General features: G+C 43.3%; 2 protein-coding genes, 1 long non-coding RNA gene and 2 pseudogenes across 21 annotated transcripts; 3 read left to right on the forward strand and 2 right to left on the reverse strand.

Annotated features, from left to right (window-relative positions):
* Positions 1 to 18,504: 18,504 nt before the first annotated feature.
* Positions 18,505 to 904,465, forward strand: Erc2 (ELKS/RAB6-interacting/CAST family member 2). Of its 19 annotated transcripts, none has more exons than XR_012912096.1 (21): positions 18,505 to 18,763; positions 56,519 to 57,310; positions 165,335 to 165,358; positions 165,988 to 166,404; positions 284,248 to 284,322; positions 316,012 to 316,167; positions 330,328 to 330,495; positions 379,602 to 379,769; positions 427,105 to 427,242; positions 438,850 to 438,990; positions 442,154 to 442,294; positions 446,392 to 446,427; positions 465,258 to 465,451; positions 502,896 to 503,031; positions 560,046 to 560,206; positions 698,606 to 698,753; positions 700,233 to 700,361; positions 728,792 to 728,920; positions 743,044 to 743,109; positions 809,811 to 810,030; positions 901,550 to 904,465. XR_012912096.1 is itself a non-coding variant. In XM_075988882.1 (20 exons), exons 2-19 carry the CDS (start codon positions 56,654 to 56,656, stop codon positions 743,068 to 743,070), a joined length of 3,045 nt encoding a protein of 1,014 aa, XP_075844997.1. In that variant the 5' UTR covers positions 18,505 to 18,763; positions 56,519 to 56,653; the 3' UTR covers positions 743,071 to 743,109; positions 901,550 to 904,465. The 19 variants fall into 19 exon arrangements, 13 of the variants coding, with proteins under 13 accessions (XP_075844997.1, XP_075844999.1, XP_075845000.1 ...); XR_012912097.1 differs by having other exon boundaries at positions 809,811 to 810,001; positions 901,550 to 901,669; XR_012912100.1 differs by lacking the exon at positions 700,233 to 700,361.
* On the reverse strand, positions 107,629 to 111,942 carry LOC142859191 (large ribosomal subunit protein eL8 pseudogene; annotated as a pseudogene).
* Positions 112,961 to 115,223, forward strand: LOC142859192 (aconitate hydratase, mitochondrial pseudogene; annotated as a pseudogene).
* Positions 904,466 to 926,003: 21,538 nt separating the features above from the next.
* On the reverse strand, positions 926,004 to 926,561 carry LOC142858909 (uncharacterized). Its single transcript, XR_012912102.1, has 2 exons — positions 926,471 to 926,561; positions 926,004 to 926,395 (listed from the first exon to the last, which is right to left on the reverse strand). It is a non-coding gene; the product is annotated as an uncharacterized LOC142858909 (long non-coding RNA).
* Positions 926,562 to 926,851: 290 nt separating this feature from the next.
* Wnt5a (Wnt family member 5A) lies at positions 926,852 to 947,700 on the forward strand. The gene is made up of 5 exons (XM_075988896.1): positions 926,852 to 927,463; positions 933,168 to 933,301; positions 934,443 to 934,693; positions 939,278 to 939,570; positions 942,908 to 947,700. Exons 1-5 carry the CDS (start codon positions 927,458 to 927,460, stop codon positions 943,364 to 943,366), a joined length of 1,143 nt encoding a protein of 380 aa, XP_075845011.1. The 5' UTR covers positions 926,852 to 927,457; the 3' UTR covers positions 943,367 to 947,700.
* The last annotated feature ends 205,733 nt before the right edge of the window (positions 947,701 to 1,153,433 follow it).

Genomic DNA, 1,153,433 nt, shown 5'->3' on the forward strand with positions numbered 1-1,153,433 from the left:
TCAGTATTAGTTACAATTGTAAGGTCAATGGCTTAGGTCTCTCACTGGCTAACATTAACTATGAATTAACCCATTTCTAATAGTTTATATTTTACCCTGAGGCTCATGACTTGCTGGTAACATTCAGATCTCTTTCTCCTTTGGCAGCTACATGGCATCTGCTCAACTCCACCTACTCTCTCTCTATCTCTGTTTGGATTTCCCACCTAGCTTTACTCTGCTAGACCATTGGCTGAAACAGTTTTATTCATCAACCAATAAAAGCAATGCATGTTCGCAGAGTACAGAAGACCACCCCTTATCATATCATTTTGAGGCTCCCGTAGAATCTTCTGAAGAAATATCTTATACTGAAATCATTGTTGACAGCCTGGAAAATGGGGAATACCGTGTTCTACCACCCAGAATCAGGGTGACCGTGAATGCAGAACTGTACATACATAAACTTTATAGTCTCGTGTCTGGTGCCAGTAAGTGTTCAGTTAGTGACAGTTGGCTTTATCATTAGGACGGGAGGCCTTGAAAGCCCGCCTGTCTGCTTTCACATACACTTTCAATTAGTTAGGCTCTGAGAAGAGTTCGCAGCGGGAGCCTTACACCATTCTATGTATACGTACAGTCAGTTATGAATTTGTTGGAAGCGCAGAGATTCCCAGTTCTAGTCCCAGCCATATAAACCAGGCAAACTCTATGCCTTGGTTTCCTTATGTGTCAAGTGGGAATAATATCAGCACTCACTTCTTCAAAGCATTGTTAGGAGGATGAAATAGTAAAAAAATACGGAAAGCTAAGATGTGTACTCAGCTGCCTTTAGCGCCAATTTTCTGGGATCTTGTAAATGCGCAAAAGGGTGCACTCCCCAGGAGTGACAGCCTTAGACCATAAAGAAGCCTGGAGGCAGAATAAAGTCCTCCTGTTAACCTTTGGTGCTTCACTTGGGGAGGGCCAGACATCCTGTTTCTACTTCCTTTAATGAATTCCCGGGGGGTACAATTCCTTAAGTCCTAAAGACAGAAGCCAACCAGAAATCTTGTTGTTCGTCTGGCTTGCTTATGTCCCAAAAGCCCTTCAGCTCCATGGAATGAAGATGCTAGAAGAAGGGCTAACTTCCTCAGATTAAAGGATCCAGGAGAGGGAGATGCTGGGAGGCACTCAAAACACAGTAATATTTTGTGATTGTTGTTGATAACTGGAAAAGTTTCCGCTATGGAGAAGCCGAGGTCATGCCATGGTTTAGAAATAGGTCTCATGGCAGAGGTGCAACCAACAGGGACCACACCTGCTCCCCACCCCTCCCTTTATGGGTTTGCAGAGTTTGCTTCATCAGATTGTGGCTGCTTTTTCTCTGGCAAAGAGGATTGAATGGCCAGAACTCCGCTGCTGTCGACGATTAAAATTGGAACAGCCAACCACAGCCCACTCTGAGGAGGCTGGTACAAATTTATATCCTGGACTGTGTGGGCAGCACATTCTGAAGAGCCAGCTGCTGGTTTGAAGGCCAGGGTGGGCACTGAAGCGTCATCAGGAACATGGCAGATAGTCTGAGGCTCAGATGTCTAGCGGGTGAGTTAAGATTTGGGATTTGGGAGACAGGATAACTCTGTGAGGCTTTTTCTCTTCCATCTTTACGTGAGTTCTGGGGATTGTATCCAAGGAGCCTGAACTTACTAGCTGTTTATGCTTGGGCAAGTCATCTCATCCGAGCATACTTACAGATGAGATCTCAGATGAGAGCTTTTTCAGAGGGCGGTGATGAAGGTTAAATGAGATTAAGCCTATAAATGACTTGTGTTAGTATTTACTGGTGTAAGCAGTAAGTAGCATTAATTGCTGGTATTATCTGGACCTTGAATCGGCTCTGTCTTTACCCCCTGATCCCACAAGTTCTCGCCCAATAAAGCTGGCTCCTTCTCCATTTCAGAGGTTTCCTCTTTGTGAGACGCAGATTCAGCTTCCAGGGTGAGGGACCTTCACTAGTGCCTGAAACAGTCTTAGCCTGAGACTTGTCTTCTTCTTAACCTCCATTCCCCAACATCAGCTGCGGCTCTCAAGTTCCTTGGGTAACACTTGTCTTCTCCTCCTGAGATGTCATTCGCTTACCACTGCTGCTCAGTCACAGGCAGCAGGTGGCCCTTTTCCAGTCCGGTTGGTTCAAAAGTGAACTAGGTTTGCTCAGTTCTGACGCCACCCATTAGGTTTGTCTGGTGGGCCTTCTAGAATATAGAGGCTGTGGAGTGGGATATCTGTTGCAAACACTTTGGATTATTTACGTGTTCAGAGCCTATGTTTGGGGCTTTCTATTAGCTCATGGAGCTCTCCTGAGGACCATATGAGTTACTCTGGCCCCCATTCTCCCTGGCAGCTGAGGATGCCACCCAGGATTCCCTGGTTCTGCTAGCAGACTCACCTCTGTGGAACGCAGAGGTCTCCCGATCTCCTGTCTCTAAGCTATTTCCTTGCCAATCTGTTTTTGGAATGACTCAATAGCTGAGTGTCCCTGACATTCTCACACATCTGGGAAGAGCCTCGGGGGCCCCTGATCCGGTGTGTGTGTGTGTGGGGGGGGATCTGATTTCAGCTGCATGGTGAGAGGGGGGAGTGTGGAGGTGCCACCCTCCTCTTCACACCCTCACCCACGCTGCGTCTGCAGTCACTGTGAGGTGAGGCAAGTGTTAGTCATGCACCCAGACACCTAGGATGGCTTGGGCATTGAATCTAATTAGAAACAATTACAGATTAGTCCTCACGGTGCAAGTGTTTCCTTACCCGGAGAAGAACGACTTTGGGTTTTGGAAAAATAAGCAAAATTAGATTGTTTTCTACTTTTATTCTACTTTTAAAGCGGTTTATTACTTTAGTCTATAATTAAACTACACTTTATTTTAAAATTTAAAATTTCTTTTAAAGGTTTATTTTATTGCCTACATATAAGCATGATGTGTGTGTGTGTGTGTGCGTGCGCGCGTGCATGCATGTGCACGGACACACACACTGAGTAAATTGTGGAGGTCAGAGGACAGTTCTGTGAGGATAGTTTCCCTTCTACCTTTGTGTCATCTCTGGCAGTTGTATGCAGGCTGTGAGGCTTGCACCAAGGGCCTTCACCTGCTGAGCCATTTTCAAGATTTGAGCATTGGCACACAAGGTGAACGAGGGAGGGCATAGTCAACCCTTTAGAATCTTATACACTGCATCACTCAGATTTTCTTGTTGTTGCTGTGGCAAATGCCTCACACAACCAAGTTAAAGGAGAAAAATGTGTTTTGGATTGTGACTTCAGATCATTCTTGGCAGGGAAGGCATGGTAGAGCAGCCCATATAATGGTGATCAGGAAGGAGGGAGAGACAGACAGAGATAGAGAGAGATACACGGAAAGAGATGCACAGAAAGAGACAGACAGAGATAAACACACATAACGAGAAATACACAATGGAAATACAGAGAGAGCAGGGAGTGGAGAAGAGAGACAGAGAGGGACACCCACACATACACATACAAATAAAGAATGAAGCAGAGAGAGAGCAAGGGAGGGAGGAAGGGAGAGAGAGAATATAGCGTTGGTGTTCTAGTTTTTCCTTTGCAGTCCTATTTTCTAAAGTTCTAGAAGCTGATCCAGCTGGGTGGGGAGCAAGCACTGGGAACAAGCCAAGGTCTGGTAAGTGGGTGCAGCAGACAGTTCCCATTGCCTACTCAATGTTCATCGTCCTATATTCCTTTTTGTGATGGTCTAAGTAAAATGCCGCAGTGAGCTGCGGGTCCCAAGACCATGGCGGGCCATGAAGGCAGCAGGGTCCCAGGCAGGGAGCTGCATGGTAGGTGAGAGACCATGACGTCTAGGTACGCCAAGCAGAGAAAGTGGGTATTTATTTAGTGGGTTATGGAAGGGAAGGGGAAAAAGGGAGAAGGGGAGAAGGAAGAAGAGTGGAGAGAGGCAGGGGGGAGGGAAGAAGTTGGGAGAAGGAAGCAAGACAGAAGCTGCCTCTTTGGGAGAAAGATGGGAAAGAAAGGACTTGGGCTGGAAGCTGAAGATCAGCTTGTCTCAGTGGATAGGGCAGGGGAGGGAGTGGGCATGGCTTGTCTCTTAAAGGGACAGGACAGACCATTACACTTATTAATACAACCCAAGTTTTATTCAAAGAAACAAAGAATGCAGATAAGTAAAACAGTATTTCCAAGTTTTCCTTGTGGCTAGACTAACTAGAACACAGGAAGAATGAACCTTCAGAAGTGTTCCAATTGAGCCCAAACCACCAGCATGATGGGACTGCTGCTGAGTGCAGACATGGCCACCGCATACCCCTTGTGCCCCTGAGGAGAGAGAGGCTTTTCTTCCTGGGTTACCGTGTTCTACCACTGCAGGAGCTCTGCTATTTACAGCTATCTCCTGCAGAACGTGGTTCAGTTCTGGGTGTTGATTGGGACACTAACCCCCTGTGTGACATAGGAATATCACATCTTCCTCACAGAAGAAATAACTGAAGAGCCTGAAGAATGGTCTAGAAGAATTAGATGTGATTATTTATTGTCTTTTAGATGCTTGCAATTTGGAAGGAGGAATAAAAGAAGGCTACTACCACCTCTTTTTATAGATGGCACGCTGAGCTAAATGCTCGGTATGTGCGTATTGTCAGGGACTAGCTTTGACAAGGAAACCACTTACCAGGGTAGGGGCACGGATATTAGAAAAATAAGTAAAGAGGACAAAGATGCTAGTAAAAATAATAAAACAAAAATCAGGATAGTACTTGGAGGGAATGCCAGTGAATCCTGAAATCACCTGTGTTTAATTTTCCATACACTTTTATACCCCAGTACAATAGGAGGAAGAAGACAAAAGACTGTTTTATCAGCATACAAAGGACAGCTTGAACAGTTATTTACTTCAATACTTTGAGATATCAAGTCATTAGTATTCTGTTATTTAGGCGATGAACCCCTTCTAGACCATCCTGAAGGCAGTCACTGCCAAGATCAATCCTCCTATTTCAAAAGAAGGAGAAGTAAGCTTGAATTTCCTAACATTTGATCAGGGAGGAATGGATCTACTTATACCGTCCACCGTAATGTCAAAAAGACCAAGTAACAACACCCTAAGTCACGACTTTGAGCAAACTCAAACTCTCTGACCTTCAGACAAGGTGGAAATAAGCTCACATATTTGGGCCTCCACAGTGTATCTTTTGATTTTTTTTCTCATACTTTAGGCCAATGTAGCCTGTAAATCACTATGCAGCCCAACCCAGCTTTGACTTGTGGCAACCCATCTACCTCAGACTAAGCCACCACGCCCAGCCAAATGTCTTTTAGTCTTGACAACATATTAAGGTCAAGTGTCTAGGGTCTGGAGAGATGGCTCTGAGGGTAAGAGCACTGGCTGCTCTTCCAGGGGCCCCAGGTATGTTTTATAGCACACATATGGAGGTTCACAACTGTCTGTAATTTCAGATCCAGGAAATCTAGTAATGGTACAAAATAGCTGCACAGACATACATGTAGGCAAAATTCCATACACATGAAAAAATTAAAAAGAAAATTAAGTGTCTAGTTTTGGAAACTGGCTAGAAAAAAGAAGCAATTTGCCTGTGATTATCCCAGGTAATAAACTCAACTATGAAAATGTCTTACTCCCAAATTGCAACTGCTAGCCTTGGGGCATCTATCAGAGAGCAGAATGCTTTTTGCAGGTGGAGTTAGAATCATATATGTTAGGGCTTAATAGCGGATAAACACACATTTATCTGAACTACTCGAGAATGAAACGCACTGTTTTCTGTTGAAAGTGAGCCCCGTGACACAGGATACCCCACTGAAGGTAACTGGCTCAGGAAATAGAGGCTGCCACAGAAGGTTATCTTTCTCTGCCTCCTACTTTTGGGTGAGAATGTCCAATCTCAGCTATTGCTCCAGGGCCATGCTGGTCTGCTTGTTGCCATGATAGTCACAGACTCTGCTAACCCTCTGCAACTGGGAGCCCAGTAACTCTTTCTTCTGTAAGGTGCCTTGATCATGGCGTCTCTTCACAGCAATAGAAAGGAAACCAAAACAAATTGGCTGGAGATGGTGAACGGCGCCATCAGTATCCCTTGGACACGTTCCGTTTTTTGGGTGTGACTACTCAGGTGGGAAGATTTCCCTTCCGTTCTTTGTCTCTTTCAACTCCTGTTTAGATCTAACTGATTATATAGCCCATTAGTGCCAACTGTTACAATTATCATCTTCTTTCCTGAAACAGATAACCAACTCATTCTCTAGAATGTAGATGAGGTGACATCAATATACTTTTTGGTTACATGGAAATACAGATGTCTTTGACCTTCTCCAGGAGAGTTTCTTAGCAAAGCCTGTTTGCCGAGTTTCCAAAGGCTATTGTGAAAAATTATTGAATAAGTAAGATTGTCCTCAAGGTTTCCAGATATTTGTCATATCACTACAATGGACTTGTCGTTGGGGTTGACATAATGGAAGTGGACTTATTCCTGGTAAAAGGGGAGCAGATAGGCGTGTGTGGAGAGGTAGCTATGAGTCGCTATTTCAGTCTAGCCAGTCTCTCTCTCTCTCTGAAAACTTACTTATTTTTATATGTGTTTTGTCTGCATGTATGTATGTGTACTGTGTGTGTGCCTGGTGCCCAATGAGGTCAGAAGAGAGCATCTGATCCCCTGGTGCTGGGGTTACAGATGGTTTTGAGCCACCATGTAGGTGCTGAGAATTGAACTTGGGTCCTCTTAAGCAGTGCTCTCTTAAGTGAGGAACTGTTGCTCCAGCCTCTAGTCCTTTTTTTAGGCGGGGTCCCTCTGTATAGTTCCAGATTGGACCTTGAACTTGAAATCCTCCTTCTGGGTGTTGAATTACAGGTGTATGCCCCCATGCCTGACTTCCATTGCTATCTTGCTAAGACTTACTGTACTTTAATTGTGTGTGTGTGTGTGTGTGTCTGTGCATGTGAGTGCAGAGCTGGTGGGGGCTAGAACAGGGTGTTGGCTCTCCAGGACCTGAAGTTACAAGTGGTTGGGAGCCACCAGATATGGGTGCTGGGAAACAAACTTAGGTCCTCTCCAAGAGCAGCAAGTGCCCTTTCCTACTTGCCGAGTTGTCTTTCTGGCTCCTCCTGACTGGGGTTATGCAGGAGAAGCACAGTGGGCAAGGAAGTTATCAGCAAGGGAGTCCATAACAATAACTTTCGGGGGCATGCGCCATTGATTTGAGGTAGCACAGATGCTCCTCAGGTAGGGTGGTGGCGGGCACAGAGGTAGCCATGGAAATGGTAAGAAGGAACTGGTTCTTGGAAGTTATTAAATTGCAGTTCTCCCCAAGCTGCAAGATTTCTTGTGTAGGGTTTCTATGAATAATTAGTCTGAATTTCCAAGGACTCAAAACCAGACAAGGACAGGCTGCTGAACTCTGTTTCACAGAGCGTTTGCCTGAAGGGTTTCGGAGATCACTCTTTCTGTCCCTGTTTGCACTCTGCAGTAGGACGCCCTCTCTGCGTTAGCTCTGAAACACCTGCTAGAACCCACCCACCTGCCTCACCCCCAGACATGCAGTGCCTGTTCAACAGGCCCGGGAAGGGCATATGCCACTCTGAACAGCATCTGACACGCATCATGCTCCAAGACACTTCGATTCGGAACAAGGTCACAGAAAGAATGCATTCTGATCTTTACTCACAGTCTAATTTTGCTCTTAAAGAGAAACGCAGCTTTTAAAAAGGCATGTCTCCTTTCCTTATTTTTAGGACTGTTTTGCTTCCAAATGTTTCCTGGCCAGCACCCAGTTTTTTATGTGTGTTCCTGAAACTTTAGAAAGAACAGTTTCTGAAAGTCACATTGGCAGTTGAGGAAATTGCAAAGCAGAAACAGAATATAGCCCTGACAGCTGAATTTACTTACTGCACATCAAGATGATGCTAATCTTCATGTTTTGAGCATTTACTAGAGGTCTGCCACAGCCAAAGGAACTTTCCGACCAATTCCTTATCTAGTAGTTTCAAGTTATGTATGAAGCAAGTACTATTAATTATTCCTCTGTGCTTTTTGAGATACTATCATGCTCTGTAGTGCAAGCTGTCCTCAGATTTGTCATCCTCTTGTCTCAGTCTCGTGGGTGCTGTGATCACAGACAGACGTGGGCCATCACACCCTACTATTACTAGGAGCTAACTAAATTACCCAAGATAATATCACTTGTAAGTGGATGACCTGAGACTTGATGACAATCTCCAATCTGACCTATTACACTTTGCTTCTTGTTTTAGAAATTGCACGGTGGGAATTTTGAGTATCAACTCTTTGGACTCATTTAAGCTCACTACTAATTCACACTTATGGTTCCAGGCCTCAACGTCTAGCACAAATATAATCTCTACTCAATTACACCCAAAATGTTCCATTAGCGAACTGGTTTAAAGACCCTTTGAATGAGTAGATGAGTTCAAGGTCACTATGCTGGTCAAACTGGAGTGTGTAAGGCACAGTATTCGGTCTTCTGTGTAGGTGGCACAGATAATAAATGCTGTAAGATAGGTCTAATGAGTATTGTCTGAGTGGCCAAGGAATTGGCACTTGAACTTCATCAATGCCAACCTCTCATTTACATATCAACCATCACCCCGATGCGGCCATAGCACTTCTTGATGAGGTCATAAACATTCATACAGACCCCGGTCTGGTAGCCATTGAAAAGGAAGTGGGAGATGTATCGTGACGTGGGCAATGCCTACAATGTATACAGTTTTAAATGAGGGCAATTAAATCACAGACAAGCGTGTAGATTGGGGCTCCCCAGTTGTCAAGTGGCAGACAACAATGAAGAATAGCCTCAGTGAGAAATAGAATTTGCTGCCTGGCTGACCCAGTTACAGGAGGGATGCTGGTATGACTCATGGACAGGAAGAACAAGTTACACGGAGGAGCTCTTAGAATGACTGGGATTTCAGGGTTCTCAGCAGCATAAAGTGCAATGTCTGCCTCTTGTCTATACTTGTCACCAGTTCCAGCTTTTCCACAAGAGTGGACCACAGATGCCACCAGCATTGTTAATACATTCTGCAGGCTCTTTACTGGAGAAGTGTGGAGGTCCAGTAGCTCTCTCTCTCTCTCTCTCTCTCTCTCTCTCTCTCTCTCTCTCTCTCTCTCTCTCTCTCTCTCTCTCTCTCTGAGTTGTTTAAGCTAAGGTCAACCTTGAGTGTCATGCCTCCAGAACTTGCCACTTAGTTTTTTGGCATGGGGGTCTCTGAGTAGCCTGAAACTCAATGATCAGGCTAAGCTGACTGACCAATGAAGCCCAGAAACCCTCCCTTCCCCTACTTCTCCAGCCCTTGGTACAAGACCTCACCATGCATGACTTTGTTGTTTTTTGTTTAGTTTTTGAGACAGTCTCACTATGTAGCCTTGGCAGGCCTGGAACTTGCTGTGTAGCTCAAGCTGGCCCTTTAACTTGCAGAGATCCCTCCACCTTTGTTATTAAACATACATGACACCGTGCCTGGCTCGAGCATAACCTTTAAAATATGGGTTCTGGAGATTGAACTCAGGTCTTCATTCTAGTGCGGCAAGAACTCTACCAACTGAGCTATCAACTCAGCCCCCAAGAATGGATTCTGATGGTATGGTCATGGTCATGTATCTAGCTCTTGGAGCAATCACTTTTGCCAAAGAGAAAAGGCAGTGTGAGAACTCCTGAAGCCAGGAAATTAGAGGTAAATCCAGAGCCAGGGCATAAAGGGACCCTTACACACAAAAAGACAAGACAAGACCCATTGAAACACAGACATTTGTTCCGAAGTCCAAGCAGGTTGGGGATGAAATTCAGTGCTTGTCAACCATGAGCAAAGCTCTGAATTTGATTCCCAGAACCAGAGGTAGGGGACCCAAGGGAACTTACACCAGGCTGCTAAAAGTGGCCAGAGATCAGAGGTCAGAGGGTAGTCTCTGAGGATCAGAGTGTTCTCAGAAGGCAGATTTTCACCGTTTATGGAAAGTTTGCTTAAAACTTTTTTTGTTAGAAGATTTATTGATTGTTTTGCCTGCATGAATGTCTGTGCTCCATGTGCATGTGCATGTGGTACCCTTGGAGGTCAGGAGAGGCAACCAGAGCCCCTGGATCTGGAGATCCAGGTGCGTGTAAACTTCCTGTGAGTTCTCTGTAAGTTCTTAACTGCTGATGCATATCTCCGGTCCCTTTGGTTTTATTTGAAAACCATTCTTCAAAAAAAAAAAAAAAACCAAAAAACCTTTCATTGAAAGGTTGGGTAAATGATGTCCTAAACTAACTGCTCTTTGTTTGTTCAGCTGACCATGCATCTCATTAATCAAACCCGGGAGCAATCATTCTAAAGTTATTGCCAATTTGTACACATTTTTCCATTTTAAATACCCCCCCCCCCCATTTTTCTCCTCCAAGCAAATGAGTTCGCTTTCATTTAATCGTGCAGTTAAGGCTTTTGTTTGGAAAAGAACAGTTTCTCAAAGCTGATCCAAAACCTGTTTCAAGAAATGGATGAGTTTTTGGCAACGTAAGTTTTGTTCTGTCTAAAACAGTGTGCTAGAACATTTAGTGTCTTGTAGGTGGTAGGATAGATACCCACTTGGACAGAAAAGCACTGCTCAGTCCCATTTGCTGGTCCATGCCCCATTATGCCTTTATCTTGCACTGGCCCCTGTCCTGAGGCAGGTTGATTAATGAGCCCATCACTTGTATCTTTGCAGTACAACTGCAGATTCCACTCTTCAAATTACATTTATGATTCTCCTATTACTGAAAAATGGCTCATATTTATATGGTCCTTGGATATTTTAGTCATTTATCTCATTGACTTTTCAAGTATGTAGCCTAAAAGAGGTGTTTTGTAGCCCTTGGGTCCTTGTTTAAAAGAGGGTGGCAAGCTCATCTTGCTTCCAAGAGCCTTTTTGTTCCGAGGAAGGGTTTCCTGTATCCCAGGCTGACCCTGCTCTTGCTGTGTAGCCAGAGGTGACTTTCTGCCCGCACAGAAAACAGATGTGGGCTGGTTGGATTCATGCAGTGTTGGGACTAGAGCCCAGTTTTTTTTTTCACATGCTAGCTCGTCTACCAATTGAATGATAACCTTATCCATCTCTCAGAGTCGTTTCTACGCGCTTCTGTTTCTCTCACAAGAAGACCCCATTCTTTTGGTAGGTGTTTTTCTTTACCTAGAAAGTCTCTAGGCTGCATAGATGAATGCTGGCCTTCTGGGTGGTACAGAAAACTTGTACTAGGAAGTTAGCCGTTAGCCAATAACCCTAGCATATGAACCCAGTGAGGAAAACTTGATACTGGCAGCTCCTGTTCTTTTTTTTCTCATTTACTTTTGCAGCAGTTCCCATTAAACTTTATTTACAACACACACACACAACACTAAAATGTTAAATAACAATGATAGTTTTTAAAAAAAATATTTATTTATTATGTATACAATATTCTGTCTGTGTATACGCCTGAAGGCCAGAAGAGGGCACCAGACATCATTACAGATGGTTGTGAGCCACCATGTGGTTGCTGGGAATTGAACTCAGGATCTTTGGAAGAGCAGGCAATGCTCTTAACCTCTGAGCCATCTCTCTAGCCCCAATACCAATGATACTTATTATTATTAACATTATATAAAACCAAACAGCCAAGCATAGGCTGTAGTTTGTTGGTTAAAATAACCAAAACCAAAACACTAAGAGCCAGGGAGATGACTCAGTGAATAAAAGACACTTGTTGTCAAACCCGAGGATCCGAGTTTGATCTTGGTGTCCACATGGAGGAAGGAGAGAACTTACTCCCATAAGCTGACCTCTGGTCTCTACTTATATATCATGACACGTGTTCAGTTTATTTATGCAAACAAACAAATAAATGTAACAAACATCTTTGGGGGGTTCAAGACAGGGTCTCATTATGTAGTCCTGGCTGTCCTGGAACTCACTCTGTAGACCAGGCTGGCCTCACACTCACAGACTTTTGCCTGCCTCTGCCTCCTAAGTGCTTGGATTAAAGGTGTGCACTGCTGTGCCCAGCTATTATAATAAACAATTAAAAAACAATGTATTTATTTACTGGGATAATTTTACTCTCTGTAACCAAATACACTACCCTAGTTTTGTACCCAGGACAGGAGTTTTTCTTGTCTCAACATAGTCCAGGGCATTTGGCATAGGCTTTCACAGATTAGTTACAAACCCTTGAGACTGTTTTGTGCAAATATTACTCTTTTACTTAACATGACCAGCATACAGATCCAGAGCCAATGCTTAAGGGATTAAAGGAATTTTCCTGAGTGCTTTTGTTTCGTCCACATCACAGGCATATTAAAAAGGAATGGTGAACTATTATTTTATAAATAAGGAATCTCAACATAGGCAGTTTATCTGAATACATATAATTATTTTTATGTTTTTATTAGCATATGTTAAGTATACAAAAGGGGCTTTATTATGACATTTTCATTTCTGCACATAATATAATCAACCACATTTACCCCTGCCATCTTCTCTTGGCCCCTTCCACTCATGCTGATCCCCTCCCAATTATTCCCCCTAGTTCCCTTTCTACTTTCATGAATGACACATAATTAAATATTAATTTAGTTTCCCTTTTACTTTTAAGCTTGACACCTAATTCTGTATTAAGTGCAGAAGTTTTGTCACTGTGGAGATGAACAGAGGAAAAGTTTAACTTTGTGTGTAACTAACATTTCAAGCATCTATTCTGTTCTGACACATTACCCTTGATTCCCCCCCCCACCTTAAAATGAAATAAATTTTCACTATCAAATTGACTGGATTTAGGAGACTGAGTCATCACTTCTTTGGGTATGTAGGGATGGTATTTAGAGTATTACCTGACTGGGGGAGGGGCAGTGAATGTGGATGAAGAGTTATCCTATAGGCTGGGGGCTCTGAGAAAATTCAAGGAAGTTAGGTGGTGGGGTAGCCCCCTTTTCTGCTTACTGGCATGCATGATGTGAACTAGGCTACCCCCATGCCTTCCCTACCATGAGGAGCTGAATCCTCTGAAACTGAGTTAGAACAAGTGCTTCCTCCAGTAGGTTGCTCTGCATGGTCTTTGATCACAGCAGCACAGGGAGAAATTAATACACAAATCCTATTAGTAACTTGTTTCAAAGTTCTGTCAGGTCATCTCAACATTTACCCGGATGTAAACCCAGATAGGACTCTGATTAAGAACCCTCCATGGGTTTCTGGAATAGCTTTTGCTCTTTGTGATGTCTTCAGCTTTTGCAGGAAAGCAAGTATAGCATTTAAGTGTAACTGCTTTAGGAGCAGAGAGGTCAAGATTAAAAACTACTTAGAGAGAGGCTTAACACATAGCAAGAGCCATCCAGATGTGTGTAATTGTTTTTCTATTGTTGAAGTCAAAATGAAAGTGGAGAATCCTTAATGGATGTAAGACTAAATGGAGGAGAGAAGAGGAGGGAGAAAGAAGAGAGAGAAATTGTCATTTTATGACACTACCTCATTGTGTAACCAGGACAGTTTCTTCCATCCAACCCTCAATCCTGGATCATCATATCTACACTGGCAGGTTTATGAGGGTTGATGACAACAAGACAGCTGTTTGGGCAACAAGGTATTTTATATGTGATTTTTTTTGAGACAGCTCAGGCTGGCCTCAAATTCACTATGTGGCCAAGGATGACCATAAACTCCAGGTGTCCTTGATGTAGGAAGTATTTCTGTATATGTGTTGCTTTTATTGGTTAATGAATAAAGAAGCTGCTTGGGCCTATGACAGGGCAGAATAGAGCTAGATGGGGGGGGGAACTAAACTGAATGCTGGGAGAAAAGAGGTGGAGTCAGAGAGAAGCCATGTAGCTGCTGCAGGAGACAGACACCTCTGCCAGAGCATGCTGAAACTTTGCCAATAGGCATGACCTCATGGTGATGCACAGATTAATAGAGATGGGTTGGTTTAGGATATTAGAGCTAGCTAGAAATACACTCAAGCTATTGGCTAAACACTATTACAAATGCTATAGTTTCTCTGTGATTATTTTGGGTCTGAGCAGCTGGAAACGAATGAACAGCCTCCACCAACATCTCCCTGTGTCTTTCTCCCAAGCATTAGGATTACAGGCATGCACTATTACAACTGGTAGTTATATTTGAAAACTTTAGAATTTTGAATCTTTTCTCCTTTGTTTCAGAAACTGGGGTGGCTTGGCTCTGGCCAAGGCCCAGCTGACAGAATTGACTGATGATTTGGATGTGTGGGAGAAGCAAGAAGAGGCACAATGGCATTCTTAGGTTAGCCTTAGAGAATGGGACAAGTGATGATGTCAATAATTTGATGGGCAACCTCATGATAAAAGAGGCTTGGTACACAAACATCTTGAACTATGTTTAAGGGACCTTAAGTTGGAGACCCTGATGAGTTACACTGATTGGGAATGTACAATAAACTGTTACATAATATCATGAATATTTCATGAATCCACAAATGTGGATGTACGGGCTCATGTGGGTTCACGTGGGCCAGAGAAATGAAGACTCAGGGACACATTGAGAATGGACGTACTCTCTGCAGTGCAGGGGGCTCTGTCTCTGTGAACTGCAACACTTTCCCTTTGCCTCCCAGCATCTTTATTTTTCCTGTGCTTACACTTTAGCTAGAAGATTTCCATATCTCAAAACAAACTGATAAGAGCTTCTGACATTACCAGGTGCCTGATTCATGAGGCACCACAGTTTTCTGGGCTTCCTCTGAACCAAGTTTTGCATAGACTTTGGATTTATCAGAAACTCATAAATAAAATAAAAAAGTCAAGATTCATGTAGGGCAACCAAAGGTATCTGTAACACAAAGGATGGCCTCGGGGCCATGTGAAAGCTCCACAGTCAGGCCAGGTATAGCCCAGTGGGTTTCATGGCTAGGGGAGGTTGCTCGCTCCAGGTCAGCGGGACATCATACCACTAACTAAGTTGTTTGTCTTAAGAAATCTTGTTTCTGCATATGTAGTTATCTGTTTCCTTTGTGCCAGCTTCCCAGGACAAACATTTTAGATTTTGCTTCTGGGTGACTTTGCTATCGTGATGGGGGCCTTGTTGTTGTCTCTTTGGAATCAGTGTCTCACGTATCCCAGACTGGACTCGAACTCCTGATCCTCCTGCTTCTGTCTCCCAAGTGCTGGGATCACAGGCACGCATAAGACCTCTGGATACCATAGTCCAGAGCTTACCCTTCAGTGCTGGCTAATGGACTCATGGTTCAGTTTCAGATACCGAGGAGAGTCCACTATAGTCCCCTCAGGGACAGGCATTCATCACAAACCCCATCATGGTTGAGTTTACAATATATGTGTAGCATTACTTCAGACCTCACACAGGGTAGGACAGTTTGATGGGTATGGCGGTGTGGTGGGGCAGGGCGGTGTGATGGGGTGTGGCAGCGTGGTGGGGTATGGCAAGCATTGTCTTGGGGTCCTTTCTTTGATCCTTTTTTCTGAATGCCCCTATTGTTCCCAGTACTTTGTCCCCTCTTAAGCAGTTGGAGTTGTGTGGTTTTTTTTAATCATATTTGTTAAATAAATGAATAAATTCACAATAAAAAATCTGCTACAAGTGGTGCTGACTTGCTAGAGGAGTGTTTACATGAAGATGTGAGAAGCCGAGAAAAGAGAATGAGTCAAAACAAACAAAAGTCGGTGGGGCAAGAGGCCAAAGTCAGACACCGATGCTTCTACCAAAATCTGCCCTGTGTTAGACACACTACAGGTCTGATTGGCTGATTGTGGCTTCAGTGGCTGTGCAGAGTGGAAATGTTGTAGATACAGAACCAAATTATCTTGGGTTTTCTCAGCATCCCAAATAGCCACCTACTGCTCCCTCTGTGTGTTGCCCTGACAGACTGTGACTATTCGGGTAAACCCTTTTGGAATGTACTGATGCCCAGCTTTCACAAACCCAAAAGCTAAGCAAGCCATCAAATGACATTGAGACCCACAACAGAGATTCTCCTGTTTGGCTGTGACCTGCCTACCTGAGATTTCCCCTGGTGCTTTAAAAAAGTGTCTTGACTTATAACTGTTTCGTTCTGCAACCACAAAAACTTCATTAGTTTTACCGCATTGGAACATGGCGTTTGGGATAACCTAAATTTGTGTTTCTGGGCCATGGCCACTCACATTTGGCTTCTGAATAAAGTTACTTATTCTATTTGAGGTGAATGCTGTGTCTTTTGTACCAACAAGATTGTACTGTAATTTTCCATCCAGTTGGGTGAAAACCGCGGAATGGCTACTTGTTAGCACTTGGCGTGTGGGGTGGTGTATCTGTGCACAGATGTACACACGTATATATCTATTGTTAAGCTAGAGAATCTTAGCTGGATGAGATCTTGAGTTCCTTTAATTTAGCTTTTAAAATCTTCGGGTGGGAAACTAAGTCCCAGAGAAGATGAAGACGACATGCCTAAGAACTCTCCAGTCTCCAGTCCTTTGTTTCCTATGAAAACGACTATTCTTTTTCTTTCTTTTTTTTTCTGAGTTAAGGACCTACTTTGAAAGAAATCTGTTGAAAACCGTGAGTCTTTTGTGTGTGTGTGTGTGAAAACTATTCTTGGCCCTACATACAGATAATACATTATCTTTGGAACATCTAAGGATTCCCTTTTAGAACCCACAGGTCAAAGGAAAAGAGAATGAATGCAATCAATAGTGGACGTTGAACGGTGCATTTAAAAAGAAATCCATAGAAGTGCCACCTTGGATGTATCCTTTGGTGTTTCTGGAAGATAATTAACATCCCACAGTTTCTGTGAGAAAGTGTGAGGGCTGGCGCACACACACATATATGTATATATGTGTGCATAAATGTATGTGTATACATTGATGTATACACACATACATTTAAAGCACATTGTCACGGTGTTGGCTAGTGTTGTCAACTTGACATGCACCAGAGTCACCCAAGAAGAGGGAGCTGAGGCAACACACATATATGTATATACATGTATATATATGTATGTATATACATTGATGTATACACACATACATCTAAAGCACATTGTCACTGTGCTGGCTAGTGTTGTCAACATGACATGCATTAGAGTCACCCAAGAAGAAGGAGCCTCCGCTGAGAAACCGCTTCCATTAGACTGGCCCGTGGGCATCGAGGACTGATGTAGGCGGGCCAAATCCACTGTGGGCGGTGCTTCTCCGAATCATGGTCCAGGCTGGGCTGAATTCAAAACACAGCGAACTGAGTGAGCCATAGAAAGCAAGGCAGTAAGCAGTGACCCGCCATTGCCTCTGCTACATTTCCTGCCTTGCGCCCCTGTTTCAGCTTTGCTTGATGATGAACTGTGCCGTGGAAGTGTAAGCTAAATAAACCCTTTGGTCTTCAAGTCGGTTTTGGTCATTGATTTCCCACAGCAGCAGAGAGGCAAGTGCGGACAGTCACACTTCAGAAAACACCCGATACAACGTATCGCAAGAATCTCAAATAGTTCTCATATGTAATATGCCAGGCTGCCAAGGGCTTGTGTGGAAACAGAACCCAATATGTAGTTTGGTGTTGTCCCTTAGGTATCAGGGTTAGGAGAATGAGCGCTATTTGTGGGGAATGGCCCGAAGAGTAAGAGGCTCAGAGGCTGTGGCTATAAAGGGTAGAAGCATTTAGGCTGCTATAGGAAGCTCCCCCCCTCCCCCCAGTCCTCTGAGCAGTTAACATTAGTGTCTCCTTTCCAGGGTGGGAGGAAGGGTTGTGTCCAGTCACTGGGCTGAACAACACAGCAAACTGAATTTAATACTCCACTCCTCCACTCACCCCACCGCTGGAGCTGCGTTATTTGCGTGAGCTTCCCAGCAGGAGACATTTGTATCTGGCCACTGAAGTTGCTGGAAGCAGAATAAAGGAAATCACTGCTGTTCTGGAACTGACTACTGACTAAAAGGGCCCAAACTGGGAAAATGCCTCTGACGTTTCCCTCCCTAATGCGAAGTGACAGCAGCAGGGGTTCAAGAATTCTTGTTGAGTAGAAGCTCTTGCCGATGAAAACCTTGTCCACCTCATGAACAGTGTGGGCTTGCGTGAACTCAGGGCCCATCTTTAAATGGTGGTCAGAGGAGACACCCAACGCATATGATGACCAGGACTCTTAATTGTTCTCCGGTTCACCTTTCTGTCTGGCCTTTCCTTGGGGGACGAGGAAGTAACACTAAAGTAGTTGTTTTGTGGAATCCATCCTTCTAAGAAAGCCAAAGCTTTGGGATGGATGGTGCCAGGGGGTAGGAACCCCCAACCCAGTTCTGCAGGTTAAGTTGAAAGGCAAGTGCTGTCCTTGTTCCCCAGGAGTGTCTGGCAGCTTTTAGAGGGGCTTCTGGGGTAGGATTGGGGGGGGGGGGGTCCGGTGCTTTGGGCCCGAGGCTGCCAGGAGGCGCTGCGGAGTGGAGCGGGCACGCACCCGACTCTCTGCTGCCCCCCGCGGAGGTGCCCAGGTCCCAGCCGCGGCCCCTCTAGACTCCTCGGGAATGCTGGGAATGTGAGTCAGGGCCTGGGCGAGCGGCCGCGAGCGCGCGTGTCGGGACTGCGGCGGGCGCCGCCCCCTCGGCCCCGCCCGGCCCGGCCCCGGCGCTCGGCGCTGGCCGCGCTCCCCGCCGCCTCCCCGTGCTGCCCGCGCTACCCGCGCTCCGCCGTCTCGCGCTCCTGGTCGCTCCGGCTCCTCCCGGCAGCCCGGAGCCGCGGCCACGCGAGGTTGTAAAAATCCATGTGGGACCGCGCCAGGGCGAGCATCGCTAAGGTGAGACGCCGACGCCGGGGCCCGGCTCCCTCGTGCGGGTCCCCGCCGCTCGTGGGCAGCTGCAATGCGTTTTCGGGGGAGCCGAGGGGGAAACGCAGCCGCCTCCTAGGGTTTCTCTCGGGCGGGGGAAGGGATGGGGCGGCCTAAGGGCGGATTTGCCTCGGTGTCTAAACCCCCGGATTGGAACAAGTGCACAGTTGCTCTGGCGCTCACCCGGGCGGTCCGGGCCACCTCCTGCAGTCTCTCTCTTTCGTAGCCACCCTCACTGTCCTCGCCTTTTTCCCCCTGCAGACCCCCCTCCCCCGTGCCTGGCTGCCGTCTTTGCCTGGAGGGGTGGGGTGCTCGCAAGGGCGGGGGTCTCGTGGAACCTCAGGCGGAATAAAGTGGAGAACAGAGAAACCCCAGCCTCGGGGGTTGTGAGCCAGGCTGTCTGGGTGGGCTCCGGGAGAATTGTGGGGATGCAGGTTAAAAATGAAAAACCCATGCCTGGGAAAATGAAGATGATTTACTGGGGAGGGGTAGGAGGTGGTCAATGAGAAAGAATAAAATGTGAAATTAAACAACATTACTACTCTCTCGTTCCCCATCTCCTAATTTTACAAGGGGTACTTACAAGGGTACCTTTAAAAATTATTTTTATTACTGTCCGAACCTTTGAAAGATCATTTTTAGGACAGTGAGGAATAAGGACTCCTTTGCTGTGTGATAATAAAATAGTAACCGTAGAGTCTCCTCTCTTCGGCCCTCCATAATTTATTTTGTAGTTAGGGGTCTTTTTCCTCGACGCCAGAGGGAGGGTCCGCTCTGTTAGGAGAAGATCGATTTTAGGCGGCTACCTGCCTTTGCTGGATGAAAGACAATTTACTCCCAGAGCGGTGACTTGTCAGCTCTCTCCGTGACTGACAGCCACACATGCCTCTTATGTGTGTAGAATGGGACCGGTGGAACCCCAAGAACCAATCAATGCTCGGGAGAGGAGGGCTGCTCCCCCTTGTCATGGTTAGTTTCCTGGTTGGCTCTTTAAATCAGTGGTTTTACTTAACCATTGGTTTTCACCAGGTAGGAGCTCCAGCTGCTGGAAGCAGAGCCGCAGGAAGCAAACTCCTCGAAAATGGGCTTAGAAGCAAGTATGTTCGACCTGTGGTCTCCTGACTTCCCTGTCTGCCGCTAGTTGTAGTACCTGGGGTGCTGAGGCTTAAACATGAAGTGAGTCTGTGTAAAGAACGAAGCGGACATGGAATGCTGGACTGGCTGGAATGGTTGGAAGGGTCTGTCTTTCCCCCAGAATTCCGGTCTTCTTTATAAGAGGTGGATTTACTGTTGAGCTCTCTGAGAGAAGGGTGTGGTGCTCTGTTTTCTATGGTCACTCCACCCTTGTCCTTTTGAACCCACACCGTTTCTGGGTATGTAATTTGCTCCTTAGATCAGATTTGCTAGGTTCATAAATAAAAAGGATTTTTTTTTTAAAAAAAGATTTGATGGTCTAACTCAACCCATGTTAAGTTAGTGTTAGCGGTGAGGGCTGCCTGGTTCTCCTTGGTGGAGTGTCAGTCAGGATAAAGGTGGCAGTGAGGTAAGGGACTTTACCTTGTCATGCGAGGTATCTTGTTGGTTTGCTTCTGAATTCTAATAAAAGCCTTTGACATTCCTGGGGGAAGGAGGTTTGGCTTGTGAGACTCAGATAGATAAATCAACGATGAAGGACCAGGTCTTCTTAACTTCATACTGGTCAAAGGCTGATCCATCACCTCACTCCCCAAATCCATTGGAAAATCGGGGGTTACACCCAGAGAGACATCACCTTATGGGAACAGGACCTGGATGTTAGCATTGAGCAAGCTGTGCACTGGAACATACTGGTTAGGACCACAGAGGCCAGGCATGTCGGGAGGTCCTGTTGCCATTGCTGCTGTGCTGTTGTCTGTGCACACACTCTATCTTGTTCTAAACATAGCAGAGCCCATATGAGGTGGGTGTTGCTGTTTCCCTTAAAGCATCGTGGCAGAGACTAAAAGGAAGTAGGTATATTGCCTCTCACAGAGCCTGCGTGACCTTGCGATGGCCTTGAATTCAGATTTTGACTGTGTGGCATCCACAAGTCCAGTGTGAAGCCGAGACCCCAGTATACAGAGTCCACCCTGTGAAGAGCCCACTGTGATGTTAATGGTCCTTAGGCCTGCCTGCTTGTCTGTTCATCTAAAGGTTCTTGGTTTTGCCGGTAGGCAAATTTAACAACTTTGGTGTATTGTGTATTTCTAATAGAGCATTTTTGGCCAGTTAGTTCTAAACTTGATGACGAGTTAAAAACCAATGAAACAATTCATGCTCTTCTTGATCCCTTGGATTTCCAATTTAAGTGCACCTTGGCTGAGTAAATGCTTTTGCCAGCAGTCATTCGGTGTCCTGCAACCTAAGGCATCAGAGTTTCATCTTTCACTCGCAAGAAAATATCTGTTCATTGGTGACTATATAAGCTTACACTTGAAATTAGTCTTCTAAAATAGTCTCTCTCTCTCTCTCTCTCTCTCTCTCTCTCTCTCTCTCTCTCTCTCTCTCTCTCGTTGTAAAAAGCCACAGGCTTAAGTCCATGTGTGTCACTGCCTGTGAAGCTCAGTGGTGGGGTTTATCAGACAGTCGTGAACGATGACAAGGTAGTAGTGCTGCCCTCAGAGCCTCCTTGGCGGATGGGCTGTGGCTCTGGTTAGGCTGATTTGTGCGGTCTTTGTTTCAGCTCTTGTCCTAGAATATCCGCTGGTGTTTTCAAAGCAGACTACCTGTTACCATTGCCCATCCCATGGGGACCTCGAGCCAGCTACTAGTTCAGTTTTAGTGATATTTGGACACCTTCTTGATGGTTTATTTCAAGTTTCCTTATTTTATAAGACAGTGGAACAAACAGAAAGCAGAAAAGCACCGATGCTCAGAATATGGGTCTTGCAGGTTTATAGCAGTTGGTGCCAAGGTAGAAATCACTGGCTGCAGCCAGAGCGTCTTCCGTCTGTTCTCTTCTAGGTGAAGGAAAGGGATAGAAGTAAATGACACACACCAAAGGGTAATGTTGTATCGCACACCTCTGGCAGCCTAACAGAACTTCCTGCTCTATAGCAACAGGTCCTTGATTTTCATGCTCCTGAGCCCAGGCTAATGCAGGCCCAGCTTCTGGGAGCATCTTGACTATATGCTGTAGTTGAGTTCTAGTGTGTCCCATGTGTTCCGGGGCCCAGGTCGAAGGGGTAGCAGCTACCTGTGGTTTGCTCTTGTTATGGCAGATGCAGCCCAGCATCTCGGCAAACCACTTAAGCAAATGTCACTTTCAGTGACACCCTTTCTTGGACAAAGGAAGTCGCTGGGGAAGTCCAACCTCAGTGGTAGACTGCCTGAAGTAGGGGGGAAAGGATCATAAACTACAGTCGGTACTTCCACGTGGGGCAGAGTTCCTTCCTTCCTTCCTTCCTTCCTTCCTTCCTTCCTTCCTTCCTTCCTTCCTTCCTTCCTCCCTGCCATTTTCCTTCTTCCCTCCCTCCCTCCCTCCCTCCCTCCCTCCCTCCCTCCCTCCCTTCCTCCCTTCTTCCCTTGCTCTCTCCCTTTCCTTCTTTGATTTTGAGACAGGGTCTCACTGTGTAGTTATGGCTGTCCTGGAACTCACTTTGTACACTGGTCTGAACTCGAACACACAGAGCTCTGCCTTGTTCTGCCTCCTGAATGCTGGGATTAAAGGCGTGTGCCACCACACCTGGCAACAATTATTACTTATTTGTATATATATTTTTCTTTTTATTCTTTATCTTTTGGTGTGTGTGTGGTATTTGAATGTGTGCCCATGTGTGCATGTGTAGAGGCCAAAGGGCAATGTTGGGTGTCCTCCACTATTATTTCCTTGAGAGACCTCTCCCCATTCCTCTCCATAGTGTGTGCTGAGGTTAAAGGGCCATTCCCAGCCTTTACATGGGTGCTGGGGATCTGAAATTCGGTCCCCATTCTTGTGTGCGCTCACCCTCTGATCTGTCGCCCCAGCCCTTCTCTTCATGCTTGGAGAACACAGTCTTAATCTGCTTATCCTCATCTCTGGGCTTTTTCTCTCTCTCAGACACACGTATACACACACACACTACACACACTATATACATACACTATGCACACCACACACACATGCATGCCACACACACATGCGCACCGCATACATCTGCATACCACATACACACAATACACACACATACACCCACACCACACACACACTATGCACATACACCATGCATATCATACATGCATGTGCACACACACATATAATGTTTTAGGAGTATGGGCCTGCTTTTTGTCCTGGCTGCCCGGCTAGCTTAACCCCAAAATAATCACACAGAAATTGTATTAATTAAATTACTGCCTGGCCCATTATCTCTAGCCTATTATTGGCTCACTCTCACATCTTGATTCAACCTATTTCTAATAATCTGTATAACTCCACAAGGTCGTGGCTTACCAGGAAAGATTCTAACCAGTGTCCGTCTCAGGCAGGAGCTTCATGGCGTTTGCCACTCTGCCCTTCCTCCCAGCATTCAGTTCTGTCCTCCCCGCCTACCTAAGTTCCTGCCCTATCAAAAGGCCAAGGTAGTTTCTTTATTCAACCAATGAAAGCAACACATAGACAGGACCTCCTACACCAATATAACACACACTATACACACAATGCATACCACACACAGATGCCATACACCACCACACACACCACATCCCCCCCACACTACACACATACCACAATGCACCACATATACAGAATACACATACCCCTACACATAATACACACACATGCATGCCATATACACACACCACACACACCACATGCATGCATACCACAGATATACCATGCACACATACCACATGCATGCACACCACCCATGCATATATACACACACCATACACACAGAATACATACACCACACACAACACACACACATGCACACCATATACACACACCATAACATACCACACACACGCATACCACACACAGACCACATACACACACACACCACACATACCATACATACACATACCACACACAAACACACACACGCTCACACACACCACACACGTGCGTGCACACACCCACACTATTTAACTTTCATTTTGGATAGACTGTGTTTGACTCTGGAAGTCTGATGGTCACAGCAGGTGTGTGTAAACTTGTGTAACTTTAAGTTTTAGGGCACTATTTTTATTTTAGTATTCTGTGACAACATCGTTAATGCAGTGGTGTGGGTCAGGGTTGGGGACCTGGCATTTTGGGACTTATTTTAGGAGCAGGGAGTGGGGAAAGAATTCTTGGATGAAATGCCAAGGAGGGAGTTGGAGCTACAACTAGAGCAGTAGATACTGAGGGTGGTTTGCATGAGGATGCCCCGCCCCACCAATGGGCTGGTCTGTCTGAATGCTTGGTCCACAGTGGGCGGATTAGGAGGTGTGGCCTTCTTGGAGGAGGTGTGTTTCTGAGGTGGGCATGCTGAGGTTTCAGAAGCCCACACCTTTCCCATTAGCTCTCACTGCGCCTACAACCTGTGGATCAAGATGCAACCTTTCAGTTACCCCTCTGGGACCATGTCTTCCTGCCTGCTGCTTTGCTGCCCACCGTGATAGTCACGGACCATGAACCCCCAAATGCAATGCTTTCTTCTCTAAGTTGCCCCATTCTCCATGCTTTGTCACAGTGAGAGAAATGTGGTCGAGACAGTTTTGTCAGAATGCGAGGGGCACTTGTAGCTATAATCAAGTTATTCCACTTAGCCAGAAGACAAGTAAGATGAACAGCAGCAATAACTGAAGTAACAGTAATTTTTATAGCCTAACCTTTGCTTTTTCATCATACAGCCTTACTGTTTAGCTCAGGCTAGGCTGGAACTTGGCAGTTCTGCTGCTTGAGCTTCCTAAGTGCTGGGATTATAGCTGCATGTCGTCAGGACATCTGGCTGTAGTGTGGCTTTTATCAAGTGTCTGTGTGCTAGGCACTGTATATAACACTTAAAACATCTACTTTAATAGTAGAGTAGACCTGGTTGGTTGCCTGTCCAGTCTTCATCCCACCCCTGCTTTTTTAACTGAAGTAACCCAATTTTGACATAAGAATATATATATATATATATATATATATATATATATATATATATATATATGCCTATTTTAACCTCCCAGACTGTTGCATCATAGGGAAGACCTGAGATGGAGCTCTGATCATGATAGAAGTAGAAATTATTGGGTGGGGGTTTCCCGGAAAGCTTAAAGAAGTGGGTGCACTTGGCTGGTCCACTCCAATGACTTTTGACACTTTGTCCTGCTGCTGGGAACATAAGCATAATACCTGGAGAGGCAGTGCCAACTATAACAATGAAGCTAGACCTTGTCTTTAACATAGCAGAGTTGCGGGATGTTAGTTCTCTGTGTAAGCTCTAGCTGAGCAGAACAGAACAAAAGGAAATCTAACTAATAGCAGAGCTGGAACCTGCTGTGATGGCCCCTTTCCTGCAGCACTGGCCCACCCTGGCTTTCACTACTATGCTTTGTTTTTGAAAGGCTGGCCTTGAATTCTTATTTTTTTTTGAGCTGTTTTTTTCTTTTATTTTTTTAAAAATACCAATCCAAATTCCCACTCCCTCCCCTTCTCTCTTTGCCCTGTGGAAGGTCCAAGGCCCTCCCTACTACATCTAGGCTGAACAAGATATCCAAAGAGGATAGAATCCCAAAAAGCCAGAACCTGCAGTAGAGATAAATCCCAGTGCCACTGCCAGTGGCCCCTCAGTCTGTCCCAGCCATACAACTGTCAACCACATTCAGAGGGACTAGTTTGGTCCTATGCTTGTTCCATCCCTGTCCAGCTGGAGTTGGTGAGCTCCCATTAGCTCAGGTAAACTGTTTCAGTGGATGAACCCTTCATGGTCTTGACCTCTTTGCTCATATTCTCATTTCTTCCACTCTTCAACTGGACCTTGGGAACTCAGTCCAGTGCTCCAATGTGGGTCTCTGCCTCTGTTTCCATCTGTTGTTGGGTGAAGGTTCTATGGTGATATCTAAGATAATCATCAGTCTGACTTCAGGGCAGTGGCCTTGAATTCTTGATATGCTTTCTTTGTCTCCCAAGTGCTGAGTGCCACCATACCTGCCTCCTAGACTTCTTAGTGAATGAAGCAAAAGAACTGCTTTATCTGCACGGCGTTATTGTTGTGGAATGTTACTTTCAGCTATGTAAAGGTGTGTTGCATTGGTTTAACTATGTAAAGACGTGTTGCTGTGTCCAGACATCTGATTAGTCTAATAAGAAGCTGAACAGCCAGTAGTTAGGCAGTAGAGGGATAGGTGGGGCTGGTGGGACAGAGAGAAGAGAGAACGAGAGGGAGAAGAGAATGAGAGAGAAAAAGAGGAAGACGCCCAAGGGAGAAAAAGAAAAAGATATTTGGGGCCAGCCGGTCAGGCAGCCGCCAACCAGCCTGTTACACATTATAGCACCCTCTTCGATGCATGTTTTCTTTGAGATCCTCAAAGCAGACACTATCAAACTTATTTTGCAGGTGGCAGCATTAGAGCTCTGAGACATTAAGGAACTTACCCAAGATCACAGAACAAATAAGTAGAGGGACTGGAGATCCAAACAGTGTCACTCTGATTTTTAGGTTTATTCTGTCTTCAGCTGGCCAGTATAAAGAACCATAGAAATAACATCGGAAAAGGCCGTTCAACTCAGATTGAGTAGGCATCTTAGCTGGGAGTCAAGGATTGGGTATGTGACAGTCAGTGTGACTGAAGGCAGTGGGGACGCTGGGCACAGAGCGGACCTCAGGAATGTGGATAAAAATGTGATTGGGAGACTGTAAGTCATGGTTTTCTGTCAACCTGCAGTCTTCTGAGCACAAAGCACAAGCTCCCCGAAGGTTAGCATTAGCTGCTATTGATGGCCTCGCATCAGGCAGGAAGCAAGGATGAGTAATGTAAGAATTACTAACGGGACGTGAATCATTATTCAGCGGGAGGGTGGAGGTTTCTGCTCCGTGTCGGAACCCTTTATGGAGCCCTCGCTGACCTTGTCTGATGGGATTTTGTCTTGCCCTGGCTTCACTGTGTTAGGGAACAGAGTTGGAGGTGCCGCAACAGTGCTCCAGAACCTGCCGATGGCCTTTTTTCTTGCAGTCACCTGTTAGACATTCTAGAGCTTTCACCGGAGGGGCTACTTTGACTTTCCAGGTCTTAACCTCTGTCTCTTCCCTCCTTGTTAGGTCCGTACAAGAATTCTCTTTATGCTAGAGGTCCCAGTGTTTTCCAGTTGCATAATCTTTTTCCCTCTTAAGAAAAACTTAGCTGAACCCCACTAAGGAATTTGCAGAAAAAAGAAGACTTTCTCTAAAGGCTCAAGAGTTCAGGTTTATGTTGCTCGAGGTGTCTTTGAGGTCACTGCTGCAAAATGACAGCTGCATACTGTCCTGGGGTCAAGGTTGTGTGAGTCTGAGAGCCGTCCAGTTGTCTCATCTGTGTACCCTGTGATAAACACATGTGTATAAGAAAACTTGTGCCTTCATCTGTCCCCATAGCCACCTGGTCTCTCTTTTTAGGCATGCATTAGAAGGGACTTGGATCACTTTTGTGGGAGAACATTACATGTACAATGTAAGTCCATCCAGAGCTACCTTCCATGGTGTGGCGATCACAGAAGCATGGGGCCCCCTTGGGCCTCTGGCCCTGACTCAGCTGTGATGAATGTGTACTCTACTGGAGACACAAACCTTCACGGTTTGAGCTGTAAGGATTTTATGAGTGTGTTTTTCTGCAGCATGTCTTAGTGCATCCCTACTATTTATTAACTTTTGGCTCTGCTGCTGGACGTTACCTTTGGTTGTCTTCTGGATTAACCTGATGTCTGGCCAGCGTGTCCTCGCTTTGTACTTGGGAAAGTAATAGGCAGGCGTTCACATTAGCTGCCCATGTATATCTCTGTACAAGCAGATCGTTAAATCGGAAGGCTCATACTTAGGACATGTTTTCATGTTTACAGAAAGGCTGGAGTTGATTGCGTGTGGCTTTTGTCTTGTCTGTAGGACAAAGCTGCGTGTGCCCTATCACTTGTCCAATCTCTGTGGCCTGGAGAAAACTCATGATCCTCAGTCGCCATACATGACTGCTGTTAACTAAGCAGGTATTCATTCACTCGTGAATTAACTGCCGGACATCTTCCTTGTGACCGGCGCTGGGGCTCAGAGGTGAGCTACAGGCAGTTTCTCTCAATGTGCGGCATGGCTCACTTGCCTCTGTTCAGTGAAAAACACCGGCTTTTTCAGCATTTACTCTGCTAAGGGCTTTCTATTACTCATTTTATATTGCCATAAAGTTAGGTACATCACTCCCATTTTATAGATAAGGCAACTGAGATTCAAAGAATTTGTTCAACTCCAAAGGAAGAGATGTTTGCCTTTTGGCTGTGTTCTAGGACCTAGGGGAAGGTTTCTTCATTAACTATTTAGTGGACAAACTGAAGGAGCAGTAGAGCTCAAACACCAGGCTCAGACCCACATCCTTCTGACCCTCAAGGCTGCTTCATTATTATTGGACACAGTAGGAGCAGTGACCATCCCTATACCTACAAAAGAAGCAATTACTACAACATGGGGGCTGGGATGTCACAGGGCTGAGGCCTCTGTGTGGGTTCTACTTACTCTGCCCCCGCTGGGGAAGCCCAGCACCGCTCCCTCACTGGCTCAACTGAGATACAATCAGTACCCTTCTCCTGGGATGGTGCAGCGCTTTCTCCCATTGAACTCCCTCAACACTTCGCTGCTTGATTCCCAGGACTGTGACCTCAGGATCTTGAGCATCCCTTCCCCTCTTGCATCTCTGAAATCTGTTGCTTCCAAGTTTGATTCCTCTGCTCTTGAACTTGCATTACCTTTGCCAGGGAGAGTTCATCTTGGTTAGAGCCCAGGAGATCTCTGCTTGCTGGCACCTCATGGGCACTCAACAAAATTAAAAAGGAGAGAGAGGGGAGGATGAGAGAGAGGAAGGCAGCCAGCCCTTTCAGGAAAGGAGCAGACCATTCATTTCCTGGAAGTCAGTGATGAGATTACAGCCCCGCTGTGTGAGGGTAGGTTAAAAAGCCGTCTCTGGGATATGCTTGGGGATGAACAAATGTGCCCGTGCACACACATGTTCTTGCATGTATGTAGGCACACATTTGTGTGGGTGCACATGTGTGCGTATGTTGCATACGGAAGCCAGAGGCTGATGTTGGGATCATCCTCCATTGCTCTTCCGCTTTATTAATTGAAGCAGGGTTTTTTAATTAAACAAAGCTCGTTGAAATGGCTAGTCTTGCATGCCACCTTGCTGGGGGATCCCCTTTTCTGATTTCTGAGCCAGAATTACTGGTAGGCAGCTATGTCTGCTTGGCATTTATGTGGGTTTCTGGGGATACAAACGTTTGACTCTTATGTGGCAAGCACTTTAACTGGTGAGCCACTTCTGACCTCACTGAACTTTTGTGCATGGTTGTGTGTCGCTAACATCGCCTCTCTCTTGCCTGCCTGCTTTCCAACCCTGCACAGTTTTGAGTATGAATGAACTGCAGGCAGCAAAGTGCATTCCCTCAAATGCTTGAGGAGCAAACTGTTAATTCAAGGTAACTTCTTAGTGGGTCAGAAGAGAAGAGCTTGAATGGGAATTGAGCAGTTTGACTGTTCTGTAAGAATACGCTCAAATCCTTATGCTAATTATGAGAGACATTTCTGCTAAAATGGCATGACTAATTATAGCAAGAAAGAGCAGAGTTTCCTGAGAAACTAAACCTTGCTGTACTCTGCAGCTGTTAGTTCTTATGCAGTGAATTCACTGTGACGCTGTGGGTGGTCGGGGTGAGAGGTCATCCTCTGTGCAGCTGCAGTGAAGTCACTGTGACGCTGTGTACCGTCAGGGTGAGAGGTCATCCTCTGTGCAGCTGCAGTGAAGTCACTGTGACACTGGATGGTCAGGGTGAGAGGTCATCCTCTGTGCAGCTGCAGTGAAGTCACTGTGACTCTGTGCACCGTCAGGGTGAGAGGTCATCCTCTGTGCAGCTGCAGTGAAGTCACTGTGACTCTGTACCGTCAGGGTGAGAGTTCGTCTTCTGTGCAGCTGCAGTGAAGTCACTGTGACTCTGTACCGTCAGGGTGAGAGTTCGTCTTCTGTGCAGCTGCAGTGAAGTCACTGTGACTCTGTACCGTCAGGGTGAGAGTTCGTCTTCTGTGCAGCTGCAGTGAAGTCACTGTGACTCTGTACCGTCAGGGTGAGAGGTCATCCTCTGTGCAGCTGCAGTGAAGTCACTGTGACGCTGTGTACCGTCAGGGTGAGAGTTCATCCTCTGTGCAGCTGCAGTGAATTCACTGTGACGCTGTGGGTGGTCAGGGTGAGAGGTCATCCTCTGTGCAGCTGCAGTGAATTCACTGTGACGCTGTGTACCGTCAGGGTGAGAGGTCATCCTCTGTGCAGCTGCAGTGAAGTCACTGTGACGCTGTGGGTGGTCAGGGTGAGAGGTCATCCTCTGTGCAGCTGCAGTGAAGTCACTGTGACGCTGTGGGTGGTCAGGGTGAGAGGTCATCCTCTGTGCAGCTGCAGTGAAGTCACTGTGACTCTGTACCGTCAGGGTGAGAGTTCATCCTCTGTGCAGCTGCAGTGAAGTCACTGTGACTCTGTACCATCAGGGTGAGAGGTCATCCTCTGTGCAGCTGCAGTGAAGTCACTGTGACGCTGTGGGTGGTCGGGGTGAGAGGTCATCCTCTGTGCAGCTGCAGTGAAGTCACTGTGACGCTGTGTACCGTCAGGGTGAGAGGTCATCCTCTGTGCAGCTGCAGTGAAGTCACTGTGACTCTGTACCATCAGGGTGAGAGGTCATCCTCTGTGCAGCTGCAGTGAAGTCACTGTGACTCTGTACCATCAGGGTGAGAGGTCATCCTCTGTGCAGCTGCAGTGAAGTCACTGTGACTCTGTACCATCAGGGTGAGAGGTCATCCTCTGTGCAGCTGCAGTGAAGTCACTGTGACGCTGTGTACCGTCAGGGTGAGAGGTCATCCTCTGTGCAGCTGCAGTGAAGTCACTGTGACACTGGATGGTCAGGGTGAGAGGTCATCCTCTGTGCAGCTGCAGTGAAGTCACTGTGACTCTGTGTACCGTCAGGGTGAGAGGTCATCCTCTGTGCAGCTGCAGTGAAGTCACTGTGACTCTGTACCGTCAGGGTGAGAGGTCATCCTCTGTGCAGCTGCAGTGAAGTCACTGTGACTCTGTACCGTCAGGGTGAGAGGTCATCCTCTGTGCAGCTGCAGTGAAGTCACTGTGACTCTGTACCGTCAGGGTGAGAGTTCATCCTCTGTGCAGCTGCAGTGAAGTCACTGTGACTCTGTACCGTCAGGGTGAGAGGTCATCATCTGTGCACCTGCAGGGATTGACGGTTCTCTGGAGTCCCGGAACTGCTCTGAGGCTGGAAACCTGTTCTCTGGAGGTGCCGAGATGGTCAACCCTGTAAGATGTGAACTTGGGCTGGCTAGACCTGTGAGCCCTTGTTATTTTCTCAGTGGAACCGCAGACACCACACCCTTGTCACGATGGTGTTCTTTGCCTGGGTGAAAGCAGGCTTGCCATGTTACCTTCCAGGTAGCCAGTTCCAGCTAACTGTCGTGACTTTGAAGAGCAAGGGGGCATCATTATCCACTTGGAGCAGGGCTGTTGACTCTTTCGCGTTGCTCTTAGGAGATGGTTTCTGATCTTTTCTGACGATGAATGCCTTTGTCCCCTGTATACTGTGAAGTTCCCTTCTACTCCTTCTTACCCTGGCACCTCCTCCTGCTTGTTCTGAAGCCTCCCCCTAGGGGAGCAGGAGGTTGGGTGGGGAATGGGATGTTGGCTTCGCATTCCTGTGGGCTCTGTGAGGACAAGTCCTGTTTAATGCTGGGTGGACATGAAGGCAAAGGCAACAGGGTTTCGGTGGCTGCTGTGCATGCTTGGGGCCTTGGAGCAGTTAGCAGGGGCTGACACACAAGGGGAATTCTTTGTCATTTTTTTAGGGTGAATAAGAATTGTTATTTTTATATACAGGCTTCAAATACACTGATGACCCACCTTGAATTCACAGCATGAATAGTTGCTTAGAATAACTTTAGAGCGGATGCTTTTAGCTACAGAAATGTTACACTGGCCTGGGGTTCGGAGACCTGGGTCCCCTTTGTGTGTTTGCTATTAATCTCCTTATTTGGGACCTCTGTCTCTCATCACTTAGGCCAGCTCTTTTCAAAGTTACCGTGTAAGATAAACACACACTAATAAGTACACATGTGTTCATGTGTGCAGACTTTTAACTCAATAACTCTCATTTGGTTACAATATGAACCTCGGGAGTAAAAATAGCATATGTGCTTTTACGATAGAGTTTATTACCAAGGAACCAAGCCGTATAGTATATAGTCACTGTGTGTCTATGGCTTGCCTGACAGGTCTCCTCTGGGCACAAGGAGGACTGTGACGAGAGCAGGTGTGGAGAGTGTGGCGTGGGAAGTGGGCATCGGCAGCAGGTGCTCTCCTGGGAAGCAGCTAGCCTGCCACAGAGGACCTCAGAGGTTCTTAGAGAAGGATGAAGGAAGGGCTCCTGAAGATGGTGACACTCAAGGTGTCGTGGATAGCACATGGGACGGCTGCAGTAGAGAGAGCGTGGATTTTGGTGGTACAGACAGCGGTAAGCAGTATGGGTGTAGGTCCAGAGATAAGAAGATGGAAGATTTGCGGCTTGTGAGGTGGACGTAGGTGTTTTCGGATGCGTGTGTGGTCTGGTGAGGGATGTTTGAGAGGTTGATCGGGTGAAAGGACGCCATGAGCCCTATAGAAACGAGAACTGGAGCATCACTCTCAAGGATCTCAGGTCAAGGGATGGACGTGGATTTGCTGAATGTTTGTTCCTGTACTAGGGATGGAACCCCGGATCTTGAATTTGTGGGATGATTTGGGGCTTGGCTTGGGTCAAGGAGCCAGAAATTGGGAGAGAAGATCAAGGAGCCGGAAACAGGGAGAGAAGATCGCAGGATGGCCCGGAGAACTATGGGAGTGTTGGATATGACCTTAATGCCTCCTTGGATTTCATTTACTAAACAGACTTTATATAGCCTTGCTAATGTTCAAAGACCAGTTTTTCAGGTGTGGGTGCTCCTGACCAGAGACCTGCAGTGGAACCCCACACCACTTGGAGATTTTGAGAACCTCTCCAAATGCCATCAAGGACCAAAATCTTTTCAGTGAGATTTAAGTAAAGAATGGAACGTGGATCTTACTTTAAAAACACAAAGGTCAGTGTTGACAGTAAGTGGTCAGAATCAAATTGACCACTAAATAATAAATAATAAGTCAGGCGGTGGTGGCACAGGACTTTAATCCCAACACTCGGGAGGCAGAGGCAGGCAGATCTCTGTGAGTTTGAGGTCAGCCTGGTCTACAAGAGCTAGTTCCAGGGCAGGCAAGAAAGTGACATAGAGAAACCCCATCTCAAAAAACCAATAATAATAATAATAATAATAATAATAATAATAATAATAATAATAATAATAACGATAGGGAAGTCTTGGAGTAACTTATAGCGTATAGCCTTGGAGAGTGGTGTGACAGAGTTCGTGAGTGGAAATGGCTCAGTTATCCTTTGAAATGCTTCCCCTTGACGCTAGAGAGCGTGGCTGTAATGTACCATGTATCCTGGCTGCCTGTGACTTGAAATTTTGGGAAGGCAGCACCGATATCACACCTTTTACATGTTGTCCTGGATTCTGAGCCTCCTTTTAGGAGCTGATGTTTCGAACTCTTGTGTCACGTCTTTGTATCCTGAAAACGCTTGTGTTTCAGGAGAGTCCCCGCAGTCTTTGTACAATCACTAGACTATTTCATGAATGCTGTCACTATCTTATAGGAGTAAATAGAAAAATATAGGCAGCAAAGCGAACTTCATAATGTAACTGAGCAAAGACGGAAGCCATTAGATAAGCCTGGTATGAAGGTGGTTAGTCAAATGCTTCAGCTTGACTTGGTCAACTATACCTGGTTGTATGGGATAAGAAAAGCTTAAAAGTCTTACTGTGTATGAAATGGCAGGAAAAAAAGTGTTGAGAGTTATGTTAAAGAGCAAAATATAAATAGTCTCCTTTCTTTTAAACATGTAAGTTTAGTCAGCATTTGTTTGAGTTTTCCAAGAAAAATACGTATTCAGAAATGGATGTTCTATGAGACGGGGCTGTAGTTCAGTGCTTGTTAGCATGTGTAAGGACGTGCATTTGATCGTGAGCATAACCCAGGTATGGTCGTGAATGCCTGTTATCCTAGTATTCAGGAGAGAATGCAGGAGGATTAAAAGTTCAAGGTTATCCTCAGTTATACATCGAGTTTGAGACCATCCTGAGACAGATGAAACTGTCTCTAGACATTGGACTCTTCATTACTTGGTTTGCTTGTCTTTGTATTTATTTATTTATGGTAGGGATCGAACCCCAAACCTTGCATATACTAATCCTAACCTCTACCACTAAAATGTTTATCCAATCCTTGTCAGTCTTATTAACAGAGTAGGCCTGAGTGTTACTCTTTTGTTTAGGCTTGCCAATTGGTATAAGTGAATGTTCAGGTAACATCATTCTCCATGTTTTCTGGCAAACAGGTGGTACTTGGCAAAGGCTATACCTGGATGGAATGTCATGGTTCTAGGAGCTAGAAAAAGACAAAATATATCTTTATTGTTGCTGAGATGGCAAGTCAGAGCAGAGAGAGAAGGGCACAGTCAACCTGCAGCCTCCTAATTCCCCAAATCAGAAGGTGTGTTGGTGATCTGTTTGTCCTGGACATTTTGTTTGCTATCTGGGGAGTTTCTCTAACTTTTGTGGAACTGATTCCCGTTAGGCAAAGGATTGAGTTGTGTGTGAAATTCCAGTGTGTTCTAGTGCTTCTTGCATCTGCCTTGTGGTGCCTGTCAGAGGTCATTCCCTTTGAAGGCAGATTAACATTCCATTGTGTGCATATGCCACATTGATTTACCTGTTTGAGACTTTCGGGCGCTGGCGTTGTTTCCACCTCTTGGCTAATATAAATAATTCTGCTCTAAGCTTTGGTGTTGGATGTTTTTGAGGATATTTAATTTCCTGGCGCTTTGACTCTGTCTCCTGCAGGGGAAGATTGCTTCCCAAGGTTCAAAAAAAGCCCTCAGGCAGGGATGCTGCTGGTGGCAGTGGGGAATCTCTTGGGGCCACTAAAACGTTCATTGCAGAGAAGAGATTGTAGCCTCTGCTCACAAGCTCCTGACCCAGTAAATGGAGGAGCTGGGATTTGGATCTTGTACTTTTGGCCTCAAAGATCATGCTTCAACTATTCTACACTGAGGTAGTTTTAATTACAACACTACAGGGGTTAGGGAGATGAAAGAGACAAGGTCCCTGCCTTCCACGAGTTGTGTGTTCTGAATTATCTATCCTGTGAAAGGCTCAAGTGCAATTGGTGGCTTAGTACAATTGGAAATTGTTGTAAGATGGGTCACAGCACATGCCTGGAGCCACTTTCTCTTGCCTTTCGATGGTGACAGCATTGTCTGGGACAGGCACAACTGGCTGCAGTATGGATCTGGGCTTTAGACCTGTATTCGCACATGAACCGATCATCCTGAGTTCTGTTTTTCTAGCTGACATTCACCTTCGCGCTGTTTGTATTGCTCTATCATAGCATACTGAGATGTACCCATCCCCGTGAACATTTTAAGCAGCTGCCTTTACTTTATGTCAAAGCATCAGGAATATGTCTTTTTTTGGGATACACTAATAAAGAAAACACATACGGAGACAGCTAAAATGGCTGAGTATATTCATTGGTGTCTGAAAAGGTAATTTACAGACAATTTGTATCTGTCTAGAGACATACAGTGAAGTATTCTGTTCCCAAGGATGACGTTCCCATGCTTGGTGATATGATGAAGATGAGGGAACGCGAGAGAATGCTGCCCCACATCTTAACCCAAATGTTACCTAACTGGTGTGTGTTCTCTTTCCGCACTGTTCTTTGCTCTGCTGGCTGGGCTGTGGTTCTGTTTCTGGTTGTCTTCTCTCTAGGACTTGCCTGGAGGCCTATTCTTAGATAGTTAGCCTCACAGCAAGTAGAAAACACAGAGATTTACCTGCAGTGGCATAGCTCCTAAGAGTGTTTAGATATAGTGTGTGTCTCACCTACTCACTTGCCATTGGCTAAAATGAGTCACATGGCCAAGTCACATGGCCAAGCCAGGCGCCAATGGAGGAGGAAAGGCTCTCTTCCTGTCAGGGGGACACCATTGGAATGGTGAATATTCTGGACAAATGCTGCAGCTGCTGAAATTTAACTTTCACATATACACTTTTGAAAACTTTTTTGAAGGTTTGAAGGGTCTTTGAAGACCCTTTCTTGCAAGGATTTTACTATTTTTAATTCTACTTTACTCACAAGGAAGAAATATTATGCTAAAAGGTTGAAGATAACATCCCAATATGTCTGTTGGTCAAGATCGATGATCATGATCATACTCTGTGAGCCTTGGATGGCGTTCATTAAGTACTATGTTCTTAGATCTAATCGTTACTTAACTTTGTAAAGTCATCTTCATTGCAGCTGAGACCAATCTACCATGTGAAACTTGGGGAAGCTCCTTAGCTTGCTCAAAGTTAAACAGATAATAAGTATGAGGTCATGGATTCACCTCTAATGTATGCCAAATCTCTTAACCAAGATTCCTCAAATTCGGGTGGGCACTCTTTGAAATAAAATTTCTCATAGAACCCTAGGATTGACTGAAATTATTATTATTATAATAATACTTTAATTATATAAATGTAAGGTTGGTGAGGTCATTTTTAAAAGTCTTATACTTTCATAAAATCCAAATCATTTAGAGATTGAGCACTCTTCATATTAATAATTCAAATTAGCATGATTAACTTAACTGCATTAACTAAATTGCTGCTTGTAACTGGAATATGATGCTAATTATTGTAGGCGGGTTCTTTGGCAGTCAGCTGGTCTACCCCGCTGTGCACTGGGTGATGACTCAATTCTCTCACAAATCGAACTTCTGTGTCACTTTGACTCAGGCTGAGGAGCATCCTTTACCCTTTACCTAGTGGGAACACATTCTTTAGATTCCCAAGTTCGTCTTCTTTCCTTTCTCCTTGACTTTGGCTACAGGGAGATCCTCGAACTCAGTGGGTGTGTCTGTGGTGGTGATCAAGGCCATTCTCACATTGTTTGTGTTCAGACTGCTGAAATAAAGACAACCCTTGAAGTTGCACGAACTTTGCAAATTCCTTAACACATATGATTATGGATCTGTCCCCTATACCTGACTCTGCCTAGTTGAAAACCTTATTTTTTCTCCATCTGTTACAGCACTTTCTTTCATTGAGTGCCCTTTGAGTACAACTCTATCACTCTCAAGAGCCCTTCCTCTGGTTCTAGGGTTTAACTATCTGACCACCTTGTATAAGAGTTGTTAATGTCAATCCAGATAAAGGGAATGTGGCCTTGTTTCTCATGGAGGGACTCTGGCATGTTAGAAGCTACATTCCAGATCTTTGTTCTTTAAAATATTCAGGCGGGGCAGTAATGGCATGCACCTTTAGTCCCAGCACTCAGGGAGGCAGAGACAGGTGGATCTCTGTGAGTTCGAGGCAGCCCTAGTCTACAGAGTGAGTTCCACGACAGCCAGAGATACACAAGAGAAACCCTGTCTCAAAAAACAAAACCAAAAACAAACAAACAAAAAAAAGGAAAAAAGAAGGAAATATTCAGTGAGTAGATCCCACACATGTCTCTTAGTGTTCAGGCACAATTCCTTCATAAACTTTAGCCATGTCACTGAGAGACTGTTCTCCCTGTAGATAGACTAGGTAGATTTGTGCACAGAGAACACAGATGAATGCTGTGCTCTCTGTAGATGGACTAGGTAGATGTGTGCACACTAAGAACACAGATGAAGGCTCTTCTCTGAATTTGCACATTTACAGTCTTCTCCATCTCCATTGTTGGCCGAGTTCTTGCTGCTAACATTTTTCTTGTGTATGGGATCATGTATATATTCTCTTCTAGAAAGAAGCTATTTAAATAATGTGTTTTTTGTTATGCTTTTAACTTGTAGATCTAGCTAAATACTTTAAGAACATATTTCTTTAAAAAGTTATTAGATATTTTACATTTTAAATTTATATCATTTGGAATCACTTGGTAGAGTTTGGATTTAAACCCTGGAAATGGCTGACAGGAAGATGGTGGAACTAGAACTTGGGTGTATGGGATTTTTGTGCTATGGAATGTAGTCAAGCTTATCGCTCAAGTGCTTGGCTCTAAAATATGATCCAAGGCAGCTGAACATGTAATCATGCTAAATCTGCACATGGAAAACAGTAACTATGAAATGGGTATGAGAAGGCTGAAGGGGAGTAGTGACGTGTGCACAGGCATGGTTCAGTTTCCTAGAGAGTTTGGAAAATGACTGGGAAGCATTTTTTTTTTTGGCAATTTCAGCTATACCAAGTTGGATTTTTTTTACCCCTAATTCATAATTTTTGGTGGCATTTAAAGATTAAATAGTTTATTATTGAGATTTCTTAATATCTAGAGACATATAATATTGTACCTTCAGACTTTTCTTGTTTTTTAAAAACAATGGACCACTAACCAAGAAACTGTTTGCAACTAATGCACACTGGCCCCAGGAGAATCGGTTTCCCCAGTGGAGTCTCACTGAGTGTAGCACACACACCCAGCACAGGCCAACACAAAATGAACACCACGTTTTCTGTGTGCTTGTTGATTTTGTTTTGCATTTATTTTTTGTCTTATTGGTCTTTTGCTTATTTGTTTTGATTTTTTTTGTGTGTGTGTGTTCTTAGAGGCAGGAGAAGAAGAGAGAAAGTGTGATAGGTGGCTAGATTCTAGGGGGAGGGTTGGGGAAGGGAGAAATAAGATCAAAATACAATGTATAAAAACTTTTAAATAAAACTTTTAAATTAAGGTATTGCTTCTTCTATGTATAGGAGAAAGAAAAGAGAACCCATCACTTGAGAACAAAAAATGAAGCAGTATTTGAAGCATTTTTAAACAGCAAGCTGAGTTTGACCCAAGCTAGTCAGACAGGGTTAACCTTAATGAGTTGAGAGAATTCCGAGATATTTGGGGCTTTTAGTGGCCTTAGGCTTATTAATGTCATCCAGGTTAGCTTTTTATTGGATGCTATCTCTGTGTTGGGCATTTTGCTGAATATATTTCTTATGTCATTTCATTGTGTCATTAATGCCCCCACCAAATTCCTCTGAGAAGTACTGCGGTCACCCCCAGCTTTGAGGTTGAAGAAAATGAAGGCCAGGGGAGAACCTGCTTGAGGGCATGTCAGGAAGTGAGATGGGTATGTGTGTGGATCCAGTCAGACCTGGTTCTGAGGTCTGATTTGAGACCTCTCTTTTGAAAACACTGCATCTTTCCCCTGCTGGCTAGCATCTTGGAATTGTCACCTAATGTCCCCCAAAGTGATTTCAGTGTTACCAGGAAGGTGATGATACTGAAGTACCAGTTTTATTCTTTCAGATATTCAAAGAATGTTTGCATGGCTCCTGTGTCCTTAGACACATGTAGGAAGAGCCACTGGGACCACTCTGGACTTTCTGTGACTGTGTCTTCCCCATGGGGGAGGACTTCATGTGGGCGAGTGCAGGTGTCTGCAGAGCCTGGCATTCCAGAGTCCGTTCTTGTACCTACAGACATCCCTGATTTGCCTCCAAATCCTGCTACCATTATGACCATCCCTGCACCTAGGGTTGCCAAGGGACACATATTTACAAGGTAATAGACAAGATGTCAGCAGGCTACGGCCCCTGGGTCAAATCCAACTACTGTCATTTTTTTTTTTAAAAAATCAGGTTTTATTGGAATGCAGCCTTGCCCATTGGTTATGAGTCATCTGCTGTTGCTTTTGTGCTGAAAGGCAGCAGGCACTTGTGACAGAGACCGAAAGGCCCACAAGACCTGAACTCCAGCATAATTTGGTCTTTTATAGAACAAGCCTCTCTACCTTGGATATAGCTAGAAATAGCCTAGTGTGCTAGTTAGCAGAATTCATATATGTGAGGCTCCTGGAGTATATTTGAGCTACCAGTGAGGGCAGAGGGTTTTAGGGGTGGGTAGGACCTCCTTTTGCCACTGGATTTTATTTAGAACTTGGAGGAGTAAGCATTCTAATTCAGAATTAAAGCACTGTCTTTCTGACCTTTACATTTGTCGAGGTAGGCAGGCAGGGTGATTTATTTGCCAGTTTGCCGGCTCAGTGTATACATTTGGAATGCAGAGATGTGGTCCTCAGGCCTGAATTCCCCTCTGGAGTCTTCTGATGTTAGATCAAATGTTAAAACCTGGGATACACAATGAGGGTTTAGAACAGAAGAGAGACCCCAAGAGATGAGAATATAGTATGAGATTTCAAGGACTGCAAGTGATTTGCAGATATGTGTGGGCTATTGGATGTGCCTGACCATGTTCTAAGGAAGGCCTGATAGTGGCAGAGGTGACAGGTGTGAGAACGAAATCAGACTGTGCAATTAATATTTACCTTTATAGAAGCCTGCAGTAGCGCATACCAGTAATCCCCACACTTGGGAATTTGGTGCCCGCCTGAGCAAATTCCAGGTCATTCTTGGCTACGTAGTGAGATGTCCCCAAAAGAAGAAAGATTTCCCTTTAGCGTATGTGTTGTCCTTTAGGTCTATAAAAACAAATAAGACCAACTAACTATATTAAAAGAGACTAAACTCCCACCCAAATTCTCATCCCCTATGTCACGTGTCCAAATTAAGTTTTCAGTGCTGGACCCTGTCTGCTACCTTAGCTAGACATTCCAGGCCTATTCACTAGGGTACCCCTCTACCCATGTCCGTCTATTTCTTTACCTCCCCTCATGGACTTATATTGCAAAGTGAAGGGGGCATGACCACACATCTCACATTCCTAGGGTCTGGGGATGTGATTCAAAGGGATTGACTTTGATGAAGGTAAAGCTATCAGGTGATAGGATCTAAATGAAGGGAACAGTATGTTTGTTGCAGAGGGACAGGAAGGGACTTGATGGGTTTGAGCAACAGGAAGCAGACCTGTTCAGAGATGGTGAAGGAGCGAGTCACCTACAGGATTTTTGTTTTTATCTATGCAGCACTGGGAAGCTTGGAAATGTTCTAAGTGGGTGGTAGAGATATTTTTGTGATTATAATTGTAACTTAACACAGTTTGGCTGATGTTTTGGAAATAGAGCAGAGGGTGTCAGAATGGGAGGTGGTTCAGAAGGGTATGGGCTAGCTTAAACAAGAGGCCTGCCGAGGGTGGTGGCAGGATGTGTGAACCGGGAGATGGATTCGAGGGAGATTTTTAGAAAGCAGGTAGAATGGACTTGAAGCAGGCGATGAAGGAGAAAGGATTCTTTTTTAAGCCCTTTTATGTGGTAGTGATACAGCATCTTACTGCCTATAGGCCAAGCATGGAAAGAGGAAGTCGGGCAGACTATAAGGCCATAGGGAGTGGAGGGATAGGGAAAGCAGAGGTGCGTGCCCTCTCCTGAGGGTGCTGGTTGGCTCTAGTCTGGCATCGTCTTGGAGGAAAGAGAGCATCACAGTGTCAGACTTTCAGATTTTTCCTCCTTCCTTCCTTTCTTCTTCTGATTTTAAAGTTAATTATATATATCTTTCTGTGTTGGCAACTAGAAACAAATTCTAAACATCCCTGTATTAGCCGTGTCCCACACATCTGCAGACCCCTGTATTAGCCATGTCCCACACATCTGCAGATCCCCTGTATTAGCCATGTCCCACACATCTGCAGACCCCTGTATTAGCCATGTCCCACACATCTGCAGATCCCCTGTATTAGCCATGTCCCACACATCTGCAGACCCCTGTATTAGCCATGTCATATACATGTGCAGACCCCTGTATTAGCCATGTCCCACACATCTGCAGACCCCTGTATTAGCCATGTCCCACACATCTGCAGACCCTGTATTAGCCGTGTCCCACACATCTGCAGACCCTGTATTAGCCATGTCCCACACATCTGCAGCAGCCCTGTATTAGTCGTGTCCCACACATCTGCAGACCCCTGTATTAGCCATGCCTACAACATCTGCAGACCCTGTATTAGCCGTGTCCCACACATCTGCAGACCCTGTATTAGCCGTGTCCCACACATCTGCAGACCCCTGTATTAGCCATGTCCCACACATCTGCAGACCCCTGTATTAGCCGTGTCCCACACATCTGCAGACCCCTGTATTAGCCGTGTCCCACACATCTGCAGACCCCTGTATTAGCCGTGTCCCACACATCTGCAGACCCCTGTATTAGCCATGTCCCGCACATCTGCAGACCCCTGTATTAGCCGTGTCTCACACATCTGCAGACCCTGTATTAGCCGTGTCCCACACATCTGCAGACCCTGTATTAGCCATGCCTCACAACATCTGCAGCAGCCCTGTATTAGCCATGCCTCACAACATCTGCAGCAGCCTCATCCTGATGGTCAATCCTTCTTGCTTGAGACTGTTCGATACCATGTCCCCCTGTACAACGATTTTATTTTGGAATTAAATGTCATCTGTGACCCAGAGATTTAAAAAGTTGGAGAGGCTGGTCAGAAAAAAAGGACAGATATTTTCAGTTGTTTAAGTCTTAGGAGATACTGATGATCTCAGCTCACATGGTCTGTCAGCAGGGTTCAGGTGATGGACTGAAGCTGAAATCTGTGGAAATAAACTTAACCTAATTTAGAACAGATAGCAGGAAGTGCTTTTGTCTTAAAATAGAGCATTCCAGACTGTGATAGTGGGAGACACTTGAGGGAGACAAGACTTAAGGCTCTTCCAACCATGCTCCCCCGAGCCTCTAGTTGGAGAGTCCTTAAACTTTTTCTAAGAGGGCAAGTGGAGGAGGGCATATTTTATTTATGAATCCATATGCAATTAGAGACAACATCCTCATAGATTCATAAAGCCATCTGTTATTTCGCTTGACTTCTATGAAGAACTTACCCTGGACTTGAGATTTATTCATGAGGAGTTTGTAAAGTGGAGGGCGTTGTGCAGCTGAGCCCTGTGGTGTCACAGTTTCTCTTATGTCAGCAACGTTGGTTTCTCTGCAGTTTGAGGTTATGAATAATTTATCCTTCTTAGTGTTGTATATTACGAATATACATAAGCAGGTTTTCTAAAGAGAAATCTCAAGAAGAAACTCCACTGACGGACTCCTATTTCGGCTCTGTAAAAGTGTTTAAAATAATAAGATCTTACTTTCTAATGGCACATTTACAGGTGGGTAGGAAAGCTTAGAGGGGTCTTCTTGAAGTTGGTAACAGGAAGGAGACATTATTGCCTTATTGATTGCTGACTAAAATTTATCTTTTTAATTGTTCTCAAAAATTCATTTTAGAGAATTAAAAAAGAAAAGAAAAGAAAAAAAGAAAAAAAACCCACCAGGGTAAATGAGAAGCGAGGAGACAACAACTCAAAAAAGCCTAAGTGTCAGAGCAAGTATCTTAAAATACACCGGGGAGCTTACACACAGCTGGGCGAGGGCGGAGGGTGTGAGTGACTCGGGATAACAGGTAGGAATCACGAGGTGGTGCAGGGGATGTGGCAGCTGGGGAACCTGCCTCTAGCTTGGTTCATTATCTCAACCTGCACCTCTTGAACAAGCTTGACCTAATTCTGTGTGTAGTAGCCTGAGGGGTGGTCTGGTCCCAGGAAACTGTGCCTGATCTATAAATCTGGCAGAAGAAGTTTATTTCTAGATAATGTGTTTGGCTTAGGTTGCTAATTAAAATTAATTTTAAGAAGTAGAAGTGTGGGCTGTGATGATAGCCATGCTGTAAGCGTGATGGTCTGAATTTTTTTTTAAAGTGTCCTTTTTTTTTTTTTAAAAAAATTCTTCTCTCATATATTACATCCCAACTGTAGTTTCCCCTCCCCTCGGTCTTTCCGCTCCCCACCTCTCTTCTCCCCCAGATTCCCCTCCATCTCCCCTCAGAAAAGAGCAGGGACATCAACCAAACATGGAACAACAAGTTACAATAAGACCGGGTACATATCATCACAGCCCAATAGGAAGAAAAGGTTCCCACAAGCAGGCAAAAGAGTCAGAGATGAGGAAGAGGAAGAGGGAGGAGGCAGGAGGGGATGTGATACACAATTAAAGGAAGGTTTTGCTCATGACACCCGAGTTTGTCCCCTGATCTCCCCATGAGCACTGCATACACATAAACATGCACACACGCGCACACACAAATATTCATATCCCTCAGTTTTGAGGGATAAGAGATAGTTGATTACAGACTCAAGTGTCATTGACCATGGCCTAGGAACACAGATTTAGATTGCACAGATTCCATATCCCCAAAATGATAAGAGCTCTATAAAGTTTTTCGAGTAACAGAACAAAGGAAACCGCACTTTGAAAGCACATTGCTAGGGACATGATGTAGGCGTGTTACAGCAGCAAAGTGGAGAAACACATGCGTGTAATGACATCGGTGGAGGCTAGGACATCCCAAGAAGTTTTACCTGATCGGCACAAGGATGTTAGGTCAGACAAAGAGGTGGACAAGAAATGGCTATTAAGGGTACTGGAGATCGCCCAAGATATATCATAGTTAGACCGTGGTCCTGCAGCACCCCAACCTCTCCTACAGGCATTGAATTTCTAATCAGATAATCATTTTTGTAGAAAGTTCAAAGTAAGGTGCCGTTTCCTCCCAGGAATGACTTGGTGGAGTTCAGTTCCTTAAATATCTGGAAACTGTGTGAACACAGCAGGTAAGGGGTACCAAGAGCTCACACGGGAACTTCACGTTAGATGTGTTCACAGTCTTTATCCAGAGTCAGTAGTTCAGCTATATCCAGCTGGAAGTCTTCAAAAGTTGGAGCTATCCTTGCGAATGTGTGAAAAGAAAGAACAATTGCTATGTGTATCGTCATTTATTTCATAGAAACATTTTAAGACGGAGAAGCAGATCTGCAGTGATGAAGAAATTGTTACTGTTTTGATGGCCTCTGCATCGCCTGGGACTTGGTAGTTTCTGTGGAATCACTTGGACCAGGCTTCTCTTGTCTAGTGTGATCTTGGTGGTGCAAATATCAGTGTTTTTCTCAGCTGCTTGGCATGGACTGCTGATGGATGACGTGTTCTTTCTGACACTTCAGCTTCACTATTGAGGCTTGAAAATAAATAGAGAATTATACTTTTTCTTGGAGTTTTTTTGAGGTCAAAACTCCAGTCAGTTTTCAAATTTATTTATTTTGATTATGTTAACTTTTATTTACTCTACAAAATAATGGGTTTCATTATGAAATATTCATACTTTGACCATATCTAGTAGTGCTTCTATTTTTGTTTTAGAGAGTATCGTATGTATCCCAGACTGGTCCCCAACCTTCTACATAGCTGAGGCTGGGCCTCAGATGGCTGACACTTCTGTTTTGTGCTGTGATTACAGGTGTGGCCAACTGCATGGTTCTAGACAATTCTTTTATCATTTACCTTTCCTTGTTAGAGATCAACTTTGTAGTACCTAGTTCTTGTAACCACCATTCCTTCAAACATGTTGGATCTGAGCTCAAGAGAACTGCTTAAGAAAGTCCATTCTAGGAGCAGGTTTCCTGAAGACAGAAGCTCTGTCATATCTCAGCCCCTTTCACCCCGGCATTCAACATCAAGAACGAATCTGTTGCCTAAAAGCATTTCTTGTATGAGGAAATTAGAATGTTTCAGGGGAAAATTTCAAGTATATTAAAAGGAAAAGGGTTCGCTTGCCAAATCATCTTGGGAAAATTATATCATGCATTCACGTTTGGGTTCATCCCCTTGTATTTCCAACATCGCTGAGACTTCTTGGTATAAAACCAAATTCCCATCAGCTACATTAATCCAGACATTTACTAAACTGCTCATGAAGTCCTGGATGAAAACCACTGGAGAGGGGCACTATTCTTCTGAAAGTGTATTTACTGGGTATACAGTGTTGAAGTCATCTTTGAATCGGGGATTTTTGGTAGCCTCAGGAGAGATGGCAGCTTCAAGGAACGCTGAGAGTAAAGAGCAAAGGCTGTGAAGGGAACTAGCCAAGGAAAAGATGGGAGTATAAAATGTTCCATTTTTATCTTGTATTTCTTCTCGAATGTGATCCTCGGGTAGTAACCAGTGCTTCATCAATCAAAATATTAGTCAGCTAGGACTTTTTCAATCAAAATATTGTGAAATGTTTTCCATCACAACATTATTACATTTTCATTCAACAAATAACCCGTGTCATATGATTAGTTAAACAAATGATTCAATAATCATTCAATAAAGCTTTAAGTGACTGGTTCCAAAGTTCGGAGGCTTTGAACAGTAGCTTGTTATTTTCCACAGCCCTGCAGCTTGACTGATGGTCCTGCTCCTGCTTCTAGTGTTAGAGTGTCACTCATGCCCGTGATCCTGGATGGCAGTTCAAGGTGGCTCATCTCGCTGGCCTGTCTGAGTGCTGGCTGCTGGCTGGGATGTTTGCATCTTCATATCAACTGTGTTTCTGTGTAGAGTCTCATCTCCGAAGATTTTCTGTGACATTCTGTTTCCAATAGTACAGCTTGGATGTCTGCGCTAGTTATGACCTAAATATCTGACCAAACTATTTGAGAAAACACCTTTAGGGGAGGAATTCTTTATTTGGCTCATGATTTTGGAGAGGGCAAGATGATAAGCTTATGTCTTGGTGCCAGGAGACAGAAGATAGGGGTAGGGTGAGACATAGCCCTTGAAGGACATACCCTTACAACTGGCTTCCTCCATCAAGTCTCTGCCTTTCACGGTTCATCACCTCCGAAGACTTCATTTGAGTTTATTTATTTATTTTTGATTTTCGAGGCAGGGTTTCTCCGTAGCTTTTGGTTCCTGTCCTGGAACTAGCTCTTCTAGACCAGGCTGGCCTCGAACTCACAGAGATCCGCCTGTCTCTGCCTCCCTAGTGAGTTTAAACTCATCAGTGGGTAAAGCATTCAGTAGGTCAGAGGTGCTTCTCTCTGGAAATGACACCCAGAGGCGTATGCCACTAATCTAAGCCTTTAGACAGTCAGATTGATGCTCAGGATTAGCAAATACAACTCCTTTATGTCACATCAGATGAATTTTAAGAGACAAAGAGAAACTTTTAGGCTTTCTCAGGGTAAAGTTCAGTGTGAGAACAATGTCACATCTTTTGCATTTGTTAGTTTAAGCCAGTCGTGAGTCCACTCCACATTCAAGAAAGAAGGAAATAGAATTTTCCTTGGTAGGAAAGAGAAATGTTTACCTACAGAAAGGGAAGGGATTTTTGGTGGCCATCTTTTGGATTTTTATAAAATAGCCATTAATAATCATGTCTAAAAAGGAGACGGTGTTCGGAATGAACTATTGAGGAAAAGGAGAGTGTGGTATGGGACTTTATGTAGAATTTAATCCTGATTCATCCAAACTTACATCCAGACACACATGCATACACTCAAGAAGAAAGCATCATTTTGTGAAAAGACATTGTTGGTAAGACTGAGTGCTTTGGTTTAATTCCTTAACACATGTATTCTCTATAATAACCTATTAGTTATTTTAACAAGTAAGCATTTAGGTTCATGACACATCTTAAAATTAGAAAAAAGATGAGTGTAGTGGCACACACCTTTAATTCCTGTGCTCAGGAGCCAGAGGCAGGTGCATCTCTGTGAGTTTACAGCCAGTCCAGCCTGAATAGCTCTCGGCCAGCCAGGGTTACATAGTGAACCCTATCTAAAAGACAGTTTAGAAGAAACATATGTTATAGCCTCAGGTTCTGATTCTTTAAGAACTGAGCTCTAAAGATTTTTGTCTATCCTGGATCATCACTGGGACATCAATTTATAAAGAAAGTATTTAATATTTTAATTGTGTTTTTATATGTGTGTGCCACAGCACACTGTGCAAGTTCGAGATGACTTTGAAGAGACATTTTTCTCTGTCAGCCTTTATGTGGGCTTCAGGTACTGGACTCAGGCTTTCCAGCATGCATGTTGGCCAGAAAACATGCAGGTTTCCAGCGAGCATCTTTACCTGAGCTGGCTTGCTGGCCCCAGCTGAACAATTCTTACTGTTCACAATTGGCAATAAGAGATGTCTATAGTACAGCCCTGGAATATGCAGCCATGGGTGTACTTATTTGAAAATATGATTGAAGACAAATGAGCATTTAGAGTAAAAAGGCAAAAGTAAACTGAATGGCAGTAGAAGTTATTATTAAGAATAGAGAGATACAGGTCAAAGCAATAACATATAACGCATCAGCCAAATAAAAAGCTATACACCTTTGAAATACTAAGAGACAAAAATTCATCATATTGTTGACTAGAGAAACAGAAAAATACAAACATTAAGAATAAGATAGGGATATAATGTAATGGTTTTATTTATTTATTTTTTTAGTTAAGGGGATGATATACATGCCTATATGGATTAGACTGCGTTTGAAGAAAAAAACAACAGTGAGTGGCACAGAATGGATTACAGATGAAAATACCGTGGTAAACTTGGTAAACAGTGAGATGCAATCAACATCCCAGTCTGTCCAGCTTCATGCGATTTTTTTAGCCAACACTTCATGATAGAAATGACTTTGTCTGTTGTTTACCGGTTGAGAGCACAGGAAAAAGGAAGGCTTCTGTTGTGATACTAGCATTAAATCTGGTACTAACCCTGGATCAAGAGAGCCCAGAGAAACCGGGAGCCAATGTCAGAATGTTTTTGTCATTATTACTGTGTGTGACCATGGCGTGTGTGGTGTAAGATGTGCATGTGTGTGGGTCCGTGTACCAGTACGTGCGTGGAGGAGCATGCCAGGTGTCCTGCTGTCTCACTCTCCACCTTATTTCCTCGAGACTGAGTCTCCTGCTGAACCTGCAGCGGGGTTTGTGGCCAGCTGGCCGCAGTGGTCCTCGTGTTCCTGTTCACCGCAGTGCTGGGATTACAGACCCTTGCAGCAGGCCTGGGCTCTTTTGTGGGTGCTTGGGATCTGAACTCAGGGCTTTCTGGAGTCTTGTGTGGGTGCTTGGGATTTGAATTCAGGTCTTCCTGGAGTCTTGTGTGGGTGCTTGGGATTTGAATTCAGGTCTTCCTGGAGTCTTGTGTGGGTGCTTGGGATTTGAATTCAGGTCTTCCTGGAGTCTTGTGTGGGTGCTTGGGATTTGAATTCAGGTCTTCCTGGAGTCTTGTGTGGGTGCTTGGGATTTGAATTCAGGTCTTCCTGGAGTCTTGTGTGGGTGCTTGGGATTTGAATTCAGGTCTTCCTGGAGTCTTGTGTGGATGCTTGAGATTTGAATTCAGGTCTTCCTGGAGTCTTGTGTGGGTGCTTGGGATTTGAATTCAGGTCTTCCTGGAGTCTTGTGTGGCTGCTTGGGATTTGAATTCAGGTCTTCCTGGAGTCTTGTGTGGGTGCTTGGGATTTGAGCTCTGGTGTCAGTCTGTGTGTGTCACTGTAGTCTCCCTGCTAGTATGTGCACATATCTGTGCTTTCCACAAGTGTGAGGAACATGTGCACGTGTGCGCACACGCACGCAAACACACACACGCACACACACACACACACACACACACACGCACGCAAACACACACGCGCACACACACACGCACGCAAACACACACACGCACACACACACACGCACGCACACACACACACGCACGCAAACACACACACGCACGCAAACACACACACACACACACACACACACACACACACACACACACACACACTCACGTTTGTACTCTGCTCTTACCCACTACCAGTATGTCGGGAACATCTTTCTGTCTCATTTGATGTTCACGCTGTCATGCTGGTCCCTTGTCTGTGTTATTTTGTTATTTATCATTTATATAACTGAATTCTTATCATTGGTGTATTGGTACTCCTTTTACTGAAGAGATTGATTGCTCATACCAAAACCTTTAGCTATAGCATGCTTTTTGTGTATTTCCAAGGAAAATGAAACAGCGTTTAGAGCAATGTAAATATTTCAAAGTGCCTAAGCTACAAACCGTTAGAGAATCCTTTTAAAGACTGTCTTTTTAGGGAACGGGAAACATTTACAGAAAATGTTTCTTCCCATATATCTGAAGGCTCCTTAGGGTGTAAATGTTAGGAAAACAAAGTAAGATAGAATTTACAAAAAGAAATTCATGGGGCTGGAGAGATGGCTCAGTGGTTAAGAGCGCTGTCTGCTCTTCCAGAGGTCCTGAGTTCAATTCCCAGCAACCACATGGTGGTTCACAACCATCTGTAGTGAGATCTGGCGCCCTCCTCTGGTGTGTGGGCATACATGGAGGCAGAATGTTGTATACATAATAAATAAATTAAAAAAAAAACTTATAAAACAGAAACAGATACACAGACTGATTTCTCTGTTAAAAAAAAAAAAAAAAAGAAATTCATGGGCAAAGGCATCGGTCACGCATTGCTCCCACAATACTGCCAAACAATCGATCACAAAAGTTCTGTGAGAGTTTAAGAAGTACTGGTGGGGTCTGTGTGCTGCTCAGCCCGTCTTAGCTGGGCTGCTCATGCATCTGTGGGCAGCCGCTGAGGAGGCAACTTCACTCAACTGGATGGCGCTTGCTTTCATGTCTTGGGGTTGGTGGACTGCTGGCAGGGCCAACTTGGCTATGTTTTGTGCTTCTCATGTCGGTAAAGTGTGTTCTTCCTGGTGTGGTAAAGGACAATGAACAATGAATAAACACACAGGTGCTATCCTCAAGGCTTCTGCTTCATTCACATTGATTTTCACTTAGCCAAAGTCATAGGACTGAACCTAGAGTCAGATTAGGAGGGCATTATGAGGAACTCAAAAGGTGCAACAAGTCTTTCTCTGTCCTGCCAGCCAGCTCCCAAATAACGACACAGAAACTTATTAATTATGAAAACTTGGCTTTTAGCTTAGACTTGTTTTTAACTAGCTCTTATAACTTAAATGAACACATATTTTTTTATTAATCTATGTTCTGCCATGTGGCTTTTACCTCTCTCCCATTCTGTGTGTTTGACTCATTCCATGTCTCTCTTGCATTTTGACTATCTCCTCCTACTCCTTCTCTCTGCCTGGAAGTCCTACCTATACCTTCTGCCTAGCTATTGGCCGTTCTGCTCTTTATTAAGCCAATCACAGTAATATATGTTCACAGTATACAAATATCCCACAACGAGGAGAGGCTGTGCTGGTGAGAGGGCTCAGTGGATATTTGCTACTCTTCTGAGTTCTGTCACGGGGCACTGACATGGTGGAAGGAGAGAACCGACTCCCAGAAGCTAGCCTCTGACCTGCACACACATACAACACATAAGTAAAGAAATACCTGAAAACAGGAGGGAAGAAGGAAGGAAGACGAGGCTAAGGCTTGGGGCTGCCAGTGCTGTCTGTCTGACACATGTAGTTGAAATGGCCCTAGAGAGACGGAGCTTCAGTGGTGAATATCACATGTCATCTCCTTGTCTGGCTTTACATACTCCCAAGTGCAGCTCTGTTTCCCTTGGCTTTAGCTTCCCTCCCACAGAGGCCCCTTGCAATTGGTAGTTCTCAGAGACCTGGCTTTTTAAAAATTTTTCCTCCTTTTAAATTAGCATTTATGTATTATAGACTATTGTGGGATGTTTTACTCTTTTGACTTTTTGGGGTGCCTGTTACTCAGCTCCCAAATAAATCACATACAGAGGATTATTTATAGTTATGAATACCCAGTCTTAGCTTGGCTTGTTTCTTGCCAGCTTTTCTTAACTTAAGTTATCCCGACTTTATCTTTCTCTATGTCTATATACTGTTCTTTCCTTCTTACTCTGTGATTGGCTAGATGGCTGGATGTTTGGCCCCTAACGTCTTCCTCTCCCTGTTCTCTTGCTGCTCCTCATTCTTTCCCAGAGTTGTCCTTCTGTTTATATTCTCTGCCTGAAAATATGTCCCCAACAATATACAGTGGGTTTTATTTTGACATTTTCATATGTATTTGATGTATCTTGATTGCGTTCACCCCTTGTTACCCTTTCTTGTCCATCTTCTTCTTCTGGTGACCTCCCTCTTTGCCCAGTGAGCCCCCCTTCTGCTATCATGTGCCCTCAAATTACTGTTTATTATTTTGTGTCAGTGTAGGTGAGTGTGTATGTGAGTTTATATGTGTGAGTGTATATGTGTGTAGGAGAGTGTGTATGTGTGTCAGTAAGTGGATATGTGTGTATGTGAATGTGTACAAAGGTGAGTGAGTATGTGTGTAGGTGAGTGTGTGTGTATGTGAGTGTATGTGTGTAGATGAGTGTATATGTGTGTAGGTGAGTGTGTATGTGTGTATGTGAGTTTATACGTGTGTAGGTGAGTGTGTATGTGTGTAGATGAGTGTATATGTGTGTAGGTGAGTGTGTATGTGTGTATGTGAGTTTATACGTGTGTAGGTGAGTGTGTATGTGTGTATGTGAGTTTATATGTGTGTAGGTGAGTGTGTATGTGTGTATGTGAGTTTATACGTGTGTAGGTGAGTGTGTATGTGTGTATGTGAGTTTATACGTGTGTAGGTGAGTGTGTATGTGTGTAGGTGAGTGTGTATGTGTGTATGTGAGTTTATACGTGTGTAGGTGAGTGTGTATGTGTGTAGGTGAGTGTGTATGTGTGTATGTGAGTTTATACGTGTGTAGGTGAGTGTGTATGTGTGTATGTGAGTTTATATGTGTGTAGGTGAGTGTGTATGTGTGTAGGTGAGTGTGTATGTGTGTATGTGAGTTTATACGTGTGTAGGTGAGTGTGTATGTGTGTAGGTGAGTTTATACATGTGTATGTGAGTTTATATGTGTGTATTGTGTAGGTGAGTGTGTATGTGTGTATGTGAGTTTATACGTGTGTAGGTGTGTATGTGTGTATGTGAGTTTATACGTGTGTAGGTGAGTGTGTATGTGTGTAGGTGAGTGTGTATGTGTGTAGGTGAGTGTGTATGTGTGTATGTGAGTTTATATGTGTGTATTGTGTAGGTGAGTGTGTATGTGTGTATGTGAGTTTATACGTGTGTAGGTGAGTGTGTATGTGTGTATGTGAGTTTATACATGTGTATGTGAGTTTATATGTGTGTATTGTGTAGGTGAGTGTGTATGTGTGTATGTGAGTTTATACGTGTGTAGGTGAGTGTGTATGTGTGTATGTGAGTTTATATGTGTGTAGGTGAGTGTGTATGTGTGTAGGTGAGTGTGTATGTGTGTATGTGAGTTTATACATGTGTATGTGAGTTTATATGTGTGTATTGTGTAGGTGAGTGTGTATGTGTGTATGTGAGTTTATACGTGTGTAGGTGAGTGTGTATGTGTGTATGTGAGTTTATACGTGTGTAGGTGAGTGTGTATGTGTGCAGGAGAGTGTGTATATGTGTATGTGAGTGTGGCACACCTGTAGAGCTCAGAGGACAACTCTCTTGAGAGTTGGTTCTCTCCCTCTACTATGGACCCTGGAGATAAAATTCAGGTCATCAAGTTTGCAAGGCAAACACTTTTACCCACTTAGCCACTCAGTGATCTTGCCATCCCTGTGTCTTCTTTGCTAATGAGCCATTGAGTTTACTACGGGTTACTTAAGGCTACATCACTGAGAAAAATCTTTTCCTCATTAACTGTAAACTGCCTATAGACCTTCAGCGAGGGATGGGACCACAAGGGTCTCTGGCCCAGTCTTGTGCTGATCTTGGCAGGTGATCTCAGTCACAGGAGTACCTGGGAGTCAATGTTCTGTGCCTCCTCTGTTGTCCTCTGATCAGTCCATTCTTTCTGCCTCTTCTGTAATCTTTCCAGAGTCTTAAGGACATATGTAGATTCCCAATTTGGGGCTGAGCATTCAGCCATCACTTCCAGAGTTCCATCTTGTAAACAACTAGTTCTAAAGGAAGGTGACTTCCTCTTTACTATCTGTTCTGCCTAGTCATGATATGGGGTCTTTTGGGACCAGTGAGAGTCATGCAACATTCTTTGAACTACTTACCATGTTTCGAATGGAATATAACGATTAGACAGGCTTGGATTATATTTTCACCTCTGATGCCTTCCAGGATGGAGTCGTGGGAGGCAGCCTTGAGTCCTTATGAACTGGAAGTATGGGTTTAGAAAGTGCTCCTTTAGGGAAAATAGAGATTGCATTACTAGAAAGGGTGTCTAGATGTGAGAGGAGAGATAAATGATAGGTAGATGAAAATAAACATTGCCTTGATGTGTTGTTTTTAATGTTTTAATCTCATTGAGACACTAAATAGAAACTATTTATTTCTTTATTTTTATAAAAGCTGTTTATCGACTTTTATGTTAGGTAGCAACTAGGTATTTTATAGATAGCATCTGGTCTATGAAGTAATGAGTTAGATGGTATATATCTGCATTTTAGCTACTGAAGAGTAAAAATGGTGAAAGTTTTTAAAATTTGCCTAAGATCCTCCTGAATATTAACCTTCAGCAAGCGATGAAAGGAGACAGAGACAGAGACCCAAATTGGAGCACAGGACTGAAATATCAAGGTCCAAATCAGGAGCAGAAAGAGAGAGAGCACGAGCATGGAACTCAGGACCGCGAGGGGCGCACCCACACATTGAGACAATGGGGATGTTCTATTGGGAACTCACCAAGGCCAGCTGGCCTGGGTCTGGAAAAGCCTGGGATAAAACCGGACTCTCTGAACATAGCGGACAATGAGGACTACTGAGAACTCAAGAACAATGGCAATGGGTTTCTGATCCTACTGCACGCACTGGCTTTGTGGGAGCCTAGGCAGTTTGGATGCTCAACTTACTAGACCTGGATGGAGGTGGGGGTTCCTTGGACTTCCCACAGGACAGGGAACCCTGATTGCTTTTCGGGCTGGGGGGGAGACTTAATTGGGGGAGGGGGAGGGAAATGGGAGGCGGTGGCGGGGAAGAGACAGAAATCTTTAATAAATAAATAAATTTAAAAAAAAAAAATTTGCCTAAGGTCTTGTCTGTATTAGGTGGAGTTTGCCCCTCTTTAGACTCTGTCCTCCTATTGCCAAATGAAGGAAAGCAAAACACACTGAATATTTCCTGAAAGCAGGAGGCCGTGAGGCCCCCATTAAGGCCTTTTGAGGCCCAGCATTGAAGTGATAATTGCAACCCTGTGGCCCCAGCTACATGAAAATTGTCCTGATATACTTGGCTCACCTCCTTAGGGAGCCTCTCTTCCTGTTTTTTAGGAGTTAGGGGACCAGGAACTTCAGCTTTAATCCCCTGGCATTGTTCTCCTGTGCCATTTTTATTTGTGTGCGAGGAGGTTCATATGAAGACTAAGGTCAGCTAATGTGGAAAAGAACTCTCAGATGGCCAGCCTAGAAGATGTATGACGGGAAGAGTCAGGAAGGACGGCTGTTTCCCTGGTAACAGCTCTGAGACTCTGACCACATGTGCAGGTGTTCTGCTGGTTGAAATACCTCTTAATTCTAGCTCTGAGACGGAGTGAGCTCCAAATCCCGTGTCAGCGGCAGGTGCATGGTAGGACGGCTTCGAGACGGTTGTGCAGGGTGCAGTACAAGGGAGCTCTTGTGATCTCTGAACGGAGGAGGAAGAGAAAGGACAGTGCATAGGTCAGATATTAGACACCCAAGGGAGCAACACGTCCTCACCATCATTATTTTAAGCTATGTGTATTTGAGGGCCTTGCCCCAAAGCTGGGTTATTTTACTGCTAAAGTCTAAATGGTGAACTTTTTGGATTTTCAAACCATACTTAGCATAAATCAAGACGGATAACTTCATTTTCCTATGGAAAAAAGAATTTCCTTTCTGTTTGGATCACTTTTGACTTTGGAGTCAGGGTGGGAAAATTTGTTTTAAAAGTTTACATGTAGTATGAAGTGTTTTGGGATTATTTTTCTTTATAAAGTAGATATATGGGGAGCACTTTACTCTTTCTATCATCTATCATCCGTCAATCATTTTTGCCACTCACTTATCATTATCATCTATCTATCTATCTATCTATCTATCTATCTATCTATCTGTCTATCTGTCTATCTGTCTATCTGTCTATCTGTCTATCTGTCTATCTGTCTATCTGTCTATCTGTCTATCTGTCTATCTGTCTATCTGTCTATCTGTCTATCTGTCTATCTGTCTATCTGTCTATCTGTCTATCTGTCTATCTGTCTATCTGTCTATCTGTCTATCTGTCTATCGTCTATCTATCTATCTATCTATCTATCTATCTATCTATCTATCTATCGTCTGTCTATCTATCGTCTATCTATCTATCTATCTATCTATCTACCTACCTATCTATCGTCTGTCTATCTATCGTCTGTCTATCTATCTATCTATCTATCTATCTATCTATCTATCTATCGTCTGTCTATCTATCGTCTATCTATCTATCTATCTATCTATCTATCTATCTACCTATCTATCTATCGTCTGTCTATCTATCGTCTGTCTACCTATCTATCTATCTATCTATCTATCTATCTATCATCTATCTTCTATCATTCTGCCTGTCTATCTATATAGATTTTATTTTCAATGCTGAGACTTGAACCCAGGACCCTGTGATTTCTAGCAGAGTATTCTACTACTATCAATATATTTTAAGACATGATGCAGCTGTAGTTAGAGTTCTGAAGAAGTTTGTTTTTAATTATCCTTTCTCTGTTTTGCAGATCTCTGAGTGGAGCCATTTCCCGGCACAGGCTATACAGAATGTGGTGAGAATTCTGGCCCGTGGAGGAATTGGTTTAAACTCTAAGGTTGCCTAGCATCTCTTCTCTTGAGTAGCACCACATCACAGAAGAAAAATGTATGGAAGTGCAAGAACCATCACTAATCTGGAAGGTAGCCCTTCCAGATCACCTCGTTTGCCAAGGTCTCCTCGGTTGGGCCACCGAAGAACAAGCAGCGGGGGAGGCGGAGGGACAGGCAAGACTCTGTCTATGGAGAATATCCAGTCCCTTAATGCAGCCTATGCCACATCTGGACCCATGTACTTGAGTGACCATGAAGGGGTGGCGTCCACAACTTACCCAAAGGGTACGATGACTCTGGGCAGGGCCACGAATCGAGCTGTGTACGGAGGCCGGGTCACAGCCATGGGGAGTAGTCCCAATATTGCGTCCGCTGGACTTTCCCATACGGACGTTCTTTCCTATACGGATCAACACGGGGGGCTGAGCGGCTCATCCCATCACCACCACCACCAGGTGCCCTCCATGTTGAGGCAGGTAAGAGACAGCACCATGTTGGATCTTCAAGCCCAGCTCAAAGAGCTGCAGAGAGAGAATGACCTCCTCCGGAAGGAGCTTGACATTAAGGACAGCAAACTGGGATCGTCCATGAACAGCATCAAGACTTTCTGGAGTCCCGAGCTCAAGAAGGAGAGAGTGCTGAGAAAAGAGGAGGCAGCTCGAATGTCTGTCCTCAAGGAGCAGATGAGGGTTTCTCACGAAGAAAACCAGGTAGGTTCTGACTGTCAGTGTTCCCAGGCTTTGCAGATGGCTCCAGGCTTACTGTATGTATCAAGGAAGTTGGGCACCACCAAGAAGGTTACAGCTTAAAATGTTTCATTTGGATGCCACAGCAGAACCCCGGAAGTACTATAGTGTATTGATTGATTTCCTTACTCCAGTAACCCTTCCACATAGTTGCAGAATGGGGGAGGATTGATCCTCATTGCCAACTTGTACGTGGTTAATTTTGTTCTCTTTTTCAGCAGTTGGAACAGCAGTTCAGATGTCCCCCTCAGCATAGAAGAGGAAAATGATAGCCTCTGCATGAGTAAACATTTTACATTAAAAGGAGGTCACACTTGATTGGTGATGGTTTATTGTTTGTTATCTTTTTGCTGTTGAACCAGCATGGTTTCTTAGAAGGAGCAGCATTCTCTAAGTAGCCGACAACATGAAACAGAATTGGGAAAAATGGGTTTCCCTTACCATGTAAGGGAAACTTTCCTTAGCTTGCTCTTCAGCCTTTATCCATTCAGTATTTATCGACTATGCTCAAGGTGCCTTCTTAGTCTTTGATCCATCTTCTATCTTATAGTTTAATTAGTGAAATTAGTTTCCCAGATTCTTCAAGAATTTTGTCACTCCCCACCCCCTTTTTTATTTGTTTTTTTTTTTTTTTGAGACTGGGTTTCTCTGTAGCTTTGGAGTCTGTCCTGGAACTTGCTTTGTAGACCAGGCTGGCCTCAAACACACGGAGTCCTGGGATTAAAGGCGCCGCCACCACCCAGTGGCCATTCCCCTGCTTACAGCCCCTGCTCCCTTCTCAAAGCTCATCATCTCCAGAAGGCATTGTGCCTCCTTGACTGAGCCCATGGCACCTTCTGGAAGACCTGGGCCAGTCTCATCTTGTACCACTTCCTTCCACATCCGAGCTATGTGCTCCATCCGTGGTCGCCCTGCACAGAGCTGAGGTTTCCCTTGCCGCGTTCTTCCTCTTCCTTCCCACGGTTAGCTTCCCCGACGTCATTTCCCTTTCAGCCCGGTCAGCGTCCGTTTCTGTATCAAATGAGGCCTGTTTACATAGCATTGTTTTCACAAGTGCGTTGGAATCAGATGCACCTATGCCTACATCTCAGTTTCTTACTGTAGAGAGAGCGCTAAGGGGGAGAAAGGGTGTTGTGCCCTTGTGCCCATGAACTCCCTGGTGGCATTTTACTCTGTTACAAGTCTGGGATAATCCCACCCGGCCGAACTAATGGCTGACAGCTGGTCTTGCCTTCGGCCTAGTATTGCTTTCTGCCTTTTGGTGGGTCTCATCTGCTGAGCCTCCCCCGATCCTCTGATGCTAGCACTTTAGAGCTAAGCAGCTGTGGATGCGTTTCTGACTTGTGCAAGGATCTGATCCTTGTGGCTTTCTGTGTGCTATGAGGAGTCACTTGATCTCGTTATCTGGCAGAGCTGGCGCTGCTCTTCAGATACTGGAGAATGTGATCGTTTCCCCTGGGACAGAAGCTCCCTTCTTTTCCCCACCACTGTCTCTGCTGTGTTCTGATTTGCTGGCTCCTGATCGCTATGTGAACATGTTACTGTAAAGTGCATTTCCCCTCTGTTCCACATTGCTTTTCTCCCCTCTGGAGCTTTTTCATTTTTAAGTAGTTAAAGCAGTTCAGCAATGATGAAATCAGTGGCAGAAAGCTTGAAGGGTCTCTGGTCTGTCAGCTCTAAAATGACTTTTAGCCTCTGCTTCTGTCATTGAGTTTATGGCTGAGCACCAATCCATATTTATATATGTGTGCTTATTTGTAAATTACATTATGCTACGGTGTCAGCATGTCTTCTTTGATATTTACAAAATATGTGGATGAGACAAAGTAAAATGAATATAATGAAGTAAATTTATTTTTATTTTTTAATAGAGGCTCCTTTTATTCCCTTTTAGAAGTATATCAGGGTCCTTTTTAGAGGTATATGCATCCCTCTTGCTCAGGATAGGATATGTTCTTCTGGGGTGACAATAGACCTCAAATCTCAGTGACTTAACACAAAATATTCTCCCTCCTTTCCTCCCTCCCTCCCTCCCTCCCTCCCTCCCTCCCTCCCTCCCTCCCTCCCTCCCTCCCTCCCTTCCTTTCCAGCATCTTGCTATGTATCCTTGGCTGGCCTAGAACTCACTCTGTAGACCAGACTGGCTTTGAACTCAGACATCCACCTGCTTCTGCCTCTTGCGTTCTGGAATTCAAGGTGTACACCACCATACCTGGCCTCCGACATTTATTTCTTATTCCCTAAGGTATGAAGCAAGTCAAGTGACTCTCCATGTCAGATCTTTTCTATGTAGTGACACGAGGATCCAGGTCTTCTACATCTGGAAGCTTGGCTTTGAGAATTGCTATCCCAGGGCAAGAGATTCTTGAAGATGTCACACTGACGTCTTAATTCTCTTGGCTGGCATTGACACAGCCGGAGGAAGTGGGGAGTGGAGTCTTCTCCTCTAAGACAGAGATGATAGACAGAGTGTTAGTAACCGAATCTGTAGACTTTTTTAGGTTTGTCCTAAAAGTGCTCGTCGGGCGTGGTGGAAAATGCTGATAGTGCCAGCACTTGGGAGGTGGAGGAAGGAAGATCAAGGGTTAAATTTGTCCTTGGTTAGGTAGTAAGTTCAAGGTCAGCCTTGGTTACGTACGTGTCCAAGGAGCCAAAATGGGCAAACAAACAAATCATTGAAAAATAGTGAACCTAGAGGAAATAAAGTTTGGGAAGCAGCCTGGGCTCCTGTCGCTGCTCACATTTTAGCGCTGCCGTCACCAGTGACCGTCTGTTGCGGTTATAGTGACCCACGTGTCACCAGCGGAACGCTATGAATGCCATCAACCAGTCATCTGAGGCCAGCACTAGAGGTGTCCTTATCTTAAAGAGAAACGCTGATGGAGAGACTGCAGGGCTTGCCCAGATTTTTTGCCCGGTTGGGAAGTGGCAGAGCCTTTGAGGTTTGAGGAGGCTCTTGACTTTCTGGTCGCTACCTGCGCAGGGGGCCCTGAGCAGAGGGAGTGCTAGTAGAACGGGAGGTCATGGTGGAGGAAAAGAATAATAAGCCCTAATGGAATGATTAGGAATTCGGTTTATTTAGGATTTTTATTCTTAACCAGGAGCTTATTTTTCCTAGAAATGGGTTTGATGCTGTTTCTAATTTCTACCTGTGTTATTATCTGACACAGGTAATTACAGAGAGCAAAGGTTTGTTTCAAGTCATGGTTTGAGAGGTTTCAGTCCAAGATTGGGTGGAGCTGTTGTTCTGAGCCTCTGATGGGCACAGTGGGTGGCAGTGGTGGAGAGTCTGTGGAGGAGCATACTGTTCAGCCAGGGCTTCATGATCCCCTTCAAGGGAATGCCTTCAGTGACACAAGGACCTCTCCTAAGGACCCCACCATCTTCCAAGTGCATCGCCTTTAACAAAGCCTTTGACATTTTGGGGGAACACTTTTAAACATTATCAGCACCGTTGACTACAACTTAACTGCACTCTCCTTTTAAAGGTAAGGGAAAAGCATAGCAGCTGTTTCTGTATGCAAGAAAGGGACATGAAAGTCTTAAGAGACACTTGACTGTGGTTCACAACAGCCAGAGGCCGCAGCTGCAAATGTCTCTTGTCCATGGACGTTAGACGTTAGAATTGAAAACATCCGAACTGTGCCACATGAAGTGGGAGGCAGAGCCATTATAGGAGGGAGCGGAGGAACTTGTGTGCTCTTGCCGATGACATTCATATTTTTATAGAGTTGTCCCCAGCCAGCACAGACATGTTCCCTCAGGTGCAGTTTATAGAGGGCATGGCTTTGATGTCCTCTTGGTTCTATCCATGGTAGCTGAGACCATCTCCAATTTGAAGGGAGGCTGTCGAACTCTTTCCCAGTGTTAGTGAAAGTTCTGGAACTACAGGGCCAATGGGTAGGTAGCCCCAGATTTCTTACGAGCAAAGTGTTGATGATCATCAGGTTCCTGGATGGATATTCCATCCCTTCTTTACTTCCCATCCCTTCTTTTCAGCGACACAGGAATATGCATGTGGATATAAATACATGGGTATAAATACATCTGCTGGAGTTGCAATCCTGGAGTCATGGGCCATGTGTATAATTCAGAGTGCATCTGTGTGGGGCTAGCTGAATGTGAGCAGTCCAGAGCACATGGGTGGAGGCTACCTTAACGTGTGGAATTCCATACACATGTGTATAGGGCTAGATTAATGTGTATAAGCCAAAATCCAGAATGCATGGCTACGGGGCTCGCTTTATGTATGTAAGCCAGAGTGCCTAGATGCAAGGCTAGCTTCATGTGTGTAAGGCCGAGTTCAGAGTGCATGGCTACACAGTTCTTTGTTGTCATCCATGCCTCCGTTGTGTGATGTGCTTTTGTAAACTGCAAGAGAGCAGAGCACAGTATTCTGGGAAATTTATTCTCTGGGGTGGCTGAACCCATGGCGCATATTCTCAACATCATAGCAATAGATTGATTTGGAGTTTACAATACGATCATGAGGAACTGGAGAGGCACTCAGTGGTTAAGAACACTGACAGCTCTTGTAGAGGACCTGGGTGTGGTTTCCAGCAACCATATGGTTGTAAATGCTTTATCGGCGGTTCCAGGGCATCTGACACCCTCTTTTGGCCTTCAAGGGCACCAGATATCCATATGATGCAATACATACACGTAGGCAAAACACTTATATACATACAAATGAAAATACAATTTTAAATAATATTAACCTTGTTAATGAATGTTTTGATGTTACTTGATGGCCTGTAGGGTTGTGCTGGATGTTGGGGGATAATATTATTATATATTATTATTATTATACTATTATAAAGAAGTCAAGTTACTCAATTTATCAAGAAATAATTGATTATTCTTTTCCTTTGTCTTCCTCTCTCTCTCTCTCTCTCTGAGACAGAGTCTTAACAATGTAGTCTTGACTGTCCTGAAACTAGGCATATAGACCAGATTGTCTTAAACTTGTAGCAATTCTCCTGTCTCTGTCTCCTGAGTGCTTGAATTACAGGTGTACACTCCAATACCTTTCTGGTGTTTCTAGTCTTTGGATCTCTACTATCTACCAGGATAGTAGCGATCAGAGGGAGAACATATGGTAGAGAGTAAATGTCCAGAAATGCCCTAAATTTGATTCGAGTACTATACACTTCTAGTCCCAGCTACTTGGGAGACTCAGGTGGGAGGATAGCTTCAGTCTGAGTTCAAGACCAGCTTGGGCAATAGAGAAAGACCTTGTCTTGAAACACTCAGAAATGGAAATTTTGTAAGGATTTGATCTTGCAGATGTTACTGGCTTTTCATATGCCTGAATATTTTTTTTGTACCACTATTACCTTTGTAGTTCTAATGACCTCTTTTCCAAATTAGATATAAGGGAAGTAATTTTTAGACATTTCCTAGGTTGTGTGTAGCCAGCCAAGGCTCTGCAGGAATATAAATAGCATCACACACTAGGAGACTGTACTAGATCTAATATTTACTCATCTTGTGAAGAACTGGGACAAGGTCATTGGGAGCTGTAACCCAAGAAGTGTAAGTAAACCTGTCTGGGGAATGGTACAGCTTTTAAGCAATGGTTATGCGATCATTTCTATTTCTGACTTAGCCCCACAGAAGAGAGTAGACTTTAAATCAATATTAATAAGAACTTTTGATCCACGTTCAGCATATCGCTTATTAGTTCTTATTTGGAGCCTGAAACTGGAAAAGCCGAGAGAAAGTAACATTTCTGTTAGCGCTCTTCTACTCTCTCCTTCTCTCCCCTCCTCTCCCCTCTCTTCCGCTCCCCTCCTTGCCTCTCTTCTCTCCCCTCCTCTCTCCTCTCCTCCGCTCCCCTCCTTGCCTCTCTTCTCTCCCTCCTCTCCCCTCTCCTCCACTCCCCTCCTTGCCTCTCTTCTCTCCCCTCCTCTCCCCTCTCCTCCGCTCCCCTCCTTGCCTCTCTTCTCTCCCCTCCTCTCCCCTCTCCTCCGCTCCCCTCCTTGCCTCTCTTCTCTCTCTTCTTCTTTAGAGATGGGCTTTCATGTATCCCAGGCTAACCCAGCAATCACTAAGTAGGTAAGGATGCTCATGAACTTGCCGTCTTTCTGCTTTACTTCCTGACTGCTTGGGTTACAAGAGTGCACCACCACACCCAGTTTTTATGGGGTGTGGGAATTGAACTCACATCTTTGTGTATGCTAAGCCAACATTCTACAAGTTACATTCTCTAGCCCCATCATTATTTTTATTTTTATTATGTATCTTAAAATATTTTTATTATGCATAACTGCAGGCCTTTCAATAGGAGTCTTTGACCCTGTTCTGAAGTTCTCGTTTGATCGTGAGTCCCTGCTCGGATGAGCTGTACCAGCTGGGGGCTGACAGAGGCACAGTTCATCCTGACAAGAAGGGTGTGAGGCAGCTGCAGCAGGGCAGTCCAACAGCAGCGAAACTCAACTGTCATTGCTTTGTGTGGTGAAGGCTCATCCAGAATTGCTGGGTCTCCTCAGGGTTAAGGGGCTGGAGGTTCGATGCTGCTGTGGGTTGGACATGGTTTATCTCCTAAATGCTAATGGCCTGGAAGCTTTTCTCTTAGTGTAACTGTGTTGGAAGGTGGTGAGATCTTTAAGAGGTAAGTGGGTCCTGGGGCGATTTCACCCTCACAAGTGGAGGAATGTCTTTCTCAAGGACTGGTTAAGTCTCTGGAGACTGGCTTAGGCTCATAGGGATGATTGGCTCCTAGGGACTGTGGTAGTTCCTGTGTGAGCAGGCTGTTTAAAACAGGACCACCCCAATCTTTTGGTATTTTCTGCATGTGTTTCCTCATCACCCTTGCACATGGCTCTTGCCATGTCGTGCCAACGCACTGGAACATTCGCTAGGAGCCAAGGAGTTGCTATCACCACATAACTTTTTGATGAGAACCATGAGCTAAATAAACCTAGTTTTCTTTGTATGTCACCAAGTCTCTGGTATTTTGCGATAGCAACAGAAAACGGGCTAAATCAGATACGTTACTACAGTAGATTGTCTTCCCACTGTCCTCTCTTTCTATTGGTAGAAGTCCCTGAAGAAAGGATGTCCAAAATGTGGCCAGGGAAATGATGTTTTCCAAAGAGTATTTTCTGGTCAAAGAAACTTTAGACACATATACTAGAAACATTTGCCACCGAAACTCTATCTATCAATTTCTCAATCTTCCTTGACCATGAAACTTTATCTTAAACTAAATATGCCTTAAGATGCTGTTGCTGCACTATCCCCCATCCACTCCCTTTATGTAGCTGTTCTTCTCTTCTCTCTTCTACGCTCCTCTCTGCTTGTCCTCTGCATTGATGCGATGGCTTGGGTCTGTGTGTGCCACGGTCTAGTCACAGATTAAAGACCAAAAGAAGTGCTGAGAAATAGGCCCGCTCTGTGGCCTGCCTCTGATTTCTACTCATGCGAGGAAGTAAAGCTCTGACCATGTAAATCGTTGTTGACTGGGCATTCTCTTCAACAACACACTGCCTCTGCGTGAGGCTCTTCACTTTATTTCCATTTGAGGCATTCATGTTTGTGCGCGTATTTCCCCAAAGTTACACCAGCACATGGGGTTAGCACTGGATAATCTAACTCAGCACCATCACAGCACAGAATGCCAGAACTTACAAAGACGAAGAAAAAAAGTTCCTTCTCATCCTGAGACACCTTGAAGCTACTCAGATGTTGTGCCCCTCCATCCCCACCCTGGTTTTCTGGAAAGCTGGAAGATCTTTTATCCAATCTTAGGTGATGACCTGCTTAGGCAGAAGTGCAATTTTAAATGTCTTCTGTAGATAGGGTAGAATGAATTTCCTTGGCTCACAAGATGGATGAGATGGCGCCGTGCCACAGTGGGTTTCTTTGTTTGCTAGGGTGTAAGAATGATTTGAAGTGAGCTCTACATCTTGGTCACAGATGTCAGCGGTTTTCTGCCTCAGTGATCTCCTGCAGTCAGCCCTAGAGGCAGGCATGCGTACCACATGGGTAGCCTTACATTTTATTCTCAGGTTTTCTTTGGAAAGATTTGGTCCGTACGAGGGAGGGTATGCTGGACCTTGGCAGAGCCGAATGATTCTGCTTCTCCTTTTCTTTCTGGACCGTGTTAGTTGGGCGACGGAATTCCGGTAGTGCAGATGCAACCGAAGAAAACATTTTGGACTGCTTCAGTGAACAGATTCCTTTACTCCCACTGTGCCAAAGGTACCATTGAAACCAAGCATAGGGAGGGGAAGGTAGGATAAAGGGTTAGGAATACTGATCGTCCCCAGAACATTCATTGCTTAAACAATGTTCCCTATGGACAACCTTCTCAGAGGTTTTTAAGAACCAAGTTTGTGTTGATAAGAAGGAAAGGACAGGGTGATTTTATTGTCCAACGCAGATGGGGTGAGTTCTCTTCTGGCCAGAGCGCAATTGCAATTTCTATAATTAGTTGCAGGTGGCGCTCATGTGGTGGTGTTTTGGGTCCATTGACATCTGTGAGCAAATTCCCACCACCACCACCAGGTGAACTCAATAAATAGCTTGGCTTTGCAGGGATATAGAGAATTATAAATCCTTCTCACACACATACAACCCCCAGATAAAGCTGCTTTAAAGGTCAGGCTTTGAAAGCTGTAAAAAGCATTTTCAAAAGTTTGGGATCTCAGAATTTTGGCAGAGTGTAGGCACGCAGCCAAGAGCTGAGGCAGCCTGACAAACAGAAGTCTGGCATGTGCAATTTCTTCTCTCTTGTCTTTGGGAAGCCAGCGTTTGACTGCGTTTTAGAAGCTACCTGCGGCCATTTTGTCTTCTAGCCGGAAAGAAAGAAGCAAAGACCAAAGCAGCAGCTTCTCATCTTGTCTTCTTGGCTGTCCGCGGACCATCCGGTTGTCCAGAGTGGCAACTTCTCATCTTGTCTCCTTCGCTGGTGGGGGATCAACTGTTTGGCAATATGTATTGATCAAGTTAACTTGTCAACCAGGGACTACCCATTTGGCCATATATATTGATCAAGTTAACTTAGTGGTTCTTAACTGGGGGTAAATTTTGTCCCCCAGAAGACATTTGGAAATATTTGAAGACATTTGTGGCTGTTACACATTGGAGGAGGGTGATACTATCAAAGGGGAAAGAAGGAAAGATGAAGAGGAATGATGAGGAAGGGAGCTCGTGGCAGGGAGTGGCAGAGGAGGCGGGGCAAGCAAGACACATCAAACGCATTCTTGTCAAGTAGAAGGTCAAAGGAGAATAGCTGAAGGGCATAGCTGCTGGAGAATCTTACCACAAAGGTTGGGAAGAAGCAACTCCAGGACAATTAGCCTATAGGTAGCAGACAAATGAGAGGTCATCACTCAGGACCTAGGAGAGCCTTTCCTCTGAATCAACACGAGTGGCCCGTGAGGGGCAGGCAGGTTTTATTTTGTGCAGCTGGGTTCTAAGGAGAATAGCCTCATTCATTCAGCTAGACTTCTTGAGCTCGTGTTCATTCTTAGGAACTTGAAGCAGCTTGCAAGCCCCTTGGCCCAGAAGTTCCTCTACTGGCATCTCTCAGCTTTCTCTTGAATTGATTTCTGCCCTCATTCAGGCTTGGTCTTTGGGAAGGTTCACATCCTGTCTGTCAGATCTTCCTCTTGGGTCTCAGTCTTCCTGATTTCTGCTTCTGTTTATTCCCTCTGAAAATTCAGACCATTTACTTACTCACTCCATTTCCTCGCCTGTTTAGGGAAGAATGTGACCGAAAGTAGCAGAGGCCCATCCAAATTGAAGGGTGATGGTGGAAGCGGGGTACTTACTGAGAAGAAAGGATAGACAAGACAGCCGCATGCCCTGAGGGGCTGGGTCAGGATTATTCGGAAGATGACCACTAATGCAAGGTCTTCCTTTCCCTCTCTCCTTTCTTGAAAAACTGATTTCCCTTGCCCTTGTGAGAAAGTGTCAACTTTACAGTGTCTGTACAGGTGCTCAACAGGGACTACTCTGTTGCGACTTCCAGCTCAGAGCTTGGGTCTGAAGCCTTAGTCTGTATCTGCTTTTAGAGCCACACAGCCCAATAAGCCTGTGCAAACATCTCTGAGGAATAGACAGCATGGATAGATTTTCCAAGAGATCATGTATGTGCAAGGCGTTGGGGTCGTGATGTCCATTGCTGGGAAAACAATGGTATCACATAGTTGGGAGCTTGTCTGTTTCAGTTATTAGAAAGACCCAGATCAAGTTAGACTTTGATGGTTTGTAAATTTAATAACTATTGCCTCTGTCTTGGGCTGCCATTTCAACAGCTTTCTGGCCTCTAGACCTCCACACCCAGTTTGTTAATTTTTCTCTCTATGCCCATTGGGGAAATCGCAGAAGTTTGTATCAGATGATACTAGGATGAATTGCTGAAATCATATTTTAGCAAAAATGGTTCTTTATTATCAGATTGCATCTTTGTGGGAAATTCAGAACCATTACCCACCTTCTGTACGCTTCCTTAGTTTCAGTGGGAATTGTATCTTACATTAGTAGGTGGGACTTGGTGCTCGATAGGATCTAGAGTCTTAGAACTAGGTATGTTAAAATTTGCTGTTTTCTATTTTAAGAGTGTACAGCTTGAGTTCTAAAAAAAAACATCTCAAGATAATGTTCCTGAGTGCATATTATCTAAATATTATCTAAATAAGAATGTGTTTCTTGGAAGAACTTTTAGAAAGAGCCATGTATGGTTAGTACTTCTTCAAAGAGCCCTGACACCAGTTGCAGTAAGAATGTATATGAGATTGAAAAGCTAGATAATACATACACGTAGACCAGATTTAGAGACTGCCCCCTTTAGAAAAACAGAAAATATTTAAAAAATGCCTTTAAAAAATTTAAAATTATGTACTTTTGGACACTGGACTTAAAAACCATGTACTTTTTTTTTTGGTTTTTCGAGATGGCTTTGGAGCCTGTCCTGGAACTAGCTCTGTAGACCAGGCTGGTCTTGAACTCACAGAGATCCGCCTGCCTCTGCCTTCCGAGTGCTGGGATTAAAGGCGTGCGCCACCATCACCTGGCAAAAACCATGTACTTTTTGAGGTGCCAATGGAAACGTCATAATTTCACAGGGGAAAATGTGTGTAACCTGAACTCTGTATATTTCACCTCCTCATCTCTAAACTTCCAGAGCATCTAACAGTGTCTACATGAAGAACCTATGTATAGATCTGACTGTTTGATATCAAGCATTATTGTGTATCAGAAACAAGTTCCTAGTAGTTAATGGGGTGAATGAAATTTAGGGAAGGTGAGATGTGTTTTCAGCCGTTCAGTTTCTGCTGGGGAGTCAGGTGAGAGTATATATGTTGCCGAGGCAGAACCGTGTTGATGGATTAAACACGTTCCCTACATGCACTGAGACACAGTGGACTGAGGTGGAGAGCTTCCTTGCACCTTCAAGACTAGGTTACTTGAAAGGAGTTGAATAATATTAAGTGTCGTAGTGAAATATGTATTAAACATTCTTACTAAGGACTTTTATCTCATTATGTTTATGTTTTGGGCTCAAAAATTTCCACTTCACTTCAGACAGTTGTTTCATTTTATTTTTTTGTAATTGCAGGTAAAATCTAGTGCTAAAATTCAGTCATTTGCGAAAGGGCAACCAAAGATCTTGGTGGAGTATCACGTAAGAGTTACTTGGGTACCTACTGTTTCTAGTTACATCTGAGGATAAGAGGGTTCTGTGGAAGTAGAAGTCCTTTCTACCCCTCTACCATTTCTCAAGCTGTAGTAGAACACACTCTTTCTTCTGTGTAGACAGGCAGTAAAGAACACAGTGAGAGCACACGTGTTTGAGATAGACGATGACTACCTCAGTCTTTACCAGGGAACCAGTCTAGGGAAGAAAATCTCTTGCTCAGGTTATTTAGTAGAATAAATATTGACTATTGGTATGATTTTTCTCCCCCTTCTGCAGAAGCCTAGCCAGAGTCCAGGGGAACAGTCACAGAACGCACCCAGTTCAGCTCCCGTGGAGCTTCTAGAAGGAGGTGGCATGAAGTTGGGGTAGGGAAAGGTCTAGGCTCTTGTCTTTTTCAGGCAAATATCTGCAGTGTTAGGATCACTTTCCCTTCTAACGTGCCTCTCTGCCTATCACATGCTTGTTTGGTAAATAAGAAATCAAAAGGTTACTTCAGCTTGCCAAGCATTGCCCGCGTGCGCCTGAAATAAATGATGGCACTGGTGCAGATCAGGTGCGAAACACTGGGTTAAGCTTTCATGTATGGCATCTCCTTTAACATGCATGATGATCTCATGGGGGAGGTGCTGTTAGTTATCAGCACCGGCTTTTAATGCAGCTGAGGCCAAAGCTAAGAGGGGAAGACTTCGCGCCCAGAGTCACAAATAACAAATGGCAGGGTTGGGGCTGAACCCAGGCAGACTAACGATAAGAAGAATGCCCAAAGCAATAGCTGGCTTTACTACAGAGTGGCTAGAGCTTCTGTCCATGGGGGCTCTTAGGACAGCTGTGAAGTGACTTTACATGAACCCTGGACATGTCTCATTCAGAACCTCTGATGACCTGTAGTGAAAGTCGGAACTTGGTGCCATTCCTGAACAGGTCACTAACACTTGTTTGCTACGTGTTTCCTACCCTCCCTGGAGACTTTAGAATGACGCCCCTCTATAGTGTGTGTATAGCAATCCTGCCAATCCCAGTTTTTCCTTTTACCTTTGCTACACTCAATGTTCAAGGACTCTGTGAGCAGAACCGGCAGTGTGGTGTCAGCAGGGCCCGCTTCCACCATTTCTGCTTGTCCTTGGTGGCGATTGAAAGTAACATCTTTAGAGATAGATTGCCCGGGTTCCATTCCCAGCTGCGGAACTTGGCTCAGCTTAGTCTTTGAGGTTGTTTCCTCACTTGTAAAGAAGGCGTGTATAAATTTAATAGGATTTCAGTTTAATTGGATAGAGGTAGGAAGTTCGTGCAAAAATATTTAGCGTCATGCTAATAGTGTAAACAAACATCTAAGTTGCCGATGCCGATGACAGTGAAGGGGGTCAGACTGAGCACAAAACCAAGATGTGGAGGGGCTGAGTGGAAGAGCACAGCTGAGACATGGAGCTGGAGTCTTGACTGCATTGTGTTTGAAGCCTGTGCCTTACATACCCCTGGATTTCCTGGAATTTGTAGGAACCAATGCAAACACGCACTTTGTTACTAACAGATAATGTGTCTGGATGCTACAGCCTTGACTGTTCAGAGCTCACCCGTTAGAAGCTTTGTGGTTATGAAAGGGATGTACTAACCCTGCTCTTGCCTTGAGAATCTGGAGGGGAAGTGTTCTGCACCAAGACCCATTAAAGGGAGGGGGAGAGTTGCATCTCCCATTAAAAGATACAGTGAAAATGATTCAGAAGCCCAGAGAAGGAAGCAATGATGAAAGCACTCATACAGAGAGCAGGGCGCTGGAGACAGTGGTCACAAGGGCAGAAGGGGGGCCCAGAGATGAGATCGAGGGAGTCCCAGCTCCAGTGGGAGGAGCAGCTGCTAGAAAATGCCTGCCTGGAGACCGACTTCATAAAGCCCAGGGAGGAATTCAGGGCAGAGTTTGTGCTCCAGATATTGCACTTATGTTGGAAGAGGAGGAAGACAAATCGGCTCATAAAGGTTATGTTTTCTTAGGGGATTTTCCTCCTCTGCATCGTGAGATGCTAATGCTGTGCTTAATATAGCATGGATAACGCGTAGAAAGATGAGCTGGGTTCTGCTTCTAAGAGTTTTCCTGTGTGTTCTGGCTCTGTGAACTCCAGTGAGGCCACAGAAGGACGACAATGAGCCAGGAAATGGAGGGTGATATTGCTGAGGCAAAGTTTGGAAGAAAAGAATAAAAGTCCAGCCTTTGGCAAAAGGCAGGGCATCTCTTCCTCAGACTCAGGAAATATTCAGAAAATATCCAGATAATGAGACATCCCTGGTTGTGAAGCAGAAATAATTTTAACCCAAGGAGACTAATTGGTTTCACAAACAAACCAACCAACCAACCGACCAACTAACCAAACAAACAGATAAACAAAAAAACCCAGAAAGCCTCAGACTAAGAATGAATCTAAACTTGGATTTGATACTAACCACAGTACACTAACATAATTTCAAATGCTTCCTCTTCCCTGGGCCTCTTTACTACTCAAAATTTGTCAAGAAGATTGGAGAGATAACTCGAGTAGGTAAAGTGATTGCCTTGCGAGCATAAAATCCTGCGTTTGACCCCTGTCATACACATAAAAGTGCTGGGTGTGGTGGTGGAACCCCAACACTGGGGAAGCAAATGCATCTTTGGGGCTCCTTGATCAGCCTTTTGGACAGTGGGAGAACTTGTCTCCAAAAAGGCAAACCGTTGCTGCTGAATGACACATGTGGTTGTCCTCTTGGCTTCCACTTGCACGCACACACACACACACACACACACACGCACGCACACACGCACGCACACACACAAACATGCACGCACGTGCACATACACATGCACACACGCACGCACAGAACACAACACACACATGCACGCACACACAATGCAGCACACACACATGCATGCACACATGCACGCACACATGCACACACACATGCACACACGCACGCACACACACTATGTGCGTTTTGATGGGCACAGGGCTTAGGTGTGACAAGTGAAGGCAGAGGAGCTGGAGCGGAGAAGCAGGTGAGCTGGGGAGGGAGGTGAGGCAGGGATCCTGGCACTCCTACCCTGTGCTGATGAGGCAATCTGTTTGTCATGCCATGACACAGCACTCCCATTCCCGTGCTTGCTGGAGACAGGAGCCACCAGCATTTCCCCCAGGAGAAGTTTTACAAGTAAAGGCTAATTTTACTTTGGCCGTTGATGGCATTTCTCAGCTATACTAATTAGCCTCCTAATAGAAATGCTACAGAAATATATTCCATGCTCCCAAGAGTGCAGAGGGGGAAAGGTTGTTCTTAAATAACCTGGAATAGGCTTTACCTGTGGATTTCAGACCTGCCCTGCTCCCTTTCTGACTTTCTAAAAGGGCGGATACCCTTGGCTTAGACATAATGTCCATCTCTACCTCCTTGTCCACTTCTAGACCCTGTGGTGTGCTTCCTGGTCAGCATCGACTGCAAGTAAATGGTTCCAGCAAGGTGAATGACAGTTGTATCGATGGGTTAAAGGTTGTCTCTCAGGTTTTTCTAAAGAGTAGTTTAATTTATGGATTATATTTTGCTTTCTCCCTCATTATTTTATTATGTTTCTGACTATCTCTCTTTCCTGCTGCCCATCCCTCCATCTCTAGCTCTCTCCCTTCCTTCTTTCTTCCATCCGTCCATCCATCCATCCTCTATTCATCCTCTTATTAAAATGAGAACTCTGAATATAGCATTTCCTTATTAAATAGCCATTTAATGAAATGCATAAGAATGTATAGTGTTAATGCCTTTTTAATTTCACTAGACTAGGAGGTCTAGAACTAATTCTGGCTTTGCTACCAGTTGGCTGGGAGTTAGTGCCCAAGATCAAAAGGTCATATGAAAAATCAAGGGTTTGGATTTTTCTTTCTTTCTTTTTAAAAGAATATTTATATATTTTTAATTTGCAAGCATGAATCTTTTGCCTGAATATATGTATATGTGTTCCTGGTGTTCACAGAGGCCGGAAATCAGCCAGTGCTCTTAACTACTAAGTCATCTCTCCACTTCCCAGGATTTTCTTGAATATGGACAAGATCCTGTAACTTTGAATCCATTATGCTGAAGTGAAGCAGCTACTACTTCCCATGGGTAGGACATAACCCCCCTGAGTTCCTGTGGTCCATCCCTTGGTTCATATACATACTCGCTCAGAGTTAAGGTGAAATCAGGACATTTCTGAATCAGAGTGTTGGTAAAACATAGACAATGGTGCTTTCACAGAGTTCTGCGTGGGAAGCCCTCCTCCTCCTGAATCTGAGTGGAAGGGCAGCTTTATAACCTGTTTGGTCTCAAGGAGTTAGGAGCCACTCACGAGGTCTGAAGCGTGGGAGGGGCAATGTGTAAGGCATAGCAGGCATTGGTTAATTCTCAGGGGCCAGAGACACGATCATGACTGGTCATGGCTGGCTGGTGCCTGTCTGGTAATGAAGAGGATTAAGTTCCCTAGGAGAACGGCACAAAAACAAGGAAAGAGCTTTTATTAAAAGTCCAGAGTAGACAAAGGTGCCACGCCCTATGCTAAGAAGGCAGATGCGGAATCCCGTGTACAGAGCTCTTTGTGCAGGAGGGAACTAACTGCCTTTGTTTTACTGGTGACTGGAAGTTCTACGGCTGTTCATGTTCTTGAACTTCCGGGGAAAGCACAGGCAGATACAGCTGTGATGAAATCAGCTTCCCTGGCCTGGTTTTTCCAAGGACATTGCTCATTTCCATAGTATTTTAACTTCATTCCAGCAGCTGCTTCCAATTTCAAATTGGGTACACATGACTAGGTGATTTTTACACGTGTACATGCACGTGTGTGTGTGTGTGTGTGTATGTGTGTGTGTGTGTATGTGTGTGTGTGTGCGCGCGTTTTTAAGCTCAGTGCTAGGATTTGGGCAGGATAACCACTGTAAGTGATGGTTATTTAACTTGGGAGTGCATAGCCTAAGAAAGTTCCTTGTCATGTCTGAATGCCATGCAGAAGAAGTCTGCTAGGAAAATCTCTTCTTCATTAGGATGGGCATTATTGTCTGACTGCAATGCAGTTTATTGCACACATTGCCATCAGAAAGTCATCTGAGTTTGTTAGGGATTTACATAGGTTGTTGGTGACTGAATTCCATTGCTCCTCTTTCCTCTCCTCAGCACCTGTCCAGGAGAATATATACTTAAAGAGATCAGGAGGGAGGCAGGATAGGCTGTGTGAATCAATGTGGAGCAGCCCGTGCTCGTGCCTAGACACAAGATTCTCTGGTTCTGTGTAACCTGCTATTGTATCCTGCCAGATCCCAGGCTGCCCAGACCCACTACATTGGAAACCATGTATGTAGTCTCCACACTCAGGGAGAAAGTGGGGCTAGAGAGGGAAGGTGGCTCTGATGTCTTACTGTACAGATCCCGGAAATGCACAGGCAGAGGGGGATCAGTAGGGTGCTGTCTTCTGAGGCTGGAAAACAGGTGGGCTTCCTGGGGAAGCACTGTTGCCACGGAGGTGGAGGAAGATGATGACTTGGGGCTGTCCTGTCCTGTTGGGGTTCCACACCCAAGGAAGACGATGTAAAGAGAAGCTGGGATCCTTCTGCCCACAGTGACCTTGTCCTTAAGACAATGTATCTCAGTAAATGTTCCTATATTTGGAAAGTGATACCAGACACTCCTTTTGGGGCAGAAACAAGGTCTGGTTAAAGGGGACAAGGGTTTGAATTGTGCCTCACAAGAAATAGGGCTTGTCCCTCATTCCACAGATAAGCCCTATCCATGCATCTACCACTTTCCCCTAAGCATGGCCAGGGTCTTCTTTTAATGACTTCATTTCTTCATAGCTAAATAGATACTTGAAGAGAGTGTCAATAAGACCTAACATTTATCGATCATTTACTGCATGTCAGCTACACATGTCACTCATAATGACATCATGAGATGTGGTTTCTGTTCCCCTTTTATGGATAAAAAAATGAAGGTGCAGTGTACATTGCTAGGAAATGGTGGGCTGTTGAGGAAAGACGGGGAGTTGTGGCCTTGTCAGAGGAGGTGTGTCACTGGCATAGCCTGGACATCAAAAGCACCTCACATTCCCAGTGAGGCCTCTTTCTGCCTCATGGCTGTTGGCTCTGAATGTAGCTGTCAGCTACTACTCCAGCACCGTGTCTGCCTGCCTCCTACCATGCTCCCTGCCATGGTGGTCATGGACTCTAACCTTCTGGTTAGAATCATAAGCCCCCATTAAATGCTTTCCGTTCTAGGTTGCCTTGGTCATGGTCTTTTGTCGTAGTGATAGAAAAGCATCCAAGACAACATGAAAGGGGCAGTAGAGTGGTACCCAAGGCATGTTCTCCAGGCCCTTTATAAACCAGAGTTGCTCTTTCAGCCACACACATACAAATCTACAATAAGGGCAATACTGTATGTAGACATCAAAGGAAGGGTACTATTTCAAAAGGAATGCCCATAGATGTTACCATGGTAAAACTGGAAGACCATTACCTGGCATGCTGTTTCTATTTTTATAAACAAGCAAGTTAAGGGTGAGATTCTTGCCAAGAGAACTCATGTGCATGTTGAGCGTAGTAAGTACTCAGAGAGCAGAGCTAGCTTCCTGAAATGCCTGAAGGAAGAGGATCTGGAAAAGGAGAAGGCCAAGAGAAAGACTCTAGGGTTCACCTACAGTGCCAGCGTTCTGTGCTGTCCTTTAGGAAGTCATGACGTCAGAGATGTAAAGTACCCAACAATGGGCAACAATGACTCTACCCCCAAAGGACCTATCCCCACTGTAGAAGAGACTGTTGTGAGCCCTGGTAGTAAGCCCTGGGTCTGTAAAGTTGATGAACGTGACTGAGTCTCAGTTTCCTACTCTGTAAAGTGGACTGAAAGTGACATCGTAGGGTGACTAGGGGAATTGCTGCATGTTAGTGCTCAGAACAATGCTGTGTGTTGGCTGTGATTGCTGGGGCTTCCACTTAGAGCCCATGTTCATGCCTGTGATTTTAGTAGAGAAGGGGGTTTTGTAAGAGATGTGTTTGAAATATGGCAAGAAGCAGCCCACAAGTAGACTATTTTTTCTATCCACTTTTAAATTAGGATGTCCAAATGTGTCTGAGATGTGAGGACCATACCTTCCGGCATGCTGAAACAATTTTGGCCGTATCTTTTTAGACACGACGATGAGCCTTGAGCGGAGTGGGGCTGTGCTCATGGGGGAGGAGGCAGACAGATGGAAGGTGGCGGAGGGAGCATCCCAATTTGCTCGTGGAGGAGGCGTTAATATCGCAACATCTTTCTCATTATTTGCAGATAATTTTTATGAGATTTTCCAGGATGCTCAGTTTTTTTTTCCTTCTCTGAGTGACACAAACTGTCACAGATCAGTCTATTAAGCTCAAGGACTTAGTCTTTTGTTTGGGAATTGACTGAGTTCCAGTTTTGTAACAAAAATGTGTCTTAGCTTTCTAAATTCTGACTTTTCTTTCCTGAGGTAATTTATCATTTTGCAAAATTCACTCAAGAGCCTGGACTCAGCAGGGGCAAAGTTTGGGTTTGGTCTTGTGTGAGAAACAGATCAGCTAATGGTTTGGTACTGTTTTCCTAGTCTGTCTTGGGGAATGAGGAGACAGAGGGAAACAGGAATGCATTGATTCTTTTTTTTAAAATTTTTTTTGTCTTTCATTTTATGCCTCCTGATCCCACCCATCTTCCTCTGCCCCATAAAATAAAATAAAATTTAAGAGAGAAAAATAGTCATTACTGTAGGAATAGACTGTCGTGGGTGAGTTCTCTATAGCGTGACCTTTCTAAGTTATTCATATAGCGTAATGCTTGTGTACCGTGTTGCATGGTTTGTTTAATGAGTATATACTTTTACTCCTTGTCTCTAAATCCTTCATCAAAGTTCATTTACTAAATTTAAATTCTGTATCTTATCATAGGGATATAAATTAAGATTACTTTGCTCTATATATTCAGAAATTTGACATTTTGGATACAGTTTTGCATATAATCTTATTTTTTTTTATAAAACAATTTCTGCAGTTTCAGGTGCTAACAGCTGCTGAAACCATGTTTTGGGCTTTAAGGAAAAAGTGTAAGCTAACTCTGGTAATTTAGAGACTCTGTTTTAAGAAAATAAGAAGCACTGGGCCTGCAATTCCCCCAGGAGGTTGAAATATCAAGAATGACAGGCAGTGAAACATCCCCTCCCTAGCAAAACTGAAATTAACAAAAATAAGTAAGTAAAAAGAAACAGCTAAGAAATAAGTAAAAAGAAGCAGCCAGTGTAACGGCTGACAGCACAGACGAGGGTCTGCTCCTTGCGTCTCTATGACGATACGTAAGGATACGAAAGTCAGCTTCTTGGTGATGCTCTCTGGAGTGTGGAAAAGGGAGAGCGATTCCTGCCGAAGACTTAAGTAGCACGGAAATGGCTTACTCAGCACTTAGTAGATGCCTTTATTACTCAAATGGTATTAAAAGTGACAGAATCTTCCAGAAAATTGGAAACAGACTCGGAGGTATATCCGGGTTCAGGAATTGAGGATTACTTGGTGGCACAGGGTGTGAAGGCAGAAGGAATTTTACTTTTTTATTCTGATTCTACTGTGACTAGCCAAGTCATTTCTCTGCCCCCACCCCCCATTTCCAACTAGCTTATTCTTTCTATATTCCAGGTTAAAATCCTACAAAAAGCTAAATATCAGCAGTCTTTTAAATATTACCAGAACTCTTTTCCCTCCAGGTGTAACAAAAATATGAACAGGAGGTACAGTTTGACGAATTTAGACGTAAGCAAAACCACCAGGTACAGCCCGAGGCAAGAAGCTGACAAGAAGCGACCAAGGTCACAGGCCTGGCACAATGAGAGAAAGGGGCGGGGCCTCTGCTCCTAGGGCTTAGAGGCTGGGACTCTAGGAGAGTTTGTGGTAGTTAGTTTGGAAACGTATTTAGTAGTACCGTGGAAAGGAATGTTCTGGACATTGAGGTATGACTTAGTTCACGCCTGCTGCCCTTGCTTGTTTCAGATCCAGATCATAGCTCTGGCTTCAGGCCTTGGGTGAGCTACAGGAAGCAAGAGGACCTTGGCACAGGTACCTTGACCTTCATTGACTGGCATCCACAGCCATCTTTAGTCTTCCCTTTGACCTATGTGCCCTGGAAAAGAGGGCTCCTAGATTCTAGTCCTGCTTCTCCACAGGAGTTCTCAGCTGTGCATCCTTGAGCAAGTGACTTTGGCACCTGAACTTCCTCCATTTCGTAGCACGGGAATGAGGATAATTCTCATGCCTACCTCATGGAATTGTATGAGGACTGAATTAGTCAAAACATGTAAAAGCTGCAAGCCGAGACAAACACAGAAGAGGGAAATCAAACACATGCAAACATTTTTAGTTTTGCTTTTTAATAAGGCAGTTTGAAAATTGAAACTGATGGTTGGCTGAGACTCTCAGGATGAAGGAAACGTTCGATTACACACAGAAACGGACATCTCTTCTCCGTGATGACCCTGTTCTGAGCACTATAGACAGGACAAGGACTTTTGTGGATTTTCTGTGGAGAACATTGGTTAGCGGGGTTTTCCTGAAGAAGTGGGGTTGAGCTACAGTGCCATGGCAAAGAGAAGGTCTGAAGTAGGCTGAGTGGGTAGCCAGTAGTGGAGGGGGCGCATGTGGGGGGAGTAAGGGCGTTAAGGTGGGACCACAGATCAACGGGAACTTAGGATTTGTGTGCCCAAAGTCACATTCCAGGGTGATGCCTGGTCTCCAGTAATAGGGATTCTGATGCAGTTGTCGAGCTTTGGCCTGGGAATATGGCTTTTTTAAAGGCTTTCCAAACGACACTAATGTATAGCTAGTGTAGTCACTGACGCTCTTGGATATGCTCATATCCCAGGACCCGCACTCAGTGTATTGGAATGTGTATTTTGGCAGATCCATAGATTATCTGTACACAGATGTGAGAAGTATAGCACGAATAATAAAACCCAGAGACAGAAATTGGGGTTCAACCCGAAAACCAGAAGAGCAAAGCAGCCAAGCTACTAGAGCAGTCTTACCTCTACCAAGACTGGGCAACTGCACACCAAACAGGCTAAGCCTCTCTCTCCTCCCATTTTATATTCCCTCTAGTGCTGGGATTAAAGGCGTGTGACTTCCTAGACCTGGGATTAAAGGTGTGAGCTGCCAATACCTGAATTTCTTTCTGGCTGATCTTACGTAGCCCAGGGTGGCCTTGAACTCACAGAGATTCACCTGACTCTGTCTCCCAAATTCTGGGATTAAAGGTGTGTGTCACCATTACTTGACTGCTCATGGCTTTAGCTTTGCCTCTGGTCTTCAGGCAAGGTTTATTTAGCAAAACACAAATAATATAATACTTCAGAGAAGCTTTGGTTTGTGCATACGTTCACCTAAAGTGGATTCAAGAATCTGAGTTCTAACCCCAGAAATACCAGTTTGGAAGGTCCAGCCCAGCACCGTCATTCTTGAGAACACCTGTCTGGTTCTGGTGAAGTTGGCTTGAGACAGGATGTAAGAGGATGCTTGTGAGAATGCTGAGATGGGAATTAGGATGAAAGGAAAACATGAACCTAGACTTTTTAGCCTGATGTGTCCTGGGTCTGCCCTTTTATGAATTCGTCTGTGGAATGCTTACACGTTTTGATTTTTTAAGCTTTAGATAAAACCTGGAGAAAAGACAGCATTCACATTAGGAATACTAGTAGACTATTACATTTTGAGTTGGGTAAAAGTCATTTGGAATAGGAAGATTCCCAGCGTGGGTTCCTCTGGACTTGTCTTTATTGACCCCTGAGACCAATTGTCTTCTGTGGCTCAGGATAATAAAAAGATACTTATCCTGTCAGTTGTAATCTTCCAGATGGCTTCCAGGAAAATTTCCAAGTAGAATTAAATTTATTCAGTTCAAGAACCCACTGGGAAGATGATATTGTTAGAGAAAAAGCCAACTTCTCATTGACTTTGAATTCAGTGTCTTTATGAATTATTGTCTCTAGGTATTGAAAAATTTGTTTACTGGTTTCTTTGGACTCTTCTATATCTTTCTGATTTCCATTTGATCTATTTGTCCTCTTGATTTGAATACCGAAGTTAACCATTTGATTTAATTGTCCTTTGCATTTGAATACCGAAGTTAGGAGGTAATTTGATGATGACTTGAAAAAAATGCATAATTTTAAAGCAAACATTGATCACTGAGTTTGATTATTCTTCCCTATTATAAACACAATAATACAGTCAGTGGAGGTTTTGACAGTGTCTAGTATGTATATCCTTAGACACTTTGTGGTGTGAACAGGATTGGCTTATATAAAACTTATTATGAACTTTAAGATGATCCAGCAGAGAATTAAATCAAGCACAAGGTTCTTGCAGGCCCCACCTTGGGGCTCCATAGGTCCTACTTACGAAATCAGTTTGTGTCTAAAGTCTTCTGGTGCCCTTGAGGAATCACAGGTAAAACAAGAGGACAGAATTTACTGTACTTTTTTTGTGTGTTCTTGGGGCAGTAACTCCTCTCATTTTTTAATCTGGCTTCTCACCCATTGTAGTAGAGGTAAGAGTGCCTAGAAGTTCATGTTCTTTTGATCTAGAAGGAAATAGCCAAACAGGTGAACATACAATTTTTGGAAGCATAAGGAGGTACCTTATTCTTGGAATGAAATTGGCAAATTGCTATCAACAGTTTAAAAATATTCATGACCCGATGATTATTCTTTTAGGAATTGTATACACACAAAGTAAAATGATGTTCATCAAATTTTTTTTATTCAAAATAGACAAAATCTAAGCCTGTTAGCGTATGCCTTTAATCCTAGCACTTGGGAGGCAGAGGCAGATGGAACTCTGTGAGTTTAAGACTAACCTGGTCTACATAGCAAGTTTCAGGCCAGTCAGTTACATAGTGAGACCCTGTCTTAAACAAACAAACAAACAACAAATAATTACCTACAAAACAAGTTGACAAAACAGAAACTAGCATAAATATCTAGATATTTATTCTGATATGGTGAAATGCCACCCAGACATTTAGATTTGAAGAGAAAATGATGATATGGGGATTATCTATCTATTTGTCTATCTATCTATCTATCTATCTATCTATCTATCTATCTATCTATCTATCTATCTATCCATCATCTACCTGTCTCCCTATCTCTATGTGTTATTGATTATCTTTGATCCCTTCCACAAAGTCAATGCAGTAGTCAGCCTTGGGTGTGTGGATACTGACACTGCTCAGGGTCAATGGCCATCCTGCCCCTCCCTTACTCATTTTCGTCATATGTGCCCACCTCTCATTTTCTTGGCCTTACTGCACAATTTCCTATGCTTCCATTTTTATATAGTCTATTGGTGTAGTGGTATTTATTTATTTGGGTGTTTTGCCTACATGTATGTTTGTGTACCGTGTGCATGCCCTGTGCCTTCACAGGCCAGAAGAGGGTATCAGGTTCCCTGGAACTGGAGGAAAGGATGGCTGTGAGTAGCTCAGGCTTCTTATTAACTAACTCTTGCATCTTAAATTAATCCATTTCTATCAATCTGTGTATCGTCACAAGGCTGTGGCTTAATGGTAAAGGTTCTGGGCATCTTTTTCCTTTGGCAACTACATGGCATCTCCCTGACTCTGCCTTCTCTCTCTCTCTCTCTCTCTCTCTCTCTCTCTCTATATATATATATATATATATATATATATATATATATATATATATATATATATATATATATCTTCCAGCCTGGCTATATTCTGCCCTGCCATAGGCCAAAGCAGCTTCTTTGTTAACCAATGGTAATAAAACATTCATAGCATACAGAAGGGAATCACACATCATCATAGCAGGGGTAGGGATGTTCATTTAAAACTAAATTCCATAATATACTAGTTGAGCACCCCTAAATTTTCAAATCTAAAACTTCTAAAGTGCTTTGGAGACACTTAAAAGTTTCAAATTTTGGAGGCTTTTCGATTCAAATTTTCAGACTAGAGATGTTCTGGATGAGGTCTATGTAACCTCTATCTATGTTAAGCTTCATTTCAATGGCCTTTGTCTTCAGGTTTCATCTAGTTCTCGATGTATCCTAATTCTTTCATCCAACTTTGACAGCTTCATTAATGTGCTCCTCTGCCCCGGACAACCGACAACATTAAACACAAGGACAGAGACTTAGAGACCCACGGTATCTCCTTCCTCCCGTCTGACATGAACCAACGAGTGTTCATAGGTATTGTTCTAGCGTGGCTATTAACCCACCTAGTGGCCATAACAATGCCAGTAACTACTCACCTGCTGATGGGATTTCATGTCCACCCTACCCCCTTTATGCTTGTGGTCTTGCCACAATCACTGCGAGTTTGCATATTTATCTACTCTGTGCCTGGAATACTATTTTCCTTGATGTCATGGACCACCTATGGATGTTACAGTCTTTCTGCATTCTCTTCCACAAACCTTGCAAGTTAATATGCATGTCCCATATAGGGCTGACCATGCCATGGTCCTTTATTCTCTGCACACTGAAAAATGGGAGTGTGTCTCTGTGTTAACTGCCATCAATGGCAAGGAAAGACTTCTTTGATGAAGGTTGAGAGATGCTCTGATCTAAGGGTATAGTAATAATTGATCAGGAGCGATTTAACTTTAAATCTTCAGATGCTGATTTTCCATCTGGAATACTCTTTTTTCTTCTGTATATACATGATATGAAGATATGATTAGATCATTGGAGATTGTGGAAGTTGAGTATGCAGTCTGTAGAAGTATGGACTTATGGAATGCCTAACCTCAGCGCTGGGTCTTTCAGACCAGTCCTCCACAAACTTTAGGGTGCATGATTAATTTGGGGTTTTCTTAAAATGAAGAATATGGTTTAGTTGGGTTGGGATGGGCCCATGATTCTGTATGTCTAACAAGCTTTTGGTTGGGACTGATGTTGCTTGTCTTTGGACAGCACTTGGATGACAAGGTGCCAAGACAGCTTTGCTGATTGGAACTCTGTAATGATGGGATAATCTACACAGAAGGATGTTAGATAGAGTTAAGTATTGATAAGGCTACGGAATAGTAATTTATCTTGAAAATGGTTTGTACATCGCCACGTGTTTATGTTGGGGGAAGGCAAATATTTGGATGAGTTGACAGGAGATTTGAATACATCACCTGCATTTTACTCATTCCCACAGTTTGCTGTTGGTTTAGTCTCAGATTCTTCATTTCTGAAGTGAGGGTGACTTCTGCCCAGTCACTCACTTCACAACTGCCTGGACCAATAGTGTAATTTAATGTTAGTTGGGCTGTTGGGATGTGTAGATTTAAGCAGAAAGGAGAAGTTCTGCTTCCAGGGCACTGCTTTACCTCTTCAGTCTTGGAGCTTGTTTGCTTTTCCGTGTTTATGTGATTGCCAGAGGGAGAAAACCCAAAAGATGTAAGAAAGGAAGTGGTGTGTGTGTGTGTGTGTGTGTGTGTGCACATGCGCGTGCACGGAGATAGCTAATAGGGTTAATAAAAATGTTTTTAAATGGCTGTTGAAGTTTCTCCTTAGTAGCCATTAAAAAGGGGATGGTACTTTAGAGCATAGGATTTTTTTAAAGCTTCAATTAAGACTAAATCATTTTTTTCTTTGATAGCTATTGAGCTTCCAGTTGTATAGCAGACTAAAAACTGGGCCACAGAATAATAAACATTGTAAAACAGGTATTAGTGGAGTTGATCATTAGAGTTTTGTTTACAGTTTGTTGGCCGAATATAATATTTATTTTTTAGAAGTGAAGTCTTGATATTGCTGGTTTGTAGAAAAATTAAATGTGTTTGAAATCATATACCATTTCTCTGCATTTCACTTTATGGCAGCAAGTCAGACCCTTTCTTTAAAAAACTATTCCAAAGAAAAAGGTTTTGGATGGATTAGTGTATTGTTCACAGTGAAGTTTGAAATACAGAAATTGTTTAAGGTTTTTTATGGAATATTACTGTATTTCAAGTATAACGCTGTTACTCATATTTTAGTAAAATGTTTTGTTATATGCTACTAATTTTTATGGATGACTCTGAACATGCATAAGAATATGAGGGTCTCCCACTCCTGTGTGCTCAGCATCTTCTTCTACTCAAGTCCCCTCTACCTCCCCTGCCTTTCCCACTCTCTCCTCTATGACTTTGAGCAAATCTCAGGTCTCATACTAACCAGTTTCCCACAAATACAGTCATAGCCTTAGTGTCTGACAGGTAAGAATCTTTAAGAAAGTTCTAAGTATAATGCTGTTAGCACATAAATGAAAAATTAATGACAGTTTAAAAAAATTAATTCTGTATAATGCTTGACCATGACCTTCTGGCTTTCATTGTCTCCATTGAGAAGTTAGGTGTAATTCTGATAGGTCTGCCTTTATATGTTACTTGGCCCTTTTCCTTTACAGCTCTTAATAGTCTTTCCTTACTCTGTATGTTTAGTGTTTTGATTATTATGTGGTGAGAGGACTTTTTTTTGATCCAGTCTCTTTGGTGTTCTATAAGCTTCTTGTATCTTCATAGGCATATCTTTCTTTAGGTTGGGAAAGTTTTCTTCTATGCTTTTGTTAAATATATTTTCTGTGCTTTTGAGTTGAACCTCTCTTTCTTCTATAACTATTATTCTTAGGTTTGGTCTTTTCATGGTGTCTCATATTTCGTCAGAGAAATGCAAATCAAACCAACTCTGAGATTCCTTCTTAACACCTGTAAGAATGGCCAAGATCAAACACACTGATGACAACTTATGCTGGAGAGGTTGTGGAGTAAAGGGAACACTCCTGCATTGCTGGTGGGAGTGCAAACTGATACAGCCCCTTTGGATATCAGTGTGGCGATTTCTCAGAAAATTAGGAAACAACCTTCCTCAAGACCCAGCAATACCACTTTGGGGTATATATCAAAAGGATGCTCAATCATGCCACAAGGACATGTGCTCAACTATGTTCATAGCAGTATTGTTTGTCATAACCAGAACCTGGAAACAACCTAAATACCCCTTGACTAAAGTGGATAAGGAAAATGTGGTACATTTACACAACAGAGTACTACACAGCAGAAAAAAAAATGACATCTTGAAATTTGCAGGCAAATGGATGGAGCTAGAAAACATCATGTTGAGTGAGGTAACCTAGACCTTGAAAGACAATTATTATATGTACTCACTCATAAGTGGTTTTTAGACATAAAGCAAAGAAAACCAACCTACAAATCACAATCCCAGAGAACCTAGACAACAATGAGGACCCTAAGAGAGACATACATAGATCTAATCTACATGGGTGGTAGAAAAAGACAAGATCTCCTGAGTAAATGGGGAGCATGAAGACCATGGGAGACGGTTGAATGGGAGGGGAGCAAAGAAAAATGTAGAGCTCAATAAAATAAAACCCCCCAAATAATGATTCCATAAGATGCCCCTTTAAACTGAACACTTAGAAGGACAGTGTCTCATTTTCTTCGTGTTGGAGCCATTGTTAAGTTGCCTTTGTTCCAGGAAATAACCTCTGACCTGTGTTTGAGCAAGAAATTCTAATTAAACTCAGCGTATTATACACATAAAGAAGGCATACATACATGGGAGCAGCGGGAACCCATGTTGGGAAGAGGAATCTCATTGGAGAAGAGGGGCCTAGGGGACACGGGGTGAAGATGACTAAAATTCAATACATAAATGTATGAAACCGAAACAAGTAAAATCAAAGAGGAAAAAAAATTAATTCAAGCAGCACTCAAATTTCTCATTGTCTCCTAAGTCTTAGAGTTTATTTATTTATTTATTTTTAACAATTAGTGTAATTCAGGATTCTAATAAGGACCACATGTAGAGAGATTGGTTGGTGTTTTACATTTTATCCCCTATCCTCATTTGTTATTTAGTTACTGAAGAGCTGGGTTGTTTGTCCTCTGGCATTTCCAGCAGCCGGGATTTTGTTGATTGCAACCCTGCAGAGAGTTGGAAATTTTCCCCCATTCTTTGTGATTCTGGAAATTGGTAGCCAAAATTAGAAGCTAGATAAGATTCCTTTGAGGTGGGGTGGGGGATGTGGCTAGTGGTTTAATCCGTGGTGGTTCTCTTTCGGGTGAACAATATGCATCCCTTGAAGGAAGGAACGTGTGTGGAGCCAAGGCTCTTGGTTTCCTTGTTGTAAAATGTGCATGGAGCCATAAAATTGTTTTATTTGAAAAATTCTGCAGGATTTCCATAGCATATGGGAGAAACAGATTATCCATAATCAGAAAAATATATTTATAGTCAGGAAGAGAGTTTATGAGGATGTTCTAATTTGTTAGTTAAATTTTAGCTTTTTGAAGCCATAGGTAGAGGATATGTTGAAATAATTTGCTGGTGTAATTAGACTTTCAGTGTGGTTCTCCACCCAGCCACCGTCATTCTCTGTAGTGTCTCTGAGCGTCATCGGTGTTCTCAGGACTTCAACTCGTCACTTACATTCCATGCTTGTGTTCTTCTGTCTATCCGCAGCAAGGCAGACCTTCTACAGGATGTGTATATTTTCAGCTTGTGTGAATCAAAATTGATTTATAGGTCACATTAGTTTAGATGTGCATATATAGGCTCTCCAGGGTTTCAAGCTGAAGCATTTACTGTAACTTTTGTGGAAAGGTTGGCCTGACACATATATTTACGACACTGGAAAGTTCGATTAATTTAAACATAAATAAATTGTTAAGCACAAATAGTGTGTTGTTTAACACTTATAAAATTGTTGGGAAGGCATTTTGTTTGTCTGTGGACTATAGGTAAGTATCATTGCTGCACCTTGTTCTTGACATGAAAAATTAGATTGAAAATTAGGAGATTTAAATTCTAAATCTGCTGTAGAAATGGTAGACTTTTTTTTTTTTTTAGCAAATATAAATACAAGATGTCCAGTTTAACTTGAATTTTCTTCCCAAGAATTATTACCTTCAGTCAATCATGGGCAAACAATATTAGATAGGAATTGTTCTAGGTAAACAGTATACAAGTTCTCAATTGCATACTATTCTGAGAGATGTGATGGAATCGATCGTTGACCTAGATGGAATTTTAATCCCCACCTGTTTGTTCAGAGTATCCATGCTGTATATACCACCTGCCTGTCAGTCACTTAGCAGGGCCAGTCACTTGGTATTTGGTATAACATACAAGATTCAGTACCATCTCCAGTTTCAGCCATCTACTGGGGGTCAACATAAGACTGACAGTATGTCTCCAATATTACACGCGACACAGAATAAAATTTGCTTTTGTAATTCTGAAATTCCAAATTTGTTGTGTTTTTCTTTATTTTGTTTTACAGTTCACCTCTGTTGGAAGGTATTTTGTGACTTTAGGCAAGACATTTTACTTTCCTATGGCCTTACTCCCCACCCAGAAAGGGTGAGACTGCGATAGGATTTGCCGCTTCTTCTGTTCCTCTATAGTAACTCCACGAGGGTTTCCCCAGACGAGGATAGAGCATGCTCCTTTCTGCTTTGCCTTATAGAAGGTTGGAGGCAGAGGCTGGATCCTTTCCAGCTGTTCCCCCCTGTGCTATAGTAGCACAAACATGCTCCTGATTTATGCTGGCACATAGCTGCACAGAATCAACATTAAAATTCCCAGTCTTTGTGTGAAAGGATGACCATGTTACCAGGATGTAACTAATGGGATCGGTGCAGATCATAAATCCAACTCTGGGAAGCGCATGGGGAAAGGGCATGTCTTTCTTCTTTGTCTTTTCCCTTCTTGCTGGAATGTGAACACTGTGGCTTGAGTTGGAGCAGCTGTGCTTTCACCATGGGGTCAGCTGGGGACCGGGACAATGTGTGGTGGTGGAGAAGACACAGGCATCTGATGTCAAAGCAGCTCTGTATTATGTTCTGTGTGTGTGTGTGATAGATTAAGACAATTTTATCTTTATTGTCTTTTATCTGAAGCACATCTGGATTTTATCCTAAATAATATAAAAATTATTAGTATCTCTGTGTGGGCTACTGGCAAAAAAATAAGTAATGGTACAACCAACTATGAAATGCAACAATGATAAGATATTGTTAATGCTGTCTGAACATTAACAATAAGCAACTGAGCTGGGTAGTGGTGGTGCACGCTTTTGTTCTCAGCACTAGAGAGGCAGAGGCAGGTGGATCTCTGAGTTAGAGGCCAGCCTGGTTGTTAGAGGGAGTTCGATGACAGCCAGATCTCATAGGAAAACCCTGTCTCATAAGACAAAAAAATCCATCCATCCAACCAACCGAATAAACAAAAAACCAGTAAGCAACTGGATGGGTTATGTGGACATGACAAAGCTGTAGAACAGAGTGTCAGCTATCACTTGCGTGACCCAAGAGTGCTGTAGGAATTTCTGTGTTCTAAGTGGACTTGCCTTTGAAAGACAAGTCCAAGACAATAGAAAGTTATTGCTGGTTGCTAGGGACTGAGAATTCCATTTAAAACTTTATTGTGTATGTCTCTGTGTGGTGGAGATGAGCTTTGCATGATGTTGCCTAGGCTGACTTTGAACTCTCAGCTTAAACGGTCTTCCTTCTACAGTTTCATGAGTTGCTGGGTCTATAGGTGCACACCATTAGGCCCTAAACGCATTAAACCATTTTTATATGTATTATATGTATGTTTGTATTCATGTGTGTGTATATTGTTATATAGGGGGAGGGTGTGCCATGGCTCATCTATGGAGGTCAGAAAATAGCCAGGGGAATTGATTGTCTCTTCTTCTACCATGGGATGCTCAGGATCAAACTCAGGTGGTCAGGCTCGGCAGCAACACATTTTCCACCAAACCATCTCATTGGCCCTGGTGCACATTTTAAAATTGTGTGTGTGTGTGTGTGTGTGTGTGTGTGTGTGTGTGATATGCATGTGTGTGCCCAAGTGTATGTAGGTGCTCCCACCTGTACATGTATGGAAGGCAGAGGTCAATTATTGATGTTGGGTGTCTTTCTCTATTGCTCCCTCCGCTTTTTTTTTTTTTTTTTAAGACAAGGCAGGGTCTGTCACTGAAACTGGAGATCACTGCTTCAGCTAGACTGGCTGGCTATCAAGACCCCTGCTTCCCACACTAGAACTGGGATTACAGGTTTACGCTGCCACGCCTACTTAATACCTGGGTGCTAGGACTCAGCTACGCACACTCTCACAGCCTCTTCCCCAGCCCTCAGCTGTGCTTTTCCTGTGGTCAAGACTTTAAACCAACCTATTTTTGCCATTAAAAAGTAAAAATTAATTTTTGAAACTACGTGTGTATTGCTGAAGCCATGTAGAACATGGCTTTTCCAACCGGTCTCAACCTCCTGTGGGCCGTGGGTAGCTGGATGTGGAGTTGTGCAGGCAGCAAAGCTGAGTTCAGAGTCCAGCACAGCAGATGCTTTCATAGCCACGGGCCAGAAAGCACTGCAGAGGAAAGCAATCATTCTGACATCTAACATTCCAAGGTGGCCGTGTGCGCTGGGTCGAAACTGCCTGTCAAAACTGACTTCCACCTTGATGAACTTGATATTTAAAATATTTCATTATAATTAGTCCTCTAGTGACCAAGGAGAGAGCTCATTGAGTATGAGTGTTTGCTCTGAAAGCTTGAGGTCCTGGTGTAAAAAGGCAGCGTGGCTCTGCGCGTGTCAGAGCTGAGGAATGGAGACGGCTGAACACTGAGCGCTCACTGGCCGCCGGCAGTGAGAGACTCTGCCTTGAGGCAGTGAGGCCGAGAGCCTCAGAGGAAGAGGCCTGCTTTCCTCTGACCTTCACATGTACACGTTCAGCCCACCTCTTTGAAGTGCCTCTTTAGCAGAGCACAGCATCTTTGCTGTTCCTGGGCTACTGAAGGCTGATATGTTTACGCGAATTCACATTCCTACTGTATCTGCCTCTTCAGTGTCCACACCTGATGCGAACCAGTACCACTGGCTGTCTGTTAACTTAATACACAGCGTGTTTTCAGCTACATCATGCTTTGTACCCAATAGGTGAAACGTCTTTGATTTGAATTGAAATTGAATAACATCCATAAACGGGAAAATTAATCTCTTACCAGATATGACTTGGGACGTTATGATGCCCAGGAGACACAGAAGATTGTTTTCAATACTTTTCACGAAACCTACTATATTTAATTATGAATTAATTTGACATATAAAAATTATATAGTTTAGGTCCATAGTTTCTTCCTGGAGAGATGTTGTCCACAATCTTTTGGCTGTTCATGGTTGCCTTACCAGCACATTCTCCTTCCTGAGAAGCCCCAGATGAAAAGACTCATGTTTTGAGTCCCTTCCCAGGTGATGGCAGAGATCACCAGGTCATCATTAGTTTTCTCAGTTCATCTGCTTGGTTGAGTTGGTAATGCGGTCGTGTTTGTGCAGCACACATGGACTTAGGGTGGAGCTGAGCTTTCATTGCTCGCTAGTTCCTGCTCCCCTCTCTGTTTTCTTCTCACGTTCCTTGTTCCCAACTGGAAATAGAGGCAATACCTCAGAGTCGATGTGAGAGTATTTCCTAAGTGAATAAATTGATAAAGCATACAATTCTAGATAGTCAATCTCTAACCTTATTTTAAGTTGATGACCCTTGTATTAGGAAAGAATGAAAGATTTGCATTCCAACTTGCAGTGGACATAGATTACACATTCTTGATCAGCAGTATTGATGGTTATTCTAAAGTCCACAGATTCAGCCCAATTTGTTGGCTCCACGCCTTGGTTCAGAAGGTTTAAAAGTCAGAGTGCAAAGAGGCCCCCTTGGTAAACATTTCTCGTTAAGCATGGTCAGCCAGTGACAGCCTGTTGTCATCTCAGTCCTAAGCCCACATGCTCGGGCGTGTCACCAGTCTGTCCGTGTCACCGTAGGCTGGCACATGTGAGAGAACAAAAGGACTACCCTAATACTGAGGCTGTGTCCCTTTTCTGCACATCATCCAGAGGTTAGTGTGTTTGTCTTCATCAAACCAGCTATGGCACTTTATACTAGCAGATTGAATGAGAACCCATTTGGTCAGGTTTAAATTTTTTTTTTTTAGTTTTAATACAAATATCTGACCTTGTTTGATTATCAAGTTGCATGAATAAAAAAATGCCAGTACCAACCACTGCAACCAGAATTTTAGAGAGTCCACTATGTGGCTTTTTTTTTTTAATCATTAAGGTAGTACAAGTGTTTATGTTGTAAACTGACATGTAGCTTCATCTATAGGAGACAGGACCATTAACTAATATATTTAAAATTTTTATGTGGGGATGGAAGGTTCTTTTGGCATTCACATTCTCTAAAGAAACAGAATGAATTAATAAACCTATTTCTTTAATTTTTATTTTTTTGTGTATGTGTGCAAGAGATTTGAATAATAAATTCATTTTGACTTGATGTAGGAGAAAGTAGTTTAATATAGAGGTCTCAGTTACTGTTCTGTAGATGTGAAGATACGCCATGACCAAGGGAACTCTCGTAAAAGAAAACATTTAACTGGGGACTTGCCTACAGTTTCAGAAAGTTAGTCCATGTTCACTGTGGCAGGAAGTAGTAATTCCTAGTTCACAGGTAGCAGGGAGAGAGAGAGAGAGAGAGAGAGAGAGAGAGAGAGAGAGAGAGAGAGAGAGGGAGGGAGGGAGGGAGGGAGGGAGGGAGGGAGGAAGGGAGAGAGGGAGGGAGGGAGGGAAGGAGAGAGAACACTAATAGATGGGGTCTGGCTTGGGCCATTGAAACCCCTCAAAGCTCCCTACCAGCCATGCATCTCCTCCAACACGACCTCACCTCCTAATCATTCACTAATGATTCCATTAACTGGGGACCAAGCATCCAAACAAGGATCCCGTGAGGACCACTCTCATCCAAACCACCACAATAGGTCTTCATTTTGTAGTCATTATAAGCACCAATCTTTCATAATTTCGGTGTCCGTTTTTATCACTGTCTGCTTCTCTCATCATTAGACCTACATCTCCATCTGCTAATTTTTCTTCTCAGTCCTGATGAGATGCAGTTCTGCTGTACCGGATGACCATATCTCTCCTTGTCAAAGGCTAAGGATATCTCAGGAATTCCTCTTTGCCATCTGCATCTTTAATTTTTTCCCCCTAGTCATCATACTAAAAAATTCCGAGACATCAATGATGCCATTCCCATCAGCCTCCATTTTGTTGATAACATCCTACAATTCAATGACCATTGGGCTTTAATCCACTGACTTCCTGACAGTTCCAAGTTATTTAGGTGTGATGGTGCCATCGCCGTCTTTATCAAACAGGAGGAAGCTTCCATGATTTCAGCAGTGCGTTCTTTAGTCAGCTGCTGGCCATGGTGTGAGCAAGGCTGAGGAAAACAGACAGGGGAGGGGGCTGCCCCAGCGCAGGAACTCTGACCTCCTGGTCTTCTCTGCAATGCCTTCAGTGTGCTGGGTGTGCTGTGTGTCAGTCACCACCAGTGCCACCTCCTTACCGCATTACTTTTGCTTGTGCTTTGTCACCGAGGAGTGACCAGGCTTCTTAGATGGAGCGACACTGGCCTTCATCCAGGGCACAACAGAAAACCCTGACCCCTGATCCTTCGGTGGAGAATAATTTGCAATATTGGCAAGAGTGAACGTCTTATGGGTTTAGTTTTGGAATAGCTCCCATGTGTGAGACTGAACTTGTCCAAGCTATGTTGTACTCTGCTTCACCCGTGTTCTCATTTTAATGCTCCAGACCTTCTTTGAGATAAGTGCAGGAGCCATTATCCTCATCTACCTGATGAAGGGATGAAAAAAGCTCAGGGTCATTGTCAGTCTGAGTCACTCGTGGAAACAGAAGCAGGTGCTCTGTGTGCAGTGTCTTCCCCCACAGCACCTTGCCAACATCTCTACTGAGCTGTGGAAATACAGCCTTAAAGATGTGCGTGTCCTATACCTTGAGTGGGGTTATTATTGTCGCTTCCCGTTGATTTTGACCATATCTCTGTCCCATATAATCAGATAATCCAAGTTCTTCATCAGGCCAGTCAGTAAACTCTTGGTTATGTGATTATGAGCTAGCTTATTGTCTTAAATATATTTAATTTTTAATTGTGTGGTGTGTGTATGACTGCGTGTGGATATGTACATGTATATGCAGGTGCCCGTGACAGTCAGAGGTGCCCAATCCCCTGGAGGTGCAGTTACACCCCTTGTGGGTGCTGGAGCGCTCTCTCCAGTCCCACGAACTAACTTACTCTTGGTAAAACCCAATGAACTTACAAACCATCATGTTGGTAAATGCGCGGCTCAGTTCGTTCCTCCTACTTCCAGTTGGTTTGTTGACGGATTGCTTCCAAGAAAATAAGCACACTGTCACTTCCTTTTGGGTTCTGATGTCAGGCGTCACTAGGAAGTCATGTAACTTTCCTAGGAAACCCAGTTCTGTCTGTAGAATCCGTGTCAACTCCAAGTACCCGGCAGCTGGTGTTTGCCATCCTTTGTTGCTTTGTGCTCCTTGAAAGCCTTGCGACATTCTTCTCATTCAGTCATTTAGGTGGGTGGTAGAGAAATGACCCAGCCAGTTTAGTTTTCACAGCAAGCTGTGGAAAGAAAGTCACGGAATTCTATTTTGGCATAGAAATAAGAACATTACTAGACACCTGGTATTGAGTTGATTGTAGTTTTTACCCACAAAATTCAGTGGGAGAATTTCCAGGAAATTGAATGGTAGGCCTTTTATGCAGGGTAAAATAGACTTGATAGAAAAGCTGAAGAGAAAGCTAAATAAACGTGCTTATTCATCAGGGTGTCTTGTCCTCCAGAGAGAAGTTGTGCAGAGAGCATTATTGCATTTTCTTTGTGAGAAGACAGCGCACCAGATTTGCATTTAATGTGCTCATGCTTTTCTTGGCTGTCACTGGGTTACAATAGAAAAAGAACCTTACTTGAGATCATTTTTATTATTAACTGAGAAAATTTTTTACGATTGAAATTTAAAACCTTATTTTTGACTCTTTTTCAGCCAGCTGTTTATTTAACCAAAATTAAGCAACTTTTGTGAAATTGAGTCTATACAGTTGTTGCTACTTGCTGTTGTTGACTTCTTGTTCTTGTTCTCCAAGTGGGTGGAGCTTGTCTTTCTAGTGCAATAACAGGTTTCTGCTTGTTTCTTAAAGGAAACTGAAGGTTTTGGAATAATAACTTCTATTGTGGGAATTTTGATCCCATAAGCCAAAGATATTGGGGTGGTTTAGCCAATAGGTTTTTAGCCATTTTTCACGAGTTTGGGCATTTCCTTCAACTTTTAGAAGAATTATATATTACCTATTCACTTGTGTGTGAGGGTGTGTGTGTGTGTGTGTGTGTGTGTGTGTGTGTGTGTATGCCATGTACGTCCTATGGTTGTTGGGAACTGAAAACCAGCAAATGCTCTTTCTCTCCAGCTTAGGGGATTTGTTTTTTATAAAATAATTTTTTTTTATTGAATCTTTGGGTATTCCACATCTGGTTCTCCAATCCTACTCATTTCCTAGTCCTTCCATATCTGCCCTTCGTTTTTGTAGTCTTCCCCTCAAAAGTTAATTAAAAAATCAAAATTAAAAAATTAAAAATCAGAAAAGAAAAGGAAGAGGAAAAACAAACCGAACAAACAAAAAACCCATCTCATTGACTCCCCCTCCCCCGCCCTGCAGTGACCTGCTCCTGTCTCAGCCGCAGCATTCTGTGACCGTACCATTCCACTCCTCATCTCTCCTGCATCTCCATCACATACTCTTCCATTGTAGTGGCATTGGGAGCTTTGGTGTGTCCTAACAGCTTTACTTGTTGGTTGCAATGAGTCATTAGGCTAGTTGAAAGCCTCTGGCTTCTGAAGCTGCAATACCAATATTGCACCCTCATAGAGACTTTCAGATCGCTTGCTGTAGCCCCGAGTCACAGGGATCCTGCAGCTATGGCTCCACAGGGCCGGCCCCTTCACACATTCCAGCAGCTCCTAGATGGGAAGATGTTGGCCAACTCAAAGCCCTGGATCTGCTGCCCCTGAGTGGTGGTTGAGTCCACACCACCAGAGCTGGCTATCCTGGGGGATATTTTTTAAAGCTGCAGAACCAAAGGATAGATCAGGAGAAACGGTAGGGTTGGACAAGAACACCACGTCCATCAGTCCCAGCTGAAGTTAGCTGGAGAAGCAGTAGTCACGCTCCCCAAGAACTAAGTGTGACTCGAATCTAGTGTCTGCAGGCTGCTGTTGTTCATTGTGTGACATGACCACCAACATGGGACTCGTGGGGCCACACGTGGGCCTCGCCTGCTGCTGCATGTAGCATGGTTCCAGGTAAGTTTTAGGGGACTTTTCTCATTCTCTTGCTGTGGTCATGGACACAGTGGTGTTCTTGTAGCTCTGGAGATGTGGGCACTGTTCAGCTACATTCCTTCTATGCCCCTGACACCTAATATTTAAAAGTCTGAAGGTCATTCCATAGTAAAACCTAGCTTTTGTCTGCATTTTCTCTTTCATTGTAAAGTCTGTCTCTTGTTACTGGTTGGAGAGACCAGTTTCTCCTGTATTTCTTAGCTGAAATCGAAGTTTCCTTCCACAAACAGGTTCTCCTGTGATCAATAACTTCCACCTAGTTGCTGATCAATTGGCTTATCTTTTTCTGCGTCCCTTCATCTTAGTATGATGTGGTCAGAAGACAGAAATTTTTATTTATTTATTTTTTTTAATTTTTTTAAAATTTATTTATTTATTAAAGATTTCTGCCTCCTCTCCGCCACCACCTCCCATTTCCCTCCCCCGATCAAGTCCCCCTCCCTCATCAGCCCGAAGAACAGTCAGGGTTCCCTGACCTGTGGGAAGTCCAAGGACCACCCACCTCCATCCAGGTCTAGTAAGGTGAGCATTCAAACTGCCTAGCCAGTACGTGCAGTAGGATCAAAAACCCATTGCCATTGTTCTTGAGTTCTCAGTAGTCCTCATTGTCCGCTATGTTCAGCAAGTCCGGTTTTATCCCACGCTTTTTCAGACCCAGGCCAGCTGGCCTTGGTGAGTTCTAGATAGAACATCCCCATTGTCTCAGTGTGTGGGTGCACCCCTTGCGGTCCTGAGCTCCTTGCTTGTGCTCTCTCTCCTTCTGCTCCTGATTTGGACCTTGAGATTTCAGTCCGGTGCTCCAATGTGGGTCTCTGTCTCTGTCTCCTTTCATCGCCTGATGAAGGTTAATATTCATGAGGATGCCTATATGTTTGTCTTTGGATTCACCTTCTTATTTAGCTTCTCTAGGATGGTGAATTATAGGCTCAATGTCCTTTATTTATGGCTAGAAACCAAATATGAGTGAGTACATCCCATGTTCCTCTTTTTGGGTCTGGCTTACCTCACTCAGGATAGTGTTTTCTATTTCCTTCCATTTGTATGCAAAATTCAAGAAGTCATTGTTTTTTACTGCTGAGTAGTACTCTAATATGTATCTATTCCATACTTTCTTCATCCATTCTTCCATTGAAGCGCATCTAGGTTGTTTCCAGGTTCTGGCTATTACAAACAATGCTGCTATGAACATAGTTGAACATATACTTTTGTTGTATGATAGGGCCTCTCTTGGGTATATTCCCAAGAGTTGTATTGCTGGGTCCAGGGGTAGGCTGATCCCGAATTTCCTGAGAAACCGCCACACTGCTTTCCAGAGTGGTTGCACAAGTTTGCATTCCCACCAGCCTTTATTCCCATAAGTAAAAAAAAGGAAGGAGGGGTTTGGTTATAGTGGTGTCGTTGGGTGGATCTGCAGTTTGATTGAAAGGCTTACGTTATGTCAGCCTTTCTCACTATATCTGCCCCTTCCCTTGATGCATTTGGTTTTAATCATTTATATGCCCAATTATAAATAGGTGTAAGATAGGAGATAAGGGACTCTCTTTAAGGTTCACTTAGAGGACACAATTTGCCTTAGTGTGCATGCATCTAAAACTAGTTCAGTCTGGATTGACCCTTTCTGTCTCAAACCCAAACATAACTAGACTATGACTGAATAGAATCTATTTAGCTTGGTGATCACTAAAGGGAAAATAAACTGGTTCATTGTTCAGAGAGGGTGTGCATACAGTCTGGTATAGGTGAGGGTCCCGTTTGCTGGTAGGTTCCTAGGTACTTTGTTGGAGAGTGGTGTGGGCATAGCCCCAAAACAAGTGGAGTTCCAAGTCTCTGTTTGCCTGCCTTAGGATCCCTCAAGAATGAACGAGGGATCCATCTTTTCAAGGAGAGACAGGGGAGATTAGATATGCTTGGGACTGACATGGACAGACACTGATGTAGGTCAAAGCATATTGGGGGGTAGAATACTAGAAGCATGTGGAGCAAGGAAAGGAAGTTCTCTTGGAAATGATGGCATTTGCATATGCTTTAGGAAGTCTGTACTTTAAGCTTTAAGAAGTCAGGGTCTGTGGATTCCCTTGGGTACCCATCTCAGTATTAAGTGTTGTCCTCGGTCCACATTGTGCTTCATAGCTATTCAGTATGAAAATGATTTGTATTTGTAAAACCCATCTTAGAAAGATCTCTGTAAGCTATGCTTCTGTTGCTGTGGTAAACCAAACCAAGGCAACTTTAGGACAGAGGAGGTTTTTTTGCTCATGGCTGGAGAGTGATGAATCTGCCATGGATGGGAGGGGCAAGAAAGGGGCAGGCATGGTGGCGTCAGCAGAACGCCGAGAGCTCACAACCTTAACCTCAAGCCCAAGGCAGAGAAAGCAAACTGGAAGCAAGTGAGGCCTTTGACTTTCACATCTCGTCCTCCGGAAAAGCTGAACTGCCTAAACCTCCCCAAAGAGCACTACCACTGGGGATTAATGTTCAAATATCCAAGAATATGGAAGGGCGTTCCTCATTCAGACCACTGCAGAGGGGACAGAAGGGGGGTATAATAAGAATGGCCTGTGATAACTGTGACTCCACAGTAGAGTAAGACCACACCTATGAATTCTAGCTCTCTCCACGTACCAGATTGGTTTAGTCGTAGGAATGGAGTCATTGTTAAAATATGAGGTAGAGATAGTAAAGTGTGGCTTGCTTTGGCCTCCTGTGCAGTCAGATCTCTAGCACTGGCGACTGGTTCATACTCTTCTTGCAAGGATTCTCTTGGGAAAGAAAGTGGTGACATAGGACGTCTATATTCTTCATTGAAATGGACTTTGATTACCTTTAGTTCTGTTTAGGTGGTGAGAAAAGCTCAACTAGAGAGGTTATAAAAGCTCCTCATCTTTTTTTTAAGACACTGAGGGCTTGGATGCATTAGCAAAGGTGACAGTGTTGTCATGGTAAAGAAATATTCTCAACACATGCTTGACCTGATCCAGGTTTCCAGAGCTCCCATGTGATGAGCGTTTTTAAGGATCGCGTCATTTTAGACTGGGATCAAATGACTATGAGTTGGTGGTGGAGTTGGTGTGTGTGTGTGTGTGTGTGTGTGTGTGTGTGTATTAGGCTTTGTAAAAAAGCAAAAATGGTTAGAGCTCTCATAGTAATTAGAAACAATTTCAGTTCACAGCAGTTTTGCATAGTCAATGTTAACCAAATATTTCAAATATGTTTACTTCATTCATCCATTAGCTAAAATTAGAATGGAAAGGAGACTGCTTTTTTGTTTCCCGGCTACCCAGACCTGAATAATCACACAGAAACTTTCTTTCTTTTTTCTTTTGGATTTTCGAGACAGGGTTTCTCTGTGGCTTTGGAGCCTGTTAATTTCTTAATTACAACACTGTTTCACCAATAGCTTACGTGTATTCCTATCTAGCTCTTACATCTTAAATTAACCCATTTCTAGTAATCTGCTTATCACCACAAGGCTGTACCCTCCGGTAAGATTCTGGCATCTTTCTCCTTCAGCAGTTACATGGACGTCTCCCTGACTCCACCTTCTTTCTTCCTGCATTCAGTTGAGTTCTCTTGCCTAGCTCCATTCTGCCCTGTCAGAGGTCTAAGTAGCTTATTTATTAACCAATGGTAATAAAACATATTCATAGCATACAGAGGGGAATCCCACATTATTTGAATATAACTTTAAGATATATATAAAACCCTTATACATTTAGTGACTCTTATATGGTTGCTATTTTACTATAGCACATTTTTGATAACGTTTAAATGGCATTTTCATATATCCTAATATGCCTCGATTGTCATTGTTGGTGATTAGGCCATATCTCATTGTCACTCTTCATTGTTAGAGACCACCACTAATGCTGCTGCCTTCTAGCACAGACAATCAATTAAAGTGTGAGGTCTGGGCCATGAGGTTCCAAGCCCAGTTTCATAGCAGAAATCCTAGTGGAAACTCAAGAAAGAAAATATAAATCAGAAACAACGGAACCCAAGCTAGAGATACTAGTTTGCTATTGTTAGGATGAAGCCCAAGGTTTCAGATTTTCTCTTGAGGGTTTGGAGGGTCATCAGGGTTACAGAGCTCGGGATAATCCCACGATCCCACTCTTTGTGTCTTGGTGACAGAAAAGAATAATCAGAGTTGCTCCTTATTGCCAACACATTGAGAATCAGAGCAAAGAAATTTCAGATTTGGGTATTTCACTTGACTTAATTGTTACTGTAATTTAATTTCATATAGGTTATCCTGAATTAAACAATCTGATTTATTGCTGTTGTCAAACATTTAGTCTTTTTGACTTTCTTCTACCCAGTGATTTGGGGCTTCACAGTATAGAAAACCCAGATAAATGTAACAAATATAACTAAAGAAAGTAAACCTTTTAAGAAGTATATATTTATGGACCATTCTTAACAATTAAAGCTTTTTTATTTTTTAAGAAAAAGATATATATATATATATTATAATATTTAATATATCATATATATATATATATTTTTTTTTTCTGGGAAGTTCTGGGAAGTGAACCTGGGTCCTCAGGTCCTCTGCAAGAACAGCAAGTGCACTTATCTCTGCTGCCTCTTGCTCCTGGCCCCACAGACAAAGCCGCTTTCTCTTTTAATTTTTTACTTATTCTTTTCTCATTCAATGCATCCCTACTGCAATTTTCCCTCTCTGCACTCCTCCCACCCCATGGAACAGACCTCATAGGGATATCAACTCAGCATGCATAACAATTAAATAAGACTAGGCACAAACCCTCTATCGAGGCTGTGTGAGGCAACCCAGTAGGAGGGAGAGGGTCCCAAGAGCAGGCAAAAGAGTCAGTGACTCCCCTACTCCCACCGTTAGGGGTCCCACAGAAACACCAAGCTACACAACCATAACATATCTGCAGAGGACCTAGCACAGACCCATGCAGGCTCCATGATTGCTGCTGCAGTCTCCGTAAGCCCCTGTGAGCCCTGCTTAGTTGGTTCTATGAGCTGTTCTCCTGGTGTCCTTGACCCCTCTGTAGAGCTGCTGTTTCAATCATGTTTTCTCCACCATTGTGGACTGTATCCTCAAATGGATCCATAGTAAGCCTTTCTTCTTTAAGTTGCTTTTGGCAGGTGTTTTGACATAGCAATAACAACAGTAACTGACAGACGTTCTCTCTTCTTTCTCCCTCCCTCCCTCCCTCCCTCCCTCCCTCCCTCCCTCCCTCCCTCCCTCCCTCCCTCCTTCCCTCCCTCCCTCCTTCCCTCCCTCCCTCTTTGAGACAGTGAAATACTAAGGAGGATGTGCTTCTGAGTCTATTCGCCTCAATCGTCCAATTCATTTTTTAAAAAGTTAAATTGAGCACCAGCGTGTCTTCCCTCATTGGACGGAACAGGGACGTTAAACAAATGATAAAATACTTTAAATAATATTGACAAGGAGTAGCTAGAAGACAGCCCTCATTTTTATGTAATAATGTTTAGCACGTATTTATTATAATAATGGCTGCTTTAAGTGTGAGTGTCCTAGTATTTCTGTTTCATAGTCAAACTGAAAGGTTCTTTCATACGCGTCAGTAGTGTTTAGTTAAATGCACCTCCCCTGGTTTCGACCTTGGGAGCTGATGGCTCAAACAAAGAAACTGATACTCGTAGAAGTGTTTTTCTTTTATGGCTATTCCAATTTTGGGTGGTTTCAGAGGGATTGTAGGTGTAAATTGGCCTAGTTTCACAGTCAATTATCACTCAAGATAATTTTGAATTGTTTAACAGACAGATCATAAGTAATTTTCACATACAAAAATAGGACTTAATAATTAGCTTCTGTTTCCCGTGTGTGTAATATTTCAAGATCAAATCTATAACTTGAAGCAGGTGGACATTTTACTGTATCTGAGGTTTCGCTTGTAGTTATTCCCACTTTATCGAAAAGGTGTTGTATCGATAGCTTCATTCCTTATGAAACATATGTGTTGCTTTTAATTACACAGGTGGCTGTTTGTATTAAGAGCACAAGGTCTTGTTCTCGACAAGCGCATTCTCAGACTGTAAGCGTTACGTCCTAAAAGACAATTAGCCACGGAAACGTGGCTTTGAGCTAAAAACACGTGAGCAGAAAGGGGAAGTAAATCATGGCTGTGGCAGGAGGTGAACTTAGCTAGGGGCGTCCGGCTGGAGCAGGAAAGCACACAGATCTCTGGGCTTGGTGCTGCCCAACCAGACTTTCAGTTTTCTTAACTCCACATGGCAACTGTAAAGACAATTTTAATGCTGCTCATTGAGACTGTTACAAAAATTGTGAAATATTCATATATGAGTTTTCAGCTAGAGGTGATTTTGCCGTCTGGGAAGACATTCATTGTTCTCTCTTTTTCCCCCTTCAATGTTAGGGGTTCTTCCCAGGGCCTCATGCACCGTAGCAAAGTATCATTGAGCCACAGTCATGGGCGTATGGAGACGGTGTTTATTGCTGTGCTTTCTGTGAATGAAGAGCTGCTAGCGGCTTTGTGCACAGGTGCTAGCTAGCCGCCAAGCATCCTGCGGTGCGCAGGACAGCTTCCACAAACATTACTTTGACACAGATGTCAATTGTGTTGGATTTGAGGGATCAATTAGCACATTAGATGGGCCAAATTGAAGATTCAAAAATATTAGTTTTTTTATCATCATCATCTTCATCACCAACTGCTGATAGGAATCTGTTGTTCACTGAAGTTTTGGATTTCCCTTTGTTCCCCCTCCCCTTCTCTTTTTTAACTTGTAGGCGAATTTATCTCTGTACCTCAAAATTAGACTTTGAGCCTTTCAACTGTTTTCTGTCTTTTCTCATGTATACTCATATCTGAGCAAGATTCCTTGACTTTGACTTTTTTTTCTGTTCTTAAATCAATGTACACACTCTAGAGTCAGAGTGCTGGGCTTGAAACCCATGCAACACTGCCTTCTTGAAGTGTGACCTTAAGCAAGTTAATTGATTATCTAAGCTTTTTTTTTTTTTTGGCATGACATGGAGATTACTAATACAATTTCTCATAGACTTACAGTGAGCGTAAAAGAAATGAGCTACATGAAACCCTTGGCTTAGTGTTGACACTGAAATGTATGTGTATGTTGGCCTGTGCATCCCAATAATAAATACTGAGAAGTACATATTATTTTATAAGTAAGTAGAAGTTGCTGTGGGCTGTTTTCCTTTTTAAACATTGTTATGTAGTTGGCTTTGGCTTAAATCCATGAGAGATAAGCTGTTTTGGTTAGTAATCAAGAACACAGAAGCTCTTTCCTGCACTAACCCCGCTCTGCCCAGTTCTGTAGCCACAGCCACGTGAAGCTCTTCAGCTTTGGAAATGTGGGCTCTCCGAATTGAAATGTGGTTAAATAGGACATCCACATTTAACAGATTTGTTACAACAAAAATAATAAAATGTCTCAGAAATTTTTATATTGCTCTTGTCTTGACATGAATTATTTTTGATGGAGTGGGTTAACTAAAACATATTATTGGAACTAATTTGAACACATACTGTTTTTCTGCTTTTTTAAATGTGACTGGTAGGATATGTAGTTTCCTGTTTGGCATGCATTCGATCTCTGTTGTACTGCTCAAGGATAACCTAACCTAAGAAGCAAGGCTCTGCAAATGGTGGTACATATCTCCTAATCACTGTCCCTGATCGGTTTCTGGCTCACTCTCAACAAGGCAGGAGTGGGAGTCTGTCCCTCGAGCCCGATTTGTTGGGCTTGCTTGCTGACTCTGTTAGTTACTTTAGCCCATTGCTGGGACAAAATTCCCTACAATGCAATTTGAAGAAGGGTTTCTTTTGGTTCGCTTGTGGGAGTGTATTGATCATGGTGGAGAAGGCAGGAGCCAAGAGTATGAAGAAGCAGAGGGAGATGAATTCCCATTCTCTTCTTTCTGTAGCCTGAGGCTCAAAGTCCATGAAATGATGCTCATCACCTTCGGAGGGGGCTTCCCTCCCCCACTTAAACAGTAATGCTTTTCTAGTTGTGCTCAGGAGTGTCTTGTGCGACCCCGCATCACACCATGTTGACAGTCAGGAGTAACTATTACAGAGACATTCTAAGTTGGTAAAAACAATAGTAAAAATGGCATGCCCATGACTTTGTACTCTCTTTGGAACTTGGACTTGTAAGGAGGAAATGTGGTTTCTCTGTAAAACTGCAGTTATCCTTGGAGACCTTCAATCAGGTAGCTGCTGCTGTCCCTACAATGGAAGTATTGAGCTTTGTGGTGTGGTTACTCTTTGCCGCTGTTGTGATCTAGCCCAATAGATTTGTGGAGTTCTCACAACCTTGCAAAATCTCCTTCCATTTGATTGACTGCCTTGGGTGCAGGATTGTTTTGTTGTTTGGATGCTCCAGTGCTTTCTAACGTCTGCTTAGAGCTAATGTTACCGCACAAGTTAAAGAACCCATGCGATGCTTTTTAATACAATATTTTCTTCCATTTTTTTTTGAGCTCTCATGTGTGAAGTGATTAATTCTATTTAAAGAGAAAAGTCGATTGAGACTTTGCATACTGTTGCTCTGCAGGTGTTGGTCTCTTTATTTGTACTTCAAAGTTTCCACAAGGCACTTCAGAATTCATTTCTCAAGTTTACAGATTGTAAATCAGACTAAGCTTGGGAGCCTGTGACTGGCTTCTCAGGATTCTATAATTATAAAGTAAATGGCTTATCTTCTACACGATCTGTCTTGGAGTGGATGGTGTCTGGTAGTTCTTGCTTTACATTGTAGACATTGTGCAGACATGCCTAAGTGTTAGCAAATGCGCCAAAGAATCCTAAAGCTTTAGAATACTCCCCCTGATGATTTTCATTGACCCTGTTTGTAGGCTTTCTTTTCTCTTTCATTTTTTGGTGCATATTCTGTCACAAAAGCTGAGATATATTAATGACTTGTCATATATATTGAGTTCATACTGTGCAAAGCCATTATACTAGTTAGTAATGATCCAGTAAGTATGTCAGTTACTGGATTGACATTGCCAGACAACATTGACCCAGGACTCTTATGGGAGAGATTTACAGTGAAAAGTTCACTTAGAGTCCAAGATGTTAAGACATTTGATGTGAGAGTATGAAGAGCCACTGTAGCCACTGATGCATTTGTCCTTGGGAAAGTAAGTCCAGCTGATCCTCCTGAGCTGAATTATAGAAACAGCTTCTTGTTCATTTTGACTTTGGTGTTCACTGTATCTGTTTGCCATCCAGTCTCTATTAGATCTACTCTGTCCCACATCCTTTCTTTCTTTAAAAAAAAGTGTGTGTGTGTGTGTGTGTGTGTGTGTGTGTGTGTGTGTGCGCGCGGTGTGTGTGGTGTGTGTAGGAGGTCAGGGGTATCAGATCACCTGGAGCTGGAGTTGGAGGTAGTTGTGAGCTGCCATGTGGGCACCGAGAATCAAACTTGGGTCCTCTGGAAGAACAGTATGTGCTCTTAACCAATGAGCCAGCTCTCCAGTCCTATTTTGAACGCATTGCCAAGAGATGGACTTTTTCTTTCATCCCATTGATGTGTGTTCTGTTGCAAAATTAGGACCAGTTCAGCTTTGCCTGTTAGGAGGAGTTATTACCATGCCTCACATTGGTGTTGCTGTTATCAGAGCATCTAGGTCTATTAGTCAATGCTCTACAAACTGTTTCCCTTGTGAGAAGCCAGAGAAGCTTGTGAGCATTAAGTGGGCATTTTCTGAGCAACTCCTTTTATCTGTAATGTTGTAGAAGAATGTTCTCCTGAACTTAGGTGCTTTAAAAATGATACTTACTGTCTCATGTTTTGTGGGTCCTGTAGCTCAGTGTCTCTAACATATTGTTATGCCACCCAAAGCTCTAGTGTCTTCTGAAGACTTGAATGGGGACATCTTCCAACCTTGTCCTGAGGTTATTCAGTTCCTTGAGGGCTTTTGGACCTAGAACTTCAGTTACTCCTAGACTGTCAACTAGAGACTTCTTTTAGTCCTTGTATTTAGGCCTCTTTAGGTCAGTTTTCAGCATGGTGGCTAGCTTCCTTTAGAGCAAGTGAGAAAGAGGGAGTATAAGCAATATAGAAGCCAGAGTTTTTAATAATGCACTAACAGTTGCTCAACAGAAGCAAGTCACTAGATTTAGCCCATGCTGAAGGGGAGAGGGTTCCATACGGTGTGCATAACATGGGGTAGAGGCCTTTTCAAACCTGTTCTAAAAGCTGCCTTAGGTAGCACCTGCAGTGGATGTCTCCCTCCTGAGACTCCTGTAAGACTAGCATTTCTTCGTTGTGTTTCTTCCACTGGCCAACCTGTAAGCCTGTCCACAGCCAGAGCCATGTCTGTTTTCCTCACTGCTATGTCTGCAAGGCCTATATCGTGGTCCAAAAGTGATATTCAAGACAGTTTTTTGAAGGAGTGTGTAAAGCCATAGACTGAATAAAAATTTCCCCTTCTCCTCTAACTGCTGCCAACCTTTTCCTCCTGCTGGATCTCTTAAACTTGCTCCAGTGCCCAACCCCTGCTTAGGTCCTTTGATATAAGAACCTATACTCAAATTTAAGAAATTATGCATCCCAACCCTGAGGGAACTAAATAAGCTTATGGTCATTTGGATTTCATGGGATTTCCATGTGCTATTTAAATTTTTTTATCTGTTAGTTGATAGAAGTTGACTATATATTCAAACTGCAAGTTACTCAACCTAGTTCTTAAAAGACCTTCAAACGTTAGTTTGATGTCTAGATATTTCCACTAATTTTAGCCTGACTTTTGTGTAATTTTATGGGATCATTGACTAAAATGTAATAACCATTAGGCTGTAAAATGCTGTTGAAATGCCGGCTTGATATGAAAATAGACTATTATATGAAATTACTGATTATTTTGAATAATTTGGGAGACAACTGCTCATGCCAGGTTAATGTAAAAACTACAATTAATTGAGACATGAAGAAGAATTTATGTCCTGTATTTATCAAAGCACAATACATGACTCTAACTGGAACTGACATTATTGATAATGGACTGAGCAGATATTAAGATTTAATTTTCGGTTCCTAAATAATGATGAGTAATTGCTATTCTTCATCGCAGGCTGTCATGCTTGAGCTGTTAACATGTGTGGTTAGTCAAGTAAGGATGTATGTAGAATGTGGATGTAGTAATAGCACAGTTACAAAGTCTGACCGATAATGTTGGTCTCTAGGCACCCTTCCCCAGATCTTTTAGCTTTAGTTTTCTGGTCTGTTGTGAATACTTCATGAGAAAAGATGTGGCAAACTTGGTAGTTGTGTCTGGAGTTAGTGTGAGGTTGTTAGTGTTCAATGATGCATTGTTACGATGCTATTAGTTAGGGTTTGCAATCTTTTTTTTTTTATTGAAAAATAATTTCTGTCTCCTCCCAGCCTCCCATTTCCCTCCCCCTCCTCCCGCCCCTCTCCCCCTCCCCACACTCCTCTCCCCCTCTCTCTCCAGTCCGAAGAGCAGTCAGGGTTCCCTGCCCTGTGGAAAGTCCAAGGTCCTCCCCGCTCCATCCAGGTCTAGGAAGGTGAACATCCAAACTGGCTAGGCTCCCACAAAGCCAGAACATGAAGTAGGAACAAAACCCTATGCCATTGTCCTTGGCTTCTCATCAGCCCTCTTTGTCCGCCATGTTCAGAGAGTCCGGTTTTATCCCATGCTTTTTCAGTCACAGTCCAGCTGTCCTTGGTGAGCTCCCAATAGATCAGCCCCACTGTCTCAGTAGCAATCTTATTTCATGTCACTAATGTTAATTAACTTAATTTAGACATACTGCTCCTAGTGGGAGGTGTGAGCATATTATGGCCTTCACCCATAATTTTGGAGCCATGGTGTACCCCGTAAGTTACACAGTTCTTAGAACTTGACAGCATGGAACATCTTACCACAGAACTCTTCAGCTCATTTCCCGGGCCGGCCACTCCTTTCCCCACTCAAAGGATTTTGTTTATCTGCCTCTCATTTGGAGCATCTTGTTGAAGCCCTTTGAATATACAGATTCCCATGGCAGAGGCTCATGTCTTGTGTAAGAAACCCAAGAACTTGAATTCTCTTAGTTCTGGCTTCCTCATCCACACCATGGGTTCGTTAGTAGTACTTGCATCTTCAGGCTGCTATGAGAATTAATTGGAAAATCCATGGGAAGGACCTGACAGCTGTGTCGGGAATTGGCGTGAACTCATTCCTGGGGCCCAAAGAGAGCTTCTTCCTACCTCGACTTTCTCTAGGTGTGGCATACATCGCAAAGTGTACTTTTGTATGTCAGGTTGGGGTGACATTTCCTTTGGCTGGACACGCCTGGCTGGTCGGTGGTTCTGGGATTAATGACTTCTTTGTACACCGGTGACCCGTTGGTCGTTCCACCGTGGCCGATCAGGTGGGTCAGCTCCTGGTTTGAGCAGAGCTGTGGTGCGGCAGTGGAATGACAAGCGTTCTAAGAACAGCAGATCTGCCTCTGTGGGAAGAGGGTTAGTGTAAGCAGCTGAACCTGAGCCTTTGGGAGGTAGGTGAGGCTGTGCTGTCTTACCGAGAGTGGGCCTTTTCATTTGGCTGTTGGAACTTTTAGACTTTTGAATATGACCCTACTGTTTTTACATTTGTGTTTATTTATGTGTACATATGAGTGTGATCACTGAATTGTGTTTGACAGAGATTCCCAGGGTTTGTTGTGGAGTGAGAAAGCCTCTTGGTGACAAAGGGGGGCTTGTACCTTGACTCCATGGAGGAAGCCTGCAGAGCTAACTGAAAATGAAACTTATCTTGTAATTAGTTTGGGATGAATATTTGGCTTTCTTTGGTTGGTCCTGATTGGAAGTTGGAAGTACAGACAGAAAAAAATAGGGAAAAATTTGGCCAGTTACTAACCAAATCCTGACTTTCATAGCTGGTTGCACAGGGGTCTTAGGCCAGGGTTCTGTCTGACATTGTTCCTTTTTGTCTTCATGCATGTGCTCCTCTCTTTTTATCATCCAGGAAAAACTAGATATCCCTGCTTTTACCTCTCAGACCTTATATCCATTTGTCTCCAGATTCGACTGTATTGTAAGGTCTTCTTGACCTTTTATTATTATGTCACCACGGAGTTGTTAATGGGGAGTAGCTGTGCGTAAGCACTTGAGACCCTGGGTAGAACATAATGACTGAAATCATGACCTTAGTGACTAAAATGGGAATAATTAATAGTCCTTGTAAGTAACTTCAGAGCTGGAAGCATCAATTGCTTAGCTGAGGCCGAGGGAACAAATTTCACAGGTCATGAGGATAAACTAGAAAGCCAAGAGTTTCTGTAAGACTGTGTTTATTCTTTCCTGCAGGCAGGGAACGACAGACCAGCCACTGTGGTCAGCCAAGAGGAAGCTGAAAGCAATGCATGTGTCCACGTGTGCTGAGGGCTTGAGACGGACCTGGAGCTCTTCTAGGGTGGAGGGAGTCATTAGTAACTTCTGCCAGAGTCAGCGATAGGTTTCCTAAGGACAGACCTATTTGCAGGAGTATCATCACTGGAATTGCCCTCATCATTACCCAGCTAATCAAGGATGCTCTCATTTTGGATCTCACGTTCGGCCATAGCACTTCATAGAACAAGTCTCTATGTGTCTTGGAATATCATTCCTAAATTTCATGGAATGTTAGTCTGAGGTCAACAGGATCAAGCTTCTTGGCCACAAAAGCCATGTCACCCACATTCATAAGTAGCTCCTTACTATGCTCCTATAAGTAAGCCCATTGAACTCATTATGTTACCAAGCTAGACTTGGGTGAAATCATTGCTTTGGTTTTCATAGTTCATATTGTGATGTGGGATTTCCCTCTGTGTGGTATGAATATGTTTTATTACCATTGCTTATGAAAGAAGCTGTTTCTGCCAATGATTTAGTAAAGTCTGGCAGGAAATCTGAACAGAGAAATAGAAAGTAGGCAGAGTCAAAGAGACACAATGTAGCTGCCGAAGGAGAAAGATACCCGTAGGCCACAGCCTCATGAAGATACGCAGGTTAATAGAAATGGGTTAATTTAAGATAAGAGTTATCTAGAAATGCTATTGGCCAAACAGTGTTGTAATTACTATAGTTTCTGTGTGATTATTCCTGTCCTGGTGACAGGGAAATAAATGAACAGTCTTCCCTTACAACATTGCTGCAGTTAAAGTTCATGCAGTATTCTTGCTGGCCTGATACTTGCTACATAGCCCCATTTCCTTGAACTCATAGCAGTTCTCCTCCTTCCACCTTCCAAGTGCTGGGATTGCAGGTATGTGTTGGTACACCCAGTTTAGAGGCTGTTTAAGTTATGCGATGAGAGCTGCATATGGTATCGAGTCCCTTGTAATAGTTTACTATATATGTCTGCAGCAGTAGAATATAGGGTTTGAGATGAAATCCTTGAACCTATCTCTGGGCCTTCCACATAGCTATTCTTAGGAGGATGGCTGGTATGTACCTGGGAGAACAGACTGTGTGCCTGTGAGCACTTGTGGGATGATAAGGTGAAAGGGCTCACAATTAACTTAGTATCTTTTTCTTAATGTTACAAGTTGTTTTCCATGGCTCATTGGATAAAGGTGTCTGCTGCTGAGCTAGATGACCTGTATTCAATCCTTGAACTCTACGGGGAGGGAGAAAATCCACTCTTGCATGCTGTGCACTGATCATCATCTCCTTGCCGTGCCATGTGCCTGCAGGTGCACGTGTGTGCCACACGCATGTACATGCATGCACACACAATGTAGTAACATTCTTTTAAAAAAAAGCATGAAAAGGTTGTTTTCTAGTCTATACTAGAAAGATCTTAAAGTTTTACTTTTTACCAAATATATGATTTTTATGGTCTGATCTACATTTATCAGAGATGTTTGGGTATGGATTTTAGAATGCTTTATCTTACTTTTAGGATTTTCTCTTTTTAACCCTCATTTATTATAGAAACACAGATCTTATAGATACTTTTGAGGAATAGAACTGTTGAAGATTTACATTCCATCTAACATGTGTTTAAGTTGATAAAGTCTGGTAACCCAGGTCATGTGCACTCAAAATAACTCTTAAATTCTTCTAGAAATAGAAGTCTTGTCTGGATTTAGGAAATCCTTAATTATAGCTTTGCACGCAACTAAAGTCAAAGGTTTAAATTCTATAGTTTGCTGAATATCTGGCTCATGGTTGGTGTCCGGGTTAGGTTTTTGTTTTGTTTTGTTTTTGTTTGTTTACTTGAGGGTAGCTAGGATCATTTGTACAGATCAATCAAGAAAATGCCCCCCACCCGATTGGCCTGTGGAAAAGCCTGTAGGGCATTTCCCTGATTAATAATTGATGTGGGAGGACCCAGCCCATGGCGTGTGGTGGCACCCCGTACAGGTGCACCTGGATGGTCTAGACCACAGGCCGAGCGAGCCACAGGGAACAATCTAGGAAGCAGCACCTCTGCGACCTCTGCCCCCTTTTCCACATTGCTGCCACAGTTCCCGCCCTCTCAGTGATGGACTTAATAATAGCTGTAAAGTGAAAGAGACCACTTTGCCTCCAGGTTGCTTTTGGCCATGGTGATTTGTCCCAGCGATAGAAACCCTAAGACAGAGCGGATGGATCTTTGAATAGCAGCTGGCATTTTTGAGGTGTGGAAATGTTAATGGGAAACGGAGGGAAATAGACTGTGTGCACAGGGGAGCCCAGAGGACAAGGAGGGCGGAGAGAGCAGAACACACGGAAGCAGCAGTAGGAAAAGGAAGACGAGGGTTTCCTGGAGAAATCAGCTTATGTTAAGATTCTCACATTTTTCCTTAGATTGGGCCAAATTATTTTTTTTGGAAGTTTTATAATTATAGTTATGTACAGAAAACTCAGCAGTACATTTAGTGGCGAGTTCTTTGGCCTTTGCCTTTTCCAGCTTGGCAATTCGAGCCACAGATTTAGGACCCAGGACGTTGCCTCCCCAGTGGCGGCGGATCTCATCGTATCTGTCGTTGTAATTGGTCCTAATAGCTTCCACCAGCTTGGCCAGAGACCCTTATCTTCTGAGTTAACCTGAGTGAAGGCAACAGTGGTGCACATCTTCCTATGGACTAGCCGCCCCAGCCTGGCCTTTCCCTTGATGATGCAGTAGGGGACCCCCATCTTGCGACACAGGGCAGGCAGGAAGACCACCAGCTCAATGGGGTCTACATCGTGGGCAATCACCACCAGCTGAGCCTTCTTGTTCTCTACCAAAGTGGTGACTGTATTGACGCCCGCTCAGAGGACAGGTGGTCTCTTAGTCGAGACATCCCCTTTGCCAGCAGCTTTCTTCTCAGCACGGGCCAGCAGCCTCTGCTTCTTTTCCTGCTTGGTCTCTGGCCTGTACTTGTGGGCAGGTTTAAGCAACTGGGTAGCTGTTTGCCGGTCCAGGGCCTGGGTGAACTGGTTAATGGCAGGAGGAACTTTGAGCCGCTTATAGAGGATGGCCCTCTGCCGCTGCAGCCTGATGTAGTGGGGCCATTTGACGAAGCGCGTGAGATCTCTCTTGGGCTGGATGTCCTGCCCAATGCTGAAGTTCTTAGGCCTCTTCTCAAACAAAGGATTCACCACCTTCTTCGACTCCTGCTTCTTCACGACGGCTGGGGCTGGGGCCACCTTCCCCTTGGCCTTCTTTCTGTTGGGCATCTTGCCGGGCTGGAGGAGAGAGAGCGGGCCAAATTATTTTTTAGGAAAGCAATTTTAGATCAGAATTTTGTTTGGAGGCCTCTCCATGTGAATAAGATTAGGTCTGAGAGATTGTATTCCTCCCCTCGGCCCTACCAAAGTGCAAATAAACAATTTTCTCACAACCAGGTACTTTCTAGAGTGTCTCCGGAAGATGGTTTTGGGAAACTTATGTGGGATAGGTCTGTGAAGTGGGGTTCTGATGGAAGGATGGGAAAGAAGGAGTATTTCCTTTTTTCCTTTTCTTTTAGAGGAAGAGAAGGGTCAGACTTAAGTAACCCATGCATGTCTGATGGCCGTGTCTGGCGAAAGTGATGTCTGTGCATTCTGTGTCCTGTGTCTCACACCTCCAAACCTCTGCCTGGTCTCTGCAAAGGGCAGTCCGACAGGCTCTGGCCCTCCTACAGGAAACCAGAAGCCTTGCCCTCTCTGGTCTAGAGCCAGTTCTCAGGGTAAATGTAGAAGAGGGAAGGAAGAGAACATTCTTTTTTCTTTTTTTTATGACCCACATAAAGTTTCCCCATGTGAGCACGAATTTGGTGAGAACTATAAAACTCCCAGACTGTGATTCTGGATTAAATAACACATTCAGCCAACACAGGGAATGTACCTCGTGGTTCTCTTTATGGGAAACAATACTTAGAGATAGTACAACACAGGACAAAAGCAGACAGAAGCATGGAAAGGGATTGACTAATTTCTCCAAACAAATGGGGGCCGATAACCAAGCCCAGTTCTAGGAAATAAAGAATCTACAGCCAGGAACTCAGTGTAAGAGTAGAAGTCACCCACACACTCTTTAGCATTGCACGCAGACTTAGCGCTCTGTGACAGCAAAGCACAAGGGACCTCTTTGGGTACTACATGCAGTTTCTAGCTGAGTCCATAGCAACAGACGGCGCAGACCATATCTCTAGGGACCAAGACATTTCCAGGTCAACTGAAAGGAAACAAAGACTACCCAAAGGAAAGCGAGCAGATGGTGTTTATCAAGGATGTGCTGCAGCAAGAGCTCCTACCAACATCTCCGGCGTTGGGCATAGGCTCGAGCAGGCAGAGCGGAGGGAAAAGTGCACTCATAAGAAGGTTTCAGGTTCACGCTCTGATTGGTGGTCACTGTCATGCAGAAGGAGGTGAGCTCACTAGAAGTGAGTGGTCTTACATGATTGGTCTGGGGGAGAACAAAATCTATGGAAGCAGAGGCACTAATGAGGAAGCGCTCAGTCAGTGACCCAATCCTGACTTCCCAGAACAGTGACTATAGAGGTTGTGGCCTGGCTTTCCCGGCAGGTTGCTATGGAGAGTGGGCCAGAAATGTTGGTTTTAGTCCCTCAATAAATATCAGTGAAGGCCTAATTAACTGGGGGCGTACACATACCATGGATTAACCCTAGCTAGCAAATACTGTGTTTTGATTTTATCCCCTAGCAGAGGATCAGCAATGATTCTTTTTTTTGGTAAGTGACTACATAAAAATAGACATAGGTACATGTGAGTGAATAGGCGTGCCTGTGTTCCAATAAAACTTTATTATTAACCTTGGAATTTGAGTTAAATAATTTCCGTGTCATGAAATATTCTTTTTTTAACCATTAAAAATATTAAAAGTGATGTAACTTCATCTTTGTCAGTGCACATAACAGCACCTTACAGTCTAATGGGGATCTGGCTACAGAAGGCCCTGGGCGTTTGGCAGTACTGTGGCCTCTGTCCATTGCCAGCGGGCCAAGGTGCCTGTGAGCCACTTTGAGCCCAGTGAGTACATCCATTGTTATCTGATAGAGAAGAACATTAACATTGTCTACAAAGGGCTGAGCCAACCTCCGATTCTCAGAGAAGATCGCGTATAGATGCCTGGATGACCCAGCCGACCAGGAGATTGAGCAAGGAAAGATGTACTGTATCTATGGCCCGAGCAGGTGGTCACTGAGGATCAAACAGCCCAGACGGCTATGCTACAATTCATTAGCAATGGACTTTCCAAGGTGGCCGTGCCATCAAGCATCCACTGTGATTATCCGATTGCGGCCCAGCTTGTCAGTGAGAAAGACCTGCATCAGGCCAAGGACAGAAATCAAGAAGTGTATCGTTTCCTGACAATTGCAGGTGCCAAGTATGGCATGGGCTTCTGGAGGCCTGGATCTAGAATAATTCACCAGATCACCCTGGAGTTCTTCTGATTGGCACTGACTTCCACACCCCTAATGGTGGTGGCCTGGGGAGGGGGTGCATTGGAGGAGGGGTGCTGATGCCGTGAATGTCATGGCTGGGATCCCCTGGGCACTGAAGTGTCCAGGGTGATTGGTGTGGAGCTGATGGGCTCCTTCTCTGGTTGGACTTTACCCAAGGATGTGATCCTGAAAGTGGCAGATATCTCATAATGAAAGGTGGCCCAGGTGCTGTTGTAGACGACCATGGCCTGGTGTTGGCTTCACCTCCTGTACTGGCATAGCAACAATCTACAGTAAGGGTGCAGAAATTGGGGCTACATCAGTGTTTCCATCCGACCACAGGACGTAGAAGTACTGAGCAAGACTGTCTGAACAAACAGACAATGCCAATCTAGCTGAACAATTTGAAGATCACTTAGTGTCAGACCCTGACTGCCAGTATGACCAAGTGATTGAAATGAACCTCAACGAGCTAAAGCCGCATATTGATGGGCCCTTACCCCTGACTTGGCTTACCCAGTGGTAGAAGTGGGCATTGTGGCAGAGAAGGAAGCTGGCGTCTGTGACATCAGAGTGGGTTTGATTGGCAGTTGTGCCAATTTAAGCTCTGGGAACTTGGGATGGTCAGCAGCTGTGGCCAGCAAGCACTGGCCCATGGACATAAGTACAAATCCCAGTTCACCATCACACCAGGCTCTGAACAGATCCACACCACCATTGAGCAGGATGGCTGTTCACAGATTCTGAGGGATGTGGGTGGTATCGTCTTGACCAATGCCTGTGGCTCTTTTATCAGCCGGTGGTACAGACAAGACATTAATAAGGGGGGAGAGAATACAATCGTTACCTCCTACAATAGGAACTTTACAGGCTGCAGTGATGTGAATTCTGAGACCCATGCCATTGTCACATCCGCAGAGATTGTCACAGCCCTGGCCATTGTGGAAACTCTTACGTTCAACCCAGAAACTGACTTCTTGATGGACAAGGCTGGCAAGAAGTCAAAGCTGGAGGCTCCAGATGCAGATGAGCTTCCAAGACCAGACTGACCCGGGGCAGCACATCTACTAGCAGTGGCAGCGGGTGGACATAAGGATGAGTAATTTGGTCCTGAGAGGCACGCTGAGTGCAGGAATCCCAGCAGTCTTCCTCCAGAAGACTTCATCATTAGTCTCATTTGGGTCCTTAAACCTCAGCCACATAGGGACTCAGACTGCAGCAGCTGAGGATCACCCAGGTACAGCCAGTGCCCACCTCCCTGTACCGATTATGTCTACCAAGACAGTATTATAAAGTTCAGTAGAAGAATTTGGGGAAGACTGGAAAAGCTTACCAAGGAGAATGGATGCATGCCTTGCCCCCACGGTTCATCTGCTTGGTGGTTGGGTGCCTGCATTCCCTGTCTTTCTCTCGCCAATATTTTATGTACGTGTTGCCCATATTTTTTTTAACACTTTTGCTGAGTTATAATTTACATGTAATACAACTCAGCTGTTCAAATTGTACGTCTTAATGGGTTTTGGTGTACACTATGCATTTTTACAAATGTGTTATTTAAAAATGTTAACTGTGCTATTTAATAGTGTTATTCATATAATTATAATGATATAATTGTACAAAATTTGCCACCAGTTTTCTAGTTTTAATCACTCCATGGAAAATTTATAGCCTTTTAGTAATAACTCTAACTCCCTATTCTTTTCTTCCTTTTCAGCCCCTGGTAACTGCAAATCTTTGTGTGTGTGTGTGTGTGTGTGTGTGTGTGTGTGTGCATATATATATATATGTATGTATATATATATGCACACACACTATGGATTTGAACATTCCAGGTACTTCATATGAGTAGAATTGTATGATACTTGTTCTGCTTTCTCCAGTCCATTTGCTTAGTCTAAGATGTACATTCTGCTTTCTGGCCTATGTCTTCCTTTAATAGCGTCTTCTGAGACTGTTTCTGGGTAGGCAGAGGCTAGGAAGTAGAGGCGGAACAACTCTTATCAAAATCTAAACTCTTATTTAGATTTTGTTGTGTAGGCAGCAAAAGTAGTAAACTTTCTCCTCCCTCCCTCCCTCCCTCCCTCCCTCCCTCCCTCCCTCCCTCCCTCCTTTCTCTTCCCCCCTCTCTCCCTTCCTCTACCTCTCTTTCTTCCTTCTTCCTTCCCTCCCTCTGGCTTCCCCCCTCTCTCCCTCCCTTCCCCTTCTCTTCCCCTCTCTCTATCATCCCCGTCTCCTCCCTCCTTCTCTCCTCCCCTCCTTCTCTCCTCCCTTCCTCTCTCTGTTCTTCCCCTTCACTCCCTCCCTCCTTTTCTTCTTTACCTCCTCCCTCTTTTCCATTTCTCTCACCCATGCTCCTTTTTCTTTATTCCCTTCTTATAACTTTCTCTTTTCTTTTTCCTGTTTCCTTCTCTCCCCTTTCCTCTCCAGGAGGAGGTGTAGTGTTTAATGTGGACCTTGACTTATGGGGAACTTGCTCGAGTCCTTCGGATAGAAGCTCTTCTTGTGCTAGTGAGACGACATTTTCTTCTCTTCCGTACCTGTAGCATGTGTGATCTCCATGGAGTCTTGGGGAGAACCTCTGATTGCTGAGCCATGACTTGTAGCTCATCATGGGAGTAATTCTTAGGATAACAAGAGTGCTCTTCTTGCAGGCCCAATTGTTCCCTGGGTTGTACTTTGGCTTCCATGACCCTCATATGTTATTTGTGATTCATCGATGTAATACATCATATGAAGTAATTCATCATACAAGCATGACCTCCATTTTTATAGATATCCATTTATATAAATATAGCACACCATCTGCTGTATAGCCCGGCTTAGCTGCCACTGTCTACTATCAGTGATGGCTCTCTTTTCGTTCTAAGTGTAAAAAATTCAAAGGTACAATTAATGTGTGTGTGTGTGTGAGAGAGAGAGAGAGAGAGAGAGAGAGAGAGAGAGAGAGAGAGAGGAGGGAGGGAGGGGGAAGGAGGGAGGGAAGGAAAGAGAGAGAGAGAGGAGGGAGGGAGGGGGGAAGGAGGGAGAGAAGGAAAGAGAGAGAGAGAGAGAGAGAGAGAGAGAGAGAGAGAGAGAGAGAGAGAATATATGTTGGGAGATATTGGGAGTTGGTTATCTATTTCTACCATGGGAGTCCCAGAATTAAACTCAGGTCATCAGCGTTGATGGCAAATGCCTTTGCCTAATCAACCATTTTGCAAGTTTTATTTTTTAAAATCTTTTTTTATTTGCATTTATTATAGCACAGATTCTAATTGGTCTTTATAAATAAAACCCGGAGTCAGGTATTAGGGGGTAAAAGGTTCAGAGAGACAGTAGAGCCTCTAGAGTATTCTTACTTCTATTTACCTCTACTCAGACCAAAGGGGCGATCCTGTCCTCAGACTGTCTCCTCAGACTTTGCCCTCTGACTGCAGGGGCGATCCTCAGACTGCAACTGTCTCCTCCAAACCTCAGGCTGCATGATCTCCTGTCTCCTCCCGCCTTATATTATTCTCTCTGCCCAGCCATATCACTCCTGTCTCCTCCTCGCTAGTGCTGGGATTAAAGGCTTGTGATCCCAAGTGCTGGGATCACCACTGTGTGAGCTGTTTCTCTTTTAGACAGATTGAATCTTGTGTAGCCCAGGATGGCCTTGAACTCACAAAGATTTCTCTGTCTCTGTCTCCAGCGTCCTGGGATTAGAGGTGTGTGCCACCACTCCCTGACCTCTAGTGGCTTAGCTTTACACTCTGATCTTCAGGCAAGCTTTATTGGTTAAAACATTAACAAGCTATCACTTCAATTTACATTTGGTTTATATTACATGTTGTGTGTATGTCCTACCGTGCACACGTGTAGATCAGAGAACAGCTGTGGGAGTGGACTATCTTCTTCCACCCGGCTGTCATTCTTGGCAGCCTGGTGTCTGGCCAGCCCCACCTCTGAATCTTTAAGGTCCTTCTCTGGAGCCCACAGTCTGATATCCTCAGCTGCCCATCAGACTTACTGTTTTTGTTTTTAATTTTTTGGTTACTTTCCCTTTCTTATCTCTCTTAGTTGAGTTCTTGAAGCAGAATGTTGAGTCTTGACCGTCTACGTTTGGACTCAGCTGGTCTCTGTTGGTGACCTTTGCTTTTGAAGCTTCCTCTTATTTTTCTTACTGGTTCAGACAGCGCACCCGTATCCAGTGTGGTGTCCTAGATGTTGGTGACACTAAGCTGCTGTTTTGCATGTGAGTGATTTTGGTCTTGTTGGAGCCCTTTCAGGCCCCATCTTTCCTTTTGTATGCTTCAGGGCAGGGTTGGTATCCTTGTCTGCCTGGCCGTCCTCACCAACCTACAAGCTTCAGGACATTCAGTGGACCTTCCCCATTTATCTTTCTTTTCCAGTCTGTCCTGGGGCAGCAGCTGCCTCCACAAGCTCTCACAGCCCATAGTTTGCCTCCAACTTCCCCGCAGCTTCACAGCATGGTTGAAGAGACTTCCTGATCAGCTCCGTGTTCTCTCTAGTCCTACTCGACTTCTCTTGTGTCTCAGCCATGCACAGCCCTCTTCCTCCCTCAGCTCAGGAGGATCTTTCCTAGCCTCATGCTTCCATCGCCCGTTTCCCTCTTTCTTCTCCTCTGGCGCTCAGCTCTTACTTACATGGCCTCTTTAGCAACCGGCTTTCTTATTCACCTTCCTCAGTGGTACTTGGCTACCGTTTTTATTTCAGCCTTGGAGAGCAGTTTCCCACTTTGTCGTTGTGGCTCTCTCTTCTTTTCCCATTACTATGTTCTCCTTGAGAAGTCAACCAACCCTACTCTGTATTTTTAAGACCCCACATCTGTTACAGAGCTTCGAGATGGCAAGGGTTATTTAAAAAAAAACTCTTGTTACCACGTGGGTAGAGTTTAAATCCAGACTTCCTGTTAGGGTTTGAATAGGTAATTTTTTTTCTGTACATCTTGGTTCCTGATCTCTGAAGTGGAAGTAAGAATACATGACTTGCCTATTAGTTATAGATATTTAAACTGCATCGAACAGTTAATAAGAGTTTCTTATGCAGATCGGTGCTGTACAGTGCTTATGATCCGGTAGTTCTGGTATTTGATTATTTCCCCTGAAATTCTTTGCTTTTTCCCCCTGGTCTCTTTTCTAAACTGTATATTCTTGGCATGGGTAGGAAGGTTTGATGTAGGAGGGTGACAAGAAGAAAAAGGAGAAAGGAAATTGAGACATTGCCTTCATTGGGCAGCAGCATTCTAATTTTAACTCAACAGTTGTTCTGTGATAGACTTTCCAGTCTGGCTCTGTGCTCCTGCCATGGCGATGCTATGGTGGAGTTTTTAGCAAAGAAACCAGATTTTGCACATGTCACACTTTAGCAAATTCATGCACCCATGGTGAGGTAGATTTCTACCAAATAAGCTATCCACTTGTCAAAATGTCACCTTAGGCCATTCATTGTTCCTAGCCATTTTATTGCTCAACGTTACTGTTAAGCTCTCCATTCGGAACCAGATGTTCCTCAGGTCACCTTCAGGGCAACAGGTGGGCATTAACAGCAGTACTAATTACAGCTTCAGGTACTGAGTTCCTATGAGGAGTCTACAGAATATGATTTCATTTTACCTTTGTGATAAACTCAGGGAGCAAGTGCCATTCTTCTGTTTAGTCAAGGAAAGCAAGGTTGGAGATGGTAGACTTGCCCATGACCCTTTACTGAGTCAGAAAGCTGACAGGTGAAACGGAGCCTGACTTGAGGTCTCATAGTCTAGGCTGCTAGGATTCAGTGTGTATTGCACCTCTAAGGATGCAGGTGCCCTTTGAAAAGCAAGCTATACATGACCAGCTTTGTAATGTTGCAATAGCTGTAGTACGGAACTACACTGAATTTGCAAGCTAGAGTAAAGTTGCCTTGCACTGTAGCTGGTTCCAGTATGACTGTGTGGTGCCTCTCTTACCTAGTAATAAGTACGGAGAGTTTAAAGAATCATTACACAAAGTAAAACAACAGCCAAGAGCCCAGTTGTTCTATTGTGTTCAGTATTAAAATATGTCAGAGGATAGAGAAGGATGAAGGACACTATTGGGTGCATCACTTAGAAATATGATTTCCTTTTATCAAGAAACCACAGCGCCCCCTGTGCCACTGTTGGTTTTGTTCTCATATTCTAGAGAGGGACTTGAGGGGAAGTGGGGTTCAAGTTCACTCCGGCATCACTAATTGCTTGGTACCAAGGCCGTATGCACAGAGTGCCAACTCGGGGAGAACCGCACCTGTTCTGTTGTCAGGATCCACTGCCTGTTTCTTGTGTAGTCTGTGAGAAAGGTTACCTTTTATTTTAAAAGGTCAAGGCAGAAGTCCTAGAGAAGAGAAGACTTGTAAATGGTGTAGTTCTATTTGGCAGGTCGTTATCTCTAAATATAATCACGTATACATGCAAATAAATAAATGGATGGGCTTCTGGGAAGTGATTTCCTTGATGCTTGTAGTCTTTCTTTAGATTTTAAAAAATTGCCTTATGTTATGATATGGTGATCATTCATCCTACAGAATTTAAGGTCTCATCAGAGTTTAGCTCGATGAGAATGCGAATGGACTGGAATACTTTTTCTGCCTGTGCATAGCAATGGCGGACTGCTCAGTGTATATGCAGGTCTGCCCGTGAGACCTGCCTTGGCAGCCAGACGCTGCAGGGGCCTCATCAGTATCTTCTGTGGATATGTGTAACTAGCAAGGGACCCAGAACACCATTTTGGATGTTAATACCGAAGTCTGTAATAAAATTTCTGGGTGCCTCATAAGCAGAGTCTAGCTTCTAACAGATCCCCAAAAGGTTGCTGTCACTGTGGACACACATAAACTATGTGGGTGACCAGGAGAGCATTTCTAGGTCTTTAGAGCCTTCTGATTTTTATATAAAAACATGGGCGCTAACTTTTAAAATGCTGAGTTCCAGAAGGTAGAGAGGTTGCAAGCCTTACAGAGAATGTAAGGCTTGTAAAAATATATTTACTCTTCGATTGTTTATTGAAGCGTGTAGTGCACAATGTCTGCTCTACACACTATGGTATGGTCCACTCTATGGGACTGGACGCGAGCTGGGCAAGGGGCTGAAGAGTGAAACACACAAACACATCCTTGAAACAAGAATGCCAAAAATGCCCACTTTATTGTGTTCAGGGGCAGTTTATATAGTGCTCTGGCCACGCCCCAGCTCTCGGGATCTTTCAGCTGCAGCCACCAGAATCACTCCCCTGTCTCATGCTCAGAGCAGCTTCAAACACAGGAAAACAAGTTGTTTTGCTCAGAGCAGCTGCAAGCAAATTGTTTATAGGAAATTCAGGGTCTGGGGGTCCACAGTCCCCAACAGAAGTGTTTGTGATCTCTTATTTAGTGTCCAAACTCGACTTATTGGTATGGAGTTTAGCTTTACTGTTTATTTTCTGTGTTATTGAGCAAGTTATTTTTCATTTCTGAGGTTCAGCTTTCTCATTCTTAAAGTGAAGTTAATGGTATTTGCCTAGCATAGAAAAATTAAGTCAAACTAGACATGGTGGTACAGACCTATAATTCAAGTTAGTTTGCAGGCTGATGCAGGAGAACCACAAGACCCATCTTGGATGCAAAGTAGGTTTTGGATAGCCTGGTGTTGTAATATGAGCAGCGGGGCTGTGTCCTTGGCACCCAGCCGCCTGAATGGCTAACTTATGCCCCGAAATAATTACACAGAAACTGTATTTTTTTAATCACTGCTTGGCCCATTAGTTCCAGCCTCTTATTGGCTAGCTCTTACATATTGATCTAACCCATTTCTAATATTCTTTGTAGCACCACGAGCTGGCTTACCAGGAAAGATCTTAACCTGCGTCTGTCTGGAGTGGGAGAATCATGGCCACTGCCTGACTCTGCTTCTTTCTCCCAGCATTCTGTTCTGTTTACTCCGCCTACCTAATTTTCTGTCCTATTAAAGGCCAAGCAGTTTCTTTATTAATTAACCAATGAAAGCAACAGATAGACAAATGACCTTAACCAATAGACAGATGACCCTTTTCCATCAGCCTGGGAACTCAGCGAGGCCTTATCTCAAAAGTGTGAAAAGTGAGGCGAGGGCTGTGATAGAACATTTGCAATGTGTGAGCCTTACACTTAATTCCTAGCATTACAAAAGAAATCAGACAAACAAACCTAAACCAGATCACTTACATACAATGTTGAGTATCATGCTAGAAACATTGTAAGAGCTCAATGAACAGTCATCCTGGAACTCACTGTTTAGAGAATAGCTTGTCACCAAGGAAGAAGAGGAGCCTGGCTCTAACAGTAAGATACTGTGGGCTGGGCTCAGGAGTCAGGTGTGAGCCAGTGAATGAAGGATATAGGCAGATGTTAGCCTCATGCATATCAGTTCAAACTCCAAACCAAGTCTATCCAAAGAATCAGTCTACTTCCATCAGCTCACTGTGGAACCAGGCTAGTGCTCAGATGAACTTTACCGTGGGCCATTTATCATGCCCAGGTATGCACCTATATTGATCTTTCGGATGTGTTCACGTTAGCCTGGAAAACTGTATTGGAGACATTAGATCTAGTGTTTCCAAAACAATGTTCAGTGAGTTCTAAATGTGACGGACAGTGCTTTGGGGCTTCCCGACTGCTTTGATTCTCTAAAGCCCTCATTAGAAGTAATCCAGGGCAGCCATTGTATTGCACAATCAGTTCTGATTTGATGCTTTGAGGGGCACAAACCAGTGGGAGCTAATGGCCTCTGCTGGACTGTGCAGCTGTCTGGTTCACTGGGCTTCTGTGGCTAGCCTTACTAATTGGGAACAATCAAGGTGCTCCCAAGGAATTTCTGAGACCGTGTGGTCCTGTCCAGTCTGATTAATCAGCTCCCTGTGGGAAGTACAGTGCTGGAGCAGACAGAACAATTCAGTCTCCTCAGACATGTGGGTGGGGCCCGAAAGCTTTGCGTTATTTTGGGATTCAATGGATTTGTTTTTGTTTGTGCGGGGAAAGAGGAGCCAGACTGTACCCAGAGATTGGGTAGCTGAGGAGTTGAAATACACAACTTGACATTTCCTTACTTGGTACAGAATTCACTGGAGTGGTAGACCATTTGACACATCATTTAGAGGATAGATCTAAAATTTTATACATGGAAAATGCAATGATAGGTCCATTTCTTTCTGAGAATTATAAAGTGTCCTCGTCTTAATATACTTACAACTCCTACTTTTGCTAACAAATGGTCAGGGTTTATTTGCTCAGCAAATGCATCTGAGTATCTTTAGAACAGTGTTCTTTCTCCTCACAATGATGTGTGGTTTTAAAAGAATCAGTTTTGGCTGCTGTCCCTTTGCATGGCCTTGTCCTTTGTACATTTCAGGATGAACAATTAGCATAAGAAACGCCTTTCAGTCCTTGGCATTTGCTGTTGCATCTTCTCTGTTTTTAATTTGTTTCATTTTTGCTTATTGTTTCATTTACACACCTTTTCTAAACCAGAGGTCTATTTTATAGTGCAAAACTTCAAGCACCAGGAACTGCTGGAGAGGGCTATGGTAGAAGCTTTGACTTGGGAGAGAGAGTACAAAATTGTTGAACAAATAGTTCTTTCTGTTTTGGGGACGGTTGGGGTGTTCTCTGTAGCTAAGCCTGGATCTGAACTTGCAGAACTCCTGCCTCAGCCTCTCAAGTTCGGGAGTTGCATGTGTGACCTACTATGTCTGGCTTGGATAAATAGCTCCAATAGAAGGAAAACCTGCTATGTAGTTGTCATGATCTTAATACACAAAGTATCTCTCAGATGTTCTCAATGCTCGAAATTTATGTGCTTGTTGAGGAAATGACAAGAATACCGTTTGATCCCTGCTCTGGTAGCTGGTTTTGAAGGGCTAGGACAGATTCAGATGAAACAGGTAGAGAATTTGCAGGGCCTTGCAACATTGCAGCTCAACACTGTTGACACTGTGTTGGAGGGTGGATATTCTGAGTATTGAAAGAGGTATAGCCACATCCTTGGTCTCTACTCACTAAATGCTAGCTGTGTACCATCCCCAGCTGTGACAAACAGAAGTGTCTTTAGATTTTGTCAGATGAACTCGAAGTGGGCAGAACTGTCCTTGCTTGAGTACTGCTGATGCACTTGTGATCCATATCCAAAGAGAATGTGGCAGGGACTACTGGTGCCCCACAAAGGAGCCATGCCGATGAGTCAGGAGACTTTATAGATGGTTGTGGATCCTCATTGTCTGTGGGGAGAAGGTAAGTCTTCATGTGTGTGCATTACTTTATGCACACATTGGAAGACATTAGCATGTGAAAAAGCTACACATTTGCTTGAAAGTGTTCTTGAATTCAAAGTACATTTTGTGGGTTTCGCAGATAGAAGTTAAGAACCCTTACTGCGCTTATAGAGGACCAGGTTTGGTTCCCAGCACCCACATGGCAGCTTACAGTCTGTAACTTCAGGTTCAGGGGCTCTGACTCCTTTTCTGGTCTCTGCAGGCCATTGCATGATTGTGGTACCTCAAGCAAACACACACACACACACACACACACACACACACACCCCAAGTATCAAAGTAGCTTTTGGCTAGTTGGTATTCCTAACTTTGGGAACTACTTAGCTTCTTTTTGTCTTGGTTTTATCATCTTCAAAATAGAAACAAGTTTTTCATTTAGGTTAGTATCATTATAAGAATTAAATGTGAAATTGCATTACTGTTATAGTGAGTGATGTATAGTAAATATTTAATAAATGGCAGCCTTTATTATTTTGATTGGAGGTGCACTTTTTTTGTTCTTAAATTCCAGAACAATTACTTTCAATCAGTTTTAAGCGCTAGGATACTGTGTTGGAAGGAGATGGGAGAGACTCTCTGGAAGTTTAAGGAGCGAGGTGGTGTTAAGCCATAGGTAGACTGATGGGGTGGGATGCATGGATTATAGATCTGCGTTTGATTAGGCTATAGGGACACAGGCAACAAAGAAATGGGTCCAGTAGATTCTAACCCTTGGAGATTAAATGAAAATGAGAATGGTGGACCTATCTAGTCTGTGTATCTCCCCCCCATGGATCCCCATTTCCTAGATTGGTGATGTTTTTCTTTTTTGGATGAGAGCAGAATCTGTCACTTGCTTGTGACCTATAGAATACCACAGAGATGACGGTATGCACAGTGTGTTACGTGAGACTGGAGTGCCGAGTTTTCAAGGAGACTGTTTTCTTGCTTTGAAGAAGAAAGCTGCTGTGTGTTTAGATGCCCAAGGAGAAGGCTGCCTGATTAAGAAATTAAAAGCACCTCCCATCACAAGCAAGCAAGAAACTGAGGCTGTCAGTCTGGCAGCTTTCGATGAGTCAAGTGCCGTTAATGTCCATCTGAGCCAGGAAATGAAGCATCCTGCAGTCAGATGAGGCCAGCCCAGTCAACCTGAACTCTTAAGCATATAAACAATGAGACATTAAACATGTATTTAAAATATTTACATTTTATTTAAGTATTCATTTTATGTGTCCAGGTATTTTGCCTGCATGTATGTCCATATATCACATGTGTGCCCGAGGAAACTAGAAGAGGGCATTAGATCCTCCCAGAAATGGAGGTAGAGTTGGTTGTGAGCCACCATGTGGGTGCTAGGAATTGAACCTGGGCCTTTTGGAAGAATAGCTAGTGTTCTTAGCCCCTGAGACATCTCAATGTCCATACATTGTTTTAGGCTGGTAACTTTGTTGTAATACCCTCATATAGCAATGAATAATACATGGACACGGAACACAGGCATCTAGGGTCTTTCAGTAGATTCAAGTACTTATAATTCACCAGGTCGGCCTGAACTTGGCCATTTCCCCTTCATCTTGTCCTGTGTCCTTCTCTTTGGGAACATCTCTGACCTACCAACCACAACCAGCCACATCTTTGAGACTTCTTTGATTTCTTTTTACCTCTTCATAACTCTTCTTCCAGTTGTTTTCGGTGTCAACTGGTCTCTCTTGGATTGGTTTTCTTTTCTTTTCTTTTTTTTAATTCTTCCCATGCCTGCTTTAGTGTGTGCTTTAGTGTTTCTAGCCTGGACAGTTTCTGTGGTCACTCTACCTGTCCCTCTCCTGTAGCCCAAACCTCCTCTACTTTGTTATCCACACTGCACCTTATCGTCCCCTTCATCTGTTGGCAGAGGCTGCTCGTTCGTTCCCGGCTGCCCAGACTCGAAATAACCACACAGAAACTATATTAAATGCAATACTGTTTAGCAAGAGCCAGCTCTTGCTCTCGATGCTGGGTTGGGGAGTATGGCGTACTAGTCAAGGTTCCCAGGAGGCCTCGTAATTCTGCTTCTAGCCTCTGAGAAAATTCATAACATTTCTCTAATTTGCCTACTAGTGGCACGAGTGTACCCTGTGCCTTCTCTTGCAGCTTCTCATCTGCTGGATGCTGGGTTGCCTATTGTGTTTCATGGCCAGCTCCTCTGTATGACTGCAAGTCCTCCGGGAGGCCTTCTGCATCTTTTAATAGTACATTCACCTGGTTTATATATTTCCTTCTCAGACTCTGTAGGCTGGGCATTTTCAACATCAAGGACAAAGTTTGACCACTGCTCACAGGCTGTGCATGTCAAAACTTTAAGAAGACCCCCATGTTAAGATACCTTCAGCCAGTGCTGTCCTACCCACTGCAAGATCCATCAGGCCCTCCGCCGCACTCCTCTCAGCTGTCAGCTGCTCCTCGCGGTCCTAAGGGGAGCCCAGGGGCCAGGGAGGCCAGACCAAGAGCCCCTTCACACCTACCCCTCTTCAAAAAAAATGGTATTATGAAAAGCTGACAGAGTTTGTGGCAGATATGACCAAAACTTTTGGTAACCGCTGCTACTACAATCCCAGTGACTCCCCCTTTAACCACTGTGCTAAAGGCCTTGAGTCATTCTTTGTACAGAAACTAAAAGGATTCAAGACTGCCAAACCTTGCCAAGACAGGGTAAGACAGTTTTGAAAATTTTCCTGCCTCTGAAAATGGTTTTCAGTTACTCTAGGCCTTAGCCAAAGTTGGTTGCTTCAGCATTGCAAATGAGACTTTGGGTGATTGCCCAGGTATATGATTGTCTCGGTCATATACTGCACAATTTGGAAGCTGCTTGATTGCACTTCCTGCTTACTCAAGTAATATTATCTCCCTTTTCAGGCCTTCTATGGGGTTGAAGATTAGATAGTCATAGTTACCTTCCTCTTATGATATAGCCAAGTCATTTCTAATACAAGACTTAGACTTCTTAGGATAGAATGATTATTGAAACAGTTAGCATATGCTCCTTGCTTAATATTGTTTATGCTGGTTGAAATTCTAATTTTTATACTTGATCTCTCTTACTATTGTTTATAGCTTTGTATTGGGCTTGAAACTCTCTTAGTTAGACAAAAGGGAGAGGTGTTGGGGAACCTCCTTCAGCCAATGGCTGAGAGGCTGGACCAAGTTGGGATGTAGCTTTGGGTACCAAAAAGCCACTCGCCCCTCTTCTTCCTGTACCCCACACCTGGATGTCTAGATGTCGGACCCCATTTCTATTTCCTCATTGTAATTTGTGAGTTCCCTTTTAATAAAGAACAAACTTAATATACTTAAGATACCCCATTTGGAGCTAGTGTGGGATTCCTATATTTGCATCCCACTCCCCCCCATTCATCATTCTTTTTTTTTTTTTGAGACAGGGTTTCTCTGTATAGCCCTGGCTATCCTGGAACTCGCTGTGTAGACCAGGTCGGCCTTGAACTCTTAAATCTGCTTGCTTCTGCCTCCCAAGTGCAGGGATTAAGGTGTGCACCATTACCATCTGTCCAGATTTTTATTTTTTAATATGAACTGGACGTGGAGTCTCCCTCACAATAAACCTAAATGTTTTCTCTTCAGGAAAAAATAGAAAGATTTCATTCTGGCATGCCCCGCTTCTACTTTTCCCTCTACTCATCTTCCTCTTCCAGAATCATAGGCCATGTGCAGAAGCCTGTCTTAACCTCACTCGCAGCGGAGCACCTGGAGTTCCTGAGACATGTTCCATTATGAGCAGCGTTAATTGGCTTAGTGCTTATCTGTGCTTTTCTAGTGGCTTGTGATCTTCTGTAGATGGATATCATGTCAGGTTCCTCACGGTATCTCTGGCTTCTGTTGACAGCTGGAGTAGAGGTCTGGTAGACATTTGTTGCTTGCATGCATGCATGAATACATGTGTGAGTGGATGGGTACACGTGCCAGAGCTACATCCATCCAAGTGCTACTTCTCCAGGCAACCTGCTCCCTCCTCTAACGCGCCTCCCCAGAATAGTTCCCCTGCCATCCTGGGCGTGAGCTTCCTTCCTGCTCACATCTGCCACTTCAAGTGTGATTCTGTGGAATCTGGCGGAGATCACGTGTTGAGCAGCCTCGTTTTCTTGGATGGTTGGGTTTTCTCCATTTCTCTCATCTCCTTTTCCTGCTCCCATCCTCTTTTCTTCCAATGGTCCCTTCCCGAATCACTGTGCTGGGTGAACTTTTCAGGAATGTGGTCTATAAGTGTAGCAAGAGCTTTCCCTTTATCTTTAAAATAATTGTTTTAGATTGTGTTGATTTTATGTGTACTCTGTTCATGCCTGATGCCCGTGCCCCTAGAGGCCAGGCAAGGGCATTGGATCCCCTGGAAGTGTAGTTATGGGATGGTTGTGAACCACCGTGTGGCTGCTGGGAGCAGAATCTGAATCCTCTGCAAGATCAGCGAGTGCCTGTGGCTGCTGAGCCATCTCTCCAGCAAGCTCTGTGCTGACATCACTGTAAGAGTTGCTGCTGGACAGTGGCAGGAAGAGGGGCAGCGCCTACTGCCCTCATCCTCTGCAGTTCTGCTTTCTTCTCCAGTGTTCTGGAAATTGTTTTGACAAAGGCAGTTAGTTGGCCTGTCAAAATAACCCCTGATTTTATTTTCTACCAGGAAATATTTCTTTTCTTACTGTTTTAAATCAATGTTTGAAAGAACTGCTGTTTCTCTACCTGTTGTATAGGGCATGCTGGTCTGCTCATGCTACTATGATGTAGTGATTCTATATTATATAATGGACATAGTGGTTAAATAACAGACATTAGTTCATCATAGCTTTGGAGTCTGGGGAGACTGAGACCAGAGTGCTGGCAGATCCGGTGTCTCATGAGGATCTTCTATTCTCATACAAGCTAGTATCATCTGGACAGTGGGAACTTCAGGTGAAAAGTTGAATGCGTCCATGGGATTGGCCTGTAGGAGCTCACTGTGGGCGGGGCCACTCCTGAGCAGGTCAGGATGCATCAGGAGAAGAAGACCCTTTAAGATGCACTCCTCCATGCCTCTCTGACTTCTTGACTATAGGTTCCTGTCTGGAGTACCTGCTTTGGTTTCCTTGTGACAAGCTGTGATCAGGATGTGTAAGCCAAATACATCCTCCCCTCCCCAAGCTGGTTTTGGTCCGAGTGTCTGTCACAATAGGAAGTAAGTCAGGATGTCTTCCTGAGTTGCAGAGGACCGCTTTCTTCCTGTGTGCAGAGTTAAAGGGAACGGGAAAAGTAGCACACATTGGCCTTTAGTTAACATCTGGTCCTTCTCGAGCCAGTGTCTCTTCCGTCAGGACATTAATCTTGTCACGGCAGCTCACTGTTATCCATCCAGCCCTAATTGATTCCAAGGATACCACAACATATACATCACAGTGGGAGTTAGGGCTTCAGCATGTGAATGTGAGGGGATCCCAAAATTCAGTTCCTGGCCCGGGGATGGCAATGGTTATAGTAGGTGTTTATTTGAGAGACAAAGCATCCATGAAATTACACAGAGGGCCTGGACCCTGAGCTTAGATTTTTGTGCTAGTCTTTGTCTTCGCAGGGCAGTGATGGACTCGGAGAGCAGAGTGTTGGCATCCTGTGTCTTGATAAAGTATCACTCGCTTTCTCTTTTCTTTCGCTCCTTCCCAGGGCAGGCTTGGAGTGAACTCATCCTGGAATATCGCTCTGGCTGTGCCCCTTCCTTTGAGCTTGAACTCTGTAAACCTTTGTAGTCTTTCTCGGAAAACCAGTTAATGCCCATCTCACGGGACTGCTGAGAAGGTTCACAAGCCAGAGCAGGAAAACTTCAAAGCGGAGCCGCATGCCCACACCCACCATAACCACCGGTTATTCCTCTAACATCACGAGACTCGTTGCAGGTTTGCCGCCGTGGACTCTTCCCTTGGCTCTTTCTTTCAGTGTGCAGCCTGCTTCTGGTCCTCCTGTTTTACCTGATTCCTGTGTTTCTGGCTTTCCAAGAAATTAGTTCTGTAGGACATGTTGGAAAAGGAGCTCAAGCCTGATGTGTTTGTGTCTGGGGGAAAGCGGGTCTCAGTTACTGGGGCTCTTGCATATTTCCCGTGTTTGTTCTGCTGCTAATGATAACGGGTAGCTGGGAGATGCAGCCAAGCTTTAAAAAGGCCCAGTTTTTTTGTTCATATCTGGTAATTATAGGGTCAATATACATCTTGCTCTAGCAGACTGGGTAATTGCACGAGGGGGTAGGCTAGGGCAGGGCAGGTGGGTGTGTGCCCAAATGGTCTGCTCTCTCAGATGACACCTCCCCTGTGTTCGAACCCTAGGTGTTGGTGAGATGAGCAGAGGGTAATTTGCTGCCACATCAGGCCCTAATTTCACTGTCACCGTTTTGGTGTGTGTGCATCAAGCCTACTCTATTTATGTCAGTGGGAACTCCAGAACAAACTGTTCTCTTAATATTACTTTAACTAATGCAGTGCACTGCCACTTTATTCGAAAATAAACTTTAAAAGCTCTGCCTTACAGAGCTATTTTCTTCAGTTAATTTTTATTTTAAAGTTGAACCCCAGAGTTTCTGAGAGTTTAAATAAGTAATAGCTCACGTTAGTCAACTCTTCTTTCTGTTATTTGGATGGTAACTTCAAAACTGGTAGGAGCCTAGACTAAAGCCTGTCTCCAAGACACAGCCAATAAGCTAGATAAAGCTCCCTACTTACGTTGTTTGCTTGTGAATGCTTTGAGCTCTGTAGGTCGCCATCTATTAAATCTTTGCTCAAAGTGGGGGGTTCTGCCTTGAGTGCCCTGTGGGCTGTCGTAGGGCATACATATGGGGCACACTCTAGCTAAGCCTCCCGAGCCCACTCACGGTTTCTCTTTGCCTCTGCAGTGAAAATAGTTGAAGTAGTGGAACCCAAACGCTAGAGGACTGGAATCCTAGACACCATGTGCCTGACTGGGCTCTCTGTTTCCTCAACAGGAATTTATTTCCACAAGTCACTAACTCCGTCCCAAGAGAAGGTGCCGAGCTCTTCTGAGGCTCATCCCACTCCCCCCGCCCCCCGAAAGTAGCTATGTTCACCATTGCACCGTCAGCACTTGGCTCATTTTTTATGGTGGCTTCTGTGAGGAACAAACAGAATAAATGCTCCACCCCTGTGTCCAGAAGCAGCTGTGATATTGGAGAGCAGTCTGTGGGGTTTAGTCAGGTTGAGAGTTCTGTTCTCTCCGTCACCTCCGCTCTTTTTCTATAAATACCTCACTTCTGAACTTGATGCTCTTGTCCCGCTCCTGAGTCCACCAATTCTGGTTCTCCTTCACCACACTTCATATATTTTTATATTTATTAAACACTCATTCTCCTGCCTCAGTTGTTCCCAGGGACAAATAGAATGACCATAGCACCTGTGTTTGATTTCCATAGGCCCTGAAACATCTTATATAACATTTGTCAAAATGCTTGCCCTTCCAGGGCTGTCTGCATACCTATATCCAGTGTAGCGTTATTTATAGTAGTCAAGGTATAAAATCAACCTAAGTGTCTCTCATCAGAAGATTAGATAAAATAGCATATTATTTGACATTTTAAGAGAATATGCTGCTGTCTTTTGGGACATTATGAATGCATATATAGATGTTATGCTAAATAAAATAATCCAGGAATAGAAAGACAAAAAGCAGAAAGAAAAAAAATAAATTGACGTTTTAAGACTAGAATGAAGGCTAAGAAGCTGGAGGTGGAAGAAGAGGGGAAAGAGAATAAGAAATCATCTTTTAGAAGGTACAGTGTTTCGGTAAGACAGGAAGACTTTTATTTGTTTGTTTTGTGTTTTCCTTTTCTCTCTGTGTGGGTCACATGGTCATGCATATACGTATGCATGTATTGCTCAGGAGTCAACCTTGGGTGTTAAATCGTCCAGGTATCACCTGCCTTGTTTTTTTGAGAGTTGGGCATGGGGGCAGCTCTATTGGGCTGGAATGGTTGGACAGGTGGCCTCAGCTGTCTGTCTTTGTGTCATGCCTGGAGTTTTTATATTTGTTCTGGGAATCCAACGCCGGTTCTCATCCTTACATGGCAAGCCCTTTACAAACTGAGCATGTCCTCGGGGCCCCAAAGAGTACGTTTTGAGGTTTATTTCACATCAGGTAGACTGGAGTTAATAAATGCATATTGCATATTTTAAGAGTAAATTTTAATGTACTACTACAAAAAGGCAAGTAAATGAAGTGATAGATATGCTCACTGGCTTGTTTAGTCACATATGCATGTATCAAAACAGAACATTGCACTACCTAATGGTTTATAGTTATCATTGACAGTCAGAGCCAGAGGACTGGGAATTTTCCTGTGAGCTTTCATTTGCTGGAAATGTTAGGGAAGCTACGCCTGTGAAGTCTCATAAACATGGTTGCCTACGTAAGAGCTGGACCAGGATGACTCCAATAGATAGGCTTAATGAGGAGAGGAGAGGAGTGATCTATGGGGCCTCGGCCTTAGACAAAGAGCTACAGGCAAGTAAGGACTGTGGAGAGTGGGAGAAAGTCTTCCCCCAGGGACGAGCCCTGAGATGGTTGGTTCTCCCCTACCCAAGTGGTCAGCCCTGAAATCATCTAAAATCATATACATACATGTGGACTGAGCAGGCTGTATTTATAGAGTTAGAAAAAAATGAATATCTCAGCAATGAAAGTAATGGAGGCCATGAATTTGAGGGCCTGGTGGGGTGGGGTGGGGTGGGGGTGTGTGTGCATGGGAAAGGTCAAAGGGAGAAAAAGGAAGGGCTAAAATGATATAACTATATATTAATTTCAAAAAATAACACATATCTAAATCCTCACAGATATCTGTACCCCCACAGACACATATAAACGAGTTATTTGACAGAACAAATGCCCGTCTATCCAGCTATCCAGCTGGTACTTTTCTTCTTTTAGTTCTCTGTCTCCGGAGGCTGCCACCAGGGAGACAGATATCTAATAAAAGCTGTGGAAGATGATTGAATGCAGGACAGCCTGCACTCAGACATCATTGTTTTCAGAGGCTGAAAACTGTCTTTCAAGGGTGTGGTTTTAGAGAGAATGAGCATGCAAATTAGCATCTTGTACTTCTGCCTTTATCAGCACAGCCAGCAAGAACACTGGATGGATGAATACAAGATGAAGTGGAATGGGACCCAGCAGGGTGCCGGCTCCCAGGCCCTGCTGCATGCATGACCTACTCTCACAGTGGAACCCGTGGTGTCCTAGCAGTGGGAATGCCCCCATTCTAGTTTCTTATTTGCTAGGAATTCATGGTGTGGAGGTGTGGCTTGAGAGGCAAAAGACAGCTGCGGCTCAGTAGAGGGGATGAGTCCAGTCCATTCCCATAGTAACCGCATTTACAGACCCATTTATGAACATTGGTGGCAGAGCCCACCTTTTATTAAAGGACGGTGTGTCTCATTTGTCAATTGCTGAGTCGGGTGGAGAGCGTCCTCCAACTTTTCTGAGAGATGGTGCAGGTATTTGTCGGAGACACAGTTTTCAAGTACTTGGTTCCAGTAACTGTAGAGCTTCCCACTCAACAGAGCAGGTGAAGATGTGTTGATCTCAGACCCTCTGAGGGGGAAGGAGTGGGTTTGCTAGGGCAGTGGACTCCAGAGCCAGAAGGCTCAAGCTGCCAGTTTAGCCTGGTCATTAGACATTCTCAGAGTCCTTGGGCCCTTTCCACGCGTTTGTTTTCTTTGCTTTTCTTTTTTCTACTTTATCCAGGAAATGTGAGCAATGAAATCCTGTTTATTTTGCAAATGTAAAAGGATATTTTGTTTAACGTGGTATTTGAAGTATCCCTCTATATCTCTCTGTCTGTTTATTTTGATAAGTCCCAGGAACACAGACCTTGATGGGCAAGGAGCCAGAGCTCCTGCATTGTGTTCCCAGGGGACAAAGAACAGTAAATTTCAAAAGAGAGGATTATTGAAACAAGCCATCCTTTCTTGGTTGCTGTTGTTGAATCCTTTGGCCTAACATTGTATCATGGTACTGTATGCAAAGAGCAGAATTTGCAAAGCTAATGAGGATGGGAGATTTTTGTGATGGAAAGAAATTTATGATAAAATAGCTTTACAATCAGGAACAAAACTTAGGCAACTTTGTGTTGTAGCCTAAAGCGTCCTGATGAAGTGAACCCTTCTGTGTACTTGCTGGAAGCTAGACACTTTCTGTGACTTTGTGTGCCTTTTAGTGTGTGTGTCGGGGGGGGGGGGATAAAATTATCTAAAGTTAAAATACATAGTTATTATGTTTTTTAACAGAGCTTTATGTTGTAGGTATCTAAACCCCATGATTAACAGGACAAAGTCCCCTCCCTTGTCAGGTTTATATTTTAGTGGGAAATTATGCTATGGAACTTCCAACTTCCTAGTGTGTAAGAAGATTGGAAGGGAAAACACGAGAGAGGTTGAAATGGAGAGGAGAGAAGAGAGAGAGAAATTGAGAGAGACGGGGAGAGAGAACATCAGAGCAAGGGCCGGATTGTCTCTTTTTTGTGACTATAACAGACTTTCTGAGAGTAGGTAGCATATAAAATAAAGAGATGTATTTGCTTTTCTGTTCTGATGGCTAGAATGTCCAAGTGTGATGATGCTGTTGACTTGGCGAGGACTCCTCTGGCTCCGTTAGCGATATGGTAGACCGCAGCCATCATGTTAGGGTCTTATAGAGAAAGGAACAAGCAGTCACCTGATACAGACAGCCACAGAGACTTGGAGATCAGGTTGTGGAGTGTGCCACTGTGCAGCTCACCAGGGTTCCATTGAAAACAACATTTGTTCCTCTGAGAACATAGATTCCAGGGACCTAACCACTTCTCCCTGGGCCCCATAGTGGGATCCAAGCTTCTAGTACATGGTCTTCTGGTTCTGTACTCAAACTGTACCTAAATGGTAGCAAATTCTGGATGAATCTGGCAGAGAGAGAGAGAGAGAGAGAGAGAGAGAGAGAGAGAGAGAGAGAGAGAGAGAGAGAGAGAGAGAGAGAGAGAGAATATGAGAATGTTTAGCCTGAAAGCTTGCATGGTCCGGCAGGGTGTCGTATGTAATGACGTTCAAAGACAAGGGTTGTGATCTGTGATCAGTCCAGGCTTGAGTGGGAGCAGAAGGCTGACCAGGCAGGATTTGGGACTTGAACTGCTTCTGTGTAAAAGTCCCTTCCATGGAAAGCTCTTTCTCCATCAGTAAGCTAAGAAGAGAGCCTGCATGAAACATCATTTCCTCTGGTTCTTGACAACTTCCAGGCCCCTGTATTCAAGTTGATATTTCACTGTGTTGGAAGAAGAGTGAGACCTAGGACACAGGGATGAGGAATGAACAAAGCTGGGTTGTGTTGGTGGAATTCAGTCAGCCCCCTGGGGGGGGGGGCGTGAGACTGTTTCCTCTCCATATCCTGCCTGGTTCCTGATGAGTCTGGTGGTATATGTGAGCACTAAAGAAGGGACCATGCGAGGATTCACAGTGGGTCCCTGGAAGCCTGCTGTTATCGAGTAAAATTTTAAATGGAAATTTTAGTGTTCAGCACTGTAGCTGGCATATGGCAAGCACTTTATGAATGATAATTTCCTATTTTTTTTTAAACCAAGGGTGTTTGTTATGGGTTCTAACACTACCGCTCGGTCGTGCCCTTCCTTCCTCTGTTGAAATCATGTAATTCTCACACTGCTTAGAGAGTAAGTGCTTTATTGAACTCATTCTAGATTTTGTAATAGCTTTCTAGCCAGGGTACGAAAAGGACTTGAAGCTTTTCAAAAGTGGTCTGGCACATTTGAGCACCCCGGTCTCCGGATTGCTCCAGGCTTTCCCATTGCTTGGAAGAGGAGACCTTGACTTTGTGGAGCTCCCTTCATGGAGGGAGCAATAGGGTGGAAGGGTCACCCTGCACATTGTATCCAGAATGATGAATGAGCAGCTGTAAAGGCTATGCTAGTATGACCATGTGCTAGTATGACTATCTATGACCACGTACTAGTATGACTAGCTGTGCTAGTGTGAACATGTACTTGCTTTCCTTTGCCTCTTTTGGTGGGCATTGCCCAGGAAAGATCTTCAAGGCCTCCCCACATGGCTTGTGCCTGAGATCTCAGACCACCTGCATGCTTAGGACACAGGCGCAAACCAACAGAAAAGTTTGCCTGTGTCTCGAGAGTCACGAATAACTAGAAGCCAAGAGTCACAATAAAGTTCCTCGGTTGAGTAATGTTCTGGAGAACAAGCAGGTGTCTTGGGCACTGCTGACAGGTTTAGAAAGGCTTCCTGGGTCCCCTGAGACTGAGTAGCTTGGTTATCTCAGAGTGGGACTTACTCTCTTGGTTTCTTTCTTCTTACTTTCAACCCCCAGGCCTTGTGCATGCTAGGCAAGCACCCTACCCCTGAGCTACATCCCCAGCCTAGTGCTCTTTCATGTTAGCTCCTCTCCCAAAGGTTAATAAACCCACAGGCCTCTCATGGATTTCTGTGGTGACTCGTGGAAATGGGAAGAAATAAGCTTATCGTGGCAGGCGGCTTCCCTCCCCTGCCGACAGGACACGGTGACTCTTCAAACCTCCACTTTTTTTCCAGGACAGAGGCTTGGAGCACAGTGAGCTCCCGTTTTAATTGGCAGAAATCTCCTCTAACCCATGGTGATGCGTTGTGTCTGTTTCCAGATTGGCTTTCATAATGAGTTCTTAGGGCTCTAAACCAGCGTAGACCAGCTCCCGCAAGAACAGGCTTTGTAGGATGAAGACAATGAAGGGAATATAAAGGATAGTTCTCCCAAAATAGATCTTATCCATTTAAAATGACCATGACCTGCCACACTAAGAATTAATTGCAAATCTGTTTCAATTTTTAAATAACATCGAATTTTAAAGGATTTATGTTAGTTAATCTAAGCTCAATTGAATAAAATTGAAAACAAAAGGACAAAAAAAAATCTGGGTATCATTTAGAGTGCCAAATTCGTTTCAGGATTATCCCCCCTCCCCAAGAAGAGGGACATTTACTGCTACTATTGGTGGTGGGGCCAGGGAGAATGGAGCCAAAAGGAGATGGACTTGAGTCTCACACGATGATCAATTCCAGTGCACCAGACAGTTTCTGCTCTGCTAGAATCACCGAGCAAAGGGTACAGTCACAAGGACAAGCTACACGGGGTCTGTGTGCGGGGGGGAACCACGTTTTTCCATTGAGGCCAATAAACAAAGAACAATAGCCAGTTGTAATGAGAAATCTCAAGTAAACTCACTGCCGTCCGTGCCCTGGGAGGGCATGAAGACACACTCCAAGAACAATACCCTGTTTTAAAGGAAGAAACTGAGGTCACAAGACCCTTGTTTTGTTTCCTTGTAGTTTTCTGACAAGCACTCAGAATTCTCATACAGCTACATTCTTGCACCGTGTTCTGACACAGGAACATTTATTTTTCGGATTTAAATACATCCCTCGTCCTTCTACCCTCTACCTATTGAAACCTGCACAGAGGTGACACAGGTCTGCCTCGAGAAGAAGTCTGTTTACTTTTTGTTTTGTTTTCTTGAGACAGGGTTTCTCTGTAGCTTTGGCACCTGTCCTGGAACTAGCTCTTGTAGACCAGGCTGGTTTCGAACTCACAGAGATCCATCTGCCTCTGCCTCCTGAGTGCCGGTATTAAACGTGTGTGCCACCACTGCCTGGCAACTTTTGAAGTTTCTTACTGGTGGCAAAAGGTTTTAACTTCTGCGTGTGTGCGTGCGTGCGTGCGTGCGTGCGTGCGTGCGTGTGTGTGTGTGTGTGTGTGTGTAAATCTGGGTTGTTGATAATAAACTATAAAGAAGTGGTTCTCAACCTGTGGAGTGCGACTCCTTCATGGAGGTCACATATCAGATATTTACCTTATGATTCATAGCAACGAAAGCAGTGTCATGGTTGGTGCTCATCATATGAGGAGCTGTATTAAGGTGTTGCAGCATTAGGAAGGCTGAGAACCACAGCTATAACCTGTGCACGATGTTTTGTGCTTTATGGTTAAAAGCACAAAATGGAACTATCCAGCACAAGTGCCTTGATTGTCCTGTAGGTGTGAGTTTGGTGCCACCTTGTGGTCAATTGCCAGACACACTCCATTCAAGGAAACCGCGCCCCAGGGCAACTGACAATACTAAAATTATGTCCTGCGAATTAGGAAAAAGAAGACCTCAGTGACTCCCCCACTGGATACATTCAGGGGTTCAGATGCCCCTAGAGTCGCAGTGCATTCTGACATCTGTAGCAAACAAACTGTGTGTGTTTAGGTCTTTTTTGTCAGCCCATGTCTTTTACATAGTGCTCCATGAAACCAGTATTCTCTCTATTTTGAGCTAAGTAGTCTGAGTATCAATATATATCTTTTAAATAAATGTGTGGGTGTGTGTCCACATATTGCTTGGACCTGCCTTGATGTTAGTGTGGACATCAGAGCACACCTTTGTGCAGGCAGGTCTGTTCTTTGTGGTAGGGTGTGGGAATCGAACTTAGATCACCCTTGGGCTTGTGTGTCAAGCATCTTTGTCCACTGAACCATCTTACCAGACCCAAAATATAGCTTTTTTTTGTTGTTGTTTTAGAGACAGGGTTTCTCTGTGGTTTTGGAGCCTGTCCTGGAACTAGTCCTTGTAGACCAGGTTGTCCTCGAACTCACAGAGATCCGCCTGCCTCTGCCTCCCAAGTGCTGGGATTAAAGGCGTGCGCCACCACTGCCCAGCCTATCTTTTTAGTGTTAATATTTAATGCTGTCATTACGAGAATAGTAGACATAGAAAAAAGGGGGAAGCCTTGTTAAAATATCTTAAGTAAAATTTAGATATTATATCATTTTATGCCCCCCACCTTCCAACTCTACCCTGTGTTCCCTCCCACGCTTTCCCATATTAATCACCTCTTTATCTTTAACTGTTATTGCACACACATGTAGCTGTATGAGTCCACTTAGGGTTGCTCATATATGTAGGTGGAGACTGCTTTTTTGTTTCCCGACCACTCAGACCTGAATAATCATAGAAACTGTATTAATTACAACATTGTTTGGTCCATTAGCTCAGGCTTCTTATTAACTAACTCTTACATCTTAACCCATTTCTATTAATCTTTGTGTATCATCACAAAGCTGTTCTCAGTCCTTCTCCTTCAGCAGCTACATGGCATCTCTTTGACTCCACCTACTCTCTATATCTCTTTTAGCCTGGCTATATTCTGCCCTGCTGTGGGCCAAACCATCTTCTTTATTAACCAATGGAAATAAAACATATCATAGCATATAGAGGGGAATCCCACATCATTTCCTCTTTTCTGTTTAAATAAAAAGAAAGGTTTTAACTTTAACGTAGTAAAATTGCATATAACAAAACAGGTTCAAGGAAGAATTACAGTTATAATATTTAGTTTATTTGTATCTGGCAAAATTAAAGAAAATAAATTATTATCTATTTTATCTTTGTGAGTCTAAAGTTTTATATCTAATTTATCCTTTATCATAACTAAGGAAAACTTTAACTCTCTGTCTTTAACTCTTCAAAGACCACAGAAGGATATACTATTGCCTAAGTAAACAGGAAGTGCATTGTAAGCAACTTTCAAAACTTTATAATTGACAGAGATATCTTGCTGTAACTTTGGAGCATTCATCTTTAGCCTACAGGCCCATAGTATCTGACAGACTTTTCCACGAAGCAGGAAATTTGAAGATCTGTTATGCCTTGTAATTGCAAAGTTCATCAATTGCTTCTGTGTTCTGCAGAATGTCTGATAGTTTTTTTTTCCTGTGAAACAGGAACCCCGAAGGGTTGTGTCAACTTCTTTAGGCAAGTTCAGCAGTCATTTTTCTGTGAGTCCTGTGTGTCCAGTTCAAGCAGCATAACATCAAGCAGTACAGACAAGAGCAAATGGCTCTTGCCCAAATGGCTAACAAACTCTATAAGGAGCCTCTTTGATGCCCATCATCCTCTTGAAGTAGATTGGTGCCGCCAGGAGATGTCTCTCATTGTCATGAAACGTTTTAATGTTCTTAAAAATGTTCTTAAAACATTTTAAATGCCATATTCTGTTGGTCTTTGAAGATTATCTAACTAAAATAAATTTCTATATATCTAAAAAACCAACTAACATGATTACAAGTTTGACTATTGTAAATGAGTATTAATCTGTAATTTTTAATTATATATTACATTTTTAAATGAGCTGGACAAACATAATACCTTAAACAAGAGGAGAAATACATACACACAGTGTAACAAAATCAAACTTAAATTGGTATCAATAGATCAAGATCCATATGCTCTGTATATATTCCATCTTTACGTGGCTTATTTTTCTTTACTCTTTTAATCTATGACTATCTATACTCTTTTATAATACTGTTATTGTCTCCTTAAAGACTTTGTTTTGTAAACCAATTTCTTTTTATAATTGTCTATACTCTTTTTCTTCTCTATCCCAAGCCTGCATACATTTATCCAACACTGTGACCCATTCAGAGGTCTTTTTTCATCTGAATCTGTCTTTATTGCAGATCTGTAATCATTTTCTGATCAGGAGCACTTTTTTAAAAAACATGCAAAATGGGTGTGGCTAGGACTAACTCCTTAGCCCTGCCTGTTTGCTCCACCAAGTCCAACGTGGTGGAGGAATGTTCACTGCTTCTGTGAGCCATGCTCACCACCAGCTCCAGGGACACAGCGGGTCTGTGTTGCTATTAAGCAATCTGTAACATGCTGCTCACAGATCCCATTTAAGTGCAGTACCTCCCGCAAAGAGCCAGAGCGCCTTCTGCCACCATGAATCAGGAAGCTGCATCCTAAAGAAGCTGTGAAAGTTTTTTGCTGCTAACACTAAGTCAGGAAGACTTCTCTTAAAGAAGCCGGTCAGAGTCCATCTGACAAAATGTGACTCTCAAGAAGCTGTGTTTACCTTTGTTCTTTTGTGTCTAGAATTCCTTCAAAAACTCTATAGTTTTTTATGTGGATGTAGTTGCCCCATGTTGGCACGCTGTTCTATAGGTGGAGACTCTTTCGTTTCTGAACTGCTTAGACCCCAATAATTCACTTCTTGTAACAGCTTCGGAGGCATAGAGAATGGGCTTTTTACTGTTTAAATCTCTTTATTACTGTTCATGTGAGTGTGTGGGGTGGAGGTCATGTGTTCATCTAAATTCCTGTGATGTTCATGTGGAAATTCAAGACGACTTTGGGGAGTAGTGAAGCTCAAATAATAAAAACTCAGGATCAGAAACTGGGGTTCAACCTGAAGATCCGAAAAGCAAAACAGCCAGCCACTGGCTCTTCCCTTGACCTCAGTCTAAAATGGTGATCCTGCCTCCTGGAATCTCAGAAGGAGACTGAATGTGAACTGTCTTTCCTTGTCTTATATTCCCCTCTCGGGCTGGGATTAAAGGCGTGTACCACCCAGTTTTTATGGCAACTAGTGTGGCTCCTGGGATCAAAGGTGTGTTTTACCATTAGCTGGTGTGTACGGCTGACCAGTGGGACTGTTTTACTCTCAGATCTTCAGGCAGTCTTATTTATTAAAATACAGTTGAAATGACACTCTACAGAGTAGGTTCTCTCCTGCTACTTGGTTGTTCCAGGAACTGAACTCAGGGTGTCAGGTCTGTAGGACATGGGTTTTTGCCTGCTGAGCCTCTGGCTCAGACCCAAGCCTCATGGCGGCACAGAAGATTCGGAACCCATCTTTTCTAGGAGCACAAGGATGAGACATGAGCCTTGCTGGACTGAAGGGAGATTTAGAGATTTGGTGTGCTGAAAGGGTGGAGGCTGGGGAGGGTCATGGAGAGGGAAAGGGGGATTTGTCCTGTTGCCAGACAGTGCAGCAGACTAAGGGAAACCTCCTTCACTCGTTCCAAAAGGTAAATTGAACCCTGGAAAGTCCACCCCTCCCCTCCCGGCTAAACCTCTCTAAAGGTTCCTTACACACACACAGCAAAACCCAAATGTATTGAAGTGGCTTTCAGAACCTCAGGGACCTTGTCCTTCTCCTGCCAAGCACGCAGCACTCCGGCAATACCAGCTTTCTCTGGGCACAGCCTCCCAGCTCCTTAACCCTGCACTGTACTTCAAACGGTGCCTGTTGCCTTCACTGTCATTTTCCTGAGAGTCCAAAGCTTTGTGCAGGGCACAAGTTAGGAGGTCACCTCTGAAGTGCTTCTTGGTGCAGCTTTCTTGCTCTCTAGGCCCACGAGGTGTTCTGCATACAACCGTGATGCCATGTGATGATCCTTCGGTGCCTCAAGGTTTCCTTATTAAACAACAGCATCCGTGAGAGGGAGGCCTGCGTGCTGGCTACGTTTTCGTTACTAGAATTCTGTAAATGCCCTGATTCACATTATTCTATCATAGCCAAAAAGGCCTGAATTGAGGCCAAATTGCAGAAGGTGGTAAAATGGGTATCAGTGCTAGAAATGAGGACTAATGGCTCTGGATCTCCTCTCTGACTTCATTGGCGTCTGTTCTCTGGGCACAAGAGAACACTCCCCTGGTGTTCCTCCCCCAGGCTCATTTTGTCTGTGCACTCCTTCTATGTGGTCAAGCTCCCCATTCTTCCTCCAGCCTCCCAGACTGAGGCAAAAGAGGGCTCTCTCCTTTTAGTGTTTTAGGGAGGGATTTTGACTGTGTGTCTCCTGAACAGTTACTGTCCTGGCACTTGGTGCACGCTGAATGTCCTGCCCGTGTGGCATTTTTCCCTTGTCCCTCACTTCTTGTTTGTGTTTGTCACAGACTTCATTTATCTCATTTTGTCTTATCTTAAAAGTCACTTCAGACAAGACCGAGATTGACCTGGGAGACTCTCTTGAGACAGGAAAGGCTGTGAAGGTTCAGATACTCTGTCACAAAAATTGTAGATGGCAGGGCCACTTCCCTACCTGCCCTGTATCCCTTCTGTCTTCCAGGAAAGAGAGAGCCAGGCTCATACACTGTGGCCCTCTTAGCAGTCTTCTTTAAAAGGCCTGGTTTAGGTGGGACAGGCAAGAATGGCTTGGTTTTTAAGCAGATTTCTTGGTTACTATAACACAAGTACAGGGAAGAGGTGCAATGTGAACGCACAGCCTGGAGGGTCAGTATTATATACACACCACTCTCGTGTGGGGCCAGAGAAAACTAGATGGCCTGCATCCTTTTCCCCTTGAAAACCCTGCTTTTCCCACAAAATCAATTATTACCCTGACTCCAGGGTCATCTTCTTTGCTTTTATAAAAATTATTCTCTTACCATCTAAGTATATGTTCATAAATAACACAGTTAACTAGCCTGATTTTAAACTTTATTCCAATGGGATGATGTAGTCTTCCTCTTTGGAGAATGGTGTGTTTCATACAATACTGTCTGGGAAATTCATCCTTTGGTTGGGTGTGGCGATGGTTTGTGTATGTTTGGCTGGGCACACCTGGAATTCTCTCCTATAAATAGACTTGTCTCTTCGTCCACTTCCTATTATGTTGTAGGTGAACATCTGGCTTGGTTTCAGGTTTTGATTGTCTTGCACGATCTCCTTCCTAGTTTCCAGTTCTTGTGCTTTGGGACACATGGGGTGCACGTCATTTGGGCATGTTGTAACTGTATCTTCACCACTAGTCAACACGCCACAAGTGTTTGAAAACAGAAAACCATATTCACCAGCAGCGTGCCTCCTTCATATAACCCCCAGTTTTGGCATCTGTGGAAACCACAGATAACCGTATTCACCAGCAGCGTGCCTCCTTCATCTAACCCCTAGTTTTGGCATGCCGTGGAAACCACAGATAACCATAACTGTTTAATAAACACAACTGCTTTTTGTTCTGGAGCTGGAGTTATAGGCAGTCGTGAGCCACGTGACACTGGGGCTGTAGCGGGAACTCAGGCCTTCTGCTAGAGCAGCTGCTGCCCATGACTGCCGTTTAGTAAGGGCTCGTTTTTATAAGATGCTGTGATATGCGCTTTACTGATAGCATAACAGGTCATTTGCATGGCAAGCATTGCGATCAAGGTAAATTGCTCTCCCCATTTTTTTTCAGATGAAGACCCCTCTCCCCCCAAGGACTAGGAAGACTAAATACCTTACCAGTGTGGCAGTTGTGTTATCCCATCAGGAAAAGTATCATTGTGTGTGTGTGTGTGTGTGTGTGTGTGTGTGTGTGTGTAGGCTTAGCATTGGTGCCAGGTGTCTTCCTTGATTTCTTTCCACTTTTGTTTTTTGAGATAGTCTGAACTCATGGCCAACAGGCCAAAGCGCTTCAGGGACATACTTCACTCTTTATTTCCTCCCAAGAGTCGGGATACAGACATGTGCCATGTCTAGATTTTTACATGGGTTTTTGGGTTCCAAACTCAGCCATACTTTTTTTTTCTAATTTTCTTAATTGAAACAAAAATAAAACCCATAATACTGAACTATGATTTCAAAGTTATTATAATGTACTTTAACTTTCCTAAGGCCTCAGTACTATCTACAGGATTTGTTCTTCCTTTCTCAGCCACCTTTGACAGACGCTTGGTTAGTGCCCAGCTAGACTATCTCTGTTTATCGGCATCTCTCACTAGTCATGGCATCCAATGGGATTACTTGAGAAGCCCTCATTGTCTTTTTACTGAGGCTGTATGTGGCATGCACAGGTGCCTCTTCCATCCTGCTCCAACCCCAGTACTTGTTTGTATGCTGGGCTTATGTCTATACACACATTGCATAGAAATTATGATTCCTGTTTTATATAGGAAGTGAAGAGGCTTAGTTACTTGTTCATAAGTGCTCAGGCTCGAACCCATGTTCAGTGTCTCCGGTTTGCCAATCTCAGCTGTGAACTGTGCTGTGCCCTGGACCTCTCTGAGTTCCCTGACCTCTACTCTTTGCTGCGAGGATTTTACACTGTTCCTTCTGTCTGGGGTGTTCTCTCTCATGCCCTTCCCTGTCTCACTACATTAAGTGCATTGTTTCTTTATCTTTAAAATGGCACTGTGTCTTCTTCCCTGTGGTAGCCAGCTTTCTATTACCATGGCAAAATCTCCAAGACAGTTAACTTGAGAGGAAGAAAGGTTTGTTTTGGCCCAGTCTTTTAGCTGTCTTAGGCTGTCTCCCTTCATGCCTGTGGCGAGGTGGAAGATCGTAGTACAGTGTCGTGGAAGTAGCTGGTCACTTCATAGTGGATAGAAAACAAGGTGAGAAAGAGGAGCATTCCATTTATCCCTTATGAAGGGTCTCTGCCAGTGCCTAACTTCCTTTCATTGGGTATGCCCTCCTTACTGCTCCACTACCTTCCAGGGAACAAGCCTCAAGTTCCAACCTGTAGCACTTGCCTGACCCATAGATTGCTATGAAGAGAAAAAGTACATTCTAGAATATTTGGAAAACCAGAGTACTATAATTAGAATCTAATCAAACCTTGTCTAAAGTTCCTTTTTAATAGTCCTGTATTTAGGCCTCTGTCGGCCAGGCAGACTCCATCTGTGTCAATGCCCCCCTGGCCCTGGAGTTGGAGACTTCCCTTCTCCGTGAAGCAGACTCTGGTGAAGTAGTTTCCTCACCCTGAGCTCATTTTTAAATGGCCAATCTCTTTCAGTCTACTGCTGGAAAACACGAGGCTTGCTCTGGTATTCACAAGGAGAACCTGCTGGGGATCCTGGAGTTAAGATTCACAAAGTGTGGGGACTCCAATGATTGGGGCTCTCTGGATGTTTTAAAATGCTGCTTCTTTAAGAGTCGAGAAACACAACAGTAATACCTTTTCTGCTTTGTTCTTACCATCTGTAGATTGGACACAGGAAGGAGGTCAGCGATAGTTTATCCAGACTCTTTCTTCAGTGATGAATGGATAAAAAGAACATCATTTAGAGTAGTGGTGAGAGCTGGCAGCCAAGATTTAAATGTATTGTGGTAACAGCGGGGTGGGTGGTCCTGATGCGAGCCTGTAATCTGAAAGACAAAAGCAGCTCTTGAGAATTGTGCTGCTGTTGTTGGGCTGCTGTGGAGGGAACTTTAGAGCTGTGGATGCTGTATCACAAAACAGAGCCAAATCATGTGCACCTCAGAACATGGCAGAGCTTCAGAATCTTCTGGAAGGTATACAGTCATGGAGGTTATTGACGTGTGGTAATCATTTGGTAATTACTTATGTAGACTGTACCAGAAGACCCTCTAAACTATTGTGTAAAAATGAAACCCTGTGTTACATGATTGCCATTGTTAGATATTTAGTGTAGCACCATTTGTCTGATTTAAATTCCCAATGATGTTGAGTGAAAAGAATAAGGGATAGGGTTGGGATATATGTAGCTCCATGCTCAAGCACTTGCCTAGTTTATTGGGAGCCTTGTCTTCCATTCCCAGGATGGAACAAACCAAACCAAACCAATGAAATGAATGACTAGTGAACATTCTTAACGTCACCACAAACAAAATTATACTTTAAACTGTTCTTTACACAATATTTTAAACATCAGAAGTTTTTGACTCATGTTGTAATTTTTTTGTTTTTATTGAGCTATATATTTTTCTCTGCTCCCTTCCTTTCCTCCGCTGTCTTCCTCTATCCTCGTCTATGACCCCCACACTTCCAATTTACTCAGAAGACCTTGTCTTTTTCTCCTTCCTATGTAGATCCATGTATGTATGTGTACACACACACACACACACACACACACACACACACACATATCTTAGGATCCTCTTTGTTATCTAGATTCTCTGAGGTTGTGCACTGTAGGCTGGTTTTCTTTGCTTTATGTCTAAAAGCCACTTATAAGTGAGGACATATTATATTTGTCTTTCTGGGTCTAGGTTACCTCACCCAATATGGTTTATTCTAGATCCATCCATTTGCCCGAAAATTTCAAGATGTCATTATTTTTACCACTGTGAGGTACTCCGTTGTGTACATTTGTACCACATTTTCTCTATCCGTTCTTCGGTAAAGGGGCATCTAGGTTCTTTCCAGGTTCTGGCTCTTACAAATAATGCTGCTATAAACATGGTTGAGCACAGGTCATTGTGGTATGAATGAGTTTCCTTTGGGTCTATACCCAAAAGTGGTATTGATAGGTAGATTGTTTCCTAATTTTCTAAGAAATTGTACCACTGATTTCCAAAGCAGCTGTACCAGTTTGCACTGCCACCAGCAATGGAGTAGTGTTCCCTTTACTCAACATCCTCTCCAGCATAAGCTGCCATCAGTGTTTTTTATCTTGGCCATTCTTACAGGTGTAAGATGGAATCTCAGAGTTGTTTTGATTTGCATTTCTCTGATGGCTAAGGATGTTGAACATTTTCTTAAGTATCTTTCAGCCATTTCAGATACATCTGTTGAGAGCTCTCTGATTAGGCCATTTTTTAATGGATTATTTGTTCTTTTGATGTCTAGTTTCTTGAGTTCTTTGTATATTTTGGAGACCAACCCTCTGTCCAATGTGGGATTGGTAGATCTTTTCCCATTCTGTAGGCTGTCATTTTGTCTTGTTGACCATGTCCTTTGGTTTACAGAAGCTTTTCAGTTTCAGGAGGTCCCATTTATTAATTGTTTCTCTCAGTGTCTGCGCTGCTGGGGTTATATTTAGGAAGTGGTCTCCTGTGTCAGTGCATTCAAGTGCACTTTCCACTTTCTTTTCTGTGAGGTTCAGTGTGGTTGGTTTTATGTTGAGTTCTTTGATTTATTTGGACTTGAATTTTGTACGTAGTGATAGATATGAATCTATTTGTGTTCTTCTATATGTTGATATCCAATTATGCCAGCATCATTTTGTTGAATATGCTTTCTTTTTTCCATCTTATATTTTTAGCTTCTTTGTCAAAAATCAGGTGTTCTTAGGTGTGTGGATTGATATCTGGGTCTTTGATTCAATTCCATTGGTTCTTCTGTCTGTTTTTATGCCAATACCAGGCTATTTTCATTACGCTAGCTCTATAGTAGAGTTTAAAGTCAGGGATGGTGATGCCTCTAGAAATTCCTTTATTATAGAGGATTGTTTTGACTATCTTGTTTATATATATATTTACATACACATAAAGTGCTTTTGAAGTCTGTGAAGATTTTTTATGGGATTTTGATGAACATTGCATTGAATCTGTAGATTGCTTTTGGTAAGATTGCCATTTTTACTGTGTTAATATTACCTACCCAAGAGCATGGGCTATCTTTCCATTTTCTGGTGTCTTCTTCAATTTCTTTTTTCAAAGATTTAAAGTTCTTAATATGCAGGTCTTTGACTTGTTTAGTTAGAGTTATCCCAAGATACTTTATGCTATTTGTGGCTATTGTGAAGGGTGATGCTTCTCTGATTTCTTTCTAAGCCTGTTTATCATCTGTATAAAGAGGCTATTGAGTTTTTTGAGTTATTCTTGTATCCTGCTACACTACTGAAGGTGTTTATGAGTTGTAGAAGCTCCCTAGTAGAATTTTTGAGATCACTTATATATACTATCACATCATCAGCAAATAGTAAGAGTTTGATTTCTTCTTTTCTGATTTGTATCCCCTTGATCTCCTTTTGTTGTCTAAATGCTCTAGCTAAAATCTCAAGTACTAAATTGAATAGATATGGAGAGAGTGGACAATCTTGTCTTGTTTTTGATTTCAGTGGGATCGCTTTGATTTTCTCTCAATTTAGTGTGATGTTGGCCTTTGGCTCGCTGTATACTGCCTTTATTATGTGGCTCTTCTGGGAATTACCATAGATTTTTCTGCTGTGTTTTCCCTTCTTCACTACCAACTTTCTATGCTCTTTGCCCTTGCCCGTTGTGCTTCCTCAATAAGTGGGATTTTTTGAAACCTTTGCTTGCCAAGATTCCAGATCCTCTTGGACAGTTTTATGTAACTTTTTTCTCTTCCATTGACTTGGATTCTAGTTCTAACTTTCTCAGTGAAGCATGTGGTAGTCTAATGTGATGGGTGAGACTTTTCTTCCTTGATCCATGGAGTCACTGAAGTAGAGTGAAGAACAAGGCCAGTTGTCATGGAGCTTGGCTGTGGGTGGAGAGAGCTCTTAAGAAGAGCACATTAGAAGAGCCAGTCATGATAAGACACCTTTATTAATAATCCAATTCATTCATACATACACTGAAGTTATTATCTGACACAGTAGCGTTAGGACAAGAGCTTGAGTTCAAGAGTCAGGCTCAAATCTTGCTTACATTGAGCACGCCAGAACTTCCCAGGACATGCCAGGACTCCCCAGGACACACCAGGACTCCCCAGGACACTCCAGGACTCTCCAGGACACTCCAGGACTCTCCAAGACACTCCAGGACTCCCCAGGGCACGTCAGGACTCCCCTGAGGACACGCCAGGACTCCCCAGGACATGCCAGGATTCCCCAGGACACGCCAGGACTCCCCCAGGACACACCAGGACTCCCCGAGGACACGCCACGACTCCCCCGAGAACACACCAGGACTCCCCAAGGACACGCCAGGACTCCCCAGGACACGCCAGGACTCCCCGAGGACATGCCAGGACTCCCATGTGATCCCCATGCCTGCAGGGTTCCTCGCCAGCTATTTAAAGTTATCCTTTTACTTCTGACAGTTTCTGTAGTCCTAGCTTTCAGTTCTATCTATGTAAGCATACACACATCAACATTCTAAAATAGAGACAGGCTAACTTTCATTGTTCGGGGTGTGTTATGCACGATTCTCACTCATGATCTTTGATCACCATGGCAACAGTCCCCTTGGCTCCTTCAGCGCTGACTCAGTTTCTTCCCTTCAGTCCAGGTCAAACTTCGGTTTTAGTTTTTCAAAAATTCTTCTACAGTTGTTGAGTTTTAAATTTTTCCTCTTTCATTTCTTCTCTGTTTATTAGTGAGCGACTTGGATATAGCACTGGACTTGTTTGTGAGTGTACGTTTATCGCGGCAAGCGTCCCTTGTACTGCCTTGCTGAACCCCATAGACTTTCATACGCGTTTCTGTTTTTGTTTCCCTCAAGATAGCTTTTTATTTTCCTTTGGATTTCTTTCTTTCCTTAGTGATTGTTCAGAAGTACCCTGGAATTGTTTTTATTTCTCTCTGTGGGTGTTCCTAGACCTATAGGCCCTGTGAAATGAATGCCAGAGTTAGATGCAGGCAGGCCTTGGTGACTCTTTCTTCAGGGAAACTAATTTCATTTTCTTCTGCCCTGAGATAGAGTTCAGGATGTGATCGCTCCATATCCACAGCTCACTGCTGTTGTGTGGGGAAACTCAGCTGTGACTTCCTCATAGTCCTTTCCTCTTTGGCCCCCCTTCTACCACGTCCTCCTCGATCCTGCCTGGCCTCTGGACGGCAGCTCTCGGCTCCACACACTACTTTAGTTTTCCCTTGGGTTTTGCTCTCGGGAATTTCCCACTATGCCTCCCACACCACACACAGCAGTGCTTTTGCATTGGCTCTGCCTTCTGCAACTGTTTGTTGGTGGTCATCCGCTCTGCCAATGGAGTGTCAGCTGCAATCTAGGCCTCTCTTGCTGACATTTTGCCTGCATTCTCCCATCCTCTTTAGAACAGCCTCTGTGCCTGCGTTTCTTGCCCCCCACAGACCAAGCATCTGAACACGTGGTCTCAGTTGGCATTGTTTGAGAAGGTTGTGGAGTCTTGCTGGAGGAAGCATGTCACTGAACGGTTTCTGCGAATATACAGCTCTGCCCTGCCCCTCTCTCCCCCTCCCTTCCTCCTCTGTGCACTTGACATGTGACTGTTCAGCTTTATGCTCCGGCTGGCAGGCCTCCTCAGCCATTTTGGACCCCCTCTGGAACTGTAAGACACCCCCAAACTCTTTCTTCCCGAAGTGACTGTTGGTCACGGTGTTTGTCACAGTGACAGCACCATGGTTACTACAGTGCCCTTGATTTATTGTTCAAAATTGAATAGTATAGGAAGTAGTAGAATATTTCTGCAGATTTTTTAAAAATTTCAATAGTATTTAAACTAATCAAAATATCCTTTTAAGCCCTTTCTATTCTCTGTGACTAATATAGGTAAGTGGACTGTTCTCTGAAAATATCTTTCTCCTTTCAGGTCTCTGCTGAAATAAATGTCACATTACCAGAGGAAGCATGGTCGCTTGCTTACCATATTGCATAAGACATCACTTCTGCCAAGTCTGGCTGCCCACCTCTACTGTGCTCATATCTTATTTATTTATGCGTTTACCATATCTTGACATGCTGTACTATTGTTTATTGGTTGTCTTATATTCTCTCTAGATATTCAGTTCTATAAGCTTGAGAATATTGTCTTTTTTTTCTGGCTTCCATTGCTGTAGTCTCCAAGCCTAGTTTTGTACCATTGTATCTGGGACATAGTAGATAAGACAGGGTTCATTGTGTATGGCTGGCTGTCCTGGAACTTGCTGTGTAGACCAGACTGACCTCTAGCTCAAAGATGCCCTTTCTGCTTCTGTCTCCTGAGTGTTGGGATTAAAGGTGACATTACCGAGTGATTGAAGTAAAATCACCACATAATTTTGTTTTGTAGAATATCATTAAAATTAAAACAAAGATACTTTGAGTTCTGTCTGTTGGTGAAGGCCTGCAGTCCCAGCAACTCAAGAGACTGAGGCATGAGAATCAAGTTTAAAGCCAGCAAGGGGAACTTAATGAGATTCAGTCTCAAACTGAAAAGTTTAAAAAAAAGTTAAAAAAAAAGGGGGCCAGAGATATAGTTCAATTTTGAACACTTGTCTGGTCCTGACCCCCATTCCACTGAGACAGGATCTCATGTGTTCCAGGCTGGCCTGTGGAGTTAAGATTGTTTTGAACTTTTGATCTTCCTGACTCCTGGGATTACAGGTGTGCACCATCACTTCCTGTTTATAGAATGCTGAGGATGAGTCCAGGGCTAGGCCATGCACTCGATAAACTTAGCTACATCTCCAGACTTCCTAAAATGTGCCCTCCCTCATCATTTAAAAGCTTTCTTAAAGGGATAAATGCCATGTGTGCTGCAGACACTGCTCTTGCTGTGTTTATTTTCTCCTTTCTATAGCCATAAACCTGTAATTCTTCACATTCTTGTTTATTTCCCTCTAGATTTTTTAGTTGAAGAAGTAAAATGCTCAAAGATGCAGTAAAAAAACAACTTCACTCATTTCGCAGACCCGAGTCTCTAAGGTTTTGTGCAGCGAGCTGCTCTCAGTTCACAGCCGAAGACCTGAACAATGATGAGGGACAATGATCCACTTTAAATGGGGTGCAGATGTGTGGATTCAGGAGGGCCTTTGGCTTTGCTGTAACTTGGGGAGAGCTTTAGTATATTGAAATTTATGTAACCCAGGACCAATAGTTCATCTTCCTAGGAAGAATGCCCAGAAGGCCTGGAGTGAGTAAGAGCTTGCCTTGGTTCCTCTTGTCTGCAGTTCAGTGACTCTGGTTCTGGCTCCAGCCGAGCCTGCACTGTCAGATCCTTTCCACCCCTCTTGGACTTGCTAGGTCAACTCTGTTCCAGGGCTAGAGCTGAAAGCCATTCTCTCCTCTTCTTTGCTTTAAAAGTCCCAAGTGAATTGTAAAACCAAAGAAATATCCATAGATGAAAGAAGCACTTTGCAAGACCTTGTTTAAAAATACTTTTTACTGTACTTTGGAGAAAAATTCTCTTCTCCCTTACTGGTTTAAAGATTTGAAAAAGAATCTGAAAGCATATGAAATCTCTATGTGCTCATGAATGAACATACATGGTTTCTGAATCTTCACTAAGGATATCTTTTGTCGTGAACAATAGGTACACAATTATCCAGATAAAGTAAAAAAAAGACTTCAAGCTAGTTGTGCAAGATTGCTGTCAAGGATCTCGTTTCTTAGACATCTAACGTATTTATCATCGTGATTGTAAAAGGACTGTTCTCATTTCTCTGTCTCTCTGTCCCTCCTCTCCCTTCCCTCCTGGTTCCATCATTGATAACAGGGATCATCAGTTGTCAGTTTGGAGCCTTTTCCAGGTTCCAAAATGGCCCGTTAGTTCTCCACATTCATCCTACACAGTTCTCCCTCTAAGCCCACTGTAAAGTCTGTATGCTCTTAGGGCAGAAGAAGATTAAGCCTCAGAAGCTTCCTGAAAGGTGTTTTCTGAGAAATCATTTCAGAGAGAAGTTACTTCATCCTGGTTGGAATGAATCTTCTGTGCCAGGTCCCCAGACCTCAGAGCCTCCGGCTAGCAGCGTGGGGTTCAGAGTGGCTGTGGCAGCCGTACCATCAGTGGCATGCGGTCTCCACTGCTTCTGGCTGTTGCGCATGTCCTGGCGCTAATTGTGTGGTGATCAAATCCCCTCTGGCTTTCAGTACCAAACAAAACTGGGTCGAAGAAGCAGAAAAATGGGGAGGAATAGTGCCTGCAGGTTGGGTGCCGTGGCTTGCAGCTAGCGGTGCAGTCATCTTGGCAGTGACTTTGCACAAACTGTGGTTAGTTTATCCTCAGTAAGCAAGGCTGCTTTTCCTTCTGATCCCCACCCCTGGTACTGTTTAGAGGTTGGTTCTATTAATTTTTGTGTTGTCTCTTTGCAAGGAACAGTCAGGTTTACTCATTTGAGACAGAAGATTATTGTGTGGTTTGCTTCAGGTTGGCCATGAAAATGGCCAGACTTAAAAGTTTGCATGGTTGAAAGATTTTGTTTGTGTAGAACACAGACACATGTGATTCCATCTTTCTTCTACTCTAAGTCCATTCTTTTCCCATGGCATTATGGGAAGATTTCACACAAGCCTAGGTAGGTTTGCTATTTCAATGGTGGCTTTCAAAAGGATGGCTGCCACACTGTTGATCAGCGGTGGACGTCTGGCTCAAGCTGGGCCTGGTGTGCTGTCTGCCTTGTGTGTTTTCATTTTGGAAGGAGGTGCTGAGAACAAGTCACGCACTTCTCTCAGAGTCTTGCTATGTCCCGTCTCCCCCTTTCCCTGCCTGTACTTTCTCGGAGGCAGGCACACTCTGCTCTGTTTTTCTGCGTGCCCCCTTTGACTTAAGACAGGACAAAGTGATTTTCTTTTGCATTCAACCCAAAGAATCGTAACTAAAGTAACAGTTTTAAGTATGTAAGTTGTTTATGGGAAGACTATTTGACAAATACAAGCAGGAACCTGGAAGGTATCAGTGAAATGCCTGTCTCTCATCACTCAATCTTTCCTTTGTTCTTCCTTTCTCTTTCTTTCTTTTCTCCTTCTCTTCGTTTTATTACCGCTATCATCATTATTAGTTATTATTGGTGTGTGCATGAGTGTGCGTTTGTATGCACATGCATGGGCATGTCATGATGTGTGTGTAGGTCAGAGGATAACATTTGGGAGTCAGTTCTCTTCTACCTAGCGGGAGCAGAGTCTCTTGTTTCTGTAATGTGCTGTGCTCCTGTTTGGCTGACCCCCAAGCGTCCGGCCAGTTCTCGCATCCATACCTCCCATCTCGCTGTGGGCGTGTTGAGATTACCAATGTGTCCTGCTTCATCTGGCTTTTTTTCACATGGGTTCCGGGGTGGAACTTATGCTTGCTCAGGGAGCACTTTCACCTGATAAGCCATTTCACTGTTCCCCCATCACCCAACATTTTTCACAGCTTCTTTGAGATATACTTGACATACAATAAAACTCACAGCTTAAAATTCTGCAATTCAGGGAATTTTAAAATATATTCACAACATTGTAAATTAGTAATAATTATCCAAATAAAATGTAGCATTCTCTCCCTTCCTGTATCTTTAGTAGTCACTCTAGCTTCCATATACGTAGCAGTGATCACTTTGGTCTCTGTTTTGTTTTTGTCTGCTGACAATACATTTTTTAATGACATATTGACCACACTCCCTTTCACGGGACTTCTATGTTCCTTTCCTCATTGCTAAGACAAAATGCCCACATGAACAACTGAAGGAAGACAAGGTCTGTTTGCTCGCAGTGGAAGAGGGTGCTCAGCAGTCCTGTTGGGAAAGCGGGGCAGACAGATGTGAGGCTGCTGGTCACGTGACCTCTGCATTCAGGAAGCAGAAAGAGGTGAATGCTGGTGCCACCCATATGCAGAGCCGGTCTTCCTACTCAGTTAAACCTCTCTGGGGGTGCCCTGACAGATGGCAAGAGGCTTGTCTTCCTGATGATTCTAAGGACCTTCAAGCAGATACTGATCACATGGGGTGTGGTTCATTTTTTTTATCTTAAATGAATTATTTACTCATGTTCTCTTTTTCTCCACACACACACACACACACACACACACACACACACACACACACACATCTGCGTGCATATTCATTACATGTTTACACATTAAGTGTTTAGACATTTTGGGGAAACAGTGGCTAAGTATCCTATTTTCATACCAGAGAGAAGGGTCCTGGCCTTCAATTCTAATGCTTAAATAAAATGGAAGACTCTTTGAATTCCTAGGCTACTCGAGAACCAGTAGAGTCATGTTTCCCTAGTACATTAAGTCCTGATCTGAAGAAGTTTCAACCTTGACTCTATGAGGTTTTTCTCATCACTGAAAATCACACCAAGACGTCAGACAGGCACAGGCACCCAGAAATGTAGCTCAGCACCAAGATCAGACAGGCAAATGCAGCTTAGCACCGAGACATCAGACAGGCACCCAGAAGTGCGGCTCAGAGGCAGAATAGACCAAGGAAAAGAGTGAGTGTTAAGTGCAGAAAGGTGTTTCTGATGATCATTTAAAAGCTCCTCTCAGATTATCTCTTTAAATAATGATAATAATGGTATCAAATAACAGTGAAGAGTTGACATTTTATAAATTTATTATTAAATTTATTAAACATTAATAATTTAACATTTCTATATTCTCTAAAATAAATGAGTATATACAGTTACATATCTTATATAATTATAGGGTTTATAGTTATATTTGCATATACATAAGTTAAATTGATAGGATTTCTTCTCTGACAGGGAAAGGAATCTTGGCACATAGGCCTGTCAGATAGCAGACAGTTAGTAGTGGTTGTGAAGCAACAGATAACCTGCCTCGTTCTTTGTCTTGTAGTCCCTGTGTTGGGGGTACTGCTTATAGCTTACTTGAGCTTAATCAGTCACAGAAACTGGCGTTCAGGCCCTTGGGGCTGTACCTCCTTTCTGTGTGTATTGCATTTTCTGTTTGCATTTTTATTAGCAAAATAGCTTTGGTTAAAGAAATAGTAAGGTTTAAGATGTTTCTTAAACATTTTTTCATGTGTCTACAGATGCCCCAAGGATCATGCCATAACTTTAGATTCTTACCCAGCAGGTGTGTGGCTGTTCCTTCTGGCTAGAGCTGCTGGTCTAAGGACACTGTATGACCTGTGTCCTTCCTTTCCCTTCCCTGGGGTGGAATGGCCCAAGAAACAGTGAGAAAGAAGCAGGTGGTCCTAAGGAGAATCTCTTCTCACTAAAGTTTTGAATAGAAGGGTTTGAGTTCAGCTAGGGTCCCCATTTGGCTTATGTAGGTAGTATTATCATTTATCCAGGCAATTGAAATTAATTGAGATAAACCTTTTTACCTACTCTGAAATACTTAGGTGGTTGCCATTTGTTATAGGAATGGGTTGTGTGACGGCAAAGAGAAGATAACAGGAAAAAGGGACAATAAAGACTTTTAGGTGCCACCTAAAAAGGTTTGCTAAGCAATTAAATTCAAGTACTGACTGAAGTACTGTCCTGTGGCCTTGTGTGACTCAGACTGTTAATACTGTAGTTTTTTTTAAACTATCAGCACTAGATTATACATTTGAGGTTATTTCTTGAAACTCACTAAAAAAGTTTCTAACTTGCTTTTCTTTTTTTTTTTAAATAGAAAATGATTTTCCCCCATACAACATATTCTGATTATGGCTTCCCCTCCTCCTCCCAGATCTTCCCCACGTCATTACCCACTCGAATCCACACCCTTTATTTCTTTCTCTCTGTCATTAGAAAACAAATAGGCTTCTAAAAATTAACAACAAACAGGAAAAAGAGCCAAATAAAAAAGCACAAGAAACACACACACCTAGACACACACAGATATAGGCACATGCACACACATATACACATTCTCACACACAGAAATCCCACATAAATACAAGATCAGAAGCCATAATACATTGATAAAAGGCTATATGGCAAAAAAAATAGAGCTGAGACAAAGCGTTATGAGAGTTAGTTTTGTGTTGTCTTTTGCTGCTGTGCCCAGCTTCTTAGACTTCAGCTGGTTTTTAAACTTAGGTCAGGTTGGGAAGTGGTGACTGACAGTAGGGGATGCTATTGTCCTGTAGTTGCTTTTATATTATGGATAGTATGAGAAATATAGCTTAACCTTCAGAACAGGAATGGTTGGTATTCTTGAGAACCCCTTGCAGAATTACATGCCGGCCAGTTAATTGGAAATCAATTACATCCACTCTTTGAGCGGGTCTTAAAACAACTGTTTCCTGTTTTCCCTTAGTTAGGAAAATGCCAAAGTGCTTAGTGTATTCTTTCCACTGTTGCATTTGTTTGATGATTGAAGATTTATGTTCAGTAGGCCCATCTCTGTTTCTTGCTTAAATAGAGGGAGGAAAAAGAGAATTTCACATTCTGGGCCTCTAGCCATCACTATCTCAAAATAATGATACCATTCCTTACGTTCCAGACCCCGTGCTTCTTGGTTTATGGGAACCACTGTGCTTACTGAACAAGCATTTCATGTTGTCTTTGCGTGAACTCCACCAGTTAGTTAAAATCATTGCCTTTTATTTATGGACGAAGCATCAGTAGTTAGAGTGCTCTAGTGATTCGCTGAAAGCAACACAGGATGTACTGGGTAGATAGATTGGGAGTAAAAATTCTGCTCTTCTTCACTGCTCTCAGAAGGCCAGATTAAGATTAGTGATTTTTTCCCCCAGACCATATAACTAGTTGGATGCAAAGCTATAGTTGGAACACGAATTCTTGAATCTAAGCTCAATGTAATATTCCAGAAGCATGTCACCTTAGAGTATTGGTATGTAATAAAAACCAGAACTCCTTGCTTATGAAGGCAAACTTCCTTATGTATTCTGTCTTTTGTGTTATTAATCTTGGCAAAATGCCACGTATCCACCAAAGTGGGTTCTGCTGTTGTTAGTGACACCATGTCTGTGTCAGAAGCCCAGGGTCCTGCTGCCTCTCAAAGTCACCAGTCAGCAGGACTCTGACTTCGTCCAGCTCCCTTTGCTGTCCCCTACACTAAGGAAGGGCCCGGGCCCGTGTGTTTGAATATTCTTCCCTTCATACCCTTCTCAGCACACCGAGCCTTCCACCAGCTCGCGCACATGTTTCTAGCTGGTCTCTTTGTCTTTTCACATGCATGGCTTAGCCCAGGGAAGCTTTGGAGCCACGATGAGTACACACAGGATTACAGAGAAAGGGAACAGAGAACCTGCCCTAAAAATGTGATTAGAGACAATGGGAAAATGATTAATAAGAAAATAAAGTCACAAGAGGAGTGGAACAGGCTAAGTGGTCTGCAGAGAGATTCTGTTTTCTTTGAAAGAGTTATACTTAATCCTTGTCTGAGAAGAAGTATGGATTTATTTAAAAAAAGGAGAAATTTCAAGATTTCTGGGTATAAGCCAATTCATATTTTTATATAGCTTGGAGACAGTTTTGTAGCAGTGGGGCCTGAAACTGCTTCACAGTGCAAAAACTTTATCAGTTTTTGTTTTTTTCCCCACAGTGTGGAAAAGAGCTTAAGGTCACAAATTTTTAAAAAATCTGCCAGGAACTCATATTTTCCATGTTTGGGGATAAGACACAGATTCTAAACATCTGGCTAGTGCCTATTTAAATAATTGTGTGTTCCATGCACATCATACATATATAATTATATTTTCATTCTATTTACCTTTCTGTATTTTAGACATTCTGAAATCTGGATTAGATTCTGACTCCAGTAGCTATTGGAAGTTGGCCTTCTAAACATTGGCTCAGGCAAAGCGTGTGTCTCTCTTCCTCGTTTTTCCACATAAACTCGTGTATGGTTTGGTTTTTTGCATCTTCATTGTTCTTCTTTTCTCTTTATAAAAATGAGCTGAGGATGGGAACTCATGGGAGCTGTGTAAAACGAAGTTCTGTGAGAGGGTAGAGTTGGCCTCAAGTTTAGACTCTGGCTCGTATCCGCCCGTGATGTGAGTGCAGTGTGATCCTCTGAGCCACCCCGATTTATCCTCCTGTGAAGTGGACAGAGGTTTGGCAGCGTCAGAGCTGTGCGGGCAGAGGAATGTGCTGGCAGGCGTGAGGAGAGAGAGGGACAGAGTGAACTGAGGTCTAGGGCAGCACCGCTCCACTCCTCACAGAGAGGACCGGAAGCCTGGCCTCCTCCCCGCTGTGGCCTTGTGCCTACTGACTGGTGGCTCAGTCTCTTCTGACTCATCTTCCCTGTGGGATCTGAGTGTGGCTGTTACGTGCACCATGGGACAGTGCTGTCCCTTTCAGTGCAGGGATTACCAGGGTACTTGTTTTGTGTGTGAATGCTTGAGAGTTTAAAAGGAAGGGTAAGTTGTTTTACTGCTAATGTACCCATTCCTCCCACTCAGCACAGCCTCCAAGTGAACGTATGAGCAGCTCACGGGATGCCGTCCCAGGGAAGCTACATTGGGAAGCTGAGAGTATGGCCTAGTTCACACTTGCTGCAGAAGGAACATTTTATCTGAACTCAGTGATATAAGGTAGTCTTTCACCCCCCAATTTCCAGATGAGAAGTCAGACTCAGGCTAAGAAACACATTCTTTATCACACAGCTAGGATGTGATCCGGCCAGGATTGGAACATGCTCCAGAATGTAGGATGCTATATGCTACATTACCTTTCTCCTCTGTGTGAGTAGGTGCCTCTGAAGCTCAGAAGAGAGTGTCTGATTCCCTGATTCCCTGATTCCCTGATCTGGAGTTACAGACAATTGTGAGCCGCTAGATGCAGGTGCTAGGAATGGAGTTTGTGTACTCTGGGAGAGCAGTATGTCTTCTTAGCCACAGAATCCCTCCCTCCCTCCCTCCCTCCCTCCCTCCCTCCCTCCTTCCCTCCCTCCCTCCCTCCTTCCCTTTTCTGTAGGGAGAGTGGTGCAGGACTAGCATGTGTTTTTGAAACTTCAAAGTCCATCCCTGATGGCACACTTCCTCCAACAAGATCACACCTCCCAAATCCTTCTAATCCTTTTAAATAGTGCCACTCCCTGGTTACTAAGCATTCAAATATATGACCCTAGGGGGGGCATTCTTATTCAAATCACCACACTTTCCAACTTACCTCTCATCTCTCCTCCAAATTTCACACCCTCAAAAAAATAACTCACTGAGTCCAGTTTGTGTTGCTCATATATTCACAAATGTGGGACCACCTATTGGAGCATGACCAACCTACCAGGGGCCATATTCTTTCCTCAGCTGGGGTGGGGACTCAGGAGCTTCTCCTTCAGTTCTGCTGGAGCATTGACTGAGTTAATCTTATGCAGACACCCACAGCTGTCAGTCCATTAGTCTATTAGTGCAGTGGCTTCTCGTGTCCAGAAGCCATGGTTTTGTTTTGGTCCTCCTGACTGGTGGCTCTTCCGGTCTTTCTGCTCCCTCTTCCATGATGTCCTTGGGAAACAGGCATAATCCAGATGTTCCAAGTAAGGTTCAGCATTCCACAGACACTTGTTCTCTTATGAATTTTTGTCTTAACTACCATCTGCTGCACAGAGAAATTTTTCTGATGAGGACTGAGTGTAGCCTTGCCTTTGGCAGCTGGTACCCTCAAGCTTTTAATTCTTCACACAACCAAGTTCCTTCCACAGATGGTCTTAGATCAACTGTCCTTGAGGTATCCTATACTGTTTAAGCACTGGGTGGGCTCAGTACTGTGGAATAAGTTATTTAGGTTATGTCACGTCCTTCCTATAGGACACGCCATGGCAACCTAGGTTGTCACAGTCTAGAGTCATGCCCTTTCTGTCTGCTTTTCTAGTACCAACTACAGGATCCCTGAAGTAAAGATTTTGTCTTTGTTGGGGCACAGGTGTGTTCTCTTGGGCCTGTAACCTGTGTGCATCTGTTGTTCTCATTTGTAAATGAGGTTGACAACCTAATTTTTAAGTTCCTTGAAAGCCCTGGAAGATCCAATTCCAGGTAAGCAGGTGGGTTGCCCTCTTCAGAATGTGGGACTTTGTTGTGGCGGTCTCTGAAGTGACCTTAGCCCATCCTGACTGGTGGGGTGTGTGCTCTGTGCCTGGCACATTGAGCTTTGTAAGCAGTCACTCACTTAATCACCATTAAATGATTTTATTTCATTGGAGTGAATACCTTTTATCTCTACTTTATCTCTCTCACAAACATGGAACCTAAGAGGCTATTGTTGTTAGTGCAAAATTTCTTAGCAAGGGTGCTATTACATTTAAAAATTAAAATTATCATTCTTAAATATCTAACCTGAGATAAGGATATCCAGCAAATTTATGAAACTGACTGAGCTATTTTTTACTTTTATTTTTCATTACAGTGTCTGTGTACATGGTGTGTGTGGGGGCATATACACCACAGTATACCTTTGGAGGCCATAGGACATATTTCATTTTCACCTTCTACCCTTATATGAGTTTCTGGGTTCAAGCTCAAGTTTCCAGGCTTAGGAGGCAAGAGTACGACTGAACCGTTTTGCTGGCTCAAGTTGAGTTTCTTAAAGATTGAGTAATTAGAGATAAAAAGGAAGAGATAGAGTTGGGGGTAGGGGATAAAGTGATATCAAAGGAGATGTCTTCCTAGTTCCTGTGTTCAAGGATATGAACCGAAAGATGATCAAGGCTTAGCAGGTGTATACATTTTGCTAAGAAATCCTTTGTGCAGAAACCAGGTTATGAATGTTTAAGTTTGGACATATAAACATTAAAATAGAGCAAAAACTAAATGCAAACATAGATTTGAGACATTTAGGAAACGAAGTTTAGACTGAGTATCCCATTGTATTTGCCCATGTTGTGACTAACGGACTAATGGAAAAGTGTTTCTTAATAACATGTAAACTACAAGCTTCCTTTTAGCTACCTTTCTACAAAATATAGCATGGATAGGATGGCTAATTCTAAATTGTGAGAATTGCTCCAGCTGATATACATGCCCACCCGTCTGCTGTAACCACCCCGCTCCGTTCTTAGCGCGTTCTAAAAGACTTGCTCCACTTCTAAGCCCACTTGCAATTATGGTTCGGGCAGGGATGCGGAGGCCAGAGGGGCTAGATAAGTGTCTGGCTATGCCCCTTGTCAAGCTGAACGAGCTGGAACAACTTGCGTAATTTGTGTCTACATTCTCATACTGCATGTGGAGATCGTAACAGTGTGTACCCTCTCTGGGCTGTTAGGAAAGTTGGCTAGAGCTTGGAGCCATATGTGGCAGATGTAAGTCCTGTCCAGGTTTTCAGTGTGATTGTTCCTTAGTAGGTTTGCTTTCTCTTTTGCTCTGAACTTTTCCATGGGCTCTTCAGTTTGCAACTTTATGCTATGGGCAGACTCTCGTTTTTCCTTGAAGTCACCACACATTGGTGGGATCTACATAGCCCTTCCCATGGTGATAGCTTCTCTGTGTGTCTTGCTACCCAGCTATGACTTTCTGTCATGACTCTCATGACACAGTGTCTCTTCTGTGGCTTTACTTCTTAACCTGTGGACAGGAGCTATGAACATGAGCTACTTTCTCTTCCTCTTGTTTTATATTTTATGAGTCTGAGAGATAGAAGATAAATGTATACTGAATGGATAAATGGCGCTCCTCTTCTTCCCTTAAACTGTGCATCTGTTTTATTCCAGGAAGAAGATAGGCATTAGACCGAGCCCTACTGTTTAGATATGAGAACAGAGGTCCAGGGTGATAGACAACTTGTCCACTCAGGGACAGTTCTTTTCCTGTTATATTGCCAGTGTTGGCACGTGTGATCAGAGCATTGGTTCAAATTTGTTTTGGAACCTCCTTCTGACTTGTTTATGAGTCTTGTAACACACACACACACACAGAACAAACATGATTTTTGGTTGCTCTCAGGAAAGACAATTTCCATTCTCATCATCTTGATTCATCGCATTTGTCTCCAAATTAACTTGCATCAACTTGGAAACCCACACCACTGTCAAAGGACAAAGACATGCTAGGGGAAAGCACATTTAAGTAGTCAGAAGACTGTAGCTAAAGCACACCCCAAAGCAGGCCCAAAGTTGCTCCAGTGCAATGTTTGATTGGTTTAGATGTGGGGTCTTGGTGGAGAAAGATCATATGGCCCTGTGCTTTTAGTTTATACTTTCTGCGACAGCTTTATTGAGGTAAAAATGATTTATCTTACAGTTTACACCCCGTGAGTACAAATTGTCAGTTCTCATATATTCACAGAGCCGTGCAGCTAACACCACCACCTAGCCTGAGAAAGTGTTTATCACACTGGTAGAAACATCGTAGAGGTCCGTAGTTATACTGTCTTCTTTTCTGTAATCAATCTGCCATGAATTTGCTTATCTGATATTGTGTAAGTGAAATCGCACTGTTTTTGGTCTTTTGTGACTGACTTCTTTTGTGCTGACATAATATTTTTCAGGGTCATCCTTTAGTTATAGCACCCCGTTTTCTATCTAAATAATATTTAATTGACTGGATACATCACATATGTGCACTGATTAATTGTTAGACACATGGATTATTTGTACTTTTTGGCCAATGTCAACAATGCTGCTATAAATGCCTGTATATAAACAAGCCGATTAAATAGATAAATAAAATTTAGTATATCTCTATAATGGAATAAGATTCAGTTATAGGATGCAATGGGATGTTGATACTTGCTAAAACAAGTACTAAACTCTGAATGCATATGAAACCAAAGAAGCCACTTACTGCATGATTTCACTGATAAGAAATGTCTTTCATAGGCAAAGTTTTAGAGGCAGAAAGATTATTGGCTCCCAGGGCTTTGGTCTTGGGAAGGAAATGGGAAGTCGATTGCTAAAAGGTACAGCGTTCCTTTCTGTGCTGATAAACATGATAAAAACGGTGTTGATGGTTACACAGCTTTGTGAATAAAGGACCCTGAAACTTACATTTGTAAGATTGTGTTGTATCATGAAGTAATCAGTACTCTATGTCCATATGTAGCATTCAGTATCCCACACAGTTAAGAAGAACACCCCTCAAGGAACTTCTCATTCCCGAGTGTGCAGACGAAGTGTGACATTCTAGAGTGTAATCCAGCAGTGTGCAACACTGGGCTAGTTTTTGGGTGAAGCCACATTCAGAAAGATCTCAGCACCTCCGGGTATCAGCCACAGGACTTCAGACAGATTTCAAATGTTGACTGTTCCAATATTTATATAGCTCAGACGTAGTATTATCTGTGCCTTACAACACCATGAGTCCCTGTGGGCGGGAGCCCTGTCTTACGTCCAGCTTGACTCCTCTGCTTAGTGTTGCGGTCTGGTTCATAGTCCGTGAATGAATGAGTAACTGCTATTTTTGAAGCTTCCTGGTATGTCCCTGGGCAAAAACCGTCTTCAGGTTTGTGGCTGCCGCCTCTGAACAGTCTGAGGTTGGTCTGGAAAGGAAGACATGAATTCACCAGCTGACTTCATTCAAGGGTTTCTTTTTGCCAATGTTAACTATTTTCTCTGGTGCTCTCCACTGTGGTGGCAGGAAACAATGTTTTGGGTACTCTATAGATTTCCTCTCTGGTAAGATAGCCAAAAATTGTGGGTGGGTCAGAGACAGAGGGGAAACAAAAGGCTATTGAAATAAGCCTCGATTGGCTTCTCGTTCTTTCTTTCATTTTTTTTTTTTTTTTGCATTGATCCAGCTTCAATGCTCTGAATTGTGTGTAGCTTATGGGTGTTGGCGTAATGAGAATTTTTTTCCTTTTTCTTTTTGTTCTTTTGTGAAGGTAGTCTATGTTGATTAAGTTCTTTTAGTTGAATATCCTTTGCTTGCACTGGACTTTTCTTTATGTTGATTTTTTGCTTCGTTTTTTTTTCATTTCCCATGCTGTTCAGTTATTGGATGCCAGAAGAACCAAGGTTTGTCCACTCTTTGCAGCTTGTTTGTTTTGCGCTGCATAGCTTCACCTCCTCGTGTGTTTGAATGTGCTGTCTGTGTCTCCATTTAGTCCCTTTTGCTTGCAGAGGCAGTAATCCTGTTTACTAAACCTGTTCGCAGCTTTATTTGTAAAAAAATAAAGTCCTTGTTTGCGTCTACCCGTATTGGATCCTATGATTTTCATTTTTAAATGGCTATGCATTTATCATGGAAAATGATGGATTGAGAACATCTTAGGAAACAAGGAATACTGAGTCTGGAGTGTTGTGGGCCCAAGAAGATGTGTTTCATGAAAACCTCCCCCTAACTCTTGCCCTTCCTAATTTAAACCCCGTAGATGTATGATTTCCCACGTGGTCGACACTAATATACCGTTTCTGTGTGTGTGTACATTTCTCTCCTCCTAAGACATTCAGAAAGCATCACTGAATTAATTACCCTCTCCATGTGCTGTTCCATGCTTCTGAAGTCACCGTGGAGGACTTCATACCTGGCCCCTGGACCTCATGATTAACATTCCATCTTCATGGTGTGGTAGTGGCGGATAGCACAATGACCTGTGTATTGACTTTCCTCCTTTCTCCTCTCCTGCTCCATCTTTCTCCTGTAGCATCTGCAGTTGACCATCCAGGCCCTTCAGGATGAGCTGCGGACCCAGAGAGACCTCAACCACCTCCTGCAGCAAGAGAGCGGCAACCGAGGGGCGGAGCACTTCACCATCGAGCTGACGGAGGAGAACTTCCGCAGGCTCCAAGCTGAGCACGACAGACAGGCCAAGGAGCTGTTCCTTCTGCGGAAGACACTGGAGGAAATGGAATTGAGAATTGAAACACAGAAGCAGACCCTCAATGCCCGAGATGAGTCCATTAAAAAGCTGCTGGAGATGCTGCAGAGTAAAGGGTTACCATCCAAAAGCCTCGAGGATGACAGTGAGCGCACACGGCGGATGGCAGAGGCCGAGTCTCAGGTCAGCCACTTGGAGGTGATTTTAGACCAGAAGGAGAAGGAAAACATCCATCTGAGAGAGGTAAGGGCATCAGTCAGCCCCCCACCCCCCCGCCACCAGAGCCTCGTTTTCGGTGCTAAATCTGTTGTTAAGCTGTTTCATCAGTTGGAAAACGCCTGTAGTCTCAACCTCGTTCCCCTGTCATCGGCTCCTTACTCTGCTCTGCCCATGGCTGTTAAAGTAGAATTGGGTGTGCACTTCCTTCTGCACTCCTCACACGCATCTGGTTGCCAGTCAAGCTTGTGCAGCACACAGTCACTCTAAGTTGCTTTCTGGTCACTTTTCCACAGGTGGCTATGGTTTTGGGAGCTTTAGGGACAGGTCTGGTTAAGTTTGGTTGTTGGCCAAATATCTCTCTAAAGAAACAAACCAAATAGGCATTTTCATAACTGAATCGGCGACAGAGTTTATGGAAAGCGGAAGGCGTGTGTGCTTCTGAAAAGAATGGTAAAATGTACAGAGCGACTCTGACCATTTAGGTTTAAGATAATCCTCGTCTGCGTTTACATTTGTCTAGAACAGACTGTTCCAGGGTTTCTGAGTATGTGTTCCGTCCTTAGTGTATTAAATCATTTGAAGTCATCCGGAGGCAGTTTCTCTGGCTGGCCACCACCGCTGAATGTCGAGATGCTCAGATATCTGAGAATTTATGGTTAGTTAAAGCTTAGAAAAAAATGTGTGTGTCGGCCAGGGCTTGAAATGGTTAGCACAGTTTTCTTGCTACTGTGGTAGAGATGTATCTAAAAGTATCATGTAGGCAAAACTGCTAAAGGGAGACACATACCGCATAGCAAATTGCAGGCCTTAGATACGTTTTCAAAACGCATATTTGTGTTTTGATATTTGACAGTGCTAAATACTAATTCCACAGTAGCCTAGATTTCTTGGTATTGAATACCTGTTGAGGTGGGCAGCTGCCCTGAGAGTTCCTTGTTTGCTGTTAAGAAAGTGTGGCTTCCTTGCTAAGATTTGCTAAGATACCAATACTCCCATAAGGTTTCCCTCATATTGTTTGTATGTGCTTGGAATATTATTTTAGCAGACTTTGGTATTTTCAAATCTAATGTCCTTTACTCTTAATCTCACTTGTTTTATTTTCATGAGGTCTTAGCTGCATATTTTGGAAACCACATGGCTTGGTTTTATATTAAGATACTTAAAGAGGTGTTTTGTTGGCCTGCTCTATCCATCTGAATTCCAAGAGTGTGAACGTGGTGGGCAGATTTCTAAAGTGATCTCTAGTGGTCCTTACAACTTGGAATTCACGCCCTAGTGTAATTACGTTCTCTCGAGGACCGGATGTAGAGACTTGCATCTAAAAGAAATAGTACGGCAGAAGCAATGGATGTTGATGCCACGTCCAAGTGATGTTACAGGAGACTGAAGCTTCTACCTTGTTGCCTTCATAGTGTTTTGGTAAAGCAAGCTGCTGTGTAGAAAGGTTGGATGGTAAGAACAGGAGGGCAACCTTCAGCCAGCATCCAGTGAGGCGAGGAGGTTTGCGGCATGTAAGCCAGCAATGAAACCGCCGGCAGCCACAGCTGAGCATCCGATGAGGTAATGAGTGCTAGCCTATGCCAGAGCTGCAGCCTTGGGAGACATAGGGAAGCAAAGGACCCAGCTAAGCTGGGCTTGGTCCCTTGACCCATGGCGGGGGAGGTAATGAACATGTGTTTTTTTGAGCTGATTAATTTGGGGGTCATCTGTTATGCAACAGTGTGCCACTAATACACAGAGCAGCAACTCCCCCCCACCCCTGTTCCTCCTTTGTGATTCTCCAGTCTAGTCTAAAGAAGAAGAACAATAAACATCATGGCTTGCATGGAGAGCATTATATTTTGAAATGTTACTTATGTTGTCTCAGAATTATTGTAGTAGAGCATCTCTCTCTGTTGTTAGGAAAATCCACTGCTTTAGTTTGGGACCAAGAAATGGTGTTATATATGTAGCCAGAGTGGGATGCCAGAGAAACCACCAGTCTAAGTGCACACATACATACACCCCCTCTCCATGCTGGCTTCTTGTCTAAGCGCACACATATACCCCCTCTCCATGCTGGCTGGCTTCTTGTCTAAGCGCACACATACACCCCCTCTCCATGCTGGCTTCTTGTGGTCAGGGTGGAGCTGCTCCTTTTCTGCTTTAGATTTTGCTTCTAAGTAGTGCTTACTCGATGCTGTCTTGGTTCATTTGTGTGGTCATTTCCATTTAAAAGAATGGAAACACAATTCATATTTTTCTGAAATGGATTGGTTCTCACAGAGGTCTTCTGTGGGTGCAGATTATGTTAACATCACTTTGAGAGGTGTTACAGAAAGGGCGGCCTGCACTCTCAACCGGTTGTATCGATCATCAAACCAGCCAGCTGACTGTCCTAGTCTTGGCTCATCAAGAACAGACAATATCTAAAAGTATGCCTATGTTAAAAATACACATCTTAAATTTGGATTCAGTGAACATAGTTTAGAGGTTTAAAAGACCTTCTTTCCTAAGAGAAGACTGTAGTAGCTTGTGAGGTCCTTTGTTTAATTTTTAGGAATTTGGGGAGTCTGCTCTTAAGTCATTGGTGACTTGAAATTGGTCATGGTTGGGCTAGTTCCACCTCAGAAACGGACACATGCATCCTTAGTCGATCACACAGAACTGTTACTCCTGTCTTCCAAGTGGACGGATGAAGCAGGCTGTGAAGAGATCAGTGTGGGAATCAGCGGAGTGGGACCTCCAGCCAGCATGTGGTGAGGACTAGCAGGCCTCCTCCCCTTCTCAAGAGCCATTCCCGAAGCCGTTCACCAGCTGAGGAAAGAGCAGGCCATACTTACTAACCATGTCAGCAAGAAGGGCGTCTCAGAGTCGGAATGTTAAACACTGGAAGAACTCTGACTTTAACGTCATTATTGATTCATAGTTCAAATGTTTCAGCAGTATCTGCGTGGTTGGCATTTGTAGATGCTGTGTGCTGAGTCCCTGAAGTCTGGAGACTCCTCGTTCATTTGGCGGTTCGCTTATTCAGTAGTTAGGGGGAATCGTTTGTTCGTGTGTTTGGAACAGGGTCTAGTTAGTACTCCAGATTGGCTTTGAATTTGCTAGATAGCCTAGGCTGGCCTCAAGCTTGTCACCTTCCTTCCTTAGCATCTGGAGTCCTGCACTATAGGTGTGTGCCCCTCACTGCATACGTTTTTATTGAGTATCTATTGAGAGTGTGGGATGGTAACTGATAGCTCGACTTGATTTCTATTGTGAGAAGTAGGTGGGCACATAGAGGAGTGTTATGAAAAAGCGAGGGAGGCATAAAGCCCCAGGTGAGGCTAATTTCCAGCTTGGTGGCTAGGAAAAGTGCCTTGCTGAGGCCTCTCTATGATCATGATCTGAGTCCAGTGACTAAAGGAGCCGGCCAGGGAAGGACCTCAGAAGATGGTTTTCCTCACCTTCTAGGAGATAGGCGCTACTATTTGTCCTTCTTGCCTGGGGGACCTGAAGGACAAAGGGCATCAAGAAGCTTGCTACTGTTGCATAGGCAGCAAATGGTAGAGATGTTTTTTGAACCATGTTGACTTAGTCTCAGCTCTGATTTCATTATGTCCCTTTTTTAAGGAACATCTTTGCTGGAGTGCTCTGGACAGAACAGGCATTTTGTGAGAAAAGAAAAAGGTCACTTCTAGACAGAGGACTTAGGAAAGGCGGGGAATCTCAAAATATGTGACTCACTTTTACTGTACTGGCGTTCTTTGTAAGATGCTTTGGAAAAATGGTAATGCTAGAGAATTATGTTTCTGACCCATAAAACATTCAACACACAAACAGTTGTTTTCCAACCAAAAGTCTGGGTCATTTCCTTCATTAATTATCCTTTAAGGCCGATTTCATTGTAAGCTGTTTCCGTGTTCTCCACTGCGGCTTAAAATGCACTTCTGTCACAGCGTTTTCAATGGTAATAGAACAATATGTCTGACAGCTTTTGTTATTAAACTAGTAAGACTAACTCAGCATGACAATGGAAACGGCCTGACCTCTGCTAATTAAAATGAATTTAAACCAGGATTTAAAGTGTTCTTGAGGTTTTAACTTCGGTGTGTTCCTGATTTCTTTTTCATGACGTGCAGTTCAGTCCAGTCGGAGCTGTGGTACAATGCTGGCGGAGTGGGGTGGTAGCGGCTTCATGATTCATGTTCAGGCAGAGGCTGGACCTCACAGATCTCCCATCCCCAGGCCCCTTACAGCCCATTGTTTCAGGCACTCTGGAGTTGGCAGGAATTGCACATGAGGCAGAGTGGCTTACTCTAGTGTCCTCTTGTTTTCCTGTGGCCTGGAACAGGCTGAGAGTCAAACCACTCTTCGTGGAGCAGGAGACAGCAGCAACAGCAGTAACAACAACAAAATGAATGTGGTGACCTCGGCTTATGTGAAACGCTCAAATCCGTGCCAGGAGCGACGACTGACATGTGAGGGGCCGGCCGAGACTCAGTATTACTCACCACGTCATCCATGCTTTGCCACACAGGCCGATTAGATAAGACAGGGTTTGATGGCTTACCTTGTACTCTAGCCTTTTCTGAAAACGTACTGCTCTGTGTAAACGATCCAGAATACCCTCCATCTCACTGAAGAGAGAAAGTACATAATGCGCTATTCTCACATTTGTTAGATGTACACTGAAGGAGTCTTAGGGCAGAACCAGAGGTCTTCGTGGACTTGCCTTACTCTCAGGCGGTGGGTGCGAAGAGTTTATCTTGTGCTGCCATGGTTATGGATGTTTTATGCTAATTTCTTGGGGTCAGCTAGCTTTTCTTCAGTAGTAGAAGCCAAAGAACCCTCAAGCCACTGGGGCTTCTAACAGCCCAAGGTCAGCAAAATTCAGGACACAGGGTCTGAGTTCATCTTCTGTTCTGAGAGGAGGCAGTGAGAAGTAGATAATGTGAATTCCTGATCAATGTGTTTATCTATCTAGAATGTTCTGAGGCTAATGGAAGATCCACCAAGGCCAAGGTTGTCACCTTGAGCTTTATGTCTTTGCTGATGGATCAAACCTCCTTTATCAGATTTCTGTTCAGATTTCTACATGATGCTTCAGTCAGCCCCTGCCCCGTCAAAACCACGTGGCCTCATTCTCTTTAGCATGCCTGTCCTTAGTTCTGCTGACTGCACTACAATTTTGCTGATGTAGACATATCTAATTCTGACTCTACAGATTCAGTCATTCTATTTCTATTCACAAGGCTTATCACAGAAAATATTCTGAACACACAGACTTAGCATTTATATGTGCAGGGTCTTTTTATAAGATTTCTTTCCCCCATATATTATAAAAATGAACCATTATTCCCATTTTAACATAATGTCTTAAAAAAAGAACCCGATTAGTAGTCTATGAGTATTCTCATATCCCAAATATTTGCCTGTAGATGTTCAGCAAATATTTTAATTAGTGGAAATTATTTAAAACACTTAGAGAATTTTTCAGTAGTTTATTTTGGGTACATAATATATTGGTGTGCAAGATACTATGAGAGTATCTGGGGCAGGGCATAGCGCAAGCTCAAGCAAGTGCATGCAAACTCACAATGCATAAGCAAAACTGGCCAGAACAACCTGCCAGCGAACCAAAAGCACAGTAGCTAATGACACACACTCCTAGCCAATCACAACGCTCCAGCAGTGACCACCAGTTTCAAAAGGACCAACCAAAAACATTTCTGCAGCAGCTTAATATCCCTAACTCCATAAAAACCCTGGCCCTTTTACAATAAAGAGCCTTTACATTGGAATCTTTCAGAGTCATTGCCTCCGCATCTTCTCACCTCTCGCCCCCAGGAAATGGGGATTGCACAAAAGGCAGCAGCAGCAAGCCCTCAATAACTACAAGTATCCATGTCAGCTTTGTGATTAAAACATAGATCACACGTACTAATGCTTACTCTGTGCACCCTGTGCTCTGTTGCACTGTTACCATCCTTGTTATATAGAGTGAGTAGTGAGTCCCCAAATGACATGCAACTATGTCGGAGCTGGGGCAACTCAGTCTGGCTCAAACCTTGTACCACTGCTTGAGGTGTTCCCTAGGAGGACATGGAGTAACGGTTAGATGTTGTGCAGTTTAAAGGGAGTAGAGCTGGTGACTGGCTTCACACGTGGCAGGCTGATCCTCAAGAGATGGGAGTCTTACCAGAAATTTTGGGGAGTCCCACCAAAGTCACTGCACTGGGGAAACTGGGGTCTTCTCTTGGGGTCCATAGTCTCATTGATAAAATAATTTAAGAACTGATTCTCCTTGGACTTCCCACAGGTCAGGGAACCCTGATTGCTCTTCGAGCTGATGAGGGAGAGGGACTTGATCGGGGGAGGGGAAGGGAAATGGGAGGCAGTGGTGGGGAGGAGGCAGAAATCCTTAATAAATAAATAAATTTAAAAAAAAAACTGATTCTCAAGGAAGCTCAAAGACAGTTTTATTTATTTATTTATTTATCTTTTTTTTTATTGAGCTATATATTCCCCCTCCCTTCCTCTCCCCTCCCCTTCTACTCTCTCCCACAGGCCCCATGTTCCAAATTTACTCAGGAGATCTTGTCTTTTTCTGCTTCCCTTGTAGATTAGATACATGTATGTCTCTCTTAGGGTCCTCTTTGTTGTCTAGGTTCTCTGGGATTGTGATTTTTAGGCTGGTTTTTCTTTGCCTTATGTCTAAAAGCCACTTATGGGTGAGTACATATGATATTTGTCTTTCTGGGTCTGGGTTACCTCACTCAATATGATGTTTTCTAGATTCATCCATTTGCCTGCAAATTTCAAGATGTCATTAATTTTTCTGCTGTGTACTACTCCATTGTGTAAATGTACCATATTTTCCTTATCAAGGGACATTTCCTTGATCAAGGAACATTTAGGTTGTTTCCAGGTTCTGGCTATGACAAACAATGCTGCTATGAACATAGTTGAGCACATTTTCTTGTGGTGATTAAGCATCCTTTGGGTATATACGCAAAAGTGGTATTGCTGGCTCTTGAGGTAGGTGGTTTCCTAATTTTCTGAGAAATTGTCACACTGATTTCCATAGCAAGTGTACCAGTTTGCATTCCCACCAGCAATGCAGGAGTGTTCCCTTTACCCCACATCCTCTCCAGCAGAAGTTTTTTTTTTTTTTTTTTTTTTTTTTTTTTTTTTTTTTTGAGACAGGGTTTCTCTGTGGTTTTGGAGCCTGTCCTGGAACTAGCTCTTGTAGACCAGGCTGGTCTCGAACTCACAGAGATCCACCTGCCTCTGCCTCCCGAGTGCTGGGATTAAAGGCGTGCGCCACCACCGCCCGGCTCTCTCCAGCAGAAGTTGTCATCATTGTTTTTGATCTTGGCCATTCTTACAGGTGTAAGATGGAATCTCAGAGTTGTTCTGACGGCTAAGGATGTTGAGCATTTCCTTAAGTGTCTTTCAGTCATTTTAGATTCCTCTGTTGAGAATTCTCTGTTTAGTTCTGTACCCATTTTTTTAATTTATTTATTTATTAAGGATTTCTGCCTCCTCCCCGCCACCTTTTTTATTGTATTATTTGTTCTTTGATGACCAATTTCTTGAGTTCTTTGTATATTTTGGAAATCAGCCCTCTGTCTGATATGGGGTTGGTGAAGATCTTTTCCCATTCTGTAGGCTGTTGTTTGTCTTGTTGACTGTGTCCTTTGCTTTACAGAAACTTTTCAGTTTCAGGAGGTCCCATTTATTAATTGTTTCTCTCAGTGTCTGTGCTGCTGGGGTTACATTTGGGAAGTAGTCTTCTGTGCCAATGTGTTCAAATGTACTTCCCACTTTCTTGTCTATGAGGTTCACTGTGGTTGGCTTTATGTTGAGGTCTTTGATCCATTTGGACTTGAGTTTTGTGCATGGGGATCGATATGGATCTATCTTCATTCTTCTACATGTTGACATTCAGTTATGCCAGCACCATTTGTTGAATATGAGTTCTTTTTCCCATTTTATATTTTTTGCTTTTTTTTGATCAAAAATCAGGTATTTGTAGATGTGTGGATTGATATCCAGGTCTTTGATTCAGTTCCATTGGTCCTCCTGTCTTTTTTTATGCCAATACCAGGCTGTTTTCAGTACTCTAGCTCTGTAGTAGAGTTTAAAGTCATGGATTGAAACTCCAGAAGTTTCAAAGACAGTTTTATTAGAATTGAAAAGAAAACTCCAGGGCAGAGAAGTTGCAGTCTCGGGAACTCACCTGAGAAGGGGCTTGAGAAGAGAAAGAGGAAACGCCATGCCATTTCTAAGTAGCTGCATGGCAGCACCTGAAGGAGAGGAGAGCTTCGGAGAAGGAGTGAAAAAGCCCAAGTACTAGAGAAGGCTCGCTTAGGCTCTGGCCACTACCTGACGGAGAGAAGAAGCCTTATACCTTTCTGAGTCAAGACTCAGAAAAGCAGGCAGACCTAACAGAGCCCTACAGTGGCTGCATAGTGGTTGTATTGGGGTGGAAATTCTGGGAAGAAAAAGTACATTTTCTTATTAAGGGATAATTCATCCTATGTCTTTTTTAAAACTTTTATTTTTATTTATGTTTCTCTGTGCGTGCTGATATGTGGGTATGTGAGTGCCGGTGCCTGTGGAGAGCATTGGGCCCCCTGAGCTGGAGCTGCAGACATTTGTAAGTCTCCCAGAATGGGCCCTGGGAACTGAACTCGAGTCCTCAGAAGAACAGCAAATGTTCTTAACTGCGGAGCTGTTTTTCCAGCTCTTCAGCATGGCTGAAAATGTATTCCCCTTCCTGAGGGGTAGCCCCTTAGCTAGGTGACTGACCTGCTCACCTGCAATGTTGTTCTCCACTCTGGCCAGCACGGCCATTCTCCTAGTTTTCCCTTTATGCGCCTTTGCTGCTTCTGTAGCAGAAGAATCTGATGGCGAAGCAGCAAGGCTGGAGAAATGATGGTCACGTCAAGCCACGGAAATGAGAATGGTGGCCGGTTCAGGAAGCTGGGCTGGGAGTGGCGGAACAGCTGGTTTGGGTTTAGATCTTTGAGAACTCCGAGTACTAGACACCAAGGGTTGGCTTTTACTCCCCAAATGCCAGCGAGCCTTTCCAAGCGTTACCCTGGGGTGTGTGGCATACAGTATGATCAGTCGGATTTAGGAAGAGACAGAGTCAGGGAGTGAAGTTAGAAGGATATTGTGGTTGTTTTGGCAGTGAGTAGTCTAATCTGGGTAGTGGCCATGGAAGGGACTTTGCAGAGACAGTTCATCTCTACTTGTAGCTAAGGCATTGACAGCTTATTAAGGGCAGGCTAGGTCTGTGTGGGCAGGAGGTGGGACAGTGGTAGGTGGGAATAGTCAGCATGCCTGTGAAGGCTGAGGAGAAATTCTGGATGCCTTGGCTATGTTGAAATCCTGCAGCCACTGTTGTGGCTGGGGATGAGGAAACAGCGTGGAGTCCTGCCCGAGCGCTCAGAGCATTTCTCACGATGGGCCACTTGCAAGCTTTTTCATGCAAACCTGCTAATTTGTGGCCACCAGGGCTTCCAGGTACATGGTAATTCCTTGACCGCCTTTTCTCACATGCTGGAGTGTCGTGCTCCTTCTTTGCGCCTTCTGTGAATAAACATTTAATTTTGACTTCAGTACCTCTTGGGATTATGTGAGTTTTTTACAGACAAATGCCAAGGCAATAGATTCCCTCTGTCACATGTAGGTTCCATCTTCTCTAAACACTTTATGGAGAATGGATGCCAATGAAATAGTTCAGGAAAATGCTCCCTTTGTACCCAAGTTAACAACACAATACACCCACGACGATAATCTCAGAGCTTTAGCCTCCCATTTCAGATGGTGTAGGGAATATGCACCAATAATTCATCTCTTTTTGGCTGTTGTTTTTGTTTCTCTTTTGCTTTGTCTTCAGATTCTAATATATTCTTTAAAGTTGAATGCTATACACTAATTTGAAATGGGTCAGGTCTTACCCCATATTGATTTTAATGAGTATAATTGGCCGCATTTTACAGTAACAGACTGGATGAGCCCCAGGGGGCCATTAGACACAAGGCAGTTCCAGCAGCTGAGAAAGGAAGAAAGCAGCAGATTGTGTAGGAAGAAGGGGTAGGGTGTGGGAGTGTGGGGGTCTGTGGGGGAGGGCAGAGATTGTCCGAAAGTTGTGCTAGGAGAGGTGATTGCTGTCCTTATGACCCTCTGAACGGTATTCTTTTGGTAGCAGACATGATTTAATCACAATCATGATTTATTAAAACACTCATCACTAATAAAAGCTCAGTTTTAAGAAAGGACTATGAACACTTAGTGTGAATACAACCGTGTGTCTCATAAGCTATGACCCTGGGGAACTGAGGCAGACTTGGCTATGTTAAGGTCCTCTTGTCTAAAGTAGCAACACTAACTAATTCCTCACTGGTGGAGAAGGTTTAGTAATTTATGGAACATGCTCGTGTAATGATTCCCACAATCCAGGAAGTTCGGCGAGGTTAAGCTTTGCTGATGTAACACTTACTGAACACACACATTGATGATGTACCATTTACTGAACACACACTAGCATCATTGATGATGTAACACTTACTGAACACACACATTGATGATGTACCATTTACTGAACACACACTAGCATCATTGATGATGTAACGTTTACTGAACACACACATTGATGATGTACCATTTACTGAACACACACTAGCATCAGGTGGAGCTACCCACTTTCTAAGAAGTTCCATTTTATCTCCCAAATGAAGTAGATAGTGTTTTTTTTTGTTTGTTTGTCTGTTTGTTTTCCCCTCTTAGATGAGGCAGTTTCTCAGAACAAGTAGAGATAGGTTGTGGCTTCAATTCGAGGCCTGTTTATCCCAGGCATCTTATTTCCAACCACTCCTAACCACATCCAGAGACTTCAGGCTGACCAAGAGTGAAGACCACATATTAGGATCTTGTCTTCTGACTTGTTCTGAGTCCCGTGATGCTAATCTTGACACACTTGGGAAGATGGTTCCCAATTGAGGGATTTCCTCCATTATATTGGCCTGTGGGCATGTTTGGGGGCATTTTCTTGTTGCTAATGGATGCAGGAGGGCTCAGCCCACTGTGGGCACATGGTACATAGAACGAAGATGGGTATGCCAGAGATGCCGGATGTGAGTCGCCTTCTCTATGGTTCCAGAAAGCAAACCAGGGCATACAAATTCTTTGATAATGCAAAAAGCATTTCAAGGTGTCAAGAAAAGGCTCTGATCTTTTTTTTTCTTGATATATCTTTGTTTTTAACCAAAAAAAAAAAAATCAAGGCAAGGTCCCATATGGCCTAGGATAGCCTCAGAGCCATGGCAGTGTTTCTGCTTCAGACTCCTGAGTGGTTGGGTTGTAGACATGCACCGCCATGCCTGGTTCTGGTCCCATCTTGTGCAGGGCCTATTGAACGAGATAGTGCTAATCTGTGAGGTCCCTGAGCCGTGGAATAGATCGATGGTTCTCATAGAGGATGCATCATGAATAAGTCTTCCCAGAAAGGAACGGTGCCCTCCTCGCTAAAGAGAAACACATATGAGCAAATTGTAGAAAAAGGAGGAAGGCAAGTTGAAATGTCATAGTAAAAATTATATTGAGTAATATAGCTAGGAGTTAGCAAACTATATATAGCCTAAGCTCCAAATATCATGCCTGTTCCTTGAACCCTGGCCTTCTATTAACAGATAATAGTATTTCTTTCTTTATTAATTAACCAATTTGTTTATTTTAGTGTTTATTTATTTTGGCAGGTCTTACTCTGTAGCCCAGTCTAGCCTGCAACTCACTATGTAGCTGAGGCTGGCTTGCAACTCAAGGCAATCTTCCTCTCTCACTCCTGAGTTGGAATTACAGGTGGGAGCCGCTGTGCCTGGCTGAATTTTACCCCTTTAAGTGGTTAGTTACAAAATGACCATGTAACACGTTTGTGTGTGCTGCTATATTGTCTCTTTACTTATAATTCTAAAATATTTACAGCCTGACACGTAAGGAAAGCATGCTGGCTTCTGATTCAGATAAATAAATACTCTGAAAAACAAGATGTTTGGTAAAAAGCCTGTCGTCAACTAGCTACATTTTATTTTCCAGCATTTGGAATGTTTTCCTAGTTAGAAGACATGTTTTCTGCATCCCCCTTTCCTTAAAATGATTAGACTTGTAGTCCTGGAGATATTGGCCGTTAACATAAAGGGCTGCGGTTCTTTCAGGAGTGGTGAGTGTTGGGATAGAAACTTATGTGGATTCATGAGGGCCTGTGTGGGAAGAATTCCCTAATGTTATGATACACCTGACAAATCTATCATTATCCGAGCCAGTTAGGACTTCTTGGCCTAATAAACATACACATTTGGGCTGGTGAGATGGCTCAGCAAGGGCTAGCGCTTGCCATTGGGCCTGACTACCTGAGTCCAGTCCTTAGGACCCACAGTGTCCACTGTGGAAGAAGAATTGTTCTCTGACAATGCGTGTCTGCTGTGTCATGGAAATCCCCCTGTAGTGATTTGAAGAACCTCATAGGTTCAGAGGTTTGAATATTTGGTTTAGGAAATGTGGCCTCGTTGGAGGAAGTATGTCACTGGGGACAGACGCTGAAGTTTCAAAGCCATGTGCCATGCTCGATTTGCTTCTTCTGCTTCATGCTTTGGGTTTACCATTTGAGCTCTCAGCTTGCTAATCCAGTTGCCATGCCTGCTTCCTGCCACACTTCCCTGCGATGATGGTGACAGACTCTCTCTTTGGAACTATATGCCTAAATAAAATCTTCCTTCTCTAAGTTGTCTTCATCGGAGCAATAGAAAAGTAACCCATACACCTCCCTTATAAATAATTTTTTTTTTTTTGGTTTTTCGAGACAGGGTTTCTCAGTTGTTTTGGTGCCTGTCCTGGAACTAGCTGTTGTAGACCAGGCTGGTCTCGAACTCACAGAGATCCACCTGCCTCTGCCTCCCGAGTGCTGGGATTAAAGGCGTGCACCACCATCACCCGGCTAAATCAGTTTGGATGCTCACCTTAGGAGACCTGGATAGAGGTGAGCGGTCCTTGGGCTTCCCACAGGTCAGGGAACCCTGATTGCTCTTCGAGCAGATGAGGGAGGGTGACTTGATCGGGGGAGGGGGAGAGAAATGGGAGGCGGTTGCGGGGAGGAGGCAGAAATCCTTAATAAATAAATTAATTAAAAAAATTAAAAAAAAAATAAAATCATTATTATAAATGGCAAAAAAAAATAAACCACACTTTCTCCCTTTTTTTCTATTAAGATTTTGTGTATTTAGAATCAGTACCTCTGTGTTTTGACTTACCAGGCCTTTACAATGAGTGCTTTTAACACCTGCAGCTGCTTTGAAGAACTTACTTGAGAAAGAGCCTGCTCATGTGTGCTCCGGTCACCCTACAAGATGTTTCTATGTAGTTGTTACATGTCAGCTCAGTCTAGAATGCAATCAAGAGGAGATCCTCAAACTTTCCAACTGGCTGTGTCTCTGGGACACAAGGCCCCTGGGTGGGGTCCTCACATGAGCATGTTCAGTGTTAGGGGCAGCCCCTGTGTATTGCTTCCTTTATGTAGTCCAGAGTTGCTCAGCCCCATGCCAGGCAGGAAAGTTCCTCGTATAGAGGGCTGTGTTTAGCAGCACTGGGGTAGGGCTGAGTGGCACTCTGCCTACTAGATTAAGCAACACCCGCATCTCTTCTAATTATGAAGAGGACACCGTTACCAAAAGGTGACTTCAGATATGGCAAAACACTCTGGGAGATCAGAGTAGTTATAAAAGGGTATATCCTTCTGGTGGCTTGCGTGGGCCTGTGAGAAGTACATAATTTCCCAGCCTCGGTTTCTGGAAACTTCAAGGCAGGGCAAACCGCAAACACCATGTTGTAAGGGCAGGGTACTGAAGTAGGAAACAGATGTGCTGAGTGAGGGGGACTGGGGGCTCGAGCATGAAAAGCAGCAGGCATAGGGAAGGGGGAAAGGGGGCAGACTGGGAAGAGGAGGAAGAGAGAAGACATTGGCTTGAGAGACACTGCCCCTAGTAACACCCCACCTCTTTCCTTCATCCTTCCTTCCCTCTCGGAATATAGATCTGAGTCCTGGAAAAAAACATCTAAGGTGGGGGATGGAGGGGATATCTTAGAGATATCAAGGGAAAGTTTGGATTTAGTTTAAATTAAAGGCATTTAACTCTCAGGAGCATTGATGGAGGCAGTCACGGATCCAAGAAATCATATAAACCTCAATTTCTGATCACCAGACTCTCACCATTAATTGGGAGTTTTATTTTATATTAAAGGTTGTTGTCCCTGCTTTCCTCAAGTTGGCTCTGAGTCTCCCTTTCTGCTTTTTAAATAAATATTTCTCTACATGGACTGCCCCCTACCCCAGCACCACAGAGCTTCGGAATCACTTTTGAGCGCCGTGGTTTTATCACGTGGAAATTTACTACACATGTTTGGAATTGCCTTTCCTCTCTCCTCTTTAAAACGTTATGACCACACATGCTTCGCTCTAAATACTATTAAGTATTTTTTATTATTGCTATTTTAAAAAATCCTGCCTCAGGCAGAGCCCTACTCCAGCTTAAGTCAAGGTATGTATTGAAATCGCAGTAAGCATGTAACTCTGTTACAGTAATATCTCAACTCATGTATGGCTTTGAATGTGTTGGAAACATTTTTTGAGTCACTTGACTAGGTTCTCTGGTTTTAGAGAGCTCTTTTTCTTTCCCACACTCTAAACCGTAGATGGTTTTATTCGCTCTCCCCTCCTGGATAAACACACTAGTTTTCTCTAGGCTGGAGGCGTTCTCTGTTTTCTGCATGCATCTTTGAACTCAGTCAGGTAATATAATGAGTTTGGCAAGCAACCGATCTACCAGCATGAACTCATTAGTGCCTGATTTTAACAGCTACTAACGGGGCAGAGTTTTTTTTTTTTTTTTTGTAGAGAATCTCATAGATTTCTAGAATGGTTTCTATATTCAAGGGCCATACTCTAGTGGTCATTTGTCAAGGAAATGGTTCAATACTGAACATAGCTCCTATTTGCAGAGATTAGCTGCCATTAGATTTGTTATTGTCTATTACTGTTATTTTCTATTTACTTTTTAAAGATTTATTTATTTTGTTATGCGCATTGATGTTTTCCTTGCATGTATGTCTGTGTGAGGGTGACAGATCCCCTGGAACTGGAGTTACAGACAGCTGTAAACTGCCATGTGGGGGCTGGGACTTAAAACCAGGTCCTCTGGAAGAGCAGTCAGTGCTCTTAACCGTTGGGTCATCTCTCCAGCCCCTGTTGTTTTCTTTCTATATCTCTTGGGAATCCTTAGACATATTTCTTTAAAGAATTCTGTGCAAACTCTCTGCAACTCTATTTTTTTAAAAAAAAATCCAATTGTGTGTGTGTGTGTGTGTGTTTGGATGGTGCTCATGCAGTTCAGAAGAGGGTATTAGATCTACCTGGAGATGGAGTTAAAGGTTGTTCTGAGCCATACAGTGTGGGCGCTGGGAACGGGACTCTGGTCTTTTGTAGGCAGAGGCTGCTCGTTTGTTTCCTGGCCACGCAGACCTGAAATAATCACACAGAAACTATATTAAATAAAACACTATTTGGCCTGTTAGCTCAGGCTTTTTATTAACTAACTCTTACATCTTAAATTAACCCATTTTTATTATTTTATATTTTACAACGAGGCTATGGCCTACTGCTAAGCTCTGGTGTCTGTCTCCTTCGGCAGCTATGTGCCATCTCCCTAACTCCACCTACTCTCTCTCTCTATTTCCTGCCTGGCTTTACTCTGCTAAAGCCATTGGCTTAAACAGCTTTATTCATTAACCAATAAAAGCAGCACTTATACAGAAGGACATCCCACATCATCTTTCTGCAAGAGCAGTGTGCGCTCTTAACCACTAAGCCATTGTCTCTGATCCATACCCTCTGCGATTTTTTAATGGTTTGATCCTGGCATCAAGAGTTTAGAAAAACTGTGTATATTTTTAGTGTGCTGGGTATCAATCGTGATTTAGACAATGATATTTGGGACATTGTTTTTTGCATTGATATCTAAACTGGAATACATTGTAAGGTGGTTTTCTTTACAGGGAGGAAGAGGTTTTCATTCTGGCAGAGGCCACACAGAGAGTTAGAATCTAATTGTGCCATAGTAGAAATGATGCTGAATGCTGGTATTGAACCTACATTCCTAGCCATGTTCTTACAGGTGGGGTGGTCTCTCCTGAAGTTATTTCATAATGCGTGTCAAGCTTTAGGCTGTTTTAAAGGTCCAGACCTTAGCTGTTTTAAAAAGCAGAATACCACATGGTGCCTGGGTCCCAGCCAGTTGCACATTTGAAACTTGAGACACTTTTAAAACGCTGCCAGGCACAAGCCTCGGTGGGTATCATTAAGATTTCTCCTTAGCAGTGTGGAGAGGGTGGAATGATAGTAGGAGTTTGGTGGCGACTTAAAGGTGATGAATCGAGAGTGCTGACGTTTGGCATGTCACATTAGAGGGGCCAGGACCCCTTACAGAAGTCACTGATTTCTGCTTCGCTAGGCTGTGGTTGGCTTTGCATCTATACCTACTCCTCTGTTGGTTGTCCTGCGGACATTTGTGTCTTGTGTAGAAGACGTGAGGAGCGTGGTTCAAAGTGGTTTATTTTCTTGATATGCAGCCACCTGAGGCGTCTGCAGGGCACCGTATAACCTAGGTTTACTGGGCTTTGTGTGTAGTAGCTAAGGAAGGCTCACGGAGTCTCATTTTGGGTAGCCCTGTTAGGTGCTGTTAATAGCAACACGGTCATCATCACTAGCACCACTGCTGACTGGAAAGTGTTCCCGGTATAGGCAGGTAGCTAAGTGCTGTGCTCAGATCCTCTCCAGAACAACGTTATGAGGTGTAGGTGTTGGTATTTCCCTATGGTTTCGTCAGGGCAGGTAAGTAACTTCCCTAGGACCTCACAGGACATGACCCATGAGGTGAGGAACTATACCATCACCTGTTGGGTGGGAGTCCAACTGACTCCCCGCCATTTCTTCCTCCACAGCTCTTCTCTCTGCTTTGTGTTCTTTGGGCTTTATTTTTCCTAGTAGATTTCTCATCTGGTTTCTGTTATAATGCCATTGAAAACCGTACTCTTTCAGTATTCTGATTTTTTTCTCTCATTTTAACCTGACCACTTTCTTTGCCTTTGTGTTTGCTCTGTATTATTTTGGGGAGCTGTTGTCATATTCCAAGTAGCATTCAGCACTTTGATCAGCGATCTGAAATTTGTAAGACATTCCCAAGCTAGTAGAATGTGAATTAACATGCTTCTCCACTTCCTATCGAAGAGTAGAACAGGGCCTGCCTCTACAAATGGTGTTTATGTTTCCTTGAAGAAAGGAGAGAAAGGATGTCAGTTGGCCTTGTAAAGCTAGGTTGTTCTCCCTTCCCAAACCACTGCCTTTTCTCTGCAGGCTTAAGCCTTTCCTGCTGGCATTTTATAGGTCATTGTTGAGGTTCAGGTGTTTGCACTGAACTGTGAAAACACACGGGTGACCTCTTTACAGGTCGCTGTTGAGGTTCAGGTGTTTGCACTAAACTGTGAAAATACACGGGTGACCTCTCTACTATCTTGGTCTCACCTTGCATTTGCTTGTAAACATTATTATATTGTGTGAAAAGCATCTGATTTATAGGGCTTGATAAAGCGACTTGAATATGACATGTTTACCTCATGTAATGTCTGCTTTCTAGTAGGTGCTCAGCAAGTGTTGGTCTACTGTTATTTAGCACACATACACCTGGTCTTCTCAAGGCAGTTCCCTGAGAATAGGAATCATATTTTACTCATTTAAAAAATTTTAATGCCCATGGTTTTTTATAATTATTGATATGTAACTGTCTCCTAGAAACATTCTGTATAACATATGAACAGAGATATCTACATCTTATACATCTTTAATGCCAGACACTAAGGAATAGCTTATTTTAAAGAACATAGGGAAGAATGCATTCCCTGGCCTTTCTCAGCCTCCAGATGCCAGTGGTATGGCTTGGCTCATGGTCCATATTCAAGCCAACACTGAAGCATCTTCACATTTCCCTGGACCTTGTTTATTCTATGGTTTCTCCATATACTTTTCATTCCAATTTTTAATTTTTTTGAGAATTTTTTACATAAACACTGTTTTTGCATGATTTCCAATACTTCCTCTCTCCCTCTATATCCTTATGTCCCTCTCTCCACTCCCTTTAAAGTTCTGGATCTTTTCTTTAATTCTTGTTCCATATATTGCATATATACATGCACATATATGCATAAATGCACCCAACCGAGTCCATTCAGTATTGCTCATGTGTGTAAAGGATTTAGGAATGACTGCTTGAGATTGGATAACCCATTAGGCCTTACCCCTCCATGCAGAGCTATGGGCAATCGATGGGTCCCAAGAGAGGGAGAAACGTCTTCTACACTCTTGGATCTGTCTGTGAGTTTTTATCTCATTGCTCTTACCTTTGTTTGACTACGTCTTCCAGTTTGGTATAACTTGTAGTTTATTCTCACATGCTGCTAGGATCATCTGAGAGAAACATTGACCTGTTCTTGAGCAGCCTCCGTTGCCTGGAGACGGATGTACAAACGCTGAGGAAGGGACAGAGGGCCTTTCCAAGCTCCTCTGCTCCAGCTTTCTCTCTTCCTGCTTCTTTGTTGTTTCACACTCAGGCTTTCTTGAGCAGCAAACCTCTGGTCTCTGTATCTGTGCTTCCCCTGCAGTCTTGGCTCCCCTTTTCCTCAGTGTGGAGGAGAAGATTCATGGAGACTTTTCCAATCATCTATATATGTCTGATGCTATTTTAAACCACTGATATGTAGTAACTCATGGATTTAATCTTTACCACAGCCTCAGTGAAGATAAACCTATTAATATCACCTTGTTACAGGGATGCGGGCTACTCTGCCTGGACCACACAGGGAGTCACAGTCAGGGTGGTTACAAGACTGTTCCTAGCCATGGGGTTACGCTGTCTCTTGTGTGCCTGCAGGGAGTGTTAGGGTGGAGAGCAGGTATTTAGCATGATTTTCCAGATCCAGGTCCATAACCCCAATTTTTCTCCAAAGCTGGTTATCATGCCAGTCACCTCAATCCTGTGCCCATCAATTAGGAGTTGGTTTTGAAAGTCTATGGGATTTCATAAGGTCGCATTAAGGGGATGATAGTGGGAACAGACAGACAGGAATTGGAGAGGACGCTCTGAAATAGGATTCCTAGCTGTGATTGAAGAAGAAAGAGGAGAGCAGAAGTATCAGAGAGAAACTGTATTTAGGGGAAGAAAGGTACCAAAAGGGAGGAGCACAAAGATGGAAATAGAAGGAAGAGTGTGGAGAGGATGGGAAGCCAGAACGCTGAATCTGCCAGGATAAGGGAGCTCGTTGATTCGGTCTCTTGTTTATGGGCGTGTGTAGGTCTGGAGGGGACACTGCAATGGGGCTGCATTCGGATGGGGCCTTTGGCCTGCACGTCTCTGTTATTGATAAGTTTAGTAGCAGATAGCTATGAAGACAGACAACTGCATGTAGCTTGACATCAGTTCAAGTGGCATTTGTTCCTATGCTCTTCTCTTCTATGACATGGCAGGAGGTTTTAATCAGACCTTAATTTATTCAAATTATATTTAGTTTTCTTAAAGAATGTGCTCTAATCAAACGATAGAAAATGTAAAGACTTTGCATTTTAGTCCAAAATATTAAAGCTGAACTAACGTCTTGATGCTATGAACCTTAAAGATCCAGATGAATGGTTTCTGTACTGGGTTTGGGAACTGTGTGGATTGCCATATCCCAGCAAGATACTGACGCTGGGTCCTGGTAGCTAGTGCTGCATAATCAGAGATGGGTAAGGCCTGAGCGGCTCAAACAGGAAATTAAAACATTTATATCTAAAAATCTTCGCTTTTGCTTTTTCAAGTGACCTTCAGTGCCAGAAAGCGAAGACCTAGGCAGAAACGCTAGGCAGTTTCTGAAGCTCTTGTTTGTAATCAGCTGACTTGATTATCCTCATATATTGGAAGGTTATTTGAGAGGAAATTAGATTCCATGATGTTCCACCATTGGTTACATAATATCAATGCTTCTGTCAGGCTTTTGGAAGAAAGTTTGAAATATAGAGTTACCTTTGATCTCAAAACCCCAGCGGATTTGACAAAAGTTTAAATGAACTTGCCTTTATAGAACTGGCCTTGTCATCTGCAACACCTGACATTCTGGAACGGCTTCTTGGTCGTGAGTGGGTGCTACCCTGGGCCTTGTGGGATGCCCAGCAACACCCTTGACCTATGCCTAGAGATGTCACTATGGCATCAATCCTCCCCATATAACTTGTGTCAATCAATAAAGTCTCCATAGATTTCCAGAAGTTCCCTAGGGGACAAAATTCTTCAGGTTGAGAAACATTGCTCCAAAGCCTTGCTACCCAAATTCAGCATGCAGCAGAAATGTAGTCTCCTGGGAATTTGCTAGAAATGTTCTATTTAGCCCAGGCCTGTAAAGTGAGAAGCTATACTGTAGTAAGATCTGCAAGAAACCTGGGGACTCGTAGAGGGTGAGACCCCAAGGATGGAGAACTCAGCATTGGGCAGCCTGAGGGTCAGAAGGGGAGAGCTTTGGAGCCAGATTTATTGCTCCTAGGGGTATGGCCTTGAGCAAATTGGTTAACCTCTGCAAGAGTGTTTCTTCTTCTATCAGCAGGGACTAAGAAAACTGTTCCAAGAAGAAAGCCAATACAGGAATAAAGAGTGAAAAAAAGTGATGCATTGGGAGGCTTACCCTGCCCAATCAGCGCTTGCTTTGGGCTGCTTTCCTGTTGTCCCTGGCAGCAGTGCGGTCACAGACTTCCTTGATGTGATGAGATGGCAGGGAGACAGGACCCGTGTCTGTGTTTGTGCTCCAGAAGTGCAGCAGCACATAAAAAGTCTGCTTGTTTACACGTTTTTACCTTTGAATTATCTCCTTTCTTCCAGCTGTGGCTCTCCTGGTCTGGCCCTCCCATTGCTTTAGAAACTGAGCTCCTGGATCTGGGAAACTCATTATCTTGGGTTTTGGGATGCTCAATGATCTAATTTAAAAGCCAGACTCTAAGGGTAGGAAAGGTGAAGTTGATGGCAGGTAAGTATATTTAGGGAAGAAGTATCTATGTAGTGAAGTCTATTCCTATGTCACTATAACTGGATTTCAAAATGGGTAATTATTTTCACAACCGTTACTAAGATGTTTGGTTAAACAAAATTAAGATGAACATTTCTATCTGGGAAAAAAGTTGGTTGTTATAGAACTCCCGATTTCCCCCCCTTTATCTTTATTTTTCCCTGTCATTAGCTTGCCACAGATACAAAAAGTCCCTTCTTACTTTATCAAGAGAAGCACAGGTGACAATGAGGGCATGGGTGTAGGGGAGCTGGCTCTGTCCCCTCATCTGATGCAGTGGCCATAGTGGCCCAGACTGACCAGCTTGGCTACCACCCAGGCCCACAGCTGGACCTTGGCTTGGCCCACCCTAACATCTAGGACCTGCTGGAGCTCATGAAGGGATGGGTCCTATGGTACGATACGCACAGGATCTTCAAGACTCGGGGTGGCCACGAGATACCCCAGAGGACTTCCGAGAAGGATTCAGTGATGATGGAGTACCAGGAGCCAGAGGCCTTGAACCAGACCATTGCAGTGAAATGCAGATCATTGCAGTGAAAATCCTCTAGTAAAGCTGAGAGGACAAAACACAAAAGCCCCCAATGCCACCAGGACAAAATGAAGAGGTGTTGGAAAGACAGGAAAGAAGAAGCAAAGAATTTTTATTAATTTATTTTTGTTCTGTTTTGGTTTGCTTGCTTGCTTGCTTCACTTTGTTTTGTTCTCTTTTAGGGGGGTGCTGCACAGGAGAGGGGAGAATATCGGGGGGGTCCAGGCGGTGGGTGAAATTGGGGCGCATGATGTAAAACTCCCAAAGAATCAATAAAGAAGTTCAATTAAAAAGAAAAAGAGTTGCTCTGAGAGTATCATGGCACACTCTAACCTGGCACAGATAACGATCCTTTTGTTTTGTTTTTGGGGGGTGAAGTTTATTTAAAAATGTCATGCTTTGTTTTCGGGGCTATTTAGTATTGGGTAACTAACTAGGGTGTGCTCTTTCCTGAGAATACCATTCCTCCCACTCTTAGCATTCCTTAGGTGCCTGCAGTCCCCCCAACCCGCGTCGAGGCCTCCTGGGCTCAGCCCACCCCCTTCTTCCCCATCTCCGTTAGCATGTCTATTGTTGCTGTCCTTGGGTAGCTTATGCTTAGCCAGTCATGTTGGTCAGACTTTATGGGTGTAGCTTCTGACATGTCTGAGAGAAACAATTCAAAGCAAACTCCCTATTCCTCTGGCTCTTCAGTCTTTCTGTGTCCTTGTCCACAATGGTCCCTAAACTTTAGGTATAGTAACTGTTGTGTAGATGTATCAGTTGGGACTGGGCTCCTCAACTCTGCATTTTGATTGGCTGTGGTTTTCTGTAGTGGTTTCTTGTAGTGGCATTACATTTTAATAAATAGAGCTTGAGATCAGAGAGTAGAACAGCCCCACTGGTCAGCTTTACTGACCAGGCAGTGGTGACACACACCTTTAATTCCAGTAGCCACACTAGTTGCCATAGAAATCGGTTGGTGCACGCCTTTAATCCCAGTGGTGCACACCTTTAATCCCAGCCCTAGAGAGGTTTATAAAATGGGAGGAGACAGCTTTCGGACACAGTCTCATTGTGAGATTCCTGGAGGCAGGATCGCCATTTCGGACTGAGGTTGAGGTAAGAGCCAGTGGGTGGCTGTTTTGCCTTTTGGATCTTCAGTTTGAACCCCATTATCAGTCTCTGAGCTTTTATTAATCATGTTTCAGTCTCTTTCTGTGGCAAAGGGAAGTTTCCTTGATGAAGTGTGAGGACTATATTTATCTGTGGGTATTAGGACAATATAAGGACTATATTTATCTGTGGGCATTTAGGATGTAGTTAGGGATTATGCTGGTTTATTAAAGTGGTATTTGTAGGTTCTTCTCCCAAGACCCATAACTTCTTCACTAGTCCTGGGTAGTTGGCTGGGTTTCCAGTACTAGGCATGATTTTCCTCATGCTGTGTGTTTGGGGTGTCTTAGGTTCAATTACAGAGCTGTTGGTTACTATCAAGGTGTGTGCGCCACCATTTATAATAACCATTAGGGGTATCATTTGATACTACTGGTTGTTGTTGTGGTTCATAGCTGGGAAGGAATGTTGATTGCTTTCTTTCAGATACTATGAAAGCTGGTTCTTAGGGAAGGGGACTTTTAGATCGGTTCTAGCTCAGGGTCCTCTCATCTCTGAAATGCATGGTGTCTTTAGAAATAGGGTCTTACAAATAACATTATACAGATAGAACAGGTTGTATATATGTATTTGTAACTATATACACACATGTGTGTGTGTTTGTAACAATAATTAATAAAAAAGGGGCCATGAATTTGGAGGAGAGCAGGAGAGGGTATGTGGGAGGCTTGGAGGGAAGAAAGGGAAGAGAGAAATGATGTAATTATATTATAATCTCAAAAATGAAATCATGAACAAATAACGTCCAATACAGGTAACAAATACACACACATTCACAGCCAGTATTTGAATCTGACTTGTCAGAACAGACTATGCAGACCCCAAGAATAGCCATGTGCCACACATGATATTTTAAAGATTAGTGAGAGACCATACACATGACTGCAGTTGAGTAAGATTATCAGTCGGGATGCTTCCATTACTTATGATGTCACAGCTGTCAAATGTTTAGATACATAAAACTTTGCCATCCCCTTGCATTGCCTGCAATACACTGTGCAGTTTTGTAGCCTAGAGCCAATTGACTGTGTTATAGAACTGAGGTGTCTAGCGGGCTTTGCCACCTGGGTTGGTACAAGCACAGTCACTGATGTTCAAACATTGCATTTCTCAGAGCATATCCATATCACTAAGGAATGCATGCCTCTAGCTTATTTACAGTGTTGTGATGCTACCAGTGTGGAGGGGACATGATATAGAGCCATGGTGTGGAGTCGTAGATGGGCACTGCACAGCTCCAGAGGATACTGTTTATATTGTAGCAAGCATAGATTTGCATACACGTATTAGGATAGTGTGCCAGGAGGTGTCAACACATTCCTTTATTGTAACAAAAATCAGTCTATGGCAGAGATGCTCTAATGGGTAAAAAGTCAAGTGCTTGGACAAGGGGATTCCTTCTCTGATTTGTACAGAGGAAATGTAAGCTAGCAGTAGCCCTGCCAATTCAGCTTTCTTTGGGAGTTCTACTTTGCTGTGAAAAATAATATACTTCATTATCCCAGAAGAAAGAATGGGGATAAGAGCCAATTGAAAAATATAATGTATTTCATAACTCATGAATGTGGAAAAAGAATCCTTCATGAAAGGGATTCTTTCTAATATCCTTTTCATCTGGCCGCTACTGCTAATAGCTGTGTGCCGCCATCCTTCCCAGGTGGAGAAGTCACTGAGGTGGTAGAATTGGCTTGCCAACCTGGGTCCAGCCAGCAGCAATGACAATATGCAGAAGGGTCCAGCTGGCTCAAACCAGCTGGTACTGGTTTGGAGGTTGGGAGATTATGCAAGGTTATTCTTATACATGAGGCTTCACTTGCTGTGTGCCTGCTCAGGACTTGGCTTTTTGGAGGCAAGGGCTGTTCACATAGCTTAGCCTTGGCCAGGCGAGCAGCTTTGCTGGCTCGTCCTCAGGTCTTGAGTGGAGACAGATCACTCATGTTCCTGCAGTTTTCTGTTGTCACTTCCATTTTATTCTTGAGAGAGCCTGTAGCTTCACCTTAGCTGCATCTGAATAGTAACTGAATAGCGAGCGTTTCTGCTAGGTGTGGCAGCATTGGAGCTGCGGCTGCCAGAGGCTCTTCTGAATAAGCCAAGGAGAGAGAATGCAGCTACCAATGTGGGGAAGCAGGGAGGCAGAAAGTGTGCTTTTTGTTGTTCAACTGATAAACTCTTGGGTTCTTTGCATTGTATTTGCATGTGCCTATCATTTTAGTGGCTTAAAAGAAGAGGTTAGAGGTTATTGCTGTTGCTGGTATTTGTTTTGCTTTGGTTTTTTTTGGTTGGTGATGTCATTTTTATAGCTGTGATGGTAGCAGGATTTTCAATTGAATGTAAGTTGTGATTTAAAGGGGAAAATAGTGTGTTCATGAAATCTGCAAATAATATGCTAAAACTGAATTATATGATTACAGTGTCACAGTGATGATATAATAAGAATTTTTATATTTCTACTATATTATATATTATGTTTACATTATAATTTATAGTTACTATTATATAATGAATGTGTATATTATTGTGCAACATATTACATAGCAGAACACTTACTTTGGGCCCATATATAACATTTAGTTAGTACCTGTATAACTGACTAAGGAAGGCCACAGTTGTTTTTCCTTTTATCGACATGGACGGGGGGGCTGAGTGGGGTTACCTTCATGTTTCGAGGAAGCAGAAGGATGGGTCTGACTAGTTACACCCTCAAGCCCTTATGTGTAATAACTATGTTTCTGAACTTGTTCCCTGGGGGTATGTGAAAGAGCGATTGCTTTTCAGTTAGATGTCTCCATCTTGGCTTAATTTGGTAGGTTTCAGTAACTTGGGGGGGGGGGGACTTTCGTCCCTCGCGTGATCCTGAATGTGAGCTGTTTCTTCTTCTATAACAAGATGTCAGAAACTCAAGTTGAGTGTTCGCAGTTATCTACATGCTGGAACTGAAAAACTTGGTGGTAAATGTACTTAGATTAAAAAGGGCAATTTGCTGTTGGAGCGTTTCTGCTCCTTTGGGACCCCCCTTCGGGTCTGATCACCTCCTGCTGGAGCATGGACACCCCTTCGGGTCTGATCACCTCCTGCTGGAGCGTGGACCCTCCTTCAGGTCTGATCACCTCCTGCTGGAGCATGGACCCCCTTTAGGTCTGATCACTTCCTGTTGGAGCATCTGCCGAGAGGCCTGGCTATTGACAAGAGGAAGCTCATTTTGGTGAAAATCAAAGTAAACACCTTTTAAATAAAATCTCAATGTGGGTTTATTTTTATTAACATGCTTGCATTTATACACAAACTTTCAGGGGAACATATGAAAAGGTGAATGTTTTTCTTTCAACTTACTGGTACTTTTAGTGGTTTTGAGATTTTTTTGAATGCTTTTCATTTATTTATTTGTTTATTTGTTTGTTTGTTTGTCTTACATCCTGACCACAGTTTCCTCTTCCTCATTTCCTCCCAATCCCCATCCCAAATCCACTCTTCCTCTGTTTCTGTTCAGAAAGAGGCAAGCATCCCATGGGTATCAACAAGGCATGGTGTATCTAGTTGCCACAAGACTAACCACTTCCCCTTGTATTAAGGCTAGGCAAGTCAATTGAATATGAGGAAAAGGATCCCCCAAACCAGCCAGCCCAAGTATTAGGAACAGCCCCTGTTTCCACTCTTAGGAGTCCCACAAGGAGACCAAACTACGCAACTGTCACACATGTAGAAGGCCTAGGTCAGCCCCGTGCAGGCTCCCTGGCTGTGAGTTCCTATGAGCCAGGTTAGCTGTCTCTGTGGGTTTTCCTGTAAATATTTTTAAAGCTGCTTTTGTGCTCTCATTGGATACTTGGGCTTTTCTTAAAAAACAAAACAAAACAAAACAAAACAAAACAAAACAAAACAAAACAAAACAACAACAACGATCTGACTGCTTCCAAATTTGGCCACTCAGACTTTAAGTCTCTTTTGACCTTAAATATTTGGGGTCCAGGGGAGGGAGCTCCTGCCTGCTCAGGACATCTGCTGCTTGTTGTGAAATCGCTCTGGAATCCTGTCTCTGGAGTGGCCTTCAGTGTGGACGGTCATGACTGTGGCATTTGCAGCTTACAGGGTGAGAGAAGGCCCCTTCCTCATGAAACAGCCCCCCCCAAGAGTGGCCCAGCATTAGAAGGTGATGGAACACTCTGAGGGAATCCTTAAAAGTTACAACTGTTTGAATTTTCCTGCCTGCCGTTTTTCACAAGTGGCTTCAGCAGACTGGAAACTTTCCTTCTAGCTCAGAGCCAAGATGAACAGCGTCTATTTTTATCTATTAAATAGTGGGTGTCTTCAAATAGTGTCCAGTGATGGCCTTTTATTTTAAAAAGTGTGTGCATGTGGAGAGAGAGAGAGAGAGAGAGAGAGAGAGAGAGAGAGAGAGAGGGAGGGAGGGAGGGAGGGAGGGAGGGTGAGAGGGAGAGGGAGAGGGAGAGAGAGAACAAGTAGAGGATGCTGTTGGGTGTCCTCCTCAGTTATTTTTTTTTGGGGGGGGTTGATACAGGCTTTCTCTGTGTAACAGCCCTAGCTGATCCTGGCCTAAACTATTTTTTTTTCGAGACAGGGTTTCTCTGTAGCTTTGGAGCCTGTCCTGGAACTAGCTCTGTAGACCAGGCTTGTCTCAAACTCACAGAGATCCACCTGCCTCTGCCTCCTGAGTGCTGGGATTAAAAGTGTGTGCCACCACTGCCTGACTCTCTATCGTATTCTTTGTGGTATGACTTACTAAACCTAGCTCACCAATCTTGACTTTGCTTGACTGGTTGGCTGGCAAGTTCTAGGGAACCAGCAGTCTCTGCCTTCCCAGTGACACCCTGACTACTTTTTACATGGGTGCTTCGTGTGAGCCCGGGGCCTTGCACTTGTGTGACAAGCACATTACTGAGTGAGCTGCCTCTTCCTCCTAGCTGAGCATCTCTCAACCCTATTTTTCTTTTGGCTTTATTTAGTGTGTGTCCCATTGAATCTGGGGCTTGCTGTTTCAGTCAGAAGGACAGACTAGCTAGCAGACAGACTCTGGAGTCCATTGGACTCAGATCCTGCAGGTATGCCCACACACCTGGCTTTTTTTTTTTTAATGGTTTCTGAGGATCTGAACTTGGACAAATGCTTAGGCAGCAAGTACTTTACCCAGTCACCCATTCGTTCTTCTCTGTTTTTGATGTTTTACCTTTTTTTCTGTTTTACCCATGCTGCCAAAGGTCACGCCTTACAGTTGACATTATTTGTGTTTCTAGCAGTTTCCTCACATTTGGATTTTTCTTTCTTGATCTGCTATGGACTGGGCAGGGAGTCCTTTCTAAGCTGGTTAGGATGCTTATAGTAACTAGAGTCTGAACAGCGCACAGATGACGAAAGTGAGGACCGAGTCATTTAGCACAGCGCTTTGCAGGGATTTGTAGTGTCCTTTCTAAAGAGTGCCTTGTGAGTTTTGGCACTGGTGAAATAAGGATTTCAGCTAGCGTCAGTATAATTTGACTTTCTCAGGAAGCTTAGAACCCTTGATTCTTTCTGTAGATCTGTACTTCTGTCTGGATGTGAAACAGAATTTTATTCAAGGGGTTGGGGTCTTGAGTGTTTATATTTTAGTCAAAGGGCTAGCACTTTCATTTTCTCTGTTTTCTTTTTAATCATGCATCTAAAATGACTTCTTTAACCTTTAAAAATTAGTTTCTTTCTTTATTATTTCTTATATTCACATACTGTGGGATGTTTGTATGTGTGTTGTATATGAGTGAGCACACACGTGAGTGTGGAAGCCGGAGGATGGCTAGCGGAAGTCAGTTCTCTCCTTCCACCATGTGAGTCCTGGGGACCAGCTCAGGTCACAGGCCTGGCAGTAAGTACCACGTCAGTTCACTGGCTCTTCATGGTGTTACTAGAAATAGGGATAGCTTCACATAAGTTACATAAGTTAACCAAATTTGAGCAAGTCAAACAACATGTTAAATTTCATATTCGTTCATACTATTAGGAAGCCAGCTGAGGTATAGTGTAAAAAGGCATTTCTAAATATACAAACACAACCTGCTCAGTCTGTAGAATGTTAGCTTGTATGCATATGTTCTCAGCCCTTGCCGTTTGGTACCGGATAACAAATTGGTGTACTCATCTCTGGGGAAGACTGTTTCCCACTCTCAGCATCCCTTGGTTACCTGTTCTTTGTGTAGGGTTGAGACCTTGTGGGTGTCCCCTGTCCACTTGGCCTGTCTATTGTTCTTGTGTAGCTTATGCTTAGGCGGTCATGTTGGTGAACTTTCTGGGTGTAGCTTCTGACATTACCTGGAGATGCAACCTCACAGCAAACTGTTCCCCTGACTCTTACAGTCTTTCTGTGTCCTCTTCCACAATGGTCCATGAATTTTTTAGCTGTTTTGTAGATGGATCAGTTAGGACTGGGCTCCACAACTCTGCATTTTGCTTAGCTATTTTTTTTTCTTTTGTAATACTCTCTTTCTGTTGCAAAGAGAAGTTTCTTTGATGAGGTGTGAGGACTGCACTTACCTGTGGGTATAAGAACAAATATTTAGGATGTAGTTAGGGATTATGCTGGTTTATTTAAGTGATGTCTGTGGGTTCTTCTCCCAAGACCCACGACTTCTTCACTAATCCTGGGTAGTTGGCTAGGTTCCCAGGACTAGGCATGGTTTTCTTCATGCTATGTGCAGGGGGCATCTTATATCCAATTGCAGGGCTGTTGGTTACCAAGGTGGTATACCACTACTTCACTCTGAGTAGTTGTTGCTGTAGTTCATAGTTGGGTAGAATTGTTTTTTTTCCTTCTCCTTTGGAAGCTTGCATGGTACCTTCTGCTGCCATGAAAGCCAGTCCTCAGGGAGGAAGCTTTTAGGTCAGTTCCAGCTCAGGAGCTTCTGGGCCCTGTGTCTGACATGCCTGGTGTCATCAGCAACAGGGATTTACCTTCCACCCCTTGGGGGCAACCAAAGGCAATAGCAATAATGTATACTGCTTTGGGAGTCTCTTGGACAACCATGACCAACCACTTGAAAGAGGCTTCTTAAGCTTGGTGTTAGAGTTTTTATTAGATGGTCTTTGGCTATTGGAGGGATTCTTGTCAGCCAAGATGTAAAAATTTCATTTACACTATATTTGTATACTACTTATGCATATTATAGACATTTTAGGCAGATAGTTACTAGCATGGTTTTGTATGACCTTCCCAGACATTCTTGCTGTATTTTACTTCCCTACCTCCTTATTCTGTATTAATTTTCCTCTCTGTTCCCTAATTAGAACCCCCACCCCCATTTTCCCCATCAGATCATTTGCATCGTCATTATCCCTTCTATTGCTCCCCTATCCAGCTTCCTACCCAGAAATGGTCCCTCTTCACTTCTGTGGTTTCTGCAGGTACTCAGGATGTATATTCACGTCTGGACTTTTGGAGCTAGGAGCTTCCGATGAGAGAAAGCCTGTGAGGTTTATCTTTTTGGATCTGGTCACCTCACTCAATATAAGCATTTCTAATTCCATCCATTTACCCGCAAAGCTCATGATTTCATTTTTCTTCACAGCGGAATAGTGTAATATTGTGTATGTGTACCCCATTTTCATTATCCACTCATCATTAGAAGGCAGTTGAATTGTTTCCATTTCCTAGCGTTTGTAAATAGGGCAACAGTGAACATAGCCGAGCAAGTATCTGTGGGGTAGATTGCCTAGTCCTTTGGGAATATGCCAAGGAGTAGTTAGTATGACTGGGTCACATGATAGATTTATTTTTAGTTTTTGGAACTTCTCCACACTGATTTCCAGGGTGAGCAGACCAACTTGCAATCCCGCTAACAGTGAATGAAGCTTTCTTCCTCCCCACCCCCCATATTTTCTCCAGGAGTTGGTGTTGGTTGTTGTGTTATCTTTGCCATTCTGACTGGGGTGAGATGAAATCTCAAAGTTGTTTTGGTTTGCACTTGCCTGATTGCTAGGTATGATGGCCATTTTTGAGCTATTTCTCAGCCATTTCTTTATCTTCTTTGAGAACTCTCTATTCAGATTCCAGGCCCAATTTTTAAATGGACCATTTTTTTTGACTCCTGGTGTTTTGAATTTTTTATTCATTCTAGATATTAACCTACTCTCAGATGTACAACTGGCAAAGATTCTCTCCCATTCTGTGGGGTTTTGTGCACTCAATTGATTGCTTCTTTAGCTGCACAGAAACTTTTTAATTTTATGAAGTCCCGCTTATCAGTTGTTGTCCTTGATTCTTAGGCAACTGGAGTCCTATTCAGGGCGTTCTTTTCTGTAACTGTATCATGTAGGGAACTGCCTATGTTTTAGTCTGGCATTCAGTGTTTCAGGTTTCACAGTTAGGTCTTTGATTCATTTGGAGTTAGTTTTTGTGCAAGGTAATAGACACGGATCCTAATTCATTCTTCACGAGAATTTCTGGTTCTCTCAGCTCCATTTGTTGAAGATTATTTCATTTCTCCAGAACACATTTTTGGCATCTTTGACAAATATTAAATGGCTGAAGTTACATGTACTCATGTTTAGGTCTTTGATTTGTTTCTTCATTGCTCCACATGTCTGTTTTCTTTGCCAGTACTATATTGTTTTTATTACTGTGGCTCTGGAAGACATCTTCGGACTTGGAATGAGAATCCCTCCAGCATTGTTCTTTTTGCTCAGGATTGTTCTGTTTCTCTGGGGTATTTTGTGTCTCTATATGAAGTTTTGGATTTTATTTTTACCTATTCCTATGATGAATGAGATGTCGATTTGATTGGTATTGCATTGAATCTGTAAATAGCTTATGTTAAAACGGCCATTTTCACAATATTAGTACCAATCCATGAGCATGGGATGTCTCTGTTTTCTCTGTCTTTCTCTCTTTCTTTAGAGGTTTAAAGTTTTCATTATAGAAGTCCTTCACATCCTTGGTTAGGTTTAGTCTACATACTTTATTTTATTTAAGGCTATCATGAATGGGAGTGTGTTCATATTCTCTTTCTTTATACGTTTGTTGGTGGTAAATATGAAAGCTCTTGACTTGGGTAAGTTAATTCTGTATCTTACTGCATTGTTGAATTTGTTTATTGTTTCTAGGAGTTTTCTGGAAGAATCTTGGGCTTCTTTAATGTATATTATCATGGTATATCAAAATAGGGATAATTTGGCTTATTTTTCTTTTTTTTGCAGACCATTAATTTCCTTTTCTAGCTGTGATGTTCCAGCTAGTGTTCAGTCACAGTGTTGAAAAGGATTTGGCATAGTGGACATCCCTGCTTTGCTTCTCACTTCAGTGGGGTTGCTTCAAGTGTTTCTTCTTTTAGGGTGATGTTTACCCTGAGTGTCTTACATGTAGCTTTTTAATATGTTGAGTTATATTTAATATGTTGAAGTTATGTTGGACTTTGTTATAGGCCTTTTCTGCATCTGTGGAAATGATCATGTAACTTTTGTGTTTAAATCCATCTATGTAGTTATTACATTTATTATGCTGGTTGAAACATTCTACATTTCAGGGATACAACCAATTTAGTCATGATGATTGATGTTTTTCTTGTATATTTGTATTCTGTTTGCAAATATTTTATTGAGCATTTTAAAAATCCATATGAATTGAAGACCCGGATATTAATCCACACACCTTTGAACACCTTCTTTTTGACAAGGAAGCAAAAATATCAGATGGAAAAAAAAGAAAGCATATTTAACAAATGGTGCTGGCATAAGTGGATATCAACATGTAAAAGAATGAAAATAGATCCATATCTATCACCATGCACAAAACTCAAGTCCAAATGGATTAAAGACCTCAACATAAAGCCAGCCACACTGAATGTCATAGAAGAGAAAATGGGAAGTACACTTGAACACATTGTTGATTTCTTGGTTTGATTTTGGTGGTTTTGCTAAATCTAGAAATTCATCTATTTCTTTTAGGTTTTGCAGTTTAATGGAGAAGAGGTTTTAAAAAGTATTCCTTTATAATATTCCGGGTTCCTTTGTTGTCTGTTGTAATGGTTCTGATTCTGTTAACTTAGGTCATGTCTTTCTTTCTTTTAATTAGTTGGGTCAAGGGTCTGTCAATCTTGTTTTTCTTCTCAGAGAATCAGCTCTTAGATTCATTGATTCTTTGTGTCATTTTCTTTGTTTCTATCTCATTGATCTGCTCTGATTTTTATTATTTCTTGCTGCTGACTGGGTTTAGATCTGTTTTTTTCTTGTTTCTCCAGATTTTGTGTTGCATTGTTAGGTCATTTATTTGTGCTCTTTCTATTTTTTTTTAATGTAGCCTCTTAGAACTCGAAATTTCCTCATAGGACTGATTTCAATATGTCCCAGAGGTTTCGTTGTCTTGTCTTTTCACTTACATTTAGTTGCAGGATTAAAAAAAATCTTTCTTGATTGTTTCCTCCAACTATTCATCATCAACAATTAGCTGTTTATTCTCTATGAGTTTCTGCGCCTTTTAGAGACTTGTTTTCTGTTGTTTTTAAGTTTTATTGCACTGTGATCAGAGAGGACACACACAGTTATTTCAGTCTTTTTGAATTTATTAAGGTTTATTTTATGTCCTAGGATGTCCTATTTTAGAGGGACTTCTATGTGCTGCTGAGTAAAATGTGTATTCTTGGTGTTTGGGTAGAACATTCTGTAGATGTTTCAAGCTCATTTATTACATTGTGTCCGTTAATTCTCATGTTGCTCTCTCTCTCTCTCTCTCTCTCTCTCTCTCTCTCTCTCTCTCTCTATATATATATATATATATATATATATATATATATATATATATATTCCAGTTGACCCGTCTGTTGGAGAAAGTGGATTATTGAAACCGTCTACTATTTCTGGATTGATGTTAACCTGTCTTTTAATCCAGCAGTATGTTTTCTATGAAACTGAATTCACCAAAATTCGGTACATATGTGTTTAGGGTAGTAATGTCTTCTTTAGGATGGGGGTGATTCCTGGAGGGTTCCTCTCAGCCCCCTAATAGAATTGGGGTATTTGGAGTTATAGGCCTCATGAACTGATGGAGCGTGCTTATTTTCTCTCTGGGAGATTCAGCAGTAAGGATGGGAAAATGCGATGAAAACAGTCATGGGAGTGTGGTATATGTAGACATTCAAACTCTGTTCAAGAAATCCCAGTGAGAACATCCAAGATAGACTTTCCCCTGAAAAATGCAGCATGTCAAGTCCAGATGCTGGATGTTGTTGCCATGAGGATGAGCAGGGTGGGATCCCAAGGCCCATAGACCATGGGAGGCACATGCCTTGGCCCTCCTCTGAGACAGCCTTCTGTCCCTTTTCTGTAGCTCCACATACATGCTATAATCTGACAAGCCATAGATTTTGAATTTACCTTTTATGGATCCAGCTGGAACTTGTAGGGAGTTCGACTTGGGTTGATTTTATACTCATTCTGTTCAGATCTACATGACAATAATTTGGCTTCTGGATACCATAAGCCCAAAACATAGGGCCACAACTATATACTATAACTGCATAATGAGATAATAGCCTCGTAAGTGTCTAAGATCTATCAAAATTGCCATTAACCCCATTTCCTTCCATGCCCTATATTTAAGCCACTCCAGTTTGGAATTATGATTAATAGGGTGGTATTTATTTAAAGGGGAAAAAACTTACAGATCTCCGTCCCAGACAACAGCCCTCTACGCAACCAGGAAGGGAGTCTAGTCGCCAGCGGAGCAGGAAGTGAAGAGAGAGAGGAGAGGGAAGTGGCCGCTTTTTTAAAGGGAAAGAGACCACGCCCCAGTGGGCTGGTATCTCAGCGGCTGTAGGCTGGAGGAGTGGGAGGACCTCCCTCAACACGGGCCTGTAGTCTACTGTTCTGTTATATCCAGAGTATTTTGGCTGCCCTATTTACTACCAGTCTTCTGTGTGCCACTTGATAGGAAGAAATTATCGTCTTGTATAAAAATTATGTCAGATGTACTGATCTGAAAGCACAGGAGACATTTCATAGAGAGAGAAAGTTTCTCTGAATGTGTCTAGTTAACCTGCCTCATTGTAAATTGAGATTGGAACCGTAACAGGAATTCTCCAACTAAGGGAAACATAATCTTTGATAAGAATTTGGAAGTTGGAATATACTTCTGTTATGTATTGACTTAGTGGAAATTGCTCTTATGTCTCCAGCAATCTACTTCTTATTTTGTTTTTAAGTAGGCAAAGATGATAAATTTCTTGTGCTGTAAGTATTGTTAAAAAAAAAAAGAAAGAAAGAAAAGGAAAAATATGCTGGGTATAGTAATACTTACATTCAGTCCCAGGACCTGGGAGGTAGAGGCAGGCAGATCTCTGTGAGTCCAAAGCTAGCCTGATCTACAGAGTGAGACCTTATCTCAAAAAACAAAACTACAGAGCAACACTCAAGAAAATTGGCTCTACTTGATTATGCATGCTCAGAGTTGCTTACTGTTGATACAAAACAAACCAAAGACCAACCAACCAGCAAACAAACAAAAAACAAATAAAGCAAAACAAAACAACCCCCAAACCATCAAAACCCGTCAAAACTCTAAAAAACAACAAAAACACATGTCGGGGCCAGGTACTTTTTCCAGAAAGTTTGGGATTTTGTTCCTGGTTCTAGAGGCTGGCTCAGTATCTGCAGAGCATCTGGTGGGTATCTTCTTGATGCTTCATAACGTGAAGGAGCAGATCAAGGGGAGAGAGAGAGCAAGTCTGTTAGCTTGGGTCTTAATAGGAAGATTTATCAAACATACTCACGGAGTCACCAGGATACCACTTTCATAGGTGTATCTGATTTCTGCTAATATATAAATTCCGGTAACATATAGGTAGTGGAACATGGGTCTCTTATTTTCACTAACATATGAATTTGGGAATTTCAATTTGTGACCATTTGGTGTTCTCATAGCACTCAAACAATGACCCAAAGATCAGTTCTTTCTAAATCTTCTGGTTTTGGTAGACAGGGTCTTGTTGTGTAGCCCAGGCTTGTTTGGAACTCACTAGGTAGATCACATGGACCTTGGATCCCTGATTCTTTAGCCCCAACTTCTTGAGTGATTAAATGCGGGTCTGTACCACCACATTCAGCTCTTTAGTTCTAATTTTTTTTTTTAGTTCTAATTCTTGAAGCATCAACATTAATTTGGCCTGAAGCCTCATGCTATGGAAACTGACATTTTAGTTGGCTAGTTTTTTCAAATATTCCTATTTTTGTAATTTAAACAAAAAAAATAAAATGTGAGTTATGTGGGACTCAGATCGAGAGTGGAGCCTTGGGATCAGGTGCGATGAAGTTGAAGCTCTTGATGAAGTCCTTTAAGCCTCGCTGTGCCCTAGCCATGCCTGATGAAGCTTTATGCCATGGTGCATTAAGCTAAAAAGCCAAATGAATTAGAGATTTTGCCAGTGATTGTGAACAGAAACATGAGATATCCACTTGGGGATGCATTTCAGTGCTCTGTCCTCAAAAGGATGGAATTCATTGCCAGTCAGGTACCATTTATGCATGTGTGTAAGTAGAGACTGCTCGTCCCTTTTCTAGCCGCATAGACCTGGATAAATCACACAGAAACTATATTAATTATAATACTGTTTGGCCAATAGTTTAGGAATATTTCTGGCTAACTCTTATAGCTTAAATTAACTCATTTTTCTCATTTCTATCAATCTGCGTATCACCACAAGGCTTTTCCAGCTTAATGGGGATATCTGGAAGAGGGTGGCCAGGTTTGCCTCATTCTAGAAGTTTCATTTCTCTCATGTAATCCTCATGCGAGTCTTGGAAATGGATAGAATTGTTTCCATTTCACAGCCAGGAAAACTAGTTAGTTCTATACTTCTTAAGGTCACTCATACCTATGTCTTCAATCCACTGTCTACGTTGACAAAGTTTCCTTCACCTGTGGATCTTGTCAAATGCAGTTTCCAATTCCTCCGATATGGCTTAGAACTCAATACTATGTCTATTTTAATGTGCTCAAGGTGATGCCCTTGCTGCGGGTCCACAGACCAGTGTTCAGTAGCAAATGCCTGATAGCAGGAGAGGAATCCCCCACCCCAGGAAAGAAAGAGGTGGATCAAAGAAGGGATGTGGTTGGAGTCAGGGGCATGCAACTACCTGAGAGTAGATTCTCTGCACTCTTCCCTGTTTCATAGGAGGGAGGTAACAAACAGATACATCTTCTGAGATTGAGAGATGGAGAGAATATATCCCATGTGAATTCATACGTACATCTGTACACACATACATATTCTAGGGCACCTTGGGGAGACTAACTAATGCTCTTCCATAGGTTCCATTTCAGTAGGAAGGGTAGCAGTAGCTGATTGTAGGAAGTTAATGTGACGTGAGATTGCAAAGCATGCCAGGCCTCCAGCAGACAAATGCAGTGTCCCGGGCCGACGTGGGATTCCCTTCTGTATGTGGTGAATGTTTCATTACCATTGGTTAATAAAGAAGCTGTTTTGTCCTATGGCAGGGCAGAATAGAGCTAGGTGGGAAAACTAAACTGAATGCAGGGAGAAAGAAGGTGGAATCGGGCAGACGCCATGTAGCTGCTGAAGGAGAAAGATGCCAGAACTTTACTGGCAAGGCACAACCTTGTGGTGATACATAGATTAATAGAAGTAGGTTGATTTAAGATATAAGAGCTGACTAGGGTTACCTTGAGCTATTGGTCAAACAGTGTTGTCATTAATATAGTTTTTGTGTGATTATTCAGGTCTGGGTGACCAGGAAACAAAAAAGGAGTCTCCCATTTACACCAAATGGATGACTTGGGAGAACCCAGATCCTTGTTGGATCCTGTGGGAATACTAAAGACGTCAAAAGTTGATGCTAGAGGCTAGCCACCACACATATAGTGGCATTGGCTACCACAAGCATGTTCCCTGTGCTAAGAAGGTCAAGTTACATGAGAAGATGAAGGCAGGTGGGTCTTAAGAAACACTGGTTCAATAAGTGGAGTCTGAACTACTTCTGATTCCCAAGATGAAGTCAGTTGCGCCTGTCCTCTTCTAGGGGCAGGATTTACAGGCTTCACTGGAAATCAGTTCTAGAGCTAGAAAGTTGTTTTGCACATCAAATATGAAACAATATTTTGTAGTTTTCTTGTAATAGTTTCTAAAACAATTTAAAACCATAATCTGCTAAAATATATTTTAAATTGAAACTATTTAGTGTTTTGTGTGTATGTGTGTGTGTGTGTGTGTGCATGCGTACATACACGTACATGGCACAACATACATGTAGAGCTCAGAGGACACCTTGCAAGGGTTGGTTCTCTCCTTCTATCATGCGGGGCCCAGGGCTTGGATTCAGTTCCTCAGTCTTAGTGGCAGGAGCTGTTACCACTAAGCCATCTTAGTGGCCCTCAATTATTATCCTTTTTAAGTCACATTGGTGACTAACCTATCCTTTTGCAATACTGAACATGGAATGAGCACCATTCTCCGTGTTATTTAACTTAATTTAGAAGGCATTTTCGGTTATTAAATGTTGCGAGACAGGTACCATTATTACCTCACATACCTGAGAAATCTGAGACTTAGACAAATTAGCGTTTTGTCCCAGTTCATGCAACTGCTAAGCAGATGAGGCCAGAACTATCAGTCAGCATCCGTTTTGGGTTCTCAGATCCTCGCATTAGACTGGACACATAAGGAGAACACAGTCAATTTTTGAATGAATGAATGAATATGCAAATGTGCCAGGTGACCAACTGTTACATAGGAATCCAGTTCTGAGCAAGATAGGAAAGAAAAAATGAATCAGATGTGCCCTCTTCTCAGGTATTAGTTATGCTTACCATACGTGCATCCCAACTCGGAGCCGGATCTTAGGGAATAGCCGTGGGTCCTGTCAGAAAGCAAAGGGGACTCTATACTGCAGTTCTGGATATGGGGAAGAAAGGTTTGTGGTTGGGGGCGGGTTCTTCAAGGATGTTGTTTATTCTTGGGTGGGTATATAGGGTAGAGATTCAGAAGAGGGGCCGAGAAGATATTTCAGGTCAGTTCATGCCTCTCAGAGTCTCCTTACAACTTCCTGTCCTGCAGCTGTGATCCACGGGCAGGATGAAAGCAGACAGCCTTCCAGGGCAGACAGAGAAGTCACAGCTAGCTCTGAGTTGTGCCAGCTGCAGACCTGGGCACCAGCCTTCTCCCCACACGTCCAGCCTAGCTGACAAGGCTTCTGTCTGGATTCCACTTTCCATGTGGGCCCCTGTTAATCCGATTAAAGCACCAACCCCACGTGTAGGTATTAAATTTCCTGTTCGGGCTTTGAGGTTGCGTTCCTAATTAAGGCCTTTTCTTCACCTACCAGAAGGACAAGTCTTGTCGAAAACTTAAGGTTTTAGAGCTTAGGAGATCTTTAGAACTTGTGTCTCACCTACGAGTTCTTTACACTGACGTCTGAATTTGTGTGCAAACAAGCCGGTATTTCCAGAGCCTTTCAGTTGTAACATGTGTTTGATGTGGACTGAAGTGGGAGTGGTCAGGTTGCCCGCAGTTACCCCTGTAGCTTGTCACTCGTAACTGTGGACTAGGCAGTTCCAGGCTTTGTGTAAACAGGAATAACTATTTAGGGAAGTGAATATTGTCCACATAAATCTGTGGATTCTATAGTTCCCCTTATGGAATGCATTCTTTAAGTCTTAGCACAGAAAACCCTTTGTGCCTCATGGTATTGAAATGAGTCATCTCCATTAAGATTAATTTCTGTGTTTGCTTGTTTATTCTCTTTCTCTGGCACACACTGATCTGGAGCTGTGTGCCTTGAGTTCTCTGCGGTCCTGTCTCAACCTCCTTAGTGTTGGGATTATGGGTGTGAGCTGTCAGTGCCCAGATTCATTGTTTTAAATAAAAAAAAAACTGGAATAATTTTTCTTAAACAATTTGAAACACATTCTTAAACAATCTAAACTTATGTGTATATGTCTGTTGCCCTGTGTTGTGTGTTAGTTGTGTGCCCTGGTTACATGGGAGCATGTCCAGTGTCTGCAGAGGTTACAAGTGGGCTCAGAGTCTTTGGACATGCATTTACAGGTTGTTGTTGGAAGGGAGTCCTGGTAATGAACGTGGGTCCCCTGGAAGAGCAGTGAGTGCTTTTCACTGCTGAGCCATCTCAACAGTCCCTTATATAATTTTAAAGAGAGATATTTTTAATAGGAGAAATTTTAAATAGGAATCTGACAACAGTATTGCACAGCTTTAAAGATGATTAAAATCTAGGAAGGAGGGCTGTCTATAGTGCTGTGTATTTGTCATGCTAACACTGGGGAGGTGGAGGCAGAAAGATCGCTACAAGTCTAAGGCCAATGTGGGAAACACATGAAGATGCTGTCTCAAAAACATCCCCCCTTAGAATAAACTAAACCAACTGAAAAGCAAAAGAAAATGAACAAACCAATCCCCAAATCAGAAACATAACAACAACAAAAAAAAACCCCAAGGCCAAAAACTTTATTTCTTTTGTTCATTCTTAATATTTAAGTACTGTCAGATCATTTTTTTTTCAGTCTTAAAAGGAATGGACTATAGAGTATAAATCTTGAACACATAATCCCTCTGACGTCATCAGTGTGCCACATGTTGCAGTGGACTGCCCTTTTGTCTTGTTGACCGTGTCCTTTGCCTTACAGAAGCTTCTCCGTTTCAGGAGGTCCCATCTATTGATTGTTGCTCTCAGTGTCTATGCTGCTGGTGTTATATTTAGGAAGTGGTCTCCTGTGCCAATATGTTCAAGCCTACTTCCACTTTCTCTTCTATGAGGTTCAATATAACTGGCTTTATGTTGAGGTCTTTGATCTACTTGAACTTGAGTTTTGTGCATGGTGATAGATATGGATCTATTTGCATTCTTCTACATCCAGTTGTGCCAGCACCACAACTTGTTGAAGATGCTTTTTTCCCATTGTACAATTTTGGCTTCTTTGTAAAAAATCAGGTATTCATAGGTGTGTGGATTAATGTCAGGGTCTTTGATTCAATTTCATTGATCCCATGTCTGTTTTTATGCCAATACCAGGCTGGTTTTATTACTATAGCTCTGTAGTATAGCTTGAAGTCAGGGATGGTAATGACTCCGGAGGTTCTTTTATTGTACAGGATTGTTTTGACTATCCTGTTTTTTTCCCCATATGTAGTTGAATATTATTCTTTCAAGGTCTGAAAGGACAGCCTAGAGGATGGGAAATGATCTTTATCAACTCCACATCTGACACAGGGCTGATCTCCAAAGTATATAAAGAACTCAAGACACTAGACATCAAAATACCAAATGATCCAATTAAAAATGGGGTACAGACTTAAAGAGAGAATTCTCAACAGAAGAATCTCAAATGGCAAAATTGCTCAACATTTTTAGCCATCCGGGAAATGCAAATCAAAACAACTCTGAGATACCATCTTATACAGTCAGAATGGCCTAGATCAAAAGCACCGATGACAGCTTATGCTGGAGAGGTTGTAGAGTAAGAGGAAAACTTCTCCACTACTGGTCAGAGTACAAACTTGTAACTTTGTACAGTCACTTTGGAAATCAGTATGGTGGTTTCTCAGAAAACTGGGAATTAGTCTACCTCAAGACCCAGCAACACCACTCGGGCATTTACCCAAAGGATGCTCAATCATACCACAAGGACATTTGCTCAACTATGTTCATAGCAGCATTATTTGTAATAGCCAGAACCCAAGAACAACCTAGATGCCCTCAACTGAAGAATGGATAAAGAAAAGGTGATACTTTTACATAATGGAGTACTGCTCAGTGGTAAAAAATAATGACATCTTGAAATTTTCAGGCAAATGGATGGAACTAGAAAAAAAAATCATCCTGAGTGAGGTAATCCAGACCCAAAAGACAAATACAGTATGTACTCACTCATAAATGGATATTAGATGCAAAAGAAAAGGATAACCAGGCTACAATCCATAACCCCTGAGAAGCTATGTAACAAGGAGGACCCTAAAAGAGACATGCATGGATGCCCCTGGAAAGGGGAAACAGTAAGATCTGAGGAAATCGGGAGTCAGGAGGAGAACATGAGGGATGGAGGGTGGTTGAGTTGGGGGAGGGACAGAGAGGGAGAGCAAGGAAAAAATATCTTGATAGAGGGAGCCATAGGGGATTAGGAAGAAATCTGGCGCTAAGGAAAGTCCCAGGAATCCACAAGGATGACCCCAGCTAAGAAGCCTAGCAACAGTGGAGAGGGTGCCCGAGCTGGCCTTCCCCTGTATAAATTGATGACTATCTTAATTTTCACCCTAGAGCCTTCATCCAGTAACTAGGCCAAACTCCCAGAGTTCAGTAGAAGAGAGGGAGGAGGGATTATATAAGCAAAGGGGTCAAGATCATGATGGGGAAACCCACAGCGACAGCTGACCTGAGCTAGTGGGAGCTCACTGACTCTGGACTGATGGCTGGGGAACCTGCATAGGACCCAACAATCTAGGCCCTCCGAGTGTGGGTGACAGTTGTGTGGCTTGGACAGTCTGTGGGGCCACTGGCAATGGGACCAGGATTTATCCTTCGTGCATGGACTGATGGTTTGGAGTCCATATCCTATGGAGGGATACCTTGTTCAGCCCAGATACAGGGGAGAGAGGCTTAGTCCAGCCTCAGCTTGATGTGCCAGACTTTGTTGATTCCCCATGGGGGGGCCTTACCCTTTCTGAGAAGTGGATGGGGGGCTGGGCGGGGGAGAAGTGGCGGGAGAGCTAAAGGAGCGGAGGGATGGGAACTGTGGTTGGTATGTAAAATGCAAAAAAAAAAAAAAAACCCATTAAAATTTTTTTTTTAAAAAAAGACATGGCGGTGGAGATGCAGGAACAGGTGTCTGTACCAGAGAGTGGCTACCACTTATGCTGCCCTGGGAAGGTATGGCTTTGGGGGATGCTCCATCGGTTCAGCTGCAGCACCATGCCCTGATAGTTGGTGCACAGCTGATGCCTGCTAGGGTCCTCGGCCCGTGAGCCTGCGGAGTCTGTGTGTGCATCCCCGCTGCACGGATTATAAGCACATGTCCCTACATACTATTCAAAAACAATGAACAAACACAACAGCACAATTCTGTAAGTTCTGGGGACTGAACCCAGGCCCTCGTGTGTGTGTGTGTGTGTGTGTGTGTGTGTGTGTGTGTGTGTGGCAGGTATTTTACCAACTGAGCTATTGTTTCTGCCCCCTTTATAGTGCTTCCTAAATGGAAAATGAGCTTTTTCATTGTATGTGTAGCAATAATTTTGGAAGCAGCTGCCACTGAATTTCTACCACAGTCATCCAACGCTGTCCTTCCACACAGCCATCCCACGCTACTGTCCCACGCTGCCGTCCCACGCTGTCCTCCCACACAGCCGTCCCACGCTGTCCTCCCACACAGCCGTCCCACGCTGCCGTCCCACGCTGCCATCTCACGCTGCCGTCCCAGGCTACCGTCCCACGCAGGCGTCCCACACAGCCATCCCACGCTGCTGTCCCACGCTGTCGTCCCACATTGTTGTCCCACGCTACCGTCCCACGCTGCTGTCCCACGCTGCCGTCACACATTGTCGTCCCACGCTACCATCCCACGCTACCGTCCCACGCAGCCGTCCCACGCTGCCGTTCTACGCTGTCTTCTCACTTGCCCAGTTGGGAAAATAACAGTCTTGCCTCTCTTGGAGATTATTATTATTTTAGGATATTATTCTTTTAATTTGAAGTTCAAAATCATCCTAAGTATTGTTACTGTTTTTCAGGCTTGCAGTTAAATGGAATACGCATGGGAAGAATAAATATTACCTTACCCATGCTCTTAAACCGTTCATCTTCAAATATATCAATAACAATAAAATATATGCAAGTGAACTACCCCCATGTTGGCATAGAGTATTAAAGTTTATCTTTAGCCAGATTAAAATACAATAGCTACCAGAACTTGCAATGATAATATTTTAAAATCAATATTTAATCTGTCTGTAATAGGATAGATTTCTAGTTAGTTTCTCTCATACCCAAGTATTAGTGGTAGGCAACGGGAGGAAGGAAGTCCTTTAGGCCACGCCCACTTACCTGCTGAGGATTGTGACAGGCTGTGATGCTGTCCCGAGAACAAGGAAACACTACTTTTGTTGCTGGAGTCTGTGTGTAAAATGTGGAGGTAGGAACTAAATTAGATCAGCAGTTCTGCAACATTATTGTATGAAATTCCAGTGCTCTCTGAGAAGTTTTGAAGCATCTATAAGTAAAATGTTTACTTGATCAAATTCAAATGAGAAACTCCCTTTGTCCCTTCAGAGATTCCCAGTGTGCCTTGGCATAGGTAGGGTTCGTGATAGCCCAAAATAAAGCTGTGTTTTCCACAGATCTTCACCCAGCAAGTCTCAAATGCATTTGATGACAGAATCCTGTTATCAGGAATGTATTTTGGGAAACCCTGAAGTAAGTTTCTTCCAAAATTACAGGGTTTAATGCAGACCATCCAAATGCCGAGTGGCCTGGGACCTGCCTCCGTTCTCCCACTAGATGGCGCTCTTGAATGAGATATATTTTCTTCCCCGTCTCTAGAAGTTAGGGCATTTCCTGTTGGTACAGGAGACTGTGGATCAGCTGTGAAAGTGAGCACAGGGCCTCTCTGGTAGCATTTTACAAGTTATTTAAAGCCGAGAAGTGCCACTTGTCGAGGTAGCCACTAGCAAAGATCAAAATATTACCTGGATTTTTCTCATTAGTCCTATCTTTAAAAATAAATCCCAGGTACTATTTAAATAAAACCAGGATGATTTCAATCAAGTCTCAGCCAGACAGAATTTAACTGGACATTTGGGTTGTTCTGTTGATGAAATAGACACACTGGGTGGTGAGACTGGGCAAAGCTGGTGGCTGCTGGGCGTGGTCTTTAGGCTCTGGGGTGCCCAACAAGAGCCTCCAGCCACCATGAAGATTCTGGGATTTCTGTGATCACATGGATGTAGGTGGTGAAGACCTATCAGAAGGGCTGCCCAGGAAGCCCGTGCTGAGTGTCCTCCCAAAGTCACCTTCACGTTCTGTAATTTCTTTATTGACTCTTTATTAAAAATAAAGTTATTAGGCATAATGATTTTGCTGGCCTGTGGGTTAGAAAGTCTGTCTTTTCCTCCGTGCTATTATAAGCACTTGAGCGACACCCCCTGCTTGGAGTTCACGGAATTTCACACATCAGTGTAAGTGTGCCCAGGAGGTTTAGGAAACAAAGGCGACTTCACTCAGGAATCGTCTTGCTCCAAGTTTGTTCCACTGAAGGATGTTTACCCACTAGAAGTGCGCCCCCTTTTAATGATGGGAAGGGAGCTATAAAAACGTAATGAGGAGGCTTCTTAAAAAGCTCCCTGAATTACCTGGCATATTCCAGTTTTGGGGGGAAGGAATTCAAACTTTGTGACAGGAGCCTCACCCTGTTCTCTCAGGCTTACATTTGAAGGAGAATTCTTGGTAAGATATCTTAGATCTTATTATCTCTGAACACTAGACAGTTCCCCAAGGACGTGAAATCTCTCATGCCTGCTGAAGGTAAGTTCTCAATTGCTGTTTTCTTGGTGGGAATAGCACAGCTGTGTGACCTTGTGTGGTGTATTTCCTCTTGTTTATCCTCTATAAATGTGCCCTCTAGTTTTTCACCTATCTCTGAGCTTTAGATATTTCTATGGGGTGGTGCAAAACCATTTGGGCCTTGTTCTCTTCACTTGAGGAATTTAATGGAGATTTTTTTTGGGGGGGGAGAGGTGCGGTTTAAAGCAGAGATAGATGCCAGCTAAAGTAGATAATCTTAACTGATATGCATTGAACTCCTACTGTTCTGGTGTTTCAACAGCTATTTTTGATATCTTATTTCATTTAGTGCTCACAGCAACCTGTAGGAAGTAGATGCAGGTTTCCTGGCTTGCTGAGATGGGGACACTGAGGTCAGAAGCATTAAGTAACTTATGAGTGTCACTTACTTTGTAATGGGTGCCGCGGAACTGCAGATCGGATCTCTTATGCTGTCTGTTTTATCAGCATGCAAATGATCTGGTATATTTGCATATTAAAAGTTCAGGCATCATACGTGTGCATCTTTGTTAGACTGAGGCAGGCTGGACCGTATAGCCCCGAGGTAGCACGGAATCTCCTGATAATGAGAACCCCACTGCCAGTTTTGCCCTCAGCTCCTCGACATTAAGATTTCTTGGCCCGATGGCTTCATATTCAAATATGTTTGGCCATGTTTCTCCAAACACTGAGTTACTATACTTTGCATTAACAGTGCTTGGCTTTGTCTTTTATGCAGAAAGCCCCTCCAGGCCTCTGTAATGTGCTAAAAAAGATCTTGTCTAAAACTCAAGAAAATAAATAACATAAAACTGTTCTGAATAAATTTGAGTTAAGTGAACAGAAGTCTTTTCTGTGTGCGTACACTGCGCACACACACAGTTGTGTGCACCTATGAACATGTGTTCTGTTGCTGGGCCCAGGACCAGTATCCTCTGTAGTGAAGGACATCTCAGAATTTCCATTATAAATTATTTTAAAGGCATATAATGAATACTGTAAAAGCTCGGAGCTGCCTGGATCTTAACTTCATTGTATTTGTGGGAGTTGTTGCAGGACGGAAGGATATTGATATATCAAATAGATTTGAGACACCTTTGCTTCCAGAGGCGGTGTCGATGCTGGCATCTTGTTGATACAGGTGCAAGGACTGTCAGAGTCTGTCAGGGGTCTCACAGATTCAGGTGACAAAAGCAGACACAGTGGCTGGATTCAGGGTATCAACAAGGCAACTTGAGATTTGATCTCCATTATTGATTACAAATAGGAAGAATGCATAGCATATCATGGATTCCATAAGCAAATCCCATTTCATTTATTTTTAAAACATTAGTTGGTAGGGTTGCAAAATTACTAGAATAATAAACCAAAAGAGTGCATTTACTTTAAAAACCAAGACTCAAAAGTAATTTCATATGGAAAGTCTGCGGTAATTGTCAAAGTACATAGAAATCAACAACAACAACAAAATGTATTGAACAGGTAGTGTTTTCCAGGAAGACTCAAGCGCTGTGCCTTCTGAGATGCCCTTTCTAGGAGGCTTCTCTTTTGTTGCAGTCAGCTCTTCCATTTTTGCAGCTGATACCACAGATCAGTGTGAGGAAACAAACCCGAGCTTCCCAGAGCAGCTGCTGGTCGGAGAGCTGCTTCCCCCAGAGGAGAAGAACCTGCTGTTTGCACCACGCTGCACCCAGCCGGACCTTACGTCCCCATCAGCACTAACGTTCCTCTGGCGTAGCCCTTCTAAGTCCTGGGCTCATCAAAACCATCAAAGCCACTTTCTATTCCTCTCCCCACTTTATTCCAAGAAGTGTCAGTGGCTGTGAAATGGAAGCGGAAGCTTCACTCATTAATAATAAACATATTGGAGACTGGCAAGACTGGGAGAAGGTTTTAGAGGATTTACTCAGCAGACTAAAAACGATCTTACTGGAGTCTAAGAGAAGTGTTTATCCAGTTAAAGAGGTCAAATAGATTTCAAACGCAAGGGAAAGCTCCATAAATAAATGGATAGATGAAGTTCCAATCACTTGTGCCACCATTTGCTAAATGGAAGGACTGTCAATCTACAGCTTATCATTAGCTTTGTTGGTTACTTTCAAAGCTTATTTATAGAAACAAAAGGTTCTAACTTGTGACACAGCCCGCTTGGATTTTTTCCACGCTTAGTTGAAATTAGTGCTTGATGCCTACGTCCTCTTACCCGATAGTTGCTTTGTTTCACGCGTGAGGGTAGAGCAGGTTGTGCGGCAGCTTGACCCGAGCTGGAGTCATCGGGAGGAAGGAGCCCCAGTCGAGGAAATAAGATCCAGCTGTGAGGCATTTTCTTAATTAGTGATTGAAGGGGGAGAACCCAGCCCATGGTGGGTGGTGCCACCCCTGGACTGGTGGTCCTGGGTTCTGTAAGAAAGCAGGCGGAGCAAGCAGGGGAGGCCGTCCAGGAGGCAGCACCCCTCCTTGGCCTCTGCATGAGCTCCTGTCTTGACTTCCTTTGGTGATAAACTGTGATATGGAAGTGTGAACTGAGTAAACCCTTTCCTCCCCAACTTGCTTACTGGTCATGGTGTTTCGTAGCAGCAGTAGAAAGCCTGACCTGGACAATCGCTTACATTCTCAGGACCACGCCAGTTTTTGGACCTTTCCTCCCTGCAGGTGCTCCATGAAGACAGAGTGTACTTGTACACAATGGAACTTCAACTGAAGAAAATCTAGCCTGTAGGCCCAAAGTGACTGGTCATACTCATATGGGTTGTTAGTGTCTCATAGACATGGACTTCGTTTATGCCAAGCTCTGGTAATATAGTGATCGCTTCTTCTTTTTTTTTTTCTTTTTAACCTCTGGGAGGATGGGCTGGCTTAGTGGTTCAGAGTATTGCTTGTCCTTCCAAAGGTCCTAAATTCAATTCCCAGCAACCACATGGTGACTCACAACCATCTGTAATGAGATCTGGTGCCCTCTTGAGGAAGAGACCTGGTCAGTCATCCTCATCAACTTAGACCATGAAACCCAATATGGACAAGTCCAACAGAACCACCATACACAGGCTGCCCGTGCTTGCTTCAGCATTTCCAGGGCATAAATTTAAAAAAAAAATTCATGATGCTAAAGCTCATGCTCTGCCAGTGAGATAACATTGACTGTGGGCTGGTCTCCCAGGTGGGCCAGGTTGTGAACGAGGTATGGCAGATACAGGTACACTTTGTGCTATCAGTTTTGTGCATTTCCAGAAAAGCCAGATGGTTCAGTCATTATGAGCTAAGTAAGGACTGGGCCTCAAAGGACTCAGGTCATTGTACATCTCTGTAGCAGTGTGGCCTCGGACTGGGCATTTCTTCATCTTTAGAACGGAAGATTATGAGGATGGAGTTGACGTAGACACAGGCTTGGAATAGTTAGTTGATGGCCAGTCATCAACTTTAGCACATGTCTTTCTTTCCTGTTGTCACTGTGGATGAGACCGAAGGGAGCACTGCTTACCAGAAGAGCTTGTTCTGAGAGGACGTTTGCCAGCGATTGGCAAGTTCCTTAGATTGCAATATGCTTAGGCTTAGAGGAACATCTACTACTGACATCTAAGAGGTGCAGGCCAGAAATGTCACCAGGGTCTTCTGATACACAGGACCTCAACTCCATGCACCCACCCAGTGACGCGGTCTCCAAGGTGAATGTCGAAGTGGAGAGATCCATTTTTAGTTCCGAGTAGACATCTGAGTAAAATCAAATAGCCAAGAGAAGTTGACATATTAAATCACCCTGGTATGAGATGAGAAAGCAGCTCAGTGGGGAAAACGCTGCAGGAAAGAAATCTGGGGAAGCCACTGTGACCTCCAGGGAAGCAGTCTTGCTGGGAGATAGCCGGGGAATTGGCTGATAGGAAGTAGCCATGTTATCAATGAGAGTTGATGGAATAAGCTGGAAAAGCATGGGCCTGCTATGGGGATCAGGCTGCTAAAGGCTGTCGTTTCTGCCGCCTCTCCAACGGTCCCATTAAAAACAATTCAGATAGTAAAGGAGCTTTTGTTGCTTAAAAAAAAAAAGGCACCCAAAGAAGTGTTTTCACTAAAACACATGTGCCTGCGGTCAGTTGCATAGATGGTAACATTGGGATCGTTTAGAAATAATGTTTAGTTTAGCCTATAACCGGCAGCACAGCAAGGATATTGACTGCTTTGCTAGATGAATCTGGGATTCCACTTGCAGTCCTCAGAATGATGGACTTCACCCATTTCAGCGTGGGTAGCCATACACTTGGATAAAGACTTGAACATTTGGTATCCATAGTGCCCCTGGTTTTAAAGACCAGTGCTAGAGTGAACTCTAATGTCCCAGGATATGAACAGAATGTGCATTACAATGTATTAATTGGTTCAGTTTCTGACACACATATTTGGCATAGCATCTTCTAACACACAATGCACGTGGAAGGATCGTGAACTCCTTGGTTCCTAGCCCAGGCATTTTTCTGTTAGATCTCTACCTACCTATTGTGCTTTGTATTTCAGCACATAATTCACCCACACTGTACTTAACTTTCCGTGTAATGATGGCAACATGAAGTCAGCTTCAATGATAGTTTTTCAGTCCCGAAGAGAATTTACTTTGTGCTCAAGTTCCCTAAGAAAAGAACAGTCACTCAGTATGCATTTGGTGAATGCGTAACAGCTCCTTATGAAGGATTTGTGGATGCACCAGACTGCACACCCTTTTGGTCCTGTTTTGTTCCCTAACCCAATACATTTTGTCCTTGAAACTCATTTCCCTGAAAAATATTCCCCTTCCTAAAATCTTCCCTTCTTTCTTCTTTAACCCCAGTTCTGTAAGTATTATTCCGTTCCTCTTCAGTCGTCCAAAGGATGTGTCCTTCTCTTTGCTTTTTATTTGCATGTTTTAACAGAGCCCCCGGCCCTGAATTGTGTACGGCTCCAGCTATACAAGGAACATAACTGTATCCCATTTTACTGCAATAGGACCCTGAACACAGTTAGAAGCAAAATCCTACTATGTAATTTGGTGGGTCTTCCTTTTTTGGCTAATTAGAAGCTCTGCTTGTCTTTATGCTACTACTATGTGTTCCCTGAAATAGTCCAAGGAAATCAGGCTGACTCTTGAAGTGGGGATGGATGCCATGCTATTTGGTGGCTCCCTACCTAGAGCTGCACAGAGCGCATGCTCAGTAGATGTGTGGGAAATGGTGATGCTTGGAAGTTGCTGAGTTGGTTAATGGTTGAGTGTTCCATGTTGTATGTGTGTAAATACATATGCTGTTTATGTGATTTCTTCGAATCATCTGGCCGATGTAATTAATCAAGGAATTTGATGGACTTCCTCTAAGTCATGCAGCTTGTGTGTGTTTAATTTACATACTCAACTTGTCAAGAGAAGGATAAAATGGAGGCAGAGAGCTTTTGGAAACTGGAATTAGCCTGAATGAGGACAATTATGAAAATGCATGTGTACCAGAAGACCTTTCACCTTGACAAACAGGCTTGTTGCCCTGAGATAACTAAAATTGCAAATGAGTGGACGGTAATTGCTCTTGCCTTGGCGTCAGTTGACACTGGGAAGCAAGACTGTGAAACATGGCCTCTGCACTCTAGGGTCTGTGCCTTAGTATACAGCTTGGCAAACATGGCCTTAAAGGACTAGATGATCAATAAGCCTTTAAGCTCTGAGAGTCCCTTGGTCTTGGCATTGCTCCGTGCTGCTTCATAGCTGAGGTGACAGCAGTCACATACTGCGTACACACAGAAGGAATGTGGTTGTGTTCAAATAAAGATTTATTTAGAAAGCTGGATTCTGTTAGCATGCCATGATTTGTTGACTTTAGTCTTGAGGGTGGGTATGTATATGGGTATGTATGCAGGTATGCATGTGCATAGAAAGCTAGTCTTGGAGTGGGCATTTTTCTTTGCCACCACCTGTAGGAAGTCTGAGCTAGGAGAGAACATGGACCAGAGTAGTGAGGGAGAGACTTGAGGAACAGGCTGTCCACTTGTCTGTACCATTGTAGGTATAGGAAGCTGACTCATTCTATTTTCTCACTGAGACGTTACTAAGCTTTTTGTTTTTCTGTAAGTTATTTTCTTTTTTTTTAAATTGATTTTATTAAGCTCTACATTTTTCTCTGCTCCTCTCTCTGCCTATCCCCTCCCCTTCAGCCCTCTTCCAAGGTCCCCATGCTCCCAATTTACTCAGGAGATCTTGTCTTTTTCTACTTCCCATGTAGATTAGACCCATGTATGTCATCTCCCTTAGGGTCCTCATTGCTGTCTAGGTTCTCTGGGATTATGGTTTGTAGGCTGGTTTTCTTTGCTTTATGTTTAAAAACCACTTATGAGTGAGTACGTATGATATTTATCTTTCTGTGCTTCAGTTACCTCACTCAATTTGATGTTTTTAGCTCCATTCATTTGTCCACAAATTTCAAGATGTTGTTATTTTTTCTGCTGTATAGTACTCCATTGTGTAAATATACCACATTTTCCTTATCCATTCTTCAGTCGAGGGGCATTTAGGTTGTTTTCAGTTTCTTACTATGATAAACAATGCTGCTATTAACATAATTGAGCACATGTCCTTGTGGCATGATTGAGCATCCTTTGGATATATATCCAAAAGTGGTATTGCTGTGTCTTGAGGAAGGTTGTTTCCTAATTTTCTAATAAATATCCATATTCAAAGGAGCTGTACCAGCTTGCACTCACACCAGCAATTCAGGAGTTTTCCCTTTTCCCCACAACCTCTCAGTGCTTTTGATCTTGGCTACTCTTACAGGTATGAAATGGACTCTCAGAGTTGTTTTGATTTGCATCTCTGATGACTAAGGATGTTGAACATTTCCTTACATGTCTTTCAGCCATTTTAGATTCCTCTGTTGAGAGTTCTCTGTTTAGGTCTATACTTTTTTTTATTGGATATTTGTTCTTTTAATGACCAATTTCTTGAATTCTTTGTATATTTTGGAGATCAGCCCTCTGTCTGATGTGGGGTTGGTGAAGATCTTTTCCCATTCTGTGGCCTGTCATTTTGTCTTGTTGACCATGTCCTTTGCTTTACAGAAGCTTTTCAGCTTTAGGAGGTCCCATTTATTGTTTCTCTCACTGTCTGTGCTACTGGGGTTATATTTAGGAAGTGGTCTCCTTTGCCAATGCGTTCAAGTGTACTTCCCACTTTCTTTTCTATGAGGTTCAATGTGGCTGGCTTTATGTTGAGGTCTTTGATCCATTTGGACTTGAGTTTTGTGCATGGGGATAGATATGGATCTATTTTCATTCTTCTACATGTTGATATCCAGTTATGCCAGCACCATTTGTTAAATATGCTTTCTTTTTTCTATTTGATATTTTTTCGTTCTTTGTCAAAAATTAGGTGTTTGAAGGTGTGTGGATTAATATCTGGGTCTTCGATTCAGGTCCTCCTGTCTGTTCTTATGTTCTTAGGCTGTTTTCAGTACTGTAGCTCTGTAGTAGAGTTTGAAGTCAGCGATTGTGATTCCTCTAGAAGTTCTTTTATTGTACAGGACTGTTTTGGCTATCCTGGGATTTTTGATTTTCCATATGAAGTTGAGTACTGTTCTTTTGAGCTCTGTGAAGAATTTTGCTTGACATTGCACTGAATCTGCAGATTGCCATTTTTACTATGTTAATTCTGCCTACCCAAGAGCATGGGAGATTTTTCCACTTTTTGGTGTCTTCTTCAATTTCTTTCTTCAAAGATTTAAAGTGCTTGTCATACAAGTCTTCCACTTGTTTGGTTAGAGTTACTCCTAGATATTTTATGCTATTTGTGGCTATTGTGAAGGGTGATATTTCTCTGATTTCTTTTTTGGCCCATTTATCATCTGTGTACAGGAGGGCTTCTAATTTTTTTGAGTTTACCTTGTATTCTGCTACATTACTGAAAGTGTTTATGAGTTGTAGAAGTTTCTTGGTAGAATTTTTGGAGTTGCCTATGTAAACTACTATATCATCAACAAATAGTGAGAGTTTGACTTCTTCTTTTCTAATTTGTATCCCCTTGATCTTCTTTTGTTGTCTTATTGCTCTAGCTAGAACCTTAAGAACTGTATTGAACAGATAAGTCTTGTTCCTGATTTCAGTGGAATCGCTGTGAGTTTCTCTCCATTTAGTTTGATATTGGGTATTGGCTTGCTGTATATTGCCTATATTATATTTAGGTATATTCCTTGTATTTCTGCTCTCTCCAAGATCTTTTTCCTGAAGGGATGTTGTATTTTGTCAAAAGCTTTTTTGGCATATAATGAGATGATCATGTGGTTTTTATTTTTCAGTTTGTTTTCATGGTGGATTACATTGACAGATTTTCATATGTTGAACCATCCCTGCATCTCTAGATGAAGCCAACTTGATCATGGTGGATGGTGGTTCTGATGTGTTCTTGGATTCAATTTGCCAGTATTTTATTTAGTATTTTTGCATCATTGTTCATGAGTGAAATTGGGCTGTAATTGTCTTTCTTAGTAATGTCTTTCTGTGGTTTGGGTATCAGGGTAATTGTAGCCACATAAAAAGTTTGGCAATGTTCTTTCTGTTTCTATGGTGTGGAACAATTTGAGGAGTATTGGTATTAGTTCTTCTCTGAACATCTTGTAGAATTCTGAGCTGAAACCATCTGGTCCTGGACTTTTTTTTTTGTTGGGAGATTTTGATGACTATTTCTATTTCTTCAGCAGTTATAGGTCTGTTTAATTTGCTTTTCTGGTCTTGATTTAATTTTGGTAAGTGATATTTATCCAGAAAGTTGTCTGTTCCCTTTAAATTTTCCAATTTTGTGAAGTACAGGTTTTTGAAATATGACTTGATAATTCTCTGTATTTCTTCTGTGTCCGTTGTTATGTTCCCCCTTTCATTTCTGATTTTGTTATTCTCTCTTTGCCTTTTGGTTAGGTTGGATAAAGGTTTGTCTATTTTGTTGATTTTCTCGAAAGAACCAAGTCTTTGTCTCATTGATTCTTTGTATTGTTTTCTTTGTTTCTATGTTTGTTCATTTCAACTCTCAGTTTGATTATTTCCTGCCGTCTAGTTCTTTTCGGTGAGTTTGCTTCTTTTTGTTCTAAATTTTTCAAATGTTCTGTTAATTTGTTAGTGTGGGATTTTTTAAAAGCTATTTTATGTAGGCATCTAGTGCTAAGAACTTTCCTCTTGACACTGCTTTCTTTCACTGTGTCCCATAAATTTGGGTATGTTGCATGGCCATTTTCATTGAATTTTAGGAAGTCTTTAATTTTTCCCTTTATTTCTTCCTTGACCCATTAATGATTGATTCAGGTGAGCATTGTTTAATTTCCACGTGTTTGTGGGCTTTCTGAAATTAGTGTTGCTGTTCATTCTGGTTCTAAGCAATGGTAATCCAATAAGATACATGGGGTTATTCCAGTGTTTTTGTATCTTTTGAGGTTTTTTTGTTACTGAGTATGTGGTCAATTTTTGAGAAGGTTCCATGAGGTGCTGAGAAGAAGGTATATTCTTTTATGTTTGGTCGGAATATTCTGTATATGTCTGTTAGGTCATTTGAGTCATAACATCTGTTAGTTTCCTTATTTCTCTGTTAATTTTTTTGTCTGGCTGACCTGTCCAGTGGTGAGAGTAGTGTTGAAGTCTCCACTATTAGTGTGTGGGGTTTAATGTATGGTTTAAGCTTTAGAAGTGTTTCTTTTACATATGAGGGTGCCCTTGCATTTGGGGCACAGATAGTCACTATTGAGATTTTATCTTGATGGATTTTTCCTATGACTAATATGAAATGTCCTTCTTTATCTGTTTTGATTGATTTTTAGTTTAAAGTCTATTTTGTTCGATACTAGGATAGCTACACCCTCTTGTTTCTTAGATCCATTTGATTGGAAAACTTTTTTCCCAACCATTTACTCTGAGGCAATGTCTGTCTTTGAGGTTGAGGTATGTTTCTTGTAGGCAGCTGAAGGATGGATTCTCTATTCATGTCCAATCTATTAGCCTGTGTCTTTTTATAGGTGAGTCGAGTCCATTTATATTAAGGGATATTAATGACCAGTGATTGCTATCTTCTGTTAATTTAGTTTTCCTTGTTGGTGATGTCAATTTGTGTGTTTTCTCCTTCTTTGGGATTTGGTGCTGTAAGATCATCTGTTATCTGTGCTTTTGTGGGTATAGCCAATGTTCTTGGGTTGGAATTTTCCTTCTAGTTCTTCGTGTAGGGCTGGGTTGTGTGAGTTAACTTTCTAAGTGGACAAACCTTCTGTCTTTTTCATGTTTGATATTTTGTGTTGGATATGCCCATATTATAATGACTCATTTTGCACACCCACCATTTATGAAACTGGGGAGCATCTCATGACTGATGGTGCCATTACAAGACTTTCCTGCAGGTCCTGGGGTTTTAGGGGTGCTCTTGTTTTGCTAAATGGACATATTACCAGAGGATAAGTGGTTGTTACACACTCAGCCCTGCATGGGACGTCTTTACTATAGCCTCCAAGGCTCAGGGCACGTCGTACAAGGCAGAAAAGAATGGAAGAGCTGGAAGATGTGCAGGAGTACTGTGAACTGCTGTCTCCTGGATGTTGGTAAGGCTGTTGTATGCATGAGCTCACCGTCACTGTGGTCAGGACCGGTACAGGGTGGGACTTGTCATCATTTCTTTTCAAGATAGGAGAGGGGCTATGGGAAATTGATGGTTACTGGGGGAAGGATAGCCACTGTTGCAATGCCCTGCCCACATACAGCCCCAAGGCAGGCTCAGACAGGCAACTGTAATTAAACCCAGCAACTCACATAAAGACGATAGCAAAGTACCTGAGGGACTTGGATGGAGGAAAGCTCTGTGGGAGAGAGGGGCAGACAAGAGGAGGTGATGGGGTAAAATCCACCAGAACTTATTTTAGAAATATAGAACCCCCAAAATAAAGAAAACAAACTGCAGCAACAGTAAAAAACAAAGTGAAAAATAAATAAAATAAGGTGTCTCTTTCAACTACCCTTTATTTAAATGTAGAAACGTACTAGACAGTTTTGAAGTTCCTCAGGGCAGCATGTAAAATAGTTTCTAGAGCAGGACCCTTTGTTTTAGACGTTTTAGTTTTTAACCTGTACATTTACTCAGCAACTTAATTGACGCAAACACTCCAGGAATATTTAAGCGAAGGTTTACACGCTTTGTTTCTCTCTCTCAGAATCGGTGTCTTTCGTCCTGACGGTTGAGTCATCTTGTGTGTTTCAGTTAATGTTTCGTTAGCTGAACTCCCTATGCCAGGCACGACTTCTCATGCTCTCTTTGGGCAGTTTTGGCTTCTTTCACACACACTTCCTTTAGGAAGACAAAATATGAACCAACTTGTCAGCCTTCTGTGATCCAGGGAGAAGCTGGTCCGTGTGTGCACTACCTGTAACTTGGCCTCGCACAGGGTCGCAGGTGTTGGGAGACATGTGCCTCCCCTGGCTGGTCTCCTTTTTATTTCACTGCTTTCAGATTTTTCTAAAACTATGAGGTGCTTTATGTGGGTCTGGCCTAATTAGCAGAGGCCGGGAAGGTTTGTAAGAGATGTCGTGTTCCCCCTCCTTCCTGTCTCTGCAAATCAATTAAAGTGGACGATGAAGGAACTCACACTCGAGCAGTGTGTAGTTCTAGAGCTCACGACCATGCGTCCCCTTCCTGCATTCTAGGAGGAGGTTCTGCTAAGCCCTGGGTATGATTTACAGAAGCCAGAGATACATTTCAACCAGCTTTGTGATATATGGGACTGGGGCAGAATATAGAGATGTTATTTATGGCTCCGATGAGAAGGCGAAAGTTATATCTTATACTGTGCTTACAATCTAAGCAACTGCTACAAAAAGCACATCTGTCCTTGTAATTAGCACAAAATCTCACAAAATTAAAACTTACTACTATTTCACAACAGATACCTTTAAATAGTGTTATTGCTCCTAATTAATCATAAATATACCCCATGTCTGTGGTCACAGCCAGTCTTTGGGGTGCTCTCATCTCCTTGTTCCCTTTAAAGTAGTTATTTGGATACCCAGTTCAGAAACACTTTGCTTAACCTTCCCCGTTATATATTTTATAGACAGTCAAGAAGGTGGTGTAATATTAATTGCTAATTGATTATTATAGAGTCGTAAACCATGATTCGTATGCACATGGAAAATCGTGTAGTTTAGTGTTTGTGGTATTTTATGTATATGGAACCTTAAAGCAGTTGAAGTCATTTTTACTTACATTCCTTTCAGAGGGCATGAAACCTGATATGTAGGGAAGGGCAAGCCAGAAGCTATAATTCACCCCAAATTCCTTCTTGGAACAACTCTGGAGAAAGAAGTTCTTCCTTCAACATCTTGAATTGCATTTTAAAAGTCTGTAGGCTTTGTTTTAAGATTTTTTTTTATTGTGTGTGTGTGTTTGTGTAGGTTTGTGTACATGTAAGTGTAGTACCCGCAGAGGCCAGAAGAGGGCTTTAGATCTCCTAGAGCTGGAGTTAAAATTGTGAGCTAGCTGTCTGACATACCTTCCGGGAACTGAACTCTGATCTATCTGAAGACTATCAGATGCTCCTAACCGCCAAGCAATCTCTCCAGCCCCAAACTGCAGTTTTTATGCCATTTTAATCTTAAAGGCACTTAAGTGAAAATATAATAACGTTTTAGTTCAGGTCCAAATTTTAGAGCAACTTAATTGAATCCTCTTTTTTTTTTTTTAAGTTGAGGGACCAGAGGTTGTTCTACTATAGACACTAAACATCTATAGAAGATAACCTGAACTGGTTTCCCATCTGGAAACTGTACCTCTTTGTCTCTGTAGGACTAGCCATGTAGCCTGTAAAACTCCGGGGAGAATGGACCTGTTGGAGCAGGCTGAACCTGGGCCCAGGACTTTTGGGCACACCATACCCAAGATAGTAGTACTGTACTCAATCTCTCTAGCGAGGCAGGCCAAGCCAGTTCTTGATGTATGGGCCTGCTTGTCCAGCTTAGGCCTCCCAGGAGGCTTGAGGACATCTCCAGCTCCATATGCTGAACAAGGGAAAGGAAGGCAGCAGAGCTATCTGGGTGTCTCTTTTTGTCTGTGGTTCCCAAGGACAGAGACCGTTTCATTCTCTCACAGACTCGCAGCTCAGTGTGCCCCAAGCGGGGGCTCAAATTTAGCTAATGAGTTCCTTTTATTGATTTAGTTTACTCCCAGTTAAGAAAGCAAACAAAAAATATGCCTGTGTGGCAGAGGATAGGGTTGGACAAATTACCCTGGTGTGGGCATGGTGATAATTTCTTCAGTAACCACGTATGTGTTCCGTCTACATCATGACTTCCTAAGTGCATGGGTTCCGCATAGAAAGACGGAAGCCATTTTCATAGTGTGCCTTTCCCATCTCCGGCTTCCTTTTCCTCGACTGGGTAAAGACTTGCTAAAACTCACGTGTTCATCGTGATTTCCAAAGAAAGAAAATCAAAACACCCTCTTGTGTGAAATTTTCCATTTCTTGGGACCTCAAGTGTATGAATCACTTCCTTCTGTCCTGTCATAGAAAAATATAACAGCCAAATCAAACCTAAAACAACATGGCTCTCTAGTCCAGCTGTGGAGACCTAGTTGGTGTTTTCCAGGGAAGACTGCTTATCATGGGGGAAAGCTATGCTCTTAAGTGGGATTTCGGTATAGGCCTTACAAGAACAGTTTGCAGATGTGGGTAGTGTGCATACAAAAAGATTTTTACAGTGACTGACATCCCCAAGACCTTCCCAGGAAAAGGAAAACGCGTCCTTTCTCAATTTCACGTAAGCTTTTCCCTGATCAAAAGGTGGATTTATCCATGGTGGCACCTGAAAAATAAATTTTTTAACAGGCTTGCTTCACAGTGAAGATGAAAGTGCAAGCGAGTGTTAGACAGGCCAACTGGAAGGCCCGAGTGCAGACAACTTTATGTTTGTTCTTGCAGTAAACACATGTGAAGTCTGGGGAGGCTTGATGCCGTCATCTGGTGGTATGGTGGAGATCCCCACTGACGCTGGAAAAACACCAGGTCGGTGAAGTAGAAAACGCAGCTTCAGGTACTTTTGTGGGTTGGGAGAATGTGTTGATGGGAATAAAATCTTAAATCTTCTTAGTTTTAGGGGTCTGAGAGAGGAGAGCAGACAGAAGTGCTCAAGCTAAGAAGTGATGGTTTTGGTGTGTTTTGTCTCAAACATGGCTCGCGGATGTCCTGGGAGAAATCTCTAGGAGAACCAAGTGAAAGATGCCCCTGTAGGCTGTAAGTGTTGGCGGACAAGGATGTTTACCAGTGCCTCTGGTTGTTCACGCATGCTTGTTGCATATATCTTTTTGTGCGTTGGCTGCAGGGGCTGTAGTTGCTTACATTAGCCTTGCCTTACTAGTGCGCACATTTTAGGAGAATACTTAATCATCTGTTTTCCTGGTCTCCAAAGAAGTAATGAAGTTTGCGCAGTTGTTGTGAACTAGAGGCTGGTTGCATGGAAGCCGAGGAGCAGGGTGACCCTGAGTAGAAGAATCGGAGTTGAGAGGTGGCTCAGTGGTGAGGAGCACTTGGTGCTCTTCTGGAGGACCCGAGTGGAAATTCTGGCACTCGTGTCTAAGAGTTCTTAATCACATATAGCTCCAGTTTCAGGGTGTCTGATCTCCTCCCCTGGCCTTCCCCAAGTACCCACACATATGGAATATGCAATCATACAGGTGGAGACATGGATATGTAAATGAAAATTAAATCTTAGAAAAAAAGATTGGACCTGCTTTGGTATTTTACCACAGGTCCACAAATATCCCACAAACATCCACCAGGTCTTGAGAAAATCTCTAAGATGTTCAGTACACAAGACAGACTTTCATGGAAAGAACTATATATTTTCTGTCTTGCAAATAGTTGAGTTTTCATAGAGGTTTCTGAGATTCAGAACTGTGATAGTTGCTGTTCTCAGGTTGTTGTTATCAGCATTCCTATAAGGAAAGAGATCCATCCATTCAGAAGTGGTTGTAGGCCTGATAATGGCCCTCAGACATGGGAGCACCCTAATCCAAAAGCCTACGATTGTGCTGCCGTTCTTACAAGAGGACCTTTCAGATTTCATGCGATTCCTGCCCGCGAAGTGGGCAGATTATCCTAGATCATTAGTGTCCAGAATATCCTCCTTCTTGCTAGGCAAGCCAGCCATACAAGGAATGCAGCCTTGCCGCCACCTATGTATAACCACTGTGAGGCCCATTGTAAACTCATGCTTCCAGAACGAAATGGCAGAAATCTGTGTTGTTTTAAGTCAGTAAGTTTACAGTGAACTATGCCAAGAACTTTAGAAGGTTAATATACCCACAAATAAAAGAAATCTGTTTACAAATGGAGATTTATTTCTTTACCAACAATTGCAATATGTTTCCTCATTAGACAATTTGCTAACCCAGTAGTCTTGTTTGAACATTTCAATCACGGGATGTTGCTGTAGGCTCTGTGGGTTCAAAGGTGAGAGAGGTCCAGCACAGTGTGAACCCTCCAAGACTGTTCCATGCAGGCAAACACCAAATACCTAGATACACAAGCATTTGACGAAAGAGTTATAAAGAAAGAAATGCAAATGTATGTTCTGGAGGGTTGGTGAGAGAAGGATTTCTGGAGGTAGGGATTTTCCTATTGAACGCCTAGTGGGAATTGGCAGGTGAAGAGGGTGATGGGAAGAGCGGCCAGCAAATGCCAAAGGCCCAGGCAGAAGACCCCAGAGCTCCCATGGAGCTGAAGACAGACAGCACTGTGGGTGGAAGACAGACAGAGAAGGGATCTGGCAGGACAGGCGTTGCATGTCACCATGGGAAACTGTGGTCTCCTCTAACCAGGAAGAAATCAAGCTCTACAGACTAAGTGATCTTTTTAGCTGTGGTGTGGAGGAACACCGAAGAGGAGAGAGAGGGATTCTATACATCTTCTAAACTGGGACCGTTCTGAGAGGGAGAGGAGGTGCTGTTTATTTGCAGTATGGATAATTAAACTCTAGGGGATGGTTGAAGTTCAGGACCGGCTAGTACATGTGGTGGCCATGAGGATGTTTCTTACAACATTGATAGAACATGCTTTCTTCTTCCTTGGCCCTCTGCACTTACTTTGACACAAAACTAAGATTTACAGGAAAATTTAAACAAGCCCGCTCTGTCTGATTCCTTTCTCCTGCTGCCACGGCTTCTGCAGCTCTTTTCCCTGAAAAGGTACCATGCATAAGCTAGCTACCCCGGCGGCAGCAGAGGTGCATGTCCTCTAACTCAGCACCCTGGCTTGCCTGGGTTTCAGCTGGACTTCAGCCTCTGATGAAGGTTCCTGGCTATTCCCGCTGATGCTCAGCTTCCTGACTTCTGGCAGTCCTTTCCAGCAGGGGGCATTGTATCAGCGTTACCTGTAAGCAGCCCACAAGAGCCCTCCCTGGAAGTCCTCCCACTCTGACATAGTGCCTGCCTTTAGGGAAATAAGAATCTTCTCCGTCAGACATGTGATTACCATCTCTACTTTTGCTACTGTTTTTTTGGTGAACCTCAGATTTTACATTTTTAGCCTCTGGCATTATTATTATATTATACTTAAGTTCTGTGCTATATCTGAGAAATTACTTTTTGTACATGGTAAAACCTTTATGCATTTATCTTTCAATTGTTAAAATATATTTTGTTTTGTATATTTAGAGTTTATAACATGATGTTATGGGCTGTACAGAGATAGTAATATTGTAATTGTTGTGAAACAGGTTGACATACTTATCATAATGGGTAATCTTTATTGTCAAAATGACTGAAGTTTGAATTACCTAGGGGATAGGCAAGGCACACGGTGTCTGTGTTTCCAGAGAGGACCTGCTGAGGGGACGGCGTTCACCTGGAATGTGGGCAGTCCTACAGAATGGACAGAAGGAGCTGCACATCACTGCTACCTTGGTGCTTCCTGGTCTGCTGCCATGTGAGCTGCTCATGATGGACAGCTCACCCTAAACCCAGGAGACAAAATAAGTTCCTCCTGCTTCTAGTTGTTTCTGTCTGGCATTTTGGACACAGTGGTGCAAAAGTAAACTAATAAATCTGTCATCTCTCATGTAGATGTGTGTGTGTGTGTGTATGAGAGAGAGAGAGAGAGAGAGAGAGAGAGAGAGAGAGAGAGAGAGAGGGAGGGAGGGAGGGAGGGAGGGAGGGAGAGAGAGAGAGAGAGAGAGAGAGAGAGAGAGAGAGAGAGAGAGAGAGAGAGAGAGAGAATATCCCAAGTACCCTCTAATTTTACTGCTTCAGTTTTCAGGCTATGAACCTGTCCATCCCACATCTCTGTTCTGCGTCCTTTAACATACACCTCTTCTCCCCGCCTTTTTGTTCTCTGTGTATTTGAAACTTTATTTATTGGTGTCTGTTGAGTGCAATGCATAAGGCCACATTCTTAAGGGCTGTCGTGAGTCAGAGGGTGTGTCTCTTATGATCATACTTCCTCCTGCTTCACAGTCTCACACTGCACTCCATTCCCAAGGCATCATTCAGTTTTGGCACGTTCCACGGCCTTCCCTGACCATGGGATGTTAGACTCTCCGGTTTTGCTTGCACCGAGGGTACCCCTGCATTCCTCCAGCCCATCTCAGCTCTGCTCTCCAGGGCAATGGTCTGCTTTTCTTCCATTCCCCGTGCTGCTTTTCTGTTACGACACTCAGCAACTCGTACTTACAGGAGTTGTTGGCCCTGTAACTGTGCGCTTAGGGGCATCCTGAAGTGGGGAGAGAAGCAAAGGTTTATTTTATCCGAGAATGCTCAGGGTATATTATCAATCAGTGTTGAATTATGAGTGCAAGTCTTTAGTATAATGCTGATTTTTAAATTTGTGCTTCATGACAGACTGATCTTAACAGAACATTGTTGTCTTCCCATCAATCTTCAACAGGAATAGGGCTTAAAAGAAAGTATTAGGATTCATACTTTATGAAAAGGTATAAATATTTTTGTTTCAAAACCAAACCAAACCAAACCAAACCAAACCAAACTTTGCCTGGGCTGCCTTTTTCATGAGTTACTAGGGCCTTTTTGTCGTCAGTGTCTAGTATATTACACGTAGCCTCTAGGCTGCTATGAAGTAATAGTTGAATTTATCTTTGAATGCCTTTGCTTCATATCCCCTGGGAATCCTTTAAGCTTTCCTCTTCGGGGAGGCCTTCCAAAGAGTGTGGTTTGGTGTCCATGAATTCCTGGAAGTTACGGATGGTTGCAGGATGATTCACACAGGAAATATCTGGGGCTGGATTTGCAAATCATATGGTAAAATCTTGCAGGCATCATTGGCCATTAATCTTTTTCCTGCTGGAAGTAAATAAAAGAGATCCGTGTCCAGACCAATCTCCTTATCGTGGGCTTGGCATAATGGGTACTACTCATGGTCATGGTAGGCTTTGGATGGGCAGTGTCAGCATCACGTGGGAATTTGTTTTCAACCCAGCATCTCAGGGCCCACATGAGACCTGCTGAATTGGATGCTCTGGGACCTGGTCCAGCAACGTCTGCTTTAGCAAATCTGGGTGATTCTGTTACACACTGAAGTTTGATAACCCCAGTCTAGGAAGATGGGTGGTATGCGCGTGTTAGGAGCAAGGTCTGGAAAGAATGGCTTTGCTTCCTGGTCCTTCCATAAGCTTTCTCTAAGAGAGTTACCATCTTTGAACTTTTGCCCCCTCTTTTATTTTGAGTCTAAGAATTGCAAGCCTCAATCAGTATCTGGAGGAAAGATCTTAGATTCTATTAAGGAAGCAGCTGGCAGACATACAGGTATTAAAGAATTGACTATAAATGATTACTTGTGACACTAATTACTTCTCTCACAAATTGCTTGTCAAATTGGTGTGTGTGGGGGGGAGGGGAAGATGCCTCCTGAATGTGAGGAATTGAGTTCTATCCCCCAGGTCATGTAGAGAGCTGGACATGGTGTGTGCCCTTGTCACCCTTGTGCTGGGGAGGCAGAGACAGGAGCATCTTTGGTGGTTTCTGGCCAGCTGCTGAAGCCAAGCTCCAGGCCGATGAGAAACCTTGTCTCAGAAAGTGAATAGTGCCTGAAGAGTGACAAAGTTAGCCTGTGACAAACACATGCATGTGCGCGCGCGCGCACACACACACACGCAAGCTTGCACTTGCCACATGCGTAATTTATTTTCAGTTACATTGCTGGCAGACAAAAAATTTTGGTCATGGTGCCATGCATAGGGCAAATGGCCCATGAGAGGAGGAGCCTGTTCTATTGGGAAGCAAGCTGAGAGGCAGAAGGGAAAGCCACTCATTTATTTTGTTTTAATTAAATTTATGTTTTGACTCCCCCCTCTCTATATATTATATATACATTATATATATATATATAATCTGCCACTCTTCTACAGTATATAGATTATAGTTATATATATTCATATTTTCTCTTTACTCTTTTCTTATCTCTCTCTCATCCCCTCCAACTTATTTCCTATCAACAATTCCATTCCCATTTCCTGTCTTGTTTGGTTTATTTTTGTTTTCTGACCTGCTGGGCTTAGGTGCCCACAAGAGTGTAAGTGTGGAAAGCATGGACGGCTCCCCAGTGGCTCCACCATTCACCACAACGACTGCAGTGACTCTATCTCACTTCCAGAAGCCTTGAGTGGGAAATATCCCAGGGGGAGGACGAGCACCATGAGCCCTTTCTTCATCCATGCTTTTATGTTGAAAGACCCAATCTTAATGCAGACCCCGTGCAAGATGCCTCAGCTGCCGTGAGTTCATGGTTGCCGCAGCCATACCATGCTCAGAAGTTAGTATTTCAGAGCCCCCACTCAGCTGTCACATTTTATCTGCCCCGCCTTTCCCAGTCTCCTTGGCTTTGGAGGAGATGATATAGATGTCCTGTGTAGGACTGAACAACCACAGTCACCGGCTGTGATTAACTATGAGCCTGCGTTCACTGTAGGATTGAGAGCAGCACTTGGTTACAATCCGGTCTGCATGCCCAGCTGAAAGCCGCTTTTTAAAAGTTCTCTCTCATGAGGGGTCAAGTTGGGCACGCTCATGCCTGGCTCCAGAGCCTCTGTTTTTGACCACCACACTGGCATCATCCAGCAATTGTTGCTCTCTGTCAGCAGAGGAGCTGTTATCATCAGGCCCCTACCAACTTCCTTCTCTTTACCAATCTACCAATGCCCAGTCCATAGAAGCCATCGTGGGCAGGGGGAACCCTCAGATTACAATGGAGCTTGAGATTTTATGTTGGTTTATGGCTTTTATGATATTGAAATTATTAAAAATAAATCACTGTCTTTCTGTTTCTGTATCATCTCTCTGCATCTTCTATATTATCTCTCAATCTCTCAATCTCTATCTATCATCTGTCTATCTATCATCTATCTATCTATCTATCTATCTATCTATCTATCTATCTATCTATCTATCTATCTATCATCTGCGTTATCAAATCTTTGATGTTAGCGACTTTTAATTTTTTCCAACATTGTAATTGAACAAAGAAAGGGCAACTATCTTGAAATACCACATCATTTAATTTTAGACCCCCCCCCTTTTTCTCTTTTTTCAACACTCAATCCCTGGGTGAAATCATGCTGGGTATGGATCTAAATGCCATCTGCTTAACAGTGATTCTCAGATTTATGTCTTTGACCTCAGCCTAACCTCTGAATTTTGAATCATCTGTTCATTTCTCCTCAACTCTCTACCAATATGCTTTACAGGCATTACAGAAACAATGAATCTAACCTATACTTTTCATCTCCCCACCAAGTGCTTTATCTTTTTTCAGTTTCCCATGTGATACCCAAGTCAAAAGCCTGGCCGTGTCTTTTGGCTTCTATGTCATTGACCTCTAAGCCATAAATGAGTCCTGTTTGTTCTGTCACTTGGGTAGCACTTATCTGTTTCCTGCTGTCTTCATTGCTACCGTATTCCATCCTAAATGAGTTGTACCAACTCTTTCCTCCCTGACTGTGCTCCATTTCTTGCCTCCTATAGGATATTTCCCACCCTGAATCTTGAGTAATTCTTTCAAAGTAAGGCCATATTCTTCTGCTCTGAACTCTCCTATTGTTTGCGTCTTCCTCTAAAGAATTTTCTCAAAGTCCCTCATGAGCATAATCTGCCATGTTGATGTCATGGATGAGATTAATGAGACAACAAAGGCACTTTGTGTTGGAATTATTTTAAGTTCCTTAAATGCTTGGCCAAATACGAGAAAACCAAGGTGACTGTCCAAAATAGATGGTTGGTACTCTTTAAAATCATAATGCAAGACAAACAAAGGAAGGGCAGAGAAACTGGAAAATATACAAATGACTGAATGTAGTCTAATATTCTGGATGAGTGGGCCCTGGATCAGAAAAAGACATTAGTGGAAGTATTGCTAAAGTTTGAATAAAGACTACAATTCAACTAACAGTATTGAAGTGGTGTTATTTCCTTACTATAGCATTGAGTTGATATTATTTTCTTAGTTTCTGAAAATATGTCATAAAGTATATAATATTAAATATTAGACAATAAAGTGAGAGACAGACTTGCAGAACTGTCTAACTATTCCACAAACCCAAAATTTTCCTAAAATTAAAATGTATTTGAAAAAATAATAACTCTTACAATAGCTTTAAGGGTCTGTATAATCTAGGCTCAAAGGATGCTTCAGCTTGTCTTCTATAAGTGCCTTGCTCCAGTAGCGCCGACCTCTCTCTTGGGTATGTCAACTTTGGTTTTGTTTTTAGGTCTCTGTACTCCTGTGTCTTACATGTGAAGAACCTTTTTTTGGGAGGGGTGGGGTGGGGTGGGGGTGGCATGACCTAAGTCTTAACCTCTTTAATAGTTTTGATCAAATATCACCATATGTAAAGGGGTGTCCCCAACCTTCTAGTTTCCTTCCACTCCCTCTATATCACCTTTTGTTGACTAATTTTCTTAAGTTAGTGTGGGTATATTTTCTTTTTTTTTTTTCCTTTCATGAGTTCATTATGTGGCTATTTGCTTTATTTACTGGGTATCTTCAGGCAATGCCTTAGAGATAGTTAGAAGAGATGCTTGTTGAATGATTAGGCTAGATTTTTTTTTAAAAAAATGTAATGTACATCCAAGTTCAGCAGAAGCGATGGTCAATTAAAGGGAACACATTTAGCCTTATGAAAGATTCATAACATTGAAGATTTCTGTGTCTGTTCTGTTGTGGGCTGGTGAAAATTTGATAGCAGATTGGTGCTGGCCCACCAGCTTGGATTTCACAGCCTTGGGGTAGGTCTTCCTCTCTTCAAAGGGATATGGCATTTTGGTTATTCTAGACCCATGTCATCTGATATGGTAGCCATTAACCACATGTGGCCGTTGACATTTAAATTAATTAAGGCTAAATAGAATTAAAGAGCTCACCATCCATGTTTCCATGCTCCCTCGTTCCATGTGGCTAAGTGGAAAGCGTAGACACTGAACAATTGCATTGTTGCAAAATGTTCTCTTGGCAGCCGACTTATAGACAGATATACGTTTGCCTTTTTGTCTTTGGATTGCAAATAATCAAATGATCGTAGCAAGAGATCTTCCAACCTCAGATCTTTGGGAGAGATACTATTTTTTTTATTTTTTTAGATGAGCAAATCAAAGGTCAAGAAAAGTAAGTTAAGTTTTCTCAGGTTACACAGCTTTGAAGCCAGGTTTCAAATGTAAGCCTTCTGTAAATATCAGATCTGTAAGTGCAACATTTGAGAAAACAGGAGTGGCAGCCGGGAGTGAAGACCCTGCTTCAATGTGTCTTTGAATAACTATGGCTTATGTGAGCGGGGCGCCAGCATGTTTGTATTTTCCTTCCTCTCAGTGTATATATTCTATCCTTCAATGCCTTCTTACTAGGCTGATTTTGCAGCTATCTGTCTTAGATGCTTTTCAACAATGCGAAGGGTAAAGTAAATTTAAGGTCTCAGCTCCACTTGTAACGGGCAGAGAAAGACAGTAGAGCGTGTCATGACCTAGGCCGTGTTACTTTCAGTTTTTCGTTTGTGTCTCTGGATGAACACTTTATATTCTATGAGGATGTGATGGTTTGATGAGGATGGCCTCCGCAGACTCATATGTTTGGAACTATTTGGGAAGGATCAGGAAGTGTGGTCTTATTCAAAGAGATGTTTCACTGGGGGTGAGCTTTGAGTTTTCAGAAGCTCACACCAGGCCCTCGTGTTCTCTCTTTGCTGGAAACTTCTGGATCAGATGTGAATTTGAATTCTCAGCCATTGCTCCAGCATCATGCTCGCCTGCCATGATGTTCATGGGCTAACCCTCTGAAACTCTAAGTAAATTGTGAAGCAATTGCTTGCTTCTTTGAATGGCCTTGGTCATGGTATTTCATCACAGCAGTAATAACCCTAAGACAGGAGGCAATTCTAGTTCAAACCACCACACAGGGTGTTGGACCACCATGATTTAGAGAGCTTTGTGGGACACCAGGGGAAAAAACTGTGAGGTATGCAGTAAATGGAGCTTAAAGACATGAGCCCTGATGTGTCTTTTGTGTCTTGAATTCTAACTAGAATATATGATAGTCCTGCTTCTTACATGGTAGTATTTCCTGGCCAATAGGGTTATTGTAGGAGACAAGGCAGGTGCCATGGTGCTTTGCCCATAGTCAGCACCTGATGCATGCTGTTATTATTTTTTAACTTTGTAATTATCACTCGGTGAAATACATCTAGAAGCTATGTTAATAATCCATGCACATAGGTTGTGACTTTGAGATTCTGGGGGAAGCTGTGAAGACATCAGGATGCATCTGTTCTTTACTGCTCTAGTTGGCAGCAGTGTGAGCCTGGGAGAGCAGGGGGAGGGGCGTAAAGTCTCGTGCTATAGCCAACTTTATTCTGAGCATCAGACACTTTGTACTCCGAGGGCTAAGAAGAGTCGCCTGAGTAAAGTATACAATCACAAGGACAAAGCACATATAAGAAAAACATGTTTCTCCACAGAGGCATATGCGTAACAGCAGCCAAAGTAAACTCACTCCTGTTGCTACTCTCGGGATGTGCACAAAACGACTTTCCGAGAACAATTCTGTGTTGTGAAGAAACTGAGGTCACAAGACTCTTGTCTTGTTTTCTTGTGGTTTTTTTCACAAGCACTTGGAATTCTCATACAACTTCATTCATGGATTGTGTTCTAACAATTTGTATTGCTTATTATTTTTTTTTTACCTAATGTGTAGTTGTTACTTCTTCAACAAAAATCACTTCTAAGAAATTGCAATAATTAATTTCATTTAGTTGCACCAAGAAGATATTATGATACTATTTTCGGACATACTTAATTCTTATGTGTAAATTTATGAAGTTATTCCTCCCCCCCAAAAAAAATCACATTTAATTTTATAGAAGAAAGTGAATTCAAGAATCCTAATAAATTTTCTCTTGCTGTAGAGTGAGTTGGATGGTTTTTAAACTACCCTTCCCGTTAGTTTGTTGTGGAATATTATTTCAACTAGGGAAAGATGTGTTAATTTGTTTATGCTGTAGAATACTACTTTAACTATGTAAAAGTGTGCTACATTTGTTTATGCTACATTTGTTTAATGGCGTAAGGATGCGTGGTTGATTATATAAAGTTATGTTGCATCTGCTTCATCTTGCCTGTTGAAGGCACCTGATTATTCAGCTAAAAAGCTGAACACCCAATAGGTAGGCAGGAGGAAGAATAGGTGGGGTTGGCAGGGAGAGAGAGAATAAATAGGGGGAGAAATCTAGGCTCCAGAGGAACAAGAGAGGAAGAGAACAAGGAGAAAGAGGGGTATGTGCCCTGGAACAAGAAACCAGGCAGCTGTTAGCTAGACCCGAAAGCAGTGAAATTAAGATATATAGAAGGAAAGAAAGAAGGTAATAATCCCCAAGGCAAAAAGGTAGATAAACAGGTTAATTTAAGCTAAAAGAGCTAGCCAGACATGAGCGCAAGTTAGGCCAAGCATTCATATTTAATAATTTGTCTCTGTGTCATCATTTGGGAGCTGGTTGGTGACCTAAAATAAAAAGCCTGGTACATTAGTTGTGGTACGTGGATGTGCTGTTGTGGTTTTTATTGCTGTCTCTGAAATTTTCCTCATCACTCTTTAAAATGGTAGATTGGATTGGTTATTTAATAAATGTTACATTGTACTAGTGTGGTAAACAACATTTTAAAAGTGTATGATTTATTCTCATGTTCATTAGAGATATTTAGTCAGATGTCTTCTACATAGTAATCAGCAACAGATATTTGCCAGTCAAAGCAAAAAATAAAATAGTCCAACATATAATTTTAGGAAGTTAGTCTTGACATATTTCTAGTTTCACGATCACTTAAATCTGTGCTAATGTTGTGCCTCTTACCTTAGATATATCAATCAGCATTCTGTATTCTCTTATGATTTTTATTTTTTGTGTCTCAGTGTGTTCATGTTTATGTGTATGTGAGTGTCTGGGTACACTAGAACACGTATACCTGTTTGTTGGCCAGAGTTTGATGATGTGTCTTTCTCAATCACTTTTCTACCTGATGTTTTGAGACAGGGTTGCTCACTGAAGCAGGAGATTCCCAATTCAACTAGGCTGGCTGTTTGGGGAGTCCTGGGGAGCCCTGGGGAGCCTGAGGTTCCCACATGCACAGTGCTGGGGTCACAGGTGTGCACCATAACCCCAAGCTTTGTCATGTGGGTTCTGGCCACTTAAACTCAGACCTCCATGCTAAGTACTTAGGTGACTGAGCCATCTTCCCGAGCCCCTTCAGGTATCACTAAGCCTCATGATAGAACACTGCCATACCTTTGGGAGGTCTAGGTCAGTAGCACTTCCTAAGCTCCTCTCCCTCCTCTTGGCATGTGTGCTGTATTTCTTTATGCACTTTAGTTTTTAATAATCATATCTATTTCCTGTCTTCTGATGGCTACATTTCATGTATTTTTAGTTATATAGAGCTACAAATTTTAGAAACTCTTTTTGACTTATATTTTGTACTACTTGATGCCAAATGCTGGGAAGGAGAAGGTAAATAGATGGAAACTTGCAAACAAACCAAATAGCCCCAGGAAACAGGCCAGAAAATACCTTAGAGGTGGGTGATTCATATTGTTGCAGGAAATTACAAATAATTTGTCTTGATTGGGATCCTCTCCCCTTTAACCTATAGCTGTTAATGTAGCTGGCCCGTGTCAACCTTAGGGAATGATGGTGGAAGGCCCCTCAGGATATCAATCCAATGAATGGAACGATAATGGTTACTTAAGGAACTGTTCTGACTTTAGAACATGGGAGGCAACTCACGACATCTGAAGAGGGGACATTTCAGTTAGAGCCCTGGGAATTATGAGGGAGCCATTGGCCTAGTCCTTTATGGGCTGGAAGCATCATTAGGGGCATTCTATTTCTACAGAACACACAACTCTCTTCCCCTTGATGTCAGCACCAGTGCAGTCAGGGAGCCCTGCGGAATGCCTTTTGATGACTTCCTTCAATACGTGACCACTAGCAGTGAGGGAAGTGTGCGCATTGCTGCATCTGGGGATGACTCTGTAAGAATGCCCTTGATAACACCTGTTCTAAGATTTGAACTTGCTTTGGTGAATCAAGTAAGGGCCTAAGGAAGAAGGATTTTGCTTTTTGTCAGAAGTGAATGTAATTCTACAACTGGGTCAGTAGCTTATATCTATATACAGGGCAGACTAGAGCAGAGGTAAAATTCTTTCTGGTACATAAAATGCTAGTCACTTATATTTAATCACTTAAGGAGGATGTTTGGTATTTCGTCGGTGACATAGTGACCTTATCATGCTGTGCTCAGGAAAAATTATGACATGGCCTTGTCTTGTTGCACTTCGTGTAGCCTGTGTTTTGTGAGAACTTTTATGTCTGTCTAGAGATTACTATGGTCTAGTGTGAGCAGCAAGCTAGTTTTTCGATGTCAGGACATGCTCGTTTTTCTTTTTACTGCAGAATTTGCTGGCAGCTTCGGGTTCCTATAGAGTGGTTAACAAATAGGAAAAATAAAGGCATGAGCAGAAAAGTATACTAAACCTTAAGACAGAAGCTTGATTAACTAAGACCTTAGTGGTGGGGTAGAAGGTCAGAGTGAGGGCAGGGAAAATTGAGGGGAGCCTGATGCTCAAGGAAAAGGGCTTAGGGAGAGGAGGAATAAGGCTAGACCGGGACGGTGAAAGGAGAGGGAGCAGAGCTCACTCACCAGACACCAAGGGACGCAGCAGTGAAATGCCCGCTGCTGGGAACTGGAACTCTGAGGGCTCTTACCAGCTTTTGAATCCCCTAGCTGGAATCCCTAGGCATGTGCCTGGGTCATGCCAAGTAATAAAAACAGTCCCTCTTGTTTTTGATAGATGGGCCAGTCAATTTAAGTATACTCAGTTATGAAGGAGAGTGTCATTTCTACTGCCAAAGTTGGAAGAGACTTACTGTTTTCCCCTTTCTCGTCAGCCATGGCTAATGTTGGGGATTTTTTTTTCTTTCTGACCCAAAAGTAAACCTGTGATTCTTTGTGTGTGTGTGTGTGTGTGTGTGTATGTATATATATATATATATATTTGAATACATCTATGCTTTTGGTATGTCTTTATATATTATTGATTTAAGGTTCTTAAATAATATGGAATGATGTGAGTAAATTAACGTGTAGTTTTGGCAACTTTTAATTCGTGGGGATGATACTTGACACAATATTTTTAGATATGTGTGGTGGAGAGGAAAGCATGCGAGCGGTTGATTTTTACTGCAGAGAAATATTCACTTAGGAATGAAGACTTTAGAACAGATGTGCTCATTTTTTTACCACCAGGGTTGCGGCATAGGTAGCCATTGCAGAGAGATGTAAAAAGAGCTTTAAGAACTGAGATGAAGCTGTCAGGAAACAGAGAACTGAACAAAAGAGGGGCCTTACATAGGCTTAGGGCTGAAGTGTTAGCAGATGCACGTGGCTTCTCTTCCTGTCGGCTCTTACCATTGGAAGGGCTGATTTTTCTTTGATAGTCCTTGGAGTTTTGAAGTCTTTTATTCATTTGTATCTTCTGCAGTGGATGAATGTGGCTTTCAGTTCCTGGCCTTCAATTTGCATGCCATCTTGGTTTGAGGGAAAATATTTCCTCCACCTTAGAGGCATGATTCAATTGGTGTAGTGTGAAATAGGGACAGTGGTTGATTGAGGTCTTACCACAATGCCACCAAGCCTTGCCCTCCCACTGGAAGAATCCTCTCAAATGGGACCATTCATGTTGGCCCAGTCGCGTGCTCTATTTCTGGCTTTTAAATGCTCATTTTAGGCACTAAGCTTCCGTTGAAAAGTGAAGATGGAAGAGGTGACGACAGTCCGAATTCCACAGAATTCCGTTTGTCAACAGCCCTGGTTGGCTGCCTTCTATCTGGGAGGGAACTGGTTCAATTCCTCTATCCTAACTTGGACTTTGATGGCACAATATCTCTATATTCCTGGCAAGGCACGAAGCACCCTGCGTGGAAGTTAGGAGGAAGACACTGAGTGCAAACAAGTACAGTGGTTTCCATCAGAAGCTAAGTTATTCTGAGAACTGGTTATTCTCAGGATGGAGAAAAGACCTAGGCATTGCCTCAAGCTCTCACTCACGGGGGGTCCTTGTCCATATCTGTCCTTTCTCCCATTTGACATTTCATGACTAGGATCTTCTCTGTGTTAATCACAGAAATAATACAGATGTATTTTTCCTGTAGCTATAGCAGCTATATTCATCCATCCATCCATCCATCCATCCATCCATCCATCCATCCATCCATCCATCTATTCAATCTCTCTATTTATTTATTAAAGATTTCTGTCTCTTCCCCGCCACCGCCTCCCATATCCCTCCCCCTCCCCCAATCAACTCCCCCCTCTCTCATCAGCCTGAAGAGCAGACCGGGTTCCCTGCCCTGTGGGAAGTCCAAGGACCTACCACCTCCTTCCAGGTCTAGTAAGGTGAGCATCCAAACTGCCTAGGATCCCACAAAGCCAGTATATGCAGTAGGATCAAAACCCAGTGCCATTGTTCTTGACTTCTCAGCAGTCCTCATTGTCCGCTATGTTCAGCGAGTCCGGTTTTTATCCCAGGCTTTTTCAGACCCAGGCCTGGGCATTTACTGTAGTATGGTATAGAGGATTATTGCTGATAAGATAAGCATGCTTGCTTTTCTGACCTTGTGTTCCAGGGGCAAGCCCAGACTAGAGAGGCAGTTGGAATGTGGTACTGGTTCAGAATGGGGAAGGACATCACTCTGAGGACTGGTCTGCTGGCCACTGTCACGAGAAGGATGATGTCCTCCAAAGGTCCATGTATAAAGTTGAGCTGACAGGATTGGGAAGTGATTACACCCTACGAGATGAGACTAATGGGATGTTCACAGGACATTGAGGGTGGATCCTAGAGGCATATATGTTTGTCCCTTCCTTTCTTTTACCCTGAGGATCAAAATCTCTCCTTTTGCATCCTGGCTTGGGATTTGACGTAAGTCGCATGATCAGTGCTTCTGCTAAACTGTGCCGCTGTCTCTAGAGACTCAGACCTATGGATCTGCCCTTCTTGAACTTAACCAGAATAAACCTATCTTTATTTCAGAAGTAGCCAAGTAGTTGGTTGTACATGTGAAGCTCACTACCACAGGCAGCTAGGGTAGATCCCACAAGGCTTTCTTAAGTCAGCACTGAAAACTGAGGGCGGAGTAGCATTTGGCTGGTGGATAATGAGGATGAGGGGGCAATTGTGGTATACTTGCATGTACGTGTGTATTCAGGGCATTCCATGCAGGAGGCAGTTGTGTACTTGCATGTACGTATATATTCAGGGCATTCCATGCAGGATGGCATCATCTGAAAGGGTCCAGGAATGGCAGAAATTACTTGGATGGAAAACTAAGAGGAGCATAGTATGGCTAGAGATAAGGGAACTTCGGAATTAAGGTTCAGACTGTGCATTGTGGACACGTCTTCCAAACGTGAAAGCAAAGGATGTAATCCGCTCTGTTCTTCCAACCGAGGTGTCTTTTTCCTGCCCTTATCAGTGTTCAGGATTAGCACTGTGTATCGGCGTGAATAAACGGAGGCAAATATTAAAGAATATATACAAATTTAATGATTAAATAAAACTTACAGAACCGAGGTTCCCGCGTAGCACAGGAGGTAGGAAAGAAAGGGAGGAGCCGCCTCCCACGCGCACGCCCATTTATCGGCACACATTCTCTCGAGGCAAACCCGCCTCCTAAAGGGGCTGGCTTAACCCTACAGCACTGTCGATCACTTTTAACATCATGAGTTTGAGAATGGTTGTTGACATTTTTGTCTTTTTTTTTTTTTTTTTGGTTTTTCGAGACAGGGTTTCTCTGTAGCTTTGGTACCTGTCCCGGAAGTAGCTCTTGTAGACCAGGCTGGCCTCGAACTCCCCGAGATCTGCCTGCCTCTGCCTCCCGAGTGCTGGGATTTAAAGGCGTGTGCCACCACCCTTTAACACTCCGGCAACATTTTTGTCTTTGATAACTGAAAACATTTTAATATATTGTTGTCAGCAAATAACATCAAAAGAGACACCTCTCCTTCCACTGGTCACTTCTCAATGTCAACATGATCTCTAACTGTATTATTGTGCGATTTCTTCAAGAAATTTGATTAAAGATGCTTAGATTTGATGTAAAAATCACAGAGGATTTGCACAGGGGTGGATGGCGTGCTTTAAGGTTAATTGAGCATGGTTTTGTGCAAATTTAGCTCCCAGTTTTTTTTCTTCTTTTGGAAGGTGGAAACTCCGGTACAGGACTCCTTAGAGTGTCTGCTAATTCTGTTCTGTGCACGCTAGAGATAAACTTCTCAACACACAAGAATCGTAATGAACAGATCGTATTTGTACGTTCTGGAATAACACCCTCTGATTTTATTTAAAGGTTCACAACATTCAATTTTTTACATAAAACAACACTCATCATTGGGACTCATCAATTTTCTTTATTGTCTTCTGTTTCCTGTCTCAGTTATGCGTGTTTTTATTGCCTTCTTCTACTTGGAGTCTCTAGTTTCTTATAGCTAAAGCGTGCTTGATTCCTGTAACCAAGGCTGCCAGCGTAGTGTCTGAATGTGGGTGGCTTCTGTGTTCCCGAAGCTGGCGAATTCTCCCTCAGTGTCTCATTAGCCTGACACAAAGCAGAGAATCTCAGGAGCAGCTGTCAGATTTAAAATACGTTAGGATTTTAAAGTTTCTTACCTCATTGCATGTTAAAAAAATATTTGTATGTACATGTGAATTTCTGTGTGTGCACATGCATGTGTGTGTATGTGTGCATTTCTGTGTGTGTGCACATGCATGTGTGTGTATGTGTGCATTTCTGTGTGTGTGCACATGCATGTGTATGTACGCGTGCATTTCTGTGTGTGTGCACATGCATGTGTATGTACGCGTGCATTTCTATGTGTGTGCACATGCATGTGTGTGTATGTGTGCATTTCTGTGTATGTGCACATGCATGTGTGTGTATGTGTGCATTTCTGTGTTTGTGCACATGCATGTGTGTACGTGTACATTTCTATGTGTGTGCACATGCATGTGTATGTACATGTGCATTTCTGTGTGTGTGCACATGCATGTGTGTGTATGTGTGCATTTCTGTGTGTGTGCACATGCATGTGTGTGTATGTGTGCATTTCTGTGTGTGTGCACATGCATGTGTGTGTACGTGTGCATTTCTGTGTGTGTGCACATGCATGTGTGTGTACGTGTGCATTTCTGTGTGTGTGCACATGCATGTGTGTGTACATGTGAATGTCAGAGTGCATTGGGCGACTCCCTTCATGGCTCTTACTGAACAGGGAGCTCACTAATTCAGATGAGATTGGTTGGCCAGCAAGGTCCAGGGATCCTCCCATTTTTACCTTCCCAGCTTGGGATTATAGGCACACACCCCATTTTTGCTTTTCTGTGTCGTTCTAGGGTATTGAACCAGGTCTTTACAGTTTGTGTGACAGATGATTTAAGAATGAGCTGTCTCTTCCCTATGTTTTCTTTTTTGATGTGTTTATGTATATGTTCATGTGTGTGTGCATTCATATGCTAAGTATGGAGACTAGAGAGATCAACTTCTGGGGCCATTTCTTGGGAGTCATCCATCGTGTGTGTATTGTGTGTGTGTGTGGTTGTTTTTTTTTTAACAAGGTTTCTCATTGGTTTGGGGCTTGTAGATTAAGTTGGGCTGGGTGACTAGTGAGCCTTGGGGATCCTCCTGTTTCTATCTTACCACAATAGACTTAAGCTACTCATTTGACTTTTAACCTTGTGTTCAAAGAATCCAAAATCAGGTCCTTGTGCATTCAAAGCAGTCACTTTACCAACTGAGATATCTTTCTAGCCCCAGGCACTTGTTTGTGTGTGACTTCCAATAGGCTGCTTCATTTATGTCATATATTAAAATATTCCATACATCTTAGCTTAGCCAGCAGGTGCATTGGTCCTGATGTGGCAGTGGCACAGTCTGAACTGTGGTAGGCTTTAGGGCAATTAGTGGAGCTTGTGATAACGCCCAGTAATGGGTGTGCTGATGAGTTAGACAGGCCTGTTAGCTACGACAGTGCTGAGTGATGGAACAGTTCGGAAGGAGTGAGGGGGAATGCTGATCCTAGGTGCTCTATTTCAGCCTATTGGCAGCCCACCCAGAAATCCTGCGAGCTGTCCTTTGCTTTAGTACATTTCTGCCGTGGTCAGCTGATTTGGGGTTGGCCACCAAAATTCCATCACCTTACTTGCTTATTTCTCTGACAGATACTCGAGAGAAACAGTTTAAGGAAGGAGGTGTCTGTTTGGGCTCGCAGATCGAGGGTGCAGTCCGTCTTGGGAAGGAATGCAGAGCCAGGATCTGGAGGCAGCTCATCACATTGTGTCTGCAGTCAGGAAGCAGATGAGAGGAAAGCCGGGCTTCTCTTTTTTATGCAGTGTGAGACCCCAGCATGTAGATCAGTGATACCCACGTTCACGATGGGTTTCTCTCCTCAGCTAGGCCTATCTGAGTTAGGCCTCATGGTTGGACTTCTAGATGATTCTTAATTCCGTCAGCCGACAACACCATTCCATAGCATGCATTTGATATAGTAACTACATCACAGGTGCTGTTTCCAATACCGTTCATCCATGTAACTTGCTGTTTATTGAGCACTTCATGCAATTAGTTTGTCGGGATAGTATGTTGTGAAATGTGAATAGCATGATGGAACAAAACCTGGGGATTGTCCTGAATGTTATACTGTGTGGATATGACTGTGATTAGAAATTCCTGAACACTTTCCTGATCATATTTGCATGATGTGAAGTCCCATCACATAGTTTAATATCTTGTGGGCCAGCTGATCCTGGGGGAGAAGCATGGTGAGGAGAGGAAAAAGACGATGTAGAACACACACAGACAGTTATTGGTATTCTGAAAGGAGGCGACACAAGGTTTGCTCAATGCGGCCACGAAGGACGCTACTTATATTTTTTCATATCAGTCAAGTTATAATAAAAGGTAAACAGTCACTATACACATCCAGTTCTTTATGTTTCTTCCTTTCCCTGCACCAGGAGCTTTTCATGGTTTTCATTTTTACCCTCGTAGCTGCCATGTGTGTGCTGTGTTATCCTTATTTTATAGTTGTTAAACCAACTCCCTGCCAGGATGGAAAAAATCACCAATGCTTACCAGAAACCGAGCTGTGATGGACCTGAAGCTCACCAGGGGGCGTAACTCTCTTTGTTCCCCAGTTCTTAATTTATGTGGTCTCTCTGGATGGGCTCTAAGTACAAGACTCCCCCACTGCTCCGTGTTTCACTAGAACTTTCTTTACCTGTTGGAGCTCAGCCTGAGATAATTCTCTACAGAGGAAGGTCTGTCCTCTGTCATGTGCCCATGCCCTGGTCTTCAGTTAGAGTGTGGTTCAGGATATGTAGTAGAATCTTTCTCCGTATGGTCATTTGGTTTACATTCATGTCTCCTGGTCTATAAATTTGGGAACTTAAAGGTTTATGAATTTTCCTCACTATTGTATCGTGACTTTTTCATATTCCCCAAATGTCTAATTAGATAAACATCTCTATTAAGTGCTAGCAGTAAGTTCAATTTTCTCAGTCTTTTCTCCTAATCGCCCCACTAGAGAAGAACAAGCAAATTGAAATTCTCTTTAGGAAGAGACATTAGACATTAAGGGATTTGCTGTTAGGGGCTAGGGTTTACCTTTGACCATGTCAATACCTCTGCTGGTTTACCACCCTCCAGTCCCCTGAATGGTTGTCACCAGCCATGCTGAAAGTGAGCGGGTTGATGTAGCTTCTGAGCGTCAAGTGCTGGAGAGCGGTGCTGGGCACATCTAATGTGTCTAATATGTGGGGCTGCCATAGATCAGAGCAGGTAATGTTCTTATCGCATTGCAGCTGCTCAAACTTGAGAACCGAGTGCCCTCTAGTAACTGATTATCAAGCGTGACCGCGAGTCATAGTATATCATGCCACAGTTCTTAAAACACACAGATCTGAAAAATGAGATATAAACAAAACAACATCTACTGAGACAGCGCAGAGGTTTAGCCAAGATTTCTGCTTTTAATGGAGATTTGGGGCTTCGACAGTGTACTTAGTTTAATTCAATCTTGGGTCTTCACGAACTTTCCCGAGGAATGCCTGATAGTGTAACTTAAGCCCGGAGTAAAAGGTCGCACCTATAGCATCATTTAAAGCATTGCTCAGGTCAGAGCGTAAAATGTGGGGTTTAGCACAAAGCACACCTCTCTGGATTCTCTGGAGAACATACCATCAGGCAATAACCAAGTTGCATAAAAGACATCCTAGTCTTACCCCACTGCATGCATTATCTAAGTTTAGACAGATTTAAACTTCTACAGCTTAAGATGTGCCATTTCAGGAATGCTCTTTTCTCTTTGGTCAGGCTCAACAAATCGCTTTTCCTATAAATAGTAATTTATATTAAGGGAAAAACCACCAAGATCACCTTGTAATAATCATATAAAATTCCCCCTCTTCTTACAGATTTGACTGACCAGCCCCAGGTAGTCTATTCTTACGTGAAAGAGAAATATTGTCATTTGCTTTAGAGAAAGAAAAAGAAAAAATTGTACTTGCAGTTTAATTTACAATGTGATATTTTATCTGTGCCCTGCTGATGACATTGCAAAAATATCTGTAGATTGAAAAAGCGCCCTTAAGGTTTGTGCCTAAAGTGTTTATTTTTATACTATAATAGACTGTTGGGGTGAGACAAGGAGAGAAATATGTGAATATCTACTCTTCCTATAAATCTATAGAGCAACAGTCCTCTGCCTGCAGGGACTTCATGAAAATTTCGGTTGTATTTTTCGTGGACAAGTTGGTCGAGGATTCTCTAAAGCCCAGAATTGATAGTTCTGATGATTAAAAATGAGTAAGACTTGAGCCTACAGACAACACTCACCAAGGCACAAATCAACCATCAAGAGAGACCTGGATCCCCAGACACACCTTTCTTCTGCTTCCCTGCTGAGGGACTCTGTGGCCACACCCAACACTGGGTCTTCAGAGTCCCACTGGAACAAAGTGATCTGATGTTTCTGTCTGCTGAGCAATGGCTATGTACAGTGTGTACACTATGCTAGGCTCTGGAAATAGAACAGTGAACCCACATCTTCATGAAACTTAAAAGAGTCTAAATGATGAGGGGGATGCCTCAAAAGAAATGTCCAGAATATAAGCATGAACCAGGAGGCTATAATCTAGATGCAGAAGCCAAAAAAGCATGTAGATACCCATATAGGATTGGGGATTAGAAGGGTAGAGGGTAAGGGTGGGGCAAGAGATTGCTGCAGCCCCTAACGAACATAAATGACTCTCTCCAGGAGCTAAAAATCAATGAATTTGAAAGCTGGCATGAGAGAAAAGAGGGGGTGGGGAAGGAATGATGTGAAGAAAGGAGGTTGGGTATGGCATTCCTTTGTCATGACTAGATTCAATTTAATCTTTCCTGCTGAGCCTTTGAGGGATTTCAACAGAGGAGCTAGGTGGTTAGATTTGACCACTTGGCTGTACTATGGAAAGTGGGTGGAGGCCTCAACCAGAACTTACACCTACTTTGTCTGAGCCTGAGTGTCTGAAAGGATGAACAACTGAGGCTCCAGCCACCCCACCGTTCCCAAGGTTGTAGAGTCTGTGCTTACCCTCTGGCCTGAAGATATTGTCAGTTCTCACAGAGACATCTCAAGTGTGCTTCTCAACTTCCAAGCCTGCTTCAAGAGATACATAGGCCCTTGATGCGTGGCTGTGCCGTGCTTCTGCTTCTTTCTACAGGTGAGCTTAGCCTCTTCCCTTTGCCTGTTTCTAAGGAGTCAGTAAGGTGTCCGTCACCACCAAGTTCACTTCTAAAGCTGTTGTCTTCTGTATGTAGCTCAAGGATAAGAAAAGTCTGCAAGGGTGAGGACCAGCAAGACGCCCCTCCTCTCTGTCGGTCTGTAACTGCTATGGACATGTGGGGATTTATAACATCTTAGCAGTCTTTGCTGTCACACCTGCAAAACAATGAGACACAGCAAAGCAGGGCTTTCAAGCTTCAGCGTGAGACAAGTATAACTTAAACAAAGCAGGCATCCTGAATCCCCAACCTGTTGACTAAGGTGGAACCTAACTGAAAACAAAGCTAAGACAACAGAATTAAGTGTGTTTAAATTGAGGGGCAAAAGCTTTCTTTTAAAAAAAAATATTTGTCCAGAATCTTTCTATGAGATTTGGAATTGCCATCATTTTACTCAGAACCTAGTATTTCTGGCAACAATTAATGGTCCATTGTGGCAGTCCCCATGACATCTTTATGATTTGACAGGATGAGTCATGGAAATTCTACCCTTCCTTGGCTTACATCTCCAAAGAGAGTGACTGGAAAATCTGCTTGAAGACGCATCAGTTTATGCCCACATTGTCTGGATCTGATAAACTCTTCATGCGTTCGGGGATCAAATGACCACAATTGACTTTGCTGTGTTGCCAACTAGTTTGCATCTTGCAAAATGGAAGCAGTTTACACATAATAAAAATGCCATCTATGAAATAGTAAAACATAATTATGCATGTGACCCCTTTCCTTCTTGAGCTCCATTTACTCTTTGAGCAACTCTCAGTGATGGGGGAATGAAGTTTTCTAGACTCTCAAAGTATACAATTCTTTAAGTGCGGTTTAAGCATGGCCTACAAACTCTAGTGCCAACTTATCTGTTTTCTCTTTTTAAATCAATATGCATGGATAACCAAGGACTCTCCCAAGAAATGTATCACTATAAAATAATTTTATAATTTATTTTAATTTTGTTATGTGTATGTGCATGCATGTGTGTGCATCTGTGTATGTGTATGCGTGTGTTTGTGTGTGTGTGTGTGTGTGTGTATGTGTATACTTGCCATAGCAAGCATAAAAGTTAGAGGACAACTTGCTGGAGTCAGTTTGCTCCGTCTACATTGTGGGTCCTGGGAATCAAACTTGCATTATTTGGCTTGGTTTTCTTGTTGACAAAACTTATCTTCTCTTAATTTTATGTTCATGCATCTAACTGCTAAGAATATGCTTAAACTTATGCAAATGCTGTAGGACAATGGTCTTTTACTTGTACTGGTTTAATAAAATGCTGATTGGCCAGTAGCCAGGTAGGAAGTATGAGCAGAGTGACCAGAACAGGAGAAATCTGGGAAGAGGAAAGGGTCTGTCTGCTGTCATCACCCAGACACAGAGGAAGCAAGATGAGAATGCCTCACTGATAAAAGGTACCAAGCCACGTGGTAACACAGACAAGAATAATGGGTTAATGTAAGAGTTAGTTAATAAGAAAGCCTGAGCTAATAGGCCAACCAGTTTATAACTAATGTAGACCTCTGTGTGTTTCTTCGGGACCAAACAACTGCTGAACTGGGCAGGACAGAAACCTGTGTCAGCATGCAAGATGTGGTATTTTTATACCATTACATGCATTTTATTTTATTTTTATTTATTTTTATTTTTTACTTTTTTTTGGTTTTTCAAGACAGGGTTTCTCTGTGGCTTTGGAGCCTGTCCTGGAACTAGCTCTGTAGACCAGGCTGGCCTCGAACTCCCAGAGATCTGCCTGCCTCTGCCTCCCGACCATTACATGCATTTTAAAACACTCTCTGATAGGCAATGTCTCAGTATATTGAAAATGTTTCATTTTTTTCTAAATGAAAACAAAACAAAACAAAACTTTTGTATTATTTCATCCTAGTTTAGGTTATCTACAAATGCAGAAGTGCAAATCTCTTAAATAGTCAGCTAAAGTACCCCATAGATGAGAAACTGAAAGAAAATACTGCTGGCTCTATCTGTGGGTGGCAGCATTGTGATTGCTTGTTCCCAAATCATTCTGTATTTTTCCTATTTTCAAATAAACCTGATATTCCCTTATAATCTCAGGGGAAGGTGAGATATTGAACTAAAACAGATATTTACATGAAGATACACCTACCCAACATATTGTGGATCTGTAGCAGGGAGAACAGTAACCAATGGTAATTGTGTTTCTTATATTCCAGATATCTTCTTTTCTTTCCTTTTTCTTTTTTGCTCTTTGGGTACATGGTCTTGCTGTATAGTCCTGGCTGGCCTGGAACTCATTATGTAGAGTTAGTTTGGGCTTGAACTTGTAGGTGGAGATCTGCATGCCAAGTCCTCGGGTACTACCTGAAGTTTCCAGGCTTTTGTGTCCCAGAACAAAGTATTGGACTAGGAATACATGGTTAGAGATAGAAGTAGAGAGAGCTTGCTAAGAAGGGGAAAGCACTACTCCTGAGGGTAACAGTGGGTTTGTGAGGTGAGGGAAATACGTGTTCTCAAAGGTTCTGCCTGGGTCATCAGATTCATGACCCGTTATAGGTCATTCCCATAGAATCCATCTCCTGTAAATTTGTATATTATGTGCTTTTGGGTGGGGGCATGCTCTGTTTGTATATAGCCCAGGTGGGAAAGCTCTTTTGGTCCCTTTTTGCCAACTGACTTCTTTCATATGCTAATCTTAATGTAGCTTTCTCTATTTTCTACTCTCGTATACCCACAACCCCCCAGCAAACCTCCCTCTCCCTGATAGCTTTTTGGGAAGCCAAAGGGTGATGATCATTCAGTCCATCTCTACTGCCCTGCTGAAGAGATCACTTGTGCTGCCTGCTGGTTGGAGAGGAGGAGGTAGCCATATTGTTGAAGTATCATGGTCATAGCCTCCTTGTTGTTTCTAGGAGACACAATCTCACAGCGGATTTCCGTCCTCTGGCTCTTAAATTTTTCCATTTAAACTTCCATGATATCCTCTGATCCTTAGGTACAGGAGTTATGTTGTAGATGTAATCATTGGGAATCAGCACCCCATTGTTGGAGTGGGGAGGCTGCTTGTTAGTTCCCAGTCACTGGCTAGCCTAGACCCAAAATAATCACACAGAAACTGTATTAATTAAATCACTGCTTGGCCCATTAGTTCTAGCTTCTTATTGGCTAACTCTTATATTTTGATCATGTTCTTACCTCCAATTCCTTTCAAATCCTACTCACTTCTCTACCCATCCAATTACTTTCATTCTATCATCTATCTATCTATCTATCTATCTATCTATCTATCTATCATCTATCTATCTATCATCTATCTATCTATCTATCTATCTATCTATCTATCTATCTATCTATCTATCTATCTATCTATCCATATATCTCGACACCCCCTTCTCTCAGCAAACAAACCAAAACCAAAACCAAAAAACCTGGAAACAAATCACAACAAACATCCCCAAATCAAAACAGACAAAATAAAGGAGACATTAAGACAAGACCAAGCAAACAAAAATCCCATGAAGTCCATTTTGTAATGACCAACCACTCCTGTGCATAGGGCCTGCCCTGTAATTGGTTGATATACCCAGTGGCACTTCATTAAAGAAAACTGATTATTTGTCGGTAAATGCCAATTGGAGGTAGCTTCTGGGTGAAGGAGGGCTGTGTCCACTTCCCCTCTCCGTGCTAGGATGTCATCTGGTGTAGATTTGCCCAATAGGCCCTCCAAATGCTGTCACAGTCTCCGTAAGTTCCTATGTGTATCAGTCCAATTGTGTCTGTTATTTCCCTACTACAGTAGAAGCTTCCAAAAATATAGATATATGATAGCAATTTAAAAGGAGTCACTATATAATGTCTTATGCCACCATGTAAAGCTTCCAGTGACAGGAATGGGCTATACCCTCAGTAAATGTTGTTTTATATAAACAAATGACATTTTAAGGTTTTATAGACCCCAAGATACCATTTTAATGGGTTTTAAGAAGTTAGGATTACTTTGGTTCATAAGAATGTACTTATCAGGCCTTCTCCCAAACACCCATTTTCATCCATATGCACATACATATTTTAAAGGCAGTTACAGCAAGAAACAAGAAAATTAGTAATTTCAGCATGCCATCAAAAACAGAATGGTAAACATGCTAAGGGGCCTTGGGCTTTTGTTTGTTATTTCACAGGTTCCGGGGACAAATGGAGTCAGTCTTGTCCTCTCTGTCCAGGTCGGTCTCTCTGCCCTCCTGGATGCGACTGCACCCTCTGCACGGTCCCCTGTGATCTGGTGGAGTTGCCGGACATCCTCATGGGCCTTGGTGATGACAGAAGGCAACTAAGTAGATAGTTGTCTATGTACATTCTGTAGAAGGGGGCATTAGACTCTCCTCCCTGAACTCCAGCAGTTCGGGCTAGCAGGGACGTATGATTTTAAAAAAAAAAGCAAGAAAATAAGCAAACACCCAGCACTCTATGCTGTGAAGCAAAGCTAGCATATGCTGTGTCTGGAGCTGATGGTAAAGGCAGGAGCCATCTGGGGCAGCATCCTGGAGATGGAAGGGGGAACTGGCCATCTCTGGGGCAGACGAGAAGAAGGGGTGTTATAAGCAGTCACATGGAAACAGTTTGTGAGCACACGTGACACGGTTACAGATTAAGAAGGCTGCATTTGTCTTTGGAGACCACGAGGCTAAGGACCTTTCATGTTTCTGTCAGTCTGTCTCTTTGGAATCTTCAGTCCCACAGTGGTAATCTGTGTAGTTGGTCTCTTTCTTCAGGTCTTGGTTGTTCAACATTGAGAAGGCAGAGCTGAATAACTGGGTTTCCATATGAAGGGGAATTTCTGGAAAGAAGGTAATAACAGTGGTTCATATACTAACTAGAACTTCAGTGAGGTGGAGAGGTTTCAAGTCCAGAGCCAAATTATCCTGGGCATCTTTACCTTACTTCACAGTCAGTGACTGCGCTTTTCTGTAGGGACCCATGTTTTTCTGACCATAAAGTATATCTTTGGAATGTACGAACAGACTCCTCCTAGTTCCCAGCCAGCCCATGGGCCAAACATGCCGTCAGTACCTGAGGCTTGGTTACAGAGGAATGGAGACAGTTTATTAAGAAAGGGAAGGCACACCTGAGAATGGGAATGGGCCAGTGAGTGAACTGGGAGATTCGTGTGCTCGACATTGCTGTGCCCTGAGATTGATAACCTACCTTTGCCATCCACATAGTGCCCACCCCCACATTTATGTAGCATGGTCCTTAGTGTGGGAAATGCTCTGCTTGTTGCATGCAGCCCAGGTCTGGAAGGACTCCAGTCTTTTTCTGCCATTCTCGTATACGTCAACCTTGATGTGGCTTCCTCTTGAGCGCAGCTATTGTAGGCATGTGCAAAAGGCCCAGATTTTACTTTCATTCCTGACGTCCTCTTCATTTTTCTTACCGTGCTGAGCAGCCTCCCGAAATACCGTTCTGTGAGCATTCTAAGGAGGAGTGTGTCTCTCTGACAAGCTCTGCATAAGCATCCAGAAGTGTATTTTATCCTTAGAACTGAACTTGAGTTCTCTGCAAGAGCAACAGGTGTTTTTTTACTGCTGAGTCTTGTCTCCAACCCCAGTATCGCTTTTTTGATAAAACAAACAACAACAACAACAAAAACAACTCTACTGAAAATTTTAACCTTGTTCAAGATAATATTTGACAAAAAAGGAAATAAAATATAAACGGTCAAATGGACAGTTGGGCAGGGACCTCGTAAGGTATCGATGCGTTACAATCCACATGTACTAGCTATTGATTCTTTAAAACCATGGGGTTTGCTGCTCTGTGTGGTTCAATATTTCTTCTTGAATCAATCTCCTCTCTTCTTTTTGGTCTTGTTCCTGGCATCTGTTCCATCTGGCCTTGTGACCTGACAGTAGTCTTGGTGGCTTTGCCACAGCTGGCAATGCTGTTGTTACTTTAATGCCTTTAAATAGTCTGTCTGAACCACAGGCCCTGGATACAAAGAATCAACATTATAAAGGAACGGGTCCTGTGATGTGTGTTGTTAGGTGGTTAGCTGAGTTGGGGATGGTCTCATTACAGTCTGGACAGACATTAATCAGACAGTGGAGTAATTGGGATCCTGCAATGCACTTCTGTGACCCAAATTGCAAAATCTTTCCTTTCTGAGAGATTGTGCTGGACTTGAGGCCACCACACATTTGCTTAATGAGGAAAGTTTTTCATGCCATTGTAGGTATTGTCACCCACAGCTGTGGGATACAGGCTCCTGCTTACTCTGATCAGGGATTTAATAGAGTATGGCTTTAAAAGTCAAAATCTGAAGACGGGAAGAGTAGTTACTGTAATCTATTAAAGGAAATGTTTATGCTTGGTTGTAGTTAGTAAGGGTCAAGTCTTTTTGTTCAAAGGAATGAAAATTTCTCTAAGAGGCAAGCAGTTGTTTGATATGATTTTATGGGGTGTTAAAAGTTTATGTGGATTCCTGATAGAACATCCCCATTGTCTCAGTGTGTGGGTGCACCCCTTGCGGTCCTAAGTTCCTTGCTCGTGCTGTCTCTCCTTCTGCTCCTGATTTGGACCTTGAGATTTATGTCCAGTGCTCCAATGTGGGTCTCTGTCTCTGTCTCCTTTCATCGCCTGATGAAGGTTAATATTCAGGAGGATGCCTATATGTTTTTCTTTGGGTTCCCCTTCTTATTTAGCTTCTCTAGGATCACTAATTATAGGCTCAATGTCCTTTATTTATGGCTAGAAACCAAATATGAGTGAGTACATCCCATGTTCCTCTTTTTGGGTCTGGCTTACCTCACTCAGGATAGCTGGCCTGGGTCTGAAACAGCATGGGATAAAACTGGACTTGCTGAACATAGCAGACAATGAGGACTACTGAGAACTCAAGAACAATGGCAATGGGTTTTTGATCCTACTGCACGTACTGGCTTTGTGGGAGCCTAGGCAGTTTGGATGCTCACCTTACTAGACCTGGATGGAGGTGGGTGGTCCTTGGACTTCCCACAGGGCAGGGAACCCTGATTGCTCTTTGGGCTGATGAGGGAGGGGGACTTGATTGGGGGAGGGGGAGGGAAATGGGAGGTGGTGGCGGGGAAGAGACAGAAATCTTTAATAAATAAATAAAAAAAGTTTATGTGGATTAAGACTGAGCAGGAGACAATGATGCACATACCCCCGTCCCTCTGGTCTGGTCAGGCTCTATTATGGTAAGCAAATACTGGGGAATGGAGAGAGAGAGAGAGAGAGAGAGAGAGAGAGAGAGAGAGAGAGAGAGAGAGAGAGGCAGAATAGTTTGTATTCTGTGGAGAGAGGCAGATCCAAAGAGGTGAAGACAGTGAGGAGTTGAGGAGTGAGCTGAGGTGGGTGGCCTGTTTGTCACCATGGTTATGTTCAGGCCTGGGCTGCTGTCAAGGGTCATGTCTGTGCCCATGGCCCTGCTGCAACCATGGTCTCTGGCTCCTGTTACCACCTGAGGCTGAGAGGATAAGGCTGCACAGAGTTGGCCCTGCCCCTCAGTGTCTGCAGCACTGGGGAGAACTGGCCCTGCCCCTCAGGGTCTGCAGAGAACTGGGGAGAACTGGCCCTGCCCCTCAGTGTCTGCAGAGAACTGGGGAGAACTGGCCCTGCCCCTCAGGTCTGCAGAGAACTGGGGAGAACTGGCCCTGCCCCTCAGGGTCTGCAGAGAACTGGGGAGAACTGGCCCTGCCCCCGTGTCTGCAGAGAACTGGGGAGAACTGGCCCTGCCCCTCAGTGTCTGCAGAGAACTGGGGAGAACTGGCCCTGCCCCTCAGGGTCTGCAGAGAACTGGCCCTGCCCCTCAGTGTCTGCAGAGAACTGGCCCTGCCCCTCAGTGTCTGCAGAGAACTGGCCCTGCCCCTCAGGGTCTGCAGAGAACTGGCCCTGCCCCTCAGGGTCTGCAGAGAACTGGCCCTGCCCCTCAGGGTCTGCAGAGAACTGGGGAGAACTGGCCCTGCCCCTCCGTGTCTGCAGAGAACTGGCCCTGCCCCTCCGTGTCTGCAGAGAACTGGCCCTGCCCCTCAGTGTCTGCAGAGAACTGGCCCTGCCCCTCAGTGTCTGCAGAGAACTGGCCCTGCCCCTCAGTGTCTGCAGAGAACTGGCCCTGCCCCTCAGGGTCTGCAGAGAACTGGCCCTGCCCCTCCGTGTCTGCAGAGAACTGGCCCTGCCCCTCAGTGTCTGCAGAGAACTGGCCCTGCCCCTCAGGGTCTGCAGAGAACTGGCCCTGCCCCTCAGGGTCTGCAGAGAACTGGGGAGAACTGGCCCTGCCCCTCAGGGTCTGCAGAGAACTGGGGAGAACTGGCCCTGCCCCCGTGTCTGCAGAGAACTGGCCCTGCCCCTCCGTGTCTGCAGAGAACTGGCCCTGCCCCTCAGGGTCTGCAGAGAACTGGCCCTGCCCCTCAGGGTCTGCAGAGAACTGGCCCTGCCCCTCAGGGTCTGCAGAGAACTGGGGAGAACTGGCCCTGCCCCCGTGTCTGCAGAGAACTGGCCCTGCCCCTCCGTGTCTGCAGAGAACTGGCCCTGCCCCTCAGGGTCTGCAGAGAACTGGCCCTGCCCCTCAGGGTCTGCAGAGAACTGGCCCTGCCCCCGTGTCTGCAGAGAACTGGCCCTGCCCCTCAGGGTCTGCAGAGAACTGGCCCTGCCCCTCAGGGTCTGCAGAGAACTGGCCCTGCCCCTCCGTGTCTGCAGAGAACTGGCCCTGCCCCTCAGGGTCTGCAGAGAACTGGCCCTGCCCCTCAGGGTCTGCAGAGAACTGGCCCTGCCCCTCCGTGTCTGCAGAGAACTGGCCCTGCCCCTCAGGGTCTGCAGAGAACTGGCCCTGCCCCTCCGTGTCTGCAGAGAACTGGCCCTGCCCCTCAGGGTCTGCAGAGAACTGGCCCTGCCCCTCAGGGTCTGCAGAGAACTGGGGAGAACTGGCCCTGCCCCTCAGTGTCTGCAGAGAACTGGGGAGAACTGGCCCTGCCCCTCCGTGTCTGCAGAGAACTGGCCCTGCCCCTCAGTGTCTGCAGCACTCATCAGGATATATAGTAGAGCTCACACTGTTGACAAGGGTGAGCCAGCCTGACAATGGGAGATGGGAGATCTGGCTCTGCCTCTCCTCTTCCCTACTGGTGGTGTGAGTGAGGGAAAGATTCCCCACCCCAGACTACCCCTTACCACCTGTTACTGGCAGGAGAGCTGCCCCTACTTGTCACCAGCTGCAGCACTCAGGAGAGTTGGCCCTGCACCTTGCCTGGACAGCACAGCAGAGTTGCTCCCATTGACTGGTGTGGGGGAGGGGCAATGTGACTATGAGAGATCTGGCCCCACTCTTCATCTGTAATGTGATAGCTTGCAAGAGAGAGAAGTACCCACCCACACTGCCGGTGGCAGGTGGGAGAGCTGTTCCTGAGGTCACAAGAGCAAGAGAGCTGCCTTGCCTCTAGGCAGCTGCAGCCCTGGGGAGAGCGGGCCCCTGCACCTCTCCTGGGCAACACAGTAGAGTTGTCCTTGGTGTTGTAGGTAAGCTGGCCTTGAGGATGTGAGAGCTAGCTGCGATGGTCCTGGACAGCTCACCCTGGTGTGGAAGATGAGGGAGAGCTGGCTGGCTGACCAACCCAGCAACCACCCAGGCCCAGAATCAGGGTTATGAGTTGACCTACCCCAACATCCACCCCCATCTATGATCTTCTGGAGCTTGTGAAGGAACCAGTCCTGGAGAACCAAAGCTGCAGGATCTACATGACACAGGACAACAGGATATCCAAGAGGAGTTCCATTGAGGGCTCAGTATCAATAGTGTAGTAGAACTAGAGCCCTTGAACCAGACCTGTAACATGAGGGGCGTTTATGTCCTGCCTGGTTCCCACAGCCAGCAAGCCCCAAAGATATCACACAGAGAGTCTATATTAGGTTATAAACTGATTGGCCCATTAGCTCAGGCTTCTTATTAGCTCTTATTACTTATATTAACCCATTGTTCTTATCTATGTTAGCCACATGGCTCAGTATCTTTTTCAGCGGGGCAGATCACATCCTGCTTCTTCGGTGATCTGGGCAGGACTGCAGAAAGAATGGGCTTCCTCCTTCCCAGAATTCTCCTGTTCTCATTGCCCCACCTTTACTTCCTGTCTGGTTATCCCACCTATACTTCCTGCCTGGCCAATCAGCGATTATTTAAAACACGATTGACAGAATACAGACAATTCTCCCGCACCACAGACCAATGACGACTTTTTGCAATGAACACTTGCAAGTACGAGCTATAGACTAAAGGGTATATTGTGTACTCACTATGTCACACTGCAGCTCCCAAGATGAGATTTTTCTTTTCTTTTAAATTTTATTTTGTTTTGTCTTGAGGGAGGCGAGTTTGCAAGTGCAGAAGGCAGATTTGTAGGAACAGGGAGATGAATGGGATTGAGATGCATTATGTGAACTCCACAAAGAATCAATAAAAAGTTAAATTAAAAAGAGTTTTGTGAAAGTACCTTTGAAGAAGTAGATTTAGGTTTTTTTTTTAATTCTTTGAGAATTTTATACAATGTATTTTTATCATATTCATTTCCCACTCCTCCTAGTCCTTCCCAGATTTACCTTCACATCCTCCATCTTTGAAGCTTTGAGTTCAGTTTGTGCTGTCAATATACTCCTGGGTATGGGTCTACCCACTAGAGAGTTGTCAGCCTGCCAGAAACCATCTTTTGTCCATAGTTCCTCTTCGTGCAGTCCTTCCCTCTGCGTGCTGGAGTTTCGAGAGGTGTGATGTCTGTCAGGTCCTGTGAAGGTCACCACAGCTATGAGTCCACAAGTGCCGTGGTCCTCATGTCCAGAAAACTGGGACATAGAATTAAAGACCACTCCAGTCCATCTTAGTGCTGTTGTGTGGAGGAGCGGCGGGCTGCGTCCCTGGCACCCGACTGCCCACATGGCTAGCTTATGCCCCAAAATAATTACATGGAAACTGTATTCTTTTAAACACTGCCTGGCCCATTAGTTCCAGCCTCTTATTGGCTAGCTCTTACATATTGATCTAACCCATTTCTAATAATCTGTGTAACCCCACGAGATGTGGCTTATCAAAAAGGATTCTAGCCTACATCCGTCTGGGGTCGGAGAATGATGGCGACTGCCTGACTCGGCTTCTTTCTCCTAGCATTCTGTTTTGTCTACTCCGCCTACCTAATTTTCTGTCCTGTCAGGCCAAGCAGTTTTCTTTATTAGTTAACCAATGAAAGCAACAGATAAGATACAAGACCCACCTCTATCATTTCCCTTTTTTCTGTTTAAACAAAAAAGAAAGGCTTTAACTTTAACATAGTAAAATTACATATAGCAAAACAGTTATCAAGTAAGAATTACAGTTACAATATTTATATCTACTTTATCTTTTATCATAACTAAGGAAAACTATAACTAACCATTCTTCAACTCCATCAAAGACTCCAGAAGGATATAATACTACCTAAGTAAACAAGAAATAAGAAACTTCAAACTCTAGAAATGACAGAGACATCTCGCTGCCTGGACAGTCACCCAAAGTTCCTCTGTACTGTTGGGGCATCCATCTTCGGCCTACAGGCCCATAGTGTCCAGCAGACATTTCCATGAAGCAGGAAATTTCAAAGGCAGTTCAGTCACTATCTGCTGTGTCCTGCAGAATGTCTCGTAGACTCTTTCATGAATCAGGAACCCCGAAAGACCATCTCACCTTTAGGCAAGTTCAGCAGTCCTCTCTCTGTGGGTTCTTTGTGTCCAGTTTATGCAACAGTCCAGGCAAGAACAGTTTCTTGTCCAAATGGCTATCAGACTCCATAAGGAGCCTCTTCAATCCCCATCGTCCTCTTGAAGTAGATTGGTGCTGCCAGGAGCAGAAGTGTCTCATTGTCATGAAAAGCCCTAAGTTATTAAAACATTTAAAATGCCATATTCTGTAGTCTTTGAAAGATATGAAGAATGTCTATCTAACTGAAATTTATCTCTATATATCTAGAAAATCTAACTAACATGACTATAAGCTTTACTATTATCGATGATTATCCATTAGCAACCTATATTTTCTAATTGTACATTACATTTTTAAATGAACTACACAATCACAATACCTTAATCATGATTAGAAATATACATATACATATAACAAATTGACCTTAAAATCCATACCAACGCAAATTATTCATACCTATATCATTTCCCCCTTTAAATGTAAAAGAACATTTATAAACAATATTTGGGAACATGGGCGCAGTTTTTTTTTTCTCCAAACTGCTTCCTGCTGAATGGGGGCACTGTTATTCAGGTCTTTTATGGGATAACCTGTCTGCAAGGTTCATCTCAGTCGGCAGTTGAGTGAAGTAATTTTCTGAAGGTGTTCACAGCAACCTTTCAGGAGGGCGTGGTCTATCATACCATATTGGGGTAGAAGCAATCCATAGAGTCTCATCCTCTCTGAAAACAAAAGAAGTAACTCTTTTCCAAAGCATCATGTTCTTAGATTCAAATTCTGAAGTCATACCCTTATGATATCCATTCTGGTCTAGCTTGGCAGCCCATATAATGAAATATCTCTCTGTACTTAGCTCCTTCACAGTCAAAAATTTTAAAGAAAACACAGTGTACATAATCCAGACTCTGTGAATTTTTCAATTTTTACGTGGCTTATTTTTACTCTATCAGTTTACTTTATTTTGTCTCTTTAAAGACTTTACCCTTTTTTTCTATATTCTTTTTCTTCTCTCTTCCAAGCCTACGTACATTCATCCAACATTGTGACCCATAGAGGTCTTTTATGTCTGAATCTGTCGTATTGTGAATCTGTAATTTTTTTACTATCCAGGAGCATTTTTTTTTAAAATGTTAAGCACCTTTTTTTTGTTGCAATTTTCTTTTTTTCCCCTAGATTTTTATTTATTTATTTATTAAAGATTTCTGCCTCCTTCCCTCCACTGCCTCCCATTTCCCTCCCCCTCCCCCAATCAAGTCCCCCTCCCTCGTCAGCCCAAAGAGCAATCAGGGTTCCCTGCCCTGTGGGAAGTCCAAGGACTGCCCACCTCCATCCAGGTCTAGTAAGGTGAGCATCCAAACTGCCTAGGCTCCCACAAAGCCAGTATGTGCAGTAGGATCAAAAACCCATTGCCATTGTTCTTGAGTTCTCAGTAGTTGCACCATGTATGGGTAATAAGGTACTGCCTGTTTACTGCCAGTCTAAACCTTAACTGCGCTGTTGTTATGGTAATTATGATCGTTCCTTCCTGAGGTCAGCACAGTTCAGCATGGAGCAGCTGCTCCTGCCTGAGATCATTTGGTGCCCCTGAGCCACACACAGTTCCAGGCACACAGCAAGTCCACATTGCCATCGAGCAAGCCGTAGCACTGTACTCCAAATGCTCCCGCAGGAGCCAGACAGAGATCGTGATGGCGGCACAGCCCAAAAATCCAGCATTTTAAAACAGTTTTTTTTCCTGTTGCTCAGTCAGGACAATTTCTTTGCGGCATGCAACCCAGAAACAGCAAAAAGCTTGTTAAACTCTCTCTCCCTTTTTTTTAAAAGTCCTTTTAGGTTTCTAAGTGGATTTAATTGGCCACGTTGGGTGCCACTCTGGGCTGGGCTATCCCTACATAGTGCCATCATAATCAACCCCTTCCTCTCACCCTTTTCTTCCTTCTCTCCTTCCTTCCAGCTCTTTTCTTCTTTCCCCCATTCTTTTCTCTCTTTTTTCCTCTTTTCCATCCCCAAACCCTTGCTTTCCTTTCTTCCTTCCCTACTCCTCCACATCTTCTTTCTACCCCTTCCTTCTCTTTCTTACCCTCCTTCTTTTTAGCATATCTCTTTTCTCAATATAACTACTACTGTTGAAGACAACTCAGGGTTTTTTTTTAAATGGGTTTGTCAAGGCTTTTCAATGCTTTCTAAATATATATCTAATTGAATGTCTATATCACATTAAAAATTAAGAGGAGGCCAGTGCAGTGGCTCAGTGGGTAAGAAGACTCTTGCAGCTGTGACCTGAATTAGAACCCTGAGACCACATGTTTGTCCCAGATCAACACATAATTTGTCCTATGACCTCCACACATGTGCTGTGACACCCATGTACACACACACACACAATACACACAGAGAGAAAATAAACTAATAATTATTAATTTTTAAAAGTCATTAAGTTTTTAAAGGAGCTGATCACAGATATTTGCACATACTAAACAGAATGAGGTCTTTCATAGAGTTAACGGGGTACTAAAATAAAACCATGCATCTAGTACAAAAAATGTTTTTGAATGCTAACTCTGTGCCAGGCAACTTGTAGGGAGTTGAAGAGAGTCTGATGTGAGCAAAACATGCATTCTTGCCTCCCACAGAAATTTGAGCAACTGGATGGGTGGATTCATGCAAGGTTGTATTGTGGCAGTAAAAAATAATGTACATTAGGCCCTCTGCACAAGGGCGCTCTTTGAGTTAATCTATGAGAATGAGAATATTTTGAGACAGCATTCATGTAAATCTAAGTACCTTCTTTTTTCATATATATGGTCCTCTGATATGTACTGTAAATAAATATTGTGGCTCCAGTTTGTGAGGTTTTATTTTTTCCATGGTGTTTTGTTTTTAATATGCTGCTGTTTTTCTGGAGAATGATCACAAAATCCTGGAATGATTCAGGAGGTATTCAATTCCTGGTCCCTGATAAACATATTATATCTGGAATATTTCAATGGACGCTTCAATAAGCATTGAAAAACCATAATTCAGACTTTAATGAAATTGCTGCAGACATGTATAATTCGAGAGTGTTTCATCATTTATTAATTGCATTCTTCAAAATAAGTTATCTTCTGTCATAATTAGAATGAAAGGGACTGAACTATAACTTCTTTAGCCAGATGTCAAGAACAACAAATGGGAATAAAGCCTTCTCTAGCTTTCACTGATAATCCCTAACATTGTTTTAAGGTCAGATGCTTGTACTTCAAGTATTGGGGTACTTAATGGCGTAGTTTAGTCAAATTAGAACAGAGATACTGGGCAGTCTTCATGGTTTTTGATCAGCTGGTACTGGATAGGTAGAAATACTTCTCTGAGTGGTTTTGTTTTTAGCTGCACACAGGCAATTAGCTGCTGCTTTTTAGAGAACCCAAACCTAGGCACAATGCTAACTTGATTTGGCTCAAGAACTTTCTTAGTGTGAAGGCCCAAGAATCTTTCTTTGGACCTAAGGAAGATGATCTCAATGTCAGTCAATCCATCACTTTACATGTTTATCGTTTTTGTTCATATGGTGAGAACATTTAAGATCCACTCTCTAGGTAAATGTTAAGTATGAATTATACTTAACATATCACATATAAACTTTCTAGAACCTATTCGCTTTATAAGTAACACTTTATACCCATTGAGTGATGCTGCCCCATAACTACCACCATTTGCTGTTTCTATGTGATACTGTTTTTAGGTTTCGTATGTAAGTGAAGTAGTTCAGTCTTCATCATTTTGTATCTGGCTTATTTTATCTAGCATAATGTCCCCTAGGCTCACTGTCCTGTTGCAAATACTCAGACTCTCTTCCTTCATTGTCATAACCATTTCTCAATGTCTTTGTGTCAGGTCTCCCATGAGTACCTTACGTTAGTTTAATCCAAATCTGTCGGTCATAATTTTGAAATAGATGCACACATAAATAATAAAAAGCGATGAGCTATAATTTAGAGATGCTCAAAGTTTTCCCGTTTGGTTGCCAGATGTCCATTGCTCTAGATCGAAAGACATGTGCAAACGAACTTCTTGATTAGGGCATTTTTGGAGACTTTCTACAAACACAAAGTCATCAGAATGATATTTTGGAATTTTAATTTACTTTTATGGGTACTATTTATATACACACATAATATGTTTTGTATAATTAGGAGAAACTGGTTTCCAACCCTAACGCGAGTCATTATTATGTTAAAATCCTATAATTCATGTGTAAAGTTAAACTAGAGGCTTTCAGTACCCAACTGGAGTTTGGTCTGGAGGACACTGTTGGTTTTAAATGGTTAACAGGGAAATTGATTGCTGCCTTTGGGTGTTCCAGTGACTAAAACATTGTTCACCCAGCTGGCTAGTGGTATTCTGCCTAGTGTTGTATACCAAGGTTCCTCCACCCCGTGGTGAAATGGCTGCTCGGATACAGACTTGGGAGCAAACTCTGTTTTTGCATTTTGTGTCTGAGTTCAGGGTAGCATTTGCTTGTTGTATGACCAAATATGTTCAGAAAGTACTCTTTCCAGATCAGATCCAGAAAGCAACCTTTCAGAAGTAAGAATATAGTTGTCCCAGAGCACACTGATTGCTCTAGACTCTAGTCCATGTTTTATAAGTTTAAAAATTGAATATGGTGGGTATGGAAGTGTATGCCTTTGATCCTAGCAAGAGAATTCTCATATCGTTTCTGTGCCCCCTCTACTGACATTTTTTCAGGTTTGTTCATTCCTTCCTTCTTTTCTTCCATCTTTCTTTCCTTCCTTCCTTCCTCCCTCCCTCCCTCCCTCCCTCCCTCCCTCCCTCCCTTCCTTCCTTCCTTCCTTCCTTCCTTCCTTCCTTCCTTCCTTCTTTTTTTTGAGACTGCATATCTCTATCTAACCATTGTAACATAAGGTCCTGCTTGTTGGGGTTTCTGTCCTTCCTAGTTCCCATGGCCAGAAAGCCCCAAAGAAATAACACAGAGAGGTCTCTATTAGGTTGTAAATTGATTGGCCCATTATATTAACCCATTATTCTTATCTATGTTAGCCACATGGCTCCGTACCTTTTTCAGCAGGGCAGGTCACATCCTGCTTCTTCGGTGGTCTGGGTAGGACTGAGGAGGAATGGGCTTCCTTCTTCCCAGAATTCTCCTGTTCTCATCACCCCACCTCTACTTCCTGTCTGGTAGACCTGCCTAAACTTCCTGCCTGGCCAGTCAGTGTTTATTTAAAACATGATTGACAGAATACAGACAATTCTCCCACACCAAATCATAGATATCCTATTACTCATTATGTGGACCAGGCTGTTCAGGAACTCACAGAGATCCACCTGCCTCGGCTTCTTGAGTGTGGTAATCAGTTTCCTAGCTATGGATGTTTGTTAGCATTCTTGAGGACCCAGCCATGGCTTGAAGAGAAGCCATATGTCAGAAGTTAGGGAGGCAATCACGACTTCCCAGATGGAGAGGAGGTCTGAAGTAATGGGGGACTCAGGCACAGTGAGACAGAAGACTGATGGACACTGGCAATTTCACTGTCCCATTTGGGGTTGCTCAGAAGACTGAGGCATATAAAAACTTAGCATAGGGTCTAGAGCACAGTGAGTGTTTATAAGCAATAGGTGAAAAAAAAATCTACATTTGGTGGCATGCTGGTAAATGTTTAACCACTGGTTCTTGAAGGGACAAGGAGGGTTATGGCTAATTTGCAGGTCTTGAAGCCTTCAGTGGGGCAATGACTCCCATGATGGCTGATGTAGCAGTCAAGTGATGCCTTTGAATGTAGAATAGAAAAGGTTGTCTTCTGATCTGCTAAGACCCGATTTCAGAAAGTACCAAGTGTTGTGTGTGATGTCAGAGGTCCTGACAGCCCGAACATCGCACCTTGGCATAGTCACCTCAAGTCACTCTGCTCAAAGCTGCCGAGAATTAGCTTCCTAAGAGATCCGTGGTATTAATGTGAGGAGTTTTATTGGGAATGATTGTCAGGCCCTGGGACATGGGCTTTGCTCTGGAGAATTTCTAGACTTGCATCTTTAGCCAGCAGACACTCTGGATTTGAGACTGGAGAATAGGAATGCATTTTAATTCATGGCTGGGTGAGGGTGGCTTGGTGGGAGGAACTAGGGAACATGAGTAACTGTTAGAGCTGGGGAAGGATAGTCTTGTTAGTGAAAAGAAGCTAGGTAGTTTTCAGTCTTATTTTTCCCCCAGAAGGTTTGAGTAGGCAAAGTGTGTGGGAAAGAAACTGAGAATAGACCAGAATTCCATGTGAAGGGGGACAGTAAAAATGAGGACAAAGTGGCTGTTAAACCTGGCAGGGAGGTGGTTCTTGGAGGAAGAACCAATGAGGAAGGATTCCTGTGTATAGCTGCTTACCTACTGTGCTGGCCCAGCTGGTAGATTATGTAATACATTGTAGTCTTTGTCTTTTACAATGACTGAAAGATTAGCATTCATTGACTTGGTTGCTCACTTTGGAAACACAGAGATTGTTCCAGATGTTTATTGTACCCAGTACAGCTGATTATGCCTAAGACCCCATGCTTATACTCCTGTGATAGTTTTCCACTGCGGGGACAAATAGCTAGTCTCCTTCAGGAGCAGAGATTTATATTTTGATCATGATTTTGTTTAAGGGCTGTTCAGCATCATCACTGTGGGCCTCCAGGGAGGCAGAGTGCCACTGCAGTTGAGGCTGTGGTGTAGAGTTGCTCATCTCTAGTGGCCAGGAAGCCTTGGGGTCTGAGAGAAGCTCCCCAAGAAACACCAACAGCCACTTATGCAATAACAAGAGAACTTTACTAATTTCAACGTTGGGGTGGCATTTGGCAACACCCAAAGAAGGTCACAAGCTCCTTTTAATCAGAGTTAGGGGAATCCCAGAGAGGAGGATTTAATCTGGGGCTGATTGGCAGAGGAAAGATGAGTATGGGAGCTGATTGGTGGAAGGTCCTAGTGGTTAGAGACTGTCCAGCAGCAGGGTAGGGAAAGCTATCTTTAGTTATCAGGAGACTGGAGCGCACCTGCTGAGCCAGCAGAAGGCTGTGGTTTTTCTGAGGACTGTCTGTTTAGCTCTGTCCCATTTTAGTGAACCAAAAAACTAAAGCTTAAATTTCTGTCAGGCTACTAGAAGAGCCTGGTCTGCCCCATCCCAGCTCTCCCAGAAGAGTGGGCTAGGGGTTGGGTCATGCACAAAGTGTGGTCCCCAAGGACATACCACAAAAGATCCACTCTCAGGTCCCACCTCTCAGGTCTCTTCCATTTTCTAAAACGTTGTCCAATCATGAGCCTATCAATAAATTAATTTAGTGACGTGGTCAGAGGCTACATGAGCCAATCAATCACTTTCCCAAAGCACCATTTCTGGATATCATGTCATCGGAGAACAAATGTTGAACACATCAGCCTTTGGGGGACGTTTTGGCTCCAAACTATAAAAACTCCATTTCAAAGCCACCTGAGTTCCCTCTTCCTCTGCTTCTAAGCCCTGTATTGATTTCCATCATCTTACCTGCTGCCCGTGTCCTCAGTTCTTTACCCATTCTCTGCAGGGCATGGAAATAATGCCGTTGTACGTGTGACTCTTGTTTTTGGGCGGCTTTGATGGCGCTCTGTTGCCTTTAGGGTGAGAGCAGTGATCTTCTTGATGACCTGTGCTTCCTACTTTGCTGTCCCCCAGAAGCAGAAGCTTTTCACACTTCCGTTCTCTTCCCTTTGCCTTCGCTGTCTGCTTGGGTTTTGTCTCATCACCAGGTCTTTGTGTATCTGCCATCTGGTAAGAAAGCCTCTTGGACTGTGATCCTGATATAGCCTTCCTCCCTGTGCCTGTTGGTTTCCTTTGTTGAATCTCTTATTTCATTTTTAATCCTTCCCTCCCTTTCTAGCTGCCTCGCTCAGTATATCACTGAGAATGCCGTCTCTTTCTTGTTTACTGTTGTTTCTTCAGTCTTAGACAGTGTTTGTCATATAGAAGACACTTACTGAATCCACTGCTTAGATAAAGGAGTGGAGCCATGAAGTCCAAAGTCAGCTGGGCGTTATGACTTTTTTCTCTGATGTCTTATACATCTAAGCTCTCTCTCGGTCCATCTTCTGCGGCCTCTGTCCGCAGTGGGATACAGTGGGACTAGATCCAGAGTGGTGGTGGTCTTTGATATTTTTATGATTGGATCCTGTCATTCCTTTGGAGAGCTTCAGTATGACTCTCCCCAGCATTCTTTCCTTGTCTTCGGTCCACATATCAGTACTAACCAGGCATCTTTTGACTGAGTTTCAGGTGCCTTAGACATGATTGCTGCGGAAGTCAAATTCATCAGATCTACTTTTTCCACTCTTTCTCATCCAACAAACAGCACTTGCATGTACTTGTCTAATTCGGGAATCCTGTACAATCTCCATGGGGGCTTTTCTGTATCTTCAGATCAGTTGTACAAAGCTACCTGGAATTTCTGCATGTTATTTGATTTAGGACCCTCTTCTTTCATGGTCTCTGCTCAGCTCAGACCATTGTCTCATCTAGCCTGCCATTGTAGGGAGCCTTCTCACTAAGGCTTTCTGTTTAGGTTGGGTCAGCTCCATTATCCCTTGGTGTCTGTTTAAAATGCCTGTTTGTTTTGTCCCAGACTCCCCATTATTGTCATGGAAAGGTCAAATCCTTTAGTGCCCCGCTAAAGGGAAAGACGAGTGTACTAGTTTATGCAGGGCAGTGAGAGATTTCCAAGGAATGAAATCAAAGAGCAAGACCTGACGGTTCATGTAGATGGAGACTGCGCTTTCTTCCCAGATGCCCAGATCCTAACAATCCCACAAAAACATATTAATTACAACACTGTTTGCCCAGTGGCTCAGGCATATTCCTAGCTAGCTCTTACATCTTAAATTAACCCATTTCTATTAATCTGTGTATTACCACGAGGCTATGGCTTACTGGTAAGGTTCTGGCATCCTTCTCCTTTGGCAGCTACATGGTGTCTCTCTGACTCTGCCTTCTTTCCTCCTCTATTTCTGCTTTAATTTTCGGCCTTGCTATATTCTGCCCTGCCATAGGTCAAATCATCTTCTTTGTTAAGCAATAGTAATAAAACATATTCACAGCATACAGACGGGAAATCCCATATCAGGTTCACTTATTGAAAGTGCAGTACCCATGTTTACTTATTCCCGGGTTCTGTGTTGGTGTCGGATATCAGAGTGGACAAGGCTCCTTCCTGTTTGTATCTTCTCTAGAGTGTGTACATGTGTTCTTCTTAGCTCCTAAATTTGTAAGTGTAATTTTTTTCTGATTGCAAACGCAATCTAGGCAATAGGATTTAGGTAAGTTTTGCTAGGTTCATGTTGCCAATTTCTAGTATATGATGTCCTGTACTAGATACAAAAACTTTGGAAAAACTGGGAGTTTTCTAGTTTGTATTTTTACTCTCTTTACTGTCCTCACCATTGCCAACAATAGTGAGTAGACTTCCTCAGCACATGCTTAATTAAGAGCAGTAGCAGAGTGGGCAAGTCAACTATTGGCTTATGACCATTGTAGTTTAGTTAAAGCAGATTGGATGTCAGAAGAGTGGTGCGAGGCCTCAGTTTCTCATGTGGCCAGTGTAGGGATTACTTCATGCAACTGTTGAGTACAGGGGCATACATTTACATTGCTCAATGTTTTGTTTCCTCTTGTTTATGGGCATACAGCTGGACTGCATTTCCCAGATGTCCATGTATGCATAACCACATGACTACATTTAGGCCAATGACATATGAACAAAAATGAATGTGTTACTTCCAGGTCTGACTTACAGAAGCCTTGAGTTCATTTGTCCTTCAAGTTCTTTGCTATAGTAGTAGGCCTTTCAATTTCTATTCTGTTAGTTTAGAAATTTGTGGTAGGGAAGCTTAGACACATTTATATTGCCACACTGCCGCTCATGACCCTGGGAAACCCATATTGTCACCATGTCCATTTCATAGCTCCTGAAGTCCTGTGTTCACATTTATACTGCTAGAAAGGAAGCGAGCCCTGGGCTGCAGAGCTTCAGCTTCCTAGGATGAGAGCTTGTCTTATCACAGCCAGCACTACCAGCTTCGATCAATTCGAGATGACTGCAGCTCCTTTTCCAGTTGTCTTCTGTTGCCCAGTGTCTGTTTTTACAAACACAGTCTCAGCAGACTCTGAGAACACTGTTGTGAAATACGACCCTGAAAGCTTCAGTGTCCTGCTAGGGATTAGCCATGTTATCCCCAGGGGTTCTCAAGTGAGTCTTGCTGCCAAAAAAAATCTCCTGCACTGTTTTCCAAAGGACATAGAGGGTATAGTCCCACTTATAGGGGTGCGAGTAATTTCTAACATATGGCTCATGATTTACTGTCTTGAAGAAACGTTTATCTGTGGCTCAGTAGCTCGGCCTCGTCAGACTTGAGATGATGAAAGTGTTTATGAGAAACGGACTTGCCAGTTCAATTATTATTTCAAGGGCCTGGCTAAGAGGAAAATTATGCCATTGTAGCTGTTAGAAGCTAACCTCTAGTAGACAGCTTTTTAAAGTAGTTAATTTCATTTCCCCTATATCTTCCCAATAATTCATCTTAAGAAGTTTTGGTCATTTTTACCGATGTATGCATATATGGAAGGAAGTCTGTCCTGTTCCTTAGGTGTGAATTGAGAGCAATCTGCCTGGTCCTGGATGTCACCACTATCAGAACCCAGTGTGAGATGGGCTTTTCAGTGTGTTTTACCCTTCCTTGTTTGGGGGCTTTTTTCTCATGATCACAGCGAGTATTGTTTCCTGGATTTTCCCAGTGCGGGGAGAGTTGGGTGGTTTTCTTTGTTTGTGTAAGGAGAGTGTCATAAGTCCTGTACCGTGTCACCCGGCATCTCTGAGAACGCTGTCCATCTTCTGTCTCAGCGCAGGCATCACCTTGCTGGTGCAGCAGCTGTCGTGTGGGGGCAGTAGATGCAGCCGTCTCCAGTGCAGGCAGCAACAGTGTGGGTTGGAACAGTCAAAGTTGCCTGAAGCTTTGTGCACACGTGGTAGCCCAGTGCTCTTGGAGTTCTTTAAGCCAGGCCAGCGACAGAATATTTCTCCTTGCTGCATGTGCCCGATCAAACCACGCCTAATACTCCACCAGTCCCAGGCCCAACGCTGCCCCTTGGTTTATTCAACGGACAATATTGTTACAACCTGATGACGTAACATTGAGTTCTTATGGTCATCTTCACCACAGACTACAGTTTATTGTCACATTTTACTTAAAGAGAATATGGACATGTCCATACACATACCCCTGCATATACTCCTATGGTTTCAATGGAAAGAAATTCAGTTGCTTACAGCTCTAGAGACAGAAATCTGAAATAAGGATGCTGGCAGGGTCCTCTGCCTCCAGAAGTTCTAGGGGGAGAACTTATTCTTCCCTCTCCTCATTCTGATGACTGTTGGTATTCCTTGGTGTCCTTGGACGGGAACTGTGTTCCTGTTCCCTTCTGTATTTACCTCTGTCTGCACAGTCTTCTCTCTGTTTACTGACTGTGGCCCTGTTCTCACCATCATCTGGACTTCATCTCCTCCTTTGGTCCATGTGTCTTCTGCCTATTGCAGCTCTCACCTGGTCTTTATTCCTTTGAAGACCCAGGACCGCTCTGAATTTTGGCCTGCCCAGATAATCTTTTCTTATCTCATTTTGAGATTCTTAATTTAAAAATATCTACATAGGCATTTTCCAGGTGAAGTCACACTCATAGGTTCTGACCAAATATATGAGGTGGGGAGAAGGGTACTATTGAATACAGTAGATGTACCCCTACCCTGAATTGAACATTTTGTTCCTCAAAAGAACTCTCTCTGACTACTTAGGCCATGTTGGACCACAGAGACTGTTGTAGCCAAGACAGATGCTTTATTTGCCTTTAGGGACCTTATGGCTTGATAGAAAGTGTAGACACTGAAGTAAGGAAAAAATTGACAGTATCTAATGGCTACATTATTGCGCGATCTCCCTAGGCAGATTACCTCTATGCGTTTCAGTCCACTGGTATATCTAATGGAGATAAAGATAGTAGACCTGCAGCCTGGAAGGCAGTTCAGTGGGCGGTGTTGTCTGTGCAAGTATAAAGACCAGATTTCACTTCCCCAATTCCCTGTCCAAAGCCTGGTAGGGCTGAGCGCACTTGTAATCCCAGCTGCTGTGGTAGAGACAGGCAGATTCTTGGAACTAGCCAGTAGTCAGTCAGCCCAAAAGGGCAAGATTTAGGGAGAGATTGTGGGAAGCAACTGAGGAAAGCATCTCCATGTCGGCTTTTGACCTTCACATGTTCTTACTTACACACACATCCTTATACCTCACATACACGTGCTTGTGTACACACACACACACACACACACACACACACACGTACATGCACACGCGCACACACACGTGGGGGCAAACATTGGAGAATGTCAGCACATTTATTGTGGGGTTGTAGGGATCTGGATGCCGAATTTGCTTGCTCCACCTTAGGTCAGGTATGGAGCAGAGATGGGATCATGGGGAATGTGCAGCATCTTTCCAGGAGATAACTTCTGCCTTGCTGGAGGCACTGTTCCTAACTTACTCCATCACCTGTCTGTCCATCTATGCCCCATGTGGTCTCTGGGCCTTACTCCCCTCGTCTTTGTTGGTCTTTTCTTGATCCTTGAAAGTGAAGATAATCACCGGATCTCATGGAGTTGTGAGCGAGAGTGGTGTCAGGGACAGCAAGAGCAGACTGAACTGGCTTCGGCCCAGAGAACGTGATTGACAATGGGGGATAGGCGCTGTTAGTTTAGCCATGCAGCCCTGGGTGTGCTGTGCTGTGGCCAGGTTAGCAGCCCAGTCAACCTGTGCACACCTGACTGACATGACCGTAGGGCAGCTCCTCCAGGTACAGACCCTGCCTCAAACTCTCTTCCTCTTTATCCTCTACTGGAACTGCAACCCCTGAGAGCAGCATTCCCCTCTGTCAGTGCTTCCTGTGTCTGATCTTCTTCCCCTGCGCCCCATTACTGCTTGTCTACACCTGAGGCCACGAAACACAGAGAGGTCCAGTCCTCATACCTGAGGCCACGAAACACAGAGAGGTCCAGTCCTCATACCTGAGGCCACGAAACACAGAGAGGTCCAGTCCTCATACCCGAGGCCACGAAACACAGAGAGGTCCAGTCCTCACACCTGAGGCCACAAGACAGAGAGGAGGAGCACTTGCTCTGGGGTTTATAGCTGGTTTATGGCACATCCAGATGGGGATAGCAATCTCAAGGCCAGCAATTATATCTATGTGTTTTACAGAGGAAGGGCCCACTTACTGTTCCCAGAGATATGAAAAAAAATTCACAAATGCCATATTGTATTGTGTTTTGGACCCAGTCTTCAGAGCTCTCTTTCTGTGAAACTGTGGTGATGTTAATTTTTGCGCATTAGAAAAGTTTTTTTTCCCCTGACTGAAGTGTCAGGTTCATTTGAAAGAGGAGTCATTTCGAGCTGCAGAATTTGCAGGTGCTAACTTGCTCAGTCCATTGCCTGTGCTCATTCTTTATATCAATCTACTGACATTAGGTTTTCACCAGTATTGACAGAACAATAAGGAAAACACAGAAAGTACCCTAGAGTTGCACAGAACTTGCTGCAAAGACTGGACGGGAAGGCTTGGAGCAAGTTTGGAGCTGGCTTATAGACACCCCCAGCAGGCCATGTGTGCTCATGTATCCTGAAGCCCCTAGTCACGGCATGGATGATGGCTTGAAGCCGAATCTGTGGGACAGCATGAGCCAAATGTTTGGAAGTTCTATAAGGGGTGCTAAAAGTGAGCTGTGTGAAAAGCTCTGCTCTGGAGAGGCAGGTAGCACGTGCTTGTGCAGGTGAGAGTCCCTGCATGCACCGTTCCCTGCGTGCAGACGTGCCATCTCCGAAAAGGAGCATCAGCGTTAGATAGAGAGCAGCATGGGCTCTGGGAAGAACGACTGAAGAAGTACCGTTCCATAAGAAACGTCCCCAGGAGAGAGAGTGAGGTGCACTTCTGTATTAGGAGAAGCATTAGATGGTAAAAATGTATCCTCTGGAAGCTATACGGCTGGGTCTCAGTTGTGCTTTGGAAATGACAGAGGTGGATTTCAGCTCTGGTTTTCTAAGGTCTGATCTTGGTCTCTCTGAGCTCTGAAGGTCCCTGCTTCCTCTTGAAAACGAAGTCTGAGATGAGGGCTTTCCTCCTAAGTGTGGGATATGAATGACATGCAATGGTTTATGTCAAGCAGTTAGCAAATGCTTGGACATGGCAAGAGGTATTGGAGAATGCGATCAAAGGAGAATCAGAGGGAGTGGGTTTGGCTTAACACAGCCAAGGAGAGAAGTTTTCAGTTTGATGTTCTGTGGAAGTGTGAACTCTCAGCTCTGAAGTCTTTCAAACTTTAGCTCAGTGGCCCACATCGGAGATAGATGGGAGTGAGAGGCTGTGCCAGCTGGTTTCCATGGTGTCTTCTAGTTCTGTGAGCCCTTACTTCTTTACAGTGTTAGGTTTTGTTACAGATGAGTGTTTGAATGATGGTCTCTAACTAAAGAAGGACTTGGCCTTTCTGTATAAATGTCACCGTCCCTACACCATCGCGGTGTCCTTCTGTGGCCTAAAGTGTGGAGTATGTCTCTATCTAGAGAAGCTGTCTGCGTAGGAACTGCCCCATGCTCCTGTCGTGAGCTGCCATCTGGACTGTGGGGGTGTGCTGGGAACACGCTGTTGATTCATTTGCCGTCCCCTTCTGGCATCTCTAAAATGGGAGCTATGGCTCGAGCTGGCAAGCAGCCAGACTCTCTCTCTCTCTCTCTCTCTCTCTCTCTCTCTCTCTCTCTCTCTCTCTCTGTCATACCTTCTCAAGTGCTGGAGAGAGAAGAGGGCACGAGAGGAAACTGGCAAAGATGCAGGCAAGTGTCTGATGGGTTGCTTTAAGGGTGGCTGGGCAACTTTAGGTCTCTGCTTTAGAATGTGCAGTGCTAAGTGTCGCACCAAGAAAGATGTTCTCAGATGGAATCCATGGAGCCCTGGGATGCCAGTTCCCCCGTCTAACTCCTCTTTCCCTCTGCCTGGCTCTGGCTTTTTATAGCTCTTTACGTTTATCCTTCAGGTTTTTTTTTTAATGTTACTGAAAGAAAAAGTATGGGCTCAGGACCCCCTAAGACCAAGTTCTCAGCACAAAGGAGATTTATTTGCCACAGAGAGACAGAAGGCAGGACGTAAGAGACAAAGACAGGAGATAGAGGATGAGGGAGAAGAGGAAGGGAACAAAGGAAAGGGGTGGCCCCAGGACAGCTCTCAGGGCTGTGGCATCAGCTCTTGCAGGGTCCTATCTCTATCCACTCATAAAATATCTTTGCCACAGAATGTGCCACCTTTACAGAATTTAGACACAAGAGAGGGGGACCGTTGGTAGGTGGCATTGTTCTACTTATTACAATCCCCACTCTAACTCCCAGAGATTCGTTTCCCACCTAATAAAAACTAAAACTCACCTCTATCCCAAGATCACCTAAGATGATCCCATCACAGCACCCATTAGCTTAAAGTGTAATTTCATTTCATTCTTCTTAGTTTACAGCCCTATCACGTATATAGTGTGTCCACTCACTATCGCTGGTATGGACCAGTCTGGTCTGGTTGAGACTGGTCTGGTCCTGTCTGGACTGGTAGAATCCTGTCAAGAGCAGTCTGCTCCAGTCTAGACCGGTTGAGTCAGTCTTGTCTGGTCTTGTCCGGTCTGGTCTGGTCTGGTCTGGACTGGTCTGGATGAGTATATTCTTGTCTGGTCCAGTCTTGTCCGGTCTGTTCTGGTCTGGACCAGTCTGGGCACACACAGCACACATGACAAATACAGGACATACATGGTGTACACACAACACACATGACATGCCTATGACAGATGCACGACAAACACATGCCACACACGAAACACACATGACACACACTCAACCAGAACAGACTGGACAAGACTGGACCAGGCAAGAATATACTTGTCCAGACCAGACTGGACAGGACCAGTCGAGACTGGTCTGGACAAGTCTTGTCTGGTTGAAACGGGTATGCTCTGGTCAGGACCGGTCGAGACAGGTCCAGACCAGTCTTGTCGGATGGAGACTAGTCTGGTCTGGTCTGGACCAGTAGAGACCGGTCTGGACAAATCTGGTCTGGTTGAGACTGGTCCGGACAAGTGGAGACTGGTCCGGACCAGTCAAGACCGGTCTGGACCAGGCTGGTCTGGTCGAGACCGGTCTGCTCCGATCAGGACCGTTCGAGACAGGTCTGGTCCAGTGGAGATGGGTCTGAACCAGTACACTCTCAGACATTCAAATATTATACTGAATAAGTGTATGTGTCCCTTTAAATCTGTAAACTCTGACTAGAAGCTTAAGGAACTGCCACACCTGGGGAGGCCAGAGGAATCCTCAGCTCTAGAAGGATTCTATGCCACAGCCATGAGAACCATCCTGGGGCCTGTAGGACCCTGCAAAGGCTAAAGAGCTAAATGAGCTTGGAAGCCTACTGATATAAAGAAGGAACCCAGCCCTGATGATGCTTTAATTTTGTTCTGATATGCTCAAAGCCAGCTGAGCCATCCTGGAGCTGCTAAATTTATGTCTAACTGTTCAATGTGTATAAGCTGTTGTGCCAGCAACCTAAAACTAATATAGGGTGCTGAATCTTTCGCCAACGTGGGATTCCCTTGTCAGTCAATTTTTCTCCACTGAGGTGAAACACACAGCTCTGAAACTTCCATACACTGGATTCACAGACCAAAGTCTGAATGCTCATCTTTTATAGAGGATGTCACAGTAGATTTTGATGTAACCCGTACTCATTCTTCTGTATGCTTTAAGCATCTCTACATTGCCTTTAATGCATTATCAATGCCATACAAACCACTGCTACACTCTATTATTGATAGAATAATAGCAAGAAAAAGTCTCCTTGCCACGTGCAGACACTTATTTTCCTAATAGATGTTTTAAATAATGTTTTTCTTTATTCATTGAAAAGTTCATATATATATATATGAATACATACATACATATATATGAACATATGTATATATGAACACGTGTGTGTATGTGTGTGTGTGTTGATCATATGCACCCCAACCCCATTCCAAATTGCCTTTGGATTACTAATACCTTCCCCTCTCTTTTAATGACCAACTGGGTCTAAGTGCTATCCATATGCACATGGGTTTGGGACCATCCACCAAGGCATGGACAACCTACCAATGATCTGGCCACATCCCTAAAGATAACTCACTCTCCTCCAACAGCCAATAGCTCCTCAGCTAGTGGTGGGGCCTTGGTAGCCCCTTCCATGTTGGATTCCCTAAATTTTTTGTTTATAGTTGATTAAATTTAGAAGTGAATACCTCACAGGTACAGAGCATTGGTTTTACTAGAACAGAATTGTGCTTACCCCACTTCTGTGTGCCTATTCATGCTAATCTCTTAAGCTTTAATATTTAATATGAATACCAGAACTATTTATTTGTTATTGATATACATTTCTTTATGTTTTCAAGTACTGAATTAAAAATGGGAAATAGAAGGCCAAGCCAAAGTAGATACAGGGAGGTTACCACACAGAAAGAAGGCAATTGAGATGTTACTTCCAATGTCCGATCAAAGCCATATGGCAAACCATGAGTTTTGATCAGCACCCCAGGCTCTGGAGTCAGGCTGCCTGCAACAAATCCCTGCAGCTTATCACCTTTTTCTTGGGAAAATTACTAACTTCTCTGCTTCTGTTACAAGTGAAAAATGACGATAATAATAGTACCTGCCTAAGGAGGCTATTTTGAGAATTAAACACATTAATATTTATAAAGTGCTTAGAAGATTGCTTAGCATAAGTAACTCCTAGCTGTTATCCTCACAGCACCTGCTTTTGGCTGGAAGCACTGTAGAACATCCAGACTCCCAAGTGCAATGCATTTGTTCTGTTTCAGTGGCCCAACAGTGTTGAGCATCCACACTCTTGGCAGGCACATCAGTAGTTCCTGGGAATATAGCAGAAACAGAGTGTTCATGAAATTTACTGCTCGGTGTTAGACACACACATTAATCAGTTATACTTGGTTTTAGAAGTTAGTATAAAGTTGAACCTCTAGTCAGTAATATATAGAAAGTATACTTAAAAATTACCATGAGAGGGTATGTGAAGGTATGGAACCTACGGTCATCTGGAGGGCCAGCTGCCAGCCTTTCTGTGATAGCTTTGTCATCTATGGGTCCATGCCCATGGCTTAAATCACTGATCTCTATGACTTTCCTTTTGCTAAACTGAAACTCTAGATCCGCCCCCTGCCTTGCTTTTTGCAGTCTTTATTTCTCTACTTGTATTTGGCCTATTGCATTCACCATAATGCCTTCAAGGTTCAACCTATGTAATAGATATAAAAAAAAATCACCCCACTGTGTGCGTTTTTGACATTGTGTTTGTCTTTTTATCCATGAATGGACATTTGAGTTGTTTCTATATTTTGGCTATTGTGGTAACGACAGTAAGAACTGGACTGTACAGACCTAAAGTAACATTTCGGTCAGTGATGAGTTAATGATGTATTCAATAGTGCTGTGTTAGTAGTTAGTAGTTAAATGCTGAATCGTATCTGATTCTCTCTTACCATCCCTTGCCTTTGCTCAGAATTCCAGTCTAGTTTTCCTAATGGAAAATCAGGGCCTCTCCAGTGGATGGGTTGGCATTTAAAACTGTCTTGTTACTTTCTCATTCCTTCCTCCACTTGGCCTTGGCCTATAGAGTGACAGTAGTTTTTCTCTCCCTATGATGCTGGGGACTGAATCCCATGCTAGCTTCACTCACGCTAGCAAGTACCTTGCCCCTGAGCTGCAGCCCCAGCCCTAAGAGTGGCAATCATGAAACATGGCTACAGATTCTTTTGCCTTCCATACCGGATGCAATAGTCCTGTGAATGAGCATTCATGCTTCCGATTATACAGCAATGCTATAGGTTTAGACCCACAAGGACAATGCAATCGCCCGCCTATTTTCTAGAACTTTTGGGGCTTTCTATGTAAGTGTAAAACGTGATAATACCTTGAGGCTGCCGTGCTTGGAGGATGCCCAGGCCATGTACTGAGGCTCATATGTTGGTGCTCAGAGAGATGATTCTAGCCAAGATTAGTCTTCAGATTGTTTTCCAGGTACATGGAAAGATGATTAGGGAAAGACGCCTTTTTGGGGTGACTCCAATCCTTCCTGTTCCAAGCTCCAGGCATCATGCCATAGAGATACATCATCTGTGTTCCTCACTTCATACATTGCTGAACATAATAACATAGTATTTAATATCACTAAGTTGTGCTAGCTGGTTCATAACATAGACTTCCAGAACCACAGTGAGATAGAGGCAGGTAAAAATACTAATCACCTTTGGGAAGGAAGTTGAGTTTTGAATGTTTTTTGCTCACCCTTGTCTACTGAAGAAAGTATGTGATATATAGGAACACTGTTTGGCCAGGCTCATCTTGGACACTATTGTCTATCCTGGTAAAGATGCTAGACTCCAGACTCTCATTAAGTGTCAAGAGATGTCACTCTAATGAGCCACCTGAGATTTCATGCCCCTATTGTAGGATCTTGGTATATTTCTAGGTTGATCACCTGGAAAGGCTTGTAGTGGGACCTGCATTACCAGTCCCCCCACCCCTGTTCCTTTTTCTTGTTTTTAATACTGAGAATGGGTGTGACTAGAAGCAGCAGCCAGAACTGAGCATCTCACCATGTGCTGCTCTCAGGCTAGAAGGCATTGTGCTCGCATCTTCTCACATCCCAATCAAGCTGCTTTCCTTTGGTCTGGAGATGGGGAGGAGAACTGTATCCTGGCCCTCAGGCTGGGATGTGGGCTCCTGACTTGAGATGCTCAGAGGACTGCTCTTTTCCCACATGAATGATGTTTAGCCCCAAATCTGGTTGAAAGGCAAGATTCTGAGTCAGGCCACAATGAAGCCCTATGCATTGGTGTGTGTGTGTGTGTGTGTGTGTGTGTGTGTGTATGTGTGTGTGTGTCCTCTAAGAGAGAAACCACACTTTTATTTGATTCTTTTAGAGATCTCTGACTCAGAAAAGCCTTGGGTCGAAGTGCACGTAAGCTGAACTTTCGATTCCCCCACCCTCATAGCTGGCAAGAACATCAAATTCTCCCAGGGAGCGCCATTTGCTATTTCAGATGCATGGTGGGCGCATCTTGCGGATGGCTATGGGTAGTTTCGAGCATCCAGGAGGAACTCATCTACTGTCTGCTTGGAAAAACTTGGGTACAGAATCACATACGAACGTCTGCAGTGATTCACGAGCAGCAAAAAGCGCAGGACTGAAAAGGTGTTCTTTTTTCCTGCATCCATGCAAGAACTGAAGCAGAGAGCTGGGGTTCCTTTAGGTAAAGCCTGCAATCTGCAAGCTTCAAGTCTTAGTTTCACAGAGTGTGCTGTTCATCTTTACTCTCTTCGTTTATACAAATCCAGACTTCTCAAATTCCCGTGCTTCAGGGACCCAGGCTTCTTTTGAGTCTAGGCCTTGCTGTCTTCCTGGGTCTAGGAGACCTTCAGCAGATTAGCAGATAGGAAGGGATGGAGTCTTAGGAGTAGCTTAGAAGTTTCTCTGGGATGTACTGTCTTATTGCTGTCTGAGCTCTGTTGACTAGGAAACTCATTTTAGGCACAAGGCTGTTGGTGGCAGGGAGCTTCCTAATATTCCACACTGAAAGAGGAGCCCAGATGTTTAGGGGGTCACTGGTCCTCTCTGCTGAGGCGCTGTGAGCCTTGCCAGAATCTTAGAGATGAATAAAATGCTAAGGTGGCTCCTTATGACCCCCCATGCACTCTGCACACAGGTTATTATGGTCTCTTACCTGGTACTAGGAGATCAAGGCTGTCCTTACAAGCTGAAGTCATGATTGACAGAGTATTGTTAAGGTAAGAATGAACATTTCCAGCTAGGTAATGGCAGCACATGCCTTTAATCCCAGCAGTTGGGAGGCAGAGGCGGGGGCGGTGTGCACGTCTGTGAGTTCAAGGCCAGTCTAGCTTGCAGAGTGAGTTCTAGGAGAACCACACTTTCCAGGTACCAGGGAACCTTATTTTCTAAGAAGTGATGTAGTGAAGTCCAGTCTGGATATTGAGCTAGTTTTTCATCAGAGGTGGTATGAGGATTAGGAAGAGAACCATTTCTACTTTTGGGAGATTCTTGCACAAGTTCAGCATTGTTTTGCATGTCTATCCTGACGTGTTCATGCTTTGCAGAAAGAGCAGCACATACCTTTACTCTGTGGCTTTTGCGTTAATTCCAATTAGTTGTTTCTTGATTATTTTGACCTGTTTTATGTAACATGAACCTACTTCCTCAGGTTATCTCTGATTTTTATTCTAGGACAGGATTGATTACGGTATGAAATTATCATTTCTTTGCTTTCTCTCTTTTAAAAAGGTGGGTCTTGCTGCGTAGCTCAGGTTCCCTCAGCCTCCTGAGTGTTGGGGATTACAGATGTGCGCTGCACCTTGCTTGGACATTCATAAAGATTATTATTTTTAAACTTATTTTTATTTTGTGTCTGGATGTTTTGCCTACATATGCATCAGGCATGCAGTGCCAACAGAGGCCAGAAGAGGGCGTTGGATCTCCCCGGGACTGGAGTTATGGTGGGCTGTTAGCCACTCTCTGTATTCTGGGAGTCGAACCTAAGCACTGTGGAAGAGCAACCAGTGCGTCTAATCACTGGATCATCTCATCTCTTTGGCCCTTTTTAAAGATTATTTTGGCACTACCTGGTTTCAGAACTGCTGGCCTGGGATGTCCTTTTTTTTTTTTTAATAGCAGTAACTATAGACCAACGTTGAGGAGTGAGTGACTTAAGATTTTCTTGTCCGTGAGGCTGGATTGCTGCACCAGTATTGGCAGCAGTGGTAAGGGCTAAGCAATTCTCTTTAGCAGTTGATGTTTATGTGGGATTCAGCCCATGGTGTATGGAACTGGGTTGGCTGTGACCTTTGAAAGCCGAATGTTGAGACTGGATCTACGAGCTAGTGTTACAGTTAAGTATACAAACTCAGAATTAAGTAAATTGTAATAAACTGATAATTTACTCATTTCCCTTTAGATCATAATTTATATATTTTTTAGTTTCTCTGTCTTACAAAATGCGATACAGTGAGGTCCTCCTTTATACTTTCTGTGCTTTTTCTACTCTAAGGCAAAACACTTGATACCAGATACATCTTAAGACAAGTGATACATTGAACAGAGAGTTCATAGTCTATACAGCATGGTGTGGGCTCTAGGAGCCCACTGGCTGCATCGTGTCTTGAAGAATGGGCTTATGGTGAGGGTGCACATGAGAGGGTGTGGTCACGTGCAGGATGGGGTGCTTGAGGGATGGGCTTACTCTTGTAGCCGGCTCTCACGGAAAGATACCAAGGTTCCAAGAGGAGTACCTCCTCCTGCCTGAGCACAGTGTCCTTGGTCTCTGATAACTCCCTTTCAGTTGTACCACTTACGTGTTCTGCCATGCTTGGAACCAAGATTCTAGTGCAACTTTGGGGAGCCAGTGAAACAGTATCCCAGCCACCACACTTCCCAACTCCCCACTAAGTGACACCATTTAGGTGGCTTAAGTGGGCTATGGTAGATGCTGGTGCTTAAATGTTTGCCAGAAGCACCTCACGTTCACTTCCTGCGTCATCTTTCTCATTTGGTAGTGCCGAGACATTCAAGAAAGAAGCAGTACTGGGGCAGCGATGCTCGAAAGGACGGGTTTTTATAAGGTCAGTCTTTCAGAAGCCCTTGCCAGCTCCAGGGAGCTGACAGTGCCCCCGTTACTAGATCCCTACACTCACAAGCCTCTGGAAAGCCAGAGATTGGTGTCTCTTTCACATAGGAGGCCAGGAGTTCTAGACTAGACTCTGTCCCTCCCAGGGCCGTGTTACCAGAAGAAATCTGCCAGCCCAGGGGAGAGCATCTTAAATAACTAGGTAGAATTTGAGAAACAATGTTTCATAAGATTGCTGATTTCTGTTGCTTGGAGTGTTGAGGGTGGAGTGTGGTCATCGGAAGTCCAAGCTCATGTTGGTGGCCGTAAGTCCCCAGTTGGTCTTCAGCACACGCTTGGGTTCTCTTGGTTACTGGCATAAACGGTTGCCAAAGGAGTATACTGGTTACCTGCTCATCCACCTTATCCCAGTTAAGACCGCCTTTCCGTGTGGAATGTGGTTTTTTCCTAACAGTTTTTATATCAGCGTCTCCGATGTTATGGAATGGTGGTGTCGGTAGGTAGAAGGGATGAAAGTAGCTAATTCTAAATGCCCCTCTGGGAAAAGCTAGATATTAGTTACAGTGTACACTCTCAGTTTTTACGTTAATGTTTATGGTTCAGAAGCTTAGAGGTACTCCATAGTGATTCTGAATTGACTTTTCTAGAACCAGAAGCGAATCTTAATGGACTCTCCATAAATGACCTGTATCAGCAGCCTGCGTCTCCAAGTCCTGTGGGTCCCCTCCTGGCAATGACTCCCACAAACTGTTGATGCTCGTGGAGAAAAACAAAACATGACACCAACGAACTTTGTGTTTCCTCTTCTGTTGAGATGGCTTTTCAAAGTCTTGGCTAATGGTTCTTTGGAGGAAAGACATATGGCGGGGGAGCCTTCAAGCTTAAAGTTGGGATGATGCTGTTTGCTCTTTCACTGAGGGAACCTCAGCCAGCCTTCCAAGAGTTCTTGGGTATCCATCTGGCTTTGGCCAGTTTTGCCTCTCTTTTGACACAGTTCGTTTTAAATGCCAGTTTTAATTCCTTGGTATCAGGAGCTGGCAGCTTATCACCCACAAATGTGATTTTGAACAAGAACCTAAAGTGTAAACTCAGAAGTGAGAAGAGATTCTCGGGGACTCATCAGACCCCTCCAGAAAGTGTCACAGTTGTACTGAAATGGCTCAGAATCGCTCACTGCAAACCTGCCTCGGTAGGAGAGTGCCGTGCCATGCGAGCGAGCGGGCGGCAGATTCACAGTCACGTTAGTTATTTTCTTTCGTGTATCTCCTTGCTGCATTAGTGCTGGGAGCAGAGAGTAATAGAATTGAGTAAATTATGATCTGAAGGCTGGGCACCAGCCCGTGTTGAGCAGTGTTTGGACTATGATTACGTTCTGCCTTTGTCACAGTTGACATTAATTATTGATGGAAGTTTCAGAAATAGCGCATGTGCCAGGAGCGTTTCGCCGGAACGCAGGCTGCAGGCAGGCGGGATGCTGAAGAGTGTGGGGGAAGAGGCACCTGTGGCTTGTTTATGTCTGCATACAGGGGAGCTGGACCTGGTGGGCTGCGTGGTAGCCGTGTAAAGGTCATGGTATAACAGAAGGATGAACCGTCAGGCTTATTTCTACCGTGTTCCTCCCCAGGAATTGCACCGAAGGAGCCAACTTCAGCCGGAGCCAGCCAAGACCAAGGCTCTCCAGACCGTCATCGAGATGAAGGTAGGGAGCTAAGCATGTTTGGCAGAGCCGGCAGTGCCCGGGAGTCTGTTTGTTGTGACTGGATGGTGCCTCACAGACATGTGCACGCACCCAGTGTTTTCTCTCGACACCGTGGAGGGAGCGCCTCTTCGGGATCATTTTGCTTTTCTTAGTGCATCTCAGTTACTGGCCTTTTAATTAAAGGGCTTTTCCAGGCCAAAGAATAAAGGGCTCCAGTAGCCCATGTTTGACAGGAGCTGGGCTCCTTCCCAGAGTGTGACCAGTGCCTTTGAAGAGCTCATTTTTCTGAACATTATAAATGCTTGCTTCTAAACCAAGTGCCCCTCCCCCAGGAGGGAGAGGAACAGACACCTTTGAGAATCCAGGACTTGACATGGCGATGTATTGAGTAGTCAGTGAGAAAACTCTGCTGTCCCCGAAGAAGGATACTTTCTGTTAACTCCAGTGTTTTCTTCTTAGCCAGTCTGGAAGTAAGAATAGTTTATTAAATGCTTGCAAAGTATAGAAATACTATTGCGAGGCACAGAGAGAAAGTATCTTAAAGAATAAAAAAGGAAAACAAGATCCTCCCAACTGGGTTTAGGTCCTGTGAAGAGTAATCAGGTCAGTGGTGATGGACACATCTTGTTTCTGATCAGGAAACAAATGTGCTGGAAACATGTTTGGTTTGTCAGTGTCTAGACATTTGAACTCTTCTCTTTCCAGTGGTATTTGTTTGTTTGTTTTTTGCCAGAAGGAAACAAATGGCAAAATTATTTTTTTTAAAAATAAATTATTTTATTTAAAGTGTTGTGTTAAGGAGAAAATGTTTTCAGAATGACTGTGTCTGCAGACTGCACATCTGAGCTCATACTCAGAGATTCCCCAGACCCCATTGTCCTATGAGGATCCCGAAGCTTGCCTGCAGATTGCTGGCTTCCTGGCTCACAGTACGTAATTTCAGATTGTCTGTGCAAAGTTCCCGGACCCTAGAGAAAAACTTCAGTGACTGTTGAATTTTTGGTGTGTACAATTGTGGCGAGATTTTTTTTTTTTTTTTTTAGCTGTCAGTGACAGTGTTTTTACCCAAGGACTTCGTTTTCTGGCGATAGCGTAACTTTTTTGTGACTTCGCAGCTATGCTTCTCCAGGGCAGTTACGTGAACTAGGGCATTCAGAAGATATGCGAGCAGGTTGATTTGGAAAGTATCATCTGAATGAAATATGAAATAGATTGAACAGAAAGGATTAGTGCTCGCTGTGGGTTGTGGTTGTTAATTCATGTAACTTTATTCTCTACTTAGGAGACAGTGATTTATTGCTGGCATTTCAACTTCTCATTGCAACCAAAACTGAAATTAGATTGAAGGGGTAAAAAAAAAAAAAACTCAAAAAATAAAACTTAAAACATCACCCCCCCCACACACACATGAGACAGAGAGAAGAGAGAAACGAGCTGTTTTATTTTCTAAGTATGGCTCTTCCTCTCTACCACCAGCCTCTGCACCGACTGCCTCTGTGTTCACAAAAGCAATAAGAGGACGTATGCAATCGAATTCCAAATTTCCATTTTTTAAGTAAAAGGAGTGTCTGGGGATTCCCTGAGAGGCATGTTGCCTCGTATGGTAGGCGTTGCCTTGTTAAATGTCTCCCTTTAAAAGACAACTGCGTTTTTGGTGACTGTTTAAAGTAGAAATACTGTTTTATATGATATTCTAGTTTCCTATTCTAGTATAATAGAAAAAGTAAGTAAAGAGAACTCATTTAGTCTAGCTAACTGGGGAGGCATATGATGGAAGAGCAAAATTAATATAAGCATCTTCTCAGTTAAGTGAGAAGTTTCCATTTATGGATGCTGGTGATACTGAGCATAGATATAGAACCATATTTTTAGGACAAATGAAGATGAATATATTTCTCAGGAAACAGAGTCCAAATTTGGTTGTCCTTTTCGTGTTTCCTGGCTCACATGAGCTTTGTCTTATATTTTATCCATGGAGAAGTCTGGTCCCATTAGCATCTAAGACTCCACCCACCTAAACTGAGTCATGAAGAGCCTTGGTGCAGGGTCATCTCCTACGTAACCTGTGTACTTGTGACAGAGGCTCTGGCCTTATCTAATTTTGTGCCTTAGAAACTAGAGAGAAGGTTAGGAACCCAGACCATACAAGCCTTAGAGGAGAACCACTAAACAGAACCTAAAGGGCTTGGAGTTTGAGATTGTTTTTTTGTCCCTGGATTTGACTGGACATCGTCTTTGTTATCTAGTGCCTTGCCAAATCTGAAGTTAGAAAGAAATTGACTTCTTTTTTTTTTTTTAAGACAGTCTCATGTCCCATGTATCTCAAGCTGGCTTCAAATTTACTATGTAGTCAAGGGTGACCGTGAACTCCGGATCATCCTGTCTTTCCTTCTCAAATGCCAGGATCACGTATGCCACCCTGCCCTATTCAGAAATGCAGAGAAGGCTGTCTCAAAGTGTTCTCTAATTTCAGGAAGGTGGCGTGAATTAGAGCTGACAGACTGTCCCTTCCTTGTCTTTTGTTCCTTAAGAAAACTGAGGGTGAAGTTCTGAACCCCGTTTGTCTCCACAAACATTTGCATCAGCTCCACAGAGGGGCGTGGTGTGAAGGTCTGCAAAATCCTGCTTCCGAGCTGCATCCCAGCGCTCCCACATCCCTGAGCGCTCTGACCCACAGACCGACTGGTCTGTGTGAACGTCTCTGCAGGGTCAGCCCTAGAGAAGGCCATCTGCACCCCAGTGGGGTACAGTGGACAGTCCTCCATAGGCGCACCTCCCACTAGATCTCCCGCGTGAACCTGAGAGGAGGGAATAACAGTGAAGTTACTGATGGTTTATCTTCTTGCAGGAGTCTCCACGTTTTAAATTTGGCCCTGATTTGGTCTGGCAGGTACGTCTCACATTTGCACGTAGAAAAACCGTGTGCGCTTCCCTGAGAGATTTCTTTCCTGTGGCGCTCCTGAGGCCTCTTTTCTGATTCCCTACTGAGTTCCTGTCTGCTCTTTTGGCGAACTGCCTACAACAGCTCCAAGTCTGGGTCTTCATTTTTCTCTTTTTAGTGCTACTGCCATTGAAAGAACATACCCTTAACTGGTTTTTATTATAAATTTGCTGTGAGCATTCTGCCCAAAGCTTCCACTTTCTTGAGTTTACTGATAAACGGTATCCAGTTTTTAAAAGTGAAAAAGGAACGGAGTATGTGAACGGCTGCACTTGTCAGCTGTTTTGAAAACTTTTCTTATTAGAACTTGTAAGCCCGTGAGCGTCTAACTAAGACCTGTTGAAATCACAAGGAAATTTATTGGCCCAAGTAACTGAAAAACAACAAAGCAACAACAACAAAACCAAGCCAAACCGTGGTGTGATTCCAGGCACAGCTTGATCCAGGGACTCAAGAAACAGCAGCATGCATACTTTTGTCTCATTCTGTTTCTGGCTTTGTCCTTCTTCGTGAGAGCTGTTTCCAGACAACTTCTCCCTGCCTGGCTAAGGAAGATGCCTGTGACAGCCCCGATTCACAGAAGGAAGGGAAAAATGAGGGTTTTGTTTGGTTTGCTTTTAATACAGGAACGCAGCCAATGCTGGAGAAATGATGATTATAGGAACAGGGTGTAAAACTTTATGTGAAACTCAACAGCCCATATTGAAAAGAAAATGCTCCCTTACTCACAAGTAAAGCTGATGATCCACAGAGACATTTTCTGGGATGGGAAGATGTCTTGGCTAGTAGTAAGCTTGCTGTGTTCTAGATAAGTGTGAGGGCCTGAGTTCAGATTCTCAGCTCAGCACCACCACAAAAATCCAGGATGGTGATGCATGCCTAACATCCCAGCACTGGAGACCAGAGGCAGGTCTCTGGAGATGTAGAGGCCAGGACAGGGGCAGGTCTCTGGAGATGTGGAGGCCAGGGCAGGTCTCTGGAGATGTGGATGCCAGGGCAGGTCTCTGGAGATGTGGAGGCCAGGGCAGGTCTCTGGAGATGTGGAGGCCAGGGCAGGTCTCTGGAGATGTGGAGGCCAGGGCAGGGGCAGGTCTCTGGAGGTGTGGAGGCCAGGGCAGGGCAGGTCTCTGGAGATGTGGAGGCCAGGGCAGGTCTCTGGAGATGTGGAGGCCAGGGCAGGGGCAGGTCTCTGGAGGTGTGGAGGCCAGGGCAGGGGCAGGTCTCTGGAGATGTGGAGGCCAGGGCAGGTCTCTGGAGATGTGGAGGCCAGGACAGGGGCAGGTCTCTGGAGGTGTGGAGGCCAGGGCAGGTCTCTGGAGATGTGGAGGCCAGGGCAGGTCTCTGGAAATGTGGAGGCCAGGGCAGGGGCAGGTCTCTGGAGGTGTGGAGGCCAGGGCAGGTCTCTGGAGATGTGGAGGCCAGGGCAGGGGCAGGTCTCTGGAGGTGTGGAGGCCAGGGCAGGGGCAGGTCTCTGGAGATGTGGAGGCCAGGGCAGGGGCAGGTCTCTGGAGGTGTGGAGGCCAGGGCAGGGGCAGGTCTCTGGAGATGTGGAGGCCAGGGCAGGGGCAGGTCTCTGGAGATGTGGAGGCCAGGGTCCAGGTCTCTGGAGCCTGATGGTCAGCCAGCCGGGGCAATTGGCCAACTCCAGCTACAATGAGAAGCTTTTTCTCAAAACATGAAGTGGAGAGCAATTGAGAAAGACACCTGATGTGGACCTCTGGTCTCCATGTATGTATATGCTTGCATGAGGTACCCACAAACATGTTCATAACACCCCCACATATATGAAAGAAGGAGAGAAAAATCCAGTTTCTGCTAGTACAGCAGAAATTATCCGTTCTTCAGCAGAGTTTATCAAGTGAATATCCCTGAGTGATGTAAGAGCATCAGTACAAATTTCAGAAGTCATACTCCATCTGGGGAGCTTGCTAACTTTGGAAGATGAAGAAGCCAGGGGCACAATGTCAGCAAAATATGGGCTTTCTGTTGGAGCATGGGCCTTTCCCTTTTTAGCTAGGTGGCCACCCGAGGCAGGTGTTGCGGGGACCATTCCTCTTGACTATCATTTATCCCTGAAGGCTGTTTGAAATAGTTGGAACTAAGCACGAAGCAGTACCAGGATGAGCTTCAGTAAGAGGCTCAGGTGAGCAGGTAGTGGTGGCACACGCCTCTAATCCCATCACTCAGGAGGCAGATATAGTCAAGTCTCTGAGTTCAGGGCCAACCTGGTCCATAGAGAGAGTTTCAGGACAGCCAAGGCTACACAGAGAAAATCTGTCTCAAAACCAAAACAAACCAAAAACTCAAGTACTCACTTGAACTCACAAAACCATGGCTCACAGAAGGGCATGGCTGCATTCAGTTGTGATTCAGAGCAGAAGCTGGCTTTTATTATTAAAACTGAGCATTGTCTTTTGTCTTTGTGCCCAGGTAGGTGATGCTGTCCTGCAGGTGGGTTCAGATCCTCCTAATAGTAATCCTAACTTTTGATCAAATTTACTTCATTCAGGCCTACAGGGTATAAGGGACCATTTGAATCCAAAACTGGTTTGACCACAGCCAGTAACCGTCTTGAACTGATCTGAGCCCTGGGATTGAGTCCCAGGTACCCCGAGATAGCCATCTGTTGCTTTTGGGCTTCAGACTCTGTTTAGGTTTATTTTGTTCATCTTTTGGAAAGTTTGAGGTCTTAATTAAAATGATTTCTTCTCCCAGCCCTTTGCTGTCTTCATAGGAAGGTTTGTACCGTAAACAGCTTCTTCTGGTTGGGCTGTAATGAAGGCCTCTAGGCCCTGAGACTCTGACCACCATGGGTTGTGGCTCTATGGTAGAGTACTTGTTGGCATGTGTGATACTCTGCTTTGATCCCCAGTATTGTATGCAAGTAAATGAAGAGTAAACAAACGAGCATGTTCTATTCTTTCTATGGATAGTGAGCAAAAGCAATAAAATAGTGATCTCACTAAGCAAAGCGCCTCCTCTGCCAGCAGTGAACTCTGCTCCCACATATAGACGTTGGTGCTGTGAAGCAGGGCTGATTAGTTTGACACATGTGTTATCTGGCCTTCAGATGTGTCTCTTGTAACCAACATGTATCCAATTTCCCATTCTGAGTTAGGAGTCTTATCAGGAAGTCTTTTTTTTTTATAAATCTTTAAAATATTTCCTATTTTCAAATGTTCCACGATATGTTTTAATTATATCCACTCTCCACTTCTCTCCCTAATTCCTCTACACTCCCCCCTCCCTACCCCAACCAACTAAATGCCATTTTTTAAAAATTAACTTACTCGGTCCATTTTGTGTTGCTTGTATATTCCTTGATGGCTATCCACTGCTGTGTTATTGGCCTATGAGAGGCCACACCTTTAAAGAGAACTTATTCTCCCTCCCCCAGACACCATCAACTTTCTGTGGTCCCTAAGTTAGGGGTGGAGGCTTCTGAATCCTATCTCCCTCCACGCTAGGACGTGGACTGGTTTCCTCGTTTTGGCCTCTTGCACAGGCAACCAGAGCTTCTGTGAGTCCATGAGAGCAGCTGGTCCTGTTACCTGACCACCATGTTGCTTTGGTCTTCCCTGACTTCTAGCTCTTAAAACGGTCCTGCCTCTTCTTTGGAGATGGTCTCTGAGCCTTTTGTGTATGCGCATTGTATAGGTTTCTCACTGTGGATGAACTGTCGGTCAACGCTGACTCTCTTCACTTTTACCAGCTTGGAGTGTCTGTCTTAACCACCATCTACAGAGGGGAGAAACTTCTGAGAGCTGCACTAATCTCCATAGAAGGGCGCCGATGCAGTGCAGGTGGACACTGTGTCCATTTAGCAGAATAATAATTGTAGGGTCACCCTGGCACCTATGAGCTCCCAATATAGGTTCTTACTCGCCAGGTAAGTGTCTCCTCCTGTGTAGTAGGTTTTAAATCCAACCAGAGAAGCCTTTTTTTTTTTTAAAAAGAATGTGCTCCATTCATCTGCGATACTAGAATTATATCCCGTAGCTTAGTTTCCTCCCTTGGGAAATTTCTTCATATTTTCATCTTACAGCTTGAAACTGTTTCTGCCCCACTTAACTATTTTTCTTAAATAAGTGGGGAAGTGTGGGTTTTAAGTAACATCCAAAAACAGCAAAAGCAAAATGCCTCGTTAAATGTAGTGCTGAATGATATTTAATTGTTTTTAGAAGAAGTAAGATTAAAAAAATAGAGCATTTTTCCTGTCCTTCTGGAACCCTTCCCATGATATGTTTGACTTTGATTGTTTGACCGGGTTTACAGTTGATAAGTACTGCTATTAACTTTGTTAGTTGTGAAAATATCACTCCTAAATTTGAATAACACACACCAGTGTTTATTGAACAGTATTTTGTGCACAACACCATATGGTAGATCTTTAAAACAACAACAACAACAAAACACAACTGAGCTGCCAGTCATTAAAGTGCTAATAGAAGGGAGTGGATGCCCAGGTTACAGAATTTTATAAGAAAGGCAGAAATGGGGCTGGGCAGGGTTGGTGCATTCCTTTAGTTCCACCACTCAGTAGGCAGAGGCAAGAAGACCAGACCAGCCTGGTCTACGAGAGCTAGTTCCAGAACAGGCTCCAAAGCTACAGAGAAACCCTGTCTCAAAAACAAACAAACAAAAAACAAAGAAAAAAGAAAGAAAAGAAAGGCAGAATGGGCCATGGGAACCCAGAGGATATTACATGATTGAGGGAGGGCAGGAATAGCATTAGAAGAAGGCCTTGAAAAGCTGCCACAATTATAAACAATGGGTGGATGCATTGTGGGTTGTGAGCTGTGGGGGCCATCAGAGGCTGTGAAGTATAAGGATCGTGTGGGGATGAGTGAGCCATACCATTGGCTGAGAGGAAAGTTTTTAAGCCTAGAAGCAAAGGAAGAGAAAACAAGAGAAAGTAGAAGGAAAAAAGAAATAAAAGTAAAAGTCAAAATTACTGAGTTGAAAAGTTAATATTCCTAGATAGGAATACCAAAGCTAAATACCAACTCTTTGAGAGATTAACAAAAACGACAGCTCCTTAGAAGCCTCATCAACTCTGAGACAGCTCAAATAACCAAATTAGAAGTGGAATATTACTTCAAATCTTAAAGTAAACAAGACTGTATTTTTGAATGATTAATGATAACAAAATTGAAATTTTAGGTAAATAACTAAATTCTATTAAAATTAAATCCTGCCAAAAACTGCATGAGTAGAAGTAGAACATCCAAGTGTCCTAGAGACTTGATTTTCATGTGAGGTGCCCAATATGAGCAGTGATAGAAAGATGACTGACTGCTAGCAACTCTGGGGAGAGGAGGGAAACGAGTCTCCTTTCTGCTAATGGGTGCAGAGCTTTGGGGATCTAAAAATGTTCTAGAATTAGCTGTGATGATTACACAAACCACTGAAATAAACAGACAAATGTTATGTTCTATGTATTAGATCTCATATACCAGTTACTACTAACTTTAAAGAAGAATAGTAAAGGAGATGATCAGTATGATGATTGTAAATGCTTACTTTAGGTAACATAACTGTATAATGTTAGGAGTAGAGATGTATTACTACTCTTATAGAACCTATCCAAGAGTATGGGAGATCTTTCCATTTTCTGGTATCTTCTTCAGTTTCTTTCTTCAAAGAGTTAAAGTCCTTTTTGAACAGGTCTTTCACTTTTTTGGTTAGATTTACCCCAAGATTATGTTGTTTGTGGCTATTATGAAGGGTGATGATTCTCTGCTTTCTTTCTCAACCCATTTATCATCTGTATATAGGAGGACTACTGATTCTTTTGAGTTCTTCTTGTATTCTGCCACATTACTGAAGGCAATCAGCTGTAGGTGCTCCCTGGTAGAATTTTGAGGGTCACTTATGTAAACTATCATATCATCAGCAAATAGTGAGAGTTTGATTATTTTCCTGTACCCCCTTGATCTCTTTTTGTTGTCTTATTGCTCTAGTTAGAACTTCGAGTACTATATTAAATAGATATGGAGAGAGTGAGCAGCCTTGTCTTTTTCCTGATTTTAGTGGAATTGCTTTGAGTTTCTCTCCATTTAGTTTGATGTTGGCAGTTGGATTGCTGTATATTGCCCTTATTGTGTTTAGGTATGTTCCTTGTATCCCAAATCTTTCCAAGTCATTTATCATAAAGGGGTGTTGGATTTTGTCAAAGGCTTTTTCAGCATCTAATGAGATCATGTGTGTTTTTCTTTCAGTTTGTTTATATGGTAGATTACATTGATGGTTCGTATGTTGACCCTCCCAACATCTCTGGGATGACGTTACTTTATCATGGTGGATGATCTTTTTTTATGTGTTCTAGGATTTGGTTTACCAGTATTGTATTGAGAACTTTTGCATTGATGTTCATGAGGGAGATTGGTCTAATTCTCTTTCTTGGTTGCGTCTTTGTGTGGTTTGGGTAACAGGGTAACTGTCATCTCTTAAAAGAGTTTGGCAATGTCCCTTCTGTTTCTGTTGTGTGGAACAATTTGAGGAGTATAGCTGTTCTTTGACATTCTGGTAGAATTCTGCACTGAAACCATTGGGGCCTGAGTTTTTGGGGTTGGGAGACTTTTGATGACTGCTGCTATTTCCTTAGGGGTTATATGTCTATTTAAATCATTTATCTATTCTTGATTTAGTTTTGATATGTGATACTTATCCTTTAAATTTTCCAATTTTGTGGAGTATGGGTTTTTGAAGTATGACCTGATGATTCTCTGAATTTCCATAGTGTCTGTTATATCCCCCTTCTTTTTTTCCTTTGCATATTTTCTCTGACTTTTGGTTAGTTTGGATAAGGGTTTGTCTGTCTTTCTGATTTCTCAAAGAACCAACTCTAATTGGCTCATAGATTCTTTGTATCAATTTCTTTGTTTCTATTGATTTTTCAGCCCCCATTTTTATTATTTCTTTGGTGTCTGCTCCTCCTGCACAAGTTTGCTTCTCTTAGTTCTAGAGCTTTCAGGTATGCTGTTAAGTTGCTAGTGTAAGATTTCTCCAAGTTCTTCATGTATTCACTTAGTGCTGTGAACTTTCCTCTTAGCACGGCTTTCAAAGTGTCCCACAGGCTTGCGTATGTTGTACCTTCATTTTCATTAATTTCAAGGAAGTCTTTAATTTCTTTCTGTATTTCTTCCTTGATGCAGGGGCGATTCAGTTGAATTGTTCAATTTCTATAAATTTTTGGGCTTGTGGCCATTCTTGTTGTTGTTGAATTCTAACTTTAAGCCATGGTGATCCAATGAGATAAAGGTGGTTACTCTTATGTTTTTTTTCTATCTTTTGAGGTTTGCTTTGTTACCAAGTATGTGGTCAATTTTTGAGAAGGTTCCATGAGGTACTGAGAAGATGGTATATTCTTTTGTGTTGGGGTCAAATGTTCTATAGATGTTTGTTAAATTAATTTGAGTCATAACTTCTGTTAGTTTCTTTATTTCTCTGTTAAGTTTCTGTCTGGCAGACCTATCCTGTTGCGGGAGGATCTCCCACTCCTCCAACCTATCGCCGCTGAGATACCAGCCCCTTGGGGCGTGGTCTCTCTCCCTTTAAAAAAGCGGCCACTTCCCTCTCCTCTCTCTCTTCACTTCCTGCTCCGCCGGCGACTAGACTCCTGGTCGCGTAGAGGGCTGTTGCCTAGGACAGTGATCTGTAAGTTTTTCCCCTTTAAATAAATATCACCCAAATTGGTGTGGCATTGTTTGTGACTTACGCCTTCATTTGGCACCCAACGTTTGGTTTTAGAACCTCTCCCGGCTCGCAGCCGCGAGTTCGGCTTGGCGGCCGGAAGTTCGGCTTGGCGGCCGCAAGTTCGGCTTGGCGGCAGCAAGTTTGGCTTGGCGGCCGCAAGTTCGGCTTGGCGGGAGCCCTTGCTTCCTCAGCCGCTGCCAGGCACAGGCGGCGGCCTTGGCCTCCCGTGGTTTGCTCTTTTCTGAATTGTTTTTAAATCTCTCTTGCAAGCACAGCTCTTAAAGTGGCGCGAACCAGAGCACGCGGTTGCTGAAAGCTGCAACCCCTCAGGGTGACTCTGTCACGTGGAGGCATAAGCAGCTTCCAGATTGCTCTTCTCTACCCCTGGATTCTGGGTTTCTGGTTCCGTCTCTGGAATTGATTTAATTACATTTACTTTGTTGAGAAACTTGCGTTTTCCAGTTTTTAACATCTACTAAGGCACTGAAACAGGACCATGTTTTCATCGCGATTCTGCAACAGCGCCACCTGCTGGACAATAGGTAATATGGCAATTTTCGTTTCTAACGCAAATTTTACTGCTTTGTTTTCACTAATACAATGGATTAGTAATTTTATATTTACTAATACAATGAATTACATCATACAAGGTTTATATGAGTATGGGAATACCTTAATTTGCTTGTTACTAGGCTTCAGTTTTCTTTTCCATATTCTATCATTAAGGAAGAATATGGCACTCCTAAGAATGATTGAATCTTTACATACTAATAATGAACAGAAGAATATGGCACTCCTAAGAATGATAGAATCTTTACGAACTAATAATGAACAACTAATTGACAGGATTAAAATTATTGAAAATCAGAAGTTATCTGAACAAGTGGATACTATGACAGACAAAATTGATTCCATATCCAAGGGTATTAGAAAGTTACCTGAAAGGGTTCAGGCTGTTGAATTTGACCTTCAGAGTTTATCACAAAGTTTTGATAAGGTAACAGACAGAATGTACCTCCAAGATGGGAATCTACATGATATACAAGAAAAGTTTAAGGAGGACATGTTATCTTTGAAGGAAAAAATGAAAGCTTTGGAATCACAGGTGCAGAATGGGGACCAAAAAATTGATACCTCAGTGAAATCACTGGAAATATATACAGGTCAGGAGATTCAGGATTTAAGAGAGACAATGATAAAAAGGTTTGAAAAGATTGGAGAAATTATTGCAGCTGGTGAACAGAGTAAGGAGGCACAAGGACAGGATACAATGCCTCCACCAGCTATTAGAACTGGCTTACCCAGGGTTCTAGCGACATACCCTGTACTTAATTCTGACAAAGCGTCAACTTCTAAAGGCTCAAAGGGAGTCAGAGAAGCTAGATGGACACCAATAGCAATGAATGATCTGAAAGAAATTAAGCAAGCTGTTGTTAATTTTGGCTTGCACAATGCATATGTAAAGGAAATGATAAAGACTTGGGCTTCTAATGCTAGAGCTATCCCCCATGATTTCCATCAGTTAGTGTCTGCAGTTTTAGATAAGGGACCTTCCTTGATGTTTGGAATTTATTTCAGAGAAGAATCCAAACATATGGAACAGCAAGGAAGAGCAAAAGGTATTGAGGTTTCCCAAGATCAAATTCTTGGTGCAGGAGAATATGCTGATCCACAGGTCCAAGCTCTTTATGACGATGAAGTACTGTGTCTATGTCACCAAGCAGCTTTAAATGCTTTGAATAGGATACAAGATCCAGCAAAAAGGGTTGAATCATATACCAGAATTAGGCAGGGACAGAGAGAACCCTTTATTGACTTTTTGCAAAGATTGATTAAGGCTCTGGACATAGGGGTAACAGACCCAGAATCTAGACGAATACTTCTTGAATCTCTAGCTTTTGAGAATGCAAACATAGAATGCAAAAAGATAATTGGGCCTTTAAAGTCTAGATCAGCACCTATGGATGAATGGATTCAGCATACGATGAATGTTGAGACGTTTAGCTATAATGATGAATCTTGGGTAGGAGAAGTGATTTCCAAAGCAATGAGGAGACATCAAACTGCCAGGTGTTTTAATTGTGGTAAATTAGGACATTTACAAAGGGATTGCAGGCAAAGAATTTCTAGGAATAATATCTCTTCTGGGAATGACAAAAATAGGAGACCTCGGCCTTCAGGTATATGTAGGAGATGTGGTAAAGGCAGGCATTGGTCCAACGAATGTAGGTCAACAACAGATAGACGGGGCAATCCGATATCATCGGGAAACTCCATGGGGGGCCTCTCGCAGGCCCCCAAGCCAACAGTGGCCCAGTCATTCCCAGTCACAGTGGAGAACGTGCCTCACCAAGAAAATTAAAAGCTCCAATTTCTGCTGTAAAAAGTAATACTGGTCTAAATGATGAATTACGTGTGGAGGATGAGTCAAAAAACCCAGTAGGACAGAGTAAACGTATATTTTGGCAGACTTCTATTAATGATCAAAGACCAAAGCTAAGAGTCTGTATAAATGGCACTTTTATTGAAGGCTTATTAGACACAGGTGCGGATGTAAGTATCATTACCCCAGAATCTTGGCATCCGAATTGGCCTCTTCAAGAGGTAGATGTTCAGTTCCTAGGAATTGGAACCCTATCTCGTGTAAAACAAAGCACAAGATGGGTTGAATGCATAGGGCCCGAAGGGCAAATAGGAAGACTAAGGCCATATATAGCCAATATTGCCATAAATTTATGGGGCCGTGACCTGCTACAGCAATGGAATACCCAGATTAACATTCCTGTATTTCCAGGAATTCATAATTCGGGGAAGGATATGATGAGGTATTATGGAAAAAGGTCACCAGTCATTCAGGCTGTACAAGAACATACAGCAAATACCAAACCTTTAGAGGTACCAACAGCCCTACCTTTAAAATGGCTAACTGAAAAGCCAATATGGATCAAACAGTGGCCTCTAGCTGAAGATAAACTACAGGCATTGGAACAGCTGGTGCAAGAGCAACTAGATGCTCACCATATTGAAGAATCAACCAGCCCTTGGAATTCTCCTGTGTTTGTTGTAAAAAAGAAATCTGGTAAATGGAGAATGGTGACAGATCTAAGAGCTGTTAACAAAGTAATTCAACCTATGGGCCCACTACAGTCTGGAATTCCTTTGCCTTCTCTGTTACCAAAAGGATGGCCTCTTATAGTTATTGATTTGAAAGATTGTTTTTTCACTATACCGTTACAAGAAAAGGATAGAGAAAAATTTGCCTTCACAGTGCCTACTTATAATAATTCTCAGCCTAATAAGAGATATCAGTGGACTGTCCTCCCACAGGGTATGCTCAATAGTCCTACACTGTGCCAATATTTTGTAAGTAAGCCATTGGAAATAATTCGTAAACAATTCCCCAAGTCCATCATTTATCATTACATGGATGACATCTTGTTATCTGATTCAAATAAAGATACTTTAGAAAGGATGTTTGAAGAAGTAAAGAAAGTCTTGCCTAGGTGGGGATTACAAATTGCCCCTGAAAAGATTCAAAGAGGAAACTCTATTAATTACCTAGGTTACAGAATAGGGTTAGAGAAAATTAAAACGCAAAAGGCACAAATTAGGAGAGACCGCTTAAAGACTCTTAATGACTTCCAAAGATTGTTAGGAGACATTTCCAGTCTACGACCAGCTGTTGGGATAACACCTGATCTAGTAGTTCATTTAAACAAAACCTTAGATGGTGATAAAGATTTGAATAGTCCAAGAGAACTGACAGCTGAAGCAGAAAAGGAACTGACAATGATTGAGGAAAAATTACAGGAGGCACATGTGGATAGGGTGAACCCAAATCTTAGCTGCATCCTAGTCATATTGCCTTCCAGAATTTCTCCTACAGGGATTCTAATGCAGAGGGAAGATATTATTTTAGAGTGGATATTTATACCTAATAAACCAAGTAAAAAATTAAAAACTTATGTGGAAAAAGTCTCTGAATTAATTATAAAAGGTAAGCTGAGACTTCGTCAACTAGCAGGTATAGACCCAGCAGAAATTATAGTGCCTTTTACTACAGAAGAAATAAAAAAGTTATGGGAAGACAATGAACCATGGCAAAGAGCTTGTGCTAATTTTTTGGGAGAAATTAATAGCAACTATCCCAAAAGTGGTAGACTTAACCTCATAAAAAGAACTTCTTGGATTCTTCCTAGAATTGTACGTGATGCTCCAATAACTGGAGCCCGTACTTTCTATACTGATGCAAATAAATCAGGGAAAGCAGGTTACAAGTCAGATGAATTGAGTAAGGTGGAACAAAGCCCTTATAATTCTGTCCAGAAGGCAGAATTATATGCCATTCTTATGGTGCTAAGGGATTTTAAAGAACCTCTTAATATAGTTACAGATTCACAATATGCAGAAAGAGTTATCTTGCATATTGAGACAGCTGAATTTATACCAGATGACACAGAGTTGACTTCATTGTTTATCCAGGTACAAGACATAATCAGGAACAGGCTTTGTCCGATGTACATAACACACATCCGGTCCCATACAGGTCTGCCTGGTCCTCTAGCCCAAGGCAATGCTGAGATTGATCAATTATTGATTGGAAGTGTGTTGCAGGCCTCAGAATTTCATAAGAAGCATCATGTCAATAGTAAAGGCCTAAAGAAAGAATTTTCCATTACTTGGCAACAAGCTAAGGACATTATAAAGAGATGTCCTACTTGTTCTTTCTATAATCAAACACCGTTGCCTGCAGGGAGTAACCCAAAGGGTACTAAGAGAAATGAAATCTGGCAGATGGATGTGTTCCACTTTATGGAATTTGGTAAATTAAAATATGTACACCATACCATAGACACGTATTCAGGTTTTCAATGGGCTACTGCCCTGAGCTCAGAAAAGGCTGATTCAGTAATCACACATTTATTGGAAGTTATGGCCATCATGGGTATACCTGCACAAATAAAGACAGATAATGGTCCAGCATATGTATCTAAGAAAATGAAATGCTTTTTTGATTATTATAATATAAAACACATTACAGGTATACCAAATAATCCCACAGGTCAGGCAGTTATAGAAAGATCAAATCGTACTATAAAGGATATGCTGAACAAACAGAAAGGGACCGAAAATACCCCCAGAAATAGATTACATAATGCTTTATTAACCTTGAATTTTCTTAACGCTAATGAGAAAGGAACGACAGCAGCAGAGAGACATTGGATAATGGAAAAGTCTGCTGAACTAAATCAACCGATTTATTTCAAAGATGTGCTGACCTCTCAATGGAAGCCAGGAGATGTGCTACGTTGGGGAAGGGGTTTTGCTCTTGTTTCCACAGGAGAAGAAAAATTGTGGATACCATCAAAATTAATAAAGTTTCGATTTGAAGAGGAGAAACCTCTTGGAAAGGAGAAATGACAACTCATCCACAATGATGATATTCATACAGGTGGTAAGAAAAACATATAGAATGGGGGCAGGGTTCTGTTCTTATCTCCACAGGAAAACACTCATCTTTGAGAAATTCAAGGGACCCTGGATGTTTGGATACTGACAGATGGAAAAATACCTGCCCGATAGGAAATATCAAGAAAACTGAATGGGTTGTGTAAGTAATATTAAACCATATTTCTAAATTTATAAAGCTGGTTTTGAAGTTGGACTCTGGCTCAGTCCCTCTCCAATTCCAAGCCTGTTAGTAAGAGAAAAACCCAGAGTTTCTGGAGTTTCTGTCTCATGTCAAGAGCCATGATGTGGGACAGAAAGAAATATGAGTTTAGAAAACATCTTTGCTTTTCTTCATATCTATCATACTTTTCATTGAATATATCTATCATGTCTTTCATTGAATATATATATATGTCTATATGATTAATGCTTAAGTTTTTCATAATGAACAATGAGTTTTTCCTGAAGTGACATTTGAAGTTTCCAGGAAGAAGATGGGGCCCCATAACAACAACTCCACCTGGTTGATATGACGTCATGATACTGATAGCGCTACAACAAGACCTGCTTTGGGTACCAGCTGCACAAGACAGTTCCAACTTGGTTAGCTGAAATGGTGCACATCTTATACAACATTTTGGCCAGACCTGCACAAAATACTCAGAGACTATTGGCAATTTTAAAAGACATTGATCTTGAAATTTAACCATCATTTTACTTTCACAGGATCCCCCAGAAAGAACGTCGCCCCTATGACAGCTGGAAGTAATTTTAGAGGACGACGTCCCCTCTCCCAGTAAAGTTTGCCCTTGGGTTTAGGGACATCATTTAGGGGTTGATTATAATTAGTATACGATTGAGGGTTGGGGGAGGAATTTTATAAGCTCAGGGATCATTTTGAAAAAAAAAAAAAAAGAGGGATGATGGGATAATAGATTTGTAATTGTGAGTTACTGTTTTTAGACAAATATATTGGTATAGATTCTTGTATATTGATACAAAGTTAAATTATATTGACTATTGTATGCATGCATGTTTCTACCTTGTTTAAAACATTTTTATGTATTGACATATATTGTATTGTATATATTTACCATATTGCTGTGTACATTTCTACCTCTGATTAAGATACTTATATAATGTTTGTGTATTGATATATATTTACCTACTGCAATGTATATTTGTACATTGTTTATATTTGGAGGTCATTGTCCTCATTTGTTTCACAGTCGTTTATTGTCTTAGTCTTTAAGTTAGATAGATATTGAGAATTATATAGACTAATAGTCATCTAAGTTTGTCATTTATAATTAGACTAATCGGGTTCTTTAGATATATAGAGATTATACTCAGTATAGATAGATAATCTTCAACTTCTTCAAAGAGCTGTAGAAAATGGCCTTTAATCTAACTCAGAGTTTTGTGGTAGTGAGACACAATTGCTCCTGGCAACACCACTCTATTCCCGAGAGAATGTTGAGCACCAAAGACACTCCACCTGGAGCATTTCTTTTTGGCAGAACTGGCCTTGGGGCAAAGAAATGCCCATACCTCAACCACTGACAAAGATACAGAGCATGCATCAATGGATAAAACAGGGCTGTCTTATCCTGCCAAGACAGGGTAAGATAGTTTTGAAAGTTGCTTGCCTTTGAAAATGGTGTGTCAGTTATGTTAGGCCTTAGCCAAAGTTGGTTGCTTCAACGCTGCTAATGTGACTTTGGGTGATTGCCTAGGTAGCTAGTTGTCTCTGTGATTTGATGCATGTTTTGGAAGTTGTTTTACTGAACTTCCTAATTACCCAGGTAACATTATTTCCCTTCTCAGATCTTTGATGGGGTTGAAGACTATATAAATGTAGTTACTTTCTCTCATGACTTGGCCAAGTTATTTATTATACAAGACCTAAGCTAGTTAGAATAGGATATTTGTACTTATTGTATATAATTTCATAGTAGGTTTAGAACTCTCTTATTTAAACAGAAGGGGGAGGTGTTGCGGGAGGATCTCCCACTCCTCCAACCTATCGCCGCTGAGATACCAGCCCCTTGGGGCGTGGTCTCTCTCCCTTTAAAAAAGCGGCCACTTCCCTCTCCTCTCTCTCTTCACTTCCTGCTCCGCCGGCGACTAGACTCCTGGTCGCGTAGAGGGCTGTTGCCTAGGACAGTGATCTGTAAGTTTTTCCCCTTTAAATAAATATCACCCAAATTGGTGTGGCATTGTTTGTGACTTACGCCTTCACTATCCAGTGGTGAGAGTGGGCTGTTGAAGTCTCCACTATTAGTGTGTAGGATTTGATCTGTGATTTGAGCTTCTGTAGTGTTTCTTTTACAAATGTGGGTGCCCTTGTATTTTCGTGCATAGATGTTCAGAATTAAGACTTCATCTTGATGGATTTTTCCTGTGATAAATATGAAATGTCCTTCTTCATCTCTTTTGATTAATTTAGTTTGAAGTCTATTTTGTTAGATATTAGAACAGCTACACCCGCTTGCTTTTTAGGTGCATTTGATTGGAAAATCCTTTCCTAAGCCTTTACTCTGAGATAATGTCTGTCTTTGAAGTTTGCAGTAGAAGGATGAATCCTGTCTCCCTTTCCATTCTGTTACCCTGTGTCTTTTTATAGGTAAATGAGATTGTTGATATTAAGAGGAATTAATAACCAGTGATCGTTAGTTTCTATTATTTTGGTTTTGAGGTTGTTGTTGGTAGTGTTTGTGCATTTTCCTTCTTTGGATTTTGCTGTTGTGGGGTTATCTGTTGCCTATGTTTTTCTGGGTGTAGCTAGTTTCCTAGGGTTGGAGTTTTCCTTCTAGAACTTTCTATAGGGCTGAATTTGTGGATAGGTGTTGTTTAAATCTGATTTTGGGTCATAGAATATCTTGTTTTCTTCATCTGATGATCGAAAGCTTTCTGGGTATAGCAGTCTGGGCTGGCATCCATGGTCTCTTAGTGTCTGCAGAACGTCTCTCCAGGACATTCTGGCTTTCATAGTTTCCATTAAGAAGTCTGTTGTAATTCTGATAGGTCTACCTTTATATGGTACTTGGCCTTTTTCTTTGCAGCTCTTAGTATTCTTTCTTTATTCTGTATGTTTAATGTTTTGATTATTATGTGATGAGGGGTCCAGTCTATTTGGTGTTCTGTAAGCATCTTGTATCTTCATAGGCATGTCCTTCTTTAGGTTGGGAAAGTTTTCTTCTATGATTTTGATGAATACATTTTCTGTGCCTTTAGACTATTCTTCTTCTATCTCTATTATTTTTACATTCGGTCCTTTCACGATGTCCCATTTTTCCTAGATATTTTATGTTAAGAGTTTGTTAGATTTAAGCTTTTCTTTGACTAGTGAATTTATTTCCTCTGTCTTGTCTTCAACAACCGAGATTCTCTCTTCTGTCTCTTGTATTCTGTTGTTTGCTTGCATCTGTAGTTTCAGATCATTACCTAGATTTTCCATTTCCAGCATTCTGTCAGTTTGTGTTTTCTTTATTTACTCTATTTCAGTTTTCAAGTCTTGATTTCTTGAGCTGTTTGCTTCACTTGTTTGATTGGTTTTTTTCTTAGTTTTCTTTAAGAGATTTATTGATTTCTTCCATTTTTTTGTTTGTCTTTTCCTCCATTTCTTTAAGTGATTTTTTCATTTCCTCTTTAAGAGTCTCTATCATCTTCATAAAGTTATATATTTAAGGTAGTTTTCTTCTGCTTTGCCTGTGTTAGGATGTTCAGATCTTGCTGTTGTAGAACCACTAGTTTCTGGTGGTTCCATATTGTTCTTTATGTTGTTGAATGTGTTCTTGCACTACCACCTGCCCATTTCTTTCTAGAAGGTGGAGTCTGTGCTTCAAGGGCTCCCTCTATCTCTAATTGGTACAGGTGGGGCCTGTGGCTTAGGTGGTCACTCTTCCTCCAGGTGTAGGCAGCTCTGTGCCTCTGGTGGGTGCTGCTATGACTCAGAAGCTCCTCTGGGTGTAGGCAGGGCCAAGGCTCCCACGGTCGGTGGTCGCAGATGCCTTGGGTGCTGGTTGGGGTTGTGGAAAGACTTCTCCCAGGTCTCCTTGGCTTCAGTGGGTGGGGACTAGGCATGGGATGTGCCTTGGGCATCTGGTACTCACATCTTCATGTTGGGGTGGGTCCAAGGCTCTGGTAGTTACAATTGCTGTGGGGGAGGTGGTTGGGTTGTAGGGAGGTTGCTCCTAGCTCTCCTGGGCTCTAGTGGGTGGGGATCCTAAATTACGTTTTTAATACCAAAATAAATAATTTTTTATTTTGTCCATATTATTTCTTTCTGTATATTCAGGCAACACAACTATTTCTATTTTTATCTAAATGAAACACAAATGGTACAGTTATGAAAATAAAACTTTTGATGTATTTTCCAAACTGAGAACTTTAGAAATCAATGTGTATTCTTGTGTTTTTTTTTTCTCTGAAAGGGACATGCTTTTCTTAGAAATAGTTCATAATTTTTGTTTACTTCCTTGTTGGTGCTGAAGCAACATGTCTCCAAATGGCGCTACAGGGTCCGTTTCACTTTGTCTCCAGCGCATTGAAATGATTTTATCCTTAGCCAGCATCCCCTTCCTCGTTTATGTAATTTGGAAATCCAGGGAGCCCAGTGGTAGCCCAGTGTACTTGTCTAAATGATGATTTAGCTTGTTTATTCTTGACAGAGGGCCTCTCTGAGTGTCCTAGGTTGGTCGTTGAACTTGTTCTTTTTTCTGTGGTCTCTGAAAGGCTGAGATCCCAGGTGTGTGCCGTTATACCTCACTCAAGTTCTAGTTCTGTTATCACAGCTTCAATGAAACTGCCTCCATTACCACTGGTATCTTGAACTTCACTTTGATGCCCATCTTTCTCAGTTCTATTCACTATCTAATTTTCTGGGTCTTTCAATGATTTCCATTAGTTTTTATCCCCCATGTGTTTGATAATTCTGTTTTTTTCCTAGTCTGGATTTTCAGACATAGCTGAAGAATATTTCACCACCAGTTTGGTGATTCCATCATCTCCATAGTCTTCTTCTCCAGCTTCTGTTTGGACCATTAACCCCCCCCCCCCACAACATCTTCTTGTCACCTTGTCTGCCAGTTTACAGTTGATGCCTGCATACCCGGGAGCACCGTCCTGACTGAGTTCTAAGGATGGCTGTCACTCCACCTCATCCTCCTTTTTTGTTTGTTTGCTTGTTTTTTGTTTTCTTTTCAAGACAGGGTTTTTCTGTAGTTTTGAAGCCTGTCCTGGAAGTTATTCTTGTAGACCAGGCTGGCCTCGAACTCACAGAGATCCACCTACTTCTGCTTCCCAAGTGCTGGGATTAAAGGAGTGTACCACCACCACCTGGCTTTTCATCTTCCCTTTGTTTTCCTTCCCCTGTGGTGAAATGTGACACCCTTTTATTTTCCTTTTGTTTTTAGGCAGGTCTTACTGTGTTGCTATGTAGACCAGGCTGGTGCAAATGCATAGAGATCTACTTGCCTTTGCCTCTTAAGTCCTGCTGGTGGAGGCTTGTGCTACCCCAGCTGGCTTGTGGTCTGTACTTTTTTAGTTTGTTTCTTTACTCCTCTTTGCTATAATACTCCTTAATTGTTTTCTAATTATTTCAAACATATCCTGAACGTCATAGTAACTGCTTCTGAGTTTGTAACTTCTGGCTGGCAGAAATTTTATCCTTCCCAAGTTAAACTTATTCAGACCTGAAGCCCTTATTCGGTTCTTGTGCTGTGTGAAGATTTTTGGACTATGGAATGGTATCTTACTCTCCCCCCCACACACTTAAAAAAAAAAAACTTCTGTATAGCCTTAGATAATCTTACACTTAACTATACCTGGGAACACTTTTTCATGCCTACCTCTTCTACAGCAGGTGACAGAACCCATCCGTATTTATGCATTTTGGCAGTCTAGCCAGTGGATGGCTCAGATGCAGGGCTGTCTAGTTGTTCAGTTTGTGCTAAGACCTGTCATTGGCAAGTTCTTATTGACTGTTTTCAGTATCGTAACCCACATTTTCATTATTCTCAGAAAAGGAGAGAATGACTCCATCTCAACTACATTCATGTCATTTTCTTAAAGATCCTGACTGACCTTGTCAGAGTTCTAAGTTCACCCTGGGCCGGCCACTGGGTCTTGAGACACACGGTTCTTGTCTCTGGGCATGGCTAAACAGTTGAAGATCCACGTTAGCCACAGCGAGTTGAGCAAATACAGTTCCCAAAAGGGAAAGAAGTGGATCAGAAAAAATAAAGACAAAACGGAACAACAGGAGCCAGCCCCCACAACAAGACAAACAAAACCCCTGAGCAGTTGCTATACAGACAATGTTTCCACTGGGATTGCTATTCTGGAAGCTTCCCTTGTTGTCTTCCCATAGCAATGCTAGGAACATGTTCACCAGGCTTGACCAGGTGGAGTACACATAGAAGTTGCCTTCTTGACCTGTGCCCCTGGAGAATCAGCGGGGGCACTGGTGTGGAATGATGCTGGTGGTTCCTCTTTACTCCTGGTGGGGTAGTAATGCATGATAATATTTCCCAAGCATTATAAACAGTTGTAATTTTCTTAGCACATTCATAAGCATGTTCTAATTTGGGAGAGGCTGAGTATCTCAAAATGTAAAAGTCTGCATTGAGATCAGCACCTAGCTGTACAGCTTCTAAAGGCTGTTGTCACTTTCTATGTAGCCTGTCTGGGTTTTATCATTCTCTCTTCCTCTCTCCCTCTTCTTTAAAGATTTATTTCATGATCATGTGTATTTAGCCTGCATGTATGTATGGGCAAAACCATGTGCATGCTTGTGGAAATTATATATGGTCATGAGCCTTTGTGTAGGTGCTGGGAATCAAACCCAGCTCCTTTGCAAGAACAAGACATTTTTTGTTTTTTTTTTCTTTTTGTTTGTTCTTGTCTCATACAATACACGCCAGCTGCAGCCTCCCTACCTTCCACTCCTCCCAGTTCCCCCACCACCTCTTCTTTCCCGCAGATCCACTGCTTCTCTATTTCCTTTCAGAAGGGAGCCGGCCTCCTGGGCATTCTTAATAGATGAGCCCCTTCTCCACATCCCTTTAGCTTCTTTTGTTAGACTTACGTCTGTTAAGGATTACAACCAATTCATATACAGAGGCTATCTTTTCCAAAGCCATACAGTACAGTTAGTACCATAAGAGGTATGCACTTTTCTCGTGGTCTCGTATCAGTACCATGTATATCAGAGTCAGAGTGGCAGGAAGGACATGATCCAGGGCAGGGCTTCCTAGGAATGAATCAGTGTAGACACATGAGACTATGATAAGTGGCCAACTTGCCTTTAATTGGTTCTAATCTAACCTGATTCTGTGTCTGTACATTTTCCCACGAAGAAATAGATATTTTACAAACAGATAAACACACAATATGTCATCTGAAACCTGGCATGCTCTTTATTGTCTTCTAATCTAGGTTACTATCTATCCATAGTTTGATAAGGACCAACCAAGACAATGAGGTTTTGGTTTCTTGGTACGTATTTCTTTTCCTTCAAATATGTTGTGGGCCTGAGTCAAGTTTTCTCTGCAGTGCTTGGCTGGGGCTTGTGCAACCATGGTTACGGCACAGTGCTGATCCTTCCAGAGCTACAGTGTGACTCAGCTAGCTTTTGCTACACCATTGCGCTTGCATCTGCAAGTGGATGGCTTTTAAAGACTGAGCTTTCTTAAGCCTCCATGGTATCCAGTAATAAAAGTTTGGAATTCTTTTCTAAATAAAATGTAATATAATTATGTAGGCCTGTTTCCTGAGCATTGCATCATATCTTCTTTAAGCCAGTTTGGCCCCATGGTGATCGGTGCCTGCGGCCCGATATGTGGCCATGGTGAGCTGCATGCGCTCTGAAAACTGTTTATATATTCTCTCTTGTCCTGATATTAAAATGAAACCCCTAACTCCTGCCGTCTTCAGAACTAAGTACATTGTGGTGCTCAGAATTCACATAATCATTTTTTTTTGTCATGAACTGATATTTCTTTCTTTCAAATGTTCCACCCACTCGCCATTTCAGCCTTCGGTTCCTAGAGAGGAGTTGAAATCTGTTTCTTGCTGCTTAAAGGGAATGCGATGTTTGACAAACACAGAAAGAGCTACAGTAGCGTTCTGACTGGCGTAGCTGCCCCAGGCAGCTTTCTCACAGGATTTCTGGGCCCATGTGCCAAGCTGAACAGCCTTTGAAAGTAGGTTTATATTTATCTACATGTACTCATCCAGTAAGTTGTTCTGGCCTCTTTGCAAAATCTTGTTTGTTAGAGCTGATGGCCTGCAGAACGAATTCTAATTGGTTTTAATAATACAAACGCCGAGTCAGACATAGAGGTAAATGTTGAAAGATCAGAGAAGCAGAGCAGAGGGTCATTAGTTCCTCCATCCTCCTACTCCTCAGACTGAATGGGCGACCCTGTCTCTAGGAATTCTTAGACAGAATCCTCAGACTGAATGCTCCGAGCTGTCTCCTTCTGCCTTATATCCCCTCCCTGCCCAGCCACATCATTCCTGTCTCCATCTCCCTAGGGCTAGGATTAAAGGTATGTGATCCCAAGTCCTGGGATCAAAGATCTGAGTCTATTTCTCTTTTAGACTGATTGTGTCTTATATAGCCCAGGGTGGCCTTGAACTCACAGAGATCCCTCTAACTCTGCCTCTTGAGTGCTGGGTTTAAAGGTGTGTGCCACCACTGCCTGGCCTGTATGGCTAACTAGTGGCTAGCTCCACACTCTGATCTTCAGGCAAGCTTTATTCGTTACAGCACATACAAAATCTCACCACAGTGGACCCCTGAAGTCAGGCATTCAGGGCACTGGATTCTCCTTGGGACCTGGGAAGAGGCGGGGTTAGATTTCTTAGATTTTTGTGTGTCTGAAAAGACCCCAGACAACTGCCACGCTGCTGGTTGTGAATGACAAGGATCTAGATCCCTTGTCTGAGAGAGGATGCCCAAGAATCTCGTTTAGACTTACCTGGTATCTCCCATACTTAGCAAAGCGATTGGTACTAAGTAGATGTCCAGTGTAACTTTTTGGAATGAACGCATGGACGTGTGAGAGAACTCCCTGTGCCTATGTTTAATTTCAATCTGAAGCATATCTATGTTAGAAAATCCTAAATTCTTCAAAAGAAAAGAAACTTACTGAATCTCCCTGCTCAGCTTGCATCTGCATTGCTTTAGTGATACTTGGCAGCTGTTACTAGCATTGATGGCTGGGTTAAGAATTAGCATGGCAATCCTATGGGGGACATGTCTGCTAGGAGTACACTCTTGAGGCTTAATTTTCATTTGTGTATCAGATACTTATTTTGGCTCATGGATGTAAAAATGGTCTTTAGTGCAAATCGTTAAAGGGAAACTATGACCTATACTTGAAAATTTTACAAGCATTATTTTATGCACGCATGAGAAAAAATAGGTTGTAAGAGGTCAGGCTTTTCCCCTCATAGGTAGCAGAAACAAACATATTTTGGGCTTTTCCCCCTTTGCATCTTTAAATATTATTACAGTCTATAACCGCAATATAGCATTAAAACAGACAATTTTATGGATGTCATAGCTCATGGCTGTGGAGAAGCTATCAACTAAGACATGAAGGGTGCATTCAGGATGAGGAGATTCTGTGTTATTGTATTGCCCTAGTCATTGCTGGTACTAATCCCTCCCTCCCTCCCTCCCTCCCTCCCTCCCTCCCTCTCTCCCTTCCTCCCTCCCTCCTTCCCTCCCTCCCTCCTTCCCTCCCTCCCTCTCTCCCTTTACACATCCCCTTTTCCCTTCTCTCTCTCTTCTCTTTCCTTATTACCCAGTCTTGTCTCCTATATCTGTATATATAGTCTAAACCAGCCTTGAATCTGTAGTCTCCCTGCCTCAACCGCCCAAGAGCTATTTGTGGTTATAGGGAGTTATAGGTATGTGCCACCAAGCTTAGTGACCGCTTGAGTGACAGAAGCTGATATGGTAATCTGAATATTTAAGTCCTACCAGTTTTACATCTGAATCATTGAAGAATATTTTCCCTTGACAAATCCAAACCATTGGTGTGTGTTTTATGGAGTCATATAGTTGTGTGTGTATGTGGAATGCATGTGTGTTTGTGCTCCTGTGTGCACATATTGAGGTCATCTGGTGCTTTCCTTGAAAAAAAAACCTAGTTTTTGAGTCATGGTCTCTTTGTGAACCTGGAGTGTAAACAGAGGCATTTCTGTCCTGCCTGGTCCCACAGCAGTTTCTAAATAACCATCCAGAGGCTTAATATTAATTATAAATGATTAGTCAATGGCTCAAGCTTGTTACTAGCCAGCTCTTACTTTTAAATTAACTCATTTCTATTCATCTGTGTATTGCCATGTGGCCCGTGATTTACCAGTGGTGCTCTGGCATGTGGCTCCTTGGGCAGCTACTGGCATGTCTCCTAGATTCCGCCCTTCTCCTATATCTCTGCTTGGATATCCTGCTTGGCTCTGTCCTGTCTTGGCATAGGCCAAAGTAGCTTTATTTATCAACCACTAAGAACAACACATATTCTCAGTGTACAAGATCCCACAGCACTGGATCTCACCAACAAGGGTGGGCTTGCTAGCTAGGATGTTCCAAAGAGCTTCCTGTCACTGCCTCCACAGCACTGGGGTTTCAGGTGTGAGCCACTATGCCTGTCTCTTAATGCTGGTGCTAGGGACCCAAACTCAGGTCCTCATGCCTGTGTGGAATGTGTATCACCAACTGAACCATCCTCTCTAGCCCTGCTCTGTCTATAAAGAGAATTGAAGGCCAAAGGTGACAAACCTGGATGAACCCGAGCAAAATACCTTGCCTTAGGACTTCTTAGCATTGCGAACATTTGATAAACACTGACAGTCTCTAACAGGTATTTCTCAGACTCACTCGGCCTTGGCACAGAGCTTTTAGGTATTATAACTTGTTCTATACTGCATTTTATTTATCTCTGACTCAAAGGCAGTCCCTAAATTTTGTGTTTCTGGAGGATGTTTACTTGTGAAAAAAACCTACGTGTGTTTGAAAACTCTAACAGATGGTTTCAAATGTGAGTCACTGGCAAACATTACAGTGTTCAGATTTCTCGAGACTGCATGCATCCAGAACCCCGGGGCTGTTACAGCTTGCTGTCATTGAAGTTCTTTCAATCTTCATTGCAGGCTATAGCTACTGCCCATGTTTTCTAAAGAGAATGTTAGCATGCTGCTTGCAGCCACCCGGAGTCCCGTGTACTTCCACAGTCCTCTGGTGTATGCTGTCACGTGTCATAGCAGAGGCATGCAAGAGGCAAGGAACATGGCAGCACTGTCTGATCTTCAAGTTCACTTTCCTCACTCTCTCTGGCTTGATTCTGAACCTCATGTACTCAGCCAAACCCAATTCTGCATCTGTGCTTTGTAGCTGTTCTTTGCTGTAGATCGTAATGTAGTCCCCTCTTCAAGTTTGCCCTGGATTTTTCTGTGCTTCTGGGTCTTAGGAATGCAATTTGTTGCCCTCGAAGTAGATTTCTCCTATAGGAACAAGATTATAAATATGGACAGAATAAATAGATCCTTCCAGGGCACCCATTTTCGTTCTCATTCTTCTTTTCCCTTTTGCATTTTGGGATGATGGTGGCTAAAGAAAAAACAAATTTATGAAGAAAAGAGAAAAATATTGTTAATTTAAGGAAATTATTGAAGTGAAAAATATTCCCTTCCACTGTTTACTTAACTTTAAACCCAGGTGCATATAACCTTGCTTTGGGAATAAAGTTCCCGCCTGGACTCTTCTGGTTTTCTTCAGTAGAATGTAAGTCTTCAGCGTCAGGTAGAGAGGTGCCTTCTAACCTGTGCAGGTGTTCATAGCTGTACCTGTTGCTAACTGGAGCCTTAGGAGTTAACTAGGATCAACAATGAAGGCTCATTGGAGGCAGGGTCTTCTCTTTTTGCCCACACGGTTGAGACCTGAAATATTACCAGAAGGTATTAGAAAATTGTATCAAAGATATGAGAACTGCAGATTCTACGACTGTAGTATACACATGTGCTTAGTCACATAACTGTGATCATTCAGAATCAGTAGATTTTTTTTTATAGGAGGAGAAGGAAACTGAATCATCTCTTTACCTTTAACACAGCTACATTCTTATAAAGATTGAATTTCACTTGTTAAGCGTTCACTGTTTGCATTTGGACACTTGTAAATCTCAACGGTGTCATTTGTATTTCAACAGAGAGAAAGAAAAATACACACATATGCATACATACATATATGTATAATATTCATCAGTATTTTTTGTGTATATATGTGTGATACAAGGGTGTAGTTTTTTTGCTTGTTTTTGTTTTTTCTTACTCTTTACTCTTTGGGCTTTCTACTCTTTGGGGGACCTACCACCCAGCTCCCAATTAAATACACACACAGAGGCTTATTCTTTTGTATGAATGTCCGACCTTAGCTTGGCTTGTTTCTAGCCAGCTTTTCTTAAATTACCCCATCTATCTTTACCTCTGGACCTTTACCTTTCTTTATTCCTATATGCCTTTCTTTACTTCTTATTCTGGGGGTTGTTGTATCCCTGGGTGGCTGGTCCCTGATGTCCTCCTTTACTTGCTCCTCTGTCTTCCTTTCCCAGATTTTTCTTCCTATTCATTCTTTCTGCCTTCCAACCCCACCTATCCCTTTTCCAGCCTTGCTATTGGTCATTCAGCTCTTTATTAGATTAATCAGGTGATGGGGAAGCTTTGTCAACCAATTATCTTTAAGAGGTGGGACCAAGTTAGGGTGTAGCTTTCTGGGACTCAGAGAAAAATGGTGCACACTCTGTGTGGGTCCCTCGCAGCACAGCTGAGCTTGGACTTTCTTGTTCCTGTTTCATGAGTTTTCCTCTTACACTAAATAAAAATAGAATTGTTTTATCTTTTAGTTAGCCTGCTTATTTCCCAAACTGAATTAATTCAACAATTGGGTGTTTTAGACAGGCATAGAAACACATTTAAACAAATGCAACATAAAAGAATGAAAAAAATGATTCACAGCATAAAAAAATGTAACACATCTTAAAATAATATTCTACCACACAAGTGCATGTGCAGTGGGCAAACACATGTGCATGCTTGCACATAGGGATGAGAGGAGAGGCTCAGGTGTTGCTCTTTGGCTGCATTGAGCGTACATTTTGAGTCAGGATCTCTCAATGACCTGAGCTCACCACAAAGGTTAGGCTAACCAGCCAGTAAACCACAGGGATCCATTCTGCCCACCCTCATGTCCCACTCTTTTTTTTTAAATGTAGATTGTGGCAGTCACACTCAGGTCCTTATGCTTGCAAGGCAACCACTTTACTAATGAATTTTCTTCCCAGCCCATTGTGATTACTGTCTTAACCAATACCCTTCCCTATGTTTTGAGTGTAAATAGAATCTTAAGACTGTTGTTGTGACAATCAGTAACTGCATCCATCACAATCCTTTATGTAACTTCTCAAGTTTTTAATAGCCCTGAGCCTGTCTCATTTTTATAGTTAGGAAACTTGTTATTTTAATGTGACTCACTTCGAAGATTATTATGAATGTTTAGAAATTTTTATAGCCTTTTGGTTATTGCTGCTGCTGCTTTTCTTCCTCCTAATATTTTTCATAGCTCAAATCTGAAGCAAGTCAGTTAGTGAGGTTCCCAGGGTCTGCCTCCCAGAGCTTCCTTAACCAGCTGGCTTGGGAGGAGTCACCAAGAAGCCTTTGGAGGCTGGCAGGGTGAGATCAGGACACCTGCCTTGTAGACTCTGGTGAAGACCTTCTTCCTGACTTACAGATGGCCACCTTTGTTCAGTGGTTGTATATGGGAGAGAGCAAGAAAGAAATGGAAAATTCTAGTGTCTTTGCTGATGAGAATACTGCTATGATCCTAAGGGCCCTGTCATGACCTCATCTGACCTACCTCTATATCCCACATTCAAATTTTATCACTTTAGAGAGTAGGGGTTCATATAACTTCAACAAATAATGATCCTTTTACCCAAGCTAGAACTTACACCAGAAATTGAGAAATACTGACAGGATTTGTATGAAGCACAAATAGTGGTTTTCTTTGAATGGTAGGAGATTCTCTTACCATTCAAAGAAAGGAGGTTCTCTTCATTTTTAATTAATTGAAAGAATGCTGCTTTTATAATTGGAAAAATACAATAGTGTTATTTTCAAAGGAAGATGAAACTGGATCAGGATTTCATAATAGTTTTGAAATTTTCAGATTTTAATTTTATTTTGATGGGATTTTCCCGAGGATTAATGGGACTACCATTAATCCTGCTTGAAGGATTTGGTTCTGGACCCATTAGGGAATCTAGGAAGTAGTTTCTGTTGTCCTTTCTCTATTTCCGGTAGATAGCAATAAGAATTGCCATGGTACTGACATTTAAGTTATACTGGTCATGCAACAAAGAAAACGGAAATCTACAGTAGCCACAGAAAAAGGCAGGCACATTTAATTCCAATGTTTTAAAACTGAGTTAATAAACACAGGAACCATGTATTGTATTTACTATTTAATTAATCGTTTTAGGTTCGAAAATTTAAGTTATTAAAGAACTATTGGCTTATTTTCATGAATGTTTCATGACAAATTTACCACTGATTAATTGTGTCTTTGTAATGTAATGCAGGCAAATGGAGACAGCGGGAATGCTTGGGGCATCTCTAGACATCAAGTCTCTCATTCTGGAAGCTTGAGGCGATGGTTTTTGTTTTGCTTGGTGGATTGCCCTGTAAGAACCCTCTATCCTGTGCTTCCTCGAGCATCGTTTCCTATTATGCATTCTCTTGTGTAAAGAGTCTGTCAGTGGATGTTTTTTCTCAATTAATCCCACATCTGAATGTAATATTTCTAGTTTTTCGGGTCTGTAAATCAATAGATTAGAAATGGCTTGCAAGGTAGTCATGTTTTTTGTCACGTAGGGACCTGACTGCTTGCCAAATAAATCATGACGTTGTGATATATTATTTCCAGTTGTTATAAGTTTTCAATATTTATTGTATCAGTCATACAAAGTCAGGATTCAGTTATTTAATTTCACTTATGTCTGTATTTGAGATGAAAATCCCTCTCTCAATTTTGAATTTGGGTTTCCTACTCTCTTTGAGTTAAATTCCAAGCGTGTCTATACAAGCAGCCACAGAATCTACAGAGACAAACAGGAACAAACTGCTTCTGTGTTTACAGATGAACTAACACATGTTCTCTGGTTAACTATCTCCAAAATCATACATTTTTCCCACTGAAATAGGTTTTTTGGTTATTTTATACTTTAAATGATTTTTGCCTTTGTTGCTTAGTAATCTGGTTCCTGGACGGTATTGAAACAAGTCTAGCTTGCTCCTGTATCATAGATGTATGATGCTCATTGACCATTCAGGCAGTCACCTGACAAGTGACTCTCACACGTGAAAGCGCGAACTCTGGTGAACCCCAGGCTAGTTCTGCAGCATGGCTAATGCCACACTACCAGAGTTGCCTTCTTAGCTTGAAAAATTCCATTTTGGCAATGATGAAATAAAAAAAAAATAAATCAAAGCAAAACTCTCCAACTTTTTTTTCCCCCTTTTATCAACAGGACACAAAAATTGCTTCACTGGAGCGAAACATCCGGGACCTGGAGGATGAGATCCAGATGTTGAAAGCCAATGGTGTGCTTAACACGGAGGATCGTGAGGAGGAGATCAAGCAAATCGAGGTGTACAAAAGCCACTCCAAGTTTATGAAGACCAAGGTAGGTCCCAGAGTCTCAGCCCTTCATGGTCTCAATTCGAGGGGAGAGTTATGGTTTACCTGCCGCCTTCAAGACATGAAATACACGGATAGTAAGGCAGAACACGGGAAATTGAAATTCAGATTTAAAGGCTACAAAGGGAAGCCTGAGGGGCTGCCTTGTGTTTCTCTGTCCACGAACCTCACAGGTTTCAGTCTTTCCCACTTTTCCAGCTACCACTGTCTTTCTTTTGATGTACTGCTCTGCCTGGTGCTTGCCCATTACTGGACAGCAGGGTCTCAGAAGGCGCTGCTCTCGCAAGCTGTTAACATGTTTAAGTACTGTTACGATATTCTGCTTTTAGCATAAGGCAAATCATTTTAAGCGTCAGTGCTTCCATTTAGTGAAATAATGCAGCTTTTCTAAGATGGAGTTTCCTTCTTTGTGAAATAGGGATGAGAAAAGTAGTTCCATCACTGAGCTGCTCTGGTATTTCGCAGAGAGTTCGTTTAGAGCAGGTGGTCAGCCTTGCCTGGCCTCCGGAAGCGCTCAGCAAGCTCTGGGTGTGGTGCCTGTGTTTGTTTCTCACTTGGCTACTCTTCAATATTCAGGAAGCGTTATTAGAGGAAGCTGCTCCATTAGTTTATATCTCTTCTATTTGTTTGCATTTAGCTTTGGACTGTACGTGAGAGGAAGATCTGAAATGTTCAGTTTTACATATGCATAACCACGAGGCTTATGAGTAGCCACAAATAGATCTTTTGAGACTGAAGATGCTTTTTACAGTTTTTTAATTGAAAAGAGAGTCTTCTGTCATATAATGCATTCCAATTACAGTTTCCCCTCCTTCCATTCCTCCTAGCTCCCCCAACCTCACCTCTTCCCCCCATTTCCTTTGTAGAAAAGAACAAGGCCCCAAGAGATAACAACCAAACAGGGCAAAATAAGATACAATAAGACAAAGCAAAAGTCCTCATATCGAGGGCTGGTCCAAAAGAGTTCCAAGAGCAGACACAAGAGTCAGAGAGACCCCTACACCCACCCTTAGGACTCTCACACCAACACCAAGCGTTACCTATAACACATACACAGAGGGTCTAGAGAAGACACATGCAGGCCCATTAACTGCCGTTTCTGTCTCTGTGAGCCATGTAAACCTTGCTTAGTTGAATCAGTGGGCCATGTTCTCCTGGCGTCCTCCATCCCCTCTGACTCCTACTGTCTTTCCTCCCCATCTTCTGCTGGGTTTCCCTGTCTCCAAGGGGAGGAACCCAGTGGATATCTCCAATTTAGACTCTCTCTGCATAATTTTTGACTGTACTCTTCTATTGCTCTGACAAGCCATTTTTTTTCTGAAAGCAATTACTACTTGAACTGACTCAGACCCACCTCCAGCTTGTCTTTGCCAGCAGGGAGGCTGTAGAGAACTGATTATGTCACCCAGTGACATTTTCTGCCTCTATAAAGTGGGGCAGCACTGACCGCCTTAGAAATGGCTCTCATGGATTAAATGGGGGCTGAAAAAGATGATGCAATTAAGGTGCTTGGCTAAAAAAATGGTTAATAATTATAAACATTATCCTTAAAGAACTATAACCCGATTAATAATAGTGATGAAATGCTGTTATTGCTGGGCTGACTTGGAGAGTGGCTTTGTAATGAATACAAATGTGTTATACCTCATAAAAATGTTAGATTGATCAATATTAACTAAATATACTAGTAGGAGTCAAATTTTATGTTTTCTGGTTGAAAACATGTTCTTATTGGATTGGGGCATAACATTTATTGCTCATTTCTTTATTGAAGTGTCTTGATTCTTCTACACTGAGGAGTGAGCAGGATTCCTATTTAAGCTTGGGAATGCTGGTTACAGTCAGTTGGAGGGAAATACTTGAACTGTCAAGAAAGGCACGTGCCCTCAGTTTGATACTGCCCTGGAAATTGGAACTGCGGTGGGGTGGGGGAGGGACTCTGAAAATCTCTGTAATTAAAGTAAGTAGCACTGAAGACCTACATTGTTTATGTAAACATGGCACCATAGCCAAACCAGGACAGCATATTTTGGGAGAAGGTAGAAGACGAATTGTAAAAGTGTTAACTACAAATTTTAGAATTTGAACTGGCAGGAAGCCAGGGGTATTGTATATATTGGCCAGTTAGAAACCCCTGCACCTAGTCAGTCCTTTGGTATATAAATATTAGCCTCAAGAGACAAGGCCCCTCGGAAGACTTTCTGTCCTATGAAACTCTTCCTTGATGGAGACTCAAATTTCTACTCCACCTCCAAAGGCTTCGAGGATTTGGACTGTGAAACCCAAGTCTAAGAGCCCATTGAAAAATACTAGTTACTTTCAGCTACATCATTAAACTTCTGATAATGTAGTGGATCATATCAATAATTGCTTTTCCAAACAGTGATGACACCCCTTTCTGTAGAAGGTTTTATTCCTAGCTTAATACAGTTTTTATCACCTGACTTCAGTATTTCTGTGTTAGCTCTCCTCTCTTGTCTTCAGTGCTGTTATGGGTCTCCCCTTCTACTCTGAGCTTGTAACATATTTTATAAACCTCTGACAGATTACAAACCTCATAACCCACTGCATAACAATAAGCATGTCACTTTCTCAACACCAGGGGGATGTATCTGCAGTGAAACAAGAGCTATTTTCCTTGGCCAAGTGGTGTAGATGGAGACCGCTTGTTCATTTCCCAGCCACTCAGACCCGAATAATCACACAGAAACTATATTAATTACAACACTGCTTGGGAAATAGCTTAGGCTTCTTATTAACTAACTCTTACATTTTAAATCAACCCATATCTTCTCATCTGTATGTTGCCATGAGGCTGTGGCCTACCCGGTAAGGTTCTAGCATTCCAGCATTTGTCTTCTTCAGCAGCTTTATGGTATCTTGTTGACTCTGCCTACTCTCTTTCTACATCTCTGTTCAGATTTTCTGCCTGGCTTTACTCTGTTAAGCCATTGGCCAAAAGGAGCTTCTTTATTAATCAATGGCAATAAAACATAGTCACAGCATGCAGAGGGGAATCCCACATTATCTCCCCTTTCTGTCCAAATAAAAAGAAAGACTTTAACATAGTAAAATTACATATAATAAATCAGGTATCAAGCAAGAATTACAGTTATAATATTTATATCTACTTTATATTTTATCATAACTAAGGAAAACTATAGTTACAACTATCTATTCTTTAACTCCATCAAAGACCCCAGAAGGATATAGTATTACCTAAGTTAACAGGAAGTGCATTATAAGCAACTTCCAAAACTCTAGAATTGACAAGAGACATCTCACTGCCTGGATAGTCACCCAAAGTTCCTCTGCAATATTGGGGCACCCATCTTTAACCTACAGACCCATAGTATATGGCAGACTTTTCTATGAAGCAGGAATTTCAAAGACAGTTCTGCCTATATTGGCAGTTTGTCATTCACTTTCTTCTGTGTCCTACAGAATGTCTGACAGACTCCTTTGTGAAGCAGGAACCCCAAAGGACTGTTTCACCTTCTTTAGGCAGCGTCAGCAATCATTTTTCTGTGGGTCCTGCAAGTCCAGTCAAGCAGTTCACGTAAGAGCAGTTTCTTACCCAAATAGCTAACAAACGTCATGAGGAGCCTCTTTGGTGCCTATCATCCTCTTGAAGTAGATTGGTGCTGCCAGGAGCAGATGTGACTCATTGTCATGAAAAGTCTTAAGTTCTTAAAGCTTTTTAAATGCCCCATTCCTTAGATCTTTGATAGGTTTGAAGCTTATCTGTCTAACTAAAATATATTTCTATATATCTAGAAAACCTAAGTAACACGACTACAAACTTGACTATTATAGATGACTATCTATTAACCTGTATTTCTTAATTATATGTTGCATTTTTAAATGAGCTGCACAAACACAATACCTTAATCAAGAGCAGAAATATACATATAACAAAATTGACCTAAAACTAGTATCAATAAACCAAAATCCATACCAATGCAGATCTCTATAATAAGGTGGGTTTTCCAGAGCCTTGTTTGTGTCACAGTTGTAAGTGGAGGAAGAATTCCCAGGCAAGATGAAGTGTGTCTGAAGTCCACATGGGCTTCATAGGAGGCAGGTGATGTAATCCAATGTGCTTTTCTTCTGACCATCACAGAGAAGCCTTCTCTGGCTTCAATCCTTGTGTGTGTTTGATTACGTCACTTTCCATTTTTATTGAGTTTATGGCTATGAAAGAAGCAAAAGGCATATTTTTGGAAATATGTGGTTTTTTTTACCCTCCAAATGTATTCCCTGCAGAAAATCCTTTTTCAGTTATTGTCTGCATAAATGTTTATTTAAAATTTACCTCATGGCAATGATAGTCTGAAAGCTATGTGGAAGAGACTGCCTGTTGAATATTTATAGACTGAATCATCTTTATCACCACCAGCCCATTTTTGTGCAAGAAAGTAGGTATGTGTGGAGCTTGCTCCTTACTTCCTGCTCAGTCTTTTTCGTGTTTTAGGAGCTTCATTCGCATTTGCTTCTCCATATTCCAGCCCCAGAACAACTTTCTGCTTGGGTGTTTGTGGTAGTTTTCACAGATGGACGTTGGTACTATCAGCTTTGTCTTTGCTTAATGCAGACTGAGCTGACAACCTTGGGAAGTTCTAGGCAGAATGGGTTTCATATGTGCACTGGCTATATGATTAGTGGCACAGTCTGATTTGGGGTCCCAAGCCCCAGTCCTGTGGGTCACAACAGAGCTTAAAGTTTTTTTTTAAGTTATCATTTTAGGTAATCCTAATTCTGAAATAAATCTCTTTATTTACATCATATTCTTGTCAGTCCTTGGGAGAGGAAACTCTTACTTCTGTTCGATACAGAAATGAATGTAGATTCAGGACTCTAACCTCACGGGTGCTGTGCACTTGACACACCGCTCCCCCAAGCAGTGTTCATGAGTGTCACATTCCCATCAACAAGTCATGGGGAATCTCTCCTGAAGTCTTTCAGAATCCTTCTTGGGACCATTTTTTTTCCACCCTCCATCAGTCCTTTTGATTTGGTGAGCTAGGAAATGTGTTCCCTGACATCCTGAGACTTCTCGCTAGTGGTTTGCCTTCCATCTTTGGCTTTTCCATCTGTACCTACTATGGTAGTTTCTTTTCTGGATTCTGTGAGAAAAATCCTATGACAAAAACAAGTAAGTAGAGAAAGGCTTATTTGGTTGTCAATTTCAGAGTGTTCTCTGTCATTGCGAGGAGGTCAGGGCAGTTGGCATTTGAAGAGCTAGTCGCATCCTCAGTAAAGAGCAGAGGGAGAATGAATGCGTGCATGCGCTTTCCCCCGCTCTCACGCTGTTCAGAACCTCCTCAGAGGCTGCTGTGGGACAATGGTCTGTATCCTGTCAATTATATTTTAAAAAAACACTGATTGGCAAGTAACCAGGCAGGAAGTATAAACGGGACAACCAGGGAAGAAATAGAGGCAGGGCAATGAGAACAGGAGAATTCTGAGAAGAAGGAAGTTCCTTCTGCAGTACTGACCCAGACACAGAAGAAACAAGATGTGATTGCCTCACTGAATAAGGTACCGAGCCACATGGCTAACATAAGACAAGAATAATGGGTTAATATAAGTTATAAGAATTAATAAGAAGCCTGTGCTAATGGGCCAATCAGTTTATAACTAATGGAGACCACTGTGTGATTTCTTTGGGACTTAACAATTGTGGAAACTCAGAAGGACAAAAAATTCAGTCAACAAGAGGCGATGGTGCCCCCCCCCCCAGACTGGTCCTTCAACTTCAGTAAACCCAGTTAGGAAAATCCTTCACAGGCATGTCAACAAGCCAACCTCGGCTAGACAGTTCCTCACTGAGAGTCCTTTCCTAGGTGAGTGTACAATATTTCAAGCTGCCAGTCAAACCTAATTGTCACATATACTTTCCTGGTGAGTGCTATGATGTGAAGCCTTCTGAGATAGAAGTCTCACTCCTGGTGCCATGGCTACCACTCACAGCCTTACTCATAGGAACACCATGCTCATGCTCAGCTGCTGCATGAGCGACTTAGGTATTGCTTATGCCATTTTTGTTGTTGCTGAAAACAGCAAAATGCTAAGTGAAATATATGTTAATTAAAAGCATTTAAATGTATGAACTGTTAAGGAATCTCAAAGGCTGAAACAAAGCCCTAGTAGAACTTGAGCTTTAGGTGGAGAACAGGATGTTTATTCAGGTTGCCATTTATCTGATGGATAGACTTGAGTTTTGGTTTCCACAATTACAAGGACATTGGAGAAAGTCCTGGTGACTAGTTGAGCTAATTCAGATGAGGCATGTCATCAGAATGTTACTACTGGCACCACATAAACCCGGGGTCCCAGTCGTCTACACTGTTAGTGGAAGGGGAACCCAAAATAACCCTCCTACTCTGTACACCTCTACATTTTCTAAGGGACCCCAGGAAAAATGGTCTGTTTTAAAATTTGGAGCCAAAAGAAAAGTGCACAAGATTTTTTTTTCCCTCTGAGACATGGAGGGATCACGTGTGGCTACACTGTGTAAGCTGATTCAGAACTTTCAGCTAGGCAGTAAGCTTGAAGGGTCCTGGGTTGGGAGTGCCTCAGGTGCTGGCAGAAACAAATGGTCTAAATAATCACGTGACTGATGCCAGTCTCAAGTACATCTCCACAGTTTTCTTTCTTTTTTTAAAAATCATACAATCTGTAAGAAAAACAATGGAAAAGGGATACAATAGAATCAGTAATTAAAAGCTTCCTAAGTTGGAAGTTATAAGACATGGCTTATGACATTAGTGTGCTCTTCCCATTAAAGTCAACAAAGGAAATGGTCAAAATATGAAGATTGATCAATCAAGGGACTCTAAAACCTACCAAGCAGTTTTCATGATAACTAAATAAGATACTGAGGAACAACAGATTATAAGAGCAGAATTTGAAAAGCATAGTCAGTTGTTTAATCATTTAAGATCTGCCAATAGCAGAAGGAATATTTAATAAATCAGGAAACAATAGAAGAAATTAAATAAGAGAAATAGAAAGGAAAGGCTGTGTAGGACAATAGTATATAATAAGGTCCCATTCGGGCTGAATCAGAGCTCCCCTACCACTATGGGAGAGGTGTGTGTGTTTGTGTGTGTGTGTGTGTGTATCTGTGTGTGTCTGTCTGTGTGTTGGGTTAATAGTGATTATAGACTGTTGTCCTCTACTAACCCATTTCCATTAATCTGTGCATCACCATAAGGTCATGGCCTACTGGCAAATTTCCCATGGGCTCCCATGGGGGCGTCTTTCTCCTTTGGCAGCTACACGGCTTCTCACTGTCTCTGCCTTCTTTCCTTCTCTATCTGCTTGGAATTCCTGCCTTGCTCTATTCTGCTAAGCCACTGGCCAAAACAGCTTCTTTATTAACCAATGGCAATAAAGCATATTCATAGCATACAGGGGAATCCCACATAATTTGTGGGTTCCTGGAAGAATCCAGAGCTTATGTACATTGCTAGTGGTGAGGAATTGTCACAGACTATAAAGTCTCATTAGCTCAGTGCAGTGGGAGGCAGAGGCAGGAGGGTCAGGAATTCAGAGTTATTGCAACACAGTGGATCTGAGGGCAAGCAGAGCTGTGGGAGACACTACCTTAAATAGCAACCAAAAAAATGCATCCACAACTAAATTTCTTAAAATACTAAACTTTTTGTTACCTTGTGGCTTAACAGTTTCACTCTTGGGGTACATTCAATAAGTGAAGATTGTATCTACAGAACCCTGTACATAAATGTTCTTAGTGCCATTATTCAGAATATCCAGAATGCCATTTTAGTGTCTGCTGTCTAGTAAATGGATAAGTAAAATGTACACTAGCAAAACAGCAGAATGTTACTATGTGATAAAAATGAATGAAGTGCTGTCACAGTATAATTCTAGTAAACAGTGTGCGGTGTGAAAGGAGCCACTCAGTCATTGGTCACATTTTACTGCATTTACGTGAAGTGTACATGGCATAACAATACCCAGAGACAGGAAAGGAATCACTGGGTGCATAGAGCTGAGGGCAGGGGGTAGAAAACAGAATGGTTTCCTCTGGGTTATTTTTATCTCTGAGATGCAGATGTTCTGAGGTTTGAGATGATGGTTGTACAGCTGTAGTGATTGTGAGTTAGGCAAGGTGTGATTAGTAGGTAGGGAGAAGCCTTGCTGTGTGGTCAGTAAGTAGGGAGAAGCCCCTTGCCGTGAAGGCCGTGGGCATGGAGCCATAGTCTGGCTTCCCAATGAAGACGGCTGAGTGACAGGCACTATTCCCAGAGTTAAGACCTCTCTTTTTAAAAGTAAAAGTTATCCTCCCCCTCTGTGTGTGTGTGTTTCTGTGGAGGAAAAAGAACAACCTACAGGGAATGGTTCTTTCCTACCGTTACCCCGGGGTTGAACTAAAGTTGCTGTACTTGGTGACAGGTCTCTTTACCATATAATAAATGTCTTTAAACTAGAAATTATTTTAGCATTAAGTAATAATATTCAAGAGAAAGAATAAAACTGAGGGTTTTTTGTTTGTTTTCTCCTTCCTCCCTCCTTTCCTTTCTTCTACACACACACACACACACACACACACACACACACACACACACACACACACACATACACACACACAAACACACACCCCATACCACATACCACACCATGCCACACTCCCACACAAAGTTACAGTGGAAATGAAAATTGGACAAATATTAACAATAAAAGCTGCTATAGACTTTAAACAAAGAAAACATTTCTAAAGTTAAAATAATTGACAGAAGTACAAGAAGCAATTGATTGTTTTCTCATACGGTGGATAGTTTTAACATATCTTCTAAGCAATAAACAAAGGAAACAGACTTCTTAAAGTAAAACATGCTAAATATTTGAGCTTCCCAATTTCCTGAGTTATCTAATGCTGGGCATGATATTAGATAATGCATGTAACAGTGGCTGAATATATTTGACTTCTCTTTTTAGTATAATATTTTGATTGATTCTTTGGTAATTTTGACAATTATTTTTATCATATTTCTTCTACATTCCTCTCTTTATCTGCTCAGATATGCCATCCTCACAACTTCCTGGGGCTTTTTTTTGTTTGTTTTTGTTTTTTGTCTCATTGAGTTCAGTTGATTTGCCCATATACTCATGGATATGAGGTCATGCATTGGAGCATGGTCAACCAACAGAGGCCATATCCTTAAAGAAATTGATTCTTTCTCCCCCTCAAAGCCGTCAACTGTCAATAGCACCTCAATTGGAGGCAGGGATTCATGAGCCCCTCTCTGATCCATGCTGAAATGTTAATGTCACAGTCTTATACATGTCTTGGGTAGACAACCACAGCTGCTTTCAAGTCATGGGAGCAGTGGTCCTCTCATGCAGAATGCTTTGTTTCATGTTGGTCCTCCATGACCTCTGACTTTTGCAGTCTTCTCATACACCTACCTCAGATGGTTCCTGATCCTTGGGGGATGTCCCAGTTGTATCGGATTACTCCATAGTACTTTATACTTTGACCATCTGTGAGTTTCTGTGCTAACCTTCATTTACTGCATAAAGGAATCTATGGGTATAGAGATGTGGATTTAGAGTGCAGTTTGTTACCATTAACAAAATATTAACACTATATATATATATATATATATATATATATATATATATATATATATATATCACAATAGTAACACTAGTTTTATTCTTGGGGCCTTTGAGCTCTTCAACCAGAGGTTCTTGGCAATAATTATAACACCAGGCATGTGCTTTCTCCTGTGGGATGGGCCTCAAATCCAATCAGAAGATCAGTTGGTCACCCCAATAGCATTTATGCCAGTTTTTCACCCCTGGGCATATCTTGACACAATGATTATTATTATAACTTATACCTCAGCCGTATGTAAGACTGGGGATGACGTCTCCCTCTAAGCAGCCTGCACAGATCCTTCTGGACTATGAAAGCTAGCTAACAGGGAGGAAGCTTTCTGGTCAATACTATCTTGATTTCCCCATGTTCTGTGATCAAAGTGTGTGGTTTATTCAATTGTTCTACAATGATGAGCAGCAAAGGGCAGCGGCAATGGTCTACATTGTATGGTTGTCCCTAGCACACTCCTGGCCAACTGGCAGTGGATTTCCCATTTGGTAACCTATGGCTTTTAGGCTGGAACTAATGGGCCAGGCAGTGTTTAAAAGAATACAGTTTCCGTGTAATTATTTCAGGGCATAAGCCATGCGGGCGGCCGGGTGCCGGGGACGCAGCCCCGCTGCTCTCTCAACACAGGTTCAGTGAGAGTCCCATCTCAGGGAAGCAGGTGGGGAGAGATGGAGAACACATGACATCCTCCTCTGGCCTCCATGTATACTTGCACAACTGTGACATACATGTATACACACACACGTGAAGAAGGGAGGAAGAAATGAGGGGAAGTGCTGAAAATTAATGAGGTGAATTTAGGAAAAGCAAGTAGAATATTCCCAAAGAAGGCACAAGGAAAGAAAAATTTAAAAATAAGAGCAAAAATTAATGAGCAGAAACCAAAAATGAACTTGTCTGACTATCACTTTTGATACTGGATCTCTGATTTGTTCATTTAATTTGGCATACTTTTGATGACATCAAGCAAGGAAACATCAAGATGAATGTTTGAGAATGCATAATTCTAGATACCATTGGTAGAAGAGATAAGTAAGTTTTATGAAAATTTCCTTCAAATTAATATAGAAACTTAATTTCAATGTAGAATTTTTAGTAGGGAAAAATATATGTTTTTGCCCATGTTTTCTAATAAACATCAAAATAAAAAACAATCCAAATTTACAGAAAAGATCTCCAAGCACATCAAAAGATAAATGTGTAGCAAAACCTAAGTACAACAGCACAGGCAGGAATAGAACAGAGCGTTCTTACCCCAAAACATAGATGGAAAATCCTGGAAGAATATCTGCAAACAGAAGCACTGAAAAATATTATATGTTGTGACTCAGTGAAGTTTTCAAAAAACTACAAGGAACAGATAATGTTAAAAGTCCATTGATGTGACTTATTACAACATATTAAAGAAGAAATATAAGCATTCTTTAATGATTTAAAGAAATTCTTTTAATGATTATAATAAAAGAAAATTTTCTCAAACCTAAAAGTGCATCTTCAAAGATCTTATGTCCTGGGAAAACTGTGGGATAATGGCATTTTTACAAGCTGCTTGTGATCATGAAAATTAATATAACTTCTTTGGGAAACATTTTTTTTTCTTATCTGGTAAAATTGGATTAAGATGTTATGGTGGTTTGAATGAGAACGGTAACATAGGCTCACAGATCTGAATGCTTTATCATCAGCAAGTGGTTTGCCCTGAGAATGATTAGGAGGCCTTATTGGAGAAAGTGTCATTGGGGTTGGGCTTTGAGGCTTTAAAAGCTCTATCTGTGCCCAGTGTCACTCCCTTCATGCTGCCTGATGAGTTGGATGTAGAACTCTCAACTCCTTATCCAGCACCATATTTGCCTGTGTGTTGTCATGTTTCCCGCCCTGATGATATTGAACTAAACCTTTGAAACTGTAAGCAAGTCCCAATTATAAATACTTTCTTTTATAAGAGTTGCCTTGTTCATGGTGTCTTTTCATAGCAATAGAACAGTGACTAAGACAGAAGTTGGTATCAGGAGTAGGGTATTGGGATAGCCCTAACTATACTGGTTTTTAGAGCAATATGTAAGACTTTGGGACTTTGGGATAGAAAAACGATTGGGTACTTTAAGCATATAGCATGGAAGACAATGTTGACTGTGGGGGCACAACTCAAGAAGTTTTATAGGGGAAAGAGTTTTAATAAGTTGTCAAGAGACTGTTCTTATGATATTTTAGGGAAGAATGTGGCTGCTTTCTGGCCTTGTCCAAAAAATCTTCCTGAGGCTAAATTGAAGAGATTTTGACTAATGGTGTTGGAAGAGGAAGTTTCAAGATATCCTGGTATTGACTCTGTAGCATGGTTATTAGTGGCCACTCTGTATGTGGAAAGGAGCAAGCTGAGGAAGGAAAAATACAAAATGTTTAGTTTGGAAAGAAAAGGAGCACCAGGAAGTGTAATGGTGCTAAGTCCACTGCTCCAAGTAATAAGAGGTTCAAAGGAGATCCTTATGCTAAATAGAATAAAGTGAATGATTACCTCAGGACAAGACCCCGCCTAGCTAAGTTTCCACCTTGTGAAAGGGAATTAAAGAAAATCTTAAGCAGTGAAGGGAACCATCAGCAACAGAAAGTTGATGCAGATGTAATTGAATGAGGGGTCCATGTTCCAGCCCCAGCAAGCAGCAGAACCTGACACCTTTGGCCATGTGGTTCTGCCTTTAGAGTGAAGGATGTATGAAAGGGGTGTGGAATATTCCTGCTTAGTTAAGCAAAGCTGCTGAGGCCAGGCATGTGTCCATGGTGTCGCTGAATGGAGACTCAGAGAGGACATTGTGTGAAGCTGTGAAGGTAAAAACCTGGATTGTATTGAAGACTCCAAGAAGGTGGAGTTGCCAGAGTGGTAGAATACCTGCTGAGGGGAGCTGCTAACAGGGAGTGGAACCAGCCCCAGAGAAAGAAGGGTGTTGCAGTCAACAAAGCTGTAAGGAGTTGGAGATCTGAAGAGCACTTTGACATTAGACATGGAGATACAGGGTTTGGAGTTTGTCTGGCTGGTTTTTTACTTGCTTTAGTTCAGTATTTCTTTGCTATGCTCATTTTACTTCCTTTTGGAATGGTTATATACATTCTGTGCCATTATATGTTGGAAGCGTGTGATATGCTTTTTGATTTTGATTTTACCGGGGGTTACAGTTCAAGAGATTCTATGAGTCTCAGAAAGACTTGGAACTGACTTTTCAACACTGTTGAGACTGTGATTCATTATGGGGACTTTTGAAGTTGGACTTGTTGGAAGACCTGTGTCACTGGGGGTGGGCTTTGAGACTTCTAAAGCCTAAGCCAGGCCCAGTTTCTTTCTCTTCGGGCTGTCAGTACCTTCAAGTGTAGAGCTCTCAGTTCCTTATCCAGCTCTGTGTCTGCCTGGAGTTGCCATGCTCCCTGCTGTGAGGATAATGGACCTCTGAAATTGTAAGCACTTGCTTACAGAATGCTTTCTTTTTAAGAACTACTGTGATTCTCTTCACAACAGTAGAATAATGACTAAGATGGATATACATGCTACATGGTCCAGCAACTTCACACCTAGATCGAAGCTTGTAAAGATGATGCCTATATGATCAGGTTTCATATATTTTCAGAGTATCAATGTTGTAAAGATTAAAAGTCTAAAAACAAAAAGGATTAAAAATTTAGAATAAATACTACGTAAGTAAGATAAAAATAAGTTGAGGTGATCTCTTGCAGTGGAATTCTCTTTTTAAGTAAAAAGTGATTGAAATCTGTGTGCATTGGTTTGCTTGGACATATTTAATCTCTAGGACATAAATACTTAAGGCATATGCAACACAAAGTTATAAAATATGAAAAATCAAATGATATATTCTGTATGGATGTAAAAGTTAGTGATAAATTTAAAAATGATCCCAAAATTCAGTGACAGTTCTAAAGAGGGCAAGAGGAAGATAGATATGGGATGGTATTGATAAAATTAATTCTAATTATTATTATTTTTATTTTTGGTGATTTAAATGATGAGTGTTTTTTCATTGCTTTTTCTTATACCTCATATATATTTTAAGTTCCTTTGTCTTCTTTATGTTAAATAGAAATAAAATAAGAGCCTTAATGCCTTAAATTATTTTTCTTTTTAAGATGTCTTCAAATGGTACCCTTGAGCCATTGTCTCCACTGTGAACTTGTAGCTCAGTTTAAATAACTATTTTGCCTTCCCTTTCCCATGGTCTGCACGCTAACAGTAGACTTCTGGGTTTCTGAGACAAGTAGGTTTTGGCAGGATGCTTTCATGATATCACAGACCCAGGGTCTTAGTGAGGTGGAAGGCACCCACCTATTTTTTGTCTCAGTAGGGTCTCTTCCAGACCAGGGCCATCTCTATAAGCAGATTCATAGCATTTTCTGCTGGACCTATAATTGCTGCCTATTGAAAACAGTGAGAAACGGATAGTTGTCAAGTGTAAACTGTTTGAAGAGAATTTTCTCAGATTTTGCAATTGTCTTGTCTTCCAGATTGACCAGCTGAAGCAGGAACTTTCCAAGAAGGAGTCAGAACTTCTTGCCTTACAAACAAAGCTTGAAACCCTTAGCAATCAAAATTCAGATTGCAAGCAACACATCGAAGTGCTTAAAGAGTCACTTACTGCCAAAGAACAGAGGGCTGCCATCCTTCAGACAGAGGTAAGGCAATGTCTAGGCTCTGGAGAGCAGGGACACATCACCATGTACTATGTTTTTTCCAGGGAGACATTCCGTAGAGAACCCTTTCCCAAAGCTATGGGGGCCATATGTGTTTTGGGACTCACAGAATTTCACATGTTTTCAAACATGATTCCTGTTTGTGTAGCATAGCTTTGTGACATCCCCTCATCCCCTCAACTGAGGCAATCCCCCAGACCAAACATGTGACTCTTTCTGCAGGGAAAACAGTCTCACAATGAGGTGGGATAAATAAGGATGAAGACCAGATTCATTGTCTACTGTTGGTGTGTTTCATGTTATTTACCCAAGGAGTTGTTTCATATTTACAATTTTTCCATTCTATTTTTCCATTGTTTAGAGCATTTTTGGATTTGAGAATTATGGAATTGTATCTGGAATGATTAAATTTCATCAAAATCATAAAATGGTTAGACTAGCCCATGCCTTACTTGACATCATTTGTGAAGACCAGATTCATTGTCTACTGTTGGTGTGTTTCATGTTATTTGCCCGAGGAGTTGTTTCATATTTACAATTTTTCCATTCTAATTTTCCATTGTTTAGAGCATTTTTGGATTTGAGAATTATGGAATTGTGTCTGGAATGATTCAATTTCATCAAAATCATAAAATGGTTAGACTAGCCCATGCCTTACTTGACATCATTTGTAAAGATGATTTCTTATTAATTAAATGAAGAAAATGTTCTTGAAGGAAATATTGCTCTGTTATTTCTGTTTCATACATAGAGAAACAACAGAAGCGTCCCCCGCTCCCCCAAAAAGCTATGCCATGTGTTATCCTCTTTTCTTCTTCTTCAGGTTGGATTACACATTGTCTTATAAGAAATGCAACCTCTACACTAGTTGTTGTATAAATAAAACAGCTGTCAAAGTGACAGGCGATATAGCAGAGAAGTTAGTAAACAAAGCCCATTTGTGTGTTGAGGCAGTGCCTTTTGGAGTACTCTGGGAGAAGGCAATATAATTGGCATACGTGTTCTCTGGGGTGCTTTGTAACCTGTCTTTGTACATACAGACTTTAAAGTAGTTAAGGAGGAGTTACATTTGTCTTACAAGTTGGTTGGGTTGTTGTGTAGATCTCCTCAGTCAAAGTTGCATGGGCATTTTCTTTTTTAACTCATACATTAATGGTATAAATTGGAAGATGACTTCTATCTCATTTGACAGGGTATCAATATAGAGTGTCCGTCTAGAACTCTGCTATTCAGTACTGAGCCGTTAATCACACAAGGCCACTTAAATGCACTAGTTTAGTGAAATTTAAAGCATAGCTCTTTAATCACTGTAGCTACGGTTTACACATTTAGCAGTGTCATTGTGATTCATGTCTACTCATTAGACATTTCTGCCCTCTAGCAGTTGTCAATCTAGAACTGGATCACGGGATCCAAATCTGGACTTTGCTTGATTTCATAAAATATTTTTAGAACCCACCATGCCTGTTATTCTCTATGTCGGCTTTCTTGCTCTCCTGGCAGGGCTGTGCAGCTGTTACAGAGCTTGCGTGGCCCACAGAGTCGAGCGTATTTCCTGTCTCATCTCCCATGGAAAGCAACTGCCAACCCTCCCAGTGTGACCATTATGACCATCATGCGAGCAGGCACTGGGGTGTCCAGTCAAGGCTCCTTCTCGCTTCATGTTGTGCACAGGCCAGGTAGTTCACTGACTCCTGTTCAGAAGCACAGTTTTTGCTTCACAAAGACCTCTGCAGATCTGTATTTCCTCTTAAGGCTATTGTTATTGTGTTACTGTGAGTTGGGTGAGGGAAAATGTGAGGACCAAGGCAGCCTGTTTGAACAAACAGGCTCCCAGGTCCCCCAACAGTTCCTATCCAGAAGGCAAGAGTGAGAAAGAAATGCCAGTTCAGAAAGACTTCTCCTTTCGTTGCCTGATACTGATTAATCTGCCTGCCCATCTTTCTGTTTTACTTCTTTCAAATTAACACAGTTTAAATTAGACCCATATATATTTCATGAAAAAGACAGAGGTGACATTATGTGGGCAGCTTCTATCCCATGTTCAATAATTAAATGGCCCAATGGAGAGAGGGTGCTTTGAAGTAGAAATGAAGTCACTCTTCTGCAAGGACAATGAGATGGTCTTTCTACACTCCTGCTTTGATGTTGAGAGTGTCACATTAATAAGTCTATCGGCTGAAACATCCAAGGAATTTTCCTTTACCTTTTTTCTTCTATTAAGAGTGCTGTGTATGGAAACAGAGGAACAAGTTACCTAATGATGTCTGTCTCTTGAAGAAAGCAATTTTGTTGAAATTAGCTATAATTGTTGAATCATGGGGAAGGGATCGCAGCAGGGTAGAATGCATTGAAGTTCTATCTCCTCTCTTTAGCTCCACAGGGAAGCCACAGTCTCCCTACCTCATAAGTGGTTGCTTCATGGGAGAGTGGTCGTTAGGTGAGATATGTTCCATCTCATTATGTCCTATGTTGAAAGACACGAGTTAAACACAGCTGAGGGATGTGGAGCTCATCCTCAGAAGAGGTGACATGGGACAGTTGCTTGGAGCTTGATTGTTGACTCATTCCAAATTGCTTGCCAGAGTCAAAGGAAATGGAAAGACTCTTCTTGGCTTCTCTGGAGTATCTGTGCTGCCAGCTGGCTTTTTAGCCGGATATCTGCAATGTGGTATAAATGGTCACCACCACTGGGCATCCCTCTGGAGCACAATGACAGTTGAACTGGCATAATAGTTCCTGTCTGTCAGGAAGGTTCTGCAAGTAGGACCTTTGTGTTTGGGAGGTGGTGGGATGAAGGGTGGGGTGAGAGGTGGGAGGCGAGTTGTCTGGGTTTGTGGCTATGTGGCTTGGCTCTTTGGTTGGTTTGTTTTAACTTGTACAAATACCCAGGCGCTCTTTGACATGTGTGCAATAAATCAGTGGAATAATAATTATACATGTACAGAGATACACCACATGAGTCTTAACATAACATTTTACTTTTAAAAATAGCTTCAAAGGACCCCACAGCCACGTCTTAGTTTGTACTTCCCTTAGTGCTTCCTGCTCACCGACTTACCCCATCCAACAAGGCATGCTCTGCTTAGCAGTTGGGGTGCTAATAGATTGACTTGTGTTCTTCCTTGGATTTTTTTGTAATTATTAAGATATCCAGAAAGTAGGAAGGATAAGGTCCTAGGATTTATTTCGGTTGGAATTAAAGCACTTTTTAAAGTGAAGGAATATAATGTTTGGAAGTGGGAGGTACATGGATGTGCATGCATCTCCCTGTTAGCATGTGTCAGTGTGGGGAAGATCTGAATACAGGGTTCAGCAAAGAGTTTTCCTTTCTTTTAGTAAAGTGTTCAACTGCAAGTTGAGTTTCTTATATTGCTGTTATTGTTATTAGTGTTGTTGCTGTTGGTTGCTAGGATACTTGAACAAGTTAGATTCTTTCTAATCTTTTCTATTTTAGCTTTGTGAGTTTCATCTGCAACTTTAGCCTCTGTGATTATATAGGACAGACCTTCACAGTTCAGTTCAGTTACCTTTTAATGTTTCTTTTAAAATTTTATTCTTCTTGCCTATATTATATCCTGACCAGTTTCCCCTCCCTCCATTCTTACCAGTTCCTCTCCCTCCCTCCCATCTCCCCAAGATCAACACCTCGTTTGTCCCAACCCCCAGAAAAAAAGAGCAGACTTGCCATGGATATCCACTAAGCATGGCCTAATAAGATACAATGAGACTGGGTACAAACCTTCATCTCATGGTTGGGCATGGCAACCCAGTAGGAAGAGAAGGATCCCAAGTATAGGCAAAAGAGTCAGAGACACCCCCACTCCCAATATAGATCACCAGTCTATACAACTATAAGGGAAGTGTAGAGGACCTAGCTTAGACCCATGCAGGGTCTGTGTTTGTTGCTTCAGTCTCTGTGAGCCCCTAAGAGCCCTGCTTAATTGACTCTGTGGCCTGTATTCTCATGGTGTCTTTGACTGCCTCTGACTCCTACAGTTCTTCCTCCCCATCTTTTTGTGGTTCCTCTGACTCTGCCTCATCTTTGGCTGTGGGTTTCTGCATCTGCTCCCATCAGTTGCTCAATGACACCCCTCTGATGACATGTGGGCTATGCACCAATCTGTGAGTACAATCATTAAGAATCATTTCACTGACTTTTCTTTTTCTAGTCATGTTTGGTTCTGTCCTGGGTCTCTAGGGAGTTCTGCCTCTGGTTCCTGGCCATGCAGGAAGTGTCAGGCTTGGTCTCCCTCACATGGCAAAGGCCACAAGTTGGACCATTCGTGGGTTGACCACTCCCATAAGCTCTGTGTCACCATCACCCCAGCTCATCTTTCAGGCTGGACAGTTTGTAGGTTGAAGGTTCTGTGGCTGTGCTGCTGCTTCAGTCCCATTGTTGGAAGCCTTGCTGGGTTATAGAAGATGGCCAGTTCAAGCCGTGTGTCCCCAAAAGAGAAATAAAAGCAGGTACTGAGTGAGCGTTGGCTCCGTTCCCAAATTAAGACTTTTGTTTCTGCTTTCTTGTAGGGCAGCCTTTTCTCCTGCTCATCACAATTGCCAAACCTCTTGTCATGGTCAATCTTATGTGTACTTTCTAGAAGAAATGGGATAGTGCTATTCAATGTTCAAGCTTTTTTGTTCGTTTTTTACTAATTTATGTTGCAGCTAGGTCAGGGAGGTGGCCTATATGTCTAAGTCCTTGTCACTGAACAAGGAATATAGGGGTTCTGTGCTCCAACAGGCAAGGGCAACATAAGCTAGGTAGGGTGGTGAGTTCCATAGAAAAGGTCCATGGATTTTATTTTTATAATGCAATCAACACAGATGAGAATATTATACAGTCTGTAGACGCTCTCTCCAGAAAAATTCCTGTTGGCCAACATATACTTACATTCACATGCAGTAATATGTATAGGTTCACGTAGCTTATAGATTCCCCAAAGGTCTCAAGATTAGCAACTTCTTTTCTGTGGACTGCATGTACATATTTATCGGAACAGATTTTGTGCCATATATGGTATGGCCATTGTTCATGTGTCATTGTGACATGGCAATGACACTATCTTTGTTGGGAATGGACTCTCTTCAGCACACAGGTATATGATGGAGAAGTGGCTGACAATGCCATAAGCTCCTAGCAATCTCACTTCCCTGGTTACTAGTAAGCACGTAGGGACTCTGAGCTAGACTTTATCTTCTGTCTGCTGTCTAATAGCAGACAAGTGAAGGAAGAAAAGAATGGAAATAGATAAATAAATAAGTAGCTCCTTAGGAGATTAAAATTTGCAAACTATTCAGAATGTCTATTTATGTGTACTATGGATGAAGCCAGTGCTAGCGAACTTACTCTGAGAAACCTGACCTGCTTGGTTCATGCCTTTGAGTAGCGGTATCGGGCACGGGGCACGTGGAGGTGCAGACTCTCCAGGCCTCCGTACAACAGGGCTTTCCTGCACGGGCCTGGAGATGCTTTAGATGGCTCTTGTGTTCCACTCAGCCTTTCCTTCAACTTCAACTTGACATAACAGTGATGTGTGTAACCGGAAGGTTCCTTATTGAGTATCTGTGGTCTTCAAGGTGCTGGTCAGTAGGGAAGGCATCATTTTAGGAGTTTTTGGTCTTGAGCTTTTCCATCTAGTCTGATTACCAAAATGTCTGGCCAGTGTTGTGTGGCTGCCAAAGTGAGTTCTAGAAACTACAGATGAGTGTTTTCAACGTGACTTGAGTTAAACCTGGATTACCACCTGTGAAATCACCATTGAAGTTGTTCTGGTTTAAGGTCAAGTCAGAGATCCAGAGAAGATGGTGAACGACTTGACTGCGTCCTGGGCATTGACCTGTTTTCACCATGAGCAATGAGGATCCTACTGGATGGAGGTCTCACACAGAGACCTGGCAGTTTTATAATAATGCCCTAATATTTGACTTAAGTTTACTAGGTGTGACACTATCCTGGCTGAGAAGGAGGGGTATGAGTCCTCAAGGTAACATTATGGCCACAATAATAAGACTATTGTGAGATGTTAGTTAGTACTTTTTAGAAAGTTTACATTGTATAATATTTTTATTTTTTAGCGGCGAAGAGACAGAAATCTTTAATAAATAAATAAATTTATAAAAAAATGTTTACGGTGTGTGTGTGTATGTTTGTTTGTTTTGTGTACTGAAAAGTAAAAGAATACAGGAAGTTAACTACCGTGCTCTCTCTGAGAGGTAGAGAACAAGGTGTGCCTCAGGTTTTCTGTGATACACAGGTTGTATTTTTGCAATGGATTTTATTTGTAAGTGAATTTGTAGCAGAAGTGTGCCGATCAATCCAAGGGGCTTGTGGAAGGTACTGATAGAGGGAGGAGGGGTTTTCTTAGCCCATGGTAGCATCTCCCAATGTCTTAGTCACCAGTGACTCAGTGTAACAACTTGATCATGGAGCAAACTTGGGCTATAATTTCTTAAGATGACTCAGAAAACCACATTTCTAACAATGAATATGTTAACGGGTACGCGAGCACGTGTCCGTATTCCTTAGTCTGAGATAGACTCTATGCCACACTGTCTGGTGACATGAAGGTTGCTGTGACAGGGAGTCAGGAACATTGCATGGCCTATAATTCTCCACTACTGAGTCTTTAAGACCCACAAGCTTGGAACAAGAGAGTAGTTGTCTTTTTTGTTTTATATAAGTTTGTCATAATATATATTTGATTTTATGTGGGAATTTCTAGGGAGGGACTTCTGATTCCCTTTTCACTTCCTGTCCTGGTTGCTGGGAAGTGACTTTCTAACCACTTCAGACTTCAAGATGCTACTGTCTCTCTTATTTTTTTTCAGATAGACTTTTGCTAATTTCCCTGTGTAATTTTCAAATGCAGGTGCTTTTTAAACAGTTATTAGCACACACGCCAAGCCAGATTTGCAGGCTCTGGTACCCTTTGCTCTCGTGAGGACAGTGTTCCCCTTTTAAGCTTTGTAAGTAATGTCTTTAAAACTAATAAATTAAGGGACTTGTTGAAAACACACACACACGCACACACACACACACACACACACACACACACACACACACACACAGTCCTCTTGTCATTTATATTTTTCCAGCTCAGTCCCCTTATTGGCCCACATTTTTAAATGTTTTTATTTGGCGGGGAAAGGCATCGTTTGAAAGTTTTATTGATAACACTTTTAACTGCAAGAAAACGACTAAACATGCAGAGCAGTAACTATCGTGGTGGCCACAGGTGGGAGGTCTGCAGAATGCTTTATTGCCAATAGGAAAAGAAACGCTGGGAACCACAGTCATTACAGGGGTCACCACTGCTGCCTCATGCATCACATTCCCATTTTGAGAGCATGGATGATAGCAGCTCCAAACACCACACTTTCCTTCCCCTAATGTCTACAGGCTTTGGTTCTCTCTTTAGTAATGATATAGAAAGTTTGGGGTCACATAAAAATGAGTCAGGGTCAGGCTTTGGAGACCCAGAGTAGGCAAAGTGCCCTTGTAGCTAGCCAGGGAAGGAACTGGCTAACGGGGTTGTTATTTTTATAGATTTTAACTCTCCTGCTGAATTAGGCAGGCAGCCTGTTGCTCTCCTCAGGTACCCACAGGAAAGACAAAGGAACCAAGGTGAAACGCCAGGGCCTTCGTGAGCTCTAGTGAGAACTTCCGGTGACTGCTGCCTGGCACTTTCAGGATCTTCAGAAGTCGGCCTAGATAGCTGCTGCCATCACTCCCTTCCACAGGTCAGGAGTCTAGTGCAGACGTTGCTCGAGTTCTCGGAAAATGCCTTATTTAACACCTTGTTAGGATGAAATTGCTTCTGACTTTACAAACACAGGTGTCCAGTTTGGATCCTAATGAACTGTGAAATAGGTAGATGTCTAAAAGGAAATTCTATAAATTGTGAACAGGGCTCTGTCAGCACACTAAATGGATTAGGAAAATTCATTGTCCGCCCTGTAACTGAACACCAGTGTGATGCATGCCCCCGAATTAGTCCTGAAAAGCCAATAAAACAGAGGAAGAAAGTCGAGCCTCAGAGATGTTGATTGTGGGGGTTCCCCACCACAAATGAATCTGGTCCAGGAGGCCTTGGAAATCAGAATGGCTATTCAGAAAGGCCAAGAAGGAGTACATAAAAGCAGACAACACAGAATTTATGGAGCAAAACCACAAACACCTTATTTTCCATTGTACTAAAATAGTGCTATTTTACACTACTCTTTTTGTATGTAATTCTGCTTTCAATTTTATATTGTTACTGCAACTCAAATCTCATTATAAGTGTTCCAACAAAAATCCCCTTTTAATCAAAAACTTTCCAAGCCCTGGCTATTGTAGGCATTTTTTGAGCAACCTATTTTCCTACTGGAACAAAAGAATTTGGCCTCCCCTTTTGAGCCTGTGGGGATGTTATCTGACCCGGGTGGCCAAACATATAATTAAGATAACTGAATCATTTTAATTTCTGTATTAAACCCTTTCATCATCAATGGCCACTGTTTTGGGGTAGAGAGATAGTGAATCAGAGTTCTTTTATTTTCTTTGAGAGGAAATAGGTGGGTCATTGGTACTTCTGCTGGTGAGACGTCTACTTGGTAAAGTCCTTGCCTGGAACAACTTGAGAATGGTGGTGACAGCATCCAGTTCAGCAGCCATCCACGAGAGCACCCATGTCTCTGTGTTAGTACTATCTGGGGGTAGTCTGTGCTTCTGCCATGCCTGTGGGAAGCTGCCCCTTGCCATCTAAATGATGTGACAGCGTCGCGGGGGAATTCCAACAGAACTGTCAGCCTTACGTGCTTTCCTTTTTAGAAATGAATGCTACAGAAACCAGGATTTATTAAATATGTTCATTTGCCTCTCCCATCTGCGAGTCTGCCGTTGGAAAGCTGTTTAGGATATGACTCTGCTCTCTGGCATGTCCACTTCCCATGTCCCTTGAGGAAGGACCCACGTGCTTCAGTTAGATTTTTTGCTGTGTATTTTTATAGCAGCCCTAAAGGCCCAGTTAGATCACATGGCAGGGCTTCTGCAAGAAGAAGCCCCTTCTTTATAGATGTACCTTTTCTTTAAGTACATGAATTTATTTTGCACAGATATTTTCTTCTCTTAGCTTTTTTTAGGCGATATGGTCAAGGTAATAAGTTGTACAGACATGAACCGTCGGAAATTAGTTTTATTTAACAAAATATATTGAACTCTATAAAATTTTGGGCATTTAACTTAATCTTTAAATTGCATTTGTTATTATTAGTGTGTATGTGTGCCGGGGAGAGAACATGGATGCTTGAGCCATGGTGTTCTTTGTGCGGGTCAGAGGTCAACTCCCAGGAGTTCCTGTGTTCCTTCCGCTGTGAGCTCCTGCGATTTAACTCACGTCAGGCTTCCATGACCAGCTTTACCTGATGTAGATGATTTCTCAAGTCCTTCTAATCAGATAGGTTTTCTCCTCAATATTCCCCGGTAGTTGTTTATTTGAAGTCGAACAGACTGTAACTTGGAGTTGTAGCCCCTTCTGATCGTGACAGGAGAGGGTCCAACTCCTCATTTTCTGGGGGTGACTCCTTGGCTAGTAATCTTTCCATGCACCAACAGCAATGGGCGAGCACCTTTGCAGCCCTTCAGAGAGCGTCTCAAGGAAGGAAAGGTCAGGAGGGCAGGGAGAACCCAGCTGTTTCTGAGGGTATTGGTGAGGCTGAATATGCCCTTCAGCCCCAGTGTCGTCCACAGGCAGGAAGAACATTTGATATTAACTCACTATATCAGTTTCAAGCCTTTGGAAAACCTTTAGCCACATTTGTATTTCCTACTCTGTGTGTGTATATGTGTGAGTGTGTGTGAGTGTGTGTGTGTGTGCGCGCGCGCGCACATGCGCATATGTGCCTACACACATTTCTGAGAAATGTGCTTTCTAAAGCATTCTGATACAGAAATTGTCATAGAATCATTTTGGTAACCTCTCTGGATCTCTTGTGAGTGATTTCTAAGGTACCTAGTGTGTGTTAGGCATGGTGCTAGGGCAGGAAGATTATGAGAGTCAGAACACCCGGAAGTCTGCTGCGAAACAGTTTTGTTGAGAAATGCTTTTACAGACAAGACCTGAGCAATGACTATATTAACAACAACATGGAAAAGATAAAATTTTGCAGGGTTCCACACCTTGACAAAGAACTACAGGCAATGAATGACTCTGGGAGAAGAAGAATTAACCTCACCCAAGGTCGAGGCCCCTTATTGGTTGTCCAGTGCAGTGTAGAGGGTCAGTCTTGAAACCATAAGCCCACAAACAGCAAATTGGATTCATCGGGTTCCATTTTCATATATTTGTACAAATCTATGTATGAAACAATAATAATCAAATAAAAAGAGACTATGAACTTGAGAGTTGGGTGGACATGGGCCGGGTTTTAGGGAAGTTAACTAAGAAGGGTTAGAGGGAGGAAAGGGAGGGGAAAATGATGTCATTCTATTTCAATCAAAACATAAAAATACTTGAAGAGCTAATAATACACTATTATTATCTTCTATCTCAGAAGTGGCTGATCTTAGACAGTGTTTTTATGTTAGTACCGGGAGAAGATGTTAGTTAACCCCTATGGAGAACAGACAAAATATCCTTAACTATCATTCTGTTTATTATCTGTGTATCTGTCTGTTCTATGTGTTCGAGCATATGTGTGTACTTGTATGAAGAGGTGAAAAGTCAGTGGTAAGTGTCTTCCTCTTTTCTCTGCTTTTGGGACAAGGTCTCTCACAGAAACTTGAATTTGCCAATTTTCCTAGACTGACCAGGCAATCCCAGGATCCTCCTGTTGCCACCTCCCCACTTTGGGATTATAGAGTCCTAATGCTGTACCCTGATATTTTCTGTGGGTGCAGGAGATTGAAGTCCTCATAGCTGCACAGCAAACACTTATTGGGTCATCTCCTTAGCTTCCTGCAAATCATCCTTTATGAATGATGTCTAAAACTGACCCATTTTTGATAGTTCTTTTGCATATGAAAATTATTGAACATAAATATCAACTTAGAAAATTTTGTGATAGACAAAGCATTCATATTTCTAAAGAATGGAAGTTTTGAAAATACATAGCCAAAGACCCAAGAACCCTATAAAATAGGTCTGATCTGCAGTCAGCATACAGAGAAATAAATGTAAATGTACCCAGTGTTTTAAGTGTAATCTGATAAGATAAATGCATAGGAAGACTACACTGAAGAGTAATTTTTGACTTGACCGGCAAAAGTCCAAAAGTTTAAAGTGTTTTCTGTTGGTCATACCATCGGGAAAACTAACTCTCTAATAATGATGCTCTTTAAGCAGAATGGTTATTCCCTTGGGCAAGTTTGGCAACAGTTACCAAATTTTCCATCTTTGCCTTGGAATCTCAGTTCTAGAAATAGATCTCAAAGGTACACTGACAAAATATATGCAAATGCCTAACGTTCATGAATAATACCCACAAACACTAGAAATAATCAGGACATCTTCCAGGATCGGACCAATTCAATAAATTGTGGTGATCTATAGTTGGACTCCTGTAGATCTATGTAGAATACAAATGTGGTCTTGGTATACTGATAAGAGGTGGTCTGTAGACTACACTCTCAAGTGAGAGAGGAGCAGGTGATTAAGAGAGCAGGGCTCACCTATTTATGTGTGGGATGGAAGGGCTCTAACCATATCTGTTTGTTTGCAAGCAAATCTGAAAATCAGTCAATAAATACGGAGGGCTTAGAATAGAGTTTACAGGGAGAGAACCTAGGTATTTTGTTTGGTTGTTTTGTTTTGTTTTCTAAGACAGGACTTTTTGTGTAACAGCCCCAGCTATCCTGGAACTAGCTCTTGTAGACCAGGCTGGCCTCGAACTCACAAAGATCTGCCTGTCTCTGCTTCCTGAGTGCTGGGATTAAAGGCATGTGCCACCACCGCCCATCGAACCTAGATGTTTTCAATGAACGTTATGTTATAGATTTGCTTTTGAACTGTGAGAATAGTTTATATATTTTCAAAGCCAAATTATCCTGAAACATAATCCTTAAATAATTAGAAAGAAAATAAAGTTTCCTCCAGGTGAAGTTTGGACAGTGAGGATGAGCACCTAGCCAGTCCATCGCAGGTACTTTTAGAACCTGTGTGTCTATTTCTAGTGGGGGTTTCTTGAGGACAAACAGAAATATAAAAGCCCCCTAAGGATCCTTGGGCAATACACTATTCATTGTAGAGTGGATATTATTGTCTAAACTCATTATTTGAAGAACTGGATTAAGGGATTATTTCTTGTTGTATTTGATTTTCAGCATAGGATGGAGGGAGTGCACAGGTTACTCCAATCAGTACCATGGCCCATATGGAACTGAAACATATGTGTGAACTTGGGGAATGTTTCACCCTTAAAGATAAGCATATGCATGTTTCTTAAATGGCATATAGGATGGTAGATGCTAACTATAAATAGATGTATGCTAATGTATATTCTAGCCGTTCCTCTAAAAAGTCCTAGAACTCAGGACAATCCAGCAATAGTCACCATTGCTGCTGCCACATTTCACTATTTCCCTAATTAAGGCTGCTGTAGAAGTGGACAGATCCTCCTCTGGGACAGGAAACGTTGCCTGGAACAGCTTATCATACAGGGTGGGGATGGGGTTGTCAGTTCCTGACTGAACACTGGGAAAGAATGAAGACAGATAAAAAGCTGCAACTGTGGTATATGCCTGTAACCCCAGTATTCCAGAAGTGGAGGAAGGGGGACCATGCGTCTGAGGCCAGCCTGGGCTACATAATGAGGCACTGTCTTACACATATAAGCTAATGAAGCAGTCTTTCTGGAAAAATAAGTTTGAATCTTACGGTAAGTAGTAAAGCCTAGGAGGAACTTGGCAAAGAAAACATTCAGCTAGGCATAGTGAACAAGCTCCCCATGTGGAAAACTCCCGATTGTATAAATTAGATTATATATTTGCAAATAAAGAGAGGTAGGGAAGAAACCCATAGATTAAAAGCACTCAACAATATATCACACAAAATAATGTTCAGGCCTTATTATGATCCTATTAAGTAATGAAACAACAAAACTCTGTGCCAACTGAAGAAATTTAAAAGTAAAACAGTTAATATGTAAAGGAATAATTGGTAAATTTTCTTATGACATGGTAATGGCTTTATTTTTTGATAAGAAATCTTTGTCTTATAGATAGAGATTTGGAAATGTTTGTACATAAAATAAAGTAGCCTTTGCGACCTGGTTTAAAATAATTATGGAAGTTGAGAAAGAAAACGCCAGTCCAGAGGAAGTAAGCCCTGCTATGTATATTCTTTCTCTACAAGGAGAGTTTCAAAGGAATATCATGCTCCTGAAGAGGTACAGCGCAGCAAATGTCAGGGTCACAGTGTCTTAATGTGACAGCAAGTGGATAGATCATCAGGCATGGCAGAGAAGGATATTTCTTAGCGTGGATAAGATCTGAGGGAAAGCAAAAGTGATTTGGTTGTGCTTCTGTTCAGTCAAAGGGCTTGTGTTCCTGTCCAAGTGGAATCCCATTTTCCTCTTGTTTTTGGACATCCCAGCATTGTTGTTCTATGTATTTTTAGATCTGTTACTCCCAATGGGGAGTGGTCACTTCCATTGCTGTCTTTACAGCGTTCACATTGCTCTCTAACTTGATGCTTTCGTTTTTGAGGATGGAGCCATTTTTATCTTGTGTTCCTCTGTCTTCTACATCTAGCTCTGTTCATCTGGACTGTTATTAGGTATCCTTAAGTGCAGGCTCATATTAAAGACTGACAAAGTTTGGGAATTTTTTTCAGAGTCCTGGAAGGTATTACACGTTCCCAGTCCTATGACAAAATAAATGTAGGGACTGGTGAGATGGTTCAATGGGTAAAGGCTCCTGCTGCCAACTCCAGTGCCTTGAGTTCAATCCCTAGGACCGATGTGGTAGAGGAGCAAACCTCCTTCTGCAAGTTATCCTCCGACTCTCTCTGTCTGTGTCTCTCACTAAATAAAAACGTTAAAAAATAAACAAGTGTTGGTGGCAGTGTCACGACCCTGCTAGAATTCTGGTCCTCTACATTTTCACACGAAGCCTTGGTCCTGCTCACTGCGCTGATTGCGTCATCTCCAGGACGGAACTTATAATTCACGTTAGGAATATTTCTATGGTTCATAGTTTTTATTTTTCCTGGCACAGTGGTGCTTTCTACTGATGGCTAACTTGATTAAAGTGCTTGTCACTGGAAAAATCAGTAGGATGAAGTCACTAATGGAGTTAAAACAATTGAACACATTTTGTCCAGCAGGAAGTGTCATATATCATCAAGACTCAAATGATAGTATCATATCACATTTATTAAACACTTACAGGTGCCAAAGCCCATTTGTAATGTCAAATAATACGTAAATCTATCCCTAGACATTTGTAGTACTTGACACTGGTTGGTTTTCTCATTTTATATAGCTTTGTATATGCAAAGTGGCCATAGTTAGAGTGGATTTAAAAGTTATCTGAAATATATATATGTATGTATATATATATGTAGTATAATATATATATATATGTATGTATATATATATATGTAGTATAATAATGTATGTATTGATTGGGAAGGGCCAGGGTACATTATGTGAAATTCACTTGTTCCTAGTCTTTTCCCATGTGTAGTTCCAGAACCAAAGACAGCACTGTAGAATAAGTTCCATAATGTAGGCAGAGACAAGGAGGTGTAGACTCTGGGCATTAAGGTGCTATTGGGGAGTAACTCAAGAGAGGTCTGCAGAGAAGGGAACTTATTGTAGACCCTGACAAATAAAGTGTTTCTCGGGTGGGGGAGACGGAGGGGAAAAGAAAAAGTAGCAGGAGACAAAATATCACAGAGGCTAGAGCTCAGCAAGTAAAAACACTTGCTGTGCCAAGTATGAGAAATTGAGTTTGGTCTCAAGCACTCATGGACAAAGTGTGTGTCTGTAAAATGGGGTGGATAGATAAATTGCTAGGGCTTGCTGACCACCAGTTCAGTGGAAACTAGCAAACTCCAGGTTTAGGGAGAGATCCTGTCCAAAGGGCTAAGGAGGAAAGTGATAGATCAGGAAACCCCAGGCCTTCCCTGGACTGCCATATACACACACAAGACTGGTTCACAGTATAACGGAAGTCACTGGAGGGAGGAAGACAGTAGACAGATGACTGGCTTTCCCTCCTAAAAAGACTGCTCTACTGCATGAGCTGGTGACTTGGAGGCCACTGAAGACACCCTGATCTCATGGCCTAGGCCCCGTGAGAATGTGGAGGTGAGTGAGAGAAGAGGGTGGTTTGCGCTCCATTTTGGAAGGGTAGTTTCCTAGATGTTCACACAGATAACTGTAACAGAATCCCTGGGTGGCTTATTTCTTACAGTTTTAGAAGCTGAGACATCCAGAGTCAGGGTAGATCTAGTGTGTGGGGAGAGCCAATGCTACGGTCCTTAGAATTGTCATTCTCCATGTTGTTTTACATAGGGGAAGGTTCTAACCAGCTCTGTGGGTCTCTTTTCTAAAGGCTCTAATCCCACACTTGCAAGTTACCAGCTCCTGACCCTATTACCTCTCAATGACTCCCCAATATCATCACTTTGGAAAGGAGCCTGCTCTAAAGTGAATTACAGTAGAATTCATATTCAGACCATAGTAGGCCATCATCAGAATGTGTGGAAGGATTGGAGATGGGATTAAGAGGAGGATTCAAGGCTAGGTTCTCAGGTATTTGATTAGAATAACTGTGTGGACAAGTCATGTACTTCCTTAAGACCAGATAGCTTTTGCAATTTGCATGGGTGAATTGAAATGAGAAGTATTTCTGTGGTAGGTGGGTGAATCCGATAATCAGATATGCTTTGTGTTTTCTGGGGGTATCTGGACTTGAGCTATGAGGACCAAAAGCCCTTAGGTTGGTGGAGACAATGAGATGGGTCAGAGAGCCACGTAGCAGAAGCTGTACTGCAGTGGAGCATGGAGGAGGTGAATTCACAAAGGAGAACATCAGTAAGGAGCCAGAGGAGCAATGGGAAGGGATGGCATGATCTAAGTCACTCAGTGCTCCTGCAGATCAGAAAGGTTTCTGCATTGGTGAATGGCTGCCCACAGTGTTGTGGGCTTCCTTGTCCCCTTGTCCCTCTTTACTTGGTAAAACTTCAATTTCTCTCTATTCACTATGAATTGAATGAGTCCAACAAGACAACTGGACTTCATTAGAGTGTATTTACTTTAAATCATAAAATCATGAAAATATATTCTCATTTTTGGAAATAGGCTTCTAGAGACCCTGGAGTAGATTCTACTCAAGTCTTCTTTTTCCTTTCTTCTTTTTCTTTTTAGGGTTTCTTTGTGTAGCCCTGGCTGTCCTGGAATTTACTCTGTAGAGCAGGCGGGCTTCAAACTCACAGAGATCTGCCTGTCCTTGCCTCCTGAGTGCTGGGTTTCAAGGCGCGTGCCACCACATTAAACCCCTCAACTGTTTTTAAAAGGTTTAAGAAAACGTGTGTGTGTGTGTGTGTGTGTGTGTGTGTGTGTGCATGCACACATTCTTGTGTACTTGTTCAAGTCAGAGGACACCTTGAAGGAGTCAGTCCTTTCCTTACATCTTATAGATCTCAAGGACTGAACTCAGGGCCTTAGGCTCGGTGGTAAGTGCCCTTACCCACTGAGCTGCCCACCCTCGCAGTTCTTTCTAAACACACTGAAGCTGTACCCTCCCCAGGGTTTTCACTGGAAATGTCTCCTCACAATACAAACTGTGTGTTTGTGCTAAGGCTTTGGATTGGATTGTAGAGAACCTTTCAATATAATGAGAATTTACTGAATGTGAACATAACAACTTCCCTTCTTACTCGCTCTTCTAGGGATCTCTGGATACCTGGAGCTGGCACCCTGTTGCCCCTATCTGGATATTATTCTGCACACAGTGCTTTAGTGAGTCCTTCATTTGTAGATGGACACAGTTTATTTTCAGTGTTTCTCATATTAGAGATGGAAGAAGTGGGCTGTGTGAACTTTCATCCATTTCGACAAAGCCAAATAATCCGAGAGAGGTCCTTTGACTCTGTGGCTGTGCAGTTCCGTGTGTAGGCCCTGGAGTGTGGCTGGAAGGTGAGGGGTCTGTGGATCTGGTGTGGATCACAACCAGCACATGTGATGAGAATTCGTAAGCTTTATGATGCTTTATGGAGGAGTCAGAACGCCTTAGCAGAGGGCTCAAACATTCTTGTTTCCTTCAGAAAAATTTAAAATCATACCCCCTTAACAACTAGTTTTATAAAAAAAACTGCGTAGATATGCTTATTTATATATACATACATATTTGAATGTATATGCTAGCTTTTCTAAAGCAGTCTTCTAAAGATAGAAGTTTAATGAGTAATTCTGAATGAAAGAATTTAACTATAAGCACGAATCTTCAAAGTTTAGCCTTAAGATGAAATAACATGCTTACAGTTGAAACACTGGTGTCTTTGAACGTTAGAGTATTTGTATTTTTGGAAATTAATAAGAAGTTTGCATAACTTGGAGTAGAGAGATGGCTCAGTGCGTGAGAGTGCTTCCTGCCTCTGCAGGAACCTGAGTTCAGATCCGAGTCCTGATGCAGAGGCAAGTGTGGCTTCAGCAAAGGGCTCAGTGTAAAGACCTTCACTCCCAAGTAGATGACTTAAGTTCCATCTCCGGGAACCCAAGAAGTTGTCCTCTGACCTGAAAACACATATGTTAGCCTTGGCATGTGTCACACACACACACACACATTAAATAAACAAACAAACAAATATGCACTAAAAGCTGAGTGAGATCATACAGGTCTATAACCCCAGCATTGTGAAATCACCAGAAGGAAAGTTTTTGGGGCCAGGTGGCCCCCAGCCTAGCTCCAGGCTTAGTGAGACATCTGTTTTATAGGTAATGTCCTCTTCTGACGTCCACAAACAAACACTTTTGCATACCTGCACACTTCTGCGCACAAACCACACACATACATTACACATGCAGCACCGCACACATAAGTAACATAAATCATAAGAGTGGATGTATGTGTCCTATACATGACTTCAGGGATATCTCAGAAATAATGTTTCTTGGTTTTAGAGAAAAACAATATCACTGATGAAAATCAAAGAGTTTCCTAATGGTCTTTAAAATTACACTGTAACATTTAATGTATATGTGTGTGTGTGTGTGTGTGTGTGTGTGTGTGTGTGTGTGTGTGTGTGTATGTATATATATATTCAGTTCTTGCTAGAGACAAGACTTCAGCTAAGCATAGATAATCTTTCTGTGCCTAGTGTACAGACCAGGGAGAGGCAGGTGGGAACTTATTTGTTGCACAATTTACATTCTGGCCCTAGTGAAAACCATAATGTTCCTGCACAATAAATATCTCCACCCTCACTGGGGACAGAGACTTAAATGCAATTGTGTCCAATTTTTAACCCCTGACTTGCCCGGCTTGACTGCTCACTCATTGAATAATTATGGCGCTGTCTTTTGTTTGCTTGTGTCTTTGGGCTTTCCAGAACAGTCACTGCCAGGATCCTTTCTTCACAATGCACAGTGCCGGGACCTTGACCTTGCCTGAGACCTGAACTCAGTTCTCACAGGGACTGGAATGTGGTGTTCTGCCTGCTCTCGGTCACATCTTGTTGTGGGGGTGTGGTCTGAATGAAGTGGGCACATAGGGTTTGGCACAGGGGTAACTTTTCTTTGATCTTCAGTGTCTGTTGTATCCCTGATGCTAGGTCAGAGCATTCCAACAGGAATTGCCTCCATTGGCACCATGAATGTCCTAAACGCATCCTTCCTGCTCCCATTCCTTTCTGTGCTCCTAAGATGACATCTCTTAGCAGTGAGTATTACTGCTTCCTCATTATGTTTACTGTTGTCTGATTTCAATACTCCAATCACTCTTTCCTTTCCCTGTTTTTCTCTTCTTTCCTTTTGATATCATTTTCTCTTGTCATTCTCTTCTGCTTGTGGCTCTTGTTGCCTATGTTGCCTCTATTGTTTTTTTTTCTCATAACCCAACACCTCCTGTATCAACATTACAGGGTTCAGCCATGTTTCATAAACCAGGGGACTTGGCTCAGCTGGAACTCTGGGAGCTGGGGAGCAGAAGCCCCTCTGTTGATGATTCTTTCAGGAGCTAGAGGTCTAGTGTTGGTGGATCCTCTGACTTTCAGGGTGTCAGGAAGTCTAGACTTGGGGGGCTTGTTTTTACTGACTCACTTATTCATTCATCCAATCTATGATTTCTAAGAAAATACTGGCAAACAGCTAAATAATTTTATAATAGTGTTCATATCAAACAGAGCACATCTGTTAAACATTACTTGGACTCTTAGTCAAGCAACAAAAAGTTTTCCAATTTTGAAGGTAATTGTTGGGCTCAATTCTCTTTACACTTCTCTACTTTTTGATTTATCATTTCTTTGGTGTCTATTTCCCACACAAAGGTTGTCCTTAGCTTCCCGGGAGGCAATGGGGTATTCTGCTTAACAGTAAGGTTTGGATATCAATAGGCCTGAGTTGAAATGTAGGTGTCACAACAAGTTGGTTATCTTATGATGGGTTATACACTGCAAACCGCTGGTAAAATGTGCCTAGTGATTACTTGTATGAATTACTTAATAGCTGTTTTCTTACTATGTATCCAATGAGTGGTGTAGGTATTGAAGATATCATCAAGAATAACCAGGCAGGTGTTTACATGATGCATTTAACCTTCTAGAATGTCTGTTTTCTAAAGCAGAGGAGATAGGAATACTTACCTTAAGGGTCAGTGGCAGGATGCAGGTGCAGTACAAAGTCTGTCGTCTACCTACCTCTTCGTGAACCCTTCACACCAGTTGTGTTGATTAGAGTAGAGATAAAAACTGGTTCCAAAGGGAAGAAAACAACAGCAGGAAATTGGAAAGTGGCTTGAGGAATGAGGGAAGGAATAAAGAAATCACCATTCTAAATTGGGCGGCATGTGGGAACACTCAGCTGTGGAGATATACCGGAAGTGGAAGACACTGAGTGCCGATGATGGGGAAAACGGTGGGAGAAGCTGTGGCACTGCATCCGAGCAAGACATGGAGGTCAGAGTGTGGATAAGTTCAAGCATTCCTCACGGTGTGTTTGTGGCTGGAAAGGGGAGGGTGAGAGCAAGGCTGTGGAGATCTTGGTGGTATGAGTGTTGAAGAGCATACCTCTAGAGCATGTGGCTGCAAGGGTGTAGCGTTGTCCTCATGAATGTGCCTTCTGTAGGTGTCAGCCATCTTGGCCACTGAGGAGTGGTACAGAGGCTTGCTATTTGCTCTGTAGGCATTGATGTTTTAACTCTGTTATTTACAGGACAAGTTCCAAACCACAGATCCATCTGCCTTTCCAATGTGTAGTATTGTGGGAGAATATAGGTCCTTGATTATAGACATTCCTGAAGTTGGGCTTCTGGGCACTCTTGCTTAGCCTCGGGTAAAATAGTGTAAGTGTGTCTTAAGATTTCAAAATAGATTTTATTTTCATGCAGGTTTGGTCAGGCTGACAGATCTTGAGTCTCCTGCTGCTGAGATGATTCCTCAAAGGACCGTGTATCTTGCCATAAGGGCCACACAGGGAAGTACTGAGGTCAAGCAGGAGACGGAAGAAGTTAGAAGAGAGCATGGGGAGAAGGTTTGCTCTGAGTTTTCAGGGAAGGAATATTTGAGTCAGGGTAAGCAGGCTTAGGAGTGCTATAAATAGTCTTAGGGATTCCATGAGTACCTGGGGAAGGACTAGAACAGACCGTATTTGCTTGTTACCTGATCCTGGAGAAGGGAGTGGTAATTCAGAAATGGAGTACCTCATGGAGGAGGTCTCAGATTGGGCCTGGGGGAGTTGGTTTGCAAGTGTAAGGCTCACTAATGTAAGTCCTTTACCTTCTCTAGGAGTGGGATGAGAAGCTCGCTGGAGTCAGCTAGGCTCCAGATGCACAACATCAAAAATAAACTAAAAGGCACAATTAATACTCCCATGTTCTGGGTAATGCAAAGAAAGCCTGTTCTTTCTCCAGGGATTTAGAGACACTGATGCATGTTTGTGACAGTCAATCGTGCATGCCCAGTGGAACCCAGGTAACACGGTTTAAAGGTAGAACTCAGAAAGCTTGCAGGTTGGTGAACACCTTTGGGAAATGGGTGATCCCTCCCCTTCTCTTGTGCATTCTTTCATCTGTCTGTTCTAGAATCTTATCCTTTAGAACAAACTTCTAACCACATGTAAAATGTCTTCCTCAGTTCTAAGAGCGTTTCTAGCAAATCATTCAGTCAGAGGAACAAACTGGCTACCTACTAGCCAGATTGAATGGATGGCTGTGTGACTAACTCAAGACCCACATTTGGAACTGGCATCTGAACTAACCATCAGTCTGCTCAGTCTGTCTCCGTCTATCAAGACAAGTTCATTCATTCATTCATTCATTCATTCATTCATTCATTTATTTATTTTCGAGACAGGGTTTCTCCATAGCTTTTTTGGTTCCTGTCCTGGAACTAACTCTTGTAGACCAGGCTGGCCTCGAACTCACAGAGATCCGCCTGCCCCTGCCTCCCTAGTGCTGGGATTAAAGGCATGCGCCACCACCGCCTGGCTCAAGACAAGTTCTTAGCTTGTGGAGCTGTTCCGTTTCCAGCTGCATAGCATTAGCTGGAACTGAGTTCACATGTGGGCACATATTTGGTATCAACAGAAATCTGGAGGAGTGCAGAAAGTAGAAATTTGTGCGCGCGCACATACCTCCACTGTGGCTGGCTTACATATTGTAGGCATTTCTTCCATAATTGTCAGTGGCAGCCTTGAGACATCTTTGTCGTGGTCCAGGGAAATCTCTAAGATCATAGGGGACTGATGCTCTTTGTTTTTATTCTGAATTAATCCGGAAAAAAAAATCCACCGATCATGGTTTTTTTTTTTTTTTTTTAGTACTACCCACTGATTCCATAGAAGTTCTTCAGATGGAGATTTCCAGTCTTGCTCATTTGTGTATCATGGCCTTTTCCTTAATGTACTCCTCCTTACTATGTTTCAGAAGAAAGAGAACTCGTGGCCTAAGAAGGTTGTACACAGCATCTGCTATCTGCAAACTCGCATGGGCTGTGCTCCCTTAGGCTGTTTAATTTATAAAAGGACATTAACACACTTACCTGTTAGAGGCGTGGGTATCAGAGTTCTCTCTGGCTTCCCAGGATCTGTATGACAAGAGGTAGAAATGCCTCATAGGATTTCCAGATTGCCTTTTGGAGACAATTTACTTCAAAGATCAAATGATTTGGGTGTGTTCTCCCCCCAGAGTAGCTAGTACCTTTGCCAAGGCCTCTTTGCTATTGTTTCAGTCCATCAGGCCACACTCCCAAGTGTTCAAAGTGCAGCGTGGTGGCCTGCTGGTGGGAATGGGAATGTAGACTAACTATTTCATCTTCCTTCCCCACCCTTACCACGGAAAAGGACTGTTAACAGCCCTCCTGGTTTTCTAATCATGTATGAAGCATGACTCTGCTCTCTGGCTCATCCCTGAACTTACATACTTAGACAGTGATCTTAAAAATCCAGGATCATCTTAATACGGCAACTAAACTGTTTAACATGATAGCCTCCTTAGAGACTGAAAAGGAACCGATAGGCTTTCTATCACAATTTTGAACCTTTCACAAGAGTACATGTGCATGAGTGTGTAAGTATGTATATATGTGTGTGTGTTTGTATGTATGCACGTGTGTTATTGTCTCAGTGTTTGCTAGTCTCTGAGAATACACTATTGTCCGGGACTACTTAATTAAACATGACTTAAAAAGTTTCAATGCTCCTTTAAAGTAGTGACAGAAATTGCTTAACATGATTTCTTGGTTATATACTGCCTTTGGAATGGCAAGAGAGCAGACTCAAGAAAATCCAGCCACTCCGTTAAATCTTTATTTATTTTCTGAGGAGTGAGAGAGCATTTTTATCCAAGCGATGAGAACCTCCTGGAGTTGATTGACTTAAATTAGCTTGATTGCTTTTTATCAATCACAGCTGTGCTGTTTAGCATAAAAATGCAAAACATCTAAAAAGCATTTGCCTTGCAGCATACTAGAAAGATGTTTTTAGTTAGTTTTAAGATGTTTCAAATTTTTATTCTGTACAGATTCTCTAAGAATGTATCCAGAACATATCTAGTTACAGAGAATTAGTACAGATATTGTAAACTTTGAGAAAATGAATTAAAGAAAATATGCTGTTTTATGAATTACATATTTAGAATTTGGACTTTTTCGCTTTTAAATGTCTCTCATAAGTTAAACAGTTCGGCAATATTTGTTGCAGTGACCAAGCCACGCAATTGCTGCTAAACATAAGAACCAGTCCTCGGGACTTTTCACATAATAAGCCATTTGGCCTTGCCTGAGCTGTTGACACGGTTCAGGGGGAACTGGCTGTTAGGTGAAAGCTGCTTTGTCCTGCAATCCCGTTCTCTTCCCCTGACTTCGGTGGTGTGATGGTGCGCAGGGCCCATGAGCATCCTCTCGTGCTTGGCTGTGGGAGTGGTCCAAGCTGTATCATTTCCTCTCATTTGGCAGATTCTGTCCTTTGATACTTTCAGGTATGAACAAAAAAGCCAGAGAAGGTGGTCTCTCAGAGGAGAGAGAGAGAGAGAGAGAGAGAGAGAGAGAGAGAGAGAGAGAGAGAGAGAGAGAGAGAGAGAGAGAGAGAGAGAGAGAGAGAGAGAGAGAGAGAATGTTAGCTATACTGGCTGCTTATGTCTTTGTTTTTGCCCCCGTGGTTCATTTAGTTTCCTGGAGAGAATCCCTTGCTTGTCCTGGCACTCAAGTGTGGGTTTGAGTTCACAGACACACCATTTCTTCAGACTGGCCACCGGCTTACATCCTTCAAAGTAAAACTGCATGTTTTTGTTTTGGTCAGTCGCTCTATAAGCCAAGGGTGTGAGAACGGCACGTGCCGAGAACGTGAAGGACTGTGTTCCCGTGGCTGCTATGGGAACATGGGGCCACAGTGCCTCAGTTGCAGAGAGCATGCTGTAGAGGCCCCTCCTCCTGTCCAAGCATGGTTAAGGCAATGGTTAGATGAGCAATCTAAACAGGCAGGAGTCACCCAGAGGGGTAAGTGGAGACCCAAGTGAGCTTGTGCCTTAGGCTGCAGGGATGTGAGATTAACATGGTCCAAGGGCTTTCTCCACTAGGATTTTATGCAGAGAAGTCTGTGGTGAATGGTCTGCATTGCTTTTTAGAGCTGGATAATCTGATTTTCCAGTGTTTGATGTGTAACTGTATGCTGGGAAATTAAAAAATAATACCTGTTTCATTCTTGCTAGAAACCATTTTTCAAAAATAATTTATTCTACTATGAAAATGTATATTATAATTATACTATTAATGTTTAAATCGGTCATAACTTTAACATTATGAAAGAATTTAGAAAAATGTTTTCCAAAAACAAAATCTGTTCTGCTGTATATATATTCTTTTTGACATCATTATTTTAGTGATTTACCTCAAATTTAGAGGTTTTGTTTTTTAACTTAGCTTAATGTTATTAAAACTGTGTCCATATAGTTTTAGACCCCTTTACTGTAATTTAATTTAATTGATTAATTAATTTTGTATTTTAGAGACACGGTTTTGTGTAACTCAGCTGATTCCTAGCTCCCTGTGTATCTGAGGCTGACTTTGAAGCCCTGCTTTTTCTGCCTTTTCCAGTATGTGTCACCATACCCAGCTGGTTATGTTTCTCGTAGTCTCCTTGTGTGCCATGGTTTGTATTTCTAGGTTTGGTCGTTATGAAGTTGGTAGTCTTCCTCTGAGGTAGTAGAGTGTCCTCCTGAATGTCTGGACTGTTAGAACACAGAGATATCTCTAAGGTATGCTGTATACTTCTAAATTGCCATTTTAAAAGCTAATTTGATTTTGATTGGCACACTCTATACATTTATGGTATTTTATACATGTATACTTTGGAGGTAATATGTATATACTTGGTTTAAGGCCGCAGCAAAGAAATTCCATATTCTTGCTAACTCTGGGATTTTAGAGTTTATAGGGTTCAACATAAAATTATTGTTCTTTGTTATAATTGTAGGTATTATATAGGGTTCAACATAACATTATTGTGCTTTGTTATAATTGTAGTTATTATATAGGGTTGAATATATTTCTATCTTCTGTTGTGCATATTTTTGTATCTGCATAGACTGAGCAATAATTGATTAATATTTGGTGTGATTATGCATCAGGGATATTAATTATTTATCTTAGTAAAAGCGAATGTTTTATATTATTATTGACCTTTTAGTTTTGTTTTTGTGCATTTTTCTAACTTTTGGGCTGTAAGTAGCTGAATTGATCACATACTTCTCAGAGTTTCCAGGGATCAAAAATATTCTGCTCTTTGTTGTATTTATTTTCTGTCTTCATATGTTATATAGTTTAAATTTTTTTAGAACTTATTCATTCTTTCTGAGAGTGAAATACAGATTCAAGGTCAAAACAATTGTAGTTGGACATAGCCTGTGTCCATAGTTATATGACTTGATGCTCTTCGTTTAGCCCTGAGCTCAGAGTTTAAACCAACCAAGGAGATGGCTGACCTCTTGATTTCTCATATGCTATATTTCACTACAAGCATAGGCTATAATTTGTATAGTTACTTTCAGTTTATTTAGAAAAGTAAACTTGATATTTAGCATTTACAAAGCATTTATTTTATTATGGAATACAAGGCATAAATCTAAATTAATTTATATCCAATTATGAATTTATCCTAATATAATCTATTTAATCGCCTTTATTTTTTTTTTAAACTTATTATTTGTCTTTGGTAACTGCTGTCATTGGACTCTCTGCTGTTGGCCTGATCACTACTGTCATGTCTTCCAATAGGCTCCCTACTGTGTACTCTGGGTAACCAGAATACTGCTCTTTGTACAAAATTACATTTTCAGAATATTTGTTATGACTATTGATTTTTCCTCAGTTAATTCATATAATTTGTTTTTAATTTATTAAAAAGGTCACATGTGGAGTACATTGAATCTTTGCATTACTGTTGTAGGAGGCCACTTGTTCATCCTAGCTGTCCAGACTCCCAAAATAACCACACAGAAACTGTATTAATTAAATCACTGCTTGGCCCATTAGCTCTAGCTTCTTATTTTCTAACTCTTACATCTTAATTTAATCCATCTCCATTAATTTGTGCATTAACACAAGGTTGTGGCCTACCAGCAAAGTTTCAGCACATCTGTCTTGGCTCAGGTGCTTCTCCCTGACTCCACCTCCTTTCTTCGAGTATTCAGTTCAGTTTTCCCTGCCTACCTCTATTCTGCTCTGCACAGGCCCAAGACAGTTTCTTTATTAACCAATGGTATTCTGCTTAAAAAAAAAGAAGGTTTTAACTTTAACATAGTAAAATTGCATATGACAAGATAGTTATCAAGCAAGAATTATATTTACAATATTTATATCTACTTTATCTTTTATCATAACTAAGGAAAACTCTATTATTACTATATATTCTTCAACTCCATCAAAGACCCCAGAAGGGTATAATATTACCTAAGTAAGCAGGAAATAAATTGTAAGCAACTTCCAAAATTCTAGAAATGACAGAGACATCTCGCTGCCTGGACAGTCATCCAAAGTTTTTCTGTACCATTGGGGCATCCATCTTCACCCTACAGGCCTATAGTATCCTGCAGACTTTTCCATGAAGCAGGAAATTTTAAAGATAGTTCCACCTATATTGGCAGTTTGTCAGTCACTTTCTTCTGTGTCCTACAGAATGTCTGTCAGACTCTTTCATGAAGCAGGAACCATGAAGGATCGTCTCACGTTTAGGCAGGTTTAGCAGTCATTTCTCTGTGGGCCTTGCAAGCAGTCCAGGCAAGAACAATTTCTTGCCCAAATGAATAACCAACTTCATAAGGAGCATCTTTGATGCCCATTTTCCTCTTGAAGTAGATTGGTGCTTCCAGAAACAGATTTGTCTCATTGTCATGAAAAGTCTTAAGTTCTTAAACATTTTAAATGCCATATTCTGTAGTCTTTGAAAGGTTTGAAAAATAACTATCCATCTGAAGTATATCTCTATACATCTAGAAAACCTAACATGACTACAAGCTTGACTATTATATATGACTATTAATATATACTTCTTAATTATGCATTACATTTTAAAATGAGCTGCACAAATACAATAACTTAATCAAGAGCAGAAATATACATATAACAAAATTGACCATAAATTTGTATCAATAAACTAAGATCTATGCCAATGCACGTCATTATAGCATATCCCCCCTTTAAATGTAAAGAAGCATTTATAAACAATATTTGGGAATATGGGCATAGTTCTCTCCAAACTGCTTCCTGTTTATTGGGTGAAATAATTTTTTGAGGGGTATTCAAGGCAACCTTTCAAAGGATCTTGGTTCGTCAAAAATCACATTAGCCTGGAATGAATCCACATACTCTCATCTTCTGTGGAAACAAAAGAAGAACCTCTTTTCCAAAGCAATATATCTTGAGACCCAAATTCTGAAGTCAATATTCCTTTATAATATACATGTTGGTTTAACTTAGCAGCTCATATACTGAAATGTCTCTCTGTACTTAGTTCCTTCACAGTCAAAAAATTCAAGAAATATACATAATCCAGACTCTCTGTGTGTATTTCATCTTTACGTGGCTTGCTTTTACTCTATTACTTTTTAATATTTATTTTATTATCTCTACTTTTTTAGTCTATGACTGTCTGTACTCTGTTTCTTTGAAGACTTGGTTTTGTTTTTTAAAACATTTTATCCATTTACTTTCTTTTATAACTGTCTATATTTTCTTCTTTTTTCTCTCAAGCCTATGTACATTTATCCAACATTGTGACCCATTTAGAGGTCTTTTTTATCTGAATTTTTGTCCTTATTGCATATCTGTAATTCTTTTCTGACCAGAACTTCTTTTTTTTAAAAAAAAATGCTAAGCAGGGCATGGCTAGGGTCAACAGGGCCCTGCCTGTTTGCTCTGCTCAGTTTAACATGGAGGAAGCATGTTTTCACACATCATATAACCTTAGGGTGAGTTGATTAATTCAAGTTAATTCTATATTACAGGGTATTTCCTTATAATTCTTGTTTTTTTCTTAAGTGATGTTATTAAGGTTATTCCCAAGAGATATCTTTTTTAAGATATTTTGAAATGTGCATATGCTTCCAAATTCTGCATTTGCATATAAAATAGGTATTCAGAGATCTCTTCTCTTTCTATATGCACAAGAAATTATTGGTCATTTCAATTTTTTTTTTGTTGTGTGCTAAGAATTAGTGTTTATCCCTTTGTTGTTACTGTTTGTGCTTTGAGCGTCTTTGTGTGTCCGTGTCTTTATACACGTCTCCCAACTGCCAATTGACATTAAGTCTGAAATCTGTTTTTGACACATTTTTGTACAGGAAAGCCTGGAAAGTGTCTTTAGCGTACCATGGTTCATCCCTGGGAGATAACTGTGTATCCTGGCCCTTCACTCTACAGTTTTCATGCCAGCCTACCACATTCCTAACCTTCTTGTGTCCTTCCAATGTCACTTCTCAGTGTGGTCTATTCTGGTGATCCATATAAAAGGACAGTCCCTTTCCACTGTAGGAGTCTCCCTTCCCTGCCGTTGCCATTATCTAGTGTTTTATTCACTACCCTTATTTCTTTTCCTTTCCTGCTTCTTCTACTGAACTGAAAGCTATTTTAGTCACCAGTGATCCAAACATGTAGAATGCTAGCTAGGACACAGTAATTACCCTGTGGATATTTATACACATGTGAATGAAGTCCTGATGCAAAGTTAGAAGATATGACATAGTTGGCTATGTTGGCTTTGGTTCAAACTCTTAGGTGCTTCCCAAAATAAAATTCCCCAAATTTCTAATACCTCAGGTCACATTCAAAGACACACATCCCAATAACTGCAGTAACTAAAAAGTAATTCTATTTGCTGGGTTCCTAAAATATCATAAAATATCAACAGTATTGCAAATTATCCCAGTGAGGGCACTTACTACAGTGACTGAGCCTTGTTAGTTTCTTACAGGGGAAATTAAGAGTGAGTGTTTATAGTAGCTTGGGATTTGGTCTTCAGGGATTCAAAATAGGTCATGCAGGCAGATCCAGTTGATACAGAATTCCCCTCTGTATGCTATGTATATATTTTATTACCATTGGTTGTTAAAGAAGCTGTTTTGGCCAATAGCTTAGCAGAGTAAAGCCAGGCGAGAAATCTGAATACAGATATATAAAGTAGGCAGAGTCAGAGAGATACCATGTAGCTGCGGAAGCAGAAAGATGCCAGCAGCCAGCCAGAACCTTACCGGTAGGCCAGTCTCATGACAGTTCACAGATTAATAGCAACAGGTTAATTTAAGATATAAGAGCTAGCTAGAAATATGCCTAAGCTATTGGACAAACAGTGTTGTAATGAATATAGTTCTGTGTTGTTATTCAGGTCTGGGCTGCCAGAAAACTAAAAAGCAGTCTCTGCCTACTCACAGTTAAAACTAGTCAAAATCCACAACCTTCTGCTAGAAGGCACAGCAAAGTGAAGGTCCTGAAGACAAATGTGACTAACAGATTAAATATTGTCCATAATGGCATGTTTTCCTTGAGAGCAGTTACTGTTATCAGTAAACTGACTGTTGAGAATAGCCTAAAGCAAATAGTAGGCTTATTTCTTGGTTTACAACCTTGTCTTTTCTAGGTAAAGATTTGCAGAAGCAAGAAGCTGAGATGTTGATACAGCAGTTTATATTCACACTGAAGCCTGGTGCCAAAGATAGATTGAACTTGCAGTTCTTTACTTTGACTCACCTAAGGGTATCGAATCCATCGATTCTTATGTCTTTCTGTTCACCAGTCCATTGTTCTGACAAGCATTTATTGGCTCCCTAGTAAGCCAATGCCGTCCTTAAACTGTACCTTCTTCACTGTGCTTTCTTTCCTGTCAGGTTCTATGTCTAGCACTCAGCTATTTTGTATATTGTTTACTTCACCTTGATCTATAGAAATTCTTCCTTGCACTAAAATATCTAAAGTGTACTTGCAGCTTTTTGGAGTCCCATAAACTCATTTTTCTTTTAAAATATTTATATATATACACTGGCTTGGTTTTGCCAGGCTTCCTAGATTTTACCCTTCCAGTGTGTCCCATTCTGTTGCCCACTAGCCATAAAGATGGAAATCTCCCGCTTTCTGAGCCACCCAGAGAAAGGCCCATAGGGCATTGTTCTGAGTTCCCATCATTACTTTAAAGGGAAAACTTCTCTGTGTCTGGAGATCTTGACTTTTTGAAATCTAAAGATGATGTTTTTAAATTCTGTACAGTGAGAACCTATTTAGGAATCCCCAACCTTGATTTCCAGATGAAAGAGGAAGCGATGCTATACTGGATCAGTCAGTCCACTGTTGCCGTGTCCTGACATATAGCAATGGGAGGAAAGGAGGGATAATTTTCTGGCTTACGGTTCTAGGGGAAGAGGATTCTGTCCATCACACAGGGATGTCAGGTAGCAGGAACTTGAGGCAGTGGATCACATTGCATCAGGAAGCAGGAAGCAGAACTGAAGTGCCCGCTATGAGCTCATTTTCTCCTTTCTATTCAATCTGGAACCCAATCCCCATCTATGGTGATGTCTGTATTCAGGGTGAGGCCTAGAACCTCAGTTAAACTTTTCTGGAAATGCCCTAACAAAACCTCAGATGTATATCTTCCAAATTTAGTTAAGAATGAAGATTAAGTGTTCTAACATCTTTACTGTAAATCTGAAGAGGACCTGGGAGAAACTTCCACTGCCCCTCCCCCCCGTCACTGTTGCTGTTGGCGATGTTGATGGCTCTGTCATACTCTCCAGAAACATTGACTGATAGGCTCTGGTGAGATTTGATGCCATGCTTGTTGTTACCGGAACCTTCACTCCCCAGATGCATGCCAGCTTCTTGAAATATCAACTCCTGGTGATGACTGATCTGACGGCTGCCAACTAGCCTCTCAAGGAGGCTTCTCATTTTAACTTCCCTGCCATTGCCTGTGCAATATGTTCCCATTTGTAGTAGTGGGATATTCTTAGTCTGTGTGGTAACAAGGAGGCTCCCCTGGTGTTTCTGATGTGATAAAGACTGGCTCAGAAAATTCTTCACATTCATGGCATCCTCTCTTGTGGTCAATCATGAGAACGCAGGGAAGATCTCTGCTAGATATCCTAAAGAGGTTGGAAGGACCAGACAGCTACTGCTGAAGAAGACATTTTTTTTTTCAGGAGCAATCTTAGGATGAATGGGCCTCCATAGAACTTGAATTTGCTTGCACTCAATCTTAAGGTTAGAGGCTGGTCTGCAGATGGTCAGGTGCCCACTGGCCTCTAGACATTGCCAAATATACCTGGGGGCAAGATGGACCTGGGTGAGAACCTCCCATCAACTTGTCTATCACTTGAGGTTTACAGCAAGAAGGCAGAGAGCTAACTCAGAAGATGGTATTTTTTCCCTCTTATAAAGAGGAGGAAGGTTTTGCTCACATACACAATAATAATTTTGAAAACAGAACAAATTTACAAGGTGCTTTTCAAGACCAAATCTGTTCACATTGCTTCCGTCTGCTGTCAGATCAAAATCCAGGATCTTTAGTGTGGCCAGCTCATCTGTTTCACTTTAACTGTCCCCGTTGTTGTCGGGTGATGGAGTCTGCAGGCACATCAAACTGTTGGCAGATCTCACGACAGTCACGCTTTCTCCAGGATTTAGATATGAGGTCTTCTCTGTCTTTGGTCATCCTTATAGCTTACTGCGCTCTGTCTCTTGGGCCATAAGTTCCCTATTTCCTCCTACAGGCAGATGTCACTCATTCATCCGAGATGAACTTAGGTGACCCCACTCTATCCTCTGCTTCCCCTGTGGTAAAAGGCAGCCATACTTTCTTTGGCTTGCTTATTTGTCTGTCTTTCTGACTAGGTTATTAGCCCATTGATGAAGGCAGATTTGTCTCTCACAATCACTCCTTTTCTCAGAGATCACACGGATCCTGGCACTTGTTGCTGTTTGTGAAAAAGGGATAGCAAGTCTATCCAAGTAATATTAACTGAACTCTGTGAGCAATGCTGCCCACCACCTTCAATGTGGTGTTGGAAATGAAACCATAGACCCCTTGATCTACCATGGGGTACATCACTAGCCATGCTTATATTTTTTTATATATTTTATTCTTTTTTAACTTTTTTGGAAATGATTTCAATTAAAAATTTAAGACAATCACGTATCAGTATTAATGAGTTCAAGAAGCTATCTGGGCTTGTTGGATAAGACCTCTTCTTTCAAGAAGAAAAGTTCAGAATATCAAAAGGACACAAAAGGACATTTTTGTTTTATTTTCAATTCAAAGTGAAACTTTTCTTAGAAAAATGCTAATCCTGCCCCCTTTAAGTTGAATTAACTTAGTGTACTTATTATTTTTTGCATATAACTATCTTATGTTTCCCAGAAGTTTTGAGTACTGGAAAATACACTGGATGAATTCTGTCCACAGAGCTCTTTCTGAAGTCACTCAGTATTCTTTGTTTGGGACCTTAATTGTTATTTTGTTGTTGTTTTAATCAAGGAAAACATTAAAAAACAACAAAAAACATACCCAAAGATTTTCACATCAAAATGCAGGTTTCTAGTTTCTTCTGAGCAGTGTGAAGCTCTGCAAAAGCCTGGCTTCTTCTTGGCTCAGGCAGGAGCTGAGCGCCATGTGGCTGCCTCTTGGGGTAAGAGCGTGCTCTGAGGCCATTTCAGGAGGCATACGGCCCAGGTATTGCTTACCTTGATCTCCACAGCCAGGCAGCTCCAAGTGTAGAGTTTAGTCTGAGTCATGAGCTAAGGGAGGGAAAGGTTAGCCAGTGAGTGTCTGAATTAAACATGGGTGTAAGAGCATCCAGGTGACAAGGATCCTGTGACAGCCGGTCTTGAAAGTGTCCCATTTTCATGAAGCCAGAGTTTAATTCCATGAAGTGGCCAGCTAAAGTGTATGTTATGTTCCCAGCACCAGCACTGGCTGCAGAGGCTTGAGGAAGTGCTATCAGGCTTCTTGGCCAAGACAAATGCAGCCTGCTTTCGTTTGCTCTTTTGGTCTGAGCCCAGACCTTTCTACGCTCTCTTTTGTGGCTCAGAGAAACCAAATTTCCTCTTGCTGGACCATTTTCATCTCTAATGAATGACTTCCTGCCCTGTATTCTGGGGGCATGGTGCTCTAATGGCTTTCTCAGGCCCTAATGTGAGAGACGGAGAAGCTCAGGAGTGGGAGGAACTAATATTCTCCACTTCCCATCCCTAGTTCCCATGCTCTTTTGATAGGCCCTTGGGGCTTGCTTCTGACTTCTAGTGGACAGGTCTCAGGTTGAGTCTTCCACTTTCCTTCCCCAAAATTGGAAAATGATGGTGTCTGTCTCACTATTAACAATGACATTATATTCTTAAGTTATTCAATAAATGGTGGCTTTTTGTTAGGATTACACATAGTCCTTTTAAATAGAAACTGGAATGAGGCCCCTCAAATACTGTCGCAGGAATTCTAAAGCAGGCACTTGCATGTGAGACTCCTCTGAAAGAAAGCGGGCTCTTTCTCATTCATAATGTGTTGTTATTTTCCAGCTTGCAGACAGTCTTATCTTCCTCAGCGACAGAAGTAACTTCTGTGGTGCATATCTCCCTGTGGTGGAAATGGAATTTGGAGGTCACACTGAGGTCCTTATGCCCACCCCAGAGAGAGGAGAGAGAGAGAGAGAGAGAGAGAGAGAGAGAGAGAGCGAGCAGGTCTTGTCTGCCAACACTGACCTCATGGGAACATGACTGCCTATCAGTGGGAACATCATCCTATCCCATGAAATGGAACTTCATTTTCATAATCTTTGTGGAGGTTACAGAGAACAGAATTTTATCCATCTTTGCCTGGAAAACAACTCCTCATTGAGAATGTTGCCCAAAAGTCAAAAATGGGAAGGATCTTTTTTCTTTTCTCCTTAATTTGAATCACCCCAAATTTCTGTGTTAAGGACAATAGTCAAAGATACGATAATTGTGTTTTAGGTATCTTGTCATTTAATTCTGTCTCCTGAATAATTTGGATAGCATGTATAATCCTGAAGTAACCAGTAGTTGTTTTTTTTTTTTTAAGTTTTTTCTTTACCTTGATACAATTTGTTTTTGTTTTAACTTTTGTTTTTGTTTTTTTGAGACAGGGTTTCTCTGTAGCTTTGGAGCCTGTCCTGGAACTAGCTCTTATAGACCAGGCTTTGACAAAAGAACATTTGCCACTGAGTTTAAGGCCCACCTGGGTAATACAGAATGGGTTCATCTTGAGATCGTTAATTATTTCATGGAAGATTTTGTTTCTAAATAAGTTCCACTCTGGGGTTTCAGAGCACAAGGCACATCTTTTGGGGGGACTTCCATTTACTCTTCTCCACTGGCACATTTGTTTTCTATTTGGATAATGCTTAAGAGAAGTCTGCTCTATGAACGGGTAGCAGTCCGTGCTTGGAAGTGTGAAGATACCGTCTGTGTATTCAGTTTTATGGCCTGAATGGTGCTTCCAAAATGGCATCAGCTGTGCTAAGGCCAGGGGTCTTTTACACATAGCTCTCTGTCTCTCTGTCTCTCTCTCTCTGTCTCTGTCTCTCTCTCTCTCACACACACACATCACAATACATGAATAATAATTATTATTATAATGATAATAATATTTTAAATGATCAAAGAGTGTACATATCATAGCTCTACTTTGGTTACACACTATGGACATGACTGCGCTTTCCACTTGTGGGGCGTGGTGTTCTCTTTTCCCAGCTCCCTGTTGTTAATAGGAGGGGGTTTTCAAGTCCCACCAGAGGAAAAAGGCTTTGCTGTGAACAAAAGGAATTTCACAGGATTAGATAAAGCCACCTATTTGAAGGTCAGTTCTGCCGTTTCTCATGAATGTGGTGTATTTACCCAATAGAGTCTTATTTGGCCATAAAGAAAAATGAAATCATGCCATTGCAGGAAAAGAAGTAGAAGATGATAAAGTTAAATAAAACAATAAATGAAATAAGCCAGTCTCACAAAGGAAAATATCACATATTCTTTATTTTATATTGAATTTAAGGTAGGAAAAGAACATGAACTGAATAGTGGTTCTACTAAGGGTGCAGAAGGAGAAAGGGGTGGTGGGGGTCAAGGGGCAATAGAGAAGTCAATATGATAAAAGTCTACAGTGTGTGTCATAGGCTTACTATTGCTGTGATGGAAACCATGACCAAGGCAACTTGGGGAGGAAAGGGTTTATTTCACTCACTCTTTCACATCACAGTTCATCATTAAAGGGAATCAGGAGAGAAACTCAAGCAAGGTGGGGGGAATCTGGAGCCAGGAGCTGATGCGGAGGCCATCCATGGAGGAGTGCTGCGTACTGGCTTGCTCCTCCTGCCTTGCTCAGCCTGCTTTCTTATTAAGCCCAGGGAGGACACAACCTATAATGGGCTGGACATCAATTACTAATTTAGAAAATACCCTACAGGCTGCATAGAGTTGGATCTTACATCTTCTCTGATGTCTCTAACCTGTGTCAAGTTGACATAAAACCAGCCAGTCCAGTGTGCTTATGTGGAAATGTCTCAATGAAATTCCTTAATAGGTATGACTAATGTATGCTAAGAAAGCAAACAGTATATGTGGAAAATGCATTTAATTCCCTGCGCTTGCCTAATACCAAAGCATGGCAACAGTGCCCTAGAGTGGGAACTGTGACTTGCTGCCCAGGATTATGAGTTGCTTTTAGCCTGCTATCCCGAGAAAAGACTAACTTTAATGCATGAATTTTTATCAAACATGAATTTTTCTGACACCACCATAAAAGTTAAGAGACAAAGCATTGGAATATTGTAAGTGGTTGTTGACTAGAGAGCGTCATTGACGTGAAGCAGAATACATTCATTTTTGAGATAATGGTAGAAGTGATGCCACAGTATAAAAAAAAGAGTTGTTTTTAAAATCTTATAAGAATTAATGGTGGTTCCCATTTTCTGTGGTGTTTCATAGTCACAAATCTTAAGGTTTGGGACTCAAATAAGGACAGGCTCTGAATTATTATCCTTTATAAACATTTCACAGCAAGGACAGTGTCTAAATTTTTACTCACTCATAATCATAAATATACAGTAGGAGATTAATTGTCTGGGTTTATTTTTCAAAACTCTGATCTGAGGTGTCACCGAATTATTATTTAATTTCAATACTTAATAATCAGCGATTTGAATTCTTTGGGCTCCAGTCATAGTTTCAATATTTTTTCAGCGCTGAGAATTGAACCCAGGGTTTTGAGTAAACTAATAGCTTAGAATTTTTATTGAATATTTAAACAGAACCAATACTTCAAATATTTACGGTAATTTTGTGTTTAAATTGAGTGTGCTTTGAAGAGAAGTGGGTCTACAAGATGCCTACGTCTTCTTCATCTTAGTTCTTTCTCGGGATAAAAGCTTGGAAGATGGCTTTGAAACGTTAGGAGATACTGAGATTGATAGTTCTGCAAATTGGTTTTAAGTATTTGAATTTATAACTATCATCGTGTTGCGAAATAACATTGATTTTGGAAGGGCTCACTTCCTTTTGTCGTAATTCAAAACTGCGACAGCTCGGGTTTTATAGTAAGCATAAAACCCAGTGAGGTAAGTTCAATGAGGTAAGGTTAGCGTTGGAAGTTTTATTAACAGAATTTTAAGTATTAACACATGACTCACAGTTCCCATGTGTTTTCAGAAATTTTCTGGGACTGAACTGAACATTAAATTTTGAACTTTGGACTAGTCGCTTAAAACCATTTAATTTTAAGTGTAAGAAGTAGCCAAAAACCGAAGTAAGAAAACAGTCTTATGCGGAGTTGGCTGGCCTCCTAACTCACGTATGATAGGAATTCTACATTTCTGATACCAAGCACTTCTAACCCAGCATTGCCATCTTCAGTAGAGTAGGTGCCGTGAGGGACTAAGGTATCATTTTTTGGCAAGCAGGTAAAACAAATGCATCTTTATAATACGAGAGTATAACTTGTGCTCTTAATAAGTTGGTGATTGTAACTTTTATAAGCATAGCATGTAGCTATTTAATACTAAATATCCCCAAATTCTAGCTTCTTGAAAAAGCTCCACATGGGTGGGATTATATGTCCCTTTCCCTTTGTGCAGCATTGGTGCTAACTGCAGTGCCCAGGAGGAAGACACACCTCACTGATGTTACCTGGCAGGCCTGAAAGCCCTAACTGAAATGGTCCAATCTCTTATTACAAGATTGGGAGAGGCATTACAACAAAAGGCTGAAAGCCTTTTAGAAGAAAGGGGCTTCTGTTGGTTTTCCAACAGAGCATTGTCCCTTCCTTACACATTTGCTGAACTTGGTCTCAGTAGCTGCATTTAAATGGGCGAGGGTCTGAAAAAACATGCAGAGATTACCCTAATCAGTTTTCCAGAGAAGCCCTCCCATGGGTCTTAGCCTGTTCCTCCTCTGCACACAGGTTAGTCTCAGGCCAAGTTCTTCATGTCAGGGGTTGTGGGTCGCAGAGTCCTTCATCGTTTGGGTGTTTCCCAACATCATGTGTTGTAGGTGTCCAATCCTAATATCTTGATATCTTTTCCACATTTTCTCCAGACTGTTCCTGACCAAGCAGTCTCTTAAATGTCTGCTCCTTTCTTCTATCCAGTATCTAAGGAATAATCTTTAATCTCTTCCTTCCTCTCTCTGTGCATGCATAGACCTTCAGTCCTGCCTTCTGTCTCCTGAGGATGTCCCCAAATGGACTACACACAGCTACTTTCCCCTCTTCTCATGGCAGCAGTCTCCCACGTGGCCAGGAGCACTGCTTACTTGTAGCCGGACTCCATATGCTTCTGTGGTCTGTTTTCTATACAACACTCTGAGCAAATATTTTAAGAAAAAGTAACTTCAAATTGTTGCCATCTTGTCCAGTGAACAAACTCTGTTAGGCTTTCCTAACATATTGGTTTTGGTCAGAGGGGTATTCTGACATTGTCTTGAACACTTCCTGAATACAGACCTCGAGTCAAACATTTCTGCAATGACATTTTCTTTTGGTGAGAAATGCCTTTCCCAACCATCACCTGGCAGCTCTTCTTCGAGGAGCTGAAACCCATACTTGGGTTGCGTTATCTTCCATGACTTTAAATTTGCAGAGCACACACACACACACACACGCACAGTTAGTGTACCTTAATTTTTTTCTGAGCCCTCATCTTTCTCCTAAGCCTGTGCTAAGCTTGTATTAAAATATATCTTGAATGAAATTCCCAGCTGTGCGTCACTGTTTAAGAAAACATAATCTGCTGTGGGCGTTCATTGTGATTGAGAGAACCAAGTTTGGTTTTTTTTAAATGCACAAAATTACAAAAAAAAATTTCTAAAAAGAAAACATATGTTATGATTTTCTACTGATATTTACAATTTGAATACAGTGCTACAAGACTTGATTTGATTTCTTAGACTTCACATATGTATTTCTCTCCAGTTATCATGAAGTTTATTTTTTATTAAGGCTGAAGACATAACACCTAGCTGCTCTACCGTCCCCTGTATTCTCATAGCTATATAGTACGGTAAGCCATAGACCTGAGTGCCCTGTTAAAGGGGCACTTTCTAACACCTAGAATAATGGCTGACCCCAAAACATATCTTCTTGTTTGTTTACTGGGTATGAAAAGGATACCAACAGAGGAGAGATGAAGTCTGAGTCACGACTGGGCGCTCAGTAGGAGGTAGACATAGTCTCATCAGTACAGCCGGTTTCAGTAGTGTAACTGCCAAGGGAAAGTAACTTTTGATATATTTAAAGACTTGTATAAAAATTTTTAATAACAGTGCTTATTTTGAATTCTTCTCTCAACAACACTGCAATGAGATTATGCCAATAGAAGCAGTCGGTGTACTCATAGGTAGTCGCTCAGTTCTCTTCTAGAGGTCAGTAGTTTCTAATGGCTGTAGAATAAAGCCTATAGGACTGTTGTCAGGACCGCTGTTGCATCAGCCTAGTAGGTCCAGTCTGGAGCCTGTCCAAACATTCTCTGAAGTTTCTGTTCTGTCCTGGAGCTGTGTGTCAGCCTAAGACAGTATAATAGTGTTTCCACAGCAGAGTTAGAGAACTTATTTGTTGCTGGACAGAAATATGACCGGAAACATTTCAATACAAAAGAGACCAAATCCTAAACGAAGTTTTATGTTCCAAGAGCTGGAACTTGGAGCCTTACTGGAATCACAGACCTGTTCTTGCAACAGGATATCCATAGGTCACACATGACTGTTGAGTTCCTAAGGCCTGGCTCATCCTCACTGAGATGTGCAGGAAGTTTAGCGTATGTGCTAGATTTAGAAGACAATCTGAAAAGTAAAATATCTCCCGTTTTTCATTTTGATTATATGTAGAATAGTGATATTCTAGATATAATGGATTATATTACATATGTTATTAAAACAATCTTACTGTTCTGTTTAATAATGTAGCTCTTAGAACATCTAAAGTTCCAGGTGTGGCTTATATTATCATATTGACTTGGAAACAAGGGCTTGAGTTTTGTTCCTAGAAGGGTGGACATGCCTGATCTAGCCAGTCTACAACACTTATCAAGAAAAGTCATCCTCACATCAGTTATGGTAATAGATCAGTTTTCAAATGCTCATCAACTGCAGAGAAGATCAAGGTGATTTTTGTAGCTAAGTCTGTGTTGTTAGCTTTCAATAAAAGCCTATCAAACTACTTAGCTGCCCTGGAGTATTTATTCCCAGTTGGCAAACACATGTATCCACCCACCCAGACACATCCCAGCACCTACACACATATCATGCATTGTGTGCTGAAATATTTTAAAGTTGTTGTTGGATGATATACAACACTGTGGTCCATGTTAGAGCACAAAGCATTACCTGCTGGTTCTCTGCTCTTCCTGTGGACTGTTGATCATCCAGCCTTTATTGCATTCCTACAGTACATAAATCACTGGATTAGAGGGTGCAGAAAGCAAAGTAATAAAATATAATCACAATAACAAAAATTTATTGAGTGTTTCTGGGTGCCAGCACTGTGCTAAGTCCCTTACTTCTGTTATTATTTAATCCTCAGAACAACTGGATGAAGGAGGCAGTGTTACTGTCTTCATTTCATGCATCACATTTTATTCATGCATAAAGAAGGTCTGTGGGGGAGCTCACAGTCATTGCTATGAGTTGGTTGGACATGTATCTGCAATTCTGCCTGTTTGTGAAGAGCTGTTTGTCTGAATGCGTGGTTTCTATCCATTGAACTTAATGCTGTAGGTTTAAGGAGAGTCTTCCTTTCGCCCTCATTCCTCCTCTTCCCCAAGTCCATGATACCTAACTCACATGTTCATTCCCAAAGACTCTGACTCTGCTTCCTTTGAGTTTTGTCCTTCGATCTTTTTATTTTTTTCCCTTTATTTTAGCGTGAAGTGAAAAAAGAGCTAAAGTAGAATTTGAGGTCCTATGTGTAAAAGAGAACAGGGATTTTCATTTCCTCCTACATTCATGGTAATGTGTAAAACATCTAGTTTTAAGATGCATACATATTATTAAATCTGGAAGTTATCACAACCGTTTTTCAGTGGTTTAAGGCCTCATAGTCTTTATTCTACCCGTGTTGGTACTGGGGTTTGTGGAGGAGTCCTTTCCTTCAGTCCCTTGAGGAGCCAGACTTTCAGAGATTCTGGAATCTTGCAACTCTACCATCTACTAAGTGTGGCTTCCAGGATTTCCTAAGGAATGACAGAGTATTGGTACAGGGCCAACAGGGAGTACATTTGTACTGCAGCATTTGGGCTTATATCTCATGACTAAAACCCCAGGCTTCATTTTTCTGTGATAGAGCTAGAAATCCTAATCTTGTTCACTATTCAGGAGGGAAAAGAGTTGGGTGTGAATGAGATTGAGTAGTTGCCACAGCAAGTTTAGGGGTTGAGGTTATTTTGGTGTTTGTGTCTTTGGAAGCTGTGTATGTTATATATCCTTCCAATTTGGAAACTGTCTTCTTATTTGAATGATTGTGAGTTGAATCAAATTCAAATAGACCCTTAACCCAAGTCTACTATTAGGCAAAACAAACAAGCGGAAGGAGTTTGGATGTGAAATAAACCATCTTGGGAGTCTTTGTGAGTGTTCTAGGCTCATTATCTTTTAAAGTTGCTCTTTATGAAGGCATGTTTGTTTTATTCTAGAAGAAGAGTCAAGTAAATCATGAGTAGCATTTAGTCTGTGACAGTTTTCAAATGCTCCCTTTTCCATCAAGTGTTTTCCATTTGTAGTAAGGAAGGCTGCTTGTTGTCCACTTGTTCCCGGCTGCTCAGCCCCAAAATAATAACACAGAAACTATATCATTTAAATTACTTTTTGGCCCCTTAGCTCTTGCTTCTTATTGGCGAATCCTTACATCTTAATTTAACCCATTTCTATTAATCTGTGTATCACCACATGGTAGTGGCTTACCAGGTAAAGTTCCAATGTCTGTGTCCAGCTGGGCTACATGGCTTCACTTCAGCTTCACCTCCTTTCTCTCAGGATTCAGTTTAGTTCTCCCTGCCTACCTAAGTTCTGTTCTACCTTATCAGGCCAAGCCAGTTTCTTTATTGAATAATGGTAATCACAGCATACAGAGGGAAATCCCACATCACCTCCCCTTTTCTGTTTAAGTAAAAAGGAAGGTTTTAACTTTAACATAGTTAAATTGCATATAACAAAACAGGTATCAAGCAATAATTACAGTTACAATATTTATATCTACTTTATCTTTTGTCATAACTAAGGAAAACTATAACTATAAATTTTTCAACTCCATCGAAGACTCTAGAAGGATATAATATTACCTAAGTAAACAGGGAGTGCTTTGTAAGCAACTTACAAAACTCTAGAATTGACAGAGACATCTCACTGCCTAGACAGTCACCCAAAGTTTTTCTATATTGTTGGGGCATCCAATCTTCAGCCTACAGTCCCATAGTATCCAGCAGACTTTTCCATGAAGCAGAAAATTTCAAAGACAGGTCTACCAATATTGGCAGTTTGTCAGTCACTTTTTTCTGTATCCTGCAGAATGTCAGGCAGACTCTTTCATGAAGCAGGAACTTGGAAGGACCATCTCACCTTTAGACAAGTTCAGCAGTAATTTCTCTGTGGTTACTGCCTATCCAGTTAAGCAGTCCAGGCAAGAGCAGTTTCTTGCCCAAATGCTATCCAACTCCAGAAGAAGCCTCTTTGATGCCCATCATCCTCTTGAAGTAATTGGCACTGCTAGGAGCAGATATGTCTCATTGTCATGAAAAGCCCTAAGTTTTTAAAACATTTTAAATGCCATATTCTGAAGGTCTCTGAAAGATTTGAAGAGTGCCTACCCATCTGAAATACATCTCTGTACATCTAGAAAATCTAACATGACTACAAGCTTGACTATTATAGATGATTATCTATTAAGCTATATTTCTTAATTATACATTACATTTTGAAATGAACACAATATTTCAAACACAATACCTCAATCAAGAGAAGAAATACAAATATAATAAAATTGACTTCAAATTTGTATCAATAAACCAATCCTTAACAAAGCAAATCTCTATAGCATATCCCTCTTTAAATGTAAAGAAATATTTATGAACAATATTTGGGAATATGGGCATAGTTCTTCTCCAAAATGCTTCCTGATTTTTATTGGGCAAAGTAATTTTTTGAGGGGTGTTCAAGGTGACCTTTCAGATCCATCAAAGCACATTATTCTGGAATTAATCCACAGGTTCTCATCTTCTGTGGAAACGAAAGAACTTTTTTTCCAAAGCAATATATCCTTAGACCCAAATTTTGTAAATAAGAAACCTTTAAAGTATATATATGTTGGTTACTTATCTTCTTCACAGTCAAAAATTCAAAGAAAACACAATAATATAATCCAGACTCTCTGTGTATTCTACATCTTTGCATGGCTTGTTTTAAATCTATTATTTTTTTTATTATCTTTACTTTTTTAATCTATGATTGTCTATACTCTGTCTCTTTAAAGACTTTAACTTTTTTAAACTATTTACTTCCTTTCATAACTATTTTTTTCCATATCTCTCCCAATCCTACGTACGTTTATCCAACACTGTGACCCATTTAGAGGTCTTTTATGTCTGAATCTGTTCCCTTGTGTATCTGTAATTCTTTACTGTCCAGGAGCATTTCTTAAAATGCTGAGTGCTTCTTAAAAACTTAAGCTGAAGCATGACTAGGATGTATACGGCCCTGCCTGCTTGCTCTGAACAGTTCAACATGGTAGAAGTCCGTTCACTGCCCCTGCAAGCCATGCCCATTGCCCCAGTTCCAAGTATGCAGTGGCTCTGTGTTGACCCATTATGCAGTTTGTAACATACTGCATATGCAAATAATCACACAGAAATCATATTATTTAAATCACTGCTTGACCCATCAGCTCTAGCTTCTTATTGGCTAACTCTTACATCCTCTCAAGTGTTGCTGTTGTTATAAGATTGACAAAAACCACTTGATTTTAAAATTATATCTTTTACGTCAAGTGGCACTTGGTGTTTTGTCACAGTCTTGAAACTGTCTGTGAAGGCCCACATAAAATCTGTCAGAGAGGTCAGGGACTGTTTATTCAGAACCTTTAGAAGCATACCTCACTATTGTGACTGGTTAAAATTCCTGGGCGCTGACATGAAGATCAATAATGCTTAACTATGATTTTGGCAATTTTTGGCAATTTCATTGCCAAAGTGCTTTCCTTTCAAGTTATTACCTGGAACCTAAGTGATAACAAATGCTTTATTTTATACTGCAAGATAAAAAGTTACATTTTCATGTTACATGTTTTTATGGATTCACACACATGGACAGAGACACACACATACATGAATGCACAGGCACACACATCTGAATCCAAAGGAGATGAGCAATTCTCCTAAAATGGAAAGCTGTTGCTAGTTTAAACACCAGACAGCTAAGTCTCATGTGGTTAACTGATATGGGAAAAATAGGAGTTCAGCTTTATGGGTCTTTGTTCATTGATTATATCATACAATTCTCATTTCTTTCTATTTTTTTTTCTGGGAAATGATAGCACTTTTTGCTTTGCCAGGTATTATTATTGAGTCAACTGCCAAAGTTTAAGAGAGAGTGTCAAAGGCTATTAAAATTATTTGGTGTTGAGTGAAGGACAAAGAAAGGTATTCAACATTTTCAAGCAGTTCAACTTTTATCTTTCTACCTGATGTTGGCCCATGGCTTAGAAAGGCTTTCCTAACTTCTTTCTCTCTTTTTTTCTCATGATGTTTGCTGTTGGCAGCATGTGAGTAGCAGAACTTTAATCTACTCACTGATACCCACTTTAGAGTTATACACTCTAATTTTTCATAGGCTCTGCTCTTTTCTTGCCTACTCTTCACTGTCTTTAAACTTCAGCACTCTAGAAGGCCTGCATGCGTGCTTGTGGTTTTGCACCATCTGGAAGTCCAAGTTTGACTTTAGAAATGATGTCATACTTGCTTACTGCAAGCTGAGCTAATGTTGGTTGAGAATTGGATGCAGTTCAGGTCAGTTTTTTATTTTTAAAAGAGCCTCACGTTTCTTCTTTTTTTTTCCTTCTTGATTCTAGGAGACTGTACAAAGCTTTTAAGATAGACTAAAGGTGATTGAAGGCCATGATACAAATTCCTTTGAAGTGAAGTTCATGCTTTATGGCTCATGGAAAATAAACTCCCCAAAAGAAGACCTCAGCTGGCACAGGCATTTCCCTGCCATGTTGAGTTTGGGTGTTATGAGTAGTATGTTGATCACAGCCATCCTTGCTGTTTCAATCCAGGAAGAATATTCTCATAGAGGGGCTCACTTTTAATCTCTTATGAGCTCAGGCTAGTTCAGCAGGGCACTGCCAAATCCCAGGCGGTGAGGAAGTACCATAAATGCTGTTTGTACTATTCATTAGTGTGAAGCTACTTCTTCCAAATGTTTGCAACCCACTTTTGTTCTCATCCTTGCATATTGGGATTTACTTCTATCCCAATTTTGTTGGTGGACATTTCCTTCTGGTCCACACATAGAGCATCCTGCTTTGATAGCTAGGATGCAGGCCTAAGCCACCAACTGTCAAATATTTCTTCTCTGAATCTCACTGAGTGAGCTCATGTGAAAACACCTATGATTGATGAAAACTGTTTCAAATGGCAGCTATACTGTGGAACAGTACATTCTGCTGTTTATCAAGGAGCTGTTCAAATTACCTTGCTTTGAACACGAAGTGCAAATCCTATTTTGTTATTTGATAAGATAACCCAAAGAAAGTAACGGCGATGTTCTGGTTGGCAGGTGACATCAACTTTAGATATTGATGAGCCACTTCAGAACCTGAGATGCTTAGGTAGCAGCTGAGGGTTTTCATTGTGAAGGTTTGGGGATCAAGATCGCTCCTAAAACCTTTTTTGCCATCCTGTTTACCGAGGTCAATGCATTGGAAGAGGCATAGCTATCATATGTGAAGAACCTACAATTCTCAGTCTCTGATCACAGAATATCTACCCTTTCTGGTAGTGCAGTCAGAACCACTGCCTCATAGCTCCAGGCTCCTGACATCTCTCCTCCATGGCAATTCCCAGCTCCATCCTCTCTTCTGGGGCAGAAACTGTAAAAGCCTCTGACATTTTAGAATACAGTTTTGGTGCACACACCCATTTTTAGATAGGGGTAAACAAAGAAGATTCTCCAGGAACTTCCTTGTTGTGAACATTATCCTCTCCTGACGTAACATTATCCTCTTTTGGCAAATGTCTACCCCAAGGTATCCTCTCCTGAGGTAGTTTACCCAAGTAAAATACCAAAAAGTACCAGGCATCGAGAGTCTAGAAGCTGCGGCTAAAGTTGGGGAAGGGGAGAGTTCCTTGCCCTGATCTTCATAGACCTGGGCCCAATATGTGTCCTTACAATGTTCCAAGTTGCTTCTTCACTGTGTTCTCATCATGCTCACGAGTCTTTTTATTTTGCATTATTATGGTATTCTTAAAGCCTACACTTTTTAAATTTTAAGTCTACACTATGATATACAGAGGGAAAATTCTCAACACAAATTGGTAGGCACACAATAGTCTTCCACTTCTTGTTGCCAATCTTTTTTTTCTCCTCAAGGCTAACACTTCTAACCCTTTTTGCCTGGTTATTTTATCATTTTTACTTCTTGGTGGTTGATGCTGCTGCTGACTGTTAATTTTCTGTTGTGGAGATCAAGGGTCAGACATCTGTCTCTGTATCAAGGGTCACCACACTATCCCATCATCCATAAGTAACCTGTTGTCCTCCGACCCCTTTGTTCTCTCAGAAGGCTTATGTGATATTTTAGTTTCCAGACTTGGTTTTGTTGTTGTTTGTTCTCTTGGTCATGAAAGAGAAGGGTATGTTTGCTAATTCTTGGTTGAATATTTATATTTTTTCAATTTGATTGAAACTCCAAATCTAACTATTTTGACATATGAATTATAAAACTATGAGGTTTGGTGAGTTTTGATAATTCTTTCATCGTATTTCTACCCTCTTAATCAATTCGAGAACAGAATTTCCTCCCCATGGACTTACATATAGACTTTACAAACTGAAAGTGAAAACGCAATACTCCTGCGAGTCTCTGTTTCTTGATCTCTCTTGTGTTTCCTTCCAAGTAGCCATACTTATTGCCCCTTCTTAAGGAAACACGGAATGAAATGGCTATGCCCACATCAGACAATACATACTCACTCAGGGCCTCTGATCTTTACACATTCACTCAAGGCTTCCTCTGCTCTATCTTTTATTATTACCTCTTTGGAAAATTGATTAATCTAAGCATTTTGGGGTGACAGTGTGGTTGTTTGAATGACCATGATCCACATACAATCACCTATTTGAATGCTTGTCCTCCATTGATGCTCTATTAGGAAGGAATAGGCAGTGTATCCTTTTGAGGGGAGGTGTGCCTTTGTTGGAAGAGGTTTGTCACTTGGCATGGGCTTTTGAAAGCTCAAACGTTCACACAAGGCCCAGTGTCTCTCTGTTTGATGCCTGTTAAACAGGATGCAAAGCTCTCAGCTACTGCTCTAGCTCCAGGCCTGTCTGATTCCCACCGTGATGATAATGGACTAGCCCTCTGAGGCTGTAAGCAGATCCCAATGAAATAAGTGATTCCTCTTTTAAGAGTTTCCTTAGTTATAACGTCTCCTAACAGCACTGGAACAGTATCTAAGACAGACAGAACCATTCTGATGCCATCACTGATATCTGCTAAAATGGAAGTACAATAATTTTAGTAAAGATGTCTAATCTTTTTTTTTAACATCCAATTGAGAAATCAGATGCCTTGGGAGTAATGCCTTAGATATCATTGTTTATCAAAAATTTCCTTGGAAAAACTTGTAGGTAGTTATTAATAATAATTAGGAACAATAAGCATTCATATAATATGTCACAGTTGCTCTTAGAAACTGGCATGATCTATATTTGTAAACATGAGTGAGAATATGATATAAATTGATAAGGAGGATTTGAAAAGACAAAATTAATTTCAGTGGTTTTCATATTTTTGTATTGTCTTTTTTTGATACTTCAGTGATACTTTTCTTTTATAATCTGATCGGAGTAGTGTAGAAGTAAAACTTACTTTGTGTGTGTGGTATCCAGAATGTTAAATTAAACATAAGGCTTGGGGCTGGAGAGATGGCCATGTAAGTATGAGTTTGGAATCCCAGAATCCAGGGAAAAGCCAAATGTGACAACATTCATCTATAATCCCAGTTCTGGGGAGGCAGAGACAGGAGGAGCCCTGGGACTTTCTGGCCAGTTAGTATAACTGGAATAACAGTGAAACATGGGTTCAGTAAGATACCATGTCTGGAAAAATAGTAATAAGCCAGGGTGGGGTACACTTAAAGATATCACTTCTCATCACCTCATGCACTTCATGTGGTTGAACACATATGTTCACATGCATCTTCGCATACATATATTCATAATCATATGAATACATACATATGCTACATATAAAGACAAATAAAAATACATAGAGCTTATGGTTTTTTCTTTTAACTAGTAACATTGGATAAATGAGAGTTTTGATTTTCTATTATTTGATCTCAGGTAGAAATAAGAATTCTTTAGTGATCTGTTTTTGAAAAAGTGTCTGGAACGCGATCCAACTTGAGAATGACTGTTTGTTCCCATGTCTTTCCTTGCCCTGGCAGCGCAGCTTCCTTCTGGCCCATGCGTTTTTCTAGTTTAGCAGTTCCTCTGCGTGTCTGTCTTCTTTATCCAGATGTTCTCTGGTTCTCCGTGTACTTGGAAGACCCTGCAAAACATGAGCAATGTTTTCCCTGCCAGGCATCTCATGTGGAGGAATCAGTGTGCCTTGTTCACTAACCTCAGGAAACATACTGTTTCCCGTGAGTAGGGAAATAAACACAGAGACATGCTACCATTTTGTAATGCCTTATTTTCCAAAACCTATATAGACTTTTTTTTTAAGTACCACTCTTCAGCTATTAGCACATCATGGTAGATTGTATGTAGGCTGTTAAAATTCATGGCGTTGACTTAAAAAGGATTCATTTATTCTTATTTTATGCATATGGATGTTTTGCTTACATGTTTGTGTACCATGTGTATCCACAGTTGCCAGAGGAGGGTGTAGGAACCCTTGGAGTCGGTTGGATCCCTTGGAGATGGTTGTTAGGCACCATGTAGATACCAGAATTGAGCCTGGGTCATCTCAAAGAATGGGCAGCCAGTACTCTTAACCTTTGAGCGGCTTCTCTAGCCCCCACCAAGGTGTCTTTGAACAGAGACTTAATTGTGATGTACTGTAGGACTCTCCGCTGCCACCCCCACCGCAGTCACCTGCTGATTACCAACAACCTCCCTGGAAAACCAAGTCCCGCACTGGTTACTGAAAACCTCTATATAAAACTGAACCTTTCACCTTTGTCCTCATTTCAGGTAGATGCGCTGAGATTACGCCTGGAAGAGAAAGAATCTTTTCTCAATAAGAAAACGAAACAGTTGCAAGACCTCACAGAAGAGAAGGGGACCCTAGCTGGAGAGATCCGTGACATGAAAGATATGTTAGAAGTAAAGGAAAGAAAAATCAATGTTCTTCAGAAAAAAGTGAGTAGCTGATACAACTCCTCAAAGATGGGTGTTGTTATCATGCATGCTTGACGTTTCAGAGAGCTTTGGAACTGTGGGAGATAGAGTATCTTTAAAATTTAGATTAGGATATATCAGTTTTTTACTTACTGGTATTTAATTTACTAAGAGTTCTACTGTATCATTTTTAGCATGATCTGTGGATTTTCTATTCGATTGCCCAAGAAATAGAGTTGTTTTTTTTTAATTGCAATCTTAAGCAATAAGGAATTATATTCCAATTTATATACAAATCTAAAACACAAATCAGCCAGGATAAGAGCTGAGGTTGTATCTCAGTGGGAAGAACATGTGTGGGACCCTGAGTTCAGTCTCTTGTAATAGAAAGACAAATAGATGGAAAAAAATTGCGGTGTGGCTTGGGCAGTGTGTGGGGCCACTGGCAGTGGGTCCAGGATCAAACTTTAACTGACTTTGTGGAGTTTATTCTCTATGGAGAGGCACCTTGCTCAGCTTAGGCATGGGGGTTGGGGGAAAACCTTGGTCCTGCCTCAAGGATGGGATGGTACAGTCATAGTTGATTTTCCAGGCAAGGCCTTAACCTCTCTGAGGAGCAGCTGTAGTGATGTGTTAGGGGGAGTGGGAGGAGAGGAGGGAGGAGAACTAGGATTGGTATGTAAAAAATTAATTAATTAATAAATAAAAAAGAAGAAAAAATCCTAAGTGGTGATTTTAATGTTTTTCATTATGAAAGTTGACCAGTGTATTTAGGGATTGTGTCTTAAAATGAATCTTTGATGTACTTTACAGTTAGATAAACTTTGATCACATCTTGTTGTCTTTATCCATTCTTCCTGCTATAACAAACCATCTGAGACTGAGTGTTTTATAAAAAGTGGAGAGTGTACAAGGAGTTCAACCATAGTAACCTAATAAGATACTCAGCCTCATTAGGGCCCATTTTTTCTCCTTCTTTCAGTGGTCCATTTCATTCCCTATTGGGATCCTGATTTTGTGACATCACCATATTTTACTTTGGGGAATTCCCATTTTCTGTTTTATATAGTTTAATATACCATGCATCCTTGTTGTTGGTGGTGTTTTTTAAAGGTCAGCAAGAAGAAGATTCATAAACCTGCTCTCCTATGAAAATCAAAATGTCAGAAATATAAAGGACTTTATGAATCATGGGTAGCAATTATTGAAACTGTAATCAGCAGAAACTGGCTGGCTAGGAAGTGACTGTAGACAGCATGGCCCTGTGATACTGCCAATGCAGGCACACAGGAATAACTGGCCCCTCCTTTTGGTGTCATTTATCACTATCTCTTACCTGGATGTTAATGTTTACATTTGTGGTTCCTACACTCTGTTCTTAATGTAGAAACTAGAATTTTCCTTTTAGATCCCCAAAGAATTTACTTACTCTCTGATCAGAACTTTCCCATTTCAACCAGCTATATAATTTATAGGTCTCAGTCTTACTGAAAACATGGAGCTCCCAAAATTGAGACTGTTAGGAGAGTATAGTAGATCATTAAGTCAAGAATGAGGTCCAGCACAGCTGCCCAAATCACAAGTCCTTCGTACTTTCCCATCCAAGTGACTTCAACTTTCACTGATACCAATGGGTAGAAGTTCTTACAAAGGCCATAGAACCCTGCATAGTTCGGCTCCTAACTTCCTAGCCTCCTTATGCTCATGCCATATCAGTAGCTAAGGGCTGTGTATTCTTCTTCAGCCACGTACATGCTCTCTTAAAGTCCTGAAATTGTATGGGACTTCAACCTTTATAGGCACTGGTTCTAGACCCATCATGGTAGCTATTTGTTCTTAAGCTCCTCAGTTGAAATGTGTTCCAAGGGTGGTAACCATATCATAGTTTCAAGGTCTGTCGTGAAAAGTAGAATGTTGAGAGCACTCAATAAGAATTTCTATATTATTTATATGAAATGTTTTGGGTGCATCAGTGACATAGAATATATTGCTAAAATTAATTATTATTGTTTGTATCTTACTGTCTGTTGAGGCTATTAGGAAGTATAAAATTACATATGTCAATCTCATTGTCTTTGTACAAGATGGAACAGCTGTAAATATCCTTTTTGTATATAACTCATGCCTTTGCTTCTTGAGAGTATGTACTCAAAATAAAGACCTAGACCTTGCCCCCCCCCCACATAAAATAGCACGTATTATTCCAACACTCTGGTTTACCTGTACAATTTTATTTTTCTAAATAGAACTTACTGCCATCTGAAAAATGTTCTAAAGTTTTCCACTGATATTTTCTGAATGTAGATTCTAGGATGTAAGGCTTTATTATTTTCCCACTGCTATATTTTTAGCACATAGCAGGTATATTTGCTCAATGGATATTTAATGAATGAGTGAGTGAACTTAAAGTGCTGAACAAGAACATTTGGTTAGTCAAGGTTGGGATCTGCTATTATTGCCTGTGGTCAGGAAAACCTCTGCCTACCAATCTGGCTCAGGGATGAGCTACACAAAGATCACTAAGACAGTTGACACTCTCTTGTTTTTGTAGATGTGATGAGATGATCAATGAATCCCTAGGTCTGGACCCTCACCTGTCCATGCTTCTGGTGCTCTGCAAATGAAATCTCTAGTATTTCCTCTTAGAGAACAGGAAAATCTCTTCCCAATGCATCCCTGTCCTATTATGCTTGACCAGAAACCTATGTGGCACACTGGCTTTCATTTCACAAACAAACAAAGTTATATTAAATCATTAATACTTTACTAAAGACTTACACAGCTTTTGTCTAGAGCTCTCAGTATATGGTTATTTGATTGGTTGTATTATTAATTCATTTCTATTAAGATATTTATGGACAAGGGCTTGTTCAGTGGATTTCTGTTTTAAAGCACCAGGTATTAATAAAGATGATTAGAGGAGACCTGCTGAAGGTGGAAGGTGGCTGTCCAGGGTAGGTGACACCTTTTAGATCAGCAGGAATGAGAGTGTGTTCTAAGAACTCAAAAGAAGATGCTGTTAGTTTCCACTGTTGTGACAAACTAAGCAAAGAAAGATTGGCTGTGGCTCATAGTCTCACAAGATTCATTCCCTGGTTGGCTGCTTCTGCTGCTTGGGTCTTGAAGTGAAGCTGAACATCATGCTGACTGAAAAGTATGCCAGACAAAACTATCGTCTCATGATATCTTAGAAATGCATTGAGCTAGGAAGGGGCCAGAAACTAGGTTCTCAGATTCCAGTGCACACAGATATAGTACCTCAGACCACACCCCAAATGGGCTGCTATCTAAAAGGCTGATAGCTGAAGGAGTTCCCACAACACCCCCTTCTAACATTTGTCCCCAATGACCTACTTTCTCCAGCCAGGTTCCACTTCTTTAAGTTTCCACCTTTTCCCCACATGCAACCAGCTAGGGCCCAGGCCTTTATCACATGACCTCGGGGAACATTTTAGATCCAATCCATGGAAGAACAATTTCATCAATCCTCATCAGTGACAGAAAACCAAGCTGGCATCTGCTGAACGTGCGAGTACAAGGTTTTATTTTGTGTGTGTGTGTGTGTTTGAGAAAATAGAGTAAGTCGGATAATGCGAATTGAATAAATAAACATTTCTGTTTTGTCCTCAATGTGTGTGATGATGACACCATGTGTGAGGTGAGGGGTGTGTGATGATCACACCATGTGTGATGCTCAGCTCAGCATCTGCCAGGAAGTGAGACTACATGAGTGGTAAGTGGCAATAGTTGTCGGGAAGACTTTTAGGCGATACTTCTAGCATCTAGGTAACACATAACCACTTTAACTAATGAGCATATTTTGTAGAACTCTCAACTTTCCCCTAATACCCAGAAGCAAAGGTTTGAGTACAAGTTTGGAAGTTACAAAGTTGAGAACACTACAACACACAGCACAGTAGTATATATCCTTTAGGCAAAATGTTTAAATCATGAACTTACTGGATTTGGAAATTCGAAAGGGTTTATTAGCTCCACATTATTTTTTTTTCTTTTTGCCTCTTTATTTTTTGCAAATATATGTGTGTCGTATGTATGTTCATGTTCGTAGATATGTGAGGGTACAGATGCGTGTGCGCTCATGTTTGTGCACATGTGTGTGGAGGTGCAAGGATGACATCAAGCTTCTCCCTGTTAGATCTCCATCTTATGTTGAAGCCGGGCCTCTCACTGTAACTCATCATTCCCTAGTCTGGCTAGCCTGTGTGTTTTCTTCTGTGCTCTGGGACTGCAGCTGGGCTGCCACTACTTTGTGGCTGTACCTGAGTTCTCTGCCTTAGACAGATGGCTTTTGTGCGGATTCTGGGGATCCAAACACTGGTTCTCATGCTTGTGTGGCAAGTGCTTTGTCTACTAGACATACCCTAGCCCATGCTTCCCTCTTTTTAAGTGTTTGCCAATATGTTTAGAGAGGCAGTGAAAGCACTGCAGCGCAGTGAGGGGCATGACCTGTTATGACATCATAGTCATGCAGCGCAGCAAGGGGCATGACCTGTTATGACATCATAGTGATAAAGTGCAGCGAGGGGCATGATCTGTTATGACATCAAAGTGATGCAGTGCAGCGAGGGGCATGATCTGTTGTGACATCAAAGTGATGCAGTGCAGCGAGGGGCATGATCTGTTATGATGACATAGTAATGCAATGAAGTGAGGGGCATGATCTGTTATGATGACATAGTAATGCAATGAAGTGAGGGGCATGATCTGTTATGACATCATAGTGATGATGCAGTACAGCCAGGAGCATGATCTATTATGACATCCTAGTGATGCCATGCAGCGAGGGGCATGATCTGTTATGACGTCATAGTGATGCAGCACAGTGAGGGCGTGATCTGTTATGACATCATAGTGATACAGCACAGTGAGGGGCGTGGTCTGTTATGACATCATAGTGATACAGCACAGTGAGGGGCGTGGTCTGTTATGACATCATAGTGATACAGCACAGTGAGGGGCGTGGTCTGTTATGACATCATAGTGACAGAGAAGTTATCTACAAAGAAGCAATACACACAATTCCAAAAATTGTGCATAGAGGACAGAGGTACACACAAAGTTCTACCCCCAGCTATTGATATTGATAGTTCCTTGGAAATGGGGAGGGAGTGGATCATTTCCCTTAAGGGTGTGGTCCCTGGTGGGTCTACCACCCTCTGGTGGATGGTCACATCTTCAAGAGTGTATATGCAGGATTAATTGGATTTGATGGGTTTAAAAAAACTACAAAGTTGAATGGGTACGGATTGGGAGGTGGATCTGGTAGAAGTTGGGGGAGAGGGCTGAATATGATAAAAATACGATGTATCAAATTCTCCAAGAATTGATTTTAAAATGTGGAGATCATATAGAAGCCAATGACTCATTGTCTTTGCATCTGGAGACCTAGAGTTTTGTCTACATTCAACATGATGATCTATTTAGAGCAGGCCTGGATTAGAATAGCATAAGCTTTGGATTAGGGTGTGTTGGAATGAAATAATAATAAACTTGTGTCAAAGTCAAAACTGCAGTATTACCTCGTTGGTGACCTGCAGTGTGCTATGGTGTTAATAGAATGGGGTCTGCTCCTTTAACTGGAGCTGAGTAAACAGAGAAACTCGAGTGGAGGTCAGCTCTGATCCACCTTTTACAGTAAGACAGATCGCTCTGGATCGACTTTTGACCCTGAGGCCATAGTTTTGGCTCTATTTCATAGTGCCAAGGTATGGAAATTTGTAGTAAGTGACAAGATTGTGCATACATGTGAGTGTTCACCAGGCTATCCACTTGATATACTACCAAAGGCAGGGTAGCATGAGTTTTATTCTGATCCCATAGCCTTTTGTTCCCACATCCAAATACAGAGTTCAGCTGATGAAGTATAACTTGACTATTGAGTTCTTGTAGAAAATGTCCTAAAACCTTGATGACATTGTATATTTGCAATGATTTTAGAAATGGTAGCAGTGTTTAAACCAGTTTTGGACTGTCATGCAGTCCATAGATTCTTAGAGAATACATTTGCTACCTAAGAAATTGCTCTAAATACATTAAAACCGGGTAAATTTTCAGTATCCATTTTCATTCTTAGTCATATGAGCAATGTAAACGAGCAGGAGTATTTTATATGACGGGGGAGGAAAGCAGATTTGTAATTGCCTTCTGACTTGAAAAATGGAGGGGGGGAGGGCTGAGTGGAGTCAGCGCCTGTGTATGGTGTATTTGGACCTGCTAACTTCAGCACCTTCATTCCACATGGTTGGGATTATTGTGGTTGAAACTCTGACAGACAGTAGACTCAGGAGTAAGGATGCACTATTTCACTGAATGCTCCCCATGTGTCAGTAACTTCTCCAGGTTCCAAAGGTCCATAAAGTAAACGACATCCTCTGGTTCCAGAAAAAATGATATTCTGATAAGAAACTATTGTTTTCTAACAACCCTTTATGTAACCACAGGTGTCATATTGTCAAAAGCATACTGCTTGGTGGTGCATAGCGCTGAACCACTTCTGGCTCCTTTAAGGTATAGAAATATATTGAAAGACTATCCCAAATCACAATAATTGGTCTTTAGGATGAGATTATTTATAATCAAGAACCGTGTCAGTACTAGGAGGCCAAAAGGAGGCAAACAGCATCAGAAATGTGTGGTCAGGTGCCACCTCTGCTAATGGATGTGCTCTTTCCTTCTCTCTGCCCTGGCATTGCCAACTTAGTAGGGATTCAGACTTTTAGGACTGCCTCAAATTTTGTTCAAGTATGGCTCTTTGATAGGATCTATCCATAACCCTTCTTCTAGAATAGATCCAAACTTCTCACTTGAGCTTTGTGCTTATTTTTGTGTCATATCCTGTAGATTTCTTTTGCTGATATTGCATTGTGGGAGAAATTCTATGATCTTCATCTCTTTGCAAACTTCTTAACCCATGTTGACTCTCCTTCAATCAAAATGCACTCAGATCTCAGCGAATGAGAACTAGGAAGAAGAGGAATTTCTTTGAGATCTACTTCTGTCTTCAGAATATTGTCATCTATGAGAAGAGTCATTTGCCCCAATGAAATGCCAAACCCACTCACTGTTCCCAGTATGGTATGTTCCGTGTAGGCTGAAGGAGTGAACCATCCCATGAATAATGACATGCAGAGGAGATAACTATTGCTTTTCCCACACCTACTACCTCCAGCCTTGGTTCTTTTAGCTGTAGTGAGATGTGCACCCAACATATGACCTGATGTATGCAAGCAAACTTGTTCTGCATCTTCATGATGGTAGGAAACCAGCTGCAAGTCCGGGAATTGGATCTTCAACCACACTAGTGAACGTGGGTCTAGTGCAGTATATTTTCCACTCTCTTTACTACTACCTAGGCAGCGTTTTTGTTTGCCACAGCTAGGAGATTACTAGACACATCTGAAAGGTAGAGTCCAGTCATGTGATAGTAATCAGCATCCTGTTGGACAGATCATACTTGCCATGGATGCTTACACAGAGAAAGTTGTTCCATGGGAGTCCTTTCCTTTCGTATGGACTGCCTTCTTATATTGACTAGCTAGACCCCTTGACCAGAGGTAGTGTTTCTTGAAATGTATTTTACATGGTTTAGCAGAATACCTCTGTGCTCTGAGTATTACCTCAGCCAACATGTGAAGCATTTGTTCATGCATCTCCCATAGAACTTTGAGGTGGTTTACAGTTGTTGGTGTGTGTGCATAGGTGATTATGCTAGCTAATTTTTGACTGTCAACTTGACCCAACCTTGTTATAACTGAGAAAAGAGTCACAGTTGAAGAACTGCCTATATCAGATTGACCCTCAGGCATGTCAACAGGGACTTGCTTTTGTTTCTTTTTCTTTTCTTTTCTTTTCTTTTCTTTTCTTTTTTTTTAAAAGAGAAACCACTTTACAGTCTAGGTTCTTTATTTCTTTTGTACATTAATCCAGAAATTCATAGGGAATGGGCTCCAGTAGCTCAGGCTCCTTTCTGGTAGTCTTCACAAAATGGCTTTCTCTGGATGGAGCAGGTTGGGGCTTCAGCTGAGCCCAGGTGCCCTTCTCTTTGGCTTCCTTTTTCTTCGGATCATTTTACTTCACCCATTTCAAGAAGATGTCTCATTCTCAGAGTGCTTGATAAGTTCAATGCGTACATTAATTCTCTTGGCAAGGATCTTGCCCTTAATTTTATTGTATACAATGATGCACGTGGCATGCTGGCTGATGTTGTAGACTCTTCCTATTGCTATGGAATATATGCCATTTGAACAGTGCCCATTCTCTTGATGTGTACAATATCGCCCTTCTTGTAGATTCACATGTATAGGGACAAAGGAGCACCTCTATGTTTCCTAAAAGGCTTGGATAACGTATAGTGGTGCCCTTCCTCTTGTCCTTTGTGTTGGTCACTTTGGGGAGTTATTGGAAGATGACTGCCATGGATGAAAGATAGGACATTGTCTTAAATGTTGACTGGTGTGGCAGAGTCTGGTCCACCATGGGTGGCCCCATTCACTTGTACTGTATAAAAAATATGAGGGAGTATAAGTCTGCCTACCCACCCTCCATCCTCCATGCTTACTGCATCACTTCTTTGGCTGCAAATACTTGGTTGGATGTAAGCTTTGGGAAACATAGGCCTGCTTTCAAGCTCCTGTCTTGCCTTTGGCCTTTAATTCCTCCAATGGTAGATTGTAACCTGAGATTGTAAACCTTTTTTTTTCCCTAAAATCTTTTCTTTACAGCCACAGAAATGTAACTAGGACAGTGATGTTTGAACTATTACTGTTATTTTATGTTTTACAATTTATATACATTTCCCCATAAGTATAGAGAATATTATTTTCTGTTGGATTGCTACAGTTATTAGTATTAAAATTGATCAGCTCACTGTGGTCATGATATCAGTGAATCTGTACATAGGAGCGAATGAAATTAGCAAGAAGTACTTCCTGCCAATGTTGAGGACTGAATCCGGCATTGAGGGACTTAGAATTACTGTCTAATCCAGGCATCAGGAGGAGTGTTTTCAAGGCTTAGCAGGAAGAGGCAACCTAGTGTGTTTGGGGAGATCAAAGGTAACTTAATATAGCTGGACCATACTTCTTTCTCCATTTATGATACCAATTTCCCAGTTAGGGGCTTTTCTTTATGTCTTCTTGCAATCAAATATATTATGTAGTTAAAATTTGAGTGACATTTTGACTTTCATACTATAATGTTCTCCGCCAGTCCCTTATGACTTGCAAGTGGCAATAACGATTATCTGTGTTATTTCAAAATGCAGTTCCTGGCCAGATCATGCTGAGAACTGATTCTCACTCACTGAGAGAGTTGAGCCAAACCAAGAGATGCAAATTGACTAGGTTAAGGCCTTATGTTCGTCACTCAATTTCATCATGGCAGACTTTTAAAAGTATTTTCATATAATCACCTAATAACACCATTAAAATACTTAAAATTAAATTGCCCAGAGTGCCTGACTGTGACTGTCACCCTGATAGGCACAGACAACTCAACACATCTGCCGTCTCAGTTGCCAGCTGCTGCCTGCCGTTTTGTCAGAGGAATTAGAAGTGGTTGAGCCTTTACATTTTTCTGTCTGGAGATGATTCTGTTTGTCTTTCTATATATTCCCCGGGCCATTTGATTTAAATCAATCTCATTTATGTGGGAAGGAAAATTTTTTGTCTGTCTTTCTCACTTTATTTCTCCTCTATTTGGCAATTGATTCTGCTCTGCTATGAAGGGTTTATGCATATCTATATTAACATTTATCAATGTATATTGTGAGGGAAGCCCATAATTCAAAGCTTATATAATACATGTGTAAGTTTCCCCCACAAATAGATGTTAAGTAGGGGTTGTACGTTCCTGGGGCCTGTAACTCCATAGTATCTTCCTACTGTTCTGATATTATAATATTATTTCTAGTGTCTCTTTTTTTTCCTTACCAGATTATACAGTTTACACAAATCAAAAGATAGGACTACTTTAAATAAACAATTTTTATTGAAACTTAATTTTGAATCAATGGCATAGAATATACATCAGTTTGGGACCTTGTAATAATATTTCTATTACATTTCTTTTTTTAGATTGCTGCTTTTAAAAAACAATAACACAAGCATGTTACTAATAACTCATACTTGTTTAATGTAGTTATGATTCTTTATAAAGAGTTTATAATTCTAACGAAAATGTTGTGGTAGGATTCTGAGTTGTCCACTAAGGTTTTTCACCTTCCTTGTATCCCATACCTTGACTATCCACCTGGGAATGTGACTATGATAGATTTGGTATTGATTGTTAAGTTATGGTACAAAGTACAGTTGACTTTAAGAAACGGAGATGGTCTGGGTATATGTGACCTATCACTCAAGCATTTTAAGTTTGACTCCTACAGTTAAAGACAAAGAAGCCAGTCGTTGGCAAGACCAGGAAGTTCAATACGTCCTATATTCTCTTCTGTTGACTTGAGAGAGGTCATGTCACATGGAGAGGCCATGTGACAGGAGCTGCAGTCAGTCCCCGAGGTTGGCAGTGATTTCTCATGTAAACCAGCAAGGAAGTCAAATTACAGTTTTAAGACCCTACAATGACAAATTTGGCTGGCAGTGAGAAAATTCTTGGAGCCTCATCCCTGAGGATGGACTCCAGATGTATTCATCATGACCGACACCTTGGTCTCATCCCTGAGGATGGACTCCAGATGTCTAGGTAGGACTTCTGACCTCCACAACTGTGTTTGATAAGTGGGTGTTGTTTTAAGCCACTAAACTGGATATATTTTGTTACATGACTTTAGGAATTAGATTTAAGTGTGTTGGAGAAGGCCACTTGTTGGTTCCCAGCTGCTTGGCAGCTCAGACTCGAAATAATCACACAGAAACTATATTATTTAAATTACTGCTTGGCCTGTTAGCTTTAGATTCTTATTGGCTAACTCATCCATTTATATTAATCTGTGTATCACCATGAGGCTATGGCTTACCAGGAAAAGTTCTGGCATCTATCTCTAGCCAGGCTACATAGCTTCTCCCTCATTCAGCCTTCCTTTTTCCAGCATTCAGTTTAGTTTTTCCTGCCTACCTAAGTTCTACCCTATCAACAGGCCAAGCCAGTTTCTTTATTCACAAATCATATTCACAGCATACAGAAAGAAATCCCACATCACCTCCCCTTTTTTCTTTAAATGAAAAGGAAGATTTTAACATTAACACAGTAAAATTACATATAATAAAACAGGTATTAAAAAAGAATTACAATTATAATGTTTATATCTACTTTATCTTTTATCATAACTAAGGAAAACTATAACTACAGCTATAAATTCTTCAACCCCATCAAAGACTCTAGAAGGATATAATATTACCTAAGTAAACAGGAAGTGCATTATAAGCAACTTCCAAAACTCGCAGAATTGACAGAGACATCATGCTGCCTGGACAGCCACCCAAAGTTCTTTTGTACCATTGGGGCATCCATCTTCAGCCTACAGTCCCATAGTATCCAGCAGGCTTTTCCATGAAGCATGAAATTTTGAAGACAGTTCTGCCTATATTGGCAGTTTGTCAGTAACTTTTTATGTGTCCTGCAGAATGTCTGGCAGAGTCTTTCATGAAGCAAGAACCCCAAGGGACTGTCTCATCTATTTTAGGCAACTTCAGCCACCATTTGTCTGTGGGTTTTGCATGTCCAGTTCACCCAACATGCAATCAAGCAGTCCAGGCAAGAGTAGTTTCTTGCCCAATTGGCTAACAAATTTCATAAGGATTCTCTTAAATGCCCATCATCCTCTTGAGGTAATTGGGTTGCCAGGAGCAGATGTGTCTCATTGTCATGAAACATCCTAAGTTTTTTTTAAAACTTCATTTATTATTATTGAAGTTTTAAGTTTTTAAAACATTTTAAATGCCATATTCTGAAGGTCTCTGAAATATTTGAAGAATACCTATCTATATGTCTAACTAACATGACTACAAGTTTGACTATTATAGGTAATTATTCGTTAACCTATATTTCTTAATTATACATTATATTTTTAAGTGAGCTACACAAATACAATAACAAGATTGACCTTAAATTTGTATCAATAAACAAACATTTACAAACAATCATTTAGGGAGTTTGGGTGTAGTTCTCTCCAAACTACTTCCTGCTGTTTATTGGGTAAAACATTTTCTTTTGTGGGTTTCACAGAGACCTTTCAGGGGGTCTTGGTCCATCAAACAACTTTAGAAGGATTCCACAGGTTCTCATTATCTGTGGAAACAAAAGAAGAACCTCTTTTCCAAAGCAACATATCCTTAGATTCATATTTTGAAATGTCTCTCTGTACTTAGTTCCTTCACAGTCAAAAAAATTAAAGAAAACATAATAGTATATGTAATCCAGACTGTCTGTGAATTTCCCATTTTTACATGGCCTACTTATTTTACTCCTTTTATTCTATGACTGTCTGTACTCTTTCTTTTTAAAAACTTTGTGTTATTTTTTAAACCATTTACTTCTTTTTAGAACTATCTATACTGTTTTTCTTCTCTCTCCCAAGCCTATGTACATTTATCCAACACTGTGACTCATTTAGAGGTCTTTTATATCTAAATGTGTCCTATTGTGTATCTGTAATTCTTTATTGTCCAGGACCGCTTCTTAAAATGCTAAGCGCTTCTTAAAAACTTAAGCTGTGGCATTGCTAGGGTACATAGGGCCCTGCCTGCTTGCTCCGCACAGTCCAGCATGGTGGAAGTCCGTTCACCACCTCTGCAAAATGTGCACATTGCCCCAGTTCCAAGTATGTAGTGGCTCTATGTTGAGCCATTAAACGGTTGGTAACTCATTGCTCACAAACCCCATTTAAATGCTCCATAGCTGGACCTCCAGAAAGAGTCAGAGTTTGCACTTGCAGCACAGCACAGAAAGCCAACATTTCAAAGTGGTGCAGTTTTTTTTTTTTCTGCTACCACTGAATCAGGAAAACCTCTCTTAAAGGAGGCATGCCTCTGCTTGCTAGAAGCAAGAAAATGCCACTACCAAACCATGTTTAACTCTGTTCTTTTGTGTATAGGATTCCTTTTTAAGCTTTCTTAGGTTTTATGTGGATTTAGTCGATCACCTTGGCGTGCCATTTTGTTGAAAATAATTGATCAGAAGTTCAGTTGTAAGCAAACAGGACTGGTGTTCAGAGCATGCAGACAAAGAACATTATAGTCCACTAAAGCAGCACAGTCTACAGAAAAACCATTTCTACAGCCTTGACTTTTCAGGTTGTGAATCATTGGAACTTTTATGACGTTTTATAATTTTAGAGGGAATTCATTATTTTAAAATGTTCTCTAGAGAGTAAGCTGTCATTACACCACTCGTACTACGTTATATCAGATCAAGTAGCTGAGATTTTTGAGACTGTGATATTATATGTTTGTGTCCATTTTTCCTATGAAACTACTGGTCTTATTCACCCTTTTATCCTTTTAACCAGCACACTTTTTGGCATATTATAGGTGCATAATAAATAAGATAAAATAATTGAAATGGAATGGACGGAATGAACAGTCTTTCCAAAGCTATGGTGCACTCTAAGCAAGTATACAAGTAGGAGTGGCTATATTCCAATAAAGCTTTATTTCACAAACAATCTAGTTGGCCTATGGGGTGTAGTTTGCTGAGCTCTGGTGTAGACCAAAAGTTATGATAACTTATAGGGTATTCTGTCATCTAGCCACCTTCATGGCACATATGAAAGATTTTTAATGTGTTCTAAATATTTAATGGGAGCAAGCAAAGTATACTTCTTTTCTGGAACAGATTTCCTGTTTGGCTCAGGCATTTCTTCATAGTGAAATGGGAAGTCATTCCTTTCCAGAGGTGAGGTCTTCCCTACTTCCTGTTGCATTCTGTGGGTTCTTCTGAGTAATTCTGAATGAAGCCAAGCTAAGCCAACAAGATATGCAGGAATGAATAGTCCCCATTGACACTGGGTGGAGATAGTTCTTTCTGTAGTGCGAAAATATGAGGCTAAATTCTTTAGGTCACAAATGATACACTAACTTATAAACGCCTATGAAGGGTGGCATACACCACAGCTCTCTAATTCTGAGTGTTTATGAGCTTCAGAACTGCTGAAGGCATGGTCACGGGAAGTCAGGTAAGGTAGGAATGCAGGGACAAAGAACCTTTGTCACCCTTCCATGTTACCAACATACTCTTAGTATACAGGAATGGTCCATGTGACCTTGTGATGACACATATAAATATTAGATATTGGGGAAAATAAATGTGGAGTCATTTACCAGGGCTGCTTAAATCACTGGTTCTCTCTATTGGAATTCATTTTAAGGAAAAAAATTAAGATGTAAGCATTGATTTAGCCACAAGATTTAAGAATTTTTTTAATCAGTGAAAATATTCCAGAGTGATGAGTTATCCAAATATGTGATAATACAGTTATGTGTGCAAATTCATCAGTATAAATGGTATCATAAAGTAATACTTAATGGCATAGAAAAATACTCATTAATTTTATTCGTTTAAATAATGTATAATGTGTGTGACAGAACTGTATTAGAGAGGGAGTGTGTGTGTGTGTGTGTGTGTCTGCTTTATTGTCTGTGAATCCCAATGCTATTGCTTAGAGGATCTTAAAATTCCAATCATGAATATATTAGTCAACTTTCTATCATGGCTATGATGAATGCCTGAGAAAATCAACTTAAAACTTTATTATTTATTATTTTGGTTAGTGTTTTCAGAGGTTCTAGGCTGTTATCAGTGGACTCCATTGTTTTTAGGCCTGTGGTTAGGAAGAATATCACTCACGGTGATGGGAATCCTTGATGGAAGTAACTGTACCACAAGTCGGAAAGCAAGAAGCCAAGATTAAGAAAGAAGGAAGAAAGAAAGAAAGGGCTAGGAACAATTGTCTCCTTCAGTGGCATGTCCTTCAACAAGGCCCGGCCTCCTAAAGTTGCATCACTTCTCAGTAGGACTGCAAACTAATAGAAGCCCAGCCTTTGGCACATACACTTTGGTAGACATTCCAGGCTCGGACTGTAAAAGGCACGTGAATTACGTCATCTTTGGCCTGATGTCCCCATCTGTAAAATGAGAATAGGCTCATATCTCACTTTCAGTTTTAGTTGTCTAACAGAGTTGTGTTGAGCGAAATACTCATCAAGTTAAGCTGTGACAAATTACTACCTTAGAATAAAAATCAGAATTTAAACCCTAAGCCTATCAAATCTTTTAAATCTAAAGCAAAGATCTTGGGGAGCAGGTGGAACTAATTTGTAGAGACCATCTTAAATCTATCTTTAAATTTACATATCATAAAGTTTACTCTTTATGGTATGTATTTCTATGGGTTTTTAACAAAAGCTTAGGATTGTGTGATCCCTTCCATCATTGTGATACAAGACAACTTTGTTACCCCAGAAAACTCCATTGTGATGCTCTCTCCAGTCCGTCTCTATTCCCCCCTGTGGCAAGCATTCATTTATTGCCCCCTTATTGTGATTTTATGTTTTCCAAAATATCATGGAGCTGGAGCCATGCAATACCATGTGCATCTCTTGTGTCTGGCTCCTTGCACTTAGCGTGATGCATCTGAGGTTCGTCAATCTTACAGCTCCTGCCAATAGTAAATTCTAAGGCTATTGCTTTTAGAGGTAGTTATGCAGATAATCTCATTGTTTTAGCAACTTTCCGTGTCATAATCTCATAACCATACAGGTCTTTGGTCCTGAAGCTGTAGTTGTGGCACTGAAGGTGAGAGGAGATTCTAAGCTCCAGAAAGCAAATATTTTGCCTAACACTAGCTCGGCAGAACTAAGGAGAGAATTCAGAGCTTTGGATGCTAACCTGGCACAGTTATTCTGGAAGTGAGATGGTGGAAGGTTAATTTAAAAGTCTGCAAAGTAAAGGATAAGACATGCTTGTGTGCACCTGTGTGTGAATGGCGTATGCGGTGAAAGGCATGAAACAGCAGACTTGAGAACAAAAAGGAACCACTGCTTGTTTTATGTTTAAAACGAAGAGAACCTTTATCCATTGCGATTGCCATTTGTAATAGGAACGAGGGAGTGTATGGATCCCCCTCCCTTTTCTAGTTTTTATGGAAAGGGACATCTAGGAGAGAGTGTCTGGGGGCTGATGCCACTTTCTCCCTGGATCAGATGCATGGAACTGGCCTGAATTTTAAAGGTGTCAGTTCAACCTGTTGAGTATGGTGAAGTGAAGTTTTCCTTGAAACTGAACTTTTTCTGTTCTTTATTTATCTTTTATTTCTTGAGGAATAAAGTAATTTATTTTCAAACAGCTCACAGATAAGTATAGATTCAACTTCATTTTTTTTTGAGGAAAAAAATGATATAACTTTTCTCATTTAAAAATCAGATTAGGTCTTTAAAATGAAATACTATGATTTTATACAATATGTTTATTTATCTATTTATTTTATAAGGCAGTGAACAAAATACATATTTAACCTTAACAAGGAAAATTTGAGTTTATTTATAATATGAAATTTAGAAAAAAATGGAGTTAAAGATTTTTTCATTTAAGTTGGTCATAGTAATAGCTGCTAATACTCATTCATATATATCAGCTAATTTTACTCTGTATTATCTTAAACCTCCCTTTTAAAATATTTTTATAGATGTTGACTGAATGTCACAGATACAGAACTTACTGAAACACCCAGGGTAATTTATGTATTTGTCTGTTTACAGAACTTTAGCTTAATCCTTTAGTAAACATGGCCTTGTCATAAGGAAATATATGTTATTTGCTGTGTTCAAATCTAAACTCTTAGAAAGTGTTATTATTGAGGAAACATAATTGAGCTTTTGGCTTGCTATTTCATTTCCGTTCGTAATTCAAACATTTGTTGTACATTTCTCTGTGGTTTATACATTTTTTTTTTCATTTCAATGCCACAAGATCTTTATTTAGAATTTGAAGTTAAACATTTTTTCTTTGAATAGTTCATCCTTTAATCCCTCTTTTGATGCCTTTATAGTCTCTATAATCAAGGATGTGGGAACTGAACAGACTGGGCTAAATGTTATGGTAGTTGACAAACTAGTTTCTTGTTAGATAAGTCTCCTAGTTAGAATGTCAGCACGGATTAGAGCGGAGCGAGAAGAAGACAGAAGAGCGCTGTCTACAGTGCTTACAAAATCAGTAATTCGAGATAAAGCAAGCAGCAGCAAGGCACTGTCCCGGTGCTGAGCTGCAGGGACATAGTGAGCATCAACTGTGGCAGTTGAGTTTGCCTTGTAGCTCCCAGGAGGTGTTAATTTGCTCAGACATCTATTGGCAAACTCCTGTGCAGCCTCTGCTTGTTCCTGTTGTTATTTATATGAAGTAGTGCCTGCAGCTAGTGAGATATCTTTCTGGACCTGCTTCTTCCTAACTGAGAAAAAAGGCTTGAGGAATATAGGAGATGTCAGTAGCAACAAGCAACTCGAATTCCTCAAGATAAAGACCATGGCTGGGAAGAATTGAGCAGGCAAGTGAAGATTACTGACTCGGCATTAATAATAAATTTACAGGACTGCAAAACAAATCATGCCAAACAATCTTTATCGTTTCCTAGTTGGATGTGCAAGATTAAAGAAAGGAATTCAATAGCGGTAATATCTGGAATTGAGTAAATCATCTAATTCAGTGTCTCCACAAATCTTTGGGGGCAGTGGGGTGGGGGACAGGGAGAGGGAGAACCACAGTGAGAATTGGCTCTGCGCACTGTCATGTGGATTCAATTTAGCTGTTGTAATAAATTACAATGGAACAAGGTCCATTGGGATGATGTAGGGATCAATAGAAGGTCAGGCTGTAACATCTCCAGCAGTGGTCGGGAAGAATGGATAACACACTTTATTAAGCTTGGCAGACCAGGAGGTTTGGGAACTGTTGTGGTCCACTGCCAATGCCATCAGGTTTATGAAGCACCTTTTGGGTATGTGATACCATAAGGGCTACTACATAAAAGTTAGAATGTGGGCAGTGGTCTGAGTAGTTAGTCTGTTTAGTAATGATAACCACAGGTCTAACTTACAGAGTACTTACAAGTCTTGATAGCATAGCACTTACCATTTTCATGGATTCTTCTTCTTCTTCTTCTTCTTCTTCTTCTTCTTCTTCTTCTTCTTCTTCTTCTTCTTCTTCTTCTTCTTCTTCCTCCTCCTCCTCCTCCTCCTCCTCCTCCTCCTCCTCCTCCTCCTCCTCCTCCTCCTCCTTCTTTTTCTTCTTCTTCAAATCCTAATGGCAACCCTTAGAGGGGCAATGCAGCTGGTAAATAGTAGCGGTTGGCTATGATCACAGGTAGTCTGGATTTCACTCTTCAGTTTTGTGCATGGGGAAATTCATGTGCTCATGGAAAAATACTGTGTTCATTTATTTGTTTTTTTTAAATATTTATTTATTTATATTTATTTATTTATTAGGTATGCATTATTCTGTTTGCTTGTATGCCTGCAGGCCAGAAGAGGGCACCAGACCTCATTACAAATGGTTGTGAGCCACCATGTGGTTGCTGGGAATTGAACTCAGGACCTTTGGAAGAGCAGGCAATGCTCTTAACCACTGAGCCATCTCTCCAGCCCTGTTCATTTATTTGTTTATTCATTTGACAGTTATATTTAGTGTACTAAGGATGGTCCAAGTATAGTAGATTATCTGTAGCAGTTTAAAAAATGGTGAGATCCTGCTTCTGATTGACATAGTTATAAAGTAAAGACATGGTAAAGATTTTGCTTAGCTCACTAATCTGCGAGGGAACAGTGAGAAATTAAAACTGTACAAGTCTGGTAAACATTTAGAGAGTTAGGAAAACTAAACTGAATGTACGAGTGGAAATAGAGCTAGATTCCTCACAGTATAGAGGGGAAGTGAGTATCTTCTGCTGGGCAGATCAGAATCTTCACATTTCTGAATAAGAATTTATTTCATTGCTGTAAAATATTTATAATTTATCAAGTTGTATAGTTACTGACAAGACAATGGAAAGACTAGAATCAAATGGCCCAAGAAAAAGTGATCACAGCAATAGATTTATTCTGGAGTCCAACTCTAAAGAGAGAGGTATGAAGTAGCTCATTAGAGTTTGATTTGGAATAAGACCTAACTACAGAGAATATATCTATCTCTCTGCAGTAGACAGTGTGGATTGTAATTTTGAGATGATCTAGCATAAACTGGGAGACTAACTTCTAGGCATATCCATGGAAATGCCTTTGAGAAATTATTTTGGTTAGGTTAATTAGGACTACAAGACCCACCCAGAAGGAACTCGGGTCCATTCCATGGCTTTGGGTCCTGCGTTGCATAAGAAGAATGAAAAGAGTTGAACATGAGGATTTTTTGCTTTCTGTTTCATGGTTGTCAATGTCATGTGACTAGCTGCCTCAAGATCCTGCCACCTCAGTTTTCTTATTGTGGTGGACTATACTCTTGAACTGTGAGCCAAAATAAATCCTTGTGTAATTAAGTTGTTTTGCCAGGATATTATTACAGCTACAGGAAAGGTAACTAAAATTGGTACCAGAAGTGGGTTATTGTTGGGCTAAATCTGTCTGTATGGTTCTTAAACTTTGGAACTGGTTTAAGGAGAACTGTTGAAGAGATTGGAGCTTTGGAATAGAAAAGCCCTCAAATGATAAAAGCTGAACGTAAAAGCCCATTCTTATGGGAGACTGAGAGAAAAAAATGATGGAAGAAAATTAAGCAGAAGAGAAAAAAACAGATTAGGGCCATTTGTGTCATATTTTGACCAACAATCTGTCCATGTCTTGAGAAAATGATTGAAATTGCATTTGAAGAGAATAGGCTAATTTGTTTGGCAGAGGAAATTTGAAGACACAAGAGCATTCAGGCTGTTTCTTGGTTACTTTTTACTGATCTTACCCAGGACTATAGAGATAACGAGTAAAACCCTGAGCAGATGCGCACACAAACACACACACACACACACACACACACACACACACACACGCACATGCACACACACACACACCACATCAGTTTGTTGAGGAGGAAATAGATTTAGCAAATTAAACGTCTCAGCCAAAGTGCATACTGAAAAAGAATCTGTAGCTGTTAAAGAGAAACATCCTGCTCTGTGCTGGGACAATAGGACACGTGCCCTGAGAGCAAGACCTCATCAATCAAAAGGACCAACTGTGAAAATGCAAACTCGTTTGAAGAGAATGAGCCTGAACTGAAACAGATACTGCCACTGAAGAGGGGCCTGGCTCCTAAAAAGCAGCTGCCTGTGAATGTCTTTCCCCAGGGTCAGCATACATAACTGAAGCAACTGTGTTTCAAGGGAACTGGCTCCAACCCGAGATGGCAGCGGGAATTGGTAGTGTCACCCATGTGGTACTGATTTTTTAGGCATGAAAGATGGATTGTTGGTGGGGTCATGCAGTCTCCACAGTTCCAGAGAGTCACTGACACCAGGCAGTGTGTTCCAGGGTTTGAGTCCTTGGAAAGAATCCCAGAGAACCTACACGAAGCTGTGAAGGTGAAGTCTGAGTTATAATAGAGACCCCAGTATGCCAGGACCTTAGTGCACCCATAAAAGCAGATAGAGTGGAGTAGAATCTGCCTACGAGAGAGGCACTTTATCCCGCAGGTGGCAGAACTGAGGAAGTGGGATTATTCACGCCTTTTGGAACCTAGAGAATTTCATAATGAGCACAAGATGTCAGACATGGAGCTGCTAGATTTGGTGTTTTTCTGCTCATTTGTCTTCTTGCTTTGGTCTAATCTTCCTTGCTAGCCCCAATTCTTTTTTTGGAATGGAATATTTATTTATTCATTTATTTTGTAATTGAATGTTTGGAAGCATGTCATTTATTTTTTAGTTTATAGGAGATCACAATTAAGAGATTTATTTGAGTCTTAGAGGAGACACAGATTTTGAATTTTAGACAGCATTGGAACTGTTAAAGATTGTAGGGATTTTGAAATTGGGGCTGAATATGTTTTTCCAAATGAGATGGCCATAAGACTGGAGGAAAAGTGGTAGGAGGCTATGGCTTACAAGTTTGGGTGTTGAATTAGCAAAGTAATAAAGTTATGAAGGTCAGTGTTGATTATCAGCTTGCCAGCATCTGGAATCACTTAGAAGGCAAGGCTCTTGGCCCACCTGTCTAGGATTGTTTAGTTTAGAGTAGCCTCTGGCAGGTCTTTTAAGGATTATCTTGATCCAATTGTGATGGAAAGACCCATCCTAAAGGAACTTGGTTTTAGTTTGCATAGAAAGGAGAAAGCTAACTGAGCTTGGAGACTCATTGCTCTCTCCTTCCTGATGACACTCCTTGCCAGGCTCCTCCTCCCTTCACTTCTCCATCATAATTGGCTAAACCCTCAAACTGTGAGCCAATAAAACCCTTCTTTCCTTGAATGTGAGGGTGTTTTGTCAAGGCAATGGGAAAATATCTAAAGAGTTCTCTAAATTCTTCAAAGAGAACTTTTGAGCAACAATTCAAATATAAGAATGTTTTGAGTCTTAAGTCACTTTGTTTTTTATATAGAAAAACTTAAGCCCAGAGACCTGAAAACGTTTCTAAAAGTCACTTATATCCTTACCTCAAGGCCTTCCAGGATCCCCTCCCTGACCCTGGACTTTAGGAGAGCAGGGGAGTCTTAGAACAAAATGTCCATGTTGGAGAAGAGGGACCAAGTGTGCCAATAAAGTTTATCTAGAGAAACAAGCTGAGGTGTTCGTATTCACCCAGGGATTTTATTTTAACAAATTGGCTCATGATTCTGGAGACATGATGAACTCAAAATGTGATGGGGGAGGTTGTCGTATTAGAGACCTAAGGGTGAATTGTAGACATAGTCCAAGGAAGTCTGTTAGAGAACCTGGGTGAGCCGGGAGAGCTGATACTGCAGATTAAATATGAAGGCTACCTGCTGGAGAATTGCTTCTTAGCTGGGGGGAGGTGAGCCATTTATCTGTATTTAGGCCTTTGATCAAATGGGATCCACCCATACAGTAGAGATTAATCTATTTTACTTTACTTTAGGACCACTGCTTTAAATGTATTTTCTACTCCCCCCAACACCGTAATGAAACATCTTGAACAATAATTCAGCTAAACATTTGAATATTGTAATCTAGTCAGGTTGACACATACAATTAAGTATCACATCATGTCAGAAGACTAGGGAACTTTACTGACTGTAGAAGTGACTAGAGATACAATCAGATAGTGGCTGGGGTGATACTGACCTTAACCTGGGAGTGGCATGGTGAGCAGTTGGATGCCATTGGTCTTTAGGTGAAACTGCCAACCTCAGGACTTTCCCTGGGATGAGATGCAGTTGGAGTTAAATTTAAGGTTCACGACAACCAGAGACAAACTATAGCTCTAAATCTCTGTACACTGCGTGGCCATTGTATGTGTCCCCAAATGTGAAGAAGAGGCCTGAATACAGAAGGGGTTCTTGGAGCGTCATCATGTGTGAGGGTAATTTCATAATAGAGTTTATAACTGAAAGTCTTCTAATAGTCAGGCCCAGGATATCTGGGTGCGGAAATTTGTAACCTGAATTAATAATTCACTGAGGAAGTGCTTTGTTGAAAATAAAATAGATAGCATCTCTTTCAGACTCCCAGTAATTTAGAGGAGGATTTAGTGTACATGTTCATAATGCAGAGAGGTATGTATTGTTTAAAAGATTCCTTTATTTGAATGTTTTCAGTTGAACAGAGTTAGGTCATTTCTCTGATTTCAGTTTTCAATTTCTATTTCATTTATGTAGCCTGCTACTATCCCTATGATCTCACCCACAGGCTGAGCTGTGCACATTGTCACACACCTTGTTTAATCTTCCCGTTGGTAACGTGGTCCTTTCTTCACCCTAATATAGAACTAACAAGGTTTGGGGCTTTGCAGTTGCCATGAGCCTAATAGTTCTGAAAATCCCATCCTCCCAAAGTATGGCTAAGGAATGGTTGCGCGATATGATGCTGGCAGATTAAAGGAAAGGAGGAAGGGGGAGTGAAAGGTGTGATGTTGAGAGGGCTGCTCTATAGGCGCAGAGCTCTACCTGTGCAAGATGAAGATCTCCATGGCAGCAACATCCAGTGGGATGGACTTGATACCACTTCAAGTGGTTTAGATGATAAATTTGATATATCATTTATATTTGAGCACAACTGAAATTTAAATACATGAAAGTAAAAGATAAAGTGTATGAAGATTTAGTTGGCACTGTGTATGCTGTGTGGGAGGATAGGGAGAAGAAAAATTAAGGAATCTTATCAGGACAGTGGGAGGAAGGAAACAGCTAGAGTTTTTGGCTTTTTTTTTCCCTATCTGTGGCTTAACCCAGCTCCTGGTGGTCCTCTCTCCCCTCATCTCTGGGATGAACTCTATCATAGTGCTTGCCCTGTAAAGAAGCGGTGAGGAGTCATAGAGAACGAGTGAAGAAGAACTGGCTCTTATTGTATCCTTTTTTGTTTTCTTAAAGCAGAATTCCAATGGTGAAAGCATCACTTTCATACTAAACCCTTAACACATTACTTATGTCATTTTATGAAGAAATGAAAGGAAGTTTTAGAGTTCCCCTTCCCAAGGCCTGTGAGAGAGCGTGTTCTATAGCATCCATTCATCATTTACTCAGATATGGTAAGGCATGACCAGTGATTGCTAGCACTTTCCTCTCACCTCTTGAAAGGTAATAATAGCCTTTCATACTTATTCCATGTCTGGGTGGCACTTTCCTAGTGACAAAGCCTAGAGGATAAACAGATTTATTGTGGGGCAGCTCAAGCCTGTCCCTAGTCCGTGTTGCTCATTTGCCGTCTTCCTCCCCTATTGGTCATGACTAGCACTGGGTTGTGACTCATTCCTTTCACTTTGGAGCATGGCAAATTGGCCTTCTCTTGTTGGCCAAGTGTGCAGGCATCCTTTCAACGTTAAGAAAACTTTGAAGACCAAATGACATTGCCTGTTTTCCTTCTATTCTCTTACAAGGACCTCTGGAAGTATTTTTGTGGTGTTGAGCAGATTAAACCCTGAGCCCTTGTAGGGCATTTGTTGTCAACATGAATGAAAAAGGATTGTCATGTGACAAAGACTACATCCCTAGCCTAGGAAAGCAGGAGTCTGAAGGGTCTTAGGGCATTGCTCAGTAAATACCCAATATTACATATCAGAGATGAAATTTCTTAAGACGTTAATGAGGCTCAAGGCTTTGTCCTCCCTCTTCCTTACCTGACCTGGCCTCTTCCAAAGTCCTGGTTGCCTGATCTCATGCTTGTTGTAAATTTTGTCAAAGTGATGCCTTTGCCTTTCTTCAGCCCTCGCTAACTTCACCCTAACTCACAGCTCAGCCCATTAAAATCTTCTGTTTGTGCTTTTACTGGTACGGAAGTGTGGGCAGGCAGAACCATGCCCAATGCTGCCACGGTTCTCAACACTAGTGGGTGCAAGGCGAGCTGAAGAGCGGAGAGACTCGAGACTGGGTAAAGAAGCCGAAATAGGATGAGTTCACCGCAGAGTGGCGGCTTCCTGCAACTGGGCTGCTCCTGGGCAGATCGGCCTCCAGAGAGTGGCAGATTTGAAAGCCAACCTTTGTCACGTTTGCATTTTGTCTGTGTCATCCATTCCCCAGGACATCCTCGGAAAGTCTGCCTGAGCTCTTAGGGGCAGCCTTGGTGACTGCAGTCAGTTTTTCTCTGAATAATAGAAGCTGTGCTTGTATATTAGAAACAGGCATGCTTTTATTTGGCCTCAGATTTCAATAAAATTTACTGATGCTAAAGATAATCAAACCATTTCATTTTCCATGCACTTTATGGTCCCCAAACAGTGTTATTCCTTCGGAGGGACAGACTATTGCTTGTATCACATGCTCGCCTATTTAGAGAGAGAAGTCCTTGAAATTCAGGAGAGGGATGCTTGTCTCTTCTCCTCCTGCTGTCTTCTTCCTCAGAATGCCCTGCATTCCATGGAGGACACAGGAACCCAGGTTCAGAGTGAGGACGCTGCATTACTCTTGTGGCCCCTTGGCTGGCTGGTGGAAAGAGGCAGCCTGTTTATCAGTTGTTAATTGGTGAGGCTTAGTCACTGGGGCTGTTGTTTCAATTTGTTTAATGGGGCTCTGGTAGTTTCTACACACAGAGCCTGTGTCCCTCCCAAGGTAATGAAGTTGAAACCCATGCTAACCTCTGCTGTGGCACTCAAGTATGGCATATCAGATCTTAATTGCTTTGTGCTGTAAAAGTATATACATGTAACATGAGAGCCATTTTGAATATCTGAGTGAAAACGGACTGCCCTGGAACTCATTTACTTATTCCAGGCTAGCCTCTATTCATGGCCATCCACCTGCATCAGCATCCTGAGCGCTAAGCTTATAGTGCGAGCCATCACACTTGATTAAAAATTGGCGTATCCTGAAAACAAGGTTTCAGGTTGTTGCTGGAGCAGTTTTTCTTGCTTGCTTTAATATTGACATTATTTTAAATTTTAATGGCTCTTCAAGAAAGAGATAACCCCTGAGTGTTCAAAGTGCGCCTCAAGCCAGAGTCTCATTAGTTGTGTGAATTAGCTCCAGTTATTTTATTACTATTAGCCTTGGTTTCCTAACGAACAGAGTAAGAACAGAGGATATCACTTCCACAGGGTTGCTTGTGAAATAGGATAGCAGATGTTCAAAAACATCTGTCAGGAAAAGACTGCCTCCCAGAGAACATGGACCATAATAAGCACTTTATATACAGAAGCCAATCATATTGTATCTGTCATATAGACGAGAGGTGTTTATGGACTATTCACTCAGTTTTACCTGTTTATCTCTAAATAAAACTGAGTGTAGCCATTTGAAACAGAGCGACTCTAGAATTTCAGCTTTAAATCCCCAAACTCCATTTTCCCTGAGTTTAAAATGATTATTTTATGTGTGTGGGTGTTTTACCTGTATGTAGGACTGCATGTCATATGGATGCCTGGCGCCAACAGAGGCCAGAAAGCTAGAATTGGATTCCCTGGAATTCTAGTTTTAGGGAATTGTTAGCCTCTGTGTGGGTGTTGGGAATCAAACCTGGGTCCTCTAAATAGAAGCCTGTGCTCTTAACTCCGGGCACCTCTTTCTGTTTAACAACGTTTAAGTTTTCTTATTCCATCAGAGCAGATCTGTCACTCTGGGCCATGACTAGGCACAGGTCTGGGGTTGCTCTTCAAGCCCTACCCAATATCCCAACCAGCAAACCTTACACAAGCAACCTGGAATTCTGATGTTGCATACAATTTTATTGAAAGGATAAAATGTTGTTCTATTCTATTTTTCCAAAGATTATAACCTTAATTAATCCTAAAACCCACTGAATATAATGATTGCCGTATAATCAATAGCCATTGGGCCTTTAGCTTCCCAGGAACCTGAGTGGGATTTTATAGATGACTCAGATGTCTCAGCTGAACAGAGAGGAACAGTGAACTGTAGCTAGCCAGTCTGCCTCCTGACATCCTCACCCACCCCCGCCCAGCAGCTTTCCGGAGGTTGTCTTTTTATTGCCTGCAATTCTGAGGGGAGAAACATGAGCCACTTCAATATCTTTGGAGTGTTATTTGAAAGGACTAGCATGACTAATGTTTGTTAAAATGTGTATCACATGGTACCACCATGCATTGAGATATTGAGATGGGGCTTTATCCATTTCCTATTGTCCCATTTAGTCCTAGCCACATCCTGTGGCATCATCAGGATGGTGAGCACCATGCCATGTCATGGATGAGGAAATGAGGTCTAGAAACAGTCAAGAAACAAATGATTGAGAAAGCAATGAAGTAGACTCCTCTGGTCCCTATCCATGGTAACAAGAATCTCAATGGCGAGCAGTCTCTTAAGCCTAGTTCTTGTTATGTGTGACCTGGTCACACTGCACATCTTGTGTCTTCTCCCACATCCACCTCCACTACAAGCCCCTCCCACCCCCACCCCCAGCATTCTCTTCTCTCAGTCTTCTTTGCAATGTTTCAGTTGAATTTTCATCTCTTATCTACCACTGGGCTCACGTCTGTTGGCTTTCCCTAGGGTACCTGATGGTTTTGTTTCCCAACTGTAGAGCATAGTACCTTCCTTTAGAATTTCATTCTTGTACCCACACGAGGTCTGTGCAAGACAGAGCAGCAGCCCTTTCAACTTTAAGGTGGAAGGCAGGGATTATATTATGTTCAGTCCACAGTAGAACAAGTGTTAGAAAATGGACTAATGTTCTTGAGCCATACATGGTTTCCCCAAGTGGGCTGGCTGGCTTGTATGCTTGCTTGTTTGCTTCCTTCCTTTCTTTTTTGTTTTTTTTTTTCCAGACAGAGTTTCTCTGTGTAACAGCCTTGGCTGTCCTGGAACACTTTCTGTAGACCAGGAAGGTCTCAAACACAAAGAGATCCACCCATCTCTGCCTCCCAAGTGCCAGGATTAAAGACGTGCACCACCACTGCTTGGCCGCCATGTTGGGTTTCTAAAAGACATTGCCTGCTCACCTCAGCAGCTTCTTTTATCTAGGTTTCTCCCTGGCTCACCTGCCTCTCTTGGCCTAACTTTTACCCCTAAACAGAGCGCAGTAAATTGGGCTCTTCTCTTGCCTCTCTCCTATAGGCCATACATACAGCCTCTCACGTCTTCCAAGGAACAGGAGGCTGGCCATTCAGATAAGCCTAGCAAGACTAGTACTTCTCACTAAATGAAACTTTCCCAAGCCTGGCCTCTTAAAATGCCTTTTCCTCAGCTTTCTGCACATGTGCTAATGACATAGCCGTGTTCCTGTGGAACTGTTTGTCACCGTCATCCCGTTCTACAGTAGATAAACCTGAGGGTTAAAGGGATTAGCTAACCTTCCTAGGAATGCATAGAAATCTTCTCTCATCTCCACTGCACAGTGGCTATCAGATGTTTTCTTAAAGTTCAACCGTCTCTCGTACAAACACTCTGCCATTTGTAGTACCAAAACATGTATAGGTATATCCATGAGAGGGTATGGCTGAGTATCAGTAAATTTTCTTTACAGAACTAGGTGGGGAACTGGGAACTTGTCTTTGTGAATCTTGCACGCTGCCCCACAACAGCCCTTCCTTAGGTGCTGCTCTCTCTTTAACGTGAGACCTAATGTGGGTTGATGCTGGAATCCAGTCTTCCTGACCACCCCATTTCAGTTTCCTTTCTTTTCCTCTGGCTAGAAGTAGTAAAAGGACCGCACAGTGCATGCGCTGTCCACCACTTCCAGGGTCTAGTTTTCTCTGTAGGCTGGATGAGACCTAGACAGTCTAGAGTATGTGCCATTTACTATGTTGAGAACGGCAGAGGAGGTGCTGTTCCCTGCACGTTGGGACCCTAACTGTCACTAAACAAAGAGAGACACAGTTTGCAGTAAACTTAACTTTGCAGTGTGAATTTTATACATTTAAGTACCCATTTACAATGCTGTGATCACCGTGTAGTTCAGATTTATAATCTCATTATTCTATGGACTTTCTTCATGTTCCTCTGATCACCAAAGCACCCCACAACCACTGATCCATTCCTCCACTCTCACAGGTCTGCCCATTTTAGACTGCTTACACATGCACTCAGTCTTCTGGGCCCAGCTTCCTTTACATGGTGTGAGGTATCTGAGGTTCATCCATGTTACTGTAGGAAGTAGTGGTCTGATCTTTTCATTACTGACCAGAAATCCATGGCATGGATGAACTGCAGTTGTTTGTCCATTCCTATGTTAACGTCCAGCCATTGGCATGTGGTACAGCCATTAACAGCAGTCTTGTCTGTATGGCTGTGTGGTCTTCTTACAGGGTTTTGGTGCTCTTTTGTCTCTGTTATAAACTCTCTCCCAGCATCCAGCCTTACTGTTGTTAACCATGAGTGAGCCATACGCTGCAATCTCCACGTAGTTGATTTTTCTGCAGAACTCTTTCCTGACTCCACAGGAATGAAGTAATGCTTCCTTCCCAGGCATCGTGATAACTTTGTATTTATATAAAGCATCTCACTGTGTCTCAATCCATTTGCTGTTTGTAATGGTTAATCTTAGTTTTCCATTTGATATGATAATCACCTAGGTGATGAGGAATAGGCACAATGTGACCAGCTGCCCTAAGTCTCACTTCTGTGGCTTCCCTAGCAACCATGGACTGCATCCTCAAACTCCGCCCCCAAACAAACCCTTTCTGCCTTATGTTGCTTTTGCCCAGGTATTTTATCTCACCGGGAAGAGTAACTAAGACACTACCCCTGGGTAAGTCTCTTTCCACTGGGGACATGTTGCTCACTGCTATGTCACAGGTCCTAGCTGTGTCCAGTCCTCAGCTGAGATCATTAAATAAGACTGGACTGAGGGGCGACTTCTTCAGCTTCTGGTTGGCAAGTGAGGCATGGAACAGCCAGATGAGGAAGTAGCTTGATCTGCTCATGTGTCCAGAGGAGTCCTGCTCTCTCTTCGGCCAATGGATATTGTCGCACGAGATGCAACTCCAGTAACTGGAACCTCTCAATTTCTTTATCACAGAGCATCTCAAATATTCCCCTGCTTGAGAGAGAGAGAGAGAGAGAGAGAGAGAGAGAGAGAGAGAGAGAGAGAGAGAGAGAGAGAGAGAACGCTTTTCAGAAGTTCAAGTAAGCACTTGTTGCCCCATGGCTCCCAGAATCTGGTTCCGGGCTGAGAGCATTCTATGGGGCAAGTTCTGCTTGGCTCTCTGATCCAGAACATCTCTGAGTCATTTAGTTAGACATTTAAAACACGTCACACGCATTCTGGAGACACTCAACAGGGAGCTAAATGAATGAGGGAATAAAAGACAGAAGAGGCAAATGCTCCAGCGTTTGCTGAGTTCTAAATCATGGTTTTACCAAGGATCAAAAGTTTTGCCATCAGAATGTGGACAGTTTTGTGAGCTGCGCCTGTGAAGCTGCTACCTCAGAGGTTCTCAGCCTGTGGGGTACGACTCGTTTGGGGGGGTCTAACGACCTTTTCACAGGGGTCGCATATCAGATGTCTTCGTTACTGTTCATAACAGTAGCAAAATTACAACTACAGTTACGAAGTAGCAACAAAAATAATTTTATAGTTGGGGGTTACCACAACATGAGGAACTGTATTAAAGGGTTGCTGCAGCTGTTCCCCTGTGCTTTATTTATTTATTTTTGGTCTTTCTCTGTAGCTTTGGTGCCTGCCCTGGAACTAGTTCTTGTAGACCAGGCTGGCCTTGAACTAACAGAGGTCCACCTGCCTCTGCCTCCGGAGTGCTGGGATTAAAGGCTTGCACCACCAGCCACCACCTGTGCTTCTTGTCTATAGGGGTGTGGAGGGTGGGCGGTCGGTGTTGCAGTTTTCCCTGCTGATTCTTTTTTCACCTCTTTGTTCAGTTTTTACCTTCCTTGCTGAGCGCCAATTGCACACAGCTCCAGGCCCCAGCACTCTATTCCCCAGGCCTGGTTGGTTTTTCCTTAGCACTTGGTACTTTCTGGCACCAAACTGTACTGTGTTTAGTCTCCTACAGCTGTGGATTCAACTCCCACTTTTCCACCTGGCCCTAGGCAACTCTTATCTGTAAAACGGATCATGTCACCAAGTGAGAGGCTCCTCACAAGGATTCAGTCAGCAAGCACAGTACCTGAGGTTTGGGGAAACCCTTGTAGACTACATTATACACTTGTTGCTCAGGGCTTCCCTTTCTTTCCCCTGTCTTTCACATTCAGCGGAGATGGAATCAGAGTGATCATTTCAGGGGAGGAGCTTGAGGCTCAGCATTTAGACCTAGCTAAATCTGGAGAGCAGGTTTGGCCTGTTTGTCTAAACAGCCTTAAATTCATTCTCCCCACCCTTTCCCCTTCTCTTCATTTCTTCCTTCTACCCATCTCCATTTTGCTTCCTGTTCTTAATTTGTTTTCAAAGAAAATTACCATGACTGCCCGTTTATGGGATTGAACAGGGCTTTCCACCCCCAGTCAGAGTTTGGCTGTAGTTTGGCTTCCTTGGTATTCCTCTGTATATCTCAGGCCCATGGTATTGAAGCAATGTTTTTTTGGTGGGTACAGTTCTACATCTGCAACTGATTTTGCCTGCAGATGGGCTCGGACAGAAATAATTAGCCACTTGCCCCTTTTTGTGAGGGTGCAAGTGGCCCCTCTTGCCAGCAATTACTGAGCCTAGGAAAAGAAGCCTAGTGGGGGAGACTGGAAAGTTAGGTGCTAGAGCAAGGTTCTCAAGTTTTTAAAAGTTACAGCTAGCTTTTTCTTTTACCGTTGGATTTGAAAATATGCCGACAGCCTTGGAAGAGACAAGCACTCTTCTCAGAGAGCGGCACCTCAAGCACTCACTCTTCCTCCCTAGTTTATTCTGGGGCTCATTTGAACGTGCTGTGTGTTCTCAGCGCTGCCTTTGGTTGTGTAGCTCACTCGTGCTACATGTTAAGCAAATGTATACAAACGCTGAGCTGCTCTCCTCCGGCCTTTGTGCCTCGCAGCAGCAACTTCCCGTCTTCCGTGCCTTTGCAGACAGCGCTGCAGTGACTTGGCATGTGGTACCTTTGGATCCATGCGGATCTGGATCTCTTCCCTCCAGTGTGGCCTCTGATTAGGACAGCATCCAGCGGCATTAGGGGACTTGAGCAGTCTGTTAACAAATCAAGTTGTTGATTGCCATCCTCAACCATCTATCCCTGGGATTCAGAAATTTGTCTGTGGGGAGCCTGCCTCGGACAATAAAGGAACAAAACACGTTCTGGCTCTTAATGGGAAACAAAAGTGCTTAAACCAAAGCAGACTGCTTCTTTAAATATCCAATTGCGCAGCAGGGCCGCTCTCCCAGGGAAGTTTAAGGAGCCCTGTATTTAATTGGGAAAAGAAGCTGGGTTTGTGTTTTCTTCAGTGTCAGGCTAGCAGATGCGATTGGATTTTTGACACGTTGCAGAAGACAGACTCCTTTCCATTAGCCATGAATGTAGGGCCTGCATCATTATTTGACTTTGTAAATTCTGCCTGTGCTGTAATTGGACCTCTGAAACACAGATGCTGACTGCAGGAAGGAAGGAGGGACATTCAGTTTGAAAGGAAGAAAACTAAAGGCTTTCTTAACCATTTCGACTCATCTGCCCAGGTCCAGTTTAGACTCCAGGCCCTTTTATGGCGATTTAAATGCAGAGGTTGGGACATTTACACCAAAGCTCCCCGTCTAGAATCTGTTATGTCCTCAGTCTTTGCTTTTATCTTCAGTCTCCAGTGTGTTCCAAGCAAAGGCAGATTATATGTAGAATATTTATTAGTAGCTGGTGACATTGCCTTGAAGTAGCTTATGATAGAGGTTTTCAGATTGTGCACGAAATTGCTGCAAAAACTCCCAATGTCTGCATTGTTTTTAAGGAGGACGTGCAGGTAGAGAGATCTGTTTCCACCCACATGCTCAGACCTGACTTGGATTTCTGAATTTGTGGTGTGTGTATATGCCTCAACTAAATGTCGTGGGATAATGCTTTCTACCTCCTCAGACCTTTAAACCATAGCTTCAATGACTGGAGGCTAGAGAGAGCATTGTCTCTTCAGTGTTTTAACGAGGATAACAATTGAGTTATAAATAGCTCAAAACTGTTATTTCTCTTCCTCATTTGATATACAAATGTTTTGGTTTCAGTGTTTGGTGTTAGAAAAAATCTTAAGACAAGCTGCTCCGCCAACCAACACAAAAGAACTCCAATCAGACCAAATCAAACCGAGTTAAATGCCCATGTTTAATAGACGACACACTCCTGGGTGGCCAGGAGAACATGGCGAGAGGAAGACAGAGAGAGCAGAAACGCAAACCCAAAACCACGTGTTCTTCTTTCCAGTGCGAGCTTAAATACCCTGTGTGGTCAGGGCTTGGCAGGCTGGGAGTTGGAGTCCAAGTGCAAAGCGCTTGGCAGGCTTGGAGTGACACTTCCAGCTCAGTATTAGACTTGGAAAAATCGACTAGATTAAGTCACATATAGCACAAGTTCATCAGACAGATTGTGGAACCAACCATAAGTGACTCTGGTCTTGGGCTCGAAGACTCTTATAACCAGGTATCCAAATAGTTCTCATATGCCAGCAAGCTGGAATCCTTAGCATTATAGATATTTTATAGTTTAATAGTTAAATATAGATATATACAAATACATATGTGTGTGCATTTGTGTGTATATGTATATAAATTCGCTGCTGTGTTCTTCATCTCAACAAATGGGGAGACTGGAGTAGGTGACCCTGCTGGCGTCACTGACTGTTCTCAGTTATGTGTTGCCTGTGTTTGCATGTCGCCACCTCTTAGAGGCTGCTGAATTTTTGTCTGTGACCTTTCGGTCTGCTCATTCCCTTGATGCCATGAGGAATGTCACAAACTATCCGTGTTGTGAAAGGTGGTGTAGCTATTGGTAAGGTGCCTGTGTCCCTGTAAATTACCTCCTCACCGCTGATCCTGCCCAGTAACCCTAATGAGACTCATCCAGTGTCCCCTACACAAAGAACAGACACCTCAAAAACAGAACAAGAAGGCATGATGAAAGTAGAGGTGAGGCTAGTTGAGAAGAGGAACAAGAGGGGGTCCTGGGGGCAAATGTTATCAAACTACCTTATGTTCTTTTGTGAATATTTCTGAATGGAAGTCATGCTTATGCATGGTTAACATATTATTACAAATATTCTTAGACTCTTGAGAAGGGATTTAACCTTAGCCTCATGCAAAAAGATCATTTGTAGTAATTCTTTGCCATACATTTGTCACATAGTTAGGAGGAATGTTAAAGAAGACCAGAGTTACTGAGTAGCAGGTGTGGAACTCACAGAGAGCACAGGCCATTGTTTGAGTCAGAACTGCAGGTAAGGTAATACACATGGAAGAAAGAAATCCAATTTAAGTCAAGGGCTGCTGGGTGCCTGGGAAGCATCCTTCTTCAGAACTGGACTCCTTGGGGTTCAAGGCTGAGCCCAGATGTACCAAGTAGTAAAGAATCAAATGTATCGATCATAAGAAAATAATATGAAGTTGAAGTATGGGTTATGCTTAAATATCTAAGTATAGACATGTTACTGCTCATTTATGCTTTTTTCTAAGGTGAAAATAAAAAGTTGGCTTGCAAGTATTTCAGTTCTTGCATGTCAATTAAGAGCGCCTTCATGTGCAGATGGTGTGGTATGGGATGCACTTTAATCTCCTTCACAAAGATTGCAATTTAAAAACAAACTGCAGTCTAGGGCCAAGTTACTTCGCAGGTTGTGTCAGTAATGAAATTCGTGCACACCAAGTTTTAGTCACATTGTACTGTTTTTTGATTTTTTTACCCCAATCTACCACAAAATAACAAAATACCTTCTACAGCCACCAGTACTATTGCTTTGGTGGTTTCTATCTCTAGCGTCTGTTACTGTGTTTTTAAGATGGAACATTTGCTGTAGGGGACAGAACAGTTAGCATGAAGAACACTAACCAATAATAGCAAAATAAATTGTCTGCAAATAATGAAGTCGGCTCCTCAACGAATATCCCTTTTTTTCCGTCAGGTTCCTGTCCTTCCTCTGGGGAAGTACTGGATTTGTATTAGATTTGGGGAGACAGAGAGTCAGGATTTTGTTTATTTAGGAACTAGATTTAAAAATCCAAAATTTGACTTATTCGAAACCTGCCTGTCTCCAGTGAGTCTTACAACACTGGCTGGGTATGTGAGGAGGATGTTGACTTGGTTTCTCGTCCTAGGAAGGCAGTTCCTGTCAGGTGAATAGTTACCCTAGTGAGTGTTTCATAGAGTGCACAGTGTGCTTTAAGTTGATGAACAGTTTCGTAAGTGCTAGAGTGGTTATTGTCACCCGGTTTCATAAACAGTTTTAATTTCACATTAATCCCTTCCATTGTTCTTAAGCTTCAAAGAGAAACATCTTATATTTTTCTCCCTCACATGGATTTTACATGTTTGGCTCTCAAAATTATATAGTCTTTTTAAAAAGCAAAAGCCTGTAGACAGTCAAAATTCAAAACAGTAACCATGAATAAAATAATTCTCAAAGAAGACCCAAAGTCTTCAGCCCCTAAAAATAAAATCAAATTTCGAAAAGGCATGGCTTGAAGTAATTTAAATGACACAGTTTTATAGCTGTCTTAGTATGACCTTGAGAAAATATTTCCTAAAAGGAATTCTCCCTTAAATAATTCTTTCAGACAAGGTCTTAGGGAGCGAACTCTCTTAAAGGAGCTGTTTTCTTTGATGCTGCTATTTTCCTGCAAATTCCCCAGGACAGAATATTTGGTTTTAACTTAAGATAATGAAAGTAATTTTCCTTTGAGAACTAGGTTTTCTGCTGAAATGCAAAGCCTGTCTGCAGGTGAGATTTGATTTAATCCTTTGAGTACTTAAGAAGCATTCCTGAGACAGTGGCCAAAAAAGTGACAAGATTATCATGTCGTTTATTGACAGTGTGGGGACAAGAAAAGACCTTTGTATGCAGAGTTTAATGATTTTTTTGAAGTGACTTTAATGTCAATTTTTTTTAGTTACTAAAACAGTCAAAGATTAGCAGACTCAAATTGTAAAGTTTGTTGCAATTGAATTTTAGTGTAGGGATCAAGTAGTGATAAAGCAAGCATAGAAGACAGGCAGTATCTTGTCAACTAAATTTCAAATTTCAAATAGAGTTGCAGTAGACACAACTGCGCAAGGCTAAAAGGGAGCCCACATGAGAAAATCTGAAGGGAATGGACACATTTTGGGTGTCAGAGTCACCTGTGAATTGTATGCGATTTTAAAGGTTTATTTTTAAAATATTTTTCTGCGTATCCGTTATTTCCTTTTTAATTCTCCTTTTTCTCAGAGTGTTTTGCATATGCTAATAAACAGAACACTTGCTGATGTCAGATACTATTAGAATAAACAAAGAAGACTATAACAACAAAAGCTCTGCATGGTTGAAAGTTGCTCCCAAATTGTATGACACATATAAGCCACTGATTTCCAGGTCCAATTAGCATCATAAAAATGTTTGATGGTCTCCTGTATGTAAATGTACTTTTACTGCATGCAGTGATTCCCTGCATGAACTTTGCCTTTTATATGGTGGAACAAAATATGAAAGAAATAATACTTTGTACCTTAAATTTAATGAGTTATACGACTTTTATGTGGAAAACTAACAAAAGTAATTTTTTCCATCAGTCTATTCAGTAAACACGAATTTCTGTGACATTAGGTGTCTCCCTTCACCAGGCCCCTTGTGTCCTCTCTGCATTGTCGCTAGCCATGGCCAGAGCGCCCACGAGCTTGTCTGCCTTGTGAGCTTTGACTCCTTCCACCATTGAGAGTCCCTGGAGGCTGCCTTGGACTCTGCCATTTTGTCATTGGAGTTTTGAAGAATGTTCTGTTTTAAACAATTTGGGGATGTTTTAAATTTACTGCTTATTCATTTATGTCTAAAGAAAAAAATTACACAAAATTCCATACTACTTGAGAACATACTGTCTTGGTTAAGGGTTTGGGTCACATTTTAAAATTAGTTTTAAGAAAAAGGAAATCACGAATGCTCTGGAATCCAGAGAAGTGCCAAGCGTGGGAAGCAGTTGTCCCTTTTATTTTCAGGTACCTTACCATGGGGACAGGCTGCGGATGGCAGCAGCACTGGGGTCCTTTAGCTTTGGGTGATGTGCCTTGGGGCATGGCTCCCTTTGCGGTGCCTCCACATCTGCAAAGCCTCTGGCTTTGGCAGAGCTAGAATTGTGCAGTATCTCAAGTATTCCACAGGGTGTCACGATGTGGTTGTTCTCAAAAAGATTGTCTGCGAGGAAGTCATTTGAGCAAGCTTTGCCCAGTATTTAAAAGGTCATTTTTTTTTTTTTGTCTTCAGTCAAGGAAGAATTACTGTAAGCCTACTGTGTTTCCATGATTGAAAATATGCAAATATTAGTGAGATGATGCAAATCTTTATTCTGTTTGGCATCATAGCCAGCCTTGTACTTCTCATTATAGTGAGCTTCTTTGAATGGACTTTCCATGGAGTTTTCTTCCATTTGCGAGTGACTCACAGAGAGAAGGTCACTTTCTGCAAACCTGTTCTTCCATTACTTTTCCGCTAGACCCTGACTCCCTCCTTCTGCTCTCTGGTGGCAAAGTGTTGGTGCAGGAAGAGAGCTGGGAGCCTCTGTTCTGCAAGGGATCTCAACAGTTACGTCATAGCTGAAGCAGGAGTTAGACATCTCTCAGCACGAGCATGAATTTTCACTTCACCAGCTTTGTAGATTGATTTCAATGGTGAGATTTTTGAGAGTAAATGAAACAATCCATTTTAACAAAAGGCCTCTAGTGGTTTTCGGATCTGGATAAGATAGCATAAATTCACTAAGTCCACTTAACTGAACAGTAAGAGTAGTCATAAAAAACTCTGAAGGCTGGCAGGAAGGAACCCTGTGGGTGACATGCTAAGCAAATCTTGCAGAACACCTTGGGCTTTCATCCTGTCCTGGCGACTGTCTCAGGACCGTGCAACAGAAAAGGATGGAGGGAAGACAGGGAGCAATGGAGAGAAGGAGGAAGGGAAGGGAGACTCAGGATTTTTAGTAGCGATCCAATCAACCCACAAAATGTCACCAGCAAAAGGCAGCAGGCCAGCCTGTCAGTCATAGCTTGCCTGCTCTAAGTGGTGACCTCAGGATGCCTGTGACAGCTTTGTCAGAAGAGCCCTGACGGGGCACCCATCACAAGTGACTCAGGGAAGTCCAAGGGAACATGTCTGCTTTGTCAGCACCAAACAAGGGTCACAGTGCCTGAGACGATGGAAGATGGGAAGACACTATAAAAAAAAAATTAAAGCACACCAAATGTTACACTCCATGCCTAAAAATGTCCTGGATGCAGTAGGGAATCATACAGTGTCATAAGATACCATTACAGAAGAAAAAATCACAACTTAAATGAGGAGAAACAACTGATACCCAAGCATGTCAGATATGGGGATTATTGGGTGAAAAAATTAAAGCAATTTTTATTAAATTGACTGAATAGGTAATTATAGATTTCCTCAGAGAGAGAGACCCTCCCTGAAACCCTGGGAAGTAGGGTAGATGTGACAGGAGATAGCATCATTGAGCTTGGGAACTCTCAGTCATGGCTCCTTAATCTGAATGGAGGAACTGGAAGGGAAATCAGATGGGTAGAGTTCACGGACTTGTAGGTGACAATATGGTCTAATATTCATATAGAATTCAAGAGAGGAGAAAGAATATGGAGCTAAAAGTACTTGAAGAGGTAACTTGACGACTTAGTAAAAGATGAAATGCTTCCTGGCTTTGTCAAAAGACGTAAACCCACTTGATATGGGAGGTGATGTGTTGACAGAGGTGTCTGTCCAGCCTGGTCTCACAGCTGTTCATTCCAAAGAAACTCACAGAGGTCTACATTATAAACTTATAAACTGGTTGGCCTATTGGCTCAGGCTTCTTATTAACTCTTATAACTTACATTAACTCATAATTCTTGTCGTGTTACCACATGGCTTGGTACCTTTTATCAGCCAGGCATTCTCATTTTACTTCCTGTGTGTCTGGGTGATGAATGCAGTCTGAGTCTTTCCTCTTCCCAGAATTCTCCTGTTCTTGTTGCCCTGCCTCTACTTCCTGCCTGACTACTGGCTAACATGCATTTTATTAAAACAATACAAGTGACAGGGTACAAGACCATTGTCTCACAGCAGTGATGTATGTTGTGCATGTTTTATTGCCATTGGTTAATAAAGATTCTGCTTTTGGCCAGTGGCTTAACAGAGGAAAGCCAGGCTGAAAGAGTACATAGAGAAAGTAGGCGAAGTCAGGGAGAATCCATGTAGCTGCCACAGGAGACAGACACCTCTGCTGGAGCCCACTGGAAACTTGCCAGTAAGTCGCAGCCACGTAGGGATACACAAATTAATAGAAATAGGTTAATTTAAGATAGAAGAGTTAGCCAGAAATACTCTTAAAATATTGGCCAAACAGTATTGCAACTAATACAGATTTCTGTGTGATTATTTTGGGAGTTGGGGAAATGAACAAGCAGCCTCTGCCAACACCCATTGGTGCAAAGATGATCAAGCCTTACATCATCAAACTCAAGGGAATACACACCCAGGCTTTGAAAATTAAAGTGAAATCTCCAAGCAGTCACAGCCATACGCCTCTGTGTGTCAGGAGACCACCAGTGGAGTCTGAAACCTTAGGCCAGAGAAATTAGCCTTGTACTTTTTAAATGAGAATCCTAAAAATGTCAAGTACAGTTTCTCTGTCTTGTGAAATGTTCATCAAGAATGAGGGAGAAGAAAGCATTATGACATAAGGGACAATAATGAGTTACTTGTTAATAGAACTAATTAATAGTATCAAATCTTTAAGACTTGGTGAAGAAAGTTCTCCGTGGAGAAGGAAATGCTAACAGAGAAAAGATTAGAATTTCCGACAGGTAAGCTAGGAGAATATAGAATGCTTTGTTGTGATGGTTAAAGATGGATCAGCGTAGACAGAGCAAAGATGGACTTAATTTAGTAGTTGTGCATGTCAGCCTGTGATGATCAGCCACATTTCCCTGGGCTTTGGTGTACTTCCTGAGAAGCATGTGGCTGAGGAAAGCTGTCTCCCTTGTGGTAGGGACGAGAAAGAAAGGAGTACCAGGTCACATAATTCCTTTAAAGGGTGTGCTGGCTAAGTTTTTGTCAACTTGACACAGGCTAGATTTATCTGTAGGGAAGGCAGGAACCTCAATTGAGGAGATACCTCCATAAGATTTTGCTGTAAGGCATTTTTCTTAATTAGGGGTTGATGGGAGGGCCTAGACAATTGTGGGTGGTACCATGCTTGGTCTGGTGGTCCTGGGTCCTTATAAGAAAGTATGCTGAGCAAGCCAGTAAGCAGAACCCTTCCATGGCCTCTGCATCAGCTCCTGCATCCAGGTTCTGGTCCTGCTTGAGTTCCTGAGCTGACTTCCTCCACTGATGTACGATGTGGGAACCCAATAAATTGCTTCCTCCGCAACGTGCTTTTGACCATAATATTTTATCACAGCAGCATCACCACCCTATCTAGGACAAAGGACATGTTCCAGTGACTTAAAACCTCCTAAGGCTTCCCTCCTACAGTGCCACCTTCCCCCAGCCTGGCTATGCATTGAGGTACAACTTTTATTTTTGTTTTGTTTTTTCGAGACAAGATTTCTCTGTGTAGCCTTAGCTGTCCTGGAATTCACTCTGTAGACCAGTCTGGCCTTGAACTCACAGAGATCTGCCTGCTTCTGCAGTGGAGTGCTGGGATTAAAGAGGTGCATCACTACCACTTGGTGGGAAAAAAACATTGGACACACTGTCCTCTTGGGAGCCATTGAAGGTCTAAGTTAGAGCCACTGTCTACATACTGTAAACCATCAGCCTCCTAGTGAGTTTCCTAAGTCGCAGTTGGTTGTTGAGGTAAAGGCAATGACAGCCTCCCTTGTATTTCCCAGGGTGTCATCTGCAGGACAGGTCTTTGACTTGATGCACTCTCGTTTCTATTTTTACTTTTTCTTTTGGTTCTTTCGTGGTTTTGCCAGAAAATAAAAACAAATAAGCAGCAGAAATTGCCCAGATCAGTGCCCCGGGCCCTTTCCCTGCGGTCTTCCCGCAGCTTTAGCAGCAGTTTTGCATTTCAGGCCATAGCCTACCTGGAGCAAATGTTTCTGTGTGGCGTGAGGGGATGAAGTGCTCTAGAAATGAATGATGGTAGGAGAAAGGAAGGGAAGAGAGAATCAAGATCAACATCTATATTTTTGCTGGGTCTGGAACACTAAAGCCTCCCTTAGGTATTGTAGATATGGGTTGGTTGTTTGGACACCAGACTCTGGCTTTCCCACTGACTTTATGAAGGGTATCTAACTCTAGAAGGTGAGAACACAGTATCTGCATCCCTAGTCTCTTTTGCTGTTAGGACACTGGCTTATTCTTGTCTCTGCTTTTTAATTAAGCCAAATGCCCTTGCCAGAGCTGTTGAAATGCTGGGAATTTGATGACATCTCTGCACTGTGGTGACTGTAAGGTCACGTGGCCATGGCTTGGCATGGAATGGAACCCGGTAGTTTGCACTGAAGCCCAGATGTCTGCTGTCCACTGCTCAGCGCAGCATCTGTACTGGATCACTTGGGTCAGAACTTTAGGCACAGAATTCTGACCTTTACATGTAACTTTCAACTTTTCGGCATTTTTTTTAATTCCTTCATTTTTTTGCTCAAATTTGACTGGTTGTTTCTGAATAATTACTTTAACTAATACCCAAGGTATGGATAATACAAATTCCAGAAAAATTCTCAAGAAAAAGAGAGAGAGATGTTTTAGTAATTGAGTTTCAGAATCTCCTAAAGTGAACCAAAAGGCACTTTTGCATAAGACAAATGTAAACATACTATAGCATGAGCCTCTACATAGACCCTATCTGTCACTTCTGTATAGTCTCTCTAGAATCCCAGAGCCACAGGAACCCAGCCATTGCCTGCTCTGGTCTCTTCTCTTTATGTGGCATAATCTCTTTAGTAGGCTCCACCTTTTTTCTTTCCCATTTTATTCAGCAAATTAATAACCAGAGATGTTCAAGTGAGAACATTAGTCGTAACTGGCCTTACAACCAAGTGGGAAAGTTCTACCCCTCAGCTCTATCTCCAGCCCTTGAAAGGCAATTCTGATAGTGTGTACACAATCCAGAGGAGGAAACCCAGCTCCAGAGGCAGAGAAGGGTTTCTCAAGGATAAAGGGTGTGTGTCCGCATCTAAAGGTTGAGTCAGAGTTGAGCAGATTTTGAGTGGGGAAAGCTCCCAGCTACAGGAGGCAGACCAAAGGCAGGAAGATGTAGCTTCTTTCCGGGAGCTGGAAGCATATTTTGCCAGAATGGCAGCCATGTAGGCATGGTGGAAGAGCAAGTAATTCTCTTGTTTGTTTCTTCTGGCAATACTGGGCCTTGAGCTTAGGATCTCACTCCTGCTAGACAGTGCTGTGTCTCTGAGCTGCAGTCCTAGCTCTGGGTCCTCGACCATCTCTTGAAGGGCCTCATGCATCACCTTGAGTGGGACCCATCGAAGGGCCCTCAGGAGTGAAGTCATAGTCCTATAGATTTGAATCTTGAGAGTCAAGGACTCTGACAGACACTCTTGGAGTGTAGAATTTCAGAAGTTAGCTTAAATCTGTCAGGATTAGGGTTGCCCTGTGATCTCTGGGGTCTGAAAGCAGACCGCCAGTGCCTTGTTTACTCTCCAGGGATCTGCTTTGAAAGTACAGCTCTTGCTTCAGACACACAGCATGTTGCTTTGAGCAGAAGCAGCTTTCTTCAATAGCAGGTGCAGTCTTTCTCAGGCCTGGGTGCACAGACCTGTGTCTTACTCTATGAGTCACAGTGACCAGTGAGTTCTCTGCATCCCAGGGTGGGTGGTATCTTTGTAAAAATGTGAAATTACTTAAAAACTGTCCCCAAGATTCCCAGTCCTAACCCTGGATTTCAGGTTGTTCAACACCCAATCCCCACTATTTGAACTTAGTGCAGCTTCATACTTTCAAGAAAAAGGTCCCAAGTATTTTTGGAAGTGTCCTAACAGTTGGAGACCAAGAGAAAGGTGGACGATATTTGCCAGCCTCCTAAAATTTAGTTTTCAGAAAGAACTTAATTTCTTTGGAGCTAAAAGGAACATTTCCTCATATAACAAGCTCTTTTAGTGGTAAAACTTATTTGGAAGTGGGGGGAGAGGAGGGCAAAAGGGGAGTGGAGAACGGGGAGGGGAACATGATGAATTGGGAAAATCCAGTCGGGGAAGGATGGAGAGGGAAAACAAGCAGAGAGATGTCTTCGTAGAGGGAATCATTGTGGGGTTAGGGGGAAACCTGGCACCAGGATCCCACAAGGACGACCCCAGCTAAGACTCTAAGCAATAGTGGAGAGGGTGCCTGAACTGCCCTTCCCCAGTAATCAGATTGATGACTACTTTAATTGTCATCATAGAACCTTCATCCAGTAACTGATGGAAGCAAATGTAGAGATCCACAGCTAAGTTATGGGTCAAGCTCCTGGAGTCCAGTCATAAAGAGGGAAGAGCAATAATATAAGTAAAAGGGTCAAGACCATAACGGGGACACCCACAGAAACAGCTAGTGGGATCTCACTGACCCTGGATGGACAGCTGGGGAACCTGCATAGGACTGAACTAGGCCCTTTGAATGTGGGTGACAATTGTGTGGCTTGTGTAGTCTGTGGGGCCATTGGCAGTAGAACCAATATTTATCCCTAATGCATGAACTGGCTTTTTGGAGCCCATTCCCTATAGAGGGATACCTTGCTCAGCTTAGATACAGGGAGGAGTGCCTTGGTCCTGCCTCAAGTGATGTGACAGACTTTGTTGACTCCCCCTGGGAAGCCTCACCCTCCCTGAGGAATGGATGGGGAGTGGGGTAGGGGGGAAGGTAGAGAGAGCAGGAGGAGGGGAAGGAGAGGGAACTGAGATTGGTATGTAAAATAAAAAGATTGTTTTAATAATTAAAAAAGAAGTAAAACTTACTTCAAAACTCATTTTAAGACCATTTTGATGTCTTTTAGTTTATTTGAAATTATCTTTTTTTGTGTGTATTATCTTCAGGAAAAACATCTAGAAGATAGAGAAAATATGGGAGAAAATAAAACTTTAGTGTCAAATGAAATTCTTAGAGATCGATAAATACACACACACACACATATATAACTTGCAAGAACTTAATTTTTACAAAATTAATGTTGACTTATTTTATATTATACCTTTACCTTCTTTAGATTCTAATGTTTTCATTTACTTCATAACAATTCCAGTGCATATAACTTGATGTGACTTGTGTATTTTACTCTGCAAAATACCAGTGATGGCTCCTTCTGTATAATGGGGAGATACGATTCTGAGTGCTTGGCAGCCTTGCACTGACATCAGCTTCCGGTGTAGCACAGCCTGGCAGGTGGCATTCAGATGGGAGCACATGTAAATTTGTCAAGTCACATAGTGACAGCTGGCTGGCAGAGGGGACAGGCTCGCTCTCTGATAGAGAAGCACGTTTGGGAGAACTAATCAAATCCAATGAGACTAATTCCACCCATTGAAGATGGAGTTTATCCATTAAAAAAAAAATCCTTCATGACATCATCACCTTCTATTTCCTTCTGTCAAAGCATCGACCGCCTCTCAGCTTCAACACACTGAGGACCCAGCTTCCAGAAGAACCGTTTGGAAGACAGACCACACCCAAACTGTAGCATATGGATAGCTTTTTTGTTGTTGTTGTTGTTTTGCTAATCACTTGTGTATTTGTATTTGTTTATTATTTACTTGTGTATTTGATATTTAAAATTATTTTATTGTATAGATTTATTTGTGTGTTTATGATGAGTATGGACATGCCTTGCCACAGCACATGTTTAGAGGTACAGGAGTTCTTTCTCTTTTCCACCTTGTGTGTCCTGAGACTTGAACTCAGGATGTCAGATTTGATGGCATGTGCCTTTACCCATTGAGCAATCTTTACCATCTTCAATATATACACATATATACTAGAGATATATTTATATGTGTATGTGTATCACTAGGCGGGTTTTAAGGATTATTTTATCTTTATTTATGTGTATGTGTTTATGTGTCTGTCTCTGTGAGGATATGCCATATGCCATGTGTGTTCAAATGCCCACAGAGGCCGGAAGTGGGTATCTGATCCCCGGAGCTGGAATTATAGGGAGTTTTGACCTGAGTGCTCGGAACTGAACTGGGATCCTCTGCAAGAGCAGCCAGTACTCTTAACTGCTATACCATCCCTGCCAGCGCCATCTATGATCATACTTTAAAAAAAAATAAACTCTACTTGGCTTGAACTTTTAAGCAGGCAATTATTGAAACTTCCAGCAGTGAAAACTGGGAGTTCTGCTCCACCACCTGCCTCTTAGACTGCTTCCTTTCCATGATTTTTCCTTCCAGGTGCTTGTGTCTATCACTAAAGTTATGTCAGAAACTCTGTTCTTCAAACTGTTTTGTGTTTTGTACCCTCTTAACTCCTTTTTACAACAATTTTGTATGTGTGTGTTGTATCTGTATGTGTGTGTATGTTGTATCTATGTGTGTTGTATCTGTATGTGTGTATATGTTGTATCTCTGTGTGTGCAGTTGTATCTGTGTGGGTTGTATCTGCATGTGTGTGTGTTGTATCTGTATGTGTGTGTGTGCGTTGTATTTGTGTGTGTATGTGGTGTATCTGTATTTGTAAACATGCAATGCCTTCCATGTGGAGCTCAAACGGCAGCTTTAAGTATCTTTCTTTGGCCTCTGCCTTGTTTGAGAATGAGTCTGTGTTGTTGGCCACTAAGGATGCCAGGCTGTCTGCCCCACAGGTTTCTAGGAATTCTCTTGTCTCTGCTGCTGTCTTGCTGTAGGTGTATTGGGGTGACAGACGTGTGCCACCAACTCAGGCTTTCTATGTCTTCTGAGAATCTGACTGCAGATTTTCACACTTGGGCCACAAGCACTTTCAGCCACTAAACTGTCTCCCAAGTTCAAGACTCATTCTCGAGTTGTTTATACAACATTCCTTAATGTGGTATGCTCTTGGGTATAAATCCTTTCCCTATTCTAAATCCGCCAATCAATCTTGTCCAAAGTATCATTAACTTTATTAGCTCAGATGTATTGTGACATTGGAAAAGTCCCCTAGCCCAGTTCAGGTCCCCCCAACTCAGGTGTAGATGAATCATTGCCCCTCCCATTGTTTTGTAAGACAGAGCTTCTCTGTGTACCCTGGATATCCTGGAACTAGCTCTGTAGACCAGGCTGGCCTTGAACTCAGAGATGTGCCTACTTCTGTTTCCCAAGTACTGGGATTATAAGCGTAAGCCACCACCACCCAGCTTTATTATTATTAATATTAATTTTTTTTAATGTGCCTTGGTGTTTTGCCTACCTGCCTGTCTGTCTGTGTGTGAGGGGATGTCAGATCCCCTGGAACTGGAGTTACAGATAGTTGTGAGCTGCCGTGGGAGTATTGGGAGTTGAACCCAGTGCTTTTTAGAAGAGTAGCCTATGCTCTTAATTGCTGAACCATCTCTCCAGCTTCATTGCCTTTCTTTTTAGAGCTACATTTTGTTTTGTTTTGGAGCAGTGTTCGCTCTATAGCAAAGGCTGGTGTGGAACTCACTATATGCCCCAGGGTACCCTTAACTTATGATCACCTTCTGCTCCTGCCTTGTAACTCTCAGGATTATAGTGCAGGTTACCATACCTGTCTTCTTTAGAGCCGTTTGGATGATGCTGTTGTGGTCCCTCCTTTGTCCCCATCATTGTCTCCTCTCCATTTCCATGACTGCTGCCATTATTTACATGGGCATTCCAGATTCATGTGAAAAGAATCAAGCAATCTCAGAAGTTCCTTGAGTAGCACAAAGGGAAGTATGTGTTTGGAATGAGTCCCTGAGAAAGCTGGGTGCAGAATGCAAATATTTTGAATGGACTTATCTTAGAGTTGTACTGCTTTTTTTCCTTGTCATTTTAAAACCCTTAATACGAATAAATTGTTTGCATAGTGGTCTTAAAAAAAACCTTAGATAAGAAATACATGATTTGAAAGCAGAGAATAAAAACATGAATGATAATGGACGTAATGCCTAGGGAAGGCCCTTGCTGCTGCTGCCAGGCAGACCTTATAATCGGCTGTTTTCTGTGTTTATTTCGGGATGCAGATACTGGATAAAGTGGCTGGTTGGTTGCCAGCATATGACTTAGTTGCCAAGTGGAGTGTTTAGCACTTGTTGCGTAGGACTTATATCACAAGTCCTTCCCATTAACGGTCTGCTGCTGATAACCTACTTGGCTTCTCATGTGGTCACTTTGAAACAGCCACTTGACAACATTTGGTAAATCACAAAGTTTCTTGCTGAATAAAAGAGTGAGAGAATAACTGTATGGGCTCTGCCATACAATGATAGGCTTCCTAGTAAAGAATGGGCACCCACTCAGTGTCTGCTCAGTGAATGAATTAATCCCGTGGGAATGTTTCTCTGGTTCACTGTGGCAAACTGTGTGGACTTGAACCTTAAAAATATGGTTAAATGGCTAGAAAAATAGAGAAGTAATAGTATTTAAATGTTTATGGTGAACAATATTCTGCTTATAAATAGAACTTTATATTGACTTTATATAGACTTTAAATGGATTAAATCTCAAAATTTTCTTGATTCTAAGTCAAATGCAAACTCATAATATTGATGTCCATAATATTATATCTTAAAAATCAATATAAAAAAGAGATGGCTTCAAGAATGTTAGCTTTGATTACTTATAAAATGTGTACTAAATACGTTTCTCTTTATTTTTAGATTGAAAACTTGCAAGAACAACTTAGGGATAAGGACAAACAACTGACCAACCTGAAAGACAGAGTCAAGTCCTTGCAGACAGATTCCAGCAACACAGACACTGCTCTGGCCACACTGGAGGAAGCCTTGTCAGAGAAGGTGAGTTTAGCCTCCAAATCAGGCATTCAGAATTTAGAGAAACTAAATTGGGAGGAGTGATACAAGTGCATGCAAATATATGTACTTTCCCTCATCCCTACACTGCCTCTTGTCCCAGCTGATTCTTAGACTTCATGTTAGCCAGGAGACTGGGTACAATGCAGCCACAGGCATCCCTTTGAAACTCAGACACAGCATCACCCTTGGCTGTCTGAAAAAGCATTCACTAGCTTATCATTAAAATTTTGGTGATAAAACTCTTAGCCTGCCCCATAGGGTTGCCCACCTTCCTGATGGAGCCCTTTGTGGACAGGACTTCTGTCTCATGCTTGTCTCTTCCTTACTTCTCTGTGCCCTAGTTTTGTTTGTCCTCTAAGCTTCAAGTATGTCATGTTCTCTTCTGCCTCCAGCACTTTGCGTTTGCTTCTACTTGCTTAGGATGTGATTTTCTATGTGCAGATTTTCTATGTGAGTCTTCCTGGAGGTTGTTTTATTCAATATTCAAGATGTGTGAGTTCAAATCCTAGGTCCAGTACTCATTGTTTAGGTGACTTAGCCTCTGCATTCCTTGGTTTTTTTTTACCTATGGAATTGGGGCAATAAAAGTTCCCACCTCGGAGGATTATGTTATATCGAGAAGAAATGTATTTAGAGCTGTTGAGAGGGGTTATTGTTGTCAGTATTATTTAATGAATCATTTCTGTAGAGACAGCATGTTAGTGTTCTCGTTCTGCACTACAAACTCCCACAAACTATTGCTGAGATTTTAACTTTTTGTGCATCTGTTTTAATGGGATTAACTCCCTCTTAATACTGAACTCCAAAGCAAGATAACATACCCTGTGTGTTTTAGTTTGCCATCTCCAGGGCTTAGCAGGATACCTTACGGAGATGCCCAGTAGATACTGGATACTGGTTGACCGTTCCACCCTAATGTGGGTGGGTGAAAGCCCCAGCTCTTACAGAGTTTTCATTCTAGTGAGGGAGAAGGAGAAACAGAACGTGACGAATAGTGGCATATGTGGGTATTCAGAAGGTGTTATTTTCTACAGATGGAAAGAAATCAGAGAGGGGTACAAGATGCATGGGGTTTTATGGTCAAGTTAGAGATAAGAAAATGGTGTTTAAAGAAAGACTTGATGGCAGTGGAGTGAGCCATGAGTCTTTCTGCTGGACCATGGGTTCAAGGTAGAAGGGAGAGCAATTCTAAGGAGTTTGGGAAAGAAGTCAGATGTTGACATTACTCAGGGTTTTAGCAGACTGAGAATTTTTATAAGTAGGCACTGTGAAGGAAAATTTTTCTGTCTTTTCCTTGTAAAGATACAGTAAAGAAACAGTCTTTTAAATCAATAACTATAAGAGACCATCCTTAGGCAATAGGGAAGGCATAAGAATTCCAGATTGTAGAGAAGCCATTGACTAAATCACCTTTTTAACAGCTCTGTTACTATTTTCCATTTTACATATTTCTTTTTAACAGCAAAGACAGGAGAATTCTCAGGGCTGGTTGATTCTTCAATATGCTGAGCATCTAGTTGCTCCTGTATCAGCTGTTCTAAAGCCTACAGTTTCTCTTTTGTTAAAGGCATATCTTATCCTGTATAGATTTCTTAGTTAACCATTTTAAAAGTAGGGCTGTTGGTACCTCTGAGAGTTCACCAGTGGTTGTTCTGTGGTTTTGTACAGCCTGAATGGTCAGGGAGTGTATTTTATAATACCTTGTAACATCCTTTCCAGAAACATAAGTTGGTTTATAATTTGTTTCTGATATTGCAGGAATGTTAATTTGGCTATTCCATTGTTGTAACAGATTATAACCCCATAGATTCATTGCTATATTAGTCACATAAAGCCTTAGCCTTCCTCTCTGTCCTTCTGGCTGTATTAATTCTACCAAACTTTTGCTTTGTTTTTCCTAAGGTAGGGTTCCAATTCTTCGGAATTGAACATCTGCCTCCTGAAGAGGCCAATTTGGATGCCAAGATTCTGGAGTAATAATAGTTAACCTGTACCTGTGTCTAATCATCCTTAAATTATAATGCTATTTTTTGTGCTCTCAGCTTTGGTCTTTGATCATTTATAGAAGTCTATCAAAATATACATTTTCTATTTTCTGTTGGAATTTTTGATTCATCCTCCATGGTTATTAAATCACTCAGAGAAGTATAGTTTTTTATAACAGGGACTGGATTTTCTAATTTTCCTAGAGAGATAAGTCTTCCACAGTGACTGGGAATGACTGGACCACTTTTGACCTTGGGGGATTTGATAAGCCTTCCAAGGAGTTTCCCGTTGGTAATGGGGCGCCTTGTTTGTCTCTTTTTGATCTACATTCATTGGTCCAATATTGGCCTTTGCTGCATCTTCTGCATAATCCAGAAGTTTGAGGTCTTCTATATGGGTCATTCCCAGAAGAAACATTATTTCTAGAAATGCCTTGTCTACAGGCCTTTTTTTGGGTGACCTATTCTGCTGCAATTAAAACATTTTGTATTTTTATATCTCTTCATACCTTTGGAATTTGCTTCTCCTACCCAAGTCTCAGTCTTTTAGTAAAAGGAATCAACATTGGCCATGTGTAGGATGAATTTGTCCATTTGATCTGACCTTTAAGAGCCCAAGTATCTTTTTGCATCATAAATTAGCATTTTCAAAAGCCAGAGATTCAATGAGTACTCATCTAGCTTCTGAATCTGGTACCCCTATTTGTACAGCTTTAGTTAATCTTTGCAAAAAGTCACTAGATGGTTCTCTTGGGCCTTGTATAACCTTAGTATATGATTCAATTATTTTTCCTAGTCTTAAATCTTGTCTCAAACATTCAAGGCTGCTGTACAGAATAGAGACAAGATTTGTTCATTGTACATAGCTTGACTGCCTTGATCAGCATGATGGCCTTCACCAAGAATTTGGTCTTGGTCCAGCTACTGACTCTTGCCTCTACCTCAGTCTGAAATGGCGATCCTGCCTTTAGGAATCAATGTAGTGGTATTTCATTCAAATTTTAATAAATAAAGATTATCTGAAGTTCAGACAGTAAAACAGCTGCACTGATCAGCCTTACAGACCAGGCAGTGGTGACACACACATTTAATCCCAGGAGCCATGCAGTTTCCCATAGAAACCAAGCTGTAGTTGTGCACACCTTTGATCCCAGCCCAGAGATGAATATAAGATAGGAGAAAACAGCTCTCAGACACAGTCTCATTTTGAGATTCCTGGAGGAAGAATTTCCATTTCAGACTGAAGTCCAGGTAAGAGCCAGTGGCTAGCTGTTTTGCTTTTTGGATCTTCAGGTTGGACCCCGATTTCTGTGTCTGGGTTTTTATTAATCATGCTACACAGTCCTACCTCTATTCTAATAGGTAACTTTGACAAGTAATTTTTTAGGCCTTCAAATCTTCTGTTGAATGAAAGAATTAGATAAAGTAGTACATCAGTTCCCTCTCTAGTCTTAATCGTGATTTGTACTGTAGGTTCGGAATTAGAATGGCTTATCATGGAAAATCTAGTGTCTTAGAACCGCTGAAGCCATTGATGAGAAATCTTGAATAGTGTGCTTCACCCAGATCCCTTGGTCTTTGTGGCATACAATAAGTATGTAGAAGGTAAAGGAAAGGGTATAATTCTAGGTGAGTAGACTTTAAGGTCATATTAAAGAGGTGAGTTTATAAGTTTAATATTAAACTATAAGATTATAAATTTTATTTGAGAATCTATAAGAATATTTAGTACATTAGTATATTTCAGGGAAAGATATTCTTTCAACTTGGAAAAGTTATTTCTAGAGTTCTCTGTATAATTTTGTTTATAAAAATGAAATGATTCAGAGAGTATTAAAATTATATGTTCCTGTTTCATATTTGGGTATATGTTAGTACCTTCTTACTTCTTAAAATTCATAGACTTAAAGAGATCCCATATAAATTCCATGTCATGGATTTTTGACAGGATATTATCTTTTCCCCCACTGGGACTTTTTCATTTATTTGAGTTTAAAGCCAAGGAATTTCCCAATTCTAAAACATCCTTTTGTTAACTTTTTCCTTTAAGGCCTAAGGCAACATCAGAGAAAGAGAGCTGAGGTTAATGGGAGCCCTACCATTCCTCTCTCGCCTTCATTGCTTTGTGGTCACTAACTGAAGCCAGTCTTTCTGCACAGCTTCACTCAGTACTGGATCACCTCATGAACCTTTGAGTTGCCCGCCCTCTAATTTGTGGCTTTTTGGAAACACCTGGACAGGAAGTTATTTAGATTGATAGATTTCTAACTCTGGGTTCATAGCATCTGAAATCGAGAACTAGAAGAACAACTGGAGAGCTAGAAGTCAGAGAACGGGAAGAGCCAGGAGGGACACAGTGAGTCAGATGGTTTAGTAGATATAGGGAGGACTGTCAGTGATTGGAGAGAGCTGGGAACTCCATGACATGGACAAAAAATCCAAGACTGATTCTTAAAAATGAAGATGCTGAAGTCCAGTAAAATCACTGAAGGATAAGCTTTGGCTTCTGAGCTAGTTTGGTTACAAAGTCTATTTACTATTGATTTGGGGGTTTTCCACTGTGTTGACAAAAAAACCCAAAAAACAAAAACAAAAACAAAACAGAAACCAATACAGAAGGATTTATTAGGGGTGAATTTTGTGCTAGTGTTTTAGGAAAGCAGAGAAAACTCATTGAAAAGGAGCTAGTGAAGCCATCACTGGGATATTAAACTATTTCTTCCTGTAGGTTGGAAATTTTTGGCTGTATTCGAATAGTCTTGTCACCTGAGGTCTTTTCACAACACCGTTTTCTCTGTTCCTCTGTTGGGATCCACAGTGACATGTAATATTTAAGCTTACCAGAGATTCTGATACGTTGGGAAACCACTAATTTCCCTTCCAGTTCCGCTCCCTGTTGCCGTGGTGAAGTGCTTTGACAAAAACACTTAAGGGAGAAGAATTATGTTTTAGCTCACAGTTGCCAGTTCCATCCTTGATGGCAGGGCATCAAGGCGGGGGGAGCTAGAAGCAGCTGGGCACTGTTCACAGCCAGAGGAAGAGGGTCCCAAATGCATACACGCCCTTAGCTCTCTACATAATATAACCCAGGTCGTACTGCTCAGAGATCGTTCATGGCCACAAGTAAAATAGATATTTCTGTATGAATTAGTATAATCAAGATAAAAATCTCCCGAATGTATGCCCACAGGCTCATCTCTCTGGTGATCCTGTGTTATGTCAAGTTGGCAATTAGCGCTAAGTATTACAACTCCACCCTTGTCAACTTGACACCCAGATACATCGCTTGTGAGCTGTAACCTTTCTCATAAGCTTTTCTTGTCTCCGTAAGCTCATGACCATGTTATAATGTAAGAGAGTCAGTCCGACATGAAAAGTCGGCTTTCAGAGTTCAAACCCTTTCAAACTCCAACGTCTCTGAAGTGGGAGCTCCTCTACAATGAAGAACACTTGCACACTTTCAGGAATAATGGCACAGAATAACAGTGTTCCTGTTCCAAATGGAAGAAGCAGGCACAAGGAACAGTTACACTTAAAAACAAAACACAGCAACCTTGAAAAACAAATGAACAACCACCACTACCACAACAGTTAAACATCCTAAAATCTGGCAGGGAGAGCACCAAATCCTCCCACTCCACTCCTGGCATCTGTGGCACATAGTGTGATTATTTGGGTTCCAATAGGCATTGGTAACCCCACCCCTGTAGCTCTGCTGCCCTCAGCATATAATCTTGTGGGTCATTTTCTGTTCCATGCCTGCAACTCTCCTTAGAATCTGTCGGATGGTCTTGGCATCTCTAGGATCGATCCCGGAGTTTCTAGGATGTCTTAGTCTTTACTTTCAGACCTACATGCAGTGCCCCCTGAGGACCTCTTTACAGAAATTCTGGTGCTACCCCATATTGCCTGACCTCAGGTGCTCTCCATGGCCCCCTCATTCTTTCATGCCTCCAAAACAATAACACATAGGTGAATACGATTGAGTTTAGTAGGCAACCTTATACAGTGTAGACTCACCTGAAAAAGTCTCGATTAGAGATCGCCTAGATCAGGATTGCCTCCTGTGGGCGTGCCTGAGAGGAATATTCTTTTTCTAAATGGGCTTACTTGTGGTGGAAAGAGCCAGCTTGCGTGGGGGCAGCACCATTTCAAGGGCTGGACCCCTTGAGTAAGTCCAGTAGAGTAAGAAGCACGAGCTGAGCAAGTTAGCAAGGGTATCATTGCTCTCTGTGCCTGATTATGGATATGCTATAACTTGCTGTTTTTACTTCCTGAGAACAATGCTTGTGACCTGGTGCTGTAAGCTTCAGTGAAACCGGAACACCAACCATGCCAATACTTCTTCAATCTCTTGGAACAGAGTTGTATCGGTTTCTGGGACCTGACCCTGGGAAAACACATTTCAGTGAACTCTTTCAGCATTTCTGTTTCAATTTAGACCTTCCTCTTCAAACAAGCTTGTAGTTTCACAAGTCAGAGCCTTCAATGGGTCATATCTTGCCCCCGGGGCATCTTGTTCTATTGGTCTATTATAGAACAGTGTATTTTTCTTTTATAATTACCCTCTTTCAACTAACACCTTGGCTGCAAAGTTTAACTTGTTCAAACTTCTTCTCCTCTTGCACAAACTATATGGTTTTTACAACTTTCTGCCCATCTTTTCAACTTTTTTAAACTATAGCTCTGAATAAGTGAAGTGGCATGGAACCATGCTCAACCTGAATCCTGTCCTGCCTTCAAATGTCTGCTGCCAGATAGTCTAGTTCATTATCTTTAAATTCAACTTTATTCAAATTCTCCATACAGAAAGCCATATTAGTGGTCAAAATGTGTGTCCCCCTTCCCAGTTCATTATAGAGTTTCTGTTGCTTCTAAAATCAGAATATTCTCAGTCCACGTTTCTCTCTGTGTTCTTAGCCTTCTAAAATCCCACCAGAATGACCCATTAGGTTCTACTAAGGCTTTTCTATCCTACAGTTCTGAATTCTTCCATATTCTAGAAACAAAACTCCAGTTTATTCTATCCACAGACCCACCTCTGGCAGCAGCTTATCTCTTAGTTCCCTTTCCTGCCGCTGTATAAAGTACTCTTACAGAAGCTACTCAAGGAGAAAGAATTACTCGAGTCCTTCACGGCCATCAAGTCAACGTAACAGGAGCTTCAAGTATTGTGTGATGTTGTCCACAATAAAAAAAGGGAATAATACATTTGTAAAAGCTACTGCTTAGTTGGTTCTCTCCCTTCCTATGATCCAGGATTCCTTGTAAAGGAATGTTCCTCCCTACAACTTAGACAGCCCTTCCTGTTTCAGTTGATGAAATCAGGCTATTCCCCATAGGCATGCCGGCAGACCCATCTCCTGGGTGATTTTAGATTATGTCAGGTAACACTAACTATAAACTGCTCCTCTGGTTTGAAGAAAGGGTAGGGGCTCAATAAAGTAAAATAAGTTTCTTAGAAATGAGATATTTGGACTGGGTAGGCAGCATCAGTTAATGGTGAAACTTGCTAACTCTGGTCACCCAACACTCCTGGAAGTTGCTTCCATCCCGTCTGTGTTGCCCTATGGTTGAAACTTCATTGCTTCTCCTGGTTTGACTCACCCAAGGCCACTTGGCTCATAAGTGAGGGAATAGAGTTGTATTAATTATTTTTCTGTAGCTGAGACCTGATGGAGCAACTTACTCATAGATTCCTATTTATCAGTCCATCCCGGGGAGGAGGCCATGGTGGGGGAGAGCTCCTTCCATTGTGATGGCGAGGAAGCAGAGAAATGAGATACAGGAAAAATACATTCCCAAAGAGACACACCCCTCCATCCTCCAACTAGATCCTACCTCCCATTTCCCCTTTTCTTAATAATGCCATCATATTATAATTCCAGCACAGGGTTAACATAGAAATCGAGCCAGCGCCCTCGTGCTCTGACCGTCTGGAAGAGGTTTGCAGACAGAGCAGAGATGTGTGTCCTTCATCTCTGAGCTGTGGCTCAGCGCTGTCACACTGATGCTGAGATTGAACATCACAAAGAGCGAATGTTTCTGATCTTGTCCTTATAAGGACATCGTGATGTAACTTAAGTAGCTTTTCCATGACAATACCATCTTTACTCTCGCTTAATTGAACATTTCCTCTAGAGCAGTGCTTCTCAACCTTACTAATGCTACGACCCTTTAGTACAATTCCCCATAGTGAGTGACCCCCCCAACCACAAATCATTTTTCTTGGTGCTTCATAACTATAATTTTGCTGCTGTTATGAATCATAAACCATTCTAATATTTTTGGTGATACAGGTTTGCCAAAGGGGTCATGACCCACAGGTTGAGATCCATTGTTCTATAATAAGACATGGTATAAAAAAATTAGTATATTAGGAAAAATGATTAGTAAATTTGGGGGGATTATAACTATTTTTTATCGTATTGGTAACTCAGGGTCTTGCATATTCTAGGCATGTGCTGTTCTGCTGCATGATGTCCCCAGCCATTAATAATTAAGTTTGCTATCTTTGGCTGGTTGTAGACCGTGTCAAACTCTGCTTACTGTTTCTTTTTATTATGGCATTAGGGGAATGGTTCTTTCTTTTAATTTTTAGGAACTTAATTCAACTGTAGAAGGCAAACAAAATGATGCAGCTCATTGAGTCAAAATTTTATTACTTAGGCAGGGACAAAGCATCACGGTAGAGCTTTTGCTTGGTATGCATGAGGCTGCTCTGGGCTTGAGCTCCAGCACCAGTGGAAAGTGAGATTGTGCCACCCAGAAGCTCAAGAGCTCGAACCTACTGAGTTTATAAAGCTAGTCTGGTAACACCGCGTGGTAGCTACCTTTTAGATAAGCCATTGCGGAGTCTGGATAGCAGAACCCCAGGCCACTGAAATGCGGCTCCTACCCTGTGATAGAACACAATGTGAACAGCACTGTGCAGAGCCAGATGAGTATCCGAAGAGTGTGTGCCACGGCAAACCAGGCTCCAACGAGAATGTGGTGTCCGAATTTCTGCAAGTTGGTTGTTCATCAAGTAGATCCTGATAGTTTGGCCTTTTATCACATGGTTTAGACACCTGGCCCTCTGGAGCTGACAGTTTAATTACTTTGGTGATCAGTGAAGGAGTGTTTTGTTGTACTGAATCATCAATAACTTTAATGTATAATAATGCATGCTTTGCTTCTTTTTCTCTGTCTCTGCCCCGCCAACCATGCTCAGACAGTTGTGCTCAGCGCTTAAAGCAAACTTACGTACGTCACAAATGATCTGACACCTTCTAAATGTTGCCACAGTTCTTAATTTCATGACCCTTGCTTTGAAGCCAAGAGGATGCCCAATTTGAACTCTCCCTTCCACTGTCCTTTTAAAGTGCCCTGTGGTGTGGTCTGGCAGGCAGTTTGCCTGGCTCTGGGACTTAAGTGCTGCTCTTTGGAAGACTTAGCTGGCACAATGGACTTAAATCAGAACTATGTAAACTGTAAAAGTAAATAGCAATGAATGCGATGTGACCGGACTATAGGGGCTTCTGAAAGGTTTACAGTAGGGTGATATGGTCCCCTCGGAGCTTGAGGAATGTCAGGACAGCGTATGTTTGATATAGGGGTTGGGATGGGGAAGATCCAGGTGGTAGAATGGACGGTTATTGCAGGCAAAGGTCAGAAGGCCTTGCGATCTGAAGTTGTTAAAAGTTCTGAAAGGGAGGTTTACCGTGCACTGTGGCCATGTCTTCCTTTGTGAATCCCACGAGCATCTAGTTACTTATCACTTGCATTTGCAGATTAAAATAGAACAGATAGGCTTAATTAATAGACCTATTTGCTCTGGGCCACCTGCTGTTCTAATACTTTACTTAGTAGGCTTTAAAAATTGCAAGGTAACCATAGCCATTGTTCTCCTCAAATCGTTTAATATATACACCATTATCACTGACAGCACAGTTGCCTCCTTGGGGATCTTAAATCACAGGCTAATATTCAGGCACATTAAACACATTCTTTTCATTAAACACATATGAGAGCCCCTGGCATGAAGTGAGTTCTCAGTACAGGAGCTATCTGCATTTTTCTCAAAGTAAACCTGAGTTCTGGAGTACCCAGTGTTTGTCAAGAGACCACTGCGAGAAACAGAAGATGAAAACCAAACAATACCAGCAACAACCTATATCCAGACACCCTGGAAGAGTCGCATCACTGATAGGCTTGTCTTTCTCCCGCATTCTCTTCATTAGTCCAGTCTACAGCGACAATAAGCTGGGTCACCTTGGATGGGCAGATAGTGTCTCTACGCTCTAAGAGGCCTCGCTTCTGCCCTGTCAGCAGTTATGCTACTTGCACCCTTGAGGTGCTCCTGGCACAGAATACGCTCCAGTCCCAGGGATGTCTGCATTTTGCTTAAAGAAAACCTGAGTTCTAGAGTTCCCAGTGGTTGTAAATAAGCCATTGAAAGAAGCACATGGCCAGTCACACCAAACACCAAACCAAACAAAACCACAAACAAAAATAAAACCAAGCAAACAAGCAGACCCTACAATGATGCAAGGCTTCTTTCTGTCTCACATTCTCTTTGTTGTTCAGTCTCAGGCTCCTTATTGCCCGGTAGTCCTCTGCGTGGGCTGAGATGAATCTTCAGGAACTGATGCCTCATGATAAATGAAGCCAAGGAAGCAGGGTTTAGAACAAAAAGCCACTGCTCTTCCCCTCTCTGCGCAGGGAGTTTGCTGAACCTCCCTCATCTAGACGTGTTCTTGGCATTTCCCAGATACCAGGGCTGAAGATCAGCCCATAGCTTGACCATTGGCAGTCTATCCTGCTGTTATTAAAGAGGAAAACTTTGGGTGCCATAATTTCTCTCCTGACTGGTTTTACTTTTCAATCAGTTGAGATATATTTTTGTGCCACAGTCTCTTCTAGGGATAGAGATGCTTCAATCAGTAAAGTGCTTCCTACATAGCTGTGCAGACTTGACTTCAACATCTAGTGCCCCCCTAAAACAGCCGGGCATGGCACCTTGCACCTGTAATCCTAGCACTGTGGAGATGACAAGAGAATGATTGTAGCTAGCTGGTCGAACTATCTAAGTCAGCGAGTTTCAGGTTCCATGAGAGACCCTGTCTCAACAGATGAGGTAGAAAGTGACCAAAGAACATAGCAGATGTCAGAATTTCTATGCACATGTATCAGCCTATACATATGTCTATCTGTATACATTAGCATGTACGCACCACCCACACAATACAGCCATATGTATATGCACACAAACACACACATCCACAAATAAACACACACAGATACGTACACCTATACACACTCAGACACACGCACATGCGCACACATACACACATAAATACACAAAAATACATACACACACACATGCACACACAGACTCCTTTGTCACCCTGTAATGCTAAATTGCATTAACAAGTCGAAAGTGATCGCATATTGATTTTATTTTACAAATACATATACATACATATATCCAGTGCTGAAGTTTCCATGTTGATTTTATGGAGAATCGTTTAGATTAATTGTCTCATATTTTCTTTTGCAGAATGCTTAGGGATGCATGCTGGTAAGTTTTCAGCCCTGTGCTCTTTTTTCTTTTGCCTCACAGGAGAGAATAATAGAGCGTTTGAAAGAGCAAAGGGAGAGAGATGACCGGGAGAGACTAGAAGAGATAGAATCCTTTCGAAAGGAGAACAAAGACCTCAAAGAAAAGGTCAATGCTTTACAGGCTGAACTCACGGAGAAAGAGGTGAGTCTAGGGGAATGAAGGTACCACATCCACAGTTCTCCAAATGCTGTTTTTGCTGAAGTTGATTTCATTAATGGTCTCTGGGGACATATAGTGTAGTGTGAAGACTTGGGGAACGTGAGGGCCTTCCTCTCAGGAGGCTGCCTCTGTTCCAGGGAAGAGAGTCTTCCTTCATCAGAGATGTCTTTGGGCATCTTTACCACTCAGCCGGCTGGGCAGTGTGGCCTCTAGAAGCAGTGTTCTTGTGTTTTACTTTACCAATTCTTACTTGTGTGGCTTAGAGAAGCTTTTTTTTAGGTCCTTTTATCTTTTGCTTGAACATCAGTTAGTATATAACAACAATGATAATAGCAACTCCTCTTTACTTATTAAATGCTTTTGGAGTGATTTGAATTTATTTGCAGTTCTCAAATGAACCACCCAATATTGCCTGGTTAGAAAACATGACCGTGAAGACAAATTTCTCGGCTAGATATAGCTGCTCTTTTGGAACTGTTTTTTTTTATGGTACAATAAATTATTTAAAGCCATTTCACACTATAGCAAAGCTGAATACAGAATATAAATCCCACCTCTGTTTTTACAGTAGGACAATGTATTATAAAGAACTTTCCTGCTTGGAGATTCCGGTTGTTTGGGGCTGCAGTGTCCACGCTCCAGAGGATACCTGTAACATGTTCAGTATTCTTGAGGATACTTTTATGGAGATATGGATGAAGCAGTTATATAACTTATCCTCAGTTGTCCCCGCCACAGTGATTTCTGTCTGCCAGACATGCACACTCTGCAGGATGGCTCAAGCCCCTTTGTCTTACTGGGTCTTCCTAGTCCACGGCTGCGTCTCTCATATTTCCAGAGCTACTCCATCCCTTGTGTGTTGATAACTCTACATGATTTACAGTCCTCCCTAAATAAGGACTTGAGCTTTGATGCAAGAGGAGTTTTGAGGGAACCAGAACCCAGCCTCTTGTCCCTAAAATGGATGCTTCCTAGATCTTTAGAAAGGAGATTGTTTCTTTGACTCTGCATTGCACTGCCAGACCGGATGGCTCTGTCTTTGCATGTGACAGAAGAACACTAGCTTTGTCCTCATTTTTAATATTTCTCACTGTTTTGACTTGGAAGTGCCATTTGAGGGTTTGCACCTTAAAATCAATGCGTTTACTGCTAGTGGAAAAGAGACCTCGGCGAGGTGGCAAGCTTCAGGTGGAACTGGTTTTGTAAGCAGTGCTAACCATGATTGAGCATCAGTCACATGGACAGTGCTAGCCATGGTTAGCGTCAGTCACATGGGCAATGCTAGCCATGTCTGAGCATCAGTCATGTGGACAGTGCTATCCATGATTGAGCATCATTCATGTGGGCAGTGCTAGCCATGGTTAGCGTCAGTCACGTGGGCAGTGCTATCAATGATTGAGCATCAGTCACATGAACAGTGCTAGACATGACTGAGCATCAGTCACGTGAACAGTGCTAGTCATGATTGAGCATCAGTCACGTGGGCAGTGGTGGAAACCTTTCCAGATCCTGTCAAATGCACTTGGCATTGCTACTTGGCAAGAAATGTTCTGTCAAAAAAAAAAAAAAAAAACCAAGGAAACAAAAACCAAAAACCAAACCAATTCAAACAAAACAAAACAAAAAAAGAAACCAGACCCAGATTAGTAAATTTAACTAAATTAAGGGGCATGCTGAAATGGTTTCTAATCTAAGGGAGGGTGGACAAGCTCAACGCATGTCATGTGACTACCTGGAGGAGTTAGGCTGCTACTGTAACTACCTGGGACAAAGGCTGAAGGTTTGTTCCTTAAGGCCTTTTTTCAAAGGGTGGATCAAGCCCACCCAGAGGACCGAGGATAATCTTCTTAAAACCTAAACCCAGCTGATTATAGGCGTTAGTCGTGTCTGAAACTGTCTTCACAGCACCTAGATTAATAATTAGGAGCCACAGTGTAGCCAAAATAAAGTGGGCTGTCACAACTGGCAATTTACACTTTAAAAAAGAACAACATAGAATTGCAGTTCACAGGGAAGTTACTATTTACTTCGGGTGATAATATGTCTTCACTATGACAATATAACTGGATTGCAAGGGCCTCCATTTTTTGTAGAAGTGAAATCAGAGTTGTAGACCCAAGTTTGAGACTTGAATCTGCCTTTAATGGCTGAGTGATCTCGGACAAGACCAACAGCGGATGTGAGCGCCAGCTTGCTGTCTTGAAAAATGAGTGTTACCCACCTGTCCTTCCAAACGTGCGTGGGAGTTTTCTGCCGGGTAATGATGGCCTTCATCATGAAGGGCAGTCGGTGCTCAGGACACAGTCTTGTATAGTGTTAGGCAGCATCGTGTCCAGAAAGGACACTGTGTACTCCCTGTCTTCCTTGATATTGCAGTGTTGATGTAAGTACAGAAGTAGCACATTTTGGTCAATAGTGGTTGTTAGCTGTTTCATGTTTGGTAATAAACATTGCCCCTATAGGTAGCAAAAACTATGCTCAGAGATAAGCTCTGGTATTTATTTCTCTGGATTTTGGAATTCAGACTATATAGGGAAACTCTAGGATTCTGGGCATGTTGATAACTGAGCACTCTTGGCGGTCCTATATCTGCTAGGAGATTGACCATTGATTCTGGAGTCTACTTTATCCTAGAATTTCAAATACCTTTATCTTTGATTCGTTAGAAGATATTTGAGAAATTAGTCATGTGTTTCTGTTAAAGAGGAGTTTGATAAAATGTAGTAGGATGTTTTACATTTGATTTACCCTTGGGAAAGAAGCATTAAAGTCAGTGTGTTTTGTTTCGTTGTTTTTTTCATATCTCTCTCAGCATATGCACAGCTTACTCGTGTGTTTGGAGAGACGATGCTGAAAGATCACCCTAGGACCATGATCTTTAACATGTCTTTGAAATGTGAAAACTGCCCTGATTGACCACCCCATTTAGTCACATTTGAGTCTACTGCGATGAAAGTCTGTTCTGTTTTGTAAGCTGGCCAACTTTTGTTCCCTGGCAAGAGCCCACTGTTAACTACTTTAGTAAAACTTACCCGTTCTGCTGAATGCATACTTTACTGCGATGTGGAGAACCAGTGAATTTGTACTGATGCTCTTGCTCGGAGAAATCCTGATGTTTTCCTTACAAGCATTCTCCTCCTTTCAGTCCAGTTTAATCGACCTCAAAGAACATGCATCTTCATTAGCTTCTGCGGGACTGAAGAGGGACTCCAAATTAAAATCTCTAGAAATAGCTATCGAACAAAAGAAGGAGGAGTGTAGCAAATTGGAAGCACAGCTTAAAAAGGTAAGTGCAGTCTAAGCGTAGATGGGCTCATTGATGAATTCATAAATGGTTAGAGGAGAGGCCTTTTGAAAAATAAACTCTTTATCATGGGTTATCTGCTGATAAAAGAAACATTTAAGTTGATTCCTCAGAAGTCTGAATCAAATCCGTTTGTAAATATGAAAACCTATCTTAATTTTGCTGTCAAAAGAAAACTTGAAAAAGAGAAAATAGAGGAATGGAAAAGAATAAAATCTAGCCACTACTCTCTGGGGGTCTAAACCCTCTGAAAAGGTGGAGGAGGATGTTCTCAGTAAAGGGAAGAATCCAGACATCGCTTCATATTCTGATCAAACTTTAGAGTTTCAGATGCAGATCAATTTTTGTAATACAACTGGGCAAGAATGTTTCTGGCAACACCCAGCCTCTAGATGGTCATTAAAGTAGTCGACCCCCTAGTGCATCTGTAGAACGATGATTTATATTGAATTAGTAATGGTTTACTGTCTAAAGAAGCTTGCTATATCCAGAAGTCTTTGGAAAAGAAAGCAGGGTCTTTCCATTGTGGCATCCACTTGTTTGCTCCAACCTGAACACTTGTGGGGTGCATTTCCAGTCATGCATTGTTCCTCTGACTCCCTATGTTGTGTGGTTCGTCTGCACTCATTGTTCATAGAAAACTCATAATGTTATTAAGTCTTTTGTTCCCCTTGACAACTAATAAACTTAGAAGAGATAAGAATCTAAATACATAATAAAACACATAATAAGATTTGATTGTGATTCATAGCACACTAGAATAGTGATTTATTAACTATAGTTATGAAGAAAGATGGCATGGATGGCCAGAGATGTGAACAATGTTTGTATCTACACAAGAATTATTTTGAATGCTTAATATTTAAATACTGTATTTTCTACAAACTTATGCAAACTAAAACTGAAACCTGACTATTCCATACTTACCACGTAGGGACTTTAGAAAGTCACCATATGAAATTGCACACCAAGAAAGTCCCCTCACTAAGACTCAGAAGCAGCATTGAGCATGGCTGTAGAGATGGCTGGTGGGTAAAGTGATCAGCTCCTATCCCCAGTTCCTATGTAAGAAAAACAGGCATGGTGTACTCCTGTATTTCTTCTCCGGGCCAGCAGAGATGAGTAAATCTCCAGACTCTTCAGCTTCCCAGTTTACTTAATTGGTGAGCTCCAGGTTATTAAGAGATATATGTCAAGAAACAGAAGGTGGAGGAGCAGCTGAGGGAGGCACTTGATGTTTATCTCTGCTTGAGACATGTCTGCGCTGGTGCATACAGCCATGTACACATGCACACACCCCCCCCCCCCACACACACACAGAGGCACGGAAAAAGAAAGGCATTCTTAATATTTCCCTTATTTTAAGTAGTATTTACTTAAACAGAAATCTGGACTATGAAAAAGTTTAAATTGCCCATCTGAAGGTATTTAGATAGCTTTTTATACATTTGGTGTATGAACTATTTTCTAAATATTTACATTGTGCTCTATAATACACTATGCTTTTTACTTAATAAGAGAGCTCAGTGGTGATAAAACATGCTCTCCCACAACACTATAGCGAAGGGAAGTGGCTGCTGTACCATCTTACCTCAGCCATGGCGTGCTGAGCAGGAGAATCTCAGACACACCCAGAGCCTGGAAGGCAGCTGCATCAACTCTGCTGGGCTGTCACGGAGACCAAGGTTCCGCACTGGGATAGCTGTGCGTGTGTGTTTGGTGTCTGTCCTTTGTCCCGATAGCTCAGCATTGGCCTTTGAAATCCTCTAGGAACAAAGAGAAGCAGTCCACATGTTGTTGCTGGAGTTTCCACGCCCATGACTTGATTCTTGACTGAATCTGCATCTTTGCAGTTCAGCCTACTTTGCTTGGGTTCCTCTGGGGTTTGCCCAGCAGGTCACTCACTGGCAACATAGCTTTTCCCCAGACTCCCAGTCGGCACCACTTACTGACATTCACAGTCCAAGTCCTTTAACATTTTGGTGTGGCATTTGATGACATTTTAGTTTTCTACACTGTCACCAGCACTAAAGTGACCCATAGAGTTGTCTCACTGTAAGGGAATTATATAATTCACGAAAAGAGAACTTATTTCTAAGTACTTACATAACCTTTACTTGGTTTAGTGAACTTAAAAAGGTTATGATAACCTAAATATTTTATGTCTCACCTGTAGATGCCACATTGTTCATTTGGCTCTCCAGTATTGACTTAACTTTAGGGTTGAAGTGGTTTTTGCTTTTGTTTTCTTCAGTAGTCTCTAGTTTCTGCTGATGGTTTCATTAATACCTCAAGTAGCCATCACCTTAGAGAGAAAGGAGGTCTCTATGAAATACTTGAAAACACAAGCCTACACTGTATGAATGTACATATGGACACATTCTTTCCTCAAAGAGAAAAACAACTCTAAAAGCTTAAAAGAGGGCCTTCAGCACCTTTTAAATGAAAAGATTTGTGACTTGTGGATTAAATAGATTTACTAAACGAAAGCTGAAAATATAATTATTTTGTATCATAAATATACCATGGACTTTCCCCAGTAGTATTTTGCTCAAGATTTGTGATGGTCCAGGTCCTTTCTGTTCATAAAATCCATATAAGACTATACATTAGTAGTATATAGTTGAAAAGAAACTTTTTCTGTCAGCAACAATGGAATCCACTTTGGGATTTAGCTTTTTATTTTGCTAATAATGCATGACTTAAGGAAGCTATTTTTTTACATACAAATTTGTGGAGGACTTTGCATACATAGTCATTTTTAACACTTTTTCATGTAGGGTTCATGATTCCTTCAAATATTTTAGGATAAAAGTGCTTCTATACAGACAAGGGATTATGTGAATTCTATCTGAAACTCTTAGAAATGACATCAGATGCTCATGTGCGAGGAAATCCTACTGATTTTAGTGAGTTCATTGAACAATGCTAACCAGCTAAGGCATAATTACTAGTGTGCATAATAATTAAATCTATGCACCAATATTAGTTATCCACGGAGTGAGAAGAACCTAATTATTGATGTATGGATTACATCGTCTATTGAATAATGTTTATTTTTTTTTTGATGTTCAAGCTGGAGAGGGTAACTGACCTGTGTCTTTAGGAACTCCTGAGAAGACACAGACCCCCAAGTGCCATGCCTTCTACTCCAGTTTTTGCTTTAGGAGACTTTTCTTAGAAAGCATGCTAACTATCCTCAAGTTGAAGAAACAGGTGTCCTGTCTTCAAAGGAATGTCTCAGCCTAGTACGAATTAATAGTTACCCTCGTATCACCCCTCCGAGACCTCCATCTTGAGCCTCAAATTAATGTGTAGATATTTAATCAACCGAAGTCGAGAACACTACTTACAGTAATGTTTCCAACATCTAACTGTGCACAAACTTAACAGGAGCCCATATATACTCTAAAGCCCTTGGAACGTTACAGGCTATCTTTCAGAACTGAGACAGGAGAAATTGGTAATAGGCAACACTGTGTTGTTGTTCCCTTTACTTTTTTTCCAGACTTGAATTTTCCTTTGCTCCTTTAAATCAGTGTGGTGTTGCCCTGCTTTCTGATGTGTCCCTACTGTTAGCGTGCTGTTTCCTAACCTCCGTTTAATGTAGACACCAGATAGAAACTGTAGGCTTCTGGTACTACCAGAGAAGAGCTATAAATTCAATGATAAGATTTAATTAATCTTTTATTATGATCATCTTTGAAGTTCAGGTAATAAATTGTGGGCTTGGCCAGAAGCGCTCCTTCTGATTCATTGTTGGAGGCCAACACTTCATGTGTCACCAGAAGTGGACAGTTTTCTTTATTTCATGGGCATTTAACTCGAGAGAGGGAAAGGAACACAAACCTTAAATTTCTTGTTTCAGCTATTCTTTTCTAGGAGCCAAAGTCAACATTTGTATTCCCCTAGAGCCTTTCACTTCCACTGTGGAATGTTTAGAAACTGAAATCTCTTCTTTTTTGAAGACCAGCTCGTCTGTGCGAGCCCTGGGTTTGCTGAGCTAATAATGCTGTTTTTCTGGGTCTCTCCTTCTTTCCCTGTCTGTGCTGCAATGCCTCCCCACCTTTGCCATGTAGCAAGCTGAGCAGTTGTTCAATCAGATGTACAACCCAGTAAGTCATTTCCAAAAGTTCCCGCTGTAACATATCAAAGCATGAGGATCCACTGAGCCCACGTGACAGTGTGCCACGCTGGGGAAGTGTCCAAAATGAAATCAGGCCCTTCCCATTTCCACTCTGTCAACAGAAATGATCTGCACGGAGCTAGTGCCATTTCTTTCAAAAATTTAAAAACCGAGAGACTAAGAAAATTTGGCCAACTCTGATATTACTTTCTTCCTAACTTCAACTCTCAGACTACAAAACAAAACAAATCAGCCAAGGATGCAGGCTTCTAGAACTGAGATGCTTCAAGCACAGGCTTCCCTGAGCCACAGGGATGGCATTTGCAGAGCAGCCAGTGGCTCGCGTGTGCAGCATCATGTTAAGCTGGCTTTAGCTTTAAAATCTGGGCTGTACTCATGGAGACTGATACGTGCCCAACAATAATAAAAAGTCAGCAGCCCTAACACAGTCTGCTAGTAACACACCGTAGCAATTCTGAATTTAGTTTAATGAAGTCTGAAAGGCAGGTAACCAGTTCAAAATTAATAAAATAGTTCGGATGTCACCACTAGTTCTTTATTCTAATGACATTCGTGCAAAACATGGGTTTCTCTAGTTTGTTTAAGAAGGAAGGAAGGAAGGAAGGAAGGAGGGAGGGAGGGAGGGAGGGAGGGAGGGAGGGAAGGAAGGAAGGAAGGAAGGAAGGAAGGAAGGAAGGAAGGAAGGAAGGAAGGGAGAAGACTTTTTGTCTTGTCACCAGACTGACTTACTGGCAGGTGTATTGAATAGATGTTACTAGAATGTGTCACTTGTCGAGTGTGACCAGCAATGCCCTCTAATTATCTTCAAGTTATCAATCCCCATCACAGATAAAAGAAATACCATGTGTCAAGGAAGCAATTCAGTCAACACAGTTTTATTTGTTAAGCATACAGGGTGATGGGCAAGATGCCAATATGTGTTTAATAAATTCTACCTGGACCCTTATTTTTACCCAACAAATATATTTGCAGACACAATCCCCAATGCCCTGCCGGAACATCCCCCATATGGATTTTAGCAGAGTAGCAAAAACAAATGGACAAACTGCCCAAGTTTTCTTTCCCTTAACATTTGAATGGAAGTAGTGATAGGTTGATTAAGACAGTGGAGAGGTGAAGAAAGATGCTCCCACCAAAATCAGAATATCTAGAAGCTTGAAGAATCACCCTAATAAAAATGCATGTTTTCTTGTGAATGTTTCTAGAACAATTTTTTTTATTTATAAGTTAGGGACAAGAAGAGAATGCAAATTGGCCATGCTTTGTGTGTCTGAAACATAGAGGGATTGCTGTGTTTTCTAGCTGGGATATGATCAGACAGGAGCTGGAGTTCACTAGTCCTTTTCATAGTAGGTAGCATCAAAGACGAAATGACTTAATAACATGGCATCCTCAACTTCCCCTTAACCTTCCACCCAGGGCCAGGCCTCTGCTATTCAAAAGAAACTTTGTGGGCTTTCTAGTGACTAATTCAAAGCTTTAGACTGGTGTTCTTCCCCAGATTAGTTAAACTACCCAAATGGTTTGACATTCGGGGAATAGAGCTAGCTCTATTAACTCCCCTGTCTGCAGGTATTCTCAGGATCCAGTTCTTTTTTGGTCTGATAGAGATGCGGATTGATGGGTTTTCAACCCTTAATAGCTTGAAAAATAAATGACTGAGTTTCTCCTAGTTTTAAAAATAATGTATTATATGTCCTTGGTATTGAAAGAGTAAAGAAGGGTGTCAGAGATGATACAAAGAGCAAGAGGATAGCTCACTGACAATGTAGGCAGGAGGAATGTGCATGTGTGTACATTTTCTTGCTACGCACCTTTGGGTGGAGGAGGCTACTCTTTTTTATCGCTTCCTCTTCTTTCCCTGTCTTTTTCCCTCCCTCTTCCTACCTTTTTCCCTTCCTTCCCTAAATCTTCCTTTTTTTTCTTACATTATACCCTTTCTTTTCACCAAGTTGCACCAAAAATATTTTGTAGCAAAAATCCATGAGAGTCTAGGAGGGGGTTCAGAAGAATTTATTTAGGTGTATGATAGGGGTGAACACTCCCAGATGCAGGGTAGGTTAGACACCTCCTGTGGGAAGACTACCACCAGCAAGCTGCGTGCTCCACTCCTACCATTCATGCAAGCTTGAGAGCAAGAAAATGAGAGACCTTTTCTCCTTAGTTGTCATGTAGCAGACAAGACCACACCCTAGAGCTTGCTGTTCCAAGTCACTTGCTAAATGGATCAAAATCCCTTGACACTCCTCTTTTTGTCTAAATAAAAAGGTTCTAACCCTAATACCAAAATATGTAATTATATATTAAATTAATAAATATTATTCAGAAGAAAAAACCGTTAATAACATAACACAAAAATACAGCTACAACCAACTAGAGCAACATCAAGCAAGAAACACATATTAAATGTCCAGGTTATAGTCAATCAGCAAGTAAGAGGATAGTAACTGTGACATTCTAGTCTTCAACCCCATTAAAGATCTGGGAAGAAATATTATATTACCTGAGTAAGCAAGAAGTACAAGCAAGTGACTTCCAAAAAATGTAAGAAATGACAAAAACAGTTGGCTGCCTGGACAATCACCCAAAGTCTCTCTGCAATATTGGGGCAACCAACTTTGGCTATGGGTGTAGAATATCTGACAGACCATTTCTGAAGCAGGAAAATTTGAAAGACTGTCCTACTTTGTCTTGGAAAGGTTCAGCAGTTGCTTTTCCTTGTGTCCTGTTTATCCAGATTAGACAGTGTACTTACTGTCAGAAGTCAGGACAAGGTCAGTTCTTTGCCCAATAGGTCATTTTAGCCAAGAAGAAAATAAGCTCCACATGGAGTGTCTTCAGTTTCCATCATTCTCTTGGGAGTAGATCAGTGCTGCCAGAAGCAGTTGTGTCTCATGTCAACAGAATTCTAAACTATTGAAACATTTAAATGCAATATTCAGTAGATCTTTGAATTGTTTGAAGAATACTCATCAGTGTGTAGTATATCTTTGTTAATCTCAAGAACATAACTAACATAATTGTAAGAATGACAAACATGGGTGACTATTAACCTGTAATTTTCTAAAGAAGAAAACAAACTACCTTTTTTCATTTTACATACCAATCCCATTTCCCACTCCCTCCCTTCCTCCCATTCCCTGTACCTACCCCTCCACCCTACCCCATCCACTCCTCAGAGAGGGTAAGGCACATTAATATGGGGAAAGCTTGTAACTCTCTCTACTAAATATAGGAAGAGCAAGGTATCCATACAAAGAGAATAGGTTTTAGAAAGCCAGTACAAGCACCAGGGATAAATTCTGGTGCCACTACCGGTGGCCCCCACAGTCTGCCCCAGCCATACAACTGTCACTCACATTCAGAGGGACTAGTTTGGACCCTATCTGTCTGGCTGGAGTTGGTGAGCTGTTATGAGCTCAGGCAAACTGTTTCAGTAGGTGTCCTTGTCATTATCTTGACCTCTTTGCTCATATTCTCATTCCTCCCACTCTTCAACTGGACTTTGGGAACTTAATCCAGTGCTCTGATGTGGTTCTCTGCCTTTGTTCCCATCAGTTGCTGGATGAAGGTTCTATGCTACTATTTAAGATATTCATCAGTCTGACTGCATGGCAAGGACAGTTTGGGCACCCTCTCCACTATTGCTTAGGGTCTTAGCTGGGATCATCCTTGTGGATCCTTGGGAATTTCTCTAGTACCACATTTCTTGCTAGCCCCATAATGGCTCCCTCAATCAAAATATCTCTTTCCTTGCTCTCATCTCTGTCCTTCCTTCATCTCGACTATCTCATTCCCTCAAGTTCGCCTCCTCTTTCCCCTTCTCCTTTCATCTTCCTCTTGTGCCCTCCTTACTTCCCCTACCCCCATGCTTCCAAATTTGTTAGGTTATCTTGTTTATTTGCCCTTTCCAGGTGGATCAATGTAAGTTTTTCTTAAGATTCATCTTGTTACTTAGCTTCTCTAGGATCATGAACTATAGGCTCAATATTCCTTGCTTTACAGCTAGTATTCACTTATGCATGAGTACATACTATGTTCATCTTTCTTGATCTGAGTTACCTTACTCAGGATTTTTTTAATTCCATCCATTTGCATGTAAATTTCAAGATGTCATTTTTTGTTGTTTTTTGGGTTTTTTTTTCCCACTGAGTAGTACTCTAATGTGTAAGTGTGCCACATTTTCTTTATCTATTCTTCAATTGAGGGACATCTAGGTTGTTTCCAGGTTATGGCTACTACAAATAATGCTGCTATGAACATGTTGTACAGATGTCCTTGTAGCATGATTAAACATATTTTGGGTATATACCCAAGAGTGGCTGGGTCCTGAGATAGATTGATTCCCAAATTTCTGAGAAACCACTATCCTGATTTCCAAAGTGGTTGTACAAGTTTGCATTCCCACCAGCAATGGAATAGTGTTCCCCTTACTCCACATCCATTCAAGCAGAAGCTATCTTTGGTGTTTTTTGATCTTAGCCATTTTGTCTGGTGTAAGATGGTATTTCAGATTGTTTTAATTTGAATTTCCCTGATGGCTAAGGATGCTGAACATTTTTTAAGTGTCTTTGGCAATTTGAGATTCTTCTGTTGAGAATTCTCTGTTTAGTTCTGCACTCCATTTTTAAATGGGGTTATTTGGAATTTTAATGTCTAAGTTATTGAGTTCTTTATATATTTTGGAGATAACTTTTCTGTCTTATGTGTGGTTGAAGGTCTTTTCCCATTCAGTAGGTTGCTTTTTTTGTCTTTTGACTGAATCCTTTGTTTTACAGAAGCTTCTTAGTTTCAGAAAGTCCCATTTATTTATTGTTGCTCTTAATGTCTATGCTACTGGGGCTATAATTAGGAAGTAGTTTCCTGTACCCATATATTCAAATATACTTCCCACTTTTTCTTCTATTAGGTTTAATGTGGTCACATTTATATTGAGGTCTTTAACCCATTTGGACTTGAGTTTTGTGTGTAGGGAGAGATATGGATCTATTGTCATTCTTCTGCATGTTGACATCCAGTTATGCCAGCACCATTGGATAAAGATGCTTTCTTTTTTCCATTGTATATTTTTAGCTTCTTTGTCAAAAATCAGGTGTTCATAGGTGTGTGGGTAAATATCCAGGTCTTGAATCAATTCCATTGGTCAACCTGTCTGCTTTTATTACAATTTCAAGCTGTTTTAATTACTGTAGCTCTATAATAGAGCTTGGTGTCAAGGATTGTGATGCCTCTGGAAATTCCTTTATTGCACAGTATTGTTTTGGCTATCCTGTTTTTTTTTCCATATGAAGGTGAGTATTGTTCTTTCAAGGTTTGTGAAGAATTGTGTTGGAATTTTGATGGGAATTGCATTGAATCTATAGATTGATTTGGTTGGATTGCCATTTTTACTATGTTAATCCTATTTACCAAGAGCATGGGAGATCTTTCTATTTTCTGGTATTTTCTTCAGTTTCTTTCTTCAAAGATATAAAGTTCCTGTCAAATAGGTCTTTCACTTCTTTGGCTAGTGTTACCCCAAAATATTTTTTTGTTGTTTTGTTATTTTGTTTGTGGTTATTGTGAAGGATGATATTTATCTGATTTCTTTCTCAGTTTCTTTATCATTTGAATATAGGAGGGTTGTGATTTTTTTTAGTTGATCTTGTGTCCTGCCATATTACTGAAGGTAATCAGCTGTAGAAGTTCCCTAGTAGAGTTTTTGGGGTCACTTATTTATACTATCATATCATCTGCAAATAACAAAAGTTTGACTTCTTCCTTTACAATTTGAATCCTCTTAATCTCCTATTTTGTCTTATTGCTCTAGTCAGAATATTAAGAACTATGTTGAATAGATATGAAGAGAGTGGACAGCCTTGTCTTGTTCCTGATTTTAGTGGGATTGGTTTGAGTTTCTCTCTATTTAATTTGATGTTGGCTGTTGGCTTACTGTATATTGCTTTTCATTATTTTTAGATATGGTCTTTGTATCTCTGATCTCTCTAAGACCTTTGTTATGAAGGCGTGTTGATTTTTTTTATGCTTTTTGAGCATCTAATAAGATGATCATATGTTTTTTTTTTCTTTCAGTTTATTTATATGGTGAATTTCATTGATAGATTTTCATATATTGAACCATCCCTGCATCTCTGGGTTGAAGCTGACTTGATCATGGTGGATAATTTTTTTTGATATGTTCTGGGATTCAATTTGGCAGTATTTTATTGAGTATTTTTGCATCTATGTTTATGAGTGAGATTGGTCTGTAATTCTCTTTCTTGGTTGAATCTTTGTGTGGTTTTGGCATCAGGATAACTGTAGCCTCATAGAAAGAGTTTGGCAATGTTACTTCTTTTTATATTTTGTGGAACACTTTGAGGAGTATAGGAATTAGCTTCTTCTTTGAAGTTCTAGTATAATTCTGCACTGAAACCATCAGTCCTGGGCTTTTTGGTTGGGGGGCTTTTGATGACAGCTTTTATTTCCTTGCAGGTTATAGTTCTATTTAAATTGTTCATCTGGTTTTGATTTAGTTTTGGTATGTGGTACCTATCCAGAAAATTGTCCATTTCTTTTACATTTTCCAATTTTGTGGAGTACAAATTTTTGTAGTATGACCTAATGATTCTCAATATTTCCTCAGTGTCTGTTGTTATGTCACCCTTTTCATTTCTGAGTTTGTTAATTTGGATGTTCTCTCTCTGCCCTTTGATTATTTTGGATAAGGGTTTGTCTATCTTGTTGATTTTTCTCATAGAACCTGCTTTGTTTTATTGATTCTTTGTATTATTTTCTTTGTTTCTATTTTGTTGATTTCAGCCCTCAGTTATTTCCTGTCTTTTACGCCTCCTGGGTGAGTCTGCTTCTTTTTGTTCTAGAACTTTCCAGTTGTGCTGTTAAATCACCAGTGTGAGCTTTCTCTACTTTCCTTATGTGGGGATTTAGTAATATGAATTTTCCTCTTAGCACTGCTTTCATAGTGTCCCATAGGTTTGAGTTAGTTGTGTCTTCATTTTTGTTGAATTTTAGAAAGTCTTTGATTTCTTTCTTTCTTTTGTCCTTGGACCCAGGGGTGGTTTAGTACAGCACTGCTTAATTTCCATGTGTTTGTGGGCTTTCTGAAATTAGTGTTGCTGTTGAATTCTAATTTTAAACCATGATGATCTGATAAGATACAGGTGCTTACTCCAATTTTTTTGTAACCATTGAGGTTTGCTTTGTTACTGAGTATGTGAACAATTTTAGAGAAGGTTCCGTGAGGTGTTGAGAAGAAGGTCTATTCTTTTGTGTTTGTGTAGAATGTTCTGTAAATGTCTGTTAATTCCATTTGAGACATGATATCTGTTAGTTCTCTTATTTCTCTGTTAGGTTTCTGTCTGATTGAACTGTCCATTGGGGAGAGTGGGGTGTTGAAGTCTCCTACTATTAGTGTGTGGGGTTTGATGTGCAATTTAAGCTTTAGTAATGTTTCTTTTATAGATGTTCAGGATTGAGACTTCATTTTGATGGATTGTTCCTGTTAAGAGTATGAAGTATTCTTCTCCATCTTTTTTGATTGATTTTAGTTTGACATCTCTTTTGTTAGATATTAGGACAGTGTCACCTACTTATTTCTTAGGTCCATTTGACTGGGAAATCTTTTCTTAATCCTTTGCTCTGAGGTAATGTCAGTCTTTGAGGTTTAGGTGTGTTTCTTGTATACAGCAGAAGGCCGGATCCTGCTTTTGTATCCATTCTCTTAGCCTGTGTCTTTTTATAGGTGCATTGATATTAAGAGATATTAATGACCAGTTATTTTTCAGTGGTAGTGTGTGTGTGTGTTTCTCTTCTTTGGGTTTTGTTGGTATGAGGCTATCTGTTGCCTATGTTTTTGTAGGTGCAGTTATCTTTCTTGGCTTGGGGTTTTCCTTCTAGTACTTAGTATAGGGCTGTATTTGGGGATAGGTAGTGTTTAAATATGATTTGTCAAGTAATATTTTGTTTTCTCCATTGATGTTGATTGAAACCTTTGTCTGTGCTTGCATTCATGATCTCTTAGTGTCTGCAGCACATCTAGGTTCTGGCTTTCATGGTTTCCATTGAGAAGTCAGGCGCAATTCTGATAGGTCTAATTTTATATGTTACTTGACCTTTTTACTTTGCAGCTCTTAATATTCTTTATTTAATTTGTATGTTTTGTGTTTTGATTATTTTATGGCAAGGGAATTTTTTTTGATTCAATTTATTTGGTGTTCTGTAAGCTTCTTGTACCTTCATAGGAATATACTTCTTTAGGTTAGGAAGAATTTCTTCTATGATTTTGTTGAATATATTTCCTGTGTTTTCGAGCTGAAGTTCTTGTTCTTCTTTTATTCCTCTTCTTTTCATGGTGTCCCAGATTTCCTGGATGTTTTGTGTTAAGCTTTTTGTAGATTTAATGTTTTCTTTAACCAATGAATCAATTTCCTTTATAGTATCTTCAACCCCGGAGATTCTGTCTTCCATCTCTTATATTTTGTTGGTTATGCTTGCCTTTGTTGTTCCCATTCATTTACCCAGATTTTATATATCCAGAATTTTCTTGGTTTGTGTTTTTTTTTTGTATTGCCTCTATTTTAGACTTGAAGTTTTGAACTGTTTGTTTCACCTGTTTGATCGCTTTTTTTTGGTTTTCTTGAGTTTCTTTGAGAAATTTATTAATTTCTTCCACTTTTTTGTTTGCCTTTTCCTCCATTTCTTTTTGATCTATTTATTTTTTTAAGATTTACTTTATTTAATATATGCTTGTCTGCATGACAGAGGAGGGCTTCAGATCTCATTTTGCATGGTTGTGAGCCACTGTGTGGTTGCTGGGAATTGAACTCAGTACCTTTTAAAGAGCAATCAGTGCTCTTAACCTCTGAGCCATCTCTCCAGCCCTTCCTCCATTTTTTTAAGGAAACTTTTAATTTCCTCTTTAAAGGTCTCCATCATCTTCATAAATTGCTTTTAAAATCGTTTTCTTCTTTTTCTTCTGGGTTAGGATGGTCAAGTCTTCCTATTGTTTGATCACTGGGTTCTGGTTGCTTTTAGGGTTGTTGGATGAATTTAAACATTGGTACCTACCCATCTTTTCCTTCAGTTGATGCCAGCATTGTCTTTGCATCTTGGTTCAATCTTTGCAGTAACTGTCTGTATCTTGGGAACTGTTCTTGGTCTGCTCTGTACTGTCGCTGTCTGTGTCTCAGGAGTTTTGGTGCAGCCTACCTGCAGGAAACTCACCTGCTGACTGGCTATAGAAGTGAAGGCAGGTCCTGGAGGGGGAAGGAGTTTTGCCCCAGTATGAAGGTTCTATCGTGTGGGGTGTCCTGCTGGGTGGTTGGGGACTCACCTCTTGGTCCTCTCTTTGTAGTAGCAGGCTGTGTTTTAGAGTTCCACTAAGCTTTTAGGAAGGGGGAATAGGCAAGTTTGGGGGCAGAGTGGGATTTGTAGCTTTTGGGGTCCAGTGATTGGGATGGGAGTATTGGAGCAGCCTACCTGCAGGAAATTCTCCTGCTGGCTAGCTAGAGAAGCCGAGGCAAGTGGGGGAGGGGCCCAAGGTTTTGCCCTGGTATGGAGGGCTTAGAGAGTTCCGTGTCCTGCTAGGTGGCTGGTCACTTACCTCTTGTGAGTAGTAGCAGGCTGTGTTTCATAGTTCCAGTGAGGATGGGGGGTATAGGTGAGTTTGAGGGCAGGGTGGGATTTGTAGCTTTCAGGGTCTGATGGTTGTTATGGGGCAATTAACCTGTAATTCTTAATAACCTATGTAGCTTAAAGACCAAAGCTTCACATCATAAAAATAAGCAATCTTTAAACAGATGTGTAGCATTGGGACAATGGCCTCAAAATTGTAATGATATATATAATATCTTGATCAGAGGTAGAAATGTGTGTAGTACAATATGAGAAAAATATCCTTAATTTGTATCAATATACAAAATATTTTAAGTAGGAGTAGAAACATACATACAATATGGCAAAAAATTTTACATTTGTGTACAAAAATATTGTAAACAGAAATACAAACACACAATATGACAAATATAATTTTCAATTTGTATCAATATAAAAATTATCTTTGACAGGAATACAAAATAATTTTAAATATGTATTAAATATAGAATGCAAATTGTCTAAAACTAATAATTGCTAAAATAGTTTACAAGTAGATATACTAATCTACCATATTATACTATCCTATCTATTCCCCTTTCTTCTGCACCAAATGAGATTCCTGAGTCTACTATTATTTATTATTCTGCCCCCAACCCTATAATAACTTATAGCCAACCCTGAGAAAAACCAAAACCTATTCCTCCCATCTGTTGGGAGAGGAGGCGTCATTTTCTTAGAATTATTTCCAGCTGTCTTGGGGGCAATGATATCTCTATGGGATCCTGTAAAAAACCAAAACAACGTTTGGTGCCAGATGTACTGAGAATCCACGAGAGTCTGAGAGAGGTTTCAAAGAATTTATTTAGATGTATGTTAGGGGTAAACACTCACCGACTCAGGACAGGTTAGACGCCTCTGCGGTTGTGCTGCCCAAGGGGAAAGAGCACCACAAGCAAGCTGCCTGCTCCACTCTTACTGTGCAGGCCAGCGAAGAGCTAGAGTGAGAGACCCTTCCCCCTCAGCCTATCAGTTGTCCTGCAGCAGACAAGACCACGTCCTAGAGCCCTGGATCAAAATCCCATGAAAATGTTTGTTCAGTTTTTATATCTCATTTTCTTACAGTAGAATTCCCTCATGTCATTAACTACTTTTTCAGAATACCCTTAATGGCTATATACTTCTGGTCTCATTATTACAATGATTTTGATCACACATTTTCTCTGATTGTGCCAGTTCCACAAATAAAGCTGTGATAAGCCCCCCACTGCCCATCTCGTCCCTTCCATTGTCCCTTCCTCTCCTCCTCCACCTCCACCCTTCTTTCTCTTTCCTTCTCCCTCTCCTTTTTCCTATTTCATAGACTGAAACCCTCGACCAGTAGTTGTTACTCAGTTGTAATTCAGAGAGACTTCTTCCAGCACTGATTAAATGTGACCTTGTGACTTTTTGACCACACCCTGGCCCACACAGAGAGCTGTCATTTTACATAACTTCTAAAAATTCTCTAGGTCATTTTTTCCTTCTCTTTAATTTCTAATGTGTTTTGGGTTTAAATATATATTATTAGCTTGGTACTTTTTCTTTTGGAAATTAGTTCCTTTGGCCATTTAAGTTCTTGTCTGTAATCTGCGGGTTTGTTCTTGGTTCATGTGAGTTGTTTTCTATCCTATAAACAACTTCTTCTCATATTGTGACAATTTTATTTAATTTTTAATAAAGAGGGAATTGTTTTGGAGCTTTTGACCAGTGGAATTATTTTTTAGAATATTCTCCTTTTCTTTAGCCTTTGAAGTTTTTTTTCTGATTTCACTCACATGTATTAAAATTTTTAATACTATTTTTATATCGATATACCTCTTATCATGTGTATTTTTATTAAATTGAGAGGTAAAATATGTTTTCTAAATTATAAGCTATTTTCACTGCTTGTCAAGTGTTCGCTGGCCTTGACACCACTGTTTTGTGTTGTATTCTCTGGGAGGGGTGAATGTCTCAGTTTTAGCTGTGTCCCTTGTTGGGTGAGGACTTTAACTCTCGTGGCTGTGATATTTAAGCATCTAGTGGGGCATATTCTCAGTTGATTCTCCCTGTTTTTCTCCTGTCTTGTTCAGGAGTTTTTCACTTTTTATTTTTAACCTTCCAGGTTAACTTCAAGGTTACTTTTGTCAATTAAAAAATCACAATTGCTGGTGATTTTAGAGTTATATTCATCCTATATGATAATCTATATTATACATTGATACATTTCTAATATCACTTCTTACCATTCATAAACATGGCCCAACTTTTTTTAGTGGTTCTCTACAGTGCAATTTTGACATGTTTCTATTATAGGCCTGGGTTATTTATTTTTGACACTATCATGAAGCATATGCACATACATAATTTTTAAGCTGTTACAGAAACTGGTACATTTCTCCTTTGTTTTCTAACCAGTTTTGATATCCAGGAAGTGTTTTCTCTTGTGTGTTTATTTTGAATATGGCCACCTTCACACTTCTGGTGAATTTACTATAGCCACTTTGAATATATAAGAACATTCATAAGCCAGGAATGGTGTCGCATGCCTTTAATCCTAGCACTTGGGAGGCAGAGGCAGGAGAATATATGTGAATTTGAGGGTTGCCTGGTCTACAAAGCAAATTCCAAGTGAGCCAGAGCTATCCAGTTGTCTGGAAAACAAACAAAAAACCCACCAACCAACCAATAACAACAGAGCACATGCTACAGCTAGTACAGTGTCTGTACGTCTACACTCAGGATAAATAAGGATTGGGCTTTGAAGTCTTTCTGTAAATATGTTCTAGAATACAAATAAAACACTTACTAAATACTTACTTTTTTTTTTAGCTATTCCATTCTGATAAATAATGTGCTACTGTCATTTCATAGGAACTTAAGCTTTTGCTTTTGAATCATTATTGGGCCTCCTAATAGTAATCTTTCCTCACCTAACTGCCAGACTCTGATCCTGGAGGAGTTTTGTCTTGTTGTGGTAAATAAATGTAGGTTGAATAATTTTCCTCCCTCCGTTTTTAATTCTAGACAAGATATAGAGTTTATCACTGGCTTCCAGTGCTATCTTGGTTATAGCCCTAGGATCCAGAAGTCTTTCGTATATTTTAGAAGAATCTTTAGCCTTTCTGGACACGTTGAGTGCTTTGCTATGGGCACTGAGGCCACCTTGCTGCTGGCAGGGGTGCCCTTGAAACCCCTCTGATTTGCTCCCATGAGACCCCTGGCCAGTCAATATCCATTTGAAATCCTATATCTGGTAGATATACTTTGTGCAGGGCTCACGTTTTCTTTAACAATTTACAAAACAAACAAAAATAACAACAAAACTCAGGCATTTTTTTTTCCATTCTACACAGAGCAAAGCATCTTCCTAATGTTTAGGAAGACATTCCTGTCTAGTATGTCCTTCGGTCCTGTGCATTCCTAGGAAGCGCACGTGCTGACTGTGCGCATCGCCAAGGCTGTCGGTTAGCTGTAGCAATTCCTCTTTTTAAAAGTCTATTTCTGGAAACGATTTGATTCACTCTTAAACCAATATTTTGTGGCATGGTAGAAAGCTACAGTTATTTATAACTATTTACAATATAATTCAAGGAATATAGATAGTACATGCAAATACACATGTACACAAACACATATCCAACAAATGATGCAGTCTTTCAATGTCCAAAGAACTCGAATAGCATTCCAAATGACACGGTTAAAAGTTACATGTTTTATTTTAGACTGTCTAGATAATACCTTAGTTCTCAATGTTTCTAATTTTCAGAAATTCTTGATTTAAGAGGAATTATATTAATAATTACATTTTTATTTGAAGAATCATAAAATATGCTAAGTATATTGTTTTTTATTTTTGTGCATCTTTGGAATATTTATATTTATTTATATATATCATATTTGTTTCATCTATGAAATAAAATTTTTGGTAGAGTTCTAATATGCTGATTATGAATACTCTGAATTTAGTCAATTTGAATTTTAGAAAGACTAATTTTCTTTAGAATGATAGAACACAAGATTCCAAGATATATTATTATTACTTTCAAAATATATTACTTAGGATCAATAATTATATCTGGCATTCATTTTTATTTGAACCCAAATTTAAGTTTTATAATATGTTGTAGTTCTGTAAAACTTAATGAGTCTGTTTTGTTCATAGCCTAGAATTATGTAAATATCTAAAATTATTAACACTCCGTCCTGCTATTATGCTATAAAGGAATGTTGAAGACACCGTCTGTGGACATTGAGACAGCAGGGTGCTGTAACTGAGAATCACATTTTCACAGTGCATAAATTTAGCAAATTACTGCTGCAGTCTAGAAGCAGCAGGGATGAAAAATCAACAGCTTCATTACCTAACAGTTGGCTTGTACTTTATGGATACAACTAATCATTGTTTTTGAGGGAAATCATTTTTTATTAAAAATTGTTAGGGCCCATTTCCAAGGGAGTGTTATATAATATTATAAGTGAATGTCCCCTGCCTTCTGTCACAGCAGGGTTCTGGACTGAAGTTAATGTTTTCCCTCTTAGACATCTGGAATTATGGATTAGTACTTCACTGAAACAGTGTCCAACCTTTATAAGATTAAGTAGAAATAAGCTCGAGGTGTGTGAATATGACCCTTGCCAGCTTTGGGGCTAACCACTCTTTTCCTTGATTGAGATACATCAGTCAACTACAATCCTGCCTGGTTCCCGACATAGCTCTGCTCACTTTCATTACGATAATTGCGAGGTATCATGGTGAGCGTCCCCTTGGTGCTTTTTCCCCGGCTTTCAGAGTCAGTTCACATCCAGATGCTGCGGCTGGCCCACATTAGTGAGGCTTCCACCCTTGTTTTTATTACAATTTATGGGGAATTTCTATATATTCCAAAGTACAAGAGACATGGTGTTGAGAACCCCAAACTTACAGGACTTGCATGTAAGACTACATTCTGTCCTATGCTTTACCAATTTCCTGTTTTTCTACAGTACACTTGAGAGTTCCCCCAAGTTCCTCAAGAAACATTTTGAGACAGAACTTGATACCCAGATTTGCCTTTAATGACTGCAAAAGTTTAGTATCTATGTTACTAAATGAATGAATAGTTAGTAACTGGAGGAATGTCTTGTGTTGGCATTCTTGGCCATATTCATGATAAACACATTCTGAGACATCTGATACCGGTCTCTATTTTCAGGAATCCAATTCCTGATTACTTAAAGTAGAAAGAAAATGATGTGACATAGAGAGACATGGGCCAGTTCTCAGCTCGACAAACTCTTGTTGGACCATTAGTTCCTTAGGAAGAAATAATTGCTGTCTGTTTTCACTGAAGTCTCAAATTCAGAAGAATGATGCCATGGCAGTAGTTTCATACAGTGGTGCTATATTTGAAATATAAATTACTTTGTGTTCAGCCTGCAGTATCTTGGATACATTAGGCTACATCCATTGTAGATGCAGCAACTTTTTGTCCTTTGAAAAAGCAACAGTCTACCTATCTCTCCATTTTTAGAGATTGTTCTTGCCTTAGGCCTTTGAAGGAAGCATTAGTTCTATAAGCCTGGTTACCTCCCATAGCTTTTGGTGTGCAGTGTTGGCCCCATGGCAGTGGGTCAGCCCAGCACACTCATTCTCTCCCGACTAGAGACTTGCACCTGCGCTGGAACAGTTGCAGTTCATGTTGCTCAGAGCTGCTTAACTCTGATAACTCTTTGGAAATTTATGCAGACATTTGTCCTTTGTACTTAGACTGGACTGGGGACTTACAGATCTCCTAGTCCTTAGGAACTGTCATTGCCATTACATGAACCCTAAGAAAGAGTTTCCTCGTGTCCTTATATGAGTCTTTCTTAAGGTTTCTATTGATGTGAATCTTTTATAATGCCATCTTTCCATGTCTATCAAAAGGCCCCTCTAAGGATGCTTCTTTAGGATTGACAGTAGTCTGGCAGAAATATTTTGCACTGAAATCGGTAGTCTTGTGTTGGAGATGAGCGAGATGGATTTTAAATATGGGTACACATGAAGCTGTATAGTCATTTTTAAAAGGAAAGAGCATGTCCAGGTTTTATCTAACAGACTTGGATCAGTTGTGAACTTGCCAGTGGGCTTTAATGACATGACCTACTTTCAGCACTGCATGAATGATCAGTGGTAGTTTCAAGATGCAGGGCAGTTTTTTGTTTTTTGATAGATTTCTGTTTGTCTATGCATTATAGAGTCCTTTATCCATACCCACTTATTTGATTGAAAAGAATATAAACTTCTCTAATTTCACCCACAGTTAAAGACTGACCTTGCGTTGTCTTCTTATGATCAAACAAAGGACATGGATGTCTACCAGAAACAGCCTGTACATTCTTCCTAAACCTGCCAGAGAGGCTTCCCTAGTATAAACTTCTCTAATTTCACCCACTGTTAAAGACATGGATGCCTACCAGAAACAGCCTGTACAGTCTTCCTAAACCTTCCAGAGAGGCTTTCCTAGTGAATATGTTGATGAAAACTGAGTAAACCGATTAAACTAGCTATACAACAAGTCGTATGCTTGAGATTACTACAAAATAAGCATAATAGAACATGAATATTATCTTCTAGTTGTTTGCCATTTTGTTTTTCACTGTCCTTAGACAGCACATTTGATTTGCCCTCTGACAAATTGAGATTTAGAACTTTGCCAGGCAATGATGATGGCAGGTGGATCCCTATGGGTCTGGGGACAGCTTGATCTACAGACTGAGTTCCAGGATAGCCAGGGCTACACAGTGAAACAGTGAAATCCGAGAGAGAGAGAGAGAGAGAGAGAGAGAGAGAGAGAGAGAGAGAGAGAGAGAGAGAGAGAGAGACTATTAAAAGCACTGGCTACTTTTCCAGAGGTCCTGAGTTCAATTCCCAGCAACAACATAGTGGCTCACAACCATCTGTAATGAGATCTGGTGCCCTCTCCTGGCATGCAGGCATACATGCAGGCAGAACATTGTATACATAATAAATAAATAAAATTTGTATAAAATTCTTTTACAAAATGAACTGAAGAACTGATGTTTCATGGCTACTAACCATTTATTTGTTCATCAAAATAATAATAACAACAACAATAATAGTAGTAGTAGTAATAATAATAACCTCAATAATTTAAAATAAAACAATGTAGAGTATTACAGATAAATGTTAACCTTTCGTCTATATCACACATAAGACATGGGAAAGGAATTTTTACTCTGAAATGTTTATTCATGTTTCTAACTACTCATTGCTTAGTTCATTAATTGTTTTTTAAGATCTTGATGGCATTTATTGGAGAATTTGACAGTGATATGAAAAGATTTTTAGTTGTCATAGAATACTGGTAAGTCAGTCTAATAATGGAAAGAGATGATTAAAATATATTTTAGCTATTTAAAACTGTTTTTCTGCCACAAAAGTATTGAAATTCACTTTGATCACAGATATCAGTGAGTATATAGTTAGTTCATTTTAAATTGAAATGATCTTCTCTAAATTATTAGAGTAGATGTTAAGCTATTTAAATATTAAGTACTTTGTATAAAATATAATTATTATAGGAACAAACTCCTAAAACCATATTAATTCATGTTTCTTTTTTACTAATAATTAAAAAGTACAATAATATGTTACAAAGAGGCCCAGAGTGCACACTAAATAAGATGAAAATGCTTTTGAGGTCTGCTGGTGAAAGGGAATAACCAGTTCATAATACTATGTTGAATTGATGGATTTTTACAACTTCTTTATCATAGTTGATTTTATTTCTTAAGGAAATCTTAAAGAATATGAAAAATTATTTCCCCTTTATCCTCATGCTTAAATAATGTTACATGCAAAATATTATTTAAAATGATTTTGTCATGAGTAAGAAATTTATTTTATTTATACTAATTTGAGTTTTTTTTTTACTAAATCATTGCAAAGACTGTCGACCTTCTAACAGTAGTATTAGTATTAATTTTTCTAACCATGCATGATCCATTTAACTCCACAGTAGCTATAGCTTGCTTGCCTTGTTTTTTCCCTGAAATTAATACAAGACGTGCACAGAAGCACCGTGGACATGTGCTCCACCTAGCTGGAAAGCAGAACAGCTTCCGTTTAATCACTTGTTGATGTTCTATGACTCCACACACGGATGTATGACTTCTCTGAACTTTCTATGTTGAACGTGCACCCTTGGTAAACTACTTGTTTTCTCCCTGCCTGCTCTTTGATGAAGCCAATTAGGAATAAAGGGAAACAAGGGGTAGGCAAACATTGCGGTGTTCCTTCATCTGTCTGGGAATATTTCAGCCAAAAGTTTATTTTGGGAAAAAATAAACTATAATGCACACACACACACACGTGCACGCACATACATGCACACACGCACACACACATACACACACACACAAAACCACACAGACTTTGGCTGCAAATTATTCTGCAGTGATGTTGCCTGTTCTTGACCGTGTCTGTTCTGGTGTGTACAGTGCTATCTACTCATGCATGTGTTTGCAGAGTCTTGTCTGTGTGCTTGTTCATCACCTAGTTCATTCATCTTCTCATGGTTTAGGTTAAACCTATTCAAGTAAATAAGAATTTATGGGTATGACTGTTAGCTGGAAAGCCCTTCCTTACTTCAAGAAGTCTTCATTCCAAACTGCTTCTCTTGGTATTTCTCATTAGGGTGACATGCTCAGTCAATCATTCTCCTCAATGCTACCTGGTTACATAGGCCCTTCCCAGGCCTTAGAGAACAATTTACCACTCTGCCTTTCAATTCTCTTGGATTGAAAATGGAAACATTTAATATAAATGGCCTTGTGAGGAACTGTATTATCTCCATCCTTCTTACCGAATGAACAGAACAAAGACACAAGTCTCTTTCTTTACCTGTCCCACATATTTTGATGGAAAGGAAATGTCAAAAGTACCAAAATTTAACATAATAAAACATCAGTAGTAGAAGAGCCTCACCATGGGAAGTTATCATATACTTTAAAGCCAATGTTATCTAAGGTAGCTGAAATACATAATTTTTGTTTCCCAGTTTGCCTTCTCACTGACAGAATACCCATAATTCTTGTTGGTTATTTTCTCTCCAAAGTTACTTTCTGGGCCATTGGTGACTACACTGTCTGTTGTTCTCAACCACTGTCTTAACCACCTTCTTTAAAAATGTAATGTTGAAGGCACATAATATTGAAGATGACTCCAGGATGAACCCTGAGTTTGCAGACCGACTGAAGCAGCTGGACAAGGAAGCCTCTTACTATCGCGATGAGTGCGGCAAGGCTCAAGCAGAGGTGGACAGGTTGCTGGAGATCCTCAAGGAGGTGGAGAATGAAAAGAACGACAAAGATAAGAAGATCGCAGAGCTTGAGAGGTGAGTTCTGTGTCCTTAGCTTTGTCAAGGGTGAGCAAATACTGCTAGCTTGGTATACATTCTGAGTTGTGATGGATTTGAAATGTAAACTTTTATACCCATACCATAAATTAAAAGGAAGTTGTGTGTGAGGAATATAGCTGGACAGGCAAGGGATGCTGTTGTCTTCCTGTGGAATACTACAGAGGCACGTGGTTTCTCTTCGGAGGGACTAAGGACCTCTTCAGTGTCTAGGAAAACAGTGTCTAGCTTTCTTGAGGGCCATCTCTGATCTGGTACTTGTGCCAGAAAATAAGCAAAAATTTGGGTTTTGGACTATCACTTTCATTCTTTTCCATTAAAGATAACATTTGTGGTTTTGGTTTGTCACAAGTAGAAAGAATATGGAGAAATATAGTTGGAATTTCTTCTTTCAAAATAAGAGGAAGGGGGCCTCATGCTTTTTTTTGGATGTCTTTTGGCACACCACACAAATTATTCCTTGAAATTTATCTTTTAAGAGAATCTTAGAATATTTGGAAAAATTAATGGAATTAAATCTGCTTGAGTAGAGTCTAAAACAGGCTTCCAGTGTCTTTAGATTTTGAGATAAACCATACCTATATTATATTAATGTGTAGCCTGGTCACTAAAAATAAGCTTATTGCTAATGCTTTTTCCTATACTTCTCTAAGAAAAGGACTTTCTGAACACTATTACGTAGCTCTGTATAACCTCCGAGGCCTTCTCATTGGTTCTGCAATAAGGTGGAATTTGTTTTCCTAGATTCAGTCCATATGGAAGAGATCAGCCAATTTTGAATAAATCAGCGAATGTTGGCCAGCTTGGCCAGAGACACTTGGGGGGTACTACAGGGCTTCAAGACGTGTGCAGCGTGGTCGCTGTGGCCTTACAAGAATGATAATGGGCTTTTGCTAAAGAAAGACCTGAGTTCAGATTTTGCTTTTGCAGTGTGCCAGCATTGTGGCCTTAAATCCCGTGAAAACCGAATTTCTACAATCAATTAAAGTATATTCTGTTTTTCTTCCACCCAGTTTTCATATAAGGTGCGACACTAACCTCATTATGAAGAGCAGAATAACCAAACAAATGAATTTTCAGGATTAAGTGATGGTATTGAATGGCCAGATTATCCACTGTTGAATTTCAGCAATGTTTTCAGTATTATATTTGACTATCCAGTCTCCGAATTTATGAATGGTTCTTTTAATAATCTTAGCCTTTTTTGTTGATGCTGTAATTAGGTTTGATATGGTGTGACTAATTTTAGCACCTTGAGGCAGAGTTCTTTTTTAGTGAGGTAACTATGCAAGCTTACATCTTCAAGGGCGCAGGCTGGCAAGATGGCTTAGTAGATAAAGGTGTCTCCCACTAAGCCCAACTTGGATTCCTAGGACCCACTTAATCAAAAGAGGGAGCTCTGTCCTCTGATCTTCAAACACATGCTGTGGCACAGATATGTCTCTTTCCCCATACACATGAACGCATGCGTGCAAAAGAAAAATTGAAAGCATAATAAAAATTAAGAAGAAATCTTCAAGGGCTTTATTTTAATCTTAAGGTGTGGGAATGTTCTGCCAGTCTCCTGGTTCTTAAAAACCTTGGACCACAGTTAATTTTAGATATATCTATCCACGTGGCTATTTGGAATTATATTTCAGAATCAGTCTTTCTGAAGAAGAGGACGCTGGTATGAGGTCACAAAGAGCTTAGGACCATGTAGTCTTGTTACAAGCTAGACATTGAAAAGTTTGGTCATTGATCCTGTGCTCAGAGATGAGCAGCCATAGTGTAGATTCCTGAACTTCTAGTCTACTCCTCTGCGAAGCAGCACTCAATGGATGATGCCCTAGACACCACCAGCAATTATAATCATAGCCATAAAGTATATATATTTTATGACCATTGTGCACCAGATACTCTGCTGAGTACGTAACCTGGAGTATTGTATTTGACTTAATCTTACTCACAGAAACTATCATGGTCCCCATTTTATATATGAGGAAGCATGAATTATACAAATCCAGTAACTTCCCAAAGATGATAGTGCTCAGAAGAATTAAGATCGGAATTAAATCCTAGCCACCGAGAACAATTCCTTAACTCGTTAGGTAGCACCGAAGTCATACGGGAAGCCAGAGGGTCCTCCCTGAGCAGGCCTTGCAGCCACCAGAGCCCTGCCTTTTTGTCATTGGTCTCCACGAGAGGAAACTGATGCTCTGCACGTCCAGAAGGCATTTTTCTGCATTAAAGCAGTTCCTGAGACCTGTTACTGAAAATCAGGGTCAGCTCCTATAAATATCGACATATAAATGGCTTAATTATCTAGTTGGACAAACAGGTCTTAGTTGGGCTGTGTAGCCATTAAATCTTCACAAATATTCACAGTTTGATTTCTTCAATATGGAAGGCATTAAAGCCGCAGTGATTTTACAGGCATTTATCTTTATGTACTTTCTGCACGTTTTCTTTATCTCTGCATTTGCCTCTCCTTAAAGCTGATGCCTCCCAGGCACTGTAATTCATAAAACATGTGTTAGGGCTTGACTGTCCCATGTTTCTGCCTGCCTGCATCTTGGGTCCAGCAGCAGAACACAGTCTGGGAAATGTCTGAGCCCTTGCCTAGTCCGGGCCCCTAAGGAGATGGAGTTGGAGATCCAGAGGGAACTGTCCTGGGAAAAAGCGGGTTTAGCCTTAGCCTCTTTCTGAAGCATTATCTGCTGGGTTGCATGTGTATTCATCCCACCAGAGCGTCTTCCTCGACTTTGTCAGGCAGCTCTCTTCACATCAGTATCTCTGTCTGCTGGCTGAAACTACAAGATTCGTACCTCATAATGTTGAGAACTAAATTTCTTAGTATTATGACATATATCTCCATTTCGGAGTCATGGAGAGTGCTTGCAATTAAGTTTGTGAGTTTGAAAACCAAAATATTGAACTTGAAATGAATTTGTGGTCTCTGACTTGTAACATGACCTACCGGAGCAAAGAGTCTTTCTGAAGCAGCTCATGTTCTAAAATGTCCCAGAACTTCTGTCACATGCAACACAACAGTTGAGGTTAAGAATGACTCTGATGCCCTGGCACTGGCCAGCTTCTCTCCCAGAGGGTGGGTTTTTTTCTTTTTCTTGTTCTGTTCATCCTCTCATTTTCAAAAGTTTCCCCACCATGGCTATATTCTGCATAGCATCCAGCTGGCGTTTCTGGTGAACTTAGCCCTTCAGTTCCACAGGAACGCTGCTTCTCCTCAGCCGTTATAGATTCAGTCTTTAAGGTCCATGCTATGTCTCAGTTGATGGGCACCTCCCGTGATGAACTCCAGGATGCTCGTGTTCCAGCTGGAAGCTTCTGTCTCAACTGTAGGATGCTCTGGAGGAGTTGGCCACAGGGACTACCTGGAGCATACCTGAAAGTTGGTCAAAATCAGGCCGATGTCTTGGCTCTGTTGTGATGTCAACTGTCATGTAGAATACACAGCTGAGCAGAGGACCCAATGTTGGAGGCAGCGAAACGCATTGTTCCTCTGTGTTAGCGCTCCTCACAGTCTCAAGGCTTTACTGAAATTCGTAGTTAATCCGTGGTGGCTCACGAAGGAGAGAGGTTAATCGAGTCTGTCAAGCAAGGCCTTCTGCTGCTGGCCTTGTATCCCACCCATGGGAAGGAATCGGTTGGGTGACCTTTAGCACAATTATCTTAAATCTGCTAGGGATTTTCCTAGTGTTTGTTCAGAGCTCAAACTGAGTCCTCAGCCACATCCCTCTAGATGATGGAGGGGCACCAGGGTCCCTGGAGGCTGCACTCATAAGACATAACATCAGAACGGAAGACAAGGTACCGCTGAATTATCTGGACTGAGGGCTAATGCCATCAGACATTTGGACATTGAGAGATTGTTTTTGGTGCCTAGCAGACCCTTATCTAATGTTGAGAAAGAAACTTATTTTCTCTTCTGATTTTTTCAATAATGTGCTGACACACATTAGTCCTTGATGCCTTTCAGGACTCCTTTTGAAATGTTATAGCTTCCAGAGTATGGTAACGAATTCTAAAGGCCTCACAGTAAAGGGGCAATCTGGTAGGTCTACTTATTTTGATACTCACGTTTTTTTCCTTTTTGAGTAATTTTGTTTTCCCTTGCAATTGAAGAAATGTTTTAAAATTATTTGGGGGATTTGTTTCTCTTTATGTGTATTGATCTTTTGCTTGCTTGGATGTGTATGTACCACATGCACACCTGGTACCCAAGGAGACCAGAAGAGGCATCAGATCTCCTGGAATTGGGGTCACAGATGGTTGTGAGCCACCATGTAGGCACTGGGAAGTGAATCCGTGTCCTCTGGAAGGGAAGCCAGTGCTCTTAACCACAGAGCCATCTCTCCAGCCTAAGAAATTTCTTTAAAACAAGTAGCAAGTGGCTAAACACCACATAGTGACCCTTTGAAAGGGTCCCTTGGAGAAGGCTGCTGCATCTTAAATATGTGCTAGCTGTTCTGGCTAGGGATTTTCTACCCTTTGGCCAAGGTCCTCAGCTTAATTGCCTAGGATTCAGAAGGATTAGGAACGGCAGGTGCCCTTTGGTGCCGTAATCCCCGCGATGACCTGACTTGGATAAGTGGTCCATATGTGATCCTAAAACACCTGACCTGAGGGTCTGGACTGCGAAGCTTATTAAAGCTGCATTCTCACCATATGTGCCCTTTAAAGTTTTCTCTGAGTTTTAACATTGTAGTTTGTGGCAGGCTTTCTCGGACCGCCAACCCCCAAACCATAGCACAGAGACTTATTACTAATTATGAGGGCTCAGCCTTATCTTATGCTTGTCCCACCAGCTCTTATAACTTAATTTAACCTGGTCCTTTTCGTCTACACTTTGCCTCAGGGCCTTTCTTGCATTCTGCATGCCCTACTTCCCTGCTTCCTACACGGCTGCTGGCTGGTAGCTGGCTGGTTGGCCTCTGGTGTCTCCTTCCTTTCTCCCTTATTCTCTCCTCTCCTGAGCGAGGTTCCACCTCCGACAAACTCATTCTGCCTGCCAGGCTTATCCCTGTACTGTCTAGCTACTGGCCATTCAGAATGTTATTAGACCAATCAAGTGCCTTGGGCAGGCAGTGTAAACAAATGTAACACAGCTTTACATAGTTAAACCAATGCTGCATCAATGAATGCAACACATTTTTACAAAGTTAAAGTAACATTCCGCAAGAGTAGTCAACATTGTTTTTGTTTGAAATGTTTTAGGTTAGACTTTATCCTAAGCATTTATTTTTCCTTCTTATGTGGTGTCCTTATGACTGTATCACAACACAAATTGGCAGGGCTCCCGTGGGCAGCCAGCTGGCAGGTGTTGCTTTTGTGTGTCCACTTTGTTTTTCAAAGGGCATTTTACAGGCTAACAAAACAACTACTACATGCTTCTCTCTTAACTTGGAAGATGATCACAGCTTTCCCTGCTAATCTTTCCTTCCCACTAGAGATGCTGTTCTGACTGGTTAGAGGGGCACGTTAGAAGTCCCATACAAACAAGTTAACAAGCATCTGGATATTCTCAGTGGCAAAGTCAGATCTTGTTTTCTTAACGGGAAGGAATTGAGGCCGATGGGAAGGAGGTGCCCTATCACCAGCCTTCCTCACAGGGCCTTTTCTCACTGCTGGACACAGCATCCTGTAAGCATTTACTGAGAATCTTTGAGCCAAAATCCAAATTGCCTAGCTCCTTTGGGATTTAGGAGTGAAAGAAAATGTCTCCAAGGATGCAACTATCCAACCTGCTATTCAGATAAATTTTGTGTGACATCACAGCTTACTGCTAGACCTTAGTGATTTCAGGATTTTTTTTTTTATTTTTTATAGCAAATAACGAAAACTTATGGGCACACAGGAAGGTAGGAAGGTAGACTTTCTCTGTCAATATTCCTTAAAAAAATAAAATAAAATGTGGCCACTGTATTGAGGCAGGAACGGCCCTCTGGTTGCCGCGCGTGCTGGTGTGATTACGTGTGTGAGAGCAGATATGGATTTCTATGCATGATATACAACAGAACAGCCTATGGTGTGAGCCCAGGGCTTTGGAGGGGGGCGGGGTATATCAGATAAAACTTGCTTTATTATCCTTCACTTGGTTATAAAACCTGCTAATGTACCATCTGTTGGCTGTATGTTTAAATCTAATGCTTCTCCTTCCTTTTATTCTCTTTTGCTACCCTTTTCTTTCTGCTTGTCTCCAAACCGCTGCTCTCACCCTCGCTCGCTCCAATCAGCTTGACTCTCAGGTCAGTACTCTCGGTTTTCCTCTCCCCGCCTCCCTCCCGAGCTCAGCTCGCTGCTTGCCTTTGTTTAGTAAGCGAGACCGTTGGACCTTTTCACCAAACTAGGCTGCATGAGGACACGGTGTGGATCTGGGGAAATAAACAATACAAGATGCTAAGTGCAGCTTGGAGTGAGAGGGTTCCTCCCTGCACGGGTGACGTCATGGCTGAGTGGACTAGCTCAGACCAAGCCAACTGGACCCCATGCCCAATAAATCACTGTGTTTGCAAAGGTCTATAGGACTCCCTTAATGTCACTTTTGAAAACTATTGGTGTGTTCGTTACATAGTGTACATACATGCTACTTCTTGTCATTGTTTCAGTTTTGACTTATTAGTTTCATTTTTTATCAGCTGGGCATTATGCTTTAATCACCCAAGGCAAAGGACTTAGAAGCAAGTATAAAAGTGGATTTATTTTTGACTGTGCACCCGAAGATGAATAAGGAAAGTAGACATTATGTTTGAAAAATCTATCCCAGCTTTGGATTCTTCTACTGTCAATGATTTTCCCTTTCTCAAGTCGAGGATTTTTTTTGTCTAGTAATCCATGATAATTTAATGCAATTAATAGTGAAATATTTAATCTGACAGTGACTTCTTTATCATTCAAACTATGATTTTGATAAAGGTTGCTTACTGTGTGGTTTGGGGCTGTGTTGACTTCAAAAACATAAAACAAAACGAAATGAAAAGGGCAGCCCCAAGTTTGTGGTTGGTATAGTTACTCTTTTGAGAGACAAGCTTTATCTACTTCTCCTCTTTATGGAGGCTCTCCAGTCTATCTGTTCTGTGCCCTAAGCCACCAGCCTTCACCTCAGCCGCTGATAGTTTCAAAAGGAGGCCTCCTGCTCACATCCGGGTCCAGTCTCAGCACTAGCTCCCAGCCCTGGTGGCTCTCAGGGCTGAATAGTCTGTGGTTCTCAGGTACCACACAAGAACTGCCTGAACTTCCTCAGACCGCAAGAAGCTCTGGTCTTAAAAGCTTTGCTTCAGAGCTCTGTTCAGAGTCCATAGCTCAGCCCTACGACAGGCGATCTCCAGAGAGTCAGTGGTTCCTCGTAGATCCCACAGTGGGGCAGATGGGTGAACCTATTTGCAGAATCACACACTTCACAATGGGAGGTGGGCAGGAGGCTCAGCCACTAGCATCCAAGCCTCCCCTCCCCACCCACCCTCCTGGGCTTGGACTCAGTCACGAAGCTGTCAGCTTTTCTCCCTGCCTACCTTTTTATTTTCTTACGTTTTCTTTCTCCCTTTTGCTACCCTTGATCTACACCCTTAGATATTAAGCCTTTGCGACAGGGCCTCCTTTGCTGACATACCTCACTCCCTTTGCCTGGGCCTTCCATTTTTTACCCTCATTTTGTATCAGTAGCTGCAACAATCTACTTGGTTTTTCTCTCATTCATAGTGTATGAACATGGACTGTTATCTGCAGTATGGTACAAGGCTGCCGTGGACAGGAATTTGGAGTAATTAGCAAGTTTCTAGGTAAAGGGCAGTGTGCGCTGATTTGCTTGGTAAAAATATAACTGCCAAATTTAATAGATAAACTGTATAGTCTCAATTGAGGTCCAGATCATTCCAATACCATTTAAACCCATCTCTTCATTGAATCTGAAGGAGAAAATGGGCCATCGTTGTGATGTTTACTTTTTAGTATAGGAAGAATTGTACCAGCCCTGAGCTTATGGAGAGGAAGAATTCTGTGAGGACGTGGATGTCTTTCTTAAGCTGTGGCAACCTTTCAGAATGAGCTATGCCCCTCCTGCTACTACTTCCAGTTTACCAGTCAAAATGAGATGAAATGGAACAGTAGAATTGGTTGTGGGATCTTTGGGCCATATGCCGTGTTTGTGTGTGTGTGTGTGTGTGTGTGTGTGTGTGTGTGTGTGTGTGCATGTGTGATGTGTGCATGCACACATACAAATATGTGGATGTATATATACACCGTTGGATTTTAAATACATCAAGTCTGACCTCTCCGAGCTTAGGAGTTTGTGGTCTGCCGTCTGTGTTTCCACCTCTCACGTCTGAAATGTTAATAACATTTGGACATTTCTACGTGCTCCGAACTCCACGAGAGATCCTCCGCTGCAGAAGCCTTCACAGATTACCTCATTTCCTTTCTAAGCTCTTGTGCTTAAGCCCGGGTGGACAGGTTAGATTTGGGTTTGGTGAAGTGCGCATGTCATAGTCCAACCCTGTTTGGGTCTTCACTGCAGTGGACACATGTTCTGTGCAGAGTCGCTTTGCACACAAGGCAGTGGGAAGAGGAGAGACTTAGCAGGATCCTTGTATTGTACTCAGGGGCAGGTTTTTGTAAGATTTGCTCATTTCTAGCCTGTGACTTATGACAGATCAGGTTATTGTGATAAATGCATCCAGGAGTTGACTAAAAAAGAAACAGTCCTTTGGGATGCAGTTCAAGCTCCTGCCAAAGTATCAACCAAATAAAGCCAGAAAGCTCTCCCAGCTTCCCCCTTCCTTTGGATCCTTTCTTAAATATTTGCCTGTTTGGGCTTTAGTGTCCCCTCGCAGAGAGGAAGGAGTTGATTTGGAACAAATCTTATCGGATCTGCCGTGCATATGGGCATCATGTGTTCTACGAATATGCTGTGGGTGACAGACATCACACATCTCCTTGTGAATGGTTTGAACTGATGGCTGGTGTCTGGCGGCAGGCGTAAGTCATTGCTGCAGTGTTACTTCAAACCTTTCTACCCAAATAAATTATTTGTGACATTTCTCCCAACTGAGCACCGTGCTCTCGCAATCCCTTGTTCTTCTATCAAAAGATGAAGTCACCGTTCCCAGACCTCAGAGACCTACTGCTTAAGACATAAAATGAAAACCACCTAGCTATCCTTTTACTGTCCCACAATTTGCTAGAGTCAATTCTTTGTTTCATTGTCTCCTTAAAATCATAGGGAGCATCTACCATGTGCTGGTCCCAGTTGTATGTAGAAAATAGCTGACAAAAGCGGCCTACCACTGAAGACTGAGATTCTTCTTCTTAACGCTTATGGTGCAGGTTGATAGTTATTGTAGTAATAATAATAACAGAAACAGAAAAAAGAGGAATAGTACCTATAGATAATACTCACCATGTGCCGATGCTGAAATGATAATGTTTGACTTAGTAGCCTCTTTTTATTACCACTTTTTTTTCTTTATTGTGTTGTGTTTTTTATTAGGTCACCCAAAAATAATATTGCCAAAAGTCATTAGAAACATAGACATTTAGAGGCTGAAACTCATGGAAAACAGAAAGATCCACATAATATTCCTGCTTGCTGTTTCACTTCCTTTAGACCCAATTTATTTATTTATTTATTTATTAAAGATTTATTACCACTTTTAAGATTGGGACTGTAATCTCTTCCATGTCAGAAAAGAAGAAACTGGCGTTCATAAAAGCTGAGTACTCACCAGTGTTAACATAGCCAGTGAGTAAGTGTTGATTTTCTTTCCCAGCAGATATTTTTTCTGACTTCCACGACTCCAGCCAAAGTTACCGTTGGAACAGTTCTAAGAAGTCCCTCAGTTAGGAAAGCTGGACAGTTCTGTCCCATGCGCCGTTTCCCCAAGCATGGTGTGTAGAGAGTGTATGCCAGGGCCCTTGGGAGAATGGACCTGTCTACTGTGCAGCTGGTCTCTGCCTTTGTGTGGAGCTTAGGGGGGTCATCTTGGCCCTACCACCTCTGGCCCAGCATGGATGCTGCTCTTCCAGTTCCTAGCCATGTGGTACTTCTTCCAGTAGCTTTCACCTGATCTTCAAGCATCTTTTCAAGGACCACAGTGTTTTTCCCCAGGCCAGAGATGTTCTTGAATGTGTGCTCTTGAAGGAAAGACCTTCTATTAGCTTTCTCTCCCTTTTCTTGGTCGCTTCCCTCATCGTCATGAGTTCTCAGTTGGCTGTGTTAGACACTAGACTGGAAACCCAAAGGAAAGAAATATTTTTCAATCAAGCCAGGCATTTGAAAATTCAAGAAAAACAAACCACAGACAAAATGGTGGCAGGGGGAATCTCTGTCCAAGCTACTTCTTTCCTCCCCTCACTTCCTTTGTTTCTTATTTCCTCCTCCCTTCCTCCCTCCCTCCCTCCCTCTCTCCCTTCCTCCCTCCCTTCCTCCCTCCCTCCCTCCCTCTCTCCCTTCCTCCCTCCCTCCCTCCCTCCCTCCCTCCCTCCCTTCCTCTCTCCTTCCCTCCCTCCCTTCCTCCCTCCCTTCCTCTCTCCCTCCCTCCCTCCCTCCCCTCTTCCTTCTGCTCTTCCCTTTTTGATTTCTCATGAACTATTCTTGGGAGTTCTTTTATGATGGAATATAGCAACAAAACACACGTGACCTCTTTGCTCACTGGTTCAAAGGCCAGCACATCCTATAAGGAAGGATTTTGGTCCCCAAGAAAAACAACTTATTCCAATGTTAATAACTAGAAAAACTGGTTTCTGGGTGTCTGTTAGCCCCCTTTCCCTTTCCATTGAGGCTGGAGGGGTTATCCACAGGTCAGAAAATAATTTCCCTCTTCAAAGCTGCGTTGTATCAATGCTGATGTCTCTAGCGAAGTGTCAGAAAGTGTTATGCCCAAGCAAAGCTGGTGGAAAGCCAGAAATCCCAAGTTTTCCTTGGGTGCACATATTTTACTGGGGATGGAAAAAGTTGTTTTCCCTGATTTACAGCTCCTACAGACATAAAGTAGGGTCTATATTTAGAAATGATTTTGAACCTTTGAGGTGTAGCCAGGGGTGGGTGCTTGTACCTACCCAGCCTGGCCACAGTGGGACTTGCTATGGTGAATGTTCGTTGAGCTGGCTCTGATTTATGGAACCAGGACTTTATGCTTCATGGTGTTTTTATGTTTTAGTTTTTGCCGGAGCTGCTATTCCAGCATTCTTTCTGTACTCTCAAACACAGTGAAGACGGAGGGAACACAACTGACATAGTAGTTGAGATCTTTTGCTGTTCCTTTTGTTTCGGAGAGGAAGGGATGCCATTTCCTAAGCTGTAGGTCTGTTAGAACTGCAGCAAGGGGGAGGCTTCATTCCAGGAAGGCCTCCCCAGGTCCAGTCCACATTGAGAGATACCAAATTAGCAGAGCTCTTCGCTATTTTCTACCCAAAATCTTTCCCCCATTCTCTCCCTCCCCCCTCTGAGCCTTTGCTTGGTGCCACCATATGGACGAATATCAGCAAATAGTAAATCTCTCAAGATACGTTAGCCTCTCCTATAAATGTTGAGATGGGGAAGGAATTTTAAAAATTGGTTTCTTGGTATTATTATAAATCACTTTCTACAAAAAATAATATCATATTTCCTTTATACAGCCTCCCTTATGAAATGTGAATTCTATCACTTCATTACCCACAATGCTGGCTCAAGTTGTAGGGAAACCTGACGACCTAGGGGCTGGATGTTTCTTCCGTGTTCAGTGAGGGTTGGAATTTCCATCCTGTGTCCCGTCAGAGCCTCTGTGAAGCCACTGGGGTTGTGAGCCAGTTTGAAAGTGAGAAGATGTTTCGTGTCTGCCTCCGAAGAAAATACTTCGTCATTCTTACATTGAACAAAAGTTTGGGAAGTTCCCTTTGGGGGAGATTGCGATGGTTTTACTATCTCCTAATGTCCCATAGATGAAACAGACTGTAATTGAAATTAAGTAAACCTGATAGGGAGGATGGGAAACCAGCGCCCAGTGGGATTTTCATTGGGGGCGTCTGTTGGTTGTTACTGGAGATAGGAAACAGCATTTTTTTTTTTCTGTACTTCCCAACCCCTGGAAATGCGGTGTATTTTGGAGAATTGTTTTCATGGTAAAACTTGAATTTCAGAGACTATAGAGAGGTCTTAGAAATGGAAGTGGGTTTCACTTGGAGTCTACAACTGGTCTTTTCAGCCCAAGAATGACAAGGCCTATGCTTCAGTGTTAGTTTCCTAGATTTTGAGGGCTCGCAACCTGGGTAGCAAAAACATTGCTTCTGTTGGCACATAAAGATCTGTATGCACCATTGTTTATTTTTTAAGATAGTTCTTCTCAGGCAAAGGGGGCCAGTGTGATTGCCACAGTGCTTGGAAGTAATGTATAAGGCTCCAGTCTTTAGTTGTAAAGACAAAATAGCAAATACTTTGATGTGGGGTGGGGCAGAATTTCATGTAGAGAACTACTTTACAAATCTGCACTTCAGGTCTTGGGAAAACCCTGTTGGAAGACCCTGACAAGGCGAGTACCGCCTTGTTTAGATGGGATCATTCCTAATGGGATGGGCTCTCCTGGCCTTTGGCATTGGTCACTGGGATATTTTTGTGGCTGGACTGGGATGCGTGAACTGAATTGGAAGAGAGTGGTTTTAAATTTAACTTCAGAGCCCCTGCTATTTAATCATTTGTCAGTTTGATGGTTCCAAGGACAGCATGCTGCGTTGCTCACAGATAATTACCATGGAGGGAATGAGTTGGCTATAGTAATTGCTAGCTGGAGAATCTCCTGATAACCTGCAATGAAGGGGCCTTGGTGAGAAACACTCACTGGGTAATTGGCAGATAGGTACCCTATCACTCTGCTAAGTGTGGGTACTCTTACACCTTCTAAGCATGCTAAGTAGGGACTCTTTAGGGAATCCCGACTAGATAAAGAATCACGGCACTTGGGTTTCATGTCTGTCTATCCTAGGCCAGGCGTTATATTACTATTTCATTCCTAGGTTTTTCATGTTATTATCTATTGTTAGAATAATAAATGTAAGAAAAGAGATAGAGTACATTCTAAATGTAGTGCCATCATTGATTTAGTATATGTGACAGCACACATCATGCCCAAGTCTCTTTATGTGTAAAGACAGAGACATCTATGTCATGGCTCGTCCCTCACAGGCTTGGGGTCATGATTCTCACTGAAAATGGAATACAGTCCAGGCTCAGAGAGTCCTGTAAATGAAAGCAATTTTAGTTCTTACGGTTTGGCCGTGATAAAGATTTTCATGCCAAGAGTAACAGGTGAGAGCAGGAAGCTCAAGAGGGAAGAGAAGACCCCGTCCAGATAGCTGTCATTTTTTTCTCCAATCAGAAAACCAAGTAGCTGCAATAAAGTCTCCAAGCTCTTCAGTAGGCCACCGAGAGGCTGACCTTTTAACAGAAACGTTGGAAACATTATCTGGCAAATGCCAAGGAAGATATGAAATCCATCCTATGCATGGAGATGACTCTCTTATATGTATACATGAAAAATTCATTCAGTATTTGTCTTCTATTAGGACACATTTTAAGTTTTTCTGGAACCACTTAGATGACTAAGCCATTGCCTTTCTGTATTCATGAAGGAAAAGTTCTGATTATTTTTTAAAGAGGCTCGATCCCATATTCAGGGGATTCCTCCATCCATGTGTGTCCTGTGACTCTGCTATAACATCTATCAGATAGCAAGTGAATTTCAGCTCTGATGCAGACACTGTCCTGTGACTAAGACCACCCATAGAAAAAGAATCCTAAGACATAGAAACAGAGTGATAGTATTTTATACAATATACATTTATTATGATTGTATCTAACAGATAGTCATTATTTATAACACTTATGCAAGTGATAGAATGCTCACTGATATGAACCTTGTCATTTTCCCCTTCATAAATATATCTGAGATCTTCCCTTTCTGAACACAAAATATTTTTTTTCCTTTTGCATACTATTTCATGTGCCAGACGTCTCCCAAAAGCCTTTTAGGTATACCCGATCCTTTCTTTTCCTGCATAGTTGGAACTGTAACTATGAAAAGGTGCTGTCCACTGTGCTATGAATGGATGGATCTGTAGGTTAAGTTACTGGATGTGAGGTTGCTGGGACACTACACTACCAGTCTTTCTGGACTTTGCTGGTTGCTCTCTATAGGAACTAATTCCTTGACGTCCCCTTGGCATTTGTCTGTCAAATGACTGAGAGTGTTTGTCTCCAACTCTTCTGCGTTGTCACCAGGGCAAGTAAAAATGGCATTTTAGTTTAACACTGACTTCTTTAGGTCTAATTACAAGTGCAAGTGGAGAGATATCCTTGAGTATATTTATACTTCCCCATAGATTTCTGTTGATTTTCTCATATGGATTTGTAGGAGGAGCTCTTCGCACGTTGGGGAAGTTCATCCTTGGTCTCAGTTTTAAATGCTTACTCTTTTTCATTTCCATAACTGCTGTTGGCTTTACTTATGTAGAAGCAGTTTAGAAACCGCTCTTGTTTTTGTCACATTAAGTCTTACTAATGTTGCCTAAAGTTGTGTCATTAGAATTCTATTTTGTACTACAAGACCATACAGACAATTGTCCTGAGGTCTTTTTCAGTGTTTTAATATCTTTCTCAGTCTGTTCGAGCTCCTATAACAAAATGCCATCAGCTAATTAGCTGTAAATAATAGAAACCAAAAAAAAAAAAAAAGACAAAAACACCAGAAAGTTGTTATGCTCTGGAAAGTGGAAAATCCAAGGTCAGAGTGGTATCAGAGTCTCTGTGCACTGAGGTCCTGCTGTTAACTCAAACACAGGACCTTCTCACTCTCTCCTCACAATGTAGTTGGGGCAAACAAGTTTCCTTGGGTCTCTTTTATAAGGGCATTAATCTCGTTCATCACTTCCAAAAGGCCCCACCTCATAATAATATTACCTTGTGGGTTCGGATTTTAACATATGCATTTTTGAAAGGATGCAAACATTCCTTTAGTATTTTTATGGTTTGACTTTTTGAATTTAAGCCTTTGAACCATCTGGAATTTATCTTAGTGTAAGGCTTGAAGTATGGATATAACTTCATTTTTTTCCTAGGTCAAGTGAAGTTTAAATGTCACTTCCTTCATTGGCTATTTGCTGGAGCTCAGCCAGCCCAGGTCGAGGCTGTACAATGCATTCTTGCAGCATCCCCCTGGAACACAGAACATGTACTCAGCCATTTGGTTGCTGTCTCTTCACTCTATCTGGAGAGGCCTTATCTTCTCGGGCAGTGACTTATTCTGCAAGCACTGGATGCTCCATAAATATTACACAACACATATTGTGTGAGTCGTGAATAATGTAAGCCACGGAAAGACAGAGATTCTATTGTGTTGTGTGCACAGAGTGCAATGTGAGGTGCTGAGGCAGTGAGAGAGTGGGTGGTGGGGAGGGTTCTACAGCTCTTTCTGTAGAGAGTAGTGTGATGCTCTGTGTCCACAGGAACCTTGGATCCTGACTGATTCCTCCATACTCCGCTCTGTGATGCAACAAGAAATTCATGTTCCTTTTTATTGTTGAGAATCCTAGTTTCCCAGCTTTTCCTGGCTTCCATACGCTCTCCCTGCCGACAGTTCCGGTCTCACTGTTGCAGGAGATAGGAGCAGGAATAGAAAGCATGGCAAGAAGTCACTAAGAAGAGAGAAGTTTAGCCAGCCTGCTTTCTAATGCTTTGGGGGAGATACGCAGCCTCACCCAGTAGGCAAATTAGAACGACACACTGAAACTTGGTCTTGTATGTGGCAAAGAGCAGCAGGATCTATGAGTGTTGTGAGCATTCAGCGGAGGGGAGGCTTAGGGAAGTTTCAAAGCATGGGACGGTATTTATTCGGGACTAGAACTATGCACGAGGTTTTAGCAGATGAGGTCTTAGGTGAGGAGCCCGAGAAAAAGTAAAGGAAGTGGGAATATTCAAGGCATGCTCAGAAGAAAGGGCGGGTCTGCTGGGCCATGGAGTAGGTAGAGAAATGTACAAGAAGGATCAGACAAGACAGTGGATCCCTTGCATACTCAACAGAGGTACTATGGAGTATGTATACACTTTCGGAGTGTTGGAAGTGGCATTTAGGAGTCTCCGCATGATGAAGGGCAGGGAAAGAAACCAAAGGTGGGAGGAAGATTGATGCCGAAACAGGGTTAGCACAGGAGGGAACAGTGCAGGCACCGTCGTGATAAGGAATGCATACTTTTGTAGGAAGGATTTATGTTTATATATTTTTATGTACGTGAGAATTTTGCTCTCATGTATGTCTGTTCACCATGTGTGTGCCTGGTTTCCACGAAAGCCAGAAGAGGATAATATATCTTGTGGAATAAGATGTAGGTGCTGGGAATCAAACCCTGGGACTTCTGGAAGAGCAGCCAGTGCTCTTGACTGCTGAGCCATCTTGCCTTTTTAAAGGACAAAGGCTAGCGAAGTCAACCGAATTTTGTATTATGCTTCCCATGCTTCTGGAAGAATAAGTCATTTCCCAATAATAACTGTGATATAGGAGAAACAGGACCATATAAACCTACTGTATGATGAAAAAGGAATGGTTGCACACCTACCCTTCAGCAGCCAGTGGTTGTTGCTGTGCTGTCATAGCAACAGAACTGAAAGAAGCCTTCACTGAGTACCTATTTGATGCCAGGCACAGTGCTCTGCATTCTGCAAGGCTTATCTCTTGCTTCCCCCATAGCAATGGCAAGATGAAAGATGATGTCACCAGTCCTGTTTTTACAAGGAGGAAACCGAGGCTCAGGATTAGAAGTAATTGTCTCGCTTTTACACGGCTACCAACTGTGGAACAGCCTTCACATACGGCCGTTTCTCTCCCCGAGCCAGCATCTAACCACTCTGTCCTATCCCACAGCAAGACTTTTTTTTTGTATTAGTATGAATTGGTTTGGCCCGAGCACCCCAGAAACCGTGGGGACTTCTCTAATGTGCTTCTTTTGGGGTGGAAATCTGTTTCTGTAACAGAGGATTCTGAGCATTGATGAAAGCGTCTCACAATGGAAGCCGAGAAGCTGTTTGTGTTGGCACTCCAAGCAGTCTTCTTCGAGCTGTAGGTCTGGTCCTTGCCCTCTCCTGAGCAGGAATGTGAAATTCCTCTCTCTGAAGTGAGTGTGAATGGGCCTGGCGAGTGGCCTCCATGGAGGCAGCATCTTTGTAGAAGGCAGTCATCAGCTCTGGACCCGCTTCAAGATTCATGAACGGCAGAGATGGGGGAAGACCTTGGGCCATCCATCCTCCTGCTTGCTTAAGATGGTTCCCGGCGGGGATTCTGGGGAGGCAGCCAAGAGAAAAGATGTATTTCTAGGAGGGGTTTTCGGCTTCTTCCAGGAATCATTTTTGGGACAGTTCTACATGGCCCCACACAGTGTGATCAGAGAATCCCTGTGGCATAAAGCACTGGAAAGCATTGAAGGCCTCTGGTGTGATAGATGATGATTTTCCTTTGGGAAAACAAAACAAAGTAAAAACAAAACAACTCTGGAGGAGAGCTTGCCGTTCTGCGTTGCGATGTCTGCATCTGCCTTGATCTTGCCCGAGACAAGGGGGAGGGCTGGCAGTGCAGAGGGAAGGGCAATGACCAACTGTGCGGTCACTTGGTCCTCGTCTTTGCCTCAGGTCAGAGGGCAGGTATCATGCCATCAGATTGTACGCTCTTCTTCCTACAGAGCTGGGGCCTTTTGTTTTGTTTTGTTTTTAAACTTTTAAACTTTAAACTTTGAAGCTTTAATGACTTTGTCTGTTGCCTGATGGAAAGGGTCTGTGCCGGCTTCTCCTGTCTGGCTGCTGGGGAGAGTGGGAGGTCTCTGCTGCCTGTTGTTTGTCAGTCTGCTTGCTTTGCCTCCTCTTCTCCCACAGACATTGGCCTTTCTGCAGGCTTTGAAGATGTGGTGAGCCGAGTGAGTAACTTCACTTTGCTCAGCATCCTTACTGTTAGCTGCAGTCTGTAGGCCCTTTACAGGAGCTAGTAACTAAGTTTCGTAATGTTTAAAAACACATGCGGCTTTGTCAAGACCTTATCCTCAAGTGCAATTGGACCGTAGTTTCAGTTGTAATTTTGTAAAAAGATGATTTTAAGTGCTTTTCTTCTAAACTTTGCCACCATGCATTCCATACTTTCCCTGGACCAGGCTCTATGTAAAGTTTTTGTTCTTTAGTTTTTCTAGTCACCATAGCAACTTCATAGAAAGTATTTAATTTGTAGTGGATAAATGAATAAGTCAAGACTTACTGAGGCTACTGGTAATTTAGTCAAGGTCACGATGGCTTTGATCCCAGGCTCTCGGAGAGCAAGAGGCGTGAGCATCCAGACACACTAGGTTGCTTGCTCTCTGTGTATTGTTATCGTACTTTGTTGTAAATGTTAGTTGGATTGGAATGGGAAGTTCCTAGGAGGCCACAGAAGGATGCTCTGGGTGTGTCTGTGATCATGTTTCCAAAGAGAGAAAGCCATCCTTCTCTGTGAGTGGTCTGATGCCATGGGCAGCCTCGAGTCACAATGAGAAGAAAGACATCAACACAGGTGCACTTTGCTGCTTCCTAGCTGCTGTGTGGTGAGCTGCCCTGTTCTACCCATTCCTGCCTACCGTGGTGGACCGGAGCCTCTAAAACAGTGGTTCCCAGCTTGTGGATCTCAACCCCCCACTATTGCAAAACACAGATGTTGATAACAAAATTATAGTTATGGCGTAGCAACAAAGTAATTTTATGCTTGGAGGGTCACTACAACATGAGGCTTAAAGGCTGACAGCATTAGGAAGGTTGAGAACCAGTGGTGTACAGTCAGTCTGTCTCTAATTCATATAAAGCCAGGGAGAGCGCTAAGTGCATCGACGTTCCTGTGGTCCTCATCTTACACTGGATAGACTATCAGCAATTCCCCCACCTGGCACACAAAGATTTTCACACTTAGTCCTACTTTGATTCTGGTTGATTTCAGGTCTCATCTTAGTGCATTGTAGGCACAAACTCGTGCTTATGTTTAGATTAGCTTAAATTAAAAAGTGTGTGCAATTAAGTGTGGTCCATGGTTGTGTCTAGGTGTATGTGCACAGAAGGAAATTTGAGGAGAACCTTAGATGTCTTGCTCTAGCAATCTTGGAAATAGCATCTTAAAAATAGGGTCTCTAACTGAACCTGGAGCTATGGTGGGAGCCAGCAAGCCCTGGTGAGTCGTCTGTCCCCATGCTACCTTGCTTTGGGCCTACACCTTTTCATATGGGATGCTGGGATCTCAAATCAGGTCAGCAAATACTCTTACCCACTGAAAGACTTCTCCAAGCTGTTCCTCCTCCCCCCTCCCCCCCTTTTTTTAAATACTGGGTTTTACTATGTTGCCCAGACTGATCTAGAAATTACTACGTATCTCTAAGTGGTCTCAAGCTTTTGACTTTTTTACCTCTGTCCTTCCTGCGTACTAATATCATAGGTATGGAACATGACCCCTTCCTTAGTCCTTTTTTATAAATGGTGTCCATCTCTACTGAATTTCTTTTCATTTCCTGCACTTGCTAGCCATTTCTTGTCTTTATGCATTGAAATGTGCTTTTTTGAACATAATGCAAATGCTCTTTTTCTTCTCATTGCCTGTTCATCATTGAATTCCCACTTTGGATATTACCTTCTAGTAGACAAGAGGCAGCAGGGGTTTCTCTTGCATTCTTATATACTTAATGTTCCCGTAGGAAGCACCTCATTCTATTTCCTGCCTCCGTGCTTCCTTAAACATTGAAGTCTCTAATGATACCACTCCCTCTTCAGCTTTGTATTCTCAGTGTCTGGCTCATGGTCAGTGCTCTGAATATTAGTTGATGATACATGTGTGGATGGATGAGAAGATGAGGGAAGCTGGAAAGCTAAGCACTTTGATTGGCACCAGAAACCGGATGGGAGCTACTTCAATGTCACGCCGTAAGATGGTAGTAAAAAGGGTACAAAGAAAGGGGTTACTTTGATAGACTTTTTTTTATTTAAATGACACAGCCAAGCCTAGTGATCCTCTGTGTATGGTGTGCAAGGAAGAAGGGGTTTAGTCTTCTTTTCTCCTAATCTGGAATGACTGATGGAGATGGGGGGAGGAAGGGGAAAGTGATTCCGGCTCTGGGTGTGGGGCAGTGGAGATTTAGTTCGGAGTATATTAAGATGTGTGTGTGTGGGATATCCAGGCAGAGCTGTTTGAAAATTCCAGAAAGGCGCAGATCCTCATTTCTCCGGAGGGTGGTCTCAGGTTCCTGCCAGCATCTTCTCTCCTAACATCGCTCTCTCCTGACATCCCTCTTCTCCATGCCACAGACTGTGGTCCTGACAGCCTTGATACCCAAGGCGGATTGTAAATCTTAGAGATTTGTGCTCTGTCATTTTAGAGGGGCTTGTGTGCTTATGTTTACACCATGCCTAACATATTTCTAGAAAGATTAATGAAAACTCCTTAGCGGGAGTAATTCCTGGGGTAGCTTGAGAGGTTATAGAACTTCTGTTTTATTTTGAGTATGCGTGCTTTTTAAAAGTTCCAGTGCATATAACACAAAATTAACCCTTTAAAAGCTGGTCTTCCTATATTCACAAGGTTATATAACCATTTCTACTATCTAATTCTGGAATTAAAATTGTATCCCCAGAGAAGAACCCCATGCACAGTTAGCATTGCCGCTCCCTCCCGTGCCCCCATTCATTCCCGTTGCGTTCCAGCCTCTGTGGATTCCTCTGCTGTTCCTCTGGGTTTATGTGTTTGAACATTTCATAGACTCAGCATTGCATGTATGCAGTGTTTGTTGATTGACTTTTAATGTCTATCGATGAAGAATGTTACATTGCATGGGACACCACATTTTTGTGCCCCTGTTCTTTTGATCAGCTTCCAGGCTGTCTCCTCTTTTTAACTACCATGAAAACAGTAGCTTGGGATCTTCTAACCAGTGGGGTGGAGGAGCAGAGTTCCTAGGTCTGTGGTGATTCTTACTAACTTCCGAGGAACAGCAAATTATTTTCCAAAGTGCCTTTCCATTTTATGTCTGCACCAGTGACATATAATCATTATGGATTCACCCCAGTTCCACCCAGACGTGTTGTTATCCACCTCTTTGATCATGGCCATCCCCGTGTATGCAGTGGTTTTGACCTGCTTTCTCTAATGACTAATAATGTACAATGTAGTTCTATGGTCTCAGTGGCCACTGTATATCTTCTTTCAAATGAAAGTATTTTGAAATCCTTTGTTCATGTTTAATTGAACTATTTATTTCTCTTTTGTTGAGTTGTGCTCTTTATGTGTTGTGGATACTAGACCTTCATTTAACGCCTTACTTTTTCCTGTATACTGGCAATAACTACTTATCTTTCATGTGTTCTGTTGCAAAATTCTGTCTTATACTTAGTAGTATTTTTAATGAAGGTCAAAGTTTAAAAGTCAGGTTCTTAAGAGTTTTGAACTATTATAAGTTAAATACGTTTTGCTTATAAATGATCCGTTGATAGCTCTATATTGACACTGCTTTTTGTGGGTGTGGTAGGTAGTGCTATAAGAAGCTTACCAAGCACCACACCCCTAAACAACACGTTCATACTTGCAGTCACTCACGTGAAGTAAAGGGTTCCTACCTTTGGGTGAGATCCTCACTGTCTTTGAAATGAACCCTGACCTTGAACGTCCCCTTAGCTGTTTTTGTCTATCGAGGTATTGAGCCTCAGACTGAGCCACTTCCAGCCAGATAATTTGCCCATTTGAATGTGCGGGGTATGACCTCATTTTATAGTGCTATAAAAAGGAATGTAAAGAGCCTCTCCGGAGAGCTGTGATTACCATTTTTTCTTTAGTTGTTAGCCAAGCTAATAAATATTTTTAGCAGTTCTGTCATCGAATGTCATATAAAATTAGATCTAATGATCACACCTAAGGGAGGATCCTTAGTACCACAGCCTTCTGGAAGGCCCCTGAGTAAGTGTGATCCACCTGATCACTAGGACTTTGGAGTTTTCGGAAGTGGAGCTGAAGTCCCCTCCGCAAGGGGCAGGTGATGGTGCCCTTGGAAAGGTGGCTCACTGTGGAAGAGCTAGCTGCCCAGAGACCTGCGCATAGAGCTGCCAGGCCCAGGAATGGCACGTTCTCTATTGTGCAGCCACTGGCTGTGACGAAGTCAAACCAGCATCTCCTTTCATATGTAAACACTGGAGAAAGACCTATATATCTCCATTCTCTGACTGCTGGCTTCCCAGTCACCCAGCTTTTCTGACTCCCCAGCGTACTGTCTCGGGTTCTCTAGCACATGATCTTTCTTTTTAAAGGTCTCCATTAGAGCTCAAGACCTTTCTCAAAATTTTGACAGCCAGTAATTCATAAAGGGAAAATGAATTAAGTCCATTTTAGCTTAGTCCTTGGGTAAAGGGGTTGTTTAGCAGTGATAGCTGCAGGCTCTTAAGACAGGACAGCTACTTAGCTTTCAGAACTGGCAAGAGAGGGATGAAAATAATGAGCTAGCCTGCTAAGAATCTGGACATTTTAATCATTCGAGTCTGGGTATACTTTGTCTCAATTTATACTGAGTGGGGAAACAGTTATCTTGATAAGCATGGGTTTATCTCACCCCACCTCTTAGGGGCTGCCTGGATTCGGAGTAGAATGGACTTCTTTATGTTGCAAGGGCAATGGGAAGGCCTTGTATGAGCAAGAAAAAGAAAACTTTTTTTTTTCAAAGTTCTTATCAGCAAAGAGCATTACCAAGAAATCCAATAGGGTAGTGATGACATTCAATTCTGTTTGTACCAGGAATGCACAGATGGCTGGAGTTAGCAGCTATTCATTTTTAGCACATATCTCTCATTATTGGTAGTGGGAATTACACTGACCCATCAAAGGGGGAAGTATAGGAGAGCCTATGGTGTCAAATAAATATGCATCATTCTTGTGCAAAGGTCACACGCTTTGACCGATTGCTTTCTGTGACTATAACTTTCTTTAGTTAATTTATTTTTCTTGCCGAGTTTGTCTGGGTGTTTTTAATGGCCTGAGGAGAAGCATTCAGCAAACCACACGGGTCTGAAGCTTGTAATTAGTCCTTGCCGCTTGTGGGTTTACATGTGAATAGCTCAATCGAGATGTGTTTTCATAGAAAAGTTCCATTGATTAATTGGCCTGGAAATGCTCCTGGTTCACAGAGATTTGTAATTCTGTATCATAGAATATTCCACTCCCGACAGTGCAGTCACCCAGGTAATGATGCTTGTTTTGATGGGCTATCATGTTCTTGGGTGTTGCCAGGACTTTCCCCTTAATTAGTTTTATCCACACAACCATTAGAAAATGTAGATGCCAATGGCCAGGGAAGCTACAATCCTTTTCATTCACTTCCATGTTGAGAATGCGAAATAAAGAGAAAGGGGGAAAAGTAAGGGAAGAAGAGAGGGAGGGAGGGAGGGAGGTAGGGAAGAAGGAAGGAAGGGAGAAAGGGAGGGAGGGAGGGAGAGAGGAAAAGTAACCTTATCTTTCTAAACGATTCATATTTAGATGTAACTTCTGTTCCAGAGGATTTGATGGCCTTTTCTGGCCTCCTTGTGTACCAGACACGCACACGGTACCCAGATATACATGCAGGCAAAGCATCTATACACATAAAGTAAAATTTTACAAACATTCAAATGATCTCATTAAAAAGAAAAGCAATGTAGGACTTGAGTTCTGAAAGCTTTAGGGCCGTAGCTCCTTATTTTCCAAGTCATTTAGTGTTATTCCCACTGTGATGGAATACCGTAACTGTTCTGTAATGAGAAGACATTTATTTCTCACAGTCGAGAAGTCAAGGTGCTGACATCTGTTATAATGTAGGTCTCCTTGCTGTGTCATCTGATGGCTAAAGGCAGAAGGGCAAGAGAGAACAAGAATCTTTTCATAGCAGATCCTCTCCAGAGCTAACAGCCTTTACTCCCTCAGAAGGATGGTACCCATGGGTATAGCATCTTCTGCCTCACCTCCTAAGGCTGCTATAGTGGAAATAGTGTTAACACATGGACCCTAGGACCACATACAGACCATTGGCTAGAATGCTGCTTTCCTCACGGCCAGGGGTTCTGTTATGTTGATTTTTATAGAAGTTTTTAATTCATCAGTTGAAAAACAGGAAAATTCTTCTTGCTTTTCTAATTTGTTTGAGGCATGAATTTTGATTTTGTAACATGCAAGAAGGAATGAGATTGACACCAGCAAGTGGAGCTGCAGTGGGTCGCGTGAGACTGTGGTGCTGGGAGATGAAGAGACTCACTTTTTACAAAGGAATTCCTCTTTGCTACTTTATCTGAAATCTTAGGTATTTATATTCTTTTAATAATTGCTATTGAGCGTTTTTACAAGGGCAGAATTTGAGCATGACTTATTGCTGCTGGCATAAGAGCAGCAGTGGATATGATCTGACTTTTCATTCCTTCTCGTTTCTGATGAGGTTAGAGCTACAGTCACTAATCACTTTCCCATGGGAACCCTGCACAGCGTTGAGTCATCTCCCAGTGCCCAGCCGCTCACTGCATAAATGGGTTCTTTGATGTTGTAGAAGGCCTCCTCTGCTTGCCTTCACAGAGCCTCAGATGGTGTGTAGTGCCTAAAGACGAGGCGCCTTCACAAAGACGGCCTGGGCTTATAGGAGAGAGCTAAACTAGAAAGAGGCTATGAAACCCACACGTGTGTGTCCTGTGTTGTAGGAAATGGATATGTGACAAGCTTGCACGTCTCAACACAAGCAGGTGTTGGAGGGTGACAGTGGCAGTTTTAACACTTTTACCGTTAAGCAGTGGGCTTTCCCGCCAGCAGTGGAGGCAGTTATCCTGGCTAGTTAGGACAGGAGGAAATTAGTGAGTGACAGAAAGCTGAGAAGGACAAAGCAAACAAGGACAATGACATGAATTGTTGAATGTAGCATACTGGCATGGATTCTACCTGGAAGAACATCCGAATGAGTTATCTCAACACCATCATTCTGGTCTGAACAGTCATGTAGCACGGAATGGAATGCTGACCCATGCTGGACTTCACACCTGATGGAATATACTCTGAAACTTATGTGCATAATTGCCTGGAGAGTATATATGGGCATTTAGATATGGTGCATGCGTAATAACGAAATTGCCCAACTGCATTCCTCAGGACATTTCTACATCATTCAGCAATGCATCACTGTGATTGCGATGCCATAAGGTGGCTGTAAGGATCAAATTGGATGTTGTGTATAGCATAAGCATTGCCTAATCCTAAAACACAGAAGTGAAAATGATACATGCTTTCTTATTTCCCAACCTGAGTGGGAGTCCCTGGTGGCTGCACTGTGGATTTTAGACAGAACTAAATTCTTATGGATTTGACCACATTATGTCTACAAGCTCTAGAAGCCCTGCCATCTGGGTAGGAACTGGAAAAAGTATGGGGAATTGTAGAGATTTAATGTGTCTTATAAGAGAGGAGTGAGAGACAGGGGGGAGGGCAGAGAGTGAATGAGCCTATGATGGCTCTTGCGTGGAAAATTGTGACTTATGAAATGATGGTTTTATTTAGAAAAAAGAATTCATATTGGGGAGTCATGATGTCTGTTATGTACTCTCATCAGGAGACACAGATGGATTTCTGCACAGGCTCGGCGATCTATGTTCTCTGTTCTTTAGAATCTCCATAAAATAATGGCGGCCTGGACCAGCCCTTGACGTTTTCTGGTTGTTGTCGCCCAAGTATATCCAGTGGTTTGGTGGAGAAATCATAGAAACATCTGGAACTTTAGGCATGCATCAGTTCCCATAAGGGGCAGGTAGACTGAGAGCTGCCTGGGAATATCTTATGATTGGGAGGTGAGTGGTTATAACTTACAGTGCAGAGTAGAAGTCTGTTCCCTGAACTCAAGACAGAAAATGTTTCATTCCATGTCGTTATTGCTTTCATGATGCTGTAGATACCATGTGGCCTCTTCTCAAAGCCCTCACTCCCTGTGTCTGTCCCATTGCATTCTCCGAGGTCTCAGATTTCAACATCGAATATGAGACTTGAGACAGCCATTTTCACAGCACAGTGTGAGTCTTGGGGTACAGGACTTGAGACAGCCATATTCATAGCACAGTGTGAGTCTTGGGGTACAGGACTTGAGACAGCCATATTCATAGCACAGTGTGAGTCTTGGGGTACAGGACTTGAGATAGCCATCTTCATAGCACAGTGTGAATCTTGGGGTACAGGACTTGAGATAGCCATCTTCATAGCACAGTGTGAATCTTGGGGTACAGGACTTAGAGGATGGGAACTTTCTTTCCAACAGCTTGGTCTAACAGTTTTCAGTCATTAGTAGGTGTCTACCACCCAAAAGTCAACTAGCCCGGATGTGAGGAGGGCAGAGATATCATTAGTGTTTTCTGTCATTAAAATTACTTTAAAACAGCATTTATGAACCCCACTGAATTATACATTTTGTGCATGAACTCGTTTATTTCTCCTTTGATTACATAGTACGTGACTATCCATATCCTATCTCACAGATAACATATTTATAAAAGAGAAATTAACTTGCTTGTTCCAACTTCTTCAATGAATAAGTTGCCAATCTAAGGTGTGAACACAGATTCTCAGACCCTAAGCCACTCTCCATTTGGCCTATCAAAGGCTTACTTCTAGCCTGATACTCTTCATTTGACCTATCAGAGGCTTACTTCTAGCCTGGTACTCTTAGAGTCTATGTGGACCCTATAGTTTCATCCTAGCAAGAGCAAGGTACATGTTGCATCCTACATCTATCTATCCTGGTGAGGGCTGTGCTTTCTTAAGGAAAGATTAAAAGTTAGCTATGTTCAAATTCTTGGCGTATTGATTGTATTCCTCACCATCGTGACCAAATACAGGACAAGAACTACTTAAGGATTTCTTCTGGCTCACGGGTTGAGGGGATAGAATCCATCATGGTGGAGAAGGCAGGCGAGGATGATCGTGATGCCACTGAGAGGCCTCATCTCCTACCTCAGCAGAAGCCAAAGCAGGAAGAGAATATGCTAACATGCAGCTTCTTTTCTCGTTTTCCCTTTTATTCATTTGGGACCTCCCTCAGCCTGTGGGGTAGTGCTACCCACATGAGGGGCAGGTGTTCTCTTCTTAGTCAATCTTGTGTGGAACTGTCTTCACAGATACATCTGAAGATGTGCCTCCCAGCACCCCGGGTATTTTTTAATCTAGTCAAGCTGACAGTTAGAGCTAACCATCATTTGGTTAGTAAACAAACAAAATTTTGTTTAGTAAAATTGGTTACTAAACAATTTGGTTAGTAAACAAATTCCTGGACTACAACAGATGGGGCTATTTTCTTGCTTGGGTGTCCAACAAAGGGAAGACATTGGAAGTGTTTTCAATTGATGAACCCTAGGAATTGGTAAATTCCCAGCTTGCTCGGCAGATCCCTGAAGGCCTGAAGGTCTTGATTATAGCAGCCAAATAAAAATGTGCCTGTTGGTGGATTCTTCTGACTGAATGTCTCCTCATGTATAAAAAGAAGCTGCATATGCTTATTCTGTTGCCTCTAGCCAGGGGCCTAAGCCTTTGTCGTGAATCTCATGCTGATTTTTTTTATTTTGAGTATCCTTTAAAATTTACTCCTTTGTTTATTGCTGTGGATGTACACAAATCATAGATAGTACATATAAAAGTAAGAGAGCAGCTGTTTAGAGTAGGTCCTTTCCTTCCACCTGTCTGGGTCATCAAGCTTGTACAGTAAGAAAACCACTGAGCTATATTGCTAGCCCCAAAATACCTTTAATGATCACCTTTGTATTACATACTCTTTTTTTAAAATATGAAGTCATAATCTGCCAAAGAAATGTGATTTCCTGGAATCTTGCTCAGTTAAAATTGCAAACGTATTTAAGGTACCAAGGTTTAAAGAAATGTCTAAGTAGTCAGCACTGTTGGTGGTGGACGGGGCAGACTTATGGAGCGGTAGGTACACTGTCAGGTTTATGAAGTTGACTGAAGATCTGCTTCTCAGGCTTGATGCTTCAGATGACTCGGCAAGTCAAAGCAGTCTCGGTCAAGAAAGCAGTGAGCTCCCTATATGGAGGTGGGTGGTCCTTGGACTTCCCACAGGGCAGGGAACCCTGATTGCTCTTTGGGCTGACGAGGGAGGGGGACTTGATTGGGGGAGGGGGAGGGAAATGGGAGGTTGTGGTGGGGAAGAGACAGAAATCTTTAAGAAAGAAAGAAAGAAAGAAAGAAAGAAAGAAAGAAAGAAAGAAAGAAAGAAAGAAAGAAAGAAAGAAAGAAAGCAGTGAGTACTCAATGCTGTCTCATTTCGGAGCTTCCCAGTAATTTTATATTAAACATTCCGAGGAATCCTATGGCGGTGTTAAGTAAGCGCGGTTTATGTCTGTGCTCTCAGGACCCACAGGGTTTCAGGCCTCCACTTTCCTCTTCTCTTCCCGCTTTTGCTTATAACTATGGACAGATCTTGAACTAGTGGTCCTAGAAGACTGCCTGGAAACCAGAGCATGGCGCTCTGAAACAGTGGTGTTGTGGTGAGATTTGGAAGTTGTTTGGCCATGCTGAGGCTGTCTCAGAGGAAGTGGTGTTTTACTCCTTCGCATCAGACCAAGCGAGGAGGTTTGAGTTATGTGAAGAAGAGTGGAAAAAACAGACATTTATTTTGTAGTGTGTTGCCATGGGGATAACTACTTGGGAAAGCATAGAGTGCATAAATTACTGTAATTCCTTCTCAGCCACCACTTAGGCCTTTAAGATTCTTTAGGTTGTATTGATGAAAATGGTTTAGAAAAAGTTTGGAACAATGGAAAGTTAATTCTGTTGAGTAGACACTGAGGCAAGCAGTTCCTGATAATTGTTTAAAATTAACAATAAAAAGATGGCAAAATTTCTGATAGCATAGTACAACTAAGATTTAAAAGTAGCATGTAATTTGTGCATTAGTTAATGTCCAGTGTGCTGTCTAGCCACTAGTATGCTGTGACTGTTTGAAGTTAAAATATCAAATGTGATATTTAGTAAGTAGTTCTTTAATACCAGCACTGGGGTGGCAGAGGCAGGTGGATCTCTGAAATTTGAGGCCAGCCTGGTCTACAGAGTGAGTTCCAGGACAGCCAGGGCTGCATAGAAAAACACTGTCTCTAAAAGCCAAACTAAGCCAAACAAACAAAGTAGTTCTATAGCGGTAGTAGCCATGTTTGTACATTCAGTAGTCGTGTGGGGTGAATAGCTACTGTATTACAGCACAGAAGGGCCATCTCCATACATAATTCAGGTGGGTAGTGTACGGGGAGACAGAATTTTCACAAGGTTCCCATGATCTCTATCCCATAATACTCTCACCCTCTTATAACCCTCCCCCACCTGAGTATGGCCAGTGTCTGTGTCTCACATCCAGAGGATGGAATACGGCAAACGTGACAGCATCTACTCACTTGTACATATGTGTCATGTGACGTGGGTACCGGTGTAGCGTTCCCATGACTTTGTATGAGGTGCCACGTTTTTAGACTGGAGGGAGCAATTCTCCTGAAATCTTAAAAATAAACCAACAAGCAAACAAAAGCAACTAAACCTCCATATTGTAGACTGGACAGAGGACCACATGGGAAGAACTCCAGCCAGCAGGCAGCTTCAAGGGAAGAACTGGGCCAGCAAATGGCATCAACTCAGAATTCCATTCTCCCCATTTTAAGGCTAATGGTGAGAAATAGAATCAGGATGATGCCCTGGTCTCAACCGGCCAGACCGTGCCTGTGTTACCAAACCACATAGGCTGTAAGGGCATAGCCGAGTACCGTTTGCGGATGATAGGTTCTTGGGAACGTTTTTGTGCCTCAGTATATCTAATTTAACACCAGTCCAAATTATTTTGGGGGTTGTCTGATAAGCCGCACTTTAGTGGGACCACATGCTCCAGTGATTACATAGAACAACTGGTTGTATTGAGGCTGGTGCTTCACTTCCTCCATAGAGGAAAAGATGGTTAATTTTCCCAAGTGAGTGTCTAGGCCTGGTTAGTAAGCTCTGTACAGTTTTGTGGCCAAGATCTCGTATTTTACTGTTGCTGTAGTACAGCAGATAAGACTGTGGTCTCTGGCATCCCAGAAACAATGGCTTACGTTCTCTACTCCCGACTTAGAACCCGAATGACATGTGGCCGATCGCCTCTGCAAGCCTCCATTTATTCTTGCGTAGAGTGGGGGTAAAATCCTCCTCCATGTTAGAGCGTTATTTCATTCAGCAGAAATATTTTTATAGCCTTTAGCACAGCACTTCATATGGTCTCCGACTTCTGAAAACACAGAGAGAGGTTTTATTATTTAACAGCATTTTTTCTATTGATTTCTCATAGCAGAGAATCAAAACTCCAACACATTATTTCTCTACTCTCATTTGAAAAACCATCGTGTAAGATTGTTACCCGGTTATACCCCTGCTTTATGTCTGAACTGCTGTGGTCCAGTTCCAGATCAGATGCAGTTAAAAACAGGTCTTGCTCAGACCAAGTGCCCCTATGCTTGGAGGTTGCTCTGATTGTATATTGTTTGGGCAGATTGCCCCAACCTCGGGCCAGACTGTGGAATGCTGGTTTCCTCTGACACTAGCCTCCTGGGAGTCGATTTTCACGGTTTGCATCTGTTTTTATATTACCTCAAACTGTAAATACAGCTGACACCCCACCAAATTGGCCCTAATGTTTCTGTGTCTAACAGCAGAGGTACAGGCTTCTAGAAGGATACAATGCTCCCTGGAGTTGTGGCAATTATGTTGAATGTTTGATTTTAAATGTTCAGATTCCATTTTTTATTCGTATCTGAGAAGGAAATGGTGTGCCCGAGGAGATAGGAAGTAGGAGCATGGCGGGGCTTTAACTTCGGCTTTGCCTTGTTTTGAGTTTGCCCATGCTTCCTGGAGTTCCATTCTCAGGGGAGCCATTAAATGACATAAACATTTTTTTTTTGCTTTTTTTCTCTGCCATTTCTTTTTTAAAATCTGATTTTATTGTCACTCATTTTTGTCATTCTTGTCCTTACCTCTTGTTAGCATGTACAACTAGAATAAAAGTCTTTAAGACACTAATATTTCAGAATATAGTCAAGAAACAATTTGGTCAAAGAGAATAGATTGGTTCACAAGACTTTTAACTGGAAGGTGATCATATTGAGAACAGGCAGTTACAGGAAGGTTGCAGGTGCCTGCTGGCCTTGTGTGTGGCTTCCTGGCCGGTCGTCAGTTCATCACGCTGTTGCCACTGTGAGGCTGACACACCTTTGGGACTGTCCCCTCCTGTGCGTCTAATTCTCTAGCACCCCATCAAGTCGACGCCCAGGATCATCTTGTTCAGTTTACTGTTGCTTACAGGGACTGGATCAGAGAACACAGGCTGTGTCATGAGGTTTGCCTTGTCTGCTTCCTAGACCTTGCTACAGCTGCCTGCGATAGGAGAATGCAGGGCACAATAAAAAAGAATGCTACGATACTCTCTCTACTTGATTGGCATGGTGTAGACACCAAGGAACAGTTTGTGAGCAGGACCAACTGAGGCTCTGACATTGTTAGCTCCACAACTTTGTCTAGCTTCTTCATCTGTGAAAGGGACAAGTACATAGGACTTTCCTAATAGGTTAAGTAGGTGACATATGACTTATATTCCCCACACATCACACAGTATCTCAGTGATTTGAGCCCTTGTTACTGCAATGATTCATTAAATATGAATTTAATTAAGAAAACAATGCCCAGGTTTGTTTGTTTGTTTGTTTTACCATACCCCCCCCCTGGATTGTAGGTCTAAATTTTTAAAGTGCTTTTTTTTAAACAGTTCATACTGCTCTTATATCAGCAGCAGACAATAATTCTCATTTGTATTCTGCTTTAGTCTAAAATTAAAAAACATTTGTTTTTTTTAGCTAAGTATCTAGTGTAGTGATCGCTAGTCTTGTCACTGTGAGTAGATTAACAGATTTCTTGGCGATCAGGAAAGGATCACCCTGCCCCGTGTGTGTCTAGAGGAAATTTCTAGAGAGGATTAGCTAAGAAGGAAGGACCTGTTCATCCCCTAGGCTAAGGGTGCCGGTGAACTGAAGGAAAGAAAAGGAGAAAGCAAGGCATATTCATATTCTCCTTATCCCCTCCCTTCTCCCCGCCAAATTTCATGATGGATGGGAAAGGGTCCCGTGAGGTCTCAGTCCTCCCTGCTAGGAGATAATGGTGCTGCAGTGGGAATACCATTTTCTTCAGTAGCGTAGCCACTGGAATGAGATCAGTAGGAAACAAAGACACATGTGGACACACGTGTGCACACAAGTGCACATGCGCACACACGCTCACAGACACACGGGGCAAGGAGGAGAAAGAGAGAGGTGAGAGGCGGTGTTATAGGGAGGAATGAGCTGGGTACGAGAGAGGGCAAAGAGGGGGGTGATGAAAATTATTTATGGATTAATACATGCACGAAACTGTCAAAGAAGTTTGAAAAGGAAGTGGGTGAGGAGCTTAAATAGAGTCGCGAGGCAAGAAGGGCATAATGGGCCTGGCAGGAAGTGATGGTGCTTTGATCAGTCATGGCATTGAAACTGATGGGGGGAAAGGGTCCCATCTCACCGACTTTCTGCTCTCTTGGCTCTGAGACAAGGATCAAGGCCCCAGGGAATATGTGGAGCCGTAGTACCCTGAGCCAGAGACTTGCTGGGCAGGTGAAGAAGGCAGGGGTCTCTGCTTTGGGTCATCCTGAAGGGGAATTGCTTCCTTCTGTGGGCTGAGAGGCCAGGGCACATAATCTGATCTCAGGTGAGGCTGACATAAAATGGAACACCTTTAAATTTAGTTCTTCCCAATGAGGAAAGCCACCCCGAGGCAGGCATCTTCAGCCTGTGTTTATTGAATTCCATAACCAGTTGGGAGGGCAAACAGTAAGAAATAAGAGCCAAGATTGTTAGTTAATTCTGCATCTGTTACAGTTGTGTGTGGTCTGCTAGCTCAGAAGAGCCTCCTTTTGTCAGATGTCCATGACTTGAGCACTTGGTCATTAGTGGGTAAATACTAGGCTTGACTCTCTATGGTGGCACACTGATACGATGATGTTCCCAGAGAAGGGCACTAGAGGCCTCACCAGCTCTCGCATCCTCTCTCGCCCCCTGTCTTGTTCCACGGATGTTTGCTGGGAGGACGGGGGATTCTAACAGCTGCAGTGGGAACGATCCTGCTTGCAACATATAACGCCTTTGTCATGGCTGTAAGAATAGCCTTAGAATATTTGTGGTAGCCCTTTCAAATTTATAGCTGTGATAAAATACTTAATGATATTTACAATCACTAAAAACAGTGGGACCATCTCAGTGGTTAAGAGCAAAGCTTTTATTATCAGAAATTCTGCATATAGTATAGATGGCTGGCTTCCATTGCATGCATTTGTTTGTGCGTGTGTGTGTGTGTGTGTGTGTGTGTGTGTGTGTGTGTGTGTGGCCATCTACACATGGCTTCACTTCAGTGTCTTCACACACCCATGCTTGCCGTGGTCTTCTTCAGTGTTGCTGTCAGCGTTGCCAGCCGGGAGTGTAACTCATCAGAAAAGAAGTACCAGGGCAGATCAGCATAGAACAAAAAGCTCCCGCTGATGCCTTCCACAGCCACTGTGTGAGGCAGTCACGATACCTGTCGCGTGTGAGAACTAAGACACTAAATATGTGTGTCCAGTTTCACACGACGTGATGACATTCTGTTGTAAGCTGAGAGTTGAGCAGAGAAAGAGCATGCCCGGATCTGTTTTAAGCATACGGCCTGGACTGACTTATCAGCTCCTCACGGTCACCTTTGAGTAAGATACAATTAGCAGCCCACATTTTCTAGGTGAAGAAACTGAGGCACAGAGACATTGAATATCTGCCCCTCCTAGAAAGTGGGAAACTTCTGATGACATCCCAGAAAATCTGATTCTAAAAATAATGATTTTAGTCACTGCATAACACAGATATACTTAAAATACCGGTCCATGGGCTCTAGAAATGGGCTTTCACTGGGGTCATTCTTGCCAGTTTTCATTCCTAGCTGAATGTGTATTCGTTGTTTACTCAAGAGAAATGAAAGTGTATTTCTACAAAAGTCTGGTATAAAACAGTTATGGCCACGTTATTCATAACAGTAAAATAATTTAGATAGTCTAATTACCCATGATAAGAACTGACTAATTGAACTATAGTAATATTCAGACAACAGACTACTACCTGATCTAAGAAGGAGTAAAACCACAAACACACAGATATGTTTGTACATTGAGGAGATGCTCATTGGGCAAAGCGCTTGCCATGCAACCACATGGATCTCAGTTTGGACCCCCAATATTCATATACATGATGGACGGGCATGGCAGCCTGTCTGAAGTTCCAGCACCCATCGTGAGGGCAGACACAAGGGATCACTCAGAGCAGCGTGGCGGGCTATACTAGCTGTGTGGCCCAGCTTTTGGTTCCCATGAGGGATTCTGTCTCAATGAATATCGTAGTGGGTGAATGAGGAAGACTCCGGAGATCTGTTCAGGTCTCTACATGCATTTACAGTCATGGACATATGGGCACGCACACCCATGTGCAAACGCTCATACAGAGTACAGAAGCCTATGCAAAAAGACATGGACAACTCTGATCATTCTGTGCCCAGGGAAGATTTCAGACAGGAAGATCACACACAGTACAATGTCTGTGAAGTCAAGAAGGGGTGAAATGCTCCAGATATGTAGAAGTTGGATAGTGATTCCTCAGGCGGGGAGGGCAATGCTTCGTGTTTTGATTGGGCAGAAGTCACTGATTTGTGCCTTTTATGTCTAATGTCTATCAGTACATTTCTTGCATGCACTCCTACTACACACACACACACACACACACACACACACACACACACACACACAGAGTTTCCTTTCTCCCCAATCCCATTCTCATACTTGTTTTTCTTCCCCACTACCTTAGTAGCAGTTGTTGTAGACCAGTGTGAGATTTCCAGAGCTTCCCATTTATGTTTTTGTGTTTCCAAATGGGCTATATATTTACATACACAGTTAAGATTGTATGTATCATCCTGCTGCTCTCTGTGCCTGTTTATAATGTCTTGGAGTCTTGGAACTTTCTCATCTTAATCCTTTAGCTAGCCTGATCCCCATTCTGCCAGTGTACTCGATTCTTCAGTCAATTTCCTTCTAACGGACAAGCGGAAGTTTTCAAGTTTTCAAATTTCCATTTCTATTTTCGATAAAAATGTTTTCATGAATGTACTGTGTTTATATGTATGTATGTATGTATGTATCCATCCATCCATCTATCTGTCTATTAAAAATTGTCATATCCATAGAAATGGCGTCTTTGTGTTTGGAATACTCAGAGAATGCTGTGCCATTTCTTCATGCAAACACTTGCCACCAGACTCTATTTGTGTGTGCTTGGATAAGGGCATTTAGCAGTTGGTTCTATTTAATGGTACGCATTAGTATAAACTATGTTTTTCACTGAGAGTGTTCTCTAGTGAAGCAATTTCAGGCTTTGGCTGTGCCTCCATTGGCAAAGCACTTGCTGAACAAGCATGAGGACCTGAGTTCAGCTCTCCAGCACCTGCGGGGGAGGAGCAGGTGTAGTGATGTATGCCTGCATTCTCCAAGCTGGAGGTGCAGAGACAGTAGGGTTCTCGGTTCTTGCCAGACAACTAGTCCAGTGAAAGTGGTGAGCTACAAGTTTACTGCATGACTTTCTGGGAGCGGAGGAGGAGGAGAGTGATGGAGGAAGGTCCTTGGTTAAGTAATAAAGAAACTGCTTGGCCTCATAGGTTAAAACATAGGTGGGAGGAGTAAACAGAACAGTATGCTGGAAAGAAGAGGAAGTGAGTTCAGAGAGACCATGCTCCCCTCTCCCAGGCATTGGGATTAAAGGTGTATGCTACTTCACCTTGAACTCACAGAGATCTGTTTGTTTCTGCCTTCTAGGCACTGGGATTAAAGGTGTGTGCTACCACACCTTGAAGTCTGAGCTTCATGCGTCTGCCCCTGAGAGCTGAGCTATGGCGTCTGCCCGGGAGAGGGGAGCATGGCCTCTGAGCTCACTTCCTCTTCCTCCCAGCATACTGTTCTGTTTACTCCTCCCACCTATGTTTTAACCTACGAGGCTAAGCAGTTTCTTTATTACTTAACCAATGACCTTCCTCCATCAGGAGAGCACACCATTCTGTGAGGACTAAAGGAAGAATGAGTGGCGGAGAGTTACCTTCATGCGATGGTTCAGTCGACGCTTCTGCTGTTCATCATCTAGTTCTCTTTTCGTCTGTGCTCCTCAGTGTGCTGGGCTTGGGCGTCAGGGCTCAGTCACAGTGGTTGCTGTAGGAGTGCCGAGGACACAGGAGAAGGCACTAGGAAGGATGTCGAGGATTCTCACCCTAGCCTCCTCTTCATGGCCCTGGTCCCTAGCCCTTGGCGTTGCTCTCCTGCCACGTGTGGTGTTAGATTAGATTTATAATATCTGCTGTGGACATGGCAGCCTACATCTATGGAATGTAATCCTAACCTATCCTTTGTCCTTTGTCCTTACCATCTTGACACTCCATGTCAGGATGACCCACTGGAAACTGTATCAGGGCCTTGTACAACATTGTATTTAGCTAAAATTTTGAGCTGTGTGTTAACAATGTATTTGATCAGGGACTCTGGGTTGTTATTTTAAAAGTCAAAGTAGTGGATTAATATTTCAGAAAAAGAACAGGATTCAAAAGAACAATAATAATGAGAACAGCAGCTACTCTGAAGGAAATAAAAGCAGTATCCCAGACCGGTGGATGTTGTGTACCCTGCCCACTAGCGTTTGGAGTCCTCTTTCCTCACTTCACTTCCACCCCGTGGAGTCTTCTTGTAACCCTCTGTTTCCCGTGAAGTCAAGTTTCTTCTGTCTTGTATCATATGTCTTTCTACCTGGGAAGCTGCCTTGTTGGGGAGATACCCTGGGTTGCTCCTGGTGGAATTCTTTGATATGCTTTGGAAACCGTTTCTGTGGCCACAGTGTCTAACTTCATCTCCTTCCATCTTCTGTCTGTTCTTGTATGCATGCCACCATTTCTCATGGCATGCTGTTTACTTCCTTCAGCTTTAGGAGACCCAAACTGTATATCTTTAGTATTTATGTTCCCTCTGAACGAACTGCTCCCTAAGAATGACAATTACACATGTCTTATTCACCATTGACATCCCAGTGCCATCCTGACACCTGACATTTGTGGGTGCTCAGCACCCACACTTTTGTGGTTGAGTAGATGTAGGATTCTCAGAACCCCTGGTTTTCCTTAGCCTGTGTTAGGATATTCTGCACTTAAGTCCTTCTTGAATCTATTATGACAATGCATGCCTTCCATATAGTTGAATATAACCACACTCTGCTGGCTTTTCTCAGGCATATGAAAGATCAGAATAAGAAGGTGGCTAGCCTCAAGCACAATCAACAGCTGGAGAAGAAGAAGAATGCCCAGTTATTAGAAGAAGTCCGCCGGCGCGAAGATAGCATGGTCGACAACTCACAGCATTTGCAGGTAAGTCTACATTCTGCTTCTTAATACCTAAATGTTTAGAGATGGACTGTTTGCTGTAGCCAGTGCTGCAGGAATCTGCACATAGCAATGGTGGGCCTTACTTTGCCCTGAGTCCAACTAACAGGAAAATCTCAGGGAATGCAATAAGGCTTTCTCAGTAAAAAGCATCATTTCTGGAATAATGTTCAAAAAGAGCTGAGTTTGGAAAGTCCTGAAATTGCCACACAGAGGTTCTTCCTTCCTGTATCTCACCTTAAAAGGTAAGAGCTACAATTACATGGTTGGCAAGTCAAGTCTCTTTTGAATTGTGTTTAAGTTGTGTGGGAGGGAATGTGTGTTCTTATCAGAAAAGACATTCAGATGCATTCCTCTGATTAGTTTACAAAAACCGGGGCTCCAGAAGAGATCATTACTCTGTCTGAATATAGTGTGTACAGTTATCTCTCAGTGATAGTCTTACCTTAGAAAGCAACTGATAGACCAGAACAGCAATCTCTTCTCATTAACCATAGCTGTGTTGGGACGGAGCTCTCCCCATGTGCTCAATAAAACATTCAGGCTTTGAATGGGACATTGGCTTTGAAGTGCTTTTATTTACTCCAGTTCTGTCTTTAACCAGAGCAATTTGAGTTCAACTTGGCCTGAGTTCATGTTAAATTCTGCTTATTAGTTAGTGTCTTTCTGCAGTTATATATTGGTTTCCTCCTTGGAGATAGAAGTAGATAATTTTAGTGTGTACTCATAGTTCATCCTTTTAATTGCCCAAAAGAGAAATGAATAACTGTTCCAAGGGAGGAATGTGGGGAAAATCTGCATCCCATCCCAGACGGAGGTTTCTCAGCTCCTCTTAGTTTCGGCCTCTCTGTCTTAGACGTGCCTTGTGATGCCAGTTCTAGTCGAGTGTTCTTTGCATGGATGCTTGGCCTAGACGTAAGAGCACAGCTAACACTGGGTCCTCTTTGCTCACGGGTCCATTTTAGTATGGGTTCTAGCTGAAATGTGCCCATAGCTTCCTCAGTAATCTTGACAGGTCATGTCTGAGAACTGGGATCTTAGTCTTTCTTCTGTCACAGATATTAGGTCAAAGTCTAAAGAATGAGATAGTAACTAAAATTTGAAGAGCGCTGTAGTTTTTTTAAAAAAAATATATCACATTTTTAAAAATGTATTTCTCACATTTATTCCCCAGAGCAATGTTGGTCACTTTACATGTGTTGTGATTAGAAGTCACAAAAAGATCACAAAAAGATTCTGAGGACTCCAGGTCCTCCTGTCCTCCACAAATGAGGGCAGAGGAACATGGTAGTCATAGTTGCCTTTCATTATCTGCTTCAGTGTTCCAGGCTGTGCTGCCTTCTGTATGTTAGCTGTTATCCCATTTACACTGCATACCACCTGAGCAACAGCCTGATTGGATTCAGATATCCCAACCGCAGGAACAGCTTCTGCTTCCATCCCCCTGCAGGATGCTGTGCTCTCTGCCTCCACCCCCTGCAGGATGCTGTGCTCTCTGCCTCCATCTTCCTGTGGGATGCTGTGCTCTCTGCCTCCATCTTCCTGTGGGATGCTGTGCTCTCTGCCTCCATCTTCCTGTGGGATGCTATGCTCTCTGCTTGGCACAGCAAGGCACAGTTCAAGCATAAACCATAAAATACCCAGTGCTTGGAGCGAGAACTTCCATTGAGGGGATTGTTGTTGCTATTCCTTAATTGGCTCTGGATTACATTCCACACTTTAAAATATATGGCCAGAGTATTCCTGGAAGGACGACTTACCTTCTCAAAGTCCTGGTCTTAACAGGAGGACTGATTGCTTCTGCTCCAGAGCACTGTTAGAGCTGAGTTGGAGTTTCTCAAGAGCTCAGAATCATTCCCGGCACAGGCTGTGCTCAGAAAAAAAAATGCTGATAACTGACTGTCTTTAAAATAACAAGAAAAGATGAGAAATCATTGAAAAAGAGTTGCTTGGGGCCAGAAAGATGGCTCAAAGTGAATGCACTTGCTGCTGAGCCTGACAACCCGACATGGGGTTCCTGAAACCCACATGGGGGAAAAAATGACCAATGCCTGCAGGTTACCATGTCATATGTACACATATATGCACATATACACAGAAACACTTATAATAAGAAAAAGAGTTGTATGTTATGTGCAGGGTTTACATGGTTGTGCTCTGGTTTGCATTGAGCATATACATTTTTGTCTTTTCTCTGTGTAGCAATTTGTTCTTTTCTTAGGACACATCTAGTTACGGAAATTAATGTCTTGTTTTTGGCCCATGAACTTTTGTATAGCTGTGTTTTCTTAAGGGGCCTTGATAACTGCCTCGTAGACCAGTTCATAAAAGATAACATGGTCTGGAATTGCTCAGTTGCATTCCTGACCACCCCAAATAAAGGATAACATTTGAAATGCAATAAAAAGAAGTCACAATTAATTGAGATGGAAGTGTCTCTGCTTGAGGTTAATAGGGAGTCAATCTCCCCCTTGCCTGAATCATTCAGCAGATGTGCTGAGATGCAGTAATTGCTGCCTTCTGATAATGGAATTTTCTAGATGCTCTTCATTTTTAATATTAGTGTTCTTTTAATTACTTTCTGTTCTTATGTTAGTCTTTAAGTGTCAGCTAGGATTTGGTTTATTTGGTTGGTTAAGGTGTGGTTGAAAGTTTGGCACTGGCCAATTTGATTCATTCGGCACTGGTGGTTTGTGACGATTGATGCCTTGATTTTACCCAGCCAACTAGATGGTATCTAGAAATAGATTATGAGCACATTGCTCTAATAGTAATAACTTCTGGAAGAGGCTTCAAATAAGAACTCAGAGCCGGGCTTGGGGTCACGTAGGCCTATAATCCTAGCACTAGGACACTGAGACAGGAAGACTACATGTCCCCCGTCTGGGATACATAGTGTCTACATAGTGACACTCTATTAGGAGAAAGATGGGAGGAAGCAGAACACACACACACACACACACACACACACACACACACACACACACACACAGAGAATGAGACACTCACAAAGACAGAGGGGAGAGAGACAGACAGAGACAGACAGAATATGCTGAGCTGAAAGAGATACATAAAATTAATGACAAAGTTAAAGAGTTACCATTTATTGTTTAAACAAGGGTATTGTTGTGTCCAGAATGGCTCCAGGGTTGTATCTAACTGGGGTGTCAAATAAATGAAGACAGACAGATGGACACATGACCAGATAGCTGACTTCTGGTGACCTGGTCTCTCTGCTGGAGAAACCGAAGCATCCTGGAAGCTCGGTGTGTTTATTCCATCGAGTTGAGTAGGGTGGCAGGATTATTGCATACAGCTGGACAAGAAGGCAGGGTTATTAAATACAGATAAACAAGGAGGCAGGGCTTATGGTACACAGTTGGATCAAGGAGACAGGTTCAGTTAATCTCAGCGAGACTAGTCTCTGTAGGGGAGTAGTCTCCAGGCCATAAATATTCAGGTGGCTAACACCAGGGTGGGCATTTTCTGTACATTCTCGACACTGAGATTTGGTCTCCAGAGGAAGGCGTTGTCTTCCCTCTGAGCCTGAGGCTATGAAATCCTTCACATGGCTGTGCCTATGTCAACAGCACATAGCAATCAGGACTCCACTCACTCAGGGATTCCTCTGCTCCCTGTAGGATACAATAACAAAAGGTAAATTTGGAGCCTCTAGGTCAGTGGTACTCAACCTTTGGGCTGTGATCCCTCTGAGGCTGTGACCTTTCCACAAGCATGACATATCTATCAGGTAGCCTGCATGTTAGATATTTACATTACAATACATAACAGTCACGAAATTGTAGTTATGAAGTAGAATCAAAAACAATTCTTTTTGGTTAGGGGTCACCATAATATGAGGAACTGTATTAAAGGGTCACAGCATTAGAATGTTGAGAATCACTACTGTAAGTCAAAGCAAGATGTGACGTGTGGCTTTTTTGTTTCTTATAATTTCATGGCAGGGGTGGCAACTACCTTCAGGGTCTCTCTTGGTTAGTAGTAACACATGCAAGAGATGGGTTTGTATGTTAGGGGAAAAATGATGATGCCTGGTAGAGATGTATTGGTTAGTAGTTGCCTTGAAACAACCATCTCCAGACTCAGGCTTTTAAAGAACTCATGGTGTATTGTTCTATATTTGCATGTTGACCTAGGGTCTTCGCTGCTCCAGAATAGTTTTTGCCGTGCATCTGTCCTACTTGCTCACATCCGTAGGGGCAGCTGTTTCGTGTGTGCTCATTCTGAAGCTCAGACGAAGAAAAACTGGTCTCTGACAGCAGCAGGGGCAGAGGAGAGTGACCAGACTTGGAGAAGTTGTAGGCCTCGTCTTGACTTGATGGTGTTTGTTCCACTTCCGGTTATTGGCAAGGCATATGGCTGACTAGAGGGTTGGAGAACTCACTCTGCTTAGGGAAGGGGCAGGTATCAGAAAGACTGAATAACTGAGGCTAATCATTTGGTCTGTTAAGAGACAAATTTTGGAGACCTATTTTTAAATTATAGGAAAAGCAAGTGTAGGCGTGTTGACAGATTTCCTACATAGTGGGCCTTAGTTGTGCACGTAATTGGGGGGAGGACTGTAAGGCATTCAGGAGCCCATGCCTCATCTGAGGACACAAGCCATTAAACTCTAATGAGCATTGCTCTAACGAAACTGAGTATATAGGCTTGTGGGATCTTCTGGTTGTCCAAAGTAAGTCATCAGTGTGAATTTTTATGTGCAACCTGGGAGTTCGCACATCTGTATGCGAATTGCTCATTGGTTTATAATCTGTTTCCCAGCCTGTACTCTATCCCACCGGATTCTTTTGGTATTAAACGATACTTAGAACGAACCTTATCTAGCTCATTGTGTCTGTAGAAGAGGGCTGACGGTTTAGTATTCATCTGGAGGGTATTTTTTTTTTCCTTTTTGTCTGAAAACACCTTGTTTCTCAAAGGAGAACACTCATACTCAGTAGGAAGAGAGCTCTTGATTTAACTTTATAGATGTATGTATGCTCATGGCCAAAGAGAATGGGATGGAAGGCTAAAGAGCTGTGAAGTAGCCAAGATCATCTTCAAATGCTGGTCCTTTCTGGCCTGAATGAAAACAGAGAATCTCCCCAGTCCTTCCTCCTTCCATCAGATTGTGAGTGAGCCCTATCTTCCCGGATGCATGCAACAAGGTTAGGTTTGGGAAGGGGTACTGTATGGTTCCAAGTCTTGTAGCATTTCTTCCAACAGAGGCTGATAGTGAGTTTTCAATGACAGGAGATGACAGCCTTGAGGATTATCACCCAACAGATACTTGGTGACTGTTTCATCTTTTTGAGCCATAAAGATACAGAGTATGGCCTTAGTCAATGGACATTTTCAGTCAAGCACCTTTGGAACAACAAGGAAGAAATATTCGCACATTTTTTAAGTTAATGTTGAGCGTATGAAGGTAGATATGAATCTCTATAATTTTCTTGTATAATTCTGTAGAACTTTTCCCAGGACACAGATTATGGAAGTATGATATTTATGTTGGGCCCTGGGGCTTTGTGCTTCTGTATGTCTCGTCAGAACCCATATGGAGACTTTTCAACAAGTGATCTTTCATGAGATTCACACTAAACCGTCCTTACTAGAGTGGGATGCTTCCCCCACCCCCACCTCTCCTTTCTTGCTGAAGAAACATGCCAATTAGAAATCCCAGTGGACCTCTTTGTAGGTTTTGGCTCCATTTTCCCCTGTGCAGCTTATCGACTTAATGAACGAACATTCTAAGAAACACGCAAGCCAATATTTTATGCTCCTTTTCTGTTGTATGTCTGCAGAGTTCTCTTCAATTTATTGCCTGAAAACTAAAGTCTGTTCTTGTGTGCTTCCGTTTCCAAATTATAGGTTCCCAGGGAACTGTAAAGTTCCTTTTCTACCAGTGATTAAACCCCACTGTGACTCGCTGGGAAAGTGAGTGAATGTTCCCATTTATTCTAGTTCTAGTAGAATTCTAAAAACTAAAGCAAGCAAAATGAATAGATCACAAAATATCTAGAAATAATTTAAATTAAGCAGACTTGTATATCCATATTTCCTCCCAGGGGACTTTATTTAACTTTGTTCTTCCAATTAGAGTCAGAATCTACTAGCAGAGGAAGTGTACAAACATCAAGTCTCCAATACACAGCTTCCAGTGAACACACACTTCATTGTGAAGTCCCCAAGCTTGCTAAGTTGTTTCTTCACAGGGCAGTATGCATATATTAAGCAACAATTTTAAGCCTCATGTCTTTCTGTCCATCTCTCCAAGCCATGGACTTAAATTTATTTCTCTTTCAATTTCGTGTGCTTACAATTGTTCCTCTAACGATGATCTATGTTCTCATGTTATGGCACACTTACCTAAGCACTGCTGTAAGAGGAAACCCGACCAGTCAATGCTCAGAGATTCATCACTGTCAAAATGCATTTATCAAGTTCCTAGTTTTTCATGGCTGTCTGGTAGGCATGGCGCACGGTGACTTAGGGAGATTTCATTTCAGCCATCTTTTTCAACATATGGAAAGATGAGAAAGGCCATCCCAGCTCAGCTTGAGTGTCCACATCTGTTCCAACTCATTAGAATTTAACATATCTTTTAACCTTTGGATGAGTTTTGCTTGTTTCATACTTTTCTGTCTCAATGTATAGAGGTACATAAAACTTGGGGGTGTCCCCTTGGCTTGTGGGTAAATCTCACGTTGCTGGCCTGAGCTGTTTGTTCATGGTTTCAAATGATAAAAAGGTTTTATGTAACTGTTCACATGCAGAAGACACTGTTTTGCGGGGTAGGAGGTGGGTGTTGTTCTGATTGTACTGACAGTTTCTACAGAAATGCTCCCCCCCCCCCCGGGATTTATTGTGACACTGGTTTTCTTTCACATTAAAATTCCCAAGAAGTACAAATGGCTTTTGTTGTATATGGGCAGTCTTGAAAAATCTCAGTTGACAATCAGTTTCTGGTAGGCTTGATTCCGAATCATGGCTCTTATTAGCAGTTAGACTGTTGGGTGTCAAATGCCTTGCTCAGGGTCTTTGGGCTGCCCGGTTCTCAGCCAAGTGAGATCCCATAAAGAAAACTGTTGTGTGTACATGTCTCCGTTTCCCTTTCTCCCTCCCAATAAAGTATGACTGTTTTCCGAATGTGGAGGAACCTTCATATTTCTTCTGAGAAAAAAGTCCTCAGCTTTTTCCTGTGGATTTGTGACCTAATCCTCCACTTCATTCAGCCCTTCTGTACAAACACTGTGTATATCCATAGAAAAGAGAGGTTTATTCTTAATCAAGTATCGCCTAATCTACCTACTAAATTACCCCCTAGAGAGGGGCTCCCTCTTTTCTGTGGGGTTTTCAGGTTTTATCCCACCAGTGGCTCTTTGGCAGTCCCTGTAAAGGAGATGTTGGTTTGCCAAAAGCTGAGGCTCATGCACAATGAAATTCAATGTATTTGTCAACTTAAATCCTCACAATGAGAGGGCACGGTCTGCTGGAATGACAGGATGCAGGGCGGGACGAGAGGACTCCGGCTCCCCTGAGTGGTGCTCTCTTGTTCATCCCAAGGGCAGCCAGCAAGGAGGATGGGATCATCTTCTAGATGTTTTCTAATTTTTGCACCTTTGGGTTCCTGAACGGTGGTGCCCAAGGGAAAGGTGGCCACCCTCCTGGGGCTCTAGGGAATACTGAGAGTAAGTCTTTTCCAGGTGTTCTCTCCAGTTAGGAGGGGCCAGTGGAGAATGCCTGCTTCTGTTTACTCCAAACTTACACCTCTGCCAAACAGCTCCTGGAGTTTGGGCTATAATCTGCAGACAGCATTTAAAATTTATTTTTATTTTTAATTTTTTTATGTTTGTTAAAGTCACTGCTGGTATTCCATGTTATCAGTCACAGAGCAGCAACCAACCTTGACCAAATTGTCACTTCCCCCGCCCCCAGGGTGTTCTCATGCATGCTCTTGTCTGCGTTCTCCCATTGCCATTGAGGGTTGGGGGCAAGTGTGGCTGCCTTCATTTTATAAACAAGGAAGCCGAGCCTCCAGGTCGAGTATTTGGGCTTCTGTGACAATTGTAGATCCCACTGGAGGTAAAACGTGGCAGAGACTCCAGAGTTTTACTGTTCTTGTCACAGTTGCTCCCAGCCCTGAAAAGATGTGGAAGACAATGCTTTCTGAGGTTAAAACCGGAACCAGAATTGTATGGGGAAAACTATTGAGATGTGGGGTGGTAATGCTGTATGCCGACAAGCCCGGCATTTTGGCACAGGCCTTTAAACCCAGCACACGGGGGGCAGAGGCAGGTGGAGCTTCGAGTTCAAGGTCAGGCTGATCTGTGTAGCAAGTTCTAGGTTACCCAAAGCTACATAGCGAGACCCTGTCTCAAAGCGAAACAATGACAACAAACAAAGCAAAGGCATGTGTTGCGAACATCTGTTATGTTTGTATTCTCCGTGGACCTCACTATTTCTGTAGTAGATCAATGAGGGCATTGCTTAAGAACCCAGATTTGAAAGGCAAGGGAATAAAAGAAGAAAACGTTCTAGTGGCAGGCAGACCTTTTAATTTTCTCCATGGTAGAATTTATGTAACTCACATGCATTCTGTTCATGCCACCTCTAGGGGGCAGTCGAATTCAGCATGCTTCAAAAACACCCGTCCACTTAAACCTGCTCTCCATGGCCAGGGTAATTATGGCAGCTTTGCCCTTAGACATTTCTTGCTACCAGAAGTCCGGGGCTGGAGGGACCTGCAAATCACAGTGTGTGTCACCCCGATGCCACACCCACTTCCTAACAGATGCTAGTATGTCAGCATGTCATGACCCAAGGCATGACCTAGACATGGTTAATTTCTAAAAAACATTACCTTTGACTCGTGGCTTGTCCACGCCATCGCTGAGCTATGCATTCGAACACTCCAGGTTAAGGAAATGACAGTCAGTGCCATAGGCAATGATTTATCTGGAAACCTTGCAAAAGGAAAATATAGCTATAAAATCTGTTCCCATTCATTTAACAGTCTCTCCTGTAATTCATGTTTGCGGACTGGGTAACTTGAATTTATGACACTTTTAACATCTTCTCTACTGTTACACTTTACCTCCACATCTTACTTATTTATGTTGCCTGGGGAAAAAACCTGCAAGGTTAAGCAAGCGTAAGTTTTCCTTACTAAAACGGACCTTAGACTTATTTATTTATTATTATTATTTTAAATATAAGCTCCTTGTTTTGCTGGTGAGAGAAGTAGGGTCCAGAAAAAAATCTGGGACCTGCTCAAGAGCCTAGAGGGAGATATTGGCAGAGGAAAAACTGCACCCTAGGCTTTGGCATGCCTGCTGCCATCTGTGCCCCTCTCTGGCTCTGCAGCTGTAGCTGCACTGTGTAGGATATAAATGATCAAAACTTTAGAATGCAGTGTCTCTCAGCAGTGGATCCATCCATGGCAAGAAATAATCCTTCTCAGTGAACTAAAGTTTATCTTTTTTACTTTTATTTTTTGGTCTTTTTGTTTTGGGACAAGATTTTGCCATGTAGCCAAGATTGGCCTTGCTCTCTCAGTCCTCCCAATTCAGCCTTCTGAGTGCTGGATTACATGCGTGTGCCACCATACCCACAAACTTTATCCGTACTTTAAAAATGGGATCTGCTATCATTTCCTGTGCCCGTTGTTTGTCTTTAAAGATAAAATAACTCAAGCAGTGGGGTTGGTGGTGAAGCAAATTGCTGTCAGTTTAACCTACGGAGTTTAGGACTCTCTAAATGACAATAAAAATTGATTTAAGTTATTTTGTCTCTACCATTTTTCTTCGTCCATAAAGAATGTTGCCCATAAAGAAACCTATGATGTTTCCTACTCTAGAAAATGAGTGTGGACTGTTTGGCAAAAACAAAAAGGATGGCAATGCCCCTTTTGCTGAGCAGTAGGCTAGTCTAAGGATGATGTCACCTTTTGAGTTCTTGCAGAAATTGCAACTCTGAGAGCAACATTCAGGAGTTTTGCATAGCCAGAGACTGCACTTTGGTTTCCCAGTGACCGAGACCCAAATAATCACACAGAAACTATATTGATTACAACACTATTTTGCCAACAACTCAGGCATATTTCTAGCTAGCTCTTGTATTTTAAATTAACCAATTTCTATTAATCTATATATCGCCATGAGGCTGTGGCCTACTGGTAAGGTTTTCTGGCATCCTCCTCTGGCAGATACATGGTGTCTTCTTGACACTGCCTACTCTCTCTATATCTCTGTTCAGATTTCCCACCTGGCTTTACTTGGCTAAGACATTGGCTGAAACAGTTTTATTCATCAACCAGTAGAAGCAACACAAACACAGAAGGACATCCCACATCAGTTTTGTTGGAGTGTTGTAGGGAGTTGGGGCAGGATGGAGCATGGGGAACATTCCGACTGCTTTGTGGTTAAAACAGAGACCTCTGCCATTGCCTGGAGCTAGAGTAGTCAGGGAATTGATGCTGTCTGAGGTTAGAGCTACCTTTTGTATCCTATTATTGATAGGTCAATGGGTCTTAGTGGCTATGAACCCCAGCCAGGCAGCCTTTGGAAAGGTATACTCAGGGCAGTTTAGGAGTGAGTTCTGTAGTCTTGAGTGGCTATCTGTTCTCTTCCCCACCAGATATGTAGCAACCAGCTGGCAGTAATCATGCTGTACTCTTGTTTGATGAACATAGCTGACAGCTATGGATGGTTTCCATAGCTTCCTTCCTGTTAGTACATAGAGGCATTCAACACCAGTTCAGTTGACCAAGTCACTGGAAACACATTGACTTGTTTGATACTCTCAATAGACTTCATGACGTTTCTTTTGCCTTTGGAGCCATTCTAGATGAGCAAATTGAGTCTCGGTGATGGTAGTGAATGAAATGGCTGCTGTTCCAACTCCTTGATGCCTATGCCATCCAGGCAGGGAGGAATGAGGGCGCAAGCAGGCAGTGGGGCTGGCTTCTAGTGTGGCCATTATTTCAAATGAGCTGGGTAGTCTTGAACAAATGCGTTTTTTCATTAACCGCTTCTGTTTTCTCATCTTTGAGAAGAGAGGCTTGTAGGGGGGACAGTCACCTCCATCTCTGCAATTTCTGGGTCTGACTATTGAAGAAAGACCATATCTAGTGACCAAATGACACTTTCTGTAAGAGTGACTTCTGTGCCACCTGGAGGGATCCAACCAAATAGAGCCACCCATTTATGGATCAGGGAAACCTTGCAGGGAGGTTGAGTTCTGGAAAGATGGTACCAGCCTGGCAATGTATGCAATGACTCTGCACTCTCTGTCAGCTTCCCTTCTGGAGGACAGGCTCTGCCATGTTGAAGAGACCTCTATAGCCTGCATGGACACAGCATGTTTTTTTTCCCCTCGATCAGTGAGCTATAATAACACCTACATTAATTGTTACTTTTGGCCTAAGATAGATTAGAACTATGACAATCTGGACACAAGTTACACAATGCAGTGACTTCTAGTGCTGTGCCGTGAGGGATTGTAACTAATTTCCCAAGGGTAGGATCTATGTGGCTTTCAAATGTAATTGTTTGTGAAGTAGACTGTTATTTTTATATGCCATTATGTCAATAGGGACTTTCCCTCCACTCCCCACCCCGCAACAGTATGGGTCACAGTGAGCTGTGGGAAAAGAAAAATGAACTAGCCAGACAGATAGCAGGTTGATATGATCCAGGTTTTCATTTCTCAACACATGTGTATCAAAGTGATAGTCGCATGAGATACAAAAATATAGGAAAGAATGGTTCCATTTATCAAATACTTTGGAAAAAATTCCTACTCTACCCTATATAAAACACTCCGAGAAGTCCTGAAGGCAAGCGAACTATTTAGCCTTCCTTAATCCTGCAGTTTTCCAAATTACTTGACAAAAGACCTTTGTTTTCTCCCTAGAATGTACTAACATTGTTCAGAATTAGAGTTTTTTTCTTTTAAACTTAAAAAGTGCTGGTCTAGGAAGTCACAGTGCTGATAACAGAACAAGCTCTGTGAGCTTAATTTTCAGCGGAGCAGCCGCTGTGTGAAGTAGAGAGTCGTGTTTGCCGAAGCAGAATTCACTTGTGTTCCTCCTTACTGATTGGAAGGGTTTCTCCAGAATGACTGGCAGAGACAGTTCTACATGCCTTTTAAGGAACCGAGCCTCGTGAACGAAGCTGATGTGGAAGGAGCGGGGAAACCTTTGTGACAAGCAGTTAGCATTCCTGCCCATCACTCCTCACCTCTGAGGTCCACACTGACTCTTACTTATAAGCTCCCATTAGGCAATCCTGCAAATTTGATGAAGGATGCTTTGGCAGAGTATGTGCGTGTTCTTCCAGCTTGGAAATATCCCGTTCTCGGGGCAGTGGATAGTGGTTAACACAGAATCTTAGGATATGTACGTGACTGTGACGTGCTCAGCCATAATGGAACATTTATATCACACACCTTCCCCCATGGCTCAAGGACCATTGCAGAGGCGACAGGGGGGCCGTTGTAAGAGCCAGGCTTTGGGAAGAACAAGAGTGAAGCGGTGTCTTCTGGATGCGGCAAGACTGCTGCACTCAGGAGCTCAAGCATCTGTGCTTTCCCACACCAGACATGCATTCTGGCATGGAGGAGAAGAGCCTCATATGCCCCACCCCTAACTATGGGCTTATTGACAGTTGGTGGCTCTGGGGGGAGGAAAGTTGAGTTTTCTTAAGAATATGGGCCCTAGTATGTGGAGCCATGTGTTGGAGCATAGCAAAAGGTCTCACACTCATACATATAAGGGCAACACAATGAGATGCTGTGGGTTATTGAAATTAAGAACTAAATAAGATATGAAGTTTGGAAGATTGGGGAATTGGGTTGTATATCCAAGAGAAGTCATGTGGAGGAGTGGGGAATGAACAAGACAAATACAATATTTGCATATGTGAAATTTCTAAAGAATTAATAAACATTATTTTTAAAAATCCCAAATGGCTATCAAACTCCATAAGTATCCTCTTCAATGCCCATCTTCCTCTCAAAGTAGATTGGTACTGCCAGGAGCAGACATGTCTCATTGTCATGAAAAGTCCTAAGTTATTAAAATATTTTAAATGCCATATTCTGCAGCCTTTGAGAGATATGAAGAATGCCTATCTGAAATACATCTCTATATATTTAGAAAATCTAACTAACATGACTACAAGCTGTACTATTATCTATGATTATCCATTAACAACCTATATTTCTTAATTATACAGTACATTTTTAGATGAACTACACAATCACAATACCTTAATCAATATCAGAAATACATATACATATAACAAAATTGACCTTAAAATCCATACCAATGCAAATTATTCATACCTATATCATTTCCCCCTTTAAATGTAAAAGAACATTTATAAACAATATTTTGGGAACATGGGCACAGTTTTTTCTCTCCATACTGCTTCCTGCTGAATGGGGGCACTGTTAACCAGATCATTTAGGGTGTAACCTGTGTGCCAGGTTTATCTCAGTTGGCAGTTGAGTAAAGTAATTTTTTGAGAGTGTTCACAGCAACTTTTCTGGAGGTCGTGGTCTATCATACCATATCGGGATAGAATCAATCCACAGGGTCTGGTCCTCAGGGAAGATCTTAACCTGCGTCTGTCTGGAGTGGGAGAACCATGGCGACTCCTTGATTCCCCATTGGGCAAGAAAGTGCTCTTACCTGGACTATTGCATAAACTGGACACAAAGAACCCACAGAGAGAGGACTGCTGAACTTGCCTAAAGGTGAGATGATCTTTCGGGTTCCTGATGCATGAAGGAGTCTGCAAGACATTCTGCAGGACACAGCAGATAGTGACTGACTGCCTTTGAAATGTCCTGCTTCATGGAAATGTCTCTGGATACTATGGGCCTGTAGGCCGAAGATGGATGCCCCAAGGGTACAGAGGAACTTTGGGTGACTGTACAGGCAGCGAGATGTCTCTGTCATTTCTAGAGTTTTGAAAGTTGCTTACTTTTTGTTTGCTTAGGTAATATTATATCCTTCTGGAGTCTTTGATGGAGTTGAAGAATGGTTAGTTATAGTTATAGTTTTCCTTAGTTATGATAAAAGATAAAATAGATATAAATATTGTAACTGTAATTCTTGCTTGATAACTGTTTTGTTATATGTAATCTTACTATGTTAAAATGAAGGCCTTTCTTTTTTGTTTAAACAGAAAAAGGGGAAATGATGGGGGAGAGTCTTCTGGCTTGTGTTAATTTCATTGGTTAAATAAAGAGACTGCCTTGGCCCTTTAAAAAAAAATCCCAAATGGACTTTAATCAAAGCATTTGGGAGGCAGAGGCAGGTGGATCTCTGTGAATTTGAGGTCAGCCTGGTCTACAACAGCTAGTTCCAGGACGGGCACCACAGCTACACTGAGAAAAAAAAACCCTGTCTTGAAAAACAAAAAAGAAAGAAAAGAAGAAAAAAAGGAAAATCCCAAATGGCTTTTCTGTCTCTTGCTGGCTGCAGCCACTCACTGGCCCTTTACAGTCCATGCTGGACTTACCCTAGCCTGTTGGAGTCAGTTTTACAGTTTGTAAATGAAGCACGGGGAGAGCCTGTATCATCACCAGCATAGCTGTTTGGATTTTGGTGGTCTCCCTTGGCCATGAAGGGGATTAGAAGAAAGAAGCCTGAAAGTGTGAACAACTGAGCAGTGTAAGCCTAGAGGCCTGTCTTCTGCTCTCTCCTCTTCTCATAAATGGGTCATAGTTTGTGAATGAGAGGCACCACTTTGTAACCTGGCTTGATAACAGCTAAGTTCGTTACTCATCTGAAGAGCCTATTCTTCTTTCCTTGGAATGGGGACTAAGGCTACACTTGACAGTAGGTCCTGCTTCCCTGAATCAGTTTTCCCTACATGGACCACATGTACATTCAAGTCCAAGGATGGAGCCAAAGTAAAGGTTAAAATTTCATCCTCAGGGGCTCTGGAATCTGGGAGTGGGGTACCCAGCAGGTATTATAGAGTCTATGAAGTTTTTCTTTCTCAAATCTAATTTTTCCCAAAGCAAAATAAGTCTGTCTATGCATGTTTTAATTGCTTGGGATGTGAAAGTCCCCTTGGTGACTTTACCTGTTCTTGTTTCTCTTGCACACTCAGTAGTAGATAGACATCATCATGATACAGCTGAACAGAAGATGGGAAAGACAGTCCAAAGGGCAGGGCAGATGAATGGGCTCCACAGGGCACCCTCTAAGCGGGGCTGGCTTATTATTTCCACTCAAGGAAGCTTCCGACAGGTTTGGGGGATGTCCCTTCCTGATGGCCACCTCCTTCCATTATGTAGGGGTCAATAAATATTATTTGTACCCAGACACACAGCACCTTGACTATAAAGTCATCTACTATTTTCCAGTGAGAACCTTATTTTTGAGTTTAAATATTTAAGAATTTAAATATAGTTAGGTATCTACTTATGATACTGGTGTGATTAATTTAATTGCATTTAAAAATCACCTATTATATAGCATATACCCTTTGCCTTGCTAGGACTGCACAGACCAATGTGACCTGGGCGTCACACCTGTCTTCTGCCCTTTAAAGCTACTTGTTTATCATCCAGTGTGACTAGTTGGCTGTGAATGTGAAATTCACCCTAAAAGTTTGACTCCAATAATTTAGGAACTCGCGTGTGAGTTCTGTCTTTTACAAAGCTGTAGATAACCATTGATAGCACCATCAGGGCTCACCTTACCGTTCCTACTTAGCGCGTTTGATTATCTGTACCATGCAGGGTTGTAATTGCTTTCCCTAAGACATGCACTCTTCATACTGGTTAGATATGGGAACCCTCATGACCTGGTGCTACCCTGGATAGCTGCGTAATGTGGGGGAAGGTGAATTAGTGTCTGCATCTGAGATCCACAGTAGTGAGCTCATTTAGGAAACAGGAAGTACTAAGTGTGCCATGAAGATGCTGATGCATGCTGAGTTGCTACCTCTTCTTGTCCTCCCAGCATCTCTGTAAAGGTCTTCTGTAGCCTCTCTTACCCTGTGAAGTTGGTCCTGGGCATCTGTGGGACCTCTCTTTTCTGATTGTCTCTCACTGACTGTTCCAGCACAGCAGACTCCATGCCTGCCTTGCTCTTGGGTCTTGGGATATGGCTGTGCCCGGGACCAGAAGGGTCTTCCTTCAGATAGGCTCGTGACTTCCTTCACTCTGTGCAGGTCCTGTGGCTGTGTCTGGGACCAGAAGGGTCTTCCTTCAGATAGTCAGGTGACTTCCTTCACTCTGTGCAGGTCCTGTGGCTGTGTCTGGGACCAGAAGGGTCTACCATCAGATAGACAGATGACTTCTTTTGCTCTGTTCAGGTCCTGTCCAAGCATCTTTTTTGCTATGATGTTTTCCTTTGATGCTCTTCTTAATTAATTGCTTCTTTCACGTGCTTAGCTTATAGTTCTACAGAATGCATCCCATGGTCCCAAACCTAGTGAGCAGTCATTTGCACACATGTAAATCTAGCCTCTTCTCCAATAAGCAGATGCCTGAGGATTCCACCCTCCCTCCTCTAGAAGGCAAGGCTTGTGTTACCTACCTCCAGAATACATTTAGCCTACGGTAAGCTGAGAAGTAGTCTATCACTAACAAAACAGAATTACTACAAGTAGGGAAAATTGTCAGTAAGCTTCCGCAGCAGTTATTCCATGCCTTGGCCCTGCTCCCTGCCCTCGGGCAAAGAGCTAGGAGGCTGTGGGGACAAGAACCAGAGGGAAAGGGCAGAGACCCAGTGCTGATCTCCCTGTGAGAAAGTATTCTTTAATGTTGTCTTTTTCAGCACTCAGTGTGTAAAATGATAACGATAAGTCCCCAGTTGTTCTTGCAGTAGCATATGCCGATGGCTGAACACCAGACAGGCACCATCTAGATTTTGTCAAGAGTATGGTTTGAACAGATTTGCTGCCAGAGATGAGCTTGTCAACGCTTGAGTGCACCTCTGGAGATCTGCCGCCCTCTTCGGGAGTGCTAACTGCCGAGGGCACCCACTCCATGGCAAGCGTCTTCAAAGGCGTTCAAGAGAGCAGGGAAGAATGTGACGAAACACTAGAACGAGCCCAGCTCTCACCCTGCCCTGGAGCCACTGTCCTGGCTTCCTTTGTGCACACACTTGGCGCACACGGTCTGTGAGCTGCAAATATTTGGCAGAAGGTGGCACAGGAAGAAGACAGTCCATAGAGCAGTTTGCTCTTTCTGAATGAGTCCTCTGGGGCCACTGTACATTTCCTGAGTCTCTAAGTCTGGACCAATAGCTATTACATGGGCAGGGGCTTTTTCACTGGGCCAGCAGAGATTTAATTGGCAGACAGGGTCACAGTCATCTGTAAGTTTGTGACAGGTACCAGCTGTGTGCTGGGAAGTTCCGGCCACACTGGGGCCGTGTAAATGCCGCAGCCACACCTGAGCCTTATCCTGAGGAGATTAGTACTGACCTCTCAGTTCCCTGAACGAACGTTCTCCCAGTCGCCCATCACCAGTGGAATCTGGATTCATTTCCCAGGATGGCAGTTGTTACTCAAACGCTTTCCGGAATCCACAAAACGGCCTCTGTTGTCATCACGGCTTGTTCTTCCCCAAACACCGCATTTCCTAATTTGGTTCCCAGATTGGCTCTACAAGTCACGTGTCTGTAAGGTTACATGGCAGGCTTTATACACTATTGGAATGTTGTGCCAGATTCTAGAGGCGGCTCCAAAGGCATTTCTCAAAAGGTCATGAGGGGAAAGCTTTGTGTGTAGTAAAGGAACATGGACTTCTAACTCTGCTGCGGCTCCTTAGACTGGAGATGATGTGTGTGGAGATAAGAATGCTCTGGCATATTTTGTAAACTTATCTCTCTTTTCCCCTCAGACCACATGATTTTATTTTGAAATGAAGTACTCTAGCTTCCAAGCATCATATAAATAATACACTGATTGGATTTCCAACTCTTCAAATTCCTGCTTCTATACTGTGAAAAATTCAAAGTCATTTATAACCACATGAAAACCTTGCATTGCCAAAATCATGTCAACATCACAAGCAATGCTAACTCCACGGAGGCTTGAATTTTCCAGAAACTCCCCAAGTTTGTGCTGGTTTCCTCTCTTTGTCTGGATCTGGTTTTTGTTCTTTTCTCACTTCCCGCTGTAGAGGGGGTAAGTCTCACCTTTGAGTTTTTAATCTAGGGTCAGACAGGCCTGTCTGTCAGTGTGCACTGGGCAATGTTGAGAGTGATTCAGCGTGCTTCCCCTCAGTGTTCTCTTCTTTAAAATGGAGAGCAGACAGAGCAGTGTCCACAGTGGCTCATGTCAGTTGCTGGCATCCCAGCGGGAAGTCATTGCTGCCGTTCTGAGCAGATGGAGCATACTCAGGAAATGGCCAGCACAGCCGCTGTCCTCATCCTTCTTGTTGCTAGAGCTAGTGTTGCTCAGATATTCAGTCCTTTTCTGTTAAGTTTTGTTAGAGTCATCGCTAATTTTATGTCTTTAGTTAAACCCTCCATTCCTCTGGTTACATTGTATTAAAGATTTGCATTCCTGTTCTGGTGGTTGAGCATTGATTGGGAGGCAGGTCTAAGATTTATGGCTCTGTATACTTTTTCCCAGCATCATAAATTTTTAAAACTTTTCTCAATGCTTGGCAGCAAGCCTACCCTCATTGTTTAAGCACGCATGCACATATGGTATATATGTACGCATATAGATATATATGCATCCATGGATATGCTCTCTCTACTTACTTTATTTTCTTGCCTTGAAACATCATAGCCTCCTTAATTCATTTGGTGACATTAGTTGGCTGTGTTTTCTACTCCTCAATTAGACATCAGAATAATTTGACACTTAGGCACCGAAGTGGTAACCTTTAAAAGGTCACTAACTTTGCCTAAACAGATACTTGGGACAGAAAGGCCTTTCTTCTGTGTGCTTATTTGGTGTCTGGCCTCACCTGATTGGGTGAAGTAAACTATGGGTGGGTTGAACTAAATATGGTCTTGTGTGTCCGTGCCCTAGAGGAGGTTAAGGGGTTCCTGTGAGTTAAGAGGCAGGGTGCAGTCTCCAGGCCAGAGGCCACAGGACAGAGGAATCTGTGGAGCAAACAGCTCCGCTCCTGTGGCCATGTGGTTTGCATACAGTTGGTCTGGGCCACAGAGGGTCCTCAGAATAGACTTTGACAGCTACTTGGTCAGTTTGATTGATAGTTTGGTACATGGGTGGGAGGAAGTACCCCCAAAAGTATTTATAACACCCTGTACACACAGCCTGAAGACCTGCAGAGGCAGCCACAAAATGAAGCTAAACACAGATTTCAACTGTGAAATAAATTTTAGAAGTGCTTTGTATACTTGCCTGTTGGAATAAAAACACACAACTATTTGTTATTCTTTCTTTCCCATGGCCTCACAATTTTGTTTCTCTATTGTTTCCCCATCATTTCTTCAAGTTCCCAATTACAACTGGATCTAATCAAAACCAGCATACAGTTGTTTTGCTAAGAAATAAAGATATTTTACCTTGGCTTCATCTCTGCATGGAGATGATGAAAGTTTTCTCTACTTCCAACCTGAAGGCTGGTTCTTGAGATTAGGATTCATTTCTTTCTTTTTCTTCATAGTTATTAACAAGAACAGTTTTGCTAATTGGAGAAATGTGTTTATTGCTTTTCCTTCTCATGGTTCCTTGTCAGAAGACAGCTCATGATAGAGTTGGGGTTGTAGCTCAGGGCTTAGACAGGGCTTGTGTAGCACACACAACACCCCGGGTTTGATTCATTGCTCTACAAGAAGAAAAATGTAAAAAATAACACAGGGCTTTAAATGAGAAATGTCTCCCAGAGTCTCGGGCATTTGAACACTTAGTCCCAAGTCGGTGGTGTTGTCTGGGGAGGTTGAGGAAGTGTGGCCCGACTGGAGATAGTACATCATTGAGGCAGGCGGGAGGAGTCATAGCTTCTCCCCCACTGGAGAAAGGACATCACTGAGGCAGGCAGGAGAGGGCATAGCTTCTACTTCGTTTTAGTTTGCTCTCTCTGCTTCCTGTCTGCCCCTGTAATAGGATCTCTCAGCCGCTTGCTCTGCTGCCTAGCCCTCTGCCATGATGGACTCATTCCTTCTTGGAACTGTGAGACAAATAAACTCTTCTTTCTCTAAGTTGCTCTGGTCATATTCAATCACAGTGATGGTAAAGTCACCATTACAACTAAAAATATAAAACACAATGAAACAACCACAGCAATCTAAAGATCCATTACCCCATCCAGCAGAAAAGAATTTCAGGATGGTGGCTGGGAATGTAGCTCAGATGTATAGAGTGCTTGCTTAAAGTGCGCAAGGTCCTGGACTCCAATCTCCAGAGGGGGGCAGAGTTGGTAGGAATGACTGAGAATGAATTCTATGGTGGCTCAGTCCTTAGGGTCATCAGTACTTTGAAAGATTTTAATCACAGTTCTAAGCAGGGATGAAAAAAATCGGTTGCTCTTCTGGGAACTGAGGGCATTAGCAGGATGTTTTAGAGGATAACAAGGGAGAAGAATAGCTGTGGTAGGAGGAATGTGTAGCATCCAAGCCAAGAGCTCAAGAAGCAGTGAGCACTCCTGTGGATATCGGAGGGGAGAACGCTCCAGGGGAAGAGCATGCACAGCAGCCCAGAGGTGTGAGTGAGCTTAGGCTAGTGAGAGGCCGGGGATCCGAATCCCAGCTCTGACATCGCTCTCTATTAACTACCTCAAAATGGTCAGAGAGAAGCATGAAGCTGCACCCTGGAGTCTGAGCTGAGTTTAGGCATCCCACTGCACAGTTCAGAGCCTGAACCTGGACCCGGAAGTGTTTGTGACCTTCTTTATTGCGTTCTCTGATGAGTGATACAGAACATGAGCATATTCTCCAATCTGAAGGGTTTTGCTTTTCCAGTTTTTATTAAATATTCTGTTAGGGTGGACTTTGGAGCAGGGGCATTAATATCATGATTGCTAGCAGTCATTTAGACATCACTTGTAGTTCTGGGAATACTTTTGCTGAGTCCCTGGGCCTCTTACTACCAGCTCTCCTATTCCCTTGTCCCACAAGCATTTTTGATTTTAGCTACTTGAGGCAGGAAAGTATCCAGCAACTCACTGCCATTTTTTTCCACATTAATTTGGTGAGTATTTAATGACATACCCATTATTTTATACAGCGAGAAAAATTTAAAGAGAGATAACAATCATTTAGAAACAGTAAATCAGTATAACCATGCTCTGATCTTTTTTCCCTTGGTGGGTAATTGAAAGATACATTTACTAAAATTTCTTCCATTGTTTAAAAATGCCGTGTCTAATGAAATACTACCAGACAGGAAGTGTTCATCTAAGACATGGCATGGCTGTAAAACACACAGACACACGTGTGATATACATTTTATAGCTTTGTGTATTTTACAGGCAGAACACTAAAACATGGTAGAAATACTGCCGTGTACAGTGAAGCCGCTTTAGCAATGACACGGGACAGCCGTTGGCATCTGCTCGCCTTTTGTTTAGATGTGTGTAATTATGATTCCATTTCTTGTTACCAGGTATTTCTAAACTTTGTCTTGGCTTTATATCTTCCCATGTTGAAAGTTTCTACGATCATCTGCTTGTTGGGTGAGCTGTTCTCTCTGTCACTGGGAGGATCATACTGGGGAATCTTGGGGGATGACCTCACAGAGACATGGCTGAGCCCATGCCCAGCTGTCTCAAGCCCAGATGTTGGCCTCCTTTGTTCTCCCTTGGACCTCACATCCTCATCTTTTCACATCTAACTGCTCCCTGGTTTCTGCTAGTTTTCATGTCGAGACCATCTTGGATAAGCTCCTCTTTCTTGTTGCTTCCACCTCTGCTTTCAGTCTGGTCTTCATCTCCTCTGGTTCGAATTATGCCAAGGTATCCTGACAGAACCTTTCCTTTGGGCCCTGGTTCTGTTCTGATTCTTTCTCTGTCTTTCCCCCATCACCTCCCCTCCTCACATGATCCACAGGCAAGAGCTCTTTGTTGGGATATGTCAGGCCTGGTTGTCTTGTTGTCTTGTCTGTTCTTCACTTGGCCTGTTTTGCCCCTGAGCTTACTTCCAGCTTTAGGAAGTGACGACTTTGGGAAGGGCTCCTGGCTACACATGCAGATCAGCCAAGTCTCTCTCCCCTTCAGCTCCAGCCACAGTACTGACTCTGTGGCACTCAGCTATGGTTGAGTAGAAATCACTGAAAGAGGCGGTAGGAGAAATAACCTGTCTTTGTTCCCTGTCTGTCTTTAGAGTGATCTGGACTCGCCTTAGCCACAGGGCACATTCTGTAGACTAACTGGCCTTGGTCATGTTGGGTTTACTCGTGGACTCTAGAAGCTTATCCTCAGGATTCATGTTCTATGACTGGCTCTCTTGTTGTAGAGTATCAGCCTCTGTGGCATGAGGTCAAATTAGGGAGCAGTCCCTCTGTGCTGCTGAGCCCCCTTGGCCTCCGGAGCTGGCAACGGAGTTGGCTTTTAGTCCTTAGTTCTCCTCTGTCTCCTTCTACCACCTCTTCTTTTCCTCGTGCCTGTATTTCAGATGGCACACAACACAAGGTTTTGCCTTCACGGAACCTTTCTCTCTCTCTGTCTGTCTCTTCTTTCCCCTCCGGATTAGTGCTGCTCTTTGGAAGAGTTGTCTTGAGTTATGGCTCTGTTCCAGTGTGTGATGTGGGTGTGGAGGGTGTGGGAACTCAGATGAGGATGGAGATGGTTTCTCTGTAGGTAGTGAAAGGAAGGGGAAAGAAGGCTCCCAGACATCTAGACTAAAGGGGAACTGCCTAGAACTCTGCTTGGCACACTCACGCCCACAGCCAAGTCCACCATGGCACCTGTGGAGGGAGGTGTGTAAGTTTTGGGACTGCAGCCCTGTTCATTCATTTGTATGTTGTCATGATGCAGAGTTGAGTGGTTGTCATGGAGACAGAAGGCTCACCAAGCTTGACATATTTACTATCTGATCCTTTTGCAGAAGAAAAAAAAAGAATCTTCAAGCCTGCTCCAGAAGACAATGGTGCCCTTTGTAAGGACAGGCTTAATTCTCTTCACCTAACTCCTCTTTATTAGAAGGCTTTCTGGATAGTTGTATTTGTTGCCCAAGCCAACTTTCCAGGGTATGAGTCAGATTCTGGGCAGCGAGAAGTCATACACAGAGAATGGGGTGAACCTGCCCCTTACATCTGTGGCTGGTGCTGTTAGCTTGATGTCTGTTTTGTAATATGTAAGATTTTCGTGGGAGTAAGAGAGCTATACTGGCAACTAGATCACTCTATCGAATAAATCTCATCTTGACAGGCGATCTTGGCTAGCTGGAGGCTGTCTGACCTTCCATCAGGAAGGATTATGGAGTCCTAGAGGACTCAGTGGTGAAATTGCTAAGTGATGTCTGTCAGGATCTGTGCATGCTCCTTTGAAAGCAGGAGGAGGGTTAAAGACACGAGTGGGTGTGGTTCTGTCCACTACAGCGTAGCGTCTGCGCAGACGGACACTAACCAGAGGTCTCTGTAACCCGGTCAGCATATTTCAAAACCCTCATGGACGCTCCAGTAGATGAGCATGTTGTTCGTATAGGCAATGGTTGAGAACAATTCTGTTTATGACCATATCCTGAGTCAATATTTTGGTAAGACATGTATAAAATACAACTTGCCATTGTAGCTATTTTTAAGTACTCAGTGGTAGTAAGTACTTTGCCATGCATCCACCTCCAGAATCACTGAAACTTTCCAAGCAGAAATATACTATGGGTCAACCAGCTCACCATTCCTCCCACCGCTGGAAATCATACTTCTAGTCTCTGTCTCTGCAAATTCCACTGCTTGACGGATCGCAGATGAATGGAACTCCACCGTATCTGTCGTTTCATTTCTGGTTCATCTCACTAACCGTTCCCCTCCCCAGTGTATCTGGACTTTCTTCTTTTTAGGGGTGAATTATACATGAATAATGTATTAGCAGAGTAACTACTTTGTATCCACCCCATCCGTGTATCTTATGTGCTTTGTTTCTGTTGCCTTCAGCAGGGGTGTCCACCCTGTCTGCTGGTGTCACTGTGTGTAATTCTCAGGCCATACAATGGAAGTGGAATTGTCGGATCATACGGTAATCCTGTGTTTAAGGTTTTGAAGAACTGCCTTGTTTCCCAGTGGAATCACCATTCTACATTCCACCAGTGTGCAGGGGTGCGCTCATTCCTCCATGTTCTTTCTAGCCAGCCAGCTGTGACTGTAGTAATCCGTGTGTGTGTGTGTGTGTGTGTGTGTGTGCGCACGCGTGTCATCTCACAGTGTCTGATGAAAGTAAACATTTTCTATCTTCATTGAAGATGTCTGTTTAGCTTGAATCACGTTTTATACCCAGTTTGCTCCTACTGCAGGTTTCCCACAAGGGCAGAGATAGTTTCGGCTGGGATCTCTCTGCACAGGGCCTGAGAAGTCAGCAGTCTCTCTGGAGCTCCCCGTGAATGGGGAGGGGATTCACTTCAGAGTGAAATGGGTTTGCTCTGAGACAGTCATAGAGATAGAGATACAGAGAGGGTAGGGTGGGGGCCGGTGGTTTGTACCTTGTATCTTCCCTTGCTCCTTCTCTAGGGTGGCAGGAAGAGGAGGGACAAGGGATGCTACCTCCTCTGGGTTTTTCCTTAAAATAGATCTCTCTCAAGGCTCCAAAATCTTCAAATTCCACAAGTGACATTTTGGGGGCAGCTTTTTAAAATTTTGTCTTGTTTTTTATTTTTTTCCTGTATAGAGTTCTTTGATTCTCTCACCATAATTGCTATGTGTGTGGTGTTTCCCTCCTGTTGGCTATATTTAAGTGAAGCAAAGTTTAAGTTGATTTTGTTGGAAATGTCCCTCTGGGAGCATTGGGTTTACTTTAATTCCAGTAAGAAAATAATTTGAATCAAGTTTTAATATACTTAAAGTAAGCAATTTGAAACTGTAGATAAGAAACATTCTGGAAAAGTTGTTAGAAAATTCTAGTTCCGTTATTTAATTTGAGGACAAAATGACTTGGGGGTGTGCTTGGGAGAGTTTCTGAATATGTGTCTTCGTATGCCCGCATCCGCAGGGTGAGCCAGCCATTCCGGGTTGTCCTGTGCCGTTGTCAGCATCCAGCAAGCTCCAGGAGATAGAGATGTGTATTTGATTGCTTAAATAAGGAAAAACGTCAGTTACGTTTATGAGAGAATTATCCCCCTAAAGTAATTAGCCACCAGTGAATTTTCTTTATCGTGTGTATCCATGTTGCGTGTGGGCACATGCATGTGCCAGGGCAGTCAAATGGATGTCAGGGGTCAATGCTGAGGAGTCAGTTCTATCCTTCTACCCCAGTGTGGGCTGGACCCAGATCATAGGTTTGTGTGGCAAGGGCTTACCAGCACCAAGCCATCTCCCAGGCCCAACATTGTTTTTCTATGTCTCATCAAATATCCTTTAGAAGTTGTTCATAATTCCTAACAAACAATATTTTTCAGTGACAAAGCTTAGCCCTTCCCATAGATAGGTGATAGGTGGTGTATGTATTTAGTTCCTGTTAATGCTACTTTTCCACCTTGGGACCAACTTAATGATACAATGAGCTGTTTTTCTTACTTTTGTATCCCCGCCATGCCTCCTGTTTTTCTCAAGTTTGACCAGTTTGTGATGGCAGATGACTGTCTTGCTAAGAATTCACTGTTTAGCAGTAAGCAAAATTTCCTCATAGACGTTGGAGTACTAGCACACATAAAAATGTCACCGTCAGGAGTGTGGATTCCAGTGAGAATCTAGGAGTATTTTCAAAGCTAAATAAGACCCTGCCTCACCCATCCCCTTCCTCCTTTCCCCAAAGCCAACCCCATCATAAGAAGTCTAGTGTTCCAAAGCATTTAAAGGGTTAACTCTTTGGACACTATTTCATTGCCTTATTTTTATTACAAGACACTGCACGGTTTCAGGTTCACATTGGTGGGCAATTATGGTTTACGTAGATTCAGCCCAAGCCTCTAATCCTATCAGCCAAAGCAAATGTGAGCTGTACGGTTAATAATTTATTGCCCAATCACACAGACACATGCATGGTTGGTTTTCACTTCGGTCTGCAACTAGCATGTTGTGGGAAAAGTTTGGGGGCATGCTAGGAGGCTGTTGCGCTCGTTGCAAAGCTCACAGGTGATGGTTCTGCCATCACACAGGCTGCTGGGTTTGAAGTCTGGCTTCTTGACATCTCTGCTGTATGATCCTGGGTCATCACTTCTCTCCCTGCTTTTCAGTGTGCAGTGATGAGGAAGATGAAATGAAGCCATGGTAGATAGAGATTTGGGGAAGTCACTAACAAGTACTGAGCACTCAGTTACCGTAGTCACCCCAGAACTGGATCCCTCTTCCTGTCTGTCTTCCTTAATGCAGCTCCATGTTCCGATGTCAGCTTGCAGTTTAAAGTAGGCAAAGAAGCACTGATATGTTAAGTAGATCCTCATGAGTGGAATAACACCATCTGGTCATGGATATGAAGCAGGATGTTGTTCTTTTCAATGGGGTCTACCCAAGATACCTAAAGAGCTGTTGACAGTTAGGAAGCCTCCTTCTCAGTGTGTATGTCTGAAGCCTCCTTCTTGGTGTGGGATTCCCCTCTGTATGCTGTGATTACCATTAATGAATAAAGAAACTGCTTTGGCATAACTTAGCTAGGCAGGGAAAACTAAACTGAATGCTGGGAGGAAGAAGGCAGAGTGAGAGAGAAGCCATGTAGCCCCACTGGAGTCAGACAGAACTTTATCTGGTAAGCCACAGCCATGTGGTGATACACAGATTAATGGAGATGGGTTAGTTTAGGATATGAGTTAGCCAGAAATACGCTATAGTCATTGGCCAAGCAGTGCTTTAAATAATATAGTTTCTGTGTGATTATTTCAGGGCTGAGCAGTCAGCAACCAACAAGCGGCCTCCTTCAACACCTTCTCACTGTGTGTGTGTGTGTGTGTGTGTGTGTGTGTGTGTGTGTGTATTCTTCCATGAGTGTATGGCAGATGTATGTATTCCTAACCAGAATAGACTATTTTTATAATTTTATTAGATATTAATTTTCTAAAAAATATACACTCCTATTTCATACGTTCTTAAATGCAGAAAAATTGCTTCATTCTTTCCTCTACCCCTCATTGGCCCCACCTCTGTCCTTGAAAACCCTAGATGTCTTTTGACATCTGTGTTTTTGACTAAAACCTCCTTTTCAAGACCTCTTGGCCAGGTTTATATATCCTTCATGTCTCCATGGAAATGACTTTGCCCCTGAGTGTTCTGGGATATGCTATCTAAAGCTGCATATCCTTCCAACCTGCCAGTACTTTTCCATCTGTGGCTTACTATACATGCTATTTGTTTTCTTTACCATTGGCCGTCCCCTACCACCACAACAAATTTATTGAAGATAGGGATGTGGGGGTTTTGGTCTGACTTAATTATTTCTTTTCCCAGATGACTGGTTGAATAAAGGTATACGTTTAGGAATTTAATCTTTACTTTTCTACAAAAAGATGGGATCAGGTAGGATGTGGTGACTTTATTTCCTTAATAGTATTATTTTGAACTTTGTCTAAGTTGAATCCTATATATCTATCTTAATTTGTCTATTCATAGTGTTCCTTGTATAAATATATTTTATGTAGCCATTTTTGTAATGTTTCACATCTTTGTTTCCATATTTTTTCTTTTTCAAATTTGGCGAACATTCTTGAGTATTTCTCTTGGAATAAAAATGTGTGAATTTATCTTTAGCATATACTTGGAGATGAAATTTTTGTTTGCATCAGTTATCAGTTACTCTGTAACACCCAACTCATTGACATAACCTAATTAATTACACAGTCTGTCTTCTAGCTCTGTGGTTTCTAGTATTCTTTATCTAGTTGCAATCAGAGTGAATTCTTAGGCATGGCTTCACTTATATATCTGGCTGTGGCTGATATCTTTTGATAGACCTCAGATCTTCACCACTGTCGGGAAGGTCAGTGTTCTGTAAAGAGAGTTCTCGAGACAGCATCCCATGAAGCTTCTGCATCTACACTCCAGGATGCTCGTAGCATCACCTCCTCCATATTCTTTTGGTTCATTTAAGTTCCAAGCCCAACCCAGATTCAAGGCACAAGAGAGGAGAAAACTATTATGACATTTTCTTTCTGATCTGCCACCTTAGGGCAGAGCTTCATGTGTGTTATGATCTGTCTTAGGTCATAGCTTCATGTGTCTTATGGTCAAGCTTAGGTCACAGGTTCATGTGTCTTATGCTCTACCACTTTAGGTCATAGTTCTGCTACCTTAGATCACAGGTCTCGTGTGTCTTATACTTCAGTAACTGATGCCAAATACTCTGATGTATTTTTACCAAATTATTCTCTGACTTGTACCAACTGATTGTTAAGAGGAAATATCTTAGAAATGATGGTGATATGAAGTAGATGTTATGACCTTCCCATGCCCCTTGCCTTACCTCCTTTCTTTTTACAATAGTAAACCCTGAGGAAGTCATCAACTAAATTTATGATCTTTCTTTAATGTATACACATAGATACATTACTTCGAATCTCCTGTAGCTGTGGAGAGACATATGACTGAGTTTTGGTCAATGGACGCAATTCTTTCCACTTTCAAAGTGGGTATATTGTAGTGATTAGGGCTCTGCATACCTGCCCATAGTGGAAGAGAATTTAGTTTTTAGACATAATGAACCTAAAATGACTGTTAAGAATGAACACCACTTCCAAAATGCATGCTTTCCTCATAAAATCGTAATAAGCCCCTGAGATTTCTAACTTAATCTGTTAAAGCCATGAGTCTTTTCTTAAGTAACGTAGTTCTCAACGAGCATATAGTATCTTTATTTATAGACTTTATGTCTAAGTGGGGATTGATTATCCAGCATGGTATTTAAAATACAGCAGATATCCACTGCCATTTAAAATCATATGTCAGATTTATTATGACAAAATTCACATAATGTCCTATCCACTCATGTGAAGTATAATACTTGCTGGTTTTTAGTATTCTCACAGAATTTTACAGTCGCAATTGCAGTGAGTTGTAGAATAATTTTATGATCCCTAAAGGAAACTCTACGCATTAGGCAGGAGCATCACATCCCTCCCTGTCCTCTGTAATTCTCACTTTTACTAACCACTAACATGCTTTCTCTCTTCATAGATTACTTATTCTAGAATCTTCATGTCAGTGGAGATATACAGCGCTTTTATTTTCTGGCTTCTTTTACCTAGAACGGTGTTTTTTAGGCTCATCTGTGCTCTAGGGTGTGCCGTTACTTGCTTCTTTTAGGAATTAATGTTGAATATGGACCATCACATTCTGTACCCCATTCTGTTTTGGTTACATGTGTACTCTTCCTGCTTCGAGTGCTGCTTTGAATGCCACGCACATATTCCTCCTTCCCACTACATTTCTTTTTAGTCTTCCAAATACCATGATAGAAAATATATAAAGGCATATAAACCGATTTAATAGACATAGATTAACTTGATACGTAAACTATTTCAAATTTATTCCATGTCATGGAAGAGAAAAAATGCAAGATAAATTTATGATGAAATTTTGTTATTGGTGAAATTCCCTTCGGTGTGCAGATAGGACCTGATTTTAATATCTCTCCAACAGATCTTACTTTTATAACAACAGAATAATTGCAATACAGGTAATATTTCTATGACTATAGCTCTTTGGTTTTAAACTTTTTCTCACTTCTTTGGCATAATTTTATTGAACACCTAGGCTCTCCTGGATATGTCCTGGGTGAGATTCTAAAGAAGTAAGATAGAGTCCCACCCTTACTAATGTGAAATAATATTTTACCATACAAGGAAACCTGAGCTTATAAACATGGCTGTTGTCCGGTGTCTCCAAGGGAGTCAGGAGGCTGGCTACCAAGCCATTAGATAAACTGGAGTAAACCTGGGATTGCAGGTGGCCAGAGTGCACAGTGTTAGCTCCATAAGGTGAAAGCAGGATTATTGGGCTTGAAGAACAGAATTGAACACAGAGTGTGTTCAAGGAAGGGGAGAGTGCATGTAACCTTGAATGATGCTGTTCTTGCTCACCTGTGACTATTAAATATTTTTATGTGGCGTAGTGCCTGGGATATGTGTGACTTGACAGCGATTAGATATAGACACCACCCGTCATGGTCTAGAATCCCATTCGGGATTCTTGGGTAGTATGAGAAACTATCTATTACAGGCACCAGTCTAAAAACCTGTCAGCTAGGAAGCCTAAAGTCCAGCAGCATTTCCCACACTTTGAGGAAATGAATTGGGTACTTGGTGACTCAAACTCATGCCTATATAGGCTCCTGGGCCCGGATCACCTCTTAGCACTGTCCCAGAGGGTCTCACAGTGAACAGGACGGGTCTACTGGGGATGCAGAGCTCAGCAGTTCCCTCCCCATGCCTTTATTTACCTTGAGTTTACTCTCTGGGAGTCAGATGCTGTATCGGTGGTTTGGGTTTATGCAAATGCCATGAAAATCTATGTCTTATAGGAAAGAATTAATTATCAGGAAGACTGTCAGTGATATTTTGTTTTTGTTTTGCAATCGAGTGTCATGATTTAAAAATTAATCAAACACTCTTCTCCTTGGTACTGAGGTCACCCAGGCATCCCACTGCAAGGTCATCAAGCAGTTGACCTCTGAACTGTGTCTTCAGATATCTTTTCTTTCTTTTTTTATTCTCTCCCTCCCTCCGTTCCTCTCTCCTCTCTTCCCTCCCTCCCTCCCTCCCTCCCTCCCTCCCTCCCTCCCTCCCTCCCTCCCTCCCTCTCTCCCTCCCTTCCTCCCTCCCTCCCTTCCTTCCTCCCTGTCTCCCTCCCTCTTTGTCTCCCTCCCCACTTCTCTTTCTCCCTTTCCCTTGCTCCCTTCCTCCCCTCCCCCCATGCTGGGTTAGGATCTGAAGCATGCTAGTCAAGTGTTCTTCCACTGAGAGATATATCCCTTTCCATGGTTTTACATTTTATTTTGAGACAAGTTTTCACTAAGTTACCCAGGCTGGCTTTGAACTCACTTTGTAGCCCACACAGGCCTTAAACTTGTGGTCCTCCTGTATCAGCCCGTGTCACCAGTTTGAGAAGTTATTTTTCCCTGTGTGTGTAGGTATGTGTTCATGTGGACAGGGAGGGGGAGGGGTTCACGTGAGTGTGTGAACTATGAGTGGAGGATAGAGAAGAACCTTCATGTCATTTCTCAGGTACTGCTCATCTTATTTATAAACACAGAGTCTCTTACTGATCTAGAATTCATCAAATAGGCTAGGTTTCTAGGGCAGGCAGCCCCAGGCATCCACATTGTGTCTGCTTCCTCGAACTAGGACTATAAGCACATGTTCTTAAACCCGAAATTTTTTCTTTAATGGAGGGGCCAGAGGTTGAATTCAAGTGTATGTGTTGAAACGCAAGTGTTATAAGGAGGCCGCTAGTGTGTTCCCAGCTGCCTGGCAGCTCATATTCGAAATAATCACACAGAAACTATATTATTTAAAACACTGCTTGGCCCTTTAGCTCTAGCTTCTTCTTCTTCTTTTTTTTTTTTTTTTTTGGTATTTCGAGACAGGGTTTCTCTGTAGCTTTGGTGCCCGTCCAGGAACTAGCACTTGTAGACCAGGCTGGCCTCGACTCGAGCTCCCAGAGATCCGCCTGCCTCTGCCTCCCGAGTGCTGGGATTAAAGGCGTGTGCCACCATCACCCGGCCTTAGCTCTAGCTTCTTATTGACTAACTCTGACATATTCATTTAACCCATTTCTATTAATCTGTGCATCACCACATGGCTCTAGGAGATATGACACCCTTTGCGGTTTCCACAGTCACCCAAATACAAGCCGAATACATTCACACACACACACGCAAATAATGAAGATGATGGTAATGATAACAATACTAGTAATAAATATATATAAAGTGTTCGTAACGAATGCAGGACTTTTATACTTTGATATAGTTGGGATTAACATGAGAACCATTACTGTCCTGATAAATGTACTCCTTGATCCTAATCAGGGTACCACAAACATATGCTTTTCAATTATGATGTAGATTAAGTTTATAGTTAGCAGGGTAGAACTGGGGCGATGGCTTAGTTGGTTAGGCGTTTGCTGTGCAAGCATGAGGACCCCAGTTTTATCTCCAGCACTGATGTAATATGTCAGACACATGTGTGTGTGCCTGTAATCCTAATTCTGAGGAAGCAGAGGCAGGAGGTGCCCTGGTACTTGCTGGCCAGCTCCAGGCTAGCGAATAGGCAAGGCTCAGGTTCAGTGAGAGGCCATCTCAGGAAACAGAGTGGGAGAATGGTAGAGGAAGACAGCAGGACATTGTCCTCTGTCCCCCACCCCACATACATGCATGTGTACTAATGTATGCTCATGCCATACACATACAAAGACTTGGATAGAACATGGGATAACCATCGGCTTTGTTAGAATAGTCTAAAAAAGTGAAGTTTAATTAGGCCTTTTAGAAATATTTGGTTCTACCTTGTTCGTTTTTGTTCATATAAATTTTTGAAAATGGATCATGTATGGAAATAAATAAAGAACGGCAGGGATGGCTGGTGAACAGAAAAAGAATGTCCAGAGAGGAATTGCAGCTGCTTCCAGCTTGGAGTGTACAGTTTTGTGAGATGAGGTTGAACCAGGAAGAACAATAGAGTGACCGAGTTCTGGGTGGACTGAAAACGGAGTTGTGTTTGTCTTCACAGAAAGGATTTGGGTAGGAATAGGTTACCCTAGAGAAAATAGATACTGGCAGCATTCACAGGTGTTAAAGATGACCCCTGCCAGAAGTGGCCCGTGGCTTCCGAGTACTAAGCTTCTGTTTCATTCTTAGCCAACAGAGAATGTTAGAAGAATTGGGTTCAAAGAGAAAAGGCTAAGCCTCTAGCATCCAGCCTCACCAGGGCTGACGCTCAAGGGAGTGGAGCCCGTGGCTCCAGTAGCAGGGAAGGCGGTTCAGAGGGCTGTGCGAGCCCAGGACTCCAGTTCTTGGGAAGCTAGTTCACACAAAAGTGGCTGCTGTCTAACTTTGGTTCTGTGTTTTGAGATTTGTTCTCATGTTACATCTGTCCATTACAGAATTAGCAAACTTCAGAACATGACACCGAGGATATCTTTTAAATGTGCCATGTTTGTGTGCACAAGATGAGCGTCAGCCCGCTTGCTCTTGCCCCTCTGGTCCAGTGGCCTAGGTGCTCTCTAAACGACAGCAGCCACAGTCTTTCTGTGAATTGGAAAGAGACCAGAAGCATGGCATTAGCTTCAAGGTCAGAGCGGGGAATTGAAAGGTCTTTTTTTTTCACCCGAAAGTGGATTATTTAGAATTTCTTTCCTGAAGGGAGATTTTCCCCGAAGGGACACGGCAGTTGTTCTGCGGCAATGTAGGACGACTTTATCAGAAGCGGGGCTGTCAGTGGTGGATGGCAAGCTAAGTGAGCTTAAGAAACAGTTGTGCCCTCAGCTTTCTAGGGCAAGGCGCGTCATAGGCATTTTCCTTTTGTAAAACAATTTTGAACAAAATGTCAGTAACAATGTAAAGTGCGTAAGTAAAGAAAATCCTTTTTGCCTCACACCCTGGGTTCGTGTGGTCTTTCTGGAGAGTCCTTGGTTGGCATTTCTCTAGACCTTGGAGAGCTACATGCTGAGTGTTTTTGTAATATTTGTGCTAAGTAGTGACCAGGTCACTAGCCAAGGACAACATGCTCAGATATCATTTCTATTCATTCTCCCCCTCTTTCCCTTCTCCCCCTCTCACTTTTTCATATTTTCTAAATAGAATATTTAACTCCATCGCTTCCTTGTAGTTTCAGAATTGAAAAATACTTTAAGTATATACTGTTTAAATATTGGTAAGAATCAATAAAGTTAATCTACTTTTTTGTTTGTTTGGTTTATGACAAAATCTAACTGTGTAATCTAGGCTAGCCCTGAACTTGTGATTCTTCTGTCTCAAACTTCTCTATGCTAGGGTTACCCATGTAAATCATCATGCCCAGCCAAGGACACTTACCTTTGATTACCTAGATATGTCTTCCCAGCATGCCCAGCCAAGGGAACTCACCTTTGATTGCCTGAGATATGTGTTTTCCCAAATAGCCTTCTTTGTTGTATGCATGGGTATATGTGTGTATGTATGTGTATAACATACATACACATACATACCCCCCCCACATATATACATATCAATTGGTTTTAGGAAACAAGAAAGGCTGTTCATTTAGTATTATAGCAATGATTACCAAGAGGGTTGGGTTTTTATATGAAAACAAACACACACTTAGGAATTCCTCTACAATCAGGTATTCTAGAATAGAACAACCGTCCAACCAAAAGTTCTCTCATTTTTCATGCTTATTTTGTAAATTCTTTTCAGTTTGCCATTCACTATATGATTAAGTGATTGGTAGCATGCTCTGTAGATTATGCTGTGGGGAACTTCATGGCCAGCTTCTGGGGTATCTCCTGTCCGTCTCAATCCCCCCTCCATGGCCAGCGTTCTGGGGTATCTCCTGTCCGTCTCAACCCCCCCTCCGTGGCTCTCATGTCTTCCTATTACACTCCGCACACGTTCCTGACTTTGGCCTCTTGGCCAGTTCCTCATAAAATATGTCCGCGGAACCTGGGACACCACGAAGAACTTTGCATAACCTTCCAGATTAATGGCTTGTCTCTGGCCACCAGGCACGTGGGGATGCCACCTCCTGGCTAGAGGAAGGACTGCTTTCCTCTTCCATTTAGAGCGGCTGTAGCCACGTTGCTCCATTGACCTTGGAGCTTGGAGTAGAGCAAGCAGGCCAGGTAACTGGAGTTATTTAAAACAATTAGTTGTATCTACCTGAATGTGGTATTATGACTTATGGGATTTTTTTTAATTCTCAGCCCCTAGTGGTGATTTTACTTTGTGGATGTGTTAGCAGAGAATTCTACCCCATCGAAGAAAAAGAATGTCAGTTTCTTAAAGTTCCCCTCCTGCACAAGGACCTGAAATCTCATTTATGCCCTGTGAAACTGAAGAAATTGGATACTTGGGAATGGAAATTGGTGGCCCTACAAGCAGTATGAGATCCGAAAGTGTTGAGTCCTTTCATAAATAAACCTTCGTTCAGGCTGGAATGTCTTGGCTCAGTCCTCAAGGTGATATCGTAGGAGAGAGACGCACGCCATGACTAGACCGGGAGATAATTATCTTCACATTCCAGTCTTGGTCAGCCGTCAGCAGGGCTGGCTGGCCATGAAGCTGATGCTCTCCCCTTTACAAGAAGATTGCCCTTAGCTAGGCCCCTAACCCCAGGGCCTTTATGAGCCACATTGTTTGAGGACTTTAGAGCAGAACAAACTTCTTCGCATTGGCAAACATTATCTGTCAAGCCTTCCAGATTTCCGTGCTGGGTGCCGTATGTCTCAGCAGTTTGGGTTCGTTTTCAGTTGAGTTAGCGATTTGTGCTTCAAAAATTTGTAAACTTGCTTTTCTCTGTATATATGTGCATTTTAGGCATAATTGAACCCAGAGCCTTACCTGTCCTAGGTGAGCAGGCTATCACTGAGCTAAAGCTCTCGCCCTAGGTTTCTTTGGGGCAACAAATGTCTATCCTCAGGAAATGTGCAGCTGGAAATGAAGTCTGACAGAGAGGTGCAGGAGGAGGATGGGAAGAAAGGGGATATGAACACAGAGACCAAGAACCTCATGCCTGGCCCTGTGAGGCAATACACTTTGGTTATTGGTGAATAAACTTCTAGGGAGTTGTAAAATGACAAATGCCTCACATTAACTCTTGCAACAAATGTTAGAAAGCAAATTTTCTTGTAGAACACCATATCTGAAGCTTGGGAGCCTAGGTTCAAATCCTGTTTACTAGCTGTGTGACCGTGGGAAAATTGCTTAGCCTTTTACTGTTTTAGTTTTACAACTTTAAAATGGGACTAACTTTTAAAAAGTGTGAGGAAGAAGTGACATTATATACAGTTATTCTCAGTCTTCTAAACATTTAAAAATGTTTATTTTTTAAAAATGTATTTGTTTTTGCGTGTATGAGTATTTTGCCTAAATGTAAGTGAACCGTGTGCATGCCTGGTGCCTGTGGAGGCAGAAGAAAGCTTTGGACCCCCTGGAACTGGAGTTACAGGTTGTTACGATCCACCATATGGTGCTGGGAGCCAAGTCAGGCTCCTCTATAAGAACAGCAAGTGCTCTTAACTTCTAAGTCATCTCTATGGCCCCTGCTATTCACTTTCTTCAGTGTTGTGTCAATGCCTGGTATTGAGTAAACACATACAACTGTTAAAATTTTCTGTTGGTAATTAGTTTGGGAATATTACTGTTAGAACTTGGGAATACCCGAGACTATATTTTATACCATGTTAAGAAGAAATGGAAACAAATCTTTGTTTCTACATATAAATATTTTCTTTATTTTTAAATAGAATTTGCTTTTTAAAAAACATAATAGCAATTGGATCAACTTAAACATAGTGTATAGGAAAGGAAGCAACCTGGATGTACAGTTTGTATTTAATGGAGGTGAGATCCCCATAATCAGATGGAGAAAAGTCCCCTAGGACAAGAAACCTTTGTGATACATATGTCCATGTAAATAATTATACATGACCAAATTTATTCCCTATATACAGATGCCAAAGTTTACTTTTTAAAAAATAAAATTTAATGTTAAAATATAATCCTTTTCACATCTTCCATAATTTGTAGAAAAATCAAATCTCAGGTATTTTGAAGGACCCTCTCAGTCTGGTAGGGAGAAAAACTTCAAGACTATTTTTTACCCAGAGTGCTTAGGAACTGGCCCATGGTCTGTGTGATCTCTGATCCAGGTGCTGTCCCTGGGGTGCCCCAGTGTGGCTTTGTAAACGTTGGTTCTTTTAGTCGGTCCCAGGCTCTCCAGTCTTGAGGGAGAAGCACCTGGATAGTCACCTCTCCTGAGTCACCCGAGGCGGAATCCTGCATGCAGCCTGCATGTTTCCCTTGTCAGCATTCTGACAAGTTGGCTCCTTGCAGCAGGAATCCCAGTTTTGAGGATCAAAGGCCCTGATGCCCCTTCCCCAGCAAGAAAACTAAAGCACCCATACCACCCTTCGGAGCAGGGGAGGAAGCCCGGCTCTTGGTCTTTATTAATGTGTGTGTGGCCCAGCTATGTAACTTTAGCCACCATTTAAAAAAGACACCAATTTGAAAGACTCCAGAAGGAAGGTAGCCTGAGAGAGTGGCTGAAACTGAGACACTGACATCAGGCTGTTGGACTGTTAATCCTCTGGTTGTTTGGCTCTCTGACCTTGTGCCTGAGCTCTCCTACAGAAGTAACCAGACCGCCCCCCTCCATATAAACTGTCTGTCCAATGGACCAGAGTCTGGCCCAACTGGAGGTTCAGTGAAGAAGGTGAATGTTAGTTAGAGTCTTAGATGTGTTGCCTCATCTGGGGTTCTACTCTGTAGTGGTTCAGGCATCTTGTTTTCTGGGATCGTACAGATGATCTTGCAAGCAAGAAAGGGAGACTCTTCCTTCTGGCACTGAGTGACAGCCGCAGCTCCCAGCAGGACATGGGAGCTGTAGGTGAAGCCTGAAGGCATTTTGAACAGTCTGGGCAGAGCTGGAGAACACCCGTGCCGATATCTAACTCATGAAGCCATTTTACAGAGGAGGAAACCGAGGTCCAGCAAGAGGGAGAGGGTGAAGAATGACGGAGAATTCCTAGTCTCTATTCCTTTTTGCACTTTGAACTTCTTTCTCCGTGTCAGCATTCCCGCCTGCCCTGCCGTCTCTCAATTCTACCGTGGAATGTCTCCATCAGATCCTTGCTTCTGGTCACTTCCTCCCTCACTTCCATTGCAGCACCCTGCCACGTATCTGGTTTCCAGAACACTCCTTGACTCCCCAACCATACGGTTCCGTACCTCAATAGTTTCCACACCCACTCCTCCTTTAAAACTGTGTGCCGGCACTGGTTGCTCATGATCCAGATGTAGCCCACAGATGTGTCTTTGGTGAATCTAGGCCCATTTTTGCTTCTCTGTAAAGGAAGTACCACTTCAACAGTAAGATATCCCAGGACAATCAAGCTGGAAACTCGTTAGCATAGAATGCAGCCAGGCATGCTGGGTATTAGCAGCAGCAGAGGGGCCTGTCACTCCCTGCAAGGCCTCGCTAGTGGCTGTGACTTCTTTGCCAGCCAGTGTCTGTCTTTGTAGCCCTGTTTCACAACATCCTTGTACTGCTGTCACGTCCAGGAAGCCTCGTCTCCCTTGTCTTGCTCCCCTGATTATATTGTCTCCAGCTCCTCTATGCCACTAACCCTGCCTCTGCCACTTGTACAGTGCTGGAATCCTAGGCTGCTTCTTGTTAGATTTAGCAAATGATGCTTTATCATTTATCAAGTGCTTACTAAGGGCAGGGCACAGGGCTGAGTGTTTCCTGGATATTTTAATCTCTAGGCCTCACTGTGACCCCGAGTGAAGTGTATTACTATCTCCAGTCCACAAAAGCGGGAGCCCAGAGAGTGTAAATGGTTCGCTCAAGGTCACACAGCTGGTAAGTGGCGGAGCACGGATTTGAGCCTTCAACACTCCTGTCTCAGGGCTTGTGTGTCCTCGTGTTTGTACGGTCTCCGTAACATTCATTGCTATGGCTCAGGCAGGAATAAAATCCCCTAAGTCCTTCGCATTAGCCTTACAGAGGCAAATGACAGCAAAGACACAGACATCTCACGTTTCCTCCTCCACGCGCTGAGGGGGAATTCCTGCAGCAGCCCTGGGTGGCACGGTGTGCTCTCTCCAAGTAATGAGGCCAGGCACCCTAGCCAGAGATGCACAGGGAGGGGCAGGTGGCCAGGACCGAACTGAGATCATCTTACCTGCTGTTTCTGGCTGCCCTGAGCCTTGGATGTTCTCCCACACACAGGCTGCTAGTTCACCAGTAAACTTAGCGGATAATGCTGCATGGATGGACGCGTCCTTCCACACCCACCTGAGTGGTCTGCTAGGTGTGGGGTCAAGTCCAAGTCGCCACAGTGACAGGGCCATGCTTGTGTCCTCAGGAACCTTCCTCCGAGGTAAGGACAGGGAGTTCAGAGTCCTACTGCAATCTGGCCCCTGACCATGACTGAGCAGGACGGCCACACACAGTGCTGGTTGGGCTGCGGCACTGTCACCTTCAGCCAGATCTGCCACCTGCCTAGATGACACCGTGATCAATTTTCTTTCCACAACCTTTCCCCAGACACGGACATACTCGTGAATCTGAAGCCTGCCCTGGACTGACAGAGAACAGGATAGTTCCTCTGTGAAAAAGCATTCACACTGCCTTCCCCACTTAGGACACGTCTTGATGTCTGCGTCCAAGAGCCCTTTGGGAGCGAGCCTGACTGTGAACCGGTAGAACACATGATTTAAGAAGCACAATGTGCAGAACGAGTTGAAATGCATTTTGCTGGGCTGCACCTCCAGAGTTTCAGATCCGGTGTTAGATGCCCCAGGGCCAGGGTGGTATGGGGGTGTGCGGCCTCAAAGAATACCAGGTGCCGGTGATTTCAGTCACGGGTATATATGCAAAACCTCGCTGTTTCTTCCAATTCTAGTTATGCACTAACTGAATGCTGTGGGTGCCAGGCCTCACAATGGTCATTTCAGAGGGCAGAGGGGGTACAGCAGACATGGAGAACACAAGTTAAATATAGAGAAACTGCTAAGCCATTTACAACAGTGATACACGCTACTAGGGAGCTGAGATGAAGAATAATATAGAGAAGTGTGAGGTGGGCAGTTGCTTTATGGAGGAGACTCGAAGGGGACTTTTGCACATGGTGGCGTCAAGTCTAAGACTTGAAAGTTGAAAATACAAAAATGGAAAATGATATCTTACCCTCAGAATTCTCCCAGGGCTACAGGGACATGGCCGGAGGAGCAAGCAGGGCTGGCGATGCACACACCTAATCCACACAGTCCCTTTGCAAAAAAAAAAAAAAAAAAAACATGACTCCTCTGTGGAAGCAAGGTCGCATCTCCTTCCCACTCCAGCCATAAAGAGTGAAGGGTGAGCGCGTAACACATCAAATCACAAACAACGGCTTCATTCCTCTGCTTTTCTTCCCACACTTGGAAACACGATCTAAGTTGCCATGTTCAGGCGGAAACATTTTCCTTAGCTCATTTTTGTCTTTCTAACAGTCAGCCATGTGGCCAACGATTGTAAGTGATGTCTTAGCCTAGCCAAGTCACAGGCTGAAGCAGGGGTGTGGATCACTGGTTCTGTCTCTCTAAACTGGAGAAGATGTCGCCAGTCCAGCTGGCTCTGTCCACACCTTGGTGGTCACAGCCTGTGGAGGGGTCCACACAGCCATCCCATTCAGCAGTGCCGTCCCCTGGGCCTCCCCTTTCGTCACTGCGGAGCAGAGAGCTTTAGGTTATTAGAAGCATCCAGATAAAAACACATTGGTGATCGTTTCTACAGCAGTGGGAAATCTTGCATTTTTTTTTTAAATCAGGTCTGCTAGAGTTGAAAGGCGAAACTTTCTGGACATCAACTTTGTAGCAAAAAGGGGGTAGAATGGAGCTGGCAAGGGAAGAAATGATTTCAGTATAATAAAAACGGGATTGTTCGGCACCGAGATGAGAGTATTTCTACTACTTGGTATTCAGATTAAATGAAGTTTGAAAGTCACATCAGCGAGTATTACGTTTCTTTGAAACTCCGGCTGTGTTTCCCATCAATGGCATTTTTATTTCATTTAGCTCGCATAGCCACGAGTAAAACTATAGACAGGTTCTACGTGTGTGTGTGTGTGTGTGTGTGTGTGTTTATTTTTATCTACAGACACTGCAGCTATTAAAATATGATTTTAGTGTCTGTTACAGGAACCTTAAGAAATGCCGCGATGAGGGCAAGCATCTCGTGCCACCTCTGACTGCTCCCTGCTCCCAGGGCACACTCACACCGGCACTTAATTTGTTATCCTGCATTAGAACATGTCCCCGTCACCTCTGAAACTGTCTCAAAGGCAAGGCCTTTAGAACCTGTGTTCTTTAAACACAAAACAGGATTATGGATTAATCTCAGGCAGGGAAGTCCCAAGTGCTGTGTAACCTAACAAGTCAGACCAGGCCTTTGGCAAGTCCCTTCCTGGACTGTCCTCTGGTCCTGCTGGTGACCTGGTAGAGGAAAGAGTGGATGTGTGTGTGAGCCTAGGCATGACTTCTTGAAAGATCAACATTTGTACACACTGGAGTCACCTTTTATACATAGTGCTACTGACATTAACCAGAGAAGTGGGCCTGACAGGCGGGCCCCAACGCCAGCAGGAGAGTGGCTCGCTGGGCGCGCACAGTTTATCTGAAGGAACTGAGCACAGAGTTAGTTACATGGCCCTAATTGTTGGTAGTCCAAAAGGAACTATTGCTTGGAGAGAGGGGTTTTGAGGTTACCGAGTGTGACCTACCAAATGTGGTATTTGTTTAAATATATGCATCCTTGTTAGGCATTTTAAATATCAAGGCTGTTTCTCAAATTGAACTCTGGATATCATGATTGGCTATAGCTACGTATAACACTGCACATTCCTGAAGAGGGGAGAGGAAGCAGAATGAAGAATACTTTTAAGCAAAGCCATTTATTTGAGAGGCTTTAAAAGAGAGAAACGGTCCCAGCTGAAGCAGCCAGGCCGTTGAGTGAATATTTGGCACTCAGGCAAGGAACCGAACTCTTTCTTAAACTTGTATTGAGACTACTTAATACTGGAGTGATATTTGATGCAGGATTAAGTCTAATCACTTTATATAAAATGAGACTATAATCTTGTATTGATAATCAAAACACTGAATTTACTTTTAATCTGGAGAACCGCTAGGAGAACAAAAATACTTATTTTGAAGATAGAGTACTAAACAACAGAAAGAGCTCTTTAGGAAAAACGTAGATGTTTGTAAACCACAGTGTGGTCTTTAGTAAAGCCAGAGCTGAATGCCTGAGTAGAAACTGCTGTCCAGTAGAACCTTCTTACATGGTCTGTGAAGACCAGGGACTTTCTGTTTCTGCCTAGAGGGACAGAGACTACATCTGTACACATGTGTCATCAGGAAAGACCAGTGTCTGTTCTGAAGCACAAACACTATGCACGCAAGAAGTGTGCAGTGGTTGTTTACAGCCAGGGTGTGAGTATGACCCTTGATATCCACTGGATCTCTCAGTCTGCGCTTCCCCAGGACCAATCACAGCACCTAGCAGGGGTTGGGGGGAGTCAGAGCCGAGGAGAACCAGAATACCTAGTTCTGGGAGTCTAGGATCAAAATTCTGTTCTAATTAGTTCAGACCAGAATGTTAGATGACCAGAAGGCATAGTATCATTCTCTGGGGTCCTGGGAGGATGTTGAGCAGCACATTGGTGGCTACTAAGATGGAAGCTAGGCCAGGTTCCAGTGATGCATTTAAAGGTGTAAAGAAGGCAAGGGTTCAGGACGTGAGAGGCGTGACCTGGCTGCCTTGTGGGTGTGGCATCTCTCATTCTCGTCCCTTTGTTATGGGATGGACTGTCGGGGTGGACCTCTTCATTCCAAGCTTTCTCTGTATGATTTCTCCAGAGTTAACGACTTACGAATATTTTTCCCAGGAGCAGCAATAGCTATGAGAAGAGGGGGCCAAGTCACTGTGGGGGATGTTGCCGGATGTGTTTGGGCAGATTTTCTTCTGAAGGACTAGGGTAGCACGAAGCATCTATAAAACATAAGTAAGGGAGACATTGAAGTGGAAGGTTTCTTTTTGGCTCTTCATGTCTAGGTTTTGCTTTTCTCTCACTGAGGAACTAACCATGCCATGCTCCAATCATTTGGAGGATGGATTAAATTTGATGATAAAGACATGTTATTTTTTCACTTATCTGGAAATGATAAAGAAACTAGTCTCTGCTGGTGGCATTTTATATGTAGTGTTATATTGCCAATTGCTATTATTGCATTTAAAAAGTGTATGCATTTGTGTGTGACAGCTTGTTTTATGAAGACAGGGCACAGCGGGGGCCTTTTGTCACATGATTCAGGACTTCGTGTGTGGATTCAGTAGGTGCGAAGCCACTGATTTCAATCTTGACTTTTACCTTGGTGTATAGTCTGCCTCAAGAATGGAAGGCTTTTACATGGTAACTCTGCACTTAAATCTCCTTTAGGAAAGACTCATCCTCGGTGTGAGGATGCTGTAATTGCCCATCTGTGACTGTGTTTTCTTCAAGCCATCCTTGGTCCCAGCTGTTTTATTATGGATGTAATTCCTGCTATGTGGAATAAACTTTGGAAGATAAACATTTGTTCTTATGTAGTTGCAGATCCATATAGAGTCTTAAGAAATAATAGGGATAGATTTCATGTGTCTTTCAGTCTAGGCCACCCCATAGTCACGCCTTGCATAGCTACAGTGCACATCTACAATTGGAGATCTAGCATTGGACAGTGAGGAACCAGAACTTTCTATCACCTTTGGTTTCCTCCTCCTTGCTGCTTATAACTTCATCTACCAATGATGTTCTGTAAATTTGAGATTTACTTTTAAAAAAATCAATTTGCTCGAGAGCCATCTGAGCAGTGTGTATCGGAACTCCTTCCTTTTGATTGTTCACTAATAAGCCGTTCGTGGATATGTTACAGTTTGAGCAATCTCCAGCTGAAAATGCCAGAGATCTTTCCCAGCTTGCGCATAGTAAGATTAATGCTTACTGTGCTTTGAACGTTTCTTTCTCTTTTGTGGGAATCTATGTCTTGGTTTTCTTTGGTATTTGCTGTCTGTTTGTCCAGTTGCTCCCACACTGTTAAAAAAGACTATTCAGTGAGTTGCTTATGTCAAACATCACTCAGGCATATTTGTGTGAGCCTATTTCTGCATTCTCTATTCTGTTCCGTCAACCACATCTCTGTTCCTATGCAAGTATCACACTGTCTTGTTTGCTAGAGCTACATTGAGGGTAGAGCTATTTCTCTATTTTTCTTTGCCTGGCTTATTTGAGCTTGTCTGGAGCCTGGGCCTTTTCATATGAAGTTGACAGTAAGCTTGTCTATGCCTACAATAAAACTGGCCATGAGTTTGATAGGAATTATGTTAAAACTATGGATCAGTCTGGGAAAAATGACATCTTTACTGTATTTGCTCTTCATATTCCCAGAGATACTACATTTCTGCCTTTAATTGTATTGATCTTCCAGAGTGTTGTGATTTTTTGTGTATAGATCTATATACATTTTACTAAACTTATAATTACCTACTTCATTTTTAATTATAAGTGGCATCTATCTCTACATTTTGTTTTTCACATATTTTTGCTAGTATATGGAAATGCAACTAATTTTTTATGTGTATTGATTCTGTATCTTTGAAATTTTCACTTAATTTCCTTGTCTGAGAAACTTGAAGAGATTACATGGAATTTTCTAGGCAATGTGTCATCTGTATTCAGAGACAACTTTATTTATTTTTTCTTAGATTTTACAATTTTCATTTTTTCTTGCCTTATCACAATGGCTAGAACTTCAAGTATTTGAAGAAGAGAGGCAAGAGACTGTTGATAACTTTGCCTTGTTCTTGGGGAAAAGCCGTTTCTACAAAGTACAGTGATAACTGTAGATTTTCCTCCGAAATTCTCTCTCTTAAAAAAGCTCTCCTCTATTTTTAGATGAGTTGAAACACAATTTTATATCTTTAGAGGGAAGAAAACTAAACAATGAACAATATTTTGGTAGCATGTTCAGTTGTTTTCATATGATGGCTATTGCTTGGGAAATGGTGGTTGTCAGAATTCTAAGATGATCTATGAGAGTTTCTTTTTCTGGTGTGTGTGTGCATCACGTTTGAGACAGGAGAACTGCAACTTGCCTTTAGGTGTATTACATAGCATAGCCGACTTTAAGAAAGAGCATTGCTATTGGTGGCCCTGGCCTTACCATGTAAGTCCTGAAAAGGAATCAAGCACTTTCTGAGTTAGTTGGGCCAATAGATGAGACAAGTCTCGTGTGAGGGAGATTCTCCATTGCCATCTCTGAAGGTTTGAAGGGGACGAATGACAAGGAATGTGGGCAGCCTCTATGAGCTTGGAGTGGCCAGAAAATAGTGACATCATACCTACTTCTGCAAGAAAATGTCTTCTGCCTCATTGCCATGAGCCTAAAAAGGACCCCAGGCTCCTGATGAGAATGCAATGTGCCAATATCTTGAAAGCAAGCTCTAGAGACTGGGTGGCTAGCTTAGGCATACCTTACCAGACTTCTGACTACAGAACTCCGAGTTATTAAGTTTATAGAAGTATCCAGCTAAGACATTTACAACAGAACTGTGATCAAAGAACTTAGTGAAACAAAAATGATTCAAGATCTATCTACTAACATGTTTGTGCATGTGTCTGTATATGCCAGGCATATTCTAGGTGTTTTTTTTTTCAGGTATAGGGGCTCTAGCCAAAATGAGCTGAGCTCATTTTCTGCTCAGGGGCCCTGAGCTTCCTCCTAGATCTCCCAGTTTACTGCCTTCTAACAACTCTCCTGTTGTGTTTGTACTTTGAAGACTCATACTTCAGTGAAGAATAGCCCCATGCAATTCATGGGCAAATCTGCTTTTTCTTGTCTCGAGATATCTATCTGCTTAGTGATCTTCTTCTTTGGGACTATGTGAGGAGTCAATGGATTATGGAACACTCTACTGTTTAAGTCAGGGGCCATAAGTACTTTGTTGAAGATGGCGCCTTCTCTTCCCCCTTCTCAGCATATCTCCTTAGTCATTTATGGATCATGTATTATGTAGAATATACTTTGCCCAATAGGGAGGTTGTAAAAGCATGCATTGCGTCTTGTGTGCTCAAGGAGTAAGGTAATGTCTAGAGAAGCCAGTTTTGTTGCTCAAAGAAGATAGACGTGTTGCCTGAGAACAAGAAGTTGCCAGACTTGGATTCAAGCTTGATTTGGCCAATCTGATTTAACTTTGATAGCATTAATAGGTGTCTCCTCCTAAGCTTGGTCCGCAGGAGACCCATCTCATTCTTCCCCTTTGGAACTTGCCTCAGTACTTCCCTTGTATCTGCCTAAAACCACTACCTGGATTTGTTGACCTGGGAGTGAACAGACCATACTAATATAGGTGGCCAGATGACATGGGCAAATGGTTCAGATTTTCAAGAGCCCGATCATGTAGTTTGAGTGCATCAGGAGCAAAATGGTATCAAAATCAGACAACACTGTATTAACACAAAGCAAAAACACTAAAGCAAGTTATCAATCTAATCATTGAAAGCCCAAGAAGTCTTTAACAGGGGAGAAGGAGGTAAGGTATGATCAAGGCACACGTGCAGGGGAGAGCAGGGTGGAGGTGGAGGTGGCAGGAATTGCTGTTGACAGCTCTGGAGTCCCTAAGCACACGGGCACTCCTTGGCGAACTGTGTTACAATCAGTATAAATCTAAGAGCTGTCAGGACCAGGCACTCTTGCTCGGAAGTATGGCAGCTTTGAGGTCATTTTGGCCAAATTAGTCAGCACCATCACTGCGGCTGGTGAGCCCTGTCCTGCCCTGCAGTTCTGCATCCTCCTCTTCCTCGTCTTTGGAGACTGCAGTCCATCTATAACCCATTTGCCCACAATGGAACAGCTACTCTTTATGCAGACCCTTCTGGATTGAAATGTCTTAAAATGACTTATTTCTTTAGCAGTACCTACTTATAGGAAAAAGTACAAGGAAGAAAATAATACATTACCTAGAATACCTCTGCTAGATACCATCCAACGACAAGAATAGTTTGATGCACTTCCTTCTGTTTTTTCTCCTAAGGATATACATTAAAATCCTCCCACATAGTTGTAATCGCACAGTATTTATTAACCTGATTTTCTCACCCAAGTTTTCCTAACTCACTTTTTTTTTATAGTGAATCATTTGACTTAGTGTCTAATAGCTAATTGAAATCCTAACAGATGGGTGCCTGTGATTTTTTTTTAATACAGATTCTTTGCAATATTATCGTGCATATGAGTACATTGCTTATCTCATTTCTGTGGAAGGCAAACACACCTATGCATTTTGCTATGTCTGTGTAACATGTATATACACACATCACTTTATTGTGATACTTTAAAACAGCATTATGAATGTTTATACCTAGAATAATCTCCTGCGGGAACTTCCATTATCATATCTTTAGAGTAAATTATGTAAGTGGAACAGCTGAACCAAATGGTAATTCTTAAGTTTTACTGCGTGCCACAGAGAATAAAATGGGGGGGGGGAATCCCTTTTTGTGATCAGAGCTATAAGCCTGCTCCAATACTGCTCTTTCCAATTAAGTGAGCACATGGGTGTTTAGATTCAGGTGGGTTAAAATGAAACTGAAAATCCAATTCCTGTGGTATAATGACCCCACGCCTAGTGCTCCGTAGCCATGAGTGGTTGGTGCATGCAGGCTAGACAGGCTGATCCAGGACCAGCACTGTGCAGGGTGTTCTCTCGGATACTGTGCCCTGCTACCTCTCTCCATCCTTCCAGCTTTACATTTGGGATTTTACTCAGTAAGCTTAAAAGATGAACAGTGCACAATTTACAGATGTTTAATTTGGCTTGTTATAGATTAAGCTGAAACCTTCCACCTTGGATTGAGGAAGCATAGGCATCTTTCTGAAAACTCAAAAGGAGAGAAACCCAGTTTTTTGTCTTTCTTATTCGTCTTTCACAGTCCAAACACTAAACGCCAGCGTTTAAACCACCGCCTTTCCTCACAGTCATTGCAGGCTTGCACATGCACACTAGGAACAGGCAGGCGGCTGCAGTAGCTCAGGTGGTCCCCGCAGGACCTGGCAAGTGCCATGGCAGCCATACTTGGCAGATGAGAAGACTGACAAGTGCACAGCCCATGTGTGGTGGGGCTTAGTCTCTTTGGGAGTGCATGCTCCACACCATGCTCTGTGCTGTTCCTAAAGAATGCCAAGCCAAATTAGGACAAATGACAGTGTTCAGAGCAGCAACGCAGAACACAGAAAACCATCCGGCTGCTCAGAGAGCTCCCACAGAAAGTAAACCTAGAAGCCTGTCCCCATAGCTGTCCTTTTAGGGGACATTACAGAACCTGGTACCAGCTAGAGTAGATCATGCCTAGGGCCATTTTGGACTGTACGTATTGTTATTCGAGTACCCTTTGACTTAATGGTACCTTGAGGTCAGATGTATGTGTTTTGTACATTTCTTTTCTACCCGCCGTTTGTCGCAGCATGTGATTTTGTTGATTACCCCCTGAAGAGAAAGGGAAAACAGGACATTTTCACTGAGGTTAATATTGAGGAGCTCGAAGTGGATTTTGTTTGCAGAGGAAAGGGTGCTTAGACGCCTTCATTCAGCCAAGGAGAAGGCAGATTATAAACACACTCTGCAGACAGTCAGGTCCAGGTGGTGGGCAGTCTGGCCATCAGTGTCAACATTTTCCAACAGATGTCCCTCGAATGCAGCAGTGGGGAGGTGGGGGGATGAGCAATAGGCAAGCGCAGGTGTGGGGAATTGGAAGAGCAGGTGAGCAGTAATTCTGGCTCCTAAGGGGTCCTAAGGCTCGCAGCTTTACTGACTGGAAAGTTGCTGCTTCCTAGGAGGAAGGAGTTAAGCCTGTATCATTATACTTTTCTTCCTTCCTTCCTTCCTTCCTTCCTTCCTTCCTTCCTTCCTTCCTTCCTTCCTTCCTAACTTCCTCCCTCCCTTTCTCCTTCCCTTTCACCTTCCTTACTTTTCTTTGCATGTGTGTGTGTTCACGAGGATCACATGTTTGTCTATGTGCAAGATAGAGACAGACCTTGGGTTTTTTCTTCAAGAGCTGTCCACCCTACTTTTGAGTGAAGTCTTTCATTAGAGTCTGTGGCTTTGACGAGGCTGGCTGGACAGTGAGCTCTGGGAAGAGACACGTTTCTACCTCTTCAGTGTGGGGATGGCAAGCATGCACCCCATACCTGGCTTGGAGGTGATGGAGGCTGGGGGTTAGCCTTGGGTCTTTATGATTGCACAGCAAGTGCTTTGCTGACTGAACTATCTCTTAGCCTTCCATTGACCTGTCTTGTCACCCAGTGACTCAACCTACGGTAGGACTGTCAGTGTCCCACTGTTCTCCTGGGATCAGTTCTTAGTCCAGTTTATTGTAACTCGGGTTGTGGGGAATTCCCTTGCTGAGGTGAGGGCACACTGAAACACTAGAAACGGATCCCAGGACATGGGGACAGATGATGGAACACACCATCGACAAGCCAGTCTACTTTGAAAATACAGTATTAAAAATTCCAGATCAGGAGCACAACCTACTTACCGACTTGTCACTGGCATGTGATATGAAGGGGCAGATGGAGGCTTCGTCAAAGCATTTCTCATTAGATCAGGCCAAATGAGCAGTTCCAAAGCTCAGGAGCCTGCCATGCCTTGGAAAGGGACACAGGGCAATGTTCTTGGCAGATAACAGAGAAACTGGCTTTCAAGTCTTCAGTTGCACATGTGTGTGTGCAAGTTTAGGTTGATACATGTTAGCAATTTTATATCTTAAATGGCTTTTAAATTTTATCCTTTTAATGCTCAGTTGTTCAGGTTCAAAGGTCCTTGTTTCTCCAGAACTGTAGAGGACTCTTTAGATAGCTATCCGCTGATGGCTTCATTATTATTGAAGTGTGTGGAGTTGGGAATTATTCAAGTGAGACTGGATTATCTTAATACTTAATCATTTTATAGTATGTAACACAGAAAGACCAATAAAGTAAGAAATAACTGATAATTGTTTGTTGTTTAGGGTTTGGGACTTTGTTTTAGCATTAGTGAAGCCAGTCTGGGGAGATAGTTCAGCTGATAAAGTGTGTTTAATGCAAGCATGAGGACCTGCCTTTGAATTCCCAGTGGGGGGGGGGTGTGCCCCAGGCCTGGTGGCATATAGTTTTGTAGTTTAATCCTAGTGCTGGGGAGTCAAAGGCAGGATTCTTGAACCTCACCAACCAGTCTAGCCAAATTGGCAAGAGATCAGGTCAGTGAAAGATCCTGCCTCAAAGGACAGGGTGGAGAGCACTCAGCACTGGCCTTAGGGCCGGAAGAAAGAAGACTGGGAGGCTCTGCTGCTCTGGTCCTTTGTATCCCTTAGGACTTCCCTTCCATAGTCTTCTTAAAGTCACAACTGGAATTAAGTTCCTTTCTTTGATTTTGCCAACCCAGACCTGCTGAGGATGAGCTTGTAGCTGGTATTCAGCTGAGTGGAGCATGCAGAGTACAGAACAGGCCTAAGAACCACTGGGCTCTACTCTGTCGCAGAACCGAGGACATTTTTCTTAGGTTACTGTGGAACTCTGGGATCTTGGCTCTTGCCAGGGTATCAGTGAGCCCTGGCTTTCATTTTTTCAGGAGCCATACCTGAGCATCTTGTCTTCACAGTGAAGGAAAGGTCCCAGGCAAACAGAGGCTAAGATTTTGAAGGGCAGGAAGTATCAAGGTTGGCCGTAAGGCTTCATTCATTCATTCTTGCACAAAATGGGTCAGAGTGAGCATTTCAGAATTGTCTTTGTCTTCCCGTTCTTCCCGTTGTGCTGGGTTTCTTAGACATGAACACGGGGGCAGTGATGGGTGCTGATCTCTCAGTGATTATAGCCTAGCTATAGCCGCCAAACCTGTCATACAGAATCAGTGCAGACTGTGAAAACTGAACACTTCTGGCCTCAGGAGAGGAAGGCTGGGTAGTAAATGCCCCATTGGGTGAGACAGAGAGAGCTTGGTGTGCTTTATCTTCTCAGGTTTGACTTCTGTCAATCCTGGATGACAGCTCTGTCTTCCCACTTGATAAGGAAGAATTTGCAAGTTTAAAGAGAGGTTGCTAACATCCAGGGTTCCCAGGCTTGTCCACACTTTGAAATCCCCTGGATCTTTAAGAAAGTATAGATGCCTGGCTTCTTCTCCTCCATGTGTGGTCAAAGCGTTAAAGTTGTTCTCACTTCATAAGTGATTTTAATATGTAGCAAACTAAAGCATGTGTGTCTGTGTGTGTGTATGTGTGTGTGTGTGTAGCAACAACTAAAGAAATTGAGGTCACAAATTTGAAAGAATTCAGGGGTAGGGTTTTACATGGTTGGAGGAAAGATTTAAAAGGGATTAAAATGATATAGTTATATTTTAATTTCAAAAATAAAATGTTAGAGAAAGCCTAAAGAAAAAAATTACATAAGGTCCCAAGGATCCTATAGACGCAGACAACACTTGATCCAGGCCTCCTTGCAGAGTTCCAGGTTTTGATCACTGAAAGGTCATGAATGGCATAAAGGGGGAAATGTGTCAATGGAACACTGGAAGGTGGGCATCTTTGGGGTTAGAAAGGAGGGAAGGCAAGTTTAGAAATACATGTTCATGTGCCTGTGTGCTTGAAGGTAGGTGGCAGCAAGAATGAAATCATTGAATTCAGTAACAAGCAAACATAAGACGGGTCAAACATTCCCTAGGTGCTAGTTAATAAAAGTCATCACTTTTACAATGTAAGTTCTAGCTATCTTTGTTGTCAACTGGATTTGATTTAGAATCATCCTTCACTGAGTGTGGTAGGTGCCATCTCATAGGCTGAAGCCATGGGCAGAATTGAAAAGGAGAAAGTGAGCTACACCTCCACCTCCCCCTGCCTCCGGACACTTGAGTGTGAACAAGCCTCACACTCCTGTTGGCGCAGCCACAAGTTTTATCTGCTGCTATATCCTCAAAATTGAACTAAAATAAATGCTTCCTCCCTTAAGTTGCTTCTTCAGGGGTACTGGTAACAGCAAGGAGAAAACTGACGTAACTAATTCTCACAGTGCTTTTTGAGCCGAGCTTTTATAAGTCCCATTTCATTGGTGAGGACCTTGAGGCCCAGAAATTTTGTAATCCAGAGCTATCCAGTTGTAAGTGACAGCATCTCACTTTTGAGTCGTGTCTACTAAGCACCTTGCCAAGCTGCCTGTTGTGTGAAGAATGTACCAGAAGCCCCACTTGCCTGTCCTTGCACTGAAAACTTCACGAACATCACTTCATGTCAGATTGTCCTGACTTGCTAAGGAATTACCACCACTCTCAGTGAAGAAATGCAGTTGCTTTCCCAAGGTTTGATAACTAGTACATGTTGAGGCAGGAATTACTAATATAGACTAATTTAACTCAATTTATACTTTTAGCTATTCTTAGTGTTTTAAAACCTCATTTTTTTTTTACATTTCAAGTCAAATTTTAAGTGAAATACTATGAATAAGACAAACAAATGTAGACTCTAACTCCCTTTGTGTTGGGGATGATGGAACGAGACCAATGCTGATCCACTCCTCCCATTCTGCTAAATTATCAGCACCTAGGGGAGCCCTTGATATCTGGTACACGTAGTCTGAAGCACACTGCTATGGCTAACCATATCCTTCTAGATATGGGATGTAGGCCAGTGACGTTTTTGACAGATGTTGATAATGTGTAGTTCCTCGGCAATCAGAAGGTTATAATTCTTGTGGAGCCTCTTTGAATCCCAGACTGATGGAGGCCAGTTCCAAGACACACAGTCCAAACCGCTGAAAGTGACAGTGGGAAGGGAAGCCCCACCTTGACTCAGACCTGTAGAAAACACTTGGAAATCTGCAGCATAAACACTAGCAACTGCTTTCCTTCCCCAACCCCATTTCCTCTTAAATCTCTTATTCTTTCTTTAAAGCAAACAAAACCTCCCTCTAGTCCTAGCTTGAAAGATGTCTTCCTTTTTATTCCCTAACATCTTTTTCCTGGTCTTTACTTTTGTCTGTTCTTCACTACCTGTAGGTGGAAGCTACTCGTTCGTTCCCGGCCACCCAGACCCGAAATAAGCACACAGAAACTGTATTAATTAAAACACTGCTTGGCCTATTAGCTTATGCATATTTCTAGCTAGCTCTTATATCTTAAATTAACCCATTTCTACTAATCTGTGTATCGCCACATGGTTATGGCCTACCAGTAAGTTTCCATCCGGCATCCAGCGTCTGTCTCCTGTGGCAGCTACATGGTTTCTCTCACTCCACCTTCTTTCTCCTCTTCTATCTGCTTAGTATTCCCACCTTGCCCTATTCTGTACTGCAATAGGTACAAAACAGCTTCTTTATTAACCAACGGTATTTACAGCATACAGAGTGGAATCCCACATCAGCTACCTCTTTCTAATTATGTTTTAGAAAGTTGATCAGACTTGAGAAATAGGTTCTATTGCAAGGGAAGCTGACAATGAAACCAGGTCCTCACTGAGGGCAAGGCTAGACAGAGGCCCAGAGCAGAGGCATATACATACATACACACATGTACATACATACATATGTACATACATGCATGTACATGCAGACATACAATGTATGCATGTATGTATCATTACTGTAAGCCCTGTCATACATGTGAAAGGGGAGGGGACCTAAGTTAGTGGGATTAAAAGTAAGGTAATACTAGGGTGGACTGATGGCTCGAAAATGCGTTTCCAAAAATAGAACTGTTGGACTTGGTTACAAGTGGGGTGTTAGAGAAAGGAGAGGAAGAGGCCCTTGTGATTTTGAGGTTTTACACACACGATTGGGAAATGGTTAAGTGCTGGGCCCATATGGTCGGTTGCTAGGGAGAGGCAAGCTGGCACTTGGAAGAGGTACTGTACTGATTCAGTTCAGACAGGTGTTGTACAGACAAAGAGCTGATTTAAAGTGCTGTGAGAACATCCATATGGAAGTGACCACAGATGGTAAATATGGATGAGAGAAGCCGAGTGGGCAGGCGGAGCTAAGGGTCGAAGAGACTTCTGATGAGCACTGAGAGACGGGAATCTCAGTCCACCCCTCAGTGTCTGTGCCAGAGATGGAAAACTCTATGCTCGGATTCCTGGGGCAGAGAGCTGAGGCTAAGGATGATGAGAAATTTGCAAAAGAAATACAAAAATCAGCTCATAAGTCACTTAGAATGGGTGACTTATAACCAACAGAAACTTGTTTTTCACTATTTTGGAGGCTGGGGTACTCCAGACCATAGCACCAGAATGGTCTAGTTCAGGAGAGGATTGACTTCCATGTGCCGTTGTGCTGAATTCTATCCATGCTCTTACATGGCAGAAGAAGAAGCTAGTTCCCTGGCTCTTGTTTTACCAAAGGTTAATCATGAATTAGGATTCTTCCCTCATGACCTAATCCTTCCCCCAAAACCTAATGCCATGTCCTTGAGATTCAGGATTTTAGCATGAGTTCTGGGGTAGGGCATAAACCTCAGATCCTAACACTAAGGAAATTATAATATTTAGGAAAATGGAGAGAGGCTACAGCACTGTTAATTTGTGAAAAATATTTCTAAAGTATTTAATATTCTAAAATATTTAATAACAAAAGAAAGTACACATGATGCATTAATCATTTATAAAATTTTATTTCCATATGTACATATTTGTATATAAAAAATCTCTGATGTGTGTGTATAAGTACAGGTAGAATATTACAACAAACTGTTATGATATTTATTTCTAGGAGATGGGATTTGGGGGGTATCTTAACTAAATATAACATTATTAATTATAAAAGAAAAGAAAACTTAAGTTTTCATATCTGTAACTTTCAGATTTTGTGGAGAACTAGAATACTGAAACCTGGCCTAATGACCCCTGCCCCAGGGGAAATACCTCTTGCTCCTCCGTGTTCACGAGCTCTAAAACGTTAAACCGAGTATAACCATGGCGGTGCTTGGAAACGTGCCCTGAGAGAGTGATTGTTTGCAGGTGGCTGCGGGAACTGTGGCTTAGGGGCCAGTGCCACAGCAGGCAGCTCTTTCTGTCTAGGAACTCACAAACTGGGGTAGGGTTGGCAGAACCTGAAGAAGCATTTGGAAACCCTTCTGGCAACATGTTGGGAACACCAGTCTCACCTGATCCTAGGACTGCCGGATTTGGGAAGAGATGGTATCTCCACCATGCCAACACCTCTCAGGTGTCCAGGCTCTTCGTGTAGAATTGCTGATATAACAAACTGATACTGCCAACCAGAACTGGTTAAAAGTTGTTTGGTTGGAATATTGTGAAGCTAGCTGCCATCTACCACAAGCCGGATGGTGGCAGGAGAGCTAACAGCTTATAAACCTAGCTGAGTTTGATATTTCTGCATCTACGGATTCAGACAGCTCAGCTCCAACTAATAAGGGAAAATAATAATTCCTGGAATAAATAGTGTATTTGAAGTAAAGAACATTTGTGACAGAAGATGGGGTCTAGAGGACATAGGTTGTCCCATGTGGAGAGTCAGGCACATTCCCCGAGTTGGTCTTTAGAATGACATCTGTTATATCTCTATTTTTAATTAAACATGCGTGTGTGTTTGTGTGCATCCACGTATATACACATGAGTACAGGTCGGACAGAGGCCATGTAGGGTTGCATCTCCTGGGGCTGGAGTTTTAAGCAGTTGTGAACTGCCTGAAGTGGGGTGCTAGAAACTGAACTGGGGTCCTCGCCAAGAGCAGTTAGTTCATGTTCTTAACCACTGAGCCATCCTTTTTGCCTGTGGCATCTTTTTGAAATACTGCTATGTAATAATAAGTCTATAAAGGAATTAGACTCCTTTCGATATGCTACTTTTCAGAAGGGCTTCTAGTTACTTAATGGTCTTTATGAGAAAATAAAAAACTTAATTGATTTTTAACTTTGATGCATCTGTAGAGTAATACTAGTTACAGTTAAACATATATGATTCTGTGAGTTTTGTAAGTTATCTTTTATATTCTGTGCTTTTAAATTTTTTTAGTTTAGCTTTGATTTACAAGCTCATGAAGCCTCCTCTTTCTATCAGGGCAAAATGGAAGGTCTTCTGAACCTTAAAAGCATGTAATTTACCTTGGACATGAACTTCAGTGCTTATTCTGAATGAAGTCCATGTAAAACTGCAGGAATTATGTAGCAAGTCTTTATGAATTGGGACCTTACATGTCATTGACACATTGTGAAGGATTTTCTGTTGACTTTAGTGATGGATGATTCCATTGCTGCCAAGTTCAGCTGGAAGGAGAGTCTTAGAAATCCACACATCAACTCTGGAATCTAGAAACTTCCTAGACCATGATTTTTGAATCAGCAGGGTGGATGCAGCCTGCGCCTGCACAGGGAATGACGTTTTACCAGCTTGCTTCATGGAAGTATCTGGAACATGACCATAAACACCTGCCCTCCTTGTTGTGTGTTGGCTTTAAAAGCCCCCGATGGTTTGGAGGAGGGTAAGACCTTGTCTCATAGATCCTTGGTCCAATTTTTGGGAGACCTGGCTGAAAATCCTAGATATTTGATAGTCTGGCTTATTTCTACAGTGTATTAGCACCCTATAAAAGTTACATGTCATTTAGTTCAAGTTTAGAACCCTCTCAAGCTTCAGGGGCAAACCAAATTGAACCTTTTGTGGCTGGAATTCTGTTTACCTTTGGCCAAAGCCTGCTTCCTGATTGTATGTCAGGGAAGCGAGGTGAGCAAGGCTCCTGAGGCTCTGTGGACGTCAATTACTTCTAACCAAACAAAGTTTTGATAGGTTAAAACATGAATGAATCTGAAACACTTGATTAACTTTCTGTCAAAGCACTGTGGGGCTTCCATACAAAAGTGTATAGTTCCAGCCAAAGTGTGTTTGAGTCTTACATTCCTCTAGCTGGAAGAAGTACCTGAGATTAACCATAGGTTGGAATTTGGGTCAAGCAACCCCCTTCTGATAGATACGTTAAACAGTTTCTATAAAGATCATTGGCCAGTCCAATTAAATAGATCTTGAGGAGTTGGGGAGACTTCCTGAGTTTGAAAGCATCGTTTTCCATCAGTGACAGACGCCAAATGAGCCCCATTTGTGTGGAGTTGTAGATGGCCATTGTCTCTCTGTGTTTTTTGTCAGAGCACAGGGTCACGAGATATCCCTTGAGTATGACCCAAGGAGAGCTTACATATGCACCTCCCTGTGCTTTTCAGATAGAGGAGCTGATGAACGCATTGGAGAAGACAAGACAGGAGCTGGATGCCACCAAAGCGCGCCTTGCCTCGACCCAGCAGTCTCTGGCCGAAAAGGAAGCACACCTGGCCAACCTCCGCCTAGAGAGGAGGAAACAGCTAGAGGAGATCCTGGAGATGAAGTGAGTCACCATCTTTGCTCCTCTGGTCTTTGTTGCCTCCCTTTGAGGGTAGGGAAAGAGGGAGGGCTGGACATGTGGAGAAGGAGCTCAGAGAAAATTAGTAACTTTTGAGGTGTTGCTTGTTTTTTCAATTACAGCTTTGGTGTCTCATTGTGCACACTTTTTCAATATCCATTACTTTAAACATGTATAGCCAGCTTCTGAATATGTATGTCTGTGTTTTATGGATGGCACTGGCATTCACAGATCTGTTTGTCACCAAGGTTTGAGGTGGCAGAGAGACTGAGGCCTTGTTCAGCCCAGCAGTAGTCTGAGTGCTGCCTGCAGTCAGCGGGAACGTCCCTGAGGAACTAGGACTCCTCACTCCTGTTTAGTGCCTGGCTAGCACTGACTTTCAGTGCCAAGGACACAGGACTCCAATTTAGCAGATTGATAAAAGACAGGTTGGACTCTTCCAACAGGCACACCGTGGTTCAGGTGGAGGGACAGGTAAGTAGCAGGAGACTGTATTGCTTTCATTGCTCCTGTGAATACAGTGGGGCTGGTTGCTGGGAAGCAGTTTTTCCTGTGGCCCCATAACTCACCCACCTATATATATCCAGCTCCTGTTTCGCTTTCCCAATGAAAGATCACCATGGAGGACGATTGGAAGGAGAATTATTAAATGATTTGAATAATAGTTGCAATGTATTTGTTCCTAAAGAACTAGTCAAGAAATTACACTTCTATAAATGGTTAAATGAAACAATCATAAGATATAATTTAAATCCTACTTCCTCCCACAATTGTGGCATCTTAAGCCAGTAACACAGACTTTGAAATTGGTGGCTAGGTATGGAAGAGTGACCTCATGGTGACCCAGCAAGTCTTACACATGGTTAACATTAAACCGAGAAAGCTTAGATCATGGAAAATATGGAATGAAATATTTTTGAAGGGTTTAATAATGAGAAGAAAACTTTTATGTCTCTTCAAGTACCTCAGTTTCTCCAAGACCAAAGAACAAGTAAGTTTTTTTCACATATAAACTCATATAAAATAGTATTTTGTCTAATAAAAGATGATATAATAAAAACAGATATTATTATACACCATTTAGAAGCCAAGGAACTGAGACTCCGAGAGATTCAAATAATTTGCTTACAGCCACCTGGCCAGGATTAGCGCAAAGCCTGCCATTTCAGCCTCCCTTTCTGCTCCCTCCTTCTCCCGTGGAGCTTTGTGCGCATGGTACCAGGTCTGGAACGTCTGTCTGCCTGAGTTGCTGCAGAAATCCTGCTGCCATTCCCAGAGCTGGGCATGTGGCAGGTGCTCACTGACTGTTGGACAAACGAGTAGATGAGATGGTGAAGCTACACACGTGTGTCAAACACACCCCACTTCTGTCCCCTTTGTGTGCTGTTGCGTGTGCAGGCGGCCTCATTGTTCTCCATGGCTCCCCATATTATACAACATGCTGTTATAAGAGCCCCTTCATTCTTGTTTATAAAAAGAGTGTGTACTTGCATAATTTTGAGAAAAGGAGCAATAATGGACTATTCTGGATTAGGAATGATCAGATCTTGGGTACAATCCTAGTACTTCCACCAGGTGACTGTGGAAGGGAACTACCCTTAACCTTGTTGGCTTCCCCCACCCCGAGATTCCTCCTCTACAGTGTGAGCAGAGAGCTTGACACCCAGAAAATGATATGTGTCTATAAAGCCTTGTCGACCAGTGGACACAATGTCATATGTCTAAGGTGCTTTTTGAGGAGTACCATTTATCTAAAATTGGATTTATTTTTCTAAAACATACAAGCCATTTCCATGTGTATGTTTTCCTACTTAATTTCATGATTTCAGATAGCACCTAGCTAAGGCCTCTTTGGAGAACTGCCACACTATTTCTGAAGTGTTTAATCTGCTGCCACTGCAGAATAAATACAGAATTCTTCTGTTAATTCTGTTGGCCAAAGAAACAAAGTCCTGCTTCATTAAACCCAATGTGAACCCAGTTCATTATTTAACTCACCCAGCAGACCAGCTTCTGGATGCCTCACTTGGGACTAAGGAGACAGGTATGGAACAAGCATCTGAACTAACCGATACATCGCTACGTGGTACTGACTGAGCCCTGTGTAAGCTGCTGAAACAATCAGATGTGCACTACTATGTCCGGTGCTTACTAATCAAGCTGTAGTAAAGCTTGGATATTCATTCAGCTGGAACTCATCTTTAAGCAGATCTGCTAACCCCTGGTAGGAAGAGAATCACCATGCCATACCAGAGGGAAGATGGGTGGGGCCCCGAGTCAAGACAAAGGCATTATTTTCTCGTGACATGATTGTCAAAGTTTTCTCTTCATTAACATGGAGGGAGTAATGCCTGCCCGGCCCGCTTTATAGAAGTGTGTTAAGGTCAGGGTAGAAATGAAGTACTGGACTGAGATTCATGTAAAATAGCATGTGTGAAAGTACTTTGAAATCTAACGTGGGCTTTTAAGACTGAGAGGTGTGTCTGTTAAATTCATCGCAAAAATCAAGTGGTATGAAGTTTTAGAAGTGGAAGCCAGCTGGATGCATGCTCCCAACTGGTCTAAGGAGACTCCTGTATGTGTAATTGCCGATGAAGGATTCCCCAGGCCGTGGGAAGCATCATTCTTGTTAGAGACCATGACTTCATAAGGTAGCAGGCCATGTTCTGTGGCAGTGCAGGAGCTCATGTGTCCTCACAATGAGTTGGAATGTTTTCCCACGCACTCTGCCCACTTGTCTTGTTTTCGTTGTTATTGTTAAGTTTTCCTTACCCAAAATTGACCCGAGCAACATCAGCCATAGAAGAGATAACCTTTTATGTATTTGCTATATGATATTTGAATATAATATTGCTCATTTGAGAGAGAGAGAGGGAGAGAGAGAGGATACACAGAGAAGCAACACGAAACATCTATCATCCGTGGCTTTATAATACAGTCACTGAGAACAGTTTGCTTGTTCTATTACCTCAAGAGTCTCTGGTCCTACTTTAGTAGCCACTTACTTTTGGCTGTTTCAGGTTTTGTTGAAGTGTGTATGTATGTGTGATGTGTGTGGATCCCCTGAGTTGTGAGCCTGCTGACCTGAGTGTTGATAAATGAACTCTGGAAGAGTACGAAGGAAGCCCTCTTAAGGGCCGAGTCATCTCTTCAGTTCCCAGGTATTTCATTTTTAAGTGGAGCGTGTGTGTGGTGTGATGTCATCTTGAGACCCGTGTCACACTGACTTGTGTTTTCTCCTGCCATTGTTCTTCAGCGGGCAGAGAGTGTTCTTTTGATTTAGATCTAGATCAGGATTAGAAGGAGAAAGTGCCTGGTTCTTCTGGCTGGAAGTTAACCACATGCTGTAACTTTGCACTTGGGTTTCCTTTGAAAACTTCATATGGGGAACCAATAAGCATTTGTGGAACCAAAGTTTTAAAAAAAAAATCATAGTTTCTCACTGATCCTCTAGAGCAAGGTAGGTGCTAACCTAGTAGAAATAGAAAAATCCCCCTTACCTTGTCAAGCTTACACTTTTAGTAAAAGGAGTGACAGAAATGAATGAATAAAGTGTTTTATTATGTAACCTTTAGAGAGGTTTGACACATCACTTAGAAAGCCATTTCCAAATGGAAGGGCGTTTCAGGTCGGGATACAGAGAGAGAAGAAACAATGTTACATGCCTTCCCACTTTCCTCACCAGTGCAGGAAGTGAAGACAAGTTCATTAGGAGGGAGATCCCCTGAATTTACATGAAGAAATCGTGTTCTTTCCCCAACACTCTCTTAGTTTGACTCTTATTGGTGTGTACCCAAACTGCTGGCCATCGTTCTGATAGCTGTGTATTTCCGTCTAAGAAGACAGTGTTTACCTTTCCTTCTGTGTGAGACTATTGCTCTACTTTATAAATATCCAAAAGCTTTTGCTAAGACATTTTATGATGTTTAATTCTTGTTACATTTGCTCCTACTTAAGAAAGACTTTTATTAAAAGACTATTAAGAACTTTCTAAGTTTGGCTTTAAGCACCGCGCAATTACCTTACATTCCAGTAACCAAGCTCGGTCATTTAATTTCTGGCAGGTGAATTTGATATCTGTAGCTAAAAGGAATGAGGACCGTGAGACCCTGACCTGCTTGTGCATTTTCTCAGACAGGCTGGCCTGTCGTAGTAATTTCCCAGGCAGACAGGCAGCTGATACTTTTCATTTATTATAAAATGCTAAGTCACTTCAAGTGCTTTAATAACTACTTGCCAGTCCCATAATTTGAGGTATGTCTTTTAGATTCTTGCTGGCGATTTCCCATACCTGTGTAAAAGTTTTATGTAAACCTCAGCGTTTTAACTCATCTGATGATTTTTGTGGAGTCCATCCTCATTTCCTGGGTTTGGTTAGATTTCAGACATCTCCTCCAGATAGTTTTCAAGCCTTTGTATACAGTGAGTTGTTTTAGTGCATTCCCGTGGCCTACGGCACCCTCTCAAGCTACGACATCATCTTGTTGGCCCCTTTGATCTGGGATCCTTTCCGAGAGAGCCACTCATTAGGTAAGTGCCCTTCAAAGCAGAGGCAACCTACAGAATATGATAAAATCAATTTCTTCTTTACCTCATGCCATCATGAGAAAAGACAAATCACATTTCTTCAGGGAGGAATTCTAAGTGCCTGGCAATTTGCACAGGATAAATGGAGTCTGGGAGAGGAGTTCTGAAGGCAGCCATTACTTCAAATTGATAAACTTGGTTGTAAGGGGGCTCTACTATTTCCCAGAGGCGTCTCGGGGATTGAATGGGATCCTCATTCATGAGAAGTAATCTCAAGCTTGTAAGTGTGCATTATTTTGTCATTAATTCATTCGTGACACTTAGGATGCGGTCATCATATTTTCAAATTTTAATTTTATTCAATAAAGAATTTTCTTTTAAATTGCAATGTAGCTTTTTCTCTAAAAATACATTATTGATAAAACCGCAAAGTCCAGCTTAAAATATATTAGTATTATGGCCACATGTCTAGAATGTCCTAGAATGTCTGCCCAGGTTTGAAAGGCATTTGTGTTAGATGGGATTTTTGGGAAGCTGTTGTAGCTACATAGTTACACATGGAGATTAAAGATGGTAAGCACGGAAGGAGGGAATAGGTGTTATGGAGGATGGCTTGTTCAGCGTGGATTTTGATTTGTGCTACAGGCAATGGCATTAGTACAGTTAGTTGTCATTCACAAGTTCTGCTTCCCACTCTTAATTCTGAAATTGGTAGCTTAATGCCCATAGCAGAAGACAAAACATTTGCTGCATATAAAACTTATAGTGGAGAAATAAAATTTAACTGTAAAGAAAATAACCTTACAAGAGTGGAATGTTCTAGTTAGCTTCCAACACAAGGAACAGAAAACTCGTACAAGTAGCAACTTCTGTCTTGAAGCTTTGCCACTCGAAGCATTTGGCCACCACCTTATGGTGCTGAAATCCTGGCCTCATTTCCAAGTGTCCAAGCCATGTTCCAGCCAGCAGAAGGGTGGGAAATGAAAGGAACCTCCCTGGCCTCGAAGTTACGCATATCTGCCACCGACATCTGAGTCAGTTAACAGCTCATTCGAGAAAGGGTTGCTGAGCATCTGCTTTGTATAAGGGCCGCTCTGAGCGCTGGGCACTCTTCTAGGTGCTATTTTAAGGTATAGAAAACACTCCTGACAAAGGTTCTATTCATAGACCCAATACTGTACATGCTCTGGTGTGGGAAGGAGTGGCTCACTAGCCAATTTTAAGTCACACGGTCACACATGTTACCTACACAAGCAGGAAGATGCAGCCTTTATGTGGCTAGATCTATGAACAGCTAACACCGTGGAAGGCAAATCAACAAGTACAGGAAAGCAGTACTGGGAGGACTTGGAATTCTTTACAGAATAGGAAAAAAATAGACCAGCTGGTAAGCTGCCATACCACATTGCACGTTCACTTCAAATAGATTATTCCTAACCCATACTGTTTCTATCTGTCCGTGTGTGTCTGTGTGTGTGTGTGTGTGTGTGTGTGTGTGTGTGTGTGTGTGTGTGTGTGTTGTCTGTTGAGGGACACAGTGTGATTTCAAAGTCTCCTTCAAGCACAATCCACATATTCATAAAATGACCTGGAACAATGGATCAATCCAGAATTGCCAGAATCTTTCTTTTTCCTGTGATAAATGCAATTCAGAATGCATTTATCTAAAGAGTTCCCCCATAACACTCTTTAGATATGAAATAAATGAACAAAGCAGAAATGATGATCAATAATCAATATAGAGGAAAACTTTGAAATGGATTAAATTTTATGCCATAGAGAATCAAGATCTTCCTTAATTCCCACAAAGAGGCATGTGCTATTTGATTAAAATGCCTTCAGAGACTCAAACGAATCCAGGCAGAAATACTGTTCTGTGCTTCAGGCTGTGAAGTTAAACCTAGCAAGATATATGTATGTGATGTTATTGACATGTCACATGAATCACTGCTGTCCCCTGCCAGGTAGTCAGTGTGATGGTTTCTGGCCTACTGTTACAAACATGGAGGATTTGGGATCGGAACTCAAGTACAAGCATACTCAGTACTATGCGTAGGATGTTAGCTACTGTATGCACAGCTCTCTAGCCTATGGATGCAGGGACCAGTGTCCATTAAATGGGGAGCGGTGGGGAGATATGACAGGATAGCAGGGCAACACGGTGGGGTGATGGGAATGAGGGGGATGGGAAGGGAGCAAATGAAGGGAACCTTGAAAGTCAGCTCCTTATCTTAAAACAAAATAAGGGGCACCCTGTCTTTTGGCTTGAAACACGAAGTAGATATATAGTTTTAATAGTGAAAAGTGTCAATCAAAAGGGCCATTGGCCTGGTGGTTTTTAATGGAAATACAAACATTTTCTGAGTTAGAGGAGTGTAGGCTTTCAGCTTAAATAATCACAATCAGCAGTTAAATAATCCACATGTTTGGGAAATGTGGAATTTAAGTAATTCCAAGCACCGTACCTCATGTTATCTCTATCCTTACAACAGTCTGTGGGGCTTAGGAAAGGTCACCCTTTAAAAAGAAGGAGACTTATGGGGGTCTTCCAGCCTCTCCTAAAAAGGCAGAGCAAAGGGGGACATGTGGCCTTTTCTTCCAGTTAAGAGCAGCATCGTATTGGCAGGATTCTGAGTGGTTTAGTTGAAAACTTATAGGAGATGCTGCCAGCTATAACCCCACAAGGTAAACACAGGACAGGGGCATCACACAGAAGCAGAGGGACCAGAAGCACGGCTGCCATGGACTTGGATACCAGGGCCAGCCCCAGCACTCTGCCGCATCTCCCCAGCTGTGAGCTGGGCTTTGCACTCAGATGATCTCATTGAGATTCTGTGATTCTCTGACACCGTTGCTTTTCATCTGGTTTGATTTTACCTCTCTGGAATGTTTGACAAGGTCTGGAGACAGTCTTGGCTGTCAGGTGAAAGGAAGCTTTTGCTGGCATAGACCATCTACTTGAAGGTAGAGAAGAGGAATTTGTTCAGCAAGGCTTGGGATAGTCCCCAACTCAAGACACTCATGATACTGAGCCCGAGAGACCCATGAGCAGCCTCTTGGCCTAAAGACTGGTATTTCATAAAGTAGGGAAAGGGAAAACTTTCCAGGGTCTGATCTCTGATTCAGTTTGATATACAGCGGATATAAATGCCACAGGGCATTTGTTCTACCCAGGATCATGATCAGGCCCAGACGGTGTGGTGGTGTGGTGGTGTGGAAGCTTGGGTAGATGAATTTGACCTCCTGATTCTGGCTTGCCATCTTAGTATTGTAGAATAGCTCACCATGTTACCCAGCCAAGCCTTCAGAGACTGAACTCCCTATGTTGTCTGCAGCCTGGATGGGGTCTAGAAGACCTGCCTATTAATGCCTGCTATTGTATAGATTGCACAGTCTTTTCTAGCTTCAGGATTCTATGATTCTATTGTTCTTTAATCTGTGCCTGTCTTTGGCCTTCCATTTCTCCAACTGTGGGGTAAGGTAAGGAACTGGACAATTCTCAAGACTTAGGCCAACTCTACGATTGCTACAGCATCCTCCTCACCCACGTTTCTTCCTCTCTTTCACTTGATATCTCTGAGGTATCCTTTTGGTCCTTTCCTAAGGAATCTTTTTAGCCATGTTTGCTTAGAAGAGAAGAAAACTGAGAACACTGAGGCTAGAATGCAGTCAGTGGATGATCTGAGGGTACCAAAAGGAGAGACTGCTGCCCACATGGATGCCCCTGACCAGATACTGGGAAAGCCGCAGCCCTAAGTGTGTAGCGAGAGAGTGGGCATCAGCGTCTATGTCCTTACTAGAAAGAGGTATCACAGTAGGCTTCAGCCCTGTGAAGATGTTTGTAGAGGAGAACAGCTGGAGGAGGAGGCTTTAAAAGCTCTTGGTCCCCGCTAAGCATTCAACAGCACGCTGAAGAGGATGATGTGATAGCATGATGTACCCTGACTCTCCTGGGTATGCGGCTGATTCAGCAAGTCTCCTGCTCTTCTTTTCCACTCAGTCTCCTCCTCCTCATCCCCCTCTTCTTCATATTCTTTGCTTTATTTCCCTCTACCTTTTCCCTCGTCTTTTCTTCTCTTTCCAAGTGCTTTTCTGGGTCCCCCACAGTTCAACAGATTTTCTAAATTTCTCCAACATAATACTTGTCTTGTGAGACTCAGGTTTTGACTGTTGGGTCGGGCAGGCAGCAGACCAAACATGTGGAAAGAGAAGGACTGGATGGGAGGATTGCTAGGAGCAGAGAAGAGCTGAACCTGACACTTTTGTGTCTGCAAAATGTATTCGCCGTTTAGTTCCCCGGAATCAAGAGAAAGCCAAGCCTTCAATCAAGTCCAGCCCAAGTCTCTTGTTTATGACAGAGTTCGGGAACCAGCAGATTATATAAATTGAACTGAAGCATTTGGCGTGATCTTCAGGCTAAAGCAATATTCTTGCAATCTTAATTCCAACCTGGAGGAGGATCCGGCCCACTGTTCTTAGGTCACATGCTTCACGTGCTCGAGCAACTTGGAGAGTGTGCACAGCGATGCCAGCACAGAGTGATAACAGTTAAATTGCTTTCTTTCTGTTCAGTTTTCAAACTGCATTCTGTGTCCCATTCTCCAAGCCTTGAGTTTGGAACTGTTTTCTTGGTTATGCCTCTGAGAAGTTTTCTTGGAAAAGAAAAAAAAAAGTTCCCTTAGACACTTGTGGAAGGCCCCCATGAGCTGATGCTGTGTCTGAAAGTCACCAATGGTGGTGCTTGCTCTCCAGGTGTTTCTACCTGTTTTTCTTCTAGAAGCCAGCCCTGTGTGGAGTTGTACTTGACTCCCTTGCTACTGGGATCTAGGCATACCAAGAAGCACTGGCCTGGGGAGGGTGAGAAGAGAAAGCTTTGCTTGTCCCTTGCTTCGAGGCACATCCCTGGCAGCAGGGTTTCTCTCTCTGACTGCAGGTCCTTTCACCAGCATGCATCCGTGCTTCTAGATGTGGGGGGTTGGCGGTTGACACACAGCTTCCTTTGTGCTTCAGCCTGCCCATGGCAATGGCTGCCTACTGTTGCTAGTTTCTCAATGCTCCAGCATCTCTGTCTTCAATTTTACTGTCACTATCTACTTCTTCACTGATGTCTGCTCACTGGAGACATGGTGAGTTCTGTTTCCTCTGGGATCCAGAGGGACACAGTGCAGAAAGCTGTGCTATCATGGTCAAGTATGTGAAATCTGTTAGAATGATTTTGAAAGAGTTATATTTTGAGCTGGCTAGTAGTGGCACATTAATCCCAGCAGAGGCAGAGACAGGTGAATCTCTATGAGTTTGAGGCTAGCCTGGTCTACAAAGCAAGTTTCAAAACAGCTAGGCTACCCAGAAAAACACTGTCTCAAAAAACAAAACAAAACAAAACAAGGTTTATATTTCTCATATTAAATAATTTGGAGAAGATAAACAGATTACTTAGTGCTCAAGTCAGAACTTTAAAACAAAAAATTATTGTTTCCTAAGATGAATAGTTTCAAATTATCCTTCTGCATGAATGAGTGCTGCAGCCCCTGCCTGGGAAAAGTCTTCATCTGAGGTTCCGAGTGTCATCTTCTGTCATCAGTAGTGAAGGAGGCACCTGCTCTGCAGTGTTCAGGGCAAATCCTCCTTTGTTCTGTCGCCCTACGGGAATTGTTTGTCTGAAAGGGAGAAGTTCTTGAGGTGGAATGAAAGAGAACATTTTAGAGGTATGGTGTTCTTCCAGTGAAGCTGAGGGCATGCTTGTTTCCCAGGAAAGCATTTGGTGTCAGTACTGCAATGTAGGCCACTGCACTGCAGCACAGGCTAAGCTTTCCTCAGTGGCTCTGTCATTGTGAAGCCACTGGCTTATCCATGCAGGTATTCACACAGGGCAGTCAGTTATTTCTTTAGAGACTAAACAAATATTTATTGAATATCTGGTCAACAGTTTGATGTCTAGTCGAAGAATAATACAAATTACCTCATGGATAAACTTGCACCAGAGGAGACGTCTGTAGGGTTGTAAGAATATCATGCAGACCCACCTTTGTGTGATGTGTTAAAGAAAAGCAGGTGGGGAGACAGAGCTAATCGAGGGCAGTGGATGTGTTTCAAGATAAGAGTGCTTGCCTTTGCAAAGGCCTAGTGGCATAAGGGACTCTCTGGTTCCATTATCCCAAGAGCCTGGTGAGGTCATGGCTGATCCCAACAGGAGACTCTTGTCACCCTCCCCGTTACCTACATGCTGTGTTTCTGCAGCAACCATTTCCTCACAGTCCTAAGCTCCCCCTTACAGGCTCACATTCGCTGAGAAGGCCTTTTGTTATGGTGAAATCAACTGACTGTTTGGAAAGTTGAATCTCTCAAATGTGTAGAACTCAAAGAGAGTTCCTGCTAAGTCAAACATTAAGTCTCACCCTGCCCTTCTGTGTGCCCAACCCCCTGAGTAAGGCAGAGCTATTGGCCTGGTATTGATAAGATGGAACTTGTCTTCTGCCAGAGGGAGAAGACACCTCTGTGGGATGGAGGTGAGTGTTTCTGTGTGAAACATCTCCTTCCTAATTGGTGGCCCAATGGGCTTGAATGAATTGCCGCTAAATCTTTTCTCTAATGTCAGTTACACCTAAAATCAAAATGAACTCCTATATGGCCTCTGTCTGACTTTAGCAATAGTTTTATTGCCAACCCCTATCCCATGGCTAGATTATTTTGAAGTAAATACCAGACATTATATCATCTTAGTCATAAATACTTGAGTATAAATGTTATTTTTTCAGATAAACATTTGTACAACAAATTACAAACGCTTTCATGTGGAGAAAAATTCTAACGAAGGCCTTTCTTCATAATGTTAGAATTATTATGTGACCAGATGTACAAATCATCTACCGTTTTAGGATGTTCCAGAGTAACAAAAAGGAGCATTTGATATCTCCTGTGGAAGAGCTGAAGATTTATACCACAGGATTCATTCCTTAGCCTGTGACTCTGTTCTCCCTGGGCTTATACTTAAACAGTGTTCTCGGGATTGACATATAGCAACCTCTTCCTATACCCAGTGATGGTTCTGTGCATGCCTGTGGAAGGGAAGGCCTTTTATTGATACTTGATTTATATTTTATTTTGTTTTATTTTTGCTCCTTGACTAAGTGTTAATAACAGAATTTTGAAAAGTTTGTATGATGTGATATTCCCCTCTGTATGTTGTGAATACCTTTGGTTAATAAAGAAATTGTCTTGGCCTGTGATAGGGCAAAAGAATAGAGCTAGGTGAGGAAAACTAAACTGAATGCTGGGAGAAGGAAGGCAGAGTTTAGGGAGAAGCCATGTAGCCCTGCCAGAGCCAGATGGAAGGAACATTGCCCAGTAAGCCACAGCCACATGACAATACACAGATTACTGGAAATGGGTTAAATTAAGATATGAGAGTTAGCTAATAAGAACCTAGAGCTATTGGCCAAACAGTATTGCAAGTAATACAATTTCTGTGTGGTTATTTTGAGTCTGAGCTGCCCAGCGGCCGAAACCATCAAGCAGTCTTGTTACAACATGTGTACACTAAATATGTGGTTGGTACCATTCTTTACACTCAAGGATTAATAAAGAGAATGATCATTAATGTAGAGAATGAGATCAAGATTGTACCCATACAATACTGATATTAAGCTTTTGAATCAAGCAAGATCTGAATGTACCTACTCAGCGTCTTGCTTTGTTTCTTATCAATGATCACAGAGACATCACATTAACTAAGAAGTCATTCATCAGTTGTGGAGCAGTGACTAGGACCCAGTGACATCACGTTAACTAGGAAGCTGTTCATCAGTTGTGGAGCAAAGACTAGGAACCTCCTACTACACTAGATGTTGATGCAGAGGGATGTCATTTTTGCTTGTTGGGAGTATACACTAGTCTTGATTATTGTAGGTCCAACCTTGGTAACAGTTCGATGACTTGAGAGGTCATGGAGTGGTTTTCATATCCATATAACCCATAGGTAGGTAATCATGTGGTTTATTTTAGCTGATCCAGACTTGGTGGCAGGGCGGAGGGCAGAGGGGGGTCAGCTTTCAAATTCGATTTCTGTAGAGGAGAATGGCTCCCTAAAGTATTACAGATGGGTCAAGAACTTGGAATCATTGTACTCAGTGCTGCAGTAGAAGTTAAAGAGAAGGAGCTGGAGAGATGCCTCGGGGGGTTAGAGCAGTGGCTACTCTCCCAGAAGACCCAGGTCTGATTCCCAGCACCCACATAGTAGCTCATAAGTATCTCTAACTCTAGCTCCATGGGATCTGATATCTTCTGGCCTCTGAGGACACCAGGCACCCATGTGGTATACAGACATACTTGCAGGCAAAATACCCATACATGTGTAAATAGATAAGTAGAAATATAAAAAAGAAGTTGAAGAAAGATGGTATCCCAAGAAGAATGCCCCCATTCTGCTCCTTGATGCCTATGGCAGTTGGGAGACCTGGCCCTTGGGCCTTAAGAGCAGAAGAGCTGCTCCTGCCCACCAGCTGCAGCACACAGGAGAGCAGGCCCTACACCTTGCCTTGGCAGCACAGCAGAGGTAACCCTGTTGGTGAGCTGGCCCCCAAGGCGTGAGCTTGAAATAACTGCCACCCTATGGTCTGTCATGCAGCAGCATGGGAGAGGAGGGGGAAGTGGCCCCCACCCCTCACTCTTCACCACTTGTGGTAGCCAAAAGCTGACCCTCCTCATTCCTAGCTGCTGCACTCAGGAAAGTGGGCCCTGCTTCTTGCCTAGGCTGCACAGTAGAGCTGACCCTGTTGGTGGATGTGCTGTGGGTGAGCTGGCCCTGAGGGTGTGGGAGTGAGATAGATGGCCACGCCCCCCACACCTGCCCTGTAGTGGTAAGGATGAGGGAAAGATGCCCTCGTTTCCGCTACCTGTGGTAGGTGGGTGGATGAGGGAGTGACCCTCCTCATTCCTAGCTGCTGCACTCAGGAAAGTGGGCCCTGTACCTCACCTGGGCAGTGCAGGAGAGCCAAGACTATTGACAGAAGTGCATGTGAACTGCCTGGACAGTGTGAGCTTGGGAGATCTGGTCCCATCCTCCCTTGCCTGCCGTATGGTGGTGCTTCCAACCCTCACTGCCTGTGGCAGGTGGGAGAGCTGGCCCTTCCCCTCACCAACTGGAGCACTGGGGAGAGTGGCCCCTGTACCTGGCCTGGGCAACACAAACAAGCTGGCCCTGCTGGTGTAGGTGTGGAAGAGCCAACCCTGAGGGCATAAAGCAGGAAAACCAGTTGCTTACTGCTGCAAGGGGTAAACTAGTCAGGCAATGCTGGAGAGCCCCTGAGGGTGAGGACGGGGTCCGGGGAGAGACCTAGCCAGAACTAGGGTTGGCTCACTCCAACATCCATCCCATCTTTGAGATGCTGGAACTCACAGCAGGTGCTGCAGATTCAAAGTTGTAGGATCTCCAAGACACAGGGCAACAGCAGGGTATTCAGGAAGAGTCCCAGTGAGGGCCCAGTATTGGTGTAGCAGAAACCAGAGACCTGAACCAGACCAGTGGCTCTTGGCAATGAACACTTACAAATAAAGATACATGGATAAAAGGGGTTATTGTGTGACTCACTGTGTCACGCTACAACTTCCATGATGAAATTTTTCTTTTATTTCTCTTTAATTTTATTTCATTCTGGAGGAAGGTTTGCAAGGGCAGAGGGTAGATATAAAGGGATGGGGAGATGAATGGGATCAAGATGCAGGATGTGAAAGAATAAAATACCCAAAGAAGAAATTAAAAGAAAATTAAAAAAAAAAAACTATAGTTTTTTTTTTCTTTTTCTTTTTTAACTCTTTGCTCTTGTGGGGCCTGCCACTCAGCTCCAGACACTTATTCCTACTTATGAATGCCCAGCTTTAACTTGGCATATTTCTAGCCAGCTTTTTTTTTTAATCTTATATTATCCCATCTCCTTTTTGCCTTTCGGTTTTTACCTTTCTCTGTTCTGTGTACCTTTATTTCATCTCCTCCATTACTGGCTGGGTGGCTGATCCCTGGTGTCCTTCTCTCCTCCTCCTTTCTTTGCTCCTCCCTCTTTTCTCTTCTTCTATTTATACCTTCTTTCTGTCAGCCCCACCTATTTCTCTCCTGCCTTGCCATTGGCTGCTCAGCTCTTTATTAGGCCCATCAGGTGTTTTAGGCCGGCAAAGTAACACAGCTTCACAGAGCTAAACAAATGTGACATAAAAGAATCCAACACATCTTTGCATCATTAAAACAAATGTTCCACAGCATAAAATAATGTAACACATTTTCGAATAATATTCCACAATATAAAACTGCTTCTATCTCAAAACATGGAATTTCAGGTGATAGGAATCTGTGTTGTTCATATCTAGCCTGTCTAGGAAGTTCTGGGTCCCACTTGGATTGAACCCGGCCATCCTGAGTAGCAGTAATTAGGTGTTACAGAACAGGGTGTCATGGCATCCAGCTTTTATTTCCTCTAATGGCATTCTTTAATTCTCAGTAGTCTCTCAGGAAGGGATCATTTAGCACCAGCCTGGCTCCTGAAATGATAAAGAAACTGGAGTTTGGGGAATAGGGATGGATGCCCTGCATTTCAATCATGGCCCTATGCTTGTTCTTCTTACTAGGTGACCTTGGCAAAATATTCAATGATGTCATATTCTCTTTGAGTTCTAGGATCAAGTGAATATATATACATGTATGTTTTCATATATATAATATGGATTATATATAAATATCAAATTTTCTACTTCATAAGTTTTTAGTCTATTTTTCAGTAGTCAGAAAGATGCATCTCCCAGTCAGCAAACCAACTCAACCCTTTTAAAGCATTTACCTTCAATTATACTATACATTTATAGTTTTTTACTTTTGTCCTTTGGGTCTTTTCCATTTTGCCACTGAAGAATTTCTGTCACAACCCTTGAGTGTCTAAGGCTATTCTGATATCCTGTCTTCTCCTAACTACTCTCCAAGCTACAGAATAAACTCTAGTTTGTGTGGAAGTACGCAGCTTCCCCTTTGCTTCCTGTGATGAGTTTTGACAATCCATCCCTCTTGGACGATCTTTTCATTATTCTTCTGCATATTCCACAAGTAGCTGGCTACTGAGTAGTTTCTATGGAAGGGCATGGTGTCTGGGCATGGTGCCATGACCCTTGCCTTGTGAAGCTTATGCTGTAACGATGAAGTTGGCAGTCTAAGCTGCTAATTGCTATGGAGTGTGCCAAGTGCTCTGATCAGGAAAGTTTGGAGTATCTGTTCCATATGGAGAGCAACTGCAGGGGTTTAGGACGCTTCCACAAGGGTTATAGGAAGCTCCCATCGGTGGTTAGGGGAAACTCCCCTTGGAAGCTTCTCTGGTGGAGCAGCATGTCAGTTCAGACCGGAGAGATAAAGGAAATGGTTGAGGCAAAGGAGGGGGGTCCCACCATTCAGGTGGGACCCACAGTCAAAGGTATTACTCGAGTGGTTAGTGAAACAGTCACTCCAGTGGTTGAAATGAGGTGACTGCACTGATGGGGGAAAGCAGCACTGGGGATTTGGGCTGAAGGTAGGCAAAATGTATACTCATGCAACAAGGTTGTCATCCACCTCGAGTCTCTTAACTTTTAACCTTACCTTTGCCTGAAAACAAATCGGCCCGCTGCAAGCTGGAGCCGTCCTGCCTGCGCCTGCAGTCTTCTTGACATGTGGACCCTGCAGGCTGTCGGCTAACTGCGTGATTTCTCAGCTGCCACGCCAGGCAGGCCTCATCACATTAGATCAAGCCGACATTTTACCTTGGTGTTGGTCCTTGGTAACTGGGTATGAAGTTTTGGCATTGCCTCTCCCTCATGATGGTATTAGAAATAATTTGTATGTTTATGATAAGAAAAGATCTTTTGAAAATAAGATAACAACTAGAAAGTGGTTCTAAAAGCTAGCCTGGAGATGTTAGGCCTAGCAAACACCCCTCTCCTCAGGGCTCAGGGAGCTACACAAAAGAGGGGGTAAAAGATTGTTAGAGGTAGAGGCATGGACAACTCCAAGGCTGCAGTAACTTCTAGACATGCGTACATGAATGCAGTCTGGAGCAACATGCAGGTGCTTGCTCACACCGAAGTCAGACAGAAGCCCAGCATAAAAAGAGGGAAGTGGATCGCCCTAAGCTGACGCTCTTTTCAACTGATACTTGCCAATGTGGGACAGCAGGAGTGTCACTGGGTATTAACCATACTACAAGGCAAGCCCCATGCCCCAGAGTAGGGAATTTCACTGTTTGTCTCGGCACTTTTTGTCTTACTGGTCTTTTGTTTGTTTGGTTTGGTGACTTTGTGGGGTGTTTTTTGGTTTGTTTGATTTTGAAAAGAGAAAGAGAATGTAAAGTTGGGTGGAGAGACTAAAAGGACTTGAGGGAAGTGAAAAACATGATAAAAATAAATGAAAGCATTTAATTAAAGAAAGAGTAAAAATTCAGAAAATATGTTTATAACTTGAGCTTGTAGGTTAGCTTGTTAATGCAGCTAAAACTGCACACACAACAAATATGTGAGACCAAATTTACCTACTTCCCATTGCATAACTTTTCATAGTTGAAATAATACAATAATTTAAAAAAGAATAGAAGCCTAAGGAAAAGAAGAATTGACTCCTACCAAGTCTGACTTGAGATAAATGGGCCTCTGCCCTTTAGCATCTTTGAAAACATTCTTTCTTTAAGTTTTATTAGTTAAGGAAATAATAATGATTAAGCTATGAAAGAGAATGTTGTTTTTATTGAGCGGCAGCCAGTGCAGGACCAGGGGGGTTTCAGTTTTGGATGTTGAAGTCCCCAGAAGAGCCTTCCCCCAGTGCCTGCTGGGAAAAAAAAAAAAAAAACCTCCCACCATAGCAATTAGCATACTGAATAGCAATGCTGCTGCCAGGGACTTCTGAATGCCCTGTTTTCCTTGTTTTCATACTCGGAGTAAATTAGGGCCTTGTCCCCAGAAATTCTTTTAGCCTCACTCACTTTGGCTTCCGTGACATCCAGATCAGAACAGATCAGCTACAGACTCCAGGGTATTTAAACCCAGTCAGCAGGCGGGTCACAGGGCTTCAGTACAGATCCTTGGCTCTAAGACTCAGGTAGCTTTAAGACCTTCACTTCCAGGGCAGCTTGCCTATCGGCGGGGCTTGACTGTGAACCTGTGTTTGTGTGGCCCCACATGCTACTCGGGTACTAAACAGTGGGCTTCACAGGTGCAGACGTTGCTTCATTTAAAGACTAAAGGACCAAGCTGGATATGGGTATATGCATGGTATCCAGACTCCCAGGAGACAGAGGGAAGAGGATTGGGAGTTTGACCAGCTTGAGCCAGGCACCATAAAATTAAAGGAACTAGAAAACTTGTCTTTAAAATGTAGATGTGCGCACATAGTAGGTCTCACAGGAGAGAAGACAAGATTATTGTTGCCATGGCAAGACTAAATGGTTATGGAGGTGGTTAGAAATTTTATGAGGCTAGATACTTAACAGCTCAAGAAATTGAATAATGTCTATTCATTGTGTTCTCATTATCAAGGATGAGAATAGAGTCATATTTGTATAGAATCAAATCTTTATAACAGTGCTTTCTCTTGATTGGAAATGATATTATCTCTCTTTTTATATAAAACAATAGTAAGTATTGTGGCATTTTCAAAACTTTTTTATCTCTTTTTAAAACTATAAATTACACATTCTGAATTTCAGGTTTTATGTTAAGGTCATTGGTGCATTTTAAGTTGATCTTTGTACAGGGTGAATACAATGATCCAGTTTTATTTTTCTACATGTGGGTGTCTACCCATTTTCCCACCACTGTTTGTTGAAGACACTGTACAGAGAAGTTTATATGTGGCTCCCCTCTTCTCGGCCATGGTCTCCAGTTTTGTGTCATTGCAACTCTGGTTTTGTTACTATGACTCTGTAGTGTGTGACGTCATTGCTGTGGGGCGAGTAGCTCAGGGAAGACCTGTTATCTAGATTATCATACAGTTTTTTTATTCTGCCTAGGATTTATTCATCTGGAGTTAGTTTGTTGGTTGAATTTTCCTTATTTTATATATTATATGCATGTCTTAAATTCAATAATTTTATGTTTCCTCTTTCTTTAAATATAAGTGTTTACAATATTCAGGAGAGGACTAAGTCTTACCAGGATTTTAATGCCATTTTCCTTTGTGGGGTTGATATTTAAGGCTAGAGGCTGTGTTCCTGTCCTTTCTCTGGTGGTCAGGTATGTGTCCTAGGTCAGCGAGGGCCTCCTTGAGCCTGTGAGCCTTACCCTGGGTCACTCTGTGTCTTCGACATGGGCCTGAAGCTTTAGCTGCCATCTGCTAGAAGTTGTAGGACTTCATGTATTCTAGTGGTTGTTACCATGCCCACATTAGTTCAATCTTAACCAGTAGGTTCCTGCTCAATATGGTCACTGACTGTCACCATCTAAGAGATTGTGTATGACAAAAAATAAACTTCCAACCCACCATCCATGTGTGCCCTGCCTCACTAGCAACTCTAGGAGATTCACTTCTCTTGAGAATCATGACTTTGTCTTGTGACTAGAACAGCCATTCTCTTTTGACCTCGGTTGCCTGACTTTCTGATGTGGGATTCCCCTCTGTATGCTATGATTACCATTAATGAATAAAGAAATTGCTTTGGACCTATAGCAGGGCAGAACTTAGGTAGACAGGGAAAACAAAACTGAATGCTGGGAAAAAGAAGGGTGGAGTCAGAGAGAAGCCATGAGCTGCTACCAGAGACAGATGCGCTGAAACCTTGCTTGTAGGCCATGACCTCATGGTGATACACAGATTAATGGAGATGGGTTAAATTAAAATATAAGAGTTATCCAATGAGAAGCTAGAGTTAATGGGTCAAGCATGTTTTAAATAATATAGTTTCTGTGGATTATTTTGGGTCTGAGCTACCGGGTGGCTGGGAAACAAACTAAAGGCCTTCCTGACAACAGCTTTTTTTTTTAGGTAGAGGCTCCTGCTTCTACAAGGAGGAGTAGATCGTAGTAGGGCTGTGAGGAACTAGTCCTTTGAATTACACCACCTTTCTGCACCTCTACCTTTCCAGCTGTCCTGCCACCCATATTCTAATTTCTGATGCATGTCTACTTAGTTTGGAATTCTTCATTATTCTTTCTCTTAGCCTTTACCTTGTCACATAGAGACAGCTTCTACTGTGGTCTTGACACAGGCCAAGGATATAAGTAGACCACTGTCTTGACTGTTTCACTAAAGAATGCATACAAATACCCAATGCGAACACTGAAAGATGGTTCAAAACCATCACTTGAAGAAATACACATCAAAGCCACAGCTAACCCTCCTTTATGTTGGAGGAAGGCTGTTTGTTGGTTCCGGCTGCTCGGACCAGAAATAATCACACAGAAAGTGTATTAATTAAATCACTTCTGACCCATTAACTCTAGCTTCTTATTGGCTAACTCTTACATACTAATTTATCCATTTCTATTAATATGTGTATTGCCACATGGATGTGGCTTATCAGCTAAAGTTCTGTCTGGCTCCAGAAGGGCTACATGGCTTCTCTCTGCCTCCTTTCTGCCAGTATTCAGTTTAGTTTTCCCTGCCTATCTATGTTCTGCCCTGCTATAGGTCCAAAGCAGTCTTTTATTAACCAATGGTATTCACAGCATACAGAGGGGGAACCCCACATCACTTTTATACCTGCTAAGACGGCTGCAAAGAACAAGTATCAGTGAGGATATAGAGGAACTAGAGCCTTCATACACTTGTCAGAACATTTATAAAGTAGTTGGAGAAAAGTTCAGTACTTTCCCAGAATGTAAACACAGAGATAAGATGTGTTCTCATAAGATGCACTATTTTCTACTTTTGAATATGTGACCCTGGAGCACGAATAATAAAAACCCAGAGACAGACATTGGGGTTCAACTTGAAGATTAGAAAAGCAAAGCAGCCAAGCCACTAGAGAAATCTTACCTCTACCAAGGCTGGGTGACTGCAGAGTGAGCCCTGAGCCTCTAGGTCTTCTCCCCTGTCTTATATTCCCCTCTAGTGCTAGGATTAAAGGACAGAAACTTCCGTTTACATGACAACTCTGTGTAAATGGTGCAGGAATGTCCACAGCAACATTGTGTTAGTGACAAGAAAGTGGAAATGATGCACATGACCAGTTTATGTTTTATGGACAATCAAGTATGGTATGTTAGTAGGATATGTGGATCCAATGCTACAACATGGACAAAGTGGATGAAGTCGGAAAAGCCAACTATTGTATCATACAACTTATATGGAAGATATAAAGACAAAATTTAAGTGAGCGATTAGCCAGGGAAGAGTGAGGTGGAGTGCTGACTGTAATAACAGGCACAGGGTTTGGTTTGGGCATAAATGACATTTTCTAAAAATCATGATGATGTTATTAATTCTGTAATACACAAAACCCATTGAATGTAGAATCTGAAAGGATAAGCATATGGCTCATGTGTGCTTATAACCTGCATATATATATATATATATATATATATATATATATATATATATGATCAAAGCCTCAAAGATAATTTTCTAGATCATTGTCCAAGGAATGGATAAGCAAGAGGAAGGTACTGCCATTTGAAGGCACCGTCAGTTAGCAAACAGTGACATTCAGCCTATTCATTTGAGGGCAGTCAACTTGTATTTATTTTGAGACCTGTGTAGGTATGAAGCCTGGTGCTAATAGCTGAAAGTAGTCAGATAATATTGCATAATTGCATCATTATGTTTAAGCCAGATATATACAAAGAGTGTTTTCAGCAGTTCCACATAAATGAGAGAGAAAATCTGGAGAGGGATTTGAGTGGGTCCTAAAGAGTGGAAAGCAGGCCAGTAAAGAAGTGAAAATGTCTTAGGAAAGTAGCGAGTTGGCTCAGCAGGTAAAGATGTTTGCTGCTGAGCTTAGTGACAGGAGCCCCATCCCAGGAACCCACACGATGGAAGAAGAGAACGAGCTCTAGCAAGTTTTCCTCGGACTTCCACATATGCAGTGCCCTGCACAGAGTAAATAATAAACAAGGGACATATTAGCAGGAGGAATGGGAGTGGCTATATTCTTAGTGGTGATTGGTAGGCTAGACTAATGATGCAGGAGGAATGGGAGTGGCTATATTCTTAGTGGTGATTGGTAGGCTAGACTAATGATGCAGGAGGAATGGGAGTGGCTATATTCTTAGTGGTGATTGGTAGGCTAGACTAATGATGCAGGAGGAATGGGAGTGGCTATATTCTTAGTGGTGATTGGTAGGCTAGACTAATGATGCAGGAGGAATGGGAGTGGCTATATTCTTAGTGGTGATTGGTAGGCTAGACTAATGACGCAGGAGGAATGGGAGTGGCTATATTCTTAGTGGTGATTGGTAGGCTAGACTAATGATGCTGGAGGAATGGGAGTGGCTATATTCTTAGTGGTGATTGGTAGGCTAGACTAATGATGCAGGAGGAATGGGAGTGGCTATATTCTTAGTGGTGATAGGCTAGAGTAAAGATGCTGGATCTCATAGTGACCACCCCTGTTGAAGTTGTGAAATCCCCAGGTCAAAGCTGGACCCTACAAAAGCACCACTTTCATAGATCATTTATTAGCAGTTGTTCCTGGATTAAGCTGCAATATACCTAAAGCTGAGTCGGGCGTACAACAGCTTAGTAATATAATAAGGAACAAAAGAATACTCATTGTTCTGTGCCCACTTTGGGCCAGTGGCTTTCATATATTTATGCATATATGCATATGCATCCACATGTGTGTTCTGAGAGAGGCTAGGTAGTGCACGAGACTGCTACCTAATACTCCAGGTTGAGCCACATACAGCTGCTGCACACTGGGAACATGGCACATCTGAACTGAGCTAGCTGTGCGTGTGAAATCAATACCAGATCACCAACAGTGCTCATGAACAAAAGGAATATTAATTTTCTCAGCAATAACCTTCATTGATTGCATGCTCAGATATTTTACATGTATTCATTTAATTAAAATGTTGTTATTATACAACATTTTTCCATTTTTTTGACATAGCAACAAGTTCTGATCCATGTTGTATTTTATTTGCTAAGTGCTACTAAAGAGGGAGGGGCTCGGAGGTCCTTTTCAGTTTATCTTCTGAAGTTTGGCTTCTTAGATCACATAACCGTCCTGACGCTCAGTATATGTTTCTGGGAGCTTCAGGAGACAGACAATTTGCAGTAGCCTCTACTAAGTGGTCTTTGAGAGTTCTAAGCTTGAGTCTAATTCAGTGTCCTTGAAAAGGGGAAGACATCAGATGTGGCTTCTGAACCCCACATTAAGGGGACTGCACTGTGGAGTCATAGCACATTCTAGCTGTCCCAGGTTCTCCCCTTACTCAAGCTGTCACCTTTGCCTTCCCTTTTGGTTTCCCCTGTTCATCCTGTCAACACTGTATCAAGACATCGAGGCTCTGGCCTCAAACAAGAAGGTATTAGGGAGAAAGAATGTTGCAGCTCCAACTTGGAGTCTAAAGTGTCTGGGGACTGAGCACAACTGTGAGACCAGCCTTGCCGTTCAGGATCAGAGGGTAGTGAAGTGTGACTGTCTACTGGTGTTGACAGCTTGAACTGTTGGGGTTGGGGTACTGAGGGCTCTTTCCACCCCTCTAATCCCTACTAAGAGGGCAATTTATGGAGAATCCTGGGGTGCCACATGAAAGTGACTCTAATGGGAAAATGGGAGATGGAGAGTTTTGAGGACATATTACCACACGTACTATAAGAAGTGTTCAGCATACTGTGGGATAGACACAGGCTCTCTGGTGAGGTCTTGTTTTATTGGAGCGTGACCAAGAGCAAGCATGGAGACTTCTAACCATAGTAATTTGTAAGCCAAGGGAAACCAGACTATCACAGGCGATTGTAAAGCCACACTGTGCCGTGTGGTCGTGCAGCATGCTGGGACAGGGAAAGGAATGGCAACACTGAACAGCAGGCAGTCTGCACCTCAGGTGGTGACTTAATCCTCTCTTAAGTCCACTTGAATCTACACTGTGTCCTAGGGTCCCTGTTTCTCTGTAGCCACAGTTTCTGGGTCAAAGAAAAATTACACACAGTGGATGTGGTCAGCAATAGCCAATTATGAAAAAGCACTAGGCTTGATTTCTAGTATCTCGGGAAAGAAAGATGTTCCAGAGAAAATTTAGAAGGGTATCTATCTTATGACAGCCATATTTATTTTATACTCTGTCATGGCCGGGTTTTGTCTATATGTTTCAAACTTTCTACCGTAGCTCAGAGGGCATCACACCTGTGTTCCAGCAGAAAGAGGGGTAAGTGCCAGATGACCTTGCCGAGGAGAAAGGACATCTACTTAAGTGTGCTCTTGGCACTGGTTGGAAAATGACCGTGTTGTCGTCCATCAAAAAGCAAAGAAGGGTAGGCAAAAAAACAACCAGAATGTGGAGCCTACCCTGCTTAGCCATTTGACAAAGAGAAATCAGATGTTTGCACACAACCTCTAAGTTAGTTCTTAGTATGTATGTACAATAAAATAATAGAACCTAGGTAAGTTTCGCCTGTGTAATTAAAGGGCCAGACCTGGGAATGATGCAGCTCTATTTGTGGAAGGTTCCTCTGCCCCACATCCCTCATGACCCAGCACCGTCTGTTGCTACCCTCCACACCGACTCCTTGCAATAGTCCAGTGAAGAAGGTAATATTCTCCAGTTACAGAGCAGGAAACTGGGGTTCACAGAAGCTAAGTGCGTTTGCCCAAGGGACGCAGCTAGCAAGAGGTAATTCTGGCTTCGGAGCCCTTGCCTGTTGCTGCTTATGCTCTGTCCCCTGTAGGCCTCACTAGAGCTCTAAAGACCCAAGGTGGTTTGCTTGGTAATTTCCTCACCCCCTTTCAAAATTAGAAACCAAAGGCTATAAATGGAGTATCCCCCCAAATAAAACAAAACAAAAACAAGACAGAGAGGTGGAAGAAGAGAGGGAAATGGTTAAAATAATTCTGAGGTAGTTAAAGAGGTCCCATTATGATAGGCTTGTTGAAAAGCCTCAACGAGGCTGAGTTCTGGACCATCTGAAGCGTAGAATTCTTTTCCTAAGTCTTCTGGTTTGGACTTGCCATTTTCACAGTGAATGGTTTATTGGGGCACAATCTTAGGAGCAGCCAGACCCTGTGGTCTGTGTCTTGCTCTTTCGGGGAGAGACAGAGCCTTGTTCTGTCCCTAGAGACCAAGCAGATTCTCTGATACCCATAAGACGTACGGTGCAGGGGATGTGGACTGGAGTGACTACTTGGAATGGAGTTGCCCCAAGAAAGATGGATCTGCCTTGATGTTGTGTAGTGCTTCCAGATAGCACAGGAACAATACAGACACATGCCAAAGGGGAAAACAACTTTTGATCTTGTTAGAACCAATTAAGCTTTCAGAGAGCATGAAAGAAAGTTGAGTGCAGGCCAGTGTTTGCTCTGGGTGGATTTTGTCAAGAAGCACAGTTAATATGAATGTTAAAGCAAGCCCTTGCCTAGCTTCCTCCTTGGGGTAGGGGGAGTTCATTTCTTTCGTTTTCAGTCTAAGATGCCAGAGATTCCCCCCTCCTTGCATCCGGACATCACCCACAGAATTTCCCCCTCCCCATGTGCTCAGAGATGTTAAGAGTGGTCGTTTTCTTTAACACGTTTTAGAAGGATCTCCCCTCAACCCCTCCCTGTTGTCACGGCGTGTTTAGTCTAATGTGTGCTTGCCGTGGACTCTAAAGGTAATCTAATTAACGAGAGAAGGTAAGATGCCTGCCAGACTTTGGCAACCATGACAAACGTGGGCTTGGTTATTTCATCAGCACCTCCCACTTATACCTCGATAGCTGGGGGAGGCTTTTGAACTTGACAAGCAGCTTAGACAGAATGCAAAGTATGTCTTTGACAGGACGACATTCAGGTCTGTGAGTGGCTTTCAGAAATTCTGGATGCCTTTATTCAGAGCGACTGGCTTGGTAAATGTTTAGAGGGTCCTAATTATGCTTTGGACGATTAAAACATTGTGGGTTTATGCTGCTTTGCTCAGGAGAACAGCTTACTGTACATATCCAAAATGGGAAGAAAAAAACTCTGAAAGGGAGGAAAGAAAAGAAAAGGGGGAGGTGGGTGTTGGGAGGGGACACGCACTGCGCCTGCGCCATGGAGCCTCGGCCTCTCGGTAGGGCATATGAATCCACTTACATGTAAATTGCTTGTCGCTGTGAATTAGGGGAGGCTCTGAAAGAACCGCTTTGCCGTGTTTACTGTAGGACTTTTGACAGACTTTTTCCTCTTTCAAGTAAATTTGGCTTAAGTCCATAGTGAGTCCAGTTTTAAGTAAACTCCTCTTTTGTTACATTAACAAGGTTACAACATCACTGGGGCAGATTTCCAGCTGCAGGAACCAGGGCCTAAGTACTGGGCTGAGGGTATAATTAAAACCTTCGGGTGGGAGAGTTAAACTCTCAAGTCAAATTGGATAAAAGGCTAATTGTCCATAGCAACATAATACATGCTTTAAATATCTGTGAAATGAAGATGAATACTAGGAGGTTTGGGAAAAGAATTCTGCTCTGTAAATTGAGATCTGATTTCTTTTTTTTTTCATTTTTTAGGTTAGGATGAAGGGCATTTCTACCACCCTGCACTCAGTTTCCTAGGCACAGATCATCATCTGTAGCTCTGGTGACTTTTCTCCTCTCTGTGCTAATTCCCACTTCAGCACAAGGAGGTCTTAGAGCAGATAACAGGACACCAGCAGGGTTCAGGGATCTCCTGTATAGGAAGAATCTCCCACTCAGGAATCTCCTGCTTAGGACGTCCAAACAAGAGCATTGAGCACTTGGCCCACGTTTGCTTATCTTTCTTCAAAGGAGGTCCGGGGCTCGATGTGGGCATGCTGGGAAGGGAAGGATGCATACAATGTGGTCACCTCTATGACACCATCCAGCCAAGCACAATGATCCATTACCCTAACACTAACAAAACAAGTTAGGATGTAAGGGCGTGGTGGCTGCCCCTGCCCAGCAGAGGCGCCAAGGAAGCCCATTGGTATTCAGCAGGTACAGCCCTGCCAGGCTAGTGAGAAAGAGAGCCTGGAGACTCTGGTGATTCTGTCCCTCAGACTGCCCAGTGGCACGGACAATGGTGAAGACAGCTTTTGTGGAGCAATCCTTCCAGACTTAGCAATGTTTGAAGCCCTGAAGGAAGTCTTGGAGTTACTCCAGGGTGTTAAGAAGGGTGGGATAGTGGAAATAAGGAGAAAAAACTTCCAAGAAATTATTTTATGGGTTAAAAATCCTTAAAGGGAAGCATGGGACACTGCCGTAGAAGTCTCAAGGACTCTCTGCAAGGTTGCAAGGAGCTTCAGGTCCTGTCTCTTCGAATAAGAGTAGTCATTTAGAGAAGACGTTCGAAAGCTAGAGGCTGAGAGTGAACAGCAAGCGAGGACCTACTAGGAGATGCATTGCTATGTCTCAGTGACTGGCCACAGCATGGCACAGTTTTCATGATGCCGGGGCAGGCTAGATCTGGGCAATATCGAAGATTTTGTTCTTAAAATAGGAGGGCACAGGAATTAGGCAAAAAGAGCAGTTCCTTCTGTGAAGATTTACTGACATCAGGGACATTGACAAGAATGTTAGTCCAAGTTTTGGTCCCACATGCTAGGGAAACAGAATCCAGCTTGGCCCTAAGGCAGAGTGGTGCTCAGGATGGCCTCTTCCTGCTTCTCCTACCAGCCACATGCTGCTGCAAAGCCATGCACGCTGCTGCAAAGCCACGCATGCAGGCATCGCATTTGGGTGTGGCTGGATTGCCGAGTGTTTGTCTTGCTGCCTAGTGTGGAGATATATGTTTGAACCAATCTGTCCCTTCTTGGTTTGTGAGTTGTCACTGTGAGGTGCTGCACACCTTCTGCCTGAACTTGAAGGCTTCTTGGCAGGGCTGCAACTCCATCTTTGTTCCACTGTGAGCAGCCTTGCACTTCTGTGATAGGCAGCAGAGACAAATATTTTTGCTCAGAGTCATTTAGATCACACATTTGCCTCGTGGCAGCTTATTATCAGTAGTGTTTTAAGCACACTTAAGTATGTAGAGTTTATAAATTCATTTCTCCTGCCAGCACAGTAAATTTAAATTCCTTCCTACATGGACCAAAGACATGTAATATATAAACCATGTTTTAGCTCAGAATAGGAGTGACATGAGAAGATAAAGCTGAGGGTATGGTGCTGAATAGGAACTAAGTCTTCTTAATTCCACCAATAAGACTTCTGCTCTCTTGATATTTCTTTTCTCTTAAGTAGCACAAGTTCCCTGTTAGAAGTATTTTAGTTGTGCTGTGTGTGTGTATGTGTGAGTGTATGTGTAAGTGTGTATGTGTGTGTACGTGTGTGTATGTGTAAGTGTGTATGTGTGTGTATTGTAAGTGTGTGTGTATGTGTGTGCACATGCATGCAGGTTAGTGACAGTGATAGGAGGCCACACCTCCTCTGCATTATTACTATTAATAGTTGATGCCAAGATATGGGGAAATAATTGCATTGTCTTTTTAAGTTAATGCTCTCTGGAGAAGAAGAGGCCAAGCCTGGGAGTTTGGAGTAGACTGACCTGGTGGCTGACTTTGCAGAGTGCGTGGTGGACGGTATCAAGGTGCCATTCCAGAAATGAATCCGTACTTGCTTCATTCACTTGGTTGTCCCCCAAAGTGAATCTTCCCAGACATGCCTTCTCCACCTGTGCTTTTCCTCCGTGCTGCATAACAAGTCTAGCTGTGCTCATCAGTGACCTCTCCTCCAACCCCAAACAAGCCATGGTATATGCACATCCCAGCCCACCTACTCCCTTGTAAGATTTTGTCAGTTTTTGTTTGTTTTAGTTTCTGCATGAATAGTGTAGCTGGCCAGGTGTGGTGCTGCAAGCTTGTATTTCCAGCTCTCAAGAGGCAGAGGCAGAGGCAGAGGCAGAGGCAGAGGCAGACAGATCATCTATGTATTCAAGATCAGCCTGGTCTACACAACAAATTTCAGTCCAGCCAGGGCTTTATATTGAGACCCTGTCTCAAACAAAGCAAAACAACCACAAATATAGTATGGTTGTAGCATTAAGAGAGGAATAGATTTCTATTGGGACTGATGGAAGATTTAGACATGGATAATGGGGCTGATCACATGATATTATAAATATAATTAATGCCAAGAAATTAATTACACAGTCAAAATGGCTAAAGGAACCCTGGGCGGGTTCTGATCTCCACGATGCCTTTCGTTCATGGACAGACCACTTTTTGCAATGTTGTAGAAATGGGGCCGTTATCTTCCTCTTGGTATTTCCTTAGCCAAACTCTTCAAATTATAATGAAGATAAACCTTACTAAGGCAGAATCTCTAAAGAAGTCAAGTTGCCAAAGATAATATGGTCTCATCATACTTTGGGGCATAAGAAAATTGTAAGGCTCACATCAGACAAGGACAGGAAGGTTCCAGTGACAGGAGAGCTTTGAGGATGAGCCATCCCACCCTCCCTAGCAGCCTCCCCAGAGTTTATAGTTCACCAGCCCATAGGAATGCGAATCGCGCTTGAGAGCCCACTGCAAAAGTGTTTCTGAGTTGTTTAACGTGTTTCTCACAAACAGGACATGACATGTATGGTTTAAATGAAAATAATGGCCTCACAGCTCAATGCCAGACAATCTTTTGTCAAGAACATCATGGCAATTGGAAGGTCCTTGGGCTTCTGTGGCCTACAGGCCGGGTCCTTAGGGGATTTGGATTTGATGTGTTTCACAAGAAGGCTCTTAAATCAGGAGCCTCCAGAAATTCTCCTGGTATGAGTGTGTGCACACTGCTCTCCAGCAGTCATAGAGTCCTCTGGGTAAAGAAGATTCTAGTCCTTGCATTCCTTAGCTAAGGAGTTTAAGTTAGAACAGGTAAGCAAGCAAACGAACAAAAAACCAAGCCACAACAGAAAAATTAAAACATAAGGACAGGACATAAAACATAGCTGGGTGCTTTGTGGGATTAGGACTTGTGATTTGGTTAAAAAATGGGGTGGAATATGCTGGACATGAAATTCAGCATTTTGAACATTTTGAAGTGTTCAATTCAGTGGCACTAAGTTGCTGTAGTCTATACATCAGCGGCTCTCTGGGGGGCACTGTTGGCTGGGGGTGGAACTTTAAGAGGTGGGGTCCAAGCGAGAGGTCATTCTGGTTTCGAGATAGTCTCTCACCATATCAGTTATTCTCAGCCTGGGGTGATTATGGCTCCTAAGGGTATGTTTGGCTACTGAGAATGCTATTCTGGGCTGTTACAGCCGGGGAGAGGGGAAGAAAGAAGTGGGAGGTAGCTGTTGGCATCACGTGTGCAGAGATCAAGGACATTGCCTAGGATAGCCCCACCTACCCAAGACTATGTGGCTTAGCAAAGGTTAGTGAGTATGCCAGTCATTTGTGACCTCTGGAAGAAATTCCGGGCCATGTTTGTAGCAAGTAGTTCTGAATTAATGTCTGTCCTGCCATCATTTTATTATGGGGAGAAACATAGTAAGTGTCGGGGGCTTGATAATGTGCAGATGCAGAACAAGTTTCTAAAGTCCCAGAAAAACTGGGAAGATTCAAAAGAGCAGATGTTGCTCTGCCGTCAGGAATCCAGGTGTGAGGACTTCGTTATCAGTTTCTATGGAGTTTAGAGGCGTGCTCTTGGCCCTGCTCTGCTGTCAGTGGTCAGGAGATGTTTAGTGGCTCAGGTTATCTTTCAAGGCTGAGCGGCTCTCACCTGTGTAAGAGCCTGTCGTCAGTGTGAGTAAAATAGAAGAGGTGGTTGTTAGCAAGTGACTTTCAGGTATGATATAAAGCACATCTCTCAAGTCTGTTCTTTCAGAGAGAGAGAGACAGACAGACAGACAGAAACAGAGATGACAGAGTGATGTATAATATAAATACTGTTTCAGTGCTGAGTGAACCACCATTAAAGAAATAACACCCTTTACACATGGGTACCTGGACCCATGGACTTTTTATTGAAACATCTCATGAGAACAAAGTCCCACAGTCAACACTGCATGACTAAGTGAGCTTTTTTTTTTTTTTTTTTTAAGCCATGCCGTTTTGTTTTGGTCTACTTCTACTATGGAAGTCATTGGCATATGTAGACTTTCGAAATTTAGGTGGGCAGGAAATGGACGAGAAACACATTCAGTTAGAGCATGGCTTTTAGACCTACAAGAAGGACAGATGAGAAACACGTCTAAACCAAGCTGCCCAAGTCTAACTACTAATGTGTGCTGCACAAGAAAAGTGTGACCCAAACTAAGTGAGTCCCTTGTGGTCCCAGTGTTCAGGTTGTACATACAGTCCATAGACAGTTGGTTGTCCCCTTGTTAGTCACTGTCTGTCTTGTTTTTCTAATGTTTTCCCACAGTTGGCATGTGTGTTAAGATAAAAGCCGTGACTGAGTGACGGCTAGTAGAGCTGTAGAAAGTGCCATTCTCTATGGAGAAGCCTATGGATAGAGAGAAGTTGGCTTGTAAGACTAAAGACTGGGCTTTGCTTTGGAATGCTACAGCAGAAGCAGCTCCGGGAAGCACCACCTGCTGTCTTGCTGCCATATGTATCCCAATTCACTGCCAGCCTCCATCACTGACGTAGAAATAAACTCATTATGTGGTTGTCTTTTTTTCCCCCTCAGCAGTTGAAGCCAGGCTTCTTCCTAACACCAGAGCTTTTCCAAGAATGTGCCTGAAGCCCAGACTTGTCTCTGAATTTCAAACAAAGTCTGGTGGGGTCTGGATTTTGAGCCCGGGCTTCTGTCTGGCTGTCCATTGTGTTGATGTGGTCCAGTCTTGCCCTTTCTGTCATCTGCGGAAGGCGAATACATACATAGCGTAGGGGAAGGCGGGCGAGAAGCTGAGACGATGGCTGCTAGCCACCAGAGGCCCAGAAGAGTGAACGCCAGTCTTTAGCCGTGCTTGGTCATCCTTCCCTCACTCCTCCTCATGTGTCTTCTCTCTCCTTCCTCTCATCTTTCTTTTTCTTAAAAAGAAACTGCTACAATAAGTGAGAATGGGGGAGGTCTAGAACTAAGGTTCTAGACAAAGAAGTTTTATTCTGAGTACCTAGATCTGGTGGGTGGTGAACATGTAGAACACTTAAGCTCCGTAGGAAAGAAGCCTGTGATTGACACTTGACAAAACCTAGACTCACCTGGGAGATGGCCTCTTGGCATAACTGGGGGAGGTTATCTTGATTCCCTTAATTGGCATCCCACCCACTGCTAGAAGCACCATTCCCTAGGAAGGGGGATCCTAGACTATCTAGGGGTAGAAAAGAGAGCTGGGCACAAACGTGCATGCATTTCTTCCTCTCTGTTCTGGATTATGGCTGTGATGAGACCAGCTGCTTCAGCCGCCTGTCGTGAGTTCCCGACGATGATATTCTGCACCCTTCAACTATGAACCAAAATAAGCACTTTCTTCCGCAAGTTGCTCTTTCCAGGGTATTTTATTGCAGGGCAGGAAAAGAAACTTAAACTCTAGGATCAATTAGTGATACTTGATATGGTTAAATAGAAGCTGCAGTCTCATATATGTCGTGTTTTGCCAAAGACGGTTGGTTTGGAACCCTGAGGTTAACAATGCGACTCTGTAGAAGTGGTCCCACCTGCTCAGTAGTACACGTCAGTACTGATGCCTCTGCGACAGGTACCCCTGGTCAAAGAGGTTAAGTTCTGAGTTAGGTTACCTGGGGAAACTGCTGCGCCACCTATGTCTTTATTGCCCTCATCTATAAAATGAAAGTGGTTACTTTCCCATTGATGTCAGAGTAAATTCAGTTGATGCAAATAATTCAAAAATAACTCTGGTGTCTAATGAGCCTTGACGTGAATGCAGTAGTGTCGTCCACTATAAAACCTCAGCCTGTGACATGGCCTGATGACAGCCTTTGCAAACAGAACATTATCTCAAGATGAGATCATCCTGGCTTGAGATGGACCCGAACTCACTAACAGATGTCCTTACGAGTCAGAGTAAGAGAGGACATGTGGAGACAGTGGCTCATGTCCATCAGGAGATGCCCGAGATGGAAACGGTGGATTGAAATCATAGAACATCAAGAATCCCAGGTGTTAGTGGAAACGAGAGGAGATCTATGAGTTGGTTGCTCCTTCCGAGCCTGAGGAAGAAACCACCCTGGCTAAAGCCATGTGTTTGAACTTCTAGACTACAGAACTGTGGCAGTACTTGAAGCTACCATGGTGGTAATTTTTGTGGTAGCCCTGGGAAACCAAGTTGGGTATGAGTAGAATTACTTATCTGTATGGTGAAAACCAAGTCCCAGGCGTCTCGAGATTTGGAAAACCCCAAAGGTCCCCCAGAATTCCAGCTTCTCCAGTAGACAGAGATGCTAGTACCCATACTGGTAGTGAGAAGCATGTTGGGGATACCCTTTTCTCTCCAGTTCATAAGCCCCTCAGAGTTCTAAGACTAAAATACAGACTAAGAAGGAGAGGGCCAGGTAGTTGATGAGGTAGAAAGACATTGGGTGACCATAGAATGGGCAAGGCACATTGAATTCTGTAAAAAGCCAAATTCACAAAGCTTTCCAATTCACCAACATGTAAGTGTGGACACTGATCACAAAGTTGTGACCTTCCTATAGGAACATAGGCTGAGAGGAATAACAGATCCTGGGGTATAGGATTTTCAGCTTGGAGCTAACTGAAAGTTATGCAATGGGCATTTTCTCCATTGAGAAACTAGATTTTTGGATGCAGCATGTTCAATGTGTTTAGATCCACCCAACTTCATATATATTTATGTGGACGCGTGGATCACATGATCAAAGGACTGGTGGAGTGAGAGGGGCCACCTGGGAATAGAACCTCAGACCTACCAGAGCCGGTGGTTTCTGACGAGTCACTTCCGCTTTCAATGTTGTTTCTAGCTGCATGGAAAACAGGCGTGACAGTGCCCACAAAGCAGAGTGTGCTTTGAGAACAGCCAGATGCAGTTTTGCCCAGCACACAGTCTGGGAGGCAGCAGTGTTCCTTAACTTTCTGTATAATACATTTTTTCCAAGTGTCTAAGATACATATATGTCTTGCCCAAAGCATGTCAAGGGATAAAAAGACAAATTTAAAAGAAAATGGATTTTAAAGAAAGTTCTTCATTGCAACAAAGAGAGGAAAACTCTTAAGGGATACTGGCCAAGAAAAGCAATTGTTTTTGTGTTTGCTGTTTTTCTAAGTTAAAGATTAAGCAAAGACGTCACTGGAATGACTGAATTTGGTGGGAATCTTGAGAAATAATTGGTTTCTGTAACAGGTGAATCAGGAGACATTATGATCAATGGTATGGAACTGTAAATGTCCGGGAGTCGTAGCAAAAGGACAGTTGTCCTAGGAGTAGGCAGCTGATGGGAGTGTGTGTGGAGGAGAAGAGCCAGCAACGCCCAGTTAGACCAGCATGTTGGAATGTCGTAGTAAGGAATTTGGAGCCGGAGTGAGCTCTACCTGCAGTGTCCCTGGACGTGGCAAGAGGATGGCTCTGTGATCTGAAAAGGAGCAGGGAACAGAAGTATGTTAGGACCCAGGCTCAGGTCAAGAGGCTCGACCAATGATCTCAGCCGATTCTTCAGAGGCAGTGGCTGTGAAAGAGAGACGGAGAAACAGAGCAAAGTGGGATTCAGAAAATGTGTATCAAGTGTCGAGGGAAAGTCAAGTCAATAAAGCATGGAAACAGTTTGTCTTTAGGAGGAAAAGCAAAAGAAGGAGTCAAAGACAGCTTGAGGTTTTTCACTCAGACTGAGTATGTCATAAAGATGAGTTCCAAGTGTGTTTCAAATATGTTACTTTTGTTATTTTTGGTTATATTCATGTTTTTTCTAAGTGAACATATCCTATTTAATAGTTATAAAAATAAAGGATTACTATTATTGTAACATCAATCATTTAGAAGGGGGTAAGCTCTGCTGAATGACCTCCATCACCATGTGGATACAGTCACTGTTAATATTTTAGTCATTTAGATTTTTTCCCTCCCTCCCTCCACATCCCCCTCCCTCTCTTCCTCCTTCCCTTTCTTGAAAGTAGAATAGTCCTTTCCTGCAGCATCACCCGGGTTCCTTAGCAACATGTATGAGCTTGGTGCTGTATATGAGCACAGATTTTCCTATTATTTTGAGTATCTGGGGAGCATTCTTCCTTTTGCATGACATCATGATCTATCTAATTATTCCTTGTGACTAAATATTGGACTTGTCTCCAGATCTTGCTGCTAGGCATTGTGCATCTAAAGCCCTTGCATATGAACCAATCCATTTCTAAATATTTGCCAGCAGTGACTTTTGACAACTTTTAATATTTATTTTTTTTTTAATTGGAAACTCCCTTCCCAGTAGAAATGAGGGGAAATGCTGTTTATCTATCTCTTGTTTGGTTGACTGATTTAAATGGGGAAGTTTTTCAAGTTTGTCTGTTTGCACTTCTTTTTCCTTCACGCATTGCCTCTCTCTTCCCCCTGTTGTCTTTGATTGATGGATGGAACACTGAATATATTCCCTTTATCATGCTCATTGAAAATATGTGTTTGTATTTGTATGTGTCCTGAGCACAAGGTCTTGGTTGCCTTATTGCCATTCACCTTGTCGTTTAAGCTTTCCCTTAAATGTTCTGCTGTGCAGGAGACAAGTAAGAACATTGACTGTCTTAGAATGGAGGTTTGGAATCTCTCTGGCATCCTTCTGCTGGAAAAGCAGATCATATACACGTAGCCTGATATTACAACCACTGCAGAGGGGTAAGGGGCAGGTGGAGGAACGGAGGCAGGTATAGGGAGAACATAACGATAGAACGTCGGTCCTTAGACTTCCAGTCCTGAAGCTGCTCTTCCTTTTGACGTTTGAGTTACTCCTTTCTGTCCATAGTGGCAGGGTCAGTTGGTATTTTGTGTTTAACTCTGAAAAGTCAACTTGTTTGGCTTGTACAACCTTTGATGTAGGTAACTGCCTTGTCTAAAATTTAAATTGAACTCCTGTGACCAGGTTCCTTTAACCTATCACAATAATGCAAGACTCTCGTTCCCAGTGGTGTAGGCATTATAACCCCAAAGGCTTCTGCCTCACCTTGGGTAATCTAGAGAGGAGAAGTAACGTCCTGATGTCCTTTCAACATGTGTCACAGAAAAATGAATTCTAAATAATTCAATAGGTGGAGTTTAAGGATAAGAACGGCAAAACTATCATAGGGTTGTTAGCTCGGTGTTTTTGTGGGACTCCTCACAGTGAGAGTTGGGATGTCTCTGACTCTTTTTTTTTTTTGGCCTAGTCTTACTGTAATGTGCTAGCTGTGTTTGGTTAATATCCCTGGGAGGCCTGCTCTTTTATGAAGGGAAACAGAGGAGGAGTGGGGGAGGTGTGTATGTGGGTGACTGGAGAAGTGGAAAGGCAACTGCAGTTGGATGTATTGTAGGAGAGAAAAAGAAAGAAGAGAGAGAGAGAGAGAGAGAGAGAGAGAGAGAGAGAGAGAGAGAGAGAGAAAGGTTAAAAGAGTAAAAACTGCAGCTTGTACGCAAAACAATTAGTGTTGAAGTTATCGATTTAGCTCAGATCCAAGCGTTGTTAGTGGTTTTCCCCAGCACTCTTGTATTTTCAGTTTTCCCTCTTCTTTTCGGCCTCTGACACAATGCTTCTACTGTTATAGCCGTGCCCATACCACTTTTTTTAGTCCTCGTGTTTTAGATGGAAAATAGTAGCAATCTTTTCACACTTTGCTCTGGTTTTAGTATTATAACGATCGTATTTTGGAATTACTATAGTCTTTAAACAATTTTAAATCATGTATTTCTTTAAATGAATGTACATAAATTGTCAGACTTCAGCTGATAAATTTGCTTGGAGTGAACACACTTGTACACTTGTATAAAAACATTACTGCCATCTCAAACACCAGAATATTTTTTTTGAGCTTTCTAGAAGTTTACCTCTTCCAGGCGTTGCTTCCTCAAACATAACTGGTCCATGGTATGCAGGCCTGGTAGCCAGAGCAGGAAGCCAAGAGATTACATGTCAGCCACAGGCGCAAAGCAGAGTGAACTAAAGTCCCCCAGCCCTGGGGACCTACTTTTTCTAGCAAGGCTGCACCTGTTAAACCTCCCCAAACTCTGGGAACAGAGTGTTCAGATACCCAAGTCTGTGGGGCAATTTCTCATTCCAATCACCACAGGGGCTGTTGTGGAAAGGTGTGCTATCCCACTTCTCCACTGCTTGTGTTTGGACACACATGCACACACACTTCCATTGCGTGTATGCGCAGACATAGAAACGTATGTAGGATATGTGTGGGAGAGAGTATAGACCTCATTTTTCATAAAAATGGACCTATTGCTGTGCATTTTCCCTTTTTGTAGGGGAAAATATCATTATTTAATATTTAAAGACTCGAAAGCTGTTCACTTGCTTGGCATGATTTCTATTATTTGCTTTTATCTGAGAACTCACAAGTGATTCTACAGGTAATCTGGTCTGGAGTAAATTTGGTGCAAATGCAGGTTTCTTGTCTCGTTCCAGTTTGCAGAACCTGGCAGAAAACATTTATTACCCTATATTTTTACAATAGTTCACTGTGATGTGATGAGGCTTCAAGCTCTTAAGAGCGGAAATTGGAGGGGAGAACTAATATGATCTAGTGTGATTTCGATGTAATAACGAGCGTTTGCAAGGGAAGGAGCCAGCAGCTCTGACAAGCAGGACCGGGGCCACACAGCTTTGCTGGGGGATTATGGGAATAGAAGAATCTGTGCTTTTCATCAAGAAGTCCTCACTTCCTGCAGTCCACAGTAGAGGTGAAATATTTCAAATCGTCAGAAAGAAATTGTAATGGAAAGTTGAGCCATTTCAGCAACTGGACTGGATTTCTCTAGGTCCTAAATCTGGGACGGTAAATTACACTTTTCTTGTCTTCCCGGACTTAGCTCATCATTCACTGCTTGGAGAAGGTTGTTGTAGAAGAGAGTGGCACGAGGAAATGAAAGTGTGCTCTCTACTTTTTCAATATATTATACAAATTATCAATTTTGTAAAATCTGGTATGCTGCTTGGAGCTTTGGCCAGTCAACTACAACAAAGAGACACTAGAGTCTCATGACTTACATAAAATGGTAATTTATTCTTTCCTTATATCAGCTTCTGTATAGGCCAGTAAACAGGCCTGGCATTTTGAGAGTCCCAGGGACCTGACTCTTCTGTGCTGGCTCTCAAACATCCTCGGCATGGTGTAGCTTCTAGGTATCCTTCTTTCTAGTCTGTGCATTTGCCCCTTGAACAGGGATGAGGAAGAACATAGTACCTTCCTTTAAAGGTACAGTTCGCATGCTCTCTGTATGACGAATGAACCCATCTCTTGATACAAGGCCATATCTAGTTTCAGGGAGGCCGAAAAATAATAGTGTCTTCCGTTGAGTTTCACAGACGAGTGAACATTGATAACTCAGATGGGAACTTTGGAGAACAACCAGTATTTCTGCCAGTGTGTGTTCTTAAAATGCATGATTTTATCATTTATGTTTATTTATAAACTTTGATCTTTTCATCGCTCTCTCATCCTTTATTTTTCTTATTTTTTCCTTCTTGTGTATAACTCAGCTCTTAAGGTTTCCCACTCAGGTGTGTGTGTGTCTATGTGTTGTGTGTGTCTGTCTATGTGTTGTGTGTGTATTATATGTGGGAGTGCATGCGTGGGCTGTGGTGTGTGTGCATATGGAAACCACTGATATGCACACACCGGTGTCAGCTACCTTCCTCAATCATGCTCTGCCTTGTTTTTGGTTTTTCAGAGTTTCATTGTCTCCAGAGCTTGCTGATTGGCTATCCTGTCTGTTGAGTGAGTTTCAGGCATCATTCTGCCTTCACCTTACAGTACAAGGGTTACAGACACGTGCACTGTGCCCCAATTTTATATGGGTGCTGGGGATCTCCTTATGTTTTTGTGACAGACACCCTGCCAAATGGCCATCTCTTCTGTTTCCTCCATGCCCCAACATTGCACGTGTACACACACAAGCTTTGCATCACTAAAGTTTTTTTTTTTTTTTTTTGCCAGTCGGAAAGCAGGAGATGGCGAGTCCTGCAGCCCCCCACACACACCTTGCTTCTTGCTTCCTTGGGTCTTAGTCTAGGAAAGAGGGTATTCATTTTTGTATCCATTCCCATTTACTCCCACTCTTCTTCCCTCTCCCCGACCAAGGTAATTGCGATGATCTGGAATCATGAGCTTGCATACCCTTGATAAACTTGAGATCCAAAAATTCCCCACTCTAATTCCTAGCAACCTATATTTAACCAGAGTACTTGTCAGTATGTGTTGGACAGGGGAATAATAGTTATCAGTCTCCAGTGAATTATAAAGGAAAATAATTAGTTAACCTTGAGATAGCAAGGGTGCCGGACAGTTGAATAGCAGAGCTCTTCCAGTGTTCAATAGGTCTGAAAGCTTGGAATGCATTGTCTTCTGGGACAAGGAGAGCTGGGCATTCATTGCTGTCCCTGAGACAGGACAGCCACATTCCTTTGTGAGTACATACCTCTGCTCATCTGAAGCCCTTAACACTTCTGATCCACTCATGCTTGTCTTAAGGGCATAATTTTTGGTCAGGATAATTTTAAGCATCTTTTTTTTAAAGAGACAGTTGTCATTGAACTTTGAATTTAGCCAGTCTGAGTTTAACGTCTAGTATCGTACTCATACTCTTCTTTCTGACTTTAAACACATTTCTTAACCTCTTGCTGATTTTCTGTCTCTCTCAACCTTTGCGGTTAGAGATGAACCCAGCTGCAGTTCTATAACTGAATTACAATGAAAGTTTCTCTCTGCCTCAATTTTAAAAAGAAAAAGAACCACGGTGTAATTTTGCTTTTTGCTTGAGTTAATTCACTGCATCCATTCATCCAACACTTGTTTGGCTGCATGAAGACCAAGAAAAGATGAAGTTGGACCTCAGCCTTGCTGGATAGTGAGACTAGAATAGATGATCTAATCAGCACGTATATAGTCACCCTTAGTTGATGCTCATTTCTCACAAGATGCTTCCTGCAGGAATAGCAGTCCAGTGAAGCTGTCGAAGCTGGGGCTCTAAAGTTAGGTTGTGTAAATAGTCAAGCTGGAAATAAATATTCTGTGCTCCTTCAGATTTCCAAATGCCCTGGTAATCTGCCACCCCTGCTTTCTGCAAGCCTCTCCACCCCAGTTGTGGACACATATGCTGTGTATTACAATGCTGTTGACTACATTGCCGTTTCTGAACTGTTTAACAGCCTGAGATAGAATCTTATGAAATGCACCTTGATTTGCTTTATTTTTTCCACACAGGTACACTATGTGAATCAGTGGTTGATTCATTTTAGTGCTGACTAATATGCCATTAATATTGGCATACTGTTGATCCATCCATCTAATTGTTAGACATTTGAATTGTTTCTATCTTTTGACTATTATAAACAAAATCACCATTACCTTTGTGCATGTTTTTCTGTGTGTGTGTTTCCTTTTCTCTTGTGGAAATACCCAAGAGTGGAGTGGGTGGCTGATAACATAAGGCTTGGCTTTCTAAGAAGTTGTTTACTGTTATCTGAAATGTCCGTGCTGTTTTACTTTTCCAGCCTTATTGCGTGGGAATCCCAACTTCTGAAAACCCTTGCTCAACACTCGAGGATGTTGCCTTGTCTTTTCTAGGGAGCAGTTCTAATAGATGCCTATCGCATGAGAGCAATTTTAATCTGCTTGTGCAAGGGACTGATGGGCTGGCGCTCCTGCTGTGCGTGGTTTCCACCCGCATAGAGCTTTTGATGATTTCGTGACATGCTGTCGTCTTTGTTTTGCACTTTTTTCTTATTTTTGAATTTTGATAGTTTTTTTTTGCTAGTCTACATTTGATTTCTTTGTTAAAAAGCTGATTTGGGAGTATTTTCTTCCGATGTGCTATTTTAATAGTCCAGACTTTCTTACGTGGCTCTTCCTAGAAAGATCCTCTCTGTTCTTGCACATATTCTTTGTCCTGATTGCTAGTGATACTTTTCTTCTGATTAGTGTTAACATGCATCTTCCCAGTGATATATTTTTCCCCATTTGTGTCTTTACACTTACACACAGCATATTTGAATCTTTTTATCCAATAGAAAAGCCTCGGCTTTTAATTGTGGGTAGTTAGGAAAACTTGGTTGAATGCGATGTTTTATTATGGTTGAGTTTAAGTGTATCATCTATTTTTTTTAAAATTTGCTTCATGTTTTATTTAATCCCTCTTTTTGTTGAACTTTTATGGATTGAAAACTATGAGACAGGGTCACCATGTAGCTTCAAATTTGTAATCTTCCTGCCTTAGCCTACTCAGCCCTGGGACTGTGGGCATGTGCCATGTGGTCTGACTTAACCAAGGCTTTGTAAAAAACTGACAACGTTTAGTCCTCTGTGCCAGTGTGTTCGCCAGAGCTGCCGCCTCTGTTGTTTGGGCGATTGCTTTCGCATTTACAGCTGTCTCTCGAATTCCAGAGTGTGCGCTTTTGCCTATCGCTTGCTTTTCTGCTGCTCTATGCTTTTATTTAGGACCACAAAACATTCTTATCACGCTTGCTGGGGTGGTTTGTTATCTTTTAAAGAGCTATACATACTGAGGAAAATATTTTCATATTTACCAGGGCACAACTTTTTTTTTGTTGTTCTTTATTTCTTTTTATGGCTCAAAATATCTATCTGTATCAGATTCTCTGTGTTAAAGACTTTAATGGTCTTGGTAGTACAGGTTTGCTGGTGACAAGTCTATAAACTTTCATTATTTGAAAAAGTCTTCACTTTTCTTTCTAATGTTCTTTCTGTATATGAGTGTCTTTGGGACTTTTCTGTATTGTTGATATTAAGTAGTTTGAAAGCAGTGTGCTTAGTTTTTATCATGTTTCTATAGTGCTCACTTCCCTCTGTGGCTGCACAGATTCACTGTTGTTTCCATGGCAACTTACCTTTCTGGTCACTATAATGACTTCAAATAAGTTATTTGGGTTGTTTCTGTTTTTCTTTCCTAGCTGTTTTTTCCTGTCAAGCAGTTGATCTGTTCTGTCAGTGTTCTCAGATCTGTGGACATAAAATCACTCAGATTTCCTTATTCGTGCTTTCTGGTACCTGCTGCCGATGGGCTCTTTCGCGCCTCTGTTGGTTCTATATGGATTCTTTTTTCTTTCTCTCAATCAATATATCTGGATGTAGAACAATTTATTCATTTTCAAAGAGCAAACTTTTTCGTTAACATTTCTGTGTTATTTTGCACTTGCAGTTTGAACATTGTATAAATCTTTTGCCAAAGTCCTTTGGAGAATATTGATTTCTTTTTTTTTTTATTGTCTTAGGAGTCAGGAAAGAGAAGTTTCTCTGCAGCTTTTAGTGTCATGGCTTGCTGCTGGCATATCATAGTCTTTAGAAAGCTACACTTGTGTTTTTCAGAGTTTTGGCTGTGATCAGCGAGAGAGATTGGCCTTATAAAGGGTTAATCTTGCCTGCCATTATAGAGCTTTCCCCACCCTCTTAAAAGTTCAGCTCAGAATTTGTTCTTTCGTGCCCCTCAGTGCATAAGCGATTTTTCCAGACAGCCATAGTTGGTAGCACAGCGGTGACCCTAGCGAGTGTTTAAGATGGCTGACAACTTCCCAGCTGGTTTCAATCAGTTAGCCACAGCAGTGGATTGTCCTGCATAGATGCAATGCCATAGTCACAGCAGTGGATTGTCCCGCATACACGCAATGTCATAGCCACAGTGGTTGATTGTCCCGCATACACGCAATGCCATAGCCACAGTGGTTGATTGTCCCGCATACACGCAATGTCATAGCCGCAGCGGTCGATTGTCCCATGTACACACAATGCCATAGCCACAGCGGTGGATTGTCCCGCATACACACAACGTCATAGCCACAGCAGTGGATTTTCCTGCATACACGCAATGCCATAGCCACAGCGGTGGATTGTCCCACATACACTCAATGCCATGTGACTTTTACATTGCTTCTGAGTAGAACAGGTTTGTAAACACTCCCCTAGTCCCTCATGAGGAGCTCTGCATGTATTATGAATTCTAGAAATTTCTCCATGTGAGAGTTTTTTATTTGTGAGGCAGGAGTCCTAGAGTTCTAATTCCAGACATTTTATAGCTTCAAACCCAGGCTTTTGTAAGTGAGGGAGATAAAGAGAAGTAAAGACCATAGAGAGCCAGTGACCATGGAAGAGTTAGTAATGTTATGTTTCAGAGAAGAAATGTGCTCATTAAGTGGGAAATGGGCATAGTAAAACAAAAACCCGATGTCCATTCTACTGAGATCTCCTTGGTGAGAAGCTGTTCATCTCTGCCTTTACCATCCCAGCCTACGGGCATTTATGAACAATTAGATGCAGCATCAGTAGACGGCAGGAAGGGCTTGATTGACTGCCCTGTTTGCCCCTTTTTACTGCAGTCTTTGCTCCCTGTGTTTACAGAGTGAACAAGTAAGCACACTGGAATAGGCCAGGAGTGACCTGCAAAAGAACACAGGAAAAGATGTTCCTTCCTCAAAGGGGAGCTGTTTGGAGTAATGTGAACAACTGGAACATGTGACTTCCGTGTGTCAGGTAGTCGGGCAGTGCCGTAGCTAATGGAAAGAAGGGCGTTGTCAGCAACACGTAAAGCAGGCTGGGTGAAGCAGGCTGCGGTCTCATCATGGCTCCTCCTTCCTCCAGCTCTCAGTGATAGCCATGGGCCCCAAAGAGAGACAGGAAGAAGGGCTGTAATCCTCCTGGACCAAGGTTCTGTCTCATCAACCCCTCCATTTGTAGGCCATTTCCATCTCTAAGTAGTTATAGGAAAAGAAATAAATACATTAGTGAATGTTTGGGAAAGATCAATGAAAACCTTCTACAGAATGAGTATAGGGGAATAGGAATGACTGCGGAAAGTCCTGCTCTTAGTGCTTCCTTGACATGGTCTTAGTCTCTGGATCTAGTTTCGGCCCCTGGTGAGGTGGGGAAGGCTGTCTATTCGACAGCACCAGCGGCGAGTGGAAACGATGATCGTCAGGCTGCGTGGGGTGGGCACTGCTATGGTGAGTTCACTGCTCACGACAAACTGCAGTGCACACCCCAGGCTACCTCCTGGATGGTTTCTTCGTGAGGCCAGGTCTCTTTATGTAGCCCAGGCTTGCTTTAACTCACTTTGTTGCCCAGGCTGACCTTAAACTAGTGACAGTTCTCTTGCCTCAGCTTCCCTGGTGATGGGATTATAGTTACATGCTGTCATTCCGGGTTTTATGTTGCCTCCTGATGAGGGAAGACTGCAAGTTAGAAAAACTTCCTGATTTGCCACAATCAAGCAGTTATGCTTGAGGTGAATGAATTCTGACTTTAGATCCTTATATATTATAATTATTCAGTCACACAGGTCAGCCAGAGCCCTTATTCGGATCACATGACAGTGGCTTCCCAGAGCACTGTGTTGCAATCATTTTGAGGCAATGATAGTTGTGTGCACTAGAACAATCCTGGGTTGACTCTCTTGGCTGTCATGGACATAGTGACAAAGTCAAGGTACCATGTGCCCAGCTGCTCCCTGAGGATACTTCCATCTTACAATTAGTCAATATCGCCTCAGTTAAGTAGCTGCGATGGCTGTTGGCAGGCATGCATTTTTCTGAGATGCTGGAGGCTCGTTGCCGTTTCTGCAGCTGCATTTTCCTGCTTTCTTGTCTTCTTGTTTTTGTTTTGTTTTGTTTGTTTTTTACTGAAATGTCCCTAGAAAAGGAAATGTTCAGATCTCAACACTGAAGAGGGGTTGAAGTAGAATAGTGTTGTTATATAGAATAGTTTAAACAAAACAGCAAACACAAAACCGATACAAACTCTAGCCAATGGGTTAGACTGTGTGATCCTGCTCCAGTCAAATGCTGGATTTACAGGAAAACTGCCTTTAGAGATGTGACTGACCTTGTAACAGGACTTAATTAATGACTGCACATGAAAAAAAGACACTAATTTAATATTATTCAGGCAGTAGCTCTTCCAATTTATAGAGAAAAGAAACATGATGTGACTCCAGAAAAGAATTATTAGATGGGACTGGGGGTGTGACTCAGTGGTGGCTAGTGCTCACTCCCTAGCATGTGCCTGCCCGTGTGGGTGTACGCAAACACACACGATGACTAGTGCTGAGCTGGAGACAGACCTTTGTATTGTGGAGAAGAGTGACATTACCCTAAGTCCCACAAACACAGAACTATACAGATAAGGGCACCCACATATGTAGAAAATCTGTGCATTATATTCAATTCTTCGATGTTCAGAACATGATCATTTAAAGACAACGTTCTGCTAAACTTTGTGTTCTGTGTTCTAATTACTCTGACCTGGAGATGGATTTACTTGTTAGCAGTGCTGGATTGTTAAGAAGATTCCAGCACACTCTGGGGAAACCCACTACCCCTGCATGCATACATTGGAACAGAGAGTAGCCACGGCAGCTTGTACCTGCCCGGCCTCAGCACAGACCTGAAACTGTGACACCAAATCCAAAGATCCCTGTTGACAGCTTGAAATGGGGATGCAAAGAAGAGTTCCAGGGTTTCAACCTTTGGTGCGCCCTAGTGAAGTTCTTGGTCAACTATGAATTTCACATTTAAAAAACAGTAAAAGTTACAAAAAAAAAAAGTTATGGTTAAGAAAAAAATGGTGTTCAACCTTAAAACTCAGCAAATCATGATAAAATGATTGATAGATAAAGGAATTATCTGGAACAGGAGGGAAACAAGGATGAGAAGACATTTGTTCTAGAATTCCATGGAGAAGAATGAAACACTGACCTCAATGCCAGCCATGTTCAGGCCAGAGCAGCTCAGCTGGGCCCACACAGTGTTCATTTAAAACTAGAATGAAGTGAATATGCCAGGACTTCTTAGATGTTCATAGGGATCCAGATGCCATATAGGTTTAATAACTATTCCAGGCCCACATGCACTGAGATTTCGATGATCAAGAATCGACTTTGACATCACTTTTTCGCAGTGTTGATGGAAACCGTGTGATACCAGCAGAAAAGGTAAAATGTCATGGGAGCTCCAGAAATCCTCAGCATCTGCCCAGGTTCATGCTGGGAAACAAACAAGAAGTCATTGTCCTTTCAGTATATTGTAACTGGAGTCTGCTTTGACACTTAGAATCCAAAATGGACAGCGAGTGAATCGTATTGCTTCTTGTTCACACAGAAGTTTATGTTTTCCTCGTATTAAAAATGCACTCCCAGGGGATTCTCCACTACCCCCATGGTCACTCTAGGACTCAGAATGATGGGGTAGGATGCAGACGAATGGGGCCTGTCTGTCTTTAACCTATCATATCTAATACCATTCGTGTGTTGACATTCAGATGCTTAAAAATCAGAAATAGGCTTGACTAGGAACCCTCCCTCTCTATATGCTAAAGTCACAGTCCCCAGTACTTCAGAATGTGACTGTATTTGGGTATATGGGTGTCCTCATTAGGTTTTGGTTAACTTGACACAATCTTGAGTCATTTTCGAAGAGGGGACCTCAATTGAAAAAAAAATGCCTCCACAGTTTGGCCACTGCGTAAGCCTATAGGGCATTTTCTCGAATAATGAGGGGTGTGGAATGGCCCACTTCACTGTGGGTTGTGGACACCCCTGAGCACACGGTCCTGGATGGTATAGAAAGAAAACAGAGTTACAAGAATTCAGGATCTGGTGGCTGGCACTAGGGATCACAGAGGAAACTACTGGGCGATGATAGGTTTACATGGTGCATGCAAGGTTAAGGAGTTAGGAGAGCCTGCAAATGAAAAGCCAGTGTTGCGGGCACGGTGCACCATGCTAAGAGGTGAGATGGGGATGTTCAAATACTGATCATACGTGAATCAGTGCCCTATAATAAGTAGGAATCCAAAAAGCTCCTAGGAGCCAGACAATCAAAGATACACAAAGGAACAACTCTGCCAAGATAGTAATGAGACGAGGGATCTGCTACTTGGTGCGCACATAAACCAACAACATTCCAATACATTCAATGGAAAAAAGCAACTACAGCCATAAACAAGCTAAACATTATGACAGGAATCCTGGGATGTCAGTATAGACACTGGTTGTGTAAAAGATGCAAACAGTTTTCATGTGCTAGTATAAAAGTTTGCCATGCCTGAGTGATGTCTACTGCAGGTCAGACCACACTAAAGTTCATATTTAAATAAAAATTAAAAGAAAGAAATCAGGCAGAGCAAATCATGAGGAACAAGCCAGAGTGAAGCTTTCTTCCATGGCATCTGCTTCAGTTCCTGCTTCCGGCTTCCTGCAATGACTTCCTTCGGGGATAGACTGTGATGTGGAAGTATAAGCTGAAATAAACCCTTTACTTCACAAATTGTCTTTAGTCATGGTGTTTTATCACAGCAATAGAAGGCCTAAGACAATGGCCTTACATGGTTAAGTTATAATGAGGTCCTTGGGGTGGGGAACAGTCTGACTGGTACCCTGAAATACATGGAAACACCGAAGGTATGGGTGTGCAGAAGAGAGATAACAGCAAGAAAATGTCCTTCTCTAAGCTGGAGAGCCCTCAGGGGCAAACAGGGGCTTGTGCACACAGAGAAAAGACGCTTCTGTTGTTTGAGCCACTTGGGCTGTGGTACCCTGTTAAAACCGTCGGAGACTAATACAAGGAAGGGTGTAACGGCATCCCTAGGAGTGGCACACGTCATTTTCATCTGTTAAGTGAGAATCAGCCACGATGTCCTAAGTGCACTGTTGTCTTGGAATCAAAGCCTGGGCAGATCAGATGAGCTCATGTGAATAGTCTGGAACAGTCTTTGCGTACCCTTTGTTCCATTGTGCGGTATTTGGACCACTTGTCCGCCAGTCTACAGAAACTTCTCTTCCAGAATAGTTCCTGGATTCCTATCTCCAGCCTTATCAGAGCTTTCACATAGGAGTAAAGGGAGAGAGTAGGGCGGGTACTATCAAAGGTGGAATTCCAGAACAGGGGTTCCCTGTGTCCCAGTCCCTGGTTGTTGGAATGTTGGAAGGAGAGGTGGAAAGAAGTCCCATGGGTAAAACTAGAAGGCCAGCAAAAGGCATATCCATTGAGTAGTTGTGTGGAGTGGAGACTGGTTTCGTGTGTGTGTGTGTGTGTGTGTGTGTGTGTGTGGTGTTGCATGGATCTATCTGAGTGTGCAGATTTGTGTACCTGTGTGCATGGATGCAGGGACCAGAACAGGACTGTGGGTATCTTCCTTTTTATAGCAATGTTTTGTTTCCATGAGTAAGGTCTCTGTTTCATCCAGAAGACTGCTCTTTCAGCTAGGATGGCTTGCCAGCCTGTAAGCTCTTAGGAGCAACCTGTCCCCTGCCGAATGCTGGGGTTGCAGATGCACCCAGTCCTTCCTGTTTTGTCTTATAACACGATGCTGAGGATTTGAACTTAGGTCCTTCTGCTTGCTGAGCAATGTTTCTTGTCCTCGGAATCATTTCTAGAGCTTCCTTTTATTAGTTTTGTAATTAGCACAGAAAGTATATGAAAATAAGTGTAGAACTTGGGGAGCTCCACGCAAACCCGGCAACCCATAGCAAGCGTCTAGACTGTAACCCTGAAGACTAGCGCTGCAGCTGCTTGTCTCACAGCCAGGCACCGTTCCCCAGCACTAACCCCAGTCCGACTCTGAGCCCGCTGACCTCGAAACAAATGGGACTGCGCCTTAGGTACGCTTACCTCTGGGTCTCTAGCTCAGCCTAACGTCCATAACATTCACTGTGTGCTTGAATTCACTAGTATTTTTTATATGACCCTCTACCTCTCCATGATTATGTCATAATTCAAGTTGCCAGTGTCCTCTTGATAGACCGTTGATTGTTGCCTGTTTGAGCTATTACAATAATGCTGGAATTTGACCGGTAAGCCAGAAGAGTGTGTGTTTCTAGCCTTGGTAGACACTGTGTAACTGTATTTTGAAGTGGCTATACTAAATGTTTATTCTTTTCATCCAATTCCTTTTACCTTTTCTGTACCATTTTCAAAATTTCCTTCTTGCGCCGGGCGGTGGTGGCGCACGCCTTTAATCCCAGCACTCGGGAGGCAGAGGCAGGCGGATCTCTGTGAGTTCGAGACCAGCCTGGTCGACAGAGCTAGTTCCAGGACAGGCTCCAAAGCCACAGAGAAACCCTGTCTCGAAAACCAAAAAAAAAAAAAAAAAAAAAAAAAAAAAAAAAAAAAAAAAATTTCCTTCTTGCTACCTACACATGGCCCTCTGATCCTCACGATCTGAAGCTGTCTTCACCCCCATGCCAGCAGCCTGCTTTACACTCCCGGCATGCCTTGCACCAACACTTGCTTGTGACCTGTCTTGTTCTCTTAGGTAGTTTTTAATTTGAGCTCTTTCTTTTGTCTTATGTCCGTGGGTGATTTCCCTATGTGCTATGTCAGTGAGTGATCACTCTGTATGCTATGTGAGTGGAGCATCCGTAGGGCCAGAACATGGTACCAGGACCCCAGAACTGGAGTGATAGATGGTTGTCTGCTGCCATGTGGATGCTGGGAATCGAGGCCAGGTCCTCTAGCAGAGAAGTCTTAACCATTGAGCTCCTTAGTTCTTTAGCTAACCTCTTTAGCTCCCTCTATTAGTATTAAATAAACTAGATTCCAAAGTAGTTCCAAAGCATTCTAGTCAGAACACAGCTTCAGAGAGGAACTCAGCACACAGGTTAGCTCAAGGGATCCAGCACTATAACACAGCGATTACTGTTGTGTCTTCCAGGATGACTTCAGGGCACCTCCTTCTATAATGTGCCTTCCTTCTCATATGGGTCAGAGCTACAGCTCTGAGCTAGTCACTTGTGAATCTTAGAAGGAGGGACACACACAGTGATTGACCCAGACTAGATCAATGCCCATGAGAAGCAGGGAGGAGTGGGGACCCCAGTCACACTGAGACAGCAAGGCATGAGAAGAAGGTCATGTGCCAAAGTGCGAAAGGTCTCCGCAAACACAAGAAGTGCCCGCTACAAAGTTGAACAATATGTTTCTTTGGGGAGCATGTGGGAAATTTGCAAAGAGCGTTGCACGAGGCTTCTCTTCAATGATGGGAATTTCAGATTCTGGGGCAGGTGAACTTTTTGAGGTCACTTCAAATCACTCAGATGGGTGACTGCCCATGACCGGCTTTCTCATGAATGAGTTCAGCTTCACTACAATGGACATAAAGTGTCTCATTAAAATGGACCCAGTCTTGGTCCACTAACTCGGCACAAAGGAGCCAAATGGTTCCACCATGTCTTTTAAAGTGGCAATGAATGACACTGCGCAGTACCTGACCTCCGAGTTGAGCCAAAATGATCCTGGCAAAGCCATCCTGGCAAAGCCATTCTGACTGGAGAGTGCTGGAGGGAGGGAGAGGAGAACAGAGGAAGGAAGCCCGGGAAAGTCTGGGCAGCACGATAAACCTTCAAAATTCCTTAAGTCACAAACAGTACATCTGCATATAAAAAGAAACAAATAAATTACATGCTCACTAAGGCATCCTCATTTCCCTAAGGTGTATAGCCTTCTTGACTCTCAAGACGGCTTGTGAATTTCGTTGTAACAGCATACATTTTAGGAATGAGCCTCGTGTTGATTGGTTTTTAAATTCTTTGCAGAATAAGTGAAGATCTTAAAAGGTCATTATTGTAGATAATTATCAGCATGCCAAGATGAGGTCTGCTGGATTCCAAATTTCCTGGATGGCCACACCAAGTCCAGGTAAAAACCTCAGGTCCTTTGAATTGTACTTTTCTATTGTAAGGCCTTCATAAGCCAGCAGGACAGATGTCCAGCTGTTTCATGAAACTGATAAAGCAAAGGGACTCACACAGTGGAAATATCCTTAACACCCTTTCCAAAAAAGAAAAGATGTTTGACGTTTTAAGTGAGGTCCTAGGAAACATCAAAGGAAATATCACTTTCCAAACATTTCCATGTGCTCTCCAGCAGTGTGACGTGAGCAAGCTGCGTGCCCCGACGCTGCTATGTGGAGATATGTGCCAGCTGTAGCACCTTGGGCGTGATGTGCGAATTTCTGAGCCATAGCATCTACTGACTCTTGCGAGACCTTTTGAAATATCAGATCATCTGTTCTCAGAAAGTCCTAGAAAGAGCTCTTATCAGCAGCATAAGGTCTATAGGAGCTGTGTGTGTACGGGGGTGAGTGTGTGGGTGTGTGAAAGAGAGAGTTCTTAGTAAGGTTGTAGATTCAGGGTGCTCCTAAGTCCATTATGAGAAATGAATGGCAGTACGTTGAAATATTTGGCTTACGCACACACTAGGTCTGATCTCTCTTTCATGAGACCTTTAGCTTATCAGGTAACAGTGGTTAAGTTTCTTGGGTCTTGGGACCTTCTCAATCTTCCTGCTTCCCTAAGAGAAACTGTCTTCTGTCCAACTCTGGTGTGAGGCCCTCATCTGACCAACTGGTAAATACAGAAAAGTGCTGTCAAAGCTTGCTTCCTTACAGATGATAAAATGCATGCATTCAGTTGCCCAGGTGTGGGGCTTGCCTTAGCAACTTTTGGCCTTGTTGTATGAAGGATTCCTCAGAAGGCCCATTTCCATGCATCAGAAGGACTGCCACGATGCACTCAGAATTCTCTCCTTCGCAGGCCACCATGGCCAGGGCGCCTGTTCCTGCAGTTAGTGGAGGAGGTAGACACTAGGAACTGCCATAGCATTCTCCAGCACAGTTCAGTCCGTGGGCTAGCTGAAGGAAGTGACTTTTCCTGTCTCACTAATAAGATTTTCACCTTCAGAAGACAAACTAATTCAGGATGATGACTTTTCCACCCTTAACTTCACTCTCTAGGTTCCTGTCTCTCTCTCTCCTCCCTCTCTCCTTCTTACTTTAATAATAATTTGTAGATTTTTATGACATTTATTTTTGTATGTATCTTTATACACATAAGTGGTGATACACATGTGGAGGGTAGAAGATATTTTTTAGGAGTTGGTTCTCTCTTTTCCTCATGTGGATTCCAGGGCTTGAGCTCGGTTTGCCAGACGTGGCCGCAGCATCTTTACCCACTGAGCCACCTCACTGCCTTTCTCACTTCTTTTGTATTTCTTTCCCTTGCTCATTGTTTCCTTCCCAGTTCTCTTGTTCTCTCTTCTCTTCCTCCTCACATTAAGCACAAATCCTAGGAAATTTCTAGATCATAAAGTAGATCATAAATTGGCCTTACAGTTGTGCCAAGAATGCTTCCCTGTGTGTTGGTGGCCAGCACAGTGGCTAAAACACAGTCCTTACTGGGTGTGCCTTATCTTATTAAATGAATGAATGAATGAATGAAATTTAAACAGATGAATGTCCTCATGTAGACATACCCTGAAGGGCAGATCCTTCTGCTTCTGACTTCATTTTCTCCTTGAAGACTGTGGTATCCTGTATAGTGAATAAGCTGGCATCAGAAGCCAGCCTTTGGAGACCTGACTCCATAGATCATGTGACCTTGGGCATATCGCTTTACCAGCACAGGCTTCAATTCTGTCATCTTTAAAAGTGGTAGAGTCATTATTTGTAGTGTTAAGAACATTACTTGAACACACAAGCAATTTTAGAACAATGTCATAAAACAGTAAATATTCTGTTACTATGAAAATTTTGAGTATTATAACTTTTAGCATCTGAGCTTCCATGAGATGATTTATATGAAATGGATTTGTTAAACACTGCGAAGTTAATAGCACGTTGTTTTTTTGTTTTTTGTTTGTTTTGTTTTTTTCTTCTTGGGTCCCTTTTCTTGTACTACCAAAGGTTAATTCTATGGTTCTCATTAGCCCCCTCCTCAGAGGTAGGTTTCCTTGAATTACTCTGTCATCAGCCCTGGCTTTAATTCCTTTATTCCTCTGAGCATCCTGTGCTCCTTGTTTGTTCATGGCATTCTGTGGCATCACTCTTTTAAGGATGTAACAAGTCAGAGAAAACCTCCCAACCTACCCTCCAAGTAGGGTTCCACTTTTAGACCCAGATGCACACCTGACAGCCATTGCCCTCTGATGCCCCGGATCCTCCTTTGTGAAGATAGCAGTCTTGAATGAGTATGCTTGCTAGACCCCCACAAGAACCGGTTACCACCTTGTGGGCGTAATTATCCACTTGCCCCCTTAGACTGAGGTGGGAATTGCTAATTACACCTGCGAAACCCGAATTGGGAACCCACTCCCTTGCACGCAGCTGACATGCACCTGCAAATAATTAACTTCAGACGCCCCCAAATTGTGCCCACAAGAAAGGAAAGGAAGCCCAGGCTGAGACTCAGCCCCTCCGAAGAGGTTTGTGTTCCCCAGGTTTTCTTTTGTACCCTTTGAACATCCGAAGGGGTGGGGCAGAAGGTTTCCGGTAACCAGCCACAGAGTTTGGCACCGCGTTCCAAAGCAGCATGCGTCCTTGCAGTCCTAATACCATCATTATCCAACAGATGCTATCCCACGAGTGGGAAATGAGAAATGGGCTCCAGAGCCTGTCCTCTCTTTTCTCTCTGTGTGTGGTAGAGAATTCCCACACACCACATGTCCACCCATGATATTTGTATGGAATCTGCCAAAATAAATATTGTAGCCCTTTATTTTTAGTTGCTATTGTACAGGTCCCTCTCAGATTAAACAGTCAGAGGTCAGGAAAGTTGAGATGAACCATAGTTTTAAAACCATTGTGCTGCGTGGTGTTATTTACATAGAGGTTTCTCATATATAGACTTGATTAAAAGCTGAGGATATTTGCTCAGCGGAGAGGAGAAAAACCATCATTATCTGATTTTACATGGAATCCGGTGGCTGCTAATGAAACCCGGGGCCTGCATCTGGCTCAGGCATGCTTGGCACAGGCCTGTCACAAGTCGGGGTTTCGCCATGTCAAGGGGATCTTTCACTCAAAGTGGCGACCCATATTGGACTGAACAAACACATGAGTTTTTAATCGAGAACAATAGTTTAACAAACCACTTCCCAGGACCATTGAAAGAAAACTATGTGCCCAAGGCAGTTCTGGCACCAAGAGATGTTTATTTGAAGGCATTTACTTCAAACCATAGCCCTTACTGCCCAGTGGAGAAAGGACCATTAAAAAATAAATTGAGGAGAAGAGTGGAGAGCGGGAGGGAGAGAGAGGGGGGAGAGAGAGAAAGAAAGAGAGAGAGAGAGAGAGAGAGAGAGAGAGAGAGAAGCTTTAGCTGTCAACAGTGTGAGCTTTAAGTGTGTATACTCTCAACTTTGCAAAAGCTGGTCCCTTCCCCCATGCCCAATTGGACATACAGACATTTATGAACTTGAGGCTACATCAACTTGAAGTGTTTTCCATTAGAGACTATTAAGCCAGCATCCCTCGCAAGCTGGATTCACTGGAATTACCAGTGAATCTATGTAGTGTCTTTGGGGGCATTTTAATAAGACAATCGATTTCTGTAATGTTTTACACACCAGGTGCTGTCCTAACTACATAGCTGTCTTGTTGTGATGATCACACAGCAGCCCTCTGACTTTGGTGCTCTCCGCATCGGAGTAGGACTGAGTAGCCTGGCTAGCTGCCAGCAGTCATCCATCCATCTAAGACAGAGGTCAGATTCCATGATCCTCCTCTGCCTCTGGAAGGAGAAGGGTGATGGGAGTGTTTTGCCATCTATTTTATAGACATCTTGTTCATGCAGTGACATTTGGTCAATGAAAACAATTGCTCAGTATTTGATTCAGAGATAAATTAATGTTGATTGTGTTCATCTCGGCATAAGAACTGAGGGAATCGCTTTGGATTCTGATTGCTAGGTTTATTTACTCATCCCAAGTCCTTTATTCTGGTGAGGAGAGAGGTTGGCACCACGTTGCTCTTTCTGGGTAGTCAGGACCAGGCTGACTTGACTGTGTGCACTCAGCTCTGAATATGAAGCTTGATTCCCAGGCTGTGTGTTTCACCCAAGGCATTGTAATGAGCTGAAACCTTCAGGTTATGGTCTTCTTCCAAGGCAGGTGTAGACGGTCCTGGCAGCTCTGCCAAAGAAAAGAGGAATTCTGCTCGACAGTCTAATCATGCAGACCTTAAATCTTAGTAACGACTCCCCAGAAGTGTGGTGCCCAGTGAAAGAGACGGTAACAAGTCATCAGATGGCTGGCTCAAGAGTCAGCAGGAGAAGCCAAGTCTAAGATTTTTATCCAGCTGGAGAACTAGCAGGCAGCTATCCTGATTTCGCTCAGCCTGTTGTGTCCCTGCTGGCTGGAAGTTTGTCGCTAATGACACAGAATTGAAAAGGGGTACCATGGTAATAATTATGACGAGCCTAATGTTCACTGAGGACTTCCTGTAGTCTAGGAAGAGTTCAAAGCTCCCGATATACATTCCTCTTGACCCTCACAGCTGCCCATGGGCAGGTACTCTAAGATGATCCATTTGACAGACAGGTTAACCAAAACTCAGAGCTTAACTGTTTCCATTAGCTGCCTTTCTATTCCATTCTGCGTTTCTGTAACAAAAACCTACAAATAAACTAGTTTGGAAATGACATGCGTTTATTTTCTTATAGTTCTAGAGGCTGTAAAATACAAGACTGAGAGATGTACATATGATAAAGGTCTTCACGTTACACCATCGTGGGACACACACACAAGAGAGAGAGGGGGGCGGGGAGCGAGCCATAATAGCATAAGAGATTTTTGAGGTTCCTTATTAGGAACCCACTCTGTGGATAATCGCATTAATGCTTTTGATTAATTAGGCCCCTATCTTCTAGCACTCATTTGGGGATTAATTTTCCACACACAGAATGCATTTGAACTACTAGAAAATAGAGTAGGTGAACTTCATAAAATCGGTGCACACAGAGGTTCTGTTTCAGAGAATATGGATAGCCGGGACCCAGAAGGTCCTCAGTAGAAGTTTGGGTTGTTCTCTCCTCTAGGTATATGAAAATTGATTCCAAGCTATTTTTATAACAGCATAAATCTCACATTTGCAAACTGGAGTGCTTTCTAGAATGAAGCGGCGGTTGTAAGATTTGAGCAGCTGAGGACTACCTATTCCTTGTGTGAGTACAGATTAACGTATTAAAGCGTTGGCATGGGTTAAAGCTGAGGGATGGACGGTGGCCGGAGGAGACGCCACCGACAGTCACATTGGAAGGAGCTTGCCCGTTGTCACAGTGCTGCCTCACTAGTGCTTCCCCAGTGGATATAGCAATGTGCCGAAGCAACTTCAGTGAGGGGAAATGTGTCAGGGAAATTACATCTGTTACATCTACCACTACATGGAAAGCCTCACCCCATCACATACATATGAAGAATCCTCCCCCTGGGGATATAATGTTGGGAAGGCTAAACATTACCCACTTTCTGTAAACCACTGTCTACATGCATAGCAGCCCAGGGGGTCCCATCTTACTTTCTAGTTGTTTGAGGAGATGTTTGATCAAGTGTGTTCCTCTCATTAGAAGAGACTGCATGACCAGCAGGGGCTGGCGAGGTTGGGAGTACTGAGGTTACTGTCCCTGAGGAAGCATGAACTGATGGGCCAGCATCTACTTTTAGAGGTGGCACTGGGCACACTCTGCATTTCCCAGAGACCCCCAGTGGTGTGCCCTGCAGAAACCTGCCTCTTCACGTGCTTTTATATGGATAATTTCCATTTTCCAGATCAGTCTTCTATCTTCACAGCTTGTGCTGGGCTATTTCCTGTGTTGGGGTTGACTGCATCTGGAAGAACCTTGCCCTGGTACACAAGTACAGAAGCATACCACATCAATTTGCTATGTCCACATCTGGGAGAACCTTGCCCTGGTACACAGGTACAGAAGCATACCGCATCAATTTGCTATCTCCACATCTGGGAGAACCTTGCCCTGGTACACAGGTACAGAAGCATACCGCATCAATTTGCTATCTCCACATCTGGGAGAACCTTGCCCTAGTACACAGGTACAGAAGCATACCACATCAATTTGCTATCTCCACATCTGAAACAATCCAAGCTGAGCTGGATGGTCCACTCAGAGATTCGCTGGACTGCCATTAAATTTTAAATTGGACCTGTGGTTCTTACCTAAGCTCCAAGCTCATAGCTGTGGGAGAAATAATTTCCTTCTCTTGATTTTCTCACGGGCCTCCCCATCTACAAGACAACCACATAGGTATAGTGTTTGTATTACAAATCTCTTTAGCTCTCCTGCCTGCAGGGTATATTCAGCTTCTTCTGCTTTTAAGGGCTTAGGTGGTTGCCTTGGGTCCACTAGGTTAATCCTGGATGATTTGCCCCTATTAACTTCATTCCTTCAATGATATTAATTATACGCCCAAGGTCCTTTTTTGCCATCTATTCATTGATACAACACTGGGCAACAAAACTGTACATCTAGGAGTCCCCATCCCACTAAGAAAACAAGTGCCCAAACAGATTTCTCCTAAGGAAGCGTTTTGCCTATGTGGAGTTGAAACTACTGGTTAGATTCTTGTTTGTTCTTGTGCTGATTTGGTCAACAAATAGTATTTCAGCGGATATTGTGGGTTACTCTATTTCAAAAAGGCATTTTTTATGCAAGTCCTACTAGTGTAGGTCTGAATTGAAAGGAAAAAATAGAGAATATGACTTATACTTCCAAATACAAAAGTAAAGTAAAATGAATTAGATTATGGTGTCAGTCCTTCAGTGTGGACAGTGGGAAATCTTGTTTTGATCATAATCATATGTAGACACTCTGGCCATTTCAGGCGGAAATTATCTTGGTTTTTCACACTTGCAAAAATGCGCGTACTTTTATTGCTGTTAATTTGCTGTGCACTAATGGGATTGTCATGAGACTGCACAGGAGATGTGCACACAATGGCCCAAAGCTTCCCAAACCACTGCCAAGCATTCTCCTGCTTCTTACCACACTGGAGTTCTTACGAATGGAGTTAGATGAGGAGAGATATTTTTGTTTATCCTTTTGCTTCATTTGCAGCTTACTGAGGCAGATAGTTTTACGAAGACATCCATAAATGCTTTCATCTTCTTTGCAAAATTTCGTATATTAGCCCATCCCTGAAGTCTTTCTTCCTGGCCTTGTAGATCCTGTTCCTGCCTCCCACAGTCTTTGAAGTGGGTTTTGTAGCATTCACAGTAGCCAAGAGGGTTACATGAGAAGATGTGAGCGAGCATGTGCTGCCCAGGGCTAGGAGAGCCCTGGACTAAACAAGCATGTGTGGCTTTGATGGAGGGGCTCGCATTTAATAGGAGAAATCATTTTGAAGGAATGATAAAAATTTGGTGTTTCTATTAAGGTCGGCTCTTTGAAGACGTTGTGGCAAGCCTTTTCTTTTCTTTCATGTAACTATTTACACATGCTGAGCAGTTCTGTGTGCCATAATTTGGGGTCTCTCACTCGTGAAGAACAATGGCCAATGTGGCATGGGAGGTTGGCATTATTAGTTGACCACCTGGTTACCTGTACCATGTCAGCCCAGACTGGGGTCAGGATCCAAAGGGCCTTTATAGGCAAAGTTCCTGTAAGGATGCTCATGTGGGAAGCTAAGTTTGTAAAGCAGGGCAGAATGCTGGAACGATCCTGGAGCCACGAATTGGGCCATGTTGCACTGTAAGTCTTGCGCTTGGCTGCCCTGTAGAACTTTCTGTGGTGAAGAATTCCTTGACTAAACTCACCTGAATGCTGGCCGCCTACTCTCTATGACTCCCTGAGAGCCTGAGGGGTGGTTTTTGTGACTCTGAAACAGAATTTCAAATTATCCTTAATTCAGTTCATTTAAACAGTCCAGTGTGGTTGTAGAAAGTGTCCTCTGTAGTCGAGAAGTTGTGTGGAATAGTGAGGGAGAAAGGATGAGGGCCTGGGGTCAACCTGCTTCGGTGCAGTTCCCGTTCTGTGTGTCGAGCTGTGCATTTTTCTCCACGCCTTAGGTTCTTAGTGGATCAAAAGGGGATGAAGGTTGTATCCACTTTATTGGACAGCTGTGAGAATCAACATAGTAAGTATGATGCCTATTGTTCATCATCCTTTTAATGGACCTTAGATTATAGAATTGTTTCAGCCAGGCTGCTTGGTTCAGGATGTATTGTTAGCATAGGCCCAAGAGTCAGAGAAACACATGCACATCCCGCCCCTGCTACATTCCCTTTATGCCAAGAATCAAAGTATTAATTATAGCTTTATGTCTGTGTGGGTTTTACCCCTTTCCTAACCCATACGTGGATGTTGTGTTTTTATTTCCACAGTTTTATAAGATGGTAGTCTTCCATGTGCTGGGTGTGTCACTTTCTGCTCTGTTCAGGTCTTCCGTACAGGTCTCTGGGTATCGACTGACCCATTGACCTCATCCATCATGCTTCTCACTGCTTGAGGTTGGCTGCGGCCTTCCCAATCATTGTGTCATATTACAGAAGCAAGTCTGTCTTTTTCATCCTCTCGGGAGCTTCTAGGCTCGGGAATGTACAGTGTACAATAAATACATGGAGAGATCATAAATAGCTTCCAGAAAGATTCATTTATCCTAGTAGTTATGTATATGTTTTTGACAATCACTTTAATGGTGTTCAAAACTTATTTTTTAAGCCCAGAGTGCTTACATCTTACGAATGAAGATGCTTTGAGGATTACTCATTTTACTGTTTTCGCTTACTCATCCAGCAAGTGTTCCTCGGGCCACCCTAGGTGAGGAATTGTTTTGTTAACTGCAGAACGCAAGTGGCATAGCATTTGCATCCACAGACTTCATTTCAGATAAGGAAGCAGGCAGCTACAATGCATGTGCATAAGTGAGGGCTCAAGGAGCTGGTGAGGGTGGCGCCTAAGTCAGTCCCAGTCAGGGAAGGTTTCCAGCAGAAGGGGGTCATGTCGAAGTGGATTATGGTAAGATAGGGTGATAGAAGAGACAGCCAGTGTCTCTTGCAGAGGCAAGGCTGAGGAGTGGGCTGGCTAGCATGCAGTTTCGGCAGGACTCCACTTGCCTTAGGCTCAGGTAATATGAACTAACTTTATTAATAAAGAACAATGGATAAAGAGCAGAAAGCACGGATTACGTGTCATTTGCCTATTCTAACTAGTTGTTGGCAGATTGCTCTCCTTCCCCACATTCCAGTTTCCACCATATATAAAATGAGAAAAACAAAACAAAACAATGCTTGGCCTTTTTTACCTCTCTGAGCTATAAACCCCCTTTGAAGGACAGGACATAAAATTCTTTGATAGGAAAGACAGTATCCTTTAATTTCAAGGTTGAAAGGTTGTATATGGGATTCATTAAGAGATGTAATGGATATAGTCTCTAAAAAGCTTAAGAAATATGAAGTGGATCTAGGACCTAGAATATAGTAGCCTCTAGCCAAGTCTAGTTATTTAGATTAAAATTAAATAAAATTAGAAACCAGTCCACTGCTCACATTTCAGATGCACGGTTGCCACAAGTAGGCAGTGGCTACTGTATTAGTGCAGATGTTCGGCTTTTCCACAGCACTGAGCTCTGTCAGAGAGTTCTGAACTAGACTCATCCTGATGCAGAAACTGTAGGTCTGAGGCGTCGAAACAGTCACAGTCTTGATGTGACCATTATTTTAAGGAATGTATCTATGGGAAACAATTAGATAATTATAGAATCGTTTAGGTACATGGGTGTACATACCTTTTAAAAACATTGTTTCTGAAAGTGTATCAGGGTAAAGAGACTTATTTTTCCAATACTGGGGCCTTTTTGAATGGATAGTATTATGTTTGGAAGCTTCATATATGTATAGGAGCACATAGTAAAACCCAATATTCCACACATAGTGAAGGCGTGGGTTGATGTTAGTTGGCACATACATGTAGGGTGTGTGTCTCTGCACACTGTATTCAGGGAAGAAAAGGAGAAAGTATGGCTGGTAGGAGAAATACAGGCCTATTGGCATCATGCATTTACTAGCATCTGAAAGTGACTTTAGGTGGATAAAGTCATAGTGTGTTTTTTACATTTCATCTTTACTTTGTCTCCTGAATCTTTTGATACATGTAACCATGTAACCAAGAAAGAAAAAGAGAGCAGAAGTGTTTGCACATGCCTGGATATGAAAGTGCTTGTCTGAACAGCAGCTGAGACACATTTTTTTTTCAAAGCATACGGTAGGTGCCTGATGATTTGCAGACATGGGAGTTATGCTTATTTTGCAAAGAAAGGGATTTATCATCTCCATAAAACACTGTCATCATGGATTATTCAGTGTGCAGTGTGCCTGAGCCCTTACTGGGGAAGCCTTCCAGCCCCTCGACACCAGGCTCAAGAGCCAGCAGAACCTCTTGCTCCACCTGAGATGCCCCTTACTATAAGATGTATATGTGTGTGAGTGTGTGTGTGTGTGTGTGCGCGTGCACACGCACGCAGCGTGGATGTGGTAAAGAGTCTTGGTACATGCCTGCTCTCAGCAGCTAGGGGATCAAAGTGGGGCTGGCCTTGTTGAGCGACTTCCTTGCTACAAACCTGATGATCTGAGGCATAACTGCCAACCAATTTGTAGGAAAGCTCAGTGGGGACAACACTGTTTTGGCTGTGGTGATAGTTCCTGTGTACTCTAACAGAGATGGTCGTGAGGCTCCAGACTTCCTGATCCTTATGAGTACCACACTGGGGAAATGATGTCTTTAAGTTGTCCCTGACTTGTGATGATTTACAATTTCTCTTGTTTACAATGTTGCAAAAGATGGCTTATCTAACCACTCTTACCCTGCACTACATAGCAAGTTACTCTTTCCCTGCACTACACAGCAAGTTCCTCTTTCCCTGCACTACACAGCAAGTTACTTCTGTCCTCCTGCCCTTGATCATTAAGGAAGCTTTGCATTAGGGTTATATGATTCTACTCAACAGAAGCCTAGTGTAAGTGTTCTGAGTACCTGGCAGGTAGGCTCTTCCGAACTATGGTGTATGGTAGGTTGTGAATATTAAGTGCCCTTTTGGCTTTACAATACTTTCACCAGAGAGGAGTTTCTTACCACATGGTAAATTGAGAATCATCTATATTCTTGCTATTTTTGTAAAATATTTGGCGTAAGAGAAATCGAAGCCCTAGGCCCATAATCTCAATTGTTTCATGCCCTGCCTCTTACTGTCCAAAGCCATGGTAGCTTGAGAATGGAGCCTTCCCAATGCCCTGTGTGCTGCTTCTACAGCTCAGAGGAAGTCTTCAATGATGGCTGCCTGGTGTCCGTGCTTACAGTGTGTGTCCTGGTGCAGTACTTTCTCCTTCTCTATACCCAAGATAAGTCATAATATACTTTGGAATTCGGGTAAGAATTTACTTAATAAATGGGAAAAATTTTCACCCACAAAACCTCTCTGTATCTGAGTAGATGTGACTAGTACTTCTCCATCTGCATCTTCTCTCTGAGAGCTGTAGGGTTTTCTAGAGGTGTGGGGGAAAGCATCCCTGTTGAGACACAGCAGCTATTATTTGGCAAGCACCAACGGAACTCCCACCCAGGACAATTTCCTTTCAAAACTGAATAAAGCTAAGAAATTGGTAAAAAAAAAAATCTGGAATTCTTATTAACTATGATTTCATAGTTATAATTTTAGCATAAAGTTTATATAAAGGTTGAGATGTAGGGTCTGGAGAGATAACTGCACACCATCAAGACATGGCTGTCAATCCTTAACACCCAGGAAAAGAGCATCTGTCCTACCTACCTACCCCAGTCCAGGTAGGGGTCTGAGATGAAAAGAGCCTTGGAACTTGCGGTTGAGTCTATGTTCAGGGAGAGACCCTGTCTGAAATATGGCAGAGTAATAGAACACTACAGCCAGCATCCTCATTTGGACCCTTCACATGACAGTCTGTACACACACACAACCACCATAAAAACATTGTGATTGACATTTTTCCTTGGATTTTTTTAAGCAAAGGGGAAAATGAAGCAATAGAGATATTTTTATCCTACTTAGAAAAGACCCACAAATATAAATTCATTGTTTTTTTTTCTCTCTTAAAATCATTACCTAACTTTGTGGCTCTGAGTTGGTTAATCTCTCATGGTCTCTGTTTTCTCACCTAGAATATGGGGAAATAAGTTATTTTCTAAGTTTCTATCAGCTCAAGCATACTGGCTGGGCCTCAGGCAAGCTTAGCTTTGCATTGTCATGGTCTCAGGATTTGGCAGTGATTAATTTCTCTAAGAGATCAAGTTGCCTAAAATATAGCAGTCAATGCAAATATATTTTGGATGTAAAGAAAATTATGACTATTGTGTTTCAATAGTCTCAAAATTTTTTAGAAAAAGTCTGCCTGGGGCACTGTTGCTTTCTCATTTCTTCAGCAAAACAGCTGCAGAGCAAGCCAGAAATAATGAATTCCTGGTCTACAAGGCCAGAAGAAATTCTCCTTTCACCTTATATAATTAGATGATATGTTTTTGTTTTCTGTAACACTTGGGTTTTTTTTAGGACACATGCCTCATTTTAGTGGAGAGTAAGTGTCAAGAATATAACTCTTACCCACCCTGATGAAGCAACCACTCCCACAAGACATCAGACAGCTTGATGTCACCTCTGCAGAAGACTCTGTGATGTATCTGTAGTTCCTAGGTTCCCAGGGGATTCTCAATCCCAAAGATTCTTGGGAAACCCATGTGCTAATTAGATCAAAGCTTAGCTATAAAGTGTGTGTTCGTGTGCATGCATGTGCATGCATGAGCCTATGTGTGTGTATATGATGTGTGTGTGTATTTATTTCTAAATACTACAGGTTCTATGCTCCCAAGCTGGTTCCACTATTAAGTGGGTAAGGAAGTTCTATTCCATGACGTCCATCCTTTCCCCAGATTCTTTCCCTTTTTTGCTCCTTTATCTTTCACACAGGGTTGACAAACTACCCTGTCTTTTTTTTTTTATGACAGATACTTTTGTATAATTAAGCAATACCCACTTATTGTCTACAAAGCAACACTTTTGTTCTAGCAACAAAGTTAAGAACTGCAACAGAGTTTGGTATTTGGGCCTATAAAGTCAGAAATATTTGCTTTAATCCTTCACAGAGACACTATTTACCTTGAGTATAGTATAACTTAAGTTTGGTCTAGACCACAGTGCTATTTAACATTCAGAAAAGAAGAAAAAGGAACTAATCACAAGTTCACCCCTGCAAGAATTGAACATCCTGCCCTGTCCTTACTTACTTTCCATCAGCATGTATGATTTGTATTGAGGATTTCATGGTGACATTTTCATACATTTATATAGTGTGCTTTGATCATATTCATGACTTTTTCTTCCTTCTTTATACCCCTTCCTTTTACTTCTTTACATATTCCTAGCTGATGTGGGAGTGTCATATATCAATCTGTTGATTTCATTGGCTAAGCAATAAAGAAACTGCTAGGCCCATTGGATAGGTCCACCCTTAGGTGGGTGGAGTAAACAGAACAGAATGCCGGGAGGAAGAGGAAGTGAGGTCAGACTCCACAGCTCTTCTCTCGGGAGCAGACGCAGGAGAGACGCCATGCTACCTGCATCCAGGGAAGACGTCCCAGGATGGACTTAGGCTAGAATCTTCCCGGTAAGCGCACCTAGGGGCGCTACACAGATGATTAGAAATGGGCTAAATTAATATGTGAGAATTAGCCTAGAAGAGGCTAGATAGGAATGGGCCAAAGCAGTGTTTAAATGAATACAGTTTCCGTGTAATTATTTCGGGGCATAGGCTAGCCGAGCCAGGCGGCTGGGGCTTTGGGGACCCAGCCCCGCCGCTCATATTACTACACCTAGCATCCATCCTCTTTCTTTCAGGGACTTTTCAATCCCTCTAAATTTTATGTAAGAGAAAACATATTTGTATTTATGAATCTGGCTTGTTTTGCTTAACGTGATAGCCTCCAGGTTTATTTTTTTTCAAATGACCTAATTTTCTTCTTCTTTATGTCTGAATAAGATCTCATTGTGCATATATGCCTCGTTTTTCATTCCTTGGTAGGCTCTGAGGCTGGTTCCATGGCTCTTATGAGCGGTGCTGAGATGGCATAAGCAGTAGTAGCTATAGAGTTCTTTGTGTGTATAGTCAGGAATAATGTTGTTGGAGCATACAATAGTTCTTTTTTTTTAAGAACTGCCACACTAATATTTTTTTAGTGGCGCACAAATCTGTGAACTCTTTTTTGTCTTATCCTGCTAACTTGTTGAATTTTGTTTAATGTTGTCTGTGATCTGGAGCTTTGTGTTAATCTTATGTTCCTTTAGCTCACTAAGACTACTACTACTACTACTACTGCCTAAGAATGAGGATGTCTCTTCCTAGTACCCCCTGTGTGTGACAGAGTTTGACCCTCAGGAGTCACTCAGCTTTCTGAACCAACTGGTGGTAAAGTACCAGCAAGGTAGTATGGAGAAGGAAGTGTGAATTACCTAGGCCACTTACTGGCATGATCTCATGATAATCATTTGCATTCTGTTCAGGTTTTCCACAAGTCTAGGAACATATCTGCTATCTCTACATTAAACATCTTATTTTAAAAAATAAAATTATAAATAAATGATAATTTTAGTGTATACCTGGTGAGTACAACTATTTCCTATGAAATGATTTCTCAAGAGATATGGCAAATATCTCAGCACTGTCTACAGCATTCTGCTGGCTACCTGATGGAACTCTTCAATTATATGAACAACACGAAGCCGAGAGCAGGCATATGGGCATTGAATGTAGATCATGAAAGACCAAGTTCTGAGCTGTTTGACATTGGGGAACTTACTATATCTTTCTTACTTTTCATTCAGATAACCACCTGTGCATGGTTAGGGGTATACTGATAAATAAATCAGACCAAGATTTGAATCAATATATAAACAGTGAGTCTAGTGGAAGATTAATTGCACAAATACTGAACAAATGAAACAGGTAAACTAGATAGTAGATGATATGACAATAAACGCAGTTAGAGAAGATTAAAATATATCCATGCTGGAGATTGTGAAGACTCAGTGTATTCACGCATGTCACATGTCTGTACAGAGCTGGCATGGAAAGGTTAGGAACCCTCTCTTTCCTTGGCTGCTTTGCCTATAAAAGTAAAGATAAACGTATTGATCTCATTGGTGGTGTAGCATGAGTAATAAAAACCCAGAACAGATATTCAGGTTCAAACTGAAGATTAGAAAAGCAAAGCAGCTAAGCCACTAGAGAGCTCTTACCTCTAAGAAATCTTCAGACTGAAAAAGAAGTGAGTTCCTGTCTCATCCCACCTTATATTCCTCTCTAGTGCTGGGATTAGAGGTGTGCACCACCACTGTCTGGTCTGTATGGCTGACTAGTGTGGCTGCTTTGTTTATTATTTATTTAATAAATAAAGCTTACCTTCAGGCAAGCTTTATTTATTAAAGTACAAATGAAATATCACTATGTTTCCCCTTTTGTGTCTAAAATAAAAAGGAAGGCTATAACTAATATAAGAAAACTATATACCATAAGTACAATAGCTCTATGTAATGTATACAGACAACAAATATATCAACAATGTCTAGTCCATTTGCATTTGACAAATTCGGAGAAAATACTCCATTATCTATCCTAACTTGGTAAGCCAAAGTCTTGTACCTAATTTACTTTCTATTGTAGCTTGCTTCCTGCATCTGAGAAACAAACAAGGAAAACTATAACTGTAACTATCTAGTCTTCAACTCCTACAGAGACACAAGAAGGAAATATTAATTGAGTAAGCAGGAAGTGTGAGCAAGTGACTTCCAAAAACTGTGATAAATGACAGAAACAACTGGCTGCCTGGACAGTCACCCAAAGTTTCTCTGCAATGTTAGGGCATCTGTCTTCAGCCTACAGGCCTAGGATTTCTGACAGACTTTTCTATGAAGCAGGGTTTTTGAAGGACTATCATGCCTCATCCGAGCAAGGTTTGGCAGTCACTCTCTTTTTTGTCCTGCCTGTCCAATTAGGACAGCATACTGTCAGCAGTCTAGGTAAGGACACTTTCTTACCCAGTGACTTACTTTTGCAACAAAGAAAGCAAACTCCATGTGGAGTTACTTCTATGCCCCTCATCTTCTGTGAAGTAGATTGGTGCTGTCAGGAGCTGACATGTCTCACTGTTATTGAGAGAGAGAGAGAGAGAGAGAGAGAGAGAGAGAGAGAGAGAGAGAATGATGATATTATTAAAACATCTTAAATGCCATATTCTGTAGATCTCTGAAGTGTTCAAGATGACCTGTCTATTTAAAATCTATCTCTCTCTGACCTTGAGAATATACCTAAATTTGGCAACATGATTAATTACTAACCTGCATTTCCTTATTATCCTAAACAATGGGTTATAATAAATTTCAAGGACTAGAAATTTGCATTGCATTGTTAAATTTGTATAGGTACAATACCTTGAACAAGATTATAATGTATATACAGTATGCTTTAACAAAATTAATCTCAAATTTATATCAATATACAAAAGTCCAATGCAATGAAAAATCTTTAAAACTAGTAGTTTAGTTGCTTTTTAAAAGTAGATTCAATAGCCTACCTTTTTATCTTACCATATCTCTATTCCCCCATTTTTCTTTTCAGAGTAGATTCCATAATCTACCCTTTTATCCTATCATATTTATATTCCCCTTTTTTATTTCAAAATAAGAACCTTGAGTCTAATTTCCTTTGTTTAGATTTTTCCTGACTAATACCAGTAACAACTTAGAGCTAACCCCCATAAACAATAACAAATATCCATAACATATTGAGTACAAAAAACACCCATCCTACCTCATATGAATGTGGGTGTCTTATTCTTAAATTTACTTCCTGCTGTCTCAGAGCAATTGTATTTCTAGGGGATCCTGAAAATAAAAATTTAGGTTAATCATCAAGTCCTGTCCAGTCTCTGTGTAATGGGAAAGTTCAAGGCTTGTTTCAAGTCCTGGCTAGAGCAGTCTGTGAGACGGGATCATCTCAGCTAGCCACCTTGGATTTTTTCTGAGCAGTTTGTAGTCAAAAGCCGATCTTTAAGTGGTGTTTTTCAGCTTTATGGTGTTATCATAGTCCTGGAGGAATCATCATTATGAGGCCCCATCCTCCTTTTGGAGGCTTCAAAGGTCACTGTTAGGTGTGCGCATGGTTCACTGCAGAAAACGGATAAAGACTCAAACCTGAAATCATGTAGAGGAAGGTAGATGAAACCTTATTCTAGACTTAGTTAATACTCTACATGACCATTAATACCATGACAAAAAGTTTAAAACACATATACATATATATTAATCTTATAAATCTTATACCTTAGGCAAAACTGTTAAGGAGTCAATATATACCAAATGATTACGAGATTAGTGGCAATAGAATAGTAATTACATTTTTTCTTCTGTCCCATATCAGGTGACTCTTCTGACATGAGACAGACATTTTGGGTTTTACTTTAACGAACATTCCTGAGTTTAGAGAAGGAGAGATCCACTCCAACTCCAAAGTCAGCTTTAATATTTAATTAGACTGGGACTACAAAAAGACCATTTGCATTATATATCTATAGAGAACAGAAGAAACAGACATTTGGGAAAATTTATGAAATTTTATCCTGTCAGAAATGTGTCAATTCTGTATCATCTGATATAAATTCAACAATTTCTTTCAATATACAAAACAACTCTTCCTACATATTGAGAATCGGTAACTGTGTTGAGAAGTTCTTTAAAATCCTTTAGTACCATTATATAGCATGTAATTCTGACTTTTGTGCAGAATCTTAAGGGCTTAAATCCACTTTACCTAAATTTTCTGATTTGTAAATTGCCTTTTCTGATTTATTCGCATCAGTATAGAATATAGGGCTCCAGTTATTGGTGTGTCCTTACCATGTGAGAAAAGATCCAGTAAGTTCTCTTTGTAAGTTGAATTTTCTTGCTTTTAGGACAGTTGTTAATCTCTCCCCAAAATTACTACAAGTTCTTTGCCAGGGTTTACTTTCTTCCCATGATTTGTCAATTTTATCATTATTAAAGTGTACTATACTTTCTGCTTGGTGTATTCCTGCTAATTGGTGAAGTCTCAATTTTCCTTGTAGAATTACCTCAGAGACCTTTTCCACATAAGCTTTTAATTTTTTGTTTGGTTTATGTGGTAAAAAAAAAAAAAGATCCAATCTAAAACAATATTTTCCCTCTGCATTAAAATTCCTATAGGGGAATGCTTGGAGGGGAATATGACCAGAATGCAGGTAAGTTTAGGATCCATATGATCCAAATATTCTTTTGTGTAATTTCTCTTCAAAGTCAATTATCTCTCAAGTTCAGCTGATAATTCTCTGGGACTATTTAATTCATTCTCACCCATCTAAGGTTTTATTTAAATTAATCAGGTCATCAGAACCTATCCCTATCCCAATAGTGCATCATAGATGAGAAATGTTTCCTAGCAATCTTTGGAAATCATTGAGTCTAAAGTTGATCTCTCCTAATTTGCACCTTTTGGGGTCTAATTTTTTGTAAACCTATTTTATAAGCTAAAAATTAATAGAATCCCCTCTTAGAATTTTTTTACAGGAGCAATTTGTATACCTCAACAAGGCAAAATTTTCTTTACTTCTTCAAACATTCTTTCTAAAGTATTTACATTTCAATCAGTTAGCAAAATGCCATCCATGTAATAGCAAACTATAGGTTCAGGAAATTGCTTATGTATCATTTCCAATGGCTGACTTAGTAAATATTAGCACAGGGTAGGGCTATTTAACTTTGAGAACCTTCTATTGATATCTTTTAGCAAGCTGAGAATTATTATAAGTTGGCACTGTAAAGGCAAATATTTCTCTGTCTTTATCTTGTAAAGGTATGGTAAAGAAACAGTCTTTTAAATCAATAACTACAAGAGGCCACCCTTTAGGCATTAGAGAAGGCAATGAAATGTCAAACTGTAGAGAGCCCATTGGATGAGTCACCTTATCAACAGCTCTTAGATCTATTACCATTTTCTATTTTCCAGATTTTTTTTAAACAACAAATGCGGGACAATTCCAACTGCTGGTTTCTTCTTCAACATGCTTAGCATCTAGTTACTCCTGTACCAGATGTTCTAATATCTGCATTTTTTTTTATTGTTAAAGGCCATTGACCAATTTGTCTGTCAACCATTTTAAAGGCAGAGCTGTTGGTGCCTTTGAAATACCAGCAGCTGTTGTGCCCTGTTCTTGTACAAGCAGAATAGTCAGTGACTATCTTTATAATATTTTTGCAATATTATTAATATTTTTCCCAGAAACATATGTTCATTTATGGTTTGTTTCTAAGATTGGGGGAATGTGAATCTGAGTATTCCATTGCTGTAACAAATCATGTCCCCACAAATTAATTGCTATGTTAGTCATAGATGGTTTTACTATTCTTCTCCGTCATTCTAGCTCTATACATTCAACCTATCTCATGCTCTGTTTTACCTGAGGTAAAGTTCCAATACCTAAAAACTGAACATTTATATACTGAAGGGGTCGATTTGGATGCCAAGATTGTGATGAAATTATTGTTACAACTGCACCTGTGTCTACAAGACCTTCAATGACATCACTTATCCATGTTTTTAATTTTGGTCTTTGTTTATTGAAGTTTGCCAAAATATTCACTTTATGGTTTCTCGTGAATTTTTTGTTCTTTCCTTATAGCTATTCTATTATCCAGAGCAGTATGGTTTCTTACTATAGGCATTATGTTTTTTAATTGCTCTGGGAAGAATTTTCCTCTATGATGGCAAGAAATGACTGAACCTTATTTTCCAGACAGCAAAGGATTACCTAGAATATTCCTCGTTGACCTACCTACATTCATTAGTTCAATGTCTGCCTTTGCCATCCCATTCACATAATCCAGAAGGAAGAGGCATTCTGAATGGATTGTTCTTTAAAATTAACAAACATTATTTCTAAAATCTCCCTGTCTACAATACCTTTTACAGTGGCTCAGTTTGTCATAATTATAACATCTTACATTTTTATTTTCCCTCAAACCTGTGGAAATCACCTTTTCTATCATGGTCATGAAATTTAATATTGTATCTCAAATCCATTCCTCCAAAGGTGCTAACCTTGCCTTTAACAGCCAAATTATCTTTTTGCATAGAGAATTGGCATTTTAAAAGCCATAGATGCAATTAGTATTTGTCTTTCTTCTAAATTTGGTATCATTCTGTTTACTGCTGAAATCAGTTTTTGTAAAAAAAAAAAATCCATAAAGGCTTCCTTTGGGTCCTGTATACTTTAGTAAATGACTAAATTTTATTTCCTAGTTCTATAATTCTGTCTGAAGCATTCAAAGCTGCTGCATGGGATCAATCGAGGGTGTGGTGATCATATACAGCTTGCCTTTCTATATTAGCATAATCTCTATTTCCAAGAATTTGTTCTTGGGAGATTTCTCTACCCCTAAGTTTACTCCATTGTTCAATAATCTTAGCCTTTTCTCTAAACCGCATACTCCATTGTAATTGTGGATCTGGTTCTAAAACACCTTTAACCAATTCTATCCATTCTTTAGGAATAATTCTATTGCAAACTGACCACAAGTTTAACGTTTGCTTCACAAAAGGTGAATGCATGCCATTTGAGACTATTGCTTTCTTGAATCTCATTAAATTTAACATTGGCAAGAATCCAGTTAGCTGTAACAGAACCTCTGCCATTTGTCAATTTCTGTAAGGTTACTGGGTATATTAAGGTTATTTTCTGAAAACCTTAGGTTGTTCCTATCTTGTAATGCAATGATGAAATTGGCTCTTCATTAAATTCCTGTCTGGATTTGAATATCTCTGTGATCTGTTTTATTTGTTTTTTCTAAGGCCTGTACCTTAGCACTCAGATTAACCAACTTTTTAAGTGATAAGACAAAAATGATAAACTAATAATGCTTACAACTGATACTTCATAAATCTAAATTTCATAAATCCTCTCATTTAATTATTCCATTTTCAAACTGTCTAGCATATTATCATACAGAAATCCAAATCTCTCCATTTTAATGGTTTGTCCCCTTTTTTAATGTGGGGAAAATCTCTCTTTTAATTAATCCCTCCCTTTAAGAATTTCGAATTGTCTTATGACATCTACTGATGATGTTGATGAGGACGTGAGGCAGATTGCTGCTGTGTAGAATGGTAAAAGCCTGATTGGATTTCAAGGAAGCTACCTTGAAGCTACAGAAGCCCAAGAAGGGGATTAAGGGAGAGTCCATACCCACAAGAAAGAGAAAGAGAGAGAGAGAGAGATCTGAAAAGCACACAAGGCTTCAGAGAAAGAGAAATAAACAGGTGTGGTGGGGGCTGCCTAAAGGCAGAACCAGCCAGTCTAGGGCCAGAGAGTCCTGTGACATTTGGAGCCCAGGTGCTTCTGGAGACTGTTTCAGAGAGGCTACAACAAGAAATTCTTAAACTTACTCACAGGCTTGAGGAAAAATGAAAAGAATGTTTAGCCCGGTGGGGCTAGAACCCCATTCCAGCTCTGGCCTGTGTCAGTGGCTAAAAAGCCACAGGCAAATGGCTTTTCTGTGAACTCGTACCCCAAATGTTTGGTGCCAAATGTGGCCCAATGTCAGTTATTTTGATAAGTTCGCATTGTTGTGGCTGTGGTTTGCATTATTTACAAAACTCTATTATTCACTTTGTCTCCTGTGAATTATCACGTGTCAGATGGAGGGATGCTTTCTGAGGGGCTTGCTGAAGGAAATGGAAAGGGGTAATCCCTTGGAGACCACTCCCAGCAGATCTTGCCTTCCCTCAATAAAATCACCTCTGCCTGAAGCAGTGGTGAAAGACCACATGGTGAAGATAGCCACCACCACATCCTAGGATTATGGCTGTGCATTTCCATGTCCGTGCTTGCTTTAGAGGTCACTGGACTGTGCCACTCACCCAAGGGCAGAGTGACAGAGCATCTAAGGATGCTGATTCTGAGGACATCTGTAGCTACTCTCTAGTGTCCTGTGTCTGTCATAGCTTCCTTGTAAAAGAAACTCCCAGGAGAGTCTAAACACTGTGTCCCTGGGGTCTAGAGATCATGGATTCTGGTTACCACTCATGAAGTATAGTGTTCCATCTAAAGAATAGCTGCCAGCAGACCACAAGGAAGACCCAGGAGCATGGGCTGCTCTGCAAGTGCATGCAGGAAGAGAGCCAAAGCCGCCAAGAGTTTCCCTGAAGGGTGAAGTAGATGCAAAATGAGCTAAGCATCTTAACCAAGATGAATGTTGTTTATGATTATTATTTTCATTATTAACTTTTAAGTGCTAGAGATTTATCCTAGCGTCTCACACACACTAATCATATGCTCCACCACTGAGCTGCAACCCCGGCCTGTGAAACTTATATGTAATTTTTTTCATTCTTTAAACACTTTTATTATACCTCTGTAGCATTTGAAAATATACTACATAGGAAAGCTTTTTGAGAGTCAACACAGTATATGAGTTAAATAGAAAATAAGTTCAGTTATCACTCCTAAGCTGTAGGAAGAGAAAGCAGTAATGGTTGCTGGGAAGTGTGTGTAAACTAGTCTAAGATCCAAGGAGAGTTCTAGGACTGATTAGTTATGTCTACCACTATACCAAGAACGCAAACGACAAAGACTCAAGTGCCAGGTTTGTTCTCCCGAGAATGTCTTTAAAAGGATACTGATTATTATTGTGCTTCCTATGAAAATCAGAGCCATCGTGGAGATGGCCCAACATCTGTTCTCGGAAAGAACCAATATTCCATGACTGTGTTTACAGCTTGACACACTACTGCAGTTGGCAGTTGTTAACTTCATACAGAAATGTTTATAAATTGAGCTCTGTGCAATTTCATCATGAATTAAGGAATATCAGCATTTAAACTGAAATAAATCAACAGGGACCAGATATAAAATACTCTTTGATCTTCTCTTTTAAAATTATGCTTTGCAAAAAAGAAAAATTACCAAAAATATCATAGAGAATATTCACGTGTTTAAAATGCTTTTGATTTTAGGATTTCCAGCACAGTGCCTCTTTTTATGTTTCCTTAAACACAAAGTCTAATCGTGCACTTTCTCAGTGTGTCCGTCATTAGCGTCTATCACAGTGAGCTTTAAAATGTAGGGCATGTGTTTTTACCAAGGTGGGAAAGCTGTGGGGAGAAATATTTATTTTCTCATTTTGATTTAAAGGTTTTAAAAATTTCAACTGCTTAATTTTACCAAAATTACAAGTGGAAAAGTAGTAAACTATTTCAGGAAAGCAGGAAGTTAACCTCCAGGCTTCAGGGATTAAAGGCCAGAATGTACAAGGAGTTGCAGCGCCCGTTCCTCCTTGAAGCCTAAAATGAACTTACCAGGTTTGCTCAGGGCCACCACTGTCCTGTGTTTTCTCCTCTTCCAGAACAATAGAGTTCAGCGCTGCTAAGTCTCTACCTTCCACATAACCGAGCTTTTCAACCTTTAAGATCATAATGGTGAATGCTGGCCTGCCAACCACACCAGATACTCAAGAAACCAGCACACCGAAGTTGGCATTGGCTTTCATCGCCGGAGAATGTTTGTGCAAATAAAGTGTCAGTGACCTTAAGACAAGGAGATGGTTTAATCTTCACAGGAGGATTTCTTCCTTTTCTCTCTCTTTTTATTTTCTTTTTGTTTTGTTTTGCTTGTTTGAAACAAGGTTTGTCTGGCTGACTTGGAACTTGCTCCTTAGACCAGGCTGGCCTTGAACTCACAGAGATCCACCTGCCTCTGCCTCCTGAGTGCTGGGAGTAAAGGTGTGTGCCACCACCTTCTGTCTCATAGAAGGATTTCTAACTTTGTGTCAATTCTACAGAAAATCAACAATAACAACAACAACAAAAAAAAATACCTTGGATCTCAGACTTATTAATTTTCTCAACCAATAGCTTGTTTGTTCCATGTGAAGTATCTGAATCTTCCGAATGTTTTGTTTTTGTCATATAGGCTGGGTACTTCAAAAGGACAACATTCTATAGTTTTCAATATATTTTTATAGGTCAGCATTTAAACCTAATTTTTCACAATTTCTTGAAATGAGAGATGGTGTGGGACAATGGTCTGTATTGTCAGTTATATTTTAAATAAACGCTGATTGGCCAGTAGCCAGACAGGAAGTATAGGCAGGACAACCAGACAGGAAATAGAGGTGGGTCAATGAGAACAAGAGAATTCTGGGAAGAAGGAAATCCTAGTCTGCAGTCCTGTCCCAGCTGTAGAAGAAGCAAGATGTGACTGCCCCACCGAATAAGGTACCAAGCCACGTGGATAACACAGATAAGAATAATGGCTTAATATAAGTTGTAAGAGTTAATAAGAAGCCTGTGATAATGGGCCAATCCATTTATAACTAATGTAGACCTCTGTGTGATTTATTTGGGACTTAATGACTGTGGAGACTAGGCAGGACAGAAGCCTCAGAAATACAAACAACAGAGGGGTTTTACAATACTTAAGAAATCACCCAGTTATAATGCTTTTTTAAATATGAATTATGTAAAAAAGAAAATGTTTTTCTTCAACTATATTTTTTTCAATTGGACCAATAATAGATAATTAAAAACTACATGGTCTTTTAAGATTCTAATTTTCCTACCTGGAACTTGTCACTCATCTCAACACAGTGCCTTCCCCTACCTCCCATTTCAGATCTCTGTTCTAAATCACACTTTCGTCTGGTTCTGACCTATTTGCATACAATGTGTGAAGAAGCACAGGGTGCTGCTGACTCGTGGTGTGCCACAGAGGTAGTGTTTAGCCAGGGAAGGAACACAGAAATATGGAATAGTTAATATTATCCAGGACATTACATTTATACCTGGAAATTTATAAAGGGGTGCTTTTACAAACTCTTCTTAAATTATAGATATACTTGACAACCAGTTTTTTTTTTTTTAAAAAAAAAGCTATTCAGATAAAGAATTTATCTCTAAATAAATTATTTGGCTAAGCATTCACTTTATTTTGATCTTTCCCCCTGTTGATTATGTTACCTTGGTTCTCTGGTTGTGGTTCCTGAACCAGCAATCTCAGAATCTCTCAGGAACTCGTTAGGGATGTGGACATCAGGTGCCCTGCATCCCTGCAGAATCTGAGGCTCTGGAAGTGGGCCGAAGCAGCCAGTTCTATAACAAGCCTTCCTGTAGAGTGGGCCCTGTACGTGAGCGACAGGTGCACTCACAGACTCTGAGTGTGTAAGAGCCTTTGTGTAATGGGTGTACACGCCAAGGGAGTCCAGCCTTCTGACTGCAACATAATACAGTCTACAGATGTATTAGGCCACGCCAAAGCTATCCTGGGATGCATATGTTATACAGGCCATCTTGGAAGATTGCTTAACAGTTTTTTGTATGTATGTATATATCTATGATGTATGTGTGTATGCATTTGTTTATTTTTTACTCACTCTTGTCCCAGGGCTGCCAAATGAGAGCCAGTCCTTCATGCAGGGGGTTGCCTGTGCATGCTCAGTCTGAAAACTCCTGTCTACCCGGCACAAACAGGTTCTTCCCAGTTTAGTTGGCCATTTGCTAATAAAGAAAAGCCTGCTCATGCCATCCATATGACATTGGCCCCAAGAGAAGGCATCAGTAAATTGTGTTCATATTTTACTTAACCAGAATTACCTGGTTTTTAGATGAGTCTTAGGCAGCTTTCCGACTTTTTCATAGAAATTAGCCAAGAGATAGCCAGAAGTGAAGTGTGCTGATTTTTCAAACCACCTTGAACTGTTTTTTTCCCCTAGTTACCCAAAAAATCTTTTAGCTACTTTTTCTAATAGCATCATGTGTTGCAAATGCTAGTTTTAGTATCACACAAATCTTTAGGTACAATATGTCTCAAAGAATCTTTCCTTGTAGATGTGTTGATTTGTAGCAACATGTAATAGTGATGCATATAGATAAGCAGATATTATAAATTATGATAATCAAACAATCCTCATTCATGAGGCTTAATTTTAACAGTGTGAGTAAGGTATAGGGGAATTATTAACATTTGTGCAAGAACCTGGGACAATAAGAGCAGAGTTGTCAGCACTTACAGCCCCAAAAGGACAAAGGAAGGAGGGAATTCTAGAATGTAGAAGGAGAGATGGTCATTTTGAGCTGCCCCAAGAAGGGTGATCTTCTCTAGAGGAACACAGTTGTAAAGGAGGACTTAGCAGGGAGGACCAGGGAAATAAATTCCCCAATCTCATGTATGTGCGTACATCTGCCTTTGGAGCTACTCTGCTGAATGCCCAAGTGTGCACAGAATGCCAGTGTACAAGTGTGCCATCCTGTAGGGATGGAGTGAGGGCTGAAGAATGAGATGGAGCTAAAGGGATGGATGCACAGTACCTGGAAGCCTTACATCTGTGATATTAGTGTTAGTTGTCAACTTGACAGACTCTAGAATCACCTGAGCGACCACCCCGTGGCTATCCCTATAGGACATTATCTTGATTCTGTTAATTAACGTTAATGTGGGAAGATCTGACCACTGTGGGTGGCCCCATTCCCTGGCTGGATCCCTGACTCTAATCAGAAAAGGGGAGCTGAGAGTGACATGTCCTCATTCCTCTTTGCATTCTGATTGTGGATTTTATGTGACCAAGTTTTGACTGCTTGGTGTTCTTCCTGTGATTGGCTTTCCACTGGAACTGTGGACTAGATCAGCCCTCCCTTAACTTGCTTTTGACAGTGTATTTTATCATAAAAAGTCAGAAAGAAACTCGGGCAGGATATATTAACATCCATTGTGTCTTTATCTAGGGAAAGTTACAAGTCACCTTGAGGGCTATGTCACTGTGATATAATGACATTTTAAACCATATATCAAACAAGAACAATTATACATTTTGTCTTTTTGTTGTTATATAGAAGAGAGGAAAGGGGAGAAAAGGCATAATGAGTAATGTGTTCATTTTATTTCTGTGGCTGTGATAAAATATCCCAACCAAAGCAACTTAGAGGAAAAACAACTTATTTTAATTTACAATTCAGGGCATAGTCATGCTTGTAGAGCCATCATTGTTCCAGAAGCTTGAAGCAGCCGTTCAGATCACATCTACAATAAAGTGCAGAGAGAAATAAATGTGTGTGTGCTTACTTTTTTGCTTGCTTGTGCTCAGTTTGATGTCTCTGTTCTTAAACAGTTCAGGAATGCCTGCTTGGGGAATGGTGCTCCCCGCAGTGGACTATGTCTTCCCACATCATTTGCCTTAATTAAAAAGATATTCGCATGTACATGCCTATAGTGCCAATCCATTGTTGACAACCCATTAGTGAAGTTTTCTCCAAAGGTGACAATGTTGTGTCAAGTTGATGACAGAAACTAACCATTACAGACAATTTAAAACATAAAAATTCTCTAATCCTTTTTGTCTTAGTGACAGTGTCCTTTGCTTTACAGAAGCTTCTCAGTTTCAGGAGGTCCCATTTATTCAATGTTGTCCTTAATGTCTGTGCTGCTGGGGTTATACATAGGAAGTGGTCTCCTGTGCCCATGTGTTGTAGAGTATTTCCCACTTTCTCTTCTATCAGGTTCAGTGTGTTCAGACTGATATTGAGGTCTTTAATCCATTTGGACTTGAGTTTTGTGCACGGTGATAGATATGGATCTATTTTCATTCTTCTACAGATTGACATCCAGTTTTGCCAGCACAGTTTGTTGAAGATGCTTTCTTTTTTCCATTGTATACTTTTAGCTCCTTTATCAAAAATCAGGTGTTCATAGGTTTGTGGGTTAAAGTCAGGGTCTTCTATTCGATTCCATTGGTTGACTTCTCTGTTTTTATGCCAATATCAAGCTGTTTTCAATAAGCATGGGATAAAACCGGACTCACTGAATGTAGTGGACAATGAGGACTACTGAGAACTCAAGAACAGTGGCACTGGATTTTGATCCTACTGCACATACTGGCTTTGTGGGAGCCTAGGCAGTTTGGATGCTCACCTAACTAGACCTGGAAGGAGGTGGGTGGTCCTTGGACTTCCCACAGGGCAGGGAACACTGATTGCTCTTTGGGCTGATGAGGGAGGGGGACTTGATTGGAGGAGGGGAAGGGAAATGGGAGGCGGTGGCTCGGAGGAGGCAGAAATCTTTAATAAATAAATAAATTAATTAATTAAAAAATTAAAAACAACCTTTTTACTCCCATATCTGATGTATATTATAAGAATTAATAACAAAACAACAATAAAGTTATGCAAAAATAAAAAAAATGCTCTAATCCCCATTTCTGCACCCAGGGACAAGTGCTCATGGATAATCTCAGTTTCCATTTTCTGTCTCTTCTTGATGGTGAAGGTCATCTCAGTCCACGATGACCTGGACATATTATGACTACTCTTTTCACTGGCCATGTATTTTACTTCTAGGCATTCTCGTGAATCTGTGGGTTGTGCATGTCACCTTTATCCCTGTTGAGTGGTAATAGTGCTGATTTCCTTTATAATTGTTGGGTTAATAGAATGAATGAGTAACCTAGAATGAACACAGGGAAGTCTTGGCTTCTAGTCTATCGTATCATAGCATTACTCTCTAGTGGAAACAATAGTCCTCCAGTGAGTTATGGGTGTTTGGGTGAGGAAGTAGTCTCTTCTTGCCCTGTTTATGGTCTATGAACTCATCCTGGAGGGAAATGACACCATGTTCCATGCACTGGCTTGAGGCACTCTCTGAATTGCCATGGGGGCAGCAGCCTAACCTCTTTGTATGTTGTCACTCAGCTGGTACCAAACTAGTACTTCCAGCTAAAAGAGCCATTTATATACTACTTCTGCAGTCAGTCTTTTCCAGGAGCTGGCTGTGATGTTGTACAGGGTTCCATATGCTATGCAAGGCTTTTGGCACACACAAGAATTATGGTTCTGATGAAGTGCTGAGAGAAGAGGTAGGAAATCCATCAGCAAAATGCTTCTATCCTACTTAAGGCAAACCCTTGTTCTCCCAAAGTCAATCTGATATTCTTAACCTATCACTTTATGATTCATTAACTTCTCTAGGTGTGTGTGTGTGGGGGGGTGTTATGTGATATGCATGTAATTTTGAGCCAGAGTCTTGAGTCTTGATATACTGATAGGCTGGAACTTGCTATGCAGGCATGAATGCCATGAATGCCCTGAAACTTGGAATCCTCCTGCTTCTGACATCTGAAAACTAGGACCTATGCTACCATGTTTATCTTTTTAAAAAATAATATTCAAAAGAATTACTTTGTTCATCATTTCTTCTATGTCAAGCTTCTCTTCTAAATGTATGATTCTTTATGTTCTTAGAAATAATTTTGATATAATGTATTTAGCAATGAACATTTCCAGATTTTGTATATTTAGAATAGTCTTTATTCTTACTTCACTCTCAAATCATCCATTCTTAGGTTGATGTTATTTTCTCTCCACTGTTTTTCTAGTTCCCACTGCATCTATAGAAAGGTTTCCGTTTTGTTGACAGAGGTTTCTGTCCCAGCCAGTCCCACAGCCGTTTAGTCCCAAAGAAATACACAGAGGTCTACATTAATTATATACTGGTTGGCCTATTAACTCAGGCTTCTTATTAACTCTTACAGCCTATATTAACCCATAATTATTGACTGTGTTAACCACGTGAATTGTTACCTTTTATCAGTGAGGCATTCTCATCCTGCTTCCTCTGTGTCTGGGTAACATCTGCATACTGACTCTTTCCTCTTCCCAGATTTTCCTGTTCCCCTTGCCCCACCTATACTTCCTGTCTGGTCACCTGCCTGTACTTCCTGCCTGGTTCCTGACTGGAATATTCTATGAGACTTGATCATCTCCATCTTGATGCTGTTCTGGATGTAGAACTCAGACAACTGGGACATTCACTCCTATTGGAGATTTCTCAGGGGATCTTCCTTGATCAAACTTGATTTTTCTTAACCCAAAATAAATTCACAGCCTCTCATTTCCTGTGGAAACAAAAGCAAAACCTCTTCTCCAAAGTAACCTATTTATTGACTTCAGTTTTGAAGTCAAAGCATTTTCAAAATATAGGTTGGATTAATCTTCTCTCTCTCTTTTTTAAAGGACTTTATTCTTTTTCTTTTCTCTCCCGAGCCTACATATATTTTTTAACACACTGTAAACTGTTTAGAAGTTTTTTTTTCATCTGAATCTATCTTTCCTGTATATCTCTCTTTTTCTGACCACATGAGTCTTTAATTTGCTAAGCAATGTGGCTAGGATTCGAGCTGTGTCTTTGACATCTGGATCCACCCCATTTCTTAGCTTTCTGAGAGTCTATTCTCATAGCGGAGGTACTGGTGGGAGCCATGTTTATTGCCACAACTCTGTGGAGTTTCAAGGTCCTGCTACCACCAAGAAGCAAGCTGTTGGGTATTCATAAACACCATTCAAGTGTTTTCTGGTGGGGCCTCTTAAAAGAGCTGCAAGGTTTTTGCAGCTAAAGCCGAATCAGGAAACCTCTCTTAAATGAGACATGCTTGCCTCTAGCAAACAGAACCCACCCGAGAAAATGCTGCTACCAAGGAGCCTTGCTTAACTCTGTTCTTTTGTGTCTAGAATTACTTCCCTAACTCTGGTCCAGAGAATTGTGGTTACCCTTTCTCCAGATTGTTTTAAAAATGCTTTTCCTTGCTGCTCATTAGTCCTGCTATACTGCATTACTATTATTTTTGTTTCATTTATTCTGTTTCTTACAGTAAAGTTATATTCTTTAGATGTTAGAGTTTGCTCCCAGAGTTACTCTATGGCTGGTACCTCAGTGATCCTGATGATGTTAGAGTTTGCTCCCAGAGTGACCCTGTATATTATTTGGCCTTTCAGTTTGCAGTTCTGGTTTGGACTCATATTTGGAGCTTGAGTATGGTGTTTCTCTGATTATCTCAATCTCTTTCTGGGTTTCTGGGAGCTCTGCAATGCAGTCACAGTTGTGTTTTAAGGCCATTCATGGCAGCTACCCTGCTTTAGGCTGGCAGCAGATGCCTCTGACTTTACGTATGAAATGTACACACACTAGTAATAAAAATAACACCAGAAAAGTCTTAAAATATTTTGAGCCCATCTATCATAATTTTATAATAGTACACATTTTCAAGTTTTCCAGGATTTTCCATTTAAGCCCTTGGTCAATCTCCTTAGACTAAAGCCCTTTGCTTACTGACCCTAAATATCCTTTTGCATGTATGAAAACAGAATCTAAAGTATTTCCTTCTCAAGAATTCTGGTATGCAGTATACATTTATTCTCTTGAGCATTTTAAAATAGAATATATAAATGACTTTTTTGTTTTAAACATTTATTGTGGGTTACTCTAGCTCAGAATTGACAACCATTTTCTTAAAGGGCCAGCTATTTAGGATGTGTGTGCCTATTGAAGCTACTGAACTCTGTTATATTAGTATAAAAGCAGGGAGACAGGATGTAAACAGATGGATGTGGCTGGGTTCCAATTAGACTTTTATTACAGACCCAGGCGGTGGGTCCGTGCACTCTAGTTTCTTGACCTCTGTCTGTTCTAAACTCTGGAGCGAGTCATTCTGTGTACTGAATCTCTATTCATCTCCACTTCAGAGGGTTCTGCTTCTCACCAGTCCACTTAGCTGACAGCAGTTCCCAAAAGTTGTAACTTTATAATTTTCACATATTCACTTAGCATCTGATCCCTCTGCTACCAGAAGCAAATTTCATGAGTGCAGGCTCATTGCTTACTCTCACCTCAAACCGGCACTTAGCACAATACCTGCAGTAGTAGGTACCCCGCCTAATCTTTATACCTGATCCTAAGGCATCTCCAAGAGGCCGGTGCTGTAAGTAGAATGCACACTTGCCTGGAGGGCTAACATAGCTTTTGTACCATCGAGTAGCTTTCCCAAGTAGATCTCTCTGCACATGCACAGTCCCTGTGTGGGCCCCTTGGTTTCTTGGTCCTGTGCACAGATGAAGAACAAGGCTCCCCAGCTATTCTTGGAGCTGGGTCAAGCAAGTGAGAAGTAGGGGGTGGCGAGGCAGAGTTACAGAAGCATGGCGGTAGTATCGAATGAGGCAAAGGAGCTGACTCGAGTTAACCAGGAAAGGATCAGTTACCAAATTGCAGCAACCCCACGGTAAAGGTACAGCAGTATGATCCAGGGTCAAAACAGTTCCATGCCAGCAGGATCCCAGTGTTCTTGGGGAGGTGCAGGGAAAGGAATTAGGAAGGTTCCATTCTCAGCAGAGACCTAGGGCAGAGCAAAGTGCCCCAGCTTATCCAGGAGGTCTGGCAACCATTAAAGAGAAATGACTTCCTAAATTCTAACTGACAGGGGGACTGAGTGCATTGTACCATCCAGGATGTAGAGCCCCCATGCGCAAGGAAATGGATACGTTTTCAAAACTCGGGGGGTCTCTCCGGGTTGTCCCAAGCCTGGGAATGTATGTGGAATTTTTTTTTCAAACAACAATTTGAAAGAAGGTTAACTTACTTTTCTTAGGATTTTGGAAAGCTGTGTTTTGCTTATTAGTCAGTGGAAAATCTATATGACTAAAATATGTTTTAATGTAAGCTGGCTAATAGAACAGGCTTGGGGCAGGAAAATAGACCATTTGAAGCAAATCAACCATTAATTTCATATGTATTGCTTTAAAAAAAAAAGAAAACATTGAGGCAAAGTGAAAATGGCATGATGGTCCGTTTCAAACACCCAGTGAATGCAGTCGAAATGAATTGTCTGCCGAGAGTCCGTGGGTTCAGCCAAACCCTCAGCGCCGGCTCTCAGGACCTCACAGTAACCGTGAGCTTCACCGAGCTTAACAGAATTATGACATTCATTTTCTGCACGGCACCAACTATAAATAAGTGTGTATTATTTTGTCAAAGTCATAATCCATAAGCAAAATAAAATGTGTCTAGGTGTAATGGCAGCTTAGCACATAACTTATGTAGCCATAGCTACCTAGCCCTAGAGAGAAAGATGCGACCTCTATCTATGCTCACTCAGATCTACTGAAAGAATATTTATTGTGTTATTTGGACGTGACCCTTAAGTCTACAACCATCATGATTTATATGCAATTTATCGTTTTCTGTAAAGAAAACTAAAATTACAATTAAATCCCTCATCACGTGTGTGCTTTTACCATGTGCCCTTACTGCAGACTCAGAAATACGGACTGTGATTAGCAAAGTTAAAAGTGGAAAACAAAATTCCTGAAAAAAACCTGAAGGAAATAACTCTTTTAGCTACAGAGTCTATTATAATCATTGCAATTGATCATCCAGTTTGGCCCCGAAATCCCTGGCAACCAAGGTAAAAAGGGCAACAGAATAAATTGTACCATTCTTGTTACTGGAAAGAAGGAAGTGGACTGGTTTGCGAAGATAGAGATTTTCCTGGCACTGGATACTCAAAAGTTTCTGGGGCCTGATTTTTTACAGGAGTATTGAACCACATGATGGGTGATGTCCTCGCCAGCCCTTTCCAGCCAATGCAGATGCGGTTTTCATAGAACCGTCTTCCTCAGCGACTCCCAACTTCGCGCCCTCCTGTCATTAGAGTGCAGCACAGAGAAGGCCCATGGAGAGTGTGGGGTTTTATTTCCATGTTGTGAAAGGTGCCTGGCTTAGCTCTCAATATATATTTTATAGGCCTGGAAAGAAATTCTACTTTGTGTGTCTATGCTGCCGAAACCTGGCACTGGGCAAATTGTCCCCCAGACTGTGCCCAGCCTGTTCTTGTTAAATCCACCAGCTCACCATCCTCTTCCACAGTTAGTGACAACTGATGCTGGCACTCAAGTTTCTCTGTCACCCTTGCTCTCTTGATTCATGAATGGTGGACTGAGCTGTGGTGGTTAACCATAGACAGGCTTTCAAGAAAGGTATGCCGCCATCCCTCCTAGCTGATATGTCTAGGGAGATGACTTTTTACTTTAATTCTCTGATTAGTTTTGAACATTACAGTTCTCACTAACAGTAGTGGCCTGTTGTTTATTTATACCACCAATCTGTCAAAGGAACTTGAGTTGTATAGTTAACCAAAGGAAAACCGGCTGGAGGCTGGCAAATCTCTCAGAACTTCTCAAAGAGTTAGTGGAGACAACCTCCCCATGGAATTTGTTAAGAGCTGCGTATGTTCTGCTCACTTTGAGGCCGTGTCAGTCAGTGGTGACTGCCTACCAAAGACACCTTTCTCTTAACATGTCACGTGGCTGTTTTGATCTGTCGTTACCACCAGACCACATTCAAAAGGCAGTGCCTGTCTGGACAGTGGAGTTCTCATATTCTTTTCTGCCCACGTCTTTCTTGTAAGTCCTGCTATTTTAAGTATTTGTAAAGTGCTGGAAGGCACGAAAATTCAGCCAGTGATCTCAGCTCAGGACGGATGCGGCTCCTCCCCAAAGCACAGGCTCATGGCATCAGGAACATAGCTCCTCCTCCGCTTTGCTTTCCCAGCCAGTGCGCCAGCTTCTGGGTAGTGGCATTGTTTTCTGCTCTCATTTCTTAGGTGTGGAAAAAGATGTCCTAGTCTGTATCTCAGCGTTGATGTGGCCTTTTGGTCTCTGTTAGGCTGGTTTTTAGCTTCGTAGCACTTCACTGACGCCATTGGCTACCTGCTAAGGTCTTGCTTTGCCTTCCTAGTTTCCTTAGCTTGGTCTATGGTTGAGGAAATAAATGGGAGGGCTTGTCAGTTCTCAGCTTGAGTATGTTCATTACTATTCAACTATCTATTACCACTGTTTCTTGGGTGCCGCCTTAGATATTATCCTTATTGTTGCGACAAAGTATTTAATCAAAGCAGCTTAAGTAAGGAAGGGTTTGTTTGTTTTTGCTTGCTATGGCTTCCAGTGTAAAGGGAAGCTGTCATGATGGGGCTGACATGGTTGCATGACTGTGAGAAGCTGCTGGTCACAACGTACCTGAAACCAAGAGGCAGGAAACAGCCAGAGCTGAGCTCAGCTAGCCTTTGTTCTTTCTTCCCCACTCAGGGATCTCAGATCACGGAGGGGTGCCACTAAGGTTAGGATAGACCTTCCCATCTTAGTCAGATCTGGAAAATCCCTCACAGTATGCCCAGAGGTTTATCTCAGTGAGATTCTAGGCGCTGCCAAGTTGGCCATATGAACAGCATGTGCCACACTTTGACCTGTGTATCTCATTTTTGTAGCTGGTAGACAAGACGTTGAAATCGCAAGGACATTTATTCAGCAGTGGTAGTTGGAGACCTATTTGAATTGAGCACGGTGGGGATGCTGAGGTGCTGGCCTGAGGTTCATCAGCTTCCTTAATTCCAGCAGCACAGCACTAGAAGCAGCACATGAACATTTGTCAACTGTAGGATGATTTCTCAGTATGGCAATTGGTGGCCTCGTATTTGGAGAGGTTTAATGTCTATTTTCTAGAGCTACAGAACTCCGTCTAAGCTCTCTGCCTTGCTGCCTTGCTCCCATTATTGGAGAGACTGGAGATTTCCTTTTTAATTGTCCATAGTTTTGCTGAGTTAGCAAAGGCAGTGCAATTTACCCAGTCTTAACCTCTAACACTGCAAGGGGGAGCCTGTGAAATATTGCCCAAGCCCAGCCTCGGTTTAGCCATGAATTATGCATTGTGTATTTAGACTATTCTACTGTTATAGTCTGTTTATCTGTTGACTTCCACTAAGATTTAGGGTTTTGTTGTACTTAATAACTTGCTTTATTTTGTTTGACATGTATTTTATGTCCTCCATGTGCGTAGATACATAAGATACACAGTCGTGGGCGAGGGTCGAGAGAGAAAGCCCAGCCCTGCAAGCACTAACTTTGAGAGCTTGGGGTGAAAACTTTCACACACTCTCCTTTCTTCCCGAGATCGGAGTTCTCCCTCCTAGAACACAAAACAGCTATAGATAAAGGGAAAGAAAAGGAACTTGAGTTCTTCCTCTTTCTGAAGTTTGTCTATTAAACCTAAGGTGTCAAAAGATGTTCAGTTAATTCAGCCTCAGTCACAGATAAAGATTTCGTGGGTTTTAGACCATGTTATAATTTTTATTATGTTTCTTTTATTGGCCCCATAGTCGAAGCTTTTAATCTAGTGGGTTAATGTAGCTTTTACAAGTCTTTCAAATAAAGGCAGCATTGAGACAGTGAGATGCCAGTTAATCTTAGTTTGATCCTAAAATGTGTTAAGCATTTCTAAGTCTTTACATGGTTGTGTTTGGAGCTGTTAAAAGCAAGTTCAAAAAAAAACTTAAAATCTTCATGCATAATATGACTTATTATTACATGTTTGCTCTCATATGTGTAGGGGATATAGATACCTACACATCCCTGACATATATTTACTTATTTGCATTCTCTTTTTAAAAAAAAAACAGAGTCTTACACTGTAGCCTAGAATAGCCTTAATCTCAGGATCTCCCCCTGAGCTCCTGGGTAAAGAAGCATAAGCAACCATAACTGCTTCTTTTATGTCTATTTATATGTAATAATTATGTCTTGATAGTTTTTAACCTAATTTTTCTTCCTGGTTTCCATTCTGGATATTTAAAATCTTTATCAAAACAGAAGTCTGATCCTGTGAAGACTGTTTACCCGCTCCTGCTTTGAACATCATTCTCCTCCCTCCAGTGCTTCCGAGACCTGTGGGGAGAATTTGTTCACAAACAATCACCTGAACATCCCACACAAGCATATGTACAGATGTGTGCCATCCTTGGGGACTCTTCCCCTGCCCCTCCTGTAACCCCTGCTGCCTAGAAGAAGATCCGGGGCTCAAATGTTCTACCCATCCTCTTGCTCCAGGCTACACAGTCAGTAGCACGGTGTCCACTCTTTGAACTGAACCCAGCCTGAGTTCCTTGCTGGGCTTCTTTGATTCTAAATAGGAAGCAGCAGCAGGACAAGTGTTCGTTGAGTGGCTCACATGCATGCATCCAGCAGACATGGCTCTGCGCGGCACCAGACTCTAATGATGTCTACTGACAGATGAGCCGTCTCAGCCTCCAGCTCCCCGGAGCTCACAGTCCAGCTGGGAGGTAGACAGGCTGTCTAGGTTTGATTTCCTCAGAAGCAGGTCTTTTGAATGTTGTTAGTAGCTTAAGCAGAAGGGTGGAAGGTAAAGGCACTCTCCTTTTGCCTTCCTTCCACCATGAACTGAGGAGCGGTATTGTCCAATGCCCCAAATTGTACAGTCACGGCTTGTCAAGAGGAAATTGTTAGCTGCAGCCACAGGTGTCCCCTATAGGGCTCTGCTGACAAGTGTCGTGCTAGGGAGTGCTAAGGGTTTGAAGGTGAGGTGTTGACCAAGGCATCTGTAGCAGGGGTCCAGGCTGTGATCTGTAATTTGAGTGTTAGAGGGACTGCAGGACCGTGGAGAGACTGTCGGGAACCTATCCAGACACTGGGCAGGTGTGTGAGACCCGGGAGGCAAGCAGAAATGGCTGGTGCAGACCTGAAATGGACAGAGAACCCAGACAGAGAGAACCATAAAAAACTCCATTCAGCCAGGTACAAGAGAGATGAGCAGGTCAGACAAGCAGAAGTCAGATCCCATTTGCCTAAGTGCTAAAATCCACAAAAGACTCCAGACTTGATCTTATGAGCAACACCGAGTCATGATGAGCTTTAGGTGGGGAACATCGTGGGGATTAGGTGTGTATCTGGGGAAAAGCCTTGTGGTTCCTTTCAGAAAGTGGGGAGGGGAGCAGCAGGGGCAGGAAGCCCAGGCGAGAATGCACTAGAGTCTGTCGGCAGGTCAGCACAGCCCACTGGTGTCCACACTGGCTGCATCGTCACATCCTGTTTATGCCATCATGGCCTTCTCAAGAGATGTGGATGATGACTTTTGTCTTTCTGCAAACACAGGGGCCCTTTTTAATCTTCCGTGTTTCTGAAAGAAGTGGCCAAATTTCTCTTGAAATTCTCTCTCCTGTTTATTACCACCGCATGAAACAATGTTTCTTTCTCTTCCAGTGTTCCTAGTTAATTCTCCCCAAGATTAATAGTCTGAGAAACGATAGTGGGTTTCAAAGGTCATCTTATAGTGTTCCTCCAGCCCTCTCCTTGCTCTCAAAGGGCTTTCTTTCAGTGGTGTTCAGCGTGTCTTCTTCAGGTTAGACTGTGCGGTGGCTTCTTGGCAGAGTCAGTCATGAGATTGGGCAACACTGTTGTCTTTTTGACTTGTCCATGGTAAAGGGACTTGGAACCTCAGGGGTATACCCTAGTGCAGTGTTTCTCAGCTTGTGGGTCAGGACCTCTTTGGGGGTCAAGTGACCTTTTCACAGGAGTCACAGATCAGATATCCTGCATATCATATATTTATGTTAGATTTATAACAGTAAAATTACAGTTGTGGAGTAGTAATGAAATAATTTTACAGTTTGGGGTTCCCCCAACACGAGGAACTGTATTGAAGGGTCGCAGCACTGGGAGTGTTGAGAACCACTGTATTAAAGGGTCACAGTGTTGGGAAGGTTGAGAACCACTGTATTAAAGGGTCACAGGATTGGGAAGGCTGAGAAACACTGTATTAAAGGATTGCAGCGTTGAGAAGGCAGAGAACCACTGTATTAAAGGGTCACAGTGTTGAGAAGGCAGAGAACCACTGTATTAAAGGGTCGCAGTGTTGAGAAGGCAGAGAACCACTGTATTAAAGGGTCGCAGTGTTGAGAAGGCAAAGAACCACTGTATTAAAGGGTTGCAGCGTTGAGAAGGCAGAGAACCACTGTATTAAAGGGTCGCAGTGTTGAGAAGGCAGAGAACCACTGTATTAAAGGGTCGCAGTGTTGAGAAGGCAAAGAACCACTGTATTAAAGGGTCATAGCGTCAGGAAGGTTGAGAAACACTGTATTAAAGGGTCACAGGACTGGGAAGGCTGAGAACCACTGTATTAAAGGGTCGCAATGTTGAGAAGGCTGAGAACCACTGTAATAAAGGGTTGCAGCTTTGGGAAGGCAGAGAACCAGTGTATTAAAGGGCCGCAGCATTGGGAAGGCTGAGACCGCTGCTCTAGTGGACACTGTGGTCCAAAAGGTCTGATAACACGCTGGTGTGTTCAGCCTTTACACTCAGCATCTCTAGAGACTTAGAAGATGCTCAGCTTCCCTGAGGACTTAGGAAAAACATGGTGTCCATGGTCTCAAGAGGCAATAAGCAAAGTCTTGTTGAAGCTATTGTGGGAGGTTTTCTGCTTTTGAGTCGTTGTTTGTTTAGACAAGGCCTTCTAGAGCCCAAACTGGCCTTGAACTTGAAATCTTTGTATGTAGGCCTGTGCCATCATGCTGATTTCAAGGATATTTTTTAAATAATGTTTTATTTATTTTTTTGGGAATTTCCTACATGCATATAATGTATTTCAATCATGTTCACCCCATCCTCTCCCTCCATCCCATTCCGTATCCACCCACACAAGGAGGCTACAATTGAAGACATCTGGTAATTACCACAAATAGTAAGCCTTGGGCTAGTGGCGTGTTCACACCGTGCTGCGCATTAGATGAGAGCAAACTGTTCTAACATGCTGCTGCGGGATGAGCTTCGCTGGCGTGTTGAATGAAAGCCATTAAGGAGAAAAAGAAAAGAGTATACAACCCTGTGAAGCATAAACAGACAGACAAAATTCACCAATGGTAGAACCCCAATGGGAGGACAGTGGTTTCTCAAGTCGCAAAGTGACTGGAAGAGGCAGAAAAAGCCTCTGGGTTGTAAGTAGATTTTTGTGTCTTCAAATGCACTGGGTCCGCAGATATGATCATTTTGTGAAAATTCATGCAGCTATATACATATGTGGTGTGTAAAAATTACTAAGTGTTGGCCGTTTGTTGATAATTATTTATTAAAACAAGACCAAATTGAAAACAGAAACTGTAGGCCATATGGACGGAAGACAGCTGATCCTAATGGCTATCTAGTCCTGCCTGTTTTGGTTTATTTTGGGACACCAAGGCCAAGAGAATAAATATCATGTGTTCAAGGCCAAAACCAACTAACCAAATATATAACCAATGTGATGCCCAGAGAGACCTTTTCCCAGGCCGTAAGTCCTATCATAGCCCTGTAGTTATGCAATATACTCAATATATCCAGCTCAGGGTATAGGAAGGTGGCTGAATTTTTTTTTAAGTTTTCTGAGAATTTTACACATGAATATGACTGTATTTACTTTATTTTCACCCCTTCCTCTCTTTCCTCCAACTGGCCCCATGTCCAAATCCACCCATAACCTTGTCTTAAATTATGATTGTTTTAATATCTCTCTCTGTGTCCCTCCTTCCCTCCCTCCCCCTCTCTCTGTCTCTCTCTGTCTCTCTCTCTCTCTCTCCCCCCTAAGTTCTTTTAATGTTGTATTTAGGGCTGGCCATTGGAGAATACATAACCTATCAATTATCTTGACTGGAGAAAACAGATTCTTTCTGAGTGGTCCTTGATTGCCTGGAAGTCTTCATCAAAGGGTGGGATCTTGTGAAATTGCCCCCGTCTGTACTGGTATATCAACTGGTGTATTCGTTATGCAAATCTTATTCAAACAACCATATTGTTGAGGTTTCTCAAATATAGCTTGCCTATCATGTCTAGAACACAGCGGGTGTCTCTGTCCTCTGGCTCATACAATTGTTCTTCTGTAATGTTTCCCCGAGTCTTAGGTGTTGGAGTTGTTCTGCAGACACATCGACTGGGACTGAGCCCCTCAAGCCGTTGTTCTCTGCATTTGACTAATTGTAGGTTCCTAATCGTCTCCAACCTGTTGCAAAAAGCAGTGTCTTTGATGAATGGTAGGAGTTACACTTCTCAATCACGGCCAGCACAGGAGCTGTACAAATCAAGTTAGGCCTGGGAGTGTGGAGCCGGTGATGACCCAAGAGCTGCAGAGAAAGGCTGAGTTATTAAGGAACATAGACAAGATCAAGGTTTTTTTGTGGCTTATTTTTGAATTGCTGACTGTTCTCCTGTTGGAGTAAAGATTATGTTCGGAGAGAAACAAGAGAAATAGTGCAGCATGAATTCTAATTGGTATTAAAATAAAAACCCAGAGTCAGATAGTAGGGTGTGAAAGCTTAGCGATGAGAGAAACAGTATAGCCAGCCAATAGACCTCTACCGAGTCCTAAGACCAAGAAGGGGCGATCTTGTCTCTATGAAACCGCAGACTGCATCCTCAGACTACACCCATCTCTGACAAACCTCAGACTGCAATAAACATCTGTCTCCTCTCACCTAGAAGTCCTCTCTCTGACCAGCTATGTCACTCTTGTCTCCACCTCCCTAGTGCTGGGATTACCTTTGTGTCAACTCTGTTTCCCTTATAGACTAGATCAATTTTGTGTAGCCCAGGGTGGCCTTGATTTAACAGAGATCTGCCTGCCTCTGTCTCCCGAGTCCTGGGATTAAAGGTGTGAGCCACTACTCCCTGGCCTCTAGTGGCTTAGTTCTGCACTCTCATCTTCAGGCAAGCTTTATTTGTTAGAACACAAACAAAATATCACTACAAAATAGCACATGAACTCTTTCCTAGTAAATGACCCAGACTCCTGCTATAGCCTATCACCGCCCAGCGTTTGGAGAACACTGCAATCCTCGGGAAAGATTCTTGTTCATTTTTCAGGGATGACATATATATCTTCATCTCAGTTTGAAGGGACTGGACCTCTGCTACATTCCTCATGTCTTCCAGATGATAGGAGAGGGGCAATATGACTGTCTGAACACTAAAGGCAAATAAATTTTACTGAGCATATAAGGAAGTAGTTAAAAACTTTCTCGGATCTCAGCGGGTTAAGAGCACTTGCTGATCTTAGAGAGGACCTGGGTTCGGTTCACGGTGCCTACATGGCAGCTCACAACCACCTCAAGCTGCAGTTCCAGAGGATCTGATGCCCTCTTATATCCCCTTAGGCACTTTATGGAATCAGTATACAGACATACATGCAGGGAAAGCACCTATATACATAGAATGAAAATACATACATCTTAAAAAAACAAAACAAAACCCACCACCAAACAACAAACTCCTTTTGAGGCCCTTATTCTACCGTGGCTAATTTGTGAGCTTCCGGAAGCCCTGGAGCCTTTTGCATGGCCATAGAATGAAAGAATTAAAAGAACGCGTTGTTGCGTGATTCATCAGCAACACTGGTGAGGGCTTTGTACCATGTCGGATGTCTCTCTGGGTAAAGCGGTGGCTTCCAGAGGGAGAAGGGGCAGTTTCTAGGACATGGATCATCTTCTTCCCTGAGATCAAAAGGTCTCAGGCCATGGAAAGCCCCTGCCTTTCAGAGGCTGCCGTGGGACTTCTTGGGCGGCAAGCTATGATCGTTTTTGCAAGATTTGATTTTGAAACTCTTTTGGACATATAAGAGTCCTATGATAAGATAGGAAGTTAACAATTCTTGCCAGGGAATTCTGATGGCCCAGGAGACATTCAATTTGAATCTTTGAACATTTACTGGAAAGGATTTTTTAAAATCTTCCTTGTTCAGGTTTTCCACTTCAATAAAATATAATTAAGTGTTAAGAACTAGAAGATACTATATAAAGCACTGAATGAAAAGTTAGTAGTGAAACATTCTACTGCTTAAGAAATAGCTGAGAAGCCAAATCAAGTCTAGTGTGACTAAGGGCAGCAAAAGCAGTCATCGTTCTTAAAACATCCAGATGGTGGGGTTTACCTAAAATTTCTCAATATCCATGCTAGATATTAGTAGACATATACTATTTTTATTCTCTTTTAACAGAGGAGGAAATTGATGCCCAGAGACATGCCTTGCCTAGGGTCATATAGATAGTAGTTAGGAGAACGGGTATTGAAGCAGGCTGTCTGCCCAGCCCGTGTTGTGTGCACACATATTCCAGTGCAGGACTGCATAACTTGTTTTCCTATGGACTTCCAGGAGTGACCTTCCTAAGGGCTGAGCATTAGCTGAATGAGTGTTTCTCTCTAGACACAGCCCAGTAATACTTTGTATTATTCATCATCTTAAGGGACATTTGCTATTGACTTCTAGCCATAGCCAAAACCGATAACCAACATCTACACTTACCTGCATGTATTCAGTGTGGCACTGCCGGTGGTTGTGGTTGGATGTGAAGTGTCCCTTTCACCATAAGCTCCTGTATTTGAATACCTGATTCCCATGGCGATGCTGTGTAGGAGACAGTAGAGGTCTTCGGACATGGGGACTAACTAGCAGGTAGAAGACCATTCGGGTGAGCCTGGAGAGCCAGAGACTGCCTGCCTCCCCTCCTGGCTCTCCAGTTCCTGCCCCATTAAGGTCTAAAAAGCTGTGCTGTGATACATGCTCGGATACAAGCTCCTGATACATGGGACAAATTACTGGGGCTCCTATTTAGTGAATCTGGCAGCTGGGTTCTCCCAGAATCCCTCAGCCCCTACCTGTAGCAGGGTCCTCCTGGCTGGCATACCCCACCCCCTACCCTGAACTCCCCAGTCCAGGGGGCTGGGCTTCTCCTCCCTATATGATCCAGACATGCTCCACACGATTCCTCTCTGTTCCCCAGTCCCTCCAGCCCTCACAAGGATCAGTGTCATGTCCACACTGGACTCTCCCAGATGTCTCTGTCTTTGGTTATACTCTCCCTTTTATCTGCAATAAACTTTCTCTTCCATAATACCTAGGAGCAGTCATGTCCTTTCCTTTTTTTTTTCATTCACCTGCCATGATAGCCTATATCCGTTTAAATTGTGAGCCAGAGTAAACCTTTTCTCCTTTAATTTGCTTTGGCTGGCATTGTATAACAGCTGTGGAGAAAAGGAATAGCGGTATTATTTGGGCCATATGGTTTTTACCTTTCTAAGCCGCAGTTTGGTCATCTCTGAAATGGGGATCCTAATGGTAATTGCCTAACACAAGTTTATTGAGAAGGCTAAATGAGATACTTGGGTAATTTGTGTAGCCCAGTGCCCAGTTCATAGAAATCATCATAAAATTATAGATATGATAATATGTCCTCAGAGGTGACAACAAGGGAGTGTATTGCACAGATTCCCCACACAGAGACACATGGAATTAATTGTAAGTCATTATTTTAGCACGGAGGCCAAGCGTTTTGTGTCTTTAGAATATATTCGGTAGTCATGGACATTGGCACCAAGCAGGCAATTGAATCATTTTCATGGCTCGATGTGTAGAGGACTCTAAAATCTCTTCCGAAATATATAGATAATCCGGGCTTCAGTTACTACTCTGCCCCCATTACAAGGCACATACACTCCACAGCAGGGTGGAACTTGGCTCAATCTTTTATTAGATTTACAAAGGAAAAGATAATTGTCCTACTGTAAGCTGGCGCTCTGCAGGCTTTCTGTGACACACTATGGTGAGTTTAGCTCAAGTGATGAATGAACTTAAAAATTTCCCACATCTAAAACAGATGTCCAGGCGGAATCCGCAGCAGCAGTCAATTCATGAATTAAGAAAATAAATGAAAGGATAAATGCACATTTCAAGATCTAAGTCTTTGCTCAATATTTTAACCACATGGCTGATTTCAAAGTCCCAGTACCCCAGTACCACTGGGATGGAGCGGAAGTTGCTGGCACCTTGCAGAAAAGGGTTATAATTCCTTGTGACCTTCATATGTTAAAGAAGCCATCAGAAGCAATCATTATGAGCTCAGTGAAGCAGGGGAAACAAACTGGGCTCAGGGTGGGGAAAGTTGCCTCTGACTAGTCTGGTCCACGGAACTGGCTTAGTTAAGGCAGGACGGCAAAGTGTGGGGCGTTTCCAGGTGGCGCAATGGGAGGGTGTGGAGTGGGCAGGCTTCAGGAGATGGTCCTACTGGCCTTTCATTACCACATTTCAGACTACCCTTCCTTGCCTCCCAAGTCCCCAGTGTTGTGGGCAATTAGCCTTTCATGGATACAGACCCTTGGCTGGACATTAAAGAACACGCATGTCACGGCCGCTGTGAGCTGCTGTTGTCCACCCATGGAGACAATAAGAAGTCTGAGATTCGAGATCAGAGTGGAGGGCAACTGAAGGAAAGCCCTGGGGGAGGCAGGACAGAAAGCTTGGAACACTGCAAGTTAGGCGGTCCCTTTGTTCCAGTAAGTTGAAGAGGGAGGGGTTGGGTGAGAAGCCAAAAATGATGCTAACATTCAAAGACTGAGTGAAAAGACACAGAAAACAAATTTCCGAATCAGGATCTGCTTGGGAGTTTCCATGAGTGCTGGGAGCATCTCTCCTCCCCGTGTTTCTTCACCGCTCACTTTGGGTAAATGTGCAGGGCTTTCCTCTGTGGGTACTCAACAGCAGCTGGCTGTGTGCAGAGAACTAGCTTGTGGGGTTGGGGACATGGCCCAGTAAGTAAAGTGCTTGTGGTGCAAGCTTGAGGACCTGGGTTCTGATCCCCAGCACCCACCTAAAAAACCAGGCATGGTGGTGTGGTTCTTTGACCCTAGCCCTGGGAAGGAAGAAGTAGGATGTTGCTCATTGGTCAGTCAGCCTAGCCAATTCAGTGAAACATTATGACACTATGAAAAATAAGGAGGGGAATTATTAAGGCAGACACATGACCTCTGAACTCCTTATACATGCTTGTCTGTTCTCTCTCTCTCTCTCTCTCTCTCTCTCTCTCTCTCTCTCTCTCTCTCTCTCTTTCTCTCTCTCTGTCTGTCTGTCTGTCTGTCTCTCTCCCATTCACACAAAGAATACCTGGCAGATATCAATAGACAAAAGAAGACATCGTGGAGATGATAAGCTAATAGAACGTAAATGCAAGAAATGTAAGGGGAGCAAAAATCTTAGATGCTAGGGCATAGGGAGCAAGGAAAGCTCTCTGAGTCATCCATGGAAGAAGGGAACTCGAAACAGTGAGCAGAACACCTCCTGGGCTGAGCTGTTGCTCAGTGGTGAAGCCCTTGCCTCCTACGTACAAAGCCCTGGATTTGATCTCCAGCAACGTGAAATAAAAAACAAAAACAAAACAAAACAGAAAGGCAAGGGAGAAAATGAACAGACCATCTTGAACCTTTTCTCCGCTGCAATAATTTATGAGCTTGTCTGAGGTATCCCCAAGTCTCACGACTTCTGTTGTTGACATGACTGCCCATAAGGTCCAGTGACCCCACCAGGCAGCCTTTGCTATACAAACTGGTAGCCAACATGAAGATATTTGACAAGCTCAGTGTGGACTCCTTGCTTTGGGAGAAAGCACAGGAGTGATGAACTTCCGTGGGCAATTTTCTGTAAGTCTTAAATCTGCTGTGAAACAGATTTGCTGCCTTTCCATCCTACTCTTGGATTCTGTGCAGGGGCACAAAAACGTGGATGACAAATTAGAAACCGTTTTTTTTTTAAAGTAAAACACATATAAAAACTCAAGTATGAAGGATTTTGTCTCCTTTATATAACTCATCAGAAACATTTCCTAGTTCAAAATGAGTTGTGGCTACTATAAAAGTCCCCTTCCCCTCTCTATAGTAAAAGCAATCCCATTTAACAGAGCAGCGTCAGTATTTGAACTTACTTTTTAATATTTTCATAATGAAATACTGACGTGGGGTATCCTGCAGTGGTTGGAAGGAAAGATGGAAAGGTGACGTGGGACATAGCACCTTAGGACTGTGACAGTTCTGGTTTGTGTTTATTTTCTCTTCTCTTAAAAAAAAGTATTTGTTTAAAATTTCTGAGACAAGATCTTGTATACATACAGTCCAGGCCACTTCAAACCCCTGTTTTTCCTCCTCCGGTCTCCTAGTCCTGGGATTTTGGGTGTGTGCAGTTAGACCTTCCAGTGTCTCAAAGGCCACCTATGGCTTTTCGTGTTGGCCTCCGCTATAGGGACATTAGGAATGTCTATCTGGTGTCATCATCTGAGGGACAAGTCACCCAACCAGATAACTCTTTTTCCATATTGTCATAGAAGGCATTCCCTAACCTTAGTAAATCCAAATGGTAGGCATATTGAGATGGCATTATCTGTCTGTCCTTAATTTGTGGAAAACAATCATACTTTAAAATAGGATCAACTTGAAGTTTTTCATTAGAGCTGTTATTCTAGGGGAAGAGAACATTATTTCAAGCAGTAAATTCCATATTTGTTATTATTTGTAACTAGATCAAATATACTGGTGTATTTAACAATGATGGGCTATTGGGCTAAGGAAAAAAATACGTTTATTAATGTGATAGTAAAGAAAGTACCAGCTTACCTAGGCACTGTATGAATGCTTTTCTCGGATAACTTCATTGATTTTTCATTTTTGCCTATGATCTTGCTATTATAAATATTACTTCTATTTTATCCATGGGAAAAGTGAGTCCCCAACTGTTTCTGTGCTAGAGTGGCTGCCTAGCGTGGGCGCTAAGACAGGCAGCCTTCAGAGTCTACTGGAGGTCCTTCCTACTCAGCTTGCTTTCTCTGTGTGAAACCCTTTGCAGCAGGATAGAGTCAGTCACCTCGGTACCCCTCCAGGTGTCCCTCTGGGGAAGATTGTTGGTGTCTGTGGGTAAAGAAGGGGCCCTCTATGCAGGACACATCCAGTTGCAACTCTAAGGAAGGAGCCACATTTTAAATTCCTGGCTTCGGTGCTTGCCGGCCCTACCTAGTCATTATCCACTGACTTTTTTCTTTTGCAAAATGGGGATAGAAGCGGCATTAATTAGGGGCAGAATGCTGATTAAGTGGAAAACAGAAATTCTTTTATCTACTGTTCAGAAGCTGGAGTTTGAACTGTTGCTATTTTCGCATTACCGTGAATACGTGGACATTTTCTCATGACTGCATCTTCCTTTCAGACCGACATCCACGATGTTAGACCACTCTTTATGTTTATTAGGAATCCTTGTTTAGAAAACATCCTCAGGCATGGCCCTGGGAAGACTGGAAGTCAGGAAGAATCTGGAAGGCTAGTTAACGAATAAGTTCAGAATCGTGTTCTGCTGTCAGCCCCTGCTCCGTGCTTAGTTGTGCTAAGTTGAAAGTCACTCCCTCCCGTGACTGACTTCTAAGCCCTGAACTGCTTCTGTGTTTAATTCTCCTTCACTTTTTGAATAACTCTTCCCTTTTGATACAAGGGCAGTTTTATGGGCTTTAGGCTTTCTGAAAACAGGAAATAGAACAGGGAACAAAGGCATGAGGGGGAAAAAAAGCATTTTTAAAAATGAGATGAGGCCATTACATGAGCCTGAAAACTCACAGACCAGTGGTTCCACCACCAGCTCCCTGAGGGTCCTACGGGAAAGTCTCGGAATGTTTGCTGACACCCAGCCTGGAAAACAGGCCTGTCAGGGAGGACCTGTGGTTTGGGGGCTGAGGAGTAGAGTTCCCTTTCTACTGCCTCTGCTGCCAGCATTTAAGGGCTGCATAGGGTTTCACATGTAGGACCCTGGAAAAGGTCCCATGGGCAGGTCTGAACTTGGAGCACCGTGATGAATGTGGAGTGTCCTCTGTAAAGTGTCCCAGCCCTGAACATCACTTTCCAGACTGTGCTGTCACTGCTTCAGCATTATTTTGACTGTTGACAGAGTCTTTGCTATGGCAGAGACAGACTTCCTTGTCCAAGGTTTCACACAAAATCTTGGGCAAAAGCCCAAATCAACATCCAGGACAGAATGTCGAAATGTATTTGGGTGACATACCACAACCTGAGGCCCCAGATGTCAGTTCTGACTTCCCTAAAGCCTTTGGTTGCTCTTTTCCAGTGAGGATGTTTGGGTTAGGAAGGTCTATGCCCCCTGCTGCTCGCCTCTTCTGGACATACCACCTGCTGACGGAAAGCCAGACTGCACCAGCAGGGAAGAGTTCTGCCATCAGCTGTGGTCAGTAGCCTGGCAGAACCATATGGACCAGTTCCAGGATCCCCGAAACCAGCATCTTTGTAACTTTGGGGGGAAAAAATCTATAAAATGGGTCTAGTTTTGGCTTGCACCAAATAGGAAAGCTTTCTGAGTAGGAAATGAAATACATACATAAAATATTCATGTGGAACAAAGGCTAACATACACACCATAGATCATAAATTGAAGGGAAATTTATCACTTTAAATTTTCATTTTAATTTACACATATGTTTATGTCTCTGTGCGGGTATGTGTATGAGTTCAAGTACTACAGAGACCGCAAAGAGGATGATATTCTGGAATTTAACCAGGTGTTCGAGGCCACTGTGTGTGTGTCATGGCGCCTGAACTCAGGTTCTCTGCCAGAGCAGCCGATCCTCTTGACCCCTGTGTCATCTCTTCAGCCCCATTAAATAGTCAGTTTTATGACTGAGATGTTCTTTTATATTTATTATGGTATCTATCATTTATTGCATGATTTTTAGTCTAAGATACATTTTTTGTTTTGAATTTATAAAATTCGATGTCATGATTGATTATTATGTTTATTTATTGGGCTCATATACCTGTTAGCTGTTGTGAGTCGAAAGTTTTTCTGTTTTCTTTGAACTGGCAGGCAGACTAAAGGAGAACTTAAAAGATTTTTTGAAATGTGATTTCTTTTTCAAATTGCTTTTTAGGAAACTTTTTTGCCTTCCACATTGATAATTAAATGGTCTGAAGTCATTACAAGTGGATTTAGCTTTTGCTATAGCCCTGTTTTCTTGTTATTGTTTTAGTTTATTGCTTAGTTTAAACGTGTGGAACTATAGCAGATACTAGTGGCTATAATGCCGCTTCTTGTCTGTGTCTTGTGTATGGAGACGTGGGTTCTGCCTACAGTCTGCCACATGATGTTTATTGCTCAGATGAAATAACACTTGCTAAAGAAATGTGCATGCTTTATTAAGTTTCTCGTGATTTTATGTTAGAAACTTTTTGATTTTTATGAAGTCTCCTGAATATTTTTTTCTCAGTCCATAGTTTTCAAATAAATGTATATTGAGTTCCTGGAGCCAGATAGATGGATCAGTGAAGAGAATTTGTCTTGCTGAGGACCTGAGCTAGGTGCCTAGTACCCACATGACAGCTCACAATTGTTTGTAGTATCAGTTCAAGGTGACCTCCTGTGACCTCTGTGGACACCGGGCATGAACGTGGTATACAGCTGTACATGTGAGTAAATCATTAATGCACATAAAATAAATAACTCCCTCCAGATGTTGGTTTCCTTTGGGAACGAAAGATGCAGTTGAGGCTAATTTCTACAGTAGAGTAAGACTCGTGCTTCTGATCTCTATTACCAACTAAGATGTTGGTTTGTACGGACACGCATTTGCTTCTCTTAAATTATTAGAGTGCTGGGCAGAAGAACTCAGATGATGGAACAGTCCTTCCTCTCCTCAAGTAAACCCTGCATGGCCATCTTTGTTTCTCTGATGTGTGGCTCCATTTTTTATAAGGCATTGTGGCTTATAGCTTTTATTTCATATCTCAAGTTGAACTTACCAGGGCTTCTTCCTTTTGCATATCAAAGCTATTGCAATTTTGAAGCTGAAATTGCCTAGTGGTCGGTATTTATGGAAACCTTTAAGTAACAAAAAAAAGTTCATTCTTGATCATGTAAATGTAGTCTATTGTCCAATAACCCAACACCAGGGCCAGTTTTAGGGATAATTATTGAACAATATTGTTTATTTATTTCATTGACTTCATTTGTTTTAGGAAGCCACTTGTTTGTTCCTAGCTGCTCAGCCCCAAAATAACCACACAGAAACTGTATTAATTAAATCACTGCTTGATCCATTAGTTCTAACTTCTCATTGGCTAACTCTTATATCTTAATTTAACCCATTTCTATTAATTTGTGTATTGCCATGTGGCTGTGGCTTACTGGCAAGGTTTGGTGTCTGTCTCTGTCAGGGCTACATGGCTTCTCCCTGACCCCGCCTTCTTTCTCCCAGCATTCAGTTTAGTATTCCCCTGCCTAGCTCTGTTCTACCCTGCTCTGCTATAGGCTCAAAGCAGTTTCTTTATTCATTAACCAGTCATAATCACAGCATATAGAGGGGAATCCCACATCATTCATTGTCATTGCACCATATGCCCATGTTATGTCATGACTTGTAAAACAACATTCAGCTATGTTGGAAGTATTCCCTAGCTTGGTCATACAGAGCCATATTCTAATCTCTTATCCATTATAATAACTTTCCTTTTGGTCGTTTTAGAATTATTTGTTTGAATTCTGTCTTTACTCCTTCCCACTTTTTTCTACTAATGGATTCAACTTTATGAGAAGGAGGTTGTTTGTCATTTGACTTCTGTAGTTGGTTGGTTGGTTGGTTGATTAGTTAGTTAGTTAGTTAGTGGAGATAGAGTCCTACTGTGTTACCCAGGCTGGTGTCAAACCTGTTATGTGGCATATGGTAGCCTTTAACTCAGGATGCCCTGCCTCAGCTTCCTAATGCTTTGACATCATAATTTCCCAATTATTAGCAATGTGGCCATTCTTTCATTGATCCATGATTTCAGTGATTTTTCTGGTCTAATTTTTTGTCCACATTTGAGCTGTTATGGAAACTCTTCTTAAACTAATGTCACATTTTAGACATAAATTTTTACCGAAAATTTGCTGACCTTCTTGTCTTTTATCTAAATTTCCGCTTGTATGGGATCTTGACAATTATTAGTTTCAGATTGCTAATATACTTTCTTGGTTTTGTCTCACAGACTTTTTAAGATTATATGAATCTCAATCTTTGCCTTCCCAGGATCTAAATTTTATTTCTTCCACCGTCCAGGTTTTGAAAATAATGTTGATGAATAAAATAACTTGGCATTACCTATCACAGCCATGAGGCACTTGCAGTAGAGATCTACAAAATATTCCTTCTCAACCTATACTTCTTACTCATTTTTTCCCTTCTTCCTCATCACACCATCCCAAATGATGTCAGCAGTTGTCTTGGAAACAGCTAGATTTACCCAAACAAGCTATTAGACCAGATATCTCCACACTTATACTGTCAGGAGTTAGGGAACACTGTGATCTTGTGTCCTTCTATGTGTGAATGTGTTCATAAATGTGTTTACTTGTGCATAGTATGCACACTTACACATATGGCAATACTTTTAGGGAAAAAAAACCTCTTCTGGGAAAAATTTTAAAATATATTTTCACATTCGCTTTCATACATTGATAAGATGTCAGGCCTGCCATCCATAAGCCAGCATTCTTATTCATAAAGTCATCAAGATGTTTCTGGACCCTGAAAGCTTTGATTCCCCTTAAAAAGTAAAAGTTAAGAAACCTTATAAAAACTAACTTTAAAAAGTGTTTCACCAAGGAAATAGTCAATTATGTCACATTTTACCATAATAAACAACACACCAAATGGGCACCGTATTCCTCGACTCATTCGGAGGAGAACCACACAAGTTTAACGAGTAAAATTTATATACAGGATTAAGGGTAAAAGTGTGTACTGCAGCTTGTTTGCCCGATGGTGTATGATTGCGGAGCATTATTTGTCGGTCAGAGGATCAGCCTAAAGCCTGCTGTATAAAAACTCGTGCCAGTAGGAAATTTGCTGTAAATCAAAGTCTAGGCTGGCCCATAACATCACATCTTCAAGTTGTAAATTAACTCACGTAAATCTGACTTTCTGGGTAATGAACAACATCTCCAGTGGAGCTGAAGGCTGCTGTAAATAAGCCCCGATTAGACTCAGAGCTGCACTGTGCCTTCCTTCCCCTGGTTGGGGTAGGTGCCTGTGTGTCCACTTCTGTTGCTAGACATACCTTTTGAGGTAGTCTGCCAGGTGTGCCCTGAGCGTGGACTGGGGCATCTGCAAGCCTAATGAAAAGCCCTCCCTGAGCTTTGATTTTCATAGCACAGCTGCATCTGTTTCCTGTTTTGACTGGGAATGGCTGTTTACAGCAGGGTGTGGCCTGGGAACCTGGTCTGTGTAGCTTTTAGATGCTACACTCAAGTCCCATGCTTCCTACGCTAATTGAAGATCCTTTTTTGATGCCTTGACATGTTGACATCAGGTACAAACTGAATGTAAAGCACCATTGTCCATAAGGAGAAATCACATGCCTTTTTGAGATGCTATATATTATTGTTGTTTTAACTTATTTTTAACTGTTTCTTGGGGCAAGGGGTTGGAAATGAGGAAAGAAAGCATTTGCCTTGTAAGCAAAATGTTCCAGAGGAAATGGAAAGATGATGTTCTAGGCAGCTCTATTATTCTCTAAGACGTCTCCAACTAAATGGAGTCACATTACAGAAATACTGCAACTGGTACTGCAACTAATGGCAACTCTAACTCCAGTCTAATGCCTAATGTCTTGTACATGCTTCGGGTATGTCTAGGTATTTTTATAAGTTGAGACTGTTTATTCGTGTCCCAGCCACCCAGACCTGAATAATCACATAGAAACTATATTAATTACAACACTGCTTAGTCAAAAGCTTAGGTATATTCCTAGCTAGCTCTTGCATCTTGAATTAACCTATTTCTATTAATCTGTGTATCACCCCAAGGCTGTGGCTTACCGGTAAGGGTGCTTCTCATTCTGCAGCTATGTGGCATCTCTTAGACTCCTCTTACCTCTCTCTCTCTCTCTCTCTCTCTCTCTCTCTTTCTCTATCTATCTATCTATCTATCTATCTATCTATCTATCTATCTATCTATCTCTATCTCTATCTTTTCAGATTTCCCACCTGGCTTTACTCTGCTAAGCATTGGTCCAAACAGCTTTATTCATCAACCAATAAAAGCAACACATAAACAGAAGGACATCACACATCATCTTCCTTTTTCTGTTTAAGTAAAAAGGAAGGTTTTAACTTTAACATAATAAAATTACAGATATAAAACAGTTGGAAAATTAAGGAAATACTCTATCATCTATCCTATCTTTGTGAGTCTAAAGCTTTATATCTAATTTATCTTTTATCATAACTAAGGAAAACTATAACTATCTGTCTTCATCTCTTCAAAGTCCCCAGAAGGATATAATATTACCTAAGTAAACAGGAAGTGCATTGTAAGCAACTTCCAAAACTCTAGAATTGACAGAGACATCTAACTGTCTGGAAAGTTACCCAAAGTTCTTTTGTAATGTTGGGGAATCCATCTTTAGCCTACAGGCCCATAATGTCTGGCAGACTCTTTCAAGAAGCAGAAAATTTGAAAGACTATTTTGTTTATATTGGCAGCTTGTTAGTCACTTTCTTCTGTGTCCTGCAGAATGTCTGGAGGTTCCTTCTGTGAAGTAGGAACCCTGAAGGGTCATCTCACCTTTTTTAGGCAAGTTCAGCAGTCATTTTTCTGTGGGTCCTACTTCTACAGTCTATATAGCATACTATCAAGCAGTTCAGTCAAGAGCAGTTTCTTGCCCAAATGGCTAGCAAATTCCATAAGGAGCCTCTCAATGTACAATCTTCTTGTAGTAATTGGTGCTGCCAGAAGCAGAAATATCTCACTATCGAGAAAAGTCTAAGTTCTTAAAACATTTTAAGTGCCATATTCTGTAGATCTTTGAAGTGTTGAAGATTATCTAACTGAAATATATTTCTGTATATCTAGAAAACCTAACTAATATGACTAAAGTTTGATTATTATAAATGTTGATTAATCTGTAATTTTAATTATATATTACTTATTAAATGAGCTTTATAAACATAATTCCTTAAATAAGAGTAGAAATATATATACACAGTGTAAAAAATCAACATTAAATTTGTATCAATAGACCAAGATTCATACCAATGCAAAATATTCATTTCTATATCATATCCCCCTTTAATGAAAATAAATATTTTTAAACAATCATTTTGGGAATTTGGGTGTGTTTTTTTCCAAACTGCTTCCTGCTGTTTGTTGGGCAAAGTATTTTTAGGATTCATGGAGACTTTTGCAGGGTTCTTTTTCCATCAAACCTCATTAGCCTGGAATTAAAAGGTTCTCATCTGGGGAAACAAAAGCAGAACCTCTTTTCCAAAATAATATATCCTCCCTTAGAGTCAAATTTTGAAGTCAAGATACCTTTAAAATATATATGTTGGTGTAGCTTAGCAGCCTATACAATGAAATGTCTCTCTGTACTTAGCTCATTCACAGTCAAAAAAATTCAAAGAAACACAATACTATACATAATCCAGACTGTTTGGCTTATTTTCTTTGCTCTATTGCTTTTTAATATTTATTTTTATTATCTTTAATCCTTTAATTTATGATTGTCTTTTTATAAATGTCTATACTCTTTTTCCTGTTTCTTCAAAGCCTACGTACATTTTTTTAGACACACTGTGACCATTCAGTTTATTTTTGTCTGAATCTGTGTTTATTGTATATTTGTAATCATTTTCTGACCAGGAGTGCCTTTTTTTTTTAATGCTAAGCAGGTGTGGTTAGGACCAACCCCATGGCCTTGCCTGTTTGTCTGCCCACTCCAACATGACAGAGGTATGGTCACTGCCTCTGTGAACCATACTAAGCACCCCATTTCCAGAGACACAACGGGTCTATGTCACTATTAAGCAATTTATAACATGTTACTCACAAATCCCATTTAAGTGCTCGGTAACAGGACTGGCATGAACCAGGAAGCTGGCTCTTATAGAAGTCTTGTAGTATTTGCTACTAATGCTGAGTCAGGAAACCTTCTCTTAAAGGAGCCAGTCAGTAGAGCATGAGACTCTTAATCTCTGGGTTGTTGGTTTGGGCCCTACATTGGGTGCCATTTTGTAAGCTGAGACTGCTTACAAAATGCCAAAACAGCTTTATTCATCAACCAATAAAAGCAACACATATACAGAAGGACATCCCACATCAATGTGACCTCTCACTTTCTCCTTATTAATGGAATGGGTACCACCTAGAAAAAAAGAAGGTCCATAGTTAAAAAGTCTGGGTCAAAGGCCTAGGTCAACAGTTCTACTATTAACTTCTGTTTAGAGCCAGGAAAGTTTTCTTCCAATCCCTTTGACAATAGTTCCTTGTGCCCATTTCTTTGCCCCCCCCCCCCCACTTAGGAGGCAGATACCTGTTTCTGGTGTTTCCTGGGCCTGAAACAAAAGCACAAATGAAAGGCCAGTTTAGCTAGTTCATGTGTCTATGGGAATTGGAATTCACTTGGATGGTTATTGGCCTTGCCACACACTTCCTCGAAAGATGATAAAGAAGAGAAAGGGTCTTCCCACTGGACATTTTTGGTTGGACCTATTTAGGACAACCTTGGTGTGTTATCTGTCTCATCCTCTCCTTTCTCATTTATTCAGTGTCCTTCCTTCTTCCCTTCTCCTCCTCCCCACCTTTTTCCCTCCTCCCTCCTTTCTCTCCACCCATCCCCTTTACCATTAGTAAGTGGGGAGAACTGTAAATTAAAGACAGAGTGCCCCTGACAGTGGATAACTTTGAAGCTCAATAAGGAGATTGACACCTAGGGAATATGTTGGTCCATTTCAGAGAGAGCAGACCTTGCTTTCCCAGGATGTGATGGTCCTAAAATGTCCAGTAAGAAAAAAAAAATGTGCTCTCCAGCTGTAGTTGAGAATGGAATCACTGTTGGAATAATTAATGAGGCAAGAACTAAATGGACCTGTGTTTTATGTCCCTAAAACTGGCAACATGTCTCTTAACTCTGTCAAAGCAAATAATAGTAATTAGTATTAATGAAGGACTTGCTTTTTTAAATGGGGAAGTAAAGGGAACCGGTTTAAAAGGCAGACTGACTTCCCCAGGCTGACTAGGGAAGCCTGTCAGCCACTGGGCCAGACTATGCCCATTACCTGGTGGCAGCCACCCATCCTGAAGGCCAAGGATCTGAAGAGATTCCCCCACTGCCTCAGAAGGAGGGAGAGCCTTGCCACATAGAGCCACATCTGCAGAGTGAGCACAAAGTTGGTGACCTCCTGCAAACCAAGGCAGTAAGACACCACCTTAACACAGAGAGCAGTGTCTGAGGGCAATGTAAGGTCACAGGAGAGCCGAGGGACCAGGGACACCATAGCATTATGAAATTGATGAAAGACTAGAGGGTTTAGGAGTGCCTGGGTGATTTTTTTCTCTGCTCCAGGTCACAGGTCTGGGGAGAATTTTCTTTGTCCTCTGGTGCTGAACATGGGTCATGAGACTCTCTCTAGAAGAACTGAGGTTCACAGGACCTCTCCAAAAAAATCCCATGGGATTCCTTCCCAACCAGGCTGATTCTTGAACTACTGTGGATGTGAAGATTGTGTCCTCTTGTCTATTCAAAGAAAGGACCCTACCTCATTAGCCTTTCTGGAGTCTGAACATCGCATATTGAAAGTACGGCTTAAATGAGGGTCTCAACAGGCAGTGGAGGTTAATCACTATGCTGAACGTCAGCAATACAACCAGAAGGATGTTTTCTTGAAAAGATTATGATTATGGACTTCTAGTTAGAATAGTTTGGGTATCAGGCAGGGGTAACAGCCCAGATTTGGAGGGAGGAGACTAACAAGACAAGAATCTCAAATTGGATAAGTATATACACAAAGGCCACTTTCTTTTCTCTGTAATCCTGTTCCCTTCAGTATAGCCCTGGTGTTCAGTGAACCGAAACACAAACTTAAAGTTTTCCCTTGTGTACTCTCAAGGATCCCAGGATATTTTTAACCAAAATTGACTTCCCTGGGAGTACCTGCTAGCAGTTTGGTTTATTTTATCGTCAACATTTTGAAACAGAAACGTCCAGCCACCTTCCGTGTCTGTTGTATAGATGTTATACTGGGGTCTATTTTATGCCAAACACTGTTCTCTATGGAAGAATGTCTTAGACAAAACTGACACAGTTCCCTGATAGTCTGGATGGGATAAACATGGCAAGAAAGAGAGATATTAGGCCGACATATATGAAATTGCTATTTTCATAGGTTAAATATTTTTACAGTTGAGTTTTTAATTTATATGAATATTTTGATATTTAGTTTTTTATTTTTATTGTTTTTATTGCACTATACATTTTCTCTGCTCCCTTCCCTTCTTTTTTCTCCCCTTCTATCCTCTCCCATCACCCCCATGCTCCCAATTTATTAAGGAGATCTTGTCTTTATCTCCTTCCTATTTATATCCATGTATATCTCTCTTAGGGTCCTCTTTTTTGTCTACATTCTCTTTGGTTGTGGATTGTAAGCTGGTTTTTCTTTGTTTTATGTCTAAAAGCCTCTTATGAGTACATATTATATTTGTCTTTATGTGTCTGGATTACCTCACTCAGTGTGGTTTTTTTTCCCTAGATCCATACATATCCCTGCAAATTTCAAGATGTCATTTTTGTTTTGTTTTGCTTTTTGCTTTTTGTGTTTCTAGACAGAGTTTCTCTGTAGCTTTGGGGCCTGTCCCAGAACTAACTCCTGTAGACCAGGCTGGCCTCAAACTCACAGAGATCCACCTGCCTCTGCCTCCCGAGTGCTGGGATTAAGGTTGTATGCCACTGCTGCCTGGCTAGATGTCATTATTTTTTACTGCTGAGTAGTACTCCCTTGTGTAAATGTACTGCATTTTCTTTACCCATTCTTCAGTTGAGGGAGATCGAGGTTGTTTCTAGGTTCTGGCTATTATGAATAAAGCTGCTATGAACATAGTTGTGCACATGTCCTTGTGGTATGATTGAGCATCCTTCGGGCATATATGCAAAAAGGTATTGCTGGGTCTTGAGGTAGATTGTTTCCTAATTTTCTTAGACATTGCCGTACTGATTTGCAAAGTGACTGTACAAGTTTGCACTCCCACCAGCAATGGAAGAGCATTCCCTTTACCCCACATCCTCTCCAGCATAAGCTATCATCAGTGTTTTTTATCTTGGCCATTCTGACAGGTATAAGATGGAATCTCAGAGTTGTTTTGTTTTGTATTTCTCTGATGGCTAAGGATGTTGAGAATTTTCCTAGGTTTCTTTCAGCCATTTAAGATTTGTCTGTTGAGAGTTCTCTGTTTAGGTCTGTACCCCATTTTTTATTAGATTATTTGTTCTTTGATGTCAAGTTTCTTGAGTTCTTTGTATACTTTGAAGATCAGTTTTCTGTTCGATGTGGGGTTGGTGAAGAAGACACCAAAAGAAAGATCTCCAATGCTCTTGGGTAGGTAGAATAAATATAGTAAAAACAGCAATCTTACCAAAAACAATCTACAGATTCAACGGCATGCGCATCAAAACTCCCAGCAAAGTTCTTTAGAGACCTTGAAAGAACAATACTCTACTTCATATAAAAAACAAAAAACTCTGGATAGCCAAAGCAATCCTGTACAATCAAGGAACTTCAGGAGGCATCATCATCCCTGACTTTAAACTCTACTGTAGAGCTATAGTAATAAAAAACAGCCTTGTATTGGAATAAAAACAGAGTAAGACCAATGGAATTGAATTGAATACCCAGATATTAATCCACACACCTATGAACCCCTGATTTTTGACAAAAGCTGAAAATATAAAAAGGAAAAAAGAAAACATATTCAGCAATTGGTGCTAGCATAAGTGGATATCAACATGTAGAATAATTCAAATAGATCCAAGCCCAAAACTCAAGTCCAAATGGATCAAAGACCTCAACATAAAACTAACCACACTGAACCTCATAGAAGAGAAAGTAAAAAGTACACTTGAACTCACCAGCACAAGAAACCACTTCCTAAATATAACATCAGTACCACAGACACTGAGAGCATCAATTAATAAATGGGACCTCCTTAAACTGAGAAGCTTCTGTTAAGCAAAGGACATGATCAGCAAAACAAAAGGGTAGCCTACAGAATGGGAAAAGATCTTCACTACAATCCCACATTGAACAGAGGACTGATCTCCAAAATATAGAAATAACTCAAAAAACTTGATATCAAAAATATTTTTAAAATGAGAAATTTTGTGTGGCTATACCTAGAAATATGATATTTTGATAGTGTTAAGTAGAAACCCCCAACATAAGAAAAGGAGAGCACGAAATGTTGACATTAGAGATTAAAGAAGTATTTTTATGGATAAGAAAAGTTGTATGCAGTATTCCCAGGACAGAGGACATGGAGAAGAGGAGGTGTGAGCAGTATTCCCAGGACGGAAGACATGGAGATGAGGAGGTGTGAGCAGTATTCCCAGGACAGAGGACACGGAGAAGAGGAGGTGTGAGCAGTATTCCCAGGACAGAGGACACGGAGAAGAGGAGGTGTGAGCAGTATTCCCAGGACAGAGGACACGGAGAAGAGGAGGTGTGAGCAGTATTCCCAGGACAGAGGACACGGAGAAGAGGAGGTGTGAGCAGTATTCCCAGGACAGAGGACACGGAGAAGAGGAGGTGTGAGCAGTATTCCCAGGACAGAGGACATGGAGAAGAGGAGGTGTGAGCAGTATTTCCAGGACAGAGGACATGGAGAAGAGGAGGTGTGAGCAGTATTCCCAAGGTGGAGCACAGCACTGGTTACAGCTGGTGATCAGGAAAGTGGGATGAATAATGCAAAGGGCTACCTTTGCTTTGTTCTCAAGCTTGTGGTGTACCACACTGTTCATTAGCCTTTTCCCATGGTCCTACATAGTGTCGATTCCAATAGTTATTGGACTAAAACTTAGGAATATTGCATCTTTATGGCTCCACCTCACGTATGACAACATCCTTGCTCATTCTCAAAATATCTTTAATTGCAGCCCTCATGAAGGGTGTCATCCATGTTCAGAACAGGTCTGAGTCCCCCTGCTGTCCCTGGTTTGTAACACTCTTGGTGTTGCTGAGCTTATCAAGTTAGAAAGCTCCTGAAAGGCCTCCAGCCTTTTCTCCTGGTGGTTAAGGCATTCGGGAGAAGCAGGGCTAGAGTTGAGTTATTCTTCCTGGCTGTCATCTGAGCTTATGTTTTTTTCCTCACCTGTTGCAAGGCTCCTGCAGTTAGGACAGCAGCAAAGGCAAGTTGAGCCAGCTGCTTTGCTGGTACCTCTGGGAGCCATGACAGTCTCTCAAACCACCTGTCACAGATGTCTTAGCCAGTGGCTTGGAACCTGCACTCTGGTAAAACAACAAAAACAAAAAAAAAAACCCTTAAAACCTCCTTGCGGTTTACATTTTATAATTGCTCCATGGTAATTAAGTATGCCACAAGAGATTTAACGTTGACACTTCAGTATGCCTGACTAATTAATTAGCACCTCTTCTCTTATTGCTCTCTCCCTCATTCATTTATAAGCCCATGAGGGTAGCAGGATGCCTGTTGATTTCACTCACCTGTTTATCTCTGATGCCTAGCATGGGGTCTGAGTCACAGTAAATGTTCAATAAATATTTGCTAACTGTGTGAACAAGTGGAACTGTTCTAAAGCCCAAACTGGTAAAAGCTAGGAACCGCAAGTGACAGGAGAACATGATCAGCTGGATTGCTTAAAGTGGACACTGGCCAGGTAACTCATCCCAGAGACCCCTCCCCAGGTGCTATTAGTCATAGAAACCTACAGAGTTCCTTTTAGCCTCCCTTTCTCCCTGGTGCTGGGCTCTTAGAAAGGGCATGATAAACGTTACAGAGTCCTGCCTCTAACAAAGTACTAGCATACCTGATGTTTCTAAAAGTTTAGCCAGCACTCCCCTGTTGTGGAAGACTGCTTGTTGGTTCCTGGCCGCCAAGCTAGCTTAGACCCAAAATAATCACACAGAAACTGTATTAATTAAATCACTGCTTGGCCCATTAGCTCTAGCTTTTTATTGGCTAACTCCTACATATGAATCTAACCCATTTCTATTAATCTGTGTATCGCCACGTGGCAGTGGCTTACCTGCAAAGTTTTGGCATTTCTGACTCTGGCAGCAGCTCCATGGCTTCTCTCTGACTCCACCCTTCTTTCTCCCAGTATTCAGCTTAGCTTTCCCTGCCTACCTAAGTTCTGCCTTGCTATAGGTCCAAAGCAGTTTCTTGTTTCATTAATGGTAATCACAGCACACAGAAGGGACTCCCACATCACTCTCCAGTGTGCCAGATGTGAGAAATAGACTTAGAGATATGCACTTGCTTCCTAGAGCTCCTGCAGAAAGGGCTCTTGTCTGTCCCCACACTTCATTCAGCCTTCTCTTCCATCAATGTCCCTGGGGGTGAGCTCCCCTCTGACTGACTCCACCTCCACCACAGAGTCAGCATTACTTTGCCTCCTTCAGTTGTTTGCAAGGCCATACGACTTTGCCGTGTGGTTCTATACCATAAAATTTATGCACACTAAAACTTTTATATCCATTTCTGTATTGATTTTTTTTCCTGTTGCTTTGAAAGAATACTTGATGCAGATGACTTGAGAGATCCTGGTTTCAACTCAGTAAGGTGTGGAAGGCATGAGAGAGCAGAAGAGTTCACATCTGGTAGCCAGGAAGGTGACAAAGAAAGGAGGGACAGAAGGCAGTGGGGAGAGAGAGGCGGAGGAGGAAGAAGAAATAATCATATCCACGCTAGCAGCTTTTCCCCATCCCTGCTTTTATTTTCTTTCATCAGCTCCTTCTACGGGATTGTACTGTCCTTCCTGGATCTGAGCCCCTCCCCCCGACACACACACACACACACACACACACACACACACACACACACACAAGTAATCCCATCTACAGAGCCCTCAAAGATGCATCTCTGAGATGCATCTCTGATACCCATCGCCTCTGAACGTCCCATGCTATTCAAGGTATTAATCCAAATTGATCATCACAGTTCCTCTTTCATTGGATTTGGGTGTTGTTTCCTCTGTGTGTGTCCAGCTAGCATGTTCTAGCCTTTGAATAGTGCAAATGTCCCTTTTCAAACTAGTTGGTGGCCCAGCAGCCATAGGAACCATCCTAAGGCACTGGCCCTTAGTGGGTCTCTGGGAGGGGGGTGGACTTACTAGTCAGCTGCTCCTCTGGCTGCCTGGGCTGTAGATTCGCATAGTCTTCTTACTGTCCTAGAGCTTGGATGCCTGAGCAGATTTGTTTCCTCTGCCGTGGCACCAGGCCAACTCCTTTAAAGCCCTGTGCCTTCTCGTTTGCGCTCCGTTCGAAGGTTGGATACTGCTGTTGTTGGCTCTCTTTTCCTGAGAATGGCAAGGGCAAGGCAGATGTGGAGTCTCATTGTCAAAATGCACTTAAGCCAAGCTCACCTGAGCAGACACTAGAGAGGCTAGAGATGAGGCAAGAGATCCCTTGGCTTGCAGCCTCATCCATAGCCACTGCCTCTGGACAGCCTGGTGGTTTTGTGTAAGCTTCAGTGACAGCCGTTCACTTAACCAGAGGAAGAACCTTCCATAACAGCCCACTCCTTAACGCTGAGCTCCATCTCCCCAGAATTCCTTGCCAGTTTGGCTTGTCTGAAAATGCTCACTCTGAGTCATAGGCAGAAAGCCTTCACAATAGCTGTATGTGCTGTGTCAGCGGGTAGAACACAATGCCTCTCTTAGACCCTGGGAAAGATTGATTGCTGCACTTATCTCTAGATTAAATACAAATTTCAGGACCCTTTAGGACCAGCCCGTGTAGAACCATTACACCAGTTTGAACAAGAACCAATAGCTGGAGATGGATGGGCAACTTAATTTGCCAAGAAAAGTATATTTCAGATCATTCTTAGGTCAAAGAAGAAGAAGAAAAGTCTCCCTTTTTCCCCCAAGTTGGTAATGTGGGTGATTTTGAGTGTTTTGCATAATTTGATTTATGAGGATACTGTAGTCAATGAATGTGTGCCTTGGTCTGAAGTCTCTACTTTAGGAATTCTAGCTTCATTCAGAAAAAAAAAAAGGAAAGATGATTGAGCTGAGAAACAGAGAGGGGGAGGGAGGGAGAGAGAGAAAGGAGAGAGAGAGAGGGTGACTAGATCATGACTCACTTTCCTGACCAAGAGGAAACTTGGGAGCCCATTAGCACACTGACAACTGCTAAGACTGTCTTCACTTGGATGGAAACGGATTTTCTAAAAATTGCTTTAATCGGTCATTCTTAAATTGACAGAGTTTGGCACAGAGTTGAAGGGCTGTGCAATCTGGCAGCTGACTCTAACACTGTGCGTGCCAAAAAAGGAAGAAAAAGTTCACCAAAATTGGGCTTCGCTGGCACTTGTTCTGTTGCTCCAAGTCACATATGGCTCTGTACAATGGAGATGCACTCTTCTCACTGCAGAACTGAAGAAGAATGCCCCTTGTGCAGGTCTTAGCCGTTTGATCTTATTAGATGCAAGTGGGTGTGCGAGGGGGTAAAACCTCGGTAAAACTCTGATCAGATACATATAACGGTTCATTCCAGTAATTGCCAAAAATGGCATGCACAATTGAATTTTAAAAAATCAGAAAATCTTACTAGTTTGGAATATGTTAATTTAGAGTCATAGGTTATAAACAGAATGCTACGTTTACATATAAGAAAAAGAAATTCTCACCTACCCACGATGGCAAGGCAGCTCCTGCACTAGTAAACACTAACAAAGGGTTTAGCATTCTTCCCCACCTGCTAGCCATGAGAGACTGTGACGGACACGTACCCAGTGTGCACAGTCAGGAGGAAAGAACCTAACACATTATAACATGTATGGCTGAAGTCCATTCTAAAAAGGAGGGAGTGCCCTGGGCTTTCCTGGAAGTAAAGCTTGTTTAAAAAGGAAAATAAGGGGCTTATAAGTTGGGGCAGTAATTATGAATGTGCTTCTCATCTGTTATGGCTATTGTGGAAATACAATTTAAGTGAAAATTATCTGTCTTCAGAGAGGTAAATGGTTTTTCTAAAATTGGAGAGCTTGGTGGGGCTCTTGATGACGGAACCATGCAGACAATGTGTCCTCCTACTTTAAATGCAAAGAGAAACATTGCCAACTCTGCTCTGGGCTCAGTAGGGCTGGAGAAACAGGAAAAGTGTCCTTGAGAATTTGTTTGGGGAACTTCATAACTCTCCTGAAAAGTGCATTTTAGTGAATGGGCTAAAGTTGCCTTCAGGAAACCATACCATGAGAATGCGGTGTCTTTTCAATAAGACAGCCAAAGTAAAGAGGCTTTCATTTGTTAGACTCTAGTATATAGGAAAAGGTTCTTCATTTTTAAAGATACTAACTGCTATATTTTATAGAGTAATATCCTGATAGTCAACTTTAAAATATTTCAGAAACAAAGGGTAGGAAGGAATGATAATTTGTGAAATTTTAGTGGTGGCTTCTAGGCATCCATTATGTTACTCTTTGTGTGTTCAAAAATGCCGTAATGCGATGAAAGGAGACAGAGACAGAGTCCCACATTGGAGCACTGGACTACAACCCCAAGGTCCAAATCAGGAGCAGAAGGAGAGAGAGCACGAGCAAGGAACTCAGGACCGCGAGGGGTGCACCCACACACTGAGACAATGGGGATGTTCTATCGGGAACTCACTAAGGCCAGCTGGGCTGGGTCTGAAAAAGCATGGGATAAAACCGGACTCACTGAACATAGCTGACAATGAGGACTGCTGAGAAGTCAAGAACAATGGCACTGGGTTTTGATCCTACTGCACGTACTGGCTTTGTGGGAGCCTAGGCAGTTTGGATGTTCACCTTACTAGACCTGGAAGGAGGTGGGTGGTCCTTGGACTCCCCACAGGGCAGGGAACCCAGTCTGCTCTTCGGGCTGATGAGAGAGGGGGAGTTGATTGGGGGAGGGGGAGGGATATGGAAGGCAGTAGCGGGGAAGAGACAGAAATCTTTAATAAATAAATAAATAAACCCTAATTCAAAGTTGGTTGACTTTAAGATGAAGTATAGTATGCTACAAAGTAAGTAATAAATGACTCAATAAAAAATTTTTTTTAAAAATGCCATAATGTAAGGAAGTCAGATGTCCATGTTCATACTATTTATGAAATACATAGTCAGAACGTGGAAACAACCTAAATACTCCTCGACCGAAGAATGGATAAAGAAAAGGTGGTACATTTACACAATGGAGTACTAGACAGCAGAAAAAAATAACGACAGCTTGAATTTTGCAGGAAAATGGATGGAGCTAGAAAACATTATTTTGAGTGAGGTAACCCACACAGAAAGACAATTATCACATGTGCTCACTCATAAGTGGTTTTTAAATATAAAGCAAAAAAAAAAAACCTAGTCACAATCCCAGAGAACTTAGACAAAAATGAGGACACCTAGAGAGACATACATAGATCTAATCTACATTGGAAATAGAAAAAGACAGGATCTCCTGAGTAAATTGGGAGCGTAGGGACCTTGGGGGAGGGTTGAAGGGTGGAGGGGATGGGCAGGAAGGGGAGCAGAGAAAAATGTAGAGCTCAGTAAAAATCAGTAAACACATACACACAAAGATAGTGTCTCTCTCTGGAACCTGGACTTAGCAGTTAGGCTGACTGACCAGCGAGTCCTAGAGAGCTGCCTGTCTTCGGTGCCCTAGTGATTACAGATACATCCCATCATGTCTGACTTTTTAGATGGACGAAGGGCTTGAACTCAGATACTAGTACTTGTGTGACAAGCTCTTTACTGAATGAGTCATCTTCCCAGCCCCCACACGCTTTTTTAATGGACCCTCATAATCCAGTGTGAGACCCTTAAAGATAGGGATGGGGTATCATTGCTGTTGAAGGACCATGCATGCCTGTGAACTGTTGATTTTCCCTCCCCCAGTGGCAATAGTATCCACACATTATGATGTCAAAAGCATTTTTCTGAGACAAAGAAGCAACTACAAATACTCAGGAATAGTGCACAGGCATATTCTGTTTCTATTACTGCCATAAAATGTGCCATTCACCATGTTTGAAGCTGTTCATCCTTTTGTGAAATCTTAGTGTTTCATTCAGGGCAGACTTAGCTTTAGATTTCTATATGGCCCATGGGTCAACGTTTAACATCATCTGTCCTCTACTTACGTATGTGAAGTTTGATCAGAGCGTAGCTGCCCCCATTTGTTACACTGCAGATAGCTGCAGCAGAGACCAAGGGGCCATAAAAGTAGCTGCCAAATAAAACGTAAGACGTGTAGATAAAGCAAAATTCAGATGTACAATGAGTGGGTTTCCCCATTAGGTCTCTCAGTGGTAAAGGAGGCATACTCTTACTACAAACCTAAATGCTCACTGTCTATCTGACATTTAACTAGACGCCAAATCTGGCATCTCTTTTTACGGACTCTGATGTTCAATTACTTGGTTCTTTATGGAGAGTGTTAGCTGACACCAGTGCATATTACAGATATGATGAAGGGGACAGCATGTAAGAGCAATGAGAGCAGCAGCCGCTGGTGTCAGTGCTGTCGGTGCCAATTCACTAGCTTCTCTCTCCCTAAAGCATGTCTCCTGGGTTAGCGCAGGTTCTGCCCCACACAGTGAGCCAGGGGACACTGCAGGCCACATCCCTGCACTCTTAGCCCACGTGCTCCCTCTGCTTTGGCTTTACTCCCTCATTTTGGACTAAATGTGTATCTCTTCATGGCTCTTTGTTTCACAGGTATAATTCACACTCTTTAGGTGATTATTCTAGAACCACATCTGGGTACTCCTAAATTACCACCATGGGTCACTCTTGGCCTAACTCACTTTGTGTGCATAGCCGCTATACCGAATAATTATAGCATTGCTTATCTGAGAATTATTTGTATAGTATTTGTTTGTGAGCGCCATACTACTTCCATATAAATCACACAAGACAGTTTGGAGGCAGCTGAATTTGATCAGAAATGCATATTTAATGGTGATGTTCTCAGGGTGCTCTTCCAGCTGTTTATCATTGTGGTCCAGCCATGGCCAACCATCATCTTTCATCTACCTTTCTCTCAAAAGCATGTATGAAAAAACTTGCAGGGTGTGTAGGTGTGTGTGCCAGGTTGGGTAGCCACTCGGCTACACTTGCTTAGCCTCTTTTCAGGTTTCTAAACTAAAGTCAAAGAGGATTTCTCTTCCTTCACCTAGAAAGTAAACCAGACTACAAATCACAATTCCAGAGAACTTAGACAACAATGAGGACACTAAGAGAGACATACATGGATCTAATCTACATGGGAAGTAGAAAAAGACAAGATCTCCTGAGTAAATTAGGATCATGGGGACCTTGTGGGAGGGTTGAAGGGGAGGGGAGAGGCAGGGAGGGGAGTAGAGAAAAGCCTAGAGTTCAATAAAAATCAATAAAAAAAATAGATAAAGAACATAAAAAAAGAAGCTATTAAGTTGATCAATGTGATTCTGAGCCAGGTCTGCAACGTGCCCTATCACATTTCCACAGCCTCAGTGAGATCCTTGCTTCCTTATGGACAATGAATGAATGATGGTTGGGAGATAAACAACTTCACCATGGGTTTCTGCAGAGCCCGGACTGCTCCTTGGCCCCGGGCAGTGGGAAGCACATTAATCTGCCTGTGGTGTTGTGGCTCTGCCCTGTCGGCTCATTCCTGTGTCAGGTCTGCCTTTTGCCTTCTGTTAGAAGAAGGGGTGAACCTGTCCTCTGTTTTCATGTGATGACCTTGACCCTGGACTACTGTGTGGTATGGGGTTCATGTCAGGGAGGGGGGCTGGCAAAAGGTTAAGCCTTGAGGTCAAAGCTTGCATTCTAAAAAGTCCCTGCTGGAATTTACTTTGGAAGGGCTTTCAACCATCATGCCACAACTTCAGAAGGAAAAGGAAGACCTTAGAAAGCCAAACATATCTGAATTACTATTCTTTGTTAAGAATAAAAATAGACTTCGTGTAAATTTAAGTGCACCACTTCTCAGAATCAACTGTAAAACTGAAAAAGTGTCTGTCATTCCGATAATTAGAAACATAAACTGAAGGAATGTGCAACTGCAAAATTAACTACTGGATTCAGAGCAGACCAGGTTTTCCCAACCCTCACTTTTCTGTCTTGATTACATTACAAGCTAAGGAAAGACAGTCTCCTCATACTTCCATAAATTTTAATGATACTGTTTTGCTATCATTTAGTCTTTTGTATGGAGAATAGAAGATGCCAACTTGCTATATTTTACCTCAGTCTTTGTTTTCAAATGAAAGAGACTGAAAATATCCAACTGGTCTGTTCCTGGAGCAATGGGGAGACAATGGCAACCCCCCTTTTTTTTTTCAAGACTTGAAGCCTGCATAATTTCGGTAAACTGTGGAATAAGATTGTCCGGTTCAGGATCTGTGTCCTTTCCAGATCATTGTATTCAATGGACATTGATTCATGTTCTCTTGGTCCCTGGGAAAGGGACCAGATAGGTAAACTGGGCAGTCATCAGAGTTGTAAAACAGCTGCTTTTGCTGTGTGGCTTAATTCTTAAATTGATCCAAATTGAAATTCCACTACAAAAGACTAAAATCATCAAAACATTAGTCAGAACCTAGCTAAAAAGATCTGGGGAGAAAAACATCTTATCTGGTGGAAAATGATGGATAGTGTTCACCTTAGCAATCTACGCGTTCTGAATTCTTTATTGAATATGTTTAAGCCTGGTTTGTCTGTGGAAAACTTACTGGAGATGACATTTGATCCATTCTGCTTCATTAATCTTCTGGTAAAATCACTATAATCTTTGAAAACATTATACAGTTTGTGCTTTTCCTTTTTGCAAGGAAGTTGTTTTCACTTTTAGCACATAATAATAATAACAGAAAGGTCCCTGTATATAATTCATTAGATTAAATGGCTTGTTTGTTTTGGCTGCAGACCTGACAAAGCTTGTCTGAATGCAAATAAAGCATTTCCTAGGAAACCAGGATTTTTGCTTGAAAAGTTATAAGATAAAAATAGGAATTCAAAAAGACCAAAGACCCCTGAAGACCATACAGGGCCACCAGAGCTCTGAGAAGGTCAAGAGAACCTCTTCCTTCCATTCCTCCTTACACTTCACCATACCCAAGAAGCAGTCCAAAGAATGTTGAGCTTCCAGAAACAGGTGAGCTTCTGGAGGATGAGGCAGATGCCGAGTCAGCTGCTTCTGGTTATGGAATCCACCTCATGTGTTCTCATTCCTCCCCTTTTCCGAGTCCTCACTCAACCCATCCTTCGGACTATTGTGTTGAGTATGATATAGTTTTTGCACTGAAGAAATTTTAGTAAAACCTGAGTTGTTTCTCTTCTTCATGGTTTTACAACAAGCCATGCTAACTTTTGGAGAATACCAGAGGATCCATAGTGCTTGGCGCCAGTTCAGTGACTTGCCGGCAAATACTGGATTTCTGAGAAACCTAGAACATTGCTAGTATTTATTTCCATCTGACACATGCAATACAGTTATAGACAGACAAGAACAGCAGCCTTTTTGAATATGGCAAATTGAAATTCAAAGGCGTGTCTATTTGTTTGAATATATGTATGAATATTTGAACAATATATATTTGAATATTGAGCCAACTATATATATGGTTTTTTTATCCTTATTTGCCTTGTCATTTAGGAAAAAGAACTATCACCTGACCCTAACATTAAGTGGAGGTTTAGAGACCTGAGAGCAGGTACACCGTCATCCTCACGAAGGATGCTGATGGCATTTCCTCAACTGTCAGCTCACGGGATAAATAGTTTCTGAGGGCGTGAAATACCATAATTAACAATATTTATGGATTCCTAGTCCCTTCTGCCCCTCATTCTTTCGTCACTGCCCACTGGCCACGTGCCAGGCCTTGTGTGGAACTTGTCATATGCAATATTTCATTGATTCCCTCCATCAATCCCGTGAGATAATTATTACTGGGCTCAACTCAGAAGTCGGAAAATGCAGTCCTTTGGCAGTAGTCGGGTGAGCCTTCCGACAGTGTCTTGGCTGTGGGATGAGCATGCTAAGACGCTGGGAATTAAATGGGTTTACTTAACAGCATTTTATTTCCAATATTTCCTTAAAACATACATTTAGATTTATTACGGATCAAATTATTCTATCAGTGAGAACCTCCACAGTTCAAATACTGAGACAGAAGGGGCATGTCTTCAGTTACTTCTCAAACACCCTGACAAAACCCAACATTGCAGTGTGCCCAGTAATGTGCCAGTGTTCTTTAGGCTCTAGTCGTCCCCTCACCCTAGAAGAAAAGACATCTTAAAAATTACTAATTCAAGTTGGGGACTATATCACAAAATGAGAAGCAGGGGCATGGACAGTGATTTCCCATGCCTACATGTGGACATGATTTGCTATTCTTTTCTGAGTACGCCTTCATGCTTTAGTGTCAAGGGGAATGGCTTTTACTTCCATGTGTGACATGTTCACCTAAAGCATATTGAACTTGATGTGTTCATTGATTAATAAAGCAAGTTCTAAAGGCTAAAATTTGAAAAGGATGAGCCTGTTTTAATGTAAGCATAATTTTTCATCCTATAATTTTTTAAATCAGAGTTAGAAGAACATAAATTTCCTTACTTTCTCTTTGAGGGGGGAGCTCTAAGATGTTTGCCTTGCCTTGGTACAGGGACAGTGTGGGGGAGGGGTGGAAAGGCCTCGTACTCCATTGGTCAAGGCATCTTAGGTGCTTAAAATCAAACAGTGGCTGATGTCACATTGTTTCAGAAGCACTTTGAAATTTTATGGCCTGGGCAAGTGTTTGCAAATAATTCATCCAAAGGCATCAGAATGAACTAGAGAGCAACGAGAGTCAAACGGCCTTGACATGCCGCACCTCTGCTGCTCTGAGACTTGGAATTTTGGAACTTAGAGAGATAAATTCTCTGGGAAGACAGCACTTTGATGCCTTGGAAATCACTCAGTCACATGTAGTTTCCCACTGTCTTTGTCTTGTTGGGCACACATCTCATCTTTTAAAGCAAGAGTCATCTTGAATGTCTTGATATCCCTAGCGTAGACGGAATGTACCAATGATAGTCACTGCGAATGGAGCAGCATCAGGTGGCTTCCCACTGCCCAGCTTTAACAATCGTGGCTGTGTCCTGTCCTGGAGGTGCAGTTGAAGGCGATCTTTGAAAGTCACAGGACGATGCGATGTCACCAGGGTGGCTTTTTAGCTGAGTGTTTGTATTTCAATTTGTAAATGTTATAACTGTTTTTAAATTTTTTCCTCAAGCAAGCTGCAAACTTTTGAAGACATTAAGCCTGCCAAATTATAGCCACTTACTGCTGCCTGACGTGTTTTTCAGCTTAGACCCACAGAGGGACTGCCAAGCCCGCTCTTTCTCATTACCTGTTCTCTGTCTGGCCCGGAGTTTAGATTTTCGAAAATGGAAAAAAGCTGTTTGCAAAATCGCAAGGCTCTTGAGTTCTTAGTTTCTTCTTAGTATCAACGTTTATTTATTTAGGTTTGGGCTGAGTTTCAAAAGATTGAAATTGGAAACAGAGAAGGTGATTCTGAACACCATTTATCTGTATATAAGTGAACACTCGATGTACGTTTAATTTAAAAAATTGCCGTTTCCTACAAGAGGGAGCTATTTTTCACATTGTTACAACATTTTTAGAGGTCACTAGGTGGTCATGTCACCAGCAGGGAGTTTTTGTTTGGCAGGCCCCCTTGGCAGTTAGTTACAATTGCCTCCATGATTCAGTGTTCAAAGGGGGCTGCTTTGCAAGTAAGGAACACTTACAACCTGAGAACTGAAGTCTAAAAAGTAGCGACAGGGGAAATGTTTGGAAATGTAAAACAGCATCTTTAGTGGCCAAATTGGGGTGTTTGGGGAGCTGGAGATTACATGTCTACTTTGTACTCGAGTTCAGCCTTTACAGAAGCAATAATGTCTTAACTACCACAGCTGGCTGTCACCTTGCTTCCAGCTAGTGAGTGCTCTTCCTCGGTGACTTGTTCATTTCCATGATTTGGAACATCCTTGGGTTCTTTATGAACCTCCTCGGGCACTTTTCCTTCGGGTAGTTTCTTAACCTGGGCCTCTCCATCATTCCCCTTCATGTATGCTGGCAATTTAAGCAAGATTAAGTGGTCAGCTAAAAGCACCAATTACTGGGACTTCTTCTAGGCTTCTATATTCACAGACAGGGCAGTATTTCAAATTTGGAATACGGGAATTATAAGCAGTCTTCGTGGGGAAATAAATAAATGAGGTGTAGATTGATCTTGGAGCAAATGGCTAAGATGAGAATGATGAATAACCAATCAATGTAACTGTGAGTTTCTTATTTGTAAAATTATTTTAAAAGCCATAAATATGAGATTAATTTTTGTCTTCATATCAGGAAAATCACAGTGTCACCTGCCACCTTTCTACTTTTGTCTAAGAAGGGGATGATCTGAAGAGCACCGCTGTCACATTGCAGTTGTTATTTGGCTGTTCTAGGCACCTCATTAGTATTCTTTTATCTATAGGCAAATTTAATTCCATTTGAGCTCAAAATGATCACAGCTCACATTGTGCTGTTTATGATAGAAGGGCTGAAGAATTTCAGATTTCTTTAACAGAACAGAGAGACGTTTGGGCACCTGCATCTACTGTTGCTGATTTTCCTATTATGTTGAGAGATTTTAAAAGTCCTTAGGTAAAAATGAGTAATTAGTATGTCCATGTATATTTTCTTCTTTAAAGCAAATTAACTTCATATTCTTGATAACATTTTGCCAGTTCTTCAATCCTTTCCGGAATAAATTTTTTGGCTGTGATGATTCATTTGAATAATGGGCTTAAGTATTCAAGAGTCCTGCTTAGAAATTAAGAGGGGAAGTCAAAGTTTAGAATGGAAACATTATCTTGAATATACCACCAACTGTACGAAGCAGTTCTTTTATTCTCCCATTCATCAGACAGATTAATTTTCCTTCTCTTGCCTACACTCTGTAGGCTTTGTATATCGAGGTTAAATTTTGATACTGTTATAAACACTAGGAATGAATAAACATGTAGAGAAAAATAATTTAAGAATATTGTTAATACCCCCCAGCCCCTCTTTAAGGTAATATTTTTCCTCCTGATTTCTAAAGGTTGGTGATTTCAATGCATCTGTCTTTTAGCTAATAAATTTATGATTTATTTACACTAATAATAATTATAATCATTAAGTTAACATTTATAGTAGAAATAAGTGCTTGTTATAAATGCAGCTACCTGTGCTAACTGGTTTACCTGTTCTCTCTCATATAATACATGTTGGGTATCCTTTATCCAAAACGTGTGGGACCTGAAGTGCTTTGAATCTTTTGCTTTCCCCACACGTCTTGGGATATGTGCATATGCAAAATGACACGTCTTGACAATTGGACACAGTTGATCTTTAATCTGTTTGGAAACATTTATTGCTCTTTTGTCCATAGATTCCTAGTTGAGATTTCTATCAACCATTTGATCTGTGGATTTACCTTTGGCTTAATAAGATTTTTTTTTTAAATGGTAAAAGCAGTATCTGCAATAAAGCTTGTTTATACCAGATATAATTTGAGAATGAATATATATGTGTGTGTGTGTGTGTGTGTGTGTGTGTGTGTGTATATATATATATATATATTTCCTACTTGGATTTTAGAAGACATAGCTTTGTAGGCATGGATATACAGAGTCATATCAGCAAATCCTTCTAGAATCTTGCAGTTTGACAGATGCCATAATTTGTGACCTTATCAGTAGACTTGGTATTAGGTACCATTTTAATTGTATAGACCTAACAGTTAGTATGTCTAAAATCGAGTGACTCCTCCAACCTTCACATCTAATTCAGGTCACATTTTATTGAACCCCTGTGTCCTACTTTTTAGGTGCCCTCTCCTTCATACTAACAAGAGAAGTAGTTTTCTCACTGCCTCCTCACTGGGGTTGAGACCTCATGGGCCATTTGGGAATATTTTATGGTAGTCTGTGTCTGCTGAATCTTATCACAGTCTGAGACTATTTTCAAGAAATTTAGCTAGAAGCTTTTATAGCTGCCTTGGTTTCCTAGGTAACCCAAGTAATGATCGTTTATGTTCCAGTATAGAGCTGTTGTAGGCTCTTTCCACTGACAGTAGCATTGTGACTGAGGGATGAACCTCCTGTTGAGATCCAGCCAAATCTGTTCTGGGTTTGCCATGACCAAACATGTTACATTTTTCTTTTGTTGAGGAAGAGGTATCGCAACTCAAAACAACTACAAATTGGGCAACTTACAATGGACTATACCTCTAGCTCTAGACTATCCAGCTACATCCTCTGAGGGCACCTGCACCCAAGGACACATACTTAAAAAAATTTAAAACTCTTAAAGAAAAATAACTCTATACTATGTAGGTTCAGATTGTACCTTTGCAATTTAGACATTTTAGCTTGGCCAAGTTGACACACTTATTTCGTTTTGTTGTTGTTGTTTTTTCCTATTTGTCAAATGGGACAAAATACTGCCTACATCAATGGATTCCTATGCAGACTGAATATGTTAATACCATCAGAGCACTCAGCACTGAAATGGGAATAGTTCTCACTAGCTGGTAACAGCCGGTTTTGGCACACAGAGAAATAGACCCTATGGGCAATAGGATCACTAGAGTAAATCGCTAGTGTGGCCTCCAGCTCACAGTTATTCCCTTTCCTTTTGGTGTGACCCTATTATTCCAGGTGTGTTCTCAATGATGAGAGTACCAGGCCTTATCTTATTGACCAGTATTAGACAACTAGTGTTTTTTTTTTCCCAAAAAGCCAAATATCACAATTTTTACAATAAACCTGGAGGTTGTAACAAAGTTATGACATAAATATAGGGCTTTCCAAGAAAGGTTTGGGATTTCTTCCTGCAGGAGTAACTTTATTACCCACCTTCCTAATGCTCACCCACTGGCTCTCTCTCCCTTGATCTCTCTAAGTGCCCATCTAATCCTTAACTTGATTACTAGTGAAAATCGATTCCAGCTTCATTCCCAAGAAATGAGTGAAAACATATTTTGAGTCACACAGTATATCATTTACTAGAATTTTATCTCTTGGGATTGTTCAAGATGACCTTCTGTTGTTACAGAAAAACCTTCAGAGTTAGGGTGCGGCAGCCACTCAACAGTGATGAATATTGCTCAGCAAGTGGTTTAGCCAACTTTCTTCTTAGCTATCTATGACTGTATCCTTGAGAGCTAGTTGAAATCATAGTGTATTCTTGGGAAGGTGTCTCAAGAATTCACTTCAGCAGAGAAGTAAGGTGGGAACTGCCATGTTCTGAGTCTTCATCGGCACTGATAATCTCCTTATTCATATGTTCCAGCAATTTATATATTTCATTGTGTTAAAAGTTCTATTGTTCCCAAAGGAACAACACAGGGTGAGGCAGCAGCCATTGCATTTCACCCTGGACCTTGCATCCTGATATGGGATTCTCTTCTGTATGCTGTGAATACCATTGGAGAATAAAGAAACTGCCTTGGCCTGTTGATAGGGTAGAGCAGAGATAGGCAGGGAAAACTAAACTGAATGCTGGGAGAAAGAAGGGGGAGCCAGAGAGAAGCCATGGAGCTGCTACTGGAGACAGGGAACAACTCATTGAAACTTTGCCGGTAGGCCACAACATCGTGATGATATACAGATTAATGGTGATGGATTAAATTAAGATGTAAGAGTTAGCCAATAAGAAACTAGAGCTAATGGGCCAAGCAGTGATTTAAATAACGTAGTTTTGTGTGATTATTTTGGGAGTCTGGGCAGCCGGGAAATGAACAAGTAGGCTCCTACAACAGCATCCATCCTCAGATTTAGTTTTACCAATGGTTGACATAAACCAACTCAGTTTTTCTTTCCTTCTCTGATTACTGAGGGACCCAGAGGAAACCTGAATCTTATGCCTGATATAGGCTATTTTTGGTATCAAAAGTAGTCTACCTATATCCTAAATATATGATATCTGAAACAGATATTATCTTAGGAGTAATTAAGTCAAACCCATTTTTAAGTCATCCAACTTCACATTCTCAACAATATTTAAGTAAATTCTGAACATTTTTTTGAAGAGAAAGGCCTCCATCTGTGCAGGATACAGAAGGACCAAACATGTTTTCTCAGATCCATCCTAATTATAGTAATATTCAACAATAGAATACTTTTTAGACTTTGAATATTGTGGACAAAAATATGGAATAGAGTTTTTGAAAACAACATATGCTTGACAATGTAATGCTATTAAATATGAATATTAAAATATTAAATGTCATTAACATCACGTAAGAAAAGAACATACAGCCGGGCGGTGGTGGCACACTCCTTTAATCCCAGCACTCGGGAGGCAGAGGCAGGTGGATCTCTGGGAGTTCTAGGCCAGCCTGGTCTACAAGAGCTAGTTCCGGGACAGGCACCAAAGCTACAGAGAAACCTTGTCTCAAACCCCCCCCCCCAAAAAAAGAAAAGAATAGAATAGAATAGAAAAGAGCATACTAGTAATCAAAATGAGGAAAAACAATTGCAATACTTCTGAAGGTTTTTTTTCTCCAGGAAAGATGTTAGCAATCTTACTCCTAATGCCTCTTGTTTGTGTGTGTGGCCATACACATGTGTCTGCATATATGTTTAATCACCAGTCTTTGAGCTGACAGTTCTAAATTACTTAGTTTTACCACTCTTTTCCTTTGCTGACCTTCCAACACCCTGAAAGCAATGCATATTTAAATATATATATATGCAGGAGAGACACACTTTAAATGTTAGATTCTCCTTTGCTTTCCTCCAAACAAACCATCTAGAAGCCACCCTGCCTCCTTTTCCTCCCAGTCCTTCTGGTCCTCCCTGCCTTCAGACTAAGGTATCATTGTCATCCTCCCAGATCAAAAGCACGTTTCTTTCTTACTGCAGCCAAACATTTTAAGAAAGGTCCAGGAGTTTAGACTCTGGAATCAGACCTGGGTTCAAATTCCAGTTCCTTTAAAAGCAGTAAGATCTTGAGTGTTCCATTCAGACTCCACAGTCTCACCATTCAACCTTACCGTGGCAGTGCTAACTTTGTTAAAAAGCTGCCTTGAAAGGACTAAATCAAACAATGTGCTTTCTTGTGCCTTGACCGTTTATATAGTAACCATAAAGAGAATTATTCATGCTTGCTTAGTCTCTAACAGAGTCAAAAATCAACCTTTTTTTGGTCTACTTTTATTACTTTGGTTTCCACATTATTTCATTTTACTTGATAAAGTAATTTATGGCCTCATCAGTTGCTTCTGTCTCCTAGCATACGCATGGCATCCTGTCGTTAGCAAACTGTCTGTGAATATGGAAGACACCAGGATATTGGATAACAACATTAGATTGCCCTTTTGTGACCCCACCTGTAGGCATGCACTCATCTTTAAGGACGTGTTCTTATCGGGCCTTTCTTCAGTGGCTCTTTGGAAAGGCAACTTGCTGTACAGTCTGATTCTTCTTTGACTCCTGCCTTTTGACATGTGACTTGAACTTCAGATCTAAGCACCCTGGCTCCTAAGCTGGGCAGCCTCGGAGCCGTCCAGGGAGAGGGATGATTTGGTTTCCAAGTAATCAGTAAACAAATCAGCATCACAAGGAATGGGTATTTGTTTCAGGTTGATCACCAGGATGTTTTCTCACTAAGTGGTTTTCCACGTCTAGGGCCTTCTATAATGGGCTGAATTCTGTTACTAGTGTGAGCTTCTAGTCCCCTCCCACTCCTCCAATTTATGTAACAGGCTTTTGCTGAACACTGAGTTAATCCCTTCTAGTGGTGGAAAGTGAACTGCTTCAGCCTTTTTAATCTTCACGGATAAAAATATTATCTGTTGGCGTGTGGTAAACAAGCAAAGAGGCCAATAATACTCCTTTTGTTTTTGGAATGTATTAGGTTGAATCATGAAAGTGTCAATATTCATCTATTTCTGTCCCATAAAAAAGTGAATTTCCTGCCCAAGCATGATGGCGCATGCCTTTTATCCCAGTACTCAAGAAACAGAGGCAGGCAGATCTCTGTAAGTTTGAGACTAGCTTAGTCTACATAGTGAGTTCCAGAACAGTCAGGACTCCATAGAGAGACCCTGTCTCAACCCCTCACCTCTAAAAATAGCCTTCTGTCACGTAGCCTACCAGTTACAGATAGAAGGTTAAGATTCCACTTGTGTTATAGTCTCTGCTTAGTGTTAGATGCCAGAATACAGGCCATAGGGCTTGGCAGTTCTTCTGGTCCTCCCTGCCTTCAGACTAAGGTATCATTGTCATCCTCCCAGATCAAAAGCACATTTCTTTCTTACTGCATCCAAACATATTAAGAAAGGTCCAGGAGTCCAGACTCTGGAATCAGACCTGGGTTCAAAATCCAGTTTGTTTAGAGCTGTGATGAATATAGTTTTGCTTCTCTCTCACACCATGTTCACGTATGTGTGTGTAATCTCAATCATTTGGCCCATAAATAATTTTTAGGAAATCCCATCCACTTGGTGTCATTGCAGAGGATTTATAATCAGTTTTATTATGAATGCTCTTCTACCAACTCCCTGGCAAGTTCATAAATGCTGAAACAATTTTTTTGTCCAGTGAGTGACCTCCTTCTAAAGTAAAGACAATGAAAGCAGAAAAACCAGTCAGCTGAAGTCTCTTACCTTTAACTGACCCCTCAGCTGCCCCAATCTGGTATCAATAAATTGGCAATTGATAAGTGGTCTTTTGAATCTTTATGTTCATGAAAAGAAGATATGTTGGCAGAAATGAAATTAGAATTCAAAGTGGATCTGTCCTGTGTCAATGTCCTTTTCTTTTAAAAAAAAATGAGTACTGTTTGTCACTTTTTAATAATATACATGTTAGACTTGAAGCTACTTGGGTGGAACACGGGTGTAAAGAAAAGAAAATGACAGTATTTATGGCAATGGCCATGAGATGGCAGACCTAAAATCCAGACTTCTCAAAGTAACAGACACAACATGAGCGATTATATCTTCGACGAAGATGCCTCACCAGCATCTACTTTCCCAGGAAAAGGTTATCCTAAATTATTGGCCAATTCATTGTGTGCACAGCAAGAGGGAGGGCTTTCAGTTAGTAGACATCTCTTGCAGCCTCTTTTCTAGCAGGTATTATGTCTTTGTCTTCTTAGTCCTCCTTGAAGCCTTGCCTGGCCACACCATCGTTCATAAGACATACAGATGTGCTGCATTGTTTCCTTCCCCATGTTTACATCTGCCTCTTCCCCAGCTCTGCCGAGTACTCCTTCCCCATGTTTACATCTGCCTCTTCCCCAGCTCTGCCGAGTACTCCTTCCCCATGTTTACATCTGGAACTTGCCAATAAAAGGAACAAATGAGCAAGTACCCTGTGGGCTAACCCTTGAAATTGGTGACTTATTCTCTGGCCGTTGCTGAGTACCAACCAAACAGTTAAAACCATTGAACAAGTCACTGATCACCATAGACAATAGATTTCTTTTAGGTAGACATTAAGCAAAATTTGTCAACAGGGAAGTCCAGACACATGATTTCTCACTGTCAGTCATCAATAACCCCTCAGGTCTCTGGTGATTGGTTTCACACAGAATGGTCTTACTGGAAGTAAATGGCAATAGAGAATCCTTCTCACTCCAGAAGACAAATGATGTTAAGGATCAAGTCTTGGCATCTAATCATATCCATGCGTTAGATGATGGAAGTCCATTCCTCTCACCCTCCCTGCCTTCCACTTTTCCACATTTCCACATTTACCAGTTATTATAAAAAAATTTTAAATAGTTTATTTGTATTTTCTGGAGATTGGTGTTTTGCCTGCAGGCATGGCTTGTGATGGGTCTCAGATCCCCTGGAACTGGAGTTATAGACAGTTGCAAGCTGCCATGTGGGTGCTGGGAATTGAACCCAGGTCCTCTGGACTCTGTGCTCTTAATCACTGATCCATCTCTCCAGCCCTCGGTAAACTGTTTTTAATGGGAGGATTTTGTTGCTGTTTTGCAGTTGTTTGACACTGGTTTGACTGTGTACTTGACCTTGGCTTTCAAAGAGTTACCTTTCGGAACACATTCCCATTTCCCCACCCCGATGCTGCATGGACTCAGCTTCCCCACTCCTGTGTGGCCTTTTGACTGGAGAGAGACCGAACCATCAGTAACCAAGTCAGGCCTGGCTATCTGGGATGCCACTTTTCTGTGGTACACAGACCCTTTCCCACACTCAAAATCTGCTTTCTCCTTTAAGTTTGTTTGTGAAACAGATGTCAGCTCATGAAAGTCAAATGTTCAGTTAACAGAAACCAATTTTAGGAGTTTCTTTGAAACCCTGTCTTGAAAGTAAGAGACTCATTACATGTTTAAATATATTTAATGCAAAGAGGGTCCTGGTATACACCATACAAAACTTTCAAATCTCTAAATTTGATGGTGTTGGAGTTCTGTAATTGTAATTGCTAGCATATATCACGTGATCTAGTCAGAAACCGAACAAAGGTCTTTGTGTGCATTATCACATGTAATTTTTATAGTTATTGTCCTTAGTTCATTTACAAGGAAATCTAGGTTTCAGAGACATTAAATGATTGCCCGGTTAGCTAAACAGTAAGCAATGTTAACATGCAACTCCAGGAATGTTTGATGGCAAAGCTCAGGCACTAAGGAATAGTACCTTCTCAAAATTACCCCAGTGATACTTTATTTATGTGGGTAAGCTTTTTCTTAAGAAACTAAGGTACTCCCGTCCCTGCCTTCAGCCCTGCCCTCCCTGCCTTCCCTGCCTCAGTTTCTTGCTTTGGCATCTAGCACGCAGTAATCAGCCATAGACAACAGTCCCTCCCTCCCCCGTCTTCTTCCACACATTGCCTCTTTATCAACTTCACCAAAGGGATAGAAATTGTCTGGGTTTTGGGTGGGGCTAGCAGCTTTTGCTGACATTCCACTTCCTCTGGCCTTAAACCTTGTTCATGTGGGGAAATCAATTGTTATATTCACAGCACTTGCCCTTCCTTAAGGTTACACATGCTAGCGTTTGCCATCTCAGTACCACAGGTGTCCCCGTGTGAGAGCTAGGTTGGCCAGCTACCCCGCTGGGTCACGTATTAAACTAGAATTCTGGTGGAAGCCGCTGCGTTGATCAAAGGACTTTCCCAAGACTCTGCGTCCTCTGAGATAGGAAATCACAGTCGGGTTCTATGAAGTTTCAAAGACAGCATCCTTGGTAATTGGAATTAGCTATTTTTTTTTTAAGGTCAGGTATAGGTGAGTGACAGAGCAAGCTACACTATAGAGTCTGGTCTGCCAGAGCCTTGCTTTATGTATCTGCTCTGTTCTTGGTCTGTGATGAGACTCAAATACATCTCACCTTGTAGATCACACCTTGAGTGAGCTACGTCACTTTTTTGCAAAAGCTCTAATACTGGTTCTACACATCATTGTGTCAGTAGGCAGGGTGAATGTTAATCAATATGGAAGACTGCTTCTATCTTCAGCTGCCATTTGAAAAGACACCTTTGCAACAGAAGCAGACGAGCAGCCCTTCCCAGGAGTGATCACAGCTAACCTCCTCCCAGCACTCACCGAGGGCTGAGAGAGAGAGACTGTTTTGAGCAAGATCTTTCGTCACCGGCTGTCTTAAGTCACCTCCTACTGAACTTAACGGTTGAAGATTCAGGGTCATAAGGGAAAGAAAACAACAATTAACTGGGTAAAGTTGATTGAGCAGATTTTTCCCCCACAGTCTGATTGGAGCATGACTGCCTGAGGCTGAGCACCATACATAATGTAGGCCCACCCTCGTATGTCATTATCCAAATGTTTCTTCATGGAATGCAGTTTTTTCAAGCATCTGCTTTTGTAATTGAATGTGTTCCTAAAGATGGGTCAGCTAACTAAAACAAGAGCCCCCAAGAAAAAAAGTGTTCACTGCTCCTGCTCTGGTCCAATTTATAACAGCCCCTAATTGGCTTGTTTCAGTTGAAACTCTTAAAATTAATTTTAGTTCCCCTCTCCAAGCTCAAATCATCATTAGCTGAATGACAGCAGCAGGGAGTGAAACAGAAATGTTTATCATGCACCCTTTTAAATTGACGGTAATAAGTGTCATAGCTGGGTATTACTGTCAGCCGATACCGAAGCTCTCCTTGTGAGGGTTAGTCACGGGCGACACACAAAGGAGGCATTTATCGTGGCAGAAGGTAGCCTTCAGCCCTCTTTTGTGCTAGCCCCTGGAGGATGTTTTTCAGGGTGGCTAAAACCATTTTTTTCTGGTGTTTTATTAGCTGTGTCTTGACTACCTCCTACAAAGTGAATGACAGTTGAGGGTTATTAAGTGTGTTCCCGTGCGTATTTTTATCCATTGTTAACCCCTACTAAATGCATGAGGGGGCGCAGAACTCCTCCTCTTTCCCTTCCATTGTTGCCCATATTTGTTAAAGAAGTTATTCTCCTTGACATTTGTTTAGGCTGCACTTTGATAAAACGCTGTCTATGCTCCACTTTCTCAGCTTGGCACACAGCAGACCCCAGCGATTTATTTCTCTTTGCATTATCTTATCTTCTTTGCTAGCATATTTGGGCTTCCTTTTCATATTTTAAGCTATATTTTGGTACCCAGACAGATTACCTCAGTAACTGTATCCTGGCGTCAAGCAGTGTTCTAAGGATAATATTGCAAGCCTCCAGTCTATTCTTAACCGCACTAAGCGACTAAGGATGTATTTATATGTAATTCTTATGTTGTCCGTGAATACGAGAAAAGGTAGCGTGAGTGATGGAAGTGATTTAGAGGTCTAGCAACACTTCCGGCTGGTGACACAGAATCGATTTCTGAAGCGGAGTAAGCCCAGTGTTGGGGGCAGGAGGCAATGTGTTTATTGGAAAGTGAAGGATTTCTCTTGGTGTCTCTGACGCGCCTTTTGTCACGTGTGCATCTTCTAAGCTGACATGTTTTAACATGGTGCTTCATAACTGCAAATATTTTTATAAGTTTTCAGGTGACCAAAGCAGAGTTCTCCTCATGGGGAAGCACGGAAATAGTTCACACAAGCCTCCCACTCTGCTCTCTCAATCAGATCTTCACGCTTCAGTGAAGTACATGAGCGTGGGTGCTCTGTAGCCGTGTATTGGCAAGGGGGTGCCCAGGAACTGAAAAAGTGTGGATTATGATGTAAAAATGGCAAAATAAAGCTCATCTTTACTAAATGATGTTCACTGTCACTGTGAAAAAGAATACTTTTAAAGTAAATATGATGAAAATCTGTAACTGCACAGAATTTAGCTCATAATGATTTCAAAATACTACAGGTAGTAGAACAGTTTCATGAATTTTTCCCCCTAGTCATTTTGTGAAGCCAGTTGAATAAAACACAGTGCAATGACTCTTCCAACATATCTATGCCTGGCATAGACTGTGGTACGAATGCAGACAGAGGCAAATCTCAAGCTTTGCAAATGTCCTGATGGATGATGTCATCACGCTTTTGTATCTTCATGCATTTTTATTAACTTATGATAGTTGCCGTTTTAAGTAATGCAATTATTTACTATAAATCTCAATATTTTAAGGGGAACCATTAATTTCTAGCCAATATTTCAGTGAGGAGGTCAAAATGTATATGATCTTCATTAAATAAATTTTACTTCAAATTCAATAATTGTATTACACAAACATATATAAGACAGTTTGGTCAATCAAAATAAAAAAATATGAAGAACCAAATAGATTATTTTTAGTATTAATGTTGGTGAATGGCCTTGAAAGTACTTGTTCCAGAATTGTTTTGTGAGTTGTTTTTGTTGATACTATCTATAAAAAATTAGAAACTAATTTGTATTTTTTAGCATTAAAGTGAGAATTAAAAATTGATTTATTGGGACAAATTATGTGGCTCACTTGATACAGTGCTTATCAAGGCTACATAGTGCACCGGCTCAATTCCTGGCCATAGTAATAATGATAATAATATCATTATATCTGTGATTCATCATAATTCATCATAATATTATTGTATTCATAATGATTTTATTATTGTTATTGGGCTTTTAATAGTGTCATAAAAGAAAAAGTAAGTATTAAACACTTAAGATTCTAAATTTTAGGCTTCTGGGGTAAGAGGAAGCTTTAAATGCTGTCTTTGGGTTCTGGTAGCATCTAAAAGTTGCTGGTCAAGCCATGCACCATCCAACTTTGGAAGAGGAGAGTGGGCAAAGCGGGCAAAGGAGACACAGAAAGACTTGTTAGGAGATTCTCAACATTTTTCAAGTGGGAGTCGACCTGGATGGTCCCAGGCTTGCACATGTGAAAGCTGTGTGCCCCTCTGTGCCCTCAAGGCTGAGGATGACAGACAGGACATCATTCCTTCTAGGAAAATGTTTAAATCTACAGAGCTCTGGAAGCTTGTACCCGATGTTTCTTGGTGAGTTCCAGGATTTCCTTAGAGTCCTCTGCATTTACGCTGATGATGTCTTTGCGGGAGGAAGGATAACGTAGAAAGGAATAAGCAGGAAACTAGTCAAGGGAACTCCATGCCTCTCACACTCACCATTCAGGATCCTGGTGGATATACAGTATCTCAGGAGATATGGAGAGTTTGTGGCACCTCTAGTGATATGTAGCAGGCTCCCCGTGTCTAACGTGAGTGCAAGAGACGAGGAGAGACACCTATGCCAGAGATGAAATATTTTATTGCTTCAGGGATCAGCATTAGTGTGTTTGCATCTATTCCACTTTTTAGCTGGTCCCATAGAGATCAGATGAACGTCTTCACGCAGTTGTGTGTGTAACAGGAGAGCAACTCTGAGCTTAGGGATCTGGAAGAGGCGATGGCATGCCTGCTTTTGTAATAATAGGCAGTGGCATACCTGCCCAGTGCTCATCACTATGATATGGTATAGTAAACCTGTCTTGCCCTTTGACCCAGAAAGAGGCCACCTGTGTCTGTGAAGGCTCATTGCTGTGCACATATCCTGGAAAGATGATTTTACCAGAAAAGAAGGTAATACCTTCACTTCTAAAATGTATGAAATCATAAGACTCTTAATGAATGGTTTCCCAGCAACCTTAAATGTTTTTACACCACTAATTTTATCAGTATTTTCAGTGGCTTCATAGTCATAAAGAAATAATCATAGGGATTTACAAGCTTCCATTTTTAAGTAACATTCATGAAAAAAAATATTTTTGATGCCAGCCTAGGGTGGAGTAAAACATTGCAGGAACCTATGTGTTGTACCTGGGCCTGGTAGAAAGAATGAATGACTAACGGAGTCAATTACGAGGTTTAAATTAAGTATATCTGCTTTCCTTCCTGTATGTAAAAATTTGGTTCAGCCATTCAAAAACTAAAAATAAAAGTATTTTCAGTTCTCAGTCACCACTTTTAACAATGTATTTGTGAAGAGTCCATGGGTAGGTAATACAACTGGAATGTAAGCCTGTGCATATGGCCTGTCCCCACTGCGAAGTCCACGCAGATTCTTTGGCACAGCGTTTTTGAGAGATGTGTACACCTGTAGAGTGGTGAGCAAGTTCACCATCTTAACATGTAATCTGGTGAAGCCTGGTAAAAGCAGGTCTGCCATATCAACAGGTTATCCAGTGACGCTGGGTAAAAGCAGTTCTGTCATCTCAACACATTAGCTGGTGAAGCCGGGTAAAAGCAGGTCTTCCATCTCAACACATTATCCTATGAAGCCGGTACTGATGCTATTACAAGTATTCTGAGTTATACCAGTTTTTATTTGAAAAGTGGAGCTATTTCCTAATGTGCTCCACTCACACACCCATCAGCTTGAGCCTCTGATAGAAGCTCTTACTGCCAGGCATTAGTGGAGGACAGAAAGACCCATGCATGTCCCTGTCATGAAAAAGAGAGGGGAGGGGGGCAACCACAGGGGTCAGAGATTCAAATAATGACTACATTGTCCAAATATCTAGAAGAAGGCAATTCTGATGATAGGGTTAAGAAATGCAGCCCAGAAGCATGTCTTAGTTTAAAAATCAGGTTTTAGTCTTGGACTTAAGTGCATGAAAAGTTTCCAGTATCAAGGCTTTATTGGAGCTATGAGGTCTTCTGAAACATATAGGATGTTTCAGAAGTGACCCAGGGGGTAGGGGAAGAGAAGGAATCCATGAAACACACCTCAATAAAGCCATCTGCTTGTCAAAGGTTGTCCCAGACGATCCCACATTGCAGTTTGAAACAGTACATCTTGAAAAGTAGACTAAAGATTGGAGGAAACAGCTGGAGACTTCTAAGTAGGCCGTGGTCATAAGTAGATTAATTTATTATTTGTGCGTGCGTGCGTGCGTGCATGCGTGCGTGTGTGTGTGTGTGTGTGTGCATACAGGCACACATTTGTGCATGCATCCTTGAATGCATGATGATGTGGGAGGGTGTGTATGTATGCACAGTGGGCATGTGAAAGTTAGAGAACAGCTTGACGGAGCTAGGTTGCAGGAAGCTGAACTCTGGTTACTTTATCAAGCTTGTGACCCAAGTACCTTTAACTGCTGAACGATCTTGCTGTCCCTAGATTTCTTATTTTTGAAGAGGAAAAAAGAAGGCCAATGATGCTTTCAAAGTTTGTAAAAATAAAATAACAAGTGAACATATCTATTAGTAGAATCAGTGTTTGAGCACTGAGAATAAATGAGGTCTCAAGTTCATAGGCATCACAAGTAGTAAGCATGAGCTATCCTGTCAAGTGGTGAAGGGTACCATGGGGAACAGGATGATGTGACAGAATCCAAGCAGGGACTCAGGGTGACAGGTGGGGCAGCTGTGAAAGCTGCTAACTGAACAGACTTCTCTGCAGAATACACATTTGGACTGGAATCTCGAGGCAGAGGAGCTGCGTGACACAGGCAAGGTCTCCGAAATGAAAACAAGGGTCACACTCACTGAGTCAATTGAAAATGGAAAGGAGACCCTTGGGCAGATCTCTACCTGGCATCAGAAACAAAGAGTCATATGAAAAACATCTCACATGATAGTGAATCTGCTGCCTCCTTTTTTGGGGTTGCCTTGGAGACAGAGAGTTTTACTTGGAGGATGGATGGATGGGTTGATGGATGGATACAATTGTGTTAGGAATAGATACTTATCTTGACCCCTCCCATTTCTCATTTGTCACTGTATCTCTGAAGCCTTAGAAAGAACTCTTATATCAGATGACACAATGAGCCAATCTTAGTGATTCTGACCCAGCTACTTTGTCCACCTGAGAGCCAGGTGTAGCTCATCTTACACACTGTGTATAATTCTTTCCCACAGAGCTGAGTCTGTGGCTCAGTTGAATTACAAATGCCAATTATTTGAAGACTTTTATTGTTGTTTTTCATTTTGCAAAAAGAATCACAATCATCTTTATCTTACCAGACAGGAAGCACTTCTTGCGGCCATTAGTGAAAAAGATGCAAACATTGCCTTGCTGGAATTGTCTGCCTCCAAAAAGAAAAAGACCCAGGAAGAAGTCATGGCTCTGAAGCGAGAGAAAGACCGGCTGGTGCATCAGTTAAAGCAGCAGGTGGGGCGTCCTGCACGCAAGGTGTGTCTTGCTGGGTCTGGGGCCTCGGTGCTTTCCCTGGGTTTTGCTGTTCTTCATTCTCCCATGCCCATTCTGCAGCTCAAGCAGCTACAACCAGGTAGGAGCAGAACGGCCTGCACTGTTGCTAGAACACCACGTTACCGCTTCTCTGTTGATGTGCATGCGGCTGGGCTTGTGTGGCCTGCAACTGGCATCGCTTTTCTTTCTTTTGTATTCGCATCATCCTCCAGAAGTAGCTCTCAGCTCTCTCCCTTTCAGTAGCTTCCCACTTCTAGTTAAACCCGAGAAATGCCTAGTTAAACTCTGGGCACTATCTTCCACTTCGGTCTTGCTCACTTTCCGGGCTCTGTGACGAACCTGCTCATCTAGTTCAAGAGGTTCCTTCCCTCTCTACTTCCAGCTTGTGTTCTCCAGCTGTTTCCTCCAGGATCTTTCGGTGAAGGAGCATCTCCCAACTCTAGTCCCCCTAGACTAGGCTTAGAGACCTGCCTGCCATGATCCATTCTAATTTAAAGTTATCTTTTGGGCCCCTTTATCCTTTATTTCCTTCTTACGGCCATTTTGTTCGTCTTAGAGAAATAGAAGGAGGGAGAATCCTAACTTTTACCGAAAGCTCTTTGCTTGAGGGAGGGCTCTCCGGAAGGAGCTTGAGAAGAAATAATTGTACCTGAAGTAACTGGGAAGCCATCTCTGAAACCTGTAGATGATCTTTCTTCACCGTGTGTAACTTGGCAAAGGACCAAGGAGTAGCTCATTGGTGGGGAATTTGACTAGCCCTGTGTTCTCTCCCCACCATGGGTTGGAGGTGGAGAAATCACTTTTATATATAATGAGGACTTGGGTAGAGCAGTGGCTAAGCATATCCATTCATATTCTTACTTTATCAAGCCTACTCAGCTCAAGGATATATGGCCGCCACATTTCAACTAGAACCCGTGGGACTTTCTGAATGGCACATGGTCACTATGTAGAATGTCTCCATGGATTTGGGACCCTGGGCCTGACTCTTTACCTGCTAAGATGAACTCTACTGGACATAGTACCTGGAATAAGCCTCCTTACCTTGCACAATGCCATCTCTTTCCCTCACTGGGAAGGAAAAGGCATTCTTTGGCAGTGAGCTTGAGTCCATTTCCCATAGGACTGCCTTGCTGAAAGACAGAGAAAGAACCCTGCCATGCCTGGGCAACCTTCTCCTTGCAGAGGGAGGGTCTCAGTTGCTGCCAGACATTGGGGTCATTCCACGGAGTGGCATGCCTCGCTAGCATTGTTCCCGGGGCTCGGGGACTGCTTATAACTGACCTCTGTTTGGGGCTGTGCATCTTCTTCATTGGGTTCTCCAACCACCTGGCCTTAGTAAGTCAAGATGAGCCTCTTTCTTTGCTTTCCCCTAATTTTTTTCCTGAGCACCTAGCGCCCTCCCCTCCTGCACCTAACCATTGTAGCTTTCTCCCACAGGTCTATAGGCCTAGGAAACAGCCCCCGTGCTCAAATATACCGTGCAATTGTGATGCTGGCTACAGCCCAGATTTTACGGCCAAGTACCACGGCTCCAGCTACGATGCACACATGAGCCAAAGGTCTCAGGTCAGTCAGCTGCTAAGGAGACACACCCCACTGTGGAGGGGGGGAATATAGAAGAACTACTTTTATCTTGATTGTCACCTGTTGTGCAGACTTCTAGGATTTGGTGGCCATAAAGGCTGGGACCACACAGAAGACAACATCATTTTGTGATCTGTAGTATCATTTTATTGGTTTTATTTTTCTCAGCGGTTCCAAACGTGGTGGCCACCCTTCAGAGTCAAATAGCTTGGTCAGGCTGCCAAGCAGGGGTGGGGGCAGGAGAGGTACAGCCAATCACAGGGGATTGCTTTTCCTTTCCAGCTCTTTGGCACATTTTTCTCCGTATCACTTCTACCTTTCTCAGTTCTTTGTTTTTTTTTTTAATTAAGCTGCTTTTTTTCTCTCTTTTTCAGCATCCTAACTGCTTTCACAAATGCCAGTAAGAACTGAGGGGAACCGCATAAAGCCTTTATTCTTGAGGCAGGTTCAGCTTGGGGGTCATAGGACTCTTGGAAATCCTAACTGTGTGAGTTAGGCAAAGTTGGGAGGGTTTTCATGGTGAAAGGAAGAGCAAAGAAGGAAGTCAGATTCCCTGGTGACACGCTCAGCCTTGAAATCCTTCCTCCTACCCCACCTACCACACGGTGATAAAAATCCCATATTTGGGTATCTTCGTTGCAAGTGATTATGACTCTACGAATAATCGTTCATTTACTTGAAATGTCAGTTCTTTCTCCCTTTTGTTGTGTTTGCTGTGGTATGGGCTATGTGTTCACAGCCCCTCGGGGATTTATTTTCATTTATCTTCATAGCAGCTCTGCACATATGGGGCAGAATTTTCTCCTTGTTAAGGGGACACAACTCAGGTTCACGGGTGTAGAATTATTATCCAAAGACCCACAGCTGGTAGTATGCCTTGGGCTTTAGGACTATCTACCATCCCCAAAACACACACCCCATCACATGTGGAAAGAAATCCTGAGGGACAACTAACAAGATATTTCCAGAAACTGTGAAGTTCCAGTACTTTATAAGTCATTGCTTAAACGCCCAGGTAAGACTTCCACCAGTGCCAGCCTGGAGTTCTTAGGCCTCGGTACTGGATTGCCTTAGAAGTTAGTCTTAGTTGTGAGTTCCTATCATGTGCTGGGATTGAGTCTAAGGTCTTTGCATGCACTCACTCATCAAACTCCAATGAACTGGGGGCTTGGGGCACTCAGAGAGAGGAAGACAGTGTCCAGAGAGGCTAAGCTCTTTGCTTAGGCCACGCAGTCTTCAGTGGTTTTTACGGAAGACGCTCATGGTTGAACTGCTTTCTTTGAATCTGTTATGTAGACTGATTGTTATCTCTCTGAATGATTTCAGATATCTCCCTGATCTTCATTTTCTTCCTTTGTGTATCAGGCTAATAAACTGATCCGGAGACTTGAGTGGTTTAGAGTGCCTTGCACACGCCTGGCACGTAACGAGTGTTCTATTTATGTATGTGGCCTCTTCCTTCTGCTATTGCTACTGCTGCATGACTTCTAATTACCAGTATCGCCAGTCCTTGGTGACAGTTTAATTTTTTATTCCTTGCCACTGCAGAGCACCCCACTGAGAGTTGCTACTCGCTGAGAACAAACTGAGGAAGTATGGTGGAGAGCAGACCGGGACTAGCACCTAGTCTTTCCAGTGCCCTCCCCCTAACGCGCAAGCGCTGGAAGAGCATGGGGCAGACATGTCAAGACCCCTGGACCCCAATCTCAGCTCAGTCTGATGAGTCCCATGCTACTCATTAAATTTCCTTGGTTTGTGGGCTCAGCCTGTGGAGATAGATACTGACGAGGAAAAGTGAGCCTTAGGTAGCTCTTGTTTTCTCCTCTTGGGTGACTGGGGAGAACATTTGTCTCTCAGAAGCAAGGAAAATGGAAGTTAAGGAAGGTTGTGGGGTCAGCTGCTTTTGTGTCTGAGGCTTTCTGGTTCATGAGAGAAACCATGTTATACAAACTGCCATTTTAGTCAGTGTATCTTGTACCAAGGAAGTCTCTCCACTGTTCAGTCCTGGGTGACTGGACAGAGTGGTTCATTTAGCCATCCCCAAGGTCACTGAACCATGCTAAGCACAAACTGGACATTCAAAGATCATTTCTTGTGGGAATGTATGATTGCTAGATTCTAAGTACCATACCAACAACTACTACTACTATTACTACTACTACACACATGCATACACACATACGCACACATGCACACTGTTGTCTTTTTTTTCTTATCAGCACTCAACCAGCTTATGTTCTTTATGCCACGATCTCTGCAAGGAGCTGGGGGTTCATCTGTTTCCCTACCATGATGAGAAAGGCATACATCATCTTGATTTGAAATTTCCCAAGCCAACATTCCAAGAGGCCAGATGACTTAACTACCATCATAGCACCCTGCAGTGCAGACCTGGGCTCCAAGGCTGGTAGAATGCTATGCCTTAGCTCCTGCTAGGCTGAACACTGTGGTATGCTTGACCTTCTTTAGCTCCCCTGGGTATTAGGATAAAGACAACTAGACCCAGTAGGCTCCTTAGCTTGAACGAACCATTGGTCCCATATTTCACAGGTATCAGCCAATTCCAGTATTTCAGATCATAAAGAAGAGAAAGGCTTGGTTTCTTGGTGAAACCGAGTTCCCTATAGGTATTTGACTTGTACTTGGGGGCAGGGAATTAAAACTAAAGTAAATAAGAAAAGCTTCTTCAGGAAGGAGAACTTTGAGCAAAGGTGAAACAGAAGAGAGAGAAGGAGTCTTGCAGGTCTCTGGCATAGTAATAGTCCATGAAATGGACAACCTGTGTAAAACCCTTACATAGGATTCAGTTCAGGAAGCAGTAGGCAAGCCAGTGTTCTGCTAGGGGTGAGCAAGAGGACAGCTACCAGAGCAGGAGAGAGCAGCAGATGGAAGTGAGGAAGAATGGGATGTAGTGGGACACAGCAAGATATGTGTGTGGGGTGAAGTGAGCTCTGCATGACTCTGGTATAGTGTCTGCTAAAAGAGACCTTCTCTGGGCTAGACATTCTCAACAATCAAGAAGTAGAATAAACACAGCCCAAGAGCAGAGCCTGGTCCCTCCAACACATACATCTCAGCATCCAGTGATGCAGCTTCCCAGGGTCCTCAGGAGTTGGCTTGCATATTTAGAAGCATTGCCACTTCCAGTGAAGCTACAGTAAAGACTCACACCAGTCTGTCACATGTCCTGAGATTTTCAGTTTGTCCTAGAGCAAAGCATTTTGTCAGAATGCTCCCCTCACTGACTGGCAGCCTCAGCACTAAGCCTGCTCGCAGACTGCTGCACCTTCCTGTGGTGCTGTGGTCTAAGCCTAGAAGTATAGCTGGCAGCTGGGCCATTCCTGCCATCAATGAGCAGAACAGAATCTTCTCTAAAGATCAGTCTCATTTTGCTCTCATTACCCTCCAGCCTTGACTACTGAAACCCTTGCTTGCTTCTCCTTGTTGAAGGGATAAAGGCTGAGACCAGTGTACACCGTACACATGCCATTCCATTGGCCAAGAATACTTTGCCCTCTTTTCTTCACTTGCTCTTTCATTCCCTCTCACTTCTTCAGGAAAGCCTCCTGGAGTCTTTCCAACTGGGTCACAGCCTCCATTTTACCCCTTTACCCTGTTTACATGTCGATTTCTTAGCACTTGTAACAGATGAATTTTTGCCTTGCTACTTTATGATCTCCAATCAAGAAGGTGACCTTGTGACCTTTTTGTTCACCGTATCTCCTGGCCCAGCACAACTGCAGGCTTATAGTATACTTTTAGCAAGCACTTGTTCCGTGCATGAATGGATGAGAAATGGGGCATTGGTAGTATCGCATTCCCTTTGGTCAATACTTCACCTCTTAAGTCTCACTCGAGGGTCCTAGACTCTCCTGAAGGTGGTAGAGAGGTCAAAAGGGTACTTCCCCTTTTCTGCTGCATCATAAGGCGCTTGCTGGAGCCTTGTCCCATGCCCAGAGCATTTGAAAGGGTGGTTAATTTGAGCCCTTCATCCAAATCTCTTAACCTTGTTCTCCTTTGAATCCCTTCCAGCGTCCTGGGTCTTTCTTGAGTAAAATGTCACTCAGCTCCCAGATGTAGCAGAGGATTCTCATTAGACAGGGACCCCCTCCATTCCAACGCTGGCAACTCCTGAGAGTCTCATAAATCAACTTGCTGAGAAATACCTTAACTCCTCTTAAACAGCTGTCAGGAAAGCCAGAGGTGATATAAAGTGAGTTCAGAAATTCCAGCTATGCCTGCCAATGAAGGAAGCCTATGATACTCCTTGAGTGTTGACACTGAGTTTCTAGGAGTGAGGGAGCCCTGCAGATTAGCCTTCTGTTTCCCATTGCAGTTTTAAAAAGAAGAGAAAAGATGAGACATAGTGTGGTAGAGGAGGCACGGAGTCAATCTAACTTTTATTTTCTTCGCATTGCCGCTCCTTCACAAGCATACACCTCTAATGATATACCCCACCTCTTTAAAAAAATCTGGCTTCCAGATTTGTGCAGGGGAGTGGCTCTCAACTGGGAATGAGTTAAGTTTTGTTGTTTTTTTTTCTTCCTCTAGGGAGTTCTTAAAAATTATCGAAAATTACTATCTTTTGGTCTTTGGTGTCTTGCATCTAGCCCCAGCCCCCAACCCCTTTCCTTTGCCCTTGAAAAAAAGGGGGGCTGACTTCAAAATAATTAATTCTGAAACCATTGGATTTGCCTGCTGCTAAAGGGTTTTTGAAGAAAGCTTAAATCTAAATCTTACCCCCTAAGCCTTATTCCCAAATGCTTCCCTGTTGCTGAAGCACTGATAGGCACATCCTTGATGAAAATGCCTTTTTAAATGAGGGCCAGACACCATTGTTTAGGGAAAATTAGAACCAGCTTATTTCTCAGAACCAGTTAGAATACTTCTGAGATCAGATAGATTGTGCTTGGGTTCTGTTTTCCTTTCCTTCCAGATCTGGGCATCGCTCTGAGCCATCAGGAAATAAGCAGGTCAGTTGGGAGCAGGAAGGCGTTAAAGGAGAAGACAGGCCCACTGGTTCAGTTTTCCCAGAGTGGCAGGGAGGGCCTGTGTCTTGGTAAACATTTGGTCGGTCATGCCAGGTTATCACAGGATACTCTGTTAGGGCACAATCTCCCCTGCCTCCCTTGGGTTGTCTAAAAGTCAGGAATGTCTCAAGGATTAGCTAAACAGAAATGGCCATTCATGGCAGAAGAGAGAGGCACCCTGGAAAGTGACCAGGAGAGAGCTTCTTGAGGCTGGGATCCTAGTCACAACTGAATATGAGCCTGACTTGAGCATGTTGAGATGAAAGCCAAATGCAACCCATTGATCAGCCAGCTCTGTCCCCTCCCATTGAGAGTCAGGAACTCTATTGTTCACTTTTGTTTCTCTTGCATTGTATGTAGATGACTATTATAGTGCGTGGGGTAAGCACAATTAAACAGCAATAGAGGAGCTCCATGTAGCAGGGTTCCCATAGCCTCTTGTTGTGCTTGGATGAGCTCCAACAAAGCTTGATTTGATCCCAGCATTGTAATGCATCACAGACCTACACCAGATTGAATTGCCACAATGCAAATGCGTTGGTTGTTCCAGCCTACTCTCACTGGGTTAAGATGTCCCTTTTCCCCTGATAGGATGTAGCCACATCTCCATCTTTGACTTCAGTGCATTGGGCTGAAGAATGCTACAGGGAACCCCCTTCAAACATGCTCAGATCCCTTTTCCAAGGTCAAAGGCTGGATGTTCCCAAGAAGGCAAAACCCAGTGTTATGAAAAATGTTTTTGTTGTTGTTGTTAATATACTGTATTTTGACAGGATTCTGGTTTGCTATCTCAGCCTGCATAATTTCCTTCTCCTACGCTAATGCCTCAACTTCAGCACTTAAGGAATTTATTTGTCCCACCACCAGTGCAGCCCAGAGTATTTTCAAAGACTGGGGAGGCCAACTATTTTCTGTTATCTGTGTGTTCCTCCAGACCTTCTTACAACATCTTCTTAGACCATGAAAGAGGTGCTGGTGGACCACCTGTGAGTCTGGTCAGAAAGTCATGTGAACAGGTTAGCTCCTGTTTATAGACTTTGGTGGAGAACCTCTAGCATATGTCGGCACTCTAACCTAGGAGACAATAACTTCATCCTTGAGCACTGATTGTACAGTTATGGTTTCTACCACCACTAAAGCCGCTCATGAAAGAGACAGGGCAAATTTCTGCTGCTTGGAGGTTTTCTGTTTGTTTGTTTCTTTGTTGTTGTTGTTGTTGTTTAGTATTTCCTTGCCCACAGGATCAAAGAATGCTTCTTGCAGAAGCAGAAATTGCTGAGGTGTCTGATGAGAAGCCTGTCTTTTGTGACAAATCCCCGTCTAATTTGGGTGCTTCCTATTATATGTCAAAGTTCCTAGAATAGGTATTTCTAGTTGTTAGTATTTGGTTATGAAGGGGCCCACTTTTAAAAGGTTCTTGTGTTGAAGGCTTTGGGGGAAAGTAGAGACTAGAACCTATTTGAAGAAAGCAGATCACTTGGACTTGCCCTTAGAAGACATACCTTTTCTCTGATATTCCACTTGCATCCTGGCACCCATTAGGGGAGTAACTCTGCTCTCCTTGACCCTTTGCCATCTATGCTACTTCACACAAGTGGCAAACGGTACAGCCCGCAGATAGGCACTGAAACAGTGAGCCATGCTAATTTTTCATCCTTTAAAACCTTTTCTCTCTGGTGTATGTCACAGCGACAAAGAATAGCATTATGCTTTTAGCTTATGTTTGGTTTTCTTCGGTAGAACAACTTGAATAAAGCAGCTTTACCATTATGTTCTCCTGTTTATGGAAAAGCATGGAGCTAGAAGGCAAAATCTGTAATCTGGACACTTGTGGGAGGGAGTCTGAACCGAAAAGATTATGAGTTCTGGGGCAGCCCAAGCCATATGTTTCAAAAACAAAATAAAAATGAAATTTTATTGAGGAGGCAAATATAAGATGTATGTGGGGACTGGGTCTGAGCAGCTTGCCAACTTCCGTGATTTGAAGCTCCCAAATAGTACCTCTATGTTGGCAGAACACACCAGAATAGTAGGCTTAGGGAACCAAACAAAACTGTGTGCAGATGCCAAGAAGATCTCTCACTGCACTTCTCTCTCTCTCTCTCTCTCTCTCTCTCTCTCTCTCTCTCTCTCTCTCTCGTTTCCTCCCTCTCCCCTCCCTCTCTTCCTTCTTCCTTCCCTCCCTCTCTCTTATTCAAATTGCACATCTGTGCTCTATTTTTAAACATTTATTCTTTAAGTGATAACGCATGTTTTACCAAGCCTCTTATTGGATTAGACATGTTTGAAATCCCCTCAACTTTAACCTCTTCATTACCGCCTCCAACAAATGCAGGTCGACCACCAGAGCAGAGTGCAGATAAGATGTCTCCACATCAGCACACAGCATCATAAGGGACAAGTGAACCATCAGGTTTTTGGGGTTTGTCAAGGTGCCGATGCTATAAGGAGAAGGAATTCAATTGTCACATTGTGTTGACGTATGGATCTTAGGGTGACGTTGTGTAAAGGCTTGCGTGGTACAATTTTCTTCATCATTACTTTAATGTGCACATTTTAGACTGGAGTAATTGGTTTGGAATTCAACTTGGTACAGAATATATATTTTTATATATATATATATATATATATATATATATATATATATATATATATATATTCCCTCATTTAATTCTCCAGGAACCTTGAAACCCAGGTACTAAGAATCCTATCTAGAGATGCAGAGACAAAGAACGGGACTGTGTGGTGCCAGTTCTAGGAAAGGGTAGAAGCAGAACCCAGGCAGGTCTCAAACCAAACCTCTTGCATACTCTGCACAGGAGATGATGCAAAAGAGAGAGAGAGAGAGAGAGAGAGAGAGAGAGAGAGAGAGAGAGAGAGAGAGAGAGAGAGAAAGAGAGAGAAACAAGAAGCATAGAAAGATTCCTTCCGTGACTCCGAGCACTCATTCACACTCATCTGGATCCAGCGTGATCCCAGGCTTTCCTGTGCCGGCTTTAGAGGGTGCCCTGTCTCTTCCTGTCACCAGATCCTGACACCAGGGATCCCATCAGGAGTGCTGGATTTCCTGAGATGTTGGTACCTGCCTGCCCATGGCTGCAGGGTTTTGATCTCAAGGTAATTGCTTAGAAGATTTTCTCTTCGGTGGTTTTCCAACTTCTTTCTCATCATTTGACATATTTAAAAAACCGGTTTCTCCTGATCCTGATGTCCCCATCCCTGTCCCTCTCCCCCATTCCTTCTCTGCACCCCTCCCTACTCCTCATAATTAAAAGTCCTTTCAGGCTGTCTTCACCTTATCATTTCAAATGAATGAGGAAAATTCCCAGCTTCCTGCCCTTGTGTCTTCCTGAAGCTGAACTTCAGAATGGGTGAAAAGCTCTGGCTTTGTGCTTCACCCCCTCAGTAACCGTGTCCAAGCCACACCATGCTGCCGTGGATCTGCACTGTTCTGCAGGCCAGTCTGCACTGTCCTGGGCTTGTGCAGGGTTGCAGGCAGGCACCACGCAGAAAACTGCGCACAGGCGTAAATCACATCTTCTTCTTGCTTATTTGACTCCATCTTAACATGCTGGCTGTGTTGCTGTTGTTGACTCTGCAATAAGCTAGACAGCAAATGTAAAGGTTTCGGACTCTCTTGTGTTCAATGTTTTTTACTGATTTGTATACGATTCAATTGTATAGCCATTTCTACATGAACTTTTCTATGGTAGAAAGCATGTCAATATTTTGGTGTAGAAATAATATATCCTCATTAGAAAAACTTCAAAAAAATCTAAAGAAAAATTTGGTATCGTTCATAATCCCACCGCTCAGAAGTAACTGTCATTAAGATTCACAGCTTCCTACATTCCATTGTGCAGACATTGGTCTGTAGACGAGACACGCAGAAGAGTGCAGGTTTCGCTGTCTCTCTGTACATTCATATTGTGTGTGTTTCCTGACTCCCCCTGAAAGCTATCAAACGCAGATTATTTCTTATCATTCCCCTGTACTTGGGGGTTTTTATTTGTTCCTAGTTTGTGCTCTTATAATCACACTGTAATGAACATTTAAATATGTAGCCTTTTTAATTATTTCCCTGAACCCCAAAGTGGAGTCATTGAAGTTGGGGTTGCTTATTGAAGATTTTATAATATTGAGGATAGCTCTCTTCTGTAAATACATCTCTCATTTGCTAATGCTGATGCTTAGGCCACTGGCAACTTTTTACTTCAGTCTTTCCAGACTCTATTCTAAATACATGCCACTAACCACTGTGGGAAGGCTACTGCTAGGCTCTTCCAGTGGCCGGGGAACTGAGAGAACCAAGACAGAGGGAGGGTTTGGGGGGGGTAAGAAGGCAAGTGTTAATTGAGCATGTACTATGTTCCTGGTGCTGCTCTGGACTCTGAGGATGTTCCAGTGAGCAAAACAGACAAAAGCCCTTACCCGAGGGAGTTCATCTCCTAATGGCTGAGACAAAGAAGAGGCAAATATAAACATCTAACAAGAGTCGTGCAGTAATGGCTAGTTCAGTGGGAAAACCTAACGCTGATGTTTTCTGAAGAACTTCAGGATGGGGATCCCTGAGAAAGATACATTGAAGGAAGACTACATAAAATAAAGGGATTGTGGGGGGGAGCACTCATGTGGAGCACTCAATGAATACACTTAGCCAGAAGGCTTGAGTCCATTCTTCAGTCTGCTCCCCAAGTGCAGTTACCGAGTTGACAAGGTGGGGGAGCCAGAACCCTACAACACCACTGTTTAAATGAGATTTATTTATTTATTTATTTAGTGCATACAACAGCCCAAGCTCAGCTGGCTTATCTTGACCCTAATATGGTCGTTAGAAAATGCCTGCTGAACACAGCCCACGAAGTCAGCATCTTAGTGCTCCCTGACACCGTCTGGTAATGGAACCGTGTGCAAGGGTTACAAGTTCAGATCACAGGGAACACTATCATCCCAGAAAACATGAGACTTTGCAAGAATGGCACCTCAGAAGGCCAAATGCAGGACTGTGCTTATGTGTTGTCCAGAAACCTCCAATTAGCTGCTCATCCTGTGGCTGCCTTACTTCCTCTTTCTCTTGGGCAAGCCCACCTAGAATTACAAACACAGCCTGTGGCCCAACCATCAACTCTGCCTTCTGCAGGCTGGAGTAAGAGAGAGGTTTTGAGATCACAAGGTCAGGCCATTTCTATTGTCAGGCTTTCTGGGTTTGGGGTCTGTGACTGGCTTTCTAAGTTTAGATGACAAAGATGGTTCACATCACCAGGAAGGTCCCGGCAGGTATGGAAGGTTCAGGATCTAAAAGTAGAACTGAGAAGTGTGGTTCTGGCCCAACTCTCTTCCCAGCACCCTGGGAAACTTGGGTAGTGCATTTGACGTGTCTCTCAAGGACTCAGTGCCGATCTGTACAGCAAAGAGGATGAGCTCACCAACCTCCCAGATCCTCAGAGCTTTGGTGGTGCCGAGATTGATCCATCACAGGCACACTCACAGCACGTGGTACACAGGTTAAGGCAGTGTTGACCTTCATAGAGCTTACAATCGAGGAAGAAGGATGCACTGTTCCACAGCTAGTGCTTCTTAGATGAGCAATATGCCAGGCACAATGGTGTCCTTTGGTTTATTTTCTTGCAGCCCGCACAGAAGGTTGAAGATGTCAGGTGATCATCGCCATGCCCAGTTTGCAGATAGTGAAATCAGTCAGAGTGCTGATGAGCTGGCTCAACCGCTCCACAGAGGAGGGCTCCACTCTCCACGTCCTTCCGTCCTTCCATTCCTCCCAGGGTTCAGCTGCTTCTTCTTCACAGGCAGTCTTTGAGGAGTTAGTGAGAGTAGGGAGGGAGGACTCAAAGCTTACTCCTTTAGCAAGTGTAATCTGGACTCGTCTCCTCTTGCTGAATGGATGAGAATGAATAAGTCAACTTGCCTTTCTGTAAAATGGGTTTATTGCTTGCTATTTGACCCACAGAGATGTGTGATTTAAAACATTCTGTGCATGACCCTATTTTAAAAGCCATGCAAGTTCTACACCGGTGTGGGAATGTGCAGATGGGGCCTGGCATGGGCTTTCATGCAGTGTCATAGGAATGATGATTCCAAACGATCTCTTTTGACAGTCTCTCAACACAGGCCAAAGTCCACTTGACCTGTTCTCTGACCAAGGAGGAATTTGAGCATGAGCATTCATAAACAGATCCCCTTCCTCTGCTTTTCAGGGTGCCAGAATTCCCCTCTTCTCCTTTTCGGTATACCAGATCATGAATTATCAAAATTACCATAAATGAAGCAGAAAGAATACACATGGTTTCTTTGTTTTGTTTTGTTTTGGGGGGCGGGGTGAGATAGGGTTTCTAGGTGAAACAGTCCTGGAACTTGCTTTGTAGACCAGACTGGCCTCAAACTCACAGAGATCCACCTGCCTCTGCCTCCTGGGTGCTGGGATTAAAGGTGCCACCGCTGCCAGCTCACACATGGTTTTTTAAAAAACTAGATGAATATGGAGTGTTTCCTTCTGAGAAAGGAATTCCATCTCTCCCATCCCTGATCATGCGTGTCCAGGCAACAGGAGGCCTGTTGGGCCAAGGGTTTCTGAGGCTTTCAGAGCTGAGATTTGGCTCTCAGGAAAAGCCTGTGCGTTCCTGGGCTTTCTAATGATGCAACCCTTGGTGAGGCAAGGGAGTAACCAGTTGATATTTTGGAGAGTGAAGCAGTGTCTCTAAGGGATTATGTTTTATGAAGCTGGGACACTGAAGTGTTGCTGATTTATCTTAATAGCAGATACAATGAGCGAATGTCCCAGTTGCCTCTTTGTGCTTTTGGCAAGTCTAGATAGAAGTGGAGTGGAGCAGACCCAGCCAGAGCTGCTAGCCCAAGGTTTAGGAGTCCTAATCTTCCCAGCTCCAAAGATGTGCTTTTAAGATCGCTTCTGGAGTCATCCAAGCTGCAGGTGGACACTTTGTCTTGGCCAAGGACAAGGCAGGTTACATTATCAAGCTTTCTGCTCTCAGACAATTTGCTTCGACTTGCAAGGAAATGACCAGGCTTAACACTGTGGCAGTGAGTTCCTTAAGATTAGTTACCAGTTCTGGCTCGTGGGTGCTGTTGCTGTGTAAAGAAACTTTCCTTTGTCACACAAGGAGCCTCCAGTTTGTCATACACATGATAAGGGTTCTCAGAGGACGCAGCACAGCAACTGCTGTGTCAGAACTGGAATCAGACCATGCTGCACCCAGGGCCTTAGAATTTGGAATATAAATTATGTCAAATCCACGTTCAGTGCTATAACATTTGCTAACCCCTATCAGATATGGATAAGTTCTCATGGCTTAATTTGGCATATTGAATCCATTCTTCAGATTCTCTTTGGGGATGGAAAAGGAAATACACAACTCCACTGTAATTTTTCTTTTGTTTCTTCAGAATGGGACATAATTTTTTATTGTTAACTGGTGGAAAGAGATGAATCACAGCCAACTATGGCTTGCCCCCACAGGAGAAAAGTATCAGACTATAGCTGAGAACATATTCTTTGAAATGAACCAGAATATCTGAGTTTTGTAATTTCTTCCCATTTAAAAAATAAACCAAACCATGCTATTGAGAAAATATTAATGTTCTGACCAAGACCAAAAGAGTGAAGGAAGCAGAAAGCTAAGGCTTCTCTGAGGAAAATACTAGAATGCTGTGTGATGAATCCCACACAGCAACTTCATGGCAACTTCACTGAGGACAGAGGAAGCCCACCAGGGTAAGACAGAGTAGCCTACTAACGTTGGTCTTTCCTTCTTCCAAGGAGAGGTCAAGAAGTTGGCTGTGAGCCAGGCATCCCGCACGCCTGAACCAGGTCTGCTCGGGCACCACCTCAGGCAGATCCTGTCATTTTGCTCCCACTGCTGCTACTGAATCTAGAAAATATGCTTGGAAATAGGTTCTCCTCTTTTGGCCAGGACAGTTGCATGCTGAAAGCCACTGCTGAGTGTTTGAAATTGCTTGGGTCAGAAGCAATTATCCCTTCCCTCTTCTTTGATCTCACAGGGTTTGGTGGTCAGTCACTCCTCATACACTGGAGTCTCTAGAGGGTGATGGCTCTGTCTGGCTTTTGAGGTGACTGAATCACGCGGTCTTGCAGATGAAAAAAATATTTAAATGGGCTTGTTGTAGTCATGATTACAATTTACACTTTGCTTCAGCAGAACTGCTTTATAGACTTTTATGAGTTAAGGATCTTCTGGGGCAAATCCACAAGGAGAAAGCAGGTACTTTTTAAACCCTTCAGTGCTTGCTGGAAGAGTGGTCTTATATGGTCTTTTAGCTGTACCTTCCTGTCAGCCTCTCCCAAAAACAGAACCTTAAATTGTCCTATCTCCATGTAAAAATTGGATTTAACAAAGACAGGAACAGTCCCTGTGTACTGTGTGCAGAGCCAAATGACTTTTGAAGGGTCCCTGGAACCCAGATAAGAATAAAAACCACAACCCCTGTTCCCCTCTCTGTATGACCTGCTCATAGATTTGTGGATGATGGCTCTCACCTAGAGATATCTGAAATAGAGTATTGGTTCCCATTTGTATTTTTCTTCATTCATTATGATTCATTTCTATTTAAGTTCAACGAAAACAAAGGACAGAAGAAGCTTCATTTTTGTCAAATATAACATTGTCTTCGAATTTTAGTGGTATGTTAGGATGTCAGATCGACACCCTGGTGAAATAAAAAGAATTCTAATTCTTGAACAAACCACACGTTAATTCAGGGCAGAGTCAGGCCATGCTCATGCCTGTTTTCAGACCCAAAGTTCTTAATCAGTAAGAGAGGCAATGGGAAGAGAAAGTACAAGAATTTGAATGGAAGCAGAGAGACATACTCAGCACAGTGGCTTTGAACTTCACCTCTTCCCGGGTTCAAGGTGGTGCCTCATATATACATAGATTAAAAAATAGTCACAATCAGAAATGAATCAAAGGTTCATTCACCCTGGTAGGTTACATGGCTAACAATGTGGCTTAGTGTTAGCCATTGGCTAGGGACTTCTGACCCCTCTTCTAGATTTCTTAGCTCACTGGACACTCCCAGTTGCCATAATTTTCTTAATAGAGTACATCCTGAGCCCAGCTCTGATGGAGTTGAAGAGTTTGGTTTTGTAGAGAGGGGCTTGTTCCAGACCAGAGAAGCCCTAGGGAAGGGCCGATTCTGTATATCCTTGTAATTAGAGACAGACTATTCTTGGGAGAGTTTCTATGGAGGAAGCTGGGAGGAGATAGATAGTTTAGTGAGACGTTGGCCCTGCCCAGCACACTGAGCCATTTCTAGCCAATGCACGAGACAATAGGAAATCATTGTGCTCTCCTAAGCTAGAGTGTGATATGAAAGCTGTCAACACAAAGCAAGCTTGGAACCAGAATTTTCAATTAATGATAAAATGTCTCCTGGGATGAGATAGAAAGATCATCTCAGCTCAAGAGAGCCTGTCGAATCTTAGGCACCTCCCATGTTCTCATCGTGTATAGACTTTATAGAAGTCAGTTGGGTATGGCTTGGCTCTTTTGTTTAAGGCGTCTCCACCCAGTCACCCCAAGAAAAAAATATAACCTCCTTTAGTTATACAGTTATAAGATGCGGGCATCTGAAGGAGTTTTCTCTGTAGCACAAATGTCAAATAAAGTGTCCCATAAAGGTTCAAAATTGGAGAGAACCTTGGTCCATTAACCTTAAAATGCCAGAGAACTAAAGACCTAGTTTATTAACATTTTCCGACTCCTGTCTGCTCCTGAATAGTCATTATGGAACATTATTCTTTAATGTGACTTTTTCCCCCAAAGCCAGTAAAGAGTGGACCCCAATGCGCCACTTGATTTTGTATGTTTTTCTTTGTTGTTGTTGTGTAGTATAATATCCCCGGGCACATGCTGCTTCTGAGCTTTAATTACACTTTTAACCCAGCCCTTTATGTCTGGGTCCTTAATGTCCAAGCTCCTATATAATTACCAAGTTGACTGTGTGGGAATGAGACAAATATTTTTTGCCTGACTTTACCCTATACATTACTATACTGCTGTACTCAGGCCGCTTCCTCAGCTTGGAGCTGTACACTCAACTTGAAAAGACCCAACCTAAGAGACTCCTATCTCTGGCTCTGACCGTGACTTGATCCAGCTGAGGTCCCTGGAGCTCTTGGGGAGGATTTGAGTTTGGCACTGGAGCCTTGGTCCAGAGCCTGACAGGGTCTTGGGAACTTTTATTCCCTTTTTATCCAGCTGTGTGTGTATCTCCAGTCATGCCTCTTCTTACAGCTGTGAAGTAGGAATTCCTTAGTATTTGAAAGGGGCCAGGTTTCTGAGACCTCCTGGAGGAGGAAGTCACTGTATTTTACTAAAACCAGAAAAACATTGCTGATGCTGGTTGCTAAGAAACACCAGAATTTGAAGAAGGGAAATAAACTAGGGTGAAAGGGGAAGGGCTATGACCAGTTAGTCAGGGGCCTCCATTTAATTCTGGATTGTCTGGGTTCATTAAAACAAGATGGCAGGAGCCTGAGTCCTCTAAAGTTAAGCTCCTCCGTTTCTCCCCGAAAGCCAAACTTCTGTCCCTTCTGCAGAACTTAAATGATTTCCATAGCATTTCATATTCTGAGAAGCAGTTTTTATCTCATCTTTTTTGTGTATGATATAGAAAAATAATTGTGATTTTGTGTATGACATGCATTAAGTATTCACATCTTATAAGAGAGAATAAAAGAGAAAACATTACCTTGAAATCTAAGTATCTAGTGATGGTCACCAGTATTTTATGCTCACTAATGTAAATCCTTTTCATATGTGCTTAAAAACATACATATACATTTATGTACAGATATTTATATATTATTTGCTATGAACAGATTATTTGATAATCTGATTTTATTTTATCTCTGTTCAACCCTATGTTATGCTATGTTTTTCTTTTAATAAATATAAATATATACCATTCTTTTGGGTGGTTTATACATATTCCATTATAAAAATAGTCAATAGTTTGTTAAAACAAAATCTGATCAATTAACATTTTATAACTTACTTTGATTGTTAATATTTAGCATTACAATCTATGCTTTTTCAAGAATAATCGATGAACCTTACTAGCATTTTAACTGTCTGTAAATAGTGTTAATACCTGTGAGGGGCACGTGCAAAGACTTTAGTTTAGATTGTGTTCTGGAACTTATTCCATAAGATGAGTTCCTCTGACCTAATAGTGACTTGCGTGTGTTAGAGTACAGAAGAGAGGAGGAGACGAGGCATGGCTAGTGCAGAGTATTGTGAGTGGTTAGGCTAGAGTTTAGATACATAAAATAACTGTGTTCACATATCTGAAGATCCAAGTTCTCCCCTTAGACTGAAAAAAGGCAGAAGAGGCCCAACTGCCTGAAAATGAAACTAGAGAATTCCAAATAAGCACAAGGTCAGGAGATATCATACTGAAGTCATTTAATCGTTGTCTCTTGAGGTGCTGAGTTTCCCATTTCTAGGGGCAATGTGTAAAGACCAGGTCACCATCTAGATGCCTCTATGAATAGAAATTCCATCTAGGGAAAAGTTTGTACCATAGTCTTTTCCCCAATACAGATGTATTGGGCGGCATTTATATGGGCACAGCACTCCCATCAGTAAACTTGACTTTGCCAAAACCTAAAAGTCTTTTTCAGAGAAGTGCTTTATTGGCTAATAGTGCTAAAACTCCTAATGGTCTGTCAATAACTGCTGTCCATCCTGGGTATAGCATAAAGAGAAGGGGAACCGACTGCATCCTGGCTCACTGGCTAGTGATGCTTACCTGATTCTGTCCTCACAAGTGAACCTGGCAGATCCTGATGTGCCCCAGTGATCAGAGCTCTCCGTCCTGAACCTTACTTCTCATGTGCAACCCCACACACCTATCCTACATGCCCTTCCCCAGCTCACGTTTGCTCTGCTCTTTCTAAACTTGGTCGCCACTATTGTCTTTGACACACACAATTCTTCTCATTACAAAGTAAGAAAGTGTCTCCAGATGACCCAGACGTGGAAAAGAACATGAAAAGGAGTCTTCTAGCTAATAAAATAGTAATGGCCTCTAAGTGAATCAGAAGATTCCATCTTAAATTATAATTAGGGAGCTATACCTGCGGGACACTTTCTCACCTACGAGATGTTTGAAAATTAAAGGGTTTGAAGAAAGTTCATGTAAGCACAGTTCAGGGAAAGAGGTCCAGACTGGATGTTGAATTTGGTGATATCTTTCCAAGGTTAAAATGTTTATATTCTATCCCACGAATATCATTCGAATCTCTCTTTTCCTAGCTTATTATGGAAACAGCTGTGGTATGTTGAAGCATCCATCCTTGTTGAGAACAAACTCATGTCAGTAGGCAAGCTGTTCCCTTGCCAAAGTATTCTTTGAAGCATTACTGGCAAAAGAAAAGCTGAAAATCACCCAGATGTCCACAAGTGATGCATTCTGTCAGTATTTACTTTAGATCTACTGTATAGCAGCCAGTACTCTGGGGCCTGTGGTTATCTCCTTGGATAAAATGAAGATCTCTGGCCTCCCAGGATCTCCATCCTAATGCATCAAGGTAGGACCATCAAGACATAGTGGATATTTGTTTTAACCAATTGCTTGATGTATTTGTAATCATGTGATGTTTGTGTGTGTGAGCACACGCGTGTGCTCGTGTGTGTGTGTGTACACATGTATGCTGATGTGCATGCATGCAGAGGCCAGAAGATGTCAGGTGTCCTGCTCCATTGCTCTATGCTGTATACTCTTGATACAATTCCTCTCAACCCAAAGCTTTCTGTTTTTGGTTAGGTTGGCTGGTCAGCAAGCCCCCATGATCCTCTTGTTTCCATCTTCTCATGCCGGTGTTACAGTGCATACAGGGTTGTGCCCAATGTGTATATGGCTGTAGGAATCCAAACTCTGATCTTTCAGCTTGTATAACAAGTAAGCCATCTCCCTTTTATTTTTTTCTGATACTTTATTTTACAGGGTGTGGATGTATGTGAGTTTGCTTGCATTTTTAAACATTTTTAGAAATATTAGCCAAGAAACCTCAATGTCAGGAGTGGCTATTGGGGTTTTCTTTTTGTAATCAGCTTCTGGTCCTGCTTAGTTTTGTTATTAGCAAATGCGACTTGTGTAAGACAAAAACTTAGGGGTGATCAGACAGAAGACAGTTATAAAGCCAAATCAAAAATACAGCCAGAGAACTAAGGCTCCTACTTCAAAGGAAAAGGACAATTCTTCAACCTGTCTGTAGCTACCTAAATGAAACTGATTGGATGTTTAATGCTGTCCAGACTGTGGGAATGGCATCAGAATTCATACTGAAGTACTCAGACCACAGCTGTGTCTTGATGTGGGCCTGCGGATTTCCAGGCTTCAGGCAGGGTAGACTTGCCCTCCCTTGCAGAGCAGTAGGAAGGCAGATGGCAACTGTGAAGGCTCAGCAGAAGAATCTTGAGCTCAGTTCTGATTCTGTCAGTGGTGACGTTTCCTTCACCTCGTGGAAGCCTCAGTCCCTCCTCTGGACCATGGTGAACTTACGTAAGAGTTTCTTACTTAAAAGTGTAGCCCACCACCAACATTTAATGAACCTATATTCTGGAAAGTCCTTGGTAACAGGGAAAAGATTTGAGAACCTAAAATTCTCTAGAATCTTTGAGAAGATCTCTCCCATTCTCCAGTCAGCTTTCCCTAAGCCTATAAGCATACACGTATCATGTATCTACTTGAATATCTATTTTGTGTAGGTTCAAGCATTGTGCTTGTGCTATTTCAATTCCAGGACTATAGAAAAGATTTGGGCGGTTCTGTTTCTAAAAGATAACTAGAAGTTATTTTTTAATGTACCCACTTGATAATATAATCTGATATGTTGATTAAAAATGAAAATGATAGGAGTACAATATCATTTCTTGCCTTCTGGAACTTGGGTTTCTGTCGGATGCACAGACATGGACCTTGCCTCTGGCTTAGGGTTATAAATATAGAGGAGAAGTTGTGATTGCTGCAGATGAGATTCCATGTTTGTGCGCTAGAGGGATGTCGGCCATGAAGAGCCTATGAGGGCTGGATTGATAGGCCATCTTGTTTGATCATCTATAAGGAGGCAGTGAAAACCCATTCTGAGTAGAATATGTAACTTGGAATCTCCCTCCAGCTAGGACTAAACCAGTCCTGTCCATGGTGGATTCAGGGTCTGTTGTATAAAGCCAACGAGAATCTCATAGGTCAAACAAAGAGAAGGGATGCAAAGCCAGCTTGCAACCAGGGGAAGATAAATGCCACAAAGAAGGTTCCAGGGATTTGGGGTTTGGGACATTTGCTGTGAGTTCTCTCTTCTTACTTGTTTTCTGACCAATTGGAAAATGAATGAGTATGTTTACATTTCTTCCACTTGTCTTACCCAAGCCGGAGACCAGCTGGGGAGACCGATTTGTTCCCTGTCCAAGGCGCCAGCCATCTCTTCCCTCTGAGTCTCTTTCTCTTTCTTGGCTGCCGGGTTCCTTTAGTCCTGCCAGACTCTCCCTCCTGTCTCATCAGCCTCTCTCCTGGCTCAGGCTGTGCTCAGTATGGCCAGCAGCCCCACTACATGTGTGCACGGCCTTGCTCCCAAGGTCCCTCCCTTCCTTGTGTTGTCGCTACTTTCTTAGGTAGGGTTCATGTTCAGAGGTCTTAGGCTTCCTCCTTTCTGTTGGCCACTTTCAGAACTGAGCAGATGCAGATGGTGTTGGCTCCCTGCTTCGCACAAGCATCCAAATCTCTGTGAATAATGTCCCTCTGCCACAGAGGATTCTTCTGGGTGCGTTCATCGTTCCTGGGCTGCTTTGAACATCCAGTCTCTGCTGTCGGCTGCCCAGGCCTCAGCTCTTACTTTGCTCTTTCATTGTGATGGTAGTTTCTCAAGTGTCAGTCATGTTGACTGTGTGTCTTCTGAGTCCAAAGGTGGACTTTTTTTAGATGTTCTCTCTGAGGCACATGCTGTAATTTATTACAGTGTGTTTTAAAAGGAAGATATAGCGATTAGAGGGCCCTGTACTATCTGTGACTCTTCTGTGTTCTATGAAGTCTCTGTGGGCACCTGTTCCTTTCTCTACATCTCCCTCATTCATCTAATATTGTGGTCCCTTTCAAGCTGCTGCTGGTGTCCCAGCCTCAAGGGCTCCTATCATCAGGGCCCGCTGTGCCAGGCCCTAAGGGCTTCCTTTTGCTTTCATCACTGGATAGAGATGATCTGGTGGGGCAGTTCTCAGTCAATAAGGACAAACATTTGTGGAATTATGCACCAGATGAAGATCTTAGCCTTCCTCATCTGCACAAATTTACGTCATAATACTTTATGATACCATTATCTATTTCTCCCTCACTGGCTTCCTTTCGTTTTCCTTCCCTCAATGCCTCTTGTGCCCTCTTTCATCTTCCCTCCTTCCTTCTCTCGCTTCTATTTTTCATTCTCTCCATCTCCCGTCCTTCTTTCTTTCTAATTATTTTTCTTTCTTTATATGTTCAGGTTTGTTTTTCTTTTTTTTTTAATTAAGCTTTGATCTCAAAGTCTGCTTTGTCGAGATGCTCAAAACAGACCCTGCCCAGAGTCCTCTCACAGTTCAGTAGAGGAGTCCCGGCTTTTCTGAGACCCTCTATTGACTCTCCAGGTTGAAACAGTTTAGATTCCACATAAAATATGTGTTGTTTACCCAGGCTCTTCATGCTCTGCATACTGTTACAGTCCTTGAGGAGCTTGTCAGTGACAAGTAAGATAAATGAATAAAGAGGACTTTACAAGTGTTTAAAAGCTAAGTATAGCATGTGCTGCCCACTACTTAATTAAACAGACCTGCGCTTAGCCTAGGAGCTCAATGGTGGAAACTTCTAGCCCCCCCCAACACCCCACTGCAGGCACCAGTGCTCAGGATGTTAGAAATTCCTTGGTAGTCTGCAGTTGCTAGCTCTTTAGCCAGATCCAACGTTCTGGTGCTGATTGAAGCAGTATGGACTGGAGCGGGTGGCTCGGGAGTTGATAGTGGGGTTAGTGAACGACACGCACCCCTTTGAACCTTGAGGATTGCCAAGGATGACTTGTGAGTTTACGGTAGGGTTAGTGCTTTGAACCTCAGTCAAGACTCCATGGATTTCATCCTTCTCACTAGGAACGTTAAACTCATGTGAGCTGCTTCTCTTTTATGTTCAGACAGTCTTTCCGGAATCCCAGCTCATTTCCAGAATAATCTTGGTTTTTTTTCTTTTTATGAGGGAACCAATCCACAAAGATTCAAGTGTAGTATACAGGTGTCCCACAAGCATGCTACCGTCCTAGACAGTAGGGCTTGAGTCTCTCTGTCTCAATTTTCTCTTCAGGTAAGCCAGTATAATAATCACCTCTATGGGTTAGTACTCAGTAATACACATTTACCCAGCTTTTTACTGTCACGGGCTTCTGTCCTTATTAAAGTAGGCCTCCATCCCAACCTTTGTCACAGGGCTGTTGTGCCAGGTGACTAAGATGATATAGCAGCGCGCCATTCCTGGTACGGCAAGGGCCAGGTAAGCAGAGTGATAACTATTGACATTGGCCCATTCTGCAGAGGCCCACATTCTTCCTCACACTGTGAGGGAACTCATGCTCCCTACAATGTACAGAGTGTAGAGGTCTCTACCTGTCAGTCATCACCCACCCTCAGTAAGCTGTGCTGGCTGGAGCAGGACAGAGAAGACACTGGCTTTAATCCTTGTGCATGACCCTCCAGAGAATTCCCCCAGCTTCCTAAGAAGCAGGGAAGCTGCTTGATAGGATAACCTTCCTCTTCTGATGTTAGCAGGAAAGAGAGAGAGAGAGAGAGAGAGAGAGAGAGAGAGAGAGAGAGAGAGAGAGAGAAACTACAAAACTGCAAGTTCTGCTCTCTAAAGGAACCAGGAGAGAGGAGTCAGCATCTGCCCTGGATGAAGACCCCATTCCTATGCTTGCCCATTCCCGAGAGGCAGAAACTGAGTCATGGAACTGATTCGCTGGGACTCACAGCAGATATTTGATAGAAACAAACTGAGTGCTGGGCAGATGCTGCTTCTCCAGAGACTATGACAGCTGTCGTTCAAGACAGTGAGAAGCCTGCAGTTATCTGTAGAAGGGAGACCAGTGGTCTTTGAGTATATTATTCCCATACAAAAGAGAGGTATGTGCTTGGGGATGATCCGGGAGGATTTTGTCTGGGATTTCTGAAGAAGAAAAAAGTCTGACAGGAATTTTTTACATTTCATGGGAAGTAATAACAAAAAAATGTGATGGCAGAATGGGGAAGTGAGGCCCGGGGGAGAAGAGGCCAGTCCACATTTGTGAACAGACGCCAGTACCCTGGCCCATTTCCCCAGAGATATCACAGTTTGGCATACATAGTGTACGGGTGTGGTTCTGTCCTAAAGTCCTCCCCTTGTTTCCAGAACTTCTTAGATATGAGGGTGAGTGGTTAGTTCAAATATTTTTTCTGTTTCTTCCACATACAATAAAGAATAAAGAAAGTGACATCCACATAGTATGTCTTGAGTTGTATTTTTGTTTGTAGTCATGAGTAGACAGGTTGGCTGTAACACCTGCCTACCTTGCCTCCTACTCATATCCAAGCCAACTTTCAACTCTTAGCTGCAAAGGAGCATAGCTTGATGCCCCTATCTTTAGCTGTGGGGACTCTCTCCTGCCTCTGGTTATTCATGTAACCCTCCCCCCTTCATTCCCATTCTCTTCCCACACTGCTATAGTCGGTCCTCCTTCCCCATGTGTCTTATTGACCTTTGCTTTGGCCTCTGCAGCTGGATTCATTCCTTACTCTTCATATTGCTACTGTCAAATCCTAAAACTACAAATCTGGATTTTTTCCCTGTTCCTTCATTCACTAGAAGAATGATTATGAACTTAGGAGTTCTTTCTCATTGCCAAGTAAACTTAGAACAATTATTTCAACTGTGCGTGTTTGTGTGTTAGAGGTACAGAGGTGTAAGTATCTATGCGTGTTCTTTGTGCATATGATTTTAGAGCCCAGAGGTCAACCTGGATACTGTTCCTCAGGAAACATCTACCTTGGATTTTCAGAAAGGGTCTCTCACTGGGATCTGGGATTCACCAATTGGCCAGACTGCTGAGCCAGCAATTCCTACAGAGATTCTTGTCTCTGCTTCCCCAGTGCTAGGATTATAGGTGTGTACCAGCACCCCTAGAATTTTACACATATGCTGAGGATCAACTAAGCATCTCCCCGGCCCCCAAAAGTAAGATTTTGAAAAGTACATGCTATATACACTTAATCTGGCACACAATTATTCCAGTCATTGATCAGCACAAAATGACTTTCTGAACAGTTGTCCGTAGTAAACACTTGACCTCTCTGATTCCTGCTCTTACATGGAGCCTCCTCTTATTGATTCCTGTAGCCTCTTCATCTCCTGCTTATTTTATTGTCCACTGTGACCTAATCATTTGCTGACTGAGGTTTCTGTCCTACCTGGTCCTGCAGCCGTTCAGTCCCAAAGAAATAAACATAGGCCTACATTAATTATAAACTCATTGGCCTAGTAGCTCAGGCTTCTTATTAGCTCTTATAACTTATAGTAGCCCACAATTCTTCGCTTTGTTAGCCACATGGTGTGGTACCTTTCTAGGCGAGGCAGTCACAGTTTGTTTCATTTGCTGCTGGGTCACAACTGCAGACTTAATCTTTCTCTTCCCAGAATTCTCATCGCCCCACCTCTATTTCCTGTCTGGTTGTCCCGCCTATACTTCCTGCCTGGCTACTGGCCAATCAGCGTTTATTTAAAATACAAGTGACAGGGTACAGACCATTATCCCACAGCATTCATTGAAACCCAGATCCTACTCAATTAAGATTCACTGTCATCTAAGTTTCATGAACATTCAGAGGGGCCTGATTCATTCATCCTTATTCTGTGGTTGTCAGCCAGTTTCTCATCTTTTACTTGCAGACAGGAACTTTCCATTGTACTCAGATAAGGTAGAGAATGACATATAGAAAAATTCTGCAATGTTTTAGATTCTCCTGCTGGGAAAGAGGGAAAAGAGAAAGCCTGCTAGAAAAGAACTGTAATTACCATGGCATGGTGTGGTCTTCCTTTCCCATGGTAACAAATCTTATTGTATGCGTCTTTCCTTCTGTTTTTTAAACCACACTTAATGTAGGTTTTAATGCTAGTATCATCTAGATGACGGGCCAAACCTTGATTTCTTATTGCCACCTGACTAAGATAGGTGTAAAGTTTTAATATTACACTTTTATAGCTATGCATTGTCATTAGGCTATGGCATCTACTAGTCAATCAAGGATTTCATCTTGTTTTGAAAACTCCATGGATAGAGCCTTTTGAAATATCAGAGGGATACAGAATCTAGCACCTTTGTACACACAGTGTTTATCAAGTATTTTAGTTAATGGATAAAGTCTTGGTTTTCCACGTTGACTTTTGGTACTGGTAAAAGCCTTCCAAAGTCCCCTGGTATTCCAAAGGCTAGGGAAGAGTGAGAAAATGCCCTTCATTACACCTAGGTACTCCTTATTCACGATGAGGTAATTGGGCAGGTTGGCACTAGGTCCGGTTTACTGAGAAATAGAATATTCCTTAAAGAAGAACAAATTGACTTGCTAGGAGCTCCATATTTGTCTCAGCAATCATGATGTCACATATAGAAAAAAGAGTCAAACACAGGTGGCCAGAGATGGGAGCTTCAAAGTGACAGGTTGGGACCCAGGTGACTCCCTAATCAAGTCCCTGTGTTCCTAGATGCTGTACTTCAGAAAGGTTGTCCATATCCAAGTCCCCATGAATGGTTTCAGGTTCTCAGTTAAGTCTTCCCCGAAGACCTGCTGCTGTGTGGTGGATCTTTCATGTGCCCTTTGGTTGGAGGGATGTGGGCCACCTGCTGAAACTCTACAGAGTTTGAAAAACTGGCATCCTTGTTTGAATCCTTGTTTTGTTTTGTTTTGTTTTGTTTTGTTTTGTTTTGTTTTGTTTGTTGTTGTTGTTGTTTTTTAAAAAAAAACTTCCTACAGGTTTTCTTTTGTTGACCATTAAGGAGTATTATTTTACCATTTCTTATACTTCCTGGCTTTTCTTTGTATGGTAGAAAAACAATATAACTGGGCAGGGATGCGGTGAGTAGTGCAGACTGTGGGGGCAGGATACAAAAAGAAGTCCATTTTCAATTCACGTTAAAGGAGCCAGATTGCCCAGTTGTTTTATGGGACCTAACAGGATCACCCAGGCTGTAAGGGCTCGGTCACAGTTTAAGTGATATGTTACAAGCAAGGTAAATAAAAATAGTCTGAAGTATCAGACCAAACTCAATTTTTCACCTCTGTTTCACACTCTTCTCTCATCCCAGACTAATCAAAAGAAGCTTCTTCCGCTCACGATTGCTCTGTGTACATTTCCCCCAGATCTGGTATTCATATGAACAATGTGGTTTATTTATATTTCAGCACCAAATTGGAAAGATGACATCATTCATTTACAGTCTTCATCCCTTGACATGCCTACTCTCTCACACCTCATCTCGGCGGACACATTTAGGGCTGCATACAGCATCTTGTTTAGCTTGCACATTCTTTTATGGAACACAGTTCAAAGGTAGGGAGCTTTAGGGTTGTCGCTGGGAAGAGGATGACCTCATAAAGTCACAGGGGCTCCCCTGAAGGATAAGGGCATTACAATGTTTACACTAGCAGTGTTATTATTTGTTCCTTTAGCCTTGATCGCTTGTTCTTGGGCTTGCCCTTCCTTCTCCACCATCACAGACCTCATAGCTCCCTTCAGGCCCCTAGAGCTCTATTTGGAAGAAGCTGTTCCAGATTTATTAATCAGTGAGTTCAAAAGTACAGTGCTCCGTGGTGATATTGGGGTTTTATGTGTGAGTGCTGGGCTTCGGCACCTCCTGTCTAATGGCAGGAGGACTAAGGAGAATCTTGTCCACAAGGGCTCTACTGGCCTGCTCTTTCTCAGAGGCCTCACTTGTCCATTGGACAAATGAAGAATGGAAATTCTGTCAGCTGCCATAGAGTGCCTGGATTTTTTTATTTAATTTTTAAGTTGTTCTATTTTATATATTTTTTTATTTTTTTATCATATACATGCATATTTATGCTCACTTTGGGACCTTTCAAATATTGTACACTTTTTAAAAGATGGAACAAATAAATCATGAGACATCCTTTGGCAGGTGGAGCTGGCACATGAGGTGTTTCCAAAGCTTAACATACCCTGGGTACTTAAGGGATAGCTTTTTCCACCTGTTCAGCTGTTGGCCTTCTCTGCTAGCAGCCTGACAAGGAAAGGGGCCTGGAGGTTGAAAATTGAAAGACCCAGGAATGTCCATGCCCTTTGTTAGGAAATGACTCTTGAGGCTAAAGCCTGTGTCTTCCTTTCCTGGCTGCCAAATGACAGTAGTAATAATTCTTCCAAAGGAAGTTTGGAAAGCACAACTGTTCATGAAAAAATCCCATGAGCATGTACTACTTTCGTCCATAATACTCTTTGCTATTAAATAATTATTTTTATTGAGCTCTACCCTTTTCTCTGCTCCCCTCCCTGCTCTCCCCTTCCCTCTTCAACCCTCCCCCAAGGTCCCCATGCTCCCTATTTACTCAGGAGATCTTGTCTTTTTCTACCTTCCATGAGGATTAGATCTATTAAGTAATTATTTATATTGCACAGTAAACTTCTGACTGGTTGGAATCCCTGATTGGCCCCCAACTTCTGGCTCTCTGAGAATACTGATGGTCCACTGTCATCTTGGACTGTGTTATAGCAACCCACACTATGTCCTCAACTCTTGGTAACCTATCCTACTGAAGAAAGACGTAAAGCCCTTGTCTATCATGGCAGCATCCTTCATCCTTCCAGCCACTCCTTGAAGCAGTATCAGTTTGGTGTTTGCTTCTGCAGTCCAAGCTTCAAGGGTAGGCACAAGGAAAGCACCTAGAGGAGGCCGAGAATATTGCTTCGTGACAGAAAATAGGCTTAGTATGTACAGTGCCCTGGGTTCAATCCCCAGCACTGCTAAAGAGAAAGACGAAAGAAAAAATAAAAAGATAGGAAGAAACGAAGGAAGGATAGAAGTGAAAGAAAGTAAAGAAGAAAGAGAACTAGAAGAAAGGAGGAAGAGAAAGAAAGTAAAATGAGGAAGAAAAAGAAAGAGTGAAAAAAGGAGGAAGAGAAAGAGAGAAAGGAAGAAATGAAAGAAGGAAGGAGGGAGGGAGGAAGGAAGGAAGGAAGGAAGGAAGGCATGTAGGCACAAGAGCAGGCTGCTGCAGAATGTGCTGTGAATCAGTGAGACTCGAGAGTTAGGATGAAGGAAAAACCAAGGAGAAGAACTGCAGGCAAAGAACTCAGCACACACAAAGGAGAAAGTTCTGTAGTGCAGGGTGACAGTGAAGACGGTAGTAAAGGCATGGGGCTGACACTTGCTCCTCACAACAATCCCAGGAAGGATCCCTCCCATTTTAGAGGTAAGGAAGTTGAGGCTTAGTTAATCACCTTAGGACAGCACAGCCAGCACATTAGGTGGAGCAACACTTGAATCTGGGTAGTCCTATCCTTAAGTCCAGACTCTCTGACTTTCCAGGCGAGCTGATTTCCTCTGCTGCCCTTCTGAATGGGCTTCGGGCATTTTTTTGTGTTATTGTGGCCTCGTTAATTCAATTCATCCCTGCTCTTTTTCTTGCCCTGAAACAAAGGAATACAGCCCTGTGGCTCTCGGGACTTAACTATGACTCCCAGTCTCCGTTATGACAAACACCACTTGATTAGAGCAGTCAGCTTGTTTTCCACTGACTTGGCACCAGTTCCCGCAAAGAACAATGGCAGCTAAATGTCTGTAGACAGCCTTTCCCGAGATACCGTCACGTTGCAGCAGTGACCCGTCTCTGTCAGTGTCCCTGCCTTATGTCCCTGCGTTTGGCGGCTTTGGAGTGGACTTCCCTTCCTTGTCCTTGGAGAATATTGTTTGTCATTCAACTTTTCCACACGGTCCTCTCCCAGCATTCCTTCCAAGGCTTCCTTCTGACCTTCTCTAGAATGTAGGATGTATCCGTGGGCACTTTGGGGTTGCTAACTCCAATTGGCTGATTGTACCTTAGGATGTATCTACCCCCCCCCCAAAAGAACATTGACATGGACAGATGTCACATAGGTTCAAGAGTATGATGAAGCTTCCTTTACTAAAGCTTCTTATTAGGTTTCAGTGTGCCTAGAAATGAGAACCTTGGGAGTGGAGTAATTGGAGCCCTTCTCGTAGGTGCCGTCAGTGTGCCGTGTCTGGTGGCTTTGTTGTCTACCTCCTGATAGGCTCTCCCTGCTTTTCCTTCTGCACAGACCCAGAACAGAATGAAGCTGATGGCAGACAACTATGACGACCATCACCATTACCACCACCACCATCACCACCACCACCGATCTCCTGGGAGGTCACAGCATTCCAACCACAGGCCCTCTCCGGACCAGGTCAGTTTCATTGCTGCGCACCTCTAGAACCCCTCTTACGCTTTGGGTATTTTAAGATAAAATAAATAATCCTCAAGAAATAATAAACAGCATAAAGTGATACGTTCTTTGAACTGAAACTAATAGCTTTGGTATTTATTTCCATCACTCAAGGAATCTAAATGTTTTTCTTTCTCCTTCCTCTTTAAGGTTTTGTCTTTTCTTGTTTATGTTATGCAGTTTCTTTCCTCCCCTCCTTTCTTCTTTCATAGATAGGCAGCCTATTGCTGGCTCATATCTAATGGCTAATTATTTTGGAATGTCTCTTTCCAAGTTTTAAAAGAAACCACACTCTTCCCAAGAGCTTGGCAAGCAGAGAAACCTTGAGTTTTCTGAGCACTCTTGTAGACAGTCCCTCCACGGTGCAAGTTAATAGTGAGGTAAAACACCAACGGAGAAAACCATTTTGCTGGCCTTTGAGTTGATGAAGTCAAGGAGCCTGGCTTCTTTGCTTTGAAGCCTGTCTTCTCCCTTGACTGAGGAAAACGAGGGAAAAGATGAAGTTATAAAACCAAAGAAGGAAAGAGGAGATGCCTGCAGTTTTCAGCTGCGCTCACACTCATCCCCTACTTGCAAAAGCTGTAGTGCCTAGTAGGAAAGCTTCCGAAGGTGATGCACTCATCCCGTCTGCAGAAGCTATAGGGACTAGCAACAAAGCTCCCGAAGATGATGCATATACAGATTAATAAATTAAATAAGAATAAGCAGAGCAACATAGTCAGTATCAGTAGTTTTTCTTCCTTTCTGTACCTTTGTATGAGCATAATATCGTGTATACAATAAATTCCAGTAGTTGTGGGGCATTAGGGAAAGGCACCTTTTTCTGTGTAAGCCGGCACATCTCAGACTTTGGCAAGAAACAGTAATTAACTGTGTGTAGAGAGGGTGTCAGTGTTTGCTAGGGATGTTGTGCTCATTATACCCCTGTCACTCTTTTCAGATGCCTCTCCTCTCTCGCTCACCTTACTGGCATCCCAAGGAAGTTAGTTAAGGTCTAGCCTTTAGAATGTTTTGTCAGGAATAAAACTCCAGGGGGAGCCAGTTCTATAGAGCACACACACCACTGAGATCCCAGCCTTTGTACCCTGAAGAATTTCCCCTCGGAGACCCCAGCACTGCAGAAGGTTTTTTTTCTAGAACTTACGGGTTTCCAACGCCACGAGCAGAAAGACTCTAGTTCATGGACTACATCCCTCTGAAACAGCTCTAGAGGCTGGTGACCTGGAAGATGGAAAGATTAATATGTGCCATTACCACACATGTCCTTGTTTTTGTCTGGTTTTGTGTGCAGCCTTTGGCACCTAGCACTGCGTGCTCACACCTGCTTATCCCAGCATGTCTGAGATGCCCCCCCTCCCCTTGGCTACTGCCCTTTAGCACACTACCCTTTGTTCCTTGGCATTCTCCCATGAAAGGTCAATGTGAGACTTCATTGGTGGGAGGCCTGCAGACCTCATGATGGCTATCCTTCTGAGCCATGCATGCCAGAAGTCCCCCCGTGGGTATTCCCCCCCCCCCGAGACATAGTTAACAGGGAGAGCTGGAATGGTACCAGAAAGAATTGGAATGAGTCACACAAGGACCTGCTGATATAACCAGAAGTGTGTCCTAACATGCCCTCCTGGAAATAGTGGCCAGATCAAGTCTGTGTGCTTTGTGAATGGTTATTTCTCAGCCAACCTGTGTGTTGGCTGGCAGTGGGGTGTCTTGGCTACTCAGTTGGCCCCTGCCATGTGTCTACGTCACTAAATGTGTCCACAGGATAGCAGTTATTGTGCAGTGCTGGAGTTCCAAAACTTAGTTAGTACTCCCGGAACAGTGTCTGACTGAGACACGTCCCTAGGAACTTGGGCACGTGTTTGTCACTGCCGTCAACAGTGAATGCTCTGAGCAACTCTTGGGCACGGAGATGGTAGCAGCATTGTCCTCAGGGGAAAATCCCATGCTCTGGTTGCTAGTCATTTACTCTGCCAGGCAATCCCTGGAGTAGACATCATGTGCCAGCACATACAGAGCCTGGAATAGAACACGCACGCTGGCCAGACAAACCCTGACTTCAAGGTGCTTACAGTCCAGCCCTAGAGCAACAATGCAGGTCCCTTAGTGTCTACTACTGAATTTTTTTCCTTGGTCATGTCAATCATAACAAGATAGATAATAAAAGGTTTAAGCTAATTATGGCTATGGTTTCTGTACTTGGTAAAAGCAAAATGGCCTTACCTAGGAGGGGACTTTTACAGTTTGAAGTTGGCATCACCAAGGCTGCCACATTTCACCCTTTCAGTGGGCAAAGGAATGTTAAGCAAGGATCTCTGGTGTGATATATGGATGGTCTCAGAGACAGAAGCATTAGACTTCCTGAGCCAGAGTCCCTGTTAGACCATGGCCTCCAGATTTAGGAAATGGGGCCCTCCCCTGCATAGTATCAACAACCTAGATGTCAACATTAGCATTTTTATGGAACTCAGTCACAGAGTGTGGCAGTTGTGAAAGCCTACAAAGTCTTCCCAAGTGATTGCAATCCCATGCATGATTGTGTAGGCGGTGGAAAGGGATGCCCTGGGGGTGGAGCTACCCCATACATGATTGTGTAGGCTGTGGAAAGGGATGCCCTGGGGGTGGAGCTACCCCATACATGATTGTGTAGGCGGTGGAAAGGGATGCCCTGGGGGTGGAGCTACCCCATACATGATTGTGTAGGCTGTGGAAAGGAATACCCTGGGGCTGGAGCTACTGGTTAACAGGAAGTGAGAAACCTGTATCAGAATGTGGCATCCTGGAGTCTAGACACTAAATTAGTATGGGTGAGATTCCATCGAGTGTCCACTGTGCAGAATTAGCTGAGCTGATATGAAGGAAAATGACTTCTTGCCTGGCCTTCTGGTCATTATCAGGTTCAACCAACCATGTCTTCTAGACAAGTGGCCACTGTTGCCATTGTTTCCTGAGGTCTATGAAGATATCAGAAGACACGAAAATGAGGAACTATGAAAAATTCAGTCACTTTGCTATGTTTCCAGAGAAATTCATCTTTCTTTGGGAAACACAATTACCAGGCACTTGCAGACTTATATTTTTTTCCCATTTCTTTCTTGTCCATATGCCCTTTACTGTGATTTTTTTGATGTCTCTTAGAAAGAAACTGAATCTAAGCATTATAAGTCTAAACTCACGTTCCCCCAAGTAACTTCTAGAACATTAGTCCCATGAGAGATGCCTTGAGACAAAGATTTGGTGGGCCAAGAACTTTGGGAAAGTACTGTACATTTTAACTCTATCTCCTAGCATCCTGATGCCATTAGCAGATCAAAGGATCTAAAAGGCATATAATAAAGAAAGCTCTATAATTTTATTTAATCCAGCATTTCCCATGGTTTTATTTTTTTTCTAGTAACATCTGTGCTTTGAAGAAATTGTGTTCTCAGACTAGCAGATAAAACAGGAGGCTACCTAGTTTAAAATATGATTGGTCCCATTTCTAGCAGAACTTTCACAGGAAGGAAAAGACTTTCAGGCACCAACCCTAGTGGTTCGCACTGTGGAAAGCGAAAGCGCCTCTTCCATTGTTTCCTGGAGGGTGAGGTTCTCACCCACAACCCAGATGATCTGAAGGACAGGACTCATGAAATCAGGGTGAGGACTCATGAAATCAAGGACAGTCATATATACGCAGCCCTCGGGGATTGCCAAGTAAATGAGGAGGGAATAGTAGGACTTGAAGATCAATTGAAGAAGTCATGACAGTACCTCGGGCAAGCATTCTAACCCCTGCCTAAGAAAGGAACAGTTAAAAACTAGAGGCCAGTCACCCCAGGATGACTACAGTCATCATATCTAAGCAGAAAAGAACATCCCAACACTGTGGCCAGAATGTAGGAAGCCGAAAAGAACATCCCAACACTGTGACCAGAATGTAGGAAGCCCCTTTAGCCAAGAAGTAGCCACAAAGTGCACAGAAACTATTTCTCACAGCACAGTAAGACCAGAGTAAATGGAACATGCTGGAGACACATTAGTGATTCACCTTTTATTGAACTTACCAAGGTTGATGTCATCAAATCAAGTGAAAACACAATCTCTCCTAAATGCCCTTTGCACCTGTAGTCATGAACATCCCCTGCTCTTTCCCTTACATAGTAAGCATATTGGTGATACTGAATCTCTGCTTTCTTTTTTGTGGGCATCATAGAATGTTTACTGTTCCAGAAAAGAGGCACATTTTAGTGAGTCCTTTTTATTATCTTCCAAATTTGTACTCAACCCATCAGTGAGAAATCTGCATGGCACAGCGACATGTCCACTCAGACCAAGGATAGCTAGGCCAGTTCAGCCAGCCCTTCTAGCTAGGAATTTCTGTCCTGGGTACTGGACTGGGACAATAGATCTTTAAGGGTCCAGATCTCACTGCTTGCTCATTATAAATGCACGTATATATGTAAAGGCACCTGATGCTCTGATTATGGTGTGGAAGTGGGGCCTGGAGGACACAGAACCTGAGGATTTTAGAGCTGAAACCCCAGAGTACACAACACTTTCCAAAACCAGGAGAAAGGGCTTCTGTCTTTTGCTCTCATTCACTGAATGAAAAACCCAAGCACAGGAAATGGCGGGGGCTAAGTGTATTTCACTACCTACATGAGTTCCAGATCTTGAAATTTTTAATTTTACTAAAAGAAATCCTACTTCTCTAGGAAAACTATAGACTCCAGGAGTATGGAGATGTAATGCTTCCTTGAATTATAGAAAAAGCCAGAGGTGGTTGAATTCTGCATTGATGTCCGGTGTTAGTTATTATGAAGCACATGGCCACCTATCTGACCTCCACATGCACATTCAATGTTTCTTGCCTACTCCATTCCTATTATGTATATGAAAAAATAATGGCAGATGGAAATGTCTCTGTTAGAGAGGTTAAGAACTGATATTTGGAGGATTATTCATGATCTAAAGACACATAACTGGCCTGGAGAAAGGATTACGTGATTAAGAGCACTTGCTGCTCTCCCAGAGGACGTGAGTTCAATGCCCAGCATTGACTTGAGTGCTGTAGAGCTATCTATAACTCCAGCTCCAGGAGTTCCTGTGCCCTCTTCTGGCCTCCGTGGATCCTGCACTCACATACCCTGCAGGACAGACACACATAAACACAAAGTGAAATGAATTCATTAAAAAAAATAAACACATGAAACTCAAAACCCCAAAGCAAGTGCCCATGCTTTAAGTGCATTGGTTGCAAACTGTATGGGTATCCGCGTGGGATTTTTGTGCAGATACACCTAGCTATGGCCAAATCAGACCCACGGCTTCTGGAATGCAAATGTGATTTTCCTTCCCTGCTGAATATAGTTATTTTCTCTAATGATGGGATCTTTAGCCCCGAAGTTGAATTAAAATATTTCATCAGTTCTTTCCCGTTTCTCCCAACTTTTGTTGCTTTCTATCCACCCTTCTGTCTTGTGTCTTCAGTCCTTTCTTTCCACCCCCGTGCCGTTTCCCATGCCCCCTTCATGCTTCTGTAGTCTTACCATCACTTTCCTGATTAAAAAAATAATAAGGCTTCTTGCAAACTCGGCTATTGCCACGGGATCACCAGAGTGAGACCCTCAAGGAGAAGACAGAGTGACCCAGAGTGGGCATGTGACTATAGACCATGGAGTATTCTTGGTGTGGACCACCAGGGCCAGTATGCCCTTGCTCCCTCACCCTTGAACCCTGGCACCATGAGAGGCTGAAGAAATCGAGGCCTTTCCCCTTGGTCCAGGCCTGTCTTCCATTCAGCTGGAACACTGGGCTAGTTTCAGGTATTGGTTCTCTCCTGGCAGGTGCTGGCCTTTTGGTTTTGCATTCTGGACTTTAGGGGCCTGCTCTGCTAAACTATTCCCCAGAAAATTGATTGCAGAAATATTTGGCCTACTCCACTTGGCAAGTTTCCTGACTCTGTCTTCAGCTATAGTGATCATTGGTCCTCTTTCTGCTGCCACTGGTTTCTATGTATGCGTCCAGCATGCCTTGCCTCTTAGCTGTGGTATTTCACACAGAGGCTGATGCTCAGGGGACTTAACCTGTGACCTACTTCAAGGACCGTAAGTCTCATTGCCTTATTCTTGAGGCTTCTAGGCCACAAATGTGTCCTTGTCTCTCTCCTTCCACTTGCCAAAGTCCTATAGGTTTGCTAAACTGTGGGAATTAAAAGAGACTTCCTGCTCCCTTTTAATTCTTCTCACCTCATGCATCACTCACACCCGAGCCTTGAGTATCTGTTCTAGGTAGAGTACTCATGTTCCTTCAAAGCATTCCCGCAGAAGAGGAATTTGACGTCAACTCTACAAGTAGACCATTACTGAGGTAGTGGCTGGAGACAAAGAACCTATCCAGGCCCTATAGCTTTCTGTCTAGCAAACCCTACAAGCTTTCTTCTGATGTTTTGTGTGCGGTCAATGAAAATCTGATAGAGCCCATATGTCCAGAGAGAGGCAGTACTTTCAGTCTGCCTTCTGGTCCCTGTGACTTCTGACAAAACCATTGGAAAGTCCCTGAGACCCCTCTACCCTTTGTGAAATATGAGATTGGGGCCTTTTATTGGGTCCCTATGTCTTCAATAGTAGATTAGCCAGAACAAAGCCCTTTGAATCTTGACAGAGTTCAGTGTGCTCTGTGGCCCCCAGAAGATGAACTCTATATGTAAAGTTGTTATTCTTAGCTTTTGCTTAGGAAAGGAAAAAAAGAATTTATTTTCTGTTTTGAGGTTAAATGGGTAGGGACGAATGTATACACAGAGTCCTGTGTGTGTATATGTATGTATCGCTCGGTGTCAGATGAACTGAGGACTTTTCCACATATGGAAGAGTCTCACACAATCATGTTTAACTAGGAATTTCTCTCCCGTAGACGTGTGTGTATAAATGCATTTTCATATTTACTACATGGAAGAAAAATTAACCACTGTGTATCTAATTTATAACACTGCAGTTACAGAATGAGAGAAAGAGAAAGAAAGAAGAGGGGGAGAGGAAGGGAAGAAAGGGGAGGAGAGATGAGCGAGACTCAATCATTTTTAGTTCTCCATGAAGTTATACATCCAAAGCTCTTCATATCACTGTTCATTTTAGTGGGTGTGTCTAGAAATTTGCCCGAGGGAGCATTTCCCTTTGATTTATTTGTTTGCTTTGTGTGAGGCAAATTTGATTCCATGGCCCACGTTCTGAAAGGAGCCTCAGCTTTTGGCTTCAAACCCAGCAGCCCATGAAGAGCTGTACTCTGGGTGCTGGTGTTTATTGTGTGAGATAAGGTTCAGAGATTCCTACCATGGCCACTCTGGGGCCAGAACTCTCTGAGCTGAGCCGGGGATCTCCTGATGTGTCCATGAAGCTACATTCTGTGAGCCACTTGCTTCGTCCCCAGAGCTTCTTTGGTCATAAGTGGATTAGAATATACTTTATTTAAAACCCAGCAGGTTGAAAAATAAATCTATAATCTAAAAAGATGGCATAAATATCACTTTTTTCTTGATCTTCACAATGACCATCAGGAATCTTCAAAGCCACTAAAATGTATGTGCCATTTCTCACCAGTAGTAACAATAAGGAGAATTCTATTTGCTTACTTTTAAGAGCAGGAACTCTGGAGTGAGCCTCTGTGGAGCCACAGGCAGAGAGGGAAATGGGGACAGATGCTGCTCTGGAAGGCATTTCAGTTCCCCTTTCCTCAGCTAGCAGTTGCATGCTCAGCCAGCCATTGTAGGCCCAGGAAAGAAGGCAGGCTAGCAGGCACTGGGCTTTGTAGATTATTGCCAGAGCTCTTTAATCTGGCTGGGATGTTAATTCCTCCTGTGTAAACTCACGAGGCAAGACCTGATAACCCCTGCAGGGGGAGTCTTGGTGTGAGAAAAGAGCACCACTTTGTGGTGTGTTGGGACCCTTTGGTTCAAAAGGGGTTTCCTCGAAGGAGGCTAGCACCTATCCAGGATTGCACTCTTGTTCTGTTTAGAGTAAACCAGGTCTTTTCCCGTTTACTGAGTTGTTTTCCTTTTGCACTGTGTTTGCAGTATTAGGGCTTCATTAAGAGATTTGTTGCCGTGTGTCTTTGCAGTCAGCAGGGCTTTTAGGCCCAGCCTGACTCCGCAGTCTGTCTGTAGTGGAACTCAGGCTTGGCAACATCAGAGGCTGGATTCCCTTTCAATGTGCTGCTTTAATCCAGTCACATTTGTCTAACAGGCAGCATGTCAACTCACTATTGAAAGGGGGTGGCCAACCTTGAAGTGCTGGGAAACAGGGAAATCCATTTTAGATTGCTGAATACCACTCCCTCTTCTTCCCCTTGAACTGATGTAATAAGGATCGTGTTTGACATGCACACTGCAGGCACTTGCAGTTCTTCACAGATGAAGGACAATGGAGGGAAAGGAGCTGGAGGCTTCTTTTAACACATGCTGCACTCGCTCACAAAGTCTGATAGGTACTCGATAAAACAACAACTTACTTGTGAAATAATGGCACTGCACAACACTACACACATCCGATTCGTGCACCTATTTACTAGTGTGCAGAGAAAAGGCCAGGACACTCCCAACACAAATGATATGCCCAGTTGGAAGTAGTTTAGTTTTCGTTCCCTGATTTAATTCTCACAGCGCCCGCCCCGCGAAGTGTGGGAATTGCACGGATCCTGTTTTTGTCTGTAAGCAACGGGGGACATACAAAGTCAAAAACTAGGAAATTTGGTGTCCCAGCAGCCAAGAAATATTCCAGTTCAAAACACAAATTTTACTGTGTTTAACAAAGCCAAGTGTTAATGACTGATAGATGAAGGAGCAAAAATAAAGCCTGTCTTCACTCCCGCCCCTTTTTATGGCTCCCTGGCAGTGACTCGGCTGCTCACAGATGTTGACTTTGTGCTCCCAAACAATATTGCTGGCCAATGGAGAGCCGTCCAGCAGTTTCCGCTCCAACCCAGAGAACTGGATCTATTCACGAGAGACTGTCTTCTCTGGCTGTCTTTTTCTCTGGAAAGGAATAAGGATAAATTTCTTACATGGAACTAAAATTTTGAGTGACTCTCTGAAGATGCCAAGTTAAAAGTAAAGGGAAAGGGCTGCCACCCAAGTGTCTGTAATGTTTTGAGAGCTCCAGCAAGGGTGTCTCTGTGGTAGCCTTGCCTGTTCTTCCTGAGATCAGCCCACCTGCTTCTGCAGGCTGTCCCATCTGCCTCTGTCCTGAGAGGTGCTCCAGAGCCTTTTCAGGCGAGGACCACTCACTCATTTCCCCCAGTCAGCCGGGGAAGTTCCAGCCCTGACGAGGCAGGGAGAAAAGAACGAACCAGGGAAGGATGGAGCTTGTGATAGAAAGGGCAAAAATATGTCGTGGAGACATGGCCAGCGATCATCAAGCCTGGGCAGCTCGGGCAGCCAGACAGCGTTCTCTCTCAGAAGGCTCATTGGAAAAAGCAAGAACGAAACCTGGCATTGGCACTCACTTATAAATATCTCTTGGGCTCCTGTGTCTGAGAACTTGTCAGGCAGTCTGAAGGGAGTAAGGTACTGCCCTTCCCCCACAGAGACGTGGACACTTGCTGAACTGTTGCTGATATGGCCATGTGAACAAGTCCCATGGCCTGTGAGGACCCATTTCCTACAAGAGTCAAAGGGCTGGACCTAGGTTGTAGCATCACCCACGAACAGGGATCATCCCCATTCAGGGCAAGGGGTCACTGTATGGTCCAGAGTACTTCCGACCTGAGCTGAGCAGAGTCAACACGCACCACTAAGGGAGACCCAAATATGCTTTCTAGGGTTCAGCTCAGGCAGAGTCAGGAAGGTACACATTTCCACTTGGCCAGTCTGGAATTTTGCCTTGACTCCACAGCACCCTGCCAGAGGTTCATTGGTGCTTTGCCTCATCCTCCCCTCAGCTCACCTTCCTGTATCTATACCAAAAGCTACCTGGCACCTGTGTCTGGGGGCTGGAGTAAAACTTAGTGGAGAAATGCAGCTGGCTATGAGTTGTCTCTCTGACCTAAAGGAAACACTGATACTTGCTGGTAGCTTTGAAACAGCTCAGAAACAAGCAAGCATTTATACTTAAATCAGCCAGGAACATGTATGTAAGACTGGCTGAGGCTTTCTTATTCTTTGGGGAACATGCAAGCTGAAGCAAATAGAAGTCACATATGAGATCATAATCATACATGACTCCATCACCTGGGTAGACACTTGTTCTGTAGATCAAGCATCCATGAACTAGACCGAGAAAAGATGTGAACAAGCAGACTTTAGAGGAAGATTTGGACTTGAACATGGGAGACGATGCAGCGCCCTGTCAAGGCTCCCTCCCTGGCTTTCTCCAAGCCAGTTTCCCTTCGCACACTTTGCAGCCAAAAGTGTCGATGATTTAATGGAACCTGGGCTAGGGCATGTCGTGAACCCCACACGATAGCCCTGCTTTTGTGACTTGAAGTTTCAGAGAAGCCATGATCAAAAGTAGGGGTGAGGGATGGTTTGGAGAGAGTTCACTCTGACCCCATCCCAAACGGTAAGGACTCCTGGCCAGGGGTGAGGCTTACTTTCTTGCAGACAGTGGTAGGTTCCGACAAAAGCCACTGAAAGTGTTTCTCCCTTGATTTCTTCCTCTTTTCTATGTAAGACAAGTATGACAATAAGGTCTTCATTAAGAGCTTACTCCTTAGAGTTTTAAGGGGAATAAAATCATTCTAATAACTCCAAAAGGACTACAGATGTTTTAGAAAACACCCAGTGATGGGCTTGGGTTTGCCTACCTGCTATACCTACCACTTCAACATCGAGATCCATTAAAGGCTTACCCTGGGTCGTTTATCATGCCAGGCTATCAGGTTCCTGTTCAGGGCTTCCTTGATGGGCTAATAAATGCCGCCCCCCCTCCCAACACACATAACAACAAGCCTTTTGACTTGTCAACAATGACTCAGTTCCTTTGCTTCTAGATCTTGTCATCAACAAACCCACAGTGAGCAGCCCATCTAGGGAGGAATTTGTTTTATCTCAGTATTTAGAGAATCCCATTAGAGCCTGGCATCTGGACTGTAAGGATTTCCATCAGGGCCTCTTGTCCGTCACATCATCCTCAGAGCTGTAGACACATCCTGGGGTTGTTTGACAGTTAAGCCTCCCCTAACCTCAGAACTGGCTGTTTTGTGGTCTCTCGTCTCTGGGCTTCAATCCACTGAGCATGTTCCCAGCTTTAAGATGCTGTAGACAAAAGCAAACAGATGACTGAAGGACCAGAACAGCCTCTTCCCATCCAGATATTTTGGCAACTTCTGGCAGAGCAGTTGCTCACAAAGGACACACCAGGGATCAAACACCAGTCAGAATCCAGAAAAGCCGCTGGAGACAGAAACGTCAGAGGAGGCATTTGAAAACTGCAGGCATCTCTAAACGATGGGGCAGAAGTTAGGGATCAAGTGTCCATATGTGTTATGTTGTTGTTTGTTTTTGTTTGTTTTCTTCTGATTTACATTTCTGTGGGGTAAGGTTGCTGGAGAACTTAATATTTACATAAAGAGAGGCGAGCAGGGAACAGTCAGACAGTTGCAAATGTTTGGAAGACATGGAGCTGCCTCTCAGATTAGCTCCTGCATCTTTGCTTTTTATTTCTCAAGCGGACACTCACTCTGACCCAAAGGACTTGGTGGTGAGGGGCAGTTTGTGTTTACGCTTTGAAGACAAGAAAGACCAGAAATGGCCAGCATTTCCCCTTCCGATTTTTCTAAAGCCTTCTTAAACTTTGAAAATGAAGAACTTTTTAAAATACGTAATAGTCTCAGTTCGTGAGAGGAGTTTCCCCACCTTTGCACCATGTTAAATGTTAGCTGAGTTTATATTGGGCTGTCATATTTCTTTACTTTATCCGCTAGCATACATGACGTCGATCTCAACATCTGGTTTGTAATGACCCTCGACATCTGGGAGCTCCTTTTTATTTCTATGGTGGACGAGGAACAGTAGTGATATTGGCAGTGTATATTTTCAAGCTACAACTCCTGTCTGTTTCAATCATAATTAATTACCACTCTTTAATATATTTAATTTGCTAAAAGTGATTTGCATTAGGGCCACATTTCACTGTTAGGAAAGTAGTGGCAGATTTTGGTGGCATTGGCTTTTCTTTCTTCTTTTTTTGAAATTGAAACCCTATATGAATGGACTTGGAACAATCTCCATGTAAATATGCTGTTGGGCTTTAAATGCAAACTGAAATAAATTGCTCTACAAGCAAAGTTATTTGACAGCCATTTCGGAAGCGGTCAGCAGGGGCTGTGGGTTGCATTTCACAGTAAACCCTCCAATTTTGCTTTGTAACTGGCAAATTGTAGCATCTTTCCATGCCTGGAGTTTTCCTACAGAGGTGACTTTGGGGGTCAAGAACCTTTTGATGAAAGTCAGGGCCTCTCTTCAGAGAGTATGTTCACACACATACACACTGAAATTCTACATTGACTTTCACAGGTTGCTAGGTCCCCAAAGCTTACTTAATCCTGCCCTGGGGTGCCCTGCTATAACCGTGTTTTCTTTATTAACATGGAAAGGGACATCAAGTTTGCTTTTCTTTAGAGACAGAGAGGAAGGTCAGTGAGTGTGACAGTATGTGTCCCTCTGTCCTGTAGAAATAAAGACGTGTGTTGCAGGAGCACTTACTCCTCCAAACTGATCACAAACTATCATATGAAGATTCAGACTGACTTTCCCAATTCAAACTCTCCTGATCGAGAGTCCCATGAGGAATTCTGAAGTTTATGGACCACTGATCCTTTTGACAATCTGTCTCTGGACCTTCTCTCAAAATAATATTTTAAATTCATAAGATAAACAAAGGAGGGAACTGTATTGGGAACTAATTCAAAGAGAATATATCTGAATCCTCAAGTAGATAACAATGGCCTTGGCTTCCTGAAGTGTGTGAAAGCGTGTATTGAACTGTAATTCCTGGTTGTGGAGGTCTGAGGTAGTGGCATTTCCATGGGATTCAAGCTGCTACTGCACCTCACACCTGCCACAGTACAGACCCAAATCTGAAGAAATGTTCCAAGTTACTTTCCCCTTACTTCCAGTTTTTTCCAAAGAAGCTAGTCCTGCAAACTCTGTTGTCATTGGTGAGTTGTTATAAGCATCCTGCCCTCAGATGATGTGTGGGCCAGCTCATAGACCACTCTGTCCTACATGTTTGTTTGGAGATACCCCATGACAGAGAGCACTGTTCTCGGTTGAGACTTTGCCATAGAGCAAAGGCTATCATAGAGCATACTACTGTCTTCAAGAATTTGAGCCCCCTGCTTATTGGCCACTTCTCTAGGAGAAGTTAGCCAGGGCATTTTGGAAGCATTTTCAACCAGAATTCAAACCAAATTGGTTTTTGTTTAGCCATAGATGAATACAGTGTTAAACTAAGCAATACCCTTTTTGCAAGCATTCTGCCCTGATTAGAAGTTTGCAGTCTTCTTTGGTTATAAATGTAAAACCAGTCGTTGCACAGATGCATACCTTTCTCTATGCTAGGTACCAACTAGAACGAGACAAATAAAACCGCGGTGTGTCAGAGACTTTGTAAAGTAGCTAATGTGAGTTATCCCATGCTAAAGAGTTTATTCCACCTAAGTAGAAAGTTTTTCTTTAATTCTTCTTCATCTTTTATTGATACTTTAAGCTTAAGAGAAATTAAGGGTATTTGATTACTATAATTACTTCTCTGCTTACTTTAAAGGTTTAATCCACTCCTTAGGCATATGCAATTCAGATTGCATGCTTACCAAAAAAATAATCATCTGCTAATGTAGACTAATTTTAATCTCCTAATCCAGTCTTGACAGAATCACAGCTTGAGTGGGTGGAATGTTTTTGTGTGGGGTTGCCATAGATACAAAACTTGGTTATGCATTTGACAAACCAGCGATGTGGAATTTAAGTGACTGTGGATTTTTTTCCTTGCTCTTTCAGATGAAGCAGAAAGTTCAGAATCGTGTGCTTTCAGTGCATGTTGGTGTGACTAACCTTCTCTTCTTTCATTCTGGCGCTCCTCCCCTCTGTGCACCTCCCCACCTCGGGCCGGCCGCAGGATGACGAGGAGGGCATATGGGCATAGCCGGGCCTGTAAACCAAAGTTCCAGTTTTGTTTTGAGGGGTGAGAAACCATCTTTTCTATCATTTTTCTTTAAAAAAAAAAAGATTGCATTCTAGTGTTGTATTGTGTGTGTGCTCGATTGTGCTCGCTGACGTTTGTGATTGTGTCCTGTGTTTGCTACTGTGTTCCATGAGCGCAGAATGGCCGCGTGCTCTAACCATTCTCAAGAACCCCAGTCCATCCCACCTTGCTTTCCCACCCCCACCCCCACTACATTGTTGCTCTGCCTTGTTGGGGCTGGGTTTAGCAAAATCCAAATGTTTTCTATGTCATTTTGGATGCAAACGCTGCCCTTAGGGTTCTTATACACTCTCTCAAGGCATGATTGCAGACTCAGGAACTGCCACAGTTCTCCAGTCATGATTGCAGCTGACGGCTTGCTTGACCAGATTTCCCAGTGTGCTGTGACTCTCGTGTCCTTATGGTCATGTCAAATGTTTGGCAAGGAATAAGGAAAATAAAAGTATATGTCTGGTGGAGCTGAACTTGTCATCTCTAAGAAGCCTGCTGAATGGATTGTGCTGTCCCTTCTGTGGCAGTTCTGAAGAGCACAGGAGGATGAAGCATAATAATGGTCCGTGGGTAACTGGGACTCTTCCCGGGAATTAGAATGGATGTGTCGCCAAAGAGGTCTCAGTGGTATTTTATCTGTGGCTCTGATTAGTATCTGCATTATTAATTATGTGCATTGCATTTTATGGAGGGGGCTTTGCTTATTTTAAAAGCTGATCCTCCTTTTGTTGTTTTGTTTTCTGTGCTGTGATTGAGTAGGGGTGCTTATGAACACCACACGGTTAGAAATGGAAGACTGACCTCTCGTAGCTGGGAATTGTTCTTCTCCAGTGCACCATGAGTGTTTACCTCCAACTCCCCGGAGTTGAATGTTCATATGGTGACATGGCTATGCCATTGAATTTGATGACACTGCACATGGCATTTTGTTCAGAACAAGGAATGTGGTAGACTTTGTGCTGGGGGAATTTTTTCTGGTCAGAAAGTATTCCACATGCAGGTCTTTGTTCTGGGGCAAACATGAGCGAGCACAGTGCTGGAAAGTCAGCATTGAGACAGCTGGTTGTGTGTGTTTTCTCCAACCCTGCATTCCTGAAGCATACAGTACAGTCCATGAGATTTTAACCCCAAACTGGTGTGTTTCACACTTGGGTATGGATTTCACTACTGTGTTTCACTTCTCCAAAGAACCTACCAAAGTCCCACAAGTGTGCCATTTGACTTTGGTGGTTCTGGTGACAAGAAATACACAGGAACTAGTTTTCAGGGAGGACATCTGTCAGCATAGTCCATAAGTGCCATGCCACAAGCAAAGCCTGCTGTCGAGAGTTCTCGTCTCTCCTTCCCGATTCAATGGAAAGGCAGGACTGGCCTGGACACTCTAGATGCTGATGGGATCAAGAGAAAGCTTGTCAGTATCTGGAGGTGGTGACACCAGGATATCCCCAACAGCAAGAGTCCAAACCCTAAGAGCCTGCCCGGGGAAAACATGAAGTGAGACAAGGTATACTTACCTAGAACGTTATTAAATGAGAAGGGTTTTTAACATTGGAAAGCAAACATGGAATGGTTATCACCAAACATGCCAGGGATGTATAGCCAAAAGAAGGTTCCACATGTTTGGAGATGATTTTAAGAAGTTCGTTTTCAAGGTTCTTCTGTGAGGCACACCCTTTGCAATAAGCAAATGTTAGGGTACTAGGCAGTACTTGTGTCCCTTCCTGAGTAATGACTGTTCCTTCTCAGGACATCCGCCCTTCTGTTTCCTGTGTCCCTCTCAGAACAGAACCAGCTCTAAGATCACTAGAAAGTCTGCTCAAAACAAATGTAAAGAATAGAGTTGAGTCCCTGTCCCTTTGTAAAGAATAGTGTTGAGTCCTGTCCCTTTGTAAAGAATAGTGTTGAGTCCTGTCCCTTTGTAAAGAATAGTGTTGAGTCCTGTCCCTTTGTAAAGAATAGTGTTGAGTCCCTGTCCCTTTGTTGCTCTGTCAAGTTCCCCAAAATACTATACATTCCAGAAAACAACCGTCTTCAGAAAATTAGTGAATATATTATTCTACTTTACTACGTTGTAGTTAAGTTTTATAGACTTCTTGGGGGGAAAGTGCTATCTTTCTTTAGGACTTATTTAAACGTGCATGCTCAGATAACTGTGGGCTTTTAAAGGTGCTCCTTTAAGAGTTGAAATAATGAGGTGCTGGGGGACCCTTCTATGTTTGAACAACCATCACATGTTTCTGTTGTATTACAATTTCTGAGGCCGGAAGAGACTTTAAATTTATAACTAAAGATGGGTGCATTAAAAACTGTTTTGAATGTTTTGATTTATAGCCCTTATAAAAGAAACATTACAACATGCTTTTTGCGTAGGCATCAGTTATATGCTCATAACAGCTTCAGAGGGCTTTGCTTGAAACTGGAGTCCTGGTGCTGAAATGAATCATAATTTAGGCCAAGTTTTTCTAAAATTTATAACAAATCGGAATTAGCATAACAGCCCACCAGCTCCTCCCTCTATCGGCACTTCTGAATGGGAGGCCCAGGCCTGATTTATTTGTCTTCCTGTGATCATCCAAGAGTGGTGTTTTATGAGAGCAAAGTGGACTGGGGAAGTTTGCTTTTCTAAGGAGTTTCAATGGTCTCTAGAATTAACCTTGCTCCACCTTTAATCCTTGTGGTCAGACCTCGCTTTATCTGGGGGTGGCCTATACGGTCCACGGGCCTTGCCCTTTGAAGGATTGGGCCCACTCCTCACTTAAAGGGCTTTTGTCACCACTGTGACATGCTTAACATTTCCCAACAAGGCAATTCTACATTTTCATTTTGCAATGGGTCCCCCAAACTTCAAAGTTGGGGCAACTTGTACTCATCATGTATTTCTGCACCCTCTGACCAACTGTTGCTCTGGTGTGCTCCTGACCCCACTGGTTCAACACCCCTGTTTCCTTACCCTGAGAATCTACCCGGGGATGTATTCCCAGCAAGCTGTCCTTGTGGGCATCCCTGTGGTGTGTGTTTGCAGCCACCATCCTTGGGCTATCCCCCTCACTCAGCACACGCATTTTTGAGTGTGAAACCGTGCAAAGAACCTTAACTACATCATCTCCTGTGCTCACAGAAGCAGCAGAGGCAGCTCTTCCATTCTCTATTGTTTGTCGTACGGAAAACCCACAGGTGTGACAATCTCGGGTGTCAACAAATAACTTGTCATCTTCATTGAATGAAGCTTCTTTTTTAGTGTCTCAAGAAATCCTTTGTCTGTGCACATTCAAGGAGGTGGGGCAGTAGGAGACCAAGTTAGGGTACCTGGGGTACCTGGAGACCTAGTGCCACGTTTGTCTTGACATTGAGTTGTTGGAGCTCTTGTTATGAATTCTCACAATTGAGCAGGCATAGAACATCATTTTTATTCCTTAAGTCACCAGAAAGGAATGTCGTTCTCTATTGAGAGCATGTGTAAATTTATGACCTGATTGATAAAAGATTAGTCGTAGCATTGGCAAGTTCTGCTGTGGGATCACGATGCTGGGAGATACGTCTCTGGATAAATAAATGAAGAGTCGGAGCTGTGTGGCGTGGCCAGCAGATAAAGCATTTCAACACAGGCGGAAGCTGTGCTTCTGAAGGCCAGTGGAACTCCCAGCACATCAGCCCCAGGGAAAGATGCAAGAATAGGGGAAGGGATATTCCACTGGAAGTGTGGCGTTTGCATAGTCCCTGCTTCACTCTGCATATAGCACACCTGTGCTTGTCCTGGATCTGGAGAACTGGAATGGCCGGAAGACTCTTGCTCCTTCTTCCTTTGGGGTTTTCTTTCCTGCCTCCCCTACTGAAGTATTTCCCAGTGCTTCTGTTTGGCTTAGGGCCTCATGGCTATTGGACCGATGTAGCCCTGCCTTGTACTGTTGGATGTTAAGACGTTCTTCCATCCATTCAGTTTTATTTACTCATCAAGCAGTTATGTTCTTACTTACATGCAAGGACGACGATGATGACTAAAGGACACATGGCAATCCCCTGTGACTCTTACCATGTCATCACAGAGAACAGAACGTGACGATTCAACATATGTATCGCCATCTTACACGTATTGGTAGTTGCTTGGGTAGAAACCAGGAAGATGCTGAGTGAAAGAGGATCTTATTGGACAAGGATGCTCTGTGAGTTCCCTGTAAGGAAGTGCATTTTCAGCCAAATTTGAAAGAGTAAGAGTCAAGGTGTACCACGGGTAAAGACGGGCTTAGGACATAGTCACAGGCAGGTGCACAGAGAGCTGGGAGCAGGAAAACCTTCAGGGAAACCGTAGCTCTTGAGTAGAGCACAGAACAGAGAGATTAGGGTGGGGAGGTAAAAAAAAAAAAGGGCCTTCGAGGCCAAATAGAAAGCCCTGACTTTAGCCTAAGAAAAATAGAGCAGATATTGGAAGATCATAAGCAGGGCCACGACATAATTGAGTTTTGTTGGAGATGGAGAACAGCCCTGGATGCTATGGAAAGGCTAAATTTTCACGGCAGGAACGCAGAAGTGGTGGCGCTTCCACTATCTGTGAGAACTGATGATGCTTGCCCAGGGCAGCCGCAGCACAGATGCAGACAAGTGCACACATTGGAGAAGAGACTAGGAAAGGGAGCCAGGAGGGCTGGATGAGGCGGTCGTACGGGGGATGAAAGTGAGAATGCCTCTGTGGGTGTCGGAGTTACAGAGGCTTCTGGAGGGGGAGGGCGGAGGGCGGAATAGGGATCCAGGACTCTTCTCCAGATGTCCAGGCGTCCTGGCCAAGACACACGTAGGCTCTCGACCTGTGCTCTTTCACATTTGCCTGAGTAACAGCCTAGGAATCTTTGGCCTCTCGTTGCAGTGATATGCAAGCTGAGTTTAAAGTGTGGCTGAAATCCAAGTTTAAGACTGTGGTTTCTCCGACTCTCAGAAAAGGCGAGAACTTGATTAGCAAAGATTGCAAAGAAACAATGCCTTTGTGGCACAGGCTGACAATCTAATCTACTTCGGATGCTAAGAAAGGAGGATACTTGGTCAGCATCATCCTGGGCAACTTAGTGAACCCTCTATTCAAAATAAAAACTACAAATAAGGACTCCCGGGTGATAGTTCAGTGATAGTGTGCATGCTTCCTTGCACAAGGCCCCATGCTCTTCTCCAGCATCACACAAAATCATCATCATAATAAATAATGAATAAAGGAATGAGAAGGTGTGTGTGGAGAGGGTTCTGTAAAAGAATAGAGCCTATAGGAGGCCAACAAGTCCCTGGAGAGGGGAGAATAATGGCGCTATCACCTGCGGATTCTCCTGAGAGAGCCAGGACTCCAACAGTCCAGCGTGCCTTGCAGGCTCTGGCTGTCTCTGGTGCTTCGCTTTTCATCTGGAACTTAAGAGTTGCTGATATTGCCCTGCAGAAGCGATTTCAGCTCTCTCTTCAGAAACAACCAGAAACAATTTTGAGATGTTGCAGAATAGGCATGATGATGTCTCTGCTTCCAGATGCAAAATCAGTTCCTGAGCTGAGTGAGGTGGTTTTAAGCTTCGTTTCTGTCCCCATTGCTACTATCTCTTTTAGTGATTCCTCTGGATACATTTTTATCTTCTTATCTGAGTAGACAGTAAAGCTACTGTTAAGGGCTAGAACTTGAATATCCTATCCACAATCTTTGTAGTCCATGTTTTATTGGGTAAAAATTTTCATTTCAGTAAAGGAGACAGGTAGAGGAAAAGGCGCGGTTGCTGTCCGGAAAGGACTGGGGATTGTTCACAAACTTTACATTTGTGTCAGGAACCCTGCAGAGTCTGTGAGCTGTGGTTAGCAGGTGTCTGTGTGTCAGATATTCCTCTAGAAGAGCACCCATGATCCCCAGTGGACATTCAGAGGCCCAAGGAAGAGCCACTCATCTCTAGCTAGTATGATTTCTGGATGTAGCAGGCCTGGACTTAGACTCAGCACTGATAGACTAGGTTGGGTGACCTATGCAGGCGCCATAGTGATCTGGCTTTCTGTTTCCTTTTCTGATGGCTGCTCCACATGGCCATTGCAGGGCTGTGGTAAGTACCTGATAAGTTGAGTTGGGTGCAATCCCTCAGCATTCCTCACTCTGCCAGCTAAGGAGAATAACTGACTCTATGGGGCTCGTGAATTGGGGCTGTGAGACCAAGGTAGAAAATGAGTATAGGACATCAATTCTCATGTGCACAGATGCGCATGGGCTTCCTCTATGTTTCCAAGCAGGCATGTGATCCCCAAAGCACACTCTTTCCAATTATCTTTTGTTTTTCTTACTTAATTCTGTCTCTGATAAACTTGAGATTTTCAGAAGCATTTTGGGTTTGTCCATGCTTGTAACAGAGTGTTTCTTTCAGGTAAAGGAACACCTAATGAGTAACAGGGGAAGCCAGTGAGTATGTAATGAACAGTTGCTCCTGGGTGAGCTGGACGGGAGTGGAGGGCCTAAGGTCTCAGTCCAGCTCTCCCAGTACTTGAGTATGGTCACTTGGGGCTGACATAGGCGATCTCCAGCAGGATCCAGAAGCTGGAACACTCGTGCTCTGGCTTTTCTGGAACTCATCAGCGTTGACTGACAGTTATGTATGAATGCTGACTCAGTTAGGACCACACTCTCAGAACATGGAACCTGGAACCTGGCTAAGAAGTTAAAAACTAATAGTGGCCATGGGCTAGCCTTGGCATACTGCTAGCAGAGTGTTAGTAGTGACATGGGCTAGCCCTGAGAGGCTGCTAGCACAGTGTTGATAGTGACATGGGTTAGCCTTGGCATGCTGCTAACACAGTGTTGATAGTGGCATGAGCTAGCCTTGAGAGGCTGCTAGCAAAGTGTTGTGTTGATAGTGACATGGGCTAGCCTTGGCATGCTGCTAGCACAGTGTTGATAGTGGCATGGGCTAGCCTTGAGAGGCTGCTAGCAAAGTGTTGTGTTGATAGTGACATGGGCTAGCCTTGGGAGGCTGCTAGCAAAGTGTTGTGTTGATAGTGGCATGGGCTAGCCTTGAGAGGCTGCTAGCAAAGTGTTGATAGTGACACGGGCTAGCCTTGGGAGGCTGCTAACACAGTGTTGATAGTGGCATGGGCTAGCCTTGGGATACAGCTAGCAAAGTGTTGATAGTGACACGGGCTAGCCTTGGGAGGCTGCTAGCAGAGTGTTGATAGTGACACGGGCTAGCCTTGGGAGGCTGCTAGCAGAGTGTTGATAGTGACATGGGCTAGCCTTGGGAGGCTGCTAGCAGAGTGTTGATAGTGACACGGGCTAGCCTTGGGAGGCTGCTAGCAGAGTGTTGATAGTGACATGGGCTAGCCTTGGCATGCTGCTAGTAGAGTTTTGTGGCTCTCCACTACATCCTTCCTCTGCCAGACTGGTAAACAGAGAGTTCTCTGGCCTTCCCACCCTCTTGTCATTTGCCTCAGAGTGTGGTGGTGGTCTGGTCTTGTTTAACTTCTTTATTAATAATCTGTAAAGATGATAAAAGAACAAGCGAAGGAAGGCCACAGATGACATCAATTTGGGAGGTGTTGGGAACACCATGAGGTTGGGAAAGTCATACCAATGGCCTAAAAAAGGGTAGGAATGTGGAGGGGGGCAACTCTTGGCGGAATCCAGATGCTCACATCTGGCAAAATTAATCAGAGATGCAGGTATGAGTAGGTGGAATATGAAATACTGAATTACAAGAGAGAAAAGAGTTCCACACATTGGGAAGCCCAGCCTACAAGTGTACTATGGGTCAATCAGTGCAGAGAGATGCCGGGGTCAGTGAGCCCTTACTGTGTTGGTAGGTACCAGAACAATAGATGTGACCATTCGTAACAATCCTGCCCTATAGCTTCTGTCTTATGATTAGGATCTCATACATTATATATGCTGTTTCCCAGAAAGATGAGGAGTTTACAGAACACAGGCCCTCGATGAAGACAGGACTTCATTCTGCCCTGCCTGTGGATCTGAGCTCCCCCACAGCGTCAGCATTAGAATGTGTTGACCACACATTCCAATGTGTGGTATTTTCAGTGAGTCCCCAGGATTCCTCTTGGAATACTTATCAATGTGACAAGGTACCAGCTCTTGTTCCCATCCTTAGCCATTGCTCTTAGGTACTTCCTGGACGTCAGCTGTGCGGCCATCTAACTAGTGGGCATTGTCACAGGCTGGAGCAGTTTTCTTCTCGGTTCAGCCTCAACCCTTTTCTAAGCATCTATAAAAGCTCCAGCAAATGAGACAGCCAAGAACAAGTGCTCCCTGGGTGCACCAAGAGACAGCCAAACAGCGCCCATAACAAGAACACGTGCTCCCTGGGTACACCAACAAGAGTGGCTGTATTTCCTTCTACTTCAAGGTCTCTCCCGTGCCAGGTATTCTCACTTGAGCAATTCCCATCCGCGTTTAGCTTTCCCCATGAATCTGTTTGTCTAAGACACTGAGATGGGACTGTATATTCCTCTACCTTGGTTTATCAGGAAATACAGTGTTAATGGGAAGAACAATAGCATACAGCAGCTAGGAGCTTCTCTTGAGCGGGGCCTCAGACCAAGAGGCTCATCTTTACGGGTTTTAGGCCCCAGCTCTCTACACGGATCCTGTTCTGTGAACACTGGACCACATTTACCTTGTTGCTGCTCTCAGGACTGTTCTCAAGGTGACAAAGGTCACTGAAAAGACTCTGTAGGAGGTACCCTTCTAATCCTTTCACTCTTCATGAAGGTTCCTATGACCCTAGAGCTGTCCTGTCTTGTTTGACACCACACAGTGCATGCTCCTAAGTCAGGCCCTCCTTGGGATTGTGTTGGTTGGTGGTCACGGGGTATAGGCAACTGTAGATTCTGCCTGTCCACAGGCATGTCCTCAGGTCTCTGAATGTGAATGTGTCAAATCATCCAGAAACTAGATTTAACTGATATCTTGGAAGGCTATAGACCACTGGTTCTTAACCTTCCTAGTGCTATGACCCTTTAATACAGTTCTTCGTGTTGTGGTGACCCCCCCAACCTTAAAATTATTTTTGTTGCTACTTCATAACTGTAATTTTGCTACTGTTATGAATCATAATCTAAACATCTATGTTTACATATGGTCTTAGGTGACCCCTGTGAAAGGGTCGTTCAACCCCCAAAGAGGCTACCCACAGGTTGAGCAGCACTGATGTAGAGGACAGGTTGTTACACTCTCTGGGAGAGAAGGTCATTTCTCTCAATGAACCTAGTGAACTTGTTAGACCCAGGATTTAAAGAAAGTGTCATTTGTGGTTAGGAAACCCCAGGACCGAGCTCCAGACTAAATGTTACACTGGTCCCCTTCTCTGCACAGCTTGCACTTCCTCCAGCCCCCATTCATTTTTGCCGTTGATTACTGTTTTGCACATTGTAGAAAATTTTTGTACATTGTACATCAGAGAGTTTCTATAATGGTTGTTCCAAACGGAGTCACTGCCACACGCCTCTCTCCACATGGATGAACTGGCATCTCTTCATAACGTTGGTACCTGTTCAGCTATCAGGCAGGCAGGGAATCCAGGCAGGCTCAGGTAGCTGACTGAGATTGACACTCTGGGTCCCTCTAGGCGTACAGGAGCATAGAGAAACACCACTGCCCAGTCAATCTGCTAATGGCAATGTTTGGAGGCATCATCATTCCCACTGTACTTGAGATGACTGTGGCAGCCTTGGATCAGCTTATAGTTTAATTAATGGACCTGATAATCACCTAGTCACTGCCTTGTGTAATCTTGATTTCTGGCAGCTGCCATTAGAAAGGGAGTCTCCTTGCCTCATGGAGCTGGGCTGTAAACTGATGCTCCTAGTCAGGCTCTGACTGCTGTTGATTCGGCATGGTTTTACCAGTTTTATTTATTCTCTGTGTCCTCATTCCTTGGCACCAGGCCCTAGCTCAGGAGCATGATGCAAACATGTCATAAGAAACCCTTCCCAGTCTTTTACGTCTGAGGATAGTAACAGCTTGCTTTCTCCTAAAAGGGAAGGGCACAGCTATAGTCTTCCCATTGCCAATCTCCAATGCCATTCAGGCTCCCAGGCCCTCAGTATAATTGGCACAGGAAAGAATTCTTTTTCCCTTCTTTGAATGCAGTGTCCGAAAAGGGGGAAGGATTGGAAGCACCAGAAGCTAGTACAGTGTCTAGAAGTGCCAGTCAAGTATCTGTGGGGTGGGAGAAAAATCTGGATGTCTTTCTTCCCATCTCCTAGGCTAGGTTGAAAGAAACACTCCTCTCCCTCTTGTCACCACTTCAGAGTGACGCATCTTGCATAACGGACAAATGGAGACCACCTTCCGGGAATCTCCATGCTGAGAACGGGTTACAACTAACTCTGGCAGAAGTGAGGAAGTAGTCTAGGCCCTGAAAACTGTATCCTCACAGGTTCCAAACCCTATGCCTAGGCAGTCACAGTAAACTGGTACCACCAGTGGCCTGTTGCAGTTCAGTTAGTGAAAAGGCTTAGAATCTCCAGCTATTTGAGAATGACCACCATGTTCTGAAGTCAGGAAAAGTTCTGCCACGTACCATAAACCCAGCCAAGTGCAAAGGGAATGCTAAAGCATTTCCTAGATGTCTGTGTGGTTTTCGCCACTGCGCTTAAGTAGAAACAGGAAATGTTGGAGACGGCGTGTTGAGAAAGACTGGGTTGTGTCTCATTTGCCTGAAGAAAAGCGTGTACACACTTGCTGGTGGTGATGCAGTCTCAGAGAGGCTCCAAGGAACTGTGCACGCAGGCCTTGCTCTGGTGGATGACAGGCCTTTGTGCTTTGTCTTTCATGGCTGCCAGCAGCTGGCCTCCCTCAGAAACGGTGTGAAAGTGGATAGAGCTCCCGGTGCAGACTTCTGAGAGAGAGTTAAGGAGACTTTGAATGTAAGTCTTAATCTCATTGGGAAATTTTAGGGTGAAAAATGTAATTATATCTGAAATGCCAACAACGACCACCAAAAGAATGTCCCCTCTTTGGAAGGTCCTTTGTTGATGAGATTAAAGGCTAAGCTCTTGTGCCCCTGCCTACAAATTATTCAGATGATTTGAAAAGAAATGAAAGACGACACTGGGGGTGGGGAAGGAGGAGTCACATACCACAATAGATGAGGCTTAACTAAGGCCTCATCTGTTTAATAATTAGTTCAACCAGTATTTGTTGAGTACCTACTATGTGCAGTTCAACAGGAACTAGGCAAAGCCCTTTCTTTTGAAAACTTTACCCGAAAAATGAATTTTGTTTTATTTTTTTTCCTTTTCCCCTTCCTTCCTTACTTTCTTTGTTTCTTTTTTTTTCTTTGAGACAAGGTTCATGTATCTCAGAATACCCTTTTATTTATAAAGCCCAGGCTAAACTTGAACTTCTGATCTTTCTGTCTCTGACTCTCAGGTGCTTAAATTATCAGCAGGTACTACCTTGACTGGTACAATAAATATCCTTAATTATCTGTCAATCTAACGATCTGATCATAAGAATTTAAAGCCGTCCAGTTTAATATCAGACAACTTCACACTGTATAACCTAACATCAAGTGTGTTTAGGTACCAATTCGTATGAATAGTTCCAGCAGCTGACAGAGAGATGTATGGTGTGGCCTGAATACCAGGACTGGGGGAAAAGGGCAAGCTACAGATGAGGTAGAAGGAAGAACAGGAAAGTGACTTCCTGTTGGGATGTGTTGGGATATGGGATAGTAGCCAGCTGGCAAAGCCCACCGGAGTCCTGTGAGATTCACAGCCATGGAGCCAGAGTCAGGATGACCAGCTCCATGTGTCTTGAATGAAGGGACAGACATCAAGGCTAGTCCGTCCGCACAGACCTGTACTTCCTTTTCTTCAGTCACAGCGTGTAACCCTTCTCTTGCTCTGAGTTGAGGAGAGGAGGTTAAGTGAGGCTTCCATGGAGCTATGTAGAGAAGCCTGCCTGGAACTTAGTTATAGCATTTACCATCCTACTTCCTGCCTCATCTTCATCACTGTGTGACCATTGGGAGCCATCCTAGGGGTGGTGTGATGTAGACACAGCTCCTACACCCCATGTGAAGTCTGTCTCCAAATAGTTTAATTTCTAAGAGTTTGGACATCAACTGACTTATATGAATCGGCCGACTTGTGCTTTGAAAATTAAATCATGAGACATGTTTACATATAAATAATTGTGCATCGTATATCTTATATAATACACATAGTATATTATATGTTAAATGACCTGTTAAGTACTCCATCCAACCTAACTGACTGTCGTGTTAGGTTTTCTGTTGCTATGAAGAGACCCATGACCAAGGGAACGCTTACCAAGGAAAGCATTTAATTGAGACTGGCTTACGGTTTCAGAGGTTTAGTCTGTTATCATCCTTGCAAAAAGCAAGGTTCTGGAGAAGGAGCTGAGAGTTCTACATCTTGATCCTCAGGCAACAGGAAGTGAACTGTGCCCCATGCTGGATGTAACTTGAGCATATAAGACCTCAAAGCCCGCCCCCACAGTGACATACTTCCTCCAACAAGGCCATAGTGCCACTCTCTCTAGGCTAAACAGTCAAAACCATGAGTCTATGTTGGGGGGATGCCTGTTCAAAGCACCACACTGACAAAAGCTTTTGTTAGGTCCTAAAACTCCTCTACTTGTGGAAAAGATTGTGACATGTAAAGGAAGATGATAGTTAACATACAGTAGGAAAACCAGGACCACCGAATGGAGACTTTAGAAAAGCCTTCAGTGATCTTAGGCCCAAGTAGTTTAGAACTAGTTTTCCTTAATTAAAAAAGAAGGGAGCTAGTATCCACTTAATGAAGTTGTTTTGTGAATTAAATCCTTTAAACCATGTAAGATGGTTGCTGTGTTATAAAAGCAACATGCTAGCTACATTGATACCTAGAAACCTTTAAAAAATATTGCAAAGAGAACTGCTGGATCCTTTGAATGATTTTAGAGAGGGCCACATAAATTATTTTTTATATTTGCCTTCAGTTAAAACAAGAGTTTTCCTCTATGCTGAACCCTGCTGTGTATGCACAGACATGGTAAGTACCTGGATCAACCATGCTTATCTGAGATTCCCATTCTTAATTCAGAGATCCCCTGCCCTTGCTAAAATAACCTAACCATACCAAGCTACAGCTTCTGAAGCCCCGTAGCCTGGGGCTTAACCTCCTGCTTTGGGGATGGGGCCACTTTACTGAGCCACCGCACTGATGCCCGGCTTCGCACTTTGTCATGTACTACCTTATTACCTAACAAACCCAGGAGGTGGCCCTCATAGCAGTTCATTTTCAAGATAACTAGACCCTGGGGAGTTCATGAAAGTTGTCCCCAGGAAGCTGCAGACAGTGAACGGTAATGCAGGTTTCTGTGAACGGGCAGTTAGTCCCCGGAATGCAACCTTTGTCCTCCTAACAGTCAGGACTAGGGATGTCTTGGTCTTACACACAGTGTATTGTGGGCTATGGAAGAGCATCCTTGAGCCTCTAGCTACTGGATCCTAGTAACATTCCTATCCCCCAGTGGAACAACCAGAACCCATTTCAAAGATGGCTGAATGTCCTCATGTGGCCGGTCACCCCCAGTTGAGAATCTCATATCTACATGTAGACGCATGGCCTGGAAGAATTCTTAGAATTCATTTAGACAATTATTGAGCTTTGGTCCACAAACTGAAGCCTCCTCATAGGCTTTACAGGGGGAAGCCAGCTTCTTCATTGTTCAGAGGAAGCACAGCGTCTGTGGGGGCAGGCGCTTTCTGAACACAGTGGATAGGTGTGCACATTAGGGCATGGTGTATGGAATCCTAGTCAGGGCGTATTGTTGGGTGGTGGAGCAGAAAGTTGAGTGGGGTGATATTCTTACACAAGAGTACAGCAGATCCCAGATCCTGCCCCTGCAGTGACTGAGGTGTTCCTAGAGTTCACAGGCCTGATTTAAACCCCACTCCACTACTAGCTGCTCTCAGAGCCCGGGCTATGTATTCAATCTAAATGTCTGTTTCTTCTCCTACACAATATAAACACGTGTTATTTTCTACCTTACTGTGGTGGTGGGAGTTGTCAACTCCCTGACATATTATAGAAAGTATTTGACAGATTTTTATATCTTGTCCTGTCCACTGGGCCAAAAGCCTTTTTACTAAGTGACTCTGAAAATTGGGTCTGGAGTCAGGCTGCTCAGGTGTAAACCCAGTGCGGCCATGTGTTTCTGTGAGATCCTGGCAGAGCAGTTCAGCTCGGAAGAGCTTCCAGCCTCTGTGTCCTCACCCTTGGGGCCTTGTCAGCCAGAGTTAATTGTTTTGTGTCCTGAGGGAATTGGGAGATCTCTGTCAGTGAGGAGCAGCAAGAAGCTTTGTTAGCTTTCTTACCACAATGACAACTCCCCCCCCCCCCAGCATCTTTCCTTCCCATGGCTGCCACAGCGAAGTACCACAGACTTTGATCACGATATTGACAGAGTGGTACCCTCCTAGTGCTAAGAGGGTGTCTCCGTTGCGTGTCCCTAGTGTCTGGTGGCTTGTGGGTAATCTCCTCTGCGGTTCTTTAGTTTGTGGTCCATCATCCTGGGCTCCATCTTCATCTTCCTATAGAATCCGGCCTGTGTCTTTGCTCCACAGCTTCACCTCTCTCCTTATAAAGTCATCTTGAAACTCTCCGTGCTCAGCCTAGGTGTATCTTTATTATCCCCAGTATTAACCAAGTGGGATGATGCCGGCCCAGAGAGGGTTTGGTGCCTGCTAACAGGACCTCATTTCTCCTTCTACGCTTGCCCATCAAACAGGGACCTGCTGCTAAAGTTTTCAAAAGATCCCTGTGTTGTGAGATTTGAGCAAACTTGATCTTCCAGGTTTAACTTAAATATTGTTTCCATTTTGAAGCCTGTCATGTGGGTGGACCACAAAGCGCATTTGCTTCCCACATCCCCAAGCCCTGGGTGGAGGTATGTATGCAGTAATAGAAAACCAGTTCGAAAAAGGGAACTTGAAATGGATCCTGGACTCTGGGCCTATGCAGAGACAAAGCCGGATGTAAGTAAAACCATTCCTTCTCCCTCCTGATCAAAGGCAAGATGCTGGCCCCGCCCCCTTCCCCACCACCCAGAAAGCAATTAACACAGTCTGGTGGCTCCCTGGTAGTGATGGGGATTCTCAGCTCAGGACCAGTTCTGACTCATGGGTGTTGAAAGTAAGGGTTCCTTGTGTGCCCCGGTTGAGAAAAATGCAGGTTTACGTGTAGAATATATTGTGAGTTTCTGGTGAAGGAGCATGCACACCAACTGAACATGTTGACATGTGATTCTCTTTGTGACAAGTGAGATCAAAATTTAGCAGCTGAGCCCAAAAGGTTAAAATTGTAGGAATCAAGTAGACTCAAAAAGATTTTACAGCCACCCGTAATCTTGTTAAATGTAGATTCTGATTCCCCTGGGGCAAGGTGGAGCCTGATGGTCTGTGTTTCTGACAAGCTCCCAGGTAGAGTTGCCAGATTCTGAGAGAAAGAAAGAGGAGGGAACTGTAGAAAGACTGCCCAGCTAGTTAGATTTGTATGTCCTGAACATTTCTGGCAACTCCACTCCCGGGAGGCCCACGCTTTGAACGGAAGAGTGTATATCAGAAAATCATGAAGGTCTGGTGAACAGGCGAGGCCAGGCTAGCTGAGGAGGAGCATCTGGGACAATTTAGAAGCCCCTTATGGTCACAGGCTGGTCACTGCAAGATGGAACTTGCCACAGACAGAAACAAGACAATAGCAGCTAAGAGCAAGTCGCTACCATCAGAAATAGGTTCCTTGTTTTCTTAGTGTTAAAATGCCGGGGGTCACTGGGGTACTTCTGTTTGCTGTATTTACTTAGCCACACTTTGGACTGGTAAATCCACAGTGAAAGTTATGCCTCCAAATGTAAAACTCATTTAAGAACTCAAAAATAATACTTGAGTGCTGAGAGCATTTTGTCATAGACTGCCTTCTGTTCTGCCTCTAAAAGGAAGAGGCCGCCATAGCCTTCTTGTAGCCTGGGCCCCTGACAGGTGGTCCGCAGGGACTGCTGGGGGCTTCGTTTACACTGGCATTTGACATTCAAAGCCAAGGCTCTTTGTCTTTGAAGAGGAAGACATATTCCAAGTCCCTTGAGAAGCCAGGGCCACCAGAACAGCACTTCTAGATGGTCTGAAGGTTGAAGCGGGAAGGCAGCCTGGCCTGAACTTATCCCAGCTCTTGACTTCCTCTGCCAAGGGGACAGCCCTGGCAGAAACCCAGCTCTTCTGAGCCCTCTGCCACGTGCAGCATAAGAGGCAGATCCCAGAGGGCTACACATGGTGCAGATCTGGTTCTGAGGGTCTGGCTTTTCAGAGCCCGCTGTGTCTCCTCTTTTAAAACACAGCCAGGTTGCCTACATTCTGCGTCTTCCTTGCCTGCATTCGATAATGAAAAGCATTTCCTTCCTGCCGTCCAAAATAGAGATTGGGTTGAGTCTTGTCTATACCAGGGTAAGTCAGAATTTTAGTAAACTTGATTGAATTGGCTGTGGGGGTGGGGGTGTCACATTCTCCCATCTTGAACAGCACCGGTTCCCTTTTGCTTTCAGTATGTGTTGAGTAGCTATTGTGAGTGAAAAGGGTAGTGTCCCCACTCTGCCTCTCTGGCCAGGACTCAGCTCCAGGGCTGCCTGAAGTGATTTCATGCTTCTCGTTAGCAGCAACGGGCCCCTGAGATCTGCCCTGTTTCTTTGTGTATATCTGCAGCGTATGCACAGCATGTGTGGATGTAGCTTGGACCGCACTGTATGGGCAGGTTCCTGGTGATTGCCATTTCTCTCCTCACGGTTCCTCTGTGCAAACTTTCTACTTCAGAGAGCTTGGACCCACCTCATTGTTTTCTAGTGGTCACAATAAGTACTTTTGTTATAATAAAGACTCCTCCTGGCAAAGCTAACTTCGCTGTTAACAGTTACTAAATATTTAAGTTGCTATTCTTTCTTTTTTTTTTAAGACAAGGTTTCTCTGTGTATCTCTGGCTGTCCTGGAATTCACTTTGTAGACAAGTAGACCAGGCTGGCCTCGAACTCACAGAGATCCACCTGCCTCTGCTTCCTGGGTGCTGGGATTAGAGGTGTGAGCCACCACTGCCCAGCTGAAACTGCTTTTCTGTATATGACAATTAAGACTGGAGTAAGCACTTTAGTGTGCACGTTTTGTATATATTTGCAAATATAGAATACTTGCAGATATAGAATAGAGACCCAGGATTTTAATTTTCCACGTGAGATGGATCAAATAAGCTGGGGAAAACAGGGTTCACTTCATAGATAAAAACTTTAAAACTTTACATTTAAAATAATTAATTGTCTTGAGATGATATGGTATGGACTTCATTGAACAAAAGGTAGAAAAGAGAAGAATAAATAGAATTTCTCTGATAGAAAAAAAACCTCTCCACATTCAACTGAGTTTCAGTCTCCTAGGGAAAGGAGATAGTCTCATTTTTCTTGAGGGAAAACAAACACAAAAACTACTTTTAAAAGTTCCCAGATAAGCCAACTCTAGAAATGAAAAACCAACCATGTATTGTGCATTGTATTTTTGAGTCAATTCTTTTTTTAAATTTATTTATTTATTGCATATGCAGTGTCCTGCATGCATGTGTGCCTATATGTCAGAATAGAGCACAAGATCTCATTATAGATGGTTGCAGGTCACCACATGGTTGCTAGGAATTGAACTTATGACCTCTGGAAGAGCATCCCGTGCTTTTAACCTCTGAGCCATCTCTCCAGCCCTTGATTCAATTTTTAAATGCAGTGTATATTGTGTAATCAGCAGAATTGAAAGGTTCTGCCCTACAACTTCTGTCCTTTGGTTATTTGGTCAAAACTCACCCATGCATGATGTGCAAGGACTTTGCAGATAGAATAACAATTCCATTTTAATGTACCACTAAAGAACAGACAAATAGCTGAGCCACGCTATGCCTGACTCCTGTCCTGCAGAATTTGCAAGTGGGTGGTAAGTTATGGGGTGGCAATGATAAGCTCCTAAATATGTGGTCATTTTCATGACAGCAACAGTAAAGGCTGGCCTAACATTTTAGTGTTGGCCAGAGCAGAAATGGGTTAACCTGTTACATATCCCCCTCCCTCGAGCAACTGAAGCAAGGAAGGCTGGTGTTATGCTGTGAAGCAAAGCAATGTGTCAAAGTGTGTCCAGCATGGTAGGGGCAGGAGTGGATGTTTCTGCACCTTACAAGAACTGATGCTTCTTGTATCATCATCACCATCATCATCATCACCATCATCATCATCATCATTTTAACTAGTAAGGGTTGTGAGGCTCAAAGATGTGAGGACCTTGGGCAGAGGGCAAGTGACAGGACTGTGACTCAAGCTTGTGTCTGTAGGGCATAGCACTCAGAATTACAGACATGAATACACTACACCACTCCAATAAATATGAAACTACTGCCTTTCCATATGTTAAATGATTTCAGACAGTCACCATCAAGAATGCCTTTCATCACATAAAGCCTTCAACCTTGTTTTAATGCCCTTGGAATATTCTGCCATCAGATTCTGAGCAAAAAGGGCAAGGAGGAAGAAAGATCAGTTAGATGTGGTCAGTGAAACCGGAGACTTCCAGCTTCCTTCCCCAGACTCTTCAAGCTGAAGATCGTGCACACACACACACACACTTCTCAATTCCTTGCAGGGGTGGGGGGGCCCTTCAGCTCTAGAGAGGGGAGGGGTCCCTTCAGCTCTAGACTGTGCCAGCGTTGTGCCTTCCTCACACCAATAGCTCAATTCCATGGGCGAAAGCTGTCATGGGGACATGTTTACACCTTGGACGTAGTATCAGGAGCCAAACGGAAAGTCAAGTAAAATAATTGCCCAACATTACCATCATTTTATCACAGGAGGGAGGACTTTGCACCCTCGGGTGTTCTTAGAGGAGTGTGGTCTTAGATTCACTCAGGGAAGTTCTAGGCGTGTGACATGCATCTCCTTGCCCTCATTCATCCATGCATTTGAACACGTAAAACACATGAACTGAGATTTTGAACTGTGCCAGAGTTTGCCCTGGAAGCTGAGTATGTGGTGATGGGCAAACTGAGCTCTTTATCCAGAGAGCCTCCAAGCGAGTGAAGGAAGGCTAGAAAAGCCGACAGCTGCAGATCAGTGTGGAGGGCATCTGGATGCCAGAATTAGACCCCTGAGCTGGGAGTTAGAAGGGAAATAAGTATTGGCCAGGTGCGTAGAAGGTAGGGAAGAGTGTGGTGATCTATATGGAATATATGTGTGTATGTATATATGTGTGTGACGTCTATGAGAGCACATGAGTGTCCATGAGCATATCTAGACCATAGAACACAGACAGGCAGAATGGCCAAGGCCAAAGAAAACAAACAACTTGCAAAAGGCTCCAAGCGAAACTCCTGTCCACTTCAGAAATAACAAAAACCAGGCCTATAATGTGTCTGTCGTGTTGACATGGGTTTTGATTCCATTTTTAAGCGCATGAGTACAGGGTAGCAGCCAGAATTCTGAAGATGTTGCCAGTTGCTCTGAGGATGCATAGCAGAAAACTGTTCCGCTAGAAGAGAAAGAGTTTCTACGTAGGGGAATGTACGGAGAAACAGAGTGGTGGCATGTATCTAAAGCCAGTGCTTCAGAGCTTCCTCCAGCAGGGAGACTCAGGGTCCATGTGATGTGGAAGTGCTAGCAGAGATAGAGATGGCGGAGACAGCGCAGTGGAGGTGATGGATAAAGAGTCCATTGTATCAGTGCTGGGAAAGACAGCCAGAGTACGTGCGTGAGTAGCAGAAGAACTAGAAGGAGAAGAGAGAGTCAAAGGCACCGGTCAAGAACAGGTCTTCCTTCTAGGCTAGAGGTAGCCCTGTAAGAGGCATCTTAGGGATTTCAGAACAGGTTCCTCCTCTGGGTTGTTTTGAATATAATGACAGAAGAACAAAAGCTTTTGAGAAAACAAAGCCCAAATCCTCCCAGAAACAGGAAAAGATACTGTTTCAAATGTGTGTTTTCCCTGTGCTTGTTTTCTTTGGAGAAGGTGGCTTGCCTCCAGAGGATGACAGGTGCAAGGTGTTCTGCGAGCTTCTGAAAGGCCCGGGACAGCTGTAACCCGTCTGTCCTATGAGACCAGAGGCATGATGATGTCTTAACAGGTGTCCTGACTCTTGGCTTGATATGTCACAACAGGGCTGCCAGTCAGCTTGAGTCCGCAGGTCAGCGAGCATGGTGGCCTTGCTTGGTTGCACACCTGTAGCAACCATAACCCCATAGCTAAGCTTCATCACGTACTGACAGGTGAAAGGCGCTCAGGTGATCTCCTAACCTCTTGTGACTTAGTGTGGGGGTGCAGGGGTTCATGAGTCTGTGTACAAAATGCATGCAGTGTGTAATAGTGATATACCGCTGTCCTCTGCTTTGACTTGCCCCTGAGTTTTTCTCTGTCTCTTCTCATACTGGCAGATGGACTTTCTTTAAGAGGTGCTGGTTGGCCTCTGCAAGTCTGGAGTTTATCCTGCAGCCAGTTCTGTGTTGCTCAGGTTAGCCAGTCGGAGTCTGCTTTCTCCAGATCTGCTCCTTCTGAGAAAGTTGTTCATATTGGGATCATCATGTTTAGATCAATGACATAGCTTGACCACTAAGCCTTAATTCTTAGACATTCTGTGGAACTGGAAGACAAGATGGGAAATTATGGAATGTCACAGGCTGCCAGGCCACATCAGGAAGAGAACTCCGCCTGAAGGTCAAGACAAAAGAAGAAGGAAGTAGACAAGGGTAATTACAGGCAGATAGAGATCTTAAGAGACATCATCTGAGATCCTGAATTTTTTCATAGCACAGCTTAGCCTGCTTCTCAATGATGTAGCTACAGAGGCCAATTTAATACCTTTTACCATTACCCAGTCGGGGTTTGGAAACAAAACTGTATTCATTATTGAGTCCTAGTTCAAGCTGGTTTATCAAGTGTTTGCTGAAATGTGTGGTGGGAGACACACCTCAGAACAACAGAGAAAATGTAAGGTATGGTGTAGTCATAGCAGTAACGATAATAAATATGATTTCATCCGAGGGGCATTTCCCCTATTTTGATGTTCCTTAGCACTTTAGACAAATTATTTCATTTGACTCTGAACAAATCTTTGTGTTGGAGTAACTATCTGCCTTTATCAGAGAAGGAAACTTTGACGTAGAGATTTAATGAATTAAATAATGATGAAATAATGATACAGGTTAATAATAATAGCAATAGGGGTAGGCCGTAATCTATGATGTACCGTGTTCGTAAAATATCCTTACTGACTCACTGTCTTGCCTCCGTCTCTCAGGTAACTCGTAGTCTTTTCAGAGAGACAGAAAGGAAATGCTTTGTGTAGTCAGGGAAGAGGAGATTAACACACACATGTGCATGCATGCACACGCACGCATACACGCCAAGGATGTGAAAATAAGAGTGATGACGTCATAGCCATCAGAGCACAGCTGAATGGACTGGAGTAGGGATGTACTGAGTGGCCCTAAAGAGCTAGAATGGCAAGGTGGAGTGACCTGGAGATAGAGACAAGAAAGGAAGAAATGTGTCAGAATTGTCATCCTTCTAGGGGAGCAAAGAATAAGGGGTGGAGAAGGGCTTCTGGGAGATACGCATGGTAGCACTATTCCAGGCCCTTTCCCAACACCCAGACGGTCCCTGCAGGGTGGTGAGTGGAAAGCGGAGCCACAGCATGCAGATTTTACTCCCTGAAAGCTGCCATCCTATTGTGAATTAGTGCAATGAGCCTTAGCCCAGTGCCTTCAGATGCCTCCTTTGGCCAGCATCTCAGATTTTTGGACCATGCCAAGCTTCTTGTCATCACAGGCTGTCCTATTTGTGCTCTGCAACCATTTTTAAGCCTTCACTCATATACCTAAGGCAGTGCTTCTGCGGGGAGAGGACTGTCCTGGCCATGCATCCTCTTTCCCATGTTTGCATGGCCCAAAGCCATTGTAAATGAAACTGTACTTCCCTGAAAGTTCCCACAAGGGAAGACTGGGTTGGCCCAAAGCTCTCAAGGGCTTGGGTCCATATGTCTGTTACAGTTGTCCCGGTGAAATAATCTCAGGGACCTCTGGTTTGCATTGTTAACTGATGTGGTCATTCCCTTTTGAAGATGGATTTCCCCTTTGCTTTTTGGCAAATCCACCTTGAGAACCCCTCAGACTCAAGGTCAGGCCTGGATGAAGATGCCATGATGTCTGAACTCATCGAGGCCCTTGATAAAGGAGCTGAGCCACATCATGTGAAAAAAGAACAACCTGCATGCTGGAGTTATAGGAACAGGAATTAAAGTCCTGGCTTCATCTTTACGTGTGGTTCGAAGATGTTTTACTTTCTGATGTTGAAGTGTCTCATGTAAAACATGAGGATAATAGTAGGCACAACCTTGTAGATCGTCTGTGAGGACCAAACAGAGAAGGGGAGGGCTTAGCCAACCACCTGACATAGACTTGCCAGCTGTGAGCAGGTTTTCCATGACTGGCATTCTGGTACCCCTGGCCACGCCCATTCCTCAGCTCATGGGTTGTTTTTTTTTTCTGCATACAGTTGAGGTCTTGTTGCATGCCATGCCTTCGGCCCTCAACAAAACAGACTCTTGCAGAGAAAGACCACCTGGTTTCATAGCTGAGGTGGCTCGCCTAGGGACCCTCAAGAGTCAAGTAAAAATGCCCATTGACAGAAGCATCAATGGGGGGATAGGTTCACCTTTAAGACCTGGCTAAAGAAGTCTTACAAGAATCTCCTCCCAGACCATAAGGAAATGCATGCCCAGTAGAATTATAACTACATCCTTTCTTGTTTGTTTGTTTCAATACAAGCCAAGATTTAGATTTACTTGTTAAATCTTCCTTTAAAAAAAAACAAACAAAAACAGAAGTACACTGATTTGAATTACTTTAAACCCTGTGCAGGCCCATGGGTCTACATGCCAGGAACAATCATAGGACTTTATTTCAGCCTCTGCCTTAAAAACTAGCCAGACTGTGGTAGGAAGTGTCTGAACGGGGCCTGCGTAACAGGTCCTGTGACATGGGTATGACACAGAAACTTACGGTGGAGAAGTGTGGCCCAGGAAGCATCAGATTGGCAGTGAGGAACAGGACAGGAAGGCAAAGGCAAGCAATGGAGCGGAGCTGTCAAACCCTAACTGTAGGTGCCTGACACCTGCAGACAGGCTTGCTGGAAAGTTCCAGCGGACTTGTGGCGTGTCAACCTAAGCCTCAACCATCAGAAGAGTGAGGAGCTGGGGTACACACCCTCTCCTCTCCTGTCAGTCACTGGCTGAGCTCTGTTCTGGGAGGAGAGGATAGGCCAGGAGAAGGGCTCCTTTGGTGTCAGGGGAAAGGCGGAGGGAAGTGAAATTAGCCCTTCATTGTGAGTTTTCCAAACCTCCCTGCACCCTGGCAAAACAGGCAGATGGCAAAGGTCCTCACACTGGCTTCAATCTGAACCATCAGACAAGGCTTCCAGCATATGGCTCTGGTCTCCTCTCTGTGCCAAAGCAGGAGCCAGAGCAGAAAGATATGGGGGATCCTGGCAGGAATGCCAACTGCTGGCCTTGCCTCTCAAAGCTCTGCCTGTCAATTATAGAAAGAGCTGCTCCATTCCATTGGCCCTCATTATCTTCCATCAGGGTCTCTGGGGACAGCCCTGCACCCGTTTTCTGCAGAGTGGTTCAAATTGTTTTATGTCTTCTTAGCTGCCAAGTACAATGTCATAAGCAATAAATAAATAAATTGCTGGCCTCTATGGAAAGCATATTTTGTCCAGATGCGTCCTTGAAACTTCAGCCTGAAACGTGAAAGTCAGATTGGAAACTGTACTCTAAGAGCTTGGGCAATGTAGGCTCACCGGAAAAGCAATTTGATTGGCAGGTGCTACTACCCAGCACCCGGTCCATGTCCTGCCGTTGCGCCGTGACATCTGTCTTCTGAAACACAGAGCTGTGCATGCTAAATGTGGGTGGCACAGCAAGAAGGCTTGGTTCAAAATGGGGGTGCAGCTTTGGGCATTGCTTAGCTGCGGCCTGTGACCTGTGAATCCCTTGGCCACCTCCTAACCAGCTGGGGTGCTGCAAGTCTTCCCTGTCTACAGGACTCAGTTCAGCAGCTTCCTCTGAGGTACAAGCTGTTCTCAACTGCCTTGATGTGCCTGGATGCAGAAGGCAAGAATATTGAGATTTGTAACCAGGAATGAGAATCGCTCTAAACGAGGAGAAGAGGTAGATCATGTGGATGCTCTAAGACAGAGGTGAGCTAGCAGGCAGGAGGTCCAGGGATACAGGAGATACAGCCTGCACAGAATCACCATGCAGCGCTCACCGCAGGTGACTGGATCTGCCTATGCCCACTGACCAACGATACTTTAAACTGTCTTCTTTATTGCTTTTTTAATGACACAACTTATAAAAATTGGATAGAGCCGGGCGGTGGTGGCGCACGCCTTTAATCCCAGCACTTGGGAGGCAGAGGCAGGCGGATCTCTGTGAGTTTGAGACCAGCCTGGTCTACAAGAGCCAGTTCCAGGACAGGCTCCAAAACCACAGAGAAACCCTGTCTCGAAAAACCAAAAAAAAAAATTGGATAGACTAGAGATGAATGAATATAAAAGTGAAAGTTCCCTTCCACATCCTCAGCACCCACCCCCCCCCCCAACGATGTTATTGCGGAGATTCCCAAGACTCACCCACAGGGGTGCATATACACACGTACTTTATTTTTACAAGATTTAAGCTGTTCTACAAAAACTGTAGGCGTCTCTCTTGTATTCCTTTTTTTATGGGTATCCTTTCACATCAGTCCAGGCTTGGCCATTGCTTAAGGTGCCGTTTTGATAGGTTACAGTAATCCCTTGACAACTTTGAGGTAACGTCGAAGGTCATTCCCCCAAATGACAACCAACTGTCAACAAAAGGTCAGCAGCACACACCATCAGTGTTACTGCTAGTAGAAGTCATTTTTATCATCCACCTGCAGAGTCCAATAGAATTAAGTTGTGCAGGAATTTGAGGTAAACAGTTGATAGAAATGGTGATTTGGATGTGAAGTGTATAGGGTATGTACAATATAGTGACTTTCAGGAGAGAAAATCGTGTCTCCAAGGAAAACTAACGATGTTGCCTTTATAACTGAGTAACTTTCGTGTGTGTGTGTGTGTCTGCCTGCCTGCCTGTCTGTCTGGACTCTTGATGGTGAGGAATAAGCCATAGTAATCACTGACACTTTCCAGGATGTGACTTTTGTCAATATGTTTAACTCTTCCTGCGCCTTCTGTTCCTCAGTTCCTGATGACAAAGACAACCACTCACTTGACTGGTAAAGAGGATCGGAGGAAGGAATGCCTCAGAAGCCCTCCTACCTGACACTAAGTGTCTCCAGGCAGGGAGCAGAGAGCCAAAGCAGGCAAGAGGGTCTGATTGCCAGCAAGAAGCACATGTCTCATCAGACATGTGTGTAGCCAGGTCCTGGTCCAAGAGATGCAAACACCTTTGTCGATGCCAGCTATCTTTTCTCAGCCAGGTAGTAGGAAAAAAATACTGGGAAACAAAACAAATGGAGGATAATTTCTGCAGTCAATACTAAGCTGAAATTGTTTCAAAATGTCTTCGAGGTTGTCAGAAACCATCAGCTGAACCAAAACCAGAACCTGATTTCCAGTTGTGGATGATAAATAAACACAGGCCACTGCCATTCGTGGATGTGGCTTTTTTTTTTGACTCATGCAGATGTGTCCTATTTACATTGAAGCTGTCATACAATCTCCTGAAGGGCCCCAGGATCTGAAGGAAGGCGGGCCTCCTGCTCTGGAGTGTTCACAGGAGAAGGAATGGCCCATCTCCTCCATGGAACTGTGGCATTCTCGTCCTGGGGGAGATCTGTGAAGTTCTGTGCTCTCCTGGGCCAGCCTCAGCGTCTGCTGACCGAGCAGACTGAGCTAACGTACAGGAGTAGGTAATGATGAAATGGGAGACAACAGGCACTGCTATAATTTTGACAGTTTTGCTGTCTGTGGAAAGTCTTGAATCTTAAAGGGATACGAAAATCCCTTCATTTGGTACAAGCTTGTGCATGGCAGGCGGAGTCTGGATTGAAACACCAATTAGAGAGTACTGTCTGCTCTCCCTTTTCCCTGAGTGTGAGCTTTTCTTGGGAAAACACTTGTTTGGCTATAATTTTCAGATTTACCCCTCACTAACCCACGCCTATGGACTGCAAGACGGAGGGTATGGAGGTCTGAGGCTCAGAGTAGGAACAAAGGAAGGGGGTATTCAGGTTCATCCCATGTGCTAGAGAGACCAAGGTTTGGACAGATAAGAAGGACTGCTCAGGGACCCCCAGCAAAGACGAGAGACAGGAACCCTGAGTTTAAGGCCTCCACCGGCACGATTTCTGCTGGAAATGTCCTTTCTCTGAGATGATGCATGTGCAGAAGAAAACAGCAGAATTTAATGCATTTTACAATTCCTTAAGGCAAGCCCCTCCTGCCTTAAGGATAAGATACCCTGGATGCATGGTGTAGAGATGCTTTGGGTCTAGAGAGCAATCTGGGTTCTTGATCCCCATGGAAGACCTGTGGAGTCCAGTAGAGACCCGAGATACAAAGAACACAAGCACAGGTCTTCCCTTCATAGTAGCAAGGATAGAAAGAACACAGTGTTCTCTAAGGGGCCAGGACAAGCATGTAGAGCAAGGATGGAAAATGGGGGTGCTGGGCATGGTTCTTCACTCTACCTGGGTGGTTTCCAGCATGCTGTTGTGCCATGGGCCTTGAAGGGGCAAGCAGGCCCCGCCTCTTCATGGAGACCAATCACCCCCTTATTCTAACTGAAACGTACTAAGCATCCATTTCTTGCTAAGTCTTTGTGCCAGGCAAGTAAGCAGTTGTTAGGTAAATAAGTCAGGTAAATGCAGAGCAGTTGATAACATTCTGTCCTTGGGAGAAATCAGAAATCAGATACTAACAAGTAAATGAACTAGTTAGATAATGGTCAGTACGAGGTGGGGAGGGGTCCGTGAAGAGACTAAGAACCAGGATAATCTCTCAGATAAAATCTCTGGAAAGTCTGATGTGGGGAGACTTCCAGACTGGAAAGATTCAGTCCCTAAACTGAAGGGACAGGTGTCGTGAGGTGACTTTCAGCCTAGAGCATGCCTCCTAATGTTCTAAAAGAACTAGGGAGCTATGGAGGATTGTAAGCCAGAGAATGCTGTCCTGTCCATGGGAGGAGACAGAGAGCATGACAATCGCCATGCTGGGAGATGGCATCGTAGGAGTGGGTTTAGGGCTCCCTAGATGGTGGCCACCGTGAACTCCACAAGACCTTTTGCTTTAGGGTGACAAATGGGCAGAAATGAAAAGCAACACATTCCTTAATTTCATCATAAGGAAACTGAGGGCATGGCCAGTGAGGGCGCGGGGTTGGGGTGGGCGGTGCCCGATGTGGAGTACTGAGTCCTCTCCCCTGCCTGCCTCTCTACCTCTGTGCCCACCTACACATCCTCCAGTGGCTCTGATCTGAAAATCTGTTCCCCGTCAGACCCCTTCGAGAGCACATTCTGCCGTTTGTTTTCCGTAAAGGCAGTCACCTTGAGTGACTTCTGCTTGACAGACATGTCAGCATTGTCGCTACTTATGGCAAAGAGCAGTGGCATGCGAGAGGGTGCTTTCACTCCACGAGAATAAGAGGGACGGGGAGGGGGATCTGTTCCCCAGTGCCACAGAATTCAGGTTCAGCTTGGTCAAGCTCCGTTCCCTTCGCTCTTTCTCCCGGGACCTGCAGTTCTTCCTGTGTAGAGTACCGGATGTAACTATTATCTTAAGGTGAGATAATTTTGAACCAAGCCAGTTAAACAAGTTATCCATTGTCGAACTTCTTGGGGTTTTAAATATGCAAATGAGCGCTGCCAGACTCCAGGATGAGCCATGCACTGGGATGCGTTTCCTGCAGGTGATGGCAGATGTGCCCCTGCCGAACAGGAGACGGCTGCATCGTTCAGAACAGGCCCCTCAGGACAGTCTCAGGAGCTTGTCTGTGAATAGTTCTGAGTTTGAACTCAGGTCTGTTTTGGCCTTTCCTGGCCTTCTTACTCCACAGTAGCACAGAGGGGCAGACACCCTGTGTCTCTCACTGTGTTCTTCTACCTCTCTCCTTTTCCCAGTAACCACAAGGCCATCTTGGTAGGACCTGGCCTCTTTTTTCCTTGGGCTTCTTGACACTCTAGGTGAGCTCTCTTGTACATTCCATCTTGCTCGTGTGTTACATCCCCTGCCCAGTGCTAGCCACACAGACTAGAGGCCGGCACCTACCGCCTCTATTGCAGCAGCTTCCACAGAGCCCTCAACCACGTGTGCACCCCACTGGCTGTGGGACACTTCCTTTGCACCAGGCAATACAGTAAGGGTTTGGGATTACTCGGGGCCTCTAGGCAGCCTGCCCTCAAGGGTCGGCTGTGCTGGTATTCCATCTCTATAGATGAAGGTTCTGGAGTTTGGTCAGCTTTGGGAGCCCTCCAGAAATCTCGCAAAAGACCCACCCAAGTCTGTGCATTTAATTATGGCACTGAGTTATTCCGTGTGCTAGCTTTTCTCATCCCGGTGGAGAAGTACCCAATAGAAACAGATTTAAAAGAAAAAGCATACGAGCTCATGGCTGCAGAAGAACTGACTGTCATGGAGGCAAAAGCGTGGCGGAACAGCTTCATGACAGCGGCTCTCGTGGAAGCTTTCACACGCTGGAGCATTGAGAAGTACAAAAAGAGGAAAGGTCAGCGTAGGTGTGGTATGCCCCCTAAACCCATCCCGAGTCCAGCATCTGTCAGCAAGGTCTATGCCCCCAAGTCTTTATAACCGTCTGAAACTGGTATGGCCAGCTTAGAACCAAGTGCTTCAAACACAAGCCTGCGGTGTGCAATTCACACTTCAACCCCAACTGTCCATTACAGTTTGAACAAAGGAAAATGGGTGAATTGACCCTGAATGGATGGAAGATTGAATGCTGGAGTATGTAAATGAAGGGGAGTGCTTATTAGCCCTGCATGCGTGCTTCTGGCTTTCAGAAGTCTACCTGGCCCTGGGTTGGGGGTGGGGGGCTTTGAGCCATGGTTTACTGTTTGTTGGTAGCCCTGTGGGCTCTCCACATGGAATTGTCTTCTGCCACCAGGGCACAAGTAGGTGCTGTCCTATCTCAGAGCCTGACTTTGTCTGCCAGCAGCACATGCATGCCAGGTACATCCCACAAAGAAGGGTCCCTGCAGGACCACAGGCCGCTGCCTTCAGCTTGCTGGGTTTTACCCTCTCCTGCTGAGGCTTTCTGGGAGGAGAGGCCAGCTGTGCTAGGATTGGAACCTGCAGAAAGATGGACAGGAATCAGATAAGCCCCTCTTCCCGGGCAGTGGCAGCCGTCCTCCTCCTCCCTGTTTGCAGGCCTTTGTCAGATGACTAGCGGCTAAGGAATGTTGAAATGGATTTCAAGCCCTGATCTGAATTATAATCTCAGAAGCTATACTTAAGTCTACCTAAAGATATTTCAATTTGCTCACCCCCGCTCTCTCTTTTAACTCTCCTTAGCTCAGAACTTACTTTGTAACCCTGCAGAATGCAGAGATCCAGGACATATTTCTTGATGTTTTACATCACAGTTGTAAGTCCCTCTTATCCTTTGATAATCATATTTTAACTTTCAGTCAGTGCACTGGTGGTGTGCCTGTGTGATATATGTAAGTTCACGTTAATAACAACAAGCATAGGCTCCTTTCATCTTTTTTCTCCCAAAGCCAGACTCATGAGACAGCATTCAGCCTCAGATTAATTTCCAAATAACTTTGTTCAGCTTTCATGGCTGCTGCCAAACAGCTTTTCTCCAAGGCTGATTGGTTATATACCTTGTGGTAGCTGCAATGAATAGTCCATAGTCCAGGGGCACAGCACGCCAAAGGAGAGGGGCAGGGAGGTCGCCAAGAACCAGTTAAATATGCCAACAAAGTAAGGACAGGTTGATTCCGATGGATATGAATGCGTCCTTCAGCTACTGACCAATGGTTAGCTAAAGGTAAGAATGAACTAGGCAGAGTTTTGAGAGCCTCTCTCTCTCTTTCTCTCGTGTGTGTGTATACAGTGTGTGTGTATACAGTGTGTGTGTATGAGTGTGTATTGGGGAGAGGAGAATATACATCTTTCAAGAGTGTATGTGTTGTTACTAATTTTTATTTGAAGCCTAAAATTTTACTTACTCTTTCTTTGACCTTAGAAAAATTGCTTCTCTGTACCTCTGTTTCCCAAGCTGTAAAGTGGGGATTTTGGTTATTCAGAAGATGCTTGTTGGGTACCTGCTCTGTTCCAGATGCTTGTTTTGATAAAAGGCTACAACAATAAAAGGGGACAGGGACAACATTTCTGGTCCTAATGGCACTTTTCCATGAACATAGAGAAGGGACAAACCCTATGGGGAAGATTATCAGGAATTTAAAAAGGATTGGACGTGTATAATTCCTAGCATAGTGTGTGGCACAGGCAAAGGAAAAATATCAAGATTATTCTTCACTAGATCACACTTACTGAGTAGTAGTCCCAAGTCCAAGTGCGCCATTTCATTATACAAACAGGTTTGTCCTTAGGGTTGGGAAAGACACTCTGTAAATGTTTTGCTAGTTTAGTCAAAACAGTACACCTTCATACCAGACATCATGAAGAGAAAAGATGGTTCTCAGATGGATTTTAGTTGAGGAAGATCAGCTCTTAGGTGACAGGTCAGACATGACAAACCGGGACAATGTAGAAAGGAATGCGTGAACGGTGGGATTAAGAATTGCAGAGCAATTACTTTCTGCAAACTGATACGCGGGGAAGAAACAGGCACACCTTGTGATGCCGAAACACAATGAGCAAAAATTCACTATTACAGAATTGCAGAATAGGCAACCCCCTACATAAAAATGGGCTGTTATTAAAAGGGGGGGTTGGGCGTGTTGTGAAATTGCTTTGGAATGTGGGCCTCATTTTCCACTAGAGTGGAGTTCATGGACTGGTCCTCAAGGGCTTATTTAACCTACACTTGCCTGAAATGTATTATTTCCCCCTCATGGGCCACAGTCTGCCGCAGCACTTTTGCAGCAGGCTGCCGGAAAGGGCCCTCCTCTCCCTGCACCTACCTTGTAGCAGCATGTACTAACTGTGCAGGGCATTCCTTGGGTTCTGCATGTCAGGAGCTCATTCTTTTGGTGTTTTTAAGATTGCAAAGAAGTCAAAATCACATCAAAACATCCATGAATGTATTGACTCCCCTCCCCAGACATTCTTCTTCATTTGATGTGGGCCTCCCACCAGGTCGGTGCTGAGCTCTGTCTGTCTTTTTCTGAATGATCTGGGCATTTCAATCCAACCATTCAGTGCAATAGACCGTGGGACACTTGGGAGCTGAGACAATAAAGCTTTCCAAAGACATGCGTTCTCATGCTAATAAAGGCACATGGGAAGATTGGCTTGTGTCACCGCAAGCTCGTTATCAAGTGATATCAATTAAAAATAGGGAATTTAATAAGTTTGATGATAACCTAGAGGTTTCAGAGTGAGTGAGTGCATGACGGGGGAGGGGCTTGCGACAATGCTGGGTAAAATGGTAAATGTCTGCACTATGTTTGACTCTTGATGATGGCACGGACAGAAGACAGGGATGGCTCACCAAGCCCTCAGACCATCTGGCTGAGGAAATAAAAATGGACTGAATAAGCCAACACCTGTTTCATTTTTTCCTCCTTATAAAACTCACGAACTATGGAAATTTTATTAAAAAAATAATTTATGTATAATTGTTCCCCAAAATTTGGTCTTATTTTAAGAATGAAACCCCAAATCTCTTCCTCATGAATTCCTATGAAAATGGTCCTGTTAAAGAGGCAGGTGCTCTTTTCCAAGTCCCAGTTTCCCTCCAGTAAGAAGAACCTTGTCTGTTAAGGAGGAAGTTTCAAATTCTATCCGGCCAAGGTGTAGAGACTATGGAGTTATTGAGGGGGCCCACAGAATGATTGATGATCATACATTGATGTTCACTTGAAGCAGACCAAGATTTTGAAAATTCTTGACAAGTAAAAATATCAATATTAAGTAGTATTCAAGGGGCAGTTTTCTGTTCTCTTTTATATATACATATATATGTATATATATAATTTCTTTTAAGCATTAATAGTTGCAAATCCTGATTTTTAACTTCCATTCTAACCCTTCAGAATAATCCTCTTAACAAATCGCTATGACCTTAATGAAAAGATAGTTTGTGGGAGAAATTTGCATCTGTTTTATTCTCCTTGTTGACCTAATAAAAACTTAAGGAGAAATTGAAAGTTCAACTTTGTACAACAAATTTCACTTTCTTAAAAGCTGCAAAGCATTGGTATTAAATCAAAAGGAGAGGTTTAAAGGCTTAATGTATGACTGAAAGGGACCCATAGACGAGAGCAAAGACCCAGAAGCTTTGTCAGTGAGCCCCGACTTGTATTCTATGACAGATGCAATGTCTTGCTTAACCCGAACCGGATGTCAGAAAGCCGTATCCCAGAGCCCAGCTGCCAGCTCAGGTAGCGAACCTCTCGGAGAAGACTCTGTAAGCCACCAGGCCACTCCCCCTCAGCCTAAGACTCCCAAGAATTGATTTCATGAGCCACATTTGCTCATGAAAATGTAGGTCTTGGGTAAATGGTGTGGTAACAAGATTTTATAATTATTCCCTCCAGGCAAATAAATGCACCTACAGGCTATAGTCTTGCAAAGCACTATTTTCCTATCATCTGTTTTTTTACTTACTTAGTCTTAAAAGCAAAGCTTAGATAAGTCAATGTGAAAAACTAACTCTCCCCTCTCCCGTCTTCATCTCACTGAAGGGACTATTTGGCCTGGGTGGAGGTAGCTGTGTTTTAAGAAGAGAACATGTTGGCAAAAGGCATGAGAGCCAATAAGAGAATTCTGTTGGAGAAATGGCTCAGCATTTAAGACCCTTTTGTTCTCTCAGAGGACTGGAGTTTCGTTTCTAGCACCCACCATAGCCTCTCATAGCCTCTGACTCCATCATCTGGCCTCCACAAACACCCACATGCACAGACACATGGATGCACACACACACACACACACACACACACACAGAGCGTTTAAAAGAGACACTTCTCAGAGACTAGAGCAAAAGCCGCTCTTGAAATTTTACTGGGAAAAATTTTACGTGTCACGGGTGACAATGGAGTATAGCTCCTCAAATTCCATTGTCTGCCTTGATATGAGAAAACCAAAACAAGAGCCCCGGAATTGCTCATGTCCCCAACTCTACAAATTCCTCGTTCTTTATTCATCCAGCAAATACTGAGCGCTTCCTCGGAGGTGGCATGCATGCAAGTATGTGAGACCACCGGAATGCGCCCCTCTGCCTGAGCCGACTCTGCTGCCTGAGGAAGCAAAATTCTACTCACTACCATGCACTGGCCCTTGTGACTGGAGTACACATCTTGTTGGTCAATACTAGGTGTTCCTCAGCCGGGCAGGATGTCACACTCCTGTCATTTCAGCTTTCAGGAAGTACTTGAATTAAGCTGAGGCTGGCTGGCAGAGGGATCATAGGGCTATGATGAACCTGCTCTTTTCACGGGGCCTGAGTTAGAAGGGAGTGTTTGGTCTAATGTTTCCTTTGTTTGCTTGTTTTGTCACACGGAACCTGTAGGAAGTGGGGACACAATCCCTCCTGGCAGAGAGCAGGATCCTGTCCCACCTTTCTGAATCTAGAAGAGCCCTTGCAACTGCTTACATTGTTAGTACAAGGGAAGAAGGCAACTGTTTCAGCTTGATGTCTGCAAAAGCAGGGTCTGATGATTTTTGGGATGGCTGCATCCGGGACTTTAAAGGATGTCATTAGCACCCAGCTTCTGGAGAGCTTTGGCTTTGTACTTTCCAGGGGACTTCATTCTCTAGTGCACACACATCAGATTCACGTAAGACAGTAAACAGATGTTGAGAACCACCACCACCCCGCCCCTGCCGAGTTTCCATGTCAATGTGGAGACCCCAGGAAAACATAGGCAAAATCTTGCTAGCCCATGGAGTCTCATGGTTATCACACACCCTTCAGTGAGCCAGTCCCTGGGGTATAAAGTAGAGAATCTTCATTGCCTTGGCCTGCCTCATACCATCACCTCTCCTCCCCAGAGTCTGAGAATGCACAGTGAGTCTCCAAAGTAGCATCAAGATGCAGCCACAGACTGCTTCCATGCCAGTTGAAAGCAGGCAGAAAATATCCCTGCAGGGGACTAGTGGAAAGCCTGTGGGGTGAGGTCAGACACTAGAGAGCACAGCTGTACTGGACATAGAGATGGAGACCGGGGACTGTCTCACCCAGCTTCCTCCACGTTATCACACCCTTGCCGCAGCCAGAACATCCCCTCAGCCTTATCAATGACTGATTCCATTGCTTGAAATCTTTCTTTCTCAGTCTTTAGGCAGGAAGTCGCTTTTGGTTATCTCAGAACTGGGTCACAGGGGCACACCACCAGCCAGCCCTGGAGTTGGATTTGCCTCAAGCTGGAGTCCTGACTTGGTGCATTCAATTCTGCAAGTTATGCAGATCAGGCTGCTTGTGGGTTCTGCATGGAGGCTGAGTGGAGCAGGACCTTCAGAAGGTGCATAGGAAGAGCAGCGAAAGGCTTGCCAGAAGATTCCCAGGCTCTTCCTAGAACTGGAGCCTTGTTATAAATGTGGGACCCCTTTGCTTGACAGAAAGAAAGAAAGAGAGAGAGAGAGAGAGAGGAAGGAAGGAAGGAGAGAGAGGCAGAGAGAGAGAGAGAAAGAAAAGAAAGAAAGAAAGAAAGAAAGAAAGAAAGAAAGAAAGAAAGAAAGAAAGAAAGAAAGAAAGGAATGATCAGGATTGGGCTGTTGAGGACCAGTACAGCTAAGGAAGTCACCTAGGAAAGGGATAGGAAGACAAAGAAGCTCAGATCCCCAGCCTCAGTTTCCTCGTGGGAATGCAAAAACAAAACAAAACAAAAATACAAAAAGCAAAACCCTTCAGGATCTGCTCTCTTCAGCATCCTTTACATCAGGCGAGGAGAGTCTGTCAGAGAACCTCCTAGTTAACTCCTCAGGATATGGCACACTTCCTTGGGCTCCAGCCCTCCAGATCCAGGCAGCAGTGAGGCCTATTAGGCAGTACCAGCCTATCCTTCCATCTCCTTCCCACCCTTTGTGAACTCAAGGGATCCCAGATCATGAAGCAACTCATCTTACTAAAAACAAAACTGAATGTGTATGCATGCCTATGCATGTATGCACACCCAGTTCCAAGCTCCACAGACTTTCACAAGTGCCATCCTTTCATACAAATGCCTTGGCCTTGGCAGGGGCAGGAAGGGAAAATCTTCTACTAAAAGTCAGAGTTTGTGTAGGTGCTGATGTAGGAAAGGTAGAGCTTTTGGGCCAGGCAGAATGTTGTCTCAGTTATTCATTTACTTATTAAACAAATATTTACTTATATTTTGTATCAGGAGCCAAACAATGTGTCCCTGCATCTTCATCTCTAGCCCTGAGCCTGCACTCTTTCTCCTGTCCACAGGCCCCTTGGCTTTTCTGCCTCTGGTCTTTCCTGACCTCAGAAATTCCATCTCCTAGAGTTCTACACCTGAGTCCCTGAGATCTGTCCCTAAGCCAGGAGATTATTCTCCTCTCACTGCCTCGGGGCTGAAAGTGCTGTTCCCCTCCTAGCCGTGGACTTCATCTTCCTAGGTGGGGGACCTATTTATGTTCTGCCTTAACATCAGGTTCTGGGAACAGCAAAGCCTGCTTCTGAGCTGCCTGTGTGTTCCAATTTGTCTTTTCAGGAAACCCCTCTAATTGTAAGCATACACACAGAATAAGAACCCGTAGGCCTTGAATACAGTGAGCAATGTTCCTGGCTTCCAAGGTGTTGTCAAAAGCCAGTACTGTCATGGACCTTCTCACCCTGTGCTCCCCATGACCTCCGGAGGGATGGCACTCCACTGCCATAGTATGAATATTACCCTAATATGCCTTGGTGAGTAGGTGCTTCAAGTTTTCTTGGTTTCCTTGCATGTTTTAGAACAAAGTGGTAGTGATTAACCAGCCCTATCTACCTTTAAGGGAGGCAATTTAAAAACCTGGTAACCAGCCAAAAACATAAAAGTATTTGAATGTGGTATATTTATTAAATAATGTATTTACTAGGGGAATGGGCAGGGACTCTGGCTCCTGCTCTCTCAGTACCCTTCGGTGAAAAGATTCCAAATTCTGATGTGACTCTTTAGGGAGTCTCTCTAAAGTAGTAAGTCATTCATGGCCAGCTTTTTAATTGAAGGTAATAATAATTCCAATAATATTATTAAGAACCACCATTAGCTTAGCAAAGGACTGGATTCCCTGACGTAATGCAAAGGCTATGCCTAGAGATGACGGCTTTGCTGAGTCCCTGGGGGAATAACTTTCATAATCCATTGAAAAGTTATGAGCGCCTTGTATTTGTACCAAGAAAGAACTCAGCGTACACCAGTTGGGAAGCCATGGAAAGATGGAGAAAAAGCTACTTGTACTCTTCACAGCCTAATGAATGTGAGGCATGGAGTTAGTCCACACAGGGATCTCTCGGAGGAGGCTGAAATGGGGATTGACAGTGGAAAATCACCCTGTTTTTATAGGTGAGGGCAGTTCCTAGACACTAGGAACAAACATGATCAGGGCAAAAAGAGAAAGATCGCTTTTTGTTTTGAAATACACAGGGCCGATGGAGTCACTGTCTGTGCCGGGACAACGGGAATCATTGTGTAGGGGAACTAGACAGAATCAAAAGAGTCAGGTTGTGGCCCTTAATAGAACTGAGTTCAGTTATTGCTTTGGCCATTTGTTAGCTTTCTGACCTAGGGCTAGAAGACTTAACCTTTATGGGCTGAGTTTTATCATCAGTAAAATGGGGGAAATAACAACAGCCAATTGTGGAGTCAGAGAGATGATTCTGCCAAATGATTCCCTTAGTGCCCTTACTGCAATCTAGAGTCTCTTTCTATAGATACACAATAAAAGCCTCCGATGGAGCAAGGACAGGAGTGAATATAGAGATCTGTTGATTCTTTTACGGTTATGATCCGGTAGGAGAGCCCCCCAACACGCACACCCGAAAAGTAAGCGCACTAATCTGTGAAATGCTTGTAGATTGTATTAAGTTAGAATATCTGACCACGTAAGATACGGAGTAGGTTAACACTGTCAACCACCAATGAGCACAATATAGATTTTAATAACTTGGCCTTTAGAGTTGGTCAACACATCTCTGTCTCCAGTATTGGTGCAGGGGAAAGTCCTCCATGTTTTCTGAGCTCTGCCTCTCTACTGAGCTAGCTCTTGCAGAGCCTGGACCACGGAAGCTGTTCAGGATGAGAATGAATTACTTCAACAACCCTCTGGCAGCTTTCTCTCATGCCCGCCCATCCCCCACAGAATGAAAGGAAGTAGAAGAAGGAGTTTTATTTTTTTTGTCTACATATGGGTAATAAAGTTACTGACTCATCTCTGAATATTAGACAAAGAAGGGCTATCACTGATTTGAGTAGGAAGAGAAAGGGAAACTTTCAAGAGAGCTTCTGGCCTGCCAAGGCATTAGCCATAGGTCTGGTCTCTTTAAGGGACTGGGTGTACAACAGGCTGATTTCTTGTATGGGTGAGTAGCTAGGAGATGGTATGGGAGGCAGGTGATTGTCATAATTGATATACCATGAAGTATACTGGAATGTAGTGAGTGTTGAAAGTGAACCTGGGTATAATAGACTCACCTCTTGGTTTCTCTTTGCCGGATTTGGTCCAACACAAAACCTTTAAGCCAGTGTTAAATGTGCATGCTCAGATAAGGCTTTGATTTTAGCAAGCAGAGGCTTCGGAACTATGACCTACTAGGCTAGTCTAGTCTCCTGCCTGCCTGGTTTTGTAAATAAAGTTTTATTGGAGCCCAGCCACTCCCATTAATTTGTTTTCTGTGGCTAGGTTCATGCAGCATCATAGAATTAAGTCACTGTGATGGAAACCATATGGCCAGTCATGTTTAAATTATTTACTTGCTGGCTTCTCACAAGGGTAGCTTGCCAAACCCCGATTTTGAGCATTACTGGTTTGGTGAGGAGAGATGAATCTGTAGAACCATTCATTCATTTAGATGATTATGGATCGTCTAAAATGCCCTATGCATTGGGCGAGGCCCACAGCATCAGAGATGTGGCATTCAACCCTGCGTCAGCTGTGTGGCGTAGGGAAGGATGCTACTACCCGTTTTGCAGATGGCAAAATGGAGAATGAGTGATTTGCCCAAGGTCAGCAGCCAGCAAAGCCAAGACTAGAAGCAGACTCTTCAGTTCTCAGATACTGCACGCTAACCCTGCCTCTGATAATAGGCTTAGGTTTGTTTCATTCTCCCCGTCCCTGGTTACTGTGGATACCGTGAGAATGGGAAAAGATTAAAACAAATCAAAAAGAATTTTAAAAACCAAATCTATGGCTGGGCGGTGGTGGCACAAGCCTTTAATCCCAGCACTCGGGAGGCAGAGGCAGGCAGATTTCTGTGAGTTCGAAGCCAGCCTGGTCTACAAGAGCTAGTGCCAGGACAGGCTCCAAAGCTACAGAGAAATCCTGTCTCGAAAAACAAAAACAAAAACAAAAAAAAAAAACCCAAATCTATGGTAGAAATTGTTGACCTTCAGAGACGGTGAGTACATGCCTTATAGGTGATTTTCCTTTGTGCTTGGTCCTGACCTTACATTCTAATTGATAAAGCCATATCAAAAACCATCTGAAGAGGTTTTTCCTCAGAATGATATGATTTCACCACTAATGTTGATAAACATTAAAATGACATGAAGCATTTCCTGTTCCAACCTGAGAGAGATCTAGAAGGATTTGTCTAAATATTAGCACACTTTAAAAATAACCAGTGGTTGATTATCTGGATAAGAGGTTCCCCCAAAAAAGGATATTTAGAAAGGAAGAAATAATAAATCCAGGCAGGCTGTCTCTCTGGGAGCTTTTGCTGTTGCTATACCAGAGGGAGGAATTACTTCAACAGGTTGCAAGAGACCCCTGCAGAGTGAGATCTTGTCTTATCTCTAATGCTCCTTCTAGACATGGCTTTGCCAGCATTTCCTCACAGTGCATGCAAGGTGGTATTTCTAACTGGAAACAGGAGACGAGATCCGTAGCAGAAGGGCCACACTTCCTTCTGAGACCTTTTATGAAGATGCTCTAACCTTAGCGTCTGTGTAGGTGTTCTCCAGGCAGGCTCTGATGCGGACAGGTGGCGCTTCACCTGGGGACCTTTTAGTCAGATCTATTCCCCTGGAAGAATGCTGGCTTTTACTTGTGTTTTTCTTTCAGGAGAGATTCCGAATGGCTTGTCAAGATTACCTCTCATAGGTGAATCTCAGCCAGGGTCAGATTATAGCCAGAACCAACAGCGTTTGATTGGTAAAGTTCAGACAAAATGGTGGAAGTAGAGCAAGCTGATCCCAGTGAATAGCGGGAGCACAGTCATATACATGGGACTTGGGGAGTTTCAAGGTTGTCATAGCCTGGGCATTTCGGGAGAATGCACGGACAGACAGCATGTGATGCTGGGGACAAGCTGTGCCTTCAGCTTCTGTCTGTCTGTCTTTGTGTGAGCAGCTTCTCATGCCCAGTCTTTGTTTCTGTGTAGTCTACCAGCTGAGCTCCTAGCCATGCCTTCAGATGTACTTCAAAGCCACATACTTTTTGTGCTAAATTGTTCAAGGCAGAGGTTTCAGCTGGTGTGCCCACAACACCTGAAACCTTCCATGGCTAAGTCCCCAGCTCTTAAAAGATGAATGGAGCCTCTAGAAGGCCATGTGGGAGGTGACAGAATACATGGCCTTTCTCACCCAGCACCTTTACATCCAAGCATTGTATGTATGCTGAGGAGGAAGAGAAGGAGACAGGAGGGTCAGGCACTGACGTCATGTCACCTCTGTACCAGTAGAATGTAAGTTCCATAAAGACAGACTCTATTTTCATCACCTCTGTGACTTCAGGGACTAGACAGTGTCTGAGAAGCTCCCCTTATTACATGCAAGATAGACCACTGAGGAGTCATGTATGTGCCTGTGCTGCCAGCACATGTTATATTAAATACCTGTTCTTTGCCAGCAAATAGACTAGAATCTGACCTAAGATGTTCAGTCCAGTGAAGGGAGTCAGACATCTTAGCTAATGGTTTATGTCTCCATAAGCAAGGGACAGGGGCTTATTTTATGAAGTCCCCAAATGTGCCTGGCTGTCCACTGGGCTAGTAAGTGAAGAGAGAACAGTTGTTCACTTTTCAAACATGTATGTTTAGTGTGGTAGATAACACGTGAAACACGGGCTTGTTGTATGTCTGATACTTGTTGGATATCCTGTAGTATCTCCCCCATGGTTAAAAATGCTATTATTTGGCGAGGGCATGACCTTCACGCCCTGTGCAGGGCAGGCAGAGCAGTGCAGGAGATGGGTCCTACTCCCAATAGAACCGGATGGGTTGTCCCAGACGAGACAGGGATGAACCCAGACGTCTTGGATTCTTTCTTCCCATTGTGTGGATCTTAGGCTCCAAACCATGCTCGCCGTTTGTTTCCTCCAGGAAGAAGGTCCCTATGGTCTGAGCAGATGCCCTTCTTACACGCCCTCACAGCACCTCTTCCAACCCAGCACTCCCCTTGACATGCTGCCTTTGCTTGTGGAATGTGGTTCATCTCCAAGAAGGCAGGCTCCGGCTGCACTGGGCTTCACAGTGTGTCAAGACTGGGAAGAGGCCTGGCCGGGGTGGGGATGGGGGGGTTGGAATGAAGGAAATTCTTTCTACATCGTTTTCAAATCACGGACAGCAACACCTAATGTCATTGAGTTGTTGCAAAATTAAGCTAACGAATAAATTTTTATCATAGTAATTGAAGAATAGAAATGGAATTGTCAAAATGGTCATATAAATATGGCATAGCAACAGCTTCAGGGGAGGGAAGGAAGAGGTATATAGAAACTAGTGTCCCATTTACATGGGTTCAGTTATACTCTGTCAGGATGACAGACATATTAATATGACCATTTTGACAATCACTGTTTTTTTGTTCTTTAATTATGTATTATATGTATAATATGTATTATCTCACATAATGTCCTTGAGGTTTGGTTTAGGTGCGGTTAGTGTTAAAAAACATTGTCCCCACCCCCACCCCCATATCCCTGCCTCGGAAGAAAGAAGTAAGTAAGCCTGTACTCTTTTGGCAGGCAGTACATCACAGGGGCTGAGTGCACAGATACTGGCCAGGTTGCTAGTGTGGGAATCCCTGCTAGACCACTTCCTGCCTGCGTGACTCTAGCAAGCTGTTTACCCTCTTTGCTCCCATTTTCCTTATCTGCAGAACGGGCGATAACAGTACCTGACTCACAGGGTTATTATGAGCATGGAGTGTGTTGACATTTCTCGAGGGCTAAGCTAATGCCTGGTAAATAGGAAGTATCCATGGGTGATGGATGGAGAGGAGCTTTTAGTTAGGCCTGATAGGAATTCCTGGTAGGATTTGCTTGTATCTCCTCTGCATTTCACTTGACCAATCTCTAATCGTCCCAGCAACTTAGAAGGGGTGGTTCTTATTTTGCCCTCTTAGAAAGACAAATAACTGTTGCCCCAGGGTAATAAGGTGGCAGAGGGAGATTCCTGTTGGGGTCCTTCTGACTGCAGAGTCCTGAGATCACAGCTCCTGAACTAAGACAAGATCCCTTAGAAGGGAGTCATTCCTCCATAGACACCACTGCCTGGTGTCCCTGGCAAGCCCCCCTGCCTCCGTGCAGAATTGGCTGGATTTTCTTTCTAGCTGCCCACCCCACTACCTTACCATTCATCCTTTAATCAATGCTATGGGTGCCTTCTCTGCCCCAGGTACTCTCAGAGCTGCTGAAGCGATACCGGTTCCCACGACTGTCCTGTCTTGGTTTCTGTGTGAATCTTAAGAAAGCATTTATTGAGTGTGTCTGTAAGCCAGGCAAAGTACCTCTCGTTGGTTATTTGTCCTAAAGCCTCTTAAAAGAAGGAACTTTACTTTGCATTTTTCGGTGCCAGCAGGTGCAGGCAACAAGAGCTCTGTCTGGAGTAGCTGGAGAGATGGACAGAAGGACAGTAAGAGTGTGCAGGACAGCTGAGGATAGAATGCCGCATGGGAAGAGGATGTGTGCTAAGAACTGGATCCTTAAGGGATCCTGGCCACTAACTTGGGGTCACTGTTAAGCCCTTTAACTAGTGAGAAATTGAAACTAACCAGTCCCCTCTTCTCTACTCTCTTCCCCTACAGAATTGCACTGAGTATGTTAGCTGCAAGTCAGTAGTGAGGAAAAAGTTGTATTCGCCAAAATTCCCAAGGTTCTTTCAGCCTGTAAGACTGTGGTGCATTGGTTGTCTTCTGTGGTGTTGCTATGAAGTTCTAGGTTAGACCTGCAATCATCACAGGACACTTAAATCCTGTGTGGTAGGAATGAAGGTGAATTAACCTTAGGCCAAGCTGGTTGTCCTTGTGCTTCCACTGAAAGCAAACTAGTAGAATAGACAAGTGGGAACTGGACCCATTGGCCTTGCCTCCCTATCCCTCTCACCCGACCTCACTGCAGTGCTGCAGTGGACTGAAATGAGCTTCCAGGGGGGAAACAACTCCACTCTCACGTCCGTCTGTGCCCCGGGTTTCCTTCCTTCTCTTCTCTAGCATGTTAGTTCTCAATCAAACATGACCAGGATGAGAAACCAGTGACCCCAGGATCCAGGGATCACTCTTAACCCTTTCACAGCTCTGCAGGCTTGAATGAAAATAGCACCCAGCATCTTCTTTGTAAAAAAAAAAAACGGTGCCTTCCCCTGCTGGGGTACACAGAGTCACCCAGCTGTTTGTCTTTCCAGCTCTTACACACAGTGAGAATTTACTAAGAGAATAATCTGACACAGGATGGGGTGTGAATACAAGTTAGTGTGGACTGCAAGATTGAGCATCTTTTGCTATGACCCCAGGTTCTTTATTTACTAACCAAGAGGGTACCTCAAGCTTCAGCCTCTGTGTGCTCCTTGGAGAGTGGTCAGAACACTGGCTGTTTCATGCTGTTGTGAGCACTGATTCAGAGAATGACAATAAAACACCATTCATAGGGCTAACACATGGTAGACTCAGTGAATGGAAGCACCTTTCACTGTTGTTTTTACTAGAATTTTCTCAAGGAGTCAATAATGGGAATTCTGCAGCAATAAAAATCCACACATCTTTGTCTAGTCATCTGCCAGATGATGGTTGGAGACTGGCCAAAAGCTGTTCATTTGGTTACAGCATCCTAGAGACAATATTTCAGCAACTCAGCCCATCTCTATCCCTTAGGTTTCCTTAACCTTCTTTTGCCTGCTTATGACTCAAAAGTAAGAACACGTCAAATGAGAGTATAGTTGAGTAGGTACCCAGAAAGATGAGAGTTCAGTTGAGCATGCGCCCCAAAAGATGAGAGTATAGTTGAGCAGGTACCCAGAAAGATGAAAGTGTAGCTGAGCATGTACACAGAAATAAGGGAGTGTAGCTGAGCAGGTATCCAGAAAGATGAGAGTGTAGCTGAGTATGCACCCAGAAAGATGGGAGTGTAGATGAGCAGGTATCCAGAAAGATGGGAGTGTAGATGAGCAGGTATCCAGAAAGATGAGAGTGTAATTGAGCATGTACCCAGAAAGATGGGAGTGTAGCTGAGCAGGTACCCAGAAAGATGGTCTGGTCAGGTGAAAAAAAACTGCAGTTTGAAAGTGTTCCTTGTACCTCCTGATGCCAACAGAGAGGCATGAGGCAACATCTTGGCTCCTAGAAGATCCACAGCCTTCTCCAGGGATAAGCTCTTGGTTTTCACTGAATGGGCTGCTGCGCAAGGAAGGCAACTTGTGCATCAGAGTATTTGGGAGAAAAACTATTGACTAACTCTTGCTCTTTTCCAGCCTTTCTCCCTTTCCCAATATTTAGGAACCTCGGCCAAGACAAAGAGCTCATTGTGTTGCTGGTACAAGTACCAGAACTAAATTAAACATTCATTGACTCTTAATTAATTATATTAAGGTTGGGCAATTCCCATTGCTTGGGGGGAAAAAACCCTCAAATACTTAATTTACTCACGATGTGGTGTGTATTGAACTAAACCACCACAAGACAATCACTCACTCAACAGAAACTGGGGCCTTGGCCCAGGAACTAATTAGCCCCTCTGTCTCTATATATAGCTATCTTCACCAGCAAGGCCATCTGGAAGTTCTTACTTTCCAAATTCTTTCCATCTAACCCCCCCCCCCAACCAATCATTACTGCCGAAATTCTTCCTTTCTTATTCTGTGTTACGTGACTTCCCACTCTTACATTCCCCACGCTTATCTAGATCTCGGCCCAGCTACTCTGCGTATTTACTCTCCATTTAATTTTCAAGTGGCATACCTATTTTTCTGTACTTTTCCCGGTGGCAGGGAAAATATTTATATTAAACCTAGAGGTGGTACAGCTTCCAGGTCACCTACCTGAGGTGACTGTATGTACCTACCATGGAGGCTCCTGTTCTCTGTTAAGCCCCTGTAGTAGTGACTTTGATGGTTAGAGATGCATGGTGAGTATTTGGATGAACACAGTTTCCTTCCCCAGCTCATTGCTCAACAGGTACCTGTGAAATTTTCCCTTTGAGGAAATTCTTTCTGATCATTCAAGGTCTATTCTCTTTGGAGAGAGGAAGGCAATATAGAAGTGTCTTTGCTGATTGCATCCTCAAAGAAAGTGGCTCTGCATATTTCAGTAACCCGTACCCCTTACTCTGCTTGCCAGGGACTGTCCAGCTGGTCCCACGTATACCCCTCCCCTTCCGGTCACAAACCACACATTATGTTCACTTAGTCCTGGACTTCCAGCTTTCTGCTCTGCTGCCAATGTACCCAGCTTATTACCCCCCAAAGTCTCAGACCCGCTGTACCTGAGCTCACTACCCACACCCCCTCTCTTCAAAGGCTAATGGTTTCCCATCATGTCCGTCTCAGTTTAGCTGTTGCTTCCTAAAATGAACTACCCCAACCACACCAACCCAGGGCCGTCCACATATCCCAGGGCCTTTCTGCCACTGAGCCCTATTTTGAACTCTTCCATGGTACTTGTCACCATAGGAATTGTTGCTTTTCAACGTACGTACCTGTGTTCAGTAGCAGAGTGCCCACTCTGTAGAGTTTACCACTGTGAGTCTAGTACAGCTGGTTGTTTTATGGCATAAATGGCTTTCTGTGTATATGTGCTTAGGATTCTTTGTCCATTTAGAATACAATCCAGAAGTAGTAATAAACAATGAATAACTCCAATAAAAACCTAAATTTAAGTTCATCTAAAGGACTTCCCTCATCACTTTTAAGCAGTCCGCTTTAAGTTGGTCCCTTTTACTTCTTAGGATTTGGAGCAAGTTTTCCAACACCACCCAAGTCTAGGCATCAAAGATGAAAGGACCTGAGCACCCCAGAGTTCGTTACTCGGGGCTTCTGATTGTTCCTCGGGTATTCAGTTCCATCCCGCCTCACTGTCCAGCCAATGCCAAGCTTCAGCTTGCAGATTGCTCATTGGCATGAAGCAGGTAGCAAGGCCTTGGGAAGTACTGGATGCTTGTTTTATGGAGGGATATTGTCTGCAAACCTGAGTAGCACTTCCTTCTAAAAGCCCTTTATGGACAGCTACCTGTGTTTTGCTTGCTGTTTCTATCTTAAGTCGGAGAAATCCTGACAAGTTGACCTCCCAATTCTCAGTTCTAGTCATATGAAGAGTTTCCCCACATAAAAATGTTCCGCAGCTTCTCCCTTTTATCAGGGCCAGCAGAACACTCTACAAAGTAACATCTGCCAGAGCCCCCGTCCCCCACCCCACAAGGAATCCCACTATGTGGATGTTCAAGTCCACACTGCACCCCAGCACTTCCAGTTCCCTTCCATGGTCACACTGGAGTCCACGCATTTTCTCTGGGGAAGAGAGACAACGGCACCAGCCAGGGCCTGACCTGCTTTCCTCTGGAGTCCTTGGTTTTTCATCTTCTCCAACTACATTTCCACGATTTTGTTTGTTTGTTTATTTTCTCCTGAACCTGAGGACTGGGATCTATGGAATAAGGGATTAAGGCTGGACGGGTGCTGTTGTAATCTGTCTCTTGGTTAATGCCTGGTCTTCATAAAAACCGTAAGAGTAAATACAGACGAGAAGATAAAAATCAAAGGCATGAGTAAATAAAATAGAAAACAACATCAACAACAGAACAGCAAGAGATAACTCACAGGCGTAAAAGGAGAATCTTTGAGGTATTTATTAGCCATGTGAGACTGTTTAAATTTGAATCCACTAAAATTCAATAGTAACTAAAGTATAGCTCCTCTATCATACTGGTCATTTTCCAAAGAGCTTGATGGCTACGTCAAGTAGGTAGTTAGTGCTTCAGTGTTAGACGGTGCTGGCGAGCTCTGGTCTCCTGGGACAGCAAAACGTTTCATTTGCACAGAAAGGTCTCCCCTTGTCCTGTTTATAGAAGAGAAAGGAGGTAGAGAAGGGACTAATACTTGTGCTAGGGTTTGGAGGTTTTGCTTGTTTGGTTGGTTGATTTTGTTTTTTAAACTGGATTCAGACATTTCCCTAAAAATTACAAAATTAAGTAAAAAATAAGAATCTGTCAGTCACTAAAAGAATGGGATCAGTAGCCGTGATGTGATTCTACCCTCTCTTCCATGCTCGGAACAATGGCACCAGGTTCAGACAATGAACTGAATTCTAGAGAAATGTCAAGGAAGAGCGGAGCTCAGGGACTCTGCCAGCCCAGCGGTTCTGTGACCCTGCAGCTGCATCACTTTAAGGTGCTGTCTCTTCCCTCACCCACATAATTTACAGCTTTCAGCTCATAAAGGGACAATATTAGGTCACCCACAAGGCCAATCCACTTTGTTCAGGAGATCCAGAGCAGAGGAGCTGTCTGCTAAAACAGTCGACCCAGTGAGACGATGGAACTGAACCCACGTTTCTGTTTGTTCCTGTGTTACTAAAGGAAAATGTCTCCATTCAAAATAATTTACCCATGGATTTGAGTCACTACACTTGAGAGAGGTAGAAGATGTGATTTTTTTTATATTGTATTAATAGCAATAGAGAATATTTGTGTCCTGGTTCCCACATATACACGCATCCAGTGCCCAGTGGAGGTTTCAATTCAGAAGCTAGAAAAAGGGACTCAAAAGATGTTGCCGCTTTCCCAAGGACACCTGGCTCTTATGGGTCACCCAGAATCCCTGCACAGAACCCTTCAACCTTGGCAAACCCACATTGGCTGCAAATCATGAGAAGCCATGGAGCTTCTGCAGAGGGGAATGGGTGTCTTTCCCTCTGGTAACAGTAGCAAATCTTTGAGGCCAAGCATTTTGGAGAGGTTACCTTTCTGATGCTACCCATCCAGAAAGCCCAATAAACCACCTGTTTCCTTCTGTAATCAAAGCAATCACTGCCTTTGGACTTGATTCATTAAAGCAGCAAAGCTGGCTAGTAAAAGCTAATGTTACCTTGTAATATCCGTCTGTTACATAAGTAAGAGATGGAAAAATGATAGCCACTCAAGCAGTGAAGAGCCAGTTGAGCTGTGGGGCTCTCTGAGAAGACCCTCGGTCCGTACCCCAGCACCTCTCTTCAGCTGTGTTCTTCAACCATCTGAAGTCCTCCTGTCCGTTGAGCCCCAGGGCTGGTCACTGACAGTCATCAGCACTTGGTCATTTGCCTGATCCCCTCTGATTATGTGGCTTTTCTCAAAACCTGGTTTCCAAATACCATGAGCTTAATGGAGAGGCAAAAGCATGTATGCTCAGGGCCCTCAATGGTGGTTTTCAAGGATCAAAAAGACATGCTAAGCAAGAATTTCTCCAGCTACCCACTTCCTTAGCTGTTCATTCCAGACTTACCAGGTCACCAGGTCAGACCCAGCTTGTCTTTGTAGTTTGTATTGTGCAAGAGGAACTTTGGGAAACATAGAGATGCTATTTTTTTTAAGTAACTAAAGCAGAAGTTCATTTTACGTTTAGATTTATTTATTTTATTTTTTTGGCGCACACCTACTTGAGAAGAGGGTGCTCCCTAAAAAGTTTCCTCTTGCAGAAATGCAGACATGCCTTTCAGTCCCCTTGAGTTAAGGCGTGGGCTTAGAGGGATAATGTGCCCTGGATTTAGCTTCAGTTTAAGCCTTTGTGCTGCTGACAGGGCTTAAGAAGGGCAGGTAATCACTAGTACAATGTGTCATCTTCTCCCTCCTCCTCTTAGGAAAGAAGTACTAGCCTTTATTATTTTTTTTAAAGCAACTTAATTTCTTTTAAGTGAAAGAGAACTATCATCATTTTCCTTGAGCCCTGTATTTTCAGAAAGGAATCTCCATGGAGGCAGGCTAGATGGCTGACACGGGGACACTGTGTTTCCGTTTACACTGACACTGTGACTTCTTTGACAGACATGGAATGACTGATGCTAGATGCCAGTGAGCCTGAAAGAGAGACCTGAGGATTGGCCATGGTCTCAGTTGCTAGCTTAGGACCATGTGCAGACTTATTGATTTATTTCTGCCTTTATCATAACCAAATGACCAAAATAGTCACCATCTTTTTCCCGCTTTAAGATGAGCCTAGCAAAAGTCCGTGTGAAATAAGCCTACTCTATTCCCATTCCGCACGGGGGAAGCTGAATTGCCAATGAATCAGGGCCCGAGCCATGTCTGGTGGGTCTCTCAGAGGTACTGAGGGTCAGGCCCTGTAGCCTCCAGACCCCGTGTAGCTCATCACCCCTAGAAGCTCCCCAGTTTTCCCCCACAGAGTACCTCTTCTGGCTACTGCTTCCTGTCTGTCCTAGTATAGTTCTAGGGTGACCACCACACCTTCAGTTTCTGGGGGCTGTTCCCCTGACACACAGCTGTGGGAGCCTGTCTAACCCACAGTCCCAGCCCGTCGTGACAACTCACCCATCCCCTTTCTGTTTCTAGTTGCTTAGGTTTGGTCTCCAGTGTCTAGTCCTAGTCCCTTGATGGTTCCCTATATAGATTTTATGAATTTTCCACCACTCCCAGATAACGGGGTGTTTTTTCCTCTTATGAAAATAGTGTTCATTGCTTTTTCCCGGGTCCTTGTGATTGTGGCCTGCCATTATCCTAAATGCCCTTATTATTTCCCTAAATCATTCTCTGGAAGTCAGCTTCAAAATGTCCCCTCAGGAGCCTCCTCTGAGTTTTTGAAGCTGGCCTTGTCTCCCTCTCCTGACCTACTGAAACTCTGAGAGCCCTAGCTCACTGTTCTGAGAGACTAGCGGCCAGCATTCCTCAGACCTCCTTCTTTATTCCGGTAGTGGCCCTTGTGCAATCACCTGCATGCTTTCTGTTTGTTTATTTGTTTGTTCCCCGTTCTTCTGGTCTGCCCTTGCACGGGTCATGGGCACCCTTACACGCCTTACCGCCTAGCGTCCTCATGACACCCTGAGCCAAAGACTGACATTAGTGTCAACGGCCAGAGGACACAGAAGGGTTTTCTCCCACTCTGTAGCACGAAGCAGGCGGAGGGACTTTGACCCCTGTGCTCCGTGACTTTTTTGCCATCCTCCACTACTTGCAAGGAGACTTGTACCTGAGCCTTAGGACAAAGGAAAGAAAGTTGACTCTTTTGTTCCTAGGCTTTCTTGCAGGAGTGGGTCAGAGCACCTCCCTGCTCCTGGAGCAGAGCTGGAGAGTTGGGTATTGAATGAGGATGCTCGGTTTTAAAAGCTTTCCAAGTTTACATGAGTGCTGTCCAAATCCCACTCCAAGCTAGCCTGATGCTGGCACGGGGGATGCGACTCCAGCCTTCCCTGCTCCGTCCTTAGGAACACGAGCCTCTTCTATTTGCATTTAGACGCTTTCATCCTTTTTGTTACAGAACAGAGTGTAAAGAAGCAAAGCTGGATATTTTACAGTTTTAATAGCAACAAACACCTCCAAAATATTTTTTGAGAATTTATTTTTTGTCATTAGGTGGCTTGCGGCCTTTTGAGCCACACTGTCACTGGGTTTACAGAGCCTGTTTAAGCAGCCAGTCTGGGGAAGTGAATGGTAGCCAGTAATTTGCATTATCTGTGGTATGGATTTCTACAAGCTGTAATGTAACTTCCAAACACTATCTTTTCTTTGTGGTAGATGTTTGTTCCTGGTGTCCCCTTTCAAACAGAACTGTATTATCAGATTGTTGGGGGATGGGAGAAGCAAGTCGATTAAAGACCATTTAACTTAAAATCCAGTGTGTGTCCCCGAGTCCCTCGGGATCACATTGCACTCTGAAGTCATGCCTGTGCCACCACCCTTCTGACTCATCCTCACCACAATGCCTTGCATGGTGTCAGCATGTTGTGTGTTTACCAGGTGTAACTGTGGTCGCTCCGCCTGGCTTTACAAAGAGTGCTGTTTTGATAATCAAAATTGGAGTGCTCTCTCACTCAGGAAGTGTGACCACAGTTCCAGAATGCTGCGTTCCAAGTTAGCCTGGGAGATTTACCTGGGTGTGGAGAGGCCATGGAGCAAATAGACATTGGGGGGGGCAGTGGTTCCTACCCAGCTGGCTTTGGGGAAAGCCATTGTGCCTTCTCTCCTTTGACTCAGGAAGGAGAAAGTGCTTGGCTGAGGAATCCAATGCCTTGCCTTGTGGCACCCTTCTGACCTCAGCTCACCCTACTGCTACCAGTGACAAAGCGTGATGGGAAGTCCCCGTGCATCCTGTCTCTTCAGAGCCACCCTGTGCTTTTCCTGCTGGAGATGCTCTTCCACTCGGCTGCTTATCTGTCTCCTGGCATTTGCAAAGGCTCAAACTAGAAACGCTTCTCGAGCAAGCATCTCTGACCTTCCCTTACCCTAAAGAAGCAAAGTTACTTGTCAGTGCCTTTGACATTAGTGCACATAACTCTCTCAGAGTGTGTTAACACTTGGCATTGTCATTATGAATATGCTTGCTTCTCCGACACCCCCCCCCCCCGCAATTTCCTTGAGCTCTCTCTATCCCTGGCCTAGCCCAGCGCCTGGAAACCAGTAGGTACCTAGGGGCTTGGTGAAAGGAAGACACAGCAGGATGTAATATCCCAGAAAGGCAGAAGCTGTAACCTGTCTGGGTGAAATCCCCCAATAAATTCCATTCTTTGTTGTCATCTATTCCGCTTTTCAGGAGGGACTGTTTGCCCCACATTAAAAGTGAAGGCAAGACTTCTCGTCAGAGACGCTGGGCCCTGGAAAGCATGGTATTTCCAGCTGCTTATTTAGCCAGCCTACTACTTAGGCGCTTGTTTTGTGTTGTGTTTTAATGATAGAGTGTCTCATGAGGTGTTATCTCTTCCTCTTAGGCACTGGGAGGAGAATAGGCCACCAAAAACACCAACTCTAGGAGAGGGTTTAAAGTTGAATTGTGTTTCTGTGTGAGAAGAAAAGGAGCGAGAGGAGAGACAGGTATGGGTTATCACGAAGCAGGGAAAATGCTTCAGAAGCTTCCTGGTGATTTTTGTATGCAGCCATCTTTCATAACCCTGTGAGATAAAAATCACCAGAAAGGGTCATAAACCACTGTCAGGGTATTTGACAAGCCCCATAGGTAGTTGTTCCAAGCCAGTAAAAGCATCTTAATTGACCCAAATGACAACAGTTACGTTATAAATATCGAGAATTTATGGCCTGAGAAGGCATAATCAAGACTCGCATCAGTTAAGTCTGCTAGGAGAAGCTTGAGGATTTAAGATAGAGCTGCAAGTTGGGGGAAATGTGATTAGCCTGAACTTTATGACACACGCCAAGCTAAGTGGATCTCAGTGCTTTCAAGTTCCTGATCCTCTGGGGTTAAAGGCAGTGGTGTGTCATAGCTGGTAAAAGCCACCCAGTCCCCTCTATACAGCTGTCATTTTATTGGCCTCGTAAAGTCTCGCATTCAGCGTGACAAATCCAAGACCATATACCTGTGAAGAGGAGATGCTTCCGATGGTGCAGAGGAAGCAGACAGTGTGGGGTTAGAGGGCGAAAGCCTGTGTGTTAATGCCCAGGCGTCCTTGGAATCTGCAGAGTCACTGGGAAAAGCAAGTAGATGCTGGTCCCTAGATCCACATGGGCTGTAAGGAGATGCCGCCCTGTCTCTGGTTCCAGAGTACATGAAATTGAAGGCAGACTTTTAAAATGAGTTTTTGTAGCCCAACACTCTGCCTGGCTTTTGAACCAGCTGGACACTAGATTCAGATGTCTAAATCTTGGTTCATTTTCTAATTATTCTATTGGAAGAGATGTGTTCATATCAAGCAGGGTTACCACTTTGAAAACAGAAATGAAAACAAAGCCAGTCTCGAGAAGAATGCGTAGCTTAAATAAATTTGATAACACTGCTCAGCCACACAATTGCCCTGGGGACTCACTGGCCAGTGGAGTGGAGCTATCTTCAAGGTGAACGACAAACAGCCTAACCCCGATTTGCAGGCTCCAGATGTGACTGTCGCTTGCTTGGCCACAAAGGGCTCATGTTATATAATACTGTCATCTATGAAGTCAGGAAACTTTCTTAAAATGACTTTAAGAACAGCGCTTCAAATAAAGTTGCAGATGAAATCCACCGAGAGGTCATTTGTGTTTGAACTGCGGAGATGAAGCTTATCCCTCATAAATCTGATCCTTCAGTAAGCAGTCTAGGGCTCTGGCAGGCGTACCTAAAACACGGATGCAGTATTGCTCATAGGAATCCTTTCAACTCCCGCTTACCCCGTCCATTGGTCAGAAATTCTCCCCACCATTTCTACACACAACCCTCACAGGCACCCGTGTTCTAACAGTTTCTTGGGACCACTTAGGTTCCAAGTTCTGCACTCCGTTTGTTCCTTCTCAGGGGTCTGCAACATAACTTCAGTTGGGAGTGTATTTCCATCCAGATTTCCTGTGTACTTCCATAGCCTTCCACAGTGCATCTCCCAAATCTGAAACTCCATGGCTCACACTGTGGGAGCAATAGAAAAATCTGGACCTGATTAGGAGATGATGAAGCAGGGAGATGCAGGCATGTGAGGGGATCAGTGTACAAACGCATAAGCCCTGATGTAGCCCAGCCTGCTGCGAAGGACGGATCGTTTTGGGTTTGAACCCTGCTTGTACATTTCAGCCTAATGAAGTCTAGCATTTGCTTTGTGTGGCGCTTGGGGAGCTTTTGGTGTTAACAGAATTCTTTTCTAAAGAAATTCCTTTGGATCCCTTCAGAATTTGTCCTGTTTCCAGGTTCCAATAGGAAAAACATGGACAAGGTTTTAATAGAAAAATAGCGCTCCAGGTTTTTCCCTTGGCCGTCTCGCTGCTCCAGGGCTGCTCTGGCTGGAGTACATGAGCAGGTCAGCGTGGTGGAGAACCTCAGGGCATTTGTCTCCTGGTGAAAGGGACAAGAGAAACGGGAGCTACCCAATAAGGTCACTGCTGAGAAATGAGCCTACACCTAGTGGCTCCATTTAGTTCTCATTTCTCTGGAGATTTTGTACCAATGAAAGTCATATGTTATCATATGCGTCCTGTGTTCATGTCTCTCAGATGAAAGGAAGCAAGGTTGTCCCCTGACATCTTAAACATGGCTCTCTTCCTGCTGCTGGGGAGAATAGTGGGGGTGTAGTGGGGGTGGTAGGGTTTTTGGAGGGGTGTATGTGTGTGTATGTGTTTTAACTAATTTCTAAAGGCAATATGTCTTAGGGTTCCTATTACTATGAAGAAATATCGTGACGAAAAGCAAGTTGGAGAGAAAAGGGTTTATTTGGCTTCCACTTAACATTGCAGTTAATCACTAAAGGAAGTCAAGGCAAGAACTCAAACAGGGCAGGAACCTGGAGGCAGGAACTGATGCAGAAGCCATGGAGGAGAGCTGCTTACTAGATTGTTCCTTGAGGCTTGTTCAACCAGCTTTCTGGTAGAACCCAGGGCTACCACCCCAGAGTGGGACCACCTACTATGGGCTGTACCTTCCCACATCAATCACTAATTAAGAAAATGCCCTATAGGCTTGCATATAGTTCAGTCTTACAGAGGCATTTCCTCAGTTGAGTTTCCCTCCTTCCAATAACTATAGCATGTATCAAGTTGACATAAAACTAGCCAGCATACAATCTATATTTATTATTAAAAATTGTTAAATAATTGGAGCTGGGAAGATGGCTCAGTAGGTAAAGGTGTTTGTGGCCAACCCTGAGGACCTGTGTGATCACCGTTGCCCACACTGTAGCAAGAAGGAGCTGACTCCCGCAAGTAGACCTCTGACCTCCAGGTGCATGTGTGCTCCCCTTCTCCCATGTCACCCACACAAATAAAAACAAAATAAGAAGGTTTTGAATAATTGAAATGTTCAGCGGCAGAGGGTTTGCCTAGTCCAGCACTGCAAAAGTTAACTAGTGATCAATTAATACAAGTCCCAGTATAAGAAAGCAAAAATTCCCTCAAATCTATCTCATAGAAATACTAACATTTCAGGGAACTGTGTGTCTTTTTAGTTTTTCTATATAAAGCCTTATTTTTAAAAAAAATGAGGTTATATTATGAAAATTCACAAAACTGCTCTTTACAGTTCACACACACATTGTATGCCTTTCCATGTTGATGTGTGTGTGCCTCCAACACCGCCGGCTTTGACTATCCAGACCTTGTTAAAATGCCTCCTGTGGAAGTTCCTTGTGCTTGACCTTTATTTGTTTATCCTATCCTTCTTTAGAATAAATTCGGAAAGTGAAATTTCACATTGATACAGGCAAATGTTGTGAACCAGCTTCCCGGGAGGCCACACCCCCACTTCCGGTATCCAGTGTGCCCGCCTGGTCTTCCTATTTATTCTTCTTCAGTTTAATTCTAGTAAGTGTGGAGTGCTTGGATTTCCTATCCCAGTCTCCCGAGTTGTTGTAAATTAACAGAAACAGCCACAAAGCGAAACCTCCAAGTCCCTTGTGGAAGTAGAGAGTACTGGGGACCCTCCCCCATCACCAGTGTGGTCTTCTCTCACCTGTCACTATGGTCACTTAAACTCAGAGACCTGGGGGAGAAGATGGCTTTCTTTTGGAGGTCAGATTGGTGTCTTCAGTCAGTGAGGGGAAATTCCCAGTGCTGGGAATAAGCAGGGCCCGCCACCCTCACTTCAGCCTTTACAAACACCCGAAGGAAAGCTTGGCTAATGGCTGAATTTTTGCTGGCCATACGTTTTAAATCTGGGATTTCTTAGTCATTGAAGGGTTGGGGCTCAGGCCCTTTTATCCTTTTATTAGTGAATTCACTGAAGTGTAGGCAGACAGAAAACGTTCAAGTGGCCACAGATAAACTTGTTAAATCCCTGGGAGTCTTTCCTTCTTGCTCTGGGAGTTTATCATCTTGGTGGAGTTAAAAGGCAATTAGGCCTGTAGGTCTTTGCTGGTTTGTTTATTGGCGTTTTACACATGGGTGTTGAAGAGACAGGGGCCTATTCCCTATTCCAATCCTGGTGGCCAGAGGGGAAGGAGACCTTAACCCAGCAATGTAGGGCTCCTTGAAAAACAGACTTGGCCGAAAGCTGGAGGGAAATCATTTAAATACAGTACCTGTTCCCCACAAAGCTCATTGTTGGTGGAAAATGTGGTCTGCTGGTTCCATGCTGTGTTCCATTTCCTGGGAAATGGTTTTATTGGAGGGGCGTTTGATGAAAAAGTTCCTTCAAACTGTTGCTGCCCCCAAGGTGTTAGAGAAGGTGGGGGTGTCCTGGGAGTGTGTTTTCCAGGTCTCTGAAGTGCACACACTCACCATAAAGGAATGCCAGCAGTTTGAAAGTGGCTGGGGGCAGATTTCCTCTCAGCACCCTGCCCCCCTGCTTCTCCCAGTCTCTCCAGCCAAGCTGGACTTGGAAAAAGTCATCAAATTAATCTTGGCATTCTCCACAACTTCTCCCTCTGTCCTCTTCCTTGCATGGGCCCATTGCCTTTAGTCTACAATCCTGTGAGGGAAGCCTCACACTCAGCTAAAGCCTACCCCTGGTTAGCATTCACGCCTTAGCCAAGTGACATGGCTCATTCTGCAAACCCATCCTAGAAATCCTATCAACATGGGCACTTAGTAGAAACCATGCTCACATCTGCAGCTGGGTGTGCTCAGTCGTTTAAACACAGACTGATGGGACTAGGAGGTGGCTCCGGAGTGACCTAAGTCAGGTCCCCAGCACGGCATAAAAAGCAAAGAACGGTGATACACATCTGGATTCCCTTCACAGGAGAACCCTGGAGACTCCCTGGCCAGCCACTCTAGCTGAAACAGCAAGTTCCCAGTTAGGTACGAGACCCTGTCTCAAAAATGTAAGGTGGATGAAAAGTGAGACAGCTCAACGGGTAAAGGTCCTTGCCAGCAAGCTTGATGACCTGAGTGCAGTTCTAGAAACCCACGTGGTAAGAAGGGCAGATTGCCCTCTGATCTTCACGCATTCGCTTTGGCACACACGTGACCATACACTCATGCACATACAAAAACAAAACAAAATGTAAAACGGGAAGAACAATCGAAGACATCCCGTGTAACCTCTGGTCTCTATATACACTCACCACATACATGTGCACACACACACAACCACACAAACAAGTACACGCTCAGAAACCCTTGCCTGTCACACACAGACACACACACACTCGTGCACACGCATGCACGCACACAGACTCAATCACAGACACACAGCGTGAAGAGTCATGTTCTCTTGAATGTGATCTTGGGTTCTCTGTTCTAACTTTGTGGGTACAGTCACCTTCGGTCTCTGTAAAATAAGGACAAAGATGGCCTCTTCTGTGCTGATTTGAGAAAATAAGTGTGCACGTGTTTATCATGGCACATGAGACAGTCGGTGGGGGCTGTTATTCTTTAAAGGTGCTTTATCTGACACACGGATGTCGTGTGGTGAGTGCGTGTAAACACGTAGTCATGAGACAGTTACCTTGAAAAAAGGAAACTTAGCTATTTTTGATCTTACCCGCGTAGGGTTCACTGAAGTAAAGAAGCCCCATCTGGGTAGAGAGACGATTGTTGCCCCTGTCGAAGATACCTGGAATGGAAGGGCTTGAGTTTCCACAGCCCTGGGCTGTGCTCACCATCAGTGGTGCTCCTTTCTGAGGCAGCCACTCCTTATTCAAATCCAGGTTCTTCAGAGTTGGCACCCTGCCTTAATTCTCTCCACCAAAGAAAACACAATAGATAACTGCGCCTTTTATTCCCAATGTGACCCTCCACATTCTGAAACTAATTTGCCATTGAATCTTGCCAGCCTCTGCTGGAGGACTTCCTCTCGCTAAGTAATGTGGTTCTGATTAAGGACATCCTATAAGGTCCAGGAGGACAGCCTGGGAAGGAAATGGGTCTGAGACAGGGAGAATTCAAATAGATTTCTCCATGCTAGTGGGACAAGCAGTGTTGAAGATGGAACATGGAGGGAGCTTCTCGGGAAGACGGGCGGGCGCGGGCTCGAAGAGAGAAGAAAAGCAAACGGCTGACAAATTGGCATCTTTTATGCAAAGCTGACAGGCAAGCAGGCCTCTTAGCAGAAAGAGGATATGCAGAGCCCTGAGGCCAAATGGCAGGCAGCGGGCTTTTTGAAGTCCCTGCCTGCAGGCCACTTCTAACAGCAAGACTTCAGCTGTATGGCCTCCTCATAAAGATAGGAAAACTTACTTTTCAACTCAAATATCATAGTTCAAAAGTGACATTTCATTTCCCTCCCTAGTGCACGCACCGAGGCAGACTTCCATACTGCATAGAAACAGGCTGGGTTTTAAGCTCTGTGGTGCTAGCAGCTGAGTTGCAAATACTAAACTTTGCCTGATTCCACAGAGGTTGAGAGCCCCCTCTTTGGTCCTGCTAAGCACCGACTGGCCCCTGCCCTGACTAGAGGGTAACTCAGGAACTTAGGAGACCCCATTTGCTCCTGCTGGCCTGGCAGGGGCGGGGGGGGGGGGCGGGAGAGCATCCATCGCAGGAAAGACCGAAGTGTTACTGAATGGGCAGTGGGACTTCAGAGACCATGGAGTTTCTTTACCAAATACCTAAGTATCAACTAATAGTTGGAACTCTAATATGATTTTCTTGTTAATCTCTGTCAAAGCATGAAATCCGATATGTTAACCATGACTAAGCCGTGAAATTTGTCAACTTTGTCCGTAATTTACACAAGCTCTCTATTTTTTTTCCTCTTAAGTCTTCACACAAAGTGGAGAACATTACTTCCCAGCAGCCGTTAGTACCCTTTGACAAGCAGGAACAGGGGCTATGCGTTTCTCATGCTGTTCAGGATCTAGGGCAGAAAAAGATAAAACCTGAACAACGAGGTCTTTGAGGTGATGACCGTGAAGGGACTACATTGCTTAGATGTCAGCGAGTACTAATAAACGTTCGAATTAGTTTTATGGTTCATGTCAATGGACATAATAATAAACTTCCTTAAAGTGGTAGATTGTCTTGAGGAAAAATAAATGGATAAAACATGCATTATTTCTTGTTTAGTTTCCATTATAAGTTGTATGATTAATCTCTTCAAGCCGGTATGACTATAGCGCTCTCTGCATTGACTATGTAAGTAAAGTTTTGTAAGGCATTTAACTGACCCCTGCCCCTGGCTGTTTTCTTCCCGAAAACTAGCTGAGTCTAATTTGTAGATGTCTTTAAACTCTTTGAGGCTTAGAGCTGGACACACCTGTTCTTCGGCCATTGAGCCTATTACCTAATTCAACAGTCTGTGTTTGGTCACTTGGTTACCCCCGAAGAAAGTTAACTTCGTAAAACTGAAGTCATGTGGAGGACCAGCGGCCAGTTTGGAGCGGTAGACAGCTTGCCCTGTGAGGAAAGGCCGGCAGCTGGCAAGAGGAAAGGAGTGTTGGTGAATGGGAAAGTGGTCAGGCTGGGATGTCGTTCTCTTCTATCCCTGCCAAATGTTTTCTCTTAGACTCTAAGAAAAATGTCCCAGAACCTCCCCAACTGTGTCCTGACCTCTGTGCTGCAGATGCGGGATCCGATAATCAGATGATTTAGAACTAAGACTGCTTTGTTGACTTCGGTCACCACATAGCCAGTGTTTAAAAGAAAAAAAAATTTAATACAAAATCTTGGGCAGTGCTCCAGAACCTAAGAGAGCCCTTCCCAGAAACCTGGCTGCTGCGTCTGAAGGACATGACCTGTGCAAACAGTCAAGCTGGCCTGTTCATTCCCCAACAATGAAACCAGAGCCCATGGAGCCCAGCGAGTTGCTCCGTTGTTCAGCTGATAGACCGTTCACAGCAGCCAGCCTTGTCTTCCTGCTTTAGTTCCTCACCGTGGCCCCAGCTTCTTCCATCCACATTCAAATAAGAGGGAGAACTACCAAGGCAGAGAACTTGGGGGTTTATGTAGCCAGTCCCCCTGGAAGCCTCTTGGACCTTAAATGGCCTGTGGCTATCCTGGGCTCTATGAAGCTCACGCTGCCTCCAAAGTAATGCTTTGTAAAGGAGTGTAACTGTAAAGGAACTTTCTTAAGGGGAAGGTCCACAACTTTTACCAAATGCTCTCAAATCTGTGACCCCCCCCCAAAAGGGTCAAGAATGACTTCCCTATAATTTGTGCCCCTAAAAGTCACTTTTCCTGTTCTGATTGCGAGTTACAGGGCTAAGGATTACATTCACTTTAACCATTCAAGTCAAATGTGGCATATGATCCTCTGAGTGCCTGAGGTCCCGGGCATTCTTGTAAAACAGCATTGAGCTGTGAATTCCTTAAGTTGTCACTGTGGCTGAATTCTATCTAGAGCCAGGTTCTGACTCTCTTTGAGCTGAGACACTTCAAATCTACCGAAATAGTTCAGGTTTCTTTATAATATCCCATTCATTCTGAGCCACAAACAATCATTTCTTGGCTTAATTCTCCTTTGGTCTTGGATTAGGATTGCCATATTTAGCAAGTATAGGAGGGCTTGGGAATGTTAGAGCAATTGGCTGGGTTAAAAGCATGTTCTGTTTGCAGAAGAACTCTGGTTCAGCTCCCAATGTCCACATGGAAGCTCCCAACAAGCTGTAAGTCCCGTTTGAAAGGGTACGAGCACCCTTTTTTAGTCTCCTCAGGCACCAGGCAAGCATGTGGTGCACACACATACATGGAGGCAAAACAGCCAGATGTATAAGAAGTGTTGCTATTTAAATAAAAGATATATGAAATGTAAAAAAATAAATAAAAAATAAAAAGTAAAAGTAAATAAATAAATGTAAAGTCCTGGGGCTTGAAAGCTGACTCAATGGAGAAGAGCAGAAACTTTCCTGGTAGTTCAGTTCCCAGCATTAACGTCAGGCAACTTGCAACCTCTAGCCCTAGTTCCAGAGAAGCCAGTGGCTTTGACCTACACACACACACACACACACACACACACACACACACACTTTAAAGGTGAATTTTTTTTTTAAAAAGCATTTTTCTTTTAGCCCTAGAACTTTCGTTGCAGAAATTAGACAACATTTTCGGTAAACAGTGACAGGATTGGGGATTGGGACAGGGACCATAGAAATGTTTTAAAACTGGTATTGATTTACTCAAAATCATTGAACTTCACACTTAAGAGTATGAACTTGATAATAAATTACATTTCAGAAAATTATTAGAAACTCAAGGCTAGCATTGTTTAGTTTTTCTTTATTAATATGATAAAAAGCCATAAATCTGTGCCTCAGAATCAAACTCTTAGGGATCTGTGCTATAATTTTGTAAAATTTCTGGGTCTGGAGAAGCTCATTGCCGGATGCCAGCTGATGTGCCTCTTGGGATTCTGTCCACTGCTGGGCAGTGGCAGTGAGAGTCCACACTAGCCCCAGTATACAGCTGTGGCTTTGGGTAGTCTCCTGTTGTTGGCTCTAATAGTGTTCCATCGGGAATCTGTGCCTCTCATACAGACAGCACATCAGGGGGCAATACTTGTTCTGTGGGTGAGATAGAGCCCTGGGCTTGTTTAAGAAGCTGAAGCACATTCCTACTGAAGCAGACACTCCCTCCTTAACTTCTTGATACAAACCAGGCTTGTCTGTGTACTATTCCTGCAGGCTTACCTAGGACGCCCCCTTATCGACACCCACAGAACTCACTCTGTGACTTTTTAGTGTCAGGTCCTCTGAGGGGCACAAATGGGCCAGAATGTGGGATAGGAAGGGTGTTGAGTGGACACACTGGTCTACAAGAACACAGTACATATAAAGGGTGGACACACTGGTCTATAAGAACACGGTACATATAAAGGGTGGACACACTGGTCTACAAGAACACAGTACATATAAAGGGTGGACACACTGGTCTACAAGAACACAGTACATATAAAGGGTGGACACACTGGTCTACAAGAACACAGTACATATAAAGGGTGGACACACTGGTCTACAGAACAGATGACTGTGAAGGATGACACACTGGTCTATAAGAACACGGTACGTATTAAGAAGGGTGCACATACTGATCTATAAGAACATGGTACATATGAAGGGTGTACACACTGGTCTACAAGAACTTAGTACATATGAAGCATAGACACACTGGTCTATAAGAGTGTACGACCTGTGAAACTCTTTATGCTTAAAGCCTAGCTTCTTTAGAGTTAATCACCAGCCTCTTGAAGCAGCTGTTAACTTATGGGGCTTATGAGAATAACTGTGGCCTCTGCTAGAACAGAGGTTCCCCCCTTCCTAACACTGCGACCCTCTAATATACTTCCTCAGGTTGTGGTGACCCCCAACCATAAAATTCTTTCATTGCTACTTCATAACTGTAATTTTGCTACTGTTATGAACTGTAATGTTAACAGATGATATGCAGGATGTCTGATAGGTGAGCCCTTCACCACCCACAGGTTGAGAACTGAGGGGCTGGAACCTCAAGCCACGCTCTTCTATTTTTCTCTGATTGTTCTAAATGTTATTTAACAAAATGTTGAAAGAAAGAGAAAGAAACAATAGGGGGTACCAAGGCCCCTCAGAGACCCTTGTTCATGTTTTTTGTCTACTTGAGATATGTCTCCTTTGTAGTTAGATTTTATAGAGGTCGGTGAGACATGGAGGCAGTTGGACAGTGAGGATCAAGAAGATTGGGAACACTGGTAGCTGGTGTTGAGAAGTTGAAAGCTAGCGCTAAGGCGGCCTAAGACTTGAGGGAGCTGAGATGCCCTTCTGTGGAGCCTACACTCCCTTTCAACTCTCCGCCTTTGACAATTTCTAGCCTAGACAGTTGCTAGGACCCAAATATTTTCATCCCAATAAGCCCCCAAAGGCCCAGTATTCACACATAAACTAACATGGTTTTTCTGACTCACCTGATCCGAAATGGGCCCTGAGATAGTTGGAAATCTGTACCTAGAACCAAGAGCTCTGGAAACTCCAGAGCCTTCCAGCTGAACAGCCAGCCAATTGGTTGTCCTCTTTGAAGGGAGGTGAAGCTAACTGAGTCTTCCTCCCAGTGGTGCAATGGACATGTTAAGTCAGTGAGCTTATCTTATTTTCTCATTTCATCCACAGTCCGCTCTCAGTCACTTCTATTACAGTGCAACCATGTGCCTTTCTTTGGAAGAACTTCTACAAAATCATCAATTTTGCTGCTTTTAAATGTCTTCTCTCACTTGTCCAAATCAGTGAGGTTTAACCACTTTTTGGCTTTCTTTTTTTCCTTCTCTAAAATAGGTGACTTTTAGGTCTTCTTTAAAGAGGCCATCCCCCTTTCATGTTTTTGGTCAAATGTGAATGTGAGGAGAACAACAATAATTTTTAAAAAATATTCCTCATTTTACATATCAATCCCTCTTCCCTCTCTCTCCCCTCCTCATGCTCTCCCACCTTCCCCCCACCCCATCCACTCCTCAGAAAGGGTAAGGCTTCTTAAAATTCTGTTCTTTCCTGGGGAAGCTAAAGCTTATTTTGTAGCGCCCCATCCAGCGGCCTGGCCTTGGTTTGTGATATTCTCTTCCTCAGTGCCCTTTGTTCTCGGCATTTAGGCAGTACTGCTCCTATAGAAACCTTTTCCCTCTGCTCTGATTCTGAATGACTCAGCTTAGAGGCTCCACACCTGTAACAGATGATAGTATGGCTACTTTTGACATTGCGTTTCCTTCTGCTACCTCACCCCAGGGCTATTTTACATAGTTTCTGGAAAGTACTGAGGAAAGTGATGTTTCCCTCTTCCGAGACCACAGTACTACAAGACACTATGTTCTCAGAGATGCTCTGGTGAGAGCTGGTCATTCCGCAAATGCTGTATTAAAATGATGGCTCTCAAGCAGTTCTGGCCCCAGTCCCATCACTGGGCATTTGGCTCTGTTTGCTGATATTTTTAATTGTTTCAGAGTGAGGAATGGGTGATACTGGCATCTGGTAGGGAGCTGAAGATGCTGTTGCAACCCAGTGTACACAGGTGATCGTCATAGCACAGAATACTCTAGTCCCACACTTACATGATATTATTTGAAACCCTGGCATTTAAGGAATTTTTGCTCATGTTGTGTTTCCTCAAGGTCTGAGGAAAAAGAGAGAAAATGTCCCATTTTTTTAAAATGAGTTCATTGTCCCGAGTTCCTCCATCCCATGTGGATTCAGGCATCAGTAAGCACAAGGGATCCCCCTAACTGGCAAAGTGCACAGTTAAGGGAGGTCTCAGCTCCAACAGCTGCCTTAACTCCGGGGAGAGACAACTTTGACAAAAGCAGAGGACCAAAACGTTACAAGGATGTTTAGTTAGTGATAAAAATCATCTTGCAGATTAAAGTCTTTCTTCCTGCCCATAAAATGGTATGTTCTTTAAATAAGTCAGAAAATGGCAGCATTTAACCATGTCGCGAGCAGGGGCCAAGCCTGTTGCCCACAGCCATGCTCCATTAACTTCATCCTTGTTCGCAAGTGGGTCCAAGCCGTAGGCGTGACAGCCCTCATCGTTTTCCTGCTCTCCATTAGAACGGACCCGCTTTCCAAATGCTCTGTCTGCAGGACCTGATTCATGGGGGGTTGTTTCCCAGAGCCAAGATCTTCCTCTGCCCTTTGTCTCCATTTTCTTATTCCCTTCCTGGGGCCAAAGATGGCTTACTGAACACCGGGATCTTCTTCCTTCCACATCCAAGCACAGTTGAGAGAAGTGGGTTCCCTTCCCAAGACCCCCAGCAGAGGCTCCCTGTGTCTCATCGGCGTGGGGTCGTGCGCTCACTCTGAACTAGTGCTCAGACAAGAAGCATGCTAAGAGACAGCAGACTGTCATGTGACCTAGGGGTGTCAGATCCATGAGCTGGAGTGGCGCTTCATGGATCCATGCCAAGTGAGCTGAATGCAGATGTGTGCCTGCAAAGGGAAGTTGGGGTGACATGGGTACCCCACCATTGCAGTCAGCTAGCTTGACTCAGGCAGCATTATGAATCTCCTCACCCCACCTCCCTTTCCAGCCCCATGTAGACGTCCCTGTCAAGAGGGATGAAACACCAATTATCCACTGCCTTAGAATGTGGGGAGGACTGTGCAGGCATACAGTGATGGCGTCATTAGACCAAGTCACTCCGTTCAGTCCTGCAGCTGCACCCGCGCCAACCCACCAAGCGGCCGTGCCAGCCTTGTTTCGGAAGTCAGTGTCTAAATTTATCCCAATCTTCATTGTTACAGGTCAGTGTGGGAAATCTTCTGAGGTCAATGATTGAGGTAATTGGCTTGGAAACATCTCTGTTAAATGACATAATTGGTTTTAATTATGTAATTATGCCACTTAAAGTGTGGGGGTGAAAGGTTGCCCTTATATTTAGCAGTGAGATCCCCCCCAAATGAAGCCAGGGCATTTTAAGGCAGTGGGTCTTCAAAGTTCTCTCTTTTTTTTTCCCCAGAGGAAAGCCAGAGTGGGCTTGCCTTGGCACCGCTGGTTGAGGGGTGATTATCCTGCATGAGGTAGTGCCAGGTCTGTGCCTGTGTATAGGAGCCTTTGTGAGGAGCCGGCAAGAGCTTCCGTAAGACCTCCTTGTGATCTGAAGCTAATGAGCAGTGCGAACTCAACTGTCAGCAATTGAATCTGATTGGGCAGGGTAATTATATGATTGCCTCTGGTGTTTGCACATGCACAGGGATATTTTTATTGGAAAAAACCTAATTGCTTACTTACTTAGTGGAAGGCAAACCTAAACAAATTTGTGTTGTCAGAGGGTAAGAAGACATCGTCTCTTTGTCTCTCAAGTAGCTGCCTGCTCCCCCTTCTTAGAAGGGAGGGTTTTTGTTTCTTCCTGGGTTCAGTTGGGGGTATTTTCAAGACCTGTGTTTTATGATAATATTAGAACGTAAAGGAAAGCCACTCCGGGCTGTGAGCTTCTGGTGTGACGACGGTGTGCGAGTTGTCTTTTCTAACTGCACCTTACAATGGCTTCTTTCATAACGCAGAAGCGGCTATAACCCTGGGCAGCATTCAAGCTAATGGGACTTTCCCAAACTTTTTGTTTTGTTTTGTTTTGTTTGTTTTGTTTCCCATGTCGGGACCCTTGACAACACTGGTTTCTTCAGCTGTCTGGTTTCTCTTAATTCCCTAAGGCAAGTGGGAGGGTTTCCTGGAAGATGAAAACTACCCAGGCTAGCAGGCACAAGATGCTGGCTCCTTTGCAGTCTGCCAGGGCCTTAGGAGGAAGAGCACAGGCACAGTAGGAGAGTCAATGGGAGGAACCCTGGGGCACAGTAGGAGAGTCAAGGGGAGGAACCCTAGGTGCTTCTGAGTCAGACTTTTAAAATCAACACCATCACGTGAAGCTTACCTCCCTTAGGTGAGCTTTACAACAGACTGCAGAATATTCTGGACTCTGCTTTCTTCTCGCTTCCTATAGAACTAGTTCCTGCCTAAGACTTTGCTCTGATAAGATCCTACCAAAAGGAGAAATGCAGCTGGCTTATGGGGAGCAACCCACGATGAGAACAGCAAATGCCAAACCTGGGTGCTCCAGATGGGTGTAGGCTCATGGGCTGAGAATGAAGGGGAATAAAGCCCACCCCAGCACCCTGTTTCCCTGCTCTCCCTGGAGTTCTGCACATGCTGACCCACCCCAACCCTTCCACTTCTCAGATCAGATAGTAAATGTCACTCTGGAAAGCCTACCCCCATCACTGAATGCCCTTGTGCTTCCCAGCAAGCTCTGACTTCTCAACTCTACTGTCCTGTGGTTCCTTGTCTCATACCCCAAAAGATCCACAAGAGCAGGGCCTCTGTGTGTGTGTGTTCCTCATCTCTCTCTCCACCCACAGCCTGGCATGGTGCTTGAGTGTATGGAGTGAATGAATGAGGAGAGGAATGTTTGCTGGGTGTTCTGGGGAGCTGTGTGTACTGCCCGTGGTTCCCAGTGTTTGCTGGGTGTTCTGGGGAGCTGTGTGTACTGCCCGTGGTCCCCAGTGTTTGCTGGGTGTTCTGGGGAGCTGTGTGTGCTGCCCGTGGTCCCCAGTGTTTGCTGGGTGTCCTGGGATCTGTGTGTGCTGCCCGTGGTTCCCAGTGTTTGCTGGGTGTCCTGGGATCTGTGTGTGCTGCCCGTGGTTCCCAGCCCATGCTGTTAATATTGCTCTCTGTTGCTTACAATTCTCATTGCCCTAGATGATCCAGCTCTGTCGGAGGCACGTGTAGGCACAGCCAAATCTCATGCTGTACATTGATCACCTGTCCAACCTTTGCCTAGAGTGGGAGTCCCCAGTTCCTTCAAGAGATCCAACTTTACCTGTCTGTAAAGAAGAAGAGGAGGAGGGAGACAGCGGGGAGGATCCAGTGGCATTGTAACACCAGAGCAGGTCCAGTGTTTACTCTTGTCCTTTCGGAGGTGGGTAACTGCAACTGATGTGGACTGCTGGGATTAAGAGAGACCTTGGATTTGGGGACTCATTTGTACTCTTTTTATTTTTCTAGAGTATAGGATTGCATCTTATTTTTATATTTAATTCCTAGCCACACTGTTCCATGATTTCCATCATCATGGACTGTGGATCCAGGCCCAACAAACACACACTATATGTTACCGCAGCAGCCCCAAGGCAGCTGTGCACTGTCCTGCATCTGGCTGTGTAGATAGAGAGGAGGACCATTGGTTGGTGCTATGTAGTGAATGCTACATTGATTTTCTTTCTTTTATTTTTTGCCAAAGGATTTTGTTGTTTGTTTGTTTGTTTGAACCTTCCACCCCCATCCCAAATGACCTCACAGTGGAGAGATCCTGAATTCCTATTGAGTAGATGCACTTTCACATAGGAACACCCCTCAATGTTTAAGTATGGCCTTGTCCAAGCCTGAAACATGTCTAACCAGATTCTTCCTTGAAAACATGGACCCATGACACCTCAAGCCTCAGTCAAGTGGCTGTTCTTCTAGACCCCAAACCCCAAACTCTCCCTGATTGTGAGCTGTTCATTTTTGATTGGCCTACAGTAACAGCTTGCTTGTGAGTGATGCTTTTGTATGGAAACCAAGGTTTCACAAGTAAACCCACAGGGCCACAGGTCCTTAACTGTGTGGTTGGTTTTTGTTTGTTTGGTTTTGTTTTGTTTTTTGTTTGTTTGATTTGATTTTGTTTTTTTTTTGTTTGTTTGTTTTTGTGTGTGTGTATACCCACCTTCTCCAGGTCCAAATCCACTCTCCCATAGTTATATCCCTTTAATGTCCTCATATTCTGAGTCCCATTTACCTTGTAATCTTGAGATTATATTTCTTAGCAAAATAACCTCCTAAGATTGGCATTCTAAGTTTTCGTCTAGAAAAAGGTTTGCATCCACTTTGTTGTTGGTCTGTGTGTTCACAAATGTCACATACTCTAAATCAGATAGCCATGGGCCATGATGATCTTTATTCCTGAGTTCTGGGGAAAGTTTAATTTGACGTTGAGTTTCAGAATATTACCAAGGGATGGATCACCATCTCATATCCTCTCGAGATTGAGTCAGATAAGAACTGCCTACACAGATAAATCACATTCTTTTGCGAATATATATGAATGGCATTGAATATATAATTAAGCCAGGCAGTGTGGTCTCAACAGTGTCTCATCTTGTCTAATCACTGTAGGATGTTTCCTTTCAGAATGGTTGTGTGTAGGGGATGTTTGTCCTTTTGCTGTTGTCATCATAGAGACTGACAAAGAGAATGATTTGGAAAAGACAAAGAGGAACAGTTAGAGTAAGTCACAGGACACACTCAAACCACATTGCTTTGCTCCATTGCTCCTTCTTCTAGAATCTTCACGTCCCTTCCTTGGCTAATGTATTCAATAGACTTAGCACAAGTGTAATGCCTGGACCAGCAGCCTGTTTCCTGGCATCACCTGGGAATGCCTATATACTTGGACCCCCCCCCCCCCGGCACCAGTGATTCAGAAACTTTCTGTGGGACCAAGCAGTCTGTGCTTGAAGGTATCTCTGGTGCTCAGGTGCATACAACACTCTCAAAGTCATTGGTTTTACCAGTATGTGATGTGAGGACATTCAAGGGATATAAGCAAGTACTGTTCTCCAGGAGATTGATACCCATCAAGGACATGAAGCATAAGCCCATCAGCCAGTTAAGCAGAGCGATCTTCATGTAATGTAAATTATATCATGGACTTACTTCATAACGTACTCCTGGTTTCATTTTATCTTTTTCAGTGAATATAAAGGTTTATCAGTCCTTCAAGGACTAGCATGTTCCTCTGCCTACCTGCTATCTTTATCTGTTAGCACTTCCTCCCTCCTCCGACGCTCCGCAGCATGATGCTCACCTTCTTAGAGCTCCCCAAGCCTGCATCCAAATATGGGAAAGCAGAGACATAGACAGGAAGGAGGAAATAGAGACTGGTAAAGCATTAGTAATCGACTAATTCTTTTTCATAAAGTAGAATATTGTCTAATCCCTTTGGTCCTCTTTGGTCGATGCATTCATATAGTAATATAGAGATAGTCAGATGCAATAATATATTGGTATAATTGCTGCTATTATCAGCGTCATATTGAGGCTGACTGTCAAGTCATTAGGAATGTAGGGAGCAGAGTGTAGCTCTTCTTAGCATCATGTGTTTTATTGGCGCTTCTCTGTGAACTGACGAGGTGGGAAGAGTGGGAACTGAATAAATAGGTGGGAGATCCCACTTCAGTGTGTCACACCATTGTATGAATGGAGCTGCTGGAAGACTCTTGATGTTTTAGTTTGGTTTCAGTAAAAATGATGACCATGTCTATTAGAATTTGCATTCTTAAAAACTATGAATGTCCATATGGATCTTTGCAGCATTAAGGAACCATGTACTCTGGGCATAAAGGATCCAGCAGGATTTTTATAATGTAAAAATAGCATATTTTGCTGGGTGGTAGTGGCACACACAATTAATCCCGGTGATTGGGAGGCAGAGGCAGGTGAATGTTCAAGACGAGCCTGGTCTAGAAAGTTAGCTCCAGGACAACCAAGGCTACACAGTGAAACCCTGTCTCAAAATAAGAAGAACAAAGAGGAGGGGGAAGAAGGAAGAACAAGAAAAATATCATATTTCAGGCTTCTGTTTAAAGGAGAAAGCTTAACATTTGACTTGTCTTTTGGAAAGCAAATTGGATTTGAGGCTTCATATGGAATTGGGCTTCTTGAAGATCCAGACCTTCTGAGTCTGAGAACAAGGCCAAGGGATCTGGGTGTTGCTGCGGTCTTGAGTATCCCCAGCTGTGTATCTGCAGTAACAGCCCATGGATATCTGAGTGCAGCATCCCTGCTTTGGGACATCATTTGCTCACCAGGGTGCTTATTTGTGATCTTCTACAAGAGGGCGATGAGTCAGTTTGAAGGTGCAAACAGGTAGAATGAGGTGTGGAATTTGGGAAGATGTGGCTTCCATCCCCTACCTTATAAAGCCCTCCCTAGAAAGGGGAGGAAAGTCTCCTCAGTACCTTAAGATCTCCTGTCCTCAGTCAGGGCCTTACTATTTCTCAATGAAAGCCAGTCCATTGCTCTGAGTGGCAGTCCCACATGGACACCACAGACATGCCATGCCTCTGCTGTCTGAGAACTCAGGCACAGAGGCTGAGAAGGTTTCCTCCACCTAGCAATGACTTTTCTGCTGCTGTGAGAAGTCACAGTGTCCAAGACAACTTAGAGAAGAGTTTATTTTAGCTCATGTTTCCAGAAGGATAAGAGTCCGCCATGGCAGGAAGGCGTGTCAGCAAGTGACAGGCATGACAGCAGGGCGTTGGGAGCTCACTACTTCAAATGCAAGCCCAAAGCAGAACGAGAGAACTGCAAATGGCATGAAGCTTTTCACCCCAAGGCCCAGCCCCGATGACATACTTCCTCCAACTAGGCAGTACTTCCCCAAATAGCACCAACTGGAAAGCAAATGTTCAAATAGGCGAGCCTATGGGAGAACATTCTCATTCAAACCTTTCCACTCCAATAGCCAAGTGAAATGGACCCCAAGTATATCAGCTGGGAGTTGGGCTGCAGTGGGTGAGGGGAACAGACACTCGAATCCCCCTCTGTGTGATGGGTAGCCCTTCCGTGGCTGCTGTTTCCTAAAGACTAGGGATCTGTAGTCCTCGGAGCCACCTGCTCTTTTCCTTATAGATCCTTATGGGTGGTTTTTCCTTATTTCTTTATGCCAAGTTATTCTAGTGCTCGCCTCTTTTCCATGCGCCTGGTATTCCCTAAGCCCATGTGTTTTCCATCTGTGTGTGCTTATCTCTGCTTGGCTTGGTTTGGACCTTGTCTGCTGGACCATCTCTTATCTTCAGTTCTTGCTATCTAATTCCTGTATCCATCCATCATCTAGGAGCGCTAGATTGCATCTCCGTATTCTGGAATAAATTTACGAATTTATAACTTCTTTCACTGATGACCTCTTCTTCAATATTTTCTACTGATGCAACTGGTCACTGCTTCTAATGCTGGCGGTGGCCCCATCACTGCAATTTTAGTAAGAGGTAAACGGTAGAAACCCATTCTGTTTTCCGTCTTGGATATGCTCCGCTGCATCAGTGCCCTATAAGAGCATTGCCACTCATGGGGAAACTGAGTCCCAGAAATGAATGTGGTTTGTCAGCAGCCGTGCTGTTGCCTCATGGTCAGGGTGGAAGAGTGCAAGGGCCTGCTTTGACCCCAAAGCTCCCAATAAAGATCAGATCTGAGAAGCACAAAACATAAAAGTTACCATCCTTGCCAGACCAAGACCTCACACATACGAAGTATGAGTAGTTTAATTGAGACTTGCCTAGCTTAGAATGATTCTTGCTTCTCTCAATAAACTATGCATAGGTTCAATCAATAAACTATGGTCTCAAAAGTACTATAAGAAGGAGAAACTTTAAAACAGAGACATATCAGTTGGGATCTGTTTTCCCCCACCTCTGGCACAGTTAGCTGTGTTCAGAGTCATTTTTGTTTGTCATAACTCAAAGTTTGGGGAGAAAGCATGGGCTCTTGTTATCCAAAGTAGGGAAGGCTTGGCTCATCATTTTGCATTGCTGAGGTTAACCTTCTCCTCACAGAATTAGCCATCCCAAAATGTCAGCAGTGCTGAACTGAAGCCCCTTGGGAAACCACACATATAGAGAAACATGCACTCATCCCTAGACCATGATGGCAGTTTCTCTACTATGTATACAGACAGTTTTGTGACTTCTGAATAATGAAAGCATTCCCTACTCTAGAACACAAATATTTAAGAGCACCGCTGAGTTCCTGATGTCTTTGCTTGGGTGGAAGCAAGGTTAGGAGGTAACTCTTGGGGCTAGCCCTCTAGAATTTTCTAATATTTACAAAGAGTCAACATCAAAGTAGTGCTGATTCTGGGTTCAGAAACCAATATAAAGACTGTTCATGCTCTTTGGATAGTCAACAATCCAAGGGACTCCTTGGTGGCTGATGGCCCCTGCCACTGGCCATGGTGTTGAAGCAGATCTGGCAAGCAGACGTTTATGACAGAAAGTTTGCATTCTAGAACAGTTGCTTCTGAGGAAAAAGGGTCAATCCAGAGAAGACTATAGCAATAGCCTGCTCTTTGTTGGGTATTATCTTGGCTACCTTTCCACCATCCCCATCTTCTTGAAACCTTCACCATAAGGCCACTTAACAAATACACGTGGTGCTGCTGGCGCAGGTCGATCTAGCTGGGCTTTAGTCAGGAGCACATTCAACCAGATTCAAAGGATCATTAGGACTCACTCCAACTTAGTGGTAGCTCTCCAGAAGCGATTTAGAAGACAGGTCATCACAACAGCTGGTTAGGGCTTCCTGGCTGTTTTGCAGTGAGTGCTGTGAATGGAACCATCAGGCTTTGTATGTGCTAAGAGAGAGCTCTGCCTCTAAGACTGCTCGCAGTCCTTAGGCCTCTGGTACAAGGTGTCTGCTATGGCCTTGTTCTTGGAGTCCTCTGCTGCAGCCTCCTGCATCCTAGGGTTACAGGTGGGAACCGCCATGCCCACATGAAAAACAGTTTCTTAAGGGAAACTCTTGAACCAATACCAAGTGGTTTGGTTTATTCTGCCAGGGCCAGAAGTGTTAGCAACATTGATCAAAGTTATTAGGACACACTGTATTTAATATTCTAATGGAGTAATCTCCCGAATCTCCAAAGTTGCTTCTAAAATAAAGACCAGCATCATGATGATTTTGCAGATTTAGAAGTGAGGTGGAGGCCAATGATTCATTTGTCCAGAGCCTCCTCTCCACCCCTACCCCACGATTCCTCCTCCTCTTCCTCCTCTACCCAGCGAGCTAGTAACATAAACACACTTCTTATTTGGAATTATCGAATTTGTTCTTTAATTGGACAGAGCGGTCGCTGTCTGCGTGCGGCTGTTTTAAGAGATGAACGCATCGAGTTTAGTCTATTTGACAAAGGCTTGTAGGCTAATGGCGTGAACGGGGCAGGTTAGTGCAAAAGGTGTTACACGTTGTCTTCTGTGTCCACACTTGAAGCCTCCAAAAGGCAGGATGTGTTACAATGAGGAGTAGAGGCCTGTGGGAAAAGCAGCCAGGAGCCAAACTCTCTGGTTACTAAGATACGGTTTTAAACAGGCAACATGGCTTCTTAAGCTATGGGGTAGCTGCTCCACGTGGGAATCGTAGCCTAATCATTTGCTCAACAGCCATTTGTTTGGCATGGAGGACATCCCACAAGCACGGTGACAGGTCCACTCGCCATTTCCTTTCGAAACGGTACCACAGGTCATCCTCCTATTGCGTCTAGATTTTGAAACCTTTTTGAGGAGCCATGACTACTACGGGCTACAGAGAGTCAGGCTGGCATTTGCAAATGTTCTTGGAGTGTCTACCGTGTGCAAGGTTCCAAGCCAGGAGGCAGATACTGCAGATCATGTATCGTTCAGTGGGGCTGAGTATAGCAAACCGGGAAGCGAATACAGATAATGATGACGCCTTGGGTGAGTGCCATGGAGAAACCACAGTGGAGTGGCTGGGACTGAGGGGAATGAGCCTACGCCGGTCAGAAACGGTTTTCCTGAAGAGTGAAAACGCAAAGACACGTCTCAGGAAATGAAATTTGCTTTCTAGGCAGAAAGTTGTGTGGGTTGACCTTAATGTGGGAAGTTCTGAAGTTTAATAGTCTGTTTTTATTCCCCTTTTTTTGGTCTGAGTCTGTCATTGCATTGCAGATTATCTAGAGTTCACTATGCTGATCTGCTGGTCTGCAACCCTTGACCTTTCTGCCCCACTCTCCCGAGTTAAAGGCATGTTCTCGGGGACTCAGGGTAGTTGCACCTCGGGTCAGGTGTTGACTATAGTGCCCCATATCTTGGGATGTGTTGATACAACTCAGTGACTGAGCACTCTTTTGGCTTTGTAAACACGCCACAGTCACGTGGAGATAATGCATACTTTTAAATGGAACTTACTAAATTATAGAACCTTTATCTCCCAAGTCACGATTGGCGTTCTCACTGCTAACTGCTCAGCCTCTGGGAGATTTAAGATGAAAATACTCTTGATTGAAGATCTTGGTCATTTTTTAGTAACCCTGTCGATTTTTTATTTCTCTTTTCCAGGATCGGCTTTCCTAGATATAGGAATCGCCTTATCTAGTATTGCTACTCTTTATGACTTCCTTTAAAAAATCCCCCTTTCTCCCTATTGATGCCTTTACAATTCAACTTTGTCTAATACTATTTCTGATGCAACATCATTTTGGTTTGTATGTGTGTTTCCATTTTTCTTGTTTTAGCCTTTATCTTTTAATGGTCCATTTTTATGAATAGTTTTTAAGAGAAACTTCCGGTGTCTCTGTCTTTAAATGGATGAAATTAATTCCTATTATTGAATACTGCTGTGCCCTAACTTTGTCTTGTTTTGCACATTTTAGTATACTTTTTTCCTCCTTTCATTCCTTTTCTTGTTTTTACTTCCCTGTTTGAATTGATGGTTCTTTCTTGGCTTTGAGGCTTTGTACTTTTCCCTCTACTGTGTTTCAAGTCACATAATCTGTTTCTCTTTTTAGTGGCTTAGATAATCTCTAAAGCAGGATTTGACAACCCCTCCCCACAAAGCTTTTAATGCACCCCATAGATTGGTTTAAGGGTCTTCTCCACTATTTTGGTTCCCTAAGCCTTGGGTCCTTAATGGGGTGAGGTTGAACAGAAAGTGCTAAGTGTGTCACGCTGACTATATCTAGGAGTGTGGATTCCCAGCATGCTTCTGCCAAGGCTGCGCTTTGTTGCTAGAAACTAGTAACTGAATTGCATAGTCATGGATCCCAGGCCCGTTGCAGTCTGAGCAAAGGGACTTGATTTCTTCTGTTGCTCTTTCCTCTGTCTGCGTTTGAGCTCTTGTAAGCGATGATACACATGGACTAACTCCGGTAAAGCTGTTGAGTGGTCAGTTTTAAAGAGCATAGAACACTGACATTTTCATTAGATCCTGACTGGGAGGGATGTCCAGTTTTCATCCTAACAGTTTTGTTTATTTCTAAGGAAAGTCTTAATGTACTGCCTACGGGAGGTCTTCATGTCACCTGCTCTTACATGGAAGCATCTTTGCTCAGCCAAAGATTTGGGGGAAAACAATTTGTAAGAGGGCTTTCACCTCCTCTTCTCTTCTTGTCTCCGGAACGGTAGGAGTGGGAAATGAGTCTTTGAAGAGCTTTAGTATTAGGGAGAGACAATTTCAGCCTAGAGTGACCCTCAGAGGCATCCATATTTTTAATATGTCTATTTGGTCTTAGTGCATCCTGCTGAAGATAAGCAAGTCACATATGTCTTTTCTTTCAATCTTTTAGTTGACATCTAAACAGATAACCTGATTTTGCATCAATAAGCTCCCTCGTATATGTTAGCCGACAAAGCATTTAAACTGCCAGGCCTTTCTAAGTAAATAGGAAAAGAGAAGCCTTTTATCTTCCAGTCACTGCATTAGATCTGGAAAACATGACAAATCTTCATGAAAAAAAAAACATGCCATCATCTCATTTTAACAAGCTGGAATGTGCACGTGCTGAAAGACAGACTTGTCTCAATCCAGCTGGGACTGGGAGGTGACGTTACTTGGTATCAGCATTTTCTATAATTTATGGCAAGACCTGTTGCTTGCTCATTTTTAAAGGGCCTCCCTTCTCAGTGATATCTTGTTGGATGTGTGCTTGGTTTATCCACCCGAGTCTCTTTGACTGGGAAACAAATCTCCATCTAGCAGAGTCAGCATGGCATTCTGGGTAGAGGGCCTATGTGGTCATGAATAGCTAATGAATGCTTTGGTTTTCTTATCTATTAAACCAAGATAAGAAACCGATGTTTTAGAATTGATGTGGACAATAAGTAGTGTCATAAAGTGTACAACATAAAACTTGGTTCATAGGAGATGTTTTTTCCAATGCTATCAGATGATGATGATGGAGGTGGTGGTGATGATGATGATATGAGATGAAGAATTTGGCATTGATGGGGCACAGGTGATAAAGAAGATAAACCTGGCAATGACGGAGGTGCTGGTGATGAAAATGTTGACGGTGTTGGAAATAATGGTGATGAAGATGGTGGTTGTGGTAATAGCCAGATACTGAAGAGATCCCTGCGAAGTTATCATGTAACCAAAGTATTTGAGGAAAAGCACACTTATCTCTTGAGATCTTATCCATGGTTTCCAAGTGTCTACTTGGACAATTCTAGTTACTACAAGGTCTTCTTAAACAAAATTCTACCTACAGAAGGCCTGCTCAGTCATCAGTTGTGTTTTGGGAAGTATATTGTTCTGTGTTGTTTACTCCTGATCTCATCTGTCTCCCTAAACCTTGGGCAACTTTGAATTCTATACTTTTGGGCATGTCTGTGCAATCTCTTTTTTAGAAATATATCTATATTTATATGTGTGTGTGTTAAGGCATACATGAGAAGCAAAGGCCAGCATCAAGGTAGGAAAAGAGTAGAACATAGTGTCACTGACATAAGACAAAAACAAAAATAAAAATCAAACAAACGAAATACAGAGAATACAGTTCCTAGAGAGGAAGGTCGAAGTGAAGAGGACTTAGGAAAACTGTTACTCTGAGGCAGACTGTCCAGGACCAACACTGAACACACAATCTCTCAATGAGTGAAAGAAGAGCTAAGGAGCACCGGGAGGTTCGGCAGTGGAGCCACGGGCGTTGAGAGAAGTTGAAAAAGCTGTGAAATAGACATACTTGGTGTGACAAGGGAGAATGTTGCCTCTTAGGGGACCAAGAGGAAGAAGCAGATGCAACTGAGAGGGAAGGTGCAAGCAGGAAGAGGCAGATGTTTGGTCCTGGGGTGGGGAAGGGAGGGGGAGGAGCGCCTCATCCATAAAGCACATAAAATATTCCTATATCCCTGAATAGCACAGCAAGGACACAGGGAGTCTGCTCAGTAAGGCTTCATGGTCTTGGCCCTCTTAAAGCAATCAACTGATGCTTCTTACAAAATGAGTGTTCTGGTGTCAGCAGAGCCTAGCTTAGGCATGAAGAACAACCACCTTTAACAACAGAGGATGTTAGCCAGTCGTGAATAGACTTGCCGGGTGCTCTGGGAAGGGAAACGGCATTTCTGCATCCCCACCTCCAATTCTCTTCCTTGCTCTGGTCCTGGGATACTCAATGAGCCGTAGGTACCCTGGCATCCCATGTCTGGCCCAATGTTCTCATACCCCCGACATGACTCTCCGTTGTCTCCCATCCCCACTTGTGCTTAGAGAGCGAGCAGAACTCACCCAGAGGGCTGACATGCTGATAAGTAGACAGTGGCCAAGCACTAAGGCCTTATTCCACCCAGAGGATCCAGAGTAACGGGCACAGCTTGTAGTCTCAAGCCTAATTGGCCCACCTCCTCTGTGCCCTCCCGTAGCATAGGGTGTCTTCACATTGTGTATGCTTGCCATTATGCAATCATCATGTCATCCAAAGCCAGACGCGTGTGAGATGCTTGTACCGTTTATGTGCAAAGTGAAAGGGGAGGGAGAGAAATCATCAAACACCTCGTTATCCTTACAAATGGAGGGAGGGCTATTATTCCCATATGCAAGTTAGCATGCACAGCACCAGTGCAAGAACTGACTGAAATGGTCGAATGTCAACTGCCAGTGGCAGATGGGTGGAGGGAGCTGCTCTCAGCAGAGCTGCCTGGGGCCTGGCTAGAACTTTTCTGATGCTAAGCATCTATAGTTTGCCTCCCAGATAAACGAGTTCCTATGCCTTCGGCCATCTGATCGGAGGGAATTTCATTGTTTCTCCCTCTAGCTCTTGGAAACAAGTCACTTTCTCACCATAGATAAGAAGTTGAGATTCTGGCATGGGAGAGAAATAAGGGCAGGGTCCAAATGAAACGCTAAGTCTGCCTGTCTTGCACACTGTCCCTCTCCCCACTGCCCTGTCCTTCCCTAGTGTCCTTGTTGCCAGTACCATCCCCAGACAGCAATGGGGAAACATCTGTACAGAGATACAGCCAGGGGAGATGGAGCATCTTTAAAGGGTCTATGGTGTGCCCATAGTATGTGAGATCCCACAGAGATCCTTTCAAAACAAAAGACTGCCACTCAGATGCATACCAACAGCTGAGAAAAGCAGAATAAGCAAGCATATAGCCAGACATGAGCACATGGAGACAGTGCCCAGGACACTGGATGCACAGAAACAGCTTTGCTTTTCTGCCCTGGAGAGGCCTCAGCAGACTTACCCAGGGGCATCAGGGTAATAAGACTCACCTGGCAGTCACTGGTAGACTGCATGGACCTGTCGATGTGCCATGCCTCACAAGGCTAGCTTTGGGCTGGCATCTTTTCAGACACCAGTCTTTTCCATAGCTGTTCTTATGGAACATCAGAAGGTATGTGGCACAGCGCTGGGCAGGTATAACCGGGCTCTGTGTCTGTTCCTGTCACAGGCATTGTGACTTTCCCAACTGCATTGCCTTCTCTGAGTCTCCTAGGGAGTGGTAAGGATGAGAATAAAGGAGATCGATTTACTGACAAGCAGTCTGGCAAAGAGGAGATCAGTGAACCTATCTGGAGAGCCCCAGAGACTACCGTTCACCTTTGCTACAGATGTCTGGTACAACCTAGGCAGCTGCTGCTCTGGACAGAGCCGTGCAGATCTTGCCACTGTCCGTGGTCATTCTGCTTGTCAGTCATTCTAGTCTCCATGAGTAATGGCATCCTCCACGCCCTGCCTGTGCCCTGATCTCATTGTCCACATCTGGAAAACAAAACACACGAGCAGGGTCTCATTCCTCTCATCCAGCTCTGGGGCTTTGCCCTGGCATTGCAGTTCTCTGAACTCTAGACCTCTCTTTGACAGCGCTCGGTCTCACAGAGTGGTAAACAGGAAGCCATATGTGACTATCAGTCCCACTTAAAAGAAGATGAAAGTGAGGAAGGATTGCCAGTATCCCCATTCGCTCTATCCAAGAATATTTGCTTTGAAAAACAAAAACACAACAACGAAGAAATAACATCAACAGCAACGGAACGAGAAAAATAAGCCTAGGAAAATTCTTCCCCTTAGAGTTGGGTTCAAATATGGAAAAGGAAGCTCATGTTGCCACCTATTACCTTGGCATAGTTTGGCTTCTCCAGATGACTTGATGTGTGAATATCTCAGCCTAAGGCAGAGCACCTCCAAAGCACGTTACCACCAGATACGGAAAGTAAATGGCGCTACACCGTAGAGAGTGGCACCCCAGACTCTGCCGGGGTGGAGTTTGGAACCACTTTTGAGAACAAGTCAACAATTACTAGCCCCACGTGTGTTAGACAGTCACTGTGACATGGCAATTTGACCTTGAAGTCTACACATTAGGAAAATGTATAGACTGTTGTATAAGAAGACATGTGTAAACAGAACCACTGAAGATTTGCATTGACAAAAAAAAAGTTGGAAAATAGACAAACTCATCAATAGAATCTTTAGCAAAATACCTCACAGCGTTGGAAACACTTCATATTAGCACATTGTACTAATAAATTACAAATAGATTTTTGTGTGAATGCATGTATGTGCATATTCTTAAGTATGTATATCCATGAGTGTTCATGTGCATGTGTGAGGAGATTAGCTTGCACATGTGTGTGTACATGTACAAGGAGGGCAGCAACCTTGGGTGGTGTGCCTCCATACCTGCTATTTTTATGTGGGCTCTGGAGATGGGATTCCATTTCAGCTGTCGATGTGTGCAAGGCTGGTTCCGTAGCTTGGCCATGGTGATGGTGCTGGGATAGAAAGGAAATGTTGTTCTGCTGGGTTCCTTCGGAAATTTATCCAGAAGTTAGATAGCTGCTCTAGAAGGTGGTTGTGTTGCTTCTCTTTCTAGCATTTTGTCTGTTTTTTTGTTTCGGTTTTTTGTTTTGTTTATTTTTTATGAACTTTCAATTTATCTCCATAAATGTTCTACCTACTTACAATTCCCACCTGTGTGTAAAGGGTTCTCTTGTCTGAGATCCTTGCTAGCATTTGCTTTCATTGATTTCCTTAATGATAGCATTCTGCCTAGGATGAGATTCAACCATTTTTTCTAAGGTGTGTGTGTGTGTGTGTGTGTGTGTGTGTGTGTGTGTGTGTGTGTGTGTAAGTATATGCCACACACATTAAAGTGCCTCTGGAGACCAGAAGAGGCCATCAAGTTCCACGGAGCTAGAATTTCAGGTGATTTGGGGCTGTCTTACATGGATGCTGGAAACCTCTAGAAGAGCAGCAAATTCTCTTAACTGCTGAACCCATTCTCCATTCTAGTGAGATGGAATCTCAATAAAGTTTTTTATGGCACTTCCCTAACCACTAAAGGCATTGAAAAATATTTGAGTATTTATTCACCATTGCATTTCGTCCTTTAAGAACTTGTTTGCCGGGCGGTGGTGGCGCATGCCTTTAATCCCAGAACGTGGGAAGCAGAAGCAGGCAGATCTCATTGAGTTTGGGACTAGCCTGGTCTATAAAGTGAGTTCCAGGACAGCCAGAGCTGTTACATAGAGAAACACTGCTGTCTTCAAAAACAAAAACAAAAAACAAAGAGAAAACTGGTTGTTCAATTCACTTGTCCGTCGATTGATGAATGATTTGTTGTAGGGTTTGTTTGTTTGTTTGTTTTTTAAGTCTTTTGTTTAGAAAGTTTATATAATATAGATATTTAATTCCTGTATGGTTGACAAAAATTTCTCTCATTCTGGAGGTCGTTTTCTGCGCATAACTTTTTTAATTTCTTGCAATCCTGTCAATTCCTTGCCTTCCCCTTGTCCTTGCCTGTTGGTTAAAGTGCTCTTCCTATGCTTTTGTTTAGCACCTTCAGACTTTCAAGGCTTACATCAAGGCCCTTGACCCAGGTCTGACTGATTTGGTTCAGACTCGGCAATACAGATCGAGTTTCGTTCACCTGCATGGAGATCCCCAGTTTCCTCAACATCCTTTGGTGCAGAGGCTGCTTTTCTTCTAAACAGTGAAGCAGGCTCTGATGATGTGTGCCTGATGATAACACTTATTGAAATTTAAAGATCCATAAGAGAATCATCAGTGAGTGAATTAGTGGAGTATAAACTATTGACGGCAGTGTGTGTGCATGGTGGTTTGGAAAGAGTAGAATGACAGCGGACAAGGTGGCCGAAGCCTTAACGTAGAGTCTCTGTTTCTTAATTTTTGGAGAACAGATGCAAAGGGATTATGACAAAATGTTGGGCTTTATTCCACTGGATTATGGGAACATATTTGCAATCTTATTTGGCATATTTTAAACATTTTAGAATAAAAATTTTAATAAACACAGCTGTTTCGTACGGTGAAGAAATGATAAGATTACAAAAGCGGTGTGTAGCTTCTCTTCCAGAGAAGAAAAGGGCTAAGGAAACCAGCCAGAAAGCTTAGCCCATGAGGACTCTGTAGGTTGTCCACTGATCTCTAAACATGTGATATAACACATTCATATACGTGCGCATATTCCACACAAAACAAATAAGTAAATTTCATTTTAAAAGAAACTAAGGGAACATTGGAGAGGTGGCACAGAGGTTAAGGGCACTATTCCAGAGGACCCAGATGGTAGCTAGAATCTACCTTTAACTCTAATCCTGGGAGAAGCCACACACTCACACACACACACACACACACACACATTTCTGGCCTCAGCAGGCACTAGTCACACACATGGAACACAGATATACATGGAGATAAAACCCACATGCACATAAAAGAAAATTTAAGAAAAAAAGAAATTAACATAGAAAAATATAGAAATGAGTGCTGGATCCACAGGCTGCCCCACATATGACTGCCCAGGGCTTCTCTGAAACACTTAAAGGCCAGGGTCCCTGTTGCATCTTAGAAGAGCTGTGAGGTCTCTGCTTCCCCATTGTATGAACAAGCAGTACTCCTTTTGGTCCCACCCACTCAGTCCTCTCTCTTGGGAATTATCAACTTCCCCCTTGCTTACTTCTTTGTGTTCCTTAACCTTCTATAGCCTCTGCTCCTTCTCCTGCCAGGTTTTTGGGGGTACACCAGCATGCTTCCAAGTTAGGCCTGCAGAGGAGACCTCTGAGTGAACCGTGTTCCCTCACGTCTCTCAGGAAGCCCAGCTCCCAGTGCTGCTTCCACAGCTTGCTGGAGCCTTCGCTCCTATGGCTGCAGGCTGAGGGGAAAGCAGTCCTTTTCTGTGTCCCAGGCAGGCTTGTGATTTTGTTCTGGGGTTCTGCCCTGTTTCGCTTTGTTTATCAGCATCAAAACTGGGCCCAGCTGTGCTTGTGTGTAGGGCCTGTTTCTATGAAACCTGCAGATTTTCCTAGGTCAGGCTGTGTTCTTAATAATTGAAAAGGTAGTCGCTCATATGGCCACAGAGGAAAGACAGGGAGTCAGAAAGACCTCAAAGCCGTAGCCTGCTCACTAGCCTTTTCCCTGGCCATGACAGCAAGTAACAGCAACCATGTAGCTTTATTGTCTTCCAAGTTGTCATGCCTCAAACAAGTCTCTAAGCAGGAATTCATATAGACATTTTATTTTTAAAAAAATTCATGACTGATTTCTTACTAATAAATATCAATTATGTTTACTAATGGGCCTCATTATGACATTTTCATGCATGATTATAGCATGTTACATCTACCCTCCTATTGCCTCCTTTTAGGTCTTGCCTATGATTTTTGGGGGCAACATGAAAGATCTCATGCCTAAGATCTTAGTTTTAAGGTCTAGAACCCCAGAAAAATCAAACAGGCAAGAGCATGGGTATTGGGGTCTTTTTCTTTATAACTTAAAACTGAGCCTGTGGTGGGGTCATTAGACCCTACTAGCCATGCGGCCACATTGTCAGGTAGCCTGTTGGGGCTCATCTGGAGGAAGGAAGCCATAGTTCAGCAGTGGTAAGCCTAACCCTGTCACCTGACATGACATCCTGGAGCTTTGTTGATGCATAAACCACCTGCAAGTGAGAGAAACCAAGACATGATAGAGGTTCCTTTTAGAGACGTCAATCTTACAAAATGCTGCCCAGCAGACAGGACAAATAGCCCTGCAGAACATTATGGGGTCTTTTCCTAGAAGAAGACAGAACAGGTAACACTGTCTGGATCTGATGTTAAACCAAAGAGCCCAAATCACCGAATCTCTGGCACCACCGGGGAAGGAGCAGGCAGCCAAAAGGAGGCCAGTGTCCACCTGAGTGCCTCTCCACTTCCCACCAAATGGACTGACATCCATCAGGCTCCCAGAACAGCCAAGACAAGACCATATTTGGATTTGTAACTCCCAGGGTCTGTTGCAGGCAGGTCTGGTTCTCGTTGTCCATTGACTCTGAGATAAAATCTGGGCCTCTGCTTAGCTTAAGACAAGCCATTCATCTGGGTAGCCTCCCTCTCAGGACTGGACTGGCCAAGTGCTACATGGGTGATTGCAATTTGCTTGTGGGGCTAGCTTGTCAATCTTCCCAAGAGTTGTGGTTCTCTGTCTTGTGTTAAACTCTATTCCCACCCAGTTTTGAGTGTCTCTTGCAAAAGCGATGACCTAAGCAGGGAGATACGAGCCTTGGTTGCTCTGCTGAGTTTAGGTGACAGAAGCAAATGGACTGGGATTTGTCTCTGGATCTCCTCATTCAATGAAGTGACCGGGAAGATGGGAGACGTGTGGCAATAGAAGCTCATCTAGATGAGGGTCTGCCTTTCTTCCCCAGCCGTCGCTGCGAGCCAAGGGTGCAGCCAGGCGGTAAGCCCAGAGTGCCTGGCTAGGAAGCACAAAGATCTGACGGAGCAGCGGTGCTTTCATTGCCCGGGATCTCAGGCAGGCGTGGCTCTGAGGGCTTCCTGCTTGGCAGCTCACTGAATCTGTAGCCAGATTTCAGGGGATGAGTATTGTTTTCATTCCAGTTTTGCAGAGGGGGAAGGAGTCTGCAAAAGAATGAGTACCTTATCCTCAGTGACGCAGAGCTAAGAAGTGGCAGACCCAACTTCAGACATTGGTCACAGAGCCCTAGAGCTTCAAGGCTGTGTTGTGTGTTCTCTGAGGCTGCTAGTGTTAAAGCAGTGTGCAGTTACAGAAGAACCTCTCCAGAGTTGGTCCAGGGCTATTATGGTTTACAATTAAGAAAGCAAAGGCTTGCATGATACCCCTAGAGCACCATGGCTAACAAGTGGAGGAGCCGAGATTCTAGCCCAGGAAGTCTTGGGGAAGCTAGATTCCTGCCTTGTATCTTTAGGGAGAGGCTAAGAAGGGTGGGCTCGCAGGTGCTGCCCTTTGAAGGTCACAAAAAGGGAAACAACCCAGTGTATCCCCGAATGCTTGGGAGGAGCTGGGTCTCTCCCATCATATACTTGGCTGGATCCCTCACCTGAGCTGAGTACATTTCCCAGTTAGGATACTACCCTAGCACCAAGCATAGTGCCCATACACTCGTACCGGGTAAATTATTAGAGAAAATGATACTGCCTGGTATATCCTTGACCATCATCTTTCTGATTTAGATGTAAGGTTGTCTGTTCTTCTTTTGGTCCTCATAACACAATAACAACTATGAAGCTAATGCAGTAATGATACTAAGTCAATAACTAGTTGGTACTATGTTCAGATTCCATGATAAACAGTCCATTTTTAATAAATAAAACTTTATTGTTTTTATTTTGTCAAGTGAGACAATCACAAACTGAGAAACCCTAGGAAAGCTCCTTGGCTGGTCATTATTCTAACCAGGGCTTCCTCTCCAAAGCGCTGATCACGTGGCAGGCAATGAGACACAGATGGATTGCCACAGTCCCTCTGCTATATGTTACAAAGTTGAAATTTGTGTTCAGCAGACATCTGTCACCTGCCTTAACGAGGTTTTTCAGGTCAGGCTCAGCAAATACTCCTTTAGATAAGGACAGCCAGTGGTTGAAGCCCAGCAGAAGTGTTGAATGGAGTCCCGAAGAGGCACATGATAGAAAGGCAGTCAACAGTTTGGGCTAACTTTGAAAACTATTGAAATGGGAATCAGTCAACTCTGCAACATTGAGATAGATCAATCATTTGCAAAGGCAAGTCTGCTCAATGAGGTAATAGCTTATGGATGTGACCCCCACACTCCCTGAGAACAGGCAGTCTCAATTGTAATAGACCACCCTCACTCCTAACCTGACCACGGGTTGGAATTCAGATAAAGTTGCCTCTCGGAAAAAGAGAAGGAATTGATCAGCACATACATCTATAAATGCCTCTTGACTGCCTATAGGTTTGGGGCTCTATTTGACAGAGCAGAGTTCCCCTTCTGTCCTCATCATGCTTCTGGTATAGCAAGGAAAGTTTCTAGAGCTTCCTGTTAGCTCTAGAGGGGAGTAACTGGGCCAGGCTTCTATCATTTCTGCTTGCAACCCCTTCACCTGAGAAATTCTCACACAATCCCAGGAATATAGGTACAAGAAATAGGTATACAAATCAAATATCCACTGATAATAAATCATAATGAAATGTATTTTAAAAGAGTGGTATACAAATATTTTTACAGCCTGGAGAGATGGCTCAGTGGTTAAGAGTACTGGTTACTCTTCCGAGGGACCTGGGCTCTATTCCCAGTACCCACAAGGAGTTTACAGCTGTCTGTAACTTCAGTTCCAGAGGACCCGGTACCCTCGCACACATATTCCTGCAGGCAGAACACCAATGCACATAAAATAAATATTTTTTAAAATAAAATTTAAAAAGCCAAACATTATTTTTAAAAAATTAATCATCCTAGCTAGCACTTGGGAGGCAGAGGCAGGTGAATCTCTGAGTCTGGTCTACAGAGTGAGTTCCAGGACAGCCAGGTCTACATAGAGAAACCCTGCCTCAAAAAAAAAACCAAAACAAAAAAAAACATATAACTTTACCATTTACTAAAGATGAAAGCAAATTTACATACCAGTGAGCTGGGTCTGCTTGCTTATTTTTACAAAGAGACTTAAATTGTGAACACTGGATTCTGCAGGACATAGAGTTTCTTCAACATTGTTCAGAGTTGACCTATAATTTGACTTTATAATCATGAGTTCCGAGATAACCACTTTGCTTAAATATGCAGTACAAAATAACAGAGATGTGTTCAGGGCCATTTCAGAAATTGTTGGAAATTCTGTTCTAATCTCAAACCAAAATTCATTTAGTGATTTTTTTTAGTTCACATCAGCAGCTCAAACATGAATTTTTAAAAAAATCAAACATTCTTGTGCAGTACAGCTCAAAGATATACTATCTGTACGCATACAGACCAGCGAATGGTGGTAGAGACGTCAGAGAAGCCTTGGCTCTCCCTCCTTAAGCCATTACGCTTCTGTAAGAGCATAGGGTCTTGTTTGTTTAGTAGGAACAATGCAGTCATAACATACAGGGGTCTCGAATCTGAACCAAGGTGTTTCAGGAGACTGTGGCACTGACTTAGTAACACAGAACACATAGTATAAGTGTGATGTGTTGCGTGTTTAGAGCCCAAGGTGTAGGGCAGTCATGTGAGACAGCAGGAATGAGCACTGCCAGAAACATACTCAGCATAGATTTGATTTTGAATTCTTTTTTGTTATTGCAGAAGTTCAAAAGCTGCCTATCACCGTGAAATATTTCACAATCCCCATTTTCAGTTACAAGGTCCCCTAAATGGTCACAAGTCATTATTTAAGCATCTGAGTGATAGAGGCCATGCAGAGTGTGCTCTCGCTGGCCATAGGGCATTGCTGTCTACAGCATAGAATTGTCATTTTAGCTGTGTGCTGGCTGAGGGAAAAGCTGTGTGCTAGCAGAGGAGAGTGTGTGTCTGGAGCTTAGAACCTCTGTGCAATTGTTGGAGTGGACAGTGGTCCGGCCCACTGGAGCACAGGAAGGGACAGCACTTGTGAATTCACAGACGAGTACCGTGGGCATCTGCCTCATGACTGGTGAAGACCCTTGCCCGGGCATGCTCTCCCCCATGACAGAGTTATCCTGGGACAGGAAGGGAAGAACCATCTGCTGACTCCTCCCATGGGAAGGAAAGTTAGGGCAGATACTGTTCCATGTAAAGGGGGCTCTTCATTTTGTAGAAGGTCACAAAAATTTTCGAGAAGGTCCGGACCCTTTCCCAAGAAAACATACTTAGTGCATGAAACGTTACAAATTACTTCTTCAAGAGCCTGCCCATGAACTTGGGACCAGTGGTCAAGGACCCTGGCTACTTTCACCTTCACCGTGACTCCCACTTGGAAACAGGGCTGGCTGGCCACAAATAGGAAGTTCGTTTTGTACAAACCCACCCAGCATTCTTCCTGGACCTTGAGACTTGCCACGTTAATAGTCAGCAGGGTGATCTCTGCCTCAAAGAGATTAGGTCTATATCTTGCCTTGATGGGCTACCCCCTCCAACATGTGTGCACTTGCGTGCCCCCTTTCTTCCACATGGCATGTATATTTTTAGATGTGTGCAGTTTTCTTTATCTGTTTCTTCACTCTGGTAAGGAAGTCTGCGTGAGAGGAGGAGGGCTCAGGTGTGAGGGAAGGGCACGATGGACCATGGAAGAGATACCTTTAGTACTTCTTTGAGCTGTTCACTCTAAAAACCAATTCTTTGGAGGAACAAACAATGGAAGTCACCAAGAGCTGCCTCCTTAAAAGTGGAGTCACCCAAGATTCCTATAGTGTGTCCCCTTCCTTCCCGCCTACCTCTTTCCACAGGCCATCTTCCCAGCTGCCTAGACATCTGTTTCCTGGGCTCTGGCAGGACTGTACTCTCGGCCTGGGATTCTCTTCTGCCAGGCAAGTTTCTGCATCGATTCATCGCCTCATCCAAACCCACCCGCCCTCTTCACATTGGCCTCCCTCTTGGATTAAGTGCTATCTGCCATTATCATGAGCCCCGCAAGCTGTGTGCTTGACTCCTGGTTCTGCTTATAATCTTTACACAGCCAAGAGCAGAGGCTGCTTTATTGGCTGTGCCTAGAAGAGTACTCAGTTCCAGTACTTGCGGCATTCAGTTAGTATTTTTAAACAGATTTTAATTATATTTATTGTATTACGTGTGTTGGGGGGGGGGGACATAGGGTGGTACATGAGACCCATGGTGAACTTATTGAGAGCCAGAGGATAATTTTGCAAGAGTCGGTTCTACTTTATATCCTTTTCCCAAGTGGGACCCAGGGATCGACCTCAGGTCAGCTGGCTTCTTAGCGGGCACCTTTCCCCACTGAGTCATCGTGCCAGCTCTCAGTCAGTCTGTTATGAATTGTGGACTGGCAGGGTTCCAATTGAACATAGACAAGCACCTCTAGGGTCATCTGCATGCATGGAGTCAGTCAACAGACTGTCTTCCACAGCTCGGGCCTGGAGAAATGCGGACATCCCATTTGCCAAGTTCTTGGATTCCACTGCAGCCTGCCCCCTTATGAAAGCAATTAGCACCTTTGATTCAGGGAAATGATTCCAATGATCTCCTGGGAGTTGGTAGCAAATCTAAGGCTCTCTCATCCAGACAGTGGTTTCCAAAAGGAATGAATTCAACTTCTTCTTGTTACCAGGCTCTGGGGGCCGGGGCTCTCTGACACGGAAAAGCCATTGTTTGAAGCTTAGATGAGTTTCTTGCTCTTAGATTTTTTTTAGAAAAATGATCGTTTTCATTGTTAGGCCTCTTGCAGTGCCTGTCCCTTCCTCAGGTGCAACCCTGAGCGCCTCAAAGGAGAAAGAACAACCTGCCCTCCCCACGGTTAGAAAGCAGGTGTGGCTACACCTGACATGAGAAGCCCTTCTTTCATTGTGGAGTCTTCGCCTGCCTCCCAATTACAACCATCCCCAGGCTACTTTATCACTGTTGGAGTCCTCTTCCTGTGTCTCCGGGACTGTAGACGGTCTTGTTTGAAACCCTTACCACTGCCATGGAGATATTAAATTAAGCGTTGCAGCTTAGTACGGAATGTGTAGATACTTGAAGCAGGATTTAAAAGACATTCTGCTTCCCTAGAACTGTAACAGTATATTGCCTCCGAGCAGGGGGCAGCACAGAAGAGAGCATCCTCTTCCAGCCTCCAGCCTGCTGCTCCTCCGTGCAAAGGAGGTTAAATCATGCACCGAGCCTGGAGCACGGAGAAGGGGGAGGATGTGTTCTGTTTCGGAGCCCCTGTATGCGGACTTGTTTTGCTGGCTGGAGGAATGAATCATTTCAGCCATGCACACCAGCTGCAGCCTGTGGAAGTAAACCGCCGGCTTTCCCACAGCGCGCGCTGTATATTTCATTGGGAGAGCTTTGCATTTTGACAGGTAGTTCTTATCCTGCTGGAAAGAGAGGTCTGAAGCCAGCAGCTGGAGGAAGACCTGGCAAGGCCTGCTGTCTAAATTGAGAGCAAGCATGTGCAGCGAAACCTCATTATAACATGACCTGTTATTACGTGGATTTTGATATCCCATGGGGCAAATATGTCTCCCAGCATAGAAAAGCTCCATGCTGCAGATGCCTGTTGTAGCTTGTCTTACCCAGACTATAACCTTGTCCCTGAAACCAGTGTGATAAAAGGGTTTGTCATTTGCCTTTGCTTTTCTTCAAGTTGAAAAACCACACCAAGCACACACCTTGAACAAAAATATATGTATGTGCATGTGTGCATGTGCTCTTTCGCACGCGCGTGCGCGCGCGCACACACGCGCATGTGCACGATTACTATGTAAGGAGGCAGATGAAAACCTCTGTGGTATGTAGCTAGTGCTACGTGTTCGCTGAAGCCCCTTCTCTGATAGAACTTGCTTTGGAGGAATGTAGGAGATTGATTGTAAAATTGCCTCTACTCCTCCAGTTCCCCATATTCTCGTTCTTTGCACTGTGACTTGATCGTTGTTTCTATAAAGAGGTAAGATTCAGTTTCTCCTCTGCTTGAGTCTGGACTCCCTGGAGAGAGTGGCCTAGAGAATGCAGTGGAAATAAAAGGTTGTCTCTTCTGAGCCTCAGTCCCATGGAGCCTGTGATCTCCGCAGGAACTTGTGTTTCATTCAGAACACCCTTACCCCTGTCTTCATTTCTCAGAACTCTGTCTTGCTGTGTGAAAGCAAACCCAGGGTAGGCCTGTACAAGAGCAACTATTTGTCCCAGCTACCTTCCAGAACACATGAGAGAACCAAGCCAAGATAAGTCACCCAGTCAACAGGCATTGGAGCATGAGTTAGCCCAGTCGAGGCTAGGCAAATTACTCTACTAACCAAGACACATGATCAGTAATAACTGATGGCTTCTTTAATCCAATAGCTGTGGGAAAAATTTGTCACATACCATAGCTAACTCTTACAGGAGGGTTGTCAACATGAAAATAAATCCATAACATACTGGCAAACTGAATCCAAGAACCAATCAGAAAATCATCCACCATGATCAAGTAGGCCTCATCCCAGAGATGCAAGGATGGTTCAACATATGAAAATCTGTCAATATAATCCACCATATAAACAACTGAAAGAAAAACACATGATCATCTTATTAGATACTGAAAATGATTTTGACAAAATCCCAACAACCCTTTATGATACAGGTCTTAGAGAGATCAGGGCTACAAGGAGCTTACCAAAACATAATAAAGGCAATATACAGCAGGCCAACAGCCAACATCAAACTAAATGGAAGCTCAAACCTATTCCACTAAAATTGGGAACAAGAAAAGGCTATCCACTCTCTCTGTATCTACTTAGTATAGTACTCGAAGTTCTAGCTAGAGCAATAAGACAACAAAAGAAGATAACAAATTGGAAAGAAATAAGTCAAACTTTCACTATTTTCAGATGATATGATAGTTTACATAAATGACCCCAAAAATTCTACCAGGGAATTTCTACAGCTGATAATCATCTTCAGTAATGTGGCAGGATATAAGATTAATTTAAAAAATATCAGTAGCACTCTTATATACAGATAATAAATGGACTGAGAAAGAAATCAGAGAAACATCACCCTTCACAATAGCCACAAACAACATAAAATGTCTTGGGGTAACTCTAACCAAAAAAGTGAAAGACCTATATGACAAGAACTTTAAGTCTTAAAAAAAAAAGAAATTGAAGAAGATATTAGAAAATGGAAAGATCTCCCATGCCATTGGATGTGTAGGAGCAGCATAGTAAAAATGGCAATCTTATCAAAAGCAACCTACAGATTTATTGCAATCCCCATCAAAATCCCAAAACAATTTTTCACAGACCTCCAAAGAAAAATACTCAACTTCATATGTAAAAATAAAAAACTCAGGATAGCCAATAAACAATCCTGTATAATAAAGGAACTTCTGGAGGCATCACCATCCCTTACTTCAAACTCTACTATAGAGATTTAGTAATGAAAACAGCTTGGTATTGGCACCACACACACACACACACACAAAGACAGGTGGACCAATGGAATCAAATCAAAGGCCCTGATACTAATCTACACACCTATGAACACATGATCTTTGACAAAGAGCTAAAATTATATGATGGAAAAAAAACTTCAACAAATGGTGCTGGCATAACTGAATGACAACATGTAGAAGAATGATCTGTCTATCCCCATTCACAAAATTCACGTTGAGATGGATCAAAGACCTCAATATAAATCCAGCCACACTGAACCTCATACAAGAGAAAGTGGGAAGTAGCCTTGAACTCATTGGCACCGTAGACCGCTTATCGAATATAACACCAATAGCACAGAAACTGAGATTGACAAATAATAAATGGGACCTCCTGAAACTGAAAAGTTTCTGTAAGGCAAATGACACGGTCAACAAGACAAAACAACAACTGTATCGGACAGAGGGCTGATCTCCAAATTATACAAAGAACTCAAGAAACTACATATCAAAATATGAAATAATCCAATTAAAAATGGGGTAAAGATCTAAACAGAATTCTCAACAGAGGACTCTCAAATGACTGAAAGACACTTAGGGAACTGATCAACATCCTTAGCCATCAGGGAAATGCAAATCAAAACAACTCTGAGATACCATCTTACACCTGTCAGAATGGCTAAAAACAAAACCGCCAATGATAGCTTATGCTGGAGAGGATATGGAGTAACGGGAACACTCCACCATTGCTGGTGGGTGCAAGCTTGTATAGCCACTTTGGAAATCAGTATGGTTGTTTCTCAGAAAACTGGGAATCAGTCTACCTCAGGACCCAGCAATATTACTGTTGGGCATATATCCAAAGGATGCAGATCCATACTTCAAGGACATTTGTTCAGCTATGTTCATGGCAGCAATATTCATAATAGGTAGAACCTAGAAACAGCCTAGATGTCCCTCAACCAAAGAATGGATAAAGAAAATGTGGTACATTTACACAATGGAGTACTACTCAGCAGTAAAAAATAATGACATCTTGGAATTTGCAGGCAAACTAGAAAATAAAGCATTCTAAGTGAGGTAACCCAGACCCAGAAAGGCAGACATGGTATGTACTTATAAGTGGATATTAGGCATAAAGTAAAGAATAACCACCTACAATCCACAACTCCAGAGAAGACAGGAAACAAGGAGAACCCCAAGAGAGACATACATGGATCCCCCAGAAAGGGGAAGTAGACAAGATCTCTTTCGTAATGTGGCAGCATAGGGGGAGAGGAAAGGGTAGTAGGGGAGTGGGTCGGGGAGATGGGGAGCAGGGAGGAGAACATGGGGGATTGGGAAGATGGAGTTGGTAAAGGATGAAGAGAGAGAACAAGGAAGAGATACCTTGAAAGAGTGAGCCATTATGGGGTTAGCGAGAAACCAGGCACTAGGGAAATTCCCAGGAATCCACAAGCTAAGAATCTAAGCAATGGTGGAAAGGGTACCTAAGATGCCCTTTCCCCCATAATCAGATTAATGACTACCTTAAATGACATTATAAAAGCTTCATCCAGTAACTGCTGAAAGCAGATGCAGAGACCCACAGCTAAGCACTGGGCCCAACTCCTGGAGTCCAGTCCTAGAAAGGGAGGAGTGATATTATGAGCAAAGGGGCCAAGACCTTGATGGGGAAACCCACAGAAACAGCTGACCCGAGCAAGTTTGAACTCGGTGACTCCAGACTGACAGCTGGGGAACCTGCTAGGACCAGACTAAGCCCTCTGAATGTGGGTGACAGTTATGTGGCTTGGGTAGCTTTGGCAGCCACTAGCCGCGGAACCAGTATTTATCCCTATTCCATTCCCTGTCTCACTCTAGATACTGGGGGAGGGCCTTGGTCCTCACTCAATTGATGAGACAGACTTTGTTGACTCCCATGGGAGGCCTCACCCTCTCTGAGGAGTGGATGGGAAGTGGGGCTGGGGGAAGGTGGAGGGAGTAAGAGGACAGGAGGGAGAGGGAACTGGGACTGGTGTGTAAAATAAGATTGTTTTAAAAATAAAATTTTAAAAAAGGAAATCCACAAGGGAGGGAAGTTCAGAGAGGACCACCACTTCCTGGATAGTGCCACGTGAGCAGTCTCTGCCTACTTTAAATAAGAAGCAAGACGAAGAGGGGGCTGATTGTAAGAGCCGAGGCCAGAGCAGAAGGAAGTGTGTGGAAGGCTGAGGCAAGGTCTGGGAATACGCAGGGAGCAGCCAGGCTAGGGAGACAGATTAGATCTTGGTGAGGGCGCTGAAGAAGTTACGGGGGACACTGGCAAGGGAAGGACACAGGAAGCCCACCTGAAAGACCCTGGCAGAGGTCTCAGGACAAGTACTGGAGACTCAAATACTCCTGGGCAGGAGTGAGCAAAGCCCTCTCTCTGCCTGCTGCTGGAGACGCTTAGTGACCCTTAGCACCTGCTGTGTCAGCCTGTGGGTGACCTTCAGGGCATTGGGACCACCTCCATTATCTCTCCAGCTTCAAGGCCTGGCACACAGTGGGCTCTAAGAAAACTTCTGCCTGTAGCTGGGTAGTGGCAGTGCATGCCTTTAATTCCAGCACTATGAAGGCAGAGGTGGGAGGATCTCTGTGAGTTCAAGGCCGTCCTGGTCCACAAGAGCTAGTTCCTTAAACCGAAAAAACCGTTGCCTTGATAATACTTTATGTTCTTCTGCCCACTTTTTAACTGTGGTGCCTTTCCTGGCCTCTCCTTCCTTCTTCCCAAGGCCTGAGAAAAGCAGAAAATGCTGCAGGGCTTGGCTTGTTGCTGCTGATCACCTCTTAAGGGCCTGTGACCACCACCTGGTGGGTTCCTCTCCCAGGCCCCAGGGTAGAAGCTTGCCTGGGCTCTGTCTGGGGATCCTCTGACTCATCCTGTGTCCCAGGGAAGTCTTCAGGCTTCCTGGCTCCCCTTTCGGCTGCTGTCCAATTTCTCTGGTTGTGCTTTCTACCAACCCACCCAGAAGGCTTGTGCTGGGGCCTAGTGTGTGCGGCAATGTTTACGGAGCACACCCTGACTGGTGCATGCACGTACACACACACACACGCACACACACACACACGCACGCACGCACGCTTACACACGCCATCCTTTTATTAGTAGAATTATTCACTGCTGGCCTCCTCCTTCTAACTGACATAAATTTTCTCTGACTCTGCTTGGACTTTATCTCTCTCCCTTTTTTTCCCAGGGAGGGTGGCTGGAACTGAGAATTAAAAAGTAGCAACCATTGGGAACGCAGACCTGTCTTGAATTTCACAGCAGTTCATGAACTTCGAGAAATCTGAACACACAGCATGCAATTAAGAGCAGATTTAAAAAAAAAAAATCAGTTGTGAAAGAGAAGGTGGTCCTGCTGCAAGTGGCTCACAAAGGCCTCTGGGGCCTGGGAAGTGGCTGAGAGTAGATAGCCCGGTTGGCAGTCAGAACCTCATTTGGGTTTTGGTCTCCTATCAGCACAGGTTATCAAGGATGAAGCATGGCACGTCTCTTTTTTGGACATGGATCCCCAAGGTCCTAGAACTCTCAATCAGCTGAGGAAAAGGGCTCAGGGACCTCAAAAGTGACCTTACCCTCAAGGGAGTCTCCCCTAAGCTTTGCAGGATACTGTGTGACTAACTCTTGTCACCAATTCAGTTCTGACAAGGTACCAAAGACAGGAAACTGAGGGATGGGAAGCAGGAGGCACAGCAGTCAGCCCAGGCCAGAGAGAGCCTGGGGGCCATGGGCTAGGCAGGCAGCTGGACAGTCAGCCGTGTAGGGAGATGCAACTGTTCCATCTCATGTTTTGTCTCTGAACCAAAAAGAAAGACAGGGGCTTCTGCTTCAGTCCCATCCCATAAGGCGAAACCAGAGACCAGAGGCACAGTGATGCCAAGGACATATGCTCAGAGAGCCCATGCAGGTCTAGGTTCTGTCCCTGCAGCGACATTGCCCTGGGCCCTGGTCCTCTCTGATCTGATCTGAATTCCATAGAGACAGTGGCTTGAATGCTTCTACTGGAAGAAGTTTGATAGAGGTTAACCAGAGAGCCTTTGCGTCTCCGAGAGCTTGGTTTGAGTCTGGTTCAGTTACATCCTTGTGGTCTTCAAGTAAATCAATCATCCATCGCCTGTCTGGGTCTCGGAGGTTCTTTCCTGTCACACTGGGCTAGTGAAAAGACCCATGCTTGGGATCACAGTAAGGCATGAATTGGTTGTGTGTCACTGTCCAGAACTTGGCCTGTAGCTCCAGCCATAGCCAGGCAGCTCCTAACCTTCTGAGATTCCTCTGCACTGGCTTTTCAGCAGGGGGAATGTTCCTGGGCCAATGCTCTCAAGCCCTGAATACAGAAACAATGGTCACATGTCTGAGGAGCCCAGATGTGCGTGGTGACCTCTCATCCTCTCGTAGTGACATCTGGCATAGTCACCCCTTTAGCATAGGTACTCCTTTAGCGTAGTTGCCAATTGACTCCTCTGGCTGTTGCTTCAGGATACAAACTTCGAGATAGCTTAATATAAGTTGCCTGCAGACTCAGGGCAGAGCAGACTGTTTCCAAAGCACCATCCCTTCCATGACTCATTCAAGGTCCCGTGCCTTAGGTCTTCCTAAGGCTAGCATCTTCCGTGATACCCTTCCCTTGGGCATCCTCCTCCTTCCCCATGTTTTATTACTGGAATTTCTTCCCGCTGGGAAAGATTCATTCTGTGCAGCCCCTTAAAAGGCCGTGAGACTTAGCAGGTGAAAGTATGATTCGGGACAGTGTTTACTTAGAGAACTCTGGCAAAGGGAGATGCTGACAGATTTTATCAGGGATTTGAGAGAAACAACAGTCACCAGAGGATGTGGATGGAGCAGGTAGTGGACAGCGTAAAGCCAGAGTCCTTACTACAGAGCTGCTCAGCGTCCAGTGGGTCACTTCCGCCTGATAGACAGAAGTGTCCGTAGCAGTTAGACGGAAATAGCAGCACTGATTCTTCAGCGTCCTTCTGAGGCTGGGAAGACATACGCGCAGTCCATGGCCTGGCTGAGAACTTCAAGGAGCCGCCCATCACATCAGTGAGCTTTCTTGTCAGCAAGGCAGTGTCTAATCTAGACACAAATGCCAACATAATTGAGTATATTTCCTCATTCTAATATGCCCCTCATGTCAATGAACGGGTCTTTGCTGATGAGAGCAAGCAGTTTGTTAAACATACTGGCCCAAAGTTAGTGCCTTCTCCCTTCAGAGCAGTAGGAAAGTCAAGTAAGACCCTTCAGCTAAGGAGATTGTGGGTCTTCTCCACGGCCATAAGCTTGTTGACAGACTTGTGGTGTGCAACAGGCGTCCCGTGTCTCCCTGCGCCGTGACATTTGTGCGGACTGTGAGGCCTGACCAGAGGGTGAGGAAGGGCCAGGCAGCTGACTATAGTAAGGGAAGTCCGTCAGAGGAAGATCGATCCTGGCTGGATAAGTGGAGGAATAAGAAATAAAATGTGTAAACACCACATGAGGAGGACCCCCCCATGGGTCATCTAGCTACCCTTCCTCCCCTTTCGTGGCATGCCTCCAGCAAGCTGGGATGTGGCTGCTGGGCCCACCCTCCAGCCCCAGTGTTGCGACTCCAGCTTCCAGCATCTGTTGCTCTTCACTGCGCCCTTCCAGATACAGAGGCATGTGAGGAACTGAGTGAGTCGTAAAGCTCAACGAGCATCTTAATGGCTGACATTTATTGAGTGCCTGCTGTTGCCCAGCTCTGTGCAGAACGCCTCCTCCCAGGCAGTTCTTGGTGCAGCCTTTGCTACCCCCCAGTGCCCATTTGGCAGATGGGGCAACTGAGGCTCGGGGGAAAAAGGAAGTTCTTAGCCAGCAAGCCGTAGAGATAAGCGTAGGACTATGCCACACCCAAACCTGTTCCTTACCAGGCCGTGTCCTGTGGTTCTATAATGTTCCAGAAGTATTTACTTTGGGGCAAGTGCCTAAGAGGTGATAGCGGGAGAGAGCCTAAGCCGGGACTGGTTTGCCAATTAAATCTGCTGCAGGTGCTGTTCGTTGCTTTTGCCCCAGAGAAGTTCATCAACATGATCAAACTTACACGGTGGGTATAGAAAAGAACTTTGTAGTTGGAAGGCAAATGTTTAAACCTAAGCCACCTTCCCTAAGTGACCTTAGGCCAGTGATTTCACCCCGTCAGACTCCATGTTGCCTTGTGAAGGTGAGAATAGCAGCTCCTGTACAGGTTGGGTCCTCAGCTGTAACACACAAAGCGTTCCATGTGACACCTGGCCTGAAATGGACACCTGATTTGTTGTTTTCTAGAAGATTCCAAATATCCCTACCCAGGTGTAAAAATAGCCACGTTAGTAATTTAAGCATGGCTGCTTCAGCCTTTCCTTTTGATGCCCACACGGGGACCCACCATTGGGTGGGATGGATGTAGAAAAGGCCATCACCAAGAACGATGTCCCCTCAGCAGCCCCATTCTCACTTCCGATCCCTGGCCTCTTGTTCGAGCACCAGAGGCTCAGGTCCACACAAATGGGTGGGTGACTAAGCCGGCCTGGCCTGTTCTCCACTCTCCAAGTCATTTCTGAAGTGCTGCCAGGATGGAGCCATAAAAGGAGAGGCTCCCTGGCTGTTGCCTTTGTTCTTCTGAGCTGGAATGTCTCACAATGACAGGCAGTGAGGAAAAGCCCCTTCAGTGTCCCAATGCCACCTCCCTTCAGCAGCTCCGTCAGCCTCACCTTCCTGGGTTGCACACCCCACCAGTGGCTGGCTGGAAGATCCGTGCTCCCTGGGCCCAGAGAGAGGAGGGATCACCTGAATTTCCACCTACTGGGTGGCCAGCTCTAGACCTTATCTCCTGGGAAAGGAAGAGACCTGGGGAAACAATAGCCAGGAAGTTACAGTAGACTTGTATGTTTGGGGGTTGGCCTCTCAGTCCCCAAGCTTTGGGGGTCTTTAACTGAGTGCCTACTATGTGAGTAGCACAGCCCTGGGGTTTGAGCTTGTGGATTTGGGGTTTTATTATTATTCAGATTGCTGAGGCTAACAGACCAGAGGACAACAAGGGTCACTCAAAGATCCTTTGTTCTTCAAAGTCCCAAGAGGAGGAGCCACAGCGTGCGGTGCAGGGGCCACCTGGGCAGCACCAGTGATCTGAAGGCAGAGGGAGCCAGGAAAAACATGGCGAGCCTTTGTAGTGGTTTCTGCGGGGAGCAGCAAGCCCCGCCAGGGACTGACTCATTTGAATAGTTTCGCAGCCTCTGGGGTAGAGGGACTCTTCTAGACATCTAGTACCTGGCCCAGGGTCACTGGGACAAGGCAAGATTGCTCTAGGTATAAGAGCCCTGTAGAGCACCACCCTCCAATAGAGAGAGAGAGAGGAAGAGAGAGAGAGAGAGACAGAGAGACAGAGAGACAGAGAGAGAGAGAGACAGAGAGAGAGAGAGAGAGACAGAGAGAAAGAGAGACAGAGAGAGAGAGAGACAGAGAGAGAGAGAGAGAGAGAGAGAGAGAGAGAGAGAGAAGAAATGCCCCCCCCCCCCCCGCGCACCAGGCCAACTATCCTATGGCCATCTCTAGGAATTGGCTACCCCTTGAAGGACAGTTTTTCTAGCTACTCAGGCCTCGGCTGTCAAAGCATCCAAACTGAAAAGTATATAATGTAGCCAGGCCATGGATCCCTAGTGCACAAACCCCACCAGATCCCTGTCTCAAAAGCTTTCCTCTCCCAAGGAAGGAGTCAGTGAACTACTGAGCATAGTCAAGTGTGCTGAGGGATCAAACCGGGCGGAGCCAGCGATTATCCCTGAAGATGTGGGCTAAGCCTTCGGCTCTAAGCAGGGAAGGAGATGAGTGCGTCTTCTCCCTCACTGATGCTAGCCATAGCTGACGAATGGAATCTGAACTGGAGCATGTCAAAAGCAAGGGAAACACAAAGCCAAGTGAGGTCTGTGCAAGGGCAAAGGCCAGCATGGGGAAAGGACAGAGGAAGGACTCTCCAAGGTCTGGAATTTTCCTTGAACTTCCTAATCACCTCCAAGGGCCTCGTGGCTTATCTGACCATGGAACATCTGTTCCTCCCTGGAGCTAGAGAACAGTATGGGCAGAGGCCTTGGAAACCTTTGAACACAGGGCCCCACAATGGCTGCCTCCATCCCTCTTGGTATCACCCTGGGCCATCTTCTGCATTCACCTTCTTCTCCCAGACCATTTGGAACCCATCTGGAAGTCGTTATGAAAATCAGGCTTGGTCAGGGCATCAACAAGCAGGGAGATAAGAAAAGGCTGGACTCTGCTTCTGGCCACACTCTGCCTGGGTTCCTTCACCAGGTCGGTCCCAGCCGTCACCTACTGCCCACCAGGCCTGCCATCACATGGAAATAGAAGTCCCAGAAGAAAAGCTCCTCTAGAGGATTAAATTCAAATGGAGGGGTGCTCAAGGCATTAGTCCTTGTGGGGATGGGGCAGTTCTCGGCCTATAAGAAATGAAGCCACCTCGAAAAGCATCACCCAGGAGGCTTGCTGACTGTATCTTTCCACTCCCAAACCGTGGGCACCAGAGAGAGATAATCAAACCCAATTAATGATTTGCCGTGTCATTTTTGAAAAAGATGAATGCTGAAATGTTTTTAAATTCTTTGCCTAATTGAAATCAGTGTTTATATGATTTGCCAAAGTTTAAAAATGTGTGTGACAGGCCGAAAATGTTAGCTTAAGGAGAGGTTCAGGCGCGGCAGATGCGAAAACACTGGAAACCATTCATCTAATTTAATTGTCAAGTTGTGCCAAAAATGCTAACGTGATATCTTTGAAGAGTAATTGGTACAAAGAATATCCTCAAAGAGAAATATTTCCACACACGTCTGGCTCTTATCTTGCCCTCCTTGGGTTCTCCCCTCCCATTGGCAGAGCTCTCTGTGGTCCATCCCTTCCCCTCTGCACAGGGACCCCGCTTCTGCCGAGCTTTGCAGCCACTAAACTTCATCACGTCATGGAAACGAATGCAAATTCCTTCTTTAGATGGAGTCCAAGACATTCGTGGAGGAATTCTTAATCCTCTGTGGCTGCCAAATATGGTCTTTGCAAGTATCTGTTTAACCTGGTAAATTGAGAAACTGTGGCTTGCTCCATTCAGAGGGAAGGGTAGCTTCTTTCATGAAAAAGAATGAATTTGAGGTTTGGGTGATATTTCCTGGAAATAAGTGTGAGGCTACTGTTTGCTTAGCCCCCCAGCCATATTCCCTGGAACTTCTTGAAATAGTCCAAAGGAGAGAAGACTAGACGTTGAGGGAAATGGAAAATCCACCCCTCATTTACCACTCTAAGAGGATGGGACGTCATGGTCCCTCCATGTGCACCTTTTGCAGTGCCCGTGAGTAGTCAGGAGCATTTTGTCTGCCTCCTGGACCACAGGTGATGGATGGCTTAATGTCATCTTCCTGCATCCTCAAGGGGCTTGCATCTGCAGCTTCCGGTAATGATACACCTAGCTCCAGCCACACGGAGGAGTCCCCTCCTCAGCTTCCTCTCCTGTTCTAAGTCTCTCTCTCTCTCTCTCTCTCTCTCTCTCTCTCTCTCTCTCTCACACACACACACACACACACACACACACACACACACACACACAGAGAGAGAGAGAGAGAGAGAGAGAGAGAGAGAGAGAGAGAGAAAGGAGAGAAAGAGAGAGAGTACATATTTACATATTTATCTTGCTCACTGTCTGTCAACCTGTAGAATTTGGTTGCCTTTTGGGCAAAGATTCCGTTCACTAGGTACCTGGCACACAGCAGATACTCTGTACCGGTTGTCAAAATGACGAATGGAGATTTAGATGTTCGTTAAATTACTGATATAACAACATCCCTGTTGAGAGCAGTGGTCAGGAAATAAGAAATATCGGGAATTTCTGCTAGCCACATAGCCTGGTTAGCCATCACTGGCCTTTTACATTTAAGAAAAAATAGATTTTTTTTTCTTAAGATAGAGAAAGCTAAGGGTCACTTCCTCCAGCTGCTTGTGGTATCACACAGAGATCAGCAGGGCCTTGTTCTAGCCAGTGGACAGGATACCGTGTGCCACGGCTGCCTGACACAGCTGAATGACCTGTGGCCTCTCCCGCCCTCTCCTCAGTCAACCTTCACCAGCTGAACCGTCACCCCCTCCCAGCTCTGGGGTGCCAGTGGCTATGTGAGACTTCTGACTTTGTGGGTGCCTGCTCTTGAGGTCTGTGTGTATGTGTGTTGCCGAGAAAAAGGACTCTGTTGGAAGGCTGTTAACCAACAGAAGGGGAAGAAGTGGCAAGGCTGCAGAGATCGAGGGAAGCAGACATAGCCTGAGCCCTTCACCAATGTCATTCTGGGAAACATGGCCACCTTCTTTGTTCTTCCTGAAGTCAGTAGTGTCCCAGCCATGAGCTATAAGAAGAGGTAATGAGAGAAGTCTGACGTGTCTGTGAGTGGTTTACCTTGGTCTCTCTTGTCTACCTTCCTGGCTGTTGGACCCTGGAGCCAGAGTCCAAGTAACCACAACAGGAAGCCCCAGGCAGACACGATTGAATGAGAGTGATATGGATTGTGTAAAATCACACCTAAAGATGGGGCCATCAGTGTAACTTGGCACATCTAGACTAATACACAGTCAGCCAGAGTTTTTTGTTTGTTTGTTTTGTTTTGTTAAGACAGGACTTCTCAGCTGGGCAGTGGTGGCGCATGCCTTTAATCCCAGCACTCGGGAGGCAGAGGCAGGCGGATCTCTGGGAGTTTGAGGCCAGCCTGGTCTACAAGAGCTAGTTCCGGGACAGGCACCAAAGCTACAGAGAAACCCTGTCTCGAACCCCCCCCCCCCCCCCCGCAAAGAAAAAGAAAAGACAGGGATTCTCTGTGTTACAGCCCTAGCCATCCTGGAACTTGCATTGTAGACCAGGCTGGCCTCAAACTCAGAGATATCCACTTGCCTCTGTCTCCCCACCCCCAGTGCTGGGATTAAAAGCGTGCACCACCACACCTGGCTAAACACTCAGTTTTTAAAAGAGTGTCTCTTCCTTCCATCACTAGAGTCAGCATTGACTGAGCCTCCCTTGTATGTTCAGAATCAGAGGAATCACTAGAGATCATCACGGAGGAAAAGAGAGGGCAACTTCCGCCCCTCAGCAGCTCCCGTTGTAGCTTTTGGGAACGGGATTTTAAGATGATAAGCCCATGATAATGCTTCTTGGTGATAAATGTGTCTCTGTTGTTAAGAACAGAGCCAAAGGAAGATATGTGGGTGTGGAAAAGTCCAGCGTTTCCAGAGGATTCAGAGAAGGTCGGCAACAAAGTCTTGTGTGCGCGAGAATCTGAAGGCGGCAGAGGCAAGCCTTGCAGGCCTCTAGAAATGAACACTCTTGACATTGTAAAGCAGCATGTGCAAAGGCCCTGGGGTGAGGAGGTATCTGTTGTATGTTTTAGCCATCTAACAAGAATATAGTGAAGGCAGACAGAATGGTCAAGTTGAGCAAATTAGGAGAAACCAGGGCCAAACGCACCAGGCACCTGTGGCCACAGTAAAGTGAGAGGTCAAGTGAGTCGAGTCATTTTTATGAAAAAGGCAGGCAGATCTTTGTCACAAACTAACCTTATTTTGATAAGATTCCTCTGGCTTATTTGAGACCAGTCAGGAGAAGTAAAAAGACAGGAAAGCTTTTGGAATAACCCAGAAAATGTACCTCAGAGGAAGGCCCAGGCAACAGCAGGGAGACGGGAGAAACAGAGGGGCCTGAGAGGGAATGTGTGATTTGAAAGGAAAGGCAGTAAGCAAGAAAGAGAGGTCAGAAGCCAGGAGTGGCGGCGCACACCCTCAATCCCAGCTCTCAGGAAGCAGAGGCAGGTGGAGCTCTGTACGTTCAAGGCCACCATCTCCAACGGACACAGTTCCAGGAAGCCCTGAGCTGGCAGCAGATAGGAGTTAAACGTTGTCATTGTGGAATGCTGGCTGCCTGCTGGTTGCTGCCCTTCCCATCACGCCGAGCCCAGAAGCCCATAGGGCCCTGCCTTGAGGCCTAGTGGGACTAGCACAGCCCTATCACTGCACTGACCCACTCTGCGGGGCAGCTGTGCCTTGTGCAGTTCTTCACCTGGAAGACAAAGAACAAATCTCCACTGGTAAGAGTCCATCACGGCAAGATGTACTTGGCTAGAGGGGCCGGCATACTTGTAATGAGCTGAATATGGATTCGACTGAGCCATGAAATAAAATAATAACTATTTTAATATACAACATCTTCCTGCCAAGGCAGCCGAAGAGCAATAAAATTAGTCCAGAGAAAAATGAAAAAGCACCAAAAGCAGTCACCTTTAAAAAGAACCAGACCAGCAGGGCCCGAGGAGGGAAGCCTGCACCAAGAGTGAGTGAGACTCACAGGATAGTGATAAAGCAGTAGAGAGGGAAGGCCAGAAGGAAATAGGCCAGGCTGCTGTCTGCTATTCCACTAATCACTACGTGACCTCATCCCCCACTGTGGCTTCATGTCCCAACCGGGGTGATTCTCTGAGGCCCCAGTTAGGGCACTAGACCCAAATCCATTACCTGCAGGGGAATGTATCTCACACCCTCCTCCTGACAAACCTCTGCCCCTCCATCACTTCCTCACCCTCCTCCCATCAGCCGAACTGAACTGTGGCCTGCCTGCCTTCTCACCTTCTCCCACCAGCTCCTGCTGTGTCACCCCCCCCACACACACACACACACAGGATCCTCATCCCCTTCTTAAAGGATCAGGCTTTAAAGGGAGAGTCACACACATCCATGATCCCACTGGAATCTCATTTTATGTCGAGAAGTTCCAAATGACTCACTAGGGCATCCAGGTCCTAGAGACTGGGGCAGACCCACCTCTCCAGCACTACCTCATGCTACTCTTCCCTGTGGTGACCTTGGAAACCAGTCTTGATTAGACCCGTTTATTGTCTCCTTTCTCGCAGTATGCAAGAATCATGGAAGTGAGGACATTGTTTTCCTTTGGATTTCCAGTATATAGACTATGTTCCAACACACACACACACACACACACACACACACAGAGAGAGAGAGAGAGAGAGAGAGAGAGAGAGAGAGAGAGACAGAGAGACAGAGAGAGAGACAGAGAGAGAGACAGAGAGAGAGACAGAGAGAGAGAGAGAGAGAGAGAGAGACAGAGAGACAGAGAGAGAGAGAGAGAGCAAAATCATTGGTGTAACAGGAAATGGTAACTATTTCCACCTCTCTAATGTGGGCAGGGTTTGTGCCTACTTATATCTGCCTACTTTCTTTATTTCAAATGGAATCTAGCCCTGAGCAGGTGCTTAATCTTTTCTTCATAGTGAATGAAGTAGTTTTAATTGTTCCTTGAATCTATTTTTCAGTAGGGAGAGTCTGCCTTTTCCCCAAGCCCTACACTGAGTCTGTAGTGGGGCTGGATTTCAGCCCGTGCAGTCACACACAGTAGAAGCTCAATGAATGGCTATCATAGAGTCAAAGCCAAGGGCACCTACCTACCAAGGGCACCCACCTAATTCCAGAGCCAGAAAGCTAAGGCCCTGGGACCTTGTCCTCAGAGATAGCTGCTCCTTGCTGAATGCAAGGATTTTGTTTGAGCCTTCTGAGGAAATGTGGAATGAAAGAGGAATGTCCTTCCGAAGGAGAGCGGTGTGGAACATGCCTACACGGCAAGTATTTACACCCTGCGCAGCACAGCCCGGGGTGCGGGCTCCGAAATCAAATGACTGTTTCTGAGAGTATTTTATTTTAAAAGCCTCTGAGTGACAAATGATTTAGCAAGTTTTCAACACTGTGCTTCATGTGGTTTTGGTTGCCAGAGGGTGACTTACAGCCGAGCCTGGGAGCTCAAACCCAAGTGAGCCTCGAGGCTTCAGCAGTCACATCTTCTTTATGATGTTTAAGAAAGCTTAGCGGCTCTTCCTTCCTCAGAGCATGGCCCGGACAGGGAAGGCGTGCCAGCCCCATCTAACAGAGGGCAGAGTGTGCTAACACAGGGTCGATGTACAGACTTTCTCTAGAGTAAGGAGAGCCACTCAGGGCAGAAAGGGTTAATGGCCCCTTTAGCCTGCAGCTCATACTGCCTTCTCTTCCCAGCAGGCTTGGTGTGCCTGTTGGCTACTGAATTTCCAACTTGGGGTATGGGGTAATTTTTTTTTATATAAACACAGCTATCTAATTATCATAAGTAAATTCCTTGTTCTTTTAATATCAATTTCTGATACTTATGCTAAACCAATATAGCATGAAATAGATTCTTTTGTAAAATAATGTTACATTACAGAATCATACCATAAAGCTATCATATTTCTCAGTGATTTTAATTAGTGTCAAGTTTTGCCTAGAATGACAGAAATTCTAGCCTTATCACGAAACCTCTTTCCTCCTATGTAAAATAGATCTGATAGATGGCAGTCTATCTGGGCGCTGGGCAGGTGGCATGGTGTCACCAGGAACCTGGCTTCCCCTTCTATGCCACTCTTTGGTCCTAGACAAGGGACCAGCAAATGACAGCCTCAACCCAGCAGCTGCCCTTATAACTCAAATATCCTTGGACAAGTGCAGTGCGTGGCTGCCTTTGCTCACCAGCAGAGTCAAGGAGCTACCATGGAAAGCCAGTGGCCAGCAAAGCACATTGACTGGGACCTGCCTGTGCATGTGACTTCTACCTTCTGATTCAAATGGCTACTCAGAATGGCCCTGGGGTCCGTGTTCTAGGATATGAAAATGAAGACGAAGTTCTGGAGGATCTTCCTGTCTGCATTCCACTCACCAAAATTTAACCAGATGGTCAGACACAGCTGCAAGGGAAGCTGGGAAATGTAGTCCTTTCTCTAGTAGCCAGGAGTCCAGCTAAAAATCGAAGATCCCATAGTTAAAGGGAGGGAAGAAGTGGGTTGTACACTTAGCAATTTTTCATCCCAAGGATCCGTCAACATGGGAATGACACTTACCTCTTTCAGCCAGGGAAGCTGGGGCTGCTGCATTTGTGCAGCTTCTTAGAAACAACACTTCAGTATCCCAAAGGATTAGAATATAGTGTTTCACAGACCCAGGGACCTAGAGGATGTTAGGAAAGAGTGGACATTTTGTGATCTCTCACTCAGTAGCTTCTACTGCACTAAAAGTAAATCATCATCACATCCATGTTGCCCAGGCAAAATGGTGTCTTTTTACTTCTAGATAAACTCAAATTTCCTCTCTTCAAACTGTCAGGAGAAAGCCATCCTTCCTGCTGACAGGAGGAAAAGCCTGTCAAGGGAGGGCTGGCTAACATTTGCCATGGAGTCGCTAGTACCTCCCTCGGCCTTGAACCAAGTAGGTGCCTAGCGAACCATCAGCGCACTGAACTCAGATTGGGAGCTGCTTTGAAGTTAGAACTGTATCGTCCTTCTGCTCCGTCCAGCTTCTTTTATGGTCCTGGTCATGCTCTAAATATGGTGGGTAGCTGTGTCCGTGGAAATGTGTTCCATTCCAAGTGGCAAAAGCCCAGTTCCAACTGGCTAAAGCTGAAAAGAATATTTATTGGCTAATGTTCCTCCAAAGTCCAGGAAGGGGTGGTTCTGCTTGCAGGCACAGCTGGATCTCAGATCTCTGCTTTCTCCATCTATCTCTCCATCTTTTACCCATCCCACGCCATTGTATTGTTCTCTTTGCCTCTCTTTACATGGTGGCCTGGGAGAAAGCAGTCATTTCTCTACATTCCTCATGATTTTCTGTTCAGTATCCTGGAAGAAAGGAGTCCACCTCTGTCACCTGTAAACAGAGACTGCTCATTTGTTTCCCAGCCACCCAGACCTAAGTAATCACATAGAAACTATATTAATTACAACACTGCTTGGCCAATGACTCGGGCACATTCCTAGCTAGTTCTTATTTCTTAAGCTAATCCATTTTTATTAATCTGTGTATCACCACGAGGCTGTGGCCTGTCTTCAGTAGCTACACGGCCTCTCTCTGACTCTATCTACTCCCTCTCTCTTTCTCTGGATTTCCTACTTGACTGTACTCTGCTAAGGCATTGGCTGAAACAACTTTATTCATCAACCAATAAAAGCAACACATATACAGAAAGCCATCCCACATCATCTCCCCTTTTCTGTCTAATTAAAAAGGAAGGTTTTAGCTTTAGCATAGTAAAATTACACACATATAATAAAACAGGTATGGTGGGGGGCAATTATGTATTCTGTCAATTACATTTTAAATAAATGCTGATTGGCCAGTAGCCAGACAAGAAGTAGAGGGGGGGATGGGAACAGGAGAATGCTGGGAAGGAGGAAGCCTATTCCTCCCCAGTCCTGCCCAGATCACTGAAGAAGCAAGATGTGACCTGCCCCACTGAAAAAGGTACTGGGCCATGTCGCTAACATAGATAAGAATAATGGGTTAATATAAGTTATAAGAGCTAATACAAAGCCTGAGATAATGGGCCAATCAGTTTATAACCTAATGTAGACTCTCTGTGTGATTTTTCTCTGGGACTAAGTGACTGTGGGAACTGGGCAGGACAGAAACCCCAACAAAGTAGGCCCTCATGTTACACAGGTATCGAACAAGAATTACTGTTACAATGCTTCTTTGTGAGTCTAAAGATTCATAACTAATTTATATTTTATCATAACTAAGAAAAACTATAACTATCTGTCTTCAACTCCATCGAAGACTCCAGAAGAATATACTGTTACCTAAGTGCATTGTAAGCAACTTCCAAAACTCTAGAATTAACAGAGACATCTTGCTGCCTGGACAGTCACCCAAAGTTCTTTCATAAATTTTGGGTCACCCATATTCAACCTATAGGCCCATAATATCTGGCAGACTTTTTAGTGAAGAGGAAATTTGAAAGTCTGCTCTACCTTCTAGTGGCAAAGTTCGTCAGTTGCGTTCTTCTGTATCCTGTAGAATGTCTAGCAGTTTCTTCTTCAAAGCAGGAACAGTGATGGAATATTCTATCTTTTGGAAAGATCAGCAGTTACTTTTCTGTGGGTCCTGCATGCCAAGTTCTTACAGCATAACATCAAGAAGTTCAGGCAAGGACAGTTTCTTGCCCAGATGGCTAACATTGAAGGCAAATTCTATAACGAGTTTTTTCAATGCTCACCAACCTCTCTGAAGTAATTGGTGTTGCCAGAAGCAGACATATCTCACTGATGAGAAAAGTCTAAGTTCTTAAAACATTTTAAATGCCTTATTCTGTAGGTCTTTGAAAGGTTCAAGGAATACCTATCCATCTGAAATACATCTCTGTGCATCTAGAAAACCTAACTAACATGACTACATTTCATTTCTATATCAGCATTCACATAGCAGATCATATGAATGAGCTGGGCAGGACATTTGCCCATCCTGGAGCCAATCACTGTAGCCCAAGGACTGAGTAATCTGTAGAGAAGGAAGTGAACCCTCAGAGCTCATGACACAGGGTAGAGTGGGTACCGAATGGCACTAACAAATGATTATACTCTCTTTGCTCCCTTTAGTGTCGTGGTCCTTACAGTCAAAAATATAATCCAGACTCTTAGGAGATATTCTTACTAGCCAAAATCCTCTTCAGGGAACAAAACTGAGATGTTCATTCCAGGACCACTCCCTGCTTTACTTACTGCTAATGGGTGGTTATTCTTTATTTTTAAGTAAGGTTATAGATATTCTGTCTTCCAAACAAGCAGACCACCATTCTTGTTACATGTGCATTCTCTATGGTAGCCAGAGCTGACTTTCAGGCCTCTGCTTTGTACCCCAGTGACTGTTAATTTGGGATTCATGTGTTTCTTTGACCTTCAGTGCATGGTTGATGGATGGGTTTTTAAGCATCTTTAAATGAATTACAATATACGCCAAACTTATATTTTTGTAATAGTTCTGCCAAACTGGACTACAGTGGATGGCTTATTTCCACATTCTTCTGGAATGTACATTTCATAAAATTTTACGCCTGTCACTTGGTAATTCGCCAACATTCATTTGCTATCATATCATGATCTTTTTTTTTTTAAACCAACAATGAAAAAAAAAAGTTAAACACAGGTATTAGCATGGAGAGAAATGCCTTCCAATAGTTTGTCATTTGGGATGTCTAAGCTGGAGAAAGATGAGCTCCATTAAAAAAAAAACAAAAGACACAGCTGGAAAGCAGTGAAAAGAAGAGAGGGAGGCAACTGGACCTGTGAACTTGGTGCTCACTGCCAGCCTTGGAAGTTCATCTCTCTGTAGATAGTGTACACAGAACACAGGGACTCGCAGATGACATCACTAAACTCAATTAAGACATATGAACTTGTTCTGTTAGTTGAGACTCTTGGCTTCGAGTAATAAGTACTCAACTCACATTGGCTTAATTTCAAAAGAAGAAAATCTAGAATTTTACAGTTTATATAACCAGAAAGTTCAGGAGTCCATGTGACACCATTAAAACACCCTCTTTCTCATCCCAGGCTCTCCTTGTCTCTTGGCTGGATTCGTTTTTGGTTTGGGTTTGTTTGGGTCCTTTTTTCACACTGGTAGGGCTGTGGGCCGGTACCATCTGCATTAACAAGTAACTGATGCCTTTTAGTTGTTCTAATAACAGCTCAGGGCAAACCTGCATTGTATTGATTTGCATCCTGGTGCCTCACCACCCATGCCTGGGCATGTTTTGATGAAGTTGGCCAATTCTAGTTAAGTATCCTCACTCACGAGGGGCATAAAATAAAAGCAGAGGAAGGATAATTTCCCTCGAGGAAATTGTGGGTGCTATTATTATGAGGAGGAAGGATATAATACAGGAAGTGTGCCTGTCATGCCTACTTGTCTAAAAGGAACAATGTGGAACACAGATGTGCAGAATGCCACCACTATTCTCCTATCTTCAGGGTAGAGAATTTCGGTTTTAGAAGGTCCTTACAAACCATGAAGATTGGTACATGCAGGCATGGTTTTGGCTTTCTTCTCTTATCTTCGGGGTAGAGAATTAAAGTTTTTGGAAAGGTCTTTACAAACCATGAAGATTGGTACCTGCAGGCATAGTTTTGACTTTCACTTCAGATTAAACACTTTTTGTTGGGACAGAGCTAGAGTCCAGAGCCGCGTTCACTGAATTGTCTATCTTACCTGCATTCAAGTCCATAGAAGACCTTAATTCTTTGGTCTCCTTTTAAAAAGACAAGGTGATAGCTTGGTAAGCCTTTTACTGAGAAAATGTCAGGATGATCAAAACCTGCCTGAATGGATGAAGCCAGGCTTGCACTTAAGCATGGACAGATTGATGAGTCAACCTCCTGCATGCCACAAGATACAGGAACAAGTTCACCTCTCACCACTCCTGAGTCTTGCTAGAAGATGTTTGATGCTCTTGGGGAGGGATATTAGAGACTCGGTGGTCCAGCAGTTTACCATGCAGTGACCGTAGTAACTGAGCCACATGACAGAATATTTCTTCATCAGGTTCTTCTTTGGTCATGTTTCTAAGCTGACTTGTGACATAGTGATAGCTTTTCCTCTTCTCTGAAATTTTTCTAGTTACCTCTTGTTGCATAAGCAACAACCCCAAAATTGTCTTTAGGCTGGTTTGGTTCAGCATTCCGTCAAAGCTATGCTGGAGATGTGGTTCTATAAGGCATGCAGGGAGCTCACTTGGTGACAGTAAGTTGCTAGCTTTGAACCTCTGAGATATTTCTATCCTGTCTGGTGACGTAGTGGGATGCTGAAGGCCAGGCTTTTCTTCTACATTGTTCTCCTAGAATGGTCTCCCCTGGGTAGTTTTGTCCCTTGCATAGTAACTTTGGCTTTCGGGAGACCAAGGGAAAAGTTGGTAGTCTTAAAGATGGGCAATTTCTACCAGGTTCATCAATTATTTTAACCCAAGCAGTGTCAAGGGGCAGAACAACAAGCTCCCTCCTTGTGGCCATTTTGAAAAGTGTGCAATGAAACAGAGGAGAATCAACTCACTCCCTCACAACATATGTTGTTTGGTTTGCAAAGATGTCACCATAGCTAAAGGGTCACCCAGTGGCAGCTTTCCCAGACTTTCTGACAGTCAGTCCCATTTGTAGTAGAGGAGCTCTTAGGCCACAGCCTCCGAGGAGCTTATAATATGTGACTTCCTAGAACAGGGGACCCCAAGAGCAGAGCTGTTCATTCTTGGCAGAGAGGTGCTTCTTGGGTGATCTTTGGACATTGCTAATTGGTATTGCATGAGACCTTAACCTACAACTTCCCAAATAATGTTTGTGGTTCAAGCTGAACACTTAGGGAACACCCCAAGAGTAATGGTTTCCAACTGTGTTTCTATAACTCATCCTGTTCTGCAAGGTAATCCCAGATTCAGCCTGTATGTGAACAAAAGAAAGGCACTCTGAGATATTTGGGTTGGAAAGAGTGGTACAATGGAAAGCCAGAAAAGGATTCAGGGAGTCTCAGAACCCAAAAAACAGATGTAAAGGGAAATTGGGGGGCTGGAGAGATGGCTCAGGGATTAAGAACTCTCTTCCAGAGAACTCAGCTTCAATTCCCAGCACCCATGTGGCAGTTCACACTGTCTGTGACTCCAGTTCCAGAGGATCTGACACCCTCACACAGACTTACATGCAGACAACACACCAGTCTATGATCAATAAAATATAAAAATTGAAATTAAAAGAAGGGAAAATCGGTAGGAACCTTTAGAGCAATGCTTCTCAACCCCTTAGGGGTTGCATATCAGATATTATTTACATTACAATTCCTACCAGTAGCAAAATTACAATTATCAAGTAGCAATGAAATAATTTTATGGTTGGGGGTCGCTACAACATGAGGAAGTGTATTAAAGGGTTCCAGTGCTAGGGAGTTTGAGACCCACTTCTCTAGAGAGGCAGTATGGTCTCCAATGTTGGTAAGAGTCAGTGCAGTTGTAAGGGGTGCAAAAGCCTTGAACCTGTGTTGTCTTTCCTGTCTATGGAAGCATTCCATAGCCAGCACTAACACTGCCCTTGGCTTATTGACAAAGAATCTAAAACTGGACCTCGGTGAGTTTCTTGCTTAAGGCAAGGGCTAGCTCTTGTCCCTGTATTCCATCTATAGGGCAAAAAGTAGAGTATACTGGGAAGACAAATAGCCCTCAGATGTAAAGTACTGGCTGTATGAGGGAGAACCCGTGTGAGGATGACTGGGCCAGCAGCTAGGTTAAGAGCATATGCTTCTTTCCAGCCACTACACTGAAATTCTCAGTCTACAGTGGCAGAGAGAGCTTGGTCAGTAAAATGTTTACCCCTAAGTTCTGAGTTCAGTCCCCAGGACCCATGCCAACAAAACGAACCCAACAACAAGAAAAGGTACGGCGGCGTGGGTTTGTAAACCACAGGACTGAAAGGATAAGCATAGGTGATTCTCTGGGGCTTAGTGGCCATCCAGCCTTGCCTAATCTGCAAGTCTTAGGTCACGATGAGAGACCCTGTCCTAAAAGTCAACGCAAACAACTCCCGAGAAACAGTTATGGTGAGAACACTCTAAAAAAAGAAAGAAACGAGATCCTCCATTTGTCTCCTTGGCCGTGTAATCTAGGGCCCACCCAGCTTTGCTCTGGTCTTTGTCGGGGGGCTCTCCACAGGGGAGGGCTGTTGCAGTGTGTTATGAAGTCTGTAGGAAATAGCGAGACAGGAGCTATTCTAGCACTCCGTGAAAAAACAGTGTGTTGCCGTGTGGCAAGCTTCTCCACCAGAAGATGCGCAAACTTAGAGGCTGTGTAACATCAGATAGGGGCATGGCTGAAGGACTCAAATGTCAGAGGACTTCTCTGCTGTGGGCCATTTTGCTCTCTTGGAACTCTCTGACAAAGTTTGAGGACGTGTGTGTGTGTTTGTGTGAATTAGGGATGATGCTGGCATGTAAAAGGGAAAACCATAGATGTTGCTGAGTAGCTCACAGTCACTACCTGGCCCCATTGTCAGTAGTGCGCAGGCTGATAATCCTGCTCTTGTTTTGCATTTTCAGATGGTTTCTGGAGTGAGAAGTCTGTCTCCATCTGGGTGTATGGGACATAAAAGTGGTTAGGATGCTAAATACTACCACTACCTGCTTTTTTTAAAAAAAAATAAAGGTTTATTGGCAAATAGCCATGCCCACTTATGTACCCACTGCTGCCTTTCAGGGCCCTGGCTAATCAAGGCTCAAAGAGAACCTCACCACCCTGTGACCTACCCAGAGTGGAGAGCTAAGCTGCCAAGAGTTTTGCCTGGCACTTCCTTCCGTGGCTTAGAGGAGATAACTCTCTCCTCTCCATTATGCTCCCGGAGTATGATAGTGAGATCATGTCTGAGCACTCTGAGTCTGCCAAATAGAAAGCTCACCTTCCCTCCGTTCCCCCAGAGCAGATGAGTCTACATGGACTTGCCTTGCTCAGGGTCATGTCCTTGAGGGAAAAGAAGGAACAAAAAGAAATCAGTCTCTCTTATTCTTTGTGTACCATTGCCAGAGGAGAGTCCAGAGGTAGGAGGGCACTAATGGATTGGCTGAGGGCATTGTCCCACACAGCCTCTTTGGGAACAATTTGACAGGGATCTGCACCACATCCCAAACCTGGCCAAACCTGGGGCTTGGGTCCTCTTACTTGGGATGCCTTCCAGCCTTATTCCCCAGGCTGGGTCTCTTGGGGACACACGTGTTGTGTAGTATAGATAATTTGATTTCTAGCATGCAAAGCACTGACGGCTTAGCTGTCAAGCAGGTCTGAAAGGAGGTCATGAGATAGGGCCCAGTGCCTTGGGGGTTTAGGCTGGCACTGGTGGCATGTTGGGTGGCAGGATGGGTTTTCTGGAGCCTTGGTGTCTTGGTTTCAGTCTCAATGTAGCGTGTGGACCTTACATAAACTCATGAAGGCATCTCTTTACCCTTCGACACTTTCTTCTTCATTAGAAGCTACGGGGAGCTGAGGGTTGTGGTTCAAAGCTATCTACCATGGGTGCCTCAAGCAACCAGAATCCCACAGTTGAGGAACCATGCCTAGCTTTGTGGGAAGGATGAGAGACGGCAAAGAACAAACAGTTTGAAGAAGGCTAAAGAATTAGGGAGGGAAGCATCTCCTATTCACACCCATAGAGAGAGGCTGAGCTCACTCGGGTGATTAAACACTACTTAGAGCTTTAGGCCTTGGGAAGCTAAAGACTGGAGCCTCAGAGCTGACCGTCCCGCCTCTGGGCCCTCCATGTCAGCCTGCCCATCTGCTTTGCAGACTCGTGAAGAATTCATTCAGCATGTTCTGTAGAGCAAAATATGAATAGCATCTCCCTACACACCATGTTCATTTTCGGTCACTTGCAAGCTGAGCCCTGATCTCTGGAGGGTCATGGAGTTAGGATGGATGGGAAGTTTGCCATGGAAAGCACTGTTTATCCCAGATCTATAACATATTCCATACTTCCAAGATCCAGCATGGATCTCAGAGGAGAATTTAGCCCATTATATGGTATGAGACAAGTATTAAAAACATACCCCAAACATGTAAGTGCTCAGACAATAGCATTGCCAAGCAAAGCAAAATATTATGTAAAATCTGAGCCAAAGGTCACAAACACAGACACTTCTCTGGAGCTGTCAAGGACTGTAGAAGAGGGATTAGAGTCATTTGATGCACATCAGACTGACTTCTGCACACTTCGGGCTCTTGCATCTGGTTGGCTGGCCATGTGTACTCTGAGCCTTGCTCCACTTGCAAGGAGAATATGAGCTGCTAAAGGGGAATCGGATGGCTGAAGCATATCAGAAACCTTTTTGCTTTGAAACCACAGCTATTTGCAACCTTGGCAATCTTGTTCCTTGGTTAATTGGAGGGACAGTTGGAGGTTAGGGTTTCTACAAAGTATGAGACTGTTTGGACCTCTGTTTTTTATTCCTCTGGTTTCTCTTATCCAGGCCCAAACTCCCAAGTCATTTATTGAGCACCTACTATGTGCCAGTGTTCTAAGTGCCGGAAGTAGACTGGTAAGCAGAACCAGACATTGCCCTGCTCACTGATCAGCTGGCAAAGGCAGATGTCAATCCAGACACATGGCCATGTTCAGTTGCACCTTTGAAGAGGTTCTGAGGCAGGAAGAGTCGCTCTGAAGTTTGGGGTGATGACTCATGCTCACTGGGGTGCATCATCTGGGAGCACTGCTGTAGCGACTGAGCATCCCCATAGCCATGTCAACATTATGGATGAAAATTCTGGGGCACAGAAAGGCCACCCAACCTAGTGAGTACAACCCAGTGAATACACAAGAATTCTCACCGCGATATTCTGTGTCTACAAGTGCTTTGCTCTTCACCCTGCGCTGAGAAGAGTTGAACCTTAGGAGTCCAAGAGGATTTTCCTTGATGACATGGTACATGAGTCTCGATCTGAGGACTAATTTGGAGTTGCGTCATTAAAGTGGTGCCATTCTAGAGAGAAGGAGCAGGGGGTGCAAAGCCCAAACACCTCAGGGAATACAGCAGCATGCAGTGGGAAGAGGTTGCCAAGGCCAAAAAGGCAATGAATAGAGTTTCTTTGACCTTTTCCAAGATGCACTTCCTGCCTATGCTGCGTGGCTTCATGCTGGAAGCTGCCTTCAGAGTACACCAAGTCATGCAAGTGGTTTAACTTTCCGTGGCAGCGGAGTTTATGGGGAAGCTTCAAACACAAATGACTCTCCCGGGAGAAGCCAGGAGAAACAAAATTTCAAATCCTTTATAGACTAAGAAGCATGGAATGGCAAAAGTGGGCAGAATGGGCTGCAGGCTGGAGAAGCAGCACCCAGGGTGTGTGAGAGGGACGGGGCGCTTCCCAATAGCTACTTGCATTCTTTGGCGGATGTCTGTCAACACTGCCTCTGCTGTTCCAGAGATGGCTTCTTCAACTTCGCTTATACTCTTTACTCTGTTAGCATGCCGTGTGTCACTTCCTATCCCCAACTCTGCTTGTCATTTTCAGCTGTTATTACCAGGCTACCTCCATGAATCCATCTTCCAGCCCTCAGCCGTGCGTCAACAGAACTTTTTATGCCCCCCTCACTGAGCCCACCATGGTTCTCTTTATAGTGCCATCATTTGAGCACAGGTGGCGTATCTCTTTAAAGGGTGCAAACTGTAAGGTTCTGAGTGTATACACCCGTGACCCCCATGACTGACCTACGATGGTGCCAGGTTGTAGAAGACAGACAGTATTTGTTGGATGCTGTCCCCAGGCTTCACTTTCTCGCGTGTGCTCAGCGGTTCTTCCCTATTAGTTTGTGAGTCAAAGAAGACCCAGTTCTAAATGACCAGGCGGGTGGGGAGCTTCCTTGGCTACTGGAATTAGAGCCAGCTCTACCTTCAGACATATTGAGCTCCAAGGACTCTGATGATATTTAAGACTGGATGTCCCTGTACTAGGCTTTCCTCTGTGTGTTGGTTATTCCTTAGATTCTAGCTGATAGACAAGATGGCTGCCAGCCACTCTCCTCCCGGCTCTGACCCCTCTTGCAAAAAGAAGCCGGCTCCTCCCAGCAGAACTCTCGGCCCAGAGCTAGGATCACACTGAGTCAGATCAGAGCGGTTCAAGGGGTTGACATTACGGTTGGCCCGGCAAAGAGGCAGATCTACCAGTGGCTTGGAGGTGGAAGGGGCAGGGGCCTGGTTACCTTCTGTAGCATGAGTTCTGATAGGTCTTAATACTAAAAGCCTGGAGTCAAACATAGGAGAAGATGCTGAGAGATCAGAGAGATGAAGGAGCAAAATCACAGCCTGCTGACCTATCCAACTTCCCAGCCAAAAAGAGAGTGAGTTCCTGTCTCCTTGGCTTTATTACTTCCTCTCCTGCCTAGCCATATCACTTCCTGTCTGTACAGACCTCCAGCCCTCTATAGTTAGCTAGTGGCTAGCTCCACACTCTTAATCTTCAGGGAAGATTTATTTGAACACACAAGATATCGCCACAACCTTCCTTATAGGTGTGATGAATAGTCACTGTTAAACCTATGCCTTCTTCCTGCCTGGTGGCCCTTATGCCATTACATTTGGGACACGGGGAGGCCAGCCCTTCTGCTTTCCAAGGACCACTGTTAGCAGTGTTAGGTAGTACTAGGGGAGGGTTGGGGAGATGAAGGTTCAGATCTTCGGTGCTAACCCTCTTCTCCAAACATCTGCCCAAGAAATCTGTGGATGGCTTAATGAAGAGTTAGGAAATGTGTCAACTTGGCCCCCAAGGCTTCTTTACCCTGCCTGCATCAGCCAAATGAAATGTTTCTCCTCAGGGAGCATAGCAGCCTCTGAGTAAGAAGCAGAGCTCCCGACTATCCTGGGGAATTTTACAGCCCTCTGGTTCTGGATGTGATGCCCCCAGGTGCTATGGTCTGTGACTGGGATTTGGGAGACAGGCACTGCACCAGTTATGCTAGAATTGATGGAAGGGCTGTGTCTCTTGCTAAGGCTTCTCAGTACAAGCTGCGTGAGTGAGGAGCAGACAGCCTGTCAGAGTAGAAGTGAGGTCCCTGCTTGCCCTTTCCACCTTACCACCTTCCTTGCTGGGGCTTCAGCTCCTCCATGGCTGTCATGATTTCTGAAGTATTCAAGACTCTGAAAGTTAAACTCCTTTGTCCAAGTCCTCCAGCAGAGAGCTGTTGGCGTGACTTGTCTGATTCTAGACTTTCCCATCCTAATTATTTTTCTGGACTACATAATTGACCTCCTTAGATGTCTGTGACTCTCCTGCCAGCCCTAATGCTCAGTCAGCCATATCTCTTTCAGGAAGACAGGGTCGGTTTTGCTCCCTGAGAGTAGCTCCGTGAGGCCACTGCTCCCTAGCTCACTGCAGGCCATGTCTCTCTCAATTTCAAGCTCAGATGGACTCAGGCTGGGCTCAGAGGGCTTCTAGACTGAGACAACGAAAACTCATTTTCTGGCATGGTTTGAATTAAATGAGAATTTCCCGTTTTTCATAAACATTTACAGTAGTTGTGGATGCAGAGTTGAAAGGTTTAGGGTTTTGGTGTTTAATTAGAAACAAATGCCCTTTCTGGTCCCATGAGCAGGGCCGGCAGGTCTCTGCTATTAGGGTTATGCCTGTTATTTGTGAGTGTGATTTGATTTTTTTGACCATGGCACCTAGCATTGGCTTCCCTACAGTGATAGGGCATGTGGTAGGGAATGGAATCAGTAGCCCCCTGGGGATACTTGTTTCTGGGAGCCAGTGTTCCGGGCTGGCTTCAGCCAGCTGAGGCCCAAGAACTCTCCCTTCCTTCCTTTCTCCCCTCCCTTTCTCTCCCTGCTTCCTTTCTTCCTTTCCAGAGTCACTGTGTGATGAAGGTATCAAAGACTGGACATCCAGCCTCACCTTGTCTGGGGTCTGGGCAGAGGGTTATCTTCCAGCCTTGCACGTGCAGCTGGTGACTCAGGTGTAAGGCTGGCACTGCCCTTAAAGCCAGGATCCGTGCTCAGTAGAGACATGCATGAAAACAAGTCTCTGGCAAGCAGCAGGGAAGAGGTCCAGCTGGGTCTTTACTTGTCAGTGAGGAAAGACAGTTTGGAGTTTGGGGATAATGAGAAAGGATCAATTGCTGCAGTCTAGGACCCACTACACCCCAGGAGAGAGTTATTCATTTGGTGTGCCCTGAAAATAGGCCTGTGCTCCTAAGAGGGACCTCAACCAGAATGTGGGTTCCCTCGGGTCCTCTCTGAACTTCCTTGCTGAAGGCAGATAGACATACTAGAAGAAAGGAGAGATCCCCAAGCTCCTGTCTACCTGTTAAAGACACCTTGTGCTCCTGTCAGGCAAGTCTTTGGCTACTTGGTGGAAAAGAGCCCATCTTTGATCTCAAACGCTCTTTTCATAGATTATGAGAGGGACCAAGGAAATTTACAGCCAGGGGGCTCTCTGAAGCCCTTTCAATCTGTCTTTCTCATCTAGAAGATGGAACAATTGAAGACCAGGAGAGGACCCCCGAACTTCATGAATAACAATTATCCAGGTGTCCTGTACCCCAGAACAATACACTCTACTCCAGAAAAAGCAACAGATAGATAGATAGGTCAGTAGATAGATAGATAGATAGATAGATAGATAGATAGATAGATAGGTCAGTAGATAGATAGATAGATAGATAGATAGATAGATAGATAGATAGATAGATAGATAGATGAGAGAGACAGACAGACAGACAGACAGACAGATAGGGAAAAGATGTCCAGATGGGAGTTGGGCCTCTCCTGTGGCTCCAGATGCTTGTAAGGGACACTACATCTTCCCTAGATAAGGCCAGGGAAGGCTACTTCCTTCCTAGTGTTCTCAAGGAACCATTCACAAAAGCACTCAGTGTTCCACGAATGGCCATGGAACATCGAGACACGTTAAAGAACCAACCTGCTGGCATCTTTATTCCTATCCCTTCCTGCTCAGCCGTCCGAGTACAGACACATCCTCTTTGGCAGTGGAACTTCGGTGCAGAGGTTTGACAGCGAAGTTTGAGTTTCAAGCCACCATCTCCTAGCTGTGACTCGGTCCTCGTGAGGCTCCCCAGAGGATCCGCAGTTACTAACAAAGGACGTTCTGCACATTTTAAAATAATTCACTGTTGTCAGCATAAGGAAAACAGTGAAAGCTGGAAGCTCCACAGTAATGATGCAGAAGCACAATTATTAACTCGAAAAGGCCAAACAAAATGAGCCTTGGTGAGAATAGTGTTTATAAATTATTCAGCTACTCAAGAAAAGAATTAATCTGGTCGGATTTTTAACCTCTTATTAAGTCCATTTGGACTAAATTTTAATGCAGTTTTTTTTAAGGGAGAGATTATTTGAAAGCAACATGAAACAGACCCTTTATCTCCTCCCTAGAGGAGAACTCCATTCAGCTGGACTTAATCACCAGAAATGACAAGTCTGGGGCTGTGTGAGAAAGTATGAGGACCACAGGGGCACACTAAGGGTTCTCTTTCTTTCCCCCTTATACAGGACAGTCTTAATAGAACAAAGTCATAAATGACCTTGTTCACATAAGGAACGTTTTCCATGATTCAGGCACTAGATCTTGCTTACGGAGCCTGTAAATACGATAGACTAGATAGGTCCCGTTCTCTGGTGCGCGTGAGTCCAGACACCCCAAAGGCAGAGGAGAACGAGGTAGAGGAAGTGGCAGAGGTAGAGCTGCCGGGAGGGAGAAGAGAGTGGAGAAAGCAATCGATGGGAGTAGGCCGTCCCAACATGAAAATGGAAACAATGGTGTCCATGGGAACCCAGAGAGTTGATTCGCTACGTGCGGTGGCCAAGGTGGCATTAGTATCCAGTCCTTCCTGTGCATAGAAGAGACTGAGACTGTGGAAATTATCCCGCCAATCAGACTCTGGTTCCGGTGCCTGTAGCCTAAGTCCCAGGGAACCTGCTCTGCAGGGGGCGGGCCCTGGAGTTAGAGTGAGAAACAGACTCAAGGATGGGATGCCATCTAGGCAATGTTCGAGCAGCTCACCAGGGGGAGGAAACTAGACATAGGAAAGAGGAAAAGCAAGGTGTGGCGAATCCTGCAGCCTACTGATCATCGCCGACTAGGAACAGTGACTGGCAGGAGTTCCGCTGCTGAGTTTTGTGTCGTTGCCAGGCCCCCAATGCCCAGATCATGACTGAAGCATTACTGGAGATGTTTCTGGGAGGGCGTGTTGTGAACGAGTTGGAAATTTAAATTGGTGGACTTTGATCAAAGCAAACCTGCCCTCTGTAATGGGACTGGGCCTCAGACAACTAGTGGAGGCCTTGGCAGAACCGAAAGTGAGCTCTAAGCAAGTCTGTGATACCCCAGCTGAGGCCTCAGACTCCTCTGGGACTCCAGCCAGCTAGCCTGTCCTCTCAGATTTGGGACTTGCCTCTGAACCCGAACAGGTTCCTGAAATAGCTCTTTCTCTACCTTGGCATGCCCAACCAAGTCTTGCTTCTCTGGAGATCCCTGACTGTCTCCGAGGCTCCCTACGTCACTTCTTACATTGTGTTAGGTCAGACATTTGGAAATCAGGCAGACTAGTGGCCGAGTCAGCCTCCATCCTGCCCTGGGACCTCGGGCACATGAGTGGCAGCTTTCTTCAACACAAGGTGTCCTGTAGACCTCATCAGACCTGCAAATTAAGGGATAGCCTAGGTGGAACCTAATTGACATATTTCTTTATATATTAGTTCAAGGAGTATTTATTACACACTGTCCCTAGTGTTGAACCTTGAATTCCGACATGAGACTCTTCCCTGCCTTCTAGAGGTTTCAATTTCCGTGGAAGTGATGAAGCTAGATGAAGTCATTCAGAGAAGAACCTATAGGGAGAGGACCACAGTTCTGTGAAAGATGACTGTGACCAAGAATGGAGACTTGGGGGAGGCCTCCTGGGGGCTGCAACATGTGAACTGCAGAGGAAAGGAGTCGTGAAAGGCCTATAAGAAGGAGGGAAGGAGGCAGATATCTCTACTAGACGCCTTGATGAGGAGACAAGGAGCCTGTATGCATAAGGCCAGGGAGGGCAGCCGAGGGCAAAGGTACAGAGACCAAATTGGGCTAGGCTAGAAGTCAAGATGAAGTCTGTGGTCTAAATCATGGCCTATAATGGGCACAGGTTTTCTATTAGCACTTTGGGGGGGGGGGGAACGGAGAGAAGGAAAGAGGGAGGGAGGGAGAGAGAGGAAGGGAGGGAGAGAGAGGAAGGAGGGGGGAAGAAAAAGAGGGAGGGAGAGAGAGAAGGAGGTGGGAGAAAGAAGGAAGAAGGGAGAGAGAGGAAGGAAGGGGGAGAGAGAAGGAAGGAGGGGAGAGAGAGGAAGGAGGGGGAGAGAGAATGAAGGAGAGAGAGAAGAAAGGAGGGAGGGAGAGAGAGGAAGGAGGGGGAAAGAGAATGAAGGAGAGAGAGAAGAAAGGAGGGAGGGAGAGAGAGGAAGGAGGGGGAAAGAGAATGAAGGAGGGAGAGAAGAAAGGAGGGAGAGAAGGAGGGAGGGAGAGAGCGAAGGAAAGAAAGAGGGAGAGAAGAAAGGAGGGAGGGAGAAAAAGAGGGAGGGTAGAGAGAGAGGAAGGAGGGAGAGAAGGAAGGAGGGTGGAGAGAGAGGACTGCTTAGAAGCAGCTGCTGCTTTTCCATTCTCATTATTGCTGTCAGGGTAATATTTACCAGGATGCTTCAGTTTCCTCAGCGTCGGGAGAGCAGTCCTGTGCATGGGTGGTTAAGCATGTGGCGGGAGATAGGTCTTTTGTAGATTGCAGCAGAGGTCTGCCAGTGGGCAGTTGCCTAGGTCAAAGGCCTTCCATTTCAAGCCCCTTGCTGTCTCTGAATCTCTCAGCCTCAGTTTCCCCTTCTGGAAGGAAATAACCAGTCTAACAGCTTGGCGGAGCAGCTGGGAGCTTAGTGATATCAGAGCTTATGAATGTGGAACAGCTTTGAAAGTTACAAAAGCACAGGGAAAAGGGGAAAAAAAGAGGTAAGACGGTGTGCGCATCTGGTTTCCATATTGTCTCAGGCATCTTGCTTCAAGAAGGCCGCCTTGGAGGGCTGCAGCGTTCCAGATTGGGGCTCAGGGTCTCAGCAGTGCAGACAAGCATCTTTAGAAAATGAGAATAACCAGGGCACAGTTCTCTGCTCTTCACCAAGTGCTTTCATGAAGGGACCTCATTTCATCCCCACCCCATCCTGACAGGACTGTAGGAGGAGCACTGAGTCCCCTTCCTGCAGCCTTCCGCAGTAGAGGTTACCCATTTTTTTGAGTAAGCAGTCGACTTCAATTGTATGTTTTATTCACACTCTAGAATTGTTTTGTTTGTGTTTTTTCTCTATTACACTTAAATGTTTTTGTTTTTTATTTTGGGTGCATGCATACCACAGTATATATATATATGAGTGGAGGTCAGAAGACAACCAGGGAACAGACTCCTTCCACCGCGAGGAGGGCCCTGGGGATCGGACTCAGGTCATCAGACTTGGTATCAGTCGCCCTCACTCAGAGAGCCATCTCATAGTCTTGACTGAAGAGTTTTGAAAACAACTGTAACTCTTGTTCTGGTGAACCTGCAGCATGCATCTGAGTGCGTTTGTTACCAAATATTAAGAGTTTGTCAGGTGGTGTCAACATCAGCTTCCCATTTCTCTTACTGAGTGTGGGGTGTAACCCCCGAGGAGCTCCATTTCTGAAATGATGTTGGCCAGAGGGAAAGCAACAGTCTCTCTGGAGCTCCAGCTTTGCTTCCTCTCCCAGCAGCACTGTCACCTGCCTGACTTCCAGGTAAGCAGAGCACACACTAGGTGCCCTGTGTGGGTCAGCCATGTTTGCAGAACAACTGAGATTCAGAAAAACCCAGTGCCTTCCAGAAAACGGGTGGCTTTTGACTGCCGGAACTAGGGTGGACTTATTTGAGATATCCTCTCTCCTAACTCAGTCCACTCCTGGCAGGCCCACACTTCTCCTCACTAACAACAAAATGTCATGAACACAACTAAGGCATTATCAGTGTGGCCATGCCTCTTCAGCCTCTGCAATAGCATTTCATTTGCATTTTACGCAGTAAAGCTGGCTTGAGGATCAGAAAAGTGAAACAGTCACACTAGCCAGCCTTACAGACCAGGCAGCCATGACACACACCTCTAATCCCAGTAGCCACACTAGCTCTCCATGGAAACCAGGCAGAAGTGATGCGTGCCCTTCATCCCAGAACTGGAGAGGATTATGAAGAGGGAGGAGACAGCTCTCAGTCTCGGTCTCCTGAGGTTTCCTGGAGGCAGGATCGCCATTTTCAGACTGAAGTCGAGGTAAGAGCCTGTGGCAGGCGGATTTGCTTCTCTGGTCTTCAGGTTGAATCCCAGTATCTGATCTTAAGTTTTTATTATTAGTGCTACAAGCTTTCATTTCCTGGCTCACAGGTACAACATGGAACATGTGTGGTGGGAGGAGTGACGCCTAAACTAATGGTGACTGTAGGGACCCATGCAGGAAAACAGGGTCCACATCTCCAAGGCGGAGAAGCCGATTGGCACACTGCGGTCAGCCCTTTAGATCACCGCAGCCACGGCACAGCAATCAGTGGGAGGCTAAAGCAGAAGAGCCTGAGATCACAGGGACCATTTGGTTTTTTAAAGACAGGGTCTCATGTAGCCATGCTGGCCTGCTTCTATCCATGTAATACAGGAGGACCCTGAACTTCTGATCTTCCCGCCTCTACCTCTCCGGGGCTAGGAATGTAGGAGTGCACAGAAATCTTCTTAAAATAGAAAAGTAAATAAATTAATAAATAGCCTATTCAAACAGCTGAGTGGTATAAGAGGGAAGGACCCCCATTGGGCCACAGTCATGCACATAGACTGGGCACACCTAGAGGGCAAAGGGGAACCTGGGGTTGTGCAGGTGTTTCTTGGAGGTGCTGGTACCTAGGCCTGGCATGGATAATCAGAGGGACCTCTTCCTATTGTGAAACCAGCCACTGGTAGCTTCCTCAGCCCTGGCTGCAGGCCAATCTTATTACTCACTGGGCATCTCCCAAGCTGGCTAAGACACTAAAGAAGAGCCCCTGGCTGCCTCGTGGAGCCTCCAGTGCAGAAGGGGTGGGCTCTGGATGGAACCCACATAGGCCACCTCTCTTTTCAGCTTACCCCAGGGAACCCTGCCCTGCTGTGAGATCTAGGTATAGAGTTCAGTACTGACTCTCCAGAGTTCATTGAAAGACTTAAATAAATTTATTTGTGATTTGCTAACTCCTCATTTCTGGTGAAGAACCAGCTCCTGTGCCCCAGAGTGGAACATTGGGCGTTCTTGGGGCTAGCTCCCCTGCTCCCAGAGGGTAGCTTTGCCTGATTTCCTCCTGGGGCTGGGGTTTTGTGTGCAGCCCCGAGGAAAAGCAGCCAGAGGAGGAAGGGAGTGTTCATCTTCATTATTCCTGAAGAGGAGCTGCCGGAGCAGCACTGAGACATTTTATGAGAAAGAAGGGCCTTAAACTGGTTTTCATTAAATGTGGCTTGATGGAGGCGAACCGGAAACATCCATTGAGCAATGGCAGCTTTTCAAAGCCCCCCTGCAGGAATGATAAGCTATAAAAACAAATGGCCCAGCAACAGAACAAAAAACAAGGCTCCAGGAACATTTGCCAGGCTGCAAGCATGGCCCACCAGGTCCTGCCCTGCCTCTCAGAGGCTGCACAGTCCACAGCAAGCTGAGGTAGAGGAACAGAGGAATCAGGAGTTTCCATGGAGGGGGGACAAACACGGGCTCAGCCCTGGGGAGCAGGGAGCTCTTCTGTGCAATCAGCAGAGAGACATTGCCTCCGCAGCCAAAAGCTTTGTGTGCCGGGTGCTGTTATCAGCCCTTGAGAAAGTGCCCCAAGTCCAAAGGCTGAGTAGAAAAAACAGATCTCAAATTCTGTTTGGAGGGAAGTGCCCCAAACCACCTGCAGCTCTGCCTCTCGTGAGGAAACGCTTATGAACTTGAACTGAGTTCCAGACTTAGGAGAGAGAGAGCCTTGAAAGTTAATCAGAGTTTAGATCCTAGTTCCCTGCTTTCAGTTGAAGTGGCAGGGGCTGGGCAGGGCTTCACTCTGTGCATAGCTTCCTTGGGCGAGCTTCACTGACTGCCTGTTCTTCAGAAGTTCCTTACCCTGCTTTGAGTCTCCGTTTCCCCAGCTGTTAAAGAAGAAGAGTCACTGCACACCACACTGCGTCCCAGCGTTGTGGTGGTAAAGTCGCACACACTTTGAATAGGGGCTGAAGTAGGCCTTGGAAATGTAGCAGAAAAACAGACATTAAAATATTTCCCCTTATAGGCTCTGGATTTCCTTGGAGGAGCCAGATTACCAATACAATCAGAAGCAAGTGACACTGCGTGCCATAAAATGTGAACAGCTTGGGACAAAGTGAAGTCCAGAGGAAAGGGTAGGATGGAGTGGCCTGAGGAAAAGGGGCTACAAGCTGATCCAGGAGGGTCTCCCGGAGGGAAATGGGGAGCTTGGAGTTAGCACGGGCAAGGGTAGGGTGCTCCTGGAGAAGGAGAGAATGGCAGGGACCCTTGGGAAATGGGGAGCTTGGACTTAGCAGGGGCAAGGGTAGGGTGCTCCTGGAGAAGGAGAGAACAGCAGGGACCCTTGCTGCTAGTAGGCCTGGGCTAGGAAGGGAACCCTGAAGCCAGGTGTTTGGAGACACCCGTAGAGTGCCCCGCTCAGTGCCTGGCTCTCAGTAGCTTCTGCTAGTTTTGCTTTGTATTAACAATGAAGCAGACACCTTGACACCTCTCCCCAAAGAGAATCATTTCCCAGGCTTATCTATGCCAGTTTAGAAAGCTGCTGCTCTGTCGTCTCTGGACTCTCTACTTACTCATGTCTTAGATCTCTACTGAGTGTAACGAAGGTACCAGAAACAAGATGGTGGGTCTTAGGGCCTCTCAAGGAGTCTTTAGTTCCTCTGGTAACAGTAGGGGCTCTCAGGTACCCAGTCCAGCATGTTTGAACCACAGGAGGAGCTTTGGGCTGCACCTCTTACAGCCCCAGCAGGAAGCCGGGCCCAGGGGTACACCTGAGTGCTGCAGGTCATCCTCTGCTCGCTGTTGCTTTGACCCCTTCACCCTGCCCTGGTCTTTGCAGTGTGTGTAATCTGTCTCTGCTCCATGCGACACTTTCCTGAAAGGTAGCAACATTTGCTACAAGTGCTCCTTGAGCTGACAGTTATTTCTGAGAGCTCTTACCTGGAAGATGGGCACTCCTGAGATGCTCAGGGGCCAGACTTCTCAGACTGGAAGTCTGGTACATTGCTCTGCCCCAGGCACCGGAGCTCTCCAAGTGCCACCCAAGCTACACTCGCAGCCTAAGCCTCCCATAGCGCTGCAGGAATGTGCCTCACCACTCCGTCCTAATTCCTCCCCAACAGTCTTGTAACTGGATCTGCCTCTTAGGAGAAGCCCTCTAGTTGTTTGCAGTATGGTTAGGGAGGGCTGTGATGCAGTGGGTCTTCCAGAGAAGCCCTGCAAGGAGCGCAGGAGAGAGAGAAGATGTGGTCCTGGTGCCTATGAAGCTGGACTATAGCCTCCATGTAGGCTTGCAGAGATATTCTAAAGACAGAAGCATTCATGGCCTGGGGAGATGGTTCAGTGGGTCCTAATGCTTGCTGTACCCATCTAAATGAGATCAATGCCCAGCACCCATCTAAAAAGCTGGGCATGACTGCACCTGTGTCTGCAACCCCAGCACTGTTGGGAATGGAGACATGAGGATTAGTAGGGTTTATTGGCTCCCAGCCCAGTCCCAGGTTCGGTGAGAAACTTGAAGGAGTAAGATAGAGAATGATGGAGTCGTAGATACCTGACAGCTCCTGCTCCTCTCAGCTTGGGGGCATTAGAGTATACCTGTGCCAGTATATGCGTATATACATCACACGCGAGACAGAGAGAGGGGAGAGAGAAAGAGAGATGGGAGGGACCAGCAGAACCTGGTACTGTTGATTCTATGGAAGAGGCAGAAGCAAACAATCTATCATCACAGGGAAGGTGCAGGAGCTGCAGCCTGCAAGGTGACAGTGGCCTATCAGTGATACATATACATATGATAACCGTATACATATTTTAGGGTTTGAATGGATGTCAAATCTCATATATGATCCGTGCCACCATAAATTCTTGGGTAAGAAAGCAAAACTTTATACTCTGTGTTTCTTTATCTACTTCCTGTAGAGGCTGGCAAGTCCTAGCTCTCAGGGTTGTTTGCGAATGAAGTGAGGCACCCGCCTCAGCACGGTGTCTGGCAAATGATGGGCAGCATCCACTACTATGACGTCTTAGCTACGGTTGCCATGTAGTCATTTCCTTTCCTTCTCTCCTTCCTTGGTAAGAACCTCAGAAGCGATTTCTTCGTTTCCTCTGTTCCACGATCCAGCATCAATAATGAGGTGGGGGACTCGGTGGCATGCTAGGTGGGGAAGGATTGTTCTTTTTATAGCCAGAGCAAAGGGTGGGAATGTGGAATCTGGCATGAGGTCAGGAAGGGCAGGACAAATGGCACATCGGTCACCAATAAAAGCCTGCTGTTGAGGCCTAATAAACCCAGTGGACATTCACGTGTGAGTAAGAAGGTGGCCTTGCCTCTGTCCGGTGAGCAGTCACCCAGTCAAGTAGGACAACTCGGAGCTCAGAGGGGAGCGTAGCTGGGGAGGCTGAGCCCTGAAGTTTTGGAAGAGTGAGTTAAATGCTTGGAACATGGGAAAGGATAGTCCCAGCCAGGTAAGGTGATACATAAGGGCCTATATCATATTCTTAAAAAAAAACTTCCCATCTATGGTATCTGCTGCCCAGGCAGCCAGGTAAGCACCACCCTGTCCTGCCCTGGACATCACTGTTATATTAGGCTGGTGGCCGAATCACTCACTGGCAACTAATTGCCTGGATGGGGCCTGTGACCTCACGTCCATGAACAGATGGCCTGGGGCAGCCAGGTTATGGTTTTTAGAATTATAAGTGGAGGCCGGGCAGTGGTGGCGCACGCCTTTAATCCCAGCACTCAGGAGGCAGAGGCAGGTGGATCTCTGTGAGTTCGAGGCCAGCCTGGTCTACAAGAGCTAGTTCCAGGACAGGAACCAAAAAATGCTACGGAGAAACCCTGTCTCGAAAATCCAAAAAAAAAAAAATTATAAGTGGAGGAGCAGAGGTAGAGTGGATTAGCTGCAAGAGGTGGCCTGCCAGAGTTAAAAAGGGTAACCAAGCAGCCCCAACTCATGAGCTGAGGTCGTGTGTAAGCAGAAAGCAAGAGAAGCCAGCAGCAGGCAGAGCCAACAAACACAACCAGGGACAAGGACTTTCTTGCTGGCTGACCTCCTGGTACTTCTCCACCCCCTGAAGGACTGGCCAGATGCTCCCCCAGACCACCACTGTTGTGATACAGCCTAAAAGCTGGCTCCGTTCTCACAACTAAGGAGCCTCACAGGGAACAGTGACCCCCTCACTCCACTCCATCATCTGTGTAAGCCACCTCCATTGTCTTTACCAGGGAGGGGACCTGGAGGGAGGTCGGCCTCTAGCTGCTGAGGCAGCCAGGCCTTGTTTGTGCCGCTGGAGCAGAGCTGGGAGGGTACAGGGATGACCTGGCCACTTGCTCATCTTTATGAGAACATCCCCCTTGTGGAAGCCTTTTCTTTTTATCAGGATGTTTTTCTTGATGTCCAGCCGAACATTCCCATTCTTTATTTCTTTCTATAAGTCCCTACTCTGGCCCTCTCTGCTGCTGGCTGATAGAAACCCTGTCTGCCTGCAGCTCTCCCTCTGAGTTCAGATGTTTGACTGCTTAAGCGTGGCTAGCCTTTCGCTGCTGCTTTCCTCCCAGGCCACTCCTCCACAGTCCTGTTGTTGTTTCAACCTTACTCCTCTCTGCTCCTCAGAGAGGAGACCTCAGGCAGAGATACCAGAATGCCTTAGACACTGTGGGTTCAGGAAGGGGACGGCAGCCAGGAAATGGGGGCTCAGGTTTGTAGAGAACCAACAGAAGCTTTGAGCAAATGTTCTAGAAAACCAGCTAGATAGCCCATGGCAGGAGGACATCCCTATGAAGGACCAACGTCTGAGTACCGTGTGAAAAATTCGGTGGTGTTCTAGGTGCAAATCAAAAGCAAGAGGGAAAAGATACTGGCTACAGTGGAATCTATGAGAGGGTCTGGCTGAGGTATCCTGGGATGTTTCTTTGTGTGTCAAGCAGAGACTTCTGATCTACCCTCAGGCAGCTAGGTTGATGACCTTGAAGTATACAAAAACCTAACTGGAAAAGGATGACCTAAAGTGTCTGGCAATGAGAAAGGTCATAAGGGGAAATCATGAGGGAAACCTTCCAAGCTCTTTCTTTTCCCTTGAGATCATAACTATACCACCTTCTTGGCAGATAGAAGTCCTTAGAGGAAATTCAGGACTAGGTGTGACAGAGGCTCATGTTCAGAATGTAAAAAACAGGGAGCTTGGAATCCTGATATTGGTATCTGTAGCTAAACACTTCATTAGTGTGACATACAGCGGGGCCAGTTTTAAAGGAGGAAGGATTGGTCTTGTCCCACGGTTCCAGAGATTTCAGTCCAGCACATTGGGAGGGCCTAATAAAGCAGCTCACTTACTGTCGGCCAGGAAGGAGAACACACGAGTGCATTGCTCGCTAGGTCCCTTTCTCCTTGTCTCCTGCACTCCCACCCAGTCTGTGAGGCAAAGAGCAGTTCCTCCACCCCTTCCTTAATCCGCTCTGAAACCACCTTCACAGACAGACATATCCAGAAATACGTTTTCCTCACAGGTCCCTCCAGAAGTGAGCTTTTAATGGCCTGAGTGCCTATCAACTCGATCAAGTTGGGAGACTAGTCTAACTTCACAGGTGGAATGAGAAACCCCAGCTCCAGACATCCCTGCTTTCCAGCACCATGACCTCCCAGCTTTTGCCAAAGCCTCCAAAGAGCTTCTGCTCTTGGAGATCTCAGAATTGGAGCACACCGAGTGGTGACCTCTGCTACAGCCTTTAAAGAGAAGAATAACAAACTTCCATCTCTAGGGCCCAGAGAAGAAGCCAGGCTTTGCACATTAGGTTTCATGTCTTGGCTCCACCACAGACAAGCCCTGGTCTTAATCCAAGTCTTATTTAAAGCTTGATCCTGGATTAAATTCTTAGATTTTTTTAAAGCCTCAATTTCTCAGATTCTAAAATGAGTTTTATAATATTGACTAGGCAGGATGCTCAGAGGGCTAAAGATGGTGCATGCCGTCCCTCTCCACAGTGCCTGGAACATGATGGCTGCTTGTGAAAGGGTATTTTGGCAGAATTTGCAGAAGTCCTTAAGATTGTCTCCAGTCTGGTCACTTGACCTAGCATGTCTTAGGCTGAAGAGATCCAAGCGCATTGTCTTGGCACATGACCACCAAGGCTTATCTATTCTGAACATTTGTGAAACTAACCAGGGCAAGAAGATTCCTGCTTGGATTATTCTATGGAATCTAACGACAGTCCTTGTCTGGCTTTCCAGACAACTCATCTTGTGGAGACTCTTAGGCTCCCAGTGTTTGGACTGCGTGGATGGTGTGAGCTGAGAAGCGGACAGTTTTCACACTGGAGAAGGCAATGTGAAAGTTATGCAAACTCCTCTTGATGAATTGTTAAGCTGTCCTGTGAACCTCCCTTTGCCAAAGATAATCAGATGCACAAGCCAGATAACACTGAGAATTAGAACGGTCGCCCCTAGCTTTGACTTGTGGTAGAGTGTCTGTGGCTTCTCCTCTGAGGCCCCACTGGACTCCTGTCACGCTCCATGAGAGATCCAAGCCCCAGCAAGAACCAGTGGCAAGACTGGACAGTGTCGGGCCTCCCGGCAGAGCTGTGATCTTGCTCGGTCCTAAGAATGATTAGACTGTCTTGGAACTGGCTGAAGATCTTTGGAAAAGTCAATTATGTGCGATCTCGATTTTAAAAACATGGAATTTGATGTTTTGGCCAAGAAAAATCGCCAGTTGCACATAGCTTGCATAACGGGTGGTGGTCTGGGAAGCTGATATTTCAAAAACTGGATGATTTCACAGCTGATGTCCTGAATACGATTTTTTTTCTCTCTCTTTCAAATACTGTTTCAGGAATGGAGACTTTTTCTAAGGAGGAAGACCTGAGCTGAACCCAAACTTTGGATCTAATTTTTCAGTTTCTAAAATTTTCATTTAAAAAAAAAACAGCCTGCATATTCTTGTCCCTCTAAGTTGCTCCATAGGGAGTAGAAACCTATAGTAGAGATGATGGCTAAAGCATCTGGAAGTCTATAAGGAAAAGGGCCAATCAGATCTTAAGACTGTGCTCAGCATCTCCCAGAGATGGCATGAGCTTTGCATGAACAAGTGGACTGTGGGGTGCCAATCCCAGCTGATTGTGTTCTTAAAGGAACAAAGACATGTCTTTCCCAGAGGAGAATATTTTGATTTTAAAAGCAGCTATTCATGGTACAGTCATTGTGTGGGTTTAGCTTGGTGGGTCACTCCCAGGAGAGGATAAAGAATGGCAAAGTTGGGTGGGGCCTTTAGAATCCTCCAGCTGTCTCCCGCTCCCCTTCTCCAGATGGGGAGTTGAAGACTCCAAGAAAGCTTTCTGGGCTCATGCACAAAGTCACTGGCCAAGCTTTTAATCTGAGCCACTTTCTTAAAGCACTGTCTGTCTTAGGCTCCGCCAGTGCAGCTCCCCAGCTCTAGATCTGAATCATTCTTATCACATCAAGCTATCAGTCAGAAGTGAGGTGTGAAATGCTGGACCTGAACACTCTTTCAGTGGGCACCTGCTGTGATGAACCACACTCCAGGTCCTCAGGTGTGTGTGTGTTTCTGTGTGTGTGTGTGTGTGTGTGTGTGTGTGTGTGTGTGTGTGTGTGTGTGGTGTCCTTTAAAAGCATCATTACAGAAAAAAGCATACGCCCATTCCAACCTTGGACTCCAAGAGTACCCTAGGGGAAAGCATGACTTCAGGTCAGCCATAATGGGGTCTAGCCCACAGAGCATTGCCCTGGAAATGTAACTATCTGAGACCTCCCAAGACAATCCGTAGATCCCAAGTGAATCTTCTCTTCTGTCTGTACCTGAGGGTCTTTCTTTATAAGTCACAGAATTCAACTAACCTTTCCAAAAGAATATTCCAGGAAGCCCAGGTTCCATAGAACCAGGAAGAGCTAACCCACAAGAAAATATTTGCACAGGATATATTAAATCAGTGTTATTTGTAGTAAGTAATCTTTATTATCTAAATCAACATTCCTTAACTAAGAATTCCTTTCTAATATTTAAAAAATAAATAAATTCTATTGCCGGGGATCGAACCCAGGCTTTGTGTATGCTAAGCAAACCCTGAAGCAGAGATATACCCAAACCTCCAGATTAAAAAAAAAATTTAACCACATACATTTTGTCCATACATATGGTTTATTACAGGGCTTAGGAAAGCCCTAAGTATAAAAGTACATGTCAGGAAATCTACACCATAGGGAAAATAGTCACTGATTCCCAGTGCATTTGGGCCACAAGGATCTTGTCTCATGAAGGACCCTCCTCCTCCTTGTCATGCTTAGGGTAGTTACCAGCTCACATCACACAGGTCTGCGATTCATTGTGTGTATTCATTGTGTGAGTATTGTGTGGCCGCTGTAGCTCCCTTTTCTAAGATTGTGGATGGACCCACCTCCAGATTTAGCCTCGTTATCACTGTGATTCCTCGCGCATTTTGTCCAGATTAAGTTCTTTTTCAGACACAGAGAAAATTATGTAATTAGCTCTTAGGTCTCAGGCCGTAAGTAGAGAGACATTTTTCTCTTAAAGACTTCTCACAACCCCCGAGCCGTAATCGTGAGGATTTTTTTTAAACACTCTTGGTTTCATTTAATTGTTAAACATTACTTTAGTGTTGAGGGAATCTTCAAAGAAGGGCTGGAAGGAATCATGGCTGGTAGGACAAAATATTAATAGGTAAATGCAAAACAGTAATTCCTGTCTAAACTGGTTGCCGTCGCTGAAGTAGAAAAGACACAAACAGTTATTCTGGGATTATATGGGTTTCACGGACTTAAAATGACCCACAAGTAGCCAGGGGTGGGCTTACCTTCTCTTTATTTTTATTTTATTTTATTTTTTTGCCTGAGGAGGCAGGAAGAAAAGTGGGGTTTTGTTTTTGTGAATTAGAAAATGCCCTTTTCCATGAACGTTTCCAGAAACGTTCATTAAAGAATGCAACGTTGTTCAACAAAGACCAAAATTAAAACGGAAAAATCCCATTTTGCCAGCTGCACCGCTCATATATACAGCTCTCTAACTCAGCAAACTCTAACCCCGTCAACAGTGTGGGGGGCTGGTTTGGCACCTTCCAGGCCTTCGGTGTTGAGACTGGAGATGTGTGGTGTTGTCATGGTGATCGCTGTCGACAAAGGTTACCCCTGGTGGAACCTCTTTGGCCTCGTGACCCCCACACAGAGTTGGAATAATAGACTCTGTAAGTGGCTTCTGCTCTGCAAATAGAGACAGGGCTGGAAATCAATTATTAATGAGCTGGGTGACATTGACATTCACCCACATTTAATAAGCACAGCCTGGTGACAGGGTGAGATCTGTGGTTTGCTCAGCAGCCTCATGGGCTGGTGGGGAATTCAAAGAAGAAAGAAGGACTAGAGACAAAACCCCAAAGAAGAAGAGGCAATTCTCTGCAGCCGCTCAGCAGTTGACTTGTTGAGAGTCTCTGCCTGACCACTCCTTTCCCATCCTAAATGACCTTAAAGGGGTTGGCATACAGACCTACAGAGATGTCTTCCCACTGTCTTCCCCCAAGCCTTCAAAAGGACAAGCAGGTTGGCAGAGGCTCCCATGCTGTGGGAGGAAGCCATGTTCCTGTGGACCGATAGCCCCCCCACCCCGACATTTGTGGTTCAAAAGCCCTTTGGTCTGAGCATTTGAACGTCTTTGCTGAAAAGTAAAATGCTAATGACGCTAAGGGCGGCCAGGGCGCAGGGACTCAGACATTTGTCCCCATGGCCTGTGTTCTCCACAGACTTTGGTTTCTAAGGCTTTCCGTGGGAACTGCTCTTTCTGTTTAATTTCCTTTCGCAGCAGTCTGTGATCTCTTTATATCTGAAAGGGGACAGAGTTGCCCCCTCATCTGTTATTAGTGTTACCCCAAATTCTGCTGCCTCCCTAAGGAAAAGACTCCACTCCGTATTTTAAGGACGCTTCGGCTCTAGCATGGGCACAGGGGACAGAGATCCCAGTGACCTTCTAGAACCCTTCAAATTGGCAAGCTGGCTAGGGTGCAGACAAAGGAACCAGCTTCCTCTGAGACTAACCCAACCCATCGCCAGTGACTGGAAGTATCACCAACCCAGACACGGTCTCATCTCAGGCTAGTGTTCCCCTTTGTGATATTGTAGATGCTTTCTGGAGTCTGTCCCTTCAGGGGGCACCCCCACCTCTCTTCTTTCAACGGCCTCGTCACTTCCAGACACTGATTGTTAATGGCACTCAGAAGGGTAGTAAGGAGTGATTTCTCCAGGAAATGTGACCGACCAGCCACAGGGTCTGCAGTGAGTTATGGCGTCAGCAGGGCCCAGCTGCCTGCAGGATGAGGACAGAGGGGCCAAGGTGCTGTGCAGAGACTGGACTCAATTAGAGGCTGTGACTTGGGAGCAGCCCGTCTCGCATCTCCCTTTTTAATCTGGACTCTTTGCCTTTTGATATTCTAGACGCTTCTCTTTTGCCCTCTGTCAGCATAGAATTCTTGCAAGTGACTGATATTTCAGGTCAATAATTATATGTGGCAAAAGTTCTTAAGCAACGGATTAAGATGCCTCTAGTTTCAAGGCAAAAGCTTGTGTTTTCAAAGCCCCTTCCTGTCGCACTGAAGGGCTGAGGAGCCATCAGCATGCTCACCGTCTAGGGCGGCCTCCACTTCTAACGGGGTCTGTCAATATCTGAGTAAGAGGAAAAGGGACTCCCACATAGCCATTTCCCAGAAGCCCCTGTAAGCACCACCCCCCCACTGGCAAAACTTCATATTCAGTACCAGCCATTACGTTCAGTAGATTTCAACTTTTATATTGTGCATTTTTCCAGCCTATGACTTTGGCTGCCTTTAGCATGCCCTGGTCTGGGTCTGATTCTAAACCCCAAATCAAGTCCGTTTAAGAGAGCGGCGTGAGTTTCTCAAGCGCATCCTCTGCTTCAGGCACAGTGCTGTGGTCCAGTTATGGCCTGAGAAGGTCCCCCGTCCTTGTGTGGTCATTCTAGCTGGGAGTACATACAGCTGTGTCAGGGAAGTGCCAAGGCTTGAGGCATCGTGAAAAAAGACAAGGGCCTTTGAACTCAGATAGGAAACAGGGGAGGGCTTCCTAGAGGTGCTGTGGTCACCCAACGCTGTATCCTTGTTGCACACGGCCCTAGTCTCCCCCTCACCCACCCACTGTTTCACCTCTCCAACTTCTCTTCTCACAGTCTCTCCCAGCACCACCCCCCTTTTTTGTTGTTTTTTTTTTTTTTTACAACTCCTGCTCTGGCTCCTTTGGCTCTTCTCGCCCAGGGCAGCAGATATGGCGGGGTGGTACAGGTTGGGATGGGGATGACGTAGCCTGTCACAGAGGGAAGCAGTGAGGAATTGATGTCACAGTATATGTCGGAAGGGCTGCTCGGTGCCTGGTGCTCTTGTGGTGCACACCGTTGCTCCTTGGGTGATGCTTACCAAGTACTATTAAGGGGAAGGACACCCCAGGGGCTTGAGAGAGCCTTTGGAGAGATGGGTTCTTCTAGTCCCGGTTCTGGAATGACCACAATGCCACACGTCCTTCTTAGACTCAGCCTGTGGCCAGGAGCTTTTGCCACAGTCTGGCCACTCCTTCCTGTCTATCATGCACCTGCCACAGCTTCTTGTCTCCCCCGTGAGACGGAATTGACTGCCTAAAACACCCTCCACCGATGACACCTTATAACACGCTGGTTAACCTCAGTCCTTTAGCTTGATCCTGTCTTAGAAGCCTGGTCCAAAGGTTCCACGTGTCGTGGGATCTGGGCCTAAAGCCACCCTAGATGCAGGTTATTAGCATACAGAGTCGAGGACAACATCTTCTCTGCCTAGCCCCTTGACAATCGTGATTGATTACTGATATCCCCAAATCATTCGAACAGACAAGAACTCCTTCTGCCAGTTTGCTTTATACCTTGAAACTCTTCGCGTATGTTGAAGATGGTACCATAGCAGAGATTTGTGCCCCTTCCTTATCATGGTGACTTAGGAAAGGACCTGCCACCACCCAGGAAGGGCAGCCATACAGAGGGATCCTGAGCTCACTGATCCTTTCTTTAGCAAGTTACCATCAAAGTGCCTTTCGAGACTTGATGCATAGGTGATTTGTGGGTGTGGTTTTGTAACAGGCCACCCGTTATCATCCTGGAGACCTCTCTGTGCTATGACATTTTGCTAGCAGGAAGGTGGCATTAAAAATGACACCAAGGACTCCAAAGTACCTCAGGCAAAGACTATGTGCTGAACAAATATTAGTGTTCAGGTGACAAGGGCACAGTGGCTTGTCATAGGGAGGGACCCACTTCTGCTTCCCTAGAAGTGGTTCCAATTGCTTTACGGGACTGGGAACTAAGCGCTTGCATTGGCACAGGTTCCTACATGACTTGAAGCTTCTCTCCACACGTCAAAAGCTGTGCTAGGAGCCTATGAGAGCCCCACCTCCTGAGGAGTTACAACTCCTTAAGACATTCTTGCCAGCAGTGGGGGCTAAGGAGTAGCAGGCCCAAGTCCCTGGTGTGGATTATCCACTTACTAAGTAGGTCTCTCCTCCTGCCCTTCTGCTTTGCTCTCCGTCTCTTCCCTTAGCCTGTGCCTCTCTATCAAGGTAGAAATCTCACCATCAAAGGAACTCTGGGAAAATCAGAGACAGGATTGAGTCAGAAATGCAATATAACGAGGTGCCCCTGCCTCATCCCCAGCAGACTTCAAAAGGTCAGTCGGGCTCTGGGGCCCCCTGTGAGGACCTCACAATCAAACTGCTCCTTCACTGTTCCCTTCTGATCCAACTGTGCACACGCAGAAGCCAAAAAGGTGTTCTGGTGGGAGGAAAAGCGCCCCCCCCCCCCCCGCCTCCAGGTGCTGCCTGCAGTAGTTGGGCTCCAGATCTCTCCTCACACTGGGATTTGATTTTCCAGAAAGGATGAGCCAAGTCCCTGGAAAAAGTGCTCCTGGCTCCCAGCATCCTTTCTTCCGAGTTCTCCAGCAGTTGAAGCCCCGATCCAATAAAGGGAGATGGCACCACTTTTGATGGTGATTATCCTAGAGGGTTGTGGTCCTCAAGCATAGACATGCTTCTTGGGTGGCTAGCTGAAATCTAGAGGACCCAAGCCAGGTGCTTGGAACCACACAAGTCCATAGCCTGATCTGGGTTGTCAGCTTCTTTTATTTTATAAGCTTGCACCGTGCTTGTTCACATATTTATCTGTGGCTATTTTCATGTTACCATGGCAGAACAGCACTGTGACAGAGACCCTAACATCTGCAGACACAGGGGCATTGTTTCTCTGGCCCTTTACTGGCTTGCTGACTTGTGGTCTGTAGCATAAACCTGGAAGTCTCTTGGGTCCCTGCGTATAGCTGGCTTTGGCTCCACTGGGACAGCAGAGACAGGGTCATGCAGGTAAAGCTCACGCATGCGGACACAACCGAGTGTCTGCAGGGAGATGATATTGTTAATGTCGTGGTCCTTCCCATGGGTGTCCTTCACCTAGAAACTCAAAGGCTCCAGCAGTGCCTTCAGAGAAGATGCCGCAGCTGGCAAGCCATCACTGGCATTTAAAGAAGCCTTCCTGTCTCGTAGAACCTACACCTGACTTAGGGAAACTGAGTCAGAAATGAAGAGAAAGTTCTCCTCCCAGGGCACACAAGGAGCCCACGGCCATATGGGCACAGGTCTCAGGTCTTCCAGGCTAAGGTACTGAAATCATAATAGGCAGCCATATTGCTTTTGGTATGCTAGCACTCAGTGGCCTTGGCACCCTTTAGGGCGCAGCGAGCCAGCATGTGACTCAGCAGTTTCTCCCTCTAAAGAGCATGTTCCTTGTTGGTTCTTAAGTGCAGCTGATTGTGGGTGATTATTCACATAAATTACACCTGTCGCTCCCCTGCACAATGCGAGGCCTGGGTAATGTGATCTCCTTGAAAGAGGAACCTGTTTTGTTTTTCAAAGGGTGATTATAAATTAGATAGGAACGCAGGCTCAGGAGTCTTGCAGGCATTCTGCTAAGGAATCCTTTATCTTACATACATTGGCTGAGCAACCTTTGCGGAAGTTTGTTAGGCCACACTTAGAACTGGAACACAACCTTGAGGCTTAAGAGTTCTATGGTGTTTTAGCCAGGGCTACACAGAGGAAATAGTAGATATAAGCCCAGTTCTCCTTCCTTACGGACTTTCCATAAGCCTCAACTGACTTACTGTTTAAGGAGTCAAAACATGACTTATGGTCCAAATGCAATCTAGCAGCTCGCTGGAGATTGACTCACGTCTCATACATAGCAAGATGCAAGGGTATCTGGGTCCAGAATGCAGGAAAACTAGAGTCCCCTCCTACGTTCAGGAATGAAATGTTTATGGCTGATGTGATCTGGCAGAGAGAGAAAGGAAAAAAGCCAGAGAATCCAAATGCGTAATTGAAGGGTAGACTTGCCTTGATTGTAAAGGAGATAGGGTCCTTCTGGCTCAGGCCCAGGAACTCCCACCTCTTGGTGGATCTCATCATGCAGACACAAGGCGTATAGACTTCAAAGATCAGCTCTGGCTTCTGCTCTATGTGTACGACTCCCTTACTGCAAGGGTAACCTTGGCTGTATCCTCTCTAAGATTCACTTTTCTCAACCCTTAACCGAAAGCAGCAGTTCCCAGCAGGAGCAGTCTCATCCCTACTCCAGCCACCAAGGACATGGAACAAGATCTGGAGAGAGTTTGGGTCGTTACAGCAGGGTAATATCTGTGTGGTTAGAGCCAGGAGACATTGTTAAATATCCCAGCATTCACAGGACAGCTCCTTACTACAACGAATTATAAAGCAGGACCAGTTAGGCAGCTCCGCAGATGAGGCGGTTTACTGCCAAGCCTGAGGACCAGAGTTCAATCCTGGGGCTCCCCAGGGTGGGAGTGGATCAACTTCTATAAATCGTACTCTGACCTCCACACAAGCTGCTGGCACATTTGTGCTCCCCACACACATACACATAAGTAAATACAAACACAGTTACCAAACAAAGAATTCTCACCTCTCCTCCAAATCAGAAATGCTGAGGCTGAAAACCCTACCCGACTTCAAGGAACCAGGCTCCGTCCATGATGGTATCTGCTCCATATAGTGCCAAGTCCGCACATGTTATACACTCCAGGAGCATCTGTGGGGCACAGAACATATGAATGAATGGGAGAATAACTAAGTTTTGCACATCCGTAAGAGGGCTAAGATTTCTTTTTTGTCAAATGGAACGTGGGTGCCCAGTGCCTAGCACTGTGCTCAGCACACAGTAGGGCCTCGAAGAATGGTAGCTGTCATGCCAAGAAATTCACCTGACTTTGCTTCATGCTCGTTTGAGAGAAGAATTCGCTTGTTTTCATCCTTTGCCAAGATAATAGGCAGTCTGTGCAGGCAAAAAGCCCAGTGGGGCTTTTACAAATATTAGTTTACAAAGAATCTGTTTCATCTTGTGTTTTTCAGATAGGTAAGCCAAGGGCCACTTGGTTGTGCCTTCATTTCCTTTCCCTCTGGCAGACTTCTCCTAGGCAGGATTTTGTTTCTCTAAAATTATTGTTTCATTGCTTTGTTGTTCTGAAGAAACCTGTTGGTTAATATTAATGCATTTTATCTTGGGCCATTTCCTTCCGGTTCTCTTTTTTTTCAATCTGCCATAATTTTGTGCATCCTTGCGAATATCCCAACTGCTGACAGGACCCTTTCATGTTCATCTTACCCTCAAGCCTCAGGAAGTCTGTGGGCGGGCGAGCTACCTTCTCCATTTGACAGATAAGGAAACTGAGGCTCAGCAGATTAATTTCCAGGGAGTGAGTCAGGAGCCCCTAGCTGTTCCTTACAACTCCTCCTAGGATTTGGAAACTGGAGATGATTTGGGGACAGAGGTCGGAGAAAGGAAGGAACTTTCCAAAGCCCTCCAGAAAGTGGGGCTCTCCCTAGTTCCTCTCCCACCTGCCTGAAAATCCTTTGCAAAGGAATCTGTCCTGAATTCACTTAGGAGAAGGTCTGTGTTCTATAGAGGTCAAGGGAAGATCCCTGCCTGTTCTCTATTCTTCTAATCATCGCATCGTTTAAAGACTGTCAACCTCAGGTCCCCTCAGCAGAAGTGGGGTGACACGGGCACTGTCATGATAGCCGAGAGAGATCAAGGAAATAAATGGCCTCTGGGAGCAGAGTTCCTATGAGACTTTCTCTACCCACTGCCGCCTTCCTTTCCCTGACTCCCAAGCCTAGAGTTGGCCAATTGGTACTTCTGAGATGGTGAGTGACTCATGACATCATGATGAAAACAAACATATTATATGTTATTATAAAATATATATTATATTTTTTAAGGCTCCATAACTCTCAAACTCTCCACGAAAGTCAGTAACATGTACAGTGTCTGCTATTCCTTTTAACACCTCTATGTGTCATTAAGATTTTTCTGTTTGTCTCACAGATAATGCACTGGAAGCCCAGCTTCTGGTTCAAGGTTACACAGCTAACCATAGACAAGGCCAGGACTGAACTCACCCTCCATGGATTAAACTACCCAAAGACCTTAATTGTGCAGTAAATAACCAGGACAGTACTTCCTGACCACACCACACTCAGGTCAGAACTGTGGTCACCTAGATGTCGTCCTCCTGGGAGGCGTAGTGACATGTGTGCTCTTGCTGGCCCACGGTGCCATCAGCTGTTTCAGCTAGCGCCCCTGGGAAGAGGATGACCTTACTGCTTCCAGCTGAGAACAGCTGATGAGCACCAAGGGAGGGCAGAGAGGCTCCATCTGCACCCCACAGCAGTACAAGTACCTCAATTGTGTGCCCAGCTTCTCTGAAGACCGTTGCCTGGTCTGTCCCCTCAGGCTTTCTGAACTGCTGCTTGCCAGAATCCACTGTGTGGCACACTGTCCTGTTGGTTTATCTTCAGGGGTTTCCTGGGGACAAGGGTACTTGATGGCTTAGAGACCACACGGGCTGCTCTCTCTAACAAACCTGTTGGGGCTTTCAGATCGCAAACACAACAGCTGCCTGCAACAAATATTGACTTTGGGTGCAAATTCTCTCACAGATGGCCACTCTTAAGAGAGCCTGACCCCGGCCTCGGAGCACATGCTGTGTAATTGGGAAACTGGAGTGTGGAACGAGGGGAGATGCCTCTTGACCCCCAGATGGCCCTCAGCTACCGGGGCCCCAGCACCTTGAAGTTTTCGTTTTGTTGGGTACAGAGCTGCAGGACCCTCACAGTTCCCTAGCGCTGCCCCAACAAAGCACTTTAAGCTGCATGACTTCCCATGTTGGTCCTACTTCGCTTTTCTATTGCTGGGATAAACACTCTAGCCAAATGCAACTTGGGGAGGAAAGGTTTGTTTGGCTTACCGGTTACAGTTCATCGTTTAGAACATCCAAGGCAGGAAACTAAAGCAGGGGCAGCTGCTTACTAGCTTGATCTTCTGGCTATCTTCCTTATATAGACCTGGCCCACCTGTCCAGGCATGCCACAGCCCACAGTGGGTTAGGTCCCCTACAAATTAGCCATCAAGAGAATGCCCCCATAGACATGCTCACAGGCCATCTGCTTCCCTCTTCCCAGGTATAACTAGGTCTGGGTCACGTTGACAAAACCTGACTAGCACACACACTGCTAAAATATATTCCCTCATGCTTCTTGAGACCAGAGTCCAATATAAAGGTGCCAGCATGGTTTGCTTTCTTTGGAGGGTCCAGAGGAAGACCCTTCCTTGAATTCTTTGGTGTTCCATGATGTGTAAGTACCTCATTCCAGTTGACTTAGCTCTTGTGCCAGGAGTGCTGTGTCTGTGTGTCTGTCTTCCTCCTCTCTTCCACCTGTACCGGTTATTTAAGATTTGTCCTAATCCAGCATGTCTATATTAAATTGTATATGGATGGCTACTTCTAAATAAAGTCACATCGTGGTCAGAAAACTTCAATGATTATTGAATTAGATAAGCCACTGGATGAATAAGCAGGTGAGAAAGTCAGGAGAAAGCCAAAAGTGATTGTCTACCACGGGCGCCATCGAGGGTTTGCTGTGACACTCAGATGTATTAGCAAGATTTGACTCTGTCTTCCAGAGGATACAGTTCAACTCACACTGCTCAGGGGGTTGTTTGTCTCTTAGGGGGAGGCTATCTGGCCTCCCATCTCTTTGATTCAATCTCCCTTTGGCCTGGATAGACCTTCCTAAACCACACATTTATTCACCTCTGCCCTAAAGGAAGCCTCCCACATCCATGACGCAGCCAAAAGGCTCTCCATAAACTTGCCGCCTTGGTTGTCTCTCCACCTTGTCTACAACATCAATGAGAAGACTCCCCTGCCCAGCTGTCTCTGGTCCGCATTACTCTGTATTGCTTCTGGCCTTTCTTTTTGTTGATCCGTAGAATATTCCTTTCTTTCCTTTCCTTGGGGCTCCAGCTTCTTAGCCCTTCCATCCCAGCCTGGGTGTTTGGCCGAAGTCTTTTCTGATTCTCAGGCTACTTCTGAGAAGTGCCACCTGTTCTTTCTGCCCTCTGCCCCCAGTTAGCTCATTTATCATACAGTGTGGCAGTTTCTTGGGTATTCCTCTTTGGCCCCAATTTCTGCAAACCTCAAATATCAGGACCTTTTGTGTTACTGACTCCCCGACCTTACTTCATGGCTGGAAAAAATAAATGCCTGCTGTATTGAATGATCACTTGTATATAGGTGGAAAGGGAAGGAAAGAGAGAAGTTTTAAAAGCAGAAAGTAGAAATAACACTATCCTAGCCGTCTTCTTAATTTGGGGGTAACTGGGGGCTTCTCTGCTTCTCTGCTAATGTTCCCTACCATTCCAACTCAACCAGTGGCACACTCCCAGAAAATGTTATCCATAGATTACTCCAGGTCCTGGGACTCGATTGGGATTGAGCACGGACCAGTAGGGCAGTTCCTAGAATCTGGCTTTCCCATCAGGAATGTCCAGTACAGGCCACACCGAAGACCTCGAGGCATAGCCTGTGGCCTCCTGAGTTTTCAGCTTCATTTCTTTCTTCAAGAGCGAGAAAGCAGGCAACCTCAGCTAACGCCGTGGGCTTTGGTGCGTGTGTGGTGTGATTCTTGCATGATCGGATGCCCCAGCCCACTAAAGAATTAAAAGCTGTAATCCCTCCCTCTCCCCTTTCTCATTGTGTTTAGCCAAAACAAGCAGTGAAGGAATGTAAAATAGATCATTGCATTGGCACCCGTTCACAAGGGAGTCAGTGACTCGCTCGCATTCACAGCTCAAAAATCGGATTCTGACCTCCGCAAAACTTAGGCGAACTGCTCCTTCCTGTGGCTTAAACGCCTACGGATAGTTAATTGAAGATTTCTTCCTGAGCCACCCGTCCTGTCCAGGTTTGTACCTGGCACAGAAGTATCTTGAAAGTTTGTCTGACAGCTGGAACGAACCCTGAGCTTCCCCCTCCCCCGAAGCTTTGTGAAGCAAAGTGGCTCATGCCAACAGGAAGAACCCAAGAGAGAGCATAAGGCTGCCAACAGGCCTGGCTACTGGAGTGGCCCAGGTGGGAGGCACAGAATTCACTGTTGGAAGGAAGCTTGGGCTTCCTCTGCCACTGTTACTCCTGGCCCCTTTGGTGAGCTCATTTTTTTCTACACATTTATTTTTCATGACGATGACAGGGCTCGTGCCCAGCTCATGTATATATCCGAAGTATGAACACCCCAGGCTAGCTGGTCCTGATGGCCAGGTCTTTGTTCCTTATGGACAGTTCCAAGTCTTGGGGATTGCTCCTGACGGGGCTTAGAAGGCAGGTGGAAGGTACCTTAGATACTTGTTTCGTTGCTCTGACAAAATGCCTGAGTAGAAGCACACGAGGAAGAAAGGTTATATTGGCTTATGGTTGGCAGAACACGAGTCCTTGGGGGGGGGGGCGCAGGAGTGGGAGGTAGCTGGTCACTTCGTGCCCTTAGTCAGGAAGCAGAAAACGGATGCTGCTACTCAGCCCACTGTTTTCTTCTTGTTCTTGCCGCCATCCTGGACTCCAGCCCCTAGAAGTGTGTCATTCCATTTAGAGTAGGTCTTCTCCTTGCGGTTAGTCCCTGAGAGGTATGCTCAGAGACGTGTCTTTGTGGGGACTCTAGAGTCTGTCAGGCTGACAGAGTTAGCCATTTTAGAAGATTCATTTGTCCTCTGGCCTGAAGGGCTGAGAATCACTGTCTTTATGAGAGTGATGAGAAAAGCGGAGGGGGCAGGGAGAGGGTAGCGACTTAGCCAGGGTCACCCAAACTAGAAAGGGGAAGAGGTCACAGGATGCACACACAGTTAGACCCTGTCACACTGTCACATTTAAGGATCAGGACAACAGCAAACGCTCCAGGTCAAACTCCTGAAAGCTATGGGATTGCCTGGGACATGGTAAACCCGGAGCAAACAGTTGCTATCTCCAATAGACTCAGCTCTCCTCAGGCCATTCTTGGTAGGTGCATTAGGAGCAGTGAGTGACTCACACCCAGCCCATCTTCAGGAAGGCCACCTCAGGCTGCAGTCCAACAATAGCAGATGTGTGGTGTGTGTCGTCGTCCCTCCCGCCACACACACTGTAAGCCAGGGGTTGCTGGACAGATATTGGAAAGGAAATGTGGGAAAGGGTTTGGCAGAGACCAGGAACCACAGTGCAGGAAGGTCCCCGAAGGAGTGACGCTGAGACTGACCTCTATGGGAAAGCAGAGGGTGACTAGGTAAAAGGTCAGGGCCACCGTGCTCAGATCTGAAGGAACTGTGTACCAAGTCCCAGTGGGCAGCTCTCGCAACCCAGACAGGTGCTGCCCACTCTCAGGTCTGGCTTCAGAGGATGTTGGCAATCAGCTGCTCTGGATGGCAGGAACTTTGAGGGTTACTCTTAAGATTCAGACACCTGCTCTGCCATACTTCATCCAGACAGTTTCCATCTTGAATGCTGAACCTGCCCTAGAAGACAACCTTCTAGCTGGTTCATGAAATTGCTCTTTCTCGTCTCTGCTCTTCAGAGTGGCCAATGACAAAGCTGTCTAGAATCCCTCCCTCTCAGAGAACCCACACATCGACGTTTCAAACACGTGAGATAGCAGGAAGCCTCATAGCAGTGAAAGAACAGGCTCGGGAGAGAGTCCCATTGTTAACTGCGCTGGTTACACGTGGAGCCTTGATGTCTCAGGACAATTGCAGAGTTCACTTAGCTTCCTGACCTGGAGAGGAGATGGAAGATGGAGGGCTGCGGCCCTAGGTCCCTGCACTTCATGTGCGGACCTCCAAGGTCAGACTTCGTCATGGGACTTAAATGTAAATTCAAACCAGAGAGCATGTCTGCTTTTTGGCACTGTGAGAATATGGCTGGCCTTAGAGTCTCTCCGAAATAACCTCTGCCTTTATCACACTCCTCATTCTTTGGAGGGGATGTCATCATTTCCCTTTCTAGTGGCCCACCGGGCAGTGGGATGCAAGCCTTTTCAGACACTTCTGGAGCCATCGTTTTCTTTGTGCATTTCCTATAGCTTTGTAGCCTATGGAAATCACAGAGCCGGTACTTAGTGCAGAAATACTATTGTAGGACTCATACACTTGAGGATGTTACTTCTTGCGCCTATCCATACCTGTAGCAAAAGATCTGTAACACTGCCGGCTCATCTGAAGCATTATTCAGTAATTACACAGTATCCGATAGTATTTTGGCCAGTTCTGCCTAGCAACATAAATACAGGGTGAAGATGATACATGGTATAGGAACCAGGATGGCATCTATAATGCCAAGGACCTCAACACTGTATCCCCAGGAAGGCTTCATTTTGTTTCTACTCCAGCAACATTCCTTTCAGAGGAAGTAGCTGTACATTAAGCAGGCAGTTTATGCATGAGAAATCAGGTCCCACTAATGCCAGTGGGCTCTGTGCTGTTTTCCCCAGGCACTTCAAGGTTATCTAAGAAGGGATAAGGGGGAGGAAGACAGGATTTGCATAAGGGGTGGAAGAGGGGAGTAATCCAGCAGCAGACATCCTGGTCATAGCTGGGGGAGGTTCTGGAGTGAAGCAACTCAAGCTTCGGAGCTACACTTTGTCTTTAAAGGCAGACCCTCCCTCTGTAATCTTTTTAGCATTCAACTCCTTCAAAGATAACTTGGACTCCAAAGCCCCCATGCAGCCAGAAGACATATGGATATTCCATCAATTTTGTAGAAGCCATAGATTGGAATCCTCCAGATAGTTCGTTCAATCTCAGGATGATAAACGATCAATCTTTGCATTCCTCCTAAATGAAATTAAGATGCTAAGATATATTGCTTGGGGCTTCTGCATGGGATTTCAAGAGTTGACTTTCCAACAGAAAATGTATTGCTTTGGATTCACTGGGAGATGGAGACACAGGATCTATGTTAAGGCAAAACATTTGACAGTTTGGAAGAATGCTTCAGACATGTTAATTTTTTTCATATTTAAAAATGATTAATTATCCAGAATACCAGGAAGCCAGAAGACCATAAAGCAGTCTCCCAGGAAAGGCAGAGACCTACCTGTGTCTTGATCCTCTAGAGCAGAGGCTTTTAAAGGAAGCTCTAGGTAACCCGACTGCACTAGACTGACTGAAGCAGAGGCCTGGCAAAACCCTGGAAACATAGAGAACTACGCAGTATTTTCCTGTCAGCACCGTCCGAAAACAGGGATCCTGTGCTTCAGCACACACGTGGAAAGCCCAAAGGCTGACTTCCTCCTCGGAAACTCTTCCCATCTTCCTCCCAGATCAGTTCAGAAGCTGGGGGTGCTGCTTTAAGCTGGGGGTTTGCCATGTCCGGGTACACAGAGCACAGCGCCATCCCACCATCCCTTACAGTGCGAGGGTGACTAGGAACGAAGGTGAATATGAACGGGGCGTTATCAAGCTTGATACTTAGCATGGCTTTAGCCAATTAAGCACATGCTCCCCATAATGATTTGCTTAAAACAATGGCCGGCTTGCCAGTAGGTGCGTGTTGCATGAAGTCGGAGTTTAGCACGGCTCCTGGTGAACGGAAAGAGACAGGGAAGCCCTCCACACTTGAGAAAGCTAGGACTCCCACAGCGGGATGGGAGGAAAGGAAAAGGGGGAGAAGGAACAGAAAGGGGACATGGGTCAGCTTTTGTGCTTTGCCTAAGCACAGCTCACAGACAATATAAAATCTAGACTGAGTCTGCGGATGCAGTTCATTGCAGGATGCGTTCCTTCACTTTCCACTCTACCCACCAGAAGCGAGGTAGCATTTGTCCTGTTCCTGTAATTGTTGAAAGGTGAGGATTATTAGCCTTAGAGACTCTGAATACCCTTAAAGCCCGGCCCCCCTGGCTGGTTACTGGCCTGTATTTGTTTCTCTTTTCCTTCCCACCTACCAAAGAGTGTCTCCTCCCAAAGGGAGGGCTACTTCCTTTTGTTAGAGGAATCTCTTTGTGGTTGCTTAGAAAACACAAAACAATTTGCAGTAAATGGAAATCAAAGCCCAGTTAATCAAATGCGAAACTTCTACCTGCCAAAAGTGAAGAGTTTGTAAAATGAATTTCACAATGGTGACAAAGATGGCTGTGTCCACGGTGGTGGGGTTCCTGCCTTCAGCTGGCCATCACTGGCGGCATGCAGGGGCATTTAGAAATTAAACCGAGCCAGATTGAACTTGCTGCATCACCTGTTGCCACATTGGCATGCTAATGGGCTTAGTGACCACAGCCTACCCAGACCAGAGCAGGTCAACAGCCAAAGGACCAACCTCAGGGGCTGTTTGTGCTCTGCCCACGTTGTTAGACCTTCATGCTTTGCAGCTGGTTGTCCTGCTTCCTTGGCATCTCCCCTGCCACCTCTTAAAGAGTGTAGCACCCTTCCCAGGCTCTGTCGCATGGCCACCAAGCCCTGGGAGGGGTGTACTCATGCAGACACAGTCTGCATCTCATGCATTGGGGTTCTTTCTCCTTCTTGCTTTAGCTAGTCACTCGTAAAGTATGTTCCGGAAATGGCCCAACTCAAAGCAAACGCAAAGAGCCTCTTCATTCCCTGCTTGTCTGGAAAAGTGGAGTTTCTCCACTCTCTCCTTCAGTGAGGAAGCATGGTACAGAGGGTTTGCACCTTCAAGCGTTTCCTTTGCCTGGAAGCCTAGCCTTTCACCCTGTCTGAGAAACAAGGTCAGACTTCTTCACCTCAGGGCAACTCAGTCAAGGGCAGGATTGCAAGATGCTGGTGAGGAAGAGGTTAAATTGCTCAAAAGGCTGGATCTGTGGTTTCCTGCCCACACTTGTTCTGGCCTAAGGCAGTGCTTGGTAGTTTGGGGAGGGGGGGAGAAGGGAGGTCTTGCCTGGACCCAGGTGGCCGACAGGCAAACCATGTTATTAAGAAGCAGGGATAGCAAAACCTTGATCTTCAAACGAGACCCCTAATTAGTCACCAGCCCAAGAGTAAATGGCATTCCACCTCAGCAAGGCGGGAAGGGTGCCTTCAAATCCCAGAGACTAATTACCGTCAGGGGCTCCTTGAGGATCCTGCTGGAAACACTTGTCATTTGAGCTGCTTCTGCTCGGTAACAGCTATCCAACTGTTCCTTCATATTTCAGACTCTCCAAAATGCTTCTCCAGCCCTCTTGCTTGGAGGGAACATCTCTTTGCCGAACACGACACCCTTCTTAGTATCCAGTTTCTGGAAAGGTCTCTCTTATGTACGTACATATGACAAGTTGATCCTGACATGGAGTTCTTATAAGGGAGTTAAAACATGGATTACTTTATTCTCTTCTGACTTTGAAAAACTCCATCTCAAGAACAAGCCTGTGCTGGAGGAAGTGGGGATTTATCATGGAGAGTGAGTCTTCAATTTCAGAGTCTGTTGAGGGACCCTATATCGTGTCCTTATAGCTATGTATTTTTCGTCAAGTGTGAAACCCTCTATTCTCTTCCCGCCCACCTCTCTCTCTCTCTCTCTCTCTCTCTCTCTCTCTCTCTCTCTCTCTCTCTCTCTCTCTCTCTCTTTGTGTGTGTGTGTGTGTGTTTTCTTTAAAAGGCTCTTCCCAAATGGCATGAACTTTCAAGCACTCAGACTGAAACTGGCTTTGCATTATTCTGGTTGTTTTGTTTTTCTTTTTGAATCTCATGTTCTTGCCTCTTTTGGAGGTAAGTACCTTCTGCTCACTCTTGTCTCCTGGTCCCACTTGACACTTGTGAATGGAAAAACAGACTCATCCAGGCCACCCACAGAATTCTAGGTTTTCTCTGAATTCACACTTGAACTGGGAGAATGGTTTAAAAGCTTGGGACCAAGAGATCCTGGCTCTGTCCCCTTTGAGGGCAGCCCAGGTTACACCAAGCACAGAGGACCAAAAAAGCGAAACAGGAGAGGCCTGGGTGTTCTGCTCACGTGGGCTTATTCCAGTGTCTTCTGAGAACTAGGATTCGGTGGCTGGGATGCTCGTTCAGAAACAAGAATACTCTGGTCAGACTTTCTGAAGGTGACTGAGTAAGCCTAAATTTTAATTCAGTTTTAAGATCCACAAGTAAGCTTCAGTGGGCACCCAAATGACATGTTTTAAGTTTACATCCTTAGTAAGCTGTGTTATAGGGTCACGTGTCATTGAATGGCCCCTGGCCACTTTCTCCTGAAGCTCAGCTTTGGAACTATTCTCAGCCAGCCAAGGAGCAGCTATTACTCAGCAGTAATGCCTTGGTTGTGAATAGGCTGGGGGTGGGACAGGAAGACGGGAGGTCTGTACACAGGCTTAGGGTATTTGCACATAGGATTCCATCCCCTGTGATGAAAGCATACGGTTCCCCCTCTGTGGGTAACTTAACAGCTTCCTGTGAGTAGGAGGGTGCGGAAGTGTGGCCCCACCTGAGTGAACATCTGCAGGATTCCCCAGGGTAGGTTCCCTTCTCTCTAGAGCATGGGAATTCTGTTTGCTGAATCAGCTCTCATGTCCAGTATGGTCGGCAGTGCCCTCTCCCTCCCGCAAAGACTCCCAAAGCATTATTTTAACCTGTGTGTTCTCCTGATTGGAGATGTTAGAAAATCCATGCCAAACTGTGGGTTGTTTCAACTAGTCCAGAAAAGAAGGGCTCACGTCAGTTTTGACAACAAACAAAACGAGTTTTTGTTCTATCATTTCTGTTTAAGAGAGTCCAGTTTCAAACTGAACACAATGTGTGGTTATTCTGTCGGCGATTTATATAGCCACAGGGGCGCCACACTTACACTGCATACATCATTGTATTTTTGAAATGTACTTAATGAACTTTTTTTTCTCTTCTAGTAACTACTTCATTGCCTTAAATGAATGCATTCCAATAGAATTTGTAACAAATGGCCACTCTGTGTTTGCGTTAATGCCAAACACGTTTAACAAATTTTTAACAAGGAACCCTGGCGAAATGCCAAGCTCCTAGAGGGACACTAGAGGAATGCCATAAATTTAAACTAGATTTTACCTTCTCACTTAGCTCAGCAAGTGTCTTAGGTGCCTTGCTCTCTCAGCACAGCGGCCTGTCTACTTCATGTCAGATAGCTGTACATTTTCATTATGTTTGGTGCTCAGGTTATACCGACTTCCAGGGACTTTTAAGCCCAGGCAGCTGTATCTCAAATAATATGAAGTAGTGTAGAAATAAATCTTTGTTTCTGCGAAAGTTTTTCATATCTCCTTTGGGTTGGTAACTGTATGGATGCACATACGTATTTCTATGTTTAAAATCCACAGCCAGCCAATTTGTTCGTAACAATTATTTAAACCAAGAAGTCTCACCTGGCACTAGCTGTGCTCCTCCTTGAGATAGTTGGTAATACCTGAAGTCTTTTCATTGTCACGACCAGGAGTGAGGATATGCTATTGGCATCTTAGTGACAGAGGTCAGGGAGACTGGAGGCCATCATTCATGGAGGTCAGTGCCTGACAGCAGAGAACTTTCAACCACAATTGTCCATATGTTTGAGACTGAGGAAAACTGAACTAGAGTCCTTCAAAAGTAGGCTGTCCAAGGACCTGTTTTGTTTGTTTGTTTGTTTTTAAGAAAAAACATTACAATAGATCACTCATTACTCCCCAACCAGTGTGTTAAAGATTAGATGGAGCTCCTCCCACCTGTGCTGATGGGGGACTTTGGTGTTTTCCTGCCCCTGCCTTCTGCTTTTGTGAAGGAGGTAATTCAATCCACCATACTTAGACCCCCAATGTAAACCAAGGTGGCATCAGAGCTTGCTGGTGGCCATGGAAGTGTGTGCACGGCCAGATGATACATAGCAGGTGCTCCCCTGAGACAAGGTCATTGCTGGGTGTCAGGAGTGGTCCAAGGCAAAGCCAATATGAGGCAGGATGTTGTCCACTAGATTTCGGAGAATGAAGCCTCGGGTTGCAATGGCCAGGCAGTTTTTCATCTTGTATTCTAGACAAGAGACAAAAGTTGGTCCCGCTAAAGTGTTAAAATAAAGCTTTATGAAACAGGGTATGTTGTGTTTAGAGGTTGTTTACAAGAGAAAGATATGAGTTAAATACTATCCGTGTTAGAGCTCACGCAAGTTGGAGAGGTGAAAGATAAGAGACAAAGACTGAGGTTTAAGAAATTCTGACCTAAGAAGAAAAAAAGGACTGAAAAGTCAAAAGGATGTAGGTTCAAAGGAGGCAAAGGAGGGCATGTGATTCAAACACTCAGTTCTCACGGATGCCGAGGGGCCACTACCCAAGCAAGTGGATGGGTGGTACCCTATGACTTGTTTGGGATAATTAATGAGGAGATGCTGGGCAGACAGCCTGCTCCAAACATGAGCCATTAATACTCCTGACCACAATAATAATTACAAAAATAAATCCCAAGGAATTCACAGCCCCGTGTGAGGCCATTTCCAGGTATAGGTTGCATATCAGTCTGAAGCCCTTCCTTTAAAATATGGGTGAGTCGCATCCAGCGGAAAGAGGGCAGAGATGAAAGGCAGAGCCCTCCTCCGCTGCCTCCTGTAGCTCTTCATCCCAACAGCCTCAGCCCCGGGCTGGCCTTCCAGCCCTACCCCCACCCTTCCAGCCCTGCAGTGTAACTCCGAAGTGTTACATTTTATTGCCCTGTGAGCTGCAGGAGGCCACTCTCAAGGTAAAATGCTGCTCTCCACTCATATTTTTGAATTATGGCTTCAAGGTGGTTGCTCCTATCAAGAAAATTAAATGATTTAACATAATTTGTTGCCACTTTGATCACAACAATAATAAATAAATCTTCATGAAAAAAACGGGAAACCCAATCCATCCCGTTTTAAAAGATGTTAAGTTATAACACAGATGTAGTTATATGTTATTATTATTATTATTAGCAGAAATGACTGTGTTGGGCTTTCCTGTGCATAGATGCTCAGAGGAGCTGTTCTATAGGATGCCCCAGGCCCTGAAGGAGCCCTCTCTTCCTCCATGGTTAATTAGTCTATCAGGGGCTGGCCTTTTATGTGGGTACCATGTGCAATATGTTAGGGGCATCCGTGGCTGTTGTGAATGGGTGTCTGTTTTTGTACCTGGGGCACACTGCACACATTTGGGACGCACATGGAACGGAGTGGACATTAACCCAGATGTCAAAAATAGCCTGCGTTTTACTACTGTTATTAAACAGTTTCCCCTTTAACCCCTCTGTGTTTACCAAAGACCCCTTCCTCCCAGCCCGTTTCTGCAAATCACCGATGAAGGGGCAGAGAAGAAAGCCATAACCAGGCAGGTGCCTTTATTCCAAAGAAAAACAGTCTGAAGGCACATTTATAGCTGGCTCTCCTGGGGGTGAATCTCCCTGTTGGGGTACATTGTCCCCCGTCCCTCTTGCACCCTAGGCCGCAGTGACACCAGCAGGGGTTTTTCTTCCCATAAAAGAACTAGCTTTACATCAGCCATGACAGCAGTCCTACACTCTTCAGTTCAAAATCTCCAAAAAGTTCTCAGAAAAATGTAAATACCTCCGTGATAAAACATCATCAATATTCGGGGGTACATACACTTGCGGACGTTTGTAATTGCTTGTCTGGGTGCAGACATGAGATCAACCTGTGTAAATAAGTCAATCTGCTTTTTCCCCCTCCTCCTCCAGGAACTTTTAGGCCTCCTTCCCCATCCAAAGTCAGAGGTACTGTTTCTTGGTTATGTATAATCAGTCTATCAAATGTATCCTTCCTGATTGCAGGCATTTGTCTCCTTCAGGGCACCGAGATTTAAAACCTCCTTCAGGTGTCAGTTCGTATGTCTGTATAGTCTGTTTCCCCATGAGAGTGTAGACTAAGTGAGGACATGGACTTTGTCCCTGCCCTTTACTGGACTGTTGCCAACACCAGGCACGTTGCCTGTGCAGAGTGCTGGTTTTCTGTTCCTCCAAAAAGATTCCTTCAAGCACAGCATCTTACAAGCAACACCCATGTTTACCCCGCAGGTCCCTTTGACAGCCCATACAGGAAGTAAGAGTGAGAGAGAAAGAGAGAGAGTGAGAATTAAAAAAACAGCGCGTGGCACAAATGCCAGGCTTATATAGGAGCGAGAAGCTGGAAGGGGGCAGGGGCATGACTGGGGAAGTTTTGGGTGAGGGTGGGGTGAGAAGAGCTGAGAGGAGCCAAGGTGTTGGCAAGGACTCTGTAACAACTTTTCCTGGTGCTGAGAGAGCCTGGGGGCCAGTGAGAGCTTTGGTATGCTAATAGACACCTGAGGGAAGCCCAGAAGGTCTGGGGGTGGGGGGTCCCTATCTCACAAGTCTAGGCAGAACTTAGAGGATTTGAATGGGAAGGCTCTTGGAGCCCTGGGCTCTAAGTTGTTTTTAGATTACTGCCAATTTGACTTGCTTGTGGGTATAGAACTGAGGTTCTTCCTACTCTCTGGTTGTCAATTGTGTTGTGGAGAGGCTCGTCACCCAAAGTGGTGGTTCTCAGCCTGTGGGTGGTGCCTCCTTTTTGGGGGAGGGGGCGTATCAAACAGCGCTTTTAAGGGAGTTGAGTATCAGATATCCTGCATATCAGATATTTACATTATGATTCATAACAGTAGGAAAATGACAGTTATGAAGTAGCCATGAAATAGTTTTATGTTGTGGGGGGAGGGTCACCACAACACGAGGAATGGTATTAAGGGTACACACAGCATTGAGAAGGTTGAGAACCAACCACTGTCCTAAAGGATGTTGTCCTGCCTCACCCCTGAGGAGTGACACCCCTGTGTCCCCACACCTTTCACGCTTGGCTTTCTCTTTAGCAATGACAGGAGAAAGACATGTGCTAAAGAAGGCCCTGTCCTTAAGCTAAATTTGTTTGGGCAAACTTCCTTTCTATTAATCTAAAACAAACTGGATCGTAGCCCTAATTGGGTTAATTAATATAATTATGGTCTGCTGTAGGTCACTTCAACAGCCAGGGCTTGGGGTTGGAGTTGGAGTTGGGGTAGAAAGGCTTGTACCAAGGGAGGCTGGGAAGGGAGATTTCAGGACACCGTGCTCTGATCACACCGTCACATCTGTTCCAGGAACTGTACAAACTCAGGGGATGCTGGGCAAGCAAGAGCAGTCTGCCCTTGCCCTCACCAAACTGGGCTATAGGTTTCACTGGAAACAGAACGGAGAGTCACCTCTGTAGCGTGCATTTCTGAAGCGTTCACATGGTCCACGTGTAAGAAACAGGTAGAATTTAGGGCAATGGATTTTACTGGATTCAATACATCCAAAGTATTTTGACATGAAGTCAGTATTAAAAATTGTTCCTGAGATAGCGTACATTCTTTTTTCCGTTTTAAATCTTCACAATCTGGTGCACATTTCACACTTTAAGTGTGTTTCGATCTGGATTAGGCGTGTTTTGAGTATTTGGTGGCCACATATGGTCAGCAGCTACCATAGTGGGTAGGGCAAGTCTAGACAAGTCACAAGAGAAGGACCATGTGGGAGACTTCCTGGGTGACACAGTATCTCAGCTGAGAATGAGGAGATCGATCCGATGGAGAAATGACCGGAATGTATGTGGGAAAATGATGCACTTAGGAGACGAACAATGTTGCCATGCCGGAGAGCACAGCGTGGGGAGAAATAAAAAGCGGGAAAAGGCTAAAGGCGACCTTGCCAGCCTGGCCAGGGTTCATGGGTCCTGCATCCCAAGGGCTGCAGGGTTACAGAGAGCTATGAACAAGGGTGGCACGCTGTAAACAACTGTGCATTGGAGTGGCCATAACCATTACAGCAGAGATGTCTGCAGCCTTGGAAGACAGAGCTGGGTCTTCCTTGCAAGAGAATACTGGAGAGGTTTAAGCATACTTGTGAGGGAGATCGGCCAAGCTGGGAAAATCATCTTACAGTCTGTAGGGTCCCTGGTTGGCATCGTTGGGAGGCTAGATCCCATTTTTAAATGTTTTAAAAGTCCCTTCTTGCTTGCCCCTCAAGGAGTGATGCTCTCCATTGCAACTGCTGGCAACGTCCGGTCGGGGTTAGTTTGGTTTGGTTTTTCAGCTTCAGGGGCATCTGAGCCTCTTGGTGAAAAAACTATTTCATTGAAGGGTGGCAACACTTTTTAAAAAATCATTTATTTGCATGGTAGACTGTTATAGTTTATGACCACCTCCATGCCAGTTGTCTTTGTCTTTCCACTGAAAAGAATTAAGAAGTGTCCTAGGACCTAAAAGAGGTAGCTGGCGTAAGGGCTCGGAGGGGTCCTCACTGAATGTGTGATAGGCGTGCTACTTATTCATTCTCTTGTTCGTAGGTTTTTTTTTTTAAAATGACATTTTAAGGTCAGTATTTAAACCATCTGGGACTTTTGAGAGCTCTCTTGTCTAAAGATAAGGATTGTCTTTCCCACAGCAGTCCACTGTGACCATGAGAGAGACCCGTGTTCTGCTGTGATCTGGTGGCCAGCTAGAAACTCATCTCAAAACCGCATAAACAGTTGTTCTCTGCTGCTTTATCTTGGGAAAATATCAAAGACACTGGACATCGAGCGTAATTATTTTTCATTTAGTTCCCCAAAGGAAACAACCTGTGTGTTTTAATACTGCTGCGTGTGCCTCTTTCCCGCCTCATCACAGGTCTCTTAATATATCGCTTAGCCCTTTAAAGGGATGATTAAGGAATGCTTAGCACACAAAAGAATGAGAGCTATGCACAGCTCATGAAACAGAAAGCGTGCTCAGACTTACAATTTTCATACAAAGTTTGCAGAGATTTTATGTGCCAGAGTGAGTAACCTGACCCGCACTAGAAACTCCCTAAATTTCTGCCTCTGCAGCAGTCACTCTTTGCCCTGAATCTAGTTTTTTAAGCAGAAGAATTACCCCAAATTCCTCAAAGTGTGAGTTTGCCGAGTCCTATCTAAGCCATGCATTCCGTGAACACTGCTTAAGGATGTCCTGAGGTAGATGCTTGCCGGGGCAGACTCAGAGATCTTTGACTTTCTCATCAGCTGGAAGGACTTGAGTGTAGCTGTGGATCAACCGCCAAGTCAGACATCCAAGGGTCGGTATAAAACGTGAGCTAGAAGGCAGGACCTGGTGGGCTGTGCTTGCATTCCCAGCACTCGGGAGGCTGAGGCAAGAGGATCGGCGATCATGAATTCAACGTCAGAATACGTAACAAGACCCTGTCTCAAAGAGTAAAATGAGACAAAATATGTGTGCATGTGCGTGCGTGTGTGCGTGCGTGTGTGTGTGTGCGTGTGTGCACCCTCTCTTCCCTGCCACAGTCTCCAGATAGCCACATGACGTCCGTATGTTGGAAACACCCAGCATTCCAAGGGTCTCTGAGTGGCAGTGCATGGAGCACGTGGTTGGGCATGAGCGGAGAAGCCAGGCACAGCTGCAACTCCAGCATGGCGGGGCGTGTACACCGCGTTTCGCTATCCACTCCTTTGTTGACAGGCACTTAGTGCTGCTGTGAACAATGGCACTTGGAGCGCTGGTGTTCGGGAATCTGTTTGAGTCCCGGTTTTCAGTTCTTTGGCGTGTACACGTGAATGGAATTGCCAGCTCCAACCGTCACAGGGCTTACAGGTCTTTCAAATGGTTGCTGTCACTCTGCTTGTAAGTGAGTGCTAACGCTTCTGGCAGATTGATGGCCTTTAACATTCTAGTCTCTTAGTTGAGTTTTTTTTTTTTTAAGTAAAACCATAGACATTGTAGAAAGCAAACATGGAAAGAAAAAAGTGACAAGCAGTTTGATCATGCCACAGTGACCCATAAGAGAATCTGACACATCCGTTCCCCTTCCTTTTCTTTGTGGTTATCTGTAATGTGTGCACAGTAGGGGACATGGTTTGAAGGGCTTTTTCTCAAGACACTCACAATTTCACTTCCTGTTCTGTTTGTTTTTCTTCTCTGCTCCCGTTCCATTCTCACCTGACCCAAACCAAAGGGAGTGGCCATGGCTGGGTCAGGGAAGGGGAGGAAGCCTCTGCCACACCACACATGGCAGATGGTCCCATCAGTGTCCTTCCCTGTTAAATCATGTGCTTTCTCGTTGCAGCTGTCAGAAAGGTTGGCTACAGGGAAAGCTCCGCACTGCAGTCATTGCCACGTAATCTCCTGCAGCGTGACTGTCTCCATTGCCCACCACCAGCCTCAGGGGCAGGTCCGAATGCAAGGGGGATCCTCACCTTCGCTATCCTGCGTGATTCTGGTCACCTCATCCCTCCTGCATTTGGGTGTATGGGAAAGAAAGTGTATGAAGGAGGAGAAAGATGACAGTCCTTTCATTTTCTGTCAGGATTTGGACCTTTACAGTGTGACCGTGTCTGCTGAAATCCACGTGGTGAGCGTTTTATTTCTGCTGCTTTGCCTCCTGGATACACGGGCACTGCACGGGATTCAAACTGTGGATTCAGTGTCTGTTGGACAGCTCGCCCCATCTCCCATTATCCTGCTGGTCGGTCCAAGTGGTCCTAACACATCAGATTACCGTGCAGTCTAAACTTGCTGCGGGTGACTGCTGCTGGTGGCGTTTATGCACCACGGTGCGTGGAGTGTTTGACGAGGAAACCAAAAGACCAAGAATTGAGAGCCCTCCTCTATTTCTTTAATCTGTCAGTCAAGGAACCACATTTCGATGGTGTTATCAGTTGTTACCTCTGGGCCAGGTTGGAAATGAAATCAATTTTTTAAACCACTAATAACTTGCCAAGAAATCGCCTTATGAGAACATGGTGTGTGTCTCTGACAGTGCGTGGCACATCTAAATTGGTCATTCATAATTTTATTGTCCTGTTCATGTGCAAGAGAGTGGCAAAAGCCTGAGGCGTTTGCGTGTGGCTACTCCACCTGCTCCTTGAACCCCACGCACGACTGGGACATGACCCGGCCTCAGGCCCTTCTCGTTCTCACACATGCAGGTCTCCATGAAGAAGCTGAGAGATTCATTCATGTTTCAAGATCGATCCAAATGCTGTGCAAGCAGTGAATGTGAGCTTGGGTCTTCTCTAAATGAAGGGTCATTTTCTCACTGTTTTTTTTTTTCTTAAGAAAATGTCTCTAATGTGGATTCCAAAGCATTTTCAGCATCCAACGTGCAAGCATTGATGAATGAAGAACAATCACAAAAGTTGTGTGTCTGTAAATAGCATTGCACAGGCTGTCTGTGGGTACGGTAGAGTCGTTATCTAAAGCACATGCCAGAGAAAGAGACCGCATTCCGAGGTCTTCTACCTACAATGACAAGGTACTTAGGAGATTTCTACTCCTGCTGCTTCCTCTGAAGATAAAAAATGATTAGTCATTACAACTTCATGCAAAACCCACAACTGAGCCTGGCAAATGCGCAGCTCTTGTATTGACCCATTCTTGTCGAGGGGAGGAACCCTCCTTCCTGCATTCCTAAAGGACAAACAGTGAATTTTAGCATGAGTGGCCTTAATAAATACAATTGTCTTTCTTTGCTGCTGTGGAAAGGGTTCTAAGCAGAAGCTGCTGAAATCTTGCATTGAATCAAATCATTATTACTTTCCAAAATGTTGGTGCAATTAACTCTGGACCTCTCTCATGAGCCATAGAGATAGAAGACAAACCCCTTGTTTGCTGGGGAAAGGAAACTGTTCCTGAACTGCACCCTTTATTCCTGGTGCATCAGGACTAATATATTCAAACAGGTTTCCTGCTGTGGGCTTCGTTCTTGTCGGTAAATTGTGAACTATGTAAAGCTTACATGTTAACATAAATGATCCAAATACATTCGTGTTTTAAAAGTTTGACCTTTAACTATCAAAAGGATGTAGGTCGTTGTTAGAGAAGGGAGCAGAGTTCTTTGCAAGTTTATTTAGTATTTTTTGGTGAAGTGTGGCAATGAAAACCCAAGCCACAGACTGGTCCCCAGGTATGGTTTGGGTATCCTCAGAGAAGTCCTCACAGCCTACCACCAGGTCATGACTTGAACTCTGCAACTAAATACTTGAAATAGGAAGTAGGAGAACCAGGATGGTAAACGGGGTCCTTGAAGTAGCACACAAAGTGATCAACCACGTGTATTTACCTATTTCTACATTTGTGCCAATTTTGTCACAGCTATTGTTTGGGGGATCTTCTTTTTGGCCCCACTTTTGTTGGTTGAAAGTATTTTTGATCTTATATTCATGCGAATGTATCATTTGGTCCCTGGAAAAGTGAATTCCATCTAACACAACATCTTTTCCCATTTTCTGTAATATTCTCTGACGTTTGGGGGTTACAAAAGAAACCCCTTTTCACACATTGAAAATAGTGTCTGGGTTTACAACAAACACTGTGACTTCGGAAGGTATTTTCTTTCTGCAACCTTGAGCAGGCTCCCTTCTAATCCGGTATGACTGAAACTAAACAAAAACAAGGTTGTGCTAACCCTTAGGAGGAATTGGTTTAAGTCTTACCTTGCGCAAGAGCAGGCTTGTATTTATAACCCCTTTTGATTTCTATATACAGTCTCGATTTTGTATTTAATGATTTTGTGTATTCAGTATGCACCTTCACAGTGTGTCAACTTTCCTTTGAAAGTGGGTTTTACTTTTTAAACAGTGTTTATGATAAGACCTCAAATGTGTTGATATAAGCTCTCTCTGCCGTGTTTTTGTGTAGAGTTGCATTTGGATGCTGCCAGGGGTCCATGTATCTAGTTCCCTGAGACCCTTGTTTGATAGTGCTTCTTGTAATATTTCTTCAAGTGAGTGGCATGTGGGTTGTGATATTGACCATGTGATTATGGACATCGATATGAAAAATAAATAATAAATAAATAAAATTAAGGAACCCTCAAAACTACCAATGGGCATGTATTAGCCAGTCATTGTAACCTCATGTCTAGTAGAAATACCATGTGCAAGGTATGTACAGCTCATAACTTTGTTATCATGTGTATGAGGAGTACTTTGTGCTGATTGTCTTATTTATATTCATCAAATAAACCTTGTTTCTTTCCGAAGTAACTGTGTTCCATCTTTTACAAATATGCTGTGTGACTGTCTCTAACACTTTGGGGGCCATTGGTTACCATTTGAAGAAACATACAGGCCAAAGAGGAGAGTGAGAGAGGGGAGAGGGAGGGAGGGAAGGAGGAAGGGAAGAAGGGAGGAAGGAAAGTTATTGTCTTTATTAACTGGAAAGGCCAGGATGGAAATCTGCCTTAATGGACAGCTGGCCATGCAGTTCAGATCAGGAAGTTAGGTCGTGGGCCATGCCTCCTTCTCTCTCCATTCCCTTCCTTTCACACACACCTTCCATTTTCCTTTTTTCCCTCTTTCTTCTCCCTCCCACCCCTCTCCTTCTTCGCATTCCTCATTGTGCGGGCTCTCTCCTTGGTAACAAAGATCTTTCTGGGCATTTGAAGCATTCACAGAAGGGACTTTTCCTTTTCAATATCCACAAATGTCCCCCAAAGGGACAGACACCTTAGCTCTGTTTGGATTTTGAATCCTTCCTTTTTGTGGGAGCTGAGAGGATGAGGCTGTGTGGTCGACAGCCTCATTGCCTGAAGGAGCGAGGTTTCTAATGGGAAAATTGTGGACTCCATCTGAGAAAAGAGAGATGGAAACTTAGGCAGGAAGAATTGTGATCAGCACTGCCCCTGCTTGGATGTCCACGGTCACCTGTGTGTGGACTCATGGGCCCCGGAAGCCTGAGTTGGATAATAGACAATACCTCCTCACGGTGTCAGCGTCTTGCTCAATGTCCATTTGAAGACTACAGAACCAGGTCCAGCTTTCCATTAGAACTCTGAATTATGTTAGCACCATGGAATTTCCAGTTCTTACCAAGAACAAAACTGCTGAGTGGTCGCTAGAAACTGTGTTTTACCAGATGGGGAAACTGAGGTCCAGGATAAGCAACTGATCTAGGCAGATGTCCCAGCTGATCCTTGACCACAAGGAAAATATCATTCCGCCTCAGTACTTTGGGTTTATGGGGTTGACTTTTCTGACATCAGGTACACTGGGGCCTGTCTGTCCTTTGCATTTTATTGTCTTTCGTAAAAAGAGAGCTCTGTCAGGGAAGAATTTCTCACATCATAGGCCTGCTGAAGCACTTTTCAGGACAGTTCATGTCAATCCAGCTAGCCAGACGGAGCCCCCACTTTGTAACCCACAAAGCCAGCCCCTGGGTGAGACAAACAGCAGCCCACATGTTGGTGGACCAGTTGGCCACTGCAGAGCTCTCTGGGGCCTCACAGGTGAGACTTGGGCACACTTGTGGTTTGGGTCTCCAAGTCTCCCACAACTGCCTCTACTGTCTGTGAACTGCTCTTCCAGAAGACCGGAGAAGACAGCCTCACCCTGGATCCTGAGCTGCAGTCCTGCGGATGAGAAGGAAACAGGTAGTAAATCATCGACCTGACCTGAGGATTCGCCAGCGTCAGGACGGTGAACTGATGATGTCGGAGCTCCTACCCGCATCCACCCTGGCAACGGCTCTGTAGTAAGCACCAGCGTGACCCACATTCACGTAACTTCCAGACGTGAAGTCATGGGGACGACCAGATGTAGTCCATGCAGGGCCCATACTTAGTGTCATAATGTGCTCAGTGCTATGGGTCTGTGAATGTTCCTTCACCACAATGCCATAATGCAGGTGCTTTTAGGGAGCCCTCACAGATATCCAGTGGTGGGAGGAAGCATAAGTCTGTATTAATAAGAGACCAGTTTAAGCCCATTCCACAGAGCCTACTCATGAGGCTCCCTACCCACAGATACGTGGTTTTCTTGACTGTGAAGATGATAAATGGGTGATATGTACCCCCCCTCCTTGCGGTAACATCACACCTTAGGGATGGAGTGAATGCCGATTCCTTGCTGTTCACCCCTCTCTTCTGTTTTCATCTTGAGGATCATATTGCATTTAATTGTCACGCTGCCGTAAGTTCCTATCACTGAGAGCCACTCAGACTCTCCTTGTTTGTATGACCTTGGCTGCTCCGGAGGTCACTAATCAGGTCTACTGTAGGATACATTCTGCTGAGATTTGACAGCTCTCTCTTTTTCGGGCTCAGCCTGTGGAACTTAAGGGCCATTCAGAGGAAGGCCACGGAGCTGATAAATGGCTGTCTTTCAGGCAGCTTATCAAGGAGGGCCCATACTTGAAACATGACTGCACTGGTGATATTGACCTTGCCCTTTTGGCTGGGCCAGTGTTTGTCAGTTTTCGGTACCAAGGTCGCTCTGGTCCTCCCAGTGTGTTGGACTTTTAGAGTATTGAAGTAGGGGCTGGGAATTGGCTATGTAAGCATGGGATCTGAGTTCAGATGGCCAACAACCATGTGAAAAAAAGAAACCCACCTGTGTGTTATGGCACCTACCTTAACCCCAGCACTGGGAAGCAGGAGGAGGCTCGTAGGACTTGCTGCCCACAGCTCTAGCCATCTGTGACTTCTGCATCTGGTGAGAGACCCTGCCTCAAAAACTAAAATTGAGAATAATGGGGAGGAAGACACCTGAGGGCTACCCATGGTCTCCACACAGGTTCATGCGCGCCCACATGAACTTACACACACACCACATGTGCAGGGTACAGAGATAAATGGTTGACTCTCTACCTTAGAATGTTCTGGGGGCAATGCAAAAGACACAGTACCAATATGATTAAAAAATTCCCAATTTTTAGGAGCAAAAGAGTTTGATCAACAGTTTCTGTTGCTTGTCTGAGCTGTCCCTTTTGGATGGAAGTTACCTCCAGTCCCATCTTCCTGTTAGATTATAGGAGCATCTTTGACAGAAACAGCCAGTATGAGAGGACTAGACCCCTGTTCAAGTGCAGGCTGGTTTAAGGTGACGCCTGTCACAATATGGTAACTTCCTCTAGGAAGACTCGGGGACACAGACCTTGGTGAGTCCTGTACCTTACCCATGAGGGTGTTATGGCTCAGCAGCTGCAGGAGGAAAGATGGGCATTTATCTGCTAGGGCTTTTTTTTTCTTTTCTTTTGCATGGATGGACTCTTTACACACAGAAGAAAAGAAGTTTCATGAATATAAATCAGTGCACAAGTGAAGATTGTGGTGCTTACCTGTAACCACCGTGCGTGGAATGCTTGTGAGCTCAAGGCAGCTCTGGGCTCCATAATCTAAACACACACACACACACACACACACACACACACACACACACACACACACACACACATATATATTATTCCTGGGCACTCAGCCCTACAGGTGAGAACTCAGAGTTCATAACTCCTCGGTGAGGGTGAAAGACTCATTCTCTTCCTTGCTGGGCATAGAGTCTCCTGCTCAAGGTTCAATAAAAACAGGAAGTGAGTGCTAGGATGCAAGCATCCATTTTACACAATGAAAAGAACAGCTCATAGCAAAGCTACATTTCATTCCGCCATGACTCCCAAAGAAGACCATAGCTCAGTGCAACAGCATGAGACCAGCAAGCCAAGGCGGCTGCTGCTCAGTCACTACCGTGTAGCTTTTTTTCTTTTTCTCCTTTCTTTTCTTCCTTCCTTTCTTCCTTCCCTTCTTCCTTCTCTTCTTCCTTCCTTCCTTCCTTTCAAACTTACTTTGGGAAACATATACCACATATGAAGGTAGCCGCTGTCTGGTCAGAGCCCACAGGAACACTGTAACTCCTAGCCACCAGCCATGGAGTCTGAGGGAGAAACCCTAAGCAGTGTCAGGCCTGTGCTTGGGGTGGGGCATCTTCTTACTTGCTGATTAGTGCCTCAAGATATCTACCTGCCCTGAGAGGGACTGTATCAAGTGACTGACTTGAGAGTCAGAGCTAGGAGAGAAATTGTTGCCATATGCCCTAACGTTGCAACCTTTCCTACAGTTCTAGACAGAAAAGAATCTTCCATCTGAGTCTTTTCAGATAAAGCCCAGAAAAATACAAGATTAAGATTCCCCTGTAGGCACAAGTGTAGTGATGAGGCAAGCAGGCCTGCTTTTCGTCCTGCCTGGCTCCCGCACGGCTAGCTTAGCCCTGGAAATAATTACAAAGAAACTGTATTCATTTAAATACTGCCTGGCCCATTAGTTCTAGCCTCTTATCGGCTAACTCTCACATATTAGTTTAACCCATCTCTATTAATGTGTATTGCCACTTGACTGTGGCTTACCGGCATGAGTCCAACCAGCATCCATCTCAGAGAGGAGAGCCATGGCGTCTGCCACACTGCCTTCTGCCCAGCATCCTGTTCTGTCTACTCCGCCTACCTAATTTTCTGCCCTATCAAAAAGCCAAGGCAGTTTCTTTATTTAACCAATGAAATCAACACAAAACAGAAGACCTTCCTAGATCACACAAGAATTTGAATTCTTAGTCCAGAAATTATTTACAAAGTTAGGATTATGTTGTAAGAATTCATCAAGCAACCTATATTCTACCTCATATAAAAGATTTGCCCTAAGAAATGTTAATACCAGTATGTACCCATTTTCACATCACAGAAGTTGGAAAACCAGGGCATTTCTTGTTTGGCCATCACAGCATCTTAAAGCTTGAGGAATTAGGAATGAAGGCTAGGGCTATATCTTCCTGTAGAGCAAGGGACTGATAAGCATGGGGACCCTAGGTTTAACCCTCAGTACTTAGAATACCTGAGGAATTACCCAAATTAAACAGACCACAGTGTATGTATGATTCTAGATGGGACTGTGGACCATGTGTTGAGACAGGCATCAGAATTTAAAGAGGACCTGAGATTGGATGCTTGTGCTATATCAAGATAGTTTCCTTATTTAGGAGTTGCTCTTGTTGTAGGAGGCCTCTTGTTTGTTTCTGGCTGGCTGCTCAGTCCAGAAATAATACCACAGAAACCATATTATTTGCAAAATTGTTTGGCCAAAAGCTTAAGCACATTACTGGCTAACTCATATCTTAAATTAAACCATCTCCATTAATTTGGGTATTGCCACGAGGCTGTGGCTTATTGGGTAAAGTTCTGGCATCTGTCATAGGTGGGACTACATGGCTTCTCTCTGACTCCACCCTTTTTTCTCCCAGCATTCAGTTTAGTTAGTTTAGTTTTCCACCCCCCACCCCCCGCCTAGCTCTGTTCTACCCTATCAGGCCAAGCCAGTTTCTTTATTAACCAATGGTATTCACAGCATACAGAGGGGAACCCTACATCATACTGTGATACAGAGATAGTCTTGTTTAGGAGAAATCTATACTGGTGTATTCAGAGGGCCTTGTAGCTTGTGGTTACGTGGCTGAGAGAAACTGATAATAATGGATTTGTACACTGACATAAAAGAAAAGAGTCCCAGGAGCTAGTGCAGTGACATGCTAAAAAGTGGAGACGTAGATGCAGTTTTTATACTCTTCCAGCTTTTTAGTAAGTTTGAAGTTGTTTCAAAATGAATTATTTTAAAAGTGTTTTTGAAAAGCGTAGTCACGGAAGGCTCAGAGTCTAGGAGGGTGCAGAAGTGTTAGAGGCGATGACCATCCCTCCGTTGTCCTCACTGTCCTCTAGAAGTTGACACCTGGCCAAGCCCACCCATTGTGTTGCCTGCCAACATCTGAGTGTGCCTGAGTTTATGACTCTCTTTAGATTCCAATTCGTCTGCATGCCAAACAAGTCAGCATCGGCCTGCCGCATAGCTGTTTGCTTTCTCACCCCAAATTATCATTCAGACCTAGAAGTTTGTTTTATTACAAAAAAATCATAAAAGGACCAAATGAACACTTAACACAATGCCAGTTACAATGCCAGGTCATGAACAAAATGGAGATAATAGCTATTATTAGCAGTAATATATCATAAAGAATAAGCACGTAATGAAATTACGTTGCTGGTCACTGGCTCGCTCCCAGCCATTCTCTCCCAAGAGCTGCTCGAGCTGGTCCTTGTTCGCATGCCATTTGCCACGTCAGGGTTTTCCTCAACCATGCTTAATAACCAGGTTCCAGATCTGGATATTGGGGGCTGTAAATTTCCCTGGTGACTGTTGCCAATGACAGGGAAGGAAAGACTTGTGTAATTACCACTTGTACTTCCATGAAACACATGAACTCAAGTCAAGAGCAAGGATTTGGGACAATAAAACACTGGGGCTGAAACAAGCAGGGGAAAAAAATCTGCCCAACTTGTACACTAAGAAATGTGAGCTTCCTTAGTGGGGAAACGGTAGTAGGCCTGACACTGGGGAGCTGCTTCCATCACTAGGGGCTTGTTTCCTTTCTTCCACACAGATGCCCACACTGCTGTGATATTAGCTCTGGCTTGTTTGGCAATCAGTAGCTGCAGCCATAATCTGTGATGTGATTAGTTGATTTTAGACCACAGTTCTTTCAAGTCTAAGAAAATAGGAAAGGCATCCAGGCATGTGCATGGTACCATAATGTATGATGCCCTTCGCTCAGCTAGTTTCATGTGTTCTGTGGAAAGAGCCCGAAAGATCCTTGGGGCACTGTGACACCTCAGCTCCATGTGGAAATGCTCAAAAGAGTCCTTGCCAAAGTTCTGAATGTGGGCCCAAACCCCTGTCAGTGTTCAGTGTGTGTGTGTGTGTGTGTGTGTGTGTGTGTGTGTGTGTGTGTGTGTGTGGCTGAAAAAACCAAAGAGGGGTGTGATGATATTTTGTTTGTGCTGCAACAAATGAAGCTTGCCTGAAGATCAGAGTGTGGAGCTAGCACACTAGTTAGCCATAGAGGCCAGGCAGTGATGACACACACCTTTAATCCCAACACTCAGGAGACGGAGGCAGATGGATCTCTGTGAGTCCAAGGCCACCTTGGCAACATGAGATTGAATCAGTCTAAAAGAGAAACAGAGCTCATACCTTCCTTTAATCCCAGCACTAGGGAGGTGGAGACAGGAGTGATATGGCTGGGTGGAGAGAGGAACATAATAAGGTGGGAGGAGGCAGGAGCTCACTGCATTCAGTCTGAGGACACCATTCGGTGTGAGGATTTCATAGAGGTAAGAACTGGTGGCTGCCTGCTCTGCTTCTCTGATCTCTCAGCTTTCACCCACTAATATCTGACTCCAGTTTTGTTTGTTTGTTTGTTTTTCATTAAGACCGATTAGATTCACACTACAGAGGGGTGATTGGGATGGAAGCAGAATCTCTGGTGACCAGTTGGAGGATTCTGGCACTTTCAGAATCTGTGGAGGCATGGGAGACTTTTTCCAAAAGTCTGATGTGAATTCTCAAAGAGACTGAAATCCAACAGATCCAAGAGTGACCACCATGAATTCTGAAACCAAACAAACAAAAAGCAACCCCCCAGAGTATAGCATGTAGCTACTTCTAAAGTGAGTGTCTCCCACTGAGAGAACGAAATAGCACCGTATTTCCCACCCTGTAGGAAGGAGCTCATTGAAGTCACTTTACTCCAATCTAGACAAAATCATTAACAGAGTGGGTGATTGTACGGTGAGTTGTAAAGATTGAAGTAGTCAGAAAAGGGGGAAAAGTCTTTCCAGGTATTTGGAGGGCCCACAGAATTACTATTGGCCATAGACCAGTTTGCTATGCTTATGCCCTTAGAAATGCTGGCCTGAAGCCCGACTTCCTCCTGGCTCCCCTCCTCTCTTGGGTCATACTATGTCACCTACTGTCAGAACTGTACAGCCCAGAGACTAAAGAGACCTTAAAGGCTGTAGTAGCACTCAGAACTGGAATGTTGGCGTCTACATTTTATGTAATTTAAGAAGAGTTTATATTCATCTTTTCTATCTCAACATCAGAGAAATTGCAGAACGTTCCCTAAACCCTTTGTGTCCTACAGATTATCTTTAAAGAAAAGAATACCTGAGGCTAGAGAGACAGCTCTGGCAATAAAAATGCTTGCCACATAGTGTGAAGAGCTGAGTTCAATTCCCAGCATCAAAGCCAGGTGTGGTGGGCTTGTAACTGAGGAAGCAAAGGTAAACTCTCTGAGGATCACTGCTACCTGGCCTAAACTAATCACCTAGCCTCAGGTCCCTGTGGAAGATTTTTCTCAAATCAACACAACAACTGCCACCAAACAAGTAACAACCAAGTGTGGCAGAAGGGCCTGGAGTAGCTTTTTTTGTCCTGACTGTCCAGAACCGAAATAACCACACAGAAACTATATTAATTAAAACACTGCTTGGCCCATTAACTCTAGCTTCTTATTGGCTAACTTATATTAATTTAACCCATTTCTAGTAATTTGTATATCGCCACGTGGCAGTGGCTTACTGGCAAAGATTCTAACAGGCATCTGTCTCAGGTGGAAGATCCATGGCATGGCATCTCTCTGACTCCGCCCTTCTTTCCTCCCAGCATTCAGTTCCATCTCCCCGCCTACCTAAGTTCTGCCCTATCAACGGACCAAGGCAGTTTCTTTATTCATTAACCAAGAAAAGCAACACACAGAGAGATGGACCTCCCACACCAACCAAGGTGATCCTGAAGACTAAATAACATCCTAAGTTGACCTCTGGCCTTCATACACAACTGCATACATACCACTCACATACTTATGAACATGCTCATGCTTGCACACATGAAAATGCACCCAAAAGAAAGAACACGGCACATTATTTCTGTAATCCCAGCACTCAAGAGACTGAAGCACAATGACCACCAGTTGAAGTCAGTATGGGCTGTCTAGAAATACCCTGTCTTGGGACTGCTTGGACCTTGAGCCTGGTACTTCAACTGGAACTTCAGATTACTGCCTTGACCAGCCCTCATCATGACGACTTCTTTCTGTAGGGCTCAGTAATTAATGCAGAAACCCACAACAGGACAGTGTGCAGAGAGTGAGATACTTTAAATGTCTTTATCAAACCCCTGCCATGAGGCTCAGGGATCTACGTGGCAGAGAGGGCAGAAAGAATGTAGGAGTCAGAGTTGGTGGTTGGCTCCAAGGAAACAGCATCTTCTGGACATAACAAGTTTGATAACACACATGGCTCCACAGTTACTGTGGCAGCACACAGAAGACCTACACAAGTTCAACCCCGACAAAATCCCGCCACTAAGCAGGGAAAGTGGACACAGAATCCCACCCCTAATCAAGAAGCCCTTTGCAATTGGTAGCCACTGGGAGAGGGAAAATCTTTTATGTGTTTGCTTTGTTTTGTTTTCCAGCAGAGTGTCACTGAGTATGTTAAGCACATTCTGAGACAGGCATTATGCTCAGGGGTAGGCAACCAACACAAACTAGATTCCATGATGTTTGTTCTTGTTTGTTTTGTTGGTTTGATGTGTGTACTTTTTTGATTTTAGTTTTTATTTTTAAAAGAGAAAGAATATGAGGTTAGGTGGATAGGGAAGAGATGATCTGAAAGGAGTTGGGGGAAATAATATAATCAAAATGTATGTTATGAAATTCTCCAAAAAGAATAAAAAATATTTTAAATGTTTACCATGGACTTGAGAGAGGAGAGAGAGAGAGAGAGAGAGAGAGAGAGAGAGAGAGAGAGAGAGAGAGAGGAGCCCCATTTCCAAAGAAAAGGGTGGATGTGGCCTGGAGGGAGGAACTCACATGTGAGCCTTCTGCCTCCTGGCTTTAGTCTTCCAACACAGCTTGCAGGTGAGATGAAGCTCTGTGGATGGAGATAAAACTGATACCCTACTTGGGGTAAGGCATTATGTGGGGGAATATTTGCCTGTTTCTTTGTTTTATTTTCAGCCGATGCTTTAGGGAAACCTGATGTCAGTTTGGATGTTGGTATTAAAGCAATCCATGGAAAGCCACCCAGCTGCAACCGTAGAAGTCTTGATGAAAAGCCAGTCAGTTTGTGCATTCGATTGGAATTTCAGAAGATAATTGTTTCATTCCCAGGTCTGTCCCTGCTTCGCCATTTGACCTCAGACTAATTGCTTAATCTCTCTCGGCTTCAGATGTTCTACTTTGAAAGTGAGAATAATAATAACTTCCAACCACCTAGCTCATCCGGGTATTGAGTGGATTAATAGGGTCATGTTTGTAAAGTCCTGGGAAACTCTCAAGAAAGAAAATGTCGCTGTGCCTTGGCAATGCTGGGTGGTAATGTTCAAGGCGGGGAAGGGCTGAGTTCGGTGTGTTGTTGCTATAGAGGATGTCTCTGCTCCTCAGAGCTAAGGAACAGCCCCTTCTGAAAGCCGCGTTTTCATCACCCAGAAACCTCTGGTGTGTTTGTTGGTGCAACAAGGAGGAATTGCTGTGGTAAGCCACACTTGCTCCTCTGTTTCAACAACACACAATTCCTCGGAGCTTTTCTGCCTTAGCAATTCGTAGGCTGCCTTGGGAGGTCACGCAGACTTGGACTGAGACCTGTCTCTGTCACTTCCTGGCTGGATGACCCCAAACAAATCACTTGATCTCTGTGTGTCTCTTTGATACCTAACAGGAGCACTGCTAACCTGTCAGGAAACAGTACCATAGTCCTGAATGCCTGATAGTCACTGCGTCTCTCCCTTATGTGATGAGCACTGGCTGGTCCTTCCTCACCCCATGCTCCCCTCATCACAACTTGGGCTCATCAAGAACCTGGCTCTCGGACAGCCACCCACTAACAGCCGCCTCATTCTGAGCGCCCTCCAGATTTAAGAAAATGACCAATCAGAAGGAAACAATTTTGTGTTGGGGATTTGTGCAAATTCCCACAGTATATTTTTCTGTCGTGACTGATTTACCCCAATCTCTCGACTCTCCAGATACAGTACTACACTGACTAAGAACAAGATTTACGCCAAATATTACACTGAACCCTGCAGGGGGCTTTCTTGTTTCATCCTTACAGAAGCCCTAGGAGCTGATACCTTTATTGCCACTCAAAATACTGCCCAGTGTGTCAGTCAACTCCTGTCGTCTTCAAGATTCAAGTCACTTGGCTATTTCTCCAGTACCATGCCTGCCTGCATGCTGCCATGCTCCCGCCATGCTGGGCTGAACCTCTGAACTGTAAGCAAGCCCCCACAATTAAACGCTTTCTTTATAAGAATTCCGGTGATCATGGTGTCTCCTTACAGCAAGAGCAAACCCTAACTAAGACCCACTGCTAGCCACATACCTCACCGTGTGGCATTAAAAAGTCTTATTCAGATCACCATTACTGTGCGTGCCTGGATACTCATTTTACTTCTAGCCCTGAAGAGGAGAACCCCGGTTCATCCTCTCTGCATCACCAGTATTTAGGTGTGTAGTAGATAAAGGATGAGGCACCTGGAAATCAAGATCCTCCCTTGGGTGACATTCTTCAAAGGTATAGATACAGATAAGAATTCTATACTGTGAAGTGACACATCTCAGAAAAGTATGGCAAGCAGAAAGAAACTGAGGAATAGTGGACCGTGTTACAACCACACAACTGGCTTAAAAGAAAAAGACAACCTAGTTCCAGCACCATGCATCCTTTGTCATGTGGATGAAAGACATATATGACTCGGGTTCTGACTTAAGCATCAATGATTGCCATCTGTGGTCATAGAGAAGGCAGCAGATGGACTTTCTTTCCTGTACTCTCCTGGGGAGATTGTCTTGGTACCAGAATCTGTCCTACCTCCCCGTCTGTTCCTCTCTTTCTGCTTCAGCTCTGAGGAAGAGGGACTCGAGTTAAAGCTCTTGCAGCTCCTTAGGTGAGCTGCTTTCTTTACTTCTTTCAGCTTGCTCTGCTTCCCTGCGATGTCAGAGTGACCAAGGCTCTTACTAATTTCAGTGGTTGGAGATCAAAGACAGACTGTATGCAAAATGAGTGCTCCTCACAGATGAAAATGGGTGTCTCTGGAGAAAAGCAGGGGGAAGTTTTTGGTGATCTATCTATCTATCTATCTATCTATCTATCTATCTATCTATCTATCTATTTTGAGACAGGATTTCTCTGTAACTTTGGAACCTATCCTGGAACTAGCTCTTGTAGACCAGGCTGGCTTTGAACTCACGTATCTCACGTATATCCCCCTGCCTCTGCCTCCCAAGTGCTGGGATTAAAGGCGTGCACCACCATGGCCATGCGGTGAGTTTAGTTTTATTACAGGGATCCAAATTTTAATCAACCAGACAGACAGACAGATACACACACAAAGAGGAAGAGAGAGACCATAGCCATAAGTTATTCTCTATCACTAGACTGTTTCTGCTATGCCCAGACTACCACTTTATCAAAACCTTCTCTTTGGTGAGTAAGAAACAATCACTCTAAAGAATCCTCCAAGGGCGTCAGACCCACTGTCTGGATGAACATTGTTTGGAAATTTTCTAGGGTTTGCCAGTCAACAAAGCAGGACCCCAATGATGAACTTAAACTGTGAACCTCTTTGTCCCCTTTCCAGCACACCCCTCTTAGCTGTGACCTCAACCCAGCAGACATACCGATGCATGGTAGGATCCAGAGTGTGCGTGCCCACACCTGTGAGCTTTCGCCCCACCCATGCATCGGCAGCCTCCTTCTACAATTCTTTCCACCCCTGGCATCTAGTCGCTACTCAGTCATTATTGCTGGACTAAAGCGGCCAAGCCATGAGGATCTGGCCAACCCAGTCCTAACTCAACAAGGAGAGGAGTGGTATGCCATTAGAGCCTGATGAGCGAGCGGCTGCATATCTGGAGTATGTGCTGAGTTAGCTAACACTAAATACATGAATGGAGAGAGAATGGCACACCACTGGCATCTACAGCCATTTCTTCCCGTGGGTTTTAAGCTGCTCTGTGATTTATTTTTTTTTTGTATCCGTAATACAGCCCCAACAAACTGACTCTCTAAATTTATGATTTGCTTTTATGTTCTGTTGCTGGATTTTGAAATAGAGGCTGGCTTCCTATGCATTGAATCCTGTTTTCAAATAGTCAAGAGATATTTTCAAACCTCCCTGAACGGAGTAGGCAAGACAAGGGAGGGATGGCCCTTATGTACCAGCTAATCTCTGTTATGACATATCTGCATGAGTAAGGAGTGGGGGCCATGGGGGTAGGATCGTGCCCCTGGGCTGAGTAGAAGAGGCTTGTCCAGCGATGACACATGAGCGGAGCCATCGTGTTCCTGTATATACTCGGTAGATATATGTACCCGCCGGAATAGGTAAATCTAATCCTTGGCCATTTTTCATTTCACTTTCTTGAATTCTGTGGTCTTACCAAGGAGCAACTGCTTTTCTTCTGGGTGAAGTAGAGATCTTTGCTTAATTCAAAACCACTTACATTAATACATGCAGCCACACAGGGATCTTTTGCAGAGGGAATGTTAGTGATGCTTTTCAAAGTCAATGAATCGTCACTTGACCTTAGTGGATACATAGAGATCACTGCATTGGGGATTAAACTAAGTGGGAAAAAAAAGCAGCTTTAACTCAAAATTAAATTGTTTATTGATATATATTTGGGAAGTCATAACAGAGTCTCATTTTTGGACACGACAATGGCAAAGTATACAAAATTAAAATGACTCAGAATTCATTCTGCTACTTAGAATTATGTGACATTCCTCCAAAGTAGGCTGGAAATATTCATGTAAACTAAAAATGCTATTAAAATAACTCCACCTAAAATTCAATTAAATATGAACTTGATGTAATAAATCATAATTTTAAAACAGGACAAGTTTTAAAATACAGTCTACTTCCTGGATATTTTGCATAATGTTGGGGGTCAAGAAGACCAAATATTTGACCCAAATGTTGCTAGTGTGTGGCCCTCTTTTAACATTTTTTTCTACAATGGACTTGGTTCCAAAAATTAAAGGTCGGGACTAGAAAGATGCTCATTCAAACATGAGGAGCCAAGTTCAATCTTCGAAACCCATTAAAAGCCCAGGCACTATGCATCTGGAATCCTAATGGATCCCAGGGCTCACTGGTCCACCAGTCAGACTAGCTGAGGTTTAATGAGAGACCCTTTCTCAAAAAATAATGTGGAGATTGAGGAAGACAGCTGTCATTTTTGGCTTCTGCATAATTGGACCCCTTTTCACACACACACACACTCACGCACGTACACACACACACACACGCGCGCGCACGCACACACACACACACACACACCGAAATTAGTAACTGGAAGAGATATCTGAGCTCTTATGTTCAGAGCAGCAAAAATAGTCAAGATACAGAATCAGTCTAAGTAGTCATCAGTAGAAGGGCTGGGGATGTTCCCCAAAGATATAGCGCTTGCTTAGTATGTGTGAGGCTCTGGGCCTATTTCCTAGTACTGTAAAATAAGAAAGAAAGAGAGAAAAGAAAGAAAGAGAGAGAGAGAGAGAGAGAGAGAGAGAGAGAGAGAGAGAGAGAGAGAGAGAGAGAAAGAGAGAAAGAAAGAGAGAGAAAGATAAAAAAGAAAGAAAGAGAGGAAGGAAGAAAGAGCGAATGAAAGGGTGCATACATGCATATGGAATACCTTTCTGTCCTTATAAACATTGCCATTTAGCACAGGATGAACCTAGAGGATGTCAGTCAGCCACAAAAGACAAATAGCATATGATCTTACTTACATGCATATTGTTTTTGTAAAAAAAAAAATCAGATTTCTAGAAGTACTGTGGAGAATAATGATCATAAGCTCTTATAATTTGGCTCCAAAGGTTCATGAGTTGAAGACATGATCTCCAGTGCAACAGTGTTCAGAGGTGACTGGACCTATCAGAGCTCTGACCACACCAACGTATTAACCTGTCATGGGCACAGCGAAATGGACCATAGGAAGTAGTAGAAACTATAAGAGGTGAGGCCTTATCGGAGGAAGTAGGCCATTGATGGCCTGCCTGTTAGTAGTATATCTTGTCCTAGCCAACTGTGGTGGTTGAAAGAAGATGACCCCCAAAGGGAATGGCACTATTAGGAGATGTGACTTTGTTGGAGTGGGTGTGGCTTTGTTGAAGGAAATGTGTCACTGTAGGAGAGGGATTCCAGGTCTCCTATGCTGAAGCCATGCCTAGTGTCAATCACTTTCTATTGTCTGAGGATCAAGATGTAACACTTTCAGCTCCAGCACCAGGTCTGCCTGTGTGCTCATATGCCCTGCCATGATGATAGTGGACTAAACCTCTGAATCTGTAAGCCACCCCAGTTAAATGTTTTCCTTTATAAGAGTTGCCGTGGTCATGGTGTCTCCTCACAGCCCTGGAAACCTAAGATTCCACCCTCTCCACCAGCAGCTGTGATGTGAGCCGCTTTACCTTGCCACTCCCTCCCTGTGATGGCCTTCTTCCACCCCACCTCAGGCCTAAAGCAAAAGACCCACCCGAATATGTATGGTGCCCCCTGAAACTGTGAACCGAAGTGCAACCTCCTCCTTAGTTTTCAGACAGTTTGTCCTAACAATGAAAAGTTGGCCAACTTACCAGGCTTGAGGAGAAAGAGTAGCCTGGGGAGATGTCAATCAAAAGATACAAAATTTCTATTATACTGGGGGAAAAAATTCAAGAGGTACACCGTATAATATGTCAGTTATAGTTAATAATGTATCTTATGCTCTAAAATTGCTGAGGACAGATTGTTTTAGAGGCTTAGGCTGAGGTTGTAGCATGGTGGAGAACACCCAGCTAGCATGAGTAGAGCCCTGGGCTAGATCCCCAAAAGACCCAAAGGAAAACAATGATGTTTCCTGCACAGGAGAGAATGATCTCTTTGTACCTGCTATGTAGCTTGACTTAGCCATAACATACACACACCACAACATGTATGCACTGCAACTGTGTACAATTTCTATTTGTCAATTAGAAGTAAATAAAATTTAAGTCTAATATTTAGAGATTACGTCTCAGGGACGGGACTGGTGAGGAGAGACACTCCTGTTCATCAGCACTGGCAAATGCCTGTCTCCCAGAGCCCGGTTTAGCATTCACTTCAGCTTGTCTCCAAGACACCTTGACAGGTAAGACGGGCCATTGCTTCCTCTGGGGAAGGGATGAATTTGACCTTTATGAAAATCTAGTTAGAACCAGACTGACACAGTCGCAGCTGTTTCCCAAAGAGTTCTGATGCTCCTGCCAGCTGGTGTCATGACATGTTCAAGTCAGAAAAAAATGTGAGATAAAGTCCACGTATCTCGATTTCCCTTCTAAAGAGGGAGCTTAACTAAATGGTAAAGCAACCTGCTAATACCTACCCAGAAGTGGCTATGTATTGGGTTTTGGGGGGAATGAATAGAATTTCTGAAAAAAAGCTCGCCCTGACTTCCAAAGCCTCATGGTACAGATAAAGACATACAACACTCACAACAGGCTAACAACAAAATAGAACAAAATCAAAACCCAGCCTTTCGTTCTCTCTCTCTAAGAAATCCAGTGGAGAAAAGGACCACCCTCTGCCTGGATATGGTCAGTCTGTGCTTTCCTCAACTCAGCTGGTGACTTCTTGGTGGCCCCCAGGGAATAAGAAGCAGGTTGCTTTCAGCGGCCTCCCAGACACAGCCATGGTGTTTGCCTTTCGGAAGCAAATGCCAACTCAGAGGCAGACTCAGAGGTCAAGGTGATGAGCCGAGCAAGTGGGATAGCACGTATCTGTAGAGGAAACTTACTTCTCTTAGTGGACTCTTTGCACTTCAGGGAAAGAGGCTGAGGGAAAAGCGGGAACACATTTAGGGTTTCTGGAGCTCAGAGGGCTATCTTTGTCCTTATAAGGTAGATGACCTGTAGCAGTTATGTCCTTGTCTCTCAGGCCAACAGCGTGGGAAGAACAACCCCTTCATTCATATTTCAGAGCGTGTTCACCAGGGCAGCCATGGGGAATCACAGCCTTGAGCAAGATAGAGACCCCTGCCCTCCTGCATTTGCGTTCTAAGGCAGGCAAATGGAAAACAGGCGAATATGCATGTAAATTAAATAAGGTTCTTTGTGATCAGGAGGGAGGGAGAAACCCATCCCCAGAGCAGAGACAGGGGTGGGAAGTCGTGAAGACAGAGACGACAGAGACTGCTTCAGATCAATAGGTCGTGGAGGAGGTGACCCCAAGTGAGTGAGGAAATCCACATAGGAAGACACAGTATCTCATGCACTTGGAAGAGCAGACACAAAGGGCACACCCAGAGGAGACTTGTGACCTAGTAAACTTGTTTAGAGCTGATCCATAAGGTCTGGGGAGGCCCTGAGGAACTTTAAACAAGATAGAGACAGGGCCTGAGCTGCAGGATGAGAGCCAGCATCCCAACCCTGCCCCCTCCCTGCACCGCCAGGGTCACTTGCTGTTTCCAGAAAGCCAGGAAGAAAGGTAAGAACTCAGGGGTGGGATGGGGGGAGGGGACTGCTGGATCTGGGTGTGTAAAGGGAAAGGGAGTCCTGGCTTTCAAGTCAGCTAATTCCTGATAGAACAAAGCTCTGACACTGCCATAAAACTCAGCTGGCATGGGGGGGTGTGGTAGTTCTGGGGTGGCCGATCCGGTGTTGGCCTGCAGTGAAGCGTGAATCAGAAGTTCCAAATCCTGCCCCTAAAAACGTGGACTTTGGGGAATCTGTGACTTCCTTTGGCTTTCCCCTTTCTTCCTTCTCAGCTACTATGATCTACTTCCCGAAGAGAGGACAAAGTAAGGCGATAAGTAGGAGCTGAGGCAGGACTGGCATCTGGCAGTGAGAGCTGGGTAAGTGTTCCTGATGGAATTATCATTCCGTGCCCACTAGTATCCCAGCACCTCTGCGCTGGCCTTAGAGATGCCCCCCACCATGTAGCAGGCCACAAGATGCTGAAATGCCTGCCACATCCCACTCCACCTTCCTCAGGATGTCATCCAGCCACCATGGTGGTGTGAACTCACAGCATCTGCCATGCACCAGCAGTCACCATTGGCACAGTGGGACAGAGGTAGACTGTGGCCTTCTGTACAGTCGCAGTGGTCGGACCCACCTCAGTCCTGTTCCTTACTGTCCCTCTTTATATGTGAGGACACCGAGACTCACAGGGACATATGGCCACCGTTGGCCAACAAAAACCAGAACAGAAAAGTCACACTTTTTTCTTTCTGTCCCTGCTATCCCCTAGAAACCAACAAGCCACAGTAACGAACAAACAGCAGCAATGCAGACCAGAACAATCTATCCATTCAAGGCCAGGGATAAGTACCACAAGTATAAGAAAGGGCTTCTGGAGAGGGCAGGCCTGGGGCATAGAGAACATGTTCTTGTTTGTTTGTTTGTTTGTTTGTTTGTTTTGTGAAATAGGGTGTGTGTAGAGCTCTGGCTGTCCTGGAACTCTGTAGACCAGGTTGGTAACACAGAGATTCTCCTGCCTCTTCCTCTGCATCTGAGTGCTGGGTTGAGATGTGTGGGCCTCCATGGCCACCAAGCCAGGCTGGGCTGGAGATTCTTAAGACATGTCCTTGAGTCTGCCCAGAGACCCAAATGGCCTCTAAGCTCAAGGGAGCCTTTGTCCCTCACAGGCCAGTGGCCAGTGGCAGCATTATGTGAGGGATTACTTTGACTGTGGCCATGTGGTGCTGAGAAAGCCTCCTGGCTCCTTCCGGCCTCTTTGTCCCCTCACAGAGCCCTCCTGCTCTTGACTCTGAAGCAAAGAGGTGAACATCTTGGGGCCCTTTATTAGTTTATTTCAGAAGATGGAGCCTGTTTGTCCCTGGGGCCCAGCCCTCTTTTATGGCCTCAAGGCCCTCTTGACAAATTCTAGGGACTGGAGAGAAAACCCGCTTTCTACAGCAGATCATTAAAACACCCACCATAAACCCAGGGCCATAAAACATTATTTGCCAGGCATAAAAGGAGGGTAGATTTTCCCAGAATGACAACCCAGGTCCTGCTTTCTCCTGCTGGGAAAGGCGGCACACGGATGCCGTCCTTCATAAATTCCTTATCTTGCAACTGTGCTTCAGGAAAGGACCCTGTTGGGAAAGCAGCCAGAAAATATTGATTTATTTGTTCCACGGAGTCCAAAGCATGTTTAATGAGAGAAGCATGGTGATGCCCTGCCAGCATGTCTTCAGATGACTTAATCTGAGAACACACGCCCAGTGCAGGCATTGTTTGCCAAGAGATGCAGGACTTCCACACAGGCTTTCCTTCCAGAACCTTCCCAGGTCTACACAGGTCTTCCCAGGCATTGATTTCTCTGGGTTCTATCTGTTTCCCAGTAACACTAACTAACAGCACCCATGGGGGAACTGGCTCTTAGGAGATCCAGCTTTCTACCCTAGGGCTCACAGGGGATTTCCGGTTTCTGTAGGCCCCATGTCTGAAGGATACAGCTAAGGTCCTGTGTACTTGGAGCTCAATGTCCCAGTGACGTAGCTCTCTGTGCGACCACTGAGTCACCAGCTAAGACACTCTCATCCCTTTATCTGAAGTCATTGGGACCAGATAGGCTTGCTGGAAATCTTGCCAAATTTTTTTCTTGAGCAATAAAATATAGTATATAACTCAAATAGCATGGGTGATGTCTGGGGAAATAGCCAATAATCAAATGTGTTGTGTTTCTTCAGTGAAAAGTATGAACATTCTCTGGCAGTGAAGTAAGGAATAGCTAGAAATGGTCCAGTCAAAATTTGTATGCCACAAAGAGGGTTTGAAAACTTCAGTTTCTCAGAGCTGATTTTTTTTTTTCCAAAAAGAGTCATTGTCTAGCAACAAGTCCTTTTGGTGCATCCTTCCTGCCCACTAATTGTCAAAGCCATCCTATCCATTCTAAGTGCCCTTCGAGTGTATCATCAAATTTCTGGCTGGTTTTGTGTGTGTGTGTGTGTGTGTGTGTGTGTGTGTGTGTGTTTCTCTCTCTCTCTCTCTCTCTCTGTGTGTGTGTGTGTGTGTGTGTGTAGGTATGCCTGTGTGTCTCTGTGTGCATCTTGGAAGCTATGGAGGTGCTTAGAAGTCTTCTGAGCAACAAGAAAGTAGCAGAGGAGGAACTGGGACTCCAGGCTTCATCTTCCACTGGAGGATCAAGGCATGAAGCACCGAGGCTGAATCTCACCCACAAAGGCAACTGTAGAGAATCAAGCGATTATCCAGGTAACTCAGACAATAGCTAAGTAAAACAAAGAAAATGCTCAGGACTGAGAAGCCAGTGTTTTTGCTTTGACCCTGTTCATTTATGTAGCCTGTGTCTGGAAATCAGGGCACTTGGGTGCCAGGTGGCTTCAGTGCCCTTTGGGAAGCTCTGTTCAGAGTTCATAGCTACTCTCTGCTTGTTCTCAGCAGCCACTGGAGAGTTATATCCTGGAGATGTGCTACCCCAGGGCAGAGCTGGGGACACCTGGGCTGGGGGAGGGGGGCATGGGAATATCTTTGCAGCTGCTACAGAGTGGAATTGCTGGAAGGGGAGTGAAGGGAGGAGCCAGCGCCTGGAAGCAATTCTCCTGAAGTAAAAATCCCCCATTTTTATTCCTTTTCCTCAAGTGTGCAAAATCTAAAGCTACATGAAAAAAAATTGCAAAATGCCCGCAGATCAATAAGGAGTGAAAGCTTAGAAAGGGTTGGAGGAAAGGAAATCCAAGAGGTGAGGGGAGTTTTCAGATCCTCTGGCTTTCCTTGGGGTTTCAAGCATCCTTAGCAAAAGAAAGCCAGTAAGGGGCTGGGGGCGGAGCACATCCCTCCATCTCAGGCAGTTTGCATACCTTACAGAACAATGTTTGCATTCCCAGCAAAGGAACCGGGACGAAGTGATGGGGAGGCAATCAGTGGGTACAAATATGACTGGGCTGATGGAGATGTGGTCACCTATCTGAAACTGAACATCTCTGGCTTTTGTATGCACAAAGAAGGGCTGCCAAGGATGTGGGTTGGGTGTAGAACCAGAGCAGCAAGCTCAGACTGCCAGTGCCAAGGGCTCAAGTCAAGGGCAAGCCTGTGGATGAAGAAAACTGACTCTGCTGTGGTGTGTGTGTGTGTGTGTGTGTGTGTGTGTGTGTGTGTGTGTGTGTGTTCCCCCTTGGCCTTTGGAGATGGGAAAGATGGAGGAGATGAACAGTACTATATCCTCATGAGACAGACACTGATGGTGGCACCCGTGGCATGCTGTAGGCTAGGGTGGAGCACATCCACCAACTCTGCTCCGAATTCTTAAAGTTTCAGGTATCTAGAAGTGTCTAGAAGTTCCCGAGTCCAAATCCCGGTTCAGTTCAATTTTGCGGTCTTCTCACCTGAAAGCAGCTACGTGGGCGGCGCCATGACCTTCTATTCTTGCCCGGCCGCGCAGGGTCTCAGGCAGAGAAGCAATCCTGTCTAACAAACCCTGAGGACACCGAGGACTTTGCTGGATGAGCGAACCCACCCCTTCTCGCCCAGGCTTTAAGGACCCTTCCCCGGGCGTAGGAAGGAGACATCCCTAGGAGGTTCTACATCAGGGAGGTCGTTTCTGCAGAGGCCCCAGTGAGTGCAGTTTGGGATAGGTGAGCCAAGGGTCTGGCTCGGAAAGTTGGGGTTCAGGTTCCCAAACTGGTCGATAGCTTTGGAAGAACCAGTCAGGAGGCTGGCAGGCAACAGCGGCCGAGTGAACGTCGTTCAACAGATGCCTGGGGGATGGGGAGCCTTGAGGAGGGGGCCCAAGGATGGAGCGTACCCCGCCTCCCAGCACCCCGGGCCCGTAGTACAGCTTTAAAATCCTGCGAAGTTTGTCATAGGACAGCCTCACCACGCATGCGCATAGGCAAAGTTGACTTTTTTCTCCCCCCCCCCCATTTGCCTCTCCAGCCGGGTTTGGTTCTGCAACTTTAAAAAAGTATATATATTTTTTTCGGCTGAGTACACCAGGGGAAAGAGGAGTCTGGAGAGAGGGAGAGCAAAAGTGAGGGAGCTGGCAGGGAGTGGGGGGACACGGAGTCCCCGAGCTGGGGCAGTCAGTCTGCGGGGCACCGCATCGCATGGAAAGTTGCTGCAGGCTCAGAGGCGCCGCCTCCGCCGTCCGGAGTCCAGTTTGTGCGGCCGCTGCTTCTTGAGCTCCTTCCGCCGCCTCCTCCGGGCCCCACTACCGCCTCTCGGACCCCAGTCTCGACCGAGGAGGTGGACAGCCTCGACCGCCATGGACCTCTGGAATTGAGTCGCCGCCGGCGAGCTCCTCGCCAGCCGTCCCCTCGCTCTTCTGAAAAGGCTGGGGTTGGAAAGAAGAAGGTTAACCCGAAGAAAGAAAGAAGGGGACCAAAAGGGGGAAGCCAACGTTCCTCACCGGCCAGCTGTCCATTAACGGCTCAAGCCACCACGCGGCGGAAAGTTCAGGGCGGACTTGCACCCATTTTACGCACGGTTTGTGCCAGACCCTAAAATGAAAGGACAAAATTTGGCGCTGACTCTTGCAGCTCTGATGGCGACTTGTGCGATTTCCGCGGCATCTCCCGGAGAAAAAGCCATGCGTGCCTGATTGTTCTGTGGCCCCAAAGCTGCTGTTGCTGCTGCGTGTGTGTGTGTGTGTATGTGTGTGTGTCTGTGTTTGCGCGCGTGTGCGCGTGTTTGTGTGTGTGTGTCTGTGTTTGGGTGTGTGTCTGTGTGTACATAGACGTCCACTAGCTAACTCAGCTGCAGGAACAGCCCCTGGAAGCAGACGTTTCGGCCACAGACCCAGAGAGGAGGAGCTGACGATCAGGAGGCGTGAGCCGCCAAGAGTCTGCAGAATTCGTGGTGTGAATGAACTGGGGGCACCTTGGGCACAGGGATCGCCCCCCCTTTCCCGCCTCGGGCCACAGTTGAGTAGTGGGGCATTTTTTTCACCCTCTTGTGAAGAATTTTTTTTTATTATTTGTTGTAAAGTCTTTTGCACAATCACGCCCACATTTGGGGTTGGAAAGCCCTAATTACCGCCGTCGCTGATGGACGTTAGAGAGGGAGCGCCTAGCCGCGGAACAGTCGCCTGCGCGCCCTCGTCGGACCCGCGGCTCCTGCACCGTATACCGGCTCGGCCCTGCGCTTGCTGCTGGCCCGATCGCTGCGCCCCCTCGGTTCCCGGACGCATCTCCAGGCTATACCAGCTCGACAGCCGGAGCCCGGGCGCCAGTGCTGGCTTCTGCTTCGGGTCGCTGCGCCCACCCGACGCGCCCAGGAGGACTCCACAGCTCTGCTCTGGTTCGTCCCCCTAGGCTTAACCCGGCGTCTCCGCTTGGATTCCTAGGCCGCCTTCGCTCGGGTGGCGACTTCCTCCCCGCGCCTCCTCCCCCTCGCCATGAAGGTAAGTGTTTTGTGCGCACCGACGCTCGCTACTTTTTTTTTAAAAGTTAACTGAACTCCATCCATTTATTCCTACCCCCTCCATTTCTCCGACCGCCTAGAGAAACCTAAACCCCAACAACGTTGGCAGGGACTCCTGATTCTTCGTCCCTTGCCCTGGGGACACTGCCTCTGCGTCCTTGGAGACTTTTCGCACGGGCTATTCTTCAAACCTTTTCAACTATGGAGAAGAGCAAGGGCAGGAAAAACAGTAGGGGTCACAGACGGCATTCCTTTTTATCCCTAGAACCTGGAGTGTAGTTTACTTAGTGTGTTTCAGCAACAGGATAATGATTCGATTCATCAAATATTTATCAAACGCTCACTTCACGGGCACGGGGAGACTGTGGCTGGAGAATTGAGGGGCAAGAGGACTCCTGGGTTAGGAGAAACGGTTTCGGGACTAGGGAAACTAGGGGCCACCAACCCCCTAGCAATGCACTTCCCACCCCTAACCTCCGACCAGGGCTGGGTTCTGGGCCATCCAGGTCAAGTAACCCGAGCGTTCCAGGCCCCTGTGCCTTTAAGAGTGCCTGGCGGGGGGCCAGCGCGCACCCTGCGCGGGGAGCGGGGTCGCGTTATTAGCATTATTAGCGGCCTCTGGGTGAGCTCCGGCCCTTTACTGCGGCAGTGGGGGGCGGGGAATAGTGGTCCTAGTGGCTTTAATCCTGACCCCCGAGAGGAGTCAGCCCGGTGCTTTAGAGACTCCGTGGCTTCAGCGTTGCGAGAGCGGGCGGGGGCTAGTTTGTGAACTCGTGTTTGTTTTAATTGTCAGTTGTATGTTAAAGCCGAGTCACACACTCTGAGGGTCACCGAGAGTTCACTTTTACAAAAAAAAAAAAGGTAACGTTTCGTCTTGGAATATAACTAGCAACTTTCCAAACTTTTCCTCTGTCTGCCCTCCATATCTCAATAACAAATTCCATTTATACTTCCTATCTCTCGTTTCCAGCTTCCTAGAGAATAAGATAAAAACTGGAAGGAAGATGCTTCCTAAAAGCAAGTGGCCTTCTTCCCTCAAAGAAAGGGATTTAAACCCTGGTGCTCCAAGGCCCCGTGTTACCTCCATGCCCTGTCCGAACCACTGCTCCCGGTCGTACTTTAAAAGGACTACTTGCTCTTGGGGAAATAATCTGGGCCCTGTGGCGAGGTCGCAACTCCTTAGCCTTTGCCCTCCGGCTGATATTAGCACATCCGCCGCTGTCCTAGCCAGTTTTGATTTTAAGACCGTTTTCATCAAGGGAGATTTGGGGGGGGGGTCAGTAGGAGGAGACAATTGAGTACCCAACAACTGGGAAGTGATGGAAAGTGGAGTTATGGGTGGACACGTGGGGACCCTTGCTCTGCTTTAGAGGGGGGGCACTGGAGATCAGTTGTTCTAAAGTCTTGGACAAGCTGGCTTTAGTCTTCTCTGTGGTTCGGCTCAAGATCCTCCGGAGGAGGCCCAACCTAAAGCCCCTGGTTTTTCCCTTCAGAGAGTTCCTGTGCATTCAGGGGTGCGCTTTGAGCCCGCAAAAACTCGGAGCCTTAACCCGGCCTTTCCTAACCGACCGCGCGGTGCCGGCTGCCCCCTGTTGGCCATCTGGAAGTAAGGCGCCTCCGAGTTCCATTCCTTGAGTTTGCATCCCTGGCGACCACTAGATCCCTCTCACCCACCATGACCCCTCTGAGATCTCCGCCAGGGGACAATTTGTGTTGCTTAGAGCTGCGAATAGGAAAGGGCCATAGGTGTAACCCAGCAAAAGGGCCTCAGGATATTGTACGAAGGATTTCTACCCTTTCTGGTTACTGGAGAGGGATTGTCACAGTAAGAGGCCTCGGGTGTGGCCTTGGTCGGTTCAACAATTCTTTCTGTGGTGCTTTCCCTCCCTCAGCCTGTTTCTTAGTCTATTAAAAAAAACCTGTCTTTGTCTATAAACTTTGTCTATTTTTTAAAAAAAATCCCCTTGAAGATTGGGGAATGAACTGATCTGTAGTTTCTCACTCTCATGCTCGACCGGAGTCAATACTCGGCTCAGGTTTGGACTGAGTCCTTGCTGAGTTAGGAGATGTATTTGTGTATTGGTCCTGAAGAGTCCCGTGGCTCATCGCTGAGGCTCAGGAAATGGAGGGGAATCAAGCTAGAGTAATCTTCTTCTGTGTTATCACGGTTCCCGACCTTCTAGCCAGTCTTGGTGGCTTCGGGACTGTTCAAGTTTCCTTGTCCCATCTGCAGCTCCAGACAACCTCCGACTTAGAGCAATTGTCTGTTATTGCCTGCTGCACGCGTGCATACACACACACACACAGTGCCATGGTCACACATTCTCAGTGTGGGGCACCTGGGCCCAGGCCGGAGAGGTGGGGAGCAATGTTTCCTTTGTCTAGCCCCCCTTAAGTAGACCCCCTACTGGTCATTCTTCAGGGTCTTCTTTCTGGCTGCTCCTAAAGCCCAGGAACCAAATTTGTGTCTGCAAGTTTCTCCATCCCTCTTCTTGCGTCAGAGAAAGAGCAAACCGGGAAACACAGTTCATTTTCCACCTCTTCAAGAACAGAGATCTTCTGGGAGTTTCCCATCTTGCTTTTCGCCACCCGGAGCCTGGGTCACTCTCTTCCGCCTAGTTGGCATATCTCATCATTTCCACTTCCAGACGTGGGCCCTAAATGTAGAGTCTAGTAGAAGGCAATGAACAAACAGTGAGGTACCGGGGGTGGGGGGTGGTGAGACTCTGCCTAGCCTCTTTAGTGTTTGTCTTGAGGGACCGCCTGTCTCTGCACTTGATGACTGTTTTTTTTTTTTTTTTTTTTTTGCCTTCGTCCTGTATCTCTAGACCGAGGAAGTCTCTTTTTCCTTAACTTTCTTCTCCCTCTCCTGTCGGCGCCTTTAGAACAGCACTACAGTCTGCACCTTTGATCTAGTACATCCTGAAGGCTTTGGGGTTCGCTTATGGGGAAACACCATCATCAAGATTCAGCTATCCTGGCTCCGAGACCAGCGAACGCCTTTCCTTTACCTCACCCACCCCTTCGTTTAAAAGCCCGCAGCTTCCTCTGCACGCGCACAAGGACAGATACCCCGGCTTCTCAGTCTGCTTTCCCGGGGGCCCCTGTTGGAAAACATTTTGCTCATTCTCTGGATAAGTCTGACCAGAACTTTTGTTTTAGCCCCGCTGCGGCAGTCTCACGAAAGTTCTCCTTTCACACCGTCTTCTTCGCTTCCGATCTCTGATAAACACACCCGGACGGATGTTTTACTCTCTAACGTGGAGGTGTTCATTAGTGCGTTCGCTGTGAGTTCCTTGAATCGCTCAAATTTGTGGGGCTGCGACAGAGTGGAGAGGGAAGAAAACCGAGGTGTTTCCAGGCAAGTGCAGGGGGTCCAAGGCAGAATCTGCTCTCGGGGCTCTCCTGTCGATCTCATCGGGACACCCCTACTCTGGAGCCGAGGAGACAGGAGTTGAGGAAACCGGGTGGCTCCACTCGCAGTTGGCGAGGGTTCTGGGAACTAGTGGATTTGCCTCGGGGGCGTCAGGCCGGGAGAGGGTTCGGTTTGTGTGGTTTCGGCTCTAACAAAGAGATTCCCTGTAATCCGCCGAATCTGTTATCAATTTCTCCTCCACCCGCGCCCCGCCCCGCGCGCCCCGCCCGCTGTGAAGCTCCAAAAGTGAGTGAGGCCGCCGCGATCTGAGAGCTGGAGCCCTTCCTTCGGAACGTTTGTGTCTATGCACGCGTGTGTGTAAGTGTGCACAACGGTGTGTGTGTGTGTGTGTGTGTGTGTGTGTGTGTGTGTGTGTATACGCGTGTACGCGCGCGCACACTCTAGAAAATGGTTTCAGCCTCCTCTCTAGCCAGTGTAGCGGGGGCTGTGCGCAAAGACAGACCCCGAAGCCCACCCCTCCCCTGGAGGAAACTTGACACTTCAGGCGGGGGTAGGGAAGGAGATTGAACCTTCTCTCCACGACTGGGGAAACTCCAGATTTCCATTCTCCAGGATGCACCCCCTGCTTTGCGGTGCTTTGGGGACCGCCGGGCCGCAGTTTGGAGCACTGGTTAGCCGGCGCTGGGAAGCACATAAGCATTTCCTCTACCAGGAGCCCGGAGGTGTCCAAGCCAAAGGGGTGGCCCGCAGGGAAAGCTACCGCGTGTTCCAGGGCTCCGTAGTGTTTCTACTGCCGACAGGGTCCCCTTCATCCGTTTTACGGAGCTGACCTCGGCAGGGCCCTTCCATCGCCTGGAGAAGGTTCACCTTTCTTGCCTTTCCAAAGGAAGGGGCTCCTTCGGGGGCTGCGGGCATCGCAGAGTTACACTTATCAGAGATGTGAAAAGGGACGTTGGAAACCTGCTCCTCCTTCCCACACTCTTCTTTCTCCGCCACCGCCTGCAGGTGGAAAAGTCACCAGTGGGAACAGCAACTGAACTTTCTGTCCCCCGAATATCTTCAAGGAAGGGAACGTTCTCCGCCCGGCTTCTTGCGCCATGGAAGTCAGGGACACCGCTTTTGCTTCGGAGCGTATGCATCACTGGCTCCGCTTGGGGACCTGTCCCTTTGGCCGGTTTACCGAAGAGTCCGACTTGGGCCAGAGAGGCTAGGCTGGAGGAAGGGTGGCAGTGTAACTTCAAGGCACAGGCTCACAGCGGTGCGATGGAAACGTGGGGGACAACTCCAAGAGAAACACCAGACCCTCTGTGGTCTCCATTCCCCACCCCCAGCAGCTGCTTGACCTGGGGGCCAGAGGGAGAGGAAATCGTCAGAATAATGGGGTACGAGGAAAGGGAAAAGAACCGAAGCTGGCCGGACCTGTCTTTTCATGGGAGACCTGTATTCCTCCTCTCCGACTGAGGGGAGGCCGCTGGCTGGCAGGAGGGGGCAGGCTTTCCGGTTTCCCTGGATGGGGGGGAGGTGACGGACCTGTCTTCCCATTCATTATCCCTTACCCCCAACCCCATCTACTTCCCGCCCCAAACTGGCTGAAGCAGATCCTAAAGGAAACCCAGGCTGCTCTTCTCCATCTGGAAATGGCTTTCCCAAAATCGGCCCGTAAACTGATTATGAAACATACGATGTTAATTCGGAGCTGCATTTCCCAGCTGGGCACTCGCGCGCGCGCTGGTCCCTGGGGCCTCGCCCCCACCCCCTGCCCTTCCCTCCCGCGTCCTGCCCCCACCCCCACCCCCGTGTCGGCCACCCCGCCTCCTCGGCAGCCTCCGGCAGTGCGCTCCACTCGCCTTCGCTCTCCTCTCGCCCGTGGAATTAATTCTGGCTCCACTTGTTGCTTCTGCCCAGGTCTGGGAGAGGACGAGGGTGGCGGTGGGTTCCTGAGTGAATTCCTGAGGAGGGACCCAGCGCAGCGGGAGACTAGAGGGAAGCGTGGGGGGCGGTGTGCGGGACTGGAGGTCGCAGGAAACCTGGCACCCAGGCTTTGACTCAAACAGTATTGAGACATGTTTGTAATTGCTGGCGTGTCCCGCGCGCAGGATCCCAGCGAAATAAGATTTCCTGGTGAGGTTGCGTGGGTGGATTAATTTAGAAAAAGAAACAGCCTATAACTTGCCATCAGAAAACTTACGGAGAAGCGCAGTCAGTCAACAGTAAACTTAAGAGACCTCGGATGTTTCCGTTGTTTAAATTTGTATGCTTGAAAACTATCTGAAGGCAATAAACGTCTGCTCCTTTCTTCCCTCTCCAGAAGTCGATTGGAATATTAAGCCCAGGAGTGGCTTTGGGGATGGCTGGAGGTGCAATGTCTTCCAAGTTCTTCCTAATGGCTTTGGCCACATTTTTCTCCTTCGCCCAGGTTGTAATAGAAGCTAATTCTTGGTGGTAAGTTGATTCTGTGTGCCTACTCTTTCCGTTTTTTAAACTGTAACAAACATTGTGCTACAGCGTTGAACTTTGGAGACTGAGCATGGGTACATTTATCTAATACAGATGCGTATATGTTCTATGTGCCTTTTAAATATGAATTTTCTTGTAACCTGCTAATTTTACAAATCACATACTCAGTTCCACGGGGAAAACCCGAATCTATAAATCTGAACTTTTTTCTATGAGGCCCTTGTTGAGCTGTGGGCTTCCAGTACCTCGTGTAATAAAAGGGAAATACACTTCTCTAATAATTGTAAGCGTATCTATAAAGTTGACTTTTTGCCACCTCTAGGTAAAATAAAAAATAATTAGTTTCCCTTTTATTTTTCTGTCATTTGAAGTTATTAATCCCCAGTGTCAGAAGTAGAGTCCTAGAAGACAGCTAACCCCCAAGTAGAGACTTTTGCTCTTGAAATCTGATCAAAAGGCAATGAACTTGAAGTAGTCGAATGTCCCTTAAATGAGGGCTTCTCTCTGAATTGCAAACTACCCAGGGGGTTGTGTGTGACAGCTCTCTGGATATTTTCTCCCAAGAAAGCAGTAGCATTTCTCTGACTGTGACCTCTGGACATTGGATTTTGTCTTAGATCCTTCCTTTTTAATGTGTCTGAAAACACGGGTGATTTTCTTCAGTCTGTGTAAACACCTCTCTGTCCCTCCACTCATTGGAGGTACTGCTGACTCTCTGCTTTTGATGTTCCTGTATTTTAAAGGCAGATCCATGCACTGTGTGGGGACTGAGTCCCTTTCTCTAAAGTCAGTGACCGGCCTCTGACAACCATTTCCCCCCTTTTCTGGGTGACTCTTAGAAATATTGGTTCAAATATGTGGTGACCAGAAAGGAAGGCAGTCAAAATACCAATTGAGGGAGCCAGATGGCCAGGTGGGGACTACACAATACCTCTGTTTTCTTAGTGCAGTTTTAACAGAGGAGTTTTATGAAACCCTTCTCAGACTTTGTCGTGAGGACACGCAGAGAAAAGGCATCTATATGCTTCAAGCCCTGTATTGCTGACATGCTCTCGGGGAGGTGGGGGGGAGCTACCTCCAGAATTCACGTAAATCTTGAATGCACATCTCCCCCTCCCCTTTGCAGGTCTCTAGGTATGAATAACCCTGTTCAGATGTCGGAGGTATATATCATAGGTGCACAGCCTCTCTGCAGCCAGCTGGCAGGACTTTCTCAAGGACAGAAGAAACTCTGCCACTTGTACCAGGATCACATGCAGTACATCGGGGAAGGTGCGAAGACAGGCATCAAAGAATGCCAGTACCAATTTCGGCATCGGAGATGGAACTGCAGCACAGTGGACAACACCTCTGTCTTTGGCAGGGTGATGCAGATAGGTAAGGAAACACTTGAGATGCCGCCCGCTTTGTCCTGTGCCCTTATGCTCAATGGGGTGTCCACTTTACAACTCGGTGATGGCTTGCAGAATTTTGTCATTATCCAGAACAGAATTAATTCTGATGCCACCGTTGACCATTAGTTTCTAAACTTCTTGAAACAATTCAGGAGGGGAATGCCACAGGTACCACCATTCCCTGCAACTCTTCTTCTTCTTCTTCTTCTTCTTCTTCTTCTTCTTCTTCTTCTTCTTCTTCTTCTTCTTCTTCTTCTCCTCCTCCTCCTCCTCCTCCGCATTTTATTTAAAGTAGAAGAGCAGGGGCCTTGATTTGAATTATCAAAAGTAGATGGGGGAAGCCAAGGCCATTGAAATCCTTTTAAATCCAAAGGCGTTTGGGATGGTTAGAAGTGGCTGAAGCACAATCCAGTGCCCCCAGTTGTCAATTTTTCAGAACGCTGGCAATGCCGGCAGTAAGGTTTTAATTTTCCTAATATAGACATTTCCTGAGGCTACGGAGATATATAAAGTTAAAAGCTTTATTTTTAGTCCCAAAAAGAATTTTAATAAGAAGTGATACAATTTATGTGTGCGATTTTCGACTATCGGCAGAAAAGTACACACTGCTCTTTCAACCCAGAAACTTTGAAACAGCAGTTTAAATGTTTTGCTTACAGCTTGAGTTTTAATGTTAAATATAATGTTGAATTTGTTGATCCATTCAGGGAGGAGACAACATTTAAATCTGACCAAGAAGGAAAAAAAAAAACAACTCAGTTTGTCTGTGGTTTTCTGCAATAGTCTAGAATCCTACTTGACAGATGGGCCCTGTGTCTTTCTAGTGTGAATACCGTGGGTCTCTTTAGTTTTATGCAAACAAGCCCTTATAATTAATATGACTGCGTTGACTCCAAAAGTAAGAAGCAATTTATCAAGGCACTTAACTGTTTATATTGACCAGAGATAAAAAGTTGGCTTAATATCCATCACAGATGGATAAAATACTTTTGAAAGAAAACTCTGAAAAATGCTTTCATTGAGAACACAAAAGAGTTGTTAGTAGATGTCTGAGCCAACGGGCTTCATAAACGCACACAGGTTTGGAAGCCACTCCTCAGTCTAGTGGGAGAGCAGCCTGTAGCCCCAGCCTGCAGGGTTCATGGGGCTTTGTCCTTTCTGTCAATGATTAAAATGTGCTATGTATATCCTGGGGTTCAACTGGAGTAGCTAAGCCTGGGGGGACTAAGAATGGTCCCTGGACACAGGCTGTCTGAAGGTAGACACATGGGGCTATGGTGGAGACTTTTCTGCCTTCTGATACTGTAAGGAAGGAGCTAAATCCTCCTTCTAACCCTCTCACAATGTCAAGTTTCGGCATTCCCTCTTGTATGCAGGGTGATAGCCTCTTAAAGCCTGGGAACGCTGCTTTCTCACAGGGACAGTGACTAGCAAAATCCAGAGGAAGAGGGCAGTTGGAAGTACTCTACTGTGTGCTCACTTGCATTCAGATTTGATTTAACATCCCCTCCTCATCCTCAACATGGCCCGCTCTGGCCCACAGCATACTGAATAAACTCTGATTTGATGAATTATCTCATTACTGATGGAGATTCATTTTAAATGTGGCCCAAGATTCAAAGTGCTTGTCTCCTCAAGGCCTGATACTTTAAATACCTGCATTTAATTGTCCCTTGCTAGTGTCCTCTTTGGTCCTTGCCTTGTGGCACTCAGTGGTGGGGACTGGGCGGTGGGGCTTGTGTCAGTCCCATCCTCTCATAGCCTGGCAGGGAGGAAGCAGCTGGTGCTACTGGTAGGTCATCTGATGCCCCAGGAAGCACAAACTGTATGCTCACTGGCCAGAGGTCCCCTAGGACCTCGTTGTCCTAGAGAAGAAAGCCACCTGGAAGATTAGGTGGGACTTTTTTTTTTCTTAACTCTCTGAAACCAGAGGAGAACAGGAAAATTAGAATGGATTTTTCTCCATGAAAAGGGACAGGGACTGAACTCCAAGAACAGAAAATTGTCTTTACCTTCTTTTTCCTAACTCAGGCTTTGCTTGAAGTCAATGATCTTGGGGAAATTTCGCTGAAAATATCTTTGGTGCCCAAGGTGTGCCCATGTCACTCCAAAACCCCCAGTACTCCAGGGACGTGGCAAATGAGACTTGACTGTGAGAATGTGACCCTGTGAGAGGCCAGAGTCTGAGAAGCTCCTGCTGCCACCTCTGACCCTTTTCTCAGCTCATTTTTCTAAGGTGCCACTTGCCCCGGAGGCCCTGCGCACAGTCGCCTCCTGAAGGGCCCAGGCCTCATGTGGGAAGCATTCTCATTTTTCATCGTGTTCCCCTTTCCTTCCAGCTTTTGTCTCTCGATTGTCTTTGTTTCTACACTGTGAAAAGATGTCAGGAAGGCACCATTTTTAAGGGACATGAGGATTCAAGTCAGAATAGATTTCATGCAGAGGGAGACCCAGTCAATGAGCCAGCACGATTACGAGATAGATGCTCCGGCAGCAGCCAAACAGCATGTTTTCAACTGATGCTTCTGCACAGCCAGCAGCTAGCTCAGAGAGTCCGACCAGGTTTTCTGTTCTGGGTGAAAATGGAAATGCTTGAACTAGACCTATGAAAAAGAGTTTGGGTGGTTTGTGTTTTTAAAAAGGTCCTGCATGCTCCAGGACAGTGCCTCACCCCTCAGGATCACTTTGTCTCCTCTTCCTCTCTCCACAACACTTTATTCCACAGTCCTGTCCTGGCCATAGCATTTTCTTTATTATCAGTGTTAATCTTCAAATTACTCCAATCTGTCCACCCTCCTCATTTATTCCCACTGCCTCATGGACTCTGTTGTCTAATTTGAACTAGACAGATAGAAAGCCCCACTGGAACTTTCTGCAAGGATCCTCCTGCCAACCACCAACACACTCCTGAAGTTATTTATTTTTTAAGTGCGGGAGGGGAGAGTCTGTGTGAGTCAAAGCCATGGTTCTTCCTGGGGGTCACAAATGGCCCCCATGAGCTGTGGGACAGAGCTTCTCCAGGGAGAGGGTAACCAGGACAACAGGACATTGCTCTTGGACAGACCTTCTCCTTGGGGCTGGCTGGGTCCTGCTGAGATCTGCTGTCTTTGTGCTACCCCTACTCCAGAAAGATGCCAGCAAGATTTCTCACTGTACAAAAACCCAATCTGGTACATGGGCTTTGAGCATCAGAAGAGACCTTTATTTCATGGGCACCGATTTCAATACCCTTATTTTACAGTTGATTTTGAAAGGAAGGCCCCATCTTCGCTTCATTCAGGGGGCAGATCGCTAATCCTTTCCCTCTCTTGGTGCAGTTGTTTGTCAAGTTGCTTCTTGTTACATGAAGTACAGAGAAATTTCTCGGTATGCAAGTCAAACTTAAGCTAGTCTCTGCTAATGGGGCTCCTGTGAGTGTTTTCTGGGGAAGGAAGAACTCCTTCTGTTCCCCACCCTCATTTCCCCCAAGTCTGTTTGCTCTGAGGCAAAGGCTATGCATGGGGCTTTAGGGCAGGAGAGTTGGGGATGGTGGTGGGGTGAAGGGAAGTTGTAGAGGTGTGCCAAGGCCAACCAGGAGGCTGTTTCAACCACCCATTCTCAAATGAGAGATTTCAGGGCAGGGTTAGAACCCTCGTAGGGGTGACAGAGTAGAGAGCCTAAAAGGTGGTGCAGGGGAGGAGAGGTTGTAGCTACCCAGGGAGGAGGGTGTCAGGTGAAAAGTATCTGTGGCCCCCAGGCAATGTCTGGCGGAGGATGGGAACCTGAGATTCCTAGAAGCTTCTGAGCCTAGAAAATTCTGTTCTGTTCAAGATGGAAATAATATCAGCATTAGAACAAGCATAAGGGAGTCTGGTCCGGTTCTGAGCTTTCTTTTAGTGGCTTCTTTCGTGTGCATTTTGGGAAATAAGGCGTATTGAATATCTTAAAAAGTGTTTAGTGAAAAATCAATCCAGCAGCGCTGAAGTCCTGACTAGGCTCTGAAATGTCCCAGTAGATGCAGGTATTTCTGTCTCCTTTGTTAGGTGGTGCTTCTGTGTGACCTGATCCATTCTTCTGAGTTTGCTTCAAGGTGGGCCCAGGGCCTGCGTGTGTGTTTCAGGGTGGGGTCCAGCATAGGGCATCAGCTTGAGGTTTATCTCTGCCTGTTTGCTCCAGTAGCAGCTGAGAGGCATGTTGGGATGCTCTCTTTTACCAAATAATCCCAGTTTGCTGTGTGTTGGAGGTTCCTCTTCTCTCTCTCATGGGCTATTATGGGGGAGAGGGATTCCTGCCTTCAGTGGTCCTGAGAATTGCTTGCTCCTGTGTTTTGACAAGTGGTTTGCCACAGCCTCCACAATTGGGTTCAAGGCCTTGTGTGCTGGAGCATCCATCTCCTCAAGAATTGGTGTGTGTTGAGCTCTCTCAGTCTTCTCCAGCTGCTGCATAGGCCAGCATGATGGAGGTCTTCTTAGTACCACCTCCCACCCATCCCCCCTTTTCACCCGCGAGCGCGCGCGCACCCCCTCCCCCAAAATCTAGGCCTCTGCATGGGGCAGGCTATCTGGTGACCCCTAATCCTCTCCCGCAGGCAGCCGAGAGACCGCCTTCACGTATGCAGTGAGCGCAGCTGGGGTGGTGAATGCCATGAGCCGAGCATGCCGCGAGGGCGAGCTGTCCACCTGTGGCTGCAGCCGTGCTGCGCGCCCTAAGGACCTGCCTCGGGACTGGCTGTGGGGCGGCTGTGGAGACAACATCGACTATGGCTACCGCTTCGCCAAGGAATTTGTGGACGCACGAGAACGGGAACGAATCCATGCCAAGGGCTCCTATGAGAGCGCGCGCATCCTCATGAACCTGCACAACAATGAAGCAGGCCGCAGGGTGAGTTCTTTAGTCTCCCTGCCACCTCTCCTCTCGGCCTGTGCACAGGAGCTGGGTTCTCTCTCCTGGCACCATCACTCAGCTCAGGTTTCTGGGAGACACCCATACCTTGGGTCTCTGTGCAGGCTTGGCTTCCTCTACCTTCCCCTGCACCCCTGTCCTATCAGCCTCTTTATTTTTCCCTAAGTCACTTCCCTCATGGGGCCCCTTTGGAGAGAGGTGAACATTCCAGAAAGGCCTCCCCCTCCAGGGACCTGAATGGTACCATTAATGGGTCCTGAGTCCAGGAGTTCCAGCTGTGCACTGAGAAGTATGTTGTGTTTCTTTGTAACTGGTCCCCACCTATGGTTATCAGAGCTCATGCACTCGTGGCCAGGTTTCAGTTAGGGAGAGCATTAGGTGCTCCGCTTAGCAAGGCCTTACCTAGCTTTGGACCCTCCTTTCTTTCTCCCCATCTGCCTTGTGAATAAAGAAGACCCAATGGGCTCAGAGTTTTCCCAAAGGGCTTTTGTTAGGGAGAAGACAGAGGTTGTAGCAGTGTGGTGTTGCTTCAGTCTGAGTCCAGGGTGGCTCTTGAGAGTCTAGACACAGAAAATCTGTTCCCAGCCTCCCTGAGCCTCTTGTTCCCGCTCTTTCCCTATCCTGCTGGAGATATGAAAAGCTACTCCAGGATATATTTTTAAAAGACCCCCTTTTTCCCCCTGCGGTTAAACACATGGCACTTTATGGCTGCTTTAAAATGAAGGGGTGAAAATGTTTCTTAACTTTGGCAGCATTGAAAACCAGGACCATTATTTTTTTTTTTTCTCACAGAATCCAAGGTAGGTGCCAGGACTTTCTGGTCACAGATTTCACTCTTCTATATTTTGGGGTGAGGAAAGAGGAAGATAATCACAGTGTAGACCCGAGGACGCTCTGGTCCCACAGCCTCATCTCACAGACTGGGAAACTGAGGTCAAGGGGAACTCTTAGTGGCCATGTAAGACAGTCAGTGGATCTGTGCTATAAATCTCCATTACCTTGCCGTAATCAGAGCTTAGGGCCCAAGAGCTGCTCTGTGGTACTAGAGATGCTGGCGTTAGATCAAGTCTGTCTCTCTTAGTTTCTAGGCCTCAGTTTCCACATTTCCATACCTTTCCATGGCCATGGCAATGGCTCCCACTCAGAGTCATTGTGAAGGTGAAGTGAGGTCAGGTGTTAGGGTATATATACCATGGGGAATCCGGCCTACAACGATGTTGTCTTTGGTTCCTTCTCAGGTTTTAACTTATGTCAGTCAGTAGTCAGTACTTGAGAAGTGATAAGTTAATTATTAAACATTACAGAATAATAGGACATAGAGAAGTCAAAGATTGTGCAGATAATTCCAGCTAACTTCCTCTCAAATCGGAGGGTAAAGAGTTGAGGGAAACAGGGAAGGACTATGTGCAGTGTGATTTTGCTTATGCTTCCCCGAGGGGACGCGTGCTTGGTGCCCTTGCTCAGGTCTTCCACCTCAGGGACTGGTCCTCTCTCTAGGTTGTGGTTGTCATGGGTTCACATGTCATTGCAGGGGAGGGGTCCAGCTCCATTCTCTGCAAGCCCCTAAGAGTCCATTCCCAGGGTGCCACCCTCCTGACATCATTCCCCTCTGTAGGACCTGACTGGTGCATCCAACCAGAAATGTTCCAGGCTATCTCTGGGATGTCCTTATCACTTCTTTCCTAGAAAGAACACCTGCAGGGCTTGGCCACTGACAGAAGATGGTCAGGCATTTCCAAGTGGCGAGAGGGGACCCCTGGAGAAGTTGAGAAGTGGCTTTGATGTTTTTGTTGCCCTTGATATTGATACTTTGATATTGTCATATGTTGATGTGTGACATTTATTTGGTTGCAGTCTATCATGGGACTGATGAGCTAAAGGAAGGATTTGGGTCGGTGAGGTGACACAGGAACCAGCTCTTCTCTAAGTTAGGGCTTGGGACCTTTGAGAGTTGTATACTATGCCAGGAAACCATATTAAAATTTCTTTAGGTCATTAGCTTTTGGTTTTCCTTAAAAGGGAGCAAAGAGTAAATATATTTACAAAACCTTCCTCAGACTGAAAGTCTTTATGGCATGAGAATGCACTGGGGCTCCTTTTCAAAGAAAGCCCTTGTGAGTCCTTAGAGGAGGAAGGTGGTCGTTTGAGCAGAAATGACTGGGTACTGGACAGGCCCTGGCTAGCACTGCCACACCATGGTGCCTTTGGAAGGTTGCTGGCATGAGGAACTGTGGGCAGTCGGGACTATAAATAGTCAGCCATCACCTCCCAGACTGCTGGGCATAGTGCTGTGAGGGCAGACCTATGCGTACTGCTCCTGCCCGAGGTGACTGGGCAAAAGCCCAGGGCCATGGCCCCATCACCTTGGTGAAAGACCAGGTTTACTGAATGGGTTTGGAGTCCAAATGCTCCCTTGCCTTCCTCATCTTTATCCTCCCAACTGTGTAGGAAGTTGGTACCATCCACAGGTGGCAAATAGACTTAGAAAGGAAGAGCTCGTTGCCTAAGTTCAAGGGCAAAATCAGACATCCTACATCCGTGACTGCAAGGTGGCCCTTGAGACCTGGGATGGGACAGGACAGAGTAGGGGCTATAGAGTGGATGGAATGAGCGTAACTGAGACCCAGACCAAGTTCCCCTACACCCTGGTGTGTGACCTGTGTGAGCCACCTGCTCGCCATGTCACAGAGCTGTCTTGTTTCTGTACATGCTACAAAGCTGTGAGTCTGAGTGGATGAGATCACAGGTGTCAGGGCCGTTCCGATGTTCGAAGGACACAGGGATATGGTAGGAGGGGGGAAGATTGGAACACGGAGCCCTCTAGGGATGGAACCAAGTCATTGTAGGAAGGTTTGCTGTCTGGATACAGATCCCAGCACTCTCTACTTACCAGTGGCTGGACAGGAACTCATCTCTCTAGCACTCTATTCCCTCTGTGAGTGGAAGGATAACAGCCCATCTTTTGGAAGCTTGGGTGTAGGTCTGCATTCAGGGAAGACAGGCAAGAAATGGACTTCATGTGGTATTGGTGACATGTCCCTGCCAAAGTGGAGGCCACTGGAATATTGTGTTTTTTCTGTTCCCATTTGAATGCGGTGGTTGTAGGCAGAATGATGGAAGCTAAAGAGCTGTAGGGTTTTCAAAGGTCACAGTATTTCCCATGGTGGGGAATGAAGAAGTGGAACACAACCCTTGATTCAGCCAAGAGACCTGGCTGCCCCTAGAAAGCTGAAGACAGCTTCGTTCACCATGCTCGTGCCCGAATCTCAGCTCCTCCAAGAATGTGCGCAGTAACCTTCTCCCATTCCTCCTGCAGACAGTGTACAACCTGGCAGATGTAGCCTGCAAGTGCCATGGAGTGTCTGGCTCATGTAGCCTCAAGACATGCTGGCTGCAGCTGGCGGACTTCCGAAAGGTGGGCGATGCCCTCAAGGAGAAGTATGACAGTGCCGCCGCCATGAGGCTCAACAGCCGGGGCAAGCTGGTCCAGGTCAACAGCCGCTTCAACTCCCCAACCACGCAGGACCTGGTCTATATTGACCCAAGCCCGGACTACTGTGTGCGCAATGAGAGCACAGGCTCGCTGGGCACACAAGGCCGCCTGTGCAACAAGACCTCAGAGGGCATGGACGGCTGCGAGCTCATGTGTTGCGGCCGCGGCTATGACCAGTTTAAGACAGTGCAGACTGAACGCTGCCATTGCAAGTTTCACTGGTGCTGCTATGTCAAGTGCAAGAAGTGCACGGAGATTGTGGATCAGTTCGTTTGCAAATAGTGGTGTGCCAGCCCATCACTCAGCCCACTCCCAGGACCCACTTATTTATAGAACGTACAGTGATTCTGGTTCTTTTTATTCCCCCCCAGGAATTGCAGCTGGAACCATATTTTTTTCTGTTACCATCTAAGAACTCTGTGGTTTATTATTAATATTGTAATTAATATTTGGCAATAGCGGGGGGGGGACCAAGAAAAATATTTATTTTACGAATCTTTGCAAAGTTAGTACAAAATTTCTCTCTTCTGATGCTACAGGATAAAGGGGAAATAACACATATTCTGACTTAGCTGCATGGTTGGGGTTCACATCTAGAAGGTATAGGAACTATTTTCTTCTCAAATATGGAGTCCTATGGAATGGGTGATACCCTAGTGAAAGAGGATGGTGCAGACCCATGAGTGACTCAGTTCCTATGGTCAAAATAAATTGCAGATGCTCTGCTACAAGACAAAAGAGCTTAAATCTAGATATAGTAAATACACACACACAATATATATATGTGTATATATATATACACATATATATATGTGCCAAAAATACAGACTATGAGACACTCCCCATTCCAGAGGTTAGCAGCCTGCTTTTTGTATTTTCAGAATGATCTCTTAGAATGTAAGAGTGAGAATCTCCTATCTTCCTAAACAGGCATATCATGTTTGTTATTATAGCCCAGCTACAGATACTCCATTTACGGATATGCCTTTTCCTAACAATTCATGAAACTTGGGGAGCTGGTAGGCTGCAGGGGCAGGATGTCCCCAGAAATTAGAAAACTTGAAATTTCCCACATGGAGGCCACATCTAATTCTAAATACTGGACTTTATGTCTGGGAAGGGATTTTGACTCAATAACGATCTCAATTTGGAAGCCATCTTACTGTCTTAAAAATGAAAATTACCCATGAATTCCTGCCCAGATGACAAGGAAATCACATGTAGTTGAGCACTGCAGAAGGACAGAATACCTCTTTGAGGAGAAACTGGCAGCCGCCTTCCTAGTTGACCCCAAGCTCTCTCTAGACTCTGTGCCCTTATGGGATGGGATACTGGCCATGCTTGAAATGGTCACTCCCGTGGATGCTCATGGCTCGCTGGGCAGAAAATGCCCATGAGGAGTTATGCTCAAACCAGCTACTTGGGGATTGCGTCTTTCTCTAATAGCTTTTCTTTGGAAGTACAGTAACTTCCTGGGTTTTGCTGATATTCCTCGGCCCAAGGAGTCCACAGAGGTGTTGCAACCGTTATAATCCTGTGTTTAGACTATTCATTTGTGCTTTTCCTATTATCCTGCAGGCGGAAGCTCAAACTGTTCCTAGTGTACTTGAACAGTTGCATTTATAAGGGGGGAGGGAGTGGTTTAATGGTGCCTGATATCTCAGTCTTTTGTACATAACATATATATAAATATACATATATAAATATAGATATAATTATATCTCAGTGCAGTCCGTGGTTTAGATTTACACTTTGCTCTGGGCTTGCACTCTGCCTGGAGTATTGTCCTTCATTGAAGTCCAACTGGGACTTCTTTTTTCCAAAATTTTGAGTCTTGACATTGGCACGTGACTCTCTGGGATCCTACCACGAACACCAGGAAGCAAGCTAGACTCTGAAGAAGCCTTCAGGGCTGGTGTCCTGAAATATATGTTGGTTAGAAGGTGGCCCTTCTCCTTCCTGCCCACCCTCAGTTCTCCACCCTCTCTTTGGTATCCTGGGCCGGCAGGGCATTGCTGGCTCGTCACAGCTGTGGACCTTGAGAGGCACTCAGAGCCCAGGAGCACCAACCTGGTCTCGATTTGCTTAGCTCATTTCTCAGTGAGGCCTTGTGCTTGTCCTGTCTGACAGGACTGAGCTGAGTCCCTGAAGTGAATCAGCTCACCGCATAGTTAGCTAGTTTAAACAATGTTTTAAAATAAGGGCACCTCTATTTCCAAAGTGGCATCTGCTGTGTTGTTGTAGGACCTGATGCTGTTCTTAAAGGTATGAAAAGATGTCTGTCTCCCTTCGTCGGCTTGGTGGCCTTCCGGTCGCCTCAGTCCCGTGGCTCTTAACTTATTGCCCCCAAATATTCATTTCCCCTCAGCCACAGTGAATCGCAAACGAAAGATCTTGAAATGAAAAAGCACTAATTTAGTTTAAAATGTCACTTTTTTGGTTTTTATTCTACAAAAACCACGAAGTACGCTCTTTGTATTTGCTAACTAGATCATGTTCTCTTTAGTGACTCATGTTCATGAGCAGAGTGGAGTTTAACAATCCTAGCTTTAAAAAAAAACTATTTAATGTAAGATATTCTACGCGTCATTCAGATATTTTGTATATCCTCTATGGCCTTTATTCTGTACTTTTAATGTACATATTTCTGCCTTGTGTGATTTGTATATTTCACTGGTTTAAAGAAACATTGAAAGGCTTATGCCGATGGAAGATAGAATATAAAATAAAATGTTACTTGTATATTGGTAAGAGGTTTCAGTTGTCCTTCAGCTAATTCACGTGGAGAGCTGTTTTCAGGAGAAGCCACAGGGGTAGCTTAGGACTGCTATGTGTTCAAATACTAGAAGAGCGGACAAATTTACCAAAAGCAAACTATTTGGAAGCTTCAAAAGAGTTCTCTATATGCAACAGAACAAAAACGGAATTCTCTTTTCCTATATATGTTCCTTCAAAAAGAGAGAGAGAGAGGAGTCAAGCAGATGGCGTAAAGCTGGTCACAGAATTGCTCACATTCTTTCGGCATTATGCATGCGACTTTAATTGTTTTAGAGTGCGTTGCTCTTGTAACATCCCAGAGATGAACCAAAGAAGCTCACGCTTTCGTCCATGTCCGCCAGATTTTGAGCTCTCTCACACACGTATATGCACGTGTGTATGCATGTCTGTGTATATCATTGTGTTTACCACTGCAAATGTAAACACTAGGCGAGTTTACCGTGGGCCATGCGGGGCATCTCTGTTCTCCGTTTGAATGGGCGCAGTTTTTATGAAAAGAAAACTGCAGCGAGCAGGAACTAAAGGTTCCTTGTGTGACGTGCAATTAATAAAAGGCCTCCAGCTTTCTGGAAATGAATCCCAGAATCTGTTCAGGCCTGTGCAGACTGATACATTAGCTAGCCTTTTGCCCTTCTCTTTTTCTTTCTGGATAACCTTGTAACATACTGAAACCTTTAAAGGAAACCAAGAATGCATTATTCCACCAAAAAAAAAAAAAAGAAAGAAAAAACAGTAGACCAACATATAGAGTGTTTAAAATAGCATTTCTGGGCAAATTCAAAGGCTTGTGGTTCTAGGAGTCACATCTGTTTCCGTTTTTCTTCAGTTGTATATTGACCAGTGTTCTTTATTGCTAAAACATATACTCAATGTAGCAATGTCAGCATCTTTTTTCTTCCCATCCTGGAGAGCATTCAAAACCTTCCCAGTACAGGAACATCAATGAAACAATTACACACAGGCTGTGGTAAACAGAACTGTGTTTAACATGGTCAGTATTGGGCTCCAGGTCAAGGCTGTATTGTTCCGGTCCTGGTTCTTTGTGCTCTTGACCTTCCCGGCTGCCACTTCCTATGACAGCAGCTGCCTGCCCACTTTCGTTCTCAGAAGATTTGTCTCAATAGCGATTTCCAATGTGTTTTTCTGCACCACCATTCAAGCGACTGGAACCTTCAGATAGGGGCCTGAGAGCAGGAAGCCACACCCTGGACAAGAACCGTATTAACTGACGAGAGCGACCATTAGCAAAAGCTACCTAGCAACACTGAAATATAGGCAGGAAACGCAGATGGCAAAGTTGCTTGTGACTCCAAGTACATATTTCACTCCAGCAAGCATGGAGGCCCGCTCCGAAGCACTGCACTGTTACTGTAAAACGTGATTTAAAGAATTGATTTTTCTAGAAAGGTCTTTTCTAGTCTTCACCTCTGGGTGAAGTAGCAAACAAGATGCCATGTTGTGAAAGGGAAGAGGATAATTTTTTTTTAAATTGCAGAAACATTTAGAGACATAAGATTTAAAATTTAGAAAAAGGATCTTTGAATTTGCCTGTTAATGTGGACTTTACGCTGAAGTCCAGTCTGATGATTGGATGATGTTCTGTGTTGGAGAAACATCTTGTTAGTCAACTTTATAAAGAAGATGTAAAGAAAAGTTGGTGTGAGCCAATCTAGAAAGCTGAATAAAAGCTCTTACAGTGTTGCCAAACTAAGGAGGGACTTGCATCTTAGACCAGTTTTTATATGATTTTCAATTTGGTGGAGATAGAAAGGAGATAAAGATTATTTATTTTTGTTCGTATCTTGTACTTTTCTATTAAAATCATTTTATGAAACCCAGCCCGCTCCTACGTGTGTCTGTATATTTAGCAGAGAGGGGCTGAATTCATTTGAGTCTGTTGTGGGCTTGGATACTGGTTTAGAACTTCGAGGAGTAAAAACCAAAACAAACAGCAACAATAAACAAGAACACTAATATCTCCGGCATGAGAGGTCTTTATGCTTGAACCTCAAGGATTTATTCTGTAGATTTGTACTGGCCTTTTGCTGGCCTCTGCTAATTGTCTTCTTATTTGTTCTATGTGGACCCCTGTGAAACAATTCTCCCCTGGAGACATTTAGTATGGAGGGAAGGGATTGCCATACCGTTCTGGGGGGGGGGAGGGAGAGCTGAAGAGAGAAGTAAATGGTGTTTAAATGAGCACATGGGATCAACTGGAACATTTTGTTGGTTGCTTATTTCACGACACAAAGGTTGTCATGAGTTTCTTAGCTAGGGGTTCCCCCAACCCGGTACCACTGGAATTTCAGGCTCGGTGTCCCTCAGGAGTGGATCTCCCCTGTGCAGGTTTATCAGTTCTCCTGGCCTCCACTTACTCCATGTCCAAGGCCACCTCTCAGTGGCTGAAATGTCAGACAATTTCCTGGGGAAGAACACTCCCAGTGAGAAAACATGGCTTTAGGTGTGGGACTGGGGTTCTGAACACTTAGGGAACTTGGGGTGACCAGACCGCAGCGGTGTGCTGATGCTTGCGTGTTGTGGCCCTAAGAATGAACAAAATCCCTTGTAGATGTCTCTGTTGAGACACCGGAGCTCCAGCAAGCTGACTGTCCCCTTAACAGATCTGAGGCTAAGAGGCGGGGCTCAGATTCTAAGGCGGAAATTTTCTTGGCCACTTGGAAAAGCTGTGGAAGGCATTGTGACTCTGAACCCCTTAACGGTATACCGTGAGAGGGCAAGCTACTTAGTTCTTGGAGCTGTGCAGGAAAACCCACACAAACAAGATTCTGTTGCATCCTAATGGCAGAGCAAATGTTGTCTGGGATGGGAGGAGGTTAAGGCGAGGGACCGTAGAAGCCGGTGGAATAAGGGTGGAATAAGGAACAAAGGCAACCACCTCACTAGAGTTGACATGTAAATGATGGTGGCCCCAACCCCATCACCACCCCAAGGCTGCCTCATCCCCACTTGTAAAGGTGAGATTAGCTGAAAAACAAAGTTGGTATTGTCCAACCATCCTTCCCCTCGCCCATCTAGCTCCACGGATAGCTCCATGGCCCCTATAGTAGCTGAGTAGAGGCACCCAAAGCACATTCCGTTCCTCAGACTGTAGAGAGCTGGGCAGGAAGTGCTCCTGGCCAGGACAGGCCCTGGCCCTTTGGAGGACTCACGGTAATGTCGGAGAGGGCAGTGCAGCAGCTGGACGGCAGGTGGGACAGAGGGCTGCCGCTCAGCTCCTCCTGGTGGCTGTGTCTCTGTGTAACTGTACCTGGGCAGGTTGGGAGGCACCTGCGTTGGAAGGTAATATTTAACTCCCTCCCTCTCTCTGTCTCTCCTCTGTCTCAACAGACTCTCATTCATTATATAGCTTGGGATAGCCCCAACTTTGCTGTCCTTCTGCCTCTACCTCTCAAGTTAGAATTCTGGGGTTATGGGTATGTGCTGCTCTGCCTGACAACGTTTACTTTTCTCTGGCACTAATGTTTTGTTTTTCTTCTTCACGTAGTTTAATCTCTCAAAAGCCCTCTGAGTTAGTTCTTTGATTTGTAGATGAAGGGATAAATCATTTAGGGAATTTGAGTCTGAACCAAGTGTCCTCTACCTCCACCTTCTCTTTTGCTGTAGCAGGCTGCTGGTGCTACGGGAAGATGGTCTCCTAACGGGACACTGCTTTGCCAGAGCCTCTGCAGGGATGACCAGAGGACTTTTGTTTTGTCTAAATGGCGGAGATTGGGAGCGTTGTGGACTTCAAGATGAAGAGCCTGAGGTCTTGAAAAGTCACTGTGAATTCTCTCTTTCTGTCACCCACCCTGAATACCAGTAGTTGATGGGGCCATAGTCTGGGGAGGTCTGGGACCCTGGCTTACTCCGCGGAGGAGAGTCATGCATCCTCCAGGCATTCTTTCTGTGGTTTGCCTAGAAACTTCTACTGAAAGTTGTTGTGGTTTACTATTTTAACTACGTAAAGATGTGTTACATTGGCTCATGCTGCAGAAAGTGACTGTGCTGTGTAAAGGTGTGTTACGTTTGTTTAATTAGGTAGAGATGTGTTGCATTTGTTTCACCTTGCCTGCCCAAGGTCCCTGATTGGTCCAATAAAAAGCTGATTGGCCAATACCCAGCCAGAGAAAGGATAGGCGTGGCTGGTGGGTAGAGAGAATAAGTAGGAGGAGAAAATCTAAACTCAAGAGGAGAGAAGACAAAGAAATGGGGAGAAAGAGAGGGACAAGCCTGGGGCAGCAGCCGGGGAGAAGCCAGCCAGCTGCCAGCCAGATGTGGAGACAGCAGGAAAGTAAGATGCACAGAAAGAATGAAAGGTAAAAGCCCCAAGACAAAACATAGAAGAAAAAACAGATTAAAATAAGAGCTAAGCTAAGGTCACACATTCAAAATTAATAATAAATCTCTCTATCATGATTTGGGAGCTGGTTGGTGTGGCCCTAAAAGAAAAAGCTTGGTACAGTAAGTCACTGAGATTTGGAATTAGAAATTCCATCCGACATGTTGGCTCTCCTGGTACTTTCCCAGGCCTTCACTCTATCCCTAGACTCCATGTGGGTCTTCTAGTCAGAGGAAAATGCAGACCAGGTGAGTCCCTGGTACATATGGGCATCCCATCTTCAGGATATATGGGCCCCTGGTGACTCCAGAAGAAGAGACATATAGGATGTGTGCTTACGGGGCCCCATAGGAGAGGCATGGATAGACCCGAGAAAGATGCCATCCATGTCCAGCCTGGTGGGCTGATGCCTAGATAACGGGGGCAGCTTTGGCAGTGGCTCTGGCGTATGTAGGTCCTGCAGAGAGGCAGAGCTGACGTTAGACGTGGCTTCACTCATAACTGGGCAGGTCGTGAATTGAGTGTGCTTTTTTGGAGTGTGACCTTCCATCTCCAGTGAAGCCGCCTGGACTCTTGGAGACGTCTTGAGGCCTAGATTATGGCTTTCGTTGCATTCGCAGGCCTGAGGATGACTAGGATTCAGAGACTAGGGGGAATGACTCATTTACTCCCACATACCCACCATAGGCATGGTAAAAGGGAAAGACAAAAAGCTTAAAGATAAAAACAAAAGACCAAACAAACAAAGCAAAAACCCAAAACAACCCTGACTCCAAGATTTGCTCATTAGCTGTGCATCCTTTGGCCACATACTTAACCTCTCTGAGCTTAAATAGTTTCATCTATAATATAGGTGACTTTGATTGTGTTATGGGTGATAGTGAGCGCTGGTGATTCTGCTAGCCTAACACCCACCAAGTGCTTTTGCAGCAGCAGGCACAGGCATCTGAGGAAACAGCCTCTTCTCCTCACCAGGGTGAGGCAACTCAAGAACCTCTGGATCCCACAAACTCAGGGTGCTCCATCGAAACGACTCAGTGGGGGTCCACAGGCATGCCCAGAAGGCTTTTCCCTGTTGCAGGAGAGATCACCCCCACTGGGCAGTATGAATTCACTAGCTCCACAGCGCAGGGTGGAGGCTGAGGAGTAGGAGACCAGGTCACCAAGAACTGAGCAGGGTCCCAGCCCTGGCCCTAGCATCCTAAGCATGAGCTGCGGCCATCAGTTAAGGCCCTTGGGCAGACTCTCGACCTCCTCCCTGCTTCAGTCTCTTCCTCCGTAAGCCCAGGGACAGCAGCACAGGCTTCTGGACCCCAGTGGCTTCCACTCATTGTACCCAGGCTGTTGGGCCAGGAGGGAAGAGTGGAGATCACAGCCTGACGTTTGACAAGGACTCTTGTCCAGGAGGGGTCACCTGGTTGTTCCTCCTTCTTCCACCATTGGAGGGCGCCATGATCAGCAGGCAGGGAATTCTCCTCTGCATGCCAGCCAATGGACATCAGAGCTCTAAACCCAACCCATCTGGTCTGCATTCTGACCTACCACTGCCTGCCATTTTGCTGTGTGGCTCTGGGCCTCATTCTTCAATACGTAAACAGCAGTTTGCACCAAGTCACTAAGCACTTGATTTCTCCTTCAATTAGCCTTTGTCCAAGAAGCCGCCCTTATTCTGAGATGGGAAACATCACCATCCAATAAAGCAAAAGGAACCTGGACTCCATTGGTTGGCCCTTGTCCTTCTGCCCTTCTGCCCTCTGCTCATGGGCCTTGCCCTCCCCTTCCCCCTTCCAGGTACTCTCTTTCTCTGTAACAATCTGAAATTCTGAGTTTCAAAAGCACCCACACAGTCTTAGCCCACTTCTTGGTTTTCCTGGGGTCCCTCCCGCCCCATCTCTGAAAGGGGTAAGTCCTATCCATTGTGCAGATGGCCCCAGAAGTGGCTTTCAGGTGACCAGCCTGGATGGTGATCACTAAAATGCTAATCAGCAAGAGGGGCTGTGGCTGAGCCATTTGCCAGGGCAGGCACAGCTGGTGATGCTACAGAGTGGTGGACAAGGAGCGGGATGGAGCTGGCTGCTTGCAGCGTGCGGTCTCCAGGCTGTTGGCAGTGTAGTGAGCACAGATCTTGCCTAACAGGCTGCTTTCCTGGAGGATTCCCTGGCAGGCAGGTGAGTTTCTTCTCTTGGGTCCTCTCCTGAACTCCTTGATCCAGGCTGGCACCTATACTCTCTAACTTTATTTTTCCCCCTCCGCATTTCTTCAGGGCCTCTACCAGCACAATCTTTTGCTGGGTGAAGAAATCACTAAGCCTTTCTCTTGTAGGGGAGGGTTCTGACTTAGTACCACTTGGGGTGGAACACCAGAATGAAAGGACCCAAGAGGGTGCCCCTAGACAATGGGAAATCCACATCCCCTGCTTTTTTTCTTTTTCCATGAGAAGCTTCAACCACTTGAATTTGGGGCTTGAAACCCAAGAAAGCAGCCCTAACTGTTTGCACCTCTCCTGCTGCTTCTTGCTAAATTTCATTAGGGCTAACAATTTGTAGAACACTTACAGTGTAATGTGATTTGAGTGGCTGGCCCTAGCTGCGTGAGATGGAGGCTCCCCTGGGCGTGGGAGCCCAGGCAGCGGTGATGGGGCCTCCCTGAAGTGGGGTGTGGCGCCGTGAGCTGTGAAGGCAGACAGCATCTTGCCAGCCAGGGTAATCACCCTCAGAGTCAGGAGGGGCGGTCTCCAGCCTCCCTTCCCTCTTTGCCCTGCAATCACTTTTGTTCCTGGAGACTGAGCAATCTTAGAGCTTCAGCATGCAATAAAACATGCTCAACCACAGGCCTCCGTTCAACCAGGGCTGCCGGAGCTGCCCGCCAAGCCCGCTGGCCAGCAGTCTACATGGGTAGGCGGAATTGATAGTGTGGGTCCTGCCTCTGGCTTTGCTTTCTGTTTTGGCTTTGTAACTAAAACAGAGCTGGTGCCTGAGCGATGGGACGGCCCCGTTTTATTTTTATCCCCTATCAAAGTTTCACGCCCATGTGTGTAAGTGTGGAGTAGTTATGGTGTCACAGATTCGGTTTGCTTTTGGATCCCTGCCCTGCCTCATCCTGTGACCTCAACCATGTCGTTTTCCATCCCCGAGTATCAATTTCCTGGTTTACTAAACTAAGCCGGTGTTTCCTACCCTGCACAATTAATTAGGCAAAGTATCTAAAATAGCATCCTCCATGAGAGCCATCACCAGCTGTGGAGGGTTCGCTCGTTGCCGTGAATTAAAGCATTCTGTTCTCGAGGGCATTGAGCCACGTATGGGGGGGGGGGTCAATACCACTACACTAAATGACGGCGTAGCTCTATGGTTTCCCATCAGTATGGAAAGTCTAGGACCGTGCAGGCTTAGAACCCCACCTGCACACACGAGATGCCCAGTAAGTGTCCAGAAGGGAACCAAGCCTTCACGACCTTCCACCAGCAGAAGAGGCCTGGGGACCAGTGCTGGTTTCAGTGAGACACATGCACGACAGCAGTTGGCTCAGAATTTAGGATACGGAACTCTGAGACTGGGCACTCTGTTGTCGCCGGACCCCCACCCCTGCCCCGTCTTCCTTTTTTTTTTCCTTCATTTTTGAGACAGGCCTTTGTGATGGAAGACAAGCTGGCTTCAAGCTGCACTATACCCAGTTCCCTTTGATGGTGCAACATTGAAACAAGAATTTTCAAGGAGCCGGGACGCAACAGCTGTCAGGTTGCAGAGCCTTGGACTCTGCAGAAGGGACTCTGCACATTCTCCCAGAACCTGCTGGTCTGGATGCCTTACTTCCAGACTGCCAGTCAGGGTGGGCTGGGGTGCGGGGAAAGGGTGCAGTTTCAAAGTGATGGGAAGGCCAGCCTGAACCTGAGGAGCCAGGAGGGAGGCTCTGGGGAGGATCCCAGAGCAAGGAATTCAGGAATTAACCTTCACCATGGTTTCTAAGTTAACAGAGGACATCAGTGAAATGCAGATCTAGGGCTCTTCCTTGGTCATTCAGATTTATTGTTCTGGCAGAGATTCCCAGGGAGTCTGTTTTTCCTTAGGCTCCTGGGGGACCCCAGCACTAGAGAATGTTAATAGGCTCAGGTCTTGGGAGGGTCACTTGTGGGCAATCACAGCTTCTCTGATCTCAAGATGATAGTGGGCCACAGGGTGCCTGGAAGGCAGTCATTGGCTCTTGCTGAATACACACAAGTCCCAGTGAGAGGACTTGATTGTCCATTGTCCAATCTGCACACTTTGGCTGGGGTGGTAAGGTGGAACACTGGGGCTGCAGCTTGGCTCCCAAGGGAAGTTCCTTCGGCTAGCCCATCGCCTACCTACTCTTTTATATTCAATTCAGATTGTTGCCAAGACTACTGGAAAACAGTGAAGACACAGAAGCCACCTCTGTGCGGCCGATGGACAGACCACGGAGGAGGGGTGGGTACAGACAATGGAGTATTAGTCAGACTCAAGGCAGAAGGCCATCTTTCTGTGGGAAGGGATGCACATGAGTCTGGAGGAAATTAAGCTAAGTGAAATAAGCCAGGCGCAGAAAGACAAATACTGGATCCAGTTGCACTCAGAGAATCTAAAATTGCCACATGTGTAGCAAGGGTAGTAAGCGGTGGCCACTAGGACTTTGAGGGTTGGTGGAGAGAGGGGCGGGTGTGTGCCAAGAGTGAACAGTATGATAACGCGCTCTTAAAAACCCGCGGATGGTGTTATGTTCTGAGGCAGAGAGAGGAAATGGTGGGGGTGGGAAGAGGAGAACTGAATTTTAATGATTTGCAAAGCCATCTCCTTTGGCAATGTCGTTTTTGTTGCTTTGTCTAGGGGAGTCTGGGGACCAGCAAGGTCTTTTGTTCTGGAGTTTCTTTTCCTTTCCAGAAGGCATTTGCCTTAGCCATTAGTGTGTGTTGGTTGTGTGGTGGCTAATAAAGGCTTTATAGTTAATCCGGTAACTGTGGGATGTTTAAGGGTAGTGTTAGGCATCTGACTTGATGGTCCAAGGGTCTTCATCCTTTTTTGTACTCAGATTTTATCTCTTACTTTATAATGGAAACAAGCAAGCAGGAAAATCTTGTTCCGTGTATTTATGAAGAAAAATTAGTGCACAGTGTTCCTAGCCATTATCTCGAAGTGGCAAAATTAGTGTTTATTTTCATTGGTCTTTCTGATGGCTATAAATTGCTTTTGCATGAATTAAAGCCTTTTTAAAAATATAAATATGGATCACCCGGACACAAAGTAATGATCAGCATGTGTTATGTGACTTGTCCTGGGGGAGATGTGAATCCTACCTCCTCTAGGACAAGGCCAATCCTTTTCATATGTACCCCTTGTCTCCACATCATTACGGATGCTCACTTCTCCTTATGTCCCTGCAGGCCACCAGGACCCAATCAGTACCTGGACCCTGAATTTACCCAAGCACATTAGAAGTGGACCAATAAGTCTCCAGCTGAACAAGGAGCCTCTGGTTACTCTGTGTGGTTACCCAAAGAGACAGCCTTGGCCTCCCTGTTAGGGAAGCAGCTGGTCCGGCACCTACCCAATGAGATCGGCTTCCACAAGCGGCTGGCCATGGGGATCACCTGCACTTCTTTTGTGAACTGCTCAGGCTTTAAAGCCTTCCAGAAACTCACAAATACAGGGCTTGGCTCTCTGTCAGGTTTTCCCTAGGAAGCCTGGCTCCATACCAATCTTGCCACATTTGCTTTCAAGTGACCTGGACAGCCCCCTTCATCTGCCTTTTCTTTTTCTCTTCTCCTCTTGATTGCTTTAGTAACTTTACAAACCTGATTTACACGCTAGTCTAAGCCACTCAGATCCATCAGAGCTTTTCCCACCTCATAAAGATCATGACCCACTAGGGGTCTTGGAAGGCCGTGCCAGTCAGGTCTCTGCTGAAGCTTCTCCCTTCCTCACTCTCTGACAAAGTTCTGTCTGCACACCACACAGAGGTTCTCTCCTGCTCAGCTCACTCACTGTCGCTCCTACCCATTATCCTGGTTCCCATGGACTCCAACAGTTTTTGGATCCTAGAAAGGGCTATTTAGCACAGATTCATTTGAGGACTCCTTTCCTTCGTCACACCCTGGCTGTAAGAAACAGCAAAACAAGATCTTCCATCTCTCCTTTCCTTTATCTCATTTACTTACCAAATCATAGGCTAATATGGAGAATGATCCTGACGGTCTTTTCCCCATAACTGCTTCCTTATGTGCGCAAACTCTGGGCAGACAGCTAAGGTTCAGCTGTAGTCTTATCACCCGAAGCAGGGGCATGACTGCCTCTTCCACAGCTCCAACAATCCCATTCCTCACGTGCTACTTCTAGGGCTTGCAGGATGCTCTCTGGTCCTCAGCCATTCTTGGGATCTCAGCGTGTTCCCACATTGTCCTGGCTGCGCACATTTACCAAGGGGGTGCGCCATTCTGTGCAACACATGGGATTCCCACCAGGGACATTTCAGCGTCACACACAACAGCCTCAAGTGAGAGTCTTTTCACTCGTAGCCAAGGCCATGCAGCATGGAAGGTGGCCTACACCACCCAGGGAGGGACAGCTGCATTGGGATTGGACCACGGCCACTTTACCTTCCATCACATGCCTTACTACCCACAGTAGGGCAATGGGTCTGCTCTTCCAAAATGCATCTCTTATTCTGCTCTATCCCTGTTCAGGTACCAAGTGTTATGTGCTTTTTCGGGGGAGACACAAGTAAATAGCTATTCACCTAAGACTGAATAACAAGGGCAGACCAAAGAAATGAACCCACACAACTCCAGCTTGGTGAGCCATTGAGCTTATAGGACTTCCATAGAGGAACATGGAAGATTGTTTGGAAGAACATGGGTAAACTCCCCCAAATAGTTGCTTCTTTGAAGAATGCCACCCTAGAGGTCATGAGTGACGGCTTTCTCACAGCTGCACAGATAGAGTTACCCCTATCACTTACCACTCTGACGGACAGGGATCGTTAATCTTTGGCCATGGTGACATGAAGCTGGACCACATTCATAGCTATCCGAGGATACACGGCCACCTGAGCTGCACACTGAGTACACCTGCCAGTACCACGCGAACCCCCGCACAGCTGGGTAGAATGACATGCTGCTGAAGTGGGTGAAGTGCTATAGTCTTGGGTGAGACTCGGATGACCCTCTGCTCCTCTAGGGAATAGCCATCAACCTCAGTCTTGGGACACTAGCTTTCAGGTAAGCACAGTTGGCCTGATTTCAAAATAATAATGACCATAGAGTACATAGAAGACAGTGTTCCACTACAGTGGCAATGGGAGCCCATGTTCCTAGTACCATGATATGTCTTCAGCCAATGTGTAAGATTCTGCCTTGGAATAATTGCTGCTCACTTGGGATTTTTCTCCTGAAGAGAAACTTAACACAGTGTGTCTTCACGCCTAATGTGCACATAGCAAAGCTGGCTGGCTCCAATGAACATGCCTTGCTAATCTTCTTTGGGTTGAGATTTGTCTCTTTCAATCTTGTTATTCAACTGCTTTGTGTCTTTAGGTTTTCAGCATTTACTTTCCAATATCTAGAGTTTGGGTCTTTTTCTCTTGACTGATTATAAGAATTATATCAGTGCGAGGATGAAATCATTGGCTCTGTTTGAGTTTTATATTTGTCCAGCTGCCTGGATGCTAAACAAAACAAACCAAGTAAAGTCAATAGCAGCCATCTTCCATTCATTCTCCACTGTTCGGCCCTTCCTAAGTTGTTGCCAACAGGGCTTTCTACCCTGTCTCTCCTGGGAGTCTGTCTTTTGTATTCCCTGAATGTAACTTTAAAAGACAAAAGATTTATTTGTCTGAATAGAAAACCAGTGTGTTGCGTGTAGCTTTAAATCACTCCAATCAAGTGCCCGTTGGCAACGCCGAATGGTTTCAGATAGTTCATTCATTATTTTCCTCTGTGCCAGGGTTTAAGACATTTTGGTATACTGAGAGCAATCCCATTTGTGTGACAGAACACCTGGGACGTTCATACGTCATTTATGTCCTGGCGTACTGCCGTTGCCCTGGAGTTCTGGCTGTGGGTGATGCTCCCTTCAACACAAGCTTAGCCTTTACTGGGAATCTTTTATATGTAATTTTAAGTACATTTTAAGAAGTTTGGTGTGTACAAATGTACAAGATTATTTATGAACCCCTATCGTTTTCTGTAGTTGTAACAACAATGTCAGCAAGTGCTATAGAGGTCCCCTCCTTTACTATGGGAGAATATCCTGATAGACCTGGTAAAATAAACAGATTATATGGGGGTTCCTTTGTCCTGTGTGGGAGAATTTCCTTGACATGATAATAGAGCTAGAGCACATGGCTAGCCTGGGCTCCGTTCCCAGCATGGCAAGTGAGTAAACATAAGCCAGCATTGGCTACATGTCTGATGTCACTTGTCCTTTAGACTGGGGCCTGGGCCGCAACAGCAGATGCTTGAGTGATTAGGATTAATTCCCAACTCTCTCCCAGTCCCAGTTTCCCTGCATGCAGACCTAGGGATAACACTGCTCGTGGGATTAGAGAATGGACAGGAAGCCTGCTGGGAGGAACATGTTGCCTGGGCCCTCCACCAGAGGAGCGGCTTTTGTCTCATGGAGGAGGATCTGTTCTGTGAAGAGATGTCGCTCAGCTCTCCACCCCAACTGTTTTGCCGGCTCTAAGCCACTATTACAAACCACAGTGCTTAGAATGACAAGCGCAACATTTCTTGAAAACTAAGTATTGAATCCTGGCTGATAAAGAAATTGATAGCACATTCTGCTTTTGTATTCTCTCAAGGCCAGGTGATCACAACCTAAGTCCCTGTGACTAATAGAGCCAAGATAATGCGCAAAGGCACGCTACGGCACGTCACAACATGAAAAGAGCTAACACCCAGTGCTGGTAGGCACGTGGTGAGATGGCTTACACAGATGCCACTCAGTGTGGGGAATGAGCCATAAAAGCGCTCATGCAGTTACCCCAGGCTTCTACGGCTCAGAATCCCTCATAAGGGAATAATCAGGGATAGATGGGTGCATGAAAATTTATGTAGCAGCATGTTTGGAGCGGCATTATTTACCACTGTGATACCAGAAACTGCCTACATGTCTAACAATAGGGAAATGGTTAAATGCATTATGGTACAACCCAATGGTAAAATATTATTCTGCCCTTAAAATGTGGTTCACAAAGAATTTTAATGACAAGGAAAAAAAATGATATGACCTTGGAGGGGAAAAGCTGGCCACAGCCTAGCCAACGTAGCATGAACTGAGTTCTGAGGGGATCGCACAGATTTCTTTCTTTAGACTAGCCCTCAACAATGGGGAATGAGCAACAGAACATTGCTGCCCTTTGACCTCGGCCAGAAGGATTTACACATATTGTCTTTATTTGCTTTCTGTTGATTTTTGCAGTACATGGGGTAAATGAAGAGCTGTGTACCCACTAGTCACTGGGCTCTGCGTTCATTACCTAGAACTTGCATTTGTGTTGATGCTACCATCACTTGGTGTCTGGTGGTCCAGAACATTCTGACAGCTAAGTGGTGGTTTGGTAGAACACTGTCTAGCCTCCATGGGGTGTGGTGACTTTATGTAGAACATCACACATGGTCAGGGTCCAGGGTAACTGGGCCCCAGGTGGGGAGCTGATGGTGTGTATTTGTCATAGGGGTCCCTGTGAGGAGACTGATGTTTGAGGTTCTTGTGAGACTCCCTGGGCAGCAGCAAGCCCCACCTTCTGAGCTTTGGCTACCTTAACAAAAGACCTTAACAAAAAGAGTTAGGGCCTTGAAGAAAGGAAGTACCTTCTCCCAGTTAAAGAAGCAGAACATTTGAGACCATGTGACAGTAGGGTTTGTTTCTGGTGAGGGCTTTCTAACTTGCAGATGGCCATCCTTATGTGGGGACAGGGACGAAGTGGGGGAATCTAAACTTTCTGTTGTCTCTCTTACTAAGGGTGCGAACCTCATCACAGGGCCCCCCACCTTTATGATTCCTTTTAGCTCTAGCTACTTCTTAAAGGCCCCATTTTCAAATACCATCAACAGGCAGGCTAGGATGCTAACATATCAATTCTGGAAGGACGCAGACACCCAACTTGTAAGATCTCTGCCCCCCTAAATCTGTCTTGCTGTCGCACACCTTGTATACTTACAGACCATCACTAGAGACCTAGGTTGGGGAACAGGGAATGGCTCAGACCTTCCTCCCATACATTTAAGAGTCCACAGTGAAGAAGAGGACTTACCACTATTGTTAACTACCCTTGATTGGTGGCTCATGCCATGGTACCTGTAGTCTCTACTCTAAGTGAAAGTCTCGCACCCGTCCCCTGAATTTTCACAGTCCAAAGACAATTACTTTTATGAATGGATTAACTGAGGCATAGAGGCATCCAGAAGCCTACAGTGAAATCGGCTCATTGAAGAGAGGCTTGAGCGTGCACACACCCCCAGAGGAGCTGGATCAAATAAAGTTGAAAGACACATACAGATAATAGAAGACTGTTTAGAAATAAGAAAGCGCGCACTTTCTTTTGTATCTTTTGTAATAACAGAGAAAGGCCGGAAGGCCATCATGGTGGATGAAATGTCAGGCAGCCACATCGCAAACTGCCTGCCCTTATTCATGTGAAATCTATGCAAACTGTTGTATAAAAATAGGGAGAATGGTGCTTACCAGAGTCTGAGAAGGGAATGGGGCGTGATTGGCCAGGAGGCAGGACAGTGCTTTAGTTGGATAGGGGAATATGTTCTAGTGTGCCAGGCACAGCAAAGTGACTATGCTAACAGTCTGGCATTGACTATATCAACACAGCAGGGAATTTTGGGTGCACTCACTGTGGAGAAATGATAGAGTTTATGGTGATATATATATGTTAATTACTTTGAATTGATCATTTCTCTGTGTATGCAAACTAGCACTTTATCTTAGCCTGAAGTCTGAAAAAGCAATGTATACATAAAGGAGACATCACACGGTATTTCATAAATATGTAAAGATACATCCACTAAAAAAAGACAACAGCGTGCACAAAGCCACAGACTGAAAGCAGCACTGAGGTTCCAAATCTTGTCTGTCTGTGCTCTTCTGACACACTATGACCTGGAAGCCGGGGTCATGCAGACGATCCCTGTGGGTTCAGAGCCAGGCTGAACGATGCTGAGCAGGCTTCTCAGCCTGTGATGCCTCTAGTTTCAGTCTCGGTCTGTCGAGGCTACTTAGGATTCCTGTAGGGTTTTAACACTCCTGTGAGCATCAAGTGCCCTCTGAGCAGGGGTTTTCTGTACCTCTGTTAATGCATCTGGTAATGGATGGGAACAGAGGACGGAGAGAAAAGAAGCCTGATTTGGCAGGAGAGTCCCAGGAGGCAGAGTGTGCATCACCAGAAAAGAGGAGAAGACACCAGCATGGAGATCCCAGGAACACTCGCTGTCACCATTGGAGACTGGCAGGTGTGCAGCTCCAGGTGTGAGAATAGACTCTGGGTTCACATTTGTTGAGCATTAGTGTTAGGGCGAGATGGGTGTGGCTGGCCAGTAACCAACTTCAGACAGGAGCAAGTCTGGGCCCATGTACCCTGCACCCAGGAGCCAGCCACTCATTAAAGAGGAAGGGCAAAGAACAATTAGGCAGAGACTTCTGAAGGGCATGAACATGGGGAGTGGGGACAGAAGTGGGAGTCCTCTCCCTGGCACCCTGGCATGCCAGGAGGGAGGAAGGTATAAAAGGAGACGGAAAGAGCTCCCAGGGTCACTTGTTAAGGTCAGGACAGTGCTGTGACTCAACCAGGGTGGCCAGGAAGGAAGAAAGGTCTGGCCTTGGGCTTGATGGAACCTGACTTGGGGAGCCTTGGTGAGCTCTGGATAAAGGGAGGGGCAGGCTTCCAGGAGGATAAAGGCAGCAGCGGTGGGTTTGGGGTGGAGGAAGGAACAGCAAGGTCTGACTGTATCTAAAGTCTGACCCAAACCCGACTCTGTCCTTCATCCAGGATGGTGCTCTCACTGACAAGGATGGTGCCAACCATCCATGCACTTTAACTTTTTCCTGGTAGCCTCTAATAAACAGCAAAAGAAATTAACTTGAAAATTTATTTAGCCCAATGCAGCAAAGATATTTCCATGTTTAACACGAAAATGATTATTGACCCAGTTCACATTTACCTTTGAGAAGGACTGGATGTCACCAAGCTCATCTCAGTTCAGATGAGCGATGCCTCCAGAGTTCTGGGTGGTTCCTGGCTGTGGGCAGGACGACATAGCCTATACCCATAGAGACTGTGTCAAGCTGACCTTTGTAACCATCTTTCTCCATTTCCACTTCTCTTTCTTTTTTCTTTCCTTCTTTCTTTTTTTTCAAGACAGGGCTTCTCTTTAGCTTTAGGGCCTGTCCTGGAACTCATTCTGTACTAGGCTGGCCTTGAACTCACAGAGATCCGCCTGCTTCTGCCTCCCAAGTTGGGATTAAAGGCGTGCACCACCAGTGTCCCACTTCCAGTTCTCTCTCTACCTGTCTGCCACTGCAAGTTGGGCTTGGATGTAGGACTCTATCCACTGGACACGGGGACAGGTTGAGGGACCAACCTAGCCTTTCTCCCCATGACTTTGTTAAGTTTGTGGCTTGTTGTTAGGATCAGAACTGAATGATTGTAGAAGGAGCGGCGGGCCACTTCCTGCCACCCAGCTCCCGGCTGCCTGGCTAGCTTATGCCCCGAAATAACAACACACACATTATATTCTTCTAAACACTGCTTGGCCCATTAGTTTCAGCCTCTTATTGGCTAATTCTCACATCTTGATTAACCCATTTGTAATAATCTATGTAGCACCACGAAGTGGTGGCTTACCAAGAAAGATTCAGCATGTCTGACCTGGCGGCTGGCTCCATGGCATTTGACCTCACTTCCTTCTACCCAGCATCCTGTTCTGTTTACTCCGCCTACCTAATTTTCTGTCCTATCAAAGTACCAAGGCAGTTTCTTTATTAACCAATGAAAATAACAATAGACAGATGACCCTCCCACATCAAATGATAAACCAGGAATTCTCAGAGGAGATAGCCTAGCGGAGGGAGATTTTAAAAAACAAGACAAACCCTGGAATTTATGCAGTCCCCTCTGTTCTGAAGGACTTCTGTTTTACAAGGGTAGGTGGCTGTGGAGTGACCCCATTGTGGCTGCCTAGGTTGTGTTAATTTGTAAGAGCCCTGGGAGATATTTCATTTGAAAACTAGACTTGGAGCTATGGCAGCAGGCAGAGGAGACTGAATTGAAAACACTGTCTCTGGTTGTCCCAGGGAGGCAGGTACCATGTCTATGGTTCACCTCTCCACCCCAGTTTCAAACTTCTGGATCCACTCGGTTTGGGAGAGAAGAAGGATTTCATGTCTAGAGATGGTTGGGTGTCTCTGGGGTTAGGGAGTAAAACTGTCCTGTTCTGGGTTTGCGTTTAAAGTCTGAGCAAGGGCACATCAGGTTTCCTTGTCTATGATGTGCAAACATGGACATTACAGTTGGAGGGGTTCTTAGGGTACAATAGGAGAGAATGTGTGAGCATGGGAAGTGAGCATGGGAGGTGAGCACAGGAGGAGGCCTCCTTTCTGGAGATCTGAGAGGTTGAATCAAAGGTCTCTACAAGACAGGACAAGGAGGAGCAGCCTGGCTCTTGTCCTAGGCTGCAGGTTCAGCACCCAGGCCATACCCAGGACTCCATCGAGAGCCATGTTTGTGGCCACAGGTGTTTAGCTCCACTGTCCATGTCCAGAGTTAGCTTCCAAGCTGCCTTTCCGATATGTCCAGACGCATCTGTAACAAAAGAGAAATGACGGCTCAGTGGAAAGTAGCGAATTCTGTACACATTGGGCCTTTAGAGCCAGACTACCCAAAAGGGCAAGTTCCAGGTGAAGTGAGAGACTTTTGTCTCCAAAAAGTGATGATGGGGAGCACTGAGTGACACTCAATAGCAACATCTGGCACAAGGGTTCACACAGAAGTGTACACACACACACACACACACACACACATACACACACACACATACACACACACACACACATACACACACACACATACACACACACACATACACACATACACACACACTCACACACACACACACAGACACACACACACACACACACCATACACACACACACACACACACACACACCATACACACAAAAATTAAAAAAATAAATTAGTAAATAATACGTGCTCATAAATGGTGAATCAAAGCCCAAGAATGACTCCAAATGGCAGTGTGCATTTTGAATAAACCTTGCCTTACCTGGGTAGCCCTGAGGTTTGTACTTGGCAGAGAACTGTGAAGGGCCCTGGGATCTGTCTGTCCCCGACCCTCACTGCTGGGGTCAGAGAAGCTGACGGCTTCTCATGGCCTTTCTGTGAGTGTCGTGGATCTGAAATCAGCTCCTCATGCTTTTGCAGCAAAAGCTTTGCCTGCTGAGCCATCTCCCTATCCCCTAGGAACACTCATCAGTTGTGACTTGATTTGCATTTTCTGAATGCTTAGCAAATTAATGGTACTTTTGATCTTGGAGATTCTCTAAGTCTTGGGAGTGGAGCTTTCTAAGGTCCTAGGACTATACTTTGGGAAGTGTTTGTTTCAAAGGAAATTTGCATGTGTTATGTTGCTTCCAGGTAGTTGGCCTCTTAGCCAAAGAATTGAAAACAAGGGCTCATGTAGGTTTGCAAAATAAGCAAGATGAATTTATGTGGAGCAAAGGGATAGTGGAGATTAAAAAGAGGTACAGCTGTCAAGATTGACAGCAGACCACATGAGCGAGGCTACTCAAGGGCCTCAGGCTACAGTTCCAGGGTCTCCTTTTATGGAATCTGTTGCTTATGTCTTACAGTGTCCTCCCCAATAAAAAGAATGATCACCACCCTACCTACTTCAGATGATGCTACATTACCTGGCTCACAGTCTCAGCCTTCAAACCATCTCCTGTCCCTTGTCATCTGTGCTTCTTCCCAGGGGCCTTGATGGAGGTACTCACGCATGCCCCGTGATGGTGAAGCTGCGACTGGGAAGGTAGGAGAACGGGAGAGAACAGAGCTGGATAGATTCCCCTTTGCTCTGGGCGAAGAATTAAAAGGGAGAAGGTGGGCTGGTCATTTCCCCCTGGAGATCAGAAAGACCAAGTCTCCTCTTCCTCTCCTACACAAACCAACTCCCCAATCCCTTCCACTCAACAGAGGTACCAGTGGCCTCATATAAATTAGATATCTGGCCTCCAGCTTTAACATTTCCTTACCATCTTATCCAGCCCAGCACTGTGTCTTACGGCTTTACTTCCTGAACCCGGCTTGTTCTTATTCCTTGCTTATGTTTACACCACCATTTCTGCAGGGCCATTACCCACTTCCCCAGCCAGCTCCAGCCTCTGAGTAGCCTGGGCCACCTTCATTTTGGTATAGGACCACTTGACTAGGCAGCTGTCCCTTGCTAGTAAATGCTCCCTTTCTCCAATAGGACCTGTTGTCAGCAAATAAGTTCACTGATCGGGTCTTGCTTGACACTCATCCCTTAGTTTTTCTCCTTCCCAACCATGAGGTGGTTTTCTGCCTCTCTCTTTAGAGTTCTAGTCCTTGGTATTACTTCTGACTATATTTTCCCTAATGGCCTCTTTGTTCTCCTATGGGTCTCAGTTCAGCTTACAGATATCAGGAAATGTCTTCCTTGACTCTTATCATTGCTACTTTCTCATCTTTTCATCCGGATCACGTGCTCCCTGCTCTCAGCTATTCTCTTGTCATTTTCTTCACCTCTTTAGTCAGTTGCCTATTAGAAAGGAAATCTTTTCATTGGTTTCAGAAAGGATCCGGCCTCTACGCACTGTTCACCTTTGCTACCTCACTGTGGAAGAAGACGGTACATGAGTGGACAGGCCTGTGTCAATAAAACTTTATTTGTAAACACTGAGATTGCATATATTACAAATACCATCTGACTTAAAAAGTTCTCCAATTGTAGGAATCCCTTGTTTCTCTCAGGCTCAAATGTGTATATATATATATATATATATATATATATATATATATATATATATATAAAATTTGGCCTGCAAGCTATAGATTGCTACCTCTGCTTATAATATAAGCCCCATGGGATCTACAGTTCATCGATGTATCCCAATGGTATGGGAGCTCCTGGTGGAGAGAGACAGCCCTTCATATACCTGAGGGCTGAAGGGAAGGAGACCAACTATATACATGGTGCTAGTTGAACATCTCTCAATCATGGCCCATCTTGTTTTGGAGAAGCAGAAAATATGCAGGGACAAGAAAAAAATAAGACACTGGTAGTGAGAGGCCATTCAAAGTCTAGTTAAGAAGAGTCCCCAGACCTCTGGGTAGCCGTTTACCTCTAGCCCAAACAACCTCCTTTGTCCTTTGTTTTCTAGACCCAGAGACTGTGAAGCAAAGGCTGAGCCACAGCTCCTGTGAGTCTTCTCCAACTGTGTGAGGGTCACAGGTGTTTTGTGCCAGCTCAGGGAGCTGGGAGCCGAATACATTGATATTTAATTGGAATTTGTCAATGCATTGACATTTAAGTGGAAAATTGTACCTGATCTTTAAAAAATGAAGATCCACCTTTAATTCCTACCCTACATTTATAACACCTGTCTGAATCCAGAACTCTTCTTACCGTGGCCCTCAGGAAATAATCCTCTGCTTCTCTGTGACATTCATCCCCTTGCAAGAGCTTCGGGACAAAGTGCTTTTCTTACTATTCTCAGAGGAAAAATATCTGGCTCTTTGCTTCGTAACTTCAATGGAGCCTGTTTGTTCCCTTGTGGTCACTCCACTGGACTCTGTGAATCACTGAGTGAGACCCCTTTAGGGTTGTTTATTTTATTGATGGTCATGGTCATTGGACTCTGTGGATCACTGAATGAGACCACTTTTGGGTTGTCTCTCCGCGTATCAGTGGAACCATTTGGAGTTAAGAAAAACTTAAGCAATTGATTGAATTCCAGGAAAAATGTAACTAGAACCCATGTTTCATCTCATTACAGAATTCATGATAAGTCAGAATTTAGAGACTGCAACAGCTCCAGACAGAACTGAGACAGAAATACAAAGACGAAGCTGATTTAAATAATCAAAATAAAAGATCAGGTCAGATCCCCCTCCACAATAGGAAATCATAAAAAAAAGCAACCAATGCAGAAATGTTTCCTGGCAAAGCACAGAATACATAGCATGTTCTAATCACCCAGGGTGAGGAATCCCAACCGAAAACCACGTAGAGGATCCGTGGTGTATATGCCTATGTGTATGCATGCATGCATGTATATGTATATATGTATGGATTCTAGTAGATCTAACAGGATTCCCCAAGCAATAAATGCCTTTCATCAACAAATACTTGGAAAAATACCCAATCTTATTAGTAATAAAGTAGTACAAATGAAGCATCCTGAGAAAGCCATGTTCTGTCAAATTGGCAAAGATAAAAGGCAAAAGAGAGCGAAGTGTGTGCCCGGATGTCACGAGGACAACAAAGCCACGCAGCTCTAAAGCGCCAGTTCCCAACCCGCTGGGGATTGCACATCAGATATCTCCATTGTGATTCATGGCAACAACAGAGTTACAGTTATGAAATAGTAACAGAAATGATTTTATGGTCGGGGATGCCACACACGAGGAACTTTATTGAAGAGTCTCAGCAGTAAGAAGGTTGAGAACCACTGACCTGGCGTCTCCAGCTCTGTTGGAGGACTTGAGATTGTTACTGTGTTTAGAGTTCCTCCATTATCCTATTAGGGTGAGAACCCTGACTGACTGAGCCATGAATGCCCTGCTTGGTTGAGGGACGAGATTGATGAATGAAGGGTATGCCGAGACAGAGGAAACATGGCCAGGGAGTTCTAGCAGCAGGTCCACTGGGGACAATTTCCACTTTCATGTGTAGTATGTTACTTAAATACCAAAAATCCAGGGGGGCAAACCACCAGTTGCATGAATTGTCCAACACTTGGTTGACAAAATTGACGTTAATGGTCAAAGAGAAGGCTTGAAGAAGGATGTTGTGCCATGTGTTCAGTGATTGAATTCCATGGCACCTGGGCTAGAACACTGACTTTCAAGTTGTGTTTGGGTGGAGGCATACCAAACATTTTCTATGTTAAATAATTAAAAACATTTTTTTTATTATCAGTTATGGGATTTTAAGACCTTAGTAGATTAATTATAAATATGAAATCAATTGCAGGTGCTTTTCTGAGTCTTTTCTGCAGTCAGAATTAATTCCATAAAAGAATGAATAAATAAATAATTTAAAGAAACCATTTACAGAACAAATACAGTCTTCCACCTGAGTAGACACTGTACCCAGGTAACTGGACTTGAGGCCTAGAGTTAGCACTCCTGTCAAATGTCTTGGAGAACGGCATTCTTGCTTGAAGCAATCTAATTAAACTCCATGTTGACTTGATGTGGCCCCCAGTGGACAGATCAAAACTATTTTTAGGTTGCAAGTACTTCGAGAAGAAATATTTAATTAGAATGGGAGGGTGTTTAAATAGCTTTCTCCCTTAATGTTAGTGCCTGCCGGCTCGTTCCCCACCATGCCATTAATCACCAGTGAAGGGTGTCAGGAGTCACAGCTGAAATCCCTGTCGGTGGGCTGTGGGTCTTGTGACTCAGAAGGCCAACTCTGGCTGGATTTGAGCATTTTCCTTCAAGTGAATGGCACTGAGAGTTTCAGTAATTTAATTTAGATCATTTCTTCAGAAAAGCATCACACACAGGGTATTTCTCCCACTGTGCTCTGTTCACCGCAGGGTCACGTTCAGTCTGAGGGGGTAAAGAACATTCCGTGGTCCCCAGGCTATGAAGAACTTGAACTGCTAAGACCTTTATGAAGATTGGACTAAGCAGTAAGTGATGAGAGAGAGAAAGAGAGAGAGAGAGAGAGAGAGAGAGAGAGAGAGAGAGAGAGAGAGAGAGAGCGCTCAGGTTCAAAGGATTGGGATGGAGGAGCTTTTGCAAGAACCTGAGTTTTCTCCTACCGTCAAAGCCTCCAAGCAACAAGCATTTCAAGCTTGCTTAGCTTGCTAACCTAGTATTTTTGGGGGGGGGAATAAAAAATTGAAGTTATTTTTTAAATTCGTTTACTTTTATTTTAGGTGAATAGGTGTTTTGTCATGGGTATCAGGTTCCCTGGAACTGAACTCACAGACCATTGTGAGCTGCCCTGCGGTTCTGGGAACCGAACACGGGTCTTCTCGAAGAGCAGTCAGTGCTCCTAACCACTTAGCCATCTCTTCAGTCCCTGAAATTATTTTCAAAGTCAGACATTTAGACTTTATTTATGAACTTATTGTCAAAAGCGACAGAAATTAGACTCCACTCTAAAAATAACCTACTGAGTGCTTGGGAAATGCCGAGCAATCTTTTAACAGAGCTGTGTGTTTTCTACCCCGGGACTACATTTTAGCTCTTTAGTTATTAAGTCCATTTTACAGATAATGAAACTGAGACACAGAAAGGTTGTAGAACTTCCCTAAAGTGACTCCTCCTGGGTAGACTTAGGACTAACAGCATGGCTCAGGGGCTGGATACACAGCCGGGCTCTGATTTATTTGAGGGCTTTCTCTAGTCTGATATTTCAATAGGGCGTATCTCTCGGAACTTCACTTTTAGCTATCTTTCCCACAAATTGTGCCCATCCCCCAAACTTATAAGTTGTTAGAAATTCATTATTTGTGGTAGAGAAGGACACTTTGTACTGTTTTTTTTGGGGGGAGGACAAAAATACACTCTGTCTGATCCTTTAGTGCAACTTCTTAAATTGAAATCATTTTTAAAATTTATTTATTTGTATTTTATGTGCATTAGTGTGTTGCCATGGGTATCTTAAATTGCTTTATGTTTGTGTTGTGTGTGTGCATATGTTCAGGGTCCGTGGCTGTGGAAGCCTGAGGGTGTCTCAAGAGTCCTCCTTGCTTCTCACTTCATTCATGCAGTTGACACTCATACTGCACCCTAGCTTCCTCTCTCCCCTCACTCCTTTTTCCTCTCCCTCTCCCCACATAAAAAGTTACAACACATTTCCTTTCTATGGTAGATACACAGCTGTATAACCAATAAAATCCCCTCTCCACACCCTCCCACCCAGTGCACACCAAAGCACACACACGGGAGCACATGAAACTGGCTCTCCAGCCACCGCCCTTTCTTGTTGGCCTAAGTAGTACTTGTAACACATCGGCTCAGCTCACCTTGGAAGTGAGGCATAGCAAGTCGAGGGCCTCGGAGACTAAGACATGTCTCACAGGAAGTAAGTTACTGGAAGAGACTTACATCAAGTTCACCTACCTGCTGGAGAACTAACCCTCTGGGCAGCAATGCTGAGAGCCTCATGTTTGCGGACATTCCCTTCTGGAGGAAGTCCTCCTCATTGACCCAGAGGCCATCAATATGGGAGCGCCTGACATTTACATGGGTGCTAGGGATGTGAACTCCAGGCCTCAGGCTTGTGCAGCCTGAACCATCTCCCCAGCGCTGGCATTTTTACTGTTGCAGATGTGCCCTTGAGAAGCTCCATCCAGGAAAATGGTAACTAGAGATATTTTCTACTCTGCTTCAGAACCTCGGTGGTTCCTGACATAGAGTGGACCCCCAATGATGAAATATTTCAACGAATAGATTACAGATAAAAAAAATCACACCTCTCCCCACCCCCTTTAGTGTCCACTCCGAGGATGAAATCGTCTTACACGCTCTCACGTATGCTCTGCAATCACAAACTGCACCCGAGAACAGCTTTCGGACATTTAGTGAGAGTGACAGGCTCAGAACAACACTGATGTGGGATTGGGAGGATGGTGCAGAGGTTCAGAGCGCTTGCTGCTCTTTCCGAGAACGTCAGTTCGGTTCCCAACACTCATGTTAGAGAGCTCATACGTGTAGCTCTCCAGTTCCAGGAGATCCAATGCGCTTTTCTGGCTCCCACAGTCACCAACACTCATGAATACATATAACCTCTCCACATTAAAAAAAAAATAAAAAGTTTAAAAACTATTTTCTTCATCCTTACAATGAAATTACTAAAAGCCCTCCCTACTCCCTATTAGTAAAGCGGTATATTGAGAGTTTTAAGTAATCCGGTAGAATTTGTTTCATATACAGGCAGTAGTGACTGGCTGGTGGAAAGTGGTAGGTCTGGTTAGATACAGTGTGGTCTTCACTTCCTTCATCCCCACGGCTTCCACCACTGAGGGAAATGTTATTTAAAGAGAACATTTAACTTTCAAGAGGAGAGCCAGGAGTTCAGGTCAGGACGTTTCTGGCTTCATGTTTTTGCGGAGTCTGCACATACATTGTGCACAGCCAGGCTCACCTGGACTGAGCACTTGGTCTTTTTGGTCTTACTCTCTAAGTGCTAAGGTTGTAGGCTAAGGCTGCCATACCTGGAGGCATTAAGACTGGCTGCCATCTCTGCTGCTTCACTGGGGGTCCTTTGCCCTTTTGTTTCTCTTCTGCCTATGGCCCTGGACAGCTTGCTGACCATGCAGAGCCCCTGTGGCACATGACAGACTTTTGGATGTTTCTCTACGAAGTAAACTAAACAGCTGTGAAGCATAATTTGTGTGATAAGGTGGGATTTTCCCCCATGCCCATCACCTCCAATAACCTCTTGTCTCCAGGCACCAACTCCTCACCCTGGGGCTGCATTCCAAGGCAATCCTCCCGACACAGCTGTTTTTATCTTGTGGAATTCGTTTTACAAGTAGTGAGGCTGTCCTTTCCAGCTCCCACTCTTTCTTGGCTGTTCACATGTCATTAGTCTTCACACCGCCCTGCCTCCCCAGGAAGGGCCATCATGCTGGTCTGGGCCCTCAGCTGCATCCTTGGAGCAGCCCGACAGGACACTTCGAAGGGCGGGGCAAGCTTGCCACTTACCACCAAGGGGACAGCCATTGTTCCCCAAGAACTGCCACCTGGGCTAAACCAGATGTCGGAAAAGCCCAGAGTGCTCAAAGAGGCTCCGTCTAGAGCTGAGTGAGAACTTCCTCAGGTCTGTAAGTTTGTTTTTAAAGTTCGGTGTCTTACCCTGTTTCTTCATTTTTACCATTATTTCAGTCTGTCCTAGATTGAACCAGACATAGATATAGAGTTTCCTGATTTCTTCCACTCTTCAACTTCACACACACACACACACACACACACACACACACACACACACACACACACACACAATTCTAGGTTCCCTGGTGATAACAACATAATTCCACATTTAAGACTGTCCCTAGTTCTACCCCAGCCTCCTCCTTTATAAAGTGCAAAATGTGTCTACCAACTCCCCAGTAGAAAAAGTTAGGGCCAGTGCTGAAGTGTCACAAGACTGGTGTAGTTCCAGGAAATCCACTAGACACAGAGGATAGCACCAGGGTAACCCACGCCCCAGGGGTCCAGAGAAACCAAAACTCTACAAGTGTGTACGGGGCAAAGGTAAAAAGCCCCAAGGTAAAATATAGACAAAGAGAAACAGGTTAACTTAGAGAAAAATAATCTAGCCATAAACAAGCATGAGCTGAGGCTGAGCATTCATAACTAGTGAGAAGTCTAACGTCATGATTTGGGAGCTGGTTGGTGGCTTAAAAGAAAAAGCCTGTTACAGGCTTATGACAAAGTCAGTGAATATTAGTTAACTTTTGGTTAAAACAAACCAACAACAACAAATTTAAATTCCTTTAAGAAGGGAATATGGGGAGATGACTCAGTGAGGAAGAGTAGTTGCTTAATGAAAGCCAGAGGAACTGAGTTCAAATCCCCAGGACCCACATAAAAGCTTGGCCCTTCATGCCCATAACCCCAGCATTGCAGGGTGGTGGTGGGGCAGAGACCAAAATGTTCCTGGAGATCATTGACCAGCTCACCTAGCAGAAATGGTGGGTTTTGGTTTTAGTGAGAGACTTTGTCTAAGTGACAAGGTGAAGGGTGATAGAGGAGGAGATAGGTATCCTCCTGTGACCCCCCCGTGTCGGTGCATAGGTGTGTGCACGCGCGCGCGCGCACACACACACACTCGAGAGAGAGAGAGAATATGAATGTTATTGCTTCTATTTGGTAAATTTCGCTCAAATACACACAAGAAGAGCAGACTTCCTGCGGGTCTTGTTCTTGCTCCAACACCTCCTTTGATATTTTTTAAATTTAAAAATGTTCTCATTAGAATATTTTTTGGGGGTTGAAGATGTAGCTTAGCATTTCCTGGTTTATGGGAAATTGCAGATTTCATTCTAAACACTACTACCACTACCACACTAAGTTCCTCAACACTACGAAAGAAAGAATTCACCCAATTCAGAGAACAGCATGGAAGAGTATTTGTCTGATTTTGAAATGCTGAGAAGTCATTTCGTGTTGCTCAGAGACTAGCAGCCAAATTCACGGTCCATTCCAGGGCCTGGGGACATGGTGCGGAGCTGGTCCCTAGAGACAAGTGTTGCTAGAGGTGATGGGCACCAGGGAAATATCCCACCCTGTCACATAGAAATAACCATAAGGCTAAGGCTGTGTGTTCACCAGCATTAAAGACTATTCCAGAAAACACAGGATTCTGGGAAGTAAGAAGGATGTCAAGGGCTCTCCTGGTGAACCCTTTGTCCCCACAGAAGGTGACAAGAACACTTTTGCTCAGAACAGGACCTGGAATTGGCATTTGTTCTTTCTCCTCACCCGGTGTGAGTGTGTTGGCTGTGGTGGGAGGAAGAACTGGATAGACACCATCTTAACGCCCTGGGTCAGAGGAACACATGTTCCATACGATTCAGAGTGTGGCACTCAGGATTTGGGTCAAACTCAAGCGTACAGCTCATAAAAGTCCAGACCATACAAGTGAAGATGTAAAAGATAAAAGGGGGTCTTTCAGATGCCATAAACTCCTGTTTAAGATCATTCTTCAACCTCTACGTTTCCATTTTTATGCTGAAAAAAAAAAAATAAAAGGACTGTTGGGTAGGCCGACCCAGCCTCAGGGTAGGGGCATTGCCCGGCCATTAGAGGCAGGCTCTGCTCGTAGTAACGGCCTTTGTGTCATTCTGAGGTGTGGGACTTGCTGTCTTACTTTGGAATGTGTTTGTTTTCTTGTGCCCAGGAGCCACTAATGCTTTAGTTCTTACAGGTAAATCCTGTGGTAAAAAGTAAGACGACATCCCAAATCCCTAACCAGAAGGCTCTGAGTTTCATCTAGAGCTTACAAGGGAGGCTTGGTGTCACTGGTAGCATTTGTGGGGAGCTCCTGGATATAGTTATGGTTAGACGTGAAGCTCTGAGCATCTACCGTGAATCCACTGGCTCTGATTTCAGTGAGCAGCAAAGGAACAGCTGACATGTCTGTGGTGTGTGCTGAGCGTCCAGTCCTACGTCTGCCTTGCTGCCATCTTTTGCCGGTGCATTCCCAGGGCAGCTCCGTCGTGTAGGTACAAACAATGAAACTGGGATGTGTGGAGAACTGACTTGGCCAAGGTCAAACGTTTTTCTGAGTCTGTTTGGTTTGAGAATCTAGTTTCTTAGTCTCTTTGGGTGTAATACATTTTGTTAATTTAAAAGATTTCTTTTGCTTGGTTTTTATTATATTTTTTGGTGTGTGTGTGTGTGCATGTGTGTGTGTGTGTGTGCATGTGTGTGTGTGTGTGTGTGTGTGAGAGAGAGAGAGAGAGAGAGAGAGAGAGAGAGAGAGAGAGAAAAAGAAAGAGAGAGAGACAGACAAATAGACAGATAGACAGACAGAGGAGGGACTGTGGGACTTGTGACCATGAAGGTCAGAGGACAACTTTCAGGGGCCAACTTTCTCCTACAAAGTGAGTCCCAGCAATTGAGCTCAGCTTATCAAACTTGGTGGCAACCACCTTTACTGGCTGAATCACCTTGCTGGTCTCCAAATGCTGAGTTTTTCTAAAGTGCCAATTAAAGTTTCTTAATCCTAGAAACTACATTTAGAAGTTGAACCCACCCTTGTTTTAACCCTGAGTTTGGACCACCACATTGCTGTAAATGCAGAGATGGTGGAGTCATGAGACGTGGTTTTATCTTTCTGGCTCTTAAGTTTCTCATTTGCAAGATGAAGAAAATGGATGAGCTAAATACAACCCAAGAGCCCCTTTCCTTCCAGCGTCCACTCATTTGTCATTTCAACAAATGTTTATTTGAATTTCAACTTAAGGAGAGTTCTGGGTGATATAATCATAATAATGGAATAAGGAGGTGTGATCTCAGAATGTGAAGGACTTTCAGTTTCACCGAGAAGGAAAATTCATGAACAAACCATCAGAATCCAGTATAGTTTGTGCTGCAAAGGACATGCACACTGTATACTGCATGCACAGTTAACATACACACATGCCTGCAGGCAAACAGACGCAGGGACTTGGGAGGTTTGTGCAAGGGTGACAGCTCCCTGAGGAAAATCCGGGTGTAGCTCGAATTCTGGTGCAGCCCTTGGGCCTGATGGGCCAGCAAATATTTGTTGAGTGATTGCATATGTGAAAATCTGAGAATCCGAGTTGTTAAGGGCCAATGGCTGTCAATGGCTGGAAAATAGAGGGTAGAAGCCAGCAGGCACGGCAAGTACAAATTAGGAGGACACGCAACATTGAGGTGGGGTGAGGAGAATGTTGGGAGCTTGCACGAGAAGGGCACGTCTGGGGTGGTAACAGAAGAGGAGGTAAAGGGTGCACTTAGACTGGGTGAGGCAGAAGCCGTAAGGTTTAGTTGGTATGAACCTCTATAGAATCCTGCCATTAGAACACTTTTGACTTGGGGACAGTTTGTGGTATTACCTGTTTCAGAGCTCTATGCCTTACTTACCCACAACTATAGTCATATCATTTGATATGACTCATTCCAAATAAGTGGGAAGTCCACGAGGAAAAGGTAGTGAAGGTACGTCCATATTTCAAGAGAACAACAATCCCATGAACTCTCCCTACTGGTCAAAGTTAAAGGAGAATTGCTGACATCAAACAGGTGGTCATGTTGAACTTGTGTATATAGGAAGTTGCCAGGAGGGTCCTGTTAACTGCCTCGGAGAACTGAGAATGTGATACATGTGTCTGGTATGCTGTGGTTTCTTGGCTCCACCCACTAGTTTTGAATCTGAGCTGGCCTGTGACTTGAATCTGCTACTGGAATAGAAGCAATTGAATGCTAGGTTTTAGCCTGGACTGTGGAGCACTTGGCTATTCTCTCTCTCTCTCTCTCTCTCTCTCTCTCTCTCTCTCTCTCTCTCTCTCTCTCTGCCTCCCTCCCTCCCTCCCTCCCTCCCTCTCTCTCTCTCTCTCTCTCTCTCTCTCTCTGTGCATATTTTCTTAGAATGTTCTAATAGTGTTGAATGGATTTTATGACAATTTTAGAGGTCTTTATAGTATACTTGATCCTGTTTACCCTCTTTTCCTTATAACACCATTGCCACCAGATGAATAAGCACAGGTTGACTTCCGCTAGTCCCTGAGTTGAACACTAGCCTAGCTCCAGACATGTGTCTAAGGTCACCTTGGACCTGTCAGCCCCCAGATAACCTGCCAGTGGACTGCAGACATGTTGATAAACTCAGACCAGTATCATCTGCTGAATCCAGCCTTGATCAGCTGAGCTTCCCTGGCAACATAAGGACTGATAAGCAGGAATGAATGGTAGTTGGTTGAAAGTAAAGTGGTGTGTGTGTGTGTGTGTGTGTGTGTGTGTGTGTGTGTGTGTAAGAGAGAGAGAAACAGAGTTAGAGAGGAAGAGATTCAGAGATACAGAGAGATAGAGAACATGAATGACGAATATGAATTTACCAAAATCTAGCATTTACTGTGAGTTAGAGTTGGGTCTTGAATGACTCTATCTCCCTTTATTTTCACCAGTTTGCTCAGCGCAATACTATCACTCACATTCATTGATGTATTAAATTCCCCTTTAAAAGAGCATGATTCAGAAATCTACCCTCTTGACTGGAAAAGCTGGGTGTTGTTAGGAGGATTTTGCATTTTATTTGAAGGGTTTTGGGTCAGACAAAACTGGCTTTGAATTCAAATTCCAACTCCTATAGGATCTTGATAATATGTTTGACATCAGTGCAATTTTTATACTTGCAAAATGGGCTTAAATGGTAGTTACCCTGTTATGCTAGTGTTGTCTACATGGCTGGCTTAACCGGAGTACCTGTCACCAGCCCCTAACTCTCCAGGGTCTGGCAGTAAGAGTGCCATTCAGAGCCTCTGGGGTTTAAACCAGACATAAGCTAAAAGGAAAGACGTTCTCCACAGAGGTACCCATCATTTTCCCAATCAGTGCCTGAAGGCCCTTGTGCCTGGTACAACCACTCTTGGGTATTCCAGGTTCATGCTTCATTTCTCTCTGGACCTCACTTCCTTTCAGTTAAGGCGTGGTAGTGGAGTAAACGCGATGTGAGAAGTACAGAGTCAAGTTTCCGTCAGTTAGAAATAGAGCACGCAGGATCACAGATCTGCACACTGCACTTCCTGTACATTGCTGGCAGCAGCCTGACACCTGTCAGGATCTGGCCGGATGCTATACATCATGGCTCTGAGGCTTGACCAGGATGCTGAGCTGGCTGGCTCTTCCTCTCACTTTGTTCCTGACTGAGCTTTACTTGGGCAAAGGCTGGCCAGCTTCTCCTGTTCCTGGGATAAATATTTGCTAAATGGATGGTTGTATTCCTCCTCCTCCGTCACTCTCAGGGAGACACAGAACAAAGAGCCCACCCCTGCCACCCCCACCACCCTCAGTAAATCAGAGAAGCCTCTAGAACTAAAAGGGAGGAATTGAACTAAATGGTGTGGTTTGACAGATAAACACCAATCTTGTCTTAGCAGCTTGCCTCTCATTCTGGCTTTGTCCAGCTAGTCAGTCAGCATGAAAGGGGCTTTGTTACCAAGGGGACCGTGTCCACAGGCTCAGTTCCCACTCCAAAGCTAGATGGGGGTACTGCATTTTCAAGTTCTTGGCTAAACTGTCTCTTGAGTTTCATGTCCAGTAGGTTATCTTTCTCAGTGCTGTGAAGAACTGGGGAAATGTTCTTAACACGAGGAGAGTATATAGCAAAGATTATAGATGGTGACTCGTACCAAGCCACCAAGCAGACACAACCACAGACGTGGGGTTGGGAATGGAGCAGGGAGCTTTATGGAATTATTGAGATGAATTTTGAATGGCGACATGGAGGAAGTGAACCAGCCATGGGTGGTATCTAATGTGCAGAGTCTCAGGCAGAAGGAGGCAAGTGCAAACGTCCTGAGGTAGAGACATGTTTAACATGGTTGAAGATTAGCCGCATGACCCTGTAGCTGGTGAGGAATGAACTAAGAGAGAGCCATAGATGGCAGAACTTAGAGATCATGAGCCAACAGACATGGTGTGCAATGGGAAGGATACTGAAGCATTTGTCGCATGGACTAGAAGCTGTTTCTAAGTTAGGGCCCATTCATAGCTTTCTTTGATGGGTAGTACCATCTAACAGCAAGTTATGGAGGGCCATCAGGCAAACACTTAGATGTCGAGGGTGCTAAGGTGTCCCACTGTGTCCCACAACATTGTGAGAAAATGATTTCCTTCCTTTCCAGTCTCTGCTTATTGTACTTTAAGAAGCAATGTAGGCTTGGTGGCAACGCCTGAATATCTCTTTGATGTTTCTTCATTATTGAACCAGGAGATGAGAACATAGGCTCAGATTTACAGCATATAGTAGTATCACGAGGGTTTAATGATGTGTTTTCACTCATTAAACATACCTGTTTCTCCAATGCATGTTTTAGAGGACTTTTATATATTGCTTTTTAGATCATGTTGATGAAGTACACAAAAAACCCCCACAGCATTTGATCTAGATAATTCACTAAGAACTAGGACAGTTGCAGCTATTCTTGTGTTTGACTGGTTAATGTACTAAGGAATACTTTCAAATAAAAAGGAAAACACACAGCTGATGCTTTCCTACAAAGCTGTGTAGCTACCACTCAACACCCTTGAGCAGCTCACAATCTGCTTACAGTTACCCTGCATCTCTCCCAGCCGGGTCTTCCCCCGGCAGAACAGCTTTGATGACTTCTAACACAATTCACATGTCTGTAATCAACCAGTATGAGTTCTTCCACATTTCGCATCTTGTGGGATACTGTATCGCTTAGGATTTCATGTTCACACTAATTGACTTCCCTGGACAATATTGTACTGTACAAATGCATCTCAATGTACTTAACCAACATAGGTAAACACTGTTGCTAGGATTTGTTTTGTGGTTAGAAGTAGTTATTGGAGTTCTTTTACAATGAATATAGATACATATGTATTTATTTTTGTCAGGTACATAGTTCAGGTTTCTGGAAATAAAAGGCTACATCTCACTGTGGTTGAACTTTAAAAATTGGTAGTGTTTGTATTGGCTGAGAATGTCATGTGTTTTGATCAAGGTTGCCTTCAAATTTCTTCCTCACTGATTTTCCTGGCCTCCCCCACCCCCAGTTCCCATCTCCATTGCACTATTCCTTCCAAATTTCATTACTATTCCTTTAAATTTCATTAAAACAAAATAAAGTATTGAGTCTATTTAGTGTTGCTGGTATGTGCATGGTTATGGGCCCATCTACTGGATCACAGGGAGCCTCTCAGGGGGCCAGGTATTTGAGATAAACTGGTCCCCGCTCCCAGCAGTCATCAGTTAGCAATAGCTTCCCACACAGGGGTGGGACTTTGTGGTCATTTTCCTTCTGCATGCTGGGATTTTGACTGGCTCAGTTTACATAGGTGTTATGCATGCTGTCACAGCCACTGTGGATTCATATGTGCAACTGGCCTCTTGTGTTTGGAAAACCCCTGCTCCTCTGTAGCCATCCACTGCCACTGGTCCTTAGGATCTTTTCCACCTTTCTTCTGTGATGATCTCTGACACACACACACACGTGTGTGTGTGTGTGTGTGTGTGTGTGTTGTAGATGTCCTGTTTCTGTCTGAACACTCATCATTCTTTTATTCTCTGCATGTTAACTGGCCATAAATCTCCATCTACTGCAAAGAGAAACCACCCTGATGAGAGTCGGGTGATGTATTAATCTATGGGTATAAGTTGTTAGGAGTTGAGTTATATCAAGAGTCAGTTTAATACTGTATCTATTTCAGAATAATAGTAGTAGGATTCCTCCCTAGAGCCTATGACTTACCTAGTCACAGTTTCTTGGCCTCATTCATGCTCCCAGGCTTGAATTCTGCCCTGTGGAGCTGATCTTAAACCCATGTAGAAAGTGGTTGGTTACTCCTCTAACATTTGTGTCACTATTGCTCCGGTGTGGTAAATGGAGCCTACAGAGTTCCCAGCTGAGTAAGACTGATAAGGTGGCATGGCCAAGGGAGGCCTTTAACTTGTGATCCTCCAGCCTTTATCTCTACCCACACCACAAGCACCACCACAAGTGGTATGGTAGGTTTCAAATTTTTAGAACTTTTGTTGAGTCTGAATTGTACTTCCTATCCCTAGTGGAGTAGAACACCACCTTTTCTGCTTATTGGTTAATTTATAAAATTCGTGGTCAAATATTTTACCTATTAAGTATATCTGATTGATAGTTCTTTCCTAAATTGGTTTAGACATTCTTTTATTTATTTATTTTTAATTTTTATTTATTTATTTTTTTGGACAGGTAACATCCCTGACTGTCTTTGAACTCACTCTGTAGACCAGGCTGGTCTGGAACTCATAGAGATCTGCCTAACCCTGCTTCATGAGTGCAGAAATATAGTACATATATCAGAGTTTAAAGTTAATTTATTAGATTTTTTGTGTGTTATTGTCACCCAACTGGTAAATAATATATTTTTGTGAAGTTTTAATGTTTCTAGGCTTGTTTCTAGACTTTCAAGTTTGTTATATTGGTCTGTTATTCTACTTTTACCATCTACCAATACTACATTAGTGACTAATGGTTTAGAACAGTATTTGACAAAGAAGCTAAAATTATACAAAGAAAGAAAGAAAGCATCTTTAACAAATGGTGCTGGCATAACTGGTTGTCAGCCTGTAGAAGAATGAAAATAGATCCATATCTATCACCATGCACAAAACTCAAGTTCAAATGGATTAAAGACCTCAATATAAATCTGTCCACACTGAACCTGATAGAAGAGAAAGTGGGAAGTAGTCTGCAACACATGGGCTCAGGAGACCACTTCCTATATATAACCCCAGTAGCACAGACAATAAGAGCAACAATAAATAAATGGGACCTCCTAAAACTGAGAAGCTTCTGTAAAGCAAAGGACACTGCCATTAAGACAAAAAGGCAACCCACTGACTGGGAGAAGATCTTCACCAACCCCGCATCAGACAACCCCTGATCTCCAAAATATATAAAGAACTCAAGAAACTAGACATTAAAATTCTGAATAACCCAATTAAAAAATGGGGTACTGAACTGAACAGAGAATTCTCAACAGAAATTCAAATGGTCAAAAGATACTTAAGGTCATGTTCAACTTCCTTAGCAATCAGGGAAATGAAATCAAAACAACTCTGAGATACCATCTTACACCTGTCAGAATGGCTAAAATTAAAAACACCAATGATAACCTATGCTGGAGAGGATGTGGAGTATGGGGAACACTCATCCATTGCTGGTGGTAATGCAAACTTGTGCAACTACTTTGGAAATCAGTGTGGCAGTTTCCCAGGAAACTGGGAGTCAACCTACCTCAAGATCCAGCAATACCACTTTTGGGGATATACCCAAGAGATGCCCAATCATACTACAAAAGCATTTGTTCATCTATGTTCATAGCAGCACTATTTGTAATACCCAGAACCTGGAAACAACGTAGGTGCCCCTCAACGGAAGAATGCATAAAGTATGGCACATATACACATTAGAATGGTAAAAAACAATGACATCTTGAATTTTGCATGCAAATGGATAGAAATAGAAAACACTATACTGAGTGAGATAACCCAGACACAAAAAGATGAATATGGTATGTACTCATTCATTAGTAAATTCTAGCCATAAACAAAGGACACTGAGCCTATAGCTCGTGATCCTAGAGAAGCTAAATTATAAGGTAAACCCAAAGAAAAGCATATATAGATCCTCCTGGAAATTGGAAGCAGACAAGATCTCCGGGCAAAAGTTGGGAGCATGGGGGTGGGGTGGGGTGGAGGGGAAGGGAAGAGGGAGGAGAGAGAAAGGAGAAGGGGATGATTGGGGAGAGCTTGGGGGAGTGGGATGGTTGAGATGGAGGAAGGGTGAATATGGGAGCGGGGAAGAAGATATCTTAATTAAGGGAGCTATTTTAGGGTTGTCAAGAGACTTGGCTCTAGAGGGGTTCCCAGGTGTCCAAGGGGATGTCCCCAGCTAGGTCCTTGGGCAATAGAAGAGAGGCTGCCTGAACTGGCCTTATTCCATAGCCACACTGGTGAATATCTTGAATATTCATAGAACCTTTGTCTGGCAATGGATGGAGATAGAGACAGAGACCCATATTGGAGCACTGGACTGAGCTCCCAAGGCCCAGTTGAAGAGCAGAAAGAGGGAGAAGATGAGCAAGGAAGTCAGGACTGCGAGGGGTTTGTCCACCCACTGAGATGGTGTGACTGATCTAAGGGGAGCTCACGAAGGACAGCTGGACTGGGACTGAGCAAGCATGTGATCAAACCAGACTCTCTGAATGTGGCTGACAATGGGGGCTGACTGAGAATCCAATGATAATGGCACTAGGATTTAATTCCACTATATGTACTGTTTTTTGGGATCTTAGTCTGTTTGGATGCACACCTTCCTAGGCCTGGATGAAGGGGGAGGGCCTTGGATATCCCACAAGGCAGGGTACTCTGCCCTCTTTTAGGACTGGAGCGGGAGGGAGGAGAATGAGTGGGGGAGTGGGAGGGAAATGGGAGAAGGTAGAAATTTTGAATGGTATTATTTATAAAGCAAAAAGAACAGTATTTCATATATGATACATGTTATTATTTTTTACTTAATTTGAATAAATGTTTATTGAAAAATCTTCATTTTTGAAAAGTAAGGCCATTTTTTCAGACTTTAGTTGTAAGATCCCCTCTGTATTCTAGATGCTAGACACTTATATGTGTGATTTATAAATACTTTCTCCATTCTGTGAATTTTGGTTTCAGTTTCTTGATAATGTCCTCTGGTATACAAAATGATTTTTTAAAAATATGAAATTTAATTATTTTCCTAGCTCTTGTTCTGTTTTTCTCATGTATTTGTGTTGTGTTTAAGAAACTATAGACTACTATCTGACCATGAAAAATTATAGCTATATGTTCTTTAGAGTTCAATAGAAGTCTATGTGCAATATGTTCAATAGAACTCTTTAGAGTTCAAATGATCTAAGTTGGGTGTGGTGGTGCTTGTCTATAACCTAGAACTTGTAAAGTAAAGGCAAGAGGATCAAGAGTTTAAGATCAACCTGAGCAATGTATCATGTTTGAGGCCAGCTTGTACCATGAGAGACTTTGTTTCAAAAAAAAATAAAGCAAAAATAAGACAAAACCATGACAGTTTTCTAGATCTAGTTTTTTAAAAGTTCTTTTGAGACACATTTTGAATTGAATTTATTTGATGTAGAGGTATTGTCCAAATTCACCTCTTTATAAGTTGGTCCCATCACAGCTGGGAAACTATTCCTTCCTCCACTGGGTAGTTGGTGGTTTAAGAAGAATGACCCCATAGGCATACATACTTGAGTTTGATCCGCAGTTGGTAGAACTGTTTGGAAAGGATTAGATGGTGTGGCCTTGGAGGAGGTATGTTATTGGGGATGGGTTTTGAGGTTTCAGAATCCCATGTCATCCCAGTTAGCTTGTTCTCTGCTTCATGCTTGTGGAGCAGATGTAAGCTCCAGTACCATGCCTGCCTGCCTGCCGCCATGTTCCCTTCCATGATAGTCATGGACTCTAACCCTCTGGAACTGAGAGCCACCAAATCAAATGGTTTCTAAGTTGCCATTATCATGCTGCTTTGTCCCAGCACTAGAAAAGTAACTAGGACAGGTAGCATTGACAATTTTGCTGATAGTCTATTGATCATAGAAAGTCTTCAGTGTTCCATTGGTCTATTTGTCTATCATTAATTCAAGTACCACACTGCTTTGCTTGTGTAACTTTGTATAAATTTAAAAGTTAGAACATGTAAATATTTTAATTTTGTTCATTCTCTGCAGGGGTTGTTTTGGCTATTCAAGGGCTTTCTGTATTTCTATATAAATTATAAGGTCTGCCTTTTCATTTATGAAAAGAGGCAGTTGCAAGTTTAATAGGGTCTATGCTGAAACTAAAGATGTATAGAGGGAGCTTGTTGATTTTAACAACATCTAATCTACTAAGGCATGGAAAGTACCCTTTTGTCTACTTAGATAATCCTTAATTTCTTCTAAGAGTGTTTTACCATTCGCAACATACAACATTTATATTCCTTGCTTCAATTTGTCCCTCAGCATTTAATTTTTGTGTTATTGAAAATGGAATAATTTTTTAAATTTTGTTTTTTTTCTATTCTATTTTGAACTTTTAGCCCAGTGATCACTAAGATGATATATTTATGTTGGTTTACCCTCTAGTTTATGATATGTGTTACTAGCACAGAAGCAAATTAATAAACACTCCATGGTTTCAGTTTATTGATGCCTGTTAAGATTTGGCCAAGGAAAGTCCAGGTTTAGTAAATGTTCAATGTGTAGTAGAAAATATGTTTTTATAGTTGTCTGGTCAAGTGTGTATGAGATAACATATTGTTTAGTCATGAGAATATATTTGGAAAATTTTCCCAAACACCATTGGTTGATAAAACACCAGTAACTTTATCATGGTGTACACATCACAGAGTATCCTGTTTATACAAAGTCTGGTACAATGTCACTAGGCAGTGTTGTCTTATAGAAACATCAACAGGTGCTATAATGTTGCCTAGAGTCATGCTATGACCCATGACTGTCTACACATATATGTATACATGCATACACACAACTAAAGTCATGATGGTCTATCTTAGTATCCAATTGTATCGTTTATCAATGAAGAATGCCCAATTATCTTAATATAACTCTAGTTTTGAGTTCTGTAAATTTTATCTTGATCAGTGTTTGTTTTGTGTGTTTTTAAGGCACTGTTATTAGTGTATTGGTCAGTGTTCTCTAGAATAACAAAACTTGCAGAATGAATATACAGAAAGGGTATTTATTAGAATGGCTTCCAGGCTTTGGTTCAGTTAATCCAACAATATCTGACCATGAATGGAAAGTCCAAGAATCTACTTGTTCACTCATCAAGGCAAGAAGTCTCAGCTGGGCTTCAGTATGCACTGGGATCCCAAGGATTACTATGGTACCAGTGAAGGAATGGACTCACTAGCAAGGTGAGGGCAAGCAGGCAGTGAGCAAAGCTTCTTCCTTCCATGGTCCTTATATAGGTTTCCAGTAGAAGACATGACCCAGATTAAACGTGTGTCTTCCCACCTCAAAGATCAGGACTAGAAGTGAATCTAATTCAAGATAAGCAACAATCCCTCCATTTTTGATGTTAGTTAATTCCAGATACAGTCAAATTGATAACCAAGAATAGCTATCTTACTAGATAATATGCTTAGAGCCTGCTTGTCTTCCCACTGATGTTTCCTTCATTGTTCTCAAAAAGTCTTTCTGCCTCCAAGGATGCTTCCTTTCTTAATATCTACTTGGTATGCTATTGGCATGTTATTCTTACTTTGTCTGTTGGTTTTTTTTGTGTGTTTGTGTGTGTGTGTGTGTGTGTGGCCTTAGCTGTCCTGGAACTCGCTCTGTAGACCATACTGGATTTGAACTCACAGGGTTCCACCTACCTCCCTCTGCCTCCCAAGTACTGGGATTAAAGGTGTGTACCACCACTGTCCAGATAGGCGACATTTTTTACTTCTTTTTTTTTTCAGTTTTACTAGAGCCTAAAACACTCAATCTTAGCTTAGTAGAGTGGGATCCAAATTAGTTTTCCTACCACCTCCTAACTAATATTGACCCTCAATAGCTTTCTGTCTCCCCTGTTCCTCACCGTTCCTGTATAGCATTCTACCTATTTGATGCTGAAACTTAAAAATATATATATATTTTACGTGACACAAGAACTTGTGGAGCCAATATTTATTTAGTTTTATCCAAAATACATTGAGCATTGTGCTGTCTTATTCTTTTATCCACTTTCATGCTCCCACTTCGTCTATTTTCCTTTGTCTTGTGAGTCCCCCTTTGTTGTTTCTTTTCACAAATGCCTGTTGAATATTAATCCTCTCAGGTTTTATTTGTTTGAAAATCTTTTTGTTCCCTTACAGACATTTTTGAAGGCTGTTCTCACTGAGCGAAGAGTTCTAAATTGGCAGAGTCTGCTCACAGCATGTTGAAGATGTCATTTTGTTCTTTCTCGACCTCAATCCTTTCTGTTTAAAAGCCAGCTTCTCTGTTACTCTTGCTCACTCGAAGGTACTGTGTTTCTTTTCTTTGGCTGCTTGTAAGATTTTTTTTTGCCTTTTTTTTTGAGCAGTTTGGCTATCATATGTCTTGTGGTTTTCTTTATCCTATTTGGGGTTGTAAATATTTTTGAATCTTTAACTTGATGTCTTTGGTCAGTTTGGGGGAAAAATACTCATCTAATACCTATCTAATTATAGAACTTGCTTCAATTCTTTCCTGTTTCTCCTTCAGGATCTGCAAAAATACACATGTTAGAAAGTTCATTGTGCAATTTCAACATGCTTTTTCTCTTTGTCCACACTCAGCCTTCTCTATATTTACTTCATATGTCTTCCAGTCTGTCTTAGACTCCATTTGGTGAGATCTTATTTTCAGTTACTTACATTCAACTCTTGAGTTTCTTTTCTGTTTTTTCTCGAGGAGAAAATTCTAGTTTTTATAACACTTTTTGTCTGCATTCTTGAACTTATTAATCATGGATGTTTGAAGTTTGTATCTGATCACACAGGGTAACACATGGGTCTGCATTGCTTTCCCTCTTGGTTTTTGGTTGTTTGATTAGGTCTCTTGGCCTGTCTGGTAATTTTTGATCAAAGCTAGAAACAATGTAAGTGTAAAGCCAATATGAATATCTGGTCCACGTTATCTTCTCCTACAAAAATTACTTTAACATTGACCTTGGTCCAGTGTTTTGACCTCTGGTAGATCACCTTATGCTATCTGGCTTTGAGCTGGTTTGGAAATGGTTTTGGTCTTTGTTGAGTTGTTTCAACTTAACCCTCATTTCTTGTGCCTTGTCTTCCCATGGTAGCACTTGGATCCTTACCAGGATCCCTCCTTGATAGACTCCAAATTTTAGTTTTCTTTAATGATTGTTGACCTTTATGACCTGTGATCCCGTGACTTTTACCAGTCTGCAGTGCTGGAGAACAGTGCTGTTTGCTAGATTTATCCCCGTGTTTCACTCCTCTTGGCTCTTTTAGTCCCACTTGCAGGAGTGTCTCTTGCATGTCTTCAAACAGAGGCTCTTTGTTTTTCCTCTTCTTATATTTTATATGTTTAATCCAGTGTCTAAAGTTGTTCTTGGCAACGGATTTAGTCTGAAGCAAACTTGTCCGCTATGACCAAAAGCAGGAGTCCATTATGCTTCCCTCTTTTTAAAGTTGTGCGTTCTATTTTAAGACCAGTGATTCTAGCCTTCCTTTAATATTAATGAGCTACCTTCCTTTTTAAGTAGATGAGATGCACAAGTTCCAGTGTAATAAGTACCCATGGCCTTTCCCACAGGGTGTAACTGTGTTCACATGAAGACAGTGGACTGGAAAGAAAGTCAGAAATAAAAAGCAGTGTGCATCGTGCTTGGAGATGATCATACAGGCAACGATGGAATTTAAACATGCAGTAGACGCTCACAAGAGTCAACGGCCTGGCCTATGAGTATGCGCCACATGCCTGGCAGCTGAGACAGCCATATAGGTCTTTGACTCCACAGTCATTACTTGCTCTAGCCTAGAAAACACTTCTTCCTCTGGGAGTTTGTGTGTGTCCTTCCTCAGACTTGATTTCTTTAGTTGATTTTTCAGTTTGGCCTGAATGTTTCCGTACCTATCCTAAGTCAAGTTTTATAATTGTTTTTATTTATTGGATCGTGAAAAATGTCTCTTCCTAAAACACGAGTGCATAATGTGTGTGTGTGTGCGTGCGTGCTCATGTGCGTGTGCGTGTGTGTGTGCGTGCGCATGTGCGTGTGTGTGCGTGTGCGTGTGTGTGTGCATTTCCAAGTCTCCGTCAGTTTTTACTAGCAGTTTCCATATAATGTTTGAGCCCATGAGACTCGGGGTGACTGATCCTTCTAAATGCTCAGCGACTTTTAAAACAGCATCCAAAAACAATGAGCCGCCCCATGGAATGGACTGGCACTAAATCTCTGCATTTGTTTAATTGTAGTATTTGCCTGAGGGATGTTGTATAGATGTGGGGCCAAGTCAGCTAAATGAAACATGATCCTGGCACAAGAAAATAATGATGTGTCTCTTCTGTGAAATCACAGCCTCCCCCTCCTTTCCAGATGCTTGGAACCACACCCTCTTTTTTTTATTGTTGAAGGCAAGGAGAGTGGTGCCCAGTGGGGCGTAGCCATTGAGGGCATCAGCTAGGGAGTAGGCAAACCAAGGGAGTAGGAAGAGGGACAGACTTCTAGACAGGAGGCGTAAGCCAGACATTGGCTGTGTTTAGGCCGTCTCTGAATGCAGTTGAGCATGGATTCTATAGACTAAGAAGTAGAAAAAATAACCATGCTTAGAGGCTATCCCTTACCTCATTCTCTTAAAAGATCACGGGGATTCCGTATTGATAATTTTTAGATTAGTGGGTTTTACCTTTGTTTGTTTTTCCCAACCATGTCATTACATAGTCAACCAGAAACTGGTTCCTTTCTCACCTCTTTGACTTTCCTCTGGAACCCTCTGAAATAAAATGATAAAGGCTGCAGGAAAGACTATTCTAAAAATATTTGCCTCATTCTCTTTGTGTGCCAGGCACTGGCCTGGACTCTGGTAAGTGACAGTGAACAAAGCAAGGTGCTGTTGCCTTGTGAAGTTGACATCCAAGATGGGTGGGGTAAGAAAAGGAAATGAAATATACAGGTGCCAGGGCAACTGAAGACTATTATGGGAAAGTAACAGGTAGGAGAGAGATGCCAGGGCTGCGTGAATGATGGCTATGTGTTAAATATTGTGGTCAGGAAAAGACTCACGGAGAGGGCGAGGATCTAGAGAGATATTAAGTGCCTGTTGAACTGGAGTCTGGAGTATTAGTAGATGTGGGAATTGTGGTAACATAGTTTCCCAAGTGCTACCCCCAGGGAATTTGAATTCTGTCCAATGCTGTGTCTTGCAACCTCCATTTCTAGAAGGTTCTTCATATCATTCATATGAAGGTCCAAGACCGATTTACAAAACAAGCCACACTTTAAACTCTATGTACCTTGAAAACGTGGAAAATAATTACCTTAGGAATGCAAGCAAGGATTTATTGTAGACTGCTTTCTTTTTTGGCAAACACAGTTCCTAGCGTGTGAGAGAGGGAGTAAGGTAATTATTGTATGCCTGCTGTATACCTTATACATTCCATCTTTGCTGTCTGCTTTGATCTCCTTATTGTTCTCCGGAATTTGGTATCTTATACACACAGCAAGGCCCAGAGAGGCCAGCAGCACCAAACTCCTTGTAGAAACTTATTGACAGCTCATTCTCTATTCCTACTTGAGTATTTGGAACTGAGAAGTGAGTTTTATCTCAGCGTGGTCTCTTGTGGATGCTACTGTTATCTTCATGATCTGTATTAACCTAGATAATTTCCATATAGTGAGGTAGATGGAACATTCCAATTCCCGAATACAATTTTTTGTTGGTGTTATCACCCATCTTTAATGACTTTCTTAATTTAAGGGGGGTCTTAGAGATCACGTGACTGCCCATTAGTAGGATGGGTATGTTTCCCTTTCTCCTGGAACATCATCAGTCCCAAGTGGCATCTTTTCCAGAAGAACCCAGTGCAATCTAAGAACCATTTTTAGCCTCAAGCTTGGACCTACAGAGTTTAGTCCACACAGAAGAAAACTGCTTTCCCTCCACCTTATAGAACCCTTTCTCTTTCTCTCTCTCTCTCTGTCTCTCTCTCTGTCTCTCTCCCCTCCCTCCCTCCCTCCCTCCCTCCCTCCCTCCCTCCCTCCCTCCCTTCCTTCCTTCCTTCCTCCATCCCTTCCTCCTTTCCTCCCTCCCTCCCTCCCTCCCTCCCTCCCTTCCTTCCTTCCTTCCTTCCTCCCTTCCTCCCTTCCTTCCTTTTGAGACAGTGTTTCTCTTTGTAACTGCTCTGGCAGTCTTGGAACTTTGCTTTGTAGACCAGGCTGGCCTTAAACCACGTAGAGATCCACCTGCCTCTGCCTCCCAAGTGCTGGGATTAAAGGGGTGCACCACTACTGCCCAGACAGTTCTTTCTTTTAACACATCCAGGGAACAGGGTCAAAGGTCCATAATTAGTGAGCAAAAACTGGATGCTTTTGTTTTTGTCTACCTGTTAGCTGTTAGCACCCGCCTCTTCTGATTCAATAGGGCAGCAGCTGTCAGTAGCCTTCACCTAGGCTTGGCCTCTAAATCTGGCCATCTTGGCATGGGCTCAGCTATATAAAAGCTTTGAAATCTCCTTTTTTGCTGTGTCTCATTCTTGACACACATAAGAGGCAGGGAAGTTGTCTCATGAGTTCCTTCATTAGTCCATTTCTCAGAGTTGCCAGCCATCCCCTGTTCCTCAGTGATCATTCTTCTGTTGGCTTGTTGGCACCTTCATACATGTCCTTGTCTCCTCTCATCACTGGTCCCTGTTAAGAAGAGTTAGCTGCTTACCCATTCCGTATCAACAGCTACAAACTCCCTTAGATCACTCAGGTTCCAACAAAGTAGGGTCACTGTCATTGTTTTGTATTTTAGAGCAGAGGTTCTTAACTTTCTTAATGCTGTGACCCTTTAATATAGTTCTGCATATCATGGTGACCATCAACCATAAAATTATTTCATCGCTACTTCATAACTATAATTGTGCTACCATTATGAATTGTAATGAAAACATCAGATATGCAGGATATCTAATATGTAACCCCCCAAAGGGATCGTGACCCACAGAATCCAGTGTGTTAGTGTAACAGATGCCGCTGTTTTGGTCTTAAGGGTGGGTGGTCTGCCCAATAAGGACCTGCCTTCTCTCTGAAATCCTACTGCCTCTCAGACCCATGTATTTTTACACATGACATGCTTCTTTCTATCTGAACACACATGTACACACATGTACACACATACACACCACACACACACGCACACCACATTTTCATTTTCTCTCCTTCTGTTGTGGACATCTATGCTGTTTCCGTTTCTGTCTATTGTGAGCCATGCAGCAGTAAACATGGAGGTGTGAGTATCTCTGTGGCAGGATACAGAGTCCTCTGGATGGACTCCATCTTCCGGTAGTCTAGCCTCCAAGACTTGCTTATGAATGAAGCTTCAACGATGCCTGTCAGTCAACTCCTTCCTCCTGCTTGTTTCTGTCTGGTTTTTGAATTGGGAAAGAGTATTGATTGAGAAGTCACTGTGATGTCTTCTACTTGCCTCTTGGCCCGTAAGGTCGAAAATACTTACTACCGAACCTCTGGTGACAATGATTGTCAACCGCAGTTGGGAGCACCAGTGGGCAGGGTGATTGGGTCTGTTACCTAGCTGAGGCTTCTGGAAGGAGGGATTTCGTCTGGAGGTTGCATATCTGTGCTCCAGTTCTTTGTGATGACAAGTCACAGGCTGCTCCACTCCTCATCAGCTGGTCTCAGTCCTAGGTGACTAAAAAAAGAAGAAAACTTGAGGAAAGTCAGTGAAGGAAAAACCTTCCCAATAATATCCCCCTTGACCTTGAGGCTGCCCTTGGTGATCCTCGAATTGCACATGTTGTGTTGGGAGCTACTCTCAGCTCACAGGGACATGTGGAAAATTCTGTGGTCTTTCCTTGGCTTGAACTTGCGCCTGGTATCGTTCTGTGGGACACACAGAGAAGCAAATGCAGCCCTCGCAGTTCGGGTCTCCCAACACGAATGTATGTCACTTGAGTTAGTGGATGATCTATGGCACTGTACATTTTTTATAAAATGGGTGATCTTTTCCCGAGGTTTTGGAGGACATCCCTGAGTGGATTTTGTACCCACCACAGTTCTGCATATCATTCCACACAGAGAGGTGAAATGAAGCATCATACTTTCTGTTGCTGTCTGAGAGTTGAGCAAGTTAACACTTTACCCAACTTAGCCTCTTTCCTTTTACATTTGCTGTATCATTAACCTTCTCTGCTTGGGCCTGAAATAAAAATTACATCATGATCCAATTCAAGAGAGGTTTGTGTAAGCCATGCCTCATGCTGGTATTTATTGCCGGGCTTTGGGGGCTCGAGTCAGATTTATTTGGATAAATTTATTCACAATTTATGCTGTGACTATTTTAGACTCTTGAACACACAAACGCATGTTCTCAAGTCAACCTATCGCCACAGTGATGGGCACATGGACTCCACCCTAGTGTGGGTTTTGCTGACATGTGTAACCAAGACTTTTCAGCAAATCTTTATGGCAAGCCAGTCTTCAATATGAACTGAGAAAAATAATCTTTCTGAGTGTTGCTGAAGTTGCTTGCCATTGCAGATTTAATCTCTTTTCTGACTGTACAATGATGATGACAAAAATTATCCTTTACAAATCTACTTATGTATACTCCCTGGCTATAATCGACGCTAATGATGGAAACGCGACTTTGTGTTTGGTCAAGAGTCTATACAATGTCTCTTTGGGTCTTGGTCACCTTCCTTGAGGAAGAACAGAAAAACTATATTAGTACAAAAGAAAGGACTACCAAGGCCCAGAGAGAGCAATGAATCAGAGGCCAGTTCTCCCAAAATCTACCTTCAGTACCCCTTTTAGGTTACATTGTCCCATTTGAAGGACCTTTGCTTAAGGTTTGACAGCTCAAGTATGCGCAGGGTTCTCAGAAACAGTGCTTATAGACTTTAAAGTAGATGTAGTCATCTGTGGCTCTGAATTTAGAAGGAATTTTATAATTCTTGAGGTTTGGGGCAAACAAGTTGAAGCAAAATAAATCTCTTTTGTTGTTGTTGTTCAACAGATATAGCTTTTCTTTTTTTTAAGTTCTATAAAATAAACCCATAATGCTTTGTGGGACTCACATAACTTTGGCCTGAAGTGTTCTAATAAATTAAATGTAAGTGGATTAGAAATAGACATCCCATTTTATCTTCCCCGACTCTGCCCAGGCCAGGCCCCGCACTAGGGACATCTTCTGAGGGTTTCCATGGACTCTGGCAAATGCTCCTCTCAGCCTCACTTCTTTTTCGGGTGATTATGGAGATGAAATCCTACTTCGCAGATGTTTGTCCATGTCCCATCTCAATAGCTCCTCTGAGTGTGGTTACATCATTTAACCCTTGCTCTGCTGTGTGGGACACCCTGACCCTAAGTGGGGAACCGTTAGCTGAAGCTGGGTGGGTGATGGGGGTGACTTGACCATGCTTGTTCCCTGTGACCTTCTGTCCTGCAGGACGTGTGTGAACAGCAGAAACAGGACACTAGGTGGGCTTGGTAGGTTGGACGTGTGAGATCTAAAGTCAGATGGATCAGGATGAATCCCAACACTCCTGCTCAAGGTGGGAATAAATGCAGTCTACTTAACTACCATAAAGCATGGCTGTAGCCGCAGGGACATTTGTCCAGATGTATATGCACTATTTAGCCAGTCTGCCTTTGGTGGCTTCATCCTGGTACACGCTGATTATTTTATGTCTTTACATCCATGGCTCTTTTTAACAATTATTAATACCCACTATGCCTCTGGGAAGATAATCTTCTCCTATCCCATGTTGTTAGCCATGGAGAGACAATCAGAATGGCTGTCCCTCTACCATGAAGGGACTGCCCAGGTGCTTCAAGGAAGATGGATAATTCTCTACCTCATACTTGGTCTTGGAGCCAAAAGGTCTAAGGTCTAAACAAGACTACATCTTAAGTAGTTCCTGCTGCCAGGGGCATCACGCTTTCACAATGACAGCTCTTCCTAAGCCCTCCCTGTCAAGGTTTCTTTTGTCATATACATGATTTATGTATTCACACACACGTGTCTATATATACCTAGACACACATGCTTATACTGCTTATTTAGGTACTGGATATAGTTCTATATAATTCTCTTTCTATACACTAAGCATGTACATATATATTTATAAGCACATACACAGCATATTTTGCTTTTGGAGCCAGGTCCTGTTTCAGCCTCTGGAGTCTTGGGATTATAAGCATGCCCCTCCGTAGTTGTCCTATGGGGGTGTTTTATATTTAGCAGTGTTATCATAGCCCGACTTCAGTGATAAGCATTTTGAACTGACAGATCTCAGCAGCAACATTCCAAGATTCATTAGAAGGGTGCATTTCTGAAGCGGTGTGCAACCTAGTTGGAAGAAAAGCTAAACGCGTGGTAAAGGAGAAGAAGTTGTATCTTTCACTTGGAGGCATCATCTACCATGGTTACAGGTCTCCTTCTTGGGCTCTTTATCTGCATGAGGTGGTAATTCTGAACACACACCTGAGAAAATGCCAGGAAGAAAAGGGCATGGGGAAGATTCTAGGCTAACTTTAAGGAGTTGTCTGTGTGAACTGGTGGTGGCCTGAGGAACATCATACTCCAGTAGAATGTCAGAAGTGGACCTCAGACTGGGAGTATGACCCTGACAAAGGCCACACAGCTACCCAGCATCCCACTACTATTTTCAAGTGTTTAACTGGTTGGCTATTTGCATTTGATGTGACCACTCCCATACTTGAAGAACTATGCAGCCAGACAGTCTCATGCATGCCTAGAAGCTGGAAGACCAGAGACAAAGAACACCCCCGGAGCAGATGTTCGACTCTGCTCTGTACTGAGCATGTGGCATGCTTCTGTCTAAGTGAGCCATGGTTGTCCTGGCCACTGGGATCTGAAGTGTGTATGTGTGTGGCTAAGGTAAAAAATAAGCCTTATGCTCATTGCTGACAAAACTGTGGGCAGAAGATTTGTCTTGTATCCGGAACCCAGTCTTCCTAAGATAAGCCTGCATCCATCGGAATCCTCCTTAGGGTGCCAGCCCCTACCAAGCCCTCAGGTATGAGCCGAGGCCAGCCAGGCACACAACACGAAGATGTTTCTCATCATTACCCCATGACAACTCAAGTGCTGCCAGAAATAATCAGTATTTGCTTTGGAATGGTGAAAATGAAATTTAAAAATATGTTCTGCCAAGCAGTTGTCTCTGCCGCTGAGTGTTTGCATGTGTCTAACCTCTTGGGGTGCCCTTGGAGATGTGGAATTCTGAGTTCAACCTACAGGCTCAGAGTGGCAGGACCAGAGGGCTGTTAACCCTGACTATGCAGGTATGCCTGATGGGTCCAAGCTGGTCTCAGTGATGGTTTGGTCACCAATCCCATCTGTCTTATCCCCTGTTGATGGTTTTGGTTCCCACGATCTCAGGCCATGTTTATTCAGATCATCCAAGCTGAGGGCAAAAGGCATCTTTCTGATGCATTGAATTTCCAAAGGAGGCCTCCGGTCCTTATCATCTAGTCATGTCTTTAGTACATGTCCCGTGTAGGGCTATGAAAGTGATGGTTACTGCATTCAAGAAAAGGTGACCTGACCGATATCAATTAGCATCACCATGGGACTTAGGCATCTCTGCGGTAGCAGTGTGTCATTAGCTTTAATCAGTCTATTTTCAAAGCTGTTTGAAAGGTAACTTCTCTAACCAACCTTAGCATTTGTCTATGAGCTACTAGCAGAATGTGTTCAGGGAGATACACGAACTAGGGCTTCTAGGAATCCCGTCATAGCGCCTTATCGGTTGAGAAGCTGTGATACTCTGAGCTCACAAATTACACCACAGCCACCTAGATGCCAGGGTGCCACCGCCCAGATCCTGCCAGGTTCACTTCTAATCTTGTGACTTCATTCAAGTCACACTTGATCTCTGAGACTTGGTTTTCTCAACTTCAAATGGGATTATTGTGGGGGGTGATCTCATAAATTTGTCTTGGAAATCTGAAACGATGTGGAGAATGCTACCTACTAGTAATTCAATGAATTTGACCATTTGTTATGACTAACTGTTGCAAGGGGGTGGTTCTTGTTGGACACTTCAGAGCTTCTGAAGCTACACTGGAGGCAGATCAGCCAGGTGGCTTCAGGTTTTGTGGCAGCAAATAGTCCTTTAAGTGCCATTTCTAAGAAGTCTAGAAACTCATTTCTAATAAATCCACCAGTCATTTTCGAACTTTCTCAAACCATCTAAGTACAAGTATGAGTGGGGCTTTATGGGCCCTCCACCAGCTTCTAACCAACGCTAATTAGCCTGGGGTAAAATGTGGGTTCACAGTGTGTCTTCCTGTTTGCTCTCCTCTGGGATTCTGAGAGTTCAGGCATGGCTGCAGAGAAGACAGCAGTGACCAGGGCACAGAATTAGTTGAGAGAATAACCTTGATCTCAAAGGATGTTTGGACTTCAGACAGTTGGGGAAGATTATTGAAGACCCTCCGGATAGGAACTTTGCAAATGGAAGAAGCCTGCTTAAGGCTGTGGGAAGAATCGTTTAATCGACACATGTAACTGTTCTATAAGCATGAAGTCTTCAGGCCCCAGGACTCTACACTCAAGAAGCGGCACCAGAACCCACTTTTTCTTCTTTGTTCACCGGTCTCTGACAGAGGTTGTGTAGCAAGGATGACGTTTGCTGGTGGCAAACGGCTGCTTCAACAATTTCCATCTTTCTACTTCCAGTGGTATGGGGAATTCCCATCCTTCCTGTCTCTATTATAATGACAGTGAGCAAGTTCTCATTGGTTGGCCTTGTTTGGAATTTGTAGCCAGGCTGGAGCCAGTTACTTCAGTTGGAGAGGAGTGAGAGGCATATTTGGTGGACCTGACCTGAGCTGGGCGCAGGAACATTCTTGAGGGGCCAAATAAGCAGAAGGTGGCTACAAGCCATGAGGTTCCTGCAGGGCTGAGGTAGGAGGTGGCTTCTCTGTCACAGAGGAAGGGCTTTTTCTTGGGCTAGTTTTATTCTTCTGAATATAACAATTGAATTATAACAACCCCAAAATGAGAAATTTATTTCATACACTGGAAATACTGAGTTTGAGTTTCTGTACTCATTCATGATGTCATAGCAATGAGAAAAGAAACTAAAAAGACCATAAAGCATGCTCATTTAGAACTGGGCACCTAGTTTATAAATCCTGACTAAACTCACTGTGTTTATTATACACTGTCCCATCAACAGTTGCTTCGGTGGTAGAGATGGGCCCTGTGTGGCTTTAAGGACTCCCAAGGTTCTGTTCTTGATGGCGCAGTAGTTCCTTTCTTCTTTTCTCTATTCCATGTGTATGTGTGTGTGTGATATGTATGCATGTATGTATGCATGCTCCCATGTGTGTGGGTGTGGACACATGTGTATGGGCGAGTATAAAGGCTAGAAATTAATGCTGGGTGCCCACTTCTGTATTTTCACTTTATTTTTATAGATAACATCTCTCACGGAACCCACGGAATCCAAAGTGTGCCACCGCTGGTTAGTCTCCCTCATCAGCTCGCCTGAGGATTCTCTGCCTCTGCTGAGGTGTAACTTGGATTACTGGCAGGAAGTGCAGAGTGTTCCCAGTGTGACTGTAGTGTGTGTGTTCAGGAAAGTGTCAGGAGAGCCCTCCCTTGGCTTCTCAGTAACCAAACAGAAGCCATTTTTAGCATAAGCTACTCTAGCTTGTTTCCCCACCCCCCTTAGGAAATTACTGCAAATGGAGCTTTGTTAGTTCTGCCTTTCTCTCTCTTCTTGCTCCTCAGCCTTATGTGCTGGAATCCCTGAAGATGATGCCTGACACGATCTTTCTGCTTGAATTGGCTTTTCTCAATGGATTGCTACAGTTAATTTGTGCATTTTATTATACAAAACCTCTGGGGAGGGCAGGAAGATGGTCTTTTCATTATGTCATGTCTAGTGTGAGGTTAATACATAAAGATTTATGGTTACTGTCCTAGTAAGCTTCAGCTGTCAACTGGACAAAGCCTATAGGCATTTAAGGGAGTCTCAGCTGAGACATTGTGCAGATAAGAGTGGCCCGTAGCCATGTCTGTGAGAGATTGTCTTGACTGATGAGCAATACAGGAGGCCCAGCGTAGACAGGTGGGCCTGATCTGCATGAGCTAGAGAGTGTGCTAGCCAACTCTTTTCTGCCATGTATTTTAATTTAGCTTCAGCTTGAGTTCCTGCCCTGTCTTCCCTGGATGATGACCTGGAAGTTGTTTTGCTCAGAAAGATTTATTATATCAGCAGATAAATGAAAACAGCCATGTTCCATTTCAAGCCATGGTTAGGATTGCTAACAACTCTAAATTCCCTCTTGTTGAGCTTGCATTGCTTTAGAGACAGCGCTGTGCACAGCCTCTCCCAATGGATTGGCCATAACAAGTTCTGCATATCAAAGCTCCAAGGGGATGGCTCAGTTGATAAATACTTGCTGTGCAAGCATGAGGACCTGAACTCAGACCCCTGGCAACCATGTTAAAAAAATCTAGGTGTGTGCCTATTACTCCTATACTGTGGTGTAGGAGTTCCTTTTGCTTGTGTGTTGCTTTCATTGGACAATGAATAAATAAACTGCCTTGGTCTAGTTGATAGGACAGAACTTAGCTAGGAAGAGTAGACAGAACTGAATGCTGGGAAGAAGGGCAGAGTGACAGATGCCATGGATCTCCTGCTTGAGACGGACACTAGTCAGAATCTTGCTGGTAAGCCACAGTCACGTGGCAATATACAGATTAATAGAAATGGGTTAAATTAAGATATAAGAATTAGCCAATAAGAAGTTAGAGCTAATGGCCAGACAATGTTTAGATGAATACAGTTTCTGTGAGATTCTTTCAGGTGTAAGATAGCCGGGCTGCCGGGACAAAGCAGTCTGCTCTTCCTGTTATAATACTGTTAAGCAGAGACACATGATCTTTAGAACTCAATGGACTGGCAATATACCTAATCACTGTGCACCAGGTTCAGTGACAGACTCTATCTCAAAGCAAAACAAAACAAAATAAAGTCCATGAGAATAATAGAGGAAGATAACATTGATGTCTGGTCTCCAAATGTGTACTCATGAGTAAAAAAAAAAACTGTCACATATATGTGCACACACAGACACACAGAGACAAATATGCTTATTTGACTATGGAGGTCGACACTTCTGAGCTCTTTAAGGCAATATATACCATTAGACTTTGTCTTAGTTAGGGTTTCTATTGTGAAGAGACACCATAACCACAGCAACTCTTATAAAGAAACATTTAGCTAGGGCTGGCTTTCAGTTAGTCCATTGTCATCACGGCAGGAAGTATGGTGCTGTGCAGATTAACATGGTACTGGAGAGGTAGCTCATGTGTCTACATCCATATCAGTAGGCAGCAGGAAAAGAGTGAGACCCTGAACCTGGCTTGAGTATCTGAGATCGAGAAGCCCACCCGCAGTGATGTACTTCATCTAAGAAGGCTACACCGACTTCAACAAGGCCACATCTCCTAATAGTGCCACTCATTAAAAAAAACACAGACTCTATCATATTAACATATTCTTTCAAAAATAATTTTTAAAAAATTATTATTGTTTAATGTGCATTAGTGTTTCACCTATCTGTTGTCTGTGTGAGGGTGTCAGATCCCCTGGAACTGGAGTTACAGACAGTTGTGAGCTGCCATGTGGGTGCTAGGAATTGAACCCAGGTCCTCTGGAAGAGCGGCCAGTGCTCCTAATCACTGAGCCATCTCCTTAGCCCTGATTAACATATTCTTAATGAGTGAGGGCACAGAGAAGTGAGTGATGTTCTCAAAGTAAAGACGTTAAGACAAGGGATATTAATCCATGTCTGCAGTACCCAGGGTATTAGTATTCTGGGGCTGATGAGCCAATATTCATGTCAGAGAGCCTTGACATGGGCCATGCTAAGGTAACCTTTCCTGAGGACAATGACTGTCCTCTTCATTGGCAGGTCCACGTTCAAAGTAGCTCAGACTGGTGACATTAGTGTGGTTAGTGCCATTGTCGATGTGCTGGAGTGATAGCTGTCATCCTGGAGTGAATTAGTAGCCCGTTCATGTGCCTAGATCCAGAGACATGGGAAAGAAGGACTATGTGCCCTGTCACTGGGGCAGAGGTCCCTATTATCTAACGCAGTCTGTACAGTCACTCCACTTGGCTCTGGGCCACTGATACAGCTGCTCACACCAGTTTTGTTTCTGAGTGGTGGCATTTCATCAGAGTCTTATTGCAGACTGGGAAAACTCTGTTTTCTAGTGGGTGTGTGTGCAGGTGCGCGTGCGTAGGGGGCGGGCGTGAGACTGAAATTTGGTAGGGAGGTTGTGGGGTGGGGCTGCCTCCACTCACTGGAATCACGCGTCGTTTTGTTCCAACAATAACGAATGCTTAGGAGTAGGAGATGGAGGGAGGGATGAGCCCTGGCTGCTGCCCGAGTGGGGAGATCTGTATTTGGATGCCCAGTACGCACACAGAGTCAGGATGGGCATGCATGCCTGCAACCCTAGCTCCAGGGAGCAGGGGTGGTAACGAGAAGGTAGCTGAAGTTTGCAGTCCAGCTATGAAAATGTCAAGTTCCTGGTTCAGGAAAAGACCAGGGTAGGAGGGGTGGATACGGTGGACTGCCATAGAGCAGAAACAAAACAGCCTCCTCTGACCTTCACAGGCATGGCAAGTGTGCGCTTCCCTCCCACCACACGCTTGCATCACACACACACACACACACACACACACACACACACACACTGACCTATTAGTTAGGCATGATGAGCTTAGATAACCTGTCACTTCAGGAGCTCGCAGGAAATTAGGTTGACTACATCAACAGTGACATTAGGACTTTTAAGCAGGACTCTGATTTTTTTTTTCTTCATAAGATTATTGTGTAGAGTTGTGTGGTCCATCCGCTGAAACTTCAGTTTCACTGTAAGGGCTATCAATAGTAAAAAGGCATGAGTTTCATCTTTAAGTCAATTCACTGTGAGAGGCCATGAGAAGAAGGTGGTAAGTAGAGTTGAAATGTCAATGTATGCTTATCTGATGGAGGATTCGTGTTGTCCAGACAAGGTCTGCAGGATCATCGACTCTGAACGCTGTTGCTCATTTTTGCTGTAGTTGCTTGGCGTCTCTCCAATACTTGCATTGTCGTGTGTAATCTCATGTGACATGTATATGCAATCTCATAATTGCATCTCAATCTTATGTCTTATGGGCACATATATCTGTTAGTAGTCAGGTAGATGATGTTTCATTTAGTTACATAGTTCTGATATAAAGAATATATACTAGGATTTGCTTCATAGCTGGAGCTTTTTGTCTCACCAAGACCGTGGACACTGAAAAGCCTGACTTGCTCTTTTGCTTGCTAGACGGCTTTTCTCACCCCGTGAGACCTCCAGTTAGAGAAATTAGTCACGTATCCAGAAACCTTGTTTCCCAGAGCCGTATCTCCACTCTGTTCCCTGAGATACATTAGAAGCCACCTCCCTGCAAATGTCTTTCATTTGGCAGGACATGCAGTCAGGAAAGGAGTCTTTCATACATTGGGACCTTCCAGGATAAAGGGATGTTCAAGCTCAGAGAATTGCCTTTGTTTTGCCTGTGGATATAAACTGGAAACATTACAAAACAGGAGGAGAACAGCAGAGGAAGACAAAAGAATATGATTTGAACAGCACGGATGTGAGCTCATTCAGTTATTTCTTAGACTCAAAATTTTCTAAGTCCTTCACTCTACTGAGGCAACTGACCTGAACCTTAACAGGGAGTCATTAGAGCTGGACTCTGCTGCCCCCAATAATTCACTGAGTGATTGGTTACTCCCGTAACATCAATGCCATTATTACACCAGTAGACATATCTTATCAGACCAGTCTTACTATAGCTCATAGATCTGCAGCTTTCTAAGACTGTTGATTACTTTTCCACTCTGATAGGACCTTATAGCACCATCAAAGTTAGCCAGAAAGAATGAATTTTTTTTCAGGCCAGTACCAGCCTGATTTTTCTACTTCCTGTGACTCATGTTTATGTGATTTTTCAGCAATAGTGTCTTATTGTCAAGTTCTAAATATTAACTAAGAACCTTGGCATTAGCCTGTAGTGTTTGGGGTTCAGTTTTGAGTACAGGATCTTATTTTCAAACAACTGGAAAAGAGGTAACCTCTTCCTGGCATGTGGGCTTTTTATTTGACAGTCTAGTGTATGTACAGGAGCCGGAGACATTGTCCCGCATTAAATAGAAATCTATATTTTTTGATGTTATTTTTTTCAAGCTAAGTTGCCTCACACTAATATCCTTCCTGCATCAGTCTCCCCAGTGCTGGAATAACAGGCATGTATCACCATATTCAACCTGTACTGGATTTGATTGGTTATTGTATTCTTTTTAAAGTGTCCACAAACAGTCTAGATGTCACCATGCTTTAGAACCAGCTTGCAATTATATTGTAAACATCGTTGTGTGCACAAATTATTCTGAGCTCTGGGACTCATTTAATTTAGGCCTGGATGTCAAATAAAGAACGAGAAGAGATTCTAAGTGTCTATATGAAGTGTGAAACAAGTCTGAGGCGTCAAGATGGAATTAAATGTATTATTTTCTCTCTCATGTCACTGATTCCCTTATCTCAGTCGCTGGAGGGTTATGGGGTTGGACCTAGGCTATTTACACCATGACTACAATGAATTTGTTTATCCCATGCTGTGCCAGTAAATACTAGTTTTTCAGTGACCCCTGAACATAAATCCTAAATTATGACCTCACTCACAGGCATCATTTTTATTATTTTTTACCTGTTTTGATATATAGAGGTCTCAGATATATGCCAGATAGATATATTTCTCTAACCCATCACCATGATTGCTTTCTCTCCAACTCTCTTGTATCTTAGTAAATATCACCCTTGTTGTCTCCATCCCTTGATCTGGTACTCTTTTATCCTACCCTTGATATTTTTCTCCATCTATAGTTTAGGTGGGTCTGCATTTGGTATGTTGACTCATGTTTCTCCACTGTGTTACTTTTGTGGTCTAAGTCTTAGCCACCTCTTGCCAAGTTTATCTTAACATTTCCTCTCAACCCCGCTGGTCTTCCCATCTCCTTGCAGTGTGATTTCTGCTCAGAGTGATGTTTCCAACAAGGAAGCGGTAACTCTCTTCTGTTTTGTGTAACTATTTCTTTGCAATTGAAACATTCTCTCCAGGACTGAGGAGGCGGTGAATCAGAAGTAAAGGAATATCCAAGATCCAGGAAGTATGAAACTTTCAAGGATGGGGAAACTCAGGAAGTTACAGCTTCACAAGGTGTCTTTTCTAGTTCATTATATGCAGAGAGCATTGCCTAGGAGAAGAGACTCTGCAGTTGGTCAAGCTACCTGCAAGTTGGAGAGGGAGCACCAAGAGCATGGTCTTTATGAGTCAGAATGCAGGCTGGGATGACATTTTAGTTGGTGCAACTATATTTCAAAGTCATTCATGCTTATTAAAGTAAAATTTCACCCATATTTCCATAAGTATTCTCAATAAGCTCACTTATTTGCTAAGCTAGACTTGGGTGGCATAGATTGTTTGGTCTGTTGGTGGTGCCTTATCTGGATCCCATAGACATTTACGGACATCTCCCAGGAAAGGTTACACACGCTGCTAGGGCTATTCATGGTCTCTCACCATTAGATCTTCCCAGGGCTGGAGTGATCTGGTCCCCCACCTTCTCAGATCTCTGGACTCACTAGCCTAGAGCTACATTGTCTTCTTTGTGGACCTAAACCTGCTGGCATGTTCACAACAGGCTTTGTGCCAATTGTTCCGTTCACCAGGAATGCATACCTCCTAGTTCTGGTTTCTGGCTCCATCCATCCTCAAGGATCATGGAACATTCCTGGTCTGATGGCTGTCCCTCATTATCCTTTCGTTTTGTTTTGTTTTCTGCTCAGCACTTAGCAAGATGTGTTTCCTTGTTAATCCCTGCCTCTCTACTTAGGATATAAGCTGGACGAAGGAGAATTTTGCCCATCTGGTTCACCACTGTATCCCAAGTCCTGGCACAAAACTTGTGTTCCATATATATTTCTAGAAGAGCTAATGCAGAAGTCTGTACTCGGTAGGCATTTGCTTGCTCTTCTTTTAGTCTGCATGCCTTTTTAGAATAAAACAACTGCCTTTTCTAGTTTGAATTTATTATGTCAACAAAAATAAAACAAAATTAATGGGCCTAAATACATTTGTATTCTTCTGGAATGTTGGATTCTCCTTCTGGAATCCAGAACTGCCTCTTTTTCAGCTTGCTCTGGAAGACGCCAAAAGCATTCCTGCCGTGTTCTTGACATCTCTGCCCAAGACCCAGATCTCTAGGGGCATCAATTTCTTTTGTATTTCTCTCACTTCCTGGGCTTCCTCTTGCTCCTATTGAGTATCCTCTTTGATAATCTCAGTTTATCAGATAACTTGGTTTTCTTAAAAAGCAAACAATTCACAGTAGAGTATTATTAGACCTCCATTTTTTGATAAAACATTGAAATTTCTTACAAAGAACTCAGTCATTAGCCATGCCTTAAATAGAAGTCTTTTCTAACCGTTTTTGTTCCTGCAGCTGCACTGACTATAACCTTAACATAATTACTATTATTTGACTGGTAAAATATATAGCATGTAAGACACAAAACCGTGAAAGCAACAGTGAATAGAAAATATGTTAATATTTTAGGAGGCGTTCTATTAATTAATGCCATACTACCATAGTGCCTGGCACCTGTTAATGTTGAAGAGGATAATGACAAACACTGAAATGTGAATCTCAGATGTCAGTGGTTTAAAAACTTTATTGTGTGTTTAATGTGGAATATTCAATTATTTAAGTAATCTGACTCTACTTTCTCTAACGTGTAGTGTTTTCTCTCTCAATGATACCTTCTTTAAATACATCCATGTCTATGCTAGTAGCTTCATGTATACTCAGTGATATTCCACTTCCCCCACTAAGAGACAATTTAAGTTCTTCCTTCCTCTCTTTCCCTCATCCTGTCCATCTGTCCCTCCCTCCTGCCTTTCTCATCTCATCCTTTCTTGTTTTCTTCCTTACTATTATGTCTGGACAATAATAAAGCAAAAGACTGTTTCTGGCATGTCTGGGAATTTCTCCAGGACATAAAACATAGGAATGCTGGTTCACAGTCCACAATCATCTTTAATTTTAGTAAATGCTTTCAAATTCCCTTCCAAAATGTTTGTCCCACTTTTTCCTAAAAGTTAGTGCACGATGTTGAATATTTCCCAGAAAACATGAGAGGATTATTGGTGGATTTTCTATATGATAAAGAAAACACACTATACATTTAATATGTTTTCTTGTCTTATTACATAGGACAAGAATTGTGTTAGGCACAAGTAACAGGCAAGATAATTCAAGTATTTCTACTATAATGTGATTTCTTTTTGTAATTCTTCATAAGTATTGCATCATTCCTCTTCTGTAGGGATTCCGATTTCAGATACTGAATACCTTTTGTTGTTAGTCATCTACACTGGTAAGTCATATTTCACTGTATAATAATTGTGCCATATTTTTCTCATCTGTCCTGTAACTGCTGGGTAGCTGAATTGATTCTTATAAATTAGAATGAATAGAAGCTTTATTTGAAAGAAAAGGTTGTATAGGGTTGGGGAGATGGCCAAGTCATCTAGGAAAAACATCAAATGTCTCTCTCTGCCTTTCACATAAAAATACTTGAAAATATGTGCACAAACATGCACACACCCAGAGAACATGCTCTACATAGAGAGCACCACACACACACACACACACACACACACACGCACACACGCACACACACACACATGAAAAATGCTGCCTATAATACTTTTTGTGAGAAGTTTCATTTTCATGAGGTAACTAGGAGTAAAATTTTTGGATCATACAGTACGTATGATGAAGAAGTTGGTGCTCATTTTCCATGCTAAAAATGTCCAGCTATTCTAGCTCCATTTGTTGAAAACACCATTCTTATTTCTTCACCTTACCCTCCTTGTGCAAATGCCTCTGCCTATTTCTGTTTCTGAACATCTATGCCATTATTACGTTATCCTGTCTGTCACGACTCCCCAGAAGGATTCTGGACAATGGGCCACGTAGAGCGCTCAACATTGCTCATCTCTAACAGTCACTGAGCACTTCCTTCCAAAGATCTTTCTAGAATTTAGATCAGGATTCCATTAAGATTTATGATCAGTTTGAGGGCTGTGGCATCCCAGCAGTACTCAGGGTATCCTGTTGGGTCTTTAAGAAATTCCTCTAAGGCGTGTTTTCTAGTTGTTTTTTCTATGCATGCCTTTTTTTGCTACTCTGTTAAATTTGTTTATACATTTTAATATCTTGTAATTCTGTTTAGCCTTTTTATTTGCATTACTTTGTATGCATCATACCTTAGTGTACGTGTGTTCATATGTGTGTGTGAACACACATATGTGTATATACATACTCCATCTTATACATGGAGGTAGGGTCCTTAGCTGATCTTGGAGGTCGTCTAGCAAAAACTTATTCCTGGGGTGCCCTGTTTCTACCTTGAGAATTATGGGATTACAGGTAAGCCACCACATCCACTCAAGTTGATATTTTACTTTACTTTTAAAGACCTTTAAAATTGTTTTCGGAGTTAGATAAAAATTAACGAGGATAATTTTCTATTAACAACGTGGCAGGCTTGTATTGCCTAAGAAACTGCTGCTGGCATGTCAGCATTCCCTGAAGTCCAGGCTTTCTTCTGATGCCACTGATTTTTCCACCATGTTCTTTCTGAGTTTTAGGATCTTATCTCAGATGTCACATCATGCTGACTCCCCATGTGCCCCTTGTTTCCTCTGGTCTGTGACAGGTTTCAGAATTCCCTGGTTTTTATGACCTTGACAACTCTGAGAAACACTGGCCAGGTGTTTTATAGAACACACTACATGTGGTGGTGTTTGATGGTTTTCTCATAATGGGATTTGGACTTGGGGGGACAGAAACCACTGGGGTAGGCGAAAGCTATTCTCATTACACCCACCACTTCCTGCATGATTGCATCAGTGTTTGGATACGGAGAGGCTTGGTCTGTAACCTCAACCAACTTTGAATTCAACTCTAGTCAAATCTTTAATCCCATTTTCTTGCTCACCTTGAATTGATACTTTTTTGGTCAAATTCAAATATGTGGAATAAGGGTAGGGACTGTTGGGACAGGGGATTTGCTCTTGTGTTTTAATTCAGCCTGTGTTTTCTTCTGGGTGTGGCTGATTTCTTCTGATCCTGGTCTGAAGATTGCTGTCTGATCTTTGTCTCCCTGTACCAGCTAGGAGTTGCCTCTCTGTCTGTAAACGTCTCCCATCTCTGTAATTCAGTTATTCTAAGCCCTCCTTACCCCCTGGAATAGAATGGTTTAATTTTTCCTCATATTTTCTTGGTTTGTAGAAGAAGAGAAATAGTCTGCCATGTTCTAGATCCTAGACAGAGTAAAAGTTATTTATTTAGATTACTTTTCATATTCTTTTTTACTCCTTACACCCTTTTCTCTTGTCCTGCTGACTTGCTCAAAGTCCTTTCTGTTCAGTTTTTCTTTGATCTTCCTGCTAGTTTGCAAAGTTATATATTCCTTTTATGTATGTTAAAGGTATGTTTTCCTGCATGATTGCTTAACTTACAATCAAAATGTATGTTTTCCTCTCATCAACCTCCTTAATTATATGTTATGGTAATCCTCTGCTTTGTCTCGCCCTCTTTATCCCACCAGGTGAATAATACGTATGATTATTTGGCTACAGGGGCTGCTTACCTGTTTAGATCTTCCCCTCTGGCCTCCCTAGCTTTTTCTCATCTCGTTTCTTCCTGTGAGTTTACATTCTTTCCTTCTGCGATCCTCTGCTTCCATGGCTCTTTCAGCCAAGATTTTTGTAAATGCAAAGTTGTGTATATAACCAACACAGCTTTCATTTGCCCCTTGCTCTCGTTCCTGTATGGTGATTTAGTAAGGGAGAGAATTATCAGCTTCCTATTATTTTTCTTGACTATTTTTGACACATTATTCCATTTTCTTCGGACCTATACTAGTATTTTTGAGAGCTTAGTTGCTGGTTAAAACACTATTTGGTGGGTCATAAATACGATTTCTGACTATGTCTATGGTTTTCTCCTTGTCTCTGTGGTTTTGCTGTAAAGTATCTATATATGCATTATTTGGAAGTTTCGAGTGTTTTATATTTCAAGAACACTTGAGAATTTTCTTATTGTATAGCACTGGCTGGTCTGGAACTTGATATGATGGTCAGGCTGGCCTCAGACTCAGAGAGATCTCCCTGCCTCTGTATTCCAAGTGCTGGGAATAAAGGCTAGTGCCACTATTCCCTGCCAGTGACCTATATTGTTTTAAATGTGAAGCTTCATGATGTATTTTAATATCCAGGAATTTGATAAATTTCTATGGTTACATTCATCTCTTAATTTTTTTTTCCTTGAGTCAGGTGGTGGTGGAGCACACTTTTAATCCCAGCACTAAGGCAGAGGTGGGGGGAGGTCTCTGAGTTGAAGATCAACCTAGTCTACAAAGTGAGTTCTAGGAGAGCCAGGGCTACACAGAGAAAGTTTGTCTTGAAAAATTAAAAAAAAAAATGAACAAAATTGAAATTTTTCTTTGAATCTTACACTCATTAATTTTCTGGGCATTTTTTTTTTTATTGAGAAAAGGAGAAAAAAAAAACAAGTTTCCACCTCCTCCCAGCCTCCCATTTCCCTCCCCTCCCCCCACTCCTTTCCCCCTCCCTCTCCAGTCCAAAGAGCAGTCAGGGTTTTCTGCCCTGTGGTAAGTCCTAGGTCCTCCCCACTCCGTCCATATCTAGGAAGGCGAACATCCAAACTGGCTAGGCTCCCACAAAGCCAGCACATTACGTAGGATCAAAACCCCATGCCATTGTCCTTTGCGTCTCATCAGCCCTCAATGTTCGCCATGTTCAGAGAGTCCAGTTTTATCCCATGCTTTTTCGGTCACAGTCCAGCTGGCCTTGGTGAGCTCCCAATAGATCAGCTCCACTGTTAGAAAATTTTATTAAATAATTAAATAGTCTTTATTTTATTAAAGCAATTTTGAAGGAAATACATTTCCGTATCTAAGGGTATTTTGGGTACATCCATTTATTTATCTTTATGAAGTACAATATGGCTGTGCAGTGTTTTGTAGATCATAAATCTGTCATAGTATTTACTTCTCACAGGTACCTCAGGGTAGCCTCAGATGTGCCGTGCAGCCAAGGATGAACTCATACTGGTCTTCCTGCCTCGGTCACTGGCATGCGGGGACTGGAGGTGCGTACCACCCTTTCCATCCATGCAATGGAAGAACTGAACTTGATTCCTTCCACCAAGTGAGTCTTGCGCTCTACAGTGTTTTAGGAATCTGATATTCTGGAATGCTTTCAGCAGACTATTGCATAAATTCCTATTTAGTTTTGTGTACTCATTTTAATTCAGTATAATGTATTCAATTCTCCTCTTGGCTTTTTAAATTTAAAATATTTTAATTTTCAAATATAAATTTTAAATTTTCTAGATTAAATATAAAACCCTATAATAAGTAATAGCTGTGTTTTTTGCTTCCAGAACTTATAATTTAAAGCTATCCAGTTTCCTTGCCTATATTGTACAGACAACTAAACGGGAGGGAAACTGTCGCTCTCCCATTTTTAATTTCATTGTGAGTCATAGCATTTTTTTCAAAGAACATAATTGTGCTGATTGACTTCAGATATTCACACACACATACACACACACACTCACTCACTCACATTTAAAAAAATTCTGCAGTTCTTTTTTGTAATCTGTCTGAGGTTGAGAAAACACTCTTAAAGAGTTCTTTTAATTGTAAAGCATTTTCATGCACAAATAAAAGTAGTAAAATTGTGTGCATAGTTGAAGGAGGGACCCTTGACTGTTCCCTTAGTACCTATTTTCCAATTTATAATAAAAAAGAACCTCTAGGTTTTCTGAGCTCTCTGGGGTACCCCTCCATTTCTGCTTCCTCCCTCCTCCCTCCACCTGACGTAACCAGCAACCAGAGTTTTGGCTCCCTCATTTCTTGCTTTGCTTGATTGCTGTGCTGCGAATGCACACATCCTTCATCACTGCTTTAACATGTTGATTTGAATGTGACATAGGTGAGATATGCGGCTTGTAATCTTTCATAACATGTGCTCTGCTTTTGAGTGCCTTTGTGTGACTGTAGCAGGTTCCAGGTCTCGGTGTTCACTGCTGTGCACTGCTCGTGCAGAAGTCTACATTGCCATCCACGCCTGCTGTGCCTTGGTGTTGGGATGGTTCCCAGTTTGGCTCTTCTGTAAACAGCTGTGCCGTATCTGTTTGTATGTGTTGCGGGTACACCCTCGCAAGAGTTCTCTGAGCTTCTTGGAAAGATTACCCAACCAGTGATTGAACTTTTGGGGTTTTTGTGTTTGTGTGCAGCACTAAAGGACACGGATACGCTTTCCAAAGCGGCTCTGCCATCCACGTTCTCAACAACAGTGCAGCAGAAATCACAGTCTCTTGTCCTGACCAACTTCCCGTACTGTCAGAGTGTTTAGTATTTACATTCCCAGTCCAAGATTGCATGCCACTGTGATGAGGGTCTGTCCCTCATCCTTCCGGTCTTCCCTGCCTCCTCTTATGTGAGATAATATCTCACTATAAAGCCTACACCAGTCTCAATCCTCCTGCTTCAGCCTCATGAGTAGTAGGATCTTAGTGTGTCTTAAATTCATGTTTGTCTAATGATTCCTTAAGTTTCAACAGCTCTTAAGCTTGCTGTGTTACATTTCCATTCAGAATTCTTTCTATTCAATTTTGATTTGGGAAATCCTTTTTATCCTAGATACTATCCCTCTGCTGCCAATCACTGTATAAAACAAACAAACAAGTAAAAAACCACACAAACAAAATGAGCAAACAAACAACCCTCCCAGTTTGTTACGTTTCATAAGCGAGTTCTTGATATTCAAGTTTCACAATTTTCTGCCTTTTGTTTTTCTGTTTGTGTTTGCTGTTCTTTCCTGAGATGTTTTCCTTGGTGCACAACGAATGTGACCTGCTTCTGTTGATTTCTAAGGCTGTGTTCAGATTGGACGCTTGTCAACCCTCATCACTAAGGGTCCTGTTTGTAACAACTTTGATTTAGGGTTGCATTTTTAGGGTGCATTTTATAGAAGGGCTTTGGGGGGAGGCTTTTGATTTTTGTTCTAATTTTTTAATATGTTGAACTGCATTAATTTGTGCTTTTAATGTTCCATCAGTGTTACTCTTTTGGACATGCTGAAATTGAGAATGGCATTTTATTGCTTTTCCATGTTTCTGAATTTGGTTTGCCAATATTTTGTTTACATTTTTTTGTTTGTTGGGGGATGTTGATGAGCACAGTTGGCCTGGTACACTGTGTCTGTCTTGTTTGGAATTAAGGTCAGGTTGGTCTAATAAAAAGAGTTCTCTAGAAAGGTTTAGGTCAATTTAGAATTATCTGTTCTTCTCTGTTTGGTAAAACAAGCTTGTGAAGCCACTTTGGGTCTGGTGTTTCCTGGTCCTAACATTTGAACTATTGATATGATTCTTAAAATGGCAATAGAAGTTTGCCTTTTCTTTCTTACTGAGTCAACTTTTGTTTTAGGTTGTATATTTCTGGAAGTTTATGAATTTAATGGAAGTTTATGTTTATTGGCAATAAGTTATCTGTAATAATCCATAAACTTTTAATCATAACAGTTCCCAGGGTTTTTTCATTTCTAATAGCATTTATCTCATACTGTCTTTATTGATATGACAATAGCTTTCTGTTTTGGTTTTCCAAGAAATAGCTGTTAAGTTTATCAATAGTCACTCTTATGTGTTTGATCTCTGTTTTTATTAATTTTTACTTTTATTTTCAATATTTTTATTTTAATATGTGTAATATATGTGCATACATGCTTCATTATTTGCGCATGTAAGTTTGTGTGTGTGTGTGTGTGTGTGTGTGTATGTGTGTATGTGTGTGTTGGGGGCCAGAGATTGCCATCAGGTATCTTCCTCAGTTGTTGGCCCCAGCAGATAAGGTCTCTTTCTGAACCTGGAGACCCCTAATTTGCCCAGGTTGACAAATGAATTCTAGGGATCCTCCTGCCTCCAAGTCCTGCCTCCTGGAATTACAGAAATAAACCACTGTGCCTCTTAGGACTTTCCTATTTCTAATTAAACACTGACAGCAAAATTCCCCTGCAATGTGTCTTTATTAGCCTTCCCCAAGTTTATAGTTCTGATTTTTAACTACTCTTTGACAGTTTTTAAATTTTCAAGCATAATATAGTTTTTCTTTTTTATTCTTACATCTACCCCACTATGTTATATAGCTGGAGTGACAATGGCCAGGCCGTGGCGTGAATGATGCTGCCTTTTTAGACTTTGAAAACTACCTTTTAAAAAAAAGTTGCTTTTTTAAAAAAATTTTATGTGTGTGGGTGTTTTGTCTGCACATATGTTTATGCACCAGATGCATGCAGTACTGACAAAGGCCAGAAGAGGGTGTCAGATCTCCCAGGGACTTGGAGTCTCAGAGTGTGACGAGCTGCCATCTGGGTACTGGGAACCAAACCAGGTCCCCAAGACGAGCAGCTAGTGCTCTTAACTCTGGTTCCAGGATGCTAGCTTTCTGGAGTCATGTGTGACAGGTGTGAATACTGCAATCGGAGTGCATCATAGCCTTCAGGTACCCAACTCTGCGTCCTCTTCTAAACCACTGATTTGAGACCTTTGTCGCCTTCAGATTTTAATAATATTCATTTGTGCTCTTACTCCAGCTTTGCCCCAGTCGAAACTTGATATTATTCTCATCACTAATATGAACATTCTCTACTGGCTGGGTTGCCCATATACTGATCACTCTCTTTGCTCCTCCTCTTTTTTTCTACCATTTTATTTTTCTAGAGTAATCTTTCTTTTCAGCATCCATCCTCTAGAATGTCAGGGTTGAGGATGTTTTGTAGCCTCCTGTCTTATGGATGATTGCTGTTTTCATTGGTGCCTGTGTTTTACTTTGTGCATTTTCTCTAGGTTAGTGTATCTCTTGCAGCAAGCTAGGCGCTTCTGACTTCCTCTGCTTTGGGGTCCAGATAGAATTACTTATGTATACAAAGGGAGCATCCACCATTGCTGTCTCTACCCTGAGGTGATGGAGCCAAGGGGTTTCTTACCATTCGAATTTCCGGTCCCCCAATCTGCACACTGAACAAACTCTTCATCAGATGTCTGCACCCGGTACTTTGTGACAGGGACAAGAAACTGACCAATGTGCCCATGTCTTGCAGATATTGGTGATTCTCTTTTGTCCCTTGGGATGTGCACTCTGGAAATTGACAATTCTACACTCAGCTGCGTTATTAGCACTCTGTGCTCTGTCACCGTCTGCCTTTAGAGGAGTAGCCCTCAACTTTCCTAATGTTGTGACCCTCTAATATAGCTCCTCATGTCCTGGTGACCCTCAACCATAAAATCATTTTGCTGCTATCCCATAATTGTATTTTTGCTGCTTTTATGAATTATAATGTCAATATCTATGTTCTCCAAAGGTCTTAGGTGACCCTTGGGAAAGGGTCATTTGACCACCAGAGAGGTCATGACCCACAGGCTGAGGAACCACTGCTCTAGATCATCCCTTCTTTGTAGTTCTTCACTATGCACCTAAAACACAGTTACATTCTCTTTGATAACATACTTGCTTTTCTCATCTCTCGGCGATCTTATTAGATTTCGGTTTACTCTTCTGGCTTGGTCCTCTCTGTCTCTTAACCTCTTGTGCACATCATCCATTTCTGCCTTTGGACTGAGTTCAAACAGTTTTCTTTGGCTATTTTGTTAATCCCTCCTCAGTTCCAAAGTCTGGCTCAAATGTAACCACACATTGTCACTTTCCTCTCCTTAGTGATGTGCCTCCGAGGGGACCCTGGAGTACCCTGTCAGCATCTAGATGAAGACCAGATCTCCCAGCTTCAGGCTCAGAGACGACACAGCTTCCAAGCCGTGCAGAGACTCCTCTTGGACAGACTGAGAGCCTCTGAAATCACGTGCCACACTGCACATTTATCCTGCTCTTAGAATAGACCCAAGGGTCGCTAGCCAAGAACTCCACCAGTGTGTGGATCCATAATTGACCACATCAGGGGATGAAATCACCAATTACAGGCTTCATGCTTTCAGCAAAGAATATAATTTTATCATAATATTGATAACAATTCCACAGGCCACATGATTTTCTCCAGGGGGGAAAAACAAGTCTTTCTGGCCCACACATACTCTTCCCTTCCCCATTCTGCCTGTCCATCTTTGTCAGGCTTGGGCGGCCTTCTCTGCCAGCTCCTCTTGGCACTGTATCTTTTCGGTGTTGCAGGGTTCTAATCAAAATCTCCTAAGATGACTGTTTTATGCCTTAATGAAGTCAGGCAGCCATGAAGATTTCCCCAGCCATGAGCTCACTCGAACTTCAGGGAAAGATGTGTAGTAGCAATCATGTTCCACTGGCCCCATCTCCCTTTGTCTTCTTGACCTATGTTATGTGGAGTAACTTGGTCTCAAACTATAATGAATGTTGAGGACATTCGTATAGAAATTGATTGTTCAGTTGAAGAGATCTTGGGGTTCTTTAGAGAGGACAAGTGTCCTTCATGGGATCACTCAACACTCCAAGCCTGAGCTGGTCCCTCCAGAGTAGGATCTTATATGTGCTTGATTCTTCAGGTTCCAGCCTTTCCTGAGTGGAGAGCAATGACTTAGATAGTCCCGGAGCACTGTGGTTCATCTGGAAGCTGTGACTCACTTTCCTTCCCCATCTCCAGCATCACTCACACAGACTCAGGCGGGTGGCCTGGCATGATCTTCTGGCCTCTGACACTGGTTCAGGGATGAGCATGTGCTCCAGTGAGAAGCACACTGAACACCCAGACTGTTCTCTGAGTTATCAGAAGAGAGGGACATCCTCTTTTCCATAGAACCATGAAGGTATAGGAGACAGGGATTCTCATAGGCCACCTTCCCACTTCCTACCTTGAAAGTAAAGTCTTTCTGAGAATGGAGCACACACACACACACACACACACACACGAGAGAGAGAGAGAGAGAGAGAGAGAGAGAGAGAGAGAGATAGAAGGACATGCCAATTGAGAGACAGGAGTTCCTTTCTAAGCACCCGAATCCAGCTCAGTCAAGGCATAGGCCTTCATCTCTTTTGATGCTGCTTTCTTTGGATCCTGATCAAGGGATCCATGTAACATGTAACCTGGTTTTAGGAGATTTGTTTGTTTGTTTTGTTTTGGGGAGAATTGAGCACTTAATTTTTGGGTAGTGATAGTCTTATAATGGGATCTTCCGTCTTGTTGGAGATACTTGACTTCCTGATGGCAAGATGGAACCTTGACTTATTTAGAACATACCATGTGGTTGTGGTTGTTAAGTAATTGGAGAAAATGATTCAGACCAATAAACAACAAAGGCTGCATTTTGAATAGTAAAGGAAGGCGCATGTCCCTGAGTGTGTGCTCTTGTTCTTGGCTGTTATTCAAAGGCTTTTTTTTCTGACAGGATGTCAGAAAGGACTGGGGTTGTAAACTGTGATAACCCTATGGAAGTACTTGTCCTAGCAAACATGCTGATTTTCCCTTTAATATAAGATAGTTAGTAATTAGTGTGAGGTTTTCTATGAATCATATAGAATTTCAAAGATGGATTTCAAAACTAATGGGAAATGCCAGCGCTGAGACCGAAATGAACGTTCTTAACAGTTGCCCAGTGGAGGCTTTTTATGGGGGCCCAGCTATGAGCCCGTGCAGGAGCAGATGGGTAGGATTTTACTCTAACCCAGAGGGTCTCATTCTCAGCACCGTTAATACTTGAGGCAGAATGATACTCTGCTCTCACCTGGCAGGATGCTCAAAGTTATCCCTGGTTACCTTTCACTAGGTACAAAAGTACCTAGTACACAAGTACAAAAGACAAGCCCCCTTTGGGGGACAACTGCTTGACCTGATTATCTTGTGTGTTTGCTCTCCATATAAAGACTATGCCTGCACTGGCACTTAGAAGGATATTCTGTCATGGGAAGAGGCTCTGGGTCTAGGTTCCATTGCTGTGCTAAAATACTTACAGGAGGGAATGGTTTCTTTCACCTTATACGTCTGGCTCATACTGTGTCACTGAGAGAAGCCAAGGTACTTAGACAGGAACTTAAACAGAAACAATGGAGGAATTCTGCCTTTGTGTTCAAGTGCAGGTTCATGCTTGGTTAGCGTTCTTTTATGATAGCGCCAAACCACCTACCTAAGGAACGGTGCCATCCATAGTAGATTGGTTATTCCTATATCAAGTAACAATAAAGATAGTTCTCCACAGTTATGCCCACAGGCCAATCTTATCTAGGCAATTCTTCAATGGGGGTTTCTCTTCTCAGATGACTGGGTGGTTAAATCTGAAGAGGCCCCTTAAACACTCTAGAAGCCTCAAGTACTTAGGTGCAAAACTACAAAGAATAGGTAATAAAATATACACACTGAAATTTATGAACTGTGGCTGAAATCAATCTTATAAATGTTCTGATTAGCTTAAACTGCCAATTTGACAGAGCCTAGAATCATCTGGCAAAAGATCCTCAATTGAGTAATTCAGGTTGTTTGTGGTAATATCTGTAAGAAATTGTCTTGATTGTTAATTGATGAAAGAGAGCCCAACCTACTGTGGTGGTACCTACCATTCCCTAGGAAGGTGAGGAACAATTCTGTATTCTGTCAATTATGTTTTAAATAAATGCTGATTGGCTAGTAGCTAGGCAGGAAGTATAGGCGGGACAACCAGACAGGAAGTAGAGGTGGGGCAATGAGAACAGGAGTATTCTGGGAAGAAGGAAGCTCTTCCCCCAGTCTTGTCCAGAAACCAAAGAAGCAGGATGTGATCTGCCCCACTGAAAAAGGTACTGAGCCATGTGGCTAACACAGATAAGAATAATGGGCTAATGTAAGTTATAAGAGCTAATACGAAGCCTGAGCTAATGGGTCAATCAGTTTATTATTAATATAGTCTTCCGTGTGATTTCTTTGGGGCCTAATGACTGTGGGAACTGGGCAGGACAGAAACCCCAACAAGCAGGCCCTCATGTTACAGTACCTACCATTCCCTAGGAAAGTGGAACTTTGAGCTGGGGAAGTCATTTAGCGTGCAAAGTTGAATGGAATGTTCTATTGGAACTTGGAAGAGATGAGTATTGAGAGGAATACGGAGTACAAGGGCTTGTCTTGTGCAGTTTCATAGGTAAACAAATATTCTGTATAGATATGTGAAGGGCTATTCGATGATAGCTTCTGAATTAAGAATCTGTGTGTGCTCGTCCTCTGGGACTGAAGAGTCTTCTATGATTAAAGACATAGGCACCTGCTCGAAGAGCAATCAGGGTTCCCTGACCTGTGGGAAGCCCAAGGACCGCCCACCTCTATCCAGGTCTAGTAAGGTAAGCATCCAAACTGCCTTTCTGTTTTCGCCCCATCTCCCCATGCCAGGCCCCCACGGTGGGATTCCTGTCACCTCAGTCATAGGGCTTGCCCAGAAAGAATTGCCCCCAGCAAGCTGACTCTAAGTTTCCAGACATCTTTTCAATAAACGTCGGTCGCATTCAAAAAAAAAAAAAAAGACATAAGCACCATTGAAGCAAATCCCTTTGGCATTTATTGGGGAAGCAAGATACTGGTCAGCTAGGGCTGAAGAATTAGCTGTGATCAACAAAACTTGTCACTATTGACGCAATATATCTTAGGCTTAACCGGGGCAATAGAAATCTGTTTTTGCATGGTCAGCACTCAGACGCTGTGGCCCAAGGGAACCAAGACTGCATTTCAAGCATGACTGCATGTCAAACTGAACTTGGCAATGTGTGAGACTCACCTACCAAATCCTCCTGGTTTTGAAGACATTGAAGCTACGAGGTCATGTAGTGAAGCTGGGGCTTGGTTTATGTGGTGGCAGGGTTGGAGTCCTGCAGAGAGTCCACTGGTGAAGGGAAAGCCTTGTTGCTGTGGAGATGGCAGGAGGAATATGGAGCCATCCAGCAGCAGCAAGTCAGAAGGGGACCTAACATGAGCCTATGAGACAAGCTGTGTCTGAAGACAGAACCAGCAAAGTGGAACTAACCAAGTCTTTTGGAGCCCCAGATGTCAGACTTTCAGCAACAGGATTTGGATCTAAGTTGCTTGATTTTGATTTTTGCATAAGTGTGATTTTTTTCCATCTTCTTTTATTTATTTATTTATTTATTTATTTATTTATTTATTTATTTATTTATTAAAAATTTCTTCCTCCTCCCTGCCATCGCCTCCCATTTCCCTCCCCTTCCCCCCATCAAGTCCCCCTCCCTCATCAGTCCAAAGAGCAGTCAGGGTTCCCTGCCCTGTGGGAAGTCCAAGGACCACCCACCTCCATCCGGGTGTAGTAAGGTGAGCATCCAAACTGCCTAGGCTCCCACAAAGCCAGTACATGCAGTAGGATCAAAAACCCATTGCCATTGTTCTTGAGTTCTCAGTAGTCCTCATTGTCTGCTATGTTCAGCAAGTCCGGTTTTATCCCATGCTTTTTCAGACCCAGGCCAGCTGGCCTTGGTGAGTTCCCCATAGGACATCCCCATTGTCTCAGTGTGTGGGTGCACCCCTCGCGGTCCTGAGTTCCTTGCTCATGCTTCGTCTTCTTCTGCTCCTGATTTGGACCTTGAGATTTCAGTCCGGTGCTCCAATGTGGGTCTCTGTCTCAGTCTCCTTTCATCGCCAGATGAAGGTTAATATTCAGTAGGATGCCTATATGTTTTTCTTTGGGTTCACCTTTTTATTTAGCTTCTCTAGGATCATGAATTATAGGCTCAGTGTCCTTTATTTATGGCTAGAAACCAAATATGAGTGAGTACATCCCATGTTCCTCTTTTTGGGTCTGGCTTACCTCACTCAGGATAGTGTTTTCTATTTCTGTCCATTTGAATGAAAAATTCAAGAAGTCCTTGTTTTTTACTGCTGAGTAGTACTCTAATACGTATATATTCCATGCTTTCTTCATCCATTCTTCCATTAAAGGGCGTCTAGGTTGTTTCCAGGTTCTGGCTATTACAAACAATGCTGCTATGAACATAGTTGAGCAAATACTTTTGTTGTATGATAGGGCATCTCTTGGGTATATTCCCAAGAGTGGTATTGCTGGGTCCAGGGGTAGGTTGATCCTGAATTTCCTGAGAAACCGCCACACTGCTTTCCAAAGTGTTTGCACAAGTTTGCATTCCCACCAACAATGGATGAGTGTACCCCTTTCTCCACAACCTCTCCAACAAAGGCTATCATTGGTGTTTTTGATTTTAGCCATTCTGACAGGTGTAAGATGGTATCTTAAAGTTGTCTTGATTTGCATTTCCCTGATCGCTAAAAAAGTTGAGCATGATCTTAAGTGTCTTTTGGCAATTTGAACTTCTTCTGTTGAGAATTCTCTGTTCAGCTCAGTGCCCCATTTTATAATTGGGTTGATTAGCCTTTTACGGTCTAGTTTCTTGAGTTCTTTATATATTTTGAAGATCAGACCTTTGTCAGTTGCGGGGTTGGTGAAGATATTTTCCCAGTCAGTGGGTTTCCTTTTTGTCTTGGTGACAGTGTCCTTTGCTTTACAGAAGCTTCTCAGTCTCAGGAGGTCCCATTTATTCAATGATGCCCTTAGTGTCTGTGCTGCTGGGGTTATACGTAGGAAGTGGTCTCCTGTGCCCACGTGTTGTAGAGTACTTCCCACTTTCTCTTCTATCAGGTCCAGTGTGTTCAGATTAATATTGAGGTCTTTAATCCATTTGGACTTGAGTTTTGTGCATGGTGACAGATATGGATCTATTTTCATTCTTCTACAGATTGACATCCAGTTTTGCCAGCACAATTTGTTGAAGTTGCTCTCTTCTTTCCATTGTATACTTTTAGCTCCTTTATAGAAAATCAGGCGTTCATAGGCTTGTGGGTTAAAGTCAGGGTCTTCTATTCGATTCCATTGGTCGACTTCTCTGTTTTTATGCCAATACCAAGCTGTTTTCAATACTGTAGCTCTGTAATAGAGTTTGAAGTCAGGGATGGTAATGCCTCCAGACGATCCTTTATTGTATAAGATTGTTTTGGCTATCCTGGGTTTTTTGTTTTTCCATATAAAGTTGATTATTGTCTTCTCCAGATCTGTGAAGAATTATGACGGGATTTTGATGGGGATTGCATTGAATCTGTAGATTGCTTTTGGTAGAATTGCCATTTTTACTATGTTGATCCTCCCAATCCAAGAGTAAGCGATATCCTTCCATTTTCTGGTGTCCTCTTCAATTTCTTTCTTCAAAGACTTAAAGTTCTTGTCGAATAGATCTTTCACTTCCTTGGTCAGAGTTACCCCAAGATATTTTATGCTATTTGTGGCTATCGTGAAAGGTGATGCTTCTCTGATTTCCCTCTCTGCTTCCTTATCCTTAGTGTATAGGAAGGCAACTGATTTTTTGGAGTTGATCTTGTAACCTGCCACATTACCAAAGGTGTTTATCAGCTGTAGGAGTTTTTTGGTAGAGTTATTGGGATCGCTTATGTATACTATCATATCATCTGCAAATAACGAAAGCTTAACTTCTTCCTTCCCAATATGAATCCCTTTGATCCCCTTATGTTGTCTTTTTGTTATTGCTAGAACTTCAAGCACTATATTGAAGAGGTATGGATAGAGAGGACATCCTTGTCATGTTCCTGATTTTAGTAGAATGGCTTTGAGTTTTTCTCTGTTTAATTTAATGTTAGCTGTCAGCTTGCTGCAAATAGCTTTTATTATATTTATGTATGACCTTTGTATCCCTAATCTCTCCAAGACCTTTATCATAAAGGGGTGTTGAATTTTGTCGAATGCTTTTTCAGCATTTAATGAAATGATCATATGGTTTTTTTCTTTCAGTTTATTTATATGGTGGATTACATTGATAGATTTGCATATGTTGAACCAGCCCTGCATCTCTGGGATAAAACCTACTTTATCATAATGGGTAATTTTTTTCTTTCTTTCTTTATTTATTAAAGATTTCTGCCTCCTCCCCTCCACCGCCTCCCATATCCCTCCCCTCCCCCAAATCAAGTCCCCCTCCCTCATCAGCCCGAAGAGCTGTCCGGGTTCTCTTCCTTGTGGGAAGTCTAAGGACCTCCCACCTCATTCCAGGTCTAGTAAGGTGAGCATCCAGACTGCCTAGGCTCCTACAAAGCCAGTACGTGCTTAATGTGTTCTTGGATTCGGTTTGCCAGTATTTTATTGAGAATTTTTGTGTCGATGTTCATGAGTGATATAGGCCTATAATTCTCTTTCTTGGTTGGGTCTTTGTGTGGTTTTGGTATCAGGGTAACTGTAGCTTCATAAAAGGAATTTGGCAATGACTCTTCTGTTTCTATATTGTGAAATACATTAAGGAGTATAGGTATTAGCTCTTCTTGGAAGTTCTGGTAGAATTCTGCATTGAAACCATCTGGTCCTGGGCTTTTTTTGGAAGGGAGATTTTTGATAACAGTTTCTAGTTCTTCGTGACTAACAGGTCTATTTAGATCATTCACCTGGTCTTGGTTTAGCTTTGGTATATGGTACTTATCTAAAAAAAAGTCCATTTCTTTTGCATTTTCTAGTTTTGTGGCATACAGGCTTTTGTAGTAAGTTCTAATGATTCTCTGAATTTCCTCTGTGTCTGTGGTTATGTCCCCCTTTTCATTTCTGATCTTATTTATTTGCATGTTCTCTCTCTGTCATTTAATTTGTTTGGTAGGGGTTTGTCGATCTTGTTGATTTTCTCCAAGAACCAACTTTTTGTTTCATGGATTCTTTGGACTGTTTTCTGTGTTTCTATTTTGTTGATTTCTGCCCTCAGTTTGATTATTTCCAGTCTTCTACTCCTCCTGGAGTAGAAGTCTGCTTCTTTTTTTCTAGAGCTCTCAGGTGTGCTGTTAAGTCCTCAATGTATGCTTTCTCCATTTTCTTTAAGTGGGCACTTAGTGCTATGAGCTTTCCTCTTAGCACTGCTTTCATCGTGTCCCATAGGTTTGAGTATGTTGTCTCTTTATTTTCGTTAAATTCAAGGAAGACTTTAATTTCTTTCTTAATTTCTTCCTTGAACCAGGTGTTGTTCAGTAGTTGACTGTCAGTTTCCATGAGTTTGTTGGCTTTCTGGAGGTAGCATTTTTGTTGCCTTCTAACTTTAATCCGTGGTGATCTGATAAGACACAGGTGGACACTGATATTGTTTTGTATCTGTTGAGGTTTCCTTTGTTTCCGAGTATATGGTCAATTTTCGAGAAGGTTCCATAAGCTGCAGAGAAGAAGGTATATTCTTTCCTATTTGGGTGGAGTGTTCTATAGATGTCTGTTAAATCCATTTGCTTCATTACCTCCAACAATTCTCTTAATTCTCTATTAGGTTTCTGTTTGATTGACCTGTCCATTGGTGAGAGAAGTGTGTTGAAGTCTCCTATGACTAGTGTGTGTGGTTTGATGTCTGCCTTGAGTTTTAGTAATATTTCTTTTACATAAGTGGGTGCTTTTATATTAGAGGCGTAGATATTCAGGATTGAGACTTCATCCTGATGAATTGTTCCTGTTATGAGTATAAAGTGTCCATCTTGATCTCTTCTGATTGATTTTAGTTTGAAGTCAGTTTTGTTAAAAATTAGTATGCCCACACCTGCTTTTTTCTTAGGACCATTTGCTTGAAAAACCTTTTCCCAATCCTTTACTCTGAGTAGATGCCTGTCTTTGTGGTTGAGATGTGTTTCTTGCAAACAGCAGTATGTTGGATCCTGCTTTCGTATCCAATCTCTTAGCCTGTGCTTTTTTATAGGTGAATTGAGCCCATTAATATTAAGTGATATTAATGACCAGTGGTTGTTTACTCCTGTTATTCTTATTGTTTTTGGTAGTAGAGTTTGTGTGTCTCCCTTCTTTGAGTTGTGCTGGTGAAGGGTTGCTAGATGCCTGAGTTATTGTAGTCAGTGTTGCCAATGTTGCGTTCCTTGGGTTGTGATTTTCTTTCTATTTCTTTCTGTAGGGCTGGATTTGTGGCTACATATTGTTTAAATTTGTTCTTATCCTGGAATGTCTTGTTTTCTCCATTGATAGTGAATCATAGCTTGGCTGGGTATAGTAGTCTGGGTTTGAATCCATGGTCTCTTAGTCTCTGCAGTACTTCTATCCAGGACCTTCTGGCTTTCATGGCTTCCATAGAGAAGTCAGGTGTAAGTCTGATCAGCTTACCTTATAAGTTACGTGCCCTTTTTCCTTTGCAGCTCTTAATATTCTTTCTTTAATCTGTATATTTTGTATTTTGTCTTTTAATTATTATATGGTGAGGGGATTTTTTTGATCCAGTCTGTTTGGTGTTCTGTATGCTTTTTGAATATTCAAAGGAATATCTTTCTTTATGTTGGGAAAGTTTTCTTCCATAATTTTGTTAAAAATATTTTCTGGGCCTTTGAGCTGTGACTCTTCTCCTTCTTCTATCCCTATTATTCTTAGGTTTGGTCTTTTTATTGTGTCCCATAATTCCTGAATGTTTTGTGATTAGAATTTGTTGGCTTTTCTGTTTTCTTTGATCAGTGCATTTATTTTCTCCATGGTGTCTTCAGAATCTGAGATTCTTTCTTCTATCTCTTGTATTCTATTGATTATGCTTGTTTCTGTAGTCTCTGCTCGTTGCCCTAGATTTTCCATATCCAGCTGGTCCTCAGTTTGTGTTTTCTTCCTTGCTTCCATTTCAGTTTTCAATTCTTGAATTGTTTCCATTACCTGTTTGATCGTTTTTTTCTTGGTTTCCCAGGGTATCATTTATGTATTTACTAATTTCTTCAAACTTTTTGTTATACTTCTCAACCATTTCTATAAGGGCATTTTTTTACATGTTGTTTAAGGGACTCTATTGATTTCATAAGGTCAATTTTTCCTCTTCTTCTGTGTTAGGGTGTTCAAGTCCTTCTGCTGTAAGATCATTGGGTTCTGGTGTTCTCATCTTGTTTTTCAGATTGTTGGGTGAATTCTTGCCTTGGTGCCTGCCCATCTCCCCCTATCAATGCTATCCAATGGGTCTTTTAAACAGGATCAGGTTTCCCTGCTGGCCAGGGGCCCCCGCTTACAAAATGCCCTTGCTCCGTTTCCTGGGTTCCCGCCATGGGCCAAGATCCCTCTCACCATTCAGAAGGGTCTTCAGGACCAGGACCAGGCTCCCCATTCGCCAGGGACCTCGCCAACAAAAAGTCTACCACTCTGCAGGCCAGTCACCAAAACAGAGAAACTCCTGCTGCCCTCTGCCCCAAGCTCCCGACCCAGCGCCCAAACAGGCTAAACAGGGTGACCCCATGGTAGGGAGGGGGAGTGAAGGAGGCCCCTGGGCATAAGCTGGGATGGGTCAGGGAGAGAGAGGTCACAAGAGAGGAGGAGCAGCCCCAGCAGAGGGTACCAGCCCTCATAGACTAACCAGGGGGGTCAAGGGTGTCAGGGAATGCCCCCGCTGTGTTTCCTGTGTCCCGTTGCGGGCCCAGAACACTCTCCCCACTCAGGAGGGTCTTCAGGGACAGGACCAGGCTCCCTGGAGGCCAGGCCCTAAGAAACCTACTTGATTTAATTGTAGTGGGGCGATCTGCTCTCAGTGTGGGCTTCACTGTTTCATGCTTGGACTATCCTGCATCCGCCGCATCTTCGCGCCTGTGTCTCCGCCTCGTTTGCATGCCGGTGTCTCTGCCACATCCCATAAGTGTGATTTTTGAATGTCCAGTTCTTCCGTTTTGGAATAGCAATATATAGAACTTTTTTTTATTTGATGGGAATGCACATTTAAGAGATTTGTATTTTTAAAGAAAATTTTGACTTTTAAAGTGTTGAAAAATTTAAAGCCTGTAAGACTTTAAAAGCTGTATCATGTTTTATATTGTGATAATATAACATGGGCTCTTGGGGATATGGAAATGAAAGCTATGGTTTAAAGTGTTGTGCTTGTTTGTCAAGCTGATAAATGGGTGGAGTTCTCTTGTTAACTTTAACTGTCTACTCGAGGCAAACTGGAATCATCTGGAAAAAGGTCTCCATTGGATAGTTTTCTTTATCAGGTTGACCTATGGGCATGTCTGTGAGGGATTATCTTGATTGTTAATTAATACTGGAGGTCCCAGCCCACTGTGATTATAATCTTTCTGGAGATTTCGGTCTAGGATGTATAAGGAAGCTAGTGGAATAGCCTGAACAAGCCAGAGAGTAAGCTAACAAAGAACATTCCTCCAAGGTTCCTGCCTTGAGTTTGTTTCTTCTTGATATTCCTCAGTGATGGATTATGATCTGGAAATAGAAGATGAAATAAACCCTTTCATTTCCAGGTTGCTTTTGGCCAGAATGCTTTATCAAAGCAATATAAAATGAACTAGAACAGATGTTAATCAATTCAATGATTCCACCAAGCAAAGGTGCCATTTCTTTCCCAAATGCTCTATAAATTAAATTCAGTTTCTAACAAAATTTTCCATAGCTATAGATGGGTTTATTGCAGTATTTATGTGGAAAGACCCCAGAATAGCCAAAACGATCTTGAAGAGGAAAAGTGAAGTGAGAGTTGTTCTTCCACGCAGTGGTAAAGTTTTCTATGCAGTTGCACCACGAGAATGTGCTGGAGCTTACAGAGGAGCAGATCACAGACCAGGCGATGGGAATAGCAGCCTCAGACGCAGACACGAATAAATGCATCCCAGGGTTGTTTGTTAAAGTTTCAAAAACAGTTCAGCGTGGGCTGATTTTAATAATGGGAAAACTGGACAACCCAAGGCAAGAAGTGAGTGACCTCATTCTACAAAGCTCAAAGTGGTACAGAGATTAAAACATAAAAGATAAAACTGTAAAACTTCCAAGGGGAATACCCAAAACACAGCTGGGCAGCGTTTTTAAACCCGATGCCAGAACATGAGACAAGGGCCGAGACGTCTCCTCGAGAAGATTGTCACCTGGAAACCTTGACCCTTCCTAGATGATATTGAAGCTGGAGCCCTTGGGGAGAAAGTGAGGTTCAGATAATGCCATGAAGTGAGGCCTTCATGATGGAGTTAGTATCCAAGAAGAAGAGCTGCAGAGGGTCTCTCTCTCTCTCTCTCTCTCTCTCTCTCTCTCTCTCTCTCTCTCTCTCTCCTTTCTCCACCTACTTCCACTCCAGGGGGTCTGCAACCCAAGAAGAAAGCTCTCACCACACACTGACTAGGCTGACACCTTGACCTTGGCCATTCCTATAGCCTCGAAGACTTCGAGAAATAAATACCTGTTGCCTAAGATACTGCGTCTATGGTATTTTATTATGGTTGAGCTAAGATAATCCATAAAAGGCTAAATGATAAATGGGACCACATTAAAATTAAATATGTGTGTTCTGTGAAAGACCTTGCTCAAAGGGGAAAAAGGCAAGCTGCCAATGGAGAGAAAATGTTTTCAAAGCATATATCCAACAAGACTGTGGTGGAGAATATATAATGAGCCCTAAAATCCCAACATTAAAAGACCCAAGCTATCCACACAGGACACAGTCACGAAGACATTTCACTGAAATGGGTGACTCTTTTACTCAGGAGGATGTATAGTGGCATATAAGCATGGGAGAAAGGTTCAGAATTACTGACCATTCAGAAATGAAAATGTGTGTGTTTCTATCATAACATTTGAGAAGCCAGTAACTCCACCTAATACCGTGAGGTTGCAGACAAAAATATCTTTTGCTGGTTGGAATGTAGAGCGGTCCTGGGAATTGTACCAGGGCCTTGACCGTGTGTGCACTAGACAGGTCCTCTGTCAGTGAGCTGCAGTTGTATCCCTAAAGCTTGTGCTCGCTAGCACTGGTTTCAGGGTAATCAGAGGAAGCTCAGATCTCACAGAGCCTAGGAATACTTGTCAGAGGGTGTCTGTTCATTACACACCCAGTTTGCAAACCACTCAGATGCATTTCGGTGGATGAGTGGAGAAACAAACCGTGGTCCAGCTATACCATGGAATGCTACTCAGCCGCGAAAAAGAAATTAGCGATGCATCTAGCAATTTTGAAAGATCTTGAGAGAGTTATGCAGGTTGAGTAAAGATAATTGCCAAAAACTTTGGTTTTATTTATATAGCATTATACAAGTGGAACAGTTATAGAAATGTCTTGATTGGATCTGCAAGATGACTTGGTAGGTAAGGACAACTGCCTCCCAAGAACAGTGACCTAAGTTTGAGCCCTGGAATTTATGTAAATGTGGGAGAGGACCAACTTCCCAAAGTCATATTCTGATCTCCACAGGTGAGCTTGGTATATACTGTCCTCCAAATATGGCCCTTACAGTATTAAAAAATTTTTAAAAGAGCTGACTGATTTGTGGTTTCCAGGCATTTGAAACCAGACAAGAAGTGAGGAACATGGGTGTGGTCCACACGGAAGTGCAGCTCCAGGGTTTCTGTCTTCTTAACTATAATGGAGGATTCACAAATGCAACACACGATAACATTGCCTGGAACTGGCCCCCAGACACACAACGAGAGCTCCAGCAACACCCGGGAAGTCTGTGGAGACTTGTGGATGCTGTCGCTGCCAGTGTCAGACAACTGGCTTCTCTGTGACTATGTGACAGTGTGTAGCACATCTTCCCCTCTCCCTAAGTGCTCCCTCGGAGGGGAAACACACTTATCACTTCTTAAAAAATGTGAGTGAGTCTACAGTGATCTCAAAATCAAAGAAAGGAATTTAAAAAATATAATAGGAAGATTTAAGGCATCTGTCCAGCCAGCTGGACTCACTGTGCTCTAGACCAGGCATCAGATGCCTCAGTGAAAGACTCCACCTCAGAACTGGAGGTGTGTTAGGATGTTACAACTGGCTCTTGCGTGGCCCACAGGCTGTGATTTTGTCTAAGTGTCTAAGTTGAACTAAGTCACCTAGTTCTCACCATAGCCAAGTGAGGTGTGCAACTATAATCCCCATTTTACAGAGGGAAAACAGAGGTTCCGAAAGGGAACATGTCCTTCCAGGGTCACTCCTGTTAAGAAGGGGGAGTCTGCCGTGTGGTGTGGCCTAAGTCCTTGTGCTGTCTTGTGCTGCTGTCCAATGATAACTTCTCTTTCAGGTTCGGTATTTTAAATATGAAACGTGAGAGTGTTTCTCATATGCTGCCGCGTCTCTGAATTGAGCAAGGACTCCCTAAAGGAAAAGATATCTCGTTCGTTTCCCATATTGTCCCTCTTACCCAGAGGCCAGAGTCTCTAGGAAACCTGACTTGTGCCCCAGGCCTGCAGGGACTCCCCTTTTTAGCTCTCTCCCCTGATACCTTCCTGCTGTTTGTGGGGGCCATGCATCCTGTACGTGGTTTTCACTAAAGTGTCCTCACGGTCTAGAACCGTGTTTTGTAGATAGTAGGTAGTAAGGATAAATTCCTATAAACACATGGACCAGCGCGTCACATCCCATGACGCCGAGCAAGGCCCTGCAGGATTTATGTCTTGCTGTGGCCAAAGATTCCCCTGGGACTTTGTTCTGAGTTCTATGTGTCTTTGGTGCTGAAATGGCCATGACTGGAGGGACATAGGATGATTTCCATTAGAGACTTTGTTTGCACAGCCTGACTTCTCCCAGGCTTTGGGCTGGTGCCAATGTATATGGTTTATACTCCCCACACAGAGACAGGTTAACTACCCCGCTGCAGCCGGCCCTGGCCACGCAAGTCGCATCACCCCAGCGCGGTTGTAGAAAAACAGAGAAGTAATAAAACAGAAGGTTTTTGTTATCATATTCCTGGGAGACTAGACTTTTGAAAAAGTATTTTATATTTTACTGCGTTTCACTTATTTGTGTGTGTTTACGCATGCGCGCGCACACGTGTGTGTGTGTGTGTGTGTGTGTGTGTGTGTGTGCACGTGTATAGGCACGTGGGCCATAGAGAATGTGTGGCAGTCAGAGAACAAATTGCACGAGTCCCAGTCAGCTTTTGCCTTTCTCCATGTGTGTCTGGGCAGTTGAACCCAGGTCATCAGCCTGACAACAGGTACTGTCTTACCCACTGTCGTAGGGTCTCTATTGCTGTGAAGAGACACCACGACCATGACAACTCTTACAAGGAAAACACTAAATTCAGGCTCTCTTACATTTCAGAGGTTCAGTCCATTATCATCATGATAGAACAGGGCAGCACGGAGGCAGGCATGGTGCTGGAGAGTTCTACACAATGCACCGGCAATAGGAAGTGAACTGTGAACCTGGGTGTGACTTGAGCATACATGAGACTTCAAAACCTCTCTCCACAGCGACACACTTCCTCCAACAAGGCCACACCCACTCCAACAAAGCCATGCCTCCTAACAGTACCACTCTGTTTTGGGATTTTTTTTTGTTCAAACCCCTTCATTCACTGATCCATCTCAGGCTCAGGACCATTGTCGGGAGACATTTTCATAGACTGTAAGAGCCTGCATCCCAGATGGAGGTGTATGCTCTGATGGAAGCAAGTCCCTGTTTGTTGTTCTGTTAATAACAGTAACGCTGGAGGCCAGTGCTGGAAGGGCTCAGGATGTGCCAAGGATTTCATAAGGTCTCTGTAACCAGGTAAGCGTCCATATCTTTCCCCAATGTCTGGAGGAGGAAATATAGTGCACTCCCCAAGGGGAGCTTATTCTAGCCTCTAATTTTTTGAGGTCTGAGCTCCAAAGAGCTGAGAGGTTCTTGCCTACGCTGCCCACTCCTAGGACCCCGACTAGGTGGGCAGGAGGGTCTCACCAGGGAGGGAGGTTGTGGGCCTTTGGTTCGACTCCATGGGAAGAATGCAGAACTGCCTCTGGCCGGGGCTTTGTCAGCACCTGAAGCCGCAAGATGGACCTTGAACCACAGGAGTTGTATTCAGCCGCCTGTCTTTCTTCCATTTGGGCAACCGATGGCTGTCCCCTCCTGCCCCAGTCTTGCAGATTTGTTTTATGTTTTCCTCAAAGGATCCAGGGTGATCATGGTGCTGGCATATAAATCTCTGTCAAGCAGTTGAGCCAGAGGGAGGACAGGTTAGAAATGAATGCACCCAACACACATAGGAAAGGAGCCCAGTGCTCCACCCTACTCCTCCCTCTCCAGATATCCCAGGCCAAGGAGCTTCTTCTCAGCCACCACTCCTTAGCCTGGGAAGCAAAGATCATCCTTGGGAAGCAACACCTTCAGTTGCTGTTAAGAAAACAAAAAACAAAATAAATGAACTGCCCCTGTCAGGACTTGCTGCCCGTTCCTTATCAGAATCCTCCAGTACTAACTTCATTTTCCAGATGTTTGTGGAATTGGTATCCTGGCAGGGTGGGTCTCAGGCAACCTGTGAGGTCGGCACACTTTTCACAAGCTCTCCAGCTCCCGGCTACCACAGCCAAACAGCTCTCTCCTGTCCCTTCCCTAAACACGTAAAGAAGAAACGATAGAAATAACTCACTTGAACTTGTTTGTGTACAGCTATGACCCTGAATTATGAACAGGTAGTTTCAGTCTCTTTGAAGGAGTTGATTGTTCAGAAGTTTGAGACTTAAAAAAAATTAGTAACCTGTTTACCTTCTGCTTGAATGTCCTGACCCTGCCAAGTTCATGTTTCCCTTCAAGTTGGAGTTCAGGATCATGGTTAGGGAGTTCCATGTAAACCACCCTGTTTAAAACGGTAGGCCTACCCTCAAGAGCTCTCAACCTATTCTATATGGTCCTACTGGCTCATGTCACTTTCGAATGCCTCACACAATCGAGTTATCATCATGTTTCTATCTCTGTAATATAAGCTTTATGGAACAGGGCCCTATTCCTTCCTTTACTGGCACACCCTAAACACCACAGCCATATTTGAAAGCACACACCAGCCTGATGTATGGAAAATGAATCGATGCAGACTTCCTGGGTGGACTCTCATTGCTAATGAAGGTAGGTAAGACTGTGGACTTCAAACAGCCCCCACTCCCACCAAAGGTCTAATTACCAAAGGATTAGAAGGGTCAGAATTGGCAGATTTGGGAGGGACATTTGTGAAAGGCGTGAGCCTCTCTATGGTGACGACATCTAGGTGACAAAAATTATGGGAAACTGTTCCATGAACCAGCAGTAATTGGGTCTCTAGGCCCTTTGAGACCCCACCGGTGTGACTTTGCCTCTGGGCTACTTGGAATATTGTACTAGATGGGATTGGCCTGTTGGAAAGAGATGGCAGCCCTCAGTGCCTCTTCCACCAAGGTAGGATAAACCTGGCCAAGCGATGGGCCTCCAGAGTCTTTTCCCGGGATGTCTGACTTTGGAGTGCTGTATTAAGCTGTACTCTCTTGGCTTCAGGTAGCAGTACCTTTAAGTCAGGCCAGTTAAAGGAAAATACAAAGACGATTTTCCTTGTAAGTATTAAGTGCAAGGGTAAGTTTAGGTGTGAGTAGATGCAGGCCTTTGGGTCTCAGAGTGTCAGCCTCTTCCCATTTGCCTTCTTGCATCCTGGTGTTTCCATTCCTGGCCTTCATCTGTTCCTCTCAGCTCTATGACTGTAACAACCCCTGCCAGTCTGACAGAAGTCAATGACCACAGATCCAGAGAATTGGATTGCCTTAGAGCATCCCCAAGCCAACCCTATGGCCAATATTGTACATTGTACCGTGGTGATATTTTGTAATCTAACAGATAAAGCTGCTTAAGAACCAGAGTGCAGAGCTAAGATATACTAGATAGCCATAGAGGCCAGGCCAGGGTGCACACCCTTAATCTCAGCCCTCAGGAAACAGAGGCAGAAGGATTTCTGTTAGCTCAAGGCTACTCTGGGTTACACGAAACTGATCCAGTCTAAAAGAGAAACAGTGCTCACACAAAGGTGATACCAGCACTTGGGATCACCTGTCTTTAATCTCAGTACTAGGGAGGTAGAGACAGGAGTGGTGGCTGGAAGGAGAGGGGAATGTAAGGCAGGAGGAGACAGGAGCTCAGAGCAGTCAGTCTGAAACAGTCAAGGAAGCAGTGTGAGGACAAGATCGCCCCTTTGGTCTGAGCATTGGTAGAGGTAACTTTCTAGTGGCTGGCCATTTTGTTTCTCGGATCTTCAGCATTAACCCCTATATCTGGCTCTGGGTTTTTATCGTTAGTACCAATTAGAATGTTGTGCTACACTGTACCCCCAGATCCTGGCCATTGACTGACAGAAAATTAGGAGGTAGGAGAAATGAACCATCCAGTGAAAATTAGGATGTTATATTGAAGGAAGGGAGGATAATTGAGAGCAAATAGCAAATAATTTTAAGAATGGTCTAAAATGAAAACAAAACAAACAAGCCAGACCAGAGATGGCAAGATAGCTGTACCACAAAGGCTAAGTGCAGTTATTGCTAGTAGTTCTCTGGAATACTGTGTGGAGAAGCAGCCTCCAACTGAGCCAGGGAAAGAAATAGTGTCATAATGGGTTAGAAATGTCTGCCATGTGCTAGAAAACAGTAGACTGCCAGGTATTTGTTTTCCATTATTTTTGGACTGGCCAATGGAGTCGTGACAAGTGAAGACACACAGAGCCACCACAGTGCTGGGCCAAGGCCATCTTTGAGGCGTGCAGTGAGTTCCTTTAGCAACATCCTTGTTGTTTTATTGTCCTATACTTGGATAGGTCAAAGAACAGCCTGTAGGACCAATGCCACTTCTATCATTGTGAAGCAGTGATGCGGAGATAAATGGCACTTGTCCATGCTCATTGGTGCCATTGCCAAGACTTTTGGCGATGTTGCCTTGACTGAGATTTGCCAACTGGCATTCATTTGGTCAGTCATCACTTCAAAGTTTTTGTCATTGTTGGCTCTTTTGTTTGTTTTGTTTAGTTGCACATTGATGATCAGGGCTCTATTTGTGGCAGGCCCTCTCTGGATGCCATGAGACCGGTAGTGAACTGAAGTGGTTTGGTCCAGCATTGTGGAATTCACAGCTCACTAACAGTTGCCCGGTTGGCCTGTAGTTTATGATGTCTGCTTTTAAAACTCCATTGTTGTCATTTTCAGAGGAAGAAAGTTCAGGATTATTCCATCTCAGTCCAATGAAAATATCCACAGATCATCTTCCTGGAAGCAACAACACCCCCAAACTAGAGACAGACCTCAGGAGGTAGAGGCAAACCTGGCCCCTTCTGTGACCCCCAAAGGCTCTGCAGCAAAGACAACATGTGGAAGGTGAACACCGGTTCTGGCAAATCAAGACTTTACCTCACTTAAGGTTGCCAGTGATGCTTGTATTCAAGCACTGTTATTAACCCTGCCAACACCTTCCTAACAGTGAAACCAAGGACTGGTGAAGTCAGACCACTTTCCAAACTTCACAGGGCAGCACATGGCAACAGCGAGATCCACAGTGATGTTGTCTCATGCTTGAAACTAGCTCTGAGTTTGTGAGCAGCACTTGCATGCCTTGAGATCATGGAGATGGAGTGGTTTGATTGTGCGTAGACCTCAATGGGCTTCCTGGCAGGTGGAGACCTAAGTGTCTCATCATTAGTGACTTAGTATGTTTGTGCTTTGCTACCACCGCCACCAAAGTTATCTTAGATGGCATTGAAAGAAGACATTATGCACATTGGTGTCTCCAGAGGCAGCACATTACATTTGCCAATAATTCTGCCAGGAGCCAAGGCCTTTATAGCATAAGATAGAATATCAGTGAATTATAAGGAGGTAAGGGTCTAATTGTGTGTGTGTGTGTGTGTGTGCACATGCACACACGTGTGTATAAATAAAGTAAATAAGGCCCAAGCCCTGGTTCTGTTTTATGTTCTTTATCTTTGCCATTTTGGATATAATATCCACAGGTAGTAATCATCTTTGCATTTTCAAGGTTTTAGAGATAGACCTAAATTTTATGTGACTTTCTTCTTTTTAGTAAGAGTGACTCTGGATGTATTTAAGTCAGGTGGAATTTTATACCTTTATAGCAACTTTTCTAAAAGAGTTCTCAGACCATAAAATCTCACTTCATGAGTTTCTGCTCTTTGCTTGAATGTGTGTGTGTTGTGTGGAGTCTGTACACAAGAGCATCACTGTATTTATGAGACATTTTGGACAGTCCTCTGTTCCCTAAGGTTCAGCAAGGTTGGAAAACTTCCCTTCACCAATTCCTCATGTAGGTGTACTTCAGCCAAGTGGATCATTGTGGGTCCATGGTATTAGGGGTGTGGTTGTTTCTCAACTGAATTTTATGCCTCTTCCCAGGGCTTTCCATCCAAGTACAACATCCACACTTGTAGTGGAGCAGTGGGTTCACCTGGAGGTGGCCCAGCTCTTAGCAGTGGCTAACGTTGGCCTGAGAACCAACCCAGTCTGCTTCCCAGGATTTTGGAAATTTGGAGATGTATTAAAATTTTGTAAGTGTTGTCTTTCAGAACTGAATGATTGTCTCAGAAAGTCCCAAAGGGAAGAGATTATATGGATTAATCTCTCAACAGGAATGTTTGGCAAAGGAGATTTTGTAATTTGCTTTGAAATATTTCTCTTGCAGAGGATCAGGTTTTTTATTCAGGACTTCAGTGCATTGAGCAGAAAAGCCACCCGTGTGCAATGTCTTAGGAAGTGGCCTATCAATGGATCGAGTCACTAAGCCATTAACTCCCACCTGATCTTGCAGGGGAGAAGCAATGGCTAGCGAGGGAGCTGAGAAGAATTTTTAGTTGAGAACTTGTTCCTGTCCATAGTGCACAGAGTAGAATAGAGGGCAAGCTTCTATTCCATCAGACATGAATCAAAGTCCAATTGGATTAAACAAATCGAAGTGGCACAGCTAAAAAGGATCAAAGTAATTGAAAAGTTTACAGCTGCACTTGCTCCAGAGGAGCTTAGAGCTGTGTGCTCAAAGGATGCCTCTGACCCCCAAACAGATCTGAGCCTCATTTGAGCAACTCAGTAATTCCAAAAGAAAGTGAGAGCCTTCCTTCCCAAGGGACCCAGCAAAATATTCGAGGCTTATTCTCACTCAACAACCCATGATGTGAGCTATGGAGTCAGCTTTACTCAATTTACATGGCCTATGAGAGGGAAACACTGCTTTTAAAATGGAAAGATTGAAATTTTGGTTGGAATGGGGAAGGAGAAGGATTTGTAGGTGACATTTAAGTTGGGGCTTCACCTTAGGCACATTGATTATCACTATCTTGGAAAAGCGAGGCTTTGGAAATATTTTGGTTCCCTTCTGTTTTATTTTGTGGTTTAACACATTGGTTCAATAGGAGTTCTATTAAATGCTCATCATGTAGATGAACCCATCATGATGGAAGGAAACCACAGCCAATGGAGGACCCAACCTGGCAACTTGGTTACAGTTATATGAGATGCCAAAGGGAAGGTCACTGTGCATTAGGAACAGATATGACAAGAGGGCGCATCTTCCCTCAGAGAGAGGGAAAATTTATTTGATACCTGAATACTGAATGAGAAATAGCCAGGTTCCATGGGGCCTAGACATAGGTTCAGGAATCAGGAAGGAAACCATGTTTTAGAGGGACAGAATGTGTAAGAAGAGCCTAAAAGTTTAGAAATCAAAGACACTTGTTTATAATCTGAGACAAAGACTTCTCTCTTCTTCCAGGGGGGTGTAGAATCATTGTAGATGAAGAGAGTGGGAGGAGAAAGGCCAAAGCAACTGGGGTGGTTTCTCTCCAGCAGGCTGCTGCGTTGCACTGTGGGCTGAGATTCATGCTGGTGTTCTGGAATAGCATGATCAGGCCCTGGGCTCAAATTAGGTGCCTGCAGAGTAAATGCCTCCAAAATATAATGTGGTAACAAAGAAAACATTTTGTTTTATTGCATGAAAATTTCCTACTAGGAGAATGGATAATCCCCATAGTACATAGGGCTGCAATAATATCTATCTACATAGAAAGAATCGTGGAGCACAAGGCAATTTGGGCACCAAAGGAAGCAGGGAAGAAAAGCCACTGTCCCGGGTGATGGGACTCAGAGTGTGCATTTAAAATCCTTTTATTTTTATCTTCTTTTTTTTCCATGGATGATCAGTGATAAGAGGAAGGAAGCTGTTTTTATTCAATCATGAGGGAGGAACCTTCAAGGAGACAAGCCTCCAGGAACGTGTCAGGTCCTCTGGCCTGAGCCGAGCGCCTGTGATTTACAGATGGTAGGAAGGGTGTGCTGAAGCACTGATGGAAACCAGGCTAGCTCAGCCGGGAAGGTTTGGGTCTTGAGTCATCCTAAGGTGGGGAGAGGCCATGGTGTGTGAGGCCGCCAGTCACTTCCTTCTGAGATGTCTCTCGATCGTACTGGACTGTGGTGTCGTACACATGATGTGCTCATGGAAAACTGGACCAGTGATGAAGAAAGGTGACCAAGTGGCCACCTTTCCCAGTTTGGAGAGCTGAAGGGGGCTGTGAAGAACAGATAGTCAGTGGGCAAATACAAACAATTCAGAAATTAACTGTAGCACTTTGAATAGTACTGCTGCGAGAAAGAATTATTTAAACAGATTTATACAAACTTACTCTCAGGGAGCAAAAGACAAGGTTCTTTTATCTAGGCACAAAGTTCCTGAAAGCCTCCAAACAATATAGCAAGATGAAAGGAATTTCAAAATGAATATCAATAAGATGTTATAGCTGGGATAGATGTTTACATCATGAAATAATTCTTCATCACTATACTGGTTTGCCCCTGGCAGGAGAATAAAGTGTGTGCTAATGGCTCAATGGACTTCAAGGCTTGAGCTGGTGACAGCGCAAAAGATAAAACTGAAGAATTAGGAGACCCGTATATGATGCAGGTGGAAGCGATCAGAGGGTGCGTCCGGCAGTGGATGAGCCTTACTTACGAGTCAGGTTCACACGCATTTCAGAAACACTCATCTCTGGGGGCGCTGGTGGTCTTTACAGTTGTTGATTAAAAAGTCCAAGGTGTCCTTAGTTCAGCGGTTCTCAATCTCCCTAACGCTGTGACCTTTTAATACCGTTCCCCGTGTTGCGGTGACCCCAACCATAATCAAATTATCTCATTGCCATTTCATAACTGTGATTTTTTTTGCTACTGTTATGTATCATAATGTAAATATTTGGTATGTGACTTCTAAAGGGGTCATGATCCATAGGTTGAGAACCACTGCCTTAGCTGAAGGGAAAAATGAATCCTCCCCCACCCCTGCTCTGTCCCTGCGAGGCTCCATAAGGATCGAAGCCACCAATCGGCAGTTACTCTTCAGGCTAGGAAGCTACAAGGGCGGGGCTGATGGATAGTTTGATATCTTTATAGTTGAGCTAGCCAGGGCAGCATTGGCAAAAGGAAGGTCATTGGAGGTTGTGTCTTTTTCCTCTGTATCCCAGGGGAGTATAAGGCCAGAGGAACGCATCTGAAGGGAGGAAAGGGGTGTGCTTGGGAGCTGAGGTGGTTTTAGTTTACTACCTTGAAAGAGTCACACACGCGATACTGGAGACTTCTTTTTAAAGTGGAGAGAATTGATTGTGGATGTTGGCTCACTCTAACTTTGCACTGTTTGAGGTCATTAGCCAATGCAATACATGAGTGAGACTGATGGCAGCATCGTCATATATAATAATAATAAAAGAGGTGTTGCTGATACCATAAGAACTATTTTTATCTCCTTCTTCCTTATTTTTCATCTCTATCAGTGTGGTTTATGTAAACCCGACACATTTCTGTATGTGAAACAGATGCAGGGTGAACGCACAGTTACGTCTCTTCAGACCACATTTTTAAAATCACCGGCATGATTTATGAAAATGGTTCTTTGAGTATGAGGTTTTCCTTTTCTCTCAAAATGTACAGTAATTATAAATTCAACATTCATTCTTTCCCCTCCTTTGGTGCTTAAGAGAGCTCGAAAGTCTGTTGAAGTTGCTCTGCCCAATCTGCTTTTATTAGGTGTTGTAAGAAAAAAACCTGCTTGAGGCTTTGGCGCTGATGATGATCAAGCATTTAAAAAATGACCTCGCTGTTCAGAGGGAGGGGTGGGAAGGGGCATCTCTGCTGTGAAGTTCTCCTTGTAGTGGGGTCTCCTCTTTCCCAGGTCCTGGGTCATCTCTCCTTCACCAGCACAGCAGCTCACAAGGGGAGTTTCTATTAGGGGTTATAGAGTAGCCTTTTTTTTTGAAGAACCTTCACACTGTCCTCCATATTGACTATACTAATTTATATTCCCACCAATAGTGTGTCGATTTCTGTTCTTCCACATCCTTGCTAGCATGGATTTACTTAGCAATTCTAACTGGCCTGAAGTTTATTCCCATTACAGTTTTTACTTGCCTCCATCAGTTGCTAATTATATTGAACATTTTCATGTACTTGTTCATCATCATATTTCCTGTTTGAAGAACGTCTGTTCAGATCACTTGCCTATTTTTATCGGGTTAGTTTCATGTTTTAATTTTTGAGTTACTAGTATGTTCTGGATCTTAACTCTTTTTCACTGTCTTGGTTAAATTTACTTTATTATTTATTTTTATAGTTATTGTGCACAGGACCACTTTCATGATATATTGCTTTATTTAAAAATTATTTATTGATTCTGTATTCTGCATGCTACTGAATACATTATAGTTTTAATAGTCTTGATATTAGAGACTTAAGTAATTTTTCACCTCTTTGTGTTTCTTTTATTTCTTTCCTTATTGCTTTGTTTGAAACTTTCAGTAATATACTGAAGAAGAGTAGTGAGAAAAGACACCTTTGTCTTATTCTTGATATCAGAGGAAAAGTTTCTACCTTTCCCCATGTAGTATAACATAGACCGCTGGTTTGTCATATATAGACTTGACTTGTTAATATATGATTCTTCGACGTCCGGTTTGTTCAAAGTTTTTGTTAGGAGTGAATGTTGCATTTTATAAAATATCTTTCATTGTCTATTGGGATGAGCAGAGGACTTTATCCTTCCTTCTCTTTCTGTGATGTTGTACATCTATTGATTTATGGATGTTGGCCCACCCTTGCATCCCTGGAAAGAAATCAGTGTCGCGTGGCTCATAATCTGTTCATTGTAATGTTGAATGTGAACTTTTATTTTGTTGAGGAATTTTATCTTTATGCTAATTGAAGTTACTGGTCTGGGATTTTTTTTTTATTCCGGTCAGATTTCAGTAACAGAGTGCTTCTGGCCTTGGAAAACGATTTGAAAATGGCTGCCCTTTCAGTTCTCATAGCATGAGAAGAATTGGTGGTAGCTCTTAGATAGCTTGGTAAGATTTAGCCATGAGTCTATCTGTCTGGAGTTTCCTGTGCTCTAAGCCTCTTTTAGTGTGTGTGTGTGTGTGTGCGCGCTCGCACGCACGTGGGTGTGCATGTGATGCGTGTACATTCATGTGTGTACTATGTGTGCACATGTGTGCATATGCATGCAGGCATGCGTGCTCATGCCATGGTGTTCCTGGGAATGTTGGAGGACACCTTGGGGGAGTCAGTTCTGTCCTTCCACCGAGAAGGTCCAGAGATTTGACTCCAGTTGTCAAACTGAACAGCAGACACTTTTACCCATGGATGCACCTCACCAGGCCCCTGTCGTAAACTATTATGAAACTATCGTAGTTCCTGGACCTCAGGCTTATGATTCTTCTCCTTCCTGCTCACTTTCAGCCTTGGACAAATGCTGTGTAGATTTTAAATCTTGAGTGCCTTTGGAATCAGTGTACTCCTTCCCATTTCTGCCACTACAAAAGCCTAGAACAAACCATTACCCCACAGACAGACAAACAACCTCAGTGATGTCACCCTCTCTCTTTTAACCCTCCTTAAACATCTCTGCTGCTGGGAGTATGATCTGGAAGTGAGAGCTGGGGATGTGGGAACCAGCCTGATCCTGGCCAGAACTGTGGTTCAAGGAGTGGATTATTTGCCAGGAATCCTGTAGGGCGTGAATGAATGAATCATGCCTACCTACCTGGGTTTTCTTTCCTCTCTGGATTTCATGTCCTTCTGGTATTTTCCAATGACTAAATCCTGTTCAAATGTAGATAGCAAGAAAGTTCAACAAATGAACACTGTCCAGCTCAGCCCCCTGTGATACAGAGAATTCTGGGAAAGTACAGAGAGAGGACTTGAGTCCTACCCAGAACGTCTTCCATACACAGCTCAGCCTCGAATCTCTGGCCCTCTCTGTCTTGCCTGTGTGTAGGGATTGAACTTCGGGCCTTATGCATGCTAAGCAAGCTCTCTGCCACTGAACTGTATCCCCATCCCACAGTGTTTGCTCTTGATGCCCATTCTCCTGTCTCAGAGAGTGATGGATAAGTCAATGTGTTTGAGTTCAAGAAAAAGTTGTGGCTTTATTACTTCTCCCAGCTCCAGGAAGACGCTGATCCTTAAGGAGATGCTGCCAAAAGTTGCTTTTATGAGAAGATTTTCTGAGATTAGCACGTTGTTCAAATGGATGCTGTTAAGCTAAGTTATTTAAAGAGCTTGTAGGTGGTCTCTGCAGCCTTGTTTGTGTAACTAGTTTCGATTAGCTTCCCCCACATCTTCTCTACACCACTTTTGCACACTGTGTATCACACCTGTCCCATGAGAGCTTGGCTTGTGGCTGGGCTGCACACAAAGCTGAATTGGTTCACTCCTCTCCAGATGTGGCTGGAAGTAGTTTATTCCAGCTACCTTCTTACCCTGCACAACAAGGTGGGTTTTGCAAGCCCGCTTCCTAAGTGCTGCCTGTATGTGGCATACAGAGATGAACTCTTGAAAGTGTGTTTAGAAGGAAATAGTGGTCTGTAATTTTGTCATGTTTATGCTACGGCTTTGCTCGCAAGAGACTGGAGGTTTGCCTTTCTCGTTCTTATGCTCCCTTCTTCCTCTCTTCTTCCATCTTTCTTCTCCTTTGTCTGCCTTTACCTTCTCCCCACTTCATAGGATATTTTTACTCTTTATCAAAAAGAGAATGTGTGTGTGTGTAAGTGTAAGTACAACTCAGCTCTAAGAAAGATGTAATAAATTTTGCAAGAAAATGGATAAACTTAGAATATGTAATATTAAGTGAAGTCAAACAAGCTCAGAGATAAATCATATGTTCTCTCTCATATGAGGGTTTCTGCCAATAACATATTCATACATTTAAACAAATGTAAATGTGGGTACAACATGAAAAGAATAGCTAAATATAAGTAAGGAGAGTCTGAATACAGGAAGTGGACATGAGTTTATATATATATGTGTGTGTGTGTTTGTATACATGTGTGTGTGTATATATATATATATATATATATATATATATATATATATATGCATGAGTTAGATGTTTCTCTAATTTTATTCTAAGTCTGTCATGATTTTTTTGTGGAGGATAAATGCATACATTTAGTGAGAAACTTTGAAGTTTCCATTTCAAATGCCAATTTCAGCTGGTGTGCAAGTTGTATAGCCTTTGGATCTGGCTAATTTTGCTTGTGATGTCTTAATCTATTTCCAAGGACTTTTAAAATAATAAAGTAAGGAAATAAATTCTGACTTTGTGGAAAGACATGTTAAAAATGTCTTTTTGAAGCCCCTTTGATGCGTTCTCCCCTCTTTGCCCCCCTACCCCACCCTGCGCTCTGCGATGTTGCCGAGCCCATGGAGGGATTTAAGCATGTAGGTGTTTACTCCTTCTCTCGTGCCCTGCCGCTGGGTTTGTGCAGGGACCGCTCACAGTCACCAGGAAAACACGGACGAATGCTAAGTTCACTTTACAGGCAGGAAGGCTGAAGCTCAGTGCCATTAGAGTCACATCTGCTGAGTGGTCTCACATACTTTCCTTGGGCTGTAGCTCAGGACCCTGTTCCCCAGAGTCCTCGAGACCTGTCTTCTTCCATTTCTTCCCGGCTGTTCCCCGAAACTGGCCTGCTTGGACAGGAATCTTTGTTTGCAGCCGTGGTATGCAGCCCCTCTCTTCTGCCTCTGCATGCCTTCCCAGTTAATGGAAGGGTTGGCATCCCTACACCTTAGTCATGCTCAATTCATTTCAGTGGACCAGGTCAGCCAAGCCAACATTTACTCAGGCCCAAAGCCATTGGGCAGAGTCGTTCACAGCATCAACAGCAGCAGCCAATGAGGAGGCTTGTTTAGTTCAACTTCATTACCTTTTGGGATCTCTGCCCAGGACCTCTGGGATGAGTCCATGATATTTCTTTGCAAGGTATATTGACCACTTCTTGGCCAGCTTCAGAGTCCCATGGATTCCAATGAAACCAGTTGTGTCATTTCATCTGACATGAAAGGCTGGAAGCCACCCTTGGGCTTTTCTCAGAACTTGGACCTGTTGCTGTGTAGCACAGAGTGAAGGAAGAAATCCCTCATTGGACAGCCAGTTCCCCACGGATGCTCAGTGGGGAAGCTGAAAAGTTTGTGCTGGGGGATGCGGAGGGGATTTGTTTAGGTGTCACCTTCCTTTAGTGCCTTTAAAATTCGTCGTAGAACTCTCGTCCCTTTGAGGAAGTGTTGGCTGGGTTAGAGTTAGAGTCATTATAAAACATACTACGTAATCCATACATGCCATCTAGAGTTGCCTGAGAAATGAACACACGGGTCATCCCAGTTCCAGTGTCCTCTCAGGCCACCTAAGACTGAATTTCTTTGCTCTTTCCGTATACTAATAAATTTGCTTTTAAAAATGTTTGGGAGGGGGCTGGGGACATATTCAGTGAGTAATGGCACTTGCTGAACAAACACGTAGACCTGAATTCTAATCTCAAGTGATACAAAAACTGGATTTGGCCATGCCCCTGCCTATGACTAACACTGGGGGAGGTGGGCAGACAAAAGAGGATTGCTAGGAACTGCTGGTGGCTAGTCTGTCTCCAGGTCTATCTCAAGACAATGCAGTATAGAGTGATGGAGCAGGTCTGTCTCAAGGCAATGTAGTATAGGATGATGGAGGAGGTCTATCTAAGGCAATACAGTAGAGTGATGGAACAGGACACAGTAGAATCTCTTCTGGTCTCCATATGGCTACATCACGCATAATCACCATACATGCATATGCATGCACACACACACATACACACACACACACATTCACACACACTCACAATTTGAATTTATCCTTCCCTAAATAACCAAGGAATCTAACCGGTAGATTTGAGGCTCCATTGCCATGAGGCTGCCAAAATGCCACCCATAGTTCAGGCAAAGGTTCAGAATCAGATCCAAATCAGAGTTTTGGATTCATGACTTGATAGAAATGAGCCTGCCCAAGCCCATTGTTAATTTTTCAGAGGAGTCTGATGAAGAGGTAGAGAGATGCTGGAAGCTGAATGGCTGATTTGGAGCTCCTGTTCGCCCACTAATTAATGACTGACTCGGACACATGAGAATAAAGACACAGTAGACTGCTGCAGAGTTGCAGGATTCAACACCAACACCTGCATTTGTATGTACTTGCAATGAATAATGTGGAAAGAAAATTATAGAAGAAATTTTATTTATAATTCCTTCAAAAAGAACAAAATATCTTGACGGTGTATTCAACCGGTATGCTAGAATTAACCAGACCAGTTTAAAACAATAGATATAATTTAATAATTGAAAATGGGGAAACTCACATGACTGGGGTAAAAGTTCTGATATCCAAAATGGGTCCAGCAAACTCCGCACACAGAGAAGAGAGCGAGCACACCTGGATTTCCAGGTTCTCTTCCCTGGCCCCAGGTGGCTACACCCTAGCCAAATGTGATTGGCTGAGCGTCCCCATCAATATCTAAGAATGAACTTAACAGAGGAGGCTAGATGTGCAAGGATGGTACAGCTGAATGGAAGCCTCCCAGGCTGCTGGGTTAGAAGACTTGATGCTAAGGTGGCCCATGATCTAACCTAATCTACAGACATAGCACCTGTAGATGCTATCAAAATCCCAGATGGCAGTTTAAAAGACAGAAGTAAAATTCCCATCTTAAATTAACATGGACTATCACAATTCTCTGAACAGCAAGGGTAATAATTAAAAAAAGACAATGATACTGGATGTTCAGATGTGCTGACTGTCAGCTTGCTGCAAAACTATATGCTGCTGCAAAAAGCCAGGCGGGAGACCAAGGGGACTGCGAAGAGCATGGGCACAGCCCTGTCCACATGCTCCAGTTAGCTGGGCTGTAATTAAAAGATGTGCCTTTCCCATGGGGAATATGCAGTTGCGAAACCTAGGTGTCCATAGGCAATAGAGAGGAGCTGGGCCATTTTGTCCATTATGTAAAAAGATGTATCAGAGACCAGGTGAAAGAGCTAACACTATATAACTCTTCAAATTACACAGAAGAGAAGCTATATGACATTATATTTGATAGTGAGTTCTTGGATATGACACCCAAAACAGAAGCAACAAAAGAAAAAAAAAAAGAAAGAAAAGAATCAGGTTTCATTGAATCAAAAGCTTCTGAGTAACAAAGATCATTATCAGAAGAGAGAAAAGGCCGTCATAGAATGGGAGAGAAACTATCTGCAGATCACATGCATAAGGGGTTAGTGTTCAGAATATGCAAAGAAACCTCTGCAGCACAACAGTAAAATCAGAAACAAATCCCAAACTCCAGCACTCTCATTCAAAGAGTAGATTCACAATTTGTATAGAGATTGCTCCAAATACTTTTATGGCCAGTAAGATAATGTAACAATGCTTAATGCCACTAAAAAGACATCAATTAAAAATGCATATATATGCACAAATCAGTACATGTATGTAAGTGATAGAATATGATTCAGCTTAAAAAAGAAAATGAAATTTTGATGCTCTCTATAGTGTAAATGAACCTGAAGATACTATGCTAAGTGAAATAACTCTACAGGAAAAGTCAAATACTATTCTATTACACTGACATGTACTCATGGAGACATGCAGGTACAGATGTCCGTGGTTACCAGTGGTTTGGGAGTAAGTTTGAAAGGACGGAAACTATCTTGCAATGAGTGGTCATTACATGTCAATACTGTACCTAATATCATTAAATTGCACACTAAATATAGTAGAGATAACAAATGGTACTCTGTAGCACTCTCCAGCTCCTACCACAGCGCTCGCTTGTAGAGTGGTGAGGAGGCCTAAGAAGGTTGGTCTAAACAGAGGTGGGGAAAATGCCCCTGTGGAGGAGGACTGTAAAGAAAATATTTGGGACTTGATGGGGTGTATAATATTCAGTCTTGCAATTTTAGCAGAATAGCTCTCATGGGCTCTGAGTCGGTGACTGAGTGTGTCTGTGTTGCCTTGATGCTTAGATGTCAGAAGAGGTAGCTGTCCTAGTGTGCTTTCTGATGCTGTTTTAAAACAATGACTAAAATCAGCCCAGGGAGGAAAGGGTTTATTTCAGTATACAGGCCAGAGGTTACAGTTCATGATGGATGGAAGCCAAGGCAGGCACCTGGAGGCCAGACCTGAAGGAGACCTTAGAAGGATGCCCCTTATGGGCTTTTGTCCATGGATCACTTTCCTTATGCAGCGCAGGCCTACCTGCCTAGAGATGCTATCGACCACAGTTGGCTGGACACTCCAACAGTAATTAGCCATCCATAAATTCATCACAGATTTGACCACCAGCCAATCTGATGGAGGGAGTTTCTCAGCTGAGGTTCCCTTTCCCCAGTTGTCTTTCAAGTTGTTGATTGTAGCTAACTGCAATGGTGGTGGGCAGGATTTGGGTTCCTGATCATTCAGCTACAGTATTCCGAACAGTTCCTGTCTCAGAAGAAGCCATATGTACGTCAGACATTATGTTACTGTTTGACAGCCTTGCTATAGTAATGATAGAGAATGATGAGGAAAACCATATAGCAGACAGTTAGTTACTGTCTAACTATAGCTGTTAAATCATGACATAACAGGGATTTCTCTTACTGGATATAAATGAACACCCAGTTTGGTGATAGAGAAGTGAGACAGGGTATAGTGGCATTGAATGGAGCAGAATCTTCTTTGACTGGATAGGGTTGTGTAGACAGAGACTGCTCATTCGTTCCCAGCTGCCCAGATGCCAATAATCACACAGAAACTGTATTAATTAAAACACCACTCATCCTATTAGTTCAGGCTTCTTATTAACCAACTCTTACATCTTAAATTAACCCATTCCTATTATTTTGTATTTGACCACAAGGCTCGTGGTTTATGGGTAAGATTCCGGGGTGTCTGTCTCCTTTGGCAGTTACATAGTGTCTCTCTGACTCTGCCTTCTTTTCTCCTCTATCTCTGCTTGGAATTTCCACCTTGCTCTATTCTGCCCTGTCAGAGGCTCCTCATGGTGTTTGTTAGCCATTTGGACAGGAAACTGCTCTTGTCTGGACTGCTTGATAGTATGCTATATGAACTGGACAGACATGTAGGACCCACAGAAAAATGAGTGCTAAGTTGCCTAAAAAAGGTGAGACAGTCCTTGAGTTCCTGATTCATGAAAGAGTCTGCCAGACATTCTGCAGACACAGAAGAAAGTGACTGATAAACTGCCAATATAGGTGGAACTGTCTTTGAAATTTCCTGCTTCATTGAGAAGTCTGCCAGATACTACAAGCCTATAGGCTGAAGATGGATGTTACAAAAGAACTTTGGGTGTCTGTCCAGGCAGCAAGATGTCTCTGGCAATTCTAGAGTTTTGGAAATTGCTTACAATGTACTTCCTGCTAACTTATCCTTCCAGGGTCTTTGATTGAGCTAAAAAATAGATAGTTATAATTACAGTTTTTCTTAGTTATGATAAAAGATAAAGTAAATATAAATATTGTAACTCCAATTCTTTCTTGATACCTTTTTTATATGCAATTTTACTATGTTAAAGTTAAAACCTTCCTTTTTGTTTGAACAGAAAAGGGGAAATGGTGTGGGAAGTACTTCAGTATATGTGTTGCTTTTATTGGTTAATGAATAAAGAAGCTTCTTGGACCTATGTCAGAGCAGAACAGAGTAAGGTGGGAATTCCAAGCAGAGACAGAAGGAAAGAAGGCTGCCAAAGGAGACAGATGCCAGACAAAAACTTACTGGTAGGCTGTGGCGATACACAGATGAATAGAATAAGATGTAAGTGTTACTTAATAAGAAGACTATAGCTGTTGGCCAAACAGTATTGCAATTAATATAGTTTTGGTGTGATTATTTTGGGTCTGGGAAGTAGGAAATGAACAAGAAGCCTCTGCCTCCAGAAGGGTTTGGTCACAGTTTTGATGGATACTGCCCACGAACCTATGACATCACCATGGGCCTATGGGACTGATGCTCTACCTCCTTCGTAATACATGGGACCCACTGCTGGCTGCTGCTGGCTCCAAGCATCACCTTGCAGAGCCACATTCATGGACCCCTCAGCCAGTTCCTTCAACAAGCACACTTTTGTCAGCATCTCCACGAGCTCTAGTGAAAACTCCCAGGAGAGGTTGATGATGTGTATTCAAAGATCTCCTCTCTAGGTGACTCTGCTGCTGCTGAAGTGTGAGGCCTGTGCTGTGTATGATGAGGCTGTGGCATTTCCACTTGCTTTGATGGGAATGGAGGTCTTGACTTGGAAAGGGGGGCACTGGTATTTTCCACTCTTCTGCCCTGACACTGCTGCCTCCAATGACTGTGTCATACGTGTGTGTGTGTGTGTGTGTGTGTGTGTGTTGAGCTGAGGGGGCTTATGCACATCTTTGTCATACTCAGCTTGTCAGAAAAAGATAGCCAAGGAACTGATGCTCGCCAAGTGCTGGGAGGTGCTCGTGAAGAGAGTTTGGAGGAATGTAGGCAGGTCCAAGTGCAAGCAAGGGTTGCATGTTTAAATATGACAGTGGATGTGGGAGTCAGGCTGACTGCCTGGTCAACAATCTAGGGTTGGGGCACATCTAACTCTCTTTGTTCTATTTGTTTCTGAACTTGGTTTGGTGGCAGCATCTTCTCATTAGGAGAACATTAGTGTGGGCAATTCTCCATCTGGCCACAATTCTCAGTGTGTGTCAACACACATGAAGAGACACTTCTTTCATCGGCCAGAGCTACATCAGTCCATATACACATAGTTTCTGCATGAGCCCAACTTCCCCGGCAGCAGAAAGACCCCTCCCGGTTATCCCCAGCACAGATCCTTGGTTCCTTCCCAGAAAAGTCCTTGGGAGGCCAAGAAGCCTGGAAACATCTGTTCAGTTAGTGCCAATCTGCTTTGGAAGGGATGAAGCAGCAACTCCTGGGCAGCAAAGGAGCCTCTGGTTCCCTAGGTAAACGCCGAGAGCTTAGACATAGGATTGACATGAGGAGCAGAAGCCTCACCTGGCATGTGTGAGTGGAGCTGGGGTTGGAGGGAGCTCCTCAGCAAAGTGTTCATGAATGCCAGATCGCTCCTCAACATTGAAGATCAAAACAAATTGTGAGCGGCAGGGTCTTTCTAGTAGAGATTCTGTCTTATCCTCAGTATGTCACTTGGAAAAGGAAACCACACTTTCTGAAGACCTTTTATGGCCAAGCCAAAGTAAAATATGGAGAATCAGTGTTTGTGTACAGAAGGTGGCACTCTTCAGGAGTGCCCAGTGTGCATGCACACACACATCACCTAACTATGATAAGGATGAGGTGGCCACTCATTTCCTCTTGCTGTGTGTCTTCCGACCTTTATCTCTCCTGGGCCTTCCTGATGCTTCTTTGTCTTGAGATTAAGTTATAATTCCTTCCCATGAACTAGGGCTTTTCTTATTTGGCAGAGAGACTGGTGATGGCTCTCTTTAAAAAGATGTAACAGAAGATTTAAAAATGGATACTGATTCATTCAGGCTGTCTGTACTTCCTTCTGTACAGTTGGGAAAATGGGAGCAGGTGGGGTTAAGAGAAGTTGGTTAGGGGGAAAACTGCATGCAAGCTTGCACTCCAGCTATGTGGAAGCAACTGCACTGTGTTCGGACCTCGCTGTCCCTAAGAGTTCACCCCCACTTGCCGGTTAGTGCTCTAGCTTTTTGATGGGCTCACGACTTTGTTTACCACCCACTGTAAAGAAGTAAATGATCATAATCATGAAACTTTATCTAGCACGGGATGGTGTGATGTGCGCTTGTCTAGCAGAACATCATCCTCCGCTGACTTTGACGGATGAACACAGAGTCTTTGAAGCAAAGATGCAGACATGCTTGAGAGTAGCGGGGAGTTTGTTATCCTAAATGAAATCTTACAAACCCATCCTTTGTTCCCTGGGTTAATATGCTGACTCTGGCGAGTGTCGTGAGGTTTTCATGTTAAAATGCTCTGTGTCCCCTCTTCTCTGCTGGTCTCCTTGGAGACAGACAGAAGTAGTTCATTTCAGGCCTGACTTCTGCAGGCGTTGATGGGTGAACATTGCAAGCATAGGTGACAGAGTGGCCTTGAGGGACAGACAGGAGGAAAAGGTCCCCTAGGCACAAGAAACACCTAAGTCAAGGTGCAGAGTGGAGAGTGGGTAGGTGTTATGTATGCAGAGAAGAGCTCCTCGTGGATGGGCTGAAAGATGGCAGGAGGTATGGAATGGGGTACTAATTGCTGGAAGTGTATTTATATCACCTTGGAAACACGGAATCGACGTCTCCTCAGCCTGAGTCAATCAGGTCTGATCTGTGTTCTGTGGATGAAAACCGTAGGTGTATAAGGTGGGATGGAGGAGCAAGGGGCTGGCAGAAGGCCATCCAAGTGGGGATCTATATTATTTTTATACATAGCAGTATTGGCATTATTGACAGCGGGAGTGGGCCTGCACCAGCTGAGCTGGGCATTAGTGAAGGGGTAAAAGGTGGTGAAGGAAAAGGAGTGGGTGGTGCCTTCACCTCAGCCGAGAACCTCCCTGTGTCCATGCATGAGCAGCCTCGACTGGCCTTCCCCATAACCTTCTCTATGGAAAGCGGGCAGCTGAGTTGTCTGGGGAACGAGGCAAGATCACACAACTCTGTCTTTACCCAGATCCAGTCCAAGGTCTGCTGCCTCTGAGGGAGGACAGAAATGAAAATTCTAGAGGTTAGTCTCCCAAGTCCAGCAGGGAGGAGACTTGTGGATTGTTTTTCTTTATAGTGGCATTTTGGGGATCCTATCATAGAGTAGACTGCTTCAGGGTCTCTAGGGCAGGGGTAAGGGTAATTTTTTAAAAAAAGTTACATTCATTTGTTTTACTTTATGTGTTTGTGCATATACCACAGCACACACACAGAGGTCAGAGGGCAACTCTCCAGAAGTCATTCATTTCTTCCATCATCTAGGTCCCATGAATTGGACTCAGGTCATCACACTTTGTGGCACACGCCTTTGCACGCTGAGCCATCTCTATAGGTGTTCTTGTTAATAGGAGTGATACCCTTGAAAATGGACTCCAAGGAAAAGCAAACCCTGTAGCCCCCTAGAGACTCCATCTTCTCCTCTGGAGGGTGGGAGTAGCAAGGTCAACCTATAGAGTTGCTGAGAAGTCAGATACGATGGTGTCCCTAGTATCAGTTGGCAGCAATCTGTCCTCAGATTCGATTCTGCACCAAGTATTTCTTTTTCATGATTTTACACAATAGCTCTCTGAAGTGGGCGTGGTGGTTTGAAATGAAAAAAGGCCCCATAAGCTCATATATTTTCATGCTTTGTCTCCACTTGAAGAACTGCTTGGAAGGATTAGGAAGAATGGCCTTGTTGGAATAGGCGTGTCCTCGTTAGAGGAGGTGTGTTGCTGGGAGCAGGCTGTGAGGTTTCAAAAGTCCATACCATGCCCAGTTTCTCTCTTTCTCTGTCTCTTCTCTGCCTGTCACTGTCTCCATCTCCGTCTCTGTCTCTGTCTCTCTCTCTCTCTCTCTCTCTCTCTCTCTCTCTCTCTCTCTCTCTGCCTGCTTGCCTTCCTACTAAGATGTAGCTCTTAGCCATTGCTGTAGCACCAGCCTGGAGGCTGCCATGATGATAATGGACTCACCCTCTGAAACTGCAAGCCAGGCCCCAATTAAATGATTTCTTTCATGAGCTGCCTTGTTCATTGTGTCTCTTCACAGCATCAGAATGGTGACTAACATCATGCAAATGAGACAGACACCTCTTAGGAAAGTGAGATTACTTGCTGTGAGATAGAGGAAGCACGTAGACCTTTTAGCCAAGCCTGGCCTTGTCAGAAGTCATCATTTCAACCCCTATGCATTACCAAGTGTAGCACAGAACCCCAGAGAGAACAGTATTTTGTCATGCGTTCAGGTCAATTGAGCAATACCGTGTCTCCTGATTAGCAATGCAGAATTTTGTGGTGGATATCATCTATTAAAGCAAGGTAGCCATAGGGTAAACTCCACGAAGGAGTCACAATGGTAGAACAAACTGTTTCTTGAAGCCACCTGTACCAATTCTCTGTGAGTCCAGGGCCCATGACCCCCCAGCAGTTTTCAAACTGTAGAGGAAACATGCCCAAAGTTACTCCAAATAAGATAAAACCCAACAGACTTCTGTGGATCACATAATTAAGAATACAGAACTACGCATTTTTGGGTCCCTGGGCACAGCTGATTCCAGGAGCTCTAAGGATGCTGTTACGGATTCTTCAGATGTTGAGCTCTGCTTTTCCGAGCCGATTCCATTCTCAGACAGGATGTCCATTTTTGCCAGGCTTACAACTCTGTTTACATCTGTGAAAATGATGCCTCTTTTCAACAACCGTCACAAAGAGGTTTGGGGTTGAATCTCATTGGTTTTGACATCTAGCTCCTAAATCTTTGCTTGGAGTTGGCCCATGTTAAATGACATAAAACTTGATGAGAAACGAAACTGTTTTTCCCCCAAACAAACTACTTAATCTTGGAGATTAGAGAAGGGTAGGTAAGAAGCAGTCAGAAAAGAGAGTTGTCCCCTCACATTGAACTCTGTAGAAAAGGAGAAAAGACAGGGCTAGAGTGTGGAAAATGAATAGAAAAGACTCCGTGGATCTAGATTCTATATTCAGAACCCCAAATGCGATCTTTTTGTTTAGTTCTGCATTCTACCTAGCCCAGACGCTGAGACAAGAGAATTTCAAGCTCAAAGTTCGCCTGAGCCATACAGTGAGACTCTATAAAAGTTAGAAGAGAACTGAAGGTATTCACCCATTGGTGGAATGGTTACCCACATTTAAAAGGTTCTAGGCTCAAATCCCAGTGCTGAACTAACCCTCATCAAAACTAAGCAACCAACCAAACACCAGCTCCCTCATTCCCCAGCTCACATAATACATGGCATAGTGCTTAACCCGACAACTTGCTCAATCACATTTCCATGAATTTCCATGAAAGTGGCTTGCTTCCTGTTTATGTGGAGATTTTTAATTAAAATTTGAAAAATATTATATCCCTTAAATGAGATAAGTAATAGATGCAAGTACCTTGGGGAGTGAAATCCAAGCAGCGGCCAAAGAGCCTGCCTTGGCTGCAAGAAGCAGGCCTCAGGGTTCTAAGGGAAGCAGAGGAGCTGGGCAAAGGAGAGGACTCATGGTAAACCTCAGACAAACTTGTAAGTACATTTGGACCATTCTGGGCTGCAAATTATTGAGTTACCAACTAACTCAGATAGGGGTTCTAGCCCAGAACACGGCTTTGTGTATGGTTATGCCCCTGGGTATAGGGTGGCTGCAAAGGCTGCAGACAGAAACTCTGGGCTCCCTGATCCAGGTTGCTGCAACCCTTGATGGGTTTTGGTCCTGGCAGATATCATACAAGTGACCATCTGCTTAATGTCTGTTTGCATAGCTGGGCTGACCCTCCGTGAGGACAGGGGTTTTGTCTGGCAACTCCCCCAGGTCTAGTGTTTGGCAAACAGTGCATGTTCAATCAATACTTGTTGACTCTGGCTGATTCTACAAAGTTTATAATGCTTTTCTAAACTCTCCACACAAAAAATACACAAATGCATTCTGTTGGAAAAATATCCCAGCATTACAGATAGGCAGGAGTGTCTTCCAAAGAGCCCCATCCCACAAGTTCCATTAGGGTAAGAACCACAGCCATGGGAGGTGTGTCGCCTTTACTTCTTACTTACTTACAAATGTATCTATAAACGTACATGGTACCATTTTGAGACTTAAACTTTTGAAGCAATCATTGATCCATAAGATGTTTTCAAACAATACGGTGAAGTCCCTTGTATCCTTTCCCAGCTGTTCCCAGCAGTCACATCTTACACAATTACACAACAACATCGAAACCACAGAAGGGCACTAGGCGATGAGTATAGTTTCACAATGTATTCTGCATACAGATATGTATTGCTACCACCGCAATCAAGATGCAGAATTATTGTGTCCACAAGTTGTTCTAATTATGCCATCACCCATCCGTCCATAATCTTCTCCTCATCCCACGATCTCCACTTCTCTCTAATCTTAGTCAGCCATTGGTCCGTTCACCAGTTCTAGGCCTCTGTTTCCTCCTCAGTGATGTAGTTGTGCGTTCAGATGGCATCAAGACCCCAGTGTTGCTTTTGTGTTTCTTCCAGTGCAATTGCCCTTGAGAGTAAATCTTTTGTAAACCACGAATGAGGCAGTGTTACACACACACTGCTTACACACATGTCCCAGAGACTGCTCACCTTCAGGATACTCAGGTGTGCCCATGTCTTCTTAACTCTCATGTAATACTCTATGGATTGGAAGAGTTAGCATACGTCCATGAGGCCCTTGTTGCTAATAAGTTCTGTTCTCCTCATTCAAAGACATGCTTACAGTCTCCAGCCCTGGGCCCAGAGAGCATCCCAAGATGCTGTCAGCCAGACCTGGAAAACAGAAGAAAACTCATCAGGAGTGTCCCTAAGAGTCCCCAACAGGAATATCAAACCATGAAGTGTGTCACACCTAGGACTTAAGATTAGTTTGTATGCTTAGAGGTCACTTGTCATTTTTGTCGCCTGGAAAGAGGAATGAAGCTCTAGGAAAAGGATAAAAATAAATAAACCCTTTACAGCCACGGACTTACTTTACTACGGCTGTGTTAAAATACATTGAGAACAGCAACTCAAAGGAAAAGGGCTAATGTTTAACAGGGGCCTGAAACATCCAAATTCAGGAAGCAGAGAACTGTGATGCATGCTGCTGCCTGGCTCCCCTTCTCCACTCTACAGTTCAGCATCTCAGGCAGGGAATGATGCCACCCACAGTGATCTTCTACCTCACTGCAATCAGAGGTAAGCCCAGAGACCCATTTCCTAGGTGATTCTAAATTCTATCAAGCTATCTTAGTTGACTACGAATGCCAATAAGGGCTTCCTCAATGCTCCAGAAAGATGTCCCACGCGTGCGTGCACGCGCGCGCGTGCGCACACAAACACACACACACACACACACACAGAGAGAGAGAGAGAGAGAGAGAGAGAGAGAGAGAGAGAGAGAGAGAGAGAGAGAGGACTCAATTCAATGCAGGAACCAGTGATACTATGCCAGCAGCAGCTCTTTTGCCTTCCAAGCACCAGTTCTGTCTCCTGAGTGACAGACAGAGGAATACTCAGGTATCTCACAAACTGCCCCTGAAGGGTATTGGCTGTAGGAGCACAGTGGGAGGAGCCACGTAGAAGTGACTCTTCTACCCTAAAGCCCTCATTGTAGCACCATCGAACCAGCATAAATACCAAAGTCTTTGCTACACCCAGAAGGAACCCTGCCATGATTTCTAGACAAGAAATCTCTAAGCTCCAGGACCCAGGCAAGCCTGATTTGCCTGAGTCCCAGCCCCCTCCCAGATTCCTAGCTTGCCAGCCTCCCCCCTGACCCCCCCCTCCACCGCCTCTCTCTCTTCTCCAGCCCTGTTTTAAGCCTTTTGTATAGAGTCTTGGGCCTGTTTGTTATCCATGTCTGGAAGGCTTAGGGCTTTATTTAGAGTTTTCTTATTCTCTGGGAGAATAAAACCGGGCTCATTTTACTAGATGAAACCAGGAATCTAAACTGAAAGCAGAGGCCTTGCAAACAAAGCCCTTTTATGTGGTGACTCCGAATGAGTTTACTGTAACAGAAACAGGACAAGTAAATAAGTGAGGCTACGATCATGAACAGCAAAGTCGCTCAAGTGTGAGGCCACTGTCCATGGCTCTCCTGTCCCAGTCCCTCCTTTGCGGTTCTGTCACAGGACTCTCGGGAGTGGGAAGGACCCGTGGAAGAGAAAAGGGTCTCCAGTGGTAGGGCCAATCCCTGATCTGCTCAGAAGACCTCCTGCAGGGCCCACCCGGATGGGCGCTCCTCCTCCCCCTTCCTGTGGTCCCTGAAGATGCTTTTCTGAAGGAAGGGACTCTCAGAAACAGCCTGCTTTGATAGCGTGGCCCAGTGTGGAGGGCCTGGTGAGCAGCCATACAGGAGAAAGATGAGAAAAAGCGTACCAGAGACTAGAGAGACAGCTTAGAGGACAAAGCACTAGCCGTGTAAGCATGGCAACCCGAGTTCAGATCCCTAGAACTCATACCAATGCTCCCGGACTTGGTGGCTCCTCAGTAATCCCAGCCTCAGGAGGTAGGAAGGGGATCCCCAGGACAAGCTGGCTAGCCAGAGTAGCCAAATTATTGAGCTACGAGTTCAAATGAGTCACCCTGCCTCAATATATAATGTGGAGAGTGATCAGTGACACATGTCAACCTCTGGCTCCACATGTGTGGACATCCGCATGCATGGACACCTGCACACACATGCGCACCCACACTCATGTAAACACGAACACATATATGCTCATACACTCTTTATATACACACACTGTAAAGAGGGGACTGGGAATATAGTTCCATACTAGATGCTTGTTTAGCGTGGAGAATGAGGTGGAAGGGAGGGAGGGAGGGAAGGAAGGGGGGAGCTGTCTGTGCCTATCAGCTGTCATTGTTGCTGGAGGGGGAAGTTCCTCCTTAAATCCACCAAAGGCCCAGGGTGTGCCCAGCAGGTGGAACTTATTATAGATGAACATCTTTGCCAGTGGGGTTGGCAACCTGGCACTCAACCTCTCTCCCAGAGAAAACAGCTAAACATGGCGTGAAGTTTCATCTGGGTGGTTCTGAGATAGTCAGTTGGATTTGGAGCTGAGGGGTAAGGGTCAAGCCAGTACAAATTCTGTGGGAAAAGGGAAACAGGGGAGGGGCTAGTTAACCTCTCTGCTATGGTGTGCTAGTAAATATTTAACAACCAGCTCTCAGAACTGAGGGGAGACTGGGTCTGCTGCCCTGTGGCCTTCTCTGGTACAAATATGTCTAGCAAGGGCCAAGCAGAGGCTACCATGAGAAGTCAGGTGGCTGGTGAAAGCTAAGAACATGTAACAGTCACCTCTCCCTAGTTGTTATCCTCCCTACCCCCCAACACACCACTGCTTGTGTGGTTCAGGAAGTGGATCTTGGAGGGCTGGGAGTGAAGGGTATTGGAACCTTGTGGGAGAAAGTATCAGAACCATATTTCCAGGAATCGTGAGCACACTGTTTCCCAACACTTGGAATATGTGTCTGCCTGTCCTCATAGGAACATGGCAAGACTCATCTACACGGGCCAGTGGCAGATGCTAGCTAGCTAACTGATGCCTTCCATGTGGTCCATCACACAGTAGAGCTCATATGTGTTCTGATTGGTCCAGTGGTCCTTTGGATATGCTAACTAACTGTACAAATACCCATAATGCCTGAGAAATAGGGGTGAATCCCATCCCCACCTCAGCTCTTGGAATTTGGATGTCGGAGTCTCACAGAGGGTTGCTTTTGTCTGCCTAAGCTGTGCCTCAGAACTTGCTAAACACGCAGATCTTGGGAATCATGGTTTGAATAAGACTTTTGGATGATTTTTTTTATACAAACTCTGTTTTTTAAAATAACGTCCTGATGAGGTAGGCTTTGCAGAGAAACATAAAGCTGGCAAATCTTGATAACAGTCTTCAAAGTTATCCGGTTTAGGAACACATGGACCCAGAAATGGATGTTAGGTGTACCAGATGCCAAAGCGAATCAACAAACCAGACTTTGATGGCCTAGAAGGGATTGACTGAACGAGTGAGTAAATGAACATGTTTCCACCGACTGCATTCTGTGAATCAGAGGGAATAAAGGAAATGGGGCAGGGAGTAGGAGCCAATGATACTAGTTGAGGTGAGGTCACAGTATAAGGTCACAATGGGGAGAACCGACCATAGCTTAGTTCTGATTTCACCATTCAGGGTGGTGTTGCATGCTGGGTACTTTCCTGTGCCTTGTCATGGGTGAGCTTTCTGCCATAATCTCATTTCCATCAACCAAATGTCTCAGGGGGAGAGCTGCTGTTGTTTGCGTCTCTCAGAGTGATTCAGAGAGGATAGCGTGCTAAACTTGGTGCTGGGAAGCAGACTAGTTGAGGCTGAGTCTCCATTCTTCTGGTCTGTTCTCTTTAGCCTCTCCGGTGGATGAGGGTTCAAGCCTCCGCCGTCTAAGATGGGGGTGACCATGAAGACCATCACGAGCAGGGGTGGTGGGACGTGGTAGGCAGCGTGCTCGCTGCCGGAGGACCATCTGCAGCCACTTCACTGGGAAATGCAAGCCATCTCTGTTTGGTTCCTGGAAACTGTCACTGTTGCCAGGGCATCCCGAGCACTCGTGTGGACAGATGCTATCTGCTGGAGAAATGATTTCCTCATGACTCTCCAGTAGCTCCAGTCCCGCCTTTCGTTTTATCCCACGGCCATGTGCGGGTCAAACGAGGCTGGGAGCATGTGTTCTGGGAACTGGGGCTGTTTCCTAGGAGATAAAAGTCATCTGTGGTAATTAAAACTTCAGAATGAAAGGAGGTGATTTCTGAAGAATGTTCTCTGTGTCATGCTTTTCTTCCTCCTCTTCCTCTTCATCTTCTCTGCTCACAATTCTGCCCAGAGATAATGACAAAGTTATGAAAATAAAAGTCTTGCTGGCTGGGAGAGGCACATACTTGCGTCGTGGGGAGGATGGAGTTGGAGAGTCTTCCTTGTGCTAGCAGGCTGGCCTTCCCGGGAGACAAACTTCGTGAGCCCCAGGGTCTGGAACCAACATGGCATAGTGTAATTAGCAAGCAGATTGGTGTTTGCAGACAACCTTTCTCCAAAGAATGCGCATGGTGCTGTGGGCAAGAAGATGAGACATGAGGCGGGGGGGGGGGGGAAGGGGCAGCACCACCCAAATGTCTTGGCCACAGGCGTGTTTTCGTTGACCCACTTTTGTGATGGTGAAATGGCTGGGTTCCTGGGTCCCTGTTGGAGTAAGGAATTGGTAGAGTTACTTTGGAGGACACAGCTTAGTAAATGCGTTCCCTGGGTTGTTTCAAAGCACTGGAGTTTGGGGTTGTTATATTAACCTAAGAGTAGGAAAATAGTTTGAATTTATGCAAGAGATAGTTTGTATCTTATGGTAGAACTTTATATAGCATCTGTGATGGTCAGCTTTTGTCAACCTAACCCAAACTGGGTCACCTAGGAAGAGAGAACCTCAATTGAGAAATTGCCTCCATCAGATTGGTCTATGAACATGTCTATGAGGCTGTTTTCTTTTTTCTTTTAGTTTTATGACTTATATGGCAGGGTCTAGCCCACTGTGGGTAGTCCAATATCTAGGCAGGCCATCTGGGATTACATAAGAAAACAATAAGAGTGAGCTAGTAAACAGCACTCCTCCATGGTCTCTGCTTCAGCTCCTGACTTGGGGTTCCTTCCTTGACTTCCCTCAGTGATGAACTATGTGTCAGAAGTGATAAAGCCCTTCTTTCCCACATTGCTTTTGGTTAGTGTTTTATCACAAAAGATAAGCAAACCAGAACAACTCCAAAAATGGATAATTTCTACCTACAGATATAAAACCAAATATTTTATGTATGTATATATTTGTATATAAGAGGGATTGGTTCATGGAACCAACCCCAATCTGCCAGCTGAAATCTGGGTAGCTATGAAAGTCCAAAGCCTGATGTCTAAGCCAAAAGGCCTGAGACTCTGGAGTGTGGCTTTTGTGTGAGGGAGAAGATAGACATTTCAACTTACCTAGAAGACGTGGGTTCTCACTTGCTCTTTTATTCTGTCGTGGTTGGTGTAGTTTGTAGGATGCTCCCTCAAACTGCTGAGAGGCATCTCTACTCCAGGCACTGATTCAGATGCAAATCTCACCTGGAAAGAATGAATGGACAAATTTGGAACTGGTTGATGTTTTACCAGCAGCGAGACATCACTCAGTGCAAGCAGGAGGTCAAGTCAGCATCACCCTATGCAAAATGCATTTATAAATGCAAAGATCCAAAGCTCTGGAGTGGGAGCGCTCGCAGTAAACCAGGCTAGGGAAGGCCACGCATATAAGCTGCAGGTGCCCTTCTCCATAAAGGGTTGTGTGCACCATCTTTCCTCTGTGGCATTATTATTGAACCCTCTGCTCCAGTCCCAGGCTCAGATGCTCACAGAAGTAGGCTGCTTTGTTGTGTTGACTTCACAGTGGCTCTAGTCACAGAGCACATAAAGACGCAGGAAACCAAAGCCTATAAAAGTCCAGTCTTTATTCTTGTGTCTTGACACACAGTAATTTGGAATTCCCAGCGCCATAAAGATCTCACCAGGTGCTGAAATGTGTAGCTTGAGTTGATGGGTCTGCGACGCCAACTGCCACACTCTTTGTTGCTCTGCCATTCACTGCCCTGTGTGGTTGCTCGGGATTGGCAAAATACATCCTGTGCTCTCACAGACTTCACACACATTGTCTCATGCAGCACCCTGATACCACCACCACCTCCACAGGGCACCCTGATACCACCACCACCTCCATATGCCACCCTGATACCATCACCACCTCCACAGGGCACCCTGATACCACCTCCACATGGCACTCTGATAACACCACCACCTCCTACACACGGCACCCTGATACAACCACCACCTCCTACACACGGCACCCTGATACCACCACCACCTCCTACACACGACACCCTGATACCACCACCACCTCCATATGGCACCTTGATACCACCACCACCTCCACATGGCACCCTGATACCACCACCACCTACATATGCCACCCTGATACCACCACCACCTCCACATGGCACCCTGATACCACCACCGCCTCCACCAGTTTGAAAGTGAAAGGTAATGCAGGTCTTGGCAGCCTCGCTCCTTCCCGAAGGTACTGATCGCTGTGTGTCTGGCATGTGGTTTGATGGTGGCTTTGTCGGTCTCTTGGTAGCACACAGGCTTTGCTTGTGTACGGATATATCTATTTATTAGAAGATATGCATCTTCCCAGTCTTAAGAAAATGTGAAGGTTTTAATGAGTGCACTACTATTGCCAAGGGTAATAGTTGCCACAGTGAGATGGGCCAGTGAGATGGCTGGGGAAGAACGCCTGGTGAAGGACTTGCCAGTAAGCATGGCGACCTGAGGCAATCCCTGGAACCTACACAGAGGTGGATGGAGAAAACCTACTTCACAAAGATGTCCTCTGACTTCCACAAGTGAGCATGCATGTATGCTCACACACATACATCTTATACATGCCTCCTCCCATAATAATAGAAACACGAGCCCTGCGTGCTGAGCCCACAGTGAACCATGCTTAGCATTTCATGGGTGTTTCACCCTCAACTGTCAGCATCTATGCTCCCCTGATGGGGTCTAAGCATGAACTGAATTTCTCAGATGATACTGTGTACAGGATGTGGAGGAACATTTATATTAATAGCAGGGCGTAAGTAAATACCCCACGGCCACTGTGTTAGAACGGCTGACATTGAGCTTGCAATAATGCAGCCATCACAGGCTTGACACTTTGAACTTGAATTTCTCACTCTTTACCTGTGGCTTGTTCATAGGGAGGAAAATGTTTCAAGGAACCGTCACTCATGGCCTGATCTTCCATGTGTCTCTGACAGCCAGATCTAGTCAACAGAGAGAGCGGGAAAAGATCAATAAATCTACCACCAATGACCTACCATCAAACATAAACAAACCCAGCGCTGTGTCCTCTGCTACTTCCTGAGATGAGACAGAGCAAGCTCAGAAGGATCACACTGGTGGCCCATCAGCTTTGGCTCCAATCTAGTAATGCACCAGATTGTCTTCAGCCAAACCACCAAGTGACCGCATTACCTCATGAGGTACCTTCTATTTAAAAACCCTAGGAACCTGTCCTCTTCTTCCAACATGGTCCCTTCCACTCAAAGAAAGGTGGCAGACTGGAAGGCATGGGCAAATTGAAGTCCTTTGCTAGTCAATTTTTCTTTGACTTAAAGTTTCTATCTCTTAAGAGCCAGGGTGGAAAGAAGAGATTAAAATTTTGTTTTTTATATATTTAATTTTTTCTTTAGCTGCTACACAAAACATAAAAGCAGACATATTAGTAAAGTGCCAGGTGATGTTTTGATATATGCTGTGCAATGTTTAAGTCAAAGTTTATCAGCTTCCTAAGACAAGTGTGTATCATTTCTTTATAGTGACAATATTCAGAATTCATTCTTCTAGCCATTTATAATGGAGAGCGCATGGTGGGTCACCACAAAACTCCAGATGCTGTCTCTCCTGTTTAACCACGACTTGGCACCCACTGATCAACCTTTACCCATCTCTCTCTTCTCTTGGTATGTACCCCTGTGTGCACACATGCACAGCACACACACACACACACACACACACACACACACACACACACACACCAAGTTTATTGCCCATTTTAAACAGTTGACTTTGAAATTTTTGGAGGCAGTGAGCTGGAGAGAAGGCTCAGAAGCTAAGAGCACAGAGATACTGCTCTTCTGGAGGATGTGGGTTTAGTTTCCAGCATCCTCATTGGGCATCTTAGAACAGGATGTATTTCTAGCCCCTGGAAATGTGACACCTCTGACCTCCATGGGCACCTGCATTCATGTGCACATAGTCCCATAAAGTCCCACATACATGCAGATAGTTAAAAATAAAACTTAAAAACTGTTTGGCGGTCCCTATGCGGTTCCTATGCATACTGTGAGATGCGTATTCTCTCCTACTTCGTATGGAGGTTGTCTCTTCTCTCTGATTATTATTATAAAGTTTCTGAGTATGCCATATTTCTATTTATTGTTTGGTTTTGCTTCTGTTTTTTGAGGATCTTGTCCAAACTCTCCCTCATTTTGAGTGTCGGCCCTATGTTTTAAAATTTCAGGTCTTACATTGAAGACTCCAGTCCATTTTCAGCTGATCTTTGTAACTGTTGAGAAAGAGGAACATGGTTTCATTCTTCTACCTGTGAATGTCCAGTTACCCCAGCCCTGATTCTGAGGAGGCCTAGTGAAGGGACCACACTTTTACAGACTTCCAATTCCCCTCTAACCTTGAAACTCTCTCTGGCAAGCTGGTCTTGCAGTACTATTGGTGCCTTCAACCGCCAATGTTACCAGAGTTGTTGGAAAAGTTGCTTCCTGCTCTGAAGGCCTGGTCTGGGCAGTTTAGGGCAGCTGACAGCACCCTTCATGTATCACCCATCTTTGCTCTTCCCTCAGCATTGCTGACACCTCATAAACTTCCCTCCCTTGGTCGAACTTCCTTGCCTTCTGTCCATACATCCTGCTCTCCAAAGCCTCTGAGCCTTTAATTGAATAAATCCCATCTTCCTGGACCACGTCCTTGCTATGTGAAAACTGACTCTCTTTCCTTATTGATGGATCCAGTTCATCCCCAGGACTTGCTGCTGCTCCCTTCCCTGGGAAGCCTGCATGCCCTACCACCATCTCAAGTATCTATGCCAAGAGCTGGAGCTACAGATCTCAGTTCCTCTGTTTTTTGATTATCACATGGCTTAAGTATTGAGCCTTTTCTGATAGTCTCTGACCCTTTTATTCTTTTGAGTTCATTTTTACAAGAGTCTTCCCGAGAAGAAGTCTGTGCTCTGAGGCCACTGACTTTCCAGTAAGGCTGCTGCACAGAGGGCAAGCTCTGTTGGCTCTTACTTTCTCTGTGGACTGAAGGGAAGAACTGTGTAAAAGGTTGTTTAATGCAGATATATGTTTATGTAAAGCATAATTTTAGATCCTGGGATGCAATTTGTCTACCCCCCATCCTCTGAGTGCATGCATACTTCAATGAAGCTTTCTCATTCTCATCCCTCCAAAAGGAGAGAGATTATATATCTGCCTTATCAATCATGTGTCCTCACACCCTTCGGGGCTAATGAGGACAAACAGTGTACTTTAGAGAGGCATCCAGCTGTCCATTAGGGCATCTTCATGGAGGTCCCACTGATTATTGTTGGGCCAGTAATTTTCCATGTCAAACTTCTTCCCCTGATTCAGCTGGTGGAAAGTTTTGCTTGACTCCTTGTTTTCTAGTGTCTGCTCCCACACTGACTCTGCCAACTGTTTGCCCATATCCCCATATCCTCCAGGGTTCCCTTGCTCTTCTTGCCAGACAGCATCACTGTTATCAAGAAGGAATGCTCCTCCAGGCCATCTTTAAATCCCATTCATTGGGAAGCTTGCTTGCCTTGGTGTGTTATAGACACAGCATGATCTGCCATGTCTGTATACCCCTCTTTAATACTGCACAAATCCAAGACTCTGTTGAGTCTTAGTACCTGCTTCCTTCAGAGTGACTGCACACATGCACACTCACACTTGCTACAAACACACACACACACTCTCCCTCTCTCTCTCATACACACACATCACATACACACACTCACACACTCTCACAAACACACCACACACACCACACCTACACTCACACACACCACAAACACACATCACACACACATACACACACACTCACACACACCACATACATACACACACACTCTCCCTCCCCCCCTCTCTTACACACATACCACACCACACACACACACATCACACACATACATTCTCCCCCTTTCTCACACACACACATACACACACACTCCCTCTCCCCCTCTCTCATACACACACACATCATACACACACATATTCTCTCTCTCTCTCTCTCTCTCTCTCTCTCTCTCACAAACACCACACATACACCAGAAACACACCACACACACCACTCACACACACATCACACTTACATACACACACACCACAAACACACATCACACACACATACACACTCACACTCTCCCTCCCTATCTCTCTCTCACACACACATTCTCCCCCCCCCCACACTCATTCTACCCATATCCATTCAGTCTCATGCCTGAGTCTGCTTTTCTAGCCTTCCGGTTTTGTGCATAGCTAGTTTGGGTCATGTGGCACGTTCCTGGAGGACAGTGTGCTTTAGTTTGCCAAGTGTGTATGTGTGTCCGTGTGTCGGCATGCAACTGAAGTGCTCTGGCTGGAACAATTCTGCCATATGGCCTGTTTTATTCAGCCAGGTGTAAAATTTTGCCCTTGGCCAAGTCTACAAAATGACTCTTTCAAACTGGCTGTTTCTTCCCAATGTGGCGAGAACAGAAAAGGAGTTGAAATGTTTTCCGACAGAGATGAGGGTCTTGGGGCCCTGGCATGCTCTGCTCCATAGAGGAGACCTCCCCTGAGGTCTTCAGCTCCTAGCCTCTCATGCTAGGTTTTCCAAGGGCTGCTATGGGAGACCCGTTCACTAGTCCAATGTAACGGTTTGCAGAAATCTAGTTACCCTGGCTTCATGTGGAGAAAGACAGACCCTTCCTCTACAAAGGGCCACTGTTTCCCCTAAAGCCCAATAGAGAGGCAAGAGGGAGCAGGGCACAGGCAGCCCCTATGTAGGAGGATAAAAGGCCCCCTCGCCAACCCAAAGGCATCTCCTGCCTACAGATTACAAGGCCCCCGCACTACACCGGTTTCTTTGATAGAGCCAGAGGCACAAAGGACATTGTATAGGGCTCTTAAAGCAGCTTCAGGGCCAAAGCCCTGTAATATAGATCCTGGGAAGAAGAAACTCCAGAAATCTAGCTTGGTCCTTGAGTTTCATAAGCTGTGTTCCACGCCATGGGAACCTTCTAGCCTCTTGTCCAGGTACCGGACACTGTTTGGTCACTGCTGATGCCGTCAATGCCTGCAATTCATGCGGTTCTCAGGAAGATGGGGATTTCACAGCAGCGAGTTGTGGAGTCAGTCTTGGGTCTCAGACCTCCTGGCCTACTTCCTGTGCCTTGCAGCTAAGCCAATGGGCTTCCGGGACCTGAGTTCAGAGAAGTTTGGGGTGGGTATGCTCTTCTCTGTTCTTTATGAGCAATTCTCCCTTGATCTCCTATACTCAGCCAAGTCTCTGGGGAGGGCAGGAGCAGAGACAAGGCTTTTTTTTTTTTTTTTTACTGTGTTCATGGCCAGCCCAGATAAACAGTCACTGGCTTTGGTGTCCAAGCGTCGCTCTGGCCTCTCACCTCTAGAAGTTTGTGCTTTCTTTTTCCAATGGTCCAGCTCCTCTCAAGCTCCTGGGAACCTAGAAGCCATCCCTTTCTGCCAAACGGATCTGACCACTTATCTAAACTGACTGGTTCTTAAGCTGTTTGTGTTGAAAAAAAAAATCACCCAAGAGATTTGAAATGCAAGTCTGTAAACTCCACATGGAGAATGTTATACGGCAGGTTGGGATGGAGTTGGGAGACTTTGCTCTAGTGGGCCTGTAGTGATCCCATCTAAGGGGTCAGCAGATTCTACCGGCTAGGTTACTGACAGGCACAAATGACCCCCACTCCCGGATAAGCCTTTGTCTTTGCCTCTAGCACCTCTACACCATCTTTCCTTATGCCAAAGTGACAGTTGTTCTGCTATTGCTTCAGACCAACCCAGTTCAGAGGGCGGGTGTTTCTGAGGGCAGCCGTATGCTCGGTTATGTTGCTACCCTGTCTATGATGTTGCCCAGAGTGCACCTGGCATCGTCCCATCCCTCTTTCTTTGCCTTACATGTCTCTGGCACTGTCTTCCCCCTTTCATTGCCATCGAAAAGGACCACACTCACTTATTTGTGTTCTCTTTTTATCCAGGAACGTCTCTTCGGTCTTTCGTTGCTGTTGTCTTCTTGTTCAGAACTCAGCTGAATACATGAAAAGTACTGACTTGAACAGGCAAATAAGGCAGAAATCTAGGCATATTTCCAGGACCGCAGGCTTATTTAATATCTGCAATAGTATTTCCAATGTCCATGTCCTTCTAGGATTTTATGCCAGTAGCCTAAAAGCCATGAGATTACCAGTATTCGCGAATCAAGTCATGAGCTGCTCCCCAGTGGTAACAACAATGTGTTCAGAATTGTAGCAGTATGATTTTTAAGAACTTGAGAGAACATATCCATCGCCTCAGAAAACTTCTGGAAAACAAACAAAACCCAAAAACTCAGAGTAAGAAAAGAAAACTTTATCAGGGAGGTATGCTGACTTGGATTTCTAAGAAGATAGAAAGGATGATGGTGGTGCAGGTTTGATCAAGGAAGTTGAGTTTCAAATTCATGATGCTCCAGGTTAGCAGGCAGAGGTAGGAATGTGTACCCAGTCATGGGAGACCTCAGCACCTGACAGTCGGCCTGTGTGATAGGAATGCCCCTTGCACTAACCTGCTGACTGACATCTGAATTCACATTCCATGCAAGCAAGGGGCCTGGAATCAGATGCTGGCTTGAATCCAGAGACTGGTGTGGGCTCAGAATCTGCCTGAGAAATAGTATAACAGGAAGTCATGGACATGGGTCTAAAGAACACAAGGGCTGTGTCTCAGGGGATTCCTAGGGATGCATGAGGGTTTGGGCACGCACCAGACACGGAAGAAGAGTCAGTCCCTGAAGGTGTCAGGCTTTGGATTAGGAAATGGAGCCGTGGGGTCAGGCAAGGAGGAAGGAATTGATCCCCAGGGCCTTAGATGGGCAGTCAGTTTATGGGGCACTCATGGCTTTGCCTGTGAATAGAGAGGGGGTTGTTAAAGGCACGGAGATGATCTGGACAAATAAAGATTTCTTTTTGAGGCTCCTTGTGTGTTCTTCCCTCCTGGCAAGACCACCTACCCCTGGCTGAACCTCCTCCTTGCTGCATGTGAGCAGTTGAGTTCCAGGCACTGGACAACACTTGGTGTGAAGGAGCGCACACTGTGGGCTCCGTGGTCCTCCCTCCAAATTTCAGTCCCCAGATTCTCCCGTGTCACTTTTCCAGGCAATGGAAGACACGGCCTGAAACATTTAGTGCAGCACAGTGGTCATGTAAAACTAGAAGGTGGTTTCAGTGTCTCCAGTGAGACACATTTGCTAGTGTCTACAGCCCCAAGACCCAGGGTTTACAAGCTATCTGGGCCGTGCCGAGAGGGGCCCCGTGGTTTTCATATCTGACTCTCCCACACTTGCAGCCTGGTGGGCGGCTTTCACTTTAAAGTCAGAAAACATTCCAGCCCCTGCCCGTTAGTATGACTCCTGATACGGCCCATAAACTATTCATAAAACAAAACGATTCCAGCCTGAGTTGCCTTCCCCTTCTTCCTCCTCCTCGAGGTTTATTTTCCTCAGCTCTGCTCTGCCCTTCCACCTTCCCGTTAACCCTTAGGGACCCACTTAAGCCTGCATCTTGGCCGACACAAATCTCCATGTCAGAGCATGATCCTTGGACACCCCACTACCTCCTTAGCTTCCTTGGACAGTTGTGGCCTTATTTTTCTGTGTGACCTTTGAGTTTCAGGATTGAGATATCACGAAACTCTTCTGCAGGGCTATCCCTTCATCCTGTTCCCCTGCTCTAAATTGTAGGCCAGGAAGGTTAAAGAAGACAACCGGTTGTCATGGGGTGTCTTGAGTGCTTGATCTGTCCACAGACACAAAGCTTTTAGAGAAAGGATCCACTCAAGGACTGGGAAAGAGGACCAGTGTGGATTGTCTTTCTAATGCTGGTTGTTCAGTAGTCACGGAAACATAGAAACCTGGGTTTAAAGTCTGGCATGGCTCCTTTCTTGCTGGCTGAGTGGCCTAAATAAGCCTTTGTTCATCATTCACCCACCAACTACCCATCCATCCATTTACTTACCCACCTAGCCCCCTTCAATTATCAATTCATCTGTTCATGCCACCCCCATAATCCATCTATCCACTTCTCCATCCATCCATCCATCCATCCATCCATCCATCCATCCAATAATTAACAAACAGTCTTTTGGACTAGCCCCTGTTTTAAGCTGGGGACTTTAAGGTGATAAAACACATACTTCTGTCTTTTTGAGCTGACAATCTTATGACCTTGGAATTTTAAATTAACTTACCCTGCCAGATAGTATAGGCATACAACCTAAGACATGTGAAATGCCTGTTCAGTTCAACTCCATGACACTGCACTTTTTTGTAGGTCAAAGATATTTGGATATCATTCATTTTATGGGATTCAAGACAACAATAAAATGCCTTGCACATAGTAGGTCCTTAGTGAAGGAGCAGGAAATGAATAGTCTAGGTACAAAGGGTGTGTGTTTTCACCAGTATGAACTAAGAAGACTTCCAAAAGTCTCATTTGTTTGATGGAAATGCAGTTAAAATCAAGGATTATTTACAGCATGTGTGTGTGAGCGCGCGCGTGTGTATGCGTGCACGTGCATGTGTTTAATTGACTGCTGGAGCCCACGAAGGCTTGAGAAGCAGCTGACAGGAAGTGGCTTGTTGACTTTACTCAGTGTTTTAACACTCCGTCCTCCAGACCGTAGGAACAATATTTCAAAGCAGTCTGATACTTTTTTTTTTCTCAAGTAAATCAGCAGAGTTTAAAACAGGCTTTGCATTATTCAAAGTATCCTTGAAAGAAGAGTGGGTGAGGAGGAAGACTTTGTGTTAAACATTTATGTCTCATTGCTGAATTGCAAACGTAACCCATCTTGACTAAAGCCCCTTCAAATGGTTGAAATAAATTTCATACAATGAGTCTATTTTCCCCCACCAGAAAATATACAAAAGCAGGTGTCTAGACTTCCTGGTGTGTTAAAAAAAATAGGACTCAGTTTTTAGTGTTTACTTGTTTTCAGGTGCAGTCGGGATTGTCGAGAAAACACTGAGGAAGATTCCCAGAGCTGCACATCACCGAGGTATTTCGCTTTGCAAGGCTTCCAGGCTGTCACCAAACCCTGCTCTTCAGACTCAAGGGTGGTTACATCAGGGGTCTTGGGGCCCAAGGTCTGGGCTTTCAGTCTTGACCCTGTCACTTTCTAGGGTAGTGACCTTGGACAGTTTTCTGATTCTAAGATTCTCCATTTTCAATGGGACATAATACTCCTGCCTGTGGCTCTATTGTCATAGGGAAAGCGCTTGTAAAATGCTCATTAAGGCTGGATGTATGTAAGCAGTAAGTTCTTAGCCGAGGAGCTGTGCTGCGTGCCGTGTGAATGCTATTATTTGGGGAGAAATGTCAGCATCCATATCTCTTGTAGAGTCTTTGTAGGAAGTAGTTGGTTTTTGTTTCGCCTAACTTCTCTGTTCAGCTTTTATTCCTACAGACTAGAACATTCAAACCTCTGACTTCTAGCTGACTTTACATGATGACAAAGACCATGGATAAATCCCGAGTCTTTAAGACCTCCAAAAAAATTCCTGGGTGGGGCTAATTTGGTTCAGAAAGTATTCTGTGGTTAAAACTTTTATCATATGGCTTAGAAAGTACTTTCAGATTTATATAGAAGAAATGATGATAGAATGCTTGATACTATTTTTAAAATTTAAAAGGAGTTATTTTTATTATTTTGAAATTAAGGTGTGTGTGTGATAGAGGGGGGGTGGAGAGAGAGAAAGAGAGACGGAGAGAGAGAGAAGGTACAGGTAGAAGCTAGAGACATCAAAATCCCCCTGGAGCTAGCTGCAGTGAGGCACTGAGTCAATTGCAACTTGAAGATGCTAGAAATTGAACTCAGGTCTCTGTCATAGCAGGGTTTTCTCCTCCCTGTTGAGCCATCTCTCTAGCACCAGTTCACACTAATTTTAAAAGCATTCATTCAGGTGTAGTGGTGTATACTTTTAATTCCAGCAAGGAAGAGGCAGAATCAGGCTGATCTCTGTGAGTTCAAAGGTTCTCTGATCTACACAGCAAAGTCCTGGCCCTCTTTCCAAACAAACAAATAAAGAAATAAAATCAACCTCTTATCTGTCTTCTTGAGAGATGACCAGTATCTGTCACTGGTACTTAAGAAGAATAGTGATCATTTTCAAGTTATGATTCAAATACTTACTAGGCATCCATTGCATGCTGTTCATCATAATCACATCTTTAATATATAAAAATGGTGTCATTTGACCTTTTTTAAATATAAAACACAGTATTTTATTTTACTTTTTATTTGGGTATTCTTGTATACTGTGCTAGGTTTCATAAGGGCATAAAGATTTGCATTGGCATGGGTCTTGGATTATTGATACAAATTTAAGATCAATTTTGTTTTATGTATATGTCTGCTCTTGATCTAGGTATTGTGTTTGTGCAGCTCATTTAAAAGTGTAAAGTATAATAAAGAAATATAGGTTAATAGATAGTCATCTATAATAGCCAGGCTTGTAGTCATGTTGGTTAGGTTTTCTAGATGTACAGAGATATGTTTCAGATGGATAGGGATTCTCCAAATCTTTCATAGACCTTCAGAATATGGCATTTAAAGTGTTTTAAGAATTTAGGATGTTTCATGATAGTGAGACACATTTGCTCTTGGCAGCACCAAGCTACTTCAAGAAAAATATGGGCATCTAAGAGGTTCCTTATGGAGTTTGTTAGCCATTTGGGCAAGAAACTGTTCTTGCATGGACTGCTTGATGGTATGTTATGTGAATTGGACATGTAAGACCCTCAAATACTGCTGAGCTTGCCTAACGGTGAGATGATCCTTTGGGGTTCCTGCTTCATGTAAGAGTATGCTAGACATTCTGCAGACACAGAAGAAAATGACTCACAAGCTGCCAATATAGGCAGAACTGTCTTTGAAATTTCCTGCTTCATGAAAAAGTCTGCTGGATACTATGGGCTTGTAGGCTGACAAGGGATGCCCCAAAAGTACAGAAGAACTTTGGGTGACTATCCAGGCAGTGAGATGTCTTTGTCATTTTTAGAGTTTTGGAAGTTGCTTATAATGCACTTCCTGTTTTCTTAGGTAATATTATATTTTTCTGGAGTCTTTGATGGAGTTGAAGAGTAGATAGTAATAATATAGTTTTCCTTAGTTATGATAAGAGATAAAGTAGATATAAATATTGTAACTGTAATTATTGCTTGATAACTGTTTTATTATATGTAATTTTACTATGCTAAAGTTAAAACCTTCTTTTTTATTTAAACAGAGAAGGAGAGGTGATGTGGGATTTCCCTCTGTATGCTGTGAATACCATTGGTTAATAAAAGAACTGCTTTGAGACTATAGCAGAGCTATAGGGGAACAGAGCTCAGCTGGGAAAACTAAACAGAATATTGGGAGAAAGGAGTTGGAGTCAGAAAGAAGCTATGTAGCCCTGCTGGAGCCAGCTGGAACTTTTCCCAGTAAGCCATATCCTCATGGCGATACACAGATTAATAGAAATGGATTAAATTAATATGTAAGAGTTAGTCAATAAGAAGCAAGAGCTAATGGGCCAAGCAGTGATTTCATTAATGCAGTTTCTGTGTGATTATTTGGGTCTAAACTTCCAGGCAGCTGGGAGCCAACAAGCGGCTCCCTCCTACAACAAATAGTCTCATTTCAGCCATGACCGGATCCAGGTGCTCAAACAGAACTCTTAGTGGTTTATCCTAAGTCCTTATCTCTGCTGACTACTCTTCTAGTTTTCCCCCAAGTACTTTGCTCCCATGAGATGGGAAAGACAGCCCTAGGCAAGTATAGATGCACCCTGCTAGCTTTATAATCCAGCAGAGAAGCTCCGAGGTTCTTTCATTGCCTATCTTGGTTCATGTGTTCATCTGAGAGACAATTTCTACAACCTGTAGAACCAAAAAGGATCTTTCCGTACAGACCCATCAAACCTGAGTCATGAGATAAAAGGAGACAAGAGAGCTGATCCTCTCCAGGAAAATTGGCCTGAAATTTCCTGAGAAGAGCTGATAGGTACCAGGAACGATTGCTGTCCACTGCAGTTATATGTCGTAGAGTGTGTGTGTGTGTTCCATGGTCAGACATTATAAATGAGAGAGAGAGAGAGAGAGAGAGAGAGAGAGAGAGAGAGAGAGAGAGAGAGAGCCAGACAACCAGAAAGAGTTACACACACAGAGATACACACAGAGGGAATGAGTGAGCCGAGAGCAGGCAAGATCTGCTATAAGTTTCATGGGCTGTGCAATGTAGTAGATTTGTGCTCAGGCCAACACAAAGGAAAACAAGAGGGAAAGTGTAATAGACAAGCCATGTTCAGAGAATGGGAGATAAGGGGAAATAGTCAAAGAGAAAGCCGATAAGAGAAAGAAGAGAGAGGTGAAGTCTGGGGAGAGTATCTTCCCAATTGCTCAATGTAGTATTTAGGGTCTGGTCTTCTGGATTTCCTTGTTGGGGTCTGTTGATGAATTCTCACCAGTCTTTCTATCAGTTTACTCAACTCTGTAATAAGCTCTGGGATAGCCGTCTTGTTTGCCATGCTGTTCTGATCTAAGTGACAGGAATGCCCTTTAGAAACCATGCAAATGTGAAGAACCTGGTTTGTTACTGGGGGAAAGCAGGCTTTCACAGACGACCTCCCAGAGGTAATTCTATCCCAGCTCATGAGAGTCCGTCATTGCTCATAAAGAAACGGAGTCTGAGACGACGGGGAGGGCAGGTTTGCAAAGGAAAGAGAAGATCAGTCCAGCTATGAAAACGCCAGATTATTCAGCTTTGGTTTTTAATTGGCCAAGAGTTTATGTTTCTGGAAGATTCTTGGGTTTCTCTTGGATGACCTTCTCATCCTTCTATTTCTCAAAGCAGCTATCTAGTTACATCCTGGATTGTTCCTAAAATTATCTGTGGCTGAGGATGTAAAGCCATGTAAGAAAAAAAATGATCAAGTCAAATAACATGAGGAAGGCAGTGCTAAGAGGCGGTCCTCAGAGACAGGAGGCTCCCTTTCATCTCCATGCCTGGTAGAACTTGGTGCAATGTGAGGATTCAGAATGAATTTCTACACCAGACCAAGACAAACAAAAATAACGACAACTATCTACTACTTAGCTCTGTCTCATGTGTATGCATAATCTTTCTTCAGATTGTTCCTGTACCTTTATGTCTAGGGAAACATTTCACTCTGTAGTGAGACCGAAAGCAGCACAGCATTTTCATTTATTGTAAGCTAGAAAGACTACCCAGTGTTGAAGTGTGAGCGGTGGGGCTGTGTCCCCGCCACCCAGCCACCTGCAAGGCTAGCTTTATACCTGAAATAATTACGCAGAAACTGTATTCTTTTAAACACTGCCTGGCCCATTAGTTCCAGCCTCTTATTGGCTAGCTCTTACATATTGATCTAACCCATTTTTAATAATCTGTGTAGCCCATGAGGTGGCTTACCAGGGAAGATCTTAACCTGCGTCTGTCTGGAGTGGGAGAATCATGGCGACTCACGACTCGGCTTCTTTCTCCCAGCATTCTGTTTTGTTTACTTTGCCTATCTAAATTCTACCCTATCAGAGGGCCAAGCAGTTTCTTTATTAATTAACCAATGAAAGCAACAGATAGACAGATGACCCACCTCCATCAACCCAGTGAATGACGATGTTACCCTTTCCTGTGTGTGTCATAATGCCATGTAAAGCCATCTCAGCAGGTCATTGGAAGGTAGGGATTATTAGCCTTCCTTTGCATGTGGCTTGTGAACACCCAGCAAGGAGATCACATTGCCAGAAGTTACAGAAGAGGGCCTTAAGTTAGGATTTTGAACTTCCTCATCTACAATACCCTCTGCCAAAGGCTGGATTGCCTCTGTCTCCATGGCCATACCTGGTTTCTCCCCATTTCCAGTGGTTCTTCCCCATTTCTGTCACCTGGAACCAATCCTGCCGTTCTTTCACATTTTCAACTCAATCTTTATCTTCTGTGAAAGGAGGTCTGATGACTGGAGTGCACTGAGGTCTAGAAAAGATCACCAGCCTATCCTTCAACAAAGGCTCTACAGTGCAGAAAGAATGCAAGCTCCTTTGACTCTTAACCAATGCCGTTGTCTCCTCTGGGGCTGGAAGGTCACTGCAAATGTATAAATGTTGCTGGAACAAATAAATCTGGGTCCACACTGGACCCTTGGAGGGTGAGCTGGACAACCCATACTTAAACTTCATTGTTGTTTGTTGACCTCCTGCTATGTCATAGCTATTGCAGCAAGGGACTCTCTCCTAAATCCAGACCTCAGGTCAAATGCTGCCTGTGATTGGCCCTCACCCTGCACTCAACTCTTAAGTTTTTCCTCCCCCTTTTTACAGATATGAATGTATTTTTGTCTACTTATTTATTTTAGACAGCCCACCCCCACAAACTACCACTTAGTCTAAAATAGTATAGGATCAGGATAAAAGCTTCACCTCTCTATTCCAAGTTCTCAGAGTAGAGTCCAGGACACATTAGGTACTATCTGTGATTGCAATGTTAAATACTTCCTCAGTCTCATGTGATGGAACCCTTGGACCCCAGCTGATGGTACTGTTATGGAAGGTTGTGAAATATTAAGAAGGTAACTCGTTGCTGTACACAATGGGTCTCTGGGGATGGACTTTGAAGCTTGGGAGTCTGCTCAACTTTCTGACTGTTTGCTCTGCTTCCTGATTGTTGGCGTGATGGAGCCATCCTCTTCAGGCTGCTGTCACCGTCATCTTCTTGTTAAGACCGACTGTGTGATTTGAAACCGTAAGCTAGCATTCACCCTTCTTGCCTTAAATTGCCTTTTGTCAGGTATTTGGCTACAACATCTAGGAAATAATATAACAATCAGCAAAAAAAAAATGGTTAAGTGATCAGTTGAATCATTTAGATTTTCTTTAAATTTGTGGTCTAGGAACCAGAATCATTTAGTGTCTATCAAATACTTTGCATTTGCTACGTGTTACCTAGTTTAGGTAAGTTTGACTATCTGGCATACATCTCATAGTAACTTTGTGAAAATATAAATCATTGCTATGATGTATAGCTTTTTATACTCTATTAGTGAGAAGTTGAATAACCCTTTCTAAGCTACTCAGCTAGTACGTAGCTGATAGGAACTAAATCAGACCTGACCCTGCAAGCACCATAGATTTTGGTCTCCCATTCCTGAGATCCTTTTGCCATACAAATATAATGTGGCCGGTTAAAAACCAAGGAAGCGTTCTGTTGTGTGGTTGTGTTGCACTGTCTGTCCTGATATACAGGGAGGAAAAGGCTAAAGAGGAGTGGCCATCTGTGATCTTTGTGCCATTGCTCTGAGACAGGACCAAATCACAGAAATAGAATATGAAGGAAACGTAAAGGAAAGAGCTTCCCAGGTACCTGTGGAGAGAGAACCCCGGGAGCAGTCGGAGCGTTTGCACGTGGCTCCTCCATGCCTGGGCTCCTCTTGTTCTCTGGTTGGTTCCCTCCTCTGTATAGAGCAGGGTATCTGGTACACAGTGAACACTCAATAACAGCCCTTGTTTTCAGGGTTCACACTGTGTTTTAACTATCGATCATTTTGATATTATGGTCACTAATATTAGTAGGGTGCATGAAGCAGGCAACAAAATTGTTACCTAAGCCCAAGAACACATTGCTAGATCCTTCTGTTTCCAAAGCTCTTCCCAATGGTTTCCAAAATTTCAGTGTTCCAATTTTAGTACTATGGGTTCCTTAGTGTCTCTCTCAATCCACCTTGTCATCCATCCTTAGTGTCTCTCAATCCACCTTGTCATCCATCGCGGGCAGTGGATTTTTTGTAAATCTCTTTGCTCCTTTCCTTCAAGCTTACTCACACTGTGTCTCACGGGGTTTAGCCCTTTCTAGACCGTGCTTGAATTATTCAGTGGAAACCTCCTCCAAATGAACCTGTTTAGAAGTGATGGAGAATTCATCAGGCGTACGATTTTACAGCACACACACAGAGTGCTCAGCCATCCTCACTCCGGCCCAGCTTGCTTCCTTGGCTCCAGTAGAATATGATTCATGTTTTGTGGCTACCTAGCTCCAATCATATGTCCTTCATTTCATGATAGGGTAACATCCAGGGCTGCCTAAACTAGGTTGCAAACCCAAATACCTGAAACTTGGTCATAGTCACCAATGCCAAGCCTCCTCATTGCTAGCGCCCTCCCACCAGGTGCTAGGTTCCATGAAGGGACCTTTAACTTGTCCAACATAGGGGCTTCCAGAACCACTGTGGGTGGCGCTGGTGTCCTGACCTCAACAAGGTGGTTGGAAGCATCTTCTACTTTTAACACCTTGTACGCAAGTGACAGCAATGCATGTCCACACGTTTCCCTCCTAGTTCCTTCTCTTTTGCTGTTAGTGCTTGTAATTTTTCTTTCCTTACAGAGAAATGCCAACCTTCCTAGCAAGGGTTAGTCTTTCTAGTGAAAGGGCTATGCCCTTCAGACGAGTTCCACTCTAAGAAAGGTCTATTTCCAAGCTCAGAACAATCCGTGTAAAATTGTATTGTGTTTGAGAACCAAGGGGTCCAGATTCCTTTACCATCTGAGAGCGGCTACATATTAATAAGGTGCAGGAAGCATGAAAGAAAATTCCATTCTCATCTGAGCTCTTGGGTTCTTTGTGCTCTAATTAGCTTTTTCTGAGCTTCATTTAGAGGCAGGCACCAGCTGTGGGCTTTCCAGGGCTCCATGCTAGGTGGAGTTGAGTGTGGGAAGTGAACACGGGACGTGAAGAAGGTGGTTAATCTTTTCAGCTGGAACTGATGTGCTGGGAGAAGGGGTGGACACAGGGCTGGGAGTTGGTTGTCACGTTAGGACATGTCCTTGCTTGCTGTGAGGTCTGCGGATGGTCCTACATCACAAAACATCTAATAAAGAGAATGGCTTTAATTTTATGCTTCTAGGATAGCAGTTCTCAACCAAGACAACCGAGGACACACATCAGATATTCTGCGTATCAGATATTTACATTGCTATTGCATAACAGTAGCAAAATTACAGTTATGAAGTAGCAACAAAATAATTCTATGGTTGGGGTCATCACAACAGGAGGACTGTATTAAAGGGTCACAGCATTAGGAAGGTGAAGAACCACTGTTCTAGGAGAATGTGCTGGCTTGCGAAGGCTGGCTGTTGGCTGGTATGTATGTATGTATGTATGTATGTATGTTTTGAACAGAAGGCCGAGGTCAGGTTTGCTAAGGCACGTGACAGATGAGCCTTTTGAACAAATGTTGGAAGAACCTCTCACTGGGAAGGGGCCAAGGAGAACACCCAGCCTCAGTGCTATAGAAGTTTTCTTTACTGTCCAGTGCACCTCCTGTTCAAAACAACAGTGGAAATTATGGTGTCTGTTGTAGACGCATCTGTTTGTAGTTAAGGTGTAGCTCTCAGGGATGAGAAGCAAAACTCTGCAATTTGCTGCTCAGCATCATCACGCTCATACATTTCGGGGAAATAGCTTTATTTATCTTCTGCATATAGAACCTTCCATATTGCAAATTTATTGAATGGTTAATGGCCTAAAAGTATGGGGTTCATTACAGAGAGATGTATTTATTGCAGTGTTAATTAAATAAAAGCATTGTAATCTTTCCAAATTGAACAATTACGTTCATTTAAACATTTTAAGGAGAAAAAACTCTTCTATATACTAATTGGGTTGCATAATGAAAAGCATGTGTAATGGAAATTTAAATCAAAACAAATACTGAAATAATTCGAACAATTCTTTAACAATGTAAGATGCCTACCTCCATCTTTGTTAGAGATATTCTCAGGGCCAGCTTGGTTCACAAGCTCTGCCCTCTAAACTGGGTATATGGTTTCAGAGCCTTTGGGCCACCCTCGCATACCAGCTGGCCAACCCTTAGACATCAAAGTCCTGGTTGCCTACCAGCCGCAGCCCCTGACACTCTGGCCGCTTGCCTGGATCCTGACAGGCTGGCTGGAGGCCTGGAGGCTGAGCTGACAGCCTCTTCTGGAGTCTGATGAATGGTTTCTGGCAACAGACAACTCCGTTCTGACTGCCTGTGGGAGCTGCGCCCCTTCAGAAAATGTGCACTGAATCCTGCCCTATCCAGGGTCGGAACCTTGAAAAGTACTTCTTGGTGCTGCTAAGTTTACACCCCAGAGAGGTTTGTGTTTGCTTTTGGAATTCCCACTCCTCCCCATATTTGTCAGGCTGTGAGGGGTTGGTGGCCCAAACAGTGTTATGCACTGCCTTGACGAGATACCCCGTCTCGGTGCCCTCGGCGAAGCGCTTTCGCAGCCTACAGTTTGTGGTTCCCTTCCCTGCTTTGGTTACGAATGGCTTCAGCCCAACCTAACATTAAGATGCTCAGAAAGGGCAAGGAGGCAGAAAGGCAGGCGAAGTTTTCAACGTGCTGCTCACTTCCTGGTTCCACAGTAGGATTTGTGTGGGATCCCTGGTTCACCCACAGTTCGCTCTCTTTTTGTGAGCTAGTCTTCAGGCAAGCGGGACCCAGCCAGTACCCTTGTGGCACGAACATGGTGTGAGGCAGGAGGGCTGCTGCCCTTTCTTTTCTGACGTGGACTTTGCCGGGATTATCAGGAAGCTTAAGGAGAAATCTCCGCAACTGCACTAAAACCTTCAATGATTAAAAGTAGCAACAGTAAGTTGCTTTGGAAGCAAATTCCTGCTTGCCTTATCCTCAGGATGAAGTTTTAGATGCAGGAGTATCTAATCATAATCCGCATGCTGACTAAATGTATTAATAAAAACGGCTTATGGCAGCGTGAATGAGAAAGACAGGCTGATTAGGCATGTGACCCGGGCATAGTTTTCCTTTGCTCCACTTGTGAACACAAACCAGAGGTGTCACCACAGCCAGAGAGACTAAGGTGGACCCCGAGAATGGAGAAAAAAAGTGCTAATGCCTACCACTACATCCACAATTTTCGTGATGAGATTGATGAGGACAAGGGAACACTAAAAAATACAGGAGTTTTTCTCAGGATCAAAAGAACCTTGGGTAAGACAGAGCAGGCTTGAGATTTCAGACAGCTTCCTTCATGGCTGTGACTTCCTCTTCCTTTAGAGGAGGCCATGTTTGGGGGCACCCCATCCTTCCTTCCCACAGGAGGCTCCATCCAATCATAACTTCCAGTGTAGTGAGTGGGACAGTAGAGCCGTCTACTGGGGTTAATTGACTGACTGCCACTGACTGGTGAGGGCGTTCCTATTTTAATAGAAACTCTAGTCTCTGATTTTCTTCTCTTTGCATATTGGGATAACTGCTGATATTTTGAGCTCATTTTGCCTTTTGTTTACTATATTATTATTAATAACATATTATATATAAAATGATTATTAGTGTTTATAATCCTAGCCATTTTTTGAAACGTTCTATTTCTGGAAGGTGTGTTAGTGTCCTCACTTGAAGATGGTTCAGAGAGTGGGTCCTAAGGTATTTATCAGGAATTCCATCCACCTCTTATTCTAAGCCATACCTCACTTTCCAGATATGCAATTTGAAGAAAGATTTTCCAGGAGTTTGTTGAGAACGGAACCATTAGCTACGATGACAGCAGCAAGGACAGGGATCACTTGCCTGTGACGAGACAGCTAGTTAGTGACAGAACTATGATTTGCAATTAGGTATGTCAAGCTCCATCGTTAACTACGATTATTCTAGATACTACCATGGCTACTTGATGCTATGCCATACTAGTTATTTGAACACTAAATCCATTTGAAATTCACTGCTGCCAGTGCTGAAACTGGTAGGGGCAGCTCCTCATGGACCAGCAGTGCATCATCTTGTACAAATTCTGATGTGCCAACATCTGTGGTGGTCTTAAAACAGTCTTGGAAAGTCCATCTTTGATCTTTGTGTTTCCATGTATTGTTTAGGCACAGTGGAACTGATTGTAGCACCCAGCCTGAGGGGGAGAGTTATGATATTTTATAACGTTTTTCTTCATTGTTTTTTTTTTCCCTCCTCATCTCACCTGTAAAGGGAAAATAGGCTGATGTAGCACAAGTGAAACTCCCACCAGGCAAGTTCACTGGTCACAGGTACATAGGAGAAGGATTTTTTTTTAATTTTAGTGGCATAGGTTCCCAGCGGGCAAAAGTACAGGATTACCAGAGCCAGAGGACTCTATGGTGATGTGGTAATTGGCGCATGGCTATGTTGTTTTGAGATGCAGGTGTATGTTGGTTCCTAGTGGTAGCGTGTATGTCAGAGTGCAACCCCGGGCAGTCTCAGAAGCTACTGTCGTGGGAGATGGCTATCCCATGGGTAGCACTGTTCGGATGCCAACGACATCATATTGAACAAGACAGGAAGATGGTTGGTGGCTCTTGATACTGACATTCCAGTGTAGAGACAGACTCACCTAACCATTCTGCATAAATGGCTTTAAGAAATCAAAAATAATGGGACTGGAAAGATGGCTTAGTGGCTAAAAACATAACTGTTATTAAAGAGGGCCTAAGTTTGCTCTCCAGTACCTGCTTTAGAGAAAGCTCATTACTACCTACAATCAAGTCAAGGGGATCTAAAACACTTAGCTTCCACAGATAGAAGGTACACATACCACCCATATATATATATATTATATGTTGTATAAAATATACATACACACACTACATTTAATAGCCACAATAGCCACCAATAACTCAACTATGTTCATAGCATAGCAGCATTGTTTGTCATAGCCAGGACCTGGAAACAACCTAAATGCCCCTCGACCAAAGAATGGATAAAGAAAATGTGATACATTTACACAATGGAGTACTACAAGCAGAAAAAATTAACATCTTGAATTTTGCAGGAAAATGGATGGAGCTAGAAAACATTATTTTGAGTTAGGTAACCCAGACACAGAAAAACAATTATTACATGTATTCAGTCATAAGTGGTTTTTAAACATAAAGCAAAGAAAACCAGCCTACAAATCACAATTTCAGAGAACTTAGACAACAATGTGGACACTAAGAGAGACTTACATAGATCTAATCTACATGGGAAGTAGAAAAAGACAAAATCTCCCAAGTAAATTGGGAGCATGGGGACCTTGGGGGGGGGGGGGCTGAAGGGAGGAGGGGGAGGCAGGGAGGTGAGCAGAGGAAAATGTAGAGCTCAATAAAATCAATAAAAAAGGAAAAATACAAACACACATTATATTTAATAAATACAATATACATATATTGTACATATACAATATATACCACACAATGTACATGTATCACATATATTGTATATGTCATATGCATATCACACACATATATATGACATATACACATATACATGTGCCACACACATATATATTCATATATATAATATTATATATTATATGTATTTATAAAATTATAAATATATAAATCCTTCTAAACAAAGAGACATGATATCTTGGTTCTGGAGAGGCCTCTTTAACAGAGGTACAGTGCTCTCAGCTTTTCCATCTGGATAATGGGAAAAGAATCCATGCTTAGCACAGGGCCATGGAACATCTGTGCTAGGCAATTAGCTAGATGAAAACTTGGATATATAGGCAGGGTCCCTGCATGCCTGAACCTATCAGCTTGCTTGCAAATAAGAAGTAAGAAAAAGAGTTACAGTATGTGTGGAGTCCACAGATGAGGGTTCAGAAGCCCTCTACTGTTAATGGCTAATGAAGAACTCAATTTGACTTTGTAGGCTATGACTATTATTATAGTTACTTGATCCTGCCATTTCAAGGGGGAAGCAGGCACAAGGTCATGAATATGTAAACGAAAGGTATATTTTCATACTAACAAATCTTTATTTAAAAAGCAAGAAGCCCACATTTGACCCCTGAAGCACAATTATAACAAAGTAGGAATTATCTGAGTCTCTAGGCATATGTTATCCGTGGAGGCCGACATCTGAGTGAAAATCTAAGAGAGTAGGAGCTGGCCACGGGCTGAACATTGAAGCAGAGGAACAGTGGGCCTGATGTGGGACCGAGAATAAGGACTAGAAGCAGGTGGAGGCTGGAACGCAGGTGTGTGAAACGGGCTGAAAAAGTCGTCAAGAGACTTGTAGGGTCTTCATCAAAGGTCCTGCATTGCAGACAGAAGTGCTTCCTGGGCCTGCTTCCCTCTAAAGCAAAGGGTTCCCCAGAAGACAGTCTGAACCTTTGCAGCTACAGGGTTATCAGCTCCCTTTGGACAGGGTGATGTTAGGAGAGAATATGGCTTAGGATCACCCAAAGAATGCTGGTGCTACCCTGAAGTTCTCACATCACCATAGCTGGTGTTTTAGCCCAGATTCCTTCAGCAACAGCTTGCTATTTAGAGCTGATAATTGTGCACAGTTATTATTACCCAGGATGAGAAAACCTTAGCAGATCACAACTTCAGATAACATACAACAGTTTAATGTTTGAGTGCTTAACCTTCCTTTAGAAGGCATCAGGATACCCCTACCATCCACCTCTACCTTCCCCAGAGGACTAGTGCCAAGGTGCAGATCCCTCAGCCCTGGGACACTGAATACCTGCCCAAATTTTACTGTGTTGCTTATTTTGCATTTTTCTGTAAGATCCTCCATGTTTTGGCCCCTATCTAGCTCAGAACCTCCACCTTGCTCTTCAGTGGAGCTCTGACTGCAGGAGGTTTGAGCCACAGGATCACGGGAATAGCAACAAAAATTGGGGCCCTGCTGTGAGCTTCCTTTTCATCCCTTGATGTGGGAGTGTCATATATCAATCTGTTGATTTCATTGGTTAAGCAATAAAGAAACTGCTTTGGCCCTCATAGGTTAAAACATAGGTGGGAGGAGTAAACAGAACGGAATGCTGGAAGAAAGAAGCTGAGTCAGAGAGTCGCCATGATTCTCTTACTCCAGGCAGATGCAGGTTAAGATCATTCCTGGTAAGCCAGCTCGTGGGCTACAGCAGATTATTAGAAATGGGCTAGTCCAAGTGCGAGAGCTAGCCTAAAAGAGGCTAGATAGAAATGGGCCAAGCGGTGTTTAAAAGAATACAGTTTCCATGTAATAATTTCTGGTAAAGCTAGCCGTGGGGGCGGCCGGGGATGCAGCCCCAGCTGCCCCTATTACTACAATCCCTGGCCATGGCCTAAGCCTAACCTGAGTCCCCATCCTTTATGAAATTTGGGAGACAGAGAAGATGTCCTTATTTAGCAAACATTTTCCAACCTTACTCATCCCATGTTGGTGACATCTGTCTGTTGCCTGTGTATGTTTTTTCTGGATTGGATAACATTTTGAACAAAGATTCTGTTTTTATTTCTGGAAATTTTGTGCGTCACCGTTAATCACATGTAATTATGTGTATAAGAACCAAGAAAAAGAGAGAGAGAGAGAGAGAGAGAGAGAGAGAGAGAGAGAGAGAGAGAGAGAGAAAGAAATATTTGGGTTGGAGCTCTGAAGCTTGGATTTGGCTACTTTACCCAGGGAGAGCCAATTGAACGGAGTCATTTTCAATATCCCCCAAAAGGTAGTTAAGTCATAGTAATGGAGCTTTCCCCAGAGGACTGAGTGAGAAAGTATGGCTCATTAGGAAACAAAACAATTATCTTCAGTGAATGGACTGGAGCGTGGCAACACGATGTGGAAGCTTCTTGTCCTTGAGAAAACAGCAGAAGTAGCTCTTGAGTACGTGAGAAGTGTTTTCTCTGGAGCCAGCTCTTAAGCTGTTAGAAACACCTACCAAGCTAGGCAGGTAGCTTAAAGAGTAGCTGTGTTCAGACTGGCAGAAAACGGCTTCACCAGAAGGCACGGCTGTGCCCTGGAAGATGTGGGGTTTCCACTTACTGTCATACTCTTTCTTGCCGTGATTGAAAGCACGCCAGGCGTGTTCTACCGGAACTTCACAGAACATTTCCTCCGCAAACACTTCCTGGTCTTAGAGTCAGCTGCTAGGAATAGGTCTTAGTAAACTGAAGGGTTGGGGGATTCATTGTCTATTGGGGGGGATGCATAGAGAGGGAAATAAGCAGGCCGGAAAGGTCATAGAGGGGGAAAGGGAGGGTGGAGAGGTCAGAGAGGAAGAAAGGGGAAGCCGGAAAGATCATGGAGGGATAACAGTGGGCTGGGAAGGTGTGAGCACCAGAGACTGGTATGCAAGGCTGATCTAGAGACCTCTTGACCTTAAACTGTGAGACCAACTCTCAAGGTCCCAGGACAGAGTCCTACTCTGTCATGCTACATCCACTAAACGAGGGGTTACCCCTAGCGCTTGGCCTTCCCTAGAGGAAGGTAGTAACAAAATCCTATTCCCTGGAAGGCATCAGCAGAGAAGAGGCTGTTTTCTGTTATAAAAGTTAGGTAATTGGGAAACTTAGAAAGTAGTAATAAAATTATGATGAGGGACTGAGGATGTAGTTTTCTTGGAGGGTTCTACTAAGCAGATGTGGGGTCCTGGACTTGATCATAGCCACCATACAAACTGGGTACAGTTCTGCGCACCTGGAATTCTGGCACTTGACAGGCAGTGATAGAAGGGTCAGAAGTTCAAGGTCATCCATGGCTACTTAGTGAGTTGGTGACCAGCTTGATACCGTGTCTCTAAAATCAGCAAGGAAAGAAGGAAGGGATGCTGAACAAGCCGGAGAGGGACAGGAAACAGGAAGGAGGGAGACAGAATGATTTGACTTTGTGACATTACAATCAAGTGTAGGAGGCAGCTCAGAGACAAGATTTATTTAGCCACTAGGTTTAGAGGTTGCCTGTCCTGTTGGATTGACTTCCGGGTGAGCAGCAGAGGAGGCATCTCCAGGTGGATGTACCTATAGAAGCAAGTAGTTACATTCAAGGTCACATCCTTGATAACGGTTAGGTGTAGCCAGGATGACTTCTTCTGTTCTGGGCCTTATGAGAGAACCCAAAGGGTCACATAAAGAAGTTACATCCTTCATGGCGTAGCCTTCCTATGAGGCCACACCTCATAATGGTGCCACCAGTACTATTCCTTGTGGGCCAAGCTATCAGACACAGTGGACCCTCTGGGTACACTAACCATATTCAGGGAGTAGGGAAGAGTAAGAAATCATTTGTATTGCTTTTTCTGTAAAGAGAAAACAAAATTGCATCTGTAGGCTTTTGACTCAAGGCCTCCCATCTTGACGGCAGTAAATTTCAAGTTCTATGTTTCACTATTTCATCCCATTTGGTGACGTTCCTGCTTTTCTTACAGTGAAGGGTGGGGTTAAGGGGTTGGAAGGAGAGCCTAGAGACTTCAGATAGCAGTGGGTTGAAGACATGAACTCCTCAGAGTAAAGCATCTTACATGTCTTCATCCCGAATATGTGACTTCATGGCCCCATTCATTCATGGGTTATTTTGTTTTCTAGGGAAACATTTGATGGGTATTGACCTCATGAAAGTCAATACTCTGATACTGTGTAAAGCTGGAACCATTAAGATCTATGAGCTTCCCAGCTCCCCACCCCACTCTGCTCTCCCATCTGGGACATTGAGTCTTCTTCAATCTACAGTAATAAAAGGCAGAGTGTAAGGAAAGGGAAGACAGAAAGAAGGTGAAGCGGGGGAGGGGGTGAGTGGGGGTGTCTGTTTGAAGAAAATCAGAGTCTGCCCAGAGGAGACGGGACTTGAGCCAGGTTTCAGAGGATAAATAAATGCTCCATTCTCTCTAGGGAACCCCCAAACAATGTCTGTGCTGCAATGATGGAGATGTAGGTGTGTGTGTGTGTGTGTGTGTGTGTGTGTGTGTGTGTGTGTAGCTCCACAAGATTGTGATAACTTTCGCATCATGGAGAAAAATACTTGGTCTCTGACCAGTTGGACATCTTCCTGGCTAGTGCAGCATCCCAAAATATCTAATAAACACCAGCCCAGCTCGAGTGCAGAAGAGAAGAATCCTTTCTATAGATGTTTCTCTTGGCCAAGTGGGACCACACCCACCCAGGTCAACCCCTCTTATTCTGGCATGAGATGGGGCATGGAAATCCAGTGATCCATTTTCTAGCCTTGCTCCTGGAGAATTTGTTGGTATAAGTGTCTACCTACATTGAAGGCCTTTATGCCACCTGAAAAATGATATCATGTCTGAAAAATATGCCCCTTAGAGTCAAGCAGCTTGTGCCTAGTGCTCTGTGCATGGACAGAGAATACCTTCTTCCCAGGAGAAAGGATTTACAGTGCTGCACCTGATGGTGGAGGTTTGTCTCTGTTCTATATGGATGGGGTCAGGGATTTGCAGGAATAGGTTTGCCTGGTTGGCAAACTTTAATGCCCACTGTCAGATACTGGCATGAAGGTGGACTAGACAGAGACATCGAGTACCCACCAGGAACAGTTATTGCATGCCTCTGTGGGCAGCAACCATTGGCAGTACCATTCTAGATCCTCCGGTTATAGCTGGATGCCTTCGGGAACTTTCTTCCCATCCGTGTACCTCCAGGTAGACCCTACTCATGCAGTCTCTTGGTCCCATCTTATGTTGATGGTGGATGAAGAAGAAAGTACCTTCAATGACTGCTTACCTGAACCTCTCAGCCCTCAGCTTCCTTCTCAAACTCGGGTTCCATCAACTGTGTGGAAGCATTTACAGTGTCTCTGGGTACAGATTCGTATCAGTAGGAGAAGCAGAAACACTGCTCAAGGTCTCCAAGGTAACATACACACGTGGCTATTTATGAGGTATAGAATGTCTCATGGCTAAGTGGTGTCATTTGAGTTCTAGTTCCGCTCTTTACTGCTATATGATCATAAACCAAACAGAAACCTCAGCATCATCATCACGACCACCACCACTGACAACATCAACAGAAACCATGTCTCTGTGTGCCAACACCTTAGTGAAGAGAGTGGACTGGAGGGGTTGAGTGTGGGAGACAGAGCCAGTGCTAACTTAGCTCTTGTTTTAGTTACTTGAAGTCATCGTAGGGTTTGTTACCAATGACAGGGAATGAGGCTAGCTCAACGCCCCAGAGATTGGGGCCAGGGTATTTCTGGTACTACCATAGAAAGGAAAATGCCCTCAATGAAGCCATATAATTTTCTCTCATTTAAATATTCTGATGGCGGTAGGTGTTTGGGACCCACTGGCCATTGTGAAGCTGTGGGTGGAGATACTCAGGAACACTGACAATTTCTCTCTGCTGGTTATCAACTTGACACAAGCCAGAGTCATCCGAGGGGAGGAAACCTCCGTGGAGAGACCTGCATGTGCACCCAGGGAGATGCTGCCCGTGAGAATGTGAAGCATGGCTGCAGCTGACCCCTCCAATAGGCGCCCTACTTATTTAGTGTCCGCGAGAGGGTACTGCATTGCCTATCCATCCACTGACCTTTTGAAGCAATTGTTTGTATGTTGACATCAGCTATATCCCCAACAAATAGGAACAAAGGAGATGGGTAACTGTATGTCAGGGCTCTCATTCAAAGCATCCTTTAAAAAAAATCACTGTGAGAGAGATAGTCTATCTTAGTGCTAGAACCATGCACAAGGAGCTAGGTTCAATCCACAGCATCACAAAAACCAAGGTGAAACAGTGAAAACACACACACACATTGCTGAATAGAATTCTTTTGTTTTTCAATGATAAAGTAGCCTTAAATCATTTTCACCAAGAGGCAGAATTTTAATCAGAACGTCAACTCAAGTGTGATATAAGAAAAATGTGTGTTTTCTTGGAATCAAATGTGGCCTCCTCTCAGTGTTCTTCATAGGCTATAACACAGCACTCCAGTCTATGTGCGAGGCAGCATACCATCCCGGAGCGGAAAAACCAGGGGTTCTGTGAGGTCTATGGTGCACAGGTCTACGGTGCACAGGTCTGTGGTGCACAGGTCTACGGTGCACAGGTCTGTGGTGCACAGGTCTACGGTGCACAGGTCTGTGGTGCACAGGTCTACGGTGCACAGGTCTACGGTGCAGAGGTCTACGGTGCACAGGTCTACGGTGCATAGGTCTGTGGTGCACAGGTCTGTGGTGCACAGGTCTACGGTGCACAGGTCTGTGGTGCACAGGTCTGTGGTGCACATTCTTTTGGAATTTCACCTCCAAAGGCAAGCATTTATCTTCCTGAACTATGAACACTGATCTGAACCTATAAAATGCTTTCATTTCTCCATCTCCCTCCGGCAGCCATCTTGTCCACACACAGGTGTGAATCACACATTGAATTGCTCCATGAACATCTGCAACATTTTCTGGGGATGATGAAGTATTTTGCCGGAAAGCTTTCGCCATTGTGATCTGAGCACTTCCGACACTCTGATCATTTCATTCATGGGTCATTTTGAATGATGGACAGGTAATGTCAATTGTTTTAACTGACTAACACAAGAAAAGACCAGGAGTCATAAGGAGGTTTCAAATTTCCTTCTTGAGCTTAGAATTGAGTGATATCATACAGTAGCAGGGACTAACTGTGCATCCTTGGCTCCTCCGTGTGAATTAGCATGGCTCTACTTTCAATGTATCAGTTTCTAGCTTTCAGAACACAGCCATTGGTTTGTAAATATCTGATTCAGAAGCTCTGCTTGGTCTTAGAGGGATAAAATATACAGAATGATTTCAATGTTTGCAACATACCTCCGACAAGCAAGGGAGTGTGCCCACCCAGCTTTCCACAGTTAGCTCTCCTCCATTGTAAAAAGCCTGGCACTGTCTCGCCCTCTGGCCAGGCCTCCCTTTCTGACATGCGCATTCACACTCTTATTGCCGGCGAAGGTTCAGGACATGGAAAGGCCGGTTTCAAGCCAACCGGGCATAGAGTAGCGACCTACCAAGTGATGACAATTCTTAGACATATTGGGTCCTAGAAAGGTGTCTGAAACAAGAACCAAATTAAAAAGTGAGTGGTTACATATGTGTAACTGACTCCTTTGCAAGGCATTCAGTAGACTGCGTGGAGGTCCCGGAGACCTTACCCATGGGCCTGAAGAAAGGTTCAGCTGTTTATTGGCTCTGTGGGTCCAGGATTGCCTGCTGTGTCTGAGCTAGGACTCACCGTGAGATGCCAGTACGGGGTTCCTATTTGTGAGAAACTTGATCGCAGAAATAGTTAGTGGACTATTGTAATACTGCTTTCCAACCGTGAGTCCTCTCTCTTGTTTTTTTTTTTTTTCTAAAGCAGCAGTAGTCATAACAGCCACTTCTCTTCTAAGGGAGAAAGGAGCTATCAGTTTTTCTCAGGCTAGAACGTTCTCCACCTGTCCTCAATTTAATGCACAAATGAAAGCACATAAATCTTTGTGACATTTTGGCATGAAGTACCTACTTCAGATGACTCCTTTAGGAAAATCTCAACCCAGGTGTTTGGTTTTTGTATAAACTTTGTGAAATGTGTGTGTGTGCACACACACACAGGCGCACGCACACACAGGCACACACACACACACAGGCGTGCACGCACACACGCGCGCACACACACACACACACACCTTCCACAGAAGGTAGTTGTTCATGAAATATGGGAGGAGTAGGGGATGTGGGTAGCGGCAGCCAAATAACGTGTGCAGACTTAACATGCCTTTTCCTCACCTTAAGGTAGACCCAGACAGTTAAATTGTAATTACAGTCCCATCTGGGGGGCCATGGAGAAAAGTACATACTCAAGAGTCCTAAGCCTTTCAGCCATGGCTACTTTGTCAGGTAAAATAAACACATATTCTGTTTTGAGCCTGGGGTCAAACTCAGCAAAAGCCATGAAAGATGGGGCCCTCAATAAGAAGCAGATTGTGAAGTGGCCACATAGCATAGCAGGAGAGGACTAGCATGGATGGTGACTTCACTTGAACCAGACAGCTTGGGAAGATTTGCCAGGGTTACCATCAAGGGTATAATTTCTCAGCGACCGTCTAGGTAGAGAATGCCGCTGGCTTGGACGGTGGATGGGTAGACAGGAGCACTTACCTGTCATCTAAATCTGCCCCAAGGGCAGCAATGGCTCACATAGATCAGCACTTCCCCTTTGAATGTTTTAACTGGAGCATCTCTAATTAAAAGGCGTGAAGCTGTAAACATGGAAATGCATGGTGACTGTGTCCCACACCCCAGGAAAGAAGGTTCTCCCATTGTCCAACAGAATGAAGGTAGATTCATAGCAGCGGTGGTTATCACTCAGAGACCTGAAGACGCTCAAGCCAACAAAAATTCAGGCATTGGAGAGATGGCTCAGTGGTTAAGAGCATTGCCTGCTCTTCCAAAGGTCCTGAGTTCAATTCCCTGCAACCACATGGTGGCTCACAACCCTCTGTAATGAGGTCTGGTGCCCTCTTCTGGCTTGCAGGCATACACACAGACAGACTATTGTATACATAATAAATAAATAAAAAAATTCAGGCATTGATTGGGGGGTGCTCTCTAGAACCCATCCCTTACTGAGGAGCTACTGGCAGCTGACAGCTATGGGGGAGTGTGCCAGTTCCCTTTCTGCTGCTTTAACAGAAAGCAACTCGGGGAAGGAAAGAATCTACTTCCCCTTACACATCCAGGTTATCGGTAAGGGAACTCAGGGCAGGAGCTTATGCAGTAACTTGAAGCAGAAACCATAGAGGGCCGGTGCTTGCTGGCTCACCCACAGGTGCATGCTCAGCCAGATCTCTTATAGCTTAGTTCTGTCTGCACAAGGGTGGGACCACCCGTGTTAGAGGGGGCCCTCCTGTGTCTAGAAATATCAAGATAATCCTCCAAGGCATGTCCACATGCCAGTCTGATCCAGGCAACTCCTCAAGCAAGGCTTTCTTTTTAAGACAAGTCTAGGCTATGTCAAGTTGACAATTAAAGCTAACCAGAGCAGAGAGAGAGAGAGAAAGAGAGAGAGAGAGAAAGAGAGAGAGAGAGAGAGAGAGAGAGAGAGAGAGAGAGAGAGAGAGAAATGGGTTTCGCCACTGTATCGGATGCTCTGTACCCAGGCACACATTGGGACTTAGTGGACGGTTCAGAGCGATGACTGCAATGGCAACAAAGAGGAGGAGGAGGGAACACATGTTCGGTGGACACGTGCCTGGGGGAGGAAAATGGGATTGGATATGATGACATTTAATTGTACATGTGTCAAGTAAAAAGAAAAATGGTTCTATAAAAAGTGAAACGAGAAGAGGGTCTGTGCATGTGTTAGGATCCTCCCCTGGCCTTATCATTGACTTAGGCTACGATTTCTATAATTCAGTTAAACAAACTAATAAATTCCCCCCCTTTGCCTAATCTAGCTTTGGATTTCTGTCTCTCGCTCTTAAAAGGGTTCAATTTGAGATTTCAGTGATGAAACTTATGAGCAGGCCACTTTGGCTGGTTCAATAGTATAAAAACTCATAATAACAATTGCTAACACTTACTGATGATGATGGTTTACTATATGCCAAGCTCTAGTCCAAGAATATTATACATAAGTATGTGTTTCAGTCAGCCCATTCATTCATGTACTATACATGATATATATACATATTATACCCTTCCACTTAATCCTCCCAGCCCCTTAAATAAAAAGATATGCGGAAATCAAAGAAAAATAAGATTGATACTTACCCAAGGCCTCATAGCTAATAAGAAGGTGGAAGGCTTCAAATACAGATTTTAGAGCCTGTCTTTTTAACAGACTTCCTGCTGGTCATGAGCACGGCATGGCCAGGCATGGTCCATCACTCTAGCCCACATGTGTTGAGAGAAGGTCCTTCGGTGAACAGGGGTGGGGGTATTAACACTGAGGTACCTACAAATTAGATCTAAGCCCATCTGATTTAATCTATGTCACCGCCCAAACTCAACAACTGTAATCGACTTTCTATCATTAAAGATGTCAAATTACGGAAACAGTTTAGCTTTCCATAGCTTTTCTTTGTTTCTTTGTCACTTATGTCTTAGGAAAGGATTACATATGAGGTACACACTTGGCATACTTGCTATAAGACACCAAGGTAGGGTAGGGAGATAACACTGACCCTCAGTGGTTCTCAGCTTTTAGGGGACACTGTACCACCCAGAAGAGCAGACTAAAGGTCCAATTGCTCACGTCTGATCATAGTCTAATGTAATGGGTCTGGTTGAGAGCATTCACGTTTCTATCCGGCTCTTATGTAAAGTTTATATTGCTGGTTAAGGCATCCTGCTCTGAGAATCTTTAATCTGTGGCAACTACAACCGACCATCCATAAACTCATTTAAAATGTTTGGTCACCTTAGGAAAATAACCAGGCTAGCTTGATACTCTATCAAGTATGTAGCTGGTAGTTTTGCCTAACTGGTGCATCTGCCAACAGAACCACACCAGGTAGACATATTTAAGGAGTATTGAGACTAATAAAACAGCACATGAAGACATGTGAAAACGTAAACACGAAAGGCATCATTGGACTGCTATCTCTTGATCCAATAGTTCATTATAGGAGAATAACTTGAGATGGTACATTGCTGTGGGTTGTCTAATAAAGTTAGTTTGTCATTAAGATCTGGTGCCACGTGGTTACCCGCATATCTTGTATACAAATGTGTGTTCTAATGTGTGGTTGTGTATTTTCACCCCCCTACAATAAGGAGTGCTCTCTGTTGCTCTCATTGTGTCAACAGATAATTGTCATGCAGGCAGATGGTGTAAAGCAAGTTGGGCTGAGATCATTTTAGACTCTTAATTTTGAACCATAAGATGGGTTTCATCCAAGAAAAGAGTTCTAATGACTTTTCTTCTGGGATGCAGATATTTTCCTTGGAGGCATCAGAAACAGTATGGGCATCCTCAATGCACAAGTTTGAAGAACACCTGATGCTCTTGAATCCTTTGAGCCATCGAAGGAGTCTCAGGTCACTTACAAGTTAGATGGATTCAGCAAAACAGACTGAAACAAATGTCTAGCTTAGATAAATATGCCTGATGGCCAATACTATTATCTTTGTGTTTATGAGAGAACTCAGCCTGTAGTTTTCTTTTCTTGTAATGGTTTTGTGATGTTTTGGTGCTGGGGTTATTGTGACCTCATAAAGTGAGCTAAAAAAGTTTTCTTTGCTTTAAAACCCCCAGTTTATGTTATATAAGACCGCTGTTATTTCTTCTTGAATGTTTAGAACACAGCACTCATGAAACCATCTGGGCCTGAGTTTTCTTTGTGAGATTTTTTTTAAATTAAAAACTAGGTCTCTTTAACAGATTTCTTATTTATTCTAGTGATAGTTTGGATAACTTGTATTTTACAAGGGGCTTATCCATTTTATCTAAGTTGTTGAATTTATTGGCCAAAAGTTATTCAAAACAGCCTATTGTAATATTTTTTTAATGTCTGTGTGAGCTGCCATGGTGTAAACCTTTTATATCCTGACACTGGTGACTCTCTCCCCCTGCCCACCAGGCTTTGCCCTTTGCTCCAGCCCTGTCTTCCTGCCTTCTTCCCTCCCTCCCTCCCTTCCCCCTTCCTCCCTCTCTCTCTTTCTTTCCTTTTTTCCTTCCTTCCTCCCTCCCTCCCTCCCTTCCTTCCTTCCTTCTTTCTTTTTCACTTTTGCTTGGAGTTTACAATTTGTGCATCCTTTAAGAAGAATCAGGGTGGATTTCATTAGGTTTTTCTCCGAGCATCGCTGTTTCCTTTGTTTCTGCTCTAGCCCATGCAGTGTTCTATTTTTTCCTTTTCTGTTGAGGTCTTGGAGAGAGCAAGGATACAAGGAGCATACATAAACATAATAAAGGCAATATACAGCAAGCCAACAGCCAACATCAAACTAAATGGAGAGAAACTCCCAGTGATTCCACTGAAATCAGGAACAAGACAAGGTTTTCCACTCTCTCCATATTTATTCAATATAGTTCTTGAGGTTCTAGCTAGAGCATTGAGATACCAAAGGGAGATCAAGGGGATATAAACTGGAAAAGAAGAAGTCAAATTCTCACTGTTTGCTGATGATATGATAGTTTATATAAGTGATCCCAAAAATTCTATCAAGGAACGTCTATGACTCATAAACCTTTTCAGTAATGTAGCAGGATACAGGATTAACTAAAAAAAATCAGCAGCCCTCCTGTACACAGATGATAAAAGGGCTGGGAAAGAAATCAGAGAAACAACACCCTTCACAATAGCTACAAATAGCATAAAATATGTCAGAGTAACTCTAACCAAACAAGTGGAAGACCTGTGAACTTTAAATCTTTGAAGAAAGAAATTGAAGAAGACACCAGAAAGTGGAAAGATCTCCCATGCTCTTGGGTAGGCAGAATTAACATAGTAGAAATGGCAATCTTACCGAAAACAATCTACAGATTCAATGCAATGACCATCAAAATCCCAGCAAAATTCTTCATGGACCTCAAAAGAACAGTACTCAACTTCATACGGAAAAGCAAAAAAACCCAGGATGGCCAAAACAATCCTATACAATAAAAGAACTTCTGGAGGCATCACTATCCCTGACTTCAAACTCTACTACAGAGCTACACTACTGAAAACAGCCTGGTATTGGGATCAGAACAGACAGGAGGACCAATGGAACCAAGTAGAAGACCCAGATATTAATCCACACACCTTTGAACAACTGATTTTTGACAAAGAAGCAAGAAATATAAAATGGAAAAAAGAAAGCACATTTAACAAATGGCGCTGGCATAACTGGATATCAACATGTAGAAGAATAAAAATAGACCCATCTCTATCACCATGCACTAAACTCAAGTCCAAATAGATCAAAGACCTCAACATAAAGCCAGACACACTGAACCTTATAGAAGAGAAAGTGGGAAGTACACTTGAATGCATTGGCACAGGAGACCACTTCCTAAATATAACCCCAGCAGCAAAAACACTGAGAGAAACAATTAATTAATGGGACCTCCTGAAACTGAAACTAAAAAAAAAAAAAACTTCTGTAAAGCAAAGGAAATGGTCAACAAAGTGAAATGATATCCTACAGAATGGGAAAAGATCTTCACTAACCCCACATCAGACAGAAGTCTGATCTCCAAAATATACAAAGAACTGAAGAAATTGGTCATCAAAAGAACAAATAATCTAATAAAAAATGGGGTGCAGACCTAAACAGAGAACTCTCAACAGAGGAATCAAAATGGTTGAAATACACTTAAGAAAATGTTCAACATCCTTAGTCATCAGGGAAATGCAAATCAAAGCAACTCTGAGATTCTATCTTACACCTGTAAGAATGGCCAAGATCAAAAACACTGATGACAACTTATGCTGGAGAGGTTGCCAGGTAAAAGGGAACACTTCTGCATTGCTGGTGGGAATGCAAGCTGGTAGAGCCCCTTTGGATGTCAGTGTGGTGATTTCTCAAAAAAATTAGAAAACAACCTTCCTCAAGACACAGTAATACCACTTTTGGGTATATATCCAAGGATACTCAATTGTGCCACAAGGACATGTGCTCAACTATGTTCATAGCAGCATTGTTTGTCATAGCCAGAACCTGGAAACAACTTAAATGCCCCTCCACCAGAGAATGGATAAGGAAAATGTGGTACATTTACACAATGGAGTACTACACAGAAAAAAAAAAACTAACGACATTTTGAATTTTGCAGAAAAATGGATAAAGCTAGAAAACATCATTTTGAGTGAGATAATTTAGACAAAGAATGACGATTATCACATGTACTCACTCATAAGTGGTTTTAAAACATAAAGCAAAGAAAACCAGCCCACAAACGACAATCCCAGAGAACCTAGATAACAATGAGTACCCTAAGAGAGACATACATGGATCTAATCTACATGGGAAGTAGAAAAAGACAAGATATCCCGAGTAAATTGGTAGCATGGGGACCTTTGGGGAAGGTTTAAAGGGGAGGGGAGAGGTAGGGAGGGGAGCAGAGAAAATGTAGAACTCAATAAAAATTAATTTTAAAAAGGAGGGAATAAACAAAACAAACAATATATCTGGCTTCCTGGTTCACGCTAGTACAGTTAAGGAACACTTAATCACTTAAATGGGATCTGTGATTGGCATGTTAAAAATTGCTTAATGGTGACATAGACCTGCTACATAGCTGGAGCTGTGGTGTTAAGCATGGCTCGCAGATGTGGTGAACATGCCTCTGCCATGTTAGACTGGGTGTAGCAAACAGGCAGGGACATGGAATTGGTCTTAGTCATAACCACTTAGTACTAAAAAAATAGTGCTCCAGATCACAAAATGATTACAAGTATACAATAAAGACTGATTCAGATTAAAAACAAAATACAACCTCTGAATGGGCCATAGTGTTGGATAAATGTATGCAGTCTGGGGAGAGAGAAGAAAAAGAGTATAGACAGTTATAAAAAGAAATAGATTTAAAAATTAAAGCAAAGTCTTTAAAGAGATGGCAAAAGTAACATAAAAGAGTACAGACAGTCATAGATTAAAGGAGTAAAGAAAAATAAGCCATTTGAAGATGAAATATACAAAGAGAGTCTGGGTTATGCATATTATTGTGTTTTCTTTGAATTTTTTTGACTGCAGAGAGATATTTGATTCTGGGGGTTGCTAAGCTAAACTAACATAAAGGTATCTTGACTTCAAAATTTGGGTCTAAGGATTGTTGCTTTGAAAAGAGATTCTGCTTTTGTTTCCACAGAACATGGTAACCTGTGGATTCCTTCCAGGCTAATGTGATTTTATGGAACAATATTTCCCAAAAGGTTTCCATGAATCCTAAAAATATTTTACCCAACAAATGACAGGAAGCAGTTTGGAGAAACTTTGCCCAAATTTCCAAAATTATTGTTTATAAAGGTTTGTTTTCATTTAAAGAGTAATATTAAATGGACTTTGTAGTGGTATGGGCTTTGAACTATTGGTACAAATTTAAGGTCAATTTGATACACTATGCATATGCAATTATGCTATTATTTAAGGTATTTTGTTTATACACCTCATTTAAAATATAATACATAACTAAAAATTACAGATTAATAGTCATTTATAATAGTCAAACTAGTAATCCTGTTAGGTTTTCTAGACATGCAGAGCTATATTTCAGTTAGATAGATTATCTGTAACACTTTAAGGACTATGGAATATGGCATTTAAAATGTTTTAAGAGCTTAGACTTTTCATAACAATGAGACACATCTTCTGAAAGCACCAATCTACTTCAAGAGGATGATGGGCATCAAAGAGGCTTCTTATGGTGTTTGTTAGCCATTCGGGCAAGAAACTACTCTTGCTTGGACTACTTGATGTTATGCTGTTTGAACAGGACATGTAGGACCCACAGAAAAATGACTGCCAAACTTGCCTAAAGAGGGTGAGACAATCCTTCAGGGTTCCTACCTCACCAAAATAAAAAAAAAAAACAAAAAAAGTGCCAGACATTCTGTGGGACACAGAAGAAAGTAACTGGTTAACTTTGCCATTATAAGGCAGAACAGAGCTTCAAATTTCCTGTTTCATGGAAAAGTCTGCTAGATACTATGGGCCTATAGCCTAAAGATGGATGCCCCAATGTTACAGAAGAACTTTGGGTGACCAGGTAACAAGATGTCTCTGTCAATTATAGAACTTTGGAAGTTGCTCACAATGTACTTCCTTTTTGGTTAGGTAATACTATATCCTTCTGACATATTTGAAGAGATGAAGACATTGTTATACTTATAGTTTTCCTTAGTTATAATAACAGATAAATTAGATATAAATATTGTAACTGTAATTCTTGTTTGATACCTGTTTTGTTATATGTAATGTTACTTATGTTAAAGTTAAAACCTTCCTTTTAATTTAGACAGAAAAGGGAAAGTGATGTGGGATCCCCCTCTGTATGCTGTGAATATGTTTTATTTCCATTGGTCAATAAAGAAGCTGCTTTGGCCTATGGCAAGTCAGAATAAAGCCAGGCAGGAAATCAGAACAGAGATATATAGAGAGAGTAGGTGGAGTCAAAGAGATGCCATGTGCTGCTGAAGGAGAAAAATGCCAGAACAGAACCTTACCCGGTAAGCCGCAGCCTTGTGGCGATACACAGATTAATAGAAATGGGTTAATTTAGGATGTAAGAGTTAGTTAATAAGAAACCTGAGCTAATAAGCCAAACAGTGTTGTAATTAATACAGTGTCTGTGTGATCATTCTGGTCTGGGTGGTTGGGAAATGAACAAGTAGTCTCTGGCTACATCCTTCTCCTTTATGAATATGTATTCTAATTCCATATTCTCCCTTAAGATATTTTTTCACTTCTCATGGTCCCTTTATTACTTTTGTCATCTCCAAACCCTACACACATGTGTAAACAGACATGCAAATTAAAATCTAGGCTTCAAACAGAAAGGAAAACATATGGTATTTTTCTTTCTAAGTTTGGCCTAAATCACTTAGAATAATCATTTCTCATCCATCCATTTTCTGCATACATCATGACTTCCTTTTTCTTTAGATCCCAATACAATTCCATTGTTATCCATTCATCTGCTGGTGCACAGCCAGACTTCTCCCATTTTACAGCCATTGGGATAGTGCATAATAAACATGAATGTGTGTGTGTGCCACTGTGGTTCTTTGCATGTTCACCCAGGCTGGGTATGTATGGGACTTCAACATTTAGTTTTCTGAGGAGGCTCTACTTTGCCTTCCATAGTGATTTCAGTTACATCACTTCCAGCAGTATATAAACATTCCTCTCCCACATATACTTCCTAATTTCTGTTTTCAGTTATCTCTTCAATGTCTTAAACTTCTTGTTGAAGGAGCCTGTTATCTCCATGTTGAATTTTGAGTTGTTTTTTTTTCTGAAGCTGTTGTGAAGGGGATATTTTCTCATGATTTCATTCTCAACAAGTAGAAAAAGATTACTGAGTTTTGCATGTCTGTCATGTATCCTACTACTTGACTGAACATCCATCAAGTCTAAGAGATCTGGTTGCTTCTCTAGGGTCTTTTAAGTATAGAAACACACTACCTACAAATCAAGATCCATTGACTTATTCATTTCCTGCTTGTACCCCCTTCAGTCTTTCTTTTGTGTTATTGTTCTGAGACAGAAAAACACTTTGTTGAATAAAAGTAAGAGAGTTGGCGCCCCATATTGTTTCAGATTTTAGAGAAAACGTTGCCAAGTTTTTCTCCACTTAGTTTAATATTGGTGATGGGTTTTTCCTAGATAAACTTTACTGTGTTAGGACATATTCCTTCCTAGACCAAATGAAAGGGTCTACTTGATAAAACACTTAATGCATGAGCTTAGAAACCTGAGTTCAACCTTTGAAATCCACATAAATGTTGAAGAAGAGAACTGACTCCACCAGGTTATCCTCTGATTTCTGCATGCATGTTCTGGCATGTTCTCCCATTCACACACAGCATGAAGACAAGACAACAATAATAAATACATTACAGAAAGTTATTCTAAAGATACTTTACTTTTATTCCTAATTTTTTTCAGGGCCTTTATAATGAAGGAATGTTGGACTCTGCTACTGGTCTTGTTTGTATCTTTTTGAGATGATCATGTGATTCCTGTTCTTAAGCCCATTTTCATGTTGCAACATGTATATTGAGTTGCGTATATTGAGCCCATCTTGTATCTATGGAATAGAACCAGTTTGGCCATGGTTTATCATCCTCTTTGTGTGTTTTGGAATTTTATTTGCAAGCACTTTATGGACATCTTTTGTGTCCATGTTCATCAGGACAACTGGTCTACAGTTTTCTTCATTATGTCTTGATTTTGATACTATAATAATCCTGGTCTCATGGAATAAGTTCAATAGTTTAATACGTTTCCTATCCTATTCTGTGGAAAAGTTTGAGAAGTATTAATTTTAGCTTTCCTTCAAAGATTTGTTAGAATTTCGCAGTGATTCTATTTAAGACCAGTTTTTTTTTCTTTGTGAGGAGAGATATTGTTACTCAATCTTATTGCTTGCTATGTATCTGTTTTAGTTCTTCATATCTTGATTTAATTTTGGTAGGTCATCTATGTCTAGGAATTTATCATTTTTTTCTAGATTGGCATATAGTATTTCAAAGTACTCTTCAACAAGCCTCTGGATTTCTTTGAGCATGTCAGTATCTTTGTTGCGGTCTCTGATTTTGCTCATATGGGTCTCTCCCATTCCTGTTTTGATTAGTTTGGTTAAGGCTCTGTGGACCTTGCTGGTCTTTCCAAAGAATCACCCTTGAACCATTCATGAATTCTGCCCTGACTTTCTTATTTCTTGACATCTGTTGCTTTTGGGGGTTGGATAGTTCCTATTATTCAAGACTCTGGGATGCTTCATTGGGTTATTTGAAAGAGCCATTAATTTTTCTCATTAGCACCATAAACTTTTCTCTTAGAACTGCATCAGCTGTATCCCACAGTTCCAGTAAATTGTGTTTTATTTCATTTTCTTTAAGAAAATTTAAATTTCTTTCTTGATTTCTTCAATGACCTGTTGCTCATTCAAAAGTATATTGGTCAGTTTCTAAGCAACTAAGTAGTTTTTCTTCCTATCAATTTAGTTTTACTATGATCTAATAACATCAAATAAATTATTCTGGTTCCTTTGTCATTTTAGGATTTTCTCTGTAGTCTAGAATATGGTTTATATTTGAAAAAGTCCTGTCAGTTTCTGAGAATAATATTTTTTTATCTCTTGAAGCACATATTGTAAAGATATCTGCTAAGTCCATTTAGTCTATATGCAACTTAATTCTGAAGTTTCTTTGTTCATTTTTACTAAATATTTGTTTGTAGTTTGTGAGATTACAATGTAATTTCATTATCCCATTCTCTCTCAAATTCATGTCCTCTTTTCTTTTATTGTTGTTGTGTGTCGTGTGTGTGTGTAACTAGGCTAAATATATAAATACAACCTAATCAGTCTGGGAAATGTTATTTTATGTTTATGTTTTCAGGGCCGACCACTTGGTATTGGCTAAGCAATTGGTGAGCTCTTCCCTGGGGAAGACTTTCTCCCACCCTCAACAGTCCTTAGTTGCCTGTAGCTCTTTGTCTAGGTTTCAGGTCTCAAGACCTGTCCTAATATGTTAGCATGTTTCCTGGTGTCATGCTTCTCAAAGTCTTGTTTAGATGACTATGTTGGTGTTTGGGACTTCCATTTGGTTGAACATCTAACATATATATGTATATATATGTATGTATATTTTCTCTTTGTCTTTGGGTCTATTTGCCAGTGAGGTATGTTTCTTAAAGACCAGAGAGAGTGGGTCTTATTTTCAGTCCAGTCACCTAGTCTCTGTCTCCTCATTGGTAAATTGAGGTTGTTCACATCTAAGGTTATTATTGGGAGATACTTGCCAATTCCTATAATTTTTAGATTGTTTTTCTGGTTGGTAAAATTGTCTTTGTTATTTCTGTCTCTTCCGTTAGTCCTGTAGGCTTTGTGAACATGCTGCATTGGACATGATAGATTTTTTTTTCCCCAATCTCCCTCTGTTTTTATTCTTCTTATAACGTGAATTGAAATCACTGAGACTTTCTTCCTCCTTCATGTATAGTTTTCATTTGAGTACTCACGAGATGCCTTAGTGTGATTTTATCCTGAAATATTCTTTTAATGTTAATTTAAAAATACAACTTTGGTGGATGGAGACAGCAAACTCGGTTGTCAGTTATTGGCTTTAAGGTTTAGGGAGGCATCATTCCATGCTTTTCTGGCTTTGTGGTTGCTGACGTCAGTGCTGATACTGTACTCAGGTGTGTTCCTTTGTTAACAAGTTGTTGTTTTCCCTTACGCCCTTTATGTTGTTTCTTTGCTTTTTATTTTTGACATACTAAATCACAGAGAGGTTCTTGGGGTTCTAAACATCTGTTTCTTTCTCTAGATTAGGAAAATACCTTGCTGTAGTTTCTTTTGTAGAAGACAAAAGATTCTTCTGTCCCATGGATTCTTAAGTTTGCTCTTTACAGCTCTCTCCCTTTCCCACTGGTCGAGCAATATGACCTTCTTGTCTTGTTTGGAAAATATCCCTCTCCCTCTCACCTCAAATTCCTGGGCCTGTTGTTCTCCCTGTCCCAGGTGCCTTTACCCCTCATCTTCCCTCCTCCCTTCTTTCATTGTATCTATGACTTTCTGTACCTCTTACTGCTTTAACAACTTTTTAAATCACATTAATAGTGGCTCCACTCTACCTCCCTTGAACCCTGCCTTGTTCTCCACAGACCCTGGATAAAACTTCCCCTAGTGCTAAGTAGCTCATTAGAAGATAGAAATTTGGAGGTCATTAAGGATGACCTTCTTCAAAACCATCCTTGGACTTCAACTTCTGAATTCCCTAAGACACTGTTTTTCAGGAAGGGGGAAGTTTTATAATTGTTCTTCCTTGGAATCTAAAATATCAAGGAAGATGGGGGTGGAGTCACAATTACCTCGGAACTTAAGATTTAAGTGACACATGGAAGAGGACGCTGGAGATAGCTGGAAACTCAAGAGAGGAAAAGTGGTTTTCTCTAGTGTTTTGTATTATGTGCATTCATAGGTGTATGCCTGTTCTCATGTGCATGGGTACAAATGCATGTGCACATGTGTATACATGTATGTGGAAGCCTGAACTTGTATTAGGGACCTCTACTTTATTTATAGAGCCAGGATCTCTTCTGGAACCTAAAGCTCTCCAGTTCTGGCTAGTCTGGGTATCTTCTTTGCCTTGGAGAGCAGCCTTTGCCTCTCAAGCTCTGGAATTTTAGGTGACCATCACGCCTGTTTGGTTATGTAGGTTCTAGGGATTAGAACTGCAGTTCATGCTTGTACAATAAGCACTTTTATTCACTGAGTATTTTCCCCAGCCCAAGCATGGCTTCATTTTTTTTTAAATTTATTTTGTATATAGTTTTCTGCCTGAATAAGTGGCTGTAGGCCAGAAGGAGGCACCAGATCTCATTGTAGATGGTTGTGAGCCATCACGTGGTTGCTGGGAATTGAACTAGGGACCTCTGGAAGAACAGCTGGTGCTCTTAACCTCCAGCCCTAAGCATGGCTTTATTTTTATAGATTTAAAAGAATTATTTTCTTTCTTTAATTCTCAATGGATCTGGATCATACTTCTTGCCCTGGATAAAAACATGGCACTGTAATATTATCATGTATCAGAGGTTCTCTAGTAAAGAACAGAGGGATATTATTATCTTTTCCCTTATGAGTTAATCTAAATGAGCTGTCAATCACATGCATTCATCTAAAATCCAGAAACATTAGGAAATAATACAAAGCATATTTACTCAAATAGGTTAGAACAATGCCCTTATTAGTCTGTCTTCTAATTTATACTCTATATATCTCATCTGAATTCATTCAGCAGAGAACTGAGCAGCCAGGGAAGGCCCAATGGAGATCTTGGTAACAATAGTATTTACCAGTACATCAAATTATTTCTGAATTAATTTGTCTATTTGTGTTGTTGTATGATTTTCTTCCTATGAATACATGAGTGTTTACATAAAATGCTGACAGACAAAGGATTCTGCCAAAGTCTAGCATGGGAAAGCAATGGGTTTGTTGGGGTTACAAGAACTTGACTGACTTGAAGGCAACATCAGTAAGCAGTGCCCCCCTCTCTCATCATGGAAGATGATGTAGGAAAAGCTGAGCCACCAAGTCATCCCAATCCCTTGGGACCTTTCCCTGTCCTGTATAGACTCTGGCACTCTTCAAGACTATGTATGTACAACAGGCACAGGATCCCCTGTAGGGAGGCAGGAGGAAATGGTGACTGGAATCTCCCTCCTTCTAGAAGATAAGGCTAACAGACTTATCACCATGACAACTGACCTGGCTGTCATTGTATCCTTCTGTTTGTGTCATTGCCATTACTGAGGGCCAAAGTCCTCTTTTGGTAACCACAGAGCTCTACACCATTATGGAGATGGTCATGTCACATCTGCAAGAAATAAATTCACCATGAGAGAGCATATCATCTTCTGAACTAAAATGTGTGCTCCATCTGATCATTCAGTGTGATGATGGGTTTTGGTTGAATCCCAAACATAACAGTTAGTGCCAGAAACTCCATCAATTTCTATGGTTGAGTGGATGTATATACAGATTGGTCCATGGAGAAGAAATATTCAGATGAAAAAAATAGTTATTTCACATCCATTTGGAGCTACCAATGAATCTCTTCCTGTAGGTAACTTTGTTCTAATGCTTACACAGAGAAGCCTAGACTTCTTAAAATATTCTGTGCGTAATAACATGACTAATTCAGGCTAGAGTTGCTCCCAATTAGTTTGAGTTGGCTTTCTGTACCAAAACTCAAGCCACACATCCAGAGTACTCATTTTTGAAATAGCCATTTATTTAATATGTCCTATTAGAAAGAGATTTAACAAATATGAGTGGTCTGAGCCAGATGCACAGTGGGCACTGGTACTGGTGGGCTGGGATGTAAGACTAGCTATTCTGAGGAAGATGGAGGAGAAGCAGCCTTGGCGTTGAGTGTTTACAGTTAATGATGTGTTTCTTTCTGATGTCTAATCTCAAATTGTCTATGCTACTGCATCCCATCACTGCTAGGATGGGATCAAGAAGGACTTGTGTCGTAATTCTCAGCACAGTCCCAGAACTAGATATGGCCAGTTCCATCTCCAGGTGTGAAAGTTAACACACAGGTGATGCCGATGAGGTGTGAGCATGGCAGAATCAAGATTTATGAACATCATATCTGACTCCACAGTCAATCTTCTCTCTGCTCTAATCTATACAGTTGCTCTTCTCATGCTGGCCATGGAGCATAGCCCGACAAATAACATCTGGGGGTTTCCATAGACTGATATTCGTGGCCCACCCCTAATCAGGCTGAAACCCAGTTCAGTTCCCGTTGCAACAGAATTCACAGGTGGGGGTCAGGACAGTGGTTAGTTACTGCTCATGAACAGACCATGAAAGAGATTACATGGATGTCTCTCTCCTGGACAGTCTGTGAGCTTAGAAGTAGCTCTCTTCAGAAACCAAATCTACCAAAGCCTTTCTTGGTCCTAGCCTTCCCAACTGCCAGGATTTTGAGAAACGCCTTTCTGCTGCTGTCTCTAACTGGTTTCCCCCTATGCTGTTTCTGTTACAGCAGCCCTACTGGGCTAAAGCACGCCAGTAAAGGGAAAGAGCTCTTGAAAATGCAAGCTTATTCGGTTTCACATGGACTCATCAGGCTGTGCCCTACTTCCAAGTCCCATGCTTCTTCTTTTTCCGTGTCCCTCACTAAGTGTTTGCCAGCCTGGCTGGAGAGACAACGTGTTTCCAATTTTCAGCATTCAAGTATTGTTGTGCAAGAAATTGTTCTTGTCTGTTGGTTTTTATGTCATTGTGTGATGCTGTTTCAAACCAGAACATTCTTCAGGGCCTTGTCAGATGCTGATGGCCCCATTAGCCCAGACTAAGTTCTCATTTATTAGAGCCTTGGTTCAAATATTCGTCCCCACAAAAGCCTCCCAGAATATCCTCTCCTCGGCGACTTCCTCTAAATCTGCACCTCGTTTTATTTTCTTCCCTAGTTATCACTGATTGACTTTTATTTTAAATGGGTACCGTTTTATTGTATAGAAATGAAGTATTCTCAATGGGAAGAAGGACTTGATTTTATTCACCAGAGTGCAGACGAGTTCCTGGCACTAGCTCTTCATCAGATGAGTGATGGATGCCTTCACCTCCAGATCCAGGGATACTTTGGCTCCCATGTGGATATAGCAGTTGGACATCCTTGCCTTTGGGACATTATATATGGTATGGAATCACTTCCTGAAATACATTTATTTTATAGTTATTAATAAATATCTAGCTTGGTCAATACTGAGAACAAGGTCCTCTTCTTTGACTAGGATCCAAAGCATACATCCTAAGCAGTGTCATGATGGGTGAAGCCAATAATCCACAAATGTCACTACCACCCCTGCTGGTATCTAATGTAAGTGGCCCTGAGACATAGAGAAACAGTCACCAACTCTAAAATCATATAATGATGTTCTTCTCCCAGTGCGAGGTGGACTTAAGTTCTCAGCGGTTCTCTGGCCTTCAATTTCCTTTTGACAACCTTCTGGCACTGTTTGCCTCAAGAACAGAGTCAATGGTAAGCATTTTACAAAAGGACTCAAAAATAATTGAACATATGTATTTTCATCTTCAGTTGCTTTAGAAGGTATTCAATCATGGGAAAGGCAGCAACGAATATGATCAACTTCCTGTCCTCATTGGTATCATTTCATTGTCATGAGAATAAAGATAGCTTTGAAAGAAGACCAGTGCTTTTGGAGTTGTGATTTACATATTCACCATGTAAGTATAATTTTAGCCATAAAAGTTGTGCTTAGGCCTATGTGAGAAAAATATTATATATCCGTGGTTGTGGGGATTCTCCAGGGAGAACATCATTTCCCAGTGTCCTGCCCTTGGGTGTGGGAAGGTAACCCCAGGGTAGGAAGCGGTATCCAGTCCAGACTCTGATCTGAGTCTGCTGGTTGGGATCCATGATGTAGACCCCGCTATGGGTATTTTAGCTGCTAATTCCACGGCTCCCAGCAGCCTTGTGTGTGTTTGTTTCCTCAGCCTGTAATAAGCGGCCTCATCCATGGAGGAGTTTCCATCCACATTCAAACAGTCTGAGTCTTTAGAAGACTCTCCAACAAAGCTCTCAGAGTGTGTGCTTAGAGGGGATAATCATCTCCAGGCAACCCTGGATGGACCTAGAAGCTGTCATTGCTGTCATCTTTCCGTACAACGCCGGGCCTTTTTGAGTGTTCATAAATGGGCATTTTCATGCAGAGTCCATCATTTTGAATTGAATTTCAATAACCCCTCTGGTGGCTGCCTGCCAGGCTGAAAACGTCCGTGCTTGTGAAGCGAGCCTCAGTGAGTCTGTTTGGAAGCTGGCTGGCTCTGGTTTTAGCAACATACGAAGCTGAGCCCAGAAAATATTTTGTGATATTTATTTTTACAGTATGAATGAGCAAAACATTCAAGAAAGTGTTGATGGGGCTCCAACTTTCAAACTCTGGCTTGGAAAATAGAAATTTGGGTTCTCTCCTCGAGCCCCCAGCTTGCCCTATTCTCCGCCTTTTCCAATGGTGGCGGATTGTTGCTGGCTTTGGCACAGGCAGCAATGTGTTGAAATGCTATAAATTACAGTTAATGTGATATGATTCTGTTTACCCCTGTCCAACAGTGTTGAACCTACCAATTTTTCCTCCTTGGCTTCCCATGAATTAAGGCAATCAGAGAATAGCCAGTAGGAAGGCTGGATCATTTTCTTTTCACTCAGTGTCAAAGACAAGTGCAAATTCTGGATTCTGGCTCTACAGAAAAGGTTGTTTGGCTTCAGGGAGGCGTTCAGAGAAAGCCCTGGACACTGCCACATCTGCTTTTGAAGAAAAAGGATTCTGTTCTGGGATGTAAGGAGTTGAAAGCCTGACTCAGTTTCCCAGATAAGATTCACACCAGTAAAACTGAAATAATGCCAAAGATTTCCTAACTGAAAGCTGAATTATAGACAGATGATTGACGTCTTCGATTTTCTCATTCAGAGCCATGGAAATCTCCCTCTGGAGAAAATGAGCAGTGGAAAGCACCCTGTGGGTCCCTGGCCCATTAAAGAGCACTGCCCTTTATAGGTAAGGCGACTCCACTGGGGTACAAGACACTCAACAACTCTGCTTGCCACAGAGCTTACTGACCAGTGACTTAATGGCCCCAATGCTAATGATAGGTTATATTGGCCAAGGATTGTAGTGGTATTTCATTTGAATTTTAATAAAGTTTTCCTGAAGATCAGACTGCAAAGCTAAGCCACTAGAGGCCAGGGACTGATGACACTCACCTTTAGTCCTAGGACTGGGAGACAGAGGCTGACGGATCTGTGTGGGTTCAAGGCCACCCACAAGATCAATCCAGAAACAGATCCAGGTGGTGATGGCTCACACCATTAATTTCCATTTTGGGGAGTCACACACCTTTAATCCCACCACTAGGGAGGTGGAGACAGGAGTGATATGGCTGGGTAGAGAGGGGAATATAAAGGGGAAGAGACAGGAACTCAGTGGAGTGTGCAATCTGAGGTTTGGTGGAGACACAGTGCAGTCTAGGCAGTCGAGGATCGCCCCTTCGGTCTGAGCCTTGGTAGAGGTAAAAAGTCTCTCTAATGCCTGACCGCTCTGCTTCTCTGATCTTCAGCATTATCCCCTATATCTGTCCCTGGGCTTTTATTATTCATGCTAGAAAGGGTGACTTTGGTCAGACTTTTCTAAGAATCCAAAGAAGCAACAGTTTTGTTTTCATGGTTATTGAAGTTCTGAGAAAGTGCTTTGTTTGGTCTTTGGAGTTCCTTTTGAAGACATCTTTAAGAAAGCAATCTAACTGGGGAAAATTTCAGAGTACTGCACAATCTAATTGAGCTTTGATTAAGTGACTGAGAATGAAGAGTTGTGTCTTGAATGACAGGTGAAAAACAGAGGAAGAAAATTCTTTTTCTAGCCCACAGCTAACAATTAGCTTTTAAAAACCTTTGTAAGACAAGCTCAGGGAATAAGTGTTTGCTTTACAAGCATAAACACCAGAATTCTATCCTGAGAATCTATATGAAAACCAAATTCGGGTTGTGTTGATTTTGAGCTGTGGTCTCGGTGCTAAGTGTTGTAGACAGGTGGGACCTGTGACTCACTGCTCAGTTAACATAGCCTAATAGTGATGCTCTGGACTCGTGATCCTGCAGTAAGACGTAGATGCTCTACTAGATGTAGGAGAGACACGAGTTTGACTTGGTCTTTACCTTTGAGATATTTTTTGTGAGTGGCAGAAAATTCAGGCATATAAAGAAAAACTCACCATGGGAAATGGTAAATAGAGGAACAGAGCGAACAATTTCCTCCCTTACGGTCACCTCTCTCTATCCGCAGCTTCTCTTCGCACACTTTTGATTACCCACAATCACCTGCAGTCTGAAAATATTAAATGAAAACTTCCAGAAATAAACAGTCCACAAATTTTGAGATAGTGTATTTTACTGAGAGCGCCATGAAACTTCTGCCAGGGATGCGACCCTACCCTTTGTCCAGAGTATACACACAGGATATGTTCACTGCCTGTTAGTGTGCGGCTGCCATCCTGATTGCCGCATTGACCATCACAGTCTTTCAGGGCTGTGTTGATATCTAATGATCAGACAGTAATGTACATGATATTGGCAGGTCAGATGTGCCAACGAGAAGCATCAAAGAGTCATTAAAATAAAAAGGTAAAAGTTCTCCACTTAAAAAAAAAGCTATCTGCTGAGATTGCTGGATTCATAAACATGATGTTCAGAATAACATTGAGGGAGACCACACAGTCACATAGCCTTTGGCGAGGTGGTCAGGTGCTATTGGACTACTTCCTTACTGCCATTGTCCTCCTGGTTTTTACACTGAGCCGCTTTGGGGGTAGGTATGTATATGAAGAAACATGCTCAGTTTCATCTGCAGCTTGAGACATCCAGAGACGTCTTGGGGCAGGACTTTTTATATGTGCTGTGCTATACTGTGGTCAGGCCATGCACCGTTATATGTCCCTCTGACACCTACTCAATGTGGGCATTTACAGTTTGAGTTGCTGGCCACTGAGTTCCATCTTAGTAGATACGACATACCTGTAGTTACAAGAGCCAATTCTAATCATGGAGACCAAGATTCACATATCAAAAATACCAAGGAGGCCGTACAGTTATGATAAGTACTACCAGAAAAAGTGACAAGGAATAAATTCCAATTGCTTTTAGTAATAAAAACCCTGAGTCAGATTTAAGGTTTAATGCTGAAAGAGACACAGAGAAGCCAGCCACTGGTTCTTACAAAAAAAAAAAAAAGTCCCCACAAAAAGCTTAGATATTCACTGTTACTAAACCCAGGTGGATATTCTAATGAGTAGCAGGATGATTGACGGATTTCAAAGAATAATCATACGTGTAAAAGGAGTGGACTTCATGGTTGAGAAATCAGGTGATACTTGGGTGATCAGTGCCGTCATCAGCAAGGGGGCAGATGCTGTACAATGTCCCAGGAGTAACGTTCATTCATCCATCCCTTCCGCCTTTGACTCGAGACGACATTAAAACAAAGGGCAGAAAGAAGAAAACCTCACACGAAGAGGGAAAAATGGCCAACGGATTAAAATTTTAAAACTAGGGTAATTTAATAGGCAATTTTAAAACTAGGGTAATTTAATAGGCAATTTTAAAACTAGGGTAATTTAATTGGCAAATTTAGTCAATTCAGGGTGTTGTTGGCTTTTCTTCTTCTGATACTATTTATTTATTTATTTATTAAAGATTTCTGCCTTCTCCCTGCCACCATCTCCCATTTCCCTCCCCCTCCCCCAATCAAGTCCCCCTCCCTCATCAACTCGAAGAGCAATCAGGGTTCCCTGACCTGTGGGAGGTCCAAGGACCACCCACCTCCATCCAGGTCTAGTAAGGTGAGCATCCAAACTGCCTAGGCTCCCACAAAGCCAGTACGTGCAGTAGGATCAAAAACCCATTGCCATTGTCCTTGAGTTCTCAGTAGTCCTCATTGTCTGCTATGTTCAGCGAGTCCGGTTTTATCCCATGCTTTTTCAGACCCAGGCCAGCTGGCCTTGGTGAGTTCCCGATAGAACATCCCCATTGTCTCAGTGTGTGGGTGCACCCCTCGCGGTCCTGAGTTCCTTCCTCGTGCTCTCTCTCCTTCTGCTCCTGATTTGGACCTTGAGTTTTCTGTCCAGTGCTCCAATGTGGGTCTCTGTCTCTGTCTCCTTTCATCGCCTGATACTATTTAAAATATTAATTTCCTTTGCTCAAAGATAGAAGCAGGATCCATCATGCTCTATTGCATGATTAGCGTGTTGAGGGCTCCTATAGTGCCGTTGGTAAATCCCGCTGTGTTGCATACCTGGCTGTCTCGGGTCTCGGGATGGATTCTAGAACACAGCACCAGCCACAATCTTGGGAGCAGCTGTACTAGTGCTGTGGCCCAAAGCAATAACCATCTGTATCAGTGCTCTGAAATTTACATATAAAATTTATACACATTGAGCAGCCTAAAGGAACTCAATTTCTGATTCTCAATTTCTACAGCTGGGAATCCAGACATAGCTTTTCTTCTCATAAGTGGCCGTGTTGTACTGGCAGGGGCTGGGTACTCACCTGAGACAGGGATAGTGGAGGACCCACTTCCAAGCTTACAGGGTTGTAGGCAGCCTGTGGTTATTGTCAAGTCAGATAAAGGTTGTTCTTAGCTTTGCATTAGGAGTTTTCTTCTTCCTTTTATCCTTTCTTTTATTCTATGCATATTTGTATGTATGTATGTATGTATGTATGTATGTATGTATTATGTATATGCCTGCATGGGTGTGTGGAGTCCAGAAAATAACTTGTGGGAATTGGTTCTCTTTTTCCTCTCTGGGGGCTTCCAGGGAACAAACTCATGTTGTCAGCCTCGGTGGCAAGCACCTCTATCTACTGAGCCATCTTGCCAGCCCTTTCTTTTTCTTTCATCAGGATAGGATCCAGGGCCTTAGCCCATGCTAGGCAAATGCTCACTGAACTCCATTACCAGCTCAGAAATGGTGATTTATTCTTTTGCTTTATCTGAATGATTAGAAATGAGTCCCTAAGCTAGCCTACATGGAAGGGGACACAGGACACAAATGCCAGGAGGTAGGAATCATTAATGACCATTTTAGAATTTGCCTCCAGATAAACCCAATGTGCATCAAAGGAGTGAGGTCACGTGAATGTGGTTGCTCCCTGGCACGGGAAGCATGCCAAAGGTTGACAGGCATTGCCCGAGCACGTGCCTGGCCTTGGATGGGATCCTGATAAGCCGATAAAGCAAACAAATGGTTTTGCAGCAACAGATACATTTTAAAATCATTTGTGTGAATTTTTTTCCAAATTATCCGTTCTTAATCACATATGCATTTAAACACAAAAGAGAAAGCTTGGGAGAAGTTTGCCTAGAAGGAAGGGCACATGGGCTCCGAGCTGAGGTGTGGCAATAATGGTCATCTCTGATTCTTCTTGATTATTACTTTGGGGTTTGTTTTTATTTAAATAGGAGGACCTATTTGTGTACTATGCTGTTTTTTTTTTCAAAAAACAAAACAGAACCCCTCAAAAGCAAGACGGTGGGACAGCCATAAACCAGCGTTGATTTTCCAAACTGTCACATGCTCTTCATAAACGAGTGCCAACAGCACAGATTCGCTGTGCAAGTTCTTAAGGTCTAATTTGGCCTGCTGTCCTAGAGGCACCATAGGTAGTTCTGACTGTTGTTGGGACAAGGACACCAGTAAAGGCTGTGTTGTCGCAGACCAAGGAGCTGCCAGAGCAGAGCTGCCGGGATCTAGCAGCTGGATCCTATCGAACACCCTTCTTCCCAGACATAAAAGAACCACAGTAGCCACCCAGAGTGAGGTGCTGTGGGGCACTTCTGGGTGGGAGGCCACCGAAAAGGATGTGGGACAAATGGACCCTATTGTGACATGTCTCTTTGTTTTGTGACCTACTTTGTCATCAGACTACGAGCCCAGATGCTCATGGCGGAGGCATATTTGGAGAGCTCCCAGCCTCTAGTGACTTCTGGGGAGCATGCTGTGAGGGTTGAAAGAATCGGTACACCTGCTCCCCAAAGATTAAGAAGACGTAAGGGAGGCCCTCAGGGCTGGTGCTGGGGTTGTGTACTGGGATCCAGAATAACTGACTTGTCCAGGCTGTTGATCCCAGCTCCTCCTCCCTGGCATGCCTTGACTCACTGAAGCCCTGAAGCCTTCCAGGGAGGTAGCTGAATTGAGCCTTTCCAATTGTGGATAGGACCGCTGAGGCTTGTGGTTCAATCCCCTCTCCAAGTTCATGAACTGGGAAGCAATGGTGCTGAGATTTAGATTTATGTCTGTACATCTCTGAAGCTTCTACTCACAGAAGGTCTGTAGCTCCCGAGTCCTCAGTTCTTCTGGGAATCTGGCCATGCTCTGCTTGAAGTTACTTCTACTATATAGAATAGTCGTCTCCAGACTGAGGTTGAAGAGACAGCATAGGTTGTGTCTTATTTTTGCCAGGAAATCATTGCTGCCTGCCTCTTATAAACTAGGAGGTACAGAACGGTAAGCGTTCTCTTCACTCAGATAAAATATTCTCACCTAGGAGCTTGTCAGGTGAGAACAAGAGCATATGGACACAGGGGGTAATTTAAATCATACCCAAACCACTAGGCTCATCTCTGTCACTCACAGTAGATAGGACCCTCTCTCCTGGGACTAAACAAAAAGGAGCATCCAAATATTGAGATGTGGTGAGCACAATGACCCATCCGCTGAGCGTTTGTCATAAACCTTGCCCAGAAAAATGGGTCCCAGTGAAAGACCTCTGCCCCAAGGCTTCCAGTTCAGTTTCTCCAGCCCAAGACATAGCCCACTTCACTGCTATCTAGACCTACAATTGACAAGGATGAACCCCTATCTAGTACCCTTTCAGAAACACTGCTTAGGTCTTGGCCTGCTGTCTGCCCGTAGCTTCAATAGAACCCTTTCTTAGTCATTCTGTAACCTACATATTAATGAGTGAAGTATCATCTGTAATTTGAGGGTTGATATTAGTTATTAAGATTGGTATCAAAGAACCTGTGTTTGTCAATGCCCAAAGACACCCAAGAGTGCTTGGTAAATTCAAGCCAATGAAATCGATGGATCTGCTGACCATATGGTTTATTCAATACATTTTAATGGTTTAGAAAGACACAAATGTGTCCAGTCATGTTTCTGACACAGCTCACTCGAGACACACCCACATCATTTGCTCTTGGAATTTTGAGAAATTGCCATGAGGCATTATGAGTCTTGGGAAGAGACAAGAACACTTTGGAGAACTAAGTTATCTTGGATGCTGCTGAGAAGTTACCACAGAAATGTGAACAGAAGGATGAGTTATTGAGTGGTAACAGGAAAATTTCTCATGACTTCCTTGGAGACCAACTCATCAAGGAGATAAAAGAAGATACATATGACTTGAGTTACACACTTCACATGGTTGACGTGTGTGTGTGTGTGTGTAATTGTACTCACGCAAGACACCCTTTCCGTTTGGTGGCACACTCAGAGCTGTAGGTATGCAAGGAAATTTTCAGGATTGCCCTTTGTAGGAGCTGCTAGCTGGGTTCATAGATCTTGTCCCATTTAATTGTGATGAATAATGGAAATGGCATTTTGGTTTTCCCTTTGTGTCCCCTAAGAGTGGGACAGCAATGCAGAAAAGTGGTGGAGTTTGCTCAGCCCAGCCCAGAGAAAGAAAGCCCAAGCCTCCTGGTCCTGTGAACCAGCAGCCAGGGTCTATGAAGGTCCAGAGAGGGAGAAAAGTACTTTAAAGTTTGCTAAACACCTTTCCTCATCTCATGTTTCTTCCCTGAAAAAAAAAGTTTAGACTTTCAAACCTGATTATTGAGGCCGAAGAAATGGCCCAGTAGTTAAGAGTATGTGCTGTTCTCTCAGAAGAGCCAAGTTCTGATCCCAGCACCATGTTGCGTGACTCACAATCACCTGTGATTCCAACTTAAGGGGACTCCACCGCTTCCAGCCTTGGCAATCACCAGCACACCTGTGCACCCTCCATAGACACAGAATAAAATAAATATGTCTTTTCTTAAAACCCTGGTCATGAAAAGGCAGACCGTGATAAGCATTGTGGGTATGTGTCAGTTTGAAACATGATTGCCTTGCTGCTGGGAATAAGAAAATGGTGGAGCTGCTTTGGAAATGGCTTAATGGTTTCCAAATCTCAAGCAAACAATCACTATGTGGCCCAGAATTCTACTCCTAAGAAACATGCAGACATGCACAAGTGCTCACAGAGGTGAGAACAGCCAAAATGTGCACACAAATCAAAGGCATGCCAATGGATAAATGCATAAGCAAAAGATGCTAATCCATACAATAGGTACATAGGAATGAAGAGCTGATCCATATCATGGAACTAATGAACCTGGCAAGCAACACAATGTGAAAAAGAAGCCAGACTCAGGAAGAAGTGTATTGCGTCATTCTGTTCATAGGAAATGTCCAGAATAAAGCCTGTAGAGATGGACCGCAGAAACTGGTTGCATAAGGTTTAGAAGTGGGTGAGATGAAGAGAGTGGTAATGTGTGTTCAGTATTGAGGTTTCACTATGGACCAGTGGAATTGTTCTAGAATTAGATTATGATGATAGTGGTGTAATTAGGAACATACTAAACATTCCACTCTTGGATTGTTCATTTTGGGGAAACTCATGACGTGTGAGTTAGACCTTAGCAAAGTTATTTTTAAAAGACTATGAGTCTGACTTATTAAGATGAAAACCAAATTAAAGAGAGCCTGGAATTTCCCATGCCCTATGGGAACATGTGCAGGACTTGAGGAGATGGCCCCTGTGGGGATATCAATGATATCAAGGGAGGCATTTGGGACATTAAGACTGAGAACTTTTGAAGATGCCTTCAAATGAGAGTTTCAGATGTGTAGATGGATTCTCTGGATGGAAGGGTTCTTGGGGCATAATTTCACAGGCAGAAAGGCAAGCGTAGAAAATATTGACCAGCTACCCTCAACTCCCAGCATTCATTGATTCATACAGAGAAGACAATGTGATTCAAATCATCCTTAACTAATGGTAGCCGCGAACATCTTCTGGAAAACTTTATACTGAAGATCAAAGGAAAAATACCAAGAAATGGGCAGATACTTACTGTATGAAAATGATGGTATTGCAATCTTTATTATTTCAGTCAAAATATCAGGGGTTCTATTAAATTAAAATGAGGTGTAGAAGTGGGAGATAGCTCAGTGGTAGAGGGTTTGCTTAAAATGAGCGAGGCACTAGGCTCAATCCACAGCATGAGGAAGACAGAGGGGTTAGGAAAGGGGAGAATGACCACATTCAAATCCATAATGCAGATGTGGCATTTCTTACAGTAGATACGCGTCCTCCAGGGAAAGAACCCTCCTGCAGCAGGTAGCTAAGACTGTGACTCCATTGTTGCTTTCTGCAGAGATGAGGCAGCTCTAGACTATAGAAGACCAGAATTTCTATTTTAGAAAGATACTAAGAACTTATAGGTCCCATCATCTTTGTAGATATCTTAGCAAGCTGAACATTCTATATATTTTGTGCTTTTGATTCTCTGTAAGAGTTCTGTGATTCCGTGTTGATCAAACAAAGGCAGTGTGCAGAATGGAGCAGCTCACCTCAAGGCAGCATTATACTCTCTCCTTCCTTGGAAATACAGTAAGTGTGGAAGGGTAGAGGAGTCCTGTCCTTTCTGACATTGAACAGGATAGAAAACAGATGTAGCCCTCAGTTTAAGAGAAGTCGGTACCTAACCAAGAGTGGAGGGTGATACACTTTTAATCTGCACGCCACAGGCCTGTGGCAAATAGATACGCATGGGTGCTCCTGGAACCTGGACAAAGCTAGGGTCGCTAGTGTGTGGCTGCTCCTTAGTTCATTAGCTAGAGATGATGCAGTCACCTTTTTGTTGGCACTTATAGGAGTGGAAATTTTAGTTCTTCCCAGCAAGGGCAGGCTCAATAACTGCTCGTTAGTAGGATGGCCAAGTGTGCTGGCTAGTTTTTTTTTTAATTTTTTTCCTCCGTTTATTAATTTATTAAAGATTTCTGTCTCTTCCCCGCCACCACGACCCATTTCCCTCCCCCTCCCCCAATCAAGTTCCCCTCCCTTGTCAGCCCATAGAGCTATCAGGGTTCCCTGCCCTGTGGGAAGTCCAAGGACCACCCACCTCCATCCAGGTCTAGTAAGGTGAGCATCCAAACTGCCTAGGCTCCCCCAAAGCCAGTACGTGCAGTAGGATCAAAAACCCACTGCCATTGTTCTTGAGTTCTCAGTAGTCCTCATTGTCCGCTATGTTCAGCAAGTCCGGTTTTATCCCATGCTTTTTCAGACCCCGGCCAGCTGGCCTTGGTGAGTTCCCGATAGAACATCCCCACTGTCTCAGTGTGTGGGTGCACGCACCCCTTGCGGTCCTGAGTTCCATGCTCATATTCTCTCTCCTTCTGCTCCTGATTTGGACCTTGAGATTTCTGTCCGGTGCTCCAATGTGAGTCTCTGTCTCTGTCTCCTTTCATCGCCTGATGAAGGTTAATATTCAGGAGGATGCCTGTGTGTTTTTCTTTGTGCTGGCTAGTTTTATGTCACCTTGCCGTAAGTAGAGTCATCAGAAAGAAGGGAGCCTCAACTAAGAAAGTGTCTTCACAGGCTCAGGCTGCAGGCAAACCTGTGGGGCATTTTCTTAATTAGTAATTGATGCAGGAGGGCCCAGACCACTGTGGGTGGGACTATGCTTTGGCCTGATCGTCCTGGATTCCGTAAAAAAGCAGGCTGAACAATCCAAGGGGAACAAGCCAGAAAGCAGTACCCCTCCATGACCTCTGCATCAGCTCTTGCCTCCAGGTTCCTGCCCTGCTTGACTTTCTCCCCCCACTGATTCTGATGATGGACTGTTATACGCAACTGTAAGCGAAATAAGCCCTTTACTCCCAAGGTTATTGCTATCTTAAGTTTTAACATTAGCTGAGAAGTACTATGGGTTTCTTTTGTACAAGGCACAGAGAAGCATACATACAAAGTGTGCTCACTGATGTGTGGGTCACTATGACCATGAGTGGTAGGATTCATGGATGCATTTGAGTGTGTGAGCATGTTTGCACTTGTACATGTGTGGATGTGATAGCTAGGATGTGGGTACAAAGTTGTATATGGGTACATGCATGTTGGCATGTGTGTAGATGCTGTCAGGTGTATGTGTGCACGTCATAGGCTGTGGTGTGTATGTGGGGGGTCACGGAAGCCACTTCTACTTCTATTGCTTTTATTGTTTCTAGAGGCCATGACCGGGTCAGACACTGAGCTGGTGCTGCCTTCTGAGACTCATCTTGGGCTTAGCACCGCCACTGCTCCAGTGACCACCCCTGGAAGGGGCTTCTCATTCACCTTATCTGAACACCCTCACAGCCCAAGATGCCCTTGGCTACAGTAATGCCAGCTCACCTCATATTGTCAGGAGGCCAATGCTCTCCACAGCCACCAATGCATGCTCTGCTCTCGAGAGGCACCAGGACTCAAGATAAAATGCTTTTCTGGATGCCAGGAAGAGAGGATGGAGAGAAGAGAGGAGTCCAGGAAGCAGGGGAAGGCCTGAAGCTGACACGGGGGAACAAATGGCACCTCAGACCATAGAGTCTTTCCTCCTCCTTTCCCTTCACTGCTGGCCAATCAGGTCTGAAGTCAGCTCTTCAGCAGGAGCTGAGCTGCTGGTCAGAAGAGAGGAAGGGGGACAGCCTTGGCTGGCCACCGCACAAGCAGAGAAAGATGGTTTCCCAAGCTCCTGTAGACAGGTTCCTGGGGCGCTTTGGGGCCTGGGCCTCCCGGCAGGCTGATTTGAAACACTTCCAAACGGATATCGTGCTTCCAAACCTTGGCCCCTGTTGCTGAAGCTGAACTCTACTAGGGAGGAGACAAGGGGGCTGGAATTCAGGCATGGGCTCCCCAGCCAGGAGGGTTTGTTTAACCCCTCAGGGGTGCTGTGTGCCTTCCTTGTCAAGGTGGTTTGCGGCTTAGTGAAGCGATATTTATAGAGTGTTCTGTGATTCTTGGGTGAACATTCATTTTATAAATGAATGATCAAATTTATTAGCAATGAGTAACTAACCCGTCTACATTTATTTTGTTGATAATACAAATTTACAAGGTTTTAATTGCCAGTTTAAAAACCCCAAAACCCATACATAAATACATGGGTAATAAAATATCTCCTCGCTGTGCCCTTGACTTCTGTAGTTACACAAAAGCTCATGGGAAGGGCTGAAGGAGGCTTCAGACAGGGTGGCATCACTTGCCTACCGGAACTAGAAACATTTGGATTTGAATTCCATTGCTGATAACTTTATGAGTTTCAAATACAATGATTCTACTAAAAAACAATTACTAATAATTTGCTTATTAATGATAATCTACTTTTATTCCCCTTGCTGCTCCTAGGGTGGTCTTTAGATGACCGAATGCTTGTCAGAACTACATGGCCTCTGTACCATCTCAGACCTATGTGTCTGAACCTGGACCCTGGTAACATCCCAGGCAAAGTGTCTGCACATCAAGTTTGTCATCTGACCTGTTGGGAGCCAGTTGTGGTCCCTCCCATTTTAGAGTCAAAAGACTTTGAACTTTTGGGAGGCTCAGGGAAGGTCCTGTGGCAAGCTGAATTTGGTTCCAGTCTATTGTGGTCAAAGTGCTCCGCCACAAGCCAGATGTTGCAGGTGTGTGGAGTCTACTCTGAGAATCCAGAAGCATGGACTTGTGAGGACAGTGATGACAGTCCTGGGCCCCCAAGGTAGTGACTTCACTGGGCTCTGGTCCAGGGGTTGTATACTCAGCTGTTTGAGCTTCATCTTTGAGAGCTGGATAGGGAGACTCAAGATACTCCATCACTATGGTATACATTTCCAAGAGACCAAGGGACACCTTCAGTGTGTGGCTACAGGTGGGCTCAGAATGTGTTCTTTATAGTCTACATATTGCCTATGCAAAAAAAAAGACTCTTAAAAAAAGAGTGATTTTATTCCTAGAAAGGGAGTCTGAGGCCAAGGCGAGATGGTGAGTAAAGTATACCTATTAATAACAGCTTAGCAAATATTTTTGAGTGTTTACTCTAAGTCAAGAACTATCCTGAATGTCTCAAGTAGAATGTGAGTAGAGAGTGGAGCCCCAAGAACAAACAGGAAGAAGGCTACCGAATAGGAGGAACTGCATTATTTCTGTGCTCTCCACTAGTGTTCAAAGGAAGTCACGTCAGTTCTTGGCCTTCAATGTTGAGCTGATTGACACAGATGTCATCTGGAGTAAGGTTCCTACCAGTCACCCAAACTCTCTGACTCCCCTCTTCTAAACCCTGTTTTGGTGACCTTAACAATCTATTCTTGCCCTCAATGGATTTACTTTATTCAAGACAGAAGGGTTCCACGGGTCAGGCTGGGCATTAGTGATGTCAGTTTCTAGAGCAAGTGTGAAGACAAAGAAAAAGGAGATTGGGACAGATAGATCTATAGGCTTCCTATCTATAGGTAGTCTACTGCCATTGTACTCCGTGAGCCCCAGAGTAAGTCTGTCCATGGCTCGAGTGGGTAGGTAAGGAAGAACTTCTTTATTGATGTAAAGGAGCATGTGGCTTGATCAAAAGACCCTGGAGTTTTAGCAAATAAACCAGCCTTCCTCATACTTAGAGTGTCCTCCCTCTGATCTCCCTGCCATCATTGTTTTAAAGCCACACTTCCCTTCTGCACTTTACTGAAATCACTCAGGATGCCTTCTGAGACCAGGGCCTTCTAAATTTATGATCTGTCATCTGGAACTTTCCCTAAGAGAAAATTTATTCTGTAAGAAACACCCGCTAGTGAGTGTCATTTTCAAAGAGGTCCAGGGAAGGAGATGGCCTCCCCCAGTGGAAGCACAAACAATGGGATTTGCACAAGCCAAACCTCAACCTAAGCAATGAAAACTACTCCTGCAGGCTCTGAAGAGGGGAGAAGAAAAAGATCTTTCACAATTGCCTTTTGTTTCTGATTCTGTTAGAAATTATTATGAGAGCATGGGATGAATATGAACTTAGGGATATGGTTTCATCTTTCTGGGTGTCCTTTCATGAGATGACTGTAGCCCAGACCAAGACAGGCCACCCAACAGACAAGCCCTGGATTCTTCACTTTGTCTTTTCACAGATTCAATATATGATTATGGAGCAGCCATCTGTTTCTGCTGCGAGGAATGGGCAGACCTTACAGTATCTTGCTCTTGAGGGATCCTGGGTAACACAATTGATGGCAAACATATTTTTAAAAGATAGATAGTGTCCCATGGTTCACGAATATCTATTCTACCTTTGTGTATGAATGTTCATTCGGAATATTTTTTGAACATCCCTGGAAAAAAGTTCTTGACTACCGTTTGGAATTTTTACCATGCAGAATTATTTATTTATTTACTTTTCCACAGTAGAGACATTAGTATTTCCATGCTAAAGAAATCTTATTAAAGATTATATAAAAGTGTTAGGGTTAGGGTTAGGGTTAGGGTTAGGGTTTAGGGTTAGGGTTAGGGTTAGGGTTAGGGTTAGGGTTTAGGGTTAGGGTTAGGGTTAGGGTTAGGGTTAGGGTTAGGATGTCAGGTAGCCAGGGAAGAGGCGCATATGGAGATGCTGCATAGAAGGTAGGGCTTCCTCCAGTACACCCAAGGAGAAGAAAGTCACCTGTCACTTAAAATATCATTAATGAAGCCCAAAGCGTCTTATATCCTTTGATCTAAGGAGATGAATGTAGATGGTGGTGCGGCTGTCCAGAGGGGCAGCTGGCTCACTTTGGAGTCTGGGTTTCAACAGAATAGGACGCTAGAAAAGTTTACAGCCAAAGGGTGTATTGTCTATGCAGGAATCTTTTTCAGTATGTTAATGCTTTACTAAAAAAAGTTTTGAATGATGAAGGTTTTTGTTATGGGCTACTAAGGATAAATGCCACCATTTTGATGGTATTGGGATCTCAGCTCTGGAGCTTGCGAACAGTATTGGGTTGGGCACCAAAAGCCTTGTGTCATTGGCTGGCCAAGCCATAGAGAGAATGGCCATTAGAAGTGCATTTTTCTGTGCTTCATCTCCTTAACACAGCGGCATCCGCTGGCTGTGCTGCTGCCTTTACTGGATCCAGTTAGTGGTTGCAAAGGAAGCTCAGGTTTCTGGCCAGCTATCAGAACACAGGTGGAGGCAGCCGGCTGGGGGAACCCCGTGGCCTCTCGGCCTAGGCTAAATGGGGCTTTAGTAAACCTCTTTGGGATTTGTCAGAGAGAAAGATCACATTTCCAGTGAGGAGAAAGTAAATTCAGAGTTCAGGAAGGGAGAGGTAGCTTATAATAATAGTTTCTTACCTCTGTACTGGGATTTATATTTCTCAAAATGTATACATTATTCAGTGTGGCTCTCTGTCCCTGAAAGTCTGTGAGTTCTGTATTATTACCCTCAATTTACAGATTTGGAAACAAGAGAGAAGTTAACTTATCAGAATCACTGATTAATAAAAGGCCATGCATTCAAGCCTGGCTTCTAGCACTCCCTTCAACAGGAAGCACCAGCGGAAGTGGAGGAAAAGACCACGCTTTACGTTATGCCACACAGTGAAGCTGTGGGGCAGAAAGATTCAAGTATTGGTGACAGCCTTGTTTGTTATAACTTGGCTTAAAATGAACAGATAGAAAAACATAAGCCTTATTTGTGGTAATGACAAGCGATACTGATGCTGGAATCATAGATTTGCCCACCTTCCTTGGTTAAGCACTCTCCTCCCCCAGCCATCCCTCCTTGCCTTCAATTCCTTACTTCCTCTTCCCTCACTTCTCACCCCCCCCCACAAACTTTCTTTCCTTCCCTTTGAATCTGTTTGTGGTTGACTTGTATAACCTGCTCTTTGGACATAATGTCTACCCAAAGTTCTTTTTTTTTTTCCCCAAAGTTCTTTAGGACTAGTTTCTGTCCTGTGAACTGCTTTATTTCTACAGAAATTGACAAAGGAACAGAATTTTAGAACAAGAAATGAAAAGCAAGGATTGTGTCTCTTTCACAGAGGCCTGGGCAAGGGGGTTCAGCACTGTGTTCCAGGACAGAATGGGCCAAGAACATTTGGCTCAAGTACGTGTGACTTTAAAGTGGTATTTAATTAAAAAGTTGCAGGCTCCTGAAACAAAGGATTCTGTTGGGTTCTCCCTTGCACAGTTCCAGTTTCTAGAAAATAATTATGTGTGATTTATGGGCTTCCTTTCCACAGAAGTATGGAAGTTATATGTAGTTCGTGTTTGAAAGAGAAAGAAAAATCCCCTTTGGGAGCTCATTATCTGTCTGGCTAACAAAGGACAAAGGACAAATCTGGGAACATCTTTCTTGGCTAACATATTTATGACACATCCCGTTGGTAGGGCTTCATCCTCAGGGCAGGTCTGGAGTTTATTATTATTGTTATTATTTTTTGTCTTCTCTTTCTTCACAACTGCATCATTCTTCAAAGGTATCGGGTTGCTTCTTTCCTTCAGGATCATCAAAGAAACCATAGAAAACCATGAATGGTCCTCTGGGCAACAGACAGTGGTTAGTACAGAAACTCACAACCAGTCAGAGGACAGAGAATAACTGTCAGTAGAATCTTCAGCCACACATGAGACACTTCCATCACCTCTCCCTAAGGCCCACAGACCATCATGGAAGAAGGAGCAGAAAGAGTCTACAAGCCATAGATTGGGAGGACTGGGGTGAAGCAGTGTCTTCAGGACCTGACAAGGCTCTCGTACTCATGAAGTCACAGCAATGGTGGTTACCTGCCCAAGATCAAGCCATTTGATACTCTAGCCCCTGCCCCCAACTGAGGATCTATAGTCTGCTGATGACTCCTGTGGGGGCAGCCATATTTTCTCTTTGAAAATGTGGATCTGCTGGTTGGCCATACTCCATTGGATAATCCATACCCATAAGTTAGAAGTAAAAAATTATACTCAATGGGTTATTACAAGCCAAAAGGCAGGACATGACATTTTGGAATGATAAGTAGGTGGGTGTGGGCCTTTAAGGGCTTAAGGGAGAGAGGAAAGGATGAGACTAGATCTTAGGAAATTCTCATAGAATCACTTAAAATATTATATAGTTAAAAATAATGAATGGTAGCCGGGCGGTGGTGGCACATGCCTTTAATCCCAGCACTCAGGAGGCAGAGGCAGGCAGATCTCTGTGAGTTCGAGGCCAGCCTGGACTACAAGAGCTAGTTCCAGGACAGGAACGAAAAGCTACAGAGAAACCCTGTCTTGAAAATCCAATATATATTGGAGATCAGACCTTTGTCAGTTGCGGGGTTGGTGAAAATCTTCTCCCAGTAAGTGGGTTGCCTTTTTGTCTTAGTGACAGTGTCCTTTGCTTTACAGAAGCTTCTCAGCCTCAGGAGGTCCCATTTATTCAATGATGCCCTTAGTGTCTGTGCTGCTGGGGTTATACGTAGGAAGTGGTCTCCTGTGCCCATGTGTTGTAGAGTACTTCCCACTTTCTCTTCTATCAGGTTCAGTGTGTTTGGACTGATATTGAGGTCTTTAATCCATTTGGACTTGAGTTTTGTGCATGGTGATAGATATGGATCTATTTTCATTCTTTTACAGATTGACATCCAGTTTTGCCAGCACAATTTGTTGAAGATGCTCTCTTTTTTCCATTGTATACTTTTAGCTCCTTTATCGAAAATCAGGTGTTCATAGGCTTGTGGGTTAAAGTCAGGGTTTTCTATTCGATTCCATTGGTCGACTTCTCTGTTTTTATGCCAATACCAAGCTGTTTTCAATACTGAAGCTCTGTAATAGAGTTTGAAGTCAGGGATGGTAATGCCTCCAGACGATTCTTTATTGTATAAGATTGTTTTGGCTATCCTGGGTTTTTTGTTTTTCCATATAAAGTTGATTATTGTCTTCTCCAGATCTGTGAAGAATTATGATGGGATTTTGATGGGGATTGCATTGAATCTATAGATTGCTTTTGGTAGAATTGCCATTTTTACTATGTTGATCCTCCCAATCCAAGAGTAAGTGACATCCTTCCATTTTCTGGTGTCCTCTTCAATTTCATTCTTCAAAGACTTAAAGTTCTTGTCAAATAGATCTTTCACTTACCTTCATCAGAGTTAACCCAAGATATTTTATGCTATTTGTGGCTATTGTGAAGGTGATGCTTCTCTGATTTCCATCTCTGCTTCCTTATCCTTAGTGTATAGGAAGGCAACTGATTTTTTGGAGTTGATCTTGTATCCTGCCACATTACCAAAGGTGTTTATCAGCTGTAGGAGCTCTTTGGTAGAGTTTTTGGGGTCGCTTATGTATACTATCATATCATCTGCAAATAACGAAAGCTTAACTTCTTCCTTTCCAATACAAATCCCCTTGTTCCCCTTATATTGTCTTATTGCTATTGCTAGAACTTCAAGTACTATATATTTTGGTTATGTGTACTAACCTTGCAGTGCTCCAAAGGCCTGTGTTTTTAATTTGCAACACATCTCCCGTATCTTTTTAAAGCATGCTGTACCTTGAATTTGTAGAAAATGAAATCTGAATTAGATGCATAATGAAAAGCTGACTTTTGTTTCTTAGACCAACAAGCATCACATTCTTTGCCATATGATTGTAAAATAATTACTCCCAAGCTCATATATTCATGTACTGTGGATGGGATGAACCCATGGACCAGATGGCTTCTACAAAGAACCTACAAAGCACCTTTGAGGGGTGCTGCTCCGAGTCCCCAAGGGCATTGTCGCCATTGTGCTCTCCAGCGTGTCATGCACAGTGCCCGCCTCTATGCTACACGGTGCCTAGCATTACGCTCTGCTAACACTGTCCCTGACGAACAATTGATGGTGGCCACACGAGGAACAGAATAATACGCTAAGTGGCAAGTGCCTCCTGAGGTCAAGACTCCCAAGTTTATCCTTGACCCTCACAGCTTCCTTTTGCAGAGGACGGACGCAGCTGCTTTGATTTGGATTCGAAGCCAAGGCCCAGAAAGAAGGAAGTCTGCACACAGGAGGCCTTTTTATGTGTGCTGTTGGATGTGAGCTGGGCCGCTTCCTTCGCATGTGGTTTCACGTCTCTATTGGGAGTCTGAAGCGTGGTGTGAAAGACAAGGCAGGATATTAACCGGACCCGGGCCTGAGCCAGGTGTGATCTTTCTGTCTTCTGTCTGTCACTTTATTTCTCATCCTTCTCCGAGGCCCTTCTGGCTCCCAGGCACATCAACAGAGGCTCCTACTGTGACGGGAGCTCACTGGGGTCATACCATCCCAGGAACAGCAAATAGTAACACCTACCTAGCCTGCCTCATTGGTTGTGTTGGCCATTTTTGCATTGCTGCTACCAAAATGTGTCACATTAGCAGCTGAAGGGAGGCAGGACTTATTTTGTCCCACAGCTTTTGTGTCTTTACAGCCCACACTAGGAGGGGAGACTGAGCTGGTTTGGCTTAGTCTTTGGCAGGGAGAGCTTCCAGTGCAGGCTCTTTGCCTGTTGGTAGAACAGGAGACACAGCGTAGCTAGAACCAGGGGACAGACTATTATCTCCAAAGGCTGCTTGGAGCCTCTTCTCTCCAGCCACCTCTTTCTTCCTAAAGCTTCCAACAGCAGGTGGGAGAGTCTGGGGTTGCTGACAAGAAGCCTGGAAGGCAGAAGACTGTCCCTACAACAAAGCACCCAGCACAAATACCAACAGTGCCAAGTTGTAGAAACCCTGCTCTGGAAGAGTGTCCTAAATCACAGGGCAACTTCAGGGGAGTGACTCATGGGAGTTACCCGGGTGTCTTTCTAGACACAACCTGATTGCAGTGGTGGTCACTTTGCAAGTCACCATGTACTCTTTCCCAACACAGTTCTTCGTGTTCCCTGACCCAAACTACTGTGTCTAGGTACGGTCAAACCTCAAAAACTTTCACAGTGCATGTAAGGCCGTACAGGATGGGATATTGTGCTGACAGTCCTCACACTGACATGAGTGACCTTAAGATAGAGAACTGCCTTTCCTGGAGTGCAAAGGCTGCGCAGCATATGCAGTTCCGCTCCCCTGCCCACCCTCCTGACTGCCCCACCCTGTGCCATGGCCAGTCACACTTCTGCTGTACTCCAACTTCAGGCCACAGAAGTGATTTTCCTCCAAGTGAGCTGACACTCTCTGTAGCCAGCTTCAAGGTGCAGGCTTCAGCTCTGACCGAATTGCTACATAGTGCCTGGCTATAGTGGCTGGTGGCTTGAAACAATAGAAAAGACGCCACAGGGACATATTTCAGAAACACACTGTTGATGCAAAGCCGTCCCCAGGAGGTATCTAAATCTTCCGCCCTCCCAATGGAATCTTTTTCTAGACACTGACAGGGCCCCAACACACATGGCCGCAGTTCATTACAGCCCTAAGGGGGAAGTAAGTGTAGTCCTAAGAAACACACAGGAGGAGAACTCAGTTCACGAAGCAGCATGAAGTTGGAGAAGAGGCAAGCACCAAGAACTGCCTGGAAACTAGAGGTGTGTGTAGAGGCAGGGTGGGGGGCTCCGCACAACATAAGGCACAGGAACTGCTCATGAGTGCTCTTGCTCATCACTGTGGCCGAATACCTGGCAGAAACAGCTTCTGAAAAGAGAGGTTTATTTTTGGCTCATGGTTAGGGGATGGATAACATCATGGAGGGAAAGGCAGGTCAGCTAGAGTGTTTGGCCAGTGGTTGCTTCTAGCAGGCTGCTACTGCCCAGGAAGCCGAGAGCTCTGGCTGCATGAGGAACCTGGTTATAATCCTCAAATCTCTGGCCCCCAATATTTCACTTATGCCAGCTAAATCTATGTCCAAAAGGTTCTACAGCCCCAAGAACAGTGCCGCCAGCTAGGGGACCAAATGTTCTGACACATTAGCCAATTAAGGTCATTTCACATGGAACTATGACTGTTGTTTTTGTTTGTTTATTTGTTTGCTCGTTTTGCTTTTTTAGCTCTTTGGGGGGGCGGCTACCATCCAGCTCCCAAATAAATACATGGAGACTGTTCTTACTTAAGGATGCCTGGCTTTAGCTTGGCCTATTTCTAGCTAGCTTTTTAAAAAATTTCCCCCTCTATCTTTTGCCTCTGGACCTTTAGTTTTCTCTATTTCTGTATATCTTTTCTTTCCTCCTTATTCTGTGACTGACTGTGAGGCTGTGTGGTTGCACCCCTGCCCCCTTGCCAGCATCCTCCTCCCCTTGCCAGCATCCTCCTCCCCTTGCCAGCATCCTCCTCTTCTTTTTTCTTGCTCCTTCTCTTGTTCCTCAATCCTCTCTCACTTCTCCTCCTACTTATTTTCTCTGCCTGGAAGCCTCACCTATCCCTCTCCTTCCTAGCTATTGGGCGTCCAGCTCTTTATTAGACCAGCCAGGTGTTTTAGACAGGCAAAGCAGCACACCTTCACAGAGTTAACCCAATACAATATAAAAGAATGCGACAATCTTTGCATCATTAAACAAATGTCCCACAGCATAAATTAATACAATGCATATTAAAGTAATATTCCACAACACATAACAGCATGAAGGCCATTTTGCCATTGGCTATGAGCAGTGGAAAGCCCTTGTCTGCCTCACCTAGGCTCTTGCTTCCCATCACTTTCTTCTACTGTCCCATCTTGCTTCCTGTTGGCCACTGATTCTGGTCCCAGCAGGCTCTTTGTCTTTGCCCTTCAATCTTAGCTGTGAAACCGTATGGACCCAAAGGTGGGACCTGTCAAATGACAACTTCAGTCTGTTCAGAAGGATTAACTCAGTGAAGCAATAGTTCTATGAGCAATTATAGAGTGGAAAACTATTAGTATGCTAATGATATTGTCAATAATTAAAACACTAGGTGTTGATGACAGGACATGGAGGAGGCATCTCACAGAGGTCTGTGAGTGGCCTACTACTTCTTGTTGGGGCCAGATATGTCTGTTCTAGCCGGAGGTAACTGGGGCTAATAGACACTGAAGAGGTAAGATGCTGACCCTGGGAATGTAAGAATTAGTAACAAAGATGTTCTTGAAGAATAAGTATTTTGACATATTTATCTGAAACACTGACGGCCAAGTGCCAAAGAGAAAGAAAACTTAGAAAACAATGAAGATAAATCACAAATCCATGAACAACATACTTTAAAAGTCAAAGCTTGGCATATTTTATCCATCTCATTGCTGACTAAATTGCCTTGGAATTGTTTATAGTCTATCATATTGTCCATGAGAAGATAAATTACAAAACAAAAACCTGACAATTGTGGTAGCTATGGTAGATAGACAAAGTTCTTCCTGTGGAATTTTCCAGTACAACCAAATGATCCTAGATCCCAAAGCCAGCATTGCAGAAGTATTACATAATCTATTGCCCCATGTTTATAAATCACCCCTGTTAATTAACTGTGAGATTTGGTAAGTCTTACTTAGCTTTCTGAGACATGTTTCTATATTTAAAAAAATAGATATATTGAGTATGGGTATTGTTTTTGACATTTGCTTATGTCTGCCCAAGGGAAGTGGATCCCTGTCCCCCTTATCTCCACAAACTGGTCACTTTTGTTTCTTTCAAGGAGGCCAAAGCATTACAAGTAGAAGCCATGTTTAGTTCTAGACTTGGAGGTCATTTCTCATGAAAATTCAAATCCACTCTCAGTGTTTTATTGAAGTAACTATAATGGTAGTTCTTTCTTCCCCCATCCTCCTTCCTGCAATGGCAGCTGTGTTGAGCCCTCTTTTAAACCTTATAAGGTAGCTTTCAAAATAGACAGTTATTAAAAAAATATTTTCTTGTTTGTTTTAGTGGTGTGTAAGTTTTTTTAATCTTTTGTATGAATTTATGAAGTACGAATATATAAAGCAAGTCAGAGCCACTCTGTTCTCTTTGAAATGGAGCATACTAACTCTACCTCCTCCCATGCTAGCTGTTTTCTTGTTCATTCTAGAAAATTCTGGATTTTCTATAGAAATGTCAGGATATCATTGGCTGTATCTTAAGAGCCACCAGTACACACTAATGAGATAGCAGCATCCATTCTTCCATTCCCAGAAGGTGTGTGGAAACAAATTTGGCTTAGCTGGAAGGGGTGGACAGGGTGAGGGTAAACACGCATGTTACTTGCCCAAGAACTCCAATCAGGGTAGGAGATACAATTCCTTGGCCTAGATCTGCCTGTGAGGACTCTAAACATCTATGTGGAACCAAGGCAAGAAGTTCAGTCATCCATATATCTCCAAATATTTTGGCACTATGGGTCTCTTACAGATTCATGGCCATCATGACAACACACTTCCCATTTCCCCGCCTTACCCATAGTTTCTACTTTCTAGAATAATGTTCATCCTTCCGTTTTGCCTGCCTCTCAGGCTCACTCACCACTTAAGACCTCTTCTGTGTATTACTGCTTCATCTTGGACCCAGAATTCTTCCTTTTGTTTGCTTTTCACTTTTGCCTCCTCTACTTTCTGCTAACTTCCTCAAATTTCCTCCTAACTTAGACTCGTCCTATGCAGAGCAGGTGTGTTAGTGCTCACACTGCTTCAGTCCAACAGTTCACAGGAACAGCTTAAGAGAGTACAGGTTTGTTTGGGATCTTGGTTTCTAATGGTTTGGTCAATGGCTTCTGTGCCCATGTCATTAGGTAGAACATCATAGTGGTGGAAGAATGTGGTGAGGGCTGTTCTTCCTTTCTTCTGGATAAGACGCAGGATACTACCTAGAAAGCATCAGAGCCAAGACCCCCAAAAGACTTCCCTTCCAGTAAATTACTTCCTCCAGGTGTGTGCCACTCTCTAGGGTTCTAGAACCTCCTACAGTGCATGTTCTACTTGGAGGCCAAACATTAGGACAGGAGTCTATGGAACTCATTAACTCTAACTGCATGGATATGGATCAAGTCAGCATCAGTTGCTTGTGTTATTAACTGGGCATCGTTTCGTTAAACAGGGGTGCTCCACATAGTGTTACACCAGGGAGAATCATTTCCAAAGAAAAACCAAATCTTGCCATTTCTAACTTCCTTCCTTTGTAGGGTCAGATGGAATCTGGGAATGCTATACCCATGCCACTGCTTCTACAAGAGCCCTTGTTTCTTCTTGATTCTCAGTGTCCACTAGAGGCCATGCATGGCTTTCACTAAATGAGATCATTGCCATCTCAGTGTTCTATGCCTATGATGAGTTGCTGACCAACGCTTCCCAGCCCCGGACAACCGAATTTTCTGGCTCAGACGCCTCTTTATCTAGTCACCATCCAGCAGCTTTTGGTAATGTAATATTTCCAAAGGAAATACTTTATTTTGGACGTTTCAAAATAAACGTCCCCTAGCCTGAGTGATTCCCGAAGTGTTGTTTTCATCAAGGGTGGAGCCCATAGAAACTATTTTAGTGAGACAAATTTCTATCTACAAATATTTATTGAGAACCGTACCGCATCCCATGCTGAGTATTGCAGCAAGCTCAGAGATAAATACCACGTTGCAATGAACCAGACAGAACCCCATCCTCAAGTAGCTAATCAAGAGCAAGACAAGACATACTGGCGCATTATTAGATAGGAGCTGTCTTTTGTTTACTTCGAGTTTTCTGTCTGGAATTTATGGCATTTTACAAAGAAACATGAAAAAGTCTTAGTGGTAAGAATGGTTTGGAAGAGGGAAAATACAGACATCTGAAGTCAAAAGTATGACAAATATACCCCCTGGTATCTTTTGGAAACAAGGGATTTTCCCTCTGTGTGCATGCAGTAAGATGTCCTCTGTCAATGCACAGGATGTAACCCGGTAAAGAAAGGGGGACATGTGAGTGTCTTACACATTAGGCTTTGTGGCAATCCTTTTAAGGTCACCAAATATAACTTTGAAAACTCTGAAATTTCAGGTCGCATTCTGTGACCCAGGACCGAGTGAAGAGTTAAAATCTGGAGGCTGTGGGCCGTTTCTTTCACTCTGAGGGTGTGTCTGTCTGAAGGAGGGTGACGGAGCAGGCACAGCAGCTATACTGCTACAGTCGAACAACTATCCGTTCCTTAAAACACCCCACAACGGATCTCACTGTGTGTCCTACGGTTTCTGTTGCTGGGATAAACGCCATAACCAAAAGCAACTTGGGGAGGAAAGGGTTTATTTCATCTTATGGTTTGTGTCCATCTTCCAAAGAAGTCAGAGTAGGAACCTGGAGGCTAGAGCCCATGCAGAGGCCATGGAGTAATGCTCTCACTGGCTTGCTCGGCCTGCATTCTTTTTTTTTTTTTGATTTTTTGAGACAGGGTTTCTCCGTAGCTTTTGGTTCCTGTCCTGGAACTAGCTCTTGTAGACTAGGCTGGCCTCGAACTCACAGAGATCCGCCTGCCTCTGCCTCCTGAGTGTTGGGATTAAAAGCGTGAGCCACCACTGCCCGGCTTTCGGCCTGCATTTTTATCGCACCCAGGACCACCAGCCCAGAGATGGCTCTGCCCACAGTCAGCTGAACCCTCCCACATCAATTACTAATTGCAAACATAAACCACAGCCAAGATGGGTGGGGGCATTTTCTAGTTGAGGTTCCTTCTTCCCAAACGACTCTAACTTGTGCCAAGTTGACCTAAAATTTGTCAGCATACTGTATAGCCCAGGTTAGCCCAGGTTAGCCCAGGTTAGCCCAGGTTAGCCAGAACTCACTATATAGCTCAGGCTGCCTTTGAACTCAGGGTCTTCCTGCCTCAGGCTCCTAAATACTTGCATTACAGGAATGTGCTTTCACCCTCACCCAGGGATTTCTCCTCGAATTGAGTCATTATTGCACTTTGTTTCCATAGGGAGCATTTATCTCTCTGTGTCTATGTTTTTTTTTTCTTTCAGCTTAAGACAGGCAGGGAGCCGGAAGGATGGAGAAGGGAGCAGGAAGGAGGGAGCGGGGAGCAGGTTCTTCTCATTCTTCTTGTGTCTTTTACTTAAGCGCCTGAATCCATGTCCTCTCAACCATAGGCACTTAGTAATGCTCTTTGGTATTATCTTCATATCCACAGTGCTAATTCCATTTAAGTTGTGACCACACTGTACTATGATGTACCTCTTTCATACATTGATGGCATTGGGGCTCAAAAATGTACCTATGCAGACAAATGTATGTGGGGTGTGTGTGTGTGTGTGTGTGTGCTTCCCTATTGAGCAGAAGTAATTTTTTACACATCGTTGCAGATGTCTGTGATTCCAAATTTGCATTATGAGGTGAGGAAAGTTAAGAATGGGGGTTTGGAAGGACAGTAGCTGCGGCTTTCAGTGCAAGGCCTCAAGGACTGTGAATATAATTCTTGCAGAGTAGAGGGAGAAACAAGGTTTCCAAAAAGCCATGAAAGAGAAGAGAAGGAGAGACATGAAGGCACACGCCTGTAGTCCCACACACAGAGGGAGGGGGCAGGAGAATCCTGGGTTCAGAGCCAGCTTAGTCACGAAGACCCTATCTAAAAACACACAACAGACAACAAACAAAACAACAGCAAATGGTCAGCCGAAGAAGACAAGGAGTTGAAAATAGTAACAACGGGGCTACAAACTGGAACTTTAAGAGAGAGTATAAAATTAAATGTCTGCTATTAAAACTATTATTAAGTTTGGCTTCTCTAGCATGCTCATTTGAATGAGAAACACACTAGTAGCAGATTGTATGTGTGCAGGAAAGTATTCAAGTTACAAGTGATACATTTTTACTTCCAAAGCACAGTCTCGGTTAGAGCAGTTGTGATTACTCACTTAGCGAATTAGGAAAGCATATATTTGGAGAGAAGTGTGGCAGAGGCCAGCCTCTGCCTTCACTTGGACTTACAAAATAGAAACTCATCTGCTGGAAGTCTGGGAGCAAAGCGTTTCATTGGTCAGGCCAAAGGCAAAGAGATCTTATTCGCATTTAACAAATCATCAAATTGCTGGAGATGACGGACACACATAAAGTAAATTCTGTTCTAAGGTTTTGATGTCCATGTGCTCGTGTCCTTTGCTGGAGCCGCTGTCCCAAAGCAACAACCCAAAAGGGATACAATGCGGAAGGTTTTATATACCCATTAAAACCAGGGATTTTACTCATCTTTTTGGTCTATTTTATTTTATGTATTTGAACGTTTTGCCCACACATATATATTTGCACTGCATGTGTTCCTGGTGCCCCCGGAGGTTAGAACAAAGAGTTGGGTTACCTAAAATTAGTGTTACAGATGGTTGTGAAGCACCACATGGATGCTGAGAACTGAACCCGAGTCCTCTGCAGGAACAAGTGCCCTTAACTGCTCAGCGATGTCACCAGCTCCTAAAGATGAATATGCAAGGAAAGAAAATATTCATGTATATAGATAATGTATAAATACACATGTAAATACCATATATGTATGTGTGTATGACTTAAGTTTTGGAACATTATGTCTACTCACAGACAAAAACCTGAACATCCTTGCTCAAATGTTAGATTTTACTGTAGAAGAGAATTATGGATTTTTTTCTTGGCTTTTAAAATAAAGTTGGTATGGATCAGTGGTATGGCTTTAATAATGAGATAAAAATAATCATTGTAAGGGAAATTTTGTAAAACCACTTCCCTTCGTAACCCAAGACAGTCTCATTCACTTTGCCTAACAAAGGTTCTGTTAATTTTCTACTGAAACCTTGCCATGCAGACCTATCAACTAGATTTGTCACTGTCCCTTCAAAAGAGGGAATTCTGGTTCAAATTCATCCTTAGCCCAAAGCAGCTAATATGATTTTATCAGTCATCAGCAAAGCTTTCACATTCAATAATTTATGCATTTTTAGCTCCATCCCTACAGGGCAAGATTCGTGCCTTAATGGAAACCATCGCAGTACTAGGCTGCTAGTCTGGTACCAAGTGCTCACCTGGAGCCTGTTTCCCTGATCTGACAACATTGGGTAGGAATGTAGAGGTAGACAAGATGTCAAAGAGTGGTGTGCCCTTCCTAGCCCTGGAGTGAGAGGCCCAGTAGACAGACAGGTGCAAAGGTAGTTCTACCATAGATTTCCATAAACAGTACGCTTATATTAAAAGTTAGCCCATTGCCGTGGTCTGGGAGTGACCCTAGCACTCAGGCCAAGACAGTGAGATTAGAAATTAAAGGTCAACCTGGGCTACAGAGTAAGAGATCCTGTCTCAGAAACAAGCAAAACAAAACAAAACAAAACAACAACAAACCCGCAAAAATTTAAACATGAGTGCCTAAGTTCCTACCCTAACTGCGTAAGGTTTTCTACTGCCTGGAAAGCCCTAGTATCTGTGTCCCTATTGGCAGATCCGTTCGTCTCCAGCCGATCCAAGATTTGCCTATGCTCCCTCTCGATGCCTCTTAACTTCTCTTTCTTTCTGAAACCAGCATTCAAACCAAAGTTGACGGGTTTGTCCCTGGCCGCCTTTCTATCACACTGCTTTAATGGATTCCGCAAAGTGGGTTTGCTGGATGCCTCGGATGTGACTGACCCAGGGCTTTGGAAGCTAGCCTCCTGGCAGCTAGAGAATCTAGGCAAGTGGCATCTCTTACCTCTGTGGTGGTTCTCAGACACAGGATACAAGCCTGGCACTGTTCTGGTTTAAGCAGTACCATCTCCATCTCCCCTCTGTCGGTGATAGCAGTAACAGTGTATTTGTGCTATTTCATGAGGAAATACACAAGTAAAGGTGAGAGCTAATGGTTCCCAGCTCTGCTGAGAGAGACAGAGATGGGCCCTAATTTCTCTGACAGTGCAGCAGAAGCCTTAGCTCTGTAGGATGATGCTCCGAAATGCTCTCCTAGCATGCACAGGTGAGTGGTACCCAATGTGTCGTGTTCTACAGCTGTTACACTCTCAGGATCCTTACCAGTGCTTCTCTGGCAGTCCATTTGGATGCCCTTAGTTTGGGACATGCTGAGCTTGTACACACATACTCACTGCAGCTTCATTGGGGTACCCCACTCAGGCCCCTCTTGTCAGCTTTGAGCATGCCTTTTTCATCCATCCATTCTCTAGGGCAGGTGTGGAGGGGTAGATGTCTCACTCTGCTCCTCTCTTCCTCCTAGGCTCCCCTCCGCCTGCCCTCCCCTCCTGCCTCCTCTTTCTTCTCTCCTTCTTTGCCTTCCTAGTCCCCCTCCTTCTACTTTTACTGCTCCCTTCCCCCTTTTTCTTCTCCTTCCTTTCCCTTTCCCTTTCCCCTTCTTTCCACCTTTGTCCATCTTTTCCTCTTCCTCCTTGTGCTAACTATCTCATGGATCTAGGTTTGGCAAGCACAGTCTGTTCTTGGGTTCCTTGAGCTCAGCCTCCCAAAATGACCTTGTTACAGCCTTTGTTCTGGGCCAGCAGATCCTTTCCAGGTACTGGTGCAGGCTTTCCCTTGCATCTCTGTGCTTCTGGACTGATGCCACCTTTTGTCCAATGGTCTGAAGAAGGGCTCCTGGGTCTTATTTATAACAAGACCCCAATGTGATTCTGATATAGGCAATTTCTTGTATATTCTAGAAACTTCCGGCATGGTGGTTTAGAAAGTATATTTTAAATCAACGATCAGGGAATTCCTTTTCCACCATTGCTCTCTGCTCTCAGAGCCTTCCTCACACACATCTTGGTGCCTTTGTTCTACTCCATCGAGGTCTTGGATTTGCCCTTGCTCTGACTCCTTGCTTGGCCTTTACCTTTAAGTGGGTGTTGACTTACAGAAATTGTGCCCTGTATTCCCGTGTTCTTGCTCCATGGTAGCTGTCATTTGTGGACTAAACAGGAGAAAGCAGGAATGTTCTTTCTGCACCCTGCAAGCCTTGCCTTCTCCTTCAGTGGCCTTATCTATCAAGGAAGGATATATTATAATGCTCTCTGCTTCCTTGCCTTGTGGAGCAGTATATAAGTTAATGGGTTCCCTGATCTATTGACAACTGGAGGTTTAACACAGTGAAAGAAGCCCTGTGTTCCTGTGTTAATTGTCTTTAGGTTCTTACCTAATTCGGTGGGTGTTAAGACAACTTTGCTACGTGTGTAGATTCCTTTGAGTAATCCTTCTGGAAAGCACCCCTGTTTTCTTCCCAGACAGGAATGTGTCACTTGCTTCAGATTTCCTCTGCTTCATGTCTCTCTTTGGATCCTGGCAAGTTATTCCCATTTTATCTGATCACTTATTTCTCTAATATTTCTCTTTTTTTCCCCCTGTTGCCCAGGACATTGCAGATCTTGCCATCGCTGCTAGGAAAAGGAAGCATGAAGCCTCGTCAGGAAGTGCCTGGCCTGTGCATGGGATGTGCTTTGCTCTTAGTGGCAAGTGCCCAGGATGAATCTGTAAAAGGGTAGCATATATGGGAGTAGCAAGTAGCTCCCCTGAAATGCTCTCTGAATGGTTCTTTAAAGATGTTCTCATAAATGATGCTGTTAGCCACTTTCCTCTTCCTATCTGGTGCTTACGATCAACCCTCTCCCTTCTTTTCACCTTTGCCTTCTCAATTGATTTAAATTAAGCTCAGTTGGCGTTTCCCAGAAAGGAAAACACATGCTTGCTGGGTTGGAGGTTTTTCCAAGGCCTCTCTGCTCTAGTAAAATCTTATTTACGTAGACCTTGCAAACCAACATTATTTTTGCTGTAAAAACATCACGTGCATGTTCTGAGACATGAACCCTCTGTGTAAAATCCTTCACACATGTGAAAACAACTGACATTTCAGCACTTGGAGAGCAAAAGCAAGGGGACCCTAGCTCTCAAAGGCCAGTATGCCTGCCTCTGGCTAACAGGAGCCTTACCTGGTCCTGAAGCTCCAGCAGGAGCCATAATCTGGCAAGTATTCTCTGCTCTTAACCTTCCCATAGGAAGTGTCTCCCCAAGATACCAGTCAACTTTGCAGTCCCCCAAGGGAACAGTGTATGAGTTTTCTATTAGGCAGTGACATTACCACAGATGTCATGACTTTAAAACCACACACACTTAGGAATATTTCCGTTTCTGTGTGAGCAGGAATTCAGACACGACTTAGTTGGTTCCTCTGTTTTAGTCCCACAAGACCAAGGTTCCGGCTTGAAGGTTAAATGGAGTTTGTGATCTCACCCAAGAGTTCACTGTGTGAGACTCCACTTCTAAAGTCACTTAGATGCAATAAGATTGGGCTGTCTGCCATGGGTATCATCAAATCTATGGGCTATGTCACTGCCCCTCACCAGGCTATATCCTTCAACATTACCTGTTGGATAGAAGGAAGGGGTGAGAAGAAGAAACAGGGAAAGTCAAATTGGAAATTCTAATGGTACGTAGCCACCTAATTAGGTAGAGTTAATCACAGCCTCTTGTCTTTGTCATGTTCTGTAGGTTAGAAGCAACTGACATGTTTTTCTCACAATTAGGGTCAGGGAAGCACACAGGATGTGTCTATCCATAGGCATAGATGATGGGAGATGACACTTTAAGCATCTCCTTGCCACAGGAATGTACATGTTTCTTGCTTAGAGTCATGTGATCCTTGATTGAAAAGAGATGGAACACAAGTTCACCTTCTGATTGAACTTTCCTAGGTGTAATCAAAGCATCACTTTCCTTCCTTTCTCCTCTCCCTTTCCCTTTCCTTCCTCTCCCATTTCCCCTTCTCTTCATTTCACTTCTCTGGGCTTCTCTTCTTTCTTCTTCTTGAGACAATATATCATAAGGTAGCCTGTATTGCTTTGACCTTTCTGTGTAGCCCAGACTGCCTAGAACTTGTGATGCTTCTATCTATGATTTGACTCATGAGTACTGAGACTAAAGTCTAAAGACAGCCCCCACCATGTCTAGCTCACCCCAAAGACTTTGGTGAAGCATTAGATCCTGTCAACCCCTTTGCCCTGTGAACGTGATGCAGAAAATCCTTCTCATAGCAAAATGTAGATATTGGCATTTTTATATTTGTATATATAATCTAGATATTATTTCCATTCTGGGTGTTCAGGGACAATGTAAGATGATGGATTTTCAGGCCCAGAGCTGTTCTTTAGGCTGGGACATGGTGATCATGGGGTCTCAGCTGACTTCACAATAGTATGCTAGTGAGATAATCAGATACTGTTGCAAAACTTTGCCTCTCTTTGAACATGTTACCTTTAAAATGTCTGCATTAATGGGCTGGAGAGATGGCTCAGGGATCAGGAGTGCTTGCTGCCTTTCCAGAGGATGCCAGTTCAGTTCCCTGCACCCATGCCAGGTGGCTTTCATCTGCCTGAAATTCCAGCTCTAGTGAACCAAATGCCTTCTTCTGGCTTCCATGGGTAATTTTACAATGTAGCACACACATACGAAGACACATATACATATGCATACAGTTCAAAGTGGCTGCATTCAGATGCCCTATTTTCTTGCTCATCTTTTTATACAACTGTTCTAGACATTTTTGAGAGGGAGGTATTGAAGCCTTTATTTTAGGAGAAATTTATCTTTCTTCTTCAATACTGTCAGCTTTTGTTTTTATGTATTTTCAAGTCTCTTAAGTTTCAAATGTTTGTATTATTTTGTTTTCTTGTCATAGTGAATCTATTACTAATATATAGCATCTCTTTTGTTTCTCATAAAAATTTAAATTTATATTCTATGTCGTCTGGCATTTTTCTCTTTTTATTGTTTTTATTAAGCTATATATTTTTTTCCACTCCCCTCCTTTTTACCCCTCTCCTTTTATTTTCTCCCATCATCCCCATGCTCCCAATTTACTCAAGTGATCTTGCCGTTTTCTACTTCCCATGTAGATTTGATCCATGTATGTCTTTCTTAGGGTCTTCTTTGTTGTCTATGTTCTCTAGGATTGTGAATTGTAGGCTGGTTTCTCTTTACTTTCTGTCTAAAAGCCACTTATGAGTGAGTATATATTTTATTTGTCTTTCTGGGTCTGGGTTACCTCTTTCAATATGGTGCTTTCTCGATCCATCCATTTGTCTGCAAACTTCAAGATGTGCTTTTTTTCCCTACAGTGTAGTACTCCATTGTGTAAATGTGCCACATCTTCTTTATTTATTCTTCAGTCAAGGGGCAATTAGGTTGTTTCCAGGTTCTGGCTATGACAAACAATGCTGCTATGGACATAGTTGAGCATATGATTGAGCATCCTTTGGTATTGCTAAGTATTGAGGTAGGTTGCTTCCTAATTTTCTGATAAATCTCCATACTGATTTCCAAAGTGGCTGTATGAGTTTGTACTCCCATCAGCAGTGAAAGAGTGTTTTCTTTACCCTACATCCTCTCCAGCATAAGTTGTCATCAGTGTTTTTGATCTTGGCCATTCTTACAGGTGTAAGATGGAATCTCAGAGTTGTTTGTATTTTCATTTTTCTAGTGGCTAAGGTTGTTGAAAATTTCCTTAAGTGTCTTTCAGCCATTTTAGATTCATTTGTTAGATTCTCTAATCCCATTTTTTATTAGATTATTTCTTCTTTTTATGACTAATTTCTTGAGCTCTCTGTATATTATGGAGATCAACCCTCTGTCCGGTATGGGGTTGCTGAAGAATTTTTATCAGCAAATAGGGAGAATTTGACTTCTCCTTTTCTTATTTGTATCTCCTTTATTTATTTATTTTTTGTTGTCTTATTGCTCTAGCTAGAACCTCAAGTACTATACTGAATAGATGTGGAGAGAGTGGACAACCTTGTTTTATTTCTGATTTTGGTGGGATCGTTTTGAGTTTCTCGCCATTTAATTTGATGTTGGCTGTTGGCTTGCTGTATATTGCCTTTATTATGTTTAGGTATGTTCCTTGTATCCCTACTTTCTCCAAGACTTTTATCATGAAGGGATGCTGTATTTTGTCACTCACAGGCTTTTTCAGCATCTAATGATATGATCATTTTTTTTCTTTCAGTTTGTTTATATGGTGGATTACATTGGTATATATATTTTTTTTAATTTTTATTTTCGAGACAGGGTTTCTCCGTAGCTTTTTTGGTTCCTATCCTGGAACTGGCTCTTGTAGACCAGGCTGGCCTCGAACTCACAGAGATCCCCCTGCCTCTGCCTTCCGAGTGCTGGGATTAAAGGCGTGTGCCACCACCGCCCGGCACATTGATAGATTTTTGTATGTTGAACTACCCCTGCATCTCTGGGATGACGCTTACTTGGTCATGGTGGATGATTTTTCTGATGTGTTCTTGGATTCAGTTTACCAGTATTCTATTGAGTATTTTTGCATCAATGAGTGATATGATACTTAATTTTTTCCATGTAGTGAATAAGCAACACAATATGCACTTTATTGAATATTCTAGAGCTGTTTTCCAAAAGTATGATGCATCCTTGTTGCTTTTCCAGAGGTTATGTGAGTCTAATGAGAAACAGGGGCAGTGTAGGGGCAGAAAACATGGCAGACTCTGCTGTCAGATGATCTGGGATAGAGTGTGGTTCTCCTGCAGAGCTGCTGCAGGATGATTCTAGAACCTTGGCCAAGTAACCTGATCTCCCCAAATTCTCCATCTCACTTCAAATCTGGGCAACCGTATTACCTCCACCCTGGATTGCTATGAGAAATATATGAGGTGATCCAAAGGAAGAGCTTATCAGAGGGCTGAGCCACCCCCACCTGGAGCCAAGTAGCAGAGAACCTCCTTCTTATGCCATGTGAGTGGTATCCCCTGGGATGTGCTACAGGAAGGTATTGTTTATAAACACATTCCTACATTCTTCTGCTGTTAAAACTCCCATATAAAATATCTAAAATTCACCATTTGCCTTTGTAATTGCCAAGGCCATTCTGAATACCTGAATGGTCTTAAATGCCCATCAAGAAAGTATAACGAAAGACTAGAATGATTCATATGTTTTTTGACTAGTTCAAGGGATCACACTCCCTGAACATTAGACTTAAATCCACATGAGATGTTATTTAGACAACTATTTTCACTAACGATTTTCTTCTTGATAAGAAGAATGCTATCCAGATAGTGGACGTCATGACTTTGGCTCAATTCAACACTGCAGCGCCTCTCTGCAAGCCAAGAAAAACAGGCCCACTCTTATTTTAATCTAAAAAGTCAAATGACGGTTAAGTTTCTTCTCTCTCTCTCCCTTTCTCAAAGCCACCTGGGAAGGACCTCACACTGTGATTCCAGCCACTCCAACAGATATCAAAGTGTCTGAAAGCAGATCCTGGGCCATCACTCTAGAGTTAAGCCTTGGAAGCCAAGGGAAAAAAATGAGAAGGAGGAGACCAGTAGATGGATGCTCTTGTGAGCACATCAAGATGATCTAATGAACTTTGATTTCAACCCTAAAACATCTCTTCTGTTGTGGTTTCCCGAGTTCCCCGCCCGGGACTTGTAAGGCTAAAATCTCTTCCATTGCTGCCCCTCACATCTCTCCCCAGGCTCCAGCCAGGGACCTCCTTCCCTCCCTGTGCCTAGCTGTTAAAAATATGAACCAACTGATGCACAGTAGGGTCTTTGGGACCACTAGAGGGCTACCCCAACTTCCACACCCACCCCGTTGAGTTCTGTAAAGACAGAGCAGTCATTTCCCCAATTCCCTAACTGCATTTACGGTTGCCATCACTTCAGAGTGGAGAATGAGAGAACAGAGGCTAGAAACTGGGCAGGCAGATTATGGCCAGGACCCAAAAATCAACAGTTGCCGGGAGGGAGCTCTGGTTTTCTATCTCCTCTTCACTGAGCACCCATGCCTAGAGGAGCCATGCGGGTGTAGGGACTGAACTCCAGTCCAGACTTGGGTCCCCTCTGGCAGACAGCATAGGAAGTGGGTCTCTAGGTTTTCATGGTGGAAGAGAGTTATATATCTTCAGCCCATCTTCTAGATAATTCAAGGGCTACACTTCAGAGATGAAAAGGACACTGTGGCACTAGTGACCCATTAATGTGAAACTTCTGGTCAAGAGGATAAAATCTCTGGACTGGCTGGAGACCTTGGAACGTCAAGTCAGTGACCAGTATGAAGGACTACCCTGTGAGAGCAGGCCTCCCTTAAGCCATGGTAAAAAGACAGGCAGGATTAGCATCCTTTTAAGGAAGCACTCTCCTTTCCTTTCCCTATATTCCCTTCTGCAGTGTACCCCCTCATAGATGAACAGACTGTGGCTCTGTGGGTATGCCTGCTTTCCTAGGTTACTCGATTCCTCTTGTAGTGTAGCCCCCGACAGAGGGACTGACCCATAGCTTTGTGGTCTGCCTGCTCTCCTGATTACTCCGTTTCTGCTCATTCTCAAGCCGTTGGCTTCCTTACTCTTGCACAAAGCTTCCCCTGGCTGCCACACGACTGATACCATATTACTGACCTCCATGCCAGCTTCAGCTTCACTTAAATGTGGCTTTCACCTCTCTCCTCCATCTCCTCCTTTGGACAGTGACATATATTTATAACTTGCCTGCCCTGAAGAAATTTGTTTTTTTTTAATTTTTTATTTTAAACTCTTAAGTATCCTCAATCTCCAGAAAACTTCAAACAAAATAATCATCTTAAATAGTTAGTAGGGCAACATATTGTTCATCTTCATCTGAACTGTGCACAGCCATCACTACTGTTTTTTTCCTGGTCAGTTGAACCCCTAATCTCTTTTTGGTATTATGGTCTTCATGGTCCCTAGCTCAGTATGGCATTCACCTACCACTAATATTCTCAAGGCTGGTCCTTCCTCATCTTTCAGTCTGTTCACAGGGCCGTTCCTCCATAGATTCTCCTTGAAGGTCTGTTTGAAGTCACACCCCCACGCAACAGCCACCTCAGAGGAAAACACTCCAGTGCCTATTCTTGACTCTGTTTCCTCATTTTGTTTCAGAGATTGATTCCAATTAGGATACGTGCCATATGAGGGCAGGAGGCTGACAGGAACACAAAGCGTTTTCATTTCTAAGGATAAGGAAGGCACGATACAAGTCTCAGAATGATGTAAAGGCCTGAGTAAGGGGAAAGAGTTCCATTTGGGTTTGTCTTCAGAGGGAACACTGTGGAAAAATTAAAGAACAGTGGTAATTTGAGTGGAAGAAAAGGGAATTGAAAAGAAGACGAGAGGAGAAAAAGAAAGAGAGGCAGAAGTCCTTGGTATCAGAGCAGAGGAGGAATTTGAGAAATAAACGTGGTGCCATTTTCTGCCTATCACACCTGATGTGAGAGGAGCAGTAGGGGTTTGGTCTCCACTCTTCAAAGTATATTGTCTAAGCTATACACAGGTTTATAGATTTGAAGGAAAAGTAATGCTTGGTTTGTATGGCTTTTTGATAAATAACTTAGCAAGGTAGCTGAAAGTTTTCCATAAGCCATGTAAATCACCTTAAGAATTATAAGTAATGCACTGATTTCTGTGCCCAGAGACCACAGGGGATTCAAGTGGATAATTTTCCGTTAAAGACTTCTATGGAGACTAAGACATGTTTTAAGCCATGTACAAACACACCAATACAAGTGCACTTTGACGAAGATGCACATGCTTTAGGAAAGTCAGAATTCTCTTGTCTCTAATCCTCACGTTCTGCGGAGGTAAGCACTGTGGTGAAGGAGCTGTGGGTTTTTTATTAAAATTTTAAATCTATTTTATGAAATAACCACAGTTGCCCCTCCCTCTTCTCCTCCCATCCCCTCCCTCCACCTCCTTTCTTTCTATGTCTTCATTCATTCCTCAGAAAGGGTAAGGCCTTCCATAAGGGGGGGGGGGGTCAACAAAGCATGACCCAACACAGGGAATAGATCCCGAAAGTAAGTTGTGAATTTTAACATTTAAAAACGTACACTTCTTTATGGATTATTTTAAATGTAATCAAAAGTAGTTCTAAAAATCCTTATGAAGTAATCATCATCACTGGATAGTTTCTTTCCCTTCCATGATAAAAAGCTGAATTAGTCCATTGAACTAATTAGCCCTTAGATTCGTGATACATTTTTATGCTAATGTAGCATATTTTGACAATTATTCAGATACTCATTCAGATACTCATTTAAGGACCCTTGCAGACTTCTAGTTGGTCTATCCCAAGGAGACAACCGTGAACAGAACACAGTTTATGTATTAAGATAATTTTTAGAGTGTGGTTTGCTCTGATGAAAGACTAGAGCATAGCTAACATCCTAAAAGTGATTCATAGTTAAAGAAGAACACAATAGCTAAACTGGAGTATTGTCAAGCTATTAAAACTGGTAGCTACAAAATTTGCTGTAGGATGTGAATGCATTTCTATAATGCATTGTCAAATATTGTCAGATATTGATGTGGACTATAAAAGTTTAATACTTTGTTATCAAATTAAGTATGTAAATAGAAAGATGGTCATGTATGAGTAGGGCATTTGACAGGGTTAGTAGTCATTTTTATCGTCTTTACAATTTATTCTCTAAATACTTTCAATACATATGCAATAAACCAACTTTGGTCTAACATTTCAAATCAAGGAAATAGATGTATAGTTTTAAAAGTAAAACTCTATTATAAAACTTTACAATTTTTAAAATGTTCTTGTCCATTCCCTTTATCTTTTTTGACTTGTTTTGTTTTATCTTTATCTGTTTTTGAGTCAGAACCTTTCTAGGTAGACTGTATTATTCAGGGTTCTCTAAAGAACCGTGTGTGTGTGTGTGTGTGTGTGTACATTTATATGCGATATATATATATATATATATATATATATATTATAGGAATATGTATTTGCATAGAATTTATAAGTCTGTTTTACATGCTTGGTCCAGGTAGTCTAACAATGATAAAAAGTGATAGAAAGACCAAGAATCTGGAAGATGTTTAATCCATAATATTGGGTTTTTCACCAGTATCAGTCTGGTGCTGGAGTCTTAGAGATGCTGGTCTCTGGTCTGTGTTTGGACCCCAGAGAGGTGGATATATGTTGTAGGAGCTGCGGTGGGCTGCGTTCCTGCCCAGCTCCGCATGGCTAGCTTTACCCGAAATAATTACATGTAAACTGTATTCTTTTAAACACTGCTTGGCCCATTAGCTCTAGCCTCTTACTGGCTAATTCTCACATCTTGATTAACCCATTTCTAATAATCTGTGTAGCACCACGAAGTGGTAGCTTACCAGGAAAGATCTTAACCTGTGTCTGTGTTGGAGAGAAGAATCATGGCGTCTTCCTGACTTGGCTTCTTTCTCCCAGCATTCTGTTCCATTTACTCCACCTACCTAATTTTCTGTCCTATTAAAGGGCCAAGGCAGTTTCTTTATTTAACCAATGAAAACAACATAAAACAAAGGACTCCTACATCAGATATATACCAGTATAGGAATGCTTCAGCAACAAGAGAGGTGACCTTGCCAGTGAGAGTGAAGGTAAGCAGTTAACACCCCAAACCTTCCTTCTTCACCAGAGGATGTGACCCAGATTTAGAATGGGTCTTCCTACCACAAATGGCCAATCAAAATGGGGATTGAGTTGATTCCAGTGTAGTCAAGGTGACACGCAAGATTAGCTGCCACAAAGACCAAACTGGCCCCCAACTCACAAGCATCCTCGCTCAGTGTCTCTGATTCTGGGCTGTTGGGGTACAGGTGTCTTCCATGCTTACCCAGAGCCCGTCTAGCCTTGAGTCCCACTTGCCACGAACACTGTCTCTTCTGGCTTTCTAAAGACATAGGTATTCTGATATTGCGTTTTTTTCATTTCAGACTTTATTAGATGACTTCCTAAAGCAAAAAAGTAAGAGCTAATACTCTGAAATTTCTGGGGACAACCACAGGAACACTTGAGGACACAGGCATAGGCAAGAACTTCCTGAAAAGGATTAAAATAACAAGGACATACTGCAGATTGAACAATAGGATATATGACATTGTAAAGCTCTGCCCAGCAGACACTTACCATCATGAAGAGCCTGTCTATGTGTAGAATGGGAGAAAAATTTTGCCAACTGTAGGGTGGGTTATACTTAATTTCTTGAATTCATGAAAAACTGAAACATGAAGCCTTCAAGAGTTACCTGACAAATGTGTTCTAGATGAATTTCCGTGGCACTCTTGGAGTGGCTGATGGAGTCCACCTGGAGCAGCCCCCATTGGGTGTAGGAGAGAGCTTGGCCCAGGGCCGTGAGGGAAGAGCGGACACTGCGGCTCTAGGCCTGGCACTGCTCAGCCTCACGCTGATGGCGGTCCTGCTATCCTGGGTGGTCGTGGGGGTGAGTGTGACCTCATGGGGCCCCAGTGGCAAACCCCAGAACCTGTAGATCCTGTCATCCTTCATGCACCACCCCCTTCAGCCCTCCCCCCCTCACTGCTTTGCCACCTCTGGCCAAGTCAGCTGTCAACAGCAGCCTCTGTGAGCAGCACAGCCCACTTGGAGGCCCAGACCTCCCCCAACCCCCAGCTTCTACTCATGGGCAGCTACCTAGGCAAGCCCAGCAGTGGGACCAAAGGGAGGAAGAGTGAACAGAGTTGAGGAAGTCCCAATGTAACAAAAGATGGGGTCACTCTTGCAAAGTCAATTAATTTAAGGATAAATACAAAAATATCAGAGCTAAACTTATTCAAGACATTGGGGATAACACAAACAAAGAGGTTGGGGTGGCACTACTGCTGCTACTGTTCTGGCACCTTCTATTGCCAAGGAGGGTTTGAGAAGATGAGCAAAGGGGCTAATCCAGGAAAAATCCGGGGAGGTGTGATGTTTGCCGTTGATGCTGTAATTGCTGACAGGGCCATTGGCCAGCACCTCCTCAGACTCCAAACCTACATCTGCTTTTCCAGGCTGACTCCTGCTTCATCTACAACACCATCCACTGACTACAAATCCCCTGGAGTGCCTCAGGCTGAGCAGTCTGTCAGCACCCCAGCCTCCAGGACTCCCTCCCCCATCCCAAAGCCCAGCATGCTGTTTGGGATGCTGAGCCCACCTGCCGACTCCTCCTCCTTTGCCACCCCTGGCCCAGCTTGTGTTTCTCCCACGTTTAAGTCCATTTTTATGGCCACACCCAAAACCGAGACTAACAGCCCCTTGCTGTCAGTCTCCACTCCAACTTCTTCCGGAATGTATATGATATGTTCCCTTCTTCATTGCCACTCCTCCTCAGGAATCCACCGTGGTCAAGTCTCCTAGCTTCACGCCATCGACATGGCTCCTGAGTCAGAATGACTGGGTGGAGCAGTGGCTTATAATTGAACCCAAGCTGTCAATTCTAAAGGAATTAATTGCAGAACAGCTATTACTGGGACACATAGAGCTGACCACAAGTAAACATAATACCTATGTTGACTGAGTTTTCTGTCCTACCTGGTCTGCTGTGCTGGCCCACACCTTTAATCCCAACACTTAGGGGGCAGACGCAGGCAGATCTCTGGAGTTCAGCTGAGCCAGAAAGCCTCTCTTAAATGAGGTACACTTGCCTCTAGCAAACAGAGCCCACCTGAGAAAATGCTGCTACCAAGAAGCTGTGCTTAACTCTGTTCTTTTCTGTCTAGAATCACTTCCCAAACTCTCTCAGCTTTTAAGTGGATTTAGCTCTCCATGTTGGTACCATTTTGTTGACTGAGGTTTCTGTCCTAACTGGTCCCATAGTCATTCAGTCTCAAAGAAACACACAGAGATCTACATTAATTATAAATGGATTGGCCTATTAGCTCAGGCTTCTTATTAATTCTTATAACTTATATTAGCCCATAATTCTGGTCTGTGTTAGCCACATGGCTTGGTACCTTTTTTGGCGAGGCAATTACACATTGCTTTCTCTGTGTCTGGATGACGAGTACAGACTGACCTTTCCTCTTCCCAAAATTCTCCTGTTCTTGTCACCCCGCTTCTACTTCCTACCTGGCTACTGGCCAATCAGCATTTAAAAAAAATGATTACAAGAAACAAATCTTTACAGGGTAAAATGTTGTCCCACATATACCCCTATATTTGTTAAGGATCCCATCAAAATTAACAAAGATTCAGTTTGAACAGGAGAGGCCTCTTGATCAGAAAAAGTGACAGCTCCTGAACTGAGGTGGTGATTTAATGTGTCAAAAGGAAAAAGTCATTAAATTAGGGTCAGGGTAGGGTTTTGTTTTTGTCTTTAGGGGAGAATAAAAATACCCACTATGAAGACGTCAAGGACCTTTGGATGGATAGACATTGGAGTTTATGGTGAATTAGTTTCCCCCAGTAACCCCCTGCATCTCCTCATTCCCACTCCAGCTAGTACCCCCTTTCCCTACATGGTTTTGTTTCAAATATCATGTTATATATGCATACATGCTTTTACATATTCACATAAAATCTAGAAACCCTAACACTAGAGAAAACATAAGGTATTTGTATTCTGAGATTACCTTACATTACTTAATATATCCCCAGTTGCATCCAGTTTCTGAAAATATTATATCTTTGTTCTTTATGAATGAAAAAAAAACTACTATATACATAAGCTTTACTTTCTTGGTTGACTCCTCTGCTTCCCAGTGCCTAAGTAGGGTCCATAACTTAGTCATTATGAGTAGTGCTAAAATAATCATTGATGTGCAAGTACCTCAGGGGCATGATTCTCAGGAGTGGCACCGTGGAGTCATATGGAAGATCCATGTTCAGGTCCTTTGAGGGCATCTCCATGTTGGTTTCCATTGTGGCTGGACTAAACTACATTCCCAAGTGTAAAAGTTCCCTTTCGTTGACAAATATACCAACATTTGTTGTTATGGCTTTTCAATTATTGCTGTTCTGAGTAGGGAAGGATGAAATTTCAATGTGTATTTAATTTGCATTTCTCAGATGAATACCAAGACCAAAAGCAACATGGAGTAGAAGGGTTTATTTGGCTTGCATAACCAACTCAGATTCCATTGAGGAAAACCAGGACAGAAATCCAGGGGCAAGAACTGAGGCAGAGGCCTTGGAGGAATGCTGATTCCTGCTTTTCTCTCCCTGGCCTGCCCCTTTTGCTTTCACACAGACACCAGGACCCCCTGACCAGGGTGACATCACCCCCAGTGGCCTGGTCCCTTCTACAGCAATCATTCACCAAGAAAATACCCCACAGACTTGCCTCTGAGGCAATCTTATGAAGGAATTTTCGCATTTAACAGTTCCCTCCACCCCAATATGTCTAGGTTTGTGTCAAATTGACAAAGACAAGTAGCACAGCTAGTGAGGTTGAACATTCTTCATGCGCGGGGTGAGAGATGAGGATATAATGCCGTTCTTCTAAAGGTTGATAGCCAGCACTGTTTGTTGAAGGGAATCTTTTGTTTGTTTGCTTTCTTCAATATGTACTTTGGGATCTTGTCAAAAATCACCTGGCTCTAGCTGTGTAGATTTGTATCTAAGGCCTTTATTTTATTTGCTGCATGCATCTATGTGTCCATTTTGATGCAGGACCATGCTGTTTTTGTTACTATGACTCTGTAGTATAGTTTAAAATCCAATATGATGATACTTTCAGATTTTTTTTTTGCTCATGCTTGGTTTGATATCTAGTCTCTTGTTCTTCCATATGAATTTTAAGATTTTTTTTATGTTCTGGGAAGGATTTCATTAAAGTTTTGATAGGAGTTTAATTGGATCCGTGGATTGTTTTTAGTAAGATAAACATTTTTGTTACATGAGTCTTTCTAGATCATGAGCATGGAGGTCTCCCCATGGTCTAGTGTCTTCCACACTTGCTTTCTTCAGTGTTTGAACTTTTCATTGCAGAGGCCCTTTATGTCCTCAGTTAGGTGTTTATTTCTAGTTTCTTTTTGTTTGCTTTGGTAATGTGGTTGTGAATGGGATTGCCTTTCTATTTCTGCTTTTAGCCTGTTCGTTAGTCATGTTAGTAAGGCTACTGATCTCTGATGTTCATTTTGCATTTGGCTACTTCACTGATCTTTTTGTTTGCTTTGGTAATTGTGGTTGTGAATGGGATTGCCTTTCCATTTCTCCTTTCAGCCTGTTCGTTAGCCATGTTAGTAAGGCTACTGATCTCTGATGTTCATTTTGCATTTGGCTACTTTGCTGATCTTATTAATAAAACCCACACTGGTTCTTTTCATAGGGTATTGAGCAACTGACCAACAATCTTTTGAAAATAAACTTGACACAAAGCTCTATAGAGATATGTACTATGTAGAGATATGTGCTTGGAGAAGCACAGGCTGTCAGTGTGAACAGGTTTCCATCAAGTCTGGAGCACTAACCCCATGCTTGCTCGGAGGACCAAGCTCTTGTTTGTCTCTTCTACATTGTAGAAGTGAAAAAGATCCCAGAGCATCTCTGCATGCCGTGGATCATGTGGATCACGGTTAGAAACCACTCTGGGCCTCTTGATCTGTTTTCCTGCTTTCACGGGAAAGGAGAGTGGGCAAGAAGAGGAAGCAAACATTGCAGACCCACAGGGAGGTATGGGAATGAGAAGGGCAGGCTGGTTGCACTGCTGTGGAGACACTAGAAACTTTTAGCTCTGAAAAAAATCACCCGTTTATGAAGAAAATCAAGATCCACCTAGGTATATCCAAACTGATATATTCTCTCCAGACAAATGTAACAAGAATTTTATTAAAAATCTATTGATTTTTCTCTTGTGAGAAAAATATGGTTTTCTAGATTCAAAATAAAATGTAACCATGCAACAAAGTACAAATAAAATAATGAGCAAAAACAAACAAACAAACTAGTAAAAGTATATATGCAGTCCCAGTCCCATTTATCTGTGGAGCACTTTGAAGATAAAGACTAGTTTGCCTCATTCTTCACATATAGGCTGCTGCCCTGTCTTTATTATGAATGCAGTTTAAATGCATTTGTCTAAAAGTCTCAATGCATTTGTCCATAAAGTTTCGGTGCATTTGTCCGCAAAGTCTCAATGCATTTGTTCAGAGTTTCAATGCATTTGTCCATAAAGTTTCAATGCATTTGTCCACAGAGTCTCAATGCATTTGTCCACAGAGTTTCAATGAATTTGTCCTTGATCATGTAGCCTGTCTCTCTCCCCAACAGCCTCTGATGATCCCAGTGACCTCATTTCTAACCTTTATATTAAACACATACATTTTTGGGGAAATTGGCAGCATAACAGAGTTCCCAGACAGGATGTGAGTAAACACACACACACACACACACACACACACTCACAAGTACACGCATGCAGAGAGTGAGTTAGGTATGAGGGAAAATGAAAAAAATCTCTTCATCCACCAGTATAGCATTTTGGTCTAATGTTACTCATGTAGGAAAACAGGAAAGAAATTAATGGATGAATTTATTATCACGGTTATCAAGCAGCCACAAGCCCAGGTCTCGTTTCATGACGGGCACTAAATCTATCCTTGGCACGGTTTCATCACCAGTGGGAACTCTGACAAGCAAGCACAAAAACCAATAGGATTTCAAAATGCCTTCCACATTACTCTTTCAATATTCAGAAGCCAGTGTCTCCAAAACATAGCCGATCCTGTCTCCTGTGAGAACTCCCTACTTATTTATTCCCCATACACACAGCGAGTTAGCAGAGGGGGCTGTAAATTTGCTGACCTTCAATAAAGGCAAACTCTCTAGGAAGATGGAAACCTACTCTCCTTTCTGAACCTGTTTCTGGACGATTTCTACTGACCTGGAATCCAAACTGGATGCCTCTCACATTTACAGGCATAACCAAGAAAATAAATCAAAGAAGGAAGTCTTACACCTTCTCTCCCCCTCCGCCCCTGCCGCCCCCTCTTCTCCACAGCCACAGCCAGGTCTGGCTGCAGGATCAACTTACCCTTTAAGTGAGGCCTGAGGGGAATTAGGCAGGCTGGAATGCTTGCTGGGGTTTCCACAATGAAGCCACTGCTAGGGCTGCATTTTGCATTTCACGTTGAGTATGCAAACTTACAACAATCCTGGTTACCTCAAAACAAATACATAAGTAAAGAAGTGAACAAGCAAACAAGCTTCTAGTACTAGGGAGGCTCCCTAGCCATGGTTCAGGAGGTGAATCCTTTGAAATGTATATTCATATTCGAAGTCTATTTGAGCTTCCGGTCAATTCTCTGTTGATGATGCCCCAGGAACTGTGTTTCAATTGACTGAAGGAGGAGGGGTTGCGCCGTGACTTCATACAGGCCAGTTATTCTCAGCTGTGACACAGTCATAGTGAAGACCTTGATTTCTTGTCACAGATGCTTATGAACACACACAAGTGCGCCTGGAAATGTGGCAGGAAGAAGCAACCACCCTCTTAACTCCTCTTGGGAGCTGTGGCTTTTGTGCTGGGTCTTCAGATACAGTTGCTAGGGAGTGAAAGTATGAGGTGTAGAGATGGCTCAGCAGTCATGATCCATTGCAGAGGAGCCGGCCATCCGGTCATGGCCATGTGACCACACGCTGAGTTCTTGTGTTCATCTCCAGCAGTCTGCCCCTCTTCCGTCACACGGCCAGGTTCAGGAAAGTGGGATAGGCTTTGCTGTGGCCTTCATCATGAGCCACAGGTCTGCAGTTCCTTTCTTCTCAGGTTTCGGGTGGCGTCTTCCCCCAGCGTATGTCCTGCATGCATCAACACTGCCATGGAGCCCTCATGCGTTTTCCAGCATTTGAAACAGAAGTGCTTACATACTTTTGCCCCTAAGTGATGCTGGGTCCATCAGTTTAATATCAACTGGAAGTATCAGACATGATTGAGGTATTAGGAAATATAACCAAAAAAAAGTTCATATTTCATGAGACCTGTAGGTAGGAGAGACCGTAGCATTCTAGACAGTCCCTGTCTTGAGATTGTCTGGTTGGTATTTCTTTCCACTGTATAGTGGTACCCAAGCTTGCCCATACAACAGTTCTGAATCCCACATTTAGTACAGTATCCCCTCCTTATCCAAGACTTAACATTTGTAATAAGTAGTCTCTGGGTCAGGTGATTTTGCCCAATGCCGGCTAATGTACACACTTTGAGCATGTT

This window comes from Microtus pennsylvanicus, chromosome 10 (assembly GCF_037038515.1).
Source record: "Microtus pennsylvanicus isolate mMicPen1 chromosome 10, mMicPen1.hap1, whole genome shotgun sequence".
Classification (NCBI taxonomy): Eukaryota; Metazoa; Chordata; class Mammalia; order Rodentia; family Cricetidae; genus Microtus; species Microtus pennsylvanicus.

Bases quoted from the DNA above. Each gene is read 5' to 3' on its own strand.
- Wnt5a (XM_075988896.1), top strand. The intron at 934,694-939,277 runs GTAAGGAAACAC...CCTCTCCCGCAG, and splicing joins TGGCAGGGTGATGCAGATAG to GCAGCCGAGAGACCGCCTTC. The intron at 939,571-942,907 runs GTGAGTTCTTTA...TTCCTCCTGCAG, and splicing joins ACAATGAAGCAGGCCGCAGG to ACAGTGTACAACCTGGCAGA.
- Erc2 (XM_075988875.1), top strand. From the start codon at position 56,654: ATGTATGGAAGTGCAAGAACCATCACTAATCTGGAAGGTAGCCCTTCC. The intron at 442,295-446,391 runs GTAAGTGCAGTC...TTTGCCATGTAG, and splicing joins TGGAAGCACAGCTTAAAAAG to CAAGCTGAGCAGTTGTTCAA. The intron at 728,921-901,549 runs GTCAGTTTCATT...TTCTCGTTGCAG, and splicing joins ACAGGCCCTCTCCGGACCAG to CTGTCAGAAAGGTTGGCTAC.